We start from the raw sequence: 1,020,910 nt of genomic DNA on the forward strand, positions 1-1,020,910 counted from the left end.
ATTCCAGCGCTGTATTTGTTTGTTTTGAATTGACGGAAAAAAAATCATCAGTTTGTGTAGTCTTTCGGTAACACAAAAACATCAGTTGCACTTATTGTTGAATAGCGGACAAGTTAATGAAAAATTATTCTTAAACAGTTCAGTGCCCCAGACGCTAAAGCCAGTTACCGCAGTACACTTAATTTAATACGCGTTGGAACATTCATTACTACATCTACATGAGTACTCTGCAATTCACAGTTAAGTACCTCTCAGAGGGCTCACCGAACCGCTTTCACTCTGCCATTCTACTCTCGAAACAGCGCGCTGGAAAACCCAAACGTTTAATCTTCACGCGCGAGCTCTTATTACTATTCATCTACATCTACATGGATACTCTGTAAATCACATTTAAGTGCCTGGCAGAGGGTTCATCGGACCACCTTCACAATTCTCTATTATTCCAATCTCGTATAGTGCACGGAAAGAACGAACACCTATATCTTTCCGTTCGAGCTCTGATTTCCCTTATTTTATCGTGCTGATCGTTGCGCCCTATGTAGGTCGGCGTCAACAAAATATTTTCGCATTCGGAGGAGAAAGTTGGTGACTGGAATTTCGTGAGATAATTCCGTCGCAACGTAAAAACGCCTTTCTTTTAATGATGTATCCTGTATCATTTCAGTGACACTCTCTCCCATATTTCGCGATAATACAGAACGTGCTCCCCTTCTTTGAACTTTTACGATGTACTCCGTCAGTCCTATCTGGTAAGGATCCCACACCGCGCAGCAGTATTCTAAAAGAGGACGGACTAGCGTAGTGTAGGCAGTCTCGTTAGTAGATCTGTCACATTTTCTAAGTGTCCTGCCAATAAAACGCAGTCTTTGGTTAGCCTTCCCCAAAACATTTTCTACGTGTTCCTTCTAATTTAAGTTGTTCGTAATTGCAATACCTAGGAATTTAGTTGAATGTACGGTCTTTAGATTTGACTGATTTATCGTGTAAACGAAGTTGAATGAATTCCTTTAAGGGCTGATGTGGATGACCTCACACTTTTCGTTATTTAGGGTCAACTGTCAATTTTCGCACCATACAGACATCTTTTCTAAATCGTTTTGCAATTTGTTTTGATCTTCTGATGACTTTATTAGTCGATAAACGACAGCGTCATCTGCAAACAACCTAAGACGGCTGCTCAGATTGTCTCTAATGACTTTATTAGTCGATAAACGACAGCGTCTTCTGCAGACAACCTAAGACGGCTGCTCAGATTGTCTCCCAAATCGTTTATATAGATAAGGAACAGCAAAGAACCTATAACACCACCTTATTTTATTACAATGATCAATTCTTCGTATGTATGTGGTTGTCAACAAAATATATCCGCGTTCGGAGGAGAACGATGGAGACCGAAATTTCGTGAAAGGGTCTCGGCACCCCAGCTCACGAATCATAATCCTGACACTCTCTTCCCTATTTCGGGATAAAACAGAATCAGCTTTGAACTTTTTCGATGTCTTCGGTCAGTCCTGTTTGATAAGGATCGATCCCGCGCGGAAATACTCTACCCGAGGACGAACAAGCGTAGTGTAGGCTATCTCCTGTTGCGTCTCCTAAGTGTTTTGCAAATTAACACATAGTCTTTGGATTGACTTCACCACAATATTGTCTATGTGATCTTTCCAATTTAATTTGTTCGTGAGACATGATTCATTATTAGTGCAGTTACTGATTGTCATTATAGTCTACGATACGTTTTTGAAGTTTATCAGAGCTGCGTTGTAACACTAGACAGAACTTACCGTTTGAAGTCTTCATTTCATAAGTATATCAGTCACTTTTGTCCACAGCCCAACTAAAACTTCTCCACATCGTGACACTGTTGATCGGAGCTTAACCGCCCGCGTAGCTGAGGTAGCTGGCGGCACGGTAGCTCAGCGTGTTCGATCAGAGGGTTAGCTGCCCTCTGTAATACAAAAACTGAGTGCATTGATCAACGACGAACATCAACGGGCGTCCTGGAACGTCCACCCTGAATAAGTGCAACGAACAATACTGAACAAAATAAGATTAGGAAAACAAAGGTGGCTAACGTTGGCTTGTACAGTGACGTTGGATTTTGAGGTAATCTGGATCGAATCTTGACGGTGAATAAATTTTCACTGACAATATTTGGCGGATAAGGGAAAGAGACGTGGTGAAGTACGGCCCCTCAAACCTCTCCGCAGTGTCTCATGAAGTGAGTGCGTGTGGCGCTGTTGACCGTGATCAGTCTATCGGGGTGAGACGTTAAACTCAGAGGCGCCCTCGGTGACATTAGAGAGGAGTAAGCTACGTACTGGCACTGCGTGTCGCCCTCTCCCCCACCCAGCACCACACTGTACAAGCACTCATCACACGAGACAAATACGCATTTGACGCTACATAACAGGACGGAGGAGAGCAAAAGCAAACCAGTCCCAGTAGGAGCTTGCCTAAATGGCGACGCAGGATTTCTTACGCTCATTCGGTGAGTTTCGGACTGCTCTGACTTGAGTATACCCGGGCCGCTGAAACATGTCATTTCAAGATCACTCCCCAAGCGCCGTAAAGTTGGCAATATATTTAACAAACAAGTGAAGAACGCGAGGCGCTGCGTCTTCTGAACCAATAACAGCACCGCAACAAAACCCGGTTCTGGCGTCGAGGCTCCCACGTTGCCGGCTTGCGTGTGAACATTGGATGTTAGTGAGCGACCGCCTGCTTTTGTGTCGTGTTGTGTTACCGCCTCTACTACAGTTTCTATTTATGAAACAATGTCACCATAACAATGTCGTTCACCAACCGTTGCGTCGTGGAGTGCTATTAAACAGTCATGCTTTTGAATTGCTACGGAGGACGCGTGAGTTTTACGAGCAACCAAAAGAACTTGTTTCTGTTCATGGGCCGACATTCCTGCCGATAAAGTTTTATAGCGTACCTCGAAAACCCTAAGACTCAGTCAAAGAACATTTATAAGGTGTGCTACTTACAAGATAATGAAGTAAACAGTGTGGAACGCCCCTGTGTGAAAAACAAGTTTTTAAGTACTCCTGGAAATAAAAAAACCAGCCTCATCCAATTACAGATATTGATTCTTTCCAATTCGATGCAATTCCTCGGCACATATACGGATATTATAGAAGGGAAGAATACCCCACACTAGCGAAGTTGCCAATTTCTTTAAAAGAAAGTGAACTTTTCTCAGGGGGGAAATGTCACTTAACGTGGTATTAAAAAGTATGGGCTTCCGTTTTGAGAAGTTAGACAGACGAAAACTCATACTTAAAAAAGCTCACGTCGTTGCAGCCCGTAGCATTTTCTTACAGAAAATTGTAGGAAACGATATATACTCAGACATATGGCTAGACGAAACCTTGGACAACGCTTGAGAATCACTTGATAAATGCTGGACTACTCCAAGTAGTAGCGGTCATCAGCCAATAGGAAGAGGATCCCTATTAATTGTGGCCCGTGCATGATCTTCAAACGGCTTTGTGCCTGAAGGACTTTTACTTTCTCGATCGAGGAAAGCCGGTGACTACCATGAGGATACGGACCACCCACGGTTTCTACGGTGGTTTAAAAATTCTTGCTCCAGTTTAGTGTTCCGACAGTGTTTGTGATGGACAATGCACCGTACCATTCCGTGATTTTAAACAAAACTCGAATCACTAGCGACCGTAAAGAAACTATGGTGCAGTGGTAGCAGGAGAGAGACATTGTTGCGGACGTGAGCGTGACAAAGCTGTTGTTACAATCGGTCGTAAAACAAACGTAAGGTCGTAACGCCTAAATACGTTGTAGGTGAAATTGCAAGCGATAGGGTCACTTGGTATTAAGGCTACCGCCTTATCACTGCCATTTTAATCCAATACAGTTGGTGTGGAGTGATGTCAAGCCGTACATCAGAAGTAACAACAAGACTTTTACAATAACATAAGTGGAAAGACTGCCTCGTGAAGATCTTGCTACTGTAGACGCTACCTCATGGAGGGAGAAAGCAGACCACGTTGCTAAATTCTTAAGAGAAGCAGAGTCCATAAATGGAATTAGAAACGAAAACGAACGATTAATGATTTCTCTCGATGAGGATGATGATGATGATGATGATGATGAAGACAACAGGGCTCCGATTCCGATGACTGTGTAGAAGGACTGGATGGGATTGCGCCACTGACGTCGTAAATTGGTGAGTGTAAATGTAAACGGAATTAATTCTTTCTCTCTACACCCGAGTAGGCTATGCATGTTTTGCTTTATTTCTTTTTATGAGTGTGTTCTTTGGTATGTTTAGGTTTACATTATGATACGACGCTTTACATGCAACTATTACGGTAACAATTTGCAACTACTTTTCATAGATATTGTCATTAACTTCGGGTGTTTTTGTTTCCCGGTATCACACACTATCAAACGCTTTGTCTCCATCGCCGTTCTCTGCATTGTTAGAAAAACGTACTTTGTTGTACTTGCGTATAAGCGTTGATTGTATCTTACATTTACGAAACGTACTTCGGAGCTGTGGGCGTGTGCGGTGGCAGCTATTGCAACATCGCAGTCGCAGTATGGGCAACTACACGCGAGCTGTGAAGTGGCATGTTTCATCTGCCTGGGTATAGTTGCTCATAATTCAGTCGTGCTATAGCTTTCAGCTATCTTCTTTAGTTTCCACTTCCACAGGGTCCCGCAAAAAGATCTCCTGGATTTCAAAAAATTAATTACAAACAAAGAAATGATATAGAGAAAATATTTTTATATGTGGAGTACAAATACTATGCCATCTTACATTAGTTGGTTTTTAAAATCATGCCCGGTAAACGGCCTCCTCCATTGTTGATACATTGACCATGGCTCTGAGCACTATGGGACTTAACATCTGCGGTCATCAGTCCCCTAGAACTTAGAACTACTTAAATCTAACTAACCTAAGGACACCACACAAATCCATGCCCAAGGCAGGATTCGAATCTGCGACCGTAGGACCATGACTCCCCGGAAGTTTGCCATAGTTCGTCTTGCCATTTGTCATGGAATGTCAGCCGTTTCGTGGGTGATTGCCTCCTTAAGTGCTTGTCGGGTCGTGGGGCGATCTTTGTTCACTTGAGCGGTTAAATGTCCCCACATAAACAAATCACAAGGTGATAAATCGGATGATCTTGTGGGTGAGGCGATGTCTCGTCACGTAGAGAGAAGACTTCTAGGAAACAGCTTTCTCAAAATTTCGAGAGACTGGCGAGAAATGTGAGCTGTGGCCGCTCCGTCTTGCTGTAACCAGACTTCTCCCTCTTCATGGTCCCAAACAAACTGGTTGGAGGAACGTCTCTATCACGTGGCAGTAGCGATCTGAATTAACTGTTATCGTTACGTCATCTTCTTCGAAAAATTAGGTACCTCAACACAAAATTCAGCAAAGGCGCGCCAAACGGTCGCACGATGGCTGAGAAGTGGTCGCTGGTGAAATTGCTGAGGTTTCCTACTGCCCAGTAACGGAAAATTTGTTTATTTACGGTACCTGACTGATGGAATTGGGTCTAATCAGAAGAGATCAGGTGTCCGGGGTGGCCGAGCGGTTCTAGGCGCTACAGTCTGGAACCGCGCGACCGCTACTGTCACAGGTTCGAATCCTGCATCGGGCGTCGATGTGTGTGATGTCCTTAGGTTAGTGAGGTTTAAGTAGTTCTAAGTTCTAGGGGACTGATGACCTCAGCAGTTCCATAGTGCTCAGAGCCATTTGAACCATTTTTAGAAGAGATCAAAACAGCGTCACGGGTAGTGTTCTATAAAATTAGTTGACAGACAGCTCTGCGAGTTTCAGAATCTCTCTCACTTACTTCTTGGGTAGCCATAATTTAGTGTGGGTTAAGTGGAGATCTCTGTGCAGGATTCCTCTTATTCCAACACCATAAAATACCAGGACAACTATATATTTAAGTGATGAACGCGTTGGAGATTGCTGGACGGACGCTCTCACACGCACCACATTCCGAGATCGGCCAGTAGATTATTTTTTTTCAGTGCAGAACCTGATGCTCTAAAATCTGACACCCAAAGTCAAATAGTTTTTCTATCAGGAACACAATCATGACAGTCAAGTTCGAACCGACAGCGAAATTCTCCCTGAGTAGTAGTCACAGAGCCGCTATTATGAGCATACTCCTCCACAATAAAAGAACGATGCTCACCTAGTCAAGTCATTGCGTCTATTGAAAATAGCAGGTATACCGGTGTCGATCGATACCCCTTTCACGTCAGTATCTCCACCACAGCTAACACAGCGGCCTCTCGAAATCCGGGATGTCTGTTTGCCGGACCCTGTACTTGTACACCATCTTCCGTGGCTCCATAGTTTCCTACTACTTCAGCTAAAGTACCTATCAATAATTACCTTAGCTCCCGCACCAGCATTCAAATATTACTTACGTTTCAGGTACTGTACTTCAATCAATTTCCTAACGTTAATGCACGAAACATAGATACAAAATAGAAAATAATGCTTCAGATTTATGATAATTACCAGTATTTAGTTAAGACGATAAGGACTCTTCGACATTCGTTACAGTCGATACCAAATCTTATGGATCTATGTTTTTATAAAGGTACTTACTTGCTCAGACTCGACTGTCTATATTAACTCTCGATACTTCTTCCTATGGCACTTGTCGATAAAACTGAGGTTACCATGAAAATACAAATTTCCGTCCGCATCTTTTGTGGTTTTAAATTTAGATACCTGCATCTTACGTGTTCCACACATTCACATACCTTCATGACACTGTAGTAAATATTTAGCGTTCGTGTGTGGCAGAAGGGAATGTGTACCTCGTGTAAGATGGTAGCGTTTTTGTTTTGCATGTTGGTGTTCCGGTTGCTATAGGTTTATTTGTCGATTGTCATGGTTTTTAATTCATTGTTGCTATTTCAATTTACGTATTGTCATTTTGTCATTTGGAGATGGTGAGTGGAGCTGTGAATGCTAGACAATGGAGTACCAAGTGGAGAAATTAGAACGTTTCCGACATATTCTTGTGTTTGAGTTCAATAGAGCGGTGACAGCAGCAGATGCAGCCAGAGAAACATTTGCGCCATATATGTGGATAATGCAACTAAACAGAGCATGGCAAGAAAATGGTTTTCTCGTTCTAGGGAGGGTAGTTTTGACATTAGTGACTCTCCACTTTCAGGAAAACCTCCGCGGTTTGATGAAGATTACTTAAACGCGTTAATCCACAATGAACCACGTCATTGTACTCGAGAACTGCCAGATGTGATGAACTGTAATCATTCCATCATCGTACGACATTTTCATGCATTGGGGAACGTTCAAAGATCGGGTATGTTGGTAATGAATGCTGTAAGCCAAAATCACAAAATTCAGAGAGGGAACAAAATGTGCATCTCTGCTTGCTCATCATCAATTAGCTTGTGAACGACACCGATCTTTCCTGTCCTGCACCGCTACTGGTGACGAGAAATGGTGTGCTTATGCTAACACAAGGTAAAGAAAGTAATGGTTGGGCCCAGTCAAAGCAGCAACTCCCTGCGCGCATCCACAAAAGTTAATGTTATGCATCTGGTGGACCAGCGACGGTGTGCTGTACTACGAATCGCTTCCCCGAGGTGTAACCATTATTGCTAACATTTATTGTCAACAACTGGGCTCCTTGTATACGCATCCACGAATAATGACCAGGAAGGGTGCGTGAAGTGATGCTACTCCAGGAGAACGCCCTTCCACATTCTGCTAGACTCACAAAAACACTGTACATGAGTCAGGTTGGGAAGTCATATCGCACCCATCTTATTCACCTAATCTTGCGCCATCAGATTTTCCCTTCCCGCTCGCTGTTGAGCAACCTACCTACAAGGACCTTCCCTTCCGGATGAAAACGTGCTTCGAACATGGCTAGACGATTTCTCGCCTCAAAACCAAGTAATGTTTTCTCTCGCGGAATCGAGAAGTTATCCCAGTGTTGGAAGACTGTTTTGAATAGTGAAGGAAAATATTGTATTGATGTCTAATGTGTATGTTATGTGTTTATTAAACTTACAAAAAAACGCTAATAACTTACTAAGCGACCTAATATATCAATGTGCGCCTTATATTACTGCATCACCGCAAAGCTTGAAAGTTGGGCGGGTTGCCTTCAAAAAAGACTGCAGGCGTCACGCCGTGGAAAACCCTGCATCCGGCTTACAAATGAACGGAGGAGAGACGACAGTTACTGAGCGCTTTACTCTAATCAATACTGTCTCGTACTTCTCCATTCACTCTTTCAGACCCTTTGTTTACAATTTTGTACGTTAACTTTTACTGTGTCTCTTCGCAACAGAAGTATTTTTTTCCCAGTGGAAATCTGATGTACACAGAAGTGAATGTTCAGTCTTTTCATCATGTGCAAGTGCTGCCAGCTGTCGGGCATGACTATAAAAACATCAGCAAGTCATTATAGGAGTGCGCAGCAGCTCGTGACCACCAGAATACAAGAGTGTGGTTGGTTTGCTATATTCCACTGTAGAATTGAATATTGTCATTATTTTTTGCATGGCAATTATGGAATAATCATTTTACTATTTACTACAATAGAGAGTATTTCGTAATTTATTTTAGTCCATGTATGTTTTGCAAACGGATACTTACTGCTGTATAAATTTTGCGTCGAAAATCTTTAAAAAATCAACTAAGAACATTAACACACACTAAAATTTTCCTTCCTCGAAGAAAAATTCAGCTCTGAAAGGGTTAAGCATTAAGAGCCCCAACACGACCGACGGATCACGTCAATGAGACGCCAGGTAGCGCTGTCTCTCCGTAGACTGCACATTGTGTTTGTATATAGCAGCTAGTGGCGATGGACCGCTGAACGCTTGTAATTCCCAAGCAATAAAATGAATCGCGGGTGACGAACCGCCCATGTATGACAATATCGCTGGCTGGCTGAGACCTCATTGTTTACTGACCCTTTAAGTGACAATGGCTCAAATGGCTCTGAGCACTATGGGACACAATTGCTGAGGTCATAAGTCCCCTAGAACTTAGAACTACTTAAACCTAACTAACGTAAGGACATCACACACATCGATGCCCGAGGCAGGATTCGAACCTGCAACCGTAGCTCTCGCGCGGTTCCGGACTGTAGCGCCTAGAACCGCTTGGCCACTCCGGTCGGCAGTGACAATGGTAAATGGGCCCATATCTACGGTACCGGTTGTCTCAAATGCTGTTTATTACTTCATGTACTATAAACAAACTATTCTATTGCTGTGAGTTTATTCACAATAGTTTCTCTGATAAGTGCGAATACCATTTTTACGTTTCTAAGTAGACAGGATCGAGACATCAGCAAACAACTGAATAATGGAATGAATATTTGCCAATGGCCTCTGAGGCACTCGACCTCAGAGCCTGTTTTGTGGTCGACTAGCATTTATCACCTGTGGATTTATTCTTGACATCTTCTGATATAAACTACGATATTTTCAATTCTCAGAAACATTTTCGAAACTGTAAAGTATAAAACCAATAAGGGAGTCATAAACAAGCATATTTACAGCTAGTTTCTTCCGAGCCATACATGTAAGCGAATACATGCCAATTTTCTATTAGGAACATAAACAAAAAATGAACTGTGTTTGTAGTGTAATATCGAAAAAATTTCATTTCCATGTGTTCGTGAGAACACTTTTGAAGTTATGAAACAGCTTCTGTGTGCCGGACGCAACTGTTCCGCGTGTCTTCAACGCCAATTTGAAACATCTCTAGGGCAAGGCCTGTTCATAGTTCTATAGATGGCTATTGTTTTCGCCTACTGCTGTTTGCGCACGCAACTCAGAGTGTATGACATCATATCTCGTGTGGCAGAGTGATGTAATTTTGTAGGTGCATTTAGCGGCATACGTGGACACTATCTTGTAAATTTATTGCGAAAAGAGCTGGCAACACAGAAGTAATAAATTTAAACGGCCTGCATGATGCGGCAGTTTTTCATGGATCTCATTGTTTGTGACATCATATCTCCTGAGCTCTGATAGGCAGGTGGTTCTTACCCCAACATTGAATGTTGCCTGACAGTAAGGTGTATGTGCACCAAGTTTGGTTGAAATCCATCCAATGGCTTATGAAAAGATGTGGAACATACACACTTAAATACATGCATTTTTATTACATATACGGATTTGGTGTCAAATGCTTCTTCTAATGAAGAATGATTATTGAAGGCAATATTGTTCCACAAATTACACAGCGTCAAGCGGTTCAGTGGATGAAACGTGTAGTACAGATCCAGCAGTTGGGGTAGACTGCTCTTGCCTGATCTTGAAGAAGCAGATCATGTAAGTCGTGAAACTGACTCTGATACCAAAATGGCTGCAAATGTGGATTTATAAGCATGGTCTGAAATTGGTTGTGGATCCCAGTCTTATTCCAAAAGGCGTATGTTTGCGAAGAAAGGTAGACGTTGCCAATTTCCGGCAGATTTTTTCAAACTTTTTCAGAACAGATTTTGTGCTGCTGCTTCATTGCCTTCCTGTTTTTGTAAATATTTTGCGTTCTACTCATTTACGTGCCATATAATCTATTAAAGCTATTTGGAATATAGTTACAGAATGTTATGGTAACATTGTATACATTTTTAAAACAATTTATATAACGTGTGGATGATGAAGCTATACTTCTTCTGTCGTACACCATCTTATACCTTGAAATGATGCAACATTGTCATATGCCATGGAACAAGTGACATCCGTAAGTGAAATGCGTTTCTTTGATGCTGCTTGTAACAAGTCTACCTGTCTTGAAAACGGACATTTGTATTAGTTGTAGCTTGTATTTAAAAATATATATTTCATTTGGAAATAGTTTCTAATATTATTTCTGCTTACTGATTATTGATGTGTAATAGGGTAATAATGCAGGAACAGATAAACGACTGAATTCAGTGTTGACAAGATTTTCTCGACTGCGACGATCTTAAATCTCAGTACAATGTTTGTTACTAGGTACGTACCTCATGAGCTATGTGTCGTACAATGATATAATTTTTAGATGCGTTCAGTGATATCGGTGGCTAATGTCTGCAAAATGTAGCGCGAAAAGTTTGTAGTAAAGAGGTAGTAAATTGGAAGGTCATGCCTGACGCTGAAACTTTACTGGATGAACAGTGAAAAGTTAGTAAGTAGTATTGAGTGAGTGTCAGAGAGAAAAAGTTTCGTAACCGCTTGAACATGTATGTAATATCTGTTGCAGGTCGTTAAGTGCTTTCATTCTCAAATACTGAATGAATGTATTTTGGGTAATTTTCGCGCCCAGAGTTACGCTCCCTCAGGACACAAACTCAGTTCCGACGTGTAATAGCTGTCTCATAGTGTTAAACTTTTAATATAGGATTATACTTCTTAATCGGTAGATTATGACAGCATTTTAAATTGTTCATTCTGTCAGTAATTATGTAAAATATTGAAAATTAAAATTTTTGACCCTGGAGCTGTCACTTACGCAACCTACAAAAGGATCCTACACTTTGCATAATGCATTGGACTAGCCGTTTGGCAATACGGATATTATTAGCACCTAGGATGTGGATACTGATTACGTGCGAGTAATATTTGTTGGCCTAGGTGTGAATGAAGATTCAGATATGGTACCAGAAAATAAAAACGGAAGAATTTTTTTCTAAAAATATTTCAAAGTGTCTCACAAGCCTGTATAGAAGAATATTTTGGTAGGGAGAAGTTTACAGACGTAATGTTTACGCCGTAATGTGGTGTACATGTATATTAAATGCAATTATTTAAAATATTACTAGAGGGTTGCATATTATAAAATAGAACACTCAATAAAGGAAAATGGTAAGACATAATGGACAGACATAATCGCTAATTTGCTGCTTGGTGACAAAAATCCTACTCGTCGCACCTGAATACTCACTCCATGACCCGTATAATCCAGAGCCTTCAGTACCATACGTCGACTTTGACCAATAACGTCATAAAAAGCCCCAAAACACCACACAAACATCATGTCAAAATGGAGAGTAATGACACCACTCGTTTCTACGCCACGAAAATATACACACCAACTACAGTCGTACAAATTCGTAACAATTAATGGTGAAGCTAACGGTATAACTGCGACAAATGATGTGTTTTAAAATCTAATATAACAACAACAAAATCACGAAAAAGCGAAATACAAAAAATGAATCTCGCTGCATCGCCCGGTTTCACAGAGGCGAAAGACAGTACTGCGAACGAACTATAACTTGTATGGACAGTATACTATGATCTCCATACTCAAAATGAAAGGCCGATACCAATACAGAAATCCAAAAATCTCAGCATAAAATGAAACGCGATATACAAATCTTCACTTGACCTCTACAGCTTCACTCAAAAGTCCTGATCCTCCATCTCCACAACAAAAGACTATTAATAATAACGCAAGAATCGATTTAGGAAAAATTACAGCCTAACAACAGGAAGAAAGGCAACGTAGAACTAAAACTAAGAAATAAAACTAAGGATGTATAGGTTAACGTGGCGATATCACACAAACTGAGTCCCAATCTCATAAGGCAAGCAGCACGTCGGAGAAGAATTTTATATTGTAAAGGAAAATCTGTAAAGAAATAATTCCAATTTTATATTCTGAAGGAAAATACATTCATAAATAATTCTAAGTTCACGTTCATTATAATCACCGTTTCGCTCTTTACTAGGACAACCAAAGATAATGTTTAATCTCTGACTGATTAGACGTTAAGCGCAGTTTAACACAACAGTGACAACATCAAGTCTCATTTTTGTTACCCACTGCGATAGCAGCGCGCCAAGCGGCCAGCAAGCGACACCTCTGAATGCCGTATCTAACGAGTTCGAATATAATCATTTATATTGATTTGTAACATAGTTTATACAATAGTAAGCATATATAGTACAATATAAATCGACAATAACTAGAAAATGGCAGTACATTCGTCATTGTTTAGCTAGCTAAAGACCCTGGGAGGTATGAAACACCACCTTACAGGAAAGTATATTTCCGATTCTCTTTTAACGTACAGATATTTTACTGAAGAATGTCGTTTCCTTTTAGTTACAGTAAAGTGTTAGTAAACATCAGAAAACCGAACCGTTAGCAGAACGAATCTTCAACATATTTGCTTTTGAAGCAAAAGTAATTACATTTACAAACACAGTCATGTATTAGAAAATGGAGCACATAAGAAATCTGTACGTGTCAAGGAACGTCCATGTCAAAATAGGGACAGACATGAATGGAAATACATGCTTCTCAATCATGGAATTGCTTTCAGCGGAGTAAGCTGCAATTATACAGACATTCGGAAGTATTTCTTCATGAGTAAGGTTTGTGTCATTGGATCAGCGAGATCAGGCTGTTATTACATTTATTTCACGATAATTTATGTCTATTGGTAATTTACTAACGCAGGGAACGCAAAACATAACAACTATTTTGTTAATTAAGTAGAAAAATAACTAAAAGCAGACCTTATCCATACGATGCATATAAGTGTCTACTTTCTCACCACCTGGAGCGCTAGTGTCGCTCCAGCTGTCAAACAATAACAACTTTCACACCAGAAAGTTTCGCGACAGTACGTATTACACTTTGGTGATGATCTCATTCACTGCAACAGACTACTACGTCACAACCATGGGTCACAGTTCAATGTCGATTGACGATATCGAAACCTCTACTTGACGTGATATTCCTACTTTACTTTATCTCTTAAGAGGCCCCTAGACTGACAGTAATATATACACTACTGGCCATTAAAATTGTTACACCACGAAGATGACGTGCTGCAGACGCGAAAATTAACCGACACGAAGAAGATGCTGTGATACGCAAATGATTACCTTTTCAGAGCATTCATACAAGGTTGGCGCCGGTGATGACACCTACAACGTGTTGACATGAGGAAAGTTTCCAACTGATTTCTCATACACAAATAGCAGTTGACCGGCGTTGCCTGGTGAAACGTTGTTGTGATGCCTCGTGTAAGCAGGAGAAATGCGTACCATCACGTTTCCGACTTTGATAAAGGTCGGATTGTAGCCTATCGCGATTACGGTTTATCATATCGCGACATTGCTGCTCGCGTTGGTCGAGATCCAATAACTGTTAGCAGAATATGATATCGGTGGGTTCAGGAGGGTACTACAGAACCCAGTGCTGGATCCCAAACGCCTCGTATCACTAGCAGTCGAGATGACAGACATCTTATCCGCATGGCTCTAACGGATCGTGCAGCCACGTCTCGAGCCCTGAGTCAACAGATGGGGACGTTTGCAACAAAACAACCGTCTGCACGAACAGTTCGACGACGTTTGCAGTAGCATGGACTATCAGCTCGGAGACCATGGCTGCGGTTATCCTTGACGCTGCATCACAGACAGGAGCGCCTGCGATGGTGTACTCAACGACGAACCTGGGTGCACGAATGGCAAAACGTCATTTTTTCGGATGAATCCAGGTTCCGTTTACAGCATCATGATGGTCGTATCCGTGTTTGGCGACACCGCGGTGAACGCACATTGGAAGCGTGTATTCGTCATCGCCATACTAGCGTATCACCCGGTGTGATGGTATGGGGTGCCATTGGTTACACGTCTCGGTCACCTCTTGTTCGCATTGACAGCACTTTTAACAGTGGACGTTACATTTCAGATGTGTTACGACCCGTGGCTCTACCCTTCATTCCATCCCTGCGAAACTCTACATTTCAGGAGGATAATGCACGACCGCATGTTGCAGGTCCTGTACGGTCCTTTCTGGATACAGAAAATGTTCGACTGCTGCCCTGGACAGCAGATTCTCCAGATCTCTCACCAATTGAAAACGTCTGATCAATGGCGGCCGAGCAACTGGCTCGTCACAATACACCAGCCACTACTCTTGATGAACTGTGGTATCGTGTTGTAGCTGCATGGGCAGCTGTACCTGTACGCGCCATCCAAACTCTGTTTGACTCAATGCCCAGGCGTATCAAGGCCGTTATTACTGCCAGAGGTGGTTGTTCTGGATACTGATTTCTCAGGACCTATGCACCGAAATTGCGTGAAAATGTAATCACGTGTCAGTTCTAGTACAATATATTTGTCCAATGAATACCCGCTTATCATCTGCATTTCTTCTTGGTGTAGCAATTTTAATAACCAGTAGTGTACTTTACAATGTGCTGACGGCTGGCAGAGAGAAGAAGTGATGATGCGCAAAGTTCATTTCAAATGTCGGAAGTGCGAACATGGCCCATAAGGTCGCCAGTTCAACATGTGCTCTTGGGTTAGCATTGCGCTCGCGGAAACAAAAAGAGGAAGGGTAGATTGATGAAGGAATGGTATAAGTAGTGAGGAAGTCACACACACGTAAATTTACCACGTGATCTGTGGACATGCTAGTCAAACGATTAATGGAACTTTCTAAGGTTATACGCTAGCTCATTTGATGTATTTTTGCAAATGGTCACCCCTATAACTAAGAAAAACAACTCTGATTTGCGAGACGCTGTTCCCGATATTTAGCGCCTGTCAATTACCTTACGTCATTTGACTACCGGAAACTCTTCTGAAGACCTAAAATTTATAAGGGCAATATCACTTCAGTCAAGCCTGATCGAGATGGAAAATTGCCCAGTTATTATAAAATGCTTGAGACATTACGTTAAGGCAAGGACAATCGCGCACTTGCTGAAATTGTGGTTATTTTTTAATTAAAAGACAATTCTTGCCCTAGCAAAAAGTTCATGACATCAACAGTACCAAAATGTTGGTTCCAGTAGCTCATCATCTCCAGATTTTTTTCTTATTGATTTATTTTTTTCGTTGTACTGCCCATAGTTTGTCCGCAATGAATTTAATTTCTTTACTAATTGTAGCTTATTAGCTCATGTGTTTCCAGATGTGCTCCCCTATATATCAACAACAAATCGTACTGCTCGGTTTTCTTCCGACGATTACAATACTCGTTTGATTTTACACTCAATAAGGCTGCTAAACTCCTATAGACTTCCAGTAAGTCTGAAACGAACGTTCATTCCACAGATTTCGAAGATACTTTGACTCTCTAGCACCCCAAGTGATATGGATGTGAACTACTCGGCGTGGTTCCAGTTTTTCACCCCTCTGTTCCACAGTTCGGTTTACACAACACAACAAATCGCACAAAATAAACAGTTTGGCATACTGGAGTGAGCCAATCTAAATTTCTAGGAAGTATAATGGATTCACGTCTATCAGGGGAGGCGCATATTGCGCACCTCATACAGAAGGTCTTAACGTGTTGCGGCCGGTTACCAGACACTAACATATCCTGGAGCAATATGATTAGTAAAAACTTGCACTGCTGATAATTTTCTTAAAACTCTATATATGAGGGTAGTTTGGTAAGTAAGTTTCGTTTCGATTTTTCTCTGCGGCGCTGCTACGATCGCAGTTCCGCTCATGCTCAGTAGTGTCTCAGGTTCAAGCAGAACTAAATGACGCTATTTCGAGCTTGCTGTGTTGTGTGTCGTTCGCAGTGATTGTTTATAATGGAATTATTGATCGAAAATCCTGCCGCGTGTGAACTGACGTCTGTGGTTCGTCATTGAATGCTAAGAACGTTAAACAAAGTGAGATTCATCGACAAATCTGCGAGGTCTGCGGAGAAAATGCAATGAGTGCTTCACTGGTGAGAAGATGGGTCCGACACTTAAAGGAGGTGCGTGATCAAGTGCATGATGAAGAACGAAGTGGACGTCCATCTGTGATTTCTGATGAACTGGTTAGTGCAGTCGAAGAAATGATTAAGAAAAACCGTAGGTTTACGATTAATACTATTCCTCGTCAACTTCCACAAATTTCACGAACAGTAATTTACGAGACTGTTCCTGAAAAACTGGGTTTTCATAAACTTTACGCACGTTGGGTGCCTAAACTTCTTAGTGAGCAACACAAATAACAATGGATGGGCAACGTACTTGATTACTTTTGAATACATTATGGGAGTAAACAGTGATCAATGTGTTACAAATATTTACCATAGAAAACAGTCTTGATCACAATTTATTTCTTACGGTGGCCGGTTTCGACCACTACTGTGGTCATCTTCAGACCAATGAGTAAGAACTTCCTTCTGCTGGAGAATCACTACTCACTACTAGTGATTCTCCAGCAGAAGAAGGTTCTTAATCATTGGTCTGAAGAAACCGGTCACCGTAATAAATAAATTGTGATCAAGACTGTTTTTGATAGTAAATAAGAGTACTTGATATTTTGACACGTTACAATGACGATGGCGAGAAATTTTTACCCCAGATAGTCATGGAGGATGAAAATTTGGTTGCTTAAGATACTCCTGACACGAAACGGCAATCGATGGAATGGAGCCGGCCGGAGTGGCCGTGCGGTTCTAGGCGCTGCAGTCTGGAACCGAGCGACCGCTACGGTCGCAGGTTCGAATCCTGCCTCGGGCATGGGTGTGTGTGATGTCATTAGGTTAGTTAGGTTTAATTAGTTCTAAGTTCTAGGCGACTGATGACCTCAGAAGTTAAGTCGCATAGTGCTCAGAGCCATTTGAACCATTTTGATGGAATGGAGGCACACTTCGTCTCCAGGAAAGGTTAAACCCAAGCATCACATGACACCCCGAGAATTCATGTGCACGGTGTTTTGGGACAGATAAGACATTTTACCAACAGATATTTTACCACGAGGTGAAACAATCAGTAATGATGTTTATTGCGAAACGCTTAAGAAATAGCGCCGCGCAAGTCAGAACAAACGTAGGGCAATGCTCTCAAGAGGTGTGGTTTTTGCGGACCACATACTACGAAAGTGACAAAAGAACTCCTTCGGAGCTTTGGCTGGGACCTTTTTGGCGGTCCTCCATTCAGTCCCGACCTCGCTCCTCTCCGACTCTTGCGGCATCTGAAGTCGTTCCTTGGTGGTAAGCACTTCAACAACGATGAGGAGGTAAAAGAACATGTTACCACATTGTTGATAACGTAAACAACATTCTATTACGAAGGAACACATAAATTTGCACCACGCTATGAGAAATGCCTGGAAACTTACGGGGGCTCTGTTGCAAAGTAGTGTAAGTGAAATGGATTTTTGTGAAATAAATTGCTTTCTTTATTTGTAATCTATTATTTTTTATTACCAAAGGGAACTGACTTTCCGAACTACCGTCGTAGAAAAGGAATATGTCCCGACTGACTGACTGAGTCATAATGGGCCAACCCAAACCGTTAAGGACAGAAATTTGAAATTTGGAAACGATTTTGATCTTATACTGTAGCCATAACGGATTTTTCGAAATTCTACTTTTCAAAGTATGTCACTATTAAGGCAATTTTGAAGCTATAACTACGTAAATCGGTATTTGGTATGTCGGTCAGAAACTAAAAAAAAAAATATATATATATATGTGCTTCAGCATTTTTGGGGCTGATATAGTGGGTGAAATTTTTCGAAAATAATTTTTGAAGAAACTAATAAAGCCTTACAAAGCGTCAGCTATCAAAATTTGAATTGGACTCCTCGGTAAGAAATAAAAAATACGAGTTTCAGTGATTTTGGGAATTCAATCCCTAACGGGGTGAAATAGGGAATGAAAATTCTTATCAAAAAAAATTTTATTAAGAAAGCATTTTTGCTAGGAGATCTCTGAAAATTGCACTTGGGTTGTTGATTAGAAATAAAAAATACGAGTTTCAGTTTTTTTTTGTAAACTTAACCCCTAAGCAGTTGAAACAGGGCATGAAAATTTTTATTATAATTTTGCCATCGATTGTAGGTTCTCTGGTTGTTTGATGCCATGAGATTTCTGAGCAATCGGCTGTTAGAGCGTCAAGATCAATACGTTTCATGTTCCTACAAGTTATGTAACACGATTTGATCTTTGGGGGCTGCACAGAGTAGGCCAGGAATATTACGTCATGTGCTGGGAGGCCTGGAACCGAGGTCTGACAAACATCTCTTACTTTGTCAATCTTTTTCGTTGCGATTTCGTCTGTAAGAGTATGACTGTGCGCCGTATGTAGGTTGTAATGGAAGAATGTTCATGCTATTGCAACTAAACAATCTTCTTAGGTTTATTGCGGAGGGAGTGTCTCTTGCAGGTCTATGTTCACGTCTCTCGTTACGGTGACGTGTTCGCATTGTCACTAAAGTGAATGCAATTCCGACTGAAAGGAACTCATTGAGCTTATTTTTGGCGGCTTGCAGACGACACCAGTCACGTACTTCCGACTTTCTATATTTATTTCAGTGAACATGAAATCAGCCTCTTTTACTTCAGCAGGGTTTGACGTACATAAGACTTTCGCTTTGAGATCTGTTCGTATATACGCGCCGACCCCGTCACCTCGCTTTTTTTATCTGTCTGCCCTAAGAAATGTGTACCCTGGGAGGTGAATAGATACAGAGGATATGTGTGGTTTTAAACACGTTTCGGATGAGAGGATTACTTGATTGTTTAGTTGATTGAAGAGAAGGCTAAGTTCTTCGTAATGTGTAGATAAAGAGTGGATGTTGGTACTAAAAGCTCTGACGCGTTCCGCTACCAGCCTGAAGTAGGGTGGCAGACTGGCTTGTCCCTTTGTTAGGCACTACCTGCCACGAGAGGTGCTGGCCGCTGCTGCCGCGAAGTGGCATTCCACAAGGATGTCCGAGATTTTGCGCGCCCTTTTTGCGGCTCCGCGAGTGCAGAAAGAAAGGCGACCGCAAGAGATTTCCTGAGGTTGCAGGGGTATAGAAAATGGAGTAGCAGTATTCATTGAGAGGAGAATATGACCGAAACAATGACGGCTGTGTGTGATGTGTATCCTCTGTCGTAAAAGATGAAAAGTAATTAGTGTATTTGAAACAGCTTAGGGTGTAAAGAAAAAAGGGTTGTGCTTTAAAAGGCCGATGATGCCAGCACAGAGAAGTAAACTTAATAACCAATAGATTACCGTAGGAAGCTACAATAAAATTGAAATTTACTAAAGTGACACTGATAGTGATTTTTGTTATGAAAAATTTAAACCGAAGAGATGGGTGACTAATGAACTAAGAGATGGGTGCCTAATGAACTAAAGGAGAGACTAATAATTGCAATGGTACTATTACAGAATGGAAGAGAATAAACTGAGCAAATAATAATAGTATTAGCAGTAACTAAAATTAAGTAAACGTTACAGCTACAGGTACAAAAAATTATACAAAGTTAGTACAATTACAGAAAATTAAAAAGTTAATACAATTACAAGACAGTATATATGAGTATAGGAGATGTTACAATTTGTTAGTACTTAAACAAGGCAAATGGTGGTAAGTTTGCACTTCTGACTCGAGTAGCTTCACTTAATACTATTCAGTTCTGTCATGCTTGTGACAGTCTTCTTTCCAGTTGCTGTCTTGATGATTATTCTGTCATCCTGAGACCAGACATTCAGAAGACTGAAATGGGATACGACACAGTTTAAATCTTTAGCCATTCGCGTGTCAGATTTTTCTTATTGTAAGCCTTTTCCTTGCTAATCTCTTCTTCTGGGTAAAGATCTCTGCCCTTTTTCGGTATGAGACAAATTTAACTATTATTGGACGAGGTTTGGTAGCAAACTGGTAGTTTTCGTCCCATCCGATGGCTCCTGTCAATGTCTACCTTAGTCACTTCAACGCCTTATTTTTCACGTGCAACCTGTATAAACAGGTTGTCTGCGTCTTCTTCGTTACTTTCAGCTGCGCCAAGCAGTCGTAGACTATTTGGCCTTTGGTACTGTTCTACCTCGTCTGTCTCGGCAGACAGCTTTACTTCCAACTCTCGTGGCTCTTTCTGGTACTCAGACACAGACTTTTTTTAATGCTGTAATTTCGGCAGTATTGGCCTCAACAGTTACACGCATTTTGGACAATAGTGCTGCCATTACTGTATCTGATATAGTGCCTGCTATCAGATCGAGATTGTCTTTATAGTGAAGCGCAGCGTTTACCTCAGAGCGGACCAGATCCGCTATACCGGGAGCCGCGGCCGCACCTTCCGCCAAGAGCGGGCCCGCCGCACCTGCTGCTTCCCCGCTGCTGGACGCGCTCCTGTTGCTCTCCTGTTTACCATTGTTCGCAGCAGTTCTAGGTGCTTCAGTCCGGAGCCGCGCTGCTGCTACGGTGTGTGATGTCCGTAGGTTAGTTACGTTTAAGTACACTACTGGCGATTAAAATTGCTACACCAAGAACAAATACAGAAGATAAACGGGTATTCATTGGACAAATACGTTATACTAGAACTGACATGTGATTACATTTTCACGCAATTTGGGTGCATAGATCTTGACAAATCAGTACCCAGAACAACCACCTGTGGCCATAATAACACCCTTGATACGCCTGGACATTGAGTTGGATGGCCTGTACAGCTGCCCATGCAGCTACAACACGATACCATAGTTCATTAAGAGTAGTGACTGGCGTATTGTGACGAGCCAGTTGCACGGCCACCATTGACCAGACGTTTTCAATTGGTGAGAGATCTGGAGAATGTGCTGGCCAGGGCAGCAGTTGAACCGTTTCTGTATCCAGAAAGGCCCGTACAGGACCTGCAACATGCGATCGTGCATTATCCTGCTGAAATGTACGGTTTCGCAGGGATCGAATGGAGGGTAGAGCCACAGGTCGTAACACATCTGAAATGTAACGTCCACTGTTCAAACTGCCGTCAATGCGAACAAGAGGTGACCGACACGTGTAACCAATGGCATCCCATATAATCACGCCGGGTGATACGCCAGTAGGGCGATGACGAATACACGCCTCCAATGTGCGTTCACCGCGATGTCGCCAAACACGGATGCGACCATCAAGATGCTGTAAACAGAACATGGATTCATCCGAAAAAATGACGTTTTACCATTCGTGGCCCCAGATTCGTCGTTGAGTACACCATCTCAGGCGCTCCTGTCTGAGATGGAGCGTCAAGCGTAACCGCAGCCATGGTCTCCGAGCTGATAGTCCATACTGCTGCAAACGTCGTCGATCTGTTGGTGCAGATGGTTGTTGTCTTGCAAATGTACCCGTCTGTTGACTCAGGGATCGAGACGTGGCTGCACGACCCGTTACAACCATGCGGATAAGATGCCTGTCATCTCGACTACTAGTGATACGAGGCCGTTGGGATCTAGCACGGCGTACCGCATTACCCTCCTGAACCCACCGATTCCATATTCTGCTAACAGTCAGCGGATCTCGATCAACGCGAGCAGCAATGTCGCGATACGATAAACCGCAATCGCGACAGGCTACAATCCGACCTTTATCAAAGTCGGAAGGGTGACCGTACGCATTTCTCCTCCTTACACGAGGCATCACAATAACGTTTCATCAGGCAACGCCGGTCAACTGCTGTTTGTGTATGAGAAATCGGTTGGAAACTTTCCTCATGTCAGCGCGTTGTAGGTGTCGACACCGGCGCCAACCTTGTGTGGATGCTCTGAAAAGCTAATCAGTTGCATATCACAGAATCTTTTTCCTGTCGGTTAAATTTCGCGTCTGTAGCACGTCATCTTCGCGGTGTAGCAATTTTAATGGCCAGTAGTGTAGTTCTAAATCTATGGGACTGATGACCTCAGATGTCAAGTCCCATAGTGCTTTTAGCCATTTGAACCATTTGAACGCTAATTGCATCTGGAGGACTGCTTGAGCTGTGCGTAGAACGGCCTGATTGGCTAACTTCAATGTTAATTAACTCGAAAACGGTGCAATGTACCCAATTCTTTTCTTAGTAATTATTTTTTAGCGCAGCCTACCCTGCAACGCCTTACAAGCTTACAAGACTGTTTCTGATCGTCCTGTCTACATTCTGAAATCTGGGAAGCAGAACAGATAAACATGATCGGTACACGAAAGGCATAGAAACAAGGACGAGCCCAAAATGTCTTATGAGAATAAATAGTAACTAATGTCCGAGAATGTAAAAATCGTGCCTAGTTTCGAAACTATTAAAATGAAACCGAAATCCGTAAAGATATTAATTGAAGCAGGTATAACAGTAAACTCAGACTAGAGAAATGTAAAATACGGTATCCCCCAGGGCTCGATTCTTGGGCCATTGATTTTCCTGGTCTACATTAATGATCTACCAGCTACAATTAATGACAGATCAAAAATAGTCATATTTGTGGATGATACGTATACTCCTAGCAAGGCTCCCAACTCCACAACAAAGGATAGAGCCCTGACAGTCACTAACCAGGTACACAAATGGTTCACAGCAAATAGCCTGACGCTAACTTTTTCAGAAATTAATATTATTCGTTTTCAGACACTAAATGAAAAACTCCAAGTTCCTGAAATGGAGATCAACAACCAAAAAATTTATGAAACCACAAATATAAAATTCCTAGGCATCCAGATAGGCAGCCAGTTAAGATAGACAGAGCAAATTGATCAGCTGGTCAAAAAACTTAGCACAGCGTGATTTGTCCTGAGAGCTGTTTCTCACCTTGTTACCAGAGGAATATTGCTTTTCTGATATTTTGCATATTTCCATTGTGTACTCTCCTATGGTATTATATTCTAGGGAAATGCTACAGGGGTTGAAAGGGTCTTCAAACTACGAAAACGAGTAGTGAGGTTGATATGTGGGGTCTCTAACGGAACAGCCTACAGACTCTCATATATATATATATATATATATATATATATATATATATATATATATATATATATATACTCACTGATGAAGTTTGTAGCCAGCAACAGGGAATTATTCCAGAAAAACTGTGACATTCACAAGCATAACACAAGACAGGGGAGAAATTTCCACCGTGGCTTTCAAACTCTGACAAGAGTCCACGAGGGAGTAACTGAGCCAGGAATAAAAGTATACGAGTATAACAAGATTCCCATCAGTATGGAAATGGAAATGAGTCCCATGCTTCTTGTCAGATCGTTGGGGAACGATGCGGGAGACCCACAAGGTCCTAATGGAAGTCGTTTGCCGTTGCCTTCCTCTGACCGTAATGGGGATGAATGATGATGATGAAGACGACACAATAACACTCAGTCATCTCGGGGCAGTTGAAAATCCCCGACCCCGCCGGGAATCGAACCCGGGATCCCGTGCTCGAGACCAAGAGCTGCGGACTGCCATCAGCATAAAAAAGAAAATTTATAACATGCAGGTATTCAGAGAGAAACTAAAAACATTTCTCAGAGAACAAACGTATTATAAAATGAATGAATTCCTAGAGTAATAAGGCATCCTTTTGAGTAAAAGTAGAGAAAAGAGAATCTTTACTAATGTCATGAAGATAAAACTGTGTAATTCTAACATAAATTATAGCGATAAAAAGTAAACTTATTTATATCATTGGTTAAAATGTGTAGTACCATTTATTCTACAGTAACAAGTATTCACTTGAATTTAATGACACGATGAAGATAAAAATTTCGTACTTTAATTTAAATCATAATGACAAAACGTAAATTTCGTTATTTATTTGTGGTACTGGGATAAAAATGTGTGCATTGACTTGAACGTATACCAGCAAAATGCATGTTGTAATATTGTCCGCAATCAATCGTTCATAGAAAAATGTATTTGTATGATATGAAGGGCGTATTTCAATAGTGGTAGAAGTCCATTTTTGTCCATTCCTGAATATTTCTGGTATCTCAACTGCAGATTTTTCAGCGCTCATTTAACTTTAGGACTCTGTATCTCAGAATGAACAAAATTGGACTTGTACCACTATTGAAATAAGCCCTTCATGTATAAAATGCTCAAATAATTATGTACTGTCTCACTTGACTTGTTCTATATTCCTAGTACACCCTTTGTTCAATATGTAATCAACAGAACCAAATAAATCAATCAAATCAAACCAAATCAGTTAAATCAAACTTACTAAACGAACAACAGCCAGCGCAAAGCAGCAGAAAGCACGTGGCAACCATGCAGATATACTGGTAATCACTTTCTTTCGGACTTAAAACACACCAGGTCGCAGTTCATTTCTGGTTTAAAGGATTTTCGATGATCATATACGACTCGTGTACTATGAACTGTATATATTACACTAGCTGCGCCCCGCGGTGTTAGCCGCGGTTAAATAGTTATTCCAAGAAAAATGTTAATGCTGAAACTCACTATCGATGCGTATACGCCATCACGGAAGTTATCTCTTGGCTTTACTGAGACGCAAGCCACTTGTGGCCCATCAGACCACGCGAAATCGGAAGAAAAGAAAAAAATAAAACAAATTTTGAGACGATGGGAGAAGCTGACAGAATACATGTTGCTCTCAACTCACTCGTTTACGCAAGGAAAAAAGTTTTAATCGATCGAACACCGAACTACAAAATGTGCCAGGAAAGGGAGTAAATAATTTCACAACTGTCTGCGACATGCCTTGCACGGAAAATCATAATTGTCTCGCGGTGTATGAATCATAATTAGATCCAGCCTCACTAAAAGCCTAATACGTTCTACATGTAAAGGCAGTCATACAGCATTTGCAAGACACCGGCGTTGTGAGTGTTCAAACGTTTCAGAAGCTACAGGTATAAGGTACCTGATGCTCAGCGACTAAAACGCAATGGGTTGTATGGACGTATGGGTTAAACACTTTGAGAAGTGTATCAGCACCGTATTCACTCGGATGAATCGTACTGATACTAGTGCTGGGAAACGAAAGAAGATCGACAGCGGAGAAATTTCTATTACGTACTTCACAACACGAAAATACACACATTGGTGGAATAAAACAGTGAAATGTCAAAATAGCGAAATGCAGTGAAAGAAGCAAATGGAAAAGTGAACTTTAAACCATACGGAAATATCAAGGAATAACGGAACCTCGCCTAGACAGACAGTAACGAAAATCACATACCCACACTCACAACAAACACAACATTACGCGAAACCTCTCTCTCTCTCTCTCTCTCTCTCTCTCTCCCTCCCATACATACATACACACACACACACACACACACACACACACACACACACACACACACTCATTCACCAACCCCCCCCCCCCCCACCCCCCCACCCCCACACATTGTGAAATTAGCTGAGATGTTTGGGACGGTACATTTTGCCAACGGAGACGTTTGTAAAAATGGCAATGACGTATTACTCCATGTTAATATAATAGTGTAAGTACAAGAAATTCTTCTCATATTCTGTAACACAAGTTTCTCTTAATATATGTTAAACTCTAATCTTGACTTATGTGTATACCTTTCATATAAATCACGATGTTCATTTTCCTCAGGCCGACTTCTGAAGAAGATAGGTTTAAACTTATCGAAACCTAGGGAAAGATTACTTTATCCTTTGCAACGGGTCGGCTGTTTTAAATCTAATTACGTGGAACCGTTGCTGTTACGCAGCTATGTTTAAAATAATGTTTAATAAAACATTTAAACGGGCAATATGTCCGCGCAATACTTTGTCTCCACGAATACTCATCTAGGTGGCTTTGAAGTGTCGAAATCTGACGTTTCCCTTTTCCTATAAGAGATTTTACCGCTGACCAGTACCCCTCTGTACTGTTAGTGCAGGTGCCTGTGGATAATGATCTAAACTCAATGTTGTGGTTTACTACAAGATGTTGATAAACCCTATCCCCTAAATCTCTATATCAAGAAAACCCGTCTGAAATAACAATAGAACCCTCTGCAACCTGATCTTCAATTAACCTAACAAAACTTCCTTACTTCTATTTGGCACTACTCTGAACACTACATCGCCACAATGCTGACCTGAAACTACTGCCCCCCACACCCATAATCCCACCGGAGGTTCCCCCCTGTTGTACTTCCTTTTCCCAAAATGCGACTCGTCAATTTCGAGCATAACACCCGGCCCCCACAACGGCCCCCTATATTTCATATATTCCCCATAAACGTCCCTACAAAACGAGTACCAGTCCACTACGTACGCTTTCTCACACGACATTCATGCACACAGAGCCACACAAGATATCTTAAACACAAACAGTAAGTGATTTTCGTTATGTCTCTCAGGGCGAGCTTAGATGTCTCGAACCACATTCCCCTCCTAATAGACCGCCACAACCGGCCTCTGCTGCACCTCCACAGAAATAAGTCGTTAGTACGGCGACTTGATACACTGGTGAGGCGCATATGTTCGCCGCACTCACGACATCGGACGTATTCAGCAATAAGACCACACATTTGCAAGAAAGAAATTGTGGTCAACATGCCTTCGCCCATAGCTTCTCCTAAATCGCCAAGATTCATTGCAACAGCCAAATCCATTCCTATAAACGAAAATGAGGCAATAAAAATTGTTCTACAATAACAAACTAATACTCCAAATTACCTCAATATCATTACGAATAAACTTAAGTAACGTTTGAATAAGAAACAACCAATTAATTTAATTAAATTGCACGATGAATAATTTAAGGAATACAAAGCGATCGATTTTAAATCCACATTCAATTATTTTGATGTACAATGATAGCGTTTATCCGGAATACAGAACTGTTTTATTATCTATGCCTCGAAGTGAAGACATTACTATCTATGACTAATGTATGACGTCATTAGTCAAAGCCGACGGGTTGTATCCCCTGCTTCACTAGACCCAACATTTTCACAAACATGATACAGTTCAAAGCTCAAAGAGAAAATAGATTTTTCTAAGGGTAATTATTGTTCCACATTTGGCAAATATTCTTCAGTGCAATAAATATCTTGTATTACACACTTTTAAAAGTAGCCTACGTGTTAATTCAGGGCATAAGCTAATTCCATTCCAAATTGCTTCCAAATCCGTCCAGCCGTTTCAGCGTAAAGGAGCAACAAACATACCAACAGATAACCTTTCGCATTTATGATATACACTACTGGCCATGAAAATTGCTACACCACGAGGATGATGTGCTACAGACGCGAAATTTAACCGACAGGAAGAAGATGCTTTGATATGCAAATGATTAGCTTTTCAGAGCATTCACACAAGGTTGGCACCGGTGGCGACACCTACAACGTGCTGACATGAGGAAAGTTTCCAACCGATTTCTCATACACAAACAGCAATTGACCGGCGTTGTCTGGTGAAACGTTGTTGTGATGCCTCGTGTAAGGAGGAGAAATGCCTACCATCACGTTTCCGACTTTGATAAAGTTCGGATTGTAGCCTATCGCGATTGCGGTTTATCGTATCGCGACATTGCTGATCGCACTGGTCGAAATCCAATGACTGTTAGCAGAATATGGAATCGGTGGGTTCAGGAGGGTAATACGGAACGCCGTGCTGGATCCCAACGGCCTCGTATCACTAGCAGTCGAGATGACAGGCACCTGATCCGCATGGCTGTAACGGATCGTGCAGCCACGTCTCGATCCCTGAGTGAACAGATGGGGACGTTTGCAAGACAACAACCGTCTGCACGAACAGTTCGACGACGTTTGCAGCTCGGAGACCGTGACTGCGGTTAGCCTTGACGCTGCATCACAGACAGGAGCCCCTGCGATGGTGTACTCAACGAAGAACCTGGGTGCACGAATGGCAAAAAGTCATTTTTTCGGATGAATCCAGGTTCTGTTTACAGCATCATGATGGTCGCATCCGTGTTTGACGATATCGCGGTGAACGCACATTGGAAGCGTGTATTCGTCATCGCCATACTGGCGTATCACCTTCATTCGATCCCTGCGAAACCCTACATTTCAGCAGGATAATGCACGACCGCATGTTGCAGGTCCTGTACGGGCCTTTCTGGATACAGAAAATGTTCGACTGCTGCCCTGGCCAGCACATTCTCCAGATGTCTCATCAATTGAAAACGTCTGGTCAATGGTGGCCGTGCAACTGGCTCGTCACAATACGCCAGTCACTACTCTTGATGAACTGTGGTATCGTGTTGAAACTGCATGGGCAGCTGTACCTGTTCACGCCATCCAAGCTCTGTTTGACTCAATGGAAAGGCGTATCAAGGCCGTTATTACGGCCAGGGGTTGTCGTTCTGGGTACTGATTTCTCAGGATCTATGCACCCAAATTGCGTGAAAATGTAATCACAGGTCAGTTCTAGTATGATATATTTGTCCAATGAATACCCGTTTATCATCTGCATTTCTTCTTGGTGTAGCAATTTTAATGGCCAGTAGTGTATATGGGAATGCTCTCACAGTTTATTTCTGTATGTTAACATTGGCAGGATATTGGATTTTAGTTTAATTACTTTTCCCTTTTCGTGCCAAAAAAATCACTACCCCGTTTAGTGACTTGGAAATATGGAAGTATCACCATTCAAATAGCAATTTCTCATTTGATATCATGCTATTCTTCTGTTACAATATGCTGGCTGCTTGGAGCGCTAGCATTGTTGCAGCTGTTCATGCAGGTGTCAGAAGGTTACAGCATTTTGCCCTGAGGAAAGCACCATGAAGGGATAAAAAGGGAGATGGCACTACAGACTTAACGGTGTACGTTGTTTTGAGGCCAGAGTGAGTGGGGCCGGCTGCCATCTCAAATATCTACATCTACATCTATAAAGATGCTCCGCACGCCACCGTATGGTGCGTGGTGGAGGGTGTCCTATACTACTACCAGTCATATCCTTTCCTGTTCCACTTGCAAAAAGAGAGAGGGAAAAACGACTGTCTGCATGCGTCTGTATGAGCCCTAATTTCTCGAATTTTATCTTCGTGGTCCTTATCCCAATATGGGTGGCAGTAGAATCGTTCGACAGTCAGCTTCAAATGCCGGTTCTCTATATAGCGTTTCTCGAAAAGAACGTTGCCTTCCCTGCAGGGATTCCCATTTGGGTTCGCAAAGTATCTCCGCAACACGTGTTGTTCGAAACTACCGGTAACAAATCTAGCAGCCCGCCTCTGCATTGCTTCAATGCTTTCCTTCAATCCGACCTGGTACCTATCCCAGACACTCGAGCAGTACTCAAGAATAGGTCTCATTTACAGGTGAACCACTCTTTCCTAAAGTTCTCCCAATAAACTGAAGTCGACCATTCGTCTTCCCTAAGACACTTTTCACATGCTCTTTTCACCTCATATCGCTCTGTATTGTTACTACCAGATATTTTAAACAACTTGACTGTGTCAAGCAGGGCACTAATAATACTATAATATAACATTACACGTTTGTTCTTCCTACCCATAACCAGCTCAAAACACTAGGAGACTGCTGTTTACAATTGCTTCTTATTCATTATTTCTGTCGTGTGCACGCAACAACTGTTTTAAATATTAAAAATTACAATGCTGACAAATAACATAGTGCCAGGACGGTTGTTTATAGCTTTTTTCTGTTCTTAATTGCGTATTTCCTCTAGTAATACGACACATTTAGCCTCGTTAATGTGATGTTTGTTGACATTTTTCGAATAACCAAGAACAGAAGGAAGTGAGGAGAAAAGCATGCTTTCGTTATCCATTTCTGCATTTGTATAGATAGTAAATGAAGCTGGAACTCCGGAACCAATGCTTGTTTGGTTTCTGCTATTGCTTCTTGTTTGTTACATTTTCAATTTTATCATGCACAACATCTTTAATGTTCACGTTTGCTAAAAACTTACATACGTGTTCTTTGGCATCCCATAAACGTATGCAATGAGGGGAAACGCAACGCATGCTATCTTGTGCCTGACAACAAAGTGAATTATTTTTGAAATGTCGAAGAAACAGGACAAAATTTGGAAATTTTTGGTAAGGACTGTGGGACCAAACTGCTGAGGTCATCAGTCCCTAGGCTTACACAGTATGTAATGTAACTTAACCTAACTTAGGCTAAGGACAACATACACAACCATGCCCGAGGGAGAACTCGAACCTCCCACGGGGGGAGCCGTGCGAACCGTGACAAGATGCCCTAGACCGTGCGGCTACCCCGCGCGGCAAAAACAGGATGACGAAGAGGTGTACCTCCATGCAGAATAAAGTTCTTGTTTTATCAGACTGTCAGTGCATTAGTTTGACTGTAGTTTACATATCTTCTCACACTGAAATCTTACCTGCGATGCGTTATTCAGTATGTGACCAATAATAGCAATTTACAGGATGAGTAAACGATATAATTTTTAAGCATGTTCCAGCATTGTACAATACTATAAATGTAGTTAAGACAATGGCCTCAACCGCTTAGACCCCGTAAAAGGAATGCTTTGCTTTAACGTGTATGTAAGTCATTTTTTTACTTATGATAGCCTAACTTGTCTAACATATAGGCCTACCTTTCCAACAGGAGCCTCTTCGCGGAATAGTTCTCCCCAATAACTCTGTCAGTTTTTCTGCAATAACCAAACATATCACAACTGGAATGTACGTCTACTTTGGTCATCTGCTTCAGTTTTCTTTTGAATTTTATTTTGAGGTTTTCAAAGTATGTAAGTCTATACCATCCTTTGTGATGTACCACTACTTAGTTAGTTAGTTTCATGTTCCATGTAGCATTTGCATGATAAATCGTAATGATGTGGAACGAGTCATTTTATATTAAAATAATTTTTTAATTCTATCTCCATGCTGATCATTTATTAGATTTTGGCTTTTTAATTAAAGAGAGACGGATATTTGTCATTAATTCCTACCCATCGTCATTTTCACACTACAATATTAGACAGTCTTGTAGTGGCTAATAAAAAAGAAAAAGAGAAGAAAAGAAAAGGTTGAAAATGTGGGAAGAAATGGTGAATAAAAAGGGGGTTTTAAAATCGTTAATAAGCGTGAAAAAGGGAGAGAATGAAATGCAAATCGGACTTCGTATTATAGAAAAGCTATCGGACTTCGTGATTCGGAAAAGCTATTGTTGGGGTGGTCCTTGTGGCGTTTCTGAGTAAAAGTCAAACCAATTTCCACTAAAAAAAATTATTTGAAAGAGAACAGAAAATAACAAAATGTGATTAACAGGGGGAAATGGCGTAGATAAGAGTACATTCATTACCAAGTTAATATGTCTTCTCTCGTGCGGCATTCAGGTCTTGTTCTACAACAATCTCCTGCTTCATTTTTTGCGTGAGAAAGTCGTAGCTGCTCCAAAATCTTGCAGTAAAGTTCATCGTCCAGGAATTACTAATGTCTACAAATTAAAACCATCTTGATCTTGAATGCAATGTCTTTTACAGTTGCTTCCATCCGCCAAATTTCATACATGCTTCCACAATACTATATGTCAAGACTAGCGAATAAGTTTTTACATCTGAATCATACCAAGACTAGCGAATAAGTGAAGTTAAGCTTTCGCTCTCAAGAGACAATAGCGGGGAGAAAACAAAAAGAGTTAGAATTTTTGTACCTTCATTTTCTTATAAATATTTTCTGTGCCGTCGAGTGCTCATACAGCTGCGACGGTATAATTTATATCTGAGGGAACGAGTGTAGCGCGGCGAAATTCAGTCCCGCTACAGTCTTCTGCGGAATAAGAGGAGTTGTCAAAGAGAAACGTTTTCAGTTTAGTTTCAGCTTTTGCTTTGTTGTTTGTCAGGCATTTTGAATCACTAGGCCACTGATAAAAACTTTCGGTTGGATTGATCAAAACTTCTGGCTGTAGCATTGTGAACCCCTGTTTGTGCTACAGACAACCTTAATGTCGCATAACGAATGTATTTTTTTCTTCTGGTATTATAATTATGTACGTCATCGTTCCTTTTGAAATGCAGTGGATTATTTATAACTGACTTCATAAGGGATAACTATACTGTGAAGTGAATAGATTTCTATTCACGCGCCGAGCAGCAGACAAGCACGTTGGAAAGAGTGTTCACGTAAGTCTTCGGCCAAAGCCTTTTTCAGAAAGGAAGCAAAGCACACACAGACACACATTCATATAATCATAGACACAAAACTGACACACACATGATCCTTGTCTCCGGCTGTTCTAGTCATAATATTTTTTAAAGAGGGAGGAAATGTGGGACAATAATTATCGGCGAGAGGAATTTAGCACATGAGGTGCTGCACCAACAATAAGTGCGTTTACGTTGCTGTGTATTGTGCAGGGACAAGACTGTTGATACAGTGTGGTTCCGATATCGGAGCGTTTGCGCTTTGGAAGGCAATTGAAAACACAGAACAGAATAAAAATAAACAACGTAACAATAATTCATGCATACAAAAGGAAATATTGCTTCAACTGCTCTACTTACGAATGAAATGTGATTCCGTTAAACTTTAGATTAAGATCGGATCGATTAGAACACGCATAAATGACGCAAGCTGTCATTTTTGATGAAACAACTGCGTCTCCACACAGTCAAAGCACCGAACGCTATTTGGTATACAAAAGTCGATAGGTATCCCCGACGATCGAAAGTGAGGCCGGGCACATCAGACTGACATCACGGGGAAGTATCACCGCGGTGAACCACGGACGTACAAATGCAGTGAAGCTAATATTTTGGGCTATGTAAAATGGCAACCGTTGGCTACAAGTTTGTGGCGTAATGGCAATTGCCTTCTTTATTTACCTCCGTGGAAAGCACTTGTTTTTCTATCAGGCATCAGAGATGAGACTCACGCGGTATTACAATCTCTGACGTCGTCGTTACGTTGCTTCTGGAATATCTGTGACACAGCCGGCTCGGCCCTGAAATGAAAGCTTGAAGATCCGCAAATTTTCTAGTACGTCGTATGGCGCGGACAGCAACATAGGGGGCAGGCATCTCGTCCCAGATAACGCCATGTCTGCCACAGACGCACACAGCGCCGGCGCGTCCAAGAAGGCAGGTTAGTCGGACCTTAATAACGTACTGTTTATTGGATCCGCTGACAATACATATCGTGAGGGTAGAGTCAAAGGTGTATCACACGCTTGGAAAAGTATAGATACACGTATGTCTAATAATTAGCATTTGGGAAATTACAATTGTATAAATTTGCATTAGAGGTGTGTATCATATCAAATTACAATTTTGTTTACTTCATCTACGCTATATGAAGGGAGAGCGTTGGACCTTGAACGCTTTTCAGACTTCCGCCTGTAGCCATCCCTACATCGTAAGTTTATAACATTTTCTTGTTCCATTTTTAAATTATGTCATTAACTTTTCGTGTGCTGCAGTCTTTTTCTGAACTTACAAAAAATTACTCCGGAAAATTAAGGCTTTTCCAAATCTGAAACACTGTTCCAAGGAACAAATATTCTGCTGAGATTCTCAAGTGTTGCAATCGAGAAAATCTTATTAATGTTGTATTTATTAATGTGTCTGTTACGTTACTACTCTACTACACAGGGGCGATTCTAGAAGTCGGTCAAGGGGGAGGGGAGCTAATGGGAGGAAGTAGGTTTTGGGGAATGGAATATCGCTTAACAAAAGGAGAGTTGGGATCGTCCACCGACAAACTGGTAAAATTTGGTGTTGCTTAAAGTAGGTTTTGGTAACTGTATTGGAGTTCAGGGTAAAAAATGTATATTAATAAATAATAAGACGCCCATTTTAAGTTAAATGATATTTATTGGTTTAAATAGTAAGCTATTTGCCACTCTTATTCTTTTACTAAAATGTGTTTGAAATACATTGCAACCTATATTGCTATATAATTATATAAAAAAAGATAGAATCTGTTGGAGTAATATATGCCCTCACTTTTTCAAGTGTAATATGATACTCCATTGGGGAGGGGGGGGGGGGCTATAGCCCCCATAGTCGTCCCCCCCCCCCCCCACACACACACACTATTTGCCACCACCACTGCTACTACACACCAACAATCTGTGACATAAAATTAAGTAAAAGTTTTATCAAAAACGACCATATCCATAACCGAACGGCGTCGCTGCATCCATTGCTCAGCATTTACTTGCCGTTCTTGCTCAATTGTCCCCCCGGGTTCCCGGGTTCGATTCCCGGCGGGGTCCGGAATTTTCTCTGCCTCGTGATGGCTGGGTGTTGTGTGCTGTCCTTAGGTTAGTTAGGTTTAAGTAGTTCTAAGTTCTAGGGGACTGATGACCATAGATGTTAAGTCCCATAGTGTTCAGAGCCATTTGAACCATTTTCAATTGTCCCTCTCCCGCCGGTCACGGTCGGTAGCATCACGCCCGCCTTCGCACAAATCGTGGCGTTCATTGAGGAACGTTCGCATCGAAGTCCCACGAACGAGCCGGCCGCGGGCGAAGGATTTCTACGTCCTTTTCCTGCGTAGCGTCGTCTGTTGCGTCGTGGAACCCAAGTTTCCATTGTTGCAGTGGACTGTCATAGAGCGGCACATTCATCACAGTTTCTTTCCGACGCATACCAGATCAACTTGATATTATGCGACCTGTGCGAAGTATTCAACTAATCAGAGACTCCGTGGCAAAGGGCTGGCGGACTCTCTCCTCTGAGGCGTCTGTGGTAGTGTCGACGATGATCGTCATCCGCTTCAACTGCGTAGCCGTTTGCGGATGTCTGTTTGTTGGGACGACAAATGGTCGCCTGTTTCCTGCGAGCACCGCTGTACGTTACTGACCCAGAGTCCTTTCCTTAAACAGCGGAAGAATATTTACTTGGGTGTTCACGGCGTGGCTGGAGCCCGCCCGATTCGAAACGAAACGTGACATCCCTACCCGTTGGCCTCCGTCCGCCTGCCATCCTTTACCGCCTTACGAGATTTTCAGGGGTCAGGATGGGTGGACTATTTTATATACACTCCTGGAAATGGAAAAAAGAACACATTGACACCGGTGTGTCAGACCCACCATACTTGCTCCGGACACTGCGAGAGGGCTGTACAAGCAATGATCACACGCACGGCACAGCGGACACACCAGGAACCGCGGTGTTGGCCGTCGAATGGCGCTAGCTGCGCAGCATTTGTGCACCGCCGCCGTCAGTGTCAGCCAGTTTGGCGTCGCATACGGAGCTCCATCGCAGTCTTTAACACTGGTAGCATGCCGCGACAGCGTGGACGTGAACCGTATGTGCAGTTGACGGACTTTGAGCGAGGGCGTATAGTGGGCATGCGGGAGGCCGGGTGGACGTACCGCCGAATTGCTCAACACGTGGGGCGTGAGGTCTCCACAGTACATCGATGTTGTCGCCAGTGGTCGGCGGAAGGTGCACGTGCCCGTCGACCTGGGACCGGACCGCAGCGACGCACGGATGCACGCCAAGACCGTAGGATCCTACGCAGTGCCGCAGAGGACCGCACCGCCACTTCCCAGCAAATTAGGGACACTGTTGCTCCTGGGGTATCGGCGAGGACCATTCGCAACCGCCTCCATGAAGCTGGGCTACGGTCCCGCACACCGTTAGGCCGCCTTCCGCTCACGCCCCAACATCGTGCAGCCCGCCTCCAGTGGTGTCGCGACAGGCGTGAATGGAGGGACGAATGGAGACGTGTCGTCTTCAGCGATGAGAGTCGCTTCTGCCTTGGTGCCAATGATGGTCGTATGCGTGTTTGGCGCCGTGCAGGTGAGCGCCACAATCAGGACTGCATACGACCGAGGCACACAGGGCCAACAACCGGCATCATGGTGTGGGGAGCGATCTCCTACACTGGCCGTACACCACTGGTGATCGTCGAGGGGACACTGAATAGTGCACGGTACATCCAAACCGTCACCGAACCCATCGTTCTACCATTCCTAGACCGGCAAGGGAACTTGCTGTTCCAACAGGACAATGCACGTCCGCATGTATCCCGTGCCACCCAACGTGCTCTAGAAGGTGTAAGTCAACTACCCTGGCCAGCAAGATCTCCGGATCTGTCCCCCACTGAGCATGTTTGGGACTGGATGAAGCGTCGTCTCACGCGGTCTGCACGTCCACCACGAACGCTGGTCCAACTGAGGCGCCAGGTGGAAATGGCATGGCAAGCCGTTCCACAGAACTACATCCAGCATCTCTACGATCGTCTCCATGGGAGAATAGCAGCCTGCATTGCTGCGAAAAAAAAAAAAATGGCTCTGAGCACTATGGGACTCAACATCTTAGGTCATAAGTCCCCTAGAACTTAGAACTACTTAAACCTAACTAACCTAAAGACATGACACACACCCATGCCCGAGGCAGGATTCGAACCTGCGACCGTAGCAGCCCCGCGGTTCTGGACTGCAGCGCCAGAACCGCACGGCCACCGCGGCCGGCATTGCTGCGAAAGGTGGATATACACTGTACTAGTGCCGACATTGTGCATGCTCTGTTGCCTGTGTCTATGTGCCTGTGGTTCTGTCAGTGTGATCATGTGATGTATCTGACCCCAGGAATGTGTCAATAAAGTTTCCCCTTCCTGGGACAATGAATTCACGGTGTTCTTATTTCAATTTCCAGGAGTGTATATAGGATCAAAGGGGCTTAAGTCAAACTATGACTTTTTGAGGAGAGCCACAACAAAGTCCACAATCGTCTCTAAATTCCGAATATGTATATATTTAAACTAACAGCACGTTATTACATAGTAAATATTCCCTACTTTATGGCCCAAATTTCCTTGGTGATTTAAATTTATTTTTCCCCCCTTTTCATTTCGTAAACGTAGGTGCTCTAGCCCATTCGCATGATAATTTTATGACCTTAATCAATGCGACATGAAATAGCTTTATTTGCAAATAATTACCACGTGCGGACAACATTATATAATAGCACTAAGTATTAAACAAGAAAGTTCATACTGTGTATATATTTCTATAACAACACGTTATGAATGTTATGAACAAGAACAATATTGTGGATTCAGTTTTTCCAGAAATCAGCCTGCTGTTATAAATAAATAGAACACGATACAACAAGAATGCTACTCCAACTCAATTTTAGTTAGATCTGGATCTTGTGCAAGTAAATCCTTCTTCTTTTCGTTGAATATAAGAGCGAATGGTTTCTTTTTCCTTTCCACTTGGTCCATTGATGGCCTGTCCCGTCTTCTGAAAATCAGCGTCTTGAAAGGTTCGTCACCCAAGGAATGCTTGTAGTTTGACCATTGCCTCATTGTTAGTCTACTGGTGTCATTGAACAGCATTCCATGAGTAATGTTCTCCACCTGTGTTTTTCTTTCTAAAAATCACACTAGATTAGAGCAGTCCAGCGAAGTTTTAAAACTGATTTTGGTTTAATTCAAAAACGTTGAATTTTTGTTTTTTTTTGCCATTGCTCCTCAACAACTGGTACCAATCATGAGGATGGTAAATTGGAACCTTGCATTTTTTTCCTCTGTTTCTCTGCCATGGAATGGCCGACGTCACATTCCACGTGCGTGTGTCCAGAAAATAGGAATTTATGATTGATGACCTTGATGTAAGGAAAGTCTCTCAAAGCCTTAATGAACATTGCTGCAATATGGGAGTTTTTATTTTGACCCCCACATGTGACACAATAAAACGTTACTTTTGAAATATTTATGGGCATATTAGGCAAATGCATGTCTAAGCACGAAGCTATTTCGTTTGCTCCCCTACCAGCTAAAGCTCCATCTCACATATTTGTGGTGGATTGTCCTGTACCATTGTCATGTACTGTCAAATTAAATGTCCATAGCTGACGTATGTAGAAAGCTATAGAAGAACCAAGGCATGGTGTAGGAAGGCATTGCTGCAGATCAAAGCTGAAACATTTTTTAGAATCGCCTTGCTTACACATACCTTTGTCTTTTGCCTTTGATAAGTAAGCAAAGTCATCTGCCTCTTGATGTAGTTTTTGTTCGGCTGAGTAATGTTGTACGAGGATTGACTGAAAAGTAATGCCTCTACCTTCGTAACTCTTCAACAGTCGGCAGCATCGGTATGCGGCAGGTACTGACTTGTTCCACAGCTTCTTCTCTACAGCTCCAGTTGGCGGGAAGCCTCAGCATTGAACGGTTGCGATGTTACAGTGTAAAATATGGAACCCTGCGTAGACGGACGGTCAATGCGATTTAAGCAACGCGCAGTCTTTGAATTCTTGACAGCAGAAGATGTAATCCCAAAGCAGATTCATCAGAGAATGAAAGCAGTCTATGGTGATTGTGTTGATGTGAGTACTGTGCGTCGTTGGGCGGGTAAATTTAAAGATGTTGAGGCAGGAACGTCTGACCTGCGTGACGAACAAAGAGTTGAACGTCCTGTGACAGCAACCAGCGAGTTTCATATGTAAAATGTTGACAGATTGTATCAGGACGATCGTCGTATCACTCAGAGAGAAATTGCAAGCACAATCGGCATTTGACAAGAACGTGGGGGTCACATTATTGCTTAGCTTGGCTATCCGAAGATCTGAGGATGATGGATACCCCAGATACTGACTCCTGAAATGAAAGCGCACAACTTCAAATTTGCCAGGAACTCCTCTCGCGTTACGAGAATGGAGACGCACAGTACTCACATCAACACAGTCACTATAAACTGCTTTCATTCTCTGATGAATCTCCTGTAGTGTGTCACCTTCTGATGTCAAGAATTCATTGACTACACGTTGCTTAAATAGCATTGACCGACCGTCTGCGCAGGCTTCCATACTTTAACTGTAACAACACAACCGTTCAATGCTAAGGCTTCCCGCCAACTGGAGCTGTAGCGAACAGGCTACGGAACAAGCCAGTACCTGCCGGATACCAACGCTGCCAACTGCTGAAGAGTTGCAAAGTTCGAGGCATTACTTTTCAGTCAACCCTCGTAGACCTGCTGCATTACTGGTTTCTTTTGCAACTTGTATTTTCATATGTAAGGCATCACATTTGTATCATGTACGTATCTATGCTGGGTTTTTTGAAGGAGAGTTTCAAGGCATGAAATTCCCTTTCGTAGATAACTCTGGATACAGGTTTTGATTTGTTCTCTGTATAACTGGTACGTAATTTTCAAATTCAGATGAGAAGGGAGATACCTCTTGTCATTGCTCCTTCTGGGAAAGACAATAAATGAGCTCTTACGTCATTCAGTTCTTCCTCACACTTGTTATATTTCGGAGTACGTTTTCCACGCCCATCACTGGGGGTTGTTCCAGTAGTGCTTTGTCTTTTATTTTTAATGGTGTCTCTAACAAATTTCTCATGCTCATCTAGTGTGCTGAGAAAACAGTGTCTGCATACAGATTTCCTTTGACCATTGATTTCAAAACAGTATTCATGGGTAACATTCCTGTTTCTACAACGGGTTCGATTCCCGGCGGAGTCAGGGATTTTCTCTGCCTCGTGATGACTGGGTGTTGTGTGCTGTCCTTAGGTTAGTTAGGTTTAGGTAGTTCTAAGTTCTAGGGGACTGATGACCATAGATGTTAAGTCCCATAGTGCTCAGAGCCATTTGAACCTGTTTCTAGAACATGTTTCCTTTCTGGGTCTTCTGGTTGCCATATGTTTAGTAGTGACATGCTTTGTTATAAACGCAACTTTTCTATCATGAGTACCGAGTCCCAAGTATTCCGAAAAAATAGTTTTGCAAGTATCATTTTCCAGAATGAGAAAACATTTCATTTTGCTCTGTTTAAGAGGTTTCATCTTCCTAGCACGTCCTTATTTCCTACTAACGTACGACTGTCCAGTATGGAATAGAACAGTTCGTTCTTTGCGCAGTGCTCTAGCCCAACGATGCTGAATAGCCGTACCTTCACCATTGTCATTGCTTGTAGAAGGCTGCTCAAGTCTATCTCTTGAAAGAAATGTCTCCACCACAGGGTCTGCAGGAACATTGTGCGCAACGTATTCTTGCCGCTGATCTGAATCATCAAGAGGAACTTTTAGTTTTTTAGTAACGTGACTTTTTCTTCTGGTTATTATTTCATAATCTAGGCTTTCTGAAATTGGTACGTATGTCTTGTCTTGATCACTGTCATCATCATAATCCAAAATAACTGACAGTGAAGATCGTAGTTTGTTCATTGATGGTTTGTCAGGGGCTCCGTCTAATATATCCCGTATTTTATCTTGTTCGGATAGTGGTGAAGACAATATTAAATTGTAATTATTGCATTCACCTAAAGATAACCAATAAAATGTTTTGTGGAAATTAATAGTGTTTCGTTTTCAGCATCCTTAATTATTGTCTCTGTGGGTTTACAAGAAGCGCAATTTGACACAACTTTTATAAAGAGGGCTATATATGTCTACAGCTTATTTAGTCTTGTAAAATGAAAGCTACTATATCGGTTTAAAAAACCACTTGTATTAATGCCAGTCTTTTCTGCAATGAATGAACCATTTCCTTCCCACGGGTAAACATTTTCAAACACGTTCAGGAATCAGTGCATGTTAATCTTCCCCCTTTCACAATGCAAAAACAGTGCACATATCTATAGCACAAGCTTCCTCAATAATACCGTATTGCTATCCCTGGGATAGATTACGGAATAACAAATATAAATTAAAAATGTTGAGTGTTACTAAGAGCATAAGCCAACATAAAACTTATACAGTTTATCACACATTGCTGAGACTAAGGGCATAAGGCGACATAAGCCCTTAATATAAAACATATGTTATCATATATGAGTTAAGGCACAGTAATATCAGAAAATTGAGTCCGCCTTGATGCAAAACACCTTGTTATTCGTTTATTTCTTTATTATCCCAAACTAGTTTCGGCGATAAATATCACCATCATCAGTGGGGTTGTTTAATTTAAAACACGCAGAAAATGCTATGGTTGTACAGACACAGTAAAACATTATTACATTTTTACAAATCGTCTTTTGAAATATAGTTTTATATTGATACTTTCATACTACCTTATTTATTGTATGTTACAGCATGTTTTAAGCAATTATTGATGCCGTTTGTGACATATTTTCTATGCTCTTTTTTGTCTGTTGCCGTCTTTTTACTTAGCGAACATCATGCCATCTGCAACCATGTGAGCGACTGTTAGTAAACAAATACTAAAAGGTTAACTTCGTATGTCAGCAGTATATACTTGAGGTTGTGGTATTGTTGTGGAAGCCAGTTATTTTGGTGTGTATTAAGCTGTTGCTTAGCTATTCGTGTACTCACGCTCGTTGGATGCTATGTGGCTGCTTTTTACACAGAAAAATACAACTTCTGCACTTTGTTTCTGATCCAGAATGTTACGCCATCTTGCTGTTCGCCTGTGTCGCGAGAGGCGTATCGCATGTGGCGAGAAAGAATATGAAAAACTGTGGCGCGAATTACGACGACTTCTGTTCATTATTTATGTCTCTGTGTGTGATGGGGAAGTGATTCTTTTGCGTGTGTGTGCTTTCTGTTCTGTGTCGTTGGTCAGTTCTCTCAGAGCGGTAAAGAGTGTGTTGTTGCAGAGTGCTGTGTTTTCAATTTATTACATTTTTCCCTTCAACTATGGCCTTTTGTATATGGTAATTCTCTTCTATTGTTAGTTGTCGGTGTAGACTGTTGCTGTTTCTCAGAATGCGTAGATCGTTTTCAATTTTAGTGGGGTTATGGTTTTTGTTCATTAGATGTTCTGCAAAAGTTGAATGTGCGCAGTCACTTCTTAGAGCTCTCATGTGCTCTGTGTACCTCGTTCGGAAATTTCTGCTTGTTTGTCCTATGTAGTGGCTCTGAGTTTTTTCTGACTGGTCTTAGTCTTTTCTGAACTGTAGTGTTTGTTCTGAATGTTATTGGGATCCCTTGCTTTTTAAATATGTTTCCTATTCTGTGTGATATTTTGTTATTGTATGTTAGTGTGTACCATCGCTCTCTTTTTTCTGAAGTGGTGGGGTCTCCTGTGTTGTGCTGCATGTTTCCGTTTTACCTTGTTGTTGAGTTTGTTTATGATGTCTGTTTTGTAGTCGTTTTCAACAGCAATTTGTTTGATTATGTTTAGTTCCTGTGTGTAGTTTTCTGGTTTAAGAGGTGTTCTGTTTATCCTGTGGAGCATGTGTGTGAAACTGGCATATTTATGCACTGTCGGTTGGTTGGATGAGCTGTGAATAACAGTGCTTGTGGATGTGGGTTTTCTGTAGATGGAGAATTCATGTCGGTGGTTGTTTCTTGTGATTGTAAGGTCCAAGAAATTTAGTTTCTTGTTGTGTTCTATTTCCATTGTGAAGTGGATTTTTGGGTGTACTGTGTTGATGTTACTGTGGAGCTCTTCTATCCTGCTATGTGTTTCATCTACAAGGCAGATTATGTCATCCACATATCGGTACCAGTAGATTATTTTGTACCCTCCTTGTTTTACAATCTTATTGAATATTGTGTTCTCTACATGGTCCAAAAAAATGTTGGCTAAGATTCCACTGATGGGGGACCCCATGGGAAGCCCCGCTTGTTGCACGTAGAAGTTGTTGTTGAAAGTGAAGTAGTTTTGTTCTGTGATTAGCCTGAGGATGGATGAGATTTCATTTATATGTACATCTGGGAATTTCTTGCATTTTAGCTGTTGTTCTAAAATGTTTATAGTTTCTTCTGTGGGTATGTTTGTGTACATGGATGTTACGTCAAAAGATACCAGTTTTGCTGTTGGGGGGGATGTTGACATTCCTAATTTTCTCTATTATGTCTCCTGTGTTTTTGAGGCTTCTGTTGTTTGTGTATGTGTATGTCTTCTGTAGGAATGTGAGCATGTGTCTCCCTAGTAAGTAAGATGGGGCTTTTCTGAAGTCAACCACTGGCCTGACTCGGATGAGGGGTTTGTGGACCTTTGGCATGCTTGTAAAGAGTGGAGCTTTAGGGTTCTTTTGTGTCATTCTTCTGTTGGTTCTGTGTCAAGGTGTGTGTGATGTTTTTTTAGAGAGTCTTTACATTTATTTAGTATCTTTGTGTTGGGTCACTCGTTAGCTTTCTTATTTCATTCTCTGCCAGAAATTTTTCTGTTTTCTCAATGTATTCTGCCTCTGTCATTTAGGCTAGAGCATTCCCTTTGTCTGCCTTGGTGATGAGAGCATTGTGTTGTTTTAGTTTTCTGTGTGTACTGTTTATGGTTTTCTCATCAGATCGTTTTTTTATTTGTGTTTATGGATGGTTTGTTCTTTCTGATGATTTGTTTCATTTCCTCTGTCACGAGTTCTCTTGTTAGGCCTGCGTTGAAATCTTGAGTGTTAGTTTTTTCATGTTGTCCTATGATGTATTCAGTCTCAGTAATAAGATTTTCTATGGTCTTATGTGTTATGTGGGTGTTCAAATTGTATTTTGGTCCTTTCTCAAGTAGCTGTTCTTCTTCTTTGGTGAGTGTTATGCCAGTAAAATTAATAAAGCGTTCATGGAATGTGTGTTGTGTGTGTGTCTCGGTTTTAGGGCAGTTTTTGTTCATGAGTTTGTTTAATTCCTGTTCTTGTTTCTGCCATTTCTTTGCATTATTGTCTGTGAATGGTGATTTATTCTTTCTATTGTGTCATACGGTACTGAGGAGCTGGAGATTTGGTTTGCTAATTCTAGGTGTAATTTGTATAAGCTGATATTCAGTTCTTGTTTTTTTGAGTACAGGGAACAAATTTCATATTTCAGCCAAGCTCTTTCAGCTGTTCGTTTAGCGCGCTGTGCTGCAGGTGACATGTTGTTTACATTAATTTTTATATAACTAGGAATGATGAAACTTCCTGGCAGATTAAAATTGTGTGCCGCACCGAAACTCGAACTCGGGACCTTTGCCTTTCGCGGGCAAGTGCTCAAGCACTTGCCCGTGAAAGGAATAGGTCCCGAGTTCGAGTCTCGCTCCGGCACACAGTTTTAATATTCCAGGAAGTTTCATATCAGCGCTCACTCCGCTGCAGAGTGAAAATCTCATTCTGGAACTAGGAATGATGTTGGCTGAGCAGATTTTGTTGTACTTGAGGTTCAAGTTAGTTTGATGTAGTTTCACTGTCGTTTTTTTAAGTTTGTTGAAGAGCTTTACTGGAAATGCCTGGCATGGCGTAGAAACAATAATACTATCTTGGAACTCTTCCATTTGGTCCGTGTTTGCATAGAAAAACAGTAATATCAGAAAATTGAGTCCGCCTTGATGCAAAACACCTTGTTATTCGTTTATTTATGAAAGTATCAACATAAAACTATATTTCAAAAGACAGTTTGTAAAAATGTAATAACGTTTTACTGTGTTTGTACAACCATACAATTTTCTGCATGTTTTAGATTAAAAAACCCCACTGATGATGGTGATATTTGTCGCCGAAACTAGTGTGGGATAATAAAGAAATAAACGAATGACAAGGTGTTTTGCATCAAGGCAGACTCAATTTTCTGATATTACTGTTTTTCTATGCAAACACGGGCCAAATGGAAGAGTTCCAAGATAATATTATTGACTTAACTCACAGTGACGATTCAGTATGCCCCGTATTGCATCCTGACATAAGCCCTTTATACCACACTAAAGCTTGTGTTTCCCTTACCAATTTCGCTTAATAAACCAAAAATGACCAAAAAGTGACTTACATCCTTATGACCCTGCACGCTAAAGAGGGAGAGAGAGCTGTGTGAGGATGCAGCTCAGAAATGGGAATTGTGTGTGTGTGTGTGTGTGTGTGTGTGTGTGTGTGTGTGTGTGCCGGGCGGGGAGGCCGAGCGGTTCTAGGCGCTTCAGTCCGGAACTGCGCTGCTGCTACGGTCGCAGGTTCGAATCTTGCCTCGGGCATGGATGTGTGTGATGTCCTTAGGTTAGTTAGGTTTAAGTATTTCTAAGTTCTAGGGGACTGATCACCTCAGATGTTAAGTCCCATAGTACTCAGAGCCATTTTGAACCTTTGTTAGGCACTACCTGCCAGTCATAACGTGTCTGAGACTTAACCCCTGAGTATTTTTTACGGTTATTGACAAAAACCAGCTACGAGTGAAACACGCTGAAACGAAGCTACTGGAAACTAACAGAAATTTTCAGTTTCGAGACAGGTAAATTTCATAAGACATGCAAGATTCTCAGTTAATTTGTAAGTATTAGATGTTCCACAGTGAAAGATCTTCTTCCGTTTCAAAATACAATATGGTGCACAACCGACGAAGTAAGGCTTATACGTCTACATGTGACATAACAAGTTCAAAAAATATGTAGAATTTTACCGTAGTTCAAAAATTAACAGTATTTTCCAAATGGGTTTAATATGAAACATCTGTTCAAAAAATTACGAAACTTTATCGAGAAATTTTTTTCTACTTATTGTGCGTAGTCTTCTCCACAATTGATACACCGCCCCCCAACGCCGTTTTCACTTCCGGAAGCAGTCATGGTACGCCTTTTGCTGGATCACGCGAAGCGCCGTCTGCGAATTTTGTTTTATCTCGCCTATAGTTGTAAATCTTCGCCCTTTGAACGAGGTTTCCAGTTTAGAAATAAACGTCCGCAGTGACCAGGTCTGGAGAGTACGGAGGATGAGGCAGCATAGTTAATTTTTTTTTCCAGTACCCACGCACCAACGGGGGTGAATGTGCGGGTGCGTTATGTGATGCAAGAGCCATCAATTGTCACGCCACATTTCCGGTCGTTTGCTTCTCACATTTTCTCCCAGGCGTCTCCCCAGACTGTAGCGACTAGAACCGCTCGGTCACTCCGGCCAGCTGTCGCAAGATGGTCCCGATGGTACCATCAATTAACAGTTTGTCCGTGTGGCACGAATTCATGATGAACTAATCCTTCAAAGTCATAGAAAAGTATCAGCATGGCTTTGACGTTTGACCTGACCTGACGAGCTTTTTTTGGTCTTGGAGAACCTTCCCCGGCTGATTGTGGAGACTGAACCTCGTTCACACCACCATGACCGTAGACCCACGTCTCGTCACCAGTTATGATTCTCGTAAGGAACATCTTGTTCTCATTTGCGCGATGCAAAAGCTCTTCACAGATTGCGGGGCGAATATCTTTCTGGTCTTGACTCATGAGCCGTGGGACGAACTCTGCGGCAACACGATGCTTTCCAAGATGCTATCTCAAGATCATGACATGATCCAAATGAAAAGTAAGGTTCTCTCGCAATCTCTCGGACAGTCAGTCTTCGATGGGCACACACAATTTCGTTGACGTTCCTGACATGAGCGTCGTCGGTAGACGTCGAAGGGCGAGGGTCATCTTTAACTTCCCGCCCGGCAATTTTTAAACCGTGTGAACGATAAGCAACACCGAGTACGGCTAAAGCACTCGTCGCCGTAGGCTTCCTGCATCATTTGGTGTGTCTCTGTAAAAGTTTTCTTGAGTTTCAAGCAACATTTAATGCAGACGTGTCGCTCCTCTAACTCTACCATCTCGAAATTCGCAAACTGTGCAACACAACGTTCTACTCAATACAGCATTGAACAATAACGAACAGACATACAAGAATGAAACATCTGGCAGTTACACATTAAACACAGGCGTGTGCAGGGATGCCAACCTCATTTGGCACCAACACACCATTGGCGCGAAAACACGAACGTTCCGCATTTTTTTGAACATCCCTCGTATTACACAGCACTTAAATGTGTGGAACTTAAATTATTGCAACTGCTACACAAAACACAACCTCATGTCTCACAACAAAAGCAGTACGAAATGCGGAAGCTGCTTATGGTGGTCTCTAGGACGAATTACATCATATAATTCTAAAATCATTTACTAGGTCGGAAAAACGACCAGAGTGTTACCGGGTACACTAGTCTCAAAGTACAACCCAACCCCTTATATGTTTTTCTACATGCTTTGGCAGACTCTCTCTCTTCGAAGAACATATTTTTTATATAAGTTACATCTCATTTTGAGTACAATATTACACAGCAATTTGTCTTACACGGTAGTGACACAGGAATTTTTACACTCTAGCAGCAACAGTTTTCTTCGAAAATTATTTCGAGAGATTTTTTTGAAAATATTTTTATTGTTTACCTCACCCACGTTTGGATGCAGTTTTTCTAGGACTTTTGGACCAGCAGAGGATGGCTTTGATTTGAATTCGCTGTGTCGTGTCTGAGCTCACGGAAGAAGATCCGTTTCCTTGTATCGTGGCGCCAGGTCTTGAGTCTCAGAAACATATCTGAATTTTGTCCAGAACAGCAGTTCATGTTTGTATGTGTACCGCAGCGTCAGTATCGTAAATGCTGGCCTAGCTACATATTTTTCTCCATTTAAGGTTGGCTATCATCCTCATTGCTCTTCTCTGCATTCTGAATACTCTATTGCCGCAACTTCCTGGCAGATCAAAGCTGTGTACGACACCGTCACTCGGAATCTTTGCCATTCGCGTATGAGTGCTCCACCCACTGAGCTATTCAAGCACCGCTCACGACCCGCCGCCCTCACAGCTCTACTTCCGCCAGTACCTGGTTTCCTTCCTTCCAAATTTCACAGTTCTCCTGCTTCATTAGGAGCGCTAGCACTCCTGGAAGAAAGGATGCAGCCGAGATACGGCTCAGCCGAGGCCTTAGGTACTGTCAGTAGACAACCTGACCGTAAAAGACAAAGGTCACAAGTTGACTCCCACTCTGGCACACAGTTTTAATCTGCCAGGAAGTGTCAGAACAGCGCACACTGCACTGCAGACTGGAAACTCATCCTGAAAACTCTATTACCATTTATTTTGAGGGATCTCTCACAAAATTATCCATAATTTCATGTAGAACGAAATGTTGTATAGTATGTCGTTTTCACACTGCTCGCTTCTTTTAGGTTGTTGAGATTGTGCAGGATATATAGCTCTGAGGTAAGTTTTCCACTTACGTATTCTGTGTCCTTATTACAATTAACATTTTTTATTACTATTATCACAACGAATTTCGTATATACACAGTTTTCTGGTGTGCACTCAAGTATGAAAACGTTTATACCTTCATTGTGTTCGTTTCTTTGCTCTGAAATTTGAATAAAGCATTTCATCAATGTTATTATGAAACAATTGTTGCTGATCTCGGAAGAACGTAATCCGATGACCCGCGAAACGATGCACTGCGCGGAGTCGCCCGACTGGGGCGATGTCAAAATTCTTCCTACGGCTGAAAGCCCAGTTACCAGCATCGCCGATATGCTTCAGTGACATTTCCGCTTCCCTTCCGCAAACAAATTCTCAATTATATTAAGAAAACTATTTTCAACTGCGAAGCAGAGAGTTCCTCATTATTTCACAACGTGTCAATATTTCTTCTCGTTCCATGTACGCAAAACCAGTTTTTTTTCCAAATTAGGGCTTTTTACACTCCGTCTTCTCCAAAACCCAGTGTACTTCTTTTTTATTTTCAGCTGATCACATCTAAACGTATGATACATCTATGTATCAGTTCTGTGGACCTCGATTCATTTCTGTGAAAATGTTATACGTAATTCATGGTTGTTTTTCAGCACTGCACAACTCACTTTTTTGAAACCCCGTAATTGTCGACCAAATACATAAAAGGGGTGCCGAATCGATTGTCTTTCGTCAAGCACTAAAGCAGCCGCTAGGCTGAATAGGTATCAAACTCTCTGACAGGCACATTTCTAACGTGCTCAATAAAGGTGTGTGGGCGGAGGGAGGCATCGACTGTCTTGCTGAACTGGAAGGTTATAGTGGGACCCTTCGCTGTTTTTTTCACGAGCATGTCAAACTCAATGTTGCACCCTCTCCCACCTCCCTCCCTGCCGCTCCCCCCCCCCCCCCCACCCGCCCCCTGCCTTGCATCCCTTTAGTGATTACAGCACATGAGAGCGCGATATAGGAGGGCTGAAAAAGCATAAACATCATTTGCTGCTGCGAATAACGTTCGAATTTCGTCGAATGGTTTTGAACGGTCCATAGTGATCCTACCCAGAACACAACAGAGAAAATTGCGGTCGCACTACATCCAAAGGGATCAGATCTCAATCACTGGGGTCGCTGGCCCACAATGTCAGAATAGTTTTTCATCGCCCGGGTGGTGGCAGCAATATCGAACATTGCCAAGAGGGTCGGTCTGTCGCTCATCAAAAATGTCGTTTTCGACCGCGACATCTTTGGGAATCAACGCCCAATGGAAGGGATCGTTTCATTGATGCCCTTTATGCCACCTTCGTGTCGATTCTGAGATGTGGGTATCTGAAATGCTTTCATCGGCCGCTCATAGGAAAACAGCGTGTTTTTAACTCTGGGTATCGCGGGTCTGACCTCCACTGCAAGACTGGCAACAGAGAGGGTGAAATCTTGGTGAGATGTGGAGTGACAATTTTCTCATCGTGTGACTCGTCCACGCTGGCTTTGGGCAGAATTGTAGTGAAATTTGGCTCCAATGTGACAAAAAAGCTAGTGTGACATCATTACCCCCCTTACACCTTAACTGAACTTCTGAGTTCTGGCCTGTCTTTCGCATTCGTCGACACCTCGCTGTCTGAAGCGTCGCCGAGCCCGAGGGCGATTTCGTAGGGCGGCAGGCCTCTGCACCATTACAGAGCATGGTTCTGGGCACCTTTGACCCAAATCTGAACCTTACACGTCGCAATGGGAGGCAGTTACGAAGTTTCGAAAAAGTGATCCTCTAATTTTGTTGCGCAGTGTATTTTAATCCTAAAAACTGTCCAATTTTTATTTCGTCTTGACTGCTCATACGAAACTAAGTTAATTGTGAAAATGAATTTGCACAGGTCTGCTTGCTGTATCCCTTTATCTGTTTTGTCAACATGTCATCTGAAAAGTAGTCGGAAAAATTTGCTTAGAAAGTTATTAATTTTGACTTACTATACCCAAAAGTGCCAACGGCCTTGCCGCATTGGTAACACCGGTTCCCGTCAGATCACCGAAGTTAAGCGCTATCGGTCTGGGCCTGTACTTGGGTGGGTGACTATCCGTTCTGCCGAGCACTGTTGGCGAGCGAGGTGCACTCAGCCCTAGTGAGGCAAACTGAGGAGATAGATAATTGAGAAACAGCGGCTCCGGTCTCGTAAACTGGCATACGGGCGGGAGAGCGCGGTGTACTTACCACATGCCCCTCCATATCCGCATCCAGTGACGCCTGTGGGCTGAGGATGACACGGCGGCCGGTCGGTGCCTTTGGGCCTTCCATGGCCTGTTCGCAAGTAGTTTAGTTTAGTTTGGTTACCCAAAAGTAGTAGTAGTTTACGTCCTGAACTTACATTTTACTGTAACTTTCTGGCAGATTAAAACTGTGTGCCGGACCGAGACTCGAACTCGGGACGTTTGTCTTTCGCGGGCAAGTGCTCTACCAACTGAGCACCTAAGCACGACTCACGCCCGGTCCTCACAGCTTTACTTGTGCCAGTATCTCGTCTCCTACCTTCCAAACTTTACAGAAGCTCACACTCCGCTGCAGAGTGAAAATCTCATTCTGGTTACATTTTACTTCCTGTTTTGCATCTTTGATGTGTTCTACTTTTTCATTGTAATTACGTACGCTGTTTTCCACAACTTTTACAGTTCACCCTCACTTCATGCCAGGCCAGTGCAATTCGCAGAATTTCGTCATCTTTCCCGATTTGTTAATATCCGTCTGCGTCCTCCACTAGGACCGAAGTCTTACTACAAATCAAGACAGTAACATTTGTAGGGGGAAGGTCGTTATCTATTTTAACTGTCGTATCGCTCTAGAAAAAAAAATGATAAACACAAGTAAGTTTCTCATCTCCGGTGAATGGTGAATGCCTAACCATTCTAAGGAAATTACAACTTGTGCAAGTCTCACGGACTATCTCGCGGCGATTTTGTGCTAAAATTGATAAGCCCCCACAAGGGTGTGGACACACTACCGTGCCTATTCAGTGTGAGTCTTCGACTTCAAGTACTTTAACCAAATTTGTATGTTGCCATTCTGCCACACAATTTTCAACATATTCAACGATATATACAGGATAAAAAAATTATTCCATATTTAGAGAGGTAAGCATTTCACATCTTCATCAAAACGCAAAGTGGTTACGTTACAAGTAATGTAAGCGCTGCACTTACTCAGAACTGTAACACTAACAGACGTTTACTTCATGCCCTATCATGGACACTAGCAGAGGAATATGTCCTCATTCGTTTACTGCGTTATTTAGATCGTTCACAATAGCAAAAGGATTGCAGTAGAGGTGATGTGTTTTACAATACCGAAGATGAACATGTGCTCATACCTCTCAAGGTGTGCATTTCAGAACCAATGTTTGCTGGACATTTATCTCTTGTTTTGGTTCATACTACCAAGTCTCAAAATATGGAATACTTTGTTTTCAACACCTTCATACGACACGCTGGGACCTCTCAAAATATGGAATACTTTGTTCTCAACACCTTCATACGACACGCTGGGACCTCTTGTCTGACTCTAAATACATCCCTTCAAAATGTGTTGTACTGAAATCTGTCCATCTATATAAGTAAAAATGTGAATGTTCGTTTGTTCAGAATCTTAAAGCTCTGAAAGTTCTTCACCTATCGCTTTGAAAACTTGACACAACTTTGCATTCAGATTAGCTCGAGTTTTTGTATATCTACTGGAGCGGCACTTTTATGTATAAGATATGAAAGTAAATGGCAGAATCATGCAGTGTCAGCCGGCTTCAGATTTTTTTACGTTACTGTTTAACTGTGGTGGTTCATCGTAATATTAATATGCTATTCTCTTGCCCCCAAAACATGTGATATGTGTAGCACTGTCAAATGACAAATTTTTTATTTATAGACCTTAATTACATCGAAAGTAAAAGAGTTACCATTATAAGGCTTGTAAAAAGTGTTTTGCAATATCCGCCATTTTCTATTCTGTGACGATAATGGGTGTTAATCATAAACTGCACTGATATTTATTGAATAATACTAGAATACATCTCCCCCGTGAAACATGGAACTTGCCGTCCGTGGGATGACTTCCGTGTCTCAGCGATACAGATAGCCGTACCGTGCGTACAACCACAACGAAGGGGGATCTGTTGAGAGGCCAGAAATACGTGTGGTTCCTGAAGAGGAGCAGCAGCCTTTTCACTAGTTGCAGGGACAACAGTGTTAATGATTTATTAATCTGGCCTTCTAATATCAACAATAATGCCCTCCCTTTGCTGGTACTGCGGATGGCTGAAAGCAAGGGGAAACTACAGTCGTAATTTTATTGTAGCCAAAAGACTCACGAAGCCCACACAGTAGCGCAAGTTTACACCCTAACTACCTCCGCATATGATGAAGAAATGTATGATGAGATAAAAGAATTTATTCAGATACTTGAAGAACACGAAAATTTAATTTTGATGGGGAATTGGATTCGATAATAGTAGGAAAAGGAATAGGAGAGGAAGCCGCCTGGTAAAATTTTACACTGAGCATAATTACAGTTAACAGTTGGTTTAAGAATCATAAAAGAAGGTTGTATACGTGGAAGAGACTTGAAGACACCAGAAGGTTAAGATTGATTATATAATGGTTAGACAGAGATTTAGGAAACAGATTGTAAATAGTAAGACTTTTCCAGAGGCAGGTATGGATTCTGACTACAATCTACTGGTTAAGAACTGCATATTAAAATCAAAGAAACTGGAAAAAGGTAGGAAATTAAGGAGAGAAGGGGCCTGGATAAGTTGAAAGAGCCAGAGGTTGTTGAGAGTTTCAGAGGAAGCATCAGGTAACGGTTGACACGAAAAGGGAAAGGAATGCAGTAGAAGACGAATGGGTAGCTTTAAGAGATGAAATAGTGAAAACAGGACAGAATCAAATAGGTAAAAAGACAAGTCCTAGTACAAATCCTTGTATAACACAAGATATACTGAATTTAATAGGAGAAAGGAGGATATTTGAAAATGTAGCAAATGAAGCAGGCGAAAGGGAATACAAACGTTTAAAAATGAGGCTAATAGGAAGTGTAAAATTGCTAAGCAGGAATTGCTAGGGGACTAAGGATTTCGAAGCATATTTCACTAGGTAAAACATAGACACAGCCTAGAGGAAGATTAAAGAGGCCTTTGGGAAAAATACAAGCAGATGTATGATTATCAAGAGCTGAGATGGAAAAACAGTCCTGAGCAAAGATGGTAAACCTAAAAGATGGAAGGGGTATACTGAAGGTCTATGCAAGGGAGATGAAATTGAAAGCAATAATATAGAAAGGGAAGTGGACGTAGATGAATATCATGTTGAAGATATGATACGCGAGAAGAATTTGACAAAGCTCTGAACGATATAAGTCGAAACGAGACCCCGGGGGTAGACGATGTTCCGTCAGAAGCACTGATGGCCTTGGAAGAGCCAGCCGTGATAAAACTCTTCCATGTGGTGTGCAAGATATATGAGACTGCAAGGAGAAAGCAGTTGCTGACAGGTGTGAAATTACCGAACTATCACTTTAATAAGTCATGGTTCAAAATACTAAGACGCTTTCTTTACAGAAGAATGGAAAAAGTGGTAGCAGCCGGCCTCGGGAAAGATCAGTTTGCATTCCAGAGAAATGTAGGAACATGCGAGGCAGTACTGACCCTACGACTTAATATAGAAGGAGGGGTTGAGGGAAAGGCTAACTTACATTTACAGCATTTGTAGACTTAGAGAGAGCTTCTGACGATGTTGGCTGGAATACTGTCTTTGAAATTCTGTAGGTAGCAGGGGTAAAATACAGGGAGCGAAAGACTATCTACAGCTTGTACAGAAACCAGGCGGCAGTTATAAGAGTCGAGGGGCGTGAAAGAGAAGCTGTGGTTGAAAAGGGAGATAGACAGTGTTGTAGCATATCCGCGATATTGTTCAGTCTGTACATTGAACAAACAGTAAATAAATCAAAGAAAAATTTGGAATAGGAATTAAACATCAGGGAAAATAAATAAAAAAAAACTTTGAGATTTCTTGATGCCATTGTGTTTCTGTCAGACACGTAAAAGAACTCGGAAAAGCAGTTGAACGGAATGGACAGTGTCTTGAAAGGAGGATATAAAATGAACACCAACAAAAGCAGAACAGATATATGGAATGTATTAGAATTAAATCAAGTGATGCTGAGAGAATTTGCATTAGGAAATGAGACACTAAATGTAGTAGATGAGTTTTGCTATTTGCCAGCACAATAACTGATGATAGCCGAAGCAGAGAGGATATAGAAGGTAGAGAAAAGTGGTCCAACTAAAACATTCACATTTCTTTACGTACTGCACGAATATGTAATAAAAAATGGAGGTTCCTATTCTAAAAAACGCAGTTGATATCCGTTTGATGTAAGGCAGCGCCATCTAGCGGGCCAACCATAGCTCCATCTGGTTTCCCCCTTCATGCTAGACAAGTTTCGTTCTTTGTAGTTTTTTCGTTGGACGCTTATTTCGTGAGATATTTGGCCCGGTCACTATCAATGGACCATCCTGTATAGCAACGATATTAATCACATAAACAGAGCAACGATATTAATCACTTACCTTAAAAACTGTACCAGAGGCCTGAATATATCTTCCGTGCGCTAAGAGCTTCAGCAACATCATCAAGCACTCAGAACAGACAAAGCACTGTATATAGGAAAAAGATACCGAACTCCAGTGTGTATGGCTATACAAGCTAGTTTCTGCTTATTGTGAATTCCTGCCATTTGGAGGCAGAAAGGCAAATCACAGTAGTGGATTCTGAACACACGAACATTTACTTTTATGAAAATAAAAATGTAAACGTTCGTTTGTTCAAAGTCGTAAATCTTCCAAAGTTCTTCGCCGTGCATTCGAAAGCGCACGTGTTTTTACGACCCATTTTTTATTATGTAAATAAATATGTAATGCATATAGGGGGAAACTTATTACTAAAAATCTCGAGAAGTTCTTGGCTGATTAAATTTTTACACAATACTTCATTTAATATACTGTCATACATACGCTATGTACTGTATGTTTAATATCTACAGTACATAAATATTTATGTAATACAGAAATGGGAAATAGTGTTACCAATAATCTCAATAAGTACTCGACTGATTTACCTCAAATTTTTGCACGTTACTGTTGGAGATATATTGGCTGCATATTTTAATGTAATAGTGAAACATTTTAGTAAACAGGAAAGCTGTACTTACGGCTTATCATTAGAATACTATGACTATATAATAACAATAAACAAGCTCAGTGTCAGAGAAAAAGGAGAAGAGGCGATGGAGAGAGTGGTGGGAGCAAATCGAGATAGAAACAGGAAATGGAGAGAGAAGGCAGGAGAAGATGGACATAGAAAGGGGAACTGTGTGAGGGAGAGAGATGGAGAGAGAGGAGGAAGGAGAAGATGGACAAAGGAAGGGTGAGGAGGTGATGGAGAGAGAGACGTGGGAAGGAGGAGGAGGACATGGAGAAAGGGAGAGAGAAGGAGGAGATGGACAGAAACAAGGGAGAGGGGGAAGGAGATTAGGACGTATATCAAATTCCAATGCATGTTAGAAACGTGTGCTTTCTCTTTTCCTTCTTTCCCCATTTGACAATTGTGAGCCACTGGAACAGTTAGTGAACGAGTAAATAAGGAAACGACTTTGGTGGTTGTCCGTCCGCCCACAGCCGACGCCGACACGCAGACGCCGCGGCAGAGCGAAAGCGAGAGCGCAGACGCAGGGGGAGACTCCCGGAACGCCGCCCCCGCGTGCCGACCGCCGCCCCCGACCGCAGCGCCTTCTGCTGGGGACGCGGGCATCGCGGAGGCGGACAAGCAGCAGGAGGGAGGAGGGTCGGAAGCACCCTCCGCCGCCCCCGCCGCCGTGCCTCCTGGCGATCCCTCAAAGGAGAGCGACCGTGACTCCAGTCGGGCTGCACAGAGGCCGGGAGCCACCCCCGTCGTATACGTGAGTCTCACATCCAGGTGTGCTTGTTTTCCGGCATTCAGTCGAGCTCCCGTTACCAGATATTTAAATCCGTAGAACTCGTACTGTGTTTGCAGTTAAGTTGTCCTGAATCGATAGAAGTCGGAAGCCTTTGGCCGCCAATCATTTGCTTTTGGTTTCAGTAAACGTTAGCTAGCTGAAAGTAGGGAGAGTGTTGTACCTTGGAACATTCTAGTTCGACCTGTAATAGAAATTGAATGTATTTTCGTATTCCAATCTCAAATAATTCTAGTCTTATGTGCTGTTCGCCGAAGTTAAGTGCTGTCGGGCTCGGGCAGCACTCGGATGGGTGACCGCTCGGGTCCATTCGCAAGCAAGCAGGCTACACTCAGCCCTTGCGGGCCAGCCGGCAGTAGCGGCTCCGGCACGAAAGCTGACAACGACCGGGAGAGCGGCGTGCTGGCCACACGCCCCTCCGTATCCGAATCCGAGTGACGCCTTCGGCTGAAGACGACACGGCGGTCTGTCGGTGCCGTTGGGCCTTCCGGGGCTCGTTCGGACGGAATTTTTCTTGTCTGCTACGTCTTTTTCTGAAATTACAAAAATTACCCAGCTAAAGTGAGGTTTTTCCAAGTGTGAAAAAACGTTCCGAAATACAACATGGTTATGGAACTAGGAAGACATGCAATTGAAATTTGAAAGTGTGGCAATCGAGTAAATCTTGCCAATAAATTATTTGAAAGTCTATCTGTTACATAATTACTCTACTACATACAGTATGTGAAATCAAATTAAATAAAAATATTATCAAATATCAGTTGCAAGATAAGTATATTGCGATATCTGAATCCGCCTAATGAAAACTAACACAAAGTTTTCATTTTCCAGACAGGTAAAATTGGCAAGATTTCAAAGAAACCCAGTTCATTTGAAAGTTTGCCAATATCACATGTTCTGTCGTAGAAGACCTCCCGACTCAAGGTGCAAGGTGTCACACAACCGATGAAGCATGGCTTCACTCTTCACAAGTTATGTAATGCATACAATTTTACTCATCTTAAAATTCTGTGACAGAAGACTTTGCAAAAGCTTCAGAGTAGCTTTGATATACAGTGAAGAGCCAAAGAAACTGGTACACCTGCCCAATATCGTGTAGGGCCCCCATGAGCACGGAGAAGTGTCGTAACACTATGTGGCATGGACTCGACTAATGTCTGAAGTAGTGCTGGAGGGAACTGAATCTTGCAGGACTGCCCATAAATCTGTTACGACGGGATGGAGATCTCTTCTGAACAGCATTGCAAGGCATCCCAGATATACTCAATAATGTTCATCTCTGGGGATTTTGGTGACTAGCGGAAGTGTTTAAACTCAGAACAGTGTTCCTGGAGCCACCCTGCAGGAATTCTGGACGTGTGGGGTGTCACATTGTCCCGCTGGAATTGCCCGTCGAAATGCACAATGGACATGAATGGATGCAGCTGATCAGACTGGATGCTTACGTACGTATCTTCTGTCACAGTCGTATCTAGACACATCAAGTGCCCCATATCACTCCAACTGCGCCTACCCCACACCATTACAATTCCCTGCTGACATGCAGGGTCCATGTATCCATGAGGTTGTCTCCATACCCGTACACGTCCATCCGCTCGATACAATTTGAAACGAGACTCGTCTGACCAGACAACATGTTTCCAGTCATCAACAGTCCTATGTCGGTGTTGACGAGTCCAGACGAGGCGTAAAGCTTTGTGTCGTGCAGTCATCAAGGGTACATGAGCGGGCCTTCGGCTCCGAAAGCCCATATCGATGATTTTTCGTTGAATGGTTTCCACGCTGACATTTGTTGATAGCCCAGCACTGAAATGTGCAGAAATTTGCGGAAGAGTTGCACTGCTGACACGTTGAACGATTCTCTCCAGTCGTCGTTGGCCCTGTTCTTGCAGGATCTTTTTCCGGCCGCAGCGATGTCGGAGATTTGATGTTGTACCGGATTCCTGATATTCACGGTACACTCGTGAAATGGTCGTACAGGAAAATCCCCACTTCATCCGCTACCTCGCAGATGCTGTGTCGCATCGCTCGTGCGCCGACTGCAACACCACGTTCAAACTCACTTCAATCTTGACAACATGCCATTGCGGCAGCAGTAGCCGATTTAACAGCTGAGCTAGACTTTTTTTATATGCGTTGCCGACCGCAGAGTCGTATTCTGTATGTTTACATATCTCTGTATTTGAATACATATGCCTATACAAGTTTGTTCGGCGCTACAGTGTATTATCAGATACCTGTTACAAGTTAAGTATATTGCGAAACATATGCTGTTGAAAACTACAGCAAAGTTTCCATTTTACAGACAGGTAAAGTTGGTAATAAGTCAAAAAGCTCAGTTCATTTGCCAGTACCACATGTTCCATCGTAGGAGACTTCCCGACTCAAGGTGCAAGACAGTACACAACCGATGAAGCATGGCTTCACTGTTCACACATTATCTAACTTGTTTCAAAAACACGCAGACTTTTATTCACCTTAAAATTCTGTAACAGAAGACTTAAAAATAGCTTCAGAATAGCTTTGATATATTTCACAGCACTTAGTTGCGCCGAACTAAAATTATTTACCAATGCCACACAAAACACAATATGAAGTCTCACAATAACAAAAACAATATAAATAACACGCGTAGTTTCATGTGATTCTAAAATACATCACTAGACTGAAACGCCGACCAGGAAACTTCGTGATTTCCTAGGTACAGGATCTTCAAGAAGCGAATTACTCTCCCACCATGTGACGCAGCCATTGTCGTCTTCTTTGCTCCTGTTTCGTACTTCACCCTGTTTCCTCCCCCTTGTAATAAATGTAAGTAACTGTTGCAGTCGAGATCGTTTTTACACACTAGCTGAGTACCCAGCGTTGCTCAGGTATGTATTTACTCCAATCTTCCCTCCTTCCTATTCTTCTCCCCACATCCTTTCCTTCGCCCAAGACACGTTATGTTACTGAGCAAATAACAAAGCTCATTATCCACTTCTTTTAGCGTCTCATTTCCTAAACTAGTTCCCTCGGCATCTCTTGCTTCAACTCGACTACATTCCATTAAGTTGATTAGTTTTTGTTGATGTTCATGTTATATTCTGCTTTCAAGACAATGTCCATTCCGTTCAACTGCACTTCCAAGTCCTTTTCTTGTCTCTGACAAAATTGCAATGTCATCAGTAAACTTAGAAGTTTTTATTTCTTATCCCTGAACTTTAATTGCATGTATAACTTCTTATTTAATTTCGTTTAATGATTGCTCAATGTGCAGATTGAATAATATCGCGGATAGCCTACAACTCTATCTAATCCCGAAATTAGAATTGTATTAATACCTTCAGCTGCTGACGGGCGTTGACAGATTTCAACGGGGGTAGGTGAAGATTTGTGCCCCGACCGGGACTCGAACCCGGGATCTCTTGCCTCTGAGCCACGGAGGGCACAGAGGATAGTGCGACTCCAGGGACCATCTCACGAACACCTTCCGCGTGACCCACATTCTCACCTTGCATGTCCACACACTACATTCGTAGCGCCCAAGCCCAGTGGACATGTCCAAAAGAATAGACACCATATCCATATAGTACATAGTTCTGGCAATACCGGTCATGACCTTCTTCTTCTGTGCAGATGCACACATATTCACCGAACTCTAACGGGACTTGGTAAGAATGTCTTCCACGAGTAATGAGTGCATTGGGGTGGGACGCTACGAACGGCCGGGGTGGCCGAGCGGTTCTAGGCGCTACGGTCTGGAACCGCGCGATCGCTACGATCGCAGGTTAGAATCCTGCCTCGGGCATGTATGTGTGTGATGTCCTTAGGTTAGTTCGGTTTAAGTAGTTCTAAGTACTAGGGGACTGATGACCACAGCAGTTAAGCTCCATAGTGCTCAGAGCCATTTGAACCATTTGGGACGCTACGAATGTAGTGAGTGGACGTACAAGGTGAGAATGTGGGTCACGTGGGAGGCGTGTGCGAGATAGTCCCTACAGTCACGCTATCCTCTGTGCCCTAGGTGGCACACGTTTTCACCTGTCCCCGTTGATATCTGTCAGCAGCTGAAGGTATTAATACAACTCTAATTTCGTTCTAGACGGCTGCAGCTCATATCCATATAGTACTATCTAATCCCTTCTCAACCAGTGCATTGCTTTCATGCCCTTTGACTCTTGTAAGTGCCGTCTGATTTCTTTGAAAGTTGTAAATAATCTTTCGCTCCCTGTACTTTACTCCTTATTCCTTCAGAAATTTAAAGAGTATATTCCATTGCCAAAATCTTTTTCGAAATCTGCAAATGCTGTAAATGTAGGTTTGACTTTTCCTTAACCTACCTTGTAAGGTAAGTCATAGGGTCAGTATTGCGTCGTGTGCTCCTAAATTTCTCCGGAACCAACACTGATATTCCTTGATGTCGACTTCTACCACTTTTTCCATTCTTGTGTAAATAATTCGTGTCAGTATCGTGCAACCATACTTGTTAAACTGGTAGTGTGGTAATACTGACACATGTCAGTACCCTCTTTTTTTAGAATTGGGATTATTACTGTCTTCTCGAAGTCTGAGGGTATTTCGCCTTTCTCATACAACTTGCACACCAGAAGCAATAGTTTAGTCACGGCTGGCTCTTCCAAAGATAAGAGCAGTTCTGAGTGAATGACATCTGCTCCAGAGGCCTTGTTTCGGCTCAGGTCGTTCAGTGCCCTGTCAAATTCTTGGGCAACTATGATATCTCCCACCTCAACATGCCGCCACAGTATTACTCAAAACGAAAGTACAGCACTATCTAGAGCGATAGACAGCCTAAATAAAAGAGGCTGGCGCCGACGGAGCCCTTGCTGACCCAAGTCGGTTGTCTCCACTGCGCAGTCAGCCTTACGACTGGTTTGGTGTCCGCTGCAGACGAACCAAGCTGCGTGGCACCTAACTGAACACAGGACTCTTGAAGACAGGCTGGAATGTAAGGCGGTGGCACCCAGTGGTCGGAACCATCAGGGCTGGCTGACGTGTCGTACCCTCTCCCCCTTGTCACACCTCACCCCGCTTGGCAGACGGCTATGCTTCAAGCGTTCATTGCAGATAGTATCGACTGTGGTCGAAATTCGACCAACTGAGTCAGTGGACATAATGTGTGTTAAGAAATGTCATCTTTCTTAAAGTGTTACAGTCCAAGTAAAACTGAAATTTTAGCCTCAGAACTGACCCTTAGCAAATGCTGCTTTATAGCTACGAGTATTCTTGAGAAAGTTCATTGATTTCTCTTCAGTTGTTTCGGCGTATGAAGTGAGTGAGTCCTTGGTACAGTGCGTTGAAAAATAAATTTTGTATTAACGGCGGAAAATTAACTTGCGGCAATGCAACGTGAATGCCGTGATATCGAGTAAAGTAATGTCAGGTGCGAAATGATTTGCATTACAAAGTGGGGACTGTAAATTCACGAGATTGCAATTATAGCTCTCAAAATTATTTCGTGTTACGTTCAGTGCATATTTAAGTATATCTTCTAAAACAACAATAGGCGTCCACATTATTCCTGTTACTTTATCTACGCAAAAATTGTGTCCCTTTAGCTCTTTCAGTCCGACCCGTTCATGGTCTTCTTCGAGGGATAGCCTGAAACAGACACAGTTTCCGCGTGACAAGAGGAGTCGCAGCTATCCAGAATACAGAAACTGAAAATGAAGAACACTTCAGACTTTGTGGTGACAGCGCCAAACGAACACAAGGCAAATTCTGTGTGCCCTTAGACGAAAGTAAGGGAAAAAAAGACGCTAAGAAACAACTTCTGTAGCCTCCGACGGTTTCGTTACTAAATTTCGCTTCCCCACTGCTGGCAGCATCAACGAAGTAGCAGCTGCGGCATTGTAGCTGCCCGTTATGCGTGTGTTACCGCAAATGAACCATCTGCAACATTACAACATAGACGTCCCTAGAATGCGATTTCACGAAGCAATACAGCCCTGATCGGTACACAGGACAGAAGTTGTCAGCACTTCACTTGTCGATGTTCACGTATTGGAGATTTAAGTACATGATAGAGACGGTATCATCAGACTTACGAATATAGAGACAGCTACGTCCTTTCACGCTTCTTAACGGCTGCGTACAGACATAATTTTGTCTTTGTGCACATCTATAGCAAAATGCATTACGAACTGTATAAGTTTCTTTGGCATCCATGTGTAATTCATATTAAAAATCGGTACTTCAGTTTCCTTTTTCACGTATTAATATTATGAAAACCGATTAATACACTGACAATCGAGCGATCATAATCAGCCAAAACCGGGACTAAATCAATAATCAATAACTAAACCACAACTGACAAGGGTAATGCCCCATACACAGCCAACAGATTCGGCTCATATTTGGCAGGCCCCTTGTGTACAACCCAAAATGGAAGACTCTAAGATATTTTGTCTCAATACCCCACCGTTTCTGAGAAAACCTCTACAAAGTTCATGACGCGCTATCGACTCAAAATTGGCAGGATCGATTGGTAATTCAAAACAACATTTTTCAACATCTTATAGGGGTGCCACGAACGCATATTTTCGTAGAAGTCTAGAAAGGAAACTTTCCAGACTACCGCTTGTGTACAAGACAAAAACATTTAAAAGTAAAAGCAAAAAACGGCGCACCACGAAGGAATTATACGAATGGGATTGAAATCGGACTCCAGACGCGTCTTCGCTGGTCAACGGGGCTCATTTCGAAGCGGGACTCATCACTGAAGACAACTACGCCACAGTCAGTGAGACTCCAGACCGAAGACCTGTCTGGAGACGCCTTGGACAGCGGTGTGATTCCAACCTGATTGTCGCCCGCCACATAGCCCGACTGCCAGGGACAGCATTTGGAAGCAGGACTTCTTTGATTGTCATCCGCAGCATCCTTATATCACAGCGGTACGCCTACGATATTCCACTCCTCGTTTTGTTGTCCTTCATGGCAAGCCATCCTGAGCTTACATTTCAGCAAAATAATGCCGGCCCACAACGGCACAAGATTCTACCCTTTGCCTTCGTGCTTGCCAAATCCTACCTTTTCCACAAAGGTCGCCGGGTCTCTCCCTAACTGAGAACGTTTGGAGCATTATGAGCAAGATACTCCAACCAGATCGGGATTTTGGCGATCTAAAGCTTCAATTGGATATAATTAAGCCCTGTATCCCTCAGGAGGACATCCAACACCTTTATAAATCAATATGGCTAAGCAGGGATGGCTAGAGGACAAATGTAAGGATGTAGAGGCTTATCTCACTAGGGCTAAGATAGATACTGCCTACAGGAAAATTAAAGAGACTTTTCGAGAAAAGAGAACGCTTTGTATGAATATGAAGAGCTCAGTTGGAAAGCCAGTTCTAAGCAAAGAAGGGAAAGCAGAAAGGTGGAAGGAGTATATAGAGGGTCTGTACAAGGGCGATGTTAGGGCGATGTTCTTGAGGACAGTATTATAGAAATGGAAGAGGATGTGGATGAAGATGAAATGGGAGCCAGCCCTGACAAAACTCTACCATCTTGTGAGCAAGATGCATGAGACAGGTGAAATACAATCAGACTACAAGAAGAATATAATAATTCCCAAAGATAGCAAGCGTTGACAGGTCTGAAAATTACCGAACTATCAGTTTAATAAGTCACGGCTGCAAAACACTAACACGAATTCTTTACAGACAAATGGAAAAACTAGTAGAAGCTGACCTCGGGGAAGATCACTTTGCATTCCGTAGAAATGTTGGAACACGTGAGAAAATATTGACCCTACTACTTATCTTACAAGATAGATTAAGGAAAGGCAAACCTACGTTTCTACCGTTTGTAGACTTACAGAAACTGTTGACAATGTTGACTGGAATACTCTCTTTCAAGTTATGAAAGTGGCAGGGGTCAAATATAGGGAGCGATAGACTGTTTACAATTTGTACAGGAACCAGATGGCAGTTATAAGAGTTGAGGGACATGAAAGGTAAGCAGTGGTTGGGAAGGGAGTGAGACAGGGTTGTAGTCTATCCCCGATGTTATTCAATCTGTATATTTAGCAAGCAGTAAGAGAAACAAAAGAAAAATTCGGGGTAGGAATTAAGATCCACAGAGAAGGTTTGTCGATGACATTGTAATTCTGTCAGAGACGCAAAGGACCTGGAAGAGCAGTTGCCGGCCGCGGTGGCCGAGCGGTTCTAGGCGCTTCAGTCCGGAACCACGCGAGTGCTACGGTCGCAGGTTCGAACCCTGTCTCGGGCATGGATGTGTGTGATGTCCTTAGGTTAGTTAGGTTTAAGTAGTTCTAAGTTCTAGGGGACTGATGACCTCAGATGTTAAGTCCCTTAGTGCTCAGAGCGATTTGAACTATTTGAGCAGCAGTTGAACGGAATGGACAGTGTCTCGAAAGGAGGATATAAAGTGAACATCAACAAAAGCAAAACGAGGATAATGGAATGTAGTCAAATAGTGAATTAGATTAGGAAATGAGACACTTAAAGTAGTAGATGAGTTTTGTTATTTGGGGAGCAAAATAACTGATTATTTTCGAAGTAGAGAGGATATAAAATGTAAACTGCAATGGCAAGGAAAGCGTTTCTGAAGAAGAGAAGTTTGTTAACATCGAGTATTGATTTAAGTGTCAGGAAGTCGTTTCTGAAAGTATTTCTATGGAGTGTAGCCATGAATGGAAGTGAAACATGGACGATAAACAGTTTAGACAGGAAGACAATAGGAGCTTTCGAAATGTGGTGCTACAGAAGAATGCCGAAGATAAGATGAGTAGGTCACGTAACTAATGAGGAGGTACTGAATGGAAATGGGGAGAAGAGAAATTTGTGGCACAAATTGACTAGAAGAACGGATCGGTTGGTAGGACATGTTTTGAGGCGTCAAGGGATCACCAATTTAGTATTATAGGGCGGCGTGGAGGGTAAAAATCGTAGAAGGAGACCAAGAGGTGAATAAACTAATCAGACTCAGAAGGATGTATTTTGCAGTAGGTACTTGGAGATGAAGAAACTTGCACAGGATAAAGTAGCAAGGAGAGCTGCATCAAACCAGCCTCTGGACTGAACACCACAACAACAACACAACGTTAAGTTGTCTTTAGTTACTAAAAAAGTTTCAGCTCGACTTCATTTAAACTTTACTGGCTAGAATTTTTAGAATGGGACCATCAGTGGAACATAACCTCTGAACTACATCTTTAAGAGGTCTTGTACTGATTGTTATTTACATCAAAGTCTTGAAACTTGTTATAGCTCTATTATTTAATGGGTTTCATCAGGTGCTTTAATCAGAACTTTTTATCATTAATATAAATGACGCTTAATCTACTACAAATGTGGACATTTTGTTCCAAATTTAGTTCTCAGTTAATTACTCGAAAACTATTAGATATAGCTGGATGGGGTCCCATAGTTAATGTTTTTACATCGAACTGAAGCTTCATATCAATTTTTTCCTTTCTAGCTCTATTATTTAGTGCCATTTATTTTTTCTTAAAACGATGTATTTAGGAAAAGATATTCATCTGTTCACTTTGAGATTTGACAATTTAAACATTAATATACTGAAGCATATGTTGACTAAGTTTGGAACCGCTTCTTTAATATTTAATTTCATTCTTAAATTACGGGGCAATACTTTGTAAACTACGTACAGGCGCGTTATGATGAAGTGGTGCTAGTAGCAGTGAGCTGTGGTAAGGCCCCGTGTACTCTCTCGTCTCCGTATCTCTCAAATGATACAGCGCTTGTTTCGCCATATTGTTCTGTGGATTTTTGAGTTGTGTGAAAGTGAAAAATGAAAGGATTAATTGGTTTCAGGAAACAAGTGGTGCTCGACAGTACAGTGCATTAATACCTCTCCCCCTCATTACGGTCTTGGTTGAGATAATGGCAAACGTGGCAGAAAAAACTTGAGACCAAAAGGTGAAAATAATGGTGTTCACGGATGGCTTGATGATCTGGGGAAACAGGGAGGAGGAGATACAAGAATAGCTGGATGCCAGGGTAGAATGGAATGAACTATGAGGAGTAACAGTCCAATGAAGTATTTTGAGCTCCTATCAGATGTACAGATTTGTTTGAGGCATTGCGTTTTCAGGGTGAAGGAAAAGTTCATTTGCATTTTTTTGGCAACAAACAGGCTGAAGTCGTTTCTTCAATTTCCTGAGGGTAGCACAATATACTTCCGACTTGATCGTTACATCATGAAGGAGGACATGAAACACTATACCGCCTTCAGAGTCCCAGAAGGCCGTCGCCACGACCTTATCGGCTGAGGGTGCAGCTCTGAAATTTTTCTGCAGAGGAGAGATGGTGTGGTGCCACTCCATGGATGGCCGTTCAGCATCCAATTCGAAGTCATGAAGCCATGTTTCACTGCCTGTGACGATGTTCGACAAAAGATTGTGACGATCAGACTCGTACTGCGCAAGCAATTCCGCAAAGATGGTTCTTCGTTGCTCTTTGTGACCATCCATTAGGCGGCGAGGAACACAGAGGTCACACACAACTGATTACCCAGATTGCTGGACGAGTGTGTCAGAACTGCCAACAGAGATATCCAGCTGAGCAGCGAGGTGTTTGATTGCGACTTGTCGGTCACCTCGAATGAGAGTGTCCTCACATTCCAACATTGAAGGAATCATGCGGCTGGCCGGCACGAAGGGAATTGTACAGGTTTCCTCGACCTTGTTACGATGATGACAGACGCCTGGCCCAACGATTCACCGTGCTTTTGTGCACTGCCAGGTCGCTATAGACATTCTCCAAGCTCCTACGAATACTTGCGATGCTCTGGTTTTCTGCCAAAAGAAACACAGTGACAGCTCTCTGGCTGAAACGCACCTCCGTTGCAGACGCCATTCGAAGGCTACGTATGGCGCCATCACCTGTCCTACCCCCATGAAACTATATAGTCTGAAGCGAGAATATTTCACGATGTCCCACAATAAATTCCACATTTTGTCAACCGCAATTGGCGAGAACAAAATGTGTTGTATTATGGTTATCACTGTTAGGATTCAACCGCAATTCTTATGCATATATTTTAACAACGCCTTTCAAGAGACAATGCTCTCATCATCAGGTTGAAAAGTCTATGTCATGAAATTAAACTGACTAAAAAGACAAAATACCATCACAAATATTTGGGAAGTCCATAGAGTAAAACAGAATTAAAAGTATATTGGACTGTGGGTCTTCGTCTTACATTGAAGTTGTTGACACAAGTCAATGGCCGTCCCATAGCTACCAGATATGCTGTCGCACTGCGCCGGCTCGGGAGCTGTTGTGGACTGACGTGCCTAGGTATTGTGGCGTGGTTACAGTCCCCTTAATAGCATAGAAGACAACGTAGAAATATTGCATGTAGAAAAGAAAGGGAGGAAACTTGATTTACTAGAGGAATTCGAGAAAGCCATCCATGAAAAGAAACGAAGCAATATTCGAAATGCACAAGATAATTTTAAAGAAATTAGATTTTTTAGCGGGTTTTTAGAATTATTTTAGGGCAGGTATGCGACTTTAAACTTGTAGCAGGTCAATGACGGAGTTGCGAGAGGCTAACGATGGCAGACCAATGCAATAAGGAAATCAGGCGCCCAATAGCATAGCGTTACCGTCAAGCACACGGGTGTAACCACGCCACAACACCTAGGCACGTCAGTCCACAACAGCTCCCGAGCTGGCACAGTGCGACAGCATACTTGGTAGCTATGGGACGGCCATCGACTTGTGTCAACAACTTCAATGTAAGACGAGGACCCACAGTCCAATATACATTTAATTCTGATTTACTCTATGGACTTCCCAAATATTTGTGATGGTATTTTGTCTTTTTAGTCCGTTTAATTTCATGACATAGACTTTACAACCTGATGATGAGAGCACTGTCTCTTGAAAGGCGTTGTTAAAATATATGCATAAGAACCGCGGTTGAATGCTAACAGTGATAACCAGTATAACGACAACTGCTACCTCGACTCCATAATGGATTATAGTAAAAAGTGTTGTATTATATACTGAATGCCCCTCGTAGGAAGAAAGATGGACTATGAAACTTCCTGGCAGATTAAAACTGTGCCGGACCGAGACTCGAACTCGGGACCTTTGCCTTTCGCGGGCAAGTGCTCTACCAACTGAGCTACCCAAGCACGACTCACGCCCCGTCCTCACAGCTTTACTTCTGCCAGTACCTCGTCTCCTACCTTCCAAACTCTACAGAAGCTCTCCTGCGAACCTTGCAGAACTAGCATTCCTGAAAGAAAGGATATTGCGGAGACATGGCTTAGCCACAGCCTGGGGGATGTTCCCAGAATGAGATTTTCCCTCTGCAGCGGAGTGTGCGCTGATATGAAACTTTCAGGCAGATTAAAACTGTGTGCTGGACCGAGACTCGAACTCGGGACCTTTGCCTTTCGCGGGCAAGTGCTCTACCAACTGAGTCTCGCTCCGACACACAGTTTTAATCTGCCTGGAAGTTTCATATCAGCGCACACTCCGCTGCAGAGTGAAAATCTCATTCTGGAAAGATGGACTAACTTGCGGAATAAGGATTGGAAGTGGGCAATTGTAAATTGAATGTAATAAATGATACAAAAACTTAGAGGCCCTATATTCATTTTGAAACAGGCAATATTACTATGTCAAAGGCCATGCCACAGTGGTAAGACCGGTTCCCGTTGGATCACCGAAATTAAGCGCTGTCGGGCTTGGTTAGCACTCGGATGGGTGAACGTCTGGGTCTGCCGAAATCTGTTGGTAAGCAGGATGCAATCAGCTCTTGTGAGGCCAGTTGAGAAGCTACTTAACTGAGAAGTTGAGGCTTCTGTCACCAAAGCTGACAACGACCGGGAGAACGGTGTGCTGACCACATGCCCCTCCATATTCGCATCCAATGGCACCTGTTGCTGAGGATGACCCGGCGTTCGGTCGGTGCGGTAGGGCCTTAGGAGGCCTGATCGGACGGAGTTAGTTAGTATTGCTATAAAAATGGTTCAAATGGCTCTGAGCATTATGGGACTTAACTGCTGTGGTCATCAGTCCCCTAGAACTTAGAACTACTTAAACCTAACTAACCTAAGGGCATCACACACATCCATGCCCGAGACAGGATTCTAACCTGCGACCGTAGCGTTGGCGCGGTTCCAGACTGTAGCGCCTAGAACCGCTCGGCCATCCCGGTCGGCAGTATTGCTATAGCATTTTGAATTCTTGTATCGAATGTGTGTGCGTTGCAGGTTCGCGTGCCAGTAGGAGAACAATACCCACCTCCAGGATATTCTCGAGATGCGGCACCCTACGGAGGAGGGTGGGGCAGCCGTAGGGGTGGTGACGGTGGCGGGGGCGGCGGGGGCCGCTGGCCCACCCTTCGAGACGACGCGGAGTGGGACGACGCAGGTTGGTTCTCTGCGGCGGCGGTGCGGCGCGCCTTCATCCGCAAGGTGTACTCCGTGCTGTCTCTCCAGCTGGCCCTCACCGTGGGCATCATCGCCCTCTTCGTGTTCGAGTGAGTGCCCACCAGCGCCACCTGCACAGTTAAGCCGCCCTCACACGTGGCCAGCTACCTAACGCTTACATGCAACTGTGCGAGTTTTGTTACGTCACTTCCTGTTCTGCCTCGTGTTGAGGAGCCATTTCGTCACGATCACAAATTAAATTCTACTATATTTCTTCAGCGTGACATAATACATAATCTAGAACCAATAAGAAATAAGAAAAGTTGAACTTTCGAGACACCATATTGTATTTGTCGTTTTCAGCTGAAACCCATATTTGGTAAGTTTTGTATTATAAGTTACAGCCTATGAATACATGCAGTTTCTAAGCATCAGTACACTGAGGAGCTCCGAAAATGAGTCGTTATTGGTACTATATGTTGTATATTGGTTGTATATGTTGTATATTGGTACTATACGTTGTAGTAAAAAAAATGAAATGAGCTTATGGCATTGATGGCCGGGAGGCCCCATCCGGGGAAGTTCGTCCGCCGAGTGTGAGTCTTATTTCAGTCGACGCCACTGGGCGACTCGCGTGCCGGTGATGAGGATCAAATGATTATGAGGGCAACACAACAGCCAGTCCACGAGCACAGATAATCTCCAACCCGGCCGGGAATCGAACCCGGGCTCGCTGCATGGGAGGCATACACGTTGCCATCCAGCTAAGCAGATGGACGTTGTAATAAAATGATGGGAAACGTCATATTAACAGTTAAGAAATTTTCGAATTATAAATCACGTGTCGTGAAAGTATGCTGTTTTAAGGTTACGGCACACTGAAGATTCGTCAAAAATACGTCTTTCTTGATGGTATTCATGATAATTAAATGCAAGTTAATTACGCATTAAGTAAAGCAGTGATCAGCCCGAAGATAGTTCTGAATGACACAGTGCTTTCTAGGCATGGCTCTATTGGAGGTGTTATGGCTTTGTATCGACTTACGTAATCAATTATATAGGGACTTACAGTTTCACATAGATTTCGAGCCTCTGTGCAACTCGGTATTTCTCACATCAAATGACATCGCTAGTGGTGAAAGAAGTTATATGTAAGTGGTAAATATCTCAGGACTCGCCAGGGATCGAAACCGAGACCTTAACATCAATAGCGCGGCACTTCACGACTCTTTTTCCTTTGATCTCATTTTGTTCGTTATTGATGACTATATTTTTGTTCGGGACGGACGTCCCATGAAGCTGGTTCAAGTTCATCGTTGATCCGTTCACTCTTTTTTTTTATTACAGAGGACAGCTAACCCTCTGGCCGAACACGCTGAGCTACCGTGCTGGTGACCGCTTAGTTAGCAAGCCACAGAAAATTATCGTCGTTTAAATCCTTCAGGAAATCGTAATATAAAATACGAGTGTATTTCCTGTAGAAGTTCAGCGCAGCGCATTTGGTTGAGCCGCCAAGTTACGACACAGTGTCCATTGGGTTTGGATCTTACTGTAGCCTAATCTTTTTATCCTTCGTGTTTTCTAAGATGTTGAGGAACTTACTAAATTAATAGAAATATTTTCAGTAATATTCGATGTTATGTAAATCCTAGGAATCCGCTCCAGCGCTGCATGGGCATTGCTAAGTAACTATGGCCTGACAGCTAGTCTGTAAAATGCAGTGAGGAGCGAGATAATTCACGACACTGTCGACCAGAGTTACGTCATACCTTGCTTTCGGGAGGAGTTTCCAAAGAACGAGTTAAGGCCTGAAGTTCTCGAGTCGTAGTAACTCTACCCTCACCACCTTTATTGGATTTTGAGACCGCTTAGTCCTGTGTTTTAGTCATTCCAGTATACTTAGGAAGACTCGACCGTTTTCTAAGCATTTTTATTTGTAAACAAAATTAAATCAAAATGTAGAAAATAGGCACCCAAATCGTAAATAAACTCGTTTTTTCTAGCCAATAAGCCAAACATAAATAAAAAGTATCGATGGAACCAGAACAAAGCGAAATCAGTAAATTCGTATGTCCTAGCAAAGTAAATTCAATATGGTTTTGTGTTTGTAAAGAAGAGATTGTGGCGTTTAATAATGTTACTGACCTAAACTTTCCAAAATAGTTCTCTCACTGAGGTACAAAAATAACAGCGCTATCTGTTGGTTCTTTGGTAAATTATGCCGCGATGATCACGTCACTGAGGTGAACACGAGAACTACTAACTTTAAATATAACTTTAAATCACGATATCTTTTTTTTGTCATCCGATATTGATGAAATAAAGTCTGTATATTGTCACAAGTCACAGTCAGGTTACTTGTGAAAACCACACGAAAATTCATCTAGCAGTTTCGAAGATTAGCTTGATCAGACAGGCAAACAGACGGAGACAGTTTAAAAAACAGTCTTAATGTATTCTCATCTGTAATCTAGTTTTTTGCAAATATTTTCAATATACAGACACGGTGACTTAGCAGTTTTATTACTAATATAGGCAAGTGTGCTCTATCTCAGAAGTGAGTTTATCTGATTACGTTAAGTTTTATAAGCTGGTGTGGTAACTGGACTGGACATGGACCTTTCCTTTTTGTCTTCTAACGTGTTTATCGATATTGAAGCTTTTAGTCATGTATGGCAGAGACAGAACAACGTGACTAGGATGTGCAAAAGATACAAAATGTCCGTTTTAATGCAGTTAATATAGGAATTTTACACTGAAGAGCCACCGAAATTGGTACACCTGCTTAATATCGTTTAGGGCCCCCACGGGCACCCAGAAGTGCCGCAACACGACATGGCATGGACTCGACTAATGTCTGAAGTAGTGCTGGACGTAACTGACACCATGAATCCTGCAGGGCTGTCCATAAATCCGAGGGGGCGAGGGGCTGGAGATCTCTTCTGAACAGCACGTCGAAATGCATCACAGATATAGCTCCGTAATGTTCATGTCTGGGGAATATGGTGGCCAGCGGAAGTGTTTAAATTCAGAATAGTGTTCCTGGAGGCACTCTGTAGCAATTCTGGACGTGTGGGGTGTCGGATTGTTCTGCTGGAATTGCCCAAGTCCGTCGGAATGCACAATGGACACGGATGGATGTAGATGATCAGACAGAATTCTTAGTACATGTCATCTGTCAGAGTCGTATTTAGAAGTATCAGGGGTCCCACATCACTCCAACTGTACACGTCCCACACCATTACAGAACCTCCAGCAGCTTGAACAGTCCCCTGCTGACATGCAGGGTCCATGGATTCATGAGCTTGTCTCCATACCCTTAAGCGTCCATTCGCACGATACAATTTGAAACGGGACTCGTCCGTCCAGGCAACATGTTTCTGGTCATCAACAGCCCAATGTCGGTGCTGACGGGCTCGGGTGAGGTGTAAATCTTTCTGTCATGCAGTGATCAAAGGTACACGAGTGGGCCTTCGGCTCCGAAAGCCCATATCAATGATGTTTCGTTGAATGAAACTTCCTGGCAGATTAAAACTGTGTGCCCGACCGAGACTCGAACTCGGGACCTTTGCCTTTCGCGGGCAAGTGCTCTACCATCTGAGCTACCGAAGCACGACTCACGCCCGGTCCTCACAGATTTACTTCTGCCAGTATCTCGTCTCCTACCTTCCAAACTGAAGTAGCTCAGATGGTAGAGCACTTGCCCGCGAAAGGCAAAGGTCCCGAGTTTGAGTCTCGGTCGGGCACACAGTTTTAATCTGCCAGGAAGTTTCATATCAGCGCACACTCCGCTGCAGAGTGAAAATCTCATTCTGGTTTCGTTGAATGGTTCGCACACTGACACTTCTCGATGGCCCAGCATTCAAATCTGCAGAAATTTGCGGAAGGGCGACACTTCTATCACGTTGAACGATTCTCTTCAGGCGTCTTTGGTCCTGTTCTTGCAGGATCTTTTTCCGGCCGCAGCGATGTTGGAGATTTGATGTTTTACCGGATTCCTGATATTCACGGTACACTCGTGAAAGGGTCGTTCGGGAAAGTCTCCATTTCATCGCCACCTCGGATGTGCTGTGTCCTATCGCTCGTGCGCTGGCTATAACACCACGTTGAAACTTACTCAAATGCTGATAACCTGTCACAGTAACCGATCTAACAACTGCGACAGATACTTGTTGTCTTACATAGGCGTTGCCGACCGCAGAGCCGTATTTCTGCCCATTTACATATATCGGTATTTGAATACGCATGCCTATGTCAGTTTCTTTGGTCCTTCAGTGTATTACGGAACGACATTCGGCAGCATCATGTAGTTCAGTCCTGCACTGCAAGACAATAGTGGGGCAGCTAACGTTACTTTATTTGCTTTGTGGATGACTTGTGTAATGTAGGAAAATGTTTTAATGTGCATGCTGTTGGTAAGATTGGAAGTAATTAAGTTTTCGCTACATGAGAATGTCTCCAGGAAAAACGAGTGATCTTAAGACAATATATACACAAATGATCTCGCGGACGAGGCATGATCTGAAGGCGGGCATGATGGCCATAAAAAGTACCTGTCGCTGGTTGCGAACTCTACTAAACATTCTTTAATGAGTAATTGGATAATAAGTATTTGCTTTCTGTAACCCAAAGTGTCAACGCTTACTCTTGAGTTCGTAAGATGACCAACTAGCAATAAAGGAAACATCTATGCTTTCTTCTGTTGCAGGCCAAATGTGAAGCACTTCGTGACGACCAGTATGGAGATGTACATAGCCTCTTTGTAAGTACACAGCACTCTCAATGCCCTCGGTAAGTACAAGTGCACACATGGTGGTGATCTTACGTTATACAGTGCAGTTCGAACTCATACCGAAAAAATTGGTGTCCTCATACAGGTTGCCTGAAACCACTCACATCCAGAAACCACATCCAACGATGCAATAAATTTCAAATCGGACTCCAATGCTTCATGTGTTTACCTCCATTTGAGCTACCGTTTCAGGGTAATTTTCGTTCACTTTTCCTGTTAAATATGATGACAAGTAGACAAGCCAGGCGGACGACTCTGTCGCCAACATCTACGTCTACATAATCTACAGCGTATGGCATAGATTACATTGCGCCAATATTATGCAGGATGCTAAAAACAATATCCCATATTTTTAGAGTTGGTAATATGGACCAAAACAAGGAAAAAATGTCCAGCAAACATGGGTTCTAAAATGCATACCTTAAGAGCTATGAGCACTTCGTCATCCTCGATGTTGGCACAGTAAAACACGTCCGTTCTACCTCAAGCTCTTTGCTATTACGATCGGCCTACAGAATGAATAGAACAGAAGTGAACACATCATTCTATTACTGTGAAACGGCAGAGCTTTTAATGTAATCTGCCCGTTATTACGTACGCCCTGCACTTGTCATCCATCGCTAAAAGAGCTACTGAATATGATGTCCATTCATAGCAAGCCATCCTTCTGTCCGACGTCTTAAGGAATCACGCACTCTCTGAAAAACTCCAGGCTGGTTAAGGATGCGATGGCAGGTACCGATGACGGGTTCCTATAATATTTGTAAGTCATTATTGGTGCTTGCGTACACCAAAGAGCTGAAACGTCCTCACAACCAAAGATCCAAGGAATTAAGATCAGGTGAAAGAGCTGGCCAGTAATCTCCCAGACAAATCCACTGCCCATTAAATGTCAGTGTCAGATGTTTTCGGACATTTCAGGGAAATGGGTAGGTGCGCCATTATGCTCAAACCACATCTCCAGCTGTCATTGGAATGGAACCTATTCTAGCAGGACAGGCAAGCAGTTTGATTTGAACTGGCGATACCTTGCACCCGTCTACCTGTTTGATGTATGTTGGGTGCTAGTAGTCTGTAGTCAAGAATGCCTACTCTTACATTAATTGAAAATCGTCGCTGATGCCTTGCTTCTTCAACTGCGTGCGGATTTGCACCAGCTCATGCATGTTTGTTATGAAAATTGACAGGCCCACATCATGTGAAACCAGCGTCGTCTACTAACAGTACAATACACGTGTTGCGAAAAATGGATCTTCACCTCGTCTTTCCAATAGCCATTGGGAGAACTGCAGTCTGCTATCTTGTGGCCGAAGGGCTTGGACACGCTGTATGGTATGGCAAATGTTCATGCAGGATCGCCCAGACTAGAGGATGGTTGACCCCGGTAGATACTGAAATTCCATGTACATTAGTTCCAGGATATTCTTCCACTCACCGCAATAACGACTCCGCCACAACAGGAGTAGGACGCCCACGATCTGCCGTTTCTGAAATTAGGGAGCCAGAGTCTGCTAGTCGCCGGAAAAGAGACTGAGTGTGCAGGTGGTAACCTGCGTTATGGATATTTTTCAGTATATAGTACACAGTCTCGACGTTTTCCTCCATTTTCCAGACCATAACAGCAATTATTTCCCGTGAAGTACACTGACGAAAAAAAACGCGACACCAATGCAAAGCAATGAAATTTCGGGAATACATTTGTCTGGGTATCATATTTAAGTGAGTAACATTGAAATGTCTCAGGTTGATGTAAGCGCGAGATAAGCCATTGCAAATGTGATGCGCTGGTACATCAATAACCGGTGAAATCGCCAGAATGTTGAACGCAAGCAAGCAGACGTGCATGCCTTGTGTTGTGCAAGTGTAGGATGTCAGTTTGTGGGATGGGGTTCCGTGTCCTTTTGCGCCTGGTCGGTCTGTACAGAGACGATTAATGCTGTATTTGGATGACGCTGGAGTTGTCGTTCTATATGTGGCCGATTGGAAATAGATCTGGTGATCGAGCAGGCCACGCCAACATTCGACACTCTGTAGAGCATATTGAGCTGAAGCAGCGGTACACGGGCGAGCGGTCCTCTGTTGAAAACCACTCCCTGAAATGGTAGCACGACAGATCGAATCACCAGACTGACGTACAAATCTGCAGTCGTGTGAGTGGGATAATCGCGAGAGCGTTTCTGCTATCATACGAAATCACACCTCAGTGCCACATGTAGGCCCAGCGTGTCCAGCACGCAGGCAAGTTGGTTGCAGGCCCTCAACTGGTCTCCTCCTAACCAATAAACGGCCGTCACTGGCACCGAGGCAGAACCGTCTTTCATCAGAAAACACAACAGACCTCAACCCAGCCCTTCAATGAGCTCTCGCTTCACACCACTTAAGTCGCAAATGGTGGTGGTTTGGGGTCAGTAGAATGCACGCTACAGAGCGTCTGGCTCGAGGCTGCCCTGAACAAATTTGTAACAACCCTGGGTTCGGAGTGGGGCAGTGGTCGGGTGGGTGGACCCCTGTGGCCTGTTGTGGGTTTGTTAGCTACTGACGGCCACGGCGGGACGAAACCTCTCCGCCGTCTCTAGGTCCCCGGTTCAATACACACACACACACACACACACACACACACACACACACGCACACACACAATACACACGACAGATATGTAACAGTTCGTAGTGTCAGTGTGGTGCCAACTGCTGCTCAGATTGCTGCTGCAGATGCAGTACACTGCGCCAGACCCATATACCGAACACGATGGTCTTCCCTCTCGGTAGTGTCACGCGCCCGTCCGGAACCCGGTCTTCTTGTGATCGCATATCTCGTGACCAGCGCGGCGGCTAGCGTCCTGCCAGGTTTTGTGCAATATGGGAGAAGGAACATCCAGCTACATCTACATCTACATTTATACTCCGGAAGCCACCCAACGGTGTGTGGCGGAGGGCACTTTACGTGCCACTGTCATTACCTCCCTTCCCTGTTCCAGTCGCGTACGGTTCGCGGGAAGAACGACTGCCGGAAAGCCTTCGTGCGCGCTCGAATCTCTCTAATTTTACATTCGTGACCTCCTCGGGAGAAATAAGTAGGCGGAAGCAATATATTCGATACCTCATCCAGAAACGCATCCTCTCGAAACCTGGACAGCAAGCTACACCGCGATGCAGAGTGCCTCTCTTGCAGAGACTGCCACTTGAGTTTGCTAAACATCTCCGTAACGCTATCACGCGTACCAAATAACCCTGTGACGAAACGCGCCGCTCTTCTTTGGATCTTCTCTATCTCCTCTGTCAACCCGACCTGGCACGGATCCCACACTGATGAGCAATACTCAAGTATAGGTCGAATGAGTGTTTTGCAAGCCACCTCCTTTGTTGATGGACTACATTTTCTAAGGACTCTCCCAATGAATCTCAACCTGGCACCCGCCTTACCAACAATTAATTTTGTATGATCATTCCACTTCAAATCGTTCCGCACGCATACTCCCAGATATTTTGCAGAAGTAACTGCTACCAGTGTTTGTTCCGCTATCACATGATCATACAATAAAGGATCCTTCTTTCTAGTAGCCCTGTTACACGACCTCGTTCAAACTCAGTGAGGTGCTGATAAAGGCGTCTTTCTGGCCTTAAAGACATTCTGACTAACGTCAACCCACCACGTCTCATCTCACGTTCGTTACAGCGTTTATTTAAAGCAAACTTAATTTGCAACCTCATAATGTATAAGAAGTTTATGTTACACTGGTAAATGCAAAGATGAAACTATAATTTAAAAGTATTCCACAAGCTTACCGAAACTCAAACTGGCTCGATTACAAGTAACGTATGCGCTGCACTTACGCATGATTGTGGATACGATTTACAGTAACAAGACAAGTAAATGATTGCTGCTGCATCTACGGACAATAACAGAGGAATGTGTTCTCGTTTGGTTACTGCATTGTGTACGTCGTTTCTAATAGCAGAGAGTTTGCTGTAAAGAGATACGTTTCACAGTGGTGGAAATGAAAAAAACTTCCATAGCTCTTAAGGTACGCATTTAGAGGCATACTTTCTAGACGTTTTTAGCTTCTTTTGGTCCACACTATCGCCTCTCAAAATATGGAATGCGATTTTTACACCCTATAGATTTTGTGTCCTATTCCTTCAGCGTATTGAGCGACGGAAAACTGTCGGTCTGTATGTCTCTTTCCGAGCCTTATCTTATTCTCTTGATAGGTCCGCGAGACGTACCCTGAGATCACAAAAATCATGGGATACCTACTTACATCGTGTCGGACCTCTTATTGCCTGGCACCAACTCGACTTGGCATGGACTCAACACGTCGTTGGAAGTCCGCTGCACAAATATTGAACCGTCCTGCCTCTGTAGCTGTCCATAATTGCGAAAGTGTTACCAGTGCAGAATTTTGTGCACGAACTGATCTTTATTATGTGCTATACATTTTCGATGCGATTCACGTCGGGCGATCTGAGTGGCCAAATCATTCGCTCGAGTTGTCCAGAATATTCTTCAAACCAGTTGTGAACAACTGCGGCCCAGTGACACGATATCGTTGTTTTGGAACAAGAATTACGTGAGTGCCTGCAAATGGTCTCCAAGTAGCTGAACGTAACCGTTACCAGTGAATGATCGATTCACTTGGGCCAGAGTATCCTGTCCATTCAATATACACACAGCCCACATCATTTTGGAGCCAGCACCAGTTTGCCTAGTTCACAACTTGGGCTCACGGTTTTAGTTGGTCCTGCGCCACACTCGAACCCTATCGTCAGCTCTTATCAACTGGAATTGCGGATCATATGACCAGCTCACGGTTTTGCAGTCGTATAGGGTCCAACCGACATGGTCACGAGCCCAGGAGAGGTGCGGAGGTAGCGTGATGCTGTTTGCAAAAGGCACTCACGTTGGTTGTCTGCTGCCATAGGCCACTTCCGTGTACGTGGCCAAGGAACCGGCCTGTTCGTTTGGAATGCCACTGAATACACAAAAATTTCGTCTCTGGTTCGTGTAGTCATTACATTTCTGATATGCTGAGGCCCTTAGCTATCTCATATGCCTGACCTGTCGGTGATGTTATCTTTCAGTAAGATAAAACAAGACAGCGTGTTCCCCGTGCTTTACTGGCCTACCTCGATATGTAGGATGTCCAACTGTTGCCCTTACGAGCAAGTTCTCCAAATCTTCGACGCACTGAAAACGTCTGGTCACGGGTTGCCGACTCACCAGCCCCTGAGACTGAAGGATTTTGGCGAAGGGGTAAAGCAGCAGGACGTGGTGTACCCACATCTCCCATTCAAGCTCAGTTCTTCGCGTTGGTCAGGCTTGCCAGACCCACTACTGTTGTTAGAGGTGGCAGCACTCGGCTCTACGTTTCGCACCGTGTAGAATGCTCTGAAAAATATGCAACTTCCTGAAGGACTCCGTCCAGTAGCACCATAAGTGCGTACTGTACAGTCGTAGGGTCAGCGACTCCTTTGTCAGAGTGATCGGCTACCAGATGTCGCTCAGGAGGCCTGTCTATGCATCTTCTGGTTTGACTATGGGCTTTGACTATGACCGTGCAGAGTTTAAAGGTGAACAGTGTTTGCAACATTCATTCCTCGTGTGGCGATTGCACACTCTAACCTTGTATACCAGTAACACAACCAGTTTACAGTTGCAACTCTTCTCTATTGATTACACATACATATGAATTCATCAGCAGTAATAATCAATTAACAACATTTGCATATCAAGGCCCTATCCACAATTAGCCGGCCGGGGTGGCCAAGCGGTCCTAGGCACTACAGTCCGGAACCGCGTGACCGCTACGGTCGCAGGTTCGAACCCTGCCTCGGGCATGGATGTGTGTGGTGTCCTTAGGTTAGTTAGGTTTAAGTGGTTCTAGGTTCTATGCGACTGATGACCTCAGAAGTTAAGTCCCATAGTGCTCAGAGCCATTTGACCCAAGCCAACCTATCCACAATTAGTATTTACAATATTAACCGTCACACTTGTGACAACGGCCTCTTTACGTGCCGGTAACAACAACCAAAATAATAGATGAAATAGATAACCACAAGTGTACAATGTCGGCTATCGCCTTTCTCATTCACTTTTACACTTACTGAAAAGGTAAAATTAATTTAATGCTATCTGACATGAAGGGTACTACTAATTGTTCTGTTTACACTTAGCATTCCACTACACTCAACGTCCGGCAGATACTGGACTTTATGCAAGCTTAAGGCAAAACGTCAATTTGATGAACATGTGATGGACGCGAGCAAACGTTAATCTATTACGATTTCACAAACACACGATCCAAAGGGTGAACTTATACTCAACTTCGGGCAGTAGGAAATCTTCTGCCTAAAACAAACCTCTCGTTGAATGGAATAGAGAAATCGCGCGTTAACGGGTTCCGGACGGCCCTGAGTTCAAATCCTGAGATTTCCGTCACACTGCAAGCTCGCGGGTTGAGGTTTGCTCGCGTTGACCACTATACATGTTTCAGAAAACAGGAAAACATAAGCCGCAGACACACTGTAGTATGTAGAAGTTACACACACACACATATATATATATATATATATATATATATATATATATATATATATATATATATATATATATATAATGAAGCAATACCTAAATATAAAGATATTACAAGTTAACCAATGAACAGAATTAAGGAGCTTAATTTCCTTTCATCAAAAAATAAATAAAAAATCTAGATACTACGTGAAAAGATGTGTCAGTCCACACCCAATGACTTAAGGTCCACCTTACAAGATAATTTGTCATTGCTGAATGGCTGACACCACATAAATCAAACGTGCGGTACCTAACGTGACAATCAACCTTCAGATAGGTATTTGAAATTGCAATAGAAAACTAATTTCACTTCAGTAGGTCTCCAATGCAATAAGCACGGCCCCTATAGCCACAGACCAAAATACACACGCCCTCTATCCGACCATAAAACACAATGTGACCTACATTTATCATGACCACTTGCCTTCCATACACATAAGAAATTATTGAGAAAAAACAACTACCACTAATTCGTAAAACAAGAAAATTTTATATCTATAAATACACTCCTGGAAATGGAAAAAAGAACACATTGACACCGGTGTGTCAGACCCACCATACTTGCTCCGGACACTGCGAGAGGGCTGTACAAGCAATGATCACACGCACGGCACAGCGGACACACCAGGAACCGCGGTGTTGGCCGTCGAATGGCGCTAGCTGCGCAGCATTTGTGCACCGCCGCCGTCAGTGTCAGCCAGTTTGCCGTGGCATACGGAGCTCCATCGCAGTCTTTAACACTGGTAGCATGCCGCGACAGCGTGGACGTGAACCGTATGTGCAGTTGACGGACTTTGAGCGAGGGCGTATAGTGGGCATGCGGGAGGCCGGGTGGACGTACCGCCGAATTGCTCAACACGTGGGGCGTGAGGTCTCCACAGTACATCGATGTTGTCGCCAGTGGTCGGCGGAAGGTGCACGTGCCCGTCGACCTGGGACCGGACCGCAGCGACGCACGGATGCACGCCAAGACCGTAGGATCCTACGCAGTGCCGTAGGGGACCGCACCGCCACTTCCCAGCAAATTAGGGACACTGTTGCTCCTGGGGTATCGGCGAGGACCATTCGCAACCGTCTCCATGAAGCTGGGCTACGGTCCCGCAAACCGTTAGGCCGTCTTCCGCTCACGCCCCAACATCGTGCAGCCCGCCTCCAGTGGTGTCGCGATAGGCGTGAATGGAGGGACGAATGGAGACGTTTCGTCTTCAGCGATGAGAGTCGCTTCTGCCTTGGTGCCAATGATAGTCGTATGCGTGTTTGGCGCCGTGCAGGTGAGCGCCACAATCAGGACTGCATACGACCGAGGCACACAGGGCCAACACCCGGCATCATGGTGTGGGGAGCGATCTCCTACACTAGCCGTACACCACTGGTGATCGTCGAGGGGACACTGAATAGTGCACGGTACATCCAAACCGTCATCGAACCCATCGTTCTACCATTCCTAGACCGGCAAGGGAACTTGCTGTTCCAACAGGACAATGCACGTCCGCATGTATCCCGTGCCACCCAACGTGCTCTAGAAGGTGTAAGTCAACTACCCTGGCCAGCAAGATCTCCGGATCTGTCCCCCATTGAGCATGTTTGGGACTGGATGAAGCGTCGTCTCACGCGGTCTGCACGTCCAGCACGAACGCTGGTCCAACTGAGGCGCCAGGTGGAAATGGCATGGCAAGCCGTTCCACAGGACTACATCCAGCATCTCTACGATCGTCTCCATGGGAGAATAGCAGCCTGCATTGCTGCGAAAGGTGGATATACACTGTACTAGTGCCGACATTGTGCATGCTCTGTTGCCTGTGTCTATGTGCCTGTGGTTCTGTCAGTGTGATCATGTGATGTATCTGACCCCAGGAATGTGTCAATAAAGTTTCCCCTTCCTGGGACAATGAATTCACGGTGTTCTTATTTCAATTTCCAGGAGTGTAAATTAAGAAATGAAGTTTAAGTGAACCAGCTACCTTCAGCGTGCCACTAAGCACCAAATTCAAACTTACAAATGCGAGACGCTATTTCTAGCCACTTTCGTCACATAATTTTATGGCCGTTCGAGAAAGTAACTCGCCTCGCCACCACTGCAGTAAATGTTTTGCTGGCCACTAGCACGAGCAACTGCAACAGTCGACAGTCCTTAAGAACACAATAATATTGACTATATATAGAAGGAGGAACCCACCACGAAAGCTTGGCGTTTAATTTTTTCTTCTTCATGTGAAATTCACACGCCATCCATCCACATAGCTCTCGAGGTATTAGCACATCCTGGTCGCCACTGGCCAGCCGTGTCAGTACAACTTTAATACTTTCCGGCAGCGGCCCATGCTTCTTCGTTGCTCCAACTCAACTGGTCCTCACGGCATACGGCCGTGCCACGTGACATGGTGTCGCCAACTCCCCACAACGACAACATCAAAAGCACGTCACGTCACAGACTGACTCGGCTCTCGCGCGGACCCACTCTCCTCGACTTGCGCACGCGCGCCACCATAAACAGCCTGCCTCAAAGACGCAAAGAGAACAAGGCACAGGAACAACGATCAAGGATGGAATTAAGAATCGATATCACCTGGCGCCAGAAACCCACCGGCTCAATTCCAAAGTACAATCGTGCTCCACCGACAAGTATTCCTGTTGAACAGCTTCAGCCATTCGAACGGGGCCGCGTTGTGAGCCGGCAGAAAGCTGGATGGACGTATCAATTGATTCCCGCACATGTTTGTCACAATGAGTCGGTGCTGTGTCGCTGCTTCTAACAGTGGTCTGTGCAACATTCTCAGACATGTGAACCAGATTCCGGACATCCACGTAGTATATTTGCACGTTAAGATCGACGCATTTTGCGAACTGCAGTGCCCGACCGAGCATCATCCGAGGACGAAATCCGGGCACATATTGCACCTGTTGTCAGCAGGGACCATTGGGAACCGTCTGCTTGTAGCAGGGCTAAGGTCGCGTGGCTGCCTAGTATCGTAAAAAGAGTTGACTGGAGGATGGAATGGCGTTCTGTTGTCTTCGGTGATGAGCCTCGATTCTGTCTGTAGGCGAACGATGGACGTACACGTGTACGGCGTAGACCTGGTGTGCAGCTAATTCCAGGGTCTATTCGCCCGCTACGCGCAGGTCCCACCACAGGTGTCATTAGTGTGGGGAGGCATCACAAATTTGGTGGTTCTGCAGGGTAAAACAAGTACCCGCTACAATGCACTGTCGGTTATCACAATGCTACTACCATTTCAAGGTGATGTGAGTTTTCAGTAGGACAATGCCCGTCCACATACGGCTGCTCAGCGTGCTCTTCGTTGTGTACAACAACTACCCTGGCCAGCAAGATCACCAAATGTCAAGCCAACTGAACGCGGATGAGAAATGATGAAGTGGGACTTACTCTTTCTGTATGTCCGGCAAGAACCATTGACGAATTGGAACAAAGGGTGTACTATGCTTGGGACAGTATGTCATAGGATGTCAGTCGGGACCTTTATGGTCGTTTGCGTGCGTGAATACGCGTCTGCGTAGCCGCCAGAAGGGGCTGCACTGTACAGTGATGTAACAGTTTGGTCACCCTACACTGTGGCTCGTGTATTTCAGTTGGTCTGAATTTGTTACCACGTACTCATACACTGATGAACTACCTATCAATTAAGTTGTCAATAAAATGACTTTATCGTTGAGGGGGCTGCATTTTTTCCCGGCAGTGTTTATCCCCAAATCAGCTCTAAATTTTCTCATGTTGGCTATTCTTTCTACTGCATTTTCGTTCACAATGAGTACAATTTCTTTATATTTTATCGTTCGTGGTGTTGCAGTTTTACAGGCCAGCAGTGCACATCAGCTGTCGTGTGTTGACGTTGCAGATTAGCTGGTGTGTTGTGGCGTGTTGCAGTGTGGGCTTCATGGTGACCTACCTGGTACTGGTGTGCTGTGGGGACGTACGCAGACGGCACCCCTGCAACCTCATCCTCCTCTTCATCTTCGTAAGTACCGGCACTAACCTCGTCGACATTTTGTGCACTGTTGTAGTCGGAGTTACGAACGAAGGCGGTCGAGTTTAGGATCATTCTACGCAGCTGACGCCACAGATTCTCAAACAGCCAATCGGCGTTTGGTAGTTTTCTGCATGCTTTGCTGCAAACGTCTCAGCCAATGCGGGCGATACTTCAAACTGTGCACCTTTAGTAGGCCATTAAAACAACGTGATGTGGAAGTAGTCAGGTGCACTACTCTGGCAATTCCCAGAAAATCTCAAGAAAAGTTTTGCGCGTCTGATATGTAAATCATGCCTCTGGACAAAAGTGCCGTCCGTGAGAATTCATTATGGTCATGTCGTTAGCGTTCGCGGCAGCAAAGATAGCCATGGACGTATTCACGGTTCGAATCCCGCTGACATATATTTTTTAATTTATATTTTTTTCATCATTGGTCTCACTATTTAATTTATGATTTTTAAGAGGCAATAAATGAAAGAGACCCACATGCATTTTCATGCAGTTGTAGTGAATTTCATATGTTATTGGACTACTTACTTTGTAAGGGATCCGTGATCCCACGAACATAGATGCTAGTATCAGACACTCAGGTCGATAGCAGAGAGGAGTCGATTGTCGAGCGCTGCAGGCGGCAGTGAGACTAGTGTCGAGTGAGAGTAATACTGGAGAGACGGGCAAGAATGGTGGTCGAGTGAGTAGTAAACGGTAAATTCACCGGAGTATGACAAATGAGCGCGTCCCCCTGATCGTCGTGGGGCTGACCCTCATCGATACCGATCCGCGAGTGATGTAAAACCAAAAGTGACAAGTGCAGAATTACGTGTTCCGCGTCGGCCAGCAACAACCGTGGATTGCAGTGAGGATTGTTGTGAATGTTAACCATCATCATTGCGTGTGACGAAGTACTTAAAATCAACAACCAATAAAAGATATAACCGTAATTAAACGTGTAAGGCGAAGGTAGCAACTGCCTCAGAATTTGTGTGTTAGTATAAAATACACGTAAGTTTGTACATCGCAACCTTTATGGTCTTTAATAATAGACAAACTTTCAATCATTAACTATTCCGTCTCAGAACAGCCGCACTCGGTTGAAATACCCCCGAAACCACAGCAGAGAAACCGATAGCCTTTCATCCATTAAGCACACGGTCATATAATAATTAATTGTTTGGCGGCTTCGGTAATCACGCAAAAGCCAATAAAGGATATAACGGGGGTGTTTCAACTTTCTGTAATTAAATTTCCAGGTGAGGGACAGGCTTGGAAAGCCCAAGTCAAACCTCGATAAATAATGATACGAATTACGTTATTCACAACCAGTAATATAGTAAGTCACAGTGTGCCAGACCAAAAGAGTAATGTAGAATTACTTGTCGCATGTGCTCTCGACGTCATACGCTGCAGGATGTTATTTGTGATACAGACATGGAGAACATAAATTGAAACTTCATACAAACACACGTGCCTTTTTTTCATTACATAACTTCTCAAGTGTCGTATAAATTAAATAATGAGACCAGTGACGAATGAAAGATAAAAAGTAAGTGACGTCGGGACTCGGACCGTCACCTCATCCACAACCTTCTTATCATGTGCGAACGCTAACCACATGACCACAGTGAATTCTTACGGTTGGCACCTTTGCACGGATACACGATTTACATAACAGACGCCTAAAACTTCTTTCGCGGTTTTATCGGAATTCCCAGAGTAGTCACCTTAAAACTTTCACATTATGTTGTTTTAATGGCCTACTAAAGGTGTACAAAGTCTGAAGTAAATCCGTGACCCCAACTTCGCGGCCTCCCCTTGTTGGATTGGGTATGCGCCTTCTTCAGTTGCGAAGCAGAAAACGGTGGTCCTATCACAGATATTGCCAGTCGTCAGTAATGCATTGCACAAGTGAGAGGCGTCAGTTTGAGAACCATTCAGCTGTCGTTTGGAACTGGCAATGCTTCAGTCCCCGTCTGTGCCTCTACCTGCGCCTGCCGCCTTCATTGTGAATCCGACTATAGACACAGAAGCTGGTATATTAACATTTCTCGCGGCGACATCTGTGTCCAAAATATTCTTGGTCTTGATGCTGCATTTAGTAAAATAAGAACTCGAGCTTTTGACAGCTACTCCCGACCATCCTTTGTCACCATCAACAGTACCAATTCCCAAAACAGAACAATGCTGAAGAGTAGAGGGGTAGATCGTGTAACTAACGAGGAGGTAATGAATAGAATTGGAGAGACCAGAAAGTTGTGCAACAACTTCACCAAAAGAAGGGATCGGTTGATAGGACGCATTCTGAGACACCAAGGGATCATCAGTTTAATATTGGTGGGATGTGTGGAAGCTAAAAATCATCAAGAGATGAATACAGTAAGCATATACGAAAGGATGTAGGTTTCAGTAGTTATTCGGAGATGAAGAGGCTTGCACAGGTAGAGTAGCATGGAGAGTTGCATCAAACCAGTCTTCGAACTAAAGACCACAACAAAAACCACCAGTGAATGCCTTTTAGCAAGTATTCTCCCTATATGGACTACATCCTATAGCATGATTAGTCGTCTCGTTGGTGTGTTGCCCTGTAAGTCTCGAGCCAGCGCAGCTCTGTGTGGAGTTGGTACATAATTTTTTTGGTACCACTCAGAGATAAATATATGAGTAGGGAGGGAGTCAGGGGCGCTGCTAGCCCCCAGAACTACATCTGTTTATTCTTAAACTCAAAAAAATTATTACCAACATAGTTTTAGGGTTTAAGAGTCGCGACAATTATTTCGCTATTGTACTTGGTATTATAATAGCCTAAGCAAACAGCTTCGTTTAGAGAATTTAGAAACGGCACGGAAACACAAAATATCTGAGCTCACCCACCCCTCAGACAAAATCCTTACTTCGGCTATGATACTACTAAACTTACCTAAGCAATATTTAATATTGCACTTGTGATTCACTGTCCAGTTACTGACGGACCCGGCAAACCATTGTGTCATCATATTTTTTTGCACATGCACGTACTATCCTAGTACTAGTTACTAATTTATTTATCTTTATTACTACACGGTCCAGTCACATTAAAATCACTACCGTCCGTGTTAAATGTCCATGCCACAGACCCAAGTGGCAGCACTAGCAATGGGGGGGTCTAGAAAGTATGTCTGGGAAGGGCGGGGGGGGGGGGGTGGATGGACGCGGAAAAAAGTGCAGTCGTTGTCGTAATGCGGAAACGGAGCTGTTTATCTGACGTCCAAAAGTGCGTGACCATTGGCTCTTATGCCGAGGGTTGGAGCACTTCCGAAACATAGTTAATGCATACCGTGCATGGCAAAATGACGCTATCCAAAACTGGCCCGGAGGTAACTGTTGTGCAGCTGCAGCATGGGGCGTGGATCACAGGGGTAAACGACGACTGCGTTGAGGAATTGGCCGCCCATAAAAACCAAGGGGTTACCGAAAGTGTCTCCTCAACTAGCGTCCAGCCAACGTTGCTATGCGTGGACCTCCGCAGCAGGTGCCTGGTTCGTACAGCCAGCTGACTGCTGTTCATCGGAGACGAAGGCTGGAATTTGTCCGTCAACGCCGCAACTGGACGTCCACTGAGTGACGACAGGTGGCCTTTTCAGATTAATCACGTTTTATGCTGCTTCCGACACATGGGCATTGGCCTGCGCGGCGCGAAACGTTTGAAAGAAAACACTCCGCTACAGTCCTTTTAAGGGTCCAGGCGAGATCAGGAAGTGTTATGGTATAGGGAATGTTTTCGTGGTATTCCCTGGGTAATCTGTCATTCTGGAAGGCACAGTGGTTCAACACAAGTATGCATCTGTCATTGAGGACGACTTCCGTGCAGTTTGTTTCTCCTCTTCACGACGGCATCTACCAGTAGGACAATGCAACGTGTCACACAGCTCGCAGTCTACGTCCGTGGTTCGAAAAGCACCAGGATGGATTTACTGTAGTCCCCTAGCCACCAAACTCCCCGCATTCAAATCCAATCTAGCATCTGTGAGACCACCTCGGTCGGGCTGTTTGCGGCACGGATTCTCAACCGAGCGCAGTTGGTCACAGCACTGCAGTCGGCATGGCTCCACGTCCCTGCCGGTACCTTCCAGAATTTGTTTGCATATCAGGCAGTGGTCCGCGCTTCAAGAGGTCGATAATTTGGCTCCTGACAGGTGGTCACGTTAACGTGCCCGAACAATATAAAACACTATCCCGGAACCCAGTACCATTTGCAGTGTAGGGGCAACAAAAATTCTATTTTTCAGTTTTTGCGCAGTTATTGACCGATGTTAAAAATTTGAAACGCCATCATAATCAACTCTTTAACAGGTAAACTATTATTTTACAAGTTTAATACAAATTTTGGAATTTGGAAATTTGTGGTAAGATCCTATGGAACCAAACTGCTGAGGTCACCGGTCCCTAGGCATACGCACTACGTAATTTAACTTAAACTGACTTACGCTAGGGACAACACACACACACCCATGCCCGAGGAAGGGCTCGAACCTCCGATGGGGGAAGCCGTGTGAATCGTGGCAAGGCGCCCCTAGACCGCGCGGCTACCCAGCACGGCGTTTAACACAATGAAGACAGTATCACAGTTACCACAGCTCGTGGTCTTGCGGTAGTGTTCGCACTTCCCGCACACGGGGTCCTGGGTTCGATTCCCGGCGGGGTCAGGGATTTTTCCTTGCTTCAAGATGACTGGGTGTTGTTGTGTCGTGTTCATCATGATCATTCATCCCCATTACGGTCAGAGGAAGGCAAAGGCAAACCACCTCCGCTAGGACCTTGCCTAGTACGGCGGTGTGGGTCTCCCGCATCGTCCCCTATGCTCAGAGTGTGGGACCTCATCATCATCACAGTTACAAAACTGCGTGTTTCTCATCAGCCAGCGTAACCGACGTCGGGAAAATACCCTGACTTCATTCACCCTCTGTTGGAAAACGAGAGCACTTGGCAGCTTCCATTTCAAACCTTTGTGAAGCTTTTTCTCACTGACACTTCCCACAAAATGACACAAGGACATTTTCGCTGCCCACGCATTAAAACTTCAGTGCCGGGGGCAGAGTTTTAATTTATTACTGCGTTACTACTAACTCCATTCTCAACATAGTTTGCAGAGAGCGTCCAGGGCCAGCCATTGTGGTCAAGCGGTTCTAGGCGCTTCACTCCGGAACCACGCGGCTGCTACGGTCGCAGGTTCGGATCCTACCTCGGGCATGGATGTGTGTGATGTCCTTAGGTTAGTTAGGTTTAGGTAGTTCTAAGTCTAGGGGACTGATGACCTCAGATGTTAAGTCCCATAGTGCTTAGAGCCACTTGAACCATTCACGTATATCAGTGAAGGTACCTGAAAAGTTATATCGCTGTATGTTAGGAGGGCAGTAGATACGATGTCACAGACATTTAGATGCGCGAAGAACTTGGATTTTTATTAAAATTAGGTGCAAATGACGCAGTTTACACTGATGAGTCGAAACATTACGACCATTTCCCACCGCGAGGTTGAATGCCTCTTGGTGATGTTACAGGCACGTGACACAGAAAGGAAAGAATGTAAGCAGAAGGGAGACGAATGCACAGTCATTATGGCGAAGATAAGGGCGGTTCTGACAAAGGCCACATTGTTGTGGAGTTGCGGCTGGAAACGAGAATCTCTGAAACGGTGAGTCTTGTCGCCTGGTGGCGTGATACTGTCGTGAGCACCTACGGAAAGTGGTTAAAGGATGGTGAAATAACGAGTAGTCAGTATGGACGAGCACGCGCAGGCACAAGTGTTTCGGAGCTCACCGTTCAAAGGCCAGTGTGGAACATGGAGCTCCACATCACACGACCCCTACTTGTTCCCGTGTTGACCCAACGACATCGTCAGTTGTGATTGCAGTGGGGTCCGTATCACTGAATTTTCACATTGGATCAATAGAAACGTGTCGCCTGTCCATTGAATCGTGTTTTTTGTTGGAACGGTACGATGGTTGGGTCCTTACACGCCGTTATCGAGGCGAACGAAATGGCTCTGAGCACTATGGGACTTAACATCTCAGGTCATCAGTCCCCTAGAACTTAGAACTACTTAAACGTAACTAACCTAAGAACATCACACACATCCATGCCCGAGGCAGGATTCGAACCTGCGACCGTAGCGGTCGCGCGGTCCCAGACTGAAGCGCCTAGAACCGCTCGGCCACCAGCGGCCGGCTCGAGGCGAACGGCTTCACGAGAGACGCACTGCGCCACAGATGCAGGTCGGCGAGGGCACAGTTACGCTATGGGGTACATGTAGTTGGGCTTCCATGGGATCATGACGGCAGTGAGCTACGTGAACATTATTACGGACCACCTGCATCACTTCTTGCTTGGAGTCTCCTATGGCGATGACATCTTCTAGCGGGATGACTGTCCGTGTTTCAAGGTCAGAATCGTCCTACAGTGGCTTAAGGGGTATTGTAATGAACTCACATTGATGTCTTGGACAGCAAATGTGCTTGAGCCGTACCCACTGGAACACAAATCGGGCGCCAGCCGCGTGCCTGTAAACCACGACCTGGTAATTTTCAGGAATTGCTTGACCTGTGCATAAGCATCTGGTGCCATACAGCCTACTTCTGGAATCCTGTCAAGGACTTGTAGAATCCATGCCAAGCACCATCTCTGTTGCACTGTGTTTGAAAAGTGGAACAACACGCTGCAAAACAGATGGTCATAATGCTTTGGATCATCGGCGTATATTCATCCATTTTTTTTTCATAATAAGTTCACCTGGCGACTTCCAACAAATTTTAAGCATAATTTCGAAATTTTTCTACACTTTTCATCGCTTCCACGCTGACTTTCAAATATTGAACACATTAACTCATCTGTAACGTAATCTGACATTTTAAGCTGTTTCATACATGGGAGTTTATTTCTTTAAAGTCCGCCCCCGATAGCTTAATGGTCAGCGTGACGGATTGTCAATCCTCTGGACCCGAGTTCGATTCCCGGTTGGGTCGGGGAATTTTCTCCGCCCAGTGACTGGGTGTTGTGGTGTCCTCATCATCATCCTATCATCCTCATCGACTGCAGGTCGCCGAAGTGGCGTCAGATTGAAAGACCGGCATCCGGCGAACGGTCTGCCCGATAGGGGGCCCTAACCATACGATTAAACAAATTTCCTTAAAGAATCTGGGGTTTACTGGTAAAATCACTATTACGTACGCTACTACACAACAGACATAGCACTGATCTCAAAGCATTTCTGCATTAGTTGTTGAATTATACTGAAGCATTCGTTCGTGGTCACTGTTAACTGGATATCACATCAAGGCCATCATTCTCTCACCAGCGCCCATCACCGGCAGCTTCCCTCTGACTGCCCGCTCACAGCTGTGTTTCTGTCTCTAATATCTACTATACTCACAATCTAACTTGACATTTTTGTAGGCGGTGCTAGGAGCAGAAGCACACGACGGCCTGCCAGCGTACTGGTTGCTGCGTGGATGGGTTAGGTGGTGGAGAGGGGAATGGGGAGGAATGGAGGTGGGGGCTTCTAGCAAGCACGCAGTACACACAATAAATATTGAATTCAGAACTTAGACCATTCATAATATAGTCCACACATGACGACAAAATCTCGGTAAGCTGACTTGTGAAATTCGTTTGCAGGTGCCTTTCAAACAAACTTATTTTTTCTTGTTTGCAGTAATTTTAGTAACCTATTTCCTTGGAGGAATATCGCAGATAGTTATTTTATCAACAACCGTACTTGATACATGCACTGAGTCACAGGGGTAGGCGAGTGGGGGCTGTATTACGCTATGGTGGACATTCACCTGATCTGCACTGGGACCTGCGGTAATAATCGAAGGCCCCATCAGAAGTTTGGATGAAGTGAATCACTTCGTACTTGATGTCCTTCCCCAGCTGAGATGGCATCTTCCAGGAGGATAACTCTCCATGTCACAAGAGCAGAATCTTTCTACAGTGATCTGAGGAATATGATACTGATATCACGTTGATGTTTCACTGAACACCGTGAAAGCATCTGGGACACTAACGGGTGCCAGTTTATGCCCAACAACCACAGACCCGTAGTTTACGTTCAGTGCGTGTTCTGCGCATAGACTGTAATGCCATGGAGCTCAGAAAACGTACCGTGGACTTGTTGAACCTACGACACGCACTCGCTGCTGCATCCCATTCCAAGTGGGTCCAATACGCTCACAATCAGTTGATCACTATGTTTTGGGTGGAAAAATATGTGTTGTAATATACAAAATATCAACCGGAAGCTAGTTGTTTTTATTTGTTCATATACAAAACTTTGGAACTTATATTTTACTTAATGTGAAAAATGGCTATAGTCTTACCATCTGTGAAATGTATGCATCTTTGCCTAGAAATACAACAATTCTAAGATTAACCATCACAAAAAGCCATGCAGCAAACTTTTTTTGTGTGTAAGCTTTGTCGCTTGAGTCTTGTGGTATCAGAAAGAAACTGAAGTCATATACAGTGCAACATTTTTTTTTTCCTTTTCGTCTGTCTTTAGGATCTAAAGAATAGTATGGCGTGATAGAAAAAGTGGGCTATATCATTTCTCGTAATACTATTAAAAAGATTTTACACTGTTTTTGAGAATCCAGCTGAAAACTAAATGTATCTTGCCACACTGATGTGTTTCCTACCACTCCTGTGGAAACGGTAAACCAAGTACCGCAAAATGTATCAAAAAGTGGGTAGTCGCTGAAGAAAATATAATTATAAAAAATTACACAGAACTGTAATTGCAATGTTTCAAACTTCGTTTGCTTCTCTCTCACTTGGCAGATGTATAATAATAATGTTCGATATTCCACAGATATTATTATTAATTTTTTTTTCTTTATTGTGATTTCATTCCCCTGCCCCATATGGCCAGGGGAGGGCTGGCAACAGCACTGTCCGCAACTCTTCAGCCAAGTAGCATTACAATGGAATAGAAACAGGAAATTATACATTAAAAAAGGGCGGAAAAAGGAAGATATAGAAACATGGAGACAATGGGAGTTAAAATATACACTGACAGGGGGACGTTCATTGGGAGGACAGCTAAAAAAGTCGACATAAAGTTAAAAGAACTCAGCTGGCGATCTGTGGGACACTTAAAATTCACTGGAGTCTGACATACAAGTTAAAAGTCAGCCACCGTATAAAAGTAGAGAGAACGAGACACATTTAAGCGATGGAACAAACACAAAAAATAAAAACTTCTGGAAGGGACCTGCCGAGGGACGGGAGGCCTGAGAGAAGGAAGAGAGCTCGAGGGGGTGGAAGAAACAGAAAAAAAGAGTGGTCGGGGGGGGGGGCACTAAGAAGCAGGAGACAAGCGGCGAGGGAGATGCAACAGTTGGCCCTGAGACATGGCCAATGGCTTTTACTGACCACCGAGCTTATGTCTGTGCCTCGCCTTGTCTCCTGACAGACGAGACATACTAGGAGACCATTGAAACTGAATGTTTCCCACCTCCGCGATAAGACCTACCGTCGTGAGGCTGAGGATACTTGCCGCCGATGCCAGTGACGACAACGAGCTTACAGTTCCACACTGATTACTAGTGTCAGACCTGCCAAATGCAGGGCATTTATCGGGTAGTGTAGAGATACACTCATAAAAAAAAGAGTTCCTGAAGACAGACGTTGACTGTGGATATTGTACCACAGACACAGTCCCTTTGACTGTTCAGAGACGTCACTAAACCCGCCCAAAAATTAAACAACCATTCATGAGCAGCGCCTATGAGACAGAAGGGGTCCGACAGCCGATCAGTTCCAGTCACTGCACCAGGAAGGAGGTACATGGCTCGAATTGTCTGTAGTTCGACCATGCCAAGACGGTCAATACCGCGGTTCGATCATGACTGCATTGTTACTTTGTGCCAGGAAGGGCTCTCAACAAGGGAAGTGTCCAGGCGTCTCGAACCAAAGCGATGTTGTTCGGACATGGAGGAGATACAGACAGACAGGAAATGCCGTTGACATGCCTCGCTCTGGCTGCCCAAGGGCTACTACAGCAGTGGATGACCGATACCTTCGGATTATGGCTCTGAGGAATCCTGATAGCAACGCCACCACGTTGAATAATGCTTTTCCTGCAACTACAGGATGTCGTGCTACGACTCAAACTGTGCACAGTAGGCTGTATGATGCGCAACGTCACTCCCGACGTCCATGGCGTGGTCCATCTTTGCAACCGCAACACTATGTAGGGCGGTAAAGATGGGCCCAACAACATGTCGAATGGACAGCTCAGGATTGGCATCACGTTCTCTTTACCAATGAGTGTCGCATATGCCTTCAACCAGACAATCGTTGGAGACGTGTTTGCAGGCAATCCGGTCAGGCTGAACGCCTCAGACGCACTGTCCAGTAAGTGCAGCACGGTGGAGTTTCCCTGCTGGCATTATGTGGGTCCGACTTTCGCCGCTGGTGGTCATGGAAGGCGCCGTAATGGCTGTACGATATGTGAATGCCATCTTCCGACCGATAGTGCAACCATATTAGCAGCATATTGGTGAGGCATTCGTCTTCATGGACGGCAATGCTCGCCCCCATCGTGCACATTACTTCCTTCAGGACAACGACAACGCTCGACTAGAGTGGCCAGCATGTTCTCCTGACAAGAAACCCTATCGAACATGCCAGGGATGGACTGAAAACGGCTCTTTATGACGATGTGACCCACCAACCACTCTGAGGATCCACACCGAATCGCCGTTTAGGAGTGAGACAATATGGACCAACAGTGCCTTGATGAACTTGTGGATAGTATTCCACGACGAATACAGGGATCCATCAATACAAGAGGACGTGCTACTGGGTATTAGAGGTACCGGTGTGTGCAGAAATCTGGACCACCACCTCTGAAGGCCTCGCTGTATGGTGGTACAATATGCAATGTGTGGTTTTCATGAGCAATAAAAAGGGCGGAAATGATGTTTATGTTTACCTCTATTTCAATTTTCTTTACAAGTTCCGGAAGTCTCGGAACCGTGATGATGCAAAACCTTTTTTAATGGAAGAAACAAGATATGGAAATTCGACTTTGCTATCATGTGACAGTTCTTTGCTTTACATCTTCTGCGTGTATGGTTACGTCTGCTAAAAATGTGTTGTCTTGACATTGGTAATATTTAATTTAGTGTATTTATTAGTTACGTTCTAATGTGTTTAGTTATACTGAGAGAAAGACCATATTGTGGATCCACACTAAAGATATCATAGCAGTCAAGCTTACAGATACATATAAAGCGAGAAATGTGGGTTCGAGTCCCTCTCCGGCACAAATTTTCAACTTTCACCACTGAATTATTTCTTTGTCCAGTTGTGGTCAAGGCTGGCCATTCCCTTGAAACAATGCTATATTGCTAAGTCTCGCCATTTTGTTTCCTAGGTAAGGATGGCAACGAGTGGAGACAATACGCTCGGACCCGAAGTCATCTGACTTATACCGATCCCTCTTTGCAACAAAAGTGCCAAGTCATATTGTGACCTTGTTTAGTTCGTGCCTCTGTGTGTTGCAGACGCTGTCGTTCGCGTACATGCTGGGCGTGATCTCCGCCTTCCACAGCACGTACATCGTGTTCATGGCGGCCGCCGTGACCGCCGTCGTGTGCCTGCTCGTCACCCTGGTGGCCACCTTCTCCAAGGTAAACGTCCGGTCCATGGAACGGGAAGCCAACGAGAAGGTAGTGAGACGGGGATCGGTCTAATGTTAAATCACAATACAATACCATCTAGGTCTGTTATCATAAAGGCAACGTAGGACCTCTATCTTCCAAAGATTTCTCACAAGGAAGGTCGCACTGCGGTTCGTCCTTTAAAAGGCGTACGATCGTCAAAAAACCAGATATCGAAATAAATGACCACGAGATATAAAGGCAGCTGAAATCGTTCAACAGGGTAAAGGCACTCAGTTATTTGTTGGGTATATTCCAGTCTCTGTTTTCCTCTACTGCTTTTAACCTCTACAGCTCCCTCTAACACGTGTCCCATCATCCTGTCCCTTCTTCCTCCCAGTGTTCTCCACATATTCCTTTCCTCGTCTATTCTGCAAAGAACCTCCTTATTTCTTACTTTATCAGTCCATCTAATCCTCAACACTCTCCTGTAGCACCACATCTTGAATGCTTCGATTTTCTTCTGTTCCGGTTTTCCCACAGTCCATCTTTGACTACAACACAATGTTGTGCTCCAAACGTGCAGTCCCAGAAATTTCTTTCTCGGATCAAGGCTTCTGTTTGATACCAGTAGATTTCACTTTACTGGGGGTGCCTTTCTGGCCAGTGCTGACCCACTTTTATGCCCTCCTTGCTCCGGCCGTCATGGATTATTTTGCTACGTAGGTAGCAGAATTCCTTAACGTCATCTATTTCGTGATCACCAGTTCTAATGTTAAGTTTCTCGCTGCCCTCATTTCTGCTACTTCTCATTAGTTTCATTTTTCTTCGACTTATTCTCAAACCATGTTCTTTACTAATTACACTGCTCATTCCGTTGAGCAGATCCTGAAATTCTTCTTCGCTTTCACTGAGGATAGCATTGTCATTGATATCCTTTCACTTTGTCTTTTAATTTCACTCCTGAATCTTTGTTTTATTTCCATCAATGCTTCTTCTATGTATAAACTGAACAGTAGGGAGGAAAAACTACATTCCTGCCTTACACTCTTTTTTATCCGAGCACTTCGTTCTTGGTCGTCCACTGTTATATTTCCCCCTTGGCTCTTGTACTTATTGTATATTATCCGTTTTTCCCTTCAGCTTACCCCCGTTTTTCTCAAAATTACTAAAATCTTGCATCCCTTTACATCATTGACAAATCCTATGAAGGTGTCTTGATTTTTCTTTAGCCTTGCTTCCATTATCAACGGCGAAGTCAGAATTGCCTCTCCGGTGGCTTTACCCTTCCTAAAGCCAAACTGATCGTCAACTAACACCACCTCAATTTTCGTTTCCATTCTTCTGCATAGTATTCTTGTTAGCATGAGCTGTTAAGCTGACTGTGCGATGCCTGTCGCAGTTTTCGGCTCTTACTATCTTTGGTATTGCATGAGTGATATTTTCTCGAAAGTCTGATGCTATATTACCAGTTTCATTTATTCTGCTCACCAACGTGAATAGTCGCTTTGTTGTTGCTTTCCCAAATGATTTTAGAAATTCCGATGGAATGTTATTAATCCCTTATGCCATATTTGATCTTAAGTCATTCTGACTCTATTACTGGATACTCTATGTCATCTACATCGACTCCAGCTTCTCCTTCTACAACATCATCAGACAAGTAATATATATACAGGGTGAGTCATAAACGAGGAAAAATATGCCGTGCAAATTGTCACACACTGAGCTACAATCATAGATTCGTTTTCCGCATGTTCCTATGTCAATAAATGACAATGCTATTGAATGGTAGAAATATGGAAATATGAAGTGGACTTCTGCGTGTTACCGTGCGCCGACATTGGCCAAGGGGACAGATCGGCAACTGGGCACAACATGCAAGTGCTGCAGGTAGTCTAGCCGCTCACGAGAAGGCGAGGCATGCGGCGCCAAGCGACGGTCTGCGTGACCCTGCGAGCAACGACAGCGCCGACATCTCTCTCGTGCCGGTTACGCTGGCCTGTATTATGTACCGTGGCTAGTTGGCATAGGGGAAGGAACCTGAGGAGGGGCTGCACTACTGTACATGAACGTTTTATAATTTGGTTTTTGTGCCCCAGACTTAGTTTTAAGAAATGAGAACATAGATGCAGAACACAAAATACAACTACACAGGTATGTGGCAGTCAATACAAACGAATACAATACAGCTGTACAAATCGAAACTAATATAGAAACACATGACCAGAAGCTGCAGTGGCGGTTTGTAAGTACTGTTCGAAATGATGGCCACGATGTGTGTGGCAAAGTTGAAATCTTCGCAGGAAGGCTTGCCGAACACGATCCAAGATGTCTGTATCTCTTTGCGTAATATCACAGACACGTTGTATTCTGCGTTGAAGGGTGTTGACATCAACAACCTCTCCTTCATAAATCACACATTTCAGATGGCCCCACAAAAAGAAATCAGTGGATTGAGGTCTGGCGATCTTGCTGGCCATGCTACAGGGCCTCCACGACCGATCCATTTCGAAGGGAAGGCATTCTCCACGTGGCGTTGCATTGTGCCACTGAAGTGAGCGGGGGCACCATCAGGCACGTACCACAGGTTCATACGAGAGGCCAGACTAACGTCTTCCAACAATTCCGGTAATGTAGTAGCATCCAGGAAACGCAGATACCACTCTCCTGTAAGCCTTTGTGGTAGCACGTGTGGCCCTGTGAGATGGTGATCAATAATGCCACACACCAGATATTGACACCACATCATTGTTGGTACCCTCGTATCACTGTGCTGTGGGGGTTTTCTTCCGCCCACTCGTGCCAATTATGTGAATTCACTATACCCTCCTTCGCGAAATAGGCTTCGTCGGTGAACAGTACTGTTCGTGAAAAATGCTGGTCGTGTGTCCGACGCTGTAGCATAAAGTTGCAGAAGTCTGGCCTGGTAGACTTCCGGCAATAATGCCTGCACCTTCTACATGCGAAAGGGAAGGTAATGGTTTCTATGGAGTACTCGCATAACAGTAGATTGTGACATTCCGACCGCAATGGCGAGGGACCTGGTGCTTATTGTTCGGTCCTCCGCAACAGTTCGTAACACTTTTTCTTCGTCATCCGCACTTTACGACCACGGTCGGCCACGACCACTAATTCCTGGAGGTGCTACACATGCACCATACTCCCTTAAGCGCCTGTCCACAGAGTAAAACGTTTTTGCGGATGGAAGGCGCCAGCTAGGGAACCTCTCGTGATAGAGATGCCTTGCAACGACAACTCTTCCATCTCCAAGCCCGTAGGTGAGGTGGATGTAGGCGTATTCCTCGTTTGTGAAACTTGCCATGCTACTGTAGTAACACTGCGACCCAGCCATTACCAGCTGTCAACACGGCGAGTATCGGGCAGAGTGAGCAGCGCAGAGGTGTTGTAAAAGCACCTTTCTTTGTTTAAATTGCTTAAGTATCTTAATTGAAAATATTGTTTTGTGGGATCAGTGATATGAAGGTTTTCATCTTAGGCTGTGAATTTATTTTCTATTTGTTCTTTGAGTTTTTTCTTTGTTTTTTCAAGAACTATAAACATCTATTATTTAATAATTGATTATAGAGTTTTTGTTGAATGAGAACTTTTTAATTTGAATGGTTCTGTGGTTGTTATCGCTTCGGGTTTGGATTGAATGTCTCTTATTTTTATGTCTTTTGTTATATATATTTCTTCTTTGGTAATTTACTGTAGAGAGGATTATTTGTCAGGTGAAAAAAAATATAAATCGTTTTATTATTAATGTTTTAATATTTATTCTTTCAATAGGGTTTTTAATTATTAGTCTTAATTTGATTAGAATTTTGTTAGGATGGGATGGTTTACGTTTGGTTTCTTATTGTTTAGCTATTTATTACCAAAATGTAAAATCTTATAGTGCAGGTATATTAACTGCTCTTTCTGATCCGATTGGTGATGTTGCCATTTTAATTTATATTGCTTGAATGTTAAATTTTGGTGGTTGAAATTATATTTATTATAATGATTTTATTTCTGGTTCTTTTGAAATAACGTTTATTACTGTATTCATTGTTTTAGCAGCCATAACCAAGAGAGCTTAGATTCCTTTTTCTTTTCGACTTCCTGGTGCTATGACTGCTCCTACCCCATTTTCTGCTTTAGTCCACTCTTCTACTCTTGTTACTGTGGGGGCTTTTTTATTAATTCGTTTTAGACCAATATTAGATACTTATAATTGTGGTTGGTTTTTACTTTTAATTGGTTGTATAACTATGTTTATGGCTAGATTGTGGGGTAATTTTGAATCTGATTTAAAGAAAATTATTGCTCTTTCTACTTTAAGACAACTTGGTTTAATAATAAGAATTTTGGCTATAGGTTGTCCGAAGCATGCTTTTTTTTCATTTATTGGCTATGCTTTATTTAGGGCATTGTTATTTATGTGTGCAGGTTCAATAATTCATAATTTAAAGGATTCTCAGGATATTCATTTTATGGGTTCAATTGTTAATTTTATGCCTTTAACTTCTGTTTGTTTTAATGTATCTAGTTTATCTTTATGTGGAATACCTTTTTTGGCTGGTTTTTATTCAAAAGATTTCATTCTTGAAATGGTTTGTTTGAGATGAATTAATTGTTTAATTTCTTTTCTTAATTTTTTCTACTGGTTTAACTGGTTCTTATTCTTTTCGTTTCTTTATTATTCAATTTTCTTTTGATGATAAGGGTTATTATATTTCATTTGGTACAATTGGTTTATTGTTTGCTGCTGTTTTTGGTGGTAGTCTTTTATCTTGATTTATTTCCCCTATTCCTCATGTGCCTGCTTTGCCTTATTATTTAAAGTTTTTGACAATTACAGTTGTTATTTTAGGTGCTTATTTGGGATATCATATTTCTAAGTTTGATTTTTCTCATAATTTGTTTTCTTTAGGTATACTATCTTTTGTTAGACTTGCTGATTCTATGTGAGTTATACCTTTCCTTTCAACTAAGTTCGTTCGATATATGCCTTTGAAGTTGGGTTATTATGCATCAAAATCATTTGATTATCATTGGGGTGAGTTATTCGGCAGTCAGGGTTTGTATAAATTATTTATTTGCTTAATAGGTTATATTCAAGGTTGATACGATTTGAATTTTAAGATTTATCTTTAACTTTTGTTTTCTGGATATTTATTTTAGTAATGTTATTTTTCTTATACCTAAATAGCTTATAATTAGAGTGTGATGACTGAAGATATTAAGGAGGTATTTTCACTTATAGGTATTTATAAATATAATTTATATTATTTTTACAGTGAAAATGTAATGTTTTACTTAAACTATATAATTTTTAGAAATGCTAACGGAGTTAAACCACTAATATAAAAAGTAAGCAGCTTTCATATTGGCTTTACATTTCCTTAGTTGGAACTTTGCAGTTCAATTATATTATTTACAGTAATACGCCAAAGGTATATTATTTACCAATCTTTCAGGTCGAAACTGAGTGCAATATTTTCGCTTCTTATTCTATTTAGGGTTGATTGGTTATATCAATACTTTTTGAATGCAACCCAAATGTTATAGTTTTCTATAACCGTCTATTCTGCTCATTGTAAAGCTCCTTGGTTTCATTCATGATATAGTCCTCCTAATAGGATTAGAATGAAGAATATTGGTGATGCTGTTCAGATTATAATGTCTGATGTTTTAAAAATAATTACGATTGGTAGGATTAATGTGTATTCTATGTTAAAGATTAGAAAGATTACGGGAATTAAGAAGAATCAGAGGGAGAATGGTATTTGTGCTGATCGTTTAGGATCGAATCCACATTCAAATGGTGATCTTTTTTCCTGGTCATTAATTAATTTTTTTGATAGTGCTGCTGCAAGAATTATAGCGATTATTGGGATAATAAATCTAATGAAAATTCTTGTAGATAGAACTAGGATTGTTTTTCTTGATTTATATCAATCTCTCTGATTGGAAGTCAAATGTACTATTTATACTAGAAAATCCATTTTACCTCATCAATTAATTGAGATATATAGGAATAATCATACATCTACGAAGTGTCAATATCATGCTGCTGCTTCAAAGCCAAAGTGATGTGTTGGTGAGAATTGATTTATTGAGTGTCAAAGTAAGCATGTTGTTAAGAAGATTGTTCTAATAATTACATGGAGTCCATGGAATCCTGATCCAACAAAGAATGCTGATCCATATACTGCATCTGCGATAGTGAAAGGTAATTCTCAATATTCATATGCTCGAAGTATTGAGAAATATAATCCTAACAGTACTGTGAAGAATAAGCCTTGCAGTGCTTGAGTGTGGTTAGATTCTATAAGACTGTGGTGTGCTCATGTTACGACTACTCCTGAGACTAAAAGAATAGCTGTATAAAGTAATGGAATTTGTATAGGATTGAATGGTTGAACTCCTTTTGGAGGTCATAGTATTCCTAGTTCAATTGTTAGTGCTATTCTTCTACTAAAGATGGCTCAAAAGAATTGTACAAGAAATAAGACTTCTGATGCAATAAATAAAATTATTCCTCATTGTAATCCAATTGATACAAATCCTGTATGTAATTCCTGGTATGTTCCTTCATGGACTACATCTCGTCATCATCGAACTGTAGTTAATAAGGTATTTCCAAATCCAATTATGAATAAGTTAATGTTAAATAGGTGAAATCGTTTTTCCAATCCTGATACTAGGACTGTTGCTCCAATTGCTCCTGTTAATGGTCAAGGTCTGTAGTCTACTAAGTGGAAGGGGTGGTTTCAGTGAGTTGTTAACATAAGGTTAGTATACTTCTCTACAGTAAAAAGTATTAAAATTGAGAAAACATAAGCCTGAATTATAGCTACTGCTGATTCTAGAATTAATAGGAATATTTGTCCACTAATTAGTAATGAAATTAAATGTATTGCTATAGGTGGTCCTGTATTTCCTAATAGGTGTCCAGCGATTATATTTGCTGCTAGTCGTACTGCTAATGTACTTGGTCAGATAACATTTCTAATTGTTTCAATTAATACTATAAATGATATTAACGCAGGTGGTGTTTCTTGGGGTACAAGGTGTGTAAATATGTGATTAGTTTGAATGATTCATCCAAGTAGTATAAATCTTAATCATATAGGTAAAGCAATTGCAAATGTTAATGCTAAGTGGCTTGTTCTAGTAAAAATGTAAGGGAATAGTAACATGAAATTATTGAATAATATTATAATGAAAATTGAGATAAAGATGAACGTTGTTCCATTAATGATTTTGGTCCTAACATGGCCCTACCATGGCACTGTACACTCCGTTACCGCCGGCAAAGTGTGATTCACAAGTTCTGATACAATTTCACATACATTACGATTGGGTTTTGTTCTTTCTCGTACCTTTCAAACGCTGGCAGATACACATCAGCTCATTGGTGTGTCATGTGTTGTATCTATGGGCCAATGATATGTCGTGATTGTGAGGCTCGTCTGTATCTCGTTCAATAGTTAACAATTGTTTTTGTTTAACGTACACAGTACACCAATGAGAACGAAATTATGCGTCACATGTTACGCATAGCAGTGTGCGGTCCTCGACATATTTTTCCTCGTTTATGATTCACCGGCTGTCCATTGATAGTGACTGGGCCAAATATCTCACAAAATAAGCATCAAACGAAAAAACTACAAAGAACGAAACTCGTCTAGCTTGAAGGGGGAAACCAGATGGCGCTATGGTTGGCCCGCTGGATGGCTCCGTCATAGGTCAAACGAATATCAACTGCATTTTTTAAATGTGAACCCCATTTTTTATTACATATTCGTGTAGTACGTAAAGAAATACACACCTGGAAATTGAAATAAGAACACCGTGAATTCATTGTCCCAGGAAGGGGAAACTTTATTGACACATTCCTGGGGTCAGATACATCACATGATCACACTGACAGAACCACAGGCACATAGACACAGGCAACAGAGCATGCACAATGTCGGCACTAGTACAGTGTATATCCACCTTTCGCAGCAATGCAGGCTGCTATTCTCCCATGGAGACGATCGTAGAGATGATGGATGTAGTCCTGTGGAACGGCTTGCCATGCCATTTCCACCTGGCGCCTCAGTTGGACCAGCGTTCGTGCTGGACGTGCAGACCGCGTGAGACGACGCTTCATCCAGTCCCAAACATGCTCAATGGGGGACAGATCCGGAGATCTTGCTGGCCAGGGTAGTTGACTTACACCTTCTAGAGCACGTTGGGTGGCACGGGATACATGCGGACGTGCATTGTCCTGTTGGAACAGCAAGTTCCCTTGCCGGTCTAGGAATGGTAGAACGATGGGTTCGATGACGGTTTGGATGTACCGTGCACTATTCAGTGTCCCCTCGACGATCACCAGTGGTGTACGGCCAGTGTAGGAGATCGCTCCAAACACCATGATGCCGGGTGTTGGCCCTGTGTGCCTCGGTCGTATGCAGTCCTGATTGTGGCGCTCACCTGCACGGCGCCAAACACGCATACGACCATCATTGGCACCAAGGCAGAAGCGACTCTCATCGCTGAAGACGACACGTCTCCATTCGTCCCTCCATTCACGCCTGTCGCGACACCACTGGAGGCGGGCTGCACGATGTTGGGGCGTGAGCAGAAGACGGCCTAACGGTGTGCGGGACCGTAGCCCAGCTTCGTGGAGACGGTTGCGAATGGTCCTCGCCGATACCCCAGGAGCAACAGTGTCCCTAATTTGCTGGGAAGTGGCGGTGCGGTCCCCTACGGCACTGCGTAGGATCCTACGGTCTTGGCGTGCATCCGTGCGTCGCTGCGGTCCGGTCCCAGGTCGACGGGCACGTGCACCTTCCGCCGACCACTGGCGACAACATCGATGTACTGTGGAGACCTCACGCCCCACGTGTTGAGCAATTCGGCGGTACGTCCACCCGGCCTCCCGCATGCCCACTATACGCCCTCGCTCAAAGTCCGTCAACTGCACATACGGTTCACGTCCACGCTGCCGCGGCATGCTACCAGTGTTAAAGACTGCGATGGAGCTCCGTATGCCACGGCAAACTGGCTGACACTGACGGCGGCGGTGCACAAATGCTGCGCAGCTAGCGCCATTCGACGGCCAACACCGCGGTTCCTGGTGTGTCCGCTGTGCCGTGCGTGTGATCATTGCTTGTACAGCCCTCTCGCAGTGTCCGGAGCAAGTATGGTGGGTCTGACACACCGGTGTCGATGTGTTCTTTTTTCCATTTCCAGGAGTGTATGATTGTTTTATTTAGGCCACTTTCTTCGCTTTGTGATAGATGACGCTGTAATAGTCACAAACATATGGCTCACAATTTTAGACTAACAGCTGGTAACAGGTGGGTTTTTATATTAAAATACAGAACATAGATACGTTTGAACTTTTACTTCGGTTGTTCCAATGTTATACATGTACCTTTGTGAACTTATCATTTCTGAGAACGCATGCTGTTACATCGTGATTACCTTTAAATACCACATTAATGCAATAAATGCTCAAAATGATGTCCGTAAACATCAATGCATTTGGCAATACATGTAACGACATTCCTCTCAACAGCGAGTAATTCGCCTTCCGTAATGCTCGCACATGCATTGACAATGCGCTGACGCACGTTGTTAGGCGTTGTCGGTGGATCACAATAGCAAATATCCATTAACTTTCCCCACAGAAAGAAATTCGGGGACGTCAGATCGTGCCATGGTATGGTGCTTCGATGACCAAACCACCTGTCATGAAATATGATATTCAATACCGCTTCAACCGCGTGCGAGCTTTGTGCCGGACATCCATCATGTTGGAAGCACATCGCCATTCTGTCATGCAGTGCAACATCTTGTAGTAACATCGGTAGAACATTACGTAGGAAATCAGGATACATTACACCATTTAGATTGCCATCGATAAAATGGGGGCCAATTATCCTTCCTCCCACAATGCCGCACCATACATTAACCCGCCAAGGTCGCTGATGATCCACTTGTCGCAGCCATAGTGCATTTTCCGTTGTCCAGTTGTGCATATTATGTCGGTTTACGTTACCGCTGTTGGTGAATGACGCTTTGTCGCTAAATAGAACGCCTGCAAAAAATCTGTCACCGCCCCGTAATTTCTCTTGTGCCCAGTGGCAGAACTGCACACGACGTTCAAAGTCGTCGCCATGCAATTCCTGGTGCATAGAAATATGCATCGATGTTGATGTAGCATTCTCAAGACGACATTTTTGAGATTCCCGATTCTCGCGCAATTTGTCTGCTACTATTGTGCGGTTTAGCCGCGACAGCAGCTAGAACACCAACTTGGGCATCATCATTTGTTGCAGGTCGTGGTTGACGTTTCACAGGTGGCTGAACACTTCCTGTTTCCTTAAATCCGGCGAACGGTCCGGACACTTTTATGATGTCGTCCAGGATACTGAGCAGCATACATAGCACACGCCCGTTGGGCATTTTGATCACAATAGCCATACATCAACACGATATCGACCTTTTCCGCAATTGGTAAACGGTCCATTTTAACACGGGTAATGCATCACGAAGCAAATACCGTCCGAACTGGCGGAATGTTACGTGATACCACGTACTTATACGTTTGTGACTATTACAGCGTCATCTATCACAAAGCGAAAAAAGTGGTCCAACTAAAACATTCATATTTCTTTACGCACTACACGAATATGTAATAAAAAATGGGGATTCCTATTTTAAAAAACGCAGTTGATATCCGTTTGACCAGCGCCATCTAGCGGGCCAACGATAGCGGCATCTCGTTTCCCCCGTCAAGCTAGAGGAGTTTCGTTCTTTGTAGTTTTTTCGTTTGGTGCTCATTTCGTGAGATATTTGGCCCGGTCACCACCAAAGGACCACCCTATATATATATATATATATATATATATATATATATATATATACTACTGGCCATTAAAATAGCTACACCACGAAGATGACGTGCTACACACGCGAAATTTAACCGACACGAAGAAAATGCTGTGATATGCAAATGATTAGCTTTTCAGAGCATTCACACAAGGTTGGCGCCGGTGGTGACACCTCGTGTAAGGAGGAGAAATGCTTACCATCACGTTTCCGACTTTGGTAAAGGTCGGATTGTAGCCTATCGCGATTGTGGTTTATCATATCGCGACATTGCTGCTTGCGTTGTTTGAGATCCAATGAGTGTTAGCGGAATATGGAATCGGAACGCCATGCGGATCCCAGCGGCCTCGTATCACTAGCAGTCGAGATGACAGGCATCTTATCCGCATGGTTGTAACGGATCGTGCAGCCACGTCTCGATCCCTGAGTCAACAGATGGGGACGTTTGCAAGACAACAACCATCTCCACGAACAGTTCGACGACGTTTGCAGCAGCATGGACTATCAGCTCGGAGACCATGGCTGCGGTTACCCTTGACGCTGCATCACAGACAGGAGCGCCGGCGATGGTGTACTCAACGACGAACTTGGGTGCACGAATAGCAAAGCGTCATTTTTTCGGATGAATCCAGGTTCTGTTTACAGTATCATTATGGTCCCATTCGTGTTTGGCGACATCGCGGTGAACGCACATTGGAAGCGTGTATTCGTCATCGCTATACTGGCGTATCACCCGGCGTGTTGGTAAGGGGTGCCATTGGTTACACGTCTCGGTCACCTCTTGTTCGCATCAACGTCACTTTGAACAGTGGACGTTACATTTCAGATGTGATACGACCCGTGGCTCTTACCCTTCATTCGATCCCTGCGAAACCCTACATTTCCGCAGGATAATGCACGACCGCATGTTGCAGGTCCTGTACGGGCCTTTCTGGATACAGAAAATGTTCGACTGCTGCCCTGGCCAGCTCATTCTCCAGATCTCTCACCAACTGAAAACGTCTGGTCAATGGTGGCCGAGCAACTGGCTCGTCACAATACGCCAGTCGTTACTCTTGATGAACTGTGATATCGTGTTGAAGCTGCGTGGGCAGCTGTACCTGTACACGCCATCCAAGCTCTGTTTGACTCAATGCCCAGGCGTATCAAGGCCGTTATTACGGCCAGAGGTGGTTGTTCTGGGTACTGATTTCTCAGGATCTATGCACCCATATCGTGTTGAAGCTGCGTGGGCAGCTGTACCTGTACACGCCATCCAAGCTCTGTTTGACTCAATGCCCAGGCGTATCAAGGCCGTTATTACGGCCAGAGGTGGTTGTTCTGGGTACTGATTTCTCAGGATCTATGCACCCATATTGGGTGAAAATGTAATCCCATGTCAGTTCTAGTATAATATATTTGTCCAATGAATACCCGTTTATCATCTGCATTTCTTCTTGGTGTAGCAATTTTAATGGCCAGTAGTGTACATATATACATACTACATAGAGTATTCAGAGGACTCATTCGTCTTGTAGCAGTAATGAGCCGCAAATCGCTGGTCGAACTAAAGAGTTCATACGACTGCTAAAAGAGGTGTCATCGAACAGACCCACAGAACAATAGGCCTCCATCTGTGACGTTGGTTTTTGATAGAATTTTGGAACATTTATTATCTTTACGTATTATGACACTCCTGGAGACACAAGATCTCCCGCAAAGAATCAACACAGGTTTTGAAAACAACGACTGTGGAACCAAGCTGGCTCTTTTCGTCGACAAGACCCAGAATGCGCCAGATACAGGAGCCCAGCTGCATGCCGTGTTCCTTGACTTCCGGCAGGCATTTGATACAGTACCGCACTGTTGCCTAATGTACTAACTACAAGTGTCCAGAATCTCAAACAGGTTGTGTGAGTGGATTGAAGAGTTTCTACCAAACAGAACTTGTCATGACATTCTACACGGCGAGAAATGTTCAGACGTAAAAGTAATTTCCGTCGTATCCAAAGGGAGTGTCATAGGACCATTACTTTTCTTATTATACAGAGCGTTATGCGTATAAGTGCAGATACATCTATTTATGACCGAGGGACGTATACTGGTGACAGTATTTACTTCATTTGCAGACTAATATTTATAGATAAACTATGTGATCAAAAGAATCCAGACACCTGGCTCAAAACGACTTTACAAGTTTGTTGCGCCCTCCATCGGTAATGCTGGAATTCAATATGGTGTTGTGTCACCCTTAGCCTTGATGACAACTTCCACTCTTGCAGGCATACGTTCAGTCAGGTGCTGGAAGGTTTCTTGGGGAATGGCAGCCCATTCTTCACAGACTGCTGCACTCAGGAGAGGTAACGATGTCGGTCGGTGAGGCCTGGCACGAGGTCGGCGTTCCAAAACACCCCAAAGGTGTTCTATAGGATTCAGGTCAGGACTCTGTGCGGGCCAGTTCATTAAAGGGATGTTGTTGTCGTGTAAACACTCCGCCACAGGCCGTGCTTTATGAACAGGTGCTCGATCGTGCTGAAAGATGCAATCACCATCCCCGAATCGCTCTTCGACAGTGGGAAGCAAGAAGGTACTTAAAACTGTGCTCGCCTGTGCTGTAATAGTACCAAGCAAAACAACAAGGAGTTCAAGCCCCCTCCATGAAAAACACGACCACACCATAACACCACCGCCTACGAATTTTAGTGGTGGCACTGCGCACGCTGGCAAATGACGTTCACCGAGCATTCGTCATACCCACACCCTGCCATCGGATCGCCACATTGTGTACCGTGATTCGCCACTCCACACAACTTTTTCCACAGTTCAATGGTCCAATGTTTACGCCTCTTACACCAAGCGTTTGGCATTTACCGGCGTGATGTGTGGCAATCCAAGTTTTCTCACCTCTCTCCCGTCATAGTACTTGCAGTGGATCCTTATGCAGTTTCGAATTACCGTGTGATGATCTGGATAGATGTCTGCCTATTACACATTACGACCCTCTTCAATTGTCGGCGGTCTCTGTCAGTCTACAGACGTGGTCGGCCTGTACGGTTTTGTGCTGTACGTGTCCCTTCATGTTTCCACTTCACTATCACATTGGAAACAGTGGACCTAGCGATGTTTAGGGCTGTGGAAATCTCGCGTACAGACGTATGACACCAGTGACACCCTGTCACCTGACCACGTTTGAAGTCCGTGAGTTCCGCGGAGCACCCCATTCTGCTCTCTCACGATGTCTAAAGACTACTGAAGTCGCTGATATGGAGTACCTGGCAGTAGGTGGCAACACAATTCACTTAATATGAAAAACTTATGTTTTTGGAGGTGTCCGGATACTTTTGTGACATAATGTTCATCTAAATGTACATAGATACTCTGCAAACCACCGTACGCTGCCTGGCGGAGAGCACCCTATACCACTACTAATCGTTTCCTTTACTGTTCCACTCGCAAACAGAGAGAGGGAAAACGACTGTCTACATATCTCCGTATGAGCCCTAATTTCTCTATCTTCGTGATCCTTACGCGCAATGTATGCTGGCGGCAATAGTATCATTCTGCAGTCAGCTTGCAATACCGGATCTCTAAATTTTGTTAATAGTGTTCTTCGGAAAGAACGGCGCCTTCCCTCCAGGGATTCCCACTTGAGTTCCCGAAGCATTGCCATACCAGTTACATGTTCGAATTTACCGGTAACAAATCTAGCAGCTCGCCTGAGAATTGCTTCGATGTCTTCCTCCAGTCTTACCTGATACCGATCCCAAACACTCGATCAGTACTCAAGAACGAGTTGCACTAGTGTCCTATATGCGGTCTCCCTTACAGATGGAACACTATTTCCTAAAATTGCCCCAATAAACCGAAATGGACCGTTCGCCTTCCCTACCACAGTTATCTCGTATCGCTTTGCAATCTCAGGTATTTAAACGACTTGACTTTCTCAAAGTGGATACTGGTAACACTGTATCCGAACATTACAGGTTTTATCTTGCTGCTTATCACCATTAATTTACGAGCGTTTCGCAGAAAGTAATGCACCGCATTCTTTATTCCCCGCCGAAAATAATGCTGCGAATGCGGAACGTTACGTATGTATTATCTGAAGTCTCCTGAGTGTCAAGTTTTCGTCACTTCCGACAGATAGCGTAGCTCCAGGAGAGTTTCAAAATGGCGCCTGTAAGTGATGTACGTTACAAGCAACGTGCCATCATTGAATTTCTGTGGGGAATATTCACAAACGCTTGTGCAAAGTCTACGGAGTATCTGCTGTCGACGAAAGTACAGTTGACCGCTGGGCATGGAGGGTTAGATCATGAAAAGGTGGTTCGACGGAGCTCCACGATTTGCAGCGGTCGGGCAGATCATCCACGGCTGTCACACTTGACATGCTGCAGCGAGCTGATGTGGTCATTCGCGGGTTTGGGCCGTTGAAGGACGCAATTTTTGGAAGACATTTTGAGGACGATGCGGAGGTGATTCACACAGTGAAGCACTGGCTCTGCCACCAGGATAAGGACAAGGATTGGTACCGACAGGGCATATACGCCATTGTTTCGCGCTGGAGGAAGGCCATACAACGGGGTGGAGACTACGTGGAAAAACAGGTTGTGTAAATAAAACACCATTCTTTCGTGTGTGTATTTCTCATTATGTTCAATAAAGAATTGATGTAGAAAAATAATGCGGTTCATTACTTTCTGGGCAACCTCGTACATTTTTCCACATTTAGGGCTAGTTGACTTGTTTTTAAAAATCTTTATTTCCAAATCTTAATAATCATACAATTTTAACCCACTACCTTATGTGATTAGTGGGTCCAGATGATGATACAATGGTTACAATTGCAGCTAAATCTTAAGTTATATTTAAGTAACTAGTTAGTAAGATACTGCGTGAAGAGTTTGACAGAGCACTGAAAGACTTAAGTCGAAACAAGGCCGCGGGAGTAGACAACATTCCATTAGAACTACTGACGGCCTTGGGAGAGCCAGCCATGACAAAACTCTACCATTTGGTGAGCAAGATGTATGAAACAGGCGAAATACCCTCAGATTTCAAGAAGAATATAATAATTCCGATCCCAAAGAAAGCAGGTGTTGACAGATGTGAAAATTACCGAACAGTCAGTTTAATAAGCCACAGCTGCAAAATACTAACACGAATTCTTTACAGACCAATGGAAAAACTAGTAGAAGCCCACCCCGAAGAAGATCAGCTTGGATTCCGTAGAAATATTGGAACACGTGAGGCAATACTGACCCTACGACTTACCTTACAAAATAGATTAAGGAAAGGCATATCTTCGTTGCTAGCATTTGTAGACTAGGGGACTGATGACCACAACAGTTGAGTCCCATAGTGCTCAGAGCCATTTGAACCCACTCCCCCTAAGTCCCGAACAGGGCGGGTTTCCAGACTGTAGAGGTCGGCCTTGTCCGCGCTCAGGCGGTATGGGAATAGGGTACCAGACTCTATAGGTGTTTAAATATTTCTCGTATTCTTGCTAATTCAAGCCTCTCAGATATTCCTTTAAAACTTTTTGTGATACCACGTTTGCCAATTTGTTGATGGTCTGAAAGGTGTTGAGTTGTCTAAGTAAGCTGTACGTGTCGTGGTGTGGCAGTTGGTCACGTAACATTGAAGCTACATCATTGAAAAGGGGGCACTCGTAAACGACATGGTCAGGCTCTGAGCACTATGGGACTTTACATCTATGGTCATCAGTCCCGTAGAACTTAGAACTACTTAAACCTAACTAACCTAAGGACATCACACAACACCCTGTCATCACGAGGCAGAGAAAATCCCTGACCCCGCCGGGAATCGAACCCGGGAACCCGGGCGTGGGAAGCGAGAACGCTACCGCACGACCACGAGCTGCGGACGACATGGTCAGGAGTACCCTCTGGAACACCACAGTCACACGCAGGTGTAGCCTTTTTCCCGAATCGATATAAATAGGTCGGGTAGGGTCCATGACCAGTGAGAAAGTGGAATAGTCCCCGGGTTGGTTCGAAGTATGTCATTCCCATCCGTTCCCTAATATCCAGAAGAAGAGCAAAAGTTCTACGTCCGGTTTCTTCAGTTTCCGAGGATTCTTGCCATAACTGGTCTCCTCTTAATCTGATCTCAACCCTGTTCCCTGCCCTGCTGCCTAAAATCTCTTCTGTTTTCTCTATGTTCCCCTTCTTGGCCCAGTACCCAGCGGCCTGTTTCCGAATTTTGATGCCCAGGGGGCAGAGCCCCATTATGACTAACAGGGCTCTTCCCGGCGTAGTCCTGTATGCCCCCACTGATCTCACTATCATGTTCCTCTGGACTCTTCTCACCGTCATGGCAGGCACCACCCTCGTGAGTCTGTGTGCCCAGACTCCCGAGCCGTAACCCACCATTGATGTGAGTATACTATTGTGGTATAATTTGATGAGATGTGGTTTGAGATGAAATCTTTTGTGTCCAATGGAAATGAGGTTATTGAGTACTTGAAGGGCTCTCTGAGTTACGGTGTCAATGTGCTTTCCGAAGGACCACCTTTCATCAAAGATGATTCCAAGGTATCGAGTCTCTCGTCGCCGTAGAACTGGTGAGCCATCAATCCTGACTGTCGGGTTACGAATTCACCGTCCTTTCAGAAGAAGGTAGGTGGACTTGCCTGGTGAAATTTTCATCTTTGTACTTCGGCACCAAAGTTGTAGTGTCTCTATAGCACTTTCTATCTTAGGCTCTACTCGGCTACGGCCGCCGACCAGTAGGAGGAGGTCATCTGCGTAGGCTATCACCTCTAGCACTACATCACTTTGCTGTAATTTGTCTAGTAATGGCTCCATGTGGATGTCCCAGAACAGGGGACCTAGGACGGAGCCCTGGGGACATCCTTTAGTAATAGTTTTTCTCACTCTTGTGCTAGGGGATGATAGCCAGACCTCCCGATCCTCGCAATAGCTCCTCAGACACCCATATAGCGGCCCTGGATACTCCTTCTCCTCTAGTTGCCATTTTTTTAAATCTTTATTGCAACATCTATAATATTTATACAAAAGGAACCCACCACCTTAATGATTAGTGGGTCATAATAATACTACAATGTTTTATATTCAGCAGCTATTTTTATTGTTATTACAATGGTACTATGTTTATTATTGTGAGCTACAGACAGGATACAATACAGGGTAATAGGCAGACTACAGCTATTAATCTATACTACTTGCTAATTGTTAGTTTTCTTACCTACTTGTTAATTCCTAACTGCCTGCAGCGTCACAGGATTGTCAGCGTAGATATAAACCTATTACTTTAGGCGCTGCTCATCGAGCTAATCCCGATGAGCGTGCCAAGATTGTTTGTCGCTGCAGGTTCCTAACTTAATATCTATATCTAAAGCCACAACTACTGTACTAACCTACGTCAATTCCGGTGCTTTTGGTCTAGATTAGTGTAGCGCGGTCCCCCTAGTCCTGCACGTGGCGGATTGCAACTAAAAAGTCGACCTGTCCACGCACAGGCGGTATAGGATCAGGGTAACTGGACACGTTCAGTATTTGTCTTTAGTCGTGAAAGTCCCTCAACTATGCTGTCAGTACTTTCCGTGATACCTCGTTTGCCAGTCTATTTAGAGTTTCAAAAGTCTCTTCATGTCTTAATAGGTCATATGTATTGTTATGTCGCCATTTATCACACTAAACAGAAATTTTGCCTAAGTCGCCTTGTGTCTGCCTAGAGTCACTAAACTTCATTATCAGCAAACAACTACAGATCGCTGCCCACTCTGTCCGCCAAATAATTTATGTACGTAGAGAACAACAGTGGTCCTGACCACCTCCCTGACGGTTTCCAGTACTGAGGAAAAAATCGTCGGTGTTATAACTCGAATGCACCTCGTACTTGACTTTATGTTTGCCCAGGTGCTTTTGTTTTAGAAGTACGGTTGAGCGACTGCAGACCGGCCGGTGTCCGACAGGTGGACATCACGGGCTGCGGAGCGCTGCTGTGCGTGCTGGGCATCGGCGTGCTCATCTTCGGCGTGGTGCTGGTCCTGGTGTTCCTCATCTGGGGCCCGAGCAGCCTGCTGCTCGCCGTCTACGCCGGCCTCGTGGGCGTCGTCTTCTCCCTGGTCAGTGCTCTGCCCTGTCTGCAGGGCTACTACAACCCTCGGGCGTGCAGACGATCGGCACCGACGCACAGAGTTGCTAGGACAAGTGCCATATACACCGAGGTCACAAAAGTCACGGGATAGCGGTATGCACGTATACAGACGGCGGCAGTATCACGTACACAAAGTAATAAAGGCAGAACTGTCATTCGTACTCACGTGATTCACGTGAAATGGTTTCTGATATGATTGTGAGCAGGACGCACGGGCTGGTGGAGTGGAAGGCTGAGCAACAAATTGAGGATAGAATATAAAATTTAATTTATTACGCAATAAAATTCATGCAAGGTACTGGTAACAACATATTGACATATAACTTGTTCAATTTAAATGTACATCAGCTGATTTAACATGAATCATCAACAACTTATCTAACATCAAACAATCTGCAAATATGAGATTTAAACCTTTCCCAAAATTTTAATGCTAGTAAAATGTTATTACCAAACACAGAAAATTACCAAACTGGTCACTCTATTTAAGCCTTACATACCCTAATGGTCACAATGGCTTACAGGAAATAATATCACAGACATATGGCAATATCTGCCCACTACAGCACTGTCAAGGCAAGCACATTCATTTCAGACAAGTTAACAAGGCACTACCTCCATTTGAATTTTACCACAGAAAGCCATCAAGTCGTAGGCCAGGCGGTGTTTCGGAAAGGATTGATAACAAGTTACCGCACTGTTGGCGGTTGGCAGTAAACCCCTGGCGTGCGATAGATGTGTGGGCCAGAAACCCCTTTGCAAGAGGAGCCGTTAACAACAGTACCCACAGAACTCTTTGTAAAACCACACCGTAAAATGACGTCACGGGGGTTTCCAAAACAGTTTAACACTCAACAGCAGTGAGTAAGAGAAAAGAAAAAAACAACACACACGGCACTTACAAGTAGCCTTGAATTACTCCTAGCTGTGGTTAAGATTGAATTAATTTTAATCCAACAGGTAAACAGTCGTGTCACAGTAGACTTAAACTTGACTTGACGAGCGTGACAATTAGGGCGTCCCTTAACTGACATAAGTTCAGTAACAAACTGAAATGCAATTTAAAGACACTCAAGTAAGGGTATTGTGAAACACTTCATCGACAATTTAAGCAAACACGCCCACATAGGCACTCCAGTTCATACGTAAATCAACCAGGGCACAAGTAAGTATTTCGACACGCGACGTGGGAACACTCACTGCTCAGCAGCGCAAGCCAGAATACGGCAGAAAGAAGTCTCGCTGTAACTCCACCAGATGAGGATGCACCAAACTAACAGCTCACCTCTAACAATATTAAGCAAATGCCGCTAATAAGGTGATGGCCAGAATAATACCGGCGCGTAGCCACAGCGTGAGGAAGGTTGAACCCGTAAACAGAACGAACGACAGCGAGTGACTGCAGCACCTCCAGTTCCGCTGCTCGGCCGGCCCCAATGCAGCTGCCACGCTCACACCACTTGCCGCGCGACTCCCGCGATCTTCCGGCGTCGCTCCGCCCAGACCCGCTCGTCCCTCCTCCTGCCCGCGACTCCCTTTCGCCTTCCCCACGGAATCCCAGAGGGCGCACCAACCCGCGCACCGCAAAGCGAATCGAAAGAGGTCGAACACACTGCACCGGAACAATCAAATCGCAGGAGCACACGGCACAGTTTCCGACGGGATTATGCCTGCACGACGGGAATTTACAGACTTTGAACGCGGAATGGTAGTTGGGATATACCATTCAGGAAATCGTTAGGGAATTCAATATTCCGAAACAAACATTGTCAAGAGTGTGCCGAGAAAATCAAAATTCAGGCATTGTCTCTCACAACGGACGACACAGTGACTAATAGCTTCCACTCAATAACCGAGAGCAGCGGCGTTTGCGCAAAGTTGTCAGTGCTAATAAAGAAGCAAAACTGCGTAAAATAACCGCAGAAATCAACTCGGGTCGTACGACGCACGTGGCTACGGTAGCAGTGCCTTTGCTAACAGCGCGTCATCGCCTGCAGCGCTTCTCCTGGCCTCGTGAGCATATCGCTTGGACCCTAGACTACTGCAAATCCGTGGTCCGGTCAGCTGAGTCCCGATTTCAGTTGGTGAGAGCTGATGATAGGGTTCGAGTGTGGCGCAGACCCCAGAAGCCATGGACCCAAGTTGTCAACAAGGCACTTTGCAAGCTGGTGGTGACTCCATAATGCTCTGGGCTCTCTTTACATGGTATGGACTGGGCCCTCTTGTCCAACTGGACCGATCTTTGACTGGGAATGTTTATGTTCGGCTACTTGGATACTATTTAGAGCCATTTACGAACCTTGATAAACTGAAAGAACCAGAGGTTGTAGAGAGTTTCAGACTGAGCATTACGGAACGATTGACAAGAACGGCAGAAATAAATACAGTAGAACAAGAATGGGTAGCTTTGAAAGATGAAATAGTGAAGTCAGCAGAGGATCAAGTAGGTAAAAAGACGAGGGCTAGCAGAAATCCTTGGGGACCTGAAGAAATATTGAATTCAAGTGATGAAAGGAGAAAATATAAAAATGCAGTAAATGAAGCAGGCAAAAAGGAATACAAACGTCTCAAAAATGAGATCGACAGGAACTACAAAATGGCTAAGCAGGAATGGCTAGAGGACAAGTGTAGGAATGTAGAAGCATATATCACTAGAGGTAAGACAGATACTGCCTATAGGAAAATTAAAGAGACCTTTTGAGAAAAGAGAACCACTTGTATGAATATCAAGAGCTCAGATGGAAACCCAGTTCTAAGCAAAGAAGGGAAAGCAGAAAGGTGGAAGAAGTATATAGAGGGTTTATACAAGGGCGTTGTACTTCAGGACAATATTATGGAAATGGAAGAGGACGTAGATAAAGATGAAATGGGAGATATGATACTGCGTTAAGAGTTTGACTGAGCACTGAAAGACCTGAGTCGAAACAAAGGGCCGGCCGAAGTGGCCGTGCGGTTAAAGGCGCTGCAGTCTGGAACCACAAAACCGCTACGGTCGCAGGTTCGAATCCTGCCTCGGCCATGGATGTGTGTGATGTCCTTAGGTTAGTTAGGTTTAACTAGTTCTAAGTTCTAGGGGACTAATGACCTCAGCAGTTGAGTCCCATAGTACTCAGAGCCATTTGAGAGAGTCGAAACAAGGCCCCGGGAGTAAACAACATTCCATTAGAACTGCTGACGGCCTTGGGAGAGCCAGCCATGACAAAAATCTACCATCTGGTGAGCAAGATGTATGAGACAGGCGAAATACCTCAGACTTCAAGAAGATATAATAATTACAATCCCAAAGAAAGCAGATGTTGACAGATGTGAAAATTACCGAACTATCAGTTTAATAAGCCACGGCTACAAAATACTAACACGAATTCTTTACAGACGAATGGAAAAACTGGTAGAAGCCGACCCCGAAGAAGATCAGTTTGGATTCCGTAGAAATATTGGAACACGTGAGGCAATACTGACCCTACGACTTACCTTAGAAGATAGATTAAGGAGAGGCATATCTTCGTTTCTAGCATTTGTAGACTTAGAGAAAGCTTTTGACAATGTTGACTGGAATACTCTCTTTCAAATTCTAAAGGTGGCAGGGGTAAAATACAGGGAGTGAAAGGCTATTTTCAATTTGTACAGAAACCAGATGGCAGTTATAAGAGTCGAAGGGCATGAAAGGGAAGCAGCGGTTGGGAAGGGAGTGAGACAGGGTTGTAGCCTGTCCCTGATGTGTGTGTGTCGTGCGGAAGGGCAACCGACGGCGCACAAATACCCGGACGTTATTTATCCAATATTTGAGAATGGGAGCACTTCGCGACTTCCTCGGTTGGGGATCCGTGGTGCGAACAGCCCCACTGATGCAGTCCCATAGATTCGCGATTGGCTTAAATCCGGGGAGTTTGGTGGTCAAGAAAGTACGGTAAACTCTGTCCAGGAGCTCTTCGAACGACGCACGTACATTGCGAGCTGCGTGACACATTTCATTATCCTGCTGGTAGGTGCCACCGTGCAGAGCAAAAAAAATGCATGTACGGATGGACATGGTCCTCAAGGATAGATCCATACTTCTGTTGATCCATTGTGCCCTCCAGAATGACGAGATCACCCACGGAATGCCACGAAAACATTTCACAGATCATAACTCTCGCTTCTCCAGCCTGGACCCTTCTGACGTTTGTTGCAGGGCCGAACAGGGGATAGGCAAAATAATGTCACTAGTAGTACTAATTGGATGGTTGTGTTTGACTGTCAACAACGCACGTAATGCGCGTGCCGCGCTGGTCTGTGCGTGTTAAGTACGGACTAGGCATCAGTGCAGGTTGTTTACGAGTAGTGCACACTTCGTATTTGCATTCAGAGGCCGAGGTCGACGTGCAATGAAAGACCTAACAGAGTTCCAAAGAGGGCAGATTGTGGGGGCCCGATTAGTTGGAGCGTCAGTAACCGGGACAGCCAACTTATTGAATGTTTCGAGAGCAACTGTTCCAGTAGTCATTACAGCCTACTCAAAACATGGAAAGACATCATCGTGTAAGCGTGATAGTGAGCGCAAATCAAAACTAAATGACAGAGATCGTCGTACGTTAACAGGAATTGTGTCAAAACAACACAAAACTACGGCGGCTAATGTGACTGCAGAGCTCAATAGCCATCTTCGAGACCCTGTATCTATCGACCATGTCCACCGAGAACTCCATAAAGCGAATATTCGTGGACGAGCTGCTATACCGAAACCATTAGTGACGACAACCAACGCAATGTAGCGTAAAACATGGTGCCTGGAGCATAAATCCTGGACGGATGATCAGCGAAAACACGTCATAAGATCCGAGGAGTCAACGTTTATTTATTTCCTACATTGGGGCGGGTTTACGTCCAGAGAACACCAAAAGAAGCCTACAAATCTGACTGCTCGATTCCAGCGGTTAAGCATGGAGGTGGAAGTTTGATGGTATGGGTACTCTGCTGGCCCTCAAAGGCCGTGTTACAGCCAACGACTACGCCAACATTTTACATGATCAGGTGCACCACATGATTCAATTGTTGCTCCCCAACAATGATGTCATATTTCAGAACGACAATGCTCCCATTCACGCGGCTAGTACAGTACAATCATGGTATGAGGACCATGCAACTGAACTGCAACGTCTTCCCTGGCTAGCATAGTTCTCGCATTTTAACATTATCGAACCCTTGTGGGCGGTATTGGAGCGCAGACTTCGGAGCAAATTTTCGCCTCCCTTGTCACTACAGGAGTTAGAAGAGGTTCTGGTCCAATAGTGGCATGACATTCCACTGTGACACTATACAATCATTATACGCCAGTATTCCAAAAAGAATCGCAGCTGTATTTCGGGCAAATCGGGATCCAACCCCCTTATTAATAAACCATTCCCAAGTAAGTGCAGTTGTTCACATTATTTTGCCTATCCCCTGTACATGACAACGGCCATCTGTACTATCGGGCATAAAATGTGAGTCATCTGAGAAGGCCCGCTGTTGCTACTAGCGGAAGTCTAGCTCCGGTATTGGCATGCAAATTCGAGTGTTCATCACTGATGAGCAGCAGTGAGCACGGGTGCGCGAACCAGCCGCCTGCTGGGGAGGCACACACTTAGCAACGTTCACCGAATGCTCGTTGAGGAGACACTGTTGGTAGCCGCCTGGTTCATCTCGGCGGCCAGTTGATCAACTGTTGCACGTCTGTTCGCCCGTACACGTCACCTCAGCCAATGTTCACCCCTGTCATCCCCGGCAATTTTGGATAGCGTCACTTTGCCATACACAATATACACTGCTGTCCATTAAAATTGCTACACCACGAAGATGACGTGCTACAGATGCGAAATTTTACCGACAGGAAGAAAATGCTGTGATATGCAAACGATTAGCTTTTCAGAGCATTCACACAAGGTTGGCGCCGGTGGCGACACCTACAAAGTGCAGACATGAGGAAAGTTTCCAACCGGTTTCTCATACACAAACAGCAGTTGACTGGCGTTGCCTGGTGAAACGTTGTTGTGAAGCCTCGTGTAAGGAAGAGAAATGCGTACCATCACGTTTCCGACTTTGATAAAGGTCGGATTGTAGCCTATCGCCATAGCGGTTTATCGTATCGCGACATTGCTGCTCGCGTTGGTCGAGATCCAATGACTGTTAGCAGAATATGGAAATATGAAATCGGTGGGTTCAGGAGGGTAATACGGAACGCCGTGCTGGAACCCAACGGCCTCGTATCACTGTCAGTCGAGATGACAGGCATCTTATCCGCATGCCTGTAACGGATCGTGCAGCCACGTCTCGATCCCTGAGTCAACAGATGGGGACGTTTGCAAGACAACAACGATCTGCACGAACAGTTCGACGACGTTTGCAGCAGCATGGACTATCAGCTCGGAGACCATGACTGCGGTTACCTTTGAGGCTGCATCACAGACAGGAGCGCCTGCGATGGTGTACTCAACGACGAACCTGGGTGCACGAATGGCAAAACGTCATTTTTTCGGATGAATCCAGGTTCTGTTTACAACATCATGATGGTCGCATCCGTGTTTGGCGACATCGCGGTGAACGCACATTGGAAGCGTGTATTCGTCATCGCCATACTGGCGTATCACCCGGCGTGATGGTATGGGGTGCCATTGGTTACACGTCTCGGTCACCTCTTGTTCGCATTGACGGCACTTTGAACAGTGGACGTTACATTTCAGCTGTCTTACGACCCTTGGCTCTGCCCTTCATTCGATTCCTGCGAAATCCTACATTTCAGCAGGATAATGCACGCCCGCATGTTGCAGGTCCTGTACGGGCCTTTCTGGATAAAGAAAATGTTCGATTGCTGCCCTGGCCAGCACATTCTCCAGATCTCTCACCAATTGAAAACGTCTCGTCAATGGTGGCCGAGCAACTGGCTCGTCACAATAAGCCAGTCACTACTCTTGATGAACTGTGGTATCGTCTTGAAGCTGCATGGGCAGCTGTACCTGTACACGCCATCCGAGCTCTGTTTGACTCAATGGCCAGGCGTATCAAGATCGTTATTACGGCCAGAGGTGGTTGTTCTGGGTACTGATTTCTCAGGATCTATGCACCCAAATTGCATGAAAATGTAATCACTTCTAGTATAATATATTTGTCCAATGAATACCCGTTTATCATCTGCATTTCTTCTTGGTGTAGCAATTTTAATGGCCAGTAGTGTACTTTGAGCAGCGGCTCACAAACATAGCCATTTCGGAAGCGTTTCCGCCCTTGATCCGAAAGCCAGTGATCAAGCCGTTCTGGACGACTGATAAATCACCCCGTTTTCACACTACGATAACGACTTCACTGTTTCCTGTATCCCTCAAAGCGCGTTTTATACCCTCCACTGCTAGTGCTGTCACGTATCATCTGTTAGAAGTAATTGTAGGTTGACGTCGAACATAAGCAATGGTGACTGGACCGTGTATATAAAATAATCTGGAAATAATTACTATAATTATCAGTAAGAGTAGATCAGCACTAGTCTTAATAACTACAGAAGAAGCCGGTAGTGGTAGCTTCTACCTGTTAAATTATAAGTTGACTAACTCCACATGTTTATGGCTGGAACGCATCTCAGTTACGCGGGAGAAGTTGGAACGTCTTTATAAACAATGTCTGAAGATTGCGAAAGAGAATTTGCAGAGTATGTGCTTCGATAAGTGCCGATGTGATAAGGAATACCACTCTATCGATTATAAGAAGATTGCAGCACTGCATTGATACCAATGGTCATCACTTCGAACACCTGTAAATGGACGTTCATGCCATCTTTGTTACCTTCGTTGACCTTCAAAGACGTTACTTTTACACATCATTGGATTCGTCTCCATAGCCGCTATCAGAAAATAAGTACCAAACTATAGCATCTCATTTAAAAAAAAAACGATGTTGACCTTAATGTCTCTGAAGCGACCCCACCTAGCAACAAAAAACCAACGGCGTATTATGGTCCCAGTTGTCCCACGCAACTTCTGTCCCACAAACTTTTCAGCTGCTATCATACTTTGGGAGTTATTCTAGGTGGCAATAATTAGCGACTCACCATGTATGTACAGTATCCTACAAATACAAGGGTACACAACACCCAAAACATTCTTACATTAGAAAATGTACACACAACTTTGATTAATTACATAAAAGATTTTTTCCATGGATCAGTTAGTAAAGATTTAAATAAAAACACATTTTAGCTGTAACACTTCGGTTCAAAATACTAATTCGGCTAATAACAAACATTTCACTGAAAATACTATTGACATTGACTATGGCATATAGTATCTAAATAGTACATGAATATAATTATTTGCTACTACATTGCTGAACGTATTCGTTTACACTGCAACAGCAGTTGCTCTTTAGAAACTTGAATAAAGTTCCCTTAAATGTAGACAATTTTTTCACTTTTTTATATGCTCTGGAAGTTTGTTATACAACGTTGTACCTTGAACGTTAGTTTTTATGCAGTAGCCTTGTTTACTCTTTTTACGTGTATATCACTGCACATTCTTGTATTAGATGAATGCAGATATGAGCTGGTTTTGGAATATTCAGTGCATCTTTTTATGTTAGTACACTATTTTGTATGTGGAGGCATGGTAAAGGCAGAATATTTGGCTGTTTTAAACAGCTGCTTGGAGGGTGTTAGCCTGGAACTGTTGGTAATTACTCTTACAGCTCGTTTTTGTAGTTCAAGATTGGTTTTAGATTTGCTGTATTGTGACACCAAAAAGCGAGGCCATAGGTAATAGCAGTAATAAAGTGAGAAAAGTAGATAGTTCCGATTCAGTGGTGACTAGACACATTACGCATTTCACTTAGTACAAAACAAGCAGAACTTAACTTGTTAGCGAGATAGTGGATGTGAACATATCAGTCTAAATTTTCATGTACGTGGACACCTAAAAATTTTGTGACACCTACTCTCTTAACTTCTGCATTTTGTATTCTGAGGTCTAGATCATTTTCTGGCTTTGTTTTCCTGTAATGGATATAATTAGTTTTTGAAATATTTAAAGTTAACTTGTTCATTTCAAACCAGTTTTGTAAATATTTCAGAACTCTTGTTGCAAATGTTGGCAATGCTTGGTTTACATCAGTTACAACATTTGTATCATCAGCAAACAGGGTTATATTAGTACCAGTGATTGGAATTTTGATATTATTTACCTAAATTAGAAATAAGTGCGGTCCTAGAACACTTCCCTGTGGTACCCCTGTTGGTACAGTCCGAAAATAGATATGTAAGCAATTCTTTTGTTTTTGAACGCGTTAAATATTTGACGTAGAGCATGTAAGCGAGAAGAAGTTTATAAAAGATCTGAAATTATGTTTAAAGTTTTCTGGAAGTCGCCAAGTGCTCTCATTATCAAATTCTGGGTGAGTATAGTACGGGAAATTCTCGCTGTGTTTTGAGCAAAAGTCAGTTTTCCAAGTATCTCAATATTTATCACGTCATATCTCCTCCAATACGTGTCATACAGTGATACAATTTTGCAGATAGAGGCTATGGCAGGGTCTATAGTCTATGTGGATACCATATGCAATATATGATGCGAATAGAGTTAGTAGTACAGAAGTAATAAATTAAAACTTCGTGCCCGATGTTGAAGTTTTACTACAAGAACAGCGAAAATGTAGTAAACGATAAACTTTCTCCTTCATCATTTTGTGTGTATGTGTGTGGGAGGTGGGGGGGGGGGGTTGCATCAGCGAGGAAAAGGTTTGACATTATGTTTAAAGTTCATTGGAAGATAGTGGATGAATATAGTCTGGCTACTCACGCTCCGTTAGTCACCCTGTCTCAAGATATATACTCAGCTTTTAAATGTAACACTTGTCCTACTGCCTTAAACGTTTGACGTGAGATGGTCCTCTTAATGAGTGGATTATGATAGCAGTTTAAATTTTTAAATTCGGTCGATAATTACACGAGATATTGAAAGTAAAATTTTTATTGGCCGTGGAAGCCGTCAGATAAGGAACGTGAACCGTGACACACGAGTCGTGTTACAGTCCAGTAAACAAAACAAGATAAGGGAAAAATTCGTATAATCGCAAATTTTTGTAGAGTGGTAGTAGCAAGTGTCGTGAAGAACGTATTAACGAACCTGTCTGAAGGGGTGTGAACGGCGGCCGTGTAAAGGTCACTTCTTTATGTTTTTCTTGAAAAACTGAAAAAGCGCTGTTTCCCATTACAAAAGTAAACCACATTAAATTTATTACATATAAGGTGCTATCGATTTTTTTTTCTCTAGGACAAAAATTTCTGCGTTGCAGGGGATTGAAAAATCCTAGATACTTAAAAGTAATGTCTCAAGAATATTAAGTTGTTTTTCCATAAATGAAGCGGGTTAATAACAAATATTATACGTACATTCCACAAATAAGTGAAGTAGAAACGTATTATGGGATAAGAAGTGTTCTGGGGTTGCAACAATGTGGAAAGGAGGCGGGGGAGGGGTGGAAGTTAGAAGCATGAGGAAAGAAAAATCACTGGATTGTGGTCACGTACTCCCCTCATTCATAGGTCTGCAGACGGAAGAGAGAGCACGTGACTCCCCACTATTTGCCTCATTACATCACAGGAAGCAACTAGAGGGTGCTTCATAAACCACTACCGACACTATGCAGCTTCCCTTCTGAATCACCGGCGACAAATTGTGCGTACCTGCTCGGGGGTGTTTATTCACCACAAAGTACCTTGACACTACATCGATTACAGGTATGACTCATTAATAATACCAAAGCAAGGAGCGCATACGGGCACAACCTACGTTAATCTCTGCACACTGTTTTACACAGCTAGAAAGAAGTCGATCCTTAGTCACCCTGTACGGCAACTGCAGCATTCATCCAGGAAAGGCAACTTTCCCCCACCACAAGCGCTGCTCGCTTTTCAGTTTACAGATAGACTACACTCCCCAGCATTTGGTATCCAGTTCTCTCACGTGAGTAGACAAAATTACTTCTCTGAGCTCGTGTTTATATAGTAGAGTTATTTTCAGAACGTTAAATGAGAAGTTATTCTTATTTGCAGTTGTTAAGTGCGCTGTTAAGTAATAAAGCTGAGCAGCTGGATCTGTCAACTGGCTGACTCACTGAGAGCCTGTCCCAAGCGTAACATGTTGTTAATATACGCGGTGACAATTGTTGAATTATTGAACTATATGAAAAAAATACGCATACTAGGTACAAGCTACGGCGTGCACACGCCTTATTCAACATGAAACGTCACTAAGATATTCCGATTTAGGTTATGACATATTCTATTTTCCTGCCATCCTTGGCGATGATGTGCTGCACGCGAATAGCGAAATTCTGCATGACCCGCTGAAGTATCGGAACATCGATGCTGTCGATGACTTCCTGGATGGCTGTTTTCAGCTCACCAATGGTCTTGGGATTATTGCTGTACACCTTGTCTTTAATATAGCCCCACAAAAAGGAGTCGCATGTGTTCAGACCCGGAGAATATGGCGGCCAATCGAGGCCCGTACCAGTGGCCTCTGGGTGCCCCAGAGCCAGAATGAGGTCCCCAAAGTGCTCCTCCAGAACATAGCTCTCCTGCTTCGTTAGGGTCGAGCTCCGTCTTGCATGAACCACATCTTGTCGAAATCAGGGCCACTTTGGATAAAGGGGATGAAATCGTCTTCCAAAACCTTCACGTACCGTTCGGTAGTCACCGTGCCATCGAGGAATTTCGCACCGATTATTCCGTGACTGGACACTGCACACCACACAGTCACCTGTTGAGGGCGAAGAGACTTCTCGATCGCGAAATGCGGATTCTCGGTCCCCCAAATGCGCTAGTTTTGCTTATTGATGAACCCATCCAAACGAAAGTAGGCTCCGTCGCTAAACCAAACCATGCATGCATACTACTTTCCTTCATGCGCCGCAGCCAACCGTACAGTTAGAACGTCCTAACGCAAACCTTTCACAAGTTATGACGATTTTATTTCATTTAGTTCAATAATTGTCACCCCGTATAGTTGAAGATGTCGACTTCATTGTGTCCCTTGTCAGTGGCTTAAATACTTTTCACTGCTTGAGGGTATCAAATGCATCACCCTAGCCTCAATTCTCCCAACATCTGACTACAGACTTAAACTGTCTGCCTCTATAGGAGAATTAGGTCACTTATGTATTATGGATCTTCAGGCATTTCAACACAAGTCAAACAGTAAATTATACCAGATTACTGTTGTAAATTTGTACATGATCAGGCCCACTCCGTCAGAGGGATTAACACCCACCTTGCAACGTGTAGGTGTCTCTACTAGTGCAGCCCACTCTACAAGTACCAGCAATTCCCGAATGGAAGTGATTTATGCTGTCAACCAGTAGCTCAATTAATGATGATAGAAGTGAAGTAACTTCTTGGTCGTTCATTAATTCGCCACCAAGTAACATCAGTACAATTACACAGCTTTACAATACGTGTCAACGATAGACAGCAAGAAGGTGCCACATTTAGCAATCCGATCCCTTTCTCATCAACTGACAACATCACACTCTCAAATTAAGCACATCGGATTGGCTTGGATTGTTTGGGGGAAGAGACCAAACAGCAAGGTCATCGGTCTCATTGGATTAGGGAAGCACGGGGAAGGAAGTCGGTCGTGCCCTTTCAAACGAACCATCCCGGCATTTGCCTGGAGCGATTTAGGGAAATCAAGGGAAACCTAAATCAGGATGCCCGGACGCGGGATTGAACCGTCTTCCTCCCGAATGTGAGTCCAGTGTGCTAACCACTGCGCCACCTCGTTCAGCAAGCACATCGCAGCTATTGTTTATAGAAACGTATTTTACACAAAAACTCAGTTAACAACCACATTGAAGTACACATTTCATCAACTGAAAATATCAGCGCTATACAGAGACGAGACGAGTGAAGAAGCTATTGTGTCTATTCATCTCAGAGAACCATCTGTAAACTGAATAGCGAGGAGCGCTCGTGGTAGAGAAACTTGCCTTTCCCAGAAGAACGCTACAACAGTCGCACAAGATGATTAAGAGACCATTTCTCTCCCGCAGTGTAGAATAATGTGCAGAGATTTGCGTAGAATACGTTCACATGCTTTTATTGCGTTAGTAGTGTCAGTAACTCATATCCGTATTCCATGTAGTGTGATCACAGTTTGTGGAATATAGACACCCCTCGGTCATGTCTGCATGCTGCGTCTCCAGTGATTCAAAAGGCGAGCTCTACAAGGACCGGTATAACTTTTTAAAATACTTTCTTGTTATAACCAGAAATAACAATAAACATATCACAGTTGCACAGTTTATTAATACAACACTGATACAAATAATTCTGTCTACAAGTAGTAGGCGAACACTTTCTGAAAATTATATAAATTTATGGTGGTTATACCAATGTCCAGGAAGTACAAGTGGAATGTGGAATTCCGGCGGAAATCACAAGTCAGTTGACATACTAAGCCTGGGAGACGTTGAAGTCCAAGATCCAGTATGGCAGCCAGATTCTAAGGCCAGAGCGCAGTCACGTTAACATGGAGCAAAAGGTACACCAGTCCAAGAGACGAAGCAGCCACCGCAGGGTAGCACTCCCTACTTGTGGGGTCGCACACAGAACGGTGAGAAGTGCCTTGTGGACGTCGCTGACGGCGTTGTATAAGACGCCAGCAGGAACATAATCCGGCGACCTACCCTCCCTCATGCGTCTACCCTCGACCTTCCCCTCCTCCTTCTACTAGCCCTCCAGCCCATAACACTTTGGAACACAATTTAACACTAATACAGTTCTGTCGCACTGGAGAGCCAAAGAAACTGGTACACCTGTTATATCGTATAGTGCCCCAGCGAGCACGCAGAAGTGCCGCAACACGACGTGGCATTGACGCAACTACCGTCTCAAGTAGTGCTGGAGGGAACTGATACCATTAATCCTGTAGGGTTGTCCATAAATCCGTAAGAGTACGAGGGGGTGGAGGTCTCTTCTGAAAAGAACGTTGCAAGGCATCCTGGATACGCTCAATAATGTTCATGTAAGGGGAGTTTGGTGGCCAGCGTTCCTGGAGCCACTCTGTGGCAATTCTGGACGTGTGGGGTGTCACCTTGTCCTCCTGGAATTGCACAAGGCCGTCGGAACGCACAGTGGCCATGAATGGATGCGGGTGATCAGACAGGATGCTTGCGTACGTGTCACCTGGCAGAGTCGTATCTAGACATATCAGGGGTCCCACATTATTCCAACTGCACACGCCCCACATCATTTCAGAGCCTCCACCAGCTTGAACAGTGCCCTACTGACATGCAGGGTTCATGGATTCATGAGGTTGTCTCCACACCCACACACGTCCATCCGCTCGATACAATTCGAAACGAGACCACGCAGCATGTTTCCAGTCATCAACAGTCCAATGTCGGTGGTGGCGAACACACGTGAGGCCTAAAGCTTTCTGTCTTGCTGTCATCAAGGCCATATCGAAGATGTTTCGCTGAATGGTTCACACGCTGACACTTGTTGATGGCCCAGCATTGAAATCTGCAGCAATTTGCGGAAGGGTTGCTCTTCTGTCACGCTGAACGATTATCTTCAGTCTTCGTTGCTCCCGTTCTTACAGTATCTTTCTCCGGCGGCAGTGATATCGGAGATTTGATGTTGTACCGGATTCCTGATATACACGGTACACTCATGAAATGGTCGTAGCGAAAATGCCCACATCATCGCTACTTCGGAGACGATGTGCCCCATCGTACGTGCGCCGAGTATAGCACGACGTTGAAAATCACTTAAATCTTGATAACCTGCCATTGTAGCAACAGTAACCGATCTAACAACGGCGCCAGACACTTTTTGTCTTTTATAGGCGTTGCCGACCGCAATGCCGTCATATGCTGCCTGTATTTAAAAACGCATGCCTATATTAGTTTCTTTGACGCTTCAGTGTACAGTTAGTATTCGTTCTTAATCCACTTCATTTAAAAATAAAAGGTAATTTTGTACCAATAAAACATTATTTTTAACAATCTGCGATTTTTCATCCCCTGCAACGTGAAAAGAATGAGTCATAGAAAATACGAATAGAAACGATTTGTTTTTTTTGTTTTTTTTTTCGTTGTTGGCTGTATTGTGCCGTATTAAAATCTTAAAATCGTGCTATTAGTTAACTTCGGCCGTGAGTCATTATCAAGCACATTTGCTATGTCATGTATTACATTTCACGAGCATTACATTCTTTTATCTTACATACATAAAACCAGAAGCCGTACTTCATGGTAACATACCCTGAGTGCTGCACCCATACTTAGAGCATGTTAAGATGGAGTACGACTTCTGGTTTTATATATATATATATATATATATATATATATATATATATATATATATATATATATATATATATATATGGGACATAAGAAAGTGACGTGCATTATATGTAATACATTATATATTGCAAATGTGCTTGATGATGACTCATGGCCGAAATTAGCTAATAGCACGTTTTTAATAAAGCGCACTACAGTGTACAACAGACTATGTATTCTTTTCTTAGGAACTGTTTTGTAGAATATTTAATATAGCTTAATCTTACTCTAGGGAACATTTTCACTAGAAGCAGTGGTGCTTCAGTTATTCAAGAAAAATATAAAAAATGTCCTTTAAAGCCCCCCCTCCCCTTCCCCAACGCTCTATGAGCACACCGCACTGATCAGTATTTTTATTATGTTGTTCATGAGACTTCCACCAACCACTGCACAATAATTTGCAGCTACACGAATATTTTGTCACATTCGACCTTTTCTGATCTTCGTTGACTGGCGTATATAAGTCACTTGGTGATATAAAGATTAACCCAACGTATTATTCAACGTTTGACACACATATCAAGCAACACTAGGGTTAAAGAGCTCTTTTGTTTAAGTTCTATTTGTATGTTCTCGTATTATGTCATCAATTTGTGTTTCTTTTTAGTGTACGTCAGTTGTTTACCTTTTCCTTTAGTAATTGGTAATTAGATCCTGAAGAGCAAATAAAATGAAGCTTGCCGTGTGCCCGCAGTACCTGATGTTCGACACGCAGCTGATCATGGGCGGTCGCTACATGGAGCTGTCCCCGGACGAGTACGTGTACGCAACGCTGATGCTGTACGTCGACATCGCCAACATCTTCTGGGCGATGCTCACGCTTTTCGGCTACTGCTGCGGCGAGTGATCGTCCCCGCTTTTGAGTCCGATTTATTTGTTACGTCTCAATTAGTACAACGTGTGTAATCTGGCTACATATGGGGCCGCCGGCCACCGAGGAAAATAATAAATGAAAAGGCTAGTGTCATAAATGAAGTATATGAAAGCTCGTAATAGCACTGTATGATTTCTGTTTTTATTTCATCTAGACCTCATAGACAACTGAGGCCTGCTTCCGGGTGTGTGTGCGTATTTGTGCTCTCTCTCTCTCTCCTTCTCTCTCTCTTTCTCGGTGTATGTGTGTGTGGGGGGGGGGGGGGGGGGGGGAGGGGGGTGGGGAGGGGGTTGTATACGTGTGAGAGTATGTGTGTATAGATATACGAGGGCTATTCGGAAAGTAAGTTCCGATCGGTCGCGAAATGGAAACCACTGTGAGTGAAAATCAAAACCGTTTTATTCACAACAGTTGGCAACACCTTCGAGCTATTTCTCTAAATAGTCGCCGCTCCGACTTAGACATCTGTCGTAGCGTTGCGCCATCTTCCCAATATTCTTTTCATAGAAGGCAGCCGCCTGTGCTTTCTGCCACTTCCCTACGCTGGTCTGCAATTCGTTGTCTGTGCCAAAATGTTGTCTCCATGGCCAGCGCTTCACGTGAGCGGAGATTAAACTCACAGGAAGCCAATTAAGGACCGTATTGTGGATGATCAAACACTTAAACGCTCCAGATGCATCTTCGTCGCCCCTGAAGTATGCGGCCGAAAAATTGTCATGAAAATGGAACCGCATGACAGTTATGTTATGTGAGCTGCCTGGCATCAGGCGAAATCTCTCACCACGCCTTCATACTAGGCGGGAGACACTATTTTCTAGGCATCTTCACATGCTTACTGTGCGCTCAGAATCGATAAGAACGACGTGCCACGTTCGACATGCATACTAAAAACACTACCTAACACAAATGTGCAAACCTTCATCGGATTTTCACTGTGGTTTCCACTTCGCGACCGATCGGAAGTTACTTTCCGAATAGCCCTCCTGTGTACGTATACAGTGTTTCCGCATGTCTCCCATTTATACCAGGCGCACTCCAAAACTAAGGTCTGTTTGGCCAAAAAAAAAATAAGCTCACGAGAAAAGGTTTTTATTGACGGCAGTATTTTACTATGTATCTGCTTTACTTTCCACTTAAGCGCTGTTCACATCTACACACTGCCTGTAACGCTCCACCAGTTTGTTTGTTCCCTCTGCATAGAAGTCTGTCGCCTGGAAATTGAACCAGTTGGTGAAGCCAGTCTTGAGTTCAACGTTGCCTGAAATCGTTTCCTCTCAGCCACTTCAAATGTAAGAAGAGGAACTGTCAATTCGATCAAGGTCGGGACTGTAAGGAGGGTGCTCAAAACGAAACTCTTGAATCGTCTCCACGGTTTTGGAAGCGGTGTGAGGGTGAAGGAAATATATGCCAGACGACAGTTTCCCACGGCGTCGAGGGTTAATCGCGCTTCTCAGCTTGGTTGGCATTTCACAATACACACCAACGGTAATTCTTGACCTACGGACCATGAAATCAATCAAAAAGACGCCCTTTTCGTCGTAAAACGGTAGCCACAGTTTTTCGATTCGAGAACGGAGACTGCTTAAACTGGTTTGGTGTGGGTGAACTTGAATGGTGCCACTGCATTGACTGTTTTTCGGATTCTACATCGGAGTACGACATCCAAGTCTCGTCGGCCGTAACAATGTGAAGAAACAAATCATCTCCACCTTGTCTGTGGCACTCTGTAAACTGTCGTGCACTACGCATTCTTTGCTCTTTATGTTGATCACTGAACATTTTGCAACTCACCCCACACACAGTTTGTGATAGCCAAGCTGTTCCGTGACAATCCTGGAAACTGATGTTCGAGCAACTTTTCGTAATTCATTAGCCAGATCACTAATAGTCAATCATCGATTGCTTAGAAGTTTTTGGTCCGAATATTAGGCCCATCACTCCACTCACCACCGTGAACATTTGTGCGGTCATTTTGAAATTCTCGACACCATTTTCGATCTTGTCGCTCATTATTTCAGGTCCATACACTAGGCATTACCCACGATGGATTTTAGCAGCTTTAGCAGATTTGCCAGCAAAAATCTAATCAAACCGCGAACTTCACAACTGGTGGAATCTACGATTGTCACGGCCATTGCGGTCTGCTCTCACCAACAGGCAAAGGACTACTGAATCAAACTAAAATCTGTAGAATCTGCAGTAGTTTCCTAAAGAGTCAGTAGATGGTGCTGCATGCGGGAAACTTCATTCAGATCTAATATACGAATTCTTCTCCTGGGCCAACATCTTCACCTCAGAGTAGCATTTGCAACTTCAGTTATTTGCTGGATTACCCCCCCCCCCCCTGAACCATGGACCTTGCCATTGGTGGGGAAGCTTGCGTGCCTCAGCGATACAGATAGCCGTACCGTAGGTGCAACCTCAACGGAGGGGTATCTGTTGAGGGACCAGACAAACTTGTGGTCCCTGAAGCGGGGCAGCAGCCTTTTCAGTAGTTGCAGGGGCAACAGTCTGGATGACTGACTGATCTGGCCTTGTAACACTAACCAAAACGGCCTTGCTGTGCTGGTACTGCGAATGGCTGAAAGCCATGGCAAACTACAGCCGTAATTTTTTCCGAGGGAATGCAGCTTTACTCTATGATTAAATGACGATGGCGTCCTCTTGGGTAAAATATTCCGGAGGTAAAATAGTCCCCCATTTGGATCTCCGGGCGGGGACGACTCAAGCGGACATCGTTATCAGGAGAAAGAAAACTGGCATTCTACGGATCGGAGCGTGGAATGTCAGATCCCTTAATCGGTCAGGTAGGTTAGAAAATTTAAAAAGGGAAATGGATAGGTTAAAGTTAGATATAGTGGGAATTAGTGAAGTTCGGTGGCAGGAGGAACAAGACTTTTGGTCAGGTGAATACAAGGTTATAAATACAAAATCAAATAGGGGTAATGCAGGAGTAGGTTTAATAATGAATAAAAAAAGAGGAATGCGGGTGGGCTACTACAAACAGCATAGCAAACGCATTACTGTGGCCAAGATAGACACGAAGCCCACGCCTACCACAGTAGTACAAGTTTATATGCCAACTAGCTCCGCAGATGATGAAGAGATTGATGAAATGTATGATGTAAAAGAAGGGAGACGAAAATTTAATAGTCATGGGTGACTGGAATACGATAGTAGGAAAAGAGAGAGAAGAATACGTAATAGGTGAATATGGATTGGGGGCAAAAAATGAAAGAGGAAGCCGCCTGGTAGAATTTTGCACAGAGCACAACATAATCATAACTAACACTTGGTTTAAGAATCATGAAAGAAGGTTGTATACATGGAAGAACCCTGGAGATACTAAAAGGTATCACATAGATTATATAATGGTAAGACAGAGATTTAGAAACCAGGTTTTAAATTGTAAGACATTTCCAGGGGCAGATATGGACTCTGACCACAATCTATTGGTTATGACCTGTAGATTAAAACTGAAGAAACTGCAAAAAGGTGGGAATTTAAGGAGATGGGACCTGGATAAACTAAAAGAACCAGAGGTTGTACAGAGATTCAGGGAGAGCATAAGGGAGCAACTGACAGGAATGGGGGAAATAAATACAGTAGAAGAAGAATGGGTAGCTTTGAGGGATGAAGTAGTGAAGGCAGCAGAGGATCAAGTAGGTAAAAAGACGAGGGCTACTAGAAATCCTTGGGTAACAGAAGAAATATTGAATTTAATTGATGAAAGGAGAAAATATAAAAATGCAGTAAGTGAAGCAGGCAAAAAGGAATACAAACGTCTCAAAAATGAGATCGACAGGAAGTGCAAAATGGCTAAGCAGGGATGGCTAGAGGACAAATGTAAGGATGTAGAGGCCTATCTCACTAGGGATAAGATAGATACCGCCTACAGGAAAATTAAAGAGACCTTTGGAGAGAAGAGAACGACTTGTATGAATATCAAGAGCTCAGATGGAAACCCAGTTCTAAGCAAAGAAAGGAAAGCAGAAAGGTGGAAGGAGTACATAGAGGGTCTATACAAGGGCGATGTACTTGAAGACAATATTATGGAAATGGAAGAGGATGTAGATGAAGATGAAATGGGAGATATGATATTGCGTGAAGAGTTTGGCAGAGCACTGAAAGACCTGAGTCGAAACAAGGCCCCCGGAGTAGACAATATTCCATTGGAACTACTGACGGCCGTGGGAGAGCCAGTCCTGACAAAACTCTACCATCTGGTGAGCAAGATGTATGAAACAGGCGAAATACCCTCAGACTTCAAGAAGAAAATAATAATTCCAATCCCAAAGAAAGCAGGTGTTGACAGATGTGAAAATTACCGAACTATCAGTGTAATAAGTTACGGCTGCAAAATACTAACGCGAATTCTTTACAGACGAATGGAAAAACTAGTAGAAGCCGACCTCGGGGAAGATCAGTTTGGATTCCGTAGAAATATTGGAATACATGAGGCAATACTGACCCTACGATTTATCTTAGAAGAAAGATTAAGGAAAGGCAAACCTACATTTCTAGCATTTGTAGACATAGAGAAAGCTTTAGACAATGTTGACTGGAATAATCTCTTTCAAATTCTGAACGTGGCAGTGGTAAAATACAGGGAGTGAAAGGCTATTTACAATTTGTACAGAAACCAGATGGCAGTTATAAGAGTCGAGGGACATGAAAGGGAAGCAGTGGTTGGGAAGGGAGTGAGAGGGTTGTAGCCTCTCCCCAATGTTATTCAATCTGTATATTGAGCAACCAGTAAAGGAAACAAAAACAAAATTCGGAGTGGGTATTCAAATCCATGGAAAAGAAATAAAAACTTTGAGGTTCGCCGATGACATTGTAATTCTGTCAGAGACAGCAAAGGACCTGGAAGAGCAGTTGAACGGAATGGACAGTGTCTTGAAAGGAGGATATAAGATGAACATTAATAAAAGCATAGCGAGGATATCGGAATGTAGTCTAATCAAGTCGGGTGATGCTGATAGAATTAAATTAGGAAATGAGACACTTAAAGTAGTAAAGGAGTTTTGCTATTTGGGGAGCAAAATAACTGATGATGGTCGAAGTAGAGAGGATATAAAATGTAGACTGGCTATGGCAAGGAAAGCGTTTCTGAAGAAGAGAAATTTGTCAACATCTAGTATAGATTTAAGTGTCAGGAAGTCGTTTCTGAAACTATTTGTATGGAGTGTAGCCATGTATGGAAGTGAAACATGGACGATAAATAGTATGGACAGTAAGAGAATAGAAGCTTTCGAAATGTGGTGCTATGGAAGAATGCTGAAGATTAGAAGGGTAGATCACATAACTAATGAGGAGGTATTGAATAGAATTGAGGAGAAGAGGAGGTTGTGGCACAACTTGACTAGAAGAAGGGATCGGTTGGGAGGGCATACTCTCAGGCATCAAGTGATCACCAATTTAGTACTGGAGGGCAGTGTGGAGGGTAGAAATCGTAGAGGGAGACCAAGAGATGAATACACTAAGCAGATTCAGAAGGATGTAGGTTGCAGCAGGTACTGGGAGATGAAGAGGCTTGCACAGGATAGAGTAGCATGGAGAGCTGCATCAAACCAGTCTCAGGACTGAAGACCACAACAACGACAACCACCCCAATCTTTGTCTTCCTCTGCAGTTTTTACGCTGTAAAGCTCCCTCTAGTACCATTCAAGTTATTTCATAATGTTGCAACAGATGTCGCACCATCTTGTCCCTTCTTCTTGTCAGCGTTTTCCATATATTCCTTTCCTCTCCGATTCTGCACAGAACCTCCTCATACCTTACCTTTTCAGTCCACCTAATTTTCAACATTTGTTCTGTAACACCTTATCTCAAATTATTCGATTTTCTTCGGTTCCGGTTTTTCCACAATCCATGCTTCACTACCATACAATACTGCGCTGCAACAGCACATTCTCAGGAATTTATTCCTCAAATTAAGACCTATGTTCCGTACCGCTAGACTTCTCCTGGCCAGGAATGCCCGTTTTGCCAGTGCTAAACCGCTTTTTATGTCGTCCTTGCTCCGTCCGTCAAGGATTATTTTACTGCTTAGGTAGCAGAATTTCCTAACTTCATCTACTTTGTGATCACAAATTCCGATGTTCAGTTTCTCGCTGTTCTCATTTTTGCTACTTCTCATTACTTTCGTCTTTGTTCGATTTACTCTGGAGCCTTATTCTGCACTCATTACACTGTTCATTCCACTCAGCAGAGCCTATATTTCTTCACTTTCACCGAGGATAGCAATGTCATCAACGAATATTATCACTGATATCCTTTCATCTTGAATTTAATTCCAGTCTTGAACCTTTCCTTTATTTTCATCGTCACTTCTTCGACGTATAGATTGAACTGTAGGTATGAAAGACTACATTCCTACCTTACATCCTTCTTAATCCGGACACTTCGTTCTTGCTCGTCCACTCTTATTGTTTCCTCTTGGCTCTTGTACACATTCTATATTACCCGTCTTTGCATACAGCTTATCTCTATTTTTCTAAGAATTTCGAACATCTTGCACCACTTTACATAGTCGATCGCTTTTTCCAGATCAACAGACCCTTTGAACGTGCCTTGATTTTTCTTTAGTCTTGCCTTCATTATCAACCGCAACGTCAGAATTGCCTCTCTGGTGCCTTTGCCTTTCCTAAAGCCCAAACAGTGGTCATCTAACACCTCCTCAATTTTCTTTTGCATTCTTCTGTATATGATTCGTGTCAGCAGTTTCCATGCATGAGGCGATCAGCTGCCTGTGCGATAATTCTCGGACTTGTCAGCTGTTGTAGTCTTCGGAATTGTGTGAATGATTTTTCTCCGAAAGTTTGATAGTATGTCGCCAGAATCATTCATTACACATACCTAAGTGATAGTCGTTTTGTTGCCACTTCCCCCAATGATTATATAAACTCCTACAGTAAGTTATCCGCCCCTTCTGCCTTATTTGATCTGAAGTCGTCCAAAGCTCTTTTACATTCTGATTCTAACGCTGGATCCCGTATCTCTTCTACACTCCTGGAAATGGAAAAAAGAACACATTGACACCGGTGTGTCAGACCCACCATACTTGCTCCGGACACTGCGAGAGGGCTGTACAAGCAATGATCACACGCACGGCACAGCGGACACACCAGGAACCGCGGTGTTGGCTGTCGAATGGCGCTAGCTGCGCAGCATTTGTGCACCGCCGCCGTCAGTGTCAGCCAGTTTGCCGTGGCATACGGAGCTCCATCGCAGTCTATAACACTGGTAGCATGCCGCGACAGTGTGGATGTGAACCGTATGTGCAGTTGACGGACTTTGAGCGAGGGCGTATAGTGGGCATGCGGGAGGCCGGGTGGACGTACCGCCGAATTGCTCAACACGTGGGGCGTGAGGTCTCCACAGTACATCGATGTTGTCGCCAGTGGTCGGCGGAAGGTGCACGTGCCCGTCGACCTGGGACCGGTCCGCAGCGACGCACGGGTGCACGCCAAGACCGTAGGATCCTACGCAGTGCTGTAGGGGACCGCACCGCCACTTCCCAGCAAATTAGGGACACTGTTGCTCCTGGGGTATCGGCGAGGACCATTCGCAACCGTCTCCATGAAGCTGGGCTACAGTCCCGCACACCGTTAGGCCGTCTTCCGCTCACGCCCCAACATCGTGCAGCCCGCCTCCAGTGCTGTCGCGACAGGCGTGAATGGAGGGACGAATGGAGACGTGTCATCTTCAGCAATGAGAGTCGCTTCTGCCTTGGTGCCAATGATGGTCGTATGCGTGTTTGGCGCCGTGCAGGTGAGCGCCACAATCAGGACTGCATACGATCGAGGCACACAGGGCCAACACCCGGCATCATAGTGTGGGGAGCGATCTCCTACACTGGCCGTACACCACTGGTGATCGTCGAGGGGACACTGAATAGTGCACGGTACATCTAAACCGTCATCGAACCCATCGTTCTACCATTCCTAGACCGGCAAGGGAACTTGCTGTTCCAACAGGACAATGCACATTCGCATGTATCCCGTGCCACCCAACGTGCTCTAGAAGGTGTAAGTCAACTACCCTGGCCAGCAAGATCTCCGGATATGTCCCCCATTGAACATGTTTGGGACTGGATGAAGCGTCGTCTCACGCGGTCTGCACGTCCAGCAGGAACGCTGGTCCAACTGAGGCGCCAGGTGGAAATGGCATGGCAAGCCGTTCCACAGGACTACATCCAGCATCTCTACGATCGTCTCCATGGGAGAATAGCAGCCTGCATTGCTGCGAAAGGTGGATATACACTGTACTAGTGCCGACATTGTGCATGCTCTGTTGCCTGTGTCTATGTGTCTGTGGTTCTGTCAGTGTGATCATGTGATGTATCTGACCCCAGGAATGTGTCAATAAAGTTTCCCCTTCCTGGGACAATGAATTCACGGTGTTCTTATTTCAATTTCCAGGAGTGTATATCGACTCCTGTATGTTCTTCTATCACGTCATCGGACAATCCTTCCCTCTTATAAAAGCTTTCAATGCACTCTTTACACCTACCTGCTCCCTCGTCTGCATTTGACAGTTGACAGTTGTACTCTTAATATTGTCACCCTTACTTTTAACTCCACTGAAGGTACTTCTGGCTTTTCTATATGCTGAGTCAGAGCTTCAGTCAGTTAAATATTGGTCAACGGACCTTAGTTTTGGAATACGTCTCGTATTATTCTTTTTCTTTTGTTGTTCATACACATATTACCAGTGTATATCCGTATAAGCTCACCGCACAAAATATTAGCCATTCTTTTACTCCGAAGCATCAAACAAACTGGTGTAGGCTAGAGGTGTATGCATGCATATCCAAACACAGAGATATGTAAACAGGCAGAATACGGCGCTGCGGTCGGCAACGCCTATGCAAGAAAACAACTGTCTGGCGCAGTTGTCAGATCGGTTACTGCTGCTACAATGGCAGGTTATCAAGATTTAAGTGAGTTTGAACGTGGTGTTACAGTTGGCGGCCACAGCATCTCCGAGGTAGATATGAAGTGGGGATTTTCCCTTACGATCATTTCACGAGTGTACAGTGAATATCAGGAATCCGGTACAACATCAAATCTCCGATATCACTGCGGCCGGAGAAAGATACTGTAAGAACGGGAGCAACATGACTGAAGATAATGGTTCAGCGTGACTGAAGAGCAACCCTTCCGCAAGTTGCTGCAGATTTCAATGCTGGGCCATCAACAAGTGTCAGCTTCGGAACCATTCAGTGAAACATCTTCGATATGGCCTTGATGACAGCAAGACAGAAAGCTTTAGGCCTCACCTGGGTTCATCACCACCGACATTGTACTGTTGATGACTGTAAACATGTTGCGTGGTCTCGTTTCGAGTTGTATCGAGCGGATGGACGTGTGTGGGTGTGGAGACAACCTCATGGTACTGGCTCTGGATTTCGTTTCTATCTCGGCGGTACTGCGTCTGGTCATTGCTCATTGTTGACATTTGCCTGGCTCTGGTTCCGAGTGGATTTACGTTTGGTGTTATGGTTTCCACAAGCCTCCATTGTTTATCTCTTCCTTGTTGTGTGTCTCATAGTCGGTCATGGTCGGTTGTTGTCAGTTGTTGTTGGTCTGTCATCCGACTCCTCCTGTGTTTACCCGGTGGTGCGTGCTCCACCGCTGCCAGCTTCCCCGCCTGGCGGCTCTGATCCGCAGCCCAAGGCATTCCCGCTGTTGGTTGTGGTTACTACAGGTGTCACATGGAGAAGTGAGTGAACGGCAGAAAGGAGCTGATGTGACTTCATGTGCCCGTGACCAAGTTGCCTTATTTATCTCTTATAGCTTCTGTGAAATTTAGAAGATGGGAGACGAGCTACTAGTGGAAGTGAAGCTGCAAGGAGGGGTCGTGAATAGTACTCAGGATAGCTCAGACAGTAGAGCACTTGCCCACAAAAGGCAAAGGTCCTGAGTTCGAGTCTCACTCCAACACACTGTTTTAATCTGCCAGTAAGTTTCAACCCTTGGGATGACAAGCTCTTGAAGTACCTTATGTTTAATTTCGTCGGTATAGTCTGTATTTAGATTGAGTATTCTCTGCAGAACATGTTTAAGGATAGAGGATGAAGCTGATAAAAAACAACTTAGGGAAAAGACGGATGACAATTTTGTAAATCATACTGCAATGTTGCCCTGTGATTTGAGTAGCCTTAAGACAGGAAGAAGAAAGAATATTGCTGGGATGTAATGGTATATAGACTGAGGTGTTGGAAGATAACATAACACAATTTTTGAGAAATCCATTGCCACTTGCAGCAGTGAAGAATTTTGCTGCCATGGAAAATAGCTTAAGCTATCATCCTTAAAGATAGGGAAGATAAAGATACTTTCGTTCCAAAGTCACATCAGTTTGCTTGTCTTATAAAAAGTACAGGAACACCTTTTATGCAAGAAACTTTTGGAACTAAGCGAGTTAAGGAGTCTGAACCATAATCAATACAGATCAAGAAAGATATGTATTACCAAAGACACCATAAAACAAGCTATCTTCCTTATTGATGACTCAAATGAAGCGTATGCTGTGGTAATAATGGTCAACAATGCAGGTGCATTTGACAAACTGTGGTGGCAGACTTGGATCTCATAGCTGCCACCCTTCACAGAAGCCAAAGTAATTGTCAAATAAATTGGCATGCAAAGCTTACAGGTCCAGCCAAAGGCCTATGTGTTAACTTGTCTGTAGTGCTTGTCTCCTTTAAATGAGGATGAGGATAATTATTTGACTAAGAACATAAAGTACACGTCATCACTGTTTACTCATGTATTAAACCACATGTTCTATTTTATTCTACACAACACTCAGTCTACATAACACAAAAAGCCATCACATTTTTGTTCTGCTTAATACTTCAACTTGGTGTGAACTCACCTCCAAAGAGCACCCATACAAGAAGACAAAACAGAAGGTACAAGCCCTCTGGAAATGGCGCTGTATTCAAAGTGATGTCTCACCGAATTAGATCAACTGAATTACAACACTTCCCCTTGGTGAGCATCAAAGAGTGCAATTTAGTAAGTAGTCTCATCCTGTTACATTATAGTATCAAAAAATTCACCATTTCTGATATTGAACATAAGAATACAACTTCCCATATTACACATAGGGACACAGATGATGCATTGAAATTAAGATCACAAATGACACAATAAAACCATCACAAATTCCAGTACCAAACATAGGAACACAAATGAAACACTGAAATTAAGATCACAAATGCAACAATAAAACCATCACAAATTCCAGTATCAAACATAGGAACACAAATGAGGCACTGAAATTAAGATCACAAATGTGACAACAAAACTATCACAAATTCCAGTACCAAACATAGGAACACAAATGAGACACTGAAGTTAAGATCACAAATGAGACGATAATACATCACAAATTCCAATAGTAAACAATACTCATTTTAATCCTACCATGTCTCTGAATTTCTCAGTTTTAATGCTGCTTAGTCCTTTAGTTAAAATGTCAGCTGCATAGTCATTAGTTGACACATACTTAAACTTAAGAAAACCATCCAAGACAGTTTGTCTGACTTTATGGTAGCGGACCCTGAAATGCTTGGTTCTCTCTGATACACCTTTCTTTTTGGTGATTTCAATTGCACCTGTGTTGTCAGCATTGACCTGCAGGGGCAGTCTAACAGATTCAGAACACTTCAGCTCCTTTAAAAAATCGATAAACCATTCCACCTCCTTACATGTCTCAAACATGGCAATATACTCAGCTTTAACTGTGGAAGTTGCCACAATTTATTGTTTTTTACTTTTCCAGCTGATTGCTGCTCCAGTTAACAAAATTGTGTAGCCTGACACAGATTTACTATCTCCCTGGGTCATTTGCCCAATCAGCATCACTGAATGCAATAGTTTCACAGCAATCAGCACAGAAACACAAACTCAATTCTTTAGTTTGCTGCAGGTGCCGAAATACTCTTTTAACCCTGGCCCAATGAGAAATACAAGGTTTAGAATTGAACTGACTCAATCTCCCTGCAATAAAAGCAATATTAGGTTCAGTACACATAGATAAGTACAGCAAGCAACCTACTGCCTTTTGATACAATTTCTGGTCAGTTGGCCTGTTATTATCATCTTCACTAAAACGGTTGTCGTTACATGGTGTAGATATGCCCTTGCTGTCATGCATTTTAAATTCATTTAGCATCTGTTGAACGTAACCCGTCTGATTTAATTTCACCTGGCCTTGAGACTGTTCTATTTCAAGACCCAAAATCAACAAGCTTTCACTGATTTCTTTAATGATAATATGAGATTTCAAACACTTAATGAATGTCATAATCATTTCTTCTTCACCAATTGCAACTGCATCATCAACATGAACTCCAATAATCAAATTTCTAGAGAAGAACACACAGGGATTCTTTTCACATTGTTCAAAACCTACTTTTTTTCATCACAGAGCAGAAGAAATCATTCCAATCTTTACCTGTCTGGTGAAGCCCATACAAACTCTTATTTAATAAACACACTTTATTCCCCACAAGAAACAATCTTGGTTGCTCCATGTAAACAGTACCACTTATGGGGCTATTCAGAAAAGCAGTTTCCACATCAATATGTTTTATTTTCCATCCCCTTGATACTGCTATTGCTAACAGGATCCTCAGGCTACTTCGTCTCATCACTGGGCTATAGCTTTCCCAATAATCAACTCCAAATATCTGACTACAACTCAGAGCTACGAACCTCGCTTTGAATTTAATAATATCACCCTCTCTGTTTCTCTTCATTGAGAATACCGAATTACTTCCTATAACATGGTAACATGGTCAGCTTTTGATCGGTCAACAAGTTGCCATGTGTTGTGAAGTTTTAGGCCACTCATCTCTGACTCCATGGCTTTATACCATTCATCCCTGTGAATTGAAGCCAAAGCTTCTTCTACTGATGTTGGATCAAATGGATTCACCTGACACAGAGCAGCAAAAAAACTTGCAGAGAGACACGAACCACACATTTTTGGTTTCACTAGGCGTGAAGACCGTCGTCACCCTACTTCACTATGCGCACTTGAGATTCTGTTTTGCAACACTGTATCACATTCATCAGACACATCACTATTTTCACTGAAAGGAACTACACCGTCTTCTGTGTCTTATATCTCTTCTTCTCCACCACTGGATTGGCCCCCATCTCCTTGAACAGCTATTGATTCGACTGGATCTTCTGTTACTGGTCCTGCATTCCTCAGCGATGTGTTGTCATCATCTGTTGATGGATCCGGGAAACCCAATCACGCAATACTGGTGTCGTCTGCTATCACTGCATTGCTTTGTGGCTCAGCTGTTGTCATCTGCCTCGGGTTTACTTCCCCTGGAGGAGACAGTTCTTTGTTTACTATAGCATTCAGTGGGAATATTCTTTTGTCAAAGATGACGTCTCTTCTCAAAAGTATTTTTCTTTGTCCAAGGCTCCACAGACGATATCCTTTAGATCCTGCCTCCACTCCAAGGCAAACACATTCTTCTGCCCGTTCTCCAAGTTTGTCAGATGTCAATGTGCTTGTCCCAGCTCTGCAGCCAAACACTCTTGAGTGTTCCCAAATCATCTTTAGTTAGTTTTTTCTTCTTCCATACTTCATACGGGATTTTCCCATGAAGGGATCTTGTTGGGCATCTATTTTGGATATAGCAGGACAACATTAGAGCTTCCCCCCAAAACGTATTGGGCAAACCACTCTGAAATAGTAGACACCTCGCAATGGATAAAAGTGTTTTATTCAGGCACTCTGCTTTCCCATTGGATGGAGGAGAGTAAACTGTGCTTTTCCAATGTAGTATGCCCTCTTTCTTGAACAACTCTTCAAATTTGCTGTTGACGTACTCAGTCCCATTGTCTGATTGGAAGCTTTGCAGTTTCCTCCCTGACTCGCATTCCACACGTCCCTTAAATTCCACAAAAGACTCAAACACATCACTTTTCTGCTTTAGCACTTTCACTACAGAATACCTTGAGAGATCATCCAGCTAAGTAACATAATAATGTGCTCCACCCAGGGAGGTCTGTCTAATGTAACCTACGTCACTATGTACTAGTTCTAGAATATTATCAGTAGTAGTTTGGCTCAGTTTGAAAGGCTGTCTTTTCATCTTTCCCTGCACACAAATTTCACATTTTTCCTTGTAGTTTGTGGCTCCACATACTTCAGGTAAGGCTTCTCTGTGTCCAAGTCTTTGGTGCCACAAAACTTCTGCCCTTCTGGCTGTTGCTTCATTTTCAATTGGTTGATGTGTTTTGTCACTGTGTGGCATCACTGTACTGTTGTTCACTTTGTAATATTCACATTGCACTAAATAGACATTATTGTTTGATGATCTTCCTCTCAACACTTCCTTCTCATCAACAGACACACTAACATCACCATTTTTGAATCTGATACACATCCCTTTTTTGTCCATCTGTTTGACAGACAACGAGTTCCCATCCAGTTCTTTCACCAAAAGCACTTCTGTTAATTGGATTGTCTTACCACCACATGATTCTGCTGCTTTCATGATAACTGTCCCCTTACCAGTCACTTCAGTAACTTTCCCATCAGCCAGTTTCACTTCTCCAAAGATACCCATCTCTAAATCCTGTAGTATCTCTTGGTGACTAGTCATATGATGTGATGCTCCTGAATCCAAAACCCACACCTCTTCATCAGCACCTTCTCCACATTTGGTCACTGTCATAGCCACTATTTCTTCATCTTCTTTTTCAGTTGCACTTGATGGACCTTCACTGTTTGGAACATTTTTAAAACTGTTGAGCTTGCATCCATTTGCCCTGTATGCTGATTTCTTGGTATAATTCTGTTTGATTGGTGGAGCCCCTGCTTGTTTTCCTTGGAAATGTGGACACTCCCTGGTGATGTGGTCTGCTTCACCACAGGAAAAACAGAGTCTGTTTCTGTTGCATGTGTTCTTCTCACCTCTTTGGTTTTGCTTGTATCTGTCCTGGCTTTGGAAAAACTTGTTTTTCTGACTTCTGCCTACTGCTGCATATGCTTTGGCTTCTTCTTGGCACTTAGTAGACTTGAAATCTGGTTCCAGACGCTTCTCTTCTAATTCTAATCTGTTGATGACAATTTCTGTAGTTAATCTGTCTTCATCTCTTTCTAGACTTCTAATGAGGCCTTCATACTTCTCCAAAGGTAGTCTGAGAAACATGAAACCAGCAACTGTCTTATCATCAAAGTTGAAACCCCCTTGCTTCTCTACTCTGTTGGCAGCAAGTATTTTCATCAGATACTCATACATAGTCATATCGTCATTTTTCTTGATATTTACTAAGTCTCTCATCTTGGATATAGTGTTGAATAGGGCGTTGTTGCAGTTAATCTTTTTGAGCTTCTCCCATGCTTCCTTTGCTAATTTCAGAGAACCAATTGTTTCTAGGTAGTGGTCTTCGACTAGCATCAGAAAGATGGACAAGGCCATTTCATTTTTCTTCCTTTTTTCCGCATCCAAGTGATCATAATGCATTCCAAAACCGGGTTCTATGGCAATCCATGCATCACAATGCTGTATCAGTGAACGAACGTGGATAGACCATGCAAAATAGTTACTGCTGCACAGGCGATCAATTTTCACAGATGGTTCCGTCATTATGTACTGTTTTCTTCGTCGTCGGCTGTTGTAGAATGTCCAAATACGTCATCTTCATCAGTTCCATCACTTAATGTTCATTTTCACTTTGAATTTTTAAACATGCTTGCCACAGAGTGCCCTGGGCCCATAACCTGTTAACTTTTCTGTAGTGCTTGTCTCCTTTAAATGAGGATGAGGGTAATTACTTGACTAAGAACATAAAGTACACATCGTCACTGTTTACTCATGTATTAAACCACATGTTCTGTTTTATTCTACACAACACACAGTCTACATAACACAAAAAGCCATCACATTTTTGTTTCACTTAATACTTCAACTTGGCGTTAACTCACCTCCAAAGAGCACCCGTACAAGAAGACAAAATCGAAGGTACAAGCCCTCTGGAAATGGCGCTGTATTCAAATTGATGTCTCACTGAATTAGATCAGCTGAGTTACAACACTATAGAAGGCTATTACTAAAGTATGTCCTCAGGCTTCAGTCTGTCGCTCCATATTCTGGGACACAAGGTTAGAAACATTTCTTGATAAAATGTCTCCTACAGTAGAAGTCAAGGGCTGTGTAGCATTTACAAATGACATCCTACTAATAGTGTGTGGAGGCAACTACAGCACAAACTGATGAAAGAAGAACAAATCCTATGCAAATTTTCTTTTGACACATGTTGGCCAGATTTACAAAGTGTGGTGCCTAAATGCAGACAAATTTCCATTTGAATTTCCCACCATATCATAGTTCCACTGGAGGTCACAATTGGTGTTCCTGGAAGCCATGTGCATCTAGTAAACAGTCAGAACCTCAAAATGGGTGGCATGTTACGGACAAATGTAGAGAACAAACGAAGAGCCTCAATTATCAAGTCTTCGCACTGGGCATTCATTCACTGAAATAGTTCAGTTATTCGGGCAGATCAACTGTTTATGATATTGTGGTCAAGTATAATCACTCAAAGGAGTCTGGGGAAGTTTCTGCTAACCCTGCGAGGGGTTATTAATTATACAATGTACTGTTTATTATGTTTATTTCTTGATTCAGTACATTGTACAATTTTATTATTAATTATACAATGTACTGTTTATTATGTTTATTTCTTGATTCATTTATAAAATAATAATCACAGCAATTCATTTGTCATGAAAAATGGTAAACCCTTTGGAATATTGTTATTACTGAAGAGTGAAGGAATAGTAGTAAGTATGCCTCTGATGTGATTGGACATATTTTTGTATTTTGGATGAACAATGGAATTTCAGCTTTGCCAATGTGAAAATTCAAAAGACAGTGTGATATAGTAAAATGTGACACAATAGATGAATGTGGAAATAAAAATTCTGTAATGACATTCTTCAAAATTATGTAGATAAATTGAACCTAAAATTGAAAGTTTCAGCTTCAAGAAACAGACCCCTAGAAATGAAGAACTGGAGCCAACTGTGCAATAAGAGATAAGTAAATAGTTTGTTGTAAATCTTACTCCTCTTGAATCTTCTGAAAAGACTTTACCATAGTGGACATGGAAATGAAATGAATGTATGGCATCGCTGGCCAGGAGGTCCCTATTCGGGGAAGTTCGGCCATCAAGTGCAAGTCTTATTTCATTTGATACCACATTAGGCGAGCTGTTGATGAGGATGAAATGATGATGAGGACAACAGAACACCCAGACCCCGAGCTGAGAAAATCTCCAACCCAGCCAGGAATCGAACCCAGACCTGCTTACATGGGAGGTGAGCACGTTACCACCCAGCTAAGCAGGCAGACACCATAGTGGACAGTAGCAACCATAAAGAAGGGAGGGGTGGATTACAAGCGGGGGCATCATCCTCAATTAATTGACTAATAATGAAGTTTTGTGTGTCACAGAAAAGAAAGTGCTTTATTTCATTTACAATTTATGTATGAATAAGCAAAAAAGAAAACCAAAGGCTGTCCAACAAAGTAAATCATACCAACAGTGATGATGTACTACCAGTTATGATGGACCAAATTGAATGAAAGTGAAGAGGACTTTACAACTACAACCAGAGACATCAAAAAGGAAAGACAAGTTCAAACTGTTTGTGAAGTTATTTGTCTGTGGACTCATGTACTTGTTAACAAAATGAATAGGGATGAGGGTAGGAGTGAGGTAGAAATGAAAGCTTTAGTATCCAGTCTGGACATGTCTGAGCCAAGTGAAACCATAGTTAGTAAAGAAACAGTAGACACTGATATTCTGCTGTAATTTTGGCAAAAATAGAGGAAATGATGACACATAACAATAGTTAACTGGACAGAGTATAATATCAGATGGATCAACTTAGTAATCAAACTTCAGAGCTAAGAAATGGGTTGTCAGAGGGGTTAAAAAGTGTGAATGAAAAAGTTGATGGTTTAGAAAATAAATATATTGTTTTGGAAAATGAGTTTGTAGCTGAGTCAGAAAAACAATTAAAGAATGTTCATGACATAAGAGTTGAACAAAAGATGATAGCGGAAAAAAGGAAATCAGTGAGAAACATAAAAGAGTTTTCAGAAATGTTTTTTAAATCATTTTTGGTCAGAAGCTGAACAGGGGAGAATCAAAAGTGAATTTTTGAATGGTCCTAGTTATAGATATATGCATGCTCAAAATAAAATGGATCGACAAGGTCACAAACGAAGTGGTTCTGGAAAGAGCAGGTGAGAAGAGAAGCTTCTGGAGTTTCATTGTTAAAAGAAGAGTGCAATTTACAGGCCATCTATTAAGACATAAAGGACTCCTGAACACAATCATAGAGGGATATGTCAAGGGAAAAAGACCAAGAGGAAGACCACGACTGAGGTACATGGATCAAATCGTGAAAGATGTGGGATGTAACACCTATAAAGAAATGAAGAGAAAAGCTGAAAGACGCACAGAATGGAGACAAGCTGCCATTGTAGCTGTTGCAAACCAATCCTTGGACTGATCACTACAGAAGAAGAGAAGAAGAAGTTATAGATATACGGACAGCATCTTGAAAGTTTTGTAAGAACCATCTTAAAAAATTAGCACACCTTGAAACCATTTGACGAAATGATCTGGATTGATTCACTTAAAAGGAGATTACCAGAAAGATTACAGTGCTATTTAGTACATGGACCTGAGGATTGTCTTGAACAATTTTTACAATATTTTGACAGGCTGGATAGGTCAGTAGAAAGAAGTATGAACCACAATAATTGGAATGATAGAAATCACAATGGGAGTCATCACAGAAACAGAGAAAATAGTAATACCCATCAGGATCAGTGTGTCAGTGGAGAGAGAAATTTTGAACATCAGTAGGATAGGAATATGGAGATAACCATGAGCATTATAATAGAACAAACAATCCTCGAGGTAACTACTCGGGAAATGGCAGTTTGCTGCAATGGAGGTCCACAGTTTTGGGGCAAGGAAACATAAGAAGCACAGTACCCACAAGTTACACTTGCAAATAGACAATAATAACAATGTAAATGATATGGAACACATATCTGAAATCACACATAAAAAAAAGTTTTACATCACCTCGGTTCTGAGAGTTCCGGAACCTGAAAAGAAAATTGGAATAGAGACAAACATAAACGATCATTTCTGACCTTTTTATTGCTCATGAAAACCACACATTGCATGTTGTACCACCATACAGAGATACCTTCAGAGGTGGTGGTCCAGATTGCTGTACACACCAGTATCTCTAATACCCAGTAGCATGTCTCCTGGCACTGATACATGCCTGTATTCATCGCAGCATACTATCCACAAGTTCATCAAGGCACTGTTGATCCAGATTGTCCCACTCCTCAATGACCATTCGGCATAAATCCCTCAGAGTGGTTGGTGGGTTATGTCGTCCATAAACAGCACTTTTCAATTTATCCCAGGCATGTTCGATAGGGTTCATGTCTGAAGAACATGCTGGCCACTCTTGTCAAGCAATGTCGTTATCCTGAAGGAAGTCATTCACAAGATGTGCATGATGGGGGAGGGAATTGTCATCCGTTAATACGAGTACCTCACCAATACGCTGCCGATATGGTTGCACTATCGGTTGGAGGATGGCATTCACGTATCGTACAGCCATTACAATGCCATCCATGACCACCAGTGCTGAATGTCAGCGCCACATATTCCCACCCCACAACAGCAGGGAACCTCCACCCTGCTGCACTCACTGGACAGTAGTTGCCTCCAAACACATCTCCGACGATTGTCTGGTTAGAGGCATACGTGACACTCATTGGTGAAGAGAACATGATACCAATCCTGTGCGGTACATTCAGCATGTTGTTGGGCCCATCTGTACCATGCTGCATGGTGTCATAGTTGCAAAGAAGAGCCTCGTTGGGATTGAAGTTGCGCACAGTTTGAGTCACAACATGATGTGCTGTTGCTGCACAAAAAGCATTATTCAACATAATTTGTAGGTAGTGGTCATCCACTGCAGTAGTAGCACTTGGGTAGCCTGAGTGAGGCATGTCATTGACAGTTCCTGTCTCTCTGTGTCTCCTTCATGTCCGAACAACATCGCACTCGTTCACTCCAAGACAGCTGGACACTTCCGTTGTTGAGAACCCTTCCTGGCACAAAGTAACAATGCGGACACATGATCAAGAAATGCTATTGACTGTCTAGGCATCACTGAACTACAGAGAACACAAACCATGTGCCTCCTTCCTGGTGGAATGACTGGAGCTGATCGGCTGTTCGACCCCCTCCATCTAATAGGTGCTGGCCACGCGTGGTTGTTTACATCTTTGGGTCGGGTTTAGTGACCTCCCTGAACAGTCAAAGGGACTGTGCCTGCAATACAATACCCACATTCAATGTCTATCTTCAGGAGTTCTGGGAACCGGGACGATGCAAAACTTTTTAGATGTGTGTATATCAGATTTCTCATTTATATTTCTCATTTATATTCTGATCAAAAGTTTTCGGATACTGTGTTTAAATATGATGAAGTTGGTGCTAATCACAAACCAGAATGTGAGAGAAGTGGGAATTTGGATGTAGTATGTACTAATTATTTCCTCTCATGGATGGAAAACGGTGTTGTTGACGTATGTCAATCAGGTGATGACTGATTTGGATGAGAATGAAGTGGTATTTTTTATGTAGATGTGAATGAGAGCTGTGAAGCAACTGAGGTTTGTAAGTCTGGGACTGGTGCCTTATTGCACTTGAATGTAGGTAAGTGACTTTAATGGAGATGAAACTTGTATTGTTAGTAATGTTGTTGAAGTAATTTTGGAGGAATATGATGTTTTGAAGGAATATAATGATGATGAGTATCAGGTATTTGTGGAGTTTAAGAATAATGAAGTTTCAGAGTTATTTGTGAATGATGTTGAACATAGACATAAGGTAAGTGATGTATTGTCACAATTTTCTCTAAAGTTTTTGAATATCTGATGTACAGCCAAATAAATAACTATTTTGAAAAGCATGATCTCCTCTCCAACAGACAGTTTGCATATCAACATGGTAAAAATACCACTACTGCTGTCACTGAAGTTGTTAACCAGGTGTTAACTGCATTCGAAAATAAGGATCTAGTATCAGTTGTACTTTGTGATCTTAGCAGAGCCTTCTACTGCATACCATTTAACACACTACTTGCAAAACTGGAATTTTATGGCATACACAAACCATCTTTAGATGTAACTGAATCATACTTAAGTAACAGGAGACAGTTTGTACCAATTAAAATTAAATGCTCCTCGCTGAAGGAAGTTTGGACTGGAGTGCCTCAGGGCTCGGTCCTAGGTCCTTTTCTGTTCATCATTGCAATTAATGACTTACCTTACCATATAGGAGCAAATTCAATTGTGTGTTATGCAGATGACACAAAACTGCTCAATACACACCATGACACAACAGAACTGCATCAGGCCACACAGGAAAAACTAGAACTAGTAATGGGTTCGAGATCAGAGAGAACATACATCCCCACAACCCCAGAGGCAAACTGAACTTCGACATACCAAGACACAGACTTACAAAGACTGCAAACTCACACAAAATAATTAGTTTAAACTCTTCAATAAATTTCCAGCATGTGCTTGGTCACTGGCCAGTTATATTTTCAAATGTAAGATTTATGACTGGTTACTCAAACACCCATTTTATAAGGTAACAGAATATTTTGAAATAATCATTGACATTAGTATGTGAGAATATTCCTAAAAGAAGTGGAATTAAATTGTAAAAGCTTTACTGTAAAATTATTGTTAATTGTATATTTAATGTTCAGACCTATTCCGTTGTAAGTGGTCAATGGCGAATAAACTGAATACTGAATACCTAATACTGTAAGTGAGTGTCATGGAATACCAGTCCAGTCAAAACAGTTTTTAATTAATGTCATACAGAGTAATGACCCAAATAGTAAAGGTGAGGTATCTGTGAGTGTAGAGAACAAAGATGAAAACTGTTTGAAGTTCGTTTGGGACAAGATTGATGATAACATAGATAAAGGTACATTCTGTAATAAGTTAGCTCTGTTTAGTCAGAATATGTATCCCAAATGAAGGAATGAAGTGAAAGAGCATCCATGCAGGAAGTGTAGTTTTGGCAGTAAAGTGATTTTAAAAAAACATGAGTCGCAAAAGTAGTACTATGATACCTGTAAAGTAGATAAAACCCTGTGTAGATAGTGTGGATGTAGCATTTGGTGAAATTGAAAGTGATCTTTTCATGAAGTGTCTGACAACAGAGAAAATGATTCAGATTTTGGGTGTCCTTACATTAAAATTAAGACTGATCTGTGGGAAGGTAAGTGTTTGAGTGATAGAGGTAGCCTGATTTGTGGTATATCTAAACAATTTAGAGACAATATCAAGTATAATAAGAGTTTTGTGGAAATGCCCATTGCAGTTGTAAAGGTAATAGGAGCTGCAGGTAAGCAAACCATATTGGTAAAATCTCAGACACTTTTAACTTTTAATACAGAAGACAAGACCTTTGAACATGAATGCTTAGTGATCCCTTGTCTGAAAGAAAATATAATTCTCAATATGGATTGGATAGTAAATGTTGAGACTTGTTTTGCATGGAATGCCATATAATTGTTCATTTTGGAACCTAAAAGTAATACTTATGTGAAAACTAATTTCTGTATGTTTAACTGTGGGAAAAGTTGTAACTATTTGCAAAACATTGTGAACCAAGGTGAGTACCAGGTGTCTGATGACGATATAAATTTTGGTGAGACTGAGGATCATTATTTGAAAGGGTAGAAGATTCTAAAGTGAGGGAAGTTACAATTCTTAATGATCAACAAAAGGAACAACTTAGGAATTTGTTATTGGAGTTTAGAAATGTATGCAGTGAAAGGCCATGGAGTGTTTTACCTAAGAGATCACCAACAATTCTTTTTCAAGCCATATGATATACCATTTTCAAGAAGGAAAGATGTTGAGAAAGAAATTCAGAAAATGGAAATGTGTGTGTGTGTGGGGAGGGGGGGGGGGGGGGGAGGGGGTAACAGAGAGAAGTAGGAGTGCTTACAATAATCATTTGGTTGTGGTAAGTAAGAGAAATGGTGGAGTGAGAACTGTTTGTACTATAGACATCTTAATAAGTTTCTTATCAAACAGAATGACCATCCTGAGAACATGCACAAACGTGGATAAATTTGATTATGCAAAATACATGAGCAGTTTGGGCTTGACCTCTGGGTCTCACCAGATACCACTTGAAATTAATTCTAAAAAGTATACTGCATTTTTATGTGGAGATAAGTGTTTTCAATACCATGTGGTGCCATTTGGTCTAAATGTATCTGTAGTTGAATTCATAACAGCTCTGTATTCCGTCTTGGGACATGAAATGAATTCAAAACTAAATGTGTATGTTGATATTTTTGTCACTGAAAAGCCTCCGTAGCAATTCAGACAGTATTACTAATGACAGTAGTTGTGAACATGTTAGGTCAATGAAGTTAGTGCATCACAAACAGTGTGAAAACATCTGTCACTCAGCAGTTAACAGTAGTGCAATTAAGGTAGAAATCTCTAATGAACATATTAGGTCTGCATACAGTCATGTGCTTAAAAACACAAAGTACAATATACGGAGTGTACAAAAGACAGATCTACCTTCAAGTACAGCAAACATTACAAACAAGCATGCGCAGATAAAAATGAATTTCAATTCACAAATTTCTAACAAAGAGATAGATGGGCTGGCCAGTACTTACCTCTCAGCTCAGTACAGCTACTAAAAAAATTTCAGGCAGCAGATGGAAGTCAGTGCCTCCATCCCATCTAAATGATTTTTTAGTGGAACCAGGAATAGGAGGAAGCCCACAAGAGAAATTGAGATATGACTTTATTTAAGTTGGTAAAGCAGAGAAATCTACAGCTAGGTATTTACAACTTTAAAATAATCCCTCAGAATGTACAGGGCTTGAGCATTAACTATGAACAATTAGGCATGTTTGTAAATGAGACTATGCCTGATGTGCCTGTATTAGTGAACACTGGTTATCTGATGCCAAATTAGACCTTTTTAAATCTCTAAACGTGGTACTAGATAATAAGTTTTGCAGATCTTCTATCAGAGGTGGGAGTGTGTCAATGTATGTAAAAAGCACATTTGATTTTAATTCTGTGAATGTAAGTAAATATTTATTAGAAGGCACAATTTAATTATGTGCAGCACATACAAAGATACCAAACGATGAAATTTGTGTTATATGTTTATGTAGACCACCAGGTGGAAACTTCGAAGTTTTCTTAACGAAGTTTTGTGACATGATAATGTTTTTATATCACGCTGAATAAGTTAGTAATTATAGGAGATTTCAACATAAATGTATTAGCAGATAAGTTACACACTAGACTATTCAAGTATACTGTGCTTGAATATAATGTAAGATACCTGATAAACACTGCAACTAGGGAGACTGAAACTATACTAGTCTGCAATAGATAACATAATCACTGGTATTCATCTTTACGATCATACATCCCTGTTATTATAAGTGCTTTGTCAGACCACCATGCAGTAGCACTAGGTGTGAACATAAAAAAGGTTTCTACACACAGTTGCATATTAGGATGAATACAGACCAAAATATAACTCTTTTCAACAACATGCTAAAGAATGTGGATTGGAATAGTATTATGGCAAATTCTCAAGTGAACTATACTATATTCTCAACTGAGCCTGCCCATTAATAAGAAATAGAATTCAGTCCCATGCTATAACCCAAAACTGGATATCAAGCTCAGTCACTGAGGCTAGAGAAAAACTAAGATGTTATGAGTATGCTACGTTAAATGACTTGAGCAATAAAAAATTAAAAGAAGAGTTCAAAAAGTATCAGAAATACTATATAGATCACCTAATTTCTGAAAAACAGAAACATTTTGAAAATGTCATTATTCAAAACTCAAATAATATTTCCAAAACATTATGGTCACTAGTAAATAGAGAAATAGGTAAATCTGAGAAACATACAACTGAAAATCACTTGCTGATAAGTGGCACAATAGAAACTGATCAGAACAAGGTAGCAGATCTATTTAACAATTACTTTGCTTCTGTTGGCTCCGGCATAAACAACCAGCTTAAAAATCACAAATACAAATTCAGAAGAACACCAGTGTCAGGAAGTATATTTTTGACACCACCAAGTGAAGAATAAATAATTAAAACAGTGAGTAGCGTGAAGAATTCCAATTCAGCAGGATATGATGGTCTTAGTCTAGACATTCTTAAGAAATGTATTCATAAAATTGCATCATCTTTATCAGCAACTATTAACTTTCATATGGAAGGTAGTCTATTTCCAGATGAGTTGAAAATTGCTCGAGTTGTGCCTATTTTTAAAAAAGAAATGAAGAAGTATTTAAATGATTTAGAGAAAACAGTCTATTTGTTAATGAGAAGAAAACATTATGAATGAACTACAGGCATACATCAGATAAACTAAACCCTGACATAATAGTGAATTTAGGTGAACAGAAAATACTAAAAACTTCAAATACTAAATTTTTAGGAATTTGGTTAGATGAGCAAGGCTGATCAACACTGAAATGTGTCAGACTTGGTCAAAACCTGAAGGGGACACAAAGGTGATCTGTGCATCAAATCTAGGTGCCTTGACTTTGTTGTATCATAATGTACAAGGACTAGGCAACAAAATGTGTGAGCTGGAAGTAATTTTAAACTGTAACCTTTAGGAAGTTTCTGTGCTGTGTATCAGTGAGCACTGGCTTCAGGACACTCAGATTTGTGGAGCAAAAATGCCAGACTTTGATTTAATAAGTAGCTTTTGCAGGGAAACTTATCAAAGTGGAGGTGTAAGCATCTATGTTAGAAGTAATGTTAAATTTAAGGAGGTAAAACTTGGCAAGGTGAAGTGCACAGAAAAATATTTTGAATGTTGTATTTGTGAACTTACAGACTGTCAAACTATCATTGCTTGCGTCTATAGGTCCCCATCAGGTGACTTTACCCAATTCTTATATAGATGCCCTTTTAAATGAATTGAGAGGCAGGTCAAAATGCACAAAAGTTCTTGGTGACTTTAACATTAATTTTAACAAAAGTAATAAGAACAAGGTACAATTATCAAATCTGTTTAACCCATACAATATGCAATCTACAGTGAAGGAAATTACCAGATATGGGGATGGGTCTGAAACAACAGTTGATCAGATATTTACCAACAAACAAATCTGTGAGTAAAATATTGAAGTAAGAGATACAGACTTTTCTGGCCACATGGCTTTAAGAATGATGATAAGGAATGAGATCAATAAGAAATGCACAGTCACTGAAAAATATGTACAAAGAAGACTTATTAATGCAAACAACATAAGTGTATTTAATAGAATGCTAAAAAGGATGCAGTGGGGCATAGAACAAACTGATGATGCAGACAAAAAGTATGAAAGTTTTCTCACTGATTATAAATATTGCTACAATGTAGTGTTCCCGTTAAAAAGAATTAAGATCAGTGAGAAGAAGCAATGATTCACACATTAATAAGGGAAGCAATAAATCAAAATTGATTTGGAAGGTTGTAAATAATAGCATAGGAAAATGTAAAACCAAGACCCATAATTTCAAAATTAAAAGTGAGGGTAAAGTGACAGAAGATGCCAATATATTCAATGAAGGTTATGTGAACATAGCACCAAACCTAATTAAATGTCTGTGCAATCCAAACATCAAAAACATAAAAGTACCAACTTGTGAAAAGACAATGTTTCTGTACCCAGTAACAGAATGTGAAGTTACAAATGCTATTAATAAACTAAAAAATAAACTGTCTTGTGGTATTGATGGAATTTCAGACAAGGTAATCAAACATAGTTCTACCAGTACAGATACTCACCTAACTGACATCATTAATACTTCTTTCAGGACAGGGGTGTTCCCATCAAAACTAAAACTCCCCATAATAAAGCCACTTCATGAAAAGGATAGTACAGCTGACATAAATAATTATAGGCCAGTGTCATTATTGTCAGGTATCTCTAAAGTAATTGAAAGAGTAATGTATAAAAGGCTAACTGATTTCCTGGATAAAAATAAAATACTGACTAATGCTCAAAATGGGTTTAGAAAGAACAGATCCACAGAACTGGCTGTCTTCCAATTCATGAAAATGGTTCTAAATGCCTTGGACAAGAATGAATTAAGCTGCAGGATTTTCTTAGATTTATCTAAAGCATTTGAACTGATCAGCCATGGCTTATTGCTTATGAAACTAGAATTTTATGGGGTCCATGGACTTTCCTTCAAATAGTTCAAGTCTTATTCCTCTGATAGACAACAGAAAGTAAAATATGTCATGAAGGCAAAGAGTATCTTTCAGATTTCAAAAAAACTATCTATGGAGTGCCCCAGGCTTCTGTGTTCGGTCCTCTGTTGTTCTTGGTGTACACAAAGGATTTGCCAAACCATCTGACAGCTGCTGAAACAGTGATGTTCGCAGATGACACTAGTCTGGTACCGCACACCATGGAATTTGAATACCCGCCAGACGTCATGGACGTCGAAGACCCCTAGAGGTCTCTGCACCATCTGACCGTAAGCTGTGGCGGCGCACACCTCCTGGCCTTCATTTAGAGTAAGGGCGCCACAGTGGAACATGTGGTTGCAGTGGCCAATAGCAGCATCCCCGATAGAGTACTGAAGTGCCTGCCTCTAGCTCAGCCAGCCAGTCTATCCTTGCATACGTCTCAGGACATATCGCCTCGCCTCAGACAGCATATTTACTTTCATGTTTTGTTTACGAGTGGACGTGGTTGTCTAGTTAGGTTTTCTTGACTCTGTTGTTTCATTCTTGATGTTGTCGTAAGGTCCTTCATTGGTCGTGTCCGTCCTCTCCCGCTGTGTTGTTGATCGCGGACCGCTCCGCGGGTCCCGCCGCATTTCCCGTCACTTCAACCCCACAACTGTTCCAGTCGCCGTTACAACAACTAGCATTTTTATAAAAGGACACACTGAGGATAATCTACAGCAGAGTGTCTCTAGGACAATAAATGAGACAGGAAAATGGTAATTTCAGTAATATTAAAAGTAAAGCTAGAAGAAGAGTAAAAGCTGAGTTAGGGAACTGTGTTGTTGCAAAAGCTCTATACACAAAATCTCTAGGTATATGGGTGGGTGAGCACTTGAGATGGGAAAAGCATCTACAAGTTTTCAGAAAAAAATTAAGTAAATGCTGTTGTGTGCTATGAATGCTTCAGTAATGTTGTAACACTGAATCATTGCTGTGTGCCTATTATCCTTACATGAACAGTTTGTTTAGATATGGTGTGATCTTCTGGAGAAATACAGGTGTGGCAAAACACGCTTTCAGACTTCAAAAAACGGCTATTAGAATAATGAAAGAGGTTCCCTGCAGAGTGTCATACAGGGAAATATTTAGAGAATTTAAAATAATGACTCTTCCTAGCTTATACATCTATGAATGTGTATGCTTTCTGAAAACTCACCAGGAATTTTCAACATTAATTAATCAGGTTCATAACCATGAGAGAAGGAACAGGAATGATTTTCACAGAGACACCCACAAAGGAGCACTCTACCAAAAAATTGTAAACTACCAGACAAAAATACTTTTTAGAGCATTGCCTTCTACGATAAAGAAAATTAAGGAATTTTATAAATTCGAGGTAGATCTTAAATAGTTTTTTCTAACACATAGTTTTTATAGCATTGAAGAATATCTGAATATGGAAAAGTAATATTATTTACATAAACTGATATAAAATATTTGTATTTATTATCCAAGTTTTTGAAACAAATTAAATATATGCAACTATATTGTAACTGATTACATCCATACAATGTATATTGTTAATGGATGAATAAAGAGATTGAATTGAATTGAACTGAGTGGTATAAACTTATAGAATAGCTCAATAAAGAGTTAAGTAAATGCTGTTGCAAATTAAGAATGAACAAAAATTCCTGCAGTGAAGAAACAGTGACGAGTGCTTATTATGCATTCATGTATAGTCTACTGCAATAAGGTGTCTTATTTTGGGGTTTTTCAAGTCTAGCAAAACATTCGTTTACTACTCAAAAACAAGCAATAAAGACTATAAAATGGATTGAACCTAGGGACTCCTGTATGGAAATATTCAAATAACTGGAAGTTTTGACTCTTCTATCTATGTATATAAATGGAAGTATATGCTTTTTGAAATCCCATCCCCAGCTCTTTTCTTTGCCATGACTATGAAACCAGACACAGAACTGACTTCCATAGAAAAGTATATAAGAAAGCCCTGTATCAAAAAAGTGTAATATATCATCCCAAAATTCTTTTTAGTGCCCTTCCCTTAAGAGTTAAAAAGATACCAAAGATGCACAATTTGAAAAAGAAGCTTAAGAAAATACTTATAAGTGAAAGCTTTTACAGTGTTGATGAGTACATAAATTTTATGAATTTGAGGACATCAGTAACTTAAAACAAACACAGCCATGTGTCACTGGATATAACATAAACATAGAATTTGTTTGTTTTATGTATTTGGTTATCTGTAAGATTTTACCTGTATCCCTATGATTTGCTTCTGTTTATGTACTTAATTTCAGAATGAGATTTTCACTCTGCAGCGGAGTGTGTGCTGATATGAAACTTCCTGGCAGATTAAAACTGTGTGCCGGACCGAGACTCGAACTCGGGACCTTTGCCTTTCCTGGGCAAGTGCTCTACCAACTGAGCTACCCAAGCATGACTCACACCCCGTCCTCACAACTTTACTTCTGCCAGTACCTCATCTCCTACCTTCCAAAGTTTACAGAAGCTCTCCTGCGAACCTTGCAGAACTGGCACTCCTGAAAGAAAGGATATGCAGAGACATGGCTTAGCCACATCCTGGGGGATGTTTCCAGGATGAGATTTTCACTCTGCAGTGGAGTGTGTGCTGATATGAAACTTCATGGCAGATTAAAACTGTGTGCCGGACCGAGACTCGAACTCGGGATCTTTGCCTTTCACGCGCAAGTGCTCTACCAACTGAGCAACCCAAACACGACTCACGCCCCATCCTCACAGCTTTACTTCTGCCAGTACCTTGTCTCCTACCTTCCAAACTTTACAGAAGCTGAAACTTCCTGGCAGATTAAAACTGTGTGCCGGACCAAGACTCGAACTCGGGACCTTTGCCTTTCGCGGGCAAGTGCTGTACCAACTGAGCTACCCAAGCACGACTCACGCCCCATCCTCACAGCTTTACTTCTGCCAGTTGGTAGAGCACTTGCCCACGAAAGGCAAAGGTCCTGAGTTCGAGTCTCGGTCCAGCACACAGTTTTAATCTGCCAGGAGTCTCATATCAGTGCACAATCCGCTGTAGAGTGAAAATTTCACTCTTTACAGAAGCTCTCCTGCGAACCTTGCCTGCGAAAGGCAAAGATCCCAAGTTCGAGTCTCGGTCCGGCACACAGTTTTAATCTGCCAGAAAGTTTCATGTACTTAATTATCTGCCTGAATAGTATACAGGCATGATTATTTAAGTTTTTTGTATCAACATATGACAAGTCCTATATCAGTGCATATGATTAAATGGATGATCAATAAATCAATCAACCAGTATTGAGAAAAAGAAACAATTTATTTTCACGAGTAGTGCAAGAGTTACATGGAGTATCTTTGCAGAATCCAACAAAATTTATATTCTGAGAATATAAAGTAGTAAACTCTGTGGTGTATGCAGCAAAATTATAAAAGTCTACCACAACTCAAAAAATGACTAAAAATATGATGCCCAAGGGATGTTGATCAGCCACTGTGACATCCTCTACTATGTGGATGCACTGTGGATGGGAATGTGGTCAGCACACCTTGGATCAGTTACTCCTCATCCAAGCCTCAATTGGCACCATGAGACTGAGTGCACCCCATTCCCATTACAGCATGTCTGCATGAATTGTTCTCAACTCATTGGACTGGACACAGAGGACCCATACCTCAAACAGCCCATTCCCCAGATTTCACGCCTGTAGACTTTCTTTTGTGGGGAAAGTGGAAGGACACTGACTACAAGGACATACCAACTACAGCTGATGGTATGCAGTGATGTATTACTGCAGTCTGCTCAGACATCTGCACTGAAATGCTACCACATGTGAAGCAGTCATTCCATTTCAGAATGGAAGCATGTACTGGTGCTGTTGGTAGTCATTTTGAACATAACCTGTGATGGTCAGTTCTTGGAAGCACCACACGTTGAAACTAGGTCCTCTGCTTGGCAGCCATCTTTGCCAATCAACCAGCTATGGAAGCAGACCAATAATGACTAACCTAACTTGCAGTTCAAAGAAAATATTCTTACCTCCTTCTGAACTGGGAAGATTAAGGTGGCTTATGCTCTAGTGGAATATATTGATCTGAGTGCTGTCAAAGTAGCAAGCAACATTCTTCAGAACCACGCTGTAATGCTGCCAAGGTTATGAAATATTCCCTAATGGTGGGGTAAGATTATTAATGGATGATATTTACCCACCAAATGGTTTCGTTCACTTTATAAGTAGACATGTTCCACATGCCATCTCCTTCAAATATATAAATACCAGGGAAACTAATGTATGTGTTTGTTGCTGACAGGAACTCCTGAGTGTATTGTGATCAAGTGCCACACATTGTGAATCACCTAAAACTTGCATTGCAAATATTGTGGAAATGGAAAGAACTATTGATGTGCAGTTTTCACTGAGTGGAGTGATAGTCAAGGGTTTGTATTGTAATCCAATAAACAGATTTTAATAATACTTAGAAAGTGGTTTTTGTGCAAACATACACTATTTTATATGGAACAATGCCTATTGACTGCAGCAAACTAAAAGGAGGGTAAAGATATCCCAATAAATGTCAACCCTAATGGCAATTATTTATCTACCTCTTGAAACAGATATATGAAAATGGTTGTGTAACACCTAGACAACATGACAGAAGGAAACAAGTGATGACAGAAGAGGGGGAATTAATGTTCTTGCTGCTGCTGCAGTTGATCTGCATGTTAGCCCCCGCACAGTCACATGAGGATGTGGCATGAGTCAGGCAAGTGTCCAGCGCATTCTCCATCAACATAGGTTCCATCCCTATCACATCCCTGTCCATCAACAGCTGCATGGAAATAATTATGAGAACTGCTTTAACTTCAGAACATGGTCATGAAGATAGGATACTGCAGATATATCATGTATCTTTTTTAATTATGAAGCCACATTTACCAATTATGGCCAGGTAAACTGCCAAAACTTGTGCTGTTGGTCTGTTGACAACCTCCATTGGCTTCATCAGGTGGAATGTCAACAGCCATGTAGTGTAAACATGTTGTGTGGGATACTTTATTACTTTATTACTAGATCTGTGTCATTTACCAGTCATGACTGGACCGACTGCATCAAGATTAATTACATATATACATTTTAAAAAATATTCACAAAATTAAGACATTTATACTTAATAGAAACAATATTTGTTTGTCCATTCACTTTGGTCACTATTAAAGAATTCACCAATGGAGTACAATTGGTGTTCTTTCAGGTCCTGTGCTACTCTCCTTCTGAATGTTCCTAGCAGCAGGGATTGCACTTCTTGAGGCAGTGAGTTGAACATATTTAGGGCAACCACTGGAAAGCTGTCTTGTGTTCCAGTCAGTCGACACCTGCAGCTCATAGGCCTGTTTTACATATACAGAACACTGAACGTGCACAAGTATCGTGGCCTTCTAACAGACCTTCATCCACTGATGCTACAAGACATTCCTCTTCAGACTAGAAGAAACCTGTGGCACCAACATGATGGCTGTCCAGCCCATAGTGCATGTAGCACTGCAGCATGTCTTCATGAACTGTTTCAAAACCATTGGATTGGACACAGAAGATCTGTACTTCGGCAGTCCATTCACCGGATCTGACGCCTGTAGACTTTCCTCTGTGGAGAAAGTTGAAAGATGCTATTTACAAGGACATATAAACTACAGCTGATGATATGCAATATGTATTACTGCAGTCTATTTGGACATCTCCACTGATATGCTAGCACATTTGCAGTAGTCATTCCATATTAGACTGGATGCATGTATTGGTACTGTTGGTGATCATTTTGAGCACAACTTGTGATGGTTAATTGTCTCATTACTGGTCACAATCCATGTAACTAGTGTATGCATTTGTATTGTTATTTAGTGTGTACTACCATAGGTACAAGTGTCAGTGTGGTAACTTTCCAACATATGATACCTCATAAATGACTTACACTAGCATCCTGCAACAAACACCGCTGACATTCTAATTTACCCCACTTTTAGTTTGATGTTACATTTAAAAAGTGTATGTTTGCACAGAAAAAAATACTTTCTAGGTATTGCTACAATCTGTTTATTGGCTTGCAATATGAGCCCCAACCACCAATCTATTCTGTGTCACACATCAATAGCACTTATCATTTCATCAATATTTATGATGCAAGTTTTAGGTGATTTAACCCTGCTAATATATAATTTGTGTTATGTCCTTAAAGAGTGTGTTTAGACTAAACTTCATGTCTATTGTTTTCTCTTTACGTGTGCTGTGTTTCTGCTTCCATTTTTTGGTCTATTTTAGGCCCTGTGTTCTCTTCAGTTTCTCTTTTTTCCTGTTCATCCAGTGTTCCTTCATCCTCCGACTGTGTTCTTGTGTTCTCTATTCAGTCCATTGTGTTCATTTGTTGTGTGGTGTCTCTTGTACTTCATTTCTTCTGATCAGATTCCTAAGGAGTTTTTTGTTTTGTATTGTTTCCTGTGTGATGTTAAGTTGTTCCATGTCATTTCTCACTTCATTCATCTATTTGTTGTTTTTCCTTGTGCTAATCCAGTCCAAGGTCTGTCTCATTATCCTACGTGGTGCCATTCTGTTGAGGTGTCCGTAAAACTGTAGTCTTCATTTCCTGATTTGGTCTGTTATTTTCTATTTGTGTTCACATAGTTCTTCAGCTGGCCTTTTTATCCATACCCTGTGTTTTTGCATCACCCCAAATATTTTCCTGAGTATTTTTCATTCCATCTTCTCTATCTGTTTGATTCGTGTCTGTCCTTGTACTTCTGTGGTCTCGACTGTGTATAATGCTTCTGGTAGCACCACTGTCTCGTAGTGTCGTAGCTTGGCCTTTCATGAGATAGCTTTCTTATTGACGTGATTCCAAGTCAGTTTCTAGGCCTTCTCTAGTTTCACTCATCTCTCTTCATTAGATACCTTATTTCTTCCTGTAGTCTGTATTGTTTCTCCTAGGTGCTTGGAATTTTCTGTTCTGTATATTGTCCCATATTTTGTGTGTAGTGAAGGGTGTTTTTAGGTGCTCATGAACTGTGTTTTCTCATATGTTATCTGTAGTCTGGTCTCAGCTGTGATTGCGTGTAGTTCCTCTATGACTCTTATTGTTTCTGTTTCTCATACTGTTATGATGGCAAAATCATCTGCAAATGCTAAGCACTTGACACTTACTTTTCCTAACAGGACTTCTTTCTGTGTCTTTTCCTATTCCTTCACAATTTTGCCCAGTACTATCTTGAACAGCAATGGCGTGAGGCTGTCGCCCTGCATGGCTCCTGGTCCGATTTTGTATTGTTCTGAGAGCTCTCCACAGAACTTCACTTTAGATGTCATGTTTGTTAGCATTTGCTGAATTATGGTTAGTGTCTTCCTATCTACTCTGTATTCTTTCAGTATTTTAAAAAGGGTTTCTCTGTCTATTGAGTCGTACACCTTCTTGAAGTTGGCGAAGATGATGGTCATGTTCTGTTTCTATTGCAGTATCATATTAAGGTTCAGCACACAACATGTGTTTACGAAACCCAGCCTGGTATTTGTCAGTCACGTGGTTTGTTTGCTTCTCTAATCTACTTAGCAGTGCTTTCAAAAGTATTTTATGTGTGACAGGTAACAGTGAGATGCCCCTATAGTTGTTTGGGTCTGACTTATCCCCTTTCTTGCATTGAGGGTGTATAAGTGCTGTGCACCATTCTTTTGGTATCTCTTCTGTTCCCCTTACCTGTTTCACGATGTTGTGTATGTGTTCTGTGAAATCCAGGTCTTCTAGCTTCCAGAATTCCACAATGACTCCATTCTCTCCTGGTGCTCTATTGTTCTTGAGGTTCTTTACAATTTCTCTTACTTCTTCTATCAATGGTGGTCTGCTATCTGGGGTTGGTGTGGGTTTCACTGTGTCCAGTTTGTCTGCTGGTGATTCTGCATTTAGGAGTTGCTCGAGGTACTTCGCTAGGAGGTTACAGTTGTTCTTGGTATTGGTCTCTAGTGTGCCATCTGGTCTCCTAAAGTAGAGGTTCAGTGCTATGTATTTCATCATGTTTTCTCTGAAAGTCCTGTAGAAATTCCTCATGTTGTTCCGTGTGAAGTATGCTTCTATCTCTTCAAGTTTCTGTTTGCCATAGTTTCGTTTTTCTTTACAGATAATTTTACTTGTCTGTTTCTGTGTTTTGAGAAATTCTTGCCAGTTTTCTGGTATCTCATAGCTATTGAGCTTCTTCCATGTGTTGATTTGTCTTTTGATTGCTGGGTCTCATGTGTGGTTCCACAGTGGTGTTTCCTGGTTCTCAGTACTACTGCTAATTTCATGGCTTTCTGAAACTTTCCTGATAGCTGTTCCCAGTTTTGCATTGTCCCTATCTTAATTTTCTCCAGTATTTTCTCTTGGTTGAGTGTTAGATATTCTGGGTCTGGTCTAATGATCTTAGTTTTCTGTTGTTGCTCTTAGGGATTAGGCGTGTCTATATAGGTAGTAGGTCGTGATTTGGGTCAAAGGAGCCGATGTGTTGATGTTCTGGATTTCCCTCTGTGCTTCACTTTGTATCATGATGGGGTTGATCCGTTTAGGTTTGTGTCATGGTGTGGTGTGTATCTTCCTGTAATGTGTCTGTATTTTTGTTCTGTTCCTAGTTTTGCGTTCAATTCTCCTAGAATAATTTTAGTTCGGTATGTAGGTATTTTCTTGATTGTCTCCTCCATTACTGTGCAAAAGTACTCAGTGGTGTCTGGGTCATTCCTGTTGTGGTCATTTGTTGGTATGTGTGCATTTATGATTGCATATCCCCTGTTTGCCAACTTAATTGTCAGTGTGCTGATTCTTTCACGGGGCAATGTGAAGTTTATTACTGTGTCTGAGATCATCCTGTGTACTGCAAATCCTGTCCCATAGAGCCTGAGATTCTTCCTACGTACCAATGGTTTTCCTTTGTATATTCGGGAGTTCCCTGTGTTGAAATGGTCTTCATCTGGGAATCTTGTTTCTTGTAGTGTGCAAATTTTGATCTTGAACCTGTCTAAAGCATCTGTGAGCTGTTTCATCTTGCCCATCTTGAGTAGTGTGTTCACACTGAGTGTTGTGATGTAGTGTTTCTGTTTTGTCTTGAGGGAGTTTGGGAAGCTCTGATTCTTCTCATGATATCCATGAGCCCCCGGCATCAGATGCTCATGACTGTTCCAGTCAATTGACTGGGGTCCAGGGTACTGAGATTTTCCTCATTGTTCCATCATGTTTAGTGGTTGGATTTGTGGTGTGTTACTGAGTACAACCTGATTTTCCAGATCAGGAAGTTGGTTGTGGCCACCACTAACATATGATACATCTTTTGTATCCGCCCATTTTGAGAACCAACACTACTAATAGTTTCGGTCCACCCCAAGTATATCATTTCCTCGGTGTGTGTGTGTGTGTGTGTGTGTGTGTGTGTGTGTGTGTGTGTGTGTGTGTGTGTGTGGAGGTATATATGAGACCTAAACACTGTCCGAGAGGGGCAACTAGGTTGAAATAACTAAATATTAGCTGAGAGATTCACTTTGTGGCTGGAGAAACAAATAAAACCCCACAAGAGTGAGTTGCAAGTTCTGTTGAAGTGACTCCGAGAATGATATTGTCTACATATATACATAATTTTATTCAGTGTACTACATAAATTGTAAGTTATAAGGAAGACATTGCAATAAAAATATGGCTATCATTGATGCAAAGTAATATGTAAGTTGTAAGTAATAATGTTGCCATAGGTAACATATGAGGGATATTTGGAAAGTAATGTTACAAGATTTTTTACACAAGCACAAATGCATATATTTCAATGAATCATACAAGAACAATAGCACAGGTATTACATCATTTTTTCTCGGCATCACCATTTATTTCAATGGATTTTGTTAGCCTTGGGATGAGTTTTTAAATACCTGCATCATAGAGGTCTCCTGCCAACTCCTTAAACCACTTCCACACTTCAATTTTGATGTCCTCATCATCAGAAAAGTGTTTTATATCCACATATTCCTTCAATTCAGGAAATAAATGACAGTCACCAGGCATGAAATCGTGGCTGTGAGAAGGTTGGTTTAAAAGAGTGCAATGAAATGAGGTCAACAATCCTTGCGTTACTGAAGTGGAGTACAGCCTAGCTTTCTCATGAAGGAGGCAGACTACCTTCACCAGCATTCCAGAGCATTTGTTCTGTATGGCTCTGTGGAGCTTTTGCAAGGTTTCACAGTATAATGCAGTGTTGACTGTTTCACCTCTTGGCAAGAATTCCACAAGCAGAAAACCTTTTCTGTCCCATAACACAGCTGCCATGCTTTTTCAAGCTGATTATTGAGTTTTGAATTTTTTGTTAAAGGGGAATGAGTGCGATGCCACTGCATCAGTTGCCACTTCTTCACTGGGCATGATGGTAAATATAAGTTTCATCCCCCATCACTAAGGAGTCAAAAAGTCTCTCAGTCATTCGAAAAATGGTCAAGAAAGTCCCCTTGAGTCTCTTGATTTTGTGTTCTGCAGCAAACACCTTTGGACCCATCATCCACACAACTACTTGCAATATCCTAGTTAATTACTCACAATTTCATGAACAATGATTCAAGAAACTTCAGGACACAGTTCATGCTGGTTGTTAATCGTCACACAGTGACAGTGCTCTTCAAATTTTTGGATCAGTTGATCAGTCACCACAGACATGTGATAACTTCTCTCTTCATCATGAATTTTTGTTCTTCTGAAGGTGAAATTCTGTACCCATTTTGTCACACATTGCCACAAAACAACCTCTGCCCTTAACACTGTCACAATTTCACAATAGGCCGCAGCAATGTTTATGCCCCTGGCATTCCTGTAGCACATCACAGCACATACTCTGCATGTGGTTTGAGACAGAATGGGAGAGCTCATTTTTAACTTCATCACAAAAAGAGTCAGGATGCTACTGATGACCATTACCACTCATTTGTTTCAGTGTCCACTATCATATGCAACAGTGACACCAAAAATCAATTCCCTGCCAAAACTATGGGCCTTGCGGCCTTAGTTTCTGGATATTTCTCATAATATTCACAGCCTGTACAGATGCAGATAAAAGGAGAATTCATTGCTGTCTCCCCAGAACACCTTTCCCTAAATGTTTCAAATATAAGTGGGAAACATGAAAGTGATGCCACGTTCTAGAAGTAGCCTGCAAGAGTTACAGAAAACAAAGATCTCTGTGGACTCAGAGTGTTAGCTGATACCAAGTTTTGATAATCCACATAATATGCAAGACAACCATTGCCATATACACTCCTGGAAATGGAAAAAAGAACACATTGACACCGGTGTGTCAGACCCACCATACTTGCTCCGGACACTGCGAGAGGGCTGTACAAGCAATGATCACACGCACGGCACAGCGGACACACCAGGAACCGCGGTGTTGGCCGTCGAATGGCGCTAGCTGCGCAGCATTTGTGCACCGCCGCCGTCAGTGTCAGCCAGTTTGCCGTGGCATACGTAGCTCCATCGCAGTCTTTAACACTGGTAGCATGCCGCGACAGCGTGGACGTGAACCGTATGTGCAGTTGACGGACTTTGAGCGAGGGCGTATAGTGGGCATGCGGGAGGCCGGGTGGACGTACCGCCGAATTGCTCAACACGTGGGGCGTGAGGTCTCCACAGTACATCGATGTTGTCGCCAGTGGTCGGCGGAAGGTGCACGTGCCCGTCGACCTGGGACCGGACCGCAGCGACGCACGGATGCACGCCAAGACCGTAGGATCCTACGCAGTGCCGTAGGGGACCGCACCGCCACTTCCCAGCAAATTAGGGACACTGTTGCTCCTGGGGTATCGGCGAGGACCATTCGCAACCGTCTCCATGAAGCTGGGCTACGGTCCCGCACACCGTTAGGCCGTCTTCCGCTCACGCCCCAACATCGTGCAGCCCGCCTCCAGTGGTGTCGCGACAGGCGTGAATGGAGGGACGAATGGAGATGTGTCGTCTTCAGCGATGAGAGTCGTTTCTGCCTTGGTGCCAATGATGGTCGTATGCGTGTTTGGCGCCGTGCAGGTGAGCGCCACAATCAGGACTGCATACGACCGAGGCACACAGGGCCAACACCCGGCATCATGGTGTGGGGAGCGATCTCCTACACTGGCCGTACACCACTGGTGATCGTCGAGGGGACACTGAATAGTGCACGGTACATCCAAACCGTCATCGAACCCATCGTTGTACCATTCCTAGACCGGCAAGGGAACTTGCCGTTCTAACAGGACAATGCACGTCCGCATGTATTCCGTGCCACCCAACGTGCTCTAGAAGGTGTAAGTCAACTACCCTGGCCAGCAAGATCTCCGGATCTGTCCCCCATTGAGCGTGTTTGGGACTGGATGAAGCATCGTCTCACGCGGTCTGCACGTCCAGCACGAATGCTGGTCCAACTGAGGCGCCAGGTGTAAATGGCATGGCAAGCCGTTCCACAGGACTACATCCAGCATCTCTACGATCATCTCCATGGGAGAATAGCAGCCTGCATTGCTGCGAAAGGTGGATATACACTGTACTTGTGCCGACATTGTGCATGCTCTGTTGCCTGTGTCTATGTGCCTGTGGTTCTGTCAGTGTGATCATGTGATGTATCTCACCCCAGGAATGTGTCAATAAAGTTTCCCCTTCCTGGGACAATGAATTCACGGTGTTCTTATTTCAATTTCCAATATTGTTTCAAAATAATTACATACAAGAAACTGATTATTGAAAATGAGAGACATGTGTTGCATTAAATGATACACAGCACATCTGGGAAACAGCAGCAGGTATCACATAAAACCAGAGCATGAGATGATGCTTTGGTAAAATGAACATAATTTGGGTTTATATTTGAATTTGACTGATAGTTTTTATTTAGAATTAGATTTACTTTGAGACTTTTGGTAAATAGTAAGTGTTTGCTTCTCTCCTTGGATTTGGTAATGGGTCCTAAAGCAGACATGATTCAGTACTTTGGAGATAAATCAGTGCATTGTCTTCGGAAGAGGTGCTGCTGAGTCCTGCTGGGAACTGATGCAAAGACTGGAAAGTGTCATCATATACAGGCAGCCACTGTACCATATACAGCACATGCACTGCCCTCAAAACTAGGCTCATGGCACCACCTGTAGTAGACAACAGTGCCAAGGACATATCACCCTCAAAGATTACCCTCAAACATTCAGACGAGAAGTACCAAAGAACATTGTGCTTTGATGCAGGATAATACAGTGTAACCTAGTAACACTAGTACCACTATTAATAGCGAATACTCTTTTCGAGACTCACAAAAAAAGGATATATACTCAGAAAAGGCCAGGTATATGGGAAGATTTCAGTTAGATTACGTCATGGTCAGACACAGAATCCAAAATCAGATCCTGGATTTAAGGCATACCCAGGAGCAGATATAGACTCACATCACAATGCAGTAATGATGAAGAGTAGGCTGAAGTTTAAGAGATTGTGAGGAAGCATCAGTACACAAAGAAGTGGGATAGGGAAGTACTTAGGAATGATGAGATACACTTGAAGTTCTTTAGGGGTATAGCTAAAGCAATAAGGAATAGCTCAGCAAGCAGTACAGTTGAATAGGAATGGACTCTCTAAGAAGGGTAATCCCAGAACTTGGAAAGAAAAACACAGGTACAAAGAAGGAAGCTGTAAAGAAACCATAGGTAACAGAAGAAATACTTCAGCTGATCAGTGAAAGAAGGAAGTACAAAAAATGTTCAGTGAAATTCAGGAATATACAAACATGAGTCACTGAGAAAGTGCAGGGAAGCTAAGACAAAATAGCTGCATGAAGGATAAGAAGTAATTGGAAAAGAATTGGTTGTTGGGAGGACTGTCTCAGCAATAGGAAAACCAAAATAACTTTCGGTGAGATTGAAAGCAAGGGTGGTAACACTAACAGTGCTACGGAAATTCCACTTTTAAATGCAGAGGAGAGAGTGGATAGGTGGAAAGATTACCCTGAAGGCCTCTATGAGGGGGAAGATTAGTCTGGTGTCATAAAAGAAGAAACAGGAGTTGATTTAGAAGAGATAGTGGATCCCGTATTATAATCAGAACTTAAGAGAGCTTTGGAGGACTTAAGATCAAACAAGACTGAAGGGATAGATAACATCCATCAGAATCATTGGGGGCAGTGGTAAAAAAATGACTATTCATGTTGCTGTGTAGAATGCATGACTCTGGTGACATTCCATATGACTTTTGGAATAATATCTAGCACACAATTCTGAAGACTGCAAAAGCTGACAAGTGTGAGAATTATTGCACAACCAGCTTAACAGCGCTTACATCCAAGATGTGCTAGATGACGATCAATTTGGCTTTAGAAAAGGTAAAGCCACCAGAGAGGCAATTATATCATTGCGGTTGATAATGAAAGCAAGACTAAAGAAAAATCAAGACATGCATAGGATTTGTTGACTTGGAAAAAGTGTTCGACAATGTAATATGGTGCAAGATGTTCGAAATTCTGAGAAAATATCGGTATGCTATAGGGAGAGATGGGTAATACACAATATGTAAAACAGCCAAGAGGGAATAATAAGAGTGGTTGACCAAGAAAGCAGTGCTTAGATTAAAAAATGGGGTAAGGCAGGGATGTAGTGTTTTGCCCCTACTGTTCAATCTGTACATCAAAGAAGCAATAATGGAAATAAAAGAAAAGTTCAGGAGTGGAATTAAAAATTCAAGGTGGAACAATACCAATGATACGATTCGCTGATAACATTGCTGTCCTGAGTGAAAGTGAAGAGGAATTATATGATCTGCTGAATGGAATGAACAGTCTAGTGAGTACAGAATATAGACTGAGAGTAAATTGACAAATGGGAAAAGTAATGAGAATTGGCAGACATGAGAACAGCAAGAAACTCTACATCAGGATTGACAGTCACAAAGTAGATGAAGTTAAGGAATTCTGCTATCTAGGCAGCAAAATAACCAATGACCAATTTTGAGAAAGAAATTTCTGAGAATGTATGTTTGGAGCACAGCATTGTATGGTACTGAAACATGAACTGTGGGGAAACCGGAACAGAAATGAAACATTTGAGATGTGGTGTTATAGATGAATGTTGAAAATTAGGTGTACTGATAAGGTAAGGAATGAGGAGGTTCTCTACAGACTCAGAGGGGAAAGGAATATGTGGAAAAAACTGATATGAAGAAGAGACAGGATGAAAAGACATGTGTTAAGATATCAGGGAATGAATTTCCATGGTACCAGTGGGAGCTGTAGAGGGCAAAAACTGTAGAGAAAGAAAGAGATTGGACTATATCCAGCAAATAATTGAGGACATAGGCTGTGAGTGCTACTCTGAGAGGAAGAAGAAAAAAAATACAGAGTTCCACATCCAGCTAAGAGGAAGATCTTTGTCTCTGTTAAAAATTGTCTGCCAGCCTCATTTCTATTTATTCCTTATAAACACTGTCCCAAAACTGGATATACCACCAACTATCAAGAGCTTGTCAAACTTCAGCCCATGCCCCTTGTTTAAGCAGTGCTCTGGTAGTGCTAATTTTTCATGCTGTTGTAGCTCTGTGTGACAGTAATGTTCCATGCACCCATCCTGAACTGTGCATACTGATCCAGAATTTCATATATATATCCAAAGATACTTGCAAGAATTATCAGGCTGGGATAGTCTATGCAATCTAACCAGTGTCTGTTGAGAGCATTTATTTTATCATGTAATTAATATATTTTTTACTCTTTTTCTCATTTGTAAGACTGAAGTAGAAGTTGTACACCTCCCTTTTGCATCTGTATAGTAAAACACAAATAATATAGCTATAAATAAAAATAAAATATAGATATATGCCCTGCACAGTGTGCCTAACACTTTAGGGTCCAGCCACTTAGAAAAATTTTGCACCCAGAAAACCAGGCATTTATGCCCGTATTTAAAATATTGCTGGCACATTTGTGTTTGATAAGCAAGCTCCAAAGTTTATTTTTTATATTTATTTTATTTCTTTGATAGATTACAAATTTTACAATAATGATCGCGGAACTGTAATACACCTTCCAACAAAAAGTATGAGGCATTTTTGACAGTAAATTGTCTCGTCTTTCAGAACAAATCTTGGAAATTAATATCAGATGCTGCATTGTCATAAGATTCATCTATAAGAAAGACAAGATTAAGACAAATAAAACATAGTTAAATTGTAATTAGACCAGCAGTATCTGTAGCAACAGTATTAGCAATGGCAACTTGTAGCAGATGGTAGCTAACCTGGGTACAAATCATCTTCACACTGTTCCCACTCAGATATTTCCCTCTCTGTTCCAGAATCACTGAATTCTTCTTCTTGAGATTCCAAAATTTCTTGCTCCTGTCCTAACAGATACATTTGGTGTACATCCCACATTGATTTCTGTGGTTATTTCATGCAATGTTGCTTGTGTGTAAGCAATGACAATTCTACACAAATGCTGCTGTTCTAAGTCATTAAGTGAAGGTTGGCAGTCACAGCTTTGTCCATGGTGAGAGGTAATGCCTGAAATTTCATATTCTCAGCACAGTCTTGAGACTGTGGATCTCTGAATATTGAATTCCTTAATGATTTCTGAAATTGAATGTCCCCTCTATCTAGCTCCAGCTACCATTCTATGTTTGACATCTGTTAATTCCTGTCATGTGGCCATAATCACATTGAACATCTTTTCACATGAATCACCTGTGTGCAAATGACATCTCCAACAATGCATTGCCCTTTGATACCTTGTGTATGTGATACTACTGCCATCTCTATATGCGCATATCGCTATCCAGTGTCTTTTGTCACGTCAGTGTATAATGACTTTACTGATACACAGGAAATTCTTGGTCATACTCTCAGTTTTTTGAAGGATATTTGTAATCATATTTTTTAGGTGATTTCTTGGAAACAATTATCTGGACACAAACATATTCCATGTCAAGATCTTAGAGCTAAATCACCTAGAAACCCCAGGCAATTTATTGTTATTGAGAGTTTTGCTCTAATCTTGATTTTATATGTGTTTTCTTTTTGCCAAATCTTGATTTAGTAATAGAAGGTGACACTGAAAAGCAGTGGGGATAAATAAATGTCATGTGGCTAGGGCCTCCTGTCATGTAGACTGTTCGCCAGGTGCAAATCTTTTGATTTGACACTGCTTCAGCGACTTGCACGTCGATGGAGATGAAATGATGATGATGAGGACAACACAACACCCAGTCCGTGAGTGGACCAGGTGCAAATCTTTTGATTTGACGCCACTTCAGTGACTTGCATGTTGATGGGGATGAAATGATGATGATGATGACAACACAACACCCAGTCCGTGAGTGACCCAGCCGGGGATCAAACCCAGGCCCATAGTATTGACATTCTATTGCACTTACCACTCAGCTACCAGGGGCTGACAGTGGGGATAATCCAGCACTTCATCACAGACTGGCTTTTATTGTGAAAGCTTTTGAAACTTTACCTCTGAACTTTACCCTGAAATTTGTGTTAGTTAAAGTCAGTTTGATGATTTTTATTAATTTGGGATGAAGACTATCTGACCCGAAAAATTTTAAAATTGTGGATCTCTGGAGACCACCGTACACTTTTTTGAAATCTATGAAGAAATAAAGATCTGTTTATTTCTGTGTTTGTAATATTCCATTATTAGTTTCAGGTTGAGAATTTGATGTGGACAGCTTCTGCATGAATGAAATCTTCCTTAGCATTCTCCAAGTTGTGGTCCCAGAGTGTTTTTGATCTTGTTCTACATTGTATGCAAAAAAATTATATATGTAATCTAGAAGTGTTATTTCTCCATAGTTTTCTGGGCTGGTTTCATCTCCTTTTGTAAATAATAGGTGGATTTTTGCTGTGGTCCAATTTTCTGGAATTTTTCTTTGTGATTCACTTTTTGACTAGGTGTTAGTGAAGACTTATGATTACAGGTTTCCCTTCATTTTTTCAGATTTCTGCACAGGTTAGGTCATCGTCACATGCCTTAAATTTTTTACTTCTTAGTGTGTATTCCATTCAAAATCTGTTCAGTGCAAACAATAGATGGTTGATAGTAGTCTGTGTAAAGTTACATAAATGCATTGTTAGAAGTATTCAATCAAAAACTTCAGATGAATGACTAAATTTATTAATCATTTAGGATATGTACTCACCAATATAGCCAATGGACCATGGAAGCATTGGTTGCACAAAGGATGAACCTAACAGGTCCCAGTAGTTAAATTTTATAAACCAAGTGGGAAATGAGCCATCTAGAGTTAGATGTCAAAAGTATGACAGATACTATTAAATAGTTCCTAGGAATATAATTTTCTTAAACAACAATTTCAGTAAACTTTAATGGGACTGTAGATGATTTTAACAAATCATAGAAATGACAGCTGATGGAGCCATCCACAATCTGAGTGCCGACCCTCGATGAGGAAGTCACTCTCAGTTAACTTTATGTTGAGGTGTTTGGGGAGGAAGCTGTGGGCATCAAGTCGCAACTTGACAGCTGGAGGTACATTGCCAGCCATGCAAGAGTCTTTGGAAGAAAAATTAGGGAGAACTTGGGAGGAATTGCTGTCCATTATAGCTTCTTGATGTGTCCTTGCTGGCTTAAGACAGTTAACAGACACTGTCATACATTTCTTGTTTACCAGTATATTAGAAGTATGATCATCCCTTTTGAGGGCCCAAGTATGGGGGTTCTGAAGCTAGTCATACTGTGTCATTGGGTAACATCACAAATTCACAACCTTTTAGTGCTTTGTGGAAGAAATCTTTAGGTGCCGAGTGCAGAAGACAGGGAGGTAAGCGGAGGTGAGTGATGTGTTGCTTAACCCGTGAGATCAAGTCAGGCATGTCAGGAAGCATAATTGAGCTCTTGAAGCAAAAAATCTGCCAACAGGGATAGTGCTTCATTATACAGAATTTCAGCAAGTGGCATTCCAAGATTATGTTTGTGGGCCGTATGAACTCCCAGAAGCACCCACGATAATTCCTATGTCCAGAGTCTACTGCAGCACACGAGAGCTGCCTTTAAAGTGGGGTGCCACTGCTTGAAGAATCCATTGCTCTGTGGGTGATATGTTGCCATTCTGAATTGCCAAGAGACAACCTTATTGCACAGTTCAAGGAAGAGGGCGGTTTCGGAATTCCAAGCCCAATCCCTGTCAGTTGTGATCGACGTAGGATATATGAAGTGCAATATCCGTGTGTTCATAAAGGCTTTTGTGGTAGACTTATATCCTTAAGCAGTACAGCTTCTACTCATCAAGTGATGCAGTCAGTCATTGACAAGCTGTACCAATCCCTGCGGAGATGGGTAGTGGTTCTGTGAGATGGGTGTGCACATGTTGAAGGCACCGCACTTGCTGAAAGCATCCTTTTGGCACTTTGAAGTGACCCACAGCCATCTGAGCTCTTTTGGCATGAAAGCAGCCATGAGTCCATAGCTTGCAATCCTTCTTCACAATAGACAATACAAAATGGTCTGTCACAAGGTGGGTAGTTGGATGTATGCTGGGTTATGTAATTGGTTGAAGATGACACAGCTGAATGTATGGGGAACAAGTAGGCATCACAATTTTTGTGAAACATCACAGAGGATTTGACAGTCTTGCTTGGGATGGACCGAATTTTGATCTGTAGGTTCATAGAGAGATCACTGAGGAGAGCCTGTAACTGCTGAGCTTGCTGTTGTTTTTTGACTTACTGTTCATATTTTAAGTGAGATGATATGGCATTGTTGCAAGAGAAGTAATCTGCCATGAAATTGTCTGCACCTTTCATATGACATACATGAGTAGTGAACTGTGCAACACAATCCAGATGCCGAAACTGTCAAGGGTAAGGATCATTTGGTGGGTTTTGGATGAAGGCATTTGGGATCACCAATGTTGTGTGTTCTGGCATAACAACAAGCACCGGCACAAACATCAAGAACGATGCAGCAGAAAGGCTGTGGGATGACGTGAGCCAATAGCACGCTGACTAGGATGTCACCACGACAGGAGTGACATCTACACAAAAAGAATAAAAGCTATGTGCTGCCTAGCCGCAGCCCCACTAGTAGACCCACACAGTAGAAGATGTGCACTAGAAGAGCCACAGTGATGTTAATGACAGCAGTGACTAATGAACTTGAGTGATTAGCTTCCATGGAAATTGTATATATCAAAGGACATTGATTATTTGCATGTCACCAATTGCTTGCGATCCATCATGCAGAAACAAAAATTAAGAATTGTCAATTCAATTACTGTAATAAACTCCATTATTATGAATTGCTTGTATACTGTCTAGTTACCTGAGAAAACTGCTTCCTAGGCACCCTATGTGTCCGCCCCGATAGCTGAATGGTCAGCGTGATGGACTGCCATCTTCAGGGGCGCGGGCTTGATTCCCGGATGGGTCGGGGATTTTCTCCACTCAGGGACTGGGTATAGTGTCATTTTCATCATCATTTCATCCCCATCTGGCGTGCAGGTTGCCCAGTGTGGCGTCGAATGTAATAAGACCTGCACCAAGGCGGTAGGCCTGCCCCGTAAAGGGCCTCCCAGCCAATGACGCCAAACGCTCACTTCCATTTTAGGCACCCTATAAGAGATGAGTGGGCAGGATATCAAATTGGCAACAACTTATCAGAAGAAGTCAGTGCCCGGTGGCCACAGAAGTTTTTTTTGTTTTGGTTACACCTTAATTCTTTCTTGTCTTTTCTTTGCAGGGGCGTTTACTAGCTTTAACAGACTATTTTGCTAATCAGTGTTTTCAGGTGGGCGTTGCAGAAATTTTCATTGCTTTTGTACTTATTTTTCTTGCTTGTCTTGTCTGTTTCTTGCATTTGACTCTTCCAACATGCCCACCCTACTTATCCCACCCCCTGATCAGGTGCCACAGCTGCAAGCATTTGATGCAACACAGCTAATGCAGATTTTTCAGTTACAGATGCGGTAAATCTCTATCCTGCTCAACACAGTGCAGCAGCTACTGGCCAATGCTGCGCACCAGATGGAACAAGCACCACCTACTACAGCTGCTATACCACCTTTTCGTCAGTTTTGTGAACAAGAAGAGGAATGGCTTGAGTGGTTACAACAATTTGAAGCACACATACACACATACTTGCTCAGAACGTACCAGGTTCTGTGAAAAGCCATTATTTCTTATCCACAGGAGGAAGTGCAGTGTTCTGCCTTATAAACAAACTATTTCCTAATGTCACTCTGAGTGAACTTTCATATGAACAGCTTATCAATTCACTAACTAACTATTATGACCAACAAGTGAATGTGGTAGCAGCTAAATGCACATAACAGTCAGAACAAACTTATCATGAGTGGGTAACAGATTTGTATCGTATGACAAGGAAATGCAAATTCAAATGTGCTTGTGGTGCTTTATATTCAGATGTTATGTTGAGTGATGCAATTGTGCACAATGTACCTGATGCCAAACTCAGAGAACAGATTCTGAATAGTCTGATCCATTTTTTCAGCATGTAGTATGATTCAGGTGCCCTGTCAGCCAATAAATTTGAGCAACCAGTTATTTGTCAGGTTTTGAGTCCCTTGTTTGTGACTGGCCCATTCAGTGGCAGCTTGTACTTGCCACTCTGAGTAAATAACAATTCACGCCACATAAGCAGTTTGCTAAACAGGTGACTACACAAGTGAACAGAATGAAGTCTTGCCCTCAGTGTAATTCATGGCACAAATGCCAAGACTGCCCCTCCTGACAAGCTCAGTGTTACGCTTGTGGTAGGAAAGGACATTTACAATCCATATGTTTCCAGCAGAACAAACATAAGAATTCAGGCCACTCACAAAAAGCTAGTCACAAGGCCCATGTCATTAATGAAGTATATTCAAAGTCTGCAACAGAAATGTGCAAAACTGGCATGCAAGCAGTTTCTTCAGCGATACACCAGTCAGACAAACTTCTTGTTCATTTACTTCTTTGTGGGAAATGTGGGAAATTTCAGCTGGACGCAGGTGCCTCTTTCACATTGCTAAATAATCTCACACCTGAACTGTTAGGCCCCCCACACCTGTCTAAAACTAGCACACAACTGACAGCTTATAATGGACAAGACATTCCCATTCTCAGAAAATGTATTTGCCTGCCATGTATCACTCGCATATGGAACAGTGACCTTTACGGTGCTACAATCATGAGAGTGCGAGAACATATTTGGTCTTGATTCTTTTGATTTGTTTGGCTTTAACATTCGGGAAAATGTGTTGACAGTGTCTGCATTCAATGCAAAAGAATTCCCTGAACTCTTTTCTGGAGGTTTGGGCAAGGCTAAGACTTTTGTTGTACATATTACTATGAAAAACAATGCTCAGCCAAAATTTTGCCAGGCCAGAGCTGTTCCCATTGCATTACAGGACAAAGTCACTGCTTAACTTAAAGAACTGCAAGACAGCAGAGCTATTGCTCTGATACAAGCTAGTCAATGGGCAAGTTGATTGGCTTTGCTCCCCAAACCTTCAGGTCACATTCGCCTCTGTGTTGACTTTAAGTCTACAGTCAACCCACAAACTGTGACTGATATTTATCCATTGTGATGCCCTGAGGATCTCATGGGTAGGTTAGGTGCTGGACGCTATTTTCCAAATATTGATATGTGCAACGCATATCTTCAAATGCCGCCAATGAAGAGTCTCAAAAAGTGTGTGTAGTGAATACTCATTTGGGCTTGTTTAAATATTTGCATTTGCCTTTTGGCAGTGCATCAGCACCTGGCATGATCCAATGGAATTTGGAGCAGGTGACTGCTCAAGTACCAAACTGTTCAAACTATTCAGACAATACTGTCATAGCAGTTCGTACACCTGAAGAATATATTGCAAATTTATGTGCTTTGTTTCATGTGTTATCTGATGCAGGACTAAAGTATAGACTGGACAAGTGTGATTTTTTAAAACCTGAGTTGCAGTATCTTGCTCATGTCATAAACAGTCAAGGTGTACATCCTCTTCAGTCACATTTGTTAGCCGCACACGATTTGCCAGTTCCTCACAATGTCATAGAATGGCAGTCAGTCTTAGGGAAAATGAACTATTATATTCGGTTCATACAGAACGCTGCAAAAACCGCGGCTCCATTGATCACTTGTGTCACAAGAATGTCCCCTTTATTTGGACAGATGAGTGCCAAGTAGCTTTTCAAAAACTTAAAGATGCATTGCTCAGTAACTGATGCTTAGTTCACTTTGATCCTGACAGACCAGTTGCATTGCAAGTTGATGCTTCCTCTTAGGGAATCGCTGCAGTGCTTTTGCACAGAATTGGTGATAAAGACAGGCCTATTGCTTTCACATCAAAAGTGTTGTCCAAACCTCAGTGTAAATATTCATAAATTGAGAAAGAGGCTTTGTTATTGTGTATGGTGTCACAAAGTTTTACCACTATCTGTATGGCAGAAAATTCTACTTAGCAACGGATCACAAGGCTTTGTAGTCCTTGATTTATATGCCAAAATTGGCTCCTGTACAAACTGCCCAAAAATTGCAAAGATGGGCTTTGTTGTTATCTCAATACCAGTACGAAATTGTGTATCGTCCGACGACTAAACCTGGTAATGCGGATGCACTTTCAGGTCTTCTGAATGGCTCTGATACAGACATTGACGCTTCTGCTGCATCTTATTGTCACATAGATGCTCAGGATTCTGAATTTCTTCAATCTTTCTCATTGAACTATAGGAAAATCACACAGGCCAAGGAAGCTGGTTCAGATTTGAACATTTAGTTTACATACATTCACATATCTTGGCCTCGTTCCTTGCACAGCATATAGAACCCTGTAATGTGCTGATACTTTGCACATCAGCATAATCTTGCTATACAGAATGGTGTGATTCTTGTTCAAAATGACAGTGGACAGCCATGTGTGTTGATCACCAAAGTTTGCAAAAAGAAGTGTCACAGTTAATTCACCAAGGACACTGGGGGACTGTTTGTACAAAACCGATAATGCATCGACAATGTACTTGGCAGGGTATAGACACCCAAATAGAACAGATGACATCATAGTGTCACACTCTGCCACAAAAATTCTCTGCTTGGCCTAAGTTGCAATTGCTGTGGCAACAGGTGCACATAGACTTTGTGGGACTTTTTTGGAACACTCTTTGGTTGATTGTGGTTGACTTGTATAGCAAGTTTCCTTTTGCAGTGCCAATAAACTCGACAACATCGCGTAGCCTTCACTTTCTGCACCTCCTCTTGTGCTACCAATGGAGCTGGATCCGTCCACACCACAGCAGTCACCGCCTTCTTCATCTGGTTCATGGCATCAGGAGGTGGACACATACCCTTCTGGTCATTTTCTGGAGGATGTTTCTGCCAGTGCAGAGGCCAGATGGCAGGGTATGACCGGAAGCTTGATATCGCCTGCAGCCACAGCTTCCGGTCCAACACTGCATCCTTCCTCCGCCACTGTTGCACTCCCTACATGACACCAGGAGGGGGAGGGGGGGGGGGGGGGGGGAGAAATATTCCAGCGCAATAACAAGTGCCAGCAGGAAGGTCAAGAATGATACAGCAGAAAGGCTGTGGGATGAAGTCAGCCAATAGCATGCTGACTAGGATATCACCACGACAGGAGTGGCATCCACACAAAGAGAATAAAAGCAACGCGCCTCCTAGCTGGGGCCCCACTAGTAGACCCAGACAGTAGAAGATGTGCACTAGAAGAGCCACAGTGATATTAATGATGACAGTGACTTATGAACTCAAGTGATTAGCTTTCGAAGAAATTGTATATATCAAAGGCCATTGATTATTTGTATGTCACCAATTGCTTGCGACCCATCATGTAGAAACAAAAGTTAAGTATTGTTGGTTCAATTTCTGTAATAAACTCCATTAATATGAATTGCTTGTATGTTGTCTAGTTATCTCAGAAGACTGCTTCCTAGGCACCCTATAAGAGATGACGGCGGGATACCACATTGTGTTACACTATGTAGATGATATGTGGGATGTATAACATTATGACCTGAGTCAATTACAGGTGTACAAGTGATACACAGGTGTACACTCTGAAGCCATTGAGCAAATTGCCAGTCAAAGATCACAAACATGGTCTTGGTCGACTGCAAGCAGTGTTCTTTGTTGTTGCAGAGTGCCCACAAATTCTTTATAATAGTAAGTGTATACTGAGCAATTGCAGGTAATTTTAAACTGGTCATAAATTACTTTGAAGCTCTATTGGCACCAAAAAATTGGTTGCTGATGATTTTAACATATACTGCCAGAAAAAAATTAGTACACCTGGAAAGAAAATGTCAATTTTGATCCAGTGATGGCATACGGCACCTAGGGGACAGTAGAGGTACTGATAAAGGTTTCAACATCATCCACCAACAGACAGCTTAGTGGCATAACTACCAGAGCACCCTCTACGTCTACGCCTTAGTAAGAAATGCTCACAGCCAGAAGGCTCAGTGTGGTGCAAACATGTGAAGCAAGCAACCGTGCCACAATGGTATCAGTGGTCACATGAACATCCCCACACCTGTGGACAAGGTTCTTGATGTCCACGCAGAATAGACACCTGTCAGGATCATCATATTGTAAGTGCAGCAGTGGTATATCCTACAGCTACCACAGCACAGATAAGAGGGCTTGTGCAAACTGATTACTAGCAGTGGGACCACAGGCACACACATCTCTAGCCCATCTTCCACTCACATCACAGCTCTGGAAATTAATTTTAATTGTATTTAGTATGGCTTATGAGAAATTACTTCAGTTTCCTCTGGAATACATGAGGGTTGTCAGTCGCCTTTTTCATATTCCGTTGGAGCTTACTGTAGATTCTTATTCTGGACTGAGTAACTCGTTTTTGTTCTATACTGAAAGTTATTGAGTCTTTGTTAATGCTTTGCTTTGCCCTGTGCCACGATTGTGATGTACACAGGGCCATGACATGAACGAAAAATACCAAACATTTATCAATAAAGTCCTTACTTTACTCAGAAGCTGTGTCCCCTCCCCAAAAGTAACCCAGGTTGGACCAAAGACTACAAAAAAAGTCATGGAGTACTCAGAGAAATAAGGTATCCTGTAAATCAAAAAGGAAACTGTACCTGTCAGTCATAAAGAACCCTGATGATGGTGCTATAGTTCAGACTGAAAGTATTGAAAATAGTAGTACAGACATCAAAGCAAGGCATTGTGAAAAAGATAGTCATATTAGGTAATAAAAACAATACTGAATACTGTGAAGGAGGAGAAACAAACATACAATAGGGCAATCAGCCAACAGAGGTAAGGCATCCTGAAGACTAACCAATAAACATTGTAAAACAATGTTCAAGATGCAAAGTTAACCAGTCAGCATTAGGCATGAAAGCTATCTAGTGGAGGATCCAAATGCAATATGTAATTTATTCAATAAATGCTTTCTCTCTTCTTTCGACAAACCAGACCTGGTTATACATCTACAGACTCAGGCATTAAATAATAGAAATAATATCACACATTGTACAGGAGCTGAGTCAACAGGAGACATTTAAGGCAATCTAAACGCTAAAGAACAAACACTTATCTGGACAGGATAGTATCTCAAGTTGACATTAAAGAAATGTGGCAATGTAATCATTGAACCCCTTAACTATCTTCTTAACTGTAGTATTAGTGGAAACATATATCCAATTGCCTTAAAAATAGGTGTAATTCAGGCATTCCATAACTACTTGAAACTGTTGTCCTACCCCAATTGACACCATTCTTCTCAAGACAAGAAATGCTTACTGAATCACAGCATGGATTTAGGAAAGAGCTATGTATGGCCACTGTTGTCATCTGTTTCTTCCATGAAGTATACAGTAATATAGAACTCAACATGCACACTGCTGAACATTTCTAGACCTGAGTGAAGCTTCTGATTCAGTACATCATGTGCTTCTCTTAAAAATGAGCTACTAAAATGAGTACACTGCTGAACATTTCTAGACCTGAGTGAAGCTTCTGATTCAGTACATCATGTGCTTCTCTTAAAAATGAGCTACTAAAATGAGTACAGTACAAATCACATTTAGCTGAAATTAGCTGACTAAATGTGTTTCAAACGTGAACATTAGACTACACTACAGGTCAGTCTGTTACCTCAACCTTTATTTCACATTCTCATTTGATGGCTTTGTCATCTCATGAAAAAAAAGAAAGAAATAAATAAATGCATACAATATCAACAATAAACAACTTCTAGTCACATTCCTGATGAATGAGGATCAATTCATGAGAAAATAGTATATGCAAGATAATTGTGGTGGAAGCAAACAGGTGTAAATACTTAGGTGTCTATCTGGACTTAAACCTTTAGTGGATCAACCACATTAATGCTCTGTGCAGTACAGTCAGCAATGACCTGCAACTTCTCAGCAAGCTGTCCAAAATCATGACCTCCCACATCCTGAAAACTGTAATTATGGGACAATTTATCCCAGTCTTAGCTACTGCACACAAACATAGGGTTTTGTTGTAGATGTACACCTTATTAGAGTATTACTGCTACAGAAAAAGAGAGTTAAGTATCATACATGGACTGGGCTATAAAGATTCTTGCTATGAAGTTTTTATGCACCACAAGTGCTCCTCCATATATTCTTTGTACCTTTACAAATTTACAACTTTTTTTGTCTACCAGAAAGCAGAAGTAATCAAATTTAGAGATATACATGACCACAACATCAGGTCCAAAGGTAACTACTACAGCCAAAGAAGTAAAAAAATGACAGACTAGAGTCTTTACATTAATGAGTTGATATATGTTCCACATTGTTACGAAATGTCAAATTCATGATCTACAGAACAAGTATTAATAATATTAGAGAAGGAAAGTTGTTACTCACCATATAGTGGAGATGCTGAGTCATGATAGGCACAACAAAAAGATTCACACAATCATAGCTTTCAACCATTAAGGCCTTTGTCAGCAATAGACACATCTACACATACACGCACACACACACACACACACACACACACACACACACACACACACTCATGCAAACACAACTTGCACACACATCTGCAGTCTCAGACAACTGAAACCATACTGCCAGCAGCAGCACCAGACCTGACAGACCTGACAAAGACCTTAATGGCCAAAAGCTATAACTGTGTGAATCTTTTTGTTGTGCCTATCGTGACTCAGCATCTCTGTTATATGGTGAGTAGCAACTTTCCTCCTCTAATATTGTTACATTCCATCCTGGATTTTCCATTGTTTGAACAAGTATTAATGTAATATAATGTGATAAGCTGCTTAAGACCCTGAAATCTAGTATTTTAAAAAGTTCAAAACAAAACTAAAAAAAAAAATTAATGGAACAGTGCCTATATTCATTTAACAAATTGTAAAGCAGTAAAGATCAAGAGCCCACAAGTCCGTTGAAACATATTGTATATGCAAGCTAGATATAAGATGTTTCAAGTGTTTTTATAAATCAACAAGATGATTTTGTAAAATGCAGAATGTACAGTATACAATAAACTAATGATTCTTGTTGTACTGATATCCGTAAAGATAGTAATGTATTCTGATAAGCATTATTGATCATTGTAAATACTAAATGTGATATTAATATCTGTATGTATTTGCAAAAGCCATTACACAAGTAGTAGCCAAAAAATGATGTCTCAAGTGATGCAGGCCTTTAGTGCATTAGCTGGACCAGATACGTTACCTAAACAGTCATTACACATACATTGGCTGTGAAAATTGCTGGTGAACATTTGCACAGCAATAGCCACTTATCAAGGTTTGTCACTACAAGAGGTAGTGGAGAAGGTAGGTGTTATAGTGAATAGCCTGTCAGAAGTGTCATTGTGCACTGCTGTTGGAAACAAGAGTAATAAGAATCAAGAAAGAGGCACTTAATTGCTGCAAGCCATCAAAGAGTCATGTGGAGATCGTACAGAGCAGCCAACGCAAGAGCAAGGGGAGAGCAGTTGGAAGAACAAATAGCATACTCAAATCTAAATTTATCAAAATAGCAGTGCAAGGTATGATGCCCTTTCGACCGTACTCCAAAGAAGCAGACTGTGTACCAGAAAGAAGTTAGATGCACATCTGAGATGGATACAGATCAGTGGTGCTGTTATCGTGGGCACTCTGGCAAGCTGCACATCATCTTACTACACCCTGCAGTTACCCAAATGCTGTGGATGGATGTTAAAGAATGCCAATGTCTGCCACTAGCGGCTTGTGCATCCACAAAGAAAGTGCAAAGACAGCTAGCAAATACAATGCGGACAGCAGGGCACAAGTCACAGACATCATTTGCACATGACTGCATCTCTGGCAAGAATTTTTTGGTGGATTCTGGCTCTGAGGTGAGCATCTATCTGAAATGGCTAAATGTCAGGCCTGTCACACCAACATAGCATAGACTCACAGCAGCATCGAACCCTACAGAGAACAGAGACAGATATTGAATTTGGGTCTTTCATTTGAATCTATAACACTAACATATTTCACTCTTATAACCAAACATTTAGTCCTGTCACGAGAAAAGCCCTTATTACGCTAACACGCTGTAAAACACGCTAGTGTTGCCCAGCGAGAGGATTTCGAAGTTTGGCCGCACGTGTGTCTAATGGACGAGGGTATCGGACTATAATTTTGAATTTGGTGAAATAACAGAAAAATGAAATGGGCTTTAATCTTGGGAGTCAACAAAAGTGGTAAAATCATAAATGAATGAAAAAAAAAGAATGGTTGCCAGTCCAATTAGGCACATTAATTTGGAAATATATATTTAAGAAAATTGGATATTAGTTACTGAAGTTATTTTTGTTGAGATTTCCCTTCGAATAGCAAACAGGATACAAACTGACGCGGTGCACTCTGTACTGTGTGTAGCAGCACTTACCAACAGCACACACACCAGTAAATTATGGGGAAATGTCACTGCATGAAGTGCAGAACTAAATTTGGACATGAGGAATTTCTGTCTTGACTGCCATGAAAAACACAAAGGTGTATAACATCATAAATACACTGTTTAAGCTCCTCTACAATTATCAGTTTTCCTTAGCAACAGTAATAGTTCAATTTTTTCCTAATAGGTGGAGAATATCATGGGAACCCATAAACTAGTATAGTTTCACTAGTCAACACTCTTTGATTATTACAGTAATAAAGACTAACTCAAAAAGCTAATCATTCACTTCACTTGGAGTAGTTCATAAATTACTTTACAAGACAATGACATACAACACTGGGCTTAATTAACTTCAAAAAAGGAACCATTCATGATAGAAACCGAAACCACCCCATTTATGAAAATGAGCATGACTTCACTTCTTATATTACTATCATAAATCTGTTCATTAAAGATTAGTATGTATTTGCCTTTTGATCACCTGTGAAGCAGGTATTCTAGACAATAATATTTACACAATCTTGCACTGTAATCCTACAAAACTATATTTTATAATAAACTAAGCATACTTTAGCAAAAGCCTATCCAACTTCACTTAAATCACTTTTAAACACTTGAAGGCAAGAATTGTTCATTTAAATCAGGATACTCAGTTTTAGTGGCACTTAGGTGAGGACCCTGCATAGGTTCGTGATCAGGATTGAAAATACGGTTCCGGACATGAATTCAGGTTTTATATGGTTATTATTGAAACAACACACAAATAAACTGGTCCATGTCCATATACATTACTTAACTGAATGTATGAAGTTTGTGAAGCAGTAGCGAAGATTGGTGGCAGGCAACATGGTGGCTAACAGTACTTGTGGCTCTTGATGTATGAATGCTCTATAAAATCTCTTCTTGGCATCGGATTTTCAACATATTAGAGTCATTCCATTATGCTGTGAATACCAAATAATACCCAGATCAACATCTGAGCCAAATCCTTTATAATGCAGCTTCCAATTGCCTCTCTCAGCACTGTCAGAGTGTACTGTGCTACAGCTAGCCACATACTACATGCTGTTCACACAAAGGAACCGCTCGCTCAGTGCGACTGCCAAACCCACCTTTTACATTGTGACAAGCCACTTCCATTGTGGAGGGACTTCCCTACAGCTTTTACATGTTACAAATACAATTTCCCTAAGCATGAACCAACTTTTAACAAACTTTTTTTTTTATGAACATACTCATATTATAATAACTTATCACTTCAACATGTTATTTTGCTTTTTTTCATCTATTCATTACAAAACTCTAATTTTCTTGCCATAGATCGAGGAGTTTAAACAACATAGAATACACACTTCATAAATTGAAGGTACACAATTACATAATATAAACCTACTCCTAATCGATACAACTGTTACAAGTCCACGTGGACATTCACAGTTGCAAATGTCACTGACCCCGTAATCCGTGCCAACTATTTGTCACACTTTCACCTGTTTCCTGATCTAATCAATAGACAATTAATTACAATTAATTGTGGTTCTGATCTGACAAATGTGTCAGGGTACTGGTAGATGAAGAAGCATCCATCAACAGGGTAAAAACCAATCGACTACACTACACAATAGGATGTCCGACAGATTGAAGGCTATTCAGTCATTGGAAACAGATACTACAGCATTCGTGGATTAACACTTCAGCCAGCAATTCAACAGTTCCCACTGCTCAGCCATTAATTCACTGTCGAGATGAGATGCAGACACTCTACGAGGCACCACACCCGTGCAATTCCGAGTCAGCCGGCTGCAGCTCATCCAGGAGACTGCCACCAGACAAACTCTTAGTGGCACAGCCTGGATCTGAAAGCTCCTGCAAGCAGGTACTCCACACAGAGTGGATAGCCTGAGGGGCATCTCCCTTACAAACAGTGAGAAAAAAATACGGATCATGACGATTATTCAGAAACTATAGAGCACTCAGTACTCGATACCTGACTGACACATAGTGCCAAACATAACAGACTATAACAGTGCTCAATTGTTTAGCGTAGTTTACTGTGCAAAAGCCTATTTGCAAATTCCTGTAGCAGCAGAGGATATACTGAAAGCCACAATAACAATACATTTCGGGGTTTTCTAGTACAAATATATGCCCTTCCGGTTGAGGAATACTGCACAGACATGGCAGTGTTTTATGAAGGAGGTACTACGGCGTCTGCCATTTCTTTACTGTTACACAGACTATATCTCACATTTTCACCAACAGCTGAACAACATGCATCCCATTTACAGCAGCTTTTTCAGTGTCTGCGTGAATTTGGCATAATAGTTAATCCCAACAAGTGGAATTTGGCAAACAAGTAGTTCCCTTCTTAGGATATGTCATCTCTTTGGGCAAGCTGGCACCATAATTGAGACAGGTCAAGGCCCATACCAAAAACATTTAAGGGATTACGTAGATTTTTAGGTACAGTGAACTTCTATCAATGACACCATCTGGTTTTTGCAAGGTAGCAGGAACTGCTCACCGTGTTGCTCGTGGATTTACCACTGTGGCCAGCAATTGGAGGTACCTGAGATGACGGCAAGCAAAGTCACATTTATCACCGTCGGGCAGTGTTCGGCATGAGCAGCACAGCTGGCTCATCCACAAATTAATGCTCCGTTGGACATCTGATGCAAGTAAAAATGCTGTAGGAGCTGCACTGCAAATGGCAACAGCTCATCTTTGTTCACACAGGCTTAAGTCGCAGCAAAGGAAATGGAGCGCCACTGTTCAGGAATTGTTGGCAATTCACACGGCCATTAATCAGTTTCAGTCATCAGTACATGAGATCTTTAAAGATCACAAACCACTAAGTAATTCTCCTGACATGCTGCAGATCACAGCTTGCCATGACAATACAGACGGGCAGAATTTACGGCACAATATAAGTGTGGTGTCACCGCCAGACACCACACTTGCTAGGTGGTAGCCTTTAAATCGGCCGCGGTCCGCTAGTATACGTCGGACCCGCGTGTCGCCACTGTCAGTGATTGCAGACCGAGCGCCACCACACGCCAGGTCTAGTGAGACGTCCTAGCACTCACCCCAGTTGTACAGCCGACGTTAATAGCAATGGTTCACTGACAAATACGCTCTCATTTGCCGAGACTATAGTTAGCATAGCCTTCAGCTATGTCATTTGCTACGACCTAGCAAGGCGCCATTATCAATAGATATTTAACTTGTGATGCCTGTACCGTCAGACCGATGTACACCACTTATGGATTAAAGTTAAGTATTACATCAACTACGTACTTTATTTGCTACTATTAATTCCCTTAACTGTTCCAGACATCGCGCCAGCCTGCGTGAGCTTAAGCGCACGCTTTTTGGCTTCCTCTCATAGTGACTTGGCTGTCTTGCCAAGTCACAACAATAAGACTGATGTGCAGGCCATATCCAGCAAGGATAACTTTGTCACGGATTGTCTGTCACGAAACTGTGTTAGTTTGTGGGCAGTACCGTGAGTGGAGACAGCAAAAAAGCAGCAAAATAATACAGTACTAAATGACTTGTTTGCAAATGAACATGCTGCCCTATGACTATGACGCATTCCTGGCCCATGTGGTGACACAACCATTTGGTGAGATCCATTATGAGAAGTACAACAACCTTACATCCTGCACAATTTAGATGTAGGGTTTTCCAAGCACTACATAATTCAGTTCACACAAGCATATATGATATGGCAAAATTAGTGGCGAGCGAAGTGGTGTGGCCCAGAGTACAGAGGCACTGCAGAACTTGGGCACCCTCATGCCTTGGCTACTGAAGTGGCAACATCAGTCCACATGTTTTTCCACTGGTTATACAGTTTCTAGCCCCCATCATCAAATTCTCCCATACTTGGACATTTTGGGACTATTACCACATTTGGATCACCATCATTATCTGGCTTCAGTCACAGATCAGTTCACAAAACGGCCAGAAGCAATCCCTACACCAGGCATCTCAGCAGAGATGATAGCAAAGGCATTTATGAGTGGACAGTTTTTGAGATTTGGTGTTCCCCACTCAATTACAATGGATCACGTATGACAGTTTGAATCGCAGTTTTATGCAGCAATCCTACAGCTGTGTGCTTGCAACCACCTGTGCACTACTGGCTATCACCCTAAGGGTAACAGAGTGGTGAAAGGCTGCATCTTCCTCTACACAGACGGAGTACTGCCACTCATATTGCTGGTCTGCACATGGCAATCAAGGAGGATTTAAATGCTGTGGGTGTGGGGCTCATAAGCCCATCAATAGTTCGGACCCAAACACCAGAAGTAACAGAGTTCATATGGCAGCTCAGCATATACACGAGATATTTGTGGATAAGCCCACCAGTCAGACACAGAGAAAGATGGATTTTCTTTCACAAGAATCTAAGTACTGTATCACATGTCTGGCTCCGAGACAATACAGCACACCCGCCATTATGGCAACCGTATACTAGGCCATGCAAAGTACGTTCAAAGCACACAAACACCTTTAAAACTGACCAGAACAGTAGAAAGTAAACAGTCTCTGTAGACCAGTTAAAGCTGGCACATTTTGGCATGGTGGAACTGGCACAATGTCAGTTCATGAACTTTCCACTGACACGAGATGATCCATCAGCACCGAGTAATGTCCTCACTGGCTCAGCATTCATTTGCTGCGTTCGGGCTTGGTGATCCCAAAGTTTCTGAGCTGGGGGCCTGTCAAGTGCCACCAGTCTACTATCACTGTAAGCTCTGGGTGTGCTTTAGTGACCACCGTACAGTATGTCAATGGAACAGTGTATATCACATGGAACAGGGATCTTGGTTTGACAGTTAAAACCTGTGTAAAAAAAACCTCAGTCCTAAGGTGTGCTATGCACTGATGTGATGCATGGTCGTTGAAATGAAACTGATATTAGCGGGGAACCTCTGGGGAACATGCTGCATCTCAGTTTATAAGGCTTACCTAGGCACACGGATCTCTGTCTAGGTGGACTTTTATTTCACTAGCTGCTTGTGGAACCGAAATAGATCCTTCAGAAGTTCCTTCTCCTCCCCATGGAAAGGGTGGGCTCCTGGTAGGTACCAACAGCCAATCAAACAAGAGGGCTTGGATAGCCAGTCCTCCAGTAAATAGCAACAGATTGTTTGCTGGTTGTCAGAACGTGTCTACCATAATTAAAATGAAAGAGGTTAGCTTTCATAAATTTTCACCATTATATATACAGAAAGGTTTAGCGGGCATTGCAGGAACTTTAAAATCTGTCAAGTACTTACAAAATTGGATCCTGTTGGTCAAAATATCTAGTTCCTAATAAGAGAAGAATGTCCAGAAAACTCAGTGCCTCACGGAGTACGAAATTGAAATTGGGCTGTACAAAACCTTGACCTACAGCAAAGTGTTGTGACTTGCAGAGATCTAGTTGGCATTCTCTGAGAACAAGTGAAAACTGAGTTGTCCTGGGAAGGCACTGTGAATATGCAAAACATTATGAAAAGGGTGGATGGTGATATTGACAAGTCAGACTCTTTTATTCTTGCATTTAACAGCACCAGTCTTCCACAGCATGTCAAGGCAGGTTCCCTGTATCTAAGTATATGGCATTATTTCCTAAACCCAATATGCTGTTTTAAAGGCATGCACTTTTACCACATTATTCTTCATTGCAAGAGGGAAGCCATTTGTGGTAAATGTTGTAAACTTGCCCATGACATAGCTGGTTGTTCCTCTCCTCCAAACTGTGTCAACTACTCTGGGGATCACTATGTCTGGGGCAGGGACTGCAGTGTCTTCCTTGAAGAATGGAAGATCCAGGAGATAAAAATGACAAAGGGAATTCTGTATGGTGAAGCCGAAGCAATATACAAAGACATGCAGCACCAACATTTGCTGCCTCCTTTGCTTCTGTTGTCAAACAGTCTGTCCAGAAGACCAGAGCTGCTACACAATCAGAGGTTGCTAGTGTCAGCACTAGTCCTGTGTTTGTCGATGTACTTCCACTGCTGCAATTACTTTGAAGTCTGCCCTTCCCCCAGAACTCCTGAAAAGGCCATGGTTGCTGACATTGTAGAACTTCCTGCCCTTCCAAATATCAAATCTTGTCCACTTTCCAGTGCTGCAACTACCACTTCTATGGTTGTGGCACTGAGGCCATATCAGGCAAAAAAATCAAAGTCAAAGGTGATGAATCACCCACTGATGAAGACGGGAAGTGCACAGTTCGACAACGCCTCTCTCGAATATTCTGCATAATCAATGGACCATGATGTCAGAGTGGGGCAATCATTTAGCCCCAAGACCAATTGTGGACTCCCATCTCTGGCAGAAAGTCAGGATGAAAGTGCTACCCTCAAGATAGATGGCTCCTATTCTACAGTGGAACATTAATTGGTTCAGAGCACATGTAGAGGAACTGAAAATCCTAGCACAGGAACACCCCCTGTGCTTTTGATTGCAGGAAACACACTTTAAAGCATCCGATGTCCTTGTACTATGGGGCAATATGCTCTATTGCAAGGATGACATAACTGTGGAAAGGGCTGTGTTTGTCCATAATGCACACCAGTCCTCTGTTTTTCCCCGGTCACTGATCTGCGAGCAGTTGCCATCAAAATTCATTTTTGGCGGAGGATCACTGTTTGCTCCCTGGATCTACCTCTGCAAGATGCAATAGACTCAGAGGTTCTCACAGATATGATGGAACAACTCCTCTGACCATTTTTCCTAGAGGGAGACTTCAATGCCTATCATGTTTGTTGGATTCTGGAGAGCCTCACGATTTCTCGCTCACTGTGCATCCTCAGCACAGGTATTCCCACCAATTTCTGTGCTGCTACTGCGCCATTCTCAACCATAGACCTACCTTTCTGATGTCCAACCGTCGTAAACTCTGTTCAGTGGGTCATTGACAATCTTAATTCCAGTAATCAATTCCCACAATGAATTCGCCTACTGGATGGAGCATTACCTGAAGAGAAGCCACCAAAATGGATGATCAGCATGGCTAACTGATGCTGTTCAGCCAGCTGGCCGTGTTTGAACACAGTGACCGTGTCCAGGAATGAGTGGACCACATTACACGAGTGATCCATCATGCTGCTGACTTACCTATCCCAAAGTCCTCAGGCCATCTTAGAACGCAACCTGTTCCTTGGTGGACTGATGAGTGCCACACAGCAAACCGGGCCAGGGTTGCAGCTCTTTGATGGTTTAAGTACCTCCCAACAGCAGAGAACCTCACAGCATGTCATGTTGCAAGAGCCAAGGTTCGATGCGTAATTAAGGAGAACAAGAAAAGGTCATGGCGAGCACTGCTGGACTCCATCAATCTTTCCACTCATTCTACAGAAGTATGGGAAACCATCAGGAGGATTTCTGATAAACACAGTTGTTTAGCAATAGCAGCAGTGCTGAGACACTGGTGCCTCCAAACAATGCCCGGAGACATCACTCAGACACTGGCAGAGAATTTTGCACAGACTGCTGCCAATGCCAATCAGGATCCAGCATTTTGCCTCCGCTGTGTAATTGTAAGGAGGGGCAAGTTGGACTTCATATCCACCGATTATGAGTCTTACAACTGCCTTTTCTCCTTGTTGGAGCTGGAATTGGCACTGTCTGATACTCTTGACATTACACCTAGTCACAACCAAATCAGGTACTGCATGCTTCAATATTTGTAAGCGGCATCAAAAGAAATCCTCCTCGAATATTTTAATCTTATATGGCAGACAGACAACTTCCCCAGCTCGTGGAGAGAAGTAATTCTGATACCTTTCCTCAAACCAGGAAATGACCACACATGTCCCAGTAGTTACTAGAGAATTGTCTTGATAAGCTGTGTAAGAAAGACTCTGGAGCACATGGTGAATCATTGCCTGATCTTGTAGTTAGAGATCAGGCAACTGTGTAGCCACTCTCAGTGTGGATTCCAGAGATTCTGGTCCACTGTCGACAACCTTACCGTACTAGAGGCATCTATTCAGCAGGCTCTTCTAAATAAACATCACTGTCTCAGTATATTCTTCAATATCAGTAAAGCATATAACTATTTCTAGACATAACAGTCTCATGTAACTCAATTTTCATGCAGTTATTCCTCTCTACGCACTCTCTTAGGTCTCAAGTTGGTGAGGTGCTGTTGAATCGTTTTGAGCAGGAGAATGGTGTTACTCAGAGCAGTGTTTTAGGTCATACCTCTTTGCCATAGCCATCAACAGTATCACATCTACAATAAAGAGTTCTGTACAGTGCTCCTTATTTGAGGACGATGTTGCTATTTTCTGTTCCTCCTCCAGTGTTGCAATAGCAACCTGTCAGTTGCAAATTACAGTGCAGAGATTAGAGGAGTGGGCTGCAAAGAAGGGTTTTCAGTTTTCTGCACAAAAGTTTGTGTGTGTGTTCATCGTAATCATTCCCATCATATTTTTAATTTACCTGACTTGCATCTGAGAGACACCAATGTACATTTTATAGATTCAGTGAGGTTTCTGGGCCTCATTTTTGACTCCAAGTTGTTATGGTTACCACACCTGAGAGGCCTGACAGCCAGAGCCCAGAAGGCACTGAATATCATAAAATGCCTTAGCCACAGGTCTTGGGGAGCAGACAGGGTGTGTCTGCTCCAGTTTTATTGGGCTTTTGTGTGTTCACAGTTAGACTGAGGATGTACAGTGTAAGGGTCAGTGAGTCATGCCTTCTTACCTGAAGGTTATTGGTGCTATCCACCATGAGGGTATTAGGCTGCCACAGGTGCTTGCAGGACCAGCTCCATAATCATTCTCTGTGCTGAGGCTGGGGAAGCACCACTCACCATCCAGCAGTAGCACCTCATGGTGTGTCAGGCATGTAAGCTCCTCACAGCTCCAACTTCACCTGCATAACATACTGTTGCTCATCTGCCTCTGGAATGCCTTTCCTCCAACTGCCCAAGAGCTGCAGTGCTGTTTGGGATCTGTGTGCATCATATGTTGGAGTGACTCAGATGGAGCATGTCCAATCTCAGATACAGAGTTTTAAAAACCTACCACTGTGGTTACTGCAGAGCATCAGTGGTATTTTAAATTTGGTGCAGTACAGGGGAGATCGCACACTTGCTTCTGTTTCTAATGCAATATTTTTTAACTTCTGTATGACACGTGAGGCAATACTGACCTTACGACTTATCTTAGAAGAAAGATTAAGAAAAGGCAAACCTACGTTTCTAGCATTTGTAGACTTAGAGAAAGCTTTTGACAATGTTAACTGGAATACTCCCTTTCAAATTCTGAAGGTGGCAGGGGTAAAATACAGGGAGCGAAAGGCTATTTACAATTTGTACAGAAACCAGATGGCAGTTATAAGAGTCGAGGGGCATGAAAGGGAAACAGTGGTTGGGAAAGGAGTGAGACAGGGTTGTAGCCTCTCCCCGATGTTATTCAATCTGTATATTTAGCAAGCAGTAAAGGAAACAAAAGAAAAATTCGGAGTAGGCATTAAAATTCATGGACAAGAAGTAAAAACTTTGAGGTTCGCCGATGACATTGTAATTCTGTCAGAGACAGCAAAGGACTTGGAAGAGCAGTTGAACGGAATGGACAGTGTCTTGAAAGGAGGATATAAGATGAACATCAACAAAAGCAAAACGAGGATAATGGAATGTAGTCAAATTAAGTCAGGTGATGCTGAGGGAATTAGATTAGGAAATGAGACACTTAAAGTAGTAAAGGAGTTTTGCTATTTAGGGAGTAAAATAACTGATGATGGTCGAAGTAGAGAGGATATAAAATGTAAACTGGCAATGACAAGGAAACCGTTTCTCAAGAAGAGAAATTTGTTAACATCGAGTATAGATTTAAGTGTCAGGAAGACGTTTCTGAAAGTATTTGTATGGAATGTAGCCATGTATGGAAGTGAAACATGGACGATAACTAGTTTGGACAAGAAGAGAATAGAAGCTTTCGAAATGTCGTGCTACAGAAGAATGCTGAAGATAAGGTGGGTAGATCACGTAACTAATGAGGAGGTATTGAATAGGACTGGGGAGAAAAGAAGTTTGTGGCACAACTTGACTAGAAGAAGGGATCGGTTGGTAGGACATGTTTTGAGGCATCAAGGGAACACAAATTTAGCATTGGAGGGCACCGTGGAGGGTAAAAATCATAGAGGGAGACCAAGAGATGAATACACTAAGCAGATTCAGAAGGATGTAGGTTGCAGTAGGTACTGGGAGATGAAGAAGCTTGCACAGGATAGAGTAGCATGGAGAGCTGCATCAAACCAGTCTCAGGACTGAAGACCACAACAACAACAATGAGCATCACAACCATGTAGCTGTCTTTACATATGGGTCTAAACAGAGGGACTCTGTTGGTTGCTCTGTTGTTTTCTCAGACTGTGTCCTCGAGGTCCAACTGCCTCAAGTCTTTATTGTTTTCGATGCAGAATTATATGCAATCTTGCGGGTGCTGGAGCAGATGAGACATTCTTTAAGTGCTAAATTTCTTGTCTGTTCTGATATTCTGAGTGCTCTTCACTCTCTACAATGTTTGTACTCAGCAGATAAAGTAGCCCAGAATATCCAGGATGCCCTCCAACAACTACAATGAATGGAAAAGAGGTGTCTTTCTGCTGGATGCCAGGGCACATGGGAATTTTGGGGAATGGAATGGCTGATCAAGTGGCCAAGGAGGCATCTCATGATCCTCAGTTATTTCAATATTCTGTCCCCCTGCTTGTTATAACCTCATTGTCGAGATCCAGAGTCTTGTATTGGTGGGAGGAAGAGTGGCTGGAAGTGATAGACAATAAGCTCCATCTTGTAAACCCCACAATGCAGCTGTGGCATACGTCCTCCCAGCCACATTGATGGCATGAGGTTCTCATTACTCATCTTCACATAGGCCACAGCCCTATGATGCATAACTTCTTGCCCAGACAAGAGGACCCTCCAATGTGTGATGCTTGTGGTGTACACATCACTGTGTGCCATATTTTATTATATTATAACAACGAAAACAATCGATTTTTGACAAAATAATTTAACTGGATACATAAAAAATATACCCACCAAGTGGCGACAGTACACACACATAAAAGAGGGTTGTAATTAGGCAAGCTTTCAAAGCCAGTGGCTCCTTCTTCTGTTTGAAGATTGGGAGAAAGCCCTGGAGTCTAATGAAACATAAATTGAAGAAGGAGCCACTTGCTCTGAAAGCTTGTCTAATTACAACCCTCATTTATTTGTGTGTTCTGTCACCACTTGATGAGTATATGTTACCAGACTGTGTTTTATTTTCTGATTAGTGGGTCATAACAGATTTGCTGATGGATCTGCCCTCAATTTTAGGTAATATTCAAACAAATGTGGTTAGAGTTTTAAAGTTTTATGATTTGCCCAACATTTTCCCAAGATTTTAGGGAGATGGTTTTAATGTGTTACCAGGGTGTCTGGCTCACCCATGCTTTTTGTAGGTGGTCAGCCAATCACATTTCCCTGTGCCTTTCTTTTAGCTCCTTTACATTTTACTGTGTTTTAATCTCAAGTACAGCATCTTTCACTCTTTCATCATTGTCTTTGTGCACAGCAGATGGAAAGATTGTGTGATCAGTCTGAGTGGTGTGGGAGTGAGTGCATGAGTGTCATTTTACAGATTTCCAGCTCATTGCGTGCAACGATTTTAGAGATTTTATCCACATTCATTTGTTTTAACAAGCACACACACACTGCTGTACCATGTCAGAACCTTCGTAGGCTGTTGTTACGAGGACCAGATGTCATATCAAGTGCCAGTCCCCCAACATTCTTGGGACACTGGACTTTAAAAATGGGGGGGGGGGGGGGGCATTAGTATTTTGCTACAAATTAGCAGCCAAAGAAGCAAGACTAGAGCCTTATAGCATGAAGGAACTAGTTGTTTATTCTTTGATTATTTAGTTGTTGCTAGTGTATCAGATAAAGCAGCACAGTACATTATCTTATGTGTGGTTATTTTGGCTTATCAGAATTGGAAAAAAGTAACCACCAAACCATCATATCGATGACTCCATGCAAAAAAGTTAAATAAATAAACTACATTAGTAAATACTCCAATGAACTTTGGTTTGGTAAATAGTGCGTAACTGGCACATATAACTTTCATAAAAGAACCTTTGTTCTGCTTGTAAACTATACTGAGCTTAAGCTGTGTGTCTCCAAGGTAAGTATTTTGCACCTTTTTATACACTACAGAAGTATGGAACCTATAGCTCCACCAAGCAAAAGAAACTAGATATGTCAGTTTAGATGTAGTGATAATTAAGTGATTCACTACTGGGTTTTGACACTGATTAATTAATGAAAAGGCACTCTTTCAAAGATTCTTGGTGCTTTTATTTTGCCTATATGAATTGTAAGCAAATGTTTTCTGAATTGGCAGATTTTTTTTTAATTTTGTGAATGGAATATCATTTTGTCTATCAGCAATGCCTTTCGGTCAATGTTGTACTAAAGTAACATAGTTTTACTTGCAGTAACAAAGTGTGACAATATTTTTGGAATACACCATATATGGGGCATTACTTATTGAACAACCTCATATCATTGTGCTGGAATCAAGAAACTTTTAAAATATTGACAATTGTGGAGTATTGTGAACTTCTGCAAGTCTATATATAATGATATGAGGGTCGTTCAATAAGTAATGCCCCACATTTTTTAAAAAATCCGTTAATATACATAGACAAATGGCCTTGTTGGTGCTTCACATTTTATGTTTGTTCTGTGCTCCGGTGAAGTTTCAAACTGTTCTGTCAGATGGCAGAGCCGTAGCACAGCATCAAAATGGCATCTACATATGACTCACACTACAAGCGGTGTGCTATTATTGAATTCTTGTGTGCAGAAAAAGAAACTGTGGTAAACAACCACTTTGCTCCAGAAACAAAAAGGCAGTCCATGGAGTGGCATCATCCTCATTCACAACAAAAGAAGAAATTCAAGGCAACCCCGTATGCCGGAAAAGTCACGGTGACAGTCTTCAGGGATTGTGATGAAATCATCCTCATGGATGTGATGTCAAGATGGTCAACCATCTATTCAGAGGCATATGTAAAGACTCTGAATAAGCACAAGAACCATTTAACGAGTTCAATTGGACAAGAACCCAGCAGAAATCTTGCTCCAACATGATAATGCACGCCCATACACAAGTCTGAGAATCCGGGAACACATTGCCAAATTGAGTTGGACATCCTTGCCTCAACCACACTACAATCCAGACATGGCACTCTTGGACTTCCATCTCTTTGGGCTGGTTAAGTACTCTCTACAGGGAATACAATTTGAAAATGATGAGAGTGTTAGTCATGCAGTGAAAACATGGCTACACCTACAGGACAAGAGCTTTTACCAGCAGGTAATACATGCTCTTCCACAATGTTGGTGTACGACCATAGAACGTGATGGAGACTATGTAGAAAAATAGGAAATGGACATGACATGTTGATGTATATTGTCACCAAATTCTGGGTCTTAACAATAAATACATTCTGAGAAAAAAAAATGCACGGCATTAACTATTGAACAACCCTTGAACATTTTTATTTTCCATCGACAAATGTGGATGTTAATGGCAAAATAGCAATAGAACATTTACTTGTTTCCTCAGATATTTAAAGCTAGTTTTGATGTGACAACAAATCCAATCAGAACATAGTACTGTTCTTAAGGACACAACTGATGAATGATAACTTCATTCTGCACTATGGTATAACATTTTGGTTGTAAAATTTGATACAGGAAAGTGATACTTAAAAGTGGCTGTCATCTCTCAGGACACTGAATGGCTCCAAGAATTTATTTATTCATCCAGGGATCATCTCAAAATGGTAAAAGCTTTGTCATCATCACACAATGAAAACAAATTCCTCGAAATACCTATACACAGAATAAATATATCTGCCAAACGAAAGCGCTGGCACATCGATAGACACACAAACAAACACAAACATACACACAAAATACTAGCTTTCGCAACCAACAGTTGCTTCGTCAGGAAAGAGGGAAGGAGAGGGAAAGACGAAAGGATTTGGGTTTTAAGGGAGAGGGTAAGGAGTCATTCCAATCCCGGGAGCGGAAAGACTTACCTTAGGGGCAAGCAGACATATACAGAGGCAAAGAGTTTGGGCAGAGATGTCAGTCGAGGCGGAAGTGCAGAGGCAAAGATGTTGTTGAATGACAGGTGAGGTATGAGTGGCGGCAACTTGAAATTAGCGGAGATTGAGGCCTGGTGGATAACGGGAAGAGAGGATATATTGAAGAGCAAGTTCCCATCTCCAGAGTTCGGATAGGTTGGTGTTAGTGGGAAGTATCCAGATAACCCGGACGGTGTAACACTGTGCCAAGATGTGCTGGCCGTGCACCAAGCCATGTTTAGCCACAGGGTGATCCTCATTACCAACAAACACTGTCTGCCTGTGTCCATTCATGCGAATGGACAGTTTGTTGAATGGACAGTTTTGTAGAATGCGTCACAGTGTAGGCAGGTCAGTCGGTAAATCACGTGGGTGCTTTCACATGTGGCTCTGCCTTTGATCGTGTACACCTTCTGGGTTACAGGACTGGAGTAGGTGGTGGTGGGAGGGTGCATGGGACAGGTTTTACACCGGGGGCGGTTACAAGGGTAGGAGCCAGAGGGTAGGAAAGGTGGTTTGGGGATTTCATAGGGATGAACTGAGAGGTTACGAAGGTTAGGTGGATGGCGGAAAGACACTCTTGGTGGACTGGAGAGGATTTCATGAAGGATGGATCTCATTTCAGGGCAGGATTTGAGGAAGTCGTATCCCTGCTGGAGAGCCACATTCAGAGTCTGATCCAGTCCCGGAAAGTATCCTGTCACAAGTGGGGCACTTTTGTGTTTCTTCTGTGGGAGGTTCTGGGTTTGAGAGGATGAGGAAGTGGCTCTGGTTATTTGCTTCTGTACCAGGTCGGGAGGGTAGTTGCGGGATGCAAAAGCTGTTGTCAGGTTGGTGGTGCAATGGTTCAGGGATTCTGGACTGGAGCAGATTCGTTTGCCATGAAGACCTAGGCTGTAGGGAAGGGACCGTTTGATGTGGAATGGGTGGCAGCTGTCATAATGGAGGTACTGTTGCTTGTTGGTGTGGACGGACGTGTGAAGCTGGCCATTGGACAGGTGGAGGTCAACATGAAGGAAAGTGGCATGGGATTTGGAGTGGGACCAGGTGAATCTGATGGAACCAAAGGAGTTGAGGTTGGAGAGGAAATTCTGGAGTTCTTCTTCACTGTGAGTCCAGATCATGAAGATGTCATCAATAAATCTGTACCAAACTTTGGGTTGGCAGGCTTGGGTAACCAAGAAGGCTTCCTCTAAGCGACCCATGAATAGGTTGGCGTACGAGGGGGCCATCCTGGTACCCATGGCTGTTCCCTTTAATTGTTGGTATGTCTGGCCTTCAAAAGTGAAGAAGTTGTGGGTCAGGATGAAGCTGGCTAAGGTAATGAGGAAAGTGCGTCCAGGGCCTCACTGCAATGGAGCACTTCCTTTCACGCTGATCACCTGCCACCCTACCTAAAACCTCTTTCCTCATTATCTTAGCCAGCATCATCCCGACCCACAACTTCTTCACTTTTGAAGGCCAGACATACCAACAATTAAAGGGAACAGCCATGGTTACCAGGATGGCCCCCTCGTACGCCAACCTATTCATGGGTCGCTTAGAGGAAGCCTTCTTGGTTACCCAAGCCTGCCAACCCAAAGTTTGGTACAGATTTATTGATGACATCTTCATGATCTGGACTCACAGTGAAGAAGAACTCCAGAATTTCCTCTCCAACCTCAACTCCTTTGGTTCCATCAGATTCACCTGGTCCAAATCCCATGCCACTTTCCTTCATGTTGACCTCCACCTGTCCAATGGCCAGCTTCACACGTCCGTCCACACCAAACCCACCAACAAGCAACAGTACCTCCATTATGACAGCTGCCACCCATTCCACATCAAACGGTCCCTTCCCTACAGCCTAGGTCTTCGTGGCAAACGAATCTGCTCCAGTCCGGAATCCCTGGAGCATTACACTACCAACCAGACAACAGCTTTCGCATCCCGCAACTACCCTCCCGACCTGGTACAGAAGCAAATAACTAGAGCCACTTCCTCATCCTCTCAAACCCAGAACCTCCCACAGAAGAAACACAAAAGTGCCCCACTTGTGACAGGATACTTTCCGGGACTGGATCAGACTCTGAATGTGGCTCTCCAGCAGGGATACGACTTCATCAAATCCTGCTCTGAAATGAGATCCATCCTTCATGAAATCCTCCCCAGTCCACCAAGAGTGTCTTTCCGCCATCCACCTAACCTTCGTAACCTCTTAGTTCATCCCTATGAAATCCCCAAACCACCTTCCCTACCCTCTGGCTCCTACCCTTGTAACTGCCCCCGGTGTAAAACTTGTCCCATGCACCCTCCCACCACCACCTACTCCAGTCCTGTAACCCAGAAGGTGTACACGATCAAAGGCAGAGCCACATGTGAAAGCACCCACGTGATTTACCAACTGACCTGCCTACACTGTGACGCATTCTACAAAACTGTCCATTCAACAAACTGTCCATTCGCATGAATGGACACAGGCAGACAGTGTTTGTTGGTAATGAGGATCACCCTGTGGCTAAACATCCCTTGGTGCACGGCCAGCACATCTTGGCACTGTGTTACACCGTCCGGGTTATCTGGATACTTCCCACTAACACCAACCAATCCGAACTATGGAGATGGGAACTTGTTCTTCAATATATCCTCTCTTCCCGTTATCCACCAGGCCTCAATCTCTGCTAATTTCAAGTTGCCGCCACTCATACCCCACCTGTCATTCAACAACATCTTTGCCTCTGCACTTCCGCCTCGACTGACATCTCTGCCCAAACTCTTTGCCTCTGTATATGTCTGCTTGTGTCTGTATATGTGTGGATGGATATGTGTGTGTGTGCGAGTGTATACCCGTCCTTTTTTCCCCATAAGGTAAGTCTTTCCGTTCCCGGGATTGGAATGACTCCTTACCCTCTCCCTTAAAACCCAAATCCTTTCGTCTTTCCCTCTCCTTCTCTCTTTTCTGACGAAGCAACCATTGGTTGCGAAAGCTAGTATTTTGTGTGTATGTTTGTGTTTGTTTGTGTGTCTATCGACGTGCCAGCACTTTCGTTTGGTAAGTCACATCATCTTTGTTTTTAGATATATTTTTCCCATGTGGAATGTTTCCCTCTATTAATTTATACACAGAATAATATATATGTAAGCTTTTAAGAGAATAGGACAAGTGGTCACCTGTGGCCCTGATGAAGGAACTCTTTGTATTGGTATTTGAGGTGGCCATTAAATACAATTAGACATCTAGAAAAAGGTAACACATTGATAAGTTTATTTGCACTATATACTCTTAATAAATGAGTTACGCATACTCGTAACTTTGAATACTGTAGGTTCTTTGGTTGTATTGAGTTATTTACATTGGCAGTAATTTTTTTGATTTTAAGTACATAATCTTGAATGCTGATTCACATAAATATTCAGTAGCATTGTGCTATGTCCATTGTATTATTCTCACTACAGTCTGCCAGAGTTACATTGATATGTCTTTAGAAGCCCAAACAAGACCAGCCCACTTTGTATTATCATACAATGTGGGCGAGAGTGTCATGGATATGATGAGCAAGTTTAGGGTGGCTATCATTAAAACAAAGACATTTTCCACTGAGGCAAGAATTTTCACAAAACTTCAATCACCAACTTTCTCCTCATTCACTGTTAAGGAGTCGAATAGTAAAGAAACAGTCTGCATGTGTTTGATGTAGAACCATCCGCCAGGCATTTGAGTGTGAATTGCAAAGCAGTCATATAGATGCAGACAGATGCACAGTATCTGGGGCGAGCTCTGAACTGTGACTGCTTAAAAGGATGTGCTGGTCAATCAGTAAGGTCATACAGATCTGCATCCTCTGGTGGTGTGTACATGCCTGATGCCATCTGATGGAGAATACCAGGTGACTTAAAAGGGTCATCTCTCACATAGCTGCAAACGGTGCACAGGGTGTGGTTCACGAAGATACCATCAATACTGCAGGAACTATCCCAGCATTTGCCTGATATGATTTAAGATAACTCCAGAAAACTTAAATCAGCGCGGCCAGGCAGAGTATTCTCCATCCTCCAAAATATGAGGTCAGTGTCTTAACAATTTCCCTGCCTCATTAGGATGGTCCCTATCGTACAAAGTTCTTTGATTTACACACGGAAATTGAGTCAGTATCGCCCACGACTAGTGAAATGTTCAGCTAAGGGAATGACAAGATATTACTACTACGCACTACAGATATTGACACGATTTTCTTGTAAAATCTTACATTGTGATCACATACGAGAGGGGACCCAAAAGTAACCGGAATCATAATGTTGCACATCGTGTACTTGTAGTACCTGGTTGCACTGCCAGAAGGTTGTAGTAGGAGCTCTGCTGAGTCATTCTGCCATGTGGCATCACCCAACAGTGAGAAGTGTGGTTTCTTTGGCAGTTCTTTGAGTGTGCGTACAGTGCAGACGTGACACGAGGAAATGGCTCGTTCTTACGAACAACGTGCGACAGTGAAGTTTTGTTTCTTGCTCAGCAATAACGCTGCTGAAACTGTTGCAATAATGCAGACAGCCTACAAAGGCCATGCTCTTAGTAAAACCCAAGGGTATGAATGGTCTTCTTGGTTTAAAAAGGGAGAAATGGTGGTTGAAGATAAGCCCCGTTCTGGTCGACCTTCAACTGCTCGAAGCGAAGACAACATCGACAAAATCCGTGATCTCATCAGTGAAGATCGACACAGGACAGTCGACCAACTCAAGAACTTGTCTGGGTTGATCTGGAGCTCAATTTAGCGCATCTTGACCATCGATTTGGGGATGCAAAGAGTGGCAGCAAAATTCGTGCCGAGGCTTCTTACCGGAGATCAAAGGGATCGCCGCGTTCAAGCCTGTCTCCAAATGAAGGATGCGTTCAAATATGATCCACATTTTTTCAACAAAATCATTACAGGTGAGAGTCATGGTGTTATGGGTACAATCCAGAAAGTAAACAACAGACATCACAATGGTAGTCACCTGGCTCACCTCGACCAAAAAAAGCTTGACAAGTGAAATCGAATGAGAAAACGATGTTGATCTGTTTTTTTTTGACATCAAAGGGATCATACACTCTGAATTTGTCCCTGAAAGCTAGACAGTAAACAAACAATTCTATCTGGAGGTTATGAAATGGCTTCACAGAAGTTTGTCGCGGACATGTCCAGCTTTGTGGGATTCTGGCATGTGGTTTCTGCATCACGACAACGCTCCTGCTCACACAGCTCTCAGCGTTCACCAGTTTTTGGCCTCAACGAAGATGACTATCTAGACCCACACGCCCTATTCGCTGGATTTAGCACCCTCAGACTTCTTCCTATTCTCACACGGCTCTCAGCGTTCGCCAGTTTTTGGCCTCAACGAAGATGACTATCTAGACCCACACGCCCTATTCGCTGGATTTAGCACCCTCAGACTTCTTCCTATTCCAGAGGATGAAAAGAGACTTGAGAGGGAAGCGTTTTGCGGATGTGGAAGACGTAAAACGCAATGTCATGAAAGTGCTAGCAGGTATCAAAGAGGACGAATTTAAAAGGTGCTTCGGACAATGGAATGAATGTTTGAACAAGTGTATTAATGCTAATGGAGAGCACTTCGAAGGAGATTAAGGTTGTATTTGAAGACAATAAAGTATATGCTTTCTAGAAAGAAATTCCGGTTATTTTTGGGTCCCCCCTCGTATTGCAGTGTGGCAGGTTGTTGCAGTTATCCTCTTTTTATTATTAAGCATTAATTTGAGTCTGCTAAGCAATGTTTAGTCGTGTAGTATGAACTACTGATGAGGAGCATTTCAGCTGCCTTTATTTAAACAGATGTATTTTAGTAATCTTTTTCATCTCTTGGAGAAATTTATTAATCTGTGATAGAAAATGTTGTTTTTGAGTTTTACTTGTTTGTTTCTCCTTGGTAAATGTAAGTCCAAACTGGCTCTTGTTCCAAGATTGCACACACATCATAAAAAGTTTCGCATCACCCCAGTTCCCAGAACTCCTGAAGATGGATGTTGACTATAGATATTGTATCAGAGACACAGTCCCTTTGACTGTTCAGAGATGTCACTAAACCCCCCCAAAGATGTAAACAACCATGCATGAGCAGTGCCTAATAGATTGGGGGGGGGGGGGGGCGGGGGGGTTCCGACAGCCAATCAGTTCCAGTCATTCTACCAGGAACGAGGTACACGGGTCATGTTGTGTGTACTACAACCATGACTAGACGGTCAATACTGCGGTTCAATTGTGTCCACATTGTTACTTTCTGCCAGGAAGGGGTCTCAACAAGGGAAGTGTCCAGGCATCTTGGAGTGAACCAAAGTGATATTGTTCAGACATGGTGGAGATACAGAGAGACAGGAACTGTCAATGACATGTCTCGCTCAGGCACCCAAGGGCTACTGCTGCAGTAGATGACCGCTACCTATGGATTATGGCTTGGAGGAATTTTGACAGGAATGCCACCATATTGAATAATGATTTTCGCCCACAGCCACAGGATGTCGTGTTACAACTCAAACTGTGTGCAGTAGGTTGCGTGATGCACAGCTTCACTCCCGACATCCGACAAGGTCCAGCTTTGCAACCATCACACCATGCAGCGCCATACGGATGGGCCCAACAACATGCCGAATGGGCCGCTCAGGAATGGCATCATGTTCTCTTCACCGATGGGTGTTGCATGTGCCTTCAACCAGACAATCATCGGAGACGTGTTTGGAGGCAATCTGGTCAGAATGAACACCTTAGACGCACTGACCAGTGAATGCAGCAAGGTGGAGGTTCCTTGCTGTTTTGGGGTGTCATTATGTGGGGCCGATGTGCACCACTGGTGGTCATGGAAGGCACCATAATGGGTGTATGATACGTGAATGCCATCCTCCAACCGATAGTGCAACCATACTGGCAGCATATTGGTGAGGCATTCATCTTCATGGATGACAATTTGCTTCCCCATCGTGCACATCTTGTGAATGATTTCCTTCAGGATAACAAAATCGCTCAACTAGAGTGGTCAGCATGTTTTCCAGACATGAACGCTATCGAACATGCATGGGATAGATTGAAAAGGGCTGTTTATAGATGACATGACCCACCAACGATGCTGAGGGATCTACGCTGAATCGACGTTGAGGAGTGGGACAATCTGTATCAACAGTGCCTTGATGAAGTTGTGGACAGTATGCCACAATGAATATAGGCACACATCAATGCAAGAGGATTTGCTCCTGGGTATTAGAGGTACCGGTGTGTACAGAAATCTGGACCAAAGCCTCTGAAGGTCTCGCTGTATGGTGGTACAACATGCAATGTGTGGTTTTCATGAGCAAAAAACAGGGTGGAAATGGTGTTTATGTTGATTCCTATTCCAATTTTCTGTACAGGTTTTGGAACTCTCACAACTGAAATGATGCAAAACTTTTTTTTATGTGTGTGTGTAGAACTGCTACTGAAAAAGTAATGTTTTTCCTGATATATATATGATAAACTGCTAGATATACTCTCTTGGTGCAGTAAGGATGCCTAGTTTTTAAGTAGTTCTTTACAATGAGTCCCGCTTTGAACTGAGCCCCGATGACCAGGGAAGACGTGTCTGGAGACGCCTGCAACAGCTGTCGGTTACCAATCTTACTGTCACCCACCATATGATTGTCCAACTGGGACTGATGGTCTGGGGTGCCATTTCTTTTCAGAGCAGGATCCTTTTGGGTGTCATCCACAGCACCCTTATGGCACTGTAGTACCTCGATGATACTTTATGTCTTGTTTGGTTGCCATTCATGGCAAGCTATTCTGGGCTTACATTTCAGTAGGATAATGCTGCTGCATATCTTTGTGCTTGGCATACCATACCTTCACCTGCAAAGTCACCACATCTTTCCACAATTGAGAACGTTTGGAGCATTATGGACAGTGCCCTCCAGCAAGCTCAGGATTTTGATGATCTAAGGCGCCAACTGGACAGAATTTTGCATGACTTCCCTAAGGAGGACATCCAACAACTCAGTCAGTCAATGCCAAGCCAAATAATTGCTTGCATAAGGGCCAGAGGTGGACCAACACATTAATGACTTGTTCAATTTTGTGAATCTCTTTCTTTTGAATAAAACATCCAGTTTTTCTGATTTTTTTTTTTTTTTTTTTTTTTTTTTTTTTTTTTTTTTTTTTTTTTTTTTTTTTGTTAATGTACATCATATCTATCAGTTTCCATTCCATTCAGATAATTCCTTCATGGTGTATCTTTTTTTTCATCGTTTTTATTTTAGGAACAGAATTGAACCCAATACAGTGTCCTGAGGAAAACCTATGTTTATATATCGCTTGTTTGACTGTTTTGTCACTAAACATTTATCATCAGCAGACATGTGAACAACCTCCACCTTTTATACCCTCCTTTCCATGTAAGACTGAAAGCTCTCATTCACTATTCCTCTTATACGTAATGCCGCTAACTTGTTCAATAGTATTTTATGGTCCACAGTGTCAAAAGCCTTTGCCAAGTCTCAGAAAAGGCTTGTAACACAATCATCCCTATCAAGAGCTTCAAGTTTGTGAACTCTGCAATGGCTGATATGCACTTCTTCCATTTCTGAAACCAAACTATGCTTCATTACAGAGGCTGTATTTTCTCACATAAGTTATCAGTCTCTCTTTCATGGTTGCTTCTGCTGTATTACTTTTGAGAATGATGACAGCAGTGAAACTGGCCTGTTGTTTTCAGTGCTTTCTGCATTACCTTTCATTGGTAAGGGCACTACTCCTATAGGCTTTAGGTACTCTGGGAAAATATATGAACTACAAGAATGACATATTATGTTTATTAATGGGCCTTGTATGCTGTTTATAAACGCCTTGAGAACAGAGACAGGAACGTCATCTATGACTGCTGAATTCATTTTTTAATTGCTGTACTGTCTTTCTAACTTCAAGAAATAACACCATTTTGCTTGCTGTGTAAGTCATTGTGGGTGCTACATCTGTTTTAGGAAGCTCTTGCTACAGATTCTTCACAATACCACAGAAATAATCGTTAACAAAATTTGCTGATTCCTGGGAACTTTCTATTATTCTATTACTGTCTTTGATTTGTATGCTATTATGTTTGTGGGTGCCTTTTCCAGTTTCTTGTTTTATAACATCCCACAACATTTTGCTTTTATTTTCTGCATGATATATTATTTTGGCATTGATTTTTTTCCAGAAAATAATACCCTCCTGTAAATTTTTTTTATACCTGTGCTACTTCTCAAAGAACTGTGTATTAATGCAGCCCTTTACCAAAAATGTGAGAAACTTAAGTATCTATCACGACTTCCTAATACCTGCAGTTATCTATTTTCATAGATTTTTTTTTTTTTCATTTTTCTCTAGCAAGCTGTACCCTCTGCAATTTTTTTTTTTTTTTATATCTGTGATAGTACATGAGATACTGAGTATTACTGTAGCCCTTTAGCAAAGAGGTGAGAAATTTAAGTGTCCTTGAGGATTTCCTAATACCTATAGTTATCCTTCTATTTTCATAGATTTTTTTCAGCAAGCAGTACCCTCCTGCACATTTTTTTATACCTGTGATAGTACTCAAGGAACTGTGTATTAGTGTAGCCCTTTACACATCATCATAGGTTTGATTTTCCAATGTCCTAGAAAAAATATCTTTTTTTTCACAGATCCTGTCTTTAACTTTATTATCTGATAAAGTAATGATCCAAAATGACAAGATCTGTCATAAATACTTCACAGTTTTCTCTGTCATTATTCATAAGTACATGGCCTCAAATTGAAGCTGAACTTTTTGAAACTCTCATAGCAGTATAAATGATTTGTGCCATGCCAAAAGTGCTCAAAATGTGGAGGAAGTTATTACTAATTTACCCTCAACACCTGCGTTTAACATTCATGTCTCCACATATTATGACATTATTATTGGAGGCTGAGACTCTTTCTAGGACTTCACTTAATTTGTTGAAGAAAGTGGCCACATTACCACAGGTTGGTGGTAAACACATAGAATTATCACATTATTATTATTTTTATTATTTATTCATCCAACTTTAAGGATTTGGATGAAATCATTGCGTCACGTGTAATGTACAAGAGATTTTATAAATTATGATTCATATGTTACGAAACATATTTACATTGACCTTAGAGATTTACTCCTCAATTTGGTCCTACAGAACTGGACGTCTAAATGAATAATACATAATTGCACTGCACGTGATCTAACTAAAGTACACTTAATAGAAGAAGAAAAGAATAAAATAATGTAGGTGATACATAAATATTTCTCCATGTCTTTAATGGTTAAATAAGGAACTAAGCATTGTTAAGTTGCTTATTAAGGTATACACAATGAAAGAATTGAGGTTATACACAAAAATTTGCCAGTGACGTTAAAAGTAAACTATGATATGAAGGCGATGACGAGAAAGGATAATAATTGTTATAAATATTTCTGTTTTCCCTTTCAATGTCTTTAAATATATATGGTCTACGACTGTTGCTGATCTTTTTGAGGCCCCAGTGGCAGCTTTTACCATTTGTACCACGCTAAATGTGTTCAAAATGTTTAGGAAGTTGTTACTAATTTCACCCTCAACACCGTGTTAAAACTAATGTCTCCATATTTTTTTATTTAATTTTTGGGAGCTGAGAATGTTTCCAGGACTCCAGTTAACTGACTGAGGAAAGTGACCCTATCACCACTCGGTGATCGGTACACATACAGCTCCGGTAGTACAATAGCTGCCAATTCAAAAGGTTTATTTATACTTATTATGTATTAAAAAAACCAATGTGGCGAGTATTGGTAAGCAATACGTCGCATATAAATTTGGAAATCGTGCATTTTTGGAACCCAGTACGCCCTGATAAATTCCCCAGTGTCTGATACCTTATCATAAATCGTATGTACTTTAATGTGAGTTAGATGGCTTCTCTAATACGTGTATATAGTATCTACCTCCTGTAAATACAAAAAAGCTAAACCGTAAAATGAAATCGATTTTTTTGCATTCGAAAATTGTTTACGAACGACAATTTGCCCCCTGCTAATAACACTCTCTCAGTGCGTTTGAAGCCTTTAAGTGATTTATACGTGTAATCTATTTCTTCGCCCTACTTCTGTGGAACAGATTTTTTTCTAGCCTCCGAGGGTTATAGTGAGGTGATTAATGAGCAAGTGTTCGTTGTGTTGCTCGTTGTATGTCTGGGAAATAGTCTTCGTCCATACTGGACCCTTGTGAGAACTGATATTATGGTCAATATGACTTAATTACCTATGAAACTCTGAACTTCAAACTAATACTTAATTATCTATTATTACTAACAACCACTGATCACGAAAAAAAATCTACCGAAGGTGTATTGGTTGGCAATTGCTATTACGGTGATAAATCCAAAACTATTTTTGATACATTTTACATTCTACATCTACATCTAAATTCTCATAATTTAATTTCCATTGACTCAACTTCATCTCAAATATTTGAAAGATTTCAGTTCTAGAATTTTTTTCAGGTTTAAAAAAATTATTACGGATCTACGTCTTTAAAACGAGCATTCATGCTCATACATTATCTTTGAAATGGCTGAGTAGTATAATGGCGAATTGTGCTTGTTTATGAATGTTATTTAATGTTTGTTAAAGGAGAAAAAGTGCATTAGTGTTGTTATTTGGTTAGAGAAACTGAAGCTGAATAACAATATACAGAACTTATATCACGTACGTGTAGTTGGCTACCGTTTATAGAAATGGTAGCGTCTTCTAAACGTATTTCCAAACGCGCCGATGTTGGGGGAGAGGATAAAGCAAGTGTAAACTGTGCAATCGGTTTTGTATAATATTGATCTTTTGCAGTCTGAAAGGTATAAATTTCATGACTCCCTCATGGAAACAGGAAGAGAACTCTTACGCAGAATGTGCTTTGGGGATTAAATTCGACCTGTTTCAGATAACCTTCTGGCGTCGAAATGGATATACCATTGCCAGGAGAATCGGACCCAGCTCCGATATTACCATCGAGTCCACCCCCAGTTGTTTCAACGCCAGCATTCAACATTCCGTTGCCTACCTGTGGTATGCAGTTCAACGCGTCAATTCCTCCACCATTACCATTGCCTCCAATGAACAAACCACCCCCCTCTTTGCTGGGTGTTCCTTTACCACCGCCGCCGTTGCCGTCCGGTCCACCACCGTCTCTGCCTCCCCCAGATCAAGAAGATCCCAACAAGTAAGTACAAAGAAACTGCGGATTCTTTTTTTTTTATTTTCGCGTCGTAAATTTTTTTAGATTCTACCAATCCTGAACTTCCTGAAACAAAGCCGTAACAACTACAGCGCCCTTCGGTTTCACTACAGTTAAACATGTACTTTCAGAATAGGTTACTGCAACAGATGATTTCCCAGTAGGCTAAAATTTGTATGTAGCGTGTTTTTTTTTTTTTTTTTTTTCTTCCAGTCATTGCCCTTTCTGAGCTTGTGCTCTCCGATTTGATATTTACATTGCCAGGGGTCAGTAATGAACTCTTGTCTTTCTTCCCTTTTCATGTGGGTACCATTTTATTATACAGTGAAATGCCTTTTTTTTTTTTTTTTGCATGGTTCTATTTTAAAATCCGTTCATATCTTTGTGCAAAAATGTTAAATGATTGTTGGGTAAAATACTGAAACTGTTATCCTTTTTATAAGATTCAGATTCAACATTACACATGTTGTTGATGAGTGTAATGAGATCTTTTTCTGGAGAAACAGGCTATCAGTATGCTTCAATAAAACAATGTAAAAAAAATTGAAGTAGTTGAGCAGTGGGAGTTATTGTTCTTCATCGGTGAATTGGTTTGGTGATGGAGCTGCACTAATGCTGCGTAAAATCCATCAATTGCTTTATGTTGTGGTTTTCTCACAGCATATGGCTCCATGAAGAATGCAAGAAAAATGTAATAAAATAACCATATGCATAGATCTCTACTAAATATTAAACGGAATGGTTGTGGTACTGGCTTCATAAAAAGTATTCAGTTGCCGCACAGTCAGCTCTTGGAAGGAACATTAATTAATGTACACCTCTGTAAATTCAATATAGTATGAAATTTAGGTTTTAAATGTTCCATTGGCAGAGGTTACTTTGCAGCATAGCATTTAACCTGAAAAACAGTAAAAAACTTGAGTCCGGCATTGATATTTTTGTAGTACAGTGGCTGTTTAAAAACATTCACAAATGAATAAAAGAATTACACATGTTGCAGCTAGTGGCATTAAAGGAGCATTCCTCCTCATTAAATCTTGTTCTTGTATGATTCCCTTACAGTGGAAATATCTGATTTATTGTAATGTTCAACTGAAATACGTTGACACACATGTATTGTCCACATTAGAGGACAAACAATTGAAAGGAACAAATTTTGTTCTACTGACATTTGTGCATCTGGGGGCAATTCCATAGTTACGGGTGTTACATGCACACACCTTAAAATCGGGAAAAATAATGTAAGGAAAAATATTTATTGGATTTAATATTGAAAACTTTTAAGGCTTACATTATATTTCATGTTATAAATGTTGATACTGGAATTGTTTTATTGTTCTCCTGGTTATTAATCAAAAAAGTAGTGTTACGGGTGTTACCAAAAGCAGACCTGGCCCCTGTTATGAGTTAGGGAATTCTCTAATTTCTGTGAACTTGATGAAGCTTTTATTCTTGTAAAACAACTGTTAAAAGGTATTGCCCCAAATTTTATTTTGAAATATAAATTTTTATTTTTTTGGACATCATAACTCAGTATTTATATGTGATTCTTGAGTTTCTCCCGGCGTATTTGATAATCAAAATATCCACGGGTGTGCTGCCAGTCTATAGTGTCCAACGGGAACAATATTTCGGCGATCATACATGTCGCCATCATCAGGTGAATTGACGGACTGAGCTCCTGTGAACGTGCTGGCACGGAGATCCGTACGCTAAGGCTGCTCAGAGGGAACTGGGTTCGGTCGCGGCGGCGGCGATAATCGGCCGCCGCCGCAACCGAACCCAGTTCCCTCTGAGCAGCCTTAGCGTACGGATCTCCGTGCCAGCACGTTCACAGGAGCTCAGTCCGTCAATTCACCTGATGATGGCGACATGTATGATCGCCGAAATATTGTTCCCGTTGGACACTATATACTGGCAGCACACCTGTGGATATTTCAGTATTTATATATTTTTTGCTGTTACGGGTGTTACATTAAATGTTACGGGTGCTACATAGATTCATCAGATTTCATTCTTAAAGGAATAAATCTACCTCTTACAATTGCATAAAAAGAAAAGAAGTATTATAGTTTATTTGGAATAGAAGTATGTACTTAAGAAAACATATTTGAAGGATAATGCTATTTATTACACAAAAAATTTTGTTCACAGTTTTAAAGCACAACTAGGCCAAGATATCGTTACTTACATTTACCTCATTTTGTAGGCCCGACAAATTTATGACAAAAATGTTTTCTTATTATTGATAGGTTTAAAAACTTTTTAATAATCTTTTTCAGCAACATCCAATTCAAAATTGAAGTCATAGTACAAACGGTTACCTTGTTGTTTGATTTCTGGTGTTGTTACCTTAGATCAGGCTGTTCCAGCTCGTGGGCTCCGTTGTGAGCCGTGGAGCGCTCCCTGCTCCAGGGAGCCGTGTCGCTCGCTGTGACCAGTCAAGTGGACCAGCACGTGGCACGGCTGGCTGAGGCAGGCGGCAAGGCAAGCGTTTTGATGTGCCAGCTGCGTCTTACAAGATCGACAACCTCACACTCTTAGCTGCTAAGACGTGGTGACGTGCTACACCAGGAAATACGATCTTCAGGAAATAAATATGAAACAAATGTTTTACAAGAAATTGCATACTAAATTTATTGGGCCTCTGTAGTTTGAAATTTTCTTTTCATTGCAAGATCGGAAATATCTGGCGTCAAAGTGTTCGCAGCGTTAATGCGGAGGATGGCCTTCATTGTTGCATCCTGAAGAAGCGATCATTCCTTACTTTGTAACTGTTTTCATTGCTCAGAAAAGCTGCTCACATCAAAACGTAGATCCGAACATGAACATGATCTGAGCGACATTGTTGTGAAGTTTGAGAAATGTTTTTTCTGTAATGAACACTACCATCGTGACAAATACAACGTGTTGTAGTACCTCTCTTTCAACAAAGTTGAATTTTGCAAATCAATAATCTCCAATTGAAGTGACGATGACAAGTCATCGGTGGAAACTGAAAAAGGAGTGCTGAACACCTTAAGTTCCATTTCCAAACTAGTGAGGTCTCGGAATCGTGTGTCAAACGACGTGATGAGCTGCTTTAAGTTTGCTTGGTAATTGCCGAGAGTAGTACCTTCAGGTAGTTTTAAAGAAGCAAGATGATTGAAGAACGTTAGATGTCCATTACTCATCTGCCTCTCAAATAAACGTATTTTTTCCATGAACACTTTGATCTGGTCGTGCATGTCAATGATTAGCTGCCCTTTGCCCTGCAATGACAGATTTAAATTATTCGGATGCATAGTTATGTCAGCTAGGAACGCCAGGTCTGATATCCATTTTATATCTTTCAGACAACGCATTACTTCCCCTTTCATTTCTAGAAAAGGGGTATTTCTTCACTAATGGCAAAGAAAACATCAAGAACTTTTCCACGACTCAGCCAACGAACTGTACTGTGGTAAGATATATCCCCATACTCCACTTCCACATCTTTCAGGAATCCTTTGGCGACGCACAAAATTCACACACTTCACGACATCTTTCATCACACCACCTAGTCTGCTGTTTCAGCACACAGTGCCTCTTGGTGCATTACAGAACACAAACTATGTTGCATGTTTTGATACCCTCCGTATTACGAATCCGTTTTTAAATATACATCTACTGGTATGTCGTTCTTAAGCCTGGCTACCAGTTCTCTGCGTGTAATGCCTTCTACCTGACTGTATTTAATTCTGTATATTGTACCTCTTCGCAGAATTAAATACTTTATGACATACAAAACACTGCGGTCGACCATGCCTCTCAATGAATAGAAAGGTATCCTCCAACAGAGGTACAGGGCTCCCGCGGCTAGTCATAGCTGTCATTGAGCACGGATTATTACGGCTGCATGCGGCCAGGGGGCAGTGAGTTCGCTTTCCCCCTCCACGCGGGCTCCGAGCTGCCGCAGTGAGCGCTCCGGAGCGCTCCGGCTCCCTGGAGCTCGGTTGGAACAGCCTGCCTTAGATAGTACTTGACTGAATTTCACAAAACAAACATCAGTTTCATCTAGTTTAAAAAGTGTTTTACTTTTTCCTACTGACTTCAGAAACATTATTTTCACATCCTCCTCTTCATCAACCTCACTCTGGCAGATTCCCAAGTAACAGTATTGAATTTTGGATAGGGTTGGCTTCTTTTTGTCATTTGGAATGTCATCCAAGACAAATAACCCAAATTTTAAATCAGACTTTTCAATTTTATTAGTTAGGCTTAACTCACAAGCACTTCCAATATTGACTTGTGATTCAGATAGTGAAACAGTCTCCTGATCAGAATCATCAGAACTGCACACTTCATAGAAGTTTATGCATCTTTTTGCATGTAATGTTTTAACTTTGGCCTCCTCAGTAATAAATACTGACACCCTCGTCATTAATGACTCTGCTGTTTTTGAAACCAGCAAATCAGTTGTGTTGTAAGGCCAAAAGTGATGGCAGCCCTGAATTTGAGGAATCCCTTGTAAAATTTTCCACCTTTCATCCAAAATAGGACTGTTATGCTCCACTGTTATGTTATCAACCCATAATACCTTAATTTTAGAAAAATTCTTCAGAGTGTAGTCATAACAGTCAGTTGTGTTGTTAATAATAATTTTCCTAGATCTAACAGCTGTACACATGCTCCTCTTCAGTGCACCTCCAATGCCATCCATGGCTCCTTTACCATGTGAACTGGCAAAAAATTCCACTCAACTGTCAGTCCAAAGTTTCTCTCAAAATAACATAGATTGGACAGAGTATATTTGTTTTTGAACTGCCCAGCACAGTACATTGTTAAACATAGACTCTTATGAATGAGTAGAATTTGCCTCAATAAGCAGTTTACTGGGCCTATATAAAATTTAAAACTGAGGTTATAAATATTGTTGTTCTTGGAAAAGTTGGAATGGAAAACATAAACTATATGTAATCTAAAGAATTTTGGGCTTAATTAACATTTTAGGAGAACATCAGTTGAGTCAGGTTAATGCTCTAATTAACTTTTATAATGTAGTTGTAGTGCTTAAAAGATGTATGCAGAGGAATAAAAATTTTAGTTTTCATGCTTAAAACTGTTTTCATATGTAATAAACATAGTTAAAATTTTTTTTCATTCATAATAATACCCTTTGGTTATAATTTAAATGTAGGGCCTAGACCTACTAAAGATGAAGGAGGCATTAAACCTTCCCATTCAAGTTACGGGTGCTACACATGTGTTAAGTAACACCCGAAACAAAAATTAGTAACACCTGTAACAGCTCTAAGAGTGTTAAATAAGATTTCAAAATGCCATATAATGGTATGATATTGTAAAACATGTGCATAACCTCACTTTTACAGAAAGGTATTGTACAGAACAAATTTACTAGATTACAAATTAAACTTTTGTATCTTTTTTGCTACGGGTGTTACAAGCGGCATATATATTATAAAACTAACAAAATAAAGAAATGCAATTAGCTTACTTCAACAAAACGAATTATTATGAGCTATAACAATGTTGACTTCAATATTCTTTGCAACAATAGAACAATCAGCCGTAGATAACACAACTAATACTCATCTGGAAATAGCATAAAACATACCTCTCTGTGGTGCCATAGAGTAGTGCACTTTAAAGACTTAGTGAAGGTAGAAATTTAATTTTTTCATGTTCATGATTATTTTGCAATGAACATATGTACTTTTAACTTGGCATTTTTTAAGGTTATATTTGTAATATTGTCATTTTAATTTTTTGTCACAAAGTCTCTTTAACATGGAATGACCCCTGGTCTTAATTTAGTAAGATGATTTCTTAACATGTTTAACATACAGCATTTGTAAATGTTTCGTATATAAATTAAACAACTTTTAATGTGTTTTAATATATGGCCAATTTGTCAGTTATTAGCATCTTGGAAACAAATATTCGGTATTTGATTCTTTAAATTGAGAATCTAAACTGATCTGACTTTTTAGCTGACGTTAAAATTACCACTTATGCCGATCACACAACTCCTTTCTAATATTTCTTTGTGTGGTGTTTCATTGCTGTATACAAAGCACCTTGGTTTGTATGAGAGAAAGCTGGTATCTTACTGAAACAGTGTTCTCTATTGTCATTAACAAATTAATGGTAGGAAATTATGTATTATTTTGCCTGTCAGCACTACTTCTCCAGATACTGTAGACTTAGTGTTAAGTGCATGTGTTTTGAATTGAAAACTTCAATTATTTTTATTTCTCTGGAGAAGATGCTAGACATTCAATGTATTAGTCTACTTAGGGTCAGGAAGGTGCTTTTTCTGCTTTACAAATACTTTCAGACTTGCTTGTATTAATAGTATTGCAAAAATCGATACAGGTAAAGTATTTGACTTGGGTCTTAGTTATGTTTGGTTTGCTATCCTATTTTGCTTGGATGGTGGTGAACCACACTTACATGGAAGCAATAGCAATGACTAGTTATAAGTGTGGTGCAGGCAAACCGAAGTATAGTTCTCAGGCAACAATATTATGAAAAGGATAGTTTCTAATCACCAGAAGCAGAGATGCTGAGGTGCAGATTGGCAACAAAAAGACTGTCACACAATAAGCTTTTGGCCAACAAGGCCTTTGTCAAAAACAGGCCACACCCACCCACCAGTGCGTGTGCAAACGCAGCTACTCTGGCTTCAGCTTCCAGTGACTGTGTGTGTGTGTGTGTGTGTGTGTGTGTGCGTGTGTGTGTGCGTGTGTGTGTGTGTGTGTGTGTGTGTGTGTGCGTGCGTGTGCGTTTTGAGAAAGGCCTTGGCCGAAAACTTCTTGTTGTGACAGTCTTTTTTTTTTGTTGTTGTGCCTATCTGCAACTCGGCATCTCTGCTATATGATGAGTAGCAACTATCCTGAATTTTCCTTTGTTATATAAGCAGTTGAAGACTAGAACAGTGTCATAATTAGCAAGACTCTCTTACAGGTTTTCCTCCTGATTTAGGTTAAGGTAATGTGACAGCAGGAAGGGCACAGCAATAAAATGACTCATTTCCTGTGATTTTTCAGATACCAAGAAAATAAATGAACAGTGCAAATCGAAATGGAAGAATTAGTATATGTGCAAAGATTGAAAGCAGCTCAAATTGAATTGACACATATCAGTTGACAATTGACAGCATTTTATTGAAGAATTGTTAGTGCTGCTTTCGCCTTAATGAAACAATTCAAGCATATTTGTTTCGTATATACCATAAGTTTTCTAACGTGGTTCTTGTTTAAAACAAGTTGTTACGTGAACATATCCGATCAGTCCAAAATGTTTTAACATTGAATTAATAAAAAGTTAAGGTGATCTATGTGGTCATCTCTCCTCCCCCCTTCCCCACCCTCACTTTGTGCCACACACAGAACTTTCATACAACATCGTGAAACTGTTAGAAAAGTCCTCCTTTGGGATGTAGTGCATCACATTCACACCATCTGCAGTTTTGCTGGCTCATCAGAAACCCATTTTACACTTGATCATTTTGCGGTTGGTTCATATTGATAACACCAAACTTTGTCACTAATTATTGGTTTTTCCAGACGAGAATTTGCCCAATTTTTTTCATTTCAATCAAGATGTGGCAGGTGTCCACTTAGTCATGGGTCATTCCATGTTAAAGAGACTTTGTGACAAAAAAAATTAAAATGACAAAATTACAAATATAACCCTAAAAATGCCAAGTTAAAAGTACATTTGTTCATTGCAAAATAATCATGAATATGAAAAAAATAAATTTCTACCTTCACTAAGTGTTTAAAGTGCACTACTCTATGGCACCACGTAGAGGTATGTTTTATGCAATTTCCAGGTGAGTATTAGTTGTGTTATCTATGGCTGATTGTTCTATTGTTGCAAAGAATATTGAAGTCAACATTGTTATAGCTCATAATAATTCGTTTTGTTGAAGTAAGCTAAATGCATTTTGTTAGTTTTATAATATATATGCAGCTTGTAACACCCGTAACAAAAAAGATACAAAAGTTTAATTTGTAATCTAGTAAATTTGTTCTGTACAATACCTTTCTGTAAAAGTGAGGTTATGCACATGTTTTACAATATCATACCATTACATGGCATTTTGAAATCTTATTTAACACTCTTAGAGCTGTTACGGGTGTTACTAATTTTCGTTTCGGGTGTTACTTAACACATGCGTAACATCCATAACTTGAATTGGAAGGTTTAATGCCACCTTCATCTTTAGTAGGCCTAGGCCCTACATTTAAATTATAACCAAAGGGTATTATTATGAATGAAAAAAGTTTTTTAACTATGTTTATTACATATGAAAACAGTTGTAAGCATGAAAACAAAAATTTTTATTCCTCTGCATACATTTTTTAAGCACTACACCTACATTATAAAAGTTAATTAGAGCATTAACCTGACTCAACTGATGTTCCCCTAAAAAGTTAATTAAGCCCAAAATTCTTTACATATAGCTTGTTTTCCATTCTAACTTTTCCAAGAACAACAATATTTATAACCTCAGTTTTAAATTTTATATAGGCCCAGTAAACTGCTTATTGAGGCAAATTCTAGTCATTCATAAGAGCCTATGTTTAACAATGTACTGTGCTGGGCAGTTCAAAAATAAATATACTTTGTCCAACCTATGGTATTTTGAGAGAGACTTTGGATTGACAGTTAAGTGGAATTTTTTTGCCAGTTCACATGGTAAAGGAGCCATGGATGGCTTGGAGGTGCACTGAAGAGGAGCATGTGGACATGCTGTTAGATCTAGGAAAATTATTATTAACAATACAATTGAGTTTTATGACTACACTCTGAAGAATTTTTTTAAGTTTAAGATATTATGGGTTGATAAGATAGGAGCATAACATTCCTATTTTGGATGAAAGGTGGAAAAATTTACAAACGATTCCTCAAATCCAGGGCTGACATCACTTTTGGCCTTATAACACAACTGATTTGCTGGTTTCAAAAACAGCAGAGTCATTAATGACAAGGGTGTCAGTATTTATTTCTGAGGACGCCAAAGTTAAAACATTACATGCAAAAAGATGCATAAACTTCTATGAAGTGTGCAGTTCTGATGCTTCTGATCAGGAGACTGCTTCACTATCTGAATCACAAGACAACATTGGAAGTGCTTGTGAGTTAAGCTTAACTAATAAAATTGAAAACTCTGATTTAAAATTTGTCTTGGTTTACTTTGCAAGTGGTAAAAAGAAGCCAACCCTATCCAAAATTCAATACTGTTACTTGGGAATCTGCCAGAGTGAGGTTGATGAAGAGGAGGATGTGAAAATAATGTTTCTGAAGTCAGTAGGAAAAAGTAAAACACTTTTTAAACTAGATGAAACTGTTGTTAGTATTTGACTGAATTTCACAAAACAATCTAAGATAACACCAGAAATTAAAGAACAAGGTAACCGTTCATACTATGAGTTCAATTTTGATGTGGCTGAAAAAGATTATTAAATGAAGTTTTTTAAACCTATCAATAATAAGAAAACATTTTTGTCATTAATTTATTAGGCCCACAAAATTAGGTAAATGTAAGTAATGATATCTTGGCCTAGTTGTACTATAAAATTGGAACAAAATTTTTTGTGTGATAAATAGCTTTATCCTTCAAATATGTTTTCTTAAGTACATACTTTTATTCCAAATAAACTACAGTACTTCTTTTATTTTGATGCAATTGTAAGAGGTAGATTTATTCCTTCAAGAATCAAATCTGATGCATCTATGTAACACCCGTAACATTTAATGTAACACCCGTAACAGAAAAAAATATATATATACTGAGTTACGATGTCCAAAAAAAATAAAAATTTATATTTCAAAATAAAATTTGGGGCAATACCTCTTAACAGTTGTTTTACAAGAATAAAGGCTTCATCGAGTTTGCAGAAATTAGAGAATTCCCTAACTCATAACAGGGGCCAGGTCTGCTTTTGGTAACACCCGTAACACTACGTTTTTGATTAATAACCAGGAGAATAATAAAACAATTCCAGTATCAACATTTGTCACATGAAATATAATGTAAGCCTTAAGTTTTCAATATTAAATTCAATAAATATTATTCCTTACATGATTTTTCCTGATTTTAAGGTGTGTACATGTAACACCCGTAACTATGGAATTGCCCTCACTTTTGTCCCGCACTTGATGTGTGGGATACACTTTTTACACACACTTCTGGAAATTACTTGCTAGTGGACACATGTCTTCAGCTAATGCTTTAGTGTGAACCTAACCATCTGTAACTAATTCTGTTTTGGGACTGTAACATATATTTTGAGTACAATGGGATGTGAAATGTATGTAGTTAACAAAACTGTTACCTTCGCACGTACTAATGGGCTGGTGTCTTAAATCTTACGATAATTATGACACCTACACAAATAGGCGCAATAATGGTGGAAATTGTTTAAATATACTCAAATGCAGATACTCTTAAAGTATTATGTACCATCAGCAAAAATTTTGTAAGATGCTTTGTAATAATCTAAGACTGAAATTGTACAACCATGCAACCAATAACGGAACAATGAGACCTACAGGTGGCACTAAATCATTGAAACACTTCATCACAACTGTGAAACTGATCACATTCAAGAATGCTATGGAGAATTCCATTTTTAGGGCAAATAGTTGGATGGTAGGAGATGGTGCACAAGCGAATGTAAAGCATTGTGGGCAAGTTGAGTGGTGCTCAGATAACACAGTCAGTAGAATATTTACACATGAAAGGCAGAGGTCTTGGCTTCGAGTCTCACACACTTTTTTAATCTGACGGGAAGTTCTATTTTTGATGAAGGCCTGATGTGTTCAAAGCTTTATTTGGAACAGTCTTTTTGTTGTGCCTATCTGTGACTCAGCATCTCTGCTATATGGTGAGTAGCAACTTCCCTTTTCATAATATTGTTACATTCCATCCTGTCCTTCCCATTGTGTTAAGAAATGAACTATTTTTGCTTTATCTTAATTTTTGTAAAAGGTATGGCCCTTTGAGAAATATATATTTTGCAAATAACTGTTAAAACATTAGAAAACAAAAAATATAACTCATAAACCAAAGTACTGGAGACCTGGCAGATGTTTTACATTAAAGCCCCCTCTTAGTTTGTATTCCTATGTGTGACGTAGTTGATGTGTTGAATGTTACCATTTCTGCTCTAGCTCCTATTGCATACATTAAATAGCTGGAAAAGGTAAGAAGCACAAGAAGAAAACAGTATGTAAAAATAAAAATGGAAGAAATTGAAACAAGTTTCACTCAAGCATCTTCTTCAAAACTTTGTGAAGTGTATAATGTAGATGCATATGAAGATAGTGATATGTCCACGAAGTGTAATGCATAGTTTCGAAACCTAAATACTGGTATCTCAGCAGCCACCAATACTGAGAAGGTACAATTATTGATCCTGATACCAGGTAGCTACTTTAAGCAGCAGATTCAGAAATACTTACCTACTTCCTCACATCATTTGATTTCAGGAGCTCGTAAAATAAAGAATGACAAAGGTATTTGGGCATGCCCAGATTCTTACTGCAGGCGTCCTTTGCAAGATGATATGCTTATTGTTGCCCTGGAATATTACCTAAGTGATGACAAAGATTGCAGCAGGCAAAATCCTAACCAGGGTGATGTTATATCTGTTAGTGATAATGGTGAGAAAGTTCAAAATATATAACAAGATCTCCTAATGAAAAAGGAAGACCCGATTTTAAAAATTGGTATCACAAAATTCTACTCATGACCAAAATGGGTAAATTGCCAGCCTGTGAAAGAAGTATGCATGTATATTTACCGCACTAATTTGAAGCTTGTTGTTTCACCATAAGTAGTGTCACAGGAAAGAAGTATACAGAGATAGACCTAATGCTTTTGTGTATACTACCCTCCATAAGTTTGGAAACGCCTTGTAATTATAGACAGTGGAAAGGAAATATAGTATAAAATGCATTTTGTTGTTTTCCAAATGTTTATTAAGCTCAAATAATACACAGGAAGATGCAACAATTAAATTTTAGATTCCTCAAAATAGCCACCCTAATCACTGCCTTGCACACACTCGGCCTGCGATGCATCAGTTTTGCCAAGGTTTCAGTTGGAATCAATCTCAATTCTTGCTGCAGGACCTCCCACAATTGTGACCCCACTCATGATTTCCCGTTTTCGGATCCTCCTGTCCAATTCATCCCATAGCAGCTCGATTGGGTTACAATCAGGAGATTGGTGTGGCCATTTCATGTTTTTTCAATATTTTGCGAACCTCCAGGGACTTCACATAGTTCTGACACAAGTGAGATGTATGTTTCGGGTCGTTGTCTTGCTGCAAGACAAACCCTTTCCCAATCGGACTCGAACCAGATGTCCTAGCATGTCGCTGGAGAACGGCATCATAATCCTTTCAGTTCATTTTTCTATCTATTTTCAGCAACTCTCCAACTTTATTCCCTCCAAAGGATCCCCATACCATCACAGAACCGCCTCCGTGCTTTACAGTTATAATTACGCACTGAGGATTGAAGTGTTCATGGGGTAAACAGTGTACAAATTGATGGTGTTTACTTCCAAATATTTTGAACTTGGATTCATCAGTGAATAAGACTCTTTCCCAATCCCCCACTGTCCAATGTTGGTGTGTCTTAGCCCACTGAAACCTTTTCTTCTTTTAACAGGGTGCTACAGTGGTTTCCTTGTTGCTACATAGCCTCGGAGGTTGTTGTCTGCCAGGCGTCGTCTCACTGTTGACTCACTCACTGGCGTATCCCTCATTGTGTTTAGCTCAGCAGTCAATTCACGTACAGTTTTTAATCTGTTACATTTACTGGTCACTACCAAATACTTTTCCTGGTGTTCTGATATTTTCCTGGATACTCCTCAGTGAGGACGATCTCCATAGGAGCCTGTTTCTCGATGTCTGTGTATGGTTTTGACAACTCCGCTGATGGAAGTCATCAGTTTCTTTGCTGTTTGTCAGACACTATTGCCTTCTTGGTGCAAAGTGATTATCATTACCCGTTATTCGTAAGGAACCTGGCACTTCAGGGCCATTTTCAATTACTTTTGTGGCATGTTATACCATCATGCAAACGCAACTACAGGTGAACAGAAATGTAAACTATGTACCTCTACATAGCCATGCAGTCTACTCATGCCACCTGGCATGTTCAGTAGAACTACTTGGACAGGTAACATCGGTTTACATAAAATGGAGCAATACATAGTATGTTGCAATATGTATATATATGTACAATAATTCATTGTACAATACTGTATGTGTCATTATTAACCGTTATTTGAGCTTGCTATTCCATATTCTAACCAATAACTCACATTGATCAATTCCATTTTGCTCCTTTGTAATACGCAGCATGGTGTTTCCAAACTTATGGAGGGCAGTGTATATGTCAAGAGCCGCAAGATAAATGTCGGTTGTAGAAGTGTGCGATGTGTCCTTGTGCTGTGCTGAAGTGATGACTGTTGAAGCATTACACCTTCAGGATACTGACAATGACAAAATGTATGCATTGTAGGAGGGAGAAGAGTTGGTGAAGGAGATACTACAGCCAGAGAAGTTCATTACAGAGGTCAGGCATTGGGTCATGAAAGGAATAGCTCACCATCATATCTGTAGGATTGAGAGAAAAGCCATATCAGAAGTAAAATCAGCCACATGCTAGAATACTGATACACTAGTTCTTCGTTTTGACTTTGTTGAGAACTGGTCTGTTCCTTTGCAAAATGAAATTCAAAGTTACCACTAGCACACATCACCGGTCCTTAGCGATATATATAATGCTTCGCTGGCACAGGGGCCTTTTCCAGACAGATTGAAATACGCAGTTGTCAAACCTCTTCATAAGAAAGGGGACAAGAGTGACTTAAATAATTATAGACCAATCTCATGTTGACTTCATTTTCTAAAATATTTGAAAAATTTATGTATTCAAGAGTAGTCTCACATTTAAGCGAAAATAATTTAGTCAGCATGTCACAGTTCGGATTCTGGAAGGGTTACTCAACTGGGAATGCTGTCCACACATTTACCCATCAAATAGTACAAGCCCTAAATAACAAATTATTGCCAGTTGGTATTTTTATGATCTCTCCAAGGCATTTGACTGTGTGGATCATGTCACACTCTTAGAAAAACTCAGGTTTTATGGAATTGAAGGCTATGCACACAGCTGGTTTGAATCATACTTAATGAACAGAAAGCAAAAAGTTGTGTTGAATAGCAGAAATAATGTTGGGAGGTTGGTAAATTCTAGTGAATGGGAGTTATCACAAAGGGAGTCCCACAGGGTTCAATTTTAGGTCCTGCTGTTCCTTATTCATGTGAATGACCTCCCACTTAACGTTCAGCAAGCAGAACTAGTTCTTTTTGCAGATGACGTGAGAGTTATAATAAATCACATTCCAGAAGAAGCAGCTGAAGATATTGTTAAGGATGTCGTTCAAAGAATTATTAAATGGTTCTCAGAAAAAGAACTCTCCCTGAAGGGGACCACACCCGGCCCATCTAACCCATTTTAATTTAGGCAAGTATTTGACCCATTTCTGAAAAAAACTATTTGATGCAGTGCCTTAATATTTTTACTGTGTGTTACATGATGCTAATAGTCAACTGTACTAAAATCTACTTTATCCATTTTATAGTTTTTAAGAAATACTTTTCTAAATTTATTAACAAAAAATATTAAGTTTTTTCTGTGCAGAAAATATTTTTTTTTGTTAACTTCCTAATGGGGGAATATTAATGAATGTAGTACCAGAGGTGGCTTTTTATGTTATGCAGAGTCTCAGAAAATTTCGTTCATTTATCTATGATGGGGCATATTTACTGAAAATTTTAGTTTGTGGGTCATTCCACATCAAATCACCCAATAAAAAATAAATTTTACACCCACCTCCTTAGATTTTCATGAAATTTGGCTCAAATGGTTCTAATACCATCCTGACAACACCTGCAAAATTTTTTTGCTGTATCTCTTATAGTTTTTTTTTTATAAATTTTTTAAGTTTTTATGTTATGTGTTTTCCGAACCTTCCGAAATGGTAAATTTAATTTGTATTCAAAACTTTAAAATTGCTTATCTTAAAAACTCTTCTAGATAACATCATGAATTTTTGCAGCAAGTTTATGTATTATACATATTTGAAGATAAAAATGATACTATTAAAATATATTTTCTATGAAAAAAATATATATATGTATTTTTTTTATTTTTTTTATTTATTTATTTATTTATTTATTTTTTTTTAATGGATGTTTTGTTTTATAAGAATTGCAATATCTAGAGTCTCAGACCTGATAGAATGCTCAAATTTGTTTTAATTTACTCTTAAACATATAGGCTACTTGATAAAACAAAAATAATGATGGCTTTTTAACATGTTTATTAATTATAGTAGATTACATTAGAATTATGTACAAAGATAGTGCACTTACGACACATATGTATAACCCAACTGATTGTTTGAAACATTGAATTTTTTGAGTAATTTTGTCTTTTTAATAAACATTAATGCTGATTCAACTTGTTTTTCCACTTCATCCAAGAGCTTTCAGTTCTTTTGATACAGTCTTTATTGAAGTAATACATTCTTTCAGTGCCGCTTGATTGAGGTGCGTCTACTACACAGACTATGTGCTCCAAAGGCACTATGCAAGAATCTTCTCTTTCAGGCCAATAAAATGATGCAGCTGGTCCTGAAGGATGTAGAAATAGAATTTCTGGATCTTCTTCATCATTGAATATTGTTTTTACCAGTCCAAAGTACCAGTTACCATCATAATTTACAGCCACATAGCTATTTATGGATGGTTCAACACGAACCCAATCAGAAGATGAATGGAAAGAAAAGAGTAAGGAGGGTTTTACACTATCTGTAGTCCTTCTAATTTCAAGGTTGTTTGTTGGAAGTGGTTTGAAGTTATGAAAACTTGTTGTTCCAGGAATGGTTCGGGTTGCTGAAAAACGGTTTTCTAGTTTTAACCGTAGCAAATCAGCTTCTTTTTTGTCAATAAAGTGAAAATGAACACACATCGATTACTGTCATTATTTGTTCTTTGTCTGAAAGCTGTAGATTAGCTTTCCTTAAAATTCTTTTAATAGTTCCTCCTAGGCCATCACAAATTGACTTCCCATGACTTGTTGCAAAAAAAGAGTGTTGGGTCTTCAAATTAAAGTCTCTCAAGTGTTCAGTCAAATTTTTAAAACTGTTTCTATTTTTGTACTGCCCAGCACAACCATCTGTAAAGTAGTGAACTGAGTCAATGTCAGTATGATGTGATGACAGCCACTTTGTAATTTCTCTTTGTACAAAGTTAACAAAACCAGTATCACGTTCTTGGTCATCACTAATAAAACATTGGTTGGAAACAAAAACATTGTTTTCCTCATTTCTTAGAAAAACTCCAACTGGGTGTAGAGTACAACCACCTCTATTCCAGTGGTAACTTTGGATCTCATTTTGTATAACGAAGGAATAATTTTCACTGAAACCCATCACAATAATTGCTGTTTTGGGTATTGGGTCTTCTTTCAATCTTTTAAAGGCTGCTGATTGGGATTTTGCTATAAACGAATGCGGGGTGAGCTTTTCCAATGACCTAACCAATAAAGAAATGTAGTCTTCAACACTGATACGACTTTTTGATCATTTCTGCCCTGTCTGTGTTAACCCACTGACTGATTACAATTTCTTCTTCTAAATCATAATCTTCACTTAGTTTTTCAGATAAGTACTCAGTTAGTGCAGTATTTGCAGTACAGCTGTCACAATGACGTAGCATGCAGTTTTGGTTTTCCATGTTGCACACAAGCATCTTAATTAGGTCTTTATAAGATTCTTCAATTTTCACAGCATCCAGTAATAGTTTAACATTCTGGTGGATACTGCATACACATACAGTGTGTGTGCCTGCAGCACCAGCAAGGATACACCATTTAGGTCTCAAGAAACAAAATTTTGAAAATCCTACTTCTACCTTGGGATTCTCCCATTAGAAAGAATAATAGAGTTCTCTCAAGTTACACAAAATGAGTCTTTTTTGCATGTACACATTTTTTTGAACACTTACTTTGTCTTTTGTTCCAGGTAGCACTCTGGAACTTTCATCCTTTTCATAAAAATCTGTTACAAGTTGTACTGTATTTTCAGAAAGAGTTTTACCTTTTTTTGGACCAGGAGTTTCCAAAATACTTTTTCGGATTTTAGCTTTCTAGCTTGTCGCACCATGTACTCACTTACATTAAATTCTTTCATCACTTTATTTTGACTCCAAGAATCTGGAGCCAAGGTCAGAATCTGGATTTTTCTAGACCTCCCAACAGATGAAATCTTCTTTCATAAGAGAAATCATTACATCAAAATCCTTTGCTTTCTCAACCACACTTGTATCTTCTTCGTCATCATCAGAACTTGGTGCATCATATTTTAATGCTTTTGAAACCGCCTTTTTTGCAGTCTTTTCAATACTGTTAACCTTCCTTTTAAAATAAGACCCTTTACTTTGTTCTGACAAGCCATGAAGCTCTATAAGTGTTAAACCTAAATTATCAAGAGCAATGTTTGTTTGTACGAGGGATTCATTTCTGGATTCCTGTGATTCTAATTCAACCATGACTTCATCATCTGTTTCACTTTCATTGACTTCAACTCTTTATTTTTCCTCACAAAAGTTACGGCATGTTGAGCAAAACTTTTGTCCAGGTTTTATGCTAATATTTTTTGTCAGTAATTGTTTAGAAAGATTCAAGCCTACACTTCTCAATGATTTTTTGATGGGCTTTTTGTGTTTTTTTAGTGGGTCTACACATGTTGTTTGATACTTTTCAAAAACGTTTAAAAAGTAGTAGCTGTGGTATGAACCTATATTCTTAAATTCACACAGATTAATTCCAGATCGTAAGTGGACCAAATCTTTTTCTTCCTCGCTCAATTCAGATACCGGCTGTAACTGTTTTGAAGGTGTGTAGGTTGTTTGGAAACAGTCAGATTTTTTAAATAACCCTACGCTACAGGTTTGAATATCTGACATACTGATTTCACTTTTGGTCTGATTACTGTTCTGGTTACTTTTATAGGATATTGGAAAAGAATGTCTGTAAACTAAGTAACAGTACTTACTGAAAGTTCGAATAAACTTAATAAAATACTATCCAAGCACTATTTAACACTGTAATAATTTTTTACTTCAAAACACAGGAGTAACAAAACAAAATCCAAGTGTACATTGTTACTCGAAGAAGACAAAAACTTATTTTCGGTGTCTAAGTCACTTGGTACTTTTTATTTTTAAAATATAATTAATATTATTTTAAAAATTAGATAACTATTAAACAGGTTAAAAAGCCAACATAATTTTTCTTTTATCTAATAGCCTATACAATTAAGAGTATTTTAAAACAAATTTGAGCTTTCTATCAGGTCTGAGACTCTAGATATTGCAGCCCGCATCTCGTGGTCGTGCGGTAGCATTCTCGCTTCCCACGCTCGGGTTCCCGGGTTCGATTCCCGGCGGGGTCAGGGATTTTCTCTGCCTCGTGATGGCTGGGTGTTGTGTGCTGTCCTTGGGTTAGTTAGGTTTAAGTAGTTCTAAGTTCTAGGGGACTGATGACCATAGCTGTTAAGTCCCATAGTGCTCAGAGCCATTTGAACCATTTTTTTTCTAGATATTGCAGTTTTTGTAAAACTAAACATCCGTTAGCTAAAAAAAAACTTGTAAATTTTTATTCATTTGGAAGGTTTTAATATATCTTTATGGTAATTTTTTTTAACATTTAGATATAATACACAAACTTATTCCAAAATTTCATACTGATATCTTGAGTATTCTTTAATATACAAATTTTTTTAGTTGTGAGGACATGTTTAAGTTAAGATTTCCGACTGCTGAAACAACGCCAAATCTAAAAACTTTAAAAATTTATTAAAAAAACTATAAGAGATGGAGCAAAAAAATTTTACAAGTGCTTTCAGGATGATAAAAGAAATAATTGTAGCAAGTTTCATCAAAATCTGACATGGTTGGTGTCAAGGCCTGGGTGACTTGACATGGAATGACTCTTGTGGGAAATTGACTTTACATAAAACTTTCGAAATTTGTTACTTACAGTTAATTAAAACTGACCTGCTGCATATGATAGCCCTTCTTTGGCCTCTAGCAGGTCTTCCAGCTTCTTTTTCACCTTCCTGGATGTTCGTCTCGCTTTATTGGCCATATTAGATGCAGACCTGTCTGCATCAGCTATCGTCATTTTATCGCAATGTTGCAGCCCAGTGATAATATTGTACCAGAATTAATTTACAGCTTTTTCAGTACCCAACACTTTCCAACATTGCCACAATTGAATGTAATAACAGCATCATGAACTCCTAATTTCATTGTGTGCATGCCTTCAAATACAGTTTTGGGAAGGCAGTTCCAAATTATGCTGTTGAAATGTTCATTTGGGTTCTGTGTCTGCCCATGCAGACATTTCCTTAGAAGTCTCTGAAAATAGGTTTAATTGCTGTAATAACAGCAGCAGGAAGAGAATGCTGGTAAGAATAAGATTCTCCAGTTGCCTGAGCCCTATTGTATTTCACCACGAATTTTCTCCTGATGGACACAATCCATGACATGGCTTATCGTCCATAGACGACTTACGGAAGAATATGGCCCAAACATCTCTCTTCATTGCCTCCAGATTTTCTTTTTTTCTCCTAATTGCCTGCCCATAGTATACCTACAAGTTTTCTATTTCAGTTTTAGTTAACTGACCCTGTCTGGTCAATAATTTTCCATCTTCAAATTTTTTTCCTCTCATATCAACAGTTAGTTTTCTCAGTCTTGTTCCCAAACGTTTTTGAATATGGCCAACACATTTTATTTTGCTAATAATGGCATCTCCATAAGGCTTAGAGTTCACCACATTGTTGTATGCCTTACTGTCACCATCGCCCAGATATTTGGTGTACTGTACGCCTCGTTTCTACGGAGCAATAAAATATTTGTTGTACTCCATGAACTTCCATACCACCATTTGTTCCTCTAAAATTAGCCACACAGTTGTGTTTTATGTTCATTGACTTTACAACATTTGCAATATTTAGACATTATCTCCACATCTAACACTTTACTGGTGTCTACACTCGTGGCAGTCACTACTCCATTCAGAGTAAGGCCTCTTTTCTGCCAGCTTCCATCAAGTGCAACTGCAATCTCTGAACATCCACAGCTCAGAAGTGTCTGTATTGGGAACAAAGTATTTACTGAAAATAAATTCAGATCTCTATCACTTTTGATTTCTTTATTGCAATTTTTCAATTTTTCCCTTTCATTGCAACATTTTCACAAATACTCTCATTGAGAGGTCTGTAGCATTTTAACAAATCATCATAAAATCAAAATATTGTAGTTTTTGGAGAGGTATCTTGTGGAACTTCAACATATATATATTTTTAGCAAACTTTGAAATAGTGGCATGACACATTAACTCTTGATCTGTATGATTTGAGATGAAATCGCCCTATAGAAGTCTCCGTAGCTGATGTGCACATGAAGGCTGTTATCCTTGCAACTTCTTCCTTTAGCACTCATCAGTCGAGCTTTGTTCAAAGAACTGCATACAAATAAAAGGACTGTTTACTTGCAAAAATTTTGTGGTAGATGTACAAACATCTGGAAAAATGGGACATTGTAATTTTGGAAACTTGAAATTTTTCACTAGTGGTACAACATAATTCATTGCACTTCTTGGACACTTGGCCTGGACATAATACCACATCTGTGTTTCAGGAGGACAGTAAAAAGACAGTTAATGTATGTGAATTTTCATGTGAAAACCTAATGTGATTTAACATCATGATAAACAATTGTTTGGCAAAGGAAAGTGATTTTTCAAGAAATTGTGGGACACTTACAATTTCTGGTAGCTTTTTGTCATTTCTGGTGTATTACTGGAACATTGTTCTTAAACTTCACTCATTTGTGCAATATAATTTTGCATCCTTGCATTTTAAAAACTTCAGAAAGCATGATTGGTAGTACCACAGTGTGGAGACCAGTGGACCGGAACCATTTCTTACTCTAGCTAAGTTTTGCCTAAGTAAAACCCACCATTTCTGGAAGTGTGTAAATGTGTTAATTTATCTTTCGTTATGTGTGCTTGACGCGAGGAAGATGTTTTTCGTCAATCAGTATATTGTTTTTATGTTAGTGATGACAGTAAGGAGTAAACAAGGGACTGTTTCATTATAAGTGTGAGTAAAATATACAAATATTTCAAGAAAGGTACTGATGTCAGCCAAAATTGGGCACAGAAATAATTCAGTGTCAAAAATTGCAAATTTGTACCAGACCAACACTCGAACCCAGATTTCCCTTTTCACATGAGCAGTCACCTTAACCACTTCAGCTAACGAAGCTTGCTTTCTGTCCGACCCAAACCATGAACTTATCACACCTACTAAGTAGTGTCCCCATCCATTTATCTCATTTGCTCACAGTGTTGCCTGTGTTGACTGCATTTGTACTTCAGGTTTGGGCCCTGTTGTGCATCCACTAGCTTACAGGTGCACTACATATGTACATAAGTGTGTGTGTGTGTGTGTGTGTGTGTGTGTGTGTGTGTGTGTGTGTGTGTGTGTGTGTTCGGGCAGGCGCACACGCTTTGTCGGATGTGCCAAACAGAATTTACGGCTGTTTTATCAGAAATGGTGTCTGTATATCAGATATGTCTGATAGAACACACCCACACACATATATAGATCAGTAAGCTTGACTGTTGCGATGTCATCAGTGTGAATGCACGGTAGTGTCTGAAACTCGGGTGGGAATACAGGAAACACTGTGAGCAAATGAGGTAAATGGACAACCATGTTACTTAGTTATGTACGATATGTTGAGAATTGAGTTGGACAGAAAGTGTGCTCAGATAGCTGAACGTTCAAGGTGACCACTTGCATAAAGTGGGAAATCTGGGTTCAAGTCCCTGTATGGCAGAAAATGTTCAACTCTTGCCATTCAGTTATTTCAGTGTCCAGTTCCAGTTGGGCATCAGTACCTCCTTCGAAATATTGATATTTAGTGCCATTATGCTAAAAACATAAAACTTAAATTATATAAGACTTCTTTGGTATGGTTGATGTGCTGGAAATTACCCTTGTGTGCTGTGTTGGAGCCTTGCACTATATCACTTTGTTACAGCTGGTTCTGCAAATTTGCTGATCAGCATGCTCGGCAGAAAGGTTTCTACACTGCTGTTAAATGGTTCTGTGGCAGCACATCCTACGCATGCATACTGTGTGTGTGGTGGGGGGGGGGGGGCATAAGGTTGAACCGGTTAGTGTGGTCAGCTCGAAGGACATATTTTTATGTTGATTGGTGCAGTTTTTTTAAATAACATGAGCATTTTTCGTAATTCTATATACACTGTTTTATTATTTCAATCATTTCTTATTGCCAAGTGGATGATTCATTGGCACATTCTTGGTGCTTACGTTGGAATGTCCCAATAGTTCTCTCTCTTACTCTGTTACTCTTGTGTTACCTCTCTTACATAGGTTATTGAACCAGCTATCTAGTTGCTGTTTTGTATTTTGCGCTGGGTTTGTTAGTCGTATTCTTTCAGCATCAACCACATTTTTCATAAGCCTGTAGAAAGGATCTCTGATGCTGCCGAGCCATTGCAGCAGTTAGTAAATTTCTGATCAGTAAGTGTCTCCCACCCCCTGCTTTCTCTCTTTGGTGGTTATACTTCCTGATCCTTGCATAGGTGCAGGATTTCCCTCGGATTAAGCTTATATGTAGTCCATGTAACTTTAAAGTTGAATGTCTAGTTGGTGACTTGCTCAGTGCCTCATAGTCAGTGTTACTTGCCAAATTCTCTTTTTGCCTACTCCGTATCTGGAAGTAGGGAGGGAGGGTGAACTAACTGGCAGACCACTTTGTGTACTCATTTCCCAGTAATTTGATTTTCCAAGCGTTTGTCTGTGCTTTGCTGATATTTATTACATGTTCAGCAGTTTACTAATTGTGCCTTCGCCCAAAGTTTTATCTGTACGATGCATGCAAGTTATTAAACATGTTGACTGTTCTCGTAATGTTTCCACAGGATGATTTCATACAGTTTCGCTGAAGCTCCCAGCTATGTGGTTGAATATTAGCACTCCGTGTTATTTCTTGGGATGGTTGCTCTGAGTGATCGTACTCCACCCAATTACGTAAAGGTCTTTCTGTGACAGCACTTAAATGTTAAGAGATTTCTTCTGTGGATGAATGCTGGACAGTTTTCATGTTTCCTTTGTGGAAATGATGGTGCTCTCTTCCAGAACTAATTCTATTGACACAGTTTCTCTGTGAGCTCCAGTTGTCTGTTCCCTATAATTTGTGATCCTTGGCACAGGTATGATGCGGCCAGCATATGAATGACCTTTGGTCACCTTGGAAGCTAGTTTGGATGAGTAATTCTGCTAATACCTGAAATTGTGGTATATGCACCTCATCAAGAGATTTGCTAGTGTAAACTACTTTGTGCTGAACATACAACAAACATAATATTCTGTGCCTTCTTCTATTTTATGACTTTCTAGAAGTAGTATTTCAGCAGTCTGCTTCTTCATTTCTGTGGGTATCAGAATTCTGAAAGAATACATAAAAGTTGCCTCACAATTTGTCAGATGCATAGGAGAAAATGACTTGCTCCAGCTTTCTCCTATGGTACTGCATCTGCAGCTCTTGTTTGCAACATGTTGACACTACAGTGTCATGAATATGCTGTCACACCTGCTGGGCTGATGGTTAGTTGCACATGTGACAAATGTGCTGTGTCACTGCCCTGGGCTGACTGACATGTTGGTGTTTCTATGGTCCTGATGGGCTTGCTATGTTCCAATGGCCCTCCATGAATGAGTTCCTTGTGGTTTGGTTATTGGCAGATCTTGTATCTGCTTTTGTCCTGCACAACTGTAAATAAATTCCACACCACCATAACCATTTTGACAGAACTCAATAAAGTTAACATAACCAAGGATTCCCTTCAGAGAATAAGATCATGTTTCCAGAGTTGACACACAGTTTGTGGAACATGAACTCTACAATACAAGTACGTCAGCACCGTTAATTAAGTGTAGGTAATAAAAATAATTTGCAACACTGTCCAAAGGGCTAAGACTGAAACAGACTACCTGTTTCACTGTAGACAAGCTAATTATTTAGAAGAAGATTCTAAGTGTTCAGCGACCACAAACTGCTGCCAGCACTTGACAGCTTCAGAAATCCTTTCTCCAGGCTTATAAAAATGTTATCTGTATTTGTTAAGATACCTTGCTGCATATCATAAGCTGCATTCAAACTGTTTAATTGCTAGTTCAGTATTCGACTGTATAGCCTTTGTAAGTGGTATCTGACAAACAAATGTGTGCATAACAATATCTACAACATAGTATTTATATGCATAACAGTAGAAGCGTAATGTTGCTTACATATTTTGCACAGCCATATCAAGTGATGTGTGTGTCAATTATAGAATCTCTGTGATGTCAGAATTAATGCGGATCTAGAAAACATAGAACCCCATGGATATTTAAAATCTTACTATAACTATGTGTGTGTGTGTGATCACTCTAGGATCCTACATGCCATACCCTCTTTATTGCTCAAAAGCTAAATAGCCATAATTCCAGGTCACATTGGACACTGTCATGGAATGAAAACATGCAACTGGTGGACAGGCCAAGAAGTCTATACTACAAGTCTCTAGCTACTATGAGATTCTATCTAGACACATTCATGATATCCATCCACACATGTATTGAATACTAAACTTGGACAATTAGTATGTAGTTGTTGAAGAGTAGGGCACATATAAAAAGCTAAAACTGTTAGTTGCCACGAACAATACATTGAGCAAGATGGACATAATGTAACAAAATCTATCTAGCATACAATGGGGTTGTCAACTTGCATCTATCTAGTCATATTTAGCGATTTTATGTGCAGGAAAATGGAGAACACTGTAATCAAAACCTATTTGGTTAAAACACAGTTACAGTTATATACCTACAGTGTATTCTGCCTGTTGAGAATACACTGAACAGGTGAGAACCCAACCTCCTCCCCCTCACCCCCCTCTTGTATGTTGACTTTAAGCTCCAAAAAATTAATACTACCTTTTTTTTCTCATTGTTTATGGTAAAAGCGATATCCCTATTTAATGTATTAAACTGTAGTAAAATATATTAGCTTCGTCACTAGTGTCATTGAACAGAGCAAGTGTGTAGTGTACATAACAGTGACAATAAAGAACATTCTTAGTCAGACTATAGCAAAGTGGTGGTGGTGGTAATTTTTGTCAAACATAATCTAGAAAAATATTTGCTAATGACGCTGATGGGCAGCTCGCCATAGCTTGCCTTATTTTTGTTTGTATGTAAGGTGTGATCAAAAAATATAGTAAATAATTGTATTAGAAATAAAGTAATAGCCTTCCATGGAATTTGATTTTAATCTACTTGAAATACTGTCCTGGGATAGCATGACTCATTGAACATTGAACCCATGACGGGAAGCATTTCTGGAAGGCTTCTTTTGTAAGGACATTCAGCTGCTTCTTCGTGGCCCTCTTAATGTCAAGAATAGTGTCAAAACATTGTTCTTTAAGCATGGTTTTAACTTTTGGGAAAAGCCAGAAGTTGCATAGTGCTAAAGATGGACAAGGAAAGCAGATGTTGAATGATAGGAACACTTTTTCCAGCCAGAAATTTGTGACTCAAAAGTGAGTACAATAGCGCAAAAGAAGGAACCTATTGGCCCGTTTTTCAGTCTCTTTCTTCATACATCGTTTTACAAATCTTGCAGTACACCAATGTTAAATTCTCTCAAATAGTTGTTTACCTGTTTGAGAGAACAAGTTTTTCCATTTTCTGCACATTGTCTTCTGTTCCTGAGATTAATGGATGTCCCAAATATTGCTGTCTTTACCAATTCATTTCTGCTTTTAAATCAGTCATACCAATTCTAAAGTTTTCATAGTTATAGCATTATCATCATATGCCAATTTCAACATTTCATGAGTTTGCTTCTCACTTTTTTTCAACTTGGAACTGGACTTAATGTTGATCGTTGGATCAGAATCCATAATGCGTGATCCACAGTAAATGTAACGGCATTCTAGCATTTCTGGTCACTGGCTGACAAATCAGAATGTGTTCCAATGTAACGCTGCCTGTCTCAAGAGATCAGGGTATCAGACAAATAATGTCAAATGGTTGTAGCTTCAGCAGTTGCAGCTAAAAAAATTCATTCACTGTACGTAGATATCACTAACTCTACAAGCTCACTTGATTTCATCAGTTTCTATTTGTTTTACTTTATTAAATTTGGATAAGTTCATTTTGATAGCAGATACGGTTTCAGCTCTGAGAATATTTGTATAAATGTTAGTGACATCTAGGGAGAAGACTCAACCATTCATTGGGATGTGAATGTCTTTAATCTGGTTTATGATGTCTGCTGAGCTTTTAATCATATTTTTCTGTAAAGGTAAAATATTAACAATAAAATCACTTTTCACTTATCAGATAAGTGAGCCTATTAATGTAATTGACGAAGGATCTGATTAGAACACCACCTGTGTGAATCATGAGTGTTTGGGAGATTAGGGGTTCATCACTCCATACTGCCCCTTTTCCAATAAGTTAGTAGGAATTGACATTTGGTTACAGCTTCCTTTACTCAAGCTTGATGTTTTATCAGTCGTGCACCGAGATCAACACCTCTTCAACGGCTGTCCTTATTGATCCACATTACACCCCTAGCAGCTCTACTCTGTGAGTTTAAATGCATATGACCCTCGACTCTCTCTCCATCAACATGTGTTTATCCTGGAAAGATAGCAGATTTGATCAAAAAAACCTTCAATGAAAACAGCTATATCACTGGACGCATCTCAGTACAACTTAACAGACTCGAGGGAAGAAGACTGAACAGAGGCTTGCCCTCCACACTTCAGGAACTTGACCTGCATAAGAAAGAAACATCCTGATGGACTCTGGTGGGGTAAGGCTCCATCTCCAAAATGCAATTCTGGAGCAACCAAGAAAACCATTTGTCACATTACAGAACATCCCAGCAGGGCCCATCGTGGTATTTTTGGCGATTTCCTTACAGGAGCAAATGACACAATTGATTATACTAAAAATTTAGATGTCCATAAATTAAATGTTTTATTAATATTGTGCTTGAAACCCATACAGTAAAATATAAATAAATATAAACAATTTGTGTGTTAACAGTACAACTGTAGCGTACATTAATGGTTGTTTTGCAACTAGTATGGGCATTGCAAATACGTAATCTTTACTGTACAGTCATTTGCTCTCTCTTGTAAATATGGTAGCTGATCTTAATGTGTTTTTGTTGATATGATGCTTTGGTGGGCCATTGGGTAAGTGGCAGACCACAAATCCAAATTTCTAGGGTTCAACTAAAACTTGGTTCAGAGAGTCTTTTTCAGCCAGTTATCACTTTGTTCGTCTCTGGAAATAATTGTTAATGTGAAAAATGCTGAGTTGCACTATGATCCAGAGTTCGCCTTAAACTGTAGGACCCCTTATAATTGGCTAATAAGGAAGGTCCCCATTGGTGGAATCTTCTTTTTGAAAGTGGAATCTACCCCACTTGGCAGTTGTTTGCGAGCAAATGATGAAACAAAATTTCAAAATTTTGTATAATACTCTATAGCTTTACAAAAGTAATGTCATACTGACTGATTGTATAGCATAATGGATAGGGTACTGTCCTCAATGCAAAAAGGTGTGGGTTTGAATCTCGAGTGCTTTATATTTTGCATTTTTAAATCTTTGTCGAAACAACTGTGATCCATACTTTAATTCTCTTAATTGGTTTAAATGAAATTATTTTTAAGTTCCTTTTGTTCCTTCATTTTAATCATGGTACAAGCTTTTTCATTTGCTATCTTTTTTGTCTTGGAATTTTTGAGCATGTGAATGTAATGATTTTTCTTTATCTATTATAATGTTAAAAGATTTGAAAATGTTGGTTAAAAAACATCAGACAAAATAATCTGTGTATAGTGTGTGCAGTGGTGTCAGAAATGTAATTTTTGGTGCAATGTGTACATTTTTTGAATGGTAATCAGCATGCAGACATTTAAAACGTAAATTCCCTTTACACTATAAACAAAATAACACAGATGAAGGTTTAAATGAAAGAAGCGATTTTAAGTAAAATGAAAGTTATGCATGAGGAATAGAACTAATGAATGCAGTAACATGTATGAACATATAGAATGGTAAAATGAAAGAACTTAATTCAAAGTTAATGAACAAAAATAATTAAAATAACATGAACCAAAATTCCAAGTGGAAAAAGAATGATAGGAAGAAAAAAGGAAAGCAAATAGAAAAACTTAATACAAAGAGTAAAATGGTCTGACAAAGGAATAAAAATAATGATCAGTCATTTCGATAAATATTTAAAAATAAAAAATTCCACTGAACACTCAGTATTTTTTGTTGAGCAATTTGATGCATGATACAACGATTTTTGATGGATCAATAGTGATTAGTCTGTCTTTCCACATTGCACATGAAATTTGCTAATGTTTCAGGTGTAAGGACGTGAGTGCAGAATGACAAGTTATACATTTAACACATTCACTAGGAAAACAAAATGATGTGTACTGAAAAAAAAAGACAATGCCAAAAAATTATTTGAGTAATGAATTTTCGGGAATCCATTTGTCTAGTTCATATGTTTAAGTGATTAACATTGCAAGATCACAGGTTGATGTAAGTGTGAGATAAGCCATTGAAAATGTGAAATGCTGCTACATTAACAAGCAGTGTAACCATCTAAATGTTGAATGCAAACATGCCAAAGTGCATGTGTTGGGTTGTACGGATGCTTAATTTCAGTTTGTACAGATGCTTAATTTCAGTTTGTGGGATGTAGTTCCATGCCTGTTGCACTTGGTCAGCCAATACAGGAATGGTTAAAACTGTTTGTGTATTATGCTGGGGTTGTCATCCAGTGAAGTCTCATATGTGCTCGATTGAAGATAGAACTGGTAATTGAGTAGGCCAAGGTGACATGTTGACACACGTTAGAGCATTTGTGGTTACAACAGACATATGTGGACAAATTTTATCCTATTTGGAATCAACCCCCTGGAATGCTGTTCACAGATGGCTACACAACATCACCAGATTGACATAAAATTTTGCAGTAAGGCTGCATGGGAGAACCGTGAGAGTGCTTCTGCTGTCACACGGAATCTCAGCCCGGACCATAACTCCAGGTGTAGGTCTGGTGTTTCTAGCATGGAGACATGCTGATTGCAGGCCCTAAACTGGTCTCCTTCTAACCTACACACGGCCATCACAGGCACTGAGGCAGAACCAGCTTTCATAAGAAAATGCAACCTCCAATGAGTTTGCACTTGATACCACTGAAGTAGCAAATGGTGGTGATATGCAATGCACACCATAGGGCATCTGACTCAGGACCGTCCGACTTGTAACTGTTCAGTTTGTCACTGTGGTGCCAACTGCTGCTCAAATTGCAGCAGCAGGTACAGTATGATGTGACGGAGCCCTATGCCGAACATGATGGTCTTCCCCCTCGGTAGTGCGATGTGGCTGTCCAGAGCCCAGGTACATTCGCATGACCACCACTGCCAGCAGTCATGTACATTAGCTACATTCCTGCAAAGTCATTCTTAAAGATCGCTCAAGGAACATACAGCTTCTCATAGCCCTATTACTTGACCTTGTTGAACTGGTGATATTTTGATAACGGCATCTTTATTGCCTTAAAGGCATTCTTGACTAACTTCAGTTCACCCCATCCAGTCTCAAAGTTAACTAATGCTCACGACTGTTACAGCGTGTATTTAAAGCAAACCTGTTTTGCAGCTTCATAGTGGCGCTACTAGCGTCACTCTCAGGTGATTGGTGTGAAATTTGAATAGATACCATCTTCCAGATGTAGAACTATGCATGCCAACTTTTGTTTATAACTCCTTCTTGGTGTTCCAATTTTTTTTTCATGTAATGGATTTATGTAGGACAGTAGTAATTTATTGAACTGAAGGCTTGAGGTTACACTTGCAAGAGGGTTTACCCCCGGACTACTGTTACATTATCAATTTCTAAACACTCTCTTTTGCAGAAATACTTAAATTCAGGAATTTTTTATTAAGAATTTCACTAGTCATGTAAAATGAATCTGTAGGGACAGTAGCTTGAACTATACCCACTAGTTCATTCTCAGAACACAGCATACTTTACTCAAATAAAATGGAGAATGATGAAGAGACACGCGTAGAACTTTCATGAAACAGCTGAAGTTGGGAGTATTACCCATGCCTGCTACATGTTGGAAAATAGGGCGGGCGGGATTTCTTTGATCTTGGACATTGTACTAGTGATGAACTGTGCCAAGAAGTCATTAGAAATTGGGTAGGGATGCTTGATTAAAAAGACAGTGTAATGGATCTGAATGGGAAAGAAATAGAACAATGGAGAACAAGAACAGGAGATAAAAAGGCATCAGAAGCAGACAGGCAGAAATTGAGCTACAGGATGGGGTTAGAAGAGGCCCAAGGTATTCCTGCCTGTCGTAAGAGGTGACTAAAAGGAGTTTCACAAGTTTCGGCTTTTATGTGATCGTCCCCTGTAGGGTTTGACTTCCATTCTTCAAAATTTTCCCAAAGAGTGAGCCAATTGGGGAAAGGTGCCTTATATTGTGCATGTGTCTGTCGTGCATTGAGATCTTTAGCCCATTTTCTCGTCGTTGCATTTCAGTCCTACTCATTCTCCATCTCTTGGGTGAGGACACCTTCCTGGGTGCATTTTTCACCATGCACTATGCAGTGTCGCTTTCTGTGTCGACGATGACCATGGACTTCTTTACACCAGATATCCAGCTTGGTAGCCAGTCTGTTGTCGTGCGGCCGCCATGTGCCCTGTTGGTTGTAGCCCCCCACATAGGGATCGCTCTACTGATGCCTGCACCGTTAACTCCCCACGCATGCCAAGGGGTAGATGCCCATCCCCTGGGGCACCGGGACTCCTAGCAATGGCCATCCTGCCAGGTGGTCTTTGCTGCAGCTGGGTGGCGCCCATGGGGAGGGCCCCTGGTCAGAGTGGGTGGCATCAGGGCAGATGGCATGCGATGAAGTGTAGTCCATCATCTCTTGCTGGTGGTGAAACACCAGCAGTCTCTAAGCGATCACAAGCTCAATTCAACACACTGAAGAACGACCCCAAATTGTTCCCTCCCTGGCCACACCATGGGAGGAACGTCAGGCTAAGGATGGCAGCGGATCTTACTCGCCTCCGTACCTTGTATGTTCGAGAGCTGATGGGGATCTTTCATGATGATGAAGCCTCAGTTTTTTGTTGAGCATTTAGAGGACAAGTTCGGGGAGGTGGAGGGCTTGTCCAAAATGAGATCTGGGTCAGTCTTCATCAAAACAGCACCCTCTGCCCAGTCAAGGGAGTTACTCGCTTGTGACAAGCTGGGGAATGTTTCGGTAACCACACGCCCCATAAGAGTGGACCAGGGTACATATTTCACAGGGACCTTCTTTTGCAGTCCAACAGTGAGCTGTGCGCCAATTTAGAGCGGCGAGGTGTGCATTTTGTGCGACGTGTCCACTGGGATCCGAAGGATAATCAGGTTGCCACCGGTGCCTTCATCTTGGCCTTTGAGGGTGATTCATTGCCTGAGAAGGTCAAGGTGGTGGTCTACCAGTGTGATGTAAAGCACTACATCCCTCCCCCAATGCGGTGCTTTAAGTCCTGGAACTTTGGCCATATGTCTTCCCAGTGTACTTCCAGCGTCACATGCTGAGATTGTGGACGCACATCACATCCCAGTACTCCATGTACCCCGGATCCCATCAGTGTCAACGGTGGAGAGCACCATTTGCCTTGCTCACCTGACTGCAGGATTCTACAGAAAGAAAGGAAAATCATGGAGTAAAAGACCCTGGACAGACTGACCTACACTGAGACTAAGAGAAAATTTGAACGCCTGCACCCTTTGCATATGACATCGTCGTACGCCACTGCTACAACAGTTCTGGCACCATCAGCTCTGCCAACCCCAGTCACCTCTCAGAGCCGGAAGACTACACCTGCCCCCTTGATGGTGGGGGGTCATTGCTCTCCCTGTTGCTCCTGCACCACCTACTTCAGGAGCAGCACCTCCCCAGCCATCAGGGACATCCGTCCCCACTTCTAAGCCGGTGAAGCGTAAGTCTTCTTCAGCTTCTCTCGCTAGGAAGGGGTCCCTTGGGCCACTCCTTCCCAGATTTCTTCTGGTGGGAAAGATGACATCCGCCAGTGGCTGAAGTGCCCAAAAGCAGCTGGTCGTACGGCTTCACACTCATCCTTAGTGCCGGAGACTGAGCCAGTGAAGTCCTCCCAGCCAGGGAATCCCAGCAATGCGGACTCCTGCTCTCGGTGGCTATAAGGGATATTACAGGAACCATAGTGACTGTAATCAAGTGTCAGGTGGAGCTTGCATTTATGTTGTAAACTCGGTCTGTAGTGAACATGTGCCCCTTCAAATCCCTCTTGAAGCTGTGGCTGTCAGAATAAGGATGACACAGGAAATAACTGTCTGCAATGTGTATCTTCCTCCAGATGTTGCAGTACCCCTGAATGTATTAGCTGCACTGATTGATCAACTCCCTAAACATTTTCTTACTTTTGGGAGATCCTAATGCCCATAACCCCTTTTGGGGTGGTACCATGCTTACTGGCCGAGGCAGAGGTGTCTGAACTTTACTGTCGCAATTCGACCTCTGCCTCTTAAATACTGGGACCACCACACATTTCAGTGAGGCTCATGGTAGTTATTCGGCCAATGATTTATCAATTTGGAGCCCAGGACTTCTCCCATCTTTCCACTGGAGAGCACATGATGACCTGTGTGGTAGTGACCACTTCCCCATCTTCCTGTCACTGCCCCAGTGTCAGGCACACAGATGCCTGCCCAGATGGGCTTTGAACAAGGCGGACTGGGAGCTTTCACCTCTGCTGTCATCGCTGAATCTCCCCCACACGGTAACATCGATGTGATGGTTGAGCAGGTGACTAGCACAGTTGTTTCTGCTGCCAGAAATGTGATCCCTCTCTCTTTAGGGTGCCCAATGTGTAAGGCAGTCCCTTGTGGTTGCCGGAAGTCACTGAAGCAATTAAGGAGCATCGGTAAGCTCTACAGTGGTATAAGCGGCACCCTTCCCTGGAGCACCTCATAGCCTTTAAACAGCTCCATGCCCATGCTCACTTCCTTATTAAGCAACGGAAGGAGTGGTGTCGGGAGAGATACATCTCCACCATTGTGTGTCACACGGCACCTTCCCAAGTCTGGCCAAAGATCAAATGTCTTTCTGGGTACCAGGCCCCAACAGCTGTCCCCGGTGTTACCATAAATGGCGAGTTATGTATCAAGGCAAAAGCGATTGCCGAGCACTTCGCTCGAGCTTCTGCGTCGGAGAATTACCCCCCAGCCTTTCGCACACTCAAACAACGGCTGGAACGGAACGTCCTCTCATTCACTACACGCTGCAGTGAATCCTATAACGCCCCATTTACAGAGTGGGAGCTCATCAGTGCCCTTGCACATTGCCCCGACACAGCTCCTGGGCCTGATTGCGTCCACAGCCAGATGATTAAACATCTCTCATCTGACTACAAGCGACATCTTCTCGTTATATTCAACCGAATCTGGTGCGATAGCGTCTTTCCATCGCAGTGGCAGGAGAGCACCATCGTTCCGGTGCTCAAACCCGGTAAAAATGATAATATGTAATTTGAAAAGCTACATAAATAAAACTTTTCCTGTCTGGGAGTAATAAAAATGTCTGATACATTTGGTGACACATGGTGTGCCGCATCTTGAAGAAATTGCACATATGACATATCAATAATTATACACTATGCATGGTGTATACGACCTGGGAATTTTTTCATCCGGGAGAAAACCGGGAAAGACTCGGGAATCATTTAGAATTCCAGGAATTTTTCATTGTTTTAGTTTTCAGTTAATTTTTTGTGATTTTGACTGGTAAGAACCAATACTCTAACAAAGGATATTACTGTATCCTGGTACTGCTGAATAATACTGCAGCAACAAAGCATGAACGAGAGGGGGGGGGGGGGGGGGAAGAAGAAAATAAAACTTAAGTTGCAAAGGAAATGCGCCGTATACAACAACAAAACAGTGCTCATACAAGAGCATCTGCCAGAAGCAAAGTGTGTCAAAGGTTTTAGGAAAAGTATGCAATGCTTTATAATAAATTGCCTCCAATGAGCCTGACGTGACAACTGTTTAAATTAGATTCATTTGAGCAGTTGCGGGCGGGCTCTGGGCGTGTGCAGTTGAATCGGGTATGAGTAGTACATTCTCCTGCCTCTGGTTACAGAAGTGTGGCTGGGCGCCACTACTTAATATTGCCCCGGTTCGGAAATACAGTAAATCTGGGGCTGATGCACAAAGCAGTCTGAGTTGTGGTGGGGAGGTGGGTCATCTCCACGTGACCTGTGTTTACGTTCAGTGATTTTATTTTTTTTCCCAGAGTTCGAGTCTCGGTCTGGCACAGAGGTTTAATCTGCTAGGGAGTTTCAGTGATTTTGTTGTTTACTTTTTGTTTATTGCTCGTTAAATGATGACAAAACGGATTTTTGTGGCGGGAACTATCAAATTGATTAAAATACATACACATAATTACAGAAGGCTAAAATATGTTGTTAGTTTCAGATTTTATTTCCACATTTCTGTCAGTCAACCATTAATCGCCTTACAGAACAAAAGAGATTTTGGTTTTTATTAACCTTTTCTGCCGAGGCAGTCAATTTATTTGAAACGAAGTGTTTAATTTCACACTATTGGCTAGTTTGAACTATTCGCTGTATTTCAAGTGCACGTATGGCATTATGCCATAATAAAGAACCAAACATGAGATAATACGGTACTGATACTCCAAGGAAATTTACATACAGATGCGCATTTTAAGCCAAATTATGCGCTTTAATATGGTTCACGAAATTCCGACGCTCTTGAAGTATCGTCTGATGTCTTGTTTCTTTTATGACATATGTAAGATCTTTTAATGTTTTACACGTACGAACATATGGGCTTCCTGCGTCATCGTAGGTGCGCAAGTGCGGTGACCCCTGTTATCTGGCGCTCTCTTGTAACTACTGAAACAAACCTATTTCTAAAAGGTCGCAGAAAAATATTGCGAATCGTGGTTTGAAAAGCGTTACATTCAAAGCAGATTTCCTTTTACGCAAGATGAACTATGTGCGAGAATGTACGATGAATTTCTTAAATCACAAAGCATTTGACTCTAATTAAAAAATCAACTTTTTGAGGACGACCATTTAGAAGAATTTCGAGCCCAGATCAGACATTTATGTTGTTATTAAAAATTTTACTGGCATATTTGTGTGATTTATCTTAAAGTGTAACACGCGCAAAAAAGATCAACATTATATGTGGAAGCTTTTTCTCTTCCAGCTTGTTAATCTTCGAGACCAATATTATATGTGAATGCTACGTATATTAATTTAAACAATTAACTTTTCTTATTTGTGTGTTCGCGCTACTTAAGAGTGATCTTGCTATTGGCTGACTACATCACATGGCCTATGCTGTCATCAGCTGGTGAGATCACGTGACATGAGCTATGACTGGCTTATAAAAGTGCATCACAATCTCGATTTCAATGCTTCGGATAGTGACATGCGGTGTTTGGTGGAATTCAAATTTATACCTTCGTTATACGAAAACATGCAGCGTACGTCTTGCTGCCCATCAAAGGTCTTAAAAACGTGTCTAAACCCCCCCCTCCCCCACTCGAGTTTCGTTTTCTAAAGTGCGGGGAAATTCTACTCCGGTATATAAAACATAAAACCATAAACATTCAAAGGATTGATGAATTCACAGTGCCGAGGAAGAGTATACTGTCACTTAACACAGAAAAAGTGTATTATGACCCAGGAAAAAGTGTATTTTTAACCGGGAAATCTGGGAATTTTTTTTTTTTTTTCACGTATACACCCTGCTATGTGATCAAAAGTATCAGGACCCCTAGCTGAAAATGACTTAAAAGTTCGTAGCACCCTCCATCGGTAATGCTGGAATTCAGTATGGTGTTGCCCCACCTTGAGCCTTGATGACAGCTTCCACTCTCGCAAGCATACATTCAATCAGGTGCTGGAAGGTTTCTTGGCAAATGGCAGCCCATTCTTAATGGAGTGCTGCACTGAGGAGAGGTATCAATGTCGGTCAGTGAGACTGGCATGAAGTCGCCATTCCAAAACATCCCAAAGGAGTTCTATAGGATTCAGGTCAGGACTCTGTGCGCTCCAGTCCATAACAGGGAAGTTATTGTCGTTTAACCACTCTGCCACAGGCCGTGCATTACGAACAGGTGCTCGATCGTGTTGAAAGATGCAGTCACCATGCCCAAATTGCTCTTCAACAGTGGGAACCAAGAAGGTGCTTAAAACATCAACGTAGGCCTTGTGCCGTGATAGTGCCACGCAAAACAAGGGGTGCAAGCCCCCTCAATGAAAAACACGACCTCACCGTAACACCACCGCCTCCGAATTTTTACTGTTGGCACTACACACGCTGGCAGATGATGTTCACCGGGCATTCGCCATACCCTCACCCTGTCATCGGATCGCCACATTGTGTACCAGGATTTGTCACTCCACACAACGCTTTTACACTGTACAATCATCCAATGTTTATGCTCCTTACACCAAAAAAGGCGTTATTTGGCATTTACCGGGATGATGTGTGGCTTATGTGCAGCCGCTTGACAGTGAAATCAAAGTTTTCTCACCTTCTGCCTAACTATTACAGTACTTCTAGTGGATCCTGATGAAGTTTGGAATTCCTGTGTGATGGTGTGGATAGATGTCTGCCTATTACACGTTACGTCGCTCTTCAACTGTCAGCGGTCTCTGTCAGTCAACAGACGAGGTTGGCCTGTACGCTTTTGTGCTGTGTATGTCCCTTCGTGTTTCCACTTCACTATCACATTGGAGACAGTGGACCTAGGGAAGATTAGGAGTGTGGAAATCTTGTGTACAGACATATGACACAAGTGACATCGGATCACCTGACCACGTTTGAAGTCCGTGAGTTCCACGGAGCGCCCCATTCTGCTCTGTCACGATCTCTAATGACTACCGAGGCCACTGATATGGAGTACCTGACTGTAGGTGGCAGCACAATGCACCTAATATGAAAAACATGTGTTTTTGGGGGTGCTCGGATACTTTTGATCACATAGTGTATGTTTGACGTAAGCTTATGTCAAATACACAGTTACTAATGTACATATTTGCAAAACTATTCCATCAATTGACTTGAAACTTTACTTCGTAATTCAACATGATGTGCAAACATAAAGAAAACCAAAATTCACTACCATCAGTGGCATCACTGTGCCTTATAAAGAGGTTTCCACCTGCCACTGGTAAAGGCGACACTTATTTATTTGAAATGATGCCGTAATGCAAACGGGTATTCCTGAACATTCCCTCTTCTCCAACCTATATGCACCATAGTTTTATACGAAGCTTTTTCTTTTTAAGTAAGTACACTAAGCTTTTTCATTTTCATTAATACTTCTGTTTCCAGAGCGTGATCTGTTATACTATACTATGCACATGTAATTATTTGGAGCATCTTGACACAAATCTAGGTGCTGCTGCTGCAAACGTGGTGGGGATACTTCCTCTCATTGTGATATGACCATTTTTGTGGAACTGCGCGTATATTACTAAGTCAGTCAGTCAGTAATGGCCAGGTCCACAGACGTTTGGTATATACCCCACACTAACTGTAAACAAATAAAAAACACAGCCATTTGATCTTTAGTGAACATTAAATTTCTCATTGTTTTCTGTATCTCACTAGCATCTGCATTTTCTGTTAAATTCTCTTAACCATAATGCTTCGTAATTGCAAGAGGTTTAAAAATATTTAATTGATGTCCTCAGTAGAACTTCCTTATTTATCATAAAATTGTACATAGATTTTGATTGTTATGCAATGAGATATGCGATACTTGTGGTTAGAAGAGGAATCATAAAGTGAGCCCAAAATTGGGCAATTGGTGAAATATTCTGTGCAATCCTACGGCATACTCCTCTCCCACTGTGCTCTTACGAATCTGAAGATACAGATTTATTGATGCAGTGCTCAAGAAACTGTCCAAATACGTAGCACAGTGTGCTGTCACTCCACACACAGTGACCTCACTCTCGAGAATCGGGATATCGTGAGAAATCGGTAGGATAGGGGCGGGATGCTTGCTGTAAAATGTTCCAGTTGGTGAAAGTAGATTATTGGTCCAGATTGAATCTGCTGCTGGTTAACAGAGGCTGTACAAAATACTGTCAAGCCCCACGGCCTGTGGCATAGAAATACCTCATCTGTCGAGATGAGTCACAGGTGTGTGGTGTCAGCTTGTGGATGTTGTTAAACCACAATTTGGAGGAGAGCAACTAGTTTACTCGTGTGAGGACAGTTAATGATTTGGGGGAGGGGGGTGACATGCCATCTCTTTTGTGTGACAGTGTTTGTTATATGTCTTCCTAAACAAGAAACAACTGTGCCCCAGTCCTTAGTTGGTACCTTTGCTGGTAAAAATTTAACTTTGAGGTGTAGAAGCTAGCCTGCATATGGGCTGCAAAGTTATTGAGGATGACTGCTGCAGTAGATGAAGACCTCAGTCCAATGCACTAACAGTCCTTGTCTGGTAACTCATTGTGACACACTTACTCTGTAGTAGCCTCACAGATCGTGACTAATATGCTGAACATAGACTGCCACGACACACACGGGAACTGCCAAGTGTACGTAAATAGCAGCCTGTGGTGACAGCGCCATGAAACTACCTGAAGACGTTGGCTCCAGGACCTGCTGTGGTTGGCAGCTCTGGGCTGGTCTCAAATAGGCTTAATAATTTGCCTGGTAGTGTCAGTTTTGGAATCTCTGATACGTAACAGATGACACTGTAGCATTCTATGTCAAATCCACAATAAATTTGCTCAGTAAACCTTTTCTCGTAGGGAGAAACCAGTTTTGGATCGGTTCATATTGCTTTGTACACCCACTGCCTTTTCTGTGTGTTGTCTTAAACTTTGTCCACATTGTCGGTGTAGCCACACAATTTACGCTTGGAATTGTTTGACTGTCACTTAGCTATAAAATGTATTTTGACAATACCAAGAAAAGTGTTTCCAAAACAGAAAAATTTCGTAACAGTGAATATGTCTAAATGTTAGACTGTAATTTCTGAAGGTATTTTTATAAAGTGTAGCCTTGTATGGAAGTGAAATGTGGACAATAGACAGTTCAGACAATAAGAGAATGGAACCTTTCGAAATGTGATGGGATGTATTATATATAGCTTCAGATGAATCTAGTCTGAGCAATGGACTACTGAGGTTAATGCATTTACTTTGCGTACAGACAGTTCACTTTTTCAGAAGCGTTGGAAGTTTTGAAGATATCACCATACACACACAGTGCAATGAGATGTACGATGATAAGGTTTTGTATACAGAGAGAGAGAAAGCATGTACAACATGCAAGTGTAATAAACATAAGGGCTGTGATGTTTGTGAGTGAAAACTAATGTCTGTGTCTGAAGCAGATTTACTTCATCTGTAGGTAAGAAAATGAAACTTCAGAAGTTCAAACAATAATGATACAAACAGGCCAGTATGAAGGTAAACATTGTTTCTAATAAAATAATAAGTGTTTGGTCACATTAACTAGAAAATATCTTTTTGAACGTGATGTGTGTGAACAGTTTTGCAAGTGTAAGTGCATGTAAACATCAAGGAAAACGTGATTTGGTCTTCATATTAGGGAACTATTGAGTTGTTTTTACCAATAGGTTAAAATATTCGTTCAGGCAGGATTCGAACCAGCAGTCCATGGATATCATGTTACATAATTCAACAGCCTACCATTCTAACAACCGAGATACAAATAATCTACATAAAACGACAATTTTCACTAAGAGTAATTTCATTGAATGACGCTGTCTTTCCTTGTAACAGTGGAAGAGCATATATCATAGGTAAATTAATGTTAACTTCAAAGTGCAAGACATTTTCAATCAAATTAGGGAACTTGTGCATCAACATGGTGGTCTGTATAGTGCAACCACATTTTATGCATCTTCTCATTCTTTGGAGCACCCAAAAACCGATTTCCAGGAGTTTTTATGGGTGTATTTGTACAGTGTGCAACTACAGACCATTTGTAACCATTTTCCGAAATGTACATTCCAAAGCAAGACTCACTGTTAATGAGCTTTCTTACAGTAGGAGCAGCAAGCTAACGGGTGACATCACGGGCATCACATGACTCAAATGAGCATATTAGCAGGAATTCGAATTATTTTAATTGAATTCCTGTGTTTATAAAAGAATGCTGAAATTCAAGAGAGAGAGAGAAGCATTACGGGCATAAAATGACGTGACTAACCATTTAAGAAGTATCTAGAAAACAGTCATTCACTATTAGTGTCAGTGGTGTTTAGAAACAGCTGAAATTAAAACTGAACAAAGCTCCGGGGCCCATTGGAATCACTTGATTCTATACTGAATTTGTGGCCAAGTTAGCCCCTGTTCCAGCAATAATTTATCATAGATCCCGTGAATAAAAGACTGTTCTTGCACAAAAAAAGTGCACGTCACGCTCGTCCACAAGAATGGTAGAAGAAATGATCCACAATACTACCATCCAGTATCCTTGACACAGATTTGTTGTAGAATCTTGAAACATATTCTGAGCTCAAACATACTGAGTCAATAACATTGATCGTGTGAAACCCAACTTGCACTTTTCTCACATGACATTCTGAAAGCCGTGAATCAAGGCAGTCAGGTAGGTGCAGTATTTCTTGATTTCTGAAAAACATTTGACTCAGTACTGCACCTATGCTTATTGTCATAAGTATGTACATATGGGGTATCAAGTGAAAATTGTAACTGGATTGTGGACTTTTTAGTAGGGAGGACACAGCATGTTATTTCGAATGGAGAGTTATCGTCAGATGTAGAAGTAACTTCAGGTGTAGCCAGGGAACTGTGTTGGTACTCTTGCTGTTCATGCTGTATATTGCTCACCTTGCAGACAATATTAATACTAACCTCAACTTTTTGCCCATGATATGGTTATCTGTAATGAAGTACTGTCTGAAAGAAGCTGCGTACATACTCAGTCAGATCTTGATCAGATTTTGAAATGGTGCAAAGATTACACATGGGCTGCACATTTTTGGAAAGCTTTCATTTGTTTTGTTTGACATGTTTCAAGATAAGTGAGTAGTCTTAGTGCAACTGGACCCCACGCTAGCATAGCTCTGTTGTTTCTCCCCCTTTATTTCAGAAAGATTAAAAAGGGGCCTTTGGGGAGTAACACTTTAAAGTTCTTGAAGCATTTAGGGTAGTGCACATGCTGCATTCAATTATTGTATAGAAGTGGAGTCAGTTCCTGTCAGATTAAAACAGTGTACTGGATGAGGACTTCAACCCTGAATGTTACTTTTCATGGGCAGAAATGAAGCTGTGAGGGCAGGAGACAAAGTATACCTGGCAGCTCAGGCGGTAGAGCATAGTGTGCTAAAGGTTCAAGTACTTGGGTGCACACATTTTTAATTGGTGGAAGTTTCAAAACACAAATTCTGCTTTGGGGTGGTTGGGGGAAAGGGGGGAGGAGGTGTGTGTGTGTGTGTGTGCGTGCGTGCGTGCGTGTGTGTGTGTGTGTGTGCGTGTGTGTAAAATATTCATTCAGGGATTATATTCTTCCATCATTAAACACAGCTATATAGAGATATAACATAGAGTGCGATGATTCATAATTTTGTCAAATAAAAGGTTTACATACCTGGACACATTCTGAGTGAGAGTTCATGATCACCCGATGGAATAAAGTTCTAAGACGGTTGTGGTGGAAGAAGAGTTAAATAACATGAAATGGAAATCTATCAAAGTAGTGGGTTTTGTTTTAAAAACTAGCAAAATCTACCAACCATCCTCACATTTAGATGATGAGGTAAGAGACCTCTTAAGAGTCACAGAAAAAGTAAATGTCCACAAATTCCACTATGGGAGGAAAACAAATGATTTTTTTAAAGGACAGTAGATGACTAATTCTTTAGTGGGAAACTCTGTATGTAAATCAGAATGAACAGTCAAGATCGCAATAGTATTTATTTGTTTACCAATTTCTGCTTATGTAATAGCAATCTTCAGAATTTTAGGCCCCCTATGGCTGGTGCTGGGGGCTCTCAGTTGTCTCATGATACCACAATAGTGGTGTACAATCACAGTATTACGGGATAACCGAGGAGCCACCAGCACCAGCCATAGAGGACCAAAAATTCTGAAGGTGGCTTCTACATAAGCCGAAACTCGTAAATAAATAAATATTATTGCAATCCTGACTGTTAATTCTAACTAAAATATAGCATCAGGTCCCTGTTCTCTATAGACTATGTTGTCGAAATTTATGAACATTGTAAGTGACAACAAAAATTAGAGGTTAGATGTTAGCATAATTTGTCACAATATGTTAAAAGTTTGCCAAGAAGAAAAACCTGTTTGGCCTTACTACATTGTCCAAGAAGAAAACAGTTTCAGTGTGGGCTTGCCAAGACCTGCAATTGGAAATGATAAGTTTTACAGAATAATAAAGATATTGGATACGATAATCATAAACTGCTTTACAATTTCAGCTGGTTAGTGACTAGTTGGAGACAGAAATAGAAAGAAAGTAACCAGGCAGTAAAACAGAAATGTTGACCACAAGAGTTTTAGTAATGAGAAGTCATACCAGATCAAATTAAGCATCTTAGAAAGTCCACATAACACTGATATAGATGAAAGGGGGTGTTAGCAACATATGATGAAAGTACAAGTAATACAGAAGAAAAGAAATCTGAAATCGAACAAGACAGTTATTAAAGAGAGTATCAGACTTTAAGCAAGTGATAGAACGTGATAAAGTATGCTGAATTAAAACCAGTCACAAACATTTTGAGGAGGATGTCAGAAAATAAAATGAAAATTTGATTGAAGAAAATTGCAAGCAGTGTAAGTACAGATAAAATAGAACACCTGCATTGGGTAGACACCACATTTTATTAGATTCTGTGGCAGTTGAGACAGTAACTGATAGAAAGAAAATTGTCTGAGCATTCAAAGATCTCCTTAAATGTTTGTATAGTTGAAAGATTAATCAACAACTTATGTAATTAATGACATTCCAGAAGTAATACAAAATGATGCGTCTGAAGCCATTCAAGGTTTGAATACAGGAAACGCACCTTGGTGGTGGTGGTGGTGGTGGGGGTGGTGGTGAAGATCCAGTAGAAATGGTTAAAGCTGGAGGAAAAGCAGTACAAACAGTAGTTGTAAAATTATTTGCAGAATGTTGACAGAAGAAAATACTGTCACACATCTGTAAGAATGCTGCTGCTTTTATATTTCACAAGGAAAGAGGCAGTTGAAATGTAAAAGATATTAAATTTCATAGAATAACTGTTGATCTTTATCAAGCAAAGGAACGAGAACTGTATAAAAGACAACAGGCCATTTTCCAGTTGTGAACAAATTTAGAAAGTGAGGTAATGAGTATGAATTAGTACTGTCGAGAATTCATAGTTTTGAAAAACCTTTTGACTGTGATTCAGACAAAGTTTATACTGATAACACTACAGAAATGTGGTATTGATACACATATATTAGTATATGGAAAAACACACATGCCAGTGGTACAGCTACTGTTACACTTCATTAGTATAGTGCCGAATCGAATTTTCAGTAGTTCTATAAGGAGTTTTCGGCTCGTTAAATTGGGAAAACAATAAAGAAATCAGTGTTAATGGAACATATCTGAAGCTCTTTCATTTTGACGATTATGCTGTACTGTTTACTCCTAGTGCAGCTATGAGTGGAGTAACTTAAAAGAGCAAACTTCCAAATACGCTGTATTAAATAGTCAGGGAGGAAAATGAGTGTAAATAAATCATGTAATGAATAATTCCGTAAGAAATGGCATATTATTGGCATATTGTGTACTAAGTTGAGATTATTCCCTAACAGGAACCTTTTTTTCAGCACAGTATAATTTAATCATAAATTCACAGTATTTTCCCCATTGGTAAACGTTAAGATATCAGTGGAATGTTATTGAAACTAAGCAAAGTTCTCTTCTTTATTAATTTTGTGTGTGTGTGTGTGTGTGTGTGTGTGTGTGTGTGTGTGTGTGTGTGTGTGTGAGAGAGAGAGAGAGAGATGATACTGTTTGGAAATGTAAATGGGGAGAAAACATCTATTTAAGGACATCTTGAAACACCCTGAGCTTCATTTGAAATGTTTAATAGGCAAACTGGTATATGAGTGTAGAACCCATCATTGGCATCTTACACAAAGGACAACAAACAGTTGTATGCATATCATATTTGTAATGTAACAATTGTATACATAAGAGTAGGAGTGTAAGTTAACTCATTATGTATCTGTATATTGATGGTGTATTAATTATAAATTCTTCGTAATGCTCAAATTCATGCTCATGTAGAAAACATATAACTGTGCAGATATTTAAAATCTAGTTATAACTATGTCTATGTTAATTTGATCAAGTGTGAAATTTGCCCTTCCTCACAGTACACAGATCGTCCTGTATGTTGCTGCTGTCGGATCTTAAATGGTTACATTTCTTGGTCATATTAGACACAACTGTCATATAATGTAAAAATGCTACTGATAGGCCAGAAAGTCTGTATTACATCTCTCTTTGACCTATCTATGAGTTAAGTTTCCATTATGATAGTTGTTTCCAATCTGAGCAAGAAATGTCACCATTTAAGTTCTGAGAGCAGGAACGTATACAACAACCTGTGTGCTGTGGTAGGACAAATTTGATATATCATATTAACATATTCACAAGAAAGAAAGAAAATTTGCTAATATTTGTGAGAAATCCCTTCTTGAACTAGAGTGCAAAAATATACACATGCTTATACGCTTTCTAGATGAACATTGACTTACACACAACAGAGTATTTATAGTTAACACACGTCATTGACAGAGAGATAGAAATATACGTTTACTTACTTATTATCTACCCTTATTTTTGCTATTGTTACATTCTGAATATCAGTATGCATGCAGTTGTTTCTTTGCCACTGTATCGGATGCCACTGATGATGGGTTCTTTGCCCAAATACCAGTTTTGCTAGGAAATAATTTGAATGCAGCTCAGATCTTTAAAGAAGTGTCCTATAACTAATGTGTACAAGCTGTGGAGCAAAAAACATTCAATGAAGAAAAGGTGTCTTGTTTTGCATATTCAGATTAATTTCAAAATGCACACTGCCGATATTGTGGCAGTAATAGTGCCCTCATCACTGTGTCTTCGAAGTCAGAAACTCTTACCAGTGGAAATTTTTTTCCACATGTCTGTTTGTTCTTGTGTTATTTTCTGCTGCAGAAAACTACTGAAGCAGAGCTTTAGTTTAGAAAACTATTGAAGCAGAGCTTTAGTTTGGGTGAAGTAGATCTGCAGATAGCTTATTGTAGAAGTGCAATCAGCATTCGTATTGTTTCCACAGGTATTCTCCAAGTCGTGCCACGACGGATGACGACTTTCCGATCCTTCCCCCACTGCCAAAGGATCCGCCCCCTCCATTGCTGGCACCGGGAGGTGGGAAGACCACGTCGCGTGCCACCGTACTCGGCAAAGCTCAGGCGAAGAAGCGCCTCCTGGCCTTCTCAATGACAAAGCAGGGCGGCGGAGCGGGCCTGTCATTTGGGTTCGCGCGCAAAGCTGCAACGCGGGTCTCCTCCTCGGCACCTGCGAAGGCATTCGGTCCTGGCGGCGAGGAGGGAGTAGATGCTGGTGGAGCATCTACTGGTGGCGGCAGGAGTGGCCACATGTCTGCTGCGGATGGGCCGCCTGTGGAGCGCAGAGAGAAGAGAGGGAAAAAGAAGGTGTCGACACGGGAGGACAGGGCTAAAGCGGTGGTGTCCGCTATTGAAGAGATCAAGCGAGAGGAGCTGATGATGCGCGGGCTGGCATTCGGGGGACTGGGTGTACAGCCTCTCCTGAGTTCCCAGATGGCCAACACTGGTCCACTGCCTCTGCTGGAGAAGCCAATACTTCCGCCGAGTAAGTGAATTGCCTTCATTAACTTAGTTACACTAATATTTTACTAACCAAATATTTTGAACAGTATGTTACAATTTTTGGTCTGCATTTAGAACTCTTTTGTCATGTAATGACTATTACTTTTTGTTCTAAAGCTGTATTTCACCCACTTGTGTTGCTGTCTTCTGTAGCTGCTGTCATTTTTTTGCTCTACCCCCATCCCATTTACTCTTCGTCGTTCTTGCTTTCCTGAATGGTGGTCCATCTGTCCAGGCTTTTATAACTTTCCAAATAAATTATGTGTAATAAGACATAATTGTGATAGATAGCAATTGTTTTCTTTAATTAATGTACAAAGCTTGATGTGCCCTTTTATTTTCAGTGTTGCATCACTCAACTGTCTCTGTACTTCATGTACTTTATTATTGTCTCCTGGCAAGTAGATATTTCAGGTACTCTAATGGTCTGTATACTTTGACATACGTAAGCCACTTCTTCCCTTTTTCTGTTTCAGAGCAAAGAGACTTATGTGTACATACACTTGTAACAGGACATACTCCTCTAGCATTACTTTTCCTCAACTGTAGTTGTCAATATCAGTATTATTTTTTTAATTTTGGACAGGTCAATATTATCTCAGTTGCTTTTCAAAAAAATTTCGTATAATTTAATACACAGTATGTTATATTTCAAGTATAAAATTTATGAAAAGAAATTACTTCATAAAATATTTTAGTTTTGACGTTATAATCAATAAGTGCTAGTTCCGAATGTACAGTAAAAATTTTTTAGAAGCATTTGAGATTACGAATTATTGCCACACTTAAAATTTCTATTATTAATTATGCAATCCTATAATGTTTACAATGTTTCTTTCTGGATTCATTTATGCTGAAGTGCCAAAGAAACTGGTGAAGCAAATGTATTGCAATACAGAGATATGTTAACAGACAGAATTAGGCGCTGCGGTTGGCAATGCCTATATAAGGCAACAAGTGCCTTGCACAGTTGTTAGATAGGTTACTGCACCTACAATGGCAGATTATCAACGTTTAAGTTAGTTTTAATGTGGTGGTATAGTCAGCACATGAGCGATGGGTCACAGCATCTCCCATGTAGCGATGAAGTGGGGATTGTCCTGTACAGTCATTTCATGAGTGTACTATGAGTATCAGGAGTGTAGTAAAACATCAGATCTCCAACAGCGCTGCAGCTGGAAAAAGATCCTGCAAGATAGGGACCGACGATGACTCAAGGGAATCGTTCAACGTGACAGAAGTGCAACCCTTCGGCAAATTGCTGCAGAATTCAAAGGTGGCACGTCAACAAGTGTCGGAGTGCAAACCATTCAACAAAACGTCATCGTTATGGGCTTTCCGAGCTGAAGGCTAGTTTGTGCACCCTTGATGACTGTACAACACAAAGCTTTATGCCTCGCAGGCATAAGCATCCTGTCTGATCACCTGCATCCATTCATGTCCATTATGCATTGTGACAGACATGGGTAATTCCAGCAGGACAATGCAACACCCCACATGTCCAGAATTACTACAGAGTGGCTCCAAGAACACTCTTCTGAGTTCAAAAACTTCCGCTGGCCACCAAACTCCCCAGACATGAACATTATTGAGCATATCTGGGATGCTTTGCAAGATGCTGCTCAGGAGAGATCTCCACCCACTTGTACTCTTACGGATTTATGAACAGCCCTGCAGGATTCATAGTTTCATTTCCCTCCATCACCACTACAGACATTAGTAGAGTTCATACACTTCATGTTACGCACTTCTGTGTGCTCGCGGGGGCGCTACAGGTGTACCAGTTTCTTTGGCTTTTCAGTGTACATTTTCCTTATGTGTTCTGGGAACATTACAGTCCCTATTGGTAGGCAGTATTTTCCATTAGTGGTTCCTGTTGTAGGCTCAAAACTGTGAAACTGTAGTAGCAAAAATCTGATTACCTAACATTGCACAATTATATTAGAGGTAAAAGGTTTGATAATCTTGATTTGCATAGCGTGTTTCAATCCATCTTTTGAATGGTTTTCTTTGTAATGTGAAGTTATGCCATCATAATTCAAAATCACACAACTGTTGTTAGAATCTGAGAACTTTTGATGCATTTCTGCTGCTGCTGCTGCTGCTGCTGCTGCTGCATTTCCCCAGAATGCTTGGGTAGTTCAGAGAAGGTAAACTTTGATTGAAGTTATAGGGCATTGACATTGTGATTTGGTTGTTGACTTACGCCCCCACAGTATCATTTTCTTAGGTAGAAATTCTTGTGTGAACTAAGTTTTAGAATTTTTTAGGCACTACAAAACCATAATTATGTGGCACCCCTTCGTGCCCCTACACCCACTCCACCCTAACCAAACCTAACACGAGGAGGGCTAGGCATGTCATTGGCCTATAGCATTGTTCCAGAAGGCAAGTCCTATGTATACATAATTTGGTTAAAATTACCCCAAATGCTCCACCTTAATGGGTTACTTAAATGTATCCCATTCCTTTTGCTGCCTTTACCCCTATGGGGTTGAAGGTTACCTGGACATTTTTCCATGATATTATCTGTTACTTTCAAAGGAGATGTTTTATTGTTTAGATTCCATACCGGGCACTCGGTAAAGCAACTGGATATGATTTTTTTGGAATATGTTTTGGTTACAAATTGTTTTATCTATTTTTGGCAGTGATGTATTTTGCCCTTGTGGGGCACCTTTAGTTTAATCTAGAGATGTAAAATAACGTTATGAGGCATAGCTACATTAAAAATGGGGAATGGAAGTAGTATGAGGCAAAGTTCTAGGTTGTGAACGTGGTTAAGAAGTACTGCGGTGAGCCAGCATCTGTCCATTAATGTTAGCACATAATTGCATGATCAGTTGGTTAGCCGAAACCAGTTTTATTATGATGCTCACTATACTAACCCATGAGCAGTTCTTTATCATGAATGCGATGCTACCTTATTCATTTCTATATCTCTTTTCTTGTCCTTTCCTGACTTCTTATGCATTATATTTACGTTTCATCCTCTATACGCAAAGCTACATGCAGTGTGTGCCAGAACGTGGTTGGCTGCATGTTACACAAGTTCTTTTAAATACAGGGTGCACATAAAGTCTGGGGAACACTTTCAGTTGTTTATTGCACAAGAACTAAACATTGTACAGATGTCGTACATATTGCATTTTGAAGAGAAACTCTAAAAGTTTGTGCAAACCATGAGTGACCTGGCAGATGTCAGTAAGGTAATCGAATTCTTACCATACCCATCCCAGCATGGCATTGTCGACTGTGGCAGTCGCTTCCCGTGTTCTCTCCTGGAGCTCTGCAATATCACTTAATAGTGGTACATACACCGGATCTTTAATGTGTCCCCACAGAAAAAAGTCACTTGGAGTGAGATCTGGTGATTGGGGAGGCCATTTTATAAGACAGCTGTCCCCTTCTGTAGCGTGGCACCTGCACTCACTATGTTTATAACTATCGCTGACTATCAGCAAATTACCAAACTATGCTGTGGCGGTACACTTTCGGGGGTTTTCTGAATGACATATGTATTATATCTGTACAATGTTTGGTTCTTGTGCAATAAATAATTGAAAGTGTTCCTGGACTATATGTACACCCTGTATTTTTCTTGGTTTTCGATAGTTTTTCTTTCCAGTAGATATCATAGTTACACTTCAGCATTTTATTCCTGATTTCAGGTCCTATAAATTACTTCTTACACAAGTTCACAGTTATAGTTTAGTTGTAGAGATAACTACACAATCTGGAACGTTGCCTCTTTCTACCCCCATCCTCAATTTTTTAATGTGCCTATGCCTCATAATGTTATTTTACACCCCTGGGGTAATCTGAAATGCCCACAAGAGCAAAACGTATCATTGCCAATAAACAGGTAAAACAATTTGCGACCAAGACAGTCTTATTTTGAGAGACGTAATATAATTGGGTAGATGAATAATGTACTCACCAAGCAGCAGCAGCAGCAGCAACAGGAGAAAACACATAAATACCGTCTTTACTCGGATCTAAGCTGCACTTGAATCTAAGCCGCACCTGAGAAATGAGACTCGAAATAAAGGGGAAAAAAATTCCCGAATCTAAGCCGCACGTGAAATTTGAGATTCGAAATTCAAGGGAAGAGAAAAGTTTTAGGCCGCACCTCCAAATCGAAACAAAGTTGGTCCATTGTAATATGAGACACAATTTAGATCGAATGAGTGACGATACAGCTACAGTAGTTTGGTTCGAGTCGTAAGCTTTGCAGTTAAGCTTTACCAGGTAGCCATTGCTATGCGTCAGGCGCTCCGTCCATATTTATGCGGGTACGCTTCCTTTTTCACGTGCTTCGTCTGGTTTGAAACGATTGGTTATTTTGCTGTGATCTGATAAGTGCCGTTTTCTTTGTTATAGGTGTTTACGTCACTCTAAGCTGAAAATGCATTACTGTACTGTGTCAGGCATTGTTTGTCGCATTCTGATACTGCGTGTTTATGACCTGTCACCGCTCGCGGCATGGCTTGCTTTTGCGCGCGCTGCCGCCGCTTACAATTAAAAGAGAGAGAGAGAGAGAGAGAGAGAGAGAGAGAGAGAGAGAGAGAGAGAGAGAGGTATCATCTCATTAGCGAAACAATGGCAAGAGACTGCTATTTGTTGTTACTTACACTGCTGCTTTCTTTGATAATGATCAACAAGAACCAAATAATAGACTGCATATGATAGAACATGTTCTGAACGAGAGTTAGGTGAAAATTTTTCTCCGTTTGAAAATCTTTGCGGCCGCTTCTTTAGTACATCAAATTCTGCACAGAAATTAGTCATCTTGGATTTCAAAATCTAGTCAGTTGCCGTGCTTCATTTCTGACTGTATCACTATTAGGCATAAGAATAATACGAATATAAACCTGACATGATATGTATATTCTTCTGCATTTGCTGTTGTCTCACTGTAGTTTCGTAGTTTATTAGGCAGACAGGATTTAAATGAGATAGCAGCAAACATGAAAGAATATATGGCAAAATATTTATTTTCGTATTATTTTTGTGGTGAAGAGAATGCTGCATGTGATTCATATTTCATCAGGTTCCTATTAGCAACCATCTCTCCTCACAGGTAGGAAAAAATTCAGAACATAGAGTTGGCCATATTGACAAACATCCCAAACAGTCTTGCCAGTCGGATTTTCGTAGTACATTGAAATTCTGCTGCAATCGAAGATGAACAGTACGGAATTTGTATTTGCTTCGTTGGATAATGTATGAAAATGTAGTGGTTGAAACTCGGGGCAGAGAAAAAAAAGCTTGTCTTCCACCTTTTTTTAAAAATTTATTTACTGACGTAGAGGTTTTGGCGCCAGTATTTATCTTTGTGCCTGCAAAGAATGCCTGTGTAGCACTACATATATTCGATGGCAGAAGTTAGTTGTGGGGGCACCTACCAACGTTTTTCAGAACTTCCGCTTCCGTTGCACTCGATTCTAAGCTGCAGGCGGTTTTTTGGATTACAAAAACCGGAAAAAAGTGCGGCTTAGATTCGAGTAAATACGGTAGTTATGGGTATGTGCAAGATTTTGGGGCTAGTGGCCATCTTCTTCTAGAAGAGTGGTTGAAGAGGAGGAAAGAGGAATGAAGAAAACGGACTGGCAAGATTTAGGAATTGATGATAGTTATGGAAAAGTTGCCTAAAACCCAGGCCAGGGGAGTATTACCAGATGGGATGAGAAGGAAAGACTGACTGACTGAGGACTGCATCATGCAGGTAGAAGATAAGGTAATAAGTTAGAAAGAGATTACTGACAAAGCTAAGTGTATTATAGATTGAAGAATGGTGAGTTGGTGGGGGGGGGGGGGGGGGGAGGAGGAGAGGGAGATAAAGTTAGAAAATAAGACATAGAACACTGAAAGGGTATGACGAAAGGAATAATTATTGAGATGAAATGCTGAGACTAAAGAAATAAGTGTAAATATAGGCTACGTTGGTGGTAAGCTGTTGGATGATGAGTGGGCATAGTTAGAGGATGTATACTGGTAACACACAATATCATGTTGCAGAGCGTGCTTTACAGCATGACAGTCATGACCTCGGTGCCTTTTTCACTGAATGTGCCATCGTGATCCCCTTTCCTCTCCAACACCAATTTCTCAGAACTCCACAAGAGGAAACTGATGCAGCGTGTTGCCACCAACATGATCTAAATTTAAATTAATTTCTTGAATCTTATAATTTATTTTCAGTAATTATTCCTTTTCTTCTCTCCCTTTAGTTTTCTATTTATTTTTTCCTGCACCTCACCTCACCTCTCTTCCACATGTAATACACTCAGCTTTCTTATGTAATTAGCTCTTCCGCAATGTTTTGTCAGTGATCTCTGTTGTGCTTAATCCCCTATCTTCTATCTTTAACTGCAGTCCCCGACACAGTGTCTTTCCTTCTCATTACGTCTGGTAAGTCTGCCCTGCCCCATGGTTTTGGGCGACTTTTCTTTAACAGTTTCTAATCCTTACCAGTCCTTTACCTTCATCCCTTCAGCGCTTCGGAAAGAGGAGGAGCCACTGGCCTCCAAAAGCTTGCATATTTTCATAACTTTAGTGTGTGTTTTCTTCTTGCCACCACATGTGGGGTTATTTTTTTATTCATCCAATTATATTTTCAAACATGGGCTATTTTCTAAGGAGAGTTTTATTTATGTGGCTGTAGCCGATGCAGTATTTGGTTTGCAAACATAAAGCCTACAGCTACCCTTTGCCCCCCCACCCCCCACCCCCCTCCCTGCCACTCTCTGCTTGCCCCACCCAGCTAGTATCAGAGTCACAGCCCCGTTCCCTAGTACTTATTCATGTACATGGCCAAGCTGTTAGGTTGGAACAATTGCACATTAGAGAATGGGGCTGCGACCCTGAAATGAAATATAAATAAAATAAAAACAAAGTAAAAAAGTGGAACTATTGTTTCCAAAAAAGTCGTCGTCAGTCAGGCTAACGATCCCAAAAACACTGAATCCAACATCAAATGTTTGTCGCCTTTATGTGTTGCTCCCTTCTCTTCCTCATTTGGATTGTCAGGATGTTGGAGGTGTCTTCTCCAACATAAGTTTTCAAGATAGTGAGTCATGTATGTACCACATTCGGCTAAAATTTGCTTCACGCATTCCTGAGCTCTACTCTGGTATATACACTGCCTACCGAGAAAGTGAAGCACCCAAAAGACTTGATCAGATGTCAGTGTAACTTCTCACATGCATGCACCATTGTTGGGTATGTAAATGGAGTCGCAATTATCTGTATTAAGTAGAGCAGCTACCAGAGTGCACTAGTGTAGTTTGCGTTTGGTGGTGTTACGTGGCGTGGTAGGGTATATAAGGAGGTGAACAGCATCAGACGTTGAGTGATCATCGTGAAGGGCAGATGCCACTTCCTTGTTTATGACAGTATTATCGGCACTTGAGAGAGTGAGATAGTTTGAAAGAGGCCTCATTGTGGATATTCGTAGAGTCAAAATTTAAAGCCTATTCTTGAAACTTTGTAAGTAGGCTTTCTTGGAATAGTTTTCTGTCTATCTTGAAGAGTCTGTCAGTTCAATTTCTTTGGTATCTTTGTCGGTCTCCACGGGTCAAACAAACCTGTGACTATTTGTACTGCTCTTATCTGTTGACATTCAATATCTTGTGTTAGTCCTGTTTGGTATGAGTTTCACACACCAGAGCACTATTCTAGTATCACATCATTGATTTGTAAGGAACTTCTTTGTAGATTGATTGAATTTCCATAATATTTTACCAATAAATTGAAGTCTGACACCTGCTTTACCTATCCCTATAAATTGTTACACACAGGTATTTGTAAGAGTTGACAGATTCCAACTGTCTCTTTTTGATACTGTTGTCATAAGATACTATCTCTGCCATTTTATGAAGTGCACAGTTTTGAACATTTAAAAGAAGTTGCCTGTCTTTGCACCACTTCGAAATATTATAACAATCTGACTGAATATTTGTGCAACTTTCATCAGACAATACTTCTGTACAGATAACCACATCATCCTGTACAGATAACCACATCATCCTCAAATGTTTGAGGTTACTATTACTATTTTCTGCAATGTCATTAATATACAACATAAACAGCAAGGGTCTAAACACATTTCACTTGGCTCCCACTCGAAGTTACTTGTACATCCGTCAAGTCTCTCAGTCGAAGATAATATGCTGCATCCTCCCTACCAAAAAATCCCCAGTTGTATCACAAATTGTCCTACCCCAAACAATGATATTTTTGACAATAAGCTTAGATGGAGAATGGACTCGAATGCATTTCAGAAGTTGAGAAATACTTCCGTAACCTGACTGGCTTGATTCCGCACCAGTAAAGCACAAGTTGAGTTCGTGTGATTGATGTTTTCAGACTCTGTACTACTTGTCATGGATGACAAGTTGAAAGTCAGAATGTGATTTAAGACTCTACAATTGGATGTCAAGGATATTGGATGGTAGTTTTGTGGATCGCTTCTGTAGGCAGGTGTGACCTGTGCTTTCTTCAACCTACCAGTCAGTTTTTTAATTTTTTTTAATGTTTTATTTTTTAATTATTTTTTATTCAAATATAGTTAAAAGACAGGTAATTCAGCAGCAAATCCAGTACAGAATCTGTAGGGATTCCATCGAACCTGGAGCTTTGTTCAATTTTAGTAATTTCAGATGTTTCTCGAGACCATCGACTTGAAAATCTGTTTTGCACATCTTTGCAGTGATGTGAGAATTACATTGGGGCAGTACCACCCTGATTTTCATTTGTAAAGGGACATTCGAAAACAATGTTCAGCAATTCTGGTGTTGCTGGTTGAGTTCCTGTCTAGTCCATGAGTGACTTAATATTAACTTTGGTACCACTAACAACTTTTACATATGACCAGAATTTATTTGGATTTTGTGAGAGATCCTTCTATAATATTCTGCTACAGTTGTCCTTGAAGGCTTTACACATGTTTCTCTTGACAGCCAAATGAGTTTCATTCAGATCTCCATACTTATACCACTATGCCTTGTTTTCCACCTATTATACAGTAATTCTGCTCTCCAGAGCTAAAAGTTTCAGAGTTACTTATTGAGGTATGACATTGCTTCCTCTTTACCTGGTTACTGAAAATATAAATCCTTCAACTTGTTCTGTTTGCACTTTGTACTTCAGTATTCACAGTTGCTACAGCTGTATTAACGTCAGTGATACCAGTTTCAGTGTGTTCAAACTCACAGATCAGGTCTGTTTGTTGCTTTTAGATCCAATATACACTATCCAGTCACACTGATGTGACCACCTGTCAAAAGCTTGAATGACCACCTTTTCTGGTGTGAACCATTGTGAGATATGCAGGAAGAGTGTCTGTGAGGTTCTGGAAGGTATTGACAGGACTGTGGCGCCATGCCGACTCCAGTGACTTAGCCAGCTGCACTATGTTTCTTGGTTGAGAATCCATGGTGCACACACCCTGGTCGAGATGGCTCCACAAAGATTATGGTAAACTCATCCTGGTGCTCTTCAAACCACACACGTACGCTGTGAACTGTGCAACTCATTGCATTGTCCTGCTGGTAGATGCCATCATGCTAAGGAAAAACAAACTGCATAGAGGGTTGGACATGATGTCTAAGGATAGATGTGTGCTTGTGTTGATTTGTTGTGCATTTCATAATGACAAGATTACCCATGGGATGCCACGAAACATTCTCAAGACCATGACACTCCCTCCTCTGACCTGCACCTTTCTGATGATTGTTGCAGGGTGTTTGCTTTCAGACCGTAAATTCCACGCTTTGTCACTGACTGCTAGCCGTCAGCATGGATGTATGGACCCGGAACCTTCAGGGGAAGCCCAAGCCCATATTCAGTTATTTGCTGAACAGTCATTGAGGAGACATTGTTGGTAGCCCCTTAGGTCATCAAGGTGGTCAGTTGCTCAATAGTTGCACATCTACTTGTCAGCACACATGTTCTCAGCCATCGTTCACCCATGTCATCTGTGGCCCATGGTGCATCACAGTTGCCTCGACACCCATTTTGGATAGCACTGTTTTGCTGTGCACAGTATACTTTTAACTGTTGCGGCACAGAACAGTTAACAAACTTTGCTGTTTCGGAAATGTTTTCAATGATGATGTCTTTTTGGACATCAGATAAATTGCTCTGTTTCTGCATAACAACGATGACTGCACTGTTAACTATGTCCTCCTGACTTGTTATATATAACCACCACTACTAGCCCTGTCACCTACCGACTGTGAGTGGTTATTGCACTGTGAAGTTGAACATAGCCTGTAGTCACATTAATGTGACTAGACAGTGTATTTCAGCCATGAGAGGGGTACTGAAAAATCAGTTGTAGGTAGTTTTCAGAGAAAACAACCAGAAAAGTTTCAAGAAATGTCTTGTCACTCCCACCACTTACAAAACTGTAGTTCCTCAGTTCATGATACACTCCTGGAAATTGAAATAAGAACACCGTGAATTCATTGTCCCAGGAAGGGGAAACTTTATTGACACATTCCTGGGGTCAGATACATCACATGATCACACTGACAGAACCACAGCCACATAGACACAGGCAACAGAGCATGCACAATGTCGGCACTAGTACAGTGTATATCCACCTTTCGCAGCAATGCAGGCTGCTATTCTCCCATGGAGACGATCGTAGAGATGCTGGATGTAGTCCTGTGGAACGGCTTGCCATGCCATTTCCACCTGGCGCCTCAGTTGGACCAGCGTTCGTGCTGGACGTGCAGACCGCGTGAGACGATACTTCATCCAGTCCCAAACATGCTCAATGGGGGACAGATCCGGAGATCTTGCTGGCCAGGGTAGTTGACTTACACCTTCTAGAGCACGTTGGGTGGCACGGGATACATTCGGACGTGCATTGTCCTGTTGGAACAGCAAGTTCCCTTGCCGGTCTAGGAATGGTAGAACGATGGGTTCGATGACGGTTTGGATGTACCGTGCACTATTCAGTGTCCCCTCGACGATCACCAGTGGTGTATGGCCAGTGTAGGAGATCGCTCCCCACACCATGATGCCGGGTGTTGGCCCTGTGTGCCTCGGTCGTATGCAGTCCTGATTGTGGCGCTCACCTGCACGGCGCCAAACACGCATACGACCATCATTGGCACCAAGGCAGAAGCGACTCTCATCGCTGAAGACGACACGTCTCCATTCGTCCCTCCATTCACGCCTGTCGCGACACCACTGGAGGCGGGCTGCACGATGTTGGGGCGTGAGCGGAAGACGGCCTAACGGTGTGCGGGACCGTAGCCCAGCTTCATGGAGACGGTTGCGAATGGTCCTCGCCGATACCCCAGGAGCAACAGTGTCCCTAATTTGCTGGGAAGTGGCGGTGCGGTCCCCTACGGCACTGCGTAGGATCCTACGGTCTTGGCGTGCATCCGTGCGTCGCTGCGGTCCGGTCCCAGATCGACGGGCACGTGCACCTTCCGCCGACCACTGGCGACAACATCGATGTACTGTGGAGACCTCACGCCCCACGTGTTGAGCAATTCGGCCGTAAGTCCACCCGGCCTCCCGCATGCCCACTATACGCCCTCGCTCAAAGTCCGTCAACTGCACATACGGTTCACGTCCACGCTGTCGCGGCATGCTACCAGTGTTAAAGACTGCGATGGAGCTACGTATGCCACGGCAAACTGGCTGACACTGACGGCGGCAGTGCACAAATGCTGCGCAGCTAGCGCCATTCGACGGCCAACACCGCGGTTCCTGGTGTGTCCGCTGTGCCGTGCGTGTGATCATTGCTTGTACAGCCCTCTCGCAGTGTCCGGAGCAAGTATGGTGGGTCTGACACACCGGTGTCAATGTCTTCTTTTTTCCATTTCCAGGAGTGTAGTTGGAGTAAAGTCTCCTCCAATAATGGCACTATGATTGGGGGAACTAATGTACTAGTAAACTTAGGTTTTTCTGAATTTTTGGTTATATCTGGAGGTGAGTCTGGTGATCAGTAGAAGGATTTGATTGTGAGTTTATGACCACCCTTAATAACAGTATGGCATGCAGTTTTAATGTCTGTCTTGCTGTATTTAATTGTCTTGTGTGTGTGTGTGTGTGTGTGTGTGTGTGTGTGTGTGTGTGTGTGTGTGTGTTGTTGTTGTTGTTGTTGTTGTCTTCAGTCCTGAGACTGGTTTGATGCAGCTCTCCATTCTACTCTATCCTGTGCAAGCTTCATCATCTCCCACTACTTACAGCAGCCTACAACCTTCTGAATCTGCTTAGTGTATTCATCTCTTGGTCTTCCTCTAGGATTTTTACCCTCCAATGCTAAATTTGTGATCCCTTGATGCCTCAGAACATGTCCTACCAACCGGTCCGTTCTTCTTGTCAAGTTGTGCCACAAACTCCTCCCCAATTCTATTCAATACCTCATTAGTTACGTGATCTACCCAACTAATCTTCAGCATTCTTCTCTAGCACCACATTTCAAAAACTTCTATTCTCTTCTTGTCCAAACTATTTATTGTCCATGTTTCACTTCCACACATGGCTACACTCCATACAAATACTTTCAGAAACAACTTCCTAACACTTAAATCTATACTCGATGTTAACAAATTTCTCTTCTTCAGAAACGCTTTCCTTGCCATTGCCAGTCTACATTTAATATCCTCTCTACTTCGACCATCATCAGTTATTTTGCTCCCCAAATAGCAAAACTCCTTTACTACTTTAAGTGCCTCATTTCCTAATCTAATTCCCTCAGCATCACCCGACTTAATTCGACTACATTCCATTATTCTTGTTTTGCCTTTGTTGATGTTCATCTTACATCCTCCTTTCAAGACCCTGTCCATTCCATTCAACTGCTCTTCCAACTCTTTTGCTGTCTCTTGACAGAATTACAATGTTATCGGCAAACCTCAAAGTTTTTATTTCTTCTCCAAATTTTTCTTTTGTTTTCTTTACTGCTTGCTCAATATACAGATTGAATAACATCGGGGAGAGGCCACAACCCTGTTTCACTCCCTTCCCAACCACTGCTTCCCTTTTGTCCCCCCATGACTCATAACTGCCATCTGGTTTCTGTACAAATTGTAAATAGCCTTTTGCTATTTGTATTTTACCCCTGCCACCTTTAGAATTTGAAAGAGAGTATTCCAGTCAACATTGTCAAAAGCTTTCTCCAAGTCCACAAATGCTAGAAATGTAGGTTTGCCTTTGCTTAATCTTTCTTCTAAGATAAGTCATAAGGTCAGTATTGCCTCACATGTTCCAACATTTCTATGGAATCCAAACTGATCTTTCCCTTGGTCGGCTTCTACCAGTTTTTTCATTCGTCTGTACAGAATTCGCGTTAGTATTTTCCAGCCGTGACTTATTAAACTGATAGTTTGGTAATTTTAACATCTGTCAACACTTGCTTTCTTTGGGATTGCAATTATTATATTCTTCTTGAAGTCTGATGGTATTTCGCCTGTCTCATACATCTTGCTCACCAGATGGTAGAGTTTTGTCAGTAGTTCTAATGGAATGTTGTCTACTCCGGGGGCCTTGTTTCGACTCAGGTTTTTCAGTGCTCTGTCAAACTCTTCACGCAGTATCATATCTCCCATTTCATCTTCATCTATGTCCTCTTCCATTTCCATAATATTGTCCTCAAGTATATCGCCCTTGTATAGACCCTCTATTATACTCCTTCCACCTTTCTGCTTTCCCTTCTTTGCTTAGAACTGGGTTTTCATCTGAGCTCTTGATACTCATACAAGTGGTTCTCTTTTCTCCAAAGGTCTCTTTAATTTTCCTTTAGGCAGTATCTATCTTGCCACTAGTGAGATAAGCCTCTACATCCTTACATTTGTCCTGTAGCCATCCCTGCTTAGCCATTTTGCACTGCCTGTCGATCTCATTTTTGTGACGTTTGTATTCCTTTTTGCCTGCTTCATTTACTGCATTTTTATATTTTCTACTTTCATAAATTAAATTCAATGTTTCTTTTGTTACCCAAAGATTTCTACTAGCCCTCGTCTTTTTACCTACTTGATCCTCTGCTGCCTTCACTACTTCATATCTCAGAGCTACCCATTCTTCTTCTACTGTATTTCTTTCCCCCATTCCTGTCAATTGTTCCCTTATGCTCTCCCTGAAACTCTGTACAACCTCTGGTTTAGTCAGGTTTTCCTGGTCGCATCTCCTTAAATTCCCACTTCTTTGCAGTTTCTTCAGTTTTAATCCACAGCTCATAACCAATAGATTGTGGTCAATCCACATCTGCCCCTGGAAATCTTTTAAAATTTAAAACCTGGTTCCTAAATCTCTGTCTTAATATTATATAATCTATCTGATACCTTCTAGTATCTCCAGGATTCTTCCATGTATACAACCTTCTTTTATGATTCTTGAACCAAGTGTTAGCTATGATTAAGTTACGCTCTGTGCGAAATTCTCCCAGACGGTTTCCTCTTTCAGTTCTTACCTCCAATCCATATTCACCTACTATGTTTCCTTCTCTCCCTTTTCCTACTGACGAATTCCAGTCACCCATGACTATTAAATTTTCATCTCCCTTCACTACCTGAATAATTTCTTTTATCTCATCATACATTTCATCAATTTCTTCATCACCTGCAGAGCTAGTTGGCATATAAATTTGTACTACTGTAGTAGGCATGGGCTTCGTGTCTATCTTGGCCACAATAGTGTGTTCAGTATCCTGTTCGTAGTAGCTTACCCGCACTCCTATTTTTTTTATTCATTATTAAACCTACTCCTGCATTACCCCTATTTGATTGTGTATTTATAACCCTATATTCACCTGACCAAAAGTCTTGTTCCTCCTGCCACCGAACTTCAGTAATTCCCACTATATCTAACTGTAACCTATCCATTTCCCTTTTTAAATTTTCTAACCTACCTGCCTGATTAAGGGATCTGACATTCCACGCCCCGATCCGTAGAACGCCAGTTTTCTTTCTCCTGATAACGACATCTTCTTGAGTAGTCCCCGCGCGGAGATCCGAATGGGGGGACTATTTTACCTCCAGAATATTTTACCCAAGAGGACGTCGTCATCATTTAACCATGCAGTAAAGCTGCATGACCGTGGGAAAAATTACGGCTGTAGTTTCCCGTTGCTTTCAGCCGTTCGCAGTACCAGCACAGCAAGGCCGTTTTGGTTAGTGTTACAAGGCCAGGTCAGTCAATCATCCAGACTGTTGGCCCCTGCAACTACTGAAAATGCTGCTTGCCCCTCTTCAGGATCCACACATTCGTCTGGCCTCTCAACAAATGCCCCTCTGTTGTGGTTGCACCTACGGTACAACCATCTGTATCGCTGTGGCATGCAAGCCTCCCCACCAACGGCAAGGTCCATGGTTCATGGCTTGGGGGGGGGGGGGGGCTGCGACAAATACACCATCTCTTTTTACCATTAGGCTATCTTTTTGTCACCTGGAGAAGCATTTGTCTTGCTCTTATACTGAAACTTTGCATCCCCTAGAGCTTTTGTTATTTGTACTGGATGCAGAGTTGCATAACCTACAAGAACACTGTGTGTACCCCCACTAAACCAGCCAGGTAGCTAACTAGATAGCAACCTATGACATGTAGTGCACGCATGACCCGTTTAGGGGGACCACACAGTTTTCAAACCTATGGCACAAGTCCAGGAAGTTGCAGTCTTAACTTGTTGCAGAAAGTCTGTCTTCCAGTCCTTCCGCCCGACTCTGAACCTGGAGGCTACAATCAGACCTGTGGTCAATGCTGCAGAAAGTGAATTTCATTGAAGCCCCGTGAGCAAGACTGGTCTTCTCATCGCTGTCTGTGAGTCAGTGGAATGATCCGAGCATGAACGCAGTGCCCAGATCCAGGCATTGTTTGTTTGAACATGTATGCCATTTCCTTGGTGGGTACCAATGTTCACTGGATGTTTGAAGTGCTGACAATTAATATCAGGCTGCGGGGGGATCAATTTAAGATCCTGATTGCTACCTGGTCACTGTCTCCCTGTGCAGGACACCTAGACCTACTACTGACAAACTGCTCACAGTCAAGTAAATGTGTAGTGGTAGATCCTGCACTTCCATGTAGATGAGACAGGATCCATGGGAAAGGATAGTACTTGGGGAAGATTCAGTACCTCTGGTACATGACACCCAGGAGCTCTCCCAGCATACATATTCTTTGCAGCTTCCAGCCATTTGACAGCAGTCATTGTGATTTCCAGCTGCTTATGAACATCAAACCAACTCGTCCTGAGAGAACAGCAGTCACATTGGGGCTGTGTTGTGACTGGTGTAGTGTTTTACAGAACTGTAGAAAGAGAACTTTTGAATTGACCTGGTGATTCTCTTTGGATTTCTGGTTCTGTTAAGCTAAAAGTGTAGTAGCTGGTCAGTATGCTCTCTTCTGCTTGCAGCCAACTTGCGCACAAGTGTAACAGTTTTCAACTGCAACTAATTCTCCTCTGTATTCTCGCATTCCATAATCACTTTCATCTTAACAGTGTCTGAGGCTTCTAGTAGAGTGGGAGGACTTGGAAATTAGAAGAAAGAATAAAACAGATCTACTGACGAGACTGCCTACAATATGCTTGTCTGACCTCTTCTGGAGTATTGCTGCATGGTTTGGGACCCTTACCAGATAGGATTAATGGACTATATTGAAAAAGTTCAAAGAAGAGCAGCACGTTTTGTATTATCGCAAAATAGGGGAGAAAGTGTCACTGACACAATGCAGGATTTTGGGTGGACATCGTTAAAATGGAGGCATTGTCGTTGTGGCGGAATCTTGTCACGAAATTTCAATCACCAGCTTTCTCCTCCAAATGTGAAAATATTTTGTGGACACCGACCTACATAGGGAGAAAGGATCATCCTAATAAAATAATGGAAATCGGAGCTTGCACGGAAAGTATTGTTCGGTATTGAAATAATAGAGAATTATTGTGAAGGTAGTTTGATGAACCCTCTGCCAGGCATTCAAGTGTGATTTGCAGAGTATGCATGCAGGTGTAGATAATGGAATCAGCTGACTGGCCTTCAGGTCGTGTGGTGTTTTTCTAGCCTTAGGATTGAACAATGCTGTGTATTTTGTTTTGTTTTCGTGTACAGTAAATCACATTTTTGCTCCTTCGGCTTCCATTTTTTTGTACATCTCTCTCCACAGTGGCGGGATGTGCTTATGCATGTAACTGACGGGATTTCATCACCTTTGTACCTCTCTTGTTAATTTTTTGTATCTGACTTTGCGGTGGTAAATTAAAGAGGACTGCAGATGGACTATCAACCTGTTCCACTCCATCTGAAAAGTTGAGCTTCTGGTCATTTTGTTGTTCACCTTTACATTTGCCTCTGTGTCTTTCATTGTCAACTTGACTAACCTCCTTAGCTTGTCATAGATGCTTCATTCTCTTAGTGCTTCATACAATGCTGTCTTGTTAACAGTATCAAAACCTTGCTTAAGCTCGACACAGGAAGTGAAGGTCTATGTCGTATCCATAAAAGTTTTCCGTTATTTGTCTGTCAACAAACAAACTGGTCAGAAGTGCCCCTATTTGGCCAGAGACCTCATTGGTATTCTCTGAGAATATATTTGGCACATTTACTCATGTTTCCATCCTGTTTCTTTTATATAGGGCAAGTACCTCTCTCCTGGCTTCCATATGTCAGAAATTTTCCAGCATGCTTAGTGCGACTAGCACTCCTGAGAGAGCTGATGATGTGGAGATTGATTCCAGAAAGAATTTACACTTAGCAGTGGAGTGTGCACTGTTTTCAAATGTCTGGCCAGATTAAAACTGTCCCTGATAGACACTCAAACCCAAAACGTTGTTCCCCAGTTCCTGCCCATCGCAGGTAGTGTTATTACAGACCTATGGTTAGGTTGTGTTAAAAGTTTATGATCACTTGCTCAGATACAACATGATGTAGGTGTTCTTAAACCTCCATACTTTCCACACATGTGATCAACATTTAGTTATTACTGTTGTAGTTTTCAAATATTGTAATACAAGGCGTATTTCAAAACTAAGGTCCGCTGACCAGTATTTAAATGTTGCTTGGCCTGAATGAAGTTCCACATACGCAGCACTGTCTACTGACTCTTAGGAAGCTACTGCAGTTTTGGTTTGATTCAGTAGTTGTTTACCAGTCTGTGAGAGAAGATCACGATGGCCGAGACAATTGTAGATCCTGCCTGTTGTGAAATGTGCATTGTGATTAGATTTTTACTGGAAAAAGGATCATCACCTGCTGAAATCCATCATGAGTTACGCCTAGTGTATGCACCTGAAGTAATGAGTAACAAACAAGTGAAAAAACACTGTTGGGAATTTCAAGATGCACACACAATTTCACGATGAACAGGAGAGTGCCAGGCCAAGTATTTGGACCAATGACAGTGTTGATAAAGTGCACCAAAAACTTGAAAGGGATCAGTGATTGATGATTAGTGGTCTAGCTAATGAATTCCGGAATGTTGCTTGAACCTAATATTACAGGATTGTGCTATTGCAAACTGTGTGTGAGATGGGTTACAGAAATGCTCACTGATCAGCACAAAGAGCAAAGAACGCATATTGCATGACAGTTTTTGGAGTGCTATGGACAAATGGAGACTTTTCCCCATTGTTACAGGCGACCACTATTGGTTCACCCAAGTCAAAAAAGTTTAAGCAATCTCCATTCTAAAATCAGAAACTGTGGGTACTGTTTCTTGGGAGGAAAAGGGCTTTATTTTGATTGATTTAGTGGACCGTGGGTTAACAATTATGCCTGACTTACACTGTGAAATGTAACCAAACTGAGATGCGTGATCCAAAATTGACGCTACGGAAAAATTTGGCTGGCATAATCCTCCTCCATGACAATGCACACCCTCATGTAGCCGCCAAAATCCAAGAGAACTTTCAAGATTTTCATTGGGAACTTTCTGTGCACACTTTGTACAGTCGTGACCTTGCACTAAGGGACTATTTCCTCTTCTTGCATTTGAAAAAGGGGCTGGATGGTTCAGTTACCAGGTGCCAGATTTCTACACAGTGAGGTTAAAGAAGCTGGTGCAGTCTTACAGAAAGTGTCTATATTTGAATGGCATTTATGTGGAAGAGTAAAATAGATCTGTAGTAAAATATTACTGTCAATAAAAGTCTTTCTAGTTTGAATCGAACAGAATGTGTATTAGTAAGCTTGAATCAAACGGAATGAATACCTTGAACCTGGGTCATTGTGCCAATTCATTTCATTAGTAAAGGTCTTCCCAATTAAAAAATTTTCAGGCTCATGTGTTACTTCTTCTGGTTATTGTAATTAATTGCTTACTTTGTGCTTAGAAATCGTAGGAAGAGGCTGATGATTGACATATCAGTCTTTGTATTATTCTGTTGTTGACAGTTAATTTTGGGTAGCAAAGTGTTTATTTTTCCATGTAAAATATTATTTTCCTTCTGTGTATATACTGTGCTGTTCTTTTGTTGTGCAGCTTATTTCATTCCACTGTATTCTGTTACTGTTATTTTTTACATTTGTAATTATATTTTACGAAACAGTAGCTGAACCAAGGAAAGAGCCAGAGTTGAACAGACAGATACCTCTTTCGAGGGAGCAGAAAGGTGCCATTAATTCGATGGTGGACAGCCTTCTGATAGCACAGGACTCCCTGAAGACTCCTGCAGAGGGTGGGTCAGGCAGCCACGAGAAGCGACCTTCGGAGAAAAGTCAGCGTCAGCACAGTCGATCGAGTCGCCATGCTGAACGGGAAGAGAGACGGAGCTCAAAGGTAGGCTCCATCACTTTACCTCATATTGTTTCATTGTGCAGTTGCATGAAATTACAGTGAAACTGAAAATGATTAATAGTTATCAGTTTTGTAGCAGCTTAACACTCATTTTCCATTGCGTAAACTATTGTAAATTTAGGAGAAGGAAATGGTTATTGATGTCTCATACTGTATAACCCAGCTTTTACGTTGCCTAAATTACCGTGCCTTTTACAACATTTTTTTGTTCCTGTCAAATTTCCAGTGTCCACAATGTTATTTTGCACCTGATTTTGTTATGAAAAAATCGTTTTGGATGAAAAAATGACGTTGGCCATCCAGTACAATCTACAAATATTATGTGGTTAAGTTTCTTGACACCAGAGCACTCTACTCATTGTATGTGAACATGAAAATGTCTAAAAGTTGGTACAATTCGTGCCATATCTCCCGTCACTGCCAAGCTCTACGTGGCATGGTGGCTGATGGGAGTAACTAGGTTTGTTCGAATAATGATATCATGACCAATCACGACCATCTCCAAACTGTCTCTATTATGCAAACACGGTTTCGCGATTGTTGTTGAACCATATTTAGTGTGTTTCAGCGTTTGGCGATTTGTAGTGCTAGTTGACACTGTCATTCTCTTTGTGTTGCGTTTTAGTTAAAACACTGCACTGGATATGTATTGTTTTCGTGCTGAACAAAACATGTTTCGAGAATTTATTCTCATTGTAAAGTTCAGTATTTACTTGTGCATTTTTTGTAATGTTATGCAAACAAACAATGTGAGTGACAGTTTGCGTGTGTGTGGTTTCCCACAAAACTGAGGAGGCACAGTACTTGATAACCTCAAAAAGATGGCTACAGTGTAAGAGCTGCGGAATAATATGAATTCAAACACCACACAAAATACATATCTGCATACTTGCACTTGACAACGAGAAAAAATTCTCAAAATGCTTCATGCTAAGCATGAAAAATACCTAACTAGTGCAGTATTTCATTATTTAAATAATGAATGACAGCTGCAGGCTTTCAAAACCATGGATTATGACCTATGAAACAGTAAACTTTCCACTTCCCAGATAGTTATCAGTTCCAGTTACGTCAGTGGTTTTCATTAGATAATTAACCTTTATTAGTTAATAAACAAGTCCCTGGCATGTCTTTTGATGCCTGTTGTGTAAATATACCATACATAAAGTGCGAAAATGCAAGGGGGTTTCCTACAAAGTAACTTTTACAGCTTGGAACATTATTTCCCACATTTTATATTTTCCCGCATTTTACACAATTTTTTGAAGTCCCTTGAAAAGTGTAAAAGTGGGATTTCACTGTATGAAATCTGAAGAAACATTTTTTATCCATTCACTGTGTCTAATTTCGTACTGCATGTACTCTTTCTGTGTTGCGTATAAAATGTTTGGAAATGAAAGTTGTGCTGAGAGTTATCATACATTACTTTGGTTAATAATTTAAGCCGTTAATTTCAGATGTTTATAGATATATTGGAATCATTGTAAGATTTCTGATAATTACCAGGGGTGGATGTATGTTATTTTTTTTCTCACTTTGTAAAGAGGAATGGAAATCGACAAGTATGGAAGCAAAAAAAATTCATTGTTTGGATTGCAACGGAAAGGGGATGATAATGTGCTACACAGGCTGCTATAGCCAGAACAAACACAATCTTTGGAACATAGTACTTCATCGAGCAACATGTAAGGTACAGTGAAATAGAGATTTTGCGTAGCACTGAACACATTGACTGGACAACAGTAATCGAGGTTGCAAAATGGGCTGAGAACTTGCTTATGATCGTTTAGATTGTATTGTTTCTTCGGCGGCTCACCAGAGTGCACCAAGTGGTCAACCCAGATGTGCTCAGGCCTGTGAATTGTACGGATGTGCAATCTCTGAAATTGCACTTGTCGTCTTCATCATCATCATCTTTCATCCCCATTACGGTCGGAGGAAGGCAATGGCAAACCACCTCCACTAGGACCTTGCCTAGTAAGGCGGCGCGGGTCTCCCGCGTCGCTCCCCTACGCTCTGTAAAGAAGTATGGGACTCATCATAATCATGAGTGAAGGTACATCACAGGCAGTCCAGGAAATTGTATCTCTATTTATGCAAGGGCTTAAGACGTTAGTGTTCACTGTACTCAATTTCTCGAGGGCTCTCTGCCTTCAAATGCCAGTAAGTGGCTAATCCTCTTAGTTGCTTAGACATCTTATTTTGTACCTCAGTAGAAAAGTTAGAAGCATTGATGAAACAATAAAATACTTCAGGTTTCATGTACATCTTTGTGCTGGAAACCTTTTTAGATATCTTTTAATGATTCCGTATAACTGTCGTAGTTCATACCATCTTAGAAAGAAGAGCAGAATAACAATATTAAGATTAAAGGGTTTTGAAAGACAATTATGTAAATCTTCTCTGCGTCTTTCACTCAGTCTGTAAGGTAATTTTATGTAGGATTAGAAGGATGTATAATTTAATAGCATACACGTTTGAGCACACATCAGTAGTAATTTAGAGTATGTTATTAAGGGGGGATGGATTGCACAGGATAGATCTGCAGTGAAGTAGTAAATGCATCTGTTCAAATTTTGTGTATGCAAAATTGTTATTTTGTAAATTCAATTTCTTGAGACAACTGGATGGTTTTTGACCACAGTAAAGAATTACTGATTGTGATTCCAGCTGAGTGCCCTAAACATTTTTGCTGTGTTACCATCAGTAACCAGGGTACTAAGTAAGAGGTTTTTGTACAAGGTTATGAGCACTTGTGGTATCCTAAATAACTTCAGACACTGGGTACGATGAATTCCTTGCAGTAGTGTTCTGCACTGGTCTGTTAATTTTTTAGCCGGCCGAAGTGGCCGTGCGGTTAAAGGCGCTGCAGTCTCGAACCGCAAGACCGCTACGATCGCAGGTTCGAATCCTGCCTCGGGCATGGATGTTTGTGATGTCCTTAGGTTAGTTAGGTTTAACTAGTTCTAAGTTCTAGGGGACTAATGACATCAGCAGTTGAGTCCCATAGTGCTCAGAGCCATTTGACCCATTTGTTAATTTTTTATTTAGTAAACTGAAGTAATAAGTGTATTAATATATTATGATCATCCTGAGCAAATTATGCATGAGAATGCTCGGAATGCAACTGCACAGTATTACTACAGGAAGGAAGATGTTCTTTTGCTTATCTAAACACATCATATGTCGATACTGCTCTGGTATTGGAGCTCCATAAATTGTTGATCTATGGATCAAGTGTTTGCTCTTAAGGGGACAAATGTGGTGTGTGTTCTCAGTCACACTGTTTGCCAGATCTTGCCATACAAGAGCCACTGACGGCACAGTTTTGGCCACTCAAAGTGATAAAAGAATTTTATTTATTTATGGCTTTCTGAAAGCTGCTATGTGTCATTACGGATCATGCGATAATTTGAATTTCCTCTATATAATTTAACATTCTTTTAAAAAATTATTGGCTCAAATGATGTCACGAAACATGACACAAAAAGACACAATGATTGACCCATACACTAGCAAGAAGATTAAATTACTAAAGTATTTCTTGACTTACGTGAAACATAAGACTTCCAAACCAACATTCATTAGTGAAAATATAATTGCATTGGGTATTAAGTGAAATTTGTGACGGTCTCTTCTTCTTTCTTTCGTTCTTTCTTTCTCGCACAAATAAACATGCAGATCTTCAAACAAAAATTGGCAACTTATTTTAAATGTACATATAAACTGCAGAACAGTAATAATGTATGACTAAAATGTCAGTCAGTCAAAATTGGAATCAGTGAGCTCCTACAAGTACCAGGGCATGACAGTTCGTTGGGATGTCAAATGGTTTGATCACATAGGCTCAGTTGTAGGTAAAACAACGGCAGACTTTTGTTCAGTTGTTGTAAACCATGAAGATGCAGCCACTCTACAAAGGAGATTGCTTACAAATCACTTGTACATTTGAGAACATTGACAAGATCTTGGTACCTGTACCATATAGAACCAACAAAGGATATTTAATGTATATGAAAACATGCAGTACAAACAACAACATGTCAGTAGTAGACTTGCTGCAAAACTTTGAACTAGCAGCCACTCTTAACAAGGGAACTATCCAATATGATGTGTTGAAACCTGACCAGAAATTTTTTGTACAGGAAGAATACACTGAAAGAAACACAAGGACAGAATTTTAGTTGCAAATGCTCACTGCAAGTATTTTTTTTTTTTTTTTTTTTTTTTTTTTTAAAAAAAAAAGAGTTGAAAATTGTTAAATTCATAGGTTGGCAGGTGGCTGAAGGAATGTACGTTTCTGCAGTAGCTGCAGCAGACTGCATGTGCAACACAATGTGTGCATAGCCTTTGTTGACTGCAAATTGCTAAACAGATAACATGCAACAATGTAGTCATAATTTGTAAGGTAAATTCCAGTTTCTGTAGACATGTTTTTTTAACAACTGTTCGCTGGTATTAGCAATTTATTTTTACCTTCCATAATCAGTAGCAGTTGTCTTTTTGCGGTATCACTAAGTGTTAACAATGGAGGTACGACTGAATTAATTTTCTGTGTGTTTTCATGATATATGCTAGCTAGTAGAATTTGCCTTTACAAAGGTTTGAGAGTTCACAGTAATCTGAAATCCAATTAATGTTTTCAACTGGGTGAAGATGAAAACACGAAGAATGTGGTATGCACTCGAAATCATCTATTTCTTCTGAAGACTTACATATGTGCTATTTATTACTTAATTTCATGTACATGTATTTGTATGATGCTGATGTTGCGTTAGAAACTGTGGCAACATTAGAAGGAACAGGAAATAGTTGATGACTGCGAATTGTAGTTTGGACTGTGATTGTCGTGCTAATTAAAGTCCAGATCAAAACACAATGCCTTCCTAACCCAAAGAAAACAAGCACGATAATAGCTTTCAGTATCAAAGAAAAGGCTGTCAGGTTTTTTGTTAACTGAAGGAGGGAGAGAAAACGGCTAAAGTTGAGCAGTCTGTGAAGCTGGTTCCGTTTTGTAAAATCTGAACATGAATTACTGAAGTGGATCAAAGATTTATTAGAAAGTTTATTTCAGGTAAATGTTTAGAGAAGATGCTGTCAATAGGTAATACTATAGAGAAATTCTTAGCTGACGTAGAGACAGAGCTTCTAGTAAACCCCAAAAATGCTGTGTACAAAGCCAGGTAGTCTGGTTTTGTGTGAGAACTTTGTCACTTCACGTGAAAGACAGACAAAGTTGCTTGTGCAGTTGGTGGCTCATTAAAAGCAGGACTTTTTAGTTGCAAAAACCTTGTAATCGATGTGCCAAAATCTGGAAAAATGAATGAGAATAATTTTCAATATTACATCCAAAACATCATCTTAACAGCTGCAGCAAATAATTCATCACTTTTGTTGTGCTCTCTGCCTGGAAATAACATCACATATGTCTGTAGAAAACGATGAAAGGTCACTCTTGATAAAGAAAGAAGAAAGGGGGGGGGGGGGAATACCAGTACTGCCGATAGGCACAAATAAAACTAATGTTAGCTTTTGGAACTATTCGTACCTCAGGGAGGAGATAGGGATGGGATGTGTTGGCGAAGGTAAGAAAAAACTAACAGGTCAAACAAATCCTAGGATGAGAGGGAGCCGCAAGTAATGAGGTAGAGGGGAGACAAAGATGTACGGGGCCACAGTCTCTCACAGGTGTTGGAATGTGACTGACTTGCCCTCCTGTTTGTAGTTCCATACTTTCCTCAAGTGAATTTTCCTTGTTAGAGAATCTATGTTGCTAAACAGCTAATCTGGTGCATGGTCACACAGTCCCAGCTGCAGGTTGCATACCTAACGGCTTCTAGGAGCAACAAAAATTTGATTGTCAGTATTCCGTAGAGTTATTGACCAAATCTACAAATTTGAAATGCTGTCATAACCTCATATTTTTCAATCTGCATTCTAACGCGGCCTTCACCTGGCAACGATGTGAGGAGTTACCTGAAATGACATGTGGTTTGGATTCCATATTAAACTGTAGGTCCCCTTTTCCTGTTTGGAAAAGAGGTAGGTTAAGGACACAAGAGTTGCGGAAGTGGCAACCAATCAAAAGGCTTGCACCAGACATCTGACCCACAAAAATAACAATAACAATATTTTTCTCACTAACATGGTTAATCTCAAATTTTCGACCTGAAGTTTCCATTGTTTGGTTTAACATATGAACTCATTTGTAAAGTATTGGCACACTTGGAGCTGTTGCATACATGGGAGATCAGATTCTTTACAGAACTGAACGTGAGTGGTTTGCTGGTCAGTACCAAAGTTAGCACTTTATACGATGCAACATAACTTAAAAAAATACTTTCAATATTATGAAATGGATAGATTGCTACTCACCATATAGCAGAGATTTTAAGTCACAGACAGGCACAACAGAAAGAATGCTAAACACACAAGTTTTCAGCCAGGAGGCCTTATTCTGAAAAGATAACATACAAGTACATATTCACACAAACGCAGCTCACACGTGTGACCACTGTCTCTGGCTGCCGAAGCAGACGATGAGCAACTGGATATGATGGGAGAAGCAATTTGGTTGATGAGCAACTGGATATGATGGAAGAAGCAATTTGGTTCGTGCGGTGGTGGGGTGAAGAGGAGACTGGGAGGGGAGGCATAACAGAGTAGGGGTGGGGGGCAGTAAAATGCTGCTTGTGTGAGTGTACAGGGATGATGTGGGAAGAGGGTAAGGCAGCTAGGTGCAGTCGGGAGGTTAGAGAAATGACCTTTGGGGGGCGGGGAGGGGGGGGGGGAGTGGAGGAGGAAGACAAAAAGACGGTGGGTGTGTTGGTCAAATAGAAGGCTGTGTAGTGGACAATGACTAACAAAGATGGAAATATGGAGGCCAGGAAGGTTACGGGAATGTAGGATAAATTGCAGAGATAGTTCCTAACTGCGCAGTTCAGGAAACGTGGTGTTGGTAGTAAGCATTCAGACGGAATAATCTGTGAAGCAGTCATTAAAATGAAGACAGTTGTGTTGGGTAGCATGCTCAGCAACTGGATGGTCCAGCTGTTTCTTGGCCACAATTTGTTGTTGGAAATTCATGTGGACAGACTGCTTGTTGGCTGTCACGCCCACGTAGAACGAAGCACAGTGATTATGACTTATCTCGTAGATCACGTGACTGGTTTCACAGGTAGTCCTGACTTTGATGAGATAGATGATGGGTGTGACTGGACTGGAGTAGGTTGTGGTGGGAGGACATATGAGACAGATCTCGCATCTAGGTCTATTACAGGGCTGTGAGCCATGAGGCAAGGGGTTGGGAGCAGGGTTTGTGTAGGTATGGACAAAAATGGGCGTCAGAATACGACTGTGGGAGGTTTGGGGAGGATAGTGGATAGGATGTTATTCATTCCAGGGCATGGAGAAAGGTACTGGAAACCCTGGCAGAGAATGTGATTCAATTGCTCCCATCTTGGATGGTGCTGAATCACAAGGGGAATGCTCCTCTGTGGCCAGATGGTGGGATGTTGAGAGATGGTGATGACTGAAGAGATAAGGCATGTGCGATCTGTTTTTGTACAAGGTTGGGAAGGTAATTATGGTCTGTGAAGGCCTCAGTGAGACCCTTGTTATATTTCAAAATTGACTGCTGATCACTACAGATGCAATGGCCACGGGTGGCTAGGCTGTATGGAAGGGACTTTTTGGTATGGAATGGGTGACAGCTGTTAAAGTAGAGGTATTGCTGGTGGTTTGATATAGACAGAGGTACTGTTGTAGCCATCTTTGAGGTGTAGGTCAACATCAAGTAGGTGGATTGTTGGGTTGAGGAGTAGCAGGTGAATCAAATGGGGGAGAAGGTGTTGAGATTGTGGAGGAATGTGGGTAGGGTGTCCTCGTTATTTCATCTTGAATTTTCCATTATTCATAAATACTTTGTTAGAAATAAATTGAAATGAAAATAACTAATTAATAAAACAAAATTCGTAAAATTTATTTCTTCATTTTTGTTTTATGAACTACTTTATTACTGATGAACTTTGATTTTTCAGTGTCTTTGTGGTTATGTTACATAAACTGACATTTTTAGTGTTACTTAATTAGAGCAAAGAATTTGAAAACCTCATGTAGAGGGTGCTCAGGTTACTCTAACCTTCTTTCCACACTCAAAGGAGCAGGTTTTGGAAAACAACAAAAAATAATTACTTAAAGAAGAGTGTAAGTGTAAATTAGCACCAGTAAAAGTAACCATTAAACATTAAAACAGCCGAAAAGTAGATGGATACACAAACAAAAGGTTGAGTTGCAGGTTATTTGTATTATTATTGTAAGAACTCCAATCAAAATTTTTTGTTATTTTACAAATTAGTACCTCATTGCTTTGATGTTAAACTGACAGATTAGTTTTTATCTCTGTTGTGGTGAGATAATTATTCACTCAGAGTAAGGTAGTACTAACAGTTTATTAACTGTACATGTAAAGGCCACTGTAAACAAACTTGTTTGTCCAATGAGCCCTTGTCTAGCTGCAGATGTGTCAAACTCGTACATGTACAAACAAAGTTTGTCAGTTTAACCCCACTTTCGAGAAGACACTGTTAGTGTTCATATTTTGACAGTAGTGAGAATGGCCATAGATGCAGACAAAGCAGTCTGGACATTGACTTTGGTATTGCATTTAAAGGCAGAGAAGTAAACAAGATGCTGGTCCATGTAATGGCTGAAAATGAGAGATTTACCCATGAAAATCAGCTAAAGAAAATATTGCTCTCAGAACCTGATCGCATCAGCTTTCTGCAGGTGGACAGTGAAATGTTTAACTTGTTCAGAGTTACTTCACCCTCACATTGAAAATAATACACATGTATGTGAAAATTTATTCTCTTGTACTTGCTCATGTAATGAAATTTCTTCAAAATACCATAATGTAGCCCGCATGGTCTGAGGGTGAACTAGAGAATTTAGATTTCTTTCATTTCGTTGCACTCCTGCTTGTATGTTAAGCATAAAATAGTGATTTTGTTCATAACCTCTTCCTGCGTAATACATGGCTGGATAAAATGTGATTTGTCTACCATTTTGGTAATTGTGCTATTTTGTTTTTAAACTTGATTGTAGTTTTCATAGTTGTGGAAACTCGTCATACAGGGAGATAAATTGTAATAAAACCATTATTCACTAAACACGTGTGGCAAAACATTGACATAAACAATGTCCACCATCTTGTCAAACTTTCTGTCAATTGGAACTTTTTGTACACACGTCAAACACGATCTATGCTTGACAAACCCATCAAACAACATCGTACACGATCAAGTATTTGACAAGCATAGTTAAATTTGACAAAATGTTTGACCGTTTACAGGGCACTTAAGAGCACAGCAGGCTGGACATTCACACGACAACAAAATGTTGAATTTTAGTGCAGGTAATAAATAAGCAACTGAAAGTATTAATAATAGGACATTACAGACTGGCCCACATACATTCTTTTCCTACTTCAAATTCTTTAAGTTCAGTGCTTGGAAACTAATTTCGTAAAGCATTAAGATCCAGCTCTCAAAACCACATGATAAAGTTGACTTCAAAAACTTGTGAGCATCAAATATAAACAAAAAATCTAGCTGTTTAACACAGCTGTCTGTAGCTGTGTGTGTAGGATCTGGTATTGTAATTGCATGGTTACTGGTTACTGCAAGGTTGCTGGTTTGGTTCTTGCTAGATGTAACATTTTTTACATTTATTTGAATTCAGTATTTATTATGAGATTAAGTTGCTAAGTAACAAAAAAAAAATAGATTTTTCTTTACTAATTGTATGAAAATGCGAGATTTATAATAAATTAAAATTTCGTGTAAAGCTACAAAACATTGGATTGAAACTAAAACATGTATTCTGTCTCTAGAAGCTTTGAATAAATTCAAAAACTGTATTGAAAAGTGTTATTTACATTTTCCATATAACAAAAAGTGCATCATACTACTTTACGAAATTAATGTCCTGGCTCTCATCTTCAGATCCAACAAACATGAATAAAATCAAAGATTGCCAATCTTTAAGGTCTCCTTAGATCAAAACTGAGGTTTGCATATTTTTAGTGTGTTAATTGTTCTCTAGTCGCATTACGGGCATTTCACAGGGTGAGTTAGGTGCTCTAATGACAAATTTCCTTTCCATCCTTTCCCAATCCAACCTTGTCATTGGAGTCATCATCATCATCATCAGTTTTTTGTTATATTAGCAGATCATTTGTGTCTCCATAATCTGTGATCCATGCACCCTCCTTAATGCTGCGTATGTACTGCCGTCCATCATATCATCCAGAATTTGAAATCTCTTCCTTCCTTGCCTCCTCTTCCCTTCCACATACCCCTCTAAGACTGTTTTTATAAGCCATTCCTTCTTATGTCCTTATAAAATGCCCTTTTCGCCACTGCTATTGTGGTTTTAATTTCTGTTCTACTCTTCCATTTGGTTTATATCCAACTTCAGAGGTGTTCTCATATTTCTCCATTCAACATTGTCTTTATCCTTTTATTTCCTCCTTTTGTTTTCTTTGTGTTGACTTTCAGTGCATAAATCTTTCCTTTAGTTTCAGTGGCATCCATTATATTTTGTAATTCTTTTTCATCTGTTGCTAAAAGGTTCATCCTCTCTGCGAACATCAAACATCATGTTCTTCTTCCTCGATTATTATCCTCTTGTCACCTCATGGGCAAGTGGTCAGTCATATTTTAGGTATGGATTGAAAAGGCTAGGAGACTGACAGCAGTTTTGTCGTGCTTCTTTCCCTAGTTTTATCCAGTAAAGATATTTCAGCATGAAAAGTATACCCAATGTGAACTCATTGCTGTAAGGAACCTTAAATAGTTTCAAGCTATATTTGCTTCAAGATGGATTTCATTAATTCATTTATATAAATATGAGTTAAAAGTCAAATTTTGAAATAAACGTAACATCCTCTAACATTAAATCAGCTTTTATGCAATGTTACTCATAGAAATTTAAAGTTAAGCTAATGTTTGCATACACTATAGTGATCTATTTGTTCCTTCTTTATAAATTTGCTTTTATTTCTTTGGCAAACTTGTTTTTTCAGTTGATTGTGTATTAGAACAATTATTTCACAGGCTAGAAAGTAACATTCCATTGTCCTCTTCTTTTCTCAATCTGGTTAAGCTGTGTTACATATTATGTTATTAATACACATCCTACTCTTGCACTGTGCTAATAAGTTTTCATCGATAATTTGAAGAAAACTCTAGTTAATATTCATCGTCCTGCTCTCTGTACTGAGGCAGTTAAAGCCAAATCACAGTTGTTTGGCTACCGTGTAGACAAAATATACATTTCAAACTGGTTCTCAAATTCAGTAACAGCCATCCAGTACATTTGTGAACTATCTGAAGGAACGTGAACGCGAGAGAGAGCGGAAACGTGAGAGTCGACGGTCGAGTCGCCGTCGGTCTTCACGACATGGTGATGAGCTGCCGTCCGACTGGAAAGAATTTCATGCCGGCGGATACCGGATTGACGAGATGCGGAGACTAAAGCTGAAGTTGGAGCGCACCAAAGTGACGGGAGCCCCGGCAGGTTCTCGTGACCATCACAGCCGGCGCCGCCGATCGAGGTGAGTTCTTAGTTTCATGGTGTGTCTTTCTGTTAAGTGTTTAGATTTTCTGTTAAGGTGTGATAGTTATTGTCATATGTTGGGCTACATTACTGCTAGTCACACAGATCATTTTATTTGCTTTCAACATTTCCTCCATTTGAAGTACAAATGAGGAGCTGCTAACAAACTGAATTAGCATTTGATAATTTACTACCTCTGCCAGGTGAATATGACTGCATCAGAAAAATGTCCAGTGTCAGAAATCTATACATGGCATGTTTCTCATAAAGAAGTTTGTGTCTCTTTTTGTAATAATATGATGGAAACACAAGGGAATTGTACTGCATTTTTTTTTAATCCTAGAGGACAGAGATTCCATTTTTGTACTGTGTAACGGTCTGGGGCAAGAGGTTGTCACTTCTATTTTATTGTTACAGTCTGTTAACTTTGTTGCTTCCCAAATCCTAGAGTATTTGTTATGTTCTGCACATACTTGATCATGTGTTACACTGGTATCTGCAGGGACCAATGTACTGCACTATTGTACACACTTAGGAAGAATACATTTTTGTGAAGGAGAATAGTTACATTTCTTATTCATGCTTCATTGGTATATATTTGGCCTTTACCGCATAGACCAAATGTCTGGTTTATGCTACAGGCTGTAGATAAATATTTACTTGAGTCATCAGGATGTGGGAAGATAGCCTTTTTGTGTTTTCACAGATTCTTCGCAGGTAATTTATATGGTGATTAAGGTATCGTGGCGTGTTTTTTAATGTGTGTATGGGATCACTTACCACTTCTTGTATAGTATCAGGACGAGCTTGAAGACTATAACGGTTAAATAATATACTTCTTTAACTTTTCTCATTTGTGTTTGAGATGACAATACTTTCATTAGACAGCTGTAATGGTGGTTCAGTTTATGCCACAAGTGGAATAAATTGGACATCAAATATGTATACCATGTAATTTCCTTACCTTTTGGTTACAGTCAATTTATGTTTGCAAAATTTTCTTTCAATTTCATTGTGTATACTCTTCAACATGGATATCATTTTGAAAAATATTTTGATTATGTTAATGATTTTGGTGTATGGTATTTAGTTATCAGTTGAATATGGGAAAAGAATTTTAAAATTTGCTGGTACTGGTATTTGCACCATTTCAACTTCATGAATACCTAAATATCGTAACTAATTTTTTATTTGACTATCCAGCATTAGCTATTCATAGTGCTTGGACTCTATAGTTACCACTTGAAGAAAAGCTAAGAAATACAAACTTCAGACCTAACAAGTTGAAGATAAGGAAAAGCACAGTTTACTGTAAAATGAATGGGTTTCAGATTTGGCGTGAATTTAATTTTTGAAATAGGAAGTTCCATCTTTAAAGCAGAGAGATGGAGGAAGGGGCATTGAAAGCTAGAAGTAAAGGAAAGATTAGATTCCCTGGCACTTTGAATGTAGCAAGGGAGAACAATGTTTTCTGCTTTTCATCCCCCCCTCCTCCCCCCAAGACTTGCCTGTCGAAAAATTTTTACCTCTGTATCATCAGAGGCGAGTACTGAATACTTTTTTAAACTTTAGCCCATTTTGATTCTTGTGCAATTGGAAATGGTTTAACTGATTTCCCAGTACACAAGTTGTTGAGCCAAATGAAGTAAGAGTTATCGTGTATCTTTCTATAACAGTATCAAAGAGAAATAACTTTTCCTCCAACCTGCTCTCACCCCACCACCACTCCCCTCTCTATTGATATGTGGACAAAGGAATTAGAAATAATGTATCTAATACATTGAACAAATAGTAGAACTCTTGCGATTCTAAAATGTACAGATTTCTATGGGAATCATTCATTTTTTATATCTGATATAATTCATTAAGTCTGAAGTTATACTGTCATTTGATTTACTGTAGGGTTATCAGTTTTGTGCTGTAACAAACTACTAAAAGGAAGGGAAATAAAGTAGATGGTAATCATCATACTTGAAAAGATGAACACTCAAAAATGAGCATATAACTGTTTGTTGTAATTTTAATGGGTCACATTTACTTCATCTTGATGTCCACAAAGAGGTTATGCGAACAGCGATTCGTGTGTTCACTTGAGGGAGAGTATGAGGTGACTCTCATTATCAAAAAGATATGAACACAACTTTAGGTGTGTCCTTCGTTGAGAATGGGGTAGCTGAGCTTTCCTGTTGTTCCCTTTGTGTTAAAATGTTAAGTTACTCTCCTTTTCCAGTTCCCCTATCATGCTAATGGCATCAGCAAGACTATTTCTCCTGTGGAGATGGATTTGTTAATCTCTTTCTGCCTGAAGCAGCACGCACCAAAGGAAGGAACACGCTTGGTATCAAGGAATTGTAACACATTTTCTTTAACATTAAATGAAGCTTAGTGGTTGTTGGCTTTTATTTGTGTCAGTATTTTATATAAATCATGAACTATTTCTTTAATCCTTCATAGACAGTTTGAGGCAACTATATTTTCCTTTAATTTGTTTATAATTAGTTTCTTGATTTCATAAAACACAATATTTTGTAGGATTATTTTGTTTCTGGTGAAATAATGATGATGGTGTGTGTGTGTGTGTTTGTGTATGTGTGTGTGCATAACATAGCTATTTGAACTGTGAAACTGTAACCAATGTATATTGGTTGATGCTTTTAGCGTTGAACGATAAACGAGGCAAGTGCACGAGAGCAGCTGTGCTGTTCGAGAGACAAAGAGAGAAAGCATATCATTTCTGAGCTCCGATGTCCGATTCTAGTCTCGGGGGTCTCAGAAGATTCTGTACACGGACCACCAGCACTGGCATGCTGCAGGAGATTGCTTTTCCACAAATGGAAACACTGATTTTTTTGTTGAGAGTTACAGACACACTTATTGACAATCTATTGTAAAAATAAAGAAAAATAAATTTTTATACTTTTTGTTATAAGTTCGTCTTGCATTGTATGTAATTATTGCTATAACATATACCCTTGATATGACAAAGTTAAAAAACAAAAACAAAACAGTTTGATAATGTACATAAGTCTGCTAGACTCAAGTTTTACCCTTTGATTACAGGTATATTAGATTAGGCAATATCATTTATTGTTTCACACAAGTAGTTGATTAGTCTGCATAAAACACGTGGGGTATAAATTTTTTCAGTTGTGTTGTTCCAGATTGGCAGTCTTCTCTTGATTTCATTTGCTTTGTCCAATAAAATGAGTTACTTCATAATGCAACTTCTACCACACTGTTTCCTTAAGTCACTTAAGTTCATGATTGTCATATTTATTTTAATATTTCAGTAGTAAGTGCAATCCTGTTAATGAACTAGCATTGTTTTCAGTACTTAAACATATTAGATATATTGAATATATGAATTAATGTTGAGGCATGTTGAGGCATCTTTGACATTCAATATTCTTTCAACAATTTCAAGCCAAGTTTCCACTATATTATGGACACAGTATGTCACCTCTGGTACATACACAGTGATATCAGATGCACTTTAGTATAAATGTGTTAAGAAATGTTGCCACACTTTACAGAAGTTGTAATGAAAATGTATTGAACAAGTTTATGGTGGTGCTTCAAAATGTTTCCAAGCTTAATTTATTCAACCTGTTTTGTGCTTAGCATGTCATACGTTTGTGTCAGCCACCAACATAATTACCTTGTTCTGAAACATGTTTATCTGCAATGTCATTAAAAACTAAAATGGCATCAGACTGTGATTTAGAAGTGGAGCCACATCTGAGCCGTAAGCGTGTGAGACATCTCCGACATTTTTAAAGTGAAGCCTCGTATGTAGAAGATGCAGATTAAAAGAGTAATGCACAGAGCACATAACAATTGGTTGCATGTGTGATACTGATTCCACTTTATGATAGGATTTGAAGATAGATATGTCCACTTTATGATAGGATTTGAAGATAGATGTGAAACAATTAGTTCCTCTATGTAACCCCCCCCCCCCCCCACCACCACCACCACCATCACCACCAGAAATAGAATATTCAAATTTTGACATGTGTTAAATTACCAGTACTAATTAATGCTGTTGCAATATCAAATACGTTATTCAGTGATTGATCACTTCCTCCAGTGTGCTTCACAATCAATTTCTGGAATTTGAAGACTTTATTAACACTTTTGAGACTGGCCTGAGTCACATTGAGCACTAAACTGTAACCATAGACATTGTGCCATTCAGTGATACACTTTTGCAGGCATATTCAGTAGTATGTGTGGATAGTACCCCCAAAATATGTTGCAAATAGTGTGTGGTAAATAAGTATCAAATAAAATCATGTCTGGAAACTCTGTCCCCGTTTCTAAAGTGTTAACTAAGGACAATGCATCACAGGCATGGACACCCAATAACACCCGTCAACCTGCTTTCAGACAGACAATACTGGGTATGATTCCACCAGGTTGTCGCACTGTGCAGCATTTCATGCCTCATCCTGCACATGTTCTAGCATTCACCCCTGAAAGCTGTCAAGCTGGCACAGCCTAAAATAGTTGATAGGGCTACTGAACAAAACATTAAGACTAGCTTCTGTTCCACTGGTTACAGTGAATATCGTGTTAGTGCTTCTCAAGGTGATAGGGTGCTGGAAATACTAGACTTCCCAGCAGTGAAGGAACAGGCTTTAAAGTTTCTGTCCAATCCTCTGATTTAGATTTTCTGCAATTTCACTCATTTAGGCAAATGTTGGAAAGGTTTTTGTCATACCTTCCCCCAATACTGATTAGTTTCAAAACAAGTGTGATATTATGCAGTGCCATTTGGAAATTTTCTGCAATCTCCTTATTCTCCTTCATTCGTTTTGTTTTAGCCTTTTTCTCCATCAGTTCTTATGTTTGTACCATGTTATGGGCTATTTTTTCTGAAGCTGTGCTCTGCATGTGCTGCCTATATGGCTTTGACATGACTTACACATATAATACAGGCACTTCCATTGCACACATAGCAACTGTCACTAGGTACTCCTTTATGGTGTCTTTTGTTGGTGAAATGTCATTTGTTTTCAGATTGGGGGGGGGATTTAGTAAAGTGCCCTTGTTGGTGTAACTGGTGAGTTTCTGTTATTGGTTTGTTTCTGTTAGTGGCTTGTTTCTGACTATAGAAATCTCATTTATTCAATTACCAGTGCACAAGGAATTGTGGTACGTGTTAACCATTACTGGAGAGAAATGGAGAGGGAGCAAAGATTCACAACACTTCAGAAAAAAGAATTGATTTTCCAGAATTCCCTAACATCTGACTTCATATGTTCGAGATAGTTCTGTTGGTTGTGAGTGTTGCTGATCTTTCTGAATGTACTTCAGTTTTGAATTTCAAATGAAAATTAACATAACTACAGACCAGTTTGAGAGGTGGAATGGTATAGGTTTCTTATGCCCTCAGTGAAACAAAGGCTGTATACACAGAGTGGAACAGACAGAAAAACTGTTGCCTGCAGTAGGACAACAGACGTTGCTTGTCAATTGGGTTCATAAATTCAGTTCTGGAATCTCATTACCTGTTTTTGGCCTAGAAAGAGAGCAATTATGAGCAACAGTCCACATATTTGATTCACATGTTGTTGCTGGTGTAGTTTCTAATTAGGGTAAGAATTTCATGGTGCAGCGAAGGTGAAGATGAAATTGAGATTAGACAGTATTGTCATTTATTATTAAAGATGTTTTTCTCTGCTTGTATCAGTCAACATGCGTCATGAAAATGTAAATTTTTGAGGTTCATTTGGAACTCTTAAGCTCCGCAGTCTTTTTTTATAGTAGATGAGAGGCGAGGGGTAACAGAAACAAAGAAGTGCAAGCAGAGGTTCAAATATAAGCAGAATGGAAGTTTCTGAAAGTTAAGAAAGTAGGGTTGAACAGAGCAGATTCAGGCATTAACCATTTATTTGGGGGGGGGGGGGGTGTAAATGTATAGCAGTAATATGATACAGGGAGTACAGATATCTATAAGGTGTACAACTTTGCTTCCCCCATTAGCCAACAGTAAGTAGCGGCCGAAAGAAACAAATCGGAGACGTCAGGCAATTAGCTTAGATGTCGGTCAACATAATCTCATTCAAACATTAGTCGATTTGTGTCTGCATCATAAAGTTGTTCTTGATTGAAAATGTCAGTTTACGAGCCTAATTCTCATCATTTGCAGGACGTGTTACTGTTTTGTTTCAGTATGAAGAAAACGGGCTGAGTCTCATTGAAAGCTCTCAATTACGTATGGCAAGGACGCTATTGGTGAAAGAACGTGTCGTGAGTGGTTTCAACACTTCAGGAACGGTGATTTTAACATCGTAGTCTGGCATAATGGTAGAAGAGAGAATGTTTTCGCAGATGCAGAATTGGAGACATTGCTGAGTGAATACTCGCGTCAAACTCAAGAAGATTAGCACGATTACTGGGAGTGACACAGCGAGCCATTTCAAAACATCTCAAGGCTGTGGACATGATTCAGAAATAAGGAACTTGGGTCCCATGTGAGCTGAAACCAAGAGACGTTGAAAGGCGATGTGTGTTTGTGAACAGTTGCTTCAGAGGCAAAAACGGAAGGGATTTTTGCATCACATTGTGACCGGGAACGAAAAATGGGTTCATTACAATAACCCTAAATGCAAAAAGTCATGGGGTATCCCAGCCATGCTTCCACGTCAACGGCCAAATCGAATATTCATGACTCCAAGATCATGCTCTGCATTTGGTGGAACCAGTTCGGTGTCATGTACCATGAGGTGTTAAAACCAAGTGAAACTATCACAGGTGCTCGTTATCAAACACAATTAATGCGTTTGAGCAGAGCATTAAAAGACAAACGGACGCAACCCAGCGAGAGGCAAGATAAGAGCGATTTTGCAGCACTACAACGCTTGACCCCCACGTTGCAAAAGAGTTCAAAACGTACTTGGAAACATTAAAATTCCAACCCCCCCCCCACCGTATTCTCCAGATATTGCTCCCTCGGACTATCACCTGTTTAGATCAATGGCACATGGTCAGGCTGATCGACATTTCCAATCTCATGAAGAAGTCACAAATTGGATCGCTTCAAAACATGAACAATTTTTTCGACGCAGGATTCGTACACTGCTCGAAAGATGGAAAAAAGTATTGGCCAAAAATGGAAAGTACTTTGAATGATACATGTGTAACCAATTTGTTTCATTAGAGCCTCAAATGTTGGGGAAAAAAAATAGCAGAAGCAAAGTTGTACACCTTGTACAAGAAACATAGTTTTGCAGGTTTTTAATGTAATGCTTTTAGTCATATGATAAATAGTACACTTGTCACCCAGGATCATTTGTGTATTACAATCACAGTTTAAGCAAGTTTTTGAAGCAACGAGGATTTGCAGCTTTTCTGATGACAAGCAACTTCAGTAGCTCCATCCCATCAGCTTTGGTGTGAGCTTGTACAATATATCTGTGCTGAGCTCCCCTTTGCCACACCAGGCAAGGTTTTTACTGTTTAAGAATTGTCTGGCACAAGTTTGAGAAACAGTGCAAATTGATCTGCCTTAAATAGGCCACACTTTGCATACTATGCCATCAGACATGCTAAGACACCATTTTTCCAGATGGTAATACCATCTTGGTTCACAAATTTTGTCTCACCTCAATTCTTTGATAAATTCTACCACACCCCTAAAACCTATCAAGTTGATCTGCATATGCACCAGAATTTTCTATTAAAAAAAGACATTTGCTTGGATAACTGGTCCACTTGGAAGAATTAACACAGCTTGGTGTGTCCACAGTATTCACAATGTTGGACACAGCATCCCTAGAGATTCGTATTCTCCTGAACTACTCCTGCCTTGCACTGAAACTGATTTCTTCTGTATTTAGCCATTACACAAAACCTGATACACTTTATTGTATCTAAATGAAAACATTGTTACCTGATTACACGTTTTGTCACCATTTTGTGAGTGATTAAGTCGGCTTCACCATTGTGAAGAATGTGATTGCCAGCCAGAAGCCGGGAATGCAGCTAGAACAGAAGTTTCCTGTGTTCCTGTACCAACAGCAGCTCATCCTTACTCTTGGTGTTACCTCATAAATTGTCTCTCAACCGCTGTCAGAGTTTTGTGTCTCGCAGAGCTTACCAAAAATGTCTCCCAGAGCTTACGTGGGCGATGAGCTCTTTAAATGGGAGATACTATATAGTTTCATATGGGAAGTTCCTCGAAATGAGATGTAATTAATGAGGTTTCACTTGGCTTCTCACATTTAGATTATATTCTGTTTTAAGTTACAATATAAACAGCTTGCCTGATATACCATTTACTAGTGTGTATCTTTGTATATATATAGTCTTCAGATATTGCTCATAATTTTTTTCACATAAATGTATCAGTGTCCTATCTTGGATGATGGAGGATTGTGGCTGTTTGTAAAAACAGCCATTGAGGATGGGAAGGGAAATCAGGTAAATTGTGGGCCATTCTGGATAATGTTAAAAAAATTCTTGGGTGGTATGAATTGAGAAACAGAATACTCATTGGCTTCTTGATGTTGCTGATTCACAATTTGTCACACTTCTGTTGGATGTGTAGCAAGTTTGGATGTGGTGGAGATCAAGGTAGCACAATATAAGGATTGAATCAGTCCCTCTTAATACGACTAAAATAGTGTAGGTCAGCGGTGCCTCCAGAAACGCCCTGAAATCTTATAACAATAGATGCATATAAATCATGAACAAACGTTAATGGAGTCTGACTGTTCCTCACAAATCAACTGTTCCATGTGGTTAATGGGCTTTGATTTGACCCAGTATGGGCCACAATGGTCCAATAATATTAAAGTCCAGTTGTTGTAAAGGCTGAAAAATACATATTCATTCCCATTCTCTCAAAACAGATTTGAATGTTTATTGCCATCTGCATAGGAGTATTATTCACTATCATCATCTAAAAAATTTCACTTCCATTGCGTTTCCTTTCACAGTGACTGTAGGATCCTTACAAATTATTATGACTACCTAATTCATTGTGGGTCCTCCACAGTGCTTAAGTTGGAAAAAGTCAAGATTGTCCTACTCAGTGATGATGTGTTACATGTTTCCATAGCTCGTTAGATCAACTTACGTGCTCCTCACACTGCTGAAGCCTTTTGCTTGCTACCACCTGGTTGAAAAGGTTTTTCGAATAATCTCTTATTCACTGGATAGATAATGCAGTTCCCATTATGCTACTTAGCTTATGATGCTGTACGTCGTGTGTGTGTGTGTGTGTGTGTGTGTGTGTGTGTGTGTGTGTGTGTGTGTGGTCACGGAGTTGTGAGAAACTCGCATAGAGGTAACGATCAAGAACACACACAGTGTACACTTGTGAGAAGTTTGCAAGCTCCACAATAATGGTAGGTCAACATAACACCACAACAAATTTAGTGGTGGTTTGGAAGATCCTGCAAATGTTAGTCCATGGGGTAAACAAGACAATGTCAGTGTTTTGCAGAAAAGTCAGGGAAACCTCTGGAAATGAAGTATTTATACCAGGGCAGTCTTGTAGTTTATTCATGTATGAGATTCGCATGGAGGAATGGCATTAATAGCTAGCAGCAGCTCGGAGGACATCGTCAATGAAGATTGCAAAAGTTCTCTGCACCAGGTAAACTTAATTGGAAAAAAATATTATTGTGATCGTCGTCGTCATTTGTGGTTGTTTGTCATCTGGCTGCTTACATCTGCGTGCAGTTATTTGGACAAATAATGAGGACTGAACAAGCTACCAAAATCTGGTATTTCTGTGGAATACAGTGAGCAGTATTCCAAACCTAAAGCTGCGTGCCTAGGAAGCATGTGGTGAAAATGAGACTGTCATAATTCTTCTAGTGTGTTAATCTTTGTTTTGTGTGTCTGCGTGATACACCAACACTGAAAACAAGGTTTTTGAAATTTAAATCGTAGAGAAGCCATTTGCTTTTACAAATGGGTTGGCACAAAAGCTGTAATACACCTTTTACAGCTTTCTTAACTGTACTGTTGACTATCATGTTGACATCTGTGCCACTACAAAGACAGCAGCCATCATAAACTGAAGCACTGGAGAGGCACCTGCAAAAACACTGGAAGACTTGCTCAAAACAGCCCTCATAATATTTTCACCTGGCTGTACTGATATAGTGATGTGACTAGCACTCCTTGTTATGTTAATGAGATAGAAAAATCTGAGAGTATCTCTAAAATTGAGATTTTACAAAAGTGCTGACTTGTGAGTACAGCAAATTGTGGGATGTTGTTGTAACAGAGATGAGTGTGTACTTGTTGATCTAAAATGGACTGTAGTTCACAGTTTTGTACTCAACAAATCATACATTATATATGAACATGAAATTTAAATTCGATTATAAAGACAGTAGATGCCAATAACATTTCCTTTGGCTGCACAAATAACATCATGACATCCCACACCTGATAAAGATTGTTGTAAATAATTGAGCTAACTTCTGCTGCGACATGATTTTTAGTTCATCCCACATTGTTGATGGATGTGATATGCAAACACCTTATTTAGTGAAAGCTCATAAGAAAAGAAAATCACAGAGTGCAGTATCAAGAAAGTTTGATAGTCCAGACTGAAGTGTTTAGTCTACTTACCACGTTTGACATATCCATTGTTGAGGTAGAGATTCCTTGGAAATAATTAAAGTCTCTGTTCCAGTGGTGTGGAGCCCTGTCCTATGGAAAACTGAAGTTCTGTAAATATTAATCATTTTGATAAAGGACACTTTCATCAAAAAGACGTCTGTAAATCTCTGCTAGTAATACAGCATAAAACAAATTCATTTTTGGAGAGTCCCTTTTGTGTTGCAGTGCTGTATGTGAGTTTTGCAGTCCCCTTTTGGAGATACTAGGTCTGTTGGTTCTCTGTCTTCGATTGAACGTTGCCTCACTGCCAAAGATTACGACTGGCAGAAAACTGTCATTTTTCCCAATGTTTTGAAGCACATGTTCACAAAATTTTATATCATTTGCCATCCTTTTTGTGTGTAGTGTGTGTACAAGGTGCAGTGCAGGTGGTTTGAATAGCGAATTGACACATGCTATAGTTCAGCCAGCGTAAGATGATCTCTCACAGATCACAGTGCAGCTTTCAACTGTGAATCGCAAATGGCTACAGGCAAAAACAGTAGCAGTCTATAGACATCTGAGAACCCTGAGGCATTGCCGGAGAGACGATTTCAAAATTGTTACATTATTGGTTGAGTAAGCACATGGAGCTGCCGCGTCCAGCCCACTGCAGCTGTCGCAGATCAACTTGTGCCAGCTGAACTGTAGGCGGTGTTTTGTAGCAGTCGGTTCTGCACTTCTTATGTTGTTTGATTTCTTAGAACCAGACACCAAAAATGTGTGACATTTTCTTCATAGAAAGTTCAAATTGGAATATCAACAGCTGTTGACCTTCCCTTCTGATAAGCAAGGTCTAGTTGGGCTTTATACTTTTGCACACAGAGCCAGTTTGATCAAAGTGTTTCTTCCAACATCGCATGGAGATTGGAGATCGAATATTTAATTGGCAACAAAATGCGCGGTGCATTTTTTACTAAACTCGTTTAAGCAAATTAAAAATAAAAACTGTTGATCATTAGTAGCTATTTCCATCTCAGTAGAAGCTGTTATGCCCTAAGAACAATATAACTGCAACTTCCTGGCAGATTAAAACTGTGTGCCCGACCGAGACTCGAACTCGGGACCTTTGCCTTTCGCGGGCAAGTGCTCTACCAACTGAGCTACCGAAGCACGACTCACGTCCGGTACCCACAGCTTCACTTCTGCCAGTACCTCGTCTCCTACATTCCAAACTGCAGAGTGAAAATCTCATTCTGGAAACATCCCCCAGGCTGTGGCTAAGCCATGTCTCCGCAATATCCTTTCTTTCAGGAGTGCTAGTTCTGCATGGTTCGCAGGAGAGCTTCTGTAAAGTTTGGAATGTAGGAGACGAGGTACTGGCAGAAGTGAAGCTGTGGGTACCGGACGTGAGTCGTGCTTCGGTAGCTCAGTTGGTAGAGCACTTGCCCGCGAAAGGCAAAGGTCCCGAGTTCGAGTCTCGGTCGGGCACACAGTTTTAATCTGCCAGGAAGTTTCATATCAGCGCACACTCCGCTGCAGAGTGAAAATCTCATTCTGGAATATAACTGCAGTACTTTGAAACTTCATCTACACTTGAGTGGTATTTTTTGACAATGACTACTTCTAAATGATACATATTTCATTCAAATTCATTGTATGGTTCACTGGATGTGGATATTTGAATCTGAATCAAAATGTACTAAGAAAATTATTGTTATAACACAACAGTTACAAATGCAACAACAATTAGAAATTGGGACTGAAACCTGACATTCCTGCTTATTGCAAGGAGTCGCTCTTATCACTATGCCGCCTGAGCATGGCTCCAGCCCTTACTCGAACTTTGCCGTAACGTTTTGCTTCAGGCATTTAATTAGTTATTTCAAATCTAATAGACCGTACGGTTTCAGACCAGGAAGATCAACAACGGACCTCATATTTGCGGTAAGGCAACTGCAGGAAAGGCACTATGAGTACGGGAAGGACTTAATCATGGCCTTTTTAGATATTGAGAAGGCGTATGACAGTATCTGTAGGGACAAGCTCTGGGATGTGCTGAACGCAAAAGGGATAGATAAAGAGATAACACGAAAAGTCAGAAAAATGTATGAGGGAAGTGAGAGTTGTGTGAAAGTGGGGAGGGAATGTACTGCATGGTTCAAGCTGGAAAATGGGCTGCGACAGGGAAGTGCACTTTCGCCTTTATTGTTTATTATTGTTATGGATGAAATCCTACAGCAAGTGTCAGATGCAATTGGAGATCATAAAATGAAAGCAGTGCTTTTTGCCGATGACCTGATGTTATGGGGAAATTGCGAGAAGGAGGTGCAAGAGCAGTTAGATGCATGGGAGGCAACGGCAGCACAATATGGAATGCATTTCTCTGCAAAGAAAAGTGAAATAATTGTCACAACAAGGAAGACGAATAGGCCAAATGTGGATATAACTTGTGGAGGGGAAAAACTACAAGTGGTAGAGAACTTCAAGTACCTGGGAAGCGTGATTGAAAGTAAGGGGGGAAACGCAATGGAAATAAATGAAAGGTGCAGAAAAGCAGGGCAGTTCTACAAATGCATTAGGGGGCTTATTTGGAGCAAGGAGGTGCCACAGAAATCCAAGGGAATTATATACCGAACCTACTTTGTCCCCATATTGGCATACGGAAGTGAGACATGGGTAATGCACAAAAGCGACAAAAGTAGAATACAAGCTAGTGAAATGAAGTTCCAGAGGAGCAGGTTGGGTGTAACAAGACGAGACAGATTGCGAAATGTGTATGTGAGGGAAAGACTAAAGGAGGAACCAGTACAGGACAGGATAGAAAAATCAAGACTGCAGTGGTATGGACACATGAAGAGAATGGATGAGGGAAGAATTCCAAAGAGGATGTTTGATCTGCAACTGGAGGGGAAGAGGCCCAGAGGAAGACCAAGAGATAGATGGGTGAAGGGAGTGAAGGAATGTGTGACGAGAAGAGGAGAGAACTGGACGAAGGTGGAAGAGGGGGAATGGTGGAAAGACAGAACACGATGGAGAGGCTTGTGTTCCCGACAGACCCAGCCAGTGGCTGGAAACTGTCCAAGATGATGATGATGAAATCTAATAGACATTTGCTCATGTTGAGACACTGAAAGCTGTGTTACAACTATTGGGGCAAGTTCTAGATGTTTATTCCTTATGCATGTGTCACTGATTCAGTATGCCATTAATCAATAATAGAATGTTACATAATTTGATACTGAGACTTTTTGTGCAAATTAATTGTTGAGACTTAATTTGCTGAGGGAACTGAATTCATAAATATTGCAATGTTAGAAGTATACTGATTGTTCCATCATGAAATGTCAGCAAAGAACATATCTGGCATCAAGAAGCTGTTAAAGCCCACAGATTTGCGATCTTGTGTTCCGTTATACAAACTAGTTTCGCATTATTACATTTGGGTAGTAAATTCTTGTTCATTTTGGCTGTTCCTGTGCGGAACAAGCGAGCAGGCAGTATGATGTTTAATAACGCCACAAGGTTGTAATAATGGTTGAAAATGAAATGTTGGGCTATGAAAATGTAATGTTGGACCATCTCAAAAAGCTAACAGATAATGCAGTGGAAATAGTAGTAAATCGTAGTTTGCAAAGCTCAGAACCCAAGTTTCAGTGGTTTGAAAATCCAACTGTGCCCTAAATACTTGCTTCAGAGGTTAATGAAGTATTTTGATGCAAATACTTCATTGATAGTGGTGGAGCATGCTCATTACAATTCAGACTGTGCTAAATATGAACATAACAAAAGGAAAAGTGTGTTTATGATAAAGAACACCTGTTATATTCCGTGGAATGACAAAGGGACCGGCCGCCTTGTAAGACAAACAGGTAGTTACAAGGATGGAGAAGTTAATGAAGTGTTGTATAAAAAAATTTGAAATCCTACAACAGTTAGATAAAGTTTTATTTGTGGGACATCTACAACTGTTCTGCAACATGTTTGTCAACCAAATCTGTCACGTTATAAAATGCTTTTATTGACCAATGTTTTATGTGAAAGAAGTTGCTATGCACTACCAAGGTTTTGGGGTCTTGCCCAATCATCAGGTGCATTTGAAACCTAAAGTAAAACAATAGTTGTAACCTTCTCCTTTTAACACTTGAAAAATTTAAAACATTAAAATTTAGAACTAAAGAATTAGATGAAATGATTATAAAAACAACCTACCTAGCAGTAGCAAGATATCATGTCCGTGATGAAACTCGTAGGCAATCATCTATTGTATATGGTCTGTCGTCATAGCATCCCTAGCTGTGGTTGCAAAGAACTCCAACTTTCAAGTGCAGCCCAAGAAAATGGCTCGTCACAAAACTCTACCAAGAATGCATGCAGTCTACAAAAACAAAGCCACCCTAGGACATCAGGTGGAGATCACACACTAGACCACTGTTAAACTAAGTAATGATCCTGTGTTGCAAATGCAAAGCAACTTTAAAAAACTGATATTGCGGATCACAAGAAAATGGCGGTAATGTTTGAGGGCAACACTTAACAAACACTGATACATTGTGCCTGTGTGACCCATGTGTCTATGGCAAGGGGCCTGAGCAGCAGTAACATGGCTTGGACAGGAAGTGAAGTAATGGTACATACGAACTTGGAAACAAAAAAAGAATCGGGAAGAAATATAGGTAATAACTGAAATTAGTGGCTTAACAAGCAAATAGGAAAAAGCAGCACGAGTTGTAACAAAAGTGCGACAAAGCAACAGAGAACCAACATACAATGCATAAATAATAGCAGAAGCCAGAAACTGAAATACATAAAAAATGCCAAAATCTGCATCCAATAGCAGAAAAGCCCAAACATAACAAATGAAAGTTTGTGAACCAGTCAAATCAAAAGGCAAAACAAACACTTTTTAAAAAATTAAAAAGTATATTGTTTTACAATAATTATCTATCAAATGTTACTAGAATAAAAAGGGATACATAATGCAGGTTAAGGGACTGTGGCAGATTTAAGAAATAGGAACAGAGAAGACAGGGAGCTATATACAAAACAGACTATTGAAAGCATTGTATAAAGCTGTTCAAGAGAGTTTTATGCCTGAGCTCAACTTGATGGTCAAGAGAAGTGTCAGAATTGTTCAGTTGAAGTTTGAAAATCTCAATCTCTTCCAAAATGTTTAAAGTCAAGCCCTTGGAGTAGACATGAAGTATACAGAGATCCTCCTTCATTTTACCTAGTTTATGATTATTTAGTGCTAAGTGCATAGTCATCAGTGATTTGGGCTTGTTAATGTTACTGTGGTCCTTACACTTAGTCTGAAAACTCTACCAGTTTGTCCATCATAGCGGCTAATGGAGAGCCCATTGCCAAATGTGCATTCTGCTGACACTTCCTCCCCAACTTGAAATAGTTATATTCAGATAGCAGTATGAGCAACTTCGTAAACTGTTTGACGGACTCTTCCTCTAAGTTATTAAAAATATGTTATTTTCAATAAAGTACAAAACATCGTGTATAGGGATATTAGTATACATGCTCTTGAGATTGAAAGAAGCTAACGTAGCTCCCTGAGGAACACTGGTTGCTTGCAATATTTGTATAATTTCCTTCAGATTATTCACCATATAATGATGAGGGTAATAGTAAAGTTGGATGAGGATGCTGTTAAGGTATCTAGCCAATTCACGACTAGCATCCTCAACCAGCAATACTGTCACTAAGTGAGAAAGTGGTTGAAGACTTGCATATTTTTCCTGCTTTCTTTGTTCCTCATAATAATGAGCAACGTCTTACCGCTAATACAGAGAACCTAAACCACATAGTAGAACAGGCATTTATTCTGTTCCGCAGTGTGATTGCTGCCACATTGGAGAAAGTGGCAGATAACTTCAGACTAGGTTTAAGGAGCTGTATAACATTAACAAGCCGAAGTCACCAATGTCAATGTACTTAGCATTAAATAATAATAAACTATGGAATATTAAGGAGGGTCTCTCTAAACTTCATGTCTATATCAAGGGCTTGACTTTAAATATTTTGGAAGAGTTTGAGATTTTCAAATCTAGATTTAACAGTCCCGACAATGTCCTTGGCTATAAACTTGAGTTAAAGCATAAAAATATCTTGAATAACTTTGTACAATGCTTTCAGTAGTCTGTTTTGAATGTACTTGCTGTCTTCTCTGTTCCTATTTCCTGAACATGCTACAGCCCCTTAACCTGCATCCTGTATCCTTCTTTATTGTAATAACATCCGATGGTTCATTATTGTAACAATTTTAATTTTTTAAATTGCTTAGTTTTTTAAAAAATCTTTCAGATGTCTTACCTTTTAATTTCTCTAGTTCACAACATGTCATTTGTCATGTTTGGGGTACTGTGGTATTGCTGGCAGATCATGGCATTTTGTATGTATTTTGCCCTTTGACTTCTGCTATTATTTGTGCATTCTGTGTCATGTGTCTGTTGCTTTGTTGCACATCTTCTGTTATTAGTTATGCTGCTTTTTCCAATTTGCTTGTTAAGGTGAATATCTCTCGTACTGGATTGCTATTACTTTAGGTATACCTGTATTTCTATGTATTCTTTTTTCAGCATTTGAATGTACTTTTACTGTAGTTTCTCTTCATGCCATGTTATGTACCCCCTTCACAGAGTACACAATATGTACAGCTTACAGCCACACGGGTCTCACTGGTGTGCTGTATTACTGTTCATTAAGTGTTGGTCTCAAAGGCTACAACTGTTTCTTGTGGTTCACCATATCGGGCCTAAAGTTGATTTAATTTTTGCAGCACAGGATCGCTACTTAGTTTAACTTTAGATGGAAGTCACAAGCTAGAGCAATGCCCTATGGTGACTTCATTTATGTAGGCTGTGTGTATTACTAGTGGCAATTTTGGGACAAGAAGCATTTTCCCAGGCCATGCTTAAAAGTTGGGGCTCTTTGCGACCACAGTTTGGGATGCTATTATGGCGGCCCAAGTACAATACGTGTTCATGTACTGGTTGTTTGGGCACAGACATGTCCTTCTACTTTGAGGTACGCTATTTTTTAACATTTCATCTGATTTTTTAGTTTCTAAATTTTATTTTATTTTTCAATTGTTTAAAGGTGTAGGTTACAACTATTGTTTTACTCTAGAGTTCAGATACGATGGGGCTAAGACCCCGAAACTGTGGTAGTGTATTGTGACTTCTGTCACGTAGGACTTTGATCAATATAAGCATTTTGCAACTGTGGTGGATTTTGTTACCGTCACCAAAAAATAAGATCTTTAAGCAAACAATTAATAATATGTCAGTTTTAATAGTATACTACAAAGAAAAATGTTTGTTAATAACAATGTTAGTCTGTCAGAACCTTTTTGCAATTTACCGAATTTGCCAGGGAATATTGGGGGAAAATATACCAAATAAACACCTCTCTCTCTCTCTCTCTCTCTCTCTCTCTCTCTCTCTCTCTCTCTCTCTCTCTCTCTCTGTAGTGGTCAATCCAAGGATTGGTTTGCATCAGTTACAATGACAGCTTGTCTCCATTCTGTGCGTCTTTCAGCTTTTCTCTTCATTTCTTTATAGGTGTTACATCCCACATCTTTCACAATTTGATCCATGTACCTCAGTCGTGATCTTCCTCTTGGTCTTTTTCCCTCGACATATCCCTCTATGATTGCGTTCAGGAGTCCTTTATGTCTTAATAGATGGCCTGTAAATTGCACTCTTCTTTTAACAATGAAACTCGAGAAGCTTCTCTTCTCACCTGCTCTTTCCAGAACCACTTCGTTTGTGACATTGTCGATGCATTTTATTTTGAGCATGCGTCTATAGCACTACATTTCAAAAGAATTTAACTTCTGGTCTTCCTCTGTCCCGAGAGTCCATGTTTCACACCCATAGCATGCCACACTCCACACATATGATTTAAAAAATCTTTTCCTGGTTTCAAAGCTGATGCTCTTAGATGTTAAGATGTTTTTCTTCTTGTTAAAAGCAGCCTTTGCTTGAGCAATTCTACTTCTCACTTCTGCCTTGTTCCTTCCATCCTTGGTAATATTACTGCCCAGATAAGTAAATTTATCAACTTGTTCAAGCAGTTCATTGCCTACATGAACTTGGACTTTCACTTAAGATGTAAAATAGGAAATCATTTTTATTATATATGATAACAAGAATAATTGTAACACAAATGTGATAAGTGTTAAAATGCAATTGGAAATCATTGCAGTCTCTTTATGGTGATTAGCCAATGCATATTACATACTCTGTTATACTGAAAAGTTGGAGATTACATGTAACAGTACACTACAGGATGTAAAGGAAGAAATTTTAGCAACTTTAAAAATTGATCCTCAAACAAATAACAAATTTCAGTTTTAAAATAAAATTAGTGTATTAAACTGATAGAAAAGCAATTGGCCGTTGGTCTCATAAGGTTCATAATACAGGAGGAAAAAAAAAAAAAAAACAATCATGTCATTCTCTCTCAGGGTAATTCTTCTAGGAACTAAGTCATTGTAAGAACCATCACCATTATAGCTGATGCTGCTGCTGCTGCTGCTAAAATCATGTTGTTGCTCTTGGCAGTGTTAGTATCGTATTTCATTGTTGCATCTTTTAGGCTTTGTTTTTAGATATATTGCTTAAGTTTTAGGCTATACTGAAATGGTTGTAAAGTAGAAATGCTTTACATTTAAATTTAAAAACAGCCATTTAATTTCATCATTGTACTGCCCATTTTTGAAGTTACTCAGTACATACAACTAGATTATGTGAAGTCGATGTACTGAAGACTGAAGCTTAATTCAAGTACATAACATGTACTGAATGGCACTGTGATTAATGCACATGACTCTCATATATGAGGAGCACATTTTAAATCCACATCTCACTATTCGGGTTTATATTTTCAGAGTTTTAAGTTGTATAAGATAAATTTTGGTATCTTTTGTTTGAAAAGACACAGCTGATTTTTATTCCCTTTTTCTTCTTTGCTAGATCTGTTGTAGACTGTGTACAGTCTTTCATCTGCCCTGCACCCCTTCATTAATCTGCCCCAGTATGTAGCTTTTTTTCCCCTCACAGCTCTCCAAGCATTCCTGTTCCTCTCCTCTTTCCTGCATTGCTTTCTTAGACAACTCTTCATTGCAGGCAATATTTTTGCACTATACCAAGTGTGTCTCGTGAGCCATGCTGTGCATTTTTTTATGATGTTTTGGCAGATAGTGGCAATTTCATTTTTGCAAACTGTAGGTGGAGTCAGGCTAATCAAGTATTTGCCCATTACATTTTGTTATGTTACATGCAATTTCCAATATAGATTAGAATTTATTTAAAGTGGAACTTTATGTTCCCATTCAATAGGATTCCAAATTAGTCTGGTGTAATGTTTGGTTTAACAGTATGTCCCATGGTGCTTGTCAAATCAGTGAATAATTGTTAGGCTTGTAGTGTGCTGTCTGCTACAGCTGTGTAGCTGTGGTACCCAGCATATGCTTGAGTTCCGGTTATTCTCCAGAAATTTTTTGTTTGTTCAAGAAACAAACTGATGTTTTATATTGACATAGGGCCTCATTTGAACCATGTGAGTATTATTTGTGTGGGATGACTACATACGTAAAAAAGAATTTGAAAATATGATATAGAACACCAGAGAAACTGCGACTGACGACTCTTAAAAGAGATGTGTGCTGTACCCCACCAATGATGTTTCACTTGTTTTTATTTCAACTAGTCATCTTCCCTCGGTCATTTTTTAAAACATTTCTTATTTTGTCAATCCATTTCACTTTAATCCTTTTGTTGCTACAGACAAGCTCTTTGCATTGCGTGCTGAGGTGGCTTTCGTTGTGGATGTATTGCTCACATGTACTGCTCGCTAACTGTGGGTGCCTGTGCTAGAGATACTGTGTTTCGGCTGATATGAAATACTTATCAACAAATTGTTTTGAAAAATATTAGGTGAAAAAATTTGGTTTTCGCTCACCTTACAGTCTGATAACTTCGCTTGATAAAGGACTGACATAGTTACGGTGCGGCATTTAATTAAGTAAAACACTGCATGAAATTTTAAAGACTTTGCAGAGGTAGAAACGCATTGTGTAAACTTTGCAAATGGTTGATTTTAGCTCACACATTGCATTAAATGAAATGTAGACAAGGTATTGAAATTTCATTTTAAAATTGAAAGCAGAAGGATATTTCGTTCAGGAGTTACTGGGTTTTATATCCGAAGGACAGCTGCATGCCAATTTGTGTTCTAGCTCATCGCAAATCATGTGGCCTTAACAATTGTCATATCTCAAAAATGATTAAAGATATTGAAACGAGGCTGTCTGCAAATGATAGCAAGCAATGAGAAACACAAGTAGTATGATAAATACTTGAAACATATTTTATTCACTGACACATGGAAGTAGCTCAACCACAGCAGTGAAAGGTTGGTGGCTCAGGACACATTCAGATGTTCATAGCAGTGTAGGAAAACCCAAGCAATGTGCATACACATATCCACAACATGTAGGGAACAGAGTGGCAGGACATGTATACATTTGACAGTAGTGAAAGGGTTAAGCATTTTTCTCAAATAAATCACTTTCGAAAACCATCAAAATATTTTTCTTCCTCTTCAGTTGTCCTCAGTTCTCTACAATATATTTCTAAATTCCAGTTAAAACACATTGCTAATATCTTTTTAAATTCTGTTGGCGTTGTTCTTGCTGTCAACAAAAATTTCAATCTTCTGTAAGCTTTTTTACCCGTGTTTTATTTCTCCCTTTCAGTTTCTGTTTTTCATTACCATACTTCGTAGATAACAAAATATTTTACATATTCCAAAAATTTCAACTTAACATCACTTTTGGGCGTTATCTGTGGCTGACAATGTTTCTAAGCCGGATGCAGTTGTCCACTCTGTCCCAGAGGAAGCTTCTTGGCCTGCAAGGTTTGGGCATTCACAGAGGGTGTGTTTGCAGGTAGTTGAGAGCTCCAACATTAGGCGCGTAATGGTGCCCCCTTAGGAACATGGGTGCCAAGGAGGGGAGATAAGCCAGTGTGCACATCGGGGGGAAGTCATTCCGGATGTCGAAAGGCTGCTTTCGGGTGCCATGAAGAGTACAGGGTGCAGCCAACTGCAGGTGGTGGCTCATGTTGGTACCAATGATGTGTGTCACTGTGGATCGGAGGAGATTCTCTCTGGTTTCAGGCGGCTAGAGTCTAGGCTGCAGATTCCTTGACTTGCGCTATCAGGTGGTGGGATTCCATGTTCTGCTTAGTAGATCAGGAGTCCATTACACACGGGAAACGGCTACACGTGTAGCGGGGGCTGTGTGGAAGGGACTGGGTGGTTTTTAAGGTTAGAGGGTTTCAGGGAACCACAGAAAGGGTGTCCGTCTAAAAGGGGGCAGGTAAAACACAGTAAGTTAGTTGTAGAAACGATCGGTATTGTAGTTGTAAATGGTCGTAGCTGTGTTGGGAAAGAACCAGTGCTCCAAGCCCTAATAGAAAGCACTGAAGTTCAAATATTCATAGACACGGAAAGCTGGCTAAAGCCAGAAATAAGTTTAACTGAATTTTTTTCAAAGGATCTAACAGTGTTCAGAAAGGATAGAGTAAATACAGTTGGTGATGTATTTATTGCTGTCAGAAGTAGTTTGCCTTGAAATGAAATTGAAGTAAATAGTTCCTGCAAAATAGTATGGGAAGAGGTTATACTTGACAGTCAGACTAAACTATTAACTGGATAGTTTTACATACCCCCCTACTCAGAAGATATAGTTGCTGAACAGTTCAAAGAAAACTTGAGTCTCAATTCAAATAGGTACCCCACTCATAAAATTATAGTCGTTGGTGACTTCAATCTACCCTCGATATGCTGGAAAAATTATACATTTAAAGCCAGTGACAGGCATAAAACATCATCCGAAATTGTACTGAATGCTTTCTCAGAAAATTATTTGAACAGTTACTTCACGAGCCCACTCGAAGTGTAAATGGTTACGAAAGCATACTTGAGCTCTTAGCAACAAATAATCCTGGACAAACAGGGAATATCGTGATGAATACAGGGATTAACGACCACAAGGCAGTTGCTGCTAGGCTGAATACCATAACGCCTACAACCATCAAAAAGAAACGCATAGTATGTCTATTTAAAAAAGCTGATAAAAATGCTCTTAACGCTATATTAAAACACAGTTTTCACTCCTTCCGAACTGATCAGGTAAGCATAGAAAAGGTGTGGAATGATTTCAAAGAGATAGTATCGACAACAATTGAGAGATGTATACCACATAAATTAATAAGTGATGGTACTGATCTCCCATGGTACACAAAATGGGTCAGATCGTTATTGCAGAAGCAGCAAAAAACCCATGTCAAATTTAAAAGAACACAAAATCCCCAAGACTGACAAAGTTTTGCAGAAGTTCGAAATATAGCATGTACTTAAATGTGAGATCCTTTTAATAATTTCCACAACAAAACTCTGTCTTGAAATCTCGCAGAAAATCCAAAGAGAACCTGATCATGCACAAAGCACACCAGTGGCAAGATGCAATCAATACTTTCTTTGTGCAATAACAACGGTGAAGTCACTGATGACATTGCCACTAAAGCAGAGTTATTAAACACAGTTTTACGAAACTCCTTCACCTAAGAAGATGAAGTAAATATTCCTGAATTCCAATCAAGAACAACTGCCAAGATCAGAAACATAGAAGTAGATATTGTCAGTGTTGCAAAGCAGCTTAAATCACCCAATAAAGGCAAGGCTCCCGGTCCAGATTGTTTACCAGTCAGGTCCCTCTCAGAGGATGCTGATACAATAGCTCCATATTTAGCAATTGTATACAACTGCTCACCCACAGAAAGATCCGTTCATAAAGACTGGAAAATTGCTCAAGTCACACCAATACCCAAAAAGAGCAGTAGGAGTAATCCATTGAATTGCAGGCCCATATCACTAACGTTGACTTGCAGTAGGGTTATGGAACATATACTGTATTCGAACTTTATAAAGTACCTCGAAGAAAACGATTTATTGACACACAATCAGCACAGATTCAGAAAATATTGTTCTTGTGAAACACAACAGGGGATGTCAAATTGATTCCATATTTTTAGATTTCCAGAAGGCTTTCAACACCATTCCTCACAAGCGTCTTCTCACCAAACTGCGTGCCTATGGAATATTGCCTCAGTTGTGCGACTGGATTCGTGATTTCCTATCAGAAGGGTCACAGTTCATAGTAATAAACGGAAACTCATAGAGTAAAACAGAAGTAATATAGTGTTCCCCAAGGAAGTGTTAATAGGCCCTCTATTGTTCCTGATCTATATTAACGACATAGGTGACAATCTCAGTAGCCGTCATAGATTGTTTGCAGACGATCCTGTCATTTACCATCTTGTAAAGTCATCAGATGACCAAAATGAATTGCGAAATGATTTAGATATATCTGTGTGGTGCGAAAAGTGGCAATTGACCCTGAATAAAGAGAAGTATGAAGTTATTCACATGAGTACTAAAAGAAATCCACTAAATTTTGATTATGTGATAAGTCTCACAAATCTAGAGGCTGTAAATTCAACTAAATACTTAGGGATTACAAATAACCTAAATTGGAACGGTCACATAGATAATGTTGTGGGTAGAGCAAACCATTGGTAGAACACTTAGAAGCTGCAACAGGTTTACTAGAGAGACTGCTTACACCACACTTGTCTGCCATATACTGGAGTATTTCTGTGCGGTTTGGGATCCGCATCAGGTGGAACTGATAGGTGACATCGAAAAAGTACAAAGAAGGGCAGCTTGTTTTGTATTATTGTAAAATAGGGGAGATAGTGCCACAGACATCATGCGTGAATTGGAGTGGCAATCATTAAAACAAAGGCATTTTTCATTCCGACAGGATCTTCTCATGAAATTTCAATCACCAGTTTTCTCCTCTGATTGCGATAACGTTCTGCTGGCACCCACCTTTATAGGGAGAAATGATCATCACGATAAAATAAGAAAAATCAAGGCTCGCACAGAAAAATTTAATTGCTTGTTTTTCCAGCACGTCGTTTGATAGTGGAATGGTAGAGAGACAGCTTGAAGGTGGTTCATTGAACCCCCTGTCAGGCACTTCATTGAGAATAGCAGAGAAATCATGTAGATGTAGGTGCAGACTGATTAACTTAATGATAATACAAAAATGATTAGTATTATGAAATCAGCTGTGGAAGCCCACTGTGACGAACTCGGGGAATATCTAAATGTAGAATCTAAGTTATACTGGACATGTTCCTGGGAAATTTTCCTTCATATGTTGTGTACGCAAGTCCACAAAACGACAACAGTGGTTGCCAGAAGACCGTGACAAGTTTCTGACTGTTCTTCAAGTTTATTTGGTGGGTGCTGCGACAGGTAAATGTCCAGCCAAATAGGCAGTGCGAGTTGGTGTAAGAAGACCTACCCATTCCTCTCCTCATGTACTTGGGATTTATTTTGCTGAAATATGGCATGGGAAGGTATGTGATGCAGTGCCAATGCTTACACCCAAACCTCCAGATTTCAGTCAGTCAGATCGGTACCAAACGTTGCATGTCTATAGAGCATCAGCAGAAACTCTGATTTAGTTTGTATTATGTGCTGTCATCCAGTAGAACGAGTGTAAACTTACTTAAAAATAACACCAGAGCTATGGAGCACATCAGAAGCAGTAACACGTGAGTACATAACACATGTTGCTTCCGTGGGGGAAGTTGATAGAGCATTAGATTCTCATACCAAAGTTCCTGGGTTCAAACCCCAGTGGTGACAAGTGTTGTTGTTGTTGTTTTTTTTACTGCATTATGCGTGAAAGTGTTATATGGGACAATGTGTGCATGGCATGTAATAGGGCCGTTTGGAGTTTACAGTAATGTCTCTTGGCAGTCTGCTTTCGCTTTGTTTCTTTGAAAGTAGTAAACCTATAGAGTACATTTTTAGTCTCACAGAACAAACAGTCAGAACCGAAAAATAAAGAAACAATTACATCACATGTGCCGAGGCAATAGTAGTAGTAGTAGTAGTAGTAGTAGTAGTAGTAAACAAAATAATAAGATCAGTAATAAGTACATAACGTTCAACTAACGAAGCAAAAGCAGACTGTCAAAGGAACATTGCTACAACTCCCACTTAGATGTCAGGAAAATGTTTTCCCCCTGTAACAGCTTCAGGCATAAAAAGTTAAAAAAAAATTGTTATCAGTGGGGTTTGAATGCAGGACCTTTGGGGTTTGAATGCAGGACCTTTGGTACACTGACCGAATACTCTACCTTCTCACCCATGCTACCTTCTCACTCCATAGGTCTGATGATACTTTTAATTATTGTTTATGCATGGTCTTCTGGACAACAGCACATAGCACAAACTAAACTGGTGTTTTGATTCATACTCTATTGACATACAATTTTTGGTACTGATCTGAGTGCCTGAGTTCAGGAGGTTTGGGTGTTAGTTCCCTGACAACATTGTCCTACTATCCTGGAGCATATCATACTAACAAAGAGTAAAACTATTATAAGCAACAAAAAAAGTTTTTACTTTATTTACAGAAGATGTAATTTGGGAAACTGGCAAAGAAGAAATAGCAAAGTTACAAAGAGCATGTAAACTCATTGACACACATAGGAGTTGTAGAAACTATGGCATTATAATGATTGCTAAAACGTGAGTATTTTATGCAATTAAAACAGTAACAGGTGACAGCTTGATTCAAAAACATTAAAAAGAGAAAAGAAAGATACAGAGAAAAATCCAAGGACCAATATCCGAAAAAGGGATTTGAATGAGGAAGAAACTAAAGTAAATCTATGTAGTTAAAAAAATCACTGATACAGTCAGAAAGTAGTGATTACAGTTTTGTGGCACCTTAATCAGAGTGAATAGCAACAGGCTCTGCATGCAAATAAAACTCTGATTGTAGCATTGTTGATAAAGAGCCCAAATAATATGCTAAATTAAATTAATAGAAGAGTTCAGTGGGAGTCCATGTGATGAGAAGGAAAGAGAAAGAGGAACAAGTAGTTTCAAGAATACTCGTGGAGAAGTCATTTGGTAAGAGACTAATCGGAAAACCTATTAAAACAATATGCAGAGTGTGTGCATAAGTAACTGGTGGGAACCAGCAAAAAGTAGCAGCATTTGGAAGCAACATGTGAGATCAGCATGGGGCCTTAGATTCCCTTAAAAGCCAAGAATAAGAAGAAATTAATGAAGACCTTAAGGAAATTGGTACAGTTGCAGAAATCTGTCAAGGTAGGACAAAATTTGGAACCCTACTTGAAAACCACAAATTTCCTGATAGCCCAATTGACAAGGAACACAGGAGACAGAACTTTATAAGGGGAACAGTGAACAGATGAAGAGAGATTCAGAGGAAAATAAGTTCTGCTTGAGAGAACTCAACTTCACATCTGCATTCACATCTACAGGTACTCTGCACAAGGCACCTCCTGATATGCGATTGAGGATACATTGTGTATCATTCACATCCCCCCCCCCCCTTCCCCACCCATCAACTCATTTTTTCCACTCTCCCTCCTATTACTCACAAACTTCATTCACGAATAGTTCACAGGAAGAATGGCTGTTAGTAAGCCTCAGTACAAGCTTAATCTTCTCAGACTTCACTATTGTGGGTATTTTGCGAGATATACCTTTGGAAGGAAGCTATTTATTTCTTGATTCAGAAAAACTTGTGATATATATTTAGTTAGTTAGTTAGTTGGTTGGTTGGTTGCGTGTTCCATTGATCAATCACACGGTATGGTAGCCATTATGATGTGGAATGTGTCAAGTGCACAAGAAATGCACATATGAAACAAGATTTTTTTTTTATATTTTATAATACGGAGTTAAGGATGAATATTTCTATTACTTACCCAATTACCTTAAATGGCACAAAATGCATATACTATATTTATACATTTATTTATTCATATTCAAGAATTCATCTATGGTATAGAAGGAGTTGTCAAGGAGATGTGATTTCAATTTATTTTTGAGGCTATTACTGCTGTCTGTCAGATATTTTATTTCATCTGGTAAATTGTCTTAAATTTTTATAGCAGCATATTTTACCCCTTTCTGTGCCAAATATAGGTTGTGTAAAGGATAGTGTAAGTCTTTCTTTTCTCTGGTATTGTAACCATGAATGTCACTGTTGTTTTTAAACTGGTCCGTGTTGTTAAGAACAAATTTCATAAGTGAGTAAATCTACTGTGAGGCTGTTATAAGAATTCTCAATCTTTTAAAAAGATGCCTACAAGATGTGCAACTATGAACCCCACACATTATTCTAAACACTTTCTACAGGGACTGTATGACACAATACGAGGGTTGCCCAAAAAATAATCCACCAAATTTTTTCTTCAACAATTCTTTATTGAACGTAATGGGAATTACACACACGAAAGAATGTTGTTTTATCTACACACTCTATTTTTCCACTTAATCTCCATTCCGCGGTACGGCTTTCATCCAGCGCGAAACGACGACGTGTATTCTCTGTCTGTACAAATTCTTGTCCTGGTGGCAGAGCCAGTGCTTCGCTGTCTTAGCTTCCTTGAATGACAACATCAGCTCACTGCAATATGTCAGGTGTGACAGCCGTGCATGGTCTCTCCGACTGCTGAAAATCGTGGAGCTCCGCCGAACCACCTTTTGATGACCTCATCCTCCGTGCCCAGCGACTAACTGTACTTCCGTCAACAGCAGATGCTCCGTTGACTTTGCACGAGCATTTGTGAACATTCCCCACAGTTTCTTTCTCTGCAGTGAGAAATTTGGTGATGGCACATTGCTTGTAATGTATATCACCTACAGACGCCATTTTGGGACTGTCCTGCAGCTACGCTATCTGTTGGAAGTGACAGAAACTTGGTGTGCTCACTCAGGAGACTTCAAATAATACGTGCGTAATGTTTCACATTCGTAGCGTTGTTTTTGGCTGAGAAAAAACATGCGGTGCATTACTTTCTGGGCATCCCTCGTATATACAACAGCTATAATTTCATAGAAATACATCTGAAATGGCTGAAGAGGGAGTATTGCTTGGAATTAAGTTTTTCATGATGAATATTTGGTGGCGTTGAGTTCACTGTATCTTTGCTCAGGTCTTGGGAAAGTACATATCCGGGCACAAACTGCTCTAGGTTTATAATCTGTTCTACACCATATTTGCACATTGTCAACTCCTCTCTCAGGGATGTAAGTTGGATCTTGGCATTATGATGCCATTTTGCAGACAATTACGTGTCTTCTGAGTGGCCCAGTTTTGTGTGTGTAGTAGCAGCAGCAGTTGTGTGGCACCACATGTGCTCTTAATAGTGCTTACTCCTGTCATCATGCTTACTAACTGCCTGTACGGGTTCCTGAGGTGTTGCAAAAAATGCTCTGAATCATTTTGCAGCTCAGGTTGAATTAGAAACTGTAACTTTTGACAATGTCCTTGTTATTTACAACAGACTAACTGCTGCTGTAACATCCTTTGGTAACTGACTGCAGTTGGTCAGCCTATTTCAACTTGTCATCTTGCTACCTGATGTCATGCTGGATACTAGTGGCACCATATTACATTGACATCCAGTTGTCAAGATGCAGAGAGAATGAGAGAGACAGAGAGAGAGAGAGAGAGAGAGAGAGAGAGAGAGAGAGAATTTTGAAGTGTTTGCGAAGAATCCAAATAAGGTGGGTGGCTCGTATATTCAGTTTATCCTAAGCCAACACACACTGACCTATATCTCACCATGCAGAGCTTCCACAAACCTAGCCAGAAGAAAATGATTTTGAATACCCTCTAATACAAACAATGATACACCATGTAGGAATTATCTGAATTGGACAGAAATCGTTAGATGTGATGTGCATCTGTACACAAACAAATGATTACTGTTTCAGAAAAATTGGATGATTTATTCGAGAGAAAGGACTTCACAAATGAAGCAAGTCAGTAACATGTTGATTCATCTCTGGCCCATGTGCAAGCAGTTATTTGGCCTGGAGTTCAGTAATAGTTATTGGATTTTCTTCTCAGGTATATCATGCCAAATTCTATTCCATTGATGTGTTGGATCATCAAAATCCTGAGCTGCTTGGAGGATCGTGCCCATAATGCTCCATGCATTCTTAATTGGGGAGAGATCCAGTGACCTTCCTGTCCAAGTCCAGGATGATTTGCCATGAAGGACAACAAAACGCGATGTAGGATGTTGCCGACATACCTCTATGCTATAAGGGTCCTGTGTATGATAACTAAGGAGGTCCTGCTATGAAAAGAAATGGTGCCTCAGACCATCACTCATGGTTGTCAGGCTGTATGGGGGCAACAGTCAAGTTGGTATCCCACTGCATCTCCAGACATGACTTCGGCCTGGAATCTCATTGACTGGAGTAGAATTGCCTCCGTTGATGATTCCTGTTTCAAATTGAGCCCAAGTGACCAACAATGATGTGCCTGGAGATGCCTGCAAAAACGTATTATACCAACCTGATTTGTCACTGGCCACACGACCTGACAATCAGGAGTGATGGTCTAGGGTGCCATTTCTTTTCATAGCAGGACCCCCTGTGGTTGTCATCTGCAGTACCCTTACAGTATAGCAGTATGTCGATGATATTCTACGCAATGTTGTGTTGCGCTTCATAGCAAGCCAGTCTGGTCATATATTTCAGCAAGATAATTCCAGTCTGTGCATGGCAAGAGTTTCTACTGCTAGCATTAATGCTTGTCAAACACTGTCTTGATCAGTAAGGTCATCGGATCTCTCTCCAATTAAAACATTTGAAGCAGTATGGGCAGGGCCCTCCAACCAGCTCAGGATTTTGTTGATATAACATGCCGTTTGGAGAGTTTTTGGCACAATATTCCTCAAGAGGACATCCGACAACTCGTGTCAATCAGTGCCAAGCTGAATAACTGGTTGCATAAGGGCCAGAGGTGGACCAACGCATTATTGAGTTGCTCAATTTGTGAAGCTCTTTCTCTGGAAGAAATCGTCCAATTTTTCTAAACCATAATCATTTGTTTGTGTGTACATGTCATCACATCTACTGATTTCCACCCCATTCAGATAATTCCTTTGAGGTGCATATTTTTTTGGTCCTCACTGTAACAGACAATAGCAGTGTCATCTGGGAATATTATAAATTACATCCTTTCATGCTGAACTTTCCTAATTCCACTTCTGAAGCGTTATTTTATTCCTATCATTGGTTCTGTAATGTATGGATTGAGCAGTAGACTCGAAAGACAGCCTCGTATCCTTTTTGAGTTTTTCCCTCTTGGTCTCCCTTGTTATAGTTTATTCTTGGTTCTTATACATATGATACTTTATCCATCTTTCCCTGTAGTACACTTATTTTTCTGAAGATTTTTCTTATGTCTTGCATCACTTTGACACACTTTCTCTCTGGGTCAACAAATTTTATAAAAATGTCTTGCTTCCATTGTTAAGAGTACCAGAACTGCCTCTCTGGTGTTTTTACCTTTTCTAAAACCAAACTGATGTTATCTAATGGTTCCTCGATTTCTTTTCCATTCTTCTGTATATTATTATTTTAAGCAACTTGGATGCATGAACTTTTGAAACTGATTGTGTGATAGTTCTGACATATCTATTTACCACGTAAGTTTTCAGTTTTATTTCCAGTCTCATTAAGTATGCACAGTAATTTGAAGAATTATGTGGTTGCCACTTCTCCAAATGATTCGAAAAGTCCTGGAGGAATATTAAGTGTCACACCCACCTTTGTAGATTGTTGGTCCTCTGTAGATCTGTCAAACTGTGACACTTATGTACAAATATATATGTCTATACTATGTCTTTCAACTAGATACCTATTCCTTTTTCAGTTATGTTAGCAGACTGTTCCTCCCCCTTGTTGAGGCAGTACTCTTTCCATTAGTCCACTTTCTCTTTGGTACTTAATAGTGGAATTCCTCCTTATCTCTTAATGTTTATACCTTAGCCTTTAAATACTCAAAAAATTATTTTGACTTTTCTACATTCTGAATCTGTCCTTATGATGACCATTTATTTTTTGATTTCTTCACATTTTTTGCAGCAATTTTGCTTTAATTTTCTTGAATTTCTATTGATTTAATTTTCATGTGATTTACATTGCTTTTTCCTCCATTTTTGTATTTCCCTCTTTCGTTGATTAATTAATGTATTACTTCTGTCACCTACAGATCATTTGAAAGTTCCTTTCTTATATCTCTATTTGTCTGCCCACCTTCTGTGATGCGCCTTTTAGAGACAGTCATTCCTCCATAACTGAACCACCTACTGTGATATTCAGTACCACACTATATGCAGCATCAGGGAATTTCAAACTTCATCCTACTTCAGTACTTTTGTATCCCACAGCTTTGTATCTAGATTCTTCCTTTCACCATCACCACCTTGAACAATTTCCAGTCCCAGGCTGGGTCTGTTTGAAACATAAGCCTCACCATCTAGTCCTGTTTTCCCACCATCTTTCTGTACTCACACTGGTCCAGTCTTTACCCCCTTTTTCTTTCCTCAACACACTCCTCCACCCCTTCAACCAGCTATCCCTTAGTCTTCTTCTTGGTCATTTCCCTCGCATCTCCATTTTATATATCTCCTGGTGCATTCTATTGTTTTCATTCTCTTTAAGTGCCCGTATCATCTTAGAAGTTAACCTGATGTTTCTGTTGTGTCCTCTTTTACTGTTCCCCTTATCCTCTCATTCCTTATCCTCTCACTCCTGGTCACTCCTATTCTACTACTGAGGAACCTCATTTTACATGCCTGTAATCTGCTTACATATCTTTCCTTCATTACAAAAAATGGAAACTCCAGGGTGGAATAATGTCACGTAGAAGAAGGTGAAATTAGATGAATGATGAAACTGACTTCACTTACGAAGGTTTATTCAGCACTTGCACATACAAGAGCGCGGAGCGAACTGCCTCCAGCCAGAACACATACAGTATATATACAGGTACAGAATATTCCAGTGCAATGATTCTTGACATTTGTGGATACTTCTAGAATGTTCTCGAACCGAATATAGAAAATAAAATTCTACAGTCCAGGTGAGTTTTGAACTCACAACCCTCCATGCATCAGTTTAGTATCATAACCACTACTCCACAGTGCTACTCGGCTTCTTCTGTGACATTGCTCCCTCCTTAAGAGAACAGTGTCTCGGTGTTAAGTCGTCCTAGTCCGGGAACGAGTCATTGGTCCTGCATACTCCGACTCCAGATGACTGATTCTCACCCTGGCAGTGATCTTCTTAGAACTTCTTTTGCCGTTATGCTCTTCGTCACCTTTCCGCTTGTTGCCTGTCTCTGGAGCTTCGAATTTACCCTGGGTTGCAGGATCCTTATTGGGCTTCATTCGAAGGACGTGGACCATATCTCTGATCTTTTGTCGTCTTGTGTTGGGGTCGAAATCTTCAGCTTAATAAGTAACATCAGACAACTGTCTTACAACCTTATAAGGTCCAAAGTAGCTCCTGAGGAGCTTCTCAGAGAGACCAACCTTCGGAACAGGCGTGAAGATCCAGACGAGATCACCAGGCTGGTAGACAACAGGGTGGTGGCTCGCGTCATACATTCAGCAATTGTTTTCTTGAGCCTGCAGCATGCAGAGTTGAGCTAACTGCCAAGCTTCCTCAGCTGTGGTTAACACCTGGCTGATGCAGTCGTCGTCCACATCATCAGGATGTAACAGAAACACACTGTCCATCGTTGCAGTCGCCTCACACTCATGCACCAGGAAAAATGGCATAAATCCTGGGGTGTCTTGTTCGGTGGTCTTGTAGGCAAACGTCATGAAAGGTAGCACCTCATCCCAGTTGCTCTGCTCAACATTGATGAACATTGATAGCATCTCGGCCAAGGGCTTATTAAGGCGTTCAGTAAGCCCGTTAGTTTGTGGGTGGTAGGCAGTTGTCATGTGATGAGTAATGTTGCGTCAACAGTTTATCTCTGTCACAAGATTCGATTGAAAAAACTTTCCCTTGATCCGTGATTAACAACCGTGGGACACTGTGTTTTAATACAACGTCTTCCACGATGAATTTGGCTACCTCGGATGCTTCGGTTGTTTTCACGGCCTTTGTAATGGTATAGCGTGTCAGATAATCAGTGCAAACAATAATCCATCTATTGCCACAAGCAGATGTTGGAAATCATCCAAGGAGGTCAATCCCAACACGCTGGAAAGGTGTTTCGGCTGGTGGAATTGGTATGAGTCGGCCAGGTGGTTTCTGAGGAACTGCCTTTCTCCTCTGGCACTCTCGACAGTGTGACACATAGTGACGGACACTCCTAAATAAACTTGGCCAGAAAAATCTCTTGCGGATTCTATCATATGTCTTAATAAATCCTAAATGTCCAGCCTCCGGTGTGTCATGGAATTTCTGTAGAACATCTAAGTGCATGTGTTTAGGAATCACTGGTAGCCACCTCTTTCCAAACAGATCAAAGTTTTTCTTGCAAAGTAATCCATTAACTACCTTAAATTGTCCTTTCACATCCTCTGACCGATTTAAGGCAAGCAGAATTTGAGATGTCTTGGCATCCTTATTCTGCTCAGCAGAGAGATCCTGGAGTGCATTGAGACAGTCACTATCTTCATCAAAGTCTTGATGGTCTTGCTCAGGGTTTCTTCAGAAACAGTTGGTATCTTCGTATTTTCTTCAACTCTTGTACCTTATGGTAATGTCACACTCCTGAAGACGTAGTGCCCACCTGGTGAGTCGTCCTGTTGGATCCTAAAGACCTGTCAACCAACAAAGTGAATGATGGTCTGTAACAACTGTGAATGGCCTTCCATAGAGATACTGTTGAAATTTGCACATGTCCCAGATCACAGCAAGACATTCTCTTTCTGTAGTTGAGTAGTTTCTCTCAGTTTTAGTAAGTAGTCTGTCCGAAATTTGCACCAGAACAGCACCGATCCCGGCATCTGTGCATAGTTCTGTAGGTGCTCTCTCATCATACAGACCAAGTACAGGGTCAGTCGTCAGAGCTTTTCGCAGCACATGGAAAGAATCTTGGTGAGCACCACCCCAGATAAATTTAGCATCAGTTTTTGGCAACTCTTGGAGAGGCCTGGCTTTGATACAAAAGTCTTTGATACAATGGCGATAATAAGAACGTAATCCAAGGAACCTTCTCACGTCTCTAATACTTTTAGGAATAGGAAATTCCGTTATAGATCTCACCTTTTCTGGGTGTGGCCACACACCTTCATTTGACACAAGATGTCCAAGTATTTTGATTTCTTTTGCTCCAAAGAAATACTTTCTTGGATTAAGTTTCAGTCCCCCTTGTTGGAGACACTTAAGAACAGCCCCCAGTCTTTTTATATGTTCATCAAATGTCTCTGAGAACACTATAATGTCATCTAAATAACAAAGATACATCATCCACTTCAGGTGACTTAGAAGATTATCTAACATTCGTTCAAAAGTTGCTGGTGCATTACACAAACCAAACTCATACAGGCCCTCAGGGGTAATGAATGCAGTTTTCTCACGATCAGCCTCATCTACTTTGATTTGCTAGTATCCCGAGTACATGTCCATGGTTGAGAAAAACTTACCCCTTCAGACCATCTAGTGCATCGTCAATTCGTGGAAGAGGGTAAACGCCCTTTTTAGTTATCTTATTAAGCTTCCTGTAATCAACACAGAGTGCCAACTGCCATCCTTCTTCCTGACAAGGACCACTGGTGATGACCATGGGCTCTGCGAAGGCTGAATGATGTCATTCTTCATCAATTGCTCCATCTCGTTGTGAATTATTCAACATTCCGTTGCTGACACACGGCATGCTCTCTGGCTTATCGGTCCATGGTCTCCAGTGCTAATCCGGTGCTTCACCATTGTTTTGTCTAATTTGCTCTTCACCTGTAGATTGAAGCATTCAGAGAACTCTTGAAGAAAGGCAAGTAGCTTCTTCTGTTGTTCCTTAGTGAGATCTGGTGATAGTTGAGCTAGAAGAACTTGTCTCGTAGTGGTAGCGCTAATTTTGCTCGCAGACTCGGCATAGTAGGTTTCTATGACACTCAGCTGTTCTTCAATTAACAGCTCAATGTTTGCTATGCACATGCGTCTTGGTAGGATCTGTGGTTCTCGGCGACAGTTAACTATCCACAATTCACTGAATTGGTTCTTAAATGAGATGAGAGAGGCTGGGATGACCAAGTTATTCTTCAGTGGTATGCTTCTCTCACATTCCACTGCAAGATCCATTGGTTGATGCATGGCATGACACATGACAGTTACCTTTCTAGCACTGACTGCAGCAGTGATCACTTCATCCAGCACACACAGTCTCCACACACTTGGATGCACATCTTCCTGTCCACAGTATCTCATCTCGTCTAGCATAATCTTCGAGTGACCACAATCTATATTTGCCTGAGAAGCTTTCAAAAAGTCCCATCCAAGAATGACGTCATGACTACACTCTTGTAAGATGATGAATTCTAAGGGCTGTGTACGGCCACTTATACCCACACGAATAGTACGTCTTCCTGTAGGTTTTACATATTTCCCATTAGCCACGTTCAGCAGAGATGTTTTGTTGTCAACGAATACGGTTTTCTGCAACTGGCGATGGTACTTCTCCGAAATGACTGAATATGATGCTCCAGAGTCCACAAGAGCTTGTGCTGGTCGGCCATCCATGAAGATGTAGTTTCCTGTCATTTTTGTAGTGATCGATGGCAGAGGATTTTTCTCTTCGGCAGTCTCACCTCCAAGGAAGGTTGCACCCTTTAGTTTTCCAGGTTGCGGCAGCTAGGTGATCGACTGGAGCTACTAAACAGCCATGGAGACCTTGATCGGCTTGTTGTGGAGCATCCTCTCCAGCGACTAGCTTGTAAGGATGGTGACCTACTTTATCCCACACCCACATCGTCTTCTTCATCTTCGTTGTCCCGGAGTTGGTGTTGGCTAAGATCGGTCTGCTGTCTTCTGGCGTGGGTGTCATCAAATATCCGCCGCCTTCTCGTCAACAACGTACCACATGTCCCGGTCATCCACAGTGGAAACATACTGGTTGGTTATCCTGGGTCCTCCAGAAGTCAGTCTTCCTTGGTGCGCAAACAGGTTCCTCACGCGGCATTGTAGGAACGTAACTCCACCTGGGTCTCGATTTTTTCACCATTTTAAAGGGAAATGAACAATGAGTGATTGGGTTCAACGTTTGTTCCATTTCCTCCCTTAAGACCTCTTGAAGCGTCTCGGGGTTTTTGCTCGCCGTGCTATCCAAGTGCCTTCTGAACTTCCTCTCTCACTATCTGACGAAGGACACTTGTGAAATCAGTTGCTTCCTCCATCACAGACATCAATACGACATTTGGAAGCTGTTCAAACTTCTTGCATGTAATTCTTTTTTAATGCGTTGTCTCAATATACTGGCACCATTTTATGAAGTCGTCTGCTGTCGAAACCTCGTTTAGGAGTAGGGCTCGATACATGTCATCAGCAACACCCTTCATGAGTTTTGCAACCTTATCTTCCTTCTTCATTCTAGGATCCACTATTTTACACAGCTCCATGACGTCTTGAATCTAGGATGCTGTAGTTTCTCCTGGATGCTGTGCCCTGCACTTTAATTTATCTTCAGCCTTGCAATTCTGTCATTGTGTGTCGCCGAAATACTTGTGCAGTTCCGCCTGGAATACTTCCCAGCTTGTGAACTTGTCCTTGTTGTTCTCATACCATTGCTTGGCAATGCCCTCCAAGTAAAAGAATATGTTAGCCAAACACACAATGTCATCCCATTTGTTAAATTTGGCTATATGCTCATATACCTTCAGCCACTTGTTTGGATCTTGGCCATTGTCACCAGAGAACCCAGAAGGATGTCTCATGCGGTGGCACACAGTTGCTGTCATCATTACGTCCTCTTCTCCTTCTGTTTCCAATAAACTGTGATTTGTTGAATATAGCTTGAACTCGGGTTTTCTCGCCACGTAAACAGCAGCTCTGTCGTGGCCTGATGGAAGCCACTGTGTCATCAATAATGTGTGCCATCACAAGTTCTGATACCATGCGTCTCCACCAGAATAGTGTCACATAGAAGAAGGTGTAATTAGATGAATGACGAACACTAACTTCACTTACGAAGGTTTATTCAGCACTTGCACATACAAGAACGTGGAGCGAACTGCCTCTGGCCAGAACACATACACTATATACAGGATGGTCCATTGATCATGACCAGGCCAAATATCTCATGAAATAAGCGTCAAACAAAGAAAATACAAAGAACGAAACTTGTCTAGCTTGAAGGGGGAAACCAGATGGCGTTATGGTTGGTCCACTAGATGGCGCTGCCATAGGTCAGCATTTTTAAAAAAATAGGAAACCCAATTTTTTATTACATATCCGTGTAGTACGTAAATAAACATGAATGTTTTAGTTGGACCACTTTTTTCACTTTGAGACAGATGGCGCTGTAATAGTCACAAACATATGGCTCACAATTTTAGAAGAACAGATGGTAACGGGTAGGTTTTTTAAATTAAAATACAGAACGTAGGTGCGTTTAATCATTTTATTTCGGTTGTTCCAATGTGATACATGTAACTTTGTGAACTTATCATTTCTCAGAATGCATGCTGTTACAGCGTGATTACGTGTAAATACCACATTAATGCAATAAGTGCTCAAAATGATGTCCGTCAACCTCAATGCATTTGGCAATAGGTGTCACGATATTCCTCTCAACAGCGAGTAGTCTGCCTTCCATAATGTTCGCACATGCATTGACTATGCGCTGACGCATGTTGTCAGGCGTTGTAGGTGGATCACGATAGCAAATATCCTTCAACTTTCCCCACAGTAAGAAATCCGGTGAACGTGCGGGCCATGGTATGGTGCTTCGACGACCAATCCACCTCTCATGAAGTATACTATTCAATACCGCTTGAACTGCACGCGAGCTATGTGCTGGACATCCATCATGTTGGAAGTACATCGAAATTCTATCATGTAGTGAAACACCTTGTAGTAACATCAGTAGAACATTACGTAGGGAATCAGCATACATTCCACCATTTAGATTGCCATCAATAAAATGGGAGCCAATTATCCTTCCTCCCATAATGCAGCACCATACATTAACCCGCCAAGGTCACTGATGTTCCACTTGTCGCAGCCGTTGTGGATTTTCTGTTGCCCAATAGTGCATATTATGCCAGTTTACGTTACCACTGTTGGTGAATGACACTTCGTCGCTAAATAGCACACGTGCAAAAAATCTTTCCTCGTCCCATAATTTCTCTTGTGCCCAGTGGCAGAACTGTACATGATGTTCAAAGTCGTCACCATGCAATTCCTGGTGCATAGAAATGTGGTACGGGTGCAATCGATGTTGATGTAGCATTCTCAACGCTGACATTTTTGAGATTCCCAATTCTCACACAATTTGTCTGCTACTGATGTGCAGATTAGCTGTGACAGCAGCTAAAACACATACTTGGGCATCATCATTTGTTGCAGGTTGTGGTTGACGTTTCACATGTGGCTGAACATTTCCTGTTTCCTTAAATACTGTAACTATCCGGCGAACAGTCCGGACACTTCGATGATGTCGTCCAGGATACCGAGCAGCATACATAGCACACGCCTTTTGGGTATTTTGACCACAATAGCCACACATCAACACAATATCGACCTTTTCCGCAATTGGTAAATGGTCCATTTTAACACGGGTAATGTATCACAAAGCAAATACTGTCCGCACTGGTGGAATGTTACTTGATACCACATACTTATACGTTTGTGACTACTACAGCGCCATCTATCCATTGTACAGTCCAGGTGAGTTTTGAACTCACGGCCCTCCATGCAACAGTTTAGTATCATAACCACTACTCCACGGTTCTACTCAGCTTCTTCTGTGACAATATCAACAATGTAAGGACAAAATATATTGCTGCTTACCTTAAAGATGACGCATTAAGTTGCAGACAGGCACATTTAGACATTTACACATTAGCTTTCGGTCACAGCCTTCATTAGAAAAAGAAAGAGAAACACATATGTGTTCATTCCCACAAGTAGGAGCACCTCACACCCACATGACCATCAATGTTGGCAGTTTGGGATAGAATGCGACTGTCACATGAAATGGAAGCAGCAATCTGGAAGGGGTGGGGAAGGGAAAGGAATAGCAGTATACGGATGGGGGTGGGCCCCTCCATCTCATCCTTTGCTTGTGGCATTGGGGTCTATACCTGAACTACGAGGGCTATCCACAAAGTACATTATGTTTTGGAATTAAAAATAAATAAAGTATTGGAAATTTTTTTTTATTATATACAGATGAAAGCCGCACTTAAATACTACTTTTCTACATAGTTGCCATTTAAATTAAGGCACTTATCGTAGCGATGGACTAGCTTGGAAATTCCTTCATCGTAAAATTCGGCCGCCTGCGCCTTCAACCAAATAGTTACCTGAATGAGACGAGGTACTGGCAGAAGTAAAGCTGTGAGTACCGGGCGTGAGTCGTGCTTCGGTAGCTCAGTTGGTAGAGCGCTTGCCCGCGAAAGGCAAAGGTCCCGAGTTCGAGTCTCGGTCGGGCACACAGTTTTAATCTGCCAGGAAGTTTCAAATAGTTACCTGTTCTTGAAGCAGTGCGTCGTCATCAAAACGCTGCATAGCCAACCACTTCTTCATTGCTGGGAATAAGTGGAAGTCGCTCGGTGCCAGGTCGGGACTGTTTGGTGGATGAGGAAACAACTCCCACTTAAAAGATTCGAGAACTTTACGAGTGCCATTTGCCGTGTGGGTCTGGGCGTTGTCGTGAATCAGCAAGATCTTTGAGCCCAACTTTCCCCTGCGCTTGTTTTGTATTGCTCTTCTGAGGTTGTGCAGAGTTTGGCAGTACCTTTGAGAGTTTATTGTAGTGCCTCTTTCCAGGAAATCCACAAAAATCACACCTTTTCTGTCCCAAAAGACAGTCATTACGTGGTTGAAGGCGCAGGCGGCCGAATTTTACGACGAAGGAATTTTCAAGCTCGCCCATCGCTACAATAAGTGCCTTAATTTAAATGGCAACTATGTAGAAAAGTAGTATTTAAGCGCGGCTTTCATCTGTATATAGTAAAAAAAAATTCCAATCTTTATTTATTTTTAATTCCAAAACGTAATGTACTTTGTGGATAGCCCTCATATTTTTGTTGGTTTTGGTTTGCTGCTTACACTGGTAAAATGAATCACAGCACTGAAATACTCAATCTTTGCCCCACCTTGCTATTCTTAATGAACCTTTGACCCACTTTGATATTCGTAATGAACTGCCCAAAAAAAAGGGGGGGGGGGGGGGTTAAATTTTGACAGAAAAACATTGTGGTTTTTGAGCTGGGCACACCTGCAAATGTATTGGGTTTATTCTCCAACAGTTGACTGAAAAGAGGAGAAAATACCAACTAAGAACTAATGTTGCATTTATATACTTTAAAAAGCTTAAGACTATGTGAAAAGAGCCACACTGCGGAAACTTATGGAAGTAGTGAGATATCCAATATTTTTATCTTGGTTCCTGGAGTGAGTGTTCTATCACTAAATAGTCACACTTACAAAAGTTTCATGATTAAAATTTGTAGGTCTTATGAAAATGTAAAGGAGAATACTGTATAATTGGAGTAGCATTCTGCAATCTCTGTTCAATAGTCCTGCAATGTTTTGGTAAACACACAGCCAAAAATTAACTGAATGCTGTTTACTTAGCATTTGTATCAGGCTAAATGTGCCAAGCTTGTTCATCCAATCCATTCTGATTTGTTACTGTGCTTGAATGCTCCAATTTTGGTGTGTTGGTATGTTCAAAATTGAGATTTATTGTGCTGTCTGTTGCTATTGGTATAATCTCTTACTAAAAAAAAAAAAAAAAAAAAAAAAAAAAAAAAAAAAAAAAAAAAAAAAAAAAAAAAAAAAATGGTGAGCAGAAAAGCAGTAATTTGCACCTGTATCATTTGTCTGTAACAGCTGATTTCAATTCAGAATCTCCTTGCTTTACAACAATTTCCAGGATACTACAGCAAATTTTTGATTTGCACCATAAATAATGAAGTAACTGAATTCATAAAATGTGCTGGAGGCAAAAGAAAACTAAGACTTCTAGTGAATCCAACGACTCAGAAGAATGGTACTCAGGCAGCCAATTTGCTAGCACAGAAACCTAAGAAATGCAGTGCCTCAAGTCAGGAAGAAATGTGCTCTGAGAAAGATGATAAGCATAATTGCGAAGCTGGAGTACGAAAAATAAATCCCTGTTCATTGCCAAAACTCTAACTGTATAAACAGAAGTGTGGCTCAATGGTAGTACCCGAATGTAATTTTTATCTGTCAGTTACCACTTTTTTCACCTTTGGGAATGTTTGTTAATTTGGCAATACAGAGTTGCACCATGATTCACAGTCCTTACTAAACAGTAGGTCTTCCTATAACTGGCCGGATAAGTCAGTTCAAAGGGTTGAGGAAAGTAACAGCATGCTGCTTCCAATAGGATCGCACATAATAAAGCATTGTGGTGTTCAATCCAGACTTCAGTTTGATGACAGCTTTATTTTTCTTTAAAACACACATCTGAAGTTAGGAATTGATGGAAAGCAACACTAGCAATTTTGCCGTGCTGCATGATTATTACTTCAAAATACTGTGCACAGGATTAGGAAGCCTTTTCTGATGTTCACTGCTGTATTACTCTTTGAGGTGCTAACATTGTTGTCTGTATTGACTCATGTACATATCTATATGCACTATTGACTCATGTACATATCCATTATGCGCTGAGGTGACAAAAGTTGGGGGATAACGATATGCACATGTACCGATGGTGGTAGTACCACGTACACAAGGTATAAAAGGGCAGTGCATTGGAGGAGCTGTCAGTTGTACTCGGGTGACTCATGTGAAAAGTTTTCTGATGTGATTATGGCTGCACGACGGGAATTGACACACTTTGAACGTGGAGTGGTAGTTGGAAGTAGACATGTGGGACACTCCAACACCAGATTTCAGGCATTACGTGTCACAAAGGACAACGCAGTGGCCGACGGCCCTCACTTATCGACCAAACGCGTCAGTGCCAATAGAGAAGCAACACTATGTAAAATAATCTCAGAAACCAATGTGAGATGTACAATGTACATATCCATTCAGACAGTGTGGTAAAGTTTGGCATGAGTGGGCTAGGGTGGCAGATGACCAGTGCGACCGAGTGGCTTTGCTCACAGCATAACATTGCCTGCAGTGCAGTGCCTCTCTGGGCTTTTGACGATATTGATTGGACTGTAGATGACTAGAAAACTGTGGCCTGGTCAGTCCCGAATTCAGTTGGTAAGAGCTGATGGTAGGGTTAGAGTATGGTGCAGACCCCATGAAGCCATAGATCTAAGTTGCCAACAAGGCACTGTGCAAGCTGGCAGCTGCTCCATAATGGTGTGGGCTATTTTTACATGGATGGGTCCTTTGGGCCACCTGAACTGATCATTGACTGGAAATGGTTATGTTCAGCCCCTTGGAGACCATTTGCAGCCATTCATGTACTTCCCGTTTGCAGACTACGACGCAGTGTTTATGGATCAAAATGCGACATGTCACCAGGCCATAATGTCCGTAATTGGTTTTAAGAACATTCTGGACAGTTCAAATGAATGATATGGCTATGCAGATCATGTGACATGAATCCCATCAGACTTTTGTTTGTGCACAAAATCCTGCACTGGTAACACTGTCTCAATTATGAATGGCTGTAGAGGCAGCAATGCTAGATATTTCTCCATATTTTGATTTGCAGCTCCTTATATTGGCCGTGTTTGCAGTTAAAAATTTATATTTCTGCTGGGGACTTCCAACAAATTGTGGAGTCCATGCCACATCGAGTTGCTGTATTATGCGAGGCAAAAGGGGGTCCGACACGATATTAGGAGGTCTCAGTGTAAATAAAGCTTGTACCTGTATCAGCTGTATGAAGTGTCCTGGTAACTCTTGAATCAGTAAATGCACAAGTACATTGCCTTGCACACACCAAATTATCAGCAGCAAGGCTTTCTCAAGGGATGGATATATGAATATTCTCTCTCTCTCTCTCTCTCTCACCCCCCCCCCCCCCTCCCCCTCCCCCTATCGACCAGTGAAATGGAGCGCCTTCACTCCTTTGATTCTCATATAAACTGTGGTCTGTAATAGACCTAGGTCCTGTCTCTGTCTTAGTTTGTTCAAACAAAGCATCATTTTCGTGTGCATAACATTCCAAATCCTACTGAGCTACTGAGACATTGTCTGCTGTGCCCATTTATAACCATTGGGTGGCCACCTCAGTACCTTTAGTTTAATGTTTTCCTGTATTGAAGGTAAGAATGGATGATATTGTATGCAGATCTGTGACATGTGTCGAAATCTGTCGAGTTGGCTCATATTTTGTGGTCAACACAATCAGACACCTTAGTTAAATCAAAAAAGATGCCAAGATGTCGACATGTGTTTACTGTCTTGCTCCTCAAACTGCTGTAGTATGTGTCTGATGTAGTGATATGGACAGTTACCGTGATGGAAGGTGTCTTCGCCATCAACGAAGTCACCAAGCTTGAAGGAATGCAGGTAGTCCACATTGATGTTCACATAGCCTGCACCTAAAAAAAAGAAGAAAAATTGGGTTTGATGTCCCATCACCATCAAGGTCATTAGAGACTCAGCACAAGCTTGGAGGGGGATGGAAATTGGCCATGTCCTGTCAAAGGAACCATCTCGGCATTTGGCTGGAGCGCTTTAGGGAAATCACAGAAAACTCAAATCTTTATGGTCGGACGCAGGTTTGTCAGTCTGCTAACCACTGTGTCACCTTGTTCGGTATAGTAGTGCATAGCTGTCATAGTGGCTTTGATTACTACCACAGGTTACAAGGAAACCTAGGTGAATGTCCCCCCCCCCCCCCCCCCCCCCCCCCCCCGGTGTAAATCGTCTCCCACAGGCTGCATCCGTGGTGTGTTGCATGTTTTGAACACCCATTCACCTGGATGATGGCATATCTGCACACTACCATCAGTCTGTTGTATCAGGAAATGTGATTCCTCCTACAAGGTGACACATTTCCATCAATTCATGGTCCTAGCCTCTGAGGTGGTGTGGCATCCACCACCTGTCGCCTACTCGTGGGTTCCACCTGTCAACCACTTTCCACAGATACTCGTGACAGTGGCACGTGTTCAGTCGACCAGGTGCCAGTACGTAATAATCTGCTCTTTGTCAAAGTTCTTTGTGTTAGAGAAATTCCCCATTTTTGACACATACTGTTATTGTAATGGAAACCCATTTGTAATAAAATTCCTGTATCATTGTTAGAATGGTAACTCATTTGTGGCCTGTATCATTGCTAGAATTATTCCCCATTTCTCTCTGCTCCACTTGTATATTTTCCTTATTGTGTTTTGTGCCTCAAACAGCACCAGGCAGAGTTCAACACTGCCTTGACCAGTAGTCATAATGTTCTGGCACATCACTTTAGATTTCAGATTGTTTCTCTCCATTAGAAGAAGGAAAAAAAAAACCTGAGTAACACTTGATAGTGCTTTTTCAGTAGAAGTGGCACAATCATGTCGTATCCCATGCTGTACATAGTGCATATTAAGTCACCATGATACCTCCCTAGCACCAAGTTAAGGAACAATTACTGTTTCTGTAACAAAATATTTCATTTGAAGTATGTCTCTGTGCAAAATGTAATAATGACATGAACTTCATATGTTCACTGGTATCAAATTTTCCCTATTATGTTATTGATAGGAGGTTTCTTTTTTCTTCCACCCCTGCCCCCACCCCCCACATGGGGCTGTAATGAATGTAAACTGCACACGAGCTTATTATTATTATTATTATTATTATTAGTAGTAGTAGTAGTAGTAGTAGTAGTAGTAGTAACAGTTTTGTTGTTTGTCTGGAATAACTTGAGAGAATGATTCTAAATCCTGTTGCATCGACTTTGCACATTCCCACTTATAATAGTTGTGGTTTTTCTAGACATAGACCATCAAATAGGGCTTGTAAGTACATCTTTTGTCAGTGACTGCCTTTGGTTGTTGGAAAATGTGTGATCAAAGTAACACACACTTAAATGAACTATTGATGGATGTGTCCCCCATTTCACATATCATTTTGGCATCTGGTGTTCATTGGATGGCTGCAGCTGTTGATTCAAAATGAATTATCATCGTCAGTCATGAACATCATGAGACTAGAGAAAGTATGCTGCAATGTCTGTGTGAGATCTTCGTATTTTCTTACGCACAAGGACACAACTTTTGAAAACACACCTTATACTAGGTTATTCATCTTTCTCTCTCATCTTCTTTAGTCTCATTGCTGCAGAATGATTTGAAATACCTTTTACATATTTTCAAGAGTTATTTTTATCTTTCTCTGGACTGATGGTCGTACTGTCACAGCCTCAGCTCCTAAGACTGTGGCAGTACAGGTGTGAGAAGGCACGAAAGAATGCTCCTCATGTAAAATAGGGTACCACTGAAAGTAGTGCTCTCCAAATTGAATGCTAATCAGTCCATCATGACTAAGATTTTCTCTAAATTACTGCAATTTATTTCTGAAAAAAAAATTGAAGGTTTATCTTTTGAGTAGCTGTCCACAGTCTTAAAACAGACACTACAACACCTCTGACCAAAAGTGACTGGAAGTTAACACTGAATATTGTCCCTCCCAGATCAGATGTCCATACAGTTGTATTCCTCCCCTACTACCACCCAAACATCTCCTGTTTATCTCCCGGGAATTCCTATCTCCAACTTAACCCCATCTTTCTTTCCTAGGTCACTTATCAAGAACAGAAACCTCTGAGCAGAAGAAGAAGTAGCAATCTGCTATTATAAAATTCACCCTAATTTGCCTTAATGCTAGAATAGTATAGTTTTGTGTGTGTTTTTGTTAGTTACCTGAGAGGAAAGACATTGTTTGAAAGCTTAGCATATCTCTATGGGCTTCTCCACATAAAAGAAAAAAAGATAATTGAATGTCACCTGTCATTCATGTTGTTGTTGCTTTGGTCTTCAGTCCTGAGACTGGCTTGATGCAGCTCTGCATTCTACTCTATCCTGTGCAAGCTTTTTATCTCCCAGTACTTACTGCAGCCTACAACCTTCTGAATCTGCTTAGTGTATTCATCTCTTGGTCTTCCTCTAGGATTTTTACCCTCCAATGCTAAATTTGTGATCCCCTGATGCCTCAGAACATGTCCAACCAACCTGTCCCTTCCTCTTGTCAAGTTGTGCCACAAACTACTCTTCTCCCCAATTCTATTAATACCTCCTCATTTGTTATGTGATCTACCCATCTAATCTTCAGCATTCTTCTGTAGCACCACATTTCGAAAGCTTCTATTCTCTTCTTGTCCAAACTATTTATTGTCTATGTTTCACTTCTATACATGGCTACACTCCATAAAAACACTTTCAGAAAAGTTGCGTGACACTTAAATCTGTACTTGATGTTAACAAATTTCTCTTCTTCAGAAATGCTTTCCTTGTCATTTTATATCCTCTCTACTTCGACCATCATCAGTTATTTTGCTCCCCAGATAGCAAAACTCCTTTACTACTTTAAGTGTCTCATTTCCTAATTTAATTCGCTCAGCATCACCCGACTTAATTCGACTACATTCCATTATCCCCGTTATGCTTTTGTTAATGTTCATCTTCTATCCTCCTTTCAAGACACTGTCCATTCCATTCAACTGCTCTTCCAAGTCCTTTGCTGTCTCTGACAGAATTACAATGTCATCGACGAGGCTCAAAGTTTTTATTTCTTCTCCATGTATTCTAATACCTACTCCGAATTTTTCTTTTGTTTCCTTTACTGCTTGCTCAATATACATATTGAATAACATCGGGGAGAGGCTTTAACCCTGTCTCACTCCCTTCCCACCGAGCGAGGTGGCGCAGTGGTTAGACACTGGACTCGCATTCGGGAGGACGACGGTTCAATCCCGCGTCCGGCCATCCTGATTTAGGTTTTCCGTGATTTCCCTAAATCACTCCAGGCAAATGCCGGGATGGTTCCTCTGAAAGGGCACGGCCGACGTCCTTCCCCATCCTTCCCTAATCCGATGAGACCGATGACCACGCTGTCTGGTCTCCTTCCCCAAAAACCAACCATCACTCCCTTCCCAACCACTGCTTCCATTTCATGCCCCTCGACTCTTATAACTGCCATCTGGTTTCTGTACAAATTGTAAATAGCCTTTCGCTCCCTGTATTTTACCCCTGCCACCTTTAGAATTTGAAAGAGAGTATGCCATTCAACGTTGTCAAAAGCTTTCTCTAAGTCTACAAATGCTAGAAATGTAGGTTTGCCTCTCCTGAATCTTTCTTCTAAGATTAGTCATAAGGTCAGTATTGCCTCACGTGTTCCAACATTTCTACGGAATCCAAACTGATCTTCCCCTTGGTCGGCATCTACCAGTTTTTCCATTCGTCTGTAAAGAATTCGCGTTAGTATTTTGCAACTGTGACTTATTAAACTGATAGTTCAGTAATTTTCACAATTGTCAACACCTGCTTTCTTTGGGATTGGAATTATTATATTCTTCTTGAAGTCTGAGGGTATTTCGCCTGTCTCATACATCTTGCTCACCAGATGGTAGAGTTTTGTCAGGACTGGCTCTCCCAAGGCCGTCAGTAGTTCTAATGGAATGTTGTCTACTCCCGGGGCAATGTTTCAACTTGGGTCTTTCAGTGCTCTGTCAAACTCTTCACGCAGTATCGTATCTCCCATTTCATCTTCACCTACATCCTCTTCCATTTCCATAATATTGTCCTCAAGTACATTGCCCTTGTACAGACCCTCTATATACTCCTTCCACCTTTCTGCTTTCCCTTCATCTGAGCTCTTGATATTCATACAAGTGGCTCTCTTTTCTCCAAAGGTCTCTTTAATTTTCCGATAGGCAGCATCTATCTTACACCTAGTGAGATAAGCCTCTACACCCGTACATTTGTCCTCTAGCCATCCCTGCTTAGCCATTTTGCACTTCCTGTCGATCTCATTTTTGAGACGTTTGTATTCCTTTTTGCCTGCTTCATTTACTGCATTGTTATATTTTCTCCTTTCATCAATTAAATTCAATATTTCTTCTGTTACCCAATGATTTCTACTAGCCCTCGTCTTTTTACCTACTTGATCCTCTTCTGCCTTCACTACTTCATCCCTCAGTGCTCCCCACTCTTCGTCTACTGTATTTCTTTCCCCCATTCCCATCAATTGTTCCCTTATCCTCTCCCTGAAACTCTGTACAACCTCTGGTTCTTTCAGTTTATCCAGGTCCTATCTCCTTAAATTCCCACCTTTTTGCAGTGTCTTCAGTTTTAATCTACAGTTTATAACCAATAGATTGTGGTCAGAGTCCACATCTTCCCCTGGAAATGTCTTAAAATTTAAAACCTGGTTCCTAAATCTCTGTCTTACCATTATGTAATGTATCTGATACCTTCTAGTATCTCCAGGAGTCTTCCATGTATACAACCTTCTTTTATGATTCTTGTGTGTGCTTGGATAAAGTATGCAGACAGTCTCTTTGGTTTGCTATGAGCTAATACTCTGATATGCCACAGTTTGTGAAGCTTGAAGTGAATTAAGTCAATGTTTGTGGTTAAAATGAAGCTGTAACTGTCTAAAACTGGCATGGGAAAAAATGGCAGATGATGCTGGAAATTTTTTCTCTTATACAATGATTTTGGCCATGTTTTAATGCACGTTGACTGCTCAGTTCATTAACTGTATGATAATTGATTACATTTGCTCTTTCCTTTATTATTTTGATCTTGCTTATGGCTGAAGTAGATGTGAATTCCTTTGTAAGGAATAACACAGAAGACTGTTCATTAGGAAAGGAGTGAACATCTCTTAAAAAGAGCAATCACAGATATTGGAAAGACAAAAACATATGCATTAACAGCATTAACAACGTAGGAAAAGACAGATTGGTACTTACCATGAAAAAGATACGTTAAGTTGCAGACAGGCATGATTAAAATACATTTACATAAGCTCTCTGTCTCAGCCTTCATCAGCAAAAGAGAAACACACACCAATCATACACACAAGCCGCCTGGGCCATAGTGCATCTATCATGTGGGATGCAAGCAGCAATCTGGACGGGGTGGGGAAGGGAAAGGGATAGTAGTGTTCGGTTGGGGGGAATGGAAGTTCTGCCTGGTAGACTGTGCAGGGCTTGAATGCCAATAGGCACAGCATCAGGAGGTTGTAGGGCAGGGAGGTGGGGAGAAAAACAGTGAAAAAGGAGAGGAGCAGGAAAAAATAGGTGGGTGCGTTGGCAGAGGGTGGCAAGTAAACAGAGTGGGAGACAAGATTTGAGAGGAGATGCTAGGACAGAGAGGGTAGAAACTGCTGGGTGGAGGGTGTGGGGGCAGTATGCTACTGTAGGTTGAGACTGGGATAATTACTGGAGTGGAGAACATGTTGTTAGGATTACTCCCATCTGTGAAGTTCATAATAGCTGGTGGTGGAGGGAAGGATCCAGATGGCTCAAGTAGTGAAGCAACAATTGAAGTATGTTACATTCAGCTGCATGTTGTGCTACAGGATGGTCTACTTTGCTCTTGCCCATAGTTTGGCAGAGGCCGGTCATCCTGGTGGACAGCTGGTTGATAGTCATACCAATATAAATGCCCATTGCAGAGCTGGTTGGTATGACTGCCAATCATCTGTCCACTGGGATGAATGGCCATTGCCAGAGTGATTGCAACTGAACATAACATACTTGATTTCAGTGGCTGCTTCACTACCTGAGCCATCTGGATCTTTCCCTCCACCACCAGCTGTTCTGAAATGCACAGATGGGAGTTATCCTTACAACATATTCCCCGCTCCCATAATGATCCCTGCCTCAACCTACGGGAACATGCTGTCCCCACACCCCTCACCCAACAGATTCCACCCTCTCTGCCCTACCATCTCCTCCCATATCTTGTCTCCCACTCTGTTTACTTGCCACCCTCTGCCAACGCATCCACCTATCTTTTCCCGCTCCTCTCTTTTTTCACTGCTGTTTACTTACCACCCTCTGCCAATGCAGTCGCCTATCTTTTCCCGCTCCTCTCCTTTTTCGGCCCCCCTTTTTTTTCCCAACTCCTTGCCCCACAACCTCCTCCTGTTGGCAGTCTAGTCCCTGCACACTCCACTAAACAGCATTCGTCTTTCTCCCCACCCATACACTACTATCTCTTCCCCTTCCCCTTCCCTTTCCCCTTCCACATTGGTGGTTGCATCCCATATGATAGCTGCATTCTGGCTTGAGATGCTGGAGTTGGCAGTCATGTATGCGTGAGGTGTGCTTGACTGTGTGTATGAATGCTGTGTGTTATCTTTTTCTGATGAAGGCTGTGGCTGAAATTTTAATGTAAGTGTCTTATAATAGTGCCTGTCTGCAACTTAACGTGTCTTGTTTATGGTAAGTAGCAATTTGTCTTTTCATACATTGTTAATATTGCTGCCTGGAGTTTCCATTGTTTGAAACATTAGTTTTATAAAGGTAACTGGGAGGAAGCATTGGGTAACAGAAGAAATACTTCACAAGTGATCAACAAAAGAAGGAAGCACAATAATGTTCAGGAAAAGACAGAAATACAGCAATAGAAAACACTCATGAATGAAATAAAATATGAAGTGCTGGTAAGCCAAGGTGAACTGGGTACAGAAAAATGTGAAGAAATCAGAAAATAAATGGTTGTCAGGAGGACTGATCCAGCACGTAGAAAATTCAGGACAACCTTTGGCGAAATTAAAAGCAAAGAGGGCAACATTAACAGTGTAATGGGAATTCCTCCACTGAACACAAAGGAGAGAACGGATAGGCATAAGGAGTACGTTGAAGGTCTGTATGAGTAGGAAGAATTTTCCTATGATGTGATAAAAGAAGCAATTGGAGTTGATATGGAAGAGATACATCCAGTATTAGTGTCAGAATTAAAAAGTGCTTTGAGAATATTAAGATCAAATTAGGTAGAATGGATAGATAACATTCAGCAGAATTTCTAAAATCGTTGGGGAAGTGGCAACCAAATGATTATTCAAGTTGATGTGCAGAAGCTATAAGACTGGCGACATACCATCAGAGTTTTGGAAAAATATGATCGACACAATTCTGAGGAGAGCAGTAGCTGACAAGTGCGAGAATTATTGCATAATCAGCTTAACAGCTTACGCATCCAAGGTACTGACAGGAATAATATACAGTGGAATGGAAAAGAAAATTAAAGATCTGTTAGATGACAATCTTCTTTCTGTAGGAAAGGTAAAGGTACCAGAGGAGCAGTTCTGATGCATTTGATAATGGAAACAAGACTGGAGAAAAGACACGTTCATAGGATTTGGCGATCTGGAAAAAAAAGGTGCAGGAATGAAAGTGATGCAAGATGTTCAAAATTCTGAGAAAAATAGGAGTAAGCTATAGGAAAAGTCAGGTAATATAAAGTGCGTACAAGAACCAAGAGGGAACAATTACAAGACCAAGAATGAAATGCTCTGATTAAAAAGGAGTGTAAGACAAGGGTACAGTCTTTTGCCCCTACTGTTTAATTTATAAATCAAAGAAGCAATGATGGAAAGGAAAGGAAGATTCAAGAGTGGGATAGAATTCATGGTGAAAGAATATCAGTTGCAAAATTGATGACATTGCTATTCTCAGTGAAGGTAAAGAAGAATTACGAGATCTGCTGAATTTAATGAACAGTCTGACAAATACAGGATATGGATTGAGAGAAAACCAGAAGACAAAAGTAACGAGAAGTGGCTGAAATGAGATTAGCAAGAACCTTAACATCAAAATTGCTGATCTCAAAGTAGATGAAGCTAAGGATTTCTGTTATCTCGGAAGCAAAATAACTCATGACAGGTGAAGGAACGACAGTATAAAAAGAAGACTAGCAGAGGAAAAGTGGGCATTCCTGGCCAAGAGAAGTCTACTATTATTAAACACTGTCTTACTTTGAGGAAGAAATTTCTGAGAATGTATCTACAACTTCTTCTACATTGATACTTTGCAACCCACCTTACGATGCATGGTGGAGGGTGATGCATACCACTATTAATCATTTCCTTTCCTGTTCCACTCAAATATAATGAGGGAAAAACGACTGTCTCTATGCCTCCACATGAGCCCTAATTTCTTGTGTCTTATCTTTGTGGTCCTTACGCGCTATGTATGTTGGAGGCTACATAATTGTTCTGCATTCAGCTCCAGGTGCTGGTTCTCTAAATTTTCTCAATGGTGTTCTTTGAAAAGAACGTTGTCTTCCCTCGAGGAAATCTCACTTGAGTTCATGAAGCATCTCCTTAACACTTGCTTGTTGTTCGAACCTACCAGTAACAAATGTAGCAGGCCTGCTTCGGAATTGCTTCAGTGCCTTCCTTAAATCTGACCTGGTATTGATCCCAAACACTCGAGCAGTACTCAAGAACAGGTCGGGCTAGCGGCCTATATGTGCTCTTCTTTACAGATGTACCACACTTTCCTAGAATTCTCCCAATAAACTGAAGTGAACCATTTGCCTTTCATACCTCAGTCTACATATGCTCGTTCAATTTCATATTGCTTGGTAACATTACACCCAAATATTTAAATGATGTGACTATGTCAAACAGGACACTACTAATGCTGTATCTGGACATTGTGGGCTTGTTTTCTGTACTCATCTGCATTAACTCAATTTTTTTTAAATTTCAAGCTAGCTGCCATTCATCACACCAACTACAAATTTTGTGTAAGTTATCTTGTATCCTCCTACAGTCCGTCAACTTCAACATCTTACCGTACAAAACAGCATCATCAGCAAACTACTACAGATTGCTGCCCACTCTGTCCACCAAATCATTTTATGCATATAGAAAAAAATACCAGTCCTATCACATTTCTGTGGGGCATCCCTGATAATACTCTTGTCTCTGATAAACATTCGTTGTCAAGGACAACATTGTGGATTCTGTAACTTAAGAATTCTTTGAGCCACTCTCATATCTGTGATCCTATTCCGTATGTTCATACCTTCATTAACAGCCTGCAATGGGGCACTGCGTCAGATGCTGGAGAATCTGCCTGTCACCCTTCATCCATAGTTCTCAGTATATCGTGAGAAAAGGGCAAGCTGTGTTTCCCACGAGTGATGATTTCTAAAACCATGCTGATTCGTTGACATAAGCTTCTCAGTCTCAAGAAAATGTATTATATTCAGATTCTGCAGCAAACTAATGTTAGGGATATTGGTCTGTAATTTTGCAGGTCTGTTCTTTTGCCCTTCTTATACACAGAAGTTACATGCAATTTTTTGTGAATAAATGCAAGCTAAATAAGGGGCCAGTGCTGTAGAGTACTCTTTGAGAAACCAAATTGAGATTCCATCAGGCCCTGAAGATTTATTTGTTTTCAACTCTGTCAGTTGTTTGTACAGCTGGAGCACACCATTGTATGGAACAGAAGGGAATTGAAGCATTTGGGACATGGTGCTACAGAAGAATGTTGAAAATTAGATGGACTGATAAGGCATGGAATGAGGTGGTTTCCTGCAGAATCGACGAAGAAAGGAATGTATGGAAAACTGACAAGAAAAAGAGACAGGATGATAAAACATGAGTCAAGGCCTCAGGAACTAACTTCCATGGTACTAGAGGGCAAAAATTATTAACGAATACAGAGACTGGAATACATCCAACAAACAATTCAGTATGTAGGTTGCAATTGCTACTCCGAGATGAAGACATTGGCACAAAAGAGGAATTCGTTGCAGTCCACAACAAACCACTCGGGGACAGAGGACTCAAAAATATCTGAAGTGCTACTCTACCTCTGACAACATGGCTGGCTGTAGGATAAAAATATTTATCGCTAGTGTTGGTGATTTTGTGCAAGCAAAGTTAGATTTGTAAATCGTCATAGAGATATTGCTTGTTTGTGGACAGCCAAAATTACTGAAACTCCTAGCCCACTGAGATATGCCGAAGGATCATTTGTTGGTATGTTAGGTTTCATTCTCTGAAAACCCCATGCTGTTTTGTTGTCGAGCCAGTTGCACATGCTTGATTTAATATTCAATATTTAAAGGACATTGCACATGATAAAAGATAGTTGTTTGGTTCTGATGGTTGCAGTTTTGTATCATCTTTGTTGAATGACTCTCTTATCTTTCTGGTTTGAAGTGTTCTCTTCTACCTGCTTATCATGCTTTAGTTATTAGTAGGTTCTTGGGAATGTTATTTATTCCCTAAACATGCTTTCATACACAGAGGCATTCTTCAGTCTTCTAAATGTGACAGCTGCATTTTTTAAATGAACCAAATGGGAACCAAATGGACTGCATTCACTATATTATTGAATTATTACTACTTATTATGTGATATTCATGTAATTTACAGAAGAAAAGATTTATTAGGCTGGGCAAGCAATCAAGCAGATGATGGTCTTAATGAAACAATAAATCAATTATAATCATTAAAGCATATAAAGTGTCTGTGTCTCTCAATGTTAGAGACTTTTTTTTATTAGAGTTTGTAGTTTGACCAATCATGCCTTTGCCTGAAAGGAAATAAGTTGCTTGTTCTCTGTCAGCCCAAAAAGAAAAATAGCCATTGTTACCATGTCTGCCCCAGTTTCGTTAGGTTTACAGGCTGTGAGGATGCTGCTGTATGTTATAGTCACAAGCTGACATCCTGTGATCATCTGAAACAATTATCAATTGAATGGAATTAGCATTATGTAGGCAGCAAGGCGTGTCTCATAGCAAATTTCACAGTGTATGTTACAGGTAAAGTTTCTTCATTGAAGAAATACCTCCTCTTATTCACAATTACTGAAATAAATTTTATCTGCTAATTGAGACATCATTGCATTCCATTTAGACTGAAAATTTTCCTTTTATGGTTGTGTATTGCACAGAGTAAGATGAAACAGTGATCGAAGCACTAGACTTTCATTTGAGAGAAGAGGAGGGTGAAGCTCCTATCTGTTTATTCAGACTAAAGCTTTCTATGGTTTTCGTAACTCCCTTCAGGCAAATGTTAGAGTGTTTCCTTTGAAGAATCATTCCCTTTCTAAATGAGCTAACATTTTGTCTGTAACTACCTCACTTTCCCTTTCATTCTTCAAATATACTCCTTATTTAGTTTGGACTATAGTTTTGTGAGGTTGGTTGGCTAACTTGGGGGAGGGAACCAAACAGTGAGGTCATCGATTCTATCAGATTAGGGAAGGATGAGTGAGGAAGTCGACCGTGCTCTTTCAAAGGAACCATCCCAGCATTTGCCTGAAGTGATTTAGGGAAATCACAGAAAACCTAAATCAAGATGGCCGGACGCGGGTTTGAGCTGTCATTTTCCCAAATGTGAGTCCAGTGTTCTAACCACTCCGCCATCTCACTCGGTTCTAATTTTGTGCTTCTGCAATGTTGCATTATTGACTTATGACAGGATCTACTGTATTTTTTCTTTCACCCTTTCTGTGACTGTGGAGATGTTTGACAATGCCAGTATTTTCCAGGCGCTTTTTCATTTTCATCATAAATACAAGTTTTAACAAAATTAAATGATGGAACCTCCAGGTAGGAATATCAACAATGTAAGAAAAGACAGATCACTACATACCATAAAGTTAAGTTGCAGACAGGCACAAATAAAACTCTGCCAGACTTATCCCATCCCAGAAGTCCAACACAACCTCCAAGCCCTGCTTAAATCCTTAGGCCATTCCTAGAACATCTCCCTTGAATCCATTTCCCTCCTCACCCCTATGACGCGCTGCGCACCCGCCTTCTACATCCCCCCAAAATCCACAAACCCCAACAATCCTGGCTGTTTATTGTGGCCCCACTGAAAGAATTTTGGCCCTCATTGACTTACACCTTCAACCAGTTGCCCGTAATCTAGCCCCTCACGTCAAAGACATCTACCACTTCCTTCACCAACTCTCTCCTATCCCCACACCTTTATCTCCTGGATCCCTACTTGTCACTGTTGACGCCGCCCCTCTGTGCACCGACATCCCTTGTGCCTGTGGTCGTATCACTATTGAACACTGCCTTTCCCAGTGTCTTTCAGAATCCAAACTCACTACCTCATGCCTCATACACATTACTACTTTGATCCTCTTAACCCGCATGGCACCCTTCTATGCCAACCTTTTTATGGGCTATGTAGCCTCCCAAAACACCAAACCCCTAGTCTGGTTCAGGTTCATTGATGATATCTTCATGATCTGGGCTCAGGACCGAGACATCCTATCTTCATTCCTTCACAGCTTCAACACCTTCTCTCCCATCCACTTCACGTGATCCTCTTGAACCCAGCGTGCCACATTTCTAAATGACCACCTCCTCTCTGATGGCTTCATTCACATCTTTGTCCACATTAGACCCACCAACAGTACCTGCATTTTGACAGATGTAATCCCTTTCACACCAAAAAATCTCTCCCATGCAGTTTGGCCACTTGGAGGGAGCATATCTGGAGTGACAAAAATTCACTTGCTCGGTATGCTGAGGAGGGTCTCACCAAGGCCTCCACAGACAGGCAGTATCCTACAGACCTACTCTACAAACAGATCTCTTGTGCCATTTCCCCTCACCCCAATCCTCCCACCACCCTCAAGAATCAGCCACAAAGGAGTGTCTCCTTCGTCACCCAATATCACTCCAGACTAGAATAACTGAACTGCATCCTTTGATAGGGCTTTGATTACCTACCATCATACCCTGAAATGAGGGGCATCCTACCCGACATACTTCCCACCCCTCCTAAGTGGTGGTCCATCACTCACCCAACCTCCACCACATCCTAGTCCATCCCTATGCCATTTCCAATCCCAACCTCTTGCCAAAAGGAACATATCCCTGTGGAACACCCAGGTACAGAACCTGCCCAATCCACCCACCCAGCCTGTCCCCTCAGACTGCTGCTTGCATCCCACATGATTGTTGCATTCTGGCCTGAGATGCTGGAGTTGATTGTCTTGTGTCCATGAGGTGTGTTTGCTTGTGTCTGTGAATGGTGTGTTCTCTCTCTTAATGATGAAGGCTATGACCTGAAAGCGTATGTAAGCATCTTTTAATTTTGCCTGTCTGCAACTTAATGTGTCTTCTTTTGTCTTTTCCTACATTGTTCAAATTTTAACAAAGAAACTTTTGTACATGTGACTGTTTATTCATGGAGCACTCCCCCTAAAATGATCTCTTAAACTGGAATTCTATCAGAAAGAGGCCCTCCCTGGTAGTCCTCACTAGTTGCTTACAGTGATTTGTCTAATTATTTACTTATCCCAATCTTATTTTGATTGTTAATGAAATGGCAGTAGTATGAACACAACATTAGTTTAGGCACCTATAGAGTAAAATACAGCCTTCAGTTGGAGTGAAACATGGGCACCAAGCAGTTTAGACAAGAAAATAATGTTGAAATTCAGATAAGTTAGATTAAACAACTAACAAAGAGGTAAGTAATGTATTGGAGAAGAAAAGAAATGCACAGTTTGACAAAAGAAGGGATTGGTTGATGGGATGTCTTGAGACATTAAGGAACCATTAATTTTGTAATGAGAGAGAGTGTGGGGAGTAAAGGTTGTAGGAGCAGACAAAGGTTTGAATACAGTAAGCAGGCTCAAATATAGGTAGGTTGCGGTAACTGCGCAGAGATGAAGCAGCTTGCGCATGATATAATTGCATGGTGAGTTGCATCAACCTTCGTATATGAAGACTGGAACAATGACAGCAAAATTTCCATGATTCAGTTATGGAAAATTGAGCATGTGCTTTTCTGTGAAGCTGTGCTTTGCCAATGCAGATTTATTTTCATCCTTACTCAAGCAAGTAAAAGAAACCTGCATTGACTGAACACTGCTTAATGGAAGAACATGTGTTCAGTTTCAAACATATGTCATCTGCTCAGCTAATGATTCCTGGGAAATAATTATTAAGGGTGCAATCAAGATACTAGTGGCCTTGTATATTGTTAATTGAGATAAGGGTTTTGCCTTCAATGCAGTTTGGCAAACAGCCTTTCAAGAAACGAGACGAGAGAGACAGCATTTTTCAGTGCATAGGACAATGGTGGATAGCGGACACTAGTTGTCAGCTATGTAGACAATCAGCCAGGCTGCTGTTAAAACTGTTGTGGAGCAGATGTTATGAGATTTAAATGCTTGGTACCGATACCTGCATAAGAGGTGGACTGTGGTACGCCGGCGCTTCACCAGACATAATAAAGAGATAGTACCTTTTCAGAACACATTTTACTCACTCTGTGATCTCACGTGACAAGAAACCAAGGAAGTTTTTATTGCTAAAAAGAATAAATCACCTTGTTTATCAAGACTTTATATTTGTTTACTAACCAGTTTAAATGTAGCAAAAAAGCATTTACAAGCTGTAGCCCAGTCTGCTACTGATCCTGGTAACTTCCCACACAAATTTGATTAAAAACGTATTGGGCAGTGAAGAAAGCTGCAACATTCTAGCCATCATAAGGGGCATTGTCTTGTTTGAAAAATAGATCGAAATGATTGTGACTATGGCCGTCACAGCACCCGTGCTTTATCTGTCAAGGCGAAGTGTACTTTAGTGTTGTTCTGATGACATCAGAGACACTCTGTACGTACAGTCCTTCTGATTGTTTCAATAATATGCTGGAATATGAGAGTATGTATAGCTTCATTTTGTGCCTAACCACTCTTCATTGTGGTCCAACTTAAAGTGACTCCACCTGGAAATACAATACATTGCCAGTCATCTCTCGTGTACTGAGAAGTTCGCTGTAATGGATGAGGCACTGGACAGGGTTCCAATATTTATTTGGTCAATCTGTTTCAGGTTTTCCTTAGTTGCCCTGTGTCATTCAAAGCGAATGCCTGTACAGTTCTTGCAATAAGATCATGGTATATTCACAGCTGTAATGACACTTCTCCCATCAAAATATCAAATGCCAACTGTCCCCTTCATTTCGTTCTAATGTGTGTAGAAGAAGCTATCTGTTCAAGTGCTGTTTTTGAGTATCAGAAAAGACCTTATTTAGGTTTTAGAGAAGCTTTTATCATTAAGAAGAACACCAGAATACAAGAAATAAAGGAGGTTAGAGTTAAATATCCTGTCAAAATAATGTTACTAGGAGTGGTATATTTGCTCAGTTGGAGGACTACACCAACAGATTGGCTGTTTATTAATAGAGGAATTTGTAGACTATCATTTCAAGTGCAATCATTGGTACACCCTTTGCCTGGTAATGCAGAAGATGTTAAATAACCCAGGTCCCCCCCTCCCCCCCCCCCTCTGCCCCCCCTCCCCCCCTCGCACTCCAGACACGTGGGCTCAGTCAGTATTGCAAATATTCACTTTAACTTGACTTTGAAAATATTAGTAGTAGATGAGTTTTGCTATTTGGGGAGCAAAATAACTAAGGATGGTCGAAGCACAGAGGATATAAAACGTAGACTGGCTATGGCAAGGAAACCATTTCTGAAGAAGAGAAATTTGTTAACACTGAGTATAGATTTAAGTGCCAGGAAGTCTTTTCTGAATGTATTTGTATGGATTGTAGCCATGTATGGGCATGAAGCATGGATGATAAATGGTTTGATCAAGAAGAGAATAGAAGCTTTTGAAATGTGGTGCTATGGAAGAATGCTGAAGATTAGATTGGTAGATCACGTAACTAAAGAGAAGGTACTGAATAGAAATGGGGAGAAGAGGAATTTGTGGCACAACTTGACTAGAAGAAGGGGTCAGTTGGTAGGACACATTCTGAGGTATCAAGAGATCACCAATTTAATATTGGAGGGAAGTGTGGATGGTAAAACTCGTAGAGGGAGGCCAGAAGGATGTAGCTTGCAGCAGTTATTTGGAGATGAAGAGGCTTGCACAGGAAAGAGTAACATGGAGAGCTGCATCAAACCAGTCTCTGGACTGAAGACCACAACAACAAGAAGTTACATTAGTGAGCAAAAAGAAAAGCAAGTCATATTCTGTAAGAGACTATTTTCACACCGATTTTCCAGATCCAGGTGTTCTGTGAGGAAGCTGGATATCTTGTTGGACCAAATTCTACAGAAACAAACCACCAATCTTGAACAGTTATAAATTGATGATCCAGAGTTAGCATCCAGTACTTACCTTCAAGAGGAGAAATTCGTTGGCCACAATTAGACAATGGCAGGTCACTCAGCCCCCAGAATGAGAGAGATGACCCTTCTTTTCTAACCTTCTCCAACCCATCCCTCTTACCTCCCCAAGGAAGGAATAATAACTTTGTGCAAATAATATTTAAACATATTAAAATATTATATTTTTGTCTCACAAATTTTCCTTTCGATATACAAACAGTTGACAAATGAAAGTTCTAAAATGCTAACAGATTTACTAAACTTGAAATTAATTACATTTTTAGACATACATTGCTTATTTCTGTGGATGAGGCTCTTTTTTGAAAAATGGTTTAATGAATTTTGCAGAACAGATCACACTTACAGCACTATTTTGCTTCCATATAGCAATGCCATTTTTCGTAAAAAGTTATTACATTTAGGCAAATAATTTACTTATTTCCAAAATATTATATCTCTGAAGCACCATCAGTAGTATTCTCTTTGTTGTTGTCTCCCAGCAATCCAGCATTAAAATTTCTGCACTTTGTTGGAAAAACAGAGAATGGTTTGATTTTTTCCATTTCTGGTGCCTGTCAAATTTTCAGTTTTACATAACTGCTGACTTCTCTTTGTCATGTTATGTCTACATTATTATAATGGAAGGAAACATTCCACGTGGGAAAAATTATATATAAAAACAAAGATGAGGTGACTTACCGAACAAAAGCGCTGGCATATGTCTGCTTGTGTCTGTATGTGTGGATGGATATGTGCGTGTGTGCGAGTGTATACCTGTCCTTTTTTCCCCCTAAGGTAAGTCTTTCCGCTCCCGGGATTGGAATGACTCCTTACCCTCTCCCTTAAAACCCACTTCCTTTCGTCTTCCCCTCTCCTTCCCTCTTTCCTGATGAGGCAACAGTTTGTTGCGAAAGCTTGAATTTTGTGTGTATGTTTGTGTTTGTTTGTGTGTCTATCGACCTGCCAGCGCTTTTGTTCGGTAAGTCACCTCATCTTTGTTTTTATATATAATATGTCTACATTATAATTTATAAGGTCATATATATCAGGTCTCATTAAAATATTTGAGTTTACTGCCAGATCATCTTATAAAATACTTCAAATGTTAAACACACAGTGGCTGCAGAAACCTAAGTATTTACATTAGTGACGCACATCTGAGTATATATGTGGAAGTCTTTTCTTCAAGGCAGCTTCTCAACACAAAAGATAAACAGTAGTTTTATTATGTTTTCTCCAGTACTATAAATAGTCAATGTTCAGACATGACATGTGATTATACTATACTTTGTATGTGAATGGCAGCTGTGAGCAGAATTAGATTGGTTAGTGAATGTATGACAGAACGAAACTGTTATTTGCAAGACACACCGTACTGTCTTCATCAGCATGAGAAACTAGAAAATCTAAAGGTGAAATTAAATTTGTTTTTGTCGTCTAGTAAAAAGATAGTTGGAAAACTTCATTATTTACAATTGTGTCAGTTTACAAAATTGTGCAGACAAAGCATACTATAAAATGCAGTCAAATGAAGATGGGGCATCTGGGAAAAAGTACATAAACTCTTTATTACTTCAAAACTAATACCATAACTGTTAATACATGTATCTCGCTGCGAGAGAAGGCAGTCGTTGCCTTCATGGAAAAAATCTTTGCTGTTGCCTATGGAACTATGACTGTACTGAGGTGTGCATTTCTTCATCCACAGGAAATTGTCAGCCACAGTGTCCCAAAAATATGGAAATCGTGTGAGGAGAGATTGGGACTGTGTGGAGGATGTGTAAAGGCTCCCCAGCGAAACTTCTACAGTGTACTTGAAACAACCTTGGCAATATGTGGGCACACTTTCCTTTGTACGAAGAGAGAAATGCTCGGATACAATCATGGTTCCATAGGCAACCGCAGGCATTTTTCCAGGAAACCTTTGACCGTCTTGTCTCACACTGGGGTACATACTCTATCAGTTACAGCAGAGATGACAACGATGTACCAAACCGCAAGCGAGCCAGATGCCTGTGTTATGCGTGGGCCAATGTTCTGTCTGTCTCGGCTTCACCCGTGCTTCTCAAAAGTATGCAGTACCAAGCAACATTCGTTTAGTGTTGCAGTGTTACATTTTTTCAGTCAGCACAGTTCTCTTCAGTTCGCTGTTTACCCTTTGCTATATGGTCATGGTAAGGAGGACATTCAAAGGTCCAGTGGTTGTTTGCATGAAAAGAAGCAAAGTAGTGATCTATTGTCACAAGCCTTTAACACTTTAACTGCTCTGGACGTGTTAACACGTGCGCCTTAGTACCTGTCCCTGTGTGCTCTGAACGTGTTTACGTGCGCCGCCAGTTCTTCTACCTGGTACACTGAACGTGTCTAAGTGTAGACATGTTCAGAATATTCAGAGTACCATGTAGCGTTAACATGTCCAGAGCAGTTAAAGGATTAAAACTGAACGGAAATGACAGAAAGGCAGGGGTGAGAATTCTAAATATCTATTATGCAGTTGCATAATCGATGGGTACTGCATATTTACTTTGGAACAACATTACAGTGCTGTACTGAGAGAATTTAAAAACTTAGTTGACAGTGAAAGAGCAAAAAATTACACCCGTTGACAGACAGGATTCATTGTTCTGTGCATCAAGAAACACTTCATGCTTAATTTGTAGACATGGAGCACTTGAAGAAACCCGTAGCAAAATTGTTTGTACTAGATGAAAGTGTGATCAAAAGTATTTGGACAGCCCCCAAAACATATGTTTTTCATATTAGGTGCATTGTACTGCCACGTAATGCCAGGTACTCCATATCAGTGACCTCAGTAGTTATTAGACATTGTGAGAGAGCAGAATGGGGCACTCTGTGGAATTCACCGACTGAATATAGTCAGGTAATCGGATGCACTTGTGTCATACATCAGTATGTGAGATTCCCACACTCCTAAACATCCCTAGGTCCACTGTTTCTGATGTAACAGTGAAGTGGAAATGTGAAGGGACACATACAGCACAAAAGCGTGTAGGCCAACCTCACATGTTGACTGACACAGATCACCGACAGTTGAAGAGGGTCATAATGTGTGATAGGCAGACATCTATCGAGACCATCACAAAGGAATTCCGAACTGAGTATAGCGAATGCTCAGTGAACGTTATCTGCCAGCGTGTGTAGTGCCAGCAGTAAAATTCGGAGGTGGTGGTGTTATGGTGTGATCGTGTTTTTCATGGAAGGGGTTTGCACCCCTTGTTGTTTTGCATGGCACTATCACAGCACAAGCCCACATTGATATTTTAAGCACCTTCTTGCTTCCCACTGTTGAAGAGCAATTCGGGAATGGCACTTGCATATTTCAACACGATCAAACATCTGTTCATAATGCACAGCCTGTGGTGGAGTGGTTACACGACAATAACATCCCTGTAATGGAGTGGCCTGCGTAGATTCCTGACCTGAATCCTATAGAACACCTTTGTGATGTTTTCGAATGCCGACTATGTGCCAGGCCTCACTGACCGACATCAATACCTCTCCTCAGTGCAACACTCTGTGAGGAATGGTCTGCCATTCCCCAAGAAACCTCGCAGTACTTGATTAAATGTATGCCTGTGAGAGTGGAAGCTGTCATCAAGGCTAAGGGTGGGTCAACACCATATTGAATTCCAGCATTACCAGTGGAGGGCGTCATGAACTTGTAAGTCATTTTCAGCCAGGTGTCTGCATACTTTTGATCACATAGTGTACATGACATGTAATATCTCAACCAATATTGAGAACACAGTAAAAAATTCGGAGACATTACTTTTCGGCACGCCATCGTACGTTGAGTCAGGAAAGGAGCTTGTTCGCAGGAAGACAAGTACTAGCATGGAACTTGCGAAGGTCTATGGAGGAACACAGACTCTCAGGACGGCTTCTCTGCACTAGGCGGTGTAGAGAGGAGCGCAGACAATACTATGGCTGGTGGCCATGTCATAAAGAGTTCAGGCAGCACAGAATGACGTGTCTGGCCACAGGGTCCGTCTTCATTGCGCAAAAAAATATATAATACTGAAAATTTCTTTTGCTTGTGACCTTTATTTTTGAGAAATGTGAAATATAAAACTAGGTCGTATGCATCACAGCTGTAATGCCAATTAAATGTGGCACAGTCACAGTTTTTCCCTCCTGCTGCTCCGACAGCATGCCATGGCAATGGGGAAATGTGCAGCCAGGCCAGGCACTACGACACACAGTGGCACAGCTTACGAGCCAAATTGTTGGCTACTGTTGAGCCATGGTGATTACTTTTGAAATAATAAATAGTTGACTTTCTTTTTTTTTCCAGCTTCTTGTTTTCATTTGACTGCTCATTACAGCATCAAACAATGGCCTTAATTTGAGGAAGATATTTCTGAGAAATTTCATTTGGGGTGCAGCACTGTATAGTAGTGAATCGTCAAATGTGGGAAAAGAGTCTAGGTGTTGCTATAGAAGTATGTTGAAAATTAGCTGAACTGATAAAGTAAAGATACTAGTAGTTGTGTGCAGAATCTGTAAGGAGAGGAGACACTGACTATGTGAGGGGTGAGGTTGATGGGACATCTGTTAAGACATCAGGGGAATAACACGTTTTAGTTGAGGGGCTGTAGATGGTGAAACCTATAGGGAAAGACAGAGATTGGAAAGTAGCCAACAATTAATTGAGGATATAGGATGTAAGTGCTACTCTGAGATGTAGAAGTTGGCACAAGAGAGGAAATTTTGGCAGACCACATCAGTCAGAATACAGAAGAAAAAGGGAGGGGGCGGGGGGTGAGATGGCAGGTCACACAGACCTCAGGATGAATGGGACCTACCAGTTGTGAGGACAAGGAAGACATAGATGAAGGAAAGAGTGGAAGAGCAGCATCAGAGACAGTGGGAGATCAAAGATACTACATTGGTAAGCACTGTGCCAGCTTTTCTGTACAGGAATAATGAAAAGTAAAAATTTAGAGAGAGAGAGGGGAGGGGGGCGGCAGGCTTACCAATGTTCTGTTTTTGACCTCCTATTCTCTCTTATGAGTATCATTCACCCCCCCCCCCCCCACATCCCCCCTCCCCCTATTTCTGTCTCTCCCCTCATCCGCCCTACAGGTGAGTCTGTCTCATCATGGGGTCTGATCCTGCCTTTCATTTTTAACCTTCCACAACCTGTTACTATCTGCTCCCCAAGGAAGGAACTATGAATTCCTAAAGCTATGTTACTGTTGTGCGTTTTTATTGTGCCTATCAGCGATGCTGCTATTTTGCCTCCTGAAGCAAGTTATCCAGTTTGGTAATGTAATAGCTCTCTCATTTCTATTTTATTATAGTTGGTTTGTTTTATGTCATATTCAGAAGTCACCTAGTTCGATTGTATATTATAGTACGTACTTGGAAGCTCTTACAGTGACAGCACAGAAGTGGTAAATGTGCCATTGTTCACAAATGTTTCAGGAGGAGGACCTGATGGTGACTGTTGTTTGCTGCATAAGTTCTTTCCTCCCTTGTCTGTTTAAGTAAACTTTCAAGCTGCTTCTGTAATAATATTTTAGGCTGCTTGATAGGTTCCCGGGAATTACCCCGGATAATATTGTAGAAACCGCACAATATTTCAGCAAGACAACTGCCCGCCATCTTCAGGTGCTACTGTTGCGTAATACACCGCTGCACTGTGAGGAATGATGACAGCTCGTAGCTTGTAAATACAAGTCTGTGTGCGTAGGCTTCCGGAACACACTGTAACCCAAGGAGCTGTCTCCTTTTCTACGAACCTAAACATCCCGAAACAGGAGCTCACCATCTTTTTCCACCTCCATGGTGAAACAGATGCTTGGATGGAGGGAGTTCAGATGTTCCAGGAAAGAAGGAAGCGTTGCTGTCCCATGTGGCCATACCACAAACGTATCGTCTACATATCTCCAAAAACATTTTGGTTTCAAAACCGCCGTCTGAAGTGCTTTGTCCTCGAAATCCTCCATAAAAAGATTAGCTACTATGGGAGACAGAGGGCTACCCATAGCAACACCTCGTGCGCGCGAATGGGGTCCGTCGCTCCCGGTCGCATTTTCCCGCGCCGCGGCGTGCTTCCACAGACCACGACCCGTTTCTCCAGCAGAGGGCTCTGGTATTCAATGCTGTCTACGATTGGTCTTTGATGAAGTTGTGCCCTGCTGGCACCTGCGCTGTTCTAGAAAGCCAGCATATAAATTGGCGAGCTTCTCAGCGACGCGACAGTAGCACCTGAAGATGGCGGGCAGTTGTCTCGCTGAAATATTGTGCGGTTTCTACAATATTATCCGGCGTAATTCCCGGGAACCTATCAGGCAGATGCAGCACCAGGAAAGCCTCAAACAGCACATATTTTAGGCTATTTGCATACTTCACATTTCAGTAAAACCAATGGAAACTTGCCAGAGGAAAACGGGAAGAAACAAAGTTTGTTATTACGATGTCCTGTACTTAATGCGACTGTTGGGATGACAGTGAAATTCACATGATTTCTCTACACTTACTAGTATTTGTCTTTCTGTATTTATAAGCTTATTTATTATTACTTATTGGTATAATCCTCCTGGCTAAGCCATCATTTCTGGCGAGAAAAAAATTCCAATTTAATAATTTTCTTTTTTCGTTGCATGAACAAATTTGTTATTCCATATTTACCTGGTCATAATATCACTGCTCTGTGAGAGTAGTGAGTCCACCTTGATGTGAGTTCTTGGTTTATTTACCATAAACTAATTTCATACATAAGTTGCGATTGTGATTAGCTATTTTAATCTAAACTGCATGGACTTTATGTTGTTACAGAATAGAAAACCTTAATTTTCATTTTTCGTTATGTAACAGTATACATTTAACGTGTTTTAGAATTTTAAAAAAATTGAAAAAAGAAAAAAAACTTGTGACTATGGTGAATTATTGCTGATACATGTTTCTCTTTTCTTTCTGAAGTGTTTTTAGAAAAATATATGGGATTTGTGGGGTGCCCTCGCAAACACAGATTGAGCATGAGAAGGGTTTAAATGTGGAATACTTATAGAGGTTCTGTATAAATATCATTCAGAGACCATATGTGACTCTGAGCTATAGTGGTTTTCTTTATCTAACTTTTCCTGAATAGCAGTTTCAGTTCATTCTTAGAAAATGCACAAACTCCGAAAAAGATGTAATTGCACTCTCTCTCTCTCTCTCTCTCTCTCTCTCTCTCTCTCTCTCTCTCTCTCTCTCTTTCTTTTTTTTTTTGCAACAGTAGTCCAGATATTTTTGCTGATGTGTAACATATTTTTGTAAAATTGATGTGAAATGTTTCTCAGTGGAGCTAATTAACATGCTTTATTCCTTTTCTTGATAACTTTCTCCAGTCAATCCAGATAAAAATTAACAGTAGTAATTGTTAAAAGAGACAGCATCTATTACGTGGCATTGTGGAGCTCAGCCTCTCAGCATCTTTGTCCCTCCCAGCAGGCACAGCACCCAGTCTACATCTCACGGCTAATGAACCCAAGTTGGCCACAGTGCTTGATCACATCATGTGAAATAAAAGAAAAAAAACAGAACTAAACCCTTGTGAAAGAAAAATTAAATATATTAAGTCCATTAAAACAAAGTGTAGCTAAATTGTACATTACCTATGATTGCACCAGTGGTAGAAGTATGAATGCAAGTGTCAACAATTCTGTGACACTGCAGTGTGTCAATATTAATTAGTGTTTGACTTGTTTCAGTAATTGCATACAAAAAACCTGTAGCTGTCCTCACTATTTGTTGGAAGATGCAGTGGCAGTAGTTGTTGCTCCCTTCAAAGACTTTTTATTTTCCAACACATAGCAGATTTACAGGAGATTTCATCTTACAGGTCTCACGACCGCAAACACAGACACAAGTCTGCAACACAGGAAAGGGAGAAGGAGCGGCTGGGAATACCAGATCCTACGGACTACCTTTACCGTCCATTTGAGGGAACTCCGCAGCTGAGGCTGCCTTACATAGCGACGGGTGTTCTGCAACCACACACCGAGTACCCCTGTGGTCTGATGCGCTGCACGAGGACAAAGCCACCCATCACGTTCTGTGAGAATCCCACTGCCTCGACAGCCATGTTTCGCACCAGGTCTGAGGTGAGTTTGATTTGTGAATAGCGAGTATGAGCTGTCAGATTTAGAGGTTGAAACTGAGAGAGCTCTTCTCAGTAGGTTTGTAATATGATTTAAAAGTCTTTTGGTTTGTGGTCGAGTATATGTAACATTCCTTGCTGTTTGCACTCCATCCAAACTGTGAACAGGGTGGTGATACCTACCTTAACAGTTATGTCCCAGGATCACCACAAAATAAATAAATCTCACAGAAATTTAAGACACTTTGTCCCAGATCATAAAAATGTTAGAAGTGAGGAAAATGTTATAAGACAACACCCTTCACCAAAAATTTTTAACAAGCAGTTCGTAAACAGCACTATGATTCTGATATTTGTGTATTTCATTCCAGCCTCACATACAATAGTGGAAATCAATATAAAGGCATGGATATCTGCAGGAAAATTAATATTGTCAGATGGAATAGTTGTGCACAGTCTACATGCAATAGCATAAAATCCAGTACACCAACAAATGCAGCCATATGGCATCGCATTGGTGTCAGTAGTACAGCATGCAGCATGTAACCAGACATTGATTTTGTGTGTGTGTGTGTGTGTGTGTGTGTGTGTGTGTGTGTGTGTGTGTGTGTCCTCAGCCTTCATTAGTCGTCATCCTCACACATCAAACTCCTTCCATGTTCCCATTCCAGCACTACACAGCCATCATTCCATTATCACACCCAGTCTTTTTGCTTCTCTCCTTTTCTGCTACCACCTCCCCACCCCACCTCTTGCCTGCGCTCTGTCTGACCTCTAGTTCTTCACTGTCTGCCACCCTACCCTACTATCCTTCCCCCTCCCTGTCCCAGCCTCCTCCGTACCCCCACCTAGTCACCACTCCCATCATGCACTGGTGCTGCTGCTCGCAGTGTGGCCTCAGTTGTCTGAGACTGCAGTCAAGTGTGGATGAGTTGCGTGTGTGTGTGTGTGTGTGTGTGTGTGTGTGTGTGTGTGTGTGTGTGTGTGTGTGCGTGCGCGCGCCTGCGCCTGCGCCTGTCTGTCGTCTGTTTTTGACTTTATTTGTGACAGTTTTTTTCTGTATTTAAATGTTAAGAAGTATTTTGTGATGATATTTAGGGGAGGATAGCCTTGTCCAGAATCGAAACGTGGGGCATAGACAGTACAGACAAGGCAGGAAAGAGAGGCTTCTGAAATGTGGCGTTACAGGAAAGTGCTGAATGTTACATGGGTTGGTTGGGTAACTGATGAGAAGCTACCGAAATAGGTTAACTAAAAGAAGGTATTGATTGACAGCACACAATGAATAGTAGGCCTCAAGGAGTAGTCAGTTTTGTAAAGAGGAGTGTTTTGGTTGAGAGAGTGGGTGGGGAGGGGAGGGTAAAAATTTTAGAGGGAGACCAAGGTTTGCCTTTAATAAGAGTTGTGCTGGTGGAAGGTTTTTTACCTGTGCTATATTCCCGATGTTACTTTTACCTGTTTCCATCTTCTCTTATGGCCCTTCTAAATGGTTTGTCAAATTTGCTCTTACATAACCATGGAGGAGAAACAATCCCGTACATGTACCAACAAAACTTGGCAATTTAACATCGCTTTTAAAACAGAAGCTGTTCATGTATGCTGTATTTTGACACTTGTTGGAATGGCTACAAATAAGCTTTTCTAAAATTGAATCTGGCACTGTGTTTAAAGAAGAGGAAAATGAGATGCTGGTCCAGGGTGAGAAATATACAAATGGAAATCTGTTACAGGAAACTTTGCACTTGGAACCTGAGGATTACATCAACTTTCTACAAATGGTCAGGGAAAGTTTCAATAACTCGTTAAGAGGTACTTTGTCCTCACATTGAAAAAGAAAACAAGTATACAAAAATTTATTCTCTTCTACTAGGTCCTCTAATGGCAGTTCATTGAAGTACCACACTGTGATAACATTTACCTGACATCATCAACGTAAGAACTTGAGAACTTTTATTTTTTAATTTTATTTCACTCCCACCTGTATTTTGTGTGTGGGATATTGATTTTGTTCTTAACCTCTTCCTGTATAATATATGACCTTAGAAAGATTTTACAGTTCTACCATTTTGGTAATTGCCAATGCTTTTCCCCCCTCTGATTGTAGTTTCCATATTGTGGAAACTCGTGATACAGTGGGGTAAATTGTAAGAAAGTCATGTTTCATGAAAGATATGCTGTCAGCCAGCAGTATACATGGCTAACAGTAAAATCTGACAAATTGTCTGATCATTTATGGGGCCTTTACACCTGAAGAAGGTCCTGTTTAGGCAAAATGCGCGCGCACACACACACACACACACACACACACACACACACACACACACACAGAGGGAGAGAGAGAGAGAGAGAGAGAGAGAGAGAGAGAGAGAGAGAGAGAGAATATAATATAATATGATTACACATCCTCCGAAATCCAGTCTTTTGTTAACCAATTTCCTGTTTCCCAATGCCCTTTCCTGGTTGTCATGTACCAATTCTGGAAATATGTATTTGAATTCCAGATTTCAGCTTCCATAACCTATTTTTGCTACTTACAAACACTGTACCACATTTGAGTCATGGTTGGCTTATTAGATTGCTGATTTCTTTGTAAAAATTTGATTAATGAGGCTGAAGTGATTTTGTGTAGAGTGAAGGAAAAATAATAGTGTTGGAGTAATCAGGTAGTTATTTATTTCCTTCATTTAATGTGAGATTAGCACATACCATATGGAGAGATATATGTAAATGCATTATATTTTCTGAATTAGACTATTTGAACTGCTTGGCAACAATCCTACATCCCGCATAACTGGCTAATTTGTAAATTCACTCACCATAAACAATCATTGGCTGGTGACAAAACATTCTCTGCAATGTTACCAGCAGTACTTGTGTCACTACAGTTTGGGAGTAGCGTTGAACTTTCTACAGCAATATATTGATGTGTGCAAAAGCCTTAGGCATCCTAAGTGTCCAAACTATTGGAATACAATAACTTTCCATCAGTGACCATTTTGCACCATTTTCCCTCAACATGCCTGATCTACGCAGACATAATAAAACAATTCAGCACACATTTATTGCATGGATAATATTTTTTACACATTTCTTTTTGAACAGTCTCCTTCTTACAAGTTCACTGATGTCTACTAAGAAAATCACACTCTTTCCTTTTTCAGAAAAATATAATTTGAAGTTCCTGACATCCTCACTTTACCGTATTGACGAAACTGGATCAGCTGATTAACAAACGCCATTCATGTAAAACAACTCATGAACAGAGAAATGATTTTTTTACTAGTCTACATGTTAAACAAGACAGTGAAACTAGGATTGCGAAATTTGATATACATCTTTGGCAAGTTGTATTGTGTGTAAATATAATGGTTTAAATGTTGCATTTGGTAGATTTCCATTATGTATAGCAAATTGATGTAATCTTTTTCATCATTTACAGTATATGCTGAACCTAACGCAAATAAGTTATTTGTAGCATTATAGTTAGTTTCATAATGTTCAAAGGTGCTACCTGTGACTTTACTAATAAGGTTGTTCTAATAGGATTATTGCATGTAGATTGCAGATAATGTAGCTTATTTCCATGCATATAATTACTTGTATCTTCGGTATACTGCATGATAGGTTTGTAAAGTTATAACACTTTGAGTAAGAGGTGGTTGTGTCACAGGTGTTAAATGATGCACATCCACGTGTTGCTGAACTGATGAGAGTCGTAATGGAGGGGTCATGGGCCAGTGCAGACACGCGGGCTCTTACTAGTTCCAAGCAGCGGTCAGTAGCAGCCGCAGCAGACGTGGCGGGCTCTTCCACCGATGCCAATCTGTCCAGCAGCCTAGCTGCATTGCAGGTGTCGTATGATGAGAATGAAGTGGATGATGCCGCCTCTGATGACCTCATCAAACCAAAGGAGAGATCTTGGTATCTTACTTTCAGTGTGGTAAGTGTCTCGCATTCTGGTCTTGATAATTTATCGTATCTGAGGTCTGCAGCCTTTTCAAATATATTAGGCAAAGTCATATCACTTTGGATGAAGAATCATCAACAGATTTGCATCTGCATCTACATACATAACTTTGCAAGCCACTGCATGGTACATTGCGTAGGGTACCCTGTACCACTACTAATCATTTCCTTTCCTGTTCCAAAATGACTGTCTGTATGCTTCCTTACAAGCTCTAATCGTATCTTTTTGTAGTCCTCATGCGAAATGTACATTGGCAGCAGTAAAATCATTCTACAGTCAGCCTCAAATGCTGGTTTTCTAAATTTTCTCAATGGTCTCATCGAAAAGAAGGTTACCTTCCCTGCAGTGATTCCCATTTGAGTTCCTGAAGTATCTCTGTAATACTTTCATGTTGTGTGAACCTACCACTAACAAATCTTGAAGCCGACCTCTGAATTCCTCCGAGCACTTCCTTTAATCTGACCTGGTGCAGATCCCTAATACTCTAACAGTTCTCAATGATGGGTTTTACTAGTGTCCTACATCTACATGGATACTTGGCAAATCACCTATATCTCCGTAAGAGCTCTGATATCCCTTATTTTATCGTGGTGATCATTTCTCCCTTTGTAGGTCAGTGTCAATAAAATATTTTCGCATTCAGAGGAGAAAGTTGGTGATTGGAATTTCACGAGAAGATTCCATCGCAATGAAAAATGCCTGCCTTTTATTGATGTCTTGTCCAAATCCTGTATCATTTCAGTGAGACTCTCTCCCATATTTCGCAATAATAAAAAACATGCTACCCTTCTGTGAACTTTTTCGATGTGCTCCATCAGTCCTATCTGGTAAGGATACCACGCTGCACAGCAGTATTCTAAAAGAGAATGGTTCCCCACAACATTTTCTTTGTGTTCCTTCCAATTTAAGTTGTCCACAATTGTAATTCCTAGATATTTAGTTGAATTTGTGGCCTTTAGATTAGACTGATTTATCGTGTAACCAAAGTTTAACGAATTCCTTCTAGCACCCATGTGGATGACCTTACACTTTTCATTATTTAGAGTCAGCTGCCAATTTTCGCCGATTCAGATATCTTTTCTAAATCATTTTGCAATTTGTTTTGATCTTCTGATGACTTTATTAGTTGATAAATGACAGCGTCATCTGCAAACAACCTAAGAAAGCTACTCAGATTGTCTCCCAAATCATTTATATAGATAAGGAATAGCAAAGGGCCTATAACACTACCTCGGGGAATGCCAGAAATCACTTCTGTTTTACTCGATGACTTTCCGTCAATTACTACGAACTGTGACCTCCCTGACAGGAAATCATAAATCCAGTCACATAACTGAGATGATATTCCATAAGCATGCAATTTCACTACAAGCTGCTTGTGTGGTACAGTGTCAAGAGCCTTCCGGAAATCCAGAAATACAGAATCGATCTAAAATCCCTTGTCAGTAGCACTTAACACTTCATGCGAATAAAGAGCTGGTTGTGTTTCACAAGAACAATGTTTTCTAAACCCATGTTGACTGTGTGTCAATAGACCATTTTCTTCAAGATTCATAATGTCCAAACACAATATATGTTCCAAAGTCGTCCTGCATATCAACATTAACAATATAGGCCTGTAATTAAATGGATTGTTTCTAGTACCCTTTTTGAATATTTGTGTGACCTGTGCAACTTTCCAGTCTTTGGGTACGGATCTTTCATCGAGCGAATGGTTGTATATTATTGTTAAGTATGGAGCTAATGCATCAGCATACTCTCAAAGGAACGTAGTTGGTATAGAGTCTGAACCAGAAGACTTGCTTTTATTAAGTGATTTAAGTTGCTTCACTATTCCGAGGATATTTACTTTGACGTTACTCGTGTTGGCAGCTGTTCTTGATTCGAATTTGGGAAGATTTACTCTGTCATCTTTTGTGTAGGCATTTCGAAGGCTGTGTTTAGTAACTCTGCTTTGGCAGCACTGTCTTCGATAGTATCTCCTTAGCTATCCCACAGAGAAGGCATTGATTGCTTCTTTCCACTAAAATACTTCACATACGACCAGAATCTCTTTGGATTTTGTGCCAGGTTTCGAGACAAAGTTTCGTTATAGAAACTGTTATAAGCATATCGCATTGAAGTCTGCGCTAAATTTTGAGCTTCTGTAAAAGATCGCCAGTCTTGGCGATTTTGCATCTGTTTAAATTTGGCATGTCTGTTTTGTTCTTTCTGCAACAGTGTTCTAACCCGTTTTGTGCACCAAGGAGGATCAGCTCTGTTGTTTGTTAATTTATTTGGTATAAATCTCTCAATTGCTGCTGATACTATTTCTTTGAATTCAAGCCACATCTGGTCTGCACTTATATTATTAATTTGGAATGAGTGGGGATTGTCTCTCAGGAAGGTGTCAAGTGAATTTTTATCTGCTTTTTTCGTTTATTTTTGGAGGTTTGGGGGTTACAATATTCAGTCTCACTATGACAGCCCTGTGTCCACTAATCCCTGTATCAGTTTTGATGCTCGTTTCTCAACTCAGGTTTATTTGTTGCTAAGAGGTCAGGTGTGTTTTCACAACCAATTACTATTCGCGTGGGCTTATGAACTAACTGCTCGAAATAATTTTCAGAGAATGCGTTTAGCACAATTTTGGATGATATTTTATGCGTACCTCTGGAATTAAACATGTATTTTCGCCAACATATCGAAGGTAAATTAAAGTCGCCACCAACTATAATTGTATGAGTCGGGTACGTGTTTGAAATCAAACTCAAGTTTTCTTCGAACCTTTCAGCAATTGTATCATCTGAATTGGGAGGTTGGTAAAAATATCCAATTATTATTTTATTCTGGTTGCTGACAGTGACCTCTGCCCATACTAACTCACAGGAAGTATCCACTTCAATTTTGCGTCAAGGTAAACTACTTCTAACAGCAACAAACACATCACTGCCAACCGTGTTTAGCGAGAACTGTGGCTAGTAGATAGTAAATTAACATGCACAATCTCAAGAAACTAAACTATTAAAGCACACAGATGATGTAATAAAATTCGCTCCTGGTTAGGAACTTGTAAAAGTCGCAAAATTGGTTAATTCCCTGTTGCTGCTTGTGTCTCAGCTGGGTACTACTGCCTGACTGGCAGTAGTATGGTCTGCTTTACAGATGAACCATACTTTCTCAAAGTTCTCCCAATAAATCAAAGTTGACCACTTGCATTCTCTACTGCATTCCTTACATGCTCAATCCATTTCATATTGCTTTGCAATGTTATGCGTAGATATTTAATCGATGTGACTGTGTAAAGCAGTACACTACTAATGCTGTAAAAACATTATAGGTTTGTATTTCCTAGTCATCTGCGTCAACCTACAACTTTTTTTACAAATAGCTGCCATTCATCACACCAACTAGAAATTTTGTCCACATCATCTTGTAATCCTCCTGTAGTCACTCAACGATGATGCCTTCTGTACACCACAGCATCATTAGCAAACAACCGCAAACTGCTGTTTACCCTGTCTGCCAGATCATTGAATCAGAGCAGCCCTGTCACAATTCCCTGGGGTACTCCTGAAGATATCCTTGTCTCTGATAAAGACTCATTATCAAGGACAACATTCTGGGTTCTGTTACTTACGAAATTTTGAAGCATCCGAGAATGTGTTCTGTATGATGGTACCTCCATTAACAGTCTGTAGTGTGCCACTGTGTAAAATGCTTTATGGAAGTGTAGGAATATGGACTCTACCTCTTGACCTTCATCCATAGTTTGCAGGATGTCGTGTGAGAAAATGGCAAGCTGAGTATCACATGAGCAATGCTTTCTAAAATGGTGTTGATTTGTGGACAGAAGCTTCTCCATCTCAAGGAAATATATTCGAGCTGAGAATAAGTTCAAGGTTCTGGTCTGTAATTTTGCGATTTTGCGGGTAACTTCAATTGTACCCCAGAGCAGTGTGTTCGGACCCTTGCTGTTCACATTGTATGTTTGTGACCTTACAGACAATAGTAAACATACACTTTTTGCAGATGATGTAGTTATCTATAATGAAATACTTTCTGGAAGAAGCTGCACAAATATTCAGTTAGATCTTGATAAGATGTCCAGGTGTTGCAAAGATGGGCAACTCACTTTAAATTTTCAGAAATTTAAAATTTTTGCAATTTACAAAATGAAAGACTTAGTATGCCATGACTACAGTATCATCGTGTCACAGTTGGAATGGATCGATTTTTACAAATATCTGGGTGTAACAGTCTGTAGGGATATTAAATGGAACATTCGTTTAGGTTGAATTGTAGCTAAAGCAGGTGGCAGACTTCAGTTCATTGGTAGAATACTGTGGAAATGCAATCAGTCTTCAAAGTAGGTTCCTAACACAATGCTCACATGATCCCTTCTAGAAGAGTGCTCAGGTGTGTGGGACACACAGGGGATGTAAAATATATGCAGAGAAGGGCAACATGAATGGTCACAGATTTGTTTGATCCGTGGAAGAAAATGAATTGGCAGACACTTGAAGATAGATGCAAACTGTCCTGGGAAAGGCTACACACAAAGTTTCAAGAACCAACTTTAAATTATGGATACAGAACTAAACTACAACCTTCTTTGTATCGCTCCTGTACAGATAATGAGGAAAAGATTAGATTAATTACAGCAAGCACGGAGCCATTAAAATAATAAGTTTTCCACACACACTATACTTGAATGGAGTGTAAACAAGCCCTAAAACTTGTTTGTTGGAAACTACTCTCTGCCGTGCACTTCACAGTGGTTTGCAGAGTATGGCTGTAGATGTAGTCATTATTTGATTAGTGTAATCTTTGTTTGGATGCTCTATGCGTTTTTCTCAATTACCAGCTCAAATTTATCACTTGAAAATGACCACAGAGGGAGAATAAAATGAAATAATTTGAGTGTTTAGTGTGATTATACAGTTAGAATAGTGGACAGAAAATGGCCCCACATGAATGAAGTTTTAATCCCCATATTGTACTGACTGTACACAATCTAATGAATTTAACTACTGTCACATTCAGCAGTAACTCATTGGTGCATGCCTTTCTATATATTTAATTTATAAGTTCATAAAGATTTGTGTTTTTGCCTCACGTGATGTGGCTTTACTCAAAATTGTGACCAATGACAGAATCTTTTTTAAAAATGAAGTTCCAGAAGGCCCAGTTTGTTACTCCAGTCTCAACTCTGTGTTATGGAGAAGCAAAACTAGCAGCTGGAGGGACAAGAATAGTGTGTACCACTTCCACCTTCTCCATTTATTTCCCCCATTTGCATTCTTGCCGTACACCTCAGTCATTGGAAACCTTCGACTCTTTGGCTTGCTTCTGTAGAGCAGAACTATGCCATCAAACAGTGCTGCCTGGCAAGTGTGCGCAGCACCTTACAAGTACACTGAGGCGACAAAAGTCATACGCATGTATACAGATGGCTGTAGTGTCACATACGCAAGGTGTAAAAGGATAGTGCATTGGTGGAGTTGTCATTTGTACTCAGATGATTCATGTGAAAAGGTTTCCAATGCAGTTATAGCCACATGACAGGAATTAACAGACTTTGAACACAGAATGGTATTTCAGCTAGACATGTAAGACATCCTGTTTCAGAAATCATCAGTGAATTAAATATTCTGAGACCTACACTGTCAGGAGTGCGTCGAGAATACCAAATTTCAGATATTATCTCTCACGGTGGACAACATAGTGGCAGACAGCCTTTACTTAACAGTCGAGGGCAGTGGCTTTTGAAAGAGTTGTTAGTGCTAACAGACAAGCAACATTGCATGAAATAATCACAGAAACCAATGTGGGAATTATGATGAACATATCCATTAGGACAGTGCAGCAAAATTTGGCGTTAATGGGCTATGGCATCAGACAGCTGACGTGAATGCCTTTGCTAACAGCACGGCATCACCTGCAGGGCCTCTCCTGGGCTCGTGACATTATCGGTTGGACCCTAGAGGACTGGTAAACCATGGCCTGGTCAGAGGAGCTCACATTTCATTTGGTAAGAGCTGATGGTAGAGTTCGTGTGGGACACGGACCCTGTGAAGCCACGGATCCGAGTTGTCAACAAGACACTGTGCAAGCTGGGGTGGTTCCATAATGCTGTGGGATGTTTGTACATGGAACGAAATGGGTCCTCTGGTCCAACTGAATGGATCATTGATCAGAAATGGTTATGCTTGGCTACTTTGAGACAGTTTGCAGCCATTCATGCATGGACTTCAGGTTCTCAAACAATGATGGAACTTCATATATAAAAACAAAGATGAGGTGACTTACCGAACGAAAGTGCTGGCAGGTCGATAGACACACAAACAAACACAAACACTATTGTTTGTTTGTTTGTTTGTTTGTTTGTTTGTGTGTCTATCGACCTGCCAGCGCTTTCGTTCGGTAAGTCACCTCATCTTTGTTTTTATATATAATTTCTCCCACGTGGAATGTTTCCTTCTATTATAATGATGGAACTTTTATAGATGACAGTGCACGTTGTCGGCAGGCCACAGTTGTTCGTGATCAGTTTGAAGAACATTCTGGGCAATTCAAGCGAATGATTTGGCTGTCCAGATCACCCAACATGAATCACATTGAACATTTATGGGACGTAAACGAGAGGTCAGTTTGTGCACAGAAACCTGCTGTAGAGGCAGCATGGCTTAATATTTCTGCAGTGGTCTTACGACGACTTGTTGTATCCGTGCCAGATCGATTTTCTGGTTTACACCAGGCAAAAGGAGTCTGACATGATTAGGGAAGTATCCCATGGCTCTTATCACATCAGTATGATTCATTTGAAAATGGCACGATAACTGAAATTGGCAAATAGCACATTGCAATAAAGATGCTATAGCGAGAAGCAGGCAGAGGCTGCTTTTAAACAATCTGTTATGTCTGTGAAACCACACTCATGAAAATGATTAGGAAAGACTCTAGTGAAATAGAACCATAGCACTATTCTTTTGCCTTATCATATTAATGTATTCTCACGTAATTTATAAGATATGTTATTGCAAAATAGACTGTTAGTGCTGAACTGTTGAATTATAAAACTACACTCCTGGAAATTGAAATAAGAACACCGTGAATTCATTGTCCCAGGAAGGGGAAACTTTATTGACACATTCCTGGGGTCAGATACATCACATGGTCACACTGACAGAACCACAGGCACATAGACACAGGCAACAGAGCATGCACAATGTCGGCACTAGTACAGTGTATATCCACCTTTCGCAGCAATGCAGGCTGCTATTCTCCCATGGAGACGATCGTAGAGATGCTGGATGTAGTCCTGTGGAACGGCTTGCCATGCCATTTCCACCTGGCGCCTCAGTTGGACCAGCGTTCGTGCTGGACGTGCAGACCGCGTGAGACGACGCTTCATCCAGTCCCAAACATGCTCAATGGGGGACAGATCCGGAGATCTTGCTGGCCAGGGTAGTTGACTTACACCTTCTAGAGCACGTTGGGTGGCACGGGATACATGCGGACGTGCATTGTCCTGTTGGAACAGCAAGTTCCCTTGCCGGTCTAGGAATGGTAGAACGATGGGTTCGATGACGGTTTGGATGTACCGTGCACTATTCAGTGTCCCCTCGACGATCACCAGTGGTGTACGGCCAGTGTAGGAGATCGCTCCCCACACCATGATGCCGGGTGTTGGCCCTGTGGGCCTCGGTCGTATGCAGTCCTGATTGTGGCGCTCACCTGCACGGTGCCAAACATGCATACGACCATCATTGGCACCAAGGCAGAAGCGACTCTCATCGCTGAAGACGACATGTCTCCATTCGTCCCTCCATTCACGCCTGTCGCGACACCACTGGAGGCGGGCTGCACGATGTTGGGGCGTGAGAGGAAGACGGCCTAACGGTGTGCGGGGCCGTAGCCCAGCTTCATGGAGACGGTTACGAATGGTCCTCGCCGATACCCCAGGAGCAACAGTGTCCCTAATTTGCTGGGAAGTGGCGGTGCGGTCCCCTACGGCACTGCGTAGGATCCTACGGTCTTGGCGTGCATCCGTGCGTCGCTGCGGTCCGGTCCCAGGTCGACGGGCACGTGCACCTTCCGCCGACCACTGGCGACAACATCGATGTACTGTGGAGACCTCACGCCCCACGTGTTGAGCAATTCGGCGGTACGTCCACCCGGCCTCCCGCATGCCCACTATACGCCCTCGCTCAAAGTCTGTCAACTGCACATACGGTTCACGTCCACGCTGTCGCGGCATGCTACCAGTGTTAAAGACTGCGATGGAGCTCCGTATGCCACGGCAAACTGGCTGACACTGACGGCGGCGGTGCACAAATGCTGCGCAGCTAGCGCCATTCGACGGCCAACACCGCGGTTCCTGGTGTGTCCGCTGTGCCGTGCGTGTGATCATTGCTTGTACAGCCCTCTCGCAGTGTCCGGAGCAAGTATGGTGGTCTGACACACTGGTGTCAATGTGTTCTTTTTTCCATTTCCAGGAGTGTATTTCAATTTGACAATGTAAACATTTAAACAGTTCTTAGCTTGACGTGCTATTGTTAACCATGGCATAAAGCAGAAAGCAGCCTTACACTCTCCACAAGTAACATTGGGAAATGTGCCAGCACAAGCAGTGTTTGCTCAGTAGCTGTTCTGCCAGAAATTGATATATTTTGGGTGCAGACAGGAAAGGGAAGGGAATGGAGAGAGGGAAAAATGTTTACAACTTTGAGACATGAAACATAATATTTAATGCAATTTTATTTTTATTTAATTGTGCTTCCTGAAGAACTAAGTGTATCCAAAAACTCACTATCCAAGGAGTCATTTGAAATGGTGACAATGCTTTCAACAAATATTTCTTGGATGCCTCCTCTCAGAAAACCATTTTCTTGCAAATTATTACTGTGTCATGCACAGTTAATCCAGACTTTCAACGTAACATTAGTTGTTTCCTAAAGTAAATTCTTCACATTATCATGTGCTTTATCCTGTAACTAGAGTCCACCCATTTTCTGTCACAACCTCATGGCCCATCTCTACTACCTGGTGTCAAGTTCAAAGTGATTTCTGATGTGATTGTGGTGCCTGACTCCCTCCAACATATCCACTTTGGTATAGAAATTTTGTATTCGAATTAGGAATTCTTTCCTTCTTCTTAATATTAACTGGCAGTATTTGAGATACACGCGCAACTCTCTTCTAAACTATGTAATAATGTAAAACCAGTGTTTAAATAAATCACTGTTCATCTCTAATGATAATTGCAGGATTCAAAGGTTGTAAGTTACGCTAGTTGCTATAGTATCAGGTCTCTTCATCAGAAATAATTTTCCATTGATCCATTTTCTGAACCTAAATCCCAGAGATTTCAGAATCCTTCCACACAAATGGTGACCCTGCATAAAACATCTGCCACCTTTGCCTTGTGGGATATTCGCTGTGCTTGTAAAATTCACTTACGGTAGTATGAACAAAGTCTTTCAGCAAATCGTCCAAATCAGTAGCTGTACTAATTCTTCACTCATATCTTTACTTTGTGTTTGAAACTTCCATTTTTCACTACAGGTTTCCATTGCTCCTACTCCTGCAAGTACTCTGTGTGGTTCATAGTAAAACACTGTGCACCTTTGCTATTGCAGTCTGCAATACCAATAAGATGTTGTCTCTTCTGGCATTTTCTTTAAGGTGCTAAGAAATTCATGCACCTTGTATATGACTCTCATTGTTTGGCTCCATGTGTATTGAAACTCAATTATCTTAAATTGCAAACAAGAATAGCAGTAAAATGCAATGAAAATCAAAAGGTCTCACATACAACACTTCCACATAGAGAACACACAAGCAAATGATGAGTATTGAGAAAGCTGCAAAACAGTGCCTGTGGCAGCATGAATGAAATGCATTGTTGTTACATAAACCTTGTCAGTGAGAGGTATCGGTTTGTTAACCTCTGGTTCTTATGATACTATCTAAATGTCACCTGTGGCAGAATTGATACCGTGGCAAGAATGTGCTTTTGGTCAGTGACTGAGCTATATTGGGCCATGGATTTATCATTTGGCAGTTACAAAGATGGGGAAGACAATAAGTGAAAGAACTAACATTCCACTTCCAGCTGCAGTTTTGCCGCTCTGTGGTACAGTCCTAATTTGTTGTGGTATTGCCATTTACTCACTCATGACAGCTTTTCTGATGGAATGTTGCAGCAGAACATTAATATCAAGTAAAAATGAATGATTTCAATGTCATAAATTTGGTGGTCGGTAGCTGTCTCACATTGTATCTTACAATACAATCACGGCACCCTCTACATGTCATGTATTGACTATTTGCCAAAGGCTTTCCATGTTGGAATCCATTAATTCTGTGATGCCAATGATCCATCTCTACTTGTGCCTTTGAGCTTCCCCAGCCTAAAGGTCTTTTCCAGAGAATCGTGTCTGCTCATGATGTGTGCAGCAGACCTTCCAAGGGGCAGACTGGTTGTACTTGCTGTAATACTAACTTATCATCCTATTTGTGGTCCATGAAACTCTAAGGACTTTCCCCTACCACCACAATTTAAAGGGGTGAGTTCTACACCATTTAGCCTTTCTTATGATGCGGGTCTCACATCCATATATTACAAGTGGAAAGACCATGGTCCTTGCTGTACAGATCTTTGTCATTAAAGTTACGTCTGTACTCCGGATTGGGCACTGCCTTTCTACCAAGTAACAAGTGTGTCTTGATTTCATAGCTGCCCATATAGGGTTCTCAACATGGCTTCTTGGTCAATGTATAAATTCCTTGTGATGTGATCTGGTACTTCGGTGTTTTCGAATACTTCCCATAATTTATTGTGGTAAACACAGTCAAAGGGAGTAGCATAATCAATAAAGTAGAGGTACACATCTTTCTGGAATTCTCTTGCCTTCTCCATAATTAGTCGGATGTTGGCAGTTTGATCCTTTACAAAATCCAACTTACTTCAGGTAGCTCTCAGTCTGTGTACTGGAAAAGTCTATTTTGTAAGATTTTAAGTGTGACTTTGCTGCCATGTGAGTTAGGTTTGATGATTGGAACACTCTTTAGAAATCATTCCACTCCATTCGCAAACTCTGTAGCACAGGTACAACAACAGTGGTAATGTTATAGAAGAAATTCAGTCGTGGTTGCAGTAAAGATGGATTTATTAGTTCTTCATTTGCAACATGTTTCATGTGTATTCATAGGCATCTTTGGACAATTTAGGAAATTTACAAATGTAATGGCCATATACAAAACTTCTAAAACAACAAAACCACATAAAAAATTTGTAACCCTAAGACACATTTGAGTTTACCATATGAGAGTTCTCTATTATTACCATTATTGGCTTGGGGTGTGTTACCACATTACTGTAAACCTTCACAAGGTAGGCTTTTGCCTGTTTCTCTTTTATGACTATTGCTAATAATTTTGTATATGACCTAATGTCATTCTTGTTTTAGGTACAGATTGCAACCATCAGCATTGTTCCGTATTTTAGTATTTTATGTGTATTCAGCCTATTCTTTTCTGGGTGTAATGTTATGTGTTTGACTCCTCATTTCAGGAGATAATTGTTTACCCATTGTTCGGCAAGTGTTAAATTTTGTATTTCGTACTAGGGGAGCTAGTGCACTCTGTAGCTACCATCCACCCCCCCCCCTCCCCCCCTGCACCACCACCCCCAGACCCCAACACCCGCCCATACTCGCGCGCGCGCGCCCTCACACACACACACCAAATCAGTTTAGGACCTGTAACTTTTATGTTGTTGGCGTAAAGAATTTTTACATGGTTTTGTTGTTTAAGAATTTTTGTATGTGGCCATTATATTTGTTACTTGATTAATTAAGCACTATCCACCGCCATGCCTACTTACCTCCGTGAATCTATCTTGTTATTGTTGTTGTGTGAAGATGGTTTAATGTACTTTTCCATGCTAGTCATACCATACTAACCCTCATCATCTCTCCTGGTTGCATCATCTCACATCTGCTTTCTATAGTAAATCCTGGGTTTCCTTCTACAGTTTTAACCCCATATACTTCCCTCTGTTATCAAATTTACCATCTGTTGAGGCATAGGGAAGTGCCCTATCAACTGATTGCTTCTTTGGGCAGTTGTGCCGTGTCTCTTGTCCCCCAAACTCAAGTCAGTACCCCTTCAGTGTTAACCCAATCCACCCATCCCAGCCTTCAACGTTCTTATTTAACACGATATTTCAGAAGTCTCATTTTCTTTTTATCTGAACTGTTTATCATCCATGTTTCACTTTCATATAAGGCTGCACAGCAGACAAGTACAGTCAGGAAAGACTCCCTAACACTAAGATTTATATTCAGTGTTATCAAAGGTGTAATTTTCAGAGAAGTTTTACTTGCTATTGCAAGTCTGCAGCTTGACTGTGTATGTTCACCAATAGCAGGCACTCAAAGATATGGGAAATAAATACTGCAGTGGATAGATGATACTAATTTAGGTAACATTCCATTTCAAAGGAGGTTGTTTATTTTTGTGTAGACCACATGTCAGATTAGTTGTGCTACTATTACCATATTATATCACAACTGGGTCTAGGGAAACTGCTTGTGCCTGTAAGTGGTGTCCTCTATTGGGTGACCCTCCTCAGTCTCTCTCTCACCAGTTATTCCATGTGCTGATCTTATCTAGCTCTCATGGAACCTGTTGTTCGGTTTGTTGTTGTTGTTGCTGCTGTTTTTGTTTTGGACTGCCTAGTGGTCTTTTCAACTGGGAACAAAATAAAAAATTCTACAAGGTAACAGTAGTTGTTCATTTGAACAGCATAAAATACCCACAAAAGACACGCGCTTTTCATTTCACTTATAAGATTTTAATTCCATTTTTGATTGTACTTAATTTATTGTTCTGCAGTACCTGTGCCATTTACTGGAAATAAGATATTTCTTCAAGACATCACTTTTTTTTTTTTTTTTTTTTTTTTTTTAAAAACTGGATATTATTAAAGTCTTGCTTATATAGGCAATGCATACTGCCTTAAAAAACCACGGTGCCCATCTTACTATTTTTTTTCTATTGTGTACTAACTTATACCTGTACGTTCACCCACATAGGTATATGTCACATATATTGAACAAATATACACTAAGGTGACAAAAGTCATGGAATAGAGGTATGCACATATACAGGTGGTGGTAGTATCACTACAGAAGGTATAAAAAGACAGTGCATTGGTGGAGCTGTCATTTGTACTAAGGTGATTCATATGACAATGTTTCTGACACAATTGTGGCCACACGATGAGAAATAACAGGCTTTGAATGCAGAGTGATTGTTGGAACTAATTGCATGGGACATCCATTTCAGAAATTGTTAGGGAATTCTGAGATCCACAATGTCAAAGAGTGTGCTGAGAACAACAAATTTCAGGCATTATCTCTCACCACAGACAGTGCAGTGGCCAGCGTCCTTCACTTAACAAGTGAGAGCAGCAGCATTTGAGTAGAATTGTCAGTGCTATCAGATACGAAACAACATGTATGATGAACTTATCCATTAGGACAGTGTAGCTAAATCTGACATTAATGGGATATAACAGCAGACGACCAATGCAAGTGCCTTTGGTAACAGCACGATATCGCCTGCAATGCCTCTCCTGGGATCGTGACCATTATCAGTTGGATCCTATATGCCTGGAACACCTTGGCCTGGTCAGAGGAGTCCCCCATTTCAGTTGGTAATAGCTGATGGTAGGTTCTAGTGTGGTGCAGACCCCACAAAGCCACAGACCTAAGTTGTCGACAAGGCAGTGTGTAAGCTGATGGTGGCTCCATAATGGAGAGGACTGTGTTTGCACGGAATGGAATGGGTCCTCTGGTCCAGCTGGACCGATCATTGACTGGAAATGGTTGTGTTCAGCTACTCGGAGACAGTTTGCAGCCATTCATTAGCCACAATTGTTCGCAATTGGCTTGAAGAACATTCTGGACAATTTGAGCAAATGATTTGACCACCCAAATTGCCCTACATGTCCCATGGAACATTTAGGGAACATAATCGAGAGGTGAGTTTGTCCACTAAATCGGGCACAGGCAACACTTTCGCAGTTATGGATGGCTATAGAGGCAGCATGGCTCAATGTTTCTGCAGGGGACGTCCAACAATTTGTTGTGTCTGTGCCACATGAAGTTGCTGCACTATGCCAGGCAGGAGGAGGTCTGACACAACATTAAGGGGTATCCCATGGCTTTTGTCATCTCAGTGAATGTTTTTTTCCATCTTATGACTCCAGAAATGATGTTAAATTAATTTTTGGTACTTGGCCATCTGGCCTGGTCTTTGGTCCTGAAATACATTGAGAAAAATATTGGCTCACTGCAGAGCTCATTCTCGTGACATGGTTGACAGCCTCTTTGAGCTGCCTCATCACGTTTCTTCGAGGTGGATCATCACAACCTGTGCCTCTTCCATCTGCCTCCCCACACCCTGTGCCTCATCCACGTGCCTTGTCACACTCAGTATGTAGTTCAACTGCCTCCTCACACCCCTACATCATTCACATACCTCCTCACAACCTGTATGTCTTTCACCTGCCTCCTCACACCTTGTACATCTTCCACCTGCCTCTTCGCAGCCGGTACATCTACCAGCTGCCCTCTCACAACTTCTGCTTCTTCCACCTGGATCCTCACAAAATGTCCCTCTTCCACCTCCCTCCTCAAAGCCTGTACCTCTTCCACATGCTCGCTCACGACCTGTGCCTCTTCCAGTCATTACAGTCTGTCCTCCTTCCATTTGCCTCCTCACAACCTGTCCATTGTCCACCTGCCTCCTTATCATCTGTCTCTGTTCTGCATCAGGCCGTCTCCCTCTTCCACCTGCCGCTTAACATCCTCTTCTTTTTCCACCCCCACACTACCGCTCTCCACCTTCCACGTGCCTCCTACACGCTCCTCTCATTCCCCCACTGTTTCTGTCCATCTCCTCTTCCTTCCTCTCTGTTCATCTCCTCCTCCTCCCTCTCCTTTTCCATCTCCTCCCTCTCGCTTTCCATCTCCTCCCTCTCGCTTTCCATCTCCTCCCTCTCCCTTTCCATCTCCTCCCTCTCCCTTTCCATCTCCCTATCTCTTTCCATCTCCTCTCTCTCTTTCCATCTCCTCTCTCTCTCTCTCTCTCTCTCTCTCTCTCTCTCTCTCTCTCTTTCCACCTCATCCCCTTCCCTGCCTGTTTCCATCTACTCCTCCTCCCTCTCTCTTACTATGCCCTCCTCCTCCCTGTCACTTTCCTCTTTTTCCTCCCTCCTCCTACTTGTTCTCTCTGTCCATTTCCTCCACGCTTCTCTCTCCATTCATCTCCTCTGTTGCCCCAATTTCAACCCCACCTCTACTCCAGTGGGAAGTGTGTGGTTTTTACACTCCAAAGTGCTACTTCTGAGACATTAAGTAGTATGTGTAGTAATGTTGATTAAAATGATCCAGTGGTTTTGAAGGCGAAGTGGAACACACACACACACACACACACACACACACACACACACACGCTTTTTTGTAGTGTATATATTGTTTTCAGCCTCAGGTCACACAAGTGATATCATTACCAGTTTCACCTTGTTGCAGGCGATTCGAATTTATTACATAGTAACAATGATACACTTTATATAACATGTGATGATGACTTCGTAACAAGTAGAAACTTGTGTTGATAACACTCGTGCGACCCGAGACCAGAAGATATAACAAAAAATTCTTCTTTCCTGCTACACCAGAGCCTACATCCGTATAATACCAATAATTTGATCAGCACCTTGTAAATTGTATGTCTGAATTTTCTCAACAGAATGTTCGTTCGACTGTAGCAGTTACCTCATTACTGATTTCTGGCTCATAACCTAAGTTTGTTTGCTGATCGCTGCCCGATACTATGTGTGTTATTCCATAATCTTTTTAGTGTGCATTTGTGACAGCTTTATTTCGGCTGATAACTGTGCAGCCATCTTTGGGGTGAGTTTGAGACTGAATGAAAACCATTTGACACAGTGATATACTGTGAAGTAAAGGCACTTGCATCAGATATGACAGTCAGCACGAGAGTGTCACTAATAGATAAAATGTAATGCATTTAAGAATAAAACATAGCTAGAGTTGATTCAGCATATCCATTTTACATCCGCAGTCTCAGAGAATATATTGTTCTAATCTTCATTGCCTGACATCATAACATGTGTCATGATTTTAGTAATTAACTACATAGTACATGAACACTATGGATTTTCTGCCTCAGCATTTGCTATAGTTCTTAGATACACAAAGTTTTATGTGTGACTCTTGCTCCACCTGTACTCCCTGTAATGCACGCTTATTTACTCCGCAGTGTATCATTGTGTCAAGGGAACCTAAATTCAGTCACCAGGTACTCACTTCCAAGAAGGCAGTGTGGTTATGGGAAACAGAAATACTGCTGTCCTAGATACACACCCAAAAAGTGATGGAATATTCTATCCACATGGAAAACTCAGGGAAATACTTGGTGTATGTTTCTTGAAAATTGCTCCCAAGTATTTAAGTTCTTTGGTCCTTTTGTAGGACAGGGTTTCTCATATTGGCTTATTAAGGCTTGAACTATAATACTGGCAAGAGGATATCACTTTGTAGATTAATTTAATGCTTAGTTTGAGACTCTCCCATTGGCCTGTCTCACAGATTAGGGAGCTCTGGTCAGGAGACTCTGCATCTGCCGTGGCTACCACATCCGGCAGCCAGAGGGAGCCCCCTACGATGAGGGGCAGTGCATCAGATCGAGACCGCGACCATGACCGTGACAAGGAGCGTGACTTCAGCACTTCGCCGGAGGTCTCGCACAGGAGATTCAGGGTGCGGTCTGAGTCTCGCCGTGAAGAGAGCTCTTCTCGTGTGGGGAGCGTGCCGATGGTGTCGCCGAGGGCTGAACGCATCACCGTCCGCTCCCGTTGGGACAGTGACTACGAAGAAGAGGAAGAGGAAGAGGAAGCAAATGGAGAGTATGGAGAAGAGCGTGAACAGAGAAATAGATTTGACAGGGCAGAGACGGCACTGTCGGTGTCGCCACGGAGGACGCGGGGCAGCTGGAGTGATGACTTCGATTATTCGACTACTGCAGCAGATAAAAGTGAGCCTGATGGTATGTATGATTTTAAATCTTCAAGAGAAAAGTTCAGTTGAGAAAATTATAAATTGGGAAATTGTGAATTTGCAAGAAGACAGGCCTGTTTCACAGTTTCTGATCATGTCAGTACCAATATATTCTTTAATTAAAAACCAGTTCTTGTAGCTTTGTCAGGTGCTATAAAAACTATATTAAGTTGCTACTAGTTTCAGTCTATAAGGGCCACTGTCTGGCACTGGTCAGAAGTTTGTTATAGTATTTTTGCCTTTACGTGTATTAAACATACGGTGGTGTGCAAGACTTAGGACGAAAGTAACTTTCTCAGGATATGTCACTGTCGAGTAACACAGCTAAGTGAAACTTGGACAATACATAGAAGGAACTGTTGCAATATAGTGCAGAAGGCAACTGAAAGAAATATGTATTGTGACAAACACAAATGACACTTTTATTCAAATACAATAATTACATTGAAGTCACTGTGATTCATTGCGGTCTCCTGGATATATGAAAAGTCAGACATTGTTCTTAACCCTTTGAGTGCTGGAGCCACACCATCTGCTTGATGCACAGAGGCACTGCGGCCTGTGGTGTAATCAGGCTACCTGTGCTCAGTGCCTGTCCCCCCCTCGCGGGTTCGGGGGTAAGAATAGGCCCGCGGTATTCCTGCCTGTCGTAAGAGGCGACTAAAAGGAGTCTCAAACGTTTCGGCCTTCTGTGATGCTCCCCTCTTGGGTTTGACCTCCTTTTTTTTTTCCAAATTTCCGTTGTTAGTGCGTGCCATTTGGGGAAGGACACCTTACGTGGTGTTTTTCTATTGGTCCATCATGCTCCACCATCTTGCATGTTACCTATTGTCGTGTGGGGGGGACTACGCCCAACATCTTCTGGGTTGTCTCCTTCTCGCCTTGTGCGTACTCTTCTTCTTAGCGCCTACGACAACTGTGGACCCTTTCAACACCTAAAATCCAGCACGGTAGCCAGTCCGTTGTGGTGGGGTTGTCATGTACCCTCTTGGTGGTAGCCCCCTGACCACGCAGGGATCGCACTACAGATGCCAGAGCTGTTCCCTCCCCATGCATGCCAAGGAGTATGTGCCCATCTTGTCTGGGGCACGAGGACTCCAGGCAACGGGATATCGGCCAGGTACCCGTTGCTTTGGCTGGGTGGCGCCCTTGGGGAGAGCCCTCGTTCGGAGTAGGTGGCATCTGGGCGGATGTGGCGCAATGAAGCGCAATAAATCACACCAAGCTGGTGGTCGCACGGCCACCAGTGTCTCTAAGCGTGGTAGAGTAGACTTTGATGCTGCACAATATGACCCTCAGTCGTTCCCCTCGTTGGCTGCGCCATGGGAGGGACGCCAATCTAGTGCCAAGCGGGAGCCTTACGTACCGCAATACCTTGTCTGCAGCAGGACTGATGGTGACTCCTTTCTTATGACGAAGCCTCTGTTTTTTGTGGAACACCTGGAGGATAAGTTTGGGGAAGTGGCGGGGTTGTCTAAAATGAGGAATGGGTCCATCCTCCTCAAGACGTCCTCCCCAGCCCAGTCACGAGCGTTGCTCTTGTGCGATAAGCTGGGTGACGTCCCTGTTACCGTCACTCCCCACAGTAGCTTAAATATGGTCCAGGGGATTATTTACCATCGTGACCTCTTGTTACAATCCGATGACGAGCTGAGAGCCGACTTGGAACGACGTGGTGTACATTTTGTCCGTCGTGTACATAGAGGGCCCAAGGCTAACAGGGTGGCCACCGGTGCCTTTATCTTGGCCTTCGAGGGTGCTGTCTTGCCCGAGAAGGTCAAGGTGATGGTTTACCGTTGAAGCCATACGTCCCTCCCCCGATGCGGTGCTTCCAGTGCTGGAAGTTTGGGGATATGTCCTCCCGTTGCCCATCCAGCGCTACATGTCGAGATTGCGGACGCCCCTCTCATCCCGATTCTCCATGTGCGCCTCCGCCTGTATGTGTCAACTGTGGGGAGCACCACTCTCCATGCTCGCCGGATTGCCCCGTTCTTCATAAGGAGCGGAAGATCATGGAATTTAAGACCCTGGACCGGCTTACTTATCGAGAGGCAAAACTGAAATATGAAAGGTTGTATCCTGCTTCCATTCGACCATCTTATGCTGCAGCCACGTTATCGTCGCCCACGCGAGCAACGGTTGTCGCCTCATCTGTGCCGCCTTCAGTGGGCCCTCGGGGCCGTGTATCTCTGTCTGCCCCCCTCGTGTCTGGGGGCAAGCCTTCCTCTGTTGCCCCCTTAGCAGTTGGGGGCAAACCCTCTTCTGTCGCTCCCCCCACGCTTACTTCGGGAGTGACATCTGCTCCACAACCGGGAGGCTCGATTCCTCCCCCTCCTTCTCCGCCGGCGTTGCCTCCGCCGGTTCCTCTCTCGCGGAAGGGGTCCCTCGGGGCTCTCCCTTCCTCCGTTTCTTCTCCTTCCCAGCCAGATGTCAGCCAGTGGCTGAAGGTTCCGCCACCTGCTGGTCGTAGGGCTTCTGCGTCGTCGTCAGCCTCCGACGCTCCTTCAGAGAAGCTCTCCCAGCCCTCTCACCCTAAGGGCCGACGTGAGAAGAAGGAACGGCATGTGTCCAAGAAGAAGGACGTTCCGGCGGTTTCAGCACCGCTGGCTCTGGGGATGAGGTGGAGATCCTCGCCTCTGCCGCGGATCTCGCCCTCACGGAACCCTTGGGGGCCTCTCCTATGGACTCAACTGACTCTCCCTCGGTGGCGGCAGTTGGCTCTGAAGCGCTGTCTGCCTCTTAGTCGCATTCACGCCCTCCCAGTCCCTTCCTGCTTCCATTCTCCAATGGAACTGCGGCGGTTATTTCCGCCACCTGCCTGAGCTCCGGATGCTTCTGAGTGATTCCCCTGTTCTCTGCATTGCTCTGCAGGAAACTTGGTTTCCTGCACTGTGGACCCCCGCCCTTCGCGGTTATCGGGGATACTATAAGAACTGTGCTGCCTGTCAACGAGCGTCAGGTGGGGTTTGCCTCTTTGTTCACCACTCTGTCTGTAGCTCGCCAGTACCTCTTCAGACGCCTTTAGAGGCAGTTGCTGCCAGGGTTGAGCTCTCGCCGGCTATTACTGTTTGCTCTGTTTACATTCCTCCGGATGGGGAGCTCCCCCGACATGTCTTGGCTGCGCTGCTGGCTCAACTCCCGCCACCATTGCTGCTTCTGGGCGATTTCAATGCCCACAACCCTCTATGGGTTGGGACTGTCTCTGATGACCGCAGTCGGGCCGTGGAGCATTTGTTGGCTCAGCTCGACCTTAGCCTCTTGAACACCGGTGCTTCCACGCATTTCAGTGTTGCCCATGGCTCGTTCTCGGCCATTGATCTCTCTCTATGCAGCCCCGGACTTGTCCCATCCCTCCACTGGAGGGTGCACCCTGACCTGTGCGGTAGTGACCATTTTCCCATCTATTTGTCACTACCCCAGTGTCGTTCTTCTGGGCGCCTGCCCCGCTGGGCTCTCCACAGGGCAGACTGGCCGGCTTTTACTTCTGCTGCAGCCATTGAGTCTCCCCCACAGGGTGACATTGACGAGGTGGTCCGTGTTTTAACCACGGCCATCATTTCAGCGGCCGAGGCTGCCATCCCCCGATCTTCTGGCCTCCCTCGGAGGAAGGCTGTACCCTGGTGGTCGCCGGAGATTGCTGAGGCTATTCGCGACCGTCGGCGGGCTCTCCAGCGTCATAGGCGGCACCCGTCTCTCAAGACCCTCATCGCCTTTAAGAGGCTTCGTGCCTTGGCCCGTCGTCTTATTGCACGGCGTAAGCAGGAGTGCTGGGAGAGGTATGTCTCATCCTTGGGCTCCCATGTCTCCCCCTCACTTGTGTGGTCCCGGATCCGGCGGATTTATGGATACCAGACCCCTATGGGTGTCCCTGGGCTCTCCGTGGACGGCGCTGTCTGCACGGACGCTGCCGCCATTGCTGAACGGCTTGCCGCGCACTTTGCTCAGAGCTCTGCGACTGCATCTTATCCCCCCGCCTTTCGCTCTCTAAAGGAGCGAGCCGAGCGGACGCCGTTCTCATTCCACACGCGTCGTTCTGAAACATACAATGCTCATTTCAGCGAGAGGGAATTCCTCGCTGCCCTCGCCGATTGCCCTGATACAGCACCAGGCCCAGACTGCATCCACGCGCAGATGCTGAAGCATCTCTCCAGGGACTGCCAGAGACACATTCTCGCGATATTTAATCGCATTTGGAGCGAAGGCGTGTTCCCGTCGCAATGGCGAGAGGGTATTATTGTCCCCATCTTGAAGCCCGGTGCGGACCCACTGGCGGTGGACAGCTATCGTCCCATTACCCTCACCAACGTTTTGTGCAAATTGCTCGAACGTATGGTGGGGCGGCGTTTGTGTTGGGTCCTTGAGTCGCGTGGTCTCCTCGCTCCATCCCAGGGTGGCTTCCGTCGGGGCCGGTCTGCAGTGGGCAATTTGGTGCGGCTGGAATCTGCTGTCCGTACGGCCTTTGCCCGACGTCAGCATCTCGTTGCTGTATTTTTCGATCTGCGGAAGGCGTATGACACCACATGGAGGCATCACATCCTCGCCACGTTGCATGAGTGGGGTCTTCGTGGTCGGCTCCCGGCTTTTCTTCAAACCTTTTTATTGCGCCGCTCTTTCCGGGTGCAAGTCGGTGCCACCTCTAGTTCATCTTATATACAGGAAAATGGGGTCCCGCAGGGCTCAGTGTTGAGCGTCTCCTTATTTCTAGTGGCCATTAATGGTCTGGCTGCAGCAGTGGGGTCGTCGGTGTCTCCTTCTTTGTATGCCGACGACTTCTGCATCTCATTTAGCTCCACGACTACGGGAGTCGCCGACCGCAGGCTGCAAGTCGCCGTTCGCGAGGCAGCATCATGGGCTCTGACTCATGGTTTTCAGTTCTCTGCACCCAAGACTCGAGTTATGCACTTCTGCAGGCGTCGGACGGTCCACCCTCATCCTGAACTTTACCTCGACGGCCACCTGCTTGAAGTGGTGGACACTTGCCGCTTCTTGGGACTCGTGTTTGATGCCCGGCTCACATGGGTTCCTCAATGTTACTCAGCTGAAGCAAAAATGCTGGCGGCACCTCAACGCCCTCCGCTGCCTTAGCCACACGTCTTGGGGTGCAGATCGCTGCACGCTGCTGCTATTGTACAGAGCCCTTGTGCAGTCCCGGCTTGATTATGGGAGCCTCGCCTATGGGTCTGCGTCACCCTCAGTGTTGAAGTTGTTAGACCCCATACACCACTGTGGGGTTCGGCTTGCCACTGGCGCTTTTCGCACTAGCCCTGTGGATAGTCTACTGGTGGAGGCCGGGGTTCCCCCACTGCGGATTCGCCGCCATCGTCTGCTCGCCGACTATGCTGTCCACGTGCATTGCTCGCCAGGCCATCCCAATCGTCGCCTGCTTTTCCCTGCCATGGTCCTCCATCTGCCCGAACGGCGACCTAGGTCTGGGCTTTCCGTAGCTGTCCGCATCCGGTCCCTGCTGTCGGAACTGGGGTCATTCCCTCTTCTGCCTCCCTTCCGGGTCCGTGCACCTACGCCTCCCTGGTGTTTGCCCCGGTCGTCCGTCCGTCTGGACTTGGCGCAGGGACCCAAAAGACTCGGTTCCGCCTGTGGCCCTCCGTCGCCGTTTTCTTGCGCTCCTCACCTCATTTCCAGGCTGTGAGCCTGTCTACACTGATGGTTCCCTGGCTGATGGTCGCACTGCCTACGCTTTTGCTCATGCTGCCCATGTTGAGCAACGGTCCCTGCTGGCTGGCTGCAGTATTTTTACTGCAGAGCTGGTGGCCATCTTACGCGCTCTTGAGCATATGCGTTTCTGCTCAGGTAGATCCATCGTCATCTGCAGTGACTCCCTGAGCAGCCTTCAGGCCATCGACCGCTGCTATCCCTCTTCTCCTCTGGTGTCCTCTATTCAGGAGTCTGTTTCCGCCATTGCCCATTCTGGTCATTCGGTGGTCTTGGTTTGGACGCCAGGTCATGTTGGCATCCCGGGGAGCGAATGTGTTGACAGGTTGGCCAAAGGGGCGATCGACGCCCCAGCTTTGGAGATCGGCCTCACAGCTCGCGATCACCAGCTGGTGTTGCGCCGTAAGGTGCTTGGGGTGTGGTCTGCTGAGTGGCGAGGCATGACGGCGCCTAATAAACTGCGGGCTGTCAAGGAGACGACCGATGTGTGGCGCTCCTCCCGGCGGTCTTCTCGCAGGGACTCTGTTATCCTGTGTCGGCTGCGCATCGGCCATACATACCTGACGCACGGCCATCTTTTGCATCAGGAGGATCCCCCCCTGTGTCAGTGTGGGTCCCGGCTGACGGTCGCCCACATTTTATTGGAGTGTCCCCGACTGCGCACCCTCCGGCAGTCTTGTAATCTCCCGGGCACTTTGCCTTTGGTTTTAAGCGACAATGCCTCCGTGGCTGATGACGTTTTAAATTTTATCCGTGGTAGTCCTTTTTATTGTTCCATTTAGGGAGGTCCTGCTCCTTTCCCTTTGTGTGTCTCTTGTCCTCGAGTCTCTCGTATTTGGTTGCAGATTTTAGTGTGTAGTCAGTTGGTTGACTCTTTCCCTTATTTGTTGTTGTTGTCAGTCAACCAGTCTCCGGTCATCTTCTTTTGTTCTGTTTCCTTTTGTCTGGTGTCTTCATGTCTGTAGTGTTCGTTACCGCGTTTGTGTTCTTTTAGGGCCTGGGGGGGAGTCTCCTTCCCCTTGGGGTTTTACCTGTTTCGTGCGTTTCTGTCTCGCCTTTTTTTTTGGAATGGGGGACTGATGACCTTAGCTGTTTAGTCCCCCTTAAACACCCCAACAACCACCACCTCAGTGCCTGTCCCCCGGAGCCACCACTGGGACCGGACTCACGCAGAGCCAGTGTGAATTTTTGGTGACTTTGAGCTGTAATATCTTGAGATTCCGAGCTGAATAATTGGAATGAAAGTCGGGTGGGAAAATCAGGCTTGAAAACAGTGTAAACTTAAGATTTGCATATTTAGTAGAGTGAACGCATGATGAAAATGAAATTTAGAGTGCAATAGATTGATAGTGCAAAGATATGGAATCAAAATTTTTATTCCCCTGCTATTTTCCAGTAATCTACAAATTAGTCAAAAAGATGTTGATTTTTATGAAAAGATGAAAGCATAGTATATTCGATACCTCTTTCACAAATACCGTTAAAATTAATGCTTCAAAGCCAGTCTCATTCGAACAACCAATTTGAAGCCCCCCACCCTCCCCAAAACAGTGAGTGTAATTTCTAATATTGGCTAACAACAGAAGCAAAGCAGCAAGAAAAATTGCACTGAGAACAGAGTTTTAACTTTGGCATGTTATTTCTCGTTGATAAAAGGCATTTGAAATCAGTTATGGAAAACAGATTTTGTACAAGTAGACCGAATGTGATCTATAGAGGGTGTACATAAAGTCTGGTAACACTTTCGGTTATTTATTGCACAAGAACTAAACCTTGTACAGATTTCATACATGTTGCATTTTGAAGAGAAACCCTGAAAGGTTCCCCCTCCCCCCAATGTATACCTCCACAGCATAGTTCGCTAATTTTGCCGATAGTCGCTGCTAGTCACAAACATGGCTCCACATTCACTTCACTCACACTAGAACATCTGCTTCTCTTCGCTGGGCACAAGCAATCCGTCGTAATGAATTTGTTGTGCCAGTAGTAAATGGCCTTCCTTGTTGGTGGCTTCGTACCGTACTTGGTTCTAAACATCCGTTGAACAGGTGTAGCACACTTGTTTTTGTCAAACTTCAGCACACAGAAAGCTCGCTCTGCACCTGAACTTGCCATGTTTGCGACTAGTGCTGACTATCAGCAAATTACCAAACTGCGCTGTGGCAGTATACATGAAAAAAAGCTTTCAGGTTTTCTCTTGAAAATGACATATGTATGATATCTGTACAATGGCTGGTCCTTGTGCAATAAATAATTGAAAGTGTTCCCAGACTTATGTACACCCTGTACTTGTACTCATGAGAAGAAAAAAATATAACTGTCTGTGATACATGTTAAAATTTAAATGTGTTGTACATTGATTAATATATGGGTTTTGTTATACTGGTGCAATGTACTCAACATAATTACATTTGCCACGGTACAGATATTGCACCATCTCAGTCACAAAGTCCATTCATTTGCCAGAAAACTGCTACAGAAGAAGAAGGCATTGTTTGAATAATTTTACACCTGTTACTTCTATTTCCCATCCTTCTTTTCGATTCGGTCTTTTGGACTGGCACTGACGAAATTAGAATTAGGTTTACATATTTTTTACACTTTTTGCCCTTTTTTAAATTCATTCAGAAGTGTCAATAAATTTTATCAGGTTTAGTTCCCACTGATTAGTATTGCTTCTTTGTATGAAAACTCTCAAAGCAGGGTACAACACATAATGGAAAGTTGTGAGTTTGGCATTGGTATTTAATTTCCCAGCAAACTTTATATTTCATGCAAACCTTGCATCTGTGCATTAGCATACTTTTCTGCGAATGTTCATTCACAATAATGGCCGGAAAAAGTCTCCCTGTGAATCGCAGAGGATTCTCGTCATAGTAGCACCTTCCTATACCAGCTTTTATCTGTTCTGTAGCATATTTTTCTACAATCTCCCTTAGGAGAGAAAGGTGAAACTTTGCGAGTGTCATTTTTTGTCCTGTTATCGACTGGTGGTGAGCATGAGCATTTAGAATGCACAAATCCAGAATGTGGAAAAAATATTTCTTGTATTATTTCACAGTCTTACGCACTGGTCCCACTGACAAGGGGAGGCCGCCAATTGTGAAATTCAGATTCGATTCATATTGTGCATAATAAAAGCTCATAGCCAGAGGTGTAATGTGGCAAAGCACCAAGATGCACTTCTCAGCTGTTGTCGAGAAAATCGACAGTTAAAAGAAACCGTTGAGGTGAAATACTCTCTACGAGTTGTAATTTCCTACAGCGTCGTGGCGCAGCGGTAAGAGCTCGGGTTCATAATCCGAAGGTCGCCGGATCGAATCTCGAGCCATGCAACTTTTTTTTTTTTAGTATTTGTTATTTTTATATATATATATATATATATATATATACATATAAATAAAAAAGTGCTGGCAGGTCGACAGACACACAAACATACACACAAAATTCAAGCTTTCGCAACAAACTGTTGCCTCATCAGGAAAGAGGGAAGGAGAGGGAAAGATGAAAGGATGTGGGTTTTAAGGGAGAGGGTAAGGAGTCATTCCAATCCCGGGAGCGGAAAGACTTACCTTAGGGGGGAGAAAAGGACGGGTATACACTCGCGCACACACACACACACACATATCCATCCACACATATACAGACACAAGCAGACGTATTTAAAGACAAAGAGTTTGGGCTGAGATGTCAGTCGATATATATATATATGTGTGTGTGTGTGTGTGTGTGTGTGTGTGTGTGTGTGTGTGTGTGTGTGTGTGTGTGTGTGTTAATTACAAATAACAAATACTAAAAAAAAGTTGCATGGCGCGAGATTCGAAATTCCCGGCAATCACCGAGCGAGGTGGCGCAGTGGTTAGCACACTGGACTCGCATTCAGGAGGACGACGGTTCAATCCCGTCTCCGGCCATCCTGATTTAGGTTTTCCATGATTTCCCTAAATCGCTTCAGGCAAATGCCGGGATGGTTCCTTTGAAAGGGCACGGCCGATTTCCTTCCCCATCCTTCCCTCCCCCGAGCTTGCGCTCCGTCTCTAATGACCTCGTTGTCGACGGGACGTTAAACACTAATCTCCTCCCTCCTCCTCCCGGCAATCAGTTTCAACAATTATGCATATAATAAGTTGTTGAAAGTCATTTGTCGTGGAAAAACTGGCGACTTCGAACATGATTATGTTTTCTGCAAACAAAGTTGTATTTCACAAATGTTATTAATTGTCTTCATAATGTTTACACGTGTGGTTAACGGAAGACGTAGAAACGATATTCCGAAACGAATACGTATAGTGTAAGTCAAACGTTCGAATTAGAGACCCCATGATATATGTATATTTGAATTACAAAAAACAAATACTAAAAAAAAAAAAAAATTGCATGGCGCGAGATTCGATCCAGCGACCTTTGGATTACGAACCCTAGCGCTTACCGCTGCGCCACAACGCTATAGGAAGTTATACACCGTAGAGAGTATTTCACCGCAACGGTTTCTATTAACTGTCGATTTTCTCGACAACGGCTGAGAAGTGCATCTTGGTGCTTTGCCACATTACACCTCTGGGCATTAGCTTTTATTATGCGCAGTATGAATCGAATCTGAATTTCACAATTGGCGGCCTCCCCTAGTGAGCTCAGGAACATGTCACGACAGTCAACTGCATCCATAATCGAATTGTAATCAACAATACATTACGGTTTCTTTATTTTTTCACCAATATTTCTGTTAGTTTTCTCTGTTTCAACCATTTGTGTTGTGTGACTTGTGGTCAAAATGCACACCTCTCTCTTATCACACTACTTGATAGCAAGGATCTTGTCAGTGGGCTGAAACTCAGCTTCTCCTCGTTTTAATTGCTTCTGCAGTTTTGGCATGTTGTGCTTATTCTTACCAACAGTGCCACATGTCGTTGTTCCATGGTTGTGAAGCCAGAGGAACAAATCCAGGCTGGAGTATCAATTATCGGCATATAGAATATGACCCTGTTCCAAATATGGTCCCGTAAGCCTTGACACTACGTCGCCACTTTTCCCTAAATTGTGAAACCAAATTTCTGTTGTTGTGCCTGTATATACAATAAAATTCAAAGTATATCAACTTTGACAGTCACACTGTACAAATGTTTTTATTCCAAATCTACTTCGGTTGGTTGGAACAATTTGCTTAAAAGATAATAGTCCTTTGAACAGCAAGAGACTCTCATATATACAAAGCTTGTGATGTGGACAAAATGAATTACGATATGTCTTACGAAATTTGTCAACAATCATCCTAATTTTAAATGACTTGTCGCTTCCAGTACTCACAGAGTTATCACTGAAGTGTAGCATTCTCAGAAGTAGATAAAAACATTGTAGGGACATAATTTTGCTGAAAACGGGTGTGTTCAAAAGTGTATCCCTGGGCCCATAATCACTTAATTTTAACTTCTTAACTTGGGCCATTAGAAGGCAAATAGCAAAGAAACAATACATTTTCTCAAGTCCAGTGTCTTTCCACTTTGCCAGTCGAGAATTCACCGATTCTGTAGTATTTTATCCAGTGTAAATTCAAAAACAATTTGTTTCGTCTGCAATAAATTGCAACAGCTCTTCAAAAATAAATATCACAAGAAATGAACAAATACTTGGGTCAGTATCTAGTTGACATTTGTGTCCTGAACTCAAGTCATCAAAGTAAAGGTTTAACGGCTGGAAATCAGTTTCTTTCCAGTAAAACGTGTCACTTAATCACTCTCTTTTGCAAATCGTTTCACTGTCACTTTCTGATTCCTCGGATTCAGAGGAACTGCTGATTGTAATTCTTGCTCTCCCCCCTGATGTAAATGGCTGAGGACTACAGCCTCGAGACTACAGCTTGAAGACTCATCACTGTTAGCAACATCAGATAAGTCACACTCACTGTTGCTATTGAGCATATCCAGGATCTCTACATTTGTGCAACCACAGCGATCTGTCATTTCTCCCATAGAAGACAAGAAAATTGATGAAATTACGGGAAGCAAAGTCAAATTCTGCAGAGAGGGAACACAGCAACAAACATATACACTCTCTCGAAGTATACAGTCAGACCGCTGAACAGCTACTGGAAGAGCAGGACGGAATGACAGCTCTACATTTTTATATGTCTGTCGTGCTTGGCTAGCTGTGACTCAGCATGCCTAAACACATCCCTAGCGGTGAAAAGGCCGGTGGTGCGGTATGTGTCAAAGGCTGGTGGTGCGGTGTGTGTCAACACGTCCAGTGCTGTAGGTAAAAGCCAAGGGCCACACTTAAACACATCGGGCGTGCCAGGTGAATGGCGAGGCATGATGAGTTAACTCGTCCCCAGCAGTCAAAGGGTTCATAGGGTGTGAGATTACTGTGAACAGCAGTGGATACTCTGCAGTGTGCTAACGTGCTCCCATGCTGGCCAGGAAGTTGGTAAAGATTTGTTACATGTTCCGTATTCAGACTGCCTTCTCCCACCACACTCCCCCCCCCCCCCCTCCTACCCCTCTCCCACACTACCCCCTCCCTCACCTCCCCTACTACTACCCCCCCCCCCCCCCCACACACACACACTTGATGCAGGTGCATTCTCTCTCTATTCCCTCCCTGTCACCCTTACCATCACCACCTCCCTCACCCTTCCTTCCCCTCCTCCCCCACCTGTCCCTCTCTCTATCTATTATCTATTATATTTCTTGCCTTGCTCTTCCTTTCCAACCCTCCTCCCCACCTCCACCTACACAGACAACTGTTTTCAATAATCAACATTCAGTAATCTTGTCTCGCCATTGCCACAGACCTGGATGATTTGATGTCTGTGTGGTTGTGTGTCTGAATGTGTATATTGTTAACGGAAAAAGAGCTGTATCCTTAATAGAGAAAGAGCAAGAGCTCGAAAGCTAGTGTTAAATGTTTTCTGTTATGTGGTTCTGTGCACCAGACACTATTCCTCTATAGGTAAGTAGCTCCCTTTCCTTTATTTTATGTATTTTCCATCCAGGAATTTCCATTATAGCAGTCTGCATTGTTTTAAATGTATTTGTAAGGAATGCCTTTTAACCCTATGGCAATACCAGGTCTGTAGTGTTAAATATTCCATCATACATTTGTAGCAAAGGTATACTTGAACAAATGGAAAATTTCTTTCTGTTTAATACTTTAAATCTTGTGGCCATTACAGATATAGATTACTTTTTTAGCGCATATTGTGTCTTCTTCATAACTAACTTGTAAATGTTTGTTTGAAATACTAGGCTTGAAGGAAAAGGGAGAGTGATGAAGGGAAAGGACTGACAAGGTAAAAAAAAAAAAGGGGGAGGTTTATGGAAAAGTTTCCTGGACCCTTGGATTAGGGAAGTCTTTCCTTCTCTTCTTGTCCAGTAAGCATCCCCTGATCTAGGGCTGTGAACAACTCTTTCATAACTCTCACCATTTCCTAAACCTAACCAGTCCTTTCCCTTCATCCCTCATCCTTTCCATTCAACCCTTCTGCCACAATACTGAGCCACCGGACTGGCTCTGAAGGCTTGCACATTTACATATCTTTTATGTGTGTTTTCTCCTACTGCCACATGGTGAGTATTTTTTATCAGTTCATATCCTATAATTTTTCCAAACATTGGTTATTTTCATTGCTATATTAGCCCTTGTGGCCATCATTTCTTCTTATGTAACCTCACTGTCAGTCTTTGTGATTGCTATTTAATTCATCTGTTTTCAAGCTTTTGTGCTAGTTTGTTAGGTTTTTTTTTAAATAATTTGTAGCAGCTATTATTAACCATCATCTTACGCTTCTATCTTTTGTAGTACTGATTTCGATGTACTTAGGTCTATTGTTAAGTATCAATTTTCTTATAACATTTTGTTTGTGGTTCACTCTACACTGCAGGACCATTCACACGATTTTCTGTCATTGATTTATCTGCAAAATTGGCACCACTTTTCTTCTCACCATTCACGTTGCTTCTATGCAATAGTGTGTTTGGTTTTCACCAGACTCTACTGATTGACTGTTACTGCAATCCCCTGCATTGTTTTATTTCCCAAATATAGTAGATTCCGTTTTCTTCGATGACTTCCTGTGTCTATTTGCCCTTTCTTTAAGCTTTCATCTGTTTTCATGTTTTTTCATGAACCTCCCCAATCGTGATTTGCTGTTGTAATTTTGTTCATAATACAATGGAAATGAATAGCCTGCATATTTTGTGTATTGGTTTAGAGTATACTATACAGAAGTAGACTGCAGTGCCTGCTACTGCCCATTAATGTTAGCTCGACTCATTCCACATCTGTGAATGCTCTTCTTCATGGTGGTCTTTAAAGAACACAGTCTGAATTAATGAATGAATTAAACTTCCACAATTTAGTGTAAAAGCAAAAATAATTGTGTTAAAAATAATCATTAATTATTTTCCTATTTGCATTGGCTCTTTTTTTTCCCTCCCCCTTTTGATAATCTTCAATGATTTTTTTGCTCATTTCTGTTTAAATTGAAATATTTGTTGTGGTGCCCACAGATGATAGAGGTGCCGCACAACACGATTCTTCCAGCAGCCGTGGACTGGATGGGAGCAGCTTCGAGTATCGCAATGGCAAAGGCTCGGACAGACGCTCGCACAAAGATGCTTCAGAAGAGGAAGATGAAAAAAAGGAGAGGGCAAAGCATGAAGAAGGCTACAGTGGTGACAACGAACGTGAAGACGAACGCCGACCCTTTGAACGAGTTGAGACTGAAGATGACGATGAGGATGAGGATGATGATGAGGACGAAGAGGGGGATGAAGAGGAAGACGATGAGGAGGAGGAGGGGGCCAAGGAGAAGGAGCAGCAGTATGAGAACGAGGAGAAGGAGAAGAAGAAGATAAAGATGAATGTGAGGATGAAGAAGGAGAAGGAGGGAGAGGAAGACAAGATAGAAGAAGTTGAGATGGAAGTTGAAGAGGATTCCCAGCCTGGAATTATTGAACCGCATGTAATTACAATCTCTTTCCCACACATCTTTGCTCAAACATTTCTCTCTCTCTCTCTTTCTCTCTCTCTCTCTCTGTGTGTGTGTGTGTGTGTGTGTGTGTGTGTGTGTGTGTGTGTGTGTGTGTGAGAGAGAGAGAGAGAGAGAGAGAGAGAGAGAGAGAGCTGATCAGTATGTGCAGTATGTAGATATGGTCAGCTTAAACAAATACTGCTGATTGCTTGTTTTATGTGATGCCCGGTGTCAATGGGAAACATCAGTTTGTTGCTCTTTACAATCAAATTTTTTATAAAGCAGCCATACTGACTCGACAGATTTGACCCAAATTAATCTAGAGCATTATTAGATTTAAACGGGCTGTCACAGATTTCAGATAAATGACAATACACGCAACTGAGACTGCAAAAGACCTTATCATAGCATTAGAAATAATACATGAGGGTAAATCAGGAAATTTAACAGAATATTATATTGATAAGAACTGAACTGAGAGTCACACGTTATAGATGTTTGTAAATAGCTAAACTCTGCAACTTCTGCATAATACCAGATTTTTTGGATATGGAACTGTCAAAAAAGTTGACAGTTCCTATTTTCATCCACTAATGTCTTTTGGCATCATATTTGGGGATAATTCCTCGTATAGGAAACTACGTTGTCTAAAAGTGTGTAATATAGATAGTCTGTGTGTCCACTGTAGAACATCTTCTAGGCAGCTCTTGAAGCAGTAGGGCATACTGATAAAAGCATCAAAATATGGTTTATTTACTCACTTACAAAGTTTATTGTCAACAGACAATCACAGTTTAAAAAAAAACAGTAATATTAATAAATATAATGCTAGAAGGAGAACTAATTTACACTATCCATCTCTCAGGCTTAGTGTGACACAGAAAGGAAAACACACACACACACACACACACACACACACACACACATCAAGGTCAAGGAAATTTGCGAGCTTTCAGAGCCAGTGGCTCCTTCTATCAGAAAGGTGGAAGGGGAAGCAAGAAGGCTGTAGGAAAAGAACTGGTGAGGTTTTGGAAGTAGGGGGTGTTTTCGAAAAGTTGCCCAGAGCCCCAGATCAGGGGATACTTATCAGGCAGGATGGGAAGGAGAGACTGAAAGGAGTGAGGTGTTTAGTCATAAAATTATTTGACCTTGCGATCTAAAGAATGCAGTAGAAACTCCAGGTAGGAATATCAACAATGTAAGGAAAGACAGATTGCTATTTATCATAAAGAAGAAATGTCAAGTTTCACACAGGCCACAGCCTTCATCAGTAAATGAGAGACACCCACCATTCACACACACAAGTAATCACCCCCTGACACACACATGACCACCATTAAGCTCCTCAGAACTGAATGCAACTGGCACGTGGGATGAAAGCAGCAAGGATGTGATACTAGTGAATGAATGGGGAGAGAGATGAACTCTGTCTGGTTGAGTGTGCAGGGAAGTACTGCCAACAGGCACAGTGGTAGGAGGTTGTAGGGCAGGGAGGTGGGGAAAAAGTGAGCAGAAAAGGAGAGGAGCGGAGAAAGACGGGTGGATGCCTCGGCAGAGGGCTGTAAATAAACAGGGTGGGAGATGAGAATGGGGAGGAGATGATAGGACAGAGAGGGTGGAAACTGTTGAGTGGAGGGTGTGGGGCAGTATGTTTCTGTAGGTTGAGACCGGGGTAATTAAAGAAGTGGAAAATATGTCGTAAGGATAACTCCCATATGTGCAGTTCAGAAAAGCTGTCGGTCGAGGGAAGGGCCCAGATGGCTCGGCAGCCATTGAAATCGAGAGTTTTGTGTTCAGCTGCATGTTGTGCCACAGGCTGGTCTATTTTGCTCTTGGCCATCCACCAACAGTAACTGCATTTTGACAACTGTCATCCATTTCACACCCAAAAATCCCCCCATATAGCCTGGCCACCCGGGGGTGGTGTCTCTACAGCACAAAAACTCCCTTCCTCAGTATGCTGAGGGTGTCACCAAGGCCTTCACAGGCAGGCACTATCCCCCAGACCCAGTCAGCAAACAGATCTCTCATGCCATTTCGCTGCACACCCCCAATCCTCCCATCATCCCCAAGAACCAGCCACAAAGTAATATCCCATCCATGACCCAGTATCACCACAGACTGGAACAACTGTACCACTTCGTCAGGGCTTCTGTTACCTATCATCGTGTCCTGAAATGAGGAACATCCTACTCGAATGCTACCCACCCCACCTAAAGAGGTATTCCATTGCCAACCCAACCTCCACAACATCCTATTCAATCCCTATGCCACTCACAATCCCAGCCCCTTACCACAAGGATCATATCCCTGTGGAAGACCCAAGTGCAAAACCTGCCCAGTCCACCCAGCCAGCACTCCCTATTACAGTCCTGTCGCAGATTTATCCCACCCCATCAGGGGCCAGGCCACATGTGAAAGCGTCCATGTCATTTACCAGATCTGCTGCTATCATTGCATCAGCTGTCAACCAAGATGAATGGCCACTGGCAAAATGTGGCCAAGAGCAAAGTAAACATTCATGTGGCACAACATGCAGCTGAACACAACACAGGTGATTTCACTGGCTGTTTCACTGCCTGAGCCATCTGGATCCGTCCCTCGACCAACAGCTGTTCTGAATTGTGCAGATGGGAGTTATCCTTACAACACATTCTCCACTCCCGTAATTATCCTGGCCTGAATCTATGGTAACATACTTCCCCCCACCCTCCACCCCACAATTTCTACCCTCTCTGTCTGATCATCTCCTCCTCATTCTCATTTCCCATCCTGTTTATTTGCAGCCGTCTTTCAATACATCCACCCGTCTTTCCCTGTTCCTCTCCTTTTTTTTTTTTTTTTTTTTTTTTTTGCTACCGAGCGAGGTGGCGCAGTGGTTAGACACTAGACTCGCATTCGGGAGGACGACGGTTCAATCCCGCGTCCGGCCATCCTGATTTAGGTTTTCCGTGATTTTCCTAAATCGCTCTAGGCAAATGCCGGGATGGTTCCTTTGAAAGGGCACGGCCGACTTCCTTCCCCATCCTTCTCTAATCCGATGAGACCGATGACCTCGCTGTCTGGTCTCCTTCCCCAAAGCAACCCCATTCCTTTTTTGCTCATTTTTCCCCACTCCACCTCCCTGCCCCACAACTTTCTGACGCTGTGCGTGCTGGCAGTGTAGTCCCTGCACACTCCACCAGACAGTGTTTGTCTCACTTCCCACCGGTACACTACTATCCCTTCCTCCCCTTCCTTGCCCCTTCCAGATATCTGCTTGCATCCCTCATGATAGTTGCATTCCAGCCCAAGATGCTGAAGTTGGTGATTGTGTGTGTGTGTGTGTGTGTGTGAGAGAGAGAGAGAGAGAGAGAGAGAGGTAGGTGTGCTTGCATGTGTGTGTGAATGCTGTGTCTCTCTTTTACTGATGAAGGCCGTGGCTTTATGGAAGTATCTTTTAATTGTGCCTGTCTGCAACTTGACATGTCTTATTTACGGTAAGCAGCTGCCACGGAGGGCGTGGGGGGAGGGGTCGAGAGAGAGAGAGAGAGAGAGAGAGAGAGAGAGAGATAAGGAGGGTGGAAGTCACTCAAAAAATCACGTAAATGCTGAAAATGTAGTCATACTATTGTTGCTGAGAAAGTGTGCAATAATTGCAAAACTGACTCATTCCACATCATACTGAAAGATTGCAACAATTATCCATGGAACATGCAAATAACTAACTATTTTTAATGAGACAGCAAAATGTGAAGACGAATTATTACTTCCGCAACATATGGTCACTACTGCCGCACAGTGGTAGCAGACCGACATTGTAGGTTGGCACGGGAGACAGAGCGAGCCAGAAAAGGAAGATGTGGTGAACAAATGCTGGGTGTTGGAGTTGGTTGTGTGGTTAAATGCCAAAGCACAGCAAAATATAGTAGATGTTAGTGTTGAGGAGTATGGAAACTGAAACACTTAGCAGTTCTGTGAAATTGTCTCAAAGGCGATAACTATAGGGAGCTGTGTCGGTATTGTTAATGTACGATTTGCTCCTGGTCAGTCTTTAATGCAGTCCATAAAAACAGTAGATTTTGAAAGTTTGGTAAACATTTCTTTGCCTTGTCTTCCGTGCCTGCCTCAGCCCTTTTCACCTTGTATGCTTCCCTCATCCCACAGTCTGCCGTGCGGCAGTGATGATCGGTTACTGCTGGACTACTGGGTATTTTTCGTGTCAGGCTGTCTCTCTGTCATTAAACTGAATGCCACTCTAGACTAATTTGGGAGTACTCTGACGAAATGACACATAAAATTGCACTTTAAAAAAAACACTTTGTACTTGACGAGAAGAAAATGGACTTCTCCATTGAATCTGCACATTTTGTAGAATGCGTGAAGACCGATGTCTGTCTTAGCTGACTCTTGTGTGTTTCAGTACTGCACAGTTTCAGCTGTGAAGCCATTTTCAAGGTTTTATTGAACAGACATATTTTGGTTGACAGTCAGAAGTTGTGTTGGCCATACGTTGTTAAAATGTAGTTCGGTGGCACGTTCTAAAAGTAATCAACATGACATATTAAGCGTTTCTCAAATAACTTGATGTTACATACCATTTGCAAGTATAAAACATCTACTGGAGGAATTACTCCTGGGGGGGAGGGGGGGGGGGCATGAAATTTTTTGAGGGGTAAAAACCAAAAGTGTCTAATTAGGTTTCAGTCATGGAACTAAATTATTTTTTAAAGGGTCATTACTAATTTTATAAGGCTCTAATATTGACTCTACATCTGATCAATATTTACTTATTTCTCAACTGCTTGCATTAATACGTAACATTGTGGTGTGGAGCTACAGGTTCCTACACATAGTCCACTCACTACAAACGTGCTTTGTGAAATACATCAGTGGTGGTAAAAATGAGACACCGAGTGAGGTGGTGCAGTGGTTAGCACACTGGACTCGGATTCGGGAGGACGACAGTTCAATCCCGCATCCGGCCATCCTGATTTAGGTTTTCCGTGATTTCCCTAAATCGCTCCAGGCAGATGCCGGGATGGTTCCTTTGAAAGGGGCCGGCCGACTTTCTTCCCTAATACGATGAGACCGATGACCTCGCTGTTTGGTCTCTTAAAAAAAAAAAAAAGAGAGAGACATATACTTAACAAATGCGAAATATCTTATGAAGATCATCATCATCCCTAATTATTATCAGAGTGGCCAAACACAAAGCATTAAGAGCCAGAAGTTTTCCAGCTTCTGTCAGTTCATAAGTAAGGAGTGGAGCTGTCAAGTGATGTACAAATAATAATAATAGCTAGTTCATTTTAAATGGGTGTTGCCGGTGAAGCAAATGCTGCTAGGGTGAGTGGTGGTGCTGGAGAAGCACGACCTGTAACAGATGTCTATCCTCACTGGGGATAGTTAGCTCTCTTACCAGAGAAGCAGTGCTAGGAAGCTCTCACAGAGCACTGTGGATTGCTTCCCCCGCGTCTCTCTCTCTCTCTCTCTCTCTTTCTCTCTCTCTCTCACTCACTCACACACACACACACACACACACACACACACACACACACAATGATACAGAATCCAAGATTTATTTAGAGCTGTGAAAGTAGATTTTGACTACCAATGAAAATAAAGACAAGTAACTGGGAAGTCCAAGCTGGAATAGCAATATTGTTGTTAAAACACGTAACTGTATAGAGTTGAAGCATGATTTTTAAAATTTTTTTTTTTATTTGTGTGTGTGTGTGTGTGTGTGTGTGTGTGTGTGTGCGTGCGCGCGCCCTGACTGAGAACAACTCAGATATAAAAAATGTTGTTTGAAGCAAAGAGTACCAATTGTCTGATTGACTCATTAGTTTGTGGGTTAACAATACACACACAAAAACCAAATATAAATTTTCTTTCATCATTTTAAAAATAAATGTTTGAAGAAAATTCTTTTTCATTCTGATGTTTAGTTAGGTGCTAAAGTTGGTGGTGATAATGGGGAGGGTGGAGACTAGCTAATATCTGATTGAAGTCAGGGATAATGGGGTAAGAAAGGCTGCAAACCACTGGTTTAGTTTGTTAAGCTCTACATGTATATAGATACCCCACAACCCACCATACAGCACGTGGTGGAGAGGACACCGTACCACTACTAGCCATTTGCTTTCTTGTTCCAGAGCGACAGAAAAATGACTGTCTTTATGCCTCCAAATGAGCCCTAATTTCTCATATCTTATCTTCGTGTCCTCTTAGGCTTTCTCTTTTGAGTTCCTGGAGTATGTCCATAAAACTTGCATGTTGTTTGAACCTACCAGTAACAAATCAGCAGCCCGCCTCCAACCAGACCCATTTACTCAGGTGTTTTTTTTTTTTTTTTTTTTAATTGTTGCAGGAACCAAGTGACAGCACATCTGCTGAAGATGCCGACGTGGAAGACAGGTCGCTGACATCTGGCAGCCACTCCCACAAGACTGACAGCATTCTACACACTCCAGTTAATGGGTCCCATACTCAGGATGATGAAGAATCCCTGCCTTCCCATTATATACAGAATGTAAAACTAAATGATTCAATTTCTGGAGCTTTGGACAAAGTGATGCAAAATGAGGCAGTGACTGAGAAATCAAGTAGTGTGAATGCAGCCTTAATTGGTCCACAGCCACTGTCTCAGTTCATGCAGGAGGAAAACAGTCAAGGGGAACCTTCAGATAGTACAAAACTCGCGTCAGAGTATGAAGAATTCATGAAGGCTGTCAGTTTCGAAGCCACTGGGGATGACACCACGCAAGGTGATGAGCAGATGGAAATTGATGGTGGTACCCCGGTGCAGGACAGTCCCCAAAAAAAGGAATCTGATAGTCCCAAAAAAATTCAGCCAGAGTCTGACAGTCCCATAAAAATTCGGCTGGAGCCTGGGAGTACCAAAAAAATACAGCTGGGTCCTGACAGTCCTGAAAAAATTCAACCAGTTGCTGCCAGTCCAGAAAAAATTCGCCCTTATCCTGACAGTCCTGATAAAATTCGGCCAATTAATGACAGTCCCGAAAAAATTCGACCAGAGCCCGACAGTCCTAAAACAGTTCGTCTGGTTCCTGACAGCTCTGAAAAAAATCGTCCAGATCCTGGCAGTCCCAAAAAAATTTGCCCTGTTCCAGACAACCCTGAAAAAATTTGCCCGGATCCTGAAAGTTTTGGAAAAATTCAGATGGATCCTGATAGCCCCAAAAAAATTCATCCAGATCCTGGTACTACAAACAAAATTAGCAATAGATCTGACACTCTCAATGAAGCTCCTCGTGTTGAAATGGAAGACACAACTTGGTCTCATAGTTCTTCAGAGAAGGAGAAACAGCAAAGCAGCCGAAATAATGATTCAGAATGTAACAGAAATGACAAAGTCACAGAGGGAAATGAGCTGATGAAAGAAAATGGTGAGTCGAGTATGAAACAGCCTGTAACGGTGAATCTTGGTCCTAAATTGAGTGTACCAGAGTCGGTCAGTGCTTTCTTAGCTGTTGCTGAAAGTGCATGCAGTGATCTGTCGGTAAAGCAGAACAATTCTCGCAGCAGTAGTTCTTCCAGTAGTTCGGAAAGCTCTTCATCTTCAGATTCAGACGAAAAGCACCATCGCAAGAGCAGGCACTCGAAGAAGGCTTCCAAAAAGAAGAAAAAGAAGAAGAAACACAAGAAGAAGAAACGACACCACTCACATAAAAAGTCAAAAAGCAGGCAGAAGAAACGGTCAGCTACGAGTTCGTCCTCTTCTTCGGATAGCAGCACTTCGTCAGATGATGAAAGCTCTTCGGAATCCAGTGAGGCCAAGGAAAAGGTGTCTGCACGCAGCAGGAAGAAACGGAAGGGACACGCACAGCAGGTCGAGGCTGGCAGCGAAGGCGAGGACACAGGTGATGAAAGATCTCCATCCCGCACGCGGAAGGATAAGGGGCAGAAGTCGACACGCTCCAGGTCTAAGGCAAAAAAAGCAAAGGACAAGTCACATGGGAAGCGCCATAAAGAAAAGAAGAAGAAATTGAAAAAGAGGAAGAAAAAGAAGAAGAAGAAGCAGCAACGGAGTCATAGTAAAAAGCACAGTTCGAGCGATTCGGATGATGGTGTTGCCGCACTGTTGCTTCCGGAGCTTCCTGTCACTGCTGGAGGTGTGACTGAGCCCACTGGTGGAAAGACTAATGAGGTACTGGGATTTGTTCCAGAGTTGGCTGTTAACTCCCACCTTCCTTCGAAAGCAGCTGAAACAGGTAATATACAAATGGTTCAGTAATCAGGTTCCTACTGTGAGGCATTCTAGTTATACTTTTCTTTATAAAATTGTTTATTTTACTTTAAAAAAACTACAGATATTTTTTAACAACTTAATGGCATTAGATGTGTAATTGTGGTCAACTTATGAGTGCTGTCTGGAAAGCAACTTATTTTGGTTATAAATGATATAAATAACATGGTGACCTTTCAGGAGTTTGTCGACATAAAAATGACACATTGTTCCCAAAATTATTTTCCTGTTCCAGTGCTTCTAGAGAAATTTTGGGACACGCCAGAGAGCCCATCATTTAATGGGACTTTTTTACTCTTAATTTGCCTCTTCTAATATAAATTTAATGTTATTTTCCACATTGTGGGCCCTCACTCTCTCTGTGGCTATCATTTACATAGACTGCTGTGCCAGTTCGTGTGGGGTGTGTAATGTTCCCACAATTATGGAAGCAGTCTTTCTTCTTGCTTGGTGATATTTGATAGTACAGGTGTTGTGGATGCAGGTACATATGTGGCTAATGACGGAGTGATCATTTGAGAACTGATTTAACAATCATCTTGTTTATTCCAATCTTTCTCGTCGTAAATTATAAAAAAAGTCAAGTCTGTTTCATTGTCCTCTGTCAGAAGTAAGATTTGATTATAACATAAAAAAGAGGGTGCCATGTGGCTGGGCAAAAATTTCACCCATGGCCTACTGTAAGAAGAAATCTGTATTACTAAGTGACCATGAACCATTTCCAGATTGACTATCTAACAGCTTCCAAGGGCAATATTTCACCTTTTTTTATGTTTGAATCTTTTTCCATCTGAGAAACAGTTGAAAAACATATCATCATATCTCAAAAACTTAAAAACTCACTGAAATACTTTTTCCACTGATCATCAAAATTCCTTGCTCAGCAACAGGGCTTTCCAAAGTTGCATACATTATGAATTTAAAAATTTTAAATGCTGTTAGGTTAAAAAGTTTGACGTAATAAGACAGGTATTACAGTTACAAACTGTGTGTTTCTCTCGAGGCAAAGTGATTCACAACAAGCAAATGCTCACAGTACATTCCTCCAGTATTTGAGAATGAGAGCACTTAGCAACTTCTAACAGACTCTACATGTAATTTCAAACATTTCGAAACTTTCTCACTGCCACTCCCACTACCCACACACGCAAAATGATGAAAGGAAAATTTTTTTATCATTTACTACATCTCTGCTGTTCATGAAGTAAAATGGCAGCCACTTACCATTAACTCTATTTGCAACACACTTTGGATACAGTATCTACATACATCTCTGAATACACTTCCAAAATTATACCATTGTATGAGACACAATTCAGGGGTGATGAGATGCCCGAAAAACTAGTTTTTGCATAAAATGTAGTGCAAATAATTCTGTGTTTCACAATGAGAGCACTTAACTACTTCTAACAAAATACAATCATAAGTTCTACTTGGAGGTTCGATTCTTTAAGAATCAGGGGTATACTGATACAATACTAATTCAAGACATTGTATGTTAATATTTAATACACACTTTTACATGTTAAAAGAGATGTTTGATGGGACGTCCTCACATTTTGAATGTGATATTTACACGTCTCTACAGTTGTTACAGATTCCTTCAAAGCCACTGGGTCATTCACACATGCATGTGCATCTACATTTACATCTACATCCATACCCTGCAAACCACCTTGAAGTGCATGGCAAAGGGTACCTCCCATCATATCAGTTATTAGGTTTTATTCCTATTCCATTCACTTATGGACAATGGGAAGAATGATTGTATGGAAGCCTCTGTGCATGCTGTAATTATTCTCATGGTGTCTTCACGATCTGTATGTGTGCGGTGTATAGGGGATTTTAGTATATTCCTAGAATTGTCATTTAAAGCCAGGTCTTGAAACTTTGTTAGTAGACTTTCTCAGGATAGTTTACATCTATCTTCAAGAGTCTGCCAGTTTAGTTTCTTCAGCATAACTGTAACACTGTCCCACAAGTCAGACAAACTTGTATTCATTCAAGCTGCCCTTCTCTGTATACATTCAATATCCCCCATTAGTCCTATTTGGTACAGGTCCTGCACACCTATGCAACATTCTAGAATGTGTTACGTGAGTTATTTATAAGCAATCTCCTTATTGCACTTCCCCAGTATTCTACCAGTAAACCGAAGTATACCACTTGCTTTATCCACAGCTGAGTCTCTGTGACCATTACGTTTCATGTCCGTGCAAAGTGTTGCTCCCAGGTATTTGTATAAGTTGCCTGGTTTCAGCTGTGACTCATCGATATTGTAGTCATCGGATACTGACTCTGTGTGTGTGTGTGTGTGTGTGTGTGTGTGTGTGTGTGTGTGTGTGTGTGTTTCTATGGAGTGCACAATTTTATATTTCTAAACATTTAAAGCAAGCTGCCAATCTTTGCACCACTTTGAAATCTTATGAAGATCTGACTGAATAGTTATGCAGCTTCTTTCAGATGGAACTTCATTGTAGATTACTACATCATCTGAGGCTACTATTAATCTTGTCCACAAGGTTATTAATATATGAGATCAACAGCAAAGATCCCAACACACTTCCCTGGGGTACACCCAAAATTACTTCTACATCTGATAATGACTCTCCATCCAGGTTAACATCCTGTGTCCTCCCTACCAAGAAGTCCTGAATCCAGCCACAAATTTCATTTGATATCCCAGATGATTGAACTTTTGACAATAAGCGTACATGTGGTACTCATTGTGGTAATCAAAAAAATTATGCATCTATTTGACTGCCTCGGTCTAAAGCTTTTAGTATGTCATGTGAGAAAAGTATGAATTGGGTTTCACGTGATCGATGTTTTCAGAATCCGTGCTGGTTGGCATGGAGGAGGTCATTCTGTTCAAGATACCTCATTATGTTTAAACTCAAAATATGGTCTAAGATTTACAACAAATCGATGTTGAGGATATGGGAAGGAAGTTTTGTGGATCCTTTCTACTACTCTTCTTGTAGATGAGTGTGACCTTTGCTTTTTTCTGAGAACTGGGTGCGGTTTTTTGTTCGAGGGACATATGATAGATTATAGTTAGAAGAGGGGCTAACTCAGCTGCAGATTCTGTGTAGACTCTAACAGGAGTTCCATTGGGCACTAGAGCTTCATTCAGTGTCAACGATTTCAACTGTTTCTCAAAATTGCTGACACTAATACTGGTTTCACTTATCTTTTCAGTGGTAGAAGCATTAACTTAGGGCTTTTCTCCTGGTTTTTTATCTCATAAATCTTGACAAGACTGTACAGTTTACTGCTCCAATTCTTCAGCTGTATCAGTGACAGTGCTGTACACTTCAGTTTTGAGACAACCTCAGACAGAAAAACCCAAGGATTGATGTCCAATCTCGGAGGTTGAGATACAGGCACTGCTCGGACCATATTGGCACATTAGATATCATCTTACATCAGCAGTAAAATGTGTCATTGTGCATTTACTACCTTCCTCAACTGTGAGCCATACGTGAAATTTGAGGTCAGTTAGGTGGAGCCTTAAGAAGTTTACTTGTACTAATTAGGAAAATATTTCATATTGAAGCCAGTGGCAGCTCATAACCATACATTTGCAATTTTCTCGGAAATGGCTGGTTTGCAGATTTCTGTACAGTGAAATCTTTTTTCTTCTATTATCGTGTACTTCCACCAAGTGTCGTATTATCATATTTCCACCAATATTAATACAGTCATGTAAGCTGTCTCATAAATTAGTTGAAGGTATGTGTATAAATAAAAATGTATGAAAGATCGTCTTCCCCCCCCCCCCCTCCCCCCCTGTGTTCTTTATTGTCAAGACAAGGTTTGTATGAAGGAAAATTTTTGAAAAATCCACCAGTAAAGTTAGAAATTGAAATCAGTTGTGAAAGATCATTGAAAGTTTTGCTGTCACTGTTCACATATAAAAAATCAGTTTTACAATTATATTTTTAATATATCAATAGATATGTAATATATGATGGGGAAACTTCGTTACTGAAAATCTCAAAAAAGTTCTTGGCTGGTTTACTTCAAATTTTTACACAATACTATTCTGTACATTCAGATGTAAATGGATGTAGAGAGGGGGAGGAGCAGATGGACAGAGGTGGGGGGGGGGAGAGATTATGCACAGAGAGATGGGGAAGGAGATGTATGGGAAAAGAGGGGGGGGATGAGAAGATGTGTGGAGAGAGGGGGGAGGGCAAGGAATTTAGGATGTATTTACTATTCCCCATACATATTTAGCAATTGCAAAGCATTGTTGGGTGTTCTTGTCCTTTATAAAACAGTGGAAAACCCAGGTTTGATTAACATCATCATAATTAGGATAGATTGCTGCTTACCGTATAGTAGGAGCATTGAGTGCCATACAGTTGACTAAAGTTGACTAAGCTAATACATAGAGTTGTTAAAAAGATTTAGAAAAATGCATACACGTTCATACATGCTCGACTCACACACAGAGGGCCCCTGACGTCTCTGGGTGTTGAAGCCCAACTGCAAAGCAGCATCCGTGTGAACCCTGTTTTTCAACATAATCTCCTTTCAATGTGACGGTCATATGCCACATTATACTGGGAGGGCCAGTACGACTGCATAGAACCACTCCACTGGTCGACGTTGGAGCCAGCATCTTGCTGTATCAGTAACCTCCCCATCATCCATGTGCTCCTTCATGCAATGTGTGTCCTTCATTGGGCCAAACAGACGGAAGTCAGAATGTGCGAGATCCGGGCTGTATGGTGGGCTAGGAAGAAATGTTCAGTGAAGTTTTGTGAGTTCCTCTCAGGTGCACAGACTTGTGTGAATGGTGCGTATATGAATGCCTGTATGTTTTACTAAATCTGACACATGTGAGACCTTGCATTATTGTGGAGAAAGAGAAGTTCATTTGCATTTTTTTGGTGATGAACATGCTGACATTGTTTCTTCATTTTCTTCAGGATAGCATAATACAATTCACAGTTAATCATTGCACTGTGAGGGAGGACATGACGCAGAATAACCACTTCAGAGTCCCTGAGGACCATCACTATTGCTTTAGAAGACCGTTGCCATTACTTTACTGGGAGAGGGTGCGGCTTTGAACCTTTTCTTCAGAGGAGAGGTGGTGTGGCACCACTCCGTGGATTGCCATTTTGTTTCCAATTCAGTGTAATGAATCCCTGTTTCCTCACCTGTGATGTTGTTCGACAAAAAATTGTCACAATGAGCCTTGTAACATGCAAGCATTTCTGCACAGGTGGTCCTTCATTGTTCTTTATCGTCTTCCGTTAGGTGGTGAGGACCCCAGCGGGCACTCACCATGAGTACCCTAACTGGTGGATGAGTGTATCACCACTGCCAACAAATACATCCAGTTAAGCATCAAGATATTTATTTGTGATCTGTCGATCACCTCAAATGAGAGTGTCCACACGTTCCAACTTGCAGGAGTCACAGCTGTGAATGGCCAGCCAGCATGTGGGAGATCGGACAGGTTTGCGTGATTGTGTTTGATGACAGAGGCCTTGGCCAAAAGCTCACTGTGCATTTGTTCACTGCCAGATCTCTGTAGACATTCTGCAAACACCTATGAATATCTGCGATTCTCTGTTTTTCTATCAAAAGAAACTTAATGACAGCTTCTGCTTGGAATGCAGCTCCATTACAGATGCCATTTTAAAGGCTGCGTATAGTGTATAGTGTTGCCATGTGTCAGAACTCAACAGAAGTATGGAGGCTGAAGCAGTAATAGTTCACGATGTTCACAAGAAATTCCGCATTTTTTGAACTGAAATTGGCTGAGGCAGGGGGAAAAAGTGTGCATTGTTTAGTTAAAGCCCCTCGTAGATTATAAACAGTAATAACACTAGTTATTTTGCGCCACATACCACAAGGCACTCCCATCAGTCACTGCTCCATAGGCACATCGTGCCAATTACTTGGGCCCTGTGGAGGGTGCTGTGGTGGAATCTGCCTCTTCTGTTGTCTGCCAGCTTCCTGTTTGCAAGGATGACTTCCCCATTCTGAGGAAGGATATGTTCATTGCTGGTGAGGAGGACAACCAAATGCTGGCACCAGGCATCTCATTTCCATATTGTTGGGTGGAAAGACATGACCCACAGCTCTGCTTTTCTTTCGATCTCCATGACAGCTTCCCATAATGCAACAGATGATGGTTGATTGATGAGTTGATGTGCTACCCAAACTGTTCTTAATATAGCATGTGCAGTCTCGTCCAGAATCTGTCATGTTGTTTCGCAACACAGTATCTCCCCAAGATTGAGTCTGCATGCTGGTTCAGTTGCTGTCAATATCAGCAATAATGCAGACATCCCTAGATAGTATGTTCTGATGGGCTTTCTCTACCACAGACATAAAGAGGTTTGTCTTTACCCAAATTGATGCCACTAGGTGATGTAAGGCCTGCGACCCTGTGTGTTGGTTCCCATGAAAGATTTGAAGGATTTGGGTGCCTCATTCCCAGTTTCCCTTATATACTTGGGAGAAAATTGTAGGCACGTCTTGCTGTTTGAGTGTTGCCACATCATTTCTGCTGTAGGAAGAGGATACAATTTTGAATCGTCTTAATTGTGGCCATATTCCTACAAAATTCTGCACTTCACAACAATCGTCTTTTTTTAGCCAGTACATTGCTACATCTTTCTTCAACTACTACATTGCCGACTTTCTCAGCATCTTGCGATCAAGTGGACATATCCCATTACCTGAAATGCCTTAACTGACTTTTCATCAGCGGAAGAGGTATTCTGCGTGCACCTATAAACTACCTGTGCTTGTATTACATAGATATGTCTATGCATCCAAGCACTCGCACAGTGTCCCAGGACCATAATTATTCTCTGCTGGTAATCCTTCTAATTGGATGCTGTACAGAGTCTTCACTTACGTGATAAGAAGATATGTGTCAAGCTGGAATTCTGGTATTCCACGTTACTCTCTGCATATAACTCCTCTCTTTCACCCTTTGCATCTCATGGTGTTAGTGCCCATTGGCCCCACCATTAAGGTTCTCTCAGACAAGTTAATTCACTTATAACTTGACTATCTGCACTATACCAAGCGAGGTGGCGCAGTGGTTAGCACACTGGACTCGCATTCGGGAGGCCAACGGTTCAATCCCGCATCCAGTCATCCTGATTTAGGTTTTCCATGATTTCCCTAAATCGCTCCAGGCAGATGCCGAGATGGTTCCTCTGAAAGGGCACAGCCGGCTTCCTTCCCTAATCCGATGAGACCGATGACCTCGCTGTTTGGTCTCTTCCCCCAAAAACCAACCAACCAACCCCTTGTTCCCTTGTTAGGTATTCTGCAATTTGTATTTGTATCCTGCACTATAATATAGTTTTATAAATTATATTTTTGTTGCGGTTACCATTCCAAAGAATGATACAATACACCTCCCACATTAGTCTGTCCTGTGCAGGCCTCTCCATCTCTACATAGCTACTGCAGCCTACATCCACTTGAATTTGTTTATGCTATTTAAGCCTTGGTCTCCCTCTAGATTCCACCCCCTCCCCACCCCCTACCTTTTCTTTCCACGTTACCCTTATTTCTGAAATTAATTATTCCTTGATGCCTCAGGATGTATTTTCCATACTATTCCTCCTTTTAGTCAAATTGTGCTGCACATTTCTTTTCTCCCCTGTACAGTTCAGTATCTCTTCATTAGTTACTCGATCTACCCATTTAATTTCAGCATTCTTCTTATAGCACCACATTGTGAAATGTCTACTCTTTTTCTTGACAGTACTTTCAAAATTTCTTCTTGGTTTCCTTTATTGTTGTTCGATGTCTGGATAGAATAACTTGTCATTAAATCACTGTTTATGATATGGAACTTTGTAGTTGGTATTTTTACCTAAACTTCCAGTTGGTATTTTTACCTAAACTTCCTACTAACTAAACTTTAACTACTTCAAATTTATTGCTGATAATGTGTAATTCTCAGGTTCAATAATGAGTACCCAAAAATATTGTGGACAGCTTTTAGAGATAGTTTTACAGTGGATCTCTGATTTTTACATTACACCACAAATTTGTATCCCCTGTGAAAAAACCCCTAAGATTAATGCTGAAAATTCCCCAATTTTACATTTCTTCCTAGTAAGGTTGACCTCGATTCTAAGTTCTTGCTCGATGTCTCGCTTGATGTCATTCCGGTTTCTTCCTATTGACATTTGATGTGACTGAATGAGTTATAACTGGTACAAAAGTCAGACAGTACACACCACAGGTGGTAGCAGAGTTAAGGGGATATTTGAGGCCATTGTGGAGAAGGGAGATGTGTGTGAGGAGATGCTGGCATGATCCACAATCAGTGTTGCCAACCCTACTTGCAACATTTAGCTTTACTGTGCAATTATGATACAACTACTGCTAGGTTGCAGCGATAAAAAGATGACAGTTGATGCAAAGTGTTCCGGACTGACCCAGTATGTGAAGAAGGGACCCAGCCACCACCTTTTCTTGTGCCACTTGAACTCAGTCATATCTTTTTGAATGTATTTCTGATGTGCTGTATTTAGCAACGATATCAATCGCCTTCCTTGTAAATTAAAACACTGAGTCTCGAAGAATATGCCCAATCGTGATCAAGGAAACATCACCCATTTCCGGCTAATGAACTCTTATTGGCTGGCAACTTGTTAAGTCACCCAATAGGCAGCACAGTCATTGCACCACAGTAAAACCCATAAAATGAGGTTGCCTACTGGATGTGTGGAGAGAGGGATGGCCTTTCAATGACAAGAGTGCCGGTAGGGGGTGAAAGCATCTTTTTTTAACTGCTGAAAATATATCATTATCAGGAGAAAGAAAACTGGCATTCTGCTGATCGGAGCGTGGAATGTCAGATCCCTTAATCGGGCAGGTAGGTTAGAAAATTTAAAAAGGGAAATGGGTAGGTTAAAGTCAGATATAGTGGGAATTAGTGAAGTTCGGTGGCAGGAGGAACAAGACTTCTGGTCAGGTGAATAGAGGGTTATAAATACAGAATCAAATAGGGGTAATGCAGGAGTTGGTTTAATAATGAATAAAAAAATAGGAGTGCGGGTAAGCTACTCCAAACAGCATAGTGAACGTATTATAGACACGAAGCCCATGCCCACTACAGTAGTACAAGTTTATATGCCAACTAGCTCTGCAGATGACGAAGAAATTGAAGAAATGTATGATGAGATAAAAGAAATTATTCAGGTAGTGAAGGGAGACGAAAATTTAATAGTCATGGGAGACTGGAATTCGAGAGTAGGAAAAGGGAGAGAAGGAAACGTAGTAGGTGAATATGGATTGGTGGGTACGAAACGAAAGAGGAAGCCGTCTGGTAGAATTTTGCACAGAGCATAACTTAATCATAGCCAACACTTGGTTCAAGAATCATAAAAGAAGGTTGTATACATGGAAGAATCCTGGAGATACTAGTAGGTACCAGATAGATTATATAATGGTAAGACAGAGATTTAGGAACTAGGTTTTAAATTGTAGGACATTTCCAGGGGCAGATGTGGACTCTGACCACAATCTATTGGTTATGAACTGTAGATTAAAACTGAAGAAATTGCAAAAAGGTGGGAATTTAAGGAGATGGGACCTGGATAAACTGACTAAACCAGAGGTTGTACAGAGTTTCAGGGAGAGCATAAGGGAACAATTGACAGGAATGGGGGAAAGAAATACAGTAGAAGACAAATGGGTAGCTCTGAGGGATGAAGTAGTGAAGGCAGCAGAGGATCAAGTAGGTAAAAAGACGAGGGCTAGTAGAAATCCTTGGGTAACAGAAGAAATATTGAATTTAATTGATGAAAGGAGAAAATATAAAAATGCAGTAAATGAAGCAGGCAAAAAGGAATACAAACGACTCAAAAATGAGATTGACAGGAAGTGCAAAATGTCTAAGCAGGCATGGCTAGAGGACAAATGTAAGGATGTGGAGGCTTATCTCGCTAGGGGTAAGACAGATACTACCTACAGGAAAATTAAAGAGACCTTTGGAGAAAAGAGAGCCACTTCTATGAATATCAAGAGCTCAGATGGAAACCCAGTTCTAAGCAAAGAGGGGAAAGCAGAAAGGTGGAAGGAGTATATAGAGAGGGTCTATACAAGGGTGATGTACTTGAGAACAATATTATAGAAATGGAAGAGGATGTAGATGAACATGAAACGGGAGATACAATACTGCGTGAAGAGTTTGACAGAGCACTGAAAGACCTGAGTTGAAACAAGGCCCCGGGAGTAGACAACATTCCATTAGAACTACTGACGGCCTTGGGAGAGCCAGTCCTGACAAAACTCTTCCATCTGGTGAGCAAGATGTACGAGACAGGCGAAATACCCTCAGACTTCAAGAAGAATATAATAATTCCAATCCCAAAGAAAGCAGGTGTTGACAGATGTGAAAATTACCAAACTATCAGTTTAATAAGTCACAGCTGCAAAATACTAACACGAATTATTTACAGACGAATGGAAAAACTGGTAGAAGCCAACCTCGGGGAAGATCAGTTTGGATTCCGTAGAAATGTTGGAACACGTGAGGCAATACTGACCTTATGACTTATCTTAGAAGAAAGATTAAGGAAAGGCAAACCTACGTTTCTAGCATTTGTAGACTTAGAGAAAGCTTTTGACAATGTTGACTGGAATACTCTCTTAATTCTAAAGGTGGCAGGGGTAAAATACAGGGAGCGAAAGGTTATTTACAATTTGTACAGAAACCAGATGGCAGTTATGAGTCATGGGGGGACAAAAGGGAAGCAGTGGTTGGGAAGGGAGTGAAACAGGGTTGTGGCCTCTCCTCGATGTTATTCAATCTGTATATTGAGCAAGCAGTAAAGGAAACAAAAGAAAAATTTGGAGTAGGCATTAAAATCCATGGAGAAGAAATAAAAACTTTGAGGTTCGCCAATGACATTGTAATTCTGTCAGAGACAGCAAAGGACTTGGAAGAGCAGCTGAATGGAATGGAAAGTGTCTTGAAAGGAGGATATAGGATGAACATCAACAAATGCAAAACGAGGATAATGGAATGTAGTCGAATTAAGTCGGGTGATGCTGAGGGAATCAGATTAGGAAATGAGACACTTAAAGTAGTAAAGGAGTTTTGCTATTTGGGGAGCTAAATAACTGATGATGGTCGAAGTAGAGAGGATATTAAATGTAGACTGGCAATGGCAAGGAAAGCGTTTCTGAAGAAGAGAAATTTGTTAACATCGAGTATAGATTTAAGTGTGAGGAAGTCATTTCTGAAAGTATTTGTATGGAGTGTAGCCATGTATGGAAGTGAAACATGGACGGTAAATAGTTTGGACAAGAAGAGAATAGAAGCTTTTGAAATGTGGTGCTACAGAAGAATGCTGAAGATTAGGTGGGTAGATCACGTAACTAATGAGGAGGTATTGAATAGGATTGGGGAGAAGAGAAGTTTGTGGCACAACTTGACTAGAAGAAGTGATCGGCTGGTAGGACATGTCCTGAGGCATCAAGGGATCACAAATTTAGCGTTGGAGAGCAGCGTGGAGGGTAAAAATCGTAGAGGGAGACCAAGAGATGAATACACTAAGCAGATTCAGAAGGATGTAGGTTGCAGTAGATACTGGGAGATGAAGGAGCTTGCAGAGGATAGATTAGCATGGAGAGCTGCATCAAACCAGTCTCAGGACTGAAGACCACAACAACAACAACAACAACAAAAACATACTTTTCGTGCAGATGATGTTCTATGACAGAGACATCGCAGGGAAATAGAACAAGAGTTTTGTGATAGTACATTTAAAGACTTTCGTGTTCAAATCTGACATGATACAGTTGCAACAACTATATATGCTACTCGTGTATGTACTTTGCACCACACACTGTAGAGCATAAAGATTGGCAGCAGTGATAGAGGGCATGAAGCAAAACTGTAGCACCTAAGCTTTCTCTCAAATTTAAATTTTACACAGCGTACAGAAATTCTCTGGGCTGAGCCCTGATAAGCTTGTAACATCAGTTGGGGAAATAAATTCATTTTTTCATGTCTCTGTTTCTCTCATTGAGCCTAAAATAACACTTTATCGGTGGTGAGCGTATGAGGTGTGGCTCATAAGAAAAGCATTAAACAATAACACTAATAATAGCAACATTTTTCAATATGCAAATGTCCGCATTTATGCTTATGGTTTAATTACTTCACTGCTGTGATGTTTTTGCTTTAATTCAACATGCTCATCAATTTTTGCTTTTTTCTAGGCAAGCACAGAGGATGATCTCTCAAAAAAACGTGTCTTGAAAGTATAAAATTGCTCGATTACCTTGTACTCAGATATCAGTTTCAATTTTTTTATGAATTTTTACTTGTTGTTACTATCTGTGATTTTTTAAATAACCGTTGAAATTCATTACCACAAGTTATTGCATAAACATTGTGTTATGCTTTTAATTTCCTTCACTTAGATAGATTTTATGCAAAGTATTGGAGAAGATGCCAGTTACATACATTTTTGCTCGTATTTTGGGGGGAGGGGGGATTTAACATTTTCTTCGATTCTGCATTTTCCTCAGTTTTCCATTTTCTAAGTCTGGACCGCATGATAATGTAGTAGGGGTTTCACTGTGGTTATGCCAATATAGCACTCAGTTCACCAGAAAAAGTAATCTGTGATGGAAAGTCTTTAATGTCTGTGCACTTTTGTTGTTATGAAGTCAGTAGAGTTCTTTGTGGGGTCATGGTATGTATCAGTAGAGTTCTTTGTGGGGTCATGGTATGTAATGTACACCACTAGTCATTTATTCAATGAATGTTTAGTGACTGGATGATATATGCTTAAGATAACTCTGTACCAGAATAACATAAAAAAGAGGAACATCCATTTGGTTTAAATTTTACCATAATTGTCCAACATTTTAGAAAATACCAAAGTGGTTTCCTAACCATGCAGCCACTAATAATGTATTGTCCACAGCAAAGGTTAAGTTTCTGAAGGTTATCAATATTGAGAAAGCTCTTCACACACACAGTAAGAATGTGCCTCATTCATTAGATAATAAATTATAAGCTGCTAGTCTTCTTTGTGACATCTAAAAGTAATTCAGCTGGATGAGTTATTACATCCTTTTCAGTAAATTTGAATATTATGACATCTGTTGAATTCATATCTCTTTAATGGGATAGAAAGGGTGTCAGTATGAAATATCCCAAAATTAAGCTGAGAGTCATTACTTGATTGAGGAGCAACTGTGTAGTTTCCCCTGAGGTCCCATCTTAGGGTTGTTTCTTTTTCTTTTTTATATTGTGAATAACAATAAAAACACTCAACAACCATTCAAATTGTCATAAAAATAATAACGATCGAAAACATCAAGAAACATGAGGTGTCGCCAAAAACTGCACAGATGTACAAAGGTGCTTGTCTGGAATTACTGCTCCATCTCAGTATATATGACCTGGGTAGCTGCAGTACACCACAAAGATAATGTTGCATTGCAGCAGCTGCACATGGATGTGGATTGTCCTGCTGGAAACACACATCACCTTCCTGTCAAACAAGTGGCAGTAGCATGGGAATAACAATCTGTCCACTGCAGTGGGCACCGATTAATTCATCCTGCAGAAACACCAGATGTGACCGCAAGCTGTAACTGGTGGCCCTCCACACAATGAAGCCTGGGACAGGACCTGTTGTGTCGTGCCAATCGATGAAGGAGAATTAGGGGGAAAAATTGCATAGTCAGAAATTTTTGCAAAGTGCTAGGAGGGACTGTCTCGAACAACGTGATAAAAATCCTGATAGGTGGGGTGTAGAGGGGGTTGGAAGTTCACTTCTTTATGTTTTTCTTGAATAACTCAAAAACTGTGGCTTTCTGACGAAAACATTTCTGAGTACAAAATGGAACCACAATAAATTTTCTACAAATAGGTCCCATTCATTTTATATCCATAAGACGGGGATGTAGAAGTTATAGATTTAAAAAATTCTTTAGTTGTATAAAATTAGTGTTTAAATGAAGGGAGTTAAAAAAAATATTCAGTACATATAACACGCCTATGTGCAGTAGAACCGTATGAAGGGATAAATTGTGTCCACACGGTGAAACTGAGTGAAGGAGGGGATGTGTGGAGTAGAAGCACGAGGGAAGGAAGGTCACCAGATTATGTGCATGGAGTTCCCTCCTTCGTAGGGCTGCAAACCGAAGATCAAGCAGATGATTCCCAATCTGTGACCACATTACATCACAAGAAGCAACTACAGGGTGTTCCAGAAAAATATGCTGACTCTTCACAGCACAGCTCATTAATCACTGGCAAATCGGTACACTGACATGACGGGGGGGGGGGGGGGGGGGGGATTTTCCACAAAGTACATTATATGCTGATAAAGCTAAAGTGAGAAACACACACGAAATCTCTACACACTGTCTACACTGCTAAGGAAATTGATTGTTAGTTATTCTATATGGCAGCTGTAGCACTCTTCCAAGAAAGGCAAATTCCACCACTACAAGTGCTACTCACATTCCACTTTGCAGACACACTGTACCTCAACAACATTTCCTGTCCACTTCTCTTATGTAGATGAATTAACTTCATTGAGCTCATGTTTATGTAGTAGAGTTATTTTCGGTTTATTAAACAGATACTTTTTGTGGGTGTTAAGTGAGCTATAATCTAAAAATATGTTCCTGTAGACAAAGGCTGAGAAGTATTTAATTTGTAAGTGTGATGTTGTCTGTGACCTATTTACTGTTGATGGAAAAGGGATGGATTAGTAATGTGACACCTTGCTTCTGTCTGTCATTGACAGTATATTGTAAAGACATGTAATTGTGTTGTTGTCACGTGGTGGTGAATTAGTTAATGACCAGAAAAGTTACTTCACTTCTCCAGACATTAACTGTGGTACTAATAGGATGCATATCTTTTTCATTTTGGAGTTTCTGAAACTTGTCGAGTGGGCTACATTGTCTTAATACACTTTACCGCACAACCAAAGTAAGATGTGTGTGAATTTTTCTGATGGAACGGAACTGATCATGTTAAAGTCTATAATAGTAATCTGATGTAATGCATTGGTTGACTTAAGTTGAAATATCTGAAGTTTTGTAACACATAGGTGACTTACCTCTGTAGTAGAGGGAGGCAGTTTAAGCCTCTGGTCTCTTCAAATGCTGGGAAAGCTGAGGCTGGGGTGACACATTTGATGCCTCCGAGCTATGAAAAATATTCCACACAATGGTAGTGGAAACAACAAAATTGACATTGACAAATATGTATTAAATGCGTATTACATTTGGGAGAGGATCTTCATTGTTGTAGAAAGCTGACAGCTCTAGCTGTTGAGCTTTTTTCGTAATAGCTCACTTAACAACTGCAAAACAAATCTTAAACTGAAAATAACTGCACCATATAAACACAAGCTCAGTGAAATTATTTTGTCTACTCTCATGCTGGGGAGGCATAGTTAGTCAGTAAGCTGAAAAGTGAACAGCACCCATGAGGGGGGAGTTGGCCTCCCAGAAGAATGCCACAGCTGTCGTATAGGATGACAGAATCAGTTTCCCCTCAGACCATGTGGTACATTGTGCAGAGATTTGCGTAGCTTCTGTCCATATCTGTTTCTTGGGATAGTGTTATTAGAAAGTCGTATTGGCATTCCAAGTGTTCATACATTGTGTAAAAAATAAACCCACCCACCCCTCCTGGGCACATTTGCATTCTGCTTTGGCAGAGATTCGTGTGTGCTGTGGAGAATTGGCATAATTTTTTGAAACAATTCCTTTTTGTAATCTAGTGGTGTGGATAGAGTGGGAAGTCATCTGCTCGATCTTCAGTTTGTGGACCTATGAAGGACGAAGATGTGTGTACAGAATCCAGTAACCTTACTGTATCACACACTTCTATTCCACACATCCACCCGTTCACCCTGTTATACTCCCAGAATACAATTTATTTCTTAATTTGGTACACAAATTTAATATTTGTTTTTAACCCACTTCATTTCAATATAAGCAGTAATTTTATACTGTTACAAAATATTTTTAATAATCTGCACTGTGAAAACTATTAGTCCTACAGAAAGAAAACCAATAGGACCATTTTTGTAGGAAATTTACTGTAGTTTAATTTTGTATTCAGTAACAATTCTGCTAGAAACTACGGTTTTCAAGTTATTAAAGAAAAACATAGAAAAGTGACTGTAAAAACACCCACCCTCACCCTCATCGCAGCGCTCACTCCAATCCATCAGGGTTTTTTGTATATTTTTCAGGACACTCCTTACTAGCACTCTGAAAAAAATTTGCAACTACGTGTTTTTTTCCTCGTAATCAGCCTTTTTAAGCATTCGTTAACTGGTCTATAGCTGTGCTTGGTGATGTTGTGGTGTCAGTTCCCACCCATTCTGGTAACACAGCAGGTGCAACATATGTCCAGATTTCTTCCTTGAATGATGTTTGATCGGCAACTGCTGCCCTTATAATATGTCAGTCTTGATGTGCCTATATTATCCAGACATACAGAACTTTATCTACGCATATGAGCGTGTTCCACAGACCCCTGCTGAAAGCAATGACACACGACCAGTACATAGTGTGCAACATGTGCAGCAATCCATTGACACCTCCTTTCAGCTTCCTGCAAGCCAACAATTTGATGTAATTCAAATGGCTGAAGTTGTTCAATAGGAGAACATACTGGTCAACTGTACCCCAGAATTAATGTTGCAACCCCTCTTCACTTCTGAACTCAGCACAGTTACTGCCTGCAGAGTCAAAACAGAGGCCTACTGAGTGCCATCTGATGACCAGTGACCATGACAAATGAATCACTAACACTACAACCCCTCAGTTATGTATCTACTATTCGCTGGTACCAGTGAACAAACTCCCTGATAGTGTTGCTTCTTTTTCCAGTGGTGGTGTTGATCATATCGCTCAATAGAAGTGTTACGTAATATTTGAATAGCTCACCTCTTGAGTTCAGTAAGGTTATCTGTTCATATGAACAATGTAAATTTATTTTTTATGTTTAGGTAGGGGGGGGGGGGGGGGGTGGTGCGTGGGCATGGGCATGTGAAGGAGAGCGGGAACTATTACATTACTCGGTGAATGAAAATAAGTTGTGATATTTTAATTGCTCCTTACCACAACAACAACAACAACAACAACATCCTTGAGGGCCACCTCATTATGTATATAAGAAATGAAGCCTACAGCCAAGCTTACCAAGCTTATTAATTTTGTGTAGAATATATATTTGCCAACAGCCTTCCCAGAGTTGTAACATCAGTTCTCATCAGATCACCAAACTTAAGCACTGCCGGCCTGGGCTAGCATATGGATGGGTGACCATCCAGTATGTCGCTCGTTGTTGCCAAGCGGGGAGTTCTCAGCTCTTGTGAGGCAAACTGAGGAGGTACTTGATTGAGAAATAGCAGCTCCAGTCCCGTAAACTGACACACAGCCAGGAGAGCTGTGTGATGACCACATGCCCCTCCTTATCCGCATCCAGTGATGCCTGTGGAATGAGGAAGACACAGGGCCGGTTGGTACCATTGCGCTTTCCAAGGCCTGTTCGGATGGAGTGTAGTGTAGAATATATGTTTATTGAGATGTTCTACGTAGAGGTAGGTCCCCTTAATATGGATCTGCGGAAGAGTGGGTATAGCCGATCAGTCCAAAAAGTTTCGAGGCGGGAATAATAAAAAATAGAGAAAAGTTAAGATGGTAGCTTTAGTGCTTCAGGTGTTCTTCATAGTCCCCTGCGAATTGACAGTGCACAGAATTTTGATATAACTATGCTAAACCATCAAAAAAATTCCTTCTTTTGGACATTGTTCAACTTGCATGTCACATGCGCGCAAATGTCAGTTATATTGTCAAAGCATTGGCACTTCACGTAAATTTGTGCTGTCATTTTGTGGTAGGTTTACATTATTAACAGCAAGTCTCATCACTTATAATTTTTTTTTTCCAGAAAAAAATTGCCTGCATTTTTCATTTCATTCGTACTACTGTAGGCATCCAACCTTCATCATTTTTTGTTTGGGAGTCAAGGTATGTGTTACAAAATTTGCACACACTTTTCTCTTCTTCAGAATATTCTGGAGAATGTCTTGAACACATAATTTAGAGATGTTGCTCCATTGTGATTAGTGACACAACAACATCGACACACTACTTAACACAGCTTGCTCACAACTGACTGGTTGAATGTACATTTGTCATGTACAGTTGGTAGTTCAAGCTGCCACCATAGTTACAGTGCTGATCCTACTTACATGCCAGGAATAAAATCAATCTCTAAACTTTTTGGACAAATGGTGTATCTAATGTAATCCATATTGAACTCTCATTCATACTATTTGAGAGCTATCATTGTGCATTGTGAAAGGGTACAATTTAATTTCACAGGTAAGAAAAACAAGAGTGCTGCAAAAGCAAAACACAAAGGTCGATCTCGGGGTAAAAAGAAGAAAAAGGAAAAGAAACAGAGTCGACGACACACTCGCCATACTGACAGTGACTCCGAAAGTGATGAGAGTGGCGACAGAGATTCGGACACACGAGAGGACGGAGATGAACGGAAGGGGCGGCGTCGATCTTCGTCGATGCCTGAACCACCGCATAAGAAGCGACGGCGCTCGCCTTCCAGGTAAGTGAGAAGTATTGCTTGAAATTATACTTCAGTGGTTGTTAACTGTACTTCCTAGAGCTAATAAGATACAATACTACAAAGTCTTTGAACACAGTAGGAAATCTGCCCTATTTTCCATACTCTTGAAGATAACCTCATACAGAAAATTATAACAGTGAGTCTGAAGGTGTTCTAGGGAAAAGAACATATCTGAGGAATTAAGGTTTGAAATGAAGGTCTCAATATGGAACCAGCACTACAACAAAGCCACATAAATACGTCAAAGAAGGCCATTTTTGGAGCAAGGTGTGTGCAAGGAATGTTTTGCTTGTGGAAGACTGGAATGAGGAAATATTGGCAAAGCGTAGTCGATTGAAAGAAATTTAGTAAATGTAATATATTAGAGATTATAAAAAGAAGAGAAAGAAGCTCATCAATCATCAATTAGGTGGATGTGCGATTTGTGGTACATAGGTCAGTGACAGTAGAAAAACAATAGTGTTTTGATAAAATAAGTTCTACATGTACGTCCATACTCTGCGAATCATTGTGAATTATATGGCTGAGGGAATTTCCCATTGTATCAGTTATTAGGGGTTTTTCCCATTCCATTTGCATATGGAGTGTGGGAGGTGCTTCTCCATGTGCTGCAAAAAGTCTAATCTTGTCTTCACAATCTGTATGGTTGCAGTACATAGGGAATTTTAGTATATTTCTAGATTCATCACTTAAAGCTGGTTCTTGAATGTTTGTGAGTTGATTCTTGAAAAATAAACCACAAACAGCAGCCGTATGGTCTTTTAATTAATAGTAGTACTAGTTCACAGTGCTGAAGTTGCATCTTCATGTATGTCTAATAAAGGGAAGTAGCACACGAGGATAATTTTTTTTTTAGAGAGATAGCAAGAATCTATAAAGGAGAATTGTAACAAGATGTACAAAATACGTAACTGACAAAAGCAAATTTAAATATAATAACCAACTTACTTATTTTCAGATCATTTATAGGACAAAGTTGAGAGCATTGGATGTCTCATCATTCCCAATTAGGTTATATAATAAATTCATTGAATAGTGACAGAAGTCAAAATTTAAAATACGCGGAATGGAGAAGGACGGCTCTAAAAGACGTTCAGCTCTAAAAAGAAGGATAAAGTTGTAAAACCAAGAAAATGAACAGTGGTATTTCATAGTACTCACAATCAAAAGGCAGGACATGTTAAATAGCACCAGGAACGGGCCAAAGAATAAAATCAGAATTAATTTTAAAAAAAATGGTAAAGGAATGCAAAAGTAATCGAACATAACTTACTGGATGGATCTGATGCTTGTCATTAAGAATGGTGATGGGTGGCAGCCAACAGAATACTGAATGTGTGCATGAGTGATAAGTAAACAGCAGGTGCAGCTTACTTACCTGGAAGAGACAGATGCTGCATGAAATCGTAAATAGTTTGCATAAGAATTTTGGGAGTCGTCCTTATGATAGAGATACATTGTAGACAATCAAAATTGACAAGTATATTATAATGCTTCAATTTAGTTTGGCTATTTAGTGTACGTTCTGTATGACAACTTCAATTTCACATAATTTCAATTTCTTCCAATATATTTAAAGTGTGGCTTGTGGTCTGACGATGTAAAATTTTTAAGTTATTTAACAAATCAGTTGCGGTATAGTTTTGTTCTCATAAGTAGGTACTTAATACTGACCTGGAATTTGTGAAAGGCCATACTTTTAATACATTGGAAGAGAGTTGCATTATGCGAAATATGAGTTGTCATACAGAAGGTATACTAAATAGCTGAATTAAGTTGAAACATTATAATATACTCCCTAATTTTGATTGTCTGCAGTGTAAAAGATAGATCCTTGTTATATTGCAGTAGTAATTTCGCGCCAATGGTATATTAGAGCGAAATGCTATTGGCATTCCTGCATACAACTGTGTTTAATGTGTAACTGGCAGAAGTTTCATTGTTGTATGTTTGTTAGTTATTGTTCAGTGGTGTATTGAGTAGAACATTGCGTAGCACAGTTTGTGAATGTCGACATGGCAGTTAGAGGAGAAATGTGTCTGTATTAAATTTTGCATGAAACTAGAGAAAACCTTTACAGAGACACATCAAATGATGCAGGAATCGTACAGCGATGGGTACTAAAGCTGAACTCAGTGTTACAAATGGTTCACACAGTTTAAAAATGGCCGGACAGAAGTTAAAGGTGACACTCTTTCAGGACGCCCTTCAACATCTATCAACAACACTCATGTCAGGAACATCATTGAAATTGTGCGCGCCAATCAAAGACTGACTGTGTGAGAGGTTGCAGAAGGATGTAGCTTTTCAGTTGGATCATGTCATGAAATCCTGACACAGCATCTTGGAATGCATAGCGTTGCCACCAAGTTCATCCCAGGGCTTGTGAGTCGAGACCAGAAAGACCTTCACCTCGCAAATTTGTGAAGAGCTTCATAACTGATGATGAGACATAGGTGTATGATTATGATTTTGAGACCAAGGTTCAGTCTTCACAATCTTCACAGTGGGTTGGGAAAGTTTCTCCAAGACCCAAAAAAGCTCATCAGGTCAGGTAAAATGTCATAGCCGTGCTGATAGTTTTCTTTCACTTTGAAGGATTAGTTCATCATGAATTTGAGCCACAGAGAAAAACTGTTATCGTGACATGTTGTGATGCCTGTGAGAATGGCCTGAAGTGTGGTGAGACAGTTCATGGCTCACACATCACGATAACACACCTGTACATTCATCCCTGTTGGTGCGTGACTATTGCACAAAAACACGATATCACTGTGCTACTTCATCCTGCTGGCCCCTGCAGACATTTTTTTTATTTCCAAAGTTGAAAATCCCGTCTAAAGAACAAAGATCGGCAATGGCAGATGAGATAAAAGAAAATTCGCAAATGGCGCTTCTCACAATCCAATGAAAGGCGTACAGAGACTGCTTCCAGAAGGGGAAAAGAGCATTGGGAGCGAAGTATCAATTGTTGAGGAGAGTGTTTTGAAGGAAACCATGTGAAATAAAAGGTAAGTGTAGAAAAATTTTGTGGACAAAGTTCTGTTATTTTTTGAACAGATCTCATATATCTCTATCATAAGGATGACTCCCAAGATTGTCATTCATGTTATTTGCTACTTCACATGCTGTCTGTCTCTTATGAGTAAGCCGCACCTGTTGTTTACTTGTCACTTGTGCTGGCTGCTGCTCGTGACTGTTCCTGCCGATGCGCACCTGATCCATTCTTGTAACACACATTTTATTTCTTTTGTACTCCTTTGCTCTTCTTTTATTCATTCTAACTTTATTCTGTGGCCCACTTTTGGTACTTTTCACTACGTCCTGTCTTTTGATCGTGACTGCTGTTTAATACCCTTGTTCATCTTTAAGTCCATTTTCCTGGTTTTACAACTTCGTCTTTGTTTTTAGAGCTGACCATCTTTAAAGGCCATCTTCTTCATTCCACCTCTTTTAAATTTTGACTGTCATCACTATTTGACGAATTCATTATAACCTGAGTGGGAGTGATGAGATGCCCAGTGCACTCAACTTCTCTGAAAATTAATAAGTTGACTATTATATTTAAATTTTCTTTTATCAATTACATAGTTTTGCACATTATGCTATAATTCTTCTTCTTAGATTCTTGCCATCTCTAAAAAAATATATTATAATTTTAATTCCCTCTAATAAACCTTCCTGGCAACTAGAGAAATTATTAAGTATTCTTGATAAGAGCAAAAAGAACAAACAGACAGGCAGCCTCGAAACTTTCCGCTGCTAAATAATTTATAACTACTGTTCCCTACTCTTACCAAGTCCTCTTTCCTTCCTAGTATTAAATGATTTAAATAAACCTGTCCTTTGGTGTTACTGTTGAATATGAAAATTGAAATTGACCTTTTCATCAAAAATAAAATATTTAGTGCTGTAGATCTTAATTACTGTCTTCTTGGCTGAAAACTTGGCTGAAAAAGAGTAAATTATTAATTTTGCAGTAATGAGTGGCATCTGCGGAGTGCAATCGAACGCACCTAAGGTTAAAGTTCTTCTTAGCAACCAGCGTAAGAAACAACTTTTCAAGATCTGCATTGTAATGTAGCTCTAAAAAATTCTTGATGCTGTTATTGAAAACAAGTCAGACGGATATGATTCTGAACAGCTATGATAGTCTGTGTCGATAGGGCAAGTTCCACAAATTTTCGCTTTTCGCAAAAGAGAATATGTTCATTCCAAAAGACCATGTTATTAAACAGAGATTTCACAGCACTACCAAGCATTCAAAATCCTACGTCTTCCGCTTGCTTGCACTTTATATCGTAATTACTAGGAGGGGAAAGATGAGCATAATATCCACTTCAGAAATGAGAAAAATTTTACCTTTTAAGATAACAATTATTATTTCATAAAAATGTTCTTCTCGCTGCTCAACTATTACAGTATGTATTCAGCTTTTTACAAGAGCGTATATTGACAAAAATTAATATTTTCTGATATCTCGCAGAAATGGCGGCTGTCATTTCCATTTTTAACTATAGAAGTACCTCCTCTGAAAATACGTCCTTCCGTAGTCAAGTCTACTATCAGAAAAAAAAATCATTGGTAAAGTCACAGAATACTCAGGTTTGTTAAAATTCACGGAACACAAACAAACCAATTAAGTTATTTACAATGCTGCGCTCTCGCAGGCGAAAACGATAATGCAGGCTATTTACAAGTGAGAGTTTCTCTGTTGCTTTTGCCTCACAATGTTCCACTAAACAATTAAAATACAGTTGTGCTCCACTGGATAGACCTGTGTATAGTATTTTAGTGGTAAATAAACAGAACATTATTATTGGAAAATATCCCTCGAGCCCTCGCAGCATTCATTATTTACGTGTATGTCACAGTCTGCATTACCCGTTATGAAGTGATACTATATCCACATGTGCTATTCTTCTTTATTGGATGTACCTGAAGATGCCACTTCAACATTGTGAAACTGGTAGTACTATTACCAACCATACGATAACTGTTAACAGTTTATGTTTCAAGAATGCATAGTATTATTGTTAGTTTATTATATTATTATTTAATTTTTAAATGGTTGAAAATTTTCTGTTTGAGATACAGCTGAAAAACATATATACTTAAAAACCTCACTGAAAACTTTTTTCCCTTGATTACTAAAATTCCTAGCTTGGCAACAGGCCTTTGCAGAGTTGAATATTGCTTGGTGTTTGTTATGTATAAGCTTCAGAAAATGTTGCATTCTCTCTCCTTTTTTTCCCCCAAATTTGACTCTGTCCTACATAATCAGTATATAAATCTTAAGTTTACATATTTTTTGGAAATGGACATTTCTTATTGTCACCTAGTGTTCACAACACAATCATACATAATACTGTACAAGTTTTATGACAACAAAAACAATCAAAACTTCCTGGCAGATTAAAACTGTATGCCGGACTGAGACTCGAACTTGGGACCTTTGCAAGTGCTCTACCAACTGAGCTACCCAAGCACAACTCACGCCCCGTTCTAAAACAATCAATTTTTGACAAAATAAAATAACTGGATGGATAAAAAGACTACTCACTAAGCAGCAGCAGAACACAAACATAAAAGATTATAATTAGGCAATCTTTCTGAGCCAGTGGCTCCATCTTCAGGCAGATAGGTTGATGAGGAAGGAAGAGGGGTGAAGGGAAGTGACTGGAGAGGCCTAGGAAAAGGGGCAGATTTTGGGAAAGTTACCCAGAACCATGGGTCAGGGGAGACTTACCGAACAGGATGGGAAGGGAAGACTCATTGTTGGGGACTGCACTGGATGAGATTTGGAAACCTGAGAGCTAAAAAGGGTCTAATGCTTTTGACGACAGAAGAATGTGTGAAGTGTATGTATGCTACGTTTCCACCTCCTTTATACAAGTTGACTTACTTGAGAGAGAGCAGGCGATCTTCTTCGCTGGCTAGGCAGCTGCTGGAATCTCTATAAACTCCACCTCCGAAGGATAATGCTAGTTAAAGGAACCTCTAAGACTCCCTCTTTACTCGTGAAATAAGGAGGTACTACAAGAATACTTTTAGTTCGCTATTGGTATATTTCAACTTCGACAAAGAACAAAATTCACACTTCTCACATAAACATTCAACTTCTTGTAAGTCACCCACGTCGTCTCACATTAGAAACAATTAAGTTACATTTACAACAGAGTTGGTTTAATAACCACGACTCTGTTACACTAAAATAATAAACTTGTCTTGTCTCTGGCAAGTCTGGATTAAGAGTTTTTTTAGGAGTTCCTTTTTTCACTAACAACAGCCACTGACACTGTTATCACAGAGTTACATAAATACTCCATGGTCCTCTCGTACACACTCACTAAACACCCATGGACTTCCCGACAGTTACTCTTCGTTGCAGTTCAACCACCACATCCACATTCTTCTCGCGACTGAATTTCAAACCTCCATACACAAACATGTGACGTGTGGAAGGGAGGATTTTATCATCCTACACTGACATCTAAAATATCGTGTGTTCAAGATGGTAGAAGGCCGAATGGTTCTAGAATTTACACTGAAATTCTCGAATCACTACATATCCCGGATATGTAATCATTATGTAAATAATTTTACACATAATAACAATTTCATATTTTAACAGTATGCATTTCTTTTCTTTCGATAACCGCGAATAATCTTTTGCTTACTACTTCACTATTCTCTCTCATCCTACTTTAATATTAAGCCATGAGCAGTCACTCGTGGTTTTAGTCAGTTCTTCACTAGTATTTAGAAATTGTGAGGACTCCTTTATTTCCAGTCATAATTTCCAGGTGTTCCTGAAACATAAGTAATCTATCTTAGATTCTCATCTTTTGTTCTACCTTTCCTTGGTATGTACTATTCTTACTATTTTTTGTAGCTTGGAGGAACTCTGGGCAAAATGAAAGTGTTCTTTTGACATTCATTTATTTATATGAAACATAATCATGCTAGTTGTGCATAGAATTCATACTTTCCAGAATAATTCCTATACAATTTTGTTACTTTTGTCGTGATACTGTCCCCTTCTCCTAGGATCAGTACCTATACCTTGCCTGTGGGTCGACCTTATGAGAGCACTTCCTTTTTCCATTTTGGTTGGTACGCTCCTTTATAAAACATTCCTATTTTTTGGCCACAGGTCATCCTATCTCCATGTAGGTACGCCTGCCCTATATACTCGCAAATGCCACGTATGCCCCCCCTTATCCTTTCTGAATAGGCATCATAGTTCATTACCCTAGTATACATTCCTATGTATACTATACTTAAGTATTCTCTGGTAAAAATAAAAATCTATTTTACACGTTGCATTCACTTTTTACTGCATCATTTACCCCCTAGAGCCCTCCTCTACCTCTCAAATTCTGTACTCGCCATAGATAATATGTCTACATACACTATTTAAGTCCCACTATCCTACAATCCATCCATTCCTCAGAGTATTAATTACAATGACTTTTCTTAAATAACTATTACAATTAATTCTAGCTTACATTCTCTTTCATACGTATGCTCAATGTAGAACCATCATAGTTCTTATATACATATGCAATGTGGAATCGTCATATGTATATAAGAACTATGATGGTTCTACATTGAGCAAACATAAGAAAGAGAATGTAAGCTAGAATGGAATTAATTGTAATAGTCATTTAAGAAAAGTCATTGTAATTAATACTCTGAGGAATGGATGGATTGTAGGATAGTGGGACTTAAATAGTGTATGTAGACATATTATCTATGGCGAGTACAGAATTTGAGAGGTAGAGGAGGGCTCTAGGGAGTAAATGATGCAGTAAAAAGTGAATGCAAAGTGTAAAATAGATTTTTATTTTTACCAGAGAATACTTTAGTATACATAGGAATGTATACTAGGGTAATGAACTATGAAGCCTGTGTGTGCACATATTTTTTCCCCTACAATACCTGACGATTCTGACATTGTGACAGGCTTTTCAATTTTTGTGTCTAAATGTATTTTTGTGTGTATGCAGATGTGTGCTCATGTAGTTTGATTCTTCGGCCTTCTTATCTAAAGAAAAGATGTAGGTTATTAGAAACCACGGAAACAAGGAAGGACTTCAGTGATAGAAGTTAGTGAATATGGAAAGAGGGAAAAACTAGATAGGTCCTCAGATAAGAAGTAAGAAAGGAAAAAAATAGATGTGGTTGCTAAGATCGAAGAAGAGAAAGAAGATAGCCCCAAAGACAGGAAACCCTTCCCACCCTGCTTTCCCAGGATCCCTACCCCTCAGGTACTTGAGTGAGGCATCAGAGGAGGTACGGTGTTAATTGTCTCCTATATATAAAATACTCTATACAAAATCGAAAATTTATACACTCTGGTATCACAGTTGTTTCATTAGTCACCTCATATTATATTATCCATAAGTATAATAATCTATTCAATTTTATATTGTCTGGATATCACTTCTTTTCGGAGATTCTCTTAAATCTGTCTCTATTATATGATCATATCCGGTTTTCGAAGTAATAAAGTTACAGGATAGTTATAGATGTTAAGCATAGATGACAGAATACTTTAATATTTTAAGGGAATTTGGTGCAGGAAAACTATTTTGGAAGAAGCACCTAAAACAACTCGGGATCCGACAGTTGCCACTCCGCCCATTAAGTCATAACGTTAAAGTCCCTGGGGGACATATGACTCTGCCCTGGTCCCATGGATCTGATATTAACTTTCCTTGTGCTCTTGCAGACCAATATTTCTCTTTAAACTTGTTTTGGAAATCACCCCAAGAGGAAAAGTTCTCAATATTTACGGTTCCCCATTCTGAGGCTTCCCCTAAAAGGTAACCCACAGCAAATTCCATCTTTTTAGAATCTTCTCAATTTTTTGGCAAGACTTGATTAATCTTTTCAAGAAATGTGTCAGGTGCATGTCTCCGTCAGGCTTGAATTTAGGGAATTGTCTCGATAACCCCGAATTCACTCCCCATTGCAAATCTGTAACTACTTTACTAGTTAACACAACATTGGGTGAAGTTACCTGTTTTTCCACTTTGTCCTGGATAAGTTTGACTTCTCTCAACAGGTCATCTATGCCCTTCCTGGTATCTAATAGTTCGGAAGAAACAATAGGCAACGCGTTCCCTGATGATGTTATTCTCTCAGTGACTTTTCGATCTCTAATCCCTTCAAATTGTTTCTCCTAACTACTTATATTTACAATATCAGAATTAGCTATCTTCTCTTGGAAACTTTTCTACGCATTATCCACTCGTGTACTACACCTGTAATTTGTGATTGACTGACAGGCATTAATTCATTATGCTTATCGACGTTGTCTTTTAAAGTATTCATTCCCTGCTTTACTGCATTAAACTTTATTACATACATTTCCAAATGATCCTAACTTTTATTGATTTCGGATTCTACTGTATTTCATCTTTCCTCAATGTCAAATTCTAACGTTTTTGATAATTCATGGAAATTATCATTCTGTTTATTACTGAGGTCAGTGAACATTTGATTTACATGACTGGTCAAGGAACTTGTCATTAATTCTTCAGATATATCGTAAAATTCTCTACTTTACTATTTAAGGCGTTGAATTCAGTGTTCAAAGCCCCCATGCCTTTGCATAGGTTACTAAATTCTTTACTTTGTGAATCGATTTTGGTATTTAACAAACTTGGGTATTTGTCTCTTGCCTATTCAGAGTTTCACTCTGGGCATCTAATCGAGAGTTTACTCAGCCTATTTCTTCACTTAGAGTTGCTTGTAATTGTATGCTCTGAGCTTTAAGTAGATTTACTAACTCAGACCAGTCACACTTCTTTGATAACTTTCATAGCCATTGCTGGTTCTGAAGTTTCCCCAATTTGCTGTGTGTTATCCATACTTTTACAAGCTTTAGACCTTGTGAGCATTTAAAAATTAACTTGAAGTATAATAGCTGTACTAATAAAGTTCACTCAACAGTTTGTACCACTTTGTACTAAAATAATAAAGTACTGTTTTATGCTCACTCAGCATAGAATTTGCGATGCATCAGTGAGTGGATGTGGAGGCAGGTCAGCACCAGTGAACAGCAACTGGTGCCAGCGGCATCGGATGTTGGTTTCTGTGTCTGCGTCCCTTGCGATGTGTGTGAGAGCTCTACACTCCCCACACTGGATCGTCTTAGTTGAATCGTTCTAGGCGTATCTCTTCTTGGTCTTAATACATCGATATTTTCTCTCTGGTTTTTAACGTTGTGACACTCTCACGTCTTCTCCTTTTTTTGCATTCACAATTTCTCTCATTGTATATTTGGGCAGAATCCAATTTCTTAAAATGGTTCTTTTATCTTGTTATGTTCAGTTTCTATGGCAAGACTTGATAGCTTTTTCCCTCGTTTTCATCTTGAAATTCCTTTTTTCTTCCGTCCTGTCAAGGCAGCCACGTTCTAACGCTTTTGATGACAGAAGAATGTGTGAAGTGTATGTATGCTACCTTCCCACCTCCTTTATATGAGTTGACATACTTGGGAGTGGGTAGCCGATCTTCGCAGGTCAGGCGGCTGCTGGAATCTCTATAAACTTCTTTTCCGAATGATAATGCTAGTTAAAGGAACCTCTAAGACTCCCTCTTTACTCGTGAAATAAGGAGGTACTCAAAGAATACTTTTAGTTCACTATCGGTATATTTCAACTTCCACCAAGAACAAAATTCACACTTCTCACATAAACATTCAACTTCTTGGAAGTCACCCGTGTCATCTCACGTTAGAAACAATTAAGTTACATTTATGACAGAGTTGGTTTAATAACCACGACTCTATTACACTGAAATCATAAACATGTCTTGCCTCTAGCAAGTCTGGATTAAGAGTTTTTTTAAGAGTTCTTTTTTTCACTAACAATAGCCACTGACACCATAATCACAGAGTTACATAAATACTCCATGGTCCTCTCGTACGCACTCACTAAACACCCATGGACTGCCCAGTAGGTACTTGTCAGTGCAGTTTGACCGCCGCGTCTACATTCTTCTCGCGACTGAATTTGAAACCTGCACACACAAACACGTGACGTGCATTAGGTAGGATTCTATCATCCCACACTCACATCTAAAATATCTTGTGTTTGAGACAGTAGAAGGCTAAGTGGTTCTAGAATTTACACCGAAATTCTCGAGCCACTACAAGGGGGAAGAAAGGGTAATATGCAAGACAGCGATTATTACCTAAACATAATACACGAGTTAATAAGAGTGAAAAGCTATGTGAATTGTATGTACCAGAGGAGGGAGGGGGTTATTCTAGGTGTGGTGGGGAAAATCTCAGACAGCTTTTCATTGCTCTCCCAATTTCCGCAATATTCTCGTCAGATCCTATGCTTCTTCTGCACCCATCTTCCTACCATATGGCTCCTACCCCTGTGACCATCCCTGCTGCAAGACTTCACCTATACATCCTCCTACCAGCACCTATACCAGTCCTGTAACTGGCAAAACATACACTATCAAAGGGAGACCCACCTGTGAAACGCCACATCATATACCGACTGTTTTTCTGCCTTTTACATCAGCATGACTACCACCAAATTATCAGTTAGGATGAATGGGCATAGGCAGTGGGTGTACACCGGCATTGCACAGTATCCTGTTGCAGAGCATGCTGTACAACATGACACTCGTGACCTCAGTGCCTGTTTCACCACACACGCCATCTGGATTCTTCCCCCAAACAACAGTTTCTCAGAACTCCGTATGTGGGAACCAGCATTACAATGTTTCCTTGATTCTCACCATGCATCTGGCCTTAATTTATGTTAATTTCTTCTGCCTCAGCTTTTCTTCATAGTAACTACTCATTTCTTCATTCTGTTTTAGTTGTCTACATCTTTCATTTTCTTACCTGTCTATTTTTCACCTCCACCTCGCCCTTCTCTGTTACATACAATGCGCTTAGCTTTTCGCCCTTATTGACTCTTGCACAATGTTTAAGGTGTAATCTCTGTCTTGCATATTACCCTTTCTTCCACATTTAAGCTCTCAGGTATTCAAATCTCATCTGGTGCAGTCCCCAACAATCAGTCTTCCCTTCTCATCCAGCCCGGTAAGTCTCTTTTGTGACTTTCCTGAGATCCGCCCCTTTTCCTAGATCTCTCCAGTCCTTTTCCTTCACCCCTCTTCCTTCCCCTTCAAATTATAATCTTTTATGCGTGTGTTCTGTTGCCGCTTGGTGAGTAGATTCTTGTATCTGTCCAATTACCCTATTTTGTACAACTTTTATCTTTGTATTCAGAAGTTTATAGCGGGTAGAAGTCAGTACATCATTCTCAGTGGGGAAGAATTTTCAAATGTGAAAGCAGTTTTTAATGCATACCAAAGGACTTAGTATGAAATTTAATGGGCATGGCTTGGCTAAAATTAAAGTGTTAACTGTTTCCAATGTTATGTAGTGTAGTTGCTGTGAACTGGTGTTGGGTAGGAGTAGTGGTGATGAGGAGTTGAGGATCTACCAGACTAAGTACAGATACCATAGCAGCTGTACAATGACTAGAACAGAAAACTCAATGGCGCAGTACTCTACCGATCTCAGGGCAGCAGGTACGCTAGTTCTATCCTGTGTTTTCACTGTGGAGAACCCAGACTAATGGGTCGATTTCTCATATTACATCTGAAGGTGACACATCAACATCAGATTTTCCATCTGTTACACCTTCTTTTTTCTGATCAAAGCATAGAGCTCCTCATGCAAGCCAATTCCTGCAGCCATTACCGAGTGAGGTGGCGCAGTGGTTAGCACACTGGACTCACATTCTGGAGGATGACAGTTCAAGCCCACATCTGGTCATCCTGATATAGGTTTTCTGTGATTTCCCTAAATCGGTTCAGGCAAATGCCGGGATGGTTCCTTAGAAAGGGCACAGCCGACTTCCCTCCCCATCCTTCCTTAATCCAGTGGGACTGTTGACATCACTGTTTGGTCCCCTGCCTATATCAACCAACCAACCTGCAACCATTTTTGTGTAACTGTGCCTGGTAACGAAGTAGAGAAACAAGTTAAGAATATATCTGATAGCGTTACTGCATAAGAAGCACAAGAAATGTCATTCAGCTGTGTGACAAGGTGTGAAAACTGAGGGAAGTGTTAGTGGCTGCTAGAAATCCATGTGGCCTGTGGGGCTCATCATAGCACATCTTAACATTTTTTTAATCCCTATTTCACTACTGAGTAACAATCAACTTTTGAGGCTATGTAAGAATGACTCAAAACAAGATGGTCCAGCTGTGTGATTGCATTCAGTTACAGTCATGTTTTGACCTGTTAGAACGTAGTGCATTAATCCATCAGTGGTATAGGTCACAAGTATGCAGTACAAACGTAGTACATTTTGGAATGTATATAGTGATGACAAACTATTGCACAATTTTGAGTTGTCATTAGTCATATAGATGAGACTGAAAATGTCTCTAGCTTTCAAATGAATCCTCCTCCAGAGAGTGCCCCCCCCCCAAACACACACACACACACACACACACACACACACACACACACACACACACACACACACGGGAGGTAGGAATGTTTCACTGAAGAGCTCATTTCAGCCACAGGTAGGACGACTCATGTGCAGCACACAATGATGTGGAGGAGTCAGTTGAGAGAAGAAGACTGCAGGGATGAGATTGTGAGTGCAGGATGGGTGAAGTTTGAAAATTGAGGCCAGGAGTGTTAAGGGATAGAAAGATCTGTTGCAGAGATATCACATTTTTATGAAATTCAGAGAAGCTGCTTTTTGGGAGGAAGGATCCAGATGGTTGCTTCACGGGCCTCCAACACTACTTCCTCTGAATTATATAGATGAGAATTGTCCTTACAATACATTCTTTGATCCTCTCCTGGGCCCAGTCTCTCTTATCTCCAGCCTCACTACGAGCTCCACCCCTACCACGTTGACCCATTCTGAATCCACAGTCTCCTCTACATCTACATCTACTCGACAAGCCACCATGGAGTGTATGTCTTAGTATAATTCGTACCACTACTAGTCATTTCCTTCCCTGTTACACTTGCAAATGGTGGGAGGGAAAATTGACTGTCTACATGCCTCTGTATGAGCCCCAATTTCTCTTGTCTTGTCTTCGTGACCCTTACGCAAAATGTGTATTGAAAACAATACAGTTACTCTGCAGTCAGCAGCAAATGCCAGTTCTGTAAATTTTCTCAATACTGTTTCATGAAAAGAACATCTCTTTCTTCCAGGAGTTTCCATCTGAACTTGTGAAGCATCTCAGTAATATCCAAAGTGTTGATGAAACCTACTGTTAACAAATCTGGCAGTGCACCTTTTCATCTTCCCATAGTCCAAGCTGGTGGGTATTCAAAATATTCAAGCAAAACTCAGGAACTGGTCATACTAGTGTTCTATAAACAGTCTACTGTATAGAGAAGCTACATTTTGTTAAAAATTCTCCCGATAAACTGAAGTAAATTATTTTCCTTCGCTACTGCCGTCCTTACACACTCGTGTCATAAATCGATGTGACTTTTTCAACCAACACACTATTAATAATGTATTCGAACATTACAGGACTGTTTTTCTTACCACTTTGCATTAATTTACATTTTTCTACAGTTAGGGCAAGCTGCCATTCATCACACCAAAGAGAAATTCTATCTTAAGTCATCTAGTACCCCTCAGCAGTCAGCCAGTGGCGAAACTTTCCTATATACTACAGCCCTATCAGTAAATGGTAGCAGATTGCTGATCATCATGCTATGGTATCATTAATGTATGCAGAGAGTAAGCCTTCCCCGGAGCAGTCCATATGATACCTTCATCTCTGATGAACACTTGCAGTCTCACCCTCCCTCTGTTCTATGTCCCACTCCCAATCTACTGGTGTACCTTATTGTGTGCTCCACACAACTCACCGTGCCAGTGGCCAGAGTGAGCTCACTGGCACCACGTTTTTACTCTGCGCACCTGCTGCTTCTACCTCTTAGCCATCGGCCATCCTTCCTCAATAGTGTCTCCTGTTCCTCATTCCTATTCTCCCCTTGTCCACTCAATTGGGGTATGATTTTGGCACAGCAACTTTGCAGGTTGTGTGTGTGGGGGGAGGGAAGGGGGTGGAAGGGGAAGTTCTCTATAGCTGTGAAGGAGGATTCGTCTGAAAGTAAGGAATGACACTGTGCCTCAAGTATTTGGTGCATTCTTACCTGTATTATTTAAATTATTTCTATTCCACCAAGGGCTTTCCATTACCATGTTGAACAATTCTGTAAGGCAAAAAGTAATTGCTTGAGCTCACCAGTGTAAGAAATTAAAACCCTGTTACAGATATTGAAGGAACCTTAGCCAGAATAGCAAGAGTTGTTATAAAAAATAAACAAAAGGTACTCCACAGAAATCAGTCATGTCTGTGCCCAACATGCTAACATTCTGATGAGGAGATAGAAGACCCTTTCCAAGGAGTTGTGGGTACTGGTGACATAAAATCCAAATATAAAAAGAATTTGCCAGCGGCAACAACTTGTTTATCCCTAGCAAATTATTCCACAAAAGAAAAACACCAATAGTAACTGAAAATTGAAAATTGCAAGAACCAAATGGAACTAAAAATGAAAATCTTTTACCAAACACTGAAGAAGACATGCAAGATGTGGCACTACTAAATAAATTTCAGATTGCAAGCATCGTACACTAGCCAAATGCAGAGTAAAAATAGACACAAAGGAAGAAAGAAATTCTTCTGGCATGAAGTTAGGAATGTGGCCAGCCACAAATTCCTCTCCTGTGCTGCCAACCTCATCATCTCAGAGCAGCACTCGCACCCAACTTCCTGAATTTTTTCTTTTAAATATTTCCTGGTTCCATGTCCTAACATCCTGTCCCATCTTATTGGTTAGTGTTCTCCATATGTTCCTTTCTTCACCCGTTCAGTGACATTAAGAGAATTGACTAAAGAGTAGATAGGTATTCTAAGTTAAATTAAGGCACAAATTCAGCACAAGTGAATGGGGCACTCATTTAACGGATGTATATATACAAATAGCAAAAGATAGTGTTTGTATGAAGAAAGCAAAATAAAGAAAATCAGAGAAGGCAAAAGTTTCAAGCATAACAATAAAGTGTATCTTTGAACAATATGATGAAATACAGTGAATATATTACGAGAGGAACGATTGAAAGCAATAGGAATATGAAAAATACAGACCAGATATTTTTGTTGAGTGAGCACCATGTTTCATGAATTAAGAATTCAGATGGCCCAGTAACTAACAAGAGCCAGAAAATTGTCCACGTAATTGAAGACTCGTGTAATTATTTATATAGTCCTCAGGCTGAACCATATACACAGATTGGTAAAACCATATTTACACAAATCTAATGTACCATCGAATGTAATGTGCACCCCAATTTTAAAATATAAATTAATTAAAAAAAGGAATTTTGGCACATTGCTGGTAGGGTATTTTTATTGTTGAACTTTATTTTACAATGCTAACTTTATTTCAAACAATAGTGAGTGTATACATGAACTATAAAAAACAATAATAATTTATTTTTAAGTTACTCATTACAGTAATAAGTGACATTTTAATTATTAAAAAATAATGCCAAACTTGATACCTACATGACATACAAAGAAACATACTGTAAATTACAGGCGTTACTCATCATTATTCACTAATTTCATCATTACTGGAATCCTCGGAAGAGTGTGCATCAGAAATTGGTTCATTTCCTCCTTCCCCGCCATCATCAGTGTCATTCCAGAGGACATCATCTTCACTGCCATCCAGAGTACTTGAAATATAGCATTTCTTGAGTGACATTACAATCGTTGGTGCTTCAGTGCATTCCCAGGCAGCCGAAACCCAGTGCGCAATAATTTAGGGTGCAGAACATTTAATTAGTTCACAATTTGGTTCGCAAAACTATTTTTCGTACTGTTCCTGAACGTAACCTTTGAAAGGTTTATTTATACTAATGTCCAAGGGTTGTAATACAGAAGTCATTCCTCCAGGAATAACAACAAGATCACTGGGTACACTGTGGACCTTCTTTTTTACCTTGTCAATGAGATGATCATGAAATGCATTAAGACAAATTATTGATGGTTGCTTGGAAAGTCCACCAGGACAGATTTCCCACATATTTCTAAGCCAGTCAAGCATTAAAGTTTCAGTCATCCATCCCTTCTCTTGATTCCGAACAATGACGTCACCAGGGAATAGCTTTTCATCTTTAGGTGTCTTGGGACTTGTTTTTCACTTGAAGATTAAAATAGGGGGAAGTTTTTTCTCATCTGCTGTGATTACCGGTGTTACTGTTAAGCACTGTTTTTCACACCCAGATGTTTTTATGATAAATTCTTTTGTACCCTTCTCGTTAATCATGTAATTACATGGCATATCAAACCAATTTTGAGTCTCATAAGCATTGCCTGTTTGGCCCATCAAAAAATTCTTCTTTCCGAAGTGTGATAACATATCGCTGAAATTCTTGAAGTTTCTTCTCAAAATCCTGTGGAAGCTATTGGCATATTATTGTACGGCGTCGCAGAGATACTCAAGAATATGTCACTCAAGGCATCCTATGTATGACCTTTATGGATAAACCACACCTTCTCGAAATCCCCTCCCCCCTCCCCCCAATAAATCGAAGTCAACCATTCACATTATCTACCATAGGCCTCACATGCATCATTACTCTCAGAATTGAAATGATGTGACTGTGGGAAGTGCGGTGCTACTAATGCTCTACCTGAACATTTTGGGCTTATTTTTCCAACTCATCAACATTAACTTACATTTTCCTATATTTGGAGTTAGCTGCCAAATATCTCACCAGCTGAAAATTTTGTGTAAGTCACCTTATATCCTCCTACAGTCATTCAATGACAACACCTTCCCATATACTATAGCATCGTCAGCAAACAGCCACAAGGTGCTGTGTACTCTATTTGCCATACGGTTTATGTATATAGAAAATAACAGTGGCGCTATCACACTTTCGTGTGGCACACCTAACAATACTCTTGTCTCTGATGAACACTCACCGTTGAGGACAACACACTGGATTCTGTTAATTAAGAAAACTTCGAGCCACTCACATATCTGGGGACGTATTCTGTATGCTTGCACCTTCGTCAACAGTTTCAGTGGGACACCGTGTCAAATGCTTAACAGAAATCTAGGAGTATGGAATCTGCTTGTTGCTCCTCATCCATAGTTCACAGTGTATCATGTGAGAAAAGGTCAGGCTGAGTATTGCATGAGTCATGCTTTGTAAAACTGATAGTAAAGATATTGGTCAGTATCTTGCTAAGTACAGTAGTCACGTGCACTTTTTTCCAGTCACTAGGGACTTTGTGCTGTGCATGTAATTTTAAAGTGTGTAACATAAATATTATACAGAAATGCACTCTATTATTGTTGTCATTGTGGTAGCGGTCTTTAGTCTGAGTTGTTGTGTGCATCAAAAGACATAGCTTTCCATGTTAGAAAGTACTGTGTGAGCCTCTTCATCTCATCATAACTGCAGCATCCAACATCCATTTGAACCTGCTTTCTGTAGTCAAGCGTTGGTCTCCCTCCAACATTTGCATCCCCCTCACTGCCCTACATTACCAAATTTACCATTTCCTGATGGCTCAAAATGTGTCCTATCAACATGACTGCCGTTTGTATGTCAGCCCTTGCTCTTTGTTCATCCACAGCTTCCATTTGAAATAATTATGATCGTGGAAGACAGATTGACATTGCTTTGTATGAGGTGGCACATAGTGTTAACAGGATGCTTCATGCAGGCCTGTCGTTTTGTCATACCCATATCAGCATAGCAAAAGTCAAGAAGAAGAAGAAAAATGGTGCTAGATATCCATTACTTGGTCAATATTGCCCGCCCATAGGTTTGGATCAAGAAAATCAACTTGTGAGCAATTGAGCCTATTTTATGTTATCTGTCAGATCCTGCTTAATAGACTTCTGTAAGATCTTGCTCTAAAATAATGTCAGAGTTACTTGGTCTGTCCCATTGGAGATCCACTTTTTCATGTTCCTATTATTTAACAGCTTGTAATAGTACAGTAAGTAACACCTGTGCATCACTTACAGTTCAGAAGTGTAATTTACAACAAATGCCACAATTTTGCACCATTTGCAGTTCGCCTGAACGGTCGCCAGCTCCATCCAAGCGTCGACAGAATCAGCACCCATCAACTTCAGCCTCATCCGATCGACAGGCTCCGTCTGAAGGTGGTGGCAGATCGGGTTCTGAAGGAGGCAGGGGGACCAACAGAGAGCGACAGAAGAATGGCAGTGATGAGGGGAGCAGTCGTAAGAGGGTCAGAGGCGGTGGCTCTCCCAAAGCAGTGGCAGCAGCAGTAGTGGCTGCTGCTGGGGATGGGGCAGCGTCTGCAAAGCCCAGAGGTAGGCACTCGTCTGTCTGAATACTTACGCTCTTAAAAATAAAACAGGAACGACAATGAAGGGCTTACAGAACAAAAATTATGGCTCTTAAGTCTCTTACAGTTGGGTTTTCATACTTTAGCGGCTAAAGAGTACGTGCATAAAAGAAAGTTATTGAGAAATATTACGAGAAGAGCGATGTAAAAGTGAAGTATTGAAGATGGCGTTATGAAAAGGATGGATTGCTACTCACCTTATGAAGAGAGATGTTGAGTTGTGGACTGGCACAACAAAAAGTAATACAAAAGCCTTGCGTCATACTGGGTGGTGCAACAAGTTTGCATTTACCAGGGCGGACTTTGAATGCTTCCTGACACGATTCAAGTGTTATTTTTGTGTAATAGGGACAAAAAATTTTCATCATTTAGTAACTGGTTTGGGACAAAACATCTGAAAAATGAGGCTAGGCCAAGAAAAGACTTTAACTGTTTCTTGGTCATGGGCACAGAAAATTGTTCAATTGCACCGAGCTATCCTGGCTCAGGAACAGTTCTGTCGGGTGAGATGATATGCCCATGAAATTTCAACTCCGAACTTCCAAATTTAGAATTGGTGAGGTTTAATGTTACTCCTGCGTTGGCAAACTTTGTGAAAATTCTACACAGTAGATCAACATGTTCTCCCATGTAGCTGTGGCAATTAACAAATCATCCACATACACTGTGACTTTATCTAACAGCGCTGGTTTTGAAACCTTGTCCAGAGTGGAAATAAATACTCCAGCGCTGACATTCAAACCGGATGGAAGCATTCGAAATTGATAACTGCGTCCAGCAAATACAAAGGAAGTGTCTTCCTTGACATTTCACTGAGTAAAATTTGCCAGTAGGACAATAGGAGGTCAATACTTGACAAATATTTAGCTCCATGGAAACGTTGAAGCAATTCTTCCAAGTTTTCAGGCCTAGTTTGTACAGGTATTATAATTTTGTTGATGTTGTGAGCATCTAGCACTAATCTTATCTCCCCCCCCCCCCCCCCCCCCCCCCCCATTTTACAAATTGCTAGAATGTGACTGCTGTATGGTGAGTATGAGGGTTCTAGGATTCACCACTCTTTAACATTTGACGAATTTCCGCCTTTACAGCCTCCTTTTTAGCCCATGGTACAGTGTAAGATGTTCTGCAAAATGTCTCATGTGGGGCAACTTCCATGTCATACTCAAAGTTTTTATTATGCCGGGTTTATCTGCAAAAAAAAATTAGCGTAGTCCTGAATGAGATTTGCCCGCTCTTCCGTCTGTATGTTTTCCAGATAGCATGTTTCTGATACTTTAGCTTTGATAGTGGCAAGATTACTGAGTATGGCTACTTCTGAATCATTTGAGTGCAGGAATTCTGTCTTCTCAAATTGTTCCGCAATATGCGTGGACCTACTAATTTTACAACAATTCTACGACAGTATCTGTTGTGCATGCTCGGTGTTTTAATGAGCTGCAGTGCAATTCTTTTACCATCATTTGTAACTACATATTTTCCTGCCTGTAGGTCGATTATTGTGTCCCTACTGTGCAGAAAATCCCAGCCAAGAATGCAGGAAACTGACAATTTTTTTATGAGTAAGAAGTGGCATTGTATGTGCTAGTCTTCTACTATCAAATCGGCCTGCACTTGTTGCTTCACACACTGTGTAGATCCGCCTAATGCACCAGAAATGCGGCAGTTTTGCACAGGCAAAACAGGAAGACTCCTTATGCAATTTACTTCATTGTATAATGTGTAATTCATGACACTGGTTATTACCCCTGTGTCTATTGTAGCTTTCACACGGATACTGTTTATAAAAACTTTCATTGCAACTTGCAAAACATAATCTTCCATATGTTTGCATGTGTTCGGCTCTTGTAAAAGTTCTTCCCTGATATCCACACCATTGTTGTACCTCAGTGTGTTCGGGTCAGATTTGAAGTTGCCACCACTTTGGAATATGAACACACTAGGAAGGCTGTTTAGTGTTGTGACTTGGCAAGACAGCCAAGCCACTAGGAGGTAGCCGAAAGGCACGCGTTTAAGCTCATGCAGGCTGGCGTGAGGTCTGTAACAGTTAAAGGAATAGAGACTAGCAAAAAAGTTACGTAACTTCTGGAATACTTAACTTTAATCCATAATTGGTAAACATCGGTCTGACGGTACATGCATCACAAGATAAATAGCAAATGATAATGGCGCCTTGCTAGGTCGTAGCAAATGACGTAGCTGAAGGCTATGCTAACTATCGTCTCGGCAAATGAGAACGTAATTTGTCAGTGAACCATCGCTAGCAAAGTCGGCTGTACAACTGGGGCGAGTGCTAGGACGTCTCTCTAGACCTGCCGTGTGGCAGCGCTCGGTCTGCAATCACTGATAGTGGCGACACGCGGGTCCGACGTATACTAACGGACCGTGGCCGATTTAAAGGCTACCACCTAGCAAGTGTGGTGTCTGGCGGTGACACCACATTTAGAACGGTCGGTTCTAGTTTAACTGTTGTGGATTGGCATCTTGCTCTATGACTTCACATACACGATTCGTTATAGGGCAGCTGTTGTCACTGTTATTGCAAATGTGCGGGTTTGAAATAACAGGCATGGCTTGTATCATCTTTTGCGTTGGATTCCCAAACCATAAAATTGGCCACCGGTTAGGCCAACCATTTCCATAATTAGGATTTCACTGACTACTTTTGTTCCTGTCATTTGCACCTTGCTGGATCAGTACATTACTGCTATTATTCCAGGAATTTCCCAATTGGTTTTTCCCTGGTGTTTTCCTATCATGGTTGGAATCATTGTAACCATTTCCATTACCATCCTTCCAGTTTCTATTGGAACCATTTGCTGGATTACCGTTCTTATGGTTCCACTTATTATTTCCGTAATTCGTGTTTGGTTTATTTGCTGAGTGGTTATTTTGACTATATGCAGCTGCATTCACTTTTGTGTACTGGTTCTTTCCACTCTGGTGTTGTTTGTTACCATCACTGATGTTAGTGTTATCACTGTTGTGATAGCTGTTGCAGTTGTTGGAATAAGCCTGATACGACTTAGTGTCTTCTTGGATGAGATCGAGTGAGTTGATCACGGACAGAAACTGTTCCAAGTCCTCATCCGGTACATTAATCAACTTATCTCTTAGGTGGATAGGAAGTTCTGCCTTGTATGCGGAGCACTTCTTTGTGAGAGATTGGCTACAACCAATACCTCATTTTCGCAATATATCTCTCGAAGTATTTCCGCTAGCTTCCCTTAAGTGGGTTGTACAATTCGGGCGAATACACTTTTTTGGGCAGTCGCTCCTGAATACCCGTGGACTAGTATTTAGAAAGAAATGCTCTTTCAAAATCTGCTAATTTGTCACATACTTCTGATGCTTCACTCACCCATAAAGCTGCATCACCTGTGATGTGCGACATAAAGAACTGTATCTTCTGATACTCCATCAAACATCTTGGTAAGATGTTCGTGAAAGCTTGTACGGGTACAATGGGGTGGACTGACTTCTTGTCTTCAGAAAAAAGTTTGGAAATGAGGATGTTTCAGCAAACTTTGTTCTGTCTTGGTGGTGCTAGCACATGGATCATTTTCGTGTTTAGCTTGGACGGGCGCTATATTGGGTGATTGAAATATTTGTTCATTGCCGTAAGTGGGTTTAATGTCAATGATAGGATTTTCACAATGTGATGGAAAATTATCTTCCGATCTGGTATCACTTGACATAACCCTTTCCAGGTTCCTTATGTGGGTGTTTACCTCTTGCTTCCACATAGGATTTTCTTCATCGGTGTCCTTTTTATCTGAATGTACATTACGTAATTCATCATAATTTGCTTCTGTGCCAGAACACATTTCTGTGTGTTCGCGCTGCACAGCATTGTTGACTGCTACATTTTTTTTTAATCAGTTTCATATTCCTTGTCTGCTATCCAATTTGATATGCCTTTATTGAATTTCTTTCTAATTGTTTGCCCACGATTTTCTGGTTGTTGAGCTTAATGTTGGAGACTGCAGAAGTTAAAGTTTCCACATTCGTCTTTACTTCATCGTGAGAGGTTTTCAACTAGCTCACATCAGTTTCAAGTTTCGTGAATTGATTTAAAATTGGAGCGTAAGCTGCCTTCATTGTAATTAGCTCGGATTTAATTGTGCCTAGTTCAGCTTTAGTTTTGTGATCATGTTTTTCCTGCTTGCGATCACGCATTTCAAGTTTTTGTACGAAAGTGGTAAGCGGGTCAAGCGAAATGCTTGCATCCGTTACTGCTGATATTGCGTCTTTTTCTGTCTCTCGTTCACTCTGATCGGTGCCTATATTAGTGTCGGCATTTGGCTGCGTGTTTTCTAAATTCACTGCCATGTTCGGATCAAGTAGTGGGTTTTCTAATGGCTCAAAGTTCAGATCCATTAAAGAATCATTATTATTTTGTGCTTCACTATCAATATTAGCTGGTGAAACCATTATTGAGTGGGAAAATGACTTTCTTTCCTACTTTTACCATTACCAAAAATTATTCAAAGTCAGAAAAATCTTCACACAGATATTTGCTCTTAAAATTAACACAAAATAATCACAGCAATAATAATTCACAAGAATGAATAAATTAATTTTCCTTGGTGCGACGTTCATTTATCAGTGCTTGACCAAGTCAGCCATTTTGTGTTCCCTTTTGCACATGAAACAACAATCTTGCATCGCTTTTGAAAATTTTGATTTTGCGTAGCACTCCCTTCCAAAATTCACTGGTTAATACTACTTCTAACTACGATTTGACTTCTACTGAGCATCAAAGGAAATTTTTTCTGAAGAAGAAACGACTAACTTGAAAGAGCAAAAATAAAAATTCATTTGTGTGATTTTACCAGTCCTAAGACTGGTTTGATGCAGCTCTCCATGCTACTCTATCCTGTGCAAGCTGCTTCATCTCCCAGCACGTACTGCAGCCTACATCCTTCTGAATCTGCGTAGTGTCTTCATCTCTTGGTCTCACTCTATGACTTTTACCGTCCACGCTGCCCTCCAATACTAAATTGGGGATCCCCTGATGCCTCAGAACATGTCCTACCAACTGGTCTCTTCTTCTTGTCAAGTTGTGCCACAAACTCCTTTTCTCCCCAATTCTATTCAATACCTCCTCATTAGTTATGTAATCTACCCATCAAATCTTCAGCATTTTTCTGTAGCAGCACATTTTGAAAGCTTGTATTCTCTTCTTGTCCAAACTATTTATCGTCCATGCTTCACTTCCATACATGACTACACTCCATACAAATACTTTCAGAAACGACTTCCTGACACTTAAATCTATACTCGATGTTAACAAATTTCTCTTCTTCAGAAACGCTTTCCTTCCCATTGCCAGTCTAAACTTTACATCCGCTCTACTTCGACCATCATTAGTTATTTTGCTCCCCAAATAGCAAAACTCCTTTACTACTTTAAGTGTCTCATTTCCTAATCTAATTCCCTCAGCATCATCCTGTTTAATTCGACTACATTCCATTATCCTCGTTTTTATGTTCATCTTATATCCTCCTTTCAAGACACTGTCCATTCTGTTCAACTGCTCTTCCAAGTCCTTTGCTGTCTCTGACAGAATTACAATGTCATTGGTGAACCTTAAAGTTTTTGTTTCTTCTCCATGGATTTTATTACCTACTCCGAATTTTTCTTTTGTTTCCTTTACTGCTTGCTCAATATAGAACGCCAGTTTTCTTTCTCCTGATAACGACGTCCTCTTGAGTAGTCTCCGCCCGGAGTCCAAAGGGGGGACTATTTTACCTCTGGAATATTTCACCCAAGAGGACGCCATCATCATTTAATCATACAGTAAAGCAGCATGCCCTTGGGAAAAATTATGGCTGTAGTTTCCCCTTGCTTTCAGCTGTTCGCAGTACCAGCACAGCAAGGCTGTTTTGGTTAGTGTTAAAAGGCCAGATCAGTCAGTCATCCAGACTGTTGCCCCTGCAATTACTGAAAAAGGCTGCTGCCCCTCTTCAGGAACCACACGTTTGTCTGGCCTCTCAACAGAGGCATGCACTGTGTTGATGCATCTTTTGGGATACCAAGAAAGTTAGCTAGATTTCTTCCAGCTTATCGGTCAACTCCCTCACCCCATTTCTAGTTCTTTTAACAGTTCCACGCCCTATTCCGCCATGTGGGCCAACTTTGGGCAGCTCTCTGGAACCAAGGTCAATCCCCAGATTTCCGGCCGGCCATAGCAAATTATTTTATTGCGGACCCCCATTGCTACCTCCAACAGCTCAGGCTGCTATTTTGTGGAGATTTCAAGCTCTATCCGCTATCACCCTGCCTTCCTCCCTCCCTTAGAAACGAGTGGAGGAGGGCTCGAGTTGATACCCTTCTCCTCTGAGAATCGTGAATGCTGCAGTGCTGCCTTTGCTATGAGGGAAGTAGATCACACTCTCACTTCATCCCAATCTACCACCTCAAGGCTGGACAATGTCCACATCCAGATGTTGTGCAGCACCTTTCTCTTGTGGGCAAACACTTTCTGCTTCATATGTACAATCGCATTTGGGCAAATGGCACATTTGCCAGATGCTGACGTGAAGCCACTGTCACCCCCATACCTAAGCCCAATAAGAAGACGCACCTTCCTTCTATCTACCACCCCATTTCCCTCACCTGCTATTTTTGCAAGGTGATGGAATGTATGATTCATGCCTGGCTGGTATGATAGCTCAAGTCTTTCAATTTACTAAACAATGTGGATTTTGACAGCGCCTTTCTGCAGTTGACAATCTCGTCATTTTGTCAACCCTTGTCATGAAATGTTCTGTGAAAATACCAGACCGTGTCTGTGTATTTTGATTTGCAGAAAGCCTACTACACCTGCTGGAGGACAGGCATCCCGCATAAACTCTGCACATGACACTTCCATGGGCGGCTGCTCCGTTGTCTTTAGTATTTTTTTAAAAGACTGAGTTTTCAAACTACGTGTGAGTTCTGCATTGTCGGGCACCTTTGGCACCTTTATCCTGGAAAATGGGGTGACTCGGGGCTCTATCCTGAGCGTCGAACTCTTTGCTATAGCCATTAACACCATTACGGCCTGTCTCCTGTGGGGCATTTCCGGCTCCCTTTCTGTCACCGATTTTGCGATCTATTGCAGTTCTCCACAAACTTGTCATCTTAAGCAGCATCTTCAGCAATGTGTTGATCATCATTACTTATGGAGCATTGACAGTAGGGTTGGTCTTCCACTGACAAAACTGTTCGTATGAATTTCTGGCAGCACAATGGGTTTCTTCCACCGTCTTTACATCCTGAGTCTCTTGCTCTTCCATTTGCTGAACCTATGAAATTCCTGGGACTCATGCTCGATGGGAAACTTCGTTGGTCCTCCATGTGTTTTACCTGGCCACCCGCTGTACACGGTCTCTTAATGTCCCATGTGTCCTAAGAGGCATTTCCTGGGGAGCAGATAAGACCAGCCTCCTCCATTTGTACCGATCCCTTGTCTGTTCAAAACTAGACTATGCGTGTTCCGTTTATGCAACTGCAAGTCCATCCATCTCATGCCATCAAAATACAATCCAATGTCATGGAATCCATTTGGTCACTGGAGCCTTTTACACTAGCGCGGTTGCGAGTCTCTATGCAGGACCTGTCGAACTATCACTGTCATACTGGTGTGATATTCTGTTCACCGGATATTCATGCCATTTGTCTCCCACGCCTGACCACCCATCCTATGCCTTCACCTTCAATGACTCTTGCAGCTGCCAGTATGGGTTATGTCCCTCTTCTCTGTTATGTCCTGGTGTTCAATTTCGGCTATTGCTCCGGCAGCTTAACTGCACGCTACCTGCCACTTTCCTGATGAGTGTGAACCCTTCACCACCTTGGCTTCATGCAGTGGCCCTAGTTCATCTTGGATTTCGTTCACTTTCTAAGGAAACTACTCCTGATTCGATCTACTGCTGTAAGTTTCTCGGCCTTTGTGTGGAACTTAGCAATAGTACCTTTGTGTACACTGATGGTTTTTGGACTGACCATGGTGTCAGATGTGCCTCCATCATTGGCATCAATGATTTTCAGATCGGCTTCTGGAACACTGCTCAGGATTTACAGCAGAGCTCTTCAACCTGTATCAGGCTACGCAGTACATCCAGCGACACAGGCTTCTCAATTGTGTCACATGCTCCAATTCTCTCTGTGCCCTTCAGAGCCTCTATTAGCTGTACACAGTGTGTCCCTTAGTGCAACAGGTCCAAGAAAGCTTCTACTTGCTCACTCGTGAGGGAGCTGCTGTGATGTTTATGTGGGTTCCTAGTCACGTCAGTTTGATGAGAAATGAGGCTGCTGCCAAGGCTGTAGTCCTCCTAGCTCAGCCACTAGTTTTTCCATTTGTTCCAAATATCTCCGCATTGCCATCTGTCAGCAGGTGGTGTCACATTAGCATCATCACTGTCCTTCCCTTCATGGGAACAAGCTGCAGGAAATTAACCCTCTCCCAGTGGCTTGGTTTACCTCCTCACACAAGGAGATCATTTTAGTTGAGTTGCGTACTGGACACTGTCATTTTAGCCATCACCATTTGTTAGGTGTTGGTCCCCCACGACTTTGTGCTCGCTCATTGTCATCAACCTTTGACTTTTCACCATTTTCTGACCGAATACCCTTTTTTTAACCACTTACGTTCTAATATGTGTTTGCTGTCTAAGTTATGGGTTGTTTTAGCAAATTACACATGGGTCCAGTAAATGACATGCGGTTTGTCAACTGCATTTTACTTCTTATCCATTGTAGCAGTATGGTGCAGAACATTTAATTTTTGGTTCTGAACCTCTGTTGTCTCTACAGCAAGTTTTGCAGATCTTTCTCCAAGTGAAGTGTTTGTTCTCACCTCTCTTTCCTCCCATCGATTGGACGTAACATGTAGTTCTTTTTAACTCCTTTTTTGTATTAGTGTTGTAATGTTCTGACATGGGTCCGTATGACCTTATTTGTTTTTGCACCCTAAAACGAAACAAAACAATAGTTTCCTAACTTCAGAGAAGTTCTCTCACATATCTACCGTGACTGTGGCTGAACCATTTCTCTGTGATGCCCTTTCGTACAGCAGTGTTAGACCTGTTATGGATGCAGGTGAACATCTGTAAAGTTTTGTGAAGTAGGAGATGGGGTACAGGCAGAAGTGAAGCACTGAGGGCGGGCCGTGAGTCGTGCCAGAGAGCTTGGCAGCTAGAGTATTCTCCGAGATTCCGAGTTCGATTCCCAGCCTAGCATAAAATTTTAATTTGAGGGGAAGTTTCAAATTTGAAATTATGGGACCTGATTCATGTAGTCACAAAAATGTTACTGTGAAATATTAAAATAAGCAGATATACAAAATGTTGTACTAAATCGTGTTCGTGTTGTAGAAGGAAAAGAAAGATGTACACACTGTTCTTACACATTATTTTCATGAGTGTGGTATGGTTTGAAATGCTCATCACATACAGAGAGCCTAATTACAATTTAGATACCACCAGGTTGGTTCTTTCCATCTCATTTTTCCCTTCTGTTTCTTACTGACTGGAACACACTTCAGGTGCAATTTTTGTCTCAGTAGGTGGTACCTTTTCGGCAAAATGTTGCCCATTAAATCTGCTCAGTCCGAGAATTGAAAAAGGATAAATCTCTTGATACGTATTATAACAGTGAAAATAATCAATTATTGATAATATAATGTAGATGGACAGATTAAAATATCTACTCACCAGGTGTCGGAAAGGGAACACCAACTCACACAGACACACACACACACACACACACACACACACACACACACACACACACACAAAATGATTTGACTTTCACAAGCTTTTGGAGCCACTGGCTCCTCTTTCTGGTAGAAGAGTTGAAGGGGAAAGAAGAGGGGTGAAGGATAAGGACTGAGAAGGTGTAAGGAAAGGGGTACAGTTTAGAAAAGTCACCCAGAATGCCGGGTGAGAAGGAAAGACTGATTGGGACTGCTCGGAAGAGATTTGAAAACCTGTGAGCTTAAAGGTGGAAGGCAGGGTAATATGTAAGACAGAGGTCACTACTGAAACATCGTGCATAAGTTAAAAACAGTGAAAAGCTAAGTGCATTGTATGTAACAGAGGTGAGAGTGGGGATGGCAAAAAGTAGACAAGTCTGAAAATGAAAGATGTAGAAAACAAATGGACTAAAGAAAGGAGTAGTTACTGCGAATAAATGCTGAGATGGAAGGAATTAACATAAATTAAGGCCAGGTGGTGGTGAGAACAAAGGATATGTTGTAGTGCTAGTTCCCAAGTGTGGAGTTCTGAAAAACTGGTGCCTGGGGGAAGAATCCAGATGACGTGTGGTGAAATAGGCACAGAGGTCGTGACTGTCATGTTGTACAGCGTGCTCTGCAATAGGATATTGTGTGTTGCCTTATACACCCTCTGTCTATGTCCATTCATCCTGACTGATAACTGGATGGTAGTCATGCATGTAAAAGGCTGAACAGTGTTAACATAACAGCTGCTATACGGAATGTGTCATTTCACAGGTAGCTTTTCCTTTGATAGTACATGTTTTGCCAGTTGCTTTATTAGGTGCTCGTAGGAGGGTGCATAGAAAAAGCTATGGTGGTCAAAATCTCGGACAGAATAGATCTCCTTTCAGAGCATGAGTTTAGGAAATCATGGCCTTGTCAACGTAGCTGATTGATACAGTCAAGACCAGGATAATACTGGGTGACACGTGGTGTGCTCTAAAGTTGTACCAGGATTGGATGTGATGGCCTGAAAAATTTTCTTTTGGATTAGGCTGTTGGGATAATTACATTCAGCCAGTGCTGAAGTGAATAGTTCCAAAAGGTGGAGTGGTGGTGTATTTCTGTAAAAATATCCTTTTACATCATCATGACTACCACCCTGTTATCAGTCAGGATGAATGGACATAGACAGAGGGTGAATACAGGTGACACACAATATCCTGTTGCAGAACATGCTGTACAACATGACAGTCACGACCTCAGTGCCTGTTTCACCAAACGTGCCATCTGGATTCTTCCCACAGACACTAGTTTTTCGGAACTCTGCAGTTGGGAACTAGCACTACATGTCCTTCGTTCTCACCACCCACCTGGCCTTAATTTATGTTAATTTCTTCTATCTCAGCATTTGTTCACAGTAGCTACTTCTTTCTTTAGTCCATTTGTTTCCTACATCTTTCATTTTCTGACTTGTCTATTTTTGCTGTCCCATTCCCACCTCTGTTACATGCAATGCACTTAGCTTTTCACTGTTTTTAACTTAGTGATGTTTCAGTAGTGACCTCTGTCTTACATATTACCCTGCCTTCCACCTTTAAGCTCACAGGTTTTCAAATCTCTTCCGTGCAGTCCCCAACAATCAGTCTTTCCTTCTCACCGGGATTTTGGGTGACTTTTCTAAACTGTACCCCTTTCCTTAAACCTTCTCAGTCCTTATCCTTCACCCCTCTTCTTTCTCCTGCAGCTCTTCTACCAGAAGAAGGAGCCAGTGGCTTCAAAAGCTTATGAAAGTTAAATCATTTTGTGTGTGTGTGTGTGTGTGTGTGTGTGTGTGTGTGTTGGTGTTCCCTCATCCACGTTCCACATATCTCCTTATGCAACACAAATGCATTTATGATACCTGTCACAAACATATGGAAGAACAATTTTTTCCACCTTTTGGAACTATTCACTCTTGAAAGGATGATAAGCAAACATTTGATGTGATTTATACACTCCTGGGGGAAGATGTTCATTTCTTATCAAAATTGTCTGTCTTTTTTTGAGTCTCAGCTACACAGCAAGTGATGTGAAGTAGGTATCAATATATATCATATAAACATTGTCTAAGTAGCTATCATACAGTAAGTAGCACTCTTATCTTTGCCTTACATTGTTGACATTCCAGCCTGGAGTTTCCATTGTTTGACTTTGTCTAAGTAGTTTTGTAGTCTACTATTCAAAAGTTATTTATTACCTTTTAAATAAAAATATGTTTAAGACAATTTTTTTTATTTATTCCACATGCTTTGCTTAGGATCATTTAACTTGGGATCTGTGGACGATAATTTAGCATTTTTTTCTGTGTAAATATTTATTGTGTATTCTTGTTTTTCTGACAAGTTCTACATATTGGAGGATCTACTCACTATGGGTGGACAACAACTGCCACCGTCACACCTTAGCAAAAGGTCTGGCAGAGCTGCCACTGTCACACCTTAGCAAAAGGTCTGACAGAGAACTTGAGAAAATTCTGGTCTTATTTAAAATGCTAAGTGGGTCTAAGGCTTCCATCCAGTCATTTGTTGACCAGTGTGGTGTTGCAGTTGAAGATAGCAAAACACAAGCTGAAGTTTTAGATTTCATGTTCAGGAAATCTTTCATGCAGGAGAATCATACAAACATACAGTCATTTGACCATCAAACAGACTCCCGTATGGATGACATAGTAATAAGCATCCCTGGTGTAGAAAAACAACTGAAAGAGTTGAAAACAAATAAGTCACCAGGTCCGGATGGAATCCCAATTCAGATTTTCAAAGAGTATTCTATGGTATTGGCTTCTTACCTATTATGTTTCATTTATTGTGGATCTTCCATCCCGTGCGAAGTCCCACCTAAGTGACTGGAAAAAAGTGCAGATGACTCTTGTATACAAGAAGGGCATAGGAATGGACCCACAAAATTACTGACCAATATCCCGAACGTCGGTTTGCTGCAAATCTTTGAACATATCTCAGTTAGACTATAATAAATTTTCGTGATACCAAGAAGCTTATGTCCACAAGTCAGTATGATGTAGAAAGCATCGTTTGTGCAAAATTCAGTTTTCCCTTTTCTCACATGATTACTACAAACTAGGGTGAAAGGCAACAGGCAGATTCAGTATTTCATGATTTCCACTAAGCGTTTGACACTTGTGTCCCATTGCATGCTGTTAAAAAATGTTTGGGTGTATGGATTAGGTTTGCAGATACGAGTGGCTCGAAGACTTCTTAAGTTGTAGAACACAGTATGTTGTTCTGGAAGGCGAGTGTTTATCAGAGACAAGGGTATTGTCAGGAGTATCCCAGGAAAGTGTGATAGAATTGCTATTACTCACTGTATACATAAATGATTTGGCAGACAGGGTGGTCAGCAATCTGTGGTTGTTTGTTGATAGTGCTGTGGCTTATGATAGGGTGTCGAAACTGAGTGGCCATAGGAGGATACAGGATGACTGAGACAAAATTTGTAGTAGTTGTGATGAATGACAGCTAGCTCTAAATTTATAAAAATGTAAGTTAATGTGGATGAGCTGGAAAAACAAACCTGTAACTATCTGATACAGCATTAGTAGTGTCCTGCTTGACACAGTCATGTCGTTTAAATGTATGGGCATAAATTTGCAAGCAATATGAATGGAACAACCATGTGAGGATTATGGTAGGGAAGGTGAATGGGCAACTTCAGATTATTGGGAGGATTCTAGGAATGTGTGGTTCATCTGTAAAGGAGACCACATATAGGATGCTGTATTCTATCCTGTTTTCTCATTTGATGTCTTGAGTCTCTTTGGCATAGCAGTGGAGAAGTTGACAGATCAGTAGTCTGTGCATCATCAGTTTCATCACCTACTATCAAATTATGATACTTCTTACAACCAGAGTTGTTTTATGAATGTTTGTATGCTTCACTACATTATTTTCTGTTATTTGTTACTCATATGAGCACTCAACCACAAACAAATATGGATCAATATCAGAATCATCAACTTCTCCTTCTGAACAGCAATTGTTGATTTATTTTTTCAAGGTATTGAAAAAGTCTCTTTCATCGAAATTTGCCACTTCAAAACTATGTAGAGCACATGCAGTATGGCTCTCAACACAGAGCAGTAACATACAAAGTGCTGTTTTGGAGCACAGATTGTGCAGAATTCAAACACCACACAGTAGCATAGTGCAGAGACCCTCCTTCATTCAGTCTACACTGTTATTGACGGAGGACTGGAAGAGCATTGGTAGCTATGAATTTTTATGCACTGCATGAACGAGACTCAGTTGCTGTACATCTGACTAACTGCTACACCACGAGGCCTACTTGTGTTCCGCCCACAATGTGTTAAATAGTGATTCATCAGGCTTCTTTTCCTATGACTCTTCCTCCTCCTTGCAAGACTAAGGCAAAATGAGAGTTGTGACTTCATGCGATATTCCCATGCATTGCTGCTGGCATTTCTGAGCTGTCTTTGTTGAAGGCTTGTGCAGCAGCTTTTACCAGGGATATCAAAGACCCTCCATTCCTTCAGTGTTTTAATTTTTTTTTTAATGTCTGTATCTCAAAATCTTCTTCTCATGTATGGGAAAAGACATTCAGCTATCATCAAATATCTTTTTCTGGCATGATCCTATCTGGACAATAAAGAATACCCTATGTGTCAGATCGTGTCAGAATTGCAGAAAAATAGAACATATTGAATATCTTGGTAAGGAAATAAGTAGATAACAATTCCTACATTAGTTTATGTAACACTTATGTTAGTGGCTTCTGCTGATGAATGCCTGAATAATGTGTGCAGGGAGAAGTAGAAACACATCTCTTTGAGATAGTGTTAGTTCACTACATGGTCTGTAGTAATTTAAGGTTTCACTCACTTTGTTTGTCAGTGTCAGAGCTATTCTTATACGGCATTATTCTCCTTGGAACACTGTCATTGTTTTGTTTGGTGATTCTGACAAAAATCTTGTGTATTTTGTTAGCAGTTTACTAAGATGGAAGACCAAAACAAAACTTTATTTGTACCCCTCTGTTGATATTTCAGGATTGGTGATAGTTACCAATGTGTAAGGATTACTGTACAGACAATAGATACGATATTGGGATTAGCTGGCAAATCAGTGTGACAACTTCTGCAAAGCTTACTAGTCCATGCTTCTAGTAACTGCTTTGTTGTTTAACATAGAACTGTTTATTATTTATGAAATATGATCATGTAAGTTTTGATTCTGTTATTTATATTAAAAGTATGGAGTATGTTTTTAACATAAAAATACAGGGTGTGTGGTATGAACTTTTGACATTAATGGTATCAAATTAAAATTAAGTTGAAATGTGTATGCTTGAAACATCATTTCATTCAGTTATATTATTGTATAAGTCATAGATGTATATGTCCATTTCCTTTTCTTCCAGTTTTCTATCATATGGAGTATTTATAGGTTGTCATATATGATGAACATTTGGTTTGTGGGTTTGTTGGGTTTATTTTGTCCATAAATGGGGTATGAAAAATCAGTTTGTCTGATGTATGTAGAATTTGGTTCAGCCATTTCTGGTTCTCTTCTATGTGCTTGTGTTGCTAAACCTCCAAGGGGACTGGTTAATTAGCTTCAGCTGCTGTTAGTGGCAAAAGTGATTTTAGTATTTCTCTATAACATATTCTCTTTGCCTGAAGCAACCCCTCAGTAACATATAGTAATGAAATTATGGCTTTGCTTGTTGGTGACAGTGAAACCATTATATTAATCAGTGTTGTCTCTTTTTTACATAATGTAAAAGTAAACCTTTTTCAGAGTCACAGGTATGTTTGGCTCTGAGCCACTACTTTTAGGGGTGACTAGGCTGAATGATGACCTTTTATGAGGGTAAATAACTGCCTGTCAAATGAGAGAGAGAGAGAGGGGGGGGGGGGGGGGGGGACTCTGAAGAAGAAATGTATCTGAAAGCCAAGTAATTCACTAGCATGCCTACAAGCTTGTTTGCAACTCAGCACTTCTTCTGTTTAGTGATTAGTGATCCCTCCTCAGATAAACTTTTTAGTTTCACTACATGTCTTACGTGATAACAATTGCCAAATTTCAGTTATTTATTTGAAGGTTGTCTTTTATTCACTCATGACATAATCGTAAAGACATTTAACAATTACTGGATAAACAGTTTTGACTTTTGAAAAAGGTCATCCTAAGAACGATATGTCTAGTTACTATAAAGCACAGTTTGGCATCAGGACAGGGATTCATTTGGAAGTAGATATTCATTCTGTTGACAAGCTGTTTTTTGCAGTAATTGGATGAAATGATCTCAGAATGACTTTTATGTAAGGTTGAAATTGTTTATTCTTATAAAATGTATCAAGTAACCAAAATGGTAGCTTTCTTCACAGTAATTACAAAGAATTGTGTTTCCCTGAGACATTGTGTCTTCTAGTATGACATTTCTCAATGTGATGCTTTTGTACCGCTTGTATTTTTCATTAGCTGTTTTTAAATAATAGGAGGAGACAATAAATCATCATAGAATCTACAAAATCTACCACGTACCTGTCTACATGATGATAAATCAAGATTTTTTAACCTTTGTTTGTCTCCTACTTTTATCTGTTGACCATCCAACAGTGACCACTGGGTAATGAAAATGTGTAGTGCACAAACTTTAACGTGGTGTTCGGCCGTGATCGTAAACAAATGAGAATTTATGTTGCCAAAAGAAGATGGACAGTGCAGGGGAACAAGCACTGCATCTCTCTTCCAAGGGATAGCAGCTTACACACTCATTGTGTACTTTGCTGAAAGTAAAAGCTACACACAGTGATAGCAGTCACCAGTCCCTCCAGGTTCACAGGACTCGTACTCGAATCTGGTGTTGGACTGTGAGTAACCTCTTCACTCACTTCAAAGTAAGAAAATGAAACAACAACACAAAGCAAAGTGAAATACACAAATATTCACGAATGGCTACCACATTTGTTTACTGCAGTTATCAGTGCTATAAATGAGCTAGTGCAGGCCTGACCTCTATCAGTATAAGTAAATAAAAGTAGACAGTCAGTCAGTTGCATAACCTCTGCTGAAAGTATTTTTAACTTTTTCCCTTGAATGAGGAGTGGGTTTCTTTTGTACTTCAAGTATTGGTTAGACCTAAGGTGGTGTGCCTGATTATTTCTGTTGAGATGTTCAATCCATTTTCTTCTGTTGTCTTCATTTTTCTTTCTTACATTAAAATATGTTTAATTCCTCACTAATATCACTGTTCCTGTATTCTTTGTTACAGTCTTCACCCCCCAAGAAACCCATTTCAGCTGCTTTTATCTAATTTTCACATTGTTCTTTAACAATCCAAGACACACTTCCGTAGGGTAATTTGGGAATGGCTGTTACTTTATAAGACTTATTCTTGTTATTTTTTTGTGTCATGTTTCAAAAATATCTGTCAAATGTTCCGCACAGATACGACCCCAGAAAATGTTTTATTTTATTCTCCCGATATGGACAGAGAGCGGGGAACTTGACCATTTGAAATTCTTAGGACTGATGGTGGATGGAAGGCTTCCTTGGAACTAACACATTTAAGAGCTTGTGCAGAAACTGCTGCTGTCTTTGTTATAAGAATGATCTCAACAGCCTGTAACGCTGAAATGCATAGTCTTGCATTTACATTATCATCTCATATGCTGTTGTATTTTGGGGCAACTATGTGCATTCACCAGGAATACTCTTAGCCAGAAAAGGGCAGTGAGACTGATCCGCAGTGTCAGCTCTCGAATTTGGGAAGGCCCTCATGCATGTGTGTAAGAATTTTAACCTGCCGTCCCTGTATGTATATTCCGTAATGGATTTGTTGTTGACAGTATTGACTCATTCAGAAGAAACTGCCACGATCATTCAGGGATGATGGCTTTCTGTTTACAAAATGTTACAATTTACATGTGATGTGCCACGATAGAGAAAGGAACCTGTGACCACTGGGTACAGTGTCACAAGTTACCCCAAAAAAGTAGCACAACACACACACACACACACACACACACACACACACACACACAGAGCTTGTATCTGCCTTCTATGAGCTTCCATTGACAAGCGAGGTCATGACCATCATCTTGCATGGCAAGGTTGTGTGGTCTGCAGCGAATGTCCGAGGTAGGATGATGTTCTTGTGGAATAACTTTCCTGGTCAGCTGGTGTCTCCATGTGCAGGAAATCCAGGTGACCACTGCCCTTGCCTTCCAGATACACTTCACCTACTTTCGCTCTCACTACAGATCATGACTATCCTTCATCAGTTAGAGATGTAAAGGGAATAACACATCACTTTTTCAAAGTGATATGTTACCCCTCTTGGAAATGGGTAGATAAATAAATAAACAACAACGCAGGAAAAGATAGATCACTACTTACCATAAAGAAGACACACTGAGTTGCAGAAAGGCACAATTACAAGGCACTTACACAAAACTATTGGTCACAGCCTTCATCAGCAAAAGGGAAACAGAGAAACGCACACCTCACGTACACATGACCGCCAATTCTGGCAACTCAGGTTTGTGTATGTGAATGGTGCGTGTTTCTCTGTTTCTCTTTTGCTGTTGAAGGCTGTGGCCAAGTGTGTAAATGTCTTTTAATTGTGCCTGTCTGCAACTTAATGTGTCTTCTTTACAGTAGTTAGCAATATATTTTTTCCTACATTGTTGATATCCCTTCATGGAGTTCCCATTGTTTGTCTTAAAAATAAATAAATATTGTCATCATTTCATAAAGATAAGTTTATCTTTATTATATTTCAGTGTGTCCATATTAACAATTTTGTGACAGGTGCCGCTAGGTGTTCAGAAAAGACGAAGTCTGCCCATTTTGAAGGTGAGGAAGATGAAGAAGAGGCCGACGGAGAGGGGGAAGAAGAGGAAGATGAGCACCACAGACATTCGAGGAGTCGCATTGTGGCCGTGCGTAGGAAGAGGAGTGTCAGCAACTCGAGTTCGGGCAGCAGCTCAACATCTGTCACTTCGAGCAGCAGCCGGAGTAGCAGCAGCAGCAGCAGTAGGAGCAGTTCGAGCAGTAGTGACAGTTCCAGGAGCAATGGCAGCAGCAGCTCTTCTTCAGACGCTTCGGACAGCAGCAGTTCCAGCAGTAGCAGCACGAGTAGCAGCAGTTCGAGCTCCAGTAGCAGCTCCACCCCCAGCACGAGCAGCTCGAGCAGTTCAGAAGCACGTGCTGGCAGCAGTAGCAGCAGCAGCTGTGACCTGCCTGTGCCACATGTCAGCGACAGCGACGATGGTGACGAGTTGGCGGCCCTCACAGGTGACACCCGCCCTGCCCTCTTCCCATCCGGTTTGGGAGCTGAGGGCGAAGCCGATGAGGATGATACAGAAGATTCTGAATCTTCAGACGATGACTATGATGATGAAGATGATGAAAACGATGACGACAGTGAAAATGATGTAGACAATGAAAACGGCAATGAAAATCAAAATGGTGAAAACAATCAAAATGGTGAAGACAATCAGAATGGTGATGATGAGGACAGAGATGGAGAGGAGGACAGTGATGAGAGTGAAGTGTCATCAATTATGTCACCTAGTCGCATCAAGAAGGAGGCAGTCTCTGACGAAGATGAGTCAGAGGTGTGGGACCCGGAATCCCTGCGCGCGCTGAACGAGGCATTTGACAGCAAGGAAGGGTTTGTAATCATGTCTTACCGACCGTGTTAATGTCTTCCATAATTTTTTTTTTTTTTGTGCTTTCGTTTTAGAAGCCTCTCTTCCACTGTTGCTGTTTTATGAATAGTGTGGGCGTTATTCCATCTTTTATGGCTATAACAAATTTTCATTTGAAGTGGACTCGTTTCACTTTTTTTTTAAACCGAAGCTTTTTCAGTAGGCATTGTAACAATAGTGGTTCTGCCAACAAATGGCTTTAATGAAATCACAGACAGTTTCCACTTTTAAAATTTCTTTTATCCCTCACATTTTTTGGCTCCTACATTAGCTCTGTACATACTTCTACACAGGGACATTTGATTTTTAGCACACTGCACTGACACACAATATTTCCTCATTTGCACACACAAACACAGCAGTTGAAACAAAATGACCTAATGAAAAAATATTGTGCATGTCAGTGCATTGTGCTAAAACTTTTAATGCCTGCCTATAGAAGACCACATATAGATGACATAGAAGCCAAAAAAATATGAGTAATGAAAGTAATTTTAAACATGACAACTGTTTATGACCTTGGTAAACTGATTTGGAAGCAAAACTCCAATTGTTGCATATACCGCTTATGGTACTTTAAATAAAAGCAAAATGCTTCTGGTCCAACTCGACTTTATAACAGACACAAAATATGGAATGTCCTCCATATTACTTTTCCCAGTTTTTTGTTTGTAACATTTTTAAATTATATATTTCATCCTTACATCACATGCCTGCTATAATGCCGGCCGGAGTGGCCGAACGGTTCTAGGCGCTACAGTCTGGAACCACGCGACCGCTATGGTCGCAGGTTCAAATACTGCCTCGGGCATGGATGTGTGTGATTTCCTTAGGTTAGTTAGGTTTAAGTCGTTCTAAGTTCTAGCGGACTGATGACCTCAGAAGTTAAGTCCCATAGTGCTCAGAGCCATTTGAACCAACCTGCTATAATCATTAGTTTCGACATACTACAGAGTCATCATCAAATGATTTGAATACGTTATATGGTTGACAAATTACTGTGTAACAGGTTCATATTATCTGACAAAGCATCTGATGGTGAACTGGTAACAAATCATAACTGGTAAGTATACCATTTGTGCAGCCAGAAGATGAAATATGTAATAAAAATTTTTTACAAGATGGTCACTTGTGTTTCCTTAAGCCAGTGTGCCTGGTCTGTGTATTTTTATTTCTAGTCACCTTTTTTAACCACTTTGTTGCTACTTCACAGTCAGTACTGAGTCCTCCTTTTCCTTCAACATTGAGTCTTACAAGACAGTACTGCTGTGCATTTCACAAGGGACTGCGTTATAACAGAAACTGGCCACATGTTAAAGAATAATGGAAACAGCACTTAACAGTGTTATATAATATCAATTCTAAAATATTTTTATGCTTTCAGTACCATTTTCTAGTTTCTAATTTTTATCTATTTTTTGAGTGATTCTTTAACTGCATCCATCAGTTTATTCACATTATAAACTGTTGACTTTCAGTTGTTCAGATTTTTGAGAGTGTACACTTTAAAATTTACTTTTTGTTTGCAAAATTTTAGTGTGAAATTGGTCATCCTGCAAGAGCTGCCAGAACATATCAGAACCAGGAACAGTAATTTCAATAAGTCTGCAGAAAGACAGACATCGAAAGATGAGGCCTCAGTTGAGCTGAAACTTGAGCCCATTCTTTGTGCCCCGTCAACTTCAAAATCGTCTGTGTATGAGGGTGCTGGACCTTCCAGGAAGCAGACTCCGGGAACATCAAAGATAAGTGAGTCAAGTAATAGTGCACGCACGAGCACAGAAACAGAGAACTTGCCGGGTCCGTCGAAACCTTCTTTAGCAGCTGCTTCTGTAGCTGCCTCTCCCAGCACAGTGTGGCAACAGGCAGGCTCTTCGAAAGTGTGTAATAAATCTGAGCTGGTGGCTTCTGACAGTGGTTTGGGACATGGTAACAGTTCTGTAACTAACAAAGCATCAACCAGTGCTATCCCTCCGAGCCGTAATGCCCCAGCCAAAGCATCAACCAGTGCTATCCCTCCGAGCCACAATGCCACAGCTGTGGCTGTCGATCAGGAGAGAGCCTCTCTGTCAGAAAGGAATGAGTCGGTTCTCTTGCAGACCCAGAATGGAACAGTAGGCGATGCAGAAATTGGAGGCCAATTGAGGGACACAGTGGTAGGAATGGAAAATGAGTGTCCCATATCGCAAAGAAGAGGTGCTGAAGACACTTCGGAAGACAGCACACCTGTAAAAGGTCATGTGAGAGAAGAAATTGGTAATAATGCTGAACTCGAAAATTCAATTGTTCAGAACAAGCAACTGGAGGCACAACTTGCAGAAGTGCCTCTTCTGGATAAACATCCACCACAGACACTATCCTCCCAGCAAAAGCCCTCTGCTCTTACTCAAAAAGGAAATGCTTATCCTGAAATGTATGATATGTTTGCTGATGAACCACCAAGTGCATCAGTGGTTCAGAGTGCATGTAACAAAGAGAATAACAATTTGGAGCAACCAGGTGGAAGTGAGAAACAGGTCCGTAGGTACCAACTGAATGCACAAACATCCACTAGTAGTGAGAGAAAACCTTGCGCCAAGTCGGGGAACACTAGTTCTGCCCATGAAAATAGGAAAAGCGCCAACGAGTGTCTCGCCGAAGGCCTACCCCTCGGAAGCAGTGCAGCTCCAATGAATTTGGGGCTCTTTCACCGTGAAATGCCTGTACATTTTACATCTGACATTTCTGCAGTGAGCAGCTGGGAGGAGAAATTTCGTATTGCAGTGAGAAATGTGCAGGAGCTGAAAGCAAGAACCGAAGAGCGTCAGAAAAAATTGGCAGACGGAAACATTGATAAAGTGCCCGAAGCAGAAGGAGAAAAGAAAGAAGAAACAGTTACAAAAACTGCGGAGGAATCAAATTTGAATGCTGACTTCGTGAAAAAGTCACACAGTTTGTACTGGGATGAGAAGGATGACGAGAGTATACATTTCAGTTGGGGCCATGAACGTGAACATTCAAATACTGGAGCCCAGGTATCAGATTTTGACCAGACCACTCGAGAAGAGGGAGATAACTCGGCCTCCCGTCAGAAGGATGAGAACAGTTGGATTTCTTCTGAGTATGGAAATGGAAAGGCTGAGGGTAGTCATGCGGATGGCGACAGTCACTTTGGTAAAGTTTTTTGTAATACTGAAGTCAGTAGCACTCCTTCCGAAGTGATCAATTCCCTAGAGGAGAGAGACTTCGAGGTAGATCGGAGCTCTTGCCACGAAAATAGGGAGGCGTTGATCAGTCATGAGAGATCGCATGGTTCAACAGTACGAGAATACATTCCTCTTGAAAGGTGGAAAGAAAGTGAGAATGACCAAATAAAATTTGATGAACTAAATGAGAATGATGTCATCAGTAACTGTAGAAAAGAATACATCATTCATACAAAAGACACACAAAATACGACTAATAATCCTCCAGATTTGTCTGCAGCTGACAGTGGGTTACTGGAAGATGAAGTAAAACCTAGTTTGAGTGGTGGTGGTGGTGGTGGTGGTGGTGGTGGTGGTAGTGATTGTGATGAAGAGGAAGAAAAAACTCTTCAAGAAGTTGCGAATGTCACTGATGTATTTCGTAAATTAATAGAATGTAAAGACAGGGGAGAAATTACACTAGGTACTGAGTTAGAGCTGTTGGCTGCTGGAAGCCCACATTCGTCTGATGACGAGGAGATTTTACCTGATTGTTTTTCTGACAATCTCTTTAGCCTGCAACACATTCTCGAGAGAGAGGACACAGACGAAAAGTTGTCTAATGATGCCCTCTCGTCGCCTGCACAAAAGAGGGCTAGAGATTCTCAAGAAGCCACAGGTGCCCACACAGAGGACACTGCCATCGACTTCGAAGAGCAGGACAGTATCTCCTCTCCCAGGAAAAAGGCCCGCACGACTGAATCGAAGGCCGAAATGACTTTTAGTGGTAGTGGGGTTCTGGAGCCTAGTAGTGTCGATGGGGAGGAGCACAATAAGCCACAGTCTGCCACTCCGAGCAGTACCCATGGGGTCTCGACAGACAGTAAGGCTGACGGTTCGGGTGAAAAGAGTGGAGAGGCAGCTACCACCACTCGGCACGATGAACGCAGGAGAGAGAGGAGTCCAGACTCCTACAGGACCCAGGAGGAGAAACACAGGAAGAGCTCCCGCCACCACGATGACTCTGACAGGCAGAATCGGAGTGATGACAAGAGGAGGGAAAACAGAGATCGGCGGCGGGGAGAGGAACACAGACGTGACAGGAGGGAGAGAGAGCGGAGGAGCTGGCGGCGTGACAGCCGCAGCCGGAGTGGCAGTCCTGCGGACTACCTATCATCCAGGAAGCGCCGGGGTTCCGGGTCACCTGACCGCCGGCACAGAGGTGTGGAGGACATCCCGCTGCCTGCAGCCCTGCGGCAGCAGCGGAGGTCCCAATACAGGGCAGACGATGAGCCGCCGCCAGCCGCAGAGGCACGGGAGGGAAGGCAGAAGCGTTCCTCCACACTCTCCGCTGGTGTTGACCCGAAGCTGTCATCTGCTAATATTACACAGGTTGGTTTCTTATGTAACATGAATTATATTGTTCGTACAGTGCAGAATGCAGTTAACTGCATAATGAAATGGAGATGGTAGTTTTTAATTCATAAATATGTAATTGAGATTGTTCACAGGGTAAAATTGATTTTGATAGAGAGCTTTCTAAAAGTGAAAAATGGTGAATAATTATGTAAGTCCTAGTGGAGGTAAGCTAGACATAACTGTTCCAGTTTTTCTGCAGTCCATGTTCCACTACCATGCAGTGCTGTGTCAAAACATACATTCTCAGAAATTTCTTCCTCAAATTAAGGCTTATGTTTGATACTAGTAGACTTCTCTTAGCTAGGAATGTCCTTTTTGCCAGTGCTATTCTTCTTTTACTGCCCTCCAACCTCCATCCATCATTGGTTATTTTGCTGCCTAGGTAGCAGAATTCCTTAAATTCATCGACTTCGTTACAGTCAGTCCTGATGTTAAGTTTCATGGTGTTCTCATTTCTGTTTCTTCTCGTTACTTTTGTCTTTCTTCAATTCATTCTCAGGCCATATTCTGTGTCCATTAGACTGTTCATTCCATTGTGCATATCCTGTAATTCTTCACTTTCACCGAGGATACCAGTGTCGTCAGCAAATATTATCATCACTGTCCTTTCACTTAGAATTTTAATTCCACTCTTGAAACTTTCTTTTATTTCCATCATTGCTTGTTCAAGGCATGGATTGAAAAGTAGGAGTTAATGACTACATCCCTGTCTTACATCCTTTGTAATCTGAGCACTTCTTTCTTGATCTACCACTCTTATTATTCCCTCTTGGCTCTTATATGTGTTACATAATATCCTTCTCGCCTTATAACTTACCCCTATTTTCCACAGAATTTTGAACATCTTGCACCATTTGACATCGTTGAACACTTCTTCCAGATTGATAAATCCTGTGAACATGTCTTGATTTTTCTTTAGTCTTGCTTTCATTATCAGCTGCAACATCAGAACTGCCTCTCTGGTGCCTTTACCTGTCCTAAAGCCAAACTGATTGTCGTTTAGCACATCTGCATTATTCTTCTCAGCAACTTGGATGCATGAGCTGTAAGCCGATTGTATGATAATTCTTGCACTTTTCAGCTCTTGCAGTCTTCAGAATTGGGTGTGTAATATTTTTCTGAAAGTCAGATGGCATATCGCCAGAGTCACACGTTCTACACATTAATGTGAATTAGTCATTTTGTTGCCACTTCTCCCAACGATTTTAGAAATCGTTTTTGAATGTTATCTATTTCTGCTGCCGTATTTGATCTTAAGTTGTCTAATGGTCTTTTAAATTGTGATTTTCATAGTGGACCCCCATCTATTCTATATAGACTCCTGTTTCTTTCTCTATCACATCATTCAAGTCTTTCCCCTCACAGCGACCTTCAGTGTTCTCTTTCCACCATTGTGCTCTTAATGTTACATGCACTCATAATGTTACCACTCTTGCTTTTAATTTCACCAAAGGTTGCTTTGACTTTTCTGTATGCTGAGTCAGTCCTTCCAGCAATCATTTTTTTCCCGATTTCTTCACATTTCTCATGCAGCCATTTTGCCATTGCTTCCCTGCACTTCCTATTTATTACATTGTCAAGCGACTTGTAGTTCTGTATTCTTGTGTCTCCTTCAACATTTTTGTTCTTCTTTCTTTCATCAATCAACTGAAGTATTTCTTCTGTAACCCATAGTTTCTTCACAGCTTCTTTTTACTTGTGTTCTCAAGTATACCTCCTCCTCTTGTGATTCTTGAATGGAGTATTTGCTATTACTAGCTGAAATCTATTGCAGAACTCAGTTAGTCTTTCTCTTACCTCATTCCTAGTAGCAAGCCCATATTCCAACGGAATCCTGTCTTCAACTCATTCTGCTACAACCACATTCCAGTCCCCTCTGTCTATTAGATTTTCATCTCCTTTTATATACTGTATTGCCCTTTCAATATCCTCATATACTTTCCCTCTCTCTTCATCTTCAGCTTGAGACAGCAGCATGTATACCCAAATTATCTTTGATGGTGTTGGTTTGCTGTTGATTCTGATGAGAACAACCATATCACTGAACTGCTCACAGTAGCACACTCTCTGCCCTACCTTCCTTTTCATAACGAAACCTACTCCCCTCACACCATTTTCTGATGCTGTTGATATTACCCTATACGCATCTGACAGCAATCCTTATCTTCTTTCCGTTTCACTTCACTGAATCTGAGCATTTGCATTTCGCTTTCAGATTTTCTATCTTCTGTACCATGTTCAATCTGCTGACATTCCATGCCCCAATTTGTAGAACATTATCCTTTTGTTGGTTTTTCTCACAGCCACCTTCCCCATGGCAGTCCACTCCTGGAGATCTGAACTGGGGACTGTTCCAGAATCAATGGAGAGATTGTTATGACACTTTTTCAATTACAGGTGACGTGTCCTGTGGATACACATTATATGTTCTTAATGCAGTGGTTTCCATTGCCTTCTGCAGCCTCGTTCCATTGATTGTTGCTGACTCTTCTGCCTTTAGGGGCTCTTTCCCATCCCAATGGCAAGAGAGTGCCCTGAACCAATGTCCGCTCCTCCACCCTCTTTGAGAAGGCCGTTGGCAGAATGAGGGTGGCTTCTTATGCTGGAAGTCTTTGGCCGCTCATGCTGATGTTCTTTATTCAAAATCTAAGTGATGGCAGGGTTCGGACCTGGAACAGAGGATGTTTTGATTAGTAATCAGACACTACCCCTAGACAACAGGTCTCCTCCCATGGATAGCATATATAACATTATACAATGTGTGAAATCCTATAGTACCATAATGAAGTAGTAGCAGAAACTCTATTGTTAAACATGAGTAAGCTATGTAGGCAGCAACCATGTGAACCGAGTGCACTGTTGCTGCGTAAACCATGCTAGTGATAGACGCCTGTTCAGTAGTTTTATTTTTTATGCTGTTTCAATGAAATGACACTGTTTTTGCACCTGAGGGCTAAGGGAAAGGTTTCTTCTGAGAGGTGCAGAGTTAAGGAAAGCCGTTGGGCTGTGGAATGTAGACCAGGCAATACTGTTGTTGCACGGGGCAGTCAAATGAAATCCAGACAGATGGCAGAAAAGTAAGTAAACTGTTTATTACTTAAAAGGTAATTGCCATAACAGCTAATTCATTTATCCCACTGTGAGACAAGGCAGTCAATACCTTCATGGAAAAATGTCTGCAGTCTCCCGCAGAAACATAGTTGTACCCAGGTGTGCACCTCTTCTTCCAAACCAAATCAACTATCATGAATGTCGTTCTTCAGGCGTCCAAAAATGTGGCAATCCCATGGGGAGACATCATGATTGTATGGAGACTGTATAATAAGAGCCTCCCAGTGAAAGTTCCGCAGCTTAGTCAAAACAATAGCACACCAGCTCTGATGAAGTCACGATGAGCTTCTCCTTTGGCTGAAAGGCCCCTCTGCTCATTGACTACCTGGAACACAACACAACAATTAATGCACAGTGTTACTTGCACAATACTTTGGAAAAATCAAAGCACACCATCAAATTGAAACAACCAGAAATGTTGGCTAATGGCATCATTCTGTTGCAAGATAATGCCCACTCACACACTGACAAGGTTGTTTTGACTGCACTGCAGAAGTTTTGCTGGGAAGCCCTTACACATCCTCCATATGGTCCGAATCGCCTCTCATGCCATTTCCATGTTTATGGAGTCCTGAAGAAAGTAATTCGGGGCAGCTCTGTAGGCAAATGTAAACATTTTCCATGATGGCACTGACTGCCTTCTCTTGTAATGACATAAATGTATTAACAGTTATGATGATTACTTTTGAAGTAGTGGACAGTTTGCTTAACAATATAAGGAAAGAATAAGATTGTTACTTACTGTAAAAATAACACATTGAGTTGAAGATAGGTACAACAAAAAGACACATTAGCTTTCAGTCAAAGCCTTCATCAGAAAAGGAAAAAAAAAACACACACACACACACACAAAAACACACACACACACATTCATTCATTCATTCATTCATTTACACAAGCAAGCACACCTCATGCACAGATGACTGCCATCTTCGGCAGCTCAGCCGAAAGCTAGTGCATATGTGTCTTTTCATCGTACCCGTCTGCTATTAAATGTGTCATCTTTACCGTAAATACAATCTATCTTTTCCTTATGTTGTCGATATTCCAACCTGGAGTTACCATTCTTATAACAGTTTACTTACGTTTGTCCACCTGCCCTGGTTTCAGTTGACTGCCCCCTGTACATAAATGGACCAATGAAGACTGTAATGAATGGAAAGTTTGGAGGATGCCTTTATCCAGCAGTGGATATGGAGTCATTGATAATAACTTTATACATTGCATTGTGTATTAACAGTAAGGATTACATCTAAGAACATGGCACAGTAGTTAAGGCAGTGGGCTTGCATCATGAGATCGAATATCTGTTTGGGCATGCAGGTTTCAGTTTCCCTGCTTTCCCTAAATTGTTTTTAACGAATGCTGGCATAGTTCCTTTGAAATAGCTATAGCTGATTTCCTGTGCAATCGCAACTTTTATCTGTTATACACTAAACGCTAATAATCTTTCCTTCCTGTGTGAAGGTTACTTTTAGTTAGCACAAATACATTTTTAGTAATAGTATTGAAGTAATAGTATCTCTAGTTTTTGATGCAGTGAACATACATTTTTAGTGACAGTATTGCAGTAATTGTAGCTCTAGTTTCTGATGCAGTGAACATCATATAAGATTTTGCTAGGTCATATCAGTGTTGCCGTGATGCTGGCTAGTGGCTGTCCGATGTAGAAAGCAGTCATGTGCAATGGCTGCTTCTACATATTTCAGTGTAAATTTCACTGTTGAAAGAAAGAAAGAAAAATGAGTTATTGGTAATGTATACCAAATTATTTCATATGTTTTTTGGCTTTTTAAATACAAATATGAGATTTAAAATCACTTGATACATACAGTTTTTGAAATACAAGGAAGTTTGAGTGTTTTGATAAATACTGAAAATATTATGAACAGGGGCTTGCTCTGGTTTCCAATGTTCTAATGTCTTGGTGGAATCTTTCACCTTGTTTGTCACTAACTGCCTCTAGGTTTTCTGGTTAATAGTTAACGTGTGAATAGAAGTAGTGTAGTCTCAAAGGCATTCGGCATCCAGTGGTGTTAATATATCCTCAGAAGAGTTTTGACAACACATTGATATTTTTTCCCTTGTTTTTGCTAAGAAAGCTGTTCACTCACTCCACAAATGCTTCCACACAACCTGCTTATGTTTATTTAGCTAATTTTCTAATTACAAGTCATTTATCACTTTTCTCATATCACGTCCACTGAAAATTCTTTCCTTCAGTTTACCTTTACTCATTTTAGGATGCAGTTCTGTCAGATACTTAAAACCTCTGCCTTCCTTACCCATAGCTCACAATAAGTTTTTCATAAGTCCAAGCTTTATATGAAGTGGAGGAAGAAGTATAGTCTTAGGATCAACTAAGGATGTGTAAGGGGTGTGTGTGTGTGTGTGTGTGTGTGTGTGTGTGTGTGTGTGTGTGTGTGTGTGTGTGTGTGTACATCCACAAGGCTGTTTTCTACCAGTCTTTCTTAACAAAATGTCACTCTGTTGTTCTACTGTCCAACAGGGATAAAAAATGACAATACTGTGTAAACCACTTTTCTCTCAGACTCATATACTAGGTCTACAACTTTGCTTCTGCCGTTTTTTCTCGAAGTTCGAGACTTTATTGCAAAAAACTTTCAAAAAATTTAAGATTAAAAGTATTGGCCATCATTGGCCACTGCCTTCTCCTAGCTTTAGGGCAGCATATGAATCCTGCAGTGTATAATCTGGGCATCTTTTGAGGGTAGCCATAAATCAATCCAATTTTGCACTTGTTCATATGACCGCAAGTGCTAGTCAGCTAGGTGGTGTGTCATACATCGAGAAAGGTGGCAGTCAGAGGAAGGAATATCTGGATAATACAGCGGGTTGGGTAGAACTTCCCATTTCAACATTTCCAAGTATGTTTTGACGGGATTTTTGACATGGGGTCGTGCACTGTCATGCTGCAAAATCATTTTTTTCATGTCTATCACTGTAGTGTGGCCATTTGTCTTTTAGTGCTCAGCTCAAATACATCAATTGCTTTCGATAACAATCCCCTGTGATTGTTCCCATCGGTTGCAGTAGCATCGAAAGCTTTCTCTCTTTCACAACCATGCCGTCAAAATCACCATTCTTGAAGCATGGAAACCATTTTCTGCAAAGTTCTGTCACTAACAGATGTCTCATCGTAGGTCTTACCCAGCTTTTTATGAGCCTTAGCTGCAGAGTTCTTCATATCAAAGCAGAAAATTAAAACTTCCCGCAGATGACAATAATTGGGCTCATAAGTTGATGTATTCAGTCGAGAATAACTTTATGATGCAATCAAAAATCGACTAATATTTTGATGGTGTTACGTTCTCAAATGCCTAAGTTTACTGTATGACACTTATGACAAATGACTTGCACCACTACTTTCCCCATGCGAAACGGCGGAAGCAAAGTTGTAGACCTAATAGCTACAACCTTCAAATCCCCTCATACTCTCCACTTGACTTAATCAGACTTCATTCCACATAAAATTATTACAATATTACCATATTTCTCTTTCACTGAAACTAAATGAGCAGCTTCTATGGATGGTTTTTGACTCCTTTTACATTATATTTAGATGAATCAGGGGTCTACAGCTCATGGTCGAGTGGCTAGCATTGCTGGTTCCGGATCACAGGGTCCCAGTTTCGATTCCCGGCCAGGTTGGGGATTTTCTCGGACCTAGGATTGGGTGTTTGTGTTGTCCTCATCATCATACAGGAAGTGCCGAGACTGGAAAGATTTGGAACTTGTATGGGCACTGATGGCCATGATGTTGAGTGCCCCACAAACCATCATCATCATCATCATCATTTTGATGAATCAGGAAAGAGGCACCATTCTGTAGGGTCATGAACATCGATGGAAAATGGTCAGTAAATCAATAGAATTCAGTATTTGTCAGATTGGTCAGTTCAAGTCTTTTTTCCGTAAAGTCAACTTTATACCTGTCTCTTTATTTTTTTTAATTTTTATTTTATTTTATTTTTAAGATTTGTATGATATAGAAAAGGTTTGCACCCAGTAAAGTTATGTTTTATGTGGCAGATGGATTGAAAAATTAGAAAAAGCTATTGAGAAGGTTCTGAGCTATAACTTTATAAAAAGAAAGTGTAATTCTTGATTTCTATATTGGGTACGTGATCTAAGTGTTGTGAAGTCATTGAAATCATGACGACATATGATAAATCTCAAGGTAACTCAGACATACTCAGTTTCTTTTGGCTTCAGTTCTACAGAGCAGCATGCTTCTACTCAGAAGCGCGGATAGAGATGTAAAGTGAAACTGATTTCTACACAACTACATTTGTCTTCCACCCATCCTGTGTGTAACAGTGATGGTGTAATTTCAGCTCCCAGAGCCACTCCATCAATTCATCTTTATTCTACTAGACAAGTTGCTTCAAGGGCGGGGTTAATGTGATGTTTGGAAATGGCAGGAGGGAACTTTGCTGTTCAGCCACCTTGTGAAGATATCAGAGAAACCTTTGAGGCAATATTTCCTGAAAGTGTTCCTTCTGAGCTCACGCTTTCAAAGACAAAAGTCAAGATACTTAGTATATGATGCTTTAGCTCCATATTTTGAAAATCAGTTGGTAGATAATATTGGAGGAAGACATTTTTCTTGTTGTTTTGATGAAAGTGTGCATGCAACTTCAGAGAAAGGCATCAGACTGTAGTTAAATTTACTGGTCAGATTCCAAAGAAATGATTATGACATGACATCTGCAGACTTTCTTTGCTGGTAAAGCAACTGTTAATGACATTTACTTCAAGGTAAATGAAGCCTTGGAGAATGCCCAGTTTTCTCGTTCAGAGTTATTGGTGATAGGTTGTGGTGGGCCCAATGTTAACAGATCTGTGAATCATCTTAAGAATGGTTCTCTGGTCATGTTAGGAAGGAAATAGTTGATTAATGTTGGCACATGTAACGTACACCCATCCATAATACGTTCCAAAAAAGAATACAGGACTTTGGTTAAAAATGCTTTGGATGTGATCTTGTTGGTTTATAAAATACGTATCCTCTAGATTGCTGACATTAGCGCCTGCTGGAGAGCAACTTCCAGAACAATAATTCAGCTTTTGAAAAAAAACTTTCTTCAGTTCATACCCCAATACCAAATCAGGTTGATGAGTTCTTTGAAATACAAGAATATTATTATAAAAGGCAATGCTACCAAAGCAGAAATTATGTTTGCTTGTGCAAATCCTCGTATGTATTCAAGATTCACTAGTTTCAAACAATGGAAAATCCAGGATGGAATGTAACAGTATTGTGAAAAGGAAAGTTGCTACTCACCATACAGCGGAGGTTGGGGAGTGCGCAGGGATGAGGTGGAAAGATGGTAGCGGAGAGTTGGAGGGGGGGGGAGGGGGGTTGCAGAAAAGGAGGGAAGTAAAAAGACTTGGTGCAATGGAGGAATGAGGGCTGTGTAGTGATGAAAAGGGAACAGAGAAGGAGCTAGGTGGGAGAGGAAACTGGCTAACAAAGGTTAAGGCCAGGAGGGTTACAGGAACATAGGATATATTGCAAGGAAAGTTCCCACCTGTGCAATTCAGAAAAGCAGGTATTGGTGGGAAGGATTCATATGGCATAGGCTGTAAGGTAGTCATTGAAATGAAGAATGTCATGTTTGGCAACATGCTCAGCAACAGGGTGGTCCACTTGTTTCTTGGCCACAGTTTGTCAGTGGCCATTCATGCGAACAGACAGCTTGTTGGTTGTCATGCCCACATAGGATGCAGCACTGGTTGCAGCTTAGCTTGTAGACCACATGACTGACTTCGCAGGTAGCCCTGGCTTTGATGGGGTAGGTGATAATTGTTACCGGACTGGAGTAGGTGGTGGTGGGAGGATGTATAGGACTGGTCTTGCATCTAGGTCTATTACAGGGGTATGAACCACGAGTTAAGAGATCGGAGTAGGGGTTGTGTAGAGGGGGACAAATATATATTGCGTAGGTTCGGTGGAAGGTGGAATACCAGTGTGGGAAGGATAGTGGGCAGAACATTTCTCATTTCAGGGTACAACGAGAGGTAGTCAAAACCCTGACGGAAAATGTAATTCAGTTGCTCCAGTCCTGGGTGGTACCGAGTTATGAGGGGAATGCTCCTCTGTGGCTGGATGGTGGGACTTTGTGAGGTGGTGGGAGACTGGAATGATAATGCACGGGAGATTTGTTTTTGTACAAAGTTGGGAGGATAATTACGGTTTGTGAAGGCTTCAGAGAGGGACCGTTCATAACTGCAGATGCAATGACCACAGGTGGCTAGGACCGAGCGAGGTGGCGCAGTGGCTAGCACACTGGACTCGCATTCAGGAGGACGACGGTTCAATCTCGCGTACAGCCATCCTGATTTAGGTTTTCTGTGATTTCCCTAAATCGCTCCAGGCAAATGCTGGGATGGTTCCTTTGAAAGGGCGTGGCTGACTTCCTTCCCCATCCTTCCCTAATCCGATGAGACTGTCCTCCCCTGAACAACCCAACCAACAGGTGGCTAGGCCATATGGAAGGGACTTCTTGGTATGGAACAGATGGCAGCTGTCAAAGTGGAGGTATTGCTGGTGGTTAGTAGGTTTGATATGGATAGAGGTACAGATGTAGCTGTCTTTGAGGTGGAGGTCAACATCTAGGAAGGTGGCTTGTTGGGTTGAGTAGGACTAGGTGAAGCAAATAGGTGGGAAGTTCAAAACAACAGTGGTAGAGTCTTTATCCACAGGTAAAATTATAAGATTGGGATCAGTTTTTAGATGGTGGACTGCAGTTCTTTCTGTGGAAGTAAGGTTAGTTTGCTGGTTCAGGGATTTGGGGAATGATGGTGAGGCAAGGTTCAAGTTTAAGAAATTCTGGAAAGTTGACAGGGGGTGATTTGGGGGCAGTAGGGGTGGATCACAGTTAGATGGAGGAGTGAACTGAGTTATGCAGGGTTCAACATTGGTCTTTGGTCGAGTTTGGTTCGTAGGGTTGGTGGCGAAAAAGTGTTTCCACTGTAGGGACCGGGAGAAGGAGGGGACTGATATTTTTGTGGGGCTAAGGCTTCTGGAGGAATGGTTCATGACTGTTTTTCTGGTCCGGTTCTTTCATAAGAGAGATCTTTTAATTCCTCTAATTCCTAATGAGCTTACAAACCTTGTCAGAACACTCATGAATCAATTTTATGTTAGTGCTGCTCCACTGAATCTGGAAGTATTTTGTGATAAGTATTACATGCCATGGAAAAACATAGTGTTCAACACTATACAAAGGGAACGTCTCAAGAAGCTAAGCGCACAAGAAAGATGTAGCTGTAGTTCTTCCTGTTGAGTAACACGAACATGTGCTAGATGAAGAACTGAAACTGTTGGCGTCAGAAAAATCGGGTGTTGACAAGAACCCAGTGAACATTTACTGCAGTCAGTTTTTTGAGAAAACATATACCTCTCGAGAAAAGAAATGGTGTACTGTTACGAAAAGTGTGCAGGCTCCACTTATATGTTCACTTGCCAGTGCAGATGCAGGCAGGGGATTCTCATTGTCGAGGAACATCTCGAATGAAGACACCACAAATCTGTGTGAAAGAATGTTGGATGCTCATTTGACTGGAAGAGCTGCTGTGTTGAATGTGTTTGAAGTGTAAAGGAAAGAAGTTAAAAGGGCCTTAGAAGCAGCAGAGCAGTGCCAGGATGGAATCCAGCCACTGCCAATGTCGGTTGGTGCTGGCAAGTGGACTGCATGTTCAGGAGCTTCACAACCGCCTCTGTGTCAACAGCCTGCAAATACTGTAACCCTTCACGGAGGTATTGCAGCCCAATTATGACAACTAGGTCCTCAGCTCCAGCCCAGAATTTATTGCAAAAGCCACTAACGTTGATGTTACCATCACGTCAGCAGAGAGAAGCAGTCTCCTCATTATTGAGCAAGTGGACAGTAATGTGCTACTCTGGACCTAGAACGCAGACGCTTCTGACTTGGTTGGGGCACAAACCACGGCCTGTTGCATAAGCATCTGAGTCCAGGGGCAGCTCTGCGATAGGCAGCCGTCCCGAGAGTGGGACGAGAGGCTGCAGACAGCTGTGTCCTTTTCGGGGTGCCAATGGAAGCCCTGGAGCAGAATGAAGCCTGTCGTCCTCAGAGCCACAGCTGATGGCTGCACTGTCACAAGAACCTGAAAATACAGTAATGGAACTTGCAGTCAGCAGCCAGAGGGCGTCGTCACTGGGTAGATACAGTGATAGTCTGCCATTGTCCACTAACAGTTGTAATCGAGCCTCAATAAAGAGGTCATCATGAACTATTATTGATCCGTTTTCAGCCGCACAGAATCCTTCCTCAACAAAGAATCGTAGACCTCACCAAATCCCTCAGAATTGTCCTGTTATAATTGGTGTCCTCTGGACCGTCTATGAGTGTTCCATTGTTATAGAGGAGATGGCTCACTTTGAAATTATCACTCAGAAACATCTTCAGCTGGCAAGTACAGTGCTCGTCTGGTACAAGCAGTAGTGTGAAGATGGGAAGTGAGTGTGTGAGGAAAAACTGAGGAAAAAAGAACAACAGGAAAAAGAAAAATTGTGACAAACAAATGAGTTTCAAAAAGAAAACTTAAATACTGCAGTTGGTAAACAGGCACTGAAAAGATGGAGGAAGAAGAAAAAGAGGAAAATGGACTGTCGACAAATTACTGGATGATTGAAATGAGTGCTTAAAAGAAGCAGCCAAGAAAAAGGACTTAATGAGAGTTAGTGCGGCCCAAGCACTGATGGAAAGTGCTACAAACATTAAGAAACAAGAAGGCAAGAAAATTAAAAACATAGAGAAGGTGCAGAAAAGCAGTTGATAGCTAAAAAGTAGTGTTATAGCTCTTTCTTTCCCAAAGAAGCAAATACAGAGTGAAATTTACTGACTTAATTTTGTAAAGAAAGCTATACAACTTTCCCCATTACATTTTTAAATTAGAAGTTGTAAATATTTTGTTAGTATTACTCTGAAAATGGTACTGTACAGCTGCATTGTGAAGCTTTTATAAAACAAAGAAGCTGTAACTTACCAAACGAAAGCGTTGTTATGTTGATAGGAGACAATAAAAAAAACACACACACAGATTTCAAGCTTTCGCAAACCACGGTTGCTTCATCAGGAAAGAGGGAAAGACGAAAGGATGTGGGTTTTAAGGGAGAGGGTAAGGAGTCATTCCAATCCCGGGAGCGGAAAGACTTACCTTAGGGGGAAAGGGACAGGTATACACTCGCGCACACACACACACACACACACACACACACACACACACACACACACACACACATACATATATCCATCGGCACATATACAGACACAAGCAGACATATGTAAATGTAGATATATTTTTCCCACGTGGTCCCTCTCTCTCTCTCTCTCTCTCTCTCTCTCTCTATATATATATATATATATATGTATATAAAAAAACAAAGATGAGGTGACTTACCGAACAAAAGCGCTGGCAGGTCGATAGACACACAAACAAACACAAACATACACACAAAATTCAAGCTTTCGCAAGCAGACATATTTAAAGACAATAAAAAAACACACACACAGATTTCAAGCTTTCGCAAACCACGGTTGCTTCATCAGGAAAGAGGGAAAGACGAAAGGATGTGGGTTTTAAGGGAGAGGGTCTTTAAATATGTCTGCTTGTGTTTGTATGTGTGGATGGATATGTGTGTGTGTGCGAGTGTATACCTGTCCTTTTTTCCCCCTAAGGTAAGTCTTTCCGCTCCCGGGATTGGAATGACTCCTTACCCTCTCCTTTAAAACCCACTTCCTTTCGTCTTCCCCTCTCCTTCCCTCTTTCCTGATGAGGCAACAGTTTGTTGCGAAAGCTTGAATTTTGTGTGTATGTTTGTGTTTGTTTGTGTGTCTATCGACCTGCCAGCGCTTTTGTTCGGTAAGTCACCTCATCTTTGTTTTTATATATAATTTTTCCCATGTGGAATGTTTCCTTCCATTATATATATATATATATATATATATATATATATATATATATATATGAATATAATAGAGGGAAACATTCCACGTGGGAAAAATATATCTAAAAAGAAAGATGATGAAACTTACCAAACAAAAGCGCTGGCAGGTCGATAGACACACAAACAAACACAAACATACACACAAAATTCTAGCTTTCGCAACCAATGGTTGCCTCGTCAGGAAAGAGGGAAGGAGAAGGAAAGACAAAAGGATATGGGTTTTAAGGGAGAGGGTAAGGAGTCATTCCAATCCCGGGAGCGGAAAGACTTACCTTAGGGGGAAAAAAGGACAGGTATACACTCGCACACACACACATATCCATCCACACATACACAGACACAAGCAGACATTTGTAAAGGCAAAGAGTTTGGGCATTTTTTGGGCAGAGATGTCAGTCGGGGCGGATGTACAGAGGCAAAGATGAAGTTGAAAGACAGGTGAGGTATGAGCGGCGGCAAATTGAAATTAGAAATTAGCGGAGATTGAGGCCTGGCGGATAGCGAGAAGAAAGGATATGCTGGAGGGCAAGTTCCCATCTCCGGAGTTCTGACAGGTTGGTGTTAGTGGGAAGTATCCAGATAACCCGGACGGTGTAACACTGTGCCAAGATGTGCTGGCCGTGCACCAAGGCATGTTTAGCCACAGGGTGATCCTCATTACCAACAAACACTGTCTGCCTGTGTCCATTCATGCGAATGGACAGTTTGTTGCTGGTCATTCCCACATAGAACGCTTCACAGTGTAGGCAGGTCAGTTGGTAAATCACGTGGGTGCTTTCACACGTGGCTCTGCCTTTGATCGTGTACACCTTCCGGGTTACAGGACTGGAATAGGTGGTGGTGGGAGGGTGCATGGGACAGGTTTTACACCGGGGGCGGTTACAGGGGTAGGAGCCAGAGGGTAGGGAAGGTGGTTTGGGGATTTCATAGGGATGAACTAAGAGGTTGCGAAGGTTAGGTGGACGGCGGAAAGACACTCTTGGTGGAGTGGGGAGGATTTCATGAAGGATGGATCTCATTTCAGGGCAGGATTTGAGGAAGTCGTATCCCTGCTGGAGAGCCACATTCAGAATCTGATCCAGTCCCGGAAAGTATCCTGTCACAAGTGGGGCACTTTTGGGGTTCTTCTGTGGAAGGTTCCGGGTTTGAGGAGATGAGGATGTGGCTCTGGTTATTTGCTTCTGTACCAGGTCGGGAGGGTAGTTACGGGATGCAAAAGCTGTTTTCAGGTTGTTGGTGTAATGGTTCAAGGATTCCGGACTGGAGCAGATTCGTTTGCCACGAAGACCTAGGCTGTAGGGAAGGGACCGTTTGATGTGGAATGGGTGGCAGCTGTCATAATGGAGGTACTGTTGCTTGTTGGTGGGTTTAATGTGGACGGACGTGTGAAGCTGGCCATTGGACAGGTGGAGGTCAACGTCAAGGAAAGTGGCATGGGATTTGGAGTAGGCCCAGGTGAATCTGATGGAACCAAAGGAGTTGAGGTTGGAGAGGAAATTCTGGAGTTCTTCTTCACTGTGAGTCCAGATCACGAAAATGTCATCAATAAATCTGTACCAAACTTCGGGTTGGCAGGCCTGGGTAACCAGGAAGGCTTCCTCTAAGCGACCCATGAATAGGTTGGCATACGAGGGGGCCATCCTGGTACCCATGGCTGTTCCCTTTAATTGTTGGTATGTCTGGCCTTCAAAAGTGAAGAAGTTGTGGGTCAGGATGAAGCTGGCTAAGGTAATGAGGAAAGAGGTTTTAGGTAGGGCGGCAGGTGATCGGCGTGAAAGGAAGTGCTCCATCGCAGCGAGGCCCTGGACATGCGGAATATTTGTGTATAAGGAAGTGGCATCAATGGTTACAAGGATGGTTTCCGGGGGTAACAGACTGGGTAGGGATTCCAGGCGTTTGAGAAAGTGGTTGGTGTCTTTGATGAAGGATGGGAGACTGCATGTAATGGGTTGAAGGTGTTGATCTACGTAGGCAGAGATGCGTTCGGTGGGGGCTTGGTAACCAGCTACAATGGGACGGCCGGGATGATTGGGTTTGTGAATTTTGGGAAGAAGGTAGAAGGTAGGGGTGCGGGGTGTTGGTGGGGTCAGGAGGTTGATGGAGTCGGGTGAAAGGTTTTGTAGGGGGCCTAAGGTTCTGAGGATTCCTTGAAGCTCCGCCTGGACATCAGGAATGGGATTGCCTTGGCAAACTTTGTAAGTAGTGTTGTCTGAAAGCTGACGCAGTCCCTCAGCCACATACTCCCGACGATCAAGTACCACAGTTGTGGAACCCTTGTCCGCCGGAAGAATGACGATGAATCGGTCAGCCTTCAGATCACGGATAGCCTGGGCTTCAGCAGTGGTGATGTTGGGAGTAGGATTAAGGTTTTTTAAAAAGGATTGAGAGGCAAGGCTGGAAGTCAGAAATTCCTGGAAGGTTAGGAGAGGGTGATTTTGAGGAAGAGGAGGTGGGTCCCGCTGTGACGGAGGACGGAACTGTTCCAGGCATGGTTCAATTTGGATAGTGTCTTGGGGAGTTGGATCCTTAGGAGTAGGATTAGGATCATTTTTCTTCGTGGCAAAGTGATATTTCCAGCAGAGAGTACGGGTGTAGGACAGTAAATCTTTGACGAGGGCTGTTTGGTTAAATCTGGGAGTGGGGCTGAAGGTGAGGCCTTTGGATAGGACAGAGGTTTCGGATTGGGAGAGAGGTTTGGAGGAAAGGTTAACTACTGAATTGGGGTGTTGTGGTTCCAGATTGCGTTGATTGGAATTTTGAAGTTTTGGAGGGAGTGGAGCTGGAAGTGGGAGATTGAGTAGATGGGAGAGACTGGGTTTGTGTGCAATGAGAGGAGGTTGAGGTTTGCTGGAAAGGTTGTGAAGGGTGAGTGAGTTGCCTTTCCGGAGGTGGGAAACCAGGAGATTGGATAGTTTTTTAAGGTGGAGGGTGGCATGCTGCTAAAGAGCACTATCCAAATTGAACCATGCCTGGAACAGTTCCGTCCTCCGTCACAGCGGGACCCACCTCCTCTTCCTCAAAATCACCCTCTCCTAACCTTCCAGGAATTTCTGACTTCCAGCCTTGCCTCTCAATCCTTTTTAAAAAACCTTAATCCTACTCCCAACATCACCACTGCTGAAGCCCAGGCTATCCGTGATCTGAAGGCTGACCGATTCATCGTCATTCTTCCGGCGGACAAGGGTTCCACAACTGTGGTACTTGATCGTCGGGAGTATGTGGCTGAGGGACTGCGTCAGCTTTCAGACAACACTACTTACAAAGTTTGCCAAGGCAATCCCATTCCTGATGTCCAGGCGGAGCTTCAAGGAATCCTCAGAACCTTAGGCCCCCTACAAAACCTTTCACCCGACTCCATCAACCTCCTGACCCCACCAACACCCCGCACCCCTACCTTCTACCTTCTTCCCAAAATTCACAAACCCAATCATCCCGGCCGTCCCATTGTAGCTGGTTACCAAGCCCCCACCGAACGCATCTCTGCCTACGTAGATCAACACCTTCAACCCATTACATGCAGTCTCCCATCCTTCATCAAAGACACCAACCACTTTCTCAAACGCCTGGAATCCCTACCCAGTCTGTTACCCCCGGAAACCATCCTTGTAACCATTGATGCCACTTCCTTATACACAAATATTCCGCATGTCCAGGGCCTCGCTGCGATGGAGCACTTCCTTTCACGCCGATCACCTGCCGCCCTACCTAAAACCTCTTTCCTCATTACCTTAGCCAGCTTCATCCTGACCCACAACTTCTTCACTTTTGAAGGCCAGACATACCAACAATTAAAGGGAACAGCCATGGGTACCAGGATGGCCCCCTCGTATGCCAACCTATTCATGGGTCGCTTAGAGGAAGCCTTCCTGGTTACCCAGGCCTGCCAACCCGAAGTTTGGTACAGATTTATTGATGACATTTTCGTGATCTGGACTCACAGTGAAGAAGAACTCCAGAATTTCCTCTCCAACCTCAACTCCTTTGGTTCCATCAGATTCACCTGGGCCTACTCCAAATCCCATGCCACTTTCCTTGACGTTGACCTCCACCTGTCCAATGGCCAGCTTCACACGTCCGTCCACATTAAACCCACCAACAAGCAACAGTACCTCCATTATGACAGCTGCCACCCATTCCACATCAAACGGTCCCTTCCCTACAGCCTAGGTCTTCGTGGCAAACGAATCTGCTCCAGTCCGGAATCCTTGAACCATTACACCAACAACCTGAAAACAGCTTTTGCATCCCGTAACTACCCTCCCGACCTGGTACAGAAGCAAATAACCAGAGCCACATCCTCATCTCCTCAAACCCGGAACCTTCCACAGAAGAACCCCAAAAGTGCCCCACTTGTGACAGGATACTTTCCGGGACTGGATCAGATTCTGAATGTGGCTCTCCAGCAGGGATACGACTTCCTCAAATCCTGCCCTGAAATGAGATCCATCCTTCATGAAATCCTCCCCACTCCACCAAGAGTGTCTTTCCGCCGTCCACCTAACCTTCGCAACCTCTTAGTTCATCCCTATGAAATCCCCAAACCACCTTCCCTACCCTCTGGCTCCTACCCCTGTAACTGCCCCCGGTGTAAAACCTGTCCCATGCACCCTCCCACCACCACCTATTCCAGTCCTGTAACCCGGAAGGTGTACACGATCAAAGGCAGAGCCACGTGTGAAAGCACCCACGTGATTTACCAACTGACCTGCCTACACTGTGAAGCGTTCTATGTGGGAATGACCAGCAACAAACTGTCCATTCGCATGAATGGACACAGGCAGACAGTGTTTGTTGGTAATGAGGATCACCCTGTGGCTAAACATGCCTTGGTGCACGGCCAGCACATCTTGGCACAGTGTTACACCGTCCGGGTTATCTGGATACTTCCCACTAACACCAACCTGTCAGAACTCCGGAGATGGGAACTTGCCCTCCAGCATATCCTTTCTTCTCGCTATCCGCCAGGCCTCAATCTCCGCTAATTTCTAATTTCAATTTGCCGCCGCTCATACCTCACCTGTCTTTCAACTTCATCTTTGCCTCTGTACATCCGCCCCGACTGACATCTCTGCCCAAAAAATGCCCAAACTCTTTGCCTTTACAAATGTCTGCTTGTGTCTGTGTATGTGTGGATGGATATGTGTGTGTGTGCGAGTGTATACCTGTCCTTTTTTCCCCCTAAGGTAAGTCTTTCCGCTCCCGGGATTGGAATGACTCCTTACCCTCTCCCTTAAAACCCATATCCTTTTGTCTTTCCTTCTCCTTCCCTCTTTCCTGACGAGGCAACCATTGGTTGCGAAAGCTAGAATTTTGTGTGTATGTTTGTGTTTGTTTGTGTGTCTATCGACCTGCCAGCGCTTTTGTTTGGTAAGTTTCATCATCTTTCTTTTTATATATATATATATATATATATATATATATATATATATATATATATATGACTTACCAAACAAGAAAGCGCTGGTAGATCCATATCCATCCGCACATATACAGACACAGGCAGACATATGTATTTACATATGTCTTCCTGTGTCTGTACATGTGTGGATGAATATATATAATGAAAGTGCTGGCAGGTCGACAGACACACAAACAAACACAAACATACACACAAAATTCAAGCTTTCGCAACAAACTGTTGTCTCATCAGGAAAGAGGGAAGGAGAGGGAAAGACGAAAGGATGTGGGTTTTAAGGGAGAGGGTAAGGAGTCATTCCAATCCCGGGAGCGGAAAGACTTACATTAGGGGGAAAAAAGGACGGGTATACACTCGCGCACACACACACATATCCATCCACACATATACAGACACAAGCAGTTCTGCTTGTGTCTGTATATGTGTGGATGGATATGTGTGTGTGTGCGAGTGTATACCCGTCCTTTTTTCCCCCTAATGTAAGTCTTTCCGCTCCCGGGATTGGAATGACTCCTTACCCTCTCCCTTAAAACCCACATCCTTTCGTCTTTCCCTCTCCTTCCCTCTTTCCTGACGAAGCAACCTTGGGTTGCGAAAGCTTGAAATTTGTGTGTGTGTTTGTGTGTTTTTATTGTGTCTATCTACCAGCACTTTCTCGTTTGGTAAGTCACAGCATCTTTGTTTTTTTATATATATATTTTTCCCACGTGGAATGTTTCCCTCTGTTTTATATATAGACACACACACAGGGTGTTACAAAAAGGTACAGCCAAACTTTCAGGAAACATTCCTCACACACAAATAAAGAAAAGATGTTATGTGGGCATGTGTCTGGAAACGCTTAATTTCCATGTTAGAGCTCATTTTAGTTTCGTCAGTGTGTACTTCCTCGGTTCTGATGATCAAATTGTAAATTTTCACAATCAACATGTGTGGGCTGACGAGAATCTGCACGCAATTGTGCAATCACGTCATCAACATAGATTTTCTGTGAACGTTTGGGCAGGCATTGTTGGTGATGTCTTGATTGGGCCCCATGTTCTTCCACCTATGCTCAATGGAGCACGTTATCATGATTTCATACGAGATACTCTATCTGTGCTGCTAAAACATGTGCCTTTACAAGTACGGCACAACATGTGGTTCATGCACGATGGAGCTCCTGCACATTTCAGTCGAAGTGTTCGTACGCTTCTCAACAACAGATTCGGTGACCAATGGATTGGTAGAGGTGGACCAATTCCATGGCCTCCACGCTCTCCAGACCTCAACCCTCTTAACTTTCATTTATGGGGGCATTTGAAAGCTCTTGTCTACGCAACCCCGGTACCAAATGTAGAGACTCTTCGTGCTTGTATTGTGGACGGCTGTGATACAATACGGCATTCTCCAGGGCTGCATCAGTGCATCAGGGATTCCATGCGATGGAGGGTGGATGCATGTATCCTCGCTAATGGAGGACGTTTTGAACATTTCCTGTAACAAAGTGTTTGAAGTCACGCTGGTACGTTCTGTTGCTGTGTGTTTCCATTCCATAATTAATGTGATTTGAAGAGAAGTAATAAAATGGAAAGTAAGTGTTTCTGGACATATGTCCACATAACATATTTTCTTTCTTTGTGTGTGAGGAATGTTTCCTGAAAGTTTGGCCGTACCGTTTTGTAACACCCTATATTATATATAATAGAGGGAAACATTCCATGTGCCGCAGTCCCTCAGCCACATACTCCCGACGATCAAGTACCACGGTCATGGAACCCTCGTCCGCCGGAAGAATGACGATGGATCGGTCAGCCTTCAGATCACGGATAGTCTGGGCTTTAGCTGGGAGTAGGATTAAGGTTTTTCAAGAAGGATTGAGAGGCAAGGCTGGAAGTGAGAAAGTCCTGGAAGGTTTGGAGAGGGTGATTGTGAGGAAGAGGAGGTGGGTCCCACTGTGACGGAGGATGGAACTGTTCCAGGCAGGGTTCAGTTTGGATAGGGTCTTGGGGAGTTGGATCATTAGGAGTAGGATTAGGATTATTTTTCTTCGTGGCAAAGTGATATTTCCAGAAGAGATATGTATGGGTGTGGGTGTGCGCGCTGAGTAGAAACAAGTCAGTATTATTATAACCAAGTGCAATGATTTTCCTGGTTATTTATTTTTAATAATAATATTATCAGTACATGCAATATTTTTATGTACTGGTTACAATCAAAACAATAAATAGATATGAGTTGGTTGGCTGTGGGGATGGTGTAAACCAGATTTTAAAATAAATGCTTGTGACCCTTCTATTGTAATGATAAATTTGTGTCAGTATTTAATGTGTTTCTTTTATGTCCAAAGTCAGTTTCCGTAATCAAAATGATAAGTAAGAAAGTAATTTTAGTCTTAGGTTTGCTTTCCAGGCTTGGTCATGATCTAATCTGAGCTCTTTCAGTAACCTTTTAATGTCAAAACAATTGCAGACATTACCTTCTTGCTTATCGAATACTGACAAAGGAACATTTCTTTACCTAAAGGATGTTATGGTGGTATTTTCATATAACAGATTCTGTTCTTGTAAAGTGGAACTAAGAAGTTCAGCTTGCTGCTTCGAGATGCCTAAGTTGCCAGATTAAATGGGCTTCCTTAGAGTTTTCAGGTTCCTCAGTGGGATCAAAGTTATTATAAGAAGCATCCTAAATTGAATCTCTGTCATCACTTCATCCTGTGACTTCAGTATCTTCCCATTGTAATGGATGTGCTTGTGTTGTGGAACTTGTCTAATGGCACATTAAAATAGATAATTTTATTCTTTTGGTTTTTGGAATATCCTTCAGTGCTCATTGTGTAAAAGTAACAGTCATCAAAATGGTTAATTGACTCACACCAAAACATAGGTGCAGCAAAATGGCATCGAATTCTGTTACCATTCATGCACCTTATTAGAGTTTGTCACATGTACACAACAAACTTGTGGAGTTCACTGTTTATCTTGATCATTTAATCCTTAGTGAGAATATAAGAAATATACTTTTCACACGTCTTTTCATATCTTTTCTTATTGACTTTTCAAAACAGAATAATGACAAATATAATGAAATGTGTTCAGTGATCTTTTGGACGGTTTTTGATTTGAGAACTTGAGAACTAACACAATTCTCATTAACCACTGAACTGAATTCGCAAATTTTGCTGAGCCAACAGGTGACGAAACATCTCTTATTTCCACCACCGATGACTCATTAGTGTTGCTAACTGCACTACTAAAAATTTCCAATCCGAAGTACAGAATAAATCCAATGATGCTGAAAACAAAACAAAACAGAACAAAAAGCACGTATGGTATGACTGTCTTAGTAATTTATGTTTTAGTAGTTACTACAATAGGGAAGCAACAATGGTATTTTGTTTCATGTTACAAAATAATTATTGACCCGTATTATTCCTAACAGTTACTAGATAATACTGAAAAATTCCTCTGTTTCAGATATTTCTAAGTAATTTTCAAATTTTATGTTCTGTTTGCAGTTGGAACACTTAGCCGGCTACAACTTCAGTTCAAGATCAGAATCTAGGACCACACGCGGAAAAAGGCCTCCATCTCCACCGCCGGCGAGCAAGTCACTGAAATTTTCACCCAAGCGCCCATCCCTGGATGACCGCATTGAGATGGAACTGGGTGTTCGCAAGGCAGCACCACCACCACCGCAGCAGCAGCAACAGCAACAGCAGCAGCAGCAGCAGCAGCAGCAGCCGCCGCAGCAGCAGCAGTCACAGCAGCCGCCACCACCTCCACCACCGCAGTCACCGGCCCCTGTCCCACAGTTTCATCAACAACAGGGACCATACAATTTCCCATTCCCGCCCAACTACTATGGCCCCCACACTCCTCAAATTCCCAGTCCGGCTCCTCTGTTCCAGCAAGGCTTCAACCCTCTGCATTGCCAGGGGCGTCCTCAGTTCACCTGTCCCCCGCCACCCATCGTGCGCTACACCACACCGCCACCGCCTATCCAGAATAAGAGGCCGCCATTGCTGCCTACTCCTACGCACTTCCGGCCACGGATGGAGATGTGGGACACGAGCCCAGAGGCCATGGCGGCCATTATGAGGGGCACGCCTCCTCCACCTCCACCGCCTGCACAACCCCCACCTCCCATACAACCCCCACCTCCCGTACAACCTCCACCTCCAGTACAACCCCCACCTATGCAACCCCCACCTCCGGCACAACCTCCTCCTCCTGTACAACCCCCGCAGACACCTCCACAGCAGCACTTTCACAATTCGCGAGTTGTTCAGGTGAGGAAATCTTCTGTATTAACTTTAGAAATATTATGCCTCTTGTTCTCGATGATTATTTTGTACATCTTGAATTTGGTTAATATCTTTGAACTGCTGTATTCTTTTTTGGCAGTATCATTGAAGCTTTTTGATCATAACTTAAATTATTTACTATCTGTTTGTTAAAATTATTAATTATCATTGTTCAGCCTTCTGTTTCCAATGTTATAACTTGGTCAGCGGTGATATCCACAGTTTTCAATGAGAACAGATACCTAATGAATGTTCATATTTCCCATTAATTTTGCCTCAAATATGTGTATCACATATACAGTATGAGTTCTAAATCCACCATCATGCTTGTTTACTGAGAGTTTTGGTGTAAGAACACCTTAGTGGCAAGTGGTCCATTATAGAATAATTTGTTCAGTTTAAGGGCTCTGCTCAGGGTAGTCAGCTATTTATTTAAGGCCTTATCGTGATTTTAATTTGTTCAGTTTAAGCACTCTTCATGTAGTAATTTGTTCAATTTTAATGCTTAAGGGTATGGTTTCAGGAGGGGTACAGCTGAGTTGTCAAGTCTGTTTTATGTATTTTCTACTCTTCAATTTTTTAGAATTTCAGAAATTTGTTGTTGTTTTAGTATTCAGTTAAATTATGTAATTTTGTGTGGTAAGAACCTATACTGTATCCCGCTACTGCAGAATAATACTGCAGCATTAAAACATGAACTAGAGAAAAAAACTAAAATAAAACTTAAATTGCAAAGGAAATGCACCATATAAAATAACACAGCGCACATACAAGTGTCTGCCAACAGCAAAATGTGTCAAAGGCTTTAGGAAGACTGTGCAATGCTACATAACAACAAATTGCCTCCCATGAGCATGATGTCACAACTGTTTACATTAGATTCACTTAAGCAGTTCCGAGCAGGCTCATGCACACGTGCAGTTGAGTTGCATGTGAGTAATACCTTCTCCTGTTTCTATATACAGAAATGTGGCTGTTGGCTGTGTAAGCAGCAGTAGCAGCAACCAGCCACATGGGGTATCCAGAAAAATTTTATTGGAACGCCCAAGCTGCCAGATTAACATGTGCGCAGCAGGTCCGGATCTAGTGGAGGGGGACAGCAAACCATGGTATCTGAACCAGGCAGCAATTTTGGGGCGAGGGGGCAAATTCATATTCTTGAGGGGAAAATAAACCTTCTTTTACAAAGCACCTAGCATACAGCACACGTCGGTCTATCGATTATTCATATGATTTTGAAATGCACCCCTGCTGGTTTTTGGACATTTTTGAACACATTCTAAGTTGATTTCCGAATGAATTATAAGTTTATTTTTGAATACGTGCATAGTGCATGTGATGTCTCTGCCAGGGGAATCCTCGTTGCATCTAGACATGAACTTCCTGCAGACAAAACTGACGGGGGTATACAAACTGAGCGGAATAAAGCCGAACTGGTGAATGCCACCTGCTGCTTGTTTATGTGGTTGATTCGGCGTACAAAAGTTCAGCGTAGTTATAATTTCTAACAAAATCCATAGATTCAGACTACCAGAGTGGAAATAAATGACTAACAGGAATAACAGGTAAGAAAGATTATTCTGACAGGAAATTTTTGGCCAGATCGCTACATTAGACAGGGCCAGTTGTAGTCCCCAGCTAGCAGCCGCTTAAGTTCCATTCTGGGAGTAGCGTGGAAAATGCGTTGTACAAACACATAATAACGCCTAACCGGAGAATAATCGCTGGGTAACTAAACCGGTTATTGTGGCAGGGTTAGTAAAGTTAAATGGAGAATGAGTTTTGGCAGTAGTCGGAATAGTTACAGAATTAGTGATGACAGGATTGTTTGTTAGAACGAGGAAGGAGAAGAAACGGGGACATCACACAAATTACGGAATAGTATGACGATTCCAAATTTATACAAAAATTTCGTTCTACTACTATTCAGTCTCATGCATGAGAAACTGGAGCATATGAATGAAATGTGGAACTATTTCCAAACATATAGCTTTTTGACTGAAGTAGGCCAAATAGGTATTTCAAATTGGTATGTATGTGAATTATATTGTCATACTATAAAAATTATCATTATTACCGAAACAGTCTCGCTTGTTTGGTGTGTGTTGCAATTGCTGCAATATTGGAAATGCCTGTTTTGTTTTATCCAGGACACAGTGACAAAATAGACGTAGTCAGATCGAGAAACCACACCAGTCTTGGTACTATTTGTATTAACAGCTTTTCCAGTATTAGACGACATTTCGATTTTTCATGTAGCAAAACGTTTGGCAAACTTTTTTTAATCTTTCGCAGAAAGGAAAGTATGCCATATAAAGCTGTAGCAAGATTAGAGAGAAAAATCGCGAGGACCAAAGGATTGAAGAAATGTGTACTGTCTTGCCTGTCTCTTGCCTTTACTGGTTTTAGGTATCCTATATTTACTTTTATGTCACACAGAAGAGCAAGTTATTGGCTAATAGGCAATAAAGAGTCCTCATTTTCTTAAGAGTTCTTAATTTCCGCTGTGTTGAAATAGTTTGATGGCATCCATTACAAAATATATACCTTTGAGTTCCATAGAGTGAAATACAGTGACGTGCAGTATAAGAATGTTGTTTGAAGAGGCATGGCACTTAAGACCAAATAACATCTCTTACATTTCCTCTAAGATATATGTTTTATGCATCAGACTCATCTGAAAGATGTGCACTACAAAATGAACGTATTTTTGAAACGTCTTCCCTATCTCTCTCTCTCTCTCTGTCTCTTTATTTTTTTAATTTTAAACGTTTTGATGCACAGAGCAGTCTGAGTTATAGTGGAAGGGGGGGGGGGGGGGGTATAGTCTCCATGTGACCCGTGTTTACGTTTAGTGATTTTTCTGTTTCCTCTTTGTTTACTGCTCTCACATCAAATGAAAACAAGACAGATTTCTGTGGCTTGGAGCTATCAAGTGAATTAAAATACATTCACATAATTACAGAAGGCTAAAATGTGTTACAAGTTTCAGATTTTATTTTATTTCTACCTTTATGACAGTCAAGCATTAATCAACTTGCAGAACAATGAAGTTATTTTTGTCGATTTGCTAAAGAAATTTGGCTTTTATCAAGCTTTCCTGCTTAGACAGTAAATTTATTTGAAATGAGGTGTTTAATTTCACACTATTGGCTAGTTTCAATTGTTCGCTGCATTTTGAGTCCACGTTTTCATCTTCTAACACATATGGAATTATGCCATAATAAATAACCAAACATTAGATAATACAGTACTGGTACTCCAAGAAAATTTACGTCCCAAAAATCACACTGAAAATCTTAATATTAGGTCGAGGCATACGAATGTGCACTTTAAGGCGAATTTGCATTTCATTATGGTTCGTGAAATTCCGACGCTCTGGGAGTATCCTCTGATGTGTTGTTTCTTTTATGACATAATGTAAGTAAGATCTTTCAGTGTTTTACACGTAAGAACATACGGTCTTCCTATGTCACCATAGCTGCGCAAGCACGGTGGCGCCTCTAATCTGGTGCTCTCTGGCAACTGCTGAAATGAATCTATTTCTAACAGGTAGTGGGGAAATATTGCGAATTGTGGTTCGAAAAGCGTTATTTTCAAAGTAAATTTCCTTTTACGCAAGATGGACTATGTGCGAGAATGTACAATGAATTTCTTAAATCGCAGAGCGTTTGCTCTCATTTAAAAATCAACTCTTTGATGATGAGTCATTTAGAAGAATTTCAAGCCCAGAAGATCAATATTGTTTTTCTGGTTGTTCTGCTGAGGTGGTGTTTCTATTTTGTGCACAATATTTTGATGACTTACTGAGCCATCTTCTTCAGGTGCTACTAATTTTGCTGTAAAGTGTACTCATTGCCTGGATTCAAACCAGACTTAGAACTATTGTCGGTCTCGTGCTGCTATTTGTAGCCGAGTGCCATTCCTGACATCCACCACACCTTTTGATGCTCTTTTGTTTTTCAGTGCTAGTCCTGATATTCTGTGAAATGTGTAGCAGTTGAGACTGAGACTGAGGAAGAGAATCCAAAAATCACTTATCTACCTTCCAGACTCCTTGTGATCTATGACATCCAGTGTATTTTATTCTCTTCAGCTAAGAGAAAAAGTATTCCTTCTAGACAATGTATGTGAAAATTTCGTATGTACCACATTCCATGCGAATGTGACATGTCTTACACAGGATAAACTATCGAAACAGTCAAAAAGATGTGCACAGAACATCAACAAAATACCCAAGTAACCAAGTAAATGAACTGTTGCCTAGCACTGACTGGAATAAATCGTGGTGCAAATGCAAAGTTTCTGAGACAGTGTAATTAAGGAGGCTATCGAAATAAAGATGTCTGAAAACCTAATAAACAGGGACAGATGGTTCAATTTAAATAATGGGATCCAGCACTAGAGTTATTAAAATCTCATTAACCATCAGATCCACTAGAGTTGGGAAACACTGAGAGAACTAGAATTTCAAAAAGAATATCAGTGCAAGCTCCGAAAAACAAGAGCATAAGGCATCAAACTCTGCTATAAATAGTGGCTCGAAATCGACAGTAGTTCAGTCTGGTTGGAACTCAGACAGCGAGTACATGTAACTGCGAAACTGGTAGTGCCTGAAGAAGATGGTTAGGTCGGTTGTCAAAATATTACACATAAAATCGAAACAAGTCTGCAGAAGACATGGAAGCACATTATTAATTAACCAACACAATTGCCTTTCTTGTAACTTTGTTCGCTACAGATGTTTGAAGAAAAAAAAAAAAAAAAAAAAAAAAAAAAAATATCATTCCATATTTTTTTACTTAGTAATCCCTTCCTCTACCTGAGACCTGTTCAGGAACACATCACAAAGTACTATTCATATAAACATGATGGTGAAAACACAACATAAAATTGTCTTTAACTCTTGTGTACTGGAACGCAGTACAGAAGTATGCAAAGCAATGTAACTCTCCCACCTGTTGGAGTTGACACTAAACAAAACAATAATGTTTTCTTATTTGCAATAAGGGTACATGTAGTTTAGCACTATAGTACTTTTAAATGATATGTTGTGTAAAGTTACGGCAACCCTTGACCAGAAATTGCATCAGCATTACCTACCGTATTTACTCGAGTCTAAGCCGCACTCGAATCTAAGCCGCACCTGAAAAATGAGACTCGAAATCAAGGAAAAAAAAAATTCCCGAATCTAAGCCGCACCTGAAATTTGAGACTCGAAATTCAAGGGGAGAGAAAAGTTTTAGGCCGCATCTCCAAATCAAAACAAAGTTGGTCCACTGTAATATGAGACAATTTAGGTCGAATGAATGATGATACAGCTACAGTAGTTTGGTTCGAGTCGTAAACTTAGCAGTTAAGCTTTACCAGGTAGCCATTGCTATGCGGCAGGCGCTCCGTCCGTATTTATACGGGTACCCTTCCTTTTTCACATGCTTCGTCTGGTTTGAATTGATTGCTTATTTTTATTTTATCTGATAAGCGCAGTTTTCTTTGTTGTAGGTGTTACGTCACTCTACGCTGAAAATGCATTGCAGTACTGTGTCATGCATTGTTTGTCGTACTCTGATACTGCGTGTTTACGGCCTGTCGCGGCTAGCGGCATGGCTTGCTTTTGTGCGGGCTACCGCCGCTTACAAATAAAAAAAAAGAGAGAGAGAGAGAGAGAGAGAGAGAGAGAGAGAGAGAGAGAGAGAGAGGAATCATCTCATTAGCGAAACAATGGCAAGAGACTGCTACTTGTTGTTACTTACACTGCTGCTTGCTTTGATAATGATCAACAAGAACCAAATAATAGACTGCGTATGATAGAAGATGTTCTGAACGAGAGTTTAGCGAAAATTTTTCTCCGTTTGAAAATATTTGCAGGCGTCTCTTTAGTACATTACATTCTGCACAGAAATTAGAGTCATCTTAGATTTAAAAATCTAGTCAATTGCAGTGCTTCATTTCTGACTGTATCACTGTTTAGCATAAGAATAATACGAATATAAACATGACATGATATGTATATTCTTCCGCGTTTGCTGTTGTCTCACTCTAGTTTTGTGGTTTATTACGCAGGCAGGATTTAAATGAGATAGCAGCAAACAAGAAACAATACATGGCAAAATGTTTATATTCGTATTATTCTTATGGTGACGAGAATACTTCATGTGATTCACAATTTATAAAAGTTCCTATTAGCAACCATCTCTTCTCACAGATAGGAAAAAATTCAGAACGTAGAGTTGGCCATATTGACAAACATCCTAAACATTCTTGCCAGTCGGGTTTTCGTAGTACATTGAAATGCTGCTACATTCGAAGAGGAACAATACAGAATTTGTATTTACTTCGTTGGATAATGTATGAAAATGCAGTGGTCGAAACTCGGCGCGGAGAAAAAAAGCTTGTCTTCCACCTTTTTTTTTTTAAATTTATTTACTGATGCAGAGGTTTTGGCGCCAGTATTTATCTTTGTGCCTAGAAAGCATGCCTGTGTAGCGCTCCATATATTCGACGGCAGAACTAAGTTGTGGCGGCACCCAATGACATTTTTAAGAACTTCCGCTTGCTTTACGCTCGATTCTAAGCCGCAGGCAGTTTTTTGGATTACAAAAACCGGAAAAAAGTGTGGCTTAGATTCGAGTAAATACGGTATATTTTGTTGTGGTTGAAGATAATCTCAATGTTACTCAAGCTGCAGAACTTCACAGAAAGAGATATGCTGATAACCACCCACCTCTTTACAATTTCTGTTGCACTAACTTGTCTTCTCCATAGTTGAGTAGCATTTGTACACTCACTTCACTGGTGTACATTGTACTTGCACAACCTTCAACTGAAGACAGTTGACTGAGTGACTGGTATGAATTTTCCTTCTGTTTCCATTCATTTACCATCCACTCCAGTAAGTGGACACATTAAGTTACCCCTCATTTTTTCATTGTATGCTAGTACGGGAGAGCTGAAGTCAGTTTTGTGTTACTTTTTTTATTACATCATGTTTACATGAATGGTACCCTCTGATAAGTTTTTGAACAAGTCTTGAAGAGAGGTAGTGGATTACTGAATAAATAATACAGGAGGCTATTTAATAAAGAATAACAGGACGCTATTTCATGCATGCTAACTGTTCCAGATTATCCATGATCGTTACAGATTCATTACCTTAATTAGAGTTAAGAGGAGTTACTAAAAATTATGGAAATAGACATTTTACTGTTTGATGTTAAAAAAATAATTGGAAAAGTTACTGTTTGCATTTTGCTAAACATATGCTACTAAAATGTTTTATAGATTGTAATGATTTCCTTCCTCAGTACACAGTAAATCTGTCTACGATTGATTTTGTCACTGTGGTGTACTAAAGGTGCATTTACACTGAGTTCAAAACGTGTTCCCAACATTGTGAATTTTAAAATTTTCCTGGCGAATTGACTGTTCAAATGAATTTCGGGCTTGCAGCCGGTCGTCATTCAATACTTCGCACGATATTTCAACTGGGCACCTGCCAGTCATCTTCAGGTGAGCTGTCGCAGACTGGCGAAAACGTCCTCCGTTCCGCAATATATAGCTTACTGTAACTATCCTGCGCATGCATCAAAAACTTGATAGATGAACCACACTGACTGCCAGCAGTGCCCTCGCTGGTGGAATAGTGGAACTCAGTCACCCTCTGCGTTGCTGTTTGCCACGGCCGTCGACGCACTCTGTCGTCTTCAATTTGAGCAAATCGTAGAGATGATGGGATTCCATGCACTGTCCAGCTGGTAGCCGCTGTCACGGTTTAACAGATTTTCCGCCAGGCGTATTTCTACGGATTCTTTAATAATGGAGTTCCAGAAAGACGTTGCAGTGGAGTAAACCATTGTTTTCTCATACTTCATTGAATGTCCAGTAGAAATACAATGTTCAGCAATAGTGGACTTGCTTGGCTGCAAAAGGCAGGTGTAACGTTGATGTTCAGTGCAGCGTTCTTTCACGGTGCGTGTGGTTTGACCTATGTACGCCATACCACATTGGCACGGTATCTTGTAAATCCCGGCCTTTCATAGTAACAGACTGTCCTTAACTGATCCCACAAGGTCCGCAATCTTCAATGGTGGGCGGAATGTAACGAATGTTCCCAACATTGTTTGTGACTAATACTGGACGACAATGTTCGCAGTGTGTTGGCAACACAAAACCCAGTTCCATGGGTGTGTCAGTACAAATCAGATTAACATTACTCCTGGCCTGCTACCGCTAAATGCTGCTACCCAGTGCTAGTGTTTATTTTTGTTCTGTAGTGTAACATGCTGTTTTTATGTATGTTCTTTTACAAGTGGACAAGAAGCAAAATTTACGAGTTTTGTCACTCTCTATGAGACAAAAAAATATCTCTGGAATCTTTAACAGGATTCGTTACCTGACTCTGAGAAAAGTTTTTGTCATCAAGTTCAGTGAGCTTCCACCTTCGGAAAGAACAGAAAAGGGGGGGGGGGGGGGGGTTAATTGTGATACTTTCTATGTGGCAGATATGAATGTCTATATGAGGCAACAGTCAGTAGTAAATGTGGATTTGTCAGAGGGAACATCAGATATCAGATGCCAATTGCAGATTCTCCTGTCACATTCACTGGAAGTGAGTCTGAAGAAGTGTTCTCTAATGAAAATGATAATTGGATTAATTTTAGTATGAACATAAAAATAAATATATCTCTGGAATGTTTGGACTTACAGTTATTGAAATATTGTACAGAAGCATTGATTCCCTAAAAAAAAAAAAGTGCTTTGTTACTTTGCACCAATAGCAGTGCCAGATAAAAAAATTAAGTCTCTCGTTTCCCAATACTGCAGCAACAGCAGTAACAACAGGATTCTGAAAAATAATTTTGTCATCGAGTTCAGTGAGCTGCCACCTTCGGAAAGAACAGAAAAATGGGGGGGGGGGGGGGGGGGTAATTGTGATACTTTCTATGTGGCAGATATGAATGTCTATATGAGACAGCAGTCAGTAGTAAATGTGGATGTGTCAGAGGGAACATCAGATGCCAATTTCAGATTCTCCTGTCACATTCACTGGAAGTGAGTCTGAAGAAGTGTTCTCTAATGAAAATGATAATTGGATAAATTTTAGTATGAACATAAAAATAAATATATCTTCTTTATTTAGGTTTAGAAAATCTCTAAAATATACCATTTAAGGGTCTATATCAGGCTTAGCTTGTAATTTTTAAAATTTTCTGCCTGGAAACTGGATGCCCCTTCATATTTGTCATGTGATTACTGACAATCTATTCTCAAGTTTGACAGCTGTGCTACTTAAAAATAATGCACCGCTTTTCATATCTTTGAAATAAAGCTACAAAATAGGAAATCATGTTGATTAATGTTCCCTTGGTAGTTAAACAATATTTGCTTAACAGATTTGCTTTTGCACAAAATATTACTTGTGGTGCTCAAGGTAAGTGAGGCAACCTGTATTAGTGTTGACAGCAAATTGTCTCCAAACAGAAATTTGAGGTTATGAGTAGAGCCTGAATTTTAATGACCTAAAAAAATTAAAAAAGCAAACTATGCAAGTATTGGTGGGCTAAAACATATGTAAATATGATTTTTAAAAATAAAATATGACTTTATACAAGTTTATTTAAAAACATTATTGTTGATTTTTTTTTTATATACTGTGTCAAACAAAATTCACTTCTGAACAAGTTGTGAGTATAGTGCTTACTTTTTGCAGTGTTTGGAACCAGCTAGCATTTACTTTTGAGATATCTGCTGGAGGCTGAAAGGGTGGGGGGGGGGGGGGACAGAAAGTATGGTAAAAACACCACCACTTATCCAGACAATAAAACTGTGTTTTTTCTACTGCACGCCAGTTGCGTAAAGTATGCCAAATTGGTTAACACACACTGTCAATCTTCAGTTTCTGCAGAGTTGCACTGGATCATAAGGTGCATTTTCTGGTTTTGCTTATTCGAAGAGCTACAATTGTCACTGCTGAGGATAATTTTTTATAAGAAAAAACTCCTGCCTACATTCAGGATGCCACAGAAGTGTATTTGAAGGTGGAGAGGTCACTGCAGGCCAGCTTTGGTTCATTGCTTTCAATGTTGTGGCAATCCCAGAATGACTGTCACTAATTTTGCATATTGTCGAATATCCAGAATTCCACTGAACATTTTTCAATATGTTGTTCACTTTGTCAGCCTTATAACCACAAGCTCAGCCCAAATCTTTCTGCACATGTTACACAATATACAGGGCATCACACAGCTGTGTTCCTGCAGTTTTTGATGTCATTGAAAAGTTGGCGTTGGCGTTGATTTGTGCAAGATTTACGGTCGAGTTACCTGTAAACATCTTTGTACCAGCAGCTTCTAGTCATGTGATGGTTTTTAATGTCATTGAAAAGTTGGCTTTGATTTGCACAAGATTTACAGTAGAGGAACCTGTAAACACCTCTTCATTCATTGCTGTCAAGCTCATAAAAGATGGTCTTTATTTTAGTGTAGTTGGTGCAGTTATACTCCCATCATAAGCAAGAAACCCATCATGTAAGAATAGGTTGTGGGGGGAGGAACAGTGAAGGTGCTTATTCTTTGAATTTCTACACCCATAACAAAACTTTCACACAGATTTTCTTGCAACAAGAATTTAATTTGTCCCCGTCAGGGTAACTTGATCACATCTCTTTTGCAATTCTGTGTAACACATGGGCAAGACAAGTGATGTACTTCATACTGGGATAGAGTGTCTGAAGCCCCTTGGCTTCTTTAGTCATGTATGAAGCATCATCTGTTAGTCGCAGCAAACCTTGTCTCTTCTCACACCATCTGGCCACAGTAGCGTTATAGAGTTGTCAAACACAACATCAGTTGTTGATTTGTTTACTCTCTTGAGAGCTTCACATATTAGGAGAAACATTTCTCCAGGCATGTCAGCTGTTTGATCACCAACAATGTCATTCAGAACATAACCCTCAACCATATCAGTGGTTTCATCTATGGACATCCAGACTGTTTTTGGTCAGTAACACAAATTTATATTTTGTTGAGCATCTTGTCACAGGCCACAGATAAATAGCTCTTTCTTAATATAGATTCATCCGGAACTGAATGTGTTATGTACTTCTCCCAGAACTATCTGAGCCATGGATTCTTCAGATTCTGTAATGGGATGATGCAAGACACCATCATCTCACACAAGTCCTTGAAGAGTCCTTGCACAGTTGAAGATGGCCCTGGTTGCTCAAATAACAGTGTTTGTCTGTTGTCATCTTTAGCACTTCTCACAACTGCTGTGTTTGGTGATATTACAGTGTTTTTGCATGTTAAAGTGCTTTTCTCCACCAACTTTAACTTCAAATAATTTAAAAAATAATATTTCTCTGTCAGTATGTAAGAACTTCTCTCCAAAATCACAAACAAAACCTCACAACTTCAAGCTGTTGGAGCACTTTATTTTTGACATGTTGTACCAGACTTGAGTTTGTATTCAAACTGAAGAGAGTGACCACATGTGCAAGGTTTATGACGTCAGAAGTAGGGATGAGAAAAAGCTACTGGTAAAAACTGATACTGGCATTTTATTTCTGAATAACTGGTATTTTTTGGTTTTTGTGCTTTTTACTAATAACTGAGTTAAAGAAACAGTAGCATAACAGCAATGCTAAAAGTTTTCATTTTTAAATGAAGCTTTTTTAAAGAAGGAGCAATTTTTATTTGAAAAATTTGTATTGCTTTGAAATATTGCATTATTAAATAAAATAGGAAAAGCAGTCTGTGTCGTTAAAATAACAATGACAGCAGAAACGAGCAATACACACGCAGCATAAGACTTGGTATAGCATTTCTGGGACATCTATTTGATGGCACATATGTACATGCTTGTAGCCCTTGAAAACAGACAAATCAATACGAAAAACAGAGCTCTTCACCCTCTGCTTTCACCTTTTAGCACTGACTATTCACAATGTTAAAAAAGGGTATGATCCCCAATTAAAACATAAAACATAAAATTAGGATTAATAGGAGAATACTTGTGATTTTTTGTGGTATTCGACCACATTCCACTTTTCTCAAAAAGTAGCAAATGGTGGACAGATTCAGTTTTCCTTTATTTGCCTGATTAGTTTAATATTTTGATTCTGTATATCTTGAAATTGAATGAGTCAAAATTTTTATACCTTTTTTCGATTTCTACATTTATTACTGGAAATCGTAAGAATAAAAAACTGAAAATCATTTATTTCAGAAACCAATTATTTTGAGCAGTTTTAGTAGTCCAGTTAAACTGGTATTGAAAAATCCATATAGCCAAAACTGGTTGCAAATACATAAAACCATGACCAGACACTTTGTTGAAATAATTATTTATTCCATGAGCCACTTTACAGGCTCGTCTTCAGATGGTGTACAGGAAGTTACATAGCTATTTCAAAGCCTAATGTTGGGTGCTGGCTTTGTGACAAGAAGATAGCACAAGCTTTAATGTAGTATGTTGAGTATTGTTTATATGCCAATTTTGATCCAAAATTTAGTTTTGTACTTACTGTGACAGTATGGGTGGCTTTTGTTGTTAATATCTATCTGTCTACTTCCATTGTGATGGCCAGTTGGTACCACATCACTCTCATTTACAGAATATGTCATATACACTGTAATAATGGAACTTTGCCAGCATTCAGTGTGTGCTATACAACTGTTACTTGTTACAAAACTCTTCACACAGAGATATGACATAGGCCTACGTTCCTCAGAGATATTATTTGTTTTTGTTTTCATGTATTAAAGTCGATGTATGTGGAAATCCTTAAATCAAAACTGGCCTTAACATGAAAGCCAAAATAAAATAAATAAATAAATTAGTACAAGAACAAAACCTCAAAGGCTCTGATGTCTTACTTCCATTCTTATATTAAAATATAATATAGTCAGTTTATGAATAAATACTTTAATCAAGACTGGCATTAACAAGAATATCCAGGAATAAAATAATACAGAGTTATAATATTTGCAATGCAGTGCAGCTGTTTGTATAATCATGAATCTTATATTTAAAATTTAAAAAGAAAAACTGTTGAATTATTTCTGTTATATTAACATGATCTAGAACATTAGTAAGAGCAGATTCTGTTTATTTCAGCTAAAGGTAATATGTGTAAAAGTACTGATTTATTTTAGCAGTAGAGGGGTTTGACATTTAGACATACAGTACAGCATTTTTTTGTGGTAGGATATTTACATTGGCACCAAAGTAGTTAAAATGTAAAGAGGAGGAGGATTTGAGGAGGGGTGGGGGAGGGCAGTGTTAGTTGGTTGATTGATTAACTGATTTGAACTAGAAAACCTTTGAAATTCTGAAGGAAAAATTACCATTAGCTGGAATAAACAGAACTGCCTTTACTAATATTCCAGATCATGTTAATGTAACAACAGAAGTAAGTCAACAGTCCATTTGAAATTTTGTTCTTGTTTTTAAATTTTAAATATAAAATTCATTGTCATACAAACAGCTGCAGTTCATTGCAGATACTATAACTATGAATTTGGTAATTCTGGGCATCCATGTTAATGCTAATCTTGATTAAAGTAGTTGCTCATAAACTGACTGCACTATATGTTAATATAAGAGAAGAAATAAGACACCAAATGCTTGGAAGTTTGTTCTTGTACTAATTTATTTATTTATTTTATTTTGACTTTCAAATTAACACCAGTTTTGATTAAAGTATTTGCCCATACATTGACTTTAATACATACAAACAAAAACAAATAGAATCTTTGAGTAAAGTAGGTCTATGTCATACCTTTTTGTGAAGAGTTTTGTAACAGGTAACAGTTGTACAGCATATACTGGATGCTGGCAAAGTTTCGTTATCACAGTATATATGAATAGATAGTCTGTAAAAGCCGAGATGTGGTGGCAATTGGCCATCACATTGGTAGCAGACAGATGGTTATTAACACAGTAACTACAAAACTAAATTTTTGATCCATATTGGCTCATAAACAGTACTCGTAATGATGCATTAAAGCATGCTCCATCTTCTTGTCACGGAGCCAACACTTAGCATTACACTTTGAAATAGCTGTGTAACTTACTGTACACCATCTGAAAATGAGTCTGAAAAGGTTCAAAAACCGACTCCTGGAATAAATAACTATTTCAAAAAAGTGATTGGTTCCAGTTTCATGTATTTACATTGAACAAGCATTCACATGTTCTTACAGATCCATAATGGATAAGTTTAATCAAAATCGGTTCTTACAGCGATAACTGCCATATCTGATCAGAAGCCACCTCTGTGCACTTCGAGAATGTTTTGTTCAACCCACACAACAATGTCTTATGTCAGTGAACTGACTAGCGTGTTAGGCTCCTTGTCGGCCATAATCCTGATAAATAAAGCTTTGTAGTAATTGTTGTGTTTGTTTTTGACAATATCAGCTTTTTACTTTTGTTAGTCAGGGTATGAAGTATGTTGGGTTACTGCAACCGTTTGGGTCAATCCATACCAAGTGGTCCAGCACTGGTTGCTAAACCATCTCAGAAAAATTTTATATCTGCTGGGTGAATTCCCCGATGTTTAGTAGTCACAAAAATATTTTTTTAAAAAATTTATTGTTTATTATTTTAAAATGGCAGCCATATTTGTTCCAGGCCGCATATTTTTTTCGTATTTGCAAGCATCTACATTTTTTACAATTATTCATTAGTGGATTGTCCTGAGCCTTTCAGATAAAATGCATTTAGTGCATCACACTCTGGGCTACAAATTAACATCATTGTCACTTAACCGAATATATTCTTTAATATATTTTTAATAGTTCAAATTTATCAGCCACAAATTAAAAAAACTCAATTTTTGAACAGTAGTTTTGCAAAGAAAGATTAATTTCTCAGCTTTAGTACTTCTTTTTTATTACACTGTATAATATAGTTACTTTTTATGGAGTATCAATGGTAAGCAGCTTACATTTAAAAATTACGCTATTTTAAAAAATGGATTTTTTTTTTTAATTTTTCCATTTTGTGGCCTGGAATATCTATGTTTGGGGACAATCTGAAAATTTCACAGTTAATGAACCTTTATGATATCAAACTTCAGTATAAATTTCAACTTTGATATTCAATTAGAAGTTATGGAAAAAAGATTAAAAACACGAGTCAAAAATACGTTTTTTAACATCTCGAATATCTGGTAGGCTAATTAAATAAAGTATACCAATTGCATAATGTAACACACCACATTACGCTAGCTAATGATTATTTGTCGAAACAATCCTGTGGTAATTGTTTCAGCAGGCTAACAATTGCATTTGCAAGCCTGTACAAGTCTAATTGTTGTCTTCCCCCTTACACCAACAGTTGTCTACTCACACTTATTTAGCTAGAAGTTCTTGAAATGTGCAGTTGAAAAATGGTGTCTCAGTGTTCTGTTGGTGTTATTATTAATGAAGCATGTCATAAAAGTGTGAATGGAGTGTATCCTAAATGCATTACTTTAATCGAACATTACAGTGAAGAAGAAAAAGTATTGTTTTACTTATGAGTCAGCCCAAAGGTCAAATCAACATGTGAGTGCCATGAAATGAAATACTTAAAAAAAAATTCATCACCTTTTTGGTCAGTCTTGCATGGAGCCTATTGAGAAACATAAGAAACCTATAACAAAAGGTCTGTGAGAAATAACATTTGATCATTATTCTAAAAATAAAAGACCTTTTGTCAATCTCATAACAGGAAAATCATTGTGTCCAATATGTGTCCAACAACCTCAGATACAGAATTTTGTGACTTATCAGCAACCATTAAAAAAGTAGACACAGCTTGTGAAATCCTGGGTATATTGCCTGCTAGTATAATTAGAAAACTAAGTCAAGATAAAAGACCAAGTGCCTTGAATACAAAAATTGAGAAAGTGGCAGCTATAGTCAAAAAGAATTTGGAAGTTTCATTTCAAAATACAATTTGCACTAAAACAGATGGAAGTTCTAAAACTTCACCAACCGAATATGATGATTTGATAGAAAAACTAAATGCAGTACTTCAAACAAAGAGGATAAAATTAAGATTATCAGTTTACTGCCCAATTCATGGAGTCGAGCAAAAGTTGGTGATGAATTTAATGTATCAGAACATGTTGTTAAGTTAACAAGGCAGTTAGTAAAAGAACAGGGAATTTTACCAGCATTACAAAAGAAAAGTGCATCTAATTTTTTTAGATGAAAACACAATCAATAAAGTTATTAAGTATTATGATGATGACAATAACAGCCATTTTATGTCTGGCAAAAAAGATTGTGTTTCTGTGAAAGAAAATGGTTCTAGGATTCAAAGATCAAAAAGGTTAATGTTGTGTAATTTAAATGAATTATTCACTGAATTTGAAATAGAAAATCCTGACATTAAAATTGGAAGATCAAATTTTGCGAGTTCGCACCAAGATGGTGTATTGTTGCAGGGGCATCTGGCACCCATAATGTTTGTGTTTGATTGTATCATCAGAACGTAAAGTTGATGATAGACGGGGCCAATCTTAGAGTTGACCATAAAGACCTTTTGGAAGTTATGGTATGCAGTATTGACAGTTGCAATTGATATGATCAAGGGACAATGTGAAGATTGTCCTGGCAAACAAGCCTTACTTGACATGTGTAAAGAATCTGAAGAAGACGATTTGATGCCTGACAATAAAAAATACAAACAATGGGTGACACAGAACAGAACTGAAATGGTGACAGTCATAAAATCACGGTAAGAGTTTTCTGAAGTGTTGGTGGCTAACCTTGAAATCTGAAAATGCATCATTTTATTGCAAAAGTTCAAAGTAAATCTTTGAAAGACAAAAAGCAAACCTTGGCAGCTATGAATGCTTAGTTCTTGCTGACTTTTCGGAAAATTATTCCTTTGTTGTTCAAGATGAAGTACAAGGGCACCACTAGGTATACAAACAGGCCACAGTTCATCTATTTGTATTCTATTATAAATATGAAGATAAACTAATGAGCCACAGCTTTTGTGTCGTAAGTGACTACCTTGAACACAACACTACAGCAGAGCAAATTTTTCAACTAAAATTAACAAACTACATTAAACAGCGCCACCTTTCCATAAAAAAACTGATTTACTTTTCGGATGGGGCAGCAAGTCAATATAAAAAACAAAAAAAGATTTTACTAGGTATACAAACAGGCCACAGTTCATCTATTTGTATTCTATTATAAATATGAAGATAAACTAATGAGCCACAGCTTTTGTGTCGTAAGTGACTACCTTGAACACAACACTACAGCAGAGCAAATTTTTCAACTAAAATTAACAAACTACATTAAACAGCGCCACCTTTCCATAAAAAAACTGATTTACTTTTCGGATGGGGCAGCAAGTCAATATAAAAAACAAAAAAAGATTTTATTAACATCTCCTTTCATGAAGAAGATTTTGGGTTTGATGTAGAATGGCACTTTTTCTCTTCATGCCGTGGGAAGAATGCTTGTGATGGTGTCGGGGGTACAACAAAGCGAGCTGTCACAAAAGCAAGTCTCAAGTGGACTGATGACAATCATATCGTAATACCTCAAGAAATGTTTGAATTCCATTAAAAACTTATCAAAGGAATTACCTATGTTTTTGTACAATGTGAGGAAATACAAGAAGTTTATGACAGTGTCTTGATGGAAAGGTACAACACTTGTCAGAAGATTAAAGGCACTCGATCTTTTCATTGTTTTGTACCCCATTCACACAGCTTAGTGAAGTGTAAGATCACATCAACTTTGCCCGATAGTGAACTTTATCAGTGTGGAAAACTTTTACAACTGGTTCTTCAAAATAAAGACATAGTGGCTTCTTTTTACGATGAACAGTAATACGGACTGTCCAAACTAAGATGTACATATTGTATTTTATCACCCTCCAGGACCAAGGACTTCTTTTTAAAAAAAATTGAAAAGGATCAAGTTTGGATGCCACTTAAAAATGAACTGATGAAGCTGTCTCTTATGGAATTTACAACTGTGACTGGGCGAACTTATAATCTAACACCCAAACTGAGTGAATAGATTTCTCAAATGTTCAATGAGTGATGTACTAAACACAAATAACAAGAGAACAATATGATGCAATTAGTAGGCTTATTTTCAATTAAAAAAAAGTAAGTAGCCATAGATACAATTAAATTATATGCTGTAAAGGATATATTTTATTCCATAACCCTAGATATCGCAGATGTTAAAAAACGTTTTTTTGACTCGTGTTTGTAATCTTTTTTCCATAACTTCCAATTGAATCTTAGAGTCGAAATTTATACTGAAGTTTGATATCATAAAGGTCTATTAACTGTGAAATTTTCAGATTGTCCCCAAACAAAGATATTGCAGGCCACAAAATGGAAAAATTAAAAAAAAAAATCTATTTTTTAAAATAGCGTAATTTTTAAGTGTAAGCTGCTTACCATTGATACTCCATAAAAAGTAACTATACTATACAGCGTAATAACAGAAAAAATATTAAAGCTGGGGGGGGGGGGATATTAATCTTTCTTCAGAAAACTACTGTTCAAAAATTGCGTTTTTTAAATTTGTGGCTGATAACTTTGAACTATTAAAAATATATTAAAGAATACATTCAGCTAAGTGATAATGACGTTAATTTGTAGCCCAAAGTGTGATGAACTAAATGCATTTTATCTGAAAGGCTTAGGACAGTCCACTACTGAATAATTGTAAAAAAATGTAGATGCTTGCAAATACAAAAAAAACACATGTGACCTGGAACAAATATGGCCACCATTTCAAAATAATAAACAATAAATTTTTAAAAAAATATTTTTTTGACTACCAAACATTGGGGAATTCACCCAGCAAATATAAAATTTTTCTGAGACAGTCAAGCGACCAATTATTTTTTTCTTGGACCACTTGGTATGGATTGATCCCTTTGCCCAGTGCATGTCCAACAAACAGGAGGACAGACTCTGCAATGTACAGCTATGCTAAATTTAGCCATTGTAGCAAGTGGCGTGTACTAATATATATATATATTTGTGACTTGTGAGCAACATTTTCTTGTTTTTATGTCTGTGTTCTGTAAGATACGACAAATATATGCATTTTTGGCAAAGGTTGGCCAAAATATGATATACTATTAAGAAAAGAAAAGTGACTTTATATGCACAATAAAAATAAATACTTCTACACTACAACACCTGGATTTGTGCATAAATTGTTGTAAAATTTACTCTACAGTTCAAGACAAATATATGACTTGTCATTAAAATCCGTGCCCTAATTATGAGAATGCTTTCTTTTGAAACACTTTCAGCATTGTTTGGGCACATTATATGCAGGTTTATTTGCTCTCTGGTGGGTTATTTTTGAAGATTTTTTTTAGCCAAATCAGATGTGCTGTTTCAATAAATGTAATGTAATGTAATGTACTGTAATGGATAGGTATATATTCAGTTTGAACATAAGACTGAAAAGCAGCAAAATATGAAAATAATAAAGAGTATGATTGGAAAATAAGCCATCCAAAAATAACACCACAATTAAAAAAAAAAAAAAAAAAATTTACTGCCCCTTCCCATTGGCTACACAAAGCTCACGGACTGTCAACCTGTGATCAGTGCAGAAGCACAGAAGTAACTGGTGCCAGGGTCCAATCTAGATTTTATGCTAAGTTGACATTCAAAAGTTATCATCTTGTCTGAAACATTGACAAAGAAATTATTGTGACAAAACTGTCATTTGTGTGTTTGTGGATACTAGTGTCCATCAGGTTTAACATTTCAAGTGCCACCTACCAAGACCTGTCCCAAAATTCAAGATCCTGTCAAACTGAGTTTAACATTCCAACCTCACCAAGCGTGGGGAACCTGTGTCTCATACGAACTGGTGTTTCCTGATTACAGTGACAGCTCTGCTGATTCTGAAGAAGTGCTTCTAAGTTATATAACATTATTTTTATTTCGCATCTTCTTCTTCTTCTTCTTCTTCTTCTTCTTCTTCTTCTTCTTTTCACCTGCTTCATCTAGCGAAAAACACAAATTGTGAATATTGGGGATTGGGGTACTCTTTAGTGCAGCCTTGAACAACAGCAGAACACATTAAAATAAAACAGTGAGCTTAGATGTAAAGGGAGAGGAGGTAAGTTGTAGTACAGTTTAAAAAAAGTGTTGTAATTAAAATTAAATTTATGACTGAGGTGGTTAGGTGAAGGTTAGCAGAGAATAGGTGCTTAGGTTTATTTGATTGCTTAACATAATATAAAGACAGTGTGGCAAATGACTCCTGATGTAAAATACTTCCATCAAATTCAGCTTTTGACTTTTGTTAGTTAAGGTATGAAGTATGTTTGGTAGCTGCAATCTACCGTATTTACTCGAATCTAAGCCGCACTCAAATCTAAGCTGCGCCTGAAAAATGAGACTCTAAATCAAGGGGGAAAAAATTTTCCCGAATCTAAGCCGCACCTGAAATTTGAGACTCGAAATTCAAGGAGAGAGAAAAGTTTTAGGCCGCACCTCCAAATAGAAACAAAGTTGGTCTAGTGTAATATGAGACACAATTTAGGTCGAATGAATGACGATACAGCTATAGTACTTCGGTTCGAATCGTAAGCTTAGCAGTTAAGCTTTACCAGGTAGCCACTGCTATGCGTCAGGCACCCCGTCCGTATTTATACAGGTACCCTTCCTTTTTCACGTGCTTCATCTGGTTTGAATTGATTGCTTATTTTTCTTTGATCTGATAAGTGCCGTTCTCTTTGTTATAGGTGTTTACGTAACTCTAGGCAGAAAAGGCATTACTGTACTGTGTCATGCATTGTTCGTCGCATTCTGATAATGAGGGTTTACGACCTGTCGCCGCTCGCGGCACGGCTTGCTTTTTGCGCGCTACCGCGATTACAATTAAAAAAGAGAGAGAGGAATTGTCTCATTAGTGAAACAATGGCAAGAGACTGCTATTTGTTGATACTTACACTGCTGCTTTCTTTGATAATGATCAACAAGAATCAAATAATAGATTCCGTATGATAGAAGATGTTCTGAACGAGAGTTTAGCGAAAATTTTTCTCCGTTTGAAAATCTTTGCAGACACCTCTATAGTCCATTACATTCTGCACAGAAATAAGAGTCTTCTTAGATTTCAAAATCTAGTCAATTGCCATACTTCATTTCTGACTGTATCACTATTAGCCATAAGAATAATACGAATATAAACATGACATGATATGAATATTCTTCCGCGTTTGCTGTTGTCTCACTCTAGTTTCGTAATTTATTAGGCAGACAGGATTTAAATGAGATAGCAGCAAACACGAAAGAATACATGGCAAAATGTTTATATTTGTATTATTCTTATGGTGAAGAGAACACTGCATGTGATTCACTATTCATAAAAGTTCCTATTAATAACCGTCTCTTCTCACAGGTAGGAAAAAATTCAGAACATAGAGTTGGCCATATTGACAAACATCCCAAACAGTCTTGCCAGTCGGATTTTCGTAGTACATTGAAATGCTGCTACATTCGAAGATGAACAATACGGAATTTGTATTTACTTCATTGGATAATGTATGAAAATGCAGTGGTCGAAACTCGGGGCTGAAAAAAAAGCTCGTCTTCCACCATTTTTTTAAAATTTACTTACTGATGCAGAAGTTTTGACGCCAGTGTTTATCTTTGTGCCTGCAAAGCATGCCTGTGTAGCGCTGCATATATTCGACGGCAGAAGTTAGTTGTGGCGGCACCTGCCAACATTTTTCAGAACTTCCACTTACTTTGCACTCGATTCTAAGCCGCAGGCGGTTTTTTGGATTACAAAAACTGGAAAAAAAGTGTGGCTTAGATTCGAGTAAATACGGTAACCATATGCCACCAGTATTCTGTTTTCAACTTGGGAAGTCCCAAGCAACACATCAGCTATTTTATGTTCACAGTATAGGCACGAAAGTAGATTCTCAGCATAGCAGGCACTGACAATGACCTACAAATACAGCTGCAGGTATCGTCCCTACTATGTAAAGTTATACATGGTCCAGTCATTTTAAAGTGGCGACTGTCTTTGTTCGGTGTGAACATGTAATAACCATTCACAGATGAGGCAGGTGGACTAGCAGTGCTGCAACTCTTTATAAAAGTCTGTCAGGAGGGAGGGGGGATCATAATGTGGAAACAGAGCAATTTATTTGGCATCCAAAAGATCACGATCATTATCTTTCACGCCAAGGGCGGAAGCATTTCCGAAGTGAGTATGTTTGTAAACTTTTTGCGTGCTACTTTGGTTAAAGTACTCTCTACATGGCAAAATTGTGCTTTCCAAAACTGGCATCAGACCAGCTGTGGTGCTCTGCAGAATGTGGTTGACAGGGGTGAAAGATGACTGCAGATACATGTTAGAGCAACTACACGTGCAGCTATTCAGCAGCTCAACAACCAGATGAACCAAGAGCTACCAACAATGCCTCCTCCACAGCTGTTCAGCGAATCTTGCTGTGTATGGGCCTTGGCAGCTCGTGTCTGGTTCACGCACCCATACTGACTGCTGTTCATTGACAACAAATGCTGGAATTTACACGCCAGTACCGCAACTGGACATCCGCTGATTAGCGACAGGTGGCCTTTACAGATGAATCACGTTTTATGCTCCATCAGAGAGATGGCGAGCACCTCGCAACAATTTGCAGAAGTATCCCAGCTGGAGGAGGGAGCATTGTGGTGTGGGAAATGTTCTGCCAGCATACCCTGGGTGGTCTCGTCATTCTGGAAGGCACAGTGGATTGACACAGGTATGCATCTGTCCTTGGGGACTATGTCCACCCCTACACGCAGTTTATTTTTCCTCGGCATGACATAGTCTACCAGGAGGGTAATGCAACATGTCACATAGCTCGCATTGTACGTGCGTCGTTGAAAAAGCACCGGGATAAGTTAACCGTACTCCCGTGACTACGAAACTCTCCGCATTTATATCCAATTGCCTCGAGCAGATTTTCACGCCACGGATCCCCAACTGAGAAACCCAGCACAGCTGGTGATGGCAGTCGTGTCAGCATGGTTCCACATCCCTTCCAGACGTTTCTTTACTCTCTTCCTGCATGTCTCAAAGCAGTCCATATTGCGAAAGGTTGTTATTCATTCTGTTGACTGGTGGTTTCATTAATGTAACTGGACAGTGCGGGAACAGCTATTGTTGTCCCTCAATTTATTGGTAGGTTGATGTACTGAGATCTTGTGACAGAGTTATGGGAGAGTGTTGAGACAAAAAGTTACAGGAAGCATTTTGAGAAGTTGTCTTGCTCCATGACAATGCCCCAGCCCATTCTGCTCAGATCACAGTCACACATGCTGCTTCTTGAGCCGATCAGCTTTTCCTGCCCTGCAGTATTCTCCTGATATAGAACCCAGTGATTTTTCTTTAGCTCTTGTCTCTGTCATTGTCATTTCAATTAGATATATTAGTTATATATATATTTTTAGATATATTTTTCCCACGTGGAATGTTTCCCTCTATTATATTCAGATATATTAGTTAAGCACACATACCAACTTCTCTCAATGCTCTGCTTCATTTCTTGCTGATTTATGCTGTCAAAGGCTTATTTGAAATCTGTAAATAGGAAGTACTGATCTATATTGTGTTCCTAGAACATTTTCATCATCTGTCTGGTCTACAACCGCACTGACATTCCCCAAATATGCTTTATGCACACTTCTGTATCCTTTCATTCAGTATGCTTGTGAAGATCTTACAAGTCATATACTATTCAATAATGGTGTCCAAAAATTAGTCTGTAGAATAGGTTATTCAAGTTCAGTGGTCCCTGTCAGTTATTTTTTTAGCCTTTTCAAAGCAAAAATTAAGTTAGTACTGGTGCTGACATTTCTTCTTCATAAGATGGACATCAGATTTTTTATATATATATATAGCATGTCCCCTACCAAATCTTTCTTTATTTCTCAACATAATCACTCCCATTGTTTAAGCTCTTATCATGTCTGTCAGTGAGCTCTAGAATTTCCTGTGTCATTGTCAACCACTGCCAGCCCATTGACTCATTTGTGCACTACATTCTTCACCTCTGCACAACTTTCAAAATGTTTCCTGCACAGGGATTCCTAGAGCCCCTTGAAACGGTATCTTGCACAGTTTAGTTCTTCACTGGATTCTTCAAAAGGTCTGTGGTGAATGATGGATATCTGCATTATGCCCATTTATTTGTCCATTGTTGGAAATTTCATGCCACTTTCTCACATGTCTTTTGTTGTTACTGTGTCATCATCCATATCCTTTATTTAATCATATAATTCAAAAATCGGATAAGACCTCTGATCTCGCACTCAGCAAGACAGTCTGTTGAACAATTCATTTTAAACAATCACATAATGCACAATAACTAGCTATTTCAACTTGCATCCACACAGCACTGAGAGAAGGTGTTAAAGAAACCATTTGGCCTTGTAGGGAGGATGCGTTGTTGAATGGTTGACAGGCATAGCAACAAGACTAACAGTATGTCAAATCTGGACATATTTCTCACAGACAAATCCTCCTCATTTGTAGAAAGTAAAATGTTTCTCATCTGTTGATCACTGTTTTTTATTATTTCAAACTGACAGCTTTTGGTAAGGATAGCCCATCTTCCGATCTCCCAAGCAGTGTAAAAATGAATGACAGTTGGGCTCTAGTCCTGTGTTTACAATATTACAGAGCTAAAAAAATTATGATCACAATACAACATTGTTGTGTTGTATTGTAATCAGATAGAAAGATCTTCTGTTTCAATTGCTACAGAGCTAAAAATTTCAATATTGTTACAATACAGTGTTCTTGTATTGCATAGTACTCTCCAAATTTGTCTGTCTTAGACCACTCACTACTATGTATTGTGTCTCAACGTCTTTCTTCATGTAAGTTAGCTATGTAGATAGGCAAGTTATGTGTTCCATGGATCATTTTGCACTGTAGATCGTAATGATGTGGAATGTGTCATTTTACATTCACATCGCAAATTAATTTGTACATATGGTTACATTCTGAAACTTTCTCAGTTTGCTGTCAAATTTTACTTTGCTATCTCTCAGACATTTTATATCACTGGTATGTGATCAAAAATTTTTGTTCAGCATTATGCACCTCTTTTTCTACTAAAGACAACCTTCATGTGGAGTAGTGGATGTCGTTTTCCTTCTAGTATTGTAATTATGTATCTCATTGTTCCTTTTGAACTGTAGTGGATTATTTACATCAAACTTCACGAGGGACTGCTGTGAAGCAGCAGTCAGAATGCCCAACTCCTTAAACAGATGTCTACAAGATGATCATGAGTGAGCACCACATATTATTTTTACTGCTCACTTTTGCACAGTGAAAGCTTTCTTTCCTAAATATGAGTTATCCCAGAACATTATTCCATATGACATTATTGAATGAAAATATGCAAAATATGCCAACTTACTGATTTGTCTCTTTCCCAAGATTTGCAGATTGTGAGTGCAAATGTGGCTGAACTAAGTTGTTTCACGAATTCCAAAATGTGTTTTTTCCTATTTAAATTCTCATCAATATGTACCATTAAGAATTTTAAATTTTCCACCCTATTTATTATTTCCTCGCCATTTGTTACACGTATTGGTGGTGTAGTACCTGTAGAAATGCAGAACTGAGTATGTTGTGTCTTTTTAAAACTGAGGGTGAGAGCATCCACAGAAAACCAGTTAGTGATACTTTGTTTACCATTTCTTCTGTTTCTATGCATATGCTTGGATTGATTACAATACTAGTGTCATCTGCAAAAACAACTAACTCTACTCATTTTTTACTAGATGGAAGATGGTTTACATATACGAGAAACAGCAGTGGACCTAAGATTGAATCCTGGGGAACCCCATATGTGATTTCTCTCCAGTCAGAATTAAGCCCCTGGACTATATTGCATGAATTACTAAGTACAACTTTCTGCATTCTTTTGGTTAGATATGACATTATCCAGTGGTTGGCTATAGCATCAGTGCCATAAAATGTCAGTTTATCTAGGAGAATACTGTGATTCACATAGTCGAATGCCTTGGAGAGATTGCAGAAAATACCAACTGGCACTATGTTATTATTTAATGCTTGTAAAATCTGGTGAGTGAATGTATAATTGGCATTCTCAGTAGAGCAATCCTTCTGAAGCCCAACTGTGATTTGCTAAGGAGAATGATCCCAGCAATGAAACAGATTGTTAGTTATCGATATCTCTCTGATCACCTTCTTAAAGTGATACTCATTTTTGTTACCAATTTATTTACTACTGTGTTTTTTCATTTGTCAATACTATCAAAAATCCCTCCCTGCTCTCATCATTATCGGTTAGCATTGTACTGAGACAACATTATGCAAGATGAGTGATCAGTAAATAACACAATATTCTGCATATTCAGTTATTTGTTTGGAATTGTGAATGAGGCATATTTATGCATACAGTAAGATCAGTCTGAGAAAGTTTTTGTTATTGTTACTGGTTGGTTAGCTTTAGTGGTGATACTTTCTGATCAGACAACTATTTACATAGTTTATGAAAGTATTAAATGAAAGATATCCAGTATGCCTAGAGACCAAATTTTGGAGGTGTTACCTTTAACATGTTTGTTCAAAACATTATCAACCTGCTCCTTTGGCATCCATGTGTTTAATTAAAAGCAGAAATGTTTTTGTTGTCTATTCTACCACAATTTTTTGTTCCTTGTGAGATTAGGGCTTTGGATTATAAATTGTATTGAATATTATAAATCTTGTGTGACATATTGCATGACACTGAGCAAAAAAGAAGTTTCTGTGCCTGTTTTGCTTTCCTACAGGTGTTAAAAGATGAGTTATTCTTTTTTCATGATGTGTTAGCACTATGCATAAATCTTTGTGTATGCCTCATTTCTCTGAACTGTTTCTCACAGTGTCACAATTGTTTCCGTAGATGTGATCCTGCTGAAAGTCAGGTGGAGGTGTTTGGCTTGTGCTGAAGAGACTAGACTAAGCTGCTTTTCTCGCACGTTAACAGTGCCTGTCGAACGGAAACTAACACTGGTGTGTGATGTGTGCAGTCAGGTTGTTGAAGTGCAAATGGGACAATACCTGGGAGTAACCTTTTTATATGCATGTGCTCTTTCAACATCTACTGCTGTTCTTCATTTGCTTTTGTGTCAGTGTAACACAAAAATGTTGATTTTAGGCTTTCTGTGTACGTAACCAATTACATGTGAACTTGTAGAAATATCATTGATGATAATTTCGAGACATAAATCGACTTGTACCTAACACACTATCTTCCAGTTATGTTTAATGTTATCCTCGGTTCAAAAAGAAATAAGAAACATTGTTGTTAAAACTTACGTTCTGTAAATTCTGCGTAACTGTGTGAGTGTCTGTGTGTTCTTTTCCAGATACCTGTAACACTAGAATGTTATTAAATGTAATAAAGTTTTTCTGGAAACTCTGCGAAGTTTTGGTAAAAAAAAAAAAAAAAAAAAAAGAAAAAAAAATAGAATTAATTTGAGGGTACGGAAAAGATTTAAAAAATAAAATAAGAACCCTTTTTCTCCTCTGCGAACTCAATTACGTAGAACCATAAGCTGAGTTAATGAACAATGGTACTTTTAAAACATTGACTTGGAGAGACAGTTGAGGAAATGACCCATTAGTTGATATCATTACTGCTGACATACTACCCAGATATTCTGCTGGGAATTTTTACCAGTTTGCATGAGCTGCACAACTTCTTAGCTTTTTCCGCCTGTTTTGTATGTAATCACGCGTAGTACACTGGCGTGCAAAACCTAAGGACAAAAATAACTTTTGCATGATGTGTCACTGCCAAGTAACTCAGCACCATGAAACGTGGACCATATGTAGAAACAACTACAGAATGTCACTGAAAGAAATACACAAACAGATGGACAGAAATGACATTTTTATTCAAAGTCAATAATTACACAGAAGTCACCCCAATTCTTGATGGTCCCATGGACGTTACAAATGGCAGGACAACTGTTCTTAATAGGGTGTGTGAGCACTAATGATGACTATGCATTCTTTGCAATGTGCTCCCATGTTGCCCACAAGGTCGGTAAGGAGTTATTGCGGTAAGGCATTCCATTCCTTCACCAGCATTGTTGACATGACACCTAAGGGATGGTCATTGGTGCATTTGGTCATGCTGCAGCATATCTCCCTTGCACATCCCACACATGCTCAGTGGGACTTAGGTTGGGGAAATGGGCAGTCTGGTCAATTCGCCAAGTATCCTCTCATCCCAAGAGCTGCTCCACACTAGTTGTTTGATGTGATTGCACAGTGTCATTCATAAAAATTATATTGGGCTGTAACGTAGCTCTGAAAACATGCACGCGGGGAAGAAGTACAGTGTCACAATAATACTGACTGGTGATGAACCACATTCAAAGATTTGGTGGTCAGTACCCCCCATGCAACATCATGCCTCCTCCCACCATAGCATCTGGAGAACAAACACATTAATATCCGACAATGTTTTTGCGTTCATTATGTGTTACCAACGCTCACCATTTGAGATTATGTCCAGAATCACTATTCAGGATGGAATCTGGTTGCACCCGGGAAGAGAACACGCACACACTTCCTTTTGGTTCAATACCTATGATCTTGACACAGTTGCAAATCTTTGAACATTGTACACACTCTGGCCAATATTAGTATGGCACTTTACTCCTTCCCCATATACATGTCGTTTTCATGGATGACAGTATGCAAATGTGTCAAATGGTTCAGTTGGAGGATCTCTAGGAGCGAGAGGATATTTGGCAAATGGACCCGCCTGCCCATTCCCCCAACCAAAAGTCACATCGAACATCTGCAGGATGGGTTGGGGAGACGTATTACAGAATGTCGACATGCGCTAACAACTGCCCAGCTGTTGGAGGAATGGAACGATCTACCGTGACACTTTCTTACGAACCTTGTGGCCAGCACAGGAGCATGCTGCTGAGTGTGCATTACCATACGTGGTGACCATGTGTCCTATTAAGAAACATATCGTGCCATTTGTAATGTTCAGGAGGCCAGTGTAAATAGCGGTGACCTCAGTGTTTTTATTGTCTGTGAAGAACAGTGTCATTTTTCCCCATCTCACTGCATATTCCTTCACTTAACTTCTTTGCTGTACTGTAGCTGTTGCCAGTGTCATACAGGCAGCAGTTTCTCTCTCTGTAATAGTCCTTTGGGCCTTTCAGCACATTGTGGCATTTCCCTCAGTGCCAATTGGCACAATATGTTACGTGTCCATTCATATCAACTCTTTATCTGTATCACCCCTTTTCAAAATATGGAGAGAATGGAGTTTAGTGAAACAATAAGCTCATCAAGGGATGTCATATACACACATCAAAAAAAGTTTTTCATCACCCCGATTCCCAGAACTCCTGAAGATAGATGTTGACTGTGGATATTGTAACACAGACACAGTCCCTTTGACTGTTCAGAGATGCCACTAAACCCCCCCAAAGATGTAAACAACCGTGCATGAGCAACGCCTATTACATGCAGGGGGTCCGACAGCCGATCAATTCCAGTCATTCCACGAGGAAGGAGGTACACGGCTTGTGTTGTCTGTACTTCAAACATGCCTAGATGGTCAATACCTCGGTTTGATCGCATCTGCATAGTTACTTTGTGCCAGGAGGGGCTCCCAACAACTGAAGTGTCCAGGCATCTTGGAGTGAACCAAAGTGATGTTGCTTGTACTTGGAGGAGATACAGAGAGACAAGAACTGTCGATGACATGCCTCACTTAGGTCACCCAAGGGCTACTACTGCAGTGGATGACCGGATTATGGCTCAGAGAAACCCTGACAACAATGCCGCCATGTTGAATAATGCTTTTCGTGCAGCCACAGGACGTTGTGTTACGACTAAAACTGTGCGCAATAGGCTGCATGATGCGCAACTTCACGCCCGACTTCCATGGCGAGATCCATCTTTGCAACCACGACACATTGCAGGTCGGTACAGATGGGCCAAACAACATGCGGAATTGGATTGGCATCATGTTCTCTTCACTGATGAGTGTCACATATGCCTTCAACCAGACAATCATTGGAGATGTGTTTGGAGTCAGACCGGTCAGGCTAAATGCCTTAGACACACTGTCCAGCAAGTGCACCAAGGTGGAGGTTCCCTGCCGTTTTGGGGTGGCATTATGTAGGGCCTATATACACCGCTGGTGGTCCTGGAAGGTGCGGTAATGGCTGCACAATACGTGAATGCCATCCTCCGACCGATAGTGCAACCATATCGGCAACATATTGGTGAGGCATTCGTCTTCATGGACAACAATTCGCGCCCCCATCGTGCACATCTTGTGAATGACTTCCTTCAGGATAATGACGTCGCTCAACCAGAGTGGCAAGCATGTTCTCCAGATGTGAACCCAATCGAACATACCCGGGATAGATTGAAAAGGGCTGTTTATGGGTGACGTGACCCACCAACCACTCTGAGGGGTCGACACCGAATCACCCTTGAGGAGTGGTACAATCTGGACCAAACAGTGCCTTGATGAATTTGTTGGATAGTATGCCACTACAGATACAGGCATGCATCAATGCAAGAGGACATGCTACTGGGTATTAGAGGTACTGGTGTGTACAGCAATCTGGACCACCACCTCTGAAGGTCTCCCTGTATTGTGGTACAACATACAATGTGTGGTTTTCATGAGCACTAAAAAGGGTGGAAACAATGTTTATGTTGATCTCTAGTCCAATTTTCTGTACAGTTTTCAGAACTCTTGGAACTGAGGTGATGCAAAACTTTTTTTGACGTTTTTAGTTGGAAGTATTAGGACATGTTATTGTTAAAGGAGGTTAATGTTAGACACAAAATGATTCTACTACTGCATGCTTTTAACTAAACTTATTGCCCTCTGTGATGACATATTCTTTGCTTATTCTTTGTTCTTTGTTTAGTCATCAACTTTGATGCCTTCACTATTTGTACGCTATCTGATCCAAAGTGTCTAGACATGTGTTAGTGGACATCTTTAAGACTGATTGAGTTCTGTTGAGGACACTTTCATGGAGGTGTCTATGGAGGAATGGCAGCATTCCTTTCTCAAGGGCTGAAACCATACAATGTAGTGACATTGAATATAGGGGTCTGGAGTGAAGCTGACTTGCTGACTCATCCCAAAGATGTTCTGTTTGGGTTCAGGTTGGGTCTCCAGGCAGTCCAAGTCATTTCAAGAATGTTTTTTTCACACACCATTGCCTCAGATATCCTGAATATGACAGGGTGCATTGTCATGCTATTACAGTCAGTAATCATTTCTAAACTCCTCCTTTACTGTACACAGTATAGAATGCTGTTAAATGTTTTTGTATTCTTCTGCATTTAGCATTTTCTTGAGCACAATAAGAGGACCACATCCTGACCATGAAAAATATCCCCATATTGTAACACCTCCACCTCCACACTTCACTTTTGGCACTGATCCTGCTTCTCCAGGCATTCACCAAACCAGTCCCCCTTTCATTGGAATTGCCACAGGTTATAGCATGATTCATCTCTCCAAATCACTGGTTTCCAGTTGTCCACTGTCAGCAGTGGCATCACCCCTTACACAACTTCATGTGTTGCTTGGCATTGCCGATAGAAATGTGTGGTTTTTGAGGAGCTGCTCAACCATTCTACCTCATTCTTTTTAATACCCTATGCACATTCATTGTGCTGGCTGGTCTTCAGGTAGCACTTTTCACCTCACAAAAGATTACTTCTGCTGATTTCAGTGCTTGACGGCCCCCTATCCGTCAGCACATGAGGTGTACCTAGTTTCTGTTTAGCTGTGGTTGTTCCTTTGCATTTCCACTTCACAGTCACTTCACAAACAGTCAACTGTGGCAGCTTTACAAGAGTCTGTAATGGATTTATTGCTGTAGTGACCTCCAGTAACTAGATCACATTCTTAATCACTGAGCTTTCCTGTCCGGCCTATTCTGCTGTTACTGGTTTGCTACTGATGACACAATACTCGCCGCTTCCATTTATATTGGTGGGTCCACCTCTCTTGACATCTAGTGCTCAGTTCTGTATTATGTAGGGGTGTCCAGATACTTTCGATCAGATAGTGCAGCTCCATGATATTATTGGTTTCCTCCGTAATCACAATTAGGATTAGATATATGAATTCCTAATTCCTTTATAGACACACAGTCATGAGGTTATGTTCAGGTGGTTATACGAGAATGTCAGTGACTGTTTCCTTCTGCATCCATATCCAATCTGAGCTTGTGCTTCATCTCTACCATACATGCACTTCAAGAAAACTCTTGGCACAATGGATGGCTGAACTGATAGAAATTTAATGACAATGACCACTGAGTTCCACCAACAGTAACCAACAAATAATATTCTTTTCAAAGCACCTATATCTAGGGAAGAGAAGTGACTTGAAGAGTAAACAGCCAGTTGATTGTTACATATAATTGAATTTGAGTATAGTTTATTTATCGACATGTTAGCTGCAGTAAACTCTATGTGCTAATTGATGTTTGTTGTTCTTAGAATGCATTCAGCACTGGTCAGTGTCATTTGATTTCTATTTATTTAGTTTCTTGTACTAGCTACTTCAATGAGAGTCTTCTTGGAGTGGTCATATTGTAATGACCTCTTTGTTAATGGGACGCTAAGTGATAATTTCTTGAAATAGGAGACCCTTGTGAAGACAAAATTTATCAGAAAAAAATTTTGTAATATTATTACGTAATTAGATTTGATGCTCTTTCCACAGATTGTGATTGAAGTAACTGATCTTCATGGGCAGAGTAAAGATAAAAATAGTGGAAAACACTTTCATTTACAAAGTAATAAAATAATTGAAACTTCCTGACAGATTAACATGTTCTACTTGACTAGGACATGAACCCCAATCTTACCCATCAAGGGTAGTGCTTTTTTTAACCAAGCAGTCTGAGCATGACTTGCTAGCCCTGCATGGCATACAGGAGATCTTCTGTTGAATTTGAGAGGTAGGGGAGAGGTACCTGTGGAAACTCAGCTGTGAGGTTGGGTCATGAGTTGCGCTTGTATGACCCAGTCATTCGAACACTTGCCGCGAAACACAAAGGCCCTCCACCTTAGGGTGCATGATTCATTCCGGAAATAAAATAATTGTTATAAACATGTAAATGTATAAATGATGAAGTCGATAAAATGATTCCTAGGCTGTTGTAGCCAAGTGTTCTCAAAAGAACAGAGATTAAAATATTAATAAAAATACAGTTTACAGTATAAATTTCTGTTTAAGGTTCTCGAATTACATTGTGCCACATTATTGACAGTGTACATCAATTTGTTCTGTTAACAGACCAGTCGATGTAGTCACAGCAATAGTTGCCCACCAGTAAATACTTTACACTCTTAAATTCTATTTCATTAGCAGCTATAAACTGCTTGTACTTCTTAGCTTGCTATTGGAAAGGCATGCTAATGAATAGTGCCTTTTAGAACCAAAGTAATCAACTTCAAGTATTTGTGTAACTGATACCAACCTATATTACTAGTGGACTATCCCAGCACCAAGTACCATGCGGATGTTGTGTAGTGACACATTTCCAGGGCAACAAAAATTTGATTTTCTATATTTCATGTATTTATTAACTGAATTTAAAAATTTAAACTGCTCTCATAATCTGCTCAATAAGAGGTATAAACTTATGTTAAAAGTTTATCACACCAAGTCAAGTATTACAGTAAGAAACTGTGTTCATGTTGATGCTACATGACTGACAATGTGCAAATACTCAGACTTCTTTCATCCAACATTTTAAACTGATAGCACTTAGTGACTTCCAACAAATTTTACAGGTAATTTCAAATGTTTACAAAACTTTTTCTTACCTACACGCTTAATGTCAAATATGTAACACATTAACTCATTTGTAACGTAATCAGACATTTGAAGCTATGTTATACATGGGAGGAGTGTACTGCTTCTTAATATTGATTGTATGAACTCAAATCAATGTCCAAACATTCTGGCATATTAAGTTGATGCAAAGTTTGTAGTGTTTTAGTTTTGTATGTTGATATTCCAGTTGCTATTGGTGTATTTGTCAGTTGTCATTTTTTATTTGTAGCTCTGTTGCTATTTGAGCTTACATATAATCATTTCGGCATTTGGAGACAGCAAGTGGAGCCATTGATGCTAGAAAGTGGAGTGCCATATGGAGAAATCGAAACATTTCGGATGACAAATTCTTCTATTTGAGTTCAGTAGAGGGGTGACAGCAGTGGAAGCAGCCAGAAACATTTGTGCCATGTGTGGGGATACTACCATTGGACAGACCATGCCAAGAAAATGGTTTTCTTGTTTTAAGGAGGACTGTTTTGACATTAGTGACTATACACATTCAGGAAGACCTTGGGTTTTGATGAAGATCATTTAGACACATTAATCCACAAGGAGCCATGTCAGTGTACTCAAGAAGTGGCAAATGTGATTAACTGTGATCATCCCATCATTATGCCAGATTTGCATGTGGTGGCAAGGTTCAAAAATCATCTGTGGGGGGGTACTGCATGCCCTAAGCCAAAATCACAAAAATCTGCAGGTGTGCGTCTCCGCCTGCTTGTAATCAGTTTGCTTGTAAACACCACCAACCATTTCTATCATGTATTGTTACTGGTGACAAGAAATGGTGTCTTTATGCTAACATAGGGGCAAAAAAGGCATGATTGAGCCCAAGCAAAGCAGCTATTCCCCCATACAAAGACCTGCGTGCACTCACAAAAGATAATGCTATGTATCTGGTGGAACAGCAACGGTGTGCTGTACTACAAATTGCTTCCCAAGGTGTTACCACCACTGCTGACATTTATTGTCAACACATGAAATGTCTCGCAGATGCAGTTCAAGAACAGTGAGCAAGAAGACTGTATGAAGTGATGCTACTCCATGATAACAGCTGCCCGAATTCTGCTAGACTGACGAAAAGCACTGCTATACAGGAGTTGGGTTGGGAAGTCATTGCGCTCCCATCTTATGCACCTGATCTTGTGCTTTCAGATTTTCATCTTTTCTGCTGTCTATCGGACAGCCTTCAGGGAACTTCCTTTCCAGATAAAAATGCACTCCAAACATGGCTCGACAAATTCTTTGCCTCAAAAGACGTGATTTGTACAGTTGTGGCATCGACAAGTTTCCCCAGCATTGGCAGACTGTTGTAAATAGTGAAGAAGAACATAATATTAATGACTAAAGTCTCTGTTGTGTGTACCTGTTGTATTTGTTAAACTTATGGAAAAATGCTATGGCAAGCCAGTAGATTGTGACTTCGATAAAAGAATTAAATTGGCAGGTGGCACAATTTGCGTGAAAAGGTTGTGACCCATTTCTGTACTTACATTTAGTCTTGATTCTATGAACTCGGCTGTTAATTAGTAAAAGGGGTTTTGTAACTTCAACAGATTTCATCAGCAAGTATTGAGAAGTAGCATTTAGCATACTGACTGTAATTTTTCTTTGCTGCATAAAAATGACATGTTACAAGAGCAGCATAGGGTGTCAATAAAATACACTGAAAAGTTATGCCGTCAGTTCTTATCCAGATGGGAAGTAATTACATGTGGTATACTTGTGGCCTGTCTGAGAGCTGTACCATTTTCTCACATATATTGTCCTCAACAAATGAAATTAATTCTCAGTTTAGCAGCCATCATCGTCATCCACTTCATGGAACAGACTACAAAGCCTGCTTTGGCACTCTGCTGTAAGTGGGCTTGGAGTTCATGGTGATTCTAGGCAGAGTGGGCTTGGAGTTCATGGTGATTCTAGGCAGACAATCTTGCTGTATTCTTTCCAAATTGATACACCAGTTGACCCCTTTTTTTTTTTTTTAAATGCTGCTTTCTAAATTGTAAATCTGTAGCTCTTGTCTTATTTCTATGTTTTATGTTGTGTCCATCAACGTGCAACCTCGGACAGCCCTGAGAAATTTCATCTCAGCAGATGTAATTTTCCTCCTGTCTTTCAAGATAGTACCCATGTCTCATTTTCACACAATACTATTGGTACCGACGTTGTTTTATAAAGCATCAGTTTAGTTTCCTATGTGATTTTATATTTCAGAATTCTGTGAATTGTTCCACATACATGTTTAAATTGGCAAGGTTTTGTTTTTATGTCACAATTTATTGTTGGGGATGTTTCACATCTGAGCTAGTTTAAGGTGGATACCTGCTCTAATTTTTGCCATTTATCACAGTTTTATATCTTTTTGTGTTTTTCCCCAGAAATACCATAACTTTTGATATATGTGAAGCTATTTAGAAGTCCATATTGTTCTGCTATATTTCTTAAGTTGTGTGGCCCCCTTTCTAAATTACCTTCTGTCTGTCACATGATATCATCATCATTTGCATATAAATTACTATTTAATCTAAACAGCATTATACCACACTTGAAAATTTGTGCTCACCTTACTGTGACTTCATGAACTCATCCACATATATATTAAAAGTGTTGGGGAGGGACAGTATCCTTTTCTAACTACTTTATTTGTTTTTACTGGTGCTTTTAGCTGCTTCCCTGTGTCAGTAAAGACAGTAGCGTTTTGATATGGACTTCCAATCACTTTTACTATAATATCAGCTAAAGATTTTTTGATAAAAATTTCCCAGAGCATATCTCTATTCGGGCTGTCAAATGCCTCTTGAAAATCAGTGAAGTCGTGAGTTTACAAATTGAATTCACTTCATTTCTCAATCGTTTATTTCATTACAAAAATGCCACCCAATATAGAGCGGTCCCATCTAAACCCCAGCTGTTCTTCGCTGACGATAGTGTCTGCTGTGTCCTCGAGCCTATTATTCTGGAGCATATTTTGTAGGCATTGTATAGCAAACTGTAACTCCCAAATTTTCATACTCACTCCTGTCATCCTTCTTCTAAATAGGAATGATGGTCACTTTCTCAGGTATTCTTTTTTGTTTCCATCCTCTGGATCTACATTTCTTGAGGCCCATGGAACCAGAATGCAACACGAGGGCATCGGCACTAGTGAGTTCGCAATGAAGATGAATTGGAGGAGATTGGGAGTTGGTGACTGAAAAGGGGAAACGGGGAACAGGGTGTGGTTGGGGGATGAGTGAAGTCAGGGTCTTGAGGTGTGATAGTGGGTGTGGGACAGAGTGTTAGCAGAGATTGAGGCCAGCAATATTAAGGAAATGAAGAATGTGTTGTGAGGACAACATCGTTTATAAGAGCTGGTGGTGGGCAGGAGGTGCCAGATGGCACAGACTGTGATGCAGCCATTGAAATTGACCATATTCTACTCGACATCGTGTTCCACCACTAGGGAGTCAACTCTGCTCTCAGCCACAGTTTAGTGGTGTCCATTTGTACTTTTAACATGTCCAAGTTCTTATTAATAACAGCAATAACCTGTATAAAATGTTTTAATATTATTGTAATAATGTGTTTACATTTGTATGTAATATACTATTGGAAAAAATCACAACACCAAAAAATAATTAATGTAGAGTAATGAAATATTGACAATACATATTTAAGTGATTAACATTGCAAGATCACAGGTTAATGTAAGAGTGAGATAAGCCATTGCAAATGTGAGTTAATGGTACATTAATAACCAGTGTAACTGCCAGACTGTTGAATGCAAGCATGCCAAGTGCTTGCGTTGTGTCGTACTGGTGCCAGATGTCAGTTTGTGGGATGGAGTTCCATGCCTGTTGCACTTAGTCAATACAGGAACTGTTAATGCTGTTTGTGGATGATGATGCGGTTGTCATCCAATGCTGTCCAATATGTGTTCGACTGGAGGCAGATCTCGTGATCAACCACAAGAGTGCTCCTGATGTTATACGAAATTGCATGCTGGGTAATAACTTCAGGTGTAGGTCCAGTTTGTCTAGCACGCAGACAGGTCGGTTGCAGGCCCTCAAGTGGCCTCTTCCTAACCAACTCATGGCCATCACTGTCGTTTGGTCAGAACCAGCTTCATCAGAAAACAACAGACTTCCACTGTGCCCTCCAATGAGCTCTCGCTTGGCACAACAAATCGCAAATGGTGGTGATTTGGATAAGTGGAATGCAGAGCTGTCCTTGAAGTAACCATTTTGTAACAGTTTATTGTGTCACTGTGGTGCCAACTATTGCTCAGATTGCTGCTGCAGAAGCAGTACAATGCTCCAGAGACATATGCCAAACATGATGGTCTTCACTCTCTGTAGTGCCACGTGACCATCTGGAGCCCAATCTTCTTGCGGCCATACATTTTTGTGATCACCGCTCCCAGCAGTCGTGTACTGTTACTGTGGCTACATTCCTCTCAGGTTCCTCTGCCGTATCACAGAAGGAACACCTGTCTTCTCATAGCCCCATTACACGGCCGTGTTCAAACTCAGTGAGGTGATGATCGTAGTCTTTGTCACCATAAAGGCTTTCTTGACTAACATCAACACACCACATCCAATCTTAAAGGTAACTAACACTCATGAATGTTATAGTGTGTGTTGAAAGCAAACCCAATTTGCACCCTCATAGTGGCATTACTAGTGCCACTCTTATGCAACTGTTGCAAAATTTTAATTGATACCATCTTTCAGATGTAGAAACATGCCTTTTGTCAGTGTATATCGTTTTGTGTAACTTCCAAGAAACTGAAATTCAGAAAAATACATCATTTCAAAACTATTCTTCCAAAAATGTGAGAAGTGCATGTATCATGCAATTTATTTAAGAACTAAGAGTACAATCGCAACAAATCCTGAAGTTTCGTGATTTATACAACATAAAATCAAAACGTGTATCCACCTTCACCATTATTTCACTTGGCTCAACGATTGTGAACACATTTGTGCAAACTATTCATACACGGTCATGTTATTTGATGGGGGGGGGGGGGGGTTGCTGGTTCTAGTATAATGTTCTTTGGGGATGGATTGTCACAACCGCCATGACACTTGCATCTATACCGCATGTCATACAGGCACACTAGGGCACATGTAGTATGCTGGTGGAAGAAGAGGCACCTTCTTTACTACTTCGGTATTCCCGCAAACACCTACAATGTATGGATTCATACTAATGACTAGGCGATAATGCTTCAATATAAAAATAAATTACATAGAAGGTAAGTCAAGAGGGGATGTAAATATTGACCACAATGATCAAGACATGGCAGAGTCAATGTATCAAGTTTGTACTAAAGCCCATCTCTTAATTTCTGTTCTGAATGTCCCACTCAATTGATTTAAGCGTTCCATTTTGGGTTGTCATCATCCATCTTTGTAATTGCTGAATGCAGGCTTTTTTAATTATGCTACACATGCTACCACAATTTGGCTGCATCAGCAAATTGTAGCTTTCTTTTTTGAACCAGGAAGTCTGTAAAGTCTATCAGATGGTCACAAGAAGTTGACAAATCATCTGGAAGGGAAGTGTTGAAGTTTTCGAACTGGATTGGCAAGGATAAATGTTGATTTATAAAGAAAGTTCCCAGGAGGCAAGTGAATTAACATTGAGGTTTGTGCAGTGTGAGTACCTAAAGGAATAGTTAATTTCAGAATGATGTGTATGAAATATTGGATGGTGGCTGAATGAAGAGCCCCTGAAAATGTGAAAACATCGTTAGCATCTGAAACAGCAAAAGTTGTGACCACATATTCAAACTAAAGTGTCTGAAAGTACAACACAGTGTATGAACACAGGCTTAGGCAGTGAGTCAGCATTCCTGATAGTCAGGGATTAAAAATTTAAGGAACAACCAGTGGAAATGCAAGGTTGGAATGTCGGCAATGTAAGAAAAACATAGTGCTACTCACCGTAAAAAAAAGAGGCATTGCAGACAGGCGCAGTGAAAAGACACTTACACATTAGCTTTCAGCCAAAGTCTTTGTCAGAAAGAAAACACACACACACGCACACACACACACACACGCACACACACACACACATGCGCGCGCACACACACACAGTCACACAAGAAAGCAAATGTCATGCATACATGACCGCAATTTCTGTCACCTTGAATGGGAATGCACCTGTCACACAGAACGAAAGCAGCAGTCAAGGTGGTGGGGAAGGGGAAGGAATAGCAGGTATGGGTGGGGGAAGAGAAGAGCACTGTCTGGTGGAGCCTTCAGGGTCTAGTATGCCAACAGATGCAGTGTTGGGAAGCTGTGCAGCAGAGAGATGGGGGGAGGGAATTGGTGAGCGAAAAAGGAGAGAAGCAGGAAAGAGGAAAGTCAGGAATTGGCAGAATATGATACACAGAGAGGTTTGGAGATAAGAGCTGGGGGGACGTTATAGAACATGGGGATGGAAACTGATGGGTGGAGGGTATGGGGACAGTAGGTTCGTGTAGGTCGAGGCCAGGACAGTCACGGGAGCAGAGAATGTGTTGTAAGGATACCTTCCATATGCGCAGTTCAGAAAAGCTAGTTGGTGGAGGAAAGGATCCAGGTGGCTCGGGTAGCAAAGAAGCCATTGAAATCAAGTGTGTTATGTTCAGCTGCATTTTGTGCCACAGGGTAGTCCACTTTGCTCTTGACCACAGTTTAGCAGTGGCCTTTCATCCTGGCAGACGGTTGGTAGACATACCAATATAGAAAGCTGTGCAATGATTGCAGCAGAGCTGGTATCTGACATGGCTGTTTTCGCAGGTGGCTCAAAGTCTGATAGGGTAGGATACGCCCATGACAGGATTGCAATAGGAAGTGCTGGGTGGGTGGGCTGGGCAGGTCTTGCAGCTGGGTCTTCCACAGGAATATGATCCCTGTGGCAAGTGGTTGTGATAGGGAGTGACCTAGGGATGTACTATGATGTTATGGAGCTTTGATGGGAAACGGAACACCACTTTAGGATGGATGGGGAGAATAAGGATGTGGTTCATTCATTCCAGTCAGGGGTGGTATGGGTGACAAGAAGGGGCCACACCCTTTGTCGTTGGTTCATGGGGATGGTGGGAGGATTGGGAGTGTGAGGGGAAAGGGTACGGGAGAGATGTTTGTGGACTAGGTCTGGGGAATAGTGTTTGTCTGTGAAGATGTTGGTGAGGCCTCAGCCTACTGGGCAAGAGAGTTCTTATCACTGCAGATACGCTGTCACTGGGTGGCCAAGCTGTCTGGGAGGAATTTTTTGGTGTGGAAGAAATGACAGCCATCAAAATGCAGGTACTGTTGATGGGTTTAATGTGGACAGGTGTATGGAGCGACCCATCAGAGAGAGGAGGTCAGCTTCCAGGAAGGTGGCATGCTGGGTTAAGGAGTGCCAGGTGAAGCGGATGGGAGGGAAGGTGTTGAGAAGATAGCATATCTTAGCCCTGAGTCCAGATCAAGAAGGTATAGTAAATGAGCCTGAACCAGACTAGTTGTTTAGCGTTTTGAGAGGCTAGAAAGGTCTCATCTAGATAGCCGATAAACAGACAGGTGTAGGAGGTTGCCATGCAGGTGCCGCAGATTTGTTTGTATACCTTCCCTTCAAAGGAGAAGTAGCTGTGAGTTAGGATCAAGTTAGTGGGGTGCACGATGAATGTGGTAGTGGGTTTTGAATCTGAAGGACATTCGTAAAGGATGTGTATTAATAGCAGTAAGACCATTGGAATGAGGGATGTTGGTTTATAGGGAAGTGGTGTGAACAGTGATGAGTAGGGAGCCGGGAGGGAAAGGGGTGGGGATGGTGGAGAATCAGTGAAGAAAGTGGCTAGTATCTTTGATGTGAGAGGCTACGTTGCAGGCAATTCGTTGGAGGAGTTGGTCAGTGAGGGCCAAAATTCTTTCTGTGGGGGCACAGTAACCAGCTACAGTGGGTTGTCCAGGATTGTTTGGTTTGTGAATTTTGGGCAGCATGTGCAAAGTGAATGTATGGGTTGTTGTGAGGATGAGGAACCTTATTCAGGGAAGTGTCTAAGGTTTTAAGCAGTGATTTGTGGTTATGTTGGATTTGGGCAATGGGATCACTCTGGCAGAGTTTACAGGTGGACGAGTCAGACAACTGGTGGAGCCCTCTACCAGGTAGTCACTGTGATGTCACTGTGATTCATAAAAACAGTGGTGGAACCATTGTCTGCTGATAGTACGAGGGTTGAATGAAAAGTAATGCCTCCACCTTTGTTAATTGGGTTTGGATGGGAATATTTTAATAAATCAAATGCAGAAATAATTGTTAGGATTTGATCTTTAATTACCAATATTCACTTTTCCACATAATCACCAGCCAATGGGATACACTTCTGCCAACGATGAACAAGTTTTCTGAAGCCATCATGGAAGAAGTTGACACTCTGTTTCCGCAACCACAGTCTCACAGTTTTCTCAACGTCTCCATCAGAAGCATAATGATGTCCCCGCAGATCGTCTTTATTGGCAGGAAGAGATTGAAGTCAGATGGTGCTAAATGTGGACTATATGGAGGATGCCGTCCGGTGGTGGGATTCAGTCTCTGAAGTTCTGCTGTGGTGGCACGTGAAATGTGTGGTTGACATTGTCACACTGCAGGAAATGCCGAGTGTGCTTGCAATTTCTCCCTGAGTGGTATGACGATTGTCCTGAATCAATCTGTCAACATTTTGCTTGTGAAACTCAGTGGTTGCTGTCACAGGATGTCTAACTCTTTGTTTGTCACGCAGGTCAGATGTTCCCACCTCAACATCTTTGAACTTACTCACCCAGTGATGCACAGTGCTCACATCAACACAAACACCATAAACTGCTTTCATTTTCTGATGAATCTATTTTGGGGTGACACCTTCTGCTGTCACGAATCCAAAGACTGCACATTGCTTAAATCGCATTGACCTATCATCTGCGCAGGGTTCCATATTCTACACTGTAACAACACTACCGTTCAATCTTCCCACCATCTGGAGCTGTAGAGAAGAGGCTATGCAACAAGCCAGTAACTGCCACATACCAATGCTGCCAACTGTTGAAGGCCGAGGCATTACTTTTCAGTCAACCCTCGTATGATTAGGTCAGGATTTGTTGTGAGGTTGTATGTGGTTATCCTTTCTTCTACTGAAAGGTTGATATTCTCAGGAGAGGACATGGAGAAGGATGGTGAGGTCAAGTTGGAGGTAAGGAATTCCCAGAAAGTCTCCAGGGGACGGGTAGGTTGGAGATGGGGGGGGGGGGGGGGGGGGGGACATCATGGTTGGATGGCAGTGTGAACTGGAGAAGTCAGGGTTCAATGTTGGGATTAGGTTGAATTTGGTTGCAGGGATTGGTGGCAAAGAACTGTTTCCATTACAGGGATTGCGAGAAGGAGAGTAGGTCTTTGACAAGGGCCTTTTGGTGGAGTAGAACTTTTGTGGGGCTAAGGATTTTGGTGGAATTATCCTTGCGTTGACCTAAGTTAACTTACTATCCCCAAACCCTCCACCCAACGGTTTCCACCTGCTCTTGTCTAATCACCTCCTCCCTATTCTCATGTCCCACCCTTTTTGTGCACCTTCCCATCCCACCTCCCTACCCCACAGCCTCCCAATGCAACACCTGTTGGCAGTCTAGTCCCTGCAGGCTCTGCTAGACAATGCTCTTCTCTTTCCCCACCATATCCTCCTGTCCCTTCCACTTTCTGCCCCCCTCCCCGCCCCCAGGTAGCTGTTCCGTTCTACGTGACAGTTGTATTACAGTCCGAGCTGCTGGTGATGATGGTCATGGGAGTATGAGGTGTGCTTGCTTGTGTGAATGTGTGTGTGTGTGTTTTTCCTTTTCTGATGAAGGCAGTGGCCAGAAGCTAATGAGTAAGTGTCTTTTCGTTGTGCCTGTCTGCAATTCAACATCTCATCTTTACTGTGAGTAGCAATCTGTCTTTTCCTTATATTGAAGAACAAACAAAAAATGCACCAAAGAGAATCAGCGTGCGTTCAAGAAAAATGAGATGGAGATTTAGCTTTCCATTGTTTCCTGAAATCATTAGACAGACAAATGATCTTCGTGTTGATGCAACATTAAACATTATATATTTGCATTTCCTCTTTTTTTTTTTTTTTTTTTTTTTTTTTTTTTTTTTTTTTTTACTGAGTCATGACGTACAGAAGATGTGACAGCAGGACTCTGAAAACACACACACACACACACACACACACACACACACACACACACACACACACACACATGCAAACTCTGAACATAAATGCACAGAGTTTGTAGAAAGGCTTGTACTATCATCCCAGAGACATGTTATAATTTGACATTCATTAAGTACTGTGTGTTGTTGTTGTTGTTGTTGTTGTTGTTGTGGTCTTCAGTCGGAAGACTGGTGTGATGCAACTCTTCATCCTTACCGACCTGTGCAAGCTACTTCATCTCTGAGTAACTGCTACATCTTACATCCTTCTAAATCTGCTTACTGTATTCGTTTCTGGATCTCCCTCTATGATTTTTATCCCCTACACTTCCCTCCAATACTAAATTGGTTATTCCTTGAGGTCTCAGAGTGTGTCCTATCAAACAATCCCTTCTTCTAGTCACGTTGTGCTAAAAAAAGATTTCTCACCAATTCTCTTCACTACCTCCTCGTTAGTGACTCGATCTACCCATTCTTTTGTAGCACCACATTTCAAAAGCTTCTATTCTCTTTTATCTAAACTGTTTATCGTCCATCTTTCACTTGCATATGTTGCTAAATTCCATACAAATATTTCCAGAAAAGTCTTTCCAACACTTAAATCTATACTTAATGTTAACAAATTCCTCTTCTTCAGAAATGCTTTCTTTGTCATTGCTGGTGTACATTTTATATCCTCTCTACATCGACCATCGTCATTTATTTTGCTGCCCAAATAGCAAACTTATATACTACTTTTAGTGCCTCATTTCCTGATCTCATTCCGTCAGCATTGCCTGGTTTAATTGGATTACATTTCATTATCCTTGTTTTGCATTTGTTGATGCTCATCTTATATCCTCCTTTCAAGACATTGTCCATTCCATTGAGCTGCTCTTCCAAGTCCTTTGCTGTCTCTTGACGGATTTACAATGCCTTTGGCAAAGCTAAAAATTTTTATTTCGTCCTCCTGAACTTTAATTCCTACTCCAAATTTTTCTTTGGTTTCCTTTACTACTTGCTGAATGTACAGCGTGAGTAACATTGACGATAGGCTACAATCCTGTCTTACTCCCTTCTCAACCCTTCTGCCCTTTCACACCCCTGGTCTCTTATAACTGCCATCAGTAAAAGTATTTAAAATAGCCGTTTGCTTCCTGTATTTTATCCCTGCTACCTTAAGAATTTCAAAGAGGGTATTCCAGTCAATATTGTCAGATTTCCCTAAGTCTACAAATGCTATGAATGTGGGTTTGCCTTTCTTCCTGTTGAAAGAACTGCCTCTTTCCCTGTGCACTCTACTTGGGTCCCTACCTAACCCCTTTGCACCTCCATCAGATCAGGGAACTGATTTCAATAATCGACTATCAGTAATTAGTTTTGCTGTGGCCACAGGAGTGTGTGTGTGTGTGTGTGTGTGTGTGTGTGTGTGTGTGCGTGTGTGCGTGTGCGCGTGCGCGCGCGCGTGTGTGCGCAGGCGATCGCTATTGCTAGAAGAAGAGCTAGTCCTCGAAAGCTAGTGTGAATGCTGTTTGCTGTTATGCTTTACTGTGCTCTGTGCATCGGATGGCTACAGGTAAATTGTATTAGTTAAAAATTTCTACTGTCCGTGTAGGGTTAACACGTTTAGATATTATCCATCTTTAAATGATCGCAGGCTGCAAACAATGCTTTAGAACTGGTCAAATGAGTGAAAGTGCACAATGTTAAGTAGTGGTTATATTACTTATTCTGCATGCACACCTGAAAATTCTTTCAATTGCTTCCTTTGTCTGCACGAAGTTTTTGAGTTGGTCTTTTAATTACACAGTTTTTCAACCAAGTATAAGCATTCAGTACTGTCCCACACTGTATGTTGTTGACAGAGGTCCAAACATAATGAATAATTTCTCAAATATGTGACTGCCTCAAAGGACTTTTTGAGTGATAGAACCCAGTACTTTGGCTGGACAGTGAGTGTTCATCAGAGACAAGAGTAGCATGAGGGTTGCCCCGTGTGAGCGTGATAGGATCGCTCTTGTACTCTGTACACGTAAAGCATCTGTCATAGGGTAGGCAGAGATCTGTGACTGTCTGTTGATGATGCTGTAGTGTACAAAAAGTGTCTTCGTTGAGTGACTAAGAGGTTACAGGTTTACTTGGACAGAATTTTTATTTGGTCTGATGAATGACAGCTTGCTCTAAATGTGGGACTCGTGTAAGTTAATGCAGGTCATTAGGAAAACAATCCTGTAATGTTTGAACACATAATAAAATGGTATGCTTCTTGATCTAGTCATATCAATGGTTTACCTCTAGTTATTGAGAGAATTTTAAGAAAGTGTAAGTCATCTATAAAGAAGACTGTGTATAGAACACAAGTGCAATGCATTCTCAATTGCAATGCATTGGGATTCCCACCAGGTTAGATTAAAGGAAAACATTGATGCAGTTCAGAGGCATGCCACTAGACTAGTTGCCATTCAATTTGATTGACCCAGAAGTCTTATGGATATGCTCTGTGAACTTTTATGAGTAGCCTTGTGAGGAAGAAAATGATCTTTACACGAAACACTATTGAAGAAGACTGCAGAATGATTTACCACCTCCAAAGCTCATTTCACATAAGGATTCTGAGGACAAAATAGGTGTCATTTGGGGTCATACAGAGATATAGAGGCATATAATTTCCTGTCTCTGCTTTTATGAGTGGAACAAGATAAGGAATGACTAGCTATAATACCAAGACCTCTCTCCCATGCATGTACATTTTCCTGAGGAGTATGTACATAGCTGTATAAGTACAAGAGTATCTGAGGAGTACCAGAGATGACTTACAACTTTGAGATAGTAATAACACACCATTAGTTCATTGCCATCTTGAGACACATATGTATAAAACAGTTTCTGATAAACATCTTATTGCAGCTAGGGCTGTGTGCTTCCAGGAACGCACTACAGAAGGAACATGCAGCTCATTTTTACTGCCCTTTTCTGTGATGTATACATGTTTCAGCCTTTATCGCTATAATGCCTGCATCAGTTGCAAAACCCTTACCAGAATTCCTCATTGAAGTTCTGAAACCTGTATGCACAAAAAATTTTCTCAATATTGGGTCAGTAGTTGTGTTAATTATCTTGTGAATGGCAACTTCTCCAACTAAAGGCACTGAGATATAAGGCATATAGGGATTGTATTGCTCTAGCCTCATGTGATAAACTTCCTCTACTTACTTTGTCATCTGACTTTATTGCATTAGTAGTAGCACAATGTACCCTCAGTGAGTGACATGCTACTATTTAGTGTGAAGATTCCTCACTTCTCAAATATCAGTGATGCAATGTCTCCTCACATCATTGCAAGGCACACTGTGATATGACTGCAGGTAGCCCAATTCAAATTGTGCAATCTTTTCAGTGCTCATGAGCCATGTTTACACTTTGTCTCTTGAGCACTGTACATCTGCATCAAGTACTGGGTTACCCCAGTAATAGCCAGTCAACGTCAAATAACAGACGCGACACTGCTGAACATGTCGTGCCGGAGAGGTTGGGCAGATACAGGTCCTAGTAGCCACCTAGCAGAAAAGCAGTTGCAATTTCTTTGATCTCTTTGAAGTGGTTGCAGTTGAACAGATTTTGTTACAATAAATCTGATGGCCCCAACACAAATTACAACACTGATAATCTCCAAAAATAGCTGTTACCCCAAAGTAAAATTTCCCTTCAAGCTTAACAAATGACAGTTCATTCTATGAAATTGGACTGAGGAATTTAATAGAGCATTTGTAGTTTCACTGTGCAGCTTAATTGGATCAATAATTAATTAAATCCATGTTTAGCTTTTTTATAGAAAAAGATTATAGTTTTAAAATTAACACATTAGAAAATACTAGTTCTACACACGTATTTCAGGTTAAGAAGGTTGGAGCTGTTGGATCCATTCCTATATCACTCTTACTCCCAACCCTTTGCCACACAGACCTTATCCCTGTGGTAGATCCGTGTCTGAGACCTGCTCAATTCACACCTGGCACATCCTACTCCAGTCCCATCACCAATTTAACCTGTCCCACGAGAGGCAGGCCCATGAAGGCAGCCGTGTCATACACCAGCTCTGCTGCACGGCATTTTATGTGTGCACAACCACTGACCGCCTGTCCACCAGATTGAATGGCCATCCCCAAATTGTGGGCGAGAGCAGAGTTGACCACATAGTGACAGAACAAACTGCCAAATGCAGCGTGTTTGATTTCAGTGGCTACTTCACAACCTGTGTCATCTGGATCTTTCCCGTCAGCATCAGCTTTTATAAATTGTGTAAATGGGAGCTGTTCTCACAACTCATCCTTTGTTCCCATAATCCTTTGACCTGTATCAGGTAGATCCTGCACTACACCCATCACCATCTCTTCCCCAGGACCGTAACTTCACTCATCCTGCACCCACATCCTCTCCCCAACAATCTCCCGATCCTCTGTTCTATCCTCTCTCCTTCTCCCCACCTCCATCGCCTAATCCAGTCCTCCAACTTGTCATCATTGTGTACTGCACTAACTCACCAGTACTGGCACCTGTGTGTCACATTCCTATCCTGTACTCCTGTAACCTGTCCCCATGCATTTGTATCTTGTACACCTTCTGCCTTCTCTGAGCCATCAGCTACCCTTCCCAACCCTCCCTCCTGCTCCACTTGTCTTTTCTCCTCTCACCCACCACATCCGACACAATCCCTGACCACAGTAAACCTGCAGAACTCTACAAAAATCAGCAAGGATTCCAAAAACAGAGATCTTGCCAAACTCTGCCACACACCGTTGGGTGGCTTGCGGAGTATAAATGTAGATGTAGATCCACAGTGCTGTAGACATTGGTGCTCAGATTGCTGCCATGTTTCTCAACTTCAGGAAGGCATTTGAAACTGTCCCACCCTGCTTTTAGCTGAAAAAAAGTATGAACTTACTTACTATTGGACCAGATTTGCAACTGAATCTGAGACTTCCTTGCAGATAGAACCCAACATGTCACTCTTAACTGAACAAAATTCACAGATGTAAAGGATCTGTTTGTGTATATAAATGACCTAGTAGAATGGTCAGAAGCTCTTTAATGCTGCTCAAAGATGATATGGTCATCTGTAAGACATCAAAAGACAGTAACGATTTGCAGATGAATCTACAGAGGATTGATGAGGGTGCAGGAGCTGGCACATACATTGAAAAAGAAATCCAGTACTGTGCAACTACACTGTTGTTGACAAGTTGCTGAAAACAATAACTATTGTAAAATATGTAGGAGTATCTATCTGGAGTGATCTTAAGTGGAATGTTCACATAAAATAAATAGTAGGAAAATACTGTGATTCATAGGAAGAATTTTAAGAAAATACGACTCATCTACAAAAGAAATGGCATACAAGGTAGTTGTTCTACTGATTCTTGAATATCATTCATCACTGTGGGACCCTTACCAAGTAGAACTGATAAGAATGATAGAGAAGATCCAACGAAGAGTGGCACATTTTGTCACAGGATTGTTCAATCAGTGTGAGAGTATAACAGAGATGCTCAGCAAACTCCAGTGGCTGATGCTACAAGAGAGGCATTTTGCATCGCAGAAAGATTTACTATTTCCTCCCACATATGTCTCGTGAAATGACCACAATGAGAAGATTCAAGAAATTAGACCTAAGGCAGAGACTTATTGCATGCCATTCTTGAGTGGAACATGGAACAGGGGGGAGGGGTGGGGGGAAGTCAGTTAGTGGTACCAAAAATACTCTCTGCCACATGCTGTCAGGTGGCTTGAGGAGTATTGATGTAGACATAGAACTGCAGTACCTGCATTGTGTATACAGCTGGCACAATGTAGCTGTACAGAGTGAGTGAGTGTGTGTGTGTGTGTGTGTGTGTGTGTGTGTGTGTGTGTGTGTGTGTTTTATAGCTTGAAAAAGGATTCTTCTAAAAGCGATCAAGTCTTCAGTTTCATTTATGTTCCTGTTGACAACTCAAAGCCTCTACTATTCATTGCATTGTCCTACATTATTAACCTCTGCTGTTTTGTGTTAATATCGAACACCATCAAATAATAAGTCCGTGAATTTCTGCATTTCATGCACCATTCATGTAGTAGCATTCTTCCACAGTACATACAAATGGGTTTTATACAATGAAGTTCCTATTTTCTTGAACTGTTTCCAGTTTGGAATCTACCGACATACCTCCAAGTGCAGAAATGGTAATAAAACTGCTGGAAACAAAGAGCTGCCATTTACAGATGCAAACATAGCTTCAAGTAATAATGATAGATGTTCACAGAAGCAACTATCGGCCCATCTGGAGATGTGTAGAATCATCTCATTTTTGTAGTATTTGTAGTGGTTCTATTCACAAATATGTAATGTGCAATTTACTATGCGTACTTTGTGAACACTGCAATTTTTGTACCACACAAACTGTGAAGGGCACTACGTGTAGGTTACTGAGAGTAAAACACTGCAGTTGTACTGGCTCGGCAATTTTGAGATAACATGTAGCCCATAAGTGTGCCTCCATAGTGGAGGGGTCAGTTACTGCCATGTGGAGGACACAGGTTGAGTTCCCCATACTCCCGTGTGATGCCAATTGGTGAGCCACTCGAGTGAAGTAGCAGCTCCAAGTTCTAGAAGCTGAGAATAGAAGGGAAGTGCTGCGCTGACTTGGTTTTCCCGAAGATTGCATCCAAATGATGACTCACAGCAGCAGATGACACAGTAGCCAGTTGGCACTGAACAGTTTGCCAGAGCTGCATCACAGAGTTCTTCAGTGTGTTAGACCTGTATGGCGTGTAAACTCTATAAGACTTAACAGTCCCCAACAAATAACAGTAAAATAATTGTTTATTTGCATTTGATAAATATCCAGATGTGCTCAGTTTGGCTTGAAGAGTCAAGTAGAAATTTTCCGACTATATAACCAAGTCTGTGAGAGGTGTCACTGAACAGATGGTTAACAGAGCAAGATAAACACTAAAAATAACATACTGAAATACAGCACCAGTTTGCTGTACATTTACAGTTCACTATGGCACTGATACATGTGACTTGGGGACTTTCTTGGGATATTTTTGCAAAAGAGCATTGTAGTTTAGTATCTAGTCAAGACTAAAAATGATAAAAGTACAGAATGTACAGTGTGAAATCAGCAAACCACAGTACACTAGAATAACAAAAGGAGTTGAAGCACACGATTGATAAGTATTAGCGTGCCGTGCAGCCCTATGTCTACCTCATTACTCTGCAGTTCACACATATGTGTTCATAGAACCACTTTCAGACTATTTTTCTAAAGTTCCACTCTCAAATAGTTTGTGGGAAAAATGAATACCTAAATTTTTCTGTACAAGTTGGGATCTCTCTCATTTTATCTCACAGTTCTCATTTCTGCCTTTGTAGAAAGTCAACAAAATGTTTTGGCATTCGGAGGAGGAAGTTGGTGACTGCAATTTTGTGAAAAGTTCTAGCAATGTGTAAAAAGTCTTTATTCTAATGATCACCGTACCAGCTCCGTTATTGTATCTACAACCATCTCCCCCCTATTTTGTGATAATACGAAACAAGCCAGCCTTCTTTGAACTTTTTCAATGCCATCCATCAATCCTATCTAGTGAGGATCTCCTACTGTGCAGGAATACTTGAGAAGAGGATGGACAAATATAGTACAGTCACACTCTTTTAGTATATTTGTCTTACCTTCTGACCTTCTAAGTGTTCCGCCATAAAAAGCAGTCTTTGGTTTGTCTTCATCTTAACATTTTCTGCCTGATAGCTATAACTGAAGTTGATCTTATTTGTAATCCCTGGGTGTTTAGTTGAATCAGCAGCCTTTAAGTTTGGTTGATTTATGATGCAGTATTATGGAACATATCGTCTCCATTATTTTGAAGGAAGGAAGATAAAAGGTTTAACAGCACATTGATGATGAGGGAATTAGAGACAAAGCACAATATTGATGTGGGGAAGACAACTGAATTTGTCTTTTTTGAAGGAACCATCCCAGCATTTTCCATAAGGAAACTGCAGAAAACTTAAGTCTAGATGGTCAAACTGATGTTTGAACCATTGTCCTCATGAATGATAGTTGATCCTCCTCACAACTGAGTCACCTTGCTCACTTCTATTATTTTGGTAACCATCTGTAGGCCTGTGTATTTCCTTGGACGGTGGAAAAAAGTGACAAGTGCTGAAACCCCACCTGGCACACCACTGTGACGACGGTGAGTAAGTGTATCATATAACTGCAGTCATGGTCGAGAAAGACGAAGTTCGTTGGATATTAGAAGCAGTGTTCTTTAAAGTAGCAGTAGTAGCAGCAGCTAGGTTATAATTTCACGCTCAACACAAAATTGAGGTAAGAAATTAATGCATTTACCTTTAACTTCTTCAACAACTGCAAAAACCAAGCTGTACTAGCATAGACCCCAAAACTCAAGATATCCTTCATAACAAAGTTATTGACTTTCTGAAGTTTGTCAGATTCTCTACTCAAGGATACAGATCAGCCCATTTCTCACAAGAGATCCTGCAAACCAAGGATGAAGGGCAACAGGGGGATTCTGTATTTGTAGATCTCCATAAAGCATTTGACACAATACTACACTGCTGCCTGTAAACAAAGTTCCAAGCATATGGAATAGGTTCTGAGGTATGTAAGTGGCCTGAAGACTTCTTAAGTAACAGAACCCAGTTGTCCACAACAGCAGGTGTTCATCAGAGACAAGGGTATTGTCACGAGTGCCCCAGAGAAACGTGATAGGACCACTGTTATTTTCTATATACATAAATGATCTGGCAGACAGGTTGGGCAGCAATATGCGGCTGTTTGCTGGTGATGCTGCGGTGTATGGGAAGGTGTCAAAGTTGAGTGACTGTAGCAGTATACAAAATGACGTAGACAGAATTTCCAGTCAGAATGATGAATGGCAGCTAGCTGTAAATGTAGAAAAATGTAAGTTAATGCAGATGAGTAGAAAAAACAAGCCCATAATCTTGAGTACACCATTAGTATTGTGTTGCTTGATACAGTCACGTCAGTTAAATATCTAAATGTTTTGTTGCTAAGCAGTGTGAAATGGAATGAGAATGTAAGGATTGTAGTAGGGAAGCCAAATAGTTGACTTTGGTTTATTGGGAGAATTTAAGGGAAGTGTGGCTCATCTGTAAAAGAGACCACATATAGGACACTAGTGCAACCCATTGTTGAGTACTATTTGAGTTATGCACCAGACTGGATTAAAGGAAGACATTGGAGCAATTCAGAGGTGGCCTTGTAAATTTGTTACTGGTAGGTTTGAACAACATGCAAGTATTACAGAGATACATCGGGACTCAAATGGAATTACTGGAGGGAACATGACATTCTATATGAGGAACATTACTGAGAAAATTTAGAGATCCAGCATTGGATGCTGACCGCAGAGAGATTCTACTGTCACTGACATATATTTCACGTAAGGCACATGAATATAAGAATAGAGAGATTAGGACTTTCATGGATCTTTATAGACAGTTGTTTCCCCTCACTCTGTTTGTAAGTGGAACAGGAAAGGAAATGACTAGTGGTACAGGGTACACTCCGCTACACATCATATGATTGCTTGCGTAGTACCTACGTAGATGTCGTTGTGCAGTATAGTATAACACAAACCTTAGTCACTGTGCGAGGTGGCACTGTGTTTAGCTCATTGGACTCCCATTAGGGAGGATGATTATTCACATCTTCATCCGATCCCCTTGGATTTTCAGCGCTTTCCTGAAAAAAACTCCAGGCAAATGCTGAAATGATCCTTTTGTAGAACACATCCAATCTCATAGCCCATCTCGAACACACTACAAGCTCGTGTTCCATGTCAAAAGACTTCATTGTCAGTAGGACTTTAAACCCTAATATTCCATCCTTAATTCTTCATGTGTTAATCACAAAATAAATAGTCATTGTATTGATGTTGGAAGCTACTGCTAATATTTTTTTAAGTTGGCAAATTAAATTTTGGTTTTTTGAAGTACATCTACTACACAAAGTGATGTGTTTATTTTTCCTGAACAAAGCAAAGAAATACATTATGTTTTGCAGAATGTGGAGGAGAGCAAATAGTAACACACTGTTCTGCATAGGCAAGAACTGCTGATCTAACTATCATACGGTGTTTTGTCATGCTTATTACCTTATCATCGACCTCTAAGCTCTTAGGTTTTCCGATCTCATTCAGTGCAGCCCCCAACAATCAGTTTTTCCTTCTCATCCCATCCAGTAAGTCTCCCATGACCCATGGTTCTGGGTGACTTTTCCAAACGCTCACCATTTCCTAAACATCACTGGACCTTTTTCTTTCTCTCTTTCTTTCTCCCCCCCCCCCCCCCCCCACCCCCCTTTCTTCCTTCCCCTGCAATCCTCCTGCCAGAAGAAGGTCCCACTGGCTCCAAGAGCTTGCAAATTTCCTTTAGCTTCATATGTGTGTGTTCTGCTGCCACCGCTTGGTGAGTAAATTTTGTATCTATCTATTATTATGTTTTCAAAAACTTATTATTTTCATTGGAATACAACATAAGATATTTCTCCTACTTCATGATCACTCACTACTTGTTTACAACTTGAATGTAATGTCGTTTTCCCATCTTATACTTTTTCCTCTCAGCTTTTTGCAGCTGTATGTTGAAGTGTCTAAGTGTTGTGCAGCAGTAAATTTGGGAGCTGTTGCACCTTCTCCCTTTCCCTTTGCCCTTTCAGAAATTTCAGTTTTGAATGGAATGAAATTTTCTAGGTTTTTAAAAATTTTTACAGCTTTCTTTTGCTGTCAAACATATTGATTACGATACCAAGGCGTGGTGTTATTTTAAAGTGGCATAAAAATGAATACTTTTAATCCTTTTAATGTCATATTTATGATGAGTCCATTTTTTAAATCAAAAACCAGTATTTTGATTTTTATATACTTAGTTTACTTTGTGGTCAGTATGTTTCCTCATTTTTTTTAGAAGCCTTTTATTATATATTTGTCTCCAGTCAAACAGGTGTTATCAGCATATATTTCGAGATACTATCAAGTCATCATCATATGATATGTTTAAAAAGAAATAAAAAACACATGGATGGTAAAATAATATAAAACTGAACTACAAATCAAGGTAATTTCTGTCCACAGCTTATTTGCTTGAATACATTCTGTAGTAACTCATCAACTAGTAATTTACAGGAGTTAGTCTGATTTGTACTTTAGTTTCCTAGTATTTTACTATCCCCCCCACCCCCTCTGTTTTTCCTTCGTTTTAAACAGATTGTCTGATGAATACTTGGTAATAACTGGAAGGTATAATGAAAATATTTATATGGCCTGTGACTGAAATACAAAATTATAATAAATAAAATACAAGACTGTCACTATTTCTACCTAAGACAATAAGCATAGTCTGTGCGTGTTTTTAAAGTAACTTACATTATCAAGCACATTTTTCTTATGGCATGTGTCAGATGCTGCGTCATGCATAACTTGACTGAGATTGCACATTTCTGTGCTGTTAGTGACATTTCTTCTTCTTAATGTACTGTGAAATGTACAAGCACATTTTATGTAAAGATTTTTCAGGCCCCTGTCACATATTGTAATAAATTTATACAGGGTGAGTCACTAATTGTTTCCACCAAGAGTAACTCCAAAAGTATGATAGAAGCTGAAACGTTTGTGGGACAAAAGTTGCATGGGACAACAGGGGCCATGATATGATGTTGGTTTTTTGTTCGTAGGTGGGGTCGCTTTAGAGATACGAAGCTCAACTTTGTTCCTTTAAGTGGAATGTTATAGTTTGGTACTCATTTTCTGATAGCGGATATCGAGACGAATCCAATGATGTGTAACAGTATGGTCTTTGAAGGTCAGCGAAGGTCACAAAGGCAGCATGAACGTCCATTTGCAGAAGGTGTTCCAAGTGATGACCATTGGTATCAATGCAGTGCTGCAATCTTCTTATCATGGATTGAGTGATATTGCTTATCACATCAGCACTTATTGAAGCACATGCTCTGACAATTATCTATTGTGTATCTTCAGGTGTAGTTGGAAAGTCTTAATAAATAATGTCTTTTATGAATCCCCACAAGAAAAAACCCAGAGGTATTTCTTCCAATAACAGATCTAATGTTCCTCGCAGGAATGTGGTGCACTTCCTACCATTAAGATTTCCTTCGATGAAATAGAGGCCTATAATTTTGTCCTCGAGAATCCCACACCATACATTCAATGATTACCGTGTTTGGTGTGCTACTGTGGATTTTCAGTTGCCCAATTATGCATGTTATGCAAATTAACATTTCCATGGTTCATGAATGTAACCTCGTCAGTAAATAAAATCAAATTAATAAATGTGTCATCCTTCAGAATCTGAAGTTGAGCCCATCGGCAGAATTCGGTGTGATGCATACAATCCGTACCAGTTAATTCTTGGTGGAGACTGATGTGATAAGGATGATATTTGTGGCAATGCAGAACATGAACAACACTACTCCGGCCCATGCCAGATTCTCTTGCAATTTGATGCGAACTAACACTAGGATCTCGAACCACAGTGCCAAGAGTACGAATTTCCGTTTCCTCGTTAGTAACTATCCTTCACTGGATATGTTCCCGATGCATTAAAGATCTAGTTGTTCTCAATTTACCATACACATATTTAAATATACAACATGTAAGGGGGGTAATTTGAGGATATCTTTTAGCATATAGGGCTGTAACTCTCATTGAATTTTTTTGACATTCTCCGTAAATGAAAAGCATATCGACTTGTTTTTCGAGATAGTACATCATTCACATTCGTTTGATTCGACAGTACTAGTCTTACCATTCCTATTATTGTTCTGTTGCGAAACTGTCGAATGGCACGTTAGATGGATGCACTGTATTCAGCGAATATTTACTATTTGCACAATATATGAGATAGAATTGTCAGAGCATGTGCTTCGATAAGTGCTGCAGTGATAAGGAATACCACTCAATCCATGATAAGAAGATTGCAGCACTGCATTGATATCAATGGTCATCAATTCGAACACCCTCTGTAAATGGACGTTCATGCCACCTTTGTGACCTTCAAAGACCTTAAAAGACCTTACTGTTACACATCATTGGATTCGTTCCGATAGCTGCTATCAGAAAATAAGTACCAAACTATAACATCCCATTAAAAAAAAAAAAAAAAAAGTTGACCTACATACCTCTGATGTGATCCCACCTAGCAACAAAAAACCCACATCATATTATGGCTCCCATTGTGCCATGCAATGTTTGTCCCACAAACTTTTCAGCTACTATCATACTTTCGGAGTTACTCTAGAAGGCAATAGTTAGTGACCTCACCCTGTATACTTGAGAAGGAGAATTATTTCCTGAAAAGCATGATGTCCTACATTAATTACATAAATTTTAATATTTTTATATTGGAACCAGTCAACAGTATTCTTCTTCTTCTTCTTCTTCTTCTTCTTCATCTCCGTCTCCTCTCTCTCTCTCTCTTTCTCTCTTTCTCTTTCTCTCTATATATCTATCTAATACATTTCCAGGCCTTCCACAGCGATTTGGTAATGGGATTGTAGTTATAGGTGTCACAAAAATGTTTTTTTTTTTTTTTCCAGGTTGGCAATGTGTTACAAGTAGTGCCAGCAGAACTGCCTCCCCCTCCACCCCCACCACCACCTCAGGAGCCACCACCATCCACGATGACGGTACAGTCAGAGAAAACATTGCATGTTTGAATATTGCACACTTCCTTTCACCAGTGTTCCTAAATTCAGTTCCCATTAGCCACCTGTCATACTTTGAGACAGCAGAACCGTATGAGGCAAATACAACCCTGCAATACAAAAATCTAATGTGGCAACCGAAGGTGATGCGCAAGATGATTGAATCGACACTGACAGAAAAACGAGAGGAAATAATTAGTTTCCAACTTTGGGAGGCCCTGGGGTATTTCTCCCGAGCATGGCCCAGCAACATATCCATACCAGCTGTCTACATTCTTGTAGCTTCAGTAGTTCGCAGGCTGCATGGATTCTGAATTCTGCAAACAAAAATTAAATGCACCTAATCATTAACAATGTTAGACGTATTGTTCAAATTATTCATTTAGTTTGTTCAGATGCATTAGAATTGAATATAACAATAGGTTAAGTCTTTTCAAAACACAATGTTGTTATTTAAAAAGAATACCATGATGACTAAGATCAGAAGTATTCATAGCTAATAACAAAAAGTAATTTAAACATCACGCATTTTTGAAGCTAAATTAACATTAATCATCAGTGGAACATTAAACACTTTGTAAATGAGAATGGATTTCTACTCACGAAGCAGAAGAGGCAGTGAGCAGCAGACATGAATTCATAAAAGCATAAGAAATTATGTGTCTTTCATGTACAGTGATTCTTCAGATTCCCACCCCCCTCCCCCCCCCTCCTTTTACACACACACACACACACACACACACACACACACACACACACAGAGGTAGCCTTAAGAGAAAAGAGGCACCACTATACACAGAAATATGCATAAAATCAATATCCTCTTGTTTGGTTAAAATTATGGAAAAAGCAGACCAGCAAATGCATTAAAACCACAGTTTCAGGGATCCTTTATGTACTTGACAGTGTAGTCATTTGCAAGAGAATCAAATTCAGTTGTAATCTAATATATTGCATCCCATTGTCTGCTTCTGTGTGTTCTGTATCACTCTCCATGTGAAGATCCTTTTTAATTTGTTTAAACTCTTGTATTTATTTAATATTATATGCCAGATAATTGCCTATGCTTTCATTATATTAATTATTTTTGTAATAATTATTGGAAGAATAGCAATCATTGTCTGATAAAGTTGCATTCGCATTCAAATTTATTGTTGACTATATGAGGATAAAATGGTTATTTTCAAATGTTACCTGAGACTTAAATGTGTGATCATAGTAACTGAATAGAAGAGTTATGAACTGTTCACATTTGTAAGTTTCATGTATGTAGCATTATGAGCTTTTCTGCAGCTGGCCACCTGACAAGAGAGACAGAGCTCACAAAAGTGAACTCTTAATAACTTTTGTTGCATTACTTCAAGATGACCCTCATTATCAAAGTGCAGGTAATGGTTTACACATGAACACTGTATTCTAAACTAGTCACCAATAGCTGTGAATGTAGACTTTCCTAGTGTATACTGTCGAGGAAAAGCTATCCGCTTTCCAGCTGGCTGACAGTGTTAAAGTACTACGACACTTTGAAAAATGTCTTCTGGTTAAGATGGTACGTAGGACACACTTCAAAATGTCATGGTACTTTAATACTGTCACTGGGCTGGAAACCCGAGAGCTCTTCCTCAACAGTCACCAATAAGTCTGTTTGTAAAGACATATTCAACAGAATAGAAAATGATGGTATGAAGTGGAATAGATGTCTACAGAGGAGGCATGGGAGTTAGGAGGGGGAGGGATGTAGCAGGGCAGGAGTGGGGAACATGCTAGCCCTGTAGCCCACATAGGATATGGTGGCTGATAAGCAGTGACCAGTTCTCATCCAAAGCACTGGATGAATTCACCCGTATGTTCAGAAGGGGAGGCAAACATTGTTTGCCTGCTTTCAGCCAATGAGTGACATGATGGTTATGACAGAATAGAAGCGCGTGCCGTGCAGTCTTTCTCAATTGATTTTATTGAAACAATTTGGTAAACAATTTCATTGTTGAGCTACTTGTGGCTTTACATGTCAGCTTCATCATTCCATTAACGGTCACAGTTATTGCGATATTTGCATTTAAGCAAGACGCTGTGCAATGTTCAAAAGAGTTTGCAATGAAAAATAGGGGTGGCTATGATTTTGAGTTTGGTGCATATTACATAATATCTTGCTGCATAAGGAATTTAGCTAACACTTTCAGGTTTTCTATAGACATGGGTGGAGGTCTCCACGTGTCACCAATCTCAAGAAAATCGATCTGATGCAGCACACTCATCTGCGATCGCGTACACCGGTGATAGAGACAGAACGAAATATGTACAACATTCCTCATATTTCATTAACGGTTTGAGGTATCGAGATGAGATTTTGCCAAATGATAGTGTGCAAGGAGGAGAGTATTTTGCCACATGGTTATTATGCAAAACTTCATTACCTGCCATGTTATTCCACTAACAACAGACTTTTTGGGTGAAAGAATGTAATTTTTAAGAGCTGTCGAAACGAGAAACGTTGTGGATTTTGGAACAGCATAAGTGTACACATTACATGTCCTTTTTCATAAGCTATTGACTTTACTTTTCTTGAGTTTTCCACTTAATAAAAGATGCTTTCAGAACACTCTTGCTGTTGTGTCTGCAGAACATGTTAGTGAAGTGACTGTGTAAACTCTAGCATGTTTTGGCAAAAGAAGTAGATTTTATCATGGCAACAAGAGAAATGTAGGTTATACTCATTCACCAGTCGTGATGCTTACCTGAAAGTTACAAATCGTTAACAAGCCAGGTGAAATCAAAATTGCTGCTTTTGTAGCCATTTCAGCAGAATTCGTTTTAGATGCTAACCGGAGCAGAGGTGACAGTAGAGCTTTTTGAACGGTCACCTACCTAGTGTGGGTGTGGTAGGACTCCACTTAATACAAGGGTGGTTTGAAAAGTTCTCGGAATCACCATGAGAGGTCAGCACTAGTTGTTTATGTGATATTCATTGGACTGTTGCCTGTAAACACGTGCCACATGAGTGCTCTTGGAAGAGATTTGTTGCGGTGATGTGGCTCTCTTGTTGTTCCTGCATAGTGATTTGCGAAGGTGGGAAAAATCAAGATTTGAGCAGTGATCAAGTACTTCGTAAAGAAAGGTATGAAAGCAAAGGATATTCGTGCCAGTTTCCATGTACACTGGGGGACTCTGCTCCTTCATATTCAACTGTTGCCAAATGAGTTTAAATTTGCTCAGGAGAGCTCAGATGGTGATCTGTGCAGTGGTTGACTGAGATGTGTCACTACTTCAGAAATCGTTGCAAAAGTACACAAAATGGTCACGGAGCATCATCGATCGAAAGTGCGTGAAATTGCTCACGTTTGCCAGATGTCCTCTGACACTGTATGTCGCTTTTTAACTGAAGAATTAGAAATGAAAAAATTGTCTTCTGGATGTGTACCGCGACTCTTGATGCTTGATCAAAAATGTGTGAGAATGACCAAGTTGGAGCAATGTTTGGCCCATTTTAGGAGAAATGAGTAATATTTTTTGTGCCGGTTTGTGACCACAGATGGAACTTGGTTGCACTACTGTACTCCAGAGACAAAACAACAATCAAAGCAGTGGGGTCAATCCATACCAAGTGGTCCAAGAAAAAAATAATTGGTTGCTTGACTGTCCCAGAAAAAATTTATATTTGCTGGGTGAATTCCCCAATGTTTAGTAGTCACAAAAATATTTTTTTTAAAAAAAATTGTTTATTATTTTGAAATGGTGGCCATATTTGTTCCAAGCTGCATGCATTTTTTGGTATTTACAAGCATCTACATTTTTTTTACAATTATTCAGTGGTGGCTTGTCCTAAGTCTTCCAGATAAAATACATTTAGTTCATCACACTCTGGGCTACAAATTAACATCATTATCACTTAGCTGAATGTATTCTTTAATATATTTTTAATAGTTCAAAGTTATCAGCCACAAATTAAAGAAACTCGATTTTTGAACAGTAGTTTTCCAAAGAAAGTTTAATTTCTCAGCTTTAATATTTTTTCTGCTATTACATTGTATAGTATAGTTACTTTATATAGAGTATCAATGGTGAGCAGGTTACACTTAAAAAAATACACTATTTTTAAAAATTGCTTTTTTTTTTTTTATTTTTCCGTTTTGTGGCCTGCAATATCTTTGTTTGGGGCCCAAATAAAAATCTAAAATTTCACGGTTAATAGACCTTTATGATATTAAACTTCATTATAAATTACAACTTTGAGATTCAATTGGAAGTTATGAAAAAATTTATGAACACGATTCAAAAATATGTTTTTTAACATCTGCGGTATCTAGGCTTATGGGATAAAATATATCAGTTACAGTATATAATTTAATCATATCTGTGATTACTTACTTTTTTTATTGAAAATAGGCCTACTAATTACATTATATTGTTCTCTTGTTATTTGTTTTTAGTATATCGCTCATTGAACATTTGAGAAATTTGTTCACTCAGTTTGGGTGTTAGATTATAAGTTCGCCCAGTCACAGTTGTAAATTCCATGGGAGACAGCTTCCTTAGTACATTTTTAAGTGGCATCCAAACTTGATCCTTCTCAGTTTTTTAAAAAATATGTCCTTGGTCCTGGTTGGTGATAAAATACAACATGTACATCTTGGTTTTGATAGTCAGAATTATCAACTTTGCCAATTCACCACTGTTCATCGTAAACACGAGCCACTATGTCTTTATTTTGAAGAACCAGTTGCACAAGTTTTCCACGCTGATGAAGTTCACTATCAGGCGAAGTTGATGTGGTTTTACACTTCAGGAAGTTGTATGAATGGGGTACAAAACAATGAAAAGATCGAGTGCCTTTAATCTTCTGACAAGTGTTGCACCTTTCCTTCAAGACACTATCATAGACTTCTTGTATTTCCTCACATTGTACAAAAACATAGGTAATTCCTTTGGTATGTTTTTTAGAGAATTAAAACATTTCTTGAGGTGTTGTTATATGTTGTCATCGGTTCACTGCAGACTTGCTTTTGTGACAGCTTGCTTTGTTGTACCCCCGACACCATCACAAGCATTCTTCCCATGGCATGAAGCAAAAAAGTGTCATTCTACATCAAACCCAAAATCTTCTTCATGAAAGGAGATGTTAATAAAATCTTTTTTTGTTTTTATATTGACTTGCTGCCCCATCTTAAAAGTAAATCAGTTTTTTTATTGAAGGGTGGTGCTGTTTAATGTATTTTGTTAATTTTAGTTGAAAAATGCGCACTGCTGTAGTGTTGTGTTCAAGGTAGTCACTTATGACACAAAAGCTGTGGCTCATTAGTTTTGTGGCCTGTTTGTTTACCCGCTGGTGTCCTTGTACTTCATCTTGAACAACAAAGGAATAATTTTCCGAAAAGTCAGAAAGAACTAAGCATTCATCAGCTGCCAAGGTTGGCTTTTTGTCTTTCAAAAATTTACTTTGAACTTTTGCAATAAAAGATGCATTTTCAGATTTTCAAGGTTAGCCACTAACACTTCAAAAAACTCTTCTCTGTCACCATTTCAGTTCTGTCCTGTGTCACACATTGTTTGTATTTTATATTGTCAGGTATCAAATTGTCTTCTTCGGATTCTGTACACATCTCAAGTAAGGGTTGTTTGCGTAGACAATCTTCAAATTTTCCGTTGATCATACAATTGTAACTGTCAATATTATATACCATAACTTCCAAAAGATCTTTATAATCAACTCTAAGATTGGCCCCATCTATCATCAACTTTACGTTCTGATGAAACAACCAAACACAAACATTACGGGTGCCAGATGCCCCTGCAACCATATACCTCTTTATATATATATATATATCACTCGAGTGGCGTATATTCATCTGCTAGTGTGTACAGCAGTACATGCATCAGTGTGGCCTGCAGGTATGTAAGGGGAGCAGGACGACTACGTCCTCAGTCTCATGACTCACTACAAAAGTAGCTGGAAGTTTCACAGCTGAAATATTGAGAGAAGAATAATTTGTTATGGTATCTAATGTAAGCCATTTCTATTAGTACATAAAATTTAACTTGCAGGTTATTTTTGTCAGAAATATAGTCTGAATATGTCATTACGTGACATTACTGAAGTGAATATTGTTAGAACAAAAATTAAATATTTCATACTTTGGTTCTGGACATACTAGACGTAGATACTTCTAATTTTTTCAGTATCATCACACATTCATTTTCATAACTTTGTTATCTATTTTTCCCGGTGGTAAAACTTTACTGAAATCTTCTCCGTTAGTTTTTCCCTTTGTTACATCAACTTGCATGAAAGACAGTGCCATATTTTTTGCACATTGACGAGCTCAACCTATCAAATACGGTACTGCCTAACCGACAACTGTACATCCAATACTGACTAACATTCACCAGTGCACATGCTGTTTATGAAATTTTTACTAATACAAATGTATAATTGATTGTTATTAAAGTTAGTCACAATTAAAGCTGTTTATTTACAAAGAATTTTCAACACCTGTTGGTATGTGTCTTTGCTCACATTTTAACCTTAATGTTTGAAAATACAAGTCTTTAAGAATTATTAAAAATAACTAAAGAAGTACATTATCATAGATAATTTACAGTGTCGCCATTTAAATTGGTAATTTTATGCCATTCTCTGCAATTCTGCATAAATAATTCTTCAAATAATGTTTTTATTATTCCCAAACGTTTTTACAAAATCTGTTGAGATAAGAATTTCTTACTTACAAACAGCTGATAACGAAACTTAAAATGTTATAAGAACTGATAATAGCACAAAATTTATAGATTAACATACGTATTGTAAAATACACGATATCATGTAATTTACTAGATGGGAATCGTACCCTGTGCTACTACCCAGTATTGACAGATGCATTACAGGCTGAATTCCCAGAATAGCACCATTCAAAGGAACATCCAGTTACAAATATGCTACAGCTGTCTTTAAATGTTCTCTGATTATGAACTGTTTATTGCTACTTACCAGTATGGTCTTTTACTGATAAAAACAGACTTTACCTTTTTGGCAAATAAAACTCATTCTTACATTGCGATGTCAAGAGTTTTTCACATCACCATTATACAATCTTCCTCTTGCTAAAGAAATTGTATACGATTATTTGCTTCCGGCATGTACAATATACTACTCCCTTTACCAGTCATTGTGTGTAGTTGGTGGGAGGCTACAGTTCAGTCACCAGCAATGGCCATGTTCTACAGGTCAGCGGTGTGCTACAGGTGATTTCTTCGGTGCAGGGAGATGGAGCGCAACGGGCTGGCGCCACACCAGGCACGTCTGTGGCTACGGTCACAGACGTGCCTCCGGCTTCTCCCGCTGATCGGGGATCGGTATCGGCAGCAGCCCTGTCTGATGTGGCGGCTGCCTTGGCGGCACGCGTCACCGCTGCCGCATCACACTGTACTGGTCCCGCAATGCTACTGCCTTCTGTGGCCGCCGTGCTGCAGCTGCCCATGATGTCGACATCATTGCCAGTTCCACCTGCAGGTGAGCAGTGCAGCTGTGTGTACATGTGCTGAAGAGTGTCTTTTGAGGAGTACAGACTTACAAACCTTAAATAATAAAATATCACCAGTTAGTATTTTTGTGATCTTTCTGAGGCATTTGATTGTGTCGACTGTATTACTCTTAGGAAAACTTCAGTTTTGTGTAATTGATAGCTTTACTAACAACTGGTATGACTCATATTTAACAAGCAAAATGCAAACGGTTTTTTTAATTAGTCAAAAAATGTTGGATGGAGAGTAAATTTTAGTGACTAGCAACAAAAATTACAAAGGGATCTATTTTAGGTCTATTTCACTTCCTCATTTATGTTGATAACCTTCCACTTAAAATTCATCAAGCAGAATTGGTACTGTTTGCAGACAAATACCAGTGTTAAAGTAAATCCGATTAGAGGTGGAAAGCAACAGTGGAAATGGTTAGTGATATTGTTCAAAGAAGAAACTGGTGGTCTGAAAATGGACGCTCCTTAGTTTTGAGAAAATACACTACATACAGTTCTACACAACAAATATAATCACGCCATAAAGTGACATAGCCTATAAACAGGAGTCAGTAAACAAGATGGAACACTCCAAATTTTTGATGTACATATTTATGGAAACTTGAACTGAAATAAGTGTGTTACTGAGGTGCTCAAACACATATTTTCAGCTCCTCCTGTTCTTCATATAATTGCTAGTATTGGAGACAAACAAATCAGCCTCTTAACTAATTTTGCATATTTTCACTCAGTAACGTCTCGTGGACTCACTTAGAAAACTAGTATTGTCTTCTCAAAAAAGCAAGCAGTAAAAATATTATGTGATGTCTACCCTCAATTGTCTTGTAGATGCTCATCGGCACACACACACACACACAGAGAGAGAGAGAGAGAGAGAGAGAGAGAGAGAGAGAGAGAGGGGGGGGGGGGGGGGGGTGATATCCATGTCTACAATATGAGAACAATGCCAGTTTAAATCTACATTAAAATAATTTGTTCTGGGCAGCATCTTCTATAGTTAGATTTTTTTTAGAAACCTGGTAGTGCACAAAAAACTACTTTTCAGTTTGCAGTGCCTGTTGCAGGTTGCCAGTCTAACAACTTCCAAGAGCTTTGCTGTTCATGCAGTTTAACTTCAGCATCAGAAATGATGTTGTAGTTTATTACTTCTTTACTACCAATTCTATTTGCAACACAGTTTGCGAATGGTACACACATATACCACTGAGTGTACCTACAAAATTATATCATTGTATGATACATAGTTCAGGAGATATGACATCACAAACATTTAGATGTGTGAAGAACTAACTTCTGCTTAAAATGGCACACAGTATAACGTCAAAATGAGCACTTATGTTTTCATTTATTACGTCTTTACTACTAACTCTACTTGCGCTGCACTTTGCAGACCGTCTCTATATAAGACACTGGATGTTCCTACAAAATTATATGATTTTAAGACACATAGTTCAAGAGATCATTGTCTTTTCGTTTCTCCTTTATCTAGCATTGAGCTGTTTTGGGAAATGTATGGGACTTTTCCGATTTCCTCTGTCTTTCCACCATTCTTCTTCTATAACTGTTATGTTCCAGTCCAGATTCCTTCTTCTTAAATTTGTCTTTAGAGTGACCATCTGTCTCACTCTAAGTCTCCCTCATGCCCTTTTGCTCTCAGACTTGGCCTCCATCATTCATTCAGGAGATATATCATAAACATTGAGATCTGTGAAAAATAGCTTTTGCTTAAAATCAGGCACAAACTATCCAGACTATATTTATCCAGTGTTTCCTAATAAGGGCTTTTAGCAATTTCGAACAAAATTATAGAATCATTTCAAACCTCTCCAAAACTTTTTCTCTTCTACGTGCTTAACATCAGTGATTTGACACATTAAAGTATATGGAAAGTTAACAGACAATTGATGCCCTTTTGTAGATGGAAATTTGATTCCTTAAGGAATTGGGGATTTATTGATGGTAACTTACCCAAGTATGGGTGGATCATGTGTCCCTTACGCAAGTATGTGGCCCTTACGCAAGTATGGATCATGTGTCCCTTGCATTTACAAGCCACCTTTTTTTCCCAATTTCAGCTTCATGTTGTTGTTGTTGTGGTCTTCAGTCCTGAGACTGGTTTGATGCAGCCCTCCATGCTACTCTATCCTGTGCAAGCCTTTTCATCTCCCAGTACCTACTGCAACCCACATCCTTCTGAATCTGCATCTCTTGGTCTCCCTCTATGATTTTTTCCCTCCACGCTGCCCTCCAATACTAAATTGGTGATCCCTTGATGCCTCAGAACATGTCCTACCAACCGATCCCTTCTTCTGGTCAAGTTGTGCCACAAACTTCTCTTCTCCCCAGTCCTATTCAATACTTCCTCATTAGTTATGTGATCTACCCATCTAATCTTCAGCATTCTTCTGTAGCACCACATTTCAAAAGCTTCTATTCTCTTCTTGTCCAAACTATTTATCGTCCATGTTTCACTTCCATACATGGCTACACTCCATACGAATACTTTCAGAAATGACTTCCTGACACTTAAATCAATACTGGATGTTAACAAATTTCTCTTCTTCAGAAACGCTTTCCTTGCCATTGCCAGCCTACATTTTATATTCTCTCTACTTCGACCATCATCAGTTATTTTGCTCCCCAAATAGCAAAACTCCTTTACTACTTTAAGTGCCTCATTTCCTAATCTAATTCCCTCAGCATCACCCGACTTAATTAGACTACATTCGATTATCCTTGTTTTGCTTTTGTTGATGTTCATCTTATATCCTCCTTTCAAGACACTGTCCATTCCATTCAACTGCTCTTCCAAGTCCTTTGCTGTCTCTGACAGAATTACAATGTCATCGGCGAACCTCAAAGTTTTTATTTCTTCTCCATGAATTTTAATACCTACTCCGAATTTTTCTTTTGTTTCCTTTACTGCTTGCTCAATATACAGATTGAACAACATCGGGGAGAGGCTACAACCCTGTCTTACTCCCTTCCCAACCACTGCTTCCCTTTCATGTCCCTCGACTCTTATAACTGCTATCTGGTTTCTGTACAAATTGTAAATAACCTTTCGCTCCCTGTATTTTACCCCTGCCACCTTTAGAATTTGAAAGAGAGTATTCCAGTCAACGTTGTCAAAAGCTTTCTCTAAGTCTACAAATGCTAGAAACGTAGGTTTGCCTTTCCTTAATCTTTCTCCTAAGATAAGTCGTAAGGTCAGTATTGCCTCACATGTTCCAGTGTTTCTACGGAATCCAAACTGATCTTCCCCGAGGTTGGCTTCTACTAGTTTTTCCATTCGTCTGTAAAGAATTCGTGTTAGTATTTTGCAGCTGTGACTTATTAAGCTGATAGTTCGGTAATTTTCACATCTGTCAACACCTGCTTTCTTTGGGATTGGAATTATTATATTCTTCTTGAAGTCTGAGGGTATTTTGCCTGTTTCATACATCTTGCTCACCAGATGGTAGAGTTTTGTCAGGACTGGCTCTCCCACGGCCGTCAGTAGTTCCAATGGAATATTGTCTACTCCGGGGGCCTTGTTTCGACTCAGGTCTTTCAGTGCTCTGTCAAACTCTTCATGCAGTATCATATCTCCCATTTCATCTTCATCTACATCCTCTTCCATTTCCATAATATTGTCCTCAAGTACATCGCCCTTGTATAGACCCTCTATATACTCCTTCCACCTTTCTGCTTTCCCTTCTTTGCTTAGAACTGGGTTTCCATCTGAGCTCTTGATATTCATACAAGTCGTTCTCTCATCTCCAAAGGTCTCTTTAATTTTCCTGTAGGCGGTATCTATCTTACCCCTAGTGAGATAGGCCTCTACATCCTTACATTTGTCCTCTAGCCATCCCTGCTTAGCCATTTTGCACTGCCTGTCGATCTCATTTTTGAGACGCTTGTATTCCTTTTTGCCTGTTTCGCTTACTGCATTTTTATATTTTCTCCTTTCATCAATTAAATTCAATATTTCTTCTGTTACCCAAGGATTTCTACTAGCCCTCGTCTTTTTACCTACTTGATCCTCTGCTGCCTTCGCTACTTCATCCCTCAAAGCTACCCATTCTTCTTCTACTGTATTTATTTCCCCCATTCCTGTCAATTGCTCCCTTATGCTCTCCCGGAATCTCTGTACCACCTCTGGTTCTTTTAGTTTATCCAGGTCCCATCTCCTTAAATTCCCACCTTTTTGCAGTTTCTTCAGTTTTAATCTACAGGTCATAACCAATAGATTGTGGTCAGAGTCCACATCTGCCCCTGGAAATGTCAGCTTCATATGTTTGAAAAACAATAAACGTAAAAATAACCAAACCTGCACGTTTTATAAACTTGCTGAAAGGCAGTTAGGTCACAAAAGGATAACTTTGTAAACCTTGTGAAAAGATGAGTCTGCTTATATATTGGAGCAATTTGGTCACAGCAAAATATTATGATTTCTCTGAGAGCCACTTGGAGCAAAAATAGTTAGTAAATGACAAAAAGACTTACATAAAGAGCACAGTACAAACGGATCACCCATTTTGACAATGTTTGCAGCTTTAAGAAAATTATTTACTGAAATACAGTTCTTCAAAATTGACGAAAGTTCTTGATGTGCTTTGACAACATCCTGTGACCCTTCAGTTAAGAGGCTCTTGAACTCAATTGTGCACTAGAAATGTTGCTCTTTCAGGAAAGGGGATGTTCATTACTTACTTAAAGATTGATTAAAACACTTCAGTAAAAACATGTTTTATTTAAAAAGTATATTAAACAGTGTTTTTAACTCATGATTAAAAACATTTTATTTAAATATGCTAACTATGACTAGTGTTCAGACAAACAGATGGCAAAAAGACTCCATGGAAATAGTATCAACCCTTTTGACAGTTACCTAAAAAATTGACATTCATCGATATATTATATACATTAAATGTTATTGAACCTTTACTTACAACGTTTTTTATTTTTCTTTGAACTGATGATTGCGTATCTCTTTGCTCTATGGATTTATATGTTCACGAAGACTATTCTTGTTGATGAACTTCAGCTTAGCTTCCTTCCACAAATGATTAACTTCTTGCTCACCTGTGTGTTTCTACTTGTCAGCAGGCCACATAAAATGGGCAGTGTAAAAGCTTTGATACAAATTCGTGTTGAACACAGTAACATTGGCTTTACATGGGTTGCAGTATATCACGAGTGACTGTCTGATGTGCAGTGATTTTGACCAGCATGGCAGTGTTCTCCCCAAATGAAATCAGACACTCGTGCAGCACTTGTTTCAAATTGGGGAATCCTGGGGATGCACAAGTGTAAAGTGTTCGATTTAGAGAGGCCTTAAAGACTTGTGGGCACTGTAATATTGTATATGTTTGGGATTAATTTTATGAAACAAAATGCTATCCATTACTGTAATGTATATTCTCTGAAGTATAAAGTGGACATGAGACCTTTATTGCCCCCTCCCTTTAAATGACATTTTGCTAGAACCTCCTCCCATTTTGAGCTCACATAATTAATAGACATCCCCAAACGTGCCCACATAATGTTACAAAATCTGAGATGGTTGACATTAGACATGGAATGACCCTACAATGATTTCAGAAGCATTTTCCTTCATATGTATTATAATTACCCAAAGACTGCAATTCTGAGAGTCAAAGGACATCACATGAATGCAGTAATTTAGAAGGGAGTGAGGTAAGGTTGTTGTTGTGCTCCCATATTCAATCTTTACATTGAGCAAGCAGTAAAGTAAACCAAGGGAAAATGAAGGAAGTGAGTTCAAGTTCAGGAAGGAGAAATTAAAACTTTGAGCTTTTACTGTAACATCGTAATCCTGTGCAACACAGCAGAGGACTCGGAAGATTAGTCAAACAGAATAGGTGCTCTCTTGGGAAGAGGTTGCAAGGTGAACATTAAGAAAATTAAAACAAAACTTACACAGAATAAATGAGATGATATTGAGATAATCTGGTTACGAATTAAGGTGCTGGAAGTAATAGATGAATATTGCTACTTGGCCAGCAAAGTAACCGATGACAGCAGAAGTAAAGGGGATATATGATGCATCCTGGTAATAGTATGGAAAAATTTTCTGTAAGAAATGGAATATGTTAGTATCACATATAATGTAAATGATAGGAAATATTCTCTGAAAGTATTTGTATGGAATGTGCCCTTATTTTAAAGGGAAATGTGGATGATAAATGGCACAGCCAAGAAGAGAATAGAAGCTTTTGAAATGTGTGGTTACAGAAGAATGCTGAAGAATAGATGGCTAGACTGGGTAACTAATGAAGATGCACTGATAAAAACTGGGATGAGGAGAAAATCATCACATACCTTGCTAGAAGAAGGGATAAGCTGATAGCACACATACTAACGCATCGAGGATTAGTCAATTTGCTAATGGATGGACGTGTGAGTGTTGAAAATTGTAGAGGGATACAAAGGCTTGAATACACTAAACAGGTTCAAATGGATATGTAAACCAACTTAAATTACTTTTCAAAAGAGTAAACCACCATTTGACCGTGTATTACTTATCTCTTGTATTATCTATATTTCACCTTTTATGCCATAATCAAGTGCAGTGCTAAAAGTTGTCAGTTATTGTGTCATGTCTGTTAAGGCAGTCCAGACATGACATAATCATGGTCTAACAACATTTAGCATTGAACTTGATAATGACATAGAAGCCAAAATCTGCATAGCACAAAAGATAAATATAACAGTACACAGTCAAACGGCAGTTTACTCCTTTAAAAAGTATTGTATATTTGTGGCTCAACACCATTGAAAACTTTTTAATTTTAATTAGTTGTTGTTTAACAGACACCAGGCAGGACTGCTTGCACTAGCAAAATATTAATGGAAGTAGTACTGGTACAGACGCCTACCACTGCATTGCCCATTGCCACTTCCATTACGCAAGCCATTTTATATGCTTATTCTGAAGCAGGAAACTTCTCTGCATGTGAAGTTCACACAAATTTTGAAAATAAATGTAGCTTCTGTACATATTAAATTTAAGAACAGATTGTGACCTGCATAGAGATGCTATAAGGGTCTGCATCAAACATGAATTTCATAACAATATGGGAAATTCCTGGATGGAACAGTGTATAAAGTAATGGAAAGGCAACCACCCACCTAGCATGGACTTCAGTATGGAGCATAGAAACAAGTAGCAGAAAACAGTTTTCACACTAGCTATTCAGCTCTTGCTCTCTTTTTGTACAGTTTTTTATGGGACGTCTGTAGGAGATAAAGACTTTAAAGCGATTTACTTTCGTCACAGAGAGCAAAGTACTATAGCAGCTGCTTGCAGACAGTACTTCTTGCAACAGTGTCACACTTTATTATTGGCTGCCAGTTAGCTTAAATCATGCTGTAAGTTGCAGATGGTATGTACAGACAAAAAGACTTGCGCAAGATAGACTAGCATAGAGCACTTGATCAAATTTGTCTTTGAACCAAAGACTACGATGATAACATATGAGTACTTCACACTTTCACAATAGCATCGAACCTTTATTGTGCCATTTTTCATAGACTGAGGATGTTTGACATTTACAACGAGAGGTCCCCAGTGGAGGTATCAACTTTTTGAAACCATTTATATGGTGATGTAGGTTAAGAAGCCAGGTATCGAATGCTGTAACCATTCACCCTAGTGGCCCTTCATTTGCAGGTAATCAACAAAAACAATCAGAATTTTATATGATGCTCAATAATGTTAAAAAAGTAGTATACTGAAGATTGGTTGCATGGTGGAAAGGATAGGGTAAGACATTTTCATGCAGTAGGTTGTAGGTTCAAAACTCGTCTGATGTGGTAATTTTTTTTTATTTCTAAATCTGTGTCGAAATGACTTGCGTCAGTATCTTTATTCAGTTGTTTTAAATTTAATTTTTTATTTCTATTCCTTTGTCACACCATTCTAATCATCATACAAACTTCTTCATTTGTTCTCTTATTTTTCTTTGTCTCATTCTTTTGTCTCTCTCTGAATTTTTGAGAATGTGGATGTAATTATAATTTATCTGTTGCAGTATTAGATATTTGAAAATGCTGATGTATCATTTAAAAAAAATAAGAGACGAAATTATTTATGGTGAGTGTGTGGTGGTGTCAAAAATGTGTTTTTTGTTACAAGATGTTATTTTTTTTTTTATGGTAATCATCATACAAACATTTAAAACATACTCAAATTCCTATTGCACTGATGACAAAATAATACAAAGATTTAAACAGAAGAAGGGATTATAAATAAAATAAAATTCAAGCAAAATGAGAAACAGAAATATTGAATGCAATAACGTGGATGAAAAAATAGCATGCTAAAATGAAAGAAATTAAACCAAAATTAATACATAACATTGATTAAAAATCACATTTTTTTGATCAATTACTTGCAAATGAGAGCCCACTGGCATGAATGGCTACAGTGTGTGATACTTGGGATCTTATCATACTTCTCTTTACATATTGTTTCGAAAAGTTGATCCCGTCACTGGCAACCTCTCCTCGTTAGCATCCTACTTAGCATGTTGACACATGTGAAACATTTTGACTAGGACAGGTTTTCGAAGTCTTCCAAAATCTGCAACAGGAGCGGTAGATGGCACCACAGGATTTGTGGCTCCCGCCCCTCCAGTCGAACAGCTGTCAGCAGCGCAGCAGCAGCAGGCTGCCGCCGTTGCGGCTGAGCTGGAGCGCCGGCGCATCGAGCGTGAGAGGCGCCGCCAGGAGAAGGAGCGGCGTCGACAGGAGAAGGAGAAGCGCAGACAGCGCAAGCTGATGGCGCGCGCCTCGGCCGCTGCTGACACCAACATAAAGGTACTGAAACTTACATGGAGATGGTCTGCTGCACTGCTAAACTTACAAGGCTTGATGGGTAACGGCTCATGTAAGTTTAATAAGTCGCTGCAGTTTATCTCATTCCAGTTCCTCTTCTTCTGCAAATAATACTGTGTAGATTACTTAATGTGACAGTAATACTCAGTTTTGCCTCAGGCTGTGATCTAAAATTTTATTGTAAGATGTTCCATTTTGAGCGTTCTAGCCAGATCTTCAGATGTACCTGTTGTAACATTTTACTTATTCTCATTATTCAAGAAGGTAAATGTTATATAAATATTAGCTGTAATTGCAATGTATTAAAGAGAATTTATGAGTATTTTTGTGATACATTTTAGTTTTTTGCAAGAACATTAAACATAATTTTTTTAATAATTTATACCTGGATCCTTTCATTGATTGTTGTACGTCATCAGTCCATTTTTATCTGCAGAAAATACCTGGCCTCATTTTTTTTAACTATTCAGAGCTTCATTTTGTTCAGTTTTTTTCAAAGCAAACAACTGAATTAACTTTTCTTATGTTTACTCACTTTTTCTTTTGTTCATATCACCTCCCATCATACAATTGTATGGATTGTTCACATGTTAGATCCCCTTACCATACTGGTCAATTGACATCCTGCTTGCTGCGTGCCAAGCTTTCTCTTAACTTACAATAATACCTCCTACCAAACAGGATTTTTAGATTTTTATGTAATTAGCAAATTAACTTGAAATCATAAATAATAAACTTGTAAAATAAACTGATTATCATATATTGTAGTTGGGAAAGGCAAAGTATTAAAAAAAAATGACCCTAATAGTTGGTTTTCTGGATGCAACAGGACCGTACTTATAATTGATTATTATGCAATCCACACTCCAAAAATCAGTAATGATGCGTCAGAATTTTGCTCACAAAAATGATAAATTGAGCTTATCAGTATCACACCACAAAAAAAACACACACACACACACACACACACACGTGTTGTAAATGTTTCTTAGTAAGGTATAATCTAAGTGTCAACACCATCAGAGGATACTCATCATACATAAATTGAGCAGTATCATTGTGTAAATCTCTCTTACCTGTGGCTGTATGAGATTCTAATTTTATGTACATTTTTGTCTCAAATATAAAGGCATTAATTAATTTGTTAGTCAGAAGAGCTCAAGGAAGTTGCAACACTAAATCAACAAGTAGTGTAGTTTTACGTGTATGCGCTGTCTTATTGTAATACTTAAAAGTGACAAGTAAATCTGAAGAAGAGGCTAGAAGACTTTATAATACATTGTTCATGCAGTTTTGTCAGTGATGGAGAATTTAAATATTACTTAACATATTTTTTATTTATTTTTTATTATATTGTTAGTTACTATGCCATATGTCAACTTAACTGGGGAAATGTGGTCTGTAGACAGTGTAAGTTTCTGTTTTGTTTACTTCATATTTGCATTGCTTCTCTTATAGTATATTGATTACATCACATGGCCTCCTCTTGAAGATATTTCCAAATAGTGTTGTTTAATTCAATATATAGTATCTTGTTTCTGTCAACATGTACTTGAAACTACATTTCATTATTGTTTAGCAAAATACAATCCATTTGATTTTTAGTTGCATCTGGTCTTTACTAAATTCAGTTTATGTTTATTTTCTTGTGAAATAATTTGTTCTGTACAACCACATTGTTGTTCTCAGGTGATTCAACTAAAATGACCTGTGTAATATCTGTTCTAATATCCAAAAGATTCTCATTGTAAAATCATTCATTAGTACTTCCCTACTTCAGTTCAAGCCTCCCCCCCCCCCCCCTTATAATCTTGTAGTAGCCACTGAGTTCATTCATAAATAGCTGTAACTTGGAATACAGGTTTTCTAACTTCTCAAGGTGAGCACATATGTGCACACACTTATTTCCATGGAACATGCAATTTATTTTATAAATCTTGCTTCTGTGATTTTGTCTCCAGTTTTTGTGTTTGCAGTAAAGTTTACTGCACTTCTGATAACCCTACTGTGTTCCATCTGACAACAAAATATGTGTGTGTGTGTGGGGGGGGGGGGGGGGGGGGGGGGGTGCGCGTGTGCATGTGCGTGTGCGTGAGTGTGTGCATGCGCACGTGCGCATGTCTGTTTTGTGGTACTTTACAGTGTTACTCAATTACAGAAGCTGTTTTATAAAAAGGTAAACATTCAGATAAAGTATAGTGTAATACCAACACATGTAAACACCTCTGTTTCCAAGAGCAATCAAATTTTGCGATATTGTGTGTGCCTGTCTGTGCTGCCACTTGGTAAGTAATTACTTTTCTGTATCATTGTTTGATTACAAGCTATTCTTAACACATTTCTATATTAAGCAATAAATGTTATTGTCTGTTTCCTGTCAGTTCATGGCTGTGGAATTAGTTTTAATTCAATACATAAGTAATAACAGTCCTGTCACCATATGTATGAAAGGGCAACCGCGTGTATGAGCATGCCCACAGGAGCTTCTCTCTCTCTCTCTCTCTCTCTCTCTCTCTCTCTGTCTCCCCCCCCTTTCTCCCTCTCTCTCTCTCTCTCTCTCTCTCTCCCCCCCTTTCTCCCTCTCTCTCTCTCCCTCTCTCTCTTTCTCTCTCTCTCTCTCTCTCTATCACACACACACAGTGAATGAGTAATGAATACCAGTTATATTAGAAAGAACGCCACAGAATGAGTGTATAGGCCTGGTTATTGATGTAGTAAATGTTTGGAGGTAAAGAAAACTGTTTCATAACGTTTGAAGGCACAGTGGTTTTCTTCTCTTGAAGAACACAGTGGAAAGTGACAGTGAGAATGTTTTATCATTTTTTGTCAATCTAATAAACAAAGTATTGTCACCTGCTTATTGTTCACAACAAAGTGAATACCATTCATGAATGACATTTTCCAGTTTGCTGACTTTTGCTCTTTCTGCTCATATAGTACAGTACAAAATACAATTTATTGTCCCCATTTGCAACTTGTATCTGATCTGACATTTACTCTACAGAAAGCACTGTTGGAACGACAACGTATTAGTGAAGGTCTGGTGGGCACTATTGTCGGAGAAGGAGAAGTCGACATTGAGGAGATGAAGCTACTAGAGGTACGTATACAGCATGCAATGGTTGCTGAGTTAGTTTAACATTCTGATTGTGCTATAGCAGTTGTCTGATAACTTCAGTTGTCAGGCATAGTAATACCCCTTTTGATGTGGAAGCTATCACATGAGTGTCAAGAAGAATTACAGGTTGTCTGTCATGTTCTGGCAGTTCTACTAAAGTAAAAGCTATTGTAGTAATTTATCACTTAGTTTTGTGTTGCAATATGTTTGTTCTATGTTGTGTTTTAGAAAATAATGTAATTTAATGGCAGTGAGTGGGATTCATGAGTAGTGGTCTATCTCAAAAGTGCAAGAGAGTATAAAGATTGTTTTGAAGAAAATGAGGAGAATTTTGGCAATTTGGAGCGCTCCCAATATCTTAAATTTTTATGTCATAGACCATCTTCTTGGTTGTTATTTCCTCTCTGTCATTTCAACTCCCACTGCTAAAGACATTGTCAGGTACTCCAATATAAGTATCTAAATTTTCCTACATTAATTTCTTCAAAACATTCAAAAATCTTTGTTGATAACTGTAACAAGAATAAAAGTACAATTTGCCCATACCTGTGCTTCAATCAACATATTGCAATGTCACATGAAATTTATCAAAGATCACCAAGTTAGAACTTTATGGGTTGTGGAGCTTGGTGATGAAATAGTTCACAGATGAAATGCTCTCAGATGATAAGTAGTAAACCTTCAGAAAACTTCAGTTTTGGAGAATTGTACTTAGTGCTTACCTGGTTGTCACCGACAATCTTATTCTTCTTTCTTTATTTTGGCCAACTATGAACAATGTCAGTTCAACTCTCTCTTTTTTTCCTACCTTTGACTGTTGCCCAATGCTCCTGCATTCATTTCTGGTGTTGTTATTCTCTCCCCTTGGTCCACACATTCTCTTTCTTCAACTTTGGCTTTACCAGGAAACCTTTGTGTGTGTTGAGTTTTTCCTTACATGGATCATACGCCTGGAGAAATTTTCAGCTCTCGTAGATTTTTTTTAACTTCTTTGAACTGTGTCTCTTTGGTTTACTTATCTTGAAAGTAGGGTAATATCCTATTAGATATCCTTCCTGGATTCATGTGTGTCACTTATCTTCTGCATGTTCTTATATAATTGGTGGTTGTGACACCTTCTCTGTTTGCTGTTTCCTTTGAAAGGGCCTGGAGATTTTTTTCAAAACCTTTCTTTCTTTGGCCTCGTGTTTCTCCATTAAACCTTGCTTGTTCAGTGTAAGGCTCTCTGGTGCACATAAGAGCCTCCAGATGAATAGCAATGCAATAGTGTCAGATTTGGGTGTTTAAGAATATTGACACTGGACTCGCATTCGGGAGGACGACAGTTCAATCCTGCGTCCAGCCATCTGATTTAGGTTTTCCGTGATTTTCCTAGATCACTTCAGGCAAATGTTGGGATGCTTCCTTTGAAAGGGCACGGCCGATTTCCTTCCCCATCCTTCCCTAATCCAAGCTCGTGCTCCATCTCTAATGTCCTCGTTGTTGACGGGATGTTAAACACTAATCTCCTCCTCCTAAGAATATCGAATGTAGATGACTTTAGGTGGTAGGTAGGGAATTTCTGTTTTATTAATATGTTACATGAAGGCTTCTTTCTCTGATTAATTATGCTCCATCTATTCACCTCTGTATTTAAAACTTTTTGCCTGCATAATTTCTCCTAGTCAGAATTCCAGTTCTCATGGTGCTGATTTTATGTTTGCCACAAAGTGCATCTTCTCGTAGGAGATTCGAAGCCCGACTTTCACTGCCTGTCTCTTCATCTCTAATTTTATTGACTTATCTTTGAACTCATGTACCTACAGCTGGGTATTGATGCTTTTTTCAGCTATTCGATCATCTAATTTGTTGACAATGAGAGTGATTGTCATCCAGATCATTTTCATTTCTCCTCACAATAGCTGGGTCCCATTCATACCCCTTGGATAAAACTGTTGGGTTGGTGCCTAAATTCATAGTATTTTTCCATAAGTTTAATAAACACAACAGGTACAACAATGGGGCCATTAGTCATCAATAATATGTTCTCCTTTACTATCTACAACAGTCTACCAATGCCGGGATAGCTTTTCCACGACTGTAGAAATTGCGTGGTTTGAGGCAAAGAACACATTGAGCCATGTTAGGAGCACATTTTCATCCAGAAAGGGAGTTCCTCTGAAGGTTGTTTGACGGAGAGTGGAATAAGATGAAAATCTGAGAGCACAAGATCAGGTGAATAAGGTGGGTGCAGAATGACATCCCAGCCCAACTCCAGTATGGTGTTCTTTTTTCAGTGTAGCAGAGTATGAGTGGGTGTTACTGTGGAGTAGCATCACTTCACGCAGTCTTTCTGGTCGTTGTTCTCGTATTGCATCTGTAAGATGTCTGGGTAATTGACAATAAGTGTTAGCAGTGACAGTTACACCTTGGGAAAGCAATTAATAGTACGCCTCACCATCGCTGTTCGACCAGTTGCATATCATTACCTTTAGTGGCTACCTTAAGTCTTTGTACGGGGAGTTGCTGCTTTGTTTAGGCTCAGACATTTAGCATAAAGACGTCATTTCTCATCGCCAGTAACGATACAGCATAATAATGGTTGGTTTGCACACGAGCCAAGTGATGACAAGCAAGAAAATATGCTCGTATGACCACCCACAGATTTTTTTTAAATTTTGGCTTAGAGCAGGTAGTACCCATACACCTGCACAAGGGTGGAATGATCAGTTCATCACATTTGCAATTCTCGAGTACACTCACATGGATGGTTGTGGATTAATGCATTGAAATGATCTTCATCAAACCCCAAAGGTCTTCCTGAACACGGAGAGTCACTAATGTCAAAACGATCCTTCATACCTGCAGTGACATATCCCCGTCCACAGCACCTGCCTCCACTTCTGTCACCCCTCTACTAAACTCAAACAGAAGAATATGTTAGAAATGTGCCAATTTCTCCACTTGGCATTCCATTTTCTAGCATCCACAGCTCCACTCATCATCTCCAGATGACAAAGTGGCAGTATATAAACTCATATACAATAGTGAACTACAAATAAAAAATGACAATTGGTGAATGAACCTAGAGGTAATGGAATATCAATATGGAAAATAAAAACGTTTTGGACTTATGCACCAACCTAATATTAGTTCCGAAAGCTAGACTAGTGTCACGTATTTTTCTGTGCCCTTGTTGGGCAGCACTCAAATTTTGCCTCCTGTAGGTAAGTACTCTGGACATATTCTAAAGTCTGGGATCTAATTTTTCTGTCTTCATGTGATCAACAGGAAATTTTGTTCTGTGCAGGTTAGTAATGAACATTTTCAGTGAGGTGTAACTTTAATGCTGATTCATCAAATTCTTTGGGACCGTGTAAGCCAGAGCTACTCAGTCGCAGAACAAGCCAAAGCATAATTCGTGTAATGCCACTAAGAAAATTAAAAATGAAGGTTATAAAAATTTAAGATTGTGTACACAATAGATAGTATGTTGCAGTGTGAGACTTTAAACTACTGTGAAGGAACTCCTACATACACTGTCTGACAAAAAGAAGTGAAACACCCAGAAGACACGATCGGATGTAATTCGGTACACATATACACCATTGATGGGCACGTAAGTGGTTAGAGTTCCAATGCTCTGTGACAAGTAAAACAGCTGCCAGAGTGCATTTGTGCTTTTTGTGTTTAGTTTTGTTGACAAGCCTCAGGGTATATATAAGGGGCTCGAACTAGATCAGGTGTTTGATCGCTGTGAAGGACACGGAGGTGCCACTTACTCGTACGAGACAGCATTATGAGCAACCAGAGAGTTTTAAAGGGACCTCTTTGTCAGTCACCAGTAGGCTGGATAGTTGAATTGTGCAGTATCCATATTTTGGGATATTTGGATATGACGGTGGCCTGGCAGGGGATGGCATAGGAATGCGCGGGCAGGCATACTCGTCATCAAGGTTCTTGTGAATCCTGATTGACCACCACAAGGAAGGATCGCCATATCATTTGATGAGCACACCGTAACCACTTCTCGTCTGTGCCTACTGTCTGAGAATGAGTGTTGGACCTCCTGTAATATTTTTTGTCATGCGGTACTGTTGACCGGACACTCGTGGCAGCTGGCCTAGGGGACTACTATCATATGCCTAGTCTGCAGTTGACACCAAAACGTGAATGGTTGCATTTGGAGTTGTGCATCAACTGGGACACGGACTGCAAACAAATGGTGTCTCACTGTGTTCGACGATGAATTATAGTTCTGCACTGCCCCTAATGATCAATGTCAGTGAGTATGGCAGCAATCTGGAGACAGATCTCACACTCCCAATGTTTCGCAGAGGCGCAGTGGGATTACACCAGCTGTGGTGTGGCAAGCCATTGGGTATGACTTCGGGTTACGGGTGGTAGTGACTGTCAGAACTCTGACACCACAGCAGTAGATAGCAAACATCCGTTGTCTTCACCTGTTCTCTCTCGTGCGACAGTGTTCTTGCACATGTGCTGTGTGTATCCATGAACTACAGACATGTGCGACATGGAGATACTCCCTTGGTCACCGAGAACCCCAGATCATTCTCTGACTGAACTCGTTTTGTGATCAGGTTGGATATCAACCCCTGCCCCAGTGACAGTCTCCAGGATCTTGAAGCCCACAAGCAAGAATAAAAAAAAAAAGCCTCAGAAAAGGATACAAAAGCTTTATGAAACCTCTCCAGCTGAATCAGTGGATGTATCCAGGTCAGAGTGGGTGCAACATTATCTATATCTACATCTATGTACATACTCCATGAACCACCATACTGTGCATGGCAGAGTCTACATTGTACTACTTCTAGTCATTTCCTCTCCCGTTCCACTTGCAAATAGAGTGAGGGAAAAATGACTGTCTGAAAGCCTCTGTACGACCACTAATTTCTCACATCTTACCTTCACCGTCATTATGTGCAATGTACATTGGCAGCAGTAGAATCTTTATACAGTAGCGTCAGATTCCAGTTCTATAAATTTCTGCAATAGTGCCTTGTGAAAAGAGTGACTTTTCCCTCCGGGGATTCCCATTTAAGCTCGTGAAACATTTCTGTTATACTTGCATGCTGATCAAACCTCCTGGTAACAAATCTAGGAACGTGCCTCTGGATTGCTTCAATGTCTTCCTTTAATCTGACCTGGTGGGGATCCCAAACACTTCGACATAATTATAGAATGATTCACACTAGTATTCTGTATGCTGAATCCTTTACGCATCATGTACATTTTCCCAAAATTCTCTCAATAAAACAAAGTAGAGCATTCGTCTTCCCTACTATCATCCATCGTAACAATCTGCAATCTTTTTATTTGATTGATGTGACTGTCAAGCTGCACCCTGCTAATGCTGTATTCAAACGTTGCATGCTTGTTTTTTCTACTCATCCACATTAACTTACATTTTTCTTCATGTAAAGCAAGCTGCCATTCATCATACCAACTCAAAATTCTGTCTAAATCATCTTGTATACTCCTACGCTAACTCAATGACGCCACCCGCCTGTACACCATGGCGTCATCAGCAAACAGCTGTAAAGTGCTATCCAACATGTCCCTCAGATCATTTATGTATATAGAGAATAAGAGTGATTGTATAACACTTCTCTGAGGCACTACTGATGATACCATTGTCTCTGACGCTCACTCACAAGGAGTCTTTGAGCCTTTTGTATCTGGAAAGCTACTCAGTGTAGACTGTCACATGAGAAAAGGGCAAGACGAGTTTTGCACAAGCACTTCTGTTTAAATCCACACTGATTTGTGAACAGAAGTTGTTTTGTCTCAATGAAATTTATTGTATTTGAGCTCAGAATGTTCAGGAATTCTGCAGCAAACTGATGTTGAGAATATTGGTCTGTAATTATGCAGTTAATTTCTTTTATTTTCTTATCTACAGGGATCACCTGCACTGTTTTCCAGTCGTTTGGGACTTTTTGCTGGGCAAGAGACTCGTGATAAATGTGGGCTAAGTAAGGGGCAGATGCAGGAGACATCTCTATGCACAGTTGCCAATTTCTACAGCCTCCATTCAGGAGCCTGTATGATGGCCAAATTATGGTATCTTTGTACAAGTCTCCTGTGTGACTGAGTTTCTAAACTTGAAATTTAAAACTTAAGCTTTCCTTTTGCTGTCTTCTATTGCCATCCCAGACTGGTCGATGAGTGACCAGGTAAAAGTCTCTGACCCGGCACACGATTTTACGTACGACCAGAAATCTCTCGGGTTCTTGGCAAGATCTTTTGCTAAGGTAAAACAGTGGAAGTTGTTGTACACTTTGTGCATCGATCTTCTTATAGGTGCACGAATTTCTACTGGCTTTTGCCTGTTGACATATGCGCACTCTTTTTTGAAGTGCGAGTATGTCAGTCTCTGTTTCTTCAGCCTTTTCTGAATTCGATCACTAAACCACGAATGGTCCTTTTTGTCCTTAATCCACTTACTTATCAAGTACGTATCCAGAGCACAATTTACAATAAGTTTAAACTTTACCCATAATCTCTTTGTGTTCCTCATACTGAAGCTAAATGATATCTGGTCATTGTTTAAGTGGGATGTCAACAGCTGCTTATCTGCTTTGTCTAGCAGAAACACTTTACTGGCCTTCTTGATGGAATTATTAACTTTAGTAACCATTGTCACTATGATGACATCGTGATCACCAACGTGTCTCCTTACTGGCACTGTTGATAAGTGTCCTTATATCACCAGTCTCTTTGTAAATTTGACCTGCTATTGTAGTCACTGAAATAATATCACGAACCCTATCAGTCTGTCAAATTTTATTTCATTTGCTCCTCCCCTTTAGGGTGCTTCACTTCTTTTTGTCAGGCAGTATAAAATAAAAGAAGTCTGCCACTAAAAAGCCTTTCACTTGGGTAGATCATCAATCTCTTTTTCAGTTGTGTTAGAAGTCTATTGAAAATAAAATCTGCAAAATACTGTGTACCTTTCTGTATGTTGGTTGAAAAGGTGTCATACAAGTGGAAATCATTTTCGCATGTTGTGTTAATTTCTTTCTTTCTTTCTTGTTCATGTTGTGATATAGTCTTCATGGAGTGGCTGTGTTGCTTAATTTTGAATGAGTCCATACTATTAATCTCAAATCTAACAAATATATTTGAAGAAATGGCCGTGTTAGGATTATGAGACCCTCAGATGACAACCTGCACAGAGCCGAGAAACTGACACATCACATTGCGCTGACTGCCCTTTATTCACTTCTTTTTGTCAGGCAGTATAAAATAAAAGACGTGTGCCACAAAAAAGCCTTTCACTTGGATAGATCATCAATCTCTTTTTTCAGTTGTGTTAGAAGTCTATTGAGAATTCTTCGTGAATGCACGTAGTTCCCCGAAAATATGCAAACCGTACGCTGTGACAGATGATTCTGCCCGAGATAATGAAAGGAAGACTTTTGAGAGAGCTTCTCATCTATGTCTCACCCTTAAGAATTTAAAGTGTTTGGCTTTCGTGATCATTTTATTACCATATGATAAGAAAACTGTATGTTGATGAAGTTACATGAGGATAAGGTCAAATATTGTTTCTTCTTTGCCTCTCTTTTTTTTTTTCTCAGCACAATTTGGTGTCTGTAGTATGTACAGTAGTTTTAAACCCTTTAGAGTGCTATAAATATTTTTGTTGGATAACAAGAACTGTTTCACAATGTTGGCACATAACTATCACCCACTTTTCATTTACAATGCTAAAATATTCCATGATCATTTGTAGTTTCGTCGATGTTTACAGTCAATATGTCCAATTTTTATACACCAACATAGACTGCAATGTTATAATATTGTGGTGCATGTGTATGTACAGCTGAAAAATGCTGTGTGCAAAATGAATTATGTTTTGTGCAGAAGAACAGCCCCATTGGAGGGTACTTTTTATATGGAAAATAATTTTTCATTGTGTGTTTGATGACCTGTACCCTAAAAAAGTTATATTTCCTGCCTAGATTGAAAATATTACTAACATTAGGAGTGATTTCTGTTCCATCAGACTATTTTTGAATCTTTGTGTGTTGGCTACAAGAGTAACTCATCCAGTTTTACAAGCAATATGCACAGTAATAATTTAGACTGGAGACCCTTCAATGAAATGCAGAAGGGTTGAGTTGTTGACAAGCACACGCAAAAGAGATTTAAAACTGTTGTAGCTTTTAGACATGGTTGGTCTCCTGTACTGCCAAATTAACAACAATATGGAAAAGGTAGATTGCTACTCACCATATAGAGGAGACATTGAGTTGCAGACAGGCATATTGAAAAAGACTGCTAAAAAAGCCTTTCCAGAAAGTCCTCCTCCTGCAGTAAAAAACATGCACTTTCATACAATCACAACTCTCACACAAACGGCTACTGACTCCTAAATTATTTGGGTCTGCCAGAACTTTCCTTCTATTTCAGTATGCATGTTATAAATTGATGGGTTTCTCCTGTAGCAGACATACACAGATCTAAAGTACAGTGGAACAGAAACCACTCATAATGTTAGTAACATACACAATCGAGAAGAGCACTAAAATTTGTTGTACAGCCGTTGATTGCAGATTTCCTCCAAAAAAGACAATATTTCGATTTTTGCCAAGCCCTCACTGTTATGACTAGTGTGCATTCATGCACGTTCATATTAACTGGCAGTCTCAGGATTTTGGAAACATTCTACTGACATTTTTCTCTCTAATGAACTTTGGTGGGATGTTATCGTTAGTAGCTTTGCTCTCTGGAAGCTGTGATGGCAGTAACATCATCCTGCTGAAACTTAATCATAATTGCATAAAATAAGAGGTTCTTTCAGTACACATGATAATTTATTACATCAGGATCACCTAATTACCACAGTATTCACATTACCAGTTTCGGCAATGTATTGCTGTCCTCAGATGGAGGATTAATCCACAAACAAGTTCATCACAAATTGTAAACATTCTGAACATCATTAAAAGATATGAAATGTGTCAATGAAATATGTGTTATTGTCGGATGGTGAAAGAGACTGAAATTAAAATATCGCCGTGTGTATGTCAATGAAATATACTTTACGGTGTTGAATGGTAAAAGAGACTAAAACTAAAATAATGCTGTTTGCCCTTTCTATAGGGCTTATGGAAGAAAGGGGCAGGGAAAATGGGAAGGGGGGAGCAAACTGCCGAAGTCCAAAGGACAACTGAAACAAGCAGAAATATATATATACTTTGTCTTTAAATATGTCTGCTTGTGTCTGTATGTGTGGATGGATATGTGTGTGTGTGCGAGTGTATACCTGTCCTTTTTTCCCCCTAAGGTAAGTCTTTCCGCTCCCGGGATTGGAATGACTCCTTACCCTCTCCCGTAAAACCCACATCCTTTCATCTTTCCCTCTCCTTCCCTCTTTCCTGATGAGGCAACCGTTGGTTGCGAAAGCTAGAATTTTGTGTGTATGTTTGTGTTTGTTTGTGTGTCTATCGACCTGCCAGCGCTTTCGTTCGGTAAGTCACCTCATCTTTGTTTTTATATATACATATATTTTCAGTAAACACAGATGATGTGACTTACCGAACGAAAGTGCTGGCAGGTCGATAGACACACAAACAAACACAAACATACACATGAAATTCAAGCTTTCGCAACAAACTGTTGCCTCATCAGGAAAGAGGGAAGGAGAGGGAAAGACGAAAGGATGTGGGTTTTAAGGGAGAGGGTAAGGAGTCATTCCAGTCCCGGGAGCGGAAAGACTTACCTTAGGGAGAAAGAAGAGGTATACACTCGCACACACACACACATACCCATCCACACATACACAGACACAAGCAGACATTTGTAAAGGCGAAGAGTTTGGGCAGAGACGTCAGTCGTGGCGGGAGTACAGAGGAAGTTCTGGTCATGTGTGAAGGCTGTTATTGTCACCAAAGTTAATGTCCAGTCCCTAGCGAATGAGACAGGACCTGAAATTGAGGGTACCAAAGCAAAAGCTGAAATGCTTAATTCCATTTTCAAATGTTCCTTTACAAAGGAAAACCCAGGAAAATTGCCCCTGTTTATACCTTTTATCACTCAAAAAGTGAGTGGAATCAATATTAGTGTCACTGGTGTTGAGAAATTGAAAATCAAAGAAAATTCAGGGCCCAAAGGAATCCCTATCGGAACCTATGTTGAATTTGCTAACTAATGTATCAAAGATCCCTCAAACAAAAAACCATGCCCAGTAGTTGGAAGACAGCACAGGTCACAAGCATCTATAAAAAGGATAGTAGAACTGAAGTACACATTACCACACAATATCCTTGAGCTTGAGGATATATTCTGAGCTCAAAGATAATGAGGCATTCTGAACAGAATGACCTCCTCCATACCAACTAGCATGGGTTCTGAAAACATTGGTGATGTGAAAACCAACTTGGCATAAATGCAGTATATTTTTATTTGCAAAAAAATCTGACTCATTACCATACCTACACTTGTGACTGGATTGAGGACTTTTTGTTAGGGAGAATGCAGCATGTTACCATGGATGGAGAGTCATCATCAGTTGTAGAAGTAATTTCAGTTGTGCCTCAGGAAAGTATATTAGGACCCTTGCTATTCATGTTGTGTATTAATGACCTTGTGAACAACATTAATAGTAACCTTAGACTTTTTGCAGATGATGCAGTTATCTATAACAAAGTAATGTGTGAAAGAGTCTGCATAAATATTCAGTCAGATCGTGATAAGGTTTCAAACTGGTGTGAAGATTGGCAACTTGCTTTAAATTTTCAAAATGTAAAATTGTGCACTTCATAAAATTAAAAAAGTGGTATCCTATGACTATAATATCAGTGAGTCACAATTGGAATCAGTCAATTCGTACAAATACCTGGGTGTAACACTTTTTAGGGATATGAAATGGAATGATCACATAGGCTCAGTTGCAGGTAAAGCAGGTTGCAGACTTCAGTTCGTTGGTAGAATACTGGGCAAGTGCAATCAGGCTACAAAGGAGATTGCTTACAAATCACTAGTGCGTTCCATTCTAGAATATTGCTCAAGTGCGTGTGATCCATACCAGATAGGACTAACGGGGCATAGTGAATGTATACACAGAAGAGCAGCATGAATGGTCACAGGTATGTTTGATCTGTGGGACAGTGTCACAGAAATTCTGAAAAAACTGAACTAGCAGACTCTTGAAGATAGACATGTACTATCCTGAGAAAGTCTACTAACAGAGTTTCAAGAAGTGGCTTGATGACTCTATGAATGTACTACAACCATCTACATATTGCCGACAAAGGGATTGTGAGTACAGGATTAGAATAATTTCAGCACACACAGAGGCATTCAGACAGTCATTCTTCCTGTGCTGCATATGTGGTGAATGGGATGGAAAGAAGCACCTGATAATGCCAACGAGTACTGGAATATGCTGAAAGAAGGAATCATTAAAGCAGGACAGCAAAATATAGGATATGTAAAAGGGAAAAGGTCAAAAAAACCATGGGTCACACAAGAAGTGATTTCCAAGATGGAGGAGATAAGAAAATTAAAAAACAAGAACACTGAAGATGCAAGAAAGATATACCGAAGGTTAAATAACGAACTGCGAAGATAAACAGAGCAGGCTAGGAAAAAATGGCTAAAAGAGGAATGTGATGAAATTGAAGAACTGCACAGGAAGGGAAGAAATGACTTACTATACAACAGAGTAAAGACTATGACACGGGAACAAAACAGAGCAGGAAGTGCTACTGTGGAAATTTTGAGTAAAGATGAAGAGGTAGTGTACAAAGATCGTGACGATGTCCTCCAGAGATGGGAAGAATATATAAAAGAGCTATATGACACAAATAGCAAACCAGAAACTCTGGAACTTGAATCACACAACAGTGTAAGTGATGAAGAGAAAGGACCGACCATCATAATGGAAGAAGTAAAGTCTGCCATTGCTGCAATGAAAAATGGCAAAGCAGTAGGTACAGATACAATACCGGGAGAAATACTAAAATGCTTGAACCACAATGGAATAAGAGAAATATTGAGGTTATGTAATAAAATATATGACAGTGGTGAATGGCCTGAGGACTTTTTGACAACAGTAATGATTCCATTACCGAAAAAACAAGGAACCAAGAAATGCAGCAAGCACAGGACAATCAGCCTCATTTCACATGCAGCCAAAGTGATGTTAAGAATAATTAATAAAAGACTTGAAAAAGTAATAGAGGAGAATCTCGGCGAGGAGCAGTTTGGCTTTAGACGGAATACGGGCACCAGAGATGCAATAGGGCTCCTACGAATCTTGGGAGAAAGGTTTATTGAAAAAGGAAGAGACCTATATATGTGCTTCATCGATTTAGAAAAGGCATTTGACAATGTGGTTTGGGACAAGCTGGCGACTATTATGAGGGATAAGAGAGTGGACTGGAAAACCAGAAGACTTATAAACTCATTATACCTTAATCAAAAAGTTTCAGTTAAAGTGAGAGGAGAAAGTACAAACTGGATCAGACTAGGGAAAGGAGTAAGACAAGGATGCTGTTTATCACCTACTCTTTTCAACCTGTACTTGGAAAATATGGTTGACCAATGCTCATTAGATGACAAAGGAGTAGAAATTGGAGGAAGAAGAGTAGGGTGCTTGAGATTTGCTGATGACATGGTCCTCCTAGCCACAGTGGAGAAAGAATTACAGGATTTGGTGGACACCATTGCAACTAACGGGAAAAAATATGGAATGAAAATTAACACAAATAAAACAAAAGTATTGGCAATAGGAGGAAATAAGGAAACAAAAATTGTGCTGAATGGAGAAAAACTAGAAAAGGTGCAAAATTTTAAGTATCTTGGAAGCAGGATAGACACCGACTGGAAGTGCACCACAGAAATTAAAACAAGGATAGCAATGGCAAAAGAGGCGTTTTATAAGAAAAGGAGAATCTTCTGCAGCCGTCTGGACAGAGAACTCAGAAAGAGACTCATAAAATGTCTTGTATGGAGTGTTCTTCTATATGGCACTGAAACATGGACTATGAGGAAAAAAGACAGAGAAAGGCTGGAGGCTTTTGAGATCTGGACATGGCGGATGGAAAGAATAAGTTGGATGGACAGAGTAAAAAATGAAGAGGTACTGAGAAGAGTGGGAGAGAAAAGACAGTTACTAGATGTAACAAAGAGAAGAAAAAGAAATTGGATTGGGCATATATTAAGAAAGAATGACGGACTGATAAAAACAGTTTTAGAAGGTTATGTAGAAGGGAAAAGGAAGCGAGGAAGGAAGAGATTCCAGATACTGGATGACATGATGGACAGTACAACATACAGCAGCCTTAAGAAGGAAGCAATGGATCGCAGAAAATGGAGAGGCAAAGGAACTGCTAATATAGCAGATAACTGATGATGATGGTGGAATGGAAAGGATCCCTAATAACTGGTACAATGAGACTTACTCTCTGCCATGCTGTTCTCAGTGGTCTACAGAGTGTGTATGTAGATCCTACATGTAGAGATAGGCAAAGCAGGGCAGACAACAGCACACTCCATGTCCACTTACTTGCTAAATGCAAGTTTTGAAAGGTAATAGATTAAAAGCACAAGTAAAAAAAAAGTTATAAAGATTTTTAAAGTTATAAAGATTTTTAAAAACAACTAGTATAAAAAAATTATTTGCATACACCAGAAACTGACTTATCATAAGATCATAATACATGTAGACTTTTTGTGTGTGTATGTGCTTATCACCTTATGACAGCCACTGGTATATGTGTACATTTTGGGTATTATTTATTTTTTAAAAATTGTTGTTTTACACTTGCTTGTGCTTTTAAGATCTTTAAAAGTTGCATTTAACAAACAGAAGTGGATATAATGTGTGCTGCTGTCCATCTTACTTTGTTTATGTCCTTAGTCCCTGCCCACATCCCCATTTCCTGTACCTCTCTCTTTCATAACTCCTGTATAAAAAGGTCATGGCAGTATTTGATCCATATTTCATGGACATATTTTATACCATTTGATGATGATCAGAATACATAAAAATTGAGTAGGTGCATCATAATTTACTTGCTTGTGGATTAATTATCACATCTGAAGATGGCAATAAATTGTCATAACTGGTAATGTGAACATTATAGTAATCAAATGATCTCAATGTAATAAATTATTACATATTCATTTATAAGATCACATGCTTCCATTTGACAATATGTCATGTCTCCGAAAATTGTTGCATTATGTTTGTGGTGTTAGTGATGTCTTTATCTTCATTTTCAAACAAGAAGGTTCATCAAACAGGTTGGTGAGTGATGAACACCAAAGAGTAGAATTTGGTAAAGCAATGGGGATATCGCAGAGCAAGATGTGGCTGTGATCGAGATTCTGGACTCACATTAGGAAGGCCTGTAGTTTAGATTCCTTCCAGGTTTAGCTTTTCCAAGGTGCTGAGGCAGTGCTTGAGGCAATTGTCAGGGTCACAGTTAATTGCCTTCCCCATCCTTGTCCTGCCTGAGTATTTGCTTGTCAGTACATTGTATCCTAAATTTTGCCACTGTTTAAAAGGAATGTCAGAAATGCCATCCCCACTGCACTGAAGAGTAAGACCATGGACAAATTATAAGTAGTCTCTGAATGTACATCTGTCACATTTAGAACATTATTTTGTAAAATATATCTCAGCTCAGTCAACCAGTTAATTGTACTGGTATTAATAATGTCTCTGTTTAGCAGCTGTTAAGGATTTTCATTTTACAAGGGATATTGATGTAGAATCCCCAACTCTGACAAGCCATGTTGAAAACACATCTTATAACTTACAGCACTCTCCCTTTCTGTTTCTCTAGACTGATATTCATAACCATGGAATGTTTTCACAAGGACAGTAGTTGTAAATTTTGGAGCTTTCTGAGGTTATCAATTCTTGTTTGCAGCCAATATGTCAATAGCTATGTTAACAATCTCCTCCCGGGACTGATGTTACAGGCAGAGGATTGTGCGCCAAGAATGGATTTTTTTGAACTGATTCTGTGGGATGTGTCACAAGTGCTCCATTCATATTTTTGTGGATGTGATAAGGACTGCCCACCAATACAAAACCCAGAAAAATTGCTCAATTCCTACTCAGATACAACATCCAGTGTACATCACACACATTGATCTCAGTATAAGATCTTGAGAAGCTCCTGTGGTGGCAAGTTCTTTTGACAGCTGAGGAGAGATGTACTCAGTGCCAGTGATAAATTTTCAGTAAACCAGATTCGGTTTTCAGCAAACACTGCCCTCCGTATAATCACAAAATGAGGTACATACAACACGATGAGAAACCTGGTACAAAGTCATGAGTTTCTGGACAGTCTATGAGGTGAAAGCATATAAAGAAAGAACTATTGAATAGTTACATAGCATTCAAATTTGTCTGACTGAAGAAATGCCGACAGAGTAGTTGCACTACTAAAGTCTGAGCCCAGTGTCTGAGAGCACCTGCAATAAAGGCAAATGAATGTGGATTGTGCTGACAGTGAATTTCAGTTATAAATAGTGCACGTACCTGAAAACATACAGTAGTACAGTTGGAGACTGGGAAGCACATCTGAGATAATTGATCATAGTCCTGGCGAGATGTCAAAATACTGTCTGAAAAATAAGCTCAAAATTAGTCTTTCAGGGCATTATCCATTTTTTCAATAGGTTTACCCATGTGAACACAGTTTCTCGCAGTGAAATTCTTAAATAAATGCTTCATGGATTTGCTACTACATCATTGGTCAGTCAGTTTGAAAGATTTCAGCATGCTGCACAGAACACAGACACTACATTAAATACTGGAGTTTCAATAAATGTGCTGATACCAAACACAGCCTCATGAACAAACTTATGATTATGTTTTTTTTTAAATGGAAATCCTGTCTTGTGCATCAACATACTGGAATTCTGGGATCAAAGAAGCTGTTGAGATCAGACAGTGACAGTGACTATAAGGGTAGTGGTGCTTGGAAATTGGCACTTGTTATAGAAAGGCAGTAGAGAAGTAAGCTGTGTTATCCACCAAATAATGAAATCAGTATCATTACTGGTCTTCTTTCATTACAGACACTGATATAATCTCTGGCAGCAAATGGAAACTTCATAATTTCTCCATGACATAATGGGCAAACTACTTAAAATACCTCATCACCTACAGACAATTCCTGATGATGAAGATGGAGGGAGACATTGAAACCTTGAGACTACACACAAATCTGACAGGGCAAGAAATCCATGAAGCATTTATCCGAGGTGTAATCTTTTAGGAATAAGTTTTCAAAGGTCTCACTTTCTTAAGTAGTGATTGCTTTGTAAACATTTTTTAGTTATGAACATACACCACTACTTTTATACCTATTTATCACTACTAATGTGACCTTTTTTCTTCCCAGAGTATGAAACTTGTTAGCTCCTCTTATATACCTAGAAAAAAATCAACAAGTTTCTGGAAACTCCTGTATGGTACAGAAACAGTGAAAAGAGTATATCTAACTACAGATATATAGTTGAGATGTTGAGGTGGTGGACTGTAACATAACTAAGGTCAAACTCATTCCTAGGTTTTTTTATGGAGTCTTTTTTCAGAGTTAACAGACCTTGGCATATGCACAGATGTGCATGCATGTCTAATGCACAGTAGCTGAACTATATCATGGGCGGTTTCACTTACTCCTGCTATTTTTTCTTCTTTCCTTCTCCCCCCCTCCCCCTCCCCCCACCACTTCCCATCTTCTTTAAAAATATAGTTACACTAGTTAATGTAACCATTTAAAGCATCATAGCCCCCAGAAAGTCTGTATCTAACACCACCCACCATCCCTCACCTTAGACTTAATGGATGAGCATCTGAATTCATAGAATTTCATCATCTGTGGTGCAATTTAGTGTGGTTTCTGCCCCACAGTGGCTTTGGAGACTGAATAAATATTGATTTTACCAGTTTAGTGCATCAGCCCAGAATTTTGTGTAAGTGTGTGTCATGAAAGAGGCAATACATTGAGCAAAAGAACTTGTATATTTCTCAGAGGGTAATCTATTTTCCTGGCACAGACATTTCATCCTCCCTGCAACATAATAAATTTTTACATCACAATGTTTTACGTTTGCCAGCAGTTAAATTTTAAATTCCTTTGTTCTTTATGATTTTATGTATATTTATATTCCCTCAGTTAGCATATTCTTATGTTCATTGTCATCCTTGGAAGGCATAAGCTCAAACTTTTGCTGTAATCATTAAACTTGTTAAATATTAATTTCCCCATGTTGCAAATATATGGATTGAATCACTTATATTATCACAGATTTCTTTCATATGAATGAGAACAACTTATTACTTTCCTCTCAACATTTTTGTCACCCCTTTAAGTAAGATCTTATGTTAAATGTGATGCATTTTGTGGTTAGAATTAATATGTTTAACAGTGCCAGTAGAAAGAGAGTATGTATCCAATCCCGTACAGAGAATGTGAGAGAAGGAATGGCAGTGGTGATGCATTGCACTCATGTTTTCCGCAGTGGTTGCCACCAAAGTTCCTGCAGCATTGCAGCCAGCGACAAGCGGCGCGTGCTCCCGGTTAGTGCGTGACAGAGAAATGGCCAAGGCCAGCTTTAACATTCATCTCCTCGGTGGCACCAAGTGGGCAGTTCTGGATTCTGGCACACATGGTCAGAGAGGATCCCAACAGGCCCTGGAATTGGCTGTGCATCCTCATATTTACTGTCACTTGCGAGTGAGACCGTTTTGGTCTCTAGATGTTCCTGTTATTGCATGTATCATATTTATGACTGCCTCTGTGTAATGACTACTGCTATGTTAGTTGAAGCATACACACTTTCACCGTACACAGATTTTTCTGGATTTTGTTTCTATTTTTCTGTAAATAACACCTGAAGTGTAAGAACGGCAGAGAACTAACACATAAGATAATATGAGGTCCCTCTGCAATATTTGATTCACATTCTGGGTGTTGAAACAGTAATTTTTGTAACACATTCTTCTTGTTATTGATGGCAAATGTCCAATAAGATACAGTTGCTGTTTACACAACTGAAAAACCATTCATCTTCACATTTAATTGAGGATCTAATCTCCTACACATTCTGCTTATAATTACTTTATCTCTGCACTTTTGTCATTTCTCAAGTCAATATGGATGACAATTATCTTATTATGTTTATTTTGAATTTATTGTGATTTGTTTTATGTATACATTCCATAGGACCAACACAGAATTGCAATAGAACAGAGGACACTCAGTTTAGAGAACTACCTTTTTTTTTTTTTTTTTTACGCCAGTCAATTGAAGTCATCACATACAGAAACAAATTGTTCTTCTACTTGCATATTCTTTGTTAGATGTATTTTCTTAAATGAACCAAATTATTCGATTTACCTTTTTTACGCTTAACATAGTTTCGTGTTACACAGGTGGATGAAACATATTGAATCACTGAGTATCTTCACCCAAAGCAGACAGTTTTAATAGGTGGCTCTAGTGTGTTGTTAAATGTATACTCGATAGTATTATTTAGATGTGAAGACTGAGTAGAACTCTCTATCAAATACATTGTCTTTGACATTTAGTATGATTCTTTGCTTTATCTGAGCAAAATACTTGAATGATTTTCTGTCATATTTGTAATGTCCACACCTTTAGTCTTTCCTGTTAAATTTTGTAAGCAAGTTAGGGTCTCATTTGTGTATGCTTATTTATGTTATCCAAAGAGACCAACTGCTTCCATAAGAATTTAGGGAAAAGTATCAACACGAAGTAGGTAGACTATTTTGGAGGTGTCGCAACACTGCCTTCAAGCCATTTGAGTTTGCTTATAGGAATAATGGAAACTTGGGAAGTGATGGCATTTGGAACTATTGTGATGCTGTGGTAGGCTGTTATACATCGAGAAAACAGTATCTCTTGTAGATTGGTGATCTGCAAAGGAAAATGGAAAGAAAAAAAAGTAGGAATTGGAGACTGACTTAACCAGTGGTACAAATTATGATGCCATGTTATAAATATTAGGTCATAGGCAAGGATTTCAGACAGGACAAGGAAGGCAAAGCAAAGCTGCACTATAGGGTGGAAGATTAGAGGAACTATATATAAGACACTCGTCTCTCATTATTTATATTTGCATCTGTATCTCCACTCCCTGCCTCTTCCCATTACATTCATAGATAGTGCATGGTAAGACAGGTTTTTGGCAGGGTTCTGTATGTTCCCAGTTTTTTCCAGTTTTTGTTCTCATGGACATTATTTGAAATGTAAGTTGAAAAAAATATTATGCTTGTTGGTACTTTGTGTGAATGGAGATGGAAAGAGGAGGGGGGAGGGGATTGTCTAGCAATCTGCATCTCTTGGCTGATGCTGCTGTAGTACATGGGAAAGTATCATCTTTCTTACCTTACCACTTTTGAGCCAAGCCCATTCAGCCATCTCAGTAGTAACGTCAATCACAACGATACGAAAGTATGGACGGCACAACCACCAGTCCCTAAATGGAGAAAATCTCTGATCCAGCCATGAATCGAACCCACACTCCTTTGCTTAGAAATCTGCTGCGCTGACTGTGCAGCTACCGAGGTGGACGAAGTATGATCGTTGAGTGAGTGTAGAAGAATACAGGATGACTTAGAATTTCTATTTAGTGTGATGAATGGCCATTTGTTCTAAATGTAGAAGAATGTAAGTTTATGCAGATGAATAAGAAAAACAATCCTGTATTGTTCCAATTTAGTGTTCGTTGTGTGCTGCTTGACACAGAGTATTGATTAAATATGTGGGTGTAACATTGCAAAGTGAAATAAAATGGATGAACACATAAGGATGGTAGTAGGGAGGGTGAAGGGTCAGTATGGAACAAGCGTGTAAGGACTAGGGAACGCAAGTGGTCACCCTTGAGTACTACTTGAATGTTTGGAGTTTGGACCAGGTTATATTAAAGGAGACATCAAAGCAGTTCAGAAGTGTGTTGCTAGATTCTTTACCATTAGGTTCAGTTATCACTGGAGTGTTACAGAGGTGATTCTTGAACTCAAATGGGGATCTCTGTGGGGAAGACAACATTCTTTTTGTGAAACACTATTGAGGTAGTTTAGAGAACAGGGATTTGCAGATTAATGCAGAACAGTTCTGCATTCAGGTGACCACCCTATTATTCCCAAGGCAAAACTGCAGTAAGTAAGCTCTGTGCAAATGAATTTAAAATCTTTTTTTGCAGCACAATTTCGAAAAGATAACAAGCAGACTCTTTTTTGACAAGGAGGAGAGCAGGATTCCACACAGAATTTAAGCAAAAACTCCTCGATTTACAAAGTTATTTACTGATTCAATGTCAACTGCTTCCTTAATAACACAGTCCCAATAGCTGGAAGTGCGTGCCAGAATCTCTGTGTTTTTGTATTTCATAGGATGTCTGCAGCCAAGACAGTGTTCTGCAACAGCTGATTTGCTCAGCTTTTATAAGCACACTGGTCCTCCACGATCCTGAAAGTCTGACCACAAGTGCAAGACATATGACAGACACCTGTCTTATGCAGACCAAGATCATTCAGAACCCTAAGCTTAGATAGAGGTCGAAAAACAAATTTCACGTCATATTTCCACAAAATATGACCAGTCTTGTTTGAGATGCTCACTGCCTAAGGCAGTAAGGCTGTACACTGTGGTGCTTGCTCTACCATCATCAGTTGCTATGTGCACAATTGATTGATAGCACAATGCACGTCTTATCTGTCTTTCGCTCTATCCATTCTGATTGAAGGTGACGTCAGGATGGATTAAGTCAATTAATGAACTCTGAGTCTGAAATGGTGTGGGTCCTGTGAATGTAGGCATGAAGTACCACTTCACGGTGAGCTGGGTGGTGGCAACTGTCAGCCTGTAAATACAAGTCAGTGTTAGTAGGATTCCTGTAAACAGCATGTCCCAATGTACCATCAACCTTCCTCCTGAGCAACGCATAAAATAAGTGAAGGCAGCCACCCTTTTCCATCTCCATCTTGAAACAAACATTCAGTTGGTTTGAATTCAAGTGTTCTAACAAGTCATTCAAATTTTCACTGCCATGAAGACAAACAACAAAAGTATCATCTATATATTTGAAAAAAACATGAAGATTTTAAAGCCACTGACTCTGAGGCACATTCCTCAAAGTCGTCCATAAAGAAATTTGTAGTAATAGGTGATAACAGGCTTTCCATCGCAACTCCATCTCAGTGCTCATGGTACTGGTCATGGAATAAAATGTAAGTGGAAGTCAACTCTTGTCAAAATAGGTTCGTTAATTCAACATCAAACCTAACCTCAATTAACTGTAACAATGAATTGAGAGTCTTGGTAGACCCTACAACAATGAACTTTTCTTCAGGAGGCTGTTAGTCTTTCTCTCAACACTTTTTGTGGTGTCAGCACCAATCCTGCAATAAGGTGAATTGGACATTAAATATTCTAGCTTTTGAATGTAATCCTTTTTACCCAGAACAACTGTAGCATTGTCCTTGTCCATAGGTAAAGTAAGAATATCAGAATCAATTCCTAAGTGAAAGTGAAGCAGCCCTCTTGTCTGCTATTACACACAGAAGTGACAAAAGTCATGGTCTACCTCCTGATATCATGTCAGACCTCCTTTTGCCTGATGCAGTGCAGCAGCTCAACATACCATGCACTCAATGTGTTATTGCCAGTCCCTTGCAGAAATATTGAGGCTTGCTGCCTCTGTAGTTGTCGATAATTGTGAAAGTGTTGCTGGTGCATGAAGTGATGTCATGGTTATGTCCCATAAATGTTCAATGGGATTCATGTCAGGCAATCTGGGTGACCAGACCATTCACTCGATCTGTCCAAAATGTCCTGCAAAGCAATCGTGAACAGTTTTGACCCGGTGACATGGCAGATTTTCATCCATAAAAATTCCATTGTAGTTTGGGAATGTGAACTCCATGAGCAAATGGTCTCATAGGAGCTGAAATTATCCATTTCCAGTCAGTGATCCATGTGAAGATAGCCCATGCCATTATGGAGCTACCACCAGTTTGCACAGTGCCTTGTTGACAACTTAGGTCCATGCCTTCATGGGTTCTGCACCACAGTCAAACCGTGCCATCAGCCCTTACCAACTGAAATCCAGACTCATCTGACCAGGCCACAATTTTCCAGTCGTCTAGGGTCCATCCGATACGATAACGAGCCCAGGAGAGGCGCTGCAGGAGATGTCATGTTGTTAGCAAAGGCACTCGCATCAGTTGTCTGCCTCGTAGCCCATAATGCCAAATTTTGCCGCACTGTCCTGATGGATATGTTCGTCACACTTTCCTTGTCGATTCCTGCAGTTATTTCATGCAGCGTTACTTGTCTGTTAGCACTGACAACTCTGCACAAATGCCGCTGCTCTCAGTTGTTATGTGGAGGCCATTGGTCACTGCGTTGTCCATTATGAGAGCTATGGCCAGAAGTATGGTATTCTCAGAAAGCTCTTGACACTTTGTATCTAGGAATATAGAATTTCGTAACAATTTCTGAAATGGAATGCTCCATGCACCTAACTCCAACTAGCATTCTGCATTCCAGATATGATAATTGTCATCTTGCAGCCATAATCATGTTGGAAGCCTTTTCACATTAATCAGCTGAATACAAATGACAACTCTACCAATGCACTGCCCTTTTATACCTTGTGTATGCAATACTACCGCCTCCTGCAAATGTGCATATCATTATCACTTGACTTCTGTCACCTCAGTGTATTACTCTTAAGTGGATATGCTGCAGCTTCCACTGTAGCCTCACGATGTAGTTTATAAACCGCCTGTTCAGTAGAACTAATAAAATGAGTCACTGGCAAATGCTTGGGCATTGGTGCAAAATTTATACCTTGCCCTAGAATGAATAAAATTGCATCAACAAAAGCTTTTTCCATGAAATTTATCACAGGATGTTGAGTTTCAGTATTTGACTCCAAGCCACAAACTTTGCGAAATGCCGGACAGTAACAGAATGAAATTCCCAGACATGACCATGAAGCACCGTAAGGCAGGGCCGAGGAAGCCCGATATTTTTGAAACAAATCATTAAATGGAATCAAAACAGTTCCTTGGGAACAAAATCCTACTCTCTATAAGTGTATGGATTCTTTCACTAACAAGAGCTAGCCCAGCATGTTGCTTTATGCATTTGGTGGCAGGAGAATTAATATGATGCACAACTTTGGCAAATTTTGGAACTGTATTGTAAAATTTCAGCAGTTGTCGATGACATCACGTGGGTACATTTTCATAAGTTATTTGAACATTGTATATGTCAGGAAAAACTCTGGTCTCAGATTCTACTTCCACCAGTGCAAATTTTCTGTAAGGATTGTTAAGACAAGATAAGATAAATTAGGGCTCATACTTAGGTGTACAGGTGGTTGCTTTTCATTAGCTCCATCTGAGAGTGGAAAAGAAAAGGAAATGACTAGTGGTACATACGCCATACACCATACATGGCTTGCAGAATATGTATATGAATGTAGATGACTTATGCTAATAGGTCCAGGGTAGCCAAAAAGCTTGTCTCTTTTGTTACTTTGAATGAAAAAACTTGTCATGTACATTATGTTTTTGTGTAGTACCTATTGAATAACTAAGCCAAGTGCAGTTCTTGTGCCTGCTGATCCCTAACCACCATTGTCTTTGTGGCACTGATAAAACAGCAAGCACCAGACTAACACACTGCTCCAGTTGAAACCTTTTGACTATGGAAATAATACTGTGCCTCGAGCTTCAGTTCTGGTGGTGAGTTGGTGCAGTGGTAAAACACAGGAATCACGTTTGAGCGGATATAGGTGTTACGTGGCAAATGCCGAAATGGTTCCTTCCAGAAAGAGACATCCAGTTTCCTTCCATAATCTGAGCTCGAGCTCCATTTCTGATGGCCTCATCATTGGTGGGGTGTAAAATCCTAATATTCCTTTCCTTCCATCTAGCTTCAATTCTGAAGTGTCATGAATCACATTTGTGCTACATCACATTTTTTATCACCACTACAAGGAAAAAGAGTCTAGGAACTCCAGAACATGGAACAAGTTGTGACCATCTGCCATCCCTGTTCTTTGCTGCTATTAAATTTGAGTGCCAGACATAATTTACTTGTCCCATCTGCTTTATGAAAATATATTAATTAGAAATACAGCTGTCAAATCTTTTGTTATTAACATTAAAATATTGTTTCATTTCCCTTGTAAATTGTCATCACTCACTCGTATTAACAATACGAATAAGAAGATTCTATCAGTGGTTGTTCTTTAATGCTGCTTCATTATACTGTGATGTATTTGTGCAATAGCAATAAGAGAGAAAACCTTTATTTAATTTCTTACAGTAATATACTGTATGAGACATGGTTCTGTAATGCTTCTTCTAAATAAAGTTACACATTGATGGTAGTGACCTGTAAACAACTTTTCTTTGATAGTAACATGGACAGAGTACATTATGAAAAAGAATTTAGCTGTTATGTGTACTATATTCCTTCCACATTGTTTTCTGGGAAAAGGTAGCAGAGCCATGGAATGAAGTCTATATCTGGAATTAAGATGATTGAACGTATAATGGTGTGAGTAATTAGATTTTCTATGCAGTTATTCATCTTGTGTATTCATTTTGACCAGTGGACACACAGATGTGGCTTCTTTTTGTATGGAAACCACTTTGAGGCACTTCTTGTTGTGTGTGGAATGCTTCCCATGAGTAGTACTAACATGCTACACAGATGAGCCAATAACAGCTTAATAACATGTTGGTCAATCTTCAGAATGCAATACAAAGCATTCTGCATAGCTTGGATGTGCCAAGTCCTCGATTGGTTACCAGAAGTATACTGCACCAGATTTCTACACACAGGTCATGAAATTTACATAATTTATGGGCTGGAGGTTGTTGCGTGCAGATGACAGAATAGCTGCACCTGACCATCTACCCTGTATAAACAGAAACATGATTCATCTGACTAGGTGAGTCTGGAACTGCGCGACCGCTACGGTCACAGGTTCGAATCCTGCCTTGGGCATGTATATGTGTGATGTCCTTAGGTTAGTTAGGTTTAAGTAGTTCTAAGTTCTAGGGCACTGATGACCTCAGATGTTTAGTCCCATAGTGGTGAGAACCATTTGACTAGGTGACATGTTTCCTTTCATACAAAGTCAGTCTTAATGATGGTGGGCTCACTGCAATAATAAATGATGATGATGTGTGCTGCAGAGCTGTTCAACAATTTGCGCTGAGTGGTGTGCTCTAAAACACTTGTGCCTGCACCAGAATTGCACTCTGTGATGGACCTACCAAAGATCGCAGCTGTTCCTGCTGTACAGTGAGGGGAAGCTTCCGACGTACACCTTTTGTAATGAGATATGTATGTCCAACCCCTATGTTCTCTATTTGTGGTTTCATTGTCCTTCAACTAATTTTGACACATGCTCACAACAGTAGCATCGAACAGTTGACCAACTACACCATTTCCAAGAAACTCGTTGCCATGTGTCAGGCTGTAACAGTCTGCTGTTTGTAAAGGTCGATTATGTCAGTGACTTTGCTCATTTGTGACCTGTATCATCAATAGAATTATTCCCCATCCCTCTCTGCTTTGTTCGTATACTTTTGCGTCACACGCCCGCACCACCACCAGGGGGCAGTCTTGTAGTGAGCAGTGCTGGTAATGTTTTGTTTTGTGTGTTGGTATGCCTGGAATGTTGAGTCAGCTCTTGTGCAAAGTCAAAGGTACATCTACGTACAGGGTGTCCAGCAAGTGAGTCCATGATTTAAAAATTAAGTATCTCAAAAGCAAAGATTGATAGACAAATGCAACAAAAGATATGTTTATTGTGGAAACTGTAAGAATTTCATACAGAAGTTTTGAAATAGTTCAAAAAGCTGCCAACATATGGGGCTGTATGCTGTGCAGCTTTTACAGTATCAGCATTCTTAATTAAACTCGTGCTCTGCAAGCAGTCTTTGCAATCACATCACATTTTTTTTTAAATGTTCACCAGGCACAGTACAGAGGTGGTGCAAATAAACAATGAAATTTCCCAACACTACCTGTGGCATCTCAACGGAAATGGATTCAAACTGCTGATTCAAGCTCATCCTGCATGATGGAATGGTTCCAGTAGGCAGTGTCTATCAATGTAGCTCACAAAAACCAATCATAAGGTCATAAGGGGTCAGACTGGGTGAATATGGAGGCCAATTCATCCCTGCACCAGTAAATTTGCAATAATCTAATGCAGTGACTCTATTTCCAAAGTATTCATCAAGAAAGCAAAACTTCTGTTCAGTGTGATGTGGTCTGGCCCCATCTTCTCTATGTCGCTCAGTGTCTGGTTGATCCTCCAATGATGACAGATTGTTCCAAAATCGTAATGGAATGTTCACTAGTGATCGTTTTGCATATGAAAAAAAGACCAATAATGCCTCTGCTGCATAGAACAACCCAAAAAATAGCTTTGGGAGCATACAATGATTTCGAATCTCTCAAATGGGGAGTTTTGGAACCCTAAAATACCAAGTTTTGTTTGTTCATAACTCCATTCAGGTGAAAGTGTGCTTGTCCTCTGAACCAGATGCAGTCAACAGTAAATCCTTGATTATTGATCATTGTGAGAATGTGGTTTGCAAAACCAGCCCTTATCTCACAGCTGGATTTTGAATGGAAACTTTTGTAGGTTCTGTCACAGTATTTTCTGTGTGCTAGAACATTTCAAACCAGCCTCTGCTGCAATTCTTCAAATAGATTTCCTTCGATGTTGTCAAATAATTCCAGAAACTGTGACAAGATTTTCAGGGGTAACTACACTTTGACTGTTGCTGACTTCCCTACTAGACCATTGGCTATACAGCCTGTCCATTGGAATTTGGTCAAGAGCTTCTGAAAGGTTTTCACATCAGTGTGTTTGGCAACCTTAAATCATGCCTGAAAACGGCGCCTTGTTGCCATAGGACTGTGTTGTAACCTGTGGCATTCCAGTACCGAGAAAACACGTTGTCCAATGGATTACATGATTTCAATATCTTCCGTCAGCATGCTAACTGCCTTTCACAATTCAACAGCAGTGAGCTGTGAAACACTTTTTATAGGCTCTACGTATTGCGGTTACAGCACGCTCTGTTAGCAGGTTTTTGAACTATTTCAGAACATCTGTATAAAATACTTGCAGCTTTCACAATAAACATTGTTAGCTGCACTCATCTATCAATCTTAATTTTCAGAAATTTAATTTTGAAATTGTGGACTTTTTCACTGGACACCCCGTATGCACTAAATAAGCCACTGTACTACACTCAGTTGAGTGTACTTTGTTTAATAGCTCATCTTACTTTTTCCTGTTGCACTCACAAATGGAGTGACAGAAAAACTACACCCTCTGTGACTCTGTGCGAGTCCTAATTTTACCTTATTTTGTTGTTACAATCCTTACGTGTGATACATATTGAAAGCAGTACAGTCATACTGTAGTCTGTAAAAATGCTGGTTGTCCCAACTTCATCAATAGTGTTTTGCAAAAAGATCATATTCTTGCATACGAGGAACTCATCTAAACGCACACTCTTATACAGATCAAACTGGTCAGTAGCAGATCTAATCTGAATCGACTTGGTGTCTACCTTTAATTTGGTGTAGTGGGGATCCCAAGCACTCAGACGCTGCTCAAAAATAGGCTCAGAAATGTCCTGTGCGGGGACTAATTTATAGTTGTGGTACACTTTCCTAAAACTGTTTTGACAGACTGTACTCAGCTGCTAGCCTTCCCTACAACTGCTCATTCCATTTTCCACGTCTTGTTGTTTCCCAACATTATATAATGTGGCTGATTTGATCAGAACACCATCAATACTATATTTCAACACCACAGGAAGGTTTCTCCTACCCATCTGTTTAGCTTACATTTTTCCTCTATCATCAAGTAGAAATTGTGTCCAGGTCACCCTAAATATGCCTACAGCTATTCAAGTAGCACATCTACCTGTACAGAACAAGAATCTTCCCGTGAACCATCCCAGATTGCTGGCCATGCTATCTGACAGATTGCTTAGACACATGGATACAGGAGTGATCCTGTCACACCTCCCTTGCCTAACATTTTCATGCTGAAACAGAAAAAATGTGATTGATCTCCTCTATTTGGTATGGAACCTCAGCCTTGGGAGAAAGCTCACTGTGTTGCATTGATTGTCCAGTTGGCTAGTAGGAAACTGACCAACAGAACACTGTGGCAGGCATCTGCTCCTCAGATTTCATCGAGCCATGTCCAGTGCTCTTCTGTCACATCTTTCTGAGCCTCTTTGATACGTGATGAGAAGTTCGTTCTCTCTAACAGTGAGTGATTATTAATTTTAAAAAATCAACACTCAACACTGAATATGAGTGTATGCAAGTGATCAGATTTAGTCCTTTGAAGCAGGAAACATTTTGTTGAAAAATTATACCTAAGCTGTTCAGTTGGAGATGTCCATCATTGTTGATCAGTCTAACGCGTTATTTTCATTCACTGCAGCAAGTATTGATGATACTCCCTTGGAAAAATGCTGCATTCTTATGTCATAAGAAACAACTTTCCCACATTCAGTATTCTTTTTTCAAAATTCATGATTTATTAGTAGCGTCTTCACTTTTCCATTACAAAAATCTCAACTTACAACTGTCACTTTTAGAACTTACAATTGCACTCCCAACTACTGCTCCTGTGGTCAGTGCCGCCATCACTTATACAATGTGGCCAGAAACAGTCTGAAAAGTTTGTAAGAGTGTTGCAGCATAGGTTGTACTGAGAAATAATTGTTAAGAAAAGAATTCAATACATTCCACTGTTTGCGAATTAATTAGCATTGAAGTCAGCCAACAGGCTGTTGTGTGCACAATTTCAAGAAGCCCGCCAGACGGTGTGACCAAACATGTTGTTTGTTGGTTTCCTAAAGTGAACAAGAGGGCGATGCCAGGCTGTTCCAGCATGCATGCCCACTGGGAGGCAGCTGGATGCACATGGGCACAATTATGTCCACCAGCAGGGGTGCACAAACTGTGCATGTGTGTGCAGTAAAGGAGTCTGCTGGATGCTTACATGGATGAGAAAACGGGTCACATGTGAAAAGTCAACACTGTATGTAATAAGACCAGTTATGAGTAGACTATCGCAAGGTAATGCATCATAGCAGGATGTGCATAACAGACAAATTCAGTCTAAGTGAAAAATAGTAATATTTTATTACATTTGTGAAACAAGACATTTCTTTTTCCTTATAAGAGATGGTTTATTAGGAGTGAGGTTCCATGCTGCTTCAAGACACAGAACACTCTTCAGTATTGGGTCATGGAGATGGAACTGTCTCCAGTTTTTATTCTTTTCATAATGGAAAACAGTTGTTCACAACAATGTGTAGAGCCGAACATAGAAATAGTGTTAGTGACATTTCTGTGTAATGTTGAGACCTCTTCTGTATGAACATCACAGTACCATCTTAACAGAGTGGTTATGTTGTAATATCTGCCATCAAGCAGAGTGCAGTTTTGCAAATCGATAAATTCTAACTGTGTTTGCAAAGGTACAGCATTAGAAGCAGCGGAAAATGGCATGCTAAATAATTTGAATTCATTTTCTATGTTACGTAGGTCTTTAAACCTTGTCTGTAAAGGCTGATGGAGTTGCACAATATTTTGTTGATAAGCCGGGAAATACATTAGATTTCATTTAGTGAACTGGAGCTGCTTTTTGAACATGAATGCATTCACAGGGTGCCCAGTGGATCTTGAAATCTTGAAAAAAGTGGGGAGATATGGGAGCTTTCATTGCTTTGAAGACTGGCATGAAGTACAGGTCAGCTACTATGGTAGAAATACACAGAAGTAATAAATTTTGTAAAAGCTTTTACAGAGACATTCATAAACAGTTTAGTACAAGGTCCAAAATTATGTGAAGTCTGTTGTAATCCTTATTATATTACCTGTTAGATCATTGTAGTTGACAGCAGTCAAAAACAAGCAGTCGTCGTCATGAAGGTAATAACTTGTACCGATATGTATCGAACAGACGTATGGGGCTGAACAACAGCTTGACAGTGACAGACTGATGTAATATTATGAACAAAGAAGTTAAAACTAGTTGTCGATTTTACCGTAGAGTAATCTGCAATATTGTATTGATAAATCTGTAGCTTGTAAATGCTTGCTTAGCCATTTCGTCAAGCGGAGCTGCTATAATCATAAGTAGTAATGAAATAAAATCAAGGCTGTTGTAACACAATTTTTCGAACAGCAGGAGACAAATGACTCTTTAGCCATTTGTAACTGTGTCCTATTTTGCAGCATTTATACAGTTATCAGTATAACTAATTATTCACCTTTTTTTAAATGTAATATCATATTTACAGTTTTTTCCGTTTGCACACTGCACGCTGCTTATAATAATTTTTCTCGTTTCACCCTGTGTCGATGGCATTGTAGATATGGGTGGGCCGGAAGTAGCCTTTTCATTCATCATTTTTCCACTCACCCACCTGTATGGATCAAGTTGTGAAACAAGTGACAGTTCACAACGTTCACTGAAAGTCACTAAGTGCTCCCATTCTCAAATACTGGATGACTGTAGTCTGGGTAATTCACATGCCGTGAGCTGTGCTGTCAACACATGCATACTTATGGCATTAAATCTTTAACATAAGATTATATCTCTTAATGAGTGGATTATGACAGCATTTTAAATTTCTAAATTCGGCCAATAATTGTATGAAATACAGAAAATAAAATTTTTGTTTCACCTGGAACCTGCTAGGCAACTTGCCACGGGAACCTGGTTTGGCTGAAGTGTGAGGTCAGTTGTACAAGCCGAAAGTGAGTTTGATACCACATGGGTTGATACTTAAGAATCAATTTTGCCCTGTTATGCACACATCATTCTTCTCAATAGCAGATACAAAAAAACTCAGTTGCGTTTATAAAATATGCAACAAAAAAGGTTAGATCCAGACCAGGGAAGTGCACAGCATTTATGCCCCCCTCCCCGAGGGAAGTGGGAATTTAATCTCAATTTTGAGAACTATTGTAACCTGTTTTCGACAGTCAAATTGCAAAGAAAATGCAATTACAAAAATCAAAACTTTGTTACAGAATTGTGTACAGATCGGTACCATGCATGAGGCATAAACTTGCTTATTGGTATAGTAGAGAAGTTGTGAGAAAGATTACTGCTCAAACACAACTTAACGCATGCGATTTCCCACTTGAATCCAGAAATCGTATTAAATTAGGAAGGAGCTCAAAGTAGATTGTCAGTATCTCATGAAATTTTGCTGTCAAACAAAAGAATATTGGGTTCAAATGCATATTGTGTCAAACTTGAATTTGTGAAGATCTGCAAAGAAAAAAGAATTGAAGATGAGAGGAAATGGTAACAAGAGAAGTGAGAATCATCTTGAGAAATTCTGGATTAATAGAATCAAACTATCTTCAAAGCCATGCCCAAATTTCCAAGATTTTGTGCAAATTATTTTAGTAATCTCACATGGAAATGCTTCTGTTGAATGAGGCTTTTCTGTAAACTCCAAAATTGTAGTCGAAAATCAAACAGAAAGAAAGCCTTAGTGCTCAAAGATACATATATGACACTGTGTGGGCACAAATGGAATTGACAATTTCAACATTGAAAAAAATCTTATACACTGTTTCCGCAATGCAAATTCTTTGTACAATGATGATATGAAACATAAGGCAAAGGGAGGTGAAAGAAAAAAGGAAGAGTAACTATTGAATAAATGGAAGCAGGATGAAATCAACGAATTAGAAACAAGAAGAGCACATATGTTGAGTGAAGTTTCAACGATTTTGCCAAATAGAAAATTTAAAGAAATGATTATTCTTTCTTATCATAACAAATTTTTACTGTTTGTTCCCTTCAGTCAGCAAGTTACAGTGTGTGTGTGTGTGTGTGTGTGTGTGTGTGTGTGTGTGTGTGAGAGAGAGGGAGAGAGATGATGTAACTTACCAAACGAAAGCGTTGGCATGTTGATAGACACACAAACAAGCACACACACAAAAGTCAGCTTTCGCAACCATGGTTGCTTCATCAGGAAAGAGGGAAGGAGAGGGAAAGACGAAAGGATGTGGGTTTTAAGGGAGAGGGTAAGGAGTCATTCCAATCCCGGGAGCGGAAATACTTACCTTAGGGGGAAAAAAGGACAGGTATACACTTGCACACACACACACACACACACACACACACACACACACATATCCATCCGCACATATATCTATCAACATGCCAATGGTTTCGTTTGGTAAGTTACATCATCTTTGTTTTTAGATATATGTCTCCCATGTGGAATGCTTCCCTCTTTTATATATATATAAAAACAGAGGGAAACATTCCACGCGGGAAAAATATATCTAAAAACAAAGATGATGTGACCTACCAAACGAAAGTGCTGGCATGTTGATAGACACACAAGCAAACACAAACATACACACAAAATTCAAGCTTTCGCAACCAACGGTTGCTTCGTCAGGAAAGAGGGAAGGAGAGGGAAAGACGAAAGGATGTGGGTTTTAAGGGAGAGGGTAAGGAGTCATTCCAATCCCGGGAGCGGAAAGACTTACCTTAGGGGGAAAAAAGGACAGGTATACACTCTCTCACGCGCGCGCACCCGCCCACCCACCCACCCACACACACACACACACACACACACACACACACACACACACACATCCATTCGCACATACACAGACACAAGCAGACATTGCCCAAACTCTTTGCCTTAAAACCCACATCCTTTCGTCTTTCCCTCTCCTTCCCTCTTTCCTGACGAAGCAACCCTTGGTTGCGAAAGCTTGAATTTTGTGTGTATGTTTGTGTGTCTATCGACCTGCCAGCACTTTCGTTTGGTAAGTCACATCATCTTTGTTTTTAGATATAAAATCCAGTTTTTAATATTTTAAAAATATTTAAGTTTGTATCTGTGATTTATACTACTAAAGAAATAACTTGTAATTAATTGTGCATATTCTAATAATTATCAATACAAAGTTTTGGAGAAAAGATGTTTTAGTCCCAGATTTAACAAAAAAGTAACATGGAAAAAAATCTGCCTTGAAAAATATGGAAAAAACCTTGAATTTGAAAATGATCAATCGCTAAACCCCCTGATTTATTTTGTCATATGTGCTGGAAATTAGCAGATCATCTCCTCGAAGTGACAAACTTAAGTGTCCCGTGATATCAGTGACAACGGACAAGGCTGCAACCCATTTGTAGTCACTGTGTGCTGGCTGTGTCCCATCTTTCATTTCCACAAATAGGAGGATTTCCTTCTGAATAGCAAAAAATACATTCAGAACATTGCCTCTGCTAAGCCATCGTACCACACTGTAATAGGGTACATCGTCATATGCTGCTTCGAGGTCTTGCAAAAATCCCTCGAACTTGTGTTGATTGACATCATGGGGCTTAACAAAATTCACACATTGTACGACTACCTTCATGACATTGTCATATTGCACACTTTCTGCACTGAGGGCCTCCTGGTGAATAAAACAATGTATAGTTGATAAGATTTTCCCAAATTGTCTCTTGTTCCCCCCTCCCCCAGCCAGACACAAATCCTTGCCAACTCCCAACCATCTGTGGAACTCCATCTGTCACCACAGAACAGAACCAGTCCTGTGGCAAACACATATTTTCAATGGGTTCATATACCACCTCAAATGTATCATGCTCTCTGGTTGAGAAATCCATAGATGTAACATCTAATAGTTCCATGAATAGTTCGGAGTCAACACCCTACACAAATATTGCAAGCTGTGCATAGTCTGTTACATCGATGGTTCCGTCAAGTGCTAATGAATAAGCAATGAAAGTCTGGCCTTTCTCCTTGAGTTGGTTTTCCAGATCCACACCCAAGTCTCAGATATGACAAGAAGCAGTTTGCTTGAGGAGGCAAACATCTTCAAATTTCCGTATCTCTCCTGGCTTACGCACTCTACAAGGCCAGCAAAGACGATTTGAACATGGCCCACATTGAAAATAGCTTGCCACTTCTTGCAATGATGAAAGCAACTTCGTATCTTGCCTGTAATGCTGCATCAGTAGAGTGCAGCTATGTAAAATTAATTGCGTAAAATGTTGTTGTTGTTGTTGTGGTCTTCAGTCCTGAGACTGGTGTGATGCAGCTCTCCATGCTATTCTATCCTGTGCAAGCTTCTTCATCTCCCAGTACCTACTGCAACCTACATCCTTCTGAATCTGCTTAGTGTATTCATCTCTTGGTCTCCCCCTACGATTTTTACCCTCCACGCTGCCCTCCAATACTAAATTGGTGATCCCTTGATGCCTCAGAACATGTCCTACCAACCGATCCCTTCTTCTGGTCAAGTTGTGCCACAAACTCCTCTTCTCCCCAATCCTATTCAGTACCTCCTCATTAGTTATGTGATCTACCCATGTAATCTTCAGCATTCTTCTGTAGCACCACATTTCGAAAGCTTCTATTCTCTTCTTGTCCAAACTATTTACCGTCCATGTTTCACTTCCATACATGGCTACACGCCATACAAGTACTTTCAGAAATGACTTCCTCACACTTAAATCTATACTCGATGTTAACAAATTTCGCTTCTTCAGAAACGCTTTCCTTGCCATTGCCAGTCTACATTTTATATCCTCTCTACTTCGACCATCATCAGTTATTTTGCTCCCCAAATAGCAAAACTCCTTTACTACTTTAAGTGTCTCATTTCCTAATCTAATATCCTCAACATCACTTGACTTACTTCGACTACATTCCATTATCCTCGTTTTGCCTTTGTTGATGTTCATCTTATATCCTCCCTTCAAGACACCATCCATTCCGTTCAACTGCTCTTCCAAGCCCTTTGCTGTCTCTGACAGAATTACAATGTCATCGGCGAACCTCAAAGTTTTTATTTCTTCTCCATGGATTTTAATACCTACTCCGAACTTTTCTTTTGTTTCCTTTACTGTTTGCTCAATATACAGATTGAATAACATCGGGGAGAGGCTACAACCCTGTCTTACTCCCTTCCCAACCACTGCTTCCCTTTCATGTCCCTCGACTCTTATAACTGCCATCTGGTTTCTGTACAAATTGTAAATAACCTTTCGCTCCCTGTATTTTACCCCTGCCACCTTTAGAATTTGAAAGAGAGTATTCCAGTCAACATTGTCAAAAGCTTTCTCTAAGTCTACAAATGCTAGAAACGTAGGTTTGCCTTTCCTTAATCTTTCTTCTAAGATAAGTCATAAGGTCAGTATTGCCTCACGTGTTCCAGTAATTCTACAGAATCCAAACTGATCTTCCCCGAGGTCGGCTTCTACTAGTTTTTCCATTTGTCTGTAAAGAATTCGTGTTAGTATTTTGCAGCTGTGGCTTATTAAACTGATTGTTCGGTAATTCTCACATCTGTCAACACCTGCTTTCTTTGGGATTGGAATTATTATATTCTTCTTGAAGTCTGAGGGTATTTCGCCTGTTTCATACATCTTGCTCACCAGATGGTAGAGTTTTGTCAGGACTGGCTCTCCCAAGGCCGTCAGTAGTTCCAATGGAATGTTGTCTACTCCGGGGGCCTTGTTTCGACTCAGGTCTTTCAGTGCTCTGTCAAACTCTTCACGCAGTATCTTATCTCCCATTTCATCTTCATCTACATCCTCTTCCATTTCCATAATATTGTCCTCAAGTACATCGCCCTTGTATAGACCCTCTATATACTCCTTCCACCTTTCTGCTTTCCCTTCTTTGCTTAGAACTGGGTTTCCATCAGAGCTCTTGATGTTCATACAAGTGGTTCTCTTATCTCCAAAGGTCTCTTTAATTTTCCTGTAGGCAGTATCTATCTTACCCCTAGTGAGATAAGCCTCTACATCCCTACATTTGCCCTCTAGCCATCCCTGCTTAGCCATTTTGCACTTCCTGTCGATCTCATTTTTGAGACGTTTGTATTCCTTTTTGCCTGCTTCATTTACTGCATTTTTATATTTTCTCCTTTCATCAATTAAATTCAATATTTCTTCTGTTACCCAAGGATTTCTACTAGCCCTCGTCTTTTTACCTACTTGATCCTCTGCTGCCTTCACTATTTCATCCCTCAAAGCTACCCATTCTTCTTCTACTGTATTTCTTTCCCCCATTCTTGTCAATTGTTCCCTTATGCTCTCCCTGAAACTCTGTACAACCTCTGGTTCTTTCAGTTTATCCAGGTCCCATCTCCTTAAATTCCCACCTTTTTGCAGTTTCTTCAGTTTTAATCTACAGGTCATAACCAATAGATTGTGGTCAGAGTCTGCATCTGCCCCTGGAAATGTCTTACAATTTAAAACCTGGTTCCTAAATCTCTGTCTTACCATTATATAATCTATCTGATACCTTTTAGTATCTCCAGGGTTCTTCCATGTATATAACCTTCTATCATGATTCTTAAACCAAGTGTTGGCTATGATTAAGTTGTGCTCTGTGCAAAATTCTACCAGGCGGCTTCCTCTTTCATTTCTTAGCCCCAATCCATATTCACCTACTACATTTCCTTCTCTCCCTTTTCCTACACTCGAATTCCAGTCACCCATGACTATTAAATTTTCGTCTCCCTTCACTATGTGAATAATTTCTTTTATTTCATCATACATTTCTTCAATTTCTTCGTCATCTGCAGAGCTAGTTGGCATATAAACTTGTACTACTGTAGTAGGTGTGGGCTTCGTATCTATCTTGGCCACAATAATGCGTTCACTAAGCTGTTTGTAGTAGCTTACCCGCGTTCCTATTTTCCTATTCATTATTAAACCTACTCCTGCATTACCCCTATTTGACTTTGTGTATACACTCGCACACACACACATATCCCCATGTGTGTGCGAGTGTATACCCGTCCTTTTTTCCCCCTAAGGTAAGTCTTTCTGCTCCCGGGATTGGAATGACTCCTTACCCTCTCCCTTAAAACCCACATCCTTTCGTCTTTCCCTCTCCTTCCCTCTTTCCTGATGAGGCAACAGTTTGTTGCGAAAGCTTGAATTTTGTGTGTATGTTTGTGTTTGTTTGTGTGTCTGTCGACCTGCCAACACTTTCATTTGGTAAGTCACATCATCTTTGTTTTTAGATATATATTTCCTACGTGGAATGTTTCCCTCCATTATATATATAATAGAGGGAAACATTCAACGTAGGAAATATATATCTAAAAACAAAGATGATGTGACTTCCCTTAAAACCCACATCCTTTCGTCTTTCCCTCTCCTTCCCTCTTTCCTGATGAGGCAACAGTTTGTTGCGAAAGCTTGAATTTTGTGTGTGTGTGTGTGTGTGGTTGTTTGTGTGTCTGTCGACCTGCCAGCACTTTCATTTGGTAAGTCACATCATCTTTGTTTTTATATAGACACACACACACACAGACATATTTAAAGACAAAGAGTTTGGGCAGAGATGTCAGTCGAGGCAGAAGTGCAGAGGCAAAGATGTTGTTCTGCCTCGACTGACATCTCTGCTCAAACTCTTTGTCTTTAAATATGTCTGCTTGTGTCTGTATATGTGTGGATGGATATGTGTGTGTGTGTGTGCGAGTGTATACCCGTCCTTTTTCCCCCTACAATGTGTGAAACTCGGTCTGTCAGATTGTATTGTATGTTAATAGGCGGACCAAAATGATATATTAGGGTACAATGCAACCCTTGTGAGAACAAAACAACCCATATAGCTTTCTGCTCTTCATTTGTAACTTTTAGCCCAGCCATTAAAGAGAGTGCAGTAATATAGAGGAAGATGGTTGATAGCTGTCGTTGTGAAAGGACTGCCTTAGAATTTAGTTGAGGTAACTCAGAGAAGACAGTGCAAAACCAAAGCTGGATAGGTTCTGAGATCAAGTTCTGGTCCAGCACACAGTTTGAATTAGATACACATATAGACATACAAAATTATTTATGAAATAAGTAGTATTTGGAGTAAATGTAAAAGTTTTATTTTATTTTGTAGAATGATTTGGCTTTGTTTTAGTGCATTACATTTCAGACTAAGTTGTTGTTTACTGAAATAATTCCAGCTGAATAGGATATCTGCAAGCTACGTAAACCAAAGAATAAGAGAAAAGTACCGTTTGACAAGAACATGAAATGGAAAGCATATTTAGGACAACTCTAAGTTTAATTATTCAGTGATTCTAAGGAAGTGCAAGCTGAGTTGGATGCTGTCTTCATTTGTTGTACTAAATGCCAGCTCTCTTTAAGTGGAATAAATGTTCATAAAGGAAAGGAAAAACATGACATTGTTCAGTTACTACATTCGTGGAAAACTTTTAGAGTCTGTCACATTGTATAGATACTTGGGGGTAATACTACTGAGAGTTATGAAATGGAATGATCCCATGGGCAGCCCTGGATTTGTTGGAAGAACTCAGGGAAATTGAGGTACATCTGTTATGCAGGAAACAAATGTAGCCTGTTCTGGAATACTGCCCTGTACTAGGAGTAGGTATCAAGTAGCCATAACAGCAGACATACAACTCACTCAGATACACACTGCTAAGATCGTAACAGGTCAGTTTGGGTGATAGTAAAGTGTTACAGAAGTCCCCGTGACTTAAATGTGAATCACCAGAAGAAAACCAACATTGAAATTGTGTTGGATAAATTCAAGAAATTTGTATTCTAGTTAAACTGTCCAGTAATCCTACTGTCTGCATTGTATATTAAAGTCATGAGAATAAGATGAGAGAGAGGACTTATATAAAGACATCCTAATAGTCATCCACCCTTTCCAGTCACCATTTACACTTGAAACAGGAAAGAGAATGACCAATATTGGTAGAAAGTTCCCTTCTTAATCCTCTGTCCAGTGGGATGTGGTGTTAGTAATTACATGAATAGTAAATAGTCTTCAGAGTTTGGTAGGAAAGTGACATCCACAGATGTACTGCTGTACATGTACCTCAAACGAACTGCACATCTTTACTGTGTGTGAAAATGTGTGTTTTTTGTACTAAACAGTAATAATTAATAATAAAAGCAAGGACACTCCAGTAAAGTCTGCACTGAATGATAGGGTTGGGTCGACAGAGAGAGCGAAGTTAGTAGTTGACAAAGCGTAACTCAAAATAACTGAACGACAAACTATTTGTTGTGATAAACAAACTCACATATAAACAAAAGCAGCCCGTAATTTGAGAGTTAAATGATTAAAATTCACCCAACTTTGTGTACTAGTAGAAAGGCACATTCTTCTAAGACTTAGTCAACATATGATGGATAATGTTTGAGAATATTATTAATAGCTTTTTATCTCATTATAAACAATTAACTATATGTTTACATGCTTAATGTATCATGATTTCAGACACAGATTCCAGTAATTATTTTAGTTCTGAATTTGTTTCCTGGGTTTTTTGTGGCAGTACTGTAGATTATTACATGACTGTATTCTATTTTGCTGCATATATTTCCACTTTCCAAACAGCATTTCAGTTCAAACTGAAATTCACTCAAGTGCTATGACTAAGATATATGCTACTGTAAGTTATAACATGTTATAACAAGAGGTATTGTTATGAAATTAACAAAGAACACTGTTCAAAGCAGTCACTTGAGAGATTTCACGATAAGTAAAGGGAAGCCATATCATGCGTAAGAAGATAGTATACTTTCAAACCCAATCTGTATAGTTGAGACATAAAATGGTTTACAGGTATATGATTAAAACTTAACACATAGCTAAACCTTCATTTGGCAACAATTACAAAAAGGATAGATTAAACATTGGAAAATCTAGGATGGAATAATGGAAATATTATGAAAAGAATAATTGCTACTCGCCATACAGTGGAGACGCTGTGTCACAGGTAAGCACATCAAAAAGACAGTCAAACAAAGGTTTCTGCCGAACAGGCATTCATCAGAGTTAGGTAACCCCCCCCCCCCCCCCCACACACACACACACACACACACACACACACACACACACGCGCACGCAATGCAATTCACCAAGACTACAGTCTCTGGCTACCGACATCGGATTTGTTGTGCCTATGTGCGACTCAGCATATCTGCTGTATGTTGAGTAGCAACTATTCTTTTCATAATATTGAAAAGGATAGATTGCTACTCACTGTAAAGACACATTGAGTTGCAGAAATCAGACATAATGAAAAGACTGTTACACACTTTCACACAAACAAGCTCAAATCACGGTATACATGCCTGCTATCTCTGGCCACTCCATTAGGAAGTCTTTAGTCTCATAGATTCTACACTCTAACATGAATAATCATTTGGTTGGCCCTTCCCTCAATGAAGAAATTCCCAAGGAATGTTATCTATCCACTCTCTCCTCTGCATTTAGCAGTAGAATTCCTCTTCCACTGTTATTGTTGACATCTTCACTTTTAATATCACTGGAAGTTATTTTGACTTTCATGTATGCTGAATCTCTCCTGACAGCCATCTGCCTTTATATCTGTTCATATTTGTCCTGCATCCATTTCGCTTAAGTTTCCTGCTTTTCTTATTGAATTCTTTCCTGAGTGACTACATCACTGTACACTGTACACATTTCGCTTAATTTTCCTGCATTTCTTATTGAATTCTTTCCTAAGTGACTTACATCACTGTATACTTTTTTTTTTCAGGAACATTTTTGTATTTCCTTGTCTTGTCAACCAACTGAGTTATTTCCTCTATTACCCGAGGTTCCTTCATAGTTACCTTCCTTGTACCTATATTTATCTGTCCAGCTTATGTGATTTCCCTTTTTAGACATGACCATTCCTCCTACCGTACTGTCCTTTATTGCATTATCTACAGCCTCAGACTACTTCAACTGCATACCATCGTTCCTCAACACTTCAGTTTCTGCTCCTTTACACATTGATTCTTATACATCTACATCTAAATACATATTCTACTAAACACTGTGAAGCATCTACCACGGTGCCACATGTTAAGTGTTTCTTCCCATTCCTGTTCCATATGCACCAACATTTGGCAAGATGGAAGACATTTTCGTCACCAGCCACATCACAAAGTAATTAAGCAAAGTCAGTGATGACATGTTGGCATTGTTCATGGAGACTATATTATGTTATTGGCAGTTCGGCAGTATTTTCATGTTTTGCAAATTCATTAAGTGTGTGTGTGACTTTTTCACACCTTTTCAGACTCATTAAGTGTGTGTGTGATATTGATAGAATAGTGTATAACTCATAGAAAACAGGAATAGTATTACTGAAGGTCAATACAGTGGTGTGCAAAAAATCAAGGATAAAAGTAACTTTCGCACGACATGTCGCTGCCGAGTAACATAGGTCAGTGAAATTTGGACCATGCATAGAAAGAACTGCTACAATATAGTAAAGAAACTAGTTGAAAGAAATATTCAATGAAATGAATAGAAACGGCACTTTAGTTCAAAGACAGTAATTAGACTGAAGTACCATGATTTATGATGGTCCTCTGGACGTTACAAAACATGGGACATTATTCTTCGTGAAGTGTGTGATCACCACAAGTAGCAGTGCATGCTCTGCAACATGCTCCCATGCTGGCTAGACGGTTGTTAAGGAGTTCCATTCCTCCACCAGGGCGGTTGACAATTGCTGGATGATAATTGATGCATGTGGACATGTTGTGATATCTCTTCCCAGTACTTTGCACATGTGCTCAGTTGTCCTCAGTGGAATATAAATCAGAGGAACGGGCAGGCCAATCCATTCTGGTCATGCATTGTCATCCATGAAAATGAAGTCAGTCCTGAATGCACTCCTGAAAAGATGCATATGGGATAGGAGTACAGTGTCACATTTTTGTATTTCCTTGTCTTGTCAACCAACTGAGTTATTTCCTCTATTACCCGAGGTTCCTTCATAGTTACCTTCCTTGTACCTATATTTATCTGTCCAGCTTATGTGATTTCCCTTTTTAGACATGACCATTCCTCCTACCGTACTGTCCTTTATTGCATTATCTACAGCCTCAGACTACTTCAACTGCATACCATCGTTCCTCAACACTTCAGTTTCTGCTCCTTTACACATTGATTCTTATACATCTACATCTAAATACATATTCTACTAAACACTGTGAAGCATCTACCACGGTGCCACATGTTAAGTGTTTCTTCCCATTCCTGTTCCATATGCACCAACATTTGGCAAGATGGAAGACATTTTCGTCACCAGCCACATCACAAAGTAATTAAGCAAAGTCAGTGATGACATGTTGGCATTGTTCATGGAGACTATATTATGTTATTGGCAGTTCGGCAGTATTTTCATGTTTTGCAAATTCATTAAGTGTGTGTGTGACTTTTTCACACCTTTTCAGACTCATTAAGTGTGTGTGTGATATTGATAGAATAGTGTATAACTCATAGAAAACAGGAATAGTATTACTGAAGGTCAATACAGTGGTGTGCAAAAAATCAAGGATAAAAGTAACTTTCGCACGACATGTCGCTGCCGAGTAACATAGGTCAGTGAAATTTGGACCATGCATAGAAAGAACTGCTACAATATAGTAAAGAAACTAGTTGAAAGAAATATTCAATGAAATGAATAGAAACGGCACTTTAGTTCAAAGACAGTAATTAGACTGAAGTACCATGATTTATGATGGTCCTCTGGACGTTACAAAACATGGGACATTATTCTTCGTGAAGTGTGTGATCACCACAAGTAGCAGTGCATGCTCTGCAACATGCTCCCATGCTGGCTAGACGGTTGTTAAGGAGTTCCATTCCTCCACCAGGGCGGTTGACAATTGCTGGATGATAATTGATGCATGTGGACATGTTGTGATATCTCTTCCCAGTACTTTGCACATGTGCTCAGTTGTCCTCAGTGGAATATAAATCAGAGGAACGGGCAGGCCAATCCATTCTGGTCATGCATTGTCATCCATGAAAATGAAGTCAGTCCTGAATGCACTCCTGAAAAGATGCATATGGGATAGGAGTACAGTGTCACAGGAACATTGATAGGTGAGTGTACAGTTTATAACAATTTGGAGGACAGAACACCTGTGCAACCTAATGCCTCCTTTCACCATAATATGTGGAACACCAAAGTGATCATGTTTGACAGTGTGGTTGGGTGTGTTATGTTGTCCCATCTCCTGCCATATGAAGGCTCTTGGCACCATCGCAAACGATGCCACAGACATCGGGGTGTCAACAGAATGCAACATATTGGTTATCAGGCACAGAGAGCACACCCATGCAGTCACCATGCCACTGTGGAGTGTCTGATGGTATGCCTTGCAATCATGTTAAATGAGTTTACAATTGCACCAGCTGTTTCACGTGGTTACCTTCTTGCCTGGTGCTGTAGTTGAACTTGGTTAACAGCCTCCTCTCCTTTGGGCAGCAATGCCTTTAATTGGGAACACTCTCCATGCACATGAAACAATGCTGTAAACTATACCAAACTCTTGGGGTACACTCTTCGCATATTATCATTCTTCCAGCTTCCCAATGATTCTTCCCCATGTGAAGTCATTCAGATGTTGTTTCTGGACCACATTTACTTTCCCTTTCCTTCAACTATCTTGTGTTGCAAGGCTGGCCACATTTGTTGCTATAGGCGCATTGACATCCAACTTTCTGTGCACAGTTGGGAGACATCTGGCAATGTGCTCTCACACTTTCATTCATTTCCACTAAGTAGCTAATATTATATGTTACTTTGCCTATCTCATCCTTAAGTTTTGTAGAGCTGTGTCGTTAGGACATCTAAATTCATTTAGTTTCTATAGGTATTGTTATTCAAGTTTTTTCTGAGAGAGACAATAAATTTAAAAAATAAGTTTGTAGCTGTATCCTAAGTGGCATTTGAAGGAACCGTACATTTATCATTTTTGAAAACCATAGAAGCCTTTCAGTGTAATCTTTGCATTCTTTTTTCTCCTTTGTCAATAGCTTATTATATGATGAATGGTACCGTATTGCCTGACCTACTGTGAGGACATAATTTTTATTTGTAACGAATATCAAAATAAAAAATGGCTTCAAAATATGCGGAATTATAGACTCATATTGTTGACATTTATTTGCAGTAGAACATTGGAACATATACCGAGTTCCGACACTGTGAAACATATTAAAGAAAAGATTTGTTGACACATTATCAGTACAGATTCAAAAAAATGCTGTTCTTGTGAAACACTACTCGCTGTTTATTCATATGAAGTAAAGAATTCAATAGACACGGAATCTCAAGTTGATTCCATGTTTCTCAACTTCCAGAATACCTTTGTGACTGTTCCTCACACGCAATTACTAATCAAATTTCATGTTTATGGAATGCCACTTCAATTGTGTAATTAGATTCATGATTTCATGTCAGAAGGGTCATAACTGACAGGAAGTTATCTATTGAAACCAAAGTTATTTCTTGCATTGTCCAATTTAGTGTTATAGGCCCTTTGCTTTTCTTAATTTGTGTAATTGATTTAGGTGACAATATGAAGAGTCCTAGGTTGTTTGCAGATGATAATGTCTTCATCATATAGTAAAATCATTGGAAGATCAAAAACGAATTACAAAATGATGTGGATGAGATACCTGCATGGTGTTAAAAGTGTCAATTGATACTGGTTGATTTTGGTTGTACGGTAAATCGCACAAATTTAAAGGCTGCCAGTTCAGCGAAATTCCTAGGGATTGCAATCACAACTACTTTTACAATAGAACCACCATGGAGAAAACATTGTGCAGAAGGTGAACCAAAGACTGTATTTTATTGGCAGAACACAACAGATCTCCTAAAGACTCTAAACTGTATTTGTTTGTTGTCTTCTGGAATAGTACTTTGCAGTATTGGATCATTAACAGATAGAATTGATAGATGATATTGCAAAATTTCATTGGAGGACAGCTCATTTTACAGTACCACAAAACAGTGGAGAAAGTGTCACAAATACAATAAGTCAGTTGGGTTGTCAATCATAGAACAAGATCTTTTTTGCTGTGGCAGGATCATTTGACTAAATTATAATCACCAGCTTTCTTCTCCAAATGCGACAACATTTTGTTGATCCCACCTGTATCAGGAGAAATGACTGCAACAATAAAATGAGAGAGATCAGAGCTCAGGCAGAAAAATTTAGATGTTTATTTTTCCTACATGCTGTTTGAGAATTGAATGTAGTGGAGGATTTGGCTATCCATAGCACCAGTACAGTGGAATTATTTCACTCTTGCACTGTGTCCACTGTACCGAGTATGGTCCTGTGGCATCCCTGAGGAGCTGCCACAGATTCTGTAACATGTGGCATGGAGTCGTTGGTGATGTTCTAAGGTTGAGAGCACTTTTTTCTCCAAAGAATTGTATGGACATGGTAGTTGAAATGTTAGAATAATAGTTTTTCACTTAGTTGCCATGAACTTCTACAAATGAAACAGTGGCCAAATGTGTGCAATATTACATGGCCTCTAGCAACGCAGATGGCATGGTAGGGGAGATAATAATGGTAGGGTGGTGGCTCCCTTGCGGACTGGACAGTGTGGTAAGTGAGGTGCAGTTTTACAGCTTAAGCCTTCACACCATTGTATATCTCACAGATATCACTCTCTCCCTAGTGAGTCTGCAAATGATTGTGTTAACAGATGATGACACTACAACAGATGATTTGACAACTCAACCATTTATTATTAGAAACACAATGGATACAGAATCATGTTGAAATTGCAACAGACTACTTACTTATTTTCATGTCTTTGTACACATTTTTTTTCTATCTCTTGATGCCATGGTAAAATTAGCTTATTTTCAAAATAACAGCGTGGCTTAGAAAATTTCACCTCACTGATATTCTAATGCAGTTACAATTGTGACAGAACTGTCTACTACTAATCAAAAAGTTGAAAAATAAGGTCAATAGCTTATGAAAAGCTCATGCCCAGTAAAAAAAAGTGTAATACCTTCATTTATGTTGTTATAAACCCATACTGATTCTCATTTAAGCAGTTATCAATGGCTCTTAAAAGAATTACATTATTTGATTGGAAAAATAAATCTATAATCACTCATATATCAAGTAGATAAGAAAGTTTTGCGCATTAGCTATGTGGTGAAAATATTCTCTGTTATCATTTACCAAAAATTCTTGTCAGTATCTCAAACTGTTTAAGACATATGAATATTTCGCTTCCACAGTATCGTTTGTGCACACAATCAAAAGTGAGCGCACTATGTACAATCAGTTATCTTGAGATTGGCAATAGATATAGACAGCTCCATTTCATATGCAGCAATATACGACCTGCCATGCACCAAATGCAGACTCGCGGTGACCACTATTTTTCATTGCAAGCTATTTGAATTTTGTACAGTACTGTACGAGATATAAAAATATCACAGTTACTGTGACCACTAACAAAATGATAGGCAGCTCATCACGAAGCTGTTGAGTGACACTATGTGGTGCATGAGAATCTCTTCTTATTTACCAAATAGTTTCTTTAAAACTGTTCGAGAAAGGCTGCAGTGCAACCTGCTGTGAACACCTCTCTTCCTGCAGTGTTGTGAAGGTGGGCAAAGATTGTTCAGTTCGTAACAGATGATACTCACAGCTCAATAGGTTACAGACAACTGAGGTGGCTGTCCTGTCAGAACAGAGGGCTGGACCAATGCTTTTCTGTGCACTGGCCGAGTGTTCTTGTGTGAGCTCTATTGAAGGTGGTGCAGAATGAGTACTTCAGTTGCTTAATGAGTATGTGCACAAAGAGTGGCTGTAGGAGGAGTGTGAGTAATATAAAGATCAGTCAGTGCTTGTGCTAGGCTGCCCGTGCTAAACTCTTCATGCCCTGTCATCCTGCCCCTTCTTCTTGTCAGTGTTTTCCACACTTTGCTCTTCTTACCATTTCTGCGGAGAACTTTCTCACTTTTTATCTTATTTATTGGTCCCCTAAATTTTTGATGGTGCTCTGGTGTTCACACTTTACAGTGTAGGCACACACAGCCAGGCCTGGCATTTGTCAGAAGTTGACAAGAAAATTTCTGATATCTCGATTGTACATTTTCTTGTAAATTTTGTGGTGATATCTGTATGAAATTACCAGGGTGCCCATCTGTTAAACAGTCTGCTTCAGGGGTAGCGAGTTGGTTCTGTGTTTCTTCACATTATGAAGGTCAGTTGAACAGCAGATACTGGCCATTTATGGTTTTATAATTGATTAATTATTTCTGATCAGATCTTCCTCCATATGATACAGATTACCCCCACTTATCCTGAATACCCCAAGTAACGTTTTGCCTGTAAGCAAAATGTAGAATGTATACAGCAGATGTTATTTAGCTACCAGAGGGACATTAACCAGCTTGACTCCTTTCTTGTCATGTTGTCCATTACAAAAATATGAACAGCAGTATGTCTTTTGTAAATAACTCTGTATATTTTTTTGATAATTTTTACATTGGCTGGAGCCTCAGTCATGGTAATTTTTTTTTTACCTGCACTGCGACATTTGACTGTAATAACCTTTATTTTATTGTTATACAATCCAGATATTGGCCTATGGCCATTTTCAAGTACAAATCTTATTTATATGTCAAAAGATATCAGACTGGTATGAAATACAGGTGCTTGTTGAAAAAGCATATCTGGTCATATAGGCCAGATCTGTCATTAGTAAAAGTGGTAACACCTCTAAAATGCCAAAATATTCATTGAAGACTTTCATTTCTCGACCCTACAGCACAGCTGTTATGTGAAACTGTTAACCAGTAAACAGGTATGCGCATACCTGATTACTGGTTGGCATCTGTGTACTGTTTAACAGTCTCATACAACAGCCGTTTTATAGGATCCAGAAAGGAAATCCTTAATATACATTAGGCATTCATTAAGAATGTTACATGGTTGCTTTAAATTATGTTATGTACTATGGTCCTTGCTATTTCATATTTCCACATAGGCACCAGCATTAGTAACACACCGCTGTAGTCATAGTACAACATTCCTGACAGGCCTTAGCAACATATTGTTCGGTACCCAAGCACAGTCTCCCCTAATGCCTGATTCTAGTGTCCAAGTCACGTGGTTCTCTGGCCTACACTTTCGAATATGCCCAGAGGAAAAAAATCCAATAGTATCAAGTCTGGACTTCTCAGAATCCACTTACCATTCCGCAGTGTCCAATATCGCTGCCTGGAAAAGCGTTGTCAAGGTGTTTTCATGAAATTGGCACAAAATGAAGAAGTGCCCCATTGCACATTGTCCACACCATCTCAGGTTAACAAAAGTTTGTAGCATGGGCACGTACCTCTGCGAATTCATTGTTTCACAGAGAATATGATGACCCATAAGAGTATCATTATGAATACCACACCACACAGCCAACGAAGGACATGACCTCAATTTTCCAATCACAACTCTATAGGACTGTCATTACTAGGACTTCAGTAATGGCAGTTATGGCAATTTATGAATTGACCCACATGGAACACGGCTTCTGGTGACCATAAAATGTTATTCAGGATACGTGATTCTTCTTCCATCCAACGTAATGTGGCATCAGCTAACTGAATCTTAACATCACATTCTTCCAGTGACAATGCTTGGACGAGTCTGGTTTCCATGCTCTCCAACTGATCTCCTTCATTATCCGTTGGACTAAACCATATGATAAACTAGTTTCCTTTTGGTATTGTCTTAGGGACTTCATGGAACTTTTCGCAAATGCCGCAGCAGCATTGGCTTTATCCTCTTCAGTGGCAACTCTCTTTGGGGACCCAGCTCCCCTTTGGGGAGTAACCGAACATGTACACAACAAATTTGCGAGTAGTCTCCTCTGGCCAGAGCAGCCAGAGATAGCGGCTGTGTGCGTGCGTGCTTGTGTGAATGTGTGTGTGTTTTCTTCTTTAGAGCCATTAGCTGAAAGCTCAGTGTGTGAATATTATTCCATATAAGTTATTGATGTTTAAAACCCACAATTAAACTGCTGTTCATTGGCTAGTATGTGTCACCTGTGAGGAAAAACAGCACCAAGTAGCCAAACAGCTGCTAGTCATGAGCCAACAGCTGTTTGGCTGCTTTATGTTTTACTTGTTAGACAATATCCTTCTGCTCGTACTAGGGCAACTACAGTTGGGAAAGGACCTCATTTGATGTAGTAATTGTCAAAATAAGTAGTTTCACTCTTAATAAAAGAAGAAATAGTAGCTAATAAATAAAACTGAATATATTTAACAGCTGATAGTCGCTGAAGCTTTTGCTATTTAATATCCACTACAAATAATGTCATATGCTTTGTTATGTGCATGAAATATGTTTCTGTAAAGGTGCTTACATGTCAGAGTGTTGCTTTGTGCACAGGAAGCTATGCAGGAAGTGCCAGAAATGGATGACGAAGCTGGTGGAGGCGAAGATGCGTCAGCTACGCCCTCACCAGGATCACGAAAGCGCCGCAAAACTTCCTCGATTCTTCTCGAAGTGAAGCCCCTTCCTCCTGCAGGCCGGGGAATACTTGTATCTCCCGGTTTCAGGTAGCTCTCAATAAAAACACTTACATTCCAGTTTGTACATATTCTGTATTCTCGCTAATATGGTTACTGCTATAGATAAACTGTTTATCCGTCATGAGGATAGATAGGACACAAAATGCAGAATGGCAATAGCAAGGAAAACATTTGTCAAAAAGATAAATATGCTAACATATAATATAAAATTAAGTGATAGGAAATATTTTCAGGAAGTATTTGTCTGGAGTATAGCCTACTATGTAAGTGGCAATGTGGACAATCAAATATGTAGGGACTTCAAAAAGTAAGTTACACATCTCATCCCATGCTAAGACCATTGCACAACAAGATTGGCGCATTGTCAGAAGAGAGAATGTGTTCCAAGTTTCCTGCTGACACAGTTCTGGTGCGGTAAGGAAAACAGGTGTATCACACTGTGCGGGTGAAATGTGACATGGCAACTGGAAGTGTACTCAAGAGTTGAATATGTGGGACAGTATGATTATTTTGGAAAAAACATCTCAGTTATACACAGATTAACTGCGAAATTCTGTAATGGTATATGGATCAAATGTAGTGTCTCATTCAGCTGTAGTAAAATGGTGCCATCAATTTGACCAAGCCCACACAGACGTGAGTGATGCCGATCAGAAAGGAAGGCCACTGACATTGACCGTAGATGATAGTGACCAGGAAACTGAGAAACTGATTCACTGCAATCTCTTACCATTGTGGACATTGCTCAGCAGATGTGCATTTCGGTTGGCAGTGCTCATTCTACTGTCTGAGATCATGTGCAGTATTGGAAATTGTGGTGTGCTGGGTTCCACGATTGTTCTCATCCACACACAAAAGGACAATATTTACAACACCTCTGGTCTCCTTTGTGTGTTACTCCTTGGAAGACATGATTTCCTAAACCACATAATTATAGGTTATAAGACATAGGTTTATCATTTCATATGGGTGACAAGGAGAGGGCCTGTAGAATGGAGACACACCTCTTCGCATCCACAAATAAAATGCAAAGTTGTTCTACGAACAGGGAAGGTCGTGGCCACTGTTTTTTTCAACTGTGGAGAAGTTGTGAACACAGAGTTTATGACAAAGGGCATAAACATTAATGCCAGTTCATACAGTGCAGTACTGACATTGCAGTGCAACACCATAAAGAACGAGAGGCATGAAAAATTAAGCACAGGCATTGTTCTCTGGCATGATAGTGCAACACCCCATACGGCATGTGTGACACAAACTTTGCTTCAGCATTTCCGATGGGAGGCGCGGAAGCATCAGCCATACAATCCAGATCTCATCCTGTGTGATTTCCATCTTTTTCAGGAGCTGAGAGACTACTTGGGAGAAAGAGATTTTCCAACAAATGGGATGTTCACACAGTGGCTCTCGAATGGGTTTGTGGCAGATTTCTGTTACCTAGGAAGTGCACAATTGGTAGAACATTTTCACTCTTGTTTACAGAGACTTGGTGATTATATTAAAAACAGTGTCATGTGTCTGTGTCACTTTGAAGTGCAATGCACTATTCGATAAAAGTTACTTGGCCTGCAATAATAAAATGTAACTTACTTTCTGAAGACTCCTACTAGCTATGGACAAAAAGAGAACAAGAGCCCTTTAAATGTGATGCTACAGAAGAATGCTGATGATGTGCTTGCTAATGAAGTGGTACTGGATTAAATTGGGAAGAAAGAAAATAGTAGCATAGCTTGTCTAAAATTAGCAGTCAGTTAGTAGAACACATCCTGAGTATCAAAAAGTAGTCACTTTGGTAATGGATGGAAGTATGAGGGAGGGGGGGGGGGGGGGCAGGGGAGGTAAAAATTGTAGAGAGAGTCCAAGGATTGACTACAGTATACAGGTTCAAGTGAATGTAGAATGATAACAATAACAGCAGCAGTTTAACAGTAGAACCCACTATTTTTTCCCAAGAAAAATTAATTTTATATTTTTTAGCTCACATTTTAGGACTGGATGGTTTGAACTATTTCTCCATTTATGTATTTCGTCACTCAGCAGTTACTTTGTCAATTTTGCTATGTTATGTACTTTACACTGTAGCAGCAAAGTCCTGTATTCAATCCACTCTCAGACCAGCTATTTTCTTCAAGACAAATTAAAACAGTTGCCTCCATCAGGCTTATATTTTATTAGCATCAACAGTGTGTGTTGAAGGTGGTTCAGATACCATAAAAAATATGACTGGCACAGATAACTGTTTTGATTTACCTCCTAACATAAATAGTCACAACTTAAAAAAAAAAAAAAAAAAAATGGCCTACATGAAGAAATTGAAGCCAACCCACCAGCAAAGCTGTGTGCATTAAAGTGCCCCCTCCAAGACGGGCAGGTGCGCCAGTCCCAGATCGAATGTGTTCGGCGGAATAATGACGAGGGTCAGTGTGTCAGCCAGTTTTGATGCGATTTCTGGGCAGTTTCCCACATGTAGTAGGTGAATACCAAACTGCTACCCTAGCTGGAAACATTTAGAACCTTTTCACACACTTTCGCATGAATGGCACTTCAAGCAGACAGTTGGGGTACAGTGGTGACGGGAAAAACATCTGGCAACTCCTTAAATTAGCACTGCCAAATCCATTAGTAACCGTGCCAATCCTGTGTCAATTTTTTTCTTAATTTTCTCCTCTGAAACTTGCTGTTTCTGAAAAATATCCAGTCACATCTTGTTTACAGTTCCTTGTCAGATGCCATGGCTTCCAAAAATTGACTGCAAGAGTTTGTTCATTGGCTGGAAAAAGGAAAATTGTGCCATCTCAACTCTTAATACAACCAGGTCTAGCGCGGTAGTGGTCTAGCGTGGTAGTGTGGTGTTATGCTCAGTGGATGCTGAATCGGTGTGCCGTATAAGAGGATTCTACTTTTAATATGTGACAGGCAGAGAGGAACAGAAGAATAGCAGTACAACTTGCCATTCCAACCATGCCTGCATCTGTACAAATTCCAGACGTATTGTGAAGGATATGTGCTACCACTTGTATTTGCTGTCTTTTGGCCTCATTGTCAGTTAAAACAGTCATCGTGCCTTTCTTTTCAATATTTTATTATACTTTTTTCATCACTCTTTGAAATACAGATGCCCAAGTTATTAAGATTATCCTATAAATTGGGATCAGCAATGCTCCTCAATCGATCAACCCACCCGGCAAGTTGGCACCGTAGTTAAGACATTGGAGCAAGTCGAGATGAACAAAGCATGATAATACTATAGAGTGAGACGAGGTGGTACTGATGCTGGAGTCCCATTCGGGAAGGTGTCGGTTCAAATCCCCTTTGTGCAATCCTTGTTTAGGTATTACGTGGTTTAATGTTACCGAGTGAGGTGGTACTCACACTGGAGTCTCATTCAGGGAAGTGACTGTTTAAATCCCAATTATGCAATCCGCATTTAGGTATTCCACAATTTCCTTAAATTTGTTAAGGTGGATGCTGGGGTGCTTCTCCAATCTGAGCTTATGCTCTGTCTGTAAAGAACCTTACATCAATGGAATATTGACTCTTAAGCTTCCTTTTTTTATTTGTATCTTATTTGTCTCAACATTGTATTCTTTGGCTTATAATAACTAGAAATAAGATTTTGTCTATTTTTTAACCATACTACTTCGTATGTAGAGCATTTTGATATGTTGTGCTATCTTTGTAAACTTTTTCAGTTACGTTTAAAGTCAGTGCTAGGTATGAAGCATTGTCCGAAATTGTACTAAATGCTTTCTCCGACAGTTATTGTGGACAATTAGTTTGGGAGCTCGCTCGAAGTGTAAATGATCGCAAAAAACATACTTGATCTTTTAGTAAAAAGTAATCCTGAAGAAAGAGGGAGCATTATGACAGATGCAGGGATTAGCAGCCACAAGATTGTTGTAGCGAAATTGAATACTGTAACATTCAAATCCACCAAAAATAAATGCAAAATATATCTATTTAAAAATGCAGATAAAGGTCCGGTTGATATCTTCCTAAGAGACAGTCTCCACACCTTCCAATCTGAGTATGTAAGTGTAGACCAGATGTGGGTTAAATTCAGAGAAATAGCATTGACAGCAATCGAGACATTTATACTAGATAAATTAATGAGAAACACACGGTACACAAAACAGGTTAGAACACTGTTGTGGAAGCAACAAAGTAAGTATGTCAAATTTAAAAGAACACAAAATACCCAAGATTGGCAATGTTTTAGAGAAGCTCAAAATTTACCATTAATTTCAATGCTTGACACTTTTAAAAGTTACCACAATGAAACTCTCTTTCGAAATCTGGCAGAAAATCCAAAGAGATTTTGGCCATATGTAAAGTACACCAGTGACACGACACAGTCAGTACTGTTTGAGAAAATTTAGAATCAGAGTTTGAAACTGACTGCAGAATGGTTGTACTGCAGCCAGCATACATTTTGCATAAGGACCATGAAGAGAGGATACGAGAAATTAGGGCTCGTACGGAGGCATATAGGAAGTCATTTTTCCCTTGTTGTATTTGTGAGTGGAACAGGAGAGATAATGACTTCTAGTGTTGCAAGGTACCCTCTGCCAAGTGCCTTACAGTTGCTTGTGGAGTATGTACATAGATGTAGAATGCTTTCACTGCATAGTAGCAGTGGTAATGTTATCAGTGACTCCCACTAAAGCAGAGTTACTAAACAAGGTTCTCCAAAATTCCTTCAGTGAAAAAGACTGAGAAAATATTCCTGAAATCAAATCGAAAACAGCTACCAATAAGAGTAACTTAGAAGTTGATATCCTCTGTGGAGCTAAGCAGCTGAAATCATTGAGACAAGTCTTCCAGTCCAGACTGTGTACCAATTGGGTTCCTTCCAGAATATCCTTGCATAATAGCTCAGTACTTATCAATCATAGATGACCACTTACTGGATGAAAGATCCATACCTAAAGACTGGAAAGCTGCACAGGTCACACCAGTACTCAAGAAAGGAATTGGAGTAAATAGCATAGATTCAGGAAATACAAAGGGTACAATATGACACAACAGTAAGTCGCAGGAGGCTGATTACTGCTGTGTTCTGAGAATACTTCATACTTGTATTGTAGATGCTGTGCCAAGTCTGTGGGTGCTATGGCATCGTGGTGAAGAAGTGAGATCCAGGCAGTTTTGAGGTATAACTTCGCACATGGTTTAAACACATACCAGTGCTTTGAGCAAATGATACTTGCAGCCAGTGATGTGTGTCCACAACATAAAACTATATTCAGGTGGTACAGAGAATTCCAAACAGGGAATTTCCCTCTGGAGGAAGCTGAGAGGATGGGAAGACCACGATCAGCTGTTACAGAGGAAAATATTGATGTTGTGAGGAAAATGCTTGATGAAACCAGGCGAGTGACCTATAAGCAGTTAGAGGATACCTTAGGGCAAAATGCACCAGCAATCTGTCTGATTCTGCATTATCCCTTCCGAGTAAAGAACCTTTGTTGTCTCTGGGTGCTGCATAGGGTGCCACATAGACTGACGAAAGAGCAGATGACACAATGTGTGACTTAGTGTTGGGAGATGTCAGAGAAGTTTTCTATGGGACAGTCTTAGTATGTGAATAATATTGTGACAGGTGACGAGCCTTGGGTGTACTATTATGATGTGCTGATTAAGCCTCAAATCGAAGTTTGGGGCTTTGAAGGTGACGACACACTGTTAGCTGTCAGAAAATTCTGATCAGGAAAGAAGAAAATGATAGCTGTTTTCTTAAAACCGAGTGGAATTGTGGAGCATGTTGTTTTGGACACACAGAAAACAGTCACAGCTAAGTGGTACACTGAGCAGTGCCTGCCGAAAGTCATTCAATGTTCGAAGAACCTGCAACCGAAGTCAAGGTTCCTCCATCATGACAATGCTCCAGCTCATTGCGCCAAAGCCTGCACCAAATATTTGCAGGGTACAGGACTGAAACTTCTTGAGCACACTCCTTATAGTCCAGACCTTGCTCCTTGTGACTTTGCATTGTTCCCACATGTGAAAATGAAGTTGAAAGGAGTGTGGTTTTCAAGTGATAAGGACCTCCTGAGGGCTTGGGACAATGAGTGTGCTTTTGAGAGAACTGATTTAGGGATTGTTTTGGAGGATGGAGAGGTGTATTCAATATGGCAGAAATTACTTCCAAAAAAATTAAATAACTAAAGCTGTATTGCAAAACTTTCCCAGTACCTTTGTATAGCTCTTGTGAAGCACAGCTACCTCTTTATTGACAGGGGATCTGAAATTGATTCCATATTTCTAAATTTTCAGAAGGTTTTTGACACTTTTCTCATAAGCAGCTTCTAATCAACTTATGTGCCTGTGAAGTATCATTTAGATTCATTGCCCCCGTCAGACAGATTACAATTCATAGTAATTGATGGAAAATCACTGGGTAAAACTAAGGTGATATCTGGCATTTCCCAAGGAACTGTTACACCCTCTGCTATTTGTAATCTGTGCGAACAATTTAGGAGACATTCTGAGCAGCCCTCTATTCTTTGCAGATGATGCTGTCATTTACCACATAGTAAAGTCATCAGAAAATCTAAACCAATTGCAAAATGATTTAACACTTAATATCTATATGGTGCAAAAATGGCATTTCTCTCTGAATAAGGAAAAGTGTGAAGTCATCCATATGATTGCTAAAAGGAATCAATTACATTTCAATTACATGATAAATCACACACATCTGAAAGCTGTCAATTCAGCTAAATGCCTAGAGATTAGAATTACATATAACTCATATTGGAACCATCACACAGAAATTGGTAAGGGCAAGGCGAACCAATGACTGTGTTTGAATAGCAGGACACTAGAAGATACAACAGAGTTCTAAGGAGATTGCTTGCATTATGCTTGTGTGTTCTCTTCTGGATTATTGCTGCATGGCATGGGATCGTAACCGGATAGAAATGACAGGGGATATCAAACAACTTCGAAGAAGGGCATCTTTCTTTGTATTATCGCATAATAGGGGAGAGAGCGTCGCTGATACGATACACAAGTTGGGATGGCAGTCATTAAAACAAAGGGTTTCTCATTGTGGTGAAATATTTTCATGAAATTTCAATCACCAACTTCCTCCTCTGAATGTAAAACTATTTTGTTGGCGCTCATCTACATATGGAGAAACGATCATTGTAATTAAATAAAAGAAATCAGATCTTGCACAGAAAGTTTGAAGTGTTCATTTTTCCCACATGCTGTTCAAGAGTGAAATCATAGAGAAATAGTCTGAAGGTAGTGCAAAGAACCCTCTAGTAGCACTTAAATGTGAACTGCAGAGTAATGACAGTATTACGAAAAGGATGGTCAGACAGTCAAAGACAGACACAACAAAAAGACTGCTAAACAAGTAAGCTTTTGGCCAAAAGGCCTTCTTCTGAATTTGACAACATTTAAACACACATTCACACAGAGACAACTCCCACACACACATGACCACTGTCTGTGGCTGCTGAGGTCAGACCAATGCCACAGCAGCCAGAGACAGTTGTCGTGTGTGCGTGTGTGTGTGTGTGTGTGTATTGTCTATTTCTGAATAAGGCCTTCTGGCTGAAAGCTTGCGTGTTTGGTAGTCCTTTTTTTTGTTGTGTCTGTCTGTAACTCAACATCTCCACTATGTGGTGAGAAGCAATCTATCATTTTTGCAATATTGTCATTATTCCATCTAGGATTTTTTAGTTGTAGAGTAATCAGATAAATGCAGCTGTAGATGTTGTCAGTGTGACAGTTTTGAAAACATTAGTGACCATTTTTTGTTCAGGGACATATATTCACTGAGTGCTAGCCGTGCACAGCATGGTCTGTCAAAATTTGTCCAATTTATGAATACTTTTAGTTTTGAAATCTTTAGAAAATAATTAGTGGAGGGACAGAGAACAGCAGTATGTTCTGCTGGCTGACTGGGCACAAGTATAAGGGAGTGTGGCCTGCGGCTCAACACGCACTCTGTGTGCTGCCCGGCAGTAGCTCTCTGAGCAAACTTGTGGTTAAATGGGAACAGAGGAGCCATTGCCCACCATTAAGTAAGCTGAGCCTTGTGGAGGGATAAGCATTCGGTGGCAAAACTGCACACATTTTAAAGGGAATATGGGCAAGAGGAGAAAGGCGGTAGTGGGTGTGCGCATTCAGCTTCTGGTAGGGTGGTGGAGCTTGCACCCCACCTCTAAGTTCATCTGACAAGGATGCTCTTGCGCATGGGTGCTGCGTGCTCTAGACATGTTCCATAAGACTTTTTGGTTTTTCTTTTAAACTGTAGATTCTCTAAAATACAGGGAAGCATTTTGTTTCAAAGAGTGCAATAATTTATACTGTTTTTTCTCTAATTCAGAACTGAGAGCAGAAGTAAATGTGACTGTGAAACACTTCCTAGAAAAACTCTTATGCAGGTGTCTTGCATAACATACTGCAAACAAAAAACAGCTGCAGTCTGACAGAGAACACACTTAACACCATTTTCTGGAAATTATCTGTGACTCAAAACTGTGATACAGATTCTAAACAGAGAGTGAAGAGACTGAGTTCAGATGGAATGCAAGTGGACATTATCATTGTCTGTATTTTGAAATAATTGATCACATTCTGTGTTAGGTAGAACAAAGATTCTCTTTCATAGATAAAGATTCTCTTTCAGAGATAAGCTGGAATTTTTTTCACCTGCCTTATCCTAGAAGTATGGAAATTACCAACTAACATTTCCTGACTATCTATCACATAAACTATCATGAATCTATGGATCACTCTTAGACTGTGTTGTTCTGAAAAATGAACTCGTTGTACTGTACAGTTTGCATGAGTTCTCTTCATAGATTGTGTATGAGATAGTTTCATTAATTAACAAACATTGCCTGATTGCAGAGTTCAGTGAATTCTATAAATTACCAACTTTTAGTATTCAAAATTCCATATGCTACATCTTCCATGGAACAACCTTTCTCAGTTCTTAAAGGAATCGGCATGTATCTAAGAAGCACACAGTCACAGGAAATACTAAGTGGGTGAAGTCCACTTTCAATAAAGAAGCAAACTCTTAACATTCTCAAGAGCAAGCATCTGTTTTATGGTGATGTCATAGGGGAATTCTTGTGCTTGTCCTAAGAAAGAAGACTTAAACTGATGTATGAGTTACTTTTTTGTAAGTAAATCCCTGCAAACCCCAATTAGTTGAGCTCAGTATAACTTTTACAGACTGGGCCTCTGGAACCCCTTCTCCCCCTCCCCCTCCCCCTCCAACCCTTCAGTTTAGTGATCAAGAGAACAGCACACCCACCAGATTTGTTCATGAGACGCCAATGTTTTTGTTGTTGTGCTCTGAGAAACTGTGTTTGACCAACAAGATGTAACCACTGCTTCAGTTTGAAAATGTAGAACTTATTCCCCCTCACCCCAACTCTCTCTCTCTTTAAATCCATCTACATTTCTCCATCCTGTAGCTTTCAGTCAGCTATCCAGTTTTATGGCATAGTGCTCTTTTCAGGGACAAGCCACTGAAGACCGCTATGGCAGACCGTAAGTCTGTCAAGTTTGCAGACGGCGTCCAGCCGGGTGAAGGCACGTCACCCTCTGGAGGAGAGGACCTGCCATCACCTCCTCCACCTCCCCGCAAGCTACCAAAAGAAAAGCGCTTCAAGAAGAAGAAGAAAAAGAAGAAGGTGAAGGTAATGTTGGCCGCCAGTAGGCACTTCTCAGAATTTCTGCCCTTTGGCTGTATCTCCTCCGCACTGACGATTTCAGTTGCTGCCTTCATGAACGTAGTGTATTGGTCACCTGACCAGCTTTCCTTTGTATTATGTGCACAGTTTTTGAGCCAGCTACGCAATACTGACAGAAATCTGACAAAGAGAAAAGACTACAGGAGGTGGAACACAATGGACTCTCATTCAGGTAATGATGTTTCCTATTGTTGAACTAAATAGCGCAAGGCAAATGCCAAGATGGTTACTTCAAAAAGGATGCAGCTGATATTCTTCCCCATTATTCCCAGTCCAAGCTTTTACTCAGTTTCTAAGAACCTCGTCATCAGTGGCACTTTAAACTCCAATAGTTTAATTGAGAGAAAGATGTAATAAAAGGACTCACCATTGATTAATCAACTTGAAGATATGGGAACTGATAATTGTGTAATTTAGTCCCTGAAGAATCAACAATCATGATCATTGTCTATAGAAGAATTGGCACTTCATTAAGGTACTGAATTAAATTTCAGGAGCAATTCTCAAACTCTTGCCTGGCTATAGCGATTTACATTTATCTTCTGGATTCCTTTTAAATCATTTCATGTGAGATCGCTCCACAGATCAATGGAACATTAGCTCTCTCTCTCTCTCTCTTTCTCTCTCCCCCCCCCCCCCCCTTCCCCCCTCCCTCCTTGAAGACTTTCCCTTTGCCTGTTGTGGTGAAGACCCTGTTCTTGAGACTGCAGGTCAGATGTCCACTGAAGGCCAGTCACCATTTCCTCATAGATATGATTATGTCTTCCTGGAGTTGCTACAGCTCACTGTTGTGTCCCTTATTGGGCCTAATACTCTTGTAAGGATTTTTTGTTCCTTGAGCTCTTGTTTCCTGTTGAAAAAAAATCATTCAAAGGCATAGAATACGGAGGCACCAAAGGGCTGAGGATGACACAGCGGCTGGGCAGTACTGTTGGGCTTTCGAGGCCTGTTCAGACAGTATTTGTGTTGTATTACTACTGAGTTGTAGTGATTGAGTGTAAGGTTCTTGGAAAGGTACTTGAAAATCTAAATCCTGTTGCAAGAGTGGTAGACCAACTCCAACTTGGCACACATGGTATCTAATTGATGAAGTCTACTCTCCTAAATACTTGAGTGCAGGGGTTCATGAAAGTTGGTGTCTTCTTGTGAAATTACAGATGGGGCTCCCTATATGTTGTAATGAACTCAGTTTTTTGTATACTGACCCTCAAACTGGTCTTAGCTGCTTTGCTGTGGAGGCGTAGTAGTTGGTGAGTAGCCCTCCTCTATATTTTTGGCTAACAGGGCAAGGTCATCTGCAAAGGCCAGGCAGGGTACATTGCAGTTCTCATTCTCTTATCCGATCTTCATTCCTGTTCCTGGTAGTAGTGTGCAAGTCCATTCCCTTGTAATCTTCTCCAGTAAGCAGTTGAAGAGTAAGCATCAGAGGCCATCTCTGCAGGAATTTCTTGTTTCAGTAAATTTCACAGTTTGTGATGAAAGCTTTCTTCTATAATAAAGTAAATGTTTAATAAACTTTGCCTTTTGCTAGCATTTATTCAATAATGAACACGTCACTGGGTAATTTTACGATATCCAGCTCACTGAAACAATTATAGTTTATACAAAAAATAATAATTTCTTACTACATGAAACTGATGGACCCCATAACAAATTATACTTCCCTGGAAACCATTGCTATTTATACTCCATCCAGTACATACCAATTACATAAAGAACATTCCTTCCTAGTGCTAATAATACAGTGTAACAATTTCCACTTTGTGTGTTTGTATGTATAAACTGTGTGAAATAAGCTTATTTAAAAGTCCTTACAAGTACTGGGATAAATATGCTCCAACTTGAGCTTATTTATTCCAATGCTTCAAAAAGTTTTTGAGTAAGCTTATTTCATACAGTTATGCTATTGTAATTGTTGTTAATAATGTAGTATAAACAACATGTTTCCTAGTTGCCCTCTGTAACTCATTTGCCTTTTTAAATATTAATTAATCACACCCTGTTCTTTTTTCAGCAGAATTTTAGCAGTGTTCAGTATTATAGTTTTATATAGGCATCATCATCATCATAATCATCATCATCATCATCTTTCACAGCTTGCAGCCCCTGGCTGAGTCTTCTTGGAATGTAAACCTGTCCATTTTTTCATACCATCGCACCAAATTTCCCTCTCCATTCCATCAAATCTCTTTCGAGCGTTGCTTCACTCCAGTGATCCATCTGTCTGCCTCAAGGTCTCCTACCTCCTGTTGTTATTTCATGAGCCTGTCTTGGTTTCCTGCCAACTACAATTTCCTTTAACATGCAGATGTGAGTCTTCCCTTCTCAGTCTCTCACCATCTCATTCATAACTCTGTCCGTTATAGTTAGTCCTCTCCTGCTTCTTTGAAATTACTTTAGCCTGCTAACCTGCTTGTCTTTCATTACCACTTTTCCGATATATATGTGAGTATTGGAGCGTAGTTGGTTCCTTTAGGTGGTACATCATTGCTCTGTACCAGGGTTACTCTACAGTTAGCCACAGGCTTGCCTTCCCCTTTCACTAACCACCTTATCATTCCTCCCACTGTCTTCTGTCATACTCCCAAGATTCTTGAAACTTTCCACTTTCTTTAGTACTTTCCCTGGAATACTTATCCCTCGTTGTCACCGTAGCTTCACACTCCTTTGAGTTAAATTTCACTTCATACTGTTGTACTATTTCCTCCTGTACATTTAGCTTTCCTTGTACCTCTCCTTCTCCATTTCCCTACATCATTATATCATCTGCATACACCATTGGTTTCACAGTTTCATCTCCTTTCCATGATGCCACTCCTGCCGTTATGTCTTCTGAAACAGTGATGGAAAGCAGTAGGACAGTGTACTCCCTCATTTCATCCTGTTTTTCTATTCTGTCAACTCACACCTCAATAAATTTCCTTTATCCTTCTCATAGTCGACCTTCCAACTCCCCATCTCTGAAGGATTCCCTGATCTTTTGTATAAATAATGAAATATTTATATTAAAATAACCTCCAAATTATTGCTTATTTGGTAAACTCAAATAAGTTTTTATAATCTGGAAACACAGCACTTTACACCAGTATCACACTATTCTGGCAGTAGCATGTTAGTGGGGTGTAAATGTTTAGGATGAATGGTACTAAGAAATTTTAAATGTCAAGTTCTTCTATAAAATGGATATTCCTCAGCAAAACTAAGCAAGCCATGGTAATCAGCAAAGTAAAAATAATAATTATTTGGAATTAATATCATGATTAACTTTGATATTCACTAAAGAACTATTCCCTGGAATTAAATTTCAAGAAGGGAAAAGGTTTGCATTTATTTATTCTTACAGGGTTACTAGAAGTGGAGATGCTCACTTTGCTGTATTTCTGTATCAACCAGAATATTTTAAATTTCACAGAATATTTAATTTGTCAGAAGTAATCATTGAATGAATTTGATTACTTACAGTGCTTTCATAGCTGTTTACAGTGCTGTTTGATCCTAGAACACTGCAGACCACAGTACAAACAGAACTTTTACCATGCCTCATAGTTTAAAGAAGACAGTCTGGGTTGTGACTCTCCCGTGATGCCCTCATCCTATTCAGGAAGTCCTTCAGACAACCTAACAACTCATTTACTTTAATTTTCATCTAATATCCTAATGAAGCAAGCCGATCACACCTTTCCCTCTACACTCACACAATGAAAAGGAAATCTCTGTCAACATAAATTGTTTGTATGCAACCCCAGAAAGAGTCTTCCTAACTCCAGTATGTGTGACATGCAGTCAGGTTCTGAACACATTTGATGTATTTTTTTTTATTGTTGTTCTTTACAGGTAAAAATTATTAGACACCTCAATGTAGAAGAGGTTGTCGAGGAAGATGATGATGAAGATGATGACAGCTCACCCCCACCACCTCCACCAGGTTCACCTCCGCCACCTCCTGCATATCCATATCCTGCATACCTGGCTGCCGGATATGCATATCCTTATGCTGGTGAGTGATTTGGGTTGTATTTCTGAAATGTATTTGTGCTGCTTGATCTGTTTGCTGAAGCAAATTTGTAATGGTGTTGTTAAATTTTTGTACCCAATTTAATCAATGAGTGCATTTTGTAATATTGTCTTTATATTGATACTTTGCGCATATTCCTGCTACATTCAGAGAACTGAAGAGTAACAGTTAGGAATGTGGAATGTTTGCCAGCAGAGTATGTGAATTATTGCAGAGTGGATTTTGTTGAAAGATACTTTCCAAGAGGATTAATTTTATGATTCTGTTATAATCAGGCATTCCTTTTCTCAGTTAGGTACTTCCTCTGTGAAAGCCATAAGCATGTTAAACTTTTGGTGTGACACTGTGTGCTACGGATATTACTGTCCACAAGACTTGTGTTAAAATTGGTGATTTTACCTGGGAAGTTTTAGAGAAATCACGAAAATTTGTTCATTTGTGGTTTTTGGGGTACTTTTTGCAAATTTAAATTTTGCCACCAATTTTTGTCAGAACTATGTTGTTGTTGTTGTTGTTGTTGTTGTTGTGATCTTCTGTGTGACTGGTTTGATACAGCTCACTATGCTACTCTATCCTGTGCAGGTCTCTTCATCTCTTTAACTACTGCAGCGTGTGTCGGTTTGAACGTGCTCACAGTATTCAAGCCTTGGTTTCCATCTACAGTTTTCATCCCCCACACTTCCATCTATTGCTAAAGTGACAATTATTTTATGCATCTGAATGTGTCCTATTAACTGATCCCGTAGTCAAGTTACGCCATGAATTTCTTTTTTCATCAGTTTAGTTCAGAATTTCGACGTTAGTTATTTGAAAAATACGCAGCTGTTTTCAGCATTCTTCTGTAGCACCAAATTTCAAAAGCTGCTTTCTCTTCTTGCCTGAGTTGCTTGTCGGCCACATCTTACTTGCTTATGAGGCTACACTCTGAACAAATTCCACTGGATGAGACTTTCTGACGCTGGATGACACTGTATATTAGATATTAATAAGAAGCATAAATTAGGAATGCCTGGAGGAGTTTCAACCAAATTTGTATAAAAATACTCTGGGTGTAAGATACCCATACTATGAGTAGAGGTGGGGGGACAATGAGAAATCTGAAAATGTCCTGTGGTGTGTCATTCCTGGGTTCGGAGGTTAGAATTAGCCGTGGTATTCCTCCCTGTCATAAATGGTCCCCTGTAGGGTTTGACCTCCATACTTCCAAATTTTTTCCAAAGAGCAAGCAAATTTGGGAACGGCGCATTACATGGTGCATCACGTCCATCGGGCATTGAGATCTTTAGCCTGCTTTCTCATTGTCGCATTGCATTGCAGTCCCATTCACTCTCCATCTCTTGGGTGAGGATACATTCCTGGGTGCAGTTTCCGCCATCCACTTTGTTGTGTCGCTTTCTGCGCCAACGACGACCATGGACTTCTTTGCACCTGATATCCAGCACGGTAGCCAGTCCATTGTGGTGGGGCCGCCATGTACCCTGTTGGTTGTAGCCCCTTGACAACACAGGGATCACTGTGCTGATGCTTGCACCGTTAACTCCCCATGTATGCCAAGGAGTAGATGCCTATCTCCCTGGGGCATCAGGGCTCCAGGCAATGGGCATCCTGCCAGATGGTCCTTGCTGCAGCTGGGTGGTGCCTGTGGGGAAGGGCCTTGGTCGGAGTGGGTGGCATCAAGGCGGATGACACGCAATGAAGCGTGGCACATCTTCTCTTGCTGGTGGCCAGCCGCCAGCAGTCTCTATGCCTTCCAGGATTCAATTTAATGCAAACACATATGACCCCAAATCGTTTACCTCCCTGGCCACACCATGGGAGGAACAAAAGGCTAAGAATGGCAGCCCTGGTACCTAGTATGTACGAGATCTGATGGGTAATCCTTTGTGTCCATGAGCCTCACTTCTTTGTAGAGCATGTAGAGGACAAGTTTGGGGAGGTGTAGGGCTTGTCTAAACTGTGGTCTGGGTCAGTCTTGATAAAAACAGCACCCTCTGCCCAGTCACGGGCATTATTCGCTTGTGACAAGCAAGGTATTATCTTCCACAGGAATCTTCTTTTACAGTCCAATGATGAGCTGTGTGCCAACATAGAACAACAAGGTGTCCACTTTGTCCAGCGCGTCCACCAGAGTCCAAGGGATAATCAGGTTGCCACAGGTGCTTTCATCTTGGCCTTCAAGAGTGACTCATTACCCGAGAAGGTGAAGGTGATGATCTATGGCTGTGATGTCAAGCCATATATCCCTCCCCCTATGCGGTGCTTTAAGTGTTGGAAGTTCGGCCATTTGTCTTCCCATTGTGCTTCCAGCCTCTTATGTCGAGATTGTGGTTGTCCATCCCATCCCAATACTCCGTGTGTCCCACCTCCCATCTGTGTCAATTGCGGAGAGCACCATTCCCCTTGCTTGAGGATTCTACAGAAGGAAAGGAAAATAATGGAATACAAGACCCTGGACTGACTGACCTACACTGAGGCTAAAAGGAAATTTGCAAGGCTCCATCCCATGTGCACGACAACATCTTACACTGCCACTAGTACTACTTTTACAGCCCCATCTGTTGCACCAATTCCAGTCAGTTCTCAGAGCTGTAAGACCACACCTGCCCCCTTGATGGTGGGGGGCACTTCCCTCCCTGTTGCTCCTGCACCACATACCTCGGGAGCAGCACCTCCCTAACCATCGGGGACATCAGTCCCCTCTTCTAAGCCAGAGAAGCATAAGTCTTCTTTGGCTTCTCTCACTAGGAGGGTGTCCCTTGGGTCACACCCTTCCCAGGTTCCTACCAGTGGCAAAGCAGACACCAGCCAGTGACTGAAGACACCACAGGTAACTGGTTGTATGGCTGTGTGGTCCTCTGCAGTCCCGGAGACTGAATCAAAGAAGCCCTCCCAGCTAAAGCAAACCAAGGAACAGCACGAGAAATCGAAACCGAGAAATCAAAACCGAAGACCCCTAAGAACAAGGAATGTGTGGTGGGACCCACACCACCGCTACATACCAGCTCTGCCTCTGAGGATGAGGTGGAGATTCTGGTGTCCACTGAGGACCTAGATCTTGCCGGACCCTCAGACATGATGGATGTCGTGCCCACAGGTCCTCAGTCGGTGGCAGCAGGTGAATCAATGGCGTAATCTGCCTCCTCAGTCCCTTCACGCCTTTTTCAGCCGCAGACAGTGTCATTCTCCAGTGGAACTGCTGCGGTTTTTTCCACCACCTTACTGAACTCTGCCAATTTATCAGCCTTCACCCTTTCTTCTGTACTGCTCTCCAGGAAAAAGGGAATGATGGTCTTTGTAGTCTGGTCACTTCAGCCCCCACAAACCAACCAACCAACTGTTTCTTTCCTGTAAGTAGTTGACTTGGAATATTTTGCAAGTATGAAGTGCAATCTGCTCATATTAGTGGTGTGCAATATATCAACCAGGTTGCGAGAAAAGGCAGTGCAGTGACCCAGTAATTTTGTTGGTGTGTTTTGGGGTCAAAGATCATGTCACAAGGCTGAATACCATGGATAAATTTAACATCATCTTTGGAATAGTGGGGTGACTTATCTTAGAAGATAGGTTAAAACACACCAACCTACATTTACAGCATTTGTAGATTTTGAGAAAGCTTGTGACAATGTTGACTGGAGTACATTTGTTAAAGTTCTTAAGATGGTAAGAGAAAAATTAAGGAAGTGAAAGTATGTGCACGACTTGTGCAGAAACCAGACTGCAGTTAAAAGAGTCGAAGGACGTGAAGGAGAAGCAGTGATTATGAAGGAAGTGAGACTGGGTTGTAGCTTATCCTTGTACATTGAGCATACTGTGAAGAGACCAAGGAAAAATTGGAAAAGATGGTATAAAAAGTAAAACAATAGTAACAAAATGCACTCAAATTAAATCAGGCAATGCTGAGGGAATTCGATTAGGAAATGCAACCCTGAAAGAAGTATGTGAGTTTCACTATCTGGGCAGCAAGAAAGCACTTCTGTAAAACGAAAGTTTATTACCATCAAATATAAGTTTAAGTGTCAACAAGTTTTTTCTGGCGTATTTGCCTGGAGTGTAGCCTTGCAGAGAAGTGAAAAATTGATGATAAGCTGTTCAGACAAGATGACAATAAAAGCTCTTGAAATGTCGTGCTACAGAAGAGTGCTGAAGATTCGATAATACCTAATTAGGAGGTACTAAACCAAATTCGGGGAAAAAGAAATACATGGCACATGTTGACTAAAAGCCAATGGTTGATAAGACACATCCTGAGGCATCAACTCGGTCATGGAGGGTAGTGAGTGAGAGAGAGAGAGAGAGAGAGAGAGAGAGAGAGAGAGAGAGAGAGAGTGAGAGTTTTCGTAAGTAGTTTCAAATAGATGTAGATTTCTGTAGTTATGCAGAGGTGAAGAGGCTTTTACATTATAGTGTGGATAGACGCATCCAGCTACACTTACGTCTATGTAGAACTCAGCAAGCCACTGTATGGTGCAGGGCAGAGGGGGCCATGTAGCACCCTCTATTCTATTCCATTCACAAATGAGTGTGAAATGATTGTCTAATATGCCTCTATACAAGCTCTAATTTTTAATATCATGCCTTCCTCATCCTTACACAAAATGTACATTGGAGTCAGTAGAATCATTCTGCAGTCAGCTGTAAATGCAGGTTCTTTAATCTTTGTCAACAGTCTTACGTGAAAAACAAAACAAAAAAAATGTCGTGTTGCCTCCAGGGGTTTCCATTTAAGAACTTTGGTGTTGATCACATCTGTTGGTAACAAACATGGTAGCACACTTCTGAATTACTTTGATGGCACCCTTTAGTCAAACATGCTAGGGATCCAAAACACTCGAGCAGTATTCAAGAATGGTTGCACAAGTGTTCTGTGAGCTGTCTCCATTGTAGATGAGCTACACTTTCCTCAGACACTCTCAATAAACCAAAGTCGATCATTCACTATCCCAACTATCCTTAGATCCTTGTTCCATTCCATAATACTTTGCAACATTAGGCCTAGATATTTAATCAGTGTGACTATGTTGAGCAGGACACTACCAATTCTGCATCTTAACATTATGGGATTGCTTTATCTACTCACCTGCATTAAGTTATGCTTTCCTACATTTAGAGCAAGCTGACATTCATGGCACCAACTAAAAATTTTGTCTAAGTCACCTCGTATTGCCCTACAGTCACTCGATGACAATGCCTTTCTATACACCACAGCGCCATCACCACACAGTCGCAGTTTGCTGCTCACCCTATCTTCCAGATCATTTATGTATATAGAGAACAAGAGCAGTTCTATCCCAGGAGCACTTCCGACAATACCCTTGTCTTTTGTGTATACTCACCATCAAGGACATTGTACAGGGTTGTATTATTTAAGTAATCTTTGAGCAACTCACATTCATGGTAACGTATTCCATATGCTTGGACCTTTGTTAACAGTCTGCAGTCTGTGTTAGATGCTTTCTGGATATCTAACAATATGGAGTCTGCCTGTTGTCCCTCATCCATGGTTCACAGGATATCATGCAAGAATAGGGCAAGTGAGTTTCATATAAGCTGTGCTTTCTAAATCCTTGACGATTTGTGGACAGAAGCTTTCCAGTCTCAAGGAATTTTTTTATATTTGAACTTAGAATATGTTCAAGAATTCTGTAATATACCAATGTTATAGACATGGGTCTGTAATTTTGCAGGTCCATTCTTTTATCCTTCTCATATATAGTAGTGATCTGACCTTTTTCCAGTCGCTTGGGACTTTGCACTGGGAAAGAGATTCATTTTTAATGCAAGCTAAGTAAGGGGCCAATGCCATAGAGTACTACCTGTAAAACTAGGCTTTGGACTGAAGACCATGACAACAGCAAAAGGAAAAGTTGGAGTACAGCATGAAACCAGGCAAAAAATTGATGATTAAAAGAAATGGGTATTTATTGAAGCTCTTTCTTTCACTGTTGCAGTAGTCCCAGGTGTAGAAGCCCCGAGTGCAGCGTCAGTTATTGGCAATGCAGATCGAACAATAGCAGGTGGAGCATCGGCTGCTGTGGCACCCAGAACTCCAAGCCCAACCACCGTCTACAGCTCGGCAGCAATGGCAGTAGCAGCTTCCACCGCCTACCGACCCGCATCCATGCCGCCTGCCACCCCGTGAACTCCCACCGTTGTGGACTCCACAGTGTGAAATTCAGCTCGAGCACCTCGGGTGAAGTCAACCTCTCTCTGTGTTAAACATGAGTGTATCATTTAAATATATTGTAGTGTCTCAGGTTGACAGTAAATATGTTCCAGTGGAAAGCAGTCGTGCTGTGTGCAGACTGGAAATGTGTACAGTACCAAATGTGAAATATATAAATTTTGCCAGAACAGATGTATCACATTAGCATGTAGATTCATTATTTTGTGGTTCGGTTGCAGTGCCTATAACAACAGTTCTCAGAAAACAGATTAATAACTGTGGCAGCTGCTTGAATGTACAATTGTGTCATACTTCTGTAATTAATGTGGTAAGTAATTTACTGGACTGCTGTCAGAACCTGTCAGATTTGAAAATAATGCAAGCATTAGACATTGGTGAACATTCTCGATGATTGTTTGCCAACTGTGTGTGAGTATTTCACTGAGTGGGGGGGGGGGGGGGGGGGGGGGGGGGGAGTGCTGCACAGATTATTCTGTCATGTACTTGCACAATTCTGCTGCAATGTGTAGTGTGAGACAATGATGTGGCTGTGCCTGTAGTAGTAGGAGACTACCACAGCTTTTGTTGACAATTTCTCCTTGTGAAAAGATGTGGGGTGAAAGACGACATTCCCCTATGTGATAAAGGTTTGAGGTTTGCTGGTCTCCACTGTTCTTCGATCAGTTTATACATGTTTTCATTTTTGTTAACTTGAAGTTGATGCTGTTGCCTTATCCACAACAAATTGGTGTTGATTATGTAAGTAAGTGAATATTGATGCTGTTGCCTCACTCACAACAAACTGATGCTGATTATGTTAGTAAGTGAATACTCTATTTCTTATTCCTTTGATATGCATTGTTATAATTTGGTGTGTAGCACCACTGATATTTCCCTTATTTGTATGCCCAATGCAAGTCGTGTACTTTTCCTTCTAACATTACACATTCCATATTAAATGGATACTGTTACCTGTGGAATCCTTAAAATATTTTGTATGAAAATATTTTGATTCACTTACTTTATATGGACTACTTTAACTGTTGTGATGGTTCCAAAATTTTTGACTTCTTTTCCTGACTGTTTCTGATAGATCAGTGGACTGTAGTTATACATGTGGCACACAACACTTCATTGGACGTAATATCCTTTCATATTGTTTGATTTTCTTAGTATCAGAAAAAAACAAATTATTATTATTTTTGCAAGTACTGTGCCACAGTAGATCGCATATGATGTAAGTGGTTCAAAGGGTTTTTGTTGTAATGAAATAGCTCCCTGTGCCTCCCCAAAGTTTATTTGCTACCTCGTAACTTGTATAAAAAATTCTTTTGGATTTGATGATGCCTAAGTTCTTTCTGTTGAGGGTTAATATGAAAATTTAATCATGTTCACAGCAATATTTGTAATGTAATACTGATGATGACAGGTTTGTGAGTGTGTGTGTGTGTGTGTGTGTGTGAGAGAGAGAGAGAGAGAGAGAGAGAGAGAGAGAGAGAGAGAGAGGGGGGGGGGGGGGGGAGAGAGGGAGAGAAAAAACATATGCTAACTTTGATAGACCATTTATAAAAATTTTATGAATGTAAAATTTTGAGTTCTTCAGCTACATACAATTCAGAAATTCCTGCTATTACATTTCTGTGTGTAGAAAGAATAATTTACCAAGGAATCCTTACCTGAATATGTGAAACTTCTGCCCAACAACTGCTAAATCTTATTGTAGGCTGAGAGATACCTTATGTTATTAAGCATTTCTTTTTTCACAGAATGATCAAAGTTAACAATTAAATTTAACCATTGTTCCTGCTGTAATGTGCAAATGCTGTTATTTGTATGGTTTCTAAAGTGTTCATAACTTACAGGTTCCATAATCAGTTGTTATCTCTGTGATGATAGTCTGTCCAGTTCAAAGACAATTTAGTGAAAAGAATCACATAATTTGAATTGAAGTTCAGTGGAATGTGAGCATGTGTATCTAATTTAGTCGTGTTCTCTCTCTTCTCCTCTCTCTCTCTCTCTCTCTCTCTCTCTCTCTCTGTGTGTGTGTGTGTGTGTGTGTGTGTGTGTGTGTGTGTGTGTGTGTGTGTGTGTGTGTGCGCGCGCGCAGGCGTGCACGCACGCACGCACATGGCAGTTTCCTTCTTTTTAACATTAGCTCATTGTATTTGCTATTTTTCGATGAATTTTTGATTTGAATAACTACACATTACTTTGCGTAAATCAACATATCTCCTAGGTTGCTTTTCATGGTTTAGCATCCTGAATTTGCTGCTGTTTAGTAGTTATTTTCACTGGTAGGTGGAAAAGAATGGCATGGCAATTGAGATTATATGTTGTAGATGTGTGCCCATATTTAAAAGATATATGTTTTAAGCATATTTTGTTTCAGAATTCAGTGGACAAAATAAGTGAGACTGATTGTATATGTGAGTTTGCTTACTCCAGTAGATTAAAATGACTGACATTTGTGCTACCTTTTATTGACACAATGGAAAGAATTAGATGATGTCATTGTCATGAAAGATATAGTATATTGTGGGTGTGTTGTAATTGAAAACTTTGTGCCAGTCACTATATACAGACAATGTCTGATGAAAATTGTTTTCCAACATTTTAATGTTTTTCAGCAGATGTTTCGCGCAGCATATTTCTGAACCTGTAACAGACTGCATAGCTGCAATTATCCAGTGAGGCATGTTTGTTGGTTCCCAATTGACAAATATATACAATGTTCTGTGTAAGCAACTAGCAGGTCTCTTTGTGTGCCCTTCAGTTTGGAATGTGTTGTACTGTTACTGAAAAGGAAAGTCAAAAAAGTGCAAAGAAAATATTATAATGTTTGTTTTATATACTATCAAACTGTCCATAATAATAAGAACTTTGGTTGTAATGTAATAAATGTAGAATAAATGTCTATGTGTATGTGTATATAAAGATAGATATGCAATTAATGAATTTTATTGACAACTTGTTGTAGTTGTAGGCAGTTCCTAATCATGATGAATTGTTTGTAACTCAGAGCTGAATGCATTTTGTTGTATCTAAGAAACTTATTGTGAAATTTTACACATTTTGTGTGAAAAGAGACTAGATCAAGGGAAAAAAATGAATTTTATCAGTGTTTAGCATTGCAGAAAGTATGATCACAGTTCTGATTCAAAAATACATTTATTAATCTATGTGATGTCATTCTTATTGAGATGAGCCCCAGCCTGTGAAGGAGCACAACTGTTTTGTAACCATGATCATTATGGGTGGAAACTTTAGTCATTTTAACACTTGTGGACCTTTCTGGGCTCTACACTTGTGTAACGGATTCCCTTCTGAACAACAGATCCCATGGACAAAGACTTCTTAAACCTGTTTTTTTTATGACTGCTGCTCTCTTAACACTAACTTTCATGTATGTAAGTGCTTATGCAGTTATAATTCATATACAGAGTGTAGCAAAAATGTTGAATTATACATAACAGTTGTCATCATCATACTCATAATTGTAATCATAGTGGACAATGCAGTCCATACCACTCGTATAAGAACTCAAGGGTATTTTTCTGTCTGTTCCATGGGCATTCAACATTTTTGTAGAATGAAGCCTTTTTGACACCATTTTGTTGTAATTCATAATCTGTGCTCGTACCAGTTGCATTTTTGTTCCCTTGTTCATTTATTCTTCTCTTCTCTCTTCAAAGCCCAGTTTCACAACCATATAACAGCATAGGCACTGCCATCACTTTATAAAATTTTGTTTATGTGACCGTACTTGTTTTGTTGATAATAAAAGTTTATATCAACATGATTCCAGCTTTACTTTGTTACTGGGTTAATGATGATGTTTACAAGCATTCAGCATTTAAAAATAATAACAAAGGTAAGTGAACTGTATTTACGCAAGATGCCATTTGATTAAATCACCCGAATTACTATTACTTCACTGGAAGTTATGCATGGGTACATTATTTTCTCTGGCTTTTATATGTGCTTTTGGTACACAGCTGGCCACCTTGCTCATTGCTTGAAATAAGTCATTTCCCTGCATCATGCATTTCTTTAATTTGAAACAAACTTTGCTCTCAGAGCCCTCTGCCCAATACCTTCGTACAACAATGCACCAGTAGTGTTTTTTGTGCTTCGTTTCAAACCTCATCAAATATCTCTGAAAAAATTATCCTGCATCAGGTTATTTTTTATTTGAAATTAACTTCTTTGAATAAATTTTATGTGGCTGTGAATCCAAGCATAAAAAAGACTTGCTTATTCCCGCTAGCACAGTTTTCCACACACCAGGCAGAGACAGCATCGAGAAGTCCAGCCCACCACTCCAAACATTGGTTGTGTCATCATGTAGGATAGCTTTTATTCCCTTCGTAAAAACTGCATGAAAGGAATAACTTCTCGATTCAAATATGACCTAGTCTCAACCCCTTGCCACTGGGTCATCACCTGTTGGAGGCCCAGGTGCATGACCAGCCTAATTCACCCACCCGGTACAGCATGCTCTGCTCCCATTACAGGCGTAACCCAGCCTACCATGTGCAGGGCTACTTGCAAAACCAATCATACCACCTGCAAAAGTAGTCATACTGTATGTCACCTCTGCTGTAACTTCTGCACAGCGTTTTACTTGGGAACGACCACCAACTGCTGTCCATTCTAATGGATGGCCTTCATCTGACCATGGGCAGAGTTGACCACACAGTAATGGAACACGCTGCTGAGAACAATGTGCTCAATTTCAACAACTTCTTCACAACCCTTAGTCTGGGTCCTTCCCCATACTACCAACTTTACATAAATGGAAGTTGTTCTTGCAACACTTCATTTGATTCCACATTCGTCCTGGCCTCGGTCTTTGCTCTTTGCTGCCCCTGTCCCACACTCCACCCACCCCCTCCCCTCTGCTCCGTGAACCCAACTTCATTCATCCTGTACCCACACCCTATTTCTTCCACACTTCTATCTCCTCCTCCTAAGTCTAGGCATTGTACACTGTGCACTGCACACAAGCGCCTCTGCCTACAGCCAGAATGATCTAATGGGTGTCACATTCATGTCCCTGCACTTGCTACCTCTCCCTCTAAACTTTCAGACACCCTTACCAAACCCTCAGATGCCCTCTCTGCTTCCTTTCCCCTTTCACTAACCCCATCTGACACAATTCCTTAGCCAGCCAAGCTGCAGTGCTGTCACAATGCTGTCACCCAGGACAATGTAGTTGTGCAAGTGTGTGTGTGTGTGTGTGTGTGTGTGTGTGTGTGTGTGTGTGTGTGTGCAGGGTGTATACGACCCGGGACAACCAGGAGATCCGGGAAAAACCCAGGAATTTTTTCATCTGGGAAAAACCCGGGAATTTTTTAGAATTCTGGGAAGTTTTCATTGTTTTTGTTCTCAGTTAAATTTTTGTAAGTTTGACTGGCAAGAACCGATACTCTAACAAAGGATATTACTGTATACTGCTATTTCAGAATAATACTGCAACAATAAAAACATGAATGAGAGAAAAAACGAAAATAAAACTTAAATTGCAAAGGAAATGCACCATACACTCTGCTCATACCAGCGTCTGCCAACAGCAAAATGTGTCAAAGTCTTTAGGAAGTCTATGCAATGTTCCGTAACAACAAATTGCCTTCAATGAGCGTGACGTCACAACTGGTTACATTAGATTTGTTTTAGCAGTTACGAGCGGGATCATGCGCATGCGCAGTTGAGTAGTACCTTTTCTCGCTTCTGGCTACAGAAATGTGGCTGTTGGCTGTGTAAGCAGTCGCAGCAAGCAACTAGATGCTACCGGGAAAAATTTTACTGGAGCGCTCAAGTTCTAGGAGGGGGGGTGGGGGGCAAATTCATGCTACTGAGGGAAAAAACCTTGTTTCACAAAGCGACTGGCATCCAGTGCACGTTAGTCTATCGATTATTCATATGACTTTGAAAGGCATTCCTGTCGGATTTTGAACATTTTTGAACACATTCTAAGTTGATTTCTGAATGAATCGTAAGTTGATTATTGAATGCATGCATAGTGTACATGATGTCTCTGTCAGGGGAATCCTCGTAGCATGTAGAAACAAACTTTCCTACAGACAAAAGTGGGTATACGAGCTGAACGGAGTAAGGCCGAACGGATGAATGGCAACCGCTGTCTGATTGTGTGGTTGATTGGGTTTGAGAATAATGAGCGTTGTTACAATTACTAGCTAAATCCATAGATTCAGACTACAGGAGTGGAAATAAACAAATAACAGGTAAGAAAGATTACATATTACCTTGACGGTGTATGTAAGAAAATGAAATTTTGACAGAAAATTTTTGGCCAGATTGCTATACTAGTAAGGGCAAGTTGTACAGTCCCCGGCTAGCAGCCGCTTTAAATTCTATTCTGGAAGAAGTGCGGAAAAGACGTTTGTACGAACACGTAGCAACGCCTAACCATAGAATAATCACGGGTAACTAAACTGGTGATTCTGGCAGAGTTAGTGGAGTTAACCTGCGAATAAGCTTTGACATTGGCAGGAATAGTTACAGAATTAGTGATAACAAGACTGTTTGTTAGAACGAGGAAGGAGAAGAAACAGGGACATCACATAAATTATGGAACAATATGACGATTCCAAATTTGTATAAAAATTTCGTACTACTACTTTTCGATCTTGTATTTGAGAAACTGGAGCCTATGAATGAAGTGTGAAACTATTTCCTAACGTAAGGCTTTTTGCTTGTAGTAGGCCTAATAGGCATTTGATACTGGTACTTTGTGAATTATATTCTGTCGTTACAAATAAGACCGTCAGCCTACTTAACTAGGAATATGGACATACAAATGGGCACATTTTAATATGGGTCTCGAAATTCCAATGCTCTTGGAGTATCCTCTGATGTCTTGTTTCTTCTATGACATAATGTACGATCTTTTAATGTTGAACACGTACGAACATACGGGCTCCCTACGACATCGTAGCTGCGCAAGCGCTGTGATGCCTGTCATCTGGCGCTCTCTGGCAACTACGGAAACGAACCTATTTCTAACAGGTCACGGAAAAATATTCCGAATGGTGGTTTGAAAAGCGTTACCATCAAAGTACCATTCTGGCAGTTACAACGGAGCTATGTACGATAATGTACGATGAATTTCTTAAATCGCAGAGCGTTTGACTCTCATTTAAAATGGCTCTCAGCACTATGGGACTTAACTTCTGGGGTCATCAGTCCCCTAGAACTTAGAACTACTTAAACCTAACCAACCTAAAGACATCACACACATCCATGCCCGAGGCAGGATTCGAACCTGCAACCGTAGCGGTCGTGCGGTTCCAGACTGTAGCGCCTAGAACTGCTCGGCCACCCTAGCCGGCTGGCTCTCATTTAAAAATCAACTCTTTGATGACGAGCGATTTAGATGAATTTCGAGCCCAGAAGATCAGACGTTCAAGTCATTATTAAAAATTTTACGATCACATTTGTGTGATATATCTTAAATTGTAATACACGCATAAAAGACCAACATTGTATGTGAAAGCTTAACTTCTCTTGCAGTGTATTAATCTTACAGACCAATATTATACGTGAAAGCTTTGCGTTTCGTGTAGAAGCAATATGTATATTAATTTAAACCATTAACTTTTTCTGTTTGTACGTTAGCGCTACTTAACAATGATGCTATTGGCTGACTACATCACGTGTCCTAAGCTCTGAATACCGCTGTCATCGGCTGGCTAGATCACATGACAAGAGCTATGGCTTACAAAAGCGCATCGCAATCTCGATTTCAATGCTTCGGAAAGTAACATGCGGTGTTTGGTGGAATTCGAATTTATACTTTTGTAATACAAAAATATGCAGCGTACATGTTGCTGCACATCAAAGATCTCTGCAAAACACGTTTTTTCCCCTGTGTTTAGTTTTATAATGCGCCGGGAAATTCTACTCCCGCGTATAAAACCATAATCATTCAAAGGACTTACACAGTTCCGAGAGAAAATATACTGTCAGTTAACAGGGAAAAAGTATGTTTTCACCCGGGAGAAAGTGTATTTTTAACCGGGAAATCTGGGAGAAATCCAGGAATTTTTTTTCCTTGTCCACGTATACACCCTGGTGTGTGTGTGTGTGTGTGGGTGGGTGGGTGTGCGCGTACACGCACCCTCTTGTGCATGTGTATGTGTTTGTGTTTTGCATAGCTCTAAAGCAGGATTTGACTGAAAGCTTTCAACATTTTGTCTTGTTATGTACCTATTGACAATCCACTGCCTAAACTGTTCATGAATTACCTTCACTCCTTCCACATTTATATTCCACTGAAGTCTTTCCATTACCATAGCAGATGTTGCTCTGGTGTTAGCGATACTGAAATCTTCACTCAGAATACTGTTTGATGAAGCTCTCCATGTTAATCTATCCTGTGCCCTCTTCATCTCCACATAACTACTGCAAACCACAGTCATTTGAACCTACGTATGTAAGTCAAGTGTTGGTCTCCCTCTACAATTTTTACCCTCAACATTTCCCTCCATTACCAAATTGACAATTCCTTGATGCCTCAGGATGTGTTTTTTGAGAGTCAATTTGTGCCATTCTCCCCAGTTTGATTCAATGCCTCCTCATTGTTTATTCTGTCTCCTCATCTACTCTTCAACATTCTTCTGAAGCACCACATTTCAAAAGCTTCTATTCTCTTCTTGTCTAAAATAGTTACCATCCACATTTCAGTTCTGTACAAGGCTGCAAAGTGGACAAATACCCACAGAAAAGATTTCGTAACACATCTGTATGTGTTGTCAACTAATTTCCCATTTTGAGAAGTGCTTTCCTTGCCACAGCCAGCCAGCCAGCCAGTCCCCCCCCCCCCCCCCCCCCCCTGCCCCCCATCTGTTCACTTTATAACTTCTTGCCAAGATATTCTCAGTTCTGTTCATTTGTTCTTCCAAGTCCTTTGCTATCTCTGACACAATTACAGTGTTGTCAGCAAACCTTAAAACTTTGTATTTTTCTTCCCTGAACTTCAATTCCCTATCCCAATTTCTCCTTGGTTTCATATACTGTGTGCTCCGATTGTTGTTGTTGTCATCTTAAGTCCATGATGCAGCTCTCCATGTGTCTCTATCCTGTGCAAGTCTCATCATCTCTAAATGACTACTGCAATCTACATCCTTCAGGATCTGCTTACTGCATTTGTCTCTTGGTCTCACCCATCCCTCCAGTACTAAATTCATGATCCCTTGATGTCTCAGAATGTGTTCTGTCCACAAATCCCTTCTTTTGGTCAGGTTATACCACAAATTTCTTGTATCCCCATTTCTATTCAGTACCTCATCATTAGTTAAGTCACATATCCCTCTATTCTTCATCATTCTTGTGTAGCACCACATTTCAAAAAGCCTCTATTCTCTTCTTGTCTAAACTGTTCATTGTCCATGTTTCACATCCTTATATGGCTAGACTCCAGACACATACCTTCAGAAAAGATTTCCTAACACTTAAGCCTGTTTCGATGTTACAAATTTCTCTTCTTCAGAAATGCTTTTCTTGTCACTGTCAGTCTACATTTTATATACTCTCTGCTTCAGCCATCATCAGTTATTTCACTGCCCAAATAGAAAAACACATCTACTAGTTTACGAGTCTCATTTTCCCTTTGTATCACCCAATTTAATTTGACTACATTCCATTAGCCTTGTCTTACTTGTGTTGATTTTCATCTTACTTCCTACTTTCAAGACATTCCATTCAGCTGCTCTTCAGAGTCTCTTGCTGTCCCTGACGGAATTACAATGTCATCGGCACACCTTAAAGTTTTTATTTCTTCTCCTTCAATTTCTACTCCACATTTTCCTTTACTGCTTGCTCAGTGTGCAGATTGAATAACATTGGGGATAAGCTACAACCTAGTCTCATTCCCTTCTGCTGCCCTTTCATGCCCCTTGACTCTTATAACTACCGTCTGGTTTCTGTACAAGTTATAAATAGTCTTTTGCTCTCTGTATTTTACCCCTTCTGCCTTCGGAATTTCAAAGTGAATATTCCACTCAACATTGTCAAAGGCTTTCTCTAAGTCTACAAATGCTATAAAACATAGGTTTGTCTTTCCTTAACCTATCTTTTAAGATATGTCAAAGGGTCAGTATTGTCTCACATGTTCCTTTATTTCTCCAAAATCCAGACATCTTCTGCGAGGTTAGCTTCTATCAGTTTTTCCATTCTTCTGTAAAGAATTCATGTTAGTCTTTTGAAACCATGACATACTGACCTGACAGTTTGGTAATTTTAACACCTGTCAGCAACTGCTTCCTTTGGAATTGGAATGGAGGGTATTTCACCTGTCTCAGACTTCTTGCACACCAGAAGGGGAAAAGCTTTGTCATGGCTGCCTCTCCCAAGGATATCAGTAGTTCTGACAGAATGTCTTCTACATCAGGGGCCATGTTTTGACTTAGGTCTTTCTGTTCTCTACGAAATTATTCTTGCAGTATCGTATCACCCATCTCATCTGCATCTACGGCCTCTTCCATTTCTATAATATTGCCTGCAAGTTCATCTTCCATGTACAGACCCTCTATATACTCCCTCCACCTTTCCCTTCTTTGCTTTCGACTTGTCTTCCAATTGAGTTCTTGACATTCATACAGCTGCTTCTCTTTAATTTTCCAGTAGACAGTATCTATTCTTCCCCTAGTGAAATAAGCTTCTATATTCTTACATTTGTCCTCTAGCCATTCCTGCTTAGCTATTTTGCATTTCTTGTCAATCTGCTGGTTTTATTACTATTATTATTATTATTATTTGTATTCCCTCTCAACTGCTTCATTTACTGCATTTTTATATTTTATCCTTTCACCAATTAAATTCAATATCTCCTGTGTTACACCACGACTGAGTTGCATTTGTGTGTGTGTGTGTGTGTGTGTGTGTGTGATCTATTGTTGACAAAGCCCTTAATGGCCAAAAGCTTTATTTGTAATGGTCTTTATGATGTGCCTATCTGCGACTCAGCATCTCCACTATATAGTGAGTAGCAACTTTCCTTTTCATAATATTGTTACTCCTTTTCAACTGTTCATGTAATAAAAGTACCATAAGAGACATGACATAATTTATTAATTCTTTACTACTAACTTATTTAAATTTATTGCTTCGTTTCTACTAACTCCGTTCGCAACGCTTTTTGTAGATAGTATCCACAGATGCCGCCAAATGTACCTACAAAATTATAACATTGTATGTGCCACGTAGCTCAGGAGATACGATGTCATGAACATGCTGCGTGGTATGGGTGTGGACGCACAGCTATAAATCAATATCTGGGCAACGCCGGGTTTGTCAGTCAATAAATGGTATATGTCAAATGGAAATGCCAACTTTTTAAATTGGAAAATATCACAATTTGAAGCACTGATTACCAACAGTGCACACAGATCAGTTACTTTAAATATGACTGACTGTTATGGGCAATATAATTTCCAGAATTATCTGACATCAAACAATTATGAGCACTTTCCCCAGTTAATATTGAACTGCATTGTTCAGTATGAGTGGCACATTGCATAGTCATAGCAAACAGAAGATTCCTCCACAGATGCAGAGTAAGTCACTTTACAGACAGTATTTCATGTTGTGGAATTTGGGTTCTGGAAGCAGATTAATGTCATATGTCTTAGCACAGGGATTAAAAATGGATTTTTGATTATATAGATATTTAACAACTCAAATTGCATAAGAATGAACATGAATAATATGACACACTTACATAACAGAAATTATACTAATGACAACATTATTCATACAAAACATTTGATAATACTTTGCACAGATCACTGCATCAATCTGGTTATCTCATCACCATCATCTGCTTGTTGCTCCTCACATGCACCCTCTTCAATAATTTCCTCTTCCACAATGTATCTTCTTACCTGGAACATTCAAGAATATAAACATGCAACATCTTGTACACGATGGAGTAAGATAACTCTGAAATAGATCACAGAGTAATGAAACAATTATCACAAAGTTGGGCAGATTTGTTTATTGTCTGTTTGGATCTCATGTGATAATAAGCATTTTTACTTCTAAAGTGCAGCACTATGATTGATGATCATTAGGTTGCACTTTAAGTTTGATGGTGAGTTTCAATCAAAGAACCACAACATGAACCTGGAAATCAAAACCCATTCTGCTCCAGAATGAAAATTAGTTGTGGAAAGAATCCTAGGCTGTGGCTATGTCTTTACTCTGCAATATCCTTTCTTCCATGGGTGAAAGTTCTATCAGGTGCAGAAGAGCTTGGAGGCAGAAGATGAGGTACTTGTTGAGTTAAAGCTGTGAGTCATGCTCAGTCAGTACAACTTGCCTGCAAAAGGGAGAGGTTTCAGGTCAACTTCCTATCTGGCAGAGTTTTAATCTGCCAGTGTCAGTTTCTTGAGAGAATTTTAGAAAAGTGTCATTCTGTGCTAAAGGAGACCACATACAGAACAATAGTGTGACCCATTCTTGAGCACTGCTTGAGGGTTGGGATTCCTACCGGCGTGATTAGAGGAGGACATTTAAGCAATTCAGAATTGGGCTGTTAGATATGTTAACAATAGATCTGACCATTACGTGAGTGTTACAGAGATGCTTCATGGACTGAAATGGGAATCCCTGGAGGGAAGATGAGCTCTTTTCTTGAAACACTATTGAGAAAATTTGGAGAACCAACAACTGGAGCTGACTGTATAACAATTCTACTGCTGTCAACATACATTTCATGTAAGGACAACTAAGATAAGAGAAATTAAGGCTTGTATGGAAGTATACAGCTGTTTTTCCCTTTGCTCGATTTGTGAGTGGAACAGGAAAGACAATGACTGTGGTACAAGATACCCTCCACCATGCACCATACAGTGGCTTGTGAAATATGCTAATAGATGTAGACACTGCTGGTTGGTTGGTGTGGTCTTCAGTCCTGCGACTACTCTATCCTGTGCAAGCTTTTTCATCTCCCAGTACCTACTGCAACCTACATCCTTCTGAATCTGCTTAGTGTATTCATCTCTTGGTCTCCCTCTACGATTTTTACCCTCCACGCTGCCCTCCAATACTAAATTGGTGATCCCTTGATGCCTCAGAACATGTCCTACCAACCGATCCCTTCTTCTGGTCAAGTTGTGCCACAACTTCTCTTCTCCCCAATCCTATTCAATTCTTCCTCATTAGTTATGTGTTCTACCCATCTAATCTTCAGCATTCTTCTGTAGCACCACATTTCGAAAGCTTCTATTCTCTTCTTGTCCAAACTATTTATCGTCCATGTTTCACTTCCATACATGGCTGCACTCCATACAAATAATTTCAGAAATGACTTCCTGACACTTAAATCTATACTCGATGTTAACACTGCTATAAAGCGCAAATTCATTCTGGTACCAAGCATCCTGTTTTAACAGAATAATTTGAAAGTACAAATTTATCCGCCAATGTTACATTTGAAATAATGACTTCTTATTTTCAATTAATATATACTGTCTTCCTCAACTAAAAGAAAAAACACCACACACGTAGAACACATTTCAGATAATAATTCAGATATGAAGGTGTAATTTTAAGAAGAAATGGATATTAACACTTAGGCCATATCTGACATATCATGGCCTTTTTTTTCCATTGAGTAACTTGAAAAGGAGTCTTTCGATGTATCAGACTTTTATGTTTCCAAGGACATAATTCCATGTAAATAAACTGTAAACTGAAGCGCCCCCCCCCCCCCCCCCCCCCCCATAAACCATGGACCTTGCCATTAGTGGGGAGACTTGCATGCTTCAGCGATACAGATAGCCGTACTGTAGGTGCAACCGCAATGAAGGGGTATGTGTTGAGAGGCCAGACACATGTGTGGTTCTTGAAGGCGGGCTGCAGCCTTTTCATTAGTTGCAGGGATCACAGTCTGGATGATTGACTGATCTGGCCTTGTAACACTAACCAAAACGGCCTTGCTGTGCTGGTTCTGCGAACGGCTAAAAGCAAGGGGAACCTACAACAGTAATTTTTCCCAAGGGCATGCAGCTTTACTGTATGGTTAAATGATGATAGCGTCCTCTTCGGTAAAATGTTCCGGACATAAAATAGTCCCCCACTCATATCTCCAGGCCGGGACTACTTAGGAGAATGCTGTTATCAGGAGAAAGAAAACTGGCGTTCTACGGATCGGAGTGTGGGATGTCAGATCCCATAATCGGGCAGGTAGGTTAGAAAATTTAAAAGGGAAATGGCTAGGTTAAATTTAGATATAGTGAGAATTAGTGAAGTTCGGCGGCAGGAGGAACAAGACTTATGGTCGGGTAAATACAGGGTTATAAATACAGAATCAAATAGAGGTAGTGCAAAAGTAGGTTTAATAATGAATAAAAAACTAGGAGTGCGTGTAAGCTACTACAAACAGCATAGTGAAAGCATTATTGGGGCCAAGATAGATACGAAGTCCATTCGTACCACAGTAGTACAAGTTCATATGCCAACTAGCTCGAATGACGAAGGGACTGATGAAATGTATGATGAGATAAAATAAATTATTCAGATATTGAAGGGGGACAAAAATTTAATAGTCATGGGTGACTAGAATTCAATAGTAGGAAAAGGAAGGGAAGGAAACAGTAGGTGAATATGGAGTGGGGGTAAGAAATGAAAGAGGAAGCCGGCTGCTAGAATTTTGCACAGAGCACAACCTAATCATAGCTAACACTTGGTTCAAGAATCATGAAAGAAAGTTGTATACATGGAAGAGGCCTGAAGATACTAGAAGGTTTCAGATAGATTACATAATGGTAAGACAGAGATGTAGGAACCAGGTTTCAGATTGTAAAACATTTCCAGGGGTAGATGTGAATTCTGACCACAATCTATTGTTCTTAAAATAATTGAAAAGCCACGATCACTTCAATCGTTTACTAGATGACCGGTTTCAGCACTCTGAAGGTGCCATCATCAGATCTGTGAAGGTATAACATAACAGGTTTGAGGGAGGGCTTACATGAGTTAACTATATACATTACAGTTATTACAGAACCACATACCTGAAATGTGGATTAACATTTATAAAACCATATGGACCTCATGGCATATGAGGCAGACCGTCTGATAAAATCACTGTCACAACCAATAAAAAATTAAAAAAAATATGCTCTCATGGTCGTTCTTTCCATAAAATATAAAACTGAAGTCACCAGATAAAACTACCACTGCTCGCCTAACACCGGTCGGCATCATCACTGCCCTAATCTGCGCAGGCTCACCTGCTGTGATTCTAGCGGTTCACAACTGGCCACCAGATAGCGCTGTCCAAGCAGCGCATACACAGTCCCACGGTATAACCACTCATGACTACTAAAACACAACTTTACTATAACTGCTTGTCACATACCCATGCAAAGCCCACATTTGCGCATACATTTCCTGTACAAACTGCAATCACTATAAAGTACGTCAGTTACAAAGTAAAAGCATCTGAGGCACAGACATTATCCATTAGCGGCTTACAAAACTACATATTATAATTTACCTTTATTCATATAAGGACGTGAGGAATATGCACACAGAAAGCTGTTCATAACTCGACTTAGGTACAATGTGATGAGTGATAAAAACCTGTATGCTGGGCTTTACCTGTCTAGGCAGTATGGTCTTAGGTATTGTAAGCACTAAAAAAGAACTTATTCACTTGCTATAAAGTCTCTCGCCATCTACACATTCGTTATGAGCAAGGAACAAATCAACTACGAAAAACTGCATAGGTACATGCAATTAAGGAATGCCAGGTCAGAAGCAAACCGAAGGGCACAAGAACAGGAGGGAAATTACATGTGGACCAAGATGCACCGTGACTCCACGTACGCACCCATTGGCATGGCACTCGTTTCGTCCGTGGGCCTCACCAAATGGGGAATAATGACATTACTATGATACCAAAACCACAAGCATTCTAGCTTCATACACTAATATATCTGTAAAATATAAAAATAAATAAATAAAATAAGAATGTAACGAAGACACGCTAGGCGGGCAATGGTAATCACTGAGTAAAGTTTTACTGGCGAAGCTGGCCAACTACACTTCAAGCCTTATAACAACTATTTACTTTACCAAGGTAGGCCCTCCTAAAAACATATAAATAACATTAGCAGTATTCTAAAGGTGGCTTTCTGAGCATAATAGATACACAGCATGCATCACAATGTGTGAATAGGTCGCACAGGGTCTCTAGAGCACCACATCAAATATGTCAAAGAAATTATGATCTGCTGATTCTAAGTGGTCATTCAACAGTTTGCTCAGAAACCTCTTACTGTTTTTGTAAATTTCAATGTTTTCCAAAACGTTGAGTTTGCTTCCTTTCAGTCCTTTATGCAAGATTTTCATACCTTGCTGCATATCACTAATTTTATGGTTTGAACCCCGCAGATGGTCACCCAAAGCGGATTTATTGTGGGCACTCGTGTGCTCATGAAAATGCGTAAAAAATGATCTCCCTGTCTGCCCCACATAAAAGCCTTCAAACCCACCACATTGTGATCTGTATACCCGTGTTTCTAAATTTATCAATGCTTTCTTCAATCGTGTGCCTAAGTTTCAAGCGCAAACTATTTTTCATGCTAAATGCCAGGACCATGCCGGACTTATGAAACTGTCAGTCTATTTTGTCAGACAGCGACCCTTGATATGTCCTTGGAACATACTTTTTATCCCTACTATTGTTAGATGGCCTTTCCGTCTTATCCTTGCTGTTTTTAATTTTTGTGTACAACTTGTCCACCATGGCCGCATCATACCCATTGCTACAGGCTATATGTTTGAGGACATCTATCACTTGCCTAACGCTACTCCGTTGCAGCGGCAACTTTAAGAGCCTATGTATCATTGAGAAAAAATAGGACTTTTTATACTTAGATGCATGATTGGATTGGGCATGAATAACCAGGTCTGTAGCTACTGGTTTCCAGTAAATACTAAATGTATGACATTTCAGGAATGTGGTTCTGTAATAATTGTAATGTATATAGTTAACTCATGTAAGCCCTCCATCAAACCTGTAATGTTATACCTTCACAGATCTGATGATGGCACCTTCAGAGTGCTGAAACCGGTCATCTAATAAACGATTGAAGCAATCGTGGCTTTTCAATTATTTTAAAAACAGAGTGATCGCCCCATGACACACCATGTGTTCACTGCAAAACAGTATGACGCACCAGGCAGTGGGACATATTTACACCTTGTTATCTTTAAAGACAAGAATAGCTAAATATTCATTACATATAGCTTTTGATAAGAAAAGTTTATCGTGTAATGTAATTCCTAAGTATGCCCAGATTAGAATTATGAATATGTCTAAAGTAGCACGAGTAGTGAAGCACAAATCTGTAATATTGTGGATTAAAACGCAAATACGAGATTTTTACAAACAAAGGCACATAATGTTCAGTAAGGTTGAGAGATTGAAGTGTGACCTTGCTGTGGCACTAACTAGTGCACAGCTCGAGGTAATGAGGGCCTTTATTCAAGATAAGGTAAATAATATGAAGTTGCGTGTGCAAGCTATTCACGACAGGAAATTTAGGAAACTCAAAGAAAAACCTGCATATCATTCGGAAACAGTTCCTACACCTAATGTAAAATTTGCAGAACGAGTAATGAATTTAACAGATATCGTCTTCAGTCAACAAGAAGAGGAGTTGCTCAATAAAGGTGTGCAATACATTATTCTGCTAAAGTGTAGCAGGTTAGCGAAGTCGTTGCTGAAACAAAAATAGCGTTACAAGTAGCGCATTTAAGAAAGACTCAAGTAATGGCCACAGCGACTAAGGTAGCTAAGATATTGGAAGCTAGTACCAAGTTCCGGACTCAAACAAGTAAAGACAGTAATACATTAAATTGTATAAATCAAAAATTGCTAGAAAATCGGGCTATTGCTGTCCCAGCAGATAAGTCTAAGGCCACGGTCATCATTCGGGAAGCTGATTGTTTCCAAAACAGAGAAATTTTTTCGTGAAAACAACATCATGCAGATGACTAAGAATCCAATTAATAATTTTAATACGGAAGTTAGGAAAGCAATAGATCGGTCACATTTTTTGCTGGCTGATAAATCTAGGCGTGATTTAAAATTGATGGTGGCCGAATTACCTAAGCTGAGGGCACAGGTTAAGACCCACATCATCATCATCATTTAAGACTGATTATGCCTTTCAGCGTTCAGTCTGGAGCATAGTCCCCCTTATCAAATTCCTCCATGATCCCCTATTCAGTGCTAACATTGGTGCCTCTTCTGATGTTAAACCTATTACTTCAAAATCATTCTTAACCGAATTCAGGTACCTTCTCCTTGGTCTGCCCCAACTCCTCCTACCCTCTACTGCTGAACCCATGAGTCTCTTGGGTAACCTTGCTTCTCCCATGCGTGTAACATGACCCCACCGTCTAAGCCTGTTCGCCCTGACTGCTACATCTATAGAGTTCATTCCCAGTTTTTCTTTGATTTCCTCATTGTGGACACCCTCCTGCCATTGTTCCCATCTACTAGTACCTGCAATCATCCTAGCTACTTTCATATCCGTAACCTCAACCTTATTGATAAGGTGACCTGAATCCACCCAGCTTTCGCTCCCATACAGCAACGTTGGTCAAAAGATTGAACGGTGCACAGATAACTTAGTCTTGGTACTGACTTCCTTCTTGCAGAAGAGAGTAGATCGTAGCTGAGCACTCACTGCATTAGCTTTGCTACACCTCGCTTCCAGTTCTTTCACTATGTTGCCATCCTGTGAGAATATGCATCCTAAGTACTTGAAACTGTCCACCTGTTCTAACTTTGTTCCTCCTATTTGGCACTCAATCCGTTTATATATCTTTTCCACTGACATTACTTTCGTTTTGGAGATGCTAATCTTTATACCATAGTCCTTACATTTCTGATCTAGCTCTGAAATATTACTTTGGAAACTTTCAATCGAATCTGCCATCACAACTAAGTCATCCGCATGTACAAGACTGCTTATTTTGTGTTCACATATCTTAATCTCACCCAGCCAGTCTATTGTTTTCAACATATGATCCATAAATAATATGAACAACAGTGGAGACAGGTTGCAGCCTTGTCTCACCCCTGAAACTACTCTAAACCATGAACTCAATTTACCGTCAACTCTAACTGCTGCCTGACTATCCATGTAAAGACCTTTAATTGCTTGCAAAAGTTTGCCTCCTATTCCATAATCTTGTAGAACAGACAATAACTTCCTCCTAGGAACCCGGTCATATGCCTTTTCTAGATCTATAAAGCATAGATACAATTCCCTGTCCCACTCATAACACTTCTCCATTATTTGCCATAAGCTAAAGATCTGGTCCTGACAACCTCTAAGAGGCCTAAACCCACGCTGATTTACATCCAATTGGTCCTCAACTAATACTCGCACTTTCCTTTCAACAATACCTGAGATTTTACCCACAACGCTGATTAAAGAGATACCTCTGTAGTTGTTACAATCTTTTCTGTTTCCATGTTTAAAGATTGGTGTGATTACTGATTTTGTCCAGTCTGATGGAACCTGTCCCGACTCCCAGGCCATTTCAATTATCCTGTGTAGCCATTTAAGACCTGACATTCCACTGTATTTGATGAGTTCCGACTTAATTTCATCCACCACAGCTGCTTTATTGCACTGCAATCTATTGACCATTTTCTCCACTTCCTCAAATGTGATCCTATTTCCATCATCATCCCTATCCCATTGTACATCGAAATCTGAAACTTTACTGATGGTATTTTCACCTACATTGAGCAACTCTTCAAAATATTCCCTCCATCTGCCCAAGGAATCCACAGGATTCACCAGCAGTTTTCCTGACCTGTCCAAAATACTTGTCATTTCCTTCTTACCTCCCTTTTGAAGACTGCTAATTACACTCCAGAATGGTTTTCCAACAGCTTGACCCAAAGTCTCCAACCTCTTTCCAAAGTCTTCCCAAGATTTCTTCTTGGATGCTGCAATTATCTGTTTGGCTTTGTTTCTTTCTTCAACATAACTTTCTCTGTCTACCTGAGTTCTAGTATGTAGCCATTTTTGATATGCCTTCTTTTTCCTTTTACAGGCTGCCTTGACTGTGTCATTCCACCAAGCTGTTTGCTTCATCCTACCTTTACACACTACTGTTCCAAGACATTCTTTAGCCACTTCTAGTACTGTGTCCCTGTACCTTGTCCATTCCTTTTCCAATGACTGTAATTGACTACATTCAACTAATTGGTACCTTTCTGAGATCACTGTTATGTACTTGTGCCTGATTTCCTTATCCTGAAGTTTCTCCACTCTTATCCTCCTACATATGGACCTGACCTCCTGCACTTTTGGCCTCACAATACCAATTTCACTGCAGATTAAATAATGATCAGTGTCATCAAAGAATCTCCTGAATACACATGTGTCCCTCACAGCCTTCCTGAATTCCTGATCTGTTATTATATAGTCAGTGACAGATCTGGTTCCCCTGCCTTGCCAAGTATACCGGTGAATGTTCTTATGTTTAAAAAAGGAGTTTGTGATTACTAAGCCCATACTGGCACAGAAATCCAAGAGTTATTTCCCATTCCTGTTGGCCTCCATATCCTCTCCAAATTTACCCATAACCTTTTCATACCCTCCTGTTCGATTTCCAATGCTGGCATTAAAATCACCCATGAGCACAACACTGTCCTTGTCCTTTACTCTAACAACTACATCACTGAGTGCATCATAAAAACTATCCATCTTATCTTGATCTGTCCCTTCACAATGCGAATGTACTGACACAATCATAATTTTCTTACTAGACACTGTCAAATCTATCCACATCAGTCGTTCGTTTACATATCTTATTGCAACTACGCTGGGTTCCATTTCTTTCCTGATGTAAAGCCCTACACCCCATTGTGCTATTCCTGCTTTGACTCCTGACAGGTAGACCTTATATTCTCCCACTTCCTCTTCTTTCTCACCCCTTACCCGAATGTCACTAACAGCTAAAACGTCCAGCCCCATCTTACTTGCAGCCTCTGCCAGCTCTACCTTCTTCCCAGAGTAGCCCCCATTGACATTAACAGCTCCCCATCTCATTACCATTTGTTTGCCAAGTCGTATCTTAGGAGTCCCTGGTTTGTCGGTGGGACTCCGTCACCTCCAAAGGTCCGAGGCATTTTGCTCTGATTGTTGCCAGCATCATATTTAAAGTACCAGGGAAGCAGGTTGCTAGCCTTACTTGCCCCGAGTCCCATTGAGTTTTACCCCTAACTGTTGAGGGACTAACCGGTGGATTTGGTAGTCTTTGCCGTATGAGCACAAAGGCGACCACGACTCAGAATATGTCCGAGATGCCCAGCCTTATTCCAAAGTAACTGGTATCCCGACTGCTGGGACCACTTACTTGGCCACTCATACGTTGCCTGTGGTTCATGAACTAGGACATGACAACAGGAACCCACACCATGAACCACAAAGTAGAAAAAAGCATTAGGCCGATTGTGGATGGAAGGCAAGCTCCAAATGCTAAGTTGAATAAATATCTTAATAGGAGGTTGAAAGAACTATATGTGTTTGAAACCTCTTACAGTGTAAAGGATAGATACGAGTTGGCACGTTTTCTTAAGGAGGGTGCAAGAGTGGTATCTTTTGATATAAAAAAATTATATACTAATGATTTGATAAAGCATTGTAAGCTGAGCCAGGCAGAACTTAACGGAATTTGTCGATCTATTAGAAACGTCGCTATCATTTAACTGCTTTCAGTTTAATAACAAGTATTACAGTCAGCATGACGGCTTAGCAATGGGCAATTACTGAGCTAGTATGCTGGCCGATATATTTATAAACAGTTTGGAAAGTAAGTTATTCAGGGACAATATAACGCTAAGAGAGAAAACGGTTTATTATAAGAGATATGTAGATGACATTATAGCCCTTGTGATAGGGAAGATATCAATGAGTATTTAAATGCGCTGAATGCTATGCATAAGCAGATCATATTTACAGTAGAAGTTGAAAGTAATAATAGTATCAACTATTTAGACTCACTATTACTAGAGCGGCCGGCCATCATACATTTAGTATTTACAGGAAACCAGTAGCTACAGACCTGGTTATTCATGCCCAACCAAACATCCATCTAAGTATAAAAGGTCCTATTTTTGCTCAATGATACATAGGCTCTTAAAGTTGCCATTGCAATGGAGTAGCGTTAGGCAAGTGATAGATGTCCTCAAACATATAGCCTGTAGCAATGAGTATGATGAGGCCATGGCGGACAAGTTGTACACAAAAATTAAAAACAGCAAGGATAAGAAGGAAAGGCCATCTAACAATAGTAGGGATAAAAAGTATGTTCCAATGACATATCAAGGGCCACTGTCTGACAAAATAGATCGACAATTTTGTAAGTCTGGCATGTTCCTGGAATTTAGCACGAAAAATAGTTTGCGCTTGAAACTTAGGCACACGATTGAAGAAAGTATTGATAAATTTAGAAACACAGGGGTATACAGATTACAATGTGGCGGGTGTGAAGGCTTTTATGTGGGGCAGACAGTGAGATCATTTTTTACGCGTTTTCGTGAGCACACGAGTGCTCACAATAAATCCGCTTTGGGTGACCATCTGCGGGATTCGAACCATAAAATTAGTGATATGCAGCAAGGTATGAAAATCTTGCATAAAGGACTGAAAGGAAGCAAACTCAACGTTTTGGAAAACATTGAAATTTACAAAAACAGTAAGAGGTTTCTGAGCAAACTGTTGAATGACCACTTAGAATCAGCAGATCATAATTTCTTTGACATATTTGATGTGGTGCTCTAGAGACCCTGTGCGACCTATTCACACATTGTGATGCATGCTGTGTATCTATTATGCTCAGAAAGCCACCTTTAGAATACTGCTAATGTTATTTATATGTTTTTAGGAGGGCCTACCTTGGTAAAGTAAATAGTTGTTATAAGGCTTGAAGTGTAGTTGGCCAGCTTCGCCAGTAAAACTTTACTCAGTGATTACCATTGCCCGCCTAGCGTGTCTTCGTTACATTCTTATTTTATTTATTTATTTTTATATTTTACAGATATATTAGTGTATGAAGCTAGAATGCTTGTGGTTTTGGTATCATAGTAATGTCATTATTCCCCATTTGGTGAGGCCCACGGACGAAACGAGTGCCATACCGATGGGAGTGTAAGTGGAGTCATGGTGCATCTTGGCCCGCATGTCATTTCCCTCCTGTTCTTGTGCCCTTCAGTTTGCTTCTGACCTGGCATTCCTTAATTGCATGTACCTATGCATGTTTTCGTAGTTGATTTGTACCTTGCTCATAACGAATGTGTAGATGGTGAGGGACTTTATAGCAAGTGAATATGTTCTTTTTAAGTGCTTACAATACCTAAGACCATAGTTATCGCTCGTCACATTGTACCTCAGTCATGTTATGAACAGCTTTCTGTGTTCATATTCCTCACGTTCTTATATGAATAAAGGTAAATTATAATATGTAGTTTTGTAAAGCGCTAATGGATAATGACTGTGCCTCAGATGCTTTTAATTTGTAATTGATGTACTTTATAGTGATTGTAGTATGTACAGGAAATGTATGCGCAACTGTGGGCTTTGCATGGGTATGTGACAAGCAGTTATAGTAAAGTTGTGTTTTAGTAGCAATTAGTGGTTAGACCGTGGGACTGTGTATGCGCTGCTTGGACAGCGCTATCTGGTGGCCGGTTGTGAACTGCTAGAATCACAACAGGTAAGCCTGCGCGGAATAGGGCAGTGACGATGCCGACCGGCGTTAAGCGAGCAGTGGTAGTTTTATCTGGTGACTTCAGTTTTATATTTTATGGAAGGAATGACCATGAGAGCAGATTTATATTATTTTTTATTGGTTGTGACGATGCTTTTATCAGACGGTCTGCCTCATATGCCATGATGTCCATATGGTTTTGTAATGTTAATCCATGTTTCAGGTATGTGGTTCTGTAATAACTGTAATAACTCATGTAAGCCCTCCCTCAACCCTGTTATGTTATACCTTCACAGATCTGATGATGGCACCTTCAGCGTGCTGAAACCGGTCATCTATTAAGCAACTGAAGCGATCGTGACTTTTCAATTATTTTAAAAACAGAGTGATCGCCCCACGACACATCATGTGTACACCACAATCTATTGGTTATGAGCTGTAGATTAAAACTGAAGAAACTGCAAATATGTGGGAATTTAAGGAGATGGGACCTGGATAAACTGACAGAACCAGAGGTTGTAGAGAGTTTCAGGGAGAGCATTACGGAATGATTGACAGGAATGGCGGAAAGAAAAACAGTAGAAGAAGAATGGGTAGGTTTGAGGGATGAAGTAGTGAAGGCAGCAGAGGATCAAGTAGGTGAAAAGACAAGGGATAGAAGAAATCCTAGGGTAACAGAAGATATATTGAATTTAATTGATGAAAGGAGAAAATATAAAAATGCAGTAAATGAAGCAGGCAAAAAGGAATACAAACGTCTCAAAAATGAGATAGACAGTAAGTGCAAAATGGCTTTGCAAGGATGACTGGAAGACAAATGTAGAGGCATATCTAACTAGCGGTAAGATAGATACTGCCTACAGGAAAATTAGAGAGACCTTTGGAGAAAAGAGAACCACCTGTATGAATATCAAGAGCTCAGGTGGAAACCTGGTTCTAAGCAAGGAAGGGGAAGCAGAAAGGTGGAAGGAGTATATAGAGGGTCTATACAAGGGTGAAGGACAATATTATGGAAATGGAAGAGAGTGTAGATGACGACGAAATGGGAGATATGATACTGCATGAAGAGTTTGACAGAGGACTGAAAGACCTAAATCGAAACAAGGCCCCAGGAGTAGACAACATTCCATTAGAACTACTGATAGCCTTGGGAGAGCCAGACCTGACAAAACTCTACCATCTGGTGAGCAAGACGTATGAGACAAGCGAAATACCCTCAGAATTCAAGACGAATCTAATAATTCCAATCCCAAAGAAAGCAGATGTTGACAGATGTGAAAGTTACTGAACTATCAGTTTAAAAAGTCACAGCTGCAAAATACTAACGCGAATTCCTTACACACGAATGGAAAAACTGGTAGAAGCCGACCTCGGGGAAGATCAGTTTGGATTCTGTAGAAATATTGGAGAAATATTGGAACACGTTAGGCAATACGGTAAAGGAAACAAAGGAAAAATTCGGAGTAGGAATTAAAATCCACTGAGAAGAAATAAAAACTTTGAGGTTCGCTGATGATATTGTAATTCTGTCAGAGACGGCACAAGACCTGGAAGAGCAGTTGAATGGACTGGACAGTGTCTTGAAAGGAGGATATAAGATGAACATCAACAAAAGCAAAACAAGGATAATGGAATGTAGTCTAAGTCAGGTGACGCTGAGGGAATTAGATTAGGAAATGAGATACTTAAAGCAGTAGATCAGTTTTGCTATTTGGGGAGCAAAATAACTGATGATGGTCGAAGTAGAGAGGATATAAAATGCGAGACTGGCAATGGCAAGGAAAGCGTTTCTGAAGAAGAGAAATTTGTTAACATTGATTGTAGATTTAAGTGTCAGGAAGTCGTTTCTGAAAGTATTTGTATGGAGTGTAGCCATGTATGAAAGTGAAATGTGGTGCTACAGAAAAATGCTTTAGATCAGATGGGTAGTTCAGATAACTAATGAGGAGGCATTGAATAGAATTGGGGAGAAGAGAAATTTGTGGCACAACTTGACTAGAAGAAGGGATCGGTTGGTAGGACATTTTCTGAGGCATCATGGAATCACCAAATTTAGTATTGGAGGGCAGCGTGGAGGGTAAAAATCGTAGAGGTAGACCTAGAGATGAATACACTAAGCAGATTCAGAAGGATGTAGGTTGCAGTAGGTACTAGGAGATGAAGAAGCTTGCACAGGAATGAGTAGTATGGAGAGCTGCATCAAAACAGTCTCTGGACTGAAAACCACCACCACAACAACAACAGCAACAACAACAAACTAAAGTATGAAACTCCTTCTGTGAATCCTATGACCCAAATATTTCTGCTCCAACACCAAAACCTTTATGTCATAAAGCGCGCAGCTCCACACCTGACGACAGCTTTTTTTTTTTTTTTTAATGTCACATGTCTAAAAGTCGCTAGTGAATCACTCGATTTACCACCAACACTGGTCAATGGCATAATTTTGAAATGTCTTTAATCCTTCCTCCAGCAGCTCCAGAAAAACTCTTCTCTTAATGAGGTACTTTACCATGCTCATTTTCTAAGGAGTGGAGCTCAGGACCTACATCACAGACTGTTTAGTTGTGACAGACTATGCTTTAACCACTGGCACAATTTCGCTATTTGTGGGGCAGGGGGAAATTCTGCTCTCTTGGTTGTCTTGGCAGGCCACCAGCCACACAATAAAGTCAGTCTGTGGTTATTTTTGGTACACTTTGCAAATGTGTTATCTGTGGCTGGAGTCTATGCTTTTGCATGCCCACAATAGCATTTCTCTGACATCCTTCATACCACCAGCAAGTTTTTCTCATCCAACTGAAGGTGCGCTTGCGCTATGTGATCCAGAGGTTGGACTGGGGAGAGGGAGCAAGGATAACTGTTAAATTTTTAGCACCATAACTGAATCCTGCTGTACTGTCCTAGGACGTGGCAGTCTGTGACATGGTGACATCCTAGTGCCCACACAAATCCTGTTTTCATGCTTTCCCTCTGCCGTGAGTTCTCTGTCTAGCTTGTGAAAGGACACTGCCATCTACATCCCAAGGGAACGACCCCTATGGCGGTCCCTTACTTCCTAGCGCTTACCCGCCCCGGACGGCACAACGTCGGCATCTATGCATAACGATACGGCATGCTTGAAATACCACTGTGAAATAAAAGACACAGCGAGTTAGTACTGCCCCTCAATCATTGCCATATCCCTCCTTATGATTCTAAGTGCAGTTGTTCTGCTATAAATGTCATTAGCATATTACTCCATCCCATCACTTACATGGATGATGTGTGGTCAGCTGGAATAGTTATCAGCCTCTCAATTTTTAATTGCTGGAGCAAAGGGAAACATTGTCTCGGAAGGCAAACAATCTCTTTGCCTCACAATGTAGAAAATGTGTGTGTCAATTTGATATTTCACAGTGTAAGTTAATAAGGTGTGTATTTTCACCAAGCAGCTGTACAGTGCAAACACTTATGTACAAAGTTGTTGTGAGCTCTGCAGCAAATTGATGTTACACTTCCAGAGTGATAAGGGGCTGCTGCACAGACATCATCATTGGCTGTGTTCAACAGCTTCTTGAGGGTGACAAGCACTTGATGGTCACTGAGACTGCCAGTGAGGTTTGGATAAGTTGCGGCAGCATTTTTGCCATTATCATAGACAAGCTAGTGTCTAGGAAAGTATGTGCCAAATGGGTTCTTCTACTTTTGAAAACTGATCAAAAACTGAACAGTCTGCAGGTATGTGAGCATCTCTTTGCTAAATTTCAGGAGGATTAGACTTGTTACTGACTCACATCATTGTCTGTGATGAAATTTGGTTCATTGCTGTACTCCTGTATCAAAAGAAGTGGACGGGGAACGGAGAAAAAAGGGGACCCTGGACCGGTGAAATCCAAGTAAGAGTTTTCTGCTCACTAGGTCACAGCAACTGTTTCTCAGATCAGTCTCAATTGCTGCATCTTGACTTTTGCACAGTAAATCTGCGCACTACAGCGAGGTTTCAAGCAAGTTTAGACAGTTGTGGCAAAAACACTTGAACACCCTTCCTACAGCCCAGACCTATCTCCCTAAGACTTTCATGGCTCTGGTTCACTCAGAGGCACTCTGGAGGCCAAAAGTTCAACAATGACACTGAGGTTGAACCTACAAACAATACTGTTGGGGGAACATCCACAACTGCAACTGACCATTATACCAGAGGTTGAAAATACCACTTCAGTTGTAAAGTTCTTTTTATTCACACACAGCCAGTTTCAGGCTCTTATAAGCCTATCTTCAGTTGTCGTAACTTGGTGCTGTGGCCCCTGAGTGCCACGTTGGACGTGTACCAGGCTCGGCATGCTACCTACCAGCACAGAACAGGGAGTTGAAGCCTATGTGTGCAACTGACTGCAGATACCACAGACTTCATTCTACAAGGGTGGGATGTCAGAGTTACCCATTTGCTGGGGAAATGTGTTCAGAAGGCATGGAGCTATATAGAAACATACATCCACTTATACTTTTTATTTTCAAATAAAAAATATCTCATTTATGTTTGATTCAGTCTTGTGTACCACCCCACACATGGAAACAGTCTTGCCGATTGCATCCTTTCCACTGATATTTGGTATAATAGGTTTAAGCTTCTTACAATACCGGAAACATCTGCTGCCACTGTGACATTTAATGACACATACCGCTCTAGAGGAGTTAAGTGTATCCCTGCATTTTCTTAGTGATGAATAATTCTCAGAAATAAAAGTTATTAAAAGAAGAGAGAGAGATCGACTGTAAATATACAGATATTGTGTGGGGTTGATATTTTTGTTTTCTATGTCTTCACCAAGGGACAGCGACCACAGCAACTTCGCGAGAGGAATAAACGTTCTGTGTACCGCCAAGTGGCCTCGAAGATGCACAGTCTCAAAGCACAGATCCATGAACAATGGAAGTTAGTTAACAAAATATGTGAAAATAATGTCTGTTATTAATTCTTATTCAGTATATTGAACCAAGCAGGCTAATGTAATCTGATTACTGTTGTTTTGTAAAGACATTACATAACTTGTTAATTCAACTGGAATTTCACAAGTTATTTGATGGAAATGTGGTACAACAATTCTAAGCTGAAATGTAGTAAAAGGTACAGCAGAAGTCCAAGAAGCATACAAAAGCACAATCGCCATTAGTAAAGATAAAGAAGATCTAAATTATATTACACATTACGCTTGATGCTGCTTGGCAGAAGCACATCACACACTATGAAATTGTAGTGCATGAAAATTGAATGTTCACCTTCTGTTCCCTTACACAGCATCCAAACAGTGTTTCACCTGCTTGTGCATTCAAATGGAAAGCTATTTTTGTATCAGTGACAAGCCCTAGAATGTCAAAATATTGACTAGACAGGGTTTGAGTTTTCTTACACTCCAGCAGTTAAACACTACCATGTAATACAGCTATCACTGACAAATCATTATCTGGTTATAATTAAACAAGTCAGTCTCTCTCAAAAAATGTTTATGTTTCGTGCATTATCAGTATTAACTCTGTTACAACAAACTTGCACATTGCGACAACAACTTAAAAGTTAGAGTCATTGTTCAAAATGTTTACCACCAGCCTGGAATATTGCAATTACTTGCATTTTTTCACATTCTCTCAAATGTACATGCTATTTGCTGTACTGCTAACTATTAGACAGGCAGCTAGGACACTACCAACCAGTTCCTCTCCTGTTTCTTACTGTTTTTCATACCTCAACTTCTTCATGTGATCTGATAAGAAAATATCCAGAGAATTGTGATCCAGTGGTTGCTATGGTCATGGACAGAACCTTCTCCCTTCCCCCTCCCTTTCCAATCCAACCTGTTATTCAGATGCTTCAGTTACACAGTTTGAAGCTGCAGTGGATGGGCATCACTGATGTGGGCCAGCCATGGGGATCTAATGGACGTCCGGCATGTCTAAGTCCACTGATTGGTCCGCATCAGTGACCAGCCCAGCCCAGTTACTGCTCACACTGAGGTCTACCCCTCACCCATGGTCGAGTGGTGGATCATGTCGGGGCACAGCAGGTGGTGAAAGAATTCCCCATTAGTTTGACAAACAGGTTTCCGATGCTGTCTGTGGTTGACACTGTCCCTCACCCAGATGCAATCACTTGTCCTGTTTCAGAGGAAACCTCTCAGCCTGCAACATCTGGGAAATCACAAAGGGTTGGATTATTGGTAGTTGGAGCTCTCCAATGTTCGGCGCACTTTGGGGGCTCTTAGGGACATGACTGCCAACGAGGTGAAGAAATCCAATGTGCACTCTGTGTGCATACCAGGTGGAGTCATTCCATATACTATGAAGAGCACAGGATGCAATCAACTGCAGGTGGTGGCTCACATTGGTTTTGAATGGCTAACAGAAGTGGTAAAGGCTGCCAGTCTTGCTTGTGAGAGGAAATCAGAGCTTACCATTTGCAGCACAGTCAACAGGACCAATTGCAGACCTCTGGTACAGAGCCAAGTGAAGGGTCTGAATCAAGTGGCTGACAGTACTGTGACCGTGTAGGCTACAGATTCCTTGGCTCGTGCCATAGGGTGGTGGAGTTTTGAGTGCCACTAAATAGCTCAGGAGTCCATTAGATGCAGGGAGTGGCTACATGGGTAGCAGTGGCTGTGTGGTGTGGTTTGGGCTTTTTTTTTTAGGTTAGAGGGTCTTGGGGAAATACAAAAAGGGTTTCAGTGTTAAAGACTGCAGGTTGAACACAGGAAGAATATAGATTCAGGAACCAACAGTATACATACCAGTTGTAAATTGTAGTATCTGTCAATTTTTTGGTCCTGTCCTCCTCAGTTGCGCGTAATACTACGGTGTGTTGATGATTTTCACTTATGGACCATCTGACAGCAACTGAATAAAACACAATTTTAGTGCCATACGCGTTTCGCCTTTATTTTCTGCAAGGCATCATCAGTGGCCTGTAATATGTACATATGTTAGCTATTTTATTTTTTATTTTTTATTTTATTTTTTATTTTTTATTTTTTTTTTTTTTTTTTTATAAAATAGCTAACATATGTACATATTACAGGCCACTGATGATGCCTTGCAGAAAATAAAGGCGAAACGCGTATGGCACTAAAATTGTGTTTTATTCAGTTGCTGTCAGACGGTCCATAAGTGAAAATCATCAACACACTGTAGTATCTGTGTTGGAAAAGTACCAGAGCTCCAAGTATTAATAGAAAGCACTGTTTCTCGAATCGTTATAGGCACTGAAAGCTGGATAAAGCGGGAAATAAGTTTACTCAAAATTTTTGCAAAGGACCTAACAGTGTTCTGGAAGAATAGGCTAAACATAGTTGGCAGTGGCATGTTTGTTGATGTTAGAAGTAGTTACCTTGTGTCAAAATTGAAGTAGACAGCTCCCTTGAGTTAGTATGGGTAGATGTAATTTTTGGCAACTAGAATAAAATAATAACTGGCTCCTTTTACCAACCTCATACAATTATAGTTGGAGGTGACTTCAATTTACCCTCGATATTTTGGCAAAAATTCACATTTAAATCCGAAAGTATGCATAAAATATCCTCCAAAATTGTGCTAAAAGCATATTCTGTAAATTATTTTGAGCAGTTAGTTCATGATCCCACTTGAATAGTAAATTGTTATGAAAACACACCTGAGCTAATAACCATCAAAATGGACATAGAGTTTAGTAAACCCAGGGTTGTTGTAGCGAGAATGAATACTGTAACCCCCAAATCCTCCAAAATAAATGAAAAATATACCTATTCAAAAAAAACAGATAAAAATTCACTTGACACCTTCCTGAGAGACAATCTCCACTCCTTCCAAATTAACAATGCAAGTTCAGATAATATGTGACTTGAATTCACAGAAATATTACCAACAGCAACTGAGAGATTTATACCAAATAAATTGATAAACAATGGAGCTGACCTTCCTTAGTACACAAAAAAAGTCAGAACACTGTTGCAGAAACAAAGAAAAAAGGCACGCCAAATTGAAATGAACGCAAAATCTCCAAAATTGGGAATCTTTTACAAAAGCTTGAAATTAAGTGCAGACTTCAATGTGAGATACTTATAACAGTTTTCACAACAAAACTTTGTCTCGAAACCTGACAAAAAATCCAAAGAGATTTTGGTCATATGTAAAGAAACCTAATGGCAAGACACAATCAATGCCTTTTCTGCGTTAAGTGCTGTTGATGATAGTGCTGCCAAAGCAGAGTTACTAAACACAGCCTTCCAAAATTCCTTCATCAAAGAAGACAAAGTAAATACACTAGAATTTGAATCAAGAACAGCTGCCAACATGAGTAACTTAGAAATATATATCTTCGGAGTAGTGAAGCAACTTAAATCACTTAATAAAAGCAAGTCTTCTGGTCCAGACTGTATACCAGTTAGGTTCCTTTCAGAGTATGTTCATGCAAAGCTCTACGTTTAACAATCACATACAACTGCACACTCCACAAAAAATTCATACCCAAAGACTGGAAAGTTGTAGAGTGGTAGGAGTAACCCACTGAAGTACAGACCCGTATCATTAACGTTGATGTACAGCAGGATTCTGGAATATATATTGTGATGGGCCATTATGAATTACCTCAAAGAGAACTGTCTTTTGACACTCAGTCAAGACAGATTTAAAAAACATCATTCTTTTAAAACACAGCTAGCTGTTTACTCACACAAAGTGTCGAGTGCTACTGACAAGGGATTTCAAATTGTCTCTAAATTTCTAGATTTCCAGAAGGCTTTTGCCACTGTTCCACCCAAGCCGCTTGTAGTTAAATTGCGTGCTTATGGAATATAATCTCAGTTATGTGACTGGATTCGTGATTTCCTGTCAGAGAGGTCACAGTTCATAGTAACTGATCGAAAGTCATCGAGTAAAACAGATGTGATTTGTGGCATTCCCAAAGGTAGTGTTACATGCCTGCTGCTGTTCCTTATCTATATAAATGATTTAGGAGACAACCTGAGCAGACATCTTAGGTTTTTTGCAGATGATGCTGTCATTTACCATCTAGTAAAGTCACCAGAAGATCAAAACAAAGCAAAATGATTTAGAAAAGATATCTGTATGGTGTGAAAATTGGCAATTGACCCTAAATTATGAAAAGTATGAGGTGCTGAAAGGAATCTGTTAAACTTCAGTTACACAATAAATCAGTCAAATATAAAGGCTGTAATTTCAACTAAATACCTAGGAATTACAATCACAAACAACTTCAATTGGAAAGAACACACAGAAAACATTGTAAGGAAGGGAAACCAAAGACTGATTTTTATACGCAGAGCACTTAGAAAACGTAACAGCTCTACTAAAGAGACTGCCTACACTATGCTTGTGAGGCCTCTTTCGGAGTACTGCTGCACATTGCGTGATCCTTACCAGATAGGATTAATGGAGTGCATCGAGAAAGTTCAAACAAGGGCAGCATGTTTCGTATTATTGCAAAATAGGGGAGAGACGTGACACAGGTGGGCTTCACTAAAACAAAGATTTTTTTATTGCAGCGGAATCTTCTCACAAAATTTCAGTCACCAACTTTCTCCTCCAAATGCAAAAATATTTTGTTGACGCTGAGCTACAGAGGGAAAAATTATCATCATAATAAAATAGGGGGAATAAGAGCTCGCACAGAAAGATATACGTATTCATTTTTTCCGCGCAGTTTTCGAGATTGGAATAATAGAGAACTACTGCGAAGGTGGTTAAATGAACCCTCTGCCAGCCACTTAAGTGCAATTTGCAGAACATCCATGCAGATGTAGCTGTAAATGTAGATGTAGCACTATGGAAGTGAGCTGGTGCACTACTAGAATTAAACCACATCCTTGTGCAGACAATGCTGGTATGAACTCCAACAATTTTGGCAGCACATCTCAAATCAATACCAACAAGATCTTGTTAATAGATCTTGTACAATTCTAGCCAACAAACTAATGATAATTTCTAGTAATCTCAGACAAATGTGGACACACCATCATGGTTAAAAGTCATGTCTTCTGTGAGCAATACAAACAGCAGTCAGTTCAGCACCGCAGAATTGAACGGGAGAAGTCACTGACAGAAATGAAATTTGGGTTCAGAATCATTTGGTCCCATTCTGTGTACACATTTGTAAGATAAGAACATAACCTGTACTGCATCAGTAATTTCCACAGTGCATCCATCAAAGCGTGCATTTGGAAGCACATTGGCATGTGGCTAATGACGGATGTCCTCCCACACAACTCAACACCATCTCTTCACATTTTACTGCATAAACAGTTCTTTGTCAAGAATCTGTGGCTTGGATGACCCAGTTCATTTTAAGTTTCCATCAGTGGCAATAAATTTTCTTATGAGTAGCATACCCCTGTTCAGAAACTTTCTCTATCCATGCATTTGACTTTCTGAGCATTACATTCTGGTGCACTGTACATTAAATGTCTGTCACCAATGTCAATGCAGGATGTGGTTGTGTGTTATAAGGATCATTTGACATCTCACACTACCAGAAATACTAATTTCCAATGATTCATTCCTCACATTGAAAAACTCACGATTAGAATTTTTGTGCCATTTACACAATTCTGATACTGAAGGCTGGTGAGAACATGCATATTTTTTTGAATGGGTAACTTGCACGGTAAACTTCATAAATTACTTTATGTGTGTGGTTTGCCATTTTCCTAGTTATACTATTGCTGAACCCCTATTAACATTTTTTTATTTCTTCTTTTTTTCCAAATAATGGAACTGCACTGTATGATGGAAAAAAGTAAACTATTTAAAAGTATGAATTTTTTATTGTTTTGTGTCATTTGTGTTTATGACTTTTCATGACAACATACTTATGCTGAAACATACAGTGCAATTTATTTTATGACAACTAACTGCAAAGGAATCATTCAACTACCCAGATAAGCCTAGTTCATAGTACATATAATGTGTTCAATACAATGTGTTCACTCTGTTTTCTGTGCTGTGCACAGGGATGCTAGTTTCTGCCATCTGTCATACAGCTGATATTTACTCAAAAGCCTAATTTGTACCTTGCTGCACTAAATTTCTTGCGAGTGCTACGTTGTCAATAAACTGAGATGATGTTACACAAATTAGACAGTTAAATTACAGACCCTGGACTGCCCATCACGCCTCCTCACAGTATTCTATTTGTTGCTTTCGGTTTCACCAATGTTGTTTGTCATCAGCCCGTCAGAGCAGCTTATGCATTCTGGATCGTATTCCTCCTCCACTATGTACAACCGTTTGACTTTGTGATTGCCACTGCCATTTTTTCCGATGTTCTGTATCCTCCTTGACAACTTCCTCAGGTGCACCATCCTGTTTATCCACCTGTGGAGTTAATACAGTGCAGAGTTTTCTGTCATTTGGCATTACAGTTAGCTCCAGCAGTTAAGCAATCAACCCATCATATCTTTCTCATAAGAAGAAACACAAATTGTATATCTAGTAGCCACAGTGGGATGAAATTCATGGGTCTAGTGATCATAGTTAATTCATGCCTTTATCTGTCCACATCTCATGTTTCGTCCATCTTAACATAAGGCAGAACCCTGAGAGACATGGAACAAGTCAAATGTACATTAGTTACATAAAAAGAAATTTCTCTTGAGAAATCTATAAAATTATGAGACAGAACTGTTGCCTAGTACTTAACTTCATAGGAGACAAAACTTTTAGTACAGCCAGTATTAAAGTACATGAATCTGTCATAGCTTTTGGACCTATTAGTACTTTTCTTGTTAGTTACTTGTTCCACAGATAATATTCATGAAAGATGTTATGATGTGGAATGTGTCAACAGAACAAACATACAACTCTTATATACAACTTAATAACTAAAACAAAAATAGAAAATAATATTTATATGGCTGTCTGCTTTTTTCCCTACAGTACAGGAGGAGTTCTCAAGGTGAAACATCTTTAACTTACATTTGAAAACACTATTGCTATATGTCAAGACATTTTATTTCAGTTGCTAGATTGTTAAAAAGTTTCATACCCACATATTTCAGCCCTTCTTGTGCTAATGTTAGATTCATTAAACAATATTGTAGATCATTTTTCCTTCTAGTGTTGCACTTATGAATTTGCCTGTTACTCTCAGACAGACAGATTGTTGATAACAAATTTCATACATGAATAAATGTATTGTGAGGCTGTGGTTAATATTACCAACTGCTTAAAGAGATGTCTGCTAGATGTACATGTGTGAACTCCACACATATTTCAGTTCTCCTGTGCAATGAATCCTTTTTGCCTAAGCGAGGTGTCACCCCAGAATATTATCGCACAAGACAAAAATTAATGAAAATATGCTAAATTCATTAACTTGCTGACTTCTATATCTTAACTTATTGACTTCTATATCCCCACCATTGACAAGAACAGATGGACAAACGGTAGTTACTGTTATTCTGAAGAAGGTTGAGTTATCCCGACTGAAACCTAGGTAAATTCTAGGTAAACAGTGCAACTGAGGCTCAGAATAACAGTAACTATCATTTGTCCATAGTGGACAAACAGTAGTTACTGTTATTCTGAAGAAGGTTGGCTTATCCTGACTGAAACCTACGTAAATTCTAGGTAAACGGTGCAACTGAGGCTGTTGATTATTAAAATTAAAATTTATATTTATACGGCTGCTGAAAGGGCCGCGAAATGTTGAAGGTATTTAAAAAGAACACAGTAGAAGAAGAACTGGTAGCTTTGAGAGATGAAATAACGAAGACAGCAGAGGATCAATAAGTTAAAAAGTTGAGGCTAATAGAAATCACATCACAGGTGTGGAAATTATCAAACTATCAGTTTAATAACTCAGGATTGCAAAATACTAACAAATTCTTTGCAGAAGAATGGAAAAACTGGTAGAACCTGACTTCATAGAAGATCAGTTTGGATTCTGGAGAAATGTAGGAACACGTGAGGCAATACTGACCCTACAACTTCTCATAGAAGATAGGTCAAGGAAAGAAAAAACCTATGTTTACAGCACCTGTAGACTTAGAGAAAGCTTTTGACAATGTTGACTGGAATACTCTCTTTGAAATTCTGAGAGTTGCAGAGGTAAAAGACTATTTACAACTTGTATGGAAACCAGATGGCATTTATAAGAGTCAAGGGGCATGAAAGGGAAGCAGTGGTTGAGAAGGGAGTGAGACAGGGTTGTAGCCTATCCCCTACGTTATTCAGTCTTTACACTGACCAAGCAGTAAAGGAAACAAAAGAAAAATTGGAATAGGAATTAAAGTCCAGGGAGAAAAAATAAAAACTTCAAGTTTTGCCAATGACATCGTAATTCTTTGTGAGACAGCAAAGGACTCGGAAGTGCAATTAAATGGAAAGGAGGATATGAGATGGACACCAACAAAGGCAAAATGAGGACAATGGAATGTTGTCAAATTAAATCAGGTGATGCTATGGGAATCAGATTAGGAAATGAGGCACTTAAAAGTAGTAGATGAGTTTTGCTATTTGGGCTGAAAAATAACTGATGATGGCCAAAGTAGAGAAGATATAAACTGTAGACTGGTAATGGCAAGAAAAGCATTTCTGAAGAAGAGAAATTTGTTAACATCGAGTATTGATTTAAGTGTCACGAAGTCTTTTCTGAAAGTATTTTTATGGAGTGTAGCCATGTATAGAAGTGAAACATGGACAAAAAACGAAATGAAGAGAATAGAGGCTTTTAAAATATGGTGCTACAGAAGAATGCTGAAGATTGGCTGAGTAGACATGTAACTAATGAGGAGTCACTGAATAGAACTGGAGAAATTTGTGGCACAACCTGTCTAGAAGAAGGGATCGGCTGGTAGGACACATTCTGAGGCATCAAGAGATCACCAATTTAGTACTGGAGGAAAGTGTAGTGGGTAAAAATTGTACAGGAGGACTGAAACATGAATACAGTAAGCAGATTCAGAAGGATGTAAGTTGCAGTAGTTACTCAGAGATGAAGAGGCTTGCACAGGATAGAGTGGCATGGATAGCGGCATCGAACCAGTCCTCAGGCTGAAGATCACAACAACAACAACATCATCACCAAAGTTGGCACTTACTCTTACTGCAAAAGTAGCCACGCTTGGGTAGCAGAGAGAGATGGGTTGGGCAAAGTTAAAAAGAAAGGATAGATCACTGAGATACCAGATGAGAGAGGCCCACCTTTAGTGACGACGGAGTAGAGACTACTCAGCCTGTACCCAAGTCAGAAAAACAATGTGACTGACAGGTAGTTTACCAAGGGTCCACTATAACCACAACCAAAGTCAAATAACACGCTTAGCTGTGCCTTCTGTTTTGTTCGCTCTGCAGTCGACAATTATGATCATTAACATAGCTGATGCGCTTCATTTTCATCACATAGTTTGTTTGTTTGTCTTGATTTTTTTATATATCATTCTAAAGGAAGTGTGTAGCCATGGTGGTCTAGGAGGTAGAGCTCTAGTCTAGGCCCTGGAGTTGCCAGGTTCAATCCCAGATGGGGGCCGGGATTTTTCCTGGTTCCAGTTCCTCCAGGATGGTCCCAGCTTCACTCAGCCTGCTGTACAAACAAATACCCGGGACCTTTACTGGGAGTAAATGGCAGCTGGGGCAGGGGTCACACAACCCCTCCCTCTCCTAGTGCTGCTGCGGATAGAAGGGCTGCACTCTACTTGCAGTGAGGTCAATAGACCAGTCAGGGACTTGTGCCACAGATTTTAACTATAAAGGATGTGTACAGCTAATAGTGAAAGGCAGCAGAAAACTGATAAAGAATGACAAACAACCACTTCGTTGCCCAAGCTTTGCTTAGAGTCAATGGGCAGAAAATTATCTGACAAAGTGGTTGGCCTCGAGTCCGGTTCAGACTGCCGGCAGTAACATGAAAGTGTTGGTGGTGGATTTGCCTTAGGACCGCTCTTCTAATGTGAACTCCAGGTCAGATGTTTATTGGTTCAGTAATGATATCCCTTATCTGTTGAACTGGTGTGTATTTATTGTGTTTCAAAACACTGGCATGTGGCATGGAATACGGAGACAGCATTTTATCATGAGTGGGACCCTATGATCTGTGATTGTAAATACAAATTGAAAAGATTAGATGCTTTGAGGGATGTGAGGGAAATAAGTAAGCTGTTAGAAAGCAATGTTCACAATGTGAAAAAGACAATATAATCTTTTTTGACATCTTTTCACAGTGAACAAAAAACAGAAAAGAAAACTGGAATTGGTGCTGATGAAGTCTACAAACCAACATGGTTTGCTTTTAGCAGTTGGGCTCCCTGCAGGATAAACTAGCAGTAAAAAAAGAGACAAAATCTTTGAAAATTTTAGGGCCTACACAATTCAATAACAATTCAAAATCTGTAGCTTTCGTTCAGCAAAAAATTATCAAAGAGCCTACATTCCAATTCTGCTTTATAGTTAAACATTAATGTTATCACACCACACTGCTCCCAACTTTTTAAAAGAAAGGTCATCCAACAGCAACATTTCTTCTTCTTCTTCTTTTTCTTCTTATTCAGATAATAAGCTTCTCGAGTAAAATAAACACTGCACTTGCAACGGCTGCTAAACCCTTCCCTCATAGTATCGGCTGATGAAACTATAGTTAAAACTCTACTTTATAACAATAACAAAATAGGAGCAACCTCAATAATTTATAAGAGTCAATTGCGATTCCACATGGTCGAATCCCTTGGCCCCAAACCCATCGTTTGGTGAGGATGAAAGGCCAAATGTCAATTTGTTGTCGACCAGTGTTCAGCTGAATCCATTGGTCGTCGTTCAATGGGCCATGCGTGTGCGCGTCTTAAGGCTGTTGCAATACTGGAAGGTGAACTCATTACAGCAGGTTAATAGAAAACATATGAAGGAATTCAGTAATGAACAGCACAGCTGTTGCTACTGCAGCTGTACTGGCCTGCAGGTAATGGTGAAACACTAGCATCACCCCTTTCCCTGTCTAGCTGTCAATCACTTTGTTAACGAGAATAAAACTTTCATTCCAGTTAACATTATTTAAAGCCTTCTCCAAAACTACAAGTGCAATTTATGTTTTCTTCTATCTCCTAAATCTGTCGTCTCTTTATTAGTATCAGAGTGGTGAAATCATCATTATTTTCACACTGCAAGTAGTCTACAGTTGACACTGCTTCTAGCTTTCCGTATTCAACACGAAATTTTGCTTTGGCATTTTTTCGTAGATGATGAACTGCTGGCTCGATGTCCCAACACCCCCCCTGGAGGACTGGATCATTTTTACTCACTTTTTTTCCCATTAAAGTGACTGTCTTTCTAGGGAACAATGCTCAGGTCTGCCCCTACCTCCTGAAATCTTCTGCCCTCTACACCAGTAGAATGTTGTTGATCCTGCTCTGCCTTTGAGGCTGCTGGTTCCTGTATGCTGATTTGCCTTTGATATCTTAAGATGCAACAGACTCACCTCTCACCCTACTCTGTTAGTTGCATAATGCAAGTCCATTGCAGGCCATTCACTATCCAAGGGGCATGTGTCTCATGTCTTCTTGGACATGTAAATAGAATTTTTTGGCAGATCTGACTTGAGTCTTCAGCCTTCAAGTTTTGCCATTTCACCAGATATCAGTGGATGTTACTTGGGGTTTTATCCTATCTTGGACAGGCTCTGAGGACCTTCAGCAACATTTGCCTTTGCCTCACCCCTCCTCCCCTGCCCCCCTCCCCTGCCCTCTTGCTGTGGCATTCTACTTGACGTATTTTCCTTCTACTTATCCCTGTCTCCTCTTTGAGGAATGAACTAATAGGTCCAAAAGCTAGTACAATTTAGTATATTTGTATGTGTATCTATCATCAGTGCTAAAAATTTTGCACCTAAGCTTAGGTACTGGCCAACCCTTCTGTCTCATACTTTTGATGTATGCTTTAAGACAGACATGCTGCTCTAAAGAGCTGTGTTTGCAGAATACATTAATAATTAACTACAATTAAGTTTAAGTGCATTAAGTATTTTACCAGTGATATCATTTGCATTTAATTTACATTTAAAATGGCTGCAAATCATTATCACACATGATAGTAGACACAGTAAAATAGCGATAGTTTTTTTAAAATGGAAAACTGAGGAACAACACATCCAACAAATTTAACATAATTAGTAAAGACACTAATAAGTTCCAACTCAGAATACTCTCCTTACAAGTATTTAATGTGTTTTTCAGTTTTAGAGCTACATCAATTCAAATCATACATACAGTAATGCACACACCAAAACTACTATTTTCTTATTACTGCCATCCATTTACCAGAATCTTAAATGGAACATAAAGAGCAGTAATATGATAAGTTGATATATGTTAGAATAACAACAGATAGATAGCCATGCTCAAAGACTCAGGATGCTTTAGAAATTTATTTCTTCTTTTTCTTCTGTCAGAGTCGTTGTCATTGCAGAAGGAAGGAAAATATACAGATTAGAACAACATAAACGTAATTTGCATTTTCTAAATTAGAGAAGACTTTTAATCATATGGAAAGGAGTACCATTTATTCTTAGGTAACACTGTATTCCATTACCTTTACCCTCAGTAAACTAGTTTCATTAGCACTAACAGAGCATTACAAAATGCCATAAACAGGAAAGGAGTAAGGCAGGGTCTATTATTGTCACTGTTCTTCTTTAATTTGCACACTGAAGAGAGAATGTGGGAAGATTATTTTGTTGCGAGAGTCATTTGCCGTAGAAGATAATCGACATAATACAGTCTGCTGATGACATAACTGTAGTCACCAAAACAAAAAGGAGCTGAGCTGGGGTCATTTGCCGTAGCAAATAATCGACGTAATACAGTCTGCTGATGACATAACTGTAGTCACCAAAGAAAAGGAGATGAGCTGGGTTCTTAATGAAATGGAACTTGTGCTAGCTGATGGCTGTGATATGAACATAAGCAAAAACGAAACTAAGATATGGTGTATGCAAGACGTGGAAATGCTGCATGGCTAAATGTTAAACTTGGACAAGAGATTATTGATGAGGTGGATGGATTTTGCTAGCTTGGAAGTAGAACAGATGAAGAGGGAGAATGCAAGGAAGACACTATAGTAATGTTTGTTGTAAAGCACAGAGGCTTTCTATATTACATAAAAAAATCAGCAGTTTATGAATAAAATATATATCTCAAAACAAGAGAGAACTGTGAAAAGCACAACTCTGTATGAGTGTGAAAGAGGGAGTACGGAGAGAGAGGAGGGAAATCATTGAAATATGGTGCTTCAGTAGACTGTTGGAAATCAGGAGGATTGGCAAGTAAATATGTAAGAAGAAATATGTGACTGGATTGATGATTTCTTGGTAGGGAGGGCACAACTCAGACTTTTCACAGATGTGTTATCTATAATGACATATAATGTGAACAAAGTTGTACAAATATTCAGTTAGACCTTCATAAAACTTCAAAGTGGTGCAATGATTGGCAGCTTGCTTTAAATGTTCAAAAATGTAAACCTGTGCACTTCACAACACAAAATAACATAGTATCCTATTAATATAATATTAGTGAGTCACAGTTGGAATCTGTAAACACATACAAATACTCATCACATAGTAGGGACAAAGTGGAATGATCACATAGGCTCAGTCCTTGGTAAAGCATGTAGCAGACTTCAGTTTATTGGTGGAATACTAGGAAAATGCATTCAGTCTACAAAGGAGATTGCTTACATATTACTCATACAATCCATCCCAGAACACTGCTGGACCTTGCAGGGAATACTGAACGTATACAGAGAAGAGCAGTACAAATAGTCATAAGTCTATTTGGCCCATGGGAGAGGACCACTGTTATTTTGAAAGCACTGAACTGGCAGATTCTTGTAGACAGACAAAAACTATCCCCAGAAAGTCTACTGACAATGTTTCAAGAATCAGCTTTAAATGTTGACTGCAGGAATATATTATAGCCCTCTACATATCGCTCCCATAGAGATTATGAGGATAAGATTAGTGACAGCACACACAAAGGCTTTTAAACAATTATTTTTCCTGTGCTCCATAGGTGAATAGAATGGGTGAAAGTCCTAATAACGGGCACAGTGGGACGTACTCTCTGCTATGCACTTCACAGTGGTTCGCAGAGTACAGACGTAAATACAGATGTAAGTTATGATGACATGAGAAAGCTTCAAAATGAAAAAAAAAATCCCTATTAAATTATAAAGAGATAGAATGGGTGGGCACACATCAAGACAAAAGTCGTTACTAAAAATTGTTGCTGAAAGGTTGGTGGAATGATAGCAATGCTGGGGCAGGCCCAGTTACACGTGCTATTCATTCACCCCGTTAAGGCTCTTGGCATGGTGGCTGATGGGAGTAGCTGTTTCAATTGAAGCTGAATGGCCTCTGTTAGAACTGAAAGTTTTTAGCACAGTCAACATAGTCTAGCTTGGCTAGCACATGGCATGGTACTCAATGTATCTGCTTCTGCTTCTTCTTCTTCTTCTCCTTCTTCACTGCCCAGTTCCAGCTTCCTGAGCCAGGTTGTGAATCAAGGATCTGCACTGGTGTCAATCTCTCGGCACTCCTCTTGTTGTTTAAGTTCATCTACTTTCTTTGTCTTCTTTATGCTCTCTTTCCAACTAACCTTTCAGAAAATCCTTATTTGCCACAACCTCCTCCCTTGGCATTAGTCCTTACTACATCACCTTTGTTGTTTCTGTGTTGTCCTGAAGTTTAGACATTCCCATCCTTTTCCTATCTCCTCAATTCTTTTCCTCCCTTTGATATCTCTATGTATCACCTACATATGCTACAACAGGTTCATAATAAACTGAATACAGAAAATTGTTACATTCCTTTGGGACTTCCGTCCCATAGTTTACCCTTTACGACTTGGTAGGCACTGTTTGCTTGTGTTCTTTTTCCAATTTCCTTGGCTCTCATGCATCTTTTTTAATCACACTTCATAACTAATTCCTGGAATTTTTGACTACTTCTAAATTTTTTCCAGTCAGTTGTATCTTTCTACTTTCTTCCTCCCTTCCTTGCTATTGTCAACACTACTGTTTTGCTCATCTGTGTGCTTACAGACAAGTTCAAATTATTAAAGACATTTTTTCCAAAACTTTACATTTCTTACACATTTATATCCACATACAGATTATATTTGTACAGTCAATACTTTGTATGCATACCTTTGTTCTTAATGAACATTTTTATCCTGTTTGGCATAGTTTTTATTAATGTTTCACATGACATCTTAATATCATTGTCATTGTACCAGATTTCCTTGTTTCTCCATGAGATCTTGTCTGATGGTTGTTGTAAATTTCCTTATCCTCTGTTTCACAAGAGCCCATAAATTTTCAACTGGGTTCACATCAGGGTTATTCCCTGGCTATGACAACACTTTCACTTTCTTTTCTTCCAAGTACTTGGAAACACTTTTGGCTTTGTGGCAAGGTGCCCCATCATGCATAAAAATGGCATCTTTATTAGGAAACCACTCATTTATTTGGGGAAAAAGTTCCTTTTCAAGGATTTCTTTACATTGTTCTTGCCTCATCGTCCCTTCAACAGTGTGTAATCTGCCAGGACCTTTCACGGACATCACACTCCAGACCACAACAGAAGTTGGATGCTTCACACATTGCTGCACACACTCAGCTTTGAACTGTTCTCCAGGTCTGCGATGAACATAATGGCTGCTTTCATCCATCACAGTGAATACAGATTCATCACTGAAGCATACCTGAAGCATGTGTACAAAATTGAAAGTTAGAAAAGTAGAATAGTAGCATAGGAGACCTCAACAGTCCCAAAATTCAAATGTGCATTCCTTCAATATCAATAAAACATCACAATTTCAAGCCAAAACTCCTAACTTAAGAGATTAGACCCACTTAATTTACCATATCATTGCACATACCTTAACCCAGTCCTCACTTGTCCACTCCTGAAGTTGTTTAGCCCACTGTAATCTTTTGGTTTTCATGACAAGTGCAATTTTCTGATTTTTCCTTAGCCAGTATGCCTTTAAACTACATTGAAACAGCCTTCTCCTCACTGTCACAGGAGAAACTTCAACACCCAAACCTTTCAGCTGATGGCTCATGTCTGTAGAAGTAAGTTTACAGTCCATTGTTGCCATGTTTGTAAGTCTTCTCATTGTTCTAGCACTGATTTTTCTTTTACGTCCACATTTTCATTTCCTGTTTGGCTAGTATCCACGACCTTTCAGCACTGGAAGTTTAATCCTGTTGACAGTTTTCTGTGATATTCTCATTCTGTCAGCAATTTCTTGCTGTGTATAATGATTTTCAGCAAGAAGTGCTACCACAGCTGAAACTTTCCGAGGTGAAATGTCTTTTGCCTTCCCCGTAACCTCACTTTCTTTGGAAACTCCAGGATTTACTCCTATAGCTAAAAACATGTAAGTTAACAAGCTATTACTGTCTTGTTAATGTAGCAAGGAGTTGATAGAATAAATAACAAGCTGAAGTACACCACAGAAACATAAAACATTACTGTAAACACAGTTTCAAAGCATGTACACAAACAACTAACACCAACACAATTTGGAGGGAAAATGACAAATGTTACCAACTGTGAAAAATTCAGTGATCTGTGAGTTGCTTGGAAGGGAAAATGAAATGATCGTATGACATTTATTGGCTGGGATATCCCCTTTGGGGTTCGGCCACCGTATTGCAAGTCTTTTTAGTTGACACCACTTCAGCGACATGCGTGTCAATGATGATGAGAAAGATGATGAAGGACACACAACACCCAGTCTCCTGTCCGGAATCAAACTCGGGCCCCCTTGCGTGATAGGCAGTAATGCTACCGCTGCGCTACGGAGGCAGACACTTGGATGGGAAATTTCAGGGGATTAATCAAACCATTAAAACAAATCAATTATAACACTTTTCTCTCCTATTTTGCACTATAAAACTTAAGAGTATCAAAAATAATTGTTTAGTCTAATAATTTGAACACGTCTGTACTCTTGTCCCAAATTATGCTGTCTCCTGGTCCCATATACCTACATGCCTTTGCACTTCCTTTCATCCTAACCCCATATCACCATGCAACACAACATTCAGTCCACCTATATATTCGTAAATGAAACTTTGTTATTAACAATGTATGGAAAATGATACTTTGCTACTCACATAAAGATGACATACTGAGAAGCAGAAAGGCATAATGAAAATACTGTTACACATCTAGCTTTTAGCTGAAGTCTTCTTCAGAACAGAAAACACACACATTCATTCACACAACTAACACACCCCACGCCCACACGACTGCCTTCTCCAGCAGTTCAGACCAGACTGCATCTGTCATATTGAATGGAAGCAGCAATCTGGAGTGGACAGGGGAAGGATAACAGGGTACAAATGGAGACAGAGAAGAGCACTGTCTGGATGAGCCTGTCACATGAAGGGGGAGGCTGTGGGGCAGGGAGCCGGGACATAGGAGGGGAGGAGAGGAGAGGAGAGGGACACGGGAAATATGGGCAGATGCATTTGCAGAGGGCAGCACACAATGAGAGTGAGGGGACGTGAATAGGGAAGAGGTGATAGGACACAGAAGGAGGAAACTGTCAGCTGGAGGGTGTGCCACAGAATAGTGTACTCTGCCCTTGGCCACAAATTGGCAGTGACTGTTCATCCCGCTGGACAGCTGGTTGGTAGTCATACCAATATAAAAAGTTTTGCAATGATTTCAGCAGAGCTGGTATATCAAATGGCTGCTTTCATATGTGGCACCAGCAGAGACGGGGCCACATGTATGTGAAGCACCCATGTCACATACCACCACTGCTGCAATCATTGCCTGTGACAGGGCTGCAATAGGAAGTGCTGGGTAGTTGGATTGGGCATGTCTTGCACCTTGGTCTTCTGTAGGGATGCAATCCCTGTGGCATGTAGTTGGGATTGGGAGTGGCATAGGAACGGACCAGGATGTTGTGGACGATGAGTGGGTGACAGATGACCATTTTAGGAGGGTTAGGAAGGATCTTGTCTAGGATGACCCTCATTTCAGGCCATGGCAATAGATAATCAAAGTCCTGATAAAGGATGTAGTTCAGTTGTCCCATGCTGGTGTGGTACTGGGTGACAATGCAACCACATCCTTTGTCGGGGCCTTGATTACATACCATCATGCCCTGCAATGAGGGACATCCTACACAAAATCCTTCCTAAAGTGGTGTTCCGTCACGTACCCAACCTCCACAACATCCCAGTTCATCCCTGTGCCACTACCAATTCCCAGCCACTTGCCACAGATATCATGTCACTGTTGAAGACCTGCAAGACACGGCCAATCCATTCACCCAGCACTTCCAATTCCAATTCTGTCTTAGGCTTATCCACCCCATCAGAGGTCAGGCACCTGTCAAGCAGCCATGTCATATACCAGCTCTGATGCAATCACAACACAGCTTTTTATATTGGTATGACTACCAACCAGGTGTCCAACAGAATGAATTGCCATCACCAAACTGTTGCCAACAGAAAAGTGGAACACCCTGTGACAGACAGGCAGCTGAACATAAAAAGCTTGATTTCAATGGCTGTTTTGCAATCCAAGCCATCTGGATCCTCCCCTCCACCATCTGGTTTTCTGAACTGCACATATGGGAGTTATCCTTACAATGCATTCTTCACTCCTGAAATCATCACAGTCTCAACCTGTGGTAAACTATTGACCCCATACTTCCCATCCAACAGTTTCCGCCCTCTCTGTTCTATCATCTCCTCCCTATTCACATCCTCTCATTGTGTGCTGCCCTTTGCCAACACATATGGCCGTCAACCCCTTACCTTCCAACAGTTTCCGCCCTCTCTGTCGTATCATCTCCTCCCTATTCACATCCTCTCACTCTTATTGTGTGCTGCCCTTTGCCAACACATCCGGACGTCAACCCCTTACCATGTTTCTCTCCTTTCCTGCTTAGCCCCACCCCCACCCACCTCCCTGCTCCACGGCCTCCAGACACTACGCCTGACAGTTTTGTCCAGTCCCTATCTAGCCTTTGCACATTCCCCCACCTTTACCCTGCTGTCCCTTCCCTGCCCCCACCAGATTGCTGCTTCTGTTCAATCTAATAGCTACTTTCCTATACGAGTTCCCACAGATGGTGGACACGTGTGCACGAGGTGTGCTTGCTTGTGTGAATAAATGTGAGTGTGTTTTCTTTTCTGAAGAAGGCTTTAGGTGAAGGCTAAATGTCTACCAGTCTTTTCAGTTCAATGTGTTATCTTTACAGTGAGTATCAATCTACCCTTTTCCTTATATTGTTGATATTCAAACCTGGAGTTTCCACTGTCTGAGTTAAACTTTATTATTAGTTTTAAATACAGGGGAGAGGATGTCCTTTGTCCATGACCATAATAACATGTGCACATTAATATGTACACAACATCGCTACAACAATGCCAGTATTTTAGCACACCATATTGACAGGTAACATTGGTAACAATCAACTACAAGTGGATATCAATCCAAAGTTACGCCCTGTCAACTAACTTCTGTCAAAACAGCTACTCCCATTGGCCACCGCACCAAGAGTCTTCTGAGAGTGAATAATATCCAGGGTAGTGTGTATTGTTTTACCAACTGCAGTTGGCAACCCTGAAACATGCATACATGGTTGAACAGATGACAATCGAGCAATTAGTATGCTGTGGGGTGGTGGTCTATCCAGAGGTGAATTGCAGTTGTGGAAGTCTTTATTAGCTGGCCGGTGTGGCCGAGCGGGTCTAGGCGCTTATCTGGAACCGCGCAACCACTACGGTCGCATGTTCGAATCCTGCCTCGGGCATGGATGTGTGTGATGTCCTTAGGTTGGTTAGGTTTAAGTCGTTCTAAGTTCTAGGGGACTGATGATCTCAGATGTTAAGTCCCATAGTGCTCAGAGCCATTTGAACCATTTGAAGTCTTTATCTGAATGGGCTCTGGCATGTAGGCTCAGTAAGAATTGCAACCGGAAAGTAATGATTGCCATTTGGCTGTACCTGAGAGGCACAGTGTTTGAACATGTAAGAATCTGTAATAGGGGCACATGTAAGAACCTGTAATCGGGGTACATATCATGTGAAGCTTGAACGCAGTCCCAAACATTCACCACCGCGATATGCACAAATATTACAACTGTGATGAATTTTGTTGGGCTTGACTGATTGATTTTAATTTTCATCCATACAAGCTGCAGATGGTTCAAGAGTTAAAAACACACTGACAGGTAAAACATACTTGCAAGTTGCACTGACACTCTTGCAATGATAACCGAGAACCATGGTTTCTACAACAACAGCTGATGTCCAATGAAGCAAACTATTTCATGACTGGATATGCTTAAGCAAACTATTTCATGACTGGATATGTTAACAAGCAAATCTTTTGGTATAGTTCTTGGGAAAATATATGAAATTTACATAAAAAGACAAAGGAGTCCAAATGCTGTGGTATGGTGTAAAGTTGCTGTGTATGAGATTATTGACACCTAGTATTATCATTACCTGCATCATTATTTTGAGGATGACATCAGACTTGCAGTAAAAACTGAATGCCAACCACTACTGTGCAGTATTACAGAATAGCAGGCAAGAGGGTTGCTGAATAACACTTGATTTCAATTGGATGGTGCAATGTCACAAAACATGCCAAAGTATAGCTATACTCTGTAAAATGTTTCCAAACCATGTGATTTCGCACTCTGGTGATGTAACATGGCCATCCTGCTACCCAGATGTAATAGGACATATCACGTTGTGTTATGGTATCCTTTCCATGATGCCTTCAGCAGTACATCCAAGCAAATGGCAGAAACTTATGGGAAGCTGTTTTGAGAGTGTGGTGAGGTCTGTCAATACATTTTACATACTTTAGTGCTTTCCAGTTTACATACTTGTATTTCATTATTGTATAAAGTTATTACTTGCTTTCAACATTTTCCTACTGTCATCTGAAGTTGGTGCATATAATGTTGCCTGGAACACATTCCCTGAAATTCTGAAGGGTTATTTACAATTTCATAAAAATAAAACTGCACTTACAAGAACTGAAGGACATGAAAGGGAAGCAATGCAGTAGTTGAGAAGGGAGTAAGACAGGGTTGTAGCCTATCTCAATGTTATTCAGTCTGTACTGCTGAAGGAAGCAGTAAAGAGAAATCTGGAAAGGGAATTAAAGTTCAGAGAGAAGAAATAAAACTTTGAGATTTGCTCATGACAATGTAATTGTCAAGAACAGCATAGCACTGGGAAGGGCAGTCAAATGGAATCGAACAGTGCCCTAACAAGAGGTTATAAGATGATAATCACAGAAAGTAAAACAAGGGTAATGGAATGTAGATGAATTAAATCAGACAGTGCTCAGAAGATATGATTAGGCAATGAGGCACTAAATGTAATAAAAAAGATTTGCTGTTTGGGCTGTAAAATAGTTGATAATTGCTCAAAGTAGAGAGGGTGTAAAATGCAAACTCACTGTAGTAAGGAAAGAATTTCTGAAACTTACAAATTTTTTAACATCTAATAAAAATTCAAAATTTTCATAATAAGAATTGAAAATCCCCAAGGTCAAAATTGCAAATTATTTTTTTATTATTTTGATATCCAGTTTCAGCTATGCAAGAGACATCTTCAGCTCATAAAAACATTGTTGGTTAGTGTAATTGCCATATTGGCTCAACATATCATTAAAATGACAGCATCCATACAGAATGTATATGTAAAATAACCTTACATAGTTCAAAGGTCATAAAACTGATTCATTTTGTCATTAAAACTTAGTAACTGATACAATTTAATCAGTATTTCTGTCAGCTCATTTCATCATGATGACCTATGCTATGAGATCATATAAATACTGATTAAATTGTGTGAGTTAATAAGTTTTAATAATATAATGCCTTAGTTTTATAACCTTCCTTCTACTTGATTGACAATGAATGATGTAACCATATTTTACCAATATGTTCTATATGGATGTTGTCACTTTAAAAAGATCTTAATGATGTTTTGAGTCTATATGGCAGTTACACTAATCAAAATTATGATAGATCGCTTGTCTCCAATGCTGACAATGTCAACAAAAATGATAAATTTAAAAGTTGGGTAGTCTTTCCTGGGAGTTTTTGTCTGGAGTGTAGCCCTGTATGGAAGTGAAACATGGATGATAAACAGTTCAGACAAGAAGAGAATGGAAGCTTTTGAAATGTGATGCTTCAGAAGAATGCTGAAGTTTACCTGGGTAGATTGAATAACCACTAAGGAGGTAATGAGTTGAAATAAGGACAGATATTTATGGTAGAGCCTGAGGAACGAAGGAATTGGTTGCTAGGACAAATCCTGAGGCATGAAGGACACATAAATTTGGTACTGGAGGGAGGTTGAATTACAGAGGGAGACAATGTTTGACTACAGTAAGTAGGTTTAAATGGGTGAAGGCTGCAGTAGTTATTCAGAGATGAGCAGGCTTGTACAGGATAGGGTAGCATGGAGAGCTGCATCAAACCAGTCTTCAGACTGAATATCATCACAACAACAACAGATACAATACTTCCCACCCTGTCTTAGGCAGATCATTGATGGTATGGGATAGAACAGTTGTGCTTAAATGGAGATAATATCTGGCAAGTGACATGACTGGAGAACTGCACTAGATTGACCCTAGTATTGATGACAGAAAACAAGAACAGAAGAACACATGACAGTAAATGCAGCAAATAGGTCCAGTGTAATTCATGACAGCCATGTGTGACAGATCAAAACTATGTGCCTATGTAGACACTGCACACACAATTCACCATCTACTTCAGCTAGCCTGGTCTGCAAAACATGGGGAGCTACATTTGAGTCCCACATAGAGTCAACAGTAAGTCAGTCAGAGATCAGGATAAGAGAGCTAATGCAACAAAATGTATGCAGTACTGCTCATCTATGCCCACATACAGGTCTGGATTAGAATAAATGCAGATGCTTTCTGTCTGATTCTCAGTGCACTTCAAGTGATTCAAAAATTGGAGGCAGTAGTTAACACTGCTGTGAATTGGACCTTATTTTTGGATTTTTACTTTGGACTCTGCTGTGTTACGGTAATGAGTTGTCGCCTTTGCTTCCTTTTAGACTGATTACCTGCGCTCCTAATTACAACAGTTTGCTTGTCTCTGGACTTTCACACAGCTATTACCACTTGTAATTGTGTGGCTGTGCTTCAATTAAAATGCAAGACACAGTTAAAAAATGGTTGTTAAGATACTTCTTATTCACAACTGATTGGGGGATGTGGCAGAATGCAATAGCTTGAAGCGAGCATTGCAAACAACACCAGTCATAAATGTTCACGGCTGTTTTTATGAATTATCTAGGAAAGACACAAATGAATTACAGACACTGACTGTGAGAGGGCATTGAAGTTAATGAGGAAAGATGAAAATGTGTGCCGGACCGAGATTCAAATCCAGGTCTCCTGCTTATTAGGCAGATGTTCTCACTAGTACACCACACAGATGCATGGTCATTGTAGCTGCACGGACTACCCTAAGATGCCTCCTATCAGACCAAATTTCCAATTAGATACTGTCTGGTTAGTAGGAGACTCAGGTTCAAATCCCATCCAACTCAAATTTTCAACTTTCCCCATTGATTTCAGTCAACACCTGTTCGCAGCCACTGTCTGTAATTCCTCTGCATCTTAATTCATAATGACTGCTGGATCAAAATGATGTCTGTTCTTTCGGACATGTGATGGCAAATGATTTCTTCCATACAGATGCAAACCAGGCTTGAACTCTTATGCGAAATGGTGAAACGCTGTGAGTAAGGAAGATAATGGGCAAGGGGACTGCATTCCTTGTGTGTGGATAAGTTAACAATTTTTGTCTGATGCGAGGTAGGGTAGTCATTGACTACTGTGTCCATATGGCATAGTGCTCAGAGTATCTGCCTAGTTAGCAGGAGACCCAGTTTGAATCCTGGTCCAGCAAAAATTTCAACTTTCCTCATTGATTTCAATCAATGCATGCTCACAGCCAATGTCCATAATTCCTTTGTGACTTAATTCATAATGGATGCTGGATCAAACTAGTGTCTAGGAAACATCCATGCCAAATGGACATGGTGAATATTCAGAATTGCCCATGCAGCAAAGAAATAGATATAATCAAAATTAATTTGGTTGTTGTCGGAAGAAATCTGTTGATTCATGAAAATGATCGTGTGCTTGGGAGACTACTTGAGTAATCTCCTGCAGCAATTTGCACATTAATGAGCATCATCTGATAGTACCACAACATGCCAGTCCAAAAAGAGTACCTTAATCAATGTTAGCTGAGTCTTTGCATTACTCAACAGTGGTGAATCCAAATAGTCTACCACTGTACATGAGTGGTTAGTCTTTATTGCCTTAATTCTTTTCAATCTCTACCAACTGTATATCTTTACACCTCTAACACCTTTACAAATTGCATTAAACCAGCCTGACAACAGAAAAGGAAGAACACCTGACAGAAAGTGCACTAACTCTACAAGAGTGTAATTTACAACAACCATATGTGACAGAATAAAACTGTGTGCGAAAGTGGACAGCGCATATACAATTCATCATCTGCTTCAAGTTGCCTGGCCTGCAAAATGAGGGGGTCCACATTTGAGGCCCCAGTCTGACACAATGGTTCAAACCCTCACCTAGAGTCAACACTAAGTCAGACAAAAATCCAGGCTGAGAAAGATAATGCAACAATATGAAAGGTAGTTTGTTGTGAAGTATCTCTGCAAATGGCCATGAATATAATCGTCAGTGAGGTTTTGTGTTTAGACAAGTAATAGTATAACTGCATAAAAAGTAGTGTTTAATACCAAATAATTAGTGAGGTTTTGTGTTTAGACAAGTAATAGTATAACTGCATTAAAAGTAGTGTGTAATACCAAATAATTAGTGAGGTTTTGTGTTTAGACAAGTAATAGTATGACTGCATAAAAAGTAGTGTGTGATACCAAATAATTGGGGGAGCACTAAAAGGTCATGTGCACGGTATAAGTACTTAAGTGTGAAGAATTCAGCAGTTTTCAAACCATGCTCCAAAATCTTCCCAGCAGGCAACTGTTCTCTTTCGTTGAAGTACCACATTATGAAACTGCATGATTCTGTAAAAGACCAAGAGTCAAATCTGTACACACTTAGTCCAACTTGGTGCCTTTGCTCCTTTTGTGTTCTTTAGTGCCTGCTCCACTTCTATACACACTAGGTCTTTCTCCATTTCCAGTTCACCCTTTATCTGTTCTATATTCTTACACTGCTAGTGAGTAGTGTTAGCAGAATTCACTCTCTGAGTTAAAGAACTGCAAGGGCAGACATGAGTGTGGAGTCAGCATGCACAGCAATGTGTTAAGACAACAATGGATGTACAAGATTACTTGCCAATCGTGGCTGATGCTACGAGCTGGACTTGAAGCCGATTGTTCACTGTCTTTTCCTGTGACTGCCAATCGTCTGCAACCAGAGAAACTTCAAGATGAAAACAGTCAGTGTGCACCGTTATACTGCCCCAGTGCCAGATTCGTAGAAGAAATTGAGAGAAAATGGGTTATCAATGGAGAGACATTAGACAGTGAGCAAGGAACTGCAACAGTTGTAAAAAAGTACACTTACTAGCAGAAGTGCGGATTCGCTTGTGGCGAAAGCAGCAAGATGAAGCATTTGGCAACCATGAGAGTGTCAGTGAATTAAAAGAATGCTGAAGAACTAGTAGGGACAATGTGGTACCAGTAGGCAGAACCATGTTAGCTAAGGTAGAACATGTTCCTTTCAGACCACCATCACACGTAGTGTTCGCAAATTAGCTCCTGGATCTCCATTCATAAACACGAAAAGATCAATACTGTTGTTTCATGGGATAGTGAAACCATAAAAAACTCAAAATAGGCTGAAATGCCGTGAAGATGGCAGACATTATGAGTGAATCCAAGGGGGGAGGGGTTTTTCATGACCCCCTCCCCTTGCAAAAGATACTTTACTAAAAGCATTTATACACACAACAAAAAAAGTTTTGCATCACCTCAGTTCCAAGAGTTTCAGAACCTGTACAGAAAACTGGAATAGAGATCAACACAAACATCATTTCCACCCTTTTTATTGCTCACAAAAACCACGCATTGCATGTTGTACCACCATACAGCGAGACCTTCAGAGGTGGTGGTCCAGATTGCTGTGCACACCTGTACCTCTTATACTCAGTAGCATGTCCTCTTGCATTGATGCATGCCCATATTTGTCATGGCATACTATCCACAAGTTCAACAAGGCACTGTTGGTCCAGATTGTCCCACTCCTCAGTGGCGATTTGACGTAGATCGCTCAGAGCGGTTGGTGGTTCACATCATCCATAAACAGCCCTTTTCAGTCTATCCCAGGCATGTTCGATAGGGTCCATGTCTGGAGAATATGCTGGCCACTCTAGTCGAGCGATGTCATTATCCTGAAGGAAGTCATTCACAAAATGTACACGATGGGGGTGCAAATTGTCATCCATGAAAATGAATGCCTCGTCAATACGCTGCCGATACAGTTATACTATCGGTTGGAGGATGGCATTCACGTATCGTACAGTCGTTACAGTGCCTTCCATGACCACCAGCGTACGTTGTTCCCACATGATGCCACCCCAAAACAGCAAGGAACCTCCACCTTGCTGAATTTGCTGGACAGTGTGTCTAAGGTGTTCAGCCTGACCGGGTTGCCTACAAACACGTCTCAGACGATTGTCTGGTTGAAGCCATATGCAACACTCATCGGTGAAGAGAACGTGACGCCAATCCTGAGCAGTCCATTCGGCATGTTGTTGGGCTCATCTGTACCGCCCTGCATGGTGTTGTGGTTGCAAAGGTGGACCTCGCCATGGACTTTTGAAGTTGCCCATCATGCAGCCTATTGCACAGATTTTGAGTCGTAACATGACGTCCTGTGGCTGCACGAAAAGCATTATTCAACATGATGGTGCTGCTGTCAGGGTTCCTCCACACCATAATCTGTAGGCAGCGGTCATCCATTGCAGCAGTAGCCCTTGGGTGCCTGAGCAAGACATGTCATCGACAGTTCCTGTCTCTCTGTATCTCCTCCATGTCCAAACAACATCACTTTGGTTCACTTCGAGACGCCTGGACATTTTCCTTGTTGAGAGCCCTTCCTGGCACAAAGAAACAATGTGGATATGATCAAACCACAGTATTGACCATCTAGGCACAGTTGAACTACAGCCAACACAAGCTATGTACCTCCTTCCATGGAATGACTGGAACTGATTGGCTGTCAGACCCCTTCCATCTAATAGGCACTGCTCATGCATGGTTGTTTACATCTTTGGGCGGGTTTAGTGACATCTCTGAACAGCCTAAGGGACTGTGTCAGTGATACAATATCCACAGTCAACATCTTCAGGAGTTCGGGGAACCAGGGTGTTGCAAAACATTTTTCGATGTCTGTATTTGTACACACACTGCCTGACAAAAAAAGTGAAGCCCCTAGAAACACAGGAGAAAACAAAGTTCAACTTCACAGGTCAAGAGGGTGTGTGTCTTATTTCAGTGATTGCAAAGAATTTCACAGTATGAGCCCACTTGCCAGGACAACTTTGCACCCTCTCTGGCCTGGATGCATACACTGATTCAGATGGGAATGATGTCATAAAGCCATTGTATTCTCTCCTGAGGCAAGCTGGCCCACAACCATTGTATCTGGGCCTTAATATCCTGGGTAATGGCACTGGGACGGATTAGATGTCCGAGCTTGTCCCACACATGTTCTATTGGAGACAGGGCAGGGGATACTGCTGACTACGGGAATACCTTAATGCCACACAGGCAGTTCATAGAGACATGGCACGTGTGAATGAGAAATATCCTGACAAAATACAGCACCATGATACTGTCACACGACAGGTAACACACGAGGACAGGATGTCTGTGGCATATCTTTGCGCCATCAGAATTCCCTCTATCACTAGCAACCTGAGCTGAAGTCACGCCCAATGGCTCTCTAGACCATGCATCAGGGTTAACACTGTTGTGCCATTCCAAAACATTGGAAGAAGGGGACTCCTCTTCAGGTCGCTGCCCTACTCACCATCTACGGTCATCCAGGGTAGAGCAAAATCGTGATTCATCACTGAATATGATGCAAAGCGATTCATCAGCAGTCCACGCTTTCTGGTCATGGCACCATTCCAAATGCACCCATTCATGTTATGGTGTTAATGGCAGCCTACATATTGGATGGTAGTTCCCTGTTTCAGCTGCTGCTAGCCTCTGACCAATGGTGCAGGATGACACAGAACATTGCAGGGAGGCCATTACTTGTTCTCAGGTAGCAGGCGCAGATGTGAAGCAGTTACCACGTTCTTAGTGCATAATAAGGTGATCTTCCGTTGAGGTGGTCAGACAAGGTTGACTGATACAATGAACATGCCTCCCTCGTGTTCCTGCACAGTCCAACATCTGACCACTGTCACGTACAAATGCCCCACACATATGAATATTGCACAATTTGACCAGCTGGCCAAACAGACATCCACAAACACACCTCTTTCAAATTCTGTCAGGTGCTCATAAGACTGTCTCACACGAGTACATGGACATCTGTGTTCTCTAACGTGATCACTCAAAGTCTGATGTTGTCCATCCCCTTGAATACCCTTCCAGGCCTAGTGACAATCCTAAACACAAACGACACTAATGCACTCTGGTGGATGTCATATCTGTCTACATCTATACTCTGTAAACCACTGTGAAGTCCACAGAAGAGGGTACGTCCCAATGTACTACTTATTAGGTTTTTTTCCCATTCCATTCATTTATGGAGTGCAGGATGAATAATCGATTGATTGCCTCGATGTGAGCAGTCATTATTCTAATCTTATCCTCACGATCCCTATGTGATCGATACATAGTGGTTTGTAGTACATTCCTAGAGTCATCCTTTAAAGCCAGTTCTTGAAACTTTGTTAATAGACTTTCTCAGAATAGTACATCTATTTTCAAGAATCTTCCAGTTGAATTTCAATTCCTTCAATAACTTATGACACACTCCACTGAATCAAACAAACCTGTGACCATTTATGTTGCCCTTATCTGTACATATTCAAAATCCCTTGCTAGTCCTATTTGGTACAGGTTCCACACACTTGAGCAATATTCCAGAACCGGTTGCACAAGTGATTTGTAAGCAATCTCCTTTCTAGACCGATTGCATTTCCCCAGTTTTCTATGAATAAACTGAAGTCTACTATCTGCTTTACCCACAACTGAGCCTATGTCACAGAGAACTGCAACTCTATAATCATATACATATGCACCAATGGTGCATACGTTTGCAGATTCAGACTGATATGCGACTATATCTTCTCGGTGCTCCACTTCTTTTGTCTGGCAGTGTATATGAATTTCCAAGTTTCTTAGATAATTTCTGAAAAATAAAGTAGCATGAGAACAGTCTAAACATGACAGGGAATTTTACAAAACTACAAGCTGTGTTTAACACAGGACACTTTTCAGCTGTCCATTCGAGGGGCTGCTCACATGGATGGGCTTGTGGTCTGCCCAGCTACAGAAAATATTCCAGCCAGCAGAAGGCAACCAGTCACAGGCTGATCGTACCTGTTGCCAACAATAAATTCGACAAGGTTAGTGAGTCCACAGATAAACCCAGCAAACCTCAGGAAGCTGAGTAAGGCAGGACAGAAGGGGATAGAAATGACTGAAGGAAACAGCATTTCTCTCATTTACACATTCTCATAGCTGCAGTCAGCAGACCTGTGTTCGCATTATGGTGCTAAGTGAAATGCCAGTAATGGAAACTGCACATTTCAATTTTATATAATGTTAACCATTATTCTTGTAAATTACCTAACGTGATGTATTGAGCAATACTAAAAGCATAAGCATTTTACATATTTCACTGTTATTATTATCATTAATTCCTAGGCAACTGTGGTACATTCATTGTGAGGGTGGCGGAAATTTATACTTGGTGGGTGGGGGACTATGGATTCCCCACTGACGGGCAGATATGCGTGCAGGTGGCTTTGTGCCTGACATATGCAGCTTGAACGATATTGCAGTACCTGTGTCACTTTGAATTATGATGCAATGTCTGAAGGAACATTTCATTGTAATTTGAAATAATACAGGCACTGCAATATTGTATTTATCTGCAGACACCGGGCAAGCAAATTTCAAGTAAAATTTCTCCCCTGGGATTATACGTAATGGATGTATGAGTACAGAATGTAAATACATGGTTGATGACATATGGAAGTTTGGGTCTGGCCCTGCGTTGAGCTCACATAGCTTAATGCTAAGGCAACTGCTCACGATAGGCAGGAAATCTAAGCTCGAGTCCTGGTTCGGCACAAATTTTCACTGTCGTCATTCCATTATATAGCTGATAGTTGTGCAACTGCGAATATATTTCATGTACACAGCTTGTTTCCATTACAAGAAGGGCAGAAGTATAATAATGTGTGCCAGGAAGAGAGGAAGGCTCCTCTTTACCCAAATCCGATCTGAGACAGATGGCTAGTTGTAGTTTCCCACATACTTTTTTGTGCTCCTCATGTATTAATATTAATACTGACCTCAGGCCTTTTGAAGATGGTGTAGCTATCTATAATGAAATAAAAAAGCTGTGCAAATATCCAGTCAGGTCTTGATAACATTTCAAAGTAATGCAAATGCTGGCTAGTTACTTTAAACGTGCAGAAATATAAAACTATTCACTCCACACAGCATATGAACACAGAATCCTATGATTAAGATGCCAATGAACTGCAAGATACAAAAAAAAAAATTGCTTCTCCTGGTAGAATTTTGATATATCAGTATCACAATTTCAGGCATTAAAACACAACACACCAAGAAAAAACAATATCTATAGGATAGATCTATAATGAGCTGTAGCACTGAAACTGCATATTTGCGCAATAAGCAAGTATACATATGATACCCACCAAATGCAACATACAGCTTGGGAAACTGTGGAATTGAGATTGCGCTGTACAATGGGCTTTTGTTACACGATATTGGCACAGGACATGTGACCCACTCAGTCAATCAGAACAAAAAATGAGAGCACATTACACATAATGTAATTAGCCAATCATATCATCACATTCCCTATGCTCGAGCACACAAACGACAAAACGTACAGTGCCAAACAAAGCAATGCTGGAAATTGAAGGCACCAGTTTTCCCAAGAGGCACGTAACTGTAGTCACTAGTCATTGTTTGCAACATTCTTTGAAAGAATTGTTGCATCACTGTTCTGTCGGGTAGATAAGGTTTACCCACTTCAACAAAAAAGTGATGTAATATTTTTTTCTGGCAATGGGCTCAAAGGAACATATACCACCTAGGTGACCTGCGAAATGTCTGGTCTTTCTGCCATACCGCGGGAAGGCGTCTCTCTATGTCTCGTCACATTCTCTTCACATTCTGTGTGTGAACGGAATGATCATTTGGATCTACAAAGTCCAGTCTATGGTTCACTCTAAGATGCTGAAAACTTTCAGTGTTGTATGAACTGAACCAGTTCATTGTTCTAGGAAGGATCTTTTCTTTCATTATTCTGAACAACACTTCCCTAATCCAAAATTCAACAGGCTAAAAGTGGGAATTTTTCTACCCCTGTTGAATTCCACTGAACACCCAATTTCCTATGATTTCACTGCAGTTTGTCACCATAAGCAGAATTTTTTGCTTTCACATTTGTTGGCTTCACCAACTCACAACCAAACTGTTGCATTTCAACCTAATCTGGACCTCTGGCAAGGTTACAGATCAGCCTGTCACCAGTACCATGGTTTTTACTTTCACATTCGTTGACTTCACCAACTCTCAACCCAACTGCTGCATTCCAATCTAACTTAAAAGCACTCCATTGTCAGGCCACGAATGGCCTACCGAGACCATCCGACTGCCGTGTCATCCTCAGTGGCAGATGCGGATAGGAGGGGTGTGGGGTCAGCACACCGCTCTCCTGGTCGTTATGACGGTTTTCTTGACCAAAGCCTCTACTATTCGGTCGAGTAGCTCCTCAATTGGCATCATGAGGCTGAGTGGACCCCGAAAAATGGCAACAGCACATGGCGGCCTGGATGGTCACCCATCAGAGTGCCGACCACGCCCACCAGCGCTTAACTTTGGTGATCTCACGGGAACCGGTGTAGCCACTGCGGCAAGGCCATTGCCGTCAATCTAACTTAGACCTGTGGCTGTATTACAGATCAGGGCATGTGCTGGCATAACCTAGACCTCTGGCTATGCTACACGTGTTACCACAATAACTCCTTTTGCTTTCCATGCTTTGGCTTCACAAACTCACAAACAAATTATTGTACTCCAGCCTAACCTAGACCTCTTGATATGTTACAGATCAGTCAGTTACCACAACCAGGTTTTTTGCTTAAATGAGTGTGAATCCTAAAAATTATGTAGCATATGGTACAGAAGTGGTAATTCACGTACACTATAGGGAGCTTCAGAAAGAGGAAGTTGCATTTTATAAATATTTTAGAATATCAAAGCACCAATTTTTTCACTTGCTGCTCAAATTGCACCATAAATTACTAAATGGAACACAGTGTTACAAGCTGCCATGAACCCCATGGAAAATTGGTTTGTTTAGGGTTAGGCTTAGGTGCCAGTCCTGTCCAAATTTTTGTGCAATACGCATTTCTCTCTCTCAGTACCTTTCCCTTAAAGATTTATATATGTTTTCTTGACATTCTGTACTTAGCTTTTTATAGTTCCAAGTGCCTTGTTTGTACTGGGATTAGCAAGTGAAACCACACATACACGACCACTAGTGCTTGCAAAATTGTTTCACGCGCACTCTACATCGCTACTTAACAATATACAAGCCGGCCACAAATACATATTTCAACAAATAACTCTAATATGTTACGTGATGTACTTCACAAAAATGGAATTTTGCTACTGTTCCGGTGTCTGGAGGTTTCAATCAATTTCTGTACGAAATATTATAAATGCCAGACAACCTACAAATACATACTAATCAGTCTGATTCTATCCACAGTAGTCTACTTTTTTCATTTCAAGTTACCGCTGTACTGCAATCCATTCATTGTAAAATATCAAATACGATACCGGTACGTATAAAAATTCACTTTATAAATGTAGTAGAGGGCAACTAATTTAGTATGCTTATGTCGAACATTTCAGACTGGTGCCTCACCGTTTCAATTACTCTTTCGTCATTCATTATCAAATCATAAATTTAAACAAAAAGTTGCGAAACGAAACAATTTACAAAAAATAACAAAAATAATGAATAACAAATATTTTCAACCGCGAAAAGCGCGACGAAACGAAGAATGGAGATATGCGCATCGCTGTATAACGGGAGGAAATGAACTTCAGGGTTATGCGACCAACAACGGATGGTGATACCAGCAATCAAAACTTTCTTCCAGACAAATCTTGATGGTACTGCGGCGTTATGTGAAGGTCAGTGTGGATGCTGTCCTTTGAAATGCATTGCGGAATGTTTTGACGGGGCGTGACGTGACTGCCAGTGTGAATTGGCCTTAAGACGATGAACCGTTTAAAATTATAACGTTATCGTAAACATACATTATTTAGTGAAGTATCTAGACAACAGCTTATACGGCTACAGTTTGCAATGGACCGCCCTCGCGCAGGTGTTGGCAACGCCTGTGCGTGTATGATTAAGAGCAAATGTGTCGTTACTTTTGCAAATAAAACCTGATCACTGATCTTCACCCAGATACTTTCTTAGCCCCATGCTTTAATTTTAAAAAAAGCAAAAAAAAAAAAAAAAGATCATATGGAAATATTCATTTACAATTCAGCTATTCCGCCATCTTATATTTCCCCGACAGTCCTTATAAAGTTTTACCTCTTAAACTTTTATATACTACTGCCGCAGAGCGTAATAAAATAAATTATACAAATAAATAATGCACTGTGCTGAAGTGTACAAACGAGTCTGTGACAGAGTATTTTTTTGTTTCCTCTGCGGTACATAGGTTGGCAATGCGTCAAGTAGCCAATGGGAAGATAGTTTTAGGTATCCAATCAGAATCGAGAAAAGAGACGATGTAGTTCGAGCGGCTAAATTGAAACTATTCCAAGTTCCTCATGTCTGTTAGGTGTCTGTTAGGTTAGTGGTTTTCATACATTTTGGTCGTCAAAAGTTAGACACTTTTCATTTTCTTAACTCAAATGTAGTTTGTGGAGACAGATAGCTTTGTAGCGTGCTTCGACGTCTACGTTAGGTTGAGAGGTGACACTCTGGTTGTGAGTTATCGGAGCTAACGAACGTGATTTGAAAAGAAGGAATTTCTTGAAACGGAGGTTTTGGTGACAGACTGATCTGTAGGGTAATGTGGTGTGTGTGTTAGTTTAAAAGTTTATTTTTTGCAAATTAACGAAAGCAACGGATGATGAAGTACGGCAAAGGTGCTCGGCTTTATTTTCCGGATAGTTGAAGTAGTCATTTGGAAGACGGTCAGTGATCACAGGTAACGTACGTCTCAATTTACCTTACATTGTCATTTAGGCTATATATCGTGCCACAAATTTATTTATAATGTACGTCTCACATTACTTGCCATTTTCATTTTAGACACAGTGTATATAACTTGCCACAAATTTAGTTTTATTGTTACGTCGACTACCTTGTTAGCATGTGATTATAACGTTTATTATTACTATTATTATTTGAATACAAAGCGTATTTCCTCTTTATATTGATTCCAGGATATGAAACAACTGGTTGCATTTGTTCCTACGAGACTCGTCTGCCCGCTGGTCTCTCATTAGTTATTTTGAAACTGCTGCTAGCATTATGGACACCCTGCGGCCCATATCACCATGTGTTAAAGCCACAATTGGCGGCTTGGGCTGTCAACATCGCTCAGTTAAATGGGTAAGTTTAGCCACTGCCAATGATTTATTAGGGCTGTGTTGGGTTCTGATCGAGTTTTGAACGGCCTGCAATCTAGTGACTTTTGTTGGTTCTGTTACAGTTATCTGTGTTGTCGTTTTTAATGCGCTGTGGATTTTAATAATATGTATAACTGTGATACAAGTACTGCAATATCTTCTAGGGCGTAGGTCATTCGTAACAACGGCAAATAATTGCTCAATGAAAGACTGCAATCATGATTCCGTCCAATTCTCGAGCTTCCGCAATGTAGTGAGGTCTATCTCCAAGACTAATGTTGTCGCTGTAATTCATTCTCGCGATAGAGATTACACTTTATTACTATACACTTCGTTTATTCGGCATTTAATTAATAATAAAATCCCTTTATTGTTTCATCTGAACGTTGTCGTCTTGTGTTCAAACTGATTAAAATCTGGTAAAGTTTTTGTTATTCTAAAATATGAACAGGTATTGAAATGCTCATTTGCAACCTAGCATTACCGTCTCTCATAAACAAATATAATGTTATATACTGGGTTCAGTCAAGTAATTTTTTCAGACGGACAATATTTTCGCCTTTGTTTTCTTACAAATCAGCAAAAGCGTTTATAAATCCATTATACATACCGGTACTTTATGAGAAACTCTTATTGTAAATTTGTTCAAATACAATAACAGTTTGTGCAGTGGACGGATTTAATGCTATTTCCTCCATTATTTCACTGAATTGTTAAATTTTAAGCAGAGCCATGGCTTATTGTGGCTACTTCGTAGTTCTTGCATATCCCTTACACTCACGCGGCGTGAGTCAAATGTCACGTGATCGTTCAAACAAGCTTGATACTGTATCGTACACTGCGGCGTATCGGTAAATCTGGAGCCTGTTCCAACGCGAGTATCGTTTGTCCGGCCCTACGATTAATAGCTATAAAATTATCGACTACGTAGGTGACGTGGTTGTTCTCCGATGTGGTCCTCTTTCCGAACGGATAGGAAACGTATGTGACTGCTATATAATATCGCCAGGGGAGTGACGGGCCAGACTGTAATATACGACCCGGGAGATCCGGGGAAAACCCGGGAATTTTTCATTGTTTTAGTTTTCAGTTAAATTTTCGTAATTTTGACTGGTAAGAACCAATACTCTAACGAAGGGTATTACTGTATCCCACTAACTGCAGAATAATACTGCAGCAATAAAACATGAACGACAGAAAAAATCGAAAATAAAACTTAAATCGCAAAGGAAATGCGCCATATATAACAAAACACAGTACTGATACAAGCGTCTGCCAACTGCAAAATGTGTCAAAGGCTTTAGGAACACTACATTCGTTTTAGCCGTTACAGGCGGACTCATGCGCATGCGCAGTTGAGTCGCGTATGGGTAGTACCTTCTCCCGTTTCTGGCTACATGGCTGTTGGCTATGTAAGTAGTCGCAGCAAGCAATTGGATGCTACATGGAAAACTTACAACTGGCGCGCCCAAGCTGACAGAAGTGTATGCGCAGTAAGTGAGGATCGGCGGGGGGGGGGGGGGGGGGGGGGGGGGCAACCCGTGGTATGTGACGCGGTCGGCAATTTCGCGGAGTGAAAGGGGGGGGGGGGGTACCGCAAGCTCATATTCTTGAGGGAAAAACCTTGTTTCACAAAGCGCCAATCATCCTGCGCACGTTGGTCTATCGATTATTCATATGATTTTGAAACACATCCCTGTTGGTTTTTGAACATTTTTGGATACATTCTGAAGTCATTTCTGAATTAAACATAAGTTGATTTTTGAATGCGTGCATAGTGTACGTGATGTCTCTGTCAGGGGAATCCTAGTCGCATCTAGAAATAAACTTTTGTGCAGACAAAAGGGCACGGAGCTATGCGAGCTGAGCGGAGTAATGCCGAATGGATGAATGCCAGTCGCTGTCTGATTGCGTGGTTGATTGGGTTTGCGGATGATCATCGTTGTTGTGATTACTAGCGAAATCCACAGATTCAGACTACAAGAGTGGAAATAAACGACTAACAGGAATAACAAGTAATAAAGGTTACGTATTTTCTTCTCGGTGTATCCAAGGAAATGAAGTTTTGACAAAATTTTTGGCCAGATCGCTACCCTAGTACGTGCCAGTTGTACAGTTCCCGGCTACCAGGTGGAAGCAGCGCGGAAAACGCGTTGTACGAACATGTAACAAAGCTTAACCGGAGAACAATCGCGGGGTAACTAAACCGGTGTTTCTGGCAGGGTTAGTTAAGTTAATTGGCGAGTAAGTTTTGACAATGGCAGAAATAGTCACAGAATTAGTGATGACAAAATTGTTTGTTAGAACGAGGAAGACGATGAAACAGGGACATCACACAAATTATGGAAGAATATGACTGTTCCAAATTGTAATAAAAGTTTTGTACTACTACTTATCGATCTCATGCATGAGAAACTGGAGCGTATAATGAAATGTGATACTATTTCCTAACCTAACATTTTTTGCTCGTAGGCCGGCCGCGGTGGTCTAGCGGTTCAGACGCTCAGTCCGGAACCGCGCGACTACTACGGTCGCAGGTTCGAATCCTGCCTCGGGCATAGATGTGTGTGATGTCCTTAGGTTAGTTAGGTTTGAGTAGTTCTAAGTTCTAGGGGACTGATGACCACAGATGTTAAGTCCCATTGTGCTCAGAGCCATTTGAACCATTTTGCTCGTAGTAGGGCTAATAGGCATTTGATATCGGTAATTCATGAATTATTCTGTCGTGTTATAAAAATGATCATTTGTGTCAAAACAGTCTCGTTTATTTGATGTGCTGCAATATTAGAATGCCCATTTTACCTAGCAAACAGTGACAAAATAGACGCAATCAGATTGAGAAACCACCCCAGTCTTGGGTACTATTTGTATTATAGTGGCCAACACGAAAATAGGGCTTGAAGGTCATCTCGCCGTCTTACAGCATTGCCATTTTTTTTTATACTGATAATTTAAAATGTTCGTAAAAATTCAATGAAAAACATTGGGCAGCTCTATTTTTAGTCAAGAATATACGGAGTACTCTCCAAAAGAAAATTCTCACTAGCTGCTAGGAAAAAAATGAAAACCTTTACAAGAAATTTTTTAGGAATGTAAGTTTTCACTGCAACCTGTGGTAGTAACCGAATCATTAATGTAATTGGACTGAAAAAAATGAACATCCTCAAAGTTTACAGATGCATATGCTACGTCTTTTATTTCGGAAACATAAAAGTATTCTGCGATAAAAAATAAAGTATTGTAAGAGGTGTGTAACTGTACCGACTGCGTAGGGAAGAATGTAGTCCCTGATGAATTTTCGTTCTGTAGGACTGCGAAGAAACTTCCCGCGAGAAAGTTCTTAAGAAAACTACAAAATTATTTTTGGTAACATTTCAGACATCATTATTGTATCGTATCACGTACAGAGGCAAATTACTTCCGCGATATTCCGTGCGCCGGCCGTTGTGGCCGAGCGGTTCTAGGCGCTTCAGTCAGATGTTAAGTCCCATAGAGCTCAGAGCCATTTGAACCATTTTTGATATTCCGTGCGCAGCAGCGCGCGAGTCATAGGCCGTCGTGAAGAGTTTTGTTCGGACGGTTCGCGTTAATATGACCGAGAATATTCCTTACTTCCCGAAAACATTTTACTGGCTGCTAATACATATCCTTCGTCATTTCATCCATCACTCAAAACGCCAATATACGCTACACAAAAGTAATTGTTGTTAATTTTGAAGCCAATATTTTCACTGAGGTCGAGCAAAATATTTGTTCGAAAGGTTTTGTAAAACCCAAGTTTTATCTAAATTTGCTGTAAGACTATTATTATCAGCACGCAATACGTGCTTGGTACACAAAATCCTCGTTCTTACTACTGCAATGTCCCTGTCTTGTGTTAAAAATTTCGTCAGTCATTACAGTTTCTGAATTAAAAACAAAGTGGGCAGTGAAGACAGTGCACTGAAGTGACTGGCCAGAATAGTCAATTTTATTTCTCTAGCCATCGGATACTTTCCTCTGTCATACTAAAGTAATACAATTCTACGTTCTAGCTTTTTGTAAAAGTCGTCAAATATCATAGATTTCTATGCTCTTCTCGGAGAATCAGAATAGGTGCTGGGACTGTTCTGATGTTACTGCACTGTTTATATATACAGTCGATACAGAAGCACCACAACGTTTTGTCATTTTATGAACTGCATTACCCTTACTACGAAACAGCCAGTAAATCCTTGCATGAAAAAAAGATTTAAATTTTGAATATACAAGTAAACCAAATGCAGTAAGATTACATCCGAATGTAAAGACATTTGATACAGGTTTTTAGGAAAAACTTGTTAATTAATGCAGAATTGACAATGTTATTTTAATTGACAACTATTGTCGAGTAAACTAATCGCCACCAATTGTGATACATTCATCAGGGGTCTACCGTAAGTGAAAAACATTCGCAGTAAGTCCTCTATAACTGAATTGAATAGACAAACATTTAAATCAAGTCATCTTTTTACATAGATGGCACTTACCCAAACTTAAGGATCTTCTGGCTCCGTGTCTTCAGATTCACTGTCGCTTGTTTCAGCCAAGTGTATCATCACAGATTCCACTATCGTGTCTCTTAAAGCATGGTTCAAGAAATCAGTTTCTTGCAATGCTTCTGCGTGTTTTACGCATTAAGAGCTTCGTGTGTTAGCTTCTCGACATCAGAAAGTTTGAAAGTAGTATTTGTTTTCGCTACTTCTCGCTTTACTTGGGCCCATATCAATTTAATGGGATTACACTGGCAGTGATACTGTGATCGACATACAACTTGGTGCCCCATTTCGCTTGCCAGTTGATATAATTCGTAAGTCTTTTTGGCACCTACGACTTCTTCCTCAGACAGAAGTTCAGCCTACGTTTCATCAACTGAAAATGAAACATTCTTTCTCTGTAACCACTCCATAATATCTGTCTTGCGCCAATTTGAACGGGACAGCTTTTCTATCTGAATGGAAAGGTAGCTTCCAGCGCAGACAACACTCGAATAAACCATTTCTTAAAAACTTTTCCATTCATTTCTGAATGGTAATCGGATTGCAAAGAACTTTTGCCACCACGAAAAACAAGTCTGGCCTCTGGTATGAAGCCTGTGGTTAATGAACCAGCGTGGGCGATGATTAATCGGCTACCTCTACCAATAGTCACTTTCAAACCGCCGTTTCCTTTGGAGCTGTGCCATATATACCTATTGGTGTGGTTCTGTGATACACAAGTTTCATACAAGTGCACTACAGGCATGGTGTCTTCAGCACGCAACAAGTGCATTCTACGCAAAAACTTCGCTCTTGCTGCTGCAGTGTCTCTGCGTGCCATTAAGAATTTCCGTACGTCATTACACTTGAATCGGAAACCAAGGGAGCGGAGAAGACGAAGAACGGAGGTCTCAGGGCCCGAGTAATTAATTTTTTCACGGAGGTCAGCCCGTATTTTTTAGCCGTTGGATACTCTGTCGTAATATCCAAGTACAGTTCTACGCACATGCTCTTTGTTAAAATCGTAGAAGTCGGTCTTTTCTGTTCACGTTCGTATCCCTTTCTTGGGGAATCGAAGCACTGATTGATGTCTGGAGATTCTGCCAATGACACAGATTTGCTAATACGGCCTCCAGTTGACTTGGTGACACCACACGCTTTAGCAGTAAGTTTATGAACTTGCGCAAAATTTAACTTATTCCTCGCCTCTTCATTGTCGGCCAGATCAGTAAAAAAGTTGAGTGCATTCGATATGATAATTTTCGATTGTTTATGAATGTCTTTCCGCCCTTTACGCACGCTGACCGGAGGAGTACTACAAGTAGGCCGTTGCTCCTGCATTGTTGTTCACCACCCATCACACGTCAAAGCACCTTTCTAAAGACAGTAAGACACTGAGATCAGACGTGTACACTCGATATAGCACGGTAACACTGAGCTTTCATCTGATCTGACCTACCGCACTGCTAATGGTACCTACATGGCAACAATGCCGACGGGCGGGCGAATCACAGCCCGCAGCCCCTCCTGGCGGCATGCAGCGGCCGTGACCTTGAGAACATTACTTTCGTGCCGGCCTTTTTTTTTCTTCTTAATAACAGCTTTTTCAGTATTAGACTATGACATTTCCATTTTTCATGTAGCAAAACGTTTGACGAACTTACATGCGGTAATAGATTATTTTGCAGAAACGAAAGCACACCGTGTAAAGATGTAGCAAGATTAGAGAGAAGAAAATGCTGGGAACTAAGGATTGAATTAATGTGTACTGTCTTGCTTGTCTGTTGTCTTTACTGATCTACGGTATCCTATATTTAATTTTATGCCACACGAAACAGCAAGTTATTGGCTAATAGACAATAAAGAGTGCAAATTTTCTGAAGAGTTCTTGCTCTCCCGATTACAAATGATCCCATCCAGTATTAAGCGCGAGCACCTTCTTTTTTTTTTTTTTTAATGGGGTGGGGGGGGGGGGGGGTGCAGAATGCTGTGTGAAGAGGATGGCACTGCACTTTGGCACACTTAAGACCAAAAAACATGTCTTACATTTCCTCTAGCACATATGTTTAATATCTTCAGAAAGAAGTGCGCTACAAAGTAAACATACTTTTGAAATTTTTTAAAATTTTTGACATCCTGTCTCAAACCCTCGAAGGAGGAGGAGGGGGGGGGGGACACACTATCTAGTATTGCCCCAGTTCGGAAATATCGTAGATCAGGGGGTGATGCGCAGAGCAGTCTGAGTTATAGTGAGGAAATGGGTAGTCTCCACGTGACCCGTGTTTCCTTTTTGTTATTTTGTTTCCTGTTCGTTTAATGCTCTCACCTCAAATGAAAATAAAACGGATTTTTGTGGTCGGGAGCTGTTGTTGTTGTGGCCTTCAGTCCAGAGACTGGTTTGATGCAGCTCTCCATGCTACTCTATACTGTGCAGTGTGCAGGCATCTTCATCTCCCAGTAACTACTGCAACCTACATCCTTCTGAATATGTTTAGTGTATTCATCTCTTGGTCCCCTCTACGCTTTTTATCCTCCACGCTGCCTTCCAATACAAAATTGGTGATCCCTTGATGCCTCAGAATATGTCCTACCAAGCGATCCCTTCTTCTAGTCAAGTTGTGCCACAAATTCCTCTTCTCCCCGATTCTATTCAATACCTCCTCGTTAGTTACGTGAGCTACCCATCTAATCTTCAGCATACTTTTGTAGCACCACATTTCGAAAGCTTCTATTCTCCTCTTGTCTAAACTATTTATCGTCCGTGTTTCACATCCATACATAGCTGCACTCCATACAAATACTTTTAGAAAAGACTTCCTGACACTTAAACATATACTCGATGTTAACAAATTTCTCTTCTTCAGAAACGCGTTTCCTGCCATTGCTAGTCTACATTTGATATCCTCTCTACTTCGACCACCATCAGTTATTTTGCTCCCCAAACAGCAGAACTCATTTACTTCTTTAAGGTTCTCTATTCCAAATCTAATTCCCTTAGCATCACCTGATGTAATTTGACCACATTCCATTAACCTCGTTTTGCTTTTGTTGATGTTCATCTTATATCCTCCTTACAAGACACTGTCCATTCCATTCAACTGCTCTTCCAGGTCCTTTGCTGTCTCTGACAGAATTACAATGTCATCAGCAAACCTCAAAGTAAATAAGTTATAAGAACTGCAACCAGTCACTTTTTTGAATAATAATGCTTTATTCCATGAACCGGTTTTCGAACCTGTTCAGGTTCATCTTCAGATGGTTTCGGGAAGATCCGGGAAGTTACATCATTACTGGTATTAGCTTAATGCTGGGTACTGGTTCTATGGCAGAAAGATGGGTCACACTTTAATGTATCGCCATGACTATAGCTTATCTGTCGATATGGATGTAAATTTAGTTTTTACTTACTGCGACAGTATAGGCGGCTTTTTTCGGTTATTGTCCATCTGTCTGCCTCCATTTTGATGTCCAGAACCCTTTCACACAAGCTATATTAATTCTCACTTTGACAGTGACCCTTTTCCAGCATGCAGCATGCGCTTTGCAACTGTTGCTTGTAACAAAGATCTTGACAGAAAGATATGGCATAGGCCAATTTTGTACAGAGATGTAATTTGTTGTTATTTACATGTATTAAAGTCGATATAAGGGCAAGTATTTAAATCAGAATGGCGATAGCATGAGAGCACAAGATAAAATAAATAAATAAATTACTACAAGAACAAATTTCAGGCGATCTGATATCATATTTCTACTTGTGTATTACAGGCAGTTTATAGTTTTTTTTTTTTTTTAATAGCGATTATCATGTTTGGCATTAACATGAATCACAAGGAATCAATAATACAGAGTTATTGTATCTGCAGTGAGATGCAGCTGTCTGTATGACTAGGACCAGTATATTTAAATTAATATCAGATCTTCAGATATTAATTTAAATACTGTCCCAGTAGGTAAAAACTAAATTTACATCTATATCGACAGATAAGCTATAGTCATGGCGATACAGGAAAGTGTGACCCATCTTTCTGCCATAGAACCAGCACCCAGCATTATGCTACTACCAGTAATTATGTAACTTCCCGGATCCTCCCGAAACCATCTGAAGATGAACCTGAAAAGGTTCGAAAACCGGTTCATGGAATGAAGCATTATTATTCAAAAACGTGACTGGTAGCAGTTCTTATAACTTATCGACATTCAATGTACAGTCACGGTTCTAAAATATCCTTAATGGATAAGCATAATGAAAACCTCAAAGTTTTTATTTCTTCTCCATAGATTTTAATTCCTACTCCGAATTTTTCTTTTGTTTACTTCACTGCTTGCTCAATGTACAGATTGAATAACATCGGGGATAGGCTACAACCCTGTCTCATTCCCTTCCCAACCAGGCTTCCCTTTCATGCCCCTTGACTCTTATAACTGCCATCTGGTTTCCGTACAAATTGTAAATAGCCTTTCGCTCCCTGTATTTTACCCCTGCCACCTTTAGAATTTGAAAGAGAGTATTCCAGTCAACGTTGTCAAAAGCTTTCTCTAAGTCTTCAAATGCTAGAAACGTAGGTTTGCCTTTGCTTAATCTATTTTCTAAGATAAGTCATAGAGTCAGTATTGCCTCACGTGTTCCAACATTTCTACGGAATCCAAACTGATCATCCCCAAGGTCGGCTTCTACCAGTTCTTCCATTCGTCTGTAAAGAATTCGTGTTAGTAATTTGTAGCCGTTTATTAAACTGATAGTTCGGTAATTTTCACGTCTGTCAACACCTGCTTTCTTTGGGATTGGAATTATTACTTTCTTCTTGAAGTCTGAGGGTATTTCGCCTGTCTCATACATCTTGCTCACCAGATGGTAGAGTTTTGTCAGGGCTGGCTCTCCCGAGGCCATCAGTAGTTCTAATGGAAAGTTGTCTACTCCCGGGACCTTGTTTCGACTTAGGTCTTTCAGTGCGCTGTCAAACTCTTTACGCAGTATCATATCTCCCATTTCATCTTCATCTACATCCTCTTCCATTTCCATAATATTGTCCTCAAGAACATCGCCCTTGTATAGACCCTCTATATACTGCTTCCACCTTTCTGCTTTCCCTTCTTTGCTAAGCACTGGGTTTCCATCTGAGCTCTTGATATTCATACAAGTGGTTTTCTCCAAAGGTCTCTTTAATTTTCCTGTAGGCAGTATCTATCTTACCCCTTGTGAGATACGCCTTTACATCCTTACATTTGTTCTCTAGTCATCCCTGCTTAGCCATTTTGCACATCCTGTCGATCTCATTTTTGAGACTTTTTATTCCTTTTTGAGGCTTCATTTACTGCATTTTTATATTTTCTCCTTTCATCGATTAAATTCAATATATCTTCTGTTACCCAAGGATTTCTACTAGCCCTCGTCTTTTTACCTACTTGTTCCTATTCACTTCACTATTTCATATCTCAAAGCTACCCATACTTCTTCTACTGTGTTTCTTTCCCCCATTCTTGTCAGTCGTTCCCTAACGCTCTCCGTGAAACTCTCTACAACCTCTGGTTCTGTCAGTTTATCCAGGTCCCATTTCCTTAAATTCCCATATTTTTGCAGTTTATTCAGTTTTAATCTACGGGTCATAACCAATAGATTGTGGTCAGAGTCCACATCTGCCCCTGGAAATGTCTTACAATTTAAACCCTGGTTCCCAAATCTCTGTCTTACCATTATATAGTCCATCTAATACCTTCTAGTACCTCCAGGGTTCTTCCATGTATACAGTCTTCTTTCATTATTCTTGAAACAAGTGTTAGCAATGATTAAGTTATGCTCTGAGCAAAATTTTACCAGGCGGCTTCCTCTTTCATTCCTTACCCCCATTCCATATTCACCTACTACTTTTCCTTCTCTCCCTTTTCCTACTCTCCAATTCCAGTCACCCATGACTATTAAATTTTCGTCTCCCTTCACTATCTGAATAATTTCTTTTATCTCATCACACATTTCATTAATCTCTTAGTCATCTGCGGAGCTAGTTGGCATTTAAACTTGTACTGCTGTGGTAAGCGTGGGCTTCGTTTCTATCTTGGCCACGATAATGTGTTCACTATGCTGTTTGTAGTAGGTTACCCGCATTCCTATTTTTTTATTCATTATTAAACCTACTCCTGCATTACCCCTATTTCATTTTGTATTTATAACCCTGTATTCACATGACCAGAAGTCTTGTTCCTCATGCCACCGAACTTCACTAATTTCCACTATATTTAACTTTAACCTATCCATTTCCATTTTTAAATTTTCTAACCTACCTGCCCGATTAAGAGATCTGACATTCCACGCTCCGACCTGTAGAACGCCATTTTTCATTCTCCTGATAACAACGTCCTCCTGAGTAGTCCCCGCCCGGATATCCGAATGGGGGACTATTTTACCTCCGGAATATTTTACCCAAGAGGACGCCATCATCATTTAACCATACAGTAAAGCTGCATGCCCTCGGGAAAAATTACGGCTGTAGTGTCCCCTTGCTTTCAGCCGTTCGCAGTACCAGCACAGCAAGCCCGTTTTGGTTAGTGTTACAAGGCCAGATCAGTCAATCATCCAGACTGTTTCCCCTGCAACTAATGAAAAGGCTGCTGCCCCTCTCAACAAATACCCCTCTGTTGTGGTTGCACCTATGGTACGGCTATCTGTATCGCTGGGGCACGCAGGCCTCCCCACCAACGGCAAGGTCCATGGTTCTTGCATATGCAGCATAAATGTTGTTTCACATCAAAGATCTTTCCAAAAGGTGTTTTTTTCCCTGAGTTCTAAAGTGACAGGAAATTCTATGCTCGTGTATAAAACCATAACCATTCAAAGGGCTGATAAGTTTACAGTGTCGAGGGAAAATGTACTGTCACTTAACACGGGAAAAGTGTGTTTTCATTGCATGGAAAGCTAATAAAGAGGTGCGAAATCTCTTACCTCGGTACATAGTGAGAGTTTTTATAACCGACGGCGATGTGTGTAGTGGGGTTTTCCAAGGTCTAGGAGGCAATGGGTGACTGAGGAAGTAATGCTTGGCAGTGAGTCAGCAGTAAAACCAGCTCTGTTGAGATTATTGGAAGAAATGGTGCAGGATACTTATTTATGTATGTACTACAGACTGATAAGTCATCTTACCCATGTCTGTCGACATATAATGAAAGTTGGAAAGGTTTCAATTATCTGATGTTTATATCTAAATGATATCTGCCTGTCCTAATTTCTGTACATTATTTCCACCCAAGAATTTTCATTATCACGTTGCTAAACAACATGCTATCTAAGTTTTGAGAGTAAAAATTAGAGTACAGAGCAACGCCTGGTTTTCACGACCACCCACATGTGAGAGTTGTCTGTGTTCTCTATCGATTATAGGTAGAAATTACTTCGTCAGTGTACAGAAATTTTAGAAATAATTTGTAACTACCAGATCACCAATAATAATTCACAGATTTCCTGCTGCTTCACAGGACATTTTTTAAAAAAGTGTCACATTTTCGTACAGGAACTAGAATTGGTCAAAAGTGGAAAAAGGTTCCTATACTTATATGTCCAGAAACCAATGCGACCAGTGAGGTGGCGCAGTGGTTAGCTCATTGGACTCTATTAGGGAGGACGACGGTTCTAACTCGCGTCCGGCCATCCTGATTTAGGTTTCCTGTGACTTCGCTAAATCGCTTCAGGCAATTTCTCGATTGGTTCCTTTGAAAGCGCAAGGCCGAATTCCTTCCCTATCCTTCCCTAATCCGATGGGACCGAGGACCTCGCTGTTTTGTCACGACCACTAAGCCAGCCAACCAACCAACCATTGTACGCATCTGAATAGTTATAATTTGCAGGACACTGGCGGTGGCATTACACTTGCAGAAAACCAACGGCTGCGATGCATTGCACGACGGGGCAGCTCCAGTTTTCTACGCATCGTGCGACAGTACCTCATCGCAACGTTTCATTGGCAATAAATTGGTCGAGGAGGCCCGGTATCTGAATCATTTCGGGCTACAGGATCTTGAGACCAATGCGTGTAAAGGAGTCCGAATGGCGCCAGGTGTATTTTCAAAGAATTTGTGATTCACTGCGAAAGGAGGCCTGGAAGATGTGTGATAGCCACATTCAGGACTACCTTGGTGTCTATTTTAATGTAACAAAGAGATGGCAATGAGAGGGCAGATTGGTCCGTGTCTCAACTGGTACTGGCTTCCAGACACATCATTGTAGGAGCTTTTCTAGTTTTGACCGCTACTGCATTTTGCAGGAATATAGGAATATGTAATTTTTTCCGGCTTGTATAATCTTTCATAAAGGCTCTACTCACACTGCTATACTTTACATGTTTTCCGCGCCACACCTGTGCCCAGCGGCGCCCGCAGGTTTTTGTCTCAGTAGGGGCAAAACATTTTCACCATATACGTATATATTCCCAAATTACATGTTTCTGAATTGTATTCTGTCAGTTGTTCTCTTACAATTAATAATTGTTTAAGCGCTTAAAAACAAATTTTAGTGATTATTTTTCATTATGTTTACTGCTCATGCAGTGAACGCAGTAGGGGTTTAAATTAACAGTTCGAAAAAAAAAATTAGTTCATTACACTCAACTACGTAAAGTTGGTCTAGTTCACTTACATTGCAGTGAAAGCTTCTTTTATGCGCTTAACAATAGTGATCTGCAGCTGTGTAGTGTAGTAACTAAGAACGAGTGTTTCATGTGATACAGCTTTATTTTAAAGTAGGGCTACGCACTGTTATATGCTTACTGAATTACTATTGTTCACTGAAGAGCATTTGTGGTTTCATGGTAAGTCCTTATATGCAATTTAGAAACACTGATGAATGAATATCTGCTCATCGTTTTCTCCTGTTTATTTCTGCAATACGCTTTTAGTACCACGCCAGAGTACTGACAGTGTAACTATAGTAAAACCTCTTTTTACATTCGCAGAATGTAAATTGTCCCGCCATTTTCGTTTGTTTGTTTGGTCCTGACGTAAGCTTTTTCTTTCAGCACCAGTTGTTTTCCTGATTTTAAAAATTTGAGATGGATAACGTTTCTCACATTTTGCGCTTTTCAACGACTATCACAAGATTCAACATCTATTTTCATACTGAGTTATATGGAAATTACATTGAGTTCCCGTTCACGCAAAACAAGAAGTTGTACAATTCGTTTCAGATTAACTACCCGTTGGAGCGCGAGGAGCAGAGGAAGACGAGGAGTTTGAGGTGGAATATTTTCTTGTTTGCCTTAGGCTAGAACACGTTTCGTACGGATAACAGCTTTGGTATAAATTACACACGGAAGTTACAAGTATTAGCGAATGCGCGTTGTGGAGGCGTTAGTACTAACCTTCAGTCCTGAGGTACACATATGCGCTGTCAAGACTTTGCTGTGTAGTCATGACTAGAGACCTTTTTTCTGAACTGACTTGTGCCGCGATCATTTGTAGGACTAACGTTACGTTGTACACCCCTACTCTTCAGGTGTCACTTTGGAAAAATGGGGGCCAAACCGCACAATAACCCTGGGGCGGCGGTGGGGTGAATCGACTGCTGTAGCCTGTTGTGGGGTTGTGTACCACTGAGGGCCTCTCCGTCGTTTCTAGGTCCCCGGTTCACTACATACATGAGTAGAGGTTATGCTTGACAATCGGACTAAACTATTTATTGTGTCGTTTTACCGACCCCCGACTCAGAAGATGTAGTTGCTGAACAGTTCGAAGAAAATTTGAGTCTCAGTTCAAATAGGTACCCCACTCATACAATTATAGTCGTTGCTGACTTCAATCTACCCTCGATATGCTGGAAAAATTATATGTTTAAAGCCGGCGACAGGCATAAAACGTCATCCGAAATTGTACTGAATGCTTCATCAGAAAATTATTTTGAACAATTAGTTCACGAGCCCACTCGAAATGGTTGCGAAAGCATACTTGACGTCTTGGCAACAAATAATCCTGGACAAACAGGGAGTATCATGACGAATACAGTGATTAGCGACCACAGTTGCTGCTGGGCTGAATGCGGCAACACCTACAACCATAAAAAAGAAACGCAAAGTACATCTATTTAAAAAAAAATGATAAAAATGATCTTAACGCCTTTCTAACAGACAGTCTCCACTCCTTCCAATAGGATCACATAAGCGTGGAAAAGATGTGGAATGATTTCAAAGAGATAGTATCGCCGGCCGAAGTGGCCGTGCGGTTAAAGGCGCTGCAGTCTGGAACCGCAAGACCGCTACGGTCGCAGGTTCCAATCCTGCCTCGGGCATGGATGTTTATGATGTCCTTAGGTTAGTTAGGTTTAACTAGTTCTAAGTTCTAGGGGACTAATGACCTCAGCTGTTGAGTCCCATAGTGCTCAGAGCCATTTGAGCCATTAGATAGTATCGACGGCAATTGAGAGTTATATGTTGTTGTTGTTGTTGTTGTGGTCTTCAGTCCTGAGACTGGTTTGATGTAGCTCTCCATGCTACTCTATCCTGTGCAAGCTTCTTCATCTCCCAGTACCTACTGCAACCTACATTCTTCTGAATCTGCTTGGTGTATTCATCTCTTGGTCTCCCTCTACGATTTTTACCCTCCACGCTGCCCTCCAATGCTAAATTGGTGATCCATTGATGCCTCAGAACATGTCCTACCAATCGATCCCTTCTGTTGTGACGTAACAAGACTGTTACGCCACTGGAGGTAGCCGAAGGAAAGGCACGCGTGCACACACGCCGACGGGCGCGAAGTACTGGAACAGGCTACGTAATTAATGCTATGAAGAAAAGTACGAAGCTGGATTAATACTTATCTTTAATCAATCATTGTGGTACATCGCTCTTGACTATACACAGGAGACTTTAATTACAATCACTGTAAGGCTAATGGCGCCTTGCTAGTTCGTAGCCATTAACTTAGCTGAAGGCTATTCTGTCTCTCGGCTAATGAGAGAGAAAGGCTTCGTACATCTAGTCGCTAGCTAGGTCGTCCGTCCAACTGGAGCGAGTGCTTGTTCGTATCACGAGACCTGCCTTGTGGTGGCGCTAGGTCTGCGATCACACAGTGGCGACACGCGGGTCCGACATGTACTAAATGGACCGCGGCCGATTTAATCTACCACCTAGCAAGTGTGGTGTCTGGCGGTGACACCACACCTTCTTCTAGTCAAGTTGTGCCACAAACTTCTCTTCTCCCCAATCCTATTCAATACCTCCTCATTAGTTATGTGATCTACCCATCTAATCTTCAACATTCTTCTGTAGCACCACATTTCGAAAGCTTCTATTCTCTTCTTGTCCAAACTATTTATCGTCCATGTTTCACTTCCATACATGGCTACACTCCATACAAATACTTTCAGAAATGACTTCCTGACACTTAAATCTATACTCGATGTTAACAAATTTCTCTTCTTCAGAAACGCATTCCTTGCCATTGCCAGTCTACATTTTATATCCTCTCTACTTCGACCATCATCAGTTATTTTGCTCCCCAAATAGCAAAATTCCTTTACTACTTTAAGTGTCTCATTTCCTAATCTAATTCCCTCAGCATCTCCCGACTTAATTCGACTACATTCCATTATCCTCGTTTTGCTATTGTTGATGTTCATCTCATATCCTCATTTCAAGACGCTATCCATTCCGTTCAACTGCTCTTCCAAGTCATTGCTGTCTCTGACAGAATTACAATGTCATCGGCGAACCTCAAAGTTTTTATTTCTTCTCCATGGATTTTAATACCTACTCCGAATTTTTCTTTTGTTTCCTTCACTGCTTGCTCAATATACAGATTGAATAACATCAGGGAGAGGCTACAACCATGTCTCACTTCCTTCCCAACCACTGCTTCCCTTTCATGCCCTCAACTCTTATAACTGCCATTTGGTTTCTATACAAATTGTAAATAGCCTTTCGCTCACTATATTTTACCCCTGCCACCTTCAAAAGTTGAAAGAGAGTATTCCAGTCAACATTGTCAAAGGCTTTTTCTAAGTCTACAAATGCTAGAAACGTAGGTTTGCCATTCCTTAATCTAGCTTCCAAGAAAGTCGTAGGGTCAGTATTGCCTCACGTGTTCCAGTATTTCTACGGAATCCAAACTGATCTTCCCCGAGGTCGGCTTCTACTAGTTTTTCCATTCGTCTGTAAAGAATTCATGTTAGTAATTTGTAGCCGTTTATTAAACTGATAGTTCGGTAATTTTCACATCTGTCAACACCTGCTTTCTTTGGGATTGGAATTATTACTTTCTTCTTGAAGTCTGAGGGTATTTCGCCTGTCTCATACATCTTGCTCACCAGATGGTAGAGTTTTGTCACGGCTGGCTCTCCCGAGGCCATCAGTAGTTCTAATGGAAAGTTATCTACTCCCGGGACCTTGTTTCGACTTAGGTCTTTCAGTGCGCTGTCAAACTCTTTACGCAGTATCATATCTCCCATTTCATCTTCATCTACATCCTATTTCATTTCCATAATATTGTCCTCAAAAACATCGCCCTTGTATAGACCCTCTATATACTGCTTCCACCTTTCTGCTTTCCCTTCTTTGCTTAGCGCTTGGTTTCCATCTGAGATCTTGATATTCATACAAGTGGTTTTCTCTAAAGGTCTCTTTAATTTTCCTGTAGGCAGTATCTATCTTACCCTTTGTGATATACGCCCTTACATCCTTACATTTGTCCTCTAGCCATCCCTGCTTAGCCATTTTGCACTTCCAGTCGATCTCATTTTTTAGACGTTTGTATTCCTTTTTGCCTGCTTCATTTACTGCATTTTTATATTTTCTCCTTTCATCAATTAAATTCAATATACCTTCTGTTACCCAAGGATTTCTACTAGCCCTCGTCTTTTTACCTACTTGATCCTATGCTGCCTTCACTACTTCATCCCTCAAAGCTACCCAGTCTTCTTCTACTGTATTTCTTTCCCCCATTCCTGTCAATTGTTCCCTTATGCTCTCCCTGAAACACTCTGTACCACCTCTGGTTCTTTCAGTTTATCCATGTCCCATCTCCTTAAATTCCCACTTTTTTGCAGTTTCTTCAGTTTTAATCTACAGTTCATAACCAATAGATTGTGGTCAGAGTCCACATATGCTCCTGGAAAAGTCTTACAATTTTAAAATCTGGTTCCTAAATCTCTGTCTTACCATTATATAATCTATCTGAAACCTGTCAGTATCTCTAGGCTTCTTCCATGTATACAACCTTGTTTTATGATTCTTGAACCAAGTGTAACCTATGATTAAGTTATGCTCTGTGCAAAATTCTACCAGACGGCTTCCTCTTTCATTTCTTAGCCCCAATCCATATTCACCTACTATGTTTCCTTCTCTCCCTTTTCCTACTGTCGAATTCCAGTCACCCATGACTATTAAATTTTCGTCTCCCTTCACTACCTGAATAATTTCTTTTATTTCATCATACATTTCTTCAATTTCTTCGTCATCTGCAGAGCTAGTTGGCATATAAACTTGTACTACTGTAGTAGGCGTGGGCTTCGTGTCTATCTTGGCCACAATAATGCGTTCACTATGCTGATTGTAGTAGGTTACCCGTATTCCTATTTTTTATTCATTGTTAAACCTACTCCTGCATTACCCCTATTTGTATTTATAACCCTGTATTCGCCTGACCAAAAATCTTGTTCCACCTGCCACCGTACTTCACTAATTCCCACTATATCTAACTTTAACCTATCCATTTTCCTTTTTAAATTTTCTAACCTACCTGCCCAATTAGGGGATCTGACATTCCACGCTGCGATCCGTAGAACGCCATTTTTCTTTCTCCTGATAACGACGTCCTCCTCACAAGGGAACCTCCCCATCGCACCCCCCTCAGATTTAGTTATAAGTTGGCACAGTGGATAGGCCTTGAAAAACTGAACACAGATCAATTGAGAAAACAGGAAGAAGTTGTGTGGAACTGTGAAAAAATAAGCAAAATTTACAAACTGAGTAGTCCATGGTAACATATAGAACATTAAGGACAGTAGGATGGCAGGAGCGCCATGGTCTCGTGGTAACGTGGGCAGCTGCGGAACGAAAGGTCCTTGGTTTAAATCTTCCATGGAGTGAAAATTTTTATGTTTTATTTTCAGTTTATGTGACAAACTCTTATGGTTTCATCACTTTTTTGGAAGTGATTAACAAATCCACAAGAAAACCAAAATCGGGCAAGGTAGAAGAATCGCCAAGTGTACAAGTTAGGTGGGTCGACAACATATTCCTGTCATGTGGTGCACATGCCGTCACCAGTGTCGTATAGAATATATCAGATGTGTTTTCCTGTGGAGGAATAGGTTGACCTATGACCTTGCGATCAAATGTTTTCGGTTCCCATTGGAGAGGCACGTCCTTTCGCCTACTAATCGCACGGTTTTGCGATGCGGTCGCAAAACACAGACACTAAACTTATTACAGTGAACAGAGACGTCAATGAACGAACGGACAGATAATAACTATGCAAAAATAAATAAAGTAAAATTTTCACTCCAGCGAAGACTTGAATCAAGGACCTCTCGTTCAGCAGCTGCTCACGCTACCACGGGACCACGGCGCTCTTGCGCTCACGTTGTGCATGATGTTGCTTATGTCACCCATGGACTACTCAGTTTGTATATTTTGCTTATTTTTTCACAGTTCCACACAACTTCTTCCTGTTTTCTCAACTGATCTGTGTTCAGTTTATCAAGGCCTATCCACTGTGCCAACTTATAACTAAATCTGAGGGGGGTGCGATGGGGAGGTTCCCTTGTGAGTAGTCCTCGCCCGGCGATCCGAATGGGGGACTATTTTACCTCCGGAATATTTTACCCAAGAGGACGCTATCATCATTAACCACACAGTAGAGCTGCATGCCCTCGGAAAAAATTACGGCTGTAGTTTCCCCTTGCTTTCAACCGTTCGCAGTACCAGCACAGCAAGGCTCTTTTGGTTGGTGTTACAAGGCCAGATCAGTCAATCATCCAGACTGTTGCCCGTGCAACTACTGAAAAGGCTGCTGCCCCTCTTCAGGAACCACACGTTTGTCTGGCCTCTCAACAGATACCCCTCCGTTGTGGTTGCACCTACGGTACGGCTATCTGTATCGCTGAGGCACGCAAGCCTCCCCACCAACGGCAAGGTCCATGGTTCATGGGGGGTGGGGGGGGGGGGGGGGGGGAGGGGGGGAGAGTTATTATACCACATAAATAATAAGTTAAAATTTTGAAAAACTCAGCCCTTAGTCGCGAATACAATTAAATTTGTAACCTAGGTTTCGGTATCACAAGGGAAAAATTAAACTAAATGTTACAGCATAACGTACCAAAAAATACGAAAGCTGCGGTCATACCTGACAGCGTCAGATAGAATTAAAATAAAATGCAACAGAGGTGCAAGCCACTAGGGGCTGCCATGTGCCCTCTGCTACAGTCAAGACAAAATTCAATGATGAAAGTACATTGTCATTAATCGGCTGACTCCAGCGGCGGCGGCGGCGGCGGCGGCGATTTCATCGCCGTGTGTGTAAACACTGGATTTCTGACAACGGCGACGGTCAACTGACCCGGCGGAAAATATCCACTGTGAGTGCAACCGGCCCTGGCCTGCAGCCTTTAACAGCAAAGGCTAGGCCACACCGTTGAAATGCTCGTTGGTGTATAGAGGTGTCTGCCACGCAGAACGCGACTCTGAAGCAGCGGCATCCTGCCCGGCGCTCCGGCTGAGGTCGGGATTCGCAGCAGCTCCGAGCTGTTGTCTGCACGTACTGGCTCATTTGACAGCAACAGCGCGAGACAGACCTTTCTTACCGCCCAGGCTAAGGCTTCTTCCTGGAAGTACGAGCTGGCACATCCGCCATTTTGTTTCCCAGAGCTCTGAATAAACGATCTGCGGTGCTAAAGGATTTGCGTCACAGCACTTAGCACGAAATTAAGCGAAACTATGGGTGGTTGTGCTGCCATAAACTGTTCTGACCGTTCTAGAAGTGTATTTAGAATGGTTCGTTGCCCAGAAGATTCGGAGAGAAGAAAAAAAATGGACTGTTAACTGTTGTCGCGAAAAATGGGTACCCGGACGGAGCGCACAGTTACGTATTGTATTGAAAGTAAATAATGTTTATTATGACATGAAGCAATATGTAATAGTAAAAATTGAATGTGATACTCGAACGTAAGTTATTGTTTAGCTGTTTTGAAAGTACTACCTCTTAACAGAGATTCTGCCTTTAGGGAGTGAACACCCCCAAAATATCATAACACTGCGAAACATTCCATAACATCATTTAGAGTACAGTACGTGAGTATTATAGTATATTGACAGTCATTGATCAAATACAGGCCACAATCGCTTAAAACCTTTGTTTAGATGACCGTTTTCGGTAGAATTAGGCCTAACTGCCGTCATCGGATCTGTATCACAAAAGCAGTCATAACACTTAAGAGCTATCTGCTATTTTTAAAGTTGAGAAAACTCGTCAGTTCCACTGTCGGCATTTCACAATGAACACATCATGTAAAACATGAAGCTCCTGGGTTGATAGGGCCTAGCTCACGTAAAAAGCTATGTTGTTGTTGTTATGGTCTCCATTCCTGAGACTGGTTTGATGCAGCTCTACATGCTAATCTATCCTGTGCAAGCTCCTTCATCTCCCAGTACCTACTGCAACCTACATCCTTCTGAATCTGCTTGGTGTATTCATCTCTTGGCCTCCCTCTACGATTTTTACCGTCCACGCTGCCCTCCAATGCTAAATTTGTGATCCCTTGATATCTCAGGACATGTCCTGCCAACCGATCCCTTCTTCTAGTCAAGTTGTGCCACAAACTTCTCTTCCCCCAATCCTATTCAATACCTCCTCATTAGTTACGTGATCTACCCACATAATCTTCAACATTCTTCTGTAGCACCACATTTCGAAAGCTTCTATTCTCTTCTTGTCCAAACTATTTCTTGTCCATGTTTCACTTCCATACATGGCTACACTCCATGCAAATACTTTCAGAAATGACTTCCTGACACTTAAATCTATACTCGATGTTAACAAATTTCTCTTCTTCAGAAACGCATTCCTTGCCATTGCCAGTCTACATTTTATATCCTCTCTACTTCGACCATCATCAGTTATTTTGCTCCCCAAATAGCAAAATTCCTTTACTACTTTAAGTGTCTCATTTCCTAATCTAATTCCCTCAGCATCTCCCGACTTAATTCGACTACATTCCATTATCGTCGTTTTGCTTTTGTTGATGTTCATCTTATATCCTCCTTTCAAGACACTGTCCATTCCATTCAACTGCTCTTCCAAGTCCTTTGCTGTCTCTGACATTCAGGCGCTCAGTCCGTAACCGCGCGACTGCTACGGTCGCAAGTTCGAATCCTGCCTCGAGCATGGATGTGTGTGATGTCCTTAGGTTAGTTAGGTTTAAGTAGTTCTAAGTTCTAGGGGACTGATGACCACAGATGTTAAGTCCCATAGTGCTCAGAGCCATTTGAATCATTTTTGTGTGTCTGACAGAATTACAATATGATCGGCGATCCTCAAAGTTTTTATTTCTTCTCCCTGGATTTTAATACCTACTCCAAATTTTTCTTTTGTTTCCTTTATTGCTTACTCAATATACAGATTTAATAACATCGGGGAGAGGCTACAACCCTGTCTCACTCCCTCCTCAACCGCTGCTTTCCTTTCATGGCCCTCAACTCTTATAACTGCAGTCTGGTTTCTGTACAAATTGTAAATAGCCTTTCGCTCCCTGTATTTTACCCCTGCCACCTTTAGAATTTGAAAGAGAATATTCTAGTCAACATTGTCAAAAGCTTTCTCTAAGTCTACAAATGCTAGAAACTTAGGTTTGCCTTTCCTTAATCTTTCTCCCAAGATAAGTCGTAAGGTCAGTATTGCCTCGCGTGTTCCAACATTTCTACGGAATCCAAACTGATCTTCCCCGAGGTCGGCTTCTACCAGTTTTTCCATTCCTGTGTAAAGAATTCACGTTAGTATTTTGCAGCTGTGACTTATTAAACTGATAGTTCGGTAGTTTTCATCTCTGCTTTCTTTGGGATTGGAATTATTAATTTCTTCTTGAAGTCTGAGGGTATTTCGCCTGTCTCGTACATCTTGCTCACCAGATGGTAGAGTTTTGTCAGGACTGGCTTTTCCAAGGCCGTCAGTAGTTCTAATGGAATGTTGTCTACTCCCGGGGCCGTGTTTCGACTCAGGTCTTTCAGTGCTCTGTCAAACTATTCACGCAGTATCGTATCTCCCATTTCATCTTCATCTACATCTTCTTCCATTTCCATAATATTGTCCTCAAGTACATCGCCCTTGTATAGACCCTCTATATACTCCTTCCACCTTTCTGCTTTCCCCTCTTTGCTTAGCACTGGGTTTCCATCTGAGCTCTTGATATTCATACAAGTGGCTCTCTTTTCTCCAAAGGTCTCTTTAATTTTCCTGTAAGCTGTATCTATCTTACCCCTAGTGAGATAAGCCTCTGCATCCTTACATTTGTCCTCTAGCCATGCCTGCTTATCCATTTTGCACTTTCTGTCGATCTCATTTTTGAGACGTTTGTATTCCTTTTTGCCTGCTTCATTTGCTGCATTTTTATATTTTCTCCTTCCATCAATTAAATTCAATATTTCATCTGTTACCCAAGGATTTCTACTAGCCCTCGTCTTTGTACCTACTTGATCCTCTGCTGCCTTCACCACTTCATCCCTCAGGGCTACCCATTCGTCTTCTACTATATTTCTTTCCCCCATTCCTGTCAATTGTTCCCTTATGGTGTCCCTGAAACTCTGTACAACCTCTGATTTAGTCAGTTTATCCAGGTCCCATCTCCTTAAATTCCCACCTTTTTGCAATTTCTTCAGTTTTAATCTACAGTTCATAACCAATAGATTGTTGTCAGAGTCCACATCTGCCCCTGGAAATGTCCTTCAATTTAAAACCTGGTTCCTAAATTCTGTCTTAACATTATATAATCTATCTGATACCTTTTAGTATCTCCAGGATTCTCCCATGTATACAACCTTCTTTTATGATTCTTGAACCAAGTGTTAGCTATGATTAAGTTATGCTCTGTACAAAATTCTACCAGACGGCTTCCTCTTTCATCTCTTAGCCCCAATCCATATTCACCTACTATGTTTCCTTCTCTCCCTTTTCCTACTGTCGAATTCCAGTCACCCATGACTATTAAATTTTGGTCTCCATTCACTACCTGAATAATTTCTTTTATGTCATCATACGTTTCTTCAATTTCTTCGTCATCTGCAGAGCTAGTTGGCATACTAACTTGTACTACTGTAGTAGGCATGGGCTTCGTGCCTAACTTGTCCACTATAATAAGTTCACTATGCTGTTTGTAGTAGCTTACCTGCACTCCTATTTTTTTATTCATTATTAAACCTACTCCTGCATTACCCCTATTTGATTTTGTATTTAGAACCCTGTATTCACCTGACCAAAAGTCTTGTTCCTCCTGCCACTGAACTTCACTAATTCCGACTACATCCAACTTTAACCTATCCATTTCCCTTTTTAAATTTTCTAACGGACAGTCTTAGACAATAAAACTGACCGCCGGCCGGCCGCCACAGAGACTAAGTCCGAGTCATTCACTTAAGGTGGCCAATAAAACTGACCGCCCCTGACAACTCTTAAGTCCGGCAATCTGCATAATCTGGCAACACTGTAAGATGCGGAAGTGTCAGGAGAAAGTGTTATCTACTTCCGAGAGGTTGTCGGACTACGTGAGCCCGTGGTCTAGTGGCAAGCGTCGTGCGTTCTAAACTTATAGTCGCCTGTTCGTGTCCAACTGTTTTTTTTTTTTCACCACAGTCGGTCTAAAGTTATGAGTCTGACTGAACATCGAAGATAATTCTCTTAACATTCTACCCACCAGCAATAACAAGTATTCCAGAAACAATTCCGCGGGACAGCTCGTGGCTGCGCGCGATCATAACAGCTTTCGCTCGAGCGTTTCCTCGCGCTGCAGCGGCTACCGGCCACCGGCCAGACGCCACCCGCCGCCTGAAATCCGGCGCCACTCAGGTGAACGCGTCGCGACGCTGCCAGTGTGTGTCTCAACTGTCATTTTCGAATTTAAAGTTCTAGTTATCATCTGGCAGCTAAGCAATGGATTTCGCAAACTTGAAAATCATGAACTACAGTTAAGCATTGTAAAGTTGGGTCGCAAGTGCAAATACGTGTAACATCAGCAACACAACGTTTACTTTTGGTATAACAGAGGGGTGAATGCAGAGGAGGCAGCTAGAAGGATTTGAACTGTGTGTGGAGCGACTGCTTTTGGGAAAAATACGCCAGAAAAAGATATTCTTGTTTCAACGAAGATCGTTCTGGCATGAATGATTTTCCACATTATGGAAGTCTCGAATACTGATATATGTGATACATTACCATTTTACCATCATGCGACATTTGCATTCAACAGGAGTCTGGTGTAGAAGTACTGCATGCTCTAATCCCAAACAACAAAAATCAACGGAGTGACTATTACTGAACGTCATCAGGTCGCTCATTGAGAATTCGTATGCAGTTCTGTTACTGGTCACGTGTTATGATGCCTTTATCGTTAACTTCCTAAGAAGAAATGAAAGGCTGAGCCCCTCCAAAAGACATAAACTCGAGCAAAGAGTAGTATGAACATAATATTTTACATCTGATAGCTCCAAAAGTGTGTTTTGGGCTACGAATTCTGCCCCAAGGGCTGTGTGCATCACAGCTGGAATTTGTTGCCAACAACTGAGACACCTTTCGGTCTTCGCGTAAGAAAATCGAGCAACACAACTACATCACATGTGCTACTGTATGATAACACACTTCTTGATTTGAGAAACAAAACTATCCAGGAGATTGAAATTAAAGTCGTCTCTCAAGCACTTGTCCCTCTCGTCATATATTCGTAAAGATTTACCTTTCCCGCTCTTGATCGATCAACCGTCAACGCAATTCATTTCTAGACGAAAATACTCTTAAAAGTAATCTGGTATAATGATACCGTTGGAACCAGTAGGTTTCTACTGGCGTAGAATTTGTAAACAACTTTAGCATTGTCAGATCGTTTTAGATATCGTGAAAGAAAATTCTTTTGCTGATTAATTTCTCTTTGATGATTACTGTTGCGTTTAGTAAACTAATGGAAAATCCAATTAAAATATTCACTGTACTAATACAAACTAAATTCAGCTTACTACAGAAACATCACGACGGCAGACTATATTAATAAAGCATTAAGTATCTGTAAGACGATTGAGCCTATTTTAACACGAATTAGTAGGACATTACCGCCTTTTGACTTCGAAAAGATCTGTATTTACTTCATTTCCTGTATCGTTCGCAATTATTATGAAAATGTGGCATTTCATAGATAAAATTATGTATTCACAACAACAAAAAATATGACGTCATTATGAATTTGGCAGTACCGAAAGGTTTTCGCTCTAACACTAAGGGTTACTGAAAGTAGCAAGGCGCATTTTGCTCGAGCGTTGTCTTACGATTCCTTTATTGCGTTTGTATCTGCCTGCTTATAGCTCTACTACAAAAGAATTAAAAATCTGGCTCTCAGCGAGTCTCGAAAGGCGAACGAAAGCAGCTTGCACCTGGTAGCCAAACATGTTTCTTGGGAACAGGCTACTTCCTAAAGTGGGAAGACATTATTTTGTGGTTGAATTGTTGGCAAATGTCAGTCAGACGTGTGCCGTTGGTCTAAGCGTTTCGGTGTGTTGAATTTGTACCAATTATTTTTCTACATGTTTTTTCTGTCCCAAATGGAGAGTTGAAGTCTCAGATTAGTGCTTTCACGTCATCTTGATGAATTTTGCTCATAGTATTTTCGAGTGTATATCTTTTATAGGGGCTCTGAATCAGCATAGTCATAAGTCGACTGTTGATGGATGCGATTTCTTTGATAGAGTTGATGATAGATCTGTGTTCGAGAAATTCAGTGCCGAAGATTGGTACGCCTTTCGCTACCTTTCGTTGTATTTTTTGGCGGACGATTTCTTTTGTGAGATTATTGAGGTTTCTTGTTTGGGTCAATGTATCGATGTTTAGTTTTCAAATGAATGTTTTCTGTTTGTAGGGAAATTTACCAGAGATCTTCGATATTCTCTGCCGTGCTAACCTGGAATCCCCAGAGTGCGAAAATCCAACTACCGCCTATCGGTGGCCAGGTTGTGTACCACCTGGGGTAAAGTGACCTTTGCTTGCATAGTTCATGTTTTCTTGTGTTTCATTGGTTTGTCCTGGGTGATACCGGGACCAGACAGGACCAGAGGGTGTTGAACCCTTTGGAAGCAAAAATTTTCAGCCAAGCTCATTGAGATAACAGACGGTGACCAGAGTAGCGGTGATTTTCACTCAGATGTGTCTGGATTTTGGGTTTAACGGATTGAGTAGCCGTTCAGAATTGTGTTAGTATTTGGTTCACCCCAAGTATTTGATTTCCTCGGTACCAACCATATGGGGGACGGTTTCCCCTATCGGCCACACGGGATTTTTATTATTATTATTATTATTATGTCATCAGCAAAACTGATATGGAGTATCTTCCCTCCACTGAAATAGATGTGTATTGTTCGATTCAATATTTCCATCAGATAAATATGGGTTATCATTACGTTACATTGCTGCTAGTCGACATAATTCTCATTTTTTCTTAGACAGTTGCTAGCTGTTACTCCATCATAGGAATTTATGTGCGCAGCATTGTTGCAATACAGACGTTCAAATTATCCGATTTCTATAATTTCATTTCGATACAAGATCGTCCTAATCGGATTCAGCCAGTCAGACTTAATTTGGATATCCGATTACGACTCTCATCATATGATAGACTGGGTGAACCACATTCTTAATCGGACTGTTGAATCCAGATCACTTATCTATGACAGGGCCTGAATTCTTAAACACTGTGGAAAATAATAATCCAATGTGATTATTACAAATACGTTATTTAAATATAAATATATGAACTAACGAGATAACAGTTTATTTACAGGAGCAGAGACCCATCCATCATAGCAGGGCAGTGTGAGGTTCGTTTCAGGGCCAGACAGACAGCTGAGGAACTGACTGGTGCATGTGTTGTTCAACACACAGTAGTTGTCATCCTCACTGGAATCAATGACTATTTGCGTGTGTGTGTGTGTGCGCGTGTGTGTGTGCGCGCGAGCGCGCGCGTGCGCGCTTGTGTGTGTGTGTGTGTGTGTGTGTGTGTGTGTGTGTGTGTGTGTGTGTGTGGGTGGGTGTGTTTTTGTGTTAACGCAGAGGTAACAAGGTCATTGCCATGTGTCCCTAACAAATGCAAGCGACCTTTGGACGAATATAGAAAACGTATGGTAGGAAGTAAACCATCACGCTACACTGTCGACGACTTAATGAAATCAATTCCCCTACGCCCTCGAGAAATCTTACGTAATGATCGTGGGTGGGTTGGTTACTAAAAGTATACTAGCCCACAAAGCCCATGTGGACAATTAACTGAAAATCGGTCAAGATTTGCTTTGTCGCAGCTCTTTAGCATACAACAAGTCCATTTACGTTCACTCCCCTCCTTACAACTCTTGCAATGCAAGGTAATTGAAAAATCTCATCCACTCCACGCCAACTGAGGAACTGACTGGTGCATGTGTTGTTCAACCCACAGTAGTTGTCACCCTCACTGGAATCAATGACTGTTTGTGTTTGTGTTTGTGTGTTAGCGCACATGTGTGTATTCAGCAATGACTGCCAGCTGCCACAACACTTCACAGAATCCTTGCGGCAGGCAACACAACTGTGCGTGCACTTCAGACTTCATTCAGTGAGACGTCAGGAGATGGATGAAAACGTCAAATTAACGTCGCTTTCCGCGCGAGCGTGAGCGCGCGCGCGCGCGCGCGCGCGTGTGTGTGTGTGTGTGTGTGTGTGTGTGTGTGTGTGTGCGTGCGTGCGTGCGTGTGTTTTCGTGTTAACGCACGATCTGAATCAATACTATTATCATTAGAGAGACAACCAACAATAAATATTGCATCAAAAATGACTGTAAAGTATTTTAATGCGATGGGAAGTTACAAACTGAATTTTTACCCATCCCACGTCCTGCGTATTACTTTAAGTAAGATGTATTAACTCCATAGTATCGTTAGCAGAGACAGTGCGCTCTTGTTGTCGAGGCTCGCGACAAGTGCAGCGATTAGCAGTGCCCAATGCCGCCGCGATTTGTTTTTGTTGGCTGAGCGTGGACACTGCAGCAGACGCTTCGCCCTAAACAGAAAGAAATCACCTTTGCTCTGACTGCAGTGAGCGGATATCACTGCCTGCGTGTTCTTGTAGTAACCAACGTGAGACTCTACTTACAGGTGCCATGGAGCAATTGCAACGGGTATCATGTCATTAGTCATCAGAATATTAACCAGTGATGAAATGTCCACTCTATTTGAATCCAAAGAAAATAGAAACCTTCTCACAAAGGAATGTGAGATGATATCAAAATATATCCAACATACAAAAATTAATTGGAGGGCTTTCATGTATGCAGTAATAGCACACAAGGAAATATTATATCTTGGAAGCGTATATTTCATTTCCTCTTCTCATATTAACGCCCTTGTTTTAATATGAAGTGAGAAAATAAACACGAAAAACTAAAGTTCATGAGAAGCATATAAGTCATTTCCTCTTCTCATATCACAACTTTTGTTTTAGTATGAAGTAAAAAAGTAAACAGTTTAGAGTTCTGAAGCATAATATGACACCAGATTCTTATCGTAGGCGCTATCGGAAACGCCAAAAGCAGGGAGCTGTCCATTCTTTTGTCCAACAGTCTGTTTCCTTTCATGTATTACTCCCGCTAGGAGATTCTTATTTAAGGACTTGTGGGCATCAAGTTCTTCAGCAGAACAAGCCTATGTTATAGTGCAAATTACGGTATGGAAAAAATGCAACAAAGACGAATTCCGCTAGAGTAGTGAGGATATTTGCACATGTGTGTATTCAGCAATGACTGCCAGCTGCCACAACACTTCACAGAATCCTTGCGGCAGGCAACACAACTGTGCGTGCACTTCAGACTTCATTCAGTGAGACGTCAGGAGATGGATGAAAACGTCAAATTAACGTCGCTTTCCGTGTCGTTTTCAATCCAGAATGAGGTGTTATTAAGGTAGTTGAGCGTTCTAGCAATTACACTTTTATGATTCCCATATGAGTATTTCGAAAGCCAAAAGAACCCGTTAGTGTGAAACTATCGGGAACTGCATTATATCAAACTGCAAGAACTTGAGACAATACGTAGACTCTTCTCTTAGCTGGGTGACCTATTACTGTTATTTAGCATTCTCTCCGTCCTAGTCGTAATGCAAATGGAACTTCAGAGGCGCTTTCCGCTATTCTTGGCAAACATCAGCAACCTGTAATCACTGAGAGTCACAACTGCGTGATGATAATGGTTCAGGTTGTCAGTAGTTGTGGTGGTGTTATGCTGTCAAACTGCTTACAGTAACGTTAATGGTGGCGCACATAATTGAGCGCTGACTACCTACTTAAGTAAAGATAGTGATGTGGCGTCGTCGTTTGTCTTTATTTGGCCTCAGTTTGAGTAATCCGATTTAACGAGCATAGTACTCCAATCGCGGGCTCCTAATACAGTATGACTGCAGAGATTATCGTGCGGATATTAGACTAATTCTGCAATGAAATGCTTAACAAATCTTACCCTCAGCTATGCAGCTGGAATGACTCATTACACAGGTACTCAATGTTGCACTTGGTTAAGTGATCCGTTCGCTGCAATCCTGCTTGTACTGTTCGTAAATACTCGTATACTTCAGAAATGGTTCAAATGGCTCTGAGCACTATGGGACTTAACTTCTGAGGTTATCAGTCCGCTAGAACTTAGAACTACTTAAGCCTAACTAGCCTAAGGACCTCAGACACATCCATGTCCGAGACAGGATTCGAACCTGCGACTGTAGCGCCTGGAACCGCTCGGCCACCCCGGCCTGCATACTTGTATAGTGACCATTCGTTATTTGACTAAATATGAACTACAATCTGATTCGCATATATATGACATCGGCTAGCGTTGGCACAAAGTAATCACTAAGGGTTGGATGCCGTCGAAGTCCTGTTACATTGATGGCAAGACAAATGTTCGCAAATCACCCCTATTGCCTCAAAAAGAATTGCATCTTAAATATCGAAGGACCGACGTCCACACTGTCACAGCACGTTGAAATACAGCAACGAAGGCAGATGAAAATTTGTGACCGACTGGGATTCGAACGCAGACCTGCTGCTTACTAGACAGACGTTCTGATGACTGAAATATTATTATTTTTTTTTTAATGTTTGAGAAGACTTTCAGCACCAGGTAGGCGGAGGCAAAGAGGGAAGGGGTCGAAGATCCGGTTCTGTCATGGTCCTTCAACAAGGTTCCGCTTCCAGTTGTTAGTGGCCATGCGCTTGGGATTCCCCCTTAACCACAGTCGGAGTTCAGTTACATCTAACCAGAGCGCATCTATTGCACTATTGTAAGAATCGAGGTGCAGTATTTTGGTATTAATATTTTGTAAATTTGTGGTTAGAACTTATGAGACCAAGCTGCTTAGGTCATCAGTCCCTAAGCTTACACATTACTTAATCTAACTTAAACTAACTTACGCTATCGACAACACACACACCCATGCCGTAGGGAGGATTCGAACCTCCGACGGTGGATACTATGATGACGCAGCAGTCAACCTCTCTGCAGCACCTATCTACACACGCTCCTCGTCAGACGCGAATTCCCATTTTTGCCGCATACCACATGCGCGGTACCCCCCCGGCCATTGTTCCACTAGCTTGCGTCCACACTGTATTCCCGCGAGGGTCGGATGATGTCGTGCGTCTAGCACTGAAAACTTTCGATGACCCGTGGAGACCCAAATAATTATACAGGATGTTTCAGGAGGAATAGTAAATATTCTAGGAGATGGTAGTATAGACAAATTGTTGAAATAATGACATATAACATGCGTCCAATTTTTATTGAACATACAGATAGCTGGGTTCAATGCATTTTCGTTTCGTATGTTGGTCCTTACAGCTACAAGAATGCGTATGTTCCTCCAGCATGACGGGGCTCCTGCACATTCTAGTCGTCAGGTGACACATTATCCAAACCTAACATTTCCTGGAAGATGGATCATTGGATATGGGCACTTTTCTTGGCCTTCAAGGTCCCCAGACCTTTTCTCTTTCGATTTTTGCCTGCGGGGATGGTTAAAGGCGAAGTCTACAAAGAAAAAGTAAACCCAAGAGCCGATTTGATCGTTCGGATTATGAATAGTGCAGCCCTCATAAAAGAACGCAAAGACGACCTACGCGTGGTGTTATCAAGAGAAGTCAAATGTGCATTGAAGTTGGTGGGGGAATTTTTGAAAATCAACTTTGAATGTCCTCGTTGCCTTTGCTTTCAGTTTGTTAGGGTTACGTACTAACAGCTGTATCTCTGTACAAAATAAAAAGTGGACGCATTTATATGGAATTTTTTTATGCAATTCGTCTGTACTACCACCTACTAAAATATCTAATATTCCTCCTGAAACACTCTGTGTATGGATATATGTGTGGTGTCTGTTCTTTCGGACATGTCCGAAAGAAAATGCTTCATGGCATTCTGCAACTACCTTCGGTCGCAGGGGCTGATAGAGATTTCAGAGCTGCTTGGCTGTCTGAATAAAAGTAGATGCTACGATTTTTGTAGGGTCTACTCTAATTCTCCTCCGCGCACATGTTGATAGAAGATACTATGTAATTCTGTGGCCATCTTCCCTAAAGAGATTCTAGGCAGTACACCAGACCCGGTGGTTTCATCTGTTTTTGACCTGTCAGTATACAACTATATTATGTCTCCTGAACGGTGTAGTGGTTCGTTCTTCCACTGCTCCCTGCTTCCAACTGTTACATGGCAAAGTTTATTGAAACAGCTAGAAGTTACTGTATAGTTAGTCGGCATTTCCCCAGCCATCGCCATACTGATTTGGGATTCCGTATATTCTAACTATATCCAGTTATTTACAATTTTTAGCCTTTATGTCCCTGCTGCGGCCTCCATTTTAAGCCACAGGTGTAAGGCGGGCATGTCTAGCCTAATATCCATCCCAAGAGTGGATGTCCTGCTAATTCCGTCTGTTTGTGAAAGCAGGCCAGTCTCTGCACTTTGCGAGACTCCCTAGCAGCCACCTTCTGTTCGACTTTGTTCACATTATATGACAATAAATTATCATTGGTATTTTTGCAGAGTTGTATATCCAGTACGTACTGGGTTTAGACCCCAGTTTACCATACAGCAGCTTCTAGTGCTTATAAGAGTATCTTTCGCAGTGGAATATATTCATTATGTGAGGTGTTCATAATAGTTTTCCATCCAGGGCTACCTCTACATACACTTCAACCCTCTCTAAAGTTTCATCGAGAAACATAATTTTTCAGTATATGTGCTGGACATGCTTCCCCATAAATAATACTACACCAATTTTCGTGCGGCTTGTCTTTAAATACTTATTCACAATGTTCAGTGCACATAGGTTTAACAATACTATCAAATTTTCTAAGTCTTGCTGTGAATAAATCGTCTACTTATTCTTTTTAAGATTAGTCTCTCGCATTCAGCTCATCTATGAGTTCATTCACCACTAGGTTCTTCATCTCTAACCATTTACTCGAAGGTCGTATTACTAGAACCCCCTCGACATCCAGGAAGATACAGAGAGCATCCAAAAAGGGTAGTGCTTTTTCCATCTTCCCGACAAGTTGGTGAAGTGTTACCTCACATGATTTGCTTCGTAAGTATTATAAAAATGTGGCAGTTCATAGATAAAATTACGTATTCACAACAACAAAAAAATATGTCGGCAGAAAATAAAAGTGGCATTATGAATTTGGCAGTACCGTAAGGTTTTTCGCTTTGACACTAAGGATTACTAAAAGTAGCAAGACGAATTTTGCTAGAACGTTGTCTTACCATTCCCTCATTGAATTTGTATCTGCCTGCTTGTAGTTCTGCTACAAAAGAATTAAAAATCTTGCATTCAGCGAGCGTCGAAAGGCGAACAAGGGCAGTGTGCATCTGACAGGCAAGCACGTTACCTAGGAGCTAGCGAACAGGTGCGGGTATTTGACGTACTTACTGGCTCAGTAGCCGCTATGGCAAATAAATCGCAACATAAGAGACGAGAGTAGTTGTATTTCCCGTGTGAAACCACTTTCGTTGACTCAAAAGCATTAACTGATATACTTATGTCACGTCTCAAGAGGAAATCACTTACAGTATTCAATTGAAATGACACGATAATATCAAGTGAATTTAGCAGGATAGTTCTGTGCCATCAAGGAAGTAACTCGTCGGTCACAGAGTTGCCAAACATATTCTGCGCTGTTGCCAAGTTTCAGCTATAGTGCCACAAAGGATACCAGCTGATGTGTTCTGTGAGTGACCTCGGAAGTGACTACAGCTTCATCTCAAAGTTGCGGGTGGCAAGGGCCGCAAGATCCTCATTATATGCCCATGAGTCTTATTCGCATTTCTGTAACTAGGTTTAGAGGCTAGAGTGCAATTACTTGTAATACATCGATGCACTGAATGCAAAGTAAATGTCATATATTAATAACTGCGACAATTATTTGTGTTTTACTGTCTTAATCGGATCGAAACCTTGAAAGCGTATTCACCAGACGTGATTCACAATTTTGGAGCTTCTCCAGTGGTTGAGTTGGCAATGTCTCTTTGCTGTACAATCACTGTCATTGGCACATCCACTAGAAGACAGGCATGGCTTGGCTTATTGTTGTCAGCTTTCCTGATGGATATTCTGCCTTTGCTCGAAACGTGAAGACTTAAGGTGAATTCGAACATTCCATATGGCGAAAATTTGATGTTTCTATTCTTCCAGCTCTAACATACAAATAACAGTTACAATAAGCGGCAGAAAAGCGCCTGTGAACCAACAGTTAATTATGCAATCATAATTAGTGGAATCTGACAAGTTCCATCTGTCATCTGATAATTGTGAAAACTACTTTTTCATCTTCACAGCACCGCAGTATGAACTCAAGGGTTTCATAGAATACCTATACTTAATTTCGTTGTGATCGTTTTCAATGACAGTAGGGGAGGAGCAAAACCATCTGACTTGAAACATACTTTTCCAGTGGGATTTGAATCTTTGGCTACAGTTGCAGTAGCATGTCCAGTGAGGTATCAAGAATGTGAGCAATCACTCATTGCTATAGTATAGCCTAGGGCAGAAGGAAGCAGGTTTCCGACAAAGTAAACGATGAGAGACACTGTGGCTGTCACTTATTAAACAGGAATTGTTCAGAAAATTACAACAATATCTAGTGAAATGAGTAGGTTGATGCAGCTCCAGTCCGGCACTATCACTGAGTTGCCAAACGTTTTCCGAATAGCACTTATGATATAAATGTATGTGTGTGTGTGTGTGTGTGCGTGTATGTCTGTTCTTAGGACATTTCCGAAAGAACAGACACTGCGAATCGAAATAGACAGACTTCTTAATCAATTAAAGATTGAAGGACAGATGTCCAGGCTGTCATAGGCATTAAAATAGAACAACAGCGTCAGATGAAAATTTGTGCCTGACCAGATTCGAACCCGGATTTACAAAATTTTTTATACCAAAATACTGCATCTCGGTTCTTACAATAGTGCAATAGGTGCGCACTGGTTGAATGTAACTGAAGAGAGACTCCAACTCGGATTGTAGTTAAGGGCGAATCCCAAGCGCATGGCCACGAACAATTGGGAGCGGAAACTTAATGTCATCAGAACCTTGTTGAAGGACCATGACATGCGATCGTTAGACCGACTGCACAAAGTTCAGATTATAAATACATACATACTTAGAAAAATATATTACGTCGGAGCAGTCTTACCGATACTGCAGATCACTGCACATAAAAATGTAAGCTGTAGCCTCTTGGTATCTGTGGAAACAAAATATCATCAAAGTATCCTTCGACACGGCGACTTTGCAGAGGCAAAACGGAGGACTTGGAATTAAAGACGTGCTTTTAAACTAATACACGCCACTAAGACAGTCATCACGAAACTTCTGTTCCTCTCGTTAGATCCTGGGGATAGGAACGCTCCTGTTAATGTAGCACGCCAGCCTAGATTACGTCCGAAAGTACTATGGCATTTGGAGCTGTATAAGACTTCCACGAGCACAAACCAACATTAGAACCGTTTATGATTATATTACCAGACATCGTCTTCACAAACCAATTCCGGTAACTTAACCAACAAAAAACCGGAGGAACGTCTGGAAAAATATCAACAATAAAATTATACCAACTAGAGTAAGTGCCGTATGGTGCGACTTTGTAAACGAAACCATATCCACAGCGGAACGATTATGTAAAATCAAATTGAGACCATCTCCATACGGCGACAAATGACGGCTTGTAGAAACTGTAGCGCACATCTTCTCATGTGAAAATAGAATCAGAATTTGGAACTGGACTACGAAGAAGTTAGCACTGTCCATAGAACCGCAGAAAGTCAAATACCGATAACTGAAGCTTTACAATCCGACTGGAAATGTTACCCGTCCGCAAAGAATAACAGTTATTCGTGGCATCTGGGACAGTTTGTGTTTTACGTCATAACAAACAAAACTTAGTAGAATACATGTTCTACATTGCAGTAGAACATTTCAAGCTGAAGAAGAATAACAAATATAAGGAATGGTTTTAAATTTTTTATCTACAAAGAGGTGGGCACTTTTATTCATTAAAAGAGGAATCTATTCTTTCACTTTTTTTATTCCTGGAATACTCTTTTACGTTGGATCTAAAATCAGAACTGTTCTAATTTGGCAAAACCCCTCCGGCTCCGAAATTTCTTTTTTTTTGTTGAAAAATATATGGCTTCCTTACAGACCTCATATGCATCCAGTGCATAATAAATTAAAATGTGAATACGTTTCTGAATGAATGTTTGTTATGGATTTTTCCGTCACCCTTTCCATTGTTATAAGTTATGTTCTACAAGGAACGCACTCCACTGGAGGTGGCAATCTGTAATTTATTTTACCTAAATTACTACTTCAGTTTTGTTCTACAATTTAAAAGAATATACGGGTGCAAACATGGAATACATGGGAATAATAGCAGCTGCTCAGTGCAGGTATGGGAGAGGCATTGTGGCCAGGCCTCGGATCTTCGACCCCTGCCCTCTTTGCCTCCGCCTACCTGGTGCTGAAAGTCTTCTCAAACATTAAACAAAAAATATTAGTCCAGTCATCAGAACGTCTGTCTAGGAAGCAGGAGGTCTGGGTTCGAAGCCCAGTCGATCACAAATTTTCATCTGCCGTCGTTGCTGTATTTCAACGCGCTGTGACAGTGTGGACGTCGGTCCTTCGATATTTAAGATGCAATTGTTTTTTTTAGGCAATAGAGGTGATTTGCGAACATTTGTCTTGCCATCAATGTAACAGGACTTCAACGGCATCCAACCCTTAGTCATACCTTTGTGCCGGCGCTAACCCATGTCATATACATGCGAATCAGATTGTAGATCATATTTAGTAAAATAACGAATGGTCAGTACACAAGTATGCAGGCCGGGGTGGCCGAGCGGTTCCAGGCGCTACAGTCGCAGGTTCGAATCCTGTCTCGGACATGGATGTGTCTGAGGTCCTTAGGCTAGTTAGGTTTAAGTAGTTCTAAGTTCTAGCGGACTGATAACCTCAGAAGTTAAGTCCCATAGTGCTCAGAGCCATTTGAACCATTTCTGAAGTATACGAGTATTTACGAACAGTACAAGCAGGATTGCAGCGAACGGATCACTTAACCAAGTGCAACATTGAGTACCTGTGTAATGAGTCATTCCAGCTGCATAGCTGAGGGTAAGATTTGTTAAGCATTTCATTGCAGAATTAGTGTAATATCCGCACGATAATCTCTGCAGTCATACTGTATTAGGAGCCCGCGATTGGAGTACTATGCTCGTTAAATCGGATTACTCAAACTGAGGCCAAATAAAGACAAACGACGACGCCACATCACTATCTTTACTTAAGTAGGTAGTCAGCGCTCAATTATGTGCGCCACCATTAACGTTACTGTAAGCAGTTTGACAGCATAACACCACCACAACTACTGACAACCTGAACCATTATCATCACGCAGTTGTGACTCTCAGTGATTACAGGTTGCTGATGTTTGCCAAGAATAGCGGAAAGCGCCTCTGAAGTTCCATTTGCATTACGACTAGGACGGAGAGAATGCTAAATAACAGTAATAGGTCACCCAGCTAAGAGAAGAGTCTACGTATTGTCTCAAGTTCTTGCAGTTTGATATAACGCAGTTCCCGATAGTTTCACACTAACGGGTTCTTTTGGCTTTCGAAATACTCATATGGGAATCATAAAAGTGTAATTGCTAGAACGCTCAACTACCTTAATAACACCTCATTCTGGATTGAATACGACACGGAAAGCGACGTTAATTTGACGTTTTCATCCATCTCCTGACGTCTCACTGAATGAAGTCTGAAGTGCACGCACAGTTGTGTTGCCTGCCGCAAGGATTCTGTGAAGGGTTGTGGCAGCTGGCAGTCATTGCTGAATAGACACATGTGCGCTAACACACACACACAAACACAAACACAAACAGTCATTGATTCCAGTGAGGGTGACAACTACTGTGGGTTGAACAACACATGCACCAGTCAGTTCCTCAGTAGGCGTAGAGTGGATGAGATTTTTCAATTACTTTGCATTGCAAGAATTGTAAGGAGGGGAGTGAACGTAAATGGACTTGATGTATGCTAAAGAGCTGTGACAAAGCTAATCTTGACCGATTTTCAGATAACTGTCCACATGGGCTTTGTGGGCTAGTATACTTTTAGTAACCAACCCACCCACGATCATTACGTGAGATTTCTCGAGGGCGTAGGGGAATTGATTTCATTAAGTCGTCGACAGTGTAGCGTGATGGTTTACTTCCTACCATACGTTTTCTATATTCGTCCAAAGGTCGCTTGCATTTGTAGGGACACATGGCAATGACCTTGTTACCTCTGCGTTAACACGAAAACACACACACAGACACACACACACGCACACACACACGCGCACACACACACACACACACACACACACACACACACGCAAATAGTCATTGATTCCAGTGAGGATGACAACTACTGTGTGTTGAACAACACGTGCACCAGTCAGTTCCTCAGCTGTCTGTCTGGCCCCGAAACGAATCTCACACTGCCCTGCTATGATGGATGGGTCTCTGCTCCTGTAAATAAACTGTTATCTCGTTAGTTCATATATTTATATTTAAATAACGTATTTGTAATAATCACATTGGATTATTATTTTCCACAGTGTTTAAGAATTCAGGCCCTGTCATAGATAAGTGATCTGGATTCAACAGTCCGATTAAGAATGTGGTTCACCCAGTCTATCATATGATGAGAGTCGTAATCGGATATCCAAATTAAGTCTGACTGGCTGAATCCGATTAGGACGATCTTGTATCGAAGTGAAATGATAGAAATCGGATAATTTGAACGTCTGTATTGCAACAATGCTGCGCACATAAATTCCTATGATGGAGTAACAGCTAGCAACTGTCTAAGAAAAAATGAGAATTATGTCGACTAGCAGCAATGTAACGTAATGATAACCCATATTTATCTGATGGAAATATTGAATCGAACAATACACATCTATTTCAGTGGAGGGAAGATACTCCATATCAGATTTGCTGATGACATAATAATAATAAAAATCCCGTGTGGCCGATAGGGGAAAACGTCCCCCATATGGGTGGTACCGAGGAAATCAAATACTTGGGGCGAAGCAAATACTAACACAATCCTGAACGGCTACTCAATCCGTTGAACCCAAAATCCAGACACATCTGAGTGAAAATCACCGCTACTCTGGTCACCGTCTGTTATCTCAATGAGCTTGGCTGAAAATATTTGCTTCCAAAGGGTTCAACACCCTCTGGACCTGTCTGGTCCCGGTATCACCCAGGACAAACCAATGAAACACAAGAAAACATGAACTATGCAAGCAAAGGTCACTTTACCCCAGGTGGTACACAACCTGGCCACCGATAGGCGGTAGTTGGATTTTCGCACTCTAAGGAATCCAGGTTAGCACGGCAGAGAATATCGAAGATCTCTGGTAAATTTTCCTACAAGCAGAAAACATTCATTTGAAAACTAAACATCGATACATTGACCCAAACAAGAAACCTCAATAATCTCACAAAAGAAATCGTCCGCCAAAAAATACAACGAAAGGTAGCGAAAGGCGTACCAATCTTCGGCACTGAATTTCTCGAACACAGATCTATCATCAACTCTATCAAAGAAATCGCATCCATCAACAGTCGACTTATGACTATGCTGATTCAGAGCCCCTATAAAAGATATACACTCGAAAATACTATGAGCAAAATTCATCAAGATGACGTGAAAGCACTAATCTGAGACTTCAACTCTCCATTTGGGACAGAAAAAACATGTAGAAAAATAATTGGTACAAATTCAACACACCGAAACGCTTAGACCAACGGCACACGTCTGACTGACATTTGCCAACAATTCAACCACAAAATAATGTCTTCCCACTTTAGGAAGTAGCCTGTTCCCAAGAAACATGTTTGGCTACCAGGTGCAAGCTGCTTTCGTTCGCCTTTCGAGACTCGCTGAGAGCCAGATTTTTAATTCTTTTGTAGTAGAGCTATAAGCAGGCAGATACAAACGCAATAAAGGAATCGTAAGACAACGCTCGAGCAAAATGCGCCTTGCTACTTTCAGTAACCCTTAGTGTTAGAGCGAAAACCTTTCGGTACTGCCAAATTCATAATGACGTCATATTTTTTGTTGTTGTGAATACATAATTTTATCTATGAAATGCCACATTTTCATAATAATTGCGAACGATACAGGAAATGAAGTAAATACAGATCTTTTCGAAGTCAAAAGGCGGTAATGTCCTACTAATTCGTGTTAAAATAGGCTCAATCGTCTTACAGATACTTAATGCTTTATTAATATAGTCTGCCGTCGTGATGTTTCTGTAGTAAGCTGAATTTAGTTTGTATTAGTACAGTGAATATTTTAATTGGATTTTCCATTAGTTTACTAAACGCAACAGTAATCATCAAAGAGAAATTAATCAGCAAAAGAATTTTCTTTCACGATATCTAAAACGATCTGACAATGCTAAAGTTGTTTACAAATTCTACGCCAGTAGAAACCTACTGGTTCCAACGGTATCATTATACCAGATTACTTTTAAGAGTATTTTCGTCTAGAAATGAATTGCGTTGACGGTTGATCGATCAAGAGCGGGAAAGGTAAATCTTTACGAATATATGACGAGAGGGACAAGTGCTTGAGAGACGACTTTAATTTCAATCTCCTGGATAGTTTTGTTTCTCAAATCAAGAAGTGTGTTATCATACAGTAGCACATGTGATGTAGTTGTGTTGCTCGATTTTCTTACGCTAAGACCGAAAGGTGTCTCAGTTGTTGGCAACAAATTCCAGCTGTGTTGCACACAGCCCTTGGGGCAGAATTCGTACCCCAAAACACATTTTTGGAGCTATCAGATGTAAAATATTATGTTCATACTACTCTTTGCTCGAGTTTATGTCTTTTGGAGGAGCTCAGCCTTTCATTTCTTCTTAGGAAGTTCTACATCTACATCTACATTGATACTCCGCAAGCCACCCAACGGTGTGTGGCGGAGGGCACTTTACGTGCCACTGTCATTACCTCCCTTTCCTGTTCCAGTCGCGTATGGTTCGCGGGAAGAACGACTGTCTGAAAGCCTCCGTGCGCGCTCTAATCTCTCTAATTTTACATTCGTGATCTCCTCGGGAAGTATAAGTAGGGGGAAGCAATATATTCGATACCTCATCCAGAAACGCACCCTCTCGAAACCTGGCGAGCAAGCTACACCGCGATGCAGAGCGCCTCTCTTGCAGAGTCTGCCACTTGAGTTTATTAAACATCTCCGTAACGCTATCACGGTTACCAAATAACCCAGTGACGAAACGCGCCGCTCTTCTTTGGATCTTCTCTATCTCCTCCGTCAACCCGACCTGGTACGGATCCCACACTGATGAGCAATACTCAAGTATAGGTCGAACGAGTGTTTTGTAAGCCACCTCCTTTGTTGATGGACTACATTTTCTAAGCACTCTCCCAATGAATCTCAACCTGGTACCCGTCTTACCAACAATTAGTTTTATATGATCATCTTAGAAGAAAGATTAAGGAAAGGCAAACCTACGTTTCTAGCATTTGTAGACTTAGAGAAAGCTTTTGACAATGTTGACTGGAATACTCTCTTTCAAATTCTCAAGGTGGCAGGGGTAAAATACAGGGAGCGAAAGGCTATTTACAATTTGTACAGAAACCAGGTGGCAGTTATAAGAGTTGAGGGACATGAAAGGGAAGCAGTGGTTGGGAAGGGAGTAAGACAGGGTTGTAGCCTGTCCCCGATGTTGTTCAATCTGTATATTGAGCAAGCAGTAAAGGAAACAAAAGAAAAATTCGGAGTAGGTATTAAAATTCATGGAGAAGAAATAAAAACTTTGAGGTTCGCCGATGACATTGTAATTCTGTCAGAGACAGCAAAGGACTTGGAAGAGCAGTTGAATGGAATGGACAGTGTCTTGAAAGGAGGATATAAGATGAACATCAACAAAAGCAAAACAAGGATAATGGAATGTAGTCTAATTAAGTCGGGTGATGCTGAGGGAATTAGATTAGGAAATGAGGCACTTAAAGTAGTAAAGGAGTTTTGCTATTTGGGGAGCAAAATAACTGATGATGGTCGAAGTAGAGAGGATATAAAATGTAGGCTGGCAATGGCAAGGAAAGCGTTTCTGAAGAAGAGAAATTTGCTAACATCCAGTATTGATTTAAGTGTCAGGAAGTCATTTCTGAAAGTATTCGTATGGAGTGTAGCCATGTATGGAAGTGAAACATGGACGATAAACAGTTTGGACAAGAAGAGAATAGAAGCTTTCGAAATGTGGTGCTACAGAAGAATGCTGAAGATTAGATGGGTAGATCACATAACTAATGAGGAAGTATTGAATAGGATTGGGGAGAAGAGAAGTTTGTGGCACAACTTGACCAGAAGAAGGGATCGGTTGGTAGGACATGTTCTGAGGCACCAAGGGATCACCAATTTAGTATTGGAGGGCAGCGTGGAGGGTAAAAATCGTAGGGGGAGACCAAGAGATGAATACACTAAGCAGATTCAGAAGGATGTAGGTTGCAGTAGGTACTGGGAGATGAAAAAGCTTGCACAGGATAGAGTAGCATGGAGAGCTGCATCAAACCAGTCTCAGGACTGAAGACCACAACAACAACAACAACAACATGATCATTCCACTTCAAATCGTTCCGTACGCATACTCCCAGATATTTTACAGAAGTAACTGCTACCAGTGTTTGTTCCGCTATCATATAATCATACAATAAAGGATCCTTCTTTCTATGTATTCGCAATACATTACATTTGTCTATGTTAAGGGTCAGTTGCCACTCCCTGCACCAAGTGCCTATCCGCTGCAGATCTTCCTGTATTTCGCTACAATTTTCTAATGCAGCAACTTCTCTGTATACTACAGCATCATCCGCGAAAAGCCGCATGGAACTTCCGACACTATCTACTAAGTCATTTATATATATTGTGAAAAGCAATGGTCCCATAACACTCCCCTGTGGAACGCCAGAGGTTACTTTAACGTCTGTAGACGTCTCTCCATTGATAACAACATGCTGTGTTCTGTTTGCTAAAAACTCTTCAATCCAGCCACACAGCTGGTCTGATATTCCGTAGGCTCTTACTTTGTTTATCAGGCGACAGTGCGGAACTGTATCGAACGCCTTCCGGAAGTCAAGAAAAATAGCATCTACCTGGGAGCCTGTATCTAATATTTTCTGGGTCTCATGAACAAATAAGGCGAGTTGGGTCTCACACGATCGCTGTTTCCGGAATCCATGTTGATTCCTACATAGTAGATTCTGGGTTTCCAGAAATGACATGATACGCGAGCAAAAAACATGTTCTAAAATTCTACAAGAGATCGACGTAAGAGATATAGGTCTATAGTTTTGCGCATCTGCTCGACGACCCTTCTTGAAGACTGGGACTATCTGTGCTCTTTTCCAATCATTTGGAACCCTCCGTTCCTCTAGAGACTTGCGGTACACGGCTGTTAGAAGGGGGGCAAGTTCTTTCGCGTACTCTGTGTAGAATCGAATTGGTATCACGTCAGGTCCAGTGGACTTTCCTCTATTGAGTGATTCCAGTTGCTTTTCTATTCCTTGGACACTTATTTCGATGTCAGCCATTTTTTCGTTTGTGCGAGGATTTAGAGAAGGAACTGCAGTGCGGTCTTCCTCTGTGAAACAGCTTTGGGAAAAGGTGTTTAGTATTTCAGCTTTACGCGTGTCATCCTCTGTTTCAATGCCATCATCATCCCGTAGTGTCTGGATATGCTGTTTCGAGCCACTTACTGATTTAACGTAAGACCAGAACTTCCTAGGATTTTCTGTCAAGTCGGTACATAGAATTTTACTTTCGAATTCAATGAACGCTTCACGCATAGCCCTCCTTACGCTAACTTTGACATCGTTTAGCTTCAGTTTGTCTGAGAGGTTTTGGCTGCGTTTAAACTTGGAGTGGAGCTCTCTTTGCTTTCGCAGTAGTTTCCTAACTTTGTTGTTGTACCACGGTGGGTTTTTCCCGTCCCTCACAGTTTTACTCGGCACGTACCTGTCTAAAACGCATTTTACGATTGTCTTGAACTTTTTCCATAAACACTCAACATTGTCAGTGTCGGAACAGAAATTTTCGTTTTGATCTGTTAGGTAGTCTGAAATCTGCCTTCTATTACTCTTGCTAAACAGATAAACCTTCCTCCCTTTTTTTGTATTCCTATTAACTTCCATATTCAGGGATGCTGCAACGGCCTTATGATCACTGATTCCCTGTTCTGTACATACAGATTCGAAAAGTTCGGGTCTGTTTGTTATCAGTAGGTCCAAGATGTTATCTCCACGAGTCGGTTCTCTGTTTAATTGCTCGAGGTAATTTTCGGATAGTGCACTCAGTATAATGTCACTCGATGCTCTGTCCCTACCACCCGTCCTAAACATCTGAGTGTCCCAGTCTATATCTGGTAAATTGAAATCTCCACCTAAGACTATAACATGCTGAGAAAATTTATGTGAAATGTATTCCAAATTTTCTGTCAGTTGATCTGCCACTAATGCTGCTGAGTCGGGAGGTCGGTAAAAGGAGCCAATTATTAACCTAGTTCGGTTGTTTAGTGTAACCTCCACCCATAATAATTCACAGGAACTATCCACTTCTACTTCACTACAGGATAAACTACTACTAACAGCGATGAACACTCCACCACCGGTTGCATGCAATCTATCCTTTCTAAACACCGTGTGTACCTTTGTAAAAATTTCGGCAGAATTTATCTCTGGCTTAAGCCAGCTTTCTGTACCTATAACGATTTCAGCTCCGGTGCTTTCTATCAGCGCTTGAAGTTCCGGTACTTTACCAACGCAGCTTCGACAGTTGACAATTACAATACCGATTGCTGCTTGGTCCCCGCATGTCCTGACTTTGCCCCGCACCCGTTGAGGCTGTTGCCCTTTCTGTACTTGCCCAAGGCCATCTAACCTAAAAAACCGTCCAGCCCACGCCACACAACCCCTGCTACCCGTGTAGCCGCTTGTTGCGTGTAGTGGACTCCTGACCTATCCAGCGGAACCCGAAACCCCACCACCCTATGGCGCAAGTCAAGGAATCTGCAGCCCACACGGTCGCAGAACCGTCTCAGCCTCTGATTCAGACCCTCCACTCGGCTCTGTACCAAAGGTCCGCAGTCAGTCCTGTCGACGATGCTGCAGATGGTGAGCTCTACTTTCATCCCGCTAGCGAGACTGGCAGTCTTCACCAAATCAGATAGCCGCCGGAAGCCAGAGAGGATTTCCTCCGATCCATAGCGACACACATCATTGGTGCCGACATGAGCGACCACCTGCAGATGGGTGCACCCTGTACCCTTCATGGCATCCGGAAGGACCCTTTCCACATCTGGAATGACTCCCCCCGGTATGCACACGGAGTGCACATTGGTTTTCTTCCCCTCTCTTGCTGCCATTTCCCTAAGGGGCCCCATTACGCGCCTGACGTAGGAGCTCCCAACTACCAGTAAGCCCACCCTCTGCGACTGCCCGGATCTTGCAGACTGATAAAGGCATCATAACACGTGACCAGTAACAGAACTGCATACGAATTCTCAATGAGCGACCTGATGACGTTCAGTAATAGTCACTCCGTTGATTTTTGTTGTTTGGAATTAGAGCATGCAGTACTCCTACACCAGATTTCTGTTGAATGCAAATGTCGCATGATGGTAAAATGGTAATCTATCATATATATCCGTAGTCGAGACTTCCTTAATGTGGAAAATCATTCATGCCAGAACGATCTTTGTTGAAACAAGAATATCTTTTTCTGGCGTATTTTTCCCAAAAGCACTCGTTCCACACACAATTCAGATCTTTCTAGCTGCCTCCTCTGCATTCACCCCTCTGTTATACCAAAAGTAAACGTTGTGTTGCAGATGTTACACCTTTTTCCACTTACGACTCAATTTACAATGCTTAACTGTAGTTCATGATTTTCAAGTTTGCGAAATCCATTGCTTAGCTGCCAGATGATAACTAGAAGTTCAAATTCGAAAATGACAGTTGAGACACACTGACAGCGTCGCGATGCGTCCACCTGGGCGGCGCCGGATTTCGGGCGGCGGGTGGTGTCTGGCCGGTGGCCGGTAGCCGCTGCAGCGCGAGGAAACGCTCGAACGAAAGCTGTTATGATCGCGGCGCAGCCACGAGCTACCCTGCGGAATTGTTTCTGGAATACTTGTTATTGCTGGTGGGTAGAATGTTAAGCGAATTATCTTCGATGTTCAGTCAGACTCATAACTTTAGACCGACTCTGGTGAAAAAAAAAAAAAAAAAAGTATGCAGTTGGGCGCGAACAGGCGACTATAAGTTTAGAACGCACGACACTTGCCACTAGACCACGGGCTCACGTAGTCCACATGTCCGCAGCTCGTGGTCGTGCGGTAGCGTTCTCGCTTCCCACGCCCGGGTTCCCGGGTTCGATTCCCGGCGGGATCAGAGATTTTCTCTGCCTCGTGATGACTGGGTGTTGTGTGCTGTCCTTAGGTTAGTTAGGTTTAAGTAGTTCTAAGTTCTAGGGGACTGATGACCATAGATGTTACGTCCCATAGTGCTCAGAGCCATTCGAACCATTCACGTAGTCCGACAACCTCTCGGAAGTAGATAACACGTCCTCCTGACATTTCCGCATCTTACAGTGTTGCCAGATTATGCAGATTGCCGGACTTAAGAGTTGTCAGGGGCGGTCAGTTTTATTGGCCACCTTAAGTGAATGACTCGGACTTAGTCTCTGTGGCGGCCGGCCGGTGGTCAGTTTTATTGTCTAAGACTGTACCTGCTCGATTAAGGGGTCTGACATTCCACGCTCTGATCCGTAGAATGCCAGTTTTCTTTCTCCTGATAATGATGTCCTCTTGAGCAGTCCCAGCCGGGAGAGCCGAATGGGGGACTATTTTACCTCTGGAATATTTTACACAAGAGGACGCCATCATCATTTAACCATACAGTAAAGCTGCATGCCCTCGGGAGAAATTACGGCTGTAGTTTCTCCTTGCTTTCAGCTGTTCGCAGTACCACAACTGCAAGGCCGTTTTGGTTAGTGTTACAAGGCCAGATCAGTCAATCATCCAGACTGTTGCCCCTGCAATTACTGAAAAGGCTGCTGCCCCTCTTCAGGTACCACACGTTTGTCTGGCTTCTCAACATATACCCCTCCGTTGTGGTTGCACCTACGGTTCGGCTATCTGTAGCGTTGAGGCACGTTAGCCTCCCCACCAACTGCAAGGTCCATGGTTCATGGGGGGAGGGTCAAAAGCTATACTCAGTTTTATCCTGCCGGAATCGGTCATCTAAGTAGAGGTTTTAAGCGATCTTGGCTTGTATTTCAATAATGTCATCGGTATCAGATCCCCCCCCCCCCCCTCCCCAGAAATCACAATGACGAACTTTGATACTAACAGTGCCTCTACAGTAATGTTTGTTGCTGTGACTGTAGGATTAGTAGCCCTGTGGTATGTAGGACTCTATCTTGAGCTGGGCATTTGGTATTGTCCGAGATAGGTACCTCATATATCATTCAAGAAAAGCTTATATATAAAAAACATATACAATATTACATCAACATAAGAGGAAAACATGAGCTCAGAAAATACTGAACTTTGAGTTTCAGCAGGTAAAAATCTTTATTTATGAGTATATAGTTGATTTATATTTCTTGTAAATGCTGACTTATAAAAATTACATAAATAGACTTGTTTCTTGCACCATTATTCTTCATTCCGACAACAAAGAACAGCAGCAATAAGCAAATGAAATGCGAGATTTTTGTGTCTAATCCACATATCGATGTAAACATGAGCGGAATGACAGCTCAAAATAGCACGACCTAAGGTTCTATGCAGGACACTTAAAATATTTCAGGAAAGTTGAACAAAACAATACAGTTCCGATAAGCTACGTGCTGTGTTTAGCATGAAACAAAATGGCGGGTGCGCCAGCCTGTGTTTTTAGGAGCTGTAGCCCTTGCTGCTACGTAATGAGCTTTAGTCCGCTTCCACAGTGTGACTGCCTTTGTGGCGTCCCTTGTCCCGGCCATCTGCCGTGTATTGAATTGCACAGGCAGGCCGCGTTCCAGGCCAGGCCTGCAAGACGCTGCTAATCAGTTTTTATCTTTCCTGTCCTACATTTGAAAACCAGCACATCCTGTACGTATTATAGGAACAAAGCCTAGAAACGCAGTTTGTGACTCCTAAGAGATTGAGACGACTCATTACTAAGTCATTATCAACCTGTCGCAAACTTGCCATCATTGTCTCATTAATCATAAGTCACTAATTAGTTACCATCTCTCTACAGTATTCCATATCGATCAAATGCTGGATGGTTAGTGCCATACCTTGGCTTGCAATACTGAAGTAAGTAGCAAGTGGCAAATGTTTCGTATTTGGTCCCAGTGTAGTGACTCCGCAAAGTCATATATATGAGACAAATAAAACAGACTGGAAACGCATTTCCGAATAAAATTATACTGTTCTGCGAAGTTTAGCTTCGTACAAACATATTAATGTAGTTGGAAATATTGTTGCAAATTTAATATCAAGAACAAAAGAAGGCACATGATTCTTATACTAATAATGCGCAAAACTTAACTACCATACATACCGGCATTACTTAAGCAGAAACTGAATTCATATCGGGTCCTTCACATATCTATCTACAGTTTTTCGATAAAAGAATCCTACTCTGATTTTATCCTATCATGATGAACTGACGACGTACGCAAACCACTGAGTCGTCTATCTGGCATGGTAGTTTTTGGCGACGTTTTTACGCGCTTGAGTGCTACAAACAAACGTGACATATATAAATTCATATGATGTAACGTTCTTCAATTACTCTGTCGTGATAATATTTCAAGCAAGATTTAAAGATAATTAGAAGAAATACGGACACATTTGTGTGAATAAAGAAATCTTTGTTTAATCTGACTTAAGAAGTTGTTTGAAAGTGTTTCTCCTTAAGTAATTACAATTAGAAATATGTAACTGTGGTAAATGAGTACCTGAACGATCTTTCCGCAGAGCAAGTGGTTGCCGGTAAGCTAAAGGCTATCTTCAGGGGTGTAGCTACTGCGGGCAAGAATATGGCTTTATCCATTAGATCAGTCAGGCTTAATTCAGCAATATCTCCTTTCAGTTACTGTATCGCGTTTCCACATACAGATCCAAGTGCGTGATTCTTCAAAAACTTATCTAAAATATCGCCAGAAAATCTTTTGGTATTTTCAATTATTCTTTTCATATCTAGGTCGCTTTTGGATGTACAGGGTGTCCAGAAAAGGGCTCCCTGATTTCAAAATTAAATATCTCGAAAACAAAGATCGATAGAGGAATGCAGTAAACGGTATGTTTATTGTGAAAGCTGTAAGAAGTTTATACAGCAGTATGAAATAATAGTTACAAAAGCTGCTAACAGATGGCGCTGTACGCTGTACAGCTCATATCAGCATACACAAGTGAAATAATCGTATGAAAACAATCTTTGCAAACAATCACATCACAATGTTTTCAAAATGTTCACCATGGCACTACAGAGGTGGGGCAAACGAAGAATGAAATTCGCCATCACATTTCGTAGTGTCTCAACCGAAATGGATTCACATGCCACAGAGATCGCCGATTCAAGCTCGTCCAGCGTGGCGGGATGCTTCGGGTAGACCATGTCTTTCACTGTGCCCCACAAAAACAAGTCACAGGGAGTCAAATCCGGCGAATATGGAGGCCAATCCATGCCTGCACCAGTAAATTTGGGATATTCCAAAGCAATGACTCGATTACCGAAGTATTCCTCAAGAAAGCGAAACACTTGTTCGGTCCGATGTGGTCGGGCTCCATCTTGCATAAACCACTCAGTACCTGGTCGATCCTCTTACGCTTGCTGTGTGACGACAAATTGTTCCAAAATTGCAACGTAACGCGCACCAGTGACCGTTTCTCGAATGAAAAAAGGGCCAATAATGCCTCTGCTTCATACTGCAGCCCACACAGTAACTTTAGGAGAATACAGGGGTTTCGCTTCACACCAATATGGCTTTTCGGAACCCCAAAATCGCCAGTTCTGCTTATTCACGTATCCATTCAGGTGGAAGTGTGCTTCATCTGTAAACCAGATGCAGCCAACATCAAATCCTTCACTATCAATCATTGTGAGCATCTGATTAGCAAAGGAACCCCTTTGTTGCACAGTTCGTATGGGTATGGACTGGTGCGTTTGAATTTTGAATGGCAACAAGTGTAGGCTCTTTTTCAGCATTTTCTGCGTGCTGGAACGCTTCAAACCAGTCTCAGATGCAATTCTACGGACGGATGGCATTGGATTTCGCTGAATAATTCCAGAAACTGTGGCGATATTTTCAGGCGTAACTGCTGTTTGTTTGCGGCCAACATGCCCCACTAGATCATCAGTTACGCTGCCTGTTCGTTGAAATTTTGCGAAGAGCGTACGAATGGTTTTCGCGTCGGGTCCTTTTGGAACGTTAAATCGTGCTTGAAAACTTCGCCTTGTTGCCGTAGGACTCTCTTCTAACCTGTGGTACTCTAGCACCGGAAAAACGCGTTGTTCAATGGAGTACATGGTTTTAATCTCTTCTTCCGGTACGCTAACCTCCTTTCACGTTTCAATAGTGGAACTGCTCGCTCTGCGCTTCGGATCACTATTTATACTAGGCATTACGTATGGCGATTACAGCGCCATCTGCTAGCAGCTTTTGTAACTATTATTTCAAACTTCTGTATAAACTTCTTACAGCTTTCACAATAAACATACCGTTTACTGCATTCCTCTATCGATCTTTGTTTTCGAGATATTTAATGTTGAAGTCAAGGAGTCCTTTTCTGGACACCCTGTAATTACCATTGAGCGCAAGCAGAAAAGTTCAAATGTGCCGTGTTTTCTTCTGAAAACTGTTCTTGCAGGGGCTGGACTAGGGAATCCAGATACGGAATAAAGAGAGGTTTTCTGCATTTCTCTGTGACAGTAGCTGATGGATAATTCAAACGATGGATTTGTCGTGCAACGACTCGTGACTGTCGAATGCCAGGGACATTTATTCCAAGTTCAGCACTTTTCATGATCATTTCAAGTTCGGTTTCTGCTTTTTCCCAGTCATCCATTAAAATTTTTACAATTTCTTGAATATGTCCTGAAACATCTAAGTTAATGTTTACTCATTGAGGGATATTGGTGACAGGTTCTAGTTTGGCTGAATATTTAGCAACGACTTTTAGCGTAACAATAAATTTTGGAGGAGTAAGTGTGTAGTAAAGTTGCCACGCTTTCTGCCTAGTTTCACGTCTCCTTCTTTAAGTACAATTGTTACAGCTTCAACAGTTTATAAAAACTTTTCATTAAATTTCGTCATAGATTTATGCTTCTCAGACCAGCGTGTCGTGTTTTTCCTAAAACACTTCTAGAAAATGCCTGGATGGTTCCTTTGAAAGGGCACGGCCGACTTCCTTCCCAATCCTTCCCTAAGGATCGGTGCAATCCGCCGACGACCGACATCGGCTGGAGACGCCCGATCTTTTCAAATTAGTACCCCAGTAAGTGCGCGATCTTATCTCCCGACCGTACGGACTTCGGACGACAATAGGTGAAATTCGGATCAGTCTGTTTGCTTCGGTCAAATAGACCGACGTTCCCGCAGACGAAGTTTGGAGCGTGAGAAACTGATACGTTTAGCCAAGAAAGAGTGAGTTTGTGATATCCAGAGGTTGAAAAATAATCCGGATATAGTTCGGAATCAATGGACTGAAATCGCAAGTTTATTCTAAACCTCAACTCGACAAAATCTTTTTTGGAAGTTTTAGGCTTGGATTATAACCTCAAAAAATAATTTGTTCAATTGAAAAGGATGGCGTATCTTATATACGTATAGCTACTGTACTCGATCTTTTTTGTGGTAGGTTATCATTAGTTATCTACAAATTATTATTACTGCTTCCAGAATGAGATTTTCACTCTGCAGCGGAGTGTACGCTGATATGAAACTTCCTGCCAGATTAAAACTGTGTGCCCGACCGAGACCCGAACTCGGGACCTTTGCCTTTCGCGGGCAAGTGCTCAACCATCTCAGCTACCGAAGCACGACTCACGCCCGCTCTCACAGCTTTACTTCTGCCAGTATCTCGTCTCCTACCTCCCAAACTTTACAGAAGCTCTCCTGCGAAACTTGCAGAACTAGCACTCCTGAAAGAAAGGATACTGCGGAGACATGGCTTAGCCACAGCCTGGGGGATGTTTCCAGAATGAGATTTTCACTCTGCAGCGGAGTGTACGCGAAAGGCAAAGGTTCCGAGTTCGAGTCTCGGTCGGGCACACAGTTTTAATCTGCCAGGAAGCTTCATTATTACTGCTTGTTGGCATTTTATGTTAATATGAAGTGGTTTGCAAATGTAGTGTACGGTATGTATTTCCACTTTTAAATACTGTGAGATTTCAGAGTATCTTATGCTACACTTTATACTTGTCTTTTGATCGTGTGTTAAATGACAGTCATTGAAGGTTAACTGACGCGTGTCTGCACAACTTTAAATAAATACAGTGAAACAGAGTGTTTATAACTTACTTTTCGATGTCACCACGGGTCATCTCGGGTATGCAACGGAACTTTTCTCCCGTCATCTCATATACTGGTAAAACTTGTCTGGTTTTTCCCATAACTGAGGACAGTATATAGTACTCGCTACGTTTTTCACGAGACAAGAAAGCTCATTCGGCATCTCTTTAATAGCAGAAGCCGCTATGCAGCACTCGTATCCAAGCACAGAGGCCTTGTGGTATTCACCCCATCCTAAGAGGTGAAAATCTAACCTACTTCATACATAGAGTAGCCTCCTTTGACTCTGACAAAAAGTGACGAAGAAGATAGGACGCACTATGTTCAAATGTGTGTGAATTCCTAAGGGACCAAACTGCTGAGGTCATCGGTCCGTAGACTTACACACTACTTAAACTAACTTATGCTACGAACAACACCCACACCCATGCCCGAGGGAGGACTCGAACCTCCGGCGGGAGGGGCCGTGCAATCCGTGACATGACGCCTCACACCGCGCGGCCACTCCGCACGGCTGACGCACTATGTCCACGCTATCGGCCGACGTTATTTGGCGACCTCTGCCGACGTGTCTGACGACCGTTGTAGGTGCCACTGTGAACATAGCCTAATCTGATGGGACCGATGACCTCTCTGTTTGGTTCCCTCCCCCAAGTTAACTAACCAACTTGCATGGATCACATAAATTTTGCATGTTTGCAACTAGACTTTCCTTTGCAAGCTCTCCAGAAGAAAGAAATTGCTTCTTTGGTGGTACCAACGGCATTTCTAACCTCTGGTAAGGTATTCGTTCACAACTAAATTAAGCCTATCCCTAGCTCAATATAGGGGCGAGCCTTAGGATATTTCTCAACAAATATTTTCTGTACTCCGCCGATTTTAGCGGCCATCGTACTGCACCAGTCATAATCTTGCCCTACTATTTTACGTAGTTTTAAACCTTAAGCAGATAAAGTAGATATTATTGTGTCAGAAATAAGTTTTGGTTCAAATGGCTCTGAGCACTATGGGACTTAAATTCTAAGGTCATCAGTCCCTAGAACTTAGAACTACTTAAACCTAACTAACCTAAGGACGTCACACACATCCATGCCCGAGGCAGGATTCGAACCTGCGACCGTAGCGGTCGCGCGGTTCCAGACTGTAGCGCCTTTAACCGCTTGGCCACCCCGGCGGGCAAATAAGTTTTACATCTAGCCTTGCTAATGGTGTAAATCCAAGGAAGTCTTCTCTGACAATACTTGCTCTGTGCCTGCAATATCCATTGTTTCGTCTGCCAAAACTGAAAGTGATTTGCTGTTATTAATGTGTTAATCAAATCATTTCTTAGTACTTCGATGCATACATCAATAAAATCATATCGGATTCTATGAGAAACATAGGTAGCATTTTTAGGCGCACTCTCAAAATATTTCTGCAATGTTTCGTCACTTGGCTGTACTTTAAATTGTAATAAATCATCGAATACAGCATTTGAATTTGTTTTTCGTCTTAAAGGCAAGTCATGTAACGCACAAAACAATACTCAAGAAACAATTGGTTTTGACTTGGCACGATTTGCCTTTGGTAATTTTGCAAGATTCTCGTTGACCGAGTTCTTCCAAACTTTCAGGTTTGTTTGTCACAACACTAATTGGAAATTTGTGGTATGTCCTATGGGACCAAACTGCTGAGGTCATCGGTCCCTAAGCTTACACACTACTTAATCTAACTTAAACTTTACGCTAAAGACAACACACACTCACACCCATGCCCGAGGGAGTACACGAACCTCCGACGATGGTAGTTGCGCGAACCGTGACAAGGCGCCCCGGACCTCACGGCTACCCCGTGCGGCACAACACTAATAAAATTATTCGATTTTTCTACTGAATCTTTGTGCCATTCGGAATTCATATGCATTTCTGTATATTCATGAAACTTTATTAAATTTGTGAACGGGCGGCTTAAGAATGCCCCATGGTGACTCCAATGCGTTATGCGTGGGCGTAGAAGCACACCAAACTTTCAGAGGGCTCCTTCAACTGCTGCAGAATGGACCAACCACGGGTATAACGACAGCCGGTCTGGTCTAAATGTTCTTTTTGTACCGTTTACGTCATTCTTAAAATTATGATTTTTTCGGGTTGCCATGGATTCAATAAAATGTTATTTTTTAGGTAATAGTCAATATCCCCCTTTTTTTCGGTGTAATTTCCGACACAGGGAATACTGATACCACTACACTTTTCATCAAAGCACTTGAAGTCAGCAGAGGTGCTGGCCCTGTATCTATTTTCGCAATCAGTATAATTACTGAGATTTTTAATAGCAATGGTTGCGTTTGACTCGCTCTTTTCCTGTGATACCTCATCATAGACCGTTTCTTTTTCGACTCCTTAACTTTCATTAGTAGTTTTTATTCGCTTACGAGGTACAAAAACGTATATCATAAACTCCCTGCCCTAAACCTAAGGTAACTCGCTGTCCCCCCACCCTCCACCAAACAGTGTGTGTGTGGCTCTGTGTGTTTCTCATTACCCCCACCCGAAACGTGTCAGCTAGTTGTCTGCGGCCATCTCACGCCCTAGTCTGCTCAGACGTCTGTCACATGCCCCCTCTACCTGCATCCCTGGCTAGCCCAAGGACGCCTACGCCTCCCCTCTCTCCCACGAGCCGCTAGACTCCCCGCCCCCCCCCCCCCCCCCCCACAAGCAACTGACACTCGACAAACCCCCACCTCACCCGAGTACACTCACTGGGAGCCAAAAAAGAGCTGGCAGTCGAATGAGCACAATGTAGGGAAAGAGGCGTGTGTGTTTCTCCTACAGCTTAAGAAAGGAATTCCATTCCGAAATCAAGCAAAGTAAAGCTTTGCACCTTTTGTGTGTGTATCTGTCGACGACACAGCGCTTCTGCCTTTGGGTGAGTCTTCCCCTTTATTCCTAAATAATTCGTTAACGTATATCGGTCATTGTGTCATTGTATTCACTGCGCTTTTACTCTTCGCGATGCACAAAAGTTTATGGAAACTGCAGGCATGCACCCAGTGGCGTAGCTACCACAGAGCTAAGCGGGGCAATGCCCCAGGCCCCCAAACTCAAAGGAACCCTCGGCCTCTATGAACGACATTCGAAAAGTTGTATAATAGCATAGTTGAATCAATAATTTTGTACTTTTAACTTTTTTGAACCCTGACCAACAAACCTCGAACGGCACGAACTGAAATCACAAAAATTTTCCCATCTCCAGAACATAAACAAAACAGGGTTTATAGCTTGTCCGCTAAGACGTGGACCCAGCCACTGTTCGGGTGTTGCCGGTTGAAGTCGGAGTTGCCATGGCTGTCAATCTTTGCGAACGAAAACTGAGTGGCGCTGAATTACTAGGAGCGTGTTTGACAATACATTGTGTGACCACATGTGAATATGAAGTATCTACAGTTTATTGCTTCATCTCTAGCGTCGAAAGCAATAGGTATTGCGCGCGAAATTGCAGGCACTGGCAAGCACCGACCTTTTCTCTCTTCGCCTGTAGAGGCCTTGACCCGTAGAATCCCAGAATTCTCTGCGGCAGCCAGGGGCCGTGTCGTAGCAGTATACGGCATTAAGCATGGTAACTCAACTATTTGTGTAGTGAATTCCTTAAGCTAACTATCCGCAATCAAAGATCCCGAAAAATTGTTGTAACCAACTCCAGTCCAAATTTCGTAAAATGAGAAAAAAGAGAATGTGGATCTTGGTCTTGGATGGTTTTTTAAATAGTGTTAGTGGTCTGCTCGTCATCAATGTAGCAAATAACAGCTCCAGTGGTGACCTGTATTGCTGTATCCATCGGATTCAGATATCGAGGGAATTAAAAGACTACCAAATGTGTTAATGACGGTAAGTACTGCCTTCAGTGCCTTCACTTTCTTTACCTGCTCTTTTTTTTTTTTTTTTTAACTAACAAATGCTTACCACCTGGCTGTTATCATGCATATTTCCGAAGTTTTGCTGTATTTTAATTCATTGCCTGGAAATCAATTTGCATCTGCTGTTTTGTTGTTTTTCGGTCGGCCATCGTATCTACAAATTATATGCAGGTCGTCACATAACTAGCTGGCGCTGCTGGCCAGTCAGCGTAAATGAACCGGTAATATCTGCGGTTGTGTGTTTCTTCGTTCTTGTCGGTGACATTACTGCACAACTTGCCTTATTATCATCGTACTTTAATGTACTTGAGAGAGAGTGCTTTAAGCTCCACGTAAACGACAGGCCAGAGAGGTAACAGCAAACGCGGAAATATACATAGCATAATGTTTACATCAGGTTTATGCATAACAACGTATAGTTAGTGCAGAGCAGTATGTACTCGACACGGTCACGTACGAGCAACCAAGCAGTAGGACCATTTTCTCGTTTGCAAAATTTTTGTTGAGGTGAACCAGAATCATGGATAAAAAAAGGAACCCAGTGGTACGTTTAAGCAAAAACGTCAGGAAAAGGAAGAGAGTAAACAAAAATTGACCAAAACTGACATTTCTTAGTCAGCCTTCTACAAGTACTTCCGGCCCAAACATTTGTGATGATTGTGACACGCCGGCCGCGGTGGCCGTGCGGTTCTGGCGCTGCAGTCCGGAGCCGCAAGGCTGCTACGGTCGCAGGTTCGAATCCTGCCTCGGGCATGGGTGTGTGTGATGTCCTTAGGTTAGTTAGGTTTAAGTAGTTCTAAGTTCTAGGGGCCTTATGACCTAAGATGTTGAGTCCCATAGTGCTCAGAGCCATTTGAACCATTTGATTGTGACGCAGATAATGTTGTATCTGTTGAGAAGCACGTTGAAGACGATCCGAAAATCATTGCAGTTAACAATACCATCAGCCACGACGACGTCACCGATCGTGTGGACGACACCTGCATGACGTACGAAACAGGGAAATAACGGTCGACCTATACACTCTTCGAAAAGAGACTTCGGAAATTTCACGAGCAAGACATTGAGTGTCAAAGGTCCCATTTCCTAAAGATTCCCACTAGAACAAGTGTTTATCAACACCGTACTACGTTTTAGTTTCTAAGTATGGACCAGTTAATCATTTTTGGCTTCATTACTCTAAAATTCTAGGTCAACATTGTTGGTGGTTTGCTTCGCTAAGGAGTAATGTCAAGTGTATGGGTAATCGGAACTGGAAGCACTTGTCAGAATTAAAGAGCGCAGTTTCTCGAGTGCCCATACGGAAGCATGTGCTGTGTACAGATTTTGGAAAAACAGTGATACTGCCGACAAGAAGTTGAGAATAATATTCGTATGGAGCGTCATTTTGGAAAATCGTTCTTACAAGGTTATTTGATTTCATACTTACTGCAACGGAAAGTTCATTGCCTTTCAGAGGACATCGAGAGAACTTAAGTCAGGAGGTAGGATACCACGCCAGTTTCCTGTCTGTTGCAGAGCTTATCACCCAATATAATCACATTTTGCGTCAAATTTTGGATATGCCCAAAGGTAATCATTCTGACTTCTCATAAATTTTTTAGCATTTTACTTTTTGTTTATTTTTCAATTGCTTTCATTCGAAAACCTTCTTAAAATCACGTCTTATTGTTTGTAGGATCTACAAGGTATCTGAGTCCAACAATTCAAAATTACCTGTTGGAGAGTTTAGCGAACAAACTTGAAAAGCTGCTAAAACAAATTACAGCATCACCGTTTCTCGCCATAATAATGGGTGGGCACTGCACAGGTATACAGAAGGTAGATCAGCCAAGCATTGTTCTGATATATGCAGTAATAAAAAGATCGTAAAATGGACAATTAATCGATTTAGATATAAAAGAATTATTCCTAGGCTTTTTTGTAGTCATCAAACATGGCGCAGCAGGTTTAATCAAGCAGGTGACTACATTATTTTTTATTGACCCAAATACTGATTTAAAAAAGTGTGTGAGTCAAAGTTATGACGGGCCAGTCTTGATGACTTGTGTTATGATGGTGTACAAAAACAGATTAAGAATATTTAGCCAAATGCGGAGTATGTACACTCCGTCAGACATAATTTGAATTAAGTGATAGATGATGCCGTTAGCAGTTGTGTGGAAGAAAAGATTTTTTTCGCAACAATGTAACATTTTTTTTCGGGAACAGTATTAAGCGTTGAGATCTATTGTCGAAATTCACTCGCGGATTGGAAACCTGCTAAAATAATTAAATCCGGCCAGATGGTCGAGTAGAGTTAATACGAAAACTTCAGTAAAACTTCGTTTTTATGATACAATCTTGGCATTATCAGAAATAGTACTGAAGAGTTGCAGTAAAGATGAGTGTAGCGAAGCAGAAAATATTAAAACAAAAATGCTAAATGTAGAGTTGTTATTCCTTTGTGAATTCATGCACAAGACATTGAATAACATCAGTTATGCATCCAAAATTTTGCAGAAACGCGATACCGACTTGGACCAGACAAACCAGAGCTTTTGCAGATGTTAAAACAAAACTGATATTTTATAGAAATGATTTCGAATTATTCATGTGCAGAGCCAATGAAACTCCAAAGAAATATGACATAGGAACGTTCCGTCAACGAGGTCATTAGAGACGGAGCACAAGCTCGGATTAGGGAGGGATGGGGAAGGAAATCGGCTGTGCCCTTTCAAAGGAACCATCCCGGCATTTGCCTGAAGTGATCTAGGGAAATCACCGGAAACCTAAATCAGGATGGCCGGACGCGGGATTGAACCGTCGTCCTCCAGAATATGACACCGATTCCAATTTTCCTGAGAAACGCCGAAAGAAAGTTAAAATCCATTTTGATGAACTAGCTTCTGACCACCGATTCCGAAACAGTAAAGAAATATTTAAAGTTACTATTTTCAGAAGTGCACTAAACACAATAAGGGCTCAGTGAAACATACATGTTACTGGCATGAATGGAGTCTGTCAAACACTTAATTTTCTAAAACCATCATTTTTGCTCACTCTAATGAAGCAACTTGATTACAAAAATGTGTTCAATTCCAAGGTAACTATTTTGATATAATAGGCACTAATTTTTCACTTCAGTTTATTAATATTTGTTCTACCTAAATTGATACTGACGTGGACTGTTCACCAATTGTGCAAGGATATTATAATTAAATATGCAATGCTAGAATGCAACATTACAGAAATGTTTACCACAATTTTATTATTTTATACAATACCTGTCACTTCTGGAACAGCCGAACGATCACCCAGCAAATTAAAAATAACAAAAACTTATTTAAGGAATAGTGTGTATGAAGCTCGACTCCGACATTTGGCAATCGGAAACAGGACTGCATCAAGTCTAGATTTAATGATACTTACTGATAATTTTCAAGAACTAAAACCAGAAGAAGGTTGTAAAATAAATAGTTAAAATAAAATTGTCAACTTCGTTTTATTGTCTACCTATATTATTAACTGTAATCTATTACAGCCATCATTAAAACATGGCCCTGCCTCCGTCACTTATTTTTTACTGGCTTCTGCCCGCGACCTCGTTCGCCTAGTATGGACCGACATTGAAAATTATCTCACGAGATTATTTTGTCGGTATGAAAGTATCCTATGTTCTATCCACTATCTGTGCGTGTGCAAAATTTCATCCAAATCCAGTTCTTGCACGAAAGCGTGATAAACAAACAAATTTTGACATTTTTAATGTTATTAATAAATACGATTAAATATTATCTGCTGTGTTATACATAATAATTTACTTAGTAGTAAATTGGTTTGCCTTCTTATTCCATGCAGTGGGTGGCAAGTAGCTGATGAAGTAGTTTTACATCTGTAAAGTATTTAGTTTAGTCAAAATAGGGCCCCAGTTTCATTTTTGCCCCGGGACCCTTAGTTACATACGTAGCTACATCACTGCACGGACCACTGCCCATTTACAACTCACACTGAATTTACGCTATCCCTGACGCGATGCCTTGCCGAACCGACCAGAACGACGACAAGAGAACAGAAGCTGAAATCGAGTCACAGTGGTAGGATGGAGGGAGGAGTTTTGGTTAACACTGATACAGCGAGGTATGCGTTGAACAGCAGGGTGGGACAAGCAATGCCGAGCGTTGACGCCTATGTAATCGCAAGCCAGCGACCTTGTGTTTTGTGCGATCGTTTGCAGCGGTGGATGTGGAAATGGTTATGCAATGTGTTGCGCTTAGAACATAACAAGACTCGTCTTGAACGTTCCGGAAATCAAGGTAGCTTACCAAAATTTCAAACTAGATGTTGTACGCACGAAGTACTGCCGGTTTTGAAAGATATGTCTCCACGGCAGACAAAAAGCAATATTCCTCACGAAACATAACTCCATCTGACAACGACGATGGCTAGTGTTACAGATTCACGGAGTGTTTTACGTGATGTGAATGAAATATGTTCATTAGAAAGCTTTTCAGTGCTGTCAAAAAATTCGAAGGGCAGCGTTTCAGTGCCTCCACTCCCAGTCTGCCCACCATAGATAGCAGTAACCATAAGAAACAAAGAAAAGTACAAATACGGAGTTTCTGAAAGACGAAACACAAAAACTGAAACTTACTGAGAAACAAGTCTTCCATGCACATTCCTCCAATATCTTGTTACAGACTTGAAAATCGTCAAACTGATAGCGTGATTTTAAATCCTCAAGCTTACAGATATTTCAAAAACTGCTGTCAGCTATCATAAATATTATTTTAACTACAACTCTATGTCAGCTATGCTCTTAATTGTAAACTATGCCGAATATATTTACAAATTGTAAACTGATAATGATTAAAAGTGTTTTGTAAATTTAATGATGTGTACTTAGCCGATGGTGACCGTAAGTTTCTCTTCAGCGGTAATATTCTTACTGAAATTTGGGTTTGGTTCTGTGAACTCTACTTCAGACGACAATGTACAGTGAAATGTCTCTATAGTCATTGTGAAATAATTCCAGAATTTATCATGACCTTTCTTAAGCGACTGTACAAATGATGGAATTCTAATACAGTTGTCCTCTCCTTGTTGATTTTATTCTTCCTTTCACGACTGTCTCGAATTCTGAGAGCAGTATTAAAACGACATCATTTCCAGACTGTTAAAGCCTCTCCCGCCCCTCGCCATTAGAGCAGTGTAAATTCCGGCTCATTGGTGACTGGACAAATTGAACAATAACTTCTTTCACTGCTGACAATGCACTGATGCAGTGCCGATCAGCCCATTATAGAAACGTTCATGCTCAAATGTGGTGCTTATTTGCTACAAAGATTATGAAGTTAATTACATGAAGGCTCTTGTACGAGGTGTGGCTAGAAAAAAACCGGACTAGTACTGGTGAAACAATAAAACGAATGCAATAAGGCTGAAAGTCGCGTGGCCCGTCACGGGACTCTCGCTCCGCCTACTGCTCGAGTTTCATCTGCCTCCTGCACTCAGTCTGCCCGTGGCGTCTGTTTTAAGTAGTTGACGTTTTGTCTGTGCGTCGGAAAATGTTGAGTGTACAGAAAGAACAGCGTGTTAACATCAAATTTTGTTTCAAACTAGGAAAATCTGCAAGTGAAACGTTTGTAATGTTACAACAAGTGTACGGCGATGATTGTTTATCGCGAACACAAGTGTTTGAGTGGTTTAAACGATTTAAAGATGGCCGCGAAGACACCGGTGATAACACTCGCACTGGCAGACCATTGTCAGCAAAAACTGATGCAAACATTGAAAAAATCGGTAAATTTGTTCGACAAGATCGCCGTTTAACAATCAGAGCAGTGTCTGAGTTAACAGGAGTTGACTTGTTGTCTAGTCGAACAAGTTTACCGATTTTTTCAATGTTTGCATCAGTTTTTGCTGACAATGGTCTGCCAGTGCGAGTGTCATCACTGGTGTCTTCGCGGCCATATTTAAATCGTTTAAACCACTGAAACACCTGTGTTCGCGATAAACAATCATCGCCGTACACTTGTTGTAATATTACAAACGTTTCACTTGCAAATTTTCCTAGTTTGAAACAAAATTTGATGTTAACACGCTATTCTTTCTGTACACTCAACATTTTCCGACGCACAGACAAAACGTCAACTACTTGAAACAGACGCCACGGGCAGACTGAGTGCAGGAGGCAGATGAAATTTGAGCAGTAGGCGGAGCGAGAGTCACGTGACAGGCCACGCGACTTTCAGCCTTATTGCATTCGTTTTATTGTTTCACCAGTACTAGTCCGGTTTTTTTCTAGCCACACCTCGTATAGCAGTAACTCAATGGGCGCTACACCCTGTTAGGATCACCTACGTCTACAATTATCCCAATGACGAATACTGCCTACTTCTACAGACTAGTAGCGATCAATGGCCTTACAGTACACTTTCAGCAAACGAAATGAAGCATAACACAATACGCTAATTTAAACTAGCTGGGGTACCCAGCTTTGCTCAAGGAGTTGCTATGAGATTGTGTGGTAGATGGAAGGAAAAGATAAACTTAAATGTATAGGAGGTAAAAAAATTGCTGGAAACATATTCTAATTATTTACAATACTTGTTAAAGTATAAGAGGTAAAACGTTTTATTGAAAACTTGTTCTAACTATTTACAGTACTTGTTTATGAACAATAGTTTTTCATTTTGTTATCTGGGGTATATACGCACGAATATTTCGAATTTCCTACTCTCTAGCAAGCTGCGTATGGTTGACCGGGAGAGAAGCAGAAGTCTTTGAGGCTGACGCTATAATATTTTAAATTTTGCTCTTGCACTTCGATACTTACAAAACTTTAGGCTAATTTTATTGGAAATTGCAGTCTTTTAAACTTGAATGGCAGTTCAGTAGAGATCAGTGGTATTCTGGGGGATAAATAGTGTGTGTCCTATGTACTTGCCAGTCATTATGTTCGGCGTCGATTGTTTTTCGATAGCAATTTGACGTTTCATCCTTGTTCCATTACATAGTTTTGCTGAGTTGAGATTTCTGAATAGTATGATCGAAGACTCAATTTTAAGTCGAAGGCAGTGTAATGGCATTCCTGGTGATTGCAAAGAGTCTAGTTGTGGACAATGTTTGGATAAATTTGGTTGATGAGTTCGTTTCCAGCGGTGATTATGTTGCAGAAATCACTGTTGAGTTTAATGAGCCGAGTCATCTAGTCAGTAGGATTTGTGCCTTCGCATATTTGAAAAGCTGCTGAGCAAAATGTGCTGAAGTTTCGTCTTTCGATAGTTCAACTCTTATATCTTTTGTTAGTTGCAGTATTTGTATGTGCGACCAGAGATGTGATTTTTTAAAGCATGCATTGATATCGGCTGCTGGTGTTGACTTGTGAACAATGGAAGTGTTTGTCGAAAATCTCCTGAGAATATTAGTTCCTCCCATGACTTCAGAGTTTCCTCGCAAGTCTTGTAATGTTCTGTCCACGGGTTGAGTAATTTTTTTTATGTGCTGTTGTGGATTCGTCCCAGAAGATAATGTTAGCTTTCTTTAGAAGTTCATCCCTCCAGATGCTCTTGAGAGTTTACAAACCTCGAATTGTTCTTCGGTTATATTCAACGGTTGTTGTGGGGCGGAATGGGCAATTCGTCCTCCTTCAATAACTGTGGTTGCAACGCTGGATGATGTCAGTGCAAGTGCGATGTGTTGTTTAGCACGTATTTCCACCAGCAATAAATTATCAGAAACGTTCTTCCGGGGCCGTCAGGTGCATCCAAGTAAATAATTCCGCCAGTGTTGTGTTCCCTTTTGATTGTCTTTGAAGAGTGGTTTGTTGTGAGCAACGTATTGAAGTAGTTCATTGATGTTTTAGCTTTTTCCCATTGTAATTTCGAAGTTTAACACACTGATAGCATCTATTCTTGGTGCATGCATCTAAAGTTGTATAAGCTCTGCTTGTTTATCGCTAAACATTTATTTTCTAGGGGAACGAGGGTTTCATTGTAGTCGTTGAATTCGATGGTCAGTTCAGGATGAGCTTGTCGGATTTGGCGCAATATGTCATCACTCATACTCTCTTTGAAGGAGTCCCATAGCTATTTTGGATTCGATGGATTAGATGTTGTTACAATTATGGCAAATAAATCGTTTGTTCTACTGAGGCTGTAAGTGAGGCTTCTTGTAGTGTTAATTCCCAGTGGTTGTCGTTTTCCAGTAGTTCTAGGCGTTGGCATCCTTCTCTGTACGTCTGGCATAGGCAAAAAAATGGAAATGTCGTGTGGCTAGGGCCTCCCGCCGGGTAAACCGTTCGCCTGGTGCAGGTCTTTCGATTTGACGCCACTTCGGCGACCTGCGCGTCGATGGGGATGAAATGATGATGATTAGGACAACACAACACCCAGTCCCTGAGCGGAGAAAATTTCCGGGAATAGAACACGGGCCCTTAGGATTGACAGTCTGTCACGCTGACCACTCAGCTACCGGGGCGGACTGGCATAGGTAACCATTAATAGTCTTGAGATCTGTGAAACTTGCTGGTTCCAGTATTTCTTGTAGCAACATCCGGATATAAGAACATTCGGCGTTGTTCGGATGTACGGGATATACTCGGACTAGTGCGCCAGTTTTCGTGATTCCTCGATGATCTTCTACTGCAATTTCTTGTTTTCGTCGTTGAAAGATTTTTCTTGTTGTGTTCGACGTGTAACAGGTAGGGAGATCGACAGAAACTAATGTTTTCGGGAATGGATCCGTTTGGCACAGTTGGCAGAAAGCTGTGAATGTGATGCTCTGAGGTGATTCGATTAAAGTTTTTCTGACGGTGTCTTTTGTGAAGTAAAGTCTGTGTCCTTCTCCAAATGTACTGCTAGGTGTTGCATACTTGGTTCACGTTCGTGTATGGGAAAACCGAAAATTCGCCACGATATATCTTCCCGTTTGGTACATGAGGATCTCGTCGTTTTGTGTTTTGTTGTTCGCTGTCTTTGGCTATTTGAATTACTGCCACGTCACTGCCACATACTTACAGACATATTTGATGGATTGCACTGAATTGCAGTATTCTACGTTTATGCGTGCCTGGAACAATTTGGAAAATAGTGTTTTATATGGTACTATCCATTGATGACCTAGTTCCAGTTCGTCGCTGCCTCGTATTCATATTCTGCTGTGAAGCCACCGTTTTTGGATAGTCGTCTTCTGTATGGCAGGTGTTATCCATTTTTCCGATTACGATGTTTTTGTGTTTGTTATGTTCCTTCGTCCAGTCTTAGTGGAATACTTCATTTTTTAGGTTGTACTGTTTACTTGTCGTCGCCCGTGCTTCTCCTAGGATGATATTTTCATGGCTGGCTCGAGTTCGCAGTCTTTCATTATAAGATTGTGTCGCAATTCTTGATTCTTCAGTCCGTTCATATCGTTGTTTTTCGGTTTCTCTGCTTCTCATGATACTCATTTTCTTTCATTGGGAACTTAAAATGTGCTTCGCGCTGTTTGTCTATTTCGTTTTTTCGTCGCTCTTTTTGTTTAAAAATAATAAAAATAAGTAAAATAACTTTTTATTAAAAATACACTAAGTGCACCTTACACACTTTATTTTCGATTTATATTCAGTCACTGTACCGCTTTGACTACTCACACTTCCCTGTTTGTTTTTATTGTGTTTAAAGTCCATTTATGATTATTTTAATCTGTAAAGAACGAACAAGGCACGTGCCTTCAGGAAAAACACTTAAATGTTGCTCAAGAATGTATTTGTATATGTTGACAATAAACTGCTGGTTCATCTGCTTATTACTATTGTTACCTCACTTGCTGTTTTAACTTTACCACGGTTGAGTATAGAAACAAAAATAACGATACTTCGTTGCCAATAGGTATAAGATGGGTATACAACAATTTTGCACTACTTTAACGAACGAGATTCCTTAAATAAAAGCACACCATTTTTAAATTCATTATCAGTTTTTAATTTTAGTTGCATGCTCTTATAAAGTTTTTCGTTGCTCTAGTTCATTTTGTAACTCAATTTACGTATGTCTTACATAATTTTTACGTCATTTTATCGATGTTTTCCTACTATTTTAGTGGTAATTTTGCAGGTATTTTAAATCATATAAACCTGAGCCATAAAGTTTCAGACTTTTTTATATTCGTAAACTGAGTGAATTCTCGCTAGAGACAATAACCTCACTTTCCCCTCTCCTCCCCCCCCCCCCCCTCCGCCCCCTCACCTTGCCCTGCGGGCACTCCTGCCTGCGTAGAAATTCAGCTGTAGCTACACGGTAGGCTAACTGCTTCAGAAAAGTCCACACTGTTGCCCTCCAGCATGCACCTGTTTCCGACTGTAACACCCTGTAAATTTTTTTCCTATGAACTGTACAAACTCAGGGAGAAACAATAATTTATCCATTTTCCATGTTGTTGAGCTCCGTGGTCGATTATTTTAAGAAACACAGGAACCAGTCGCAGTTGCAGTTGACGTGATACATATTCGAATCTTCAGTAAGTATGTCGTTGAAACACCGACAGCAGTATGGATGCCTCAGCTGACCTGTGCAAAACTAACATATTTTTTTAGTTGTTACACTTAGCGAGTTGTATTTTTACGATATATTACTGGTGAGGGGTACTGTACTTATTTTCTACTCTGCTTGTTGTTACTCTGATTTTCGCTTTTGTAAATGTGGTACAAACATTTTTTTATTTGTATCTTGCAAGATCTTGTGCCACATCTATCAATGTGAAAATCTGAGTAACAGCAAGCAGAGTAGAAAGGAAGTACATCTAAACAGTAATACAGCGTGTTCCGAAACTATTTGTACACATTGATATGGGAGGTAGAAAACATCAAAACATGGTCTCTGAAGTCATCTTTGAAAAGTGGTGCTGACGTAAGCTGTTGTGTCGGTGTCGCCGACTGGGAATGTGTACTGACATTCAGAACTGCTCTCTGTACGGATGGCTGGGTGTACTGGTTGGATGTACCTCTAAATGTTAGACAAAGTATGTACTTCCAGAACCGTGGGGCGCCAGCCCATTTCAGCATTGCTGTAAGGAATCGTCTGAGATCCGCCTTTGGGAATCGACGGATTGGCCTAGGTGGCCCTTTGGCCTGGCCACTCAAGTCACGTGCTGGTGTATGGAACCGTTGTGCAAACAGACGAAGACCTCGTCGCTGCAATTGGTTGCTGCTGGTACCATTGCGGACATCTTCGAACGGACACGACAGTCAGAGGTGTGACGATGTACTGCATACATACAGGCCAGTGGTCGCGCATTCGAGCGGGAGCTATGAATGCCACTGCTGTAATTAGCATGCTAAACTACCTTCTGTGTAAATCATCTCTCGTTTCAGAAATTGCCGCCAGGGACCATAGATACCATATTCAAGTATATTTGTTTTGATGTTCTCTACCTCTGGTGTTAATTCGAACGAACTATTTCGGAACAGCTTATATATATCGTGAGTATACAACTCGCAAAGTATAGTAGCTAAACAAAATTGTTAATTTTACACAGGCCAGCTTCAGCTGCTTTCGAAGTTTTAACGATGTACGTACTGAAGATTCAGATATGTACCAGGCCAACGGAAGATGGGTGAGAGCCCGATCCGCGTAATGGTATAAATAAGAATACATAAGAAAAGTGGCTAGTTGCTGTATTTCTTAAAACAAGAAAAAACAAATAGGAAATATCACAAGAATGAGACTGCCCACAATAGAAATATTTAGAACTGTTGACTGAAATGATGGCAAAAAGCAATGTGAATGAAATTACCTTGGAGGCCGACACCTCTGGACTGACCACTTGCGCTTCTGTCGATTTTCTCCCCTTTGGCTTGACTGCCTGTTTGCTGCCATCAGTAGTCCTTTGTTTCAGTACCTCTCCTTGTTCCCTATCGTCACTGTTCTTATCACTCTTTACTTCCGTTCTTCTATTTGCACCAGCAGTCTCGGACCCACCACTTGGACTTTCATCTCCTGCCCTATTTAGCTGTGCAGATTTCTCTCTCGTACCTTCTTCGCCATTGTTTTTCTTCTTCCACTTTTTCTTCTCACCGGGTACATTCTCGTCGCTGCCACTGGAACACAACTCGTCTTTGGCACACACACTGTTGTCCTCACTTGACTTCCACTTCTCTTTCTGAGCTTGTTTCTCCGTCACTTTCGAACCCTGTTTCAGTTTATCCACGTCCAACTTCTTGCCCTCTCCACTCGATGTCCGCCTCTCGGCCTGCAGACTTTTCTCTTTGCTCTCCTTCCACGACTTGTCCTTTGTCGGCTTTCGTCTGCTCGCAGCGTCCCGTTCCAGGTACTGCGCAGACCTCTTAGCCTTCCTCTCCCTCGCTTCCTCGGCTGCTGCCTTCCATTTCTCCTTACCGCTCTTCGCCATAGCTTTCTCCTTGCGGAGAGCCGCTTTCTTTGCTTTTTTGGAACTCGGAGGCTTGTACCTCTGCCACTTCTGCTTCACGTGCGCCTTCTCGGAGTCGAGTTGAGTGTCATCCTTCTGCTTCTTGCTGGCAACATACCAACATTCCAATGTTACAATAACACAGGACAGCAATGAAAACACTGTTTTTAAAGTGAAAGTGGCTTATTCTTGAAATTCTTTTTGTGTGATGAACTCTAATACGAGATCACTCACCGTACTTTTACAGTTAATAGTTAGTATTTAAAAAATGCATTTCTTAGCGTTTTGTATGCTTTATCTTGACCATCTCAAATAACTTCATTTCCAGAAGCAAACTAAAAAAAATTTATCAAGCAAATTTTGTAAAGTAGCAGGAGGACATTTACCAGCACGATTGCCTTTCTTGTAACTTTGTTCGTTAGGAGGATATGAAACAGCAGCGCGTGTGTCTATCTTTTTCAAACTGGATCTCTCCTTCTTCTTTGCCTTGACCCATTTTCATATGGGGCGGTATTGTTATATGGGTTGAAGCAACGTTACTTGACAGTTGATGATCAGATGCTCTTCCAAAAGCCACCACTCCCCTTAGTACGGAATTTGTGTACACCACTTGTCTGTGTCTAGTGTAAATCTCCTATCAAATGTGGGAACGGTTTCGATATGTTTGTGTAGCGGGTAACTGAGGTGAGGCGTGGGTACCAGTCCTGTATTTACCGAGGAGGCGTGGAAAACCGCCTAAAGATCACATTCAGGCTGGTCGGCTTACCAGCCCTCGTCTTTAATCCGCCCGCTACGTGGATTCTGTCTGGGACTGGCTCACCTCCCTGAATCACAGGAAATTGGCCGCTAAAGCGCTCTTCTAATTATGCAGGTCCTTGTCAAACTAGATCTGTAAGTATGTAAATACAGGGTGGTCAGAAACAGTCTGAATATCATGTAATGGTGTTGCAGGGGAGTCTTTGCTGAGAAATAATGATAAAGGGAAAAAAATCATACGTTGCGTCGTTTCGTTTCTGAGGTATTTACCATTCTGGTTAGTCAGTTCAAGCACTTGCACGCGCTATAATGCGGCAATGTGTAGACATCTGTGGGTCTATGCTCATTACCAGTCAAAATGTGCCTTTCTTGGAAGCGAAAAAATTTAAACTAGATGAGCAAATGCTACGGTTGTTCTATGTGAGGAAACCAAACAAAAAAAAAAAATCATTTGGCGACACCACCTCTAGCAGTTCGCTTGAATTTGTGCACGCGAAGACTTGATTGGCTAATTTCACTTCTAAATAACTTGTAAACGGCACACCGTATCGAATTTTCTTGTTAACAATTATTTCTCAGCGCAACCTCCCGTGCAGCACTGTTACAAGCTTGTCAGGCTGTTTCTGACCACCTTGTAAATGAATTTTGTTCTTAAATTGGAATACCACTGTATGTCCAATATTCTTGTAAAAGTGATCTACAGATGAATACTACTACTACTACTACTACTACTACTACTACTACTACTACATCTACATCCACTAGTCTACTTTGCAGTTTACACGTAAGTACCTAGCAGAGGGTTCATCAAACCGCTTTCAGACTATTTCTCTATCGTTACATTCTCAAATAGCGCTCAGGAGTAATGAACACTTAAATCTTTCCGTACGAATTCTAATCTCTCTTATTTTATTCTGACGATATTTTCGCATTCAGAGGATTAAATTAGTAATTGAAATTTCTTGAAAAGATCTTGACGAATTTGAAAAACGCCTTTGTTCTGATTTTCGCCCATCCAATTCGCGTATCATATCCATGGCACTTGCTCCTCTGTTTCGCTATACTATCTGCTACGGGTCCCAACCCGCACAGCAGTATTCCAGAAGAGCACGGATAGTGGAGTGTAGGCAGTCTCTTTCGTAGACCTGTTGCATCTTCTATGTGTTCCGCCAAAAAACGCAGCGTTTGGTTCGTCTTCCCACAACGTTTTCTATTTTTATTACCTGGGTGTATAGCAGAACTGACAGCCTTTAGATTTGTCTGATTTATCGTGTAACCAAAGTTTAACAGATTTCTTTTAGTACACATTTGGATGACCTTACACTTTCCATTATTTAGGGTCAATTGCCTCTTTTCTCACCATACGGTTATCTTACCTAAATCATTTTGCAGTCTTTCATGACCCTACTAGACGGTAAATGACAGCATCATCTGCAAGCAATTTAAGAGGGCTGCATAGGTTGTCTGCTAAATCGTTTATACAGATTAGGAACAGCAGAGGGCCTATAACACTTTCTTAAGAAATACAAGATATTACTCCTATTTTACTCGATGACTTTCCGTCCGTGATTGCGAACTATGGATCCTCTGACAGGTAATCACAAATTCAATTTAATTTTACCTATATTTTTCAGCTTCAAACGTGACTATACTGAATACACTCGAGGTATGAGTTAAAAAACGCCTTCAGTCACAATTTTTCCTGTTTTACTTAGTACACGGTGCATTTCAGACCCTGTGGGTCCATCTTCAGGTGTAATACGTTTTAATACACGATATATTTGTTCTCTTGAATGAGATGAAATCCATTTCATCATTATTTATTTGTTCTCTTGAATGAGATGAAATGCATTTCATCTCATTCAAGAGAACAAATGTATCATGTATTAATACGAATTACTCCTGAAGATGGACCCACAGGCTCCGAAATGCATCCTGTACTAAATAAAACACGAAAAATTGTGACTGAAGGCGTTTTTTAATTCATGCCTCGAGTGTATCATAAATTCAGTCGCACAAGTGAGACGATACTCCATTCCATAGGCACGCAATTTGATTAGAAGTCGAATGTGAGGAACGATGTAAAAAGCTTTCCGGAAACGCAGAAATATGGAATCAACTGCTACAGTCCGCGCAGGATACGTTGGCCGAGGCGTAGTGACCAATTTTCGTCCACAGCGCTGCATGAGTTCGTTTGTTCGGTAGGGGAGAATGACACCGTTTGCCACCTTTCAGCCGGTCAGCGATGACGAAGTTGAGGCGCATATCCTTCAATCTTTCTCGAACGATTTTATGGAAACTATTCGGTAAAAAAAGGTCATTTTTGCATCACTTATAGCAGGGGTGGGCAAATAGCGGTCTGCGGGCCACATGTGGCCCGCGGAGGGATTTTGTGTGGTCCGCCAAGACATTTATAAAAATCATAGGAAAAACAAAATTTCCCTTCCCCGCGCGACTAAAAAAATCCGCTAGCGTCTGCGCTACTTGGTAGTGCGTACTACCGACAGATGTCTCTACAGTCACGCAACCAACCTAGCTGCATGTGGGCGCGGTGGATTATGGGAGCACTACCATCAGCCACCAGGGGCACGGAAAAAAGCACTGTGCATCCTGCTATTGGCGCAAATTTATGCTCCACGCGGTGGCCGATGGTAGCGCTGTATTTCTCCCGCGCCGAGTGAATAGTACGACATACAGAGGAATTTTCTTCTTTTTCGGGTGGTTTACTTGTGTTTTGGCTGTGCAGCAGTACAACGAATAAATATATATATATATATAGTTGGTGCAATCATGACTCCTAAGAAGAAGCGTAAAGTCGGTGATAAGTGCCGTCTGTTTAATGAAGACTGGACGACTAAATATTTCTTTATTGATGCAGGAAATAAAGCCGCATGCTTACTATGCCATGAAACAGTTGCCGTATTCAAGGAGTACAATCTGAAACGACATCACGAAACAAAACACAGTGACTTTGGCTGCAAACTTTCAGATGAAGAACGAAAGAAAAAGCAGCGGAGGTCGTGAAACGCTTGAAGAAGCAACAATCGTTATTTACGAAGCAAACACCGCTTCAAAATAGTGCTACAGAAGCAAGTTTCATGGTCGCCCATAACCTTGCTAAACGAAACAAACCTTTTTCGGATGGCGAGTTTATTAAACAGTGCATGGTAGAGTGTGCAAGTGTATTGTGTCCTGAGGTTAAAACCAAATTTGAGAGCATTTCGTTGTCAAGGAGGACTATAGTGCGGCGCATTGATTCAATTAGTGACGAACTTGTAGACCAGCTAAAGACTGTGAGCGAAGATTTTGTTTGGTTTTCACTGGCAATGGACGAAAGCACAGATATTAAAGACACTGCACAAGTACTCATCATTATCTGTGGAATTAATGAACATTTCGTCATCACCGAGGAATTACTTGGTATAGTATCCATGAAAGATAGAACCACTAGTCAGGACTTGTTAGAATGTATTGTTAATTGTGTGGAAACAAGTGGCTTATCCTGAAACAAAATGGTAAGCATTTTAGGTATGGTGAAACTTTTAAAAATCAAGTTACAAGCCGAAGACACAGCCAGTGATATTTTGGATTTTCATTTTGTTTTACATCAGGAAAGCCTCTGCAAGACTGCACTAGACTTAAAGCATGTGGTAGATCCTGTTGTGAACACAATCAGAGCAAGGGCACTCCATCACAGACAGTTCAAATCTCTTGTTGAGGAGGTGGGGGCAGAACATGAAGATGTAATTTACCATAACCGTGTGAGGTGGTTGAGGTCGAGCAAAGTATTAAAAAGAGTCTGGGCATTACAGGATGAAATTATTTTATTTCTGGACACTAAGGAGATATCTCATGATTTTGTTGCAAAAATAGAATGTGAAGAGTGGAGATATGAGATTATGTTTGCAGCTGATATTTTTGAAAAACTGAATGAGCTGAATGTGACTTTGCAGGGAAAGGGGTTGTTTGCTCATGAAATGTGGACACATGTCAAAGCATTTAAAACAAAACTAGGTCTGTTTGCAAGGCAAGCATATGAAGGCCAATTTTGTCATTTCCCTTTACTGGGGGAACAGAAAGTGTTTCAGCTAAGATTAAGGATTATCTGCAGAGCTTAGAGGCTGAGTTTACTACAAGATTTCAGGATTTTAAGAAAATTGAGCCTCAATTTAATGTTTTATCGTATCCCATCACGGCTGATATTGACACTGCACCACAGGAGCTGCAACTTGAACTGATTAACACGCTGGCAGATCACGCAGTGAAAGAAATGTTTAATGCTGTAACTTTAGTTGACTTTTATAAATCATTGTCAGCTGAAAAATTTCCATCTATCAAGAAATTTGCGGGCAAAATGTTCTCCATATTAGGATCGACGTATATTTGTGAACAAAGTTTTTCTTGCTTGAAAATCAAGAAGAGCAAATACTGAAGCTGTTTAACAGACAGTAATTTGCAGACTGTGATGAGAATATCAACTAGCAGTCTGACTCCTGATTTCAAAAAAATTGTGCAAAATTGTGATAGGATGCATTTGTCCCATTAAACTTGTTTTAAAATTTAATGTACTTGGAGATGATACTAAATTAGCAAAATAAATGAAATTGAACACAACTATCTTATTTGAGGATGTCAGAAGGAAAGGGGTACAAGTGACTTTAGTCTTATCAAAATTATAAGAAGTATACTTATACCCCTTTGCTTCCGACTCTTCCATTTATATCTAATGATTTTTATGATACCTTTTATGAAATGTAAAGCTAACTAATCAATGCATTTTAACGCTCTTACTGCTACACCCGAAATTGCAACTCTGTTTGTGATATGTGATTAGAAATAAAGAAAACTTGCATTTTCATAAAATTTTGGGAATACTTCACACACACACACACACACACACACACACACACACACACACACACACACACACATTATATACGGCATTAGAAATGAGAGGTTTATAAGGTGCGGTCCTCCGCTAACCTCTGTGTCTATAATGTGGCCCCCGAACCAAAACAATTGCCCACTCCTGACTTATAGCTTTATATGTCAGGTTCATGATGATGTGCCCATCATTTCGTTAATGGTCATAGTTATTGCGATATATACGTGGAAGTAAGACAGTGCACGAAATTCAAAAAAAGTTTGCAGTGAAAAATAGGGGTCGCTATGATTTTGCGTTTGGTGCATATTAAATAATATATTGCTGCGTATGAAATATATCTAACATATTGAATTTTTCTTTAGACTTGGCTGCAGGTCTCTATCTGTCACCAATGTCGAGAAAATTGATCTGATGTAGCGAACTCATCTGCAATCGCACCGCGCCAGCGAAAAAGCCAGAGTGAAATACCCACAACATTTCTCATATTTCATAAGCGGTTTGAGATAGCGAAATGAGATTTTGGCAAATGACAGCATGCAAAGAGGAGATTATTTTGCCGTATGGTTATTACGCGAAACGTAATTATCTACCGTATTATTGCACTAACCTACAGACTTTTCGATGAAAGAATGTAATTTTCTAGGGCCATCGGTAGCTGGTGAAATAGTTTTGGAACAACATAAGTGAAAACACTACACGTTTGTTTTGTGGGGAGTATGTGCTTTTTCATAAGCTACTGATCTTCATTTTCCTTAGTTTCTCACTTAATAAACCACTTTTTCAGAATTCTCTCGCAATTGGGTCTGCACAACATGTTAGTGAGATGACACTGTGCAAACACCACCGTGTTTTGGCAAAAGAAGCAAATTCTGACATGGAAAGAAGAGAAATGAAGGTTTTATTCAAATTTCGCGACCCATGACGCTTCTCCGAAAGTTACAAATGTTTAACTAGCCAGGCGAGAATAAATCGCTCCATTTTCAGCGAAATTCGTTTTAGATACTAATCAAAGCAAACAAGACGGATCTCTATGAATGGTCATCACTCATGTGTGGGGGTGGAAGAGCTCCACTTCCTATTTACAAAAAATGTGAGCATAGGCTTCAGTTTAGAACGGCACTTCCCTTTCCGCACTCGGCATTTTCTCTAGAGCGCCTGTCCACGCCCACAACCCCCCACCATAACCACTCTCCACAGGCGTGCCGAGCTAACTGTGGATCTATTGGCCACGTTATTCTGCGCCGACTCTACCACTAGCTCACAGAACAGGTGCCCAGGGAAACACAACTCGTCCGCTTGCTGGAGTTGACGGTAAACAAATGGAAACACAAGGAAAATTGACATTGTTGATGCAGTCAACAGTTTTTAGTTTATGTGAATGCAGTGTACACAGAGGAAGAGAAGGTAAAAATGTTTCTCATCTGTAGTACTACATTTACCCATATTGTAAACAAGAAAATGTTATTGCAGTTACTGTTCTACTAATTTACATTCTCTATACATGGCCAGTACTTTTACCTGCTCTTTTTCGGCGTACATCGTACTCCCACAAACCTTTAACTGAAGATGGGTGACTGAATGACTAGTGTGTATTTTCCTTGTTCCCATTTGTTTACTGTTTACTCCAAAAAGTGGAACTGGCTCTGAGCACTACGGGACTTAAACTGCTAAGGTCATCAGTCCCCTAGAACTTAGAACTACTTAAACCTAACTAACCTGAGGACATCACACACATCCATGCCCAAGGCAGGATTCGAACCTACGACCGTAGCGGTCGCGCGGTTCCAGACTGAAGCGCCTAGAACCGCTCGGCCACCCCGGCCGGCAAAAAGTGGACTACACCAGGTACTTGCAATGTGTGCTAGTGCAAGAGAGACAGTCAGTTTTGTGTTGTGTTTTAATAACGTTGTGTTTACATAAACGGTACACTGTGATTCGTTTCTCAACAGGTAATTCCATGTCAATTCAACGCCGAAAAGTAACATTTTCAACCTGACCATCTCTGATTTATTTCAAATTTGGTGCATTCAGTGATCCAGATAAAAGACAGAATACTACCAGTTTGAACAGGTACATGTCAATTGTGAAGAGAATTACAGGTTTGGAAGTTGTGCGAAATTTAAGTTCGTCTGTCTCAACAAAAAATACACTCCTGGAATTTGAAATAAGAACACCGTGAATTCATTGTCCCAGGAAGGGGAAACTTTATTGACACATTCCTGGGGTCAGATACATCACATGATCACATTGACAGAACCACTGGCACGTAGACACAGGCAACAGAGCATGCACAATGTCGGCACTAGTACAGTGTATATCCACCTTTCGCAGCAATGCAGGCTGCTATTCTCCCATGGAGACGATCGTAGAGATGCTGGATGTAGTCCTGTGGAACGGCTTGCCATGCCATTTCCACCTGGCGCCTCAGTTGGACCAGCGTTCGTGCTGGACGTGCAGGCTGCGTGAGACGACGCTTCATCCAGTCCCAAACATGCTCAATGGGGGACAGATCCGGAGATCTTGCTGGCCAGGGTAGTTGACTTACACCTTCTAGAGCACGTTGGGTGGCACGGGATACAAGCGGACGTGCATTGTCCTGTTGGAACAGCAAGTTCCCTTGCCGGTCTAGGAATGGTAGAACGATGGGTTCGATGACGGTTTGGATGTACCGTGCACTATTCAGTGTCCCCTCGACGATCACCAGTGGTGTACGGCCAGTGTAGGAGATCGCTCCCCACACCATGATGCCGAGTGTTGGCCCTGTGTGCCTCGGTCGTATGCAGTCCTGATTGTGGCGCTCACCTGCACGGCGGCAAACACGCATACGACCATCATTGGCACCAAGGCAGAAGCGACTCTCATCGCTGAAGACGACACGTCTCCATTCGTCTCTCCATTCACGCCTGTCGCGACACCACTGGAGGCGGGCTGCACGATGTTGGGGCGTGAGCGGAAGACGGCCTAACGGTGTGCGGGACCGTAGCCCAGCTTCATGGAGACGGTTGCGAATGGTCCTCGCCGATACCCCAGGAGCAACAGTGTCCCTAATTTGCTGGGAAGTGGCGGTGCGGTCCCCTACGGCACTGCGTAGGATCCTACGGTCTTGGCGTGCATCCGTGCGTCGCTGCGGTCCAGTCCCAGGTCGACGGGCACGTGCACCTTCCGCCGACCACTGGCGACAACATCGATGTACTGTGGAGATCTCACGCCCCACGTGTTGAGCAATTCGGCGGTACGTCCACCCGGCCTCCCGCATGCCCACTATACGCCCTCGCTCAAAGTCCGTCAACTGCACATACGGTTCACGTCCACGCTGTCGCGGCATGCTACCAGTGTTAAAGACTGCGATGGAGCTTCGTATGCCACGGCAAACTGGCTGACACTGACGGCGGCGGTGCACAAATGCTGCGCAGCTAGCGCCATTCGACGGCCAACACCGCGGTTCCTGGTGTGTCCGCTGTGCCGTGCGTGTGATCATTGCTTGTACAGCCCTCTCGCAGTGTCCGGAGCAAGTATGGTGGGTCTGACACACCGGTGTCAATGTGTTCTTTTTTCCATTTCCAGGAGTGTATTTTAATCCAGATACAGCAACGAAACTTGTCTAATTGAAAAGCTAATGATCAGAGCTTTACGCAGATATGCAGCATGGAGGGTTTCTAAGAACTTTTACATCCAAGATCATTGACCTTAACCTTCTTTGATTTTCAATATCTCAAAATACACCATCTTTAATTTTAAAAAAAATATTGCATTGCTCCATTATGCTACTGTAAACATAGTAAATATCAACATGGCACATCAAAGACATCTAACTCAAAAATTTGTCAGTATCAGTACACTATCAAAATGCGAAAGATGCTAACTATGAAACACAAATTATTAAAAAAAAAAAACAATTCATCAGTCATGTTGTATAAGAGTACGATTTATATTACTGTAGTGGTACTATGAGCCATTTTCAGTGTAGCTTCCAATGAAAAGGCAACAAAAAGTGGTAACATCAGGTTTCACAAGTCTCCAATTAAATTGTTAATGTTCACCAGATGTTGTGTAGGGAGAGAGTGTGTCTTTCCAGTTTGCGTCAGGTACGTCTCCACGTTGTCTGCCTGTTTTGGGTTGCGTGGCCAAAGCAGCAATATCGCGGTGTCTGAAAGCGGGTGTTGGTTGCTTTCGCACTATCTGACCGAATGTCCCCCTTCACTCCTCATCATCTTTCAGCGAACGATTTCTCGAAATTTTCTCCTTGTCATTGGCGGACTCAGTTTGCAGTTCCGCCCAATGACTGATCGCCGTTTCATGACCACTCTTCTCTGTACAGGGTGGAAATTTCCTATCTTGCGTTGGCTGGTGTGTGACTCGGGAATTGACGTCTTTTTTACGGTTTCACCAGCATTGGTGGCAGTCTTCCGACGTTTTTCTGCATACCGCAGCTGTTGTAAAAGCAGCCACGAAACACTTCTTTGTATCCGCTATCTCTGTGTGAGGTCTGGACAGGCTCATTTTTGGGCTTCATATTAGAGTCTGCTGGCGTCCGTGATTTACAAGGAATGTCCTTGCTATATAGAAAACAACAGGCTGACTTCTTCATACGCTTCCGTGTGTGAATTCTTCGCGCTTTGTGTACGCTCCTCGCAGTGCCTATGGGGTGCTGGACTTGTTGATAACGTTCTCGCTTTCTAAGGCAGATAAAGCGGCTGCTGCCAGGCCAGAAAAATTCATATGCGTTTACATCTGCATTCTTGACGTTTCGTCCCAATGACTGCAGGAATCCCTCGGTTTTCGGCGTGCTTCTCTTTGTCCGCCAGGATCTTTGCAACGTGTCCATTCTCAAGCGACGCATGGGCATCCTGCCGCCTACCTGTGCGGTTGTAGAATGGCTCCAGTGTCCACGTCTGGCAGGCTTTCTCCTGGGTCGCTGGAGTCAGTGAAGGTGGCTCCCAGAGGAGGTATAACACTGCTCAGTAAAGAAGCAGAACATGCCTTTGTTTTTACCTTGCCTTCAGTAGTCGGCATTACAGAACGAAGCTTATGGGTATCTGGAATCGTACTTTTATTCGTGAAATATTGCTTCAGCTTGGCAGTATCTTAGTCATGATGGAAAACTGTTTATATTCGAAGACTAATGTTTTCTTTGCCTACTGAAACAACTGTCATTGTGTCAAAATATGGTTTTCATAAGGTCGCTTGAGGCTGGCAAGTGTGGCTAATCTCTTTACAGCCCCAGTAACCTCATCTCTAGGTCCTTAACATGTGCTGTAGCAAAAAAATACCAATCATAATCTTCCTGATGGTAGGACAGATTCACGAAATACTTTCTGTTTTATCATTGGGTAGCCCATACATCCGAAAAATAGCAAATGTGCTTTGTAATTGGAAAGTGACAATTTTAAGAAATTGATGAAATTGTGCTGGAAAGAACACAGACAAACACACACACACACACACACAAACACACACACTCACACTCACACTGATCATGCTGAAGGCAATCAGATATTTCCACATATGACACTTGGCATACTTAATTAGTATTTGCGTCTCTGTTGTAAGCAACCAACGGATGAGTTGTAAGCTGTGAATTATTCCAGTGAAATCCCTGTACTTCATCCTGATTGACGAAGGAGTAATTCTCTACAAAATCACAAACAACATGACATGTATTTGCTTTGTGTTCTTCTTTAGTGATTTTAAAAATCTGTGACTGCTGCTGTGTGATACGTGATAGTAGTAGGAGCTGTTGGAAACTCGGTGCAAAAAAAAAAAAAAAAAAAAAAAAAAAATCGTCTGTTGATTTTGTTATAGTCTCTAGAACTGCAACGCCTGCGGCGAATCAACACCTATTTGGAATTTCATCAGTGCAGTTCGCACCAAACAGTTCAAACAGCAGTCAGTCAACCTTGTCAGACTTGAAGAATAGGAGAGTGTGCCTAAGAAACATATTGAAAGTGCATTGCATGAATCAAATGCTACACAGTGCTTTTATGATGGTAATGTGTGTTCTTCACACTTCGTTAGTTCATTTAATTTAACCCTTCAACCATTAACTTAAAATTCTGGCGTGAGACTCATAAACAAACAGCATGGATTCCACTGGCATAGACAAGAACACAGTGCTTTAGCAGTAACACACAAAATTTTGATTGAACGTTGGGCCCAACAGAGCAGTTCTCTGAGCAGTCCGCCCGTCTCCCTCAGATTCGGGAGAGGAAAAAAATTGAGAATCGATATTTACATCTGATTGTGTATCTTTGAAAAATGCATACAATTCCTTAAGAACGTCTAACCTTGGCTGCTTCTGCTAACGTACTCTAATTCCAATTTCTTTCACGGACACATACCGTAGTCTTTTCTTCCTGGCACAGTGGAAACTAAGTACACGTTGAACAGTTTTTACAACATACCTTACCTACCTTTGGATTTGGTGTTGCTGATCTTTCATGTTCTGCTTCTAACTGTTTTGCTCTTCATACCGTGTAATCTGAAGTAGAAAATACTTTCATTGTTTTCATTATACTCCAGTTCTTTGGAAGTATTATCAAAATTTGTGTTTTGTGACACATACACAATGTATTGTGAAACTTATCCTTCAGCTGGGCTACGATTTCTCTTTCTTCATTTTTTTCACCCTCTTCTTTTTCCAGTTACGCCACGCAAGCACATTCCAACACAGAGCAACCTTTTTCAATTTTTACACAGAGGCAACCTTTTTCAATTTTTGCTTTGGGTTATTTTTCTCATGCTGAAACCTCTTTTTCTTCACAGGAGACTCACCTAAAAACTGGAGGATAGTAGTTAAAGAATGCAATGCCACATCTGATGTTCTTTCATTTTCACTTAATATCATCTCTGGAAGTACCTAGCACAGATAACGCCGGACGTGCACGGGTTTATGGGTTTTGTGATATTTGCTTACTACATGTACTGCATATTTTTTCATCTAGCAATACATTAGGACACTTGTTTACCATCCTTTCCTCAAATTCTTCTGTACTCTTCTTCTTGAAATTGAGTGCACCAGTATATTTTGACTTGAAATCGATTTTTTACAAACTACTACTAAATACTACTTCACAGCGCATGTACACTGCAGCCACACCATGAAATAAGCTAATTACAACTGGCTGACATAAAAATCTCTTCCATTGGCTGTTCATAGTAAGAAACTATCATCAATTTGTCAGAAAAATAGTGACTGGTGTTGTTTGCTCTTCTGGAAGAAAACCCGGTTACGTAATTGCTTACTGTATTAATGTTTTGGTCATGGTGCCTTTGGTGTACAGTCTTGACTTTTACCATGTTCATAGTAGCATATTGGGGCTACACAATATATTGTTTTTTTTTCCAAAAGAGTTAAAAGTGTGTATTTTGAGCTATTCAAGGTTAAAGGTTAAGGTCAATGGAACTGGGTATAACAATTCTTAGAAACCTGGCATATTGCTTATCAGTATAAAGCTCTACTCATTAGCTTTTCAGTTGTACAGGTTTCATGGCCGTGTGTGGATTAGGACCAGTGCTATAATCATTTATGTTGAGACAGATGGAAGTGAATTTTACATAATTTCCAAACTTTGCAGACCTCTAACTTTATTCACAGTTGTCAAATGCCTCTGCAAATTGATAGTTTTTCATCTCTCATTTGGATCACTGAATGCTCCAAATCTGAAAGAACTCTGGGTGGGCCGGGTTGAGTGCTGCTTTGAATTGACTTGGTATTATCCCAACAGGTCTTGAAGAGAAGAAGTGGATTACCGAATGAGAAATATAGGCTTCTGTTGAAAAAAGACACGCTGAGGAAAGTTACAGGAAAGGCAGTTGTGCTGGTTAACTCCGCCTGGTAGCTATACAGCACTTGCTTGTTAATCTTTCAGGTTTTCTCAGTGTGATTGACTAATTGTGTGCTTACAGACGCTGAGCCGAGCTGTTCCATTTCGCGCACAATATTTTGACGACCGACCCAAGGAAGAAGACTGGGTCGATTGTCGAAATATTGCACATGAAATGGAACAGCTCGGCTCAGCACCGGGAAGGACACCATTGCTATTTGCTTGAAACATTTTTAATTTGTTTTCGTGTAAAAAGTTATTTGGGGTGGTCAAGATAATTGGCAGACTCTGAATACTTTATGTGCATTGGTGTGCAAAACTTAAGGGCGAAAGTAACTTTTGCATGATGTGTCACTGCCAAGTTGCTTGGACCATACATAGAAAGAACTGCTACAGTATAACAGAAGATAACCGAAAGAAATATCCAAAGAGATGAACAGAAATGGCACTTTTATTCAAATACACTAATCACGCAGCGCCATTTATGTTGGTTCCTCACACATTAAAAAAGGAAGTGTATGGTTCTTAATGGATGTATGTGCAACGTGCTTCCATGTAGGAAGGAGTAGTTGTGGCAGGTCGTTTCATTCCTCCATCAGCGCAGATGACAACTGCTGTATGGTCATTGGTGCATGAGGACGTGTTTGTTGCTATACGACTCCCCATCACATTCCACACATACTCGATGGCATTTAAGTCAAGCGAAATGGGAGGCCATTCCATTCGAATATCCTCTTGTCCCAAGAACTTCTCCACCTGGCTGTTCAATATGGTCGCGTAGTGTCATCCATTAAAATGAAGATCGAATGTACCCCTGAAAAGACGCACGTGGGAAAGAAGTACAGAATGACATTGAGCGACGAATGCACCTTTTTCAAAGATTTGTTTGTCAGTAGGCCAATGCAACATTATATATCTCCACACCACAACACCTGCCCCACCAAATAGATCACGTGTGACAATGTTACTGGGTGCATCACGAGTTCCCACATCTCGCCATATGACGGTACGCCCAACGTTGTCGAACTTCATCATTTTGCTGGTCCACCTGTTACGGTGAGTAGGCATAATGTTGCGTGGGCGTACTGACCTTCACATCCTTGTACACGGTACACTCACCGGTCAACGTTATTGTGACACTGTAGTCCTTCCCATGTGCGTCTTTTCAGGGTTGCATTCTGCCCTGACTTCCTTTTTCGTGGATTACGATGCCCCATCTTATCGAACAGCGCAGGAGGAGGATGAGGACCTGGAGACGAGAGGATGTGCAGGTAATGGACTGGCCTCCCTGTTCCCCCCGACTTAAATCTCATTAAGCATGCATGGGCTGCGTTGGTGAGACGTATTGCAGCGCGTCTAAGCTGATCAACAACCCTCCAGCAGTTGTCAACCACGTTGGTTTAGGAATGGAACGCCCTACCACAAGAACTAACCAACATCGTGACCAGCGTGTGAGCGCGTTGCGTCCAGGGGACCACAACAAATCGCAATTACTTCATTGTAATTTTTGTATTTGAGTAACAGTGTCATTTTTGTTCGTCTCATTGCGTGTTTCTTTCTTTTATCTTTTCTATTACGGCGCAACAGTTCTTTCTATGTATGGTCCAAGTTTCATCGAGCTATGTAACGTAGCAGTGACATATCATGTAAAAGCTACTTTCGTCCTTAAGTTTTGCACATCAGTGAATTTTATGTACTATTTCCAGTAATAAAACTATGAAATTGAAATTTAGGGAGCAGTGGAAGGAAGGAAATTATGCTTAACATCATGTCGACGATGAGGTCATTAGTGACAGAGCGTAATCTTGGGTTGCAGAAGGAAGTCACTGTGCTCTTGCAAATGAGCCATCCCGGTATTTGCTACAAGCGATTTAGGGAAGCCACAGAAAATCTGCATCTGAACCGACGTCCTCCTGAACGCTAGTCCATTGACGACTGCTAGATGGTGGTTGATGCAAGTGGACGTGTTGCTATACGACTCCGCAACACATTGCACATGTGCTGGATGGGATTTAAGTCAGGGGAAAGAGCAGTGGTTGCACTGGTTGTCAATTATCGTAACCATCATGACAATGTCTTTGACTCTTCTCTTTGCGAAAGAATCCCGTTGTGGGAGATATATTTATCAAACATGGACAATTTTTACGTCCTTTTATTCCATAAAGTAGACACACATGTGGGATTTCATTCAGTTTAGTAAATTATATATTGTTCTATCAGGCCGTTATTGTTTGTTTCTGGCCTTAGGCATAGGCGTCCGCAAGGGGGAAGAGGGGGGGGGGGGGAGGCGGGGAGATATACAGAATTAAAGGCTATGTGGTATGTGTTAGGTCAGTTAAAACAAAATAGAGATAAAAATGGTATTTCGGTACATTCTACATAACTAGATAATTAGATAATTAATAGATTTACATTACTGATAAAAGTAATACCAATGTACTTGTTTTATACACCGAAGCGCCAAAGAAACTGGTATAGACATGCGTATTCAAATACAGAGATATTTAAACAGGCAGAATATGGCGCTGCGGTCGACAACGCCTCTGTAAGGCAAGTGTCTGGCGCAGTTGTTAGATCGGTTACTGCTACTGCGATGGCAGGTTATCAAGATTTCAGTGAGTTTGAACGTGGTGTTATAGTCGGCGCGCGAGCGATGGGACACAGCATCTCCGAGGTAGCGATGAAGTGGAGATTTTCTCCTACGACCATTTCACGAGTGTACCGTGAATATCAGGAATCCGGTAAACCATCAAATCTCCTACATCGCTGCGGCTGGGGAAAGATCCTGCAAGAACGGGACCAACGACGACTGAAGAGAATCGTTCAACGTCACAGAAGTGCAACCCTTCCGCAAATTACTGTAGATTTCAGTGCTGGACCATCGACGAGTGTCAGCGTGCGAACCATTCAGCGAAACATCATCGATATGGTCTTCCGGAGCCGAAGGCCCTGTCGTGTACCCTTGATGACTGCACGACACAAAGCTTTACGCCTCGCCTGGGCCCGTCAACACCGACATCGGACTTTTGATGACTGGAAACATGTTGCCTGGTCGGACGAGTGTCGTTTCAAATTGTTTCGAGTGGATGGACGTGTACGAGTATGGAGACAGCCTCATGAATCCATGGACCCTACATGTCAGCAGGGGACTGTTCAAGCTGGTTGATGCTCTGTAATAGTGTGGGGTGTGTGCAGTTGGAGTGGTACATGACCCGTGATACGTGGACTCTTGGCAGGTGACCCGTTCGTAAGCATCCTGTATGATCACCAGCATCCATTTGTGTCCATTGTGCATTCCGACGGACTTGGGCAATCCAACAGGACAATGCGACACCCATCACGTCCAGAATTGCTAAAAAGTGGCTCCAGGAACACTCTTCTGAGTTTAAACACTTCCGATGGCCAACAAACTCCCCAGACATTATTGAGCATATCTGGAATGCCTTGCAGCGTGCTGTTCAGAAGAGATCTCCACCCCGTCGTACTCTTACGGATTTATGGACAGCCCTGCAGGATTCACAGTGACAATTTCCTCCAGCATTACTTCAGACGTTAGTCGAGTCCATGCCACGTCATGTTGCGGCACTTCTGCGTACTCACTGGGGACCTTCACGATACTGGGCAGGTGTACCAGTTTCTTTGGCTGCTCGGTGTAGTTCCTAGAAAAGATAGTTAACTGTATCAGCTCGTGTAAATTAAGAGGCAAATTGAAGTTCACAATTTCCTTCTCTCTTAGTTTAACGCTACTTCATCTGAATGCATATATTTATATTACGTATCTGTGCGGACAGAAAGGGAAAGAGCTCCTTGTACACCCCGTATTCGCTTGTCGCCAGGAGCGTCAGTTCAGAAGCTGGAAAAGAAGATTTTAGCGCCATCGACGCCGAATCAGTGGTACGGATTGTTCTCTTCGATTGTCGCATCCGAACTAGTGGTTCACATCATCGGTGAATCAGCATTCACAAAGCGGTGACTCAACGGCGTGAATTCGGAATCATGCATGAGTGAAGATCAGTTGTGCAATAGCGGCTACAAACTTTCTGCCATAATAGCCCTTTGCGTACCAAGGTTTGCTTGGTATTTCTGGTGATATACGGTACTGGCATAAAGACAGCCTCTTGATTTCGAGGATTGTGCCCATTCCTTATTTCATTCATTTCTTGTTAGTCGCTTATGTATTTGTAGAATGTCGTTATTCTTCGCAGTCATATACTGCCTCTTTGCCATGCCTGTCGTTTCCTTTCATCCCACAGTGACCTTCTATCCAACACATTTTGGCTTGCCGTTTATTGATTTATATTTCTCCCAGCACGTCTTCTATTCAGTGTGCCATGGGCTGACTCATTTTTCCGGCGTTGTTGTTCTTTAGCAAGGCAAGAGCTGATACAGGATGTGAAAGATAATATTATTTCTTTCTGTAGTACATTGAATAGGAAGAACAGCCTCCACGATTGCAGTTAGTTCCCCTATGATGATTGTGTTGTCATTTGCTAGTTCAAATTTTCTACTGAAGACTGAGGTATACTTTGACCAATACAGAAATTTTACCAAAACATTGGTACCGGGTAAGAGAAAATTCAACGAAAAACATATCGCTAAAATTTCAGACACAACCTGTGTCTATACCTGTACTGATAATAAAACTGTATCAACCATCGTGTCTGTACATTGAAAATACTTACCAAAAATTGATTGCGAGTGATGTAGGGATTGTGGCAGAATACAACAAGACTAGTTTAAAAACTTGGTCTCTATGCCTATTTGAACACGCTAATTTCCAAAACTACTAGTCAGTTTTTATGGGAATTTCAGAGGTAATTTTAGCGTAGCCCGGGCAATGTATAGGTTTATTTAATCAAAATCGGATCACCGCGAAAAAGGTATCGTAATTTAAATTATCTAAAACCGTCGTATATATATGATTGTCTGTTTTAACACACTAATCTCCAAAACTACTACACGAATTTTCACGTGGATTACACAGGTAACTTGAGCGTAGCTTGAGGCAGCTTATAGGCTTTACTTCATCAAAACCGGACCACGGAAAAAATATCGTAATTTGAAGTTCTGGGAGTCTAATGAGCTTAGTAGTTCTGATGTTTACGTTGATGATGGCGTCGAACACGAAACAACCAGTAGTTGGCGCTGTTAGTTTCGTAATACACCAAAGAACCAATAGATGGCACTGGTAGTTTTTTTACCTCAGTGACTGAAGCTGTTCGGATGTTTACATCACTGGCAGAATAAGCGCTGCTTTGCGAATACAAACTAACGCTGAAATTATTTAGCCAAGATATATGGATTTACTGATTTCCCTTTTTCCATTAAGAACTTAACGACATTGATTTGCTTCTTTCAATAGGTCTTACTTATATTCTTTGCTATGGAAAATGAATTCATTGAGTTTGCTTTGTGATTTGGGTGCCTACTAATTACTAAGGCCGCTCTTTGTAAACCCCTCACAAAAGAGAGGTATTCGACCTACAAGGGGAGAAGAGGTGGCGGCGTCAAGTTTCTGATCACGAGGATTTGCCGCAGTGACTTGGTTTTAATACAAAACCTCTCTGCAGCGTCTCATGAAGTGAGGGCATGTGACATTGTTGTTGGTAATCCGTCTAGTGAGAGCACTTAGTGACTTCCAACAAGCTTTAAGTATAATTTCAACCCTTTCTAAACTTCGCAGCGCAGTGTACGCTGATATGAAACTTGGAAAGTACCGACAAAGCTGGGGTAGTGGTTAGCACACAGGAGTCGCATTCTGGAGGGCGACGGTTCAGCCCTGCGTTCGACCATTCTGATTTAGGTTTTCCGCGATTTCCCTAAGTCGCTTCAGGCGAATGGCGGGATGATTTCTTGGAAAGGGCACGGCCGATTTTTTTCTCTATCTTTCCCTAACCCGATGCGACCAATGACCTCGCTGTTTGCCCCCCCCCCCCCCTAAAAAAAATCAACCAACCAGTCTTGGAAAGTGGGTGACGAGGTACTGGCCGAAGTAAAGCTGTGAGAACGGATAGTGAGTCGTCCGTGGGTAGCTCAGTCGGTAGTGCACTTGTCCGCGAGTGTGAAAGGTCCCAAGCTCGAGTCTGTCCGGCACGTAGTTTTAATCCTGCAGAAAGTTTCTATCTGAGCTACTTCTCGCTTACATACTTTACGTCTAATACTTAGCAAACTGACTAATATGAAAATAAATCAGTCGTTGGAAGCTGTTTTCTTGAAGGAATCGGAGGGGCGGGGGCGGCGGCATGCGGGCTTACTGTTTGTCCCCGTTTGTTTATAAATATATAAAAGTAACTTTTATTGTGAAAAAGGAAATAACTTACAGAAATGTTTAATACAGCACTGTATATACACTCCTGGAAATGGAAAAAAGAACACATTGACACCGGTGTGTCAGACCCACCATACTTGCTCCGGACACTGCGAGAGGGCTGTACAAGCAATGATCACACGCACGGCACAGCGGACACACCAGGAACCGCGGTGTTGGCCGTCGAATGGCGCTAGCTGCGCAGCGTTTGTGCACCGCCGCCGTCAGTGTCAGCCAGTTTGCCGTGGCATACGGAGCTCCATCGCAGCCTTTAACACTGGTAGCATGCCGCGACAGCGTGGACGTGAACCGTATGTGCAGTTGACGGACTTTGAGCGAGGGCGTATAGTGGGCATGCGGGAGGCCGGGTGGACGTACCGCCGAATTGCTCAACACGTGGGGCGTGAGGTCTCCACAGTACATCGATGTTGTCGCCAGTGGTCGGCGGAAGGTGCACGTGCCCGTCGACCTGGGACCGGACCGCAGCGACGCACGGATGCACGCCAAGACCGTAGGATCCTACGCAGTGCCGTAGGGGACCGCGCCGCCACTTCCCAGCAAATTAGGGACACTGTTGCTCCTGGGGTATCGGCGAGGACCATTCGCAACCGTCTCCATGAAGCTGGGCTACGGTCCCGCACACCGTTAGGCCGTCTTCCGCTCACGCCCCAACATCGTGCAGCCCGCCTCCAGTGGTGTCGCGACAGGCGTGAATAGAGGGACGAATGGAGACGTGTCGTCTTGAGCGATGAGAGTCGCTTCTGCCTTGGTGCCAATGATGGTCGTATGCGTGTTTGGCGCCGTGCAGGTGAGCGCCACAATCAGGACTGCATACGACCGAGGCACACAGTGCCCTACACCCGGCATCATGGTGTGGGGAGCGATCTCCTACACTGGCCGTACACCACTGGAGATCGTCGAGGGGACACTGAATAGTGCACGGTACATCCAAACCGTCATCGAACCCATCGTTCTACCATTCCTAGACCGGCAAGGGAACTTGCTGTTCCAACAGGACAATGCACGTCCGCATGTATCCCGTGCCACCCAACGTGCTCTAGAAGGTGTAAGTCAACTACCCTGGCCAGCAAGATCTCCGGATCTGTCCCCCATTGAGCATGTTTGGGACTGGATGAAGCGTCGTCTCACGCGGTCTGCACGTCCAGCACGAACGCTGGTCCAACTGAGGCGCCAGGTGGAAATGGCATGGCAAGCCGTTCCACAGGACTACATCCAGCATCTCTACGATCGTCTCCATGGGAGAATAGCAGCCTGCATTGCTGCGAAAGGTGGATATACACTGTACTAGTGCCGATATTGTGCATGCTCTGTTGCCTGTGTCTATGTGCCTGCGGTTCTGTCAGTGTGATCATGTGATGTATCTGACCCCAGGAATGTGTCAATAAAGTTTCCCCTTCCTGGGACAATGAATTCACGGTGTTCTTATTTCAATTTCCAGGGGTGTAGTATATCTTAAAATGTTTTATTTACAAATGTTCAATGTGGCTATCTTTTGTAACACGACAAATGCCCCATGTGTAACCCTATGAAGCAAGGCTTGACGTATAGTGGCAACTTCTTACGTTATCTATTGTCACACCTAGTCGATGTTTCCCAGAAGCCGAGGAAAGAACACACTGTTCTTAATGTAACCCCATACAGAAAAGTTCATTGAGCTTAAATCAAGTGACTGTGGTGGCATGCTATCTTGCTGGAAAATAAATACTGTGCCCATAGGCGCGTTCAGAGGCGCCATGTCACTGATTACGCGGTCCGTCCCACCGGAGGTTCGGACCGACGACCTCAACAGTGTGGTTCCTTAGGAATTCACACACATTTGAACATTTTTTCTGTGCAAATATCCTTTTTTATTTGAGGGCATTAGGTGCTGTTCAGGCATGTCCGGTTACGATATGCCAGTTACAGCTGACTTGGCAACAAAGGAAGGATTGTAAATCTTGTTACAGCTTACAGCGCAAAACAAACATTTACCTTAGGCAGTCTCGTACATGTTCGATTACGTGACGAGGTTTTTCCTCACTCCATATCCGAACATTATGCTGATTCGCTATATCGCAGGTATGGAAGGTGGCTTCGTCAATGAACACAATTTTATTAACTCTACACAAAACTTAGCTCGTTTCTCTTTGTCACTTTCTCTTAAAGATTGCAGCAGTTCTAATTTGTATCGTTTGAATGACAGGCGTTCACAGTGTAACACGGTAACACCAGGCATATTCAATTCTAAGCTGGCATGGCTTTTTGAATTACCCGAACTACCAATTTACTCTGCCAAAATTGTTCAATTGCTGCGTCAGTGACTGCTGATTGACCCTGACCCGGCGTCAGATTCGGTTAAATGATTGTAACAATTAATAAAAGTTTGTATTTGTGGCTAGCTATATTTAGTCCAAAACCGTCTCCGAACCGTAGTAGCGGATTAACAGAAACAACACTGCGCTTACCCTGCTCTCTGATACGACTTCATTTTGACTGTCAGAATAATTTATTCGCACATGCCACGTAGCGAGGACGTTGGGAACTGACAGTGGTAAGCAGATAGACTGCATTCAGTGCTGTGTCAAACATTTCTGTAAGTTATTTAACCTTTAAAGGTTACTTTGTATAACTAATTTATAAATACACTGTGTACTGAGAGTAAGCCGGCCGGAGTGGCCGTGCGGTTCTAGACGCTACAGTCTGGAACCGCGAGACCGCTACGGTCGCAGGTTCGAATCCTGCCTTGGGCATGGATGTGTGTGATGTCCTTAGGTTAGTTAGGTTTAAGTAGTTCGAAGTTCTAGGGGACTGATGACCTCAAGTTGAGTCCCATAGTGCTCAGAGCCATGGTTTTTTTTTTTTTTTTTTTTTTTTTTTTTTTTTTTTTTTTTTTTTTTTTTTTTTTTTTTGTACTGAGAGTAAATTGGTGGTACGCGGGACATGTAATAGGATGATTGGTTGTTGGATGGACCAAGGAACAGATATGAAAAGGATTTCAACAGGTATGAAAAGGCCGATGCAACGACTGAATGAAAGACGGGTGGATGGAATTATAAATTACGCAGAAATAAAATGGATGAAGACAGCGGAAGACTGTAATGAAGGGAAAAAGGGAAAAATCTGGAGACGGCCTTTCTCCAGCAGTGGATGTCACATGGATGGTGGTGGTGGTTTTGGTTGTGGTGATGGTGGTGGTGGTGAGGAGGAGAAGGAGGAAATTCTCTGACATTCTTGTTAGTACCATTCAGGAAAAGCGAGGCCAATCCATGCAGAAACGGCCAGGGCAGCCATATCCACTGCCTTCCAAAACGGCGTATGATGGCTGTGGATGGGTTTGACACCGTTGCGGCATGTATTCGATGAAATTCCCGTGCATTTCTCAAGGGTAGAACTCTGCAGCGAAGTGTGCGCCGGAATGGGACATCTTGACAAATTTTTAACTGTCAGTAAGACCATCGCCTTCTACAGCAAAGCTGTAAGTACGCTTACTAGGTCGACTAGTAGTTTTAATACCCTGGGAAATCTGTTGCAGATATTTTCGCCATTTCTCAATAAGAACTATCGACAGCACTGTGGCAGTGGTGAGAGATGCCGGTGGTGTCAGAATATGTGTTCCATCGAATCTCAGACACTGAGCTGCGGCCGCATTGTTTATATGACAGGACTGCTGCTGGCTAGCACTTTGTCTTCTCTTTTGTTGCTTTGGCCCAACACCAAACAGATTGGTGTCATGGCTATAGTACACCAAGACCACAGTCGAACAGTTGCATTTCTGCAGTTACATCTCCTGACAAAATTACTTTGCAAGGATCATTTCCAACTGTAACGGCAGTGATATGTATTTCTATTTGTTGCAGTTTTCTTCTTTGTCCTAGTATGGGGTTAGTCGTTAGTATGCGACACAACTCGACAAGAAAGTTTTTGATAAACACCTATTGTGTCAGAAATTTCAGAACGTTCTAGCAATGATTTTATATTGCTACAGCAGTTCTTCTCACTGCAGATTTCATTCGGACGACGTAACGTACAGTGTTACCTATACTCCAGTGTGTGGATGTCGTCGTCATAGATACTTTCCACAGCATAGAAACTTAAAAGCAGTTACAACTGAAGTAACAAGAAATTGGTGGTTTTTCTAAAGAGCAGGTAATTGGAGGTTCTCACTTTGAATTTTTTGTGTTAGTGGGTACTGTTTTGCTAGAAGTACAGTATCTCATCAACTGTATCCGGGCACTTATTAGTGAATACCTCTAAATTTGAGCGGGCCGGTGTGGCCGAGCGGTTCTAGGCGCTTCAGTCTGGAACCGCGCTACCGCTACGGTCGCAGATTCGAATTCTGCCTCGGGCATGGATGTGTGTGATGTCCTTAGGTTAGTTAGGTTTAAGTAGTTCTAAGTCTAGGGGACTGATGACCTCAGATGTTAAGTCCCATAGTGCTCAGAGCCATTTGAACCAACTAAATTTGACATGTTCCACATCCACGAGGATCTCCTTAGCACGGATCTATGGAACGAAAAACTAACCTAATCTAATCCCCGAGACCTGAAGGAAACGAATTACCATGCGTAAAACAGCTTCAAATGTCTGATTACTTTATACATGATTTAGTTGTTACATATTTTACTTAAACATGCAAGAGAGAAAGGTTTAGGAAAGGTTTGAAATTATGCTTGTTGGAAGTCGCTAAGTGTCCGTATTACGAAACACTGAATGAATACAGTTTGCGTAATTCTCGCTTCGTTTTAAGCAAAAGCTATGTTTTCACGCACCTCAATGTTTATGAGGTCATATCTCCTAAACCATGTGTGGTACAATATGTAATTTTGCGCTACATTCAGTGATATATGTAAATACTTTGTCAAAAGTGTTTTACGAATAGGGTTGGTAGTGAAGAAATAATAAATTAAAACATCTTGCTTGTTGTTGAAGTTCTACTGTGCACCATTTGAATGAGAAGCTAGTTTTTCACCAATCTAAATATCGATGATGTCATACCTTCCGAACTACAAGGTGTACAACTTTGCTTCCGCTGTCTGCCGATAGGTGGTGACAATGGTAAGTAGCGGTCGAAAGAAACAGACCGCAGACATCAGGCAGTTAGCTTGGAGGACCTCGGTCAGCATAACCTCATTCAAACATTAGTCGATTTGTGTCTGCGTTATAAAGTTGCTCTTGATTGAAAATGTCAGTTTACGAGCCTAATTCTCGTCATTTGCGGGAGGTGTTACAGTTTTGTTTCAATATGAAGAAAACAGCGGCTGAGTCTCATCGAATGCTCTCAAGTACATATGGTAAGAACGCTGTTAGTGAAAGAACGTGTCCTAAGTGCTTTCAACGCTTCAAGAACGGTGATTTTAACGTCGTAGACCGGCGTAGTGGTGGGAGAGCGAATGTTTTCGAAGATGCAGAACTGGAGACATTGCTGAGTGAAGACTCGCGTCAAACTCAAGAAGAATTGGCACGATTAGTGGGAGTGACACAGCAAACCATTTCAAAACGCCTCAAGGCTATGGGCATGATTCAGAAAGAAGGCAACTTCGGTCCCGTGTGAGCTGAAACCATGAGAAGTTGAACGGCGTTTGTGTGTTTGTGAAAAGTTGCTTCAGAGGCAAAAACGGAAGGAATTTCTGCATCGCATTGTGACCGGGGACGAAAAATGGGTTTATTGCAATAACCCTAAACGCAAAAACTCATGGGGATACCCCGGCCATGCTTCTAAGTCGACGGCCAAATCGAATATTCACGGCTCCAAGATCATGCTCTGGATTTGGTGGGACCAGCTCGGCGACGTGTACTATGAGGTGTTAAAACCAAGTGAAACTATCACAGGTGTTCGTTATCGAACGCAATTAATGCATTTGAACAGAGCATTAAAAGATAAACGGACGCAATCCAGCGAGAGGCAAGATAAAGTGATTTTGCAGCACGACAACGCTCGACCCCACGTTGCAAAAGAGTTCAAAACGTACTTGGAAACGTTAAAATGGGAAGTGCTATCCCACTCGGCGTATTTTCCAGACGTAGCTCCCTCTGACTATCACGTGTTTAGATCAATGGCGCATGGCCTGTCTGACCAACACTTCCGATCACATGAGGAAGTCATAAAGTGGATCGATTCGTGGATCGCTTCAAAGGACGAGATGGGAGAAAGTAGTGGCCAGCGATGGAAAATACTTTGAATGATACATTTGTAACCAATTTGTTTCATTAAAGCCTCAAATGTTGGGGAAAAAACGGCGTAAGCAAGGCTGTACACCTTGTATGGATCGTACAGTGATATAATTTGGCAGGTACATTTAGTCATATACATACACCAAAAAAGTTTTGCATTACCCCAGTTCCCAGATCTCCTGAAGATAGACGTTGACTGTGGGTTTTGTATCACAGACATAGTACCTTTGACTGTTCAGAGATGTCACTAAACCCGCCGAAAGATGTAAACAACCATGCATGAGCAGCGTCTATTAGACGGAGGGGTTCCGACAGCCGGTCAGTTCCAGTCATTCCACCAGGTAGGAGGTACACGGCTCGTGTTGTCTGTAGTCCAACTATTTCTAGACGGTCAATACCGCGGTTCGATCGCGACCGCATTGTTACTTTCTGCCAAGAAGGGCTCTCAACAAGGGAAGTGTCCAGGCGTCTCGGAGTGAACCAAAGCGATAATGTGTCTCGCTCAGGTGCCAAAGGGGTACTGCTGCAATGAATGACTGCTGCCTACGGATTGTGGCTCGAAGGAACCTTGACAGCAGCGCTACCATGTTGAATAATGCCTTTCGTGCAGCCACAGGACGTTACGACACATACTCTGCACAATAGGCTGCATGATGGGCAACTTCACTCCAGACGTCCATGGCGAGGTCCCCCTTTGCAACCACGACACCACACAGGACGGTACAGATGGGCCCGACAACATGCCAAATGGACCGCTCAGTATTGGCATCACGTTTTTTTCACCGATGAGTGTCGCATATGCCTTCAACCAGACAATCGTCGGAGACGTGTTTGGAGGCAACCCGATCAGGCTGAACGCCTTAGACACACCGTCCAGCGAGTGCAGCAAGGTGGAGGTTCCCTGCTGTTCGGAGTGGCATTATGTGGGACCGACGTACGCCGGTGGTGGTCTTGGAAGGCGCCGTAACGGCTGTACGATACGTGAATGCCATCCTTCGACCGTTAGTGCAACCACATCGGCAGAATATTGGCGAGGCATTCGTGTTCATGGACAACAGTTTGCGCGCCCATCGTGCACACCTTGTGAATGACTTTCTTCAGGATGACGATATCGCTCGACTAGAGTATCCAGCTTATTCTCCAGACATGAACCCTATCGAACATGCCTGGGATAGATTGAAAAGGGCTGTTTATGGACGATGTGAGCCACCAACCACTCTGAGGATCTACGCCGAATCGCCGTTCAGGATTGGGAACATCTGGACCAACAGTCTCTTGATGAACTTGTGGATCGTATCCCACGACGAATACAGGCATGCATCAATGCAAGAGGTCGTGCTACTGTGTATTAGAGGTATCGGTGTGTACAGCAGTCTGGACCACCACTTCTGAAGGTGGTACAACATGCAATGTGTGGTCTTCATGAGCAATAAAAAGGGCGGAAATGATGTTTATGTTGATCTCTATTCCAATTTTCTGTACAAGTTCCGGAACTCTCGGAACGGAGGTGATGCAAAACTTTTTTTGATGTGTGCATGTGGATACTGTCTACAAAGTCTTGCGAAAGGAGTCGGTAGTAAGGACGTAATAAATTAGAACGTCACATTTGATGCTAAATTTCCCTGCATGAAGAGCGAAAATGTAGTAAGCGACAAAAGTTTTTTTTTCTTTTCACAGTTTGTGGGAATTGCAGGTGAACAAAAGTTTCGTAAGGATTTGAAATTGTGCGTAAAATTTATTGGAAATCGCTAAGTGCTCTCATTTTCAAATACCGGATGAAATGAAGTCCAGGTATTTGTGCGCCGGTAGTTAAGTTACCTCATGACAAACATACAGTTTATAACTGTAATACTTGTCTTATTGTGTTACGCTTTTGACATAAGGTTATGCCTCTTAATGAGTAGATTATGAAAGCAATTTAAATTTGGTCAATAATTACGCGAAATATTGAAAATGAAATTTTTGTTGCCCGTGAGGTAGGCAGCCTGCAACTGATAGCGGGTTCCGGTACAGTCAGTAATGTAGATTAATATGGGGAGTGTCTACCCTCCGCCTTTCTGAGGGCTTGTAGTCTGCTGTTAACACATTCCGAATAATGTCTCTGGGGGTATAGCACCCCATATTTCCTCAAAAACTGTCACAGCTCTGGAGCGAAGTCGACGGTGTAAATCATCCCAAATGTGTTCCATTGGGTTCAAGTCGGGACTCTGGGGAGGCTAGTTAATTTCAGGAACTTTATTGTTCAGAAACCAGTGCCTCACAGATATTGCTTATGACAGACTGAATTGTTATGCTAATACAATCAACCACCATTTCCCAACTGTACGCAGTACACAATGGTCTAAAATGTGTTCATATCCTTATGCGTTTATTTTTTTCTTAAGGGAAGCACACCCTAACCATGAAGAATACCCCCATACCGTAACACCACCTTCTCTATACTTAACTGTTGGCACTACACATGATTGCGGGAAATGTTCTCCAAGCATTCGCCTAATCCTAACCCTTCCATCCGACAACCACAGAGTATAGTGTGATGCATCACTCTAAATCAGTTGTTTCCTATCATCCACTGTCCAGTACCTCGCTACTTACAGAAACTTAAGTGTCGATTAGCGTTTAAAATACAAACTGTAGTGGTTATAAGTGCAGATATTTCTATCGATGGCTGATGACTGAGAATGATCTACTGATCAACATTACGTCATTATTCACGTCATTTTGAGACTAATAATTACACAGGTAGGTTGGTTAGTACATCCAAGTTCACGGGGCGAGAGCAAGCCATTAACGTTTATTTTCCCCTGGGCAGCAGGTCAGGTATTTAAGTGTGGACGAAAATCGGTTAGTCTATGCTGACAGGTGTAGTCCACTTAGTGTTGCAGTTACGACCGTGCAAAAAACATTCGGTAGTAAATTATGTGATGTGTTTGTGGAAAGACTTTTCGACGCAGAGAAAAAAACAACCAACACACTGAGTGAGCATATATTAAGGTACCGCATATAAAAATATCTGCAGCTATACCCGTTATACCGTGTATAAACTTATGGTTTATGCGGAATTGCTCGATCATTGTAACCCATTATTTTTAACTCCTGACACACACTCATTGTTATAGCTGGACAGTGATTCCTTCTGCTGATATCATGCGATTTTTCACAATTATCCTCCGCAATGTTCGAAGATCCCCATTCGTTAGTACATGAGGTCTCCCTGGACATGGGCTAACTTTAGTTGTTCCTTCGTGTTTCCGCTTTACAATCACATCACCAACACTCGACATTTGCAGCATTAGGTGGGTTGAAATGTCGATAGATTTATTACTCTGGTGACTTCCATGTACGAAATAACTGAGCTCTGCTGCTCAATTCCACTATTACTGCTTCTGTATCCCTACTGACAGCACAATACAACCTGCCTCCTTTTATACTGGCGGGTCCGACTCTCGTGGCATCTAGTGCTCAATTCTGCGTTACATATGGACTTCCGGATTCTTCTCATCAGATAGTGCACGTGGATGGCTGCAGCAATTGCAACAAGAGCACATACTGATTTTGGAAGACCTTGTCTCAAACGAGAGGTAATGGCCCCGTATGGCGGAATGCTTAGCCGCTGTGTTTACTCCTGGTAACCTACCGTCGTCGCTCAGTATGATCTGATTAAGAGCTCTGATGACACATTTTGACTTGCGTACAGGTCTCTACCAGAAATCTGCGAACTTAGCAAGACGGTGCACAATCCTATACTCCAGGTCAGCGCCATACCGTGCCAAAGAACATTTCACCATCCTAAGGCTTTTTGCTGTCCACCAAAGTTAACTCTTCTCATTTCTGTTATACTGGATTTTACCCAGTGCAGAATAGTCTCATGGACACAAGTTTCTAATTTTCGTGACGCGTGGGTGATAGGTTGAATGCATTTGTGTTTAGCCAAATGTACCAGAAATTCTGTTATCTCGTGAAGTTTGTGCCACAATGAGTCACAGTAGCCAATGTGGAATAAAACGTCACTACATCGTAGTGTGGAGATGCGCATAAGTCATTCAGTCACATATTACGAAACTTATTAATTAGCCTCTCCAGATCCTTTGACTTCCTGCCTTTAAATTGGTATTACACCGTCTTTTATTTTATGCGCTGGTATTTGGTTTTCTTCAGCAAATCTATTTCCGTTGTGTATTTTACTGTCAGCATTAACATATTTTTACCCGTGATTCTAGAGAATATTGTGATTCAGTAAGTGTCTAATTGCAAGAATAGTCTGGCGTACTGTCTCACTGGCTTGGTTCTGTGCAGAAATGTTTTTCATCTTTTCTTTCGTACTCCTACGTGTGAACGAAATGCTTGATGCTCCATAACTGCACTGCAGTCGGCTGAATATCGACCTATTTCTTTAATACCTTCTGGTGTGATCATGTTTAATTGAGGAATTTGTTTTATTGACATCCCTCATACACAGAAGTTTCGTTCAACTTCTTCAGAGGGGAGGTATCATGTTGGAGTTGTTTATCATTACAGACGTTTGTAAAGGATGACGTGATCTAGCTCGTTGATGCTTCTGGCTAGAAATCCTTGAAAATAAATACATTTGTTATGGTAAGTACAGTGTTATTTAACTCTCGCAAATTAACGCTGCAATGGTGATATGAGACTATTATGTAGCTTACTGTAAAAAATATGGGAACAACTTGAATGCTACAACTCCTATATCTGGCTGTGGCTGCATGATCACTAAAGCATCTGGCTTGTATTTCTGCAAAAAAATTAAAATCGCAACACGAAAAAGTTTACAGAAATGACACAACTCAAGATGTTTTAAAATGTGCATCACGTTCGTTTAATGTCACCCATATACATCCTCTAGTGTTATAAGCAAAGATACGAGAATAAGTAAATCAGAGAACTGTTAATGGGTGGAGAAATTGACATTTCACCATAATTAGGTTAAATCATTAAATATTTGAAGTGTGGAAATTGAGTAGGTTCTACGTGACATTTTTTTGACAAAACGCATTTCAGTGTTGCTGCATTCTCGGTAATCTTACTTGTTCCTACACTTCATCCGGATGCCAGACCACGAAGAAACCATTTCAAGCATGCCTCAGCTGATGGCGCGTGGTCTTTGTGCCAAGCTCTGCTTCTCTAGAGTTTCAAAATTCAGAAGATATGAGAGTACAGTTCTACCAGTTAAAAACTTAATGCTGTATTTCTATACTTGTATTATCGCAAATAAAATGTAATGCCTCGTTATTAATGGCACTCGGAACAAAACTGTCTTCCTGCTGTTCTGTTAAAAACTGTACGAATCATCATGTATTTTGTATATAGCCAAGCTATCAAAAATGTCAAAGACGCCAAATACAAACTGATTCATGCAAAAACGAGTACAACCAGCCACTGGGAAAAATGGTATTTGTTTACATATATAGCGCTGTTTCTGGTTTCGCACCGACAAGTTCATCATCAGACGGCTGTTCATGTTTATATTACATGTGTTATTGTTTAGTTGTTGACAAAACAGCCAACAACTAGTGTAAACAACAACAAATGTCTGAAAACGTGAACAGCTGTCTGAATATGAACCTGTCGCTTCAGGACCGGTAACGGTGATTTCCGTATGAATAAATTGCGTTTTCTTCTTTGCAAGAATCAACCAGTAAAAACTTCCTTATTACTCTTAGAGCCAGTCAGTTTCTTGGTTGGCACTTACAACTTTCGTAATAAAGGACTTATTTTCTAATTTGTCTGCCTCTCTTTTTTTTCATAGCTGAGGTGGGCAGCATAATTTGCAATATCAGAATCACTTCTCAATTTTTTAGATACAAATGAGTTGTGTACATAGAGAGGTACATTGTTTTTTGAGTCTCCTGAAAAATGTGAAATTTTTTTTTTTTTAATTTGTGGTAAGTTCCTATGGGACCAAACTACTGAGGTCATCGGTCCCTAGGCTTACACACTACTTATCAGATTAAACTAACTTACGCTGAGGACAACACACACCCATGCCCGAGGGAGGACTCGAACCTCCGACGGGGGAAGCCGCGCGAATCGTGGCAAGGTGCGATAGACCTCGCGGCGACAAATGTGAGATTTGGTGCTTAGAATCTTTTCAATTTCCACTCTTCAGTCATCGTCAGAAAAATATTTTGTCAGTGAAGCAAGAATTATAACAAGGATTTCCAACCTCTTTTCACCATCTGCTTGCAAGTCTGTGCTGTCATCGCTGTCCTGTCGTTTCGTCTCCTCGCGTGCTGCTACGCTTCCGGCCATCACCAGGACGACCAAGGCTGCCAACAGCAGTAACCGAAATCTGGACCGAAAGAGAAATGTATCAGTTAGTGCAGAACTCTAATTTGATTACATTTTGCCAGTTCAACCAAGATTATTGTGCATTAGGAGAGTCCATGAAAATAAAAGTATTATAGAAGCAGCAAAAAGGCATCTGCTCATTTGTCATTGTTATCTGCCTAGTATTAACACACATATCCATCGTAGGAAGACATGGGAGCAGGTGTGTTGCTGTTGTATATTTGTATAAAACGTTTATCTACGGTGCTGTAAGTTCCAGTATGTTATGGCTTCTTTGGGAGACGAAAATTAAATGTTATGTTGCTAGTAGCGAAGTAGTTACGTTTTTAAGTGATAAAGGGTGGTCTCGAACGCTCAGAAACGCACGAAAATGTGCTTAGAATATAAATCGTTCATCTCAAAAACAGTGGTATGAGACATTCGCTTGTAAAACTGCGCTTCTTACTATGAGGGACATTTCAATAATCACCTATTCAATGTCCAAGAAACGGGAAGGAACAAAATATCGATATAAAGGGACCTAAAGACGCAAGTTGCAATGGCGTCACTTATTGCTGTATTTGCTGCAAGGCTGTATAGTATCTCTGTAAACTATGGAGCGGGGAGCGCTTGTTGTGGAGAAAGTTTCCTTTCCTGTAAGAGCGCTACAACTACCGTACTGGATAACTAAGAATAGTTCTCCTTGTACCAGAGCAGTACACCCTGCGGTCATTTATGCTGACCCTGTTCGTGTGTGTTTCGTCTGTTTCTTACATTAATTACTAATATTGTACTCTGCCTGAAACAAAATAATTGAAGCATCCAGAAGACAGGGTCAGAGGTCAACGTATTTCGTACATGTACACACCATCGTCGAGTAAGTAAATGAGTAGAGCGGCAATTTTCTGTGACATGTAAACGGCTACCAGAGTGCATTAGTGTTATTAGTGTTTAGTGTTGTTACAAGTTTCTGTAGCGTATATAAGGGACGTGAACAGCGTCGGATGCCAAGTGATCACTATGAAGGACACCGAGATGCCACGTAGTCGTGTGAGACAGCACTATCAGCACCTGATAGAGTTTGAAATGGCACTGTGGGTCTCATTTGGTCTGTTGTCGAGTTGTACGATATACAGATTTGTGGGGCATTTGGATGTGACAGTGGCCCGATGTTAGACTGCGTGGGAACGTGACAGAAAGCATACTCGTTGTCATGGTTCCAGACGACCAAGTATGACCACCACAAGGGAGGATCGCCGAATTGTGCACCAAGCACATTGAAACCCCTTCACACCAGCGCCAGCCATTCAGTAACAGGTAATGGTCTACTTGTGACCTGTTTCATCCTACTGGTTGGAGACTATAAGGAGCCGAAGTAGAGAATTACCGTCGTAAGCGTAAGGTGCCGTTGACAGCACACCGTAACCAGTTTGCTTTTGGAGTGCTGCTGAAATACTGATGACAGTCGTTCTTCCCGCGAACCATACGCGACTGGAACAGAAAAGGGAGGTAATGACAGTGGCACGTAAAGTGCCCTCCGCCACACACCGCTGGGTGGCTTGCGGAGTATGAATCTAGATGTAGATGTATCATGAGTTTGCACTATCCCGGTTGACCACCGTCGGCGAGTATTGCGGCCACAAATTAGATTAGATTAGATTAGTTTAGTTTAGTTTAGTACTTGTTCCATAGATCATGAATACGACACTTCGTAATGACGTGGAACGTGTCAGGTTAATAAAAGGTGTCTATACAAGATATTACATTACACGAAATATTACACGACCCGTAATATTTTTAATTTTTTTGTGGGGGTTGGGGATATTACCCACTTACTATATCCAAAAATTCATCTAATGAGTAGAAGGAGTTGCCATTAAGAAATTCTTTTAATTTCCTTACAAATGCTATATGGCTATCTGTCAGACTTTTGATGCTATTAGGTAAGTGACCAAAGAGTTTAGTGGCATCATAATTTACCCCCTTCTGAGCCAAAGTTAGATTTAACCTTGAGTAGTGAAGACCATCCTTTCTCGTAGTGTTGTAGCCATGTACACTGCTATTACTTTTGAACTCGTTCGGATTGTTAATGACAAATTTCATAAGTGAATACATATATTGTGAGGCTACAGTGAAGATCTCTAGCTCTTTAAATAAGTGTCTGCAGGATGACCTTGGATGAGCTCCAGCAGTTATTCTGATTACACGCTTTTGCGCAATGAACACACTTTTACTCAATGATGAGTTACCCCAGAATATGATGCCATACGAAAGCAGAGAATGAAAATAGGCGTAGTAAGCTAATTTACTCAGATGTATATCGCCAAAATTTGCAATGACCCTAATAGCATAAGTAGCTGAACTCAAACGTTTCAGCAGATCCTCAGTGTGTTTTTTCCAGTTCAACCCCTCATCAATGCATACACCTAGAAATTTTGAATATTCTACCTTAGCTATTCTACCTTAGCTTAGGGAGAGATCCTATTTTTCCAGCTATTTGAAAAGGTACAGCAGAGTCATGGCGTCATGGTGTGGGGAGCCATCGGGTACGACTTCAAGTCGCGACTGTTAGTGACTGAGGGAACTCCGACAGCACAATGGTACGTCACTAACATCCTGCGTCCTAATGTGTTACCGCTCATGCGACAGTATTGTGGTTGTCAACAAGAAAAGGCTCGTCCACTCATGGCACGCTGCTGTATGAACTGCCTGTGTGATGTTGAGGTACATCCGCAGCCAGCAAGATCCCCAAATCTGTCCTCGACAGAACGTGTATGGGAACAGTTCGGACGTTTACTCCATTCTTGTGCCGATCTTCATAACATGAAAGACGAGACGCAACAGTTGTGGGCCTTCTTGCCTCAGGAGAGGATAGAACGGCTTTGTGACAACCACCCCAACCGAATCAGTACATGCATCCAGGCCAGATGTGGTGCTCAGTCTGATAAGTGGGCTCATGCTGTCAAGTTTCTTGTAAACCTCACTGGAGTTTTTAATCATTGAAGTAACATCACAGACCCTCTCAACCAGTGAAGATTCATTTCGTTTCCAACATCCTTTCTGGGGCTTCACTTTTTCTGCCACGCGGTGTATTTCACAGTGCGCAGAAACGTTGGAAGTAGTAGGGGGCGAGTAACCACTGTGTTCTCCAACACAAAGCATTTCAGTAACCATGGACCAGTGACTAAGCAACAACGGTCGTTTGCAGTGAAAGCATTCTACCAAAGCGGTAGCTATGTAGCCGCTCAGCGTCGTTTCTAGGCGCATTTTCAAATTAGTCGTAATAGGCTGATGCCTTCGGTTAACTCAATAAAAACTTGGGTCGAAAACTTTGAAAACGTCGGTGAAACAACAGGGAAGAGAGGTGGCAGAACGAAGACAGTGCGCACTCCCGAGAATGTGGAACGTGTAAGAATTGCTGTGGGAAGAAGCCCCCGGAGATCGGCGCGTAGACAAGAGTGTTGAGCTTGGAATTTCTAACAGGACTGTCCGAATGATTCTGAGGTTACACTTACATCACCACCCATACAAAATCCAAGTGGTTAACGCTTTGAATAATAACGACTTTGATGTCCGACAGCATTTCTGAGAAAGTGTTTTGCAAATGGTTGAAGGAAACGAGGTGCTTGTTGACAACCTCTGGACGAGTGACGAGGAATATTTTCACAATTGATATTTGAAAAAATTGAACTTTAGATATTGGAGTGATCGGAACCCTCAGCGACTACTCCATGAAAAACCCTTGCACTCAACCAAGATAACAGTTTGGTGTGCAATGCCGTCATCGGGAATAATAGACCCTCATTTTTTGAGAATGAAAGAGGGCAATCTGTTACCGTGAAGGGTGAGCGCTATTCAACAATGTTAAGGACATTCTTCATACCTCGACTTCGTCAGTATGCAGTGAATGGTGAAACATTATTTGAACAAGATGGAGCAACAAATCACACACCCCGCATGAGCATGAATGTTCTCATTGGTTTTTCCTAAATGGTTGATTCCCACCCCCCCCCTCCCCCCTCCCGCCGTTCGCTCCACCGCACAGCTTCTGATTTATTTCTTCTGGAGTTACCCTGAAAGCAAGGTGTACGAAGAAAGACGTCATAACATTGGCAAGAATCCCGCTGGAAATCGAGAGAATTCCTTAGGGTTTGCTCCATCATGTGATGAACAGCTGTGTCAATAGCCTGCGAGATTGCCGTGATCGAGAAGGACGTCATCTGGCTGATGTTATTTTCAAACAATGAAAAAAAGTGTTGATGTTTCTTAAATGTTTTTTAACGTAGAATGAGATATGCTACTCTATCCTGTGCAACCTTCTTCATCTCCCAGTAACTACTGCAGCCTACATCCTTGTGAATGTGCTTAGTGTATTTATCTCTTGGTCTCCTTCTACGATTTTTACCCTCCACGCTGCCCTCCAATACTAAATTGGTGATCCCTTGATGCCTCAGAATATGTCCTACCAACCGATCCCTTCTTCTAGTCAAGTTGTACCACAAACTCCTCTTCTCCCCATTTCTATTCAATACCTCCTCATTAGTTATGTGATCTACCCATCTAATCTTCAGCATTCTTCTGTTGCACCACATTTCGAAAGCTTTTATTTTCTTCTTGTCCAAACTATTTATCGTCCATGTTTCACTTCCATACATGGCTACACTCCATACGAATACTTTCAGAAACGACTTCCTGACATTTAAATCTATATTCGATTTAACAATTTTTTCTTGTTCAGAAACGCTTTCCTTGCCATTGCCAGTCTACATTTTATATCCTCTCTACTTCGACAATCATCAGTTATTTTTCTCCCCAAATAGCAATACTCCTTTACTTCTTTGGGTGTCTCATTTCCTAATCTAAATCCCTCAGCATCACCCGACTTAATTCGACTACATTCCATTATCCTCGGTTTGCTTTTGTTGATGTTCATCTTATACCCTCCTTTCAAGACACTGTCCATTCCGTAAACTGTTCTTCCAAGTCCTTTGCTGTCTCTGACAGTATTACAATGTCATCGGCGAACCTTAAAGTTTTTATTTCTTCTCCATGGATTTTAATACCTACTCCGAAAATTTTTTTTTTGTATCCTTTACTGCTTGCTCAATATACAGATTGAATAACATCGGGGAGAGGCTACAACCCTGTCTCACTCCCTTCCCAACCTCAGTTTCCGTTTCATGTCCCTCGACTCTTATAACTGCCATCTGGTTTCTGTACAAATTGTAAATAGCCTTTCGCTCCCTGTATTTTACCCCTGCCACCTTCAGAATTTGAAAGGGAGTATTCCAAACAACATTGTCAAAAGCTTTCTCGAAATCTACTAATGCTAGAAACGTAGGTTTGCCTTTCCTTAATCTTTCTTATAAGATAAGTCGTAGGGTCAGTATTGCCTCACGTGTTCCAATATTTCTACGGAATCCAAACTGATCTTCCCCGAGGTCGGCTTCTACCAGTTTTTCCATTCGTGTGTAAAGAATTCGCGTTAGTATTTTGCAGCTGTGACTTATTAAACTGATAGTTCGGTAACTTTCTCATCTGTCAACACCTGCTTTCTTTGGGATTGTAATTATTATATTCTTCTTGAAGTCTGAGGGTATTTCGCCTGTCTCATACATCTTGCTCACCAGATGGTAGAGTTTTGTCAGGTCTGGCTCTACCAAGGCTGTCAGTAGTTCTAATGGAACCTTGTCTACTCTGGGAGCCTTGTTTCGACTCAGATCTTTCAGTGCTCTGTCAAACTCTTCACACAGTATCGTATCTCCCATTTCATCTTCATCTACATCCTCTTCCATTTCCATAATATTGTCCTCAAGTATATCGCCCTTGTATAGACCCTCTATATACTCCTTCCACCTTTCTGCTTTCCCTTCTTTGCTTAGAACTGGGTTTCCATCTGAGCTCTTGATATTCATACAAGTGGTTCTCCTTTCTCCAAAGGTCTCTTTAATTTTCCTGTACGCAGTATCTATCGTACCCCTAGTGATATACGCCTTTACATCCTTACATTTGTGCTCTAGCCATCCCTTCTTAGCCATTTTGCACTTCCTGTAGATCTCATTTTTGAGACGTTTGTATTCTTTCTTGCCTGCTTCATTTACTGCATTTTTATATTTTCTTCTTTCGTCAATTACATTAAATGTTTCTTCTGTTACTCAAGGATTTCTACTAGCCCTCGTCTTTTTACCTACTTGATTCCCTGCTGCATTCACTATTTCATCCCTCAAAGCTACCCATTCTTATTCTACTGTATGTCTTTCCCCCATTCCTGTCAATTGTTCCCTTATGCTCTCCCTGAAACTCTCTAAAGTCTCTGGTTCTGTCAGTTTATCCAGGTCCTATCTCTTTAAATTCCCACCTTTTTGCAATTTCTTCAGTTTTAATCTACAGTTCATAACCAATAGATTGTGGCCAGAGTCCTCATCTGCCCCTGGAAATGTCTTACAATTTAGAACCTGGTTCCTAAATCTCTGTTTTACCATTATATAATCTATCTGATACCTTCTAGTATCAACAGGATTCTGCCATGTATACAGCCTTCTTTCATGATTCTTGAACCAAGTGTTAGCAATGATTAAGTTATGGTCTGTGCAAAATTTTACCAGGCGGCTTCCTCTTTCATTCCTTACCCCCATTCCATATTCACGTACTACGTTTCCTTCTCTTCCTTTTCCATCTATCGAATTCCAGTCACCCATGACTATTAAATTTTCGTCTCCCTTCACTATCTGAATAATTTCTTTTATATCATCATACATTTCATCAATCTCTTTGTCATCTGCGGAGCTAGTTGGCATATAAACTTGTACTACTGTAGTAGGCGTGGGCTTCGTGTCTATCTTATCCACAATAATGCGTTCACTATTCTGTTTCTGGTAGCTTACCCGCTCTCCTATTTTTTTATTCATTATTAAACCTACTCCTGCATTACCCCTATTTGATTTTGTATTTAAAACCCTGTATTCACCTGACCAAAAGTCTTGTTCCTCCTGCCACCGAACTTCACTAATTCCCACTATATTTAACTTTAACCTATCCATTTCCATTTTTAAATTTTCTAACCTACCTGCCAGATTAAGGGATCTGACATTCCATGCTCCGACCTGTAGAACGCCTTATAACAACGTCCTCCTGAGTAGTCCCCGCCAGGAGATCCGAATGGAGGACTATTTTACCTCCGGAATATTTTACCCAAGAGGACGCCATCATTATTTAATCATACAGTAAAGTTGCATGCCCTCGGGAAAAATTACGGCTGTAGTTTCCCCTTGCTTTAAGCCGTTCGCAGTACCAGAACAGCAAGGCCGTTTTGGTTAGTGTTACAAGGCCAGATCAGTCAATCATCCAGACTGTAGCCCCTGCAACTACTGAAAAGGCTGTTGCCCCTCTTCAGGAGCCACACGTTTGTCTGGCCTCTCAACAGATACCCCTCTGTTGTGGTTGCACCTACGGTACGGCTATCTGTATCGTTGAGGTACGCAAGCCTTCCCACCGACGGCAAGGTCCATGGTTCATGGTGGGGGAATAAAGTGAATAAAATTTTGCTTTCTGCATCCGTGTTTATTTTACACTCTTTAAAAAAATGAAGGCTTGACTGCCACATCCTGTATTAAAGCATTTAGCAAACAATAAAAAAATATACCGGTTTGAAACTGATTTAAAACATACACTGTGAAAGGGTTGATATAACTTTGTGTAAGAGCTCGTTGTTGCACCTTGCGGTATCACTGAGCAGATGTGGTAGGGACTGGCCAGCTTGCTCCTGCGTTTCCAGGAAGAGTATACTCGATATTGCATCGCAATACGCAGAACTGCTGCGGCGTGTTCACTAGCCCCATCACCATAGGCGAATAACAACATAGTAAAGTTGTCACTGTAATAGACGCCTTTCACATTTTTCCATCTAATCTGCAATTAATGATCGCCATAAAATACGAACTAATCGCTATAAAAAGAAGAAGAATTTCAAATCGGAAATGTCAGATGAAATTTCTTCGAATTTTTCTAAAGTTTCGTCATTAAATTATAAATTCTATACTACAATTCTATAAAATTAAATAATAATTCCAAAAAAATTGTTTTGTGGGTTAAACACATTCATGGTTAAAATTTATTTTGCGTATATTTGAAAATAAAAGGTCAAAAACTTTCTTTTTTGTGATGACTAATACACTTTCACCACCAAAACATTTTGAAGCAAAGTGGTTTTATCCGGATGGTAGTTATGGAAAAAATATAATGAATCAGTACCAAATACATTATTCTCCTGACAATGAAAAACATGAAATATCAGTATACAACAGGTACTTCTGAATATGAATAGGGCACCTCCTCGCAGTGTTAGCGTCATTTTGTGCAAATTCTACTGAGATTTTAGAGAAATTTGCTCTTTGCCAACTTTTCGTGAACTGTTGTTAATCAATTAGAGCAAATAAAAATGCTGTTGCAAGCAGACCTGACTTAAATTTCAGGATGCCTTTATTGTCCTACAAGTTTTCCATGTTTAGGCGACCCATTATTAACATATATAATCTGCTCTACAACTAAGTTTGTTGTTCTCTTGATGACACTGTTATCGTTGTGCACAGTGGTCAAACTCAACGATCAGCTACGTGTTATTCATTGGAGTTAATCAGCATGATTATAGACTGGTTTACTGATTAGGGCGAGTTGTGTCGATTTCCCCTGGGATTATAAGTTTGTTGTGTGTTGTTTCATCATAACTTGGCTAACGACCCTTCAGTATTCAGACATAATAAGCAACATCATTTCATAATGCAGGTCAAGTGCACACTGCCCGACAAAGAACAGCACCTACAACTTTCGGGGAGAAATGAAATTAGTAGGCTGTGTAGCCTTTGCCATACCACTGTTCGGTGTCTTGCACGGTAGTGTACGAGATGTGGCTAGAAAAAAACCGGACTAGTACTGGTGAAACAATAAAGCGAATGCAATAAGGCTGAAAGTCGCGTGGCCTGTCACGTGACTCTCGCTCCGCCTACTGCTCGAGTTTCATCTGCCTCCTGCACTCAGTCTGCCCGTGGCGTCTGTTTTAAGTAGTTGACGTTTTGTCTGTGTGTCGGAAAATGTTGAGTGTACAGAAAGAACAGCGTGTTAACATCAAATTTTGTTTCAAACTAGGAAAATCTGCAAGTGAAACGTTTGTAATGTTACAACAAGTGTACGGCGATGATTGTTTATCTCGAACACAAGTGTTTGAGTGGTTTAAACGATTTAAAGATGGCCGCGAAGACACCAGTGATGACACTCGCACTGGCAGACCATTGTCAGCAAAAACTGATGCAAACATTGAAAAAATCGGTAAACTTGTTCGACAAGATCGCCGTTTAACAATCAGAGCAGTGTCTGAGTTAACAGGAGTTGACAAGGAAAGTGTTAGGCAGATTCTTCATGAAAGTTTCAACATGAACAAAGTGTGTTCAAAAATGGTTCCAAAGTGTCTCACAATTGAACAGAAGGAACGCCGAAAAATGATTTGTTCTGACATCCTGGAAAACATTGAAAGTGATCCCACCTTCTTACAAAATGTTATTACTTGCGATGAATCGTGGTTTTTTTACTTACGATCCCGAAACTAAACGCCAATCGATGCATTGGAAAACTCCTGGTTCTCCACGACAAAAAAAAGCACGAATGTCAAAATCGAAATTCAAGGCAATGATGATTGTTTTTTTTTTTTGACATCAAAGGGATTGTGCACATTGATTGGGTACCAGAGGGACAAACAGTGAATCAGCGTTACTACATTAGCGTCCTGGCTACCCTACGTGAGCGAGTACGGAGAAAACGGAACGATTTGTGGAGAAATAAGTCATGGATCCTTCACCAAGACAATGCCCCAGCTCACAGTGCGTTGTCAGTGAAGACGTTTTTGGCAAAACACAACATTCCCATCTTAGATCATCCACCCCACTCACCTGATTTGGCCCCCTGTGACTTTTTTCTTTTCCCTAAACTCAAGTCAGCTTTGAAAGGAACTAGATTTGAGACTGTTGAAGCAGTAAAAGAAAAAGCGACGGAAGTAATGTATGGACTTACCGAAAATGATCTGCAGCATTGCTATGAACAGTGGAAAATTCGTATGGAGCGGTGTAGAGACCGAGGAGGAGAGTAAATTGAAGGAGATAACATGAAATTGTAAATAATTGTAAATACATGTTTTTTCCAGCATCAGTCCGGTTTTTTTCTAGCCGCACCTCGTATACGTTCGCGTATGAAACGTGTTGAAATGCATGCATGCGTGTCGTAATGAGTCTAATCTTGTCTTCACCGTCCCTACTGGAGCTATACGCAGGGGACTGAAGAATAACAGTAGATTATTCACGCATTACTGATTCTTGAAATTTTGTAAGCAGGTTTTTGCGTGATGGTCTGCATCTATAGTCGGCCAGTTCAGGTTTTTCATTACGGCAACTGTATCCAGTGAGTCAAACAAAGTGACTATTCGTACCGCCATTCCCTGCATACATTCAATATCCCCCGCTAGTCCTGTCTAGTATGAGTCAAGCACACTAGAGCAATACTCATTGCATTTGTCTCTATCCTGCAAACGAACCGAAGTCTGCCACTTGCCTTACTTACCACTGAACCTACTTTCATGTGATCGTTTCAATTCATATCCGTTCAACTGTTACACCCAAGTATTTGTAAGAATTGACCGATTCCTCTTGTGACTTGTTAATGTCGTAGTCATACGATATTACTTTTTTCGTAAAATTTTACATTTTTTAACATTTAAAGCAGGTTGTAAATCTATACACCACTTTGAAATCTACCGGGTGATTAATGTACAACAGGAGCTACAAGGGCCCTAACACACTTCACTGGGACACACTTGAAGCTGCTTTCACATCTATCTATGACTCGTCATCCGTGTTGCTTCTGTCTACCATGAAATCCTCAACCTAGTGAAAAATATTGTTTGATATCATAATAATTGCACTTTCGTTGAATAAACGTATGTGTGGTACTGAATCTGACGCTTTTTGAACTTCAAGGAATACTGCATCTGCCTGATTTCCTTGACCCGTGGCTTTCAGGACGACATGTGTAAAAAAAAGCACATTCTGGCTTCCACATCTGCAGACAGCGCAAACACTGTGGAAACCTAGACAGTAACCAGATTTGGCGAAGATGGGGAATTGATTCAGTGAGTTGGGATGTAGTGGTTCCCGCCGCGGTTTGACTACGGTGGGTAGTCCAGCGCACACGTAAACTCTGCTTACTACCGGACGTGACGCAAGTCGCGGACGTAAACCAGCACCCCTGCCTACATGGGACGCCAGACGCTACGCTTGTACGTCGTCGGGCTACAAGGCACCTGCTCACCATTTGTCTCTGACCCGGCAGTACTAGCAGAACGTCAGCTTCTGGCTACGACAATTGACGACTCTTTCATCTATCTATTCTCCTCATTGTCCACATTCCATCCTGAAACGCAGCATGACTGGGCGCAACGCCATGTTAGTAGACATTTACTCGCTCACTTCGCAAGCCACTACGCAGTGCATTGTGGAGCGTACTTTGTGCTGTAACAGCTGGAATTAGTCTGAGGACTGTGAGCTCAATTAGTTTGGTAGAATTTTGTAAACTCAGCTAGCTGTGCCCGGCACGTGTTGCAATGCCTCATTTTCTTTCTAAGAAGGTACACAAATATTAGGATGGTGCATAAGTTTGTTGCCTTTGTGTTTTGCATGTTGGTATTCAGGTTGCTACGGGTTTATTTATCGATTGTCATTTTTTATTTGTAGTTCACTGTTGTTATTTGAATTTAGATATTGTCATTTTGTCGTTTGGAAATCGTGAGTTGAGCTGCGGACGCTAGAAAATGGAGTGCTAAGTGGAGAAATCAGAACATTTCCGACATAGTCTTCTGGTTGGTTTCAGTAGAGGGGTGACAGCAGCGGAGGCAGCCAGATATATTTGCGCCATATTTGGGGATAATGCTGTTTGACAGATGAGCACTGCAAGAAAATGGTTTTATCGTTTTCAGGAAGATCGTTTTGACATTGGTGACTCTCCAGGAAGACTTTCGGATTTTGATGAAGATCGTTTAAACGCATTAATCGACAATGATACACGTCAATATACTCAAGAATTCCACCATCGTGCGAAATTTGCATGCAGTGAGAAAGGTTAAAAAATCGGGCGAACGGATACCGAAAGCTCTAAGCCAAAATCACAAAAATCAGTGTGTTAACGCTTACACAAGGAAAAGCAATGGTTGAGCCCAAACAAAGCGGCAGCTCCTCCCCGTACTAAGACCTGCGCGCATACACAAAGAAAAATGTTATGCATCCGGTGGAACAGTGACTTTGTGGTGTACTATTAATTGCTACCCCGAGGTGTAATTATTACTGCTGACATTTATTAACAACTGCGACGTCTTGTGGACACAATCCGAGAACAACGACGAGGAGACTGCATGAAGTGATGCTACTCCAGAGGAGGAGATGAAGGGGGTGGAGGATATAGAGGAGGAGGGGGAGACGTATGAGGGAGGTGGAAGATCTAGAGGGACAGTGGGCAGGTTGATAAGGAAGAGAGGCAGGTGGAGGTGGAAAGAGAGAGTGGTAGCAGCATACGGTCAGAGGGAGGGGGAAGAATAGAGGAATATACAGTCAGAGAGAGGGGTGTGAAGGGAATGGATAAAGAGGGGGAGGAGGAAATGAAGAGAGAGAGAGAGAGAGAGTGTGGAGAAGGAGATAAACAGAGAGGTTGGAGGATGTGGTGGACAGAGGGAGGAAGAGGGGGACACAGAGCGGGGGAGGAGGAAGTGTGTTCAGTATATGTGAGTCTGTGGGCAAAAAGGTAGTTGAACAATAGATCGGGAAACTTCAATCATGGTGTTGTCATAGACATGTCTAAACAGGACAGCTACTTTCTACCATTCTGTCACAAGTCCATATCGGACCCTTTTTATTCCACTGATTCCGTACACACCACTTCACTGCCATTACCTACATCACTTGTTGAGGGTCACATGACTGCGTGATATCGGTTCTGCACCATCTAGGGCCTTGGAAAGGGACCAGTCTGTGCTTCTACCTGAGTGACTAATATGTTGTCTGGTCAGATTATAAACTGAATCGTATAAAGAATGGAAATGCCAAATGTGCCAAATAACAAATCTCACAATTGTTTGGAGAATTTAAAAAAAAATCTTTTGGACATAACTTACTTGTAGCTAAAAAAACTGAGAACGTATTCTGATACCACAGAATTATAGTGCTCACATCATCACTGCAAAAAAGAATTAGAAAATAAATAATTTACTAAGAACGTTCTTGGTGCCCTACAAAGTAACTGACTGGTTATAAAAAATGGTTCTGAGCACTATGCGACTTAACTTCTGAGGTCATCAGTCGCCTAGAACTTAGAAATAATTAAACCTAACTAACCTAAGGACATCACACACATCCATGCCCGAGGCAGGATTCGAACCTGCGACCGTAGCGGTCACGCGGTTCCAGACTGAAGCGTCTAAACCGCACGGCCACACCGGCCGGCTGACTGGTTCTATGTGTCTGTAAGAAGGTTTTTGTTTCACGTGTCATTAATACTGAGGTACTACGTTTCATTTGTGATATTAAAAGGGCAGAAATATAGCAGTAATGTGTTAACTACTACAACTGTAGTCAATAAAAACCGTTTAGCATTTTTTAAATTTTTTTTTCAGGAGAATAACAAAACTAAATTCGAGTAAAGAAGTTAATATTGACTTCTGTTTCGTACACAACTCCATTCTTGGAATTAGATGTCGCTAAGATTATCGTATAACTCTCTGCGTTGTTGAGGAAGAAATAGCAGTGTTGGCCAATAGGTGTTTCTGTTTTGCAGCTGATAAATATGGCTGGTCTTTCAGGTGAAGTAGAGCATGACATACAGCAGCCATGGTCTTTCCTCTTTTCAATACATTTACATTTTATTATTCTACTGTTTCAGACTAGGAATTTTTAATAGCTATTTGAAATGGATAAGTATAAGACACTTTTATCATTCTGCGTTTGGAGATCTTAAACGTCTGCATTCACAACAGGCTTATGTTACTGAATCACTAATACGACTTACTAACTTCATTCTACGGTACCTGTTTGTCTTTCTATTTTCACTACACTTTCCAGAACATTGTTTTGTCTGTTAACTTCTCCAATTTTTTTTTTTTACAATTTTTTAAATGCAAATTGTCTCCTCGTTTGTCATTTCCACCCTTCATATGTAAACAGTTTTCCGATTTCATCCCCTTATGGAAGATAGGCAGTCGTGAGGTCTCTCAAGAGACAGAACGGAAAGAAGTCGTACACGTAATTGTTTAATGTCCCGTCGATGAGGAGGACACTAAACAAAAAATATCCTGAGATTGGACGTGGATGAAGAAGAAAATCGATCGTGCCCTTTGGAAAGGAATTAGCCCGACATTGGACTTCCCCAGATTGATAGAACTGTGGAAAACGTAATACTGTTTGGCCGGTTTGAGATTTAGAATCATCTGATGAATAAGAATTAACAATGGTATTGAATAGCGTGTTAGGATCTGCAGTTACATCCAAGTACTCGTATATACCATTATCCGTGACGGATAATGCTATACACTTCTATTGACATGGATCAAAGCAATCTATTGGATGCAGTATTTTTTTTATTTCCGAAGAGCATTTGATTCAGTATCACACCAACATTTAATAAAGCAGTACGAACACTCGGGACAGCAAACGAATTTTGTGACTGGGTTTAGGTTTACTTGTTAGGTAGTGCGTAGCCTAACATCGTGCGTGAAGCTTCATCGAGAAGTCAAGGTAACTTTGGGAGTACCCCAGGGAAGTAGCTTCGATTCCTAGTTATTCATGTTGGCAGTTGCCTATAATAGAGTTTTACCTGAAAAAAGCTGCACTTATTCTATCAGATGGTGATAAGATTTCAGAGATTAGTAACTTTCCTTAAAATGTTTAAATGTAAAACTTTGCACATAGTACGGGCAGTCTTCAAACAGTAAGTTACACATTATTGTGGCAGGCCAAGAAATTATTACTCGCATGCTGCACTACACTTCAAAGGGACTCAGATATATGACACTATTTTTGAATATAGTCATCAAGTCGCTAAACTGACGAATTAGCTTGTAGGCTTCAGCTACAGGTTCTTCGGCTACCGTTTGTTTGACGATTTTTCTATCATTTCGTCAGCACGAGTGGCTGGCGAAATTTCAGAAAAATCGTCAAACAAAAGTCAGCCAAAGAAACAGAGACAGAAGACAACAGGCAAATTTGTCAACAAGTGGCCACGAACCCTTAACAATTTTGTGATATTTAAATTCGTAGACGATAGAAATCTGCTCCTTAGTCACGGAGCCATTCGAGGACGACTGTGTGAACGTCCTCATCTTTTGAATACCGCTTTACCTTCAGATATACTTTCAGCTTCCCGAGAAGACGGAAATCGCACGGTGCACGATCTGAATTTCCCGATTAGCATCATCCACGTCTATGATGCCTTGGTCAAACTGTGGGCACCATTTCACAATGGCTGGACGAGACATTGCGTTTGATCCATATACCACCAGAATTTCACCATGAATCTGTGTGCAATTTAGATGTATTCTCCTCAAGAATCGCACTCTCTCGCGCACTTCAGCTTTGAAGTACGTTTCCTACCGCCGCACCATTTCACTCTTGACACTGGTTCACCTATTATTCGTACAGTAGTAGAACTGTCTCTGCAGGAAAGCCGAAAGACGAGTTCTCATGTCACAACGCGCCATTCACGTTGCGCAATGGTCGACTGTGTAGCTTACTTTCTGAAGTCCCTGCGTATATTTTAACTACAACACCAGTGAGTCAATACATGGAAATACGTAGGTGTAACAATTTGTAGGAATATGATATGGGACGATCCCATAACTCAGACGTTGGTAAAGCAGATGTCAGACTTCAGTTGATCGGTAGTATACTGGGAAATACAGCCTACAAAATACCCGTGCGATGTTTCTCAAGTGTGTGGGTCCCGTACCATAGAGGACTAACTGTAGATGTTGAACGCATACAAAGAACAGAGGTACTAGTGGTCACAAATGAAAACTGAAATGGAAAACGCATGAAGATAAACCCCAACTACTCCGCAAAAGTTTGAAGTACCAGTAATAAATGTTGAATCTGGGAATACGTCGCCTCCTACGCATCGCACCCGTAGGGATTCGGTAAGACATGTTTAGACTAATTACACCGCGCACAGAGGCGTTTAAACAATCTTCTTCCCGCACACCATACCTGGATGGAATGGGAAGAAGCTCTTATAGTTGGTGCAGTGAGAAGTGCTTCCTGCCAGGCATTTTTCAGTGATTTTGCAGTGAACAGATGTAGATATATAACTATTATGGGTTTACAAGTACTCGAAGGTATCTACAGACAAATGGAAATCCGAAATTTGACAATCAGTGGCTCTGAGCTCTATGGGACTTAACATATGTGGTCATCAGTCCCCTAGAACTTAGAACTACTTAAAACTAACTACCCTAAGGACATCACACACATCCATGCCCGAGTCAGGATTCGAACCTGCGACCGTAGCGGTCACGCGGTTCCAAACTGAAGCGCCTAGAACCGCACGGCCACACCGGCCGGCGACAATCAGTCTGGAGCAATCAGAACCACGTGGTGTAGAGTCCTGAGATCATTGTCAAATACTCGAAATGGGCCCTCTGTTCCTAGGCTGCACGGTCACAGTCACCGGATGAGCGGAAACCCAACTTCCTCAAGGTGTAATCACGCCTCCCTTGAACCGTCCTAGTACAGTTCAGTTTCGACCCGTTCTGACTTTGTAGACAGATTCTCTCAACCTTGGATTTTGAACCAGGTGAACAGTGTTGGATGGATGTTCGTTCCAGCGTTGTTGCCACTTAGAGGTCACATCAAAAGAACTAATACTTTCTGAATACACATATGGTGCTTTGCGTGATTTCCGGCGTTCCCCAAGAAAGTATTATAGGCCTTTTGTTGTTCCTCGTATATATTAACGACATGGGAGACAATCTGAGTAGCCGTCTTAGATTGTTTGCTGATGATGCTGTCATTTACCGTCTTGGAAAGTCATCAGATGACCTAAACGATTTGCGATATGATTTAAATAAAGATATCTGTTTGGTGCGAATAGTGGCAATTGACCCTGAATAAAGAAAAGTGTGAAGTTATTCACACGAGAACTCAAAGAAATTCGCTAAATTTCGATTACGCGACAAGTCACACAAATCTGAAGGCTGTAAATTCAACTAAATACTTAGGGATTACAATTACAAATAACCTAAATTGGAATGATGACTTAGATAATTTTGTGGGTAGAGCAAACCAAAGACTGCGATTCATTGGCAGAACACTTAGAAGGTGCAACAGGTCTACTAAAGACACTGCTTACACCACGCTTGTCCGCCCTATTCTGGAGTGCTGCTGTGCGGTGTGTGATCCGCATTAGGTGGGAAAAAGTTCAGAGAAGGGCAGCTCGTTCTGTATTATCGTGAAATAGGGGAGGTCGTGCCACAGATATGATACGTGAATTGGAGTGGCAATTGTTGTGTCTAGACAAGACAGCCTAGACACAATGAGAGGAAGCCGAAAGGCACGCGCTAAGTTAAAGCTGGATGGCGTGAGGTCTGAAACAGGATACGTGATGAATGCTATAAAGAAAAGTACGTAGCTTCTGGAATACTTAACTTTAATCCATCCTTTTGGTACATCTGGAGATTGTGGCGATACAAGTGAGACTCTTTATATACATGCAATGTTACTAATGGCGCCTTGCTAGGTCGTAGCCATTGACTTAGCTGAAGGCTATTCTAACTATCTGCTCTGCAAATGAGCGAGGCTTCGTCAATGTGCATCGCTAGCTACGTCGTCCGTACAACTGGGGCGAGTGCTAGTCCGTATCTCGAGACCTGCCTTGTGGTGGCGCTCGGTCTGCGATCACACAGTGGCGACACGCGGGTCCGACATGTACTAATGGACCGCGGCCGATTTAAAGCTACCACCTAGCAAGTGTGGTGTCTGGCGGTGACACCACAGCAATCATTAAAACAAAGGCATTTTTCATTGCGACGGGATCTTCTCATGAAATTTCAATCACCATTTTTCTCCTCCGATTGCGGAGATATTCTGTTGGCACTCACATATATAGGGAGAATGATCATCCGTATAAAATAAGAGAAATCAGGCCTCGCACAGAAAAATTTAAGTGCTCGTTTTTCCCACGCGCCGTTCGAGAGTGGAACAGTAAAGAGACAGGTTGAAGGTGGTTCATCGAACCCTCTGTCAAGCACTTTCTTGTGAGTAGCAAAGTAATCACGCAGACGTAGATGTAGATCCTTAGGGCATCACACAAGGGAGAGTTCTTATGAGAAATGGTCTTCTTGAACAAGTTTACCGCAGACGCCTTCCTCCTCAGATACTGAGGAGCAGTATTAGCTAGGACAAACAGCCACTGAATGGAAGTAGATCTAATACCAGTGATAACTATCGTGGTTTCATTAAGCTGCACGTCAATATTTGTTGTGTGAGCGCTGTTTTTCCACACAGGAGCGAAATATTCGACAGCAGAATCCACAAGAGTGAGTGCAGCAGAGAGTTTCCACCCCAACTGTTTCAGACAATCTTGCGAAGCAGATTTACTCTTGAACCAAGTTTATTAGATGACTTGATGCACTGTCGTGTGAAAGACCGTACCAATACTGAGTAATTCCTAGACATATTAGATTGTAATTATGAGATTTCTCACAGTGAATAAGAACTTTACTCTGGAAGAATAATGCTAGGTCTTCTGCATACTGGACTTTCATGGAGCCCGTGTCTGGTACATCAGAATGTACTGGTTAAACACATTGGGGCCAGAACTGATCCCTGGGGTAGACCATTATTTAGAGTCCTCTGACTGCTAGCTTCTATTGAGGAACACCCCAAACCCACTGAGGTGACAGAAGTCATGGGATACAATTTAATATCGTGTCGAACCTCGTTATGGCCAGCGAAATGCAGCAGGTCGATGTGGCATAAAAAGTCCCCTGCTGAAATACTGAGCTATGCTGCTTCTGTAACTGCCCACAACTGCGAAGCTGTTGCTGGTGCTCGATTTTGTGCATGAAGTGACTTCTCGATTATGTCCCATAATAGTTCGATGGGATTCATGTCGGGCGATTTGATGGCAAAATCATTCGCTCAAATTGTCCAGAATGTTCTTCAATCACCAACAATTGTGGCCCGATGACATGGCGCAGTGTTATCCATAAAAATTCCGTCGTTGTTTGGAATATGAAGACCATGAACGGCTGCAAATGGTCTAATCCAGTCAATGATTGGTTCAGTTGGACCAGATGATCCAGTCCATTCCATGTGAACACAGCCCACACCATTATGGAGCAGCCGCCAGCTTTCACAGTGCATTTTGGCAACTTGGGTCCATGGCTTCGTGGAGTCTGCGCCACACTTAAATCCTACCATCAGCTCTTTTCAACTGCAATACGGACTAGTCTGACAACGTCACGGGTTTCCAGACGTGTAGGGTCCAACAAATATGGTCACGAACCAAAGAGAGAGAGGCGCTGCAGTCGATGTCGTGTCATTAGCGTCGGTCATCTGCCGCCACAGCCCACGTAAACGCAGCTGCTCTCGGTCGTTAAATGAAGACCGTCGGTCACTGCATTGTCCCTAGTGAGAAGTAATGCCGGAAATTTGGTATCCTCGTCACACTCTTGAAAATATTGAATACCTTTTTATACCTTGTGTACGCGATACTACCGCCGTCTGCATAAGTGCATATCGCTACCCCATTACTTTTGTCACCTCATTGTCGCATTCCCTTTGTCTCTGCTTGTGATATGCAGTGCCGGGAGCAGATCTGCAGCTCAGAGTACCGGTTCATGCAGCTCGACTGGACTTCGCTGGACGGAGGTCTCGCTACAGGAGGGGATATAAATAGGCTGCCGCCCGCTCAGCCAGAGACGTGGGCGGGCGGTAAACTGTGCGAAATGCCGCAAACAAACGTCGAGCAGTCTGCAGAAAACGCCGACACTCAGACACATCGCAGACACCCGGCCTCCTCTCTTCGCCAACTGGTAAGGCACTTGCCCTCAGGGAGGATCGTATCTACATCTACATCCACATCCACGTCTACGTGCTCTGTAGCCCACTGTGCAATGTTGGGCGGAGAGTACTTTTTACTACTGCTTGTCATTCCTCTTCGTATTCCACTCGCAAAGGCCAATGTACGAGCCATAATTGTGCCTTAACGCTTTCAGACCTTCTGGCTACAATTGTGTACATTAACTTTTACTGTGTCTTTACTGCAGCAGAAGTATTTTTCCCAATAGAAACCAGAGGTACACATTCGTGAATGACCAATCTTGTCATCATGTGCAAGTGCTGCCAACTGTTGGACATCATGAAAATATCAGCAAGTCAATGTAGCAGTGTGCAGCAGCTGATGACCGCCAGATTGGTTCGCTATATTCTGCCGTATAATTCAATATTTATATTGTTATTTTGAATTATAATTATTGAGTGATCATGTTACTATTTATTTCAATAGATAATTTTTCATGATTAGTTATTTTAGTCAATAAAATGAAAACAAGTACACAAAGTATGTTTTGAAAGAGGGTACATATTTTTGTATCAAGCTTGCATCTGAAATTTTTTTAAAAAATCGCCTAGGAGCATTACCACATAAAGAAAAGTTTTCCTTTCTCTAGAACAAATTCAGGTCTGAAAGGGCTAATTTGTCTTTGCAGTTCTTGCGCGAGGTAAACGTTAGACGCGAAAGAACCATTTTGAAGGCCATTGCCAATGCTGGTTCTCCGAGCTCCCTCATTGAGTTTCGCAGACAAATCGCTGTCTTCCCTCCAAGGATCTATATTACTGAACAGCTGAAACGGTCATACATCCTTAGTTGCAGATTGCCTATCTAACGCCTTTCAGGGGAAGGAAAAGTTTGATTTTCAATATTTCATATAGTTGTTGGCCGAATTTAAAAATTTAAAATACTTTCATAATCAACTGATTAAGAAATGTACGAGTAATCTCATGTTAATGGCTTAACACAGTAAGACTAATATTACAGTTAGAAATTCTGTATATGTCTTGAGACACCGTAATACTCAGCACAGAAATTACCCAATCTATATTCATCCAGTATTTGAAAATGACAGCAGTTTGCGACATCCAATAAACTTTGCACATAATTTCAAACCTTTTAGAAAGTTGTTTCGCTGACGCTCCCTACAAAATAATGAAAGGGAAAAGGTTTCTCGCTTAATGCGTTTTCGTTGTTCTTGCAATCAAACTTCATTAGCAGGCAGCTCGTTTTATTACTTTTTCACTGTTTACTCTGTTCGCAAAACATTTTGCAGACAGTATCCACATATGCTAGTCAACGTACTGGCAAAATTATACCATTGTACGACACATGGACTAGGAGATATGACGCCATAAACATGGTAACGCTTGAAAAACTAGCTTTGGCTCAAAAAAGAGTGCAAACTGCGTAGACTACACCCATCCATTGTTTGATGATGACAGCACTAAGAAACTTCCAATAAACTTTAAACATAACTTCAAACAAATTCTAAACTTTCTCTTGCTCACATGCTCTACTTCAAATACACTTGTAAGAAACACATGAAAAAAAGAAAAAAAACAGCACACCACGAAGGAACTGTCCGAATGGGACGAAACCGGTATATATGATGTGCATTTACAGACAAATAAATGATTACAGTTTCAGAAAAATAAATATGCAAGAGAAAAAGCTTCGCAAATTGATACAAATAAAACAGTTTCTTCAGATATAGAATGGTGTATTTACATGGCTTGTGTTGGTGATTAGCGCAGACGTCTTTTGACGGCAGCAGACTAGGGATAGTTATTTAGAAAAAGACTTTTCTAAGAAAACAATTTTTATCATTAGCAAAAGACGCAAAATAACCTACATTGCCTCTGGTCTGCTACTGTGAAAAGACGTCTTTACTCTTCACAACGCCAGCTATGTAAAGAGACAGTTCTCCGTCTGAAAGTGATTGTCTGAAGCATCGAAACGTGTAGTGGCGAAATAAACAAGTGACTGATGCAGAAACTGATTTATATGTATTTATCTACAGTGGCAGCCTCATAAATGGCGTCTCTTTTCCGGCCGAAATATTCATTCAAATTGAGCAATTCGATAAGGCCTGGTTCACTTCGAGCCCTTATGCAAGCAATCATTCGCTTGGTATTGACGGATAGACTTGTTGGATGTCCTCCTGCCAAATTCTGTCCAATTGGTGCGTTGGATCGTGAAAATCACGAGCTGGTTGGCAGGCCCTGCCCATAATTCTCCAAATGTTCTCAATTTGGGAGAGATCCGGCAACTTTGCTGGGCAAGGTAGGGTTGGGCGAGCACAAAGACAAGCGGTAGGAACTCTTGCCGTGTGCAGATGGGCATTGCCCTTCTGAAACGTAAGCCCAGGACGGCTTGCCATGAAGGGCAACCAAACTGGGCGTAAAATATCGTCGACTTACTGCTTTGCTGTAACGGTGCCGCGGGTTACAACACAGACATATGCTCCTTGCTATCGGGCCATATGGCGGATGACAGTCAGGTTGATATCCCACCACCGTCCCGGACGTCTCCATAGGCGTATTTCCTGGTAATCGGAGCTCATTTCGAAGCGGGACTGATCACTGAAGACAATTCTACTCCAGTCAGTGGGATCCCAGAGCTCTTGTGATACCCGTTCTCCTTGTTCAAAATCATATCTCTATAACAGTTCTTCGCGTAATTTGCCTCTCGCACAGCGCAACGCCAAGAGCGCGTGGAATCTGGCCGCGGTTGCTGACTAAGCGTGGCGTCACAGAAGCTGCGAGTCGCGGGGGAAACAAACACTTCGAATGTCTGATCACTTTACAAAATGTATTAAATGTTTGGCTTTAAGCATATAAGCGAGAAAAATTTTGAAAAAGATTTGAAATTATGCTAAAAAATTCGTTGGGAGTCCCGAAGTGCGACGCTGCTTGAATATATACAGGGTAATTTGTATTCCATTTCAAGCAAAAGCTGACTTTTCAGGCGTCTCAGTTTTTATGACGTCGTATTCCCTGAACTATGCGATGTACCGCGACGTACAGTCAGTGATGTAAGTAGATATTCACTACAAAGTGTGTTGCAAATAGAGTTAACACTAGAGAAACAATGCATAAAAACATCACGCCCGATACTGCAGTTTTACTGGATGAACAGCGTAAATGAGCTAAGCGGTTTTTTTTTCCTTTCATTTCGTGATGGATGTCAGCCGGAAAAAAATTCTAAAAGGTTTGAAATTGTGTGTAAATTCGTTGGAAGTCGCTAAGTGCGACGCTGCTTCAATATAAACAGGGTAATTAGCGCTGCGACGTGCTTTCATTTTCATATAGTGGATGAATAAAATCTCAGCACCTCCGCGCCCTCAGTGACGTTGCCTCGAGGCAAACACACAGTTTCTAACTGTAATACTTGTCTTATCGTGTTGAACTTTCAACGTAAGATTATATTTCTTAATGAATACATAACGACAACATTTTAAATTCGGTCAGTAATTGAATGAAAATACTGAAAATCAAATTTTTGTTGCACTTTGTAGCTGATAGATAGGCACCCTGCAAACGAACCTGGATACCGCGACCGAGGTTCCGGGTTTGTCGATTAGTACTAGAGATCTCCTAACCACCCTCATTAACTTACGTTTATCCACATCTCTTTTATTATATTTCTCGTCCTCCGATCACGCAAATGGTAGATCATGAACTGTTTCCACTTCCTAGGAAATACGATCTCACCTCGCATGGCGCACTGGAGCTCTCGCTTTTGATTAGACCTGTGCCTTTTACTAATAGCTTGGAACCCTGCGTATATCCAGAAAAGATGATGAAGCGTTGCTAGAAAAAGAGCAAATTTTTCTCGCTTAATCTGTAAAGAATCGTACAGGCATTTCACCGGGTTCAGATGGCTTTCCTCTATTGAGAAATTTTAGTTGATTTTCTATTCCTCCGCGATCACTTATCTCACACTCTATCGAATACGAGTGCAAAGATAAAGCGTATTAAGATCTTCTGCAGTGAACAGTTTGTGAAGACCGAATTTAGTGAAACTTCCTGGCAGATTAAAACTGTGTGCCGGACCGAGACTCGAACTCCCGAGTGACCATTCGTGCTGTTCTTCTAATACAGATTCAGTACATCCTGTTAGTCCTATTTGCTGTGGGTCCCATACACTTTGACAGTGTTTTAGGATGGGTCACACTTATGTTTTGTAAGCACTCTCCTTTTAGGCTGACTACATTTGCCTAGTACACTACCAATAAACCGAAGTCTGCCACCTGCCTAAAATACAACTGAGTTGTGTGATAGATCCATTTCATTTCAGTACAAATTGTTACAACCAGGTATTCGCATGAGTTGACCGGTTCCAATTTTGACTCATTGATATTTTTGTCATGAGTGCTACGTTTTCGCATTTTGCGAAAGGAATCATTCTGCATTTCCGAACATTTAAAATAAGTTGCCGATCTTTGCACAACTTTGAAGTCTTATAAAGTTCTGACTAGCTAATTGTCCAACATTTTTGAAGTAGTTCTTCGTTATGGATAACTGTATAGTTTACGAAAAATTTGCGATTTCTTTTAATATTATCTACTAGGTCTTTGGCATACAACACGAACAGCAGTGGTCCCATCACACTTCCCTGGAACACATCTGAAGTTACTTCTATATCTGTCGATGACTTTCCATCCAAGATAACACGCTGCGTCCTCCCTAACAAGAACTCCTCAGTTCGGTCACATACTTCGTTTGACACCCCATATGACCGTACTTTCGTTTATAAACGTAGGTGTGTTACTGAGTCAAATGCTTTTCAGAAGTGAGCAAAGATTATCCGAGTGCAAACGGTGCTTGCTTTAGAGGTGCAGTCAGGATGTTTCGGCAGACGCACTATGGATGTGGAACAGGTGGATTCTGTAATGGACAGTTGGTTTCACCGGCTGCGTTTGTTTTGGTCTCAGACGCGAATTGACGAACGCGACTGTAATTTGGTTGTACTGTCAGACCGCATCCTGTTCCGACTAAACACTGGTGCGCAAGTTCTTCCATAAGCTGTCTGGCAACAGATGGCTCGCCATCCCAAGCTCTCATTCAAAGATCCACGGAGCGAATTTTATTGTAAGTAGCCACATTTGTGGACGAATGTAATTTCTATCTGATTTTTCCGGTGAATCGCAGCCGTCATTTAGGGTTTTTTATAACTAATTTATTGCTGTCTTCCCATTTTAAATCACGCCAGACGCATACTCTGAGAAATTTCGTGCATGTAACTATTTACGTTAATTGTCAGTTGCGTAATCAGAGAATGACATGACTTTCCGACTTTTTTTTTTGCGCAGTAAGAGACATTAATTTACACTGATGGTCAACTGCCTGTTTCTGTATGAAGTATTGATCCTCGGCAGTTTGCTTTAATTTTCGTACAATTTCGACTTTCCCATTGCTTTCTAAAAAGAGAAGAAGAAGAATGCACCACGAAGGAATTGTGCGAATGGGACGGAAGTCAATGGTAGATATTACGTGCATGTACAAACGAATGGTAACAATTTGAGAAACACATTGGAACGCGGTCCATCTCTGGGCCAAACGCAATCTCGGGGGATATCGTGGCAGATTCTGTCCAAATCTCGAGCGTGCTGGAGGGCACTGCCTGTAATGCTCCGAACATTCTCAATTGAAGATAGATCTGGTGACCTTGCTGGCCAAGGCGGGATCCGGCAACCACGAAGACAAACAGTAGAAACTCTCGCCGTGTGCGGCGGACGTTATCTTGCTGAAATTTAAGCCCAGGATAGTTTGCCATGAAGGGCACCAAACCGTGACGTAGAAAATCGTGAAGGTACCGATGTGCTGTAACGATACCGCGGATGACAACCAGCGGGAGCCCGCTATGAAAAGGAATGGCACTCGAGACCACCACCCCTGAGTGTTGGGTCGTATAGCGGATGTCAGTCAGGTTGGTATCACACTGCTGTCCGAGGCATCTCCAGACTGGTCATTGCGGCTCAGTTCGAAGGGGAATTCATCACTGTCTCTCATCAAGAACTCGTCACTGACTGTTACCTGCTGTACGACTCGACACCGAGGGGTGAAGGTCTCGGCTGCCATTTCTTTGCATAGTGGGATCCCTTTGGTTGTCATCCGCGGTACCCTTAAACCACAGCGGTACGTCGACAATATTCTGCACCACGGTTTGGTGCACTTCATGGCTAGCCATCGTGAGCTTATATTTCAGCAAGAGAATCCCATCTACCAAAGGCTAGAGTTCCTACTGCTTGTCTTCGTGTTTGCCAAACCCTACCTTGGCCAGCAACGTCATCAGATCTCTCTCCAATTGAGAACGTCTGGAGTATTATGGGCATGACCCTCTAATCAGGTTGGGATTTCGACGATCTAACCCGCCAATCGGACAAAATTGACACGATTCCCTTAACAGGACATCCAGCAACTGCGTCAATCAGTGCCATGCCGAATAACTGCTTGCATATGGAGTAAAGGCGGACCAATGTTTTATTGACTTGCTCAGTTTGTGTAGCTCTTTCTCTTAAATAAATCATCCAATTTTTCAGAAATTGTAATCATTTATCTACACATGAATGTAATATCTACCGATTTCCGTCCCAGTCTGATAATTCCTTCGTGGTGTATCTTGTTTCCTTCTTAGAGTGTAACTATTAATCAGATTACTACTATTCATATGTTTATGGATGGAATCCGCCTTTAGCAAAACGCAGTTTTGTTTTTTATCCCAAACGTGTTTCGCTGCAGTTGCAGCTTCATCAGTGGGCTTTTATTTTATGGCTGTTAAATATAAAGAATTTTCTTTATTGTTTGTACACATGTAAATATTAATTTTTTATTGTTTATTCTTTGTCTGTACATATTTACATGTGTACAAACAGTAATGAACATTAACAGCCCTAAAATAAAAGGCCACTGATGATGCTGCAACCGCAGTGAAACATGTTTGGGATAAAAAAACAAAATTGTGTTTTGCTAAAGTCGGACCCCATCCAAAGACGTATGTATTGTTAAAGCAAACACGGACAAAAGAGCTTCAACCTCAAGATCAGATCTTGCTATTTTCTTCTTTCCTTCGGCAACTAATGATACGACATGTGCTATTACAGCTAATGTAATGCTGCATTCCATTACAGTAACTATTTCTTCTACTAATGAAAACTACACGCACTACCACATCTTACTATCTACCACAACTGTTCCATTACAACCAGCTTCTAGTCTATCAATCGTTACTGTATACTACAACTGAAATACACTGTGAATAGTAATGACGTTTTTACCTGCCATATTCTCTTCAATGTCCATTCCGCAGGCCCTGGAGCATCCGCAGAGAGCCTCATGCACCTTACGATGTTATCCGCCGGATCATTTACGCATCTGTCACAATAATAGTTCTAAGCCCATGACTACAAGCTTGACAAGCATATAGTAGTGTGCAAATTAATTGGGTCAAGCTCATATTTTGCAAGGAATTGAGGTCGGGTATCTGTAACCAATTTTATCAGCCCAATTGTAGGACTCTTTATGGACTGTTGTTGGCGTGATTATGAACAACAATTACAGATTCTCTTCATTTCAGCTGGGTGCTTGTATGTGTACCAACAGAGTGTGTTACGTCTATGTTCACGTAGGAAAACTTTGTCTTAAAATGCGAATTTCACGTAAGAAGCGGACATAAATAGTTGTTTCTTCATAAACACACGTCCAGGAGTATAAGAGATAATGCCTCTGTTGTTGGTGTGGGGAAAATGTAGTCTTTCAAGGCTTATTAGTGCTCTTAGTAACACTGCCACATCGTCTCGAAAGAGAAAAGGCAGATGTGGACGAAAACGAAAAACCCTTGTAGAACTGACAAATCACTACTTAGAAACTGTAGAATTAATCCTCACAAATGAGGATGTTCGAAGAGATGTATTGGCTACTGGGTTTGAGACTGACTCCTTAAGGGTACGGCGTAGACTTCTTTATTTAGGCGGAAGGCACGAAAGCCAATAAAGAAGCACCTGTCATGAAGAAAAAGCGGTTTGCATGGACCAAAATATATAAACATTGGACCTTCAGTGACTGGAAACGTGTAATTTTCACTGATGAGTCACATTTTATTGTTCAAGATTACAGAACAACAGTTGTCAGGCGAAGCACCCAGGAGGCAGTGAGAGCTGGTCATCTTAAACACACTGTAAAAACCCTCCCAAAAATTGTTTTGGGGTTTTTTCACTGCAAGTGCCCTTGGTGAATGATGAACTCAACCAAATACATGGAAATCCTTAGGCATTGGATTTTTCCATTCCTATAGACCTCTGAAGATGGTAGGGGAAATCCGAACGTGATCTGGTCCAATTACACTTCTAAATCAGTCAAGAAGTACGTGGAAGAAAACAATATTATTGTACTTCAGTGATCTGGTAATTCGCCGGACTTAAATCCCTTTGAGAATTTGTGGAGTATTGTGAAAAGGCGTCCTGGTAAAACGGACTGAAGCAGTTAGTAAATAAGGTAAAAAGTGTGGTTTCTTGCCTACGAACTCGAAACATTTGCTCTCACCTGCTCGAATGTATGCCACAACGTGTTCGGAAGCATATTAAAACAAAAGGAGGGCGCTTTGCTTATTGCTTTGAGTAAGCTACTAACCGTATTATTCATATAGTTATAGATGTGCACAGTTACTCTTTGTTCCTCTTGTCCCAATTTATTTGCACACTACTGTACACGTGTAAGCATTTTTTTTAACAAGCAGGAACAAATCATCCTCTTGTCCGTATGTACGGCAAAGAGATATGGACATTAAATGCACAGCCCATCCATAAACTGATATCGGCCCTTAGGATTCGGGAATAAACGACTGAGTACGACGAGGAGGCACAACAATTGATACTCGAACAGATGAGAGATGTCGTCATGAAACTGGAGATCAGCTGAAGTGCTGACCGGTGTGGCCGTGCGGTTCTAGGCGCTACAGTCTGGAACCGAGCGACCGCTACGGTCGCAGGTTCGAATCCTGCCTCGGGCATGGATGTGTGTCATGTCCTTAGGTTAGTTAGGTTTAATTAGTTCTAAGTTCTAGGCGACTGATGACCTCAAGTTAAGTCGCATAGTGCTCAGAGCCATTTGAACCATTTGAAAGCCAATCAGCTGAAGTAGTGGGCGATAGAATAAAGAAATTTCTTATTGGATTCTTCGTGACTGGAAAATATTTAATAGCACCATAGGGACAACGCCAACAGCCGCAGATTAGTTTAGACACATACTTCGTTCTATAGGTCCATAGGGGGGGAGGCCCCCTGGATGTGAGATATGGCAGTAAAACATTACGGTAAACATGTTAACAACTTTGCGTTTAGTTTTCGTTCCACACATCTATATTACTAACCACCTAAGAGGTTCAAGGTGCATTACACCAATTTCAAAGTGCCTGTCAAGTAACCTCGGGAGGCAATAAAATTTTTATTTTCCATATCTGTATAAATAAAAATCAGTTGCCACATGTATGAAAGACCATCACCTGAGAACTGCTTAACCGATGTGGTTGACTTTTGTTTTTGATTGTATGTTCGTTATTGTCAGGAGAAGGTTTGTAAGAAATAAAATTTTCGGAAAATCTAATGGAAAAGTTGGAACTTAACAACAGTTGCCTCATGTGTGAAATATCATCAATTAAGAACGGCTCGACAGATTTGATTGATTTATTTTATTTTTATTACTTTTTTGCGTGTTCTTAATTGTGGATGATAATGGTATTTTTGATATGAAAAAGAAAATAAAGGATTTGCAGTAAGTTTGACACTTTTGCTGTCACATGTTTTAATAACAAAAAATCGATTGGACGTAACATATAAATACATATATTATATACACACATCAAAAAAAGCTTTGCCTCACCTCCGTTCCGAGAGTTCTGTAACCTGTACAGAAAATTGGAATAGAGATCAACATAAACATCATTTTCGCCCTTTTTATTGGGCGTGAAAACTACACATTGCAAATGAGATTTTCACTCTGCAGCGGAGTGTGCGCTGATATGAAACTTCCTGGCAGATTAAAACTGTGTGCCCGACCGAGACTCGAACTCATGATCTTTGCCTTTCGCGGGCAAGTGCTCTACCAACTGAGCTATCGAAGCACGACTCACGCCCGGTACTCACAGCTTTACTTCTGCCAGTACCTCGTCTCCTACCTTCCAAACTTTACAGAAGCTCTCCTGCGAACCATGCAGAACTAGCACTCCTGAAAGAAAGGATATTGCGGAGACATGGCTTAGCCACAGCCTGGGGGATGTTTCCAGAATGAGATTTTCACTCTGCAGCGGAGTGTGCGCTGATATGAAACTTCCTGGCAGATTAAAACTGTGTGCCCGACCGAGACTCGAACTCGGGACCTTTGCCTTTCGCGGGCAAGTGCTCTGCCAACTGAGCTTCTGTAAAGTTTGGAAGGTAGGAGACGAGGTTCTGGCAGAAGTAAAGCTGTGAGTACCGGGCGTGAGTCGTGCTTCGATAGCTCAGTTGGTAGAGCACTTGCCCGCGAAAGGCAAAGATCATGAGTTCGAGTCTCGGTCGGGCACACAGTTTTAATCTGCCAGGAAGTTACACATTGCATGTTGTACCACCATACAGCAAGACCTTCAGAGGTGATGGTCCATATTGCTGTACACACCGGTACCTCTAATACCCAGTAGCACGCCCTCTTTCACTGATGCATGCCTGTGTTCGTCGTGGCATACTATCCACAAGTTCATCAAGACACTGTTGGTCCAGACTGTCCCACTCCTCAACGGCAATTCGGCATAGATCCCTCAGAGTGGTTGGTGGCTCACATCGTCCATAAACAGGCCTTTTCAAGCTATCCCAGGCATTGTCGATAGGGTTCATGTCTGGGGAACATGCTGGCCACTCTAGTCGAGCGACGTCGTAATCCTGAAGGAAGTCATTCAGAAGATCTACACAATGGGGGCGCGAATTGCCGTCCATGAGGACGAATGACTCGCCAATATGCTGCCGATGTGGTTGCACTATCGGTCGGAGGCTGGCATTCACGCATCGTACAGCCGTTACGGCGCCTTCCATGACCAACAGCGGCGTAAGTCGGTCCAACACAATGCCACTCCCAAACAGCAGGGAACCTCCACCTTGCTGCACTCGCTGGAGAGTGTGTCTAAGGCGTTCAGCCTAACTGGGTTGCCTTCAAACACGTCTCTGAGGATTGTATGTTTGAAGGCATATGCGACACTCATCGGTGAAGAGAATGTAATGCCAATCCTGAACGATCCATTCGGCATGTTTTTGGGCCCATCTGTAGCTCGCTGCATTTGTCGTGGTTGCAAAGACGCACCTCGCCATGGACGTCGTGCAGTCTATTGTGCACAGTTTGAGTCGTAACACGACGTCCTGTGGCTGCACGAAAAGCATTGTTCAACATGGTAGCGTTGCTGCCAGGGTTCCTCAGAGCCATGATCTGTAGGTAGCGGTCATCCACTGCAGTAGTAGCGGTTGGGTGGCCTGAGCGAAGCATGTCATCGCTAGTTCCTATCTCTCTGTGTCTCCTCCATGTCCGAACAACATCGCTTTGCTTCACTCCGAGACGCCGGGACACTTTCCTTTTTGAGAGCGCTTCCTGGCACAAAGTAACAATGCGGACGCGATCGAACCGCGGTATTGACCGTCTAGACATGGTTGAACTACAGACAACAAGAGCCGTGTACCACCTTCCTGGTGGAATGACTGGAACTGATCGGCTGTCGGAACCCCTCCGTCTAATAGGCGCTGCACATGCGAGTTTAGTGACATCTGTTAACAGTCAAAGGGACTGTGTCTGTGATTCAATAACCACAGTCAACGTCTATCTTCAGGAGTTCTGGGAAGCGGGTGTGATGAAAAACTTTTTTTGATGTGTGTATAAAGAGGAAACGTTACCCAAAATCTCGATAAGTTCTTGGCCGATTTACTACAATTTTTACGAGACACTCTAAAGGTCATCCGGACCGACATAGGCTATATATTTCTGTAATATATAAAAAGGGAACCGTTGTTACTGTCAATCTCGAACAGATCTGATGGATTTGCTTCAAATTTTTACAAGATAGTCTACTGAACATTCAGATGGACATAGAGAGGGGGGAAGGAGGAGATGGACAGAGAGAGGGGGAGGGGACGCGGTTATGTACGGAGAGACGGGGGAGGAGGAGGTAATGGTTGGAGAGAGGGGAGGGATGACAAGACGGACAGAGAGATGGGATGGGGGGTGGGGCAAGAAATTTAGGATGTATATGCAATTTCCCCCCCCCCCCCCCCATGAACCACGGACCTTGCCGTTGATGGGGAGGCTTGCGTGCCTCAGCGATACAGATAGCCGTACCGTAGGTGCAACCACAACGGAGGGGTATCTGTTGAGAGGCCAGACAAACGTGTGGTTCCTGAAGAGGGGCAGCAGCCTTTTCAGTAGTTGCAAGGGCAACAGTCTGGATGATTGACTGATCTGGCCTTGTAACATTAACCAAAACGGCCTTGCTGTGCTGGTACTGCGAACGGCTGAAAGCAAGGGGAAACTACAGCCGTAATTTTTCCCGAGGGCATGCAGCTTTACTGTATGATTACATGATGATGGCGTCCTCTTGGGTAAAATATTCCGGAGGTAAAATAGTCCCCCATTCGGATCTCCGGGCGGGGACTACTCAAGAGGACGTCGTTATCAGGAAAAAGAAAATTGGCATTCTACGGATCGGAGCGTGGAATGTCAGATCCCTTAATCGGGCAGGTAGGTTAGAAAATTTAAAAAGGGAAATGGATAGGTTGAAGTTAGATATAGTGGGAATTAGTGAAGTTCGGTGGCAGGAGGAACAAGACTTCTGGTCAGGTGACTACAGGGTTATAAACACAAAATCAAATAGGGGTAATGCAGGAGTAGGTTTAATAATGAATAGGAAAATAGGAATGTGGGTAAGCTACTACAAACAGCATAGTGAACGCATTATTGTGGCCAAGATAGATACGAAGCCCACACCTACTACAGTAGTACAAGTTTATATGCCAACTAGCTCTGCAGATGACGAAGAAATTGAAGAAATGTATGATGAAATAAAAGAAATTATTCAGATTGTGAAGGGAGACGAAAATTTAATAGTCATGGGCGACTGGAATTCGAGTGTAGGAAAAGGGAGAGAAGGAAACATAGTAGGTAAATATGGATTGGGGGACAGAAATGAAAGAGGAAGCCGCCTGGTAGAATTTTGCACAGAGCACAACATAATCATAACTAACACTTGGTTTAAGAATCATGAAAGAAGGTTGTATACATGGAAGAACCCTGGAGATACTAAAAGGTATCAGATAGATTATATAATGGTAAGACAGAGATTTAGGAACGAGGTTTTAAATTGTAAGACATTTCCAGGGGCAGATGTGGACTCTGACCACAATCTATTGGTTATGACCTGTAGATTAAAACTGAAGAAACTGCAAAAAGGTGGGAATTTAAGGAGATGGGACCTGGATAAACTAAAAGAACCAGAGGTTGTACAGAGATTCAGGGAGAGCATAAGGGATCAAATGACAGGAATGGGGGAAAGAAATACAGTAGAAGAAGAATGGGTAGCTTTGAGGGATGAAGTTGTGAAGGCAGCAGTGGATCAAGTAGGTAAAAAGACGAGGGCTAGTAGAAATCCTTGGGTAACAGAAGAAACATTGAATTTAATTGATGAAAGGAGAAAATATAAAAATGCAGTAAGTGAAACAGGCAAAAAGGAATACAAACGTCTCAAAAATGAGATCGACAGGAAGTGCAAAATGGATAAGCAGGGATGGCTAGAGGACAAATGTAAGGATGTAGAGGCCTATCTCACTAGGGGTAAGATAGATACCGCCTACAGGAAAATTAAAGAGACCTTTGGAGATAAGAGAACGACTTGTATGAATATCAAGAGCTCAGATGGAAACCCAGTTCTAAGCAAAGAAGGGAAAGCAGAAAGGTGGAAGGAGTATATAGAGGGTCTATACAAGGGCGATGTACTTGAGGACAATATTATGGAAATGGAAGAGGATGTAGATAAAGATGATATGGGAGATATGATACTGCGTGAAGAGTTTGACAGAGCACTGAAAGACCTGAGTCGAAACAAGGCCCCGGGAGTAGACAACATTCCGTTAGAACTACTGACAGCCTTGGGAGAGCCAGTCCTGACAAAACTCTACCATCTGGTGAGCAAGATGTATGAAACAGGCGAAATACCCACAGACTTCAAGAAGAATATAATAATTCCAATCCCAAAGAAAGCAGGTGTTGACAGATGTGAAAATTACCGAACTATCAGCTTAATAAGTCACAGCTGCAAAATACTAACACGAATTCTTTACAGACGAATGGAAAAACTAGTAGAAGCCAACCTCGGGGAAGATCAGTTTGGATTCCGTAGAAACACTGGAACACGTGAGGCAATACTGACCTTACGACTTATCTTAGAAGAAAGATTAAGGAAAGGCAAACCTACGTTTCTAGCATTTGTAGACTTAGAGAAAGCTTTTGACAATGTTGACTGGAATACTCTCTTTCAAATTCTAAAGCTGGCAGGGGTAAAATACAGGGAGCGAAAGGCTATTTACAATTTATACAGAAACCAGATGGCAGTTATAAGAGTCGAGGGACATGAAAGGGAAGCAGTGGTTGGGAAGGGAGTAAGACAGGGTTGTAGCCTCTCCCCGATGTTGTTCAATCTGTATATTGAGCAAGCAGTAAAGGAAACAAAAGAAAAATTCGGAGTAGGTATTAAAATTCATGGAGAAGAAATAAAAACTTTGAGGTTCGCCGATGACATTGTAATTCTGTCAGAGACAGCAAAGGACTTGGAAGAGCAGTTGAATGGAATGGACAGTGTCTTGAAAGAAGGATATAAGATGAACATCAACAAAAGCAAAACAAGGATAATGGAATGTAGTCTAATTAAATCGGGTGATGCTGAGGGAATTAGATTAGGAAATGAGGCAATTAAAGTAGTAAAGGAGTTTTGCTATTTGGGGAGCAAAATAACTGATGATGGTCGAAGTAGATAGGATATAAAATGTAGGCTGGCAATGGCAAGGAAAGCGTTTCTGAAGAAGAGAAATTTGTTAACATCCAGTATTGATTTAAGTGCCAGGAAGTCATTTCTGAAAGTATTCGTATGGAGTGTAGCCATGTATGGAAGTGAAACATGGACGATAAGTAGTTTGGACAAGAAGAGAATAGAAGCTTTCGAAATGTGGTGCTACAGAAGAATGCTGAAGATTAAATGGGTAGATCACATAACTAATGAGGAAGTATTGAATAGGATTGGGGAGAAGAGAAGTTTGTGGCACAACTTGACCAGAAGAAGGGATCGGTTGGTAGGACATGTTCTGAGGCATCAAGGGATCACCAATTTAGTATTGGAGGGCAGCGTGGAGGGTAAAAATCGTAGAGGGAGACCAAGAGATGAATACACTAAGCAGATTCAGAAGGATGTAGGTTGCAGTAGGTACTGGGAGATGAAAAGGCTTGCACAGGATAGAGTAGCATGGAGAGCTGCATCAAACCATTCTCAGGACTGAAGACCACAACAACAACAACATGCAATTCCCGCACCTATTTAGCAATTACGAAGCACTGCCGCGTTCGCTAGTTTTCTATAATCATTGACAGAATTTAAAATTTCATCATACTGTACCCATAGGAGGTATCGTTACGGTGCGGAAGCGCTCTGACATGTTTGTCTGAAAAGGCCGCGGGCGGCAGACTCGCGATTTGAGGGATGGGGAGCTCTTGTGCTTGGTTCCTATCTGAGCTAGGATCATGGAGCAAGAAGTTTCTGGTTTAACCCGGACCAGGGTTCATTTGTAAAGCCATTCGAACATCCGTCTTCCTGTAGTGTGTTACAGTATGTTAAACAAGCGACGCACAGGCAAATTGTGCGAATCGATTAATTCCTTTTGCAAAAGATTTTGATTGGGCTGAAATTGGCGCTCAGCTGATGGCCTCATTTGTAAGTGTACCGTTCGGATTTTAGTGCAAGAACAATAACCCTTAAATAACTCCGGATTGGAGTGAGACTGATGGTACATCGGGGTATCGCACCTTGCTCTAAGATGGATTGTAAGTGTTTCAAAAAATTATTGATTCTATTGGGTTTTACGTTCAAACAACAGGTTTTTGTGGGAGGTTTTTGATGCGTACCACTTCTATGTTTCAAACCTTTGCCACCCGGTTCAAACTTTGTAACAAGGGAGACAGATAGATGTAATAAATGGTATCCTGCTGTTTTGTGGAAGCTTTATCCATTGCTGCAATATGACCAACGTGGTTCGAAAATACCTATACCTGAACAGTCGTTACCCGAGTCAACAAAAATCGAATGGGTTTCCAAGCTATGGCTGCCTAATATCAAAACTGTGATAGAGAAAATGTTGGGAACCAGAATGAAAAATTCTCCTATCGTTGCACAATGAAGGTGAATATGTCCTGGGCAGAGTTAAGTCTGTTAAAGAAGGGAATTAGCTTTTCCAATTCTCTGTTAGCTTGAAAGACATTTAAATCAAAACATCTTGACATATTCGCCCTTTTTCCGAGTTTACCCTATTTCCCCAACGGAGTGAGCCCTCCTAGGGCCACCACCTGTTACATGTATGGTGAGGGGCGTAAGAACAAGTAGACCCAAATTTATTTGCTTCTAGGAAGTGGGATGCATCTACAATAGGAATTGCGCGAGAGTGCGGGTGCATGTATAATAGGATGTATCCCAGAGCGTGGATGCATGCATGCTAATTCTTAGTGACACGTTGTGTCATATTGCACGAAATGACATATGCCATGTTCGAAGACACGATGGCGTGTGTCATGTTGTATGGCATGACATCATGTATCATGTTAGTTTACATGACATGATGCATTATATTACATGACATGAGTACTAATACTAACAAGTAAAACAGCGCGAATATGTCGAGATGTTTTGATTTAAATGTCTTTGAAGCTGCTGTCAGATAAGTCGAAAAGCTAGTTCCTTCTTTTACTTGCATAATTATGTCCAGGACATATTCGCCTTTTTGTGCTACGATAGGAGCATTGTTTCATTCTAGTAATCGTATATTAGAGATTTAGAAACTGTGTATATTTTAAGGTAGCATAACTCACAGTACGCAAATTACTGAATCTACATTAATGTATTTGAGAAAAAGAGCACTTAGCGGCTTTCAGAGCAGACTTTACTCATAATTGCAAACCTTTGCGAAACTTATTCTCGCTGTCACCGCCCCCCACCCCCGCCTCACCCCTGAAACAACAATGAAAGAAAAAAAGTTTTGTCACTCACTGCATTTACGCTGTTCATGCAGTAAAACTTCAGCGACCTTTTAATTTTTTATTTCTGTACGAGTAACTGTATTTGCAATATATTTTTCGGACGGGATACATGTATACCACTGAATGTACCTGCAAAATTATATCTCTGTGCGACACACAGTTCACGAGATATAACGTCATAAAATTGAAATACTTAACAAACTAGTTTTTGCTTAAAACGGAACACAAATTGCCCAGATTATTCACATCCACTGTTTCATAATGAGTGCATTTAGCGACTGCCAAGCTTTTCTAAACTTTTTCTCCTTTACAGGCATAATTTTAAATAGACTGTGTAATAAATTTTAAGGGACAGTTTTTGAAACGCCGTCAGTTTCCCTTAGTGCGACGCAGAAGTTAGAAATGTCGCTCGGAGGTGCCGAAAATCTTCCTTTGCAATGGTTCAAAAGCCTGAGGCCCTGCGACATCACCCTATAGCTTTGCTATGTCTCAAATTGCAGGATGTCGACCTATGTGTGGAGGGGGGAGGGGGAAGGGGGGGGGGAGGCAGGGATCCAGAGCTCGGCAGTCATGTTATGTGTAAGGTGGCTTAATGATGTCACATTGGCACCGCCATTCTCCACAACGTCACCCTCCCCTTCTTCTCCCCCCCCCCCTCCACCATCACTCTTGACTTGTGTGAGACAGAGGCCAGAATAGCAACATCCAGTGTTGAAATCACACGGTTCTCTAATGGTTGGGTCACGAAAACATTTCGGACACACCGTTACTTAGGATCGACACGGAAAGGCCTCAGCATGTGTCATAAATGGAACGATCTTTGACACTGCTGAAACCCTCTCAGATGATTCAACCCTTCTCTAAGGACATCGCCGAGCTGGAACCCAACTGATTGTAATTTCATCCATTTGGAATATAGTGTTGCCTCTTTTTCGGTTGTTGCCTCTTTTTCGGTCTGTTACACGAGGTGGAACCACTAAAGACCGTTCAACCTGTTCGACGAAATTTTAACATTAGCATTAGCAGCAGTGCTAAAATTTTTGGTTTCTAATAAACCTTTTTTAAAACAAGTAATTTTTATTCATATGTTTTCCGTTGATTTGAAACATTGTGTTATTATAGAAAATAGGACAAGCGATCAGAGGTATTTTAATAACAATGCCGGCAGAAACGAGCAATAAACTCACGACATAAAAATTGGTACAGCATTGCTGAGACAATAATGTATCTCTTACTATGTGGCATGACTTACGAAATGGTACGCATGTACATGCAGTGTGTAAGATTGGTTGGTTGGCTGATTTGGGTCAGCACCAAACAGCGAGGTCATCAGTCTCATCGGCTTAGGGAACGGTGGGGAAGGACGGGGAAGGAAGTCGGTCGTGCCCTTTCGAAGCAAACCATTCCGTCATTTGCTTGAGGCGATTTAGGAAATTTGCGAAAAACCTAAATTCAGGGTGGCCAGACTCGTATTTGAACCGTCGTCCTCCCTAGTTCGTATCCAGTGTGATAACCAGTACACCACCTCGCTTGGTGGTATATAAGACTTGCCACATCTGGTATGTATGGTACTTTCTCGCTGTCGTCGTCAGATATCAGGTGGATTACAGAATTTGAACATCCATAGTCAGGAAGTATTTCACGACGTGTGGAATCAGCGAAGTACAATACTCCATTTGCATTAAAAGATACAAAACGGGAGGAGCCACAGCAGGCTTCCGACATCCTATAAGGTGAAAACATTATCAGTTCTTTTATAGTTTACAATAAAAACAGAAAGTAGCTGATCTGTTGCCTGTGTCTACGTAATAGGCCTTTATATGCTTGTAGCTCTTGAAAATTGATAAATTAAAACAAAAACTAGAGTTCTTCAGCCTCAGTTTTCACTCTTTAACACAGAGTTATCGTAATGCCCAAATGTGGTGGTGTATTAGTCGATTAAAACATGATTTTTGAGCAGAGTTTCAAAAAATTAGAGTGAATAAAAGAACACTGATGTTTTTTGTAGAAGTCTACTTATCATTTTTCGAGAAATGCAGCAAACGGACTAAGTTTTATTTTAATTGCCTAGTTAATTTAATATTTTGGTTCTATGTTTCTTGAAACTGAGGGGAACACAGTTTTTAAGTCTTTGTTCGACTTAATAGGAATAAAAACCGAAAATTGGTTATTTCAGGAACCGGTTATTGTGAGTGGTTTTAGCAGTCGGGTTTGATGTTGAAGAAAAAGATACAGCCGAAAACTGGTTGTTTCAGGGATAGCTGCCATTCCTACCGTGGGTTAGGCAACCTTTGCAACACCTCTCAGATTTTCCGTATGGCCAGCAAGTGCTGGAGTGGGTCGTGGTGACACTCAACTGCTTTGTTTTCACGCATTATCAAATCATTTTAAGGAGGGCTAAGAAAGCTACACATTCAAATTATAATTTTAATTATTCAGTTCGCATTGTGAAGGGACAGATCAAGATAAGATGGATAGTTTTTATGACGCACTCAGTGATGTAGTTGTTAGAGTAAAGGACAAGGATAGTGTTCTGCTCATGGGTGATTTTAATGCCAGGATTGGAAATCGAACAGAAGGGTATGAAAAGGGTGTGGGTAAATTTGGAGAGGATATGGAGGCCAACAGGAACGGGAAACAACTCTTGGATTTCTGTGCCAGTATGGGCTTAGTAATCACAAACTCCTTTTTTAAACATTTTTAAACATAAGAACATTCACCGGTGTACTTGGGAAGGCAGGGGAACCACATCTGTCATTGACTGTATCATAACAGATCAGGAATTCAGGAAGGCTCTGAGGGACACATGTGTATTCAGGGGATTCTTTGATGTCACTGATCACTATTTAATCTGCAGTGAAATTGGTATTGTGAGGCCGAAAGTGCAGGAGGTCAGGTCCATATGTAGGAGGATAAGAGTGGAGAAACTTCAGGATAAGGAAATTAGACACAAGTACATAACAGTGATCTCAGAAAGATACCAGTTAGTTGAATGTAGTCAGTTACAGTCATTGGAAAAGGAATGGACAAGGTACAGGGACACAGTGTGTAAAGGTAGGATGAAGCAAACAGCTTGGTGGAATGACACAGTTAAGGCAGCCTGTAAAAGAAAAAAGAAGGCGTAGCAATAATGGCTACATACTAGAACTCAGGTAGACAGAGAAAGTTATGTTGAAGAAAGAAACAAAGCCAAACAGATAATTGCAGCATCCAAGAAGAAATCTTGGGAAGACTTTGGAAACAGGTTGGAGACTTTGGGTCAAGCTGCTGGAAAACCATTCTGGAGTGTAATTAGCAGTCTTCGAAGGGGAGGTAAGAAGGAAATGACAAGTATTTTGGACAGGTCAGGAAAACTGCTGGTGAATCCTGTTGATGCCTTGGGCAGGTGGAGGGAATATTTTAAAGAGTTGCTCAATGTAGGTGAAAATACGATCAGTAATGTTTCAGATTTCGATGTACAATGGGATAGGAATGATGATGGAAATAGGATCACATTTGAGGAAGTGGAGAAAATGGTCAATAGAGTGCAGTGCAATAAAGCGGCTGGGGTGGATGAAATTAAGTCGGGACTCATCAAATACAGTGGAATGTCAGGTCTTAAATGGCTACACAGGATAGTTGAAATTGCGTGGGAGTCGGGACAGGTTCCATCAGACTGGACGAAAGCAGTAATCACACCAATCTTTAAACATAGAAACAGAAAAGATTGTAACAACTACAGAGGTATCTCTTTAATCAGCGTTGTGGGTAAAATCTTCTCAGGTATTGTTGAAAGAAAAGTGCGAGTATTAGTTGAGGACAAATTGTATGAAAATTAATGTGGGTTTAGGACCAGATTTTTAGCTTACGGCAAATAATGGAGAAGTGTTACGAGTGGAACAGGGAATTGTATCTATGCTTTATAGATCTAGAAAAGGCATATGACCGGGTTCCTAGGAGGAAGTTATTGTCTGTTCTACGAGATGATGGAATGGGAGGAAAACTTTTGCAAGCAATTAAAGGTCTTTACATAGATAGTCAGGCAGCAGTTAGAGTTGACGGTAAATTGATATCATGGTTCAGAGTAGTTTCAGGGGTAAGACAAGGCCGCAACCTGTCTCCACTGTTGTTCATATTATTTATGGATCATATGTTGAAAACAATAGACTGGCTGGGTGAGATTAAGATAAGTGAACACAAAATAAGCAGTCTCGCATATGCGGGTGACTTAGTTGTGATGGCAGATTCGATTGAAAGTTTGCAAAGTAATATTTCAGAGCTAGATCAGAAATGTAAGGACTATGGTATGAAGATTAGCATCTCCAAAACGAAAGTAATGTCAGTGGAAAAGATATATAAACGGATTGAGTGCCAAATAGGAGGAACAAAGTTAGAACAGGTGGACAGTTTCAAGTACTTAGGATGCATATTCTCACAGGATGGCAACATAGTGAAAGAACTGGAAGCGAGGTGTAGCAAAGCTAATGCAGTGAGCGCTCAGCTACGATCTACTCTCTTCTGCAAGAAGGAAGTCAGTACCAAGACTAAGTTATCTTTGCACCGTTCAATCTTTCGACCAACTTTGTTGTATGGAAGCGAAAGCTGGGTGGATTCAGGTTACCTTATTAATAAGGTTGAGGTTACGGATATGAAAATAGCTAGGATGATTGCAGGTGCTATTAGATGGGAACAATGGCAGGAGGGTGTCCACAATGAGGAAATCAAAGAAAAACTGGGAATGAACTCTATAGATGTAGCAGTCAGGGCGAACAGGCTTACACGCATGGGAGAAGCAAGGTTACCCAAGAGACTAATGGGTTCAGCAGTAGAGGGTAGGAGGAGTCGGGGTAGACCAAGGAGAAGGTACCTGGATTCGGTTAAGAATGATTTTGAAGTAATAGGCTTAACATCAGAAGAGGCACCAATGTTAGCACTGAATAGGGGATCATGGAGGAATTTTATAAGGGGGACTATGCTCCAGACTGAACGCTGAAAGGCATAATCAGTCTTAAATGATGATGATGATTATTATTATTATTATTATTATTATTATTAAGTTCAATGGCAGGATGCGATGGTCAGTCTACATATGAGACTGCCTGCAAACCACTCGTGCGTCCCGTTTTAAAATATTGCACAAGTGAGTGGGATTTAAACCGGGCAGAACTTACAGAGAATGTTGAATGTATCAAAAGAAGGGTGCCATGAATGGTCGCAGGTTTGTTTGATGCACGGAAGAACTACGTAAGAAATGCTGTAAAACCTAAATCATCAGGGGCCATATATGCCCGCAAAAGCCTACTTGTGAAGTTTCAAGAACCAGTATCAAGTGAAATATGGAGAAATTGTGTCCAGCTCCCTATATATCACTCATGTAGGGACTGTGAAGACAATGTGGCTGCTGAGCTCGGTCTCTAGTTTATAGTCGGAGTTAGCTGGCATTTGACAGCTAGCGGTCTGGACTTCTCGTGCAGGCAATACACCAAATGAAGCTGTACTAACGTTATCGGCTCCCACTTCGTTGCAGATAGTGCTGCACAGATTATTATTTCTCCAGTTCAGAAGTAGAGACGTTTTATACACACACCAAAAAAGTTTTGCGCCATCCCGGTTCCCAGAACTCCTGAAGATAGACGTTGACTGTGGATGTTGTATCACAGACACAGTCCCTTTGACTGTTCAGACATGTCACTAAACCCCTCCCAAAGATTTGAACAACCATGCATGAGCAGTGCCTATTAGACGGAGGGGTTTCGACAGCCGGTCAGTTTCAGTCATTCCACCAGGAATTGTCTGTAGTTCAATCATGCCTAGACGGTCAATACCGCGGTTCGATCGCGTCCGCATTGTTACTTTGTGCCAGGAAGGGCTCTCAACAAGGGAAGTGTCCAAGCGTCTCGGCGTGAACCAAAGCGATGTTGTTCGGACATGGAGGAGACACAGAGAGATAGGAACTGTCGATGACATGCCTCACTCAGGCCGCAAAATGGCTACTACTGCAGTGGATGACTGCTACCTACAGATCATGGCTCGGAGGAACCCTGACAGCAACGCCACCATGTTGAATAAAGCTTTTCGTGCAGCCACAGGACGTCGTGTTACGACCCAAACTGTGTGCAATAGGCTGCATGATGCACAACTTCACTCCCGACGTCCATGGCGAGGTCCATATTTGCAACCACGACATCATACAGCGCGATACAGATGGGCTCAACAACATGCCGAATGGACCGTTCAGGATTGCATCGAGGTTGCTTCACCGATGAGTGTCGCATACGAGGTGTGGCTAGAAAAAAACCGGACTAGTACTGGTGAAACAATAAAACGAATGCAATAAGGCTGAAAGTCGCGTGGCCTGTCACGTGACTCTCGCTCCGCCTACTGCTCGAGTTTCATCTGCCTCCTGCACTCAGTCTGCCCGTGGCGTCTGTTTTAAGTAGTTGACGTTTTGTCTGTGCGTCGGAAAATGTTGAGTGTACAGAAAGAACAGCGTGTTAACATCAAATTTTGTTTCAAACTAGGAAAATCTGCAAGTGAAACGTTTGTAATGTTACAACAAGTGTACGGCGATGATTGTTTATCTCGAACACAAGTGTTTGAGTGGTTTAAACGATGGCCGCGAAGACACCAGTGATGACACTCGCACTGGCAGACCATTGTCAGCAAAAACTGATGCAAACATTGAAAAAATCGGTAAACTTGTTCGACAAGATCGCCGTTTAACAATCAGAGCAGTGTCTGAGTTAACAGGAGTTGACAAGGAAAGTGTTAGGCAGATTCTTCATGAAAGTTTCAACGTGAACAAAGTGTGTTCAAAAATGGTTCCAAAGTGTCTCACAATTGAACAGAAGGAACGCCGAAGAATGATTTGTTCTGACATCCTGGAAAACATTGAAAGTGATCCCACCTTCTTACAAAATGTTATTACCTGCGATGAATCGTGGTTTTTTACTTACGATCCCGAAACTAAACGCCAATCATTGCATTGGAAAACTCCTGGTTCTCCACGACAAAAAAGGGCACGAATGTCAAAATCGAAATTCAAGGCAATGATGATTGTTTTTTTTTTTTTTTTGACATCAAAGGGATTGTGCACATTGATTGGGTACGAGAGGGACAAACAGTGAATCAGCATTACTACATTAGCGTCCTGGCTACCCTACGTGAGCGAGTACGGAGAAAACGGAACGATTTGTGGAGAAAAGAGTCATGGATCCTTCACCAAGACAATGCCCCAGCTCACAGTGCGTTGTCAGTGAAGACGTTTTTGGCAAAACACAACACTCCCATCTTAGATCATCCACCCTACTCACCTGATTTGGCCCCCTGTGACTTTTTTCTTTTCCCTAAAGTCAAGTCAGCTTTGAAAGGAACTAGATTTGCGACTGTTGAAGCAGTAAAAGAAAAAGCGACGGAAGTAATGTATGGACTTACCGAAAATGATCTGCAGCATTGCTATGAACAGTGGAAAATTCGTATGGAGCAGTGTAGAGACCGAGGAGGAGATTACATTGAAGGAGATAACATGAAATTGTAGCCGGCCGCGGTGGCTGTGCGGTTCTCGGCGCTCCAGTCCGGAGCCGCGCTGCTGCTACGGTCGCAGGTTCGAATCCTGCTTCGGGCATGGGTGTATGTGATGTCCTTAGGTTAGTTAGGTTTAAGTAGTTCTAAGTTCTAGGGGACTGATGACCACAGCAGTTGAGTCCCATAGTGCTCAGAGCCATTTGAACCATGAAATTGTAAATAATTGTAAATAAATGTTTTTTCCAGCATCAGTCCGGTTTTTTTCCAGCCGCACCTCGTATGTCTTCAGCCAGACAATCGTCGGACACTTGTTTGGAGGCAACCCGGTAAGGCTGAACGTCATAGACACACCGTCCAGCGAGTGAAGCAAGGTGGAGGTTCCCTGCTGCTTTGGGGTGGCATTATGTGGGGCTGACGTATGCCACTGGTGGTCATGGAAGGCGCCGTGAAGGCTCTACGATATGCCGATAGTACTACCATATCGGCAGCTTATTGGCGAGACATTCGTCTTCATGGACGACAAGTCGTGCCCCAATCGTGCACATCTTGTGAATGACTTCCTTCAGGATTACGACGTCGCTCGACTAGAGTGGCCAGCATGTTCTCCAAATATGAACCTTATCGAACATGCTTGGTATAGATTGAAAAGTGCTGTTTATGGACGACGTGAGCCACCAACCACTCTGAGGATTGGGAGCATCTGGACCAACAGTCTCTTGATGAACTTGTGAATAGTATGTCACGACGAATACAGGCATGCATCAATGCAAGAGGACGTGCTACTGTGTATTAGAGGTATCGGTGTGTACAGCAGTCTGGACCACCACTTCTGAAGGTGGTACAACATGCAATGTGTGGTTTTCATGCGCAGTAAAAAGGGCGGATATGATGTTTATGTTGATCTCTGTTCCAAATGTAGAAATGCACACACTTTCAAGATCACTTATTTCATTGGACAACTAGTGTAGACCCTTTTTAGGACATCCTCAGATAAGTTAATTACTTAAAAGTAAAAAAAAGGGTGTGCAGTAGCACAAAAACAATCGTAAAGAAACATAAAATACATGCAGAGGCAGTAACAAGAAACATAATGACTTGAAGCAAAAGGTAGTTACTGCGGTTAGAAATTTGTTAACTAGCAGTGATTCAGTTAAAACTTATGAACTTACTGAAACTGAACTACAAAAAAAGTTACGCACATATTGTATTGTCGCGTGGGTAACACCATACTCCGACGCCCTCATATTGCTTCCATTTACGTCTTTCAGTGCTCTGTGTAATTCTTCTCGCAGTATCATATGACCTATCTTGTCTTCATTTACTACTTCTTCCCTTTTTGTACTACGTATTATCTTCAAACTTGTCTCCTTTGTTTAACCGTTCCACACTGCACAACACAATTAAAGTATTACTTTCTCGAAACGCCGAAATTGCCTCTCACTGCGACGCGTTAGTGTGAAATTCGCCTGAAATCAGCGTACAACATTCCTCTGTAATGTTGCAAAAACGTGGCATCACCTTAGGACTCGACGCCGCTTCAGACAGGGAAGGTATGACTCTGCTGACACCCTCGGGCGTTTCAAGCCTTCTCATATCACATTGTGGGGCTGCATCCCATTGTAAGTGATGGCACCCCTTTGTAGTGCAGCGTGACTACAGCTGTTGCTCTCGTATAAAGATTGGAAGACTAGAGCCCATTCTAAACCGTACGACGAAATTTAACCCTTTGTTGCCTGACGTTACTTAAAAGTACCAGTAAGTTTTGACTCTCATTATTTTCTCGTGGTGCAGTTTCGTGATCTGAGAGCCTGTCGGTACGTAACAGTAACTCTGCTCTACTGTTTCATAGATGTTATTGTGCAATACATAGACCTCTCTGGCGGTCAGAGCTTGAAATTGTTTTTCGCGCGCTGCTGTGAAAACAGAAGATTGTATGTGCTTGTTTCCATGGTGTTGCCTCGATTTGCGCGCAATTTATTGAGACTTCCTTTGAGTTTTCCATTGTACGTACTGACCTTCTTTGTTTTTTTATAATAGTTTGAAGCATTACGTTACAAGCGAATGAGATAGAGTGGAAAATATAAGGCGGACTCATTAGTACCGTCAGGTTGTGGGAACACTTTATTGTAGCAATAATGCGCTACCTCTCACTAGTTGTTCTGTCCTCTTTTTCTCACACAGAAATCCGTAAATACATTTGCCTGTGGAACAATTAGAACAAACAGGAAAGGTTTGCCAGGGAATTTACCTAAATAAAAAAGTCTAAATCAAATCACAGAGAGACATTTTTAGACCTAACAGTATTTCAATGGAAGGAAAATAAAGTAGTGTATTTTGCGTCAAACTTCGATGGCACTGAACAGGGCATAGTGACAAGACAACAGAAAGATGGAACTAGTATGACTATACCAATTCCAGTTATTGTATGTGATTACAATAAAAACATGGGTGGTCTGGACCATGCAGACAGATTACGTTCAACTTATGGTCTTGACAAGCGATCAAAGAAATGGTGGCACCGTCTCTTCTGGGGAGCAATAGAAATTGCTTTTGTCAATTCTTACGTCATTTTCAGTGATCTACATGGGGCATTTCCACTGCTGGAATTCAGGCGTGCGGTGGCACTAGGGCTAATGAATGAACAGCAAGTGCCAAATCTCAAAAAGAGAAACTGTGGTAAAGATGAAATAACTCTCCCAAAGAGAAGGAAGGATAACTTTTCTGTTCCGAAGGATGTACGTCTTGGCAACCGAGGAAACCATTTTGTAGTGTTCAGTTGTAAAAGAGGACGATGCGAAATGTGTGCGAAAAATAAAATTCAGTCGAGACCACCTTCACAATGCAGTACATGGTTCAAATGGCTCTGAGCACTATGGGACTTAACATCTATGGTCATCAGTCCCCTAGAACTTAGAACTACTTAAACCTAACTAACCTAAGGACATCACACAACACCCAGTCATCACGAGGCAGAGAAAATCCCTGACCCCGCCGGGAATCGAACCCGGGAACCCGGGCGTGGGAAGCGAGACGCTACCGCACGACCACGAGCTGCGGACGCAGTACATGGAAAGTGTATTTGTGCTGCAATGAGAAAAAGAACTGTTTCCTACAATTTCATGAGGTATCACTAAATATGTGATACGTATATACTGTCAAAAATGTATAGCTAAGTTACTATGTATTGTGAAGTTGCTCTAGAATAAATTTATGGGAAATTTTAAAAAATCAGAAATATCATATATCTGTTAATTAATTTTCTAATGTAAAAATATTTAATATTTATGTGGAATTAAGTAGAAGTTATAAAAATTGGACCATTTTTCTGCGCATGTTGTGTATCTGTCCATGGAGTCTGACGGTACTTCTGAGTACCAGGAGAGAAAAAAGTTGTGAAAAATAAAATAAAATTTTACAAAAAATCCTACCGTCATTTGGGGCCACAATAGCATAAATTCTGCAAAGACTATGTTAAAAAGCAAATTTTTTCTTATGTCAGGAAACAAAGGGTTAAACGTGATGCAAGGCAGCAAAGGGTACTTACACTTTTTCAGCTCATCTGTCTTGCACGCTCCTGTGCCCTAATATCAGGTGAGTGCAACATTAATTTGTGCTTGAATGAAACGGCAAAGGGTCCCTCTGAGACCTCCAAGTCAGGCAACATCCTCGGAGTCACCCATGCACCTTTGTTGAGCACGTTACAAATGTATATAACTGAAATTTTGACATTAATTAGGTAGCCCTTCGACACCCATTAGGTGGAGTTCGCCTCACTACAGACCTAGAGCAGCCGCGAGTTTCTGACAGGTACTTTTGTAACGTCCTCAACAAAGAAGCCTGGGTGCGCTGCGAGTGTTCCCGAACTAGGGTCTTTTAAAGGGACGCTTTGCCGTTTGCTTTTAGCCACACGTTAATGTTGCACTGCCGCGTGATTGCTCCACTTCAGGGCGTCGGAAAATGAGGGCTGAAAAAGCATAATACTCTTTGCTGCTACGGATCATGTTCATATTTGGTCGAATGGTTCAGAACGGTCCCTAGTGCTTCCACTCTATATACCAGAGCAAAAATTGAGGTCGCGTTACACTCCAAAGGACCAGGTCACGTTTAGTAGGGTTGCAACCCCACGATGTCCTTAGAGTTAGGGAGTGGCAGCAGTGTCGAGAATGTCGTGCTGTTGCTCTTGCACTGTGAAGGGTCGTTTTCAACTGCGGAATGTGTGGGAAACAACGCCCCAAGTGAAGAGGTGGTTTCATTGATGCCTTTCATCTTTCATGCCAGCCCCTGAGGTGCTTTCGTGTCGCTTCTCAGCGACGATGTGTGTGAAATGCTCTCCTCGGCGATCAAAAAAAAAAAAAAAAAAAAAAAAAAAAAACGCGTGATTTCAACGCTTGGTGTCGCTGTTCTGACCTCAGTCGCAGAGGCGTCAAAAGAAGGGGTGGAATGTGAGTAAGATGGGGCTTGGTGATCTCCCCATCACGGCGGGGTTTGGCAGAATTGTGTAGAAATTTGGTTACGGTATGACGTTATTAACCACCTTACAACTCATATGAACTTCTGACCGATGGTCTTTTCTTCGCATATGTCGACACCTTGCTGTTGGAAGCGTTGCCGAGCCCGAGGATGATGTCCGGAGGGCACCACGCTTTTGCGCCATTACAGAGGAAGGTTGAAGGCTCTTTTGAGCTAATTTTCAAACTTATGCGTCGCAATTGGAGACAATCAGGGGATTTCGAGAAAGTGATCCTTTAATTTTGTCGTGCCGAATAGTATATATCCCTTCTAGCTTTCAGCTTTCTTTGCTTAGTAGTTTCTTCTCATTCGAACTCTTGGTATCCAAACAAGTGCTTCCCTTTTGTCTAAACATCTCTTTAATTTTCCCACAGTCGGCGTCTGTGTTTCCTTAGTTTTGTTTCTACAGCCTTGCATTTGTCCCTTCGCCATTCCTGCTTAGTCATTTTTCACTCTGTCAATCTCAGTTTTTAGATGTTGGTGTTACCTTTCGCCTGCTACATTTGCAGCATTTTTATATTTTCCCCTTTCTCTTTAATATAGGTTGCAAAAGCTCTTCAGTGTATTTACGTCAACTGGGAGGAAGCTTGGCAGCTGATCGATTGCGCTGGGGGAAACTTGCAGCTCGATATGTTGTCTACCACTGGAGGAACTAAGTCTAAGTAAGTCACTATCACAATTCATAAGCAACCTTTTAATTGCCACGTTTGATAAACTGCGCATGAACATCTTCAGACTGCTTTATAACTCGCCCCTGCGCGACAATTCCGCCAAAGTGAACGAGAACTAGTATAAAAGCCATATCTGTATAAGCATAGGTTCTGTAATTATTTCAGTAAGTAACGACATCAAGAATCGCTTTAGGCACCAGTCGTGTGATCATCTTGCGTTAAAACTTCGAAACTGATAAATCAGACATTTGCCGTGATGGCACTATTTGGCTTCTGCCATGTATACGGGATGTCAGAAAAGAACTGTTCCATACTTTGAGAAGTGGTATTCTCGACCAAAAAATGTCCAGTAAACATGGGCTTAAGAGCTATGAGCACGTATTCATCTTCGATGTTGTAAAACATACACTGATTAGCCAGAACTGTATGACCATCGACCTACTATCGACTAAACCCATCCAGGGGATAGCACCGTCACCTGGCGGGGAATGACTGCTACTCAAGACTCACGCAAGGTACATATAGTATCAGTGAGCGTGCTGTCCGTGTGCAGAATGACGAAGGCACACGATCATCTGAGTTTGACGTAGGGCAGATTTGATGGCCCGGAGGCTCGACACAAGCGTTTCGGAAACTGTACGCCTTACCGGGTGTTCGAGGAGTCCTGTACTGAGTGTGTCCAATACATGGCGAAACTAAAGTGAAACCACGACCAGACGTCATTCGGTTGGGCGGCAACCCCTCATTACAGATGTCGGACGTCGTAGGCTGGTAAAACAGGGCCGGCTTTAATGCTGAGCTGAGTACAAGTGAGTCTGAACACACAGTGCACAGAACACTCCTGGCGATAGGCTTCCACAGCCAATGTTAACACCACGATATAAATAGCTACAACTGATATGGGCACATGACCATTGACACTGGACGTTTGCGCTGTGCCAGAGCGTTGCATGGTCTGATGAATCCCGATACCTTATTCATCATGCCGATGGGAGAGCGTGAATCCGTCGCCTTCCAGGGAAACAGCTCCTTGACATCTGTACCACAGGACAGAGACGAACTGGCGGCGGCTCCATTATGCTTTGGGGAACATTCATGTGGGCATCCGTGGGTCCGGTGGAGCTGGTGCAAGGCACCGTGGTGGCCAAGATGAGTTGTAGACGGTTTGCAGACCACGTACACCCCTTCATGTCGATCATGTTCTTGACGGTAATATCATTTTTCAACAAGATAATGCGCCATGTCACAAGGTCCGAAGTGTGGTAGAGTGGTTGGAGGAACATAGTGGCGTGTTCCAATTGATGTGGTGGCTTCCAACTCACCAGATCTGAACCTGATCAAGCACATCTGGGATGTGATTGAACATGGCGTCAGAGCTCATCGCCCCCCTCCCTGGAGTTTACGGGAATTAGGTGACTTGTGTGTACAGATGTGCCAACTCCCTCTTGCGACCTACCAAGGCCTCATTACTTCCACGCCATGATGTGTCGCCGCTCTTATCCGTGCCGTAGGTGGACATACCAGATATTAGGTAGGTGGTCATAATGCACTGGGTGATCAGTGTATTCGTCCACTGCAAGCTCTTTGCTATTACAAAAGACCTACAGACTACAGTAAACAAATGAGGGCACATTCCGCTGTTTTTGTGCACACGTACAGAATGCAGTAAACACCTTTTAGTGTTTTTACTTTAAACCGTATTCACAGTTCTGGGTAACTGCAGCACGTACTTTAGTTCTAATGGAACCAATATGTGTTTTGATAAGTTTGTGGTATGCTTTTACATTGTAGTTTTATCTTTGAACTTAGCACATAGTGAAAGCTGTTAGCGGACACCACAGTTGAAAAGAGAACCAAAAGAAGCTTCTGTCATATACGCAGAATTAATTGTTTAAAGTATATTTAAGGACAATCTGCTGTCATTTATCATTAGCACACTTGCACAAGAATTCTGGCTCATTTATTTATGAACTAACTATTATTGATATTTATTGTAAATGATACGAGTGTAAACAAATGTTTATGAGATTACTTTTTTAAATATTCTTGTAATATATTAGTTTAGTCCTGGAAGTGGTCAACTTGAGTAGAGCTTAAAGACGATGTATTTTTGGTGGGAACTGCCTTCAGCAAATGGAAAAATAGACAATAGCAGAAGACTACAGGAGTCAAATGGAGATAGGGGCTTGTCGAGTGACGAACTGAAGGGAGTGATTCTGGGCACTTTATGTGGAGTACTGGAAGAAGCAGACCTGCCTATGGCAATGCATGATTAAGTCATGTAGGTGATTGATTCTGGGCGGTGAACGACCGCTACCATTTTATAACTTCTAAAGGGACTTCATATTTCTAGAGGTCTGAATGTGCTCCAGCAGTGCCAGAGCGTTGCATGGTCTGATGAATCCCGATACCTTCTTCATCATGCCGATGGGAGAGCGCGAATTCGTCGCCTTCCAGGGAAACAGCTCCTTGACATCTGTACCACAGGGCAGAGACAAACTGGCAGCGGCTCCATTATGCTTTGGGGAACGTTCATGTGGGCATCCGTATCGAGCCCAAACGTAGGCTTGTAGGCTGTCGTTCTTCCCGCAAACCATTCGCTATTGGAACACGGAAGGGGGGAAGTGACACTCATACAGAAAGTACCCTCCGCAAAACACCGCAAGGTGGCTTGCAGAATATAGATATAGATGTAGACGTTTAGTAGACAATGTAGTGGTCGGGTACTCCCAATACATTGGCCAGCACGTTCCCCTGATCATCCCTTATAATTTTGGTTATGGGGATACTTGGATTGTTTGGTGTATGCAAGCCCCATTAATGATGTACAAACACTTCAGGAGCACGTCATCTATTCCTGCCAGCGCATCCTTGGACATCCTGGAGTTTTCTGAAAGTGCGTGATTCCCTAAGACGTTGGACAGAGGAAGCATGTCTTACAGTGAGAGAATATCACATTAAGCACTTCCTTTAGCGATGGCTCACAAGTGCAGGTCGTATGTAACAGCGAACAGGTTACATTAGAAGCTCTGCTGATTTACAGTAATCGCATAATTCAGTTGTTTAAAACTGAATTTTCTTGATTGTCCGTAACAGCAAAGAGCTTTCAGTAGAAGAGATGCCTTTCACAGTACTGAAGATGAACAAGTGCTCATAGATCGTAAGATATACGTTTTGGTGCCCATGTTTATTCGACATTTTTTCTTGTTTTGTCCATACTGCCACCTCTAAAAAATAGAGTATTTTTTCAACTCCCTGTACTTTCAGTTATCAATTCCTTCACCTCTGGCAATGTTTTTTGGCGTAAAAAGTTACGAACTGCTCATTGGTTCGGAATCCACGTTAAGCAGTCCTCCTATAACCTGCTGGGAGAGTCAGTTCTAAGGTCGGAGGAAGGCAACAGCATACCACCTCCAGCAGGATCATGTCAATGCCTAGTAAAGTACTGTGGTGTTCAAAACAGTCTGATACCAGAATGATGGCATGCATCGTTAGCACAGAGAGCGCACAAGTTCACGAAGTATGTGTACGACATGTATTGAAAAATTAATGCAGATTATGTAATTTCGCATTTTGTATTAGTCTGGATCGTACGAGTTTTTCGTTGCAGTGTTGATAGGCATTAATGAAAAGTATCTTACATCGTTAGCCATGTCGGATATTTAGCCTATTGTCAGCTGTCAGAAAGTTTACATGTTTTTTTTATAGTGACGGCGATTATTTGTTTTGTATAAAAAGAGGAAGCAGTGGTTGAGAAGGGAGTGAGACAGGATTGTAGCCTATCCCGATGTTATACAATCTTTACATTGAGTAAGCAGTAATGGAAACCATAGAAAAATTTGGAGTAGGAATTAAAGTTCAGGGAGAGGAAATAAAAACTTTGAGGTTTGCCGATGACATTTTAATTCCGTCAGAGTTAGCAAATGACTTGGAAGAGCAACTGAACTGAATGGACAGTGTATCGAAACGATGACATAAGATGAAACTCAGCAAAAGTAAAACAAGGATAATCGAACGTAGTAGAATTAAATCAGGTGACGTTGAGGTAATCAGATTAGGAAACGAGACACTTAAAACAGTAGATGAGTTTTGTTAATTGGATAGCAAAATAACTGATGATAGCCGAAGTAGAACGGATATGAAGAGTGGAGTGGCAACGGGAAGAAAAGTGTTTCTGAAGAAGAGAAATTTGTTAACATCGAACGTAGATTTATCTGTTAAGAAGTCTTTGCTGTAAGTATTCGTATGGGGTGTAGCCATGTATGGAAGTGAAAGATGGACGATAAACAGTTCAGACAAGAAGAAAATAGAAGCTTTTGAAGTATGGTTATACGGAAGACTGCTGAAGATTAGATGGATAGATCACGTAACTAATGATGATACATTGAGCAGAATTGGGGAGAAAGGAAATTTGTGGCACAACCTGACTAGAAGAAGTGATCGTTTCGTAGGACACATTCTGAGCCATCAACGGATCACTAATTTAGTATTAGAGGGAAGTGATGGGCGTACAAATTGTAGAGAGAACCCATGACAGGAATACAGTAAGCAGATTCGGAAGGATATAGGTTGCAATAATTATTTGGAGATGAAGAGGCTTGCACAGGGTAGAGTAGCATGGAGAGCTGCCGCAAACTAGTTTTCGGACTGAAGACCACAACAATAGCATAAAAATGCATCAACAAATTTATATTAAATATTGGCATAAAAACGGAGTAAAGAAGCGCATATGTTTTAAAAATGTTAAAGAAAGGTTTCGATGAGTCTTCTGTGAGAAAATCAAGGGTTTACGAGTGCTATAAGCGTTCTGAATACGACGCACCAACACATCAACAGCCGATGAAACACTTGGAAAAAGTGAAAGAAATTGTTATAAGCGATCACCCAATCGCAGTCAGAGAAGGTGCCAATGATGTTGGCATATTGTCTCGTGCCTTAAAATATTTTCGGATATTTTGGGCTTGAAGTTTCCTAAAACGAAATCTGTTAAAAGATTGTTCAATTTCGAGCAAAAAAAGCGGCGAATGTAAGTCACTCAGTACTCGACAGGTAAAGTTAACAATGATGCAGAACTTCTGAAGCAGGTCATAACAGGAGGTGTCATACGGGGTTTACGGACATGGTGTCGATATTAAAGCTCAGTCGTCCCACTGGAAGCATTCTGGGTCGCCAAGACCGAAGAAAGTTCGAAAGTTGCGGTCAGATTAGCGGCGTAGTCCACCATGAGGCTTTAGCACAAGTCGAATGATAAATGAGGAGAATTACTTACAAGTTCAACGCTGTTTGCGTGAAACGGTTCGAAACAAGCGCCTGGATTCGTATCGAAACAGTTCATCCCACGATAATGCACCTGCTCTCACTCGGTGCTTGTTCGTAAATTTGTGGCCAAATTTTGAAAAAAACGCTGGCATTAGTGTGTAATATCTTGTGGCGACTGGTTTGAAGGGATGTAACTCTGGCGTAGACGAGCAGTCGTAGGACCTGTTGTCCGCCTATCCCAAACTACGTACTAATGGATAAGTCTTGGCACCATTCAGAGCACTTCGTGTCGACTATTCATAGTTCAGTTTGCTGCCACCCTCAGCGACGCCAAAGACATGACTCTGTAATTACCTGACGAATTTCTGTTGTGCTGTCTCTGTGAGTTGATGATTAATTCATTTATAACAGTAACTGGACTAATTTTTAAATACATTATACAATAAGAGACACGTTAACAAATGTTTTACACGTATTTTTTCTTTTACTATGCTCATTGTGTTGCACTACAATAGTATTAACTTAATTTCATATTCCGTGCTTCAAATAAGTATCCCATTTTAAGATGGCCGTCTCTGCAATTCATAGACGTGAATCCATGTTACTTCTATATCAAAATTTATGCCGTAACAGCTGATCGGTAGGATCTGTGCGTGAGTTGTCAGTTCTGCAAGACAAACAATAAATCATTCCTCCTCTCAGCTGTTCGCTTTGAAACTTTTATCGTTAGTTCGCGTTTCTGAATTCGATTGTTACTTGCTAATAATGGAAACTCCCCATCGCAGTCCCCGCAGATTTGTTGGTAAAATGGCCCAGTGGACAGCCCGTCGAAAACTGAACACAGGTCAAGCACGAAAACAGGAGGAAGGTGTACTGAACTGCGAAAAAAGAAGCACAATAGAAACAGTGAACGGTCAGAACCACGGCGTCGTGGTCGTGTGGTCACTATGTTGGACCGCAAAGTAGAGGATCCGTGTTAAATCACTCTCCTGCCCTAATTTTTTTTTTCACAATATTATGAACTTTCCATTCGATCAGTGACGTGTCTGTTTTTCTTCTGTATTCTCGGCAACTGTCATACTATACATTGGTTATAGAATATGGGTCAAATGGTAAAAATATATTACCGTCGCAAGTAAATGTGATGATTAGTGAGAGCATGCGAGATGCCGCATAGACCTCTCACAGAAACGAAAACAACAAATAGACGGGTGTGAACTACGTTACAACAAGGAAATTCAAGAGTCAAAACTTCCAAAACGGAACGCAAGAGTCATGAACTTGGTACATTCGAGGAACAGATAGGAGGCACGTACGTCTGGGGATCCCATCCTTACACCGTACTGTTGCAAAGCGACGTTACACGACGACACGACAGATTTGAATACAGCGGAGAGACACGCCAGTGACTGGACGCAAAGTTCGTAATTTTATATGAGACGCGAGGGAGATTTGAAAGCGGTCCAACACCGTCACCGTATAACCATGACGTCGTGGCTTTTCATGGTCCTTTTTCTGTTTCCATTTTGTCTGTTTCTTCACAGTTCAGCACGCCTTCTTCCTGTTTTCATGTTTATTTGTGTTCAGTTTTTGACGGAATGGGAAGTTTCCCTTGTAAGAGTCTATTATCCTCAAATATGGCTGCGAACAACGGCCGCACGAATACCTGGTACGGGTCACAGTATAGATCACTGACGAAGACGAATGCCGGTTAAGTAAAATTCTGTCAAAATAAATAAATAAATCATGTTTTTTTACCTCGCGCCGTAAACTGTAAGCTGTTAAAGGTTGATTTTTTATATCCTCTTCGCCCTTAAGAGTTTGCTACAATTTGTAAGGAAATAGTTCTCTCTGTTTATGAATTACCAAGGTACTGTAACCTCACTTCACCGTTCTGACAAGATTTACGAACACCATTCGTGAAAAACGATTAATGTTTGTAGAACTGTTTTTTGATAACACAAGCAAAATCGATTCAAGTGTAACACGGAAATACGGCAAAGAAAATTCGGTTTTCGTTTTCCGCAAAACGTGTCGCGTGTAAAGGCGCAGGCGCTGCGGTGGTACTCACCCGAGCTTCATGGCTGGTTCCGACGTGCACGGAGGCCGACGGAGATATGAAGGGAGCAGATCAGGCCACTAGGCTGAGGAAACAGCGCAGGCTGCGGAGGCGGTAAACACCTCTCCCCCCCTCCCGCGCTACAGTGCAGGCGTTGCGACGCGAAGCTCCTGACAAGACGCCACCGCCGTTCAAAATAGCCCGCCTCGTGGGTCACCACCTTCACTCCGCGCTCTTGCGGAACTGGAGACCACCAGACCTAAAGCTGTCCTCACACGACCATGTTTCTCATCGTTAAGCACGCCAGACGTGGCTTATGTCGGTCGTGTTGGTCCACGCACAGAAACGACCTTGCTACTCAGGGGGGACGTGCACATTATCATTACAGAAGGGATTTTTAGGTGCAGCACATTTCCAATAATATAGTCATTTTCAAATCGACAGATCAGTATAGTTATTTGGAGGCATGGAATGAAGAATGGTTGCATTTTTTGTGAGATTACTACATTTTGCACGTTTTCCCTTCCATTCCATGTTTAAGCACCTGTCCTCCCATTTTTATCTGTGTTTTTAATACATTAGTTTTTTTTCTCTTCTTGAAAAGGATTGTAAGATTCTGTTTAATCAGAAGTCAACAATGGTCAATAAATATTAAAATATACACTGATGGAAAAAACTCGCAACTCCAAAAAATAATTAATGTAGAATAATGAAATTTCGGGAACACATTTGTCTAGGTAACATTGTTCAGTGATTAACGTTACAAAGGTCAGAGGTTTATGTAAACGCGAGAGAATGCAATGCAAATGTTACCTACCTGCTGGTACATTAATAACCGGTGCATGCATTGTGTTGTACAGATGTCGGATGTCAGTTTGTGGACCGGAGTTCCATGCACTTTGTCGGTCAATGCAGGGGACGGTTAATGCTGTTTGAGGATGACACTGGAGTTGTTGTCCGATAATGTCCCACATGTGCTAGATTGGAGACAGATCTGGTCGTCGAGTAGGCGAAGTCAACATGTCCGAACCCTGTGAAACATGTTGGGTTAGAACAGTGGTATATCGGCGAGTGTTATCCTGTTGGAAAACACCCCCTCGAATGCTGTTCACGAATGGCAGCACAATAGGTCACCAGATTGACGTACAGATGTGCAGTCAGAATGCGTGCGACAACCACGAGAGTGCTCCTGCTGTCATACGAAATTACACCCCGGACCATAACTCCAGGTGTAGGTCCAGTGCGTCTCGGCCGCAGATAGGTTTTTGCAGGCGCTTACCTGGACTCCTTCGAATCAACACATGGCCATCACTGGCACCGAGACAGAGCCTGATTTCATCAGAAACACAACAAACCTCCACCATGCCCTCCAGTGATCTCTTGCTTGACATCACCGAAGTCGAAAATAGCTGTGATTTGGGTGCAGTGGAGTGCACGCTACAGGGCTACTGGCTCAGACCTGTCCTTGAAGTAACCGATTTTTGACAGTTCGTTGTGTCACTGTGGTGCCAACTGATGCTCAGATTTCTGCTATAGATGTAGTACGATGCGCCAGAGCCATGATCTGAGCACAATAGTCTTCCCTCTTGATAGTAGCTCGTGGCCGTCCGGAGTCCGCTCTTCTTGCGACCGTACATTCTCGAGAGCACGGCTACTACCAGTTGCGTACAGTGGCTACATTCCTCCCAAGTGGTTGTGCAGTATCGCAGAAGGAACATCCAGCTTCTCGTAGCTCTATTTACACAATTTTGGTTCAAACTCAGTGAGGTGTTGATAATGACGCCTTTGTAGCCCTAAATTCATTCTTGAATAACATCAACTCAGCACGTCCAATCTCAAAGGTAACTAACTCTGCCGGCCGCGGTGGTCTAGTGGTTCTAGGCGCGCAGTCCGGAACCGCGCGACTGCTACGGTCGCAGGTTCGAATCCTGCCTCGGGCATGGATGTGTGTGATGTCCTTAGGTTAGTTAGGTTTAAGTAGTTCTAAGTTCTAGGGGACTGATGACCACAGTAGTTAAGTCCCATAGTGCTCTGAGCCATTTTTTTTTAACTAACTCTCACGACCTCTCCAGTGTGTATTTAGAGCAAACCTGATTTGCATCCCCATAGTGGCGCTACTTGCACCACTCTTACACGACTGGCACGAAATTTGTATAGACATCACCTTTCAGATGTAGAAACACACCTACCAACTTCCGTTTGGCGGGCCGTTGTGGCCGAACGGTTCTAGGCACTTCAGTCCGGAATCGCACTGCTGCTGCAGTCGCAGGTTCGAATCCTGCCTCGGGCATGGATGTGTGTGCTGTCCTTAGGTTAGTTAGGTTTAAGTAGTTCTATAGGGGACTGATGACCTCAGGTGTTACGTCCCATAGTTCTCAGAGCCATTTGAACCATTTGAACTTTCGTTTATGCCGCACAACTCCTTCTTGGTCTTGCGATTTTTTCTTCCATCAGTGTATTTTATGGGAAGTAACAGGAGTTGTTCACACCCACAGCAACAATGGCCAAGTTCAGCACAATAATCAACCTCACTAAGAATGGCCAACCTACAGCTGTGATATCAAATGAAATTTAAACAATTATGCTGCAACAGTTGAAACCTAAATTCATTTAGCACTGGCTTTACCGGAAAGGGTTTTTCCCAACAAAACCATGTTGATGGTTAACAAGTAATGCTTGCAATACGTTCCACTTCCAGCCAGCTCTCAGAGTACGAGTTCCACTTGGATCGGAATTTTCGTAAGTGTAAATGAACATTAAAGTATTCGCGCAGCCGGCCAAAATGCATCTTTTTACTACCAGTCTGAAACCTCTGTACCAGCTTCCCAACACTTTACCTCAGTCCATACAGACTGATCACCTGACGCAGAATCCCTGAACGACCGCTTGACTCATAATGACCCGGAGTGACCATGCGCTCGCACTTTTAAACTTCAGTTGCCCTCCAATATTCACAACGTACTTAGAATATAGAAAATGGACCACCATTCAAAATATACGTGAGTTACAAATTATGTCCTATATTTTAAGTTAAAGGTCTTTTCTTTTGCAGTCCCCAGCACACCAAGGTGCATCACCATGCAGATACAAACAGCTATCGTCTCCGAATTGTTCCTGTGCTGTACGCAGTAGACAGTGGTGCAAAACGTGTTGATATACTTTCGCATTTAGCGGTTTCTTACGCGCAGTTAGGGGACCTGACCCTAACCACGAAAAATACCGCCATACCGTAACACCGCCGCCTCTCAACTTTCCTCTTGGGTGTGCACGTCACGGCAGATAACATTCTCCAGGGATTCGCCGAACCCAAATCTTTCCATCCGATTGCCGCAGGGTATAGCATGATTCACTACTCCAAATCACTCGTTTCCAGTCAGCCGCAGCCCATTGCTCAGTGTCAGATTGAATAATTTCAGGGATTGGCTACAACCCTGTCTCTTCCCTTTCTCAATTATTGCTTCCCTTTCATGGCCTTCGACTTTCTGTGTTTACACAAAGTTCTAAACAGTTTTTCGTTGCTTGTATTTTACCCGAGCCACTTTCAGAATTTCAAAGAATGTACTACAGTCACAACTGTCGAAAGCTTCCATATAAATGCTGTAAATTTAGATTTACTTTTTTTCGGTCTATCATGTTAGGTACGTCGTAATGTCAGTATTGCCTTGTTCCTTTTCTGGAATCAAATCTGATGTTCCATGAGGTCGGCTTCTACCAGTTATTCTTGTCAGTGTTTTGCAACCGTGACTTCTTAAACTTATAGTTCAGTAATATTCACGCGTGTTAGCAGTGCCTTCTTTGCAGAAGTAGTGATTACATTCTCCTTGAGGTCTGAAGGTATGTTGGCTTTCTAGACGGTTGGATTTTCGCATCTTCAATCTGAAGATTTGTTTGAACACCACTGTGCTTTACGAGGGATCGTCATAGTGCAAGTAGTATCCTAATTCCTTTTCCCAACCTTAGAACTACGATTTATAAGAAGTTAACGTTTGTCGTTTATGTACTATGCAGAGATACGTGTATCCTTGAACTTGATGTGCTACTGGATTAATTTTGTCCTACTTACTTCACAGCATTTAATCTGTCTAGATGCATGTAATGTTTGTAGCTTTAAGTTAATTATGAATAGTAACCTAGGTATGACTTACTGTTTACTAACTACGGTACCGTAAATGTCACTAATTCTGTGTATAAGTTTAATACATGCTTTACCAGTTTAATTCCGCCGGGAAGCGAGAGTTTGATGATGTGACGATTATACACCGTCTGCGTGCCATCATATGCATATTTACATCCTTTCTCTTAAAACCTGCAGCCTAAATTGTTCGTCATACGAAGTCTAATTATTCTCGCTGTGCACTGCGATATGTTTTGTCGCATTGTGTTGCATGTCAACATGGTCAACCATTACACAACTTACTGCTCTCCTACAGCGATCTCTGCACCTCACTTCATTATAACAGAAAAAATAATGGTAACAATGCGGTGAATCAGTTTCTTAACTGCAAACTAGACAAGATCATTTTCAATCCTACTGCAGCCATTGTGATTTATCCCACCTCAGAACAATTAGTATTCTGAGTCACAATACAGTTTAGCATACCGTCTTTTTGATGTGATTTGCAGGTTGAAAAACCACAACAGCCGGACAAAAGAAGTGAAGCATCCAGAAGGGGAAGAGGAAATGAAATAGCACTCCAAACGTTGGGAGGTAAGTGACAGTGACAGTCAAATTTACAAAGAAGTTGACAGTACGAACCCGCTTATCAGTATACCGTTGCACCCCATCTCAGCTGGATGCATGCACTTACTCAGTTGAGAAGGGTTTGATAAACCATTGTATCCTCTCCTGCGTCAGGCTAGCCAACAACTGTCGTATCTGTCGCTGATAACCTCGGATAGTGGCACTGGAACGGAGATGACGTCCGAGATGATCCCACATGGTAAAGTTGAGGCAAACAGACAAAACGTAAGAAAATGCCTGGTATCATCTTGTTGAAGTTGGCAATAGTATTGGAGCAAAAGGGACACCACCCCTCTCTGCATTGTTGCCAGATGTGTGCAAGATGGCGGCGATGACATCATCCAAGATGGCGGCATGTAGACTTGGCAACAGCACATGACGTCAACCAAGATGGCGGCTGTGATGTCTTATAAGATGGCTGAATTTGGTGGGAAATTTGAATTTTGGTGGGAGATAGGTCAATTGGGCTACCTCCATTAACCTAACCACCTCCCCCAGAAAATGGCGGGAAATTCAAATTTCAAGAGGATAATGCATCACACCACAGTTATCTCTTCTAACCTAAGAAAATCGAAGGAAGCTAGGTCACTTGGGCTACATCCAGTAACCTAAGTCACCCGACTGCCACCTCTTCCTAGGAACTGGCGCCAAGTTTGAATTTTGGTGGTAAAGAAAGGTCAATTCTCGTATCTCGACTAAGCTGAGAAAATGGCATGAAAGAAAGGTTACCTCCACTAACCTAAGTCACCTGAGCACCACCTCCTCCTAAGGATTTGTGGGAAAAGAACTCAACCAGTGCTGGATATAAGTCTTTATTTCAACAATTTCATGCAGTACAGCCATCCAGTGTGTTCACCACGATGTCCAGACTCCAACTGACTTAGTAAACAGTACTGCAGCCAGAGGGCGCTCTCGTCTGTGATGTAATCCAAGATGGTGGGAAACAGTGTGTTGGCCATGAGGTCCTGACTAAAACTGACTTAGTACACAGCGCCACCACCAGAGGGCGCTATGGTCCAAGATGGCGACCATGACGTCAGGGAAAGATGCAAGTACCATTAGACCTGTGATGTACCAGACACACTGATAAGGTTCCCACCCCAAATCCAAGATGGCGGCGGTGGGAAATTAAGAAATTGCCACATCCCCCACCGAGGTGGGAAATTCCAATTTTCACAGATTTTCACGAGTGTCACGCCCACCTGGACTTAGAAGGAAATAGTTAAAGTCTCCACCACAATCCTCTACTGACCACCTTGTCCCCTTACCAACCCATGTTGGTGGGCTAACGTGTACTAATGTGCACAGTGAATGACGTCATCCAAGATGGCGGCTATGACGTCAGTTGATGATGCAAGTGTCACACCCCCCTGGTGAGAAGTTTGAATTTTTGTGGGAAGATAGGTCAATTGGGCTACTTCAACTAACCTAACCCCCCTTCCCTCCCACAGAAAATTAGCAGGAAGTTCAAATTCCGATGGGATAATGCATCACACCACTGTTATGTCTACTAACCTAAAAAAATCGAGGGAAAATATGTCATTTGGGCTACCCCCACTATCCTAACTCACCAGACCACCACCTCTTCCTTGGAACTGGCGCCAAGTTTGAATTTTGGTGGTAACGAAAAGTCAATTCGCATATCTCTACTAAGTTAAGAACATGGAGTGAAAGAAAGGACACTTTGACTACCTCCAGTAACCTAAGTCATCCAACCGCCACATCATCCTAGGAACTGGCGCCAAGTTTGAATTTTCACAGGAAGCTATGTCAACTGCGCTACCTCTGCTACCCTAAGAAATTGTCGCAAAAGAAAGGACACTTGGACTATCTCCACTAACCTAAGTCACCAGACCGCCACGTCCTCCTAGGGATTCGTGGGAGAAGGACTGAGTCTGCAGTGGGCTGGTGGAGAGAGGAACGAGTGTACTTCATTTATTTTGGAACAATTTATTTGCGTATGGAGTATATTTATTACACTGATACAAAACACACGCTCTGACATGCTTGGGGTCACGTCACACAGCCTACACTAAAAGATCCTGCAAACATGCTTGCTAATCGTCAACTGTCGAAATCATGCTGCTGTCTCTTATTTAAACAATTTGAGCCACTACCGCCATCCAGTGTGTTTGCCACGAGGTCCAGGTCCCAACTGACCTAAAGCACAGCACCACCACCAGAGCTTGCTATCATCCCTCTCATATGTTTGACCGCTTTCTCTCTATCGTCATTCTAACGGGACACCTCTGATGCATGGATACCAATGTCACAGTTTGTGCTGTTCCACCGCTCGTGACGTGTGTGACGCCCATACTGATGCTACAGATCATGCTGTCCCAACACTCATGATGTGCTTGTATGTGTAAGGAGATACGGATGTCACAGATCTTGCTAAACAAAAACTGTTCCACCACTTCTAAATAATTCAGTACACTGATGTGCAGACACGAAATTGTAAAATGTCTAAATAACGCATAGCACAGCCTACAGACTGCTTGCAGAATAATCCAACAGACATGTGCAAGCTCCCTTCGCCACCCCGTGTCCACTAGACAGCTCAAGAGGTTAACATTTGCCCCTGCAAAGTGTCGCGGCCATGAGCAGTCAAATCACACACATGTACCCATTAATGTCCCACACGCATGAGGTGGTGGCGCCCCTTTCATACTAGACACTTTAGAAATTCCTTGCGAAATACTTCACCACCTAGACACCGGACACATGCGTCGTCACAGCCGTGTGCCGCTGTTGAACTCAAGTGAAAGTTGCCTCTATTTCAAGTATACAGTCACTGTTATACTGACGTCACAGAACTACAAGGCGTACTCAGACAGCCTCCAAATGCGAGACACCTCCGGGCAGCACGTGTTCGTACCATTGATGACAGAGTAGCTACAAACCTTCGCAAACGCATCTAACAAGGTCCTCAATCTTATACTCATGTCACGTGACTATGTAAAAAATAAGAACCGCGGAAATTGTATGGTGTCCCAGAAATAGTTAACGCTCGCTTTCCTGATGTCTCAGCTTGTATGCAGGAAAACTTTTGCCCTAACAGGACCTGTTTACGAAAATAACGCATAATAAACGTCGAATGCAGTCTTCGTCGCGGACCTAACGTGGTACCCACTCCATCACATGTTACCCATCCTGCTTTCAACACACACAAATGGTCTCTGGGATATGTATATCACAGCACGAAGGATGTGAATGACCTGAGCATTATAATTGGCTCTCACCGAATTTACCCGCCAAATTACTGATGTCGCCGGTATCAAAGCACGATCCACCTTTTCTTTTATTTTGCAGATGGTACTTTCATCAGTAAAATTATTTTGCACAGATCGCTAAATTGCATTCACAGTTAAACCCGCAAAGTGTTCTACAGATCGTCAAATACATACGAGACTCACAAGAATATTGGAAGCCAGGAACATATTTACCAGTCTAACTACAATTAAATATTATTACAATTGCCGCAGTAGTCCGACACCGATCGATGTACACATAATTTCTGCTCTTGACGGTTGTGCTTTTGGATCGAATCTCAGTATCTATAGTGCACATAATTTTCCACGTAAAACATCTCTCTCATACCCTGGCAGTTATCGATGTGCTGAATCTATACATCAATGCAATATATACACATTTTACACAATGTAAGCCACACTAACTTTACAATACAATATATACACATTTTACACAAACAGTGCAGTATCTTTTATACCTGTACAGCACCTGAAAAAATTATGGTATGCCGACACTCACACCAGTTATATGTCACGACGCTCCTCAGTTCTAGGGAAGCACTGTCAGCCTTTTCTTTCTTTCTACAGACATGACATTCAACGGCAATAAACTATTTTACACTGATCACCATATTGCACCGACAACTCAATCTCGCAAAGTGCCTTACATATTGTCAAATACGGAAAGATACTTACTCAATTACGGTGCTCTAACACTGAGGACAGGAGCTTGAATATTAGAGCATGAAACCGATATCCAACCCAGCAATATATTACTGCGTACTGTGTCGTTGTAGTAAACGTACAATTCATATCCTCTGCCATACAATATCATTCCTTTTACATCAGAGCACCCTAAGCGGACCGAAGTCGCTCTCAGAACTGCTCTACAAATTCGCGATCGTTTCCCCTCGGCATAAACGCGTTACTGTTCCTGATCTGAACCTGATTCCTTGCTTTTCGCTTTTCCACGCACATATCAGGACTTGGGGATTACAAGAACACACGTATTTTCACATAGTTCGCCATAATAAGAGACCATTTTCGCGGTACTTCTTGATATCAAGCACTAGGCAGCATCCTACCGATTGCTGGTGCAGTATAATTCCCAACATATAGACTGGAAATTATTTCTCTACAAACCCCAAACTTTAGCGATGTTCAGTGTGCTATAGACCACTGAGTAACTTGAAACAAATAGAGGAATCTGATATTTCCACTCTCGAATACCGCTCGGTGATGTGACACATTCCAAATCATCCCTATAATTTACAAGCCGACTAAAGTCTTTCCCATGTCTAGATGCTCGATGCATACTCTACAATCGATCTTCTCTCAACTAGATAAAGGCGCGAAATGTGCAGAACCAGTCAACTGAACAATTTACATGGGAGCGAATAATGGTCCAGAACAAACGCACCTCCATACACAATCTTCTCAAATTTCCACTTGATCACAAAACCGCCCAACACATATTAAGTATTAGTTCGCTATTTGGTCGTCTAGACAATGGCAAAGTTAACTAAGATACATTCTTACACTCCAACAGGCATCTGCATTCGGACAGCTGCTGCTGTTAACGAGAAACGTGAATCATTGCCTCCATAGTCTATGCATACACTTAATCATTCTCGAAAACCGATCATATATATGTTTTATAATTATACTTAGAATTAAATGTTATGATTGTGGTCTCAATTGAATGGTATTCGACAATGAGTGAAGAATTGGAAATACACCCTGTTGAAGGCTGTGGCTCTGGAAATGGAAATATCTGTACATTCCTTACGACTGACCATAGTCATCTCCTTTACATACATTGGAACAGAAACATATACATTATAAACCTGATGCTCAATTGCGAACATATCACGTACTGTACACTACCACTAAGTGTAATAATACTTGCCCAATAAATGATTCCACACAATGCAAACTAATACTGATGGAAAATCAATGATGGGTGGGCATGTCTCTTAGGTTTTTCTTGCGAGTGCTATGAAAGAGAGACGTAATCGGCCAGATGCTTAAAAAACCACTGTATGTTATTGTCATAAGCAGTCTTGGTTCTACATCTGCAGCAATTATCCATGTTAAAGGCTATACCCCCTTTACAAATCAAGGTACGACATTTCCTCTGAAAGAGGTGTTTTTTTCAGACAAATACCATGACAGTGATGGTAGGAATGTGTATATTCAGACCAACATGTAGCCCACGATGCAACCTCGTGATAAAATTAACGCATTTTGAAAGTGATTCGGCTAAGGAACGTGGTATGTAAGCAGGATTTGCGACTCCCTCACACCATACAGCTAGATAATTCTTTAATATTTGTAGCGCATTCTGTCCCGATACTCTATCAGAGGTTCTACGATTTATCCACTGAGTTATAGGCGACGACTGATTGAGAAGGAACACAACAGTAGTAGTAGATGATGTGCTGATTGCGGTTGTAAGAAAATGTACACTATGTTGTCAGATTAGTGTCACACTATCCGCTAGAAATGATCTCCATGATTTCGAATCAGGTATTTCCATTGAAGCATTTACCTGCATCGGATTACACCCACATATGAATAATATTTCTGGCACACTTATATCTCGCAATGAGTCACCTTCCTTGAACCTGTCTGCTACAGTAAAATTACAATCTGCTTGTAGCCAGTCCCTATGTGTCTTGCAGCTGAGCCCATTTCTACAGCTCCGTGCATGTTACTGTTCCATTTTAAGTCGGAACTGAGCAGAAGCCAGAGAAAACCATACCCACCACCTTCTGCAAGCCGTGTAGAAACAGAGCGACGTGAGTTACTGCGGCAAGAGCATGTTTTGACCATTCGATGGAAATGCGCGCATTGTGTAAACTTCATACAAGTACTACAGAACCACGTCCATTCAAATCTGTCACCCCAACATCCTATCAACATTATTCTCTACACCCAAACAGAGAAAAATTAAGGACTATAGAAGTTACACTAACTTCGTTCAACATAGAACTCACCTAGGCACCATTGCTCGCACTATGACGCATACCTGTGCTGTGGCTCCAGCGCGGTCAGGGAGTTTTCGCAATTGTTCCCCAGAATAGCGCAGCATGCAGCCCTCCAAGCATTCCTAATGGTATACGCAGTCCCACACCGAATTTACACCTCAAACTGCTGCTGCTACTATCGCCTGTGTGGCACGATCCAATTAAAATACAGGCACTGCAGAGGCCACTTTAAAGTTTGATCACCGAATTAGGCGAACGATCATATCGGACAGACTATTGTATGAGACTCTCCGTCTGGTTCTGTTTAGTTGTTTGAAACACTGTTTTCTAATACGCTTTTGGGCAATGCTAAAACATTTCGTTTTTCTGCCACGACTTCGAGGCCTGTGCCTGGTTCTAACCTGACATTAAGAAGTTCTGAGCCAAGGATTTTGCTGGAATGTAGATGTTGCACGGTGTAAATCATGTTCTTACGGCGGATAGCATAACACGCCACACATCGGCTGATATTAAATAAAAGATACTTACAACATAAGGAAATCGGAAGAGTCTTACAGCGTTGGCGTAGGTTTCCAAACTACAGTCCGAAGGTGATTCACAAGCTCTACTTGTCTCTCACAGTGAAGGAATAGCTGATGGCTCTGCGTTTCCTTTGCGACTCATGTACGCGATCAGTGTTTTGGCGTTATCCACCCCAGAAGGTGCTTTCCATCCAGCAAGACTCTTTCCTCATCTCAACCAAGCGATATCAGTCAATCATTATGTGGTAACCAACAGCGTACCAGTGAACAGATGGGATGGAAAAGACACTATCGATGTATTCTAATAATAAGCATCACAGTTGATAGCGTGAACAATTTAAGAAGTTTCACAGTAACTTCAGCACAGGCCAATGATGTGACAGCATGTTTCTCCAATTTCAGTATCATAGCTAAACCATCCCTTCTCCACTCTGCGAGTATCATTGCGAATATGGATAGATGACTGTGCAGTACGTCCTTTCCGAGTCGTCACCCATCTGGAGCGGCGCCCATGTCGAGGAGTTTAGCACTCCATATCGATGTATAGTAACAGATTTCAAAGTGTCGTGATGTAATAGCAGATAGTTAGTGAAGAAGAACAAGATGAGGATGATTTTTATGCATGATGGACCTCCGGATGGATGGAGTTAGACATATTGTTATGTAAATCAACCAAGCTGTCAACTCTATAGTATTGTTTTAGAGTCTAGGATAGGTACCTGGAAGTTATTGGCTACAATGTTCTGCACTGAAAACGGGCTATAATGTTGGATCACATGTGTTTCTGACCTCCTATCAGTGGTATGGAATGTAGCATTGTTTTCACTGTGAGAAATATATTTCAAGTGCATGACATACATTCTTCTGCCCGGTTTCTCTACGATAAACTATGTTATCGAACCGTAAAATGAAAAAAAGCTACTTCTCTAAAACACTTGCTCTGTGTGATACGAGGGCAATATAGCTTTCTGGAGATGTATATTGTCCACTGTTCACATCCGATCACGTTTTAGAAATTATACGATGCCTTCATCAGTCCTATATAAAATGATCGTTAGTAGTGGGGGATACCTCCTACAAGGAAACAGATAAAAACCTAACAGCAGCATCAGACATGTGAAAATTACAAGTCGTTCCGTCACTAACTTGGTAAACAGCACATCTGTCCGTCAAATGTGTACACGGGGATTACAGCACCTCCTAAGCACCTATCGCTATGTTAGTTATGACGCTGAAGTCACGATTTTACACCCAAGAGGCGACAGGGGGGATGGAGTACATCGCATAAATCAAAGTTCGTTTAGAGGAATGTGTCAAGTTTCATCACACATGAGATGGAAGTATGGAAGTCCTTTGATGACCGACAGGTTTACCGTTCACCATTAAAAGTAGATAGTGCTTTAAACCACATACAGAACACGTGGTTTTATATGACTAGATCTATATCATATGACTGATGCATCTGGACAGAACAATGGAAAAATTGATCCGCAGCAACGTTTCCTTCTCTAGAATGCATCAGTCAACCATTAAATTGTACCTCATTACAACTTCCTCTCAATTGATCACCCTGTCCACTCTCTGTTATCCTTTAACGCAGCTGCAAGTAAGTTTACAGGTGGATGGTTCTCTGTCCTCATGAAAAGCATAAAATACAGTAGTCAACTCACGTGTATCACTGGCACCACAATAGACATACAGTATAATGCTGCCTCAACGGGAAAAAATTTACTTCCTCCCTGATGTCCTTCGTTTTGATGTCGACGTTTTCTCGGATTCCTCTTGTTGCCGCATTCTTGTTCCCATGTATAAATTGTTCAGCACGAACCAGAAGATATGCAAGTAAATTCTCAATTTCCCCACATTTTTGTGTATATTTGGTCAGTTTATACATATTCCCTCATCATTTTTCACAATTCTATCGATTTTATGGCAGATCTATCCATGCAATCATGACATAACCTCTTGTTCTGTGTTTTAAAATTGCTTGTAAATGTAGCACAGCTGCCAACACCTAGCCCAAATGCACTGATCGGGAGATGTACTGATCGGGAGGTGTAATATAGCACTGTACTCTACTGTATCCAGTCACCCTCACATTCAGAGAGCGTTTGCTCTGTTTTCTGTATGTCTATGTATATGCATGCCTTGCGGAGGAATCCAGGGAGGAGTCGTGGCAGAAAAACGAAATGTTTGGCATTGTACAAAAGCGTGTTAGAAAACATCGTTTCAAAGGACTGAACAGGACCAGAGGGAGAGTCTCATGTGATTTAGTATAGTCTGTGGGATACGATCATTCGTCTAGAGCATAGGTGATCAAACTTTAAAGTGGCCTCTGCAGTGCCTGTATACTTAATAGGATTGTGCCACACAAGCGGTAGTAGCACCAGCAGTTTGAGGTGTAAATTCAGTGAGTGACTGTGTATACCGTTAGGAATGCTTGGAGGGCTGCATGCTGCGCTATTCTGGGGAACAATTGCGAAAACTCTTTCTCCGCATTGGAGCCGCAGCACAGCTATGCATCATCATGCGAGCAATGGTGCCTAGGTGAGTTCTATATTGATAGAAGTTAGTGGAACTTCTATAGTTCTTAATTTTTCTCTGTTTGATGGTAGAGAATAACGCTGATAGCATGTTGGGGTGATAGATTTGAATGGACGTGGATCTATAGTACTTGTATGTAGCTTGCACAATGTGCACATTTCCATGGAAGGGTCAAAACATACTCCTGTCGCACTAACTCAGGTCGCTCTGTTTCTACACATGTTGCAGAAGGTGGTGGGTATGGTTTTCTCTGACATCTGCTCAGTTCCAACTTAAAATGGAATGATAACATGCACGGAGCTGTAGAAATGAGTGCAGCTGCAGGATGTGTAGGGACTGGCTAAAACAAGATTGTAATTTTACTGTAGCAGACAGGTTCGAGGAAGGTGACTTTTTGCAAGATATGAGAGTGCCAGAAATATTATTCACTAGTGGATGTGATCTGATGCAGGTAAGTGCTTGAATGGATATACCTGATTCAAAATCATGGACATCATTTCTAGTGGATAGTGTAACACTAGAGATCTGAGAACATAGTGTACATTTTCTTACAATCTCAATCAGCACATCATCTACTACTACTGTTGTGTTCGTTCTCAATCAGTCGGCGCATATAACTCGGTCGATATATCGCAGAAGCTCTGATATAGTATCGAGAAAGAATGCACTACAAATACTATAGAATTATCTAGCTGTACGGTGTGACGGAGTCCCAAATATGCCGGCCGACGTGGCCGTGCGGTTAAAGGCGCTGCAGTCTGGAACCGCAAGACCGCTACGGTCGCAGGTTCGAATCCTGCCTCGGGCATGGATGTTTGTGATGTCCTTAGGTTAGTAAGGTTTAACTAGTTCTAAGTTCTAGGGGACTAATGACCTCAGCAGTTGAGTCCCATAGTGCTCAGAGCCATTTGAAGTCCCAAATATTGCTTACATACCACGTTCCTTAGCCGAATCACTTTCAAAAAGCCTTAATTTTATCACGAGGTTGCATCGTGGGCTACATGTTGGTCTGATAATACGCATTCCTACCATCCACTGTCATGGTATTTGTCTGGAAAAACATCTCTTTCAGAGGTAATGTAGTACCTCGATTTGTAAAGGGGGTATAGCCTTTAACATGGATAATTGCTGCAGATGTAGAACCAAGACTGCTTATGACAATAACATACAGTGGTTTTTTAAGCATCTGGCCGATTACGTCTCTCTTTCATAGCACTCGCAAGAAAAACCTAAGAGACATGCCCACCCATCATTGATTTTCCATCAGTATTAGTTTGCATTGTGTGGAATCATTTATTGGGCAAGTATTATTACACTTAGTGGTAGTGTACAGTACGTGATATGTTCGCAATTGAGCATCAGGTTTGTTATGTATATGTTTGTGTTCTGTTACATGTAAAGGAGACGACTACGGTCAGTCGTAAGGAATGTACTGATATTTCCACTTCCACAGCCTTCAACGGGGTATATTTCCAACACTTCAGTCATTGTCGAATACCATTCAATTGAGACCACAATCATAACATTTAATTCTAAGTATAATTATAAAACATATATATGATCGGTTTTCGAGAATGATTAAGTGTAGGCATGGACTATGGAGGCAATGATTCACGTTTCTCATTAACGGCAGCAGCTGTCCGAATGCAGATGCCTGTTGGAGTGTAAGAATGTATCTGAGTTAACTTTGCCATCGTCTAGACGACCAAATAGCGAACTAATACTTAATATGTGTTGGGCGGTTTTGTGATCAAGTGGAAATTTGAGGAGATTGTGTATGGAGGTGCGTTTGTTCTGGACCATTATTCGCTCCCATGTAAATTGTTCAGTTGACTGGTTCTGCACATTTCGCACCTTTATCTAGTTGAGAGAAGATCGATTGTGGAGTATGCATCTAGCATGTGGAAGACACGTTTGTTATGTAGACATGGGAAAGACCTTAGTTGGCTTGTAAATTATAGGGATGATTTGGAATGTGTCACATCACCAGCATCGGTATTCGAGAGTGGAAATGTCAGATTCCTCTATTTGTTTCAAGTTACTCAGTGGTCTATAGCACGCTGAACATCGCTAAAGTTTGGGGTTTGTAGAGAAATAATTTCCAGTCTATATGTTGGGAATTATGCTGCACCAGTGGTCGGTAGGATATCTGCCTAGTGCTTGATATCGAGAAGTACCACGAAAATGGTCTCTTATTGTGGCGAACTATGTGAAAATACGTGTGTTCTTGTAATCCCCGAGTCTGGACATGTGCGTAGAAAAGTGAAAAGCAAGGAATCAGGTTCAGAGCAGGAACAGTAACGCATTTGTGCCGAGGGGAAACGATCCCGAATTTGTAGAGCAGTTCTGAGAGCGACTTCAGTGCGCTTAGGGTGCTCTGATGTAAAAGGGATGATTCTGTATGGGGGAGAATATGAATTGTATGTTTACTACATCGACACAGTATGCAGTAATATGTTGCTGGGTTGGATATCGGTTTCATGCTCTAATGTTCAAGCTCCTGTCCTCAGTGTTAGAGCACTGTAATTGAGTAAGAATCTTTCCATATCTGACGATATGTATGGCACTTCACGAGGTTTGGTTGTTGGTTCAATACGGTGAACAGTGTAAAATAGTTTATTGCCGTTGAATGTCACGTCTGTAGAAAGAAAGAACAGGCTGACCGTGCTTCCTTAGGACTGAGGATCATCGAGATGTATAGCTGGTGTGAGTGTAGGCATACCATAATTTTTTCAGGTGCTGTACAGATATAAAAGATAACTGCACTGTTTGTGTAAAATGTGTGCATAGTGTATTGTAAAATTAACAATGGCTTACATTGTGTAAAATGTATATATATATGTATATATATATATATATATATATATATATATATATATATATATTGCATTGTAAAGTTACTATACTTTATGTTGTGGCATGATGAGGATGACTGTGTGACCTGTCATGAGGGACGTATAGACTCAGCACATCGATAATCGCCATATGCACGTCACGCACACACATGTCACGAGCAGTGGAACAGCACAATCTGTAACATCAGTATGGGCATCACACACACGTCAAGAGCGGTGGAACAGCACAATCTGTGATGTTGGTATCCATGCATCAGTGGTGTCCCATTAGAATGACGATAGAGAGAAAGCGGTCAAACAGATGAGAGGGATGATAGCGCGCTCTGGTAGTGGTGCTGTGCTCTAGGTCAGCTGGGCTCTGGACCTCGTGGCGAACCCACTGGATTGTGGTAGTGGCTCAAATTGTTTAAATAAAAGACAGCAGCATGATTTCGACAGTTGACGATTAGGAAGCATGTTTACAGAGTCTTTTAGTGGTTCGCATGTGTGTAGGCTGTGTGACGTGACCCCAAGTAAGTCAGAGCATGTGTTTTGTATCAGTGTAATAAATATACTCCATCCCTAAATAAATTGTTCCAAAATAAATGAAGTACACTCGTTCCTCTCTCCACCAGCCCAGTGCATGCTGAGTCCTTCTCTCACGAATCCCTAGGAGGAGATGGCGGTTGGGTGACTTAAGTTAGTGGAGGTAATTCAAGTGTCCCTTCTTTCACGCCATTTTTCAGGGTAGCAGAGGTAGCCAAATTGTCATATCTTCATGCCAAAATTCAAACTTGGCGCCAGTTCCTAATATGATGTGGTAGTTGTATGACTTAGGTTAGTGGAGGTAGTCCAAGTGTCCTTTCACACCATTTTCTTAGCTTAATAGAGATATGCGAGTTGACCTTTCTTTACCACCAAAATTCAAACTTGGCGCCAGTTTCTAGGATGAGGTGGATTTTCTTGGATGGTGGTGGTGGTGGTGGAGGGGGTGGGGGGCGGACGGACGCTAGTCCGTGGGGGCTAATGGACACATTAATTTTTTCTTAAAAAAAGTATGGCAGTCTTTCTGACTACTAATTTTAATAAATGTCAGGAATGGTGATTGGACACTGTATTTAATTACAGAATGGTCCATGATCGTAAGAGGTATGTTCCTTGTTATGAAAGGGGTACGGTACAATGACAGTTACGAACTAGGTATGCTTCCTGGTACAAAAGGACATTCTCACAGTTCCTTGGGCATTTTATTAATGTGAAGCCTCCTGGACCAGTAGTCCTTATTTAGGATGGCCATGGCTCACATTGTTCAGATACTCCAACTCAGGAGAAGGCTGTAACAACAGAATGCGTCCGTTGTGTTAGCCCCCACAGAGCACTCAGAGACTCCAGCACCTCGATGTCTCTTTCTTCACTCTGCGAAAAACATTTTACAATGATGGCTACAGGGTGTACATCACAAGAAACCCAAGGAAAGTAATTAAGAAACTGACATTTGGGACTATTTTTGCCAAAGCATGGAACAGTTTAACTACAGCCTGGAACGCTGTAAACGGTTTCAGTACTTGTGATATTCATCCTTTCAACCCGAATCCCTTGCGTGAACAAATGTTTGCTCTGGCAGCTGTGTATGAATAACTCACTATTTCCACAATACCAAATCCCGAGAATTAGACAGCAGACCCACAAGGGACAACTGTACTAGGAAATAATCGAGTGGAGGAACTGCAGGCACAGCCAACAAAAGACGTCAACAAAGACACTGCGAATGGGAGAAGAAGTTTCAGGGAATCACTTTTGTGCCATTGGCTTCGGGATCTGCAAACAACAAACAGAAGTTGGGAACATCATTCATTTTGATAGATTCTACTATTATTGATATAAAAGAGAAAAGTGCCAGGGCGGGAGACAAGAAGTTGATAAAAATACAAAATGTGATACCCGTAAAAATGATGTGTGCAATGTGTCTAAAAAAACTGTACAAACATGGTGAAAATTGGCTGCATTGTAACGATGTTCATTCTGGTTTCGTACTGTGTGTGTTACAAATGGAAATGATTCCTACTTTGTCTGCCACAATTGTTCCGATGATGATAGTGATTAAGAAGTCAGTTGTCTGTCTGCCCCGTATGAGTGTCCGTTTTCCTCTATACTGGTGGACAAAGGAAATTAGTGAACCGTTTATTTATTTCAGTTTTCGTGCTCTGAAAATAAAATTTGAAAAAAACAGTTTAACTTGCATTGCTTCGGCGTAAGGTATAAGCTTGTTAGTGATATAAAATAAAAATTTGAAATTTGATTTTTTTAGAAGTTATTTTAAAAATCCCCTTAGAATGCCAATATGCCTCAACTTCACCCTACACTTTCTGTCAAGAACAGATTGACATGTGAGTATTTCAACATCACGCAGACAGTTCATAGAGATATATGCCATGTGTGGATGAGCATTATTCTGTTAAAAAACGGTATCGCGATACTGTCGGGTGAGAAGTAACACACGAGAACGTAGCTATCAACGGCTATTAAAAATTACTTTGTTTCATGGAAAAGTATCTAGTTAGTGAACTAACATGATAGATAATGAAGTTTCGCATAATAACGGTATGGTAAGGTACTGTGCCCTTTGCGTGCTATCGTTTGCTTAAATCTGTTTTCGGTATCTCCAACCACTTATGAAATATGAGGAATGTTATGGATATTTCACTCTGACTTTATCGCCGGCACGTGCGATCACAAATTCTATATATTAGCTAAATTTCATACCCAGTAACATATTATGTAATATGCAACAAATGCAGTATCATAGCGACTCCGTATTCTTCATAGCAAACTTTCTCGAATTTCGTGCTGTGTCTTACTAAAATGAAAATATCCCGATGACTAATACCATTAACGGAATGATGGGCACGTCATCACGAAGATGAAATTAAAGCTGTAAGTAACGCAAAAATGAAGTTTTTAACCGAAGTTTCTGTAAAGTCCTTTGAAAAAGACTGCAGGGCTTGCGCATTGATTCTGTCAGCGCAGTCTGTCTCCAACCGTCCGAAAGATGGCAAACAATGTCGGCCTTCCCTTCCCTTCCGCCCAACACTTCGGACGAAAATTGGACGCTGTGCACCCGCCACAGTATTCTGCACGGACTCTGCTATTTGGCACGTCTCAACTATGCAAATTATTGTCAAAGGTAAAAGAAGGGATACGTTCCAGGCGAAAATTTAAAAGACTAAAGATCGAATGCTGGAGATTTGGATTTTTGGTCCTTCGTTATGGATTAGATTTTGATTGCCTTAATAAAGAAGAACGACTTACTGAGTAGTCAGTTCCGCTTTCAGAGCTGTCGGTTACGTTTTGATATGCGATTTCGTCTCAGATAAGTAGAGAGCGGGACTGCCGCGATAAGATGCTGCGAACTACTCGTGGACAAAAGCAGAAGCGACACGGATGTAGCACTTGAGTAATACGCTTTTAAATCCCAGGCAATAAATCAGAACGATGGCCTCGCAGACGCCACAGAGCTCACTGAACTGCACAGGAAGGGATGCTCAGTAAACAGCTGTCTCTGGAACTAGCTTTTGTACCCAGATACAGCGTAAAACTTATTCTGTGTTCTGAACCGCCTGCACAAATCTTCTCTTCGTTTCAAACCCAACAGCCACGTAAGAATGGGGAATAGAAGGGTTTGAGTCAAACTTTGTTAGCACTTTCCAAATATAGCTTCCCGCCAACGAGCCACAGATTACGAAAATTTTAGAAATAGTAACAATACATTATTGTGATTGTATTAAAACTTTTATAAACCGGTAACATGTTTATATTGCCGCAATGTGTTGTGATTGCACTGTGGCGTAGAGGTTAGCGCCACCTACGTTTTTCCTGGTACTTATCCCTTTTTTTCTCTTTGACAATAATTTTCATAGTAGAAAAATACCATATTGTAGAGTCAGTACAGGATACGGTGACCGTTGCGTAGTGAGTTGTTTTCGTCCGAAGCAGTGTGTGAGTTCATTCGTTTGGTCGAAGCAGGAAATCGATATTGTTTGCAGCAGGAAATCGATATTGTTTGCCCACTGGCATTCAAACACGACCAGCAGCTGTTAATGTGATTTAGTATTTGTCATCTCTGTAAGGTTCTCTAAACACCTTATGTTTGTAACGTTTGTATATTCTGGAATATTCAATTATTATACAGAGGGTCAGAAATTGTAATGGTGTTGCAGAGGAGATAATGTTGAGAAAAAATTGTTACGAAAAAGTTCGATACGTTGCGCCATTTCCATATTCTATAGCCTTGAAGATAGCCAATCAGGTCGTCGCGCGTACAAATTCAAGCAACCTACTAGAGACAGGTCGCAAACTTGTACTACGTTTGGTCTCCTCAGATCGAACGAACGTAGCTTGTACTCATGGAACATAAATTTATCGCTTCCGAAAACGGCACGTTGTAACTGGTAATGAGAATCTGAAGAAATGGTAGAGCACGAACCCATGGATATCTGTGCGCCTCCGCATTTTAGCGCGTGGAAGTGCTAACTTTAATGGCTAACTTAGAGGTAAATGGCTAGCTTAAATGTAAATAAATCGGAAACGGCACAATATATCGGATTTTTTTCTTAACAACTATCTTTCAGCGTAGCGTCCCCTGTAACACCATTACAAGTTTTCAGACGGTATCTGACCACCCTGTACAACAAATAGCAGCACTTCCTGTCCAGGATATAAGTTCTCTTCTGCCTATACGTTTGTATTTGTAATAAACGTGCTGTCAGTGCTCAGCGTTGTATTTCATTGGCGACCCTGCCTTCGGATTTGGATTTGAGTGTCAATGCAACACGGCAATATCAGTGGTTAGTACATCACCTGAGCATGCGCATCGGTTAAACTGAACTGCCTACTCTAGTATTTTTATTGTTTGCCTATTCCCTCATAGAGTTACAAATTGATGTCATCATTGCTTAGAATTTCAGTATCCCACATCTTTGCTCATTCAAAAGAATACCTTCATTTCTGTGGTCATGAACTTACCTGAACATTTTTGTAGATCATTCTTTCCTCAGTCACTTGTAATATTTCTCAGGGACCAAAGTTTTTTCCTTGCCCTTTTAAAGGACCGCTCCTCTTCATAGAACTGCCTACTGCGGTATGTCTTATCGCAGTATCCATAGACTCAGAGAATTTCGAAGCTGTCATCATTTCCTACTATATCAGGATACTGAACATTTTTGTACTTTATTTCTTCGCCAGTCACTGGAGTATTTCATATGTTTGTTAAACGTTCTGCAGTTGTCTTCTTTGTACGTAAGCTTCTCTGATTACTGTGATTCTCCCATTTAAAGTTATCCATTGCTCTCCAAATGAACTGTTTGCTGTGGTATTACTACTTGTACTACAGAAATAATCGGTGTAGTGTAAACACATGTCGTTCTTCCCAGTATTTTAGTATGCCAACTCTTTGCACATCGATGAAAATATCTTTATTTGATTATTCATGAACTGCACTGAACATTTTGTACTTCACTCTTACGTGTCAGATCAAGTACTTCTCGTGTTCCGCAAAACGGCTTGGCAATTATCTTCCTTCTAGAAATGTTTGAACTTTTGTCAGGATACATCTACTCCTCATGAACTGGACTGCCTGCTGTGGAATTTGTTCTCTCAGTATTTATACAATCTGCTAATTACATACACTTTTCATAATTCCTGATTACATCAATATGTTTTGCTTCTAACATTAATTAAAATACGTTTATTACTGTATTCACGAATACCCGTGAACGTTGTTCTACTTCAATCATTCGTGGATGAGACTCAGTATTTCTTCGTGAAGCGATCTGTTATTCACTGTCTTTTTCCTAGTTATTATGTTTCTATGGCTGCTTATATTTTCATCTTACATATCTGTTTTAAAGACATCCACCCTCTCCATGAGAACTGCCCACAGTGGTATTTCATTTAGTAGAAAGTATATCATCACTATATTTCAAACATATATTTCAAGAATTTCGCACAGATTGGATTATTCCTTACCGTTTCAGAATTGAACGACGTTCAACACCCAGGAAAATACTTCTAATCATGTATTCATGTACTCCCATGAGCGTTTCTATAGCTTTTATTCGTTAATCAGTTGACATAGTTCTTTGTTTCCCGTAATTCTTCGCAATGATGTTCCTTGTACGTATGCTTGTCTAATTTCCCTGATTCCCGTTCTTCAAATACCAATTCCTGTTCATTGTGCAACTGCCTCCTATTGTAGTGCTTATCGCAGTACGTAAGTAATCAGAGAATTCCAACCACATTCAATATTTCCCCGGTATTTCAGCATAGCAGGTGTTTTTACACTGATTAAAATACCTATAATTCTGTTTCCATGACTTGCGCCCATCATTTTTGTACGCCATTCTTTCGTCGGTTATTTGAAGTACTTCCTCTGCTATCTAAAATGGCTTCGTTGTTGGCTTCCATGTACCTCTGTGTTTGTACCTTCTTCGACTCCTAAGTTTAAAGAGAGTCAGTGCTCCTCAACTGAACTGCTTTTCTTATTGCAATATCTATAGCCTGAGAGATTTCAAACAGGTGCGATACTGATTAACATTTCGGTTTTTGCACATTGATTAAAGTAGCTCTGATTGTGTATTCATGAAGCAACCTGAATGTTTTTGTAGCGCATTTTTTCGGTAAATTGTTGAAGCTTTTCTTCTGTTTCTCACAAACTGTTCGCATTTGACTTCCTTGTACGTATGTGTTTCTAACTTCTCCGATTCCCAACTTGAAGACATCGACTACTCTTCAATTGAACTGCTTGCTGTGGTATTTCTTATCGCAGTACGTATGTAATCAGCGAATTATAAACACATGCGATTTTTCCCCATTATGATAGTGTGTCAACTCTTTGCACATCGATTAAAAACCTTTATATCCGTGCTCAGGAAATGTCCTGAACATTTTTGTACTTCAGTCTTTCGTCAGTGAGTTGAAGACCTTCATCTCTTACCCAGAAATCTTTCGGACCAGTCTTCCCTGTACGTATCTTTGTCTGACATTTGTCACTATCGCCTTTAAATGTATCCACTCCTGTTCAACTAGCGTGGCGACACAGTATGTAGAGCCGACACAATTTGAAATATTTGTGATTATTCCTTAGTATTTCAGAATCACACGACTTGCCACATTGGTTAATTGCTTGTATTTCTCTAATGATGATGTCGTCTGAACATTTTTGTGGTTCATTCCTTCGTCAATCAGGTGAAGTAGTTCATCTGTTTCCAGGAAATTCGTCGCAGTGAGTTTCCCTCTACGTATCTTTGTCTAACGTCTCTGATTCCCCATTTTGAAGACATCCACCAGTGTTCAACTGAACTGCCTTCAATGGTATTTCGTATCGGAAAAAGTATATAAACTATGAATTTCTAAGACGTGTTATTTTTCCTGTGTTTCAGTACTTTACGTACTTCCACATTGAATAACATATATTTAGGGCAGTAATCAGTAACTACGCTAAACATTTTCTACTTCATTCTTTCGTCAGTCAGTTCAAGTATTTGTTCTGTTACCCAAAAATTCCTTTTAGGTTACCTTCATTGTACATATGTTTGTGTAACTTCTCTCATTTTGCCCATTTGATCACACTATCGCCTTTAAACTGACCTCTCTCCTGTGGTTTTCTTATGGAAGGAGCGTTTCACAATTACAAACTCATGTCATGATTCTTAACTATTTCGGTTACCTATGTCTTTGCACATGTACGAACATTTTTAGCTAGTGTATTGATGATATCGCTTTAATATATTTTTAATTCTTTCCTTCGTCAGACAGATGAAGTAATTACTCTAGGACCCAAAAATTTGACGCTGGTGTATTCCTGGAATGCATTTTTCTTTAATTTCTGTTTGGGATTTCAGTGTCCCACATCTTTGCACATTCAAAAGGATACCTAAATTTGCGTAGTCATGAACTTTCCTGAACACTTTTGCAGATCATTCTTCCTTCAACCATTTGAAGTATTTCTCATGAGACAAAAATTTTTTTTTGCTTGTCTCCCTTAATGGACCACTGCTCTTCATACTGTTGTATGTCTTATCGCAGTATCCATAGACTCAGCGAATTACGAAGCTGACATCATTTCGTACTATATCAGGATACTGAACATATTTGCACTTTATTTCTTCGTTATTCACTGGACTATTTATTATGGTTGTTAACTATTCCGCAGCTTTCTTCCTTGTACGTAAGTTTCTCTTATTATTGTGATTCTCCCATTTAAAGTTACCCATTGCTCTCCAAATGAGCTGATTGCCGTGGTATTACTACTTGTACTAAAGATATAATCAATGAATTTTAAACGCATGTCGTTCTTAGCAATATTTTTGTATGCCAGTTCTTTGCACATCGATGAAAATATCTTTGTTTGATTGTTCAAGAACTGTTCTGAACATTTCGTTCTTCACTCTTACCTGTCACATCAAGTACTCGTCGTGTTCCGCAAAAAGTTTTGGCAGTTATTTTTCTTCTAGAGATGTTTGTGTAACTTTTGTCACTGTCGCTTTAGGACACATCCACTCCTCATCAACTGAACTGCTCGCTGTGGAATTTGACCTCTCAGTATTTATACAACCACAAAATTGCATACACTATTCATAATCCCTCATTACATCAATATGTGTTGGCTTCTAACATTAATTAAAATCCGTTTATTACTTTATTCACGTATACACATGAACGTAGTTCTATTTCAGTCATTCGCTGATGGGCAGCAGTATTTCTTCGTTAAACCAACTGTTTTCACTGTCTTTTCCGTATTTTTCTCTAGCTGCTAATATGTTGATGTGACTTATCTCTTTTAAAGACGTCCACTCCTCTTCATGAGAACCTCCCACTGTGGTATTTCTCCTCGCAGACCGTATATAATCCGTGTATTTCAAACATATGTTCAAGAATTTCGCACAGATTGCATTATACCTTAGCATTTTAGAGTTGAACGACTTTCGACATTGAGTAAACTACATGTAATCCTGTATTCACGAATTTCTATGACCATTTTTGTAGCTCATTCTATCGTCAATGAGATGAAGTACTTCTTTGTTTCCCGGAAATCTTCGCAATGATGTTCTTTGTACGTATGCTTGTCTAATTTCCATGATTCCCGTCTTTGAAATACCCACTTCTGATCATTGCAACTGCTTCCTTTTGTAGTTCTTATGGCAGAACGCAAGAAATCAGTGAATTCCAAACACATGCTATTTTCCCCAGGTATTTCATTATGGCAGGTATTTACACTCTGAATAAAATATCTATAATTCTGTATGCATGATTTGCGCTCAACATTTTTGTACGCCGTTCTTTCCTCAGTTATTTCAAGTATTTCCTCCGCTATCTAAAATGGCTTCGCAGTTGTCTTCGTTGTACATCTGTGTTTGTACTTTCTCCAACACTCAAGTTTAAAGAGAGTCAGTGCTCCTCAACTGAACTACTTGCTGTGCTAATTCCTATTGCAATATCTATAGCCTGAGAGATTTCAAACAGATGCGATACTGCTTGGCATTACAGGCTTTGCACATTGATTAAAATAGCTCTGATTGTGTATTAATGAAGCAAGCTGAATGTTTTTGTAGCGCATTTTTTCGTTAAATTTTTGGAATAATTTCTTCTGTTTCCCACAAACTGTTCGTATTTGACTTTCTTGTATGTATGTTTTTCTAACTTCTCCGATTCCCAACTTAAAGACATCGACTGCTCTTCAATTGAAGTGCTTGTTATGGTATTTCTTATCTCAGGACGTATGTAATCGGCGGATTATAAACACATGCGATTTTTCCCCATTATGATAGTGTGTCAGCTCTTTGCACATTAATTAAAAAACCTTGATATCCGTGCTCAGGCAATGTCCTGAACATTTTTGTACTTCAGTCTTTCGTCAGTGAGTTGAAGACCTTCTTCTCTTACCCAGAAATCTTTCGGACCAGTCTTCCCTGTACACATCTTTGTCTAACATTTGTCACTATCGCCTTTAAATGTATCCACTCCTGTTCCACTACCATGGCGACTCAGTATGTACAGCCGACACAATTTGAAATATTTGTGATTATTCCTTAGTATTTCAGAATCACTCGACTGGCCACATTGGTTAATTACTTGTATTTCTCTAATGATGATGTCGTCTGAACATTTTTGTGGTTCATTCCTTCGTCAATCAGGTGAAGTAGTTCATCTGTTTCCAGGAAATTCGTCGCAGTGATTTTCCCTCTACGTATCTTTGTCTATCGTCTCTGATTCTCCATTTGGAAGACATCCACCACTGTTCAACTGAATTCCCTTCAATGGTATTTCTTATCGGAAAAGTATATTAACTATGAATTTCAAAGACGTGATTTTTTTCCTGTGTTTCAGTACTTTACGTACTTACATATTGAATAACATACCCTTATGGCAGTAATCAATAACTACGCTAAACATTTTCTACTTCATTCTTTCGTCAGTCAGTTCAAGTATTTGTTCTGTTACCCAAAAATTCCTTTTAGGTTACCTTCATTGTACAGATGTTTGTGTAACTTGATCACATTATCGCTGTTCAACAGAACTCTCTCTTGTGGTTTTCCTATGGAAGCAGCCTTTCACAATTTCAAACTTATGTCATGATTCTTAACTATTTTGGTTACCTATGTCTTTGCACATGTACGAACATCTTTAACTAGTGTGTTGATGATATAGCTTGATTATATTTTTAATTCTTTCCTTCCTCAGTCAGATGAAGTAATTACTCTAGTACCCAAAAATTTGACGCTGGTATATTCCTCGAATGAATTTTTCTTTTAATTTCTATGATTTTCCCTTTTCAAGAATGCGCTTCAGTTAAACTGAACTACCTACTCTAGTATTTTTCATTGCGTGGCTATTTCCTCATGGAGTTACAAATTGATGTCAGCATTGCTTGGGGTTTCATTATCCCACATCTTTGCACATTCAAAAGAATAACTTATTTTCCGTAGTCATGAACTTTACTGAACACTTTTGTAGATCATTCTTCCTTCAGCTATTTGAGGTATTTCTCATGAGACCAAATATTTTCCCTTGCCTCCTTTAATGGACCACTGCTCTTCCTACTGTTGTATGTCTTATCGCAGCGAATTACGAAGCTGTCATCATTTCATACTATATCAGGTTACTGAACATATTTCCACTTTATTTCTTCGTTATTCACTGGAGTATTTCTTATGTTTTTAAAAATTCCGTAGTTGTCTTCCTTGTGCGTAAGTTTCTCTGATTACTGTGTTCTCCAATTTAAAGTCAACCACTGCTCTCCAACTGAACTGTTTGCTGTGTTATTACTACTTGTACTACAGATATACTCAATGAATTTTAAACATGGGTCGCTCTTCCCAGTTTATTAGTATGCCAGTTCTTTGCACATCGATGAAAATATCCCTATTTGATTGTTCATGATCTGCTCTGAGCATTTCGTACTTCACTCTTACGTGTCACATCAAGTACTTCTCGTGTTTCGCAAAGAGTCTTGGCAGTTATATTTCTTCTAGAAATGTTTGTCTAACTTTTCTCACTGTCGCTTTAGGAGACATCCAGTCCTCATCAACTGAACTGCCTGCTTTGGAATTTGACCTCTCAGTATTTATACAACCAGCAAATTACATACACTATTCATAATCCCTCTTTACATCAATATGTGTTGCTTCCTAACATTAATTAAAATACGTTTATTACTGTATTCACGAATACCCAATAACGTTGTTCTATTTCAGTCATTCGCGGATGAGCCACAGTGTTTCTCATTAAACCTACTGTTCTTTACAGTCTTTTTCCTATTTCGTATTTTTCTCTTGCTGATAATATTTTCCTCTTACTTATCCCTTATAAAGACGTCCACTCCTCTTCTTGAGAACCTCCCACTGTGGGATTTTTTTTTCACAGAACGTATATAGTCAGTGTATTTCAAACATCTGTTTCAAGAATTTCGCACAGATTGGAATATTCCGTAGCATTTCAAAGCTGAACGACTTTCAACATCGTGTAAAATACTTGTATTTTTGTGTTCATGAATTCCCATGAACATTTTTACAATTGTTATAAAGAATCCGCCTCGACTGCAAATAGAAACCGGATGTTGACCAAGGTTTCGGCGCGGATAAGTACGCCATCTTCGGAACACACGAAAACTACAAACTATGGTCCAACATTCATACAGAATGCCCAAAGGGCAAACTACTCGCATAAAATGTAAACTAAACGGTACATGTGTACCATCTCAATAGCTGTCCTTAGCGCAAACGTCAGATGCGTGCTTCCTCACCCCAGCCAACGTTGTGTTGGCGGCGGGCTATCAGTTAAACTGAGCTGGCGCCGGCAGGCAGGGTGTAAGAGTGTCAGAAAGGAACACGCTTGCGCAAATTGAGAAATTGTCTTCTTCCATGTGAGTGTCATAAAATGTGTTACGAAAATGATCCGACGAGTGGGTCAAAGGCGCAGCAAGTTAATGCGTGTGTATGTATAATGTCTTAGGGCGAAGAAAATTTTATATAACTATAGAACGTGGATATGCTGAAACTATATATGTGGGATAGAAAATTCTACGGAATGGCTAAACGCATTTACGCAGGACAGACAAAATACCATCAGCTAGAAGCAGGTTATAAATATGTGGGATGAACAACACATTTTTCAATTACTTGGGGTCTGTGATTGTGTTTGATGATTACGCTTGGATAAGCGTGTAAAGTTACTATATGAAATACTAAGCTCTATCGACCACAAAAAGCTCAAATTGACAGACTTATGTAATTCCGTGAAAGGACGTGCAACGTTGACTTCGTCGCCTTTAATATCTAATGACCGACAGAGGTCATTTTGAATAATGCTATCTGATATGTAGCAAAATACTGTAAAAAGTACCCAAAGCTAAACTAGTTTCTTAAAATCAAGTACTTGAAGTACTGAACCATGAAGCTTAATCAAGTGAGGTCTGTGAACGCATATAGCGTTCAACAGACAAACTGCCTTTAAGTTGTAATAGCTGTTGAAGTGAAAGGTCAAATAATGTAACGGGCTTAATACACAAGCGGGAAAAGACGTACGACGTCGGTTTCATCTGCCTTATTGTCTACTGACGGACAGACTTCAAAATGATTGGTGGTCTCAGTTGTTACCAAAATGGTATGCAATTTTATGTATATATCGTGAAGATATGTACAATGTCACTTAAACGTTTTTTAGAAATGGTTATGGATTTATTTCCTTATTTTAGCCGAGAGTTCGGACTTGGAATGAATGTGACTAAAAACATCGTTGCATCACCATATTCGACTTGGATAGTTATGACTAAGTGGGAATGACTGTTTGGACCATATTAGAAATATTCGTGCTTGTAAGAAGTGAGAGTACTGTGAACATGTACAAGTATCACTCATTATAAGGCGTTAAATGAAAGAAAAAAATATGTGTATGATATTAGTGTGCCCACGTTTGTAAGGGCACCCGTCATAACTAAGATTGAGGGAACCTAGAGCGTGACTGAACGAGTTGACCATCCGGGACACCAAGCAACCGCTTGAATGCATCAGCTTTCGTCTATGTCGTATGGTAGAAAATGAAGCACTGAGTAAGGGGATGAAAACGTCGAATGGTTTTTTTAAAATTTTGTTTTTTAGCTAGACTTGGTCGTTAAGGATGCAGTCTTTGTCATTCCAGAGATGTTTAGAAATCTCCATTTCTACTGATATGTCCAATTTCATACCCCTAAGTTCAGATTGAAGCAACTCGGTACTGGCCGGAGGAATAGGTGCGTGAGCCATTTGTACGAGATGTTCAGCGAAGGTGGAACCTCGCGTACCGCTACTACTTCTGGTGATAATACGTTCCTTATATCTATTAGCTAGCGCTCGACCTGTTTGACCGATATAATATTTCGGACAGTCACAGCAAGTAATTTTGTTAACCCCAGAATGAGAAAGATTATCACCAGCGACTTGTAAAGAGTGGATTAGGTTCTTTTTCAAATTATTGTTAGTGGAGAAGGCTACTCTAAATCCAAAAGTTTTAAGTAAACGTCCTAATTTGTAACTTATTTTAGCTATGAAAGGAACAGATTTAAGTGCCATTGGTTCGTCATCTACTGCACCACCTGATGTGGAAGCCGTATTATTAGATTTATTTATTTTCTAGCTGTACATTCGTGTTACTAAGTGTGAATTGTAACCGTTATTTTTAGCAATGGTTTCCAACGTACCTAATTCCGTTCCTAGCGCCTCCGGGGAAAGGGGGATAGCCATGGCAAGATGTGGACTTCAATGAAAGAAGCCCATTTTTTGGGCTTGCTGATGTGCATACACCAGGATTAATGTTATCACAGTATGAATTTTTTCGATATAAATTAAAAAGCAATGTGGCTGTCCACTACAATCAAGGTGAGATATAAATATCTTAAGGACCTGGTACAGGAGTCAATTTCATACGTGAAATTGATGTTTTCATGAAACTCGTTAAATATTGAAAATATGTGGTCTATATCATTTTGAGTGCCATTAATGACAAAGATTATAATGTAAACATATCTAACATAAAATTTTATTTTAATCAAAATCAAAAACTCTGCATTACTGGACAAAAAAATCAGATTCTATAGATTTCTGCAAAATTTGAGAAAGAATACCAGCTAGTGGGATTCCCATAGCTCATCTAAAGGGTTGAGAGTACATTTTATCATTGAAATCCACTAGCTGATATTCTTTCTGAAATTTTTCTGAACTCTATAGAATGTGATTTTTTTCTCCAGTAATGCATAGATTTTGATTTTGAGTAAAATAAAATTTTATGCAAGATGTTTTGACGATATAATCTTTGTCATTATTGGCACTCAAAAAGAAATAGACCACATAGTTTCAATATATAACAAGTTTCAAGAAATCATCAATTTCATGTATGATATAGAGTCCTCTACGATGTCCTTAAATTATTTAGATGTCACCTTCACTATAGTGGACAGCCACATTACTTTTAATATACATATTAAGATACATATTCTGATAACATTATTCCTGGTGACTCTGCACATCCGCAACCCCAAAAAACGACCTTGTTTCATTCAAGTCTACGTCGTGGCAAGGCTATCCCCCTTCCCCGGAGGAGCTAGAAACGGAATTACTTACCCTGGAAACTATCGCTAAAAATAACGGTTACAATTCACACTTATTACGACGAATGTACACTAAGAAAATAATAATAAAAAAAATAATACGGCTTCCACATTAGGTGATGCAGTAGATGACGAACCAATAGCAGTTATATCTGTTCCTTACATAGGTAAAATAAGTTGCAAATTAGGACGTTTACTTAAAACCTATGGATTTGGAGTAGCCTTCTCCACTAACAATAATTTGAAAAAGAACCTAATCCACTCTTTACAAGTCGCAGGTGATAAACTATCTCAGTCTGGGGTTTACAAAATTACTTGCCGTCATAGTCCCAAGTATTATATCGGTCAAACAGGTAGAGCGCTAGCTACTAGATAAAAGGATCATATTATCACCAGAAGTGGTAGCGGTACGCGAGGTTCCACCGTCGTTGAACATCTCGTACAAATGTCTCACGCGCCTAATCCCCCGGCCAGTACCGAGTTGCTTCATTCTGAACTTAGGGGTATGAAATTAGACATATTAGAAAAAATGGAGATTTTTAACGTCTATGATATGACAAATACTGCACCCTTATCGATGAATTCAATAAAATAAATAAAAAATTGTTTTCCAAAGTTTTATCCCCATGCTCAGTGCTTCACATTCTAGCAAACGACATAGAAGATAGCCGATGCATTCATGCGGTTGCTTGATGTCACGGATGGTCAATTCGTACAGTCACGCCTAATTTGTCCTTAATCTTAGTTATGACGGCTGCCGTTACAAACGTGGGCACACTAATACAATACATAAGCTTTTTTCTTTCATTTAAAGCCTTGTACATGTTCACAGTATTCTCACTTCTTACAAGCTCCAATATTTCTAATATAGAACAAATAGCCATTCCCACTTAGTTATAATTATACAAGTCGAATATGGTGATGCAATGATGATTTTAGTCATATTCATTCCAAGTCCGAGCTCTGGCTTAAAATTGGGAAATAAATCCTTAACCTTTTTAAAAAATAACGTTTAAGTGACATGGTACGTCTCTTCACCAAATACACATAACTTTGCATTTCATTTTGGTAACACTTTATAGCATTAATCACTTTGACCTCTGTCGGTCAGTAGATAATGAGGGCGACGACAGCGACGTTCCTTTCACGCATGTGTATTAAGCCCGTTACATTATTTGACCTTTCACGTCAACGGCTGAACATAAAGGTAGTTTGTCTGTTGAACGCCATATGCGTTCAAAGATCACACTTGATTAAATTTCATGGTTCAGTAACTCAAGTACCTGATTTTAAGAAACTAGTTTAGATTTAGGTTGTTTTACGCCGTTTTCCTACATATCCGATAGCACTATTCAAAATGACCTCTTCTGCTCATTGCATATTAAGAACGATGAAGGCGACGTTGCACGTCCTTTCACGCAATTTCATTGAGCCTGTTATACTAATTTGACCCATTTCTAGTCAATAGCACTTAGAATTTAGTATAGTAACTTTACACGCTTATCCATGCGTAGTCATCAAATACTATCACTGACCCTAATTAATTGACAAATGGTCTATTCATCCCACATATTTTTAACTTGCGTTTAGCGGATGGTATTTTGTCTGTCCTGCGTCCATGCGTTTTCACCATCCGTGAAATTTGCTATCACACATATATAGTTTCAGTCTATCCACGTTCTATAGTTCTATATAATTGTCCTAGAGCTAGGACATTATACATGCACACGTATTAACTTCTTGCACCTTTGACTCGGTCATCGGATAAGTTTAGTAACTCATTTTATGCCAATCACATGGATGAAGACGATTTCTCAATTTGCGCCCGCGCGTTCCTTTCTGACATTCTCACATCCTAGTTCCCGGCACCACCTCAATTTACCTGAGAGCCCGCGGCCCTCCAAACGTTGGCTGGGTTGACGAATCACGCCTCTGAAGTTTGAGCTAAGCACAGCTATTGACATGGTACACATGTACCGTTTGTTTACGTTTTTTGCGAGTGTTTGGCCCCTAAGTTCTTTCGTCAATCAGTCGAAGTAGTTCTTGGTTTCCCATATTTCTTCGCAATTATGTTACTTGTACGTATGATTGTCAAGTTTCTCTTATTCCCATTTTAGAAATATCCACTCCGGTTCATTGCAATTGCCTCCTGTTATACTACTTATCGCTGTACGCATGTAATCAGTGAAATACAAACACATGAAATTTTCCCCCGGTATTTTAGTATGGCAGGTGTTTTCACACTGATTAAAATAGCTATTTGAAGTACTTCCTCCGGTATCCAAAATATCTTCACACTTGTCTTCCTTGTACCTCTATGTTTGTACTCTTTCCGACAACGAAGTTTAAACAGAGTTAGTGCTCTTCAACTGAACTGACTGCTGTGCTATTTCTTATTGCAATATCTATAGCCTGAGAGATTTCAAGCAGATGCCTTACTGCTTAGCTTTACACTTTTTGCACATTGATTAAAATACCTTTGATTCAGTATTCATGAAGCAACCTGAATGTTTTTGTAGCGTATTTTTTCGTTAAATGGTCGAAGCATTTCTTCTGTTTTCCACAAAATGATCGCATTTGTCTTCCTTGTACATATGTCTTTCTAAATTCTCTGATTCCACACTTAAAGTCATCGACTGCTCTTCAATTGAAGTGCATGTTGTGGTATTTCTTATCGCAGTACGTATGTAATCTGCAAATTATAAAGACGTGTGATTTTTCCTCCTTGTCAATAGTGTTTCAGCTCTTTGCACATCGTTTAAAAAACCCTTATATCCGTGTTCAGGAAATGTCCTATAAATTTTTGTACTTCTTCGTCAGCCAAGTGAAGACCTTCTTCTGTTACCCAGAAATCTGGCGCAGTGGTCTTCCCTGTACGTATCTTTGTCTAACATCTATCACTAGCGCTTTTAAATGCATCCACTCCTGTTCAACTGGCATGGTTGCACAGTATCTGCAGCCCAGACAATTTAAGACATTTGTTATTTTTCCTTAGTATTTTAGAATCAGACGTGTGGTCACATTGGTTAGTTATTTGTATTTCTCTAATGATGATGTCCTCTGAACATTTTTGTGTGTCATTCCTTTGTCAATCAGGTGAAGTAGTTCATCTATTTCCAGTAAATTCGTCGCAGTGATTTTCCATCCACGTATCTTTGTCTAACGTCTATGATTCTCCGTTTTGAAGACATCCACCACTGTTCAACTGAACTCCCTTCAATGGTATTTCTTATCGAATAATGTGTATACGCTATGAACTTCAAACACGTGATATTTCCCCTGTGTTTCAGTAGTTTACGTACATACACATTGAATAACATGTCTTTATGGCAGTAATCACTAACTACGCTAAAGATTTCCCACTTCATTCTTTCGTCAGTCAGATGAAGTATATGTTCTTTTACCCAGAAATTCCTTTTAGGTTACCTTCATTATAGAGATGTTTGTGTAATTTCTCTCATTTTTCCCGTTTGAACACATTATCGCTGTTCAAGTGGTCTCCTGTGGTTTCCTTATGGAAGCAGCCTTTCACAATTTCAAACTCATGTCATGATTCTTAAATACTGCGGGAACCTATGTCTTCTCACATGAACGAACATTTTTAACTATTGTATTGTTGATATCGCTTGAATATATTTGTAATTCTTTCCTTCGTCAGTCTCATGAAGTAATTACTCTAGTACCCAAAAATTTGACGCTGGTATCTTCCTCGAATGCATTTCTCTTTAGTTTCTATGAATTTGCCCTTACAACAATGCGTATTAGTTAAACTGAACTACCTACTGTAGTATTTCTTATTGCGTGCCTATTTCAACATAGAGTTACAAATTGATGTCATCATTGCTTAGGATATCACTATCCCACATCTTTGCACATTCAAAAGAATACCTTCATTTCCGTAGTCATGTACTTTCCTGAACTGTTTTGTAAATCATTCTTCCGACCGCCATTTGAAGCATTTCTCATGAGACCAAACTTTTTTTGCTTGCCTCCTTTAATGGACCACTCCTCTTCATACTATTGTGTGTCTTACCGCAGTATTCATTGACTGAGAGAATTACGAAGCTGTCATCGTTTCCTGCTATATCAGAATAATGAACATTTTTGTAATTCATTTCTTCTTATTTCAGTATGGCAATTCTTTGCACATCGATGAAAATATCTGTATTTGAGTGTTGACGAACTGCTCTGAACATTTTGTACTTCACTCTTACGTGTCACATCAAGTATTTCTCGTGTTCCGCAAAAAGACTTGGCAGTTACCTTCCTTCTAGAAATGTTTGTCTAACTTTTCTCTCTGTCTCTTTAGGAGACATCAAGTCCTCATCAAGTGAACTGCCTGCTGTGGAATTTGACCCATCAGTATTTATACAACCAGCAAATTACATACACTATTCATAATCCCTCATTACATCAATATGTGTTGGCTTGTAGCATTAATTAAAATACGTTTATCACTGTATTTACGAATACCCATGAACATTGTTCTATTTCAGTCATTGGCGTATGAGCCTCAGTCTTTCTTCATTAACCCAACTGTTCTTCGCCGTCTTTTTCCTATTTCGTATTTTTCTTTATCTGCTAATATTTTCCCCTGACTTACCCCTTATAAAGACGTCCACTCCTCTTCATGAGAACCTCCCACTGTGGTATTTCGTTTCGCAGAACGTATATAATCAGTGTATTTCAAACATATGTTTCAAGAATTTCGCACAGAATGCATTATACCTTAGCATTTCAGAGTTGAACGACTTTCGACCTTCAGTAAAATACTTGTAATCCTGAAATTTCCTGAACACGTTGGTAGATCATTCTTCTTCAGCCATTTGAAGTATATCTATCTATCTATATCCGAATCCAGCTCCAGTTACTGCTGGGTCTGGGTGTCGATGAGTCCTCTCCAGTTGGCTCGGTCCTCCCACCACTTTTCTTCCTCCAGTTGCTGCCAGGTCACACCTCTCCTTTCTACAGATATTCTCACTCCCATTTTCCACCGTGTTCTTGGACGCCCTCTAGGTCTTTTCCCATCCATCTTTAGTTCTTCCATAATTTTGTGGAGTCTCTGCCCATGCATCCTCTTGACATGCCCATACCATCTTAATCTCTTCCTTTCAATTTCTTCTCTCATACTTTCTTGTTTGAGGTCCTTTCTAATCTCTACAATCTTTACTCGGTCCATTCTTGTTTTTCCCTTAACTGCTCTGAGAAATTTCATTTCCCCTGCGTGCAGTCTGCTCCAGTCCCTTTCTGTCATTGTCCCTGTTTCTCCACCTTAGGGATGTAATAGTTCTTATACATAAGGAGTTTTTCTCTTTCTGAAACTTCATTATTCCAAATCAGGTGTTTTATTGTTTGGTAGAAATTGCCTCCTTTCTGGAACCTCCTATTAATTTCGTTAGTTATTCTTCCAACCCTAGATATTTCACTCCCTAAATAGGTGAAACTTTCTACCACTTTGAGGGGTTCTCCATTCAAGGTAATATTTCCGTTGATTCCTTTCTCTCTTCCAAATACCATTACTTCGCTCTTATCTATAATTATTTTTAATCCATACCATTTCATTATTTACTTCCACGCATCAAACTGTAAGTGTACATCTACCTCTTTATCACCCCATATTACCATATCATATGCAAAAATCATCTTTTTTTATTTTTTTTTTACTATATCTTTAACTGCCCCATTCATTCCCTCCATCACAACATTAAAAAGTACAGGAGATAGAATACCTCCTTGCTTAAGTCCTTGTCTTTTTTCGAAGTATTCAGAGTTCCCCAATGGTGTTCTAATTGTACAATTGTGTCCTCTGTACATTGTCTTTATAACATTAATGTAACCATCTTGTATATCTATCTTCTTCATTTCTTCCCAGAGTCTCCCTGTCAACTGAGTCATATGCCTTTTCTATGTCTATAAAAACCATTATCACCCTTTTGTTATACTCCCAACTTTTTTCCATCCAGAATATATCAGGGCGACCGTGCTTCTTCCTTTCCTAAAGCCATGCTGTTCTTCACTCAGCTCCTTTTCTATCTTTTCACTTAATCGTTTTAGTAAAATTCTTTCAAAAATCTTGGCTGTGTGACTCACAAGGGTTATTCCTCTGTAGTTTTTACAAAGTCTTTTATTGCCTTTCTTGTAGATGGGGACAATGTCTCCTGTTCTCCAGTCGTACCGTGCGAGGTGGCGCAGTGGTTAGCACACTGGACTCGCATTCGGGAGGACGACGGTTCAATCCCGTCTCCGGCCATCCTGATTTAGGTTTTCCGTGATTTCCCTAAATCGCTTCAGGCAAATGCCCGGATGGTTCCTTTGAAAGGGCACGGCCGACTTCCTTCCCCTTCCTTCCCTCATCCGAGCTTGCGCTCCGTCTCTAATGACCTCGTTGTCGACGGGACGTTAAACACTAATCTCCTCCTCCTCCTCTCCAGTCGTCAGGTATTGTACTATTTCTCCACTCGCTTGATAGTACTCTATACAGCCACTGCATTCCCACTGGACTTGCTGCTCTTGTCATGTCCACTAATACTTCATCAGGTCCTGGGGCTTTCCCCTCATTCATCTTGTTCACAGCTTTTTCCATTTCTTCCCGTGTAATTTGTCCTAATTCTGCTTCCCAACTTCTCTCAATTTCTCCATTATTTGTTGTTTCCTCATGTACCTGCTCCTCAGCGTTTAACAGCTTCCCAAAATGTTCTTCCCAGAGATCTTTTATGATCTCTGGATCTTCAATAATGGTACCGTCCTCTGTTTCCATCTTTACTGGTACTTCAGAACCCTTCATTTTATTTTTGATCATTTTATAGAACATTTTCTTATTGCTCTTCACATCTTCTTCAATTTTTTTGTAAACTCTTCCCGTGCTTTTTTCTTTGCTATTTCCACTATTTCTTTGCACTTCTTTTTCTCTGTATATCTTTCATAGTCTTCGTCATTTTTAGTTTTCCACCACTATCTACATGCTCCCTTTTTTCTTCTATCTGCTTGGATTGTGGTATCATCCCACCAACTTGTCTGTCTTATTTTTTCCTTTTCATATGTTCTGTCACATACTTTTTGTGCTGCTTCGACTAAAGAGTCTTTGAATAAACTCCATTCTTTTTCTACATCGCAGAAAACTTGTTTTGGAAATTTTTGTGTGATTAATTCGCTGTACTTCTCAGCACATTCACTCTCCTTCAGTTTCCAAACCCGTATTCTCATCACTTTCTTCTGTTTTCTGTTTTTCACACACTGATTCATTTTCCATTGTCCCATCAGTAATCTATGGTCTCCATCTGCACTCACACTCGTAATTACCTTCACATTTGTTACTTTCTCTCCCCATTCCCTATCTACTAGAATATAATCAATTACACTCTTGGTTCTTCCATAGTAACTGTAGCTGGTGATAACATGACTTTCTCTCTTCGTAAACCAGCTGTTTGCTATTTTCATTCCATTCCTCTGGCACAAATCCAGGAGTCTTTCCCCTTCTTCATTTCTGCCTCCATATCCAAAACATCTCAATACTTGCTCAAATCCCTTTCTGTCTTTGCCTACCTGTGCATTAAAATCTCCCATCACTATATTAGCACTCTCTATATGGTTTTCTAACACATTTTCAAAGTCCATCTTCTCTTCTTCGCTACATCCCACTTGAGGTGCATAAATCTGGATCAATTTTAGTGTTTCTTTTTGGAATCTCACGTTTAAGATTATGATCCTGTCTGATATATATCTCACATTTTCAATACAGCATTGTACATTCTTATTCACCATCACTGCCACACCATTTCTTGCAAGACCTGTTATTCCCACTCCAGTACAGTTTTCCTTCTCCTCTCAAATTCTTCTCACCTTTTCCCTTCCACTTTGTTTCGCTTAATACCAATACATCTAACTTCCTCTCTGTTAGTACATCTGTCATTTCTTCCATTTTTCCATTGAGGGTTAATATATTAAGGGTGCCTAAATTTAGGTTACCTTTTAGTCTGATTGGTTTCATCTTCTTGTACTGATGACTGCCATCAGATCTCCCATCATTTGCACCAGTACTTGAAGAAGCAGTGGGGTCAAATCGTGAATGGTTCGTTCCGAGGCTCATCTGTGTTTTGAAAGCAATATATTAAGACTTTCCTACTCTCTTGCTAGGCCTAACGCAAGAAAGGATTTTCTTTTGGGGTTGTCTTCCTTAGCCTTTGGAGTGTCTCCTCCACCACAAGGCAGTGGTTCCCTTCTCATTTAATCCCCTGAAAGGAGGGTTGCCTTATCTGCCAGCTACGCCGTTCTGAAGTCTTCCTTCTCCGCCGTCGCTGCCATTAAGGTCTTCACCCGTAACCCTGGGCATGGGTTCCGTGTTATACTCCACGGGATTGGGTCCCTGCCTGAACTCAGCCATCCTAGCACTCCGGCCTACTGAAGTTGTTGGATGCCCACCCCCGCGACGTGGACGCGCCAGACAGTAGTTACCCCAGTGGAGGAATAGGGAAGGGCACCCTACCTCCCTGGAGCCGGTTTAATGATTGTGTATGGTGCCACAATCAAAGGTGAAGTATTTCTCATGAGATCAAATTTTTTTCCTCCCTCCTTTAATGGACCACTGCTTTTCATACTGCTGTATGTCTTACAGCAGTATCCATAGAGTCAGAGAATTACGAAGCTGTCATCATTTCCTACTATATCAGGATACTGAACATTTTTGTACTTCATTTCTTCGTCAGTCACTGCAGTATTTCTTATGTTTCTTAAACATTCCGTAGTTGTCTTCCTTGTACGTAAGTTTCTCTGATTACTGTGATTCCTTCGTTTAAAGTCATCTATTGCTCTTCAACTGAACTGTTTGCTGTGGTATTACTTCTTGCACTACAAATATACTCAATGAATTTTAAACACGGGTCATTCTTCCCAGTTTATTAGTATGCCAATTCTTTGCACATCGATAACAATATCTTTATTTGATTGTTCATGAACTGCTCTGAACATTTCGTTCTTCACTATTACGCGTCACATCAAGTACTTCTCGTGTTCCGCAAATGTCTTGGCAATTATCTTACTTCTAGAAATGTTTGTCTAACTTTTCTCACAGCCGCTGTAGGGGACATCCACTCATCAACTGAACTACCTGTTGTTAAATTTGTTCTCTCAGTATTTATACAACCAGCAAATTTCATACACTATTCATAATCCCTCATTACATCAAAATGTGTTGGCTTCTAACATTATTTAAAATACGTTTGTTACTGTATTCACGAACACCCATGAACGTTGTTCTATTTCAGCCGTTCGTGGATGAGCCTCAGTGTTTCTTCATTAAACCAACTTTTCTTCACTGTCTTTTCCATATTTCGCATTTTTCTCTAGCTGCTCTGAGTTATCCCTTGTGAAGACGTCCACTTCTCTTCATGACAACCTCCCACTGTGGTATTTCTTTTCGCAGAACGTATATAATCAGTGTATTTGAAACATATGTTTCAAGAATTTCGCATAGATTGCACTATAACTTAGCATTTCAGAGTTGAACGACTTTCGACCTTGACTAAAATACTTGTAATCCTGTATTCATGAATTCCCATGACCATTTTTATAGCTCATTTTTTCGTCAATGAAATGAAGTAGTTCTTTGTTTCCCGTAATTATTCGCAATGATGTTCCTTGTACATATGCCTGTCTAATTCCATGATTCCGGTTTTTTAAATTCCCACTTCTGTTCATTGCAACTGTCTCCTGTTGTAGTCCTTATTCCAGAACGCAATTAATCAGTGAATTCCAAACACATGCAGTTTCCACCAGGCATTTCAGTATGGCATGTGTTTTCACATTGAATAAAATACCTATAATTCTGTATCCATGATTTGCGCTCAACATTTGTGTACACTGTTCTTTCGTCAGTTCATTGAAGTACTTCCTCTGCTATCTAAAATGGCTTCACAGTTGCCTTCTTTGTACCTCTGTGTTTGTACTATCTCCGACACACAAGTTTGAAGGGAGTCAGTGCTCCTCAACTGAACCACTTGCTGTGCAATTTCTTATTGCAATACGTATGGCCTGAGAGAATTCAAACAGATGCGATACTGCTTAGCATTACAGTTTTTCACATTGATTAAAGTAGCTCTGATTGTGTATTACTGAAGGATCTTGAATGTTTTTGTAGCGCATTTTTTCGTTAAATGGTAGGAAGCATTTTTTTCTGATTCCCACAAACTGTTCGCATTTGACTTCCTTGTACGGATGTCTTTCTAACTCCTCTGATTCCCAACTTAAACACACCGACTGTACTTCAATTGAAGTGCTTATTGTGGTATTTCTTATCGCAGTACGTATGAGATCAGCGATTTATAAATACATGGGATTTCTCCCCATTGTAATAGCGTGTCAGCTCTTTGCACATCGATTAAAAAACCTTTATATCCGTGTTCAGGAAATGCCCTGAACATTTTGGTACATCAGTCTTTTGTCAGTGAGTTAAAGACCTTCTTCTGTTACCCAGAAATCTTTCGCAGCAGTCTTCCCTGTACGTATATTTGTCTGTCATCTGTCACTAGCGCTTTTAAATGTATCCACTGCTGTTCAACTAGGATGGCTACACAGTATGTACAGCCGACACAGTTTGAAATATATGTGTTTATTACTTAGTATTTGAGAATCACACGACTGGCCACATTGGTTAATTACTTGTAATTCTCTAATCATGATGTCCTCTGAACATGGTTGTAGGTAATTCCTTCGTCAATCAGGTGAAGTAGTTCATCTGTTTCCAGTAAATTCGTCGCAGTGATGTTCCCTCTGCGTATGTTTGTCTAACGCCTCTGATTCTCTATTTTGTCAATATCTACCACTGTTCAACTGAACCCCCTTCAATGGTATTTCTTATCGGAAAATGTGTATAAGCAATGGATTTCAACGATGTGATATATTCCCTGCGTTTCAGTACTTTACACACTTACACATTGAGTAACTTATCTTTATGGCAGGAGTCAGTAACTACGCTAAACATTTTCTACTTCATTATTTCGTCAGTCAATGGAAGTATTAGTTCTGTTACCCAAAAATTCCTTTTAAGCTACCTTCGTTGTACAGATATTTATGTAACTTCTCTCATTTTTCCCATTTGATCACATAATCGCTGTTCAACTGACCTCTCTCCTGTTGTTTTCTTATGGAAGCAGCCTTTCACAATTTCCAACTCATGGCATTTTTCTTATCTGTTTCGGTAACCTATGTCTTCGCACATGTACGAACTCCTTTAACTAGTGTATTGATGATATCGCTTGAATATATTTGTAATTCTTTCCTTCGTCAACCAGATGAAGTAATTACTCTAGTACCGAAGAATTTCACGCTGGTATATTCCACGAATGCCTTTTTCCTTAATTTCTATGATTTTCCCTTTTCAAGAATGCGCTTCAGTTAAACTGAACTACCTACTCTAGTATTTTACACTGCGTGCCTATTTCCTCATTGGGTTACAATTAGATATCATAATTGCCTATGATTTCAGCATCCCACATCCTTGCACATTCGAAAGAATACCCTCATTTCCATAGTCACGATCTTCTCCTAAAATTTTTCTAGGTAATTCTTCCGTTAGCCATTTGAAGTATTTCTCATCAGAACAAGTTTTTTTTTGCTTGCCTTCTTTAACGGACAAGTCCGTTTCATACTGCTGTATATCTTATCGCTGTATCCATAGATTCTGAGAATTACGAAGTTGTGATCATTTCCTGCTATATCAGGACACTGCACATTTGTGTACTTCATTTCTTCGTCAATCACTGGAGTATTTGTTATGTTTCTTGAACATTCTGCAGTTGTCTTCCTTGTACGTACGTTTCTGTGATTACTGTGAAACTCCCGTTTAAAGTCATCCACTGGTCTTCAACTGAACTGTATTCTGTGGCATTGCTTCGTGTAGTAGAGATAAAATCAATGAATTTAAAACACGTGTCGTTCTTCCCAGTTTTTTACTGTGCCAGTTCTTTGCGCATCGATGAAAATATCTTTATTTGATTATTGATGAACTGTTGTGAGCAATTCGTACTTCACTCTTGCGTGCCACATCAAATACTTCTCCTCTTCTGGAAAAAGTGTTGGCAGTTATCTTCCTTCCAGAGATTTTTGTCTAATCTTGTCACTGTCGCTTTAAGAGACATCCACTCCTTGTCAAGTGGACTGACTGCTTTGGAGTTTGTAAACTCAGTATTTATACAATCATCAAATTGCATACACTATTCATAATCCCACATTATGTCCTAATGTGTTGACTACTTACATTAATTAAAATGCCTTTATTAATGTATTCACGAATACCCATGATCGTTGTTTTGTTTCAATAATTCGCAGATTAGCCTCAATATTTCTTCATTAAACCAACTGATCTTCACTGTCTTTTTCATATCTAGTATTTTTCTGGCTGCTAATATTTTCTTCTGACTTATCCCTTTTAAATGACTCCACTCTTCTTCATGAGAACTACCCACTGTGGTGTTTCTTTTCGCGAAATGTATGTAATTAGTGTATTTGAGACAAATGTTTCAAGAATTTCGCACAGTTTAGATTATTCTTTAGCATTTTAGAACTGAACGATTTTCAACATTGAGTAAAATGCTTGTATTTCTGTAATCATGAATTACCATTAATATTTTTATAATGATTGAAATGAATCCGCTTCGATTGCAAATAGAAACCGACTGTTGACCTAGGTGTCGAAACGGATGAGTATACCTTCTTCGGAACACACGAAAACTACAAACTGCCTCAAGAGACATGTTCCAACATTAATAGTCAACGCCCAAAGGGGCAAAATGCTCACATAAAATGTAAAATAAACGGTACGTGTGTACCATGCCAATAGCTGTACTTAGCTCAAACGTCAGAAGCGTGCTTCCTCACCCGAGCCAACGTTCGGTGGTCCGCGGGCTCTGAAATAAACTGATGTCGAGCCTTCAGCTAGGCTGTGAGAATGTCACAAAGAAACGCGCAGGCGCAAATTAAGGATTCGTCTTCATCTATGTGATTGGCATAAAATGTGTTACGAAAGTGTTCCGATAAGTGGGTCAGTGGCGCAGGGAGTAAATGCTTGTGTATGTATAATGTCCTAGCTCGAGGGCAATTTTATAGAACTTGGATAGGCTGAAGCTATGTATGTGGGATAGCATATTCCACAGATGGTCAAAACGCATGCTCGTAGGACAGACAAAATAGCATTAGCTAGAAGCAGGTTAAAAATATGGGGGATCAATAATCCATTTTTCAATTACTTGGTGTCGGCGACTGTATTTGATGGTCACGCTTGGAAAGGGTGTAAAGCTACTATATTTAATTCTAGTCGTTATTGATCAGAAAATGGTCAAATTAGTATGACAGGCTTAGTGTGATTGGTTGAAAGGGCGTGAATCGTCGCCTTAATCGCCCTTAATATCTCCTTCCCGACAGAGGTTATTTTGAATAGTGCTATCGGATATGTAGCATAATAGTACGAAAAGAACATAAAGCTAAATTAGTTTATTAAAATCAGATTCTTGAGGTACTGAACCATGCAACTTAACCAAGTCAGGTCAGTGAACGCATATAGCGTTCAACAGACAAACTACCTTTATGTTCTAATAGCTGTTGACTTGAAAGGTCAAATAATGCAACAGGCTTAATATACATGCATGAAAGGACATACTGTGTCGCTTTCATCGATCTTATCTATTGACCGACAGAGGTGAAAGTGATTAGTGCTATCAGGTGTTACCAAATTGGTATGAAGTTATGTGTATACTGTGAAGAGACGTAAAGTGTCACTTCAACGTTTTTTAAAAAGGCTAAGGAACTATTTATTAATTTAGGCCAGAGCTCGGAATGAATATGACTAAAAACATCCTTGCATCACCATATTCTACTTGGATGATTATAACTAAGTGGGAATGGCTATTTGGACCATTTTAGAAATACTGGAGCTTTTAAGAAGTGAGAATACTGTGAACATGTACAAGAATCACTCGTTATAAGGCATTAAATGAAGAAAGAGCGTGTGTATCTTATTAGTGTGCCCACTGTTGTAAGGGCAGCTCTCATGACTAAGATTAAGGGAACCTAGAGCGTGACTGAACGAATTGACCATCCGTGACACCGAGCTACCGCATGAATGTTTCGGCTATCATCTATGTCGTATGGTAGAATCTGAAGCACTGAGCAAAGGGATAAAACGTTCGAAATTTTATTTTTTATTTTTTTTTAACTGGACTTGGTCGTTAAGGATTTAGACTTTGTTATACCATAGATGTTTCAAAATCTCTGTTTCATTTACTATGTCTAAATTCATACCCTGAACTTCAGAATGTAACAGCTTGGTACAGGCTGGGGTGTTAGGCGCGTGAGTTATTTGTAGGAGATGTTCAGCGAAAGTGGAACCTCGCGTACCGTCACCACTTCTGGTGGGAATATGTTCGATATATCTAGTAGCTGGCGCTTTACCTGTGTGCCCGATATAATATTTCGGTCAGTCACCGCAAATAGTTTTGTAAACCCCAGACTGAGAAAGTTTATTACCAGCGAATTGTAAAGAGTGGATTAATGTCCTTTTCAAATTATTGTTAGTGGAGAAAGCTACTCTAAATCCAAAGGTTTTGAGTAAACGTCCTAATTTTGCCGATGAAAGCAACAGATATAACTGCCATTGGTTCGTCATCTATTGCATCACCTAATGTGGAAGCCGTATTATTATTTTTATTCATTTTCTTACTATATATCCGTCTTACTAAGTGTGAATTGTAACCGTTATTTTTAGCGATAGTTTCCAGCGTAACTAATTCCGTTTCTAGTGCCTCCAGGGAAGGTGGGATAGCCATGCCACGATGTAGACTTGAATGAAAGAAGGCCATTTTTTGGCCTTCGGATGTACAGAGTCACCAGGAATAATGTTAGCAGAATATGTATTTTTTCGATGTATATTAAAAGCAATTTGGCTGTCCACCATAGTGAAGGTGAGATCTAAATAAGTTAAGGGCCTGGTAAAGGAGTCAATTACATACGTGAAATTGATGTTTTAATGAAACTCGTTAAATATTGAAAATATGTGGTCTATATCATTAGTGACAAAGATTATATCGTAAACATAACTAACACAAAATTTTATTTTACTCAAAATCAAAATCTCTGCATTACTGGACAAAAAAATGAGAATCTATAGAGTTCAGTAAAATTTCATAAAGAATACCAGCTAGTGGGATTCCCATAGCTAATCCGAAGGGTTGAGAATATATTTTATCATAGAAATCCACTAGCTCGTATTCTTTCAGAAACTTTTCTGAACTCTATAGAATCTGATTTTATCTGCAGTAATGCACAGATTTTGATTTTGAGGAAAATAAAATTTTATGCAAGATGTTTTGAAGTTATAATCTTTGTCATTAATGGCACTCAAAATGAAATAGACCACATATTTTCAATAATTAACGAGTTTCATGAAAACATCGATTTCATGTATAAAATAGAGTCCTCTAAGATGTCCTTAAATTATTTAGATCTTACCTTCACTATAGTGGACAGCCACATTCTTTTTAATACACATCGAAAAAAAACGTATTCTGATAACATTATTCCTGGTGACTATGCACATCCGCAAGCCCAAAAAACGGCCTTGAAGTCTACACCGTGGCATGGCTATCCCCCTTCCCCGGACGCGCTAGAAACGGAATTAGTTACCCTGGAAACTATCGCTAAAAATAACGGTTACAATTCACACTTAGTGAGACGAATATACAGTAAGAAAATAAATTAAAATAATAATACGGCATCCACATTAGGTGATGCAGTAGAAGACGAACCAATGGCAGTTATATCTGTTCCTTACATAGGTAAAATAAGTTGCAAATTTGGACATTTACTTAAAACCTGTGGATTTGGAGTAGCCTTCTCCACTGATCATAGTTTGAAAATTCGCTCGCGATAAACTTTCTCAGTCTGTAGTTTACAAAAGTACTTGCGGTGACTCTCCGAAATTTTATATCGGTCAAACAGGTCGAGCGCTTGCTACTGGATATAAGGACACATTCCCATCAGATGTGGTGACGGTACGCGTGGTTCCATCTTCGCTGAACATCTCCTACAAATGGCTCACGCGCCTATTCCCCCGGCCGGTACCGAGCTGCTTCATTCTGAACTTAATGGTATGAAATTAGACATATTAGAAGAAATGGAGATTTTTAAACATATATGTGGTATGACAGAGACTGCATCCTTAACGACCAACTTCAGATAATACGACATAGAAGATAGCCGATGCAGTCTTTCGGTGGCTTCTTATCACGGATGGTCCATTCGTGCAGTCACGCCCTATTTTCCCGTTATCTTAGTTATGACGGGTGCCCTTACAAACGCGGGCACACTAATGCAATACACATGTTTTTATCTTTCATTTAACAGCTTATAATGAGTGATACATGTTTACAGTATTCTCACTTCTTACAAGCTCCAATATTTCTAATATGGTCCAAATAGCCATTCCCTTTTAGTTGTAAGTATCCAAGTCGAATGGGGTGATGCAAGGATGTTTTTAGTTATATTCATTCCAAGCCCGAGCTCTGGGCTAAAATTAGGAAATAAATCCTTAACCAATTAAAAAAAAAACATTGAAGTGACGTCGTACGTCTCTTCACAATATACACATAACTTTGCATACCATTTTGGTAACATCTGATAGCACTAATCACTTTGACCTCTGTCGGTCGATAGATAATAAGGGCGATGAAAGCGACGTTTTACGTCCTTTCACGAATGTATGTCTATTAACCCTGTTACATTATTTGACCTTTCACGTATTTCTCATGAGACCAAAACTTTTTTTTTGCTTACCTCCTTTGATGGACCACTGCTCTTCATTCTGTTGTACGTCTTATCGCAGTATCCACAGACTCAGAGAATTACGAAGCTGTCATCATTTCATACTATATCAGGATACTGAACATATTTGTACTTTATTCCTTCGTCATTCACTAGAGTATTTCTTATGTTTCTTAAACATTCCGCAGTTGTCTTCCCTGTGCGTAACTTTCTCTGATTACTGTGATTCTCCGATTGAAAGTCATCCATTGCTCTCCAACTGAACTGATTGGTGTTGTATTACTTCTTGTACTACAGATATAATGAATGCATTTTAAACACATGTCGTTCTTCCCAGTATTTTAGAATGCAAGGTCTTTGAACAACCATGAAAGTATTATTCTTTGATTACTCATGAACTGTCTGAACATTTCGTACTTCACTCTTACGTGTCACATCAAGTATTTCTCGTGTTCCGCAAAAAGTCTTGACAGTTATTTCTTTCTAGAAATGTTTGTCTAACTTTTGTCACTGTCCGTTTAGGCGACATCCAGTCCACATCAACTGAACTGCCTGCTGTGGAACTTGTTCTCTCAATATGTTTTCCAGCAGCAAATTAAATACACTATTCATAATCCTCATTACATCAATATGTGTTGGCTTCTAACATTAATTAAAATACGTTTATTACTGTATTCACGAATACCCATGAACGTTGTTCTATTTCGGTCATTCGCGGATGAGCCTCAGTCTTTCTTCATTAAACCAACTGTTCTTCACTGTCTTTTTCCAAGTTCGTATTTTTCTGTAGCTACTAATATTTTTCCTGACTTATCCCTTATAAAGACGTCCACTCCTCTTCATGAGAACCTCCCACTGTGGTATTTGTTTTCGCATAACGCATATAATCAGTGTATTTCAAACACATATTTCAAGAATTTCGAAATGATTACATTGTACTTTAGCATTTCAGAGTTGAACGACTTTCGACATTGAGTAAAATACTTGTAATTCTGTATTCTTGAATTCCCATGACCATTTTTATAGCTCATTTTTTCTTCAAACAGATGAAGTAAATCTTTGTTTCCCGTGATTCTTCGGATTGATGTTTCTTGTACGTATGCTTGTCTAATTTCCATGATTCCCGTTTTTGAAATACCAACTTCTGTTCATTGCAACTGCCACCTGCTGCAGTGCTTATCGTAGTAGTACGCAAGTAATCAGTGAATTCCAAACACATGCAATTTTCGCCTGGTATTTCGTTATTTCAGGTGTTTTCACACTGCTTAAAATACCTATAATTCTGTGTCCATGATTTGCGCTCAACAATTTTGTACGCCATTCTTTCGTCAGTTATTTCAAGTACCTCGTCCGCTATCGAAAATAGCTACACAGTTGTTTTCCTTGTACCTCTGTGTTTGTACTTTCTCCGACGACCAAGTTTAAATAGAGACAGTGCTCCTCAACTGAACTGCTTGCTGTGCTATTTCTTACTGCAATATATATAGCCTGAGAGATTTCAAACGGATGCGATACTGCTTAGCATTACACTTTTTCACATTGATTAAAATACCTCTGATTGTGTATTCATGAAGCAACCTGAATGGTTTTGTAGCGCATTTTTTCGTTAAACGGTTGAAGCATTTCTTCTGTTTCCGGCAAACTGTTCGCATTCCACTTCCTTGTGCGTATGTCTTTCTAACTACTCAGATTCCCAACTTAAAGACATCGACTGCTATTGAATTGAACTGCTTGCTATGGTATTTCCTATCGCAGTACGTATGTATTCAGCGAATTATAAACACATGCGATTTTTCCCATTATGATACTGTGTCAGCTCTATGCTCAACGATTAAAAAAACCTTTATATCGTGTTCAGGAAATGCCCTGAACATTTTTGTACTTCAGTCTTTCGCCAGTGAGTTGAAGACTTTCTGCTCTTACCCAGAAATCTTTCGTTTCGGTCTTCCATTAACGTATCATTGACTAATATCTGTCATTAGCGCTTTTAAATATATCGACTGCTGTTCAACTAGCATGGCTACACAGTATGTACAGCCGATACAATTTGAAATATTTGTGATTATTCCTTAGTATTTCTGAATCACACGACTGGCCACATTGGTTAATTACTTGTATTTCTCTAATGATGATGTTCTCTGAACATTATTTTAGGTCATTCCTTTGTTAATCAGGTGAAGTATTTCATCTGTTTCCACTAAATTCGTTGCAGTGATTTTCGTTCTACGTATCTTTGTCTAACGTCTCAGATTCTCCATTTTGATTACATACACCACTGTTCAACTGAACTGCCTTCAATGGTATTTCGTATCGGAAAATGTGTATAAGCTATGAATTTCAAAGACGTGATATTTTACCTGTGTTTCAGTACTTTACGTACTTACACATTGAATAACATATCTTTATGGCAGTAATCAGTAACTACGCTAAACATTTTCTACTACATTATTTCGTCAGTCAGTTGAAGTATTTGTTCTGTTACCCAAAAATTCTTTTCAAGTTACCTTCATTGTACAGATGTTAGTGTAGCCTCTCTCATTTTTCGCATTTGAACACATTATCGCTGTATAACTGATCTCTCACCTGTGGTTTTCTTATGGGAGCAGCCTTTCACAATTTCAAACTCATGTCATGACTCTTAACTATTCCGGTAACCTATGCTTTTGCACATGTACGAGTACCTATAACTAGTGTATTGATGATATCGCTTGAATATATTTGTAATTGTTTCCTTCGTTATTCAGATGAAGTAATTACTCTAGTACCCAATAATTTGACGTTGGTATATTCCTCGAATGCATTTTTCTGTAACTTCTATGATTTTCCCTTTTGAATAATACGCTTCAGTTAAACTGAACTACCTACTCTAGTATTTTCTATTGCGTGCCTATTTCCTCATGGAGTTACAAATTGATGTCATCGTTGCTTAGGATTTCAGTATCCCACATCTTTGCACATTCAAAAGAATACCTTCATTTCCGTCGTCACGAACTTTCCGGAACACCTTTGTAGATCATTCTTCTTTCAGCCATTTGAAGTATTTCTCATGAGACCAAAATTTTTTTTGCTTGCCTCCTTTGATGGACCACTGCCCTTCATTCTGTTGTACGTCTTATCGCAGTATCCACAGACTCAGAGAATTACGAAGCTGTCCTCATTTCATACTGTATCAGGATACTGAACATATTTGTGCTATATTTCTTCGTCATTCTCTGGAGTATTTCTTAAGTTTCTTAAACATTGCGCAGTTGTCTTCCATGTAGGTAAGTTTATCTGATTACTGTGGTAGTCCCATTTAAAGTCATCCATTGCTTTCCAACTGAACTGTTTTCTGTGGTATTACTTCTTGTACTACAGATATAATCAATTAATTTTAAACACATGTCGTTCTTCCTAGTATTTTGGTATGCCATTTCTTGCACATCGATGAAAATATCCTTATTTAATTGTTTATAAAATATTCTGAACATTTCGTACTTCACTCTTACGTGTCACATCAAGTATTTCTCGTGTTCCGCAAAAAGTCTTGGCAGTTATCTTCTTTCTAGAAATGTTTGTCTAACTTTTGTCACTGTCCTTTTAGGAGACATCCAGTGCTCATCAACTGAACTGCCTGCTGTGGAATTTGTTCTCTCAGTATTTATACAACCAGCAAATTATAAACACTATTCATAATCCCTCATTACATCAATATGTGTTGGCCTCTAACATTAATTAAAATACGTTTATTACTGTATTCACGAATACCCATGAACGTTGTTCTATTTCAGTCATTCGAGGATGAGCCTCAGTCTTTCTTCATTAAACCAACTGTTCTTCACTGTCTTTATTCAAGGTCGTATTTTCGTCTAGCTGCTAATATTTTTCTGTGACTTATCCCTTATAAAGACTTTCACTCCTCTTCATGAGAATGTCCCACTGTGGTATTTCTTTTCGCACAACGTCTATATACAGTGTATTTCACACATACGTTACAAGAATTTCGCACAGATTGGATTGTTCCGTAGCATCTCGAAATTGAACGACTTTCAGCATCGTGGACAATACTTGTATATCTGTTCCGCAAAAAGTCTTGGCAGTTATCTTCTTTCGACATTGAGTGAAATGCTGTATTCATGAATACCCATGAACATTTTTACAATTATTATAAAGTATCCCCCTTAACTGCAAATAGAAACCGAATGTTGACCAAGGTTTCGGCGAGGATAAGCACGCCATCTTCGGAACACTCTAAAATTACAAACTATCTAAAGAGGAATGGTCCAACATTGATACAGAATGCCCAAATGGGCGAAATACTCGCATAAAATGAAAAATAAACTTTACGTGTGTACCAAGTCAATACCTGTACTTAGCTCAAACGTCAGAAGCGTGCTTCCTCACCCCAGCCAACGTTCTGTTGGCCGCGAGCTCTCAGTGCCACCGGCAGGTGGGCTGTGAGTGTCCCAGAAATGAACACGCATGCGCAAATCGTATTATTCCATGTGAGGGTAATAAAATGTGTTACGAAAGTGATCGGATGAGCGGGTCAAAGGCGCAGCAAGTTAATGCGTGTGTATGTATAAAGTCCTAGGGCGAAGACAATTTTATGTAGCTAAAGAACGTCGATATGCTGAAACTATATATGTGGGATAGCAAATTCCACCAATGGTCAAAACGCATCCACGCACGACAGGCAAAATACCATCGGCTGAAAGCAGGTTATAAATTTGGGGGATGTATAACCCAATTTTCAATTACTTGGTGGCGGTGATTGTATTTGATGATTACGTTTGGCTAAGCGTGTAAAGTTACTGTATTAAATACTAAGCGCTATTGAACACAAAAGAGTCAAATTAGTATGACAGACTTAATGTAATTCCGTGAAAGGACGTGCAACGTTGGCCTCGTCGCCCTTAATATCTAATGACCGACAGAGGTAATTTGGAATGTGATATCGGATATGTAGCAAAATACTGGAAAAAGTACCCAAAGCTAAACTAGTTTCTTAAAATCAAGTGCTTGAAGTAGTGAACCATGAAGCTTAATCAAGTGAGGTCTGTGAACTCATATAGCGTCCAACAGACAAACTACCTTTAAGTTCTAATAGCTGTTTACGTGATAGGTCAAATAATGTAACGGGCGTAATATACATGCGTGAAAGTACGTACAACGTCGCTTTCATCGACCAGAGCATCTATTGACGGACAGAGGTCAAAGTGATTAGTGCTATCAGGTGTTACCAAAATGGTATGGAAAGTTATGTGTATATTGTGCAGAGACGTACGACGTCACGTCAACGTTTTTTAAAAAGGCTAAGGAACTATTTATTAATTTTAGGCCAGAGCTCGGACTTGGTATGAATATGGCTAAAAACATCCTTGTATCACCATGATCGACTTGGATAATAATAAGTAAATGAGAATGGCTATTTGGACCATATTAGAAATATTGGAGCTTGTAAGAAATGAGAATACTGTGAACATGTACAAGAATCCCTCATTGTAAGGCGTTGAATGAAGAAAAAGCGAGTTTATTGTATTAGTGTCCCCACATTTAAAAGGGCAGCCGTCATAACTAAGATAAAGGGAAAATAGAGCGTGACTGAACGAATTGACCATCCCTGAGACCAAGCGACCGCATGAGAGCATCGGCTATCCTCTATGTCGTATGGTAGAATGTGAAGCACTGAGCAAGGGGATAAAACGTTCGAAATTTTATTTTTTGTTTTTTTAACTGGATATAGTCTTTATCATCTAATATGTCTAATTTCATACCTTTAACTTCAGAATGAAGTAGCTAGGTACCGGCTGGTGGATTAGGCGCACAAGCCATATGTAGGAGACGTTTAGCGAAGGTGCAACCCCGTGTACCGCCACCACTTCTGGTGGAAATATGTTCCATATATCTATTACCTGTTTGCCCGGTATAATATTTCGGACAATCACCGCAAATAGTTTTGTAAACCCCAGACAGACAATGTATATTACCAGCGAATTGTAAAGGGTAGATTTGTTCTTATTCAAATTATTGTTAGTGTAGAAAGCTACTCTTAATCCATAGGTTTTGAGTCAACGTCCTAATATGTAACTTATTTTACCGCTGACAGGAACAGATATAATTGACACTGGTTCGTCATCGATTGCATCACCTAATGTGGAAGCCGTTTTATTATTTTTATTCATTTTCTTACTATATATTCGGCTTACTAAGTGTGAATTGTAGCCGTTATGTTTAGCGATAGTTTCCAGCGTAACTAATTCCGTTTCTATCGCCTTCGGGTAAGGGGGATAGCCATGCCACTATGTAGACTTGAATGAAAGAAGGCCATTTTTTGGACTTGCGGATGTGCAGAGTCACCAGGAATAATGTTATCAGAATATGTATTTTTACGACGTATATTAAAAGCAATGTGGCTGTTCACTATAGTGTAGGTGAGATGTAAATAATTTAAGGATCTCGTAGAGGACCCGATTACATACATGAATTTGATGTATTCCTGAAATTCGTTAAATATTGTAAATATGTGGTCTATTTCGTTTTGAGTGCCATTAATGAGAAAGATTGGATCACAAACATATCTTGCATACAATTTTATTTTACTCAAAATCAAAATCTGTGCTATACTGGAGAGAAAATCATATTTTATAGAGTGCAGAAGAATTTCAGAAAGAATGCCAGCTATTGGAATTCAATGATAAAATGTATTCTCAACCCTTCGGATTAGCTATGGGAATCCCACTAGCTGGTATTCTTTATGAAAGTTTTCAGAACTCTATAGAATCTGAATTTTTGTCCAGTAATGCGGAGATTTTGATTTTGAGTAAAAGAAAATTTTATGCAGGTATGTTGTCGATATAATCTTTATCATTATTGGCATTCAAAATGATATCGACCAAATATTTTCAATATTTAACGAGTTTCCTGAGAACATCAGTTTCACGTATGAAATGGAGTCCTCTACGAGGGCCTTAAATTATTTAGATCCCACATTCAGTATAGCGGACAGCCACATTGCTTTTAAAATACATCGAATACATACATTTTCTGCCAACATAATTCCTGGTGACTCTGCACATCCGCAATCCCAGAAAATGGCCTTCTTTCATTCAAGTCTACATCGTGGCATGGCTATCGCTCTTCCCCGGAGGCGCTAGAAACGGAATTAGTTACGCTGGAAACTATCGCTTAAAATAACGGTTACAGTTCACACTTAGTAAGAGGAATGTACAGTAAGAAAATTAACAAAAAATAACAATACGGCCCCCACATTACGTGATGCAGTAGATGACGCACCAATGGAAATTATATCTGTTCCTTTCATAGGTAAAATAAGTAAAAAATTAGGACTTTTACTTAAAACCTATGGATTTAGAGTAGCCTTCTCCACTAACAATAATTTGAAAACTAACCTAATCCTCTCTTTACAAGTCCCTGGTGATAAACATTCTCAGTCTGAGGTTTACAAAATTACTTGCCGTCACATTCTCAAATATTATACCGGTCAAACAGGTCGAGCGCTAGCTACTAGATATAAGGATCATATTATCACCAGAAGTGATAGTGGTACGCGATGTTCCATCTTCGCTGAACGTCTCGTACAAATGGCTCACGCGCCTCATCCGCCGGCCTGTACCGAGCTGCTTCATTCTGAAGTTACGGGTATGAAATTAGACATATCTGAAGAAATGGATATTTTTAAACGTCTATGGTATGACAAACACCACACCCTTATCGATCAACTCCAGTTAAAAAATAAAAAAAAATTTCGAAGGTTTTATCCCCATGCTCAGTGCTTCAGATTCTACCAAACGATATGGAAGGTAGCCGATGCATTCATGCGGTCGCGTGGTGTCACGGATGGTCAGTACGTGCAGTCGTTCTCTATTTTTCATTATTCTTAGTTATGACGGCTGCCGTTACAAACGTGTGCATACTAATACAATACACATGCTTCTTTCTTTCATTTAAAGCCGTACAATGAGTGATTCATGCACAGGTTTACAGTATTCTTACTTCTTGCAAGCTCCAATATTTCTAATATGGTCCAAATAGCCAGACCCACTTGGTCATAATTATTCAAGTCGAATATGATGATGTAAGGCTGATTCATATCATTCGAAGTCCGGGCTCTGGCGTAAAATTAGGTAATAGATCCTTAACGATGTAAACATAACGTTGCATATCATTTTGGTAACACTTGATAGCACTAATCACTTTGACCTCTGTCGGTCGATAGATAATGAGGGTGAAGACAGCGACGTTCCTTTCACGCATGTATATTTAGCCCGTTACATTATTTGACCTTTCACGTCAACAGCTATGAGAACGTAAAGGTAGTTTGTCTGTTGAACGCCATATGCGTTGAAAGACCTCACCTGATTAAACTCATTGGTTCAGTATCTCAAGTACCTGATTTTAAGAAACTAGTATAGTTTTAGGTTCTTTTTACACCGGTTTGCTACATATCCGACAGCACTATTCAAAATGTCGTCGGCCGGTCATTAGGTATTAAGAGCGATGAAGGCGACGTTGCATGTCCTTTCACGCAATTACATAAAGTCTGTTATACTAATTTGAGCCTTTTCTAGTCAATAGCGCATGGAATTTAGTATAGTAACTTTACACGCTTCTCAATGCGTACTCAACAAATACTATCACAGACTCCAAATAACTGAAAAATGGGTTATTCATCCCCCATATTTTTAGCCTGCGTCTAGCTGATGATATTTTGTCTGTCCTGTGTGCATGCGTTTTGCCCATCCGTGAAATTTGCTATCCCACATATATAGTTTCAGCGTATACTCATTCTATAGTTCTATAAACTTGCCCTCGAGCTGGTAAATTAGACACATACACGCATAACTTGCTGCACCTTTGACCCGGTCATCGGATCGCTTTCGTAACACATTTTATGCCAATCACATGGAAGAAGACGATTTCTCAATTTCCACATGTGCATTCCTTTCTTAAATTCTCACAACCTAACTGCCGGCACCACCACAGTTTTGCTGAGACCCTGGGGCCCACCGAACGATGCTGGGGAGAGGAAGTACGCTTCAGACGTTTAAGCTAAATATAGCTACTGACATGGTACACACGTACCGTTAATTTTACTTTTTTACGCGAGTCTTTGGCCCCTTTGGGCGTTCTGTATTAATGTTGAACCATGCCTCTTAGACAGTTTGTAGTTTAAGTGTGTTCCGAAGAAGGCGTGGTGATCAGCGCAGATACCTAGGTCAACATACGGTTTCCATTTATAAACGAGGCGGATTCTTTATAATCATTAAATTATTCACGATTGCTGACGCACTGCAATGTTAAAATTTCTCAATATTTTTATAGCTAATTCCGCCGTCAATCAGTTGAAGTAGCTCTTTGTTTCCCATAATTCTTCGCAATGATGTTCCTTGTACATATGCTTGTCCACTTTCTCTGATTCCCGTTTTTGTAATATCCACTCGTGTTCATTGCAATTGTGTCCTGTTGTACTGCTTATCAGTACCCATGTAATCAGTGAATTCCAAACACATGCAATTTTCCTCCGGTATTTCAGTATGGCAGGTGTTTTTACACTGATTGAGGTACCTATATTTCTGTATTCATGATTTGCGATCAACATTTTTCTATGTTATTGTTTCGTCAGTTATCTGAAGTACTTCCTCCGCTATCCAAAATGGCTTCACAGTTGTCATCCTTGTACCTCTGTCTTTGTACTTACTCCCACTCCGAAGTTTAAAGAGAGTCAGAGCTCATCAACTGAACATAATGCTGTGTTATTTCTTATTGCCATACTTAAAGCCGCAGAGCTATCAAAGAGATGCGATACTGCTTCGCATTACAGTTTTCTCACATTCATTAAAATACCTCCGATTCTGCATTCATGAAGCAACCTGAATGTATTTGTAGGTATTTTTTTCGTTAAATATTTGAAGCATTTCTTCGGTTTCACACAAACTGTTCGCATCTGACCTCCTAGTGCGTCTGTGTTTGCAAATTCTCTGATTCCCAACTTACAGACATAGACTGCTCTTCAGTTGAACTGCTTAACATGTATAACTTGTGGCAGTACATATGTAATCAGCGAATTACATACACATGCGATTTTTCCCCATTATGACAGTGTGTCAGCTCTTTCCACACCGATAATAATACCTTTATGTCTGCACTCTGGAACTGCCGTGAACATTTTTGTGCTTCAGTCTTTCGTCAGTTAGTTTAAGATCTACTTCTGTATCCCAAAAATCCCTCGCAGCGCTATTCGCTGTACGTATTTGTCTAACATCTGTCACTACTACTTTTAACTGCATAAACTCCACTTCACTGGCATGGCCACACAGGATGTACAGCCCAGACAATTTGAAATGTTTCTGATTATTCCTTAGTATTTCAGAACGACACGACTGGACACATTGGTTAATTACTTGTATTCTCTAATTATGATTGCTCGGTTCCCTTTTGTAGGTCATTCCTTCGTCTCTCAGGTGATGTAGTTCATCTGTTTCCCGTAAACACGTCGCTGTGATGTTCCCTCTACGTATATTTGTCTAATGCCTCTGATTCTCCATTTTCAAGACATCCACCACTGTTCAACAGAACTGCCTTCAATGGTATTTCTTACCGAAAAATGTGTATAAGCTAAGAATTTCAAACACGTGATATTTCCCCTGTATTTCAGGACTCCACGTATTTACACACCGAGTAACATATCTCTATGGCAGTAATCAGTTTTTTTCTGTTACCCAAAAATTCCGTTTAAGTTGCCTTCATTATATTCATCAACAGCTCTGAACATGTCGTGCTTCACTCTTAAACGTCAGATGAATTACTTCTCCTGTTTCGCAAAAGTCTTTGTAGTTGTCTTCCTTCTAGAAGTGTTTGTTTAACTTTTGTCATTGTCGTTTTAGTAGACATCCACTCCTCATGAACTGAACTGCCTGCTGTGGTTAGTGGTCTTGACTGAAGTGACTCCTGTGCTATTTCTTATTGCAATATCTATAGTCTGAGAGATTTCAAACAGATGCGGTACTTCTTAACATTACACTTTTTCCACATTTATTAAAATACCTTTGATTCAGTGTTGATGAAGCAACCTGAATGCTTTTGTAGCGCATTTTTTCGTTAAATGGTTGAAGCATTTCCTCAGTTTCCCACAATGAGTTCGCGTTTGACTTCCTTGTAGGTATGTCTTTCTAACTTCTCTGATCCCAACTTAAAGACATCGACTGCTCTTCAATTGAACTACTTGCTGTGGTATTTCTTATCGCTGTACGTATGTAATCAGCGAATTATAAACACATGCGATTTTTTCCCATTATGATAGTGTGTCAGCTCTTTGCACATCTATTAAAAACCTTTATAATCGAGTTCAGGAAATGCCCTGCAAGATTTTTTACGTTTTCATTAGTCAAATGAAGACCTTCTTCTGTTACCCAGAAATCTGGCGCATTGGTCTTCCCTGTACGTTTATTAGTCTACCATCCGTTATTGGCGCTTTTAAATGCATCCCCTCCTGTTCAATTGGCATGGCTGCACAGTATCTACAGCCTATATAATTTGAGACATTTTTTATTATTGCTCAGTATTTCAGAATCATACGATTGTTCACATTGGGTAGCTACTTGGTTTTCTCTAGTCATGATTTCTTCTGAACATTTTTGTAGGTCATTCCTCGTGAATCAGGTGAAGTAGTTCATCTGCTCCCAGTAAATTCGTCGCAGTGACGTTCCCTCTACATATGTCTGTCTATCGCCTGTGATTCTCCTTTTTGAAGACATTCACCGCTCTTCAACTGAACTGCCTTCAGTGGAATTTCTTATCGGGAAACGTGTATACGCTATGAATTTCCTACTGGTGACATTTCCCCTGTGTTTCAGTACTTTATGTACTTACACCATGAAAAACATATCTTTATGGCAGTAATCAGTAACTACGCTAAAGATTTTGAACTTTATTCTTTCGTAAGTCAGATGAAGTATTTGTTGTGTTACCCAAAAACTCCTTTTAAGTTACCTCCATATTAGAGATGTTTGTGTAACTTCTGTCATTTTCCTCATTTGAACACATTGGCCCTGTTCAACCGAACACTGTCCTGTCGTTTGTACGGAAGCAACCTTTCACAATTTCAAACTTATGTCATGTTTTTTGACTAATTCGGTAACCTACGTCTTTGCACATGTACGAACATCTTTAACTTGTGTATTGATGATTCGCATGAATATTTTTGAAATTCCTTCCATCGTCAGTCAGATGGAGTAATTACTCTAGTACCCACAAATTTGACGCTGGTATTTTCCTAGAATGCATTTTTCTGTAATTTCTATGATTTTCCCTTTTCAAGAATGCGCTTGAGTGAAATTGAACTACCTACTCTAGTATATTTTATTGCGTGTCTATTTCCTCATAGAGTTACAAAATGATGTCATAATTGCTTAGGATTTCAGTATCCCACATCTTTGCACATTCAAAAGAATACCTTCATTTCCGTAGTAATGAACTTTCCTCAACCCTTTTGTAGATCATACTTCCTTCAGCCATTTGAAGTATTTCTCATGAGACCAAATTTTTCTTGCTTGCCTTCTTTGATGGAGCACTGCTCTTCATACTGTTGTACGTCTTATCCCAGTATCCATTGTTGTTGTTGTTGTGGTCTTCAGTCCTGAGACTAGTTTGATGCAGCTCTCCATGCTGCTCTATCCTGTGCAAGCTTCTTCATCTCCCAGTACTTGCTGCAACATCCATCCTTCTGAATCTGTTTAGTGTATTCATCTCTTGGTCTCCTTCTACGACTTTTACCCTCCACACTGTCCTCCAATACTAAGTTGGCGATCCCTTGATGCCTCAGAACGTGTCCTACCAACCGATCCCTTCTTATAGTCAAGTTGTGCCACAAACTTCTCTTCTCCCCAATCCTATTCAATACCTCCTCATTAGTTGTGTAATCCACCCATCTAGTCGTCAGCATTCTTCTGTAGCACCACATTTCGAAAGCTTCTTTGCTCTTCTTGTCCAAACTATTTATCGTCCATGTTTCATTTCCATACAGGGCTACACTCCATACAAATACTTTCAGAAACAACTTCCTGACACTTAAATCTATATTCGATGTTAACAGATTTCTCTTCTTCAGAAACTCTTTCCTTGCCATTGCCAGTCTACAGTTTATATCTTCTCTACTTCGACCATCATCAGTTATTTTGCTCCCCAAATAGCAAAACTACTTTACTACTTTAAGTGTCTCATTTCCTAACCTAATTCCCTCAGCATTCGTTTTGCTTTTGTTGATGTTCATCTTATATCCTCCTTTCAGGACACTGTCCATTCCATTCAACTGCTGTTCCAAGTCCTTTGCTGCCTCTGACACAATAACAATGTCATCGGCGAACCTCAAAGTTTTTATTTCTTCTCCATGGGTTTTAATACCTGCTCCGAATTTTTCTTTTGTTTCCTTTACTGCTTGCTCAATATACAGATTGTATAATATGGCGGAGAGGCTACAACCCTGTCTCACTCCCTTTCCAACCACTGCTTCCCTTTCATGTCCCTCGACCCTTGTAACCGCCATGTGGTTTCTGTACAAACTGTAAATAGCCTTTCGCTCCCTGTAATTTACCCCTGGCACCTTTAGAATTTGAAAGAGAGTATTCCAGTCAACATTGTCAAAAGCTTTCTCTAAGTCTGCAAATGCTGGAAACGTAGGTTTGCCTTTCCTTAATCTTTCTTCTAAGATAACTCGTAAAGTCAGTATTGCGTCACGTGTTCCAACATTTCTACGGAATCCAAACTGATCTTCTCCGAGGTCGGCTTCCACAAGTTTTTCCATTCGTCTGTAAAGAATTCGCGTTAGTATTTTGCAGCTGTGACTTATTAAACTGTGCGACTAGCATGGCGACACAGTATGTATAGGCGACACAATTTGAAATATTTGTGATTATTCCTGAGTATTTCAGAATCACACGACTGGCCATATAGGTTAATTACTTGTATTTCTCTACTGATGATGTCCTCTGAACATTTTTGTAGGTCATTCCTACGTCAATCAGGTGAAGTAGTTCATCTGTTTCCAGTAAATTCGTCGCAGTGATTTTCGCTCTACGTCTCTGATTCCCCATTTTGAAGACATCCACCACTGTTCAATTGAACTGCCATCAATGGTATTTCTTATCGGAAAATGTGTATTCAGTAACTACGCTAAACATTTTCTACTTCATTCTTTCGAGAGTCAGATGAAGTATTCGTTCTGTTACCCAAAAACTCCTTTTAGGGTACCTTCATGATAAAGATGTTTGTGTAACTACTCTCATTTTTTCCATTTGAACACATTATGGCTGTTAAACTGACCTGTGGTTTTCTAATGGAAGCAGCCTTTCACAATTTCAAAGTCATGTCATGATTGTTGACAATTTCGGTAACCTATGTTTTCGCACATGTACGAACATTTAATTAATGTATTGATAAAATCGCGTGAATATACTTTTAATTCATTCCTTCGTCAGTCCAAACATTTGACGCTGGTATCTTCCTCGAATGCATTTTTCTATCATTTGTGTGATTTTTCACTTTTCAAAAATGCGCATCGGTTAAACTGAACTACCTACTCTAGTATATTTTATTGCGTGCCTATTTCTTGATAGAGTTACAAATTGATGTCATCATTGCTTAGGATTTCAGTACCCCACATCCTTTCACATTCAAAAGAATACCTTCATTTCCGTAGGCATGAACTTTCCTGAACAGTTTTGTAAATCATTTTTCCTTCAGCCATTTGCAGTATTTCTCATGATCCCAAATTTTTTTTTGCTTGCCTCCTTTAGTGGACCACTTCCCTTTGCTACTGTTATATGTCTTATAGCAGTATCCATAGACTCAGAGAATTACGAAGCTGTCATCATTTCCTACTATAGCAGCATACTGAACATATTTGTACATTATTTCTTCGTCATTCACTGGAGTATTTCTTATGTTTCTTAAATAATCCGCAGTTTACTTTCTTGTGCGTAAGTTTCTCTGATTACTGTGATTGTCCAATGTAAAGCCAACCATTGCTCTCCAACTGAACTGTTTGCCGTGTTATTACTACTTGTACTACAGATATATAATTCATGAATTTTAAACACATGTCGTTCTTCGTAGTTTTTTAGTATGCGTATTCTTTGACCATATATGAACATAGCTTTATGTGATTGTTCATGAACTGCTCTGAACATTTTGTACATCACTCTTATTTGTCACATCAAGTACTTCTCGAGTTCCGCAAAAAGTCTTGGCAGTTATCTTCCTTCTAGAAATGTTGGTCTAACTTTTGTCACTGTCGTTTTAGGAGACATCCAGTCCTCATCAACTGAACTGCCTGCTGTGGAATTTGTTCTCTCAGTATTTATACAACCAGCAAATCACGTACACTATTCATAATCCCTCATTTCATCAATATGTGTTGGCTTTTAACATTAATTAAAATACGTTTATTACTGTATTCAGGATTACCGATGAACGTTGTGCTACTTCAATCATTCGCGGATGTGCCTCAGTCTTTCTTCATTAAACCAACTGTTCTCCACTGTCTTTTCCTATTTCGTTTTTTTCTCTATCTGCTAATTTTTACCTCTGACTTATCCCTTATACGTATTTCTTTTCGCAGAACTTATATAATCATTGTATTTCAAACATATGTTACAAGAATTTCCCACAGATTGGATTATTCCGTAGCATTTCGAAATTGAACGACTATCAACATCGTGTAAAATACTTGTATTTCTATATCCATTAATTCCCATGAACATTTTTACTGTTATTATAAAGAATCCACCTCGACAGCAAATAGAAACCGGATTATGACCAAGGTTTCGACGCGGATAAGCACGCCATCTTCGGAACACTCTAAAATTACAAACTATCTAAAGACGAATGGTCCATCATTGATACAGAATGCCCAAAGGGGCAAAATATTCGCATAAAATGTAAAATTCACGGTACATGTGTACCATGTCACTAGCTGTGCTTAGCTCAAACGTCAGATGCGTGCTTCGTCACCCCAGCCACGTTCTGTTGGCCGCGGGCTCTCAGTTAAACTAGGCGGCGTGAGATCCATAAAATGGGTTACGAAAGTGATCGGATGATCGGGTCAAAGGTGCAGAAAGTTCATGCGTGTGTATGTATAATGTCCTAAGGCGAAGACAGTGTTATATAAGTATAGAACGTGGATATGCTGAAACTATATATGTGGGATAGCAAACTCCACGGATGATCAAAACGCATCCACGCAGGACAGCTAAAATACCATCAGCTAGAAGCAGGTTATAAATGTCGGTGATGAATAACACATTTTTCAATTACTTGTGGCCAGTGATAGTATTTAATGATTACGCTTGGATAAGCGTGTGAAGATACTATATTAAATACTAAGCTCTATTGACCACTAAAGGGTCAAATTAGTATGACAGACTTAATGTAATTGCGTGAAAGGACGTTCAACGTTGACTTCGTCGCCCTTAATATCTAATGACCGACATAGGTCATTTTGAATATTAATATCGGATATGTAGCAAAATACTGTAAAAAGTACCCAAAGCTAAACTAGTTTCTTAAAATCAAGTACTTGAAGTACTGAACCACGTAGCTTAATCAAGTGAGGTCTGTGAACGCATATAGCGTTCAACAGACAATCTACCTTTAAGTTCCAATAGCTGTTGACGTAAAAGGTCAAATAATCTAACAGGTTTAATGTACGTGCGTGAAAAGACGTACAACGTCGGTGTCATCTGTCTTATTGTCTACTGACGGACAGACTCCAAAATGATTAGTGGTCTCAGTTGTTACCAAAATTGTATCCAATTTTATGTATATATCGTGAAGATACGTACAATATCACTTAAGCGTTTTTTTTTAAAATGGTTATGGATTTATTTCCTTATTTTAGCCCAGAGCTCGGACTTGGAACGAATATGACTAAAAACATCCTTGCTTCACCATATTCGACTTGGATAGTTATAACTAAGTGTAAATGACTATTTGGACGTTATTAGAAATATTTGTGCTTGTAAGAAGCGAGAGTACTGGAACATCTACAAGTACCACTCATTATAATGCGGTAAATGAAAGAAAAAAAACATTTGTGTTGTATTAGTGTGCCCACGATTGTAAGGGCACTCGTCATAACTAAGATTAAGGGAACCTAAAGCTTGACTGAACGAACTTATCATCCGGGACACCAAGCAACCCCATGAATGCATCAGCTTTCCTCTGTGTCGTATGGTAGATTGTGAAGCACTGAGCAAGGGGATAAGAACTTCGAGTTTTTTTTTTTTTTTTTTTTTTTTTTTTTAACCTAGAGTTGGTCGTTAAGGATGCAGTCTTTGTCATACCATAGATGTTTAAAAATTTCCATTTCTTCTAATATGTCTAATTTCATACCCCTAACTTAAGAATGAAGCAGGTCGGTACTGGCCGGGGGATTAGGCGCGTGAGCCATTTGTACGAGATGTTCAGCAAAGGTGGAACCTCGCGTACCGCTACCACTTCTGGTGATAATACGTTCCTCATATCTAGTACCTAGCGCTCGACCTGTTTGACCGATATAATGTTTCGGACTGTGCTGGCAAGTAATTTTGTAAACCCCAGACTGAGAAAGTTTATCACCTGCGACGTGTAAAGAGTGGATTAGGTCTTTTTTCAAATTATTCTTGGTGGAGAAGGCTACTCTAAATCCAAAGGTTTTAAGTAAACGTCCTAATTTGTAACTTATTTTACCTATGAAAGGAACAGATATAATTGCCATTGGTTCGTCATCTACTGCATCATCTGATGTGGAAGCCGTATTATTATTTTTATTTATTTTCTTACTGCACATTCCTGTTAGTAAGTGGGAATTGTAACCGTTATTTTTAGCGATAGTTATCAGCGTACCTAATTCCGTTTCTAGCGCCTCCGGGGAAAGGCGGATAGCCATGGCAAGATGTAGACTTCAATGAAAGAAGGCCATTTTTTGGGCTTGCTGATGTGCAGAGACACCAGGATTAATGTTATCAGAATATGAATTTTTTCGATATATGTTAAAAAGCAATGTGGATTTCCACTACAGTCAAGGTAGGATCTAAATAAGTTAAGGACCTGGTAGGGGAGTCAATTTCATACGTGAAATTGATGTTTTCATGAAAGTCGTTAAATATTGAAAATATGTGGTCTATATCAATTTGTGTGCCATTAATGAGAAAGATTATATCGTAAACATATCTAGCATAAAATTTTATTTTTCACAAAATCAAAATGTCTTCATTACTGGGCAAAAGAATCAGATTCTATAGAGTTCTGAAAAATTTCAGAAAGTATACCTGCTAGTGGGATTCCCGTAGCTAATCCGAAGGGTTGAAAATACGTTTTATCACTGAAATCCAATAGCTGGTATTCTTTCAGAAATTTTACTGAACTCTATAGATTCTCATTTTTTCTCCATTAATGCATAGATTTTGATTTTGAGTAAAATAAAATTTTATGTAAGATGTTTTGACGATATAATCTTTGTCATTAATGGCACTCAAAAATAAAAAGACAACATATTTTCAATGTATAAGAAGATTCAAGAAAACATCAATTCCATGTATGATATAGAGTCCTCTACGATGTCCTTAAATTATGTAAATCTCACCTTCACTATAGTGGACAGCCACATTCCTTTTAATACACATCGAAAAAAAACATTTTCTGATAACATTATTCCTGGTGGCTATACATATCCGCAAGCCCAAAAAACGGCCTTGTTTCATTCAAGTCTACATTGTGGCATGGCTATCCCCGTTCCCCGGAGGCGCTAGAAACGGAATTAGTTACCCTGGAAACTATCGCTACAAATAACGGTTACAATTCTCACTTAGTAAGACGAATGGACAGTAAGAAAGTAAATATAAATAATAATACGGCTTCCACATTAGGTGATGCAATAGATGATGAACCAATGGCAGTTATAGCTGTTCCTTAAATAGGTAAAATAAGTTGCAAATTCGGACGTTTACTTAAAACCTATGGATTTGGAGTAGCCTTCTCCACTAATAATACACTCCTGGAAATGGAAAAAGGAACACATTGACACCGGTGTGTCAGACCCACCATACTTGCTCCGGACACTGCGAGAGGGCTTTACAAGCAATGATCACACGCACGGCACAGCGGACACACCAGGAACCGCGGTGTTGGCCGTCGAATGGCGCTAGCTGCGCAGCATTTGTGCACCGCCGCCGTCAGTGTCAGCCAGTTTGCCGTGGCATACGGAGCTCCATCGCAGTCTTTAACACTGGTAGCATGCCGCGACAGCGTGGACGTGAACCGTATGTGCAGTTGACGGACTTTGAGCGAGGGCGTATAGTGGGCATGCGGGAGGCCGGGTGGACGTACCGCCGAATTGCTCAACACGTGGGGCGTGAGGTCTCCACAGTACATCGATGTTGTCGCCAGTAGTCGGCGGAAGGTGCACGTACCCCTCGACCTGGGACCGGACCGCAGCGACGCACGGATGCACGCCAAGACTGTAGGATCCTACGCAGTGCCGTAGGGGACCGCACCGCCACTTCCCAGCAAATTAGGGACACTGTTGCTCCTGGGGTATCGGCGAGGACCATTCGCAACCGTCTCCATGAAGCTGGGCTACGGTCCCGCACACCGTTAGGCCGTCTTCCGCTCACGCCCCAACATCGTGCAGCCCGCCTCCAGTGGTGTCGCGACAGGCGTGAATGGAGGGACGAATGGAGACGTGTCGTCTTCAGCGATGAGAGTCGCATCTGCCTTGGTGCCAATGATGGTCGTATGCGTGTTTGGCGCCGTGCAGGTGAGCGCCACAATCAGGACTGCATACGACCGAGGCACACAGGGCCAACACCCAGCATCATGGTGTGGGGAGCGATCTCCTACACTGGCCGTACACCACTGGTGATCGTCGAGGGGATACTGAATAGTGCACGGTACATCCAAACCGTCATCGAACCCATCGTTCTACCATTCCTAGACCGGCAAGGGAACTTGCTGTTCCAACAGGACAATGCACGTCCGCATGTATCCCGTGCCACCCAACGTGCTCTAGAAGGTGTAAGACAACTACCCTGGCCAGCAAGATCTCCGGATCTGTCTCCCATTGAGCATGTTTGGGACTGGATGAAGCGTCGTCTCACGCGGTCTGCACGTCCAGCACGAACGCTGGTCCAACTGAGGCGCCAGGTGGAAATGGCATGGCAAGCCGTTCCACAGGACTACATCCAGCATCTCTACGATCGTCTCCATGGGAGAATAGCAGCCTGCATTACTGCCATGGGAGAATAGCAGCCTGCATTACTGCGAAAGGTGGATATACACTGTACTAGTGCCGACATTGTGCATGCTCTGTTGCCTGTGTCTATGTGCCTGCGGTTCTGTCAGTGTGATCATGTGATGTATCTGACCCCAGGAATGTGTCAATAAAGTTTCCCCTTCCTGGGACAATGAATTCACGGTGTTCTTATTTCAATTTCCAGGAGTGTAGTTTGGAAAATTCGCTGGTGATAAACTTTCTCAGTCTAAGGGTTTACTAAATTACTTCCGGTGACTGTCCGAAATATTACATCGGTGAAACAGGTCGAGCGCTAGCTACTGGATATGACACATTCCCATCAGAAGTGGTGACGGTACGCGAGGTTCCACCGTCGCTGAACATCTCCTACAAATGGCTCACGAGCCTATTTCCCCGGCCAGTACCGAGCTGCTTCATTCTGAAGTTAAGGGTGTGAAATGAGACATATTAGAAGAAATGGAGATTTTTAAACATATATATGGTATGACAAAGACTGCATTCTCAACGTCCAACTCCAGTTAATACGACATAGAAGATTGTCGATACATTCTTTCGGTGGCTTGTTATCGCGAATGTTCCATTCGTTTAGTCACCCTCTATTTTCCCTTTATCTTAGTTATGACGGGTGCCCTTACAGACGTGGGCACACTAATACAATACCCATGTTTTTATCTTTCGTTTAACACCTTATAATGAGTGATAGGTGTACATGTTCACAGTATTCTTACTTCTTACAAGCTCCTATATTTCTAATATGCTCCAATTAGCCATTCCCATTTGGTTGTAAGTATCCAAGTCGAATGTGGTGAAGCAAGGATGTTTTACGTCATATTCATTCCAAGTCCGAGCACTGGGCTAAAATTAGGAAATAAATCCTTAACCATTTTTTAAAAAAAACTTTGAAGTGACGTCGTACGTCTCTGCACAATATACACATAACTTTGCATACCTTTTTGGTAACATCTGATAGCACTAATCACTTTGAACACTTTCGGTCAATAGATAATAAGTGCGATGAAAGCGACGTTGTACGTCCTTTCACGGATGTATATTAAGCTCGTTACATTATTTTACCTTTCGCGTCAACAGCAATTATAACTTGAAGGTAGTTTTTCTGGTGAGCGCTATATGCGTTCACAGACCTCACTTGAACAAGCGTCATGGTTCAGTACCTCAAGTACCTGATTTTAAGAAACTAGTTTAGCTTTTGGTTCTTTTCACACTATTTTGCTACATATCTGATAGCACTATTCAAAATGACCTCTGTCGGTCATTAAATATTAAGGGCGATTAAGGCGACGTTGCACATGCTTTCACGCAACTACATTAAGCCTGTCGAACTAATTTTACCCTTTAGAGGTCAATAGCGTTTAGAATTTAATATAGTAACTTATCAGACCATAGTCATGAAATACGATCACCGACCCTAAGTAAGTGAAAAATGGGTTATTACTCCCGAATATTTTTAGCCTGTTTCTTGCTGATGGTATTTTGTCTGTCCTGCGTGCATGCGTTTTGTCCATCCGTGGAATTTGCTATCCCACATATATAGTACCAGCCTATCCACGTTCTATAGTTCAATATAATTGTCCTCGAGCTAGGACATTATACATGCACACGTGTTAAGCTCCTGCGCCTTTGAGTTGGTCATCGGATCACTTTCGTAGCACATTTTATGCCAATCACATGGATGAAGAAGATTTCACAAATAGGCGCATCCGCGTCCCTTCTTGACATTCTCAAGTCCTAGTTGCCGGCACCACCTCAGTTTACCTGAGAGCCCGCGGCCCACCGAACGTTGGCTTCTGAAGTTTGAGCTAAGCACAGCTATTGACATGGTACACACGTACCGTTTGTTTACGTTTTTTTTGCGAGGCTTTGGCCCCTAAGTTCTCAATATTTTTATAGTCCTTTCTTTGGTCAAACTGTCGAAGTAGTTCTTTGTTTCCCGTAATTCTTGGCAATGATGTTCCTTGTACGAATGCTTGTCTAATTTCCATGATTCCCATTTTTGAAATACCCACTTCTGTTCATTGTAACTGCCTCCTGTTGTAGTGCTTATGGCAGAACACAAGTAATCAATGAATTCCAAACACATGAAATGTGCCCCAGGTATTTCATTATGGGATGTGTTTTCACATTGAAGAAAATACCTATAATTCTGTATCCATGATTAGCGCTCAACATTTGTCTACGCCGTTCTTTCGTCAGTTATTTCAAGTACTTCCTCCGCTATCTAAAATGACTTCACAGTTGTCTTTCTTGTAACTCTGTTTTTGTTCTTTCTCCGACTTCCAAGTTTAAAGAGAGTCAGTGCTCCTCTACTGAACCACTTGCCGTGCTATTTCGTTTGCAATATTTCTAGTCTTAGAGATTCCAAACAGATGCGATACTGCTGAGCATTACAGTTATGCACATTGATTAAAATAGCACTGGTTGTGTATTAATGAAGCAGTCTGAATATTTTTGTAGCGCATTTTTTCGTTTCTAATCTCAGTATTACACAATCATCAAATTACATACACACTATTCGTAATCCCGTAATATGTCCTGATGTGTTGTCTTCTCACATTAATTAAAATACGTTTATTACTGGATTCACGAATACCCATGATCGTTGTTTGACTCATTCATTCGCGGATTAACCTCAGCATTTCTTCATTAAACCAACTGTTCTTCACTGTCTTTTTCGTATCTAGTATTTTTCTCTGGCTGCTTATATTTTCCTCTGACTTTTGCTTTTAACTTAATCCACACTTCTTCATGAGATCTGCTCGCTGAGGTATCTCTTTTCTCGAAATGTATATAATTAGTGTATTTGAGACACATGTTTCAAGAATTTCGCACAGTTTGGATTATTCTTTAGCATTTCAGAATTGAACGACTTTCAACCTTGAGTAAAATACTTCTATTTCTGTAACCTGAATTGCCATTAACATTTTTGTAATGGTTGTAAAGAATCCGCTTCGATTTCAAATAGAAACCGGCTGTTGACCTAGGTGTCGAAACGGATAAGTATGCCTTTTCGGAACACACTTAAACTACAAACTGACTAAAGAGGCATGTACCAACATTAATACAGAACGCCCAAAGGGGCAAAATGCTCAAATAAAACGTAAAATAAACGGTACGTATGTGCCATGTCAATAGCTGTACTTAGCTCAAACGTCAGAAGCGTGCTTCCTCTCCCCAGCCAACGTTCGGTGGGCCGCGGGCTCTGAGGTAAACTGATGTGGCGCCGCCAGCTAGCTGTGAGAATGTCAGAAAGAAACGCGCATGCGCAAATTGAGAAATCGTCTTCATCCATGTGATTGGCATAAAATGTGTTACGAAAGTGATCCTTTGAGCGGGTCAGTGGCACAGGGAGTTAATGCGTTTATAGGTATAATGTCCTAGCTCGAGGGCAATTTAATAGAACTTGGATAGGCCGAAGCTATATATGTGGGATTGCAAATTCCACAAATGGTCAAAACCCATGCTCGTAGGACAGACAAAATAGCATTAACTAGAAACAGGCTACAAATATGGGGGATGAAGAACCCATTTTTCAATTACTTGGTGAGTGTATTTGATGATTACGCATGGATAAGCGTGTAAGCCACTATATTAAATTTTAGGCGTTATTGAGCGAAAAAAGGCTCAAATTAGTATGACAGGCTTAATGTTATATAGTGAAACTACGTGCAACGTCGACATAATCGCTCTTAATATCTCCTGACCGACAGAGGTCTTTTGAATAGTGCTATCGGATATGGAGCACAATAATATGAAAAGAACCTAAAGCTAAATTATTTTATCAAAATCAGATTCTTGAGGTTCTGTACCATGCAACTTAATCAAGTGAGGTCTGTGAACGCATATAGCGTTCAACAGACAAACTACCTTTATGTTGTAATAGCTGTTGACGTGAAAGGTCAAATAGTGTAACAGGGTCAATACACATGCGTGAAAGGACGGACAGCGTCGCTTTCATCGACCTTATTATCTATAGACCGACAGAGGTGAATGTGATTAGCGCTAGCAGGTGTTACCAAAATGGTTTGCAAAGTTATGTGTATATAGTGCAGAGACGTACGACGTCACTTCAACATTTTTTAAAATGGCTATGGAATTGTTTATTACTATTAGGCCAGAACTCAGACTTGGAATGATAAGACTAAAATTATCCGAGCATCACCATATTCGACTTATATAATTATAACTACGTGGGAGTAGCTATTTGGACCATATTAGAAATATTGGAGCTTGTAAGAAGTGAGAATACTGTGAACATGTACAAGAATCCCTCATTGTAAGGCGTTGAATGAAGAAAAAGCGAGTGTAATGTATTAGTGTCCGCACATTTAAAAGGACAGCCGGCATAACTAAGATAAAGGAAAAATAGAGCGTGACTGTACGAGTTGACCATCCGTGACACCAAGCGTCCGCATGAATTCATCGGCTATGTCATATGGTAGAATGTGAAGCACTAAACAAGGGGATAAAACGTACGAAATTTTATTTTTTGTTTTTTTAAATGGACTTGGTCGTTAAGGATTTAGTCTTTATCATACCATAGATGTTTAAAAATCTCTATTTCATCTAATATGTCTAATTTCATACCGTTAACTTCAGAATGAAGCAGCTCGGTACAGGCTGGGGATTCGGTGCGTGATCCATTTGTAGTAGATGTTCAGCGAAGGTGGAACCTCGTGTACCGTCACCACTTCTGGTGGGAATATGTCGCATATATCTAGTAGCTGGCGCTCGACCTGTTTGCCCGTTATAATATTTCGCACAAACACCGCAAGTAGTTTTGTAAACCGCATACTGAGAAAGTTTATTACCAGCGAGTTGCAAAGAGTGGATTAATGTCCTTTTCAAATTATTGTTAGTGGAGAAGGCTACTCTAAATTCATTGGTTTTGAGTAAACGTCCTAATTTGTAACTAATTATACCGATGAAAGAAACATATATAAATGACACTGCTTCGTCATCGACTGCATCATCTAATGTGGAAGCCGTATTATAATTTTTATTCATTTTCTTTCTATATATTCGTCTTACTAAGTGTGAATTGTAACCGTTATTTTTAGCGATAGTTTCCAGCGTAACTAATTCCGTTTCTAGCGCGTCCATGGAAAGGGGATAGCCATGCCACGATGTAGATTTGAATGAAAGGAGGCCATTTTTTGGGCTTGCGGATGTGCAGAGTCACCAGGAATAATGTTAGCAGAATATGTATTTTTTCGATGTATTTTAAAAGCAATTTGGCTTTCCACTATAGTGAAGGTGAGATCTAAATAATTTAAGGACCTCCAAGAGGACTCGATTTCATACGTGAAATTGATGTTTTCATGAAATTCGTTAAATATTGTAAACTTCTGGTCTATTTCGTTTTGAGTGCCATTAATGACAAAGATTATATCGTAAACATGTCTTGCATTAAATTTTATTTTAATCAAAATCAAAATCTATGCAATACTGGAGTGAAAATCAGATTTTATAGAGTGCAGAATAATATCAGAAAGAATACCAGCTATTGGGTTTCAATGATAAAATGTATTTTCAACCGTTCGGATTGGCAATGGGAATCCCACTAGCTGTTATTCTTTCTGAAATTTTTCAGAACTCTATAGAATACGATTTTTTGTCCAGTAACGCAGTGATTTTCATTTTGAGTAAAATAAAATTTTATACAGGTATGTAGTCGATATAATCTTTGTCATCAATGGCACCCAAAATGATAGAGACCAGATATTTTCAATATTTAACGAGTTTCATGAAAACATCAGTTTCACGTATGAAATTGACTCCTCTACGAGGTCCATTATTTAGATCTCACGTTGACTGCAATGGAGCGCCACATTGCGTTAATATGTATCAAAAAAATACATATTCCGATAACATTATTCCTGGTGACTCTGCATATCCGCAATCCCAAAAAATGGCCTTATTTCATTCAACTCTACATCGTGTCATGGCTATCTCCCTTTTCCGGGAGGCGCTAGAATGGGCATTAGTTACGCTGGGAACCATCGCTTAAAATAACGGTTACAATTCACAGTAAGACGAGTGCACAGTAAGAAAATAAACGAAAATATCAATACGGCCACCACATTAGGAGATGCGGTAGATGACGCACCAATGGCAATTATATCTGTTCCTTTCATAGGTAAAAGAAGTTAGAAATTAGGACGTTTATTTAAAAGCTATGGATTTGGAGTTGCCTTCTCCACTAACAATAATTTGAAAAAGAACCTAATCCACTGTTTACAAGTCGCAGTTGATTAAATTTCTCAGTCTGGGGTTTACAAAATTACTTGCCGTGACTGTCCGAAGTATTATATCGGTCAAACAGGTCGAGCGCTAGCTACTATCTTGATAGAAGGATGATTTTAGTCATATTCATACCGAATCCGAGCTCTGGCCTAAAATTAGGAAATAAATCCTTAACCTTTTTTTAAAAAAACGTTTAAGTGACATGGTACGTCTCTTCACCATATACACATAACTTTGCATTTCACTTTGGTAACACTTCATAGCACTAATGACTCTGTGTCGGACAGCAGATAATAAGGGCGACGACAGCGACGTTCCTATCACGCATCTATATTAAACCCGTTACATTATTTGACCTTTCATGTCAACAGCAGTTAGAACATAAAGGTAATTTGTTTGTTGAACGCCATATGCGTTCAAAGACCTCACTTGATTACACTTCATGGTTCAGTAACTCAAGTACCTAATTTTAAGAAACTAGTTTAGCTTTAGGTTCTTTTTACACCGTTTTGCTACATATCCGATAGCACTATTCAAAATGACCTCGGCCGGTTATTAGTTATTACGAACGATGAAGGCGACGTTGCACGTCCTTTCACGCAATTACATTAAGCCTGTTATACTAATTTGGCCCATTTCTAGTCAATAGCGCTTAGAAATTAGCACAATAACTTTCCACCCTTATCCATGCGCAGTCAACAAATACTTTCACATACCCCAATTAAATGAAAAATAGGTTATTCATCCCACATATTTTTTGCCTGCTTCTTGCTGATGGTATTTTGTCTGTCCTGTGTGCATGCGTTTTGACCATCCGTGAAATTTGCCATCCCACATACATAGTTTCCGCCTATCCACGTTCTATAGTTTTAGTAAGTTGTCCTCGAGCTAGGAAATTACACATATACACCTCTTTACATGCTGCACCCTTGACCCGGTCATCGGATCACTTTCGTAACACATTTTATGCCAATCACATGGAAGAAGACGGTTTCTCAATTTCCGCATGCGAATTTCCTTCTGAAATTCTCACTTCCTGCACCACCACAGGAAGTAAGCTTCAGACTTTTAAGCTAAATATAGCTACTGACGTGGTACACACGTACCGTTAATTTTACTTTTTTATGCGATTCTTTGGCCCCTTTGGGCGTTCTGTATTAATGTTGAATCATGCCTCTCTAGGCAGTTAGTAGTTTAAGTGTGTTCCGAAGAAGGCGTGGTGATCCGCGCAGATACCTAGGTCAACATCCGGTTTCCATTTACAAACGAGGCGGATTTTTTATAATCATTTAATTATTCACGATTGCTGACGCACTGCAATGTTAAAATTTCTTAACATTTTTATAGCCAATTCCTTCGTCAATCAGTTGAAGTAGTTCTTTGTTTCCCATAATTCTTCGCAATGATGTTCCTTGTACGTATGCGTGTCCAGTTTCTCTGATTCCCGTTTTTGTAATATCCACTACTGTTCATTGCAACTGTGTCTTGTTGTACTGCCTATCACAGTACTCATGTAATCAGTGAATTCCAAACACATGCAATTTTTCTCCGGTATTTCAGTATGGCACTTGTTTTTACACTGATTGAAGTACCTGTAATTCTGTATTCATGATTTGCGATCAACATTTTTCTATGCCATTGTTTCGTCAGTTATCTGAAGTACTTCCTCCGCTATCCAAAATGGCTTCACAGTTGTCATCCTTGTACCTCTGTCTTTGTACTTACTCCCACTCCCAAGTTTAAAGAGAGTCAGAGCTCTTCAACTGAACATAATGCTGTGTTATTTCTTATTGCCATACTTAATGCCACAGAGCTATCAAAGAGATGCGATACTGCTTCGCATTACAGTTTTCTCACATTCATTAAAATACCTCCGATTCTGTATTCATGAAGCAACCTGAATGTATTTGTAGGTTTTTTTCGGTAAATATTTGAAGCATTTCTTCGGTTTCACACAAACTGTTCGCATTTGACCTCCTAGTGCGTCTGTGTTTGCAAATTCTCTGATTCCCAACTTAAAGGCATAGACTGCTCTTCAGTTGAACTGCTTAACATGTATAACTTGTGGCAGTACATATGTAATCAGCGAATTACATACACATGCGATTTTTCCCCATTATGACAGATTTTTCACCATTATGACAGTGTGTCAGCTCTTTCCATACCGATAATAATACCTTTATGTCTGCACTCTGGAACTGCCGTGAACATTTTTGTACTTCAGTCTTTCGTCAGTTAGTTTAAGATCTACTTCTGTATCCCAAAAATCCCTCGCAGCGCTATTCGCTGTAGGTATATTTGTCTAACATCTGTCACTACTACTTTTTAACTGCATAAACTCCACTTCACTGGCATGGCCACACAGGATGTACAGCCCAGACATTTTGAAATGTTTGTGATTATTCCTTAGTATTTCAGAACGACACGACTGGACACATTGGTTAATTACTTGTATTCTCTAATTATGATTGCTCTGAACCCTTTTGTAGGTCATTCCTTCGGCACTCAGGTGATGTAGTTCATCTGTTTCCCGTAAACTCGTCGCTGTGATGTTCCCTCTACGTATATTTGTCTAATTCCACGCGAGTGGCCACATTGGTTAATTACTTGGATTTCTCAAATGATGCTGTCCTCTGAACATTTTTGTATGTCACTCCTTCATAAATCAGGTGAAGTAGTTCATCTGTTTCCAGTAAATTCGTCGTAGTGATTTTCCTTTTACGTATGTTTGTCTAACGTCTCTGATTCTCCATTTTCAAGACATCCACCGCTGTTCAAGAGAACTGCCTTCAATGGTATTTCTTACCGAAAAATGTGTATAAGCTAAGACTTTCAAACACGTGATATACCCCTGTATTTCAGGACTTTACGTATTTACACACCGAATAACATATTTCTATGGCAGTAATCAGTTTTTTTCTGTTACCCAAAAATTCCGTTTAAGTTGCTTTCATTATATTCATGAACAGCTCGGAACATGTCGTGCTTCACTCTTATATGTCAGATGAATTACTTCTCCTGTTTCGCAAAAAGTCTTTGCAGTTATCTTCCTTCTAGAATTGTTTGTCGAACTTGTAAAGATCTTAGTGTAACTTCTCTTATTTTTCCCATTTGAACGCATTGTCGCTGTTCAACTTTCTTATGGAAGCAGCCTTTCACAATTTCAAACTCATGTCATGTTTCTTAACTATTTCGGTAACCTATTTCTTTGCACATGTACGAACATCTTTATTTAGTGTATTGATGATATCGTTTGAATGTCTTTGTAATTCTTTCCTTCGTCTGTCAGATGAAGTATCTACACTGGTGCCCAAAAATTTGACGCTGGTGTATTCCTCGAATCCATTTTTGTTTAATTTCTATGATTTTGCCTTTTCAAGAATGCGGTTCAGTTAAACTAAACTACCTACTCTAGTATCTATTATTGCGTGCCTATTTCCTCATAGAGCTACAAATTGATGTCATCATTGCTCAGGATTTTAGTATCACACATCTTTGCACATTCAAAAGAGCTTCCGTAGTCATGAACATTCCCGTACATTTTTGTAGATCATTCTTCCTTCAGCCATTTGAAGTATTTCTCATGAGACCAAATTTATTTGCTTGCCTCCTTTGATGGACCACTGCTCTTCATACTGTTGTATGTCTTATCGCACTGACCCCAATTAAATGAAAAATGGGTTATTCGTCCTCCATATTTTTGGCCTGCGTCTAGCGGATGGTATTTTGTCTTTCCTGCGTCCATGCGTTTTGACCATCCGTGGAATTTGCTATCCCACATATATAGTTTCAGTCTATCCACGTTCTAAAGTTCTATATATTCGTCCTAGAGCTAGGACATTATACATGCACACGTATTAACTCCCTGCGCCTTTGACTCGGTCATCGAATAACTTTAGTAACTCATTTTATGTCTGTCACATGGATGAAGACGATTTCTCAACTTGGGCCAGCGCATTACTTTCTGACATTCTCACATTCTAGTTCCCGGCACCACCTCAGTTTACCTGAGAGCCCGCGGCCCACCAAACGTTGGCTGGGGTGACGAATGACGCCTCTGAAGTTTGTTTACGTTTTTTTGCGAGTGTTTGGCCACTAAGTTCTCAACATTTTTGTAGCCCATTCTTTCGTCAATCAGTCGAAGTAGTTCTTTTTTTCCCGTAATTCTTCGCAGTAATTTTCCGTGTACGTATGATTGTCAAGTTTCTCGTATTCACATTTTAGAAATATCCACTCCGGTTCACTGCAATTGCCTCCTTTTATACTACTTACCGCTGTAAGAATGTAATCAGTGAAATACAAACACATGCAATTTTTCCCCGGTATTTCAGTATGGGAGGTGCTTTCACACTGATTTAAATAGTTATTTGAAGTACTTCCTCCGCTATCCAAAATTTCTTCACAGTTGTCTTCCTTGTACCTCTATGTTAGTACTCATTCCGACAACGAAGTTTAAACAGAGTTAGTGCTCTTGAACTGAACTGACTGCTGTGCTGTTTCTTACTGCAAATCTATAGCGTGAGAGATTTCAAACAGATGCAGTACTGCTTAGTATTACACTTATTGCACATTGATTAAAATACCTTTGACTCAGTATTCATGAAGCAACCTGAATGTTATTGTAGCGGATTTTTTCGTTAAATGGTTGAAGCATTTCCTCAGTTTCCCACAAAGTGATCGCATTTGACTTTCTTGAACATATGTCTTTCTAACTTCTCTGATTCCACACTTAAAGACATCGACTGCTCTTCAATTGAAGTGCTTGTTGTTGTATTTCTTATCGCAGTACGTATGTAAACTCCGAATTATAAAGACATGTGATTTTTACTGCTTTTTAATAGTGTTTTAGCTCTTTGCGCATCGATTAAAAAACCTTTATATCCGTTTTCAGGAAATGCCGTGTAAATTTATGTACCTCTTCGTCAGTCATGTGAAGACCTTCTTCTGTTACCCAGAAATCTGGCTCAGTGGTCTCCCCTGTACGTATCTTTGTCTAACATCTGTCACTAGCGCTTTTAAATGCATCCACTCCTGTTCAACTGGCATGGTTGCACAGAATCTACAGCCCAGACAATTTGAGACATTTGTTATTATTTCTTATTATTTCAGAATCAGACATCTGGTCACATTGGTTAATTATTTCTATTTCTCCAATCATGATGTACTCTGATCATATTTGTAGGTCATTCCTTCGTCAATCAGGTGAAGTAGTTCATCTATTTCTAGTAGATTCGTCGCAGTGATTTTCCCTCCACGTATCTTTGTCTAACGTCTCTGATTCTCCGTTTTGAAGACATCCACCACTGTTCAACTGAACTGCCTTCAATGGTATTTCTTATCGTATAATGTGTATAAGTTATGAATTTCAAACACGTGATATTTCCCCTTTATACGTACATACACATTGAATAACATCTCTTTATGGCAGGAATCACTAACTACGCTAAACATTTTCTACTTCAGATAAAGTATACGTTCTTTTACCCAAAAATTCCTTTTAGGTTACCTTCATTATAGAAATGTTTGTGTAATTTCTCTCATTTTTCCGATTTGAACACATTATCGCTGTTCAACTGGTCTCCTGTGGTTGTCTGATGGAAGCAGCCTTTCACAATTCCGAACTCATGTCATGTTTCTTAACTATTTCGGGAACCTATGTCTTCGCACATGAACGAACATTTTTAACTATTGTATTGTTGATATCGATTGAATATATTTGTAATTCTTTGCTTTGTCAGTCTGATGAAGTAATTACTCTCGTACCCAAAAATTTGACGGTGGTATCTTCCTCGAATGCGTATTAGTTAAACTTAACTACCCACTCTAGTATTTTTTATTGCGTGCCTATTCCAACATAGAGTTAAAAATTGATATCATCTTCGCTTAGGGTTTCAGTGTCCCACATCTTTGCATATTTCAAAAGATTACCTTCATTTCCGTAGTCATTAACTTTGCTGAACTCTTTTGTAGATCACTCTTCCGACAGTCATTTGAAACATTTATCATGAGACCTAACTTTTTTTGCTTGCCTCCTTTAATGGACCACCCCTGTTCATACTGTTGCGTGTCTTATCGCAGTATCCATAGACTCAGAGAATTACGAAGCTGTCATCGTTTCCTGCTATATCAGGATAATTAACATTTTTGTACTTCATTTCTTCGTATTTCAGTATGCCAATTCTTTGCAGATCGATGAAAATGGTTTTATTTGATTGTTATTGAACTGCTCTGAACATTTCGTACTTCACTCTTACGTGTCACGTCAAGTACTTTTCGGATTCCACAAATGTCTTGGCAGTTATCTTTCTTCTAGAAATGTTTGTCTAACTTTTCTCACTGTCTCTTTAGGAGACATCAATTCCTCATCAACTGAACTGCCTGCTGTGGAATTTATTATTGCAATATCTATAGCCCGAGAGATTTCAAACACATGCGATACTATTTAGCATTATAATTTTTGCACATTGATTAAAATAGCTATGATTGTGTAATAAAGAAGCATCATGAGTGTTGTTGTAGCGCATTTTTTCGTTTAATGGTTGAAGCTTTTTTTTTTTATTTCCCACAAACTGTACGGATGTCCTAGCTTCTCCGTTTCCCAACTTAAAGACATAGACTGCTCTCCAATTGAAGTGCTTGTTGTGGTATTTCTTATCGCAGTATGTATGTAGTCAGCGGATTATAACCACAGTCCCTATTATGATGGTGTGTCAGCTCTTTTCACATCGATTAAAAAACCTTTTTATCCGTGTTCAGGAAATGCCCTGAACAGTTTTGTACTTCAGTCTTTCGTCAGTGAGTTGAAGACCTTTTTCTCTTACCCAGAAATCTTTCGAACCAGTCTTCCCTGTACGTATCTTTGTCTAACATCTGTCACTAGCGCCTTTAAATGTATCCACTTCTATTCAATTAGCACGGCGACACAGTATGTACAGACGACACAATTTGAAGTATTTGTGATTATTCCTTAGTATTCCAGAATCACGCGAGTGGCCACATTGGTTAATTACTTGGATTTCTCAAATGATGCTGTCCTCTGAACATTTTTGTAGGTCACTCCTTCGTCAATCAGGTGAAGTAGTTCATCTGTTTCCAGTAAATTCGTCGTAGTGATTTTCCCTTTACGTGTAGTTGTGTAACGTCTCTGATTCTGCATTTTGAAGACATCCACCACTGAACAACTGAACTGCCTTCAATGGTATTTCTTATCGGAAAATGTGTATTAGTTATGAATTTCAAAGACGTGAAATTATCCCTGTATTTCAGTACTTTATGTACTTACACATTGAATAACATATATTTTTTGGCAGTAATCAGTAACTAGCCAAAAGATTTTGAACATTATTCTTTCGTAAGTCAGATGAAGTAATTGTTGTGCAACCCAAAAATTCCTTTTAACTAACTTACCTCCATTATAGAGATGTTTGTGTAACTTCTCTCATTTTCCCCATTTGAACCCATTGGCCCTGTTCAAATGATCTCTGTCGTGTCGTTGTGAATGGAAAAAACCTTTCACAATTTCAAACTCATGTCATGATTCTTAACTGTTTCTTTGCACATATACGAACATCTTTAACTAGTGTATTGATGAGATCGCTTGAATATATTTTTAATTCTTTCCGTCGTCAGTCAGATCAAGTAATTAGTCTAGTACGCAAAAATTGATGCTGGTATATTCCTGGAATGCATTTTTCTTTAATTTCTATAATTTTCCCTTTTCAAGCATGCGCTTCAGTTAAACTGAACAACCTACTCTAGTATTTTTCATTGCGAGCCTATTTCCTCATAGAGTTACATATTGATATCATCAATGCTTGGGATTTCAGTATCCTACATATTTGCAATTTCAAAAGAATACCTTAATTTCCGTAGTCATGAAGTTTCCTGAACACTGTTGTAGATATTTCTTCCTTCAGCCATTTGAAGTATATCTCATGAGAGCAAAATTTTCTTTGCTTGCTTCCTTTAGTGGACCACTGCTCTTCATACTGTTGTATGTCTTTTAGCAGTATCCATAGATTCAACGAAATACGAAGCTGTCATCATTTCATGCTATATCAGGATACTGAGCATATTTGTACTTTATTTCTCCGTCAGTCACTGGAATATTTCTTATGTTTCTTAAACATTCCGTAGTTGTCTTCCTTGTACGTAAGTTTCTCTGATTACTGTGATTCCTCCGTTTAAAGTCATCTATTGCTCTTGAACTGAACTGTTTGCTGTGGTATTACTTCACGGGTCGTTCTTCCCAGGTTATTAGTATGCCAATTCTTTGCACAACGATAAAAATATCTTTATTTGATTGTTCATGAACCGTTATGAACATTTCGTACTTCACACTAGCGTGTCCCATCAAGTACTTCTCGTGTTCCCCAATATGTCTTGGCAGTTATCTTCTTGCTGGAAATGTTTGTCTAACTTTTGTGACTGACCTTGTAGGAGACATCCACTCCTCTTCAACTAAACTGCCTGCTGTGGAATTTATTCTCTCAGTAATTATACAACCAGCAAATTACATACACTATTCATAATCCCTCATTACATCAATATGTTTTGGCTTCTAACATTAATTAAAATACGTTTATTAATGTATTTACGAATACCCATGAACACTGTTCTGTTTCAGCCATTCGCGGATGATCCTCAGGCTTTCTTCATTAACCCAACTGCTCTTCACTGTCTTTTTCCTATTTCGCATTTTTCTCTATCTGCTAATAGTCTCCTCTGACTTATCGCTTATAAAGACGTCCACTTCTCTTCATGAGAACCTCCCACTGTGGTATTTCTTTTCGCAGAACGTATATAATCAGTGTATTTCAACCATATGTTTCAATAATTTCGCACAGATTGCACTATACCGTAGCATTTCAGAGTTGAACGACTTTTGACTTTCAGTAAAGTACTTGTAATCCTGAAATTTCCTGAACACTTTTGTATATTATTCTCTTCCAGCCATTTTAAGTATTTCTCTATCTGTCTTTCTGTATCCGAATCCCGCTCCAGTTACTGCTGGGTCTGGATGCTGATGGATCCTCTATATTTGGCTCGGTCCTCCCACCACTTTTCTTCCTCCACTTGCTGCTAGGTCACACCTCTCCTTTCTACAGATATTCTCACTCCCATTTTCCACCGTGTTCTTGGACGCCTTCTAGGTCTGTTCCCACCCATCTTTAGTTCTTCCATAATTTTGTTGAGCCTCTGTCCATGCATCCTCTTAACATGCCCATACCATCTTAATCTCTTTCTTTCAATTTCTTCTCTCATACTTTCTTGTTTGAAGTCCTCTCTAATCTCTACAATCTGTACTCGGTCCATTCTTGTTTTTCCCTTAACTGCTCTGAGAAATTTCATTTCTTCTGCTTGCAGTCTGCTCCAGTCCCTTCCTGTCATTGTCCATATTTCTCCACCATAGGTGACAATAGGGATGTAATAATTCCTGTACATAAGGAGTTTTTCTCTTTCTGAAACTTCATTATTCCAAATTCAACGTAATATTTTCGTTGATTCCTTTCTCTCTTCCAAATACCATTATTTGTTTCTTATCTTTATTTATTTTTAATCCATACCTTTTCATTATTTACTTCCGCGCTTCAAACTGTAACTGTACATCTACCACTTTATCACCCCATATTACAATATCATCTGCAGAAATCATCTTTTTGTCTTTTTCTTTAACTATATCTTTAACTGCCCTATTCATTACCTCCATCACAACATTAATAAGTGCAGGAGATAGAATACCTCCTTGCTTAAGTCCTTGTCTTTTTTCGAAGTATTCAGAGTTTCCCAATGGTGTTCTAATCCTACAATTGTGTCCTCTGTACATTGTCTTTATAACATTAATGTAACCATCTTGTATATCTATCTTCTTCATTTCTTCCCAGAGTCTCCCTGTCAACTGAGTCATATGCCTTTTCTATGTCTATAAAAACCATTATCACCCTTTTGTTATACTCCCAACTTTTTTCCATCAGTTGACGTATAGAAAATATCAGGGCGATCGTGCTTCTTCCTTTCCTAAACCCATACTGTTCTCCACTCAGCTCCCTTTTCACTTATTCAATTTAGTAAAATTCTTTCAAAAATCTTGCCTGTATGGCTCATAAGGGTTATTCCTCTGTAGTTTTTACAAAGTCTTTTATTGCCTTTCTTGAAGATGGGGACAATGTCTCCTGTTCTCCAGTCGTCAGGTATTGTACTATTTCTCCACACGCTTGATAGTACTCTATACAGCCACTGCTTCCCAACTTCTCTCAATTTCTCCAGTATTAGTTGTTTCCTCATGTACCTGCTCCTCAGCGTTTAACAGCTTCTTAAAATGTTCTTCCCAGAGATCTTTTATATTCCCTGGATCTTCAATAATGGTCTCGTCCTCTGTTTCCATCTTTACAGCTACTTCAGAGCCCTTCCTTTTATTTTTCATCATTTTATTGAATATTTTCTTATTGCTCTTCACATCTTCTTCAAGTCTTTTTCGTAAACTCTTCCCATGCCTTTTTCTTTGCTGTTTCCACTACTTCTTTTCCTCTATATATCTTTCATGGTCTTCGTCATTTTTTAGCTCCCTTTTTTCTTCTGTCTGCTTGGATTGTGGTATCATCCACCAACTTGTCTGTCTTATTTTTTCCTTTTCATATGTTCTGCCACATGCTTATTGTGCGGCTTCGACTAAGGTGTCTTTGAATAAACTCCATTCTTTTTCTACATCGCAGAAAACGTGTTTTGGAAATTTTTGTGTGATTAATTTTCTGTACTTCTCAACACATTCACTCTCCTTCAGTTTCCAATCCCGTATCCTCATCACTTTCTTCTGTTTTCTATTTTCACACACTGATTCATTTTCCATTGTCCCACTAGTAATCTATGGTCTCCATCTGGACTCACGCTTGGAATTACCTTCACATTTGTTACATTCTCTCCCCATTCCCTATCTACTAGAATATAGTCAACTATACTCCTGGTTCTTGCATCGTAACTGTATCTAGTGATAACTTGACTTTCTCTCTTCATAAACCAGCTGCTTGCTATTTTCATTCCATTCCTCTGGGACAAATCCAGGAGTCTTTCCCCTTCTTCATTTCTGCCTCCATATCCAAAGCATCCCAATACTTGCTCAAATCCCATTCTGTCTTTGCCTACCTGTGCATTAAAATCTCCCATCACTATATTAGCACTCTCTATATGGTTTTCTAACACATTTTCAAAGTCCATCTTCTCTTCTTCGCTACATCCCACTTGAGGTGCATAAATCTGGATTACTTTTAGTGTTCCTTTTTGGAATCTCAGGTTTAAGATTATGATCCTGTCTGATATATATCTCACATTTTCAATACAGCTTTGTACATTCTTATTCACCATCACTGCCACACCATTTCTTCCAGACCTGTTATTCCCATTCCAGTACAGTTTTCCTCCTCCTCTCAAATTCTTCTCACCTTTTCCCTTCCACTTTGTTTCGCTTAATACGAATATATCTAACTTCCTCTCTGTTAGTACATCGTTCATTTCTTCCATTTTTCCATTCAGGGTTTATATATTAAGGGTGCCAATATTTAGATTATTTTTTAGTCCAGTTGGTACTTGAAGAAGCAGTGGGGTCAAATCCTGAGTGGTTCACTCCGAGGCTCGTCTGTGTTTTGAAAGCAATGTATGAAGACTTTCCTACTGGCTTGCTAGGCCTAACGCAAGAAAGGATTTTCTGTTTGGGTTGTCTCCCTTAGCCTTTGGAGTTTCTCCTCGACCACAAGGCAGTGGTTCCCTTCTCATTTAATCCCCAGAAAGGAGGATTCCCCTATCTGCCAGATACGCCGTTCCGAAGTCTTGCTTCTCCGCCGTCGCTGCCATTAAGGTCTTCACCCGTAACCCTGGGCATGGGTTCCGTGTTATACCCCATGGGATTGGGCCCTGCCTGAACTCAGCCATCCTAGCACTCCGGCCTCCTGAGGTGTAAGATGCCAACCCCCGCGACGTGGGCGCGCCAGACAGTAATCACTCCAGTGGAGAAATAGGGAAGGGCACCATACCTCCCTGGAGCCGGGTTATGATTGTGTATGGTGCCACAATCAAAGGTGAAGTATTTCTCATAAGATCAAATTTTTTTCCTCCCTCCTTTAATGGACCACTACTCTTCATACTGTTGTATGTCTTACAGCAGTTCCGTACAGTCAGAGAATTACGAAGCTGTCATCATTTCCTACTATATCAGGATACTGATCATTTTTGTACTTCATTTCTTCGTCATTCACTGGAATATTTCTTATGTTTCTTAAACATTCCGTAGTTGTCTTCCTTGTACGTAAGTTTCTCTGATTACTGTGATTCCTCCGTTTAAAGTCATCTATTGCTCTTCAACTGAACTGTTCGCTGTGGTATTACTTCACGGGTCGTTCTTCCCAGGTTATTAGTATGCCAATACTTTGAACAACTATAAAAATTTTTGATTGTTCCTGAACTGCTCTGAACATTGCGTACTCCACTCTTACGTGTCACATCAAGTACTTCTCCTGTTCCGCAATATGTCTTGGCAGTGATCTTCCTTCTAGAAATGTTTTTCTAGCTTTTGTCACGAACCTTTTAGGAGACATCGACTCCTCATCAACTGAGCTTCCTGCTGTGGAATTTGTTCTCTCTGTAATTGTACCAGCAGCAAATTACATACACTATCTATAATCCCTCATTACATAAATATGTGTTGGCTTCTAATATTAATTAAAATACGTTTATTTCTGTATTCACGAATACCCACGAACGCTATTCTATTTCAGTCATTCGCAGAAGAGCCTCTGTCTTTCTTCATTAAACCAAATGTTCTTCACCGTCTTTTTCCTATTTCGTATTTTTCTGTAGCTGCTAATATTTATCTCTGACTTATCCCTTATAAATACGTCCACTCCTCTTCGTGAGAACCTCCCACTGTGGTATTTCTTTTCGCAGAACGTATATCATCAGTGTATTTCAAACATATATTTCAAGAATTTCGCACTGATTGCATTGTACTTTAGCATTTCATAGTTGAACGACATTCGGTAAAATACTTGTAATCCTGTATTCATGAATTCCCATGACCATTTCCAAAGCTCATTCTTTCGCCAATCAGATGAAGTAGTTCTTCGTTTTCCGTAATTCTTCTCAATCATGTTCCTGGTTCGTATGCTTGTCTAATTTCCATGATTCCCGTTTTTCAAATACCCACTTCTCTTCATTGCAACTGCCAACTATTGTAGTGCTTACGGCAGAACACAAGTACCAGTGAATTCCAAGCTCATGCAATTTTCCCCGGGTATTTCATTATGGCAGGTTTTTTCACACTGAATAAAATACCTATACATTCTGCATCTATGATTTGAACTCAACATTTTTGTACACCTTTCTTTCGTCAGTTATTTGAAGTACTTCCACTGCTGTGTAATATGGCTACAGTGTTGCCTTCCTTGTACCTCTGTCTTTGTACTTTCTCCGACACTCAAGGTTAAAGAACGTCAGTGGTCCTTGCTGTGCAATTTCTTATTGCAATACCTATGGCCTCAGGGAATTCATACACATGCGATACTGCTTAGCATTACAGTTTTTCACATTGATTTAAATAGCTGTGATTGTGTATTACTGAGGCATCTTGAATGTTTTTGTAGCGCATTTTTTCGTTAAATGGTAGGAAGCATTTCTTCTGTTTCCCACAAACTGTTCGCATTTGACTTCCTTGTACGTATGTCTTTCTAACTTCTCTGATGCCCAACTTAAAGACATCGACTGCACTTCAATTGAAGTGTTTATTGTGGTATATCTCATCGCAGTACGTACGTAATCAGCGGAATATAAACACATGCGAACATCGATTAAAAACCTTTATATCCGTGTTCAGGAAACGCCTGAACATTTTTGTACTTCAGTCTTTCGTCAGTGAATTGAAGACCTTCTTCTCTTACCTAGAAATCTTTCGCTACATATATTTGTCTAACATCTGTCAGTAGCGCTTTTAAATGTATCCACTCCTGTTCAACTAGCATGGCTACACCGTATGTACAGCGCAGACAATTTGAAATATATATGATTATTCCTTAGTATTTCAGAATCACACGACTGGCCACATTGGTTAATTACTTGTATTTCTCTAATGATGAAAACCTCTGAACATTTTCGTGCGTCATTCCTTCGTCAATCAGGTGAAGTAGCTCATCTGTTTCCAGTAAATTCGTCGCAGTGATTTTCCCTCTACGAATCTATGTCTAAAGTCTCTGATTCTCCAGTTTGAAGGCATCCACCACTGTTCAACTGAACTGCCTTCAATGGTATTTCTTATCGCAAAATGTGTATAAGCTATGAATTTCCTACACGTGATATTTCCCTGTGTTTCAGTACCTTTCGTACTTACACATTGAATAACATATCTTTAGTCAGTATTCTGTAACTACCCTAAACATTTTGTACTGGACTCTTTCGTCACTCATATGTCGTATTGTACTGTTCCCCAAAAATTCCATTTAAGTTTCGTTTATTGTAAAGATGTTTGTGTAACTTCTCTTATTTTCCCATTTGAACACATTATCGCTCTTCAACTGAAGTCTTTCCTGTGGTTTTCTTGTGGAAGCAGCCTTTCACAATTTCAATCTCATGTCATGTTTCTTAACTATTTCGGTAACCTATGTCTTTGCACATGTACGAACTTCTTCGTTTAGTGTATTGATGATATCGTTTGAATTGTCTCCTATCGCTTGACTTGTCTCCTTCGTCAGACAGATGAAGTATTTACTCTAGTACCCAAAAATTTGACGCTGATGTAATCCTCGAATTCATTATTCTTTAATTTCTATGATTTTCTCTTTTCAAGAATGCGGTTCAGTAAACCTGAACTACCTACTCTAGTATTTCTTATTGTGTGCCTATTTCCTCATACAGTTACAAATTGATGTCACCATTGCTTAGGATTTCAGAATCCCACATCTTTGCACATTCAATAGAATTTCCGTAGTCATGAACATTCCTGAACCCTTCTCTAGATCATTCTTCCCTCAGCCATTTGAAGTATTTCTCATGAGACCAAATTTTTTTTTCCTTGCCTCCTTTAATGGACAACTCTTTTCGTACTGCTGTATGTCTTATGACTCAGAGAATTACGAAGTTGTCATCATTCCCTACTATATCAAGACACTGAACATTTGTGAACTTCATTTCTTCGTCAGTCACTTGAGTATTTCTGCAGTTGTCTTCCTTGTACGTACATTTCTGTGATTCTCCCGTTTGAAGTCATCCATTACTCTTCAACTGAACTATTTTCTGTGGTATTACTTCTTGTACTAGAGATAAACTCAATGAATTTTAAACACGTGTCGATCTTCCCAGTTTTTTAGTATGCCAATTCTTTGCGCATCGATGACAATATCATTAGTTGATTATCATGAACTGCTGTGAACAATTCGTACATCACTCTTGCGTGTCACATCAAATACTTCTCCTGTTCTGCAAAAAGTGTTGGCAGTTATCTTCCTTACACAGATTTTTGTCTAATTTTGTCACTGTCGCTAAGAAACATCCACTCCTTATCAAATGAACTGACTGCTTTGGAGTTTGTAATCTCAGTGTTACACAATCATCAAATTACATACACTATTCATAATCCCGTAATATGTCCTAATGTGTTGTCATCTCACATTAATTAAAATACCTTTATTACTGTATTCACAAATACCCAAGATTGTTGTTTGTTTCAGTCATTCGGGAATTAGCATCAGTATTTCTTCATTAAACCAACTGTTCTTCACTGTCTTTTTCTTATCTAGTATTTTTCTCTGGCTGCTTATATTTTCCTCTGACTTTTCGCTTTTAACTTAATCCACTCTTCTTCATGAGATCTGCCCACAGAGGTATCTCTTATCTCGAAATGTATATAATTAGTGTATTTGAGACACATGTTTCAAGAATTTCGCACAGTTTGGATTATTCTTTAGCATTTCAGAATTGAACAAGTTTCAACCTTGAGTAGAATACTTGTATTTCTGTAATCATGAATTGCCATTAACATTTTTATAATGGCTGTAAAGAATCCGCTTCGATTTCAAATAGAAACCGGCTGTTGACCTAGGTGTCGACACGGATAAGTATGCCGTTTCAGCACACACTTAAGCTACAAACTGACTAAATTGGCATGTGCCAACATTAATACAGAACGCCCAAAGGGGCGAAATGCTCACATAAAACGTAAAATAAACGGTACGTATGTGCCATGTCAATAGCTGTACTTAGCTCAAACGTCAGAAGCGTGCTTCCTCACCCCAGCCAACGTTCGGCGGGCCGCGGGCTCTGAGGTAAACTGATGTGGCACCGGCAGCTTGGCTGTGAGAATGTCATAAAGAAACGCGCAGGCGCAAATTGAGGAATCATCTTCATCCGTGTGATTAACATCAAATGTGTTACGAAAGTGATCCTTTGAGCGGGTCAGTGGCGCAGGGAGTTAATGCGTGTGTATGTATAATGCCCTAGCTCGAGGGCAATTTAATAGAACTGGGATAGGCTGAAGCTATATATGTGGGATAGCAAATTCCACAAATGGTCAAAAACCATGCTCGTAGGACAGCCAAAATAGCATTAGCTACAAACAGGCTACAAATATGGGGGATGAAGTACCCATTTTTCAATTACTTGGTGTCGGTGACTGTATTTGATGATTACGCTTGGATAAGCGTGTAAGCCACTATATTAAATTTTAGGCGTTATTGAGAGGAAAAGGGTCAAAATGGTATGACAGGCTTAATGTAATTGCGTGAAAGGACGTGCAACGTCGCCATAATCGCCCTTAATATCTCCTGACCGACAGAGGTCATTTTGAATAGTGCTATCGGATATGTAGCACAATAGTATGAAAAGAACCTAAAGTTAAATTAGTTTATTAAATCAGATTCTTGAGGTACTAAACCATGCAACTTAATCAAGTGAGGTCTGTGAACGCTTTTAGCGTTCAACTGACAAACTACCTTGATGTTGTAAAAGCTGTTGACGTGAAAGGTCAAATAATGTAACAAGGTTAATATACATGCGCGAAAGGACGGACAACGACGCTTTCATCGACCTTATTATCTACTGACCGACAGAGGTCAAAGTGATTAGTGCTATCAGGTGTTACCAAAATGGTATGCAAAGTTATGTGTATATTGTGAAGAGACGTACGACGTCACTTCAACATTTTTTAAAAAGGCTAAGGAATTGTTTATTAATTTTAGTCCAGACCTCAGCTTGGAATGATAAGACTAAATATATCCGAGCCTCACCATATTCGACTTGGATAATTATAACTAAGTGGGAGTAGCTATTTGTACCATAATAGAAATATTGGAGCTTGTAAGAAGTAAGAATACTGTGAATATGTTCAAGAATCACTCATTATAAGGCGTTAAATTAATAAACAGCGTGTGTATTGTATTAGTGTGCCCACTTTTGTAAGGGCACCCGTCATAACTAAGATTAAGGTAATCTAGAGCGTCACTGAACGAATTGACCATCCGTGACACCAAGTGACCTAATGAATCTTTCGGCTGTGCTCTATGTCGTATGGTAGAATGTGAAGAGGAATTGAAAAAAACGTTCGAAATTTTAGTTTTTGTTTTTTGAAGTGGACTTGGTCGTTAAGGATTTAGTCGTTATCATACCATAGATGTTTCAAAATCTCTATTTCATCTAATATGTCTAATTTCATACCGTTAACTTCAGAATGAAGCAGCTCGGTACAGCTTGGGTGATTAGGCGCGTGAGCCATTTGTAGTAGATGTTCAGCGCAAGTAGTTTTGTAAACCCCAGACTGAGAAAGTTTATTACCAGCCAATTGTAAAGAGTGGATTAATGTCCTTTTCAAATTATTGTTAGTGGAGAAGGCTACTCTAAATCCATAGGTTTTGAGTAAACGTCCTAATTTGTAACTTTTTATACCGAAGAAAGGAACAGATATAAATGACTCTGGTTCGTCATCGACTGCATCATCTAAAGTGGAAGCCGTATTATTATTTTTATTCATTTTCTTACTATATATTCGTCTTACTAAGTGTGAATTAACCGTTATTTTTAGCGATAGTTTCCAGCGTAACTAATTACGTTTCTAGTGCGTCCGGGGAAGCGGGATAGCCATGCCACGATGTAGACTTGAATGAAAGAAGGCCATTTCTTGGATTGCGGATGTGCAGAGTCACCAGGAATAATGTTAGCAGAATATGTATTTTTTCGATGTATATTAAAAGCATTGTGGCTTACCATTACAGTAAAGGTGAGATCTAAATAATTTAAGGACCTCGTAGAGGACTCCATTTCGTTCGTGAAATTTATGTTTTCATGAAATTCGTTAAATATTGTAAACTTGTGGTCTATTTCGTTTTGAGTGGCATTAATGGCAAAGATTGTATCGTGAACATATCTTGCATAAAATTTTATTTTACTCAAAATCAAAATCTATGCATTACTGGAGAAAAAATCAGATTCTATAGAGTTCAAAAATTTCAGATATAAATAACAGCTAGTGGATTTCAATCATAAATGTATTTTCAACCCTTCGGATTAGCTAAGGGAATCCCACAAGCTGGTATTCTTTCGAAATTTTTCAGAACTCTATAGAATCTAATTGTTTGTTCAATAATGCAGAGATTTTGATTTTGAGTAAAATAAAATTTTATGCAGCTATCTTGTTTAATATAATCCTTGTCATTAGTGGGACTCAAAATGATATACACCACATATTTTCAATATTTAACGTGTTTCATGAAAACATCAATTTCGCGTATGAAATTGACTCCTGTACGAGGTCCTTACATTATTTAGATCAAACGTTGACTGTAGTGGAGAGCGACATTGCGTTAATATGTATCAAAAAATACATATTCCGATTACATTATTCCTGGTGACTCTGCATATCCGGAATCCGGTATTTCTTATGTTTCTTAAAGATTCCGCAGTTGTCTTCCTTGTGCGTAAGTTTCTCTGATTACTGTGATTCTACAATTTAAAACCAACCATTGCTCTCCAACTGAACTGTTTACTGTGTTATTACTATTTGTACTACAAATATAATCAATGATTTTTAAACACATATCGATCTTCCGAATTTTGTAGTATACCAATTGTTTGCACCTCGATGAAAATATCTTTATTTGATTGTTCATGAACTGCTCTGAACATTTCGTACTACACTCTTATGTGTCACATCAAGTATTTCTCGTGTTCCGCAATAAGTCTTTGCAGTTATCTTCCTTTTAGAATTTTTTGTCTAACTTTTGTCATTGTCGCTTTAGGAGACATCCAGTCCTCATCAACTGCACTGCCTGCTGTGGAATTTGTTCTCTCACTATTTATACAACCAGCAAATTACATACACTATTCATAATCCCTCATTACATCAATATGTGTTGGCTTCTAACATTAGTTGAAATATACGTTTATTACTGTATTCACGAATACCCAAGAACGTTGTTCTATTTCAGTTATTCTCGGATGAGCCTCAGTGTTTCTTCATTAAACCAACTGTTCTTCACTGTTTTTTTCCATATTTCGTATTTTTCTCTTGCTACTAATATTTTCCTCTTAGTTATTCCTTATAAAGACGTCCACTTCTCTTCATGAGAACCTCCCACTGTGGTATTTCTTTTCGCAGAACGTATATAATCAGTGTATTTCAAACACATATTTCAAGAATTTCGCGCAGATTGGTTAGTTCCGTAGCATTTCAAAACTGAACGACTTTCAACATCGTGTAAAATTCTTGTTTTTCTGTATTCAGTAATTCCCATGAACATTTTCACAATTGCTATAAAGAATCCGCCTCGCCTCGACTGCAAATAGAAACCGGTTATTCACCAAGGTTTCGGCGCGGATAAGCACGCTATCTTCGGAACACACTAAAACTACAAACTATGGTCCAACTTTGAGACAGAATGCCCAAAGGAGCAAACTGCTCGCATAAAATGTAAAATAAACGGTACGTGTGTACAATGTCAATAGTTGTCCTTAGCTCAAATCTCAGATGCGTGCTTCCTCACCCCAGCCAACGTTTTGTTAGCCGCGGGCTGTCAGTTAAACTGAGGTGGCGCCGCCAGGTAGGGTGAGAGAGTGTCAGAAAGGAACACGCTTGCGCAAATTGAGAAATCGTCTTATTCCATGTGAGTGTCATAAAGTGTGTTACGAACGTGATCCGATGAGCGGGTCAAAGGTGCAGAAAGTTAATGCGTGTGTATGTATAAAGTCCTAGGGCGAAGACAATTTTATAGAGCTATAAAACCTGGTTATGCTGAAACTATATATGTGGGACAGCAAATTCTACGGATGGTCAAAACGCATCCATGCAGGACAGACAAAATACCATCAGCTAGAAGCAGGTTATAAATATGTGGGATGAATAACACATTTTTCAATTACTTGGGGTCTGTGAAGGTGTTTGATAATTACGCCTGGATAAGCGTGTAAAGTTACTATATGAAATACTAAGCTCTATCGACCACAAAAGGGTCAAATTGACAGATTTATGTAATTCCGTGAAAGGACGTGCAACGTTGACTTCGTCGCCTTTAATGTCTAATGAGCGACAGAATAGTGCTATCGGATATGTAGCAAAACACTGTAGAAAGTACCCAAAGCTAAACTAGTTTCTTAAAATCAAGTACTTGAAGTAGTGAACCATGAAGCTTAATCAAGTGAGGTCTGTGAACGCATATAGCGTTCAACAGACAAACTGCCTTTAAGTTCTAATAGCTGTTGAAGTGAAAGGTCAAATAATGTAACGGGCTTAATATACGTTCGTGAAACGACGTACAACGTCGGTTTCATCTGCCTTATTGTCTACTGACGGACAGACTTCAAAATGATTAGTGGTCTCAGTTGTTATCAAAATGGTACGCAGTTCTGTGTATATATCGCGAAGATACGTACAATGCCACTTAAACGTTTTTTAAAAAATCGTTATGGATTTATTTCCTTATTTTAGCCCAGAGTTCGGGCTTGGAATGAATATGACTAAAAAATCCTTGCATCACCATATTCGACTTGCATAGTTATAACTAAGTGGGATGACTATTTGGACCATATTAGAAATATTCGTGCTTGTAAGAAGTGAGAGTACTGTGAACATCTACAAGTATCACTCATTATAAGGCGTTAAATGAAAGAAAAAAATATGTGTATTGTATTAGTGTTCCCACGTTTGTAAGGGCACCCGTCATAACTAAGATTAAGGGAACCTAGAGGGTGACTGAACGAACTGACCATCCGGGACACCAAGCAACCGCATGAATGCATCAGCTTTCGTCTACGTCGTATGGTAGAATGTGAAGCACTGAGTAAGGGGATAAAAACTTCGAATGGTTTTAATTTTTTTTCTTTTAATTACAGTTGGTCGTTAAGGATGCAGCATTTGACATACCAGAGATGTTTAAAAATCTCCATTTCTACTAATATGTCTAATTTCATACCCCTAAGTTCAGATTGAAGCAGCTCGGTACTGGCTGCGGGAATAGGCGCGTGAGCCATTTGTACGAGATGTACAAGAAGAGGGGATTAGGTTCTTTTTCAAATAACTGTTAGTGGAGAAGGTTACTCTAAATCCAAAGGTTTTAAGTAAACGCCCTAATTTGTAACTTATTTTAGCTATGAAAGGAACAGATTTCATTGCCATTGGTTCGTCATCTACTGCATCACCTGATGTGGAAGCTGTATTATTATTTTTATTTATTTTCTTACTGTACATTCGTGTTACTATGTGTGAATTGTAATCGTTATTTTCCGCGGTAGTTCCCAGCGTACATAATTCCGTTTCTAGCGCCTCCGGGGAAAGGGGGATAGCCATGGCAAGATGGAGACTTGAATGAAAGAAGACCATTTTTTGGGCTTGCGGATGTGCGGAAACACCAGGATTAATGTTATCAGAATATGAATTTTTTCGATAAATATTAAAAAACAATGTGGCTGTCCGCAACAGTCAAAGTGAGTTCTAAATAAGTTAAGGACCTGGTAGAGGCGTCAATTTCATACGTGAAGTTGATGTTTTCATGAAACTCGTTAAATATTGAAAATATGTGGTATATATAATTTTGAATTCCATTAATGACAAAGATTATGTCGTAAACATATCTAACATAAAATTTTATTTCACTCAAAATCAAAATCTCTGCATTACTGGACAAAAAAATCAGATTCTATAGAGTTCTGCAAAATTTCAGAAAGAATACCAGCTAATGGGATTCCCATAGCTAATCTGAAGGGTTGAGAATACATTTATGATTGAAATCCACTAGCTGGTATTCTTTCTGAATTTTTTCTGAACTCTATAGAATCTGTTTTTTTCTCCAGTAATGCATAGATTTTGATTTTGAGTAAAATAAAATTATATGCAAGATGTTTCGACGATATAATCTTTGTCATTAATGGCATTAAAAAGGAAATAGACAACATATTATCAATATATAACAAGTTTCAGGAAAACATGAATTTCATGTATGATATAGAGTCCACTACGATGTCCTTAATTTATATAAATCTCACCTTCACTATAGTGGACAGCCACATTCCTTTTAATACACATCGAAAAAAAAACTTATTCTGATAACATTATTCCTGGTGACTCTCCACATCCGCAAGCCCAAAAAACGGCCTTGTTTAATTCAGTTCTACGTCGTGGCATGTCTATCCCCCTTCCCCAGAGGCGCTAGAAACGGAATTAGTTACCCTGGAAACTATGGGTAAAAATAACGGTTACAATTCACACTTAGTAAGACGAATGCACAGTAAGAAAATAAAAAAAAAAAATAATATGGCTTCCACATTAGGTGATGCAGTAGATGACGAACCAATGGCAGTTATATCTGTTCCTTACATAGGTAAAATAAGTTGCAAATTAGGACGTTTACTTAAAACCTTTGGATTTAGATGTTCAATGCGTAGTCACGCTCTATTTTCCCTTATTCTTAGTTATGACGGCTACCGTTACAAACGTGGGCACACTAATACAATACATAAGCTGTTTTCTTTCATTTAAAGCCTTACCATGGCTGATTCTTGTACATGTTCACAGTATTCTCACTTCTTACAAGCTCCAATATTTCTAATATGGTCCAAATAGCCATTACCACTTAGTTTTAATGATCCAAGTCGAACACCGTGATGCAAGGATGATTTTAGTCACATTCATTCCAATTCCTAGCTCTGGCGTAAAATTAGGAAATAAATCCTTAACCTTTTTAAAAAAAAACGTTTAAGTGACATGATACGTCTCTTCACCATATACACATAACTTTGCATTTCATTTTGGTAACACTTGATAGCACTAATCACTTTGACCTCTGTCGGTCAGTAGATAATGAGGGCGACGACAGCGACGTTCCTTTCACGCATGTGTATTAAGCCCGTTACATTATTTGAACTTTAACGTCAACATCAATTAGAACATAACGGTAGTTTGTCTGTTGAACGCCATATGCGTCCAAAGACCTGACGTGAACAAACTTCATGGTTCACTAACTCAAGTACCTGATTTTAAGAAACTAGTTTAGCTTTAGGTTCTTTTTACACCGTTTTGCTACATATCCGATACGACTATTCAAAATGACCTCGGCCGGGCATTAGATATTAAGAACGATGAAGGCGACGTTGCACGTCCGTTCACGCAATTGCACTAAGCCTGTTATGCTAATTTGACCCTTTTCTAGTCAATAGCGCTTAGATTTAGTATAGTAACTTTACACTCTTATCCATGCGTGTCATCAAATACTTTCAATCACCCCAATTAAATGAAAAATTGGTTACTCATCCCACATATTTTTAGCCTGCTTCTAGCTGATGGTATTTTTTCTGTCCTGTGTGCATGCGTCTTGCTCATCCGTGAAATTTGCTATCCCACATATATAGTTTCAGCCTATCCACGTTCTATAGTTCTACAAAGTTGTCCTCGAGCTAGGACATGATCCATACACACGCATTAACATGCTGCACTTTGACCCGCGCATCGGATCACTTTCGTAAGACATTTTATGCCAATCACATGTAAGAAGATGATTTCTCAATTTCCGCATGCGCATTTCCTTCTGAAATTCTCGCTTCCTGCACCGCCACAGTTTTCCTGAGACCTGGGGCCCACCGAACGTTGGCTGGTGTGAGGAAGTACGCTTCAGACGTTGAAGCTAAATATAGCTACTGACGTGGTACGCACGTACCGTTAATTTTACTTTTTTATGTGAGTCTTTGGCCCCTTTGGGCGTTCTGTGTTAATGTTGAACCATGCCTCTGTAGGCAGTTAGTAGTTTAAGTGTGTTCCGAAGAAGGCGTGGTGATCCGCGCAGATACCTAGGTCAACATCCGGCTTCCATTTACAAACGAGGCTGATTCTTTATAATCATTAAATTAATCACGATTGCTGACGCACTGCAATGTTAAAATTTCTCATCATTTTTATAGCTAATTCCTTCGTCAATCAGTTGAAGTAGTTCTTTGTTTCCTATAATTTTTCGCAATGATGTCCAGTTTCTCTGATTCCCGTTTTTGTGATATCCACTCCTGTTCATTGGAACTGTGTCCTGTTGTACTGCTTATCACAGTACTCATGTAATCAGTGTATTCCAAACACATGCAATTTTTCTCCGGTATTTCAGTATGGCAGTTGTTTTTACACTGATTGAAGTACCTGTAATTCTGTATTCATGATTTGCGATCAACATTTTTCTATGCCATTGTATCGTCAGTTATCTGAAGTACTTCCTCCGCTATCCAAAATGGCTTCACGGTTGTCATCCTTGTACCTCTGTCTTTGTACTTACTCCCACTCCCAAGTTTAAAGAGAGTCAGAGCTGTTCAACTGAACCTAATGCTGTGTTATTTCTTATTGCCATACTTAAAGCCGCAGAGCTGTCATAGAGATGCGATACTGCTTCGCATTACAGTTTTCTCACACTCATTAAAATACCTCCGATTCTGTATTCATGAAGCAACCTGAATGTATTTGTAGGTATTTTTTTCGTTAAATATTTGAAGCATTTCTTCGGTTTCACACAAACTGTTGGCATTTGACCTCCTAGTACGTCTGTGTTTGCAAGTTCTATGATTCCCAACTTAAAGAGATAGACTGCTCTTCAGTTGAACTGCTTACCGTGTATAACTTGTGGCAGTACATATGTAATCAGCGAATTACAAACACATGCGATTTTTCCCCAGTATGACAGTGTGTCAGCTCTTTTCACACCGATAATAATATCTTTATGTCTGCACTCTGGAACTGCCGTGAACATTGTTGTACTTCAGTCTTTCGTCAGTTAGTTGAAGATCTTCTTCTGTATCCCAAAAATCCACCGCAGCGCTATTCGCTGTAGGTATATTTGTCTAACATCTGTCACTACTACTTTTAACTGCATAAACTCCACTTCACTGACATGGCTAAACAGTATGTACAGCCCAGACAATCTGAAATGTTTGTGATTATTCCTTAGTATTTCAGAATCACACGACTGGCCACATTGGTTAATTACTTGTATTCTCTAATTATGATTGTTCTGAACCCTTTTGTAGGTCATTCCTTCTTCACTCAGGTGAAGTAGTTCATCTGTTTCCCGTAAAGTCGTCGCTGTGATGTTCCCTCTACGTATATTTGTCTGATGCCTCTGATTCTCCATTTTCAAGACGTCCACCGCTGTTCAAGAGAACTGCCTTCAATGGTATTTCTTACCGAAAAATGTGTATAAGTTACAACTTTCAAACTAGTGATATGTCCCCTGTATTTCTGGACTTTACGTATTTACACACCGAATAACATATCTCTATGGCAGTAATCAGTTTTTTTTCTGTTACCCAAAAATTCCGTTTAAGTTGCCTTCATTATATTCATGAACAGCTCGGAACATGTCGTGCTTCACTCTTATATGACAGATGAATTACTTCTCCTGTTTCGCAAAAAGTCTTTGCAGTTATCTTCCTTCTAGAATTGTTTGTCGAACTTGTAAAGATCTTAGTGTAACTTCTCTTATTTTTCCCATTTGAACGCATTATCGCTGTTCAACTTAAGGCTCTCCTGTAGTTTTCTTATGGAAGCAGCCTTTCACAATTTCAAACCCATGTCATGTTTCTTAACTATTTCGGTAACCTATTTCTTTGTACATCTTTATTTACTGTATTGATGATATCGTTTGAATGGCTTTGTAATTCTTTCCTTCGTCTGTCAGATGAAGTATTTACTCTGGTACCCAAAAATTTGACGCTGGTATATTCCTCGAATCCATTTTTCTTTAATTTCTACGATTTTCCCTTTTCAAGAATGCGGTTCAGTTAAACTAAACTACCTACTCTAGTATCTCTTATTGCGTGCCTATCTCCTCATAGAGTTACAAATTGATGTCATCATTGCTCAGGATTTTAGTATCCCACATCTTTGCACATTCAGAAGAGCTTCCGTAGTCATGAACATTCCTGAACACTTTTGTAGATCATTCTTCCTTCAGCCATTTGAAGTATTTCTCATGAGACCAAATTTATTTGCTTGCCTCCTTTGATGGACCACTGCTCTTCATACTGTTATATGTCTTATCGCAGTATCCATAGACTCAGAGAATTACGTAGCTATCATTATTTCATACTATATCAGGATATTGAACATATTGTACTTTATTTCTTCGTCGTTTACTGGAATATTTCTTCTGTTTCTTGAACATTCTGCAGTTGTCTTCCTTGTACGTAAGTTTCTCTGATCACTGTGATTGTTCCATTTAAAGTCATCCATTGCTGTCCAACTGGTATGATTGCTGTTGTTTTACTTCTTGGACTACAGATATAATCAATGAATTTTATCACATGTCGTTATTCCCAGTATATTAGTATGCCAATCTTTGCACATTGATGAAAATATCTTTATTTGATTGTTCATGAACTGCTCTGAACGTTTCGTACTTCACTCTTACGTGTCACATCAAGTACTTCTCGTGTTCCGCAAAACGTCTTCGCAGTTATCTTCCTTCTAGAAGTGTTTGTTTAACTTTTGTCATTGTCGCTTTAGGAGACATCCACTCCTTATCAACTGAACTGCCTGCTGTGGTTAGTGGTCTCAACTGAAGTGACTCCTGTGCTATTTCTTATTGCAATATCTATAGCAAACAGATGCGGTACTGCTTAACATCTCACTTTTTGCATATTGATTAAAATACCTTTGATTCAGTATTGATGAAGCAACCTGATCGCTTTTGTAGCGCATTTTTTCGTTAAATGGTTGAAGCATTTCCTCAGTTTCCCACAAAGTGTTCGCATTTGACTTCCTAGTACGTATGTCTTTCTAACTTCTCTGATCCCAACTTAAAGACATCGACTGCTCTTCAATTGAAGTACTTGCTGTGGTATTTCTTACCGCTGCACGTATGTAATCAGCGAATTATCAACACATGCGTTTTTTCCCCATTATGATAGTGTGTCAGCTCTTTGCACATCGATTAAAAACCTTTATAATCGAGTTCAGGAAATGCCCTGCACGATTTTGTTCGTTTTCATCAGTCAAGTGAAGACCTTCTTCTGTTACCCAGAAATCTGGCGCAGTGGTCTTCCCTGTACGTTTATTAGTCTACCATCCGTTATTGGCGCTTTTAAATGCATCCACTCCTGTTCAATTGGCATGGCTGCACGGTATCTACAGCCTATACAATTTGAGACATTTTTTATTATTTCTCAGTATTTCAGAATCACACGATTGTCCACATTGGTTTTTACTTGGTTTTCTCTAATCATGATTTCTTCTGAACATTTTTGCGGGTCATTCCTCGTGAATCAGGTGAAGTAGTTCATCTGTTCCCAGTAAATTCGTCGCAGTGACGTTCCCTCTAAATATGTCTGTCTATCGCCTGTGATTCTCCTTTTTGAAGACATTCACCGCTCTTCAACTGAACTGCCTTCAGTGGAATTTCTTATCGGGAAACGTGTATACGCTATGAATTTCCTACTGGTGACATTTCCCCTGTGTTTCAGTACTTTATGTACTTACACCATGAAAAACATATCTTTATGGCAGTAATCAGTAACTACCCTAAAGATTTTGAACTTTATTCTTTCGTAAGTCAGATGAAGTATTTGTTCATCGTCATCATTTAAGACTGATTATGCCTTTCAGCGTTCAGTCTGGAGCATAGCCCCCCTTATACAGTTCCTCCATGATCCCCTATTCAGTGCTAACATTGGTGCCTCGTCTGATGTTAAACCTATTACTTCAAAATCATTCTTAACCGAATCCAGGTACCTTCTCCTCGGTCTGCCCCGACTCCTCCTACCATCTACTGCTGAATCCATGAGTCTCTTGGGTAACCTTGCTTCTCCCATGCGTGTAACATGACTCCACCATCTAAGCCTGTTCGCCCTGACTGCTACATCTATACAGTTCATTCCCAGTTTTTCGTTGATTTCCTCATTGTGGACACCCTCCTGCCATTGTTCCCATTTACTAGTACCTGCAATCATCCTAACTACTTTCATATCGGTAACCTCAACCTTGTTGATAAGGTAACCTGAATCCACCCAGCTTTCGCTCCCATACAACAAAGTTGGTCGAAAGATTGAACGGTGCTCAGATAGTCTTGGTACTGACTTCCTTCTTGCAGAAGAGAGTAGATCGTAGCTGAGCACTCACTGCATTAGCTTTGCTACACCTCGCTTCCAGTTCTTTCACTATGTTGCCATCCTGTGAGAATATGCATGCTAAGTACTTGAAACTGTCCACCTGTTCTAACTTTGTTCCTCCTATTTGGCACTCAATCCGTTTATATTTCTTTCCCACTGACATTACTTTCGTTTTGGAGATGCTAATCTTCATACCATAGTCCTTACATTTCTGATCTAGCTCTGAAATATTACTTTGCAAACTTTCAATCGAATCTGCCATCACAACTAAGTCACCCGCATATGCAAGACTGCTTATCTTGTGTTCACATATCTTAATCTCACCCAGCCAGTCTATTGTTTTCAACACATGATCCATAAATAATATGAACAACAGTGGAGACAGACTGCAGCCTTGTCTTACCCCTGAAACTACTCTGAACCATGAACTCAGTTTACCGTCAACTCTAACTGCTGCCTGACTATCTATGTAAAGACCTTTAATTGCTTGCAAAAGTTTGCCTCCTATTCCATAATCTTGTAGAACAGACAATAACTTCCTCCTAGGAACCCGGTCATATGCCTTTTCTAGATCTATAAAGCATAGATACAATTCCCTGTTCCACTCATAACACTTCTCCATTATTTGCCGTAAACTAAAGATCTGGTCCTGACAACCTCTAAGAGGTCTAAACCCACACTGATTTTCATCCAATTGGTCCTCAACTAATACTCGCACTTTCCTTTCAACAATACCTGAGAAGATTTTACCCACAACGCTGATTAAAGAGATACCTCTATAGTTGTTACAATCTTTTCTGTTTCCATGTTTAAAGATTGGTGTGATTACTGCTTTTGTCCAGTCTGATGGAACCTGTCCCGACTCCCAGGCCATTTCAATTATCCTGTGTAGCCATTTAAGACCTGACATTCCACTGTATTCGATGAGTTCCGACTTAATTTCATCCACCCCAGCCGCTTTATTGCACTGCAATCTATTGACCATTTTTTCCACTTCCTCAAGTGCGATCCTATTTCCATCATCATTCCTATCCCATTCTACCTCGAAATCTGAAACATTACTGATCGCATTTTCATCTACATTGAGCAACTCTTCAAAAAATTCCCTCCATCTGCCCAAGGCATCCACAGGATTCACCAGCAGTTTTCCTGACCTGTCCAAAATACTTGTCATTTCCTTCTTACCTCCCTTTCGAAGACTGCTAATTACACTCCAGAATGGTTTTCCAGCTGCTTGACCCATAGTCTCCAACCTGTTTCCAAAGTCTTCCCACGATTTCTTCATGGATGCTGCAATTATCTGTTTGGCTTTGTTTCTTTCTTCAACATAACTTTCTCTGTCTACCTGGGTTCTGGTTTGTAGCCATTTTTGATACGCCTGCTCTTTCCTTTTACAGGCTGCCTTGACTGTATCATTCCACCAAGCTGTTTGCTTCATCCTACTTTTACACACTACTGTTCCAAGACATTCTTTAGCCACTTCTAGTACTGTGTCCCTGTACCTTGTCCATTCCTTTTCCAATGACTGTAATTGACTACATTCAACTAACTGGTACCTTTCTGAGATCGCTGTTATGTACTTGTGCCTGATTTCCTTATCCTGAAGTTTCTCCACTCTTATCCTCCTACAAATGGACCTGACCTCCTGCACTTTCGGCCTCATAATCCCAATTTCACTGCAGATTAAATAATGATCAGTGTCATCAAAGAATCCCCTGAATACACGTGTGTCCCTCACAGCCATCCTGAATTCCTGATCTGTTATTATATAGTCAATGACAGATCTGGTTCCCCTGCCTTCCCAAGTATACCGGTGAATGTTCTTATGTTTAAAAAAGGAGTTTGTGATTACTAAGCCCATACTGCACAGAAATCCAAGAGATGTTTCCCGTTCCTGTTGGCCTCCATATGCTCTCCAAATTTACCCATAACCTTTTCATACCCTTCTGTCGATTTCCAATACTGGCGTTAAAATCACCCATGAGCAGAACACTGTCCTTGTCCTTTACTCTAACAACTACGTCACTGAGTGCCTCGTAAAAACTATCCATATTATCTTGATCTGTCCCTTCACAATGCGAATATACTGACACAATCCTAATTTTCTTGCTAGACACTGTCAAATCTATCCACATCAGTCGTTCGTTTACATACCTTATTGCAACTACCCTGGGTTCCATTTCTTTCCTGATGTAAAGCCCTAGTTAGAGGTGGGACTCCGTCACCTCCAAAGGTCCGAGGCATTTTGCTCTGATTGTTGCCAGCATCATATTTAAAGTACCAGGGAAGCAGGTTGCTAGCCTTACTTGCCCCGAGTCCCATTGGCTTTTACCCGTAACGGCTGAGGGACTAACCGGTGGATTTGGTAGTCTTTGCCGTATGAGCACAAAGGTGACCACGACTCAGAATATGTCCGAGATGCCCAGCCTTATTCCAAAGTAACTGGTATCCCGACTGTCGGGACCACTTACTTGGCCACTCATACGTTGCCCGTGGTTCATGAACTAGGACATGACTACAGGAACCCACACCATGAGTATTTGTTGTGTTACCCAAAAACTCCTTTTAAGTTACCTCCATATTAGAGATGTTCGTGTAACTTCTGTCATTTTCCTCATTTGAAGACATTGGCCCCATTCAACTGAACACTGTCCTGTCGTTGTGTATGAAAGTACCCATAAATTTTACGCTGGTATATTCCTAGAATGCATTTTTCTGTGGTTTCTATGATTTTCCCTTTTCAAGAATGCGCTTGAGTTAAACTGAACTACCTACTCTAGTATATTTTATTGCATGCCTATTTCCTCATAGAGTTACAAATTGATGTCATCATTGCTTAGGATTTTAATATCCCACATCTTTGCACATTCAAAAGAATACCTTCATTTCCGTAGTAATGAACTTTCCTCAACCCTTTTGTAGATCATTCTTCCTTCAGCCATTTGAAGTATTTCTCATGAGACTAAATTTTTCTTGCTTGCCTCTTTTGATGGACCACTGCTCTTCATACTGTTGTACGTCTTATCTCAGTATCCATTGTTGTTGTTGTTGTGGTCTTCAGTCCTGAGACTGGTTTGATGCAGCTCTCCATGCTGCTCTATCCTGTGCAAACTTCTTCATCTCCCAGTACTTGCTGCAACATCCATCCTTCTGAATCTGTTTAGTGTATTCATCTCTTGGTCTCCCTCTACGACTTTTCCCTCCACACTGTCCTCCAATACTAAGTTGGCGATCCCTTGATGCCTCAGAACGTGTCCTACCAACCGATCCCTTCTTCTAGTCAAGTTGTGCCACAAACTTCTCTTCTCCCCAATCCTATTCAATACCTCCTCATTAGATATGTGATCTACCCATCTAATCTTCAGCATTCTTCTGTAGGACCACATTTCGAAAGCTTCTTTTCTCTTCTTGTCCAAACTATTTATCGTCCATGTTTCACTTCCATAGATGGCTACACTCCATACAAATACTTTCAGAAACGATTTCCTGACACTTAAATCAATACTCGATGTTAACAAATATCTCGTTTTCAGAAAAGGTCTCTTTAATTTTCTTGTACGCAGTATTTATCTTACCCCTAGTGATATACGCCTTTACGTCCTTACATTTGTGCTCTAGCCATCCCTTCTTAGACATTTTGCACTTCCTGTCGATCTCATTTTTGAGACGTTTGTATTCTTTTTTGCCTGCTTCATTTACTGCATTTTTATATTTGCTCCTTTCGTCAGTTAAATTCAATGTTTCTTCTGTTACCCAAGGATTTCTACTAGCCCTCGTCTTTTTACCTACTTGATTCCCTGCTGCATTCACCATTTCATATCTCAAAGCTACCCATTCCTCTTCCACAGTATTTCTTTCCCCCATTTTTGTCAGTCGTACCCTAACGCTCTCCCTGAAACTCTCTACAACCTCTGGTTTAGTCAGTTTATCCAGGTCCCATCTCTTTATATTCCCACCTTTTTGCAATTTCCTCAGTTTTAATCCACAGTCAGAGTCCACATCTGCCCCTGGAAATGTCTTACAATTTAAAACCTGGTTCCTAAATCTCTGTCTTACCATTATATAATCTATCTGAAGCCTGTCAGTATCTCCAGGATTCTTCCATGTACACAGCCTTCTTTCATGATTCTTGAACCAAGTGTTAGCTGTGATTAGGTTATGCTCTGTGCAGAATTCTACCAGACGGCTTCCTCTTTCATTTCTTACTCCCAATCCATATTCACCTACTATGTTTCCTTCTCTCCCTTATTCTGCTCTCGAATTCCAGTCACCCATGATTATTAAATTTTCGTCTCCCTTCACTACTTGAATAATTTCTTCTATCTCATCATATATTTCATCAATCTCTTCGTCATCTGCAGAGCTAGTTGGCATATAAACTTGTACTACTGTAGTAGGCATGGGCTGCTTGTCTATCTTGGCCACAATAATGAGTTCAATATGCTGTTTGTAGTAGCTTACCCGCACTCCTATTTTTTATTCATTATTAAACCTACTCCTGCATTACTCCTATTTGATTTTGTATATATAACGCTCTATTCATCTGACCAGAAGTCTTGTTCCTCCTGCCACCGAACTTCACTAATTCCCACTATATCTAACTGTAACCTATCCATATCCCTTTTTAAATTTTCTAACCTACCTGCCCGATTAAGGGAACTGACATTCCACGCTCCTGTCCATAGAACGCCAGTTTTCTACCTCCTGATAACGACGTCCTCTTGAGTAGTTACCGCCTGGAGATCCGAATAGGGGACCATTTTACCTCCGGAATATTTTACCCAAGAGGACGCCATCATCATTTAACCATACAGAAAGGCTGAATGCCCACGGGAAAGATTACGACTGTAGTTTCCCTTGCTTTCAGCCGTTCGCAGTACCAGCACAGCAATGCCGTTCTGGTTAGTGTTACAAGGCCAGATCAGTTAATCATTGAGACTGTTGCCCCTGCAACTACTGAAAAGGCTGCTGCCCCTCCTGAGGAACCACACGTTTGTCTGGCCTCTCAACAGAAACTCCGTTGTGGCTGCACCTACGGTACGGCCATCTGTACCGCTGAGGCACGCAAGCCTCCCCACCGACGGCAAGGTCCGTGGTTCAGGCGGGGGGGGGGGGGGGGGGGGGGGACCAGTATCTATAGACTCATAGAATTACGAAGCTGTCATCGGTAAAAAAAAAACGTTTACAATTCACACTTAGTAAGACGAATGTACAGTAAGAAAATAAAAAAAATAAATGATACGGCTTCCACATTAGGTGATGCAGTAGATGACGAACCAAAGGCAGTTATATCTGTTCCTTAGATAGGCAAAATAAGTTGCAAATTGGGACGTTTACTTAAAACCTATGGATTTGGAGTTGCCTTCTCCACTAACAATAATTTGAAAAAGAACCTAATCCACTGTTTACAAGTCGCAGTTGATTAAATTTCTCAGTCTGGGGTTTACAAAATTACTTGCCGTGACTGTCCGAAGTATTATATCGGTCAAACAGGTCGAGCGCTAGCTACTATCTTGATAGAAGGATGATTTTAGTCATATTCATACCGAATCCGAGCTCTGGCCTAAAATTAGGAAATAAATCCTTAACCTTTTTTTAAAAAAACGTTTAAGTGACATGGTACGTCTCTTCACCATATACACATAACTTTGCATTTCATTTTGGTAACACTTTATAGCACTAATCACTTTGACCTCTGTCGGTCAGTAGATAATGAGGGCGATGACACCGACGTTCCTATCACGCATGTATATTTAGCCCGTTACATTATTTGACCTTTCACGTCAACAGCTATTAGAACATAAAGGTGGTTTGTCTGTTGAACGCCATATGCGTTCAAAGACCTGACTTGATTAAACTTCATGGTTCAGTAACTCAACTAGTTAGCTTTAGGTTCTTTATACACCGTTTTTCTACATATCCGATAGCACTATTCATGATGACCTCGGCCGGCCATTAGATATCAAGAACGATGAAGGCGAAGTTGCACGTCCTTTCACGCAATTGCATTAAGCCTGTTATACTAATTTGACCCATTTCTCGTCAATAGCGCTTAGAATTTAGTATAGTAACTTTACACGCTTATCCATGCGTAGTCATCAAGTACTATTACTCACCCCAATTAAATGATAAATGGGTTATTCATCCCCCATATTTTTGGCCTGCGTCTAGCGGATGGTATTTTGTCTGTCCTGCGTCCATGCGTTTTGACCATCCGTGGAATTTGCTATCCCACAACGTTCTATAGTTCTATATATTTGTCCTAGAGCTAGGACATTATACATGCACACGTATTAACTCCCTGCGCCTTTGACTCGGTCATCGGATAACTTTAGTAACACATTTTATGCCAGTCACATGGATGAAGACGATTTCTCTACTTGTGCCAGCGCATTACTTTCTGACATTCTCACATTCTAGTTCCCGGCACCACCTCAGTTTACCTGAGAGCCCGCGGCCCACCAAACGTTGGCTGCGGTGACGAATGACGCCTTTGAAGCTTGTTTACGTTTTTTTGCGAGTGTTTGGCTGCTAAGTTCTCAACATTTTTATAGCCCATTCTTTCGTCAATCAGTCGAAGTAGTTCTTTTTTTCCCGTATTCTTCGCAGTGATTTTCCGTGTACATATGATTGTCAAGTTTCTCTTATTCACATTTTAGAAATATCCACTCCGGTTCATTGCAATTGCCTCCTTTTATACTACTTATCGCTGTAAGCATGTAATCAGTGAAATACAAACACATGCAATTTTTCCCCGGTATTTCGGTATGGGAGGTGCTTTCACACTGATTAAAATAGCTATTTGAAGTACTTCCTCCGCTATCCAAAATTTCTTCACAGTTGTCTTCCTTGTACCTCTATGTTAGTGCTCATTCCGACAACGAAGATTAAACAGAGTTAGTGCTCTTCAACTGAACTGACTGCTGTGCTGTTTCTGACTGCAATATCTATAGCCTGAGAGATTTCAAACAGATGCGGTACTGCTTAGCATTACACTTATTGCACATTGATTAAAATACCTTTGACTCAGTATTCATGAAGCAACCTGAATGTTTTTGTAGCGGATTTTTTCGTTAAATGGTCGAAGCATTTCTTCTGTTTTCCACAAAGTGATCGCATTTGACTTCCTTGTACATATGTCTTTCTAAATTCTCTGATTCCACACTTAAAGTCATCGACTGCTCTTCAATTGAAGTGCTTGGGTGTGGTATTTCTCATCGCAGTACGTATGTAATCTGCGAATTATAAAGACGTGTGATTTTTCCTCCTTGTTAATAGTGTTTCAGCTCTTTGCACATCGTTTAAAAAACCCTTATATCCGTGTTCAGGAAATGCCCTATAAATTTTTGTACTTCTTCGTCAGCCAAGTGAAGACCTTCTTCTGTTACCCAGAAATCTGGCTCAGTGGTCTCCCCTGTACGTATCTTTGTCTAACATCTGTCACTAGCGCTTTTAAATGCATCCACTCCTGTTCAACTGGCATGGTTGCACAGAATCTACAGCCCAGACAATTTGAGACATTTGTTATTATTTCTTATTATTTCAGAATCAGACATCTGGTCACATTGGTTAATTATTTCTATTTCTCCAATCATGATGTACTCTGATCATATTTGTAGGTCATTCCTTCGTCAATCAGGTGAAGTAGTTCATCTATTTCTAGTAGATTCGTCGCAGTGATTTTCCCTCCACGTATCTTTGTCTAACGTCTCTGATTCTCCGTTTTTAAGACATCCACCAGTGTTCACCTGAACTGCCTTCAATGGTATTTCTTATCGGATAATGTGTACAAGTTATGAATTTCAAACACGTGATATTTCCCCTATGTATCAGTAGTTTACGTACATACACATTGAATAACATCTCTTTATGGCAGTAATCACTAACTACGCTAAACATTTTCTAGTTCAGATGAAGTATATGTTCTTTTACCCAAAAATTCCTTTTAGGTTACCTTCATTATAGAAATGTTTGTGTAATTTCTCTCATTTTTCCCATTTTAACACATTATCGCTGTTCAACTGGTCTCCTGTGGTTTTCTGATGGAAGCAGCCTTTCACAATTTCAAACTCATGTCATGTTTCTTAACTATTTCGGGATCCTATGTCTTCGCACATGAACGAACATTTTTAACTTTTGTATTGTTGATATCGCTTGAATATATTTGTAATTCTTTGCTTTGTCAGTCTGATGAAGTAATTACTCTAGTACCTAAAAATTTGACGCTGGTATCTTCCTCGAATGCATTTCTGTTTAATTTCTATGAATTTGTCCTTACAACAATGCGTATTAGTTAAACTTAACTACCTACTCTAGTATTTCTTATTGCGTGCCTATATCAACATAGAGTTAAAAATTGATGTCATCTTCGCTTAGCATTTCAGTGCCCCACATCTTTGCACATTCAAAGGATTACCTTCATTTCCGTAGTCATTAACTTTTCCTGAACTCTTTTGTAGATCATTCTTCCGACAGTCATTTGAAGCATTTCTCATGAGACCAAACTTTTTTTGCTTGCCTCCTTTAATAGACCACTCCTGTTCATACTGTTGCGTGTCTTATCGCAGTATCCATAGACTCAGAGACTTACGAAGCTGTCATCGTTTCCTGCTATATCAGGATAATTAACATTTTTGTACTTCATTTCTTCGTATTTCAGTATGGCAATTCTTTGCAGATCGATGAAAATGTTTTTATTTGATTGTTATTGAACTGCTCTGAACATTTCGTACTTCACTCTTACGTGTCACGTCAAGTACTTTTCGTGTTCCGCAAATGTCTTGGCAGGTATCTTCCTTCTAGAAATGTTTGTCTAACTTTTGTCACTGTCGCTTTAGGGGACATCCAGTCCTCATCAACTGAACTGCCTGCTGTTGAATTTCTTCTCTCAGGATGTAAACATCCAGTAAATTACACTATTCGTAATCCCTCTTTACATCAATATGTGTTGCTTTCTACCATTAATTAAAATACGTTTGTTACTGTATTCACGAATACCCATGAACGTTGTTCTGTCATTCACGTATCAGCCTCAGGGTTTGTTCATTAAACCAAATCTTCTTCACTGTCGTTTTCCTAATTCGTATTACTCTCTAGCTGCTAATACTTGTAGTGCTTATCGCAGTACGCAAATAATCAGTGAATTTCAAACACATGCAGTTTTCCCCAGGTATTTCATTATGGCAGGTGTTTTCACAGTGAATACAATACCTATAATTCTGTATCCATGATTTGCGCTCAACATTTGTGTACGCCGTTCTTTTGTCAGTTGTTTCAAGTACTTCCTCCACTATCTAAAATGGCTTCACAGTTGTCTTCCTTGTACCTATGTGTTTGTACTGTCTCCGACACACAAGTTTAAAGAGAGTCAGTGCTCCTCAACTGAACTACTTGCTGTGCTATTTATTATTGCAATATCTATTTAGCATTACAATTTTTGCACATTGATTAAAATAGCTATGATTGTGTAACAAAGAAGCAACATGAATGTTGTTGTAGCGCATTTTTTCGTTTAATGGTTGAAGCTTTTTTTTCTGTTTCCCAGAAACTATTCGTATTTGAATTCCTTGTACGGATGTCCTAACTTCTCCGATTCCCAACTTAAAGACATAGACTGCTCTTCAATTGAAGTGCTTGTTGTGGTATTTCTTATCGCAGTATGTATGTAGTCAGCGGATTATAAACACAGTCCCTATTATGATGGTGTGTCAGCTCTTTTCACATCGATTAAGAAACCATTTTATCCGTGTTCAGGAAATGCCCTGAACAGTTTTGTACTTCAGTCTTTCGTCAGTGAGTTGAAGACCTTTTTCTCTTACCCAGAAATCTTTCGAACCAGTCTTCCCTGTACGTATCTTTGTCTAACATCTGTCACTAGCGCCTTTAAATGTATCCACTTCTATTCAATTAGCATGGCGACACAGTATGTACAGACGACACAATTTGAAGTATTTGTGATTATTCCTTAGTATTCCAGAATCACGCGAGTGGCCACATTGGTTAATTACTTGTATTTCTCAAATGATGCTGTTCTCTGAACATTTTTGTAGGTCACTCCTTCGTCAATCATGTGAAGTAGTTCATCTGTTTCCAGTAAATTCGTCGTAGTGATTTTCCCTTTACGTATAGTTGTCTAACGTCTCTGATTCTGCATTTTGAAGACATCCACCACTGAACAACTGAACTGCCTTCAATTGTATTTCTTATCGGAAAATGTGTATTAGTCATGAATTTCAAAGACGTGATATTATCCCTGTATTTCAGTACTTTATGTACTTACACATTGAATAACAAATCTTTTTTGGCAGTAATCAGTAACTAGCCTAAATATTTTGGACATTATTCTTTCGTAAGTCAGATGAAGTAATTGTTGTGTAACCCAAAAATTCCTTTTAAGTTACCTCCATTATAGAGATGTTTGTGTAACTTCTCTCATTTTCCCCATTTGATCCCAGTGGCCCTGTTCAAATGAACTCTGTCGTGTCGTTGTGTATGGAAGAAACCTTTCACAATTTCAAACTCATGTCATGATTCTTAACTGTTTCGGTAACCTATATCTTTGCACATATACGAACACCTTTAACTAGTGTATTGATGAGATCGCTTGAATATATTTTTAATTCTTTCCGTAGTCAGTCAGATTAAGTAATTAGTCTAGTACGCAAAAATTGATGCTGGTAAATTCCTGGAATGCATTTTTATTTAATTTCTATAATTTTCCCTTTTCAGCATGAGCTTCAGTTAAACTGTACTACCTACTCTAGTATGTTTCATTGCGGGCCTATTTCCTCATAGAGTTACACATTGATATCATCAATGCTTGGGATTTCAGTATCCTACATATTTGCACATTCAAAAGAATACCTTAATTGCCGCAGTGATGAACTTTCCTGAACACTGTTGTAGATATTTCTTCCTTCAACCATTTGAAGTATTTCTCATGAGAGCAAAATTTTTTTTGCTTCCTTCCTTTAGTGGACCACTGCTCTTCATACTGTTGTATGTCTTTTAGCAGTATCCATAGACTCAGCGAAATACGAAGCTGTCATCATTTCATACTATATCAGGATACTGAGCATATTTGTACTTTATTTCTTCGTCAGTCACTACAATATTTCTTATGTTTCTTAAACACTCCGTAGTTGTCTTCCTTGTACGTAAGTTTCTCTGATTACTGTGATTCCTCCGTTTAAAGTCATCTATTGCTCCTCAACTGAACTGTTTGCTGTGGTATTACTTCCCAGGTTATTAGTATGCCAATTCTTTGCACAACGATAAAAATATCTTTATTCGATTGTTCATGAACTGCTCTGAAAATTTCGTACTTCACACTTACGTGTCACAACTGAACTGCCTGCTGTGGAATTTGTTCTCTCACTATTTATGCAACCAGCAAATTACATACACTATTCATAATCCCTCATTACATCAATATGTTTTGGCTTCTAACATTAATTAAAATACGTTTATTAATGTATTTACGAATACCCATGAACATTGTTCTGTTTCAGTCATTCGCGGATGAGCCTCAGTCTTTCTTCATTAACCCAACTGTTCTTCGCTATTTCGTATTTTTCTTTATCTGCTAATATTTTCCTCTGACTTACCCCTTATAAAGACGTCCACTCCTCTTCATGAGAACCTCTCACTGTGGTGTTTCTTTTCGCAGAACGTATATAATCAGTGTATTTCAACCATATGTTTCAAGAATTTCGCACAGTTTGCATTATACCGCAGCATTTTAGAGTTGAACGACTTTCGACTTTCAGTAAAATACTTGTAATCCTGAACTTTCCTGAACACTGTTGTAGATCATTCTCCTTCAGCGAGTGTATTGCATTTGTGTTGCCACATTTAAAAGGGCAGCCGACATAACTAAGATAAAGGAAAAATAGAGCGTGACTGAACCAATTGACCATCCCTGACACCAAGAGACCGCATGAATGCATCGGCTATCCTCTATGTCGTATGGTAGAATGTGTAGCACTGAGCAATTGGATAAAACTTTATACATTTTAGTTTTTGCTTTTTTAAATGGACTTTGTCGTTAAGGATTTAGTTTTTATCATACAATAGATGTTTAAAAATCTCTATTTCATCTAATATGTCTGATTTCATACATTTAGCTTCAGAATGAAGCGGTTCGGTACAGGCTGGGGTATTAGGCGCATGAGCCATATGTAGGAGACGTTCAGCGAAGGTGGTACCTCGCGAACCGTCACCACTTGTGGTGGGAATATGTTCCATATATCTAGTAGCTGGCGCTCGACCTGTTTGCCCGTTATAATATTTCGCACAATCACCGTAAGTAGTTTTGTAAACCCCAGACCGAGTAAGTTTATTACCAGCGAATTGTAAAGAGTGGATTAATGTCCTTTTCAAATTATTTTTAGTGGAGAAGGCTACTGCAAATCCATTGGTTTTGAGTAAACGTCCTAATTTGTAACTAATTATGCCGATGAAAGGAACAGATATAAATGACACTGGTTCGTCATCGACTGCATCATCTAATGTGGAAGCCGTATTATTATTTTTATTCATTTTCTTACTATATATTCGTCTTACTAAGTGTGAATTGTAACCGTTATTTTTAGCGATAGTTTCCAGCGTAACTAATTCCGTTTCTAGCGCGTCCATGGAAAGGGGATAGCCATGCCACGATGTAGATTTGAATGAAAGAAGGCCATTTTTTGGGCTTGCGGATGTGCAGAGTCACCAGGACTAATGTATTTTAAAAGCAATGTGGCTTTCCACTATAGTGAAGGTGAGATCTAAATAATTTAAGGACGTCGTAGAGGACTCTATTTCATACGCGAAATTGATGTTTTCATGAAATTCGTTAAATATTGTAAATATGTGGTCTATTTCGTTTTGAGTGCCATTAATGACAAAGATTGTATCGTAAACATATCTTGCATAAAATTTTATTTTACTCAAAATCTATGCATTACTGGAGAGAAAATCAGATTTTATTGAGTGCAGAATAATTTCATAAAGAATACCGGCTATTGGGTTTCAATGATAAAATGTATTTTCAACCCTTAGGATTAGCTATGGGAATCCCACTAGTTGTTATTCTTTCTGAAATTTTTCAGAACTCTATAGAATCTGATTCTTTGTCCAGTATTGCGGAGGTTTTGATTTTGAGTAAAATTAAATTTTATGCAGGTATGTTGTCGATATAATCTTTGTCATTAGTGGCACTCAAAATGATATAAACTAAATATTTTCAATATTTAACGAGTTTCATGAAAACATCAGTTTCACGTATGAAATTGACTTCTCTACGAGGTCCTTACATTATTTAGATCTCACCTTCACTATGGTGGACAGCCACATTCCTTTTAATACACATCGATAAAAAAACATATTCCGATAACATTATTCCTGGTGACTCTGCACATCTGCATGCCCAAAAAATGGCCTTCTTTCATTCAATTCTATGTGGTATCATGGCTATCCCCCTTTCGCTGGAGGCGCTTGAATGGGAATTAGTACGCTGGAAACCATTGCTTAAAATAACGGTTACATTCACACTTAGTAAGACGAATGTACAGTAAGAAAATAAACATAAATAACAATACGGCCTCCACATTAGGTGATGCAGTAGATGACGCACCAATGGCAATTATATCTGAACCTTTCATAGGTAAAATAAGTTACAAATTAGGACGTTTACTTAGAACTTATGGATTTAGAGTAGCCTTCTCCACTAATAATAATTTGAAAAAGAACCTAATCCACTCTTTACAAGTCACTGGTGATAAACATTCGCAGTCTGGGGTTTACAAAATTACTTGCCGTCACAGTCCGAAATATTATAACGGACAAACAGGTCGAGCGCTAGCTACTAGATATAAGGATCATGTTATCACCAAAAGTGGTAGCGGTACGCGAGGTCCATCTTTGCTGAACATCTCGTGCAAATGGCTCACGCGCCTCATCCGCCGGCCTGTACCGAGCTGCTTCATTCTGAAGTTACGGGTATGAAATTAGACATATTTGAAGAAATGGATGTTTTTAAACGTTTATGGTATGACAAACACTGCACCCTTATCGATCAACTCCAGTTAAAAAACAAAAAAACAAAAAAAAAAAACAAAATTCGAAGGTTTTGTCCCCATGCTCAGTGCTTTCACATTCTACCATGCGACATAGAAGATAGCCGACGCATTCATGCGGTCGCTTGGTGTCACGGATGGTCAGTACGTGCAGTCGTTCTCTATTTTCCCTTATTCTTAGTTGTGACGGCTGCCGTTACAAACGTGAGCACACTAATACAATACACATGCTTCTTTCTTTCATTTGAAGCCTTACAATGATTGATTCTTGAACAGGTTCACAGTATTCTCACTTCTTACAAGCTCCAGTATTACTAATATGGTCGAAATAGCCATTTCCACTTAGTCATAATTATCCAAGTCGAATATGGTGATGCAAGGATGATTTTAGTCATATCTTTCCAAATCCGAGCTCTGGCCTAAAATTAGGAAATAAATCCCTAACAATATTTAAAAAAAACATTTAAGTGACATGGTACGTCTCATCACGATATACACATAACTTTGCATATCATTTTGGTAACACTTGATAGCACTAATCACTTTGACCTCTGTCGGTCGATAGATAATAGGGGCGAAGACAGCGACGTTTCTTTCAAGTTTGTATATTTAGCCCGTTACATTATTTGACCTTTCACGTCAACAGCTATTAGAACGTAAAGGTAGTTTGTCTGTTGAACGCCATAAGCGTTCAAAGACCTCACTTGATTAAACTTCATGGTTCAGTATCTCAAGTACCTGATTTTAAGAAACTGGTTTAGCTTTAGGTTCTTTTTACACCGTTTTGCGACATATCCGACAGCACTATTCAAAATGACCTCGGCCGGTCATTAGATATCAAGACCGATGAAGCCGACATTGCATGTCGTTTCACGCTATTACATTAAGCCTGTTATACTAATTTGACTCTTTTCTAGTCAATAGCGCTTAGAATTTAGTATAGCAACTTGACACGCTTATCCATGTGTAGTCAACAAATACTATCACAGACTCAACTGAAAAATGGGTTATTCATCCCACATATTTTTAGCCTGCTTCTAGCTGATGGTATTTTGTCTGTCCTGTGTGCATGCGTTTTGCCTATCCGTGAAATTTGCTATCCCACATATATAGTCTGGGCCTATACTCGTTCTATAGTACTATAAACTTACCCTCGAGCTAGGAAATTATACATACACACTCATTAACTTGCTGCACCTTTGCCCCGGTCATCGAATCACTTTCGTAACACATTTTATGCCAATCACATGGAAGAAGACGATTTCTCAATTTGCGCATGTGCATTTCTTTCTGAAATTCTCGCAACCAAACTGCCGGTACCACCACAGTTTTGCTGAGACCCTGGGGCCCACCGAACGTTGGCTGGGGTGAGGAAATACGCTTCAGACGTTGAAGCTAAATATAGCTACTGACATGGTACACACGTACCGTTAATTTTACTTTTTTACGCGAGTCTTTGGCCCCTTTGGGCGTTCTGTATTAATGTTGAACCATGCCTCTTTAGGCAGTTTGTAGTTTAAGTGTGTTCCGAAGAAGGCGTGGTGATCAGCGCAGATACCTAGGTCAACATACGGTTTCCATTTATAAACGAGGCGGATTCTTTATAATCATTAAATTATTCACGATTGCTGACGCACTGCAATGTTAAAATTTCTCAATATTTTTATAGCTAATTCCGCCGTCAATCAGTTGAAGTAGCTCTTTGTTTCCCATAATTCTTCGCAATGATGTTCCTTGTACGTATGCTTGTCCACTTTCTCTGATTCCCGTTTTTGTAATATCCACTACTGTTCATTGCAACTCTGTCCTGTTGTACTGCTTATCACAGTACGAATGTAATCAGTGATTTCCAAACACATGCAATTTTTCTCCGGTATTTCACTATGGCAAATGTTTTTACACTGATTAAAATACCTATAATTCTGTATCCATGTTTTGCGATCAACATTTTTATTTGCCATTGTTTCGTCAGTTATCTGAAGTACTTCCTCCGCTATCCAAAATGGCTTCACAGTTGTCATCCTTGTAGCTCTGTGTTTGTACTTACTCCCACTCCGAAGTTTAAAGAGAGAGTCAGAGCTCTTCAGCTGAACCTAATGCTGTGTTATCTCTTATTGCCATACTCGAAGCCGCAGAGCTATCAAAGAGATACTGCTTCGCATTACAGTTTTTGCAGATTCATTGAAATACCTCCGATTCTGTATTCATGAAGCAACCTGAATGTATTTGTAGGTCATTTTTTCGTTTTCCCACAAACCTTTCGCATTTGACCTCCTAGTACGTCTGTGTTTGCAAATTCTCTGATTCCCAACTTAAAGACGTAGACTACTCTTCAGTTGAACTGCTTACCGTGTCGAACTTGTGGCAGTACATATGTAATCAGCGAATTACAAACACATGCGATTATTCCCATTTTGATAGTGTGTCAGCTCTTTCCACATCGATAATAATACCTTTATGTCTACACTCTGGAACTGCCGTGAACAATTTTGTACTTCAGTCTTTCGTCAGTTAGTTGAAGATCTTCTTCTGTATCCCAAAAATCCGTCGCAGTGCTATTCGCTGTAGGTTTATTTGTCTAACATCTGTCACTACTGCTTTTAACTGCATAAACTCCACTTCACTGGCATGGCTACACAGGATGTACAGCCCAGACAGTTTGAAATGTTTGTGATTATTCCTTAGTATTTCACAATCAGACGACTGGCCACATTGGTTAATTACTTGTATTCTCCAATTATGATTGCTCTAACACCTTTTGTAGGTCATTTCTTCTTCACTCAGGTGAAGTAGTTCATCTGTTTCCGTAAACTCTTCGCTGTGATATTCCCTCTATGTATGTTTGTCTAATGCCTATGATTCTCCATTTTCAAGACATCCACCGCTGTTCAACCGGACTGCCTTCAATGATATTTCTTACCGAGCAATGTGTATAAGCTAAGAATTTCAAACACGTGATATTTCCCCTGTATTTCAGGACTTTACGTACATACACACCGAATAACTTATCTCTATGGCAGTAATCAGTTTTTTTCTGTTACTCAAAAATTCCGTTTAAGTTGGCTTCATTATATTCGTCAACAGCTCTGAACATGTCGTGCTTCACTCTTATATGTCAGATGAATTACTTTTCCTGTTTTGCAAACAGTCTTTTCACTTATCTTCCTTCTAGAATTGTTTGTCGAACTTGTAAAGATGATAGTGTAACTTCTCTTATTTTACCCATTTGAACACATTACCGATGTTCAACTTAAGTCTTTCCTGTGGTTTCCTTATGGAAACAGTTTCAAACTCATGTCATGTTTCTTAACTATTTCGGTAACCTATGTCTTTACACATGTACGAACATCTTTATTTAGTGTATTAATGATATCGATTGAATGTCTTTGTAATTCTTTCCTTCGTCTGTCAGATGAAGTATTTACTCTGGTACCCAAAAATTTGACGCTGGTATATTCCTGGATTGCATTTTTCTTTAATTTCTATGATTTTCCCTTTTCAAGAATGTTCTTCAGTTAAACTGAACTACCTACTCTAGTATTTTTTATTCCGCGCCACTTTTGTCATAGACTTACAAATTGATGTCATCATTGTTTAGGATACCAGTATCCCACATCTTTGCACACTCAAAAGAATACCTAAATTTCCCTCGTCATGAACTTCTCTTAACACTTTTGTAGATCATTGTTCCTTCAGCCATTTGAAGTATTTCTCATGAGACCAGAATTTTTTTTGCTTGCCTTCTTTGATGGACCACTGCCCTTCATTCTGTTGTACGTGTTATCGCAGTATCCACAGACTCAGAGAATTACGAAGCTGTCATCATTTCATACTATATCAGGATACTGAACATATTTGTACTTTATTTCTTCGCCATACACTGGAGTATTTCTTATGTTTCTTAAACATTCCGCCGTTTTCTTCCTTGTACGTACCTTTCTCTGATTACTGTGATTCTCCCATTTAAAGTCATCCATTGCTCTCCAACTGAACTGTTTGCTGTGCTATTACTACTTGTACTACAGATATAATCAACGAATTTTAAACACATGTCGTTCTTCCCAGTATTTTGGTCTGCCAATTCTTTGCATATCGATGAAAATCTATTTATTTGATTGTTCATGAATTGCTCTGAACCTTTCGTACTTCACTCTTACGTGTCACAACAAGTACTTCTCGTGTTGCGCAAAAACTCTTGACACTTATCTTCGTTCTTCAAATGTTTGTCTAACTATGGGCACTGTCCTTTTAGGAGACATCCAGTCCTCATGAACTGAACTGCCTGCTGTGGAATTTGTTCTCTCAGTATTTGTACCAGCAGCAAATTACATACGCTATTCATAATTCCTCATTACATCAATATCTGTTGGCTTCTAATGTGAATTAAAATACGTTTATTACTGTATTCACGAATACCCATGAACGTTGTTCTATTTCAGTCATTCGTGGATGAGCGTCAGTCTTTCTTCATTAAATAAACTGTTTTTAACAGTCTTTTTGGGTCATTCCATGCCAAGTGGTCTAAACCTTCCCACCATCATGTCTCCAATTTTCTTCAAATTTTATCTGTAGCACTAGTCAAGTGCTAAATTAAGTTTCTCAAGATTTCAAGCCTCTAGCTGCAATACTTGCTGATCTACACCCCCTTGTCTGAAGGGTAGTAAGTTCGCATGCGCGCGACATCAGACAAAATGCCATTTTTGGGGTCTCATAAAATTGAAACCAATTCATAAGAATGGTTAGTAAGATGAGACCCTGTACAGTTTTTTGTGCTGATTCAAACGAAATTAATTATAAGATTACTGATGCAAAATCCGGTCAAACAAGTCGACTCAAAGTGTACCCCTAATTCTGTCGTGACTTAATGCGACAAATTTTGACCAATATTCAGACTGCAATAATTTCCTTGCAGATAAAGATATGGACTTGAACTTTTTACCAAGTCTTATCTTTGTGCTGGACATAATACAGCTGGATTTCCAACTACCCAGGCTTTATAGTCGCCTTGCAAAATCTCTTCAAATTTGGCAGTGTCAGCGCAAATGGCTTTATTTACCAAAGTTCAAAGCCCATTACTACAAAATAGTCAGCCTGGATTTAATTGTGAATAGTATCATCTGAAAGAGAAACTCTTGCTCTACGAGATGGATATATTTTTCTTTTGCAACGCTTCCATTAAGTGCTTATTTACTCAGGTCAAAGTATCTTATATTTTGTGTGCGCAGTGCCCTGCGTTGGTCCATGATGGCTGAGCCATTACTGGTTATCACAATAAAACCAGCATCCCCATCGCCATAGGGGCCACGCCCGATAGCCATGCAGTAACAGCCACGGGTGGGTATCTTTACTGCAGGTTCCCAAGCCTGATTACAGGGTGTCTTTACCACAGGATCCCAAGCCTGATTGTGGGTTTCTTTATGCAGGTTCCCAAGCCTGTCTTCCTCAGTTACTTCATCATTCTGGAAGCATCGTTGATTTGCAAGAGAATGCTTTCAGGAAAACTGTATTGCCGACCAGATGATGTCACTGATGGAGCTGGAATAACACCAATGATAAGTTGTTCTGGAATCCAGCAAGTATCACGTCTTAAGGGCCAATAAAATGAACTTGCAGGACCATGAGGATGCATAAAGCTTATGAAAGCATCTTTCTGTTCGACTGAGATTTCAACGATGTTTCCAATCCACCATTTCTTTTCATAAATGCAAGCAACATACTGCCCAGGCTGAAGATCCATGACTTGAACTACTACTTCAGCAGCACTAATTTTGGCCAAAAAAGATGTCGCATCATTAGAAACTCTACTGACCTTAATTGTCGTTATATCAATGGGCAAAAAATGGTGGTTTTCTCTTGTGCCAGCTAGAGTGTGCCCTTGCAGGAATCTTTCTTCTTGAGAAGCTTTTTCTTCTTCAACTTCCTCTTTGCTGATGAAAAAGAATTTGATTCCATTGATATTATCATTGCAGAAGTTGAAAAGATCTTTGGGTGTTAGAATCTGGTTTTCATATGGACGTTGCAAACTTGCTCTTGCTGCCAACCGTTTTGTTGTGCCTCCAATGCCATCACAAGGCGACTTTCCATGGCTTGTTCCAAAGAAATTCCATTCTGCTGTTATTTCAAAATCTTCTTTGTGATAGCATAAGTTGAGAAAATTCTTGAAATTCTTATATTGTGCAGCTGAACCATCACTGAAGTAGTGGATGTGGCTTATTTTGGAAAATTGCATCTTCAGGTAATTGATTACTTTTCCAATGTAAACATGGACAGTAATCGTATCGTGTCGAAGGCAGTCACTAATAACACAAAGATTCACACATTGCACCTCTTCGTTTTCACAGTAGTAGACTACAAATGGATGAACTGTTGCTTGACTGTTTTCCCAGTGAAAGCCTTGCACTGCATCTTGAACAATAAATGAATAGTTTTCAGCAAAATCCATTAGTATTATGAATTCGCCTTCTTTCAAATCAGTTTTGAGAGCTTTCAGGTGCTGGCTTTGATGCTTGGCAATGTAGTGATGACAAGACAGGTTCCAAATTTTTGCTGCAATATCTTCAACATACTCTTCTGTTGAAAGCTGCTTTGTTTCTAAAGTATCCCTGTCGGTATGAATCCATTGTTTGTACTCAATCAGTTCTTCAGGGTCATTATCTTCAAAATATGTTGCAATAACTGCTTCTACACCTTCTGGACCAGGGCAGTTTTCACAACGATGAAGCATACAATCCTTGTTTTCCAAGCTGCAAACAGCTTTGCTAAGAATTTCCTTGTAGTCTTCATTGATTGATGCACCAGTGAGCATAAGCTTGACATTTTGGTGTATTGTACAGACACAAACTGAGTGCATTCCAGCAGAGCCAACTGTAACACACCATTTTGGTCTAAGCTCGCAAAACTTTGAGAAGCCAATTTCTGGTCCATTTTGCTTCTGATAAGACACGTACATTTCCTTCAAATTGCAAAGCAACAACCGCTTTTGCTTGTACACCTTTGTTCCTGAAATTCTCACAGGCACACAGTCTTTCTTCCCTGGACAAAGTCTGCTGAATTCGTCATCTTGAAAAAAGTCATGTACTTTCTGAACAACTTCATCTGAAAGCTTCCTTCCTTGCCGATTTGCTGGAAAAGCTAGAACACCTTGCTCATTCTTCAGTTTTCTCGCTTGCTTTACCATTCTTTCTGATACATTAAATGCTGTTGTCGTATCTTTAATTGTCCAGCTTCTTGGAACCAAGGTCAATATTTGAACTTTTGTCCTACGATTTGACACTTTACATTTTTCTTTCAACTCTTCTATAAGATTATCAATATCTGCACAATTATTGCATGGGCGACTTTTACTTGAACTTGGCTGTTCATCGTAATTGATTCCTACAGCAGCAGCAATTTGATTCCCAATTAAACTTTGTGCATCCAAGATCTTTCTTTTTGCATAGCTTTGCTTATCTCTTTTACTTAGTTGTCTTCTTTTCAATGGTGAAGCACCAATAAATGATAAACTTTTGTTGATGGCTGGTTCAGTTTCATCCGTTGTGAAATCTTGTTCAGATTGGGTTGATAGTGATGATGAATCTTCTAGCTTTTGGTTCAGTGCCGACATGCAGCGAGGGCAAAGCTTCTGACCAGGTTTTATATCAATCACTTCTTTTTTCTTTAACAGGCAAAGTTTGGCAGCTGTTTCATTATCAAGCAGTCTAAGTCCAGCTTTTACATTGTGATTCCTCTTCTTGAATGGATTGCAACATTTCTTTTGCATCGCTTGATATTCATGTAGGAAGAGGGCTTCATGGTGGAAGCAAATGATGGAATTTTCGTCAAGTTTGGCTTCTGAACGCGAAACAAGCAATTTCTGGTCACATTCTGTGAAATCACTAAACGCTTTGAATCCAGTCTTCTTAGCATAGAAGATAACATGGCACTTCGATGCAGCAGCATCTTTTCCAATTGAACAGGGGGCCAACGATTCTTCTTCTTCATTAACTTCTGACATCTCTCACTGGCCAATCACTGAATAAAACACGAATGAAATATCCAATTATATCAGTAATTCTAAGCGACTATTAAGATTCAAATTCCTAGAAATGAAGAAAAATTAGTGCATCGCGCATACAAAATATAACAACTTTGATGTGAGTTAATGAGTACTTAATGGTCGCGTTGCAAAAAAAACAAATGTCAGTCTTGTAGAGCAAGAGTTTCTCTTTTAGGTGATACTATTCACAAGCAGATTCAGGCCAACTATTTTTTAGTAATTGGCTTGAAACTTTGGTAAATTTTACCGTTTGTGCTGACACTGCCTAATTTGAAGAGATACTGCAGGGCGACCATATGGCCTGGATCATTGCAAATCCGGCTGCATTATGTCTAGCACAAGCATGAAGCTTGGCCAAAAGTTCAAGTCCATATCTTCAACTGCAAGGAAATCATTGCAGTCTTAATATTGGTCAAAATTTGTCGCGTTGTGTCACGACAAATTTTGAAGTATACTTTGAGTCGAGTTATTTGACCGGGGTTTGCATGAGTAATGTTATACATAATTTCGTTGGAATCAGCAAAAAAAACTGTACAGGGTCGCATCTTACTAACCATTCTTATGAATTAGTTTCGATTTTATTAGACTCCAAATATGACATTTTTTTTATGTTGCATGCACACGGACTAAGTACACTTCAGACAAGGGGGTCTAGATCAGCAGCTATTGCAGCTAGAGGCCTGAAATCTTGGGAAACTTACTTCAACACTTGACTAAAGCTACAGTTAAAATTTGACGAAAATTGGAGACCATGATGGTGGGAACTTTTTTCAGTTTTAGACCACTTGGTGTGGAATGACCCTTTTCCAAGTTCGTATTTTTCTTTAGCTGCTAATATTTTTCTCTGACTTATCCCTTATAAAGACGTCCACTTCTCTTCATGAGAACCTCCCACTGTGGTATTTGTATTCGCAGAACGTATATAATTAGTGTATTTCAAACTCATATTTCAAGAATTTCGCACTGATTGCATTGTACTTTAGCATTTCAGCGTTGAACGACTTTCGACATTGAGTAAAATACTTGTAATCCTGTATTCATGAATTCCCATGACCATTTTTATAGCTCATTCTTTCGTCAATCTGATGAAGTAGTTCTTTGTTTCTCGTAATTCTTCTCAATCATGTTCCTGGTACGTATGTTTGTACTGCCACTGTTGCAGTGCTTATCGTAGCACGCAAGTAATCAGTGAATTTCAAACACATGCAATTTTCGCCAGGTATTTCATTATTTCAGATATTTTCACACTGATTAAAATACCTTTAATTCTGTATCCATGATTTGCACTCAACATTCTTGTACACCGTTCTTTCGTCAGTTATTTCATGTACTTCCTCTTCTATCTAAAACTGCTTCACAGTTGTCTTCCTTGTACCTCTGTGTCTGTACTTCCTCCGACACTCAGGGTTAAAGAGGGTTAGTGATCCTCAACTGAACTACTTGCTGTGCTATTTCTTATTGCAATATCTATAGCCTGAGGGATTTCAAACACATGCGATACTCCTTGTCATTACAGTTTTTGCACATTGAATAAAATAGCTCTGATTGTGTATTAATGAAGCAACCTGAATGTTTTTGTAGCGCATTTTTTCGTTAAATGGTTGTAACTGTTTCTTCTGTTTTCCCACAAACTGTTCGAATTTGACTTCCTTGTACGTATATCTTTCTAACTCCTCTGATTCCCAACTTAAAGACATCGACTGGTCTTCAATTGAAGTGCTTGTTGAGGTTTTTCTTATCGCAGTGCGTATTTAATCAGCGGATTATAAACTGATGCGATTTTTCCCCATTATGATAGTGTGTCAGCTCTTTGCACTTCGATTAAAAAACCTTACCATCCGTGTTGAGGAAATGCCCTGAAAATTTTTGTAACTCAGTCTTTCGTCAGTGAGTTGACCTTCTTCTCTTACACAGAAACCTTTCGGAGCGGTCTTCCCAGTACGTATCTTTGTCTAACATCTGTTACTAGCGCCTTTAAATGCATCCAATCCTGTTCAACTAGCATGGCTACACAGTATGGCTTCCTTAGTATTTTAGAATCACACAACTGGTCACATTGATTAATTGCTTGTATTTCTCTAATCATGATGTCCTCTGAACATTTTCGTAGATCATTCCTTCGTCAATCAGGTGAAGTAGTTCATCTGTTTCCAGTAAATTCGTCGCAGTTATTTTCCCTCTACGTATCTTTGTCTAACGTCTCTGATTCTCCATTTTGAAGACATCCACCACTGTTCAACTGAACTGCATTCAATGGTATTTCTTATCAGATAATGTGTATAAGTTATAAATTTCAAACACGTGATATTTCCCCTGTATTTCAGTAGTTTACGTACTTACACATTGAATAACATATCTTTTTGGCAGTAATCACTAACTATGCAAAACATTTTCTACTTCATTCTTTCGTCAGTCAGATGAAGTGTTTGTTCTATTACCCAAAAATTCCATTTAGGTTATCTTCATTCTACAGATGTTTGTGTAACTTGCTCATATTATCGCTGTTCAACTGACCTCTGTTATGTCGTTTTCTGATGGAAGCAGCCTTTCACAATTCCAAACTCATGTCATGATTCTAAACTATTTTGGTAACCTATGTCTTTGCACATTTACGAACGTCTTTAACTAGTGTATTGATGATATCTAGACGATTCTTCCTTCAGCCATTTGAAGTATTTCTCACGAGACCAAACTTTTTCTTGCTTACCTTCTTTAATGGACCACTGCTATTCGTACTGTTGTGTGTCTTATCATCGCAGTATCCATAGACTCAGAGAATTACGAAGCTGTCATCATTTCATACTGTAACAGGATACTGAACATATTTGTACTTTATATATTTGTCATTCACTTTATTATTTCATATGTTTCATAAACATTGCGCAGTTGTCTTCCTTGTACGTAAGTTTCTCTGATTACTGTGATTGTGCCATTTAAAGTCATCCATTGCTCTCCAACTGAACTGTTTGTTGTAGTATTACTTCTTTTACTACAGATATAATCAATGAATTTTAAACACAAGTCGTTCTTCCCATTTTTTTGGTATGCCATTTCTTTGCACATCGATGTAAATATCTTTATTTGATTGTTCATGCACTGCTCTGAACATTTCGTACTACACTCTTACGTGTCACATGAAGTATTTCTCGTGTTCCGCAAAAAGTCTTGGCAGTTATCTTCCTTTTAGAAATTTTTGTCTAACTTTGGTCACTGTCGCTTTGGGAGACATCCAGTCCTCATCAACTGAACTGCCTCCTGTGTAATTTGTTCTCTTAGTATTTATACAATCAGCAAATTATATACACTATTCAGAATCCCTCATTACATCAATATGTATTCCCCTCTAACATTAATTAAAATACGTTTATCACTGTATTCACGATTAGCGATGAACGTTGTGTATCAAAGGCGCAACAAGTTAATGCGTGTGTATGTATAATGTCCTAGCCGAAGACAATTTTATATAACTATAGAACGGGGATATGCTGAAACTATATATATGGGATAGCAAATTCTGCGGATGGTCAAAACGCATCCACGCAGGACAGACAAAATACCAGCAGCTAGAAGCAGGCTATAAATGTGTGGGATGAATAACACATTTTTCAATTACTTGGGGTCTGTGAATGTGTTTGATGATTACGCCTGCATAAGCGTGTAAAGTTACTATATGAAATACTAAGCTCTATCGACCACAAAAAGCTCAAATTGACAGACTTATGTAATTCCGTGAAAGGACGTGCAACGTTGACTTCGTCGCCTTTAATATCTAATGACCGACAGAGGTCATTTTGAATAATGCTATCTGATATGTAGCAAAATACTGTAAAAAGTACCCAAAGCTAAACTAGTTTCTTAAAATCAAGTACTTGAAGTACTGAACCATGAAGCTTAATCAAGTGAGGTCTGTGAACGCATATAGCGTTCAACAGACAAACTACCTTTAAGTTCTAATAGCTGTTGTAAAAGGTCGAATAATGTAACGGACTTAATGTACGTTCGTGAAAGGACGTACAACGTCGGTTTCATCTGCCTTATTGTCTACTGACGGACAGACTTCAAAGTGATTGGTGGTCTCAGTTGTTACCAAAATGGTATGCAATTTTATGAATATATCGTGAAGATACGGACAATGCCACTTAAACGTTTTTTTAAAAATGGTTATGGATTTATTTCCTTATTTTAGCCCAGAGCTCGAACTTGGAATGAATGTGACTAAAAACATCGTTGCATCACCATATTAGACTTGGATAGTTATAACTAAGTGGGAATGACTGTTTGGACCATATTAGAAATATTCGTGCTTGCAAGAAGTGAGAGTACTGTGAACATGCACAAGTATCACTTGTTAAATGAAAGAATAAATATGTGTATGGTATTAGTGTGCCCACATTTGTAAGGGCACCCGTCATAACTAAGATTTAGGGGACCTAGAGCGTGACTGAACGAATTGACCATATGGGACACCAAGCAACCGCATGAATGCATCAACATTCGTCTCTGTCGTATGGTAGAATGTGAAGCACTGAGTAAGGGGATAAAATCTTCGAATGTTTTTTTTTAACTAGAGTTGGTCGTTAAGGTTGCAGTCTTTGTCATACCATAGACGTTTAAAAATCTCCGTTTCTACTAATATGTCTATTTTCATACCCCTCAGTTAAGATTGAAGCAGCTCCGTACTGGCCGGGGCAATAGGCAAGTGAGCCATTTGTACGACATGTTCAGCGAAGGTGGAACCTCGCGTACCGCTACCACTTCTGGTGATAACACGTTCCTTATATCTAATGGCTAGCGCTAGACCTGTTTGACCGATATAATATTTCGGACAGTCACAGTAAGTAATTTTGTAAACACCCGAATGAGAAAGTTTATCACCAGCGACTTGTAAAGAGTGAATTAGGTTCTTTTTCAAATTGTTGTTAGTGGAGAAGGCTACTCAAAATCCAAAGGTTTTAAGTAAGTGTCCTAATTTGTCACTTATTTTACCTATGGAAGGAACAGATATAATTGCCATTGGTTCGTCATCTACTGCATCACCTGGTGTGGAAGCCGTATTATTATTTTTATTTATTTTCTTACTCTACATTCGTCTTACTAAGTGTGAATTGTAACCGTTATTTTTAGCGATAGCTTCCAGCATACCTAATTCCGTTTCTAGCGCCTCCGGGGAAAGGGGGATAGCCATGGCAAGATGGAGACTTGAATGGAAGACCATTTTTTTTGGCTTGCGGATATGCGGAGACACCAGGATTAATGTTATCAGAGCATGAATTTTTTCGATATATATTAAAAAGCAATGTGACTGCCCACTACAGCAAGGTGATATCTAAATAAGTTAAGGACCTGGTGGAGTAGTCAATTTCATACGTGAAATTGATGTTTTCCTGAAAGTCGTTAAATTATGAAAATATGTGGTCTATATCATTTTAATGACAAAGATTATATCGTAAACATATCTAACATAAAATTTTATTTTACTCAAACTAATAATACGGCTTCCACATCAGATGGTGCAGTAGACGACGAACCAATGGCAATTAAATTTGTTCCTTTCATAGGTAAAATAAGTTACAAATTTGGACGTTTACTTAAAACCTATGGATTTGGAGTAGCCTTCTCCACTAACAAAAATTTGAAAATAAACCTAATCCACTCTTTACAAGTCGCAGGTGATAAACTTTCTCAGTCTGGGGTTTACAAAATTACTTGTCGGCACATTATATCGGTCAAACAGGTCGAGCGCTAGGTACTAGATATAAGGAACGTATTATCACCAGAAGTGGTAGCGGTACGCGAGATTTCACCTTCGCTGAACATCTCGTACAAATGGCTCACGCGCCTATTCCCCCGGCCAGTACCGACCTGCTTCATTCTGAACTTAGGGGTATGAAATTAGACATATTAGAAAAAAATGGAGATTTTTAAACGTCTATGGTATGACAAATACTGCACCCTTATCGATCAATTCCAGTTAGAAAAAAAAAGTTGTTTTCGGAGGTTTTATCCCCATGCTCAGTCCTTTGCATTCTTCCAAACGACATAGAAGATAGCCGACGCACGCATGCGGTCGCTTGATGTCACAGATGGTCAATTCGCACAGTCACGCTCTATTTTCCCTTAATCTTAGTTATGACGGCTGCCGTTACAAACGTGGGCACACTAATACAATACACATGCTTCTTTCTTTCATTTGAAGCCTTACAATGATTGATTCTTGTACAGGTTCACAGTATTCTCACTTCTTACAAGCTCCAATATTTCCAATATGGTCCAAATAGCCATTCCCACTTAGTTATAATTATCCAAGTCGAATATGGTGATGCAAGAATGATTTTGGTCATATTCATTCCAAGTCCGAGCTCTGGCGTAAAATTAGGAAATAAAACCTTAACCTTTTTTAAAAAGAACGTTTAAGTGACATGGTACGTCTCTTCACCATATACACATAACTTTGCATTTCATTTTGGTAACACTTGATAGCACTAATCACTTTGACCTCTGTCGGTCAGTAGATAATAAGGGCGATGACAGCGACGTCCCTTTCACGCACGTATATTTAGCCCGTTACATTATTTGACCTTTCACGTCAACAGCTATTACAACATAAAGGTAGTTTGCCTGTTGAACTCCATATGCGTTCAAGGACCTGGCTTGATTAAAGTTCATGGTTCAGTATGTCAAGTACCTGATTTTAAGAAACTAGTTTAGCTTTAGGTTCTTTATACACCGTTTTGCTACATATCCGATAGCACTATTCATGATGACCTCGGCCGGTCATTAGATGTTAAGAACGATGAAGGCGAAGTTGCACGTCCTTTCACGCAATTACATTAAGCCTGTTATACTAATTTGACCCATTTCTCGTCAATAGCGCTTAGAATTTAGTATAGTAACTTTACACGCTTATCCATGCGTAGTCATCAAGTACTATTACTGACCCCAATTAAATGATAAATGGGTTATTCATCCCCCCATATTTTTAGCCTGCGTCTAGCGGATGGTATTTTGTCTGTCCTGCGTCCATGCCTTTTGACCATCCGTGGAATTTGCTATCCCACATATATAGTTTCAGTCTATCCACGTTCTATAGTTCTACATAAATGTCCTCGAGCTGGGACATTATACGTGCACACGTATTAACTTCCTGCGCCTTTGACTCGCTCATCGGATAACTTTAATAACTCATTTTATGCCAATCACATGGATGAAGATGATTTCTCAATTTGCGCCAGCGCGTTCCTTTCTGACATTCTCACATCCTAGTTCCCGGCACCACCTCAGTTTACCTGAGAGCCCGCGGCCCACCAAACGTTGGCTGGGGTGACGAATCACGCCTCTGAAGTTTGAGCTAAGCACAGCTATTGACATGGTACACATGTACCATTTGTTTACGTTTTTTTGCGTGTGTTTGGCCCCTAAGTTCTCAACATTTTTATATCCCATTCTTTCATCAATCGGTCTATGTAGTTCTTTGTTTCCCGTAATTCATCGCAATGATTTTCCTTGTACGTTTGATTGTCAAGTTTCTCTTATTCCCATTTTAGAAATATCCACTCCGGTTTATTGCATTTGCCTCCTGTTATACTACTTATCGCTGACGCATGTATTCAGTGAAATACAAACACATGCAATTTTTCCCCGGTATTTTAGTATGGCAGGTGCTTTCACACTGACTAAAATAGCTATTTGAAGTACTTCCTCTGCTATCCAAAATTTCTTCACAGTTGTCTTCCTTATACCTCTATGTTTGTACTCTTTCCGACAACGAAGTTTAAACAAAGTTAGTGCTCTTCAACTGAACTGACTGCTCTGCTATTTCTTATTGCAATATCTATAGCCTGAGAGATTTCAAACAGATGCGGTACTGCTTAGCATTACACTTTTTGCACATTGATTAAAATATCTGTGATTCAGTATTCATGAGACAACCTGAATGTTTTTGTAGCGGATTTTTTCGTTAAATGGTTGAAGCATTTCCTCTGTTTCCCACAAAGTGGTCGCATTTGACTTCCTTGAACATATGTCTTTCTAACTTCTCTGATTCCACACTTAACGCTATCGACTGCTCTTCGATTGAAATGCTTGTTCTGGTATTTCTTATCGTAGTACGTATGTAATTTGCGAATTATAAAGACATGTGATTTTTCCTCCTTTTCAATAGTGTTTGATCTCTTTGCACATCGATTAAAAAACATTTATATCCGTGTTCAGGAAATGCCGTGCAATTTTTTGTACTTCTCCGTCAGTCAAGTGAAGACCCAGTCCAGAATGTATAAAAAGGTGTCTGCATTTATTTATTTTTATAAAGCAGTTGACATCTCAGGCCAAAGATATATTTGTTACTATGGAAATAAACAACAGTTATTTACATCCTCTGATTAACAATACCTGCTTGTTAAGTTTAAATGTCATCTTTCGTACTAAATCATAATTCTTTCGTGAGTAAATGTTTGCATGTTGGTTTAAAATTTTTCAACTAAAATATTTTTTAACTAAACTCTAACGTTACCTTTCCAGAAATTACGTAAAGAGTAAACTTTGCCTTTTTTTTAAAAGACTCGTCATTCATTTATTTATATTATGACTGACTTCAGCGTGGTTGCTCTACTTGTTGTAAGTTAGATCATTAAATTTCAACTTTTATTTGTTTTTACTTCCCTTTTCTAAGTTAAAAACTGGAATCATTGTCTTTCACTTTATTTAGAATAATGGGTAAAATGATAATACGGGAACTTGGTTTTAATTTTAACGAAGCTGACATTTAAACTTTCATTTACGGTTGTATAGACGATACAAAAATACCAGTCTCCAACCTACAACACTTTACCAGCAGTGGTTTAAACAGCCGTCTCCACGAATGCGAGGATAGCGCCTTACCATCGTGGTACCGCGCTAACCCCAATCACAGAAACTACTCTCAGCGGTCCTAGAGGAAGTTTTCAGATCGTTCAACTGCTATAACGAAGGTCACGTGTTGATGAAACATATTTCAACCACATTCGTTTAGCTGATTGGGGGAGGAAAACTGCTGAGAAAGAATCTTGTTGTGATCTTTAGTCCGAAGACTGATTTGATGCAGCTCTCCATGCTACTCTATCCTATGAAAACCTCTTCATGTAACTACTGCAACCCACACCCTTTTGAACCTATTTACCGTATTCACCCCTCTTCTCCCTCTACGACTTTTACTTCACCCACACACACCACCGCCGTCGCAACTTATCTGCAATACTAAACTGGGAACTCCTTGGTGTCAACCTTCCCTTTTTTCACTCAAGCTGAGCCACAAATTTGTCTCTCCAATTCTGTTCAGTACCTACTCATTAGTGACGCGATCTACCCATCTAACCTTCAGCAGAAATTTTAAATTTACCATTTGAGAAATCTTTCACGCAGGAGGATCGTACAAACATACCGCCGTTTGAGTCTCGTACAGATTCCCATATGGACGACATAGTGATAGACATCCCTGGGGTTGTGAAGCAGCTGAATGGGTTGAAAATAAATAAATCGCCAGGTCCTGCTGGGATTCTAATTCGGTTTTACAGAGAGTACTCTACTGCATTGGCTCCTTACTTAACTTGCATTTATCGCGAATCTCTTGCCCAACGTGAAGTCCCGAGCAACTGGAAAAAAGCGCAGGTGACGCCTGTATGTAAGAAGGGTAGAAGGACGGATCCTCAAAATTACAGACCAATATCCTTAACCGGTTTGTTCCAGGATTCTCGAACATATTCGCAGTTCGAATATAATGAATTTCCTTGAGACAGAGAAGTTGCTGTCCATGCATCAGCACGGCCTTAGAAAGCATCGCCCCTGCGAAACGCAACTCGCCCTTTTTTCACATGATATCTTGCGAACCATGGATGAAGGGTATCAGATGGATGCCATATTCCTTGACTTCCGGAAAACGTTTGACTCGGTGCCCCACTGCAGACTCCTAACTAAGGTACGAGCATATGGGTTTGGTTCCCAAATATGTGAGTGGCTCGAAGACGTCTTAAGTAATAGAACCCAGTACGTTGACCTCGATGGTGAGTGTTCATCGGAAGTGAGGGTATCATCTGGAGTGCCCCAGGGAAGGGTGGTAGGTCCGCTGTTGTTTTCTACCTACATAAATGATCTTTTGGATAGTGTGGATAGCAATGTGCGGCTGTTTGCTGATGATGCTGTGGTGAACGGGGAGGTGTCGTCGTTGAGTGACTGTAAGAGGATACAAGATGACTTGGACAGGATTTGTGATTGGTGTAAAGAATGGCAGCTAACTCTAAATATAGATAAATGTAAATTAATGCAGATGAATAGGAAAAAGAATCCCGTAATATTTGAATACTCCATTAGTAATGTGGCGCTTGACACAGTCACGTCGATTAAATATTTGGACGTAACACTGCAGAGCGATATGAAGTGGGACAAGCATGTAATGGCAGTTGTGGGGAAGGCGGATAGTCGTCTTCGGTTCATTGGTAGAATTTTGGGAAGATGTGGTTCATCTGTAAAGGAGACCGCTTATAAAACACTAATGCGACCTATTCTTGAGTACTGCTCGAGCGTTTGGGATCCCTATCAGGTCGGATTGAGGGAGGACATAGAAGCAATTCAGAGGCGGGCTGCTAGATTTGTTACTGGTAGGTTTGATCAATACGCGAGTGTTACGGAAATGCTTCAGGAACTCGGGTGGGAGTCTGGTGGAGAAGAGGCGTTCTTTTCGTGAATCGTTACTGAGGAAATTTAGAGAACCAGCATTTTGAGGCTGATTGCAGTACAACTTTGCTGCCGCCAACTTATATTTCGCGGAAAGACCACAAAGATAAGATAAGAGAAATTAGGGCTCGTACAGAGGCATATAGGCAGTCATTTTTCCCTCGTTCTATTTTGGAGTGGAACAGGGAGAGAAGATGCTAGTTGTGGTACGAGGTACCCTCCGCCACGCACCGTATGGTGGATTGCGGAGTATATATGTAGATGTAGCAGTCTTCTGTAGTACCACATTTCAGAAGCTTCAATTCTCCTCTTGTCTAAACTGTTCATTACTCTGTTTCACTTACATACATTCGATGTTGACAAATTTCTCTTCTTCAGAAGCGCTTTTTTTGCCATTGCTAGACTACATTTTGTAACGTCTCTACTTCAGCCATCATCAGTTATTTTACTGCCCCATAATAAAACTTGTTTACTACTCTTAGTGTCTCTCTTCTCACACTAATTCCCTCAGAATCGCATGGTTTAATTCGACTACATTCAATTACCCTTGTTTTGTTTTTGTTGATGTTCATCTCATATCCTCTTTTCAAGACACTGCCCATTCCAGTGAACTGCTCTTCAAGTTTCCTGTCTCCGACGTATTAGAATGTCATCAGCAAACCATAAAGTTACTTCCTCTTCTCCCCCATGGCCGGCCGAAGTGGCCGTGCGGTTAAAGGCGCTGCAGTCTGGAACCGCAAGACCGCTACGGTCGCAGGTTCTAATCCTGCCTCGGGCATGGATGTTTGTGATGTCCTTAGGTTAGTTAGGTTTAACTAGTTCTAAGTTCTAGGGGACTAATGACCTCAGCAGTTGAGTCCCATAGTGCTCAGAGCCATTTTTCTCCCCCATGAGTTTAATTCATTCTCCAGATTTTTCTATCGTTTCTTTTACTACTTGCTCAATGTACAAACTGAATAACATTGGGGATAGGCTACAGCCCTGTCTCACTCTCTTATAAACCACAGCTTCCCTTTCATATATTTCGACTCTTACACGGACCGTCTTGTTTCTGTACAAGTTGTAAATAGCCATTTGCTCCCTTTATTAAGAGTGTATTCCAGAGATCATTGGCAAAAGCTTGCTGTAAGTCTACAAATGTTATAAACGTACGTTTGCCGTTCCTTAACCTATCTTCTGAAAGAAGTCGTAGGGTCTGTACTGCCTACAGTGTTCCTACACTTCTTCGGAATCCAAGCTGATCTTCGCCGAGATCGGCTTCTACCAGTTTTTCCCTGGAAAGAATTCGTGTTAGTATTTTGTATCCATGACTTTTGAAACTGATAGTTCGGGTAATATTAACACTTGTCAGCCCCTGCTTTGTTTGGAATTAGAATTATTACATTCTTCTTGAGGTCTGAGGGTATTTCGCCTGTCTCGTACATCTTTCACTCCATGTGAAACAGTTTTTCCATGGCTGGCTCACCCAAGTATATCAGCAGTTCTGAAAGAATATCGTCTACTCCAGGGGCCTTGTTTCCAAACATGTTTCCACAACAAACAGAATAACTTAATACAGCAAGTTAGAAAGTACATCTGCATCGATACTCTGCAATCCACCCTGATAATGAATGGAATTAAGTCTAAAATAATGTGCAATATTACCTCAAAAAGAAAATTGTTCAACAAACCCAATGAAGTAATAAAACAAGTTTTTTTCGTGTTTTGTGGGGAGTGGATGGACACCAAAATAAATAAACAAAGTAAAACTAGTGGTGAACATTTTTGGTACACCAGTCTGCTATTTCGTGATGCAGGGCACATATCTAGGCGCAGGCCCATACATAGGATCTGTCGACGCCTAGGCTGTATTTGTGTTGCGGACCCTCCTGAGAAACATGTGAAACTAGCCCACGAAAACAGCATTCTGGAGTTATTTTCGAATTAAAAGCCTATATCACACCGTTTAAGGTTTTTTTAACTCGTGTGGACCCCCTGTGGACCACGGTGTTTGTGTTTTAGCTGTACTGTTGTCGTCTACCACTTTTTGTGTTCTTGGTGAAGTTTAGTGGCTGTTTTCTTGTTAGTCCCCTGAGCTTTTCTGTTAGCCCAGTATTCCTTCATTTCCCTGCTGAACCTTGTCTTGAATTCCTCGGACCATTTCCTGGTCTCATTGTGGCTAACTTCTGTAAGGGATGTTAGGAAGGGTCTGGTTTCAATAGCTAAATGGTACTCACTCTTGTTAGTTATTATGTCTTGCCTAATGCGAAATTCCTCGGATCATTTCCTGGTCTCACTGTGGCTAACTTCTGTAAGGGATGTTACGAAGGGTCTGGTTTCAATAGCTAAATGGTACTCACTCTTGTTAGTCATTATGTCTTGCCTAATGCGAAGTTTTGCGAGGTCTTTCTTTATTTCGTTGATCTTCTGGGATTCAGTGGCTTTAGCCTTGTTGGCTACTTTGAAGATCTTATAGGAAAGCCTACAGGGGTCAATTCTGTACTGGTAGTCTTCTTTTTCTGATGGCTTTGGTGTCGGTAGAGTTCACAATTTGATTTTTACCATCGTCTGCCATCCGGTGAGATACTTCATCCCACTACCTTTTACAGGAATTTCCTTTCTTGTAATCTGAGGCACTTAAACCATTAGACAAATTGTTTCTCACCTTATACAAGATTTTAAACAAAAAATGTACATATAACTATGTATTAGTTTGTTTTTCTTCTCGCAGTCGGTTTTAACAGAAAACAAATAAGTTGTATTTATGTCTTATCGGCTTATGAATGGAGGACTTATCGGCTTATGAATGGAGGACTACCACGGAATCTGAGTCGTCTAAAAATTCGTAACCTCAACCGTTTGCAGATTAAAACCATGAGAAATACTATCATTAAAGTAGACTTCATAGATCAAAGCAAGCGGGCAAAATTAGGATTTAACGTCCAGTCGACACCGCAGTCATTTCAGACAGAGCACAAACTCGGAATGTTTCAAAGATGGGGAACCAAATAGGCCGCGCCCTTGAATGTGCGTGGATTGATTTAGGGAAGTCATGGAAAATCTAAATCAAGATGGTCGGACGTGGATCTGAACTGTCGTCTTCCCAAATGCGTGCCTGGTGTGCTGATCACTTCGCATCCTGCACCATTCACAGGTCGAGGAGGAGGAGAGGTCTTTCATATTCCATATACCAATGATTCCAACCGATTTACCCATTCATTTTAATCGACTTCAATTCCCAATCAAGGTTTCGCTCGCAATAACAACAATGTACAAGATTCGAGGTCAGAGAGAGAGAGCGGGAAAGAGGAGATGGACAACAGACGGGGGGAGGGGTGGAGAGGAGAAAGGAGGAGATGGATCCAGCGAGTGAGGAGAAGGTGGAGAGAAATGATGATGATGAGGAGGAGGAGGAGGAGATGAACAGAAGGAGCGAGGAGGAAGTGATGGACAGAGAGAAGGAGAAGGAAGACATATCCTATTCCCATAAAATGTTTAGCAGTTGCGAAACATTGCTAATTTTGATATGTAATTAGTGATTTCATAAATCAGTTAGAGTAAAAATTAATGGAACTGAAATTATTAAAGTATCCAAAACGTTCATTAACGTCACTAAGATAACAACATTAAAAAAGGGAAAGAGAGAGAGCGCAAAGAGTTGAGATTCATGTCCATGCAAAAATCAGTATTTTAACTTTTAAAATAAAGTATTTTGAGACAAGGAAATTTATTTATTAGGCAGATGCAAAATAATAAAAGTAATGTACGAAGCAAGCAAATTTTATCTTCTTTGTATTCAAACAATTCTTTCCAAACCTTACATGAAAGTTTCAAATAATCTTATTGGCTGATTGGTTTGCATCTGCACTTCATAGTGATGAAGCTACTATCTTCAACACATCGTTGTCTCAAATATCGAGTGTTTAAAATTGAATATGGGGGTTCTAAGGCTTTGTAGCAATCATATATTCAACCTACAATTATAAATAGTACATCAACTGAGGAGCAGCTGCCGCGCGGGATTAGCCGAGCGGTCTCAGGCGCTGCAGTCATGGACTGTGCAGCTGGTCCCGGCAGAGGTTCGAGTCCTCCCTCGGGCATGGGTGTGTGTGTTTGTCCTTAGGATAATTTATTAGGTAGTGTGTAAGCTTAGGGACTGATGACCTTAGCAGTTAAGTCCCATAAGATTTCACACACATTTGAACATTTTTTGAAAGAGCAGCTCAAACAGTTTTTCTTACATGTGTTCAATGTGAGCACTATTCGTCGTACAGAACACATCGAGTCGATAGCCAAGTCCTTCGCAAAGATTGATCAGTGTGTCTGGACTAGTTGTTGAAACAGCTGCTGGGAGTCCTGTTTCTTAAAAGTCTAGCAAATCAGCTGGCAGCGGAGGCACATACACATGATCCTTTATGAACACCCAAAGGTAAAAATCATATATAGTCACATCGGGTGAACGTAAAGGCCATGTGAAACAAGCTTTGACATCCGGCCCCCTTGCGGTCACTACAGCGGTCATCGTTTATAAAACTACGTGCTGAGTTATGCCAGTGAAGCGGCGCATCATCTTGCTGCTAAATAAAGCCCTGTGGTTCAGCTTCTTCGAACTGGGAAAGAGCCATAGTTCTGGCGCATCACGATAAGAAACATCAGCTACAGATGCTTCACCGAAAAAGAAACGCCCATAAATTTTACCGCCAGGATATGGCACAAAAAACGTTCTATTTAGGGGAGTCTCGTTGCAATTGTACCGTCTCCTGGGAATTTACGACCCCCAGATGAGCACATTATGCGTGTTCGCCTTTCCACTTAGGTGAAACAGCGAAGACGACACGATCCAGAAAATCTTCATCGTCATGCAGCAACATTTCCTTTGCAGAGTTGGTGCATAAACTGTAGTCTGCACCCCTTAGAGGTTGTAACAACGTAGACTAGTTGTAAGCGCCTCCATAAAAGTCTCGACGCAGACGTCACTGGAATTGCTAATATTCACGACTAGTGTTCCGAACTGATTTGCTGGGGATAAAAGCGGAAGGCTTGTCACTCGTTCAACAAGAGTTTTAGTCTCTCTTGGTCGTCCCGTACTCTACCCTTTGCAAAGATAGCCTGTGTCTTCAAATTGATGGTACTATCTACGGATGTTGTCCTCACTTGGAAAATTACAATGGAACTTAACACGGAACGCGCGCTACACTGTAACAACTAATTCAGTCCTTGAAACCAGTGAAACACAAGAAGCTTTCTGTTCAGTGGTCGCATCTTTGTTACTTGCGCTATCTAAAGGAAGACACAGGAAACAGCATGCGCACAGGTATACATACAAAACTGTTTGAGTTGCTCTTTCATTTGGTGTTTTATTTATGATTTTAAATTGAATGTAATAATGCTACAAAGCTCTAAAACCCCGATATTAATTCTGAAACATCCGGTATGATTTTTAGTATCAAGTGATGCCAAAAAGTTTTTTCTTTATCAACTTCGCTTTCGAAAATACCTTTTTCCCCGCTGCTGTTTGAGATCATAAGTGACAGGTATAGCGCCATTTTCATATTAGGAAAAAATTTTTGAATCGAACTCATTTCAGCTGTCAAAACTCCGTTAGCTACTCTCGGTTTTTCCATGTGACAGGCCGTCACTGGGAATTGGACGAGAGGGGCACGAGGTTTGAGTGGTGCAAAACTCAGCCCAATAAATTTGTATGACTAAATTACTTTTGTGTGTTATACGATGTTTTAAATGTTCGTAGTTCAGGCCTCTAGGCTGCACTTTAAATACGACTCTGTTAGCAGCGCCCGTCTTTGGAAAGTCGATGAGCTCCTCCGTTACATTTTTGCGTTTACCAAACGAACCCGTGACGAAACACGCTGCTCTTCTTTGGATCTTTTCTATCTCCTTTATTAGTCGTACCTGTAAGGCTCCCAGACAGGCATTCAGAACACGAGAATCGGTCGAACGTTTTTATGAAGTACCCCTTTTAGCGGTGACTCATATTTCCTCATGATATCTACAATCAGGGGTGCTCTCCGGACGGCGCGGGGAAGGGCGGTAATGGGGGCAGCTGTCTTCTAGATACAGGGTTATTACAAATGGTTGAAGCGATTTCACAGCTCTGCAATAGCTTTATTATTTGAGATATTTTCACAAAGCTTTGCACACACATACAAAAACTCAAAAAGTTTTTTTAGGCATTCACAAATGTTCGATATGTGCCCCTTTAGTGATTCGGCAGACATCAAGCCGATAATCAAGTTCTTCCCACACTCGGCGCAGCATGTCCCCATCAATGAGTCCGAAAGCATCGTTGATGCGAGCTCGCAGTTCTGGCACGTTTCTTGGTAGAGGAGGTTTAAACACTTCACCATTAAGAAAAAATGTTGCTTCATCACTGAAAACAAGTTTCGCACTGAACGCATCCTCTTCCATGAGCTGTTGCAACCGCGCCGAAAATTCAAAGCGTTTGACTTGGTCATCGGGTGTCAGGGCTTGTAGCAATTGTAAACGGTAAGGCTTCTGCTTTAGCCTTTTCCGTAAGATTTTCCAAACCGTCGGCTATGGTACGTTTAGCTCCCTGCTTGCTTTATTCGTCGACTTCCGCGGGCTACGCGTGAAACTTGCCCGCGCGCGTTCAACCGTTTCTTCGCTCACTGCAGGCCGACCCGTTGATTTCCCCTTACAGAGGCATCCAGAAGCTTTAAACCGCGCATACCATCGCCGAATGGAGTTAGCAGTTGGTGGATATTTGTTGAACTTCGTCCTGAAGTGTCTTTGCACTGTTATGACTGATTGACGTGAGTGCATTTCAAGCACGACATACGCTTTCTCGGCTCCTGTCGCCATTTTGTCTCACTGCACTCTCGAGCGCTCTGGCAGCAGAAACCTGTAGTGCGGCTTCAGCCGAACAAAACTTTATGAGTTTTTCTACGTATCTGTAGTGTGTCGTGACCATATGTCAATGAATGGAGCTACAGTGAATTTATGAAATCGCTTCAATCGTTTGTAATAGCCCTGTATATAGAAGAACGAGAAAAAGGGCTCCCCTAGTGAACATTCATTTGCTTTATGAATATGAAAAAGGACCTGCGACCACAGAGTCCTGATCTTTATGATTGTTGTCGGACGACACGTACTTGTAGTTAGAAAATATTTCTAAAAAAAAAAAAAAAACGCGCTTGTAGTTAGAAAATATTTCTAAAAGAACTGACGCGTGGATTTGATATTTGCCTATAGTTTCAAAAACGAATCTAAATAATCGACTAACGGATGCTATTATTTCACAAATGGACGTTTGTTCCAATACTTGTAGCTGGTACAAGTTAACGACAGGAAGTGACGCGACAGTGACAATAAGCAGATGAACCATCAGTTTATTACAGTACCTACGGATATGGAGTGAGGAGACAAAAGTAATAGGATACCGATATACACATGTACAGGTGGCGGTGTACAGGTGTAAAAGGGCGGAATTATTATTTGTACTCAGGTTTCCGACGTGATTATGGCGGCACGACTTGAATTAACAGACTCTGAACGTGGACTGGTTGTTGGAGCTAGACCTATGGAACATCCCGTTTCGGAAATCGTTAAGGAATCTAATATTCTGAGATCCAGAGTGTCGAGTGTGTGATGAGAATACAAAATTTCAGGCATTACCTCTCACCAAGGACAACGCAGTGGCAACGGCCTTTACTTAAAGACTGAGAGCAGCGGCGTTTTGTGTAGAATAGTCAGTGCTACAGACAAGGATCACTGCATGAAATAACCGCAGAAATCACTGTATGACGTACGGTGAACGTATCCGCTAGAACAGTGCTGCAAAATTTGGCGTTAATGGGGTATGGCAGCAGGCAACCGACGCAAGTGCCATTACTAACGGCACATAGATTAGATTAGATTAGATTAGATTAATACTAGTTCCATGGATCATGAATACGATATTTCGTAATGATGTGGAACGAGTCGAATTTTCCAATACATGACATAATTAGGTTAATTTAACAACATACTTAAGTTAATATAACAGCTTTATTTTTTTGTGTTTTTCTTTATTTTTTATTTTATTTTTTTTTATTTTTTTCTTTTTTTTCTTAATTTATATCTAAAAATTCCTCTATGGAGTAGAAGGAGTTGTCATTCAGAAATTCTTTTAATTTCTTCTTAAATACTTGTTGGTTATCTGTCAGACTTTTGATCCTATTTGGTAACTGACCAAAGACTTTAGTGCCAGTATAATTCACCACTTTCTGTGCCAAAGTTAGATTTAATCTTGAATAGTGAAGATCGTCCTTTCTCCTAGTATTGTAGTTATGCACACTGCTATTACTTTTGAATTGGGTTTGGTTGTTAATAACAAATTTCATAAGAGAGTATATATACTGAGAAGCTACTGTGAATATCCCTAGATCCTTAAATAAATGTCTGCAGGATGATCTTGGGTGGACTCCAGCTATTATTCTGATTACACGCTTTTGTGCAATAAATACTTTATTCCTCAGTGATGAATTACCCCAAAATATGATGCCATATGAAAGCAATGAGTGAAAATAGGCGTAGTAAGCTAATTTACTAAGATGTTTATCACCAAAATTTGCAATGACCCTTATTGCATAAGTAGCTGAACTCAAACGTTTCAGCAGATCATCAATGTGTTTCTTCCAATTTAATCTCTCATCAATGGACATACCTAAAAATTTGGAATATTCTACCTTAGCTATATGCTTCTGATTAAGGTCTATATTTATTAATGGCGTCATACCATTCACTGTACGGAACTGTATGTACTGTGTCTTATCAAAATTCAGTGAGAGTCCGTTTACAAGGAACCACTTAGTAATTTTCTGAAAGACAGTATTGACAATTTCATCAGTTAATTCTTGTTTCTCAGGTGTGATTACTATACTTGTATCATCAGCGAAGAGAACTAACTTTGCCTCTTCATGAATATAGAATGGCAAGTCATTAATATACAATAAGAACAACAAAGGACCCAAGACTGACCCTTGTGGAACCCCATTCTTGATAGTTCCCCAGTTTGAGGAATGTGCTGATCTTTGCATGTTACGAGAACTACTTATTTCAACTTTCTGCACTCTTCCAGTTAGGTACGAATTAAACCATTTGTGCACTGTCCCACTCATGCCACAATACTTGAGCTTGTCTAGCAGAATTTCATGATTTACACAATCAAAAGCCTTTGAGAGATCACAAAAAATCCCAATGGGTGGTGTTCGGTTATTCAGATCATTCAAAATTTGACTGGTGAAAGCATATATGGCATTTTCTGTTGAAAAACCTTTCTGGAAACCAAACTGACATTTTGTTAGTACTTCATTTTTACAGATATGTGAAGCTACTCTTGAATACATTACTTTCTCAAAAATTATGGATAAAGCTGCAGCGCCTCTCCTAGGCTCGTAACTATATCGGTTGGACCCTGGACGTCTGGAAAACCGTGGCCAGGTCAGTTGAGACTCGATTTTAGTTGGCAAGAGCTGATGGTAGGGTTGGAGAGTGACGCAGACGCCACGAAGCCATGAACCCAGGTTGTCAACAAGGCACAGTGCAAACTGGTGGCGGCTCCATAATGGTGTGGGCTGTGTTTACATGAAATGGACTGAGTTCTCTCGTCCAACTGAACCGATCAATGAGTGGAAATAGTTATGTTCGGCTTCTTGGAGATCATTTGCAGCCATTCAACAGTGAAATTTTTATGGATGACAATGTGCCATTTCACCTGGCCACAGTTGTTCTGGACAATTAGAGCGAGTGATTTGTCTACCCAGATCGTCCGACAAGAATCCAGTCGAACATTTATGTGACATAATCTAGAGGTCAGTTCGTTCACAAAATCCTGCACCGGCAACACTTTCGCAATTTTGGACGGCTATAGAGGCAGTATGGCTCAGTATTTCAGCAGGGGATTTCCAACGATTTGTCGAGTCCATGCTACGTCGACTTGCTGCACTGCGTAGGGAGAAACGAAGTCTGAAATGATATTAGGAGGTATCCCATGACTTTCGTGACGTCAATGTATTCTTGAGCATCCGACAGGCACGAGCATTTTTCGTTCTCGCCAACAAAAAGAATTAATTTTTGTGGCATAAATGGATGTCACACCCAAGCATGTAAAAATGAAGTAAAACCTTGGAAATGTTATGCATTACCCCACAGATTGTGTGTGAGCAGGAACACGATATTTTCCGCATAACTCGATTTGAAAATCGATGTTGAAGCTTGTGGCAGTGATTCAAAAGCGTAAAATGTGGGAAATCGTATCCATACGAATTTCTTAATGGCAGGACAACAATTGAGAGAATAGGCCCTACTCCGGGACAAACAGTAAATAACGCTAACAGAGGAAAAATATAAAATGTGCGAATGTAAATGCAGGTTTTACCATAATTGCCGTTTTTTTTATATTTATAACATTGACCATGTTGTAAAAGTGCGCTGCAGAAACGAATAGGAGAAAATGATTAGCAGGTATGTCCTCAAAATTTCTAAATCAAATGTTTAGTGTCTACTGACATGAAAACCAGCGGGATGTCTTGCCTGCAATGGATCTCAGGGTGCCATTTACTTTTCTTACAATTTGTTCCATGTGCTCTTTCAGCTTTAGGTCGTTCCTTATTCCATTTCATAGGAATAAGCATGGTTACCCGATATCTTATTATATGAAGCTGTCCAGTTGCGGTTCATTAATGATGCAATCAGAGACTGCTATATAATTACATTTCTAACTGAAGACGTCCAGAAAGCGACTTATAGACTATTGTTGTCAGTCATTCCTGTGTCTGTAGCATTCTGAACCTGAACTTCCAGCAAAGCAATCTTTTACAGAGACGGCTACATTCGCCTCAATTTGTTCCCCAAGGTCTATGTCGCCTTCAAGGACAGCCGTGACGCACGTATATTTTTTACCATATTTGCTCTTCAGAAGCTTATGGCGGTTATCTTGCATCCTGAAGTAGGACGAATGGCTGCGGAATGTTTGCGTCTCGGTTGTTACGTACAGATATGCAGGGCCGTAAAAAATATTTAGTACCGTACCGGTAAAGCCCCTTCCTCAATTCTTTAAAAAATCGAACTCCCATATACAGACAGCTTAAAATGTCTGAGTACTTTACAGATTTGTTAAATATTTGTCGCTAAGCACGTAATCGAGGAAAACATCAGGGAAGGTTTGAAAGGTAATGTCTGTTGCAGGTCTCTAAGTGCTCTCATTATGAGTATAAACCGGGTATTTTGAGCTCCATTTTAGGCGAAAGCTAATTTGTTACGTATCTGAACGTTTATGACGTATCGACGTGTCATACAGTGTTGTAATTTTGCAGCTACATTAAGTGAAATGCGTTGACAGGCTGTTGTCTGCAAAGTGTGTTGGGAATAGAGATAATTTTTTCGGCCCGCCGCGAATTCCTCACCTGTCCCAACCTCTTCATCTCAGACTAGCATTTAGAGCCTACATCCTCAGTTATTCCAATCTCTGCCTTCTATTACAGTTTTTATCCTCTACAGCTCTCTCTATTACCATGGAAGTTATTTCTTTATGTCTTAACAGATGTCCCTTCTTGTCAGTTTTTTTCTTCGCCGTCATTCCTCATCTTATCTGTTCACCCAGTTTTCAACATTCTTCTGTAGAACGACATCTCAAACGCTTGTATTCTCTTCTGTTCCGATTTTCCCACATTCCATGTCTCACTGCCAAACAGTACTGTGGTCCAACATAATTTCTCACAAATTCTCCCGCCAATTAGGACCTATGTTTGATACTAATAGTCTTCTCTTGACCAGGAATGCTCCTTTTGCCTGTGCTAGTCTCTTTTTTAAGTCCTCCTTGCTCCATCTGTCATTGTTTATTTTTCTGCCTAGATAGCAGAATTCCTTAACTTTATATACTTCGTGACCACCAGTTATGATGTTAAGTTCTCGCTGTTCTTATTTCTGCTACTTGTAATTACTTTCGTCTTTCTTCGATTTACTCTCAGTCCATATTCTGTATTCGTTAGACTTCATTCCATTCAACAGATACTGCAATTCTTGTTCACTTTCACAGAAGATAGCGATGTCATCAGCGAATCTTATCATTAATATCCTTTCACCTTGAATAAAGATGCAATGACGTTATGCCCAATGCTGATGATTTTACTGCAAGAATAGTGAGAATGTAGGACACGATAAACATATTTTCCTTTCATCATTTTGTGGGGGGACATCAACAAGAAAAAGTTTCATAGAGGTTTGAAATTATGTTTAAAGTTTGTTGAAAGTCGCTAAAAAGTGCTCCGATTCTCAAATACTGGATGAATATACGTAGTCAGGGTAATTTGTGCACAGTGAGCTACGCTTCTTCAAGATGAATACACCGAATTTAAAAAAAAAAAAATGGAACAATACACACTACTCTTCAAAACTGAAGGACGAGATACATAAAGTAAGGTGACACATTAACTACTCGCTGGAAATTAATGAAAGTGAGGGAGCATATTGCCAGAGGTCTCCTAGTCGTGCACAGGAAACTGGACGTCACTTGGCGTAAGATCAGCGTGATTGTAGCGCAAAATGGGGTTGGCCCCGCAGCGCGTAATCTGGGAGCATTCCGAACCACAGGCACTGCTGTCTGAAAGAGAAGAGGTTGTCGACCACGATCAGCTACAGCAACAGGTGACCACTACATTATGCAACAGGCAAGAAGGGAGGCACGTCAAACAGCGGGTGCAACCATATTTCACTTCACGAACTGCAGGGCATTTAGTCTCACACTCCACAGTGGCATGTCGACTGTTGGGAGCAAGAGGACATGGCGGGGGGGATCTCTCTGCTCTACAACCAGGAATTGTGATCCGTTGACACCCGCAAGTCGACGGCTCCGTCTGTGATGGTGCGAAAAGCATAGGGACTGGACTGGTGAGGAGTGGCGCCGCGTGATGATCTCAGTCCGAGTAGTGATTCTGGATGTAACCTCATATGGCGATGTACTCAGGAACATTGTCTAACGTGATCGTTTTGGTGATCCAGGTGCTATGGTGTAGGGAGGTGTAATGTTGTCTGGGCGTATTGACTTCCAAAATTTTGAACACGGTACACTCACCAGTCACCGATATTGTGACCCTGTACCCCTTTCCCCTGTGTGTCATCTTGGGAGTGCATTTGGTCCGGACTTCATTTTTACGAATGACAGTTCGGGGCTGTATCGAACTGCATAGATGGAGGGGATCTTGGAATGAGAGGATATTCGGCGTATGGACTGGCTTGCCCGTCCCCCAGTTTGCATCCCATCGAGTATGTGTGGATTCGGCGAGACGTATTGCAGCACATCCTCGTGCACCAACCATACGGCAGTTCACAGCCGCACTGGTCGAGGAATGGAATGCTCTACTGCAGGGCTCCTCACCAATCTTGTGGCTAGCATGTGAGCATGTTGCAGAGCACGAATTGCCGCCCATGGTGATTAGACAAACTATTAAAAACCATGCCCTGTCTTTTTTGTACAGAGGACAATATAATTCACGGTGATTTCAGTGTAGTTATTGTGACTTCACTGTAGTTCTTGTCTTTCAATAGAAATGTCATTTATTTTCGTCTCATTACGTATTTCTTTCAGTTACCTTCTGTAATATACTGTAGCAGTGCTTTCTATGTATGGTTCAACTTTCATCGAGCTATGTTACTTGGCAGTGGAACATCTTGTGAAAGTTACTTCCGCCCTTAAGTTATACACGCCTCTGTACTTCTGTGGCATTCGTCATTGGTCGTTTGCATAACATTTGTTCAGACGTTGACTTCACGCGGAGGATGTCAGGATTTTTGGCCCCCTAGAGTTCAGCGTTATAAAGAAAGTTTCTCGAGAACTTGCTATTATTATTCGAGAAATATGCTTTACAAATGCAGTCCACTCTACAGTATGTAAATGATAACTGTCTGCAACGTATCATGGTGGTGGAAAGGAAGTCGAGACGGACAGTTTGATACAGGACACTTGCAGCCTATCAAGCTGAGAAACGACCTCACACGTACAAAAGCCACTAGATTACAGTGTATGCGCGCCGTACATGATTTTCAATGTCCTCTCTGCTTAGCCGGTCATTTCCTTCATTGTTAATTTAAACTTTCCCGTGAGAATAATGAAAGCTAAAAGATTTTTGCAAACGTTAAGCAACAGCTAATTACGCTAACGTCCAAAAGCGGCATGTTCATTGGCTTTTGGACCACGGGTGGAACCATTTCCGAAACGGATAAATCTGTAAACTGTCCACCTGCCGCCATGGTTGAAGTATACCCTGCTCGGCAAAATGTGGCGCATAAAAACCAAGGGGTTACCAAAAGTGTTTCCTCAACGATCGTCCAGCCAACGTTGATATGTATGGGCCTCCGCAGCAGGTGCCTGGTTCATGGACCGTACTGACTGCTGTCCATCGGCGACGAAGACTGGAATTTGCACGTCAGCATCGAAACTGGAGGTCCACTGACTCGTGACAGATGGCCTTTTCAGATAAATCACGTTTTATGCTCTATCGGACACATGGCCATTGGCGTATACGGCGTGAAACATCTGAAAACAAACACCCTGCAACAATCGTCTTAAGGGTCCAGGTCTAGCGAATGTTTTTTTGGTATTCCCTGCTTAATATCGTCATTCTGTAAGACAAAATGGAAGTATGCATCTATCCATGGGGGACTATGTCCACACCTACAGGCATTTTGTTTTTCCTTGGCACAATGACATCTTCCTGCAGGACAATGCAACGAGTCACGTAGCTTGCAGTGTACCTGCTTGGTTCAAAGAGCACAAGGATAATTTATCATACTCCCCTGACCACCATACTCCATGGATTTAAACCCAACCGAGAATCTGTAGGGGGCCACCTCGAACCGGTTGTTCACGCTATGGCATCTGGCCACGGCAATTGAGTTGGCATGGCACCACATCCCTGTTAGTACCATCCTGAACCTAATTCACTCTCTTCCTGCATGTTGTGCAGCAGTCCGTGTTGCAAAAGATGATTATTCAGGCTTTTGCCAGGTAGTAGTTACATTGATCAGCCTGGATGGTGTAGTTGAGACTGTACACACACACACACACACACACACACACACACACACACACACACACACGTGTATGTGTGTGTGTGATGTGCTGGGTTTAAATCTTCAACTGGTTGTCCTGATTAAGGTTTTCTGTCGTTGCCCTGCAATTTTCCTTGCAAACGGTTCCATAAACAAAACACAAACACTAGTTTTGTCCAGTGTAAGAGTCCAATATCTGATGATCTACATCTGCATTGACGTTTGCGTTCTAACTACAATGAAGTGTGTGGTAGGGTGTGCTTCCCATTGTGATGTGTGGTTTAAAAAGGTTTATTTAAATCAAACCATTACTGATTTTGAGTTTATTACAAATCCATCTTCAGACACCTCTTACAAATTTGCTTGCTTTCCTGATGGGACCTCTTTTTGTACTCATTACTATTTTGTTGTAGTATTGTATATTCCTGCATGACAAATTTGCTCTGTATTTGTTTTGCATTTTAAAGTTAACATGTTTCCGCAAGTGCGCAGTATGACTGCTGTTTAATATTCTGGACACTCCTTTGTCAAACTTATTTCATGGTTTACGGCAGCTTGCTGAGCCAGTTTTATTGTGAGAACAAAAACAGTATTGTGCCCAAGGGATTTACAGTATGTAATCAATAAGGACTCACCAACAACCAGAATTTCTTCACGTTTTGAGAGAGATCTATCAGTAAGATTCTACTATGGTAGTCATTGAATCCTTCATGTATACTCCATTTTACAGCTAAACACATTTAATTTAGCTTCTCCCCATCTATAGCCCTATGCTTTGCTTTCAGATATTGTTTAGATCTTCTGTTCCTTTTGGAGCTTCTTTATAGAGACTGTATACCATGCCCCTGCCATTACACACACACACACACACACACACACACACACACACACACACACACAGTGACCCTACTAAGAGTTGTCAGGCGTATTTTTCCCCGTGTTTCGACATATATTGCTAGTTACTTTTTTGCAATGTGTAGCTGGAATCAGCCCAAACAAATACTGCTCATTACACCTTCCGTGGGATGCCCAGTGCCAATGAAAGACATTGGTTTGTTTTCTGTTATTAACAAGATGATTTTTTTAAAGTGAAATTTTATATACCTATTCGATAGAGCAGTCCTACAATAGCCTAGTGCAATATTAACAGGGACAGTAAAACGGAAAGAATAACCAGTATTCCAGCAGCGACTGAGCAGTGCTGCTGCATGGCAGCAGCAGTCAGTCTTTATTCTTCGTCTTTTACTGTTTCTGGTAATACATATCATGTTGTAATTAGATATAAGTACAATACGACCAGTAGTCTGAATAACTTTATTCCACAGTAGTAGTAACAACATAAATACTGTATTCAAGTACAATCCAGCAGGAACTAATTACGTACATGAGCCATAGCAGTACACGCATAAAAAAGTAGTATTCCATTTGAGTCAGACGTATCACAGCACTGCACTGAACACATATTTGAATGTTGTGCAGGGACAGTGAATTTAATGAAACTAAACTTCAAATTTTTGTTGTTTATAGGTCCCATAACTCTGACTTCAGAGCATTTCTTCTTGAGCTAGAGAGGGTTCTTGATTCACTTAATAGGAAGTACCAGAAATTAGTTGTATGTGGTGACTTCAATATAAATTTTGTATATGATAGTGCAAGAAAAAGGATGTTGGTAGATATCCTAAATTCATATGATCTGATGCAGACTGTTTTTTAAAACTACGGTGCAGTGGAACAGTAGCACAGCCATAGACAATATTTTTATTCATTCTTCATTACTAGATGGGCATTCTGTTAGTAAAAGCGTGAATGGCCTTTCAGACCATGATACACTAATTTTAACACTAAAAGACTTTTGTATTTAAACAAATGTCACGTATAATTACAAAGTATGTAGGAAAGTTAATCCAACAGCAGTACAGAGTTTTTTAAACCTCGTCAAGGAACAAGAGTGACTTCCCGTGAGAATAATGAAAGCTAAAAGATTTTTGCAAACGTTAAGCAACAGCTAATTACGCTAACGTCCAAAAGCGGCATGTTCATTGGCTTTCCTTAAACACATTTCTCATGCTCTTTGAGAGTTGCTTTCCATTAGAACATTCTAAACTGGGTACTACCAGTAAAAGGAAACTCAGGTGACTGACCAGCGGGATAAGGATATCTTGTAGAACAAAGCGGGAATTATATCAAAATTTTAGACGTAGTCACAATCAAGCTACAGTAGCCCATTACAAACAGTATTGTAAGGTGCTTAAACATTTTATTAGGAAGGCAAAGATTATGTGGTATGCAAATAGAATAGCTAATTCACCGGATAAAATTAAAACCATATGGTCAGTTGTGAAGGAAGTGGCTGGTCAGCAGCACAAGGTCGACGATATAAAGTCAATTCGTAGTAAAAATATTCGTTACTGATAAATCAGATATATGTACTGTATTTAACAATCATTTTCTGAGTACTGCTGGTGAATTAAATAAAAATTTAGTTTCTACAAGGGAATCGTATAACTCTCGGAAAATTCCTTTCCAAGATTGATGTCTGAAATACTCCTCTGATAAGAGACAAGAGAGAGATTGAGTCAATTAAATCACTGAAGACTATGGAGTCTCATGGATATGATAGAGTCCCTCCCAGAATATTAAAGTACTGTGCCACAAATGTTAGCCCTGTATTTAGCCATATTTTTAATTTTTCCTTTAGGAATGGTCAGTTTCCTGAACGATTGAAGTACTCAGTAGTAAAGCCGCTTTATAAAAAGGTGGAAAGGGATAATATGCATAATTTTAGACCTATTTCTATGCCGTTAGTGATTGCAAAAGTTATTGAAAAGGCTGTGTATGTAAGGATAATTGATCATTTCATATCACACGATTTGCTATCAAATGTACAGTTCGGCTTTAGAAGTCGTTTAACAACTGAAAATGTTATATTCTCTTTTCTCTGTGATGTACTGGATGGGTTAAACGAAAAGTTTCAAATGCTAGGCATATTTTTTGATTTAACTAAGGCATTTGATTGTGTTGATCACAAACTATTGCTCCAGAAGTTGGACCATTACAGAATATGGGGAGTAGCTCACAATTGGTTCACCTCTTACTTTAGCAAAGGACAGCAAAACATCATCATTCAGAGGGTTGAGAATGGATGTGATGGGGGGCTCTGAGTAGGGTACTGGCAGGTGAGGGGTGCCCCAGGCATCAGTGTTGGGGCCACTCTTGTTCCTTATGTATATAAATGATATGCCCTCTTGTATTATGGTTAGCTAAGATATTTGTTTGCTGATGACACTGGCTTGGTAGTAAAAGATGTGTGCAACATTTGCTCAATTTGAAATAGTGTGGTTCATGATGCGAGTTCATGGCCTGTAAAAAATAAACTAACACTAATCACACCAAGACTCAGTTTTTATAGTTTCTAACACACAATTCACCAAAACCTGACGTTTTAATTTCACAGAATGGGCATATGGTTAGTGAAACTAAACAGTTCAAATGTCCAAGTGTTCAGATATAGTAAACCGTCGTGGAAGGCCCACCATCAGTATCTTGTTCACGGATTTAATGCTGCCATCTTTACTATTCGAACGGTATCTGAAGTGAGTGATCATCTGACAAAAACGTCTACTTTGCTTATGTCACATGGTATTATACTTTGGGGTAACTCTTCCTATTCTAAAAGGCTATTTTTAGCTCAGAGACGAGCAATAAGTCGTGTAAGTTCACAAACTTCTTTTCGACCCCTGTTCATGAGACTGGGTATTTTGACATTGGCCTCTCAACGTATCATTCCTTACTGGCATTTCTTGTTAACAATATTAGCTTATTCCCAAGAATAAGCAGCTTACACTCAGTTAATACTCAGCAGAAATCAAGCCTGCATTTGGATCATACTTCCTTAACTCTTGTGCAGAAATGTGTGCAGTATACTGCTGCATTCATTTTCGGTAATCTACCACAAGAATTCAAAAACCTTAGCAGTAATCCACACGCTTTCAAATCTAAACTGAAAGGTTTCTTCATGGGTCACTACTCCTATTTTGTCGAGGAGTTCCTTGAAAAATTAAGCTGATTCTTTTTGTATTGTCGATTGCAGTTACTTAAACCTGTGGCTTTTCTTTTTTTGGGGGGGGGGGGGGGGGGGGGGTGCATAAACATTTTATTTTTATCTGTTATCACTTTTATGTTGTAATTTCATGTACTGACACGTTCCACAACCTTTGAGATTAGCTCCTCAATTTGGTCCTAGAGAACGTCTATACATGAGCGATGTACTCGAGGACATTATTATGAAAATGAAAGAGGACACAGATGAAGATGAAATAGGAGATATGATACTACGTGAAGAGTTTGACAGAGCACTGAAAGACCTGAGTTGAAACAAGGCCCGGGAGTAGACAACATTCCATTGGAACTACTGACAACCTTGGGAGAGCCAGCCCTGACAACATTCTACTATCTGGTGAGCAAGATATATAAAGCAGGCGAAATACCCTCAGACTTCAAGAAGAATATAATAATTCCAATCCCAAAGAAAGCAGGTGTTGACAGGTGCGAAAACTACCGAACTATCAGTTTAATAAGTTACAGTTGCAAAATACTGACACGAGTTCTTTGGAGACAAGTGGAGAAACTGGTAGAAGCCGACCTCAGGGAAGATCGGCTTTGATTCCGTAGAAATGTAGGAACACTTGTGGCAACACTGACCCTACAACTTATCTTAGAAGATAGATTAAAGAAAGACAAACCTACGTCTCTAGCATTTGTAGACTTAGAGAAATGGTTTAAACAATGTTGACTGGAATACTCTCTTTCAAATTGTGAAGGTGGCAGGGGTAAAATACAGGGAGCAAAAGGACATTTACAATTTGTACAGAAACCAGATGGCAGTTACAAGTGTCGAGGGACATGAAAGGGAAGCACTGGTTAGGGAGGGACTGAGACAGGGCTGTAGCCTCTCCCCGATGTTATTCAATCTGTATATTGAGTAAGCAGGAAAGGAAGCAAAAGAAAAATTTGGAGTTGGAACTAAAATCCATGGACAAGAATTAAAACTTTGAGGTTTTATGATGACATTGTAATTCTGTCAGAGACAGCGAAGGACCTGGAAGAGCAGCTGAACGGAATGGACAGTGTCTTGAAAGGAGGATGTAAGATGAACATCAACAAAAGCAAAACAAGGATAATGGGATGTAGTCTAACTGTATCGAGTGATGCTGAGGGAATTAGATTAGGAAATGAGACACTTAAAGTAGTAAATGAGTTTTGCTATTTGAGAGCAAAATAGCTGATGCTTGAAATAGAAAGGATATAAAATGTAGACTAGCAATGATACGGAAAGCATTTCTGAAGAAGAGAAATTTGTTAACATCGCATACAGATTTAAGGGTCAGGAAGTCTTTTCTGAAAGAATTTGTAGGGAGTGTAGCCCCTGTATGGAAGTGAAACATGGATCATAAATAGTTTAGACAACAAGAGTTAGAAGCTTTTGAAATGTGTTCCTACAGAATAATGCTGAAGATTAGACGGGTAGGTCACGTAACTAATGAGGAGGTACTGAATGGAATAGGGGAGAAGAGAAATTTGTGGCATAACTTGATTAGAAGACTGGATCGGTTGGTAGGACATGTTCTGAGGCATCACGGGACCACTAATTTAGTACTGGAGGGCATCGTAGAGGGTAAAAATCATAGACCAAGAGATCAATACACTAAGAGGATTCAGCAGGATATAGCTTGCAGTAGGTACTGGGAGATGAAGCAGCTTGCACAGGACAGAGTAGCATGGAGAGCTGCATCAAACCAGTCTCTGGACTGAAGAAAACAACAACAGCAGCAGCAGCAGCAGCAGCAGCAGCTGCGACATCATGCAAACTACCAAGTCTGAAGAGATGATGTTTTTATGATGTGAAAGATTTCCGCAACATTCAGTATCAGCTGCAAGACAGAGAACTTCTAGTCACTGGGAAGAGCAGTGCTTTGCTGTAGTTCTGTCATATATACAGGTTGTAACAAAAGTGTATGGCAGAAATTGCAGGACACATTGGTCACACACAGATGAAGAAACTTTTATACAAACATTTGTCTGGAAGCACTGTATTTCCATGTTAAAACTCATTTTCTCCAACTCATTAATTACTGAAAACACACTTTAAGAGAATGCACCAGCATACGACATGCAACTGTTTCTCACAGATGCCGCCCCCCCCCCCCCCCCTTTGTGGAACTTAAAATACAAAAACAGGACTACAATTAATTGGAGGTAGTGAATGCTGTACAAAGTTCTACTGCATACCAAAAAGTGTGTACTAACGAATCTTACCTTATCGTTATACATAATTTTTCTTCTTCTGTTCTAGTTTTCGAAAATGTGTGTTCCGTTTCGAAATTTTGTCTTGAATGTTCTGCAGCACCTACTGAAATGTATTATGATTCATTCTGTAATATGAATAAAATTTTCAGGATAGTTTTTAAGTTCTTTGTGTAAAGAAAAAAATTCTCCTAAATGTCTGTCGCTATTTATGGGATGAATCCATAACCTCATAGTTCTTTTGTACTTCAAAACTCGACGAGTTACTGCAGAGTCAAAACAATACCAGCAAAAGAGTGAAGACATTGTTCTACACGACAGCACAGACTAGCTAAAGGCGAGGATTTTTCTAAATTTATTTATTTGGCCTCCGGCAGCTAACAGCCATTTAGCCAAAGAGTGGGGATTACCTTGACAGTGCAGCAGTAGTTTCATTATTTTTTCTGTCAAAGTGTCATAGTAGACAACGAGACTACAGAATTGCGATTCAGTTTCTGCAGTAAACGTATCACAAATCTCCAGTTTGTGTTTGTGATTAATTTTACACCAAATTTTATCAGGCCTATGTCATTGACACTTCTACCTGTACATGTGCGCAATCTCACACACATACAGACCATACATTTAGGTTTTTTAATGGGTTCACATGTGTATGGTGTGCGTGCATGGTGGGGAGAGGGGTTGGGGGTGGTGGGGACAACTGAAAGCCATTCGCGTTGCAGTCAGGCAATAGCAGGTCAACATCATTGTTCTTTGTTACGTGCTTCATATTGCTCTTGTCATCATGGATGTGGAGCAACTTGTAAATGAAGTTAAGCTGCACCCAGCTATTTGGAACCAGAGACTGGGCAAATACCACAACCGTGATGTAATTTCCAGTTTATGGAATGAAGTGGCACAGGAGCTGGTCAGATGGTAGGCATGAATATAAAATATCTTTCTTTATTCTTAATTTTTTTTATTTACAATCAACCAATATGCAGATATAATGTAATAAATTAGTATACATTATGAGCTATTTTGGGATTATTGAAATGTTTTAATTTCTATTTGTAAATAAATGTTCAACGAACCAGTTCTGACTGCCTTCGAACGTAATGTAGAATTTCTGTCGATTGTCGGTACCAGCAGCTAGCATACCAGCATTGTTAGCACTGATGCATCATCCTCTATCAATGACGATATTAAAAGGGCAAATGCACCCAGATATTTGATGTCAATGGGTATTTCAGTTTCCTTCTTCAGTGGTTTCCATGCATCTTTCATATTATCGGATGTGCACTGAACAAACTGACTTGCTCTGGAATGCATTTTTCTGTACAGACTCTTCCTGTTGCTCAATTTTATGCAAGGAAAAGGTATCATCAAATTCTCTAAAAATTGGATAAGCCTCATTTTCCAAAAATACATGGTGATTCAAATGACATTTCTTGAAGTTCTCCATTGATAGGCCTCTTACACTAACAGACCTCCATCACTCTGTTTACTACAGATGCCAATATCTCTGCCTAAAAATGTGTGACCAGCAACTGCTTGGAGTACAATTTAATAACCCATTTTGTAATTTTAGAATTTTAGGACTCTCGGTACGTATGCGTTTTCCATCTAAATATCATACGTAGTTTGGGAAACCCTATTTCAGACACGTTGAAATATTTCTTTAAATCAGGATACATTCAGCATTGCTAAAATAATAAGAGTACTTGCTTACCACAAGGCCATTCAACCCTTTTTTCACAACCAATGATACAATTGACATTTCTATTCACAATTATCACAGTAGTGCATGATAGGATATCCCAGTTGAAATATACCTGAGAAGCAACTTGATGAACTTGCTACTCTAACGTGACAAGCTTTTTAACAGTTTTATTAGAGAGTATGATACACATTTACGTAGTTAGTCTATTTTCATACTTCTGTGGTAGTAGGGAACTACAGAACCTGTTTTCTTAAACCATTTCATTGTTCTTTCAGTTAAAACAGCGAAATCTAAATGTAAACATCTGAGAGACAATTACAGAGAAGAACATAAAAAACTTGGTAACATTAGATCAGGTGACCAAGAAAAAAGCCCACAGAAACGCAATTCCACTTGGCCTTGGTTCCAACACATGCACTTTCTAAGGGATATTTTAATTCCAAGAGCAATGCAGAGTTCGTTGTCATCAGAAATAGCAAGTCAATCTCAACTATCTCCAGAATTTTCGTCTAATGACCACTCTAGTCCACAAGATGAAAGAGATCATCTCATATATCATTAGTGGCAATTGATGAAACATCGCCACTGGAAAGAACAGTATCACAAAGGAAAAAACAGTAGTGGGCCAAATAGGCTGTGATGAAGGCGCATAGTGACAGGTTCTTCAAACAATGACTGCACTAATTAAACATCATTACAGACAACTCTGCTTTTTGTAT

At 40.8% G+C, this 1,020,910-nt stretch overlaps 4 protein-coding genes, 1 non-coding gene and 1 pseudogene across 8 annotated transcripts; 4 read left to right on the forward strand and 2 right to left on the reverse strand.

Annotated features, from left to right (window-relative positions):
- Positions 1-33,655: 33,655 nt before the first annotated feature.
- Positions 33,656-132,044, forward strand: LOC126428403 (protein lifeguard 3-like). The gene is made up of 8 exons (XM_050090324.1): positions 33,656-33,701; positions 56,218-56,444; positions 69,699-69,967; positions 71,242-71,259; positions 85,106-85,196; positions 96,752-96,877; positions 115,665-115,817; positions 131,892-132,044. Exons 1-8 carry the CDS (start codon positions 33,656-33,658, stop codon positions 132,042-132,044), a joined length of 1,083 nt encoding a protein of 360 aa, XP_049946281.1.
- Positions 132,045-215,103: 83,059 nt separating this feature from the next.
- LOC126428268 (cleavage and polyadenylation specificity factor subunit 6-like) lies at positions 215,104-296,342 on the forward strand. 2 transcript variants are annotated; one of them, XM_050090182.1, is made up of 6 exons: positions 215,104-215,398; positions 215,485-215,763; positions 261,466-262,022; positions 281,547-281,776; positions 293,191-293,411; positions 296,072-296,342. In XM_050090182.1, the coding sequence occupies exons 2-6, from the start codon at positions 215,504-215,506 to the stop codon at positions 296,082-296,084; spliced, it is 1,281 nt and encodes a 426-aa protein (XP_049946139.1). In that variant the 5' UTR covers positions 215,104-215,398; positions 215,485-215,503; the 3' UTR covers positions 296,085-296,342. The 2 variants fall into 2 exon arrangements, with proteins under 2 accessions (XP_049946139.1, XP_049946140.1); XM_050090183.1 differs by having other exon boundaries at positions 215,104-215,763.
- Positions 296,343-333,517: 37,175 nt separating this feature from the next.
- Trnas-cga (transfer RNA serine (anticodon CGA)) lies at positions 333,518-333,592 on the forward strand. The gene has a single exon. It is a non-coding gene; the product is annotated as a tRNA-Ser (tRNA).
- A 14,292-nt stretch (positions 333,593-347,884) lies between these two features.
- Positions 347,885-638,322, forward strand: LOC126428404 (serine-rich adhesin for platelets-like). The gene is made up of 19 exons (XM_050090325.1): positions 347,885-347,943; positions 362,020-362,281; positions 365,948-366,217; positions 382,915-383,371; positions 397,557-398,011; positions 404,373-406,236; positions 424,662-424,902; positions 444,072-444,337; positions 462,913-463,777; positions 465,352-468,370; positions 490,418-491,191; positions 548,902-548,991; positions 556,228-556,513; positions 565,135-565,361; positions 568,384-568,479; positions 617,809-617,978; positions 627,442-627,622; positions 631,511-631,673; positions 637,640-638,322. Exons 1-19 carry the CDS (start codon positions 347,885-347,887, stop codon positions 637,828-637,830), a joined length of 9,936 nt encoding a protein of 3,311 aa, XP_049946282.1. The 3' UTR covers positions 637,831-638,322.
- An 11,189-nt stretch (positions 638,323-649,511) lies between these two features.
- LOC126428165 (uncharacterized) lies at positions 649,512-860,504 on the reverse strand. 3 transcript variants are annotated; one of them, XR_007576785.1, is made up of 5 exons: positions 860,394-860,504; positions 802,850-802,975; positions 770,091-770,829; positions 672,744-672,963; positions 649,512-649,757 (listed from the first exon to the last, which is right to left on the reverse strand). XR_007576785.1 is itself a non-coding variant. In XM_050090074.1 (4 exons), exons 1-4 carry the CDS (start codon positions 860,402-860,404, stop codon positions 649,659-649,661), a joined length of 975 nt encoding a protein of 324 aa, XP_049946031.1. In that variant the 5' UTR covers positions 860,405-860,504; the 3' UTR covers positions 649,512-649,658. The 3 variants fall into 3 exon arrangements, 2 of the variants coding, with proteins under 2 accessions (XP_049946031.1, XP_049946032.1); XM_050090074.1 differs by lacking the exon at positions 672,744-672,963; XM_050090075.1 differs by lacking the exons at positions 649,512-649,757; positions 672,744-672,963 and adding an exon at positions 692,014-692,092.
- LOC126428655 (5S ribosomal RNA) lies at positions 698,724-698,841 on the reverse strand (annotated as a pseudogene).
- Positions 860,505-1,020,910: the final 160,406 nt, after the last annotated feature.

Source organism: Schistocerca serialis, chromosome 12 (genome assembly GCF_023864345.2).
Source record: "Schistocerca serialis cubense isolate TAMUIC-IGC-003099 chromosome 12, iqSchSeri2.2, whole genome shotgun sequence".
In the NCBI taxonomy this organism is placed as follows: Eukaryota; Metazoa; Arthropoda; class Insecta; order Orthoptera; family Acrididae; genus Schistocerca; species Schistocerca serialis.

Excerpts from the sequence above, each read along its gene's own strand:
- LOC126428403 (XM_050090324.1), top strand. The coding sequence starts at position 33,656 with ATGTCTGCCACAGACGCACACAGCGCCGGCGCGTCCAAGAAGGCAG. Across the intron at positions 33,702-56,217 it reads CGGCGCGTCCAAGAAGGCAG|GGGGAGACTCCCGGAACGCC; the intron begins GTTAGTCGGACC and ends GCGCAGACGCAG. Across the intron at positions 115,818-131,891 it reads TGGGCGTCGTCTTCTCCCTG|TACCTGATGTTCGACACGCA; the intron begins GTCAGTGCTCTG and ends GTGTGCCCGCAG.
- LOC126428268 (XM_050090183.1), top strand. The coding sequence starts at position 215,504 with ATGGATATACCATTGCCAGGAGAATCGGACCCAGCTCCGATATTACCA. Across the intron at positions 215,764-261,465 it reads GATCAAGAAGATCCCAACAA|GTATTCTCCAAGTCGTGCCA; the intron begins GTAAGTACAAAG and ends TTGTTTCCACAG. Across the intron at positions 262,023-281,546 it reads GAAGCCAATACTTCCGCCGA|TAGCTGAACCAAGGAAAGAG; the intron begins GTAAGTGAATTG and ends TTTACGAAACAG.
- LOC126428404 (XM_050090325.1), top strand. The coding sequence starts at position 347,885 with ATGGCTGGCTGTAGGATAAAAATATTTATCGCTAGTGTTGGTGATTTT. Across the intron at positions 548,992-556,227 it reads CACCACCATCCACGATGACG|GTCAGCGGTGTGCTACAGGT; the intron begins GTACAGTCAGAG and ends CATGTTCTACAG. Across the intron at positions 617,979-627,441 it reads CTTGTATCTCCCGGTTTCAG|GGACAAGCCACTGAAGACCG; the intron begins GTAGCTCTCAAT and ends TGCTCTTTTCAG.
- LOC126428165 (XM_050090074.1), bottom strand. Across the intron at positions 770,830-802,849 it reads CAAGCAGATGGTGAAAAGAG|CAAGAAGCAGAAGGATGACA; the intron begins GTTGGAAATCCT and ends GTATGTTGCCAG. Across the intron at positions 649,758-770,090 it reads CAGAGGTGTCGGCCTCCAAG|GTAAGAAGATACATTGTGGA; the intron begins GTAATTTCATTC and ends TGAATGTTCCAG.